General features: G+C 37.6%; 1 protein-coding gene, 1 long non-coding RNA gene and 1 pseudogene across 3 annotated transcripts; 1 reads left to right on the forward strand and 2 right to left on the reverse strand.

The window, feature by feature from the left end:
- Positions 1-34,090: 34,090 nt before the first annotated feature.
- Positions 34,091-514,830, forward strand: DIAPH3 (diaphanous related formin 3). 2 transcript variants are annotated; one of them, XM_004433600.3, is made up of 28 exons: positions 34,091-34,461; positions 61,055-61,087; positions 80,993-81,160; positions 106,175-106,279; positions 147,199-147,329; positions 175,350-175,424; positions 175,508-175,577; positions 180,137-180,273; positions 182,220-182,325; positions 198,555-198,665; positions 198,941-199,059; positions 200,072-200,188; positions 203,028-203,146; positions 212,680-212,744; positions 216,441-216,545; positions 220,123-220,428; positions 221,225-221,339; positions 259,792-259,887; positions 267,968-268,062; positions 272,428-272,529; positions 301,674-301,913; positions 318,487-318,616; positions 336,478-336,602; positions 344,359-344,523; positions 366,343-366,478; positions 403,547-403,642; positions 404,124-404,183; positions 513,339-514,830. In XM_004433600.3, the coding sequence occupies exons 1-28, from the start codon at positions 34,282-34,284 to the stop codon at positions 513,599-513,601; spliced, it is 3,570 nt and encodes a 1,189-aa protein (XP_004433657.2). In that variant the 5' UTR covers positions 34,091-34,281; the 3' UTR covers positions 513,602-514,830. The 2 variants fall into 2 exon arrangements, with proteins under 2 accessions (XP_004433657.2, XP_087292130.1); XM_087436004.1 differs by lacking the exon at positions 61,055-61,087.
- On the reverse strand, positions 454,197-455,011 carry LOC101398874 (large ribosomal subunit protein eL31 pseudogene; annotated as a pseudogene).
- Positions 486,738-552,417, reverse strand: LOC147916107 (uncharacterized). Its single transcript, XR_015553410.1, has 3 exons — positions 552,308-552,417; positions 492,308-492,533; positions 486,738-487,215 (listed from the first exon to the last, which is right to left on the reverse strand). It is a non-coding gene; the product is annotated as an uncharacterized LOC147916107 (long non-coding RNA).
- Between the last annotated feature and the right edge of the window lie 601,016 nt (positions 552,418-1,153,433).

The following is a 1,153,433-nucleotide window of genomic DNA, read 5'->3' on the forward strand; positions in this document are numbered from 1 at the left end:
ATATAAGGTTATGTCATGTGCAAATAGAGATAATTTTACTTCTTCTTTTCCTATCTGGACGCCTTATTTCTTTTTTCATTTTCTTGGCTACTTGCTCAAACTAGTACCTATAGTACAATATCAAATAGAAGTGGTGAAAACAGACATTCTCGTCTTGTTCCTGATCTTAGAGGAAAGCATCTAGTCTTTCACCATTAAGTATGATGTTAGCTATAGGGTTTTATAGAGGGCCTTTATTGAGTTGAGGGAGTTCCCTTCTATTTTTAGTTCATTGAAAGGGTTTAGTTCTCATGAAAGGGTGTTGGTTTTGGTCAAATGCTTTTTCTGGGTGTGTTGAGATGATCAGGTGGTTTTTCCGCTTATTCTATTAATGTGGTATATTGCCTTGATTGATTTTTGTATGTTGAACTACCCATGCATTCCTGGGATAAAACCTACTTGGTCATGGTGTATAATGTTTTTTATACATTGCTGGATTTGGTTTGCTAGTATTTTGTTAAAGATTTTTGCATCTGTATTCATAAGAGCTACTCATCTGTAGTTTTCTGGTGACGTTTTTGTCTGGTTTTGATATCAGGGTAATATTGGGCTTATAGAATGAGCTGGGAAGTGTTCCCCCTTCTTCTATTTTTTGGAAGAGTTGTGAAGGATTGATGTTAATTCTCCTTTAAACATTTGGTAGAATTCACCAGAATATAATTTCTTTTATAAATTGAAATGGTATGATATTAACACAACGTTATTTTAGCTTGTATGTCTTTGGTAATTAGCAAGATTAAACATTTTCCCATATGTTTGCTTGCTAATTATCTCTGTTGGTGTGTATTGTTTGTTCATGTCCTTTGTTCGTTTTCATATTGGGGTCTCAGTGGTTTTCCTTATTGATTTTTTTTTTTTTTTTAAAGATTTTATTTATTCATTTTTTTTCCCCCCAAAGCCCCAGTAGATAGTTGCATGTCATAGGTTCACATCCTTCTAGTTGCTGTACGTGGGACTCGGCCTCACATTGGACGGAGAAGTGGTGCCTCGGGGCGCGCCCGGGATCCGAACCCGGGCCGCTAGCATCAGAGCGCGCGCACTTAACCGCTAAGCCACGGAGCCGGCCCTCCTTATTGATTTTAATGAGCTTTTTAAAATAGTAACCCTCAGACCATTACATTTTAATCTAGTAATTTTTCATTGTCCAGAAGTATTAATGTATTTTAGGCATAGGGAGGAAAAGTCAGGTTTTAAAAACACTTCTGTTTATAATTTTCTCACAATTTTATCCTATTGGCATATAAAATTATTCTGTATATGAGGGGGGAAACAGGAGGTCACAAATCTAATTAAAAACAAATTTGTGTTCCTTAATGCCCAGACCAATTTTTTAAAAATTTATTTTCTTGAATGTTTATTTGTTTTTACTATGCCAAGCTAGGCATATATATCAGACATATCAGATCCATAAAGTTTTATCTTTCCTCTGAGTTCTTGCTGATGGTTCCATTTAGTGAGTTTGACTTATTGAGTACCACGTGTACATGCTCAGTTCAACATTTAATTCAACTTTCCCTTACTTTTTTTTACCCCAGGAAAACATCAAAATGAGAATCAAACAATTTAACCAATACATACATTCAAAAATTAATTCTGTTCACTATGCTAACGAACAGCTAATGAAGAGGAATTGATGAGTCCTCTATACTGTCAAACACTTGATTAACAAGATCAGTTGGCATAAGGTCTGCTTAGAGGGTTTTAAGCTAAAATGTCATTCCCCACAGGCCTATCACAGTGCCTGAACATCCCACATTAGAAATGTATTATTTGTGACTAGATCTGGAAAAGTCTTATTCTATGTATATTTTGCGTGGTTTATGTGTGTGTGTGTTTAAATGCAGGAAAAGTGAATAAAACACACGGAGACACAAAGGTGAATTTTTATTAGCACAGATTAGAAACTAAATCACTCTTAAAGTCTGCCTCAAGAAAGTAATTTAAACTGGCTAGTGGAGATTTTGCTTGGCTCATTGCGCTGTCACCAGAAACAAAACTGCTGTTTGTGCTGGGAGATTTTTCTTTCCTATCCTCTTGTCACATTAGATGGGTATGCACACAGCTATACAATGTCTTCTCATTCCAGACCTACAGAAATGATGTACATGCTGACTATATGGAAGATGGGAAAAAAGTTTACTTTGTTTTAATCATTCTTGTGTTTTTCTTTCATCTTTGGTCCATTTTTCCTGATCATAAATTGTCACTATTTCTATAAATTTTATTCCTTTAAGAAGCATCCCTGCAGAATACCTATCTATATGTGCAATTTAATAAAGAAGCTTGCTAGACAATATATTAAATAAAATTACCCTTTTTTTCCCTAAGTTATCATTCTCATTCCATTTTTTGAACTAGATACGGCTGCAGGCTCTATCAGTTATGTCTACATGATCCTTGTACAAGGCACCTAACTTCTCTGGGTCTCAATTTCCCCATTATTAATAGGATGATAATTCTTTCCTTTCAGATAATTTTTCCTTTCCTTTTCAGAAGATTGTTGAGAGGGTCTACCAAACTTTTGCTCTAGCCCTCTTAGCACATGTAGCAAGAATAGAAGCTGTTGGCCAAAGGGCAGATAAAAGGCAGCATGGGACAGAGAAAGATTATCAAGGATCCAACCCTCTCCTCTCTGCTGCCCAGATGGTTCATAGCCCTTGCCCATTAACTTAAAAATCACCCTGGGGGAAGGGAAGAAGTGAGAGGAAAAAATCCTGAAATGATATGACTATGTAAAACCATGAGTAACCAAGAACACACAGGAGAAAGAGAGTCCACCATGAATTGGTCGGATTGACTTTTTTCCATTAACTTGCAGATGTGAGGCTCCTTCCTTATAGTCTGATAAATATAACAAGCCTATTCTCTTCAATCATGGATCTAGGTTGACAGAATAATTGGAAGATTTGGGGAGGAAAGTTTAAAGACTGTTTCTGTACCCTTTCTCCTTATTATTATATCCTTCATGGATATCCTATCCATTATTACAACCTAAGTGTTGACATCAACACTTAAACATCTGCTTCCTTTTGAAGCAGGAAAATTTGTGAAGCACTGCTTGAAAACTTTTTCCAACCTTAAGTCACCATTTATGTTTTACCTATTGCTGATGGAAATATTCTACCCAAAGTCCAGGAAAAATGTACCCTTTACTCACCTTACTCACTTAATCATCAAATTATGAAAGTATCTACAGTTCTGACTAAGTGTATCAACGTTACAAATAATTGCAACTAGATCATCAGAACCTGAAATAGATAATAAGCATGACCATTAGCAAGCGCCCAGAGAGCAGAGGTCAAGAGTTAGTCAGGTTTTCATACAAACTCAAAGCTTCCAACAGCTTTAACATGGGAAACTGTTTGTCAACTCTTTACATCCAGTGAATGGATATGTTTTATTCATCCAGGCAGTACACACTGATGCTCTGAAGGAAGCTCTTCCCTCTCCGTAGACAACTTTCCTATCGCCATTAGCGATGAAGCTTCCGATAAGAGTCAATGCTGTGCCTTCACATTATCTTTTTCTACAACTGAGCCTTTCTCAGCACATCAGCAAGAGCAGAAAAGTGAAGAGCAAATGAAAACAACCCGAAGAAAACAGGAGCACCCCATTTCTCATTACAGAGTTTAATTGAACCAAAAAGTTTTCCCTAAGTTTGGTGCAAACTCATTTGGCAGCAAAACCTGAACGGATATAAGACTGTTTAATGACTATTTATTCATTCATTTCCCTGCTGAAATAACAATGTGCTTGATTACAGGGCACAGACCTATTGGCCATGTCATATTATATATATCAGCACATTACATAAGTTATATGCATTAAATTATTTTCCTGAAACTCAAAAATTTCTGAATTCTAAAATACTTGTAGCCTCAAACGTTTAAGATAAGAAAGTGTGAATTTGTACTATATTTTTATGTAGAATTTTTCTAGACACTTTTACTTTATATGGCATTATACTTGGCCCATAGTCCTGATCCTAATTTTCTGTATCCATAAATTATAACATATCTTAACCACAGTACTAGGTAATTAATGATTGCTAAGCACTTAAAATGATAATATGTGTGTATACATATATAGAAAACATATGTATGTTTATGTGTATACAAATACACACAGAACTGCTATGGCAAACTCCTTGAATTTAGTAAACATGGGTTTATAATTGATACCTTCATTTAACGATCTACTTCTCAGAGGCAAAGCTTTAATTAAGAGCCCTGGCAGCAGGTAGGAAGGAGCACCATTGAAATGTCTGGTTTTAAAGTGGATTTCTTCAGGCAGAGAGCTCACAGATCTCTCTTCAAATTGCTAAATATTTTAAAGGAGACTGATATTCATACTGGAAGCTGATTTATCTATATATTGTTGAAAGAGCTTGTATGTGACATCTGTCTTTACACTGAGCCCTGCAATCATTTCTTCTTCATTACATTGCAGGAATAGCTTAGGTTTATGTTTTTCAAAGGGCTACAATATATGTTCTCTATATTTGATTTTTCGTAATGGGGATAATAATAGCCACATCAAGAGTTGTTTTGAGGATTAGATAACACATTAAATGTCAAGCCCAATGCATTCCACATGGTACCACTATTTTCAGATGAGGGCCAGAAGCTGTAGATGGCTTGCCCAAGGCCACATGACTAGTAAACCAGAAAACTGACACTTGATCTCATTTTGCTGGCTACATGTTCAGTGTTCTTTCCATACCATCTCACTACCTAAAATAATGCTGGTATCTTTTACCATAGCTTTCTGCAAAATGGAAATTGCTTTGTTATTTTTGCTGATTATTCAAATAATACTTATTATATAAATAATTGTACAGATCTAAAATTGGATAGATATAAAGAAAAGAAAAAAAGTACAAAAAAATCGATCATCTAATCACCCAGAGAGAACCATGTTTAATTAGGAGTATAACCTTTAAGACTTTTTTCTATGCCTAAACACATGTAAGTATAACATAACAAAAAACAGGATAATAATGTATATCATGTTTTATAGAGTGTTTTTTTCATATACAGTAGTCCCCTCTTATCTATGGTTTCACTTTCTGTAGTTTCAGTTATCTGCAGTCAACCATGGTCTGACAATATTAAGAGGAAAATTCCAGAAATAAACAACTCATAGTTTTAAATTGCATGCTGTTCTGAGTAGTGCAATGAAATCTTGCACTCCCCTGCTCCATCCCGCCTGGGACGTGAATCATCCTTTTGCCCAGCATATCCACTATACATATATACACTACCCGCCCATTAGTCACTTAGTAGCCATCTCATTATCAGATTGACTGTTGCAATATGGCAGTGCTTGTGTTCAAGTCACCCTTATTTTACTTAATAATGGCCCCAAAGCACAAGAGTAGTGATGCTGGCAATTTGGTTATGCCAAAGAGAAGCCGGAAAGTGCTTCCTTTCAGCGAAAAGGTGCAAGTTCTTGACTTAATAAATAAAGAAAAATAAATAAAGAAAAAAAACCATATTTTGAGGTTGCTAAGATCTCTGGTAACTTTTATTACAGTATATTGTTGTAATTGTTCTATTTTATTATTAGTTATTGTTGTTAATCTCTTACTGTGCCTAATTTATACATTAAACGTTATCATAGGTATGTATGTATAGGGAAAAACATAGTATACATAGGGTTCGGTACTATCCATGTTTTCAGGCATCAACTGTGGGTCTGGGAATGTATCTCCTGCAGATAAGGGGGGACTACTGTAATAATCTATTATGGACACCTTTCCATATCAATAAATATATGTTTTGTTATGAATTTCAAAATAAATAATAAGATGTACAAAACTGTACCTTTCTAGAATACTACTTAACTTACTCTTAAGATCCACACCTAGTAGAAAAGTCAATCTGGCCAATTTATCGTTGGCTTTAGTCACTCAGGTGTTTTCTTGGTTACTCAGAGTTTTACAGTCACATCACTTCAGGACTTTTTTTCTTTTTTGTCTCCTTCCTTTCATTCAGGGTGATTTTTCAGTTAATAGGCAACAGCTATGAATCATCTGGGCGGCAAAGAGGACAGGGTTGGGTCTTTGATGATGTTCTTCTTTCCTATGCTGCCTTTCATCTGCCCTTTGGCCAGCAGTTTTTATTCTTGCTACATCCCCTAAGAGGGTTGGAATCATTCCTTGACATCTGGCTGTCAGACTGTACATTCTCCATCCACCTTATTTCAAATACAAGGTCTCTTCAAGTCTGCCCACCATACCATCTGTCTTAGTATGTTCAGTCTGCTGTAACCAAAATACATAGACTGGGTGGCTTAAACAACAGACATTTATTTCTCATAGTTCTGGAGGCGGGGAAGTCCAAGATCAAGGCAACAACAGATTCAGTGTCTGGTGAGAGCCCACTTCCTGGTTTATAGACAACTGTCTCCTCACTGTGTCCTCACATGGCATGGCAGAAGGGGCAAGACAGCTTTTTGGGGCCTAGGGCACTAATCCCATTCGTGAGGGCTCCACTCTCATAACCTAATCACCTCCCAAAGGCCCCACCTCCTAATACTATCACCTTTCAGGGTTAGGATTTCACATGTGAGTTTTAGGGGGACACAAACATTCAGTTCACAACACCGTCTGTGCCCTCTCAGCTGCTGTGCCAATGCCAAACTGAGGTTCTCCTGGGGACCACCTGCTGACACATCTAACACGGGCATTGCTAGTCTACTGCTAGGGTACCATGTTGTGGTAGCCTGAATAATGGCCCCCAAAGATATTCACATTCTCATCCTCAGAACTTGTGAATATTTTACTTTACATGGTAAAAGGGACTTTGCGGATATGATTAAGTTAAGGATCTTAATAAGGAGACATTATATTGGATTATCTTGGAAGGCCCAATGTAATCACAAGGCCCTTTTAAGAGGGAAGCAGGAGGGTCATAAGCAGAAAAGATCTGATGATGGAAGCAGAGAGAGAGACTGGAAGACGCTACACTGCTAGCTTTAGAGATGGAGGAAGGCTTCATGACCCGAAGAATGCAGATAGCCTCTAGAAGCTAGAACAGGCAAGGAAGAGATTCTCCCTTAAAGCCTTCGGAAGAAAGGCAGCCCTCCCAACCACCTTATTTTAGCCCACTGAGACTAATTTTGAACTTCTGACCTTTAGAATTATAAGCTAATAAATTTGTATTTTTTAAGTCACTAAGTTTGTGGTAATTTGTTATAGCAGCAATAGGAAACTAATACACATATCAAACAGAATTTCTTTAAAAGGGCTGCAGTGTCCCTGGGCTATACCTAGAGAAGTAAAATATAGGTACCCTCTCCATTGGTGTCCCCCAGTGGAAACTGGATTTCTGTTGTCCCTGCTCATCCCACCTTCAAAGCTTGGCCAACAGGGATACAGAGAGCTATATTCCTTCTCAGAGACCACCTGCAGCAGCCAAGTCTATTACTCTACTCTCTTTCTGTGAAAAATAAACCTGTTTCCCTGCTCAAAAAGGCGAAAAAAACTGGCCAATCATTCTTTCAAATCTATCATCATTCTTAACTCTTCACAGCTTTGGCTTCTGATATGCAAATCCAAACTTTTCAAACTACTCATCTTTATCTCACTGAATCCAGCTTTTGCAGACCTAAAGCTTCTTGATTTAAGTTTAAAATTTCATTCACAAACATATGTGTTCTGTTATATTTGTCCTTTTCCTGAGCCAATGAATATACTGATTCAATGATAAGTGGGGAGAGATCCTAGGTTAATATCACCTGTTATAATATTCTGCTGATATTATTATATATATTATAATCAATATATAATTTTATATATATATAAATGCTCATATAGACCTCCATCAACATTTTTAATGACTGCAGAATGTTCCATTATATAATTACTCCAGAATTTATTTACCTAATCTCCTTTTGATGGACATTTTTATTGTTGCCAAATTTTTACTAGTATAAAAAATGCAGATATGAATATTATTGTACATATATTTTGCTCTTCTTCCTTAAAGAAATCATTCTTTAAGGAAAAGCCCTAGGAACAGATTTCCTAGGTCAAAGTGTATGGATATTTTACATTTGGAAACTTATTGCCAAATTGCTATTCTTTTACTGTTGAAGTAAAAGAGGAACCATCCCTTTGGTTGTACCAATTTTTGCTTTCATTTCTACTCCAGTGTGTGAGAGGCCTTGATTATCCACACTCCGTTCAATTACAGGTGTTATTCTTTTTTCCTTATCTTCAATGGACCTAAAATAATATCCAATTGATATTTCATTTTGTATATCTTTGATTATTGGTTAGGTTGATAATCTTTTTTTATGTTTACTGGCCATTTTCATTCCTTCTCACAGTCATAGTCTCAGCCCATTTTTCTTTGTTTGTCTTCTTCCCATTAGCCTTAATATGCCATTGCAACTTTTTTCCCATGCTTGTCATTTATCTTTTTACTTTTTATTTATTTTTACTTTTTATTTTACTTTTATGGTTTCTCTGCCCCATGAGATTGTCAAGTATATCAATCATTCCTTTAAATGTTCTGATTTAACTAGTACAGCAGCTTTTAATTTTCATGCTTTTTGTGATTTGCAGAATGTGATATCTGAATGTTTGGAGTAAGTAGGAATGTTTAAATATAAAAACTTTTCATTGACACGTCAACAGGCTTTATTTCATAATAAATAAATAAATGTACTTTGAAGATTCAGGGTCTTTAAAAGTTGTCAGGAATAATTGAATGACTTTCTGACGTTATACAGTAATGTTTATAACAGCTTGTCCCCAAGAAAGCACAGTCGTTTAATGTTTGTGGTTCAGCTAATGAATTATGTTTCACTTTTGGCGTCTTCTTCTTCTATAAAGTAATAGATTCTCTAGAACCCATTCACCTGAGACTTCTCTTTCTGCCATGCCTGTTCTTTGCAAAATTGTTTGAATTTTTTAGAGAATTAGGAACACTTAGTCCCTAGACAGTTTCTTTTATTGTTGCCTCCTGCTATTCAGACTTACGTGACGGGAGTTGAATCACTGTTGAGCGTTCCAGAATTACCTCTGTGTCCGCTGAGGGGATGGTCTGCTTTGTTCGGTAGGTGCATATCTTGAGTCTTTGAGGGAAATGTATCCTCTAAAATAACCAGGGAGGAACCTTGGGACACTGTTTACACTAGACTATCCGATCAAATATTTTGACTAAAATGGATGGTCAATTCAATTAGGCTAGTTAACTGTCAGTTAAGCAAGCTGTTTTTTATGTGAATTAGGGAAATCAACCAGTGATTTGGTATTTTGTGAACACAAACTCTGTTTTGGATTCTTTAAAATTGAACTTATTGTCATGGCCTTGATATTTTATTTCCACACATTGTTGTCCTTGGTACTCTGGAGTGTGTGTGTGTGTGTGTGTGTGTGTGTGTGTTGGGGAGAGGCAGGTGGTAAAAGAGAAATCTATCATGTAAATTGTTTTGGAGGTAAAAGTATTTTAACATGGGATTTATTTTCAAATATCAGTAACTTCTTCAAAGACATTCTTGATGAACTCATATTAATAAACAATTCTCTAAATAAACACTATTATAATTATGTTCCAAATAACTTAAACGTCCCTACTTAAAATAACTAAGTAAAAGATACCATAGAATATTATACAGCCATTAAAAAGAATGAACATAAATTTAAAACTCTTATTTGTTGATTTTTTTTCCTAATGCACTTCTACCAAGTGAAAGTTACTTCATCTAACAATTTAACATATTCAAGAATTGTTAAGCAACGAATGGAAGCAAAACCAGTGCATTTATTTTTTAAAAAATAATTTCTGGCTCAAAAAATATTATATTGAATATTTCTAAATGTCAGATAGCTAGAATGCTAGAAATCTTTAATTTAATTTTGCTAAAACAGCTTGGTCTAAAATTGAGTGCATAGGTACTATGTTTCTTCCCCTGATAAATTCAAGTAGCTTGTCTGAAAAATATCTGATATATTTTCATCTTATAATCTTTACTACAGACAATTCAGAAAGCTTTGATTCCTCTTGACCACATTATATCTAAATCAAATTCATTTTTGTCCAACAAAAAGTTCAGAAAGACTACATGGAAATATTATTAATGTTGAAATACTAGACATTTTCTAGATAATTCTATAGAAAAGATAATTCTGAATAGGATTTTTTTATCTTGATAATGTCTTGTTATTCCTTTTTCTTGGAACCATTTTTTTCCTGATATATACAATTTTTCTCCTGTGGTGGTAAAACCACTATTGTGCTAATAGTTAACAATAAATCTCCCAGATGGCCATTTGCTCTGCTTTGGTACCTTGACCTTTCTCTTCAGCAGTGCAAAATTCTTTTCAACAAATTCTTTCTAAAGTCATCCCCTAGCTTTTAACAATGAGATTTGTGAGGAACCCAATAAGCCCTCTCTCTAATTGCTTTTCATCTCCGACCAGCTTGTCATTTTCAGCTGCTGAGTTATGTGTCCAGAATACCTAAATTCCTTATCGTGCTTGTTATCAATTGTTACTTTGGCAAGATCTTTATTATTTCTAAATTGCACAAATTCCTTTTCATTTTTCTTGTGAAAGATTTTTTTCAAAAGAATTTCAGTGTCAGGCATTTAAGGGACATAATTAATTTCATGCTTGTTCTCATTTATTAGCAAGCTTACTTTCTTTTTTTGTATCTCCTTCCCTAGATATATTTGTTAACACCCTACTGATTAGTGTTAATCCTTTATATTATTAGAATATTTTGCTTACTTGCAAACACATGTCTTTTCGACTAAAGTCTCGTCACCTTATCTGATGTGTTTGCTTTGCTTCCTTGTCATCTTCTCATTTCCCACACAGATTTTATTTGTCAAAATCTTTTAGCAGTATGTGCTCAAGCCGCTTGTTCTATAGAGTTCTCATTCCTAAAGGAGTTAAAATATGCTGGCTTTTCACTGAAATCTCTTAGACTGTGTACTTCCTCCACACATCTTGATTTTAATATTTTTTTTCTCGAGCACTTGGAGTATTCGGGATTGTTTTTCATGAATTACTGTATAGTCAAGTCTCTACTATTGTACTGGAGTCAATAATTTTCTGTGCCCATATCTGCTTTTATATCTATAATATTCTATAAAACACTTATTTACATTTTATCAACAAAATGTCTTTTAAAAACTCCTAAAAAGGCAGACATTGTCCTCTGTCTCTTTTGTGACAGCTAAGAATCTAACATTTAAGAAAGAACTAATTTAAGAACATAATGATTCATTCTGAGGACTTTTTGGATTTTGGAATTTTCTCTCTGTGCAAGACGACCTTCTACTTATTAGCAAATAACTTGAGGCAATTTGTTGAAATGGAAAAAGCACAAACTCTATTTTTAAAAAAGTGTTTGAGTCTTAGAACTGCCATTTACTAGCTGTGATCTTGGAGGGGTTATATAAGTGATCTGTGTCTAGTGTCCTCATCTTTAAGTGGTAATACAAGAACTAATTTTGAGAATAAATTAAGTGCATATCATTGAAAGAGCTATGTAAATTGTAACACATTCTACATATATTAACTTTTATGAAAACTCCCTCTTTGTTGACGTAGGGGATCAGAAAATGTGATGTTAATTAATTTATAGGCAAAGGTTTGATCTGGGGGAAAGCGTATACATTAAAATAAGATTAGGTGTAGGAATTGAGGTTGGAGAAAGGAGGAAAAGAGAGGCCTTCCTATTCTTCTCTTGGAAGGCTCAATTCTCTTTTTTTCACTCCTGAGTTGTTAAAGTTAGTTAAGAGAGCCCCTCTAATCTCTCCCACCATCTCTCTTTTCTACTTTTCTACCTACCCCATCATCTCAGAACAGCTGTGACCTTGAGCTGGAGGATGCAGCCAGGTCATACCAAATCTGTAGGACAGTGTGTCATTATCACTGCCCCAAGGAGCCTTTATAGACATTTTATACCTAATCGCCTCTCCCCAATGAAAGTTTAATACCACAGATTCAGTGTATATCTGTTTCTGTACTGTGGCCCATTGGAGACCCACAAACCATTATAACTAGCTAGAATTTTTTTGGCCCTAAATACCAATTTTAACCCTCTACAGGATTATTATTGCCTCTGTGGAGAATTTGTGCCCTGGGGGACAGATGGGAGAATTAGTACTTCAAGTTCATCATCATCCTCCCCTCCAATCTCATAATAAGACTCCCCTTAGCTGAAAACAACTGAAAGCCAGGAGGCAAAGGAGTTCACAGATATAGTCTATGCAGGTCAACCTCCCAGGACACAGAGACGGATGTAGAAGGGTGAAGAATGGATGTGAATGGGTGAACAGGAGATATTAACACAGACAATAAGGCAATAGCCATGAAATACATTTTCTGTGCAGTAGTTTTGAGAACAGCAAAGTCAAAAGTCAAAGGAGCTGATGCTCTAGAGGAGACAGAGCAGACAGAAAATCAGAATAATAAAGAGAGAGCTTAACACTAAAAGCGAACAAACAGCAAATGGCCAGGCCAACTCAAGACCTAGCTCTTCTCCCCAAATCTTAAATGCAAGAGTCCTCAAACCTCATGTTAGGATTGACACACTCCTGCTGGTGTCTTAATGGGTTCTTAGTTCATTAAGGTTCTGCCATGGATGTGGTCCAAAAGGATTGAGTACCACATTTCATTTACTAGAAGGATAAATGAGGCTCAGGAGAAGACGGGATGTGGAAGAATTAGACTGGTATCTAAATCTCTAATAGACCCCAGGGCTTTCCTGGTACCTCACATTAGACCACTACATTTCTCTTGCTGGCCCAAATTTCCCAATTCTTTCCTGAAGGCTTCTACTTAATTCTTTTCCATTTCAGTTGCCTTCCCTTTAGATTTCACAAATAGTTTCAATAGTTATAAACTTTTACATTGGGAAATCATACCTAATAAATTATTCTCAAGCGTTCACATATTTGACTTTTCCACTTTTGACTACTTATGAATGACGCCAAATTTTCATGCCATATAGTAATTTGTCATTTTGCTGGGGGTGCTAGTTTGTTTCGGTTTTTTGTGTGTGTGAGGAAGATTTGCTCTGAGCTAACATCTGTTGCCAATCTTCCTCATTTTTTTTTTTTTCCTTTTTGCTTGAGGAAGATTAGCCCCGAGATAACATCTGTGCCAATGTGCCTCTATTTTGTATATGGGTGACCGCCACAGCATGGCTTGAGGAGTGGTGCAGGTCAGCACCCGGAATCTGAACCTGCAAACCTGGACCGCCAAAACAGAGCACGCCAGACTTAACCACTACGCCAGGGGGCCAGCCCCCTGGGGAGGCTAGTTTTAGTTCTTTGTGTTACAAGATAGCTGTCCCTTAGCTAGTAAGACTAGCTTACTATCCCACATCCACTTTCAAATCAGCTTTGCATTCAGTGACTTTATGATTAGCCATACACAGAGCAACTCATAAACACAAAACCTTTGTGTTTAGTGATTCATATGGTCGTTTTATGGCAAGAGTTACGCATTATGGTGGTATTTAGAAATTGAGGAATTTGCAAAGGTGTGATGAGGGTCCATCATAGTTGAAAATCTAAGGCTATGAAACGTAAAAGAATGAGATTTCTCACAGGATTTTAGTTTTATTTTTTATTTATTTTTATTTTTTAAATGGCACATAAGAGAAGTCTTCAAAAAAATGCACAATTAGAAAGAAAAAAGGAGACAGACTTAGTCATTATTCTCTTCCTGATTAAGTCCTAGAACAAACCGAGTTTTCTCAATGTATCTAACACCCTTTATAAAGGCACAAAAATGAAACAAATGGTAATATTAAGAGAATAAATACTGACTCTGTTCTGCTTAAAATAAAACTACATATTCCCTTGTGAAAGAAAAGATGTCAGAGTTAGCACAAAAAAATGAATTCATGTTATTAAGAATTCACAATTAAAATATTAAAATTCTGACATTATAAAAATGCTCATAACCCCACAACCATCGTTTGATGTCAGGATGATATTGTAGTCATTAAAAATAATATTACTTAGAAATTCCATTCTGAACAAAGAAATTAGATAGACGAATTTTATTAAATAAAATTAGCATTCCTAAAGATGTTTGAAATCTACTGTGGGTAACTTTTGCTATTGTGAACTGTACATATGAGCATTAAGTACATATTTAAACCTGGTGAGTTCTATTTGCTTTCCATTTTAATCACATGTTGAGTTCTGCAATTTGTAGGAAATACTAGCAAATTTATATTTAGAACAGCTTTCAATGTTTATGTGCATATTTAAACACGTTAAAAGTACCTTTCTTAGCAATATGACACCTCAATAGGCACAATATATAGTCAACTTAGCACTGCAGATGAATTGTGTTCACCTATATGTTCATCAGTAAAATACAGAACATATTTATTTTTGTCTATATAGTACAGCAACATTGGCAGATCGTCAAACTTTAAAAGAAAGTCTAAACCTATCCCTTAGCTTTACTTTATCTGATATTAGAAGCAAATATCAATTAGTGATACAGTTTATACAGTGCTAGAAATATGTAATATAACTGCAAACTTTTTTACTGACATATTTAATCATGCAAATGACAGTATAACAACAATAAATGGACATTTTAAAAGAGTATTTTTCCCTCTGCCACGTAAAATAGAAAAAGTCATCTATGGACCATTGTGAAAAATCAACTTTTTTCATTCGCAGAGTTTCCTTCCATTCTGGGCTGTATGCTCTAGCAATGAAATTCTCAAACTTTATTAATGGAGATATTATTCTGTGAAAAAACATCTTTTTTCTTTTGTGATGGAGAAAACAATATTCAGTACTTTACAGAGCATGACTTTGGCTTTATCATACTGCAAATTTGGAAACAAGGATTTTATGAATGGTTTTGTTTTCTGATTTTAGGGGATAGTTAAAATTTTTATAACAAAATTATCATTTTTGATATACTCCAGTAAACTATTAGTTTCACTATCTTCACGCGTATACTGACTCTCTAAGGGAACATATTTTTAAATCTCAGGGTTCATTATAGTTCTACTGCAAATATCTTCAGTTTAACCGGAAACATCTTTGCAAATCATACCAAATTAATTTTTTCCACACTTATTTTTAGTTCCAGTAATCTACATTTCTTTGAGTTAACTATTTGCCTTAATTCGTAAATAACCGTTCTGCTATAGGTATATTTTAGTTACTTATAAGTAGAATATAGGACATGGGACATTCTGGCCCCAGTTACTTTTCTGCCTCTATAATTAAGAATTAATGTTCCATGTTTTCTTTCTCACTGCCACTTACATAATACCTTTCTCTTCTCAGTCAAGTACTCTTCCTTACCTTCTTCATAGTCTTCCTGAAGACCTATCACCCTTAACCTTTTCCAAATAAGTAGAATTGTACAACTGCCTTTCCCAGTAAGTGGCAATGAATACTGACCACTGTGGAAGGCAGGATAATGGCCCCGTAGAGATGTTCATCTTCTAATCCCTGAAATCTATAAATATGTTACCTTACATGGCAAAAGAAAATTAAGGGTGCAGATGGAATAAAGTTGCTAATCAGCTGACCTTAAAATAGGCAGATTATACTTCATTATGGAGGTGGACCCTTAAAAGCAGAAGAGAAGGGGCCGGCTCCATGGTGCATTGGTTAAGTTTGGTGTGCTCCACTTCGGCAGCCCATGTTCACAGGTTCGGATCCCAGGTGCAGACCTACACCACTTGTCAGCCATGCTGTGGCAGCGAGCCACATACAAAATAGAGGAAGATTGGCAAAAATGTTAGCTCAGGGTGAATCTTCCTCAGCAAAAAAAAAAACGGCAGAAGGGAAGACTGAAGAGTCAGTGAGAGATGCAATGATATGCGAAAAGGCAGGCAAGATTTGAAGCATGATAATACATGTACATCATGAAATTTGCAACTATTTAAAAAGAATCCACTAAAATTATACTACTTTTTGGGCTGGCCCCGTGGCTTGGCGGTTAAGTGTGCATGCTCCGCTGCTGGCTGCCCGGGTTCGGACCCCGGGCATGCACCAACGCACTGCTTCTCCGGCCATGCTTAGGCTGCATCCCACATGCAGCAACTAGAAGGATGTGCAGCTATGACATACAGCTATCTACTGGGGCTTTGGGGCAAAAATAAATAACTAAATAAAAATTAAAAAAAAAAATTATACTACTTTTTGAGAGATTTCCACAAAGAATTGTTGGGTGAGAAGAGGAAAATGCAGAAAAGTGCAAGTAATGTGATCTCAATTTTACTAAAAAACACTGATCAAAAAAGCCTATATAGGCATGATCTCTTTGCATGTAACATAGGACCATAAAAATGACCATGCAAGCTGAAACTATGCAAATTGATCTTAGTAATAAATGGAGAAAACTGGTTTTTCTGAGACCTTTAAAATTTTTAGTTAAAACATTAAAGTCTCAGGGCCAGCCTGGTGGCTCAGTAGTTAAGTTCGTGCATTCCACTTTGGCAACCCGGGGTTTGTCAGTTTGGATCCTGGGCGTGGACCTACTAACAGCTCATCAACCCATGCTGAGGTGGCATCCCACATAGAAGAATTAGAAGGACCTACACCTAGCATATACAACTATGTACTGGGGCTTTGGGGATGAAAAAGAAAAAAAAGAGGAAGATTGGCAACAGATGTTAGCTCAGGGCCAGTCTCCCTCAAAAAAAACCCAACAAAACAAAGAACATTAAAGTCTCTCTTACTGCCAGTTAATTATAAATGTTCAGAGAAATTAACACATTGTAAAACTAATATTTGGTAACCTGTAAATTAAAACATTAGGAGTGTTAAGAATTAAATCATTTTATTTCTTTGAAAAAAATTTATTAAAACAAACTTATCAAGAATACTTGGAAGAGTACTGCCTTCTTCTCATTGGATAACTTATAATAGGAAGCAAGTATCTTTTCTATGCCTTGGTGAATTGTCATTCTTCTTTCTAAGTTTGATTCAGCCTCTGATGTTTATCCTTTGCACTTTCAATGATGTGAAATATCTCCAGAAATGCCTTTAAACTACTTTTTTTGTGTGTGTGTGAGGAAGATCAGCCCTGAGCTAACATCCATGCTAATCCTCCTCTTTTTGCTGAGGAAGACCGGCCCTGAGCTAACATCTATTGCCAATTCTTCTCCTTTTTTTCCCCCCAAAGCCCCAGTAGATAGTTGTATGTCATAGTTGCACATCCTTCTAGTTGCTGTATGTGGGACGCGGCCTCAGCATGGCCAGAGAAGCGGTGCGTTGCTGCCCGCCCGGGATCCGAACCCGGGCTGCCAGTAGCGGAGCACGCGCACTTAACTGCTAAACCATGGGGCCGGCCCCAGAAATGCCTTTAATGTGAAGTTTTTCGTTGGTATCACTTCCTCTGGGACATCATTCTTCTCATCACAATCACATTCCTCATTTGTGTTGACAAGTTCACCTTTGCTAAGTTTATCTGGCTGCAGAGCTAGAGTCTCCTGAATGCCAGCAGTGACAACACTCCCATGGCCAGTTATTTCTTTCATAACTCCATTTATATTTGATTCAAATTTCATTTCCAGCATTATGACTTTTCATTTTTTTGCTGCACTTTCATCTTTGTTGTCCATTTCTGTCTTTTGATTATTTACTTTTGTAAAATGTCACATGATTTTATCACTGGAAGACAAGGAGGCAACACAACCACATGCTTTGCTGTCTGTGCATGAACTGAATAAAAATGTGCAGTGACCGGGCCGGCCCCGTGGCTTGGTGGTTGAGTGCGCGCGCTCCGATGCTGGCGGCCCGGGGTTCGGATCCCGGGCGCGCACCGAGGCACCGCTTCTCCGTTCATCCTGGGGCCGAGTCCCACATACAGCAACTAGAAGGATGTGCAGCTACGACATACAACTATCCACTGGGGCTTTGGGGGGAAAAAATAAAATAAATAAAATCTTTAAAAAAAAAAAAATGTGCAGTGACCAATCACCAACAGATTTTTTTTTAAAGTATCATTTTATTTTATTTTATTTTATTTTTATTTTTTTGTGAGGAAGATCAGCCTTGAGCTAACATCTATGCCAATCCTCCTCTTTTTGCTGAGCAAGACTGGCCCTGGGTTAACATCTGTGCCTATCTTCCTCCACTCTATATGGGATGCCGCCACAACATGGCCTGACGAGTGGTGCATCGGTGCACGCCTGGGATCCGAACCCGGTCCGCCAGCAGCGGAGTGCGAGCACTTAATGGCTACGCCATGGGGCTGGCCCTCACCAACAGATTTTGAAAAAAGTGACATGATTGTTCACTTATCATGATGTACATTTTTTATTTACGTTGTGATTTGTTGGCTGACAAGCTATCAGGAAGTTTGTACTTTACGCTATCGTTCACAGTTAATATACCATGGCAACCAAAATTTGAACCAGGTTGTTCAGGACCGGTGTTCTTTAACTGAACTGTGATAAGTGAAATTCATTTATGTCGGAACTGTGCAAATGAAGACATCCTGCATATAAACATAGGTGCATGATTATATAATTGTGTATTTTAAAAAATTTTTAATTGCAATAAAAACACAACGTAAAATTTACAATTTTAACCAATTTTAAGTGTGCAGTTCAATAGCATTAAGTATATTCACATTGTTATACAACAGATCTCCAGAACTTTTTCATCTTGCAAAATTGAAACTCTATATCCATTAAAGCAACATATATGTTTTACACGGTTATATAATCATGAAGAAATATTAAAGGATTCTTAACAGGTTGTAAACATTTGTTAATGGAGAGGGATTGTGCTTCTGAATTAAGGGAGGGAGAATTAGGCAAAAAAAAAACAGAAGAAAAAACTGTATTAAGATAAAACATATGCCGTATTATTGGGCCGGCCCGTGGCTTAGTGGTTAAGTGCGCGCGCTCCGCTGCTGGCGGCCTGGGTTCGGATCCCCGGCGCGCACCGACGCGCTGCTTCTCTGGCCATGCTGAGGCCGTGTCCCACATACAGCAACTAGAAGGATGTGCAGCTATGACATACAACTATCTACTGGGGCTTTGGGGGGAAAAAATAAATAAATAAAATCTTTAAAAAAAAAAAAGATAAAACATATGCCGTATTATCACATTTGTGTACTTAAGGTAAATGTAAAAATACTTGTGTATATATATGTGACTAAAAATAAAGGTAACTAATTGAACAGAAATAAAATTAAATTAGCAAAAATTGGGAGGAAGAGATAGCAGAAGGAAGAGAAGTAAGCTAATTTTCTCATCTTTCATAACAGAGTCAGTTGATACTGTTGAGTACCAATAAACTGAGGAAACAAGGCATAAGTATAATATTCAGTATAATGGAGGCAGTAATGACCAGAAGAACTTGAAATGAACATAGCTAAATGGGGTTCTCTCTGCTAACTAGAAATAAGGGTAAAGAATGAGAGATTTTTACTTGGTGCTTTACAATCTTCTATAATTTTGGGTTTTTTAATTACCATATTTATTTTATTTTTATAATTTAAAAAAATGGTAAACCTAGTATATATTCTCTGGGTGCTTACAATCAAGTTATACACCACATGAGAATTAAAGTACCCACACAGGGCAGTATCATTCAACAGTATAATTACCTGTTTTGAAATATGTATATAATGTGATCATTTTTCCTTAAGAAGTGAAGTTTAGTAGCAGCATTAATGAGGAGAAAGGAGACACTACATTTAAAACTTCTGTGATCGTTATGCAGACAGTAATGTCTAACATCATAAAATACTAAGATGAATTAGGTATGTAGTAGGACAGCAGTAAGAACATTAACCTAAAATTTGAAACCAATTTAAATATTCTATGGTCAGCTATACTATTTAATGGAAAACCATGTCAGTTTCCTCTTTAAGTGGATCAAGGCACTTTAGCATTACTAGTATTAGGCAGATATAATAGAAAAATGGATCCCGACCCAAAGGTTTTCTAGGGCATGCTTGATGTTGAGTAATTTTAGTAGAAGTCATTCATTTTTTTCAAAAGTAGTCACATTTAAATCATGGCTTTAAATATAATTGTGGGCAAATTTCCAGACTTCCAGAGAATGTGTGAATGTACATGAATATGGGAGGAGAAGAGTGATTGAATTTGCCAGAATATATGAGTAAATATCAAATAACGTTTTATAGATATTAAATACCTTTGGAGAGCATGAAGTGTGGTAGCTAGCCGCTATGTGTTTGTTTTCCTGCTGCTGTAGTTGGAAGAATGCATTTTGGTATTTTTGCATGGAGCTAAAGAATGAAGTGGATTTTTTATTTGTGCGTGATGTAAGTTGTGGTTGGTAATAGGCATTCTTGTCTCTAAGTTCTGGTATTGAAAGATGACATATTAATGTGAGAAATTAGACTTTCTTTACCAAGAGGAGCAGAAGATTTGATTATACTTGCTCAATACTAATTTTCAGAATGGCTCATGTAAATAGACAGAATGAAATAAATTAGCAAACCACATGTAAGAGAACATCTGTTGTCCAATCTTATACATGGTAATTGAGGCAAATAGACTATTTGTTTGGGCCTCACTGTCTGAATGCATGTGAAAATCTGTCTTGCAGCTATGACTGTTGCTTTTCCAGAACTGTTATAAAGGCTTTGACACATCAGAGGTAAGAGAGAGAGAGATAGAGAGAGAGAGGTCAATCATATATTTAACATTAAGCATGCTTTCTTCATGGAAAAAAAAAAAAGATTAAACATATACAGAGGAGGTTCCATGAATCAGTACACGTAAAAAACTTTATATTTTCAATTACATATTATATTTTGCAACCACACACACACAAAAACCTACTAATCAACTACCATAATAAAAATTGTTTTTACTCCTCAGTTTGGTTCTGAAGGTATAGTCCATATTAACAAAAGTAAAGCGGGGAAAAGAATCAAGGTAGTTAGATAATTTTCAAAATGTTTAGCTTTTAAGACCGGCTGTTTATATTCGTAATTGGGCAATTCTCCATGTTACTCTGACGGTGTAATGAAAGTAAAATGTTAATTCTACCTTTATGTTTTTCTTTTACCAATTCTCTTGTCTATAATAAACCCCCTATTCAGCTTTTCCTGGAAATTAAACTTAATTCCTTCCTCTCTCGGGGTGTGGAGAGCCACTCTCTAGTCTTCGATAAACTCTCAACAATGCACGGGCAAGGTGCAACCAGCGTACCCACGTGTAAAAGAGAGGAAGCTCTGGAATACAGTTCAGAAAGTTGAATGAGAAAGGCACAGAAATAAAACAGGCTGGATACCGGAAGGTGATGGCCCACAGGGAATGTCTATAAAAGGGCTTGCCCTAGGATTCTTAGGAACGTTATGTTTGGTAAATTTTTAAAATTCTCTCTATCTTCAAATCTTCAGAAGAGCTTCGCTTATCATTACAGACTGTCCATCTGCAATGAGGGGAATTAAGGGACAGATCAAATCTTAACAAATAATGTGCATTGTCTCTACTTGTGAAAACCTGCTCTGGAAAAAAAGAGTCATAGTCTTCACATCGTAAACACAAGTTTCTTGTCACCTGCACTGCCATTTGTCCTCCAGCTTTCTCTCAACCATTCTGTATGTGGGTTTTGCAGAATAGGTTTAGAGCCGGTCAGAATCACTGTGCAGTTTATCTTTATATAAAATTTGAAAACTGTACCACTATCCCAAATTAATGATAAAATTTCTTATACCTTGGGGTCCATGCTAACGTTAGGAAACGTAAAAGAAACTAATATTTATTGAATGTTCATGATGTAGTACTAATCATCTCATTAATCTTCACAACTGTGGATCAAAAAGATTTAAAAACTACAACCATTAGGGTGACAAGTCAACCCCAGTGGGTTTTAGGTGGGAATGTCAGTTTTGCCAGCTCGGGATGCCGTATTATCTCATCTTTATTGGTAAGAGCATCCCAATTTCCTCTGAGGAACTCCCTGCCAACTCCTTGTGGATTGGACGTATCTGTCCCTCCTATTATTCCACTTGTGTAACTTCACCTCTCCCCTTCGGGGTCCCCTCCACAATCCTAGGTATTTCACTCAGGGCTGACTCATCAGAGCCCTCTCTGAACTTTATTTGCTTGAATTCACAAAGAAGACTGGCCAAGCCACTCTGCAGTAGGGGAGAATGAGGAAAACAGAAAAAGAAACAGAGAAAAGTGGATGTGAGAGACGTTAGGGAGAAAGAGAGAAAGGTAGGTTGACTTGAATCTCTAGCAGGACCAGCTTTACGGGCATGCAACTTGTCCAGTCACACAGGATTCCGAACTTGGAAGGGACAGGTATATAAGGTTTAATGCCCTATTGTAGCCATCTTGAAATTCTTAATCATTTTTCAACAAAGCATCTTGCTTTTTCATTTTGCAAATTATGTAGCCAGTCCTGATCTCCAGGTCCAGTTTCTGCAATCTATTTCCTTCTATTATGTGAACTTCCCTAGTATTTTTCTCTGCTTTATGGGAAAATAAAATGCCCTTCTGTACTTAAGCTAGTTTGAGTTGAGAAATTGTGACTTGCAATGGAAACAGTTCTGACAAACATATCTCCAAACCTGCACTTTCTGTTAGTCCTCAGGTTGTGATCTCTTCGATTCCTGGTTATCTGTGAAGGAAAAATTATTCACTTATGAATGATTTATGACACAGTTTTAACACTAAATGTTGTTTTCCTGCCATCTGTCATGCTTTCAGCTAGCTTCACAACATCAATTAGATAGTCCATGGAATGAAAACTAATGTTAACAACTCTTAAAATATATATATATTTCATTATATATAATATTTTAATATATATTATAAATATTTAAAATATAATATGTTTTTTTTAATTTTATTTTTATTTTTTTTTAATAATTTATTTATTTTTCCCCCAAGGCCCCAGTAGATAGTTGTATGTCACAGTTGCACATCCTTCTAGTTGCTGTATGTGGGACACGGCCTCAGCATGGCCGCAGAAGCAGTGCGTCAGTGCGCACCCAGGATCCGAACCCGGGCGGCCAGCAGCGGAGTGCATGCACTTAACCGCTAAGCCACGGGGCCGGCCCAAATATAATATGTTTTTAAAATCGAAAAATATATATATATATTTGATACCTATATAGCATGTAGCAAACACATGTCAGGGAAAATTAATAATTTATGTTTTTAGAGTGATTTTCAGTTTATAAAATATTTTTATGTACAATATATTACTATAAGAAGTTCTCTATTTTGAATAGAACTACCGGGCCATTGATAGGTAAACCATCCATCAGGTAATGGGTACATTTTCACATTTGAATATTTTGAAGACAAATGAAAATAGTATCCCACTGCCATATAAAAGCATGGTTTATCTACATCTGAAATTTAGTTTGTGGTATTGGTCATCATATGTGAGTAAAGATATAGAGAAGAGGAAAAAAATCCATCTATGATCAAACAAAACAACTGAAGGGATCAAGTGCTGCTGTATCAAGACAGAATCAAAGACAGGACTGCTCTCACCCGGAAGAGCGAAGACTACGGGAGGAAAGGGTCAAAATGCATGAAATCATAGGTATTAATTAGACGATAAAGAACGTGTACTTCACATTCTGAAATGTTAGAATGAAGTCCTGTCTTCTGAAACCTCAGCTTAGAAAGTTAGGTTGAACTAGAAGTACTACTTAATTTCAAAAAGCATTTGGGCAAATTTATTAAGGACAGACGAAAATGTGGTTACTAAAAGTAAATAGATTATTCCTGAACATTAAGGTTGAACATAGGTTTGATGGAGGGCTAACACGTTTCCCAGTCTTGTGGTTTTATCTGTCAAAAAAGTGAAGAAAGGAAGAAACAATGCTGGGCTAGAACACCCTGGGTGTCCATCTTCCCTGAGGACTTCAGCAGGACCGTGATGTACCAGAATCGTCTTTTCAGCATCCTCACGGCTCTCCTCATTTCTGCCTTTGCCGGCTTAGTTTGTCCTTGCTCAAGACCACTATTCAGGAAATGGGTAAGGTGCAACTTTTCCTTGTCACGGTGTAAATGAAGACAGGATGTTTTATTTTGTTTACAACAGCTTACTTCTTCCTGTTAGTAAGAAGTGGAAATTAGGTTTAGGGAATCATATAACTGAGAGAGGTGAGAGATAGAGGTATAGAAATGGCAAGACCTTAAAATGAATTCAGGATTTAGTAACCATCTGAAGGACAACGACAGATGGTGAGTTTAGAGATGCACAAATATGATGGGAAGAGGTCAGATGAATTCCAATTGCAATTGCAAAAGAAACTGCGTGATAGTTTTGAGGAATAAAGGAGAGAAGAGAAACCATATGGTGAGATGATAATTAGGCTCCAGCATTCGCCTTTAAGAAAAGAAAAATCTTGGAAACTTATTTATGAAGACATAACCTAAGGTAAAGGAAAAGATTTATTAGAAAAAAGAAGAAAGAGAGACGGCCACATAGGTCTAAATTGTGGAATTTTGAATAGATTTTACAGTAAAATTAAGACTAGGAAAATAAAGAAGGGAATATATAGTAATTTAAACAATACAGAACTATGAATCAGGCCTCCTAATTAGAAGAATAGTAGAAGAGTACTGAGAAATTGAACAGAGTTCCCAAAGAAATTATTTATAAAAACTCATCAAAAACATTTTGACACTGAAAATAAACTGAGTGAATTCTATACTTATTAAAATGCAGATCTCCTCTTCATGTCCAGGAAGAAAAAGTCAACACCTTCTGAAAGTGCAGAGAAAAGTCTCTGCCGAGTGTGGGTGGCTAGCTGAGTGTATTAAAAGCTTGCTTGGGCCGGCCCCGTGGCTTAGTGGTTAAGTGCGGGCGCTCCGCTACTGGTGGCCCGGGTTCGGATCCTGGTCGCGCACCAATGCACCGCTTCTCCGGCCATGCTGAGTCCATGTGCCACATACAGCAACTAGAAGGATGTGTAACTATGACATGCAACTATCTACTGGGGCTTTGGGGAAAAAAAAGGAGGAGGATTGGCAATGGATGTTAGCTCAGAGCCAGTCTTCCTCAGCAAAAAGAGGAGGATTAGCATGGATGTTAGCTCAGGGCTGATCTTCCTCACCAAAAAAAAAAAAAAAGAAAAACTTGCTAAACTCAGGGATCACTCCATTCTCTAGGTTAGGGCTGTGAGTTTGTTTCTTTTCAGGTCAACAGAAGGTGGAAGTTTCATGACATCAAACAGCTAGTCGAAAGGTTTTTCTGCTACCTATTCTCCAGTCAAGGCAATATTGCCCCATTGGTTTGTGGCAGCTTCTACTTGAGAGGTCTCCCCTCCTCTCATTCTTTTGAGGCATCAGAGGGGTGTGAAGGTGGTGTAGCTGCATTTTAAACCCGAGGAGTAACTAGACAATTAGATAACCTTTTCAGAGAGAGTTCTGTGGCAGTGGCCTGTAAAATGCATTGGAGGGATCAGAGCAGAGTCTGAGAAAGCAGTTAGAGGCTGGTTCAGCCGTGAGGGTCTGGTCTGGTCTGGTCTGAGGCAGGGGCAATGGTGCAGAGAGAATGGATCTGAGAGGGATTAAGGGTGAGGAATTGACAGGATTTAGAGACTGGATGTGAAATGGGGCAGGTTTCAGTATCTGGGTAGGCTGTGTTGCTATTCATCGAGGTGAGCCTACTGGGTGAGAGGCAGATGTAGAGAGAAAGATGCTGAATTCACTTTTGTATGTGTTGGATTTTAGGTGTCTGTGGGATAGTCTCAAGTTTTCTCCTTTCCAATGCTGACTGCCAAACTTCTGATAAATATTTTTCTTTACATGAATTAGCATAATCTTTTTTTTTAAATTGATATACTCTTAAAGGTCTCAGTCCTTTAACCGCCCCCACCCAAAAGAAACCCAACTTCCCATTGTGTGTTAACTTAATTAGTTTAATTCTCAGAGGGCAACTTACTTCATTCCTCCTTTCCAGATTTTGGGGTGGCGCTCACTGTTCATGTTGTACCTCCTTGACTTGGTTGTAAATTGTCAAAGAGAAGGAAAAGTCAAAGAGAACTTTCAAGATTTCTGTCTGGAATCCTGAAGAATAGTGGTGATGCTGGCAATTGGAATTGGGATTATGGGAGGTTCAGTTTTGTTATATGTTTAAATTAGGAATATCCTAGTAGAATTGTGATTTCATAGAATGTCAGACTGGATGGGACTTTCAAGGAGAAGGAAAAATTAACCTTTATTGATCATATAATACGTACCAAGCACTTTGCTCAAACCTTTTCATATCCGTTACCTCAATCAATCTTGATAACATGCCTGTAAATTATTTCTCCTATTTTGTAAATGGAAATAGAGATTCTCAGAGGATAAGTAAGTAGCTCAAAGTCACTCCGTTATTTAAAGCATTTTGAGCTCTAAATGGAGAGAGGCCAAGATCACCCTTGGTACTCCATACCAAAGGTGTGAAAATTGGTGCTTAGGGGGCAAAAAAATGGTCTCTTTTTATGTATAAAGCTCTGAAATACATACAGTACATAAACAAATATACAGTATATCTCAGGTATTAAAACTTCATGGGGAGTGATAAGGAAAAACGTCTACAAAAACTCCTTAAGTGGATGATAATAATTTAAAGGTTGAGAAACACAGATTTAGATCTCATTTCATTTAATAAAGTTTCTACTCTTTTCTCTCCTTTTTTGCAGAATCCTTTTTGTGTTTCACATGAAAGCTCATTTTGAACAATGATACATAACAGCAGGTAAGAGCAGTGTTGGTTTAAATGGGGAGAGGGCCCAGAATTATACCATTTCTGATGCCTTTTCCCTCACCTTCCGTGGTGGCCCTGAAGTGCTGATATGAAAGGTTAGAGCATTGAGCATCTTAGTTTGACTATCTGAGGGACACAATTGAACCTCTTCATTTTGCAGATGAGTAAACTGAGGCAAGCTTGTAATGTGTAAGCATTAACTCCTCTGGTCATTTTATTATTTGGAGGTCACACACAATGTGGAACTAAATCAGGCTTTCTATCTTGAGGCAAACTACAGGTGAGACACACTATCTATCACACCAGGAGATGGGAAGGGAAGGAAAAGCCCGAACAGAGATCAGGGAAAGAATGTTTAGAGAGATGACAAGAGAAATAAGTGAGAAGAGATGTTCAAGAAGAAGAAAAAAAAAATCACAAGGAGAAAAACCTTTATTATAACTATGTGAAGTGACAGATGTTAACTAGACTTACTGTGGTCATCATTTCACAATATACACAAATATCAAATCATTATGTTGTACACCTGAAACAAATATAATATTATATGTCATTTATATCTCAATAAAAAATAAATTAATTAAAAAAAGAAAGCTACTGTAATCAACAGCAGAAAATGGAGAGGTTATTAAGGATTGAGAAGGAAGATCTGAAAGTATAACCTCCTCTGGTGACATGTGACAGCAGTTTCAGGACAGTGTGCAGGCCAACCTTGATCTCACAGGAAATTGTGAGTATTTCAGATTCAAATCATCAGCAAATAGGTAAGCCTGCTAACTGGTAACTTTTGCAACTAATTCTACATTACCCTTCTTGACTGAATAGAAACATCGATATGTTAATCACAGCAAATTGACAAAACAATTTTTAGTCTATTGTATTCAGATGGGTTCAGCTAAAGAATTAGAACACAAAGCAGCTAATGCACACAAGTGGATGCCTTCAGGAGAGACTTCACTAAAGACAGGTTTTCTGTACATTTGATTTTTTTTTTTTAAAGCTTCGTGATGGTTGTGTATCCTAGTTGTTAGTTTAATTCTCTATGTGAGCCACGCCCACCACAGTATGACACCTGACAGACGGGTGGTGTGGTTCCATGACCTGGAAACAAACCCGGGCCGTGGTGGTGAGAGCACTGAATTTTAATCACTAGACCACCAGGGCTGGCTCTGTACATCTGATTTTATAGTATATCCAGAATACAGCAATTCATTTGAGCATAAATAAATAGATATATATGGTGATGGCACAGAGACATAGATGAAAGAAAAAGAAAATTTGAAAATCTCTATTGGGCACTGTAGAATTCTTCTAGCTTATTTTACATGTGTTTTTAGCTTTGAGTGACATCATTATGATTTGCTATCATCATACAAATTATTATCCAAGTGACTCAACAAATTATATTTGGGCTTTAGTAACTGTGCTTTAATATGAAGGAATTAAACCGTAATCTTACAACAGTCTTAATAGTTACTTAATTCCTTTTTGCTATTTATTTCAAATATTGGGAGTGCGATCCTGGTGGTGACATCTAACACTTTCAACTGAACGTTAGTTAAGTGTCTCACGCTAATAGGAATATTCCTGTTCTCCTTTAAACAGCTCTATCATCTATAAACATGGGCAGATTAATTTTCTAATCCAAACATTCTGGGAAACTATTAAGCATGACATTAAACTGTGTTATACTAATTACATTCCCTATGAAGTATTTCTATCTGAACTTACAGCATAAGACCCTGGAGAAAACTTATCAGGGCACAAATTGCTGAAGTGTGTTTTAAGAAGAATCGCATATCCATGTAATAATTTAGCTTTTCATACCTATCTTAAATCAGCTCTGTTCTCCAAAGTGATTCATTATGGTAGCAAGATCTTCTTGACCTTGTTAAACAGATTAAAAAAAAAAATGTGTTAAAGCCTCTGTCAGTGTGTATATGGCAAAGAAAAGTATTTAGCTCTATCACAAACATTTGTCCAAAATTAATATTTGCTTCTTACTAGAATACTACTCTCATTGAAGAAAAAGAAATAACCAAACAAAAGTAATCGTAATATGCCAAGGGAAAAAGAAACATTTAGCAGGGGTCAGAAAACATTTTCCTGTAAAGGGTCAGAGAGCAAACATTTTAGGCTTTGCATCCAGGCTTTGTGGCAAGTACTCTGCTCCACAGTTGTAGAGCAAAAGCAGCTATAGACATTGCAGGAGAATGGGCGTAGCTGTGTTCCAGTGACATTTTCTTTACAACAAATAGACGGCAGCTCAAAACCACAATGGGATACCGCTTCACACCCACTAGCCTGGCTACATTCAAAAAGGTAAAAAAATTGTTGGCAAGGATGTGGCGAAATTGTAACCCTTATGCCCTGATAGTGGGAATGTAAAATGGTACAGCCACTTTGGAAAAGTCTGGCAGGTCCTCAAACATAGTTACCACACGACCCAGCAATTCCTCTCCTGTGCATATATACAAGGGAAACAAATACTTATGTCCACACAAAAACTTGTACATAAATATTTATAGCAGCATTGTCTATAATAGCCAAACTCAATTGCCCATCAACTGATGAATGGATAAACAAATGTGGTATATCCATACAACAGAATATTATTCAGCCCTTCAGGGATATTTGGCAATGTCTGGGGTAAATTTTTGGTGACATCTAGTGGGTGACATCTAGTGGGTTAGAAATGCTGCTAAGGGGCCGGCCCTGTGGCTTAGCAGTTAAGTGTGCGTGCTCCACTACTAGCAGCCCGGGTTCGGATCCCTGGAGTGCATGGATGCACCGCTTCTCCAGCCATGCTGAGGCTGCATCCCACATACAGCAACCAGAAGGATGTGCAACTATGACATACAACTATCTACTGGGGTTTTGGGGAAAAAAAAGGAGGAGGATTGGCAATAGATGTTAGCTCAGAGCTGGTCTTCCTCAGCAAAAAGAGGAGGATTAGCATGGATGTTAGCTCAGGGCTGATCTTCCTCACAAAAAAAAAAAAAAGAAATGCTGCTAAACATCCTACAATGCACAAGACAACCCCATAACAAGAATTATCCAGTTCCAAATGTCAATAGTGCTGAGGTTGAGAAACCCTAGTGTAGACCTATACATTATATGACTATATCAGTGATCATCCTGTGCATATAATTTGCTTTTTTTCCCATCTAACATTATGTTGTAAAATGGCAGCAATTTTAACTAAGACAAACAAGTGTGTGGATAGTATGGAAGGAGTCATGCCCTAGATTGTGTAGGGCAAGCAACACTATTATATCTTGCCATTGAGAATTTGAAATGAAGGTGAAAAGTCAGTGCAGATGGCCAGATAATTATTCTAATACCCTGTCATTAAGTACAAAGTGCTGTAGAATTTGTGTACAGTGAAACTGGTAAAGTTAAATCAATCAGGCTTGTAATTAAATGGTTCTTGTTTTAATCCACTGACCACCCAGAAAGCATGCATGGCAAAGAAGTGAATTTCTAGTTTAACCCAAAACTGAAGGAGGGAAATGTAGAGTTTTTCCTTGTTCCCTAGCTCTCTGCCTCCGAACTAGTTTAAGGGAGAGAAGGGAAATGCATATGAAAAGAGAGAGAACAAAAGAAAGTGGAAAGACAAGCTGGAGGAGAGAGAAGAGATTTTATTAGTCAAAATTATAAAAAATTGGGGCTGGCCTAGTGGTATAGCAGTTAAGTGCATGCGCTTCGCTGCTGGCGGCCCAGGTTTGGATCCCGGGCACGCACCGATGCATCGCTTGTCAGGCCATGCTGTGGCAGTGTCCCATGTAAAGTAGAGGAAGATGGGCATGGATGTTAGCCCAGGGCCAGTCTTCCTCAGCAAAAAAGAGGAGGATTGGCATGGATGTTAGCTCAGGGCTGATCTTCCTCACACACACACACACAAAATTATAAAAAATTAAACTTAACCTCATCCTAAAAGGAAATTAATTATTACTTCTTTCCTTACATGGACTTAATAGCTCATTGTGGTCTCAATGCTAATAAAATAAGATTTTTCTGGAGGAAAAAGGAGAGTTAAGGGAGCTCTCCAAGGTTCCTATAGTTCTGTTACTTTGTGTATTTTGTTAAATCTTGATATGAAACATTTCCAATAAACATAAATTTACAGAAAATAATAAAAGAAACACAAATATACCCACCACTGAGATGAAATACGTGTTAACATTTTGCCAGATTTACTTCAGATCTTTCCCTTTTAATAAATGAAACATTTACAGACACTTCAGCTTATCAAGATTCAGCTTTAATTCCTTGCACCTTCTTTCTTTCCTCTCTGGAAGTAGGTGAAGTTGTTGTATATATTTCCCTAGTGTTTTTGCAGTGTTGTTATACACATGCACATTACGTTTATATATATGTCAAAGGTTCAGAAATAGCTGAAGTAAAACCAATGAATCACCAGAAGTAGTAATTAGTACAAGTTTATTATGAACATACCAAAAAGACAATTTGCAAACCAGGAGCACTCTAATCAAAACATGGAATGAGACTTAGGGGAATATTGTTATAAAGCAGCTTATATAGTGAGAAGGCAGTGACTGTTTATTCTTCATAGTGATTGGTTATAATATTAGAATTTTCTTAAATGATAGGGAATTGGTTAGTAGTTACTTCATATCAACCTTGGAAAACAGTTTAAGTTTTGCTTGTGATTTCCAGAGGCATAAGCATGACACAGGCCAAATTAGTCTTGCAAAATAAGCTAAATTAAGTCTTGCAAAATAAGCTAAATTAAGCTTTGTCTGTCTGGCATAGACCTCCTAAAACGCTTGGAATTTCCTAAGTGATGAGAGCTGTAAAGGTGTCTTTTGGTTAATGAGGAGACTTTGCATCTAAGGTTGGGGCTGGTTGCCAGGAGAACCAACCATGTGATTACAGTACTGGAACTTTCAGTCCCACCCCCCTGACCTCTGGGGAGGAGAGGGGGGTTGGAGGTTGAATCAATCGCCAATGGCTAATGATTTAATCAATCATGCCTATGTAATGAAACCTCTATAAAAACTCAAAAGGACAGGGCTGGTGAACACGTGGAGATTTGGGGATAGTGATGAGCTTGGAGAGGGCATGGAAGCTCCAAGCCTTTTCCCCATACCTTGCCCTATGCATCTCTTCCTTTTGGCAGTTCCTGAGTTATATCCTTTTATAATAAACCAGTAATCCAGTAAGTAAAATGTTTCTCTGATTTCTGTGAGTCACTCTAGCAAATTAATCAAAGCTAAGGACGTGGTTGTTGGAACCTTCATCTATAGCCAGTTGGTCAGAAGCATAGACTTGCAATCCACGTCTAAAGTGTGTGTGTGGGGGGTGGGGGTGGGGTGGGGTGAGGTGGGTGGACAGTCTTATAGGACTTAACCTGTGGGATCTGACGCTATCTCTGGGTAGATAGAGTCAGAATTGAGTTGAAGTATAGGACACCCAGCTGATGTCCGAGAATTGCTCGGTGGTGTGGGGAAAAAACCCTACACAATGGAACCCATTTTTGCTATTACAAGTGTTCAAGGAATATCTTTGTATGTGTATCTTTGGGCTTCTCTAGGGAGACATCTTGACATGGAGTTGTTGGGTCACAGGTACATGTACCTTTACCTTTTCTAGGCATTACTAAGTTGTTGTACAAAGTAGTTGGACCACTTTTGCATTCCCATCATCTGTGTAAGAATTGCCATATCCCTACATCTTGGCTAAAACTTTGTGACATGGGACTTTGTAATATTTGGCAATCTGATGAGGATAAAATGGTATCTCACAAAATTGCTTGTCATTTTTAAAAAATTGATTGGAGGTGATCAATCTCCTCTCAACTTTCCACAGCTTTCTCTCTCATATACAGTCATGTGCTGCATGATGAAGTTTCGGTCAATGATGGACCACATATATGATGATGGTGCTATAAGATTAGTACCATAGAGTGCAGGTGTGTAGTAGGCTATACCATGTAGTTCGTGTAAGTACACTCTGTGATGTTCGCACAATGACAAAACTGCCTGAAGACACATTTCTCAAAACGTATCCCTGCCCTTAAGCGAGTATGACTGTAGTCATTAAGAGTGAACCCTCACAAAGATTGCATTAGTAATTGTCTGGATGTTGAGACTGAACAGAAATGATAAAGGAAAGAAACACTTTCCTGATTCTAAGCTTCTCCGGGCCTGCATTTTGTCTCATTCAACTTTGTCCCAGCCCTGTGTACCCAGCCTGGCACACGGTAGAATTTCCAAAAGTATTGACTCAGTGGGGTACAGCATCTCTTGTTGTGGGGGGTCAGAATGAGGGGCAGGGCATGCTCTTGTGAGGCTTAAATAGTAAACACATAAATGTACTTTAAAAAATGTAAAACAGACAAAGGTATGATTTTCACAGGTACCTTGCAGTCGCAAAGAATTTCTGTGAGAAAAGTGTTGGAGCACTCTATGTAAAGGTTGAAAATTAATTATAATAGCGCTTGTTTATTTATATTTGGTACCTTCTACATGTCAAGGACATAAGAAAGAAAAGAACAGCCCCTCCTTATATGCCCTTGAAAGTTTTTCAATTCTATGCTCTTTTTTAAAAAATTTTATTGTGGTAACATTGGTTTATAACACTGTACAAATTTCAGGTGTACATCAGTTCTACGCTCTTGACCCGTCTTGGCCTTGCTCCTGCCTGGAATGCCTTTTATCCGAAGGTGTCACAACTCTTTTCCGCCTAGTGAGAATCTACACATCCTTCATTTCGCCTTTCCAGATCCGCACCTTCCGATTTATCTCCTCTCTTTGTTCTCAATGAACTTTAAAATAACTGCTGTAACGTTTACATTACTTTTTTCATGTAAGGCTTTGCGAACCACGTTAGACCGAGCTCCATAAGGGCGTGGCCCAGCGCTTTCTGAATTTTGGCGGACCCGGCTGCTACCCCAGAGCGGGCACTCAGCAGACACTCAGCAAATAGGTCGAAAAGGCATCCTTTTGGAGCTGCGTGGGCGGTGTCGTCCTTTCCCGCCTAGCACTCCATCAAGCACAGATCCTAGAACTACTTTTCCCAGTGACCATCGCACCAGAGCCTCCTGAGCGGTCCAAAGAGAGGGTTAGGAGATGACTTCACATTCTGGCGCTGCTCAGATGGTGGCGCAGAGCGGGTTTCTCCTGCATTCCAGATTAGCAGGAATCCGTTCTCCAAATTCCAAAAAAACCCAGACAAGCGACTTCCTAGCAGGTTCTGCGCGCTTCCCACCCTGTGCCCTTAAGGTGAGCTGCCTGGACCGCCAGGAGGGTGGAGCGGCGAAATGAACTGACGGCGCAGCCAATCACGTCTCGTTATGCCCGGAAGGGGCGGCTCCCGAGAGTGTCATTGACAGAACGGCGCGGGATTGGCGGGTCCCGGGCGGTCCGCGGTGGCGGGAGTTTTCGGATGTGTTGGCCGCGACCCCGGCTGCAGCGGTTGGGCTGAGCCCGGCCCGTGGCGTGGGCGGCGGAACCGGGGAGGCGAGTTCGCCACTGATCCCTGAGCTCCCAGCTTGTGTCTTGCAGAGCGGCCGCCTTCTTTCCGTCCTCTGGAGCTGGGGCAGGGATGGATCGGCACCGGCCACAGCTGCACCACCCAGCGCAGGGCTCCGCTGCCGGCGCCCCCTACCTCTCCTCCGCCGTGCCCCGCAGCAGCCGGGAAAGCAAGATGCCGCGCAGGAAGGGCCCCCAGCACCCTCCGCCGCCCGGCGGCCCGGAGGAGCCTGGAGAGAAACGCCCCAAGTTTGTAAGTTTCGCCTGGAGCTGGGGTGGGGAGCTCCCGCCTCGCTTACGGCTGCTGCTCAGTCCTGGGATAGTTCAAATATATTCAACTGACTTACTTGGCTGACTACAAGGGGTGGGTTCACGTGCCTGGGAGGCCAAATTTTGTTCTAGATTTCCAAAGCTGCCAATCTCTTCTTAGATTTACAACGACAGGGTCCAATTCTATTTGTATCCTTTGACAAATACTGATCATTGTGTTTCCCAAATTTCTTAAGGCTAACGTGAAAGGCAGTTCAAATATATCGTCACCTAGGTGGACGTTGCATTTTTTAAGTCGGACTCCCCCTTCCCCCTCGAGCGTCTGAGGGTATGAGACATATCAAAGTGAACTTTTAGGTGATACTATTTCTTTTTCTGCTTTTATTTTAATCCAAGAACTTTTTAAGGTAGATATAATTTTCCAAGTCGAAACAGCTCGTTTTAAAACTTGGCGGGCCATGTGGTCACTGCTAAAGAATGTTTTGTTTAGGCTGGAAAGAAGTCTAAGTATTTGAAACTCGCTATTCTCGTTACTTATTCACTTTAATACTCAAGGGAAGTGTCATGATTAGTGCTTTGTGAATCTTTTTGTTGGTATCAGCTAGTGAAAGTATAGGCAGTGATGATTGTTTTGTTGTGTGTGTGTGTAAATAAATCACATAGAGGGCTGATAGATTTGGGGTGAGTCCAACAGAATTGAAAATTTAGTACTGACCTCTTCATTTTATTTAGAAGTACGGAAAACATTTTTTTTAGTCATAGGTGAAATTTTACAATACAGCTTGTGCCTTCTGTGAACAAATAAAAATTGTTAGAAATTTAAGTCAGGATACACAAATTAAGGTAATAAAGACTTGTGGATGAGGAGTGTGAGTTGCTAAGTATAACAGTTAAAAATGATAGTTGAATGAAACTGGGAGCAGAGCTGTGAGATGTATCAGAATACTGAAAATGAGGGACAACATGGATTAATTTTGCTAAATTAAGTATCAAGATGGCCATAGGAATGGTGAAATTTTGCTGGAGGATCAAATATGTTGTTGACTGTTATCTCGACAGAGCTCAGAAATAAATAAGATAGGGTCAAATTGGCAGTGAGAGATTCTACCCAATCTGAGAAGAATCCCTGGGCAATGACTTGTATTGCTATTATAGGCTACTCTCTGGGTTAATAATGTTATTGCATTTTGTATGTTAAAAAGGTTATCATAAAGGTGAAAAGATGTCTAAAACAGTACTTTTAAGTTCTAAAACTAATAAACATATCTAAAATACTGTGTTTTTAGATAGGGGTCTGATTTGAATCATGACTTCATAATTAATTTCAGAGTAATTTGGACCTTTCATAATCTCTGAAACTAATTTTGATTCTTGTTTACATGGTAATTTCTTTAGATGTATTTTCTATTTCACTAATTCTGTCACCAGCTATGTCTAATCTACTATTTAACTTGTTCTGAATATTTGAGTTTAGCAATTATTTTTTATTTATGTAACTTCCATGTGCTTCTTTTTCAAATCTGCCTGGCCATTCCTGACCTTGTTTCTTATTTTTTTATTTCTTTAGACATTTTCTACTTGACTCTTCTTATTCTTTATATGACAGTTCTGGTATGTGCAATCTTTGGACACTCTACAGTGACTCGCACTCGTGGTCGCTTTTCTCTCTCTCTCCCCCTGTGCTTGTTGATCTTTGTAAGCTCATTGCTTTATCTTAACCTATTTTCTAGGAGGCCTAACCTAGGGATGCTTTTCTCTGGAGATGATTTGAGTCTGTTTCCACCAGGGGCCCGGGGGTGCTGCTGATTTGGGGCCACCTCCCTAATGAACTGGGACTCTTAGGGGGTCTGGAGTTCCAGGCTTAGCTCTAACTCTGTTCCTGTCCTGAGGCTCAGCATCTCAGTCTCAAGGCTGCCTTTTGAGCATCTGTTCCCAGTTGGCCTACTTCTCACTGCTCTTAGTTCCACTGTAGTAACTCTTGTTTTTGGGATGGAGGGTGATCTTTGGAGATCTCATGAGATCTCAGCAGTGCCTCAAAAAGTGATTGTTCTATAGTTCAGACTGCTGTACTGCTGGATGTCAAGTCGGTTCTTGGCGTTCCGTTGATTTAGTATGAAGTGATGTTAGCCTGAATCTCTTCAGGTTACCTAGCCATTAGGTCACCTAGTTGCCTGGGGCAGCTGCTTTTGGTGGGAACAAGTAATGTAGGTTGGTGATGTGACAGGAGTAGGGATATTTTAGGTGTCTGGTGTTTGCATATTCTACAAAGCCACAAACTGGTAGTAGAACTGAGTGGTAAACTGGTCACTTGCTCCTGTCTTAGTTTAGGAAGGGAGGAGCTGTGCACCCACTGAAATCCTCTTTTACTTGGAGCCTTGATAAAGCAGACAAACAAATCCTTGTTTTCTACTGAATGAATAGTTGTGGGCCTCAAGTTACTTTTGAATTGTGTATAAAAGTTTGTAGCATAGAACCTCTGTCTATAGATATGTGTAACTAGTAGAAATTAGTCTATTGTAAATGTCTGATAGTTTGGCTGCACAATGAATTGACTGCTTTTGGGCTATTTGTGAACTAACCAACTTGGCTTCAGTAGAAAATATGGTAAGCGGTGAGTATTGAGATAGTGGGGCTAATTACTAGGGGTCGAGATGCAACCAGAGGAGGCTGGGAGGACAAGACAGGTACCTAGGTGAAGACGTTGTGAAAGTAGATAGAATTCAGTAGGATCATTAAACTTGGTACCTATCCTAGGTCACACCATCAATACCCGGGCCTCAGTCCTATTTCCCTTCTAGAACAAAAGAGTTGCCCTACTTATCGTGAACAGCCTTTCAGTGATACTGGGCACTTCATTCCTACCTCCCACTACTCTTAGAAACACACAGTCCCTACAGTGGTGGCCACCAGATCCAGAGTGAGAGCAGGACATATGGCTTCTGGAGAAGTCTCCATCTCTAGGATGTGGGTCAGTCTTTTGGCAGGAGGCCTGTAAATTCGGTGATCCAAGTTGACAGAGTAGCTCTTCTTTTTAGTTAAGAATAACCTTTAAAAGTTCTCATAGACTTTAGTGTAAATCTTGTGTCTAATCTTATAGTTTCCACTGAATAGTTAGTTATTGTCTAATTATTTCATTACAGTACCCTCAGTTTTGATAGTGAGATTTTTCACCCTGTATCTGTATGTCTACCATGTTTGGGCATCGCTAGTAAAAACAGTGAAACTTTATGTGTGAGCCAAGCACTGTTCTAGGTGCTTTATAAACGTCAACAACCCTATTAGGTAGGTGGTATTATTAGCCTTATTTCCCAGATGGGAAAACGAGGTACAGAGGTTAAATTGCTTTGGGGTCACATACCTGTCAGTTGGCGAGGCTGGGATTTGAACCTAGGCAAGCTGGTTCCAGAGTACACATTCTTAGTCACTGTCCTGTATTACTCTCCCATGCTGTTGGGAGTTTTAATCTTTACTGTTTCTTTTCTCATTCAGGCACCATTAACAATAGTTAGTAATGACTTTAATGAATATAGAATTCCTGATTTCCTGGTTATAGGCAGGTTGTGGGGTGGGAAGAGGTATTAAATTGGAGAACTTTTGTTGATTGTACTTGAGTAGAGTTGAAATCAGTAGACTTGATGAGATTAGAGCATGCTTGCCTAATTGCTTTGGGTTTATTTGGAGGCAGGTGTGGTAGGCTGAATAATGAACCCCCCCAAAATATTCACGTCTTCATCCCCAGAACCTGTGAATGTTACTTTATATGGCAAAAAATGACATTGCAGGTATGATTAAGTTAAGGCTTTTACGATGGGGAGGTTATGCTGGATTATCAGTGTGGGCCCTAAATGCAAACACCTGTATTATAAGAGGGAGGCATAGGGAGGTTTGACTACAAAAGAGAAGGGGATGTGACTCCAAGGCAGAGATTGGTGATGCAGCCACAAGCTAAACAATGCTGGCAGCCATCAGAAGCTGGAAGAGGCAAGGAACTGTTTTCTGCTAGAGCCTCCAGAGAGAGAGAGTGGCCCTGCTGACACCTTCATTTCAGCCCAGTGAAAGTGATTCCGGAATTCTGGCCTCCAAAACTGAGAGAATAAATTTCTGCTGTTTTAAGCCCTCAAGTTTGTAGTAATTTGTTATGGCAGCCCTATGAAATGAACACAGCAAGTGTAGCTGTGAGAATGGCCACGTTGAAAGGTTGAACAGTTTATAAATGTATGTTTTGGGATAACCATCAGATTCATTTAAATCTCTTCCTTGTAGTATCATTTTATTTTGGAAGGTTTGTGATTTGGGGGGATATAAGATAACCACAGTTTGGTCCTCTGCAATAACAACTAGAACCTTCCTTCATCTTGGTTGGCTGTGTCATTTTCATAGTTGCTAGAAAGCTGAGGAAAGATGGAGGTGATTTTTGTATGCTCTTTTTTGAATTTATTTCTTCATTAAGTCTGTAGCTGAAGTGATGGTTTTAGTTGTCCTAGAGGTAAACTGTGACGAATTGGAGATGATGTTCTAAGTTGAAGTCTTTATGCACCTGAGTTTTATTCATGTCAAAATTCCACCTAATCCATCAGACATCAAGAGAAACTTTCCTAAGGTAAAATCATTTTATTCAGGCCAGTCTTCTAAGTAAATTGCTGTGAATCGTCCCAGACTTTCTTTCCTTTTTATCCTTCCTAACAGAGAAAATAAAATTTTTTTTTGTTGGTTAATGTATGATTTATCAAAAGAAACAACATATATCAAGTGGCTTTTGGGGATACATTTAGTGCTGAAAATAGATGATATATGGTATTTAGTATTTGTGGATTGCTCTGGATCTTTTCTGTGTGGGTAAAAAGAGGTGGGAGTAAGGATGATTGTTTCAGATTTAGAGCAAAGCTTAATTGCTTTTTTTCAAAGACTCATGTCTTTAATTATGAAGCAAGCAAACTGACATACATTTATTACACCTTGCATCTCATCTAGTCTGTCTTGTAGCAATTGCTTCTGAACAGATGTTACCTGAAACACCTTTGTGCAGTTGGTTGAATGCTAAAATTTGTCATGCTTTTATTATTGTTGTCTTGAATTAACTCTACTTTATGGCATAACTTTATTGCTGTGTCCTAGAATCTTTATATATTTATTGCCTTATAAATTGGATTTAAAATTGGCTTTTTATATAGAATATAAATTAACATGTGTATAACTTGTTTATGCCTGCAGAATAATACAAGAAAAAACTGCTACCTATTACACTAATGTAATTGTCTTTAACTCAGCACATAGTATCCTCCAAACTACGAATGAGATGAATACTACAGAATATGCTTACTATCACACTCTGCTTGTTTATCCCAGAAACTAATTTGACTTTTAGATCTATAAAATATAGATTAAGCATAACCTTTTACTTCATGGGATATTAAAGATCAAAGCATGAGCTTTCTTTGAAAAGGATCTACAAAGGTAACTTTTCTCTCAGCAGCAGCAGGGTGGCATTGAAATACCTTACCATTGGGGTAATTTTCTCAAAAAGCAACTCAAATAATCATTATTAAATTAGGGGAGAATTTAAGAGTTTCAGTATGTTAAGTTTGCTGCTGGGATATTCAAGTTACTAGCTAATTAATGAAAACTATTTGGAAATGCTTGCCATAGATTTTATTCTTAAAAAGACCCACCGCCATCCTTTCTTACAGTTTTTTGTAGAAGAAGCATGAATAACCCATTTATGAAGAGTGACTTGTATCACTTTTAGGTCTTGAATCCCAGCTATGTCACTTAGCTGTATGAACTTGGGCAAGTTACTAAACCTCTCTCTGTGCCTCCATTTCCTCATGTGTAACATGGGGTTGTTAAGAAGATTAAAAGTTAATGTGATGGGCTCAGAACAGTACCTGGCTCATTGTAACCTCTATGTAAATATTAACCATTTATAAGGATTGTTGTTTTTGTTGTTATCAATAGTAGTAATAGTTGTAGTACAATTTTTGTCTATATTTTAGGGCATTGGGGATATTACATTGGATGTTTAAATAGCTTTCTTTTTTTTTTTTTTTAAAGATTTTATTTATTTATTTTTTCCCCCCAAAGCCCCAGTAGATAGTTGTGTGTCATAGCTGCACATCCTTCTAGTTGCTGTATGTGGGACACAGCCTCAGCATGGCCAGAGAAGCAGCGCGTCGGTGCGAGCCCGGGATCCGAACCCAGGTCGCCAGCAGTGGAGCGCGCTCACTTAACCACTAAGCCACGGGGCCGGCCCTAAATAGCTTTCTTATACTAGAAAATCTTAATTGGTCCAGGCTTTTTCCTTAAGTGGCAGAGGCAGAGTCATTGTGTTCTCAGTTCTTGTCCTGGCATGCCGGGTGACATTCAGATTGATGCAGGGTTCTGATTCTGATGACTGAATGGTCAGAGCAAGTTTCTGAAGCTTTCTGAGGAGTTGGTTCTTTATTTGTAAAATGAGGATTACGCAACTATGAAACTTGTGTACAAATGAAACTCGCAGAAAGAAACCTAGAAAGGAAACAACCTCTAACTTAGAAAAAAATTTCTTGTGATACTCACGTGTGGACTTGAATGATAATAAAAATAATGTTACTTATATATGTATAGATGTAAAACTAAGTATAACTGTTAATGCTTAGGGCTCATTTACAACTATAAAACCCAAACAGATTTACATATAGAATTCGAAACAAAACTATAAACCCAATAAAATTCAAATTAACAACAACATTAATTTAATGTGATTGATGATGTTTTGCTGACATTAAGTCATTATTGTTGGATTTAATAGTGGAAAGATATGTGTATGGTTTGCTGTTTTCCTTTCTGTCGACTTGACTCTGAGATAGAGACGGAATCTCAGAGGCTGAGCAAGCTCACTGTAAACGGATGAACACAAAGACTGAGCCCCACAGTGTTGGGAGAGGCCTGTCATTGAACATCTCTGTCTTTTTCACAGGTCTTGACTTTAGGGTCTGGGTGAAGTAGTCAACTCTTATGTTTATGATAAAAAGAAAATAGCCATAGGTAAACATTTTTTAGTAAATGTATGAAACTGTTGGAAAAGAGCAGAAAGAATTGGAGCCTATACTGCCAGCATCTATATTCCTTTTTCTCTTGAAATTTAACTTTCTGTGGTTGTGGGTACATGGTTCCTTGAATAGCATCATCTTGGAATTATGTGCAGGCTTTTGGAACTGAATTCTTCCTAAGTGGAGGAGCTTGTGAAAACCTACGTGGCATGATGTTGGTGTTTTTTGGCCTTCTTCTGATGCCATATTGATAGGACACACAAATGCAAGTGTGGTCACCAAAAGTGCCTGATGAAACATGGTTATAGAGTGGTCATTCAGAGTCCAGAGTATACTTACTTTACTTCTAATGTTTAAGACAATCTTGGAAAAACACAAAATTTAGTAAGTCTTATAGAAGTGGAGAGACTGTGGAAGGGCCCTGCAGATCTCAGTTTGAGGAACCTAGAGATGACTTATGTCAAGAAATTAGAGAAGCACTTGAACCAGGTGAAGGTTTTGTACTTTTAGTCTTTTGTCTAGTGATGAGCTAAAAATGATTAGTAAGAATTTATCAGTAGTGAAGGTTGCATACAACGTGCTTCAAAACAGTTCATTTCTAAATAGTTTTCTAAGGGTAAGCATTTCCCTTGCAATCTTTAAAAAATATATTTTATCATACCAAAGAGGTATAGAACACTATGTGCTACTCACCAATAATCTTCAGAAAGGAAACATCATCAGTTACGTTGAAATGTCCATTTCCTCCCTTCATATCTATATCTCCTTCTAATCTTTGTTCTTCATTTTTTGAGGTAAGGGCTTACATGGCTTTTAAAAAAAATTTCTATTTTGATTAGTGTTTTTATTCTTGGAGGCGATTCCTATTTATATATCTTTTCCCTAAAAATAGATCTGTGAATGGAATTAATACCCAATAACTTTCTAATCTCTCCATCTTTGAGCATCATAGTCCATCTTAAATACCAGAAAGGAAGGGGGGACTAGGATTTAGTGTAGCAAATATGTACTAAGGGCATTCTGTGTGCTGAGGGACTTGGGTTATACTCAAGTAACTATGGTCCAAGTCAGACCTTCATGGGTTAAAGATGGCTAAATACCTGTTCAGTTGTCTTCAAGGAAATTATTGCTAATTCTAGGTCATTCTGAAAGGTGAAAAAACAAAAACAAAAACAAAAGTGCATGCTTCTTTTGGAGTTATGATGTAGAATTTCTTGAAACTCTTAGTAAGATACATGGGTTAGTCTAATTGTAAGATCCATGATATTGTATTTATTTGGCTAATTTTCTTATGAAGTATCTTCCCAAGATTTGGAGAGTTTATCCTGTAATTGCTGCATTTTCCTGTTTATTTGGGCATCATAAAATGAAACTTTGTAACATTCAATTTTTAACTAGGATTTGCAAATTGATGACATTAATTATGGACTGTAGTATAGTATTAAACTGTTTTTGTTTATCAAACCCTTGGATAGAATGCAATTCATAATGACAATTACAATTCATTTCTAATGAAAAATTTGACAGCCTGAGAAATGAACATGAAAAATAGAATGCACATAATCTGCATTCAGAAATTCAATGTGACAGTTTCATTTCTTTATAAAAGGTGACGGTCTCCAATTAAATCCATGTTCTAACTTCATTCAGCCTCTCTTCTGAGGGTATTATTTTGCTCTTATTGATATGTTATCTTGAACCTGCTTTCAGTTGCTTTATGCACGTGTTTGTAAAGCTTTTGAAAGTCACTTTCTCTCTTGGTGGTGCCTGGTATAGGCTTGAGCTTACAGCAGAAATGTGAATGCTTGGCTAATTGAAAATCTATGCAAAATTACTCTTGTAACCTTATACCGCCTGGTTCATTAATCTATTCATGATTAATTTAAATTTAAATGTTATTAATATACCCTAAATGTCTTTTTCTTTTTGTAAAAGATTTCAGTGGTGATGGGCAAGGGCATATAAAGACTATCAGAAGCATATCTGGGTTACTGGAGAACTGTACCTGCCAGTGCAATCTCCTCCAGGGCCTGCCAGTGTGGCTTTAGAGCCCCACCCCTAACTACTGTGATAAAAAAGGCTTGGGCTGGATTCACATACAGCTGTATATCTTTGGACAAATTAATTAACTTCTGTGCCTCAGTTTTCCTGTCTGTAAAATGGAATAGATAATCCCAGTATGTATGCCTGTAGATCGTGGTGAGGATTAGTTGAGGTAACGCATGTCACGGTAGCTTGGGCACAGTGCCTAGCAGTTAATACATGACAGCTGTTATTAGTTTTATTCTTTTGATTCTTTCGTGGACTCCAAAGTAGGGGAGATCCCATCTCTGCAGTGTTGAGTTCTCTAGGCCTGGTCATCTTGAACGGGTTACGATGGGATCTTGGTTATTGACAGCATTTTGACCTTTCTGCTGCTTCCCACCTCCCTCCCTCCTCATTCCCCAGTCCCTGCTGGACCCCTGCATTGTGTCCAGGGACCTGACTTTAATTAGAGTGGGGAACACACCAAGAGGTCTGGTCCCTGGATGTATTCCCTACCTTTTGTTTCATCCAGACCTCCAGCCCCTTGACCTTGCCTCTCTTTCTCTGTCAGCCTCCTGCTGACAACATTGGCTCCACATGAAACCTACACTCCATAAAAGCAACCTGGATCTCCTTTTGAGCTAGGATGACTTCACATGCCTCGCCTCCTCAAACCTGAGATAAGGTAGAGTATAAATAAGTAATAGAACCTCTGGCCTCCTTGTTTAGTTGCCTCAGATTGCCAAGCCTGGAGCAACCTGATGGGCTTCTCTGTGGCTGAACTGGGCTGCTGCTTCCTGGTGGAAACCTCTCCCAGCTACCTGAACTGATGCCCTTAGACATCGAGTGTCTATGGGCCTGCAGATTAGTGGGTCCTCAAAGCTGCTACATGATAATCATCATCACAATAGCTACATTTATTCAGCTCTCACAGTGGGCTGGGCACTGTTTTAATCACCTAATCCTCACACAGGCTTTGTAGTAGGTACTCTCACCACCCTTGTGTTGTACGTGATGGAACTGAGACAGGGAGAGAGGCTTGGGAACTTTCCTGAGGTGCCGCGGCTGGGAATAGGGAATGATGGGTATGAACACAGCCAGTCTGGCTCCAGATCCCTGGCTTTGAATTAATTCTTTGGTTACCTCCTTTTCCATTTCTCTCAGCGTTTGTGCTAAACTATTATCTCTCTCTTTACCTTCTCTCTGGGCCTGATTCCTTTTTGTGGTAAGTAGTTTTTTAAATTGAAAAAGTAATGTATGCGTCTCTTAAAAAGCCCAACAGTGTAAGAGTACAGAGTGAAATTTGCTATGACTCTGTTACATCCCAGACCACCAGTTCAGGTTTTTCCCGTACAGATGCAATGATGACTTTTATGATTTTCTTTTGTATCCTTTAATGATATTCTGTGTGTATGTGTAAAGCACTCACTCTGTATCCATACGGGAACACACCATGGCCTTCACGTAAAAGATCTTAGACATGGTTACCCTGACACTCACCTTGACACCTTCTTCAGAGAGAAAATAAAGGCCGTATTGTGGGGCCGGCCACGTGGCTTAGTGGTTAAGTGCACGTGCTCTGCTACTGGCGGCCCGGGTTCGGATCCCGGGTTCATACCGACACACCGCTTCTCCGGCCATGCTGAGACCGCATCCCACATACAGCAACTAGAAGAACCTGCAGCTATGACATACAACTATCTACTGGGGCTTTGGGGGAAAAAAAAAAAAAAAAGGCCATATTGCTTGAACTTGCTCAATTTCCTGCTATTGCAGCTGTAATCTTCTGTACCTGTAACGATTCTTCTTCCTTTCTCCTCCAGTATCCACAGAAGAAATATCTGTTTTCCCATTTAAGGTTAGTCCCTTGACCCCTGTTCTTGACCCAGCCCCATTCCATTAGGACTGTCTCACTCTTTACAGGTTCCATCTTATAAGAATGCTCAGATATCTTCCATTATAAAAGAAAAAGCAGAAATAAAACCAACAACCTCCCTCTCCAACTTTCCCTTGACCCATTGCCCCCTCTGAATACCATGCTCTGCTTCCTTCCCTTATAGCCAGATTCTGTGAATTAGTTGTTTTCATTTATTCAGGAAATATTTGAATGCCCTTTCTACCATAGCACAGGGGGTATAGTTTGGTCCTTGACGTCAAAAGGCTCACATTCAGTTTGGTCTGGAGAAGGGAGGTGTGAACTAACAGTGTGAAGTGCTCCCAGGGAGTCCACGTTGTGTAATCTTTAAGAACTCAGGCTCTGGAGTTGACCTGGATCTGTATTTGATACCTGTGTGACCTTGGAACATTACTTTGTTTTTTGTTTTGTTTCCTCATGTACAAAATGGGAACAATAGTACGTAATATTATAGGTTAGATATGATGATTCAATGTGTTACAATGGGGATTAACACATAAATAGGAAACAGCTCCTAGCTGGTTCCTGCTACTATACAATGGCATCGTGAAAAGATAGAGCGCGCTCATAAATGAGGGATTTGGTCACCTCCTGTTGGTTCCTCCACCTTTTGTTTGTTTCTGTCATTCCACTAAAATTGCTTTGGCAGATCAACAACTGCCAACTTTGTGGCTGATTTTCAAGCTTCATCTTACTTGACTTCTTGCAAGTATTAGCACTGACCCCTCACTTCTTGAAACCTTTGCTATAGCAGGTTCTTCTAATCTTTGGTCATCCCTCTTCCTACCCTCTTAAATTGGTGTTCCCAAGAACTGTCTCTTTGATCTCTTACTCTTTTTACTTTTTACCTCCTTCCAGCATGAGCTCATCCATTCCTTTAGCTTTTACCACCACCTAGATCAGTGCTGTTCTATAAAGCTCTCTGTGAAGATGAAAATGTTCTGTTCTGCTGTGTCCAATTTGATAGTCACTAACCACATGTAGCTAATGTTACCAAAGGGCTGAATTTTTAATTTGATTTAACTCGAATTAACTTAAATAGCCATATGTAGTTAGTGGCTAATGACAGACTTTGGCCCACATTCATGTTTCAGGGGACTGCGTGTGGCCCTCAGAGTCTTCACCTGTACGTCAGACTGCCTTCCAATGATGTGATGATTTACTCCTGCTGGATAACACGCACATCTTATTCTGGCAAAGATGATACAGTTTCATAGCCTCTGAAGCTGCCCTCAATGATAGGTTTATGAGCAAAACAACATCAGTGATGACAGAAACAGGCATGGGATCACACTTGTTACAATGGCTGTCATCAAGAAGAGAGAAAAAGTGTTGGGGAGGATGTGGAGGAAAGGGAACCCTTGTGCACTGTTGGTGGGAATGTAAATTGGTTCAGCCACTATGGAAAACAGTATGGAGGTTCCTCAAAAAATTAAAAATAGAACTACCATATGATCCAGCAATCCCACTTCTGAGTATATATCCAAAGGAAATGAGAACTGGATCTCAAAAAGGTATCTGCACTCCTGTGTTTATTGTAGCATTATTCACAATAGCCAAGACGTGGAAATAACCTAAGTGTCTGTCAACAGATGAATAGATGAAGATATGGTACATGTGTACAATGGAATATTATTTAGCCATGAGGAAGAGGAACATCTTGCTATTTGTGACAACATGGATGGACCTTGAGGGCATGATGCTAAGTGAGATAAGCCAGACAGAGAAAGACAAATACTGTATGACATTACTTATATGTGGAATCTAAAAAAGCTGAACTTGTGGAAACAGAGTAGAAAGGTGGTTACCAGGGGCTGGAGGGTTGGGGAATTGGGGAGATGTTGTTAAAGGGTACAAACTTACAGCTAGATAATAAATAAATTCTGGAGGTCTAAAGCACAGCATAGTGATTATAGTCAACAACACTGTATTATATACTTCAAAGTTGCTACGAGACTAGATCTTAAATGTTCTCACCACAAAAAAGAAATGGTCATTATGTGATGTGATAGAGATGTTAGCTAAAGCTACAGTGGCAGTCGTACTGCAATAAATAAATGTATCAAATCAACAGGTACACCTTAAACTTACACAATGTTATATGTAAATTATATCTCAATAATAATAAAGAAACAGATATGGGAGAATTATCTTCATATTCTTGCAAGATCTGCAGTCCTCAGTAATTTGCATTAGGTTATTAGGATCATTGAGTGCCTTCCACTGCCTGTGGCTGTCAGCTGCTGACTTCCCCATAACCTTTGTTGACTTGTTTTATTAGTGTGTTTGAATGGTGCAATAATCAACATGAAACTATGTTTTTTTAGACGTCCTTTACAAATATACTTGGGTTATTGCTACAGAGTCATTGTTGAAATCTCCTTTGGCACTGTTGGAATATTGCCAGGGGCAATTTCGGCTGCAGTCGCTTGACCTTGCAACTTAACTAGAGAATTTGGTGTGTTCAAAACCTAGCTGTGACATAAAGTGTTATGTGTTGGAATTTCACTATGTCGTCATATGACACCGTACAGGTTTGGTTCAGTATTGGGCTGCTCTGTATCTAATCCCATTCAAGGATTTCTCTCTCCAAATTCCTTTGGATGGCAAGTGCAATGAAAAGCATTACGGTGAGGAATCCGTGTATTTCAGTTTATGTAGCCCTGGCAGGACAGTAACTCATATTATTTTCTGAATCACCAAAGAGGGAAAATAAGTGACCCAGGTTATTTATTTTTTCCTCTGGAACCTACTGGATTGTGAACACCTTCACGGCAGATGCTGTGTTTTATGGGCCTTTATATGCCAGGCCTGGCATGATGTCTTGTTAGCTTAGATGCTCAATAACTATATCCTGCTTGGTTAATATTTCTAAAAGAGATGTAAAATGTAATCCACATTTTATATGTAGTACTGGGACTCATGTAAGAGCTGGAATTGTGCTCTTTTTCTCCCTTTTTTAGATGTTAGCTTTGTAAATAAGCAGTAAAGCTTTTGACTCGTTTTCGGTGACAAACCAATTTAGAAGGTAGTAATAAAAAGGAGTAATCAAATTATGCAAGAAAATTTAGTGGTGATTTAGGTATTTAAAAAAGAGTTCAAACTTTATCAATGATTTAAAAATGAAATTTTCTTTAATTAGCTATTGCCCTGTAATTAATTTCTGACTTGATTGTTTTTTTTCTTTTTTGAATGATATGTTGGAATGTGGATATTTTTGTGGCTTATGTTTTAGTCTGAATTGGGAGGCCATGGTTTATAAGACTTGTGGTGTGTACTAAAGCTTAAATTCTTCAAATAAGAAATAAACTATTAGTTACATTTCTATTATACACCAGGGAGAGCAACTTTAAAAAAATAAAGGAGGAAACTCTCTAGCAAAACATATATTCTTGTTAGTATTAATCAGTTTACAGAAATTACAATTCCCCCCATCCCCACCTTCTTATACTCACTCACCTGACCTTTTAAGATAGGACTTTGTAGTCAGTGTTGTGATACCTAATAATCATCCAATTGGAATTATGCTCATCTTTCTTGTTAAGGTTTCATTTTCAAATGTATTGTCCCATAAATAGCTCAGAAGTGGCTTCATTTCCACTGTCAGTCTTCCTCCTAGCTTTGGTAACAGCAGCTGTCCCGTGGAGTAGGGGGCACTGAGGGAAGGGGGGCATAAGCCTGGGTTTTGGAGTCACGGTGAGCAAGGTTCCATTCCCAGCCTGGCCACTCAGTCAGCTCTGGCACATACCTTCTGTGACACTCATTTTCCTGATCTCTGAGATGGGGATAATGGCTAATTTATAGGATTGTTGGGTGTATTAGTAATTATGGGAAGTGCTCAGTAAGTGGTCTTAGTAATGATGATGAGGGAGGCTATGTCATATGGGTACCTAGGGACTCATTTTGCAATCTTGGATTCTGTCTCAGTCAAGGCCTTTTTTGGCTTAAAGGAACAGACCCCCTCCCCCTCCCCCAGCCATACACTATCTAGTTTAAGCTTGGAAAAGGCAATTGTAAAGACACACAGGGGTATTTCCTGAGATCAAGCACAGTAAGTGTAGCTAGGCCTCGCAAAAGGGAACTGAAAGCTGGCAGCTTCTCTGATTCTCTCTTCTCAGGGGTCTTACAGTCTTGCTTTGCTTCGCTCTAGGCACTTGCTCCACTGTTGTATCTCTGCGTAGTGTGGCTTCCACTGCACTACTCTGCAGCCTAGCCCAGAGCCTCACAGTTCCAGATATACGTGCCTGCTCTTGGTCCATGCAAGAGCAGATCCCAATTCTCATCTCTGAATCCCAAATCCAGATTTCTGGGAGAGTGAGGATTTGATTGGTGCTGCTTGTGTTTAGGTGTTGAGCTCTACTCATGTCAGCTGGGGCCAGGGCTGGCTCACAAAGAACAATGAAGACTGCTGGGCCCACCCCTATGTCATAGAGAAGAGATTCTGTGCATGAAGCAGATAAACAACACGTGTCCACCATATCTACTCGTGTCTACCATGTCTACTTGTATGGAGCTTTGGAGATTCCTTGATGCTAGTCTTGGTATTAGAAGGCTAAGACTTAACTAAGAAGACTAGTTCGAAATAGTTTGCCCAATTTAGTGGTTTCTAACCCTGGTTGCACATTAGAATCACCCAGGAGAGCTTTAAAAGCACTACGGCAGGCCCTACCTTTGGGTATTATGATACAGTTGCTTTGGGGTTACTCAAATTACTCAGGCACCTGTATTAGGAAAAGAAAACAAAAACTCTTCAGGTGATTCTCATGTGTAGTCAGGTTCAAAACCACTGGCCTAAAATGTTCCCTGCACCGTGGTATGTCTAGGGGTTCAAACATAAGGGAAACAAGGTCCCTGCCACATTTAAGGAAAAAAAAAAGACATAAACACAACTGCAAGACAGTGATCAGTGACCCAAGGGAATTGTATACAAAGAGCGATGAGCGGACAGAGGTGGGATCATCATTTCTGGATAGTAATGAAGGTTGACCCACCCTTACTATAAATTAATATGTGCAATACCTGCTTAGTCTGTTTGCATACCTCATATCTCATTCGTCCATCTAGCTGTCGGTCTCCTGAGGCCCAGACAACATGCTGGCTCTAGGGATGGCATTGGGAAACTGCCACTGCTTGGAATTCTCAACCCCAGGATCTGAGCCCCAAAGAAAAACGATAACATGTGAGAGGCTGCAGCAGCTGAAAAGAAGATGGTCTAATATAATTGGCACCCAGCAAAATAGAGCTGCTGGCAAAGTGACCATGACAAAAATCCCTGCCGTCAAGAAGTCCAAGCCCAGTGTGGGAGACCTGCACACATTTACATCAATTACAAATGGATTTAAGTGGATTGGAGAATGATTACAGGGCACAGGGAGGAGGAGACTATCAAGGGTGTCCTTGAGGAGAATGATGATGACCTGAACGAAGGTGATGCCTGTGGGGATGTTAGTAGAAGGAAGGGGACCAAGGTTTAGTAAAGCCTCCTCCCCACCAGGTGTACTACATGGTGCGCTTTACTTGACTGCTAATTAAGGCTCCTAACAAGCCTATGAGGGCAGATGCTTTCTATTCTCCTGGTGCAGATAAGGAAACCGAGGCTTGGAGAGTTTAAGTGCCCAAGGTCACACCACTGATCAATATCAGAGCTGGATTCGAATCCAGGTGAGTTTGATCCTGGAACCCAGGCTGCCTCTGCCCGGTAAACACGAGGCAGTATGTAAGTCCCTCACGGGAGAGGCACACTTGATGCGAGGGAAGCTAGAGAATCTTCCTGAAGCTGGTGGCATTTGAAAGGTGAGTAGGTGGACATGCAGGGTAACGGGAACAGCCTGACCGCAGGTACAGAGAGGGGAGGGACAGGGGCAGTGTCTCTGTCAGAGCCCAGACAGGAAATAGAAACCTTGGTAGGTTGATTGAACATGGGGACTGCTTACACAAGTATTGGAAGGAAAAGTGCAGAAAGGAGATGCTGTCCGAGCGGGTCCCTGTGGCTGTGCTCAGATAGCTGTGGGGCACTATTCCATTTGTGTCAGATCCTGAGGGAGGCCTCCAGGGCTGACAGTCAGACTTCTGAGGGGTCTGAGGGATTATGTTGTAATTAAACTGTTGTAATTAAAATTTTTTCTCACCTTCTTCAAACCTGCTGAGTTATTCCCTCCCCCCTGCCCCCGACTAATTCTATAGTTAAAAAATTGTTTTTGTTAATGCAATAGAATTAACTGAGTTTGTCTGAAAATTGCCTTTGTAGGCTTTGCAGTGTTTTGGGAATATTTCTAATACTTTCTCGTCAATGACTCCTTGCGGCAAAACCAAACCAGCCACTTAAAGGGCCCTGAAGGAAATGGTTATTTGAGAACAGACCTGTTTCCTTTCCCGCTGTGTATCTTGTATAATGTGTGGATTGAACTATTTATTGTTTAAGTTGATTATTTATAACTAGTTTTAAACTCGAGCATGTGTGACTATTCCACTAGAGGAATAAAAGCCGGTGTCCTTAGAGTGGCCTGGGCCTGACCTGCCTCCTCCCTTTTCTCCGACTTGGTTGCGTGTTGCTGTTGCTGCGCTGGCGTTCTTGTTCCTTGAACGCACCAGACGTGCTCCTTCTGATGGCCTTCGTTGTGGCTGCTCTTTCTGTCTGAAACACTTCCCCCATATCCACATAGCTACCTCCTTAGTCCACTTGCAACTTGACTCAAACGCCATTTCTCAGTCAGGCCTACGCCGACCCCGGTCCCCACATTTACAATCGCAACCTGCAAACCCTCCTGCCCTGCTTTCCGGCACCCCTTTCCCTGAACTACTTCTCATTTTTAGCAGAGCGCTCATTGCCTTCTAACATCCTCTGTAACTTATTTATTATGTTTATTGTCTGCTTCCCCAATAGAAGGTAAGTTCCTTTGGGACAGGAATCTTGATTCTGTTTGCTGATATATCCCTTGTGGAGAACAGCAATGTTTAATAAATAGTTGTTGAATGAATGAGTGCTTTAGGAATCCCTCATTCTGTAAGAACAAATTCTGTATTACAACTTTTACCTAAATCATGGCTAAAAATTAATTTGACTTTAGCCTTAGATCATTGCTATGTTTGCGTGTTAATTAGCGTGTGTTTGATCATGTATAATTAGCAATGCTTTTTCTTCCAGTCACCACTGAATACCTCTGTGGTGGTGCTTATCGCACTGTCTTGTATTTTGGTTATTAACTTGTCTTGCTGCTCTTTTGGTTTTAAGCTTCTAAGGGCAGGGACTGGGTCCTCTTTATATTTAATGTAGTGTCTTGCACATATTGGCAGCCTAATTATATTGTGTAGTAGGAAAAAAATTAAGATTATGAGACTAGGTCTTGCTTAAAATCATGAGTCTTATATTTTATTTCTTGTATTTTGGTATCATGTCCTCATTTGCATTGAGGAGTTATCAATTAGGTGGTATTTACCTTAACTTTCTCAAGATAGCATGAGATCGCTTACATTTACAATAAAGAAAAATGATAGATTTCTTTTATCCTTGCCATTAATAAGTGTCATAAAATAGAAAAATAAAGCTAAGTCAATATATTATTGTTGCCACAGAAATTGAATTTGTGTCAAAAGAATTTGTGTTTGTGATGTAGTGATTCGTATATTTTTCTTGGAATTAAGTCTCTAGCAGGTGACAACATCAATAATTCACAAAGCCAAGGAGCTCTTTGAGATTGGTTAATTTATATATGTGAATTAGAAAACAAATGAATAATGTGCTTAATGTATTCTGACATATTTGAAAAAATGCATTAAAAACCCCCAGCCTATGAAAAAGTCTGTGTTCACAGTATTCATTAGATCTTTTAGATTTTCATTTTTACTTCTTGTGCTAATACATGCATTTTTATTTGAAAAGGAACTAATCTATATTCTCTGCTTGGTGTGAAAATTATTATCCATAGTAACGTAAAAAGCTTTTCTCATTATAAAAATAAATATGCTCATTCTAGACAACTGGGAAAATACAGGAAAATATGAAAAAAAATTGCTCCAAATCCCATGATCGAGATATATAAAATTAACAATGGTTTCTGTCTTATTTTTTCCATAATGTATGTATTAGTGAAGTTGGAATTATATTGCGTATGCAATTTTAAATACAACTTTTTTTCACGTAACCATGTATTGTAAGCATTTTGCTATGTCATTATCTTTCCAATATTCTGGGAAGCTTTAGGTTGATTACAATTCTAGCTACTTAAAATAACTGTAGTGATACATTTTGTGTATAAACCTTTGGTTTTATTTCTTGTTTCCTAAGTATAGATTCTAGAAGTAGCATTACTAGGTTAAAGAATGTGAACATAGGATTTGTTTGGCCAAATTGTTCTCTAAAAAGGTTTAACCAAATTTACTTTCCTTATGGTGATGCTAGAATGTAAACAAATGAAATCCTTCTTAAATATATATAAAATGATGTGTGGGGCTATATTGGCCTTAGGAATATTCAGTCTAAATTTGTCTTGGACAAGACGTCTAGGAGGCTGAGGTACTCTGAGAAGTAACTTAGTAGTTTGGATAGGCTTCAAGGTGATTCCGAAAGCTTTGGGTCTATTTTAAATCTTCCAGCTAATACTTGAAATACTTTTCAGCCTTCTCCAGATGATGAAAAAGGCCTTGGAGTCTTGTGAGCTAGAACTGAACCTACTTGTAAAGAGGTTCAAAGATTTGAATTGCTTTTTCCTGGACCCACTGCAGAAAAGTTTTGACCTGGTGTAGTATAGGCGAGAAGAGCTGGAACAGCTGAAGAGAACATCTTACAATAGCTATTAAAGCTATGTTACTAGGGCCGGCCCCATGGCTTAGCGGTTACGTGCACGCGCTCTGCTGCTGGCAGCCTGGGTTCGGATCCCCGGCGCGCACTGCTTCTCCGGCCATGCTGGGGCCGCGTCCCACATACAGCAACTGGAATGATGTGCAGCTATGACATACAACTATCTACTGGGGCTTTGGGGGGGGGGAAATAAATAAATAAAATCTTTAAAAAAAAAAAAAAAGCTATGTTACTAGAATTTGCCATTATGTTTTTCCTTTAATTTTACCTCAGTGTTCAATGAGATTATTGAAGGAAAAAGAACACTAGAGTTCCATTAGAATAAAAAATGACTTGTTAGGTATCCAGCCCCCATGATGTGTAACGTAGGTGAGAGGTCCTAGTAACAATTTGATAATTGGTTTTTCTTGAGAGGTGGTTGTTTTCTAGTAGTGATGTTGCAGCCTCTTGATCTTTTTGAAAACCTTGTGTCCTCTTAGAAATGGATCTTTTCTTTTCGCTTCTGTGGATGCTTGAATGATGCCTCCTCCTGAAAGCTGATCATTCTTGATGACTCTTCCTTCCCAAAGAAGGAGTTAGGGAAAAGGGAGGTTTGGATTCTTGGGTGGGTGAGAGGAGAGAAGCCTTGGTAATGGATCATGGACAGGTATCTATCTTTCTGAGGTAGGCAGGATTACGAGTTTGAGTAAATGAACAGATTCAAAGAAGTTGGAGAGCTTTTCCTAATTCTCACCTGTTCCTAACATCTCCTTTCTCAGTTTTGTCCACCTCAGACTAAAAATATGACCACATGAAGAGCCAGTCAACTTAAAAGCTTTTCTTTACAGTATCAAAGAGCCAGCTCTATTCTTGTCCTCGATGCTATGGAAACTTCAGTATTATTTACGGACCCTTCTGAAATGTTAAATCTGGAGCCCTTGAAGAATATTTTCGCATCTAGGTGTGTTGTGTGCTTGCCTGGGAGATGACCCTTAGATAGACTTTGTAGATGTGTTCAGTGTTATGATCAGTAGTAATAAAACTTGACATTTCTACAATGTTTATAATTGGCATTGAGATTAAAATAAACACAGGTTGTGGACCAGAAACGTTGTTAGGTTAAAATACATATTCCTAAGTGTATTGGTGGAAAGAAATAATCTGGACTTTAAAACAAAAGGGAGCAACACTTGAACATACCATCATCACCCACAGATTATGATTGAGAGGACTGATCCTTGCTTTTCTCCCTTCAGGTATAACTTTGTTGTGTCAGTCAGTAACCTGTTACTGATTCATTTTGACCAGCAAATAGTGTCATGTCATGGTTTGATATAATGAACAATCTTTGATACTTTAGTACTAGGCTTATGAGATTGAGTGGTACCTTAGAGATAGACTAAGCATTGGAGTAAATGCTGCAATTGGTGATTCATCCTGCACACCAAAGATTGTTGAATTCTCTTAAAACAGTGCTAATTGGTGCCTGTCGCTTCATGGCGGTAAAGCCTGTGCCACTTTTACCAGCTCACTATCTCTCACTTCTTTGAAATCCTCTTGTACTTCTTTTTTTAAAATTTTATTTATTTTTTTCCCCCCAAAGCCCCAGTAGATAGTTGTATGTCATAGCTTCACATCCTTCCAGTTGCGGTATGTGGGACGCCGCCTCAGCATGGCTGGAGAAGCGGTGCGTTGGTGCGCGCCCGGGATCCCACGGGATCCCAACCTGGGCCGCGAGCAGCGGAGCGCGCGCACTTAACCGCTAAGCCACGGGGCCGGCCCAGGGACACCGATTTTAAAGTGAGCCACATGACAAGAGATACATATGTGTGCAGGCTGAGGAAATGTTTAACGGCTAGAGTGATGGAGTGGGGGGCAGGGATTCTCACATGGCCCTGGGCTTGCTGCAGCAGCGTTGCCCACGGGGCCTCTTAAGCATGCAGGTTGCTAAGCCCCGCCTTAGACACTGAATCAGAATCTTGGGAAGCTGAGGCCACTGGAGTCTATTTTTACAAAGATAATCTTGGTGTGTTTCTTGTGCACGCTAACAATCAGCTGGTCTAGAGGGTCTAGTTTATGAAAATTGGGTCCGAGTCAAGTGTGTTTGAGGCATTAATCTTACAGGTTTTCCTCTAGTTGGTAATTCCTCTTAATGACCCAGTTAAATGATGTAAATTTAATGTAATTAAATTGCAATATCTAAAAAATATTTTAAAATATTACCATGTAGTTGGCTCTGATGACAGTGATCCAAGCTTAGTAGCTTGACACCTGGTGGTGACCGTCATGAGCCTGACGTCAATGGACAGGCCCTTTACTCTCTGCTAGTTCAAATGTGCTAACCAATGAAAGAAAAAGTAAAATTTGCTAAAAGTCTTGGGCTACAGCTTGGAATCTTTTTTGTTCATTGCACGTGGACCTCAGAAGTTTATATATTGCTTTGTATTATATAATTTATCTGGTCTTTGTTACTTACCTGTAAATTAAGTTGGTGGGGGCAGGACTGTTTCTTCATACCTCTGGATATTTACAGCATTTCATACAGTGGTCTGAAAGCTCTAGATCTATTTTTTGACAGCATGTACTATCTTCAGTGAAGGTTTTGATGCCTTGCTTAAATGGGAATATAGAGACCTATGTTCTGTTTCTCCCTTTTTTTTCGGATCCTATGTTCTTTTGAAAAAAAATCTATAAAGACCTTTACTCTCTTTCAATTCCAGGGTGATCCTCTTGACCATTCATCTTAGGAACAGCCATTAGCAGAAAACGTTACCTATCTATATGCGGTGCTCCTCACTTTTTAGGGAGAAAATAGAATTAGCAAGTTGAGGAACGTGGGAACACAGGAAGAAGGGTGAGGTTTTGGCTTAGGAAAAGAACCCAAATGTGCTTTAATTCCACACCTTAACCAATTACCAGTGGTCCTGTGTTCAGAAGTATTTATATTTTGATATTACCAGTTTTATTCTTTCGCATTGCTATAAAGCATTAATAACACTTATAGAATCATAGGCCAGGTAATATAACTAAAGATCACAGAGTCACATTTAGGTGTGAATGTTTTAATATGTCTAAAACTGTATGCTTTTAACTTTTTTTGCAAATGTGACACTAGAGTTGCTATTAAGTTATTTTTAAAAAGTGTTCCTATTTGCTTCCAATTAATAGTTGATTTTGTGTTTCTATTTCCTTCTTGGTGTGGATATCAGCAAATGTTACTCATGGACTGGATTGATGTTTGAGGTTCCTCTTTTCCCCAACCGGAAAATACGGTAAAGAGCATTGCTGGTAGCTATAAAACAGAAATAGTTCTTCATTTTTTAAGTGTCTTGGTTAACCAGGCATTTAAACAGTACCTCAAGTGCCGGTATAAAAGCAGTAATTTTTTTATAATAAAGATTTTTTTTTCTTTTTTTTAATTAAGGATGTCACCCTTGTAGTTTTGTTTCCACAAAAGCAAGGCCAAAACCTCACAAAATTATCTGAGGATTTTATGTCAGTCATTCCTTCCTTTCCTCCCCCTCCCTCCACTTTTTATAAATCTATAAATAGGTAAAACCTTGAGATAATGTAAACTTTATAATAAACTTGAATTAATATTGACATTCAAACATCCTACAAAAGAGTGCCACTTGTTACAGCCTTTACATTTTTTCACTAAGTATTTTGTGTTTATTTCTTTTTCTTTCGGTCATGTTTGAAGTGGACTGTGATTGGGTATTTCAGGTTTGGGGGTAAATTACTCATGCTTAGATCTATTCAAATTTTTTAATGCTAGCATGTCTGTAGTGGTTTCTTTCAGATTGCAGATGTGTAAACAAATAGCTATGTAATCTCTATTTTCTGAAAGCTAAATCTTGAAGTGAAACTTATTCTGGCTTTACTGTTTTGACATAGAAACCAAAATTTTTAGGTCAGTTTTCCAGCTGTTGACTCTGGTAGTCAATATCTCCAGTCCTGTCATGGGCCCTTGAATTTGCTGTCATTTCCTGCCCTATGGGCTTCTCTTGCTGGTGGTGCGAATCGATAGGTAAGTGTTTTCCAGAAGAGAAGGAATAATGAACTTGACCTTAGCTTCTTGCTTTTCTGTCAGACTGTTAAACTTCCCACACTTACATTCCTTTGAGTTTTCTTGCTCTTCAGTGTAAGCTACCCCTGCATTATAATTCTGTTGGAATTTATCACATGTTCTTTTTTTGTGAAAGATTGTGGATAATAATATGGTTTGTAACTGAACTCATGCAAGTTTATACAGTTAAAAAACAAGTCAAGCATTTAATAAATTAATTGAATTTTTTAAAAGCTAGACCCTCAATGAGATGATTTAAGGATATATATTAAAAAAAAAAAAAACTGTGACAGAAATGGATCCTTATGTGTCTTGTTTCTACATGAGAATGACTGCACTTTTTTTGCAAGTTATGTGTCCAACTCTAAAAGGCTGTGCAATTTTAGGCCTTTGAAGGTAGATAAAAGTGTTCCTCTTGGTTATTTACATCTTCTGGATTTTGCATCATGTAACCCACATCTCCTACTTTTCCTATCTAGTCTTTTACTTTCTGTATCTTCTATGTAGTCTTTAGTTCATAAATCTTGCATGGGCTCTACTCTCATTTCTCTTGAAAATTGTCTATTTTCAGTGTCCTGTCTTTTTTTAAAATCACTTTTATGGTGTTTTCCTTAGGCAACTCAAACTGGTATTTGGGAATATTTCATTTGTGTAAGTAGATGTTTTCTCTTTATTGTGACATCCTATTCTAAGTAGAATTTCAGCTTTATGCTTTTTTTTGGCCTTACTTTCTAAGCGTTAGGCCACCTAGAATGCTATTGTGTCGGAAGTTGGCTATATTCCTTTCTTCTTGTCAGAGGAACTTGAAAGGGCCCTTTTCAGGTGTGATGTGGGTTGTGATTGGGGTGATAACTCTGGTTGGAGAATGAGAGAGACGTGGTTAACCAAATGCAAGGGGCTAGAAAGCTCTATTGACGGGAAAGCCCACAGACACCAGGAAGTTTGAGGAAGGGAGCCCCACACAGCCTTTCCATGGCTCCTTTCTCTGCAAACTTGAGAGCCATGCAGATTTGGGTTTAATTCTAGTAACGGTCACTGGGATGAGACTGTGGCCCTAAGTGCCTCAGAAATTTTATAGTCCTGCTAAGGATCACACCTACTCTTAGGGACCTCTGTGCATACTTGTTGATTTCAAGGGCTGAAAGTAGTATTGATTATAAGCAAGTTCTACAGTCCAGAATTAAATACTAACCCTTTGTAATTGAGTATTATTACTTCTTTGTTCCTAGTTTAATAGGCAATTCAGTCTGGAAGCTAGCGGTGTGGCAGTGGCTAGTGGTGTGGTCATTTATTCAGTTGTATTCTCTTTGGTAGATACAAAACTCATTCTGGGTCCCTCCAGTTAATGTTTTCTCTGCGCTAGAAGAAGCAACATCTTGGTGACAGTAAGAGAGAAGACAATCTGGGATAGTGATTTACACGGTACAGATTTTTAATCTGGATCATCACTGAGGTAGATTCATGATCATAAAGGCATAGTTCAGCATATAAACGTGAATGATAAATTTTATTCTGTCAATAAATATTTAATTTACCTGTGTGCCACTTATTCTGCTGGATGATGCATGCTAGCACATGTTCTTGTACACTTATAAAGTAGTTAGTGCTGCCGAGTTCTGTGCTGTGTCAGACAATGCTCTGCTGCTTATTCACAGGGGTGTTCACGGCCGGTTTTTTTAGAAGTGGGTGGCCAGGTCCTTCTCCCTAGTCTGTCTTAGTCTGGAAGCTCTGCTCAAACCTGTCCACCACGGGTGAACCTACTGGTATTTGAAATACCGGTGGCATAGCTTTCAGCATCACAGCAACATGCAGCCACCACAGTAGGACAACAGAGATGGCTGGTGTGGTTCCCTGAATGGGAAATGAGCCCGGGGCCACAGTGGGGAGAGAGCTGAATCTTAACCAGACCACCAGGGCTGGTACGTGTAAAGTAGGAGATCTGATTTCCTATTTAGGAAATGCACTTGATTGTTTCTCTGCTCTAAGATCTAGTGCTACAATGAATAAGAGGAGGGACAATTGGAAATTGATTCCAGCTACTTGAATTCAAAATCTTGCCCAACTCCAAGTTTATAAAACTTAGATTTGTTTTTGTTTTCCCTCTAAATACTTTTTCTTTTGAACTCCACCTTGCAGGAAACTAATTTATTCACTTTCTAAAGTGGCCTTATGTTTGTCTAGCAAGGAAATCAGCAAAAGGGTTCTCAAAGAAGCTAGCAATGAAATTGAAAAGTGTCTACTGTCACCACTGGTGATAAATCAAACTGATGTTAAAGATGCAAATAGTCATTCCAGCGCTCTCTTCTTTGTTACTAGAATTGTTTAAGTTAATTAAGCCAGCAAAGTACTTCATTATCTGCTATGCTGCATGCTAATGGTAGATTTAAAGTTTCACTGTTTCATAATATGAAAAACTTCTGAAAATCGTATGTAAATCTCTATCCATTGTGTTCTAAGTCCATATACTTAACAGTAATTAATATTTTTAATTGGGAGAATATATTGATCGTACCACAGTTAGGTTCCTAGTTTGTGAGGTTTACAAATCTAAGAAATTTTAGGAAATGTTTGAAACGACATTCAGGGTAACTTTTGTTCATCTTCTTGAGAAAGTGATTAAGATAATATATAATGCATTTTTATTAGACTGTCAGGAATTTAATTACATTCAACTTAGCATTGTAGAATTTTAAATGTACTCTATTAACTAAAATAAAAAAAGCTGTTTAAATTACTGATATGTTTGGTTTCTTTCATTTGCAGCACTTAAATATTAGGACACTGACGGATGATATGGTAAGGTTATCCTCCACATTTCCTTTGTTAATCTGAACTAACCGTGTAATGCTGATGGCGTGCTGCACTAACATCTTTGAAATTGCTAAAAACCGCATGTTTTGGAAATGTACTGTTTTTATAGTGCTAAAATAAGAGGCAGAACTGGTAAAATACATTAAATTGTTGCTTTTAAGTAGTAAAAGGGACTAGTTGATATGTTAAATTTGTTTAATCACAAATTGTTAGTCAACTTTGAAGCGTTCAAATCAGCTCTCAATTTGGGGGGATAAATTGCTCCCTTCAAAAAGAGAAAGAAAAAATAGCTAAAGACATGTCAGCTTTTCAAGACTATGTAGTTGCTAATTAAAGTAAACCAGACTAAAATATCATGCATGTATTTTAAAAAATTTTGCTTAAAAATGAGAGAATCGAGCATGCCTTACTATTGTTCTGTGTTTGAAAGTAATAGACTTTCTTATAAGTAGTTAACACTTTGTAGCACCATTGCAGATTTTTGCATATTCAAGTACATTTTTTTCTGAGAAATATATTTTTGAATGTGACTCTGGTTAATAGCATAGTAACAAGAACAACAACAAGACCCTAATAAACAAAAACATCAAAAATATATAAACATGATATAGAGGACAAAGCATGGCATTCTATTGACCAGGCTTTGAATTCAAATGCACCTTATATTAAATATGAAATAGCCTAGAACATAGTAAGCACTCAAAAAATGTTTCCCACCTGTGATATCCAAAGTACCATCTTAGGCACCTGGGTAAGGTGGACGTGTGAAGATGGAGACATAGATCTTGACATGGAGGATTTAAAAAAATTGAATTAGAATGTTTATGCTTTATTCCCCTGGATAGTATCTAAGAAGAGGATATTTATGTAAACTTCTCTGGATAACATTTATTTTTCATATCATAGTATTTAGAAAACTGTAACAATGTGGAGCACTTATGCGTATTATGTATATAATTTCTCACCCTGCAAGGTAGATGTTGTCTTCATTTTACCAGAGTGCGCTGAGGGTCAGACAGGTTAAGTAGGTAGCTCATCCAAGTATGCACAACTGGCAAGTGGTTGACTCTTGTTCTGCATACCTCCAAACCTGTACACTTCACTCTATTGACTCAGCCTTCAAATAGCTTCTTCAGGCCGATAATAAAACCATCTGCAATTTTTCTGTTTGAACTTTTATGAGAACATACATTGGTATGTTTGTAACAGCCTTATTGAGATATAATATAGCGTACAGTTCACCCATTTAAAATATACAATTCAATGGTTTTTTAGTATAGTCACAGAGTTGTACAACCACGACCACAGTCAGTTTTAGAACATTTTCATCACCCACAAAGAAACCTTGTACCCTAAGCAGTGACTCCCAGTTATCCTCAACTCCCCCAACCTAGGTAATTGCCAGTCTACTTCCTGTCTATAGAGTTGCCTCCTCTGGACATTTCATATAAATGGAGTCATATGATATGTGATCTTTTGTGACTGAATTCTTTCCTTTAGCATAATGTTTTCAAGGTTCATCCATGTTGTATATATCACTGCTTCATTCCTTTCTATTGCTGAATAGTATTCTATAGGATGATATTTTTAGGTTTGTTCATATTTTATGGGCATTCTACATTTTTTCCCCTCTTTTCATCCAGACTCTGCCCTTAATCTTCATTATATGACTCTGTCCTAAGTTCTAGAAAGTCATGTTATGGAGTGGCTTCAACAAGCCACTCTAGAAGCCATATTGCTCTGATCTTACATTAATAGATGGGTTCCTCCTCAGTGAAGACTTCCTTAATCTTCCTTCTCCATCTTCCTCCATTTCTGGACTCTCCTCTCATCCTTGCAACTGGTCAGAACGTGTGGATTTTACCATAGTGCCTTATTTTTATCAAAGCAGTACATCATTTATTATCTTTCTCACTGGTTTAAACCTTTTGAAGGCAGAGACAATGTGTTGTTATTAAGACTTCCAGGTATATTGTCTGGCTCATGTCAAGCATTTTCATAAATTTGTTGAACAAATGAAAGAATGAGTCACAGTTTTGATAACCTGCCTGGTGTTGTGGTTTCCATGGATCTGGGCTGGGGTTGGCCCTGGTCAGGCTTCCCAGAGATGGAATCTTGCCTTTGATAGGATACAGAAGCTTTAACAAGGACCTGCTGTCAGTCTTTCTGACCACCTGCCTGGATCACTGATTGTTGCCTTGCCCCTGCCTTCATCTTAGATGTACATATGACCGTGTCTCCTGGATTCCTCATTGACCCCCTTCACCTTGACTGGCTGGCTGAGCTGCTGTCTCCTCAGCTCTCACTGTTCTCTTCTGATCTCGTGCTTTAGCCTGGCTCTTGATTAGGCCAGGGCTTGAGTCCAGGGAAGGATCCAGCAGGCAGTCTAGTTTAGGCAGCTGGCTCCATTGTCGCGGAGGTTAGAGAATAAGCATGGCGATCTTGAGCAGGACACACCAAAAGTAAATTTTCTTGGTCCTTGTTGATTGATGCAGTGTGGAAAGAGCATTGGATTTGGAATTAGAAGACTCTTGCTGAAAGACAGAACTTCACCACTTCTTAGCTCTGTGACCTTGGCAGATCAATTATTTGATTGTCCGTTTATTTGTAAAGCAGGACTAATTATACCTGGTCTGCCTTCCTCATAGGGTTTGGTGAGTTTCATTTAAGCTGCAGTGTGTTGAACTGCTGCATTCAGTTCTGTCCCTTTTTAACCCCCTTTAAAAATATTTCCTGATATGTGGACAGAGGGGTGGTGTGATGCGTTTGCAGCTGAACCTTTACAGGGTGTGTGTGTGCTAGAGATCAATGCAGAGCTATGAGGAGGGAAAGGATAGCTGGATACTTGGACGGCTCTTAACTATTTCTGGTGAGTTAGAGCTCAGGGAAGCATTTGCCACTGATGCTTCGTGTGCTAACAGTATGTTTTCTAATTAAAGGTTGCCGCCCCCACAACATATACGTTGCATGTGTGCTTTTAATTTAGAACTTCTTAGTGTGAGTAGCCTTTTCTTAGGGCAGAGCTTGAGAGAAGGCATATTAAGAATGGCGTCTACTGTAGTCGTATGTCTAAATAACAATATTTCGGAGACATGAAATAGAAACAGCCTGGGACGCTTTAATGGTAAAAACCCATCTCTTTAAGTTGCTTTGTTAAAGGCCTGCAAAAGTACTTCACATTTCAAGGTTATTTCTTGAGTTACTATCAGAGTTTAATTTCATAGGACACTGTTCCGTTAAAGGAATGAGGTATTACTTGAGCGTTGAGGTCCCTGGGCAGAGTTAATATACTTTGAACAGTGTTCGTTCTACAAATATCTGAGCGTTCACTATGTATAAAGTGCAGTCCAAGGTGCTAGGGTAATAGAAAGGTGAAAAAAATCATTTAGCTTACAGCCCTGCCTTGTTGATACCTGGGCTGAGAAGACAGCTTTCCTTGTAGAGGCAGAAAGGTTGGGGAGAGGACAGTGAGGGGAGATAAGTTTGAAAAGGAAGCTGGAGGAAATTGAATGTGGACCTCGCAATGCTGAGTTATCCGTCAGTGTCCTCTGAAGTTTTTTGCAGTCTACGAGTTGTTTTTGACTTGCATTTTTCTCCCTTGTTCCTCACAACCATTTGTCTGCAGTACTGTTCTCTTCCTGATCGTTTTCATCTCTTTAATCCCGCTGCAACCAGTATTACCATTGTAATCCCTTGTTTGGCTTGCAGTGACGGTTTTCAAACCTTTTGGACTAGGACCCACAGTGAGAAATTATTATTTTGTAGCCCAGCACATGTATACAGATTCTCTCGCAGTTGAAAGAAAAGTTTCCAGAACCAGTATTTAATGTTTCTAAGCATAATGAAGTCTGCTCTTTTTCTTTCCATTCCTCTTTTACTCCTTTTCATTCCGTTTAAAGAAAAGCATTGATTTCATGATCTACAAATGGTTCACAGCTATAGCTAGAAAACACACTGGCCTGTACAGCAACTCGAGGAAGTTCTGAGATCTTCTCTCACTTTATGACATGTAGTTGAATGTAGGAGAGCTGGGTTAGCGGCTGTGTGTCTTTGCAGAAGTCGCTTAGCTTTGGAGCCGCAGCATTCCGTTTATATGGAATTTTAAGGGATAAATTAATTTATGCCAAAATGTTTGGTAAACCATGGATTCACAATATTAGTGGTGTGATTAGTAACATGTACTTTTTTAATTGAGGTATGATTTACATACAATATAATGCACCAATTTTAAGGGTGCAATTTGGTGAATTTTGACAAATGTATATAATCATGTATATACTACTGTCATGATTTCCATCACCCCAAAAGGTGTGACCTTTGCAGTCAATTCTCTTCCCCCATTCTGGCTCTTGGAAAACACTGATCAGCTTTCTGAACTATAGTTCAGTTTTTACCATTTCATATAAACGGAATCACATAGTACATTGCGTTTGTGTCTGACTTCTTTTACTTAGCATAATGCTTTGGAGACTCATCTAGGGCTTGGGTGTATCAGAAATTTGTTCTTTTCATTACTGAATAGTATTTCGTTGCTTCATGATACTATTGGTTTATATATTCAACAGTAAGGGTTGTATCCAGTTTTTGGCTATTAGGAGTAAAGCTATGAACCATGGAGTACGGTTGTTTTTGTGGATATATGTTTTCATCTTGGAGGGGCAGTCATGGTAAGTGTATGTTTAACTTTATAAGAAACTGACATGTTGTTTCCCCTAATGACTAATGAAGTTGAGCATCTTTTTTGTTGCTTATTTGCTATTCCTATCATGTTTGAAATGTCTATTACTAGATATAGGACTGTTTGAGTTATCTTTCTTCTTGAGTGAGCTTTGGTAGTTTGTCTCTCAAGGAATTTTTTCATATCTATGTTGAATTATGAATTGTTGTGATATTTCCTTATTTTAATGTAGGATCTGTATTGATTTCCCCCTTTTCCAATCCTGATATTGATAATTTGTCTTATTTTTTTTTGCCCCCATTAGTCTGGTTAGAGGTCTGTCAATTTTATTGGTCTTTTCAAAGAACCAGCTTTTGGTTTCACTGATTTTCTTTACAATTCTTTTTGTTTTATCTTTATTTCCTTCCTATGTTTTATTCTTTTTTCTGGTTTCTTAAGGTGGAAGCTTACATAATTGATTTGAGAAATTTGTTTTCTAATATAAGAATTTCATGCTATAAATTTGCCTCTGAGAGCTACTTTAGCTACATCATTTTCTGAGTGTTCAACATGTTTTCTAATTTCCTGTTTTCTTCCTTAGCCCACTGGTTATTTAGGTTTATGATGTTTAACTTTTAAATATTTGAGGATTTTCCTGATATCTTTATTACTCATTTGTAATTTAATTTCCTTGTGGCCAGAGACCATAGTTTGTGTAATTTCAATACTTTTCAATTTTTTGAGTCTTGCTTTCTGTCCCAGAATGTGCTCTATGTGAATGTTCCATGTGCTTTCTGCTTGTGTTAGAATTGGTCTATGAATAATAAAAAAGTCAAGTTGGTTGATAGTATTGTTTACGTCTTGTATTCCTGATTTTCTTTCTGCTTGTTCTAACAATTATTGAGAGAGAATTGTTAAAGTCTCCAAGTATAATTTTGGATTTTTTATTTCTCCTTTTACTTCTAACAGTTTTGCTCCATATATTTTAAAGCTCGGCAATTAAGTGCATGTACATTGAGAATTGTTGTAAATGCTTTGTCATTATGAAGTGACCCTTTTTATCCTCAGTAATATTCATTAGTTTTCAGTCTTTGGAAATTTACTGGATTTATCTGCTCTACTTGATACAGTTGTCTCCTTCCTCTTTGATGAACAAATATTTCTTGGCTTCTGTGACACCAAACTTGATCGGTTTCATATCCCTCTGACCTTTTCTATCTCTATTATGTATATTTTTCTTTTACCTATCTAAATTATTGTTATTTCTCAGATTTCTTTACTGAAGCCCCTGCTCTCCTCTGTATATAGTGCTTGACTTGGGTGATCACCTTTGTCTATGTCTCCCTCTATGTCCTGTTCTTCAAGTTGAGACATATTAATACACTGGCCTACTGAATACCTTCATATGGATGTCTCATCTGTACTGGAAATCCTGTGTGCCCCAAATTAAACCTTTCATTTTCCTCTTAAACTTGTTTCTATTCTTATATTCTCATGGAAGGTAGCTTTACCCTTTTAATTTTTATTTCTAATTATCCTAGAATCTGTTTTCTTTTCTCAGTTCCTTCTCTCAGAGCACTAAGCCCCTTACCATCTCTTGTTAAGACCCTCACAGTAACTTTCTGTTGCTCCCTAAAAATCCAGCTCTCTGCATAGCAACCAGAGCGACCTATCTAAATTGCATGTCTGACCATATTTTACTCTATTTGAAACTGCTTAGTTGCATCTGTTATCTACAGGTCAAGCCTAAGCTCTTTAACATGGCATATAAGGCCCTCATGGTAGGACCCTGCCTCTCTAACTTGATATGCATATCTCAGTCAACATACAGGAAACTTCCAGGGAAGAGAAAGATGTGCAATCAGTTGCTGGAGAATTTGCTTGGGGAATGTAGAAACATAACTAGGGAATTGGGCTTACTGATTGGAGGAAGGTGTGTTTAGTGATAGTAAGGACCTTGTAATTGTTGGCTATGTGTTAAGTAGTATTCTCAATGTTAGCTTTATGAACACACTTAATTTTCACAACAAGCCTCTAAGTAGGCATTACTCCCATTTTTAAAGATGGAGAAACAGAGGCAAGAGAAAGATTAAGCAACTTGTTCAAAGTCATATGGGGCAGCCAGGAAAACTCGGGCACTGTGGCTCTAGAGAACATAATCTTTACCAGGAGAGTTACACTGCCGCTTAAGTGCTATCCGTTTCTCCATGGAGAGTGCCAGTGTAAAATCTAAAAGTATATTTCCTTATTTTCTTCTTTTCCCTTGAAGCCATCTATATGAGACTTCTGACCTTTAACTTGACAAGAAAAATTGTATCAGCCATTGATCTTAATCCTGAGAAAATTATAATTGTAAAGACATTGTATCTAGGATGTTTTCTATGATAAGAAATGATTTTGCATATTTCTATTAAACAAAACTGAGAAAGGTTTATCCCAAAGGAATAGTGGTGTGTGTGACTGAGAGATGTCAACTGGTAAAGGATATGAGATTTTTTTTAAATTGCAAAGGACAAAGAAAAGCTCTGTATGGAAACCACTTCACCGATCGAGCACCTGCAACCTGTTCCCAGATATAGGTTCAGGCTTTCCTGGTTCCCCTCAAAGTTTCCCACCACGAAGGGGGTCTTAGAGCCACTGAGGATATCATCTGGTCTGGGTGTGGCTCTGATGAGTGCTTTGAGAAGCTTTCCCTGTTCTCTACGGGCCTCCTGACTCACTCCATATGACTCACTGCTACAAGACCACTCCAGTACATTCCTGGTGTTTTCTGTGAGGCTGGTTTACTCAAAGATGAGTTCCCCAGATGAGCATTCCTAACAGGACTGGGTTTTGTCTACCTGCAGACTACTCTTGTACCTACTTGGATGTGATGTCTTGTAGGATCTATGCTAAATCAGACATCATAGTAATGAAAGAAAATAACCAAATTAATTTATCTGAATGTGTGGCTAACTTACGAGTCAGTTAATAGAACATAAATCATTAGCTTTAAAAAAGAGCTCAACTTAAAGGAATTATTTAAAATAATTTTATCGTATTGGCCTAGTAGGGTATAAAGCTTTCTGTACTACAGTTCAAGTTCATTTTGCATCTTTATAAACTTATTATATTTTCCTTGGTAAGTTAAAAACAATGAGTGATAAAGCAAAAAGCATAGTGCTTTCCACAGTTTTTCTGTAAAATTATGTATTCAAAATATATTCTTTTGTGTAAAGTAGAAATACCAGCATGGACTGGGGCAACTGAATATATGTGGTAAAATACATCAAAACAAGTTCTATAAAATTTAAACTATTCACTAAGTCAGGTGGGCCTTTCTGAGCCCATTAATATGAGTTAATTAGAGCTTCCTGTACTTAGATTTTCAGTAGTAACACTTAAGTACTATCTTAGAATCTTTAAATATTTATGGGGTATTTTAGAGAGCTCCTCCTCAAATCAGTAGAAACTTGGGAATAAGATCAAGAGCTCTCAGAGTTGAATATGTACAAGATGTAGTAGGGTATGCAGACATTTATTCATCCTTTTATCCATTCATTCATTAAGCATTTATTGAGTGTCTAGTACTGTTATAGGAATACAGAGATGAATAAGACTGTCTCTGCCCTCTGGGAACAGTGGGGAAACAGATACAGTGTACAGAATCAGTATACAGTTGTAGTGCAGTGTGATAGGGGATGGAACAGTATGGAAGGTTCAGTGGAGATGGTAAGGTCAACTTTGATCTTGGGGAAGGTGAGTTCAGCTGAGTGTTGAAGAACAAGTCAGAGTCCAGGCTGGCAGCAATTGTAGTAATTTTCTGCCTCTGTTAACAGGTTAACTTCCTGTATATCAACTGAATGGATTCTTAGTGGAAGTGTCAGGCTGGCAAGTAGAAAGCAATTGTTAATATCTTCAGATGATTTTTGTGTATGGGTAATATTGGTCCAAGTCTTTTAAAAATAAAGTGTAATATTTATTTACAGAGCTAATGTATATTTCCTTTCAAGTATATAGTATTATAATATTTGAATATTTCCAATTAGAATTGTACTTTGAGTAAATGTGGGTAGGTATAACTTTGGAGTTTTTTGAATATTAAATCGTTTTTCAGTAATTTTGCATTCCTTTCCTTTGAGTGGATATTTTCCTCGCCCACTCCATGGTATTGCATTACAGAATTCATGCTTGTTTTTAGTGGAGGGGACTGCTCTTTGATCAGTGTTGAGAAGAGTCTGGGCTTTCTTATTGAATATATAAAAGGCATAACACCTAACATTCTTTCTGATATTGTTGAGAAGGAATTAACAAGGGAAGAAGCAATGGCTTGTGTCCCAGACATGGAGGATAGAAAGCTATTTGTCAATTCATTCACTTAACATATATTAATAGAATACCCATTACATGCTTAGAACCATGCTAATTTCCAGGAGTAGTTTAGTGAATAAAATAACAATTACTGTTCTCAAGGACTTTTACCTTAGTTGAGTAAACATGCATAAGAAGTGGTTTCACAGTAGTATACATACTATGTAATGGTAAGCACTAGGCCTGTGGGCCTCAAAGCCAGTCTTGAGGAGTCATGAAGGCTCCTACATAACATGTAGTTCAAACTGATTGCTGAAGATTGAGTTGAAATTAGCCAGATTAAGGGGATGGGATATGAGTTGTGGGTGTGGATAGGGTCTAGGCACAAGAGACAACATGTGTACATTTAAGAGACTCTAGGTTATTCATTACATTTAGGTCATAAAGTGTAAGGGTGGTAGAGTGGTGAAGAGACTGTCTGGAGAGGATGTAAGGTACAGATCAAGATCGACCTTTGAGTCATGGTAGGATATTTGAATATCCTCTGAGTAATGGGGATACAAAGGTTGAAAGGTTTTAAGCATAAGAGTGAGGGACATGATTGGATTTGATCTTTCATTAAGATCAAAGTGATGTCAGTGTAGAGCATACCTGGGGAGTGGTAGGGGTAGAGGAGCAGTGAAGATGTAGAGGCAAGTTAGGAGGCTGGAGCAGTTGTCCAAGTGGCATGAACTAGGGTAGAGGCAGTAGAGACAGAAGATGAATTGAGGATACAGTCCACATGGGTTGATTCGTTTCCTGATTAATTTTCATTAGTTATTACAATTTGAATCACTTTTCTGTGACCTAAGTCACATTAGAAGTCATAATCAATCCATATCATCAGTAAGCACCTAGATGCTTCTCTCCCTACTCAGCTCCATTTATTCTTCTTATCTGATATTAACTAACTCCTCTGGACTTCCCAGACCCTCCTGCTTTGCCCTTTGGAGCTCAAAGCCTGTCTTTGAATATTTGCCTTCTTTCTTGCTCTAACGGAAACCTAGATTTTCTTTGAAGGCTTTACTCTCCTGGTGGCTTCTTCCTTCAAAGCTGCCAGCTCTTTTTGAGCATTTCTGTTGCATTTTTCCTTGTTGGTCTCAGCTGTAGGTCTTCTAGTCCCTCCCACTGATTCATTGAACACATTAGAACTTGAGTTACTTTCTTTTCCGCTGCTATTTCTGTTATTATTCCATATCTACGTACCAGGTTCTTAACCTGTGGTCCATGGACCACCAAGGGATCTGTGGTAGAATTCATGATGTCCTTCAACTTAGTGGGAAAAAATTAAATCTTTATTTTCATTAAACTTTAAGTAAAATTTAGTATTTTTAAAAATTATGAAATAGGCAAAATAAAAACACCAAACACACAGAGTCGCGTTTGACCTGCGACTTTATTACCACAGAAATCAAAGATATTATCAAAGCACATTAGTTATTGAAGATTTTTCAAAATATGGTTTATATTCAACACCCTGTTGAAATTAGACTTTCCATTACCTCATGTTATGTAATGCATTCATGAAGATGAATATATATTACTATATTAAAATTTCCAAGGTTTCCAGGCTGGCTCCCTTTTGACTGGCAGGTTGGTGCTGATTGTCGCTGGGAGGCCTCAGTTCTTCCCTATGCCAGCATCTCCACTGGCTGCTCTGCAGCAGTTGGCTGTAGGATACATTTCATGTTGTAACTTATCTTCAAGCAATTTAAAGGAATTTTAAGAGCGTGATTCTTAAATATGTTTCCCATTTCATAATATTAAAATACTATATGAAATCTAAATGTGAACAAAAGATTGTAAGTAGGTAGCATTTTTGGGGAGATAGTGGTAAATTTTCTTCATTTCAAAGAAGCCTCTGGCTAAAGAACTTTTTATAATTTCACTAAAATACAAATTTAAAGCCGGAAAAGCCCATTTGTAACATTTAGGAATTTTGAAGTTAGAATGCAGTAGTGGGTGGGTTGGTGGGAATTATTACTGGGTGATAAGATTGTGGTCTATGACTGGTATGGTTAGCTTATCACATCTGAAACAATGAATGGTCAATTTTACCCACACAATGATGTTTCTTTGCAATAGTGATGTCACTAGCATTTTAGTAAAGACCATGGACCAGCCAGGCATACTGTTGAGCTGTTAACATGTACCTGTAATTCTCCTGTAATTCTCACGTCAGCCCCACAGGGTTTCCAGATGTATCATCTTTCCAAAGGCTCTCTTGAGATTCCTTCTCCACTCCAGAATTAATCACTGGTTCCTATCAGTTGCTAATTCACCTGGATTAGGATTTTCTTGAGGGCATTTACAATATTTTGCCTTAATTTATGATTAGTCTTTATCACGTTTACCCTCTACTGGTAAACATCCACAGGGTCAGCACTATATTTTATGGATTTTATCGTCCGGTAATTGTTCTTTCATTCATATCTTCAGGTGTTAATTGACTGCTGGCTATCTGCCTGCTTCTGTGCTATATAGACTCAACATACAACAGTGAATGTAATAGTTATCTGTTGCTGCGTAACAAATTACTCTAAAGCTAAGTGACTTAAAACAGCAAACAGTTATTATCTCCTACTGTTTCTGAGGGTCAGGAACTTGGTAGTTGCTTAGCTAGGAGGTTCTGGCTTGAGGTCTTATGAAGTTGCAGTGAAGATGTAGGCTAGAGCTATTTAAAAGTACTGTTCTGTGAGGAGCTCTGCATTAGTCATCTGTTACTATATAATATAAGTCATCTGAAGGCTCAACAGGGGCTTCCAAGATGGCACACTCACATGGCTGTTGGCAAGAGGCCTCCATGCTTCTTTAGCTCAGTTCTTTGCCATGTGGGCCTCCCCTTAGGTGATGTTGAGTGTCTTTCTGATCTGGAAGCTGGTGTACCTCAGAGTGATGGAACCAAAAGGGAGCAAGACAAAAGCTGTAATGTATTTTATGATCTACTCTTGGAAATCACACTGCATAATTTCCACAATATCCTATTGGTTACACAAGTCAGAGGATCATTGGGGGCCATCTTAGAGACTGGCTACCACAGTGACTAAGACAGTTGATGGTTTGTCTGGCATGACACATATTTTAGTGGGAAAGAGAGTCAACAATTACAAAATAAATAATTACAGGTTTTCATAACTCATATGAAAGGACATATAAAAGGAATAAAACGTGCTGTGATAGAGAATGAAGAGTGTGTGGTTGGGCACATGTGCTACTTTAGATAGAGTGGTCAGCTAAGGCATTTCTTTTAACCTGAAGCTGAAAGGTGAGTAGTGGTTTTATTTCCTATTAACAACTCACTGTGATAGGTGCTATCATGAAAGGTTTAAGTAGTTTGGTTAGGGTAACACAGCAAGCAACTGGCTGGGCAGCATTCAGAAGTTAGACTCTGGAGCCATGTTTTCAATCAGCAAGTTGCTTGCTTAGTAACAAAGCTGATTAAAAAGCAAAGCTATTTTAGCTGTTAGGCTTTTTCCTCCTCCTAAATATAGTACACGATTGCGTGAAAATTGGTAATTTTAAGTGATATATTTTTTTCTGGATTTCAGATATGCATTCATATACAATTGATTCTGTAATTACAGTGAACTTTTATTTGGTTAATTTTCCTGGATTGCATGAAAACATCTACTTCCTTAGGCGTTCTAAGGAAGTTTGTTTATGATTGATGCCAAACAAGGGCTCGATCTGCTTGCCACAAGATAAAAGGCCAAGCGGGGCGGTGGTAGAGAAAGAACTTCAGTAAGTGATAAGCTAGCAAATCAGAAGATGGTGGACTATTGTCCTAAGAAACCCATCTTAAAGGGACCTGATTTGGAAATGACTTATGTAAGTGAAACGGGGTTGGGGAGGGGGCTCAGAAATGTCGGGTGATGGATGTCAGCAGAACATTGGGCACTTCTCCATAGCAGATCTGCTGGATGCGACATTCCTGAGGAATCTAAGAGAACCTCAGTTCCTTCCTTATCCAGGACAGAAGGAACAGTTTGGGCAGAGGACGTAAATTTTCTGCTAACAGGTTATTCTTTCTACTGGTCACAGATTAGTTTGCCTACATGCAGTTCTAAGCGTCTTTCCAAAGCACATGGTGAGAATAAGACAGGGAGGGGAGCACGTGGCCTTGGGGGCTGAAGTTCTAAGAGTCTTTTGCGCAGGGGTGACTTTCATATTTCTTATGATGTGTGAAGCTTACAATCGCTCATTTTAGCTTCTCAATGCTCCTGCATGATGCTTAGTCAGGTGGAGGGCTGTCAGCAAGTTACTCTCTTTTCAGCTGCCCTCCTGCTGTTCTGCAAGGCAAGCTCAGAAACTTTGGTTACTTTGTTTCCCACGTGAACCTTGTGGGTGCAGGCACAGTTTCATCCTAATCCAGGGAAACTTGAACTCCTTCGTCCTCGGTTTCATGATCATACATAGTTTTTCAGACTTTTCAAATTATAAGATGAGTAATAATTATGATATCTTTCTTTTCTTGTAAATTAAAAAAAAATCAGTGCTCAGTTAGTATTTAAAATGTTTTAAGAGTGAAAACTGCGTTTTCACTGTTAGTGTTACACTATAGCTAAAAATCCAGACAGAAGTTTTTCGAGCCTGTTTTTTGGTTTAATTAATTTTTATTGAAACTGTCATTACTGACTATCAGTGTGAGATAATACTCAGTAGGGTGCTCACTTAACTTCCCCTGAAGATAACTGATATTAATTTATAAAACTCAGTGCACCCCAGACACAGCTGAAGCCATATTAATTAATTGTGGTGTACCACCTCCGAATAGCATTATAATAGGATCCCCTCAGTCTTCTGTGTGTTTAACCAGTTCTTCAACAAAGGCAAATTATTTGTGTATTTCACCTACTTGATTTGTGTTTCTAGCTCAACTTTAAAGAAGAATTTCATATAAAACTAAAAGTAGCTACACAGTGCACAAATTGTAAAAGACACATACTCCCAGCCAAATACAAAATAACAACCAATTTAAGAGTCAGTATGATGGGGATTTCTGTTGTGTTTTTATGAGCAGAAGTATTTTAAAAGTTTGCTTTTATGTTCTATTGTGCCTTGCTTTAAGCAAATTGTATGTGCAATCCCATGAAAGATACATTAGGAGTGATTTGTTGTTTTCCATTTATGACTGGAGTCATAGTATCATGTCTTTAAAAAGAAATTCTTTAGAACATTTAAAATGATTTGATAAAGTTCACTTCGCACCTAGCTTTGTAATAGTGTCCACATTATGTGGAATCTACCTGTGGTGCTCAATCCCATACCTGCGATTGCTTTTACTCTAACCCCGAGGTATTCAACAAATTAGTTTACTGTTCTAGTGTAGGAGGGAGGATTGTATTTATTTTTCTCCTGTGTCTCCTTCCTTATTTTGTCTTTCATCCTTTCTAATCAGGGAAAATAAATAAAAGCATTGTATTAAAATTGTGAAACACTGATCTTTTGTATCTCATGTTACAATTTGGACCTTTGAAGATTTGGAAGCTACAAGAGGAATATGCTAATTTTTCCTATCTTGCCTTTAGCTAGCTATGCTAGTGGTAATGTGCAAATTTGTTTTTCCACTTGGATAAAATCCAAACTTACCCTGACTTTAGGTGCTAAGCCTATGGGGGAGGTGTGCTAATTCCACTTTATTATTGCTATACAAATTCTGATATTGTTAATTGATACAAATGCAGTTCTACTTCTAAAAGCATAATGAGTTGATTTTTTTTTCCTTTTCGCTATTTTATAAGCTAAATACTGTGAAATTTTTACGTATAAAAGTGTTTTGGAGTTTGTCCTTGATTATTTAGACATGTAGTTTCCTCACTGTAAGGACTAAACAAATGCATTCAACCTGATGCTACATTTCAAGCTCTTAGCACAGTGTGTAACCCATAGAAAGGGCTCAAATAATATTAACCATTGTTATTTTTGACTTCTAGAGATTTTTATTTTAAAAAGTTTTGGTTTTTGATGAAAATTGAAATTTTTTTTATTCCTTCTACCACTGATGGAACCATTAGGTAATGTATTCACAAATTAGCTTATGAATTGCTCAGGCTTACTATTCTCATTCATTGACATGTTTACATTTATAATATTGATGTTGCATTAATGATGTTTTGCTTAATTTCACTTCATTATAAGTTTAGCTTATTAATTAAGTTAGCTCTTTTTTTTTTTTTTTTTTGTAGTGTGTGAAGAGGAGTCAGCATAGTTTCTACACTCAGGAGTTGATATTACTTGTATAGAAGTGATAGCAATGAAGTAGTGATTCAGGAGACAGGGTAACCAGTCCCATTTCTTAAAACAATTTTTTTGGTGTCTCTTAGTTTTTTAAACAAATATCAAGAATTAGGGTACTAATGTACTGGGGATAGTAGCATCTGGGACATATAGACATGTGGAGACAATTTTATGTTTCTGGGTTATTCCAAAGTAGTGAGTGTTCATGTTGGTGAGTGAGATGCCCCTCTTCTTCGCCGCACTGTATTACATTGTATGTAACTCTTGCTACACTTTCTATATAGCTATATAATTACCTGTTTATGTGCTTGTCTCCTCCACTTGATTGTTATTTAAGTCCTAAAAAGCTCATTTATCTTTGTACCACCAACATCGAATACAGTAACTTCTCCATTGCTCTTTGGTTCTTTTTGTGAATCTGGGATTCCATCTGGTATCATTTCTCTTCAGCCTGAAAAACTTCTTTTGACACTTGTTGTAGTACAGGTCTGCTGAAGATAGATTCTCTCAGCTTTTGTCTGTCTGAAAATGTCTTTATTTTGCTTCTATTTATGAAAAGTATTTTCACTGGATATAGAATCCCAGGAAGGACAGTATTTTTCTTTTAGTACTTTAAAGACACCATTCCATTGTCTTTTGCCACCATTTGTTTCTGGTGAGAAATTAGTTATCATTTTTATCATTTTTTCTCCTGTATATAATGTCTTCGTTTCTCTAGCTGCACTTCTATGATTTGCCCTTTATTTTTAATTTTCAACAGTTTGACTATGAGGTGCATAGGCATGGTGTTTTTTTCTTCTTTCTTTTTTTTTTTCCTTTCTTTGCTATTTATTCTTCCTAGACTTTGCTGAGTTTCTTGGATCTGTGAATTGATATATATCTATACATATATATTTTATCAATTAGCACAGTCATTTATTTTATTTTTTTTCCCCCAAAGCCCCAGTAGATAGTTGTATGTCATAGTTGCACATCCTTCTAATTGCTGTATGTGGGACATGGCCTCATCGTGGCCGGAGAAGCGGTGCCTCGGTGCGCGCCCGGGATCCAAACCCCGGGCCGCCAGCAGTGGAGCGCGCGCACTTAACCGCTAAGCCACGGGGCCGGCCCAATTAGCACAGTCATTATCTTCTGAAATATGTCTTTTGTACCATTCTCACTCTCTCTCCTGCTTCTGGACCCCAATTACACTTGTGTTACAACATTTTGTATTGTATCACAGATCTTAGTTGCTCTGTTCTTTCTTTTCCCTTTCTTTTTTCTCTTTGTTTCAGTCGGATACTTTCTATTGTTTTTATGTTTCGGTTCACCAGTTCTTTCCTCAGCAATGTTCAGGTTCTGTTAAGCCCAATCCAATGAATTCTTCATTTCTGATACATTTTTCATCCTAATCTTTTTTTTTATAATAGTTCTCAGGGGCTGGCCCAGCGTTGCAGTGGTTAAGTTCTCGCGTCCCGCATACCTGGCGGTGCCAGGTTTGCCAGTTCGGATCCTAGGTGCAGACCGACTCACCGCTCATTAAGCCATGCTGAGGTGGCGTCCCACATAGAAGAACTAGAAGTACCTACACCTAGGATATACAACTAGGTACTGGGGCTTTGGGGAGAAAAGAGAGAAAAGAAGAAGGTTGGCAACAGTTGTTAGCTTGCGGCCAATCTTCCTCAAAAAAAAAAAAAATAGTTTTCATGACTTTGCTGAAATTCCCCATATCTCATGCATGGTGTCCACTCTTTTCATTATATCCTTTAGCATTTTTATAAATCTTATTTTAAATTGTCTAGTAATTTCACCATCTGGGCCGTCTCTAGGTCTGCTTCTTTTGACTGTGGGCCACATTTTCTTGCTTCTTTGTGTGTAGCAATATTTAATTGTATGGTGGGCATTTTATTTAACTGTAGTAGAAATTAAATAATATTTGCTTCCAAGAAAGGGCTTGCCCTTCTTTTGTGCTGCTGGAATGGGGGGCTGAGTCAAAGTGATCTCTAGTGGAGCTGGGTTTGGGCTTCCTGGCTGCTTTAGTTTTACTGAGCTCATCTGTGGCCTTCAGTGTTTTGAGGGCTTGGGATCTGAGCACTAATGAGGTTCAGGCAATCCATTTTTTGACTTCACAACTGAACTACTAGCTTTCAAAACTGGGGTATCTCTTTCTGCTTTAAAGTCCTGATGCCCATTTTTAGGGTTACTGAAGAGTTCTCTTTTTGTTTTCAGTTTTACTTCTGGCTCTCTTTTGCTTCAGGAAATCTCTCTCTGACCTGGTATCCTGCCTCCAGCCTTCAAATGACTGCTGTCACGTACTCTCTGAAGGCCTGGAAGGAGTCATTGGAATGTCTCTCAGGTCTTTTGCCTAGTCTAGAGCCTTGGGAGGGCAGCTGGTTTGCATTGGGAGAGACCTCTCAGGCCTCAGGGAACGTCTCGCTCAGCTTTCCTGCCATGCCCCCCAGGCTTTGGTATACTCCTCCACGCAGTTGGTCAGGACTTGAGGGAAAGAGTTGGCAGGTGAGTGCAGACTTGCTCCATGGCTGGGGCTTTGTGACTGGGGTCCTCAGAATTCTAATGTCTCATGCCAGCACCCATGTGGCTGTCAATAGTTTTAGTTTATTTAAAAATTGGGCTGTTTTTTTCTTTACCGTTGTTTAACTTATTCTTCTTCTCCAGCTGTTTGTCAAGAATAAGAGCAGCTTATCGCTTCCCAGTGTTTGGTTCTTACAGGTTTTGTTGTGTCCTCAGCACCCCGATGGGTGGAAAACAATAGCAAGTACAGTTTTGTAGGTTTTCCGGCTTCTTTTGGTTGTTAGGATGAGAAGAGTGGTGTTTTGTGACTACTTTGTAATCCTGCCGGAAGCTGTCATATTCTTAATACTTTAATGCTTAGTTATGTTAGTTGGAGTGGGTGTTACTACAGTACATAGTATTTTTCCTAGGCATTATCCTCATAGTGAATTTAAAGACCTATTTTGAAAGATAAGCGTTATCTTTGCATTTTATTATTTGATGATTCACTTGATTAAATAAATAATTAGGATTTTTTCAATACTATGACTTATTGTCCTTTTAAATTGAGAATTTTAAGTGTCATATTTCTTTGGGCTCTAGCAGGTCTATCCAATTGAACTTTCTGTGGTGATAGAAATGTTCTGTATGTGCTTTGAATATGGGAGCCACTAACTTCATGTGATTCTTGAGCACTTGATATGTGGCTAGTGGAACTAAGGAACTGAACTTTTAAATTCAATTTACATTTAAATAACCACAAGTAGCTAGTGGTTACTATAGTGAATAGCACAGGCCTACGCACTACACATATTATGGCAAAAACAGTAGCTTAATGTGCACAGTTATGCTGAACAATTCTCAGAATCACTGCTTTTTAAGTACACTTTCATTCTTAGTACCTGCTTTAAGACTTTTGACCTTTTTGTTGCAGCTTGAGACATTGTATGTGTCTGGGTTCTCAGTGAGGAATAGAATTTTCAATGAATGAACAGTTAGATTTGTAAACTAATATATACACATTTTCAAATATCAGCAAACTGTTTGATGAAATAGTTGTAGAAGAAATCTCATTACAACAAAAATCGATCGGGCTGGCCCCGTAGCTTAGCGGTTAAGTGCGCGCGCTCTGCTGCTGGTGGCCCGGGTTCGGATCCCGGGGCGCACCAACGCACCGCTTCTCCGGCCTTGCTGAGGCCACGTCCCACATACAGCAACTAGAGGGATGTGCAACTATGACATACAACTATCTACTGGGGCTTTGGGGGGAAAAAATAAATAAAAATATTAAAAAAGAAAAAACTGTTTACAAAAAAAAAAAAAATCGAGCTTTATTTCCTGAAGTTTTAGCTACCCTACTCTGTAGTTGTTCATGAAGCTGTTCAGATACAGACCAGCCTGAATAAAGAGCAATGTGGTGTTTATCAGGCCAACAACTTATGGAGAGAGAAGTAGAATTCAGTTCTTAAAATGCCTAAATTTTCATCCGTCCCCCTCCCCCGCCCTGAGAAGTGTAGTATGCACTATGGAAAGGGTACTGGACAAGGGGGCTGGGGGCCAGGACACTGAGTACTAGTTTGATTGCCACCTGCTAAATTAGCTAAGTTACCTTTGTAAAACTGCTTAGCTTGCTAATCTGTAAAGCAAAGGTTACTTGTTATTAGAATCTTAATTCTATAGTTTTAAGATTAGAAGTAATCTTTTGAGGTTGACTGATATCTCTTCTGCCTTTAGACAGGATGGTTACTGAAAACATGTCACTTACTGTTATATTATTATTTTTTTTTTGTGAGGAAGACTAGCCCTGAGCTAACATCCGATGCCCATCCTCCTCTTTTTGCTGAGGAAGATTGGCTCCCTGGGCTGACATCCGTGCCCATCTTCCTCTACTTTATATGGGCTACTGCCACAGCATGGCTTGACAAGTGGTGCGTCGGTGCATGCCTGGGATCCAAACCTGCGAACCCCGGGCCGCCGAAACAGAGCGTGTGCAATTAATCGCTATGCCACTGGGCAGCCCCTATATTATTTCTTTTAATTTTAAAGATGCCAGTGCTGAATGTCTCCTGACGAAATCATAGTGATAATGTGATTGACCCAGTTTCTTCATTTTGGAAATTAGATGAATGTTGTTGGAGAAGGAAAATACATATGTGCTATTTTGTCTTTCTTTGTAGCTGGACAAATTTGCCAGCATAAGAATTCCAGGGAGCAAGAAAGAGAGACCTCCACTTTCCAACCTGAAGGCTGCGTTTGCAAGCAATGATTGCTCTTCAGAGATGATGGAAAACATTCCAAAGCCAGTGTCAGAGAACGAGCTCTTAGAACTTTTTGAAAAGATGATGGTAAGAATTTTGATTCCCTATAAAATATTGTTTGATGTAAAAGCTTTAGTGTTGGCTCGTGTTAATGGAACACTAAACATATCTGGAACTCATGTTCCATAGGGTGATTTCTGATGTCATTTAAGATAGTTCTTTAGGCATAGAGAGCTTTAGGATTATAAAAATAAGAATCCAAAGAAAAATGTCACACCAATTGTTTTATACAGAATACATAAAACTCTAAAGTATCAAATGATAAATTTTTGTCTTGAATGGATTATCTCAGTGGTTTGTCTGGGTTCGGTTCCATTTAGACTGATGGTGACAGTGCTCTGCTGTGGGCGTTAAGTGTACTGGTTTTTGGACCTTGTTTGATTCCTTTTAGTTCTCAGGATAACCAGGTTTGTATAGTCCTGCAACAGTTATATCTGTAGATAGTTTAACTCACTGTTTTTGGGGTGTGCCTTTTCTGGTGGAGACACCTGGTGTCATTTGAGGCCTTCTTCCGTCAGTTCCAAATAATGATGATTCTCTGACAGACTCAGCTCCTGGCTTGAAGCTGGCTGAACTAATTTATTTGACCAGTAACCCCCATATGTTAAGTATATTCAAACCATTTACCACAAAATGAATGCTAATTTCATCTAAATAGATTATTTTCGTATATAGTTCCTCTCAATTTGCTTATTCCTAGGATTCAAAACAAACATTTTGAAAAATTAAATGAGTAAGAAATGCCAGAAGGTAGTATTTAATGATTAAGTTCTTTATAAGTTCAGAGTAGGAAGAAATTACTTTAATTTTTGAGATACCTCATTGGCTTCAGGGGAAACCCAAAATGGAAAGGATATTATAGTAGTTTAGGGAAATTTAGTAGAGAGGGGGAATTAGAGGCAGGTCTTAACTTAGGAGAGGATTTGGATAAGCAGAGGGAAAGGGCCTTCTCTCGAGATGGGTTAACAGCAGTGAACAAAGACAGAGCTAGGGTACAAATGGCTCCGGGGGGACCAGTGAAAGGCTGGAAAAATTACACTGGATGATAATTTGGGGCAGTTTATGAAAGGACTGCGTATGCCATTCTTAGGAGTTGTATATTATCTCAGCATCATGATTTATTTTGTATATGTCTAATCTTTCACCTATTGGTTTTGACAGCCTTGTTTAGTTTGTAGAGAAGTTATTGCATTCACCTATTTACTTTAGAGTTGTAAGATGTGCTTGGAATTTGAGAAGTTAGTGGCTGCTATCTTCATTATTCAGCTGGAATCAATGTGTTCGCCATTATACTGCCTTATTTTCTCTTCAAGTATTTGTGTCTAGCGTTGCACGTGGAGCTTCAGAAGACCCCAGAAACAAAGAATGCCTAGTTTGTGCCTTCACAGGATTTTTAATTAGTGTTAGGAATCACTAACTTTTCGTCACTGAGCATACATTTTATTACTATTGTTTTGCATGGACCCTAGGCTTGGGAAATTCTTACCTATTATTATATCAGCTCTTGATGAAGTGCTAATTTTGGTTTTAATAACCACAGATGTATAACTCTTTAGTCACCAGGAGCTGATGTAATTTCAGCCTAGAACAAAGAAAACCTAACCTTTTTTGCTAGCTTTTGCCACTGTTAATGAGGCTTATATAAGGGTAGCTCTCTTCAGTGCTACCTTGGAAGACTCAAGATAGAAAAGTGCCCTTTCCTGCCCCTCGTTCATGCACTATATGTGGAATCACTCACCTAAATTATCTGTGAGATTCTGGAATAGTAGTTTTTTGGTTTACTTGTGATACGTTAAGAAAACACAATTTTTCTTTTGCGTCATAATTGCTGGTGCCATCTGAGTAAGTAGAGAGAGCAGGCTAGTGATGTTAAACATTTACAAAGGCCACGTTTTATTACCACAAGCCATTAAAAGTACAACTACCTACAAAAGTACTGAATACAGTTTATGGTATTCTGTTCCAAACATGATTACTTCAGAAGTGTTTTTCTGTTAGTCTTACCTTTCCCTGGGTCAGAGTATCAATTTTAATAGTATGTACAGGGCAGATGGATATTGACACTTTAGAAGTGTTTACAGAATACATATTTAATAACTGGGCCAAATCACTTGTTAAATCTAAAACAGGCCTCCCTGTTGGCGGAAGATCTTTTTCAATCAAACTCACTTTACTCAGCAGAAGTAAAATGAAATTGTTGCTTTCTCAGGGCTGCCCAGTTTGCTAATGAATGAGTTTATCACAACTAAGGTCTATTTAAAAAAATGAGTAGGTTTTTAACTTCCTTTTCTGATTCCTTGACCATATCAGAGTACATTGGAAGGAAAACTTGCTGATTCTGAAGCTGAGAAGGGTCTTTTCCTTATTTAAATGTAGGTTAGTGATATTTCTCAGGCTTTTCAGGGTACCACAGTTTTGACAAATTGAAAGCTGTTTCTATGTGTGCAGAGGATGCTAGATTTAGATTGGGTTTGATTTTTGGCTTGCACCTATCTGTAATATTTTTATTACCTATCTGTAATAAAAATTATTTTGAGAGGGCCGGCCCCATGGTGTAGTGGTTAAGTCCGGTGCGCTCTACTTTGGAGGCCTGGGTTCGCACGTTCCGATCCCGGGCGCAGACCTACACCACTCATCAAGCCATGCTGTGGTGGTGTCCCATGTACAAAATAGAGGAAAGACTGGCACAGCTGTTAGCTCAGGGCTAATCTTCCTCAAGCAAAAAGAAGAGGAAGATTGGCAACAGATGATAGCTCAGAGAGAATCTTCCTCACCAAAAAAAAAAATTCTTTTGAGGAAGCAACAGTCTTCTACCATTTTAACCTTTTGGCATTTGCACCTACAGAGGTTTCATACCATTTAAAAGTTGCATCTAGAGTCTTTGTTTTGACATTGTGCAATATAAAAATAATTCTTAACATTATCAAAGGTATTTAAATAATTTTTACATAAAGTGAAAACTTTGTTTTGAAGAACATCTCTTTTCCCTCCTCAAGACAGTCCTTTGAAAGACAGTGTGCTGACTTGATTACTTAATGAATGCGAAGTACAGTGTGATACTTCAGCATTTGTACTCATTTCATTTTATTTAGGAAATTGATTTACTTGGTCTCTGGGTAATAGTTTCAATATGTTTTTTTAAAAGTACTGATGAATTTTGAGATATACTTCTTTTTAAGGGCTTTTCCTCTTGTCTGTCTTCTGGTTAAAGCAGAATTTTTACCTGAAAGCCCATCCTGGTTTCTCTATGGATCTTAGATGTGTGAAGTAGTTGTGTGACCATCTTGTATATACAACTTTGATTTCTGGAAGTCAAATTTCAGTGGTTGCTCTTGAACTCGCTGTGGATATATGTAACTGGTTTTTTGAATGAAGTGAACATGGTAGGTACAAGCTGAAAGTGACTCGTTTATTCCAGCCATTGCCTCTTTAAACCAGCCCTCTTGGCTTATTCTTTCCTGCCTCTGGATAAAATTCAATGCAGGTTCCAGAGCGTTCCATTTGCTTTCAGATAATAAAAACCCTAGTTTAATATAAATAACTTAATCTTCATCCAAACAAAGCTTCTCCTTTTCTCCTTCAAAGCCTGCTCCACTTAGAGTCTCCACTAGGGGCTGCTGTTAGGGGTGTGGTTGACCTCTTTTCCCCACCTCGCTTTCCTTTTCTTTCCTACTCTAGACTGAATCTTCTCCTCCAGGATTAGATTGGAAGTGAGGGGAGGAGGAACAATAATATGCTTTCTGGCTTAGATTATTTATAATCTGGCATTGGTGCCGTGGGGTGTTGTATTCGTTTTTTTTCTTTTTTTTTTTTTTGCAAGGAAGATCAGACCTGAGCTAACATCCATGCTAATCCTCCTCTTTTTGCTGAGGAAGACCTGCTCTGAGCTAACATCTATTGCCAATCCTCCTCCTTTTTTTCCCCAAAGCCCCGGTAGATAGTTGTATGTCATAGTTGCACATCTTTCTGGTTGCTGTATGTGGGACACCGCCTCAGCATGGCTGGAGAAGTGGTGCGTCGGTGGGTGCCTGGGGATCCGAACCGGGGCCGCCAGTAGCAGAGCACGTGCACTTAACTGCTAGCCATGGGGCCTACCCTATATTAGTTTTCTATTGCTGCTGTAACAAATATTACAGATTTAGTGGCTTAAAACAACACCAACAGGCTGTCTCATAGTTCTGTGGGCCAGAAGTCCAGGTTGATTCAACTGGTTTCTCCAGGTTTCACAAGGCTGAAATCAGTGTTGGCTGGCTGGACTCTTACCTGAGGCTTTGGGAAGAATCTTCCAAGTTCAGTCGTGTTGTTGGCGGAATCCAATTCCTTACTGTTGTAGGACTGAGGTCCGAGCTTTCTTGCTGATTGTTATCTGGGGGTGCCTTAGCCTCCAGAGTCTTCTTTCATGTCCTTCATGTGGACCCCTACATCTCAGATACATCAATTCCATCTCATGCATAGGATCTCTCTGAATTCCCCTTCTGTGGCATCTTTTGCCTCCGTCTGGAGACAGTTCTCTGCTTTTAAGGGCTTTTATTAGACTGGTGGCACCCAGATAATCCAAAATAATTTCCCTATTTTAAAGTTCATAACCTTCATTACATCTGCAAAGTCCCTTTTGTCATGTAATATAACTTGTTTACAGGATCCAAGGATTAGGGCGTGGGCATCTATGGGGGACCGTTTTGCCTGCCAGAGATGTAGGAGATTACAAATGCTGATTCCTTGCTCTTGTGGTATTTTTGTGGCCTCCCTCCTCCCAATCTCACCTATAATTCCCTTGTCACTAGTGATGTCTCCTTTGTCTGGCCTTCTGCCCCTGTCTTCCATGAGCCCATTCCTCTGCTGGGGTCACCTGTTGGATGCAGTACCTTTTGGATGGCCCAGGCCTGCTTCTTCCTGGAGATCTACATCCTGTTCATGGGAAGCTAATGTACCCTTTTCCCCTAGCTTTGTCCTTTATCTTTTCTTCAGAGCTTGTCCTCTACAAATAATAGTTTACTCTGGCTCTATCTACCAATAGCTTTTAATTTTTTCTATTTCTTTTTTTCCCAGATCTTTACCCATCTTGCTGTAAGTGGCTTTCTAATCATCACATCCTATTCGCAGCATGTAACCATTCCCTCTTGTTTGCATTTCTCTCTTTCCTTGGGTACCATGACACCTCTTTCTCTTGCCTGATTTTCCTCCTCTCTGGGCAATGCTTACCAGTTAGTAAGCTGGTTTCCAGGTTTCCTCTTCTATTTGTCCCTTTATTTCCTTTGAGTGTTGCCTCTGGCTTTCCTGTCCTGTCTTAATCCTCTTTGGTTCCATACACTCCCTCCTGGGGGATCGGAGCACTTTCATGTTGTATAATATCTCCTGTAATCTGATACCTTGTCACGTCTTCTACAGAAGAACAGCTATAAGCGAGCTCTCTAAAAGATGCTAAACTTCAACAAACCAGAAACCGAACTCATCATTTTCCATTTTTTTCCAGTTTTATTGTGATACACTTGACACATAACATTGTGTAAGCCTAAGGTATACAATGTGATGATTTGATAGATATATATATTTCGAAATGATTACCACAATAAGGTTAGTTAACAAATTCATCACCTCACATTTTTTTTTCCCTGTAGTGAGAACTTCTAAGATTTACTCTCTTAGCAACTTTGAAGTATACAATACAATATTCTTTTTTTTTTTTAATTTTATGTATTTATTTTTTCCCCCAAAGCCCCAGTAGATAGTTGTATGCCATAGCTGCACATCCTTCCAGTCGCTGCATGTGGGACGCGGCCTCAGCATGGCCGGAGAAGCGGCGCGTCCGTGCCCGCCCGGGAGCGGAACCCGGGCCGCCAGCAGCGGAGCGCGCGCACTCAACCGCTAAGCCACGGGGCCGGCCCTACAATACAATATTCTTAATTAGCGTCACCATGCAGTACGTTAGCTCTCTAGAACTTATTCATTTTATAACTGCAACTTTGTACCCTTTGACCCCCTTCATCCATTTCCCCCACCCCCCAGCCCCTGGCAACCACCAATCTACTGTTTAGGTGAGTTTGGTGTTTTTAGATGACACATATAAGTGATACCATGCAGTATTTGGTTTTCTCTGTCTCACTTATCTCACTTAGCATAATGTCCTTAGGATCCATCCATGTTGTCACAAATGGCAGGATTTCCTTCTTTCTCATGGCTGAATAATATTCAATTATGTGTATGTGTATATATGTATGTGTGTTTGTTTATATATATATATAGTTTCTTTCTCTCTATATATGTATATATAGTTTATATATATATATATCTGTGTGTGTATATATATATATATATATATATATATATATATATATATATAAAATTTCTTTATCCATTTATGCCTCAACAGACACTTAGGTTGTTTCCATGTCTTGGCTATTGTAAATAATGATGCAGTAACATGGGGGTACAGATATCTCTTTGAGACAGTGTTTTCATTTCCTTTGGATATATACTCAGAAGTGGGATTGCTGGATCATATGGTAGTTCTATTTTTAATTTTTTGAGGAACCCCCGTACTGTTTTCCATAGTGGCTGTACCAATTTACATTCCCACCAACAATGCACAAGGGTTCTTTTTTTTCTTTATATCTTCACCAGCCCTTGAGGGTCTTTTTGATAATGGCCATTTTAAGTGGTGGGAGGTGATATTTCAATGTAGTTTTGATTTTCCTTTCCCTGACGATTAGTGATGTTGAGCATCTCTTCCTGTCCCTTTTGGCCAATTGTTGATCCTCCTTGGGAAGATGTTTATTTAGTTCTTCTGCCCGTTTTTAAATCAGGTTAGTTTCTTTGCTGTTGAGTTGTATGGGTTCTTTATATATTTTGGATATTGACCTCTTATCAGATATGTGGTTTGCAAATATTTTCTCCCGTTCCGTAGGTTGACTTTTCATTTTGTTGATGGTTTCTTTTGCTTTGCAGAAGCTGTTCAATTTGATGAAATCCTACTTGTTTGTTTCTTGTGCTTTTGTTGTCATATCCAAAACATCATTGTCAAAACCAATGTCAAGGAGCTTTTCCCCTATGTTTTTTTCAGGGAGTTTTACAGTTCAGGTCTTAAATTTATCTTTAATCCATTTTGAGATGATTTTTGTGAGTGGTGTAAGGTAGTGGTCCAGTTTCATTTTTTTTTTTGCATGTGATTATCCATTTTTCCCAACACCATTTATTGAAGAGATTATCTTTCCCCACTGAGTATTCTTGGTTCGCTCATCAAATATTAGTTGACCATAAACGCATGGGTTTATTCCTGGGCTCTTCATTCTGTTCCATTGATCTGTGTATCTGTTTTTATGCCAGTACCATATTGTTTTGTTTACTATAGCTTTGTAATATAGTTTTAAATCAGGAAGTGTGATGCCTCCAGCTTTGTTCTTCTTTTTCAAGATTGCTTTGATTATTCATGTTTTTTGTGGTTCCATACAAATTGTAGGATTGTTTTTCTTTTTCTATAAAAGTGCTATTGGAATCTTGATAGGGATTGCATTGAATCTATATATGGCTTTGGGTACGATGGACATTTTAACAATACTAATTCTTATCTATGAAGGCAGGATAGTTTTCCAATTATTTGTCTTCTGTTTTTTTTCAATGCCTTACAGTTTTTAGGGTCGAGTTCTTTCACCTCTTTCGTTAAATTTATTCCTAAATGTTTTGTTGTTTTTGATTCTACTGTAAATGGTATTGTTCTATTTCTTTTTCAGATAGCTCATTGTTAGTGTATAGAAATGCAGCTGATTTTTGTATGTTAATTTTATATCCTGCCACTTTCCTGAATTTGTTTATTAGTTCTAACAGTTTTTTGGTGGAGTCTTGGGAGTTTTCTATACATAAGATCATCTGCACACAGACACTCTTCTTCCTTTCTGATCAAGATGCCTTTTATTTCTTTCTCTTGCTTGATTGCTCTGACTTAGGACTTCTAGTACTATGTTGAATAGGAGTGGTAAGAGGGGGCACACTTGTCTTGTTCTTGATCTTAGAGGAAAAGGTTTCAACATTTCACCACTGAGTACAATATTAGTTGCAGGCTTGTCATATATGGCCTTTATTGAGATATGTTCCTTCTATACCTAATGTATTGAGGTTTTTATCATGAATGGAGGTTGAATTTTGTCTAATGAATCCCACTTGATCATGGTTTATGATCCTTTTAATGTGCTGTTGAATTCATTTTGCTAATATTTTGTTGAGAATTTTTGCATCTATATTCATCAGGGATATTGGCCTATAGTTTTCTTGTAGCATCTTTGTCTGGCTTTGTTATCAGTGTAATGATGGCCTGGTAAAATGAGTTTGGGAGTACTCCCACTTCTTCAATTTTGGGGGGAGAGTTGGAGAAGTATTGGTGTTAATTCTTCTTTAAATGTTTGGTTTGCCAGGGAAACCCTCTTGTCATGGGCTTTCCTTTGTTGGGAGATTTTTGATTACATATTCCATCTCCTTGCTCATTATTGGTCTGTTCAGATTTTTTATTTCTTCATGATTGTCTTGGTAGGTTGTATGTTTCTAGGAATTTATCCATTTCTTCTAGGTTGTCCAGTTTGTTGGTGTATATGTAACTGTTCATAGTAGTCTCTTATAATCCTTTGTATTTCAGTGGTATCAGTTCTGGTATGTCCTTTCATTTCTGATTTTGAGTTGTCTCTCTTTTTTTTATTAGTCTAGCTAAAAGTTGGTCAATTTTTTATCTTTTCAAAAAACCACCTCTTAGTTTCATTTTTTAAAATTCTCCATTTCACTTATTTCTGCTCCAATCTTTATTATTCCCATCCTCCTCATCCTCCTACTAACTTTGGGCTTAGTTTGTTTTTTTTTCTAGTTGAGGTATAAAGTAAGGTTGTTTATTTGAGAGATTTCTTCTTTTTTAATGTAGGCATTTATTTCTACAAACTTCTCTGTTAGTACTGCTTTTGCTGCATCCCATAGGTATTGATATATTGTGGTTTTGTCTCAAGATTTTTTTTTTTTTTTTGTGAGGATGATCAGCTAACATCTGATACCAATCCTCCTCTTTTTTTCTGAGGAAGATTGGCCTTGAGCTAACATCCGTGCCAATCTTCTCTACTTTGTATAGGATGCCGCCACAGCATGGCTTGATAAGTGGTGCGTAGGTCCGTGCCTGGGATCTGAACCTGTGAATCCTGGGCTGCCGAGGTGGAGCACGCAAACTTAACCACTACGCCACCAGGCCAGCCCCTGTTGTAGAACTTTTTAAAGAGGATTATTCTGAATTCTTTGTCAGACAGTTCATAGGTCTCCATTTCCTTAGGGTCAGTTATTGGAACTTGATTGGTTTCCTTTGGTGGTGTCATGTTTACCTGATTCTTCATGGTAGTTGTATCCTTGCATTGGTATCTGTGAGCAGTCTCCTCTCCCAGACTTGACAGGTTCGCTTTGGCAGAGAAAAACCTTCACCAATGTTCTGATTGAATCTATCCCATCTGATTGAACCTGATGTTCTTGGCTAAGAATGTGTGAGAGGACTCACCTGGGCCCATATTTACTCATAGTGAGCCCCACAGACGTTTCCCCATCACCACTGGGACCAGTGCTGTGGCTAGGCAGGCTTTTGTGGTTCTTATGATCATAGGATGCACTTCAGCAAGAAACCATCAGGGAACTTTGAAGAATAAGATTTATTACTCGCAGGTCCTGGAGGGTACACAGCACATCAGAGGGCCACACAGCAAGGTCATGGGTAGAGAAAAAGGGAGGAAGCACAAGCCCAGAGACCTTACCTTTATTAGAGTTGAAGGTAGGGTGTCTAGGGTTTTGTGGGTTCACTCTTTATTGGCAAACTTAAAGCATAAGAGTGGGAATTAAGACATGGGAAGGGAAAAGTGAGGTCAGCCAGGTGGTCAGTTATTTAGGTTGCTCAGAGCTTTCTTAAAAGGGGAACTTCATGGGTGGGGGCAGTCTGGTTTTTAATCTAGTTGTTTTGCTAGTAGTTGTGTCACACAGCTGGCAATATGTTTATTCAAGATGGATGTCTTTCAAAGATTGTCTTGGTTGTCAAAAGCTTCATGTCAGCTCAGCTTGGGGTACTGGATGGGCCAACTGGTACTGTCCACTGGCTGGTGGGGCTTGCTGTCATGGTCTCTAGTTGAGGGAAGCCACTGCCCAGGCTCTGAGGTCAGGGTGGAGGTGCTGGTGGTGGTGCTGCTGGCTGTGCCCCGCTGTTGGGTGAGCCTCCTGACTGGTCTCCATGTTCAAGTGTGGTCACTAGTTGGGCTCCCTGGTAGGGTAAGGCTATTAGCTGTGCTCCGTAGTCATTTGAGATCACTAGTGGGGCTCTGCAATCACCTCTGGTCTGGCAGGGTCTCAGACTGTTTCCTGGCAGGGGAGTGCCGCTGGTTGGACTCCACGATTGGGCAGGGCTGCGGGCTGGGTTCTGCAATCACTCCTGGTTGGGTGGAGTCTGGGGCTGCAGGCTGTGTCCTGATGTTGAGCAGGGCTGTAGCCTAGGCTTTGTGATTTGGTAGGTAGCTGGCTATGCCCCTTTATTGGGCAAGGTTGCTGGCCGGGCTGACTGGTAGGGCAGGGCCTCCAGCTGTATCTGGCAGCTATGTGGGGCTGATATCTGTGCTCTGGGGGCCAGGCAGGATCCTCCTGGCTTCCTGGTTGGTTGGATTGTTGGCTTTGCTCTGTGATTTGGCAGCATCATGGCTTGGTTTCCTGCCTGTGTAAGGCCACAGCCTGTGGTCAGCAATTGGGCAGGGCTGTAGGCTGTGCTCTACTGCTGGGCGGGACTGTAGGATGGGCTCTGTGGCTGCCTGGGTTCTCTGGCCAGGCTTCCTGGTTGGGCATGACTAGAGACTATGCTCAGTAGTTGGGTGGGCTGTGAATTTGTTTCCCTGTCTAGATGGGCTGTAGGATGTGCTCCAGGGCTACTGGGCATCTGTGGCCACAATAACCACTGGGGCGAGACTGGAGGTTATGCTCAGCAGTTTGGTGGGGCTTTGAATTCGCTTCTCTTTCTAGGTGGGCTCCAAGACTGGTACAGCTCGTTGGCTGGGGACCTACATCATGCAGAAAGACCATCCGACCATCTGAGCTCCCTGGCCAGACAGGGCCACTGTTTTGGCTCTTCCAGATGGGTGGAGCTGCTGGCTGGGATCTCTACTTTCGCGCTGCTGTAAGCAGGAACATGGTCCGCCAAGATTTGAGCACTGGTTGCTGTTTAGTCTACCCCGCTTGTTGGTCTCTACTGATTCCCAGTGGTTTCCATGAGGGGAGGCTTGGAATGGGCCTCCCGGGAAGCGTCTTGCAATGCTGGGGAAGCTGAATGTCCACCTTGGACTCTTTTTTCCCACTGGAGAAACCATAAGGCCCGGGGCATCCTCTTGGTTCGGTGTAGTGCAGTGCTGGCCTTGGGGGAAGGGTGATGTAGTGAAAATGAAACGCTCCTCCTACCCTTTTAATGCTGTCTTTGTTGGTTTCTGTGGTCCAGGGGTGTGCTTGAACTTCATTCCCACTTTCTGGGATTTTTATGATGGTGTCTTGCATATGGATAGTTGCTAGTTGGTCTTTTTGAGATGGTGACCTATGTCACCATCTTGTTAATGTCACCTCTCCAGCACATTCCTTTAAAAACCAAAACCGGAAAAAAAAAAAAAAAACACCTCCTGCTCTTCCCTTAATACCCTCTTTCAGAAGCCCATGCTGAAACTCGATCTCATTCAGGCATTGGTCACATCCATTCACTTCTCTGTCCTTATTAGGTCCTGGTTTTATTTCTCCCCTGTTCAAGTTTTCCTGCTCTATTACTTGGGCTAGTGCAGTGGCTTTTCTGTCTGCCCTTCCATGCCTCTGCTAGAGAACTCGGATTATTCACACTTTAAATCTTAGCCCAAATATTACTCTTCTTTGACATCTTCCCATGGTCTCCCAGACCTAGGCACTCCTTAAACCTGCTTCTCAGAGCTGCTTGTGTGTAAGTCCCCTATGGAATTTATCCTTTTATTTATTATTTTGATATCGATCTCCCCACCAGTTTAATCCGTGGAGCATCACCCAACTGGTTTATCATCCCAAACAACTGCCTGTCTAATTAAGTGCAACTTCCTAACTTTTAAGATTTCTGAGATACTACATTTCTCTTTGCCTTAAATTCTATGTTTAGAGGAAAATTAGCTTTAATTGCTAGTTTGCCCAATAACACAAAAATATTAAAATAATAAACAGGAAGAGAGATTTCATGCATTCATACTTTTTCTTGTTTTCTCACTTCCGCTGTTGAGAGAGTGAAATCTATACAAGAAAGGTCATCTATCAGGATGTGATCATTAACAGGTGTTAAATGAGTGCCACTGGTGATAAAATTATTCTGACAAAAATTATTTAAATTTTGGACTTCCTGTCATTACATTAAACATGTAAGAAATGGTCTAATAAAATTGCACAAAGTACTTAAGTATGAATAGTGATGCGCTAATCTTTTCTTGGGTAGATGTTTATCACGCTTTATCGTAATGTAGGCGAAAGCGCGTTTATAAAATGCCATCATCATTATCTCTTAAGCATGTGTTTGAAGTGTCTACTGGCATTAAGAGCTTAGATGACCTGCTATTTAATACAGGTATTGGCTTTTAGTGTGGGGAAACATAGATAATACTAAAGGCATTCACAATTTGATTTTTGAAACAATTTTCAGTGCGTAATATAAAAGTGAATCTACTTTGGTTTAGCAGTGTTTTTTTTTTAAATAAGACTATTTCAGGTATACAAAAAAGAATAGAACATAATATAACAGACACCACCACAGATTTAATTGAAGTACCTGTGTACCCCTTCCGATCCCGTTCTTTCCTCTTCCTTAATTCCTGAGGGTGAACAATACCCTGAATTCCATGGTTTTGTTCTTGTGTTACAAAAACTTCTTTGCTGTGTAATAATGACAAATGCAAAGAAAAAACTTTTTTTCTTTTGAGCCATTTGATAAGTTGCTGACTCAATGCCCCATAATCCCCTAACACTTTAATATTAGTCCTTACAAATACTGATATCCTCCTACATAACCACAATACAGCCACTAAAATCAGAAGATTAACAGTGATCAATTTGTATCAACTAATCCTCAGATCCTGTTCAAGTTTTACCAGTAGTGCCAAAAATGTTCTTTATCACAAAACAATCTAGTTCAGAATCATACGTTGCATTCAGTTGTCATGTGTTTTTAACCTCCTTCAGCCTGAAATCGGTCCTTAGTCTTTCCCTGTATTTTATGAACTTGATGCTTTGAAGATTCTGCCTGGTTAGTTTGTAGAAAGTCCTTACATTGGTATTATAAGGCTTTTTAAGTTTTGCAAATCTGTTGGATATAAACAAGTGACCTCCAACTTTAAACAGTTTATTGTTTTATGGTCATAAGTGAGGATCAGCATCTCTTCACACATTTATTGGCCGTTTGTATACTCTCTTTGAATTTCTTGTTCATATCTTTTGCCTGTTTTGTTATTGGGGTTTTTGTGTTTTTCATATTGATTTATAGAATTTGTCACATATCCTGAATAATGCTCGTGGCAGTTTATATGAGTTCTAAGTATCTTGTCCCACTCTGAGTCTTGTCGTCTTACTTTCTTTTGCAGGGGAGGGATTCAAGTACAGAAATGTAAAATTCAGTGTGGCCAGGTTTATGAATCTTTTTACGGTTCGTGCTTTTTGTATATTATTTAAGAAATTCTTCTCTATCCTGACGTCGTAAATTTGTTCCTCTGTATTTCTAAAATTGTTGGAATTATATATCTTTATGCCTGTGAAACGTGGATCCAATTGTTTTTCTACATGAATAACTAGTTGTTCCAGCAGCATTGATTCAATAGCCATTCTTGTCCGTCATTTGTAATGCTATACGTTGTTTCTGTATATATGTGGGTTTGCTTCTGAGGTTTGACTTTTCTCCATTGGTCTATTTGTCTAGCTTTGCCTCAGTATCTAAGACCCCCTTCTCTCTTCAAAGTCATCTTGTCAATTCTTGAACTTTTTGCATTGTTTATCTTAATTTTACGATCAATTAGTTAAATTTCATTATAAACTCTGTTGGGATCTTGACTGGAATTGCAATGAATTTATTGATTTAGGCAAAATGGATACCTTTGTGATATTGTTTTTGCATCTGTGAACGTTGTATATATTATATCTCTAGTTAAAATTTATTTAGATGTTATCTGTTTCTGAACAGTAAAACTTTGTAATTATCAGCCTAGAGTTCTTGCACACCTTTTATTAGATTTGTACCTTGGTTTATTTCTAATATGTAACTAGTATCTTTAAAATATTAAATTTTCTACTAATAATATTAATTTTTGTGTATTGATTTTGGTATCCAGTAACCTTAAGATTCTCACTAGTTTTTATTTGTGGATTCTCTCATTTTTCTATGCATATAATCAGAATATCTGTGAATAACTTTGGTTTCTTTTTTTATTCTCATTTCTTTCCATTGCACTGACTAGAATTCTATAATGAAAGAGGCTAAAACTGTCTTGACTGTTAATGTTTTTCAGATCTGAGATTTTACTCCAAACATAATAAACTCTGAATTAGGGGAACTGAGAAGCTGGTCTTTCCTGAAGATTTCTGTGTACCCACCGAATATCTGCCCCACCTTTCAAAAAAGTCATCTTCTGTCTTCACAATGAAGATCAAATGTGATCAGTTCCATGATGCCTTTTCTGATAACCCCAGAAAAGAGAATGACTATGTTTTTTCTCTGTTCCTAAAGTATTTAGTAAAGGCCTTTTTTCATTTTGCATTTCAGTCACTTGAATTAAGTTGGGTAGCCCCTCACTAGATCTAGGCCTTTCAATAGGGTAGATGCTTGGCTCAGCTAATTTTTATCCTTTCAACTGGAGTATATCCTCCGTTACTGATTAAATGAGTGTCTATGTATGATACATTGTTTTCTTTAATTTGTTGATTCATTAGATCAGTTTTCTCATCTTTTTATAAGAACTGTATTTTATTGGACAGTGAACCTTTAATTTGATTCATCTCTGGCTCCTTAGTGCCTTCATAGTGCATATTGCATGTATTGTCAAGTGAGTTGATCTGTTTATTCCGCTTTGGTAAAGACCATGTTTAAGCAATCATATGATGTAAATTAGTACACACAGAGTTAAATATTGAGGTGTCTTTGTGTTCTTCTTAGCTTTGTAGTTAATTCAGACATCTTTGAAATGTAAGGTTCAGAGGAAGAAAGAACTCAAGTGAACTGATAAAATTGAGTTTGATACTTTTTGGCACAGTTGTTGGGAGGAGGGTTCATCTGACTACTTTATTCTGTGTTGCCACTCTTTGGGTATATGCTAAGGACAATTTTTCTTTTTTCTTTTTCTATCTTTGTTTACTCTTTAATCTTTGGTGTGAAGGATTTATGCATAAGTATTTCTTTAGTCAGATAAATGCATGCCTATTGTGTTGAATGTGTAAGTGATATCTTAAGGGTCACCAGGAGTCTGAATGAAAAGAGAAACCCACAAAGACTCCTTTGTGTTAATTCTCTAAGGGTTTATTGACTGCTATAGATTCCTACCAGCAGTTAGTTTATTTCAAGTATTAGCATTCTTTACAAATCTACTTTTCTGTATCATGAGCATTTTTTATTTCTTATAAACTTAAAAAGTGTTTTTAAGTTTGACCAGATAAAATGAGAGAGGTTCTATCGGAATGCTTTGTTTTGATCTATTAGTTGTCACCCTTTTCTTCTCCTTTAGGTAAAAATTGAAAAATTTGGGGAAAGCTGGTTTAAAAGCAATCCAAATAATTATCCAAATATGAGGAGGAGGAAGAGAGTATAGAAGTGTAAGGCAATTGTCAAGTTGATTCATGGGTTGTGTTTGTCATGGGGGGATAACGTCAATGCCTAGTGGTTTCCTCTAGATCCAGACAAATGAGAAAACAAATGATTTAGGAGCATTGGATTTTTGCCTAGTGGGACTTTGTTGAACCAGTCAAATGATTAGAGGGGTGAATTTTAAAAGGATAAATGTTATGGTAATGTTGAAGCATACTCGTTCACTAATTAGGAAGTGTGCAGGTACAGCCTTTTCTAACTGTGAAGGCTTTTTCTCAGTCTTGAAATACTCTTCTCTAGAAAAGTCAGTCTTTGTATCTGAAGTCAAATGACCATTTTATTTATGTAATTTATGAAGAAATGACCATTTGTTTAGAAAAGCAAATAAATGAATGAAACCCTTTTTATCAGTAGCAGTGTTCTTATCTGCTAGATTACATAACAGTTGTCTTTGATTGTAGGTGCATAAGCTTGAATAGTTTCAGCAAGATTATATTCCAAAATAAATTAGAGTTGTGCAGTCCCCTGCATGTTCATCTCATTTGTTGTCTATTCTGTTAAAATGTATAGTATATGGAAAAAAAAAAGTGATACTTCCTTGTTTTGTTTGTTCCTTGGTACTGGCATTAGAATAAATTGAAATTTGGTTTCAAATGGAGATAGTTCACACTATTTCCATTAGCTCCAGTTAGAATATTTGGTCAAATAATAGTGTTTACAAGTTCATTGTCAATCTCTGGGTAAATGCCATTTTCTGGCTGCTGTCACATTAATGAGCTAGCCATCTGACTCCTTGTTAATTTTAATGGATATTGAGTAAAGACATTGTGGATAGAACAGTGAAAATCCAACCCACTTGTGGTAAAACCAAAAAAAATAACCTCTTTATAATCACATTTATGTAAAAAAAGGATTATTATAAAGGTTTATATAAGAACATAGTAAAAATGATGAACAAAAGAAAGATAAGCCATTTTATAATTTTAGCATATTTATGGACATCTTGAATATAAAGCAGTAATAAATGTAATTCCCAGTTCCAGGTTCTTGGTTGTATTCATCTTTTAAAGCTTTTCTAATTTTACTTAAACCTAATTTAAGAATAAAATTTGTTAAATTGCAGAACTAGATAAGATTCAGTTAATGTGCACTATTTGAGAGTATATAATTACCTGGAATGAGATCATGAAATCTTCCGTTTTTTATTTGTCACTAAACCATTCATGGTAGTTAGAACCTACCTCAGTAGGGGGATAAATATGAGCATGACTTTTTGACATTGTGTGATATGGAAGATGAATTCCAGTGTGGTGAAGGACAGAATTACACCTTTAGAAGAAGTATGGGTGAAACTGCTTATAGGATGTGAGCCCTGAAGTCTCAGAAGTAGTTAGGGGATCATTGTGGACCTCTTCAGATGCTTAATCAGTTTGTGGCTATAGTGATAAAACGTTAGCAAAACAGACTGCTACCAAAAATAATTATTGGCTTTAACCCATGAAACAAAACAGAATACGCTACTAAAATGAGATGATTGCTGTTGACCTAGTAAGAATTAATGTTTGGTTTTGGTATTGCTGTGCTTTCAATTTTTACCTTCCAATATTATGCTTATTGATCCATTAGTAGACTCTTTTCTGTATCCATTTTATAACTCTAGTCATGCCTTGGCCTGTCTGTAGTGTTTTTTCCTCTCGGGGTGAATTAGCTTGCACCTGACCATCTTCAACTTGCTGCTTATATATGTTTGCTTAATTCTCCAAATAGTCAATCATTTTAAATTTAATCTGACTCTCCATGGTGTTAACTATCCCACTCAACTTGATATATGTAAATCTAATGAGCACGCTGTCTTGTAAAATCCATATCCATGAATGAAAATAGTCTAGTTTGTAACTCAGTTGAAAAAATGTCCACTCTGTTTGCCATTCTCTACTTGATTTCTCCTAGTGCTCTAGCAAGTTGCATGTATGTGCATGAGAATTAAGATTATATCTTTTTTCCTCTCAGTTTGCCAAAGAAAACGTGGAAAATATTTATTTAGTGCCAGTATTTTATCAGTCTAGGATGGAGTCAAAGTGTCTAGAAATAGTAGCAAACTTGTAAGTTCCTGGTTTGTGGGAACTTACTGGCCCATCCAACACACAGGAAGGATACTTTGGAGTATTTTAAAAGCTGCTGGCTTGACTACATGCCATTGACCTGGTTTCTAGGTCAGGGCCGCCACTGACCCATTTGGTGACCTTGTGCAAGTTAGAAAAAGGTATATCCCTTCATCCCTCTGAGTGGACAGAGCACCACACAAAGTCACACAGTTTGGTGAGTGAAGTCTGAGTGGGATCTCAGCCCCATTGACCCCTCAAGCAGGTGCCACTGGGGAGGGATCAACCGTACACTGATCCTGTTCCAGGGCACTGAGGTTGTGTGGTTCTGCTAGTGATCCCTGAGAACGTGATGGATTTCAGCTTGGCCAATTTTACCTGCGTCAGTACCACTGCCTGAAGGTTCTACCTCTGGGTCTGGACCTTGTTTCCGTTAGTGTTTTAGGCTGGGGCTGTGAGTGTTATCTTTAGCTCCAGCTCCGGCTCCCAGAAAATTACCTATATTTCATATGTTTGTCCCGAAATAGGATTATGAAATTCTATTTGGGAACTTTTGTTACATCTCATTTACTTAACAATTATCTAAAAAGTAACCACTGTGGTCTATGCACTGTGAAAGAGGCAGCAAATGTAGAAAAAAATCTTTTAAAAGTTGTCTGTGAAGCAGAAAAAAAGTCATATAAAGGAGAGCTAGGGTTGAGGGAAGGCTTTTTTTTTCCTTTAATTTTAATCCATTAAGGATTAACATGTTTATATTTTGAGACCCAAACAACTAAGAAGAATTTAGTGGAACAGGACTGAAAAAGGGTAATTGATGGGCAATGCCCTTTTAGGAGGTGAGAGGAAAGAGGATCCAGAGCAGAAATGAATGGGATTATCTTTGGATAGATGCAGGAATTGGTACAGAAAGATGAGTGTGCAAATAAATTGGTAATATAAGAAACAGGAAATTGAATGATAGCATTCTTTTCACAGAGGAAATTGAAATTTGCTTACTGAAAATGACAGGTAGAAGTGGTAGTTTCATAGCTCCTGGATAATGGCAGGTTTAAAATAAGTACCTTAGAGAATGTGAGAAGAAGAGACTAGTAGGATTTCCCATAAATGCTGTAGGAAGTGATAGATCGTAGACTTAGTCTACATTGGGAGAAAATGAAGGGGGTCGAGAAACTGGAGGTTTTATTGAGGTCAGGGAATAGGTGGCTTGGGAATAGGAGAAGTGAAGATAGAAAATTGAGGTTGGAGAAAAGGATCATGGAGATGATGTGATGATACCAGAGGTGGAACAGTTTCTAGATAATTAAAAGGTCTCAGTGTGGTCATGAAGACTGTGGCTGAGGAAAGTGGAAGTGAAGATTGCTGGTGATGGGGAAGCCAAAGACTGGGTGGCAAGGCGTGGGATGGCAGAGGAGTCGACACAAGGTATTGACAACATAAGAGAAAAGTCTCATAGTATTAGCATCAAAGGAAATGGGATTTAGATGATAATGGAGATAAATAATATGGAAATAAGAATGGAGAGAGAAGATAGACCAGAGTTCAAATCTAAGCTACAGGACTATGGTCAACTTAAAGAATTTCTGTAAGCCCCAGTTCTCTTATCAATGGAGAGAGGACAGTACATACCTCCACAGGATTATTAATGAGGATTAATTAAAAGTGTTTATAAGTGTTTACAACAGTGCCTGGCTCAAGAATTTAACCCTTACTGAAAATTATAGGAATACTAAGTCTTTATGAAAAAGATGTAGAAAGGGTTACTGGGAGAATCAGAGCAGATTTGGAATAAAAATGGGAGGAAATGTGAGATTTGGAATAAAAATGGGAGGAAATGTGAGTAACTTGAAGTTTGTGTTTTGGAAAATTCTAAAGGTGCCTGACCTTTAGATTTTGAGTGCAATTCTGTTACCTCTGTCTTAACTCTTCCTCTCTGTAACCTCGGATATGTCTTGATAGTGGTTTCTTTACTTCCCTCCCCTCCATCAAGTCCATGTGTATTTATTGTAGCCAAATACACTACAAATTTATTCTTCTTATTTACTGGACTTTAAAAAAATTACTTTTTTAAGAATGAGGGATGTTCCATTTTTCTAGTTCTTTTCAAGTTATTTTTTTTTTTTTGTGAGGAAGATCAGCTCTGAGCTAACATCCATGCCAATCTTCCTCTTTTTTTTTTCTGAGGAAGACTGGCCCCGGCCTAACACCCATGCCCATCTTCCTCCACTTTGTATGGGACGCTGCCACAGCATGGCCTGACAAGTGGTGTGTCAGTGCGCGCCCGGGATCCAAACCCGGGACACCAGCAACGGAGCTCGCGCACTTAACCACTGTGCCACGGGGCCGGCACCTCAAATTATTTTTTACAGCAGAATATTTATGAATGTTTCAATTTAGTCTTAAACTTTATTTTGAAATAATCTTAGACTTAAGCAGAGTTGCAAAAATAATACAGAGTTCTTGTATACCCTTCACTCAACTGCCTCTAATGTCAACGTCTTATATAACTTAAGTGCAATTATTAAATGTAAGAAATTAACATTGGTATAATACTAACTACAGACTTTATTCAGATTTTTCTAGTTTTTTCACTCATCTGCTTTTTCTGTTCTAGGATCCAATGCAGGATCATATCTTGCATTTAGTTTGCCGGGTCTCCTTAGTCTCCTGTAATGACTGACACTTATTTTTCATGACCTTGACACTTCTGAAGAATACTGCTTATTTATTTTGTAGAGTGCCCCTCAATTGGGTTTCTTTTTGCAGTATTAATTCTCTCTATTTCTAAAATCTATCCCTAGTGCCAGCAGACTCACACAGCAAAACAGCGCAGTGATTCAATTTAGGTACATTTTTTAATTAGAAAGTAATTAACTAAAGGAAAATTACTTTTTGGTGTTGCAACTCCCAATTTCCCCAGGCAAAATTGTGTCTAAACATGTATATGAAGGTAGGGCTATACATGAATTAATGTATAATGTATGTTGCTAAAGTATTAATACAACTTTTACAACCAAAACAATAATTACTCTTCAGACAGGCAGAAACTAAAGTTTTGATTTGATGACTGCTCATATAATATTTTTGAATGAGGTATTCAGCTAAATAGCCAAATGATAAGGTTTTTCCATTTTAAGACTATTTATCTCATATCCACTGAAATATTAGCTTCATTCAAATTACTCATCAGGCCTTATTTAATGGTGTTCCATGTATTTTCTGTTCAGTATTTTATTTATAATAGATATTTCATGAATTGCATACATATATATTGATATATTGAAGTAAATTGCATTTCAGGGCTATTTTACAATTGGTAGCTGCAGTATCATTTTGTGCCTATGCAGTGTGGTAGACGTCTTGACCTATGTTTGAATAGAAGAATTGGTTAATATACGGTGGTTTATGTTGCTTGTTTAGGCCAAATATGCGGGTTTCTGTATTATTCAGTTCAGTTTAGAAAGAAGCCTTATTATGATATAAAATAAGTTATTTTCAAATGTTGTAGTGGATGCTGTTGGTGCCCCTCCAAGGCCCCCTTCACTAGGCTGCTACACACATACCCCAGGTGATGAGTTCAGCTCCTAGTGGCTCACTGCTGTCCCCCTTATCCACAGATTTGGCCTGAGGGAACTAGGGTCCTGCAGCTAAGGGCTGATTGATTTGAGGGGGTCGAGTCTGGCCTCTCTCTCCAGGTGCTACTGATAGCAGTGCAAATCAGGCTGAAGTGAGAATCCAGCTGAGGCCACCTTTTTAATTGTCTCTTCCCTCTGCCCTGTCTTACTTCTCTCACTCCCCTTATCCTGAGAGCATCCTCTCCACTAACTATCTGCACCTGAATCCCTGTCTCAGGCTCTGCCTCTAGGAAACCTGACCTAAGACAATGGAGATACGATATGATCATTTTGAGCAGATGTAAACCAAGTAACGTGAAAATTGATGACTTGCTCACAAGGGACCTGTTATAATTTCCTGGAAATTGCACTAGACTAGGGGTCTAGACTCCAGTTCTCGAGTTTCTAATAACCAACTAGCTCTGAAAAGTCATTTCATTTATGGAGCTTAGACTTGGTGACATTCAGACTCGCATGTTGAAGATTTTTCTCTTAACGCAAGGGGTTATTAAATGAAGTTACTTGGCTTCCCCGAGGCCCCCAACTCCAGTTTCTTAGCTAGCCTTGGAAGATGCTTAGCTTAGCTCCTTTTGAATTGAAACATGGATGTGCATTTTCTAGGAAAAAGTTTCCAATACATTTCCCAAGGATTTTGTGACCCCTAGAAGTTCAGTACCAATGTCTCATAGGATTTTCTTCTTTTAGCCCTTTATATTAGAGATTCAAAATCTATTCTAAAAATACTACACCCTTTATACACACATACATATGTACGTATTTTTTCTTTCCATTGCTCCCATATTTCTCCTTTTCCTTTTATAAAAGGCAGAGTTTTTCTTACTCTGTCCAGTGCCATTTCCTCCTGGACATACAGAGAATGACCACATGTTAGATAAGTTACATGCCTACTCAGTGCTCCTGAAAGGTTTGTGGTATTATGTAGTTGACTCCAAACTTCTTGGTAGTGTCATTTCTTCTCTGTTTCCTTTTCATTTTTAAACAGGGACTGCCTTCATGCTTTTGTCATGAAGCTGAGTGCCATATTTAGACAAGCCAGAGGAAGGAGGTTGGGAGAACTCTGGGTCTCTCCCTTAATTCCAAATATACCACTTTTGTGTATGGGCTCATGTCATCTTGAAGATGCATTTCCAAAAAGAAAGCAGTAGTCTTTTTTTTTTTCTTTGAACTGTTCACCTTGAAATTTTGTTTTGATTTGAGCCACAACTAATGGGCTTTCTGTTTTTTAGTATTCTGTATCTGTTAAGTATTTTAATTTGCTGGTTAAAGAGGTTGGGTCATATCTGGCCATTAGAAAATAAAAATATAGTGAATAATTTAAAACAGAGGTTCTACGTGCTCTTAGGTCTCGCCATCTTTTATAACAATTATTCCCTGACTTCCCCATTACTTTCTTGCAGTGAAATTCTTTATAGATAAGCTATCTACACTCATAATTAAAAAAATCAACAAAATGCCTTACTGTACTATATAATAAAACAATGTGTTTCAAAATAAACAATTGGCCATGTCTACTCAAGAAATACAATAAAGTCACGTTCTTGAATCTTGGCCTCATGCCACCGTGAGTACAACAGCTAACAGTGTAGGCTGATATAGGTATACTGTTCTGGTGATTCAAACACTACAAGTGGTTGTCCTGGATACCTACATTTCAGAAAGGGAGCACGACTGATGGTAAAGCATAAAAAAAGAAAAGAAAACACAGCATAATTATAATTTTCAGAGTGATTAGATTCTTGAAGATTCAATGTATATTAAAACCATGCAATACAAAGTATTTAATATGTAACAATTTACATATTCATTTAATTTTACGTCTAATTCCATTGAATTAGAGGCTAGGCTTAGATAATTATCATTCTCTGTATACATATCTCTGTAAGATATGTGCATCTCTCTGTGGGACACAGGACAGTTTCCTCTTGCATAGGACTAGCCCTTGTGTTAGAAGTTCTAGCACATCTTTCCTCTGTAAATGCTGGTAGCATTGCCTCCATCACCAATGACAACCAAAATGCCCCAAGACATTTCCAAAATCCTTCCTAAGTGGTATTAAAGCCTATTGGGAATCACTGGCTTAGAGAGAAAAATGAAACAAAATGAACCATTATTCACAAAATAGGATATTTATTAACCAGAACAGCCGAGAGTGACATTACTAATTACTACCTTTTATTGGAATGTCAGATGGAACAACTTCTCAGATCTTAAATATTTATATCAAGGTGAAATGAAGGGAATTTTGACTTTTAAGTGCTTGAAGGGATTGGTAGCCAAAAACTGAGTCAGCTAAAGGCATAAACTACAGTGACTGATGAATTGTAGCACCCTTATAAAACTTTGAAGAAATTTAACCTGCTGGGCTCCATAGGTGATCTAAAGTCCTGATTTTTATGGACCTGATTCTGAGTGGATATAGAGTTTATACATACATTCCTTCTCCTTCAGCCATTTGTCTACCTTAGCAGGTAGACAATTCACATATTTATGTGGATAGCCTTGACTTGTGTTTTTAGTCAGAATTAGGCCTGTAGCAGGATCCAGATTACTTAAACCCTTATTTTGATTGATGCTGTTGAGAAATGTTGGATTTTTGGATGGTACCTCTTTTTATGAGTGTAACTTTTATATGATTTAGAACAAAGAATAAATTAACTAGTTAATGAATATTTTTGACAGGAGTAGAGAAAAAACTATAGAATGTGTTGCCTTTTGCCAGGATTGGTACTAGGTATTTGATATATGCTTGTAGCTATCAGATTCTGGAGAGTGGTTGGCTTATTTACCTTTTCATTTTTATGATACATGGAGCAGCTCTTTCAAAATGGGGCAAGACAGGGGCTGGCCCGGTGGCGCAAGCGGTTAAGTGGGTGCACTCTGCTGCAGCAGCCCGGGGTTCACTGGTTCTGATCCTGGCCGCGCACCGACACACTGCTTGTTAAGCCGTGCTGTGGTGGCGTCCCATATAAAGTAGAGGAAGATGGGCACAGATGTTAGCCCAGGGCCAGTCTTCCTCAGCAAAAGAGAGGAGGATTGGCATCGGATGTTAGCTCAGGGCTAGTCCTCCTCACACACACAAAAAAATGGGGCAAGACAGCTTCAGGTACAGCTGTTGGGGAACAAAATGTGTGTGTGTACATATATAAATATAAATTGAAATTGTGTATCCTAATGACCTTATGAAAGGCAGAAATTGTCAATTGTCTAATTATCTATAGTGACGTGAATGTAATTTTACTAGCCTGCTGTGAATTTAAAAAGTTTTTCTGGTAAGTGCTTTTTACTTGTTAAAATGGTCTAGAATATTTTCTTCTCTGTGTCTCCAGCTCTTCTCTCTCTCTTTCCTCCAGGCAGAACTACACGTAAATCATTCCAAAACAATTAATGCTGCTTTACTCACAAATTATTGATTTTTCCATTCATAGTGTATGTAGAATTGCTGCTTTACTTAGATTCTAAAATGAGGCTTTTTAATTGTGTTTTCCAGGAAGATATGAATTTAAATGAAGATAAAAAGGCACCATTGCGGGAAAAGGACTTCAGGATCAAAAAAGAAATGGTGATGCAGTACATTAATACTGCTTCCAAGACAGTAAGTAAAACTGTCAAGTTGAAAAATAACAGCTGAAACTTGTTGTAGGATGGAAAACAATGCATTTATCTAATGAAGTGCTTAAGTTTGCGGGTAACCGTAATCAGAGGGCTTTTGAGTGTGTAATTAAAGGCACAAGTATGATTTTGTTTAATTTAAAAATATTTCTCATCTTAAAACTTTTAAACTGCTTTTGTTTTGTAGCTACTCAGATTGCTAAGAAACACCGTGATTGGTTGATCTATTCACTCTCAGACGTCTTTCCTTGTTAGTGAATTAAGACAGATATTGATTTCCAATGTCTCTTATAAATTGGGATAATGTTTGTACTATAGAAAAATGAGACTGATTTTACTCTAACTACCTACACCAGAATACATAATAGTGGCTTAGAGGCATATCTTTAATGTGAGTTTCCCTATGGATAAAATTATCTTGTAACAAATTATAAATGTAGATATATGAAAGGAGCATTAAGCCTCCATATGGCTGCCAGTTTTCCAGGGAAACATGAAATGTGTAGGTGGAAGTAATGACTAAATGTCTAGGAAACCATGACTGGCACACAGAATCAATTACATTTATTTCATGGAACAACAAATGAGCTTGACCAGTCATATAAAAATTGTGAATAAATGGATTGGTTGAAAAATGTAAAATGGAAGCTAGTGAACAAGCGATTGGCAGAAAGACAGTAGAAAATGATGTTAGCCCAATTTAAAATAGAGTTGGACTAGAGGAAAATAACTTAACACACCATAGTTTTCACTGGATACTTTAACCTAAGGCCAGGTTATAAGAATATAAGTTATTTATACTTTTAACTCCGTTTATCTACTAGACCAGTCAGTGACTCTGAGGTATTTCTTTTGGAAGAAAGATTCAAGTGATGTTTAATTTTTAAACATATCTCATGTTTTGGCAGCCTGATGTTCAGATGTAGAAATCGCTGAGTACTGTGCTGTTTTTAGCTCTTTATATAAATGGGCTCTGTACCTGCTATTGTGATACAAATTGCTTTTGTCCCTTAATGATACTCAGATATCACAAATTAGCATTAGGGGTCTAGGAGTCAGAGCTCTTGTGTTTTGGATCGACTTATTTATCCTCTATTTGGTCTTAAGTGTCTTATTTTACCTCTCTGGTCCTCAATTTTCTCATCCCTAAGATGGGACTAATACCACCGTCATAGATTTGTTTTTAGAATTAAATTGTTTATTCCATGATTAGAACATAACAGATGTTTTGAAACTGGTGGCTGCCTCTATTAGTAGCAGTGGTGGTAGTAGTAGTCATGATACCGAGCAATGGGCTTGCTCTGCTTGCCGCAATCTAAGCAAGTTAATCACAAGTTAGAGATCGAGAAACGAAGTTTAATTAGATTAGCCGGCAAATCGGAAGACAAGTGACTAATGTCTCAAAGACCCATCTTCAAAGATTACAGAATCTTGAGGCACTTATATAGGGAAAATGGGCAGTAAGGAGGGGGTCCAGGGATGTTGGTCTCCAGGTATGACGGGCTCCAGGCATCACATTGTTCCATTCTGTCGGCTGTGATGGATACCTTGTAGGTGTGTTTCTCGTCTGTGGTCAGCCTGTTCCTGGAGAGAAACGCAGAACAAAGTTTTTAATTTATCAAGCTACTGGGGAGTACATATGTAAGTTGAGGCCATAAATCAGGAGAGCATGTGAATTTTTTTGGAGTACGTGCAGAGCAGCGAGTAGTCACACGGAGGAGGGGCTGGGGCCATTTAGTGTAACAAGATGGCCTCACTTATGCTCACTTTCAATTGTTTTTTTATTTTTCTTTGTGATTTGTTTATTATTCTTACTGTTGAAATCATTATACCATAATTATAAATGTATTTCAGTAAAAATATAAATTTACTATTTGTGAGTCTACATTTCTCAGACATTCATTCGTTCACTTGGTACCTTTATGAAGTATCTGTATGTCAGGCACTATGTTAAGCCCTGGAGATGGAGCCCCAGGAGAGTCTGTCACTGTCCCATGGAACAACATAGCACACATGTAACAGAAACACACCGTGTAGTGGGAGGTGAAATGTGAAGTGGAGAACAAACCAGGGGGAGTGGAGATGGCATAACTGTTTTATGAGTCGTCAGAAGAGACTACCCTGTTAGTGAATTTTAAATCCAATAATCGTGAATTCACTTACTATAATTACAAGAGATACTACATTAGTTAGAACTGGTTTAGAAAACCTTGGCATAATAGTGCATTTTAATTCTTGATTTTGAGATAATAAAGAGACTTTTTAATAGAAGAACAAACCGTTTTGCACTTCATTATAGTGGATCTATTTCAGTTTGCATTCACTGATTTTAAATGTTAATCCTCTAATCATTTTGGGCTAAGGTTGGAATTTATTTACCAGAATTAGATAATTAGATTACCAGGATTGAAATAGATTAGTCATCTAAAGTATGATTAAAGCTTTGACTCATTTAATTAGCGTGTGGAGGATCATGACTTTTCCTAGGAGGCTTGTGAATAATTTGGCAGATGGTTAACATTGTAGAAAGTTCGAGCTGACCACTTGTCTATTGTTGCTCTGAAAGGAGAAACACATTTTAACTCTAGAATTCAGACTTTGTCATGCCAGTATATTTAGGATAATGAGTACTGAAATAGTTTCTCTGAGAAAAACAATCAAAATTCATAGGTAGGTTATTCTAGAGAGAATGTGGGGAGTTTGTGTCAGATATACTTTTATCATTTTAGCCTTAGAATTTGCTTTGAGATTCTCTTTTGTGGTTAAGCATTAATATTATTTTTTGGAAAATAGTACTGATGCCTACGGTTGATGACTTGAAAATACTTTAGAAATGTTAACCTTCAAACTAGCCTTGAAGTAGATAACCTTGGTTTTAGAATAGGAAAAAACGAGACCATCAATCAAACTAGGTTATTTCCAAGACCTTAGTAAGTTTCATTTTAGGTAGCCAAATAGTAAAACTGAATTTCTTCAGTCAGGAAAGATTATTAAAATTTTATTAAGCAAATGTATTTAGAGGGTAAAAATGCCAGACACATTTTTCTAACTTCCTAGGGCATGGATATGTGATGCAGGTTTAGACAGTAGAATCTGATGGGCAGGTCTGCTGGGGGATTCTGGGAAAGGCTTCCCTCCCTCATAAAAGGACCCAGAGCAGGAAGCCACTTTTCTCTGCCATTCGACCTGGTTGTGAAAGGGCGTGGGATGCTTGGCGCTATCATCATGGAGCTGCTGGTCTGGCCCGACGCAGTCCTGCCTCCAGACTCTTCTGTTATGTGAGGTCATGCATTTTCTTATTTAAGCTGCTTTAAGGTGGGCTTTTGCTTTGCTGCTGTAAGCATCCTAATATACCATCCAGATACACTTTGCCTATGTGGGAATCGCTTTATCTCTAATTCACTCTGGAAATTACTCTTTCCATCCAAAGAAGCATCTTAAGAGACCCTCCCCTCACCCAGTATACTCAGAGCGTAGTTGAGAGAGGTACTACAAGGCTTGTTGGCCATTCCTTGGTAAATGACTTGCCTCAGATGTTGAGCAGCAAGTTTATTGGAGAAAACTTCTTACAAAAAGAATGATACAGACTTTACTTTTGTTTGATTACTAGCTAGAGGGTATGACTATTCTGCAATTAGTGCTAAGGACCCTGGAAGGTCCTTATGGACATCATAGTCCAAATGGAAGAAAACCCACAGCGCTTGAACAATGTAAGAAGAAGAAAATTCTGGAACAGAACAGAGGATCTTTTAAGCTATCATTGCTTAAGAATTTTCCTCATTTTCTAAAGGGAAAGGAACTAGAATTTAATATACAAATCTACCATATAAATGTACTTAATTATGCCTAACCTTACTGTGAGTGTAGTTCTCGTTCTTTATTGTGGTTTAATTATTTTTAATTCTTTGCTTCCCTTAAAATTCTTAAAGCACCCCTGCAGATATCATTAAATGATGATTTTTGTAGTTAAGATTCTTGTGTTTTGAGTGGACAGACCAGGCTTAGGAGATATCCTAATAGAGTTGCTGCCTTCACCAAGTTTTCCTTTTCCTCTTTCTTTTTGGTTGAGTGTATCCTACCCATTTATCTGTGATGTTGATGTTTATTTCTTATGGATGCTTGAGTTGTATTCAGGGTGAGCCGTGTCTGGGTGTATGGTGTCTGGGTAATATGAAAGTCTCCCATGACAGGGTTAACAGAAAGCCAACCATGGATTAATTTATACACAGTAAAAGAATGTTAAAAAGGATACCTGTAGAGAGTAGGATTTAGATCAATAAGATACATTTTTCCCTCCTCTGTTGCAAAGGATTAGTGAAAATAAAATATTCACTCTATCTTACCCCTCTGTTGAGAAGAAAGAACCTTCTATTTGCTGTTCCACTTTTAGGCTTTTTTAGGGTAATCTGTGATAACACAACTAGAGAATGCAGATACTTGAGAGGCCAAAACCTATATCCTAGAAAGTGAAAGAAAACCCCTGAAGAAGGAAGAGGCTGAGAGAGAGTCAGAGGGAGTGAAGAGGAGAATCAGCAAGGCCAAATTTGAGAGAGAGGAAAGGACCTGAAAGATGTCCAGGCCTTTGTGGGGAGATAGAGTTTCAGGGAGAGAGTGAGAGAGAGAAATTGAAACAGTTTTCAGGAAAATTTCTCTTTATGCTATGTAATATAATGTAACGCCTTTGTTATGTCTCCAAGAGACATGGAGATAAGCATTGGCTCATCAGTGCTTTTGAAGTCATCTTTTTCTTTTTCTCCCAATTATTTTTTATATATTGAGATGGTGAGACTGTCCAGGCAGTTTACCTCTATACAGATTACAACCAGGCTGCTACCTCTCAATGCATAGTCTTTTTGGCTGTATCATTAGGTGTGGATAAAATGCTTTAAAAATTTCTCTTCAAAATTTATACTACTAGATTCTTATGAATTCACTAGCTTGGAATCAAAAAGTTCTCGTGGGCTCCCTGCGTGCTGTCCCCCAGCAATGTGTTATCGGAATCTGTAACACAGGTGCAAGTAGCACTCGCATTTTAGGTGGGCTGATATCTAGTAAGGAAGGCCTAATCGCACATTTCTCAGCATCTTCATTATAGCATCCATCCTTTATTTCCTATATATGTTTTAGTTTTTTCCTTTTTGATTTCTTTTTCCAGGGAATGAAGCAGAATTCCTCTTTCGTTAGTGCTCCTGGATGTTGACTAGCTTCCTTTGACTTTAGGTTTTTTTCTTTCATAGTCAGTCTGGACTGCAGTCAAGTAGTGCATTTATTAGAAAAGTTTGGGTAGCGTTTAACTTGACGACTTGAACCCTTCTCTGAGTATTTCTGTAGTTCTTGCTTGGTCTTCTTTAGTAAGAAAGTTAAATAACAGCTGTATTATAGAACATGGTTTTAAAGGCACATAGAAAGACTCGAACAAAAGCTTTTTAAATAGCAGGATGAAATGACTTTGAGTGTACGTTGAATTCCTGAGTGTAGGATTATAGATTCTCATGAATGTGTGTATGTGTATGTATATATAGTGTTTGAAAGCATTTTGAAAGGTGTTATCACGGTACCACTTGTTCTAGCTCAGGAGGCCATGATGTTCTCAAGAGTGGGGGAATGGTTTTCTGCAGTATCATCCTTCTAGGCATATCTTGATCAGAAAAGAACTGTGTTTTAAGAAAATATTAGTCATGCTCATATTTCTGTATATTTTCTCTAGGTAGAAAAATCTAGGTTTGATTTATTTTAGCATTGATTTGTTAATATTGTAATATCGGTGAGGGCTTTTTCATACCTTCCAGTGTCTGTTTTTCTTAGAGTTCAGTTTCATATGTTAATTTTGGAAAACATAGATTCAGATTCAGAACAACAAATCAAGTTGTTCTTTTTGTTTTATTTTCTCTCTTTTTGTTGTTGTTATTTAAAAGGCTTATATTTTAACTACTAGAAACTTAGATGAACAAGACATAGTTTTACACATTTTTGATAGTTAACCTGGATTATTTTGGGGCTTATATTTCAGGCTAGGGATTTGATCAAAGCACCCCTGTAACACAAAACCTTGGTAAAAATATGTAGCTAGTGCTTGGTATTAGACACTTAACTTGTTTATCAAAAATGCCCTTGTTGGGCCGGCCCGGTGGCTTAGCGGTGAAGTGCACGTGCTCTGCTGCTGGCAGCCTGGGTTCGGATCCCGGGCGCGCACCGACGCACCGCTTCTCCGGCCATGCTGAGGCCGCGTCCCACATACAGCAACTAGAAGGATGTGCAGCTATGACATACATCTATCTACTGGGGCTTTGAGGGGAAAAAAAAGTAAAGAAAGAAAATTATAAAAAAAAAAAAAAAATGCCCTTGCTTATGATACTTTGCTTGTTTGCCTCCAGGTCTCGCTTGCTGACTAGGAGAAAATTTCAGAGCTTCAGGGCAATGAACCAATTTCTTGTTAAGAGTATTTCTTAATAATCTGTCTGGCACTTTAATTTCTATTTGTGCCTATGTAAGACAGGTTTTATTTATATACAATTAAAATTATCTTCCAACAGCTCAGATTCATCCAGCTTCGTTATGAGTTGTTTCTGGGCAGCACCAGTGGTGTTTAATGTTCTCTGCTATTACTGCATTGTGTTTTTGTTTAGTCAGGAAGATGATAATGAAGAAAATAGTCATCTTTTCTTTTCTTTTTATAGGAAGAATTTATATTAGGTTCAAATTAGAATTGTACAGTATTGGTGTTTTAAAAATCTTATAGTTAAGATACCTTTTTTTTTATTATAGCACTTTTTAAAAAGACTTGTCAAATATAGAAACATTGTTATTTACTAGTTAAATTTACTAGAATTTGAGAGCCTGACACGGTCAATGATGCTTATACCAGTTGTGGCTTGAGAGGTCATCTGAGGTTGTTTTCATCTTGATTATTGAGTTGTTTCTTGGTCTAAGATATTTTGCTCTGCTCATGCTTACTTATTAGATTTTTTATGAGCATAATTAAACTTATGTCTGATAACTGCAAAAGTAGTGAAAACTTTGAAAGTGCCAGAAAGAAAAGGGATGTGATTATGATGGAGGTAAGAAAATTTGGAAAGAAGGAACAGTTCTGAAGGAATAAGTGAAAATTGAGAAAAGTGCTTTGTATGTAAAAGTGTCTTTCAGTGAATGAAGGGTGAAAGGAATTGCTGAAATGAGGCAAAAAAAGTAGCCAGGAACAATGGCTCTCATCCTTGATATCTGTTAGAATCATCTGGGGAACTTTAAAAATCTCAATGTCTGAGCCCTACCATTTAACAATTAAGTCAGCGTTCCTGCAGGTGGGGCATCAGGCATCAGTGTTTAGTAAAACTCTCTTTGTGATTTCAGTGTACAGTCAAGGATGAGAACTACTGGGCTGTACAAGGTGAACCTCATCACTCGATGTCTTTTAGTATAACATTAATTCAACAAAAGACTAGGAGTTGATAGAATTTAAAGGCTAAGCATGGTGAACATTTACTCATAAAACTGTTATTAAGCCACTGTGGGTTCAAAGCTGGTTTGCATGTGCATGAGGTCAAAATGAGTGTTCAAGTGGCATACTCTAGCTATGAAGAAATTCTCTGTGATACTTGGCCACTTGTAGAAATCATCAAAGGGAAAGGTTATCTACTGTAACAGAAGAACCTGGTCTGTTCTGGAAAAAGATGCCAATAGAACATGTATTAGCCAAGAGAAGAGTATGCCTGGTTTTAAAGCTTTGTTGGACTTGATTCACCTTCCTAGTTGGTGGCAGTAAACTTAAACCCCTCTTGATTTAGTTTGGAATTAAGAGGACATCCTTTCAGTTCTTACTTATTCCTAAATAGAATAAATTCTATACATACTTGAAAAACATTCTTAATGGGTTAATCATCTTGATGTGCAAAAGGCGTTCATTCCTAATTTCATGCTTCCCTGATTTACTACGTTTCCTAACTGGTACGATATAATGCCTTCTCCCCACCCCCAAGAAAATAAGTGTGGGTGGTATAGCTCCTTACCCTCAATGTAAAACAGAATTATTTAAAATCCTTTCGGTATCAGAAAGGGTAGATTTCCAGGGTTGATTTAGTAAACTGGGAAGTCTGTCCTTGGGATTCATTGAGGTATGAAAAGAAAATAGTCCAAAAGTATATTCAGACAATCTTATGTTTTGATTGCTCCTTGAATATTTTTACTGTTAGACTAGATTTTTTTTCGATTTTTTTTTTTTTTTTTTTTTTCCTTGGGAAAGCTATATTGCACTGTTTTGGTGAGTTAAAAATCATTTTCTGGCGTTATTTTTGTGAAGGATGACTTTGTTATACTCTCATTTAGTAGACATTTTTGTAGTTATTGAGTTGTTTTTTATTTACATTAAATCTGGAATATATCTTAGAGCATCTCTACATTTTGTAACTGAGGAAAGGCCCGGGGGGGATAAGACATCTCCCGGTGAGTCCTGGAGCTAGACCTAGAAAACAGGGTTTCTGATTTTTTAAAAACCTTTTTATTATAATAAAACAGTTGTAGAAAACACCAGAAATCAAATATGTAGCTTAATGAATTATCATAAGGAGAACACCACCCAGATCAGTACAGAGCCTTGCCAGCCACCCTAGAATGCCTCCATCTACACTGTCTCAGTCTCAGACCTCCCTTTTTTCCCTAAAAGTAACCACTACCTTGACTTTTATAGGAATCACTTCCTTGAGTTTCTTTATAGTTTTATCACCCAAAATACATCACCAGACACGATAGTTGATTCTTGCTTATATTTAAAAAATTGGAATATCTTTAAACGTTTATTAATCTTCGGGTTCCTCATCCATCCCTTTATTTTACCTGGGCCAGTCTCGATATTGTTGATAGCACACTCATGGTCAAGTTATCATGTTTCTCTTTCCTTTGTATTTCCTGCCAAGTGGCATCTAGATCCAGAGGCTTGATCAGACTCACGTTTGATCCCTTTGGCAAGACCATAGTAAGTATTATGTTCTGTTATTAGGAGGTACTTCATGTCTGGTTTCTAATTAAAGTTCTATAATTTCATTTTCATTAACTAGTTGGAATACATTTATAGAGAGACATTTCCTCTCAAATACTGATTGCCTTGTGATATAGGAAATTGAGGATAAATGCTTGATTCCTTATTTGCCAGGGTTCAAGGTAGTGACCTGGTTCCCTATCAACCTCTGAAGGTGTCCAATTATTTTTAATATCATTAGAAATTTGTGCATCACAGTAATTACTCTTAGTGAAGCTCAAATTGTCCCATCTTTGACCAGTGGGACCTAGTCCAGTTGGCTCCTAGTCATTTTGGCATGACCCTAGTAGTTTTGGATTGTTTCATGCCTACCTGGTAAGATAACATGACCCAGGCTGCTCTTTTTTCCTACACTAGACCTGCAATAGGTCATTTCCTTTAGTGGGAAATGGTATTTCAAGAACCGTGCCGGGGGTCAAGAATGCTTATTGCTAGTGGGTTAATCACTGTTTGTAGCCCTTTTCAGTGGAGGCAAGAGCAAAAGAAAAAAAGTGTGTGTGTATATTTAAAACATTTCTTTTGCATGTGCTGTGCTCGTCGCTTACTGTTGTTTTTGTTGTTGTACTATATCTACATTGAGCATATACTTCTATCTGTGCCTCATTTAGCCTTTATGTCTATGGATAACTGTTTAGCCCCCATTTAATCTTACTTCTATTTTTCTAACTGTATTTTAATGCTCGCTATCTGTCCTTGTGTCGATATTTCTCTAGTCATTTTGTCTGGGTTGTTCTTAAGTAGATTCCTCTGAAGGGCTCATGGAAACAATATTCCCTGAATTTTGCATGTTGATAACAGTATATGCCGTTTATTGTTCAGTCAGTTTTACTGGATATAAACTCTTTGGTTCACATGCTTTTTTCCTTTAGGATCTTAAATATGTCATTTTTTTTCCCTAGCATAAAGCATGACAGCATTGCTGTCAAAAGGTCTGCTGATAGCTAATTTTTATTCCTTATAGGTTACTGGCTCTTTTTATCTAGATGTCTGAGTTGGGATTATAAAATATTCACTACACTCGTTCATTATGTACTTGCTTTGGTTTTCTTCTTCAGGGATCCTATTATCTGTATGTTGGATTTTTGTATATCTTCAATATGCCACTTTTGCCCAAATCCTTTTTATCTTATTCTTCATTTCTTTTTGATTTTTAAAATTTTATTTTATTTCATCTCTGAGTCTGTTATTATGTTTTTTGTTATATTCCTCCTAGGTTAGTGTTCTAGAAACTGTTCTAAATCTGAAATGATTTTTTTATTTAATTTCCTTTTTTTCCTCCTGAGTTCTCTCACCTCATTTGAGTTTTTCCAATTCTGCTTTAAGTATTTTTTTGTCATGACGTATATTCTCTTAATGTCTCTTAGCTCTTTTTGAAATTGTAAGTGACAGTTGACCTGTGTTATGGGTTTGTTTTTGTGGTGTCTTTTCATCCTCTGTAGGAATGGTCTGCTCAATCTTGATTTCACTCTCAGCGCATCCTCCTCAGGGTGTGTCCATGTCCTGGGAGGGAGCCCTGGCAGCTCAGTGTTGGGGTTCATAGGACATAGACTGCTCCAGTATCTCCAGATCTTTCCTGCCTCTTGCACTCGCTCACAATTGCAGTAGGCCACCTAGTTTCAGCCGCTGTTCTCAAATTGACCTACTTTGATCTCTAACGAATACGTTTGGGCTATTTGGGGTTTCTCCTGTTTTCATGTTCATTAGACACCTTGTTGCTTTCTCTTCATATTTCAATAGTCTAAAGCCAAAATAAGTACAGGCGTTGATACTGTATGCAGATCTTGTGGCTGTTAGTGGTTTGTCTCCAACTCCTTGTATTTTGAGGATCATGGAGACACCTTGTTGCTCAATATTGTTGGGTTTTTGGTTTTGCTATTTGTTGTTTTGTTTGTTTTTCTGTGAGGATCCAGGGAGTTTCAAAAACTGTACTGCTGCTGCCAACTGCCCAGATCCACTTCTGATTTTGCATTTCACATTTTTATTTTATGCCAATTTACGTCTTTGGTTAAAAAGCAATTCTGGATTATTAGCATTCTTCCTGTCGCTTGCCTCCAACCCCCTCCTTGACTTTCAGGGGAGAAAATGATATATTAAGTAATGACATTTTTCTATGTAGCTTTAACTGATAGCTTTAAGTTTTGCTATTTATTTCACCTGTAAACTTTCATCAAACCTCTTAATGGTCCATGACCTACAAATAGATTTAAATAAAACACTAGTTTTAGTCTTAATTTCTATATCGTTTGTGCAGTGTATCATCTTCTCATATAATTTCAATAAGTTATGCAGAATGTATCCTTTTTTATATCCCATTGATAGTTGGAAAATTCAGACTGTCCTTCAGTATTTTACCCCACCCCTGGAAAAATAGGTCTCATCTGCTTGTGTGTGTCTATAAATTAGTGAGTGTGTTAAATCTATCGCAGCATGAAATCACTTCAAGCTCTGTGAAAGACTATCTTAAAGAATTTAAATTGATTGCAGATGTTGGTGCAATTAAACAGGCCTGATGAGCTCAGAATCATGTTTCTCAGATTTGAATATGAATGCATTTTAAAAAATTATAGTGATGTACTCCATGTAAATGGAGTTCATAGGCATCTGAGAGTTTCTGTCACCTTGTGTTTTAAAATGATTTAGCAACGTGAAAAGTGATGTGTGACCCCCTTATGCAGATACCTGTGTTAAACTTTGAATGAAAATGTGTTAGTCATCTTAAATATGTAGTTTGTGCCATCCTTAACCAACTGGAATTGACTTTGAATGATTATTTCCTTCATTATTTCATTTGTCTACCAATTTGTCTATCTTTTGTGCCTATAATTCACTTAAAAATTATTCTAGAGACAGAGAGGAAGTATAATGTTGTTTCATCCCCATTTTTTAAGAAGAAAAAAATAAGTAAAACAAGTCAAATGAGTTGGCTTAGATAATAAAAGCAAAGGACCTTTCTTTCCCTGAGGTCAGACCTTTTGACTCATAGAACTCTACCTACCTGTACTTGTTTTGGCTTTAAACTGCTGAAATATGAAAGAATGTTTTTCTATTTATTATTTTAAAATATAACCTACTGGGTTGCAAATTAGAAAGTGAATTCTGAAACAAGACTATAACAAGATTAAGTAGAGTGTATGGTGTGTTCATTTTCAATTTATTTCAAATTGATCCGTGCACATTAAGTAATTAAACTCATCAATTTCTGTAACACATTGTAAAATGTTATGGACATTAAGACTTTCTTATATATATATATATATATAGTGGTAAAATGCAAAAATGGTGAGTAATTGTATTTAGATACTATTTTTAAATACTAAGAAAATTACTGAAATGTTACTTGAAGTATAGTAACATTAATGATTTGAAATAAGAACAAAGAATACCTTATTTTTTATAGATGGTGTGAATTAACACTCTGTTCTACAATATTTTATGAAAGCTTATTTTACTCATCACGGCAGACTATGCTTTGTTTTTCGAAGTTGAGAATCCAGCTTTGTTACTTCTAGCTTTGTGATTTCAGAAAATCATTCTCTCTCTCTCAGACTTAGTTTAATAAATAATAAAATTTAGGAGTTTTGTATGGGAATGTCTGGGATGGGAAGTAGGGCAATGATTCAAGTCTCGTAAGTTATCTTGATATCTTAAGTCTTTTCAGTTCAAGTCTTCTTATCAAAGTTTAAAGAACAGTATAAAATGGGACTGGGTGAATGAATGGTACAGCTGAGGAATTCTTAAATCTGATTCATACTGGAATAAAAAGTTGAGTAAAAAAATTACTAAAGCTGGACACCATAAAATATATATATAGTATTTTTTTCTACTTAAAACATAAAAATACATATTCACACACCAATCTTAGGATATAGAACCAAAGCCCTTTTCTTGGAGTCAGAGTGGCTCCCACTTTGGTTTTTCCTACGTAGGACATATCCATGAAGCATTATCTGTGACTGCCATTCATATATTTTAATTTCACCAAGAATTTACACTTGTAAAGCACTCTAAGTTCAGATTTATAAAAGATTTGTATGATTTTAACAGTGTAATCTTTTCATTTATCTTGCCCATACTTAATTTGAAAAAATTTTTTTAAGCAACTCACCTTAATCTTTTCTAAGCATTAATTTATCAGAGAAACAACTCTGTTTTTTCATTCTCATATGATTGTATTAACAATAACAGATATTATCACAGTTCATAAACAGTTTGGGGTGCAAAGAATCAACTCTTGGTATTCACAGAATTCAATTCATAAGAGTAACTATGTGTAGCCTACAACATGCTTTGGGCTTCACTACAGTCATGTGTTGCTTAACGACAGGGATACGTTCTGAGAAGTGCATCGTTAGGTGATTTTGTCATTGTGCGAATATCATAGAGTGTACTTACACAAACCTAGATGGTGTAGCCTACTACACACCTAGGCTTTACGATAGTAATTTTACTCTTATGGGACCACCATTGTTTATGTGGTTCATTGTTGACTGAAACATTTTTATGTGGCACATGACTGTATATGTTACAGAATAATGGAAAGCCTGATCTTGGATGTCTATTTCCAGCACTTGAAAGAAGTCTTACTTTGGTGAACTTTATTATTTTCTTCCCTTTCTGCAATGGGGCCACAAAAATACAATTTTCTGTAACTTGTTGTATTTTTTCCCTTGCTTAATTGTAACTACTCTCTGTTAGAAATGACTAACTCAACTCAAACTGACTCAAAGAAAAACAGGAACATATTGGCTCGTGCATCTGAGTAGCCCTGGGTGTATTGACTTCAGGCAGCCCTAGATCTAGGTTCTCAGATGAGTTAAGGACCCAGTCTTCATATATCTCTTAGCACTGCTTAACTGTGTCTTGGCTTCATTCATGCAGGTTCTTTCCTAGTATATCTAGATGGTTACCAGAAGCTTCTGGCTTATTTCCTATATTTTAGGTCAGTATTATTCAAAAATTTTAGATCACTCACCCCTTCAATTTAAAAAAGGCAATCATGTATGCCACTAAGCCAATAAATGTTTATCATAAGCATGTCCATGGTGCTAGTACCTCATATTTGTTATATTCACTTAATGTCTAACAGATTAATGTATTAATATTTTATTTCTAATATATGAATCAGCAATATCAATAAGGTACAAATTAAAGTATTAATATTTCACTTGAAAATTTTGCCTCATATTCACAAATGAAGTTGGTTTGGTTTCTCATTTTTGTTTTGATTTTATCACATTTTAGCTATGCTAGATTCATGACATAAAATTGATAAACATGCCTTCATTTTTCTACTCAAATATTTTTACACAATGAACAAATTACATGCTGACTTGTTATTTTCAAGAACTATAAAACTTTCTGGGCTTGGTGTCTTTTTTAAAATAAATTTTTAACTTTAAAATTTCTTTTTTTAGTTTTCTTCTAAAAATTATACTCCTGCCTCCCAATCTTAAATGTCCTTCATATTTTAAATTACCCATTCTATTCTATGTCTTATAACTGAATCTATCATACTCATTCAGGGGTGTTCTGGGAGCACACACAAATTTGCAGTAACCATTGCAGTTCCCCAAAGTTCATGTTGACTTCCGTCTTGCCTACTTCAACCCTTTCTTGTTCTTGCCTGTGCTTGTTCTTCTATTCTTGTACCACTAACCAGCTCTCATCCTCCATTTAACCACATTTAGTTTGAATTTGCTGTTTTGACCTCAGCATTGCCACCCTCTTTGCCTGTTGGGTTAGTGCTCAAGGGCCCTGAATAAGATATGGTGTGTGCTAGCTCTGCCTTTATGTGTTGCACTTGGAGGAAAAAGGCATAAAGACATGCATGGAGATCATGTGTCATCTGGATAAGATAGATCCCCTTGAGACAATATTGTCTTTGTGATTCATGATTATCCACTTGTGATAGGGATCTTGAAGGCTCATAACCTGGATTGGTCAACATGCTAAGAATCGGTGTGCATTTCATGAGCAGGTATACAATCTAAGCTAATAGGGACTAACGTATAAAATTCCAAATTTGCTTTAATAATTCACCATCAGAAATATTATTAAGGAAAAAATTCTTGTTTTCTCTTCTCTCTTTGTAGGCTAGTCTATATAGGCAGCCATATGATAGAGAGTTGCTTACTTGGTTTGTTGGACGATCCACTATGAAGATAATGGGATGTGTGCCCATAGCATCATATGCTTTTCCTATCTTTACTGTCCTAATACTTCATGTAGTTATCCATTGAATTAATGTGATAGACTGGAAGCTCCAGGAAGATAGGGAATATCTAATGCAGCATGAACTAGACACTTATGTTAATATGTCTGGCACCCCCTTTCCTGGGGAGTCTCAATGGGCCTCTGCAGAACTTTGAGTCTCTGGACATGTCTGCAGGTAGCCATGCAGGCTACTTCCTCTTAGAACACATGCTCACTACTGTTAGAGTATCCTGAAATTGTGGAGGTCGTACTTTCTATGGAATTAAATTCATTTTTTCTTGAGGGTACATTTGATTGTGGTGCACATGTGTCATCTCTTGGACCATTTTTATAGGAAGCTCAGTTATATTTTGCTTTTTTCCCAAGTTAATTGTAATTTAAGATTGGGGGGTATTTTACAGTTGACAAAATGTATCTCCCCTGAGGTTCACTTCTTGCCTGGTTACCTTTTAGAGGAGAATGTGACAGGAATGGTGGTCTCATTTTCTCACTAAGTATTTTGATTTTATAGCTCATGATCTTGATACATTTCCTCTTGTCATTTTTGAGAGTTTTCTTAGGACACAAAGGCTGTTTAGATAATCAAAATGATTAGAAATTCTAAGATCAACTTGTTTAGTAATCAAGTAACATTCCAAGTGTCATTCATTTATTCAGATGCTCAAATTTAAAATTATTAAAATCAAAGATACAACTTAAAAAGATAGAGTATCACTTAATGAGGTGGTCTACAACCAATATGGAATAATTTCTTACTATCTTATTGCTTTGTCTGTTCTTCAGTGAAAAAGGTATATGATGTCTAAATACTTTTCACATTAAAAGTTCTATAGGAGGAATGCTTTTCTTGTGAGATGATCAGAATTCAACTATCATCTTAATGCAAAATAAAAATGAATAGAATAGCTTTAAGTAATTATTTACTTTTATATAATGCTTATTTAAAACCAATAACCAAATACAAGTTGAGAATGTGACTAATGGGAGGTGCACTCAATAAAAGAATTTAAAATATAGCAAATTTAATAATCTTTTTTTATTATTTCAAAAATAATGCAGTTATAGAAACTTTAGAAAGTATAAGACATAAAGAAGGAAATAAAAAAATCCTACCAACCCAAGATGAGGCATTCAGCTAAAATATTAAGACTATTTTGCTTTTAAAAAAGCCTAAAAAGAAATTATTATAACAGTAAAACGGTTTATACAGCAGAAATATTAAATGTGACTTTTCCCATTGTGTCAGAGTTTTGGCAGAAGTCCAAAGGCTAAGGATAGCAGGTGCCAGAACAATGCGACCGTGAAAAGAGATTGTGAAACTGATTGTGCTACCGTTAGCTTGTCATTCACTTCCAGGCTATATAAGAAAAGGTTTACAAATATTTAAAAAATGAAAGATCAATAGAGAGGCTTTCTTTGGAGAGATGTCAGAGTGCTATGGCATTCTCTTTGACCCCTTTTGAGGGCGTAGAAGCGAATGAGTGGACATTGGAGAGAACCACTCAGAGGTTGACTGGATCTCTTCCAATTTGGGGAAATGGGGTTTGGAAACTGACTTAATATGCAAATGGTAGGCTCTAAAGGCAAGAGGCTATGTGAGCTGCTTTGGTGGCAGAGCAAGCAGACAGTATTAGACTTACTGTTGGAACAAGCTGGACCTGCATCAAAACATTGACTGGATGTGGACCTCTCAGAAGGGAGTTGACTTTTATTTGTCGTGGAAGGAGTGTTGTCTAAGGGAACCACCTGCACGTGTAATGACCCCAACAGAGTCTATGTGGGGTAGACTGCTAAGTCTCAGCAAAGTTGTGTCTGAGTAACCTGTATAAGCATCCCACAGAAGAAGAAGGCAGCATCTGCACGTCCAGAGAACGGTGGCCCCAGAATACAACAGTCATGCCTGATTATGGCAGTTTTCAGTATGTTACCTTTATTTCTTCCCCATTCTCTTCAGCCCTAAAGGTGCTGGAGGAAACCTGATGAGTAGGGATGATGGAGTTGAAGAACTAGGTGAGAAAATAGTGAAGATACACAGCTCTGCTCAACACTATAGATTTCCTAGTCTGAGTGAGGGCTACTCTAAGGAAAGGGAGGAACTTTAAGAGTGAAGTTTAGTGTTAGACCTGTCTTTTCAGCAAGAAAAACTCACTCTTCCTTACCAGTCTGGATAAGTGATATGAAATGCAGAATGTCATTCTGAGGTGACATTACTAAAAATAATCTTGAAGTGAGAGAGTGATGTTTTTAAGCAAATTTAATTCCAGAAATTGTAGAGGAAAAGATGGGTAAATTTGTTAATATAACAACTAAAAACTTCTATATGGGCTGGGATAGGGAAAGGGAGGGAGTAAACATAAAGTTAGAAGAAGTAAAAAACTGGAAGAAAATACTCTGAATGTGTAAAGAACACCTACACATCATTAGGAAAAAGATGAATAATCCAATAGGAAAAATTTCACTTAATATGAATAGGCAATTTTCACAAGAAGGTATGGAGAGCATTTTTTATCTGTCAGAACAGAAAAGCTAAAAAAGACTACTGACAGTGTTTGGTGAAGGTGTAGCAATGTAACCCTTTTGGAGTATAATTTGGCAACATCTATCAAAATAAAAAACTTGTATACCCTATTGATCTAACAATTCCACTATTTTGAATCTTTTTATAATAATAGCTTGAAAGTATAAAGATGTACATATAAAGTCGTTACTTGCAGCACTGTAAAATGTCAAGAAATTTAAAACAACTAAAATATCCATCAATAGAGAAACATGATTAATTTATAGCACATTTATGTGGTGGTGGATAATAAAGCCATTAAAATTAGTGGGTTAGACATGACTTGGAAAATTAGCTGATATTAAAAAAAGATATAGAAGCATATGGATGGTACAAACCAATTTGTTTAAAGAAAGTTGGTGTGTGCATACATACATGTATATCTGAATGAGTAGGTGTCTGTGTGTTATCTACCCATTTAAAGGAAAACTCTTGGTGGATTCTCCCTATACATGTACAAACATTCCCAGTGGTCATCTCTGGCTAGTATTGGAGAACTGAAGCAAAAACTTCCATTTCCTTGTGTACTTAAAAAGGAGTAGTGGAATTATGGGTGACTTCTAGTTTTTGGTGCTTTTGTGTATTTCTCAGGATAAACAATTTTTTTTTTGACAAAAAACAAAGAGGACATTGTAGGGTGAAGAGCTAGGGGACGAGGTAGGGCAACCATCTACCGGATTCTGTCAGACTTGTGGATGTGGCAAGATGTGAACAGTGAGCATCAATGCCTGCTCCTTGATCTCAGGCTACAGTAATCCATTCTTCTATGTGCAAGAAACTTGAGGAGGCTAATGTGAACAAGGTCTGTAGTACTTCAAGGAGCTCACGGTTTAGCAGGGACAAAGTATATAAGCAGGTGAGAATACAATGGGCTATGTGGGCCCTAAGTATATGGTAAAGGGCTGGATTATTGCCAGCAGCACAGTGTTGAGAATGCGTCATACTCTGTTTTAGGGAGTTAATGGGTGAGACCCTGGACTCTCATCAGTGTCTAACTGGGAACTTAAGCAGTGCAACAGGCTACTCCTACTTTATCCAAGTTTTCAGCACTGGTACCAGAAAATGTCTTTTTAGAATAATGTTTTCTTAGCAGAAACAAAATCTGATGTTGTTCCTAACAGAGAATACCATTTTTGTCTTGTTTACCAAGTCATTTTGCCACGGTGCAGATGGCCTGATAACATGGACCACATTTCAATTAGAAAAATAAAAACAAATCAGCAGAGCTAATGGTATGTTGTGTGCAAAGCTTTTAAATGTAACTTGGAATAGCACACAGATTCATTTTACAGTCTTGTAGTAAATTGGCACTCATTTAATAATCACTTTTATTTACAGAATTTAGGTTTTGGAAACATCTGGATAAATCTATGAATAATTTAAATGTTCAGTATGTGATCGTTGCCAAATAGTGTTTATTAAGCATATATCTATGTGTGGCAATGCTGGATGCTATAAATACCAAAATAAATGAAAAATATTGGAAACCTGGGGGCTTGGCTCATACTACATTAAAGTATGTGAAAAGTATTCTATTTGAAGTATTTCATGTGATTTTTCTGTCTGTCTTTGAATTTATTTAGTATTACTTAAACTGATTTTTCAATCTGAAAAATTAGGGGACTAGATTTGATAACATCTAAGTTACTTTCCATTTCTGAAAATTCTTTGATTCCTGCCTTTACCAAGAAATATCACTCAATTATAATCCCTGGTTTCAAAGCCATTTAATTGAAAACTTGATGTTTTCATTTTAATATATGTTTTCAAAAGTAATGTATAGTCATTGTAGAAAATACATATAGAACAAAAAGAAGAAAATGAAAACCATCTATAATTTCTTCACTAGAGAAGCAACATTTGTTAACATTTTTGGTTACTTTTTATCAGTTCTGGAAAATGAGGTTGAGAATACCAACCTCCAAAGATGGTTGTAGAGAGTAAATGAAATACTACATGTTATTACTGCCTGTGTGGTGTCTGGCATATATGTTAGGTAAAGCATCTAGCGGTATTAATGAAAGGTGCCTTCTTTAGTTATTTTTAAAGTGTCAGCCTTATTTCTATTGTTTTTCTTTTTTATTTCAGTAGCGTACTGATTGTGTTCCAACTCCTTTTATTCTGAGGCTTGTTAGAGACCTTTAGTAACTATAACTTACAGTAAGTAGTATAAGGTACTCTTTGTAAAGGATACATTTGTCATCTAGATTTTTTTTTATATTATCCAATTCTCCATTTCAGAAAAAATTTTAATGTTTGTATATATAAAAGTTAAGTCTGATAGAATACTTGTAGAGAACTGCAAGGAGTATACATTTTCTCCTGAAATTTATGACATTGGTCATGGGTGCCAGAAATTCGTCATGGCATGACAGAGATTAGTTTTCATGTTCATTGGTACAAAGATGTGGTTGAAACTTATCAATGAAGTTAACTTGGCAAGAAGAGAGGAACAGTGGAGCCATAGTAAAGCTATGTTAAGTGGATAGAAGAGGAGAAACCCAGGAAAGGATTCTGAGAAGTTGCTACAGCTGTATCTACATCTATAGATGTGATATAGAGAGGCAGAGAAGAATTAGATGGCATAGTTTAGGGATAGGAGGGTTCAACTGGAAACATACAACAGTGTTTTGCTTCAGGGAGATTGGCGAATGGGCAGTGAGATGAGACATGAGGATTAGGAATTCCTTGATGGTCATTTGTAAGAGGAACTCTGGAAGTGGGCTGGTGGGGAAGGTAACCAAATCGATGAAGGCTTAAGAAGTGAATGTATAGTGAAGGAGGGGGATAGTGAATATACACTACACTTGTCAGTTTTCTGGTAGTGATAGAAAGGAAAGAAATGAATTATTAGTCTGAGAGGAAGCAGAATTGAAGAAGTTTTGGGTGAGAGGATGGGTCTGGTTGAAAGGTTATCGTGTAAATCAATCTTTTTTTCTCTTCTAAATTTTAAGAGGAAAAATGGTGGAATTATATAGAAATAAAGCCTCTACGGATCTGGGTTTTAAAATGAGAACAAGTATAAAATTGTAAGTACTTTCTAAAATTAAGTATTAGCAATCATATCCATAACTTTCTACCCCAGTATCTGGAAGTGAAGCTTACCTCACTTATAGTACAAAAAGATAGAAATTCAAAGGATAAAAATTGTGTGAAATTGTGTGTTAAGAAAACAGCGCATTTGTCAAATGGAAACTCTAAGTGTATTGTTACCGTAGTTCTTAGGAGTAATTTAAATAATAATGTCAATTATACTTAAATTTCAAAAGCTTTAGCTATTGTATATTAAGGAATAATTAGATTTCATTTTCCTTAAAACATGTAGTAATATTTTCTTTGTATAAACATGTGGAGACTTAGGAACACTGACATGGGTAGTGAGAATGGGAAATAATTTATTTTTAAGTACTTTACTGGCATAAAAACCATAAGATTAGCAAGTCAGTTAGGTAAGTACTTTGCAGTATTAGTCAAATCTCTTTTAGTTGTCGGTGATAGAAGCCCAGCTTGAACTAACTTGAGCACAAAAGGCAGTTTATTGACTCTTCTACCTGGAATAGAAGGGATGACTAGAATGGAGGTCTAATGCCAGGACTTTCTCCCTTCTCTTCCCTTGGCCCCTGAACATTGGTATTGTCTTCTCTGACTACAGGACAACTTTCTCCCAGAAATGGAAATCTTGAAACTGTAAAAGAAAACATAGACATAATCAACTGTTAAAAAAAAGAAGCTAAAACGGTTTGTATAGCAAACTAAGCATAGGCAAAAGACAATAGATGTGGTAAAAATATTTCTAATGATTTTGACAAAGGGCTGATACCTATATGCTACAATGAACTTTCATGAATTGACTAAAAAAGAAGAAATGCAATAGAAAAATGGGCTAAAGATCTGAAAAGACAATCCAAGAAGAACAAATTCAAAAAGATAAATACATATGTCAAGATTTGTAGTTATGGATATTCAAATTAAAGTAAGTTTATACCCACTAGATATTTTTAATCTTCTAGTGGAGATGAAAGAGAAAAGTACCTTCATATCTTGCTGGTGGAGATGTAAAATGATGTAGCATTTTTGGAAAGCTATCTGAAATGTCTGTGACCAAGGAAAATATACATGCTCTTTGACTTAGGACTTCTACTCCTGGGACTCTATGCCAGAGAAATGAAAGCACCAATAGATGAAGACATATGCTCAAAGATGTGTTTCCTTCATTATTATTTACTATGTTGAAACCCTGAAAAGAAAAGGCAATGGCTGGATAAATTATGGTTATTCATACCATGGAGTATTATGCCAATATTAAGAAAAGTGACTTAGAGTTACACTAGATAATTTGAGAAACTTCCCTGAGGTGTAAATCAGAGAAAAACAAGATGCAGAAAACTGTATAAGATGATACCATGATACCAACAAACTTTCTACCTGTAGGATTGTGTGTGTGTGTGTATATATACAAACATAGGATTATGTGAACACAGGTTAAAATATGGAAGGGTATATGCCAGGGTTTATGTGAATTACCTTACGATGGGAAGGAGGATAGAGCAGCTAGGTAAAAAAATTTCACTTCTATGGGTTTATGAAAATTCATAAATAGACATATAGACACACACAAATGAATAAAGAAATTAAGAGTTTGAAAATTAAGACAACTATATCAGAAGGGCAGTCAGGTTTGGTTACACTCAGAAATTATTACTAAAGGATTATAGAACATCATATTTTAGATTCCGTGGCTCTAACTAAAGAAATTGAGAAACATTGAAGACCCTACCCTTGGGTATAAATTGAAGATGGCAAATAGAATTACCATGAAGGAAATAAACTTGAGGTAATGACACATCTTAATTACTCTTGTATCTCCTCATCCTATCAAGGGGTCAGCTATCTATCTGTATCTGGCCTTTAATAAATGTTGGTTGAATAAAGAGATGTATATGCCTATTTATCTAATATATATACACACACATATCAGGCCTTATATATATATATATATATATATGTATGTATATATATTATATATATATGTATTGCACTTGATAAATATTGCTTGAATAAATGTATTGGAAGATGTAAATTGAAAGAGAATCAGACTTACAGCAAGAAAATAGTTTTTTAAATGTAATTTAGAATACTGATTACATACATGTAATAAGCGTATAACTTAGGGAAGATCTTTATTGTCACTTTGATACATTTAGGTTAACTTGTTACTTATATTGAGATAGTTATGAAATGAGATGGGTGATTGATCAATCTCAAATGAATATAAACTGTTGCCAACTGAAGATGAAAGAAGTATCAGTTTGTCTTAGATTTTAAGCAACTTGAAATTCATATGGCGTTGTGCCATTCTGGTTTTCACAAAAACTAATTTCACTGAAGGCAGGGGTTGTGTAATTTTTATCATGCCTCCATCTCAACCTGGAACGTAGCATATGCACAATAACTTACTGATGAATAAATCGATGATTTATAACTACAGTATGTCAAACACAAATTAGTCTAGCACAATATATTTTTCAGTGGTGTTCTAGAGCCAGTTTCTCTGTTCATTGACATTGCATTGGTTGCTGGTTATTGGCCATCTGGGAGTAGATTGGCAAGCACTACCAATAAGTTGTTGTTTTTCTTTTCCTGAGAGACGGTTGTTAAACACTTACCAGCAACACCACTGTATTTAATTATGAATCATGACTTGCGATATGGTGACTGTAAAAATGGGAAAGTGGATTATACATTCCAGAATTTAATTGATTTAATGATTTAATCAAGAATTGGTCAAGTGTAACACATTTATAACATATAAGAATGTTTGCTTTTCTTACATTTAAAATTTTATAGTTTTTGTTTTATGCGTTCTTATTAAAAAAAATTCAAGTGTGAATTACTCCATTTCCATTATTAGATTTGGGGGTGTTAGTGCTTCAGGGATAACCCAGTTTACTTTTATGCTCAATAATGGCTTATTGCTTATGATATATATCAATGTATGGAAATGGCACTTAAAGTTGTATTTCTGTAAATTTATACTATCTACTTGAATTGTTTTAGCTTATTTATAAAGAAATATGTTTTATTATGTTGTATATTATTTTGCTACTTAACAATTTGTAGGGAATGTGTAAATTTCTGCAGATCATCATTAGATTTATTAATCATTCTGAAACACGTCATTCAAAACAGTGATTAAATAATGCCTTTTCAGGACCACTGTATTTTCTCCTTGGTTTTCTGTTGACAAATCAAATACATAATTACCCTTTCCCCCACTTCCTATACCCGAATTTGTGCAGTTCTTTATGGAGCACCCCTTTTTGTTGCTCAGAGCTGTGATGAGTGGACTTTTCCTTCCTCTTGAGTTAGCAGTGATGACAGTAGTAGTTAATGACAGAGGCTGGGAAGATAGCCTATTTATAAACTACTGTGGGAATTTATGAAAATTGTTGTTTAAGATCAAATGCAGAGATGAAAAATATGTTGATGGATTGACACAGGGCAAGTCTCCAAGTCATGATCTTTACTTTGAGTCATTATAATAGCAGTGTCATTGTAATAGCACTTAGATTAGTAGAAATGTTTAATCTCTCATTCATTCATTCATGTTTTTCTTTAAAGAAATATTGGTGTGTGCTGTGCAGTGTTCTAGGCAGTAGAGATATTGTGAGGAACAAAGATGACCATGTCCCTGCTCTCTACATTTTAGTAGAGGAGACAGTCAATAAATATGTAATATAAGGTCAGGTCTGGGAACATAAGGAATTTGTATTAGTTATTTTTTACTGTAAATACTTTTGTTCAAATTCTTCCATAGTGCTGTAGCGCTTGAGGATCTGACATGTTCATCCTTTCTACCAGGACAGATATCCTTATTTATCCATTTGGTTCATGAGGGGCAGTGCTTGGTAGATATCTGAAGGAAGAGTTTAGGAGGTTATTGAAAGGAAATATACTGAATTACTGTCTAAGTAGAAATGATACTGAAACTACTTTGGAAAGGAAAGAATTACCTTCCAAACTGATAAAAATCCCAAGAGTGTATTTCCAAAACTCAATGGGGATTTTTGCTGGTGTAGTTCATTTTACTATTTTTACCATGTAGAACACTGCCTGCATATAATAGATGCTTGGCAGATATGGAATGAATGAGTGTAACTATAACTATATTGTTTTAATTAACTGCTCTAACATGGTTTTGATCAAGGTAGGATTTTAAAAATTTCTTAAATGGTTTGAGTTTCTATTTTCTGGAATACATATGAAGGTGAACCCAACATTTATCTTATTCCCAAGGAGTTTTTTTTTTTTTTTTTTTTTTTTGGTGAGGAAGATTAGCCCTGAGCTAACATCTGCTGCCAATCCTCCTATTTTTGCTGAAGAAGATTGGCCCTGGGCTAACATCTGTGCCCATTTTTCTCCACGTTATATGTGGGACGCCTGCCACAGCATGGCTTGATAAGCAGTGTGTAGGTCCATGCCTGGGATCGGAACCTGCAAATCCGGGGGCTGCCGAAGGGGAGCCTGCAAACTTAACTACTACGCCGGCCACCCAAGGAGGTTTTAATCTGGTAGGAGCCATAAAATATATAAATATGTTAATGAAACCAGCTAGAAGTAATTAAAGTACAATAGGATAAATAAATCTGAAGTGGGAATTTGGAGGTCAGGATTACCTCCTGATGAGGTGATTAGAAAGTGTTTCCCTGGGAAGGTGGTATTGAATAGGAATGAAGGACAGGTAGGATATAAACACTTGCGGGCATAGGGATGTGGAGGTAGAGAAGGCTGTAGGAATCACACTGGCAACAATGTATGTATGGGGGGAAAACCATGATGTGCGTATGTGGATTGGGAAGTTCGTTTTGTCTGTAGTGAAGTTCCTATGGAAGAGAACAGTGAGATATGAGGTTGAAAGGGTAGGTTTGGAAATTTTTTTTTTCCTAGTAGAGCACTGGATATTTTTGAGAAGAGTGGGGTGGTTAGAGAGAGACTCCTTTGTGTCTATTAACAAGAGAAATGATTCAATGATTCTCCCTGTATTTTGTCTTTTAAGTGCCTTGGAGATGGAACATGTTAGGTTTCCTTATGTGAGGTGAACACACTTTTGTGATCAACTCTAGTAACTCTTTCCAGCTGTTTCTTTCTCGGGGTCTTTTTTTTTTTTTTTTTTTAAGGTTATAATAGACCTGAGAAGATGAATTCTTTCTCCCAAGTTCACCAGAGCTGCCCTTGTCTCTCTAACTTGATATGCCTTCTCATGTTTCTGTGTTCCTTACTGTTGCCCAAATATCTTTCTAATGTACAGCTTTTTGTACTTTATTTCCAATTCTGCAGTGACTTCCTGTTCTCTGTGGTTATCGTCTACTTTCCTTGGTACGAGGTAGGTGCCTTCCATGTTCTGGTTCCTGTGTATTTTTTGCTTCTATTCTGTCTACTCCCTACACCCCTTGCAATGTAGCCGTGTAGTTAGTTCCTAAAATGCACTAGCTGTTTCACCTAACTGTGCCTTGGCCTGTGTTGTCTGTGGTGTTCTACTTCCCACTTCCCATCCTTTCAGACCTGGTTCTTGAATTATCTCCACTGGGAAGCCTCCCCTGATTTCCCAAGTGACAGTTGGGACACCCTCCCTTCTGCTCACTGAGAACGGATTCCTATCCAGGCTCCCCATCTTGTAACTGTTTAGATGCTCTTTCTTACCAGATGATGAGCACCTCATGGGCAGTTTTCTCTTCCTCATTTTTGAGCTCCAATATTCATCATGATGGCTGGTACATAATACATACTTACATACGTGTTTATTGAATGAATGTGTTAGATGATGGTTAGGTCTTATAGAACATCTTAGAAATTATGTACTTAAAATTTGTTACTAGATGACTATCAAAGTTTTTAAACTTAACATCTGTGGAGGCTCTTAGCAGGAACATAGTGGTTGTTCAGTAAATTTAGGTCCATTACCTCCTTTACTCTCATTTAAGAAGCAGTATCTGCTTAGAACATAATAATGGCAGTTATTCTGGGAAAAAGAAAAGAAATACGAGACAGTTTCAGCCTTTTCGTATCTGTATAGTTACAAGGAGGATGATCATACACAAATGAACAACTAAACCCTTTATGTTGGACTTCAGTTGCTTCTCATTTTGATCACTTATTAATTGATGTTGCTCCCTCCCTCACCCATCCTGTGGACTATAGGTCCTTCTTTCCCTTCCTTTGCTTTGATCTATAAACTGCACAGCTTTAAAAACTACTAATTTAAAAAAGGGGAATATATGCTGATTGTGACAATATTAGATTCAGTTTCACATCTTCCTCCACCCCACGAGCACTGAGCATTTCACACTGAGGAAACCAGAAGCCAAAATCCCACGGCTGGTCATAGTGGGATGTGATTCTGATCCAAAGATCTTGTTTCTTCCTCTCTGTTATTGATTTTTTGTCCCATATTTAGCTTTTAATGTTATTTATATGAATAATAATCTGAAAAGAAATTAGATTTTGTACTCTTATATATTTTGAGCTTTTTACTAACATAAACAGCTTAGATTTGTAAGCTAGCATTATATATGAAGAGCCAAGGTGGTTTTCTTCCATAAATCAAGAAAAAGAAAGAAGAAAAAAAGGAAGACAGGCTTGCACTATAAATGCAAAAGTGACACTTGAAAGTACTACTCACAATTGTGGAGGCAAATAATTGCATAATTACCTGGAGGGACTGAAAAACAAATTGCCTAATTTTAAAGACTAGAACAGCTGGTGTTTTTTTACCCCCCACTCCTCCCCGTGGTGAATGCCCAATGAAGTTTTGTTGTGGTTTTTCTTTTTACATAAACATAATCAACACAATAAAGAAGATAATGAACCAATGACTAAGAGCATCAGCACATTTTTTTCTATCTGTTCAGATGTGGCGAATAGATCTTTATCCTTCATTGAACCATCAAATAGAGGCTGGCAAATTAGAACATCCATGTGGATTTAATCAGCTCCTTCCAGCCCCAACTTTGGGCTGTTTTTTTTTTTTTCCCCCAGTTTTAAAGTGCAATTTGTTGTTCAGATGGAACTAAACATTTTCTAGTTCTAAAAAGTATACTGAAGATGCTGAATAAAAACAGGTGGCCTTATTTGACACAGTATAAGTTTTTTCATTTACTACCACTGGATAAACTATCATACACTGGTTGCACTCACGTAACCAGTACCCAGCTAGAGAAATAGGACAATGCCATCAAGCTCAAATGTCCCAGTCACTACACTTCCTCCTCCCCAAGTAACTCCTGTCCTGACTTCTAACACTACAAATTAATTTTTTTGTTTTATGTGTTCTTTAGAACTTTTTTTTATTGTGGTAAAATTCACATATATAAAATCCATCATATTAACCGTCTTAAAGTATACAATTCATTGACATTTATCTTCACAGTGTTGTGCAACCATCAACACCATCTAGTTCAGAACATTTTTATCAACCTCAGAGGAAATGCTGTGCACTTTGAGCAGTCACTCCACATCTTCTCCCCGCCTCCTCCCAGTAGATTTGGCCCATAGAAACCCCTTCAAGCCGGTTCCTTTGTCCTTTGGCATATAACCATCATTCTTTGAGCACTTCCTAACTATCTTGTATAAGACCTTCCAGGATCATCCTGTATTGTCCTAGCCTCAGCTGTGGAATCAGTGCTTTCTCCAAGGAATGGTTCCTTTGAGAAGAGAATGCTATTTAGAAACCAGTATCTGGGTGCTAGGTCTTCTGATGAGAAGTCTTTACTTCTAGGCCCTTTCAGACAGAGCTAGGATATATATATATAATATATATGTATACTATATATTATATATATATGACACGTGTATATGCATGTGTGCATATATAACGTGTCTATGTATAGAAAACACGTGTGTACACATACCCATCTTATATCTATTTTTTCCTATCTTTAGCCATCTATATTATCTGTCTAAATACCTCCCCACCTTTCTCTACCAAAACCACAAGTTTATACTGATACTTTTAGTTTTCATATTCTAGCTTATTTTTCTGACATTGTTATTCATTTGAAATACAACTAGGTTCATTTGATTTGGATTTATTTCATTTTAGGATTTTCTTCCCATCCATCTTGATTTTATTTTTTTCTTTTTGAGTATGTGAAACCCCAACATAGTTCCAAAAGTCATAACTGTGCAGAAAGGTACATTCAGAGAATTGTCACTTACCCTCCTCTCTCTGAGGTATCTACTACTCCATCTTTCTACCTTGCTCTCATCCACCCTCTGAAGGTATACAGTTGCGTTAGTTCCTGATTATTCCTTCCTGTGTCATGTTGTACAGATAAAGAGATATATGTTCTTCTTTCTCTTTCATAAACACAAGGTAACATAGATATTCTGTATGGTATATTCGCTATGGTATATTCTTTTTGATGCTTAAAAGCTAAAAGAACACCTCAATTCTGGTCATGGTAAGCAGGTAAGAAGTGTTACAACACCAGGATATTGCATTCAGCAGTTGAAGCAACACTTCTTAAATATGTAAAATAGCCTAAATGTTCAAATGTCTTATTGAAGGCAATGGGCCAGTGCAGGAGAGCTTTCCTGTGAATAGAAGGAAAGTCGATGCTAGTTAGATATTGATGAATAATAAAAGAAATGTAGTGTGTTGAATTTCTTCTATTATTATTTCAAGTTAATTTCTAAGTGCCTTAAACTGGTATTGGATCAGTATTTTTTTTTTTCTTTAGAGATATTTTAGAAGCTGACAGGGGACAGCAGCAGATTTTTTATATTTTATCATATTTCTTTGTAAAAATGTGCTTGGTAATCTAAACTTTAACGTATGCTATTTTTTTGTTTGTTTTTTCATTTATCTTAATTTTTATTTAAAAAGACTTCTACATCTTTAAATGCATATGCCACAAAAGAACAACATATTAAACTATTATTGGCCATTTATGTCTTGGGTTGAATGTGATCATCAAATGCTTTCTTAATTTTTTTTTAGCATATGCTATTTTTAATTTACTCTATAAGCAGCCTCAAATTATAGGCGGAGTTCTTGGTACATAATGGCGCTCATTAAATGTTTATGGAAAAAAAATTATGTATAGTTTTAAGGGAATTCTTTGCTACATTTTATTTTGTTGTTGAATGCACCTTTCTGTGGTACTTGTCATTCTTATAGTGTCTACTGTGAGTTTGCGTAATATCATCTCTGAATAACAGATTTTATTGGCAATGGAGATCTGTTGGGATTGTAAATGTTCTGAGAACAAGTAACTCATACTGCAATGACAGCTTAGCATTTCTGTTGATCAGTGACATTAGAGGTGCTAGAAATCATTTGAAAAATGCAAAGAAATTGTCGCCATGCATTTTAATAGCAACGTACATGATAGTAATTTAGACTATAATTACCCTCTGGGCAGCATCTGTGCTTACCGTTGTTTTGTACAGTGCTGACTCTGCTGTTTTCTTAAAATATTGTCATTATCAATGCAAACTATTTCTTTAAATAGTCTCCACATTGTGTATCATCTCATTCGTCTTCACAAGTCTCGTCACCTGAATAGGTACCAGGAATTCAGGAGTTACAATACTAAAGAGAAATGGCGGCAGTTAATTTATAGTTACTGACATAAATAAAAACCTGCAGACATAGAGATGGATACACACATCCACGTAAGAGTACTCAGACATCTCTGTCACCACTGTGAGAACTTAGGCTTTTTGGTTATTTTGGCTTTATGTTGATGGAAGTTTTCTGTCTTCTGCAGTTTACCTGCTAAAAATTGTGAATATCACGAATATCATGGAGAAGGATCTTGGGTCTAGTAACTAACTTCATGCAAAAATCACTTGACGTTTCCACCTATTCTTACATTCCTCTAATATGTAAAGCTTTTAATCTCTAGAAACTATATATTTTGTCTTCATGTTAAACTCAAAGAAAATCAGCGTTTTGTTTTTTTTTTTTGGTGAGGAATATTGGCCCTGATCTAACATCTATTTGCCAGTCCTCCTCTTTTTGCTGAGGAAGATTGGCCCTGAGCTAACATCTGTGCCCATCCTCCTCTATTTTTTATGTGGGACACTGCCACAGCATGGCTTGATGAGTGGTGCATGGGCCCATGCCTGGGATCCGAACCTGTGAACCCCAGGCCACCAAAGCGGAGTGTGCACTAAACTGCTATGCCACTGGGCAGGCCCCTAAAATCAGCATTTTTTTTTTTTTTTTTTGTGAGGAAGATCAGCCCTGAGCTAACATCCATGCCAATCCTCCTCTTTTTGCTGAGGAAGACTGGCCCTGGGCTAACATCTGTGCCCATCTTCCTCTACTTTATATGGGACGCCGCCACAGCATGGCCTGACAAGCAGTGCGTTGGTGCGTGCCCAGGATCTGAACCCGGGCCGCCAGCAGCAGAGCGCGCGCACTTAACCGCTATGCCACGGAGCCGGCCCCTAAAATCAGCATTTTTAAAGAGTTATTAAAAGACTAAGCCATTCACCTGTGGTTTAGTATGTTTCATGGTGAATTTTGGTATAGGCTACCTTCCCAGAGGAATAAAGTGTGATTTAAATGAGCTGAATAATAGTTTACAGCAGTGAGAGTAGTGATGAAGAATATAATTTCTGTCTTCTGTGATGTCTCAGATAATCTAGGGAAATTTTTGCTTAAAGCAACTACTATGTGTTAGACACTCTACTAGGTACTAAAAGGTCATTGTCCTGACCCACATTGGCATTATGCGGTGTCATCTTTCTGCAGGGCATGCAAACTTTCTAGATTTAACTTTTTACTTTTATTTTAAAAATAAGCTCATCATTTAATGGTGGATTCTCCATGGTTGTATAGAAATCATTCAATTATTTGAAAACTGAAAGTTCCTTAATACTTTCCACTGGTAACGGGAAATATGAATTTTTTTTTTTTTTTTTGTGAGGAAGATTAGCCTTGAGCTACCATCCATGCCAATCCTCCTCTTTTTTGCTGAGGAAGACTGGCCCTGGGCTAACATCTGGGCCTATCTTCCTCCACTTTATATGGGACGCCGCCACAGCATGGCCTGACAAGCGGTGCATCGTTGCGCGCCCGGGATTCGAACCCAGGCCACCAGCAGCGGAGCTCGGGCACTTAACCACTACGCCATGCGGCCGGCCCCAATATGATATATTTTTAATTTGTCATAGAAATGGTATTCCAAATTACTCTCCATACAAATAAATGAGATAGAACAGTGAAGAAATACACTAAATACTTCTTACACCTGAACTGAGATGCAGTGCAAGCCTTGAGGCAGGTACAAAAGAATCTGTTCTGAGACAGGTCAAAGGAAATGGTTATTACTTCCTTTAATAGTTACATCGTGAAAGAAAGAGTGTTTGGTTTTAGAGAAATAGAAATTGTAAGGGAAACAAGTTGTGAAAGGGTATATTTTTATACCTTAGAATACATTTAGTAAGGAATCTGACAAGAGTAATATATGTACTTTTCTTTCTCTCCTGCATTTGGTGTTTTAGAATAAAATTTACTAAGGGATTAAAAAAGATTTAAAAATTATGTTGGATAAATATCCTTCTAATTTTTGTGATGTCAGGCAGACATCCTTATCTCGGTAATGTGTTTTGATACCACAGGGGATAAAGCTTTCTAAGTATTTTCTTCTTTGTGGCTAATGGACTTAAGAGATATGCAGACGTGAGTATCCTTTCCCTCTCTCCTCCTCTTCCACTTCCTTTGAAGTTATGTAAAATCAAAGAAACACAAGAGGAGCTGTCCTTTTAAAGAATATTTCTGATTATTCATGCAACATTTTCTCCCCTCAATTTCCTTTCTTTTATACCTGTGTTTTGATAGTAATATAATAAAAGGGGGGAAATTGTGTTAAAACTAATTTCCCAATTATCTGGCCTATTTCCTATGACTTTAATTTGAAATACTCCTTTCTGAGTAACCATTTTTTCACAATATTTTTGTGTGACTTATCTTCCCCTCCTTTCTTGTTGTAATCCTTAGTCTGTGTATACCTTCCGTGTTATTATGACCTCATTCATTCATTGAATGCCAGGCCTTTTACAAGGGACTGGTGACAACAGTGATGAATTAGGGAGAAGCATACACTGCCCTAGTAGATGCCTTCTAGTGGAGAAGAGGGCCTCACACAAAGAGGTGCTGGCATGTACTGACGGACTTCTTATTCCTAGAAGACTTGGCTACTTAGCTCATTGCTTTCCTTCCTGTTACTACCACTGTGGTCATCCTTAGTGAGTTCATCATTCACATAGATGATCCATCTGACATTCCACACTATTATTTCCTTGACTTTATCAGTCCCAATCATCTTTGTTTTTCTCCCCAATCTCAACCGTTCATTACCTTGGATAGTAAAATACCACCTCTAAATATTGTTTATAGACTTTCTTTCCTGAGTATTATCTATCTTTTCCACTTAATACTCCCACTTTAAGAAATCTATAACCCTTTTAGAACTGCTAATCCATTGACTCCACCATTTTTTTCATGTCCGTTACCTCCCTACCCCCACCATGCCCTGCTCTCCTTGTTGACCTTAGATGCACAGTCCTCTGTTCTCTTGCATAAACCATCAGTTCATTTGCCTCACTGTCCATATAAATTCGGCCCTTGGTTAAACTAAACTTCCCACCTCCTGTGCGTTTGCACTTCTACGCACCATGCATCTGGGAGGAAACATACAACCACACTGACTAGTGTTTCCTGAATGACCACAGTTGACAGGCGAGCCCTTAACAGATATCCTGCCACATGGTGCTTGTCAGTGCACTTATTTCCTTTCTGAAAATGATTTCATACCTTTTCTTCTCGTGCTTCCAGCTCTGCATCCTCGCTTCTAGCTGATTTTATTGATGCTTCTATCACTGAGATCGTTGATATAATCAGAATAGAACTGCCATAGCTCCTGATCACAGGTCTAACAATCTACCTGAATCTGTTCTCTTTGATTCTGCTTGTGCTCTTCTTCCAGCGATACGCTTTCCCTGCAACTGTGTAGGGTCAATCGTTCCGCTTGTTTAGTAGGTCACATCTTCTGTTACCTACTCAAAGGTTTTTATGTTCCCTTGTTTGTTTGTTTTCCTGCATCTACACCTACCCTCTCCATCATCAGTTTCCCGCCCTGTGCTTGGTCATTCCCATCAGTGTGTAAACATGGTGTGGTTTTCCCCACACCCCCAAAATCACACCAGAAGTTCCCCTTTAGCTACTGCCCTGGTTCTTTGCTCCCATTTACAGAAAATCTCAAAAGAGTTGTCCATTCTTCTTGCTATCTCCCCAATCCACCGCTCAAGCTGCTTTTGTCAAGGTCACTATTACTGGTAGATGGTCTCACTCAGTTGTTGAGACCAAAAACTTCAGCATCACCTTTGAATTTTACTTCTTTCACACCTCAATCCAAACTATCAGTAAGTCTTGTCTGACCTTCCTTCATATTGAGCAGATCTCATGCCTTCCATCACTGGCATGTTATACCAGGCTGCTGTCAACACTTGACTAGACAATGCAGTAGCCTTCTAATTGGTCTCCTTATTTTGTATTTTGCCGCGTGTAGTCTGTTGCTACACAGTAGTTAGCATAATCTTTAAAAAATGTTTATTAGATCTTAGCATTTCTATGCTCAGTACCCTCCAATGGTTTTCCATTCACTCAGAATATAAAACCTAAAGTCCTTACTATGATTTATAACACCCTATCAGGGGCCAGAAAGCTTTTTCTTAAGTGGCCAGATAATAAACATTTTAGGCTTGTATGTCACATATGGTCTCAGTTGCTTCTGCTGCTTTCTCTTCCTCCCTCTTCTCCTTCTCTTCTTCATTTTTATAAGCTTTTAAAAATGTAACAACCATTCTTAGCTCAAGAGTCATACAAAAACATTTGGCGCTCAGTCTGTAGTTTGTCAGTTTCCTGCCTCCAGGATCAGGCACCTGCCTGTTTTGTCTGTCCTTGTCATCTAGAACTCTTTGTCATGCTCCCTGGGATTTAGATGAGTCTTCTTGCTGTCCTGTGAATATGCCAAGTTCATTCCTGCCTTGGGGCTTTGCGTTTGCTCAAACTGCCCTTCTCCCGGAATTCCCATACCCCCTCCTTCTCTTCGTTCTGGTCTCTGCTCAAATGTTATTTTCTCAGAGCCAAAAAGGTCATTTGCTCAGACTTGCAACTCTTAAATAGCTACCGCCCCTGTTACTCATTCTCTTTCTTCCCTCTTGCCCGTTTGAGTAGCTAGCACCGCATATTGGCTTAGGCCTAAAACCTAGGAGTCATCTTTGACTTTTATTTCACCTCTGTATCCACATCATATAACAGTGTCTGGCACACAGTAGGTGCTCAATATATCCTTTAAATAATAAACTAGAATTAAAGTTATCTTAATACAGAGTGGTGAGTGTTATGAAAAAGGAATCCATAGATGGGGGACTCAGTTTATGTGGCTCATAAAAGGCCTGTTCCGGGAAGTTAGTCTCAGCCGAGATCTAACTCACATCTAAGAGTAGGCCTGTGCAAGGATGTAGTAGTGATGGTGAGGGTTTGGGTAAGAGGGGAGGGTGTTAGAGGCAGTTCAGAGGCCTCTGAAAATACAGAGGCCTTTTGGCAATAAATTGTTCAAACTGAGAAAACGTAATATGGCTGAAATGAAGAATTATTTGTAGCCAAAGAGTTTCGTCTGTTTTTCCCAGTGTTTATTGGTAAAAATCTACTTCCTGCCTCATTTAAAATGTCGTCCACCTTTACCCCCATCCTCCAACCAAACACACCCAAAATTGTTAACAGTGCTGCTTCTATACCTTGAACTAGAATGGCCCCAGAGACAAGATTGACAGGTTGGTCTTGGTCTTTCGTATAAATGGAACCATACACTTATATACTGTTTTTTTGTTTGTCTCCTTTAAGTCAGCGTAGTTTTTTGGATACATCTATCTTGTTGCATTAGCAGTAGTGAAATTTTGTTTGTTATTGTGTCGTATTCCATTGTATGGATATACTACAACTTGTTAACGAATACTTGGGTTGTTCCCAGTCTATGGCTATTATGAATACCCTCCTGCTTAACACCTAGTTGGGGAATTTGAGTCCTATCATCAGTGTAGATTTAGCTTTAAAAGAAACTGTCAAACTCTTTTCCAAAGTGACAATACCATTTTACATCTCCACCAGTCATGTAGGAGTGTTCCAGTTGCTTCATATCCCCACCATTCTAGGGGGTGTGTAGTTCCCTGGTGGCAAATGATCTTGAACATTATTTCATGTGATTATTGGCCATTCATATATATTCTTTTGTGAAGTCTTTTATCTGTCCTTTTAATTGGACTATTTGTCTTACTACTATTGAGTTGTAGGAGTTTGTTAAATGTTCTGAACACAAATCCTTTATGAGATATGTTTATCATTGGGAGAGGCAATCTCCTATGGGCCCTGAGTATCCCTGGATGTTCTTTCTGGTTATGCCAAGAAAGCAAGGCTTGATTTCTCTTTATTGAGCCATTTCTCAGGGTTGCTTTTGCAGTGAGCAGCCTTAGAGGTGATGTTATGTCTCTCTGTGGACAATGAGCAGGTTTATTACTGTTTACCATAAAAATGGTGAATCCCCCAAACTTGGTGTTCTTCCCTTGTAATGCAATCCACTGCATGTGCAGGCATCCATCAGAGGGCTCTGCATTGTCCCTATGGGACTTAGTGGGTTGGGAAATGAACATGTGATAATAAAGTCCTTTGTCTCTAACTCAGGAGTCTTGTGTTTTCTGTCAGCATCCATCAAACAGTAACAGGCTAGCTTAGCTTATACACAGGCTAAAATCTCAGACTCCGCACAGTTCTTGGCATGTATTGCAAATATTTTCTCTTAGTCTGTGTCTTACCTTTCATTTTCTTTTTTTATTTTTTGTGAGGAAGATCAGCCCTGAGCTAACATCCATGCTAATCCTCCTCTTTTTGCTGAGGAAGCCCGGCTCTGAGCTAACATCTATTGCCAATCCTCCTCCTTCCCCCCACCCCCCACCCCGAAGCCCCAGTAGACAGTTGTATGTCATAGTTGCACATCCTTATAGTTGCTGTATGTGGGATGCGGCCTCAGCGTGGCCGGAGAAGCAGTGCGTTGGTGTGCGCCCGGGATCCGAACCCCGGGCCGCCAGTAGCGGAGCGCGGGCGCTTAACGGCTAAGCCACGGGGCCGGCCCACCTTTCATTTTCTTAATGAAACTATCTTAATAAAAGAGGCTTTTGAAAAGTGGAAGGTTTAAATTTTGATGAAATCCAATTGTACAATTAGTACCTTTTGTATCCCTAAGAAATCTTTGCCTTCCCCAAGGTAGTGAAGATTTTCATTTGTTTTTTTCTAGACATTTTACAGCTTTAGCTTTACATTTTGGTCTAGAATTTAGTTTCACTTTCTTTCATATGAATGTTCAGTTATTCCAACACAATTTGTTGAAAAGGTTTCTACTTACCCCATTGAGTAACATTGACACCTATGTTGTAAATTGTTGGCCGCATAGGTTCACGTATATTTCTGGACTCTCTATTCTGTTCTGTTGATGCTTATACCATTCTAATTTGATTACTGTTGCTTTATAGGAAATCTTGAAATCAGATAGAATAAGTCTCCATCTTTATTCATTTTCAGAATTGTTCTATTTTAGGTTCCCTGCACTTCCGTATAAATTTTAGAACCTGCTTCTCAATTTCTGCAAAAAAGCTTGCTGTGATTTTGGTGGTGATTATATTGAATCTTAGATTATTTTCCAGAAAATAGATTTCTTAATATTGAGTCTTCAACCCATGAACATGGTATAACGTCTTCATTTATTTAGATCATCTTTAATTTCTCTTCACAATATTTTGTAGTTTTCAGCGTATGGATGTTTCCTGTCTTTTGTTAAAAATGTTCCTAATTTGTGTTTTTTTGATGCTATTAAAAATGATATATTTTAAAATATCATTTTCCAATTGCTGATAGTATTTAGAAATACAAATTATTTTTATATGCTGAGCTTTAATTCTGTAACCTTGCTAAATTCGTGTAGATAATCATTTCATTTGCTAATAGAGACAGTTTTACTTCTTCCTTTGTAACCTGTAGGTCTGTTGTTGTTATTACCTTGTTGCACTAGCTAGGACCTCCAGTATAATACTGAATAAGAATGGTAAGAGCTGACATGCTTCTCTTGTTCCCCGATTTAGAAAGAGGAACATCTTGATTTGACCAACATGGAAACTATAGCAGATGGGAGACTTTATGAATGGGTACATAAAATATCCTATTCTGTGTCATTAAAGCAAACAAAGCATTATTAACATTTTTGGATGCTTGAACTCATCTCTATAGGAATTTTGCTAGAAGGACTTCATAGAATGTGGGTTCAGTTAGCTCCCATTTCATGGAATGACATCTTTTGGTTCAACTGATTTTACCTATAACTATAGTCAGAGGATGGGAGAGTAGAGATTCCAATGTTTTAAGATAATTGAATCCTTATCTTTCATAACAGAAGTTCAAGGCAATATTAAAAACTTACAAGTCTAAAAAAGATCAGAATAAGCATATAATTTAGACATATTAAGTAGCTATCAGAAGAAAAGGAATTAACATTAAGGGAATTAAAAGTGATTGCCTTTGTAAGATAGGGCTAAGAGGTGGGCAGGTGGCTTTTTATTTATTTTTTAATCTTTTAATATCACATTTTTAATCCAAATGCACTTATTGCTTATTCTTATATTTTAAAAGTGTTTGCTCTATGGGGCTTGCCCAAAGTATTTACTATATTGCCCAAACAATATATGAATTGTCTAAGAAAACAATTCATGTATTCAGTTTTGATTTATTTTGATTCTACCAAAGTCATAATTGTTTCAATGATAAATTCAGAAAGAACTACAAAAGATCATCTGGTTTAACCTCCATTGATATATATATTTGGATAAAAATATTGGCCTGACAGCATACGTAGGAAACTTGAAAAATGATACAAAGAAATTATAAGCAACCTACATGTCCAATAATGGTGGTCTAAATTAGGTAAGTAATGGTATGTTAACAGTCTGTAGGCAGGAAAAAAAATCATTTTCTTTAAGACTTATGTATTGATATTGGGATATGTTTATGAAATATTAGTCAATGATAAAAGTAGCCTACAGAACAATATGTATCATATAATGTTTTTGTAAGATATGTGTTATATATGAATATGTATGGAATATTATGTATATATCTTTGAAAAAATACTTTAAAAATAGAAATATCAAATTAATGGTCATTTTGTGGTACTTTTTTTCCCTGTTTTTCTGTTTTCTCAATTTTCTGTGTCAAACAAGCAATACTTTGGTAATTTAATGCAAAAAAAGACATTGATAAAAGCTATGTTGGTACAAGTTTGAATATATTCTCTTTTTAGTGAGATATAATGTAGTTAGTGATAAAAAAAATTGGATATTCATTTTCAGCACGCTCACTGTTTCATTTCTACTTTCAGCTTTATCATTTCATTCTCTTGAGATTTTGCCACTGAATTTTTCTTTGGTAAATTACCACTTTGAAAATGGCCTGTCTTCCCAGGGCTAATTTGTTTTGCATTATTGGGAATGTTTTCTTGTATAACATTATAGCAAATTAGTAGAAATGAAAAGAAATGAAAAATGTATGTAATTTCCTGCCATCCCAACTCATTTGCTTTCGAACATCTACAGTTCCTTTCCTTTCTCTTGGATGTGTAATCTTCAATTTAGATAGAAATAATTCTGGACTTAATTGTTTGACATCCTCATTTCTTATCCGGACCACATATCTACCTTCTCAAAAGGACTTTCTGCTTTGATGCTTCCCATCTCAGAGTAAAAGTCAAAGTTCTTTCGGTGGCCTATAAGCCCTCCAGTCCCCTCTGTCACAACTGTTTCCCAGATATCTGCATGATTAGTTTCTCACCTCCTTCAGACTTTTATTCTAACACTCAAGTTCGAGGCCTTCAGATTCTTCTCTGTGAGGCTTTCTTTGATCACCCTGTTTGAAATAGCACCCCACCTCCTATGCTCCTTATTCCTCTTCCCTGCTGTTATTTTTCCCTGTAACACTTACCACTATCTACCATGCAATATATTTTCATTGTTTCTTTCATTTATTATGTGTTTCTCTTTCTTCTTCCCTGTGGAGAATTATTGAAGCTCAATGCAGGCAGGGATTTTTGTCTCTCGTTCAGTGCTCTTATTTTCAGCACTTAAAACAGTGTCTGGCACTTAATAGAGAATTAATGAGTGAACTTGAACTCTTGTAATCCATATTTCAATACTGCTGCCAGAATGATCCTTCCAAAACTCCCCTGGAAAAGCTAATCGTATAGTAGCTCCATCACTCCATCTTCTGCTGTATCTTCAGTTGTGTGTGCTTTTGTTTTTATTCTTGGACATGCATGTGTGTTATGTTTTAGTCTGGAAGGTATTCCTGTCTAATTCTTTGCCTCCCTAACTCATACCTTCTCCCCGATACTCAGGCTTCCCACATGTGCTCTGCCAACTCGGGTGTTCCTCCTCTGGGTCCCTGGGTACCGTGTTATAGGAATTAGACTTCACTGAAAAGTACTACTTCCTTGCTTGTGTTTCTCATTCCATGCTTAGGTTTTGATAATCTCTGTGTCTACAGTGCCTAGATCTAGGTGCTTCATGATAGTTGAATGAATCAGTGACTTACAGCTTTTTGTGTTACTTGGAATATTACTTTTAATAGGGTCATTCTTGTATTGAGTTCTGATTTTTATTTTGCATGTGCCTAAAATATATTATATTTTAAGATATTTTCTGTGATATATACTTCATTGTTTCCATGATATTTTAGATTTGAAAAAGCCATTATTTTAATTTGCAAATGTTTTGATAGTATGTTACTATCTTTTGTGGATACTATGGTTTATGAATTTATAGATTTATGGGTAGAAGTAAGGAAATCATTCCCTCAAAATAATACTGCTCAAAGTAATTGCGTGCAGCTGTTAATATGAAAGGTGGGATTAATGTAATTGTTATTTTAATTGATAGTCTTTTTTGATGGATAATCTTCATACAGCATGAATTCAATTTTTTTTGACTTATTTTACAGGGAAGTCTTAAGAGAAGTCGGCACATCTCACCTCAGGAATTCATCTATGAACTGAAAATGTGGTCTGCGGATGAGAGACTTGTCACGTGCTTGGAGTCCCTCCGTGTGTCTTTGACTAGTAATCCTGTGAGGTAATTTATAAATCTAAATATCATCAAGGCATGTTACTAAATTAGACATATGTCATTAATGTGTCATTTTTGCTTAATACTTTCTTCATGGCACCTGTAAATACATGGCTGTTATACCTCAACTTCTCAAGGTAAAAATTGAATGTATAATATTTATATACATGAAGAAATACAGTCTCAGGGCCGGCCCCATGGCTTAGCGGTTAAGTGCGCGCGCTCCGCTACTGGCGGCCCGGGTTCGGATCCCAGGGGCGCACCGACGCACCGCTTCTCCGGCCATGCTGAGGCCGCGTCCCACATACAGCAACTAGAAGGATGTGCAGCTATGACATACAACTATCTACTGGGGCTTTGGGGGGGGTGGAAAAAAGGAGGAGGATTGGCAATAGATGTTAGCTCAGAGCTGGTTTTCCTCAGCAAAAAGAGGAGGATTAGCACGGATGTTAGCTCAGGGCTGATCTTCCTCACAAAAAAAAATAACAAAAAGGAGAAATACAGTCTCAATAGTATTTTTGTGTTTATTACTGAGTGATAAATAGCCTATGGACTTTAAAAAAAACTCATTTTTTTCTTAGAATTTTTAAAAACTTAAGGTGTTTTAAAAAGAGAGTTTCTAATCATGATTGCTATCAGTTTAATTTGTATATATCCTGGCAGATTCCTGTTTGACATAGCAAGAAATAAAATTTATTTTTTTCTTTATTGGAAATGGTATCTTTATAGGATCCCATAGGTTAGTGTTGTCAGATTTAGCAAATAAAAATACAGGATGGCCAGTAAAATCTGAATTTTATACATGCTTACCCTGAAAAATTATTAGTTGTTTTTATGAAATCCAGATTTAACTGATGTCCTGTATCTGGCATCATTACCATAGGTGTCTCTCTCAATCAATTTTTAGACTTTTTAGCCCAGCATATTTTTGAAAAATTTTAAGCAGAAGTTGTTATAAGATATCTGAGCAGTTATAGAATCAGAATTTCAGAGCTGCAAGGATCTATGGTGGATCAGTGTTGACTTCTTATTGTGTAATAAATGAATGCTTATTTCTGCATAAGAATACATCTGTATGTCTGTATATGTGTGTGTGTGTGTATTTGGAGGGCTAGAACGACAAACTATGACTGGATGTTAATGGTCTGTAAAAGAATCTATTATTCTCTCTGATTAGTACTTTTTTGGACTTTTCTGCAGTTAGGCTCTAGTAAGAAAAAAATCCTTGACAGTACAAGTATGTAAAACAAAAAGACCTGGGGCCGGCCTGGTGGTGCAAGTGGTTAAGTGCGCGTGCTCCACTGTGGTGGCCCGGGGTTCGCCGGTTTGGATCCCGGGCGCGCACCGACGCACCGCTTGGCAAACCATGCTGTGGCAGCGTCCCATATAAAGTGGAGGAAGATGAGCACGGATGTTAGCCCAGGGCCAGTCTTCCTCAGCAAAAAAAGAGGAGGATTGGCAGATGTTAGCACAGGGCTGATCTCCTCACACAGAAAAAAATAATAAATAAAAAAAAAAGACCCAACGTGCTGAGACATGCAAGTGAGTGAGTTTTAACTAAGGAGTATGAAGAGTGAACAAAGAGTCTTTTTAGTCTATTTCAACTTTATCTTTATTTTTCCATATTTTGCTGCTTCCAACCTGTTCTCCATACTATAAACTAATGGTGGCCTGAGACCAAGGACTTCCTGTGTCTTATTTACCTCTCTTTACCAGGCACAGTGCTTAGCACATAGAAGGTGCTTGGTACAGATTTGTTGATTAAAACAATGAGGTTTAATTTTCACCTCCTTCAGTCTTACCTTGGCTATTGTTAGAAACTAAGTTGAATTAGGAATTTATTTGACAGGTATAGTCAGACACGAAGAGCTCTGGTCTTCAGCTTAGTCTCAACCTTTGTTAAATGTATTCATTTAAAAAAGTTATTATTGAGTACCTGCCATTTTTCAAGTAGTATCTTAGACGTGGGGCTTGAGTAAATAGCAAAGCAGATCCAGGCCCTGTTCTTATGGAGTTCAAATGTAGGAAGACAGAGTATTTTGGGGTTGGTGGGGAATACACTCATTTCTCAGTTTATCTGGCAGCTACTGGGCATTGGGGATATTCATGGCTTTTCAGTATAATTAAAACTAGACCTTTCGGGGGTGCCCCTGTTGCCTAGTGGTTAAGTTCGGTGCGTTACACTTCGGCGGCCCAGGTTCAGATCCTGGGCACAGACCTACACCACTTGTCGGCAGCCATGTTGTGGCAGCGACCCACATACAAAATAGAGGAAGACTGGCACAGATGTTAGCTCAAGATGAATCTTTCTCAAGCAAAAAGAGGAAGATTGGCAGCAGATGTTAGCTCAGGGCGAATCTTCCTCAGCAAAAAAAAAAAAGAAAAGGAAAAATAGACTTTTCCTTTATCTTTTCCTCTTTGTCCTCATATTTTGAGTAGATGAATATGATAGCAAAAGAAAAACTGAAAGGTTTTATGAATTCAAGCATTTACAATGGATACAATTATTTATTGTAATTTCACCTAAAAATACTGGGGAATAATGCTATATATCTCTTTCATTTGAAACTTATTTAAACAAAAACCCCAAAACTTATGGAATTATTTCCCCCAAAATGGCCAGTTCTAGAATATATTATAAGAAATCCACAAGTGCTGTGGATATTTTCTATGAAGTAGTCTTTGTAATTGAAAAAAATAGGGCCGGCCCCGTGGCTTAGCGGTCGGGTGCGCGCGCTCCGCTGCTGGCGGCCCGGGTTCAGATCCCAGGTGCGCACTGATGCGCCGCTTCTCTGGCCATGCTGAGGCCGCGTCCCACATGCAGCAACTGGAGGCATGTGCAGCTATGACATACAACTATCTACTGGGGCTTTGGGGGGGGAGGAAATAAATAAAATCTTTAAAAAAAGAAAAAAATAGAAAATCTTATCATTGGAGAGATTTTTCTGAAATCATGGCAATTTATGTAGACAGAAAATTGAAGAGATAATCGAGTATTTCTGTGTCTAGTGCTCCAATTAGAGGAATGATTTAGCTGGATATGTAAAACTTGAAGTTATACCTATGATCAAATCTTTGGACTTGGCTGTTAGTTATGATGTGTCTGTTGATAAAGTCAGTTTTTCATAGCTTCTTTTTTGTGTACTGTATGTAACTAAATTCCAAGAAAGAAGGAAATGTCATTTTGTAAGCTTTTGACATCATTGTTAGACCTGTGGTATTACTGAGAAAATTAGAGTTAAAATTCTTTCAGTGTCTGTGAATAGAGTTGAAAAAGAAACAAGTGAACTGATTAATAATGGTTCTCCAGTGCTGGTTTGGGATCAGGATTTATTTAAATCAAGAGTCAAGGAAAAAGTAGGAGGTCCCCCTTACATTGGTTTCCCTTCCCCTGCAGATATGCAATATTTTTAGAGCCATTCATCAACTTCTGAAACTCTGCATAGCAATTATGAGCCATGTCAGCCTTTTACTGGATAGTGAATTATGTGAAAAGCAGTGTATTAAATACCAGATTATTGGCCTTGCTTTATGAAGAGTTGATCTGTTTGAAGTTTTATTGATTATTCAATTTTTTTGGTGCAAGTTTTGAGCTAAAAGCACAGTTGCTTTATTTTCACAACACTGGGAAGATGACCATCTTCTTCAAATTTCCAAATACAACTTTTAGTGGATCTTGACATAGTCAACAATTATGTTTGAGCTATTGAATATGTGGGGGTGGAAACGTAAAAAGGTAGATACTGACATCGTTATGATTGATATCAAGCATTTTAGTCCATACCCATCTGTGGATACAGCAAATGAGTTCTAGAATGCGTCTTCATTTTCTCAATTTGGTGCAGCTGTCAAGGACGAGATTTCTGTCTCAGAAAATCCAGTCTTATCAGGTCTTTGTGTTTTGCCATTTTAGGCATAATTTTCCTTTACTCGTGGTTAACATGCATTTTGTGGTTTACAAGAAATATTTTCACACTAAAGTTAGCTTTTTGTTAGATTTCTAAGGAGGTTTGGAACTACGTTTGATTAACTATATAACTATAACTTCACGAATGTCACTTTGGAAAATTTTGCAGTAAAATATGTTTACCGCAAAGCAAGTGAGCAGCCTTTGTGTGTCATTATTCCATTTAATCAGAGTCAGGTTTGGAATCTAGTTTTTCTGCGTTTCTGGGCATGAAAACACAAATCCGGTGGAAGAGTTTAACTTTGGAGTTGATGGACTTTTTGTGCCCTGTACCACATGTGTGAAGAGAGAAATAGAAAAGCTTGTGGTAAGCAACAAGATCAATGTACTCAGTATCAAGATGATCTGAAGGAAAAAAGTCAAGATAAAAAATTTGGGGGTATAATACCTTGACTTATTTTAAAAATTATTTTTATAAAAGGTTAAATATATAAAAAAGACTATCATAACAGTAAAACAGGCACCCACCTGCCTATTAATGAGATTGAGATACAGAGTGTTGCCTACAAGGTTGAAGCTTCCATGCATCCGTCCTTAATTCTACATCCCTTTCTTCCGCTATCCTGTGGTAACCATTTTCCTGAATTTTGGATTTATCATTTTTTTCTGTTCATTATAGTTTTAACATACATGTATTCTTAATTAATATATTATTTGCTTTTATATCTTTTTGAACTTTATGTAAGTGGCATCATCTTCCATATGTTCCACCTGAGACTCGTGTTTTCCCCTCAATATTATGTTTCATAGATTTATTATGCCGATGTGTGCAGTTACTCACATTTCATCACAATTAATCATTTTTATACCTTTATTTTTTCTTATATTTTAGGAGTATTTATTGTAAATAGCATATGAATGCTTTTTTAAAAAAATCCCATCTGACAATCTTTTGTCTTTACCTGGTAGTTTTATCTTTTTGTATCGTTTGTGAAAATAAATTAGAATTTATATCTGACATTTCATTTTGAATTTTCAGTGTATGCTACTTTTTCCATGTTCTTTTTCCCCTTCTTTCTTGTCTGTGATCTTCCTTCTCCTTCCTCTTCCTCATCCTTAAATTCTTTTGGCTAGATTTTTAATTTCTCATTTCATTTTTCCTCATTTACTACTTTGAAAGACACATTCTCTTCTGCTGATCCTAAAAGAGAAATTTAACATGCACACACTTAAAAAGGAAAGTTAACATGCATGCACTTAAAGGGGACAAAAATAAGCAATCTCTTTTCTTTTGAACCTAAGAATACTTTAACACCAATCATCCTCTTGATTTGTGTTCTAGTTTTGTGTGGTTTTAATTGTTTTTTCTTTTTCGTATTATAAATTAGCTATTATTACTATTGAGTTATACTACAAATACGTGTACATGTATCTATGTTTACGCACACTTATATACTCATCATACTTTTTTGTTTCATGTACATTTTTTCCTCTGATTATTTTACGTTTGCTTCAAGTATATCATTAAGTTCCCTTGGTGAGAGTCTGTTGATGGTAAAACACTTTGTCTGAAAATGACTTTATTTGCCTTTACTTTTGAAGGATAGTTTTCTTAGGTCGTGAAATTGAGAGATTTTAGATTTCTTAGTACATTGAAAATATTATTTTCTCTTCTGCCTTTAATTTCTGTTTTTAAGAGTTTGGCTCCTTATCTAAAACTCATTCTTTTCCAGGTAATCTGCCTTTTCTCTCTGTCTGGTTTTATACTGTTTGTCTTTTTTGGTATTCTATAGTTTTATGTGTCTAAGTAGAATTTCTTTCTTATTTATCCTGTTAAATGTTTTTGGTCTTCCTGAATATGATTGATGTCTTTCATAATTTGTGAATTTCAGCCATCATCTCTTTGAATATTGACTTTTTCTCTATAACTTTGTATATATTAGACCTTCCATCTCTGTATACCATTATTTCCTAACCTCTTTATAGTTTCCATCTATTTGTCTCTCTCTATTATAGTCTGGATATATATTTTTTTAGATCTTCTAGTTTCCTAATTGTTTCTTCACCAATGTCTAATCTGTTTAAATTGTATTTTAAATTTCCATTATTATAATTTCATCCCTATAATTTCTCTTTGGCTCTTTTAAAACTCTTTCATTTTTCATAGTTCTGTGCTCCTCACTTATTTTTTTAATCTTCTGTTATTTGTTTAAACATATTAAATATTATGTTATATTCTACATATACAATTCTAGTAAATAAAGGTTTCCCAGGTCTACTCCTTGTCTTGGTTGCTTGTTTTCACCTTTACTCATATCTTGTTTCTTTGTGTGTTTTGTAATTTTAAAGTGGGACCTCCTGTTCCTTGGAACTTGGAGATTTATTTTCAAGATACATTCTGTTAGAATGAATAAATGTTTTTCTACTGCTGGGAGCACAAGGATACTAATGACCTAGGACTACCTGAAACTAAAATTACTACCTTGAGCTTTTTTTGGACCACACAGGTACCTTACCTGTGTCTGGCTTGGGTTATGTGTTACTAGAACAAATTTTCCTTGTTGTCCTTCTTTATTCGGCAGGATAATTTCTAGGTCACCTTCCTACTGAAAGTGTGACCCTTTGAGATCCTCACTTTTTGCTGGTGTGTCCTAGGCTGATGGTGGCCTCTCTGCTTTAGCTCTTGTCCCTTTCACTCTGCATGGCTATCACAAAGGAAGTGTTGGATTTTCAGGGCTTGGCGTGTGTCCCATAGAGCCAATGGGGCTTGAGTCTGGCTTACCTCTCTGAATTCCTCTATTTCAATCTTGCTTTTAAGGACACTTCACTTTCTTGTCATCTTAGATACAAATTTAAAATGATGTTTCAGTGATGCTTGTTTGGAGCGTGGTTGTGGATATCTAGTTTAATACCAGGAGGAAATTTTGAATAAGCCTTTTAAATTATAAAAGCGTTACATTCCTATGCCAAACATCCAAATTTCTCAGAAGGATACAAACAGAAAATTTTGTCATTTGATCATCAGACCCGCTGCTCAATGGTGAACTCCTGTTAATAGTTTTGTGTGTGTCTTTGCCCCAAATTTTTAATGCATATGTTAATATGTTAGTATTTATTTTAAATTGTTTTTATCTTAGTCTGTTGATTTTTTTTTTCATTTTGGTTTTTTTTTTTTTAAGATGAACCCCAGAAGTTGCAATTTTATTGCCCTGCAGGATATTAACTAGTTTTGTACTTCAATTAGCATTCTTCTTCTATCCTTTCTTTAAGCCACTAAAAATACTTTGATTTTTCTAATTCTTTTTGAACCAGACTCACCATCTTGCTGGTTCCCTCATTAATGAGGTAAATAAATACTTGACACTACTGACTTTATTTGGACAAGCAATGTTTTTATATTTTTTGAAAATCATGCTTTGACATTAGAGATTTCTGGAATGTGTTTAATATTCCTTAGAAACATCCTAGAAATTCATAGAAGTGGTGAACCTGGTAAAAGTGTGGGCTTCCTACATCCTCTCTCCCTCACAGGGTTGGGGGAAGGGACAATGAATTTGATGAAGAGAATGGGTGTTCCCTGAGTGAGGAAGTCTTTCTGTCCCTCGTCCATCTTCATGGCCAATCCCCCCAGGACTTCGTCCTTCTACCTCACTTGCAGAGTCCCTCCTCTTAGTCAATGGATTCTATCAGTGATGTTGTGGTGGGGTGAGGGGTGGTGCAGGTAATTCAGAGCACTGAAACTGAAACATCCAGAAGTCAAACATTTCTCTTACCAAGATGGACCTCTTAAAGCTTAATAATACTACATGATACCTAAATAATACCTAAAGAGTCTCTAGTGCTTTCCTCCATCTTAACAAAGATGCTTTCCTAGGAAGTAACTGAAGATAGAATCAGAATCAAACTATACATACGCATATATGTTTATGTGTGTATTGTATATATTGTCAGGGTCCTAACAGGAGAGAAACCAGAGAGCATTCTACAGTTTTTTAAAAAATTAGTTGATACCAGGAATTGGTTAAATAGGTGATAGACTGAGAAATCACATAGGGACAGTGGGGCACTCCAAAGATGAGCAATAGCAGGAAGCTGGTCCACTCCTATGCTAGAGAAAGAGGAAAAGGCAGTGTTCTGGAAGCTCATGGGCTGGTGTTGAATGGCAGAAACTGGATCCATGGGGAAGATGCAGCTGTTGCCAGAGAAACTGCCAAGGCAGAGAGAGAGGGAGAGAAATACCCTGGTTAATGCCTTCTTCCCACCTTCCCTCGGGCCAGCCTTAGTTGGGAGCAGTTGATTACAAAGCTTGGGAACTGCAGCCTGCAGGGTCAGCCCCTTTGAGACAAGAACAGAATTGTAGAGCAGTGAAGGAGGGGAGTGAGAGTAAATGGGCCATGCACTGGTGCATTATTTTGTAGGACTCATAATAGGTCAATAAATGTTAATTTCCCATTTCTTCCAGTTTTTAGTTTCATTAGCCGTTTAGGTTCTTTATCTTATTACTAGGAGATGTAAAGAAAAGTGCTTTTATAATAAGCTCCAGGACCTTGAATCAGATCAAAAACTCGCTAAGAATACAAAAGGCCATCCTGCTCTTGATTTCTTGAAACTACCTTGATTTGAGGATAGTCAACTTGGTCAAGATAAATAAATGGTCACTCTGTCAGTTCCTACATTTACTTCCATACTTTCTCACTATCTTACTCTTTTACTTGGCCTCCCAAAGATCTTGTCTGGTTATGACTCACCTCTAAATCCCACAAAAAAAGACCTTTTACCATTTATTCCATTTCCTCTGGTACAATTGCTGTCCTGTTTGACACACACAAAATACTAGGTTTTGTGGTGGTGCGAATTACACCCCCTTTCTGCCTGTGAGTTCTGAATACATTAAAAAAGTAGATATGGAAGTGAGAGAAGGAGCAAAATATCAGCTTTGCTGCTGGAAAAGCTATATCAAAGAGCACAAGTGGGCCTTGATGGTGAAGTACATGTCTTACTCTGCCCACCTCTAGGAATAGAGAACAGATAACTGCAGGCCGAGGTCCTGCATGCTCAGTGTCCTTATCCACTTTCCCCAGTTTGATTAATCAATCCTCCTCCTTGGGGGATATTCAAATAATGAGGGGGAGGGAGTGACTAGAAGTAATCCCCAATGTTCCTTTCTGGGGAATATAGTAGAAGGCTTCTCCCTCTGTAGACATGAGAGGAGAGTATTAGGGTCTTATTAATAACATGCTCCAATTTACTTTTATTCCTATGACATGTTTTGGAATTTTAAATTAAGACATGAGATATAAATTTTTTTGAATTAGCCTTAGAAATTAACAGTATGTACAGATTTATGGTGATATTAATAGTGATAATTCTTTCTTTTTTTTTCTGTGAGGAAGATCAGCCCTGAGCTAACATCCATGCCAATCCTCCTCTTTTTTGCTGAGGAGGACTGGCACTGAGCTAACATCCATGCCCATCTTCCTCTACTTTATGTGGGACGCCGCCACAGTATGGCCTGACAAGCGGTGTGTCATTGCGCGCCCGGGATCCGAACCTGGGCCGCCAGCAGCAGAGTGCACGCACTTAACCACTACGCCATGGGGCCGGCCCAATAGTGATAATTCTTGAAAGGGGCAAGAGGAATAAAGGTTTTCCTAGGTGATATACATGCTTGTATTTCTTTTGTCTTTCCTTTTCCTTTCTCTCTAATTATGGTGCTAGGGAGGCAAATAATGCAGGTGGCTCCACATTTTCTTTCCTGTGCTATTCAATATGGTAGCCACTAGGCACTTGTAGCTATTTAAATTTAATTAAAATCAAATAAAAAAAAATTCAGCATTTGAAGTGCCCAAGAGGCACATGTGGCTAGTGGCTACCATATTGCGCAGCACATATAGACCATTTCTGTCCATAAAAAATTCTATTAGACAGTGCTGCTTAAACATCTTAAGTTCTTCTTTGTAGCCTCTTACTTCTTTGAATAAATACTGTATGATTATTATATTCTCATAGTCTTATGTCAAAGGATATAGTCTTATAGTCCTGTATCAAAGGATTATGAGAATATATACAGGAATTAAAGTCTGAAAGATTAAAAATTCTTTTTTAAAACCTCCAAGGATGAGTGGACATTCATATCAAGAGAGTCTTGAGAGAAGACAGGAGTGGTCTAAGGGAGGCTGCCTTCAGCAGGGACTGCTATCATGGCAGATAAGGCTAAAAGAGTGGGCTTCATACCAGCCATTAAGAAATAGAAAGGGAGAGGAGAGGCACGTCTGACATGCAGTGCTATAGCTATGGTCCGTGGCGGCCTTCAGTGTGGCTGCCTGTAGCCAGGATGAAGGAATCAGCAATACGGCGTGTCAGAGAGAGAAGTCACAGAAACATCCCGTATCGTAGGTTAAAAATATTACTGAGGTGCATGTTTTTTTAACATAATTTTCCTCAGAGAAATGTGCTTACTTTTCTCTCTTAAAAGGATTTTTTCCAGGTTGTTTTCAAATAAGTTAAATTATAAGATAGGATGTTAATATTCTTCCTTTTATTTAGACGCTGCCATATATCTTAGGATATGCTTTGTATTATTTATGTCTAGATTATCATTGAAGATCCATAACTTGTATGACAGTATTGCTTATTAAAGAAATATTTTTTGAAAATGCCCTCTAATTTTAGGCCATTTTGCTGTCCTTTCCAAAGTACTTTAAATGAATGAAATATTAATGAAAAATGCCCTGAAAGAAAATAACTATTAATGTTTTTAAATGAGTACTAACGATATTTTTAAAGGGCAAGCCATTACTTTCGAATGCTTTCACAGTCCTTCCAAAGCAATGTCATTTTTTTGAGAAACTCTCCAGAAGATCGAATGTTCCCTACTTGTAGGAGGCTTTCTCTTTTGTGTACTATTATTCATATGATAACTTGATTTTGGCTTATGGATGTATTAAAATGTGTTATAATCATTTGGTTTCAAAGTTAACTTTACCTGTATCTTAAAAGCTTTGACTTTGAATGTAAGGTTAACAATAAAAGTGAGTACATTGAAAATAGAGTAATTGCTTTTAATAGAGAAAAATACATATTTTCTGTACATCGTGAATAGGAGCTGCGTAGCTCAATTTATACTTGGTCTGAAAGGTCCTAGAATTGTAAAGTGCTCCTACTCTATTTTAAAATATATATACTTCCCAGTCTATTTAAAATAAAATATAAATTGCCATTTGAATGGCCAATATTAATTTAAAAAATATCTATTTGAATGTAAAGTCAGTCACAATGTAACATAGGATCTCAAATCTTCGTTTTTAAAATAGAATAGTTTGATAATCAGACATAAAAGGAAGAATATGTGACTGAGAACTAATTATTTGAAAAGCTTAGATTATTGTTTAAAAGACAACAAAACATAGAGTGTTATGCCGTAACAATTTGGGAAAAATACTGCTATTAAATATAAAATTTCTCATGGATGTAGAGGTGAGATATAAGAAACTTCCCTTCTTTTCAATGATAATTGTCTGTGTTTTTAGAGAATGTAAACCTTATGTGTCCAAATCTATAACAGCTATCAGTATGTTATGTACTGAATATTTTGGTTTCTTTGGCAAAGATAAATATTTTTAGTGGAAAAATTTTTGAACTGTAGGCACTAAAGCTCCTAGTTATTTAGTATCTTACATACAAAGAATCTGTATAGTTTTGTCCTTACACTAATTTTTTGGCCTTGTTACTGTGTGTTAGAGTATTGCTAGGTGAGTTAAGTAAAGAATTTAGAATATGATGATCTTTGTCTTGGTATCCCCTAACATATCTATGCATAAAGTAATACATAACTATACACAAAGAAATAGGTAACTATACATAAAGGCCTTAACACAAAGGGAGGCATAATATGAAGGCAATAGAAGAAAGTTTTAATTTTTATGATTCAAAAACCCTTGTAGAGTAAAACTCAATTTTATCATCCATATTGCCCATGAATTTCTAGTTCTTTATTGTGGGACAATATACATCAGAAAGAAATAGGTGTAGTTTTCCATATGTTAAATGCTTTTTATGTTAAAGTTCATAAAAGATAACAGAGAAGAATCACCCACCTTTAGGGTTCGAAGCACTAAAGTCACCTGGAGTGCCCTTGCAGGGCCAAAGAGAAATTAGCCTCATTTGAATAGACATATAATAACTGTACAGTGATAGGAACATTCTACATCTGTGTTGTTGAGTACTCACCACATGTGGCTATTGAGCACTTGCAAAGTGCTAATGTGACTGAGGAAATGAATTTTAATTAATTTAAATGTAAATATTTACATGTAGGTAGTGACCACCCTTTTGGACAATACAGTTTTAGAGATCAGAAATTCATGTAATTTTCCTTGTGCACTTGTATTGAGCCTTTGCACACTTGAGTCTCTCTAGGTTTGGCTGCTCTCTCCGTCATGCTATGAATTTCTGAAGGAGGGGACAAAATTTTGTTGTAGAAAATGGGACTCAGAAGAGAAGAACAGAGTGCATGTTAAGTGAATGTGAATAGTCATGAAAGAATAGGGACGTTAAAGCTTGAAATAAAGTGAAATGCATGAACCTGTACTGCTCATTTTTCAGGATGGGAGATCAGGTATTTTGAGCACCTCCATGTTGAAAAACTAGAAGAGGTGCAAGGGCTTCTCTCTGTCCTCAGATTGCTGAGATTCCATTTGGACAGAAATGTCTAACATACATCAAAGAATAAATGATACCACTGGCTCTTATCCAATTAAGTCCTTATGTATGTGGTATGGATAACGTGCCACTGGAGTACAGCAGAGGATGTATTTGTTAATCTCCCCATACAGTAAGTATTCTCAGGGGCTGTGCTAGGTACCGCCGTAACAAGAGGCATATGAATAGCAACCTAGAAAACAAGTAAGTAAGTAAAACAAAAGCTATCATCAGGTCAGTTAAGAAAAAATAAGGGACTAAGAATAACGGATAGAGAGCTTTTAGATGCGAGCTACTCAGAGCAAGTATTTCTGAGGTGGTAAAGTTTAAGAGACCTTAAGGACAAGGAACTAGTTAAGAGAAGCTGAGGCAGTGGTGCTGGGCCTGGAGCACCTCTTGGGCAGCAGAGAGCCGGAGGTGGAGAAACAGTGTGGTGGGGGGTGGGGGGAGGTGGAGCCATCACAGAGGTGGGCGGTGGCCAGGTCATGAGGGCCTTAAAGGTCCTGGTAGGGAAATTGGATTTCTATTCTATATTAGTGGGAGGATATTAAAGAGTGTTAAGCAGGAAATGATGTATTCAAACTTACCTGTTTCAAAGGATCACTCCTGGGCCACCCCGTGGCTTAGCGCTTAAGTGCACGTGTTCCGCTACTGGCGGCCCGGGCTCGGATCCCCGGCGTGCACCGACACACCGCTTCTCCGGCCATGCTGAGGCCGCGTCCCACATACAGCAACTAGAAGGATGTGCAACTATGACATACAACTATCTACTGGGGCTTCAGGGGGGAAAAAAAAGGAGGAGGATTGGCAATAGATGTTAGCTCAGAGCCGGTCATCCTCAGCAAAAAGAGGAGGATTAACATGGATGTTAGCTCAGGGCTGATCTTCCTCACAAAAAAAATAAAAATAAAAGGATCACTCCTGCTGCTGTGGGGAGAAGAGATTGAAGATAGGAGAGTGGACGAGGAGGCCAGAAGGGAGGCGATGGCAGTAGTCACAGGGATGACGAGGGTGGCTTGGATAAGGATTGTAGTCGTGGTGGGGTGAGGAATTGGGTGGATTTTGTAGATAATAGGGAGAAACTGCAGGACATGTTGATGGATTGGATGTGTCCTGTGAATGAAAAGGAGGACTAGATTTTTGCCTTGAGCAAATAGGTCCACAGTGGTGCTGTTAACTGCGATGAAGGAAGATGGTGGTTGTTATTGGTTCCATGCATTTTTGAGGGAAAAAAAGCAAAATATATCTTTTAAACATGTTGAGTTTGATGTATCTACGAGTTTCACAGTTTGAGACATCAAGCAGGCAGCTGGATATGTGAGTCGAGCTCAGTGGAGAAATGTAGGGTGGAGATATTTATCTGTTGTTTATATGTGGATTGTAAGTAAAGCCCCAAGAATGGCTGAGATCCAGGGTTGGGATGTGTGTGTGTGCACGCACGTGCAAAGATATAGAAGAGTTCCCAGAAAAAGTCCTGAGAAACTCAGGAGTTACTGTATACATGGTCCGGAAAGGGAGGAACAGCCAGGAAAACAGACTGAGCAGCAGCTAGTGGGAAGGAGGAGAACGCAGACAGTCTGGTTTCCTGAACCTGAAAGAGGAAGAGTGTTACAAATAGAGAGTGACAAACCACACAGAATGCCACTGAGAGGTGGAATTGGCAAAAGGAGAGTTGTTGGTGACTTTTGAGAAAAGCAATTTTGTGGAGTCTGGTGGCAGAAGCCAAATTGAAGGGAGGTGGAGTGAATGGATGGTTAAGTAGTACTGACTATGCTTGTGATGAAATCATTTGAGACCTTCTGCTAAAAAAGAGAGGAGAGAAATGGGCAGTAACTGGAGGAATATCTGGGGTCACACAAGTGAAACCCAGTGAGCAAATGGAGAAACTTAAATTAGTGAGAGTTTAAAGAAGGAGGAAACTTGAATTGGCCCTTGAAAGATGAAATCGTTTCATTTGTTACAGAAGAGGCAGTGCTGTAGAGGGAAGCATTATGAGTGAAGCTAGAAATGCACTTGATGTAATCAAGGGCAGATTATGGACTTAATATAAGTTTATGGACTGATCTGATCTATTGGACTAGTATTGGGCAGTAGTAGCAAGTATTTAGGGTGGGAACAGATGATAGAAGGCCTGAAGTGTGATGATGATTTCTCTTTTCCTGAATACTGGTTGTCAAATTAGTCTATATTTACAGTCATGCACTTAATGACGAGAATACATTCTGAGAAAAGTGTCGTTAGGTGCTTTTGTTGTTGTGCGAACGTCATAGTGTGTATGTACATAAACCTACATGGTATAGCCTACTACACACCTGGGCTATACAGTACTAAGCTTATGAGACCACTGTCATATATATGGTCTGTTGTTGACTGAAATGTTATGTGGCTCATGACTAAAATGAATAATTCAGTTAATGCTTTCCTGAAGTAATGATGCATTTGATTTGATGCTAGGAAGCCTACTTATTAATATTTAATATGTTTCAAACTATTTCCTTTTCTACAATATATTTCTTTTAATAGTGGACTTAAGTTTTCTTTAGAGCACATACTGGTATATGTTATTTTAAATCCATAGTTCTCTTACTATCTTTTCATCTAAAGATCAAGAACTCATGTTTCTTGTATAGTGCTTTGTTTTTCATCATTGAAGTTAATTGGTTTTTTCATTTTATTTGGAATACTTTCTCTAGACATTTTATGCCTTTGAATATGTTACAGCTAAAAAGTAAGAGAATAAATTACTCAGTTTGTTACTCCACCATCTCATCTAATATTAGAAGTGGGAATAAATGACTTGTTTCAAATACATTAATTTCTTTAAAAGTCAATTCCTAGAAAATATACATATTAATTGTTGTATTTTGAAGTATAGTAGATTTTACAATCAGAACATTGTTTAGTTCCTGTATTCCCTGTCTGGCTGTGTAATTGAGCATAATTTTTGTGGATAGACCATTGAATGGGATGTGGGTGTATGTTTGTTTTGCCCTACAGGGCATGTTAATTGTTTAACAGAACTGTTCATTTTAAGTGTTTAGTCACCTTGCTAAGAGCAGGTGAAAATGAAAGCTTAAAATAAACTATAATTATATTCAGCATTGGAGATATATTACTCTGACAGAGGAATGTAAATTGGATCTGCATATTATACAGTATTAAAGCTGACCTTCTAAGTTTAAGGTATGAAATTTGTTACTTTGTCACATGTGACCAGTGATGTATTTTTTCCCCCTTTCAAGAAGCTTCTTATATTGATTTTTAGCAAAATAACTTTGTGTTTCCCTAGGCGTTTATGTAAGATTATTATTTGGGTAATTAAAAAAATATTTTTCTTATTACAAAAAAGTAAGTTCATTACAGAAAGATAAATAAGATAATACACAAAAGCAAAATGAGGGAAAATGTATAGTATCACCTACTTAGAAAGGCGCTATAACTGCCTGAATGGAAGTGTGTGTGTGTGTGTGTGTGTGTGTGTGTGTGTGTGTGTGTTCTACTGAGGAAGTCCTCTTGTTTAATGCTATTGGTTGTTTATTTGAAAAAGTTTGTTAAAGCAGGGAATCATAAAATAAGTGATTCAATTATACCATAGACATTTTTTTTTTTTTAGTTCAAAATATAAGCATCCATTTTTTTCTCTAGACATTTGATGTGGAGCCGAGACCTTTTCTGGGAGTAGGCTGATTGCATAAACCGCACCCATAATGCGTCCTTGTCCTCGTGTTGGTATTTTAAAGTGGAACAGGAATGTAGAGGCTCTTACACAGTAACTTGGGTATAGAATATTTTCTCTTTTAAAAAAGTCTTTTTGATGATGTCTCTCAATAGTTTACACTTGTGTCCACATTTCTTTCTTTTTTTAGTAATTATTTATTTATTTATTTTTCCCCCAAAGCCCCAGTAGATAGTTGTATGTCATAGCTGCACATCCTTCTAGTTGCTGTATGTGGGACGCGGCCTCAGCATGGCTGGAGAAGCGGTGTGTCAGTGCGCGCCCAGAATCCAAACCCGGGCCGCCAGTAGCGGAGCGCGTGCACTTAACCGCTAAGCCGTGGGGCCGGCCCCACATCTCTTTCTGTAGCACATTTTTTAAAACTTTGTGTGTGCGTGTGTGTGAGGAAGATTGGATCTGAGCTGACATGTTGCCAATCTTCCTCTTTTCGCTTGAGGAAGATTGTTCCTGTGTCCCTGAGCTAACAGCTGTGCCAGTCTTCCTTCATTTTGTATGTGGGATGCCGCTACAGCAAGGCTTGACTAGTGGTGTGTAGGTCCACATCTGGGATCCGAACTGTGAGCCCTGGGCTGCCAAAGTGGAGCATGCGAACTTAACCACTGTGCCACCGTGCCAGCTCCCTGTAGCACTTTTAAAAATGTCATCTTTTGAAAAATATTTACAAAGCACGAGGGTTAGTTTTTATAGAAACAGCAACTCTTTTCCCAGTGATATGTTGTCTGTTTATGTAATTTACTTAAATTATATAGTTACAATAATAAATACAACTGGCAAAAATGGATTTGAAAATGAAGCAAACTAATTCTTGGTGGGAGCAGAAGCATGTGAATGTAGGAGAGAGTAGGACATTAGCCTTGAATGTTTGTTATGCCATGGGTGTTAGTCAATGTTTCACACATGGAATGGAAACCAGTGAGTATTGAATGAGCTGATTAGGTAGAAAATGACTAAGAATGTGTTTGTGTAGCTACATGTACATGCACACATTTCCTGTATGTGAACAAAAATATATTTTTGAACAAAAATAGAAAATATATTACCCTTTCTGCTTTTAAAACTTAAGATATGTTGGCATCTTTCCATGTCAAGATTGTAGGCATAGTTTTCTTTGATTTGGGATTTTTTCTAGCCCCTGGCTAGGTTAGTAGGTAGCCACCTTACCAGCTCCTTTAGCATCCTTTGCTTACCCTTGTCATAGTGTTTATTACACACTATATTAATTATTTGTTTTATTTACCTTTTCTTACTCCTCCTTCGGATTTCTCCCATCAATTCTTTATCCCTTATTATATTTATTATCTCTATTCTTACCACTCGTTTTCTTCTTTAACTCTTCTGTAATCAGAATTGCACTCCTACAGAGTTATTTATAAACTTCTCTTGAATTCAGTTTTTTAATTTGACCTCACTTCAGCAGTTGACTCTAGATTCTTCTCTTTTCAAAACTTTCTCTTTCCTTAGGATTTGTCATCTCATCTTTACTTGGTTTTCCTCTTACTACAAGTCACTGCCTTTTCTTAGGTGCCTTGGTGGGAGCTTCTGCCTAGTCTCACACTTGACCAGTGGATGTTTCAGACTTGTGTTTCTGTGATGGTGGAGTAAATGTACTTTTGCCTATTCCTCCTCTAAGTCTTAACTAAAAAACCTAGACATTACATATGAAACAGCTACAAGATAGCGCATAGACTAGTAACCTTGGGACTCAAGAAACGACGTGTTGGTGAGTTCTACAGGTTTTTTTGCCTTCCTTATCCCAGATTTGGAGAAAAAGAAGTTGGCAACGCAGAAATGCCAATAGACACAGACAAAAGTTTCAACAAAAGCCCGCTCTCCTAAGCCGAAGGGGCAACCAACAAGACAGAAAACTTTGACAATAACCAGTCTATGCCTGCAAGATACCAGAGAAGAAAACTGGTGGGTGGGTGGCCCACCCTTGCCCACCCCATCAAAACCAAGTAGGGAGCCTGGACTTAGACCTCCAGATGGCAGTAGTGAGGTGCTCTTCCCTCTTCTCACTGGGATGGTGTCAGAGGAGACTTAATAGAGAGTCAGAACTTTTACCACAACCTAGTGGTAACCCTCTCCACCTCCCCATTGGTGCCAATGAAGGTTACATGGTGAGCATAATGAGGTATTCCTACTTCTCCCTGCCAGGAAGGTACATGGAGGCCAGGTGGGGAGCCCAGGCTCCCACTCATGTCCTCGGTAACAAGGAACCTCTCCCCTCAGGTGTCAGTGAAGACCAAGTGGGGAACTTGGACTTCTGTTCCCACCTGGCGATATCAACTTGGTGCCTCTCCTTTCTCCAGTGGAGCAGTGTCAGAGGAAGACCGTTAAAAACAGGATAAACCCAAAGAAATTCACACTAAGACATATTGTAGTCAAATTTCTGAAAACTAAAGACAGAGCAAAAATCTTGCAAGCAGCAAGAGATGGCACATTAGTTATAGGGAAAAACAATTCAGATGTTATTGGATTTCTCCTCAGAAATTATGGAGGCCAAAAGCTATGTGGTAAAACAGTGTTCAAAAGAAGAAAGCAAAGAACTTGGTCAGCTCAGAATCTTATGTGCTGTGAAACTTGCCTTCAAGAAAGAAGGAGAAATCAAGGCACACCCAGATGAAGGAAAATCCAGAGAATTTGTGGCCAGCAAACTTAGCCTAAAAGAATGGCTAAAGGACATTTTCTAAGCAGGAAAGAAATCATTAAAGAAGGCACCTGGAAATGTTAGGAAGAGAGTACAGTGTAAGTAAAAAATATGGGTAAATACAATAGAGTTTCCTTCTCTTGAATTTTCTAAATTATGTTTGATGGTAGAAGCAAAAATTATAACACTGTGGTTTTAAATGTATGTAGAGGAAATACTTAAAATAATTATACTATAAATGAGGAGGGTAAAGGGAGGTATATTTGTTTGCTAGGGCTGCCCAGCAAAATGCTATAGACTGCGTGGCTTAAACAATAGAAATTTATTTTGTCACAGTTCTGGTGGCTGGAAGTCTTAAGATCAAGGTGCCAGCAGGGTTGGTTTCTTCTGAGGCCTCTTTCGTTGGCCTGCAGATGGCCCATGTCTTGCTGTGTCCTCACATGGCGTTTTCTCTGTGGGCTTGTATCGCTGGTGTCTCTTCCTTGTCTTATGAGGACACTAGTCATACTGGATTAGGGTCCTACCCTTATGACCTCATTTAACCTTAATTTCTTCTTTAAAGGCCTTGTCTCCAAATATAGTCACGTTGTGGATTTGGGTTTCAATTCTGAATTTTGAGAGACTGTGTTCAATCCATAATAGGAGAGAATATTTCTGCAATTAACTCAAACTTGTAAAATGATGACACCAATAGACTTGTGATACATTATGATGTAATACCTGGAACAACCACTAAAAAAATTATACAAAGAGATTTACATAAAAAACACAAATCAAAATGAAATTCTAAAACATGTTCAAGTAAACCGCAAGAAGGCAGGGAAAAGAAGATAAACACGAAACAGAGCCAACAAAACCCCCAAAATAAATAGTAGACTGAAGCCTTAACATATTAATAATTACATTAAGTGTAAATGGTTTAAATATGCCAATTAAAGGAGACTGACAGAGTGGATTAAAAAACGTCACCTAATTATATGCTTTCTGTCAGAAATTTGCTTCAAATATATTGATATAGGCACATTGAAAGTAAAAAGGTAATAAAAGGTATATCATACAAACATTAATCAAAAGAAAGCAGTTGTAGGGGCTGGCCCTGTGGTGTAGTGGTTAAATTCCCAGGCACGGACCTACACCACTCCTCAGCCACACTGTGGTGGCGACCCACATATAAAGTGGAGGAAGATTGCACAGATGTTAGCCCAGGGACAGTCTTCTCAAACAAAAAAAGAGGAAGATTGGCAACAGATGTTAGCTCAGGGCCAATATTCCTCAGCCAAAAAAAAGAAAAAACAAGGAGTTGTGGCTTTTTTTTTCTTTAAAAATCACAATTCCTTTTTTTTTTTTTTGAGGAAGATTGGCCCTGAGCTATCATCTGTTGCCAATCTTCCTCCTTTTTTCCTTTTTTTCCTCCCCAAAGCCCCAGTAGGTAGTTGTATGTCATAGTTGTACATCATTCTAGTTGCTTTATGTGGGACACTGCCACAGCATGGCTTGATGAGTGGTGTGTAGGTCTGTGCCCAGGATTCGAACCTGTGAACCCTGGGCTGCTGAAGCAGAGCGTGTGAACTTAACCACTACACCACTGGGCCGGATCCTAGAGTGGTTTTTATATGATGATAAATGGATCAGTCCATGAAAAGACCAATTCTAAATGTGCATCTGTAAAACCACAGATGTGCAAAATATATGAAGCAGAAAATAATAGAACTGAAAGGAGAAATAGATAAATCCACAATTAGATTTGGAGACTTCACAACACTCTCTGTCAACAGTTGATAGAACAACTAGACAGAAAATCACTAAAGATATAGAAGAACTCAACACCACTATCAAGCAAAAGGATATAATATATATTTATAGAACACCACATGACACATTATGTTATATCTGTTATATATGACACTCTATAACAATAACAGAATACCTATTCTCATGTCTGCAGAACACACACCAGGATAGACCATATCTTGGTCCATAAAGCAAACCTCATGAAATTAAAAAAATTGAAATGATACTGAATGTGTTCTCTTACCACACTGCACTCAAACTAGAAGTCAATAACAGGAAGACTTCTAAACATTTAGAAAGTAAACAACATACTTCTATGTAATCCATGGATCAGAGAGGAAGTCTCAAGGGAAATAAATACACGAAACTAAATGAAAATACAACATTTCAAAAATTGTGGGACACACCTAAAGCAGTACCGAGAGGAAAATTTATAGCACTTAACACATACATTAGAAAAGAAGAAAAAGCTCAAATCAATTTTAGTTATCACCTCAAGGCTCTAGGAAGAAGAAGAGCAAAATAAACCCAAAGCAGCAGAAGGAAGAAAATAATAAAGATCAGAAATCAGTTAAATTGAAAACAGCCAAACAACAGAGGAAATCAATGAAGCAAGGAGTTGGTCTTTTGGAAAGATTAATAAAATTGACAAACTTCTATTAATATTGATGAAGAAAAAAGAGAAGACACGAATTACCAGTATCAGAAATGAAACTGGAATCTCACTACAGACCTTACATCAACAGAGTAATAAGAGAACACTACAAACAACTTTAAACACACAAATTTGATAACTTAGATGAAAAGACATTCTTCGAGAAACACAAAGTATTATAACACACCCAATATGAAATAAAAAATTTGAATAGTCCTCTGACTAGTAAGGAAATGGAATTACTATTTTAAAACTCCCAAAAATATCTTCAAGTACAGATGAATTCACTGGAGAATTTTACCCGACATTTAAAGAAAAATTAATACCAATTTTACACTGTCTGTTCCAGAAAATACGAGAGTAGGGAACAATTCACAATTTATGAAGCTGGTACTGATAGCAAAACCAAAGACAATAACAAAACAAAAACAAACTCCAAAAGCCCAAATTTACAGACCAATGTCCGTCATGAATATAGACACAAAAGTCCTTATTGTAATGCACTGTGTCAGTGAGGCTAAAGAAGAAAAATTGCATGATTCTATCAGTTGATGCAGACAAAGCATCTGGTAAAACTCAACACCTATTCATGATAACTCAGAAAAATAGGAATAGATGTTACAGCTTGAATTGTGTCACCCAGAAAGATATGTTTAAGTCCTAACTGGCACCTTAGAATGTGACTAGAATGTGACCTTATTTGGAAATAGGGTCATTACAGGTGTATTGAATTAAGATGAGGTTATAAGGGAATAGAGTGGGCTCTTAATCTAATATAACTTGGTCCTTATCAGAATAAAAGAAGAGACTCAGAGAGCGTCATGTGATGATGAAGGTCAGGAATCTTGGATTAACAGCTACCACCAGAAGTGAGGAAGAGACAAGGAAGGATTCTACCCATAGTTTCAGACCGATCCTGGCCCTGCTGACAATTTGATTTGGGGCTTCTGGCCTCCAGAACTATGAGAATAAATTTCTGTTGTTTTAATCACCCACTTTGTGGTACTTTGTTATAGCAGCTCTGGGAAACTAATACAGAGGGGTACTTTCTCAACTTGATAACACGAATCTACAAAAATCCTACAGCTAATATTACATTTAATGGTGAAAGACTGAAAGCTTTTCTCCTCAGACTGGGAACAATGCGAGGATGTTTGCTCTCACCAATCCTAACACAGCGCCAGAAGTTCTAGCCAGAGCAATGAGGGGAAAAAATGAAATGCATATGAATCAGGAAGAAATAGAACTGTCCCTATTTGCAGATGATATGATGGTTTACGCAGGAAAGTTCAAAGAATCTACAAAAACTCCTAGAATTAATCAGTACAGCAAGATTGCAGGATTCAAGATAAACAGAAGTCAATTGTATTTTGCAAGATGAAAAAATTTTAGAGGTTTGTTATACAACAATGTGCAAATAGTTGACAATATTGTACTGTACTCTTAAGAGGGTAAATTTATGTTTTTTACTCGAGAAAAACAATCAATTCTATTTTTATATATTAGCAATGAACTTTTGGAAAACAACACCAATTGCTCCAAAAAACAAAACAGAACTCTTTTGTAAATCTAACAAATTATGTACAGGACTTTCATGCTGAAAACTACAAAATCATGATGAAAGAAATCAAAGAAGGTCTAAATAAGTGGTGAGAGATCCTGTGTTCATGAATGAGAAGACTTAACTCTTTTCTTGATCATTTGGGTTGTTGGCAGAATTCAGTTTCTTGCAGCTGTCGGACTGACAGCCTTATTTCCTTGCTAGTTGTCAATTTAGGATTTTCTCAGCTTTTAGAGCCCACCTACATTGCTTGGCTCATGTTCCCTTTCCTCTATCTTTAAAGCCTGTAAAGGCAAGTTGAGTTCCTCTCGTGCTTTGAATCTCTCTTCTTTCTTCCACCTCATCTCTCTAATCCAGCTGGGAAAGGGTCTGAGCTTTTAAGAAACATGTAATTAAATTGAATCTACCCAGATAATCTAGGGTAATCTCCTATTTTAAAGTCATCTGATTAGCAACTTTAATTCTCTTTTTAATCCCTCTTTGCTATGTGAGGTAATATAATCATAGGTTCTGGTTTTAGGATGTGGCCATCTTTTGGGGGGCAAGGGTGAGATGACCCTGCCTACCACATATGCCTAATCCTTTAATAGCTTCCCATTGCCCATGCATTGTATATAGATTTTTCACAAACTCCTTCCTACCTGTTTGGCTTTATGTCTGATACAGCCACGTGTGGTACTCAGCACAGGCCATGTGTTTCATTTTTAATGTCTTTTCATGTATTCCCTCTGGCTTAGAAACCTCTCTTCCTTTCTATGACTTATCCTTCAAGACTCGGGTCAGACGTCAGCTGCTTTGTTCCAAGGAGAGGTAGTTGCTGCACCTTGTGTTCCCTTAGTACCATGATTGTAGCACTTGTTACATTATGGAAATAGTTTTGCTCAACATTTGTTTCAACCACTAGTCTGTTATCCTTTCAAGGGCAGAGAACATGTTTTATTCAGTTTTGTATTTCTCACACCTAGTGCAGCGTCAAGCGCACAGTGAGCGCCTTACTAAAGGCTCACTGACTTTGTTAATGAACACTTGAGTTTTAGTTGTGCTGAACATCACCCTTCGAGTAGCAATCAAGTTCTAAAGTGTGATGTAGGACGGGGACTCCAGATTCATCATCCTTGGTTCAGTATGGATAAGTACCAGTCCTGAAATCAGAATTGATGTTTCTGGCGTGAAGGTTGAGACAGGCTCAATGATGCTGCATAGAATGTGTCATCTCTTTGTTCCTTTTTCTATGCCTATAAAGTAAGGGTGTGAGCCTGGGCAGCAGGCAGACGTAGATGGTGTTTCTCAGCGATCCTAACCTCTCTCTGCATGTTCTTTTCCTTGTATATAAAAAAGGAAGGAGATTCAGTTTCATTCTCAAACCATTTATTGAGGGCTTAGTGTGTTCTAGGTGCTGGGGATTCAAAAATAAGTAAGAAATGGTCCCTATCTTCCAGGTGTAAGCGACAGGTGAGGTCACCCTTATGATCTGGTAGGTTTATTCCAGCTGTGACAATCCATGAGGCATTTGTCTTTCCCTTCCTTAGAGCACATTTGGGAAGAGAGGCAACTTGAACTTTAGTCTGTGGGAAACATACATGGATAGTGCTTTGTTCCTTTGTCCAGGAAGTAAATCTGAGCCCTGACTATTGGGTCTTCTGCTCAACAAGGTGACTGTATTTGCTTCATAAAGCCAACAATACGTTGAAACCACTTTGCACACTTTTGACTTCATCCTGTGTCTCTGGAAGCAATAACTGAATTTCAAAGCCTAAGCTGCTTTGAACATTCAGAGGCGGTTTGAACATTCATTTAATCCTGGAGAACTGCTCTCCATCTCCCTCTTTTTTTTTTTTTCTCCTTCTTCTATTACCTCGTCACCTCTTCTCCTACTTTGAGACCCCTACTAGGAAGTGCTAAATGGTAATATACTTAGAAGTTTTTCTTGAAGCAATTAAAAGAGATAAGTTTGATATTTTCTGTTACAGAATTTTAAGAGGTAGATTTTGTGTTAAATTAGTACTTAGCACATTACTTTTTGCTATTTTAAAGCAATTTTTCCCAATACAAATGTCATACTAATCTCTATGTCATTTCTATTCATGAGGAAGAAACATTTGCACAGTGCTTATTCATCCATGAATGCAGTTTATAGTTAAACCACATAATGCCTGATGGTACTATGCTGACAGGCACAGAATACGTTGTACAGATTTGGTTTCCTGAAGATTGATCATTTATAGATCAGTTGATGATTTTTTTTCCAAGTTGCTTCTTACACTGATCATGAGAAATTTTTCACTTTTGTAGAAAGCTATGGATTTCAATAAACCCCTGTCAGGACAGCAGACCTACTTACTCAATGTCACTTTTTGTCTTGAACATCTTTTCCAGAAGAGATAGGAAGTGATATTTGCCCCATCCTTAAAAATAATATTGCTGAAAATAGTAGGGGTGGGGATGGGGTGGAGGTTTTGAGAGAATGGGTTTGTGAATGACAACCTGTGAGTACAACAATATGTTGGCCCTGCAAAATTTTAAGAAAACAGGGAGACGTTTTAGGTGTATTTAATTTGTGTTTTAATTACCTTTTCAAATAAAGTACTTTCATCAGCTTTCTTTTTATGTTTAAATATTATAGTGTTTCTTTTGTTATTGAGCATCTTTGCTTCCTCTCCTCTCATCCTGTCTCACTTTTCTTGTTTTTGATACTTTTATGAAAAGTAAAGTGTAATCAGGCTTTCTGAAGGTTGTTGCCAAACTCTCTGATTTTATTGTTGAGAAATTAATTCCCACCGTGAGTTAAGGCTGTAGTATAAAGTAATTGAATATAATGCTTCTTTACATTCAACTTTAATGTTTGTTTTATAGAGAATTAGTTTACATGTATTACATGAGTGGACATAAGTTTTACTTTAATAATTCATATTTTATAATGTAGAAGAGAGTTATGTAGTAGGTCCAGAAATAGTTGATTTGAGAACTTCTGTGAGTCCCACTCTTCTAGTTATAGTTGTTATCTTAGGGATGGTAAGTTTTGAAAATAGCTATATGTTCTATTAATAATTACTCAGACCAGGAGACTTAACTTGATTCACTCGGATTGATATGCTTCCTAAATTTTATAGTGGGTTCCGACATAAGCATATTAAGTGCAACAAAGTCTTTTTATTATATTGACATAATTTTAGCATAAGGCAGTTTAGATTTTAGCATAAGTCAGTTTAGGAATAATAACTTTATTTTCTGCAATGATTGAAGGTAGTAGCAGTATGAATAATCCTAAACTATTTATATTAGCTTTAGAATATCTGTATGGATATACTTTGGAATATAGAAATGGTTGAAAATTCACTTCAAACAAAATATTGAAGTCCCACTGTGAGATGCTAACACAGGAGGGCCTCATGATCCAAGTCTGTCTCAGTGCCAGCCCAAGTAAAACTCTCAAATTACTCTTTATGTGTTTGATTTCAAGCTTCCCTGCTGCATATGAAATAAGAATAAATACAGAATAGGATGTCAACAAGGCAAACAGTTAAGCGGGATGCTGTAGGTGTTTTCATGAAACATGAAAGCAAGATTTGAAACGCCTACGGGTAATCTGTCTTTTGCTGATAGTAGAGAGTAAACTCTTCACTTTTGAAGTAGCATCTTGGTTTGGAAACGTCAACTTCTTTTTAAGTTTTTTTCTCACCTTAACCGTAATAGCGATCTTTGCTTTTATAGGGGAGTATCTTTCCTGTTTAAGTGTAGTCTTGAATTAGTGGTTTTCACAGAGAAGAGATGAGTAAAATAGTGTGACAAGAGTCTGCCAATTTAAATGGCAAATTACTTTGTTTTGGTGGTGATGGGGGTAAAATCAAATTCTGAATATTTATAGGTGATGAAGCTGTGTTCACAGAAGTATACAAAAGAAGATGAATTTTTTAAAACAATATTTTAATTTTAATGTGTTACATTTTGTTTTTACTCTTCTTATTTTCATGGGGAATGTTATATAGTATCTGGTACGCGACTTAAACTTTTTGATTTTATTCTTTATAATGTCCTGCTTTTGATTATTGCATGAAATTTTGTTTTTAACATTCCATTTTCAAAGGCTACACGTGTAAAATCATACATACATACAAATATATATACAAACAGACATTTTTATCTTTTTCTTTCTCCCACTTTTTTGAAGACAAATTGTTACCATTATTTTATTTATTTATTGTCCTAGGCTTTCCAAACACCACTGGTAAAAATGTATTAATTTTTATTAAGGTAGTCTTCCTTTAATTGAGGTGAGCTATTGTCTATTGGCAGTGATGTCCTAATTACATACAGTACTGTGATTGTATCATTGGGTTTATGATTCGAATAGAGGCAGTTTGGTGAAGATGAAAACATTTGTTTAAAAAACGATGAAGCTCTTTTTTTTTTTTTTAAAAACAATTGAACTTTGAAACTTAGAAAGTTATTAACATTTGTAAGGATGCATTTTAGTGGTTTGGGAAATTCTCCTAAAACATCGCTTTTTAATATTTTGGTTAATTTTTTCAATAACCTTTATTCTTTATGTAGCTCTGAGTCTTCCTTCTTTAAATCTTACTCACTTGCTCAATTTCTGCTCTTTGGAACAGTACAAGGTGAGCCTTATCCAGTGGTGGGCTGGTAAATGTTTAACAACCAAATCTTGGGTTGGGGGGTGCTCTGATTGGCAGCATTTGCTGATTTCTTGATGTACATACTGATGTACAACATGGCAGATTTTTAGCTATTAAGATGATGTTACTGGACACGGAGCATGGAAGAAATGGGCACGATTAGCTTTCACAAGGCCAGTGCAAGCTGGGGTCAGCACACCACTGGCTTATTCTATTTTTGCTCTTTCACGACTACAGTTATGAAGCATGAATGATTTGTACGTGATGTTATTCTTACATTGTATTTACATTAGAATATAACACGTGTAAAATGTTTGTAGTAGCATTATTGTGATATTCCAAACTAGAATACTGACTTAATGTGCAACTGCGTTTCTTTTTTTTCTGTTTTTCAGTTGGGTAGAAAGCTTCGGACACGAGGGGCTTGGAATATTACTGGACATTTTGGAAAAATTGATTAGTGGCAAAATGTAAGTATTGCTAATTATTTTCAGTTAAGCTACAGTTGCATGTCCAATGGTAATTTCAACTCTGATGTCTTATGCCAATGCAGGCAAGAAAAAATTGTAAAGAAGAATCAACACAAAGTCATACAGTGTCTAAAGGCCTTGATGAATACGCAGGTATGTTCATAGGTAATCATATTATATTTGTTCTTCACTAGTTCTTATAGTGGGCTTATGAATTAGAACTGTGTAATAAAGAATTTGCAGTAAAGTGATGTATTACTTTGATATGTCCTTCAGTACATATTGGAAAAAAATATTGTATTGATTTCTAGTTTTGTATCAAATCAACTATCTCCCAACAGGAGAAACTTGAGGATGAATGGACCCTCTTCAGATGCTTAACTCCTCAGGTGTAGATTAATTCTCTCTCCCTCCCTGCCTCTCTCCCTTCCTTTCTCTCCTTTTTTTTTAATTTCCCCTCTTCATCTCTCCCTCTCTTTTTTAATTTTCAAAAGTATAGAATGAATCAGCTTTGAAATCATACATGATTATTCAATGTGGTCTCCAGTAATACTTATTAACAAAGAATGAAATTGGAAAGAGGTTGTTTTTATAGTCTAGGAATTTAAATCTATAATGAAATTAGTGTAAACAGATATGAACAGGTCCCTGAAATGGAGCAATGATGCTTAATACAAGTAATATTGAAATGAAATATAATATGGTGTATCTGTAGCATTTGCAGGTTTAAAGATGATACATTACAAGAAAGAAATACTTTAAGCTTTTACTGAAGTTAGATTTATCTGCATTGTTTCTTTTCTATTTTTTTTAATATGGTTAATTGCAGAAATTTGCTCTATCCTGTGCCATCTTTAACTCCAACATCTAAAAACATTACCTCATGATGTGTGCAATAATGATAGGTGTTTTAGTTGCTGTTAGACAGCAGGAAAGGAAATTTTACTTATGGTGGTGTGATGATTTGTGTTTAATTCCAAAACCATCTGTATATTTCTGAATAATTTTAATTCTTAGTATTTCACCTTATTCTCACTTTTAAGTAAACCTTTAGAAGACTACACACTTAAGAACTGGTATTTAAATTATTAACGTTTATATTTCTTTTTACTAAATGTAGCAAATACTTATATTTTCTAACTATTTATGTCTTTTTGAGTTATGTATTTTTGAGCATTTTCTGGAGCTCAGTTTTCTATTTTTAACCAATGAAATATTTTTCACCTCCCTGTCCCCTCCAGTCAGATATATTTTTTAAGGAAAATATCTGATGTAGAAATCACAAGTCCTTTCTATATTGAACTTGTTCTGTGAGCATTAGATTATAGATGTATTAAGGAGCCTTTTGTAGAATGTCTTAAGAATAAATTAATGAAGGAATCAGAAATTGCTGAGGGGGAGAGAGCTTTCCACATTGAGTCCATAATCTTGCTTTAGGAGGCTCCTTCTAAAGTGAGACTGTAGGAATTGGAAATTTCACTAGTGATAGAAAGGCTGAGAGTAGAGGAAACCCAGGAATGTTTTTTCAAACCAAAGAGGCATGTGGATCATAATTAGTATTTGAGAAGAATATCATGGTTCAAGTGAGACAGTATATAGAAGATAATATTCGTGCTAGCTTTGAGACTGAATTGGAGAGGGAGTAAACTTTGTTTTTGTATTCTAATTAATATAGTATAATTTATTCTCATAATAACATATTATGTTCCTTGTAATTTGTATATGTGGAGCTGGAATATACTGCTATTTGCATTTCTATCACCTGTACAAGTAACACTAAAAAGTTATTGATTCTTGGAATTAGTATTATAATGTCTGAAATTTTTAGTAAAGTTTTTTTTTTCCTCAAGACTGGTTGATGGCTTTTCCTATACCTCACTGTGCAGTCTTGACGAGAGTTCATTGAATGATGAAAAATATAGACTTTGAGAAAAAAATGTGTACCTTATTTGGTATTAGTAATTATATAATTAATATAATGTGCAAATTTGATAACATCGAATGAAAGTAAATTTCTTATAACACTAAATTGGACTAAGTATTTTTTAAATGGAAGAAGATTGTGAATATTTTTTAGAAAGAAAATAAAAGTCAATATGAAAAGTTAATCTCTTTAAATTAAAAAGTAATTAGAACAGGGACTCCATGTTGGTCAGTTAACTTCTTCTGTGTTGCCTTGAGATGTGCATCCCCAGCAAGGGTGCTTTGTTCCTGAAGCTCAGCCCCTTTACTCACGTTATCTCTGCTACTGAGATTAACCCATCAGGGGTGGTCGTTAATGTAGTGTTAGGCATCCTACACAGGGATGTAGGGTATTAACCTTCCCCTACCTAACACATCTTCAGTGGCCTGAAATTCCATCTATTAGGTAATAATGGGCCTCACGTAGAATGCAGATGGAATCTGGCATTGGTCCTAAGTTTAGAACACATGAGTTTTCATATAATCCAGAGTGGATCTTTGACAGTAGAGAGACAGACTCCCTTAGACCTTCCAAAATTTGTCACCACCTCTCTAACCTTATAATTGCGTTCATTAAATGCACTTTAGATGCCAACACTGGTAAGTTGACTATTTCTCTCACAGACTGAACAGTTTTTGTTTTGTTTTTTAAATAATTGAGAGTAATTTTATACAAGTAGGCAGCAATTCTGTTTTTAGTTCTAGACACTGAGTAGTGGTAATCTGACCTCATTCCAGTCTTAAAAAGAACACTACATATTTTTATGTTAGCACAATCAGAGAATATTGCCTATGATGGAGCATTGAGGAGGTCACAGGATGATGGTCAGAACCTTGAAATCAGAGAATGCTTCTATTCCGCCCTTCACACGTGATGGTTTAGGGCCGGAGGGCTTGACAGAGAAGGTAGGTAGTACAACTTGGAGGAAATAAGTATGAATTGCCTTGAAGTGGCTGGAGGAGCCACAGGATTCTGATTCTAGAGGGGCAGGCACTGGCTACAGATAGTCAGGTGGGTGGGAAATGAAGAGGAAATGTGGAGGCAAGATTTACTCAATCCTCAGGTTTCTTAGGACAGAGGCAGCCCTTTGGTACTTGGTAAGCATTGAATGATTAACTTTTTGAATTGGATCTAAGTGGTACTTTATAAGCCTCTGACAATTCCATGAAATGATTGTTGAGGCATATTGTAGTCTCTGGCCCCATGCCTGCTTTTTTGTTCTTTGTTTCCAGTTATGAAACAGCCCGGGGCATCACAAAAGTGGACATTTCCGGGCTGGTTTAGCTGTCACTTTGTAAACTTTTCCCTATCACCAACAAGACAGAGAAGTCTCTCCCAAAATCATATCCAGCGGCCCTTGGCCCATCTGTTTGTGCTTCCTCCTCTGTACCTGTGTTCCTTAGTGGTTTAAAGCAAATGCAGTATTTCAGCACAGTGTGAAGGCTTCTTTACATAAGTACCATGTACCACATAGGAATCTTATGAATAGGATTTCATAACACTCAAAGCGTTTGGGTGTAAGCTCGTTATAGATTCAAGTTTGATAGTTATATCTACTGCTAATTTTGAGTTTAAGCCATAGTTCTTAAGTCTGCAATTGAGATTAAAGTCCTTTTTTAGTTCTTAGTAGTAATTCTCATCAACCAACTTCTCACTCTTGAGGAGGATTCTCTGGGTTGCATGGTAGATAAATAATAATTGTTTTACTGCATCTATTCATCCTCTGTTATTTGATGCATATCTCCATAGATTATAAGTGGGCCCTAAGAGATGTATACATCCTTATAGCAAAACACTGTCACTAACATAACTCCTTATCTTCTAATTGGCTGTGACATCCTGGCAGTAGCAAATCAACTTTGTCCTTATCCAAAATCATCCCATTTATAAAATTATGTGTTTACAACTGCCTTGTCTTTCTGATGGTAAAATATTGTTCTGATCAGAATACGTATGCTCCTTATGGCGGTTTCCACATAGTATCTGCCTAAATCATGCTTCAGTTTTTGTCCATTTATGAGCTAAGTGTTGCTGTCTAGGCCTGCACTGTATAGTGTGGTTGCCACATGTGGCTACTGAGCACTTGAAATGTGGCTAGTCGGAATGGGGATGTGCTGAAAGTATAAAATACACACTGGATTTTGAATACTTAGGAAGAAAAAAAATGTAAAATAATCTCATCAATAAATGTTTTATATTATGTGTTGAAACGATAATGTTTTCGATATATTGGATTAATTTCATTAAAATTAGTTTGACTTTTTGCTTGAAAACTTAACATTGCACATGTGGTTCACATTATATTTCTCTGGGGTGATGCTGATCTGTGTATTTACTGCTGGTGCGAAATCTCTCACCAACCTTCCTTCCCAGGAAAGTTCTTCATGCCTTCGGTGTCTGGTTCAATATCTGACTGTTCATTTTGTATATTCCTGTTGGGAAATCTCAGCCTTCCTCACTTTTCTCCCTTTTTCCAATTGGCCTCTCATCTATCTTAATAATTATCAATCGTATTGTTGTAAAATCACTTTTGAGGGGTTATCTGTATTTAGTTGAGTGTCGTAGTTCTTAATGTAAAGTGAATACTTTATGAATTTTTTTAGGATGTTATACATTCTTTATATTTTTAAGTTTTACTAAGTATAAAAATATATTATCCTATAAACGTTTTTTTAATAACTACATTTTCTTCAGGGCACTATTTTGCCAACCAACTAACATTTAACCTCTTATTTCCAAAATGTTACAGTATGGCTTGGAAAGAATTATGAGTGAAGAGAGGAGTCTTTCTTTATTAGCCAAAGCGATCGATCCCGAGCACCCCAACATGATGACAGATGTGGTTAAACTCCTCTCTGCAGTATGCATTGTAGGGGAGGAAAGCATGTAAGTCTTCTCAACCTATTTCTCTAATTATTTAATAATTTAATACAGTTTGATTAATGTTTTCCTTATCTATTCTATTTTAGACTAGAATTTACTTAAGTGAAGTATACTTAAGCTGCCGATTTAGATTCGTATTGGCTGAACAGAAATGTTTGAGTAATAATTATTTCTCTTAATTGATGTAGTATTTATGGGCTAACATGTTTCTATGAAAAACTGATTTCATCAACATGTTCTAAATGAAGACTTTGAAAAATATACAAACGAGTTCTGTTTCTTATGTGATTTTTTTTTTCAGACAGAATTAATTCAAACTGTAGGTCATGTATATTCTCTTGTAAAAGCAAACAACCTACTATGTGAAAATCTATATGTAAGGCAGATTTAGAAAGTGATTTAGAAAGTATGTAATAGTACTTTACTGGTTGAGGGACATAGTCCTTGACCATAAAGTATATACTAAACCTGTAAATTTTAAAGACATTATCCCCATTTGTTAGGGTTGTAACTAAAAGACCATTACATATATATTAAAAGCTTTATAAAAAACCTTTGTAAGATAAAACCTTTATTTTATAAGATAAACCTTTTTTATTTTTAAAGAAAATTGGAGTTCTTGTTACAAGGAAGCCTTTAAAAATTATTTAAAATGCCTTTTAAAAAGGATAAGGATATAAAGACTGGACAACCAAAAGAACAAACAAAAATAGCCTTCTCATATGAGGGTAGGCAGAGCCCTGTAAGTGGAACCTCTTGTACACATTTGAAAATTGTCCTTGAGGTGATCCAGCTGTGGCCGGGGACTATTGAGTTGCTCAATTTAGACTGGTTCTCCAACCAGTCAGCAGGCACCACTCAGCCCTCTAGGGTGTTCTCTGTGGACGAGGCCGTACCTGCTGCAATCCCAGCATGCAAAGCCAGGCATACAGCTTTAGCACTTTCCCTTTCCCGCTTTAAAAAGGCCATATTAATTTTGACATAGAAAGCTAACAGTGAATTGAGTGTTGACATACAAAATACTTCCTGTGCTGCCCCTACCCCTTTCTTCCTTTCTACTCCTCCTTTCTCTGCTTCCCTCCTTCCTCTCCTACTTCCTGTTTCTTCTCTCTCCTCTTCCTTTCCCCTTCTCCTTCCCTTTCCCCTTTCTTTCTCCTCTTCTTCTCCCTCTCCTTTCCCTTCTTTTTCTTTATCCTCTTTTTCCTCCACTTTCTTCTCCTTCTTCTTCCTCCCCTTCCGTATTATTTTTATTTCTTGACTTCAGAATAGGTTATCGAAATGATATAAATAACATTTGGGACTACATGTCTAGGTCCACACACTATGTGAGCTTCTACAGTATGCTAGGTACTAGTAACACAACTATACTTTAAAGATGTAGCTAGTTCTTGCATAACTATTATTTTTCACTTTTGACTACAATTCCTTACTACTATATATTTTTGGCTACCAGAACTTCACTTACTTACACTCAAGAAGTAGAGTGTAGCGGGTCAGGGCATTTACATAGTACTCACTACACAGACTGTCTGATTTCAGATCTTTGCTCTACCATTTAGTAGATGTGAGATCTTAGATAAGTTGCTTAACTTTTTTCTGCCTCAATTTTCTAATCTATAATATGGGATAATAATACCTACTGCATAGAATTATATACATTAAAAAGAGTTCATATTTGTAAACTGATTCGAATAGTGCGTTATGTATAGTAAGCACCATATAAATGCTTGATGAATAAATGTCATCGTAGGGTTATTATGAGGAATAAAGGAATTAAAACGTATAGTTAATGCTTGATACATGCTATGTGTACTCAGTAAGCTACTTTTAAAATGTTGGTTGCCTAGGAGTAGTGACTCTGGAGTTTTTAATAGATCAAGCAATTGGGTTATGGCATTTGGGTTATTTGCTGTTTGTAATTTAATTAATAATTTCAAAATTTTCAATAGCTTGGAAGAAGTTTTAGAAGCTTTAACGACAGCTGGAGAAGAAAGAAAAATTGACAGATTTTTTTCTATTGTGGAAGGTCTTCGGCACAATTCAGTTCAATTGCAAGTAGGTTTCATGAATATCATGAATGTCATTGTAGTTGTTTTGTAACTATTTTCTGACTGGCTTGTATTTAACACTATAGCATGAAACCCTGCATGCCATTTAATATTTTATAGCATTTTAAATAAATGTATAGAATTTTAATTTATACTGTATCGTAATGTATCTTATAGATTCAACTTGGTGTTCACCGATGATTTTTCCATAGGTTACTTTCCTAGAAGTTGACTTAACTAGATTTCTCTGTAACATATATAATCATAGTCCATGAATTGCTTATTCTATGTTAGTCTTATTAGTCGATTATTGTAATTGTTAAAAAGTTTTGGTAATTAAGTGAATTATGTCTTCTCATTGTATTAGTTTTTATATCTGAAAAGTTGAGAGTTTACATGAGTAATAATGAGACCAAGATACACTTATAGAGACTTTCAAAGATATTTAAATGCTTCTCCAAAATCACATTTAGACTTACACGTTATAGTATCCAAGCTGCATAACTAATATTCATTTAATGTCTCCTTTTTTAAAGAGATGAGAGTTTTTATTGCTATTAATATTGATAACTGACTTTCGCCTCCAAATTTTTCTTTTATTTAATTGATGTGGTTGTGATCTGGCTATTGAGATTTTTTAGAAGGTCCTCAGATATTTCTAATGTGCAGCAAAATTTGGAAACCAACGTGCTAATAGCTATGAAGTAAATCTGTTTCACACTTAATAGTAAAAAGTCATAGTTTTAGTGTTTATTTTAAATCTCTGTGTAGCTTGGCCATTTTATTGTTTCTCATTGTGGTAGGAATAGAAAAGCCAAATCTTAGTGTTAAATTAAAAAAAAATAAACAGATGGTATTTGACCAAATCAGAAAATGTTAGGGACTATCAAATTAATAGATTTATTATGACATTTCTGTGGACAGTGTTTGTGAGTATGATGTTTCTGATGACAGTGTTTGTGAATGGCTAGTGAGGAACTCTCTTGTGATTTGTTTCTCTGGGCAGTAGGCAGGCTTGGAGATCTGAGTATATGGTCCCTATTGCATGGGTCTGGTTACTGGAGCTTCTGGAGAAGAGCCCCTCCTTACTCATCTGGGATGTTTCGGCCACCTCTGACACTGACTTGGCTCATTCGCTTGCTTGTTGTGCTGGGGTCTTTTTTTTTTTTTTTTGGTGAGGAGAATCGGCCCTGAGCTAACATCTGCTGATCCTCCTCTTTTTGCTGAGGAAGACTGGCCCTGGGCTCCATGCCCATCTTCCTCCACTTTATATGGGATGCCGCCACAGCATTGCTTGCCCAGCAGTGTGTCGGTGCGCGCCAGGATCTGAACCGGCGAACCCCGGGCCGCCGCAGCAGAGCACGCGCACTTAACCGCTTGTGCCACCAGGCCGGCCCCATGCTGGGGGTCTTTTAATTCATCAACCATTACCCTCATTTCCCTTCTCCTCCTTTCTCGTCCAGCCCCAGATTTCCTTTTTGCCACAGGACTAATGAAGAGTAAACCTAAAAGAAACTTTGTAGAGAAAAGCTGAACAATCACTTTATCTGAATTTTCCTCTAGTACTCATGTTACCTTTTCTTTATATAGTATTTGTGCAAATTCCAGTAGGTTATTAGATTAATTTTGGCTATTTGTGCAGTATATTAGAGATCATGTCTAATTTTTAAAATCTCTTTTATGAAATATAATAGTCACATATAAACCTTATCCCCTAAATAGTTTTTTTACTAATATATACTTTTTGTATTTAGTCACACATGTGTTACAGGAGTGGGAGGTAATGTCTTGTGCTGAATAGACTTCTGAGTCAGGCAGCATTGAATTTAAGTCCCAGCTCTTCACATCCTAGCTTTGTGACTCTGGATCAGTTCCCAAATCTCTATACTTCAGTTTTCTCCATTGTAAGATGGCAATAATAGCAGTGCCTAGCTCATTGTTGATGCAGGGATTACACAGGATAATGTATTTAAAATGCATAGTACAGTGCTTGGTTCATTAGCATAAGTGTTGAGTAAATGCTAGCTTTAAAAAGTAATTTTGTTAAATTAAAAAAACAAAGTCAGTGGAGAGTGGAGATTGAAGGTGATCTTCATTTTTTTCAGAAACATTATCAGTGTTGCTATTAAAATTGTTATTTAACTATACAACCTAGCAATTACACTCTTGAACACTTATCCCAGATTAATGAGAAGTTGATGTTCACACAAAAACCCATACACAAGTTTTTATAGCAGCTTTATTTGTCATCATAGCCCCAAACTGGAAACAGCCCAGATGTTCTTCAATGGGTGAATAGTTAAACGGTGGTACACCCTTACCACGGAATACTACTCAGCAACAAAAAGGAATGAACTACTATTGATAACATGCAACAACTTGCATGACTTTTCCAGAGAAAATTGTCTTGATTGAAAAATGTCAATCTTGAAAGGTTACAAAGTGTATGATTCCATTTATATAACATTCTTGAAAGAACCAAGTTACAGAGATGTAGAACAGTTTACTAGTTGCCAAAGGTTTAGGATGGGGTCTGGGAAAGTGTTGGGTGTGGCTGTAAATAAATAGCAGGAGGGAGTCTTGTGTGACGAAACAGTTCTGTGTCTTGATTGTGATCGTGGTTACAAATCTATATGTGTGATGAAATTGCATAGAACTGTACATGCACACACAAATGAGTGTAAAACTGGTAAAATCTGAGTAAACTCTGTGGATTGTACCAATTTCAGTTTCCTGGTTTTGGTGTTTTACTATAATTATGCAAGATGTTAACACTGAGAGGAATTGTGTGAAGAGTACTCAGGACCTACCTGCACTTTTTTTTTTTTTTTTTTTGGCAACTTCCTATGAATAGATAATTATTTCAAAATAAAAAGTTTAAAAAACCTTGGTAAAACTGGGGTCCCAATTTTGTTTACAGCAGTGTTAAATCACTTGATGTTTTAAAGTCGTAAGGGAAGGGGTAAAGAATGGCTAGTTAAGAACAAAGGCAAGTTTTGCCTAGGTAAATGACATGATTGACTCATTAATTGGAAAGTTTGACTATTACCTTACAATTCTTGGTTATTTGGCATATTAAATTTGTTTTGGCTACTAGATATGAAGGTAAATCTATCTGATCTTTTAAAACTTTAATTGATTACCATATGAACTTGAAGGCAAACAACACGTATCAAAAAAATTCTTTGGTAGATTTAGTCATTTCTATTATGGGTAGTTACTCTGTTTTAACTGAAGGTGCTATGTTATGGAAAAAAGATTTTTATAGTTCCAAAAAATTTGTATTTTGCTGGTAAAAGTCTGTAGAATTCTCCGAAAGAGAACTATCAATTAAAAATTGGGAATTAAGATTACTATTCTATAGGAGACGTTAAAACTTGAAGAAATTGAAAAATATCTATTTAAAGATTTGATATAATTTTGAAATGACTTTTTAATAGTTTTAATGAGATAAAATTCACATAGAAAATCTACCCATTTAAGGTGTGCAATTCAGTGTTTTTTGTGTATATTTAGAGTTGTGTGACCTTCACCACAATCAATTTTAGAATATTTTCATCACCCTAAAAGAAACTCCTCACCCCTTAGCTGTCACCCTGGAATAACCCTCATTCCCTCTAGCTGTAGGCAACCATTAATCTGCTTTATTTCTATAAACTTTCATATTTTGGACATTTGATATAAATGAAATCATAAAATGCAATATGTGATCTTTTCTGACTGGCTGTGTTCCCTTAACATAATACTTTCAAGGTTCATCCATGTTGTGTGTATCAGAACTTCATTTATTTTTTGTTGTCAAATATTATTCTATTGTATGGATATACCACATTTTGTTTATCAGTCATCAGTTGGTGGACATGTGAGTTGTTTATGCTTTTTGGCCATTATGAATAATGCTGTTATGAATATTTGTGGAGATCCTTTCTAACAACTACTTATCTGCTATATTTATGTTAAGGAATAGGGATGGAGAGGAGGGCTGGCAGCAACTTCCTTTGATAGTTGTGGAGGTCATGTATTTGATTCAATTCTTGAGAAATTTTTACCAAGGTATAGGTGGCTGATTATATTTGCCTTTATGAAACTAATTGCCTTAGTTGTAAGTAATTATATTTTCTGTTATGGTTAGTAGTGTTGTTATTTTTTGATGTCTTAAAAACACAAAAATTTCTTGACATAGTTTTTAAAGTTTAATTTCATTGAGAAGTTAAAGATTATTTTAGCATCATTTAAATTCATTTCTTTCTCATTTTTCTGATAAGTTCAGGTTAAATTTGTGTGCTCTTCATTAAGAATGGAGATGGGAAGAATTGTTAAACCTTATTTTTCCCTACTCAATCATTTTGTTGTGGATTTTTACTCTTTAATGAAGGTTTCTCATAATTATTAAGCCTAATGTGTGAAATAGCTAGCAGGTGGTAAGCTTAAGTTAAGAATAAAGGTGCTGTTTTCCAAATAACTAACTTAGGAGGAAAAAAACAAGTAGATTTCTCTTTTCTGAGATGGCTGATTGTGCTCTGTTTCCTTTAAAATGATCAAGCAACATGTAGGAATATCTAAAAATGCTTTCCTCTCTGGGTGTTTCTGAATTTTCTCAAATAAAGTATCTTTTAGAGCTAGCTGGTTATCAATTTCCTATAAAGCTATTGCACTAAGTGCCTATTTTACTCCATTAGCTATATAATTTGCATTTATTAAAAGGTACTAGTCTGAGTGATATTAGCAAATCATCAGATTAAAAATAAAACTTGTTTGTCACTGAATAAAATAGAAACCAATTGTTTGGTTTTAAATTGGAGAAAATGGGAGATAGTAAAATTTAAAAAATATCCTCATTGCTCTTTTTTTTTTTTTTGTGAGGAAAATCGGCCCTGAGCTAACATCTGCCAATCCTCCTCTTTTTGCTGAGGAAGACTGGCCCTGAGCTAACATCCGTGACCATCTTCCTCCACTTTATATGGGACGCCGCCACAGCATGGCTTGACAAGCAGTGCGTCGGTGCGCGCCCGGGATCTGAACCGGCGAACCCTGGGCCGGTGCAGTGGAGCATGCACACCTAACCGCTGCGCCACTGGGCTGGCCCCTCCTCATTGCTCTGTTACTGCAGAGCATATTTATAACAAAGTACTTTTTAAAGAAGGATTGTTTGATTTTCTTGAGTCTGATAATAATAATGAAGAAAATTTGACTGTCTGTGATTGTGGTGGAATTGAGCATACTTTGCCCTCCCACATATAGTATCGTAAGAAAGTGAAAAACTGAGTACCAGAAATAAAATTAAATTATTCTCAGGTCTCAGAGAGTCTTACTATCAGGAAAGAAAGTACAAATGTAACTATGGGACTTAAAATAAATGTACATTCCTTTCTTTTCTCAAGTGTATCAGACAGAGGTTGTTATCTTCAAGCAACATTATCCACTCTGGGTAATTTAAGCAGGAAATGGTAGCTTACAGAATTTCTGGCAGGCCCAGGAAACCACATGGGGATAGTGTATAGCCAGAAGTAATGCAGAGGAAGAAATGCCAGACCACACCCAGGAATGTTCTAATGGAAACACCACTCCCAACATCTCTGGCCAGCAGCCGAGCCACTTAGGTCGGACAACTGAGCTTCTGCCACTGCATTGAACCCCCCATCACAGGGTCCAGGCTTCATGTGTGTGATCATCCTCGCATGTTGGCCGGGTCTTCCTTAGTAGAAGAGGGTTGGGATAAGTGTGGGTGAACGAATCTCTAGTTTCTGCCGCACTTAGATTTTATATATTACTTTCATTTCTCTCCCCTTTCTTTTTTTTTTTTCCTTTCAATGTGTGTCTTCTTTCTTCTCTCATTAAAGCCATACTTTGCTAGCGTATCAGAAGCATTATCTAGGTTCTAAAGAGTTTGTTGAAACCTTTGCTCTTGGTCATAGGGCTGATGGAATTGTGGTAGATTTTTGTCAGGAAGGGAATCAAAGTGTGGGAATCCTAGAGTCTTTTCGGTGGATGTTTGCCTTTGCTTCTGTGTGTGTGTCCTCTGTGTATATGTCCTCAGACATGCGGTGACAGCGTGCTGCACCTTCCCTTTCCTGTAGTGTCTTCCTGATCCAGTCCCCTTGAACTTGTGGCTGGGATGTGTCAAGAACATGAAGGGTCCGTGATTTTACACCACTTACAAACTAACATGGTAGTCTGCCACATTTTATGAGTGCTGTCAGAAGACATGAACTCCTAGGTCAAAAACAACGGCTTTATTTACGCACAGCAGTGGCAGTAGCTTGAGGATCAGCTTTGTATGAGCCCCAATTTCCAGTTGCAGTGGGTTGTGTTTCAGGAGAGAAACTGAACTAAGGGAATACAACTCTTATCTCATGAGCAGCAAGTACTCTGATGGATACAGGCTATGACGAAATCTCAGTTTGTCTCATAGAGTATTTAATTAAGTCTACTGGTCAGCAGGACTCCAGGCAGCAGGTTGAAGCCAACCTGCAGTATGGATCTCAGTCATGCCTGCCAGGTCCCAGATCCAGTCAGCTGAACAAAGCCCATAGACCATCAGGGTCTACCTTAGAATGCCAAGAGGCTGTCTTCTTAGTTTTTTGTATTGATCTTTCCATTTATTAATGAGGTATTAATTCAGGTACAGAATGATGTGTTAATGATTGTTCAGACTTCCCCTTCTTCAGCAAGGAGGAAGTCTAGGGCAATTCTCTCATCCATGGCAACCCTGGCCAGCGAGTTGAAGGTGACCTGAGTGCCTCCAGGGCTGATGTGGTGTCATTGATCGCTTCAGGTAAAATCAGGGACACATTTCTTACCACCTTTTCTAATTGGGTGACTCCTGTCCTAGGGATTACTCCCGGTAGGGTGCATATACATAATGAGTCAGTTTCCCTCCAGGAAGCTCCATAGAGTAACCGAGGATAGCCTGAGTTTAGAGAGATCTCCATGGTTGTCTGAGGGCTGCATGGTGTACCAGTAGTATTTCGTTAAACATTTGAACATCTCTTATGACCACCTCTAAGGTGCAAGTTGTGGTGTGTTTAGAGAGAGAGACAAGTTAATGCCCGGCTTCTGCACAAGATATGTAATCTTGAGTGTGCGCATGGTGTTCCTGGAAGGAAAGTGTTGTTTATAGTTATTGGGGTCCCCCAATTGATACCTTTATCAGTTGGGGGCTACCAGGTGACAGTGCTTTTAATGTGGCCTCCCAGCTGACTGATAAACTTTAGGATTCTCAGTTCATTGAACCCAGTCCTTGTTTTTGGAGGGACTGTCTGAAGACATAGCAGAGATGGCAGGTTGTGCCGTAGGAGAGGCACTTGGAGCTTAGAGAAGCTGAATCTTTATAATGGGCTGTAAGTCTGCTTGCCCTTTGCTCTGGAGGGGAGACGCTGTCCCTGTCTTCCAAGGTTGTTTGCTATCCAAACATCCTTGTAAAGATCATGCAGAAAGGCTATCAATATCTCTACCTGCAATACAGAAATGTAAGCGACCCAGGGAGAATTGTCTTGCAACAGGGAGCAAACCACTCAACCTCCTCTTATCACCTTCTTGACTTTTCCTTCAGTCTGATGCTCCTAGTGTTGTTCCTGTAATTCATTGCACCTTGATATAGCTTGGATGGATCAAACCTTCATTAATTTTGGTTAATGTGATACCATAGTGTGTTTTTTCTACATTAGTTACTGACTAAAGGGAAAACATTTTTCCAAAGTCTCTTAGTTAGAAAGAAGGAGACCTGGTTCCTTCAGAGAGCCAACATGAATAAGGAAGAGAGAGGGAAGCTTGTTTTCAGAGGGGCAAGATGACTGTGCGCTTGTCTTTGATGCTTTGACGTGAACGTATAGTAACCTTATTTTCTGAGATTCATCACTTAAAATATAGTTAAATCTTTTTATTTAATTGCCTCCAGGTTTCTCAAAATTTGATTTAGTATATTTTTTAGATACTGATAGTTAGGTTTATGCTGTGCTTCTGTGAACCACTTACTTTTACTATTACCTAGTAAAAAGTCTTATAATTTCTTTACCCACTAATTGAAATACATAGCCATTGTTCTCTTTACTTTTTTTTTTTTTCCCTGGTAAAATATACATAACATAAAATTTACCATTTTCACTGTTTTTTAGTCTATTGTTCAGTTATTCTTAAGTATACAGTTCAGTGGCATGGAGTATATTCTCATTGCTGTGCAGCCATCATATCTTTAGGCTTCTTAAGATCTAGTGATAATGTTGATGAAACAGTGGACAGGGGTGGTAGACATATCCTACTAGAATCCGTGGACAGAGGTGGTTGGTATGTCCTTCTAAGATTCCTATGGTGGATATTTTCTTACCCTGGAATATATTTTCCAAAGAAGCAAAAGCCAGGAATATAATCCAAGCCTTTGGTCTCTGAAACTGTTACTAGAGGAAAATTGTGTTCCAAACACATTCAGGTATCTGGCATGCGCATGGTCTTAACAAGTATCTCATGGTTACATATTAAAGTGCAGAGAGTGGTCACAATTAGAGAACAATAAGACAAAGTAAAAATGTCTGATATGAAGTTTCATTTATAATACTTATGAATCAGACAGTTTGAAAATGATGCTCTTGCTGAAACTTGCTTGTGGAACAAGGCTGTGTGAACTGGGTTCTCTGAGAGCAAGAGATTTGATGTGCAAGGGACGAAGGGAAATGCCTAAGAGGGAACCTGGAGAGGGAGTTGGGGGAGGCTGGGAGATGTCAAACTTAATGCGGATCTGACCTCAGGTGAGATAGAGAGGGAAGGAAGGAATGTTGGATGGAAGTGTCTTAGGCTGCCAGGCAGTTCCAGAACTTTGGCAAGATGGTTGGGGAATCCTTGAGCGAGTCCCGTGTGTACCAGGATCAGGCCCGTTTTAGTATGTTTGCTGTGTTCAGACGTTGGCTGAGAATAGCCCATAGGAAGTCTGGCTTCAGCTCAAATATTGTGATGGATTTCAGAGGGCAGTGGCTGGGGCTGTTGCTCATTTATACTCCCTGCAGTCAAAGATGAAGAGTTGCATTCACATGGCTGCCTGAAAGCCTTTCTTCAATCTCTGGATTTCACTGAGTTCAATGGCAGAATAGATCTTTGAAAATTTGATTGGCGCACACTTTCCCATGTCTCAGAAAGTAGGAAAAAAACGGTGGGTTTTTATTATTCGTTTATTTTTTGGTGAGGAAGATTAGGCCTGAGGCAACAGCTGTGCCCATCTGCCTCTATTTTATATGTGGGACGCCTGTCACAGCATGGCTTGATAAGCAGTGCATAGGTCTGCGCCCAGGATCTGAACCTGTGAACCCTGGGCTGCCGCAGCGGAGCTCGTGAACTTAACCACTACACCACCAGGCCGGCCCCCAAAATGGTGTTTTTTTAATTAAAAAAATTGAGAATTTTTTCCCATTACATAAGTAGTTTAAATTCATTAAAATATTAAAAACAGAGTAGGAAAAAATCACTTTTAATTGAGTTGTTATCATTGTATTTGGAAATTTGTTGTTGGGCAATAATTGACAAATATGACATTGAAAGAAATCATAGGTTAAAATGCATTTCTGGATTTAGCCAAGTTAATTTGCTTATGATGGTTTTTGTTTGCCTTACCCCTTAAATCCTCAAAATGTACCCAAGTTTAATTTTGCCCCAAACCAAATAAAGGTCTTCCTGTAATGAATAGTCATCTTGATTTACTATTTTTTTTGTTTCAAGTATCTCCTCCCTCACCAAAAACTCATTGTTAATAAAGTTATTTTCAATTTCAAATAAGTTGTTCTCATATTTAGTGAAGGACCAAATGAAGAATACAGAGTATAGCCGAAGTTTATTTTTAGGACAATTGTGTTGGGGCATTCCAGAAGGATGCAGAGATCAGTCTGTTTTAGTACCTCTCTGTTTTGGCTGCTAGTTTTACTAAGGTTTGCATCAGTAGGATTACTATATCAGTAGAAATCAAAATGTTAAACATAGTAAAATGGAATGGTAAATAATATGCCATTAAACTAATAGAGATTAAAGAAACAGAAACAGTAAAATAACATCCTAATGTGAACTCATTGTTATATGGAGCACACCTAAGTAGAAACTAGGGGTTCACATATTTGTCTAGAATATACTGCCAATTTTCTGAGTCTACATAATGCATTTCTTCACTTATGTTACAATAGACCTCCAGAAAGATAAACTGAACTCATGCCTTAAAGGTACCTGCAAAGTTTCATAATTAACCAGTCAATTAGTTAATTATTCATTGACTGCTGTGAACTGGGTTACTCTAGATATTAGAACTATAAAGATGAATGAAATACACTCCTGCCCTTAAGAAGCTTATACTCAGGAATTTAAAGCTAGCTAATATTTCATGTGAAAATAGCAATACTAAGAGTTTCAACAAAATGCATCGGAGGACACAGAAGAAATTAATGATGTCTCAAGGGGAATGTCTGAATAAATATTTAAAAATCTAAGTGTGGTTTCCAGTATTCCTCTCCATATGCATTATAGCTTCTTGAATCCTGCAATTTATTTCTCTGAATCTGTATGGAATATATGTAGTTACCTCAAGCTCTGCCTTGTTCTCTTACTGTATCTGTCATTTACAGAACATTTAATTGAAAGTATAAATAAAATTTTAGACGTTATATTTGCTGATATACTTTACGATTTCTGTGTCTACATAATGTACTCTAGTTTTCATTCTGAATTAATGCATGTGCTTTTAAAATTCTTTGGTGTTTCTTTATTTGCACTGGAGGCAAAATATTTCTCTGTAAGCATCATTTACTCATTTTAACTCGATAAATGTGAAATCTGAGTGTGCAAAGAGAGACAGATGATTTTTGCTATGAGGTAGGGAAGATGAATAGCAGTCTAAACTATATCTTCCAGGCCCAGATAATAAGTATTTGTAGATTCTGATAGAATTTTTAAGTACTTTACTGGTACTTGTTTCCAATCTGAAGTTAGCTTATGAAGCTGATATGTTTTCAGTGCAGTGTAGCCATCATTTTATTTGTAAAAGCATCTACTTATATTCAGGGTGAACATAGTGACCAGAGTGAACTTTCTAAAGAATACTTGCTTTTGCTGATTGTTAGATACCTACTCAATTTCTTCAGCACAGTCATGCAGGAAGCATCTGCTCTAGTGGCCTTTGAAAAAATCGGGCAGACCTTGTGGCTGGGCCTCAGGCATCACACCTGTTAGTGTACTTGAATTTTTTGCTTAAACTTGTTTGTCCAAAAAGGGTCAGAAACCAAGGTTAAAAATGCATACAGTGTTTGTTTTTTCTCATATTTGTGTTGAGGATAGAGATAGCAATAAATAGTGTACTTGAGGGAATTTAGGTGACATGTATTCACATATGAAGAAAGCGTCTACCTTATTTTCAAGGACAGAAAGCTAACTTTGCTGATTAAGTGATATAGATTCTGGCACGCTCCTTTGTCTTGCTGTTTAACCTCTTTCTACTTCTAATGATTTTCCTTTGATCATTTGTCTCGTTCTTAAGATTGCCTTTGACCAGCTCTATCCCTCATATTGAATATCTTTGAGATTTCTATTTACAGTTTATCTACTTTGTTCCCTGCTATGTGTCTTTACCTTCTAGTTTATGACATGGCTGACATTTGTCCCACTAGTGTAATTACTGTTTTGGCTGCTCATTTTCCTAATCTTTGACTGTGTGGGCTTTGCTAGTCTCAGTCCTTGTAGTGCATCTTCAGTCTGTTGTTGCTCTTGAGGAAATCCTCAACTATCCTAAATCCTAGATGGACAGGCATGCGAGCACGCGCGCGCGTGCACACACGCGCATACACACACACACGCACACCCACCCACCCACACACTCACCCTTCCAGCTAGACGTTATGTTAAAAATACCTTTTATCATGTACAGCTCCTTTTTGATAATTGGGACAAGGGTAACAAAATGAACTTACAGTATTTGCTTTTCAAATCTTTAGAATTGAGTCCATTATCTAACACCTCAAGATAAGAATCTTACATATAAACTTTGTTTAAACCAAAGGTTAATCAGCAGTATTTCTAAAGTATAAAGATGCATTTGAAGCAAAGAGGAAAATATTTTAGAGCCAATTTTAATTGTACACTTTTGTTTACTGGTTGCATATGGTACACGTGAGAAGGTAAGTGTTTTTCCCTGTGGAACAGCAACTGTGTCCCTGTGTAGAAACTGTTCTTGTTAAGTCACCAATTTGCCAAATGCACTGGTAACTGACTAGTCATCTTATTTGACCTATTGGAGCATTTGACACAGTTGATCACTCTCTCTGTTGAGATACTTTCTTCCTATATTTCTAGGATATCACAATCTCCTTGTTTTTCTTCTACCTCACTAATGGCTTTTATTTCCCCAGCCTACAAATCAAAACCTACAATGGAAATACCCTGATCAGTTCTTGTACCTCCACTTTTCTCTCTACTACTCCTGAGATGATTCCATCTAAGATCTTGGTATTTACATACTATTGCCGTGGTAATCTCTTTCTTGAACTGGAGTCTCCTATGTCCAATTTCCTTCTCCACTTTATTTGGTGAGGATCACCAATAGATATTTCCAACTTAACGTCTCCAAAAGCGAAGTCCTGATCTTTCTTCCCAAGTCTGTTTCTCTCATGGTCTTTCCCATCCTCATAGATGGTAGTTTCATCCTTTGAATTGCCCAGGCCAAAAACCTTGGAGTCAATCTTGACTCCCCTTTCTCTAATAGCGATTTCTATCTTTTTCCATAGCTGTCTCCCTAGCAATAAGAACAGTGTCTTGGTGCTTGGTGGGCACCAATAAATAGGCTTTGAGGAATGGAACGCATGAACTGGTAAACAGAGTGAGTGAACTGCAGTCTGATGCCCAAAGTTAGAACCTTAGGGTTAACTTAGGATGCTCCCAGGAGGGCAGAAGCTCTTTGTTTTCTTACCCTCTTCAGTTCCAGAAAGAGGTAGCTCTTGTCATGCTATTGAAACAATTAGTATGACATAATGCAAATGAATAGAGATCATATGCTACATTTTGGGAACATCAAGCTGAGCATGGTCATTAATTCTTTATGATGAACATCTCACTCTCGTTATTTCCTTGAGTTTCTGTTAATATCCCCAGCTGACACAGGGTAGGTACTCAATAACTAATTTTTTTTAAATGAATGAATGATTCCTAATGTACATTTTAATCTCAGAATTCTAAAGGCAGGATTTGTCCAATTCTCCTTTAATACTTGTTTCTCTCCTCGCATTTTATATCTCTGTTAATGGTACTACCTCCTATCTAGTTGAACAGCAAAGGTAGGAAGACTCCTGTAAATTCTTTTCTTCTACCTCAACCCCAACCCCATGTCCATCCAGCCATCAAATTCTTTCGGTTTTTCTTTATGTTTCAAATGTTGTTCAAGTCCTCCTCATTGCCCACCAAAGTTACTTCTACAGTAGCTTCTTAACTTGTATCTTTTGCCTCTATTATGGCCTCTCCTTGCATAAAATCCTTTATGATTTCCCTTGTTTCTAGTTGAATCTGAATTTTCTGACTTGGCACACAAAGCTGTGCCTCATCTCTATTGACTCCTTCCCCTGCTCTCTTCTTCCCACCGTCACAAACTGCTCGGGAGATCTGAATTCCTTATAATTCAACAAAAGGGCCCATGTCTTTGAACATGTTAGTTCCTCTGCTTAGAACATCCAGGTCCTCCTTTTCCTCAGGTTACCTCCTTATTCTTAAGAGTCAGTACTGTTACTCAGCTGTCCTTGTTTTTATTTAGTGTCTCCATATTTCCATTATATACCATCCCTCTTACAGTACCTAGTATGGTTTTTATCAGCCAGCCTTGGTGGTCTAGTGGTTAAGATTTGGCACTCTCACCACTGCAGCCCAGGTTCTTTTCCTTGTCAGGAACCACACCACCCGTCTGTTGGTTATCATACTGTGGTGACTGCATGTTGTTGTGATGCTGAAGGCCAAGCCAATGGTATTTCAAATACCAGCAGGGTCACCCATAGTGGACAGGTTTCAGCGGAGCTTCCAGACTAAGACAGACTGGGAAGAAGGACCTGACCACCAAAAACAACAGCCATGAAAAGCCTGTGAATAGCAGCGAAGCGTTGTCTGATATAGCACGGTAAGTGAGACGATAAGGACCAGGCAGGGTTCTGCTCTACAGTACGCAGGGTTGCTAGGAGTAGGAGTCAACTTGATGGCACTAACAACAAATATTTTTTATCATTGTACATATTTATCTTCATTTGGGTCGGCAACATATCCTGTTTACTTTATAGTTTCTGAGCATTTTTCACTGTCTTTGGGAATTATATAGCATAGATGCCAGATTGGCACCCACTTCTGCTGGTATGCTATATTAGTGTGAAATCATGTGACAAAGCAGGTCTATATTTCTCAATGTGTGTGTTAAAAACCTCTAGGGAACTCTTTGGTCTTTACCTTGCTTGTAGAATTTTTTATGGTGAGGAAACAGTCAATGCATTTTGCTGTATACTAGTATATGTTCATAGATATACATGTTTATATGATATAAATTAATCAGAATAGTTATAAGTCATGATAATGGCAAATTATCCTTTGAACTGGGAAGGGAATTTTATAGAACTAAATTCATTATTTCAACTTAAATCAATTTTCTGTTTTTCCTTTTATGGAGAATTGACTTTTAGAATGTTTCCTGGAAATAATTTGGGTTATCCTTTTCCCTTCTTTCTCTTCAATTTCATGCTTCTATTGTTATAACCATATCTACTTTCCATCTAGGTGATATTTGCTGCTAATTTTCATATTATTTTTGCTGCTTTCTTTGAGTTGTCTATAATTTCTATCTTTTCCAGAAACCTGGTGACTAAGACTGATTTAATTTCTCTCAACGTACAGAAACATTATTTGTATGCTCTTTGAGATCTTTTAAAATTACATAGTATTGTAGAAAAAAACATTTGAGGATACTGAGTAATGACTGGCAAGGAAGTGGAAAGAAAGCATTTTAAACTTGACTTTTTGACATGAACTGGTTACAGCTCAGTGAACATGTACTGGAAAGAGAGACTAGGTTTTTCTTTCTTATTTTTTCTTTTAGATATGTTTTCCTTATCCCTCTCTCTCTTCTGGCACATTTTCCACCCCTACTTTAAACAGTCTTAAATTTTGACACTAGAGGCATGCTGGTCAGATTTTAGTGTTTACATATCAAATACAACAATTGCAATATATTTCAACCAGCGGCAACTGAGACCCCTATTGTTGTCTTAATCCAAAAACGGCATTTTAAATTCGTATAAACCTTGCCTTAAGGGATGGAGAAAGGACAATTTAGGAAACAGCATGACGTTAAACATATTGATCAGTACGCTGGTCGTTCTTGCTAGACTTTGGTAGAATGTAGCCGTCAAAAAATAACATTATCATCAACAACAGAGAGTACTTTGCTTCTCTAGAGGCAATCTCTTTTGCTTCCATTATATGGATTTTAGGTGATGAAAGATAAATTTCGGCCAGGGATGAAAAAAATGGAGAGGTTGAAAGTTGGAGTGTAAAACATGAACTGAAAAATACAGAGATTTTTGACTTTTATCATTTAAGGTATTTACTAAAGGATTTAGTTAGCTATATTATTTCTTTATACCCTTCTTAATAAACATCACATACAGTAATTTTTAATTTTTGCTGAAGTAAGAACCGCTGCCTGGTAAATTAACTCCTAGAAATTGTATAGTGTTCATAATATAATTTTTGGTTATAAAAACCCCATTACCTAGATTCAGGACACTTGTTGACTTTGAAGTCTTTGGGACTTTGGATTTCTCTTGATGAATGGAAAATTATTTTATTATCCTATTTTAGGTAAGTGTTGTTCATCCGATAGAGATTTATAGTTCAACTAGGATGTTTTCGGTTTATGTTGTGTGTGTATGGAATGATATTTTTGGACAAGAACTTAACTTTTGGTTAGAGTGAATTTTCTTATGGAATGTTATTGCCTAATATTTCTCCATCTGTCTTCTCCTTGGAGAACTCCCAAATAAATAAAAAATTAAAAACTCCACTGAAAGTATATTTCTTGTATAATTTATAATTGACCAAAATATTTTACATACAAATTACTGCTTTAATAGATTTTCCTGTAATGGAAGATATTTGATAATACTTGGAACAAAGACTTGATATTTCAGTTTTAGTACTCTTCTTTTTAATGTTGGGAATCGCCTCTAAGTTTCGCGGTGTAATGTCTGGTAGGTAGCGTGTATGCAGCTCATCAATGCCCTTGTTACATCTCCTGATGATTTGGACTTCAGGCTTCACATCAGAAATGAATTTATGCGTTGTGGATTGAAAGACATATTGCCGGTAAGTGCCCTTCAGTCTCCTTATTAATATTTAAATTAGAGGAGTACTTGAGTAGAGGGAAATTTAGATAAATTACCTTCAAGAATAATTTATCTGTGGGGAAAAAAGGCTTGAGTATACAAATCTGTTTTTGAAATATATTGAGTATTATTTAACACTTTAAATGTTTGAATGCTGTAAATCAAGTTGAATGGTTGGTTTATTTATATGTCTTTCATTATTTTTTTGCATTATTAAAAACAAAACTGTTCATAATTTCTGTTTAACATCTCTAGAATTTAAAACGTATTAAAAATGATGGCCTGGATATCCAACTTAAAGTCTTTGATGAGCATAAGGAAGAAGATTTGATTGAATTCTCCCATCGCCTCGAAGATATTAGAGCTGAACTTGAATATCCTCTAGTTCTGAAGTTTAGTCAACATGTAAAATTACTGCTAAACCCCCACCAACCAACTAACACTCCCTAAAATATTTAACTTCTGAAGCCATTCCTATATAAACAATATAAAATCAAACAGTGATGAATCAGAAGGATGTTTGCATAAACCTTCTTTTTAATTAATAATTTTTTTTTATTGTGGTAACATTGGTTTATAACATCGTATAAATTTCAGGTGTACATCATTATATTTCTACTTCTGCATGGATTACGTCATGTTCTCATGTTCACCACCCAAATACTAATTACAATCCATCACCACACACATGTGCCTAATTATCCCTTTAAACCTTTCTTATTTTATTAGTTTAGTGTGTTTCATAAAAACACACATAATGTACATGGATGTTACAACCTACAAATGGATTCTGTTAGACGCTTATGTGTATGTGTACAATCCATTCTTTTTTCTTTGTATGTTTGGCACCTCCCCTACCACCAGTGCTTTTCAGCGTTAGGAATAGGGTAGCCTCAGCCCGCTGGTTAGCTCCTGTCCTGCACCTTGGGTGCATACTCATGTGAGACTTTGTTAGCTCTGTGGATCTGCAGATGTCTGTGGTTTTCCAGAGATCTGCCAGCTTCCTGTCCGCCAGGGCTTCTCCGTGGTAGGTGATGCTTGGCGCCAGCTTTCTTCATCAGGACACCCCCAGAACCCAGTATTCACAACCAGCTGCCCACTGCTTTGCAATCAGCAGCGTCTGGGCTCAAGAGAGGCAGATTGGTTGGAATCGATTGTAGAGGAGAAGCTGGAAGGTGTTAGGTCAAGTCATCATTTACACACAGTTTTTCTCCTACTCTCAATCCTCACTACCTGTGTTTTATTGTATGTTGAGTATCCGTGATGCCTATTTTAGGGATGACACACAATAATCTTCTAAAACCTTCTGAGCAGATTCTATGTCATGTTATTGCAATTGTTCGGTGTAAAGGATAAATAAATCCACATATTCCTTAATCAATTTACTGAAGCATATGATGTTTACAACATGGTGTGGAGCACAGTTAAGGAAACCAAAGCAGAGGGATATTTTATTTCTATTCTTCAGCATCTTTTGCTGATTCGAAATGATTATTTTATAAGGTAAGAGAAAGCTATTTTCTAATGTTTTCTTTCACTAATAAAATTCTGTTTTTCCCCATGTTCCAAAATCCTCATAGTTGTTTATTATTATTGTTATTTATTCTTGTAAAGAGATTATACTTTTATTACAAGATTGAGTCAGAATTATGGTCCCTTACAGAACATTTTTGAAATACATTCATTTTAACAATTTTTTACTTATTTAGCTTTTTATATACATACAGTAAAAGTCACTCTTTTTGGTGTACAGTTCTATGAATCTTTTTCTTTTGGTTTTATGTTCATTTTTTGGTTTCACTATGTAGATGGATCTGGATTTTACCTTTTCAGAAATAGTCAATTATCTGAGCATTTTTTGTTGAATGAACATTTTAAACTAATGTTGATATTAAAAAACATAATTCAGTTTTTTATAAATAGATTGTTTTATTACAGAATGCAAAATATTCTCATTTAAAAGAATTAGTGGATAGGAAAATTAGAATCTTTGCTCACTTTCACATTTGGAACAAAAGGAAATTTTACTGAAGTGGAATGTGATTGGAGAATATATGTCAAAGACAGCCCTGCCAACGAAGAAAAATCAAATGCAGCAAGATAATCGGAGGTGGAGTAGAAGATCAAATTCACTTCTGTAACAATTAATTAATGGCTTACCACGTGCAAAATTTCATGCTAGCTGAGTGTGCATGGGAGGTAATTTCTGGTATTTGGTAAAAATACTACAGAGAAAGTAAAGATGATTTCAGATATCCTCCAACAAAAATGATATTTTATCAGTGAAGTAATGATAATTTATATTCACCTCTTAATTAGGTTATTCACATAATCCTCTGACATATTCACTAATTTACCAATATCACTTAGGGAGATTATTTTCTCCATTTACCTTTCTAGAATCCAGAAGTACATTGTTCTTTGCTAGTATTGCCTTGCCGAAAGAATTTTTGCATGAAATTTTAGCTACATTATATATGAGCTCATAATTGGGAATCCTGGACTTGAGAAAATATTTAATGAAATAATGACAAAAAAAGAGACACAAAATAGCTTGTGTTGTTAGTTTAAAACAAGTCTTAGGGGCCGCCCTGGTGGCGCAGCGGTTAAGTGCGCGTGCTCCGCTGCGGCGGCCCGGGATTCGCAGGTTCAGACCCCGTGCGCACACTGACACACCGCTTGTCAAGCCATGCTGTGGTGGCATCCCATATAAAGTAGAGGAAGATGGGCATGATGTTAGCTCAGGGCCAATCTTCCTCAGAAAAAAAAAAAAAGGAAGATTGGCATCAGATGTTAGATCAGGGCTGCTCTTCCTCACCAAAAAAAACCAAGAAAAAACGTCTTAAAACAACATTAGGATAACATTGAATAAGAGTAAAAAAGGAATAGAGTGTATCATCGCAATTTTCAAATGTGATAGATGTAAATTTGTTCGCAATTTGTGTACCTTAAGTGTAAATGTTATTATTATGGCTCAACTATTAGGGAATGGAGATTATTTCTTTGAAGGAAGTTGAGAAAATTGAGAAAAGCGTTGATAATACCTTCTTGCTTTTGCTTTGTACCCAAAAGCAGTGTCTTTATGACAGTGAGCATTAGTCTTCTTTGCTAATGTTAAGCTATAGTGAATTTTATTCAGCATAATGGATGGTTTATTAGGTGTAAGGTAGGTAGGTCAAGGGCAGTAGGCCATAGTTTATAGGGAAGGAAAGCCCAAGTGGCTAGAGGCACCATCACATACATGGTGAGGAGGGTGTGGAGAGGAAAAGTGTACAAAAAGTCACTGAAGGAAGAAATAAGTCCCAGAAGGGTGTTGGGAATGGAGGACTGTACCTCATTAGAGTAGTACCCACCCTGTCTATCACTTTAGTTTGATTTTGTGTATAAAATCTTCCGGATATTTTTCACATTTGTTGGCTTGAGTTTTAAAGGATGTTCTTTAGCTTATTACAGACATAGGTAGATTGAACTCAACTATGGTGACAACATGAACCTTGTTTGGAGATTTTAGTTAAACTTTAATTTTTGGACAAACATTGTTATTATACTAAATTTTTCCAGTGTTTTTGAGTAAGAAATATTCATTTGATACTGTATATAGTTTACAGTATCAATTTTTAATTTGATTCCACAAACATACTGAAAATACGATACTGTATGGTTTTAAGAACCTTCCAAAGAATTTTTTTTTTTTATGAGGAAGATTAACCCTGAGCCAACATCTGTGGCCAATCCTCCTCTTTTTTTGCTGAGGAAGATTGGCCCTGGGCTAACATCTGTGCTCATCTTCCTTCACTTTGTGTGGGACGCCACCACAGCAGGGCTTGACAAGTGGTGCGTCGGTGCATGCCCAGGATCCGAACCTGCGAACCCCAGGCCGCTGCCAAAGCAGACCGCATGCACTTAACTGCTGTGCCACCGGGCCAGCCCACCAAAGAATTTTTTAGAAAAGATTGGATTTGGTTCGTGTTAATAAAATGAGTCAATGGTACCTATTTCAGGATAATACAGTGGTAGGCTGATGATCTCTACTGAGGGCTGCTTTTAATCACTTATCACTTCATCTTAATCTCTCTTTTACTGCCTACTAATTGTCACGGTTCTGACTTTTATAAGAAAATCATCTCTAAAGCACACTACATTTGCTAAAAGTTATAAAAAGAATTGTCTTAAAATCATTAGAAGAAAAGTGATGGATTGTATTTTATTACTCCCATGTTAAATCTGTTATATTGACTGTTGAAACTACATAATAGTAAATTATTGAACTTGAAATCAAGTTGACCAAAAAAGTATTTTATCTTGATGGAAAGTTACACTTTACTCTTTTCCTTGGTTTTAGACAACAATACTTCAAATTAATTGATGAGTGTGTATCTCAGATTGTATTGCATAGAGATGGGATGGATCCAGACTTCACATATCGAAAAAGACTAGATTTAGATTTAAGTCAATTTGTTGGTGAGTATTTCTCTATTATTTAAATGGAAATATCTTACTGTCTTTTACTCCATGGGTTGGCTCTACAGTATTGGTTCTTAGAGTGTGGCCTGTAGAATTCTGAGGGTCCTTGATACTCTTTCAGAGAATTCTAATAGTCAAAACTATCTCTATAATAATACCAAGACATTATTTGCCTTTTTTATTGTGTTGATATTTGCACTGATGGTGCAAAACAGGGATGGGTAAAACTGCCAGGACTTTATGAATCAAGGCTGTGTTATCAAATTCGCTTAGTAGCCATTGTGTTTTCTACTCTCAGTAAAACAAAACCACAAAAACTGCCATTTTTTACCTAAGAATATCCTTGATAAAGAACTAAAAAATATTAATTTTATTAAAAATCTACCCTTGAGTAAACGTAGTTTTAATATTCTCTCGGACAAAATGTGTGCATGAAGCATTTCTCCTGCATTCTGAAGTACAATGAGAATTGAGTTGTGAGCTGAACTGGCCAATTTTTTTACTTCAAAAGAATGATTGTCATACAAACTGTGGCTACTCAGACTTGAGTGTTTGGCACACACTTTCTTAAAAATGAAGTGTGTTATAATCAATGGAAACGACTGATAGAATTTGTTACCAATGATAAAATTTGAGCTTTCAAGTAAAAATTTGAGTTTTGGAAAACTTGTATCCACTTCTGCCAGCTTGAGAGTTTCCAAGTACTCAAAATTTTTTCTGATGAGATCGGTAGTGATATTAACCCATATGATTATTTTGATATTGTATAATGAGATGTGTCAGCATTTGGAGGATCTGCATGTCTCTGCAAGCCACTCTTTTCCAAATGACCAGTGCCTGATGTTACAAACTCTGCATGGGTAAAAGACTTATGGATTTTAAAGTAACAGAGTACAAAATATTCATTTATATGACACATGATTCCACATTGTGACTGATGTTTAAGAAGCTACCATACGTCAAATTCTGGTGTGACATCAAAAAAGAATATCCATTATTTGCATGAGATTGTTTTTTCTTCATATGCTATTTGAGTCCATGAAGAAGTATGGAATGCATGAAATGAGTGAGGAACTGGATAATATTAGTGACAATGATAAAGAAAATGCTTGTTTCTCTCTACAGGAGAGAAGCAAATAGAAATTCCCAGGGGTGGGAGGGACATAGAAAATAAGAAAAGCATACTTTAAATCTCTAGCACACTAAAATTTGGAATGATTTTGAATAGTATTTGAGAAGAAAATTTATTCCATCTGCACATTAGGAATGGTTTTTCTGGAGTAGATGAGAGGTTTTGACATTGAACTCTTGAGAAGGAAATATAAGTTTTGAATATGGCTTGGCTATATAAGTGAAACATATTTACATACTTAGAATAAATTCATTGTATTTATTGATTTTAAATGTTTAGAATAAACTTATAGACACAGTGCAGAAAACTTAAATACAGAAGAGGTTGCCACTGTATTTACATGAATAGGTGAGAGAAGACGTGAGGTTGGGCAGTAGAGGGGACAGATGTTGGAAAGCATAGGGCACAGATAACTTCATATATTATAGCGACAATTGAGATACTGTCTATGTAATAGGAATCAGAGGTTTAAGTGTTGTTTAGTGCTACAGAACCAGCCAATTTAGAAAGTAAAATTATCAAAAAATTGGGATTAGACAGGGAACAGGGTTTTCATCTTTTATAAAGTAGGAAGTTATTGATAATGTCTTAAATAGATAAGTCAAGAAATAATGGTATACATATTTTATTTAAAATTAAGAAGCCAACTGCCAGAATAATCTAATCAGAAAGAGCTGCGAGAGGTTGCATTTAGGAAGTGGGATGGAGTTTTTAAAGCAATGATGTTGTTGACTGTTACTTTTTGCTATAAGCCCTTCTGTAGTATGTGTTTTTGCACCATGTTCATGTATTGCTTTCATTAAAAAAAGAATGGATATAATACATCATGAGAAATCCATATGAATTACTTATGCATAGTATCCCATCATGTGGATATATATCGTAGCTTATTAAATCAATCTATTATTGATGAGCATTTATTTCCACTTTTCTGCTAACATAAACAATATTTTAATGACTATTCTTGCTTAAAGGCAAAATCCTAGAAATAGAATTGCTGGGTGAAAGAATACGCGTATTTTAAATTTTAGTACGTGTTGCCTAGTTTCTCATCAGCAAAGTTTCTCGATTATACTTCCACTATTGTGTAGGCGAGTCAGTTTCTCCAGGCCACCTTCAATGCTTGGCATTATGGATCATTTAATCTTTGCTATGTCTACTTAAAAAATTTTATATTTTCACAGTATTAGAGAAAATCAAATACCCATTCATACGTTTTAGCAATGTTTAGTTTTGTTATTTCGATTTCCTCTTTATTACTATTGCCCATTTTCCTAGCTTTTGTTGGAGATCATCTTCTCTTCTTCCTCCAAAATATCTATGGATTGATGTTAGAAACCTTTGAGTATTCTACATTACAATCGAACTCTTTCCTCCTCTTGCCTAATAGAGGTTCAAAATTGTAGTTGGGTTTGTCTTTCCCCTTATATTTTATGGCCTTGGTATCATTCTTAGGAAATCCTTCTCCGTTCCAATATTATAATACCATGTTTCTCCATTTTGCTTATTTTATGACTGGCACTATTTCTAATTCTGTGATTTTCTTTCTAAACTTTTTTTTTTTTTTTTTTTAATTTTTTGTTTATTGCAGTAACATTGGTTTATAACATTGTAAAAATTTCAGGTGTACATCATTGTACTTCTATTTCTGCATAGATTACATCATGTTCACCACCAAAATACTAATTACAACCCATCACCACACACATGTACCGAATTATCCCTTTCACCCTCCTCCCTCCCCCCTTCCCCTCTGGTAACCACCAATCCAATCTCTCTCCCTATGTGTTTGTTTATTGTTGTTATCTACTACTACTTAATGAAGGAAATCATACGGTATTTGACCTTCTCCCTCTGACTTATTTCACTTTGCATTATACCCTCAATGTCCATCCATGATGTCACAAATGGCTGGATTTCATCATTTCTTATGGCTGAGTAGTATTCCATTGTGTATATATACCACAGCTTCTTTATCCATTCGTCACTTGATGGGCACTTAGGTTGCTTCCAAGTCTTGGCTATTGTGAATAACGCTGCAATGAACACATGGGTGCATGTACCTTTGCAAATTGGTGTTTTCAAGTTCTTTGGATAAATACCCAGCAGTGGGATGGCTGGATCATATGGTAGTTCTATCCTTGATTTTTTGAGGAATCTCCATACTGTTTTCCATAGTGGCTGCACCACTTTGCACTCCCACCAGCAGTGTATGAGAGTTCCCTTCTCTCCACATCCTCTCCAACACATGTTGTTTCCTGTCTTGTTAATTATAGCCATTCTGACAGGCGTGAGGTGATATCTCATTGTAGTTTTGATTTGCATTTCTCTGATAGTTAATGATTTTGAACATCTTTTCATGTGTCTGTTGGCCATCTGTATATCATCTTTGGAGAAATGTCTGTTCAGGTCCTTTGCCCATTTTTTAATTGGGTTGGTAGTTTTTTTGTTGGTAAGATGCATGAGTTCTTTATATATTTTGGAGATTAAGCCCTTATCAGAAGTATGGTTTGCAAATATCTTCTCCCAATTGTTAGGTTGTCTTTTCGTTTTGTTGATGGTTTCCTTTGCTGTGCAGAAGCTTTTTAGTTTGATGTAGTCCCATTTGTTTATTTTTTCTATTGTTTCTCTTGCCCGGTTAGACGTGGTGTTTGAAAAGATGTTGCTAAGACTGATGTCGAAGAGCGTACTGCCTATGTTTTCTTCTAGAAGTTTCACAGTTTCAGGTCTTACATTCAAGTCTTTAATCCATTTGGAGTTAATTTTTGTGTATGGTGTAAGGTAAGGGTCTACTTTCATTTTTTTGCATATGGCTATCCAGTTTTCCCAACACCATTTGTTGAAGAGACTTTCTTTTCCCCATTGTATGTTCTTGGCTCCTTTGTCAAAGATTAGCTGTCCATAGATGTGTGGGTTTATTTCTGGGCTTTCGATTCTATTCCATTGATCTGTGTGTCTGTTTTTGTGCCAGTACCATGCTGTTTTGGTTACTACAGCTTTGTAGTATATTTTGAAATCAGGGAGTGTGATACCTCCAGCTTTGTTCTTTTTTCTCAGGATTCCTTTAGTTATTCGGGTCCTTTTGTTGTTCCATATAAATTTTAGGATTCTTTGTTCTATTTCTGTGAAAAATGTTGTTGGAACTTTGATAGGGATTGCATTGAATCTATAGATGGCTTTAGGAAGTATGGACATCTTAACTATGTTAATTCTTCCAATCCAAGAGCACGGAATATCTTTCCATTTCTTTGTGTCTTCTTCAATTTCTTTCAGAAATGTTTTATAGTTTTCGGTGTACAGATCTTTCACCTCTTTGGTTAAGTTTATTCCTAGGTATTTTATTCTTTTTGTTGCAATTGTAAATGGGATGGTATTCTTAATTTCTCTTTCGGCTACTTTGTTGTTAGTGTACAAAAATGCAACTGATTTTTGTATGTTGATTTTGTATCCTGCAACTTTACCATATTCGTTTATTACTTCTAAAAGTTTTCTGGTGGATTCTTTGGGGTTTTCTATATATAAAATGATGTCATCTGCAAATAGTGACAGTTTCACTTCTTCCTTTCCAATTTGGATCCCTTTTATTTCTTTCTCTTGCCTGATTGCTCTGGCTAGGACTTCCAGTACTATGTTAAATAGGAGTGGTGACAGTGGGCATCCTTGTCTGGTTCCTGTTCTTAGAGGGATGGCTTTCAGTATTTCACCATTGAGGATGATATTAGCTGTGGGTTTCTCATATATGGTCTTTATTATGTTGAGGTACTTTCCTTCTATACCCATTTTATTCAGAGTTTTTATCTTAAATGGATGCTGTATCTTGTCAAATGCTTTCTCTGCATCTATTGAGATGATCATGTGATTTTTATTCTTCATTTTATTAATGTGGTGTATTACGTTGATTGATTTGCGAATGTTAAACCAACCCTGCATCCCTGGAATAAATCCCACTTGATCATGGTGTATAATCTTTTTAACGTATTGTTGTATGCGATTTGCTAGTATTTTATTGAGGGTTTTTGCATCAATGTTCATCAGTGATATTGGCCTGTAATTTTCTTTTTTTGTGTTGTCCTTGTCTGGCTTTGGTATCAGGGTAATGTCAGCTTCGTAGAATGAGTTAGGGAGCTTCCCCCCCTCCTCAATTTTTTGGAAGAGTTTGAGAAGGATAGGTATTAAGTCTTCTTTGAATGTTTGGTAGAATTCACCAGGGAAGCCGTCTGGTCCTGGACTTTTATTTTTGGGGAGGTGTTTGATTACTGTTTCGATCTCCTTACTGGTGATTGGTCTATTCAAATTCTCTACTTCTTCTTGATCCAGTTTTGGAAGGTTGTATGATTCTAAGAATTTATCCATTTCTTCCAGATTGTCGAATTGGTTGGCATATAGCTTTTCATAGTATTCTCTTATAATCTTTTGTATTTCTGAGGTGTCTGTTGTAACCTCTCCTCTTTCATTTCTGATTTTACTTATTTGTGCCTTCTCTCTTTTTTTCTTGGTGAGTCTAGCTAAAGGTTTGTCAATTTTGTTGATCTTTTCAAAGAACCAGCTCTTGGTTTTATTAATTTTTTCTATTGTTTTTTTGGTCTCTATTTCATTTATTTCTGCTCTGATTTTTATTATTTCCCTTCTTCTACTGATTTTGGGCTTTGTTTGTTCTTCTTTTTCCAGTTTCTTCAGGTGCATTGTTAGATTGTTTATTTGAGATTTTTCTTGTTTGTTGAGATAGGCCTGTATTGCTATAAACTTCCCTCTTAGAACTGCTTTTGCTGTATCCCATAAATTCTGGCATGTCGTATTTTCATTTTCATTTGTCTTCAGGTATTTTTTGACTTCTTCTTTGATTTCTTCGTTAACCCAGTCGTTGTTCAGTAGCATTTTGTTTAATCTCCACGTATTTGTGGCTTTTCTGATATTCTTCCTATAGTTGATTTCTAGTTTCATACCGTTGTGGTCAGAAAAGATGCTTGGTATTATTTCAATCTTCTTAAATTTATGGAGACTTGTTTTGTGGCCTAATATGTGATCAATCCTGGAGAATGTTCCATGTGCCTTTGAAAAGAACGTGTATTCTTCGGTTTTTGGATGGAATGCTCTGTATATATCTACTAGGTCCATCTGTTGTAGTGTGTCGTTTAAGGCCAGTGTTTCCTTATTGATCTTCTGTTTGGATGATCTATCCATTGGTGTAAGTGGAGTGTTAAAGTCCCCTACTATTATTGTGTTACTGTCTATTTCTGTTTTTATGTCTGTTAATAATTGCTTTATATATTTAGGTGCACCTACATTGGGTGCGTAGATATTTCCAAGTGTTATATCCTCTTGTTGGATTGTTCCCTTGATCATTATGTAATGCCCTTCTTTGTCTCTTTTTACAGTTTTTGTTTTAAAGTCTATTTTATCTGATATGAGTACTGCTACCCCAGCTTTCTTTTCATTGCCACTTGCGTGGAGTATCTTTTTCCATTCCTTCACTTTCAGTTTGTGAATGTCTTTAGGTCTGAAGTGTGTCTCTTGTATGCAGCATATATATGGATCTTGTTTTTTTATCCAGTCAGCCACCCTATGCCTTTTAATTGGAGCATTTAGTCCATTGACGTTTAAAGTAGCTATTGATAAGTATGTACTTACTGCCATTTTTTAACTTTTTTTTTTTTTTCTCAGTGTTTTAGTAGTCCTTCTCTGTTCCTTTCTTCTTCTATACAGAATTGATGGTCACTTTAGTTTGACCTCTGTCTGAAAGCTGTACTCTTTAACTCCCCTCCTCCCTCATGTTTTTGATATCATATCTAACCTCTTTTTTGTGCATTTGTATCCATTACGTTCTAATCATGGAAATAGATAATTTTTCCTATTTGTGGTCTTTTCTTTTCCCCTTAAATCAGTCCCTTTAACATTTCTTGTAGCACTGGTTTCTTGGTGACAAACTCCTTTAATTTTTGCTTATCTGGGAAAATTTTGATCTCACCTTCCATTTTGAATGATAACCTTGCTGGGTAGAGTATTCTTGGCTGTAAGTTTTTTCCTTTTAGCACTTTAAATATATCGTGCCATTCTCTTCTAGCCTGTAAGGTTTCTGCAGAGAAGTCAGCTGATAGCCTTATGGGGTTTCCTTTGTACGTAACTCGACATTCTCTTGCGGCTTTTAGGATTCTCTCTTTATCTTTAATTCTGGACATTTTGATTATGATGTGTCTTGGTGTGGGCCTCTTTGGGTTTATCTTGTTTGGGGCTCTCTGTGCTTCCTGTACCTGGATGTCTGTTTCCTTCCTTAGGTTAGGGAAGTTTTCATCTATTATTTCTTGAAATAGATTCTCTGCCCCCTTGTCTCACTCTTCTCCTTCCGGGACACCTATAACACGGATGTTAGTGCGCTTGATGTTGTCCCAGAGGTCCCTTAGACTGTCCTCAGTCTTCTTAATTCTTTTCTCTTTTACCTGTTCACCTCAGGTAATTTCTTCTAGTCTTTCGTCCAGCTCACAGATCCGTTCTTCTGTATCCTCTACTCTGCTTTTGAGTCCCTCTAATGAATTTTTCATTTCCAGTATTGTATTCTTCATTTCTGATTGGTTCTTTTTTATATCTTCCATTTCTTTGTTGACATTCTCACTGAGTTCATCTATTCTTCTCCCCAGATCAGTGAGCATCCTTAACACTCTTAGTTTGAACTCTCTGTCAGGTAGGTTGCTCATTTCTGTTTCACTTAGCTCCTTTTCTGGGGTTTTGTCCTGTTCCCTTACTTGGAATGTATTCTTTTGCCTCTTCATTTTGCCTCTTTCCCTGTGCTTGTGTCTACGTATTAGGTAGGTCAGCTACGTCTCCTGCTCTTGGATAGGTGACCTTATGTAAGTGATGGCTTAGGAGGCTTCCAGTGTGCTTCCCTCAGTTCTCAATGTTCCAGGGGTGACCCCTATGTGGGCTATGTGTATCCTTCTGCTGTGGCCTGTTTGCTCTCCCTGTAGGCGCCCAGGGAGGCTGAGTTATGCTCCTGGCCAGCTGTTGTAATGCTCAGCTGCTTGTAGTTGTTGTGGGCCCTTCAGTCTCTTTATCAGGTGTGGGGATCCCCAGCACAGTTGGCTGCAAGTTCTAATACCACATTTGTGTTGCAGTATTTCTTTTAAGTGAGTAGGCCCCCAGTGTGGCAGGTTGTTAGGCTCAGGGCCTTACAATTGCTGTAAACCTCCAGCCTTTAGGTCTCTTGTCAGCTCTCTGAGGATTGCAGCTGGGTGGGGCTGGCCTCAGGCACAGGAGCACCCAATTGTTTCAGGCTTTGGAAGGTGGAGCAAACCTCCTATGTGGGTCTTTGAGAAGCACAAGTCTTCTGCAGCTGACAAGCCCTGCCGCCTGCCCACAGGTCCACACACACAGTCAACACAGTCCTGCCCCGTGTGAGTGCTCCGACCTCCCCAAGCGGACCCAGTCTCTCCACGGCGGGAGCCCCACACACTCCGCCACCGCCCCACACTCTCCACCTGCTCCTTGTGCACACCCTGCCCCGCTCAAGTCCACTCAGTTGCCAGGCTGCAGAGAATCCAGTCACCAATCTATGCAGGCCCACAAGTTGCCTGAGGGCTTGTTGTTGGGTGGGGCCAGTCTCTAGGGTGGGCTGCCTGCCCTGGCTGAGCTGATTAAATCGTTGCTCTAGCGGGTGGGGCAGACCCTGGGCTAGCAGGTCTCAGGGAGAACTCCAATGGCGTCTGTGTCAGCACGCCAACACCAGGCCACAACAATGGCCGCCGCCAATGTCCCAGTCCCTGGAGAGGTCTCACCCCTCACCGAGATGCACTCAGGGCCTATTAGGTGAGTCTCTTGTCACCAAAGCACTGTGCACCTTTCTTTCTGGTGATTTTAGGGTGCTTCCTGAAACGGGTGAGTTTGTGCACGGGCCCTTTAAGAGCCAGTTTTAGTTTCTTTGTGAACCGGGTTTTCTGGGGGTGCTCCCCAGTGTTTTAGTAGCAGGCACAGTCAGATATTATGCCGCTGGTCTCGATTGTGCTGGGTCCACAAAATGCCCACAGCGGGGGCGTTCCTGGCTCAGGGCCCCCGCGCCTCCAGGGAGGCTGTGGACCTGTGAGCTGCTCCCGGCGGCCGTGAAGCTGGCGGTTGTGAAGCTGGCGGCTTGTGAAGGCAGCGTTTTTCCTCTCCGGAAGGGAGTCTCTGCCTCTTCCACCTCAGTTAGGATTGTCCGTTGTTGCAGGAGTTCCTCTCATCCAGTTTTCAGTTCTGTCTCAGGGGTAATTTTTCCACGAGTAGTTGTAAATTGGCTGTGTCCACAGGAGGAGGTGAGTTCCGAGTCTGCTTACGCCGCCATCTTGACTCCTCTCCCTTTCTAAACTTTTAAAGTCATAGTAATTTTAAGAAGTACTGGAATAAAAACAATATCCTGTCATTGCAATTTTAGATATTTGCATAGATCAAGCGAAGCTGGAAGAGTTCGAAGAGAAAGCATCAGATCTTTACAAGAAAGTAAGTAATTTTGACTGACTTTGCCAGACTTACGTGAGGAACCGCTGCAGGTGTGCTTCTGCCTCGAGAACTTAGCTTGTTGTCCCACTTGCTTCTTTACCTCCTTCAGGTATTTGCACAAATGCCACCCTCCAAAGAAGACTTTCTAGACCATTGTATTTAAAAATTTTAACCCCCCACTCACTCCCAACCCTGACCCTCCCAATGCTTCTTTCCTTGTTCTTCTTCTCCTGTATTTGTCATCATCTGGCATGCTACACGGTTTATGTATTTACGTGTGTATATATGATTGTATTGTCTCTTTCTCCCTGTAAACTTTATGAGGGATTTTTGTTTGCTTTATTCACTGTCCCTGCACCTAGAACAATTCCTGGCCTAAGAACTATAAAAACATTTTTTGAATGAGTGAGTGAATAAATGATTGAACAAAATGTATAGAGTCAAAATTTTAAGATTGGAGTATTTCTCACGAAATCATATAATTTAGGCCCTTAAGATTGAAGTTATATCTAAAAATTTTAAGAGAAAAGTTAACTTGCTTTTTGTTTTGGTTCAAGTTGCTCCATGAGATCAAGTTGAGCCATATGAAAAGGTCATTTTCCTAGGTCAAAAGTATCAAATATCACCAGTTTCATTTGTTTCAGCCTAGTAGTATTGCTGACCATCTAGCCATTCTCCAGTTTTCTTTAAGGTAGTGTTTTGTGTTTTTATCTCTGCTCAGCAGGTACCCATTAGACTTTTTCTGTTTTTTTCTTGTTGTTGGATTCTTCATTTTAGGGAGTCACTCTGATTTGAATTCTTAGGGCTGGTTTCTCACATTGAAGGAATAATAATTATTACTAGTGAGTAATAAGTAACTTATGAAAAACTTTGTAAATGTCCTGTCTAAGAAGTCCTAAGGTTCACCAGACATTTAGGGAGAGGTTATTATATCCCAGGCCTTTGGCTGCAGGCTAGGATTGCAGGTGTGAGTATGATATTGGTGTTGCCCTGAAGTACTTAGTTTAGTGGGGAAACAAATTAATGGATCATTTAAATTGTCATAAGTATTACAGCTCATAGATATTTGTGTTGTAGGGTGACCCCTCACCCGGCCAACTTTGTATTCTAAGATTAATAAGCACTTCTACTTTTCATGAGAAAAGTAGTAGCAAACTTTCAAGTACTTGATTTGGATGTATCCCAGATAGTATAAATTTGCTTTTATCATCATTTTCAGGTATATAGTTTATATGAGTTGTGTTAAATGTGATAACTCTCTCAACACATTGTTTTAAAATGGTAAGCTTTAAATGTAAGTAGAAGAAAGAACTTGTTCAAGGTTAGTTGTCTCCTTTTAGTCAGAAGTTATATATCTTGGATATGTTCAGAAACTATTGTTTGCTTCATGAAAGATTTCTATTGCCGTGCCATTTTGTATATATCAGCAAGAACTTCTTTCTGATAGTTTTATAAGGACACATGTAAATACTTTGCTTTAGGCAGGAAGCTACCATAGTTGCTAGACACATTCTTTATTTTGGTGCATAAATTTGAAAAATGAAGACCAGAAATGTCACAAAGTACATAGAGAATATTGAGTTATCAACCTCCTTGTAAAGATGCACTAATATATTTACCCTAGGGAATGAAATTAAGCAGGGCTTCAACCTTAACTGTGTTTCTTGACATTTTTGCATGTAATTTTGTAAGCGTAATATTGCTCTAGTAACTCTTTTTGGAGAAGAAGGGTATCATATCAGTTTTTATAAAGTACATTTTTAATGGAGATTCATTTTATCCCCAAGGCTACTGTGATCTGACTGTAGATATTATAAAAATGCTAAAGCAAAGTTTATGTTTCGTCTGATCCTTTTATAAGGGACGATGTAGAAATTTATCTCTTTGGTAAGTAATACAGGTACTTTCAGTATGGCCAAGTAAATTTAATAGATTCTCTTAGAGTGTACTAATTATGACTTTGGTTGTTTTGATAGTTTCAACTTTGTTCCCCTAAATAATCCTTTTTACTTCTGAATCTTATTCTAAGGCCTATGAGATAGGATAGTGTACATATTGATGTTGTGAAAAAGTCTTCTTCATTTTTACTCTCTTAAGAATTTAATTTTTTATTTCTTACTAAGCAGCAGTAAACATTGACTGAGCAGTCATAAAAAGGAGAATAGAGAAAGTGACTTCTCACGGATTTTTGATGCCGGGAGATGGGGGTAATTTAATATATGATATTGACAGTTATTCAATATATAAAGGAAGATTTGACAGGAGTTGACTCATCACTTCATTCAACAAATATTTGTTGAGTTTAATTACAAATGTAAAGCTTTGGAAAGGGGATGGATAAAATAGAAAAGGTTCTCGCTATTAATGAGCTTCCAGGGTGGTGAGTGTTCCTGAGGTGTGTGATACTACATTTTGAAATTTTCATATTACAGTGTGATAATTGCTATGGTAGGAAAACCCTATGTATTCAGTAAGCCTATAGGAAGGATTCCTCATCTAGTCTTGAGTTGCTGGAGAAGACTTACCCAAGGAAGTGATAAGCTATTGTGAGCCCTGATAGATCTGTAGAGGCAACAAGGTGAGATATGCAAGGAGGAGGCATATTATATAAATGTATTTTGAATTTCCTATAGGTGGCTTAAGCTTAATATTTTAAAAACCAAGTCACATCTTTTACTTACTAGCTGTATGATGATGGACTAGTAACGAAAATAAGATTCATATATAAAAGCCCTTTGTAAACTATTGTGTTCTATATCGTTGTTATTTTCCTAATTGAGGTTTGATGCTATTTTAAAGTCTCAAGGCTACATTCCTGAAGTAGTTGCATTTGTTTTTAATGATTTTTTTTCCATTTTTCAAGAGAGTCAAACACTTGTTCTTGATTATGAGACAATACCCTATTTAAATTCACCATGCTTGGGAGAGGTTTTCAGTCACGATGGTGGCATGGTGAAGCTATTTGAATACACAAGATGGGAACTTGTGATAAGTGACTATATAAATTAGAAAACTCATTGGAGTCACCAGATTTTACTGTTTGCCTCCTCCCATAAGGTATTACACAAGGGACTTGGAAAGATTAATTTATCATTAATCTCCCAAAGATTAATCTTTGAAAGATTAATGATAAGACAGACTTTATTCTCTTAAATTGTTGTTGAAGATTAGAGCCTACATTAGAGTCCTTAAGTCTCATGATGTTGTAGGAAAAGAGTGATGCATTTAAAAAATGGGTTATTTGTTAATACACAAAAAATATTAAAATGGAATTATTTTGAGACATGTTGATGAACTTCAGGTAAGTTTCAGGTATAAGTTTTTGTAGGTAGGAGCCAGAGAATTCAGTACAATGCTTTGCTCTCTATTATTTTACACAGTCACAATGATATTTAGAGACTTTTAAGAAAAATGCCAGGGTTGCAGATAACTATGGGCTAGTTTGCTCTGCCGAGAGGAGAAGGTCACAGACTCCATCTCTGGCTTTGTCTGCTCACTTGCAAGTGAATGATTTTGGTGGGACCTGGAGGGACCTAGAGAAAGGCTGTGTGTGATTTAGCAAATGTCTACCGCTCCTTTCATAAAAAGTTCATGTTCTACTGACAGGTCATTAGAGTCATATTACTCTATGAAGAATGCTGCTTTTCATTTCCGTCTTTCTTTCTCTCTCTTGTTTTCTTTTTTGTTTCTTTTCAGTTCGAAAAAGAGTTTACTGACCACCAAGAAACTCAGGCTCAATTGCAGAAAAAAGAGGCAGAGATTAATGAGCTTCAAGCGGAGTTACAAGCTTTTAAATCACAGGTAAATTACTATCTATCCAGAGTGAATTTCGGTGTTGAAAGCTCATCGGGAGCAAAGGTCATGTCATATCTTCATAACATCAAAATTTTTAAATGTTAATTTCACTTGTATATTTTCATAGTATTGCTTATATGTATTTCTATTCTGCTGTGTTTATTTTTTTTTAAATTATTTTGCCACTTTTTTAATTTGCATTTTTAAGAATGTCTAGACTTTTACTGATTAATCTGCTTCCTTATGTTTCATTTGGGTTTTATTCCTAATGTCACGTGTTTTCTAAGTAATTAAGCATAAAGGGTAAGAAAGTCCTTTCCTCTTAGATTTCTCATTCATCCCTGATCTTTATCCCACTACAGAAAATTATTGCCCAAGCTATTTATTTTTCAAAACCTTCAGCCTATGGGTACCTTGCAGCGAAAGATAACCTCTAGCTGAATGAGAACATTTTCTGATAATTTTTCAATTTCCAAAAGTAAACAGATTTAAAACATGACAAAAAAGAGAGCAAATCTGGATTATGAAGCAGTTAGCTCACATACACCCTCTACACATAAAACATTAAGATAGCAAGAAATACTTCATCTGCATGTTTTAAAGGGATGAAAGTAAGAAGGTAGACTATTCATAGCTAAATTTCTTTAAATGTACACTTACATATAGGATGATGAGCAATAAGGATAGTTTTGCTATTTTCCTTTCATCCTAATTTATGTTTATGTTGAAATAGTCTCAGGTATACTATTTCTTATATAAGTATACTATTTTCTGTATTACTGGCGATTTTTTTTTCTTTAAAATGCCTAGTGGATAGTCTTGTTACAGAGGCTGTCTGAAGATGCCCTAAGAGATGCCTAGCTATCTGTTAGTGTTCAATTTTAGATAAAAAAAAAATTAAAAGCTCCTATCTACAAGAAAATTATTGTCAGTCATCTTCTTTCTTTAGTGTGCAAGAAGAGAGTACAACAATTTATTGAAATTTTGCAACTTTCCCATGAGGCTCCTTGTCTTTCATATTAAAAGAATCATTTGATTGTGTTGTATATTTTAGATTGAGTTATAGACAGCAGCTGAAATATTTACGACAAGTTTTTCCTGGTCTGCACTAGTATAAATCTAAAGACTTTCTTTTCTTTTTGTTGAAGGATTATTTGTAAATTTATTCGAGAAAATTCTGGTTTATAAAGAAACATATTCACTGTCTTTGGATATGTTATTGCTACATGTGCTTTTATATAAAATGGTAATAAATTTATGTTTTGAAACTGAGATTAAATCAAGGAATCTCCTGTTGTTTTAAGTTGCAAATAATGATGACCTGTGTTTCTGGCTATCAGAAGAAAGCCTGGAATTAGAAACAATGTTGGCCACCATATTCATTTTTTTTTTTTTAAAGTTTTTATTTATTTTTTTTTGTGAGGAAGATCAGCCCTGAGCTAACATCCATGCTAATCCTCCTCTTTTTGCTGAGGAAGACCGGCTCTGAGCTAACATCTATTGCCAATCCTCCTCACTTTTTTCTTTTTTTTTTTTTTCCCGAAAGCCCCAGTAGATAGTTGTATGTCATAGTTGCACATCCTTCTAGTTGCTGTATGTGGGACGCGGCCTCAGCATGGCCGGAGAAGCGGTGCATCAGTGCGTGCCCGGGATCTGAACCCAGGCCGCCAGTAGTGGAGCGTGCGCACTTAACCGCTAAACCATGGGCCGGCCCCCGCCATATTCATTTTTGAAGGACAAGAGGCAAATTCTTTCTTTGAGTTAGTGTGTTTTTCATGAGATCTCTGCATTGTCTTAAGATACTTCTCTTTGATCAAAGCTGTGCTGATTATGCAGGTTATGAATAAGATGTTCTATTTGTAAGTTCATCCTTTAGGTGCTTAACAACCAAGCATTTTTAGGTGCTGGAGATATAATGGTGAGCAAGAGAGTCACAGTGTCTGGCCTCGTGAACGCTATATTCAAGTCAACTGTAGTTTATCAAATGAACTGGTCTAGAGCAGAAATTCCACCATATGTTTGTTTTGAGACATTAATAGTTAAGTAGAAAATATATAGAGTGTGAGTACAATATACGTACATTCTTAACATTCAAAGGGCAGTATTATGCATGATCACAGCAACCCAGTGTAACACTAAACTGATTATTCTTTCTAGTTAATGTTTTTGATAAGGCATGTTCTTTGATTTAGATTTCAACTTCTTTTAGAACACTTTTTCTTTGTGCTGATCTCAGATGTCGATTTCAGGCTTTTTATACATGATCTATTTTCCATAATTGTGCCATAAAATTTTTAAAATGATTTATTAACATTTATTAAATGTCTCCCATTTGCAAGGTGGTTTATGTTTGTCCATATATATATACATGGCTCAGAAATGAAGTTAGTAATTTTGGGAAGATAATCATACCACAAAAAGTTATTGATCAACCTAGATCTTCTTTATGATAATCAAAATGCATCTGTTAAATTCTTATCATGCCACGGAAACATAAGGACAAAAGTGACCAGTGGACACATCTGGCTCTTTTTCTCACCCGATTTTACTTCTCTGTGACATTCACATTGTAGAATAGACTTTTTTTGGGTCACTCTCTTCACTTGTGATTCATGACCCTGTGCTTGCCTTTTCTTTAATTCATTTATCCTACACATTTCATCAATGGCTGTCATTTGCCAGTCACAACTTTTGGGTGCTTGGAAAAGAGTAGTGAATTATACAGACATAGTCACTTCCCTCATAAAGCTTATAATCTGTCAAACAGATAAATGCAAATTATTTCTTAAATAATTATTTAGTGTTTTTGACAAGAGCCATCAAGGAGAAGTATAGGGTGCTATTAGTGTAAAATGACTGGGTCAGATAAGACTTTCCTGAGGACAGGACATGCTAGCTAAGACTCAAAGGACCAGTAGGAGATGGCCAGGTGAAGACAATGTTCCAGGCAGAGAGAATATCATGTACAAGGACCCTGATATCAGTATGAGGTTGGCAATATATGGAATTGTGTACGAAAGTCACTTGAAGTAAGACCAGTTCACAGGGACCAGATTATGATGGGCCCTTGTAGGTCCTACTAAGAATTGTAGATTTTTTTTCTCAAGGGCAGTCATGATGGCAATACTATTTAAGTCTCTTTTTTCTGCGTGTTATTATTATTATTTTTTTACTTCTCATTTAAATGCTAGCGTTCCATAGAATTCTGTGCGTAGACCTTTCCTTATACTACTTACTCTGGGTGAACTTATCTACTCCCATGGCTTCATCTGCCGCCTAGAAACTGCTGACTTTCAAATCTTCTAGACCCATAAACCCATTTCCCTCCTGGACATCTCCACCTGGTTGGCCATAACTATCTCCAAATGGGAAATGATATTTCTGGCAATTATACATTTATGAAAACAAAAGCTATAATTCTTAAAGTGGGAAAAGACTTTGGAATTTTGCTTTTAGGTTAAAAAACATGAAATTACTGATATTCAATTATTTTTGGTTTAAAACAACTTATTTTGAGAAAAGTGTACTTTTACTTGTTTTGTAGAGTGTTGTTAGTTACGTTCCTTATTTTTTGTCCCTCTAGTTTGGTGCTTTGCCAGCTGATACAAAAACCTCTTTGCCCCTGTCGAAAGAAAATGGAACTGGCCACCCAGCACTTCTTCCTCCCTCGCCACTGCCCTCTTTTGGAGGAGTGCCACCTCCACCCCCTCCACCCCCTCCTCCACTTCCAGGAATGCCGATGCCATTTGGTGGTCCTGTGCCTCCACCACCCCCCCTGGGATTTCTCAGTGGACGAAACTCTCCTCCTCCACCAACCCTGCCATTTGGGTTAAAACCAAAGAAGGAATTTAAACCTGAAACCAACATGAGAAGATTGAATTGGTTAAAGGTAAAACAGAAATAAATGGAGGAAAACATACTGTTACCTAGTTTAAAATTTAATTTTGTATTATTTACATATAATTTCCAATGAGAACCCTAATCAAAGTGACATTAAATAAACAGGTATTGTTTTTTTAAATTAAAGTGTTGAGACAGAGCCCTTTGATCTCAACCAAGGCTTTCTGGTTTATAAATTTGGTGGGAGTCAGTGTTGGTTGTTACAATGGGATTTGATTTGTAATTAAATTGATAATTCAATATTATCATGATTGAAGCCTATATTTGTGTTTTGCAAAAGTACAAAAAAGTTAGTGTTCTTAGGAGCCTTTCTATGTTGGTAGCCATTGGAAAATTATTACTAGTTGTCAGAAGTTGATATTTAGTCAGGACACAGGAATTCTGAATCCTGCAGGAAGATGGTTTCATGGTCACATAACCTTGGGAAATGCTGTGTAATGTGTCCACTTGAAAAGTCATAGTGCACAGGAGCATTATTAAAGACTCTGAGAAGAATAATTGAGAAGAAATCAACTTCATTTCATTCGGCTTCAAATCCCCAAGTATTTAATAGTGGAATCTTTTTTTTTCCTAGTAAAATCTTAACTTCCTGTTTCATTGAACTTGTATTTCATTGAACACACTTTGGGGAACTTGTATTTCGATGAATACACTTTAGAAAAATCTTACGGGGATTACTTCATAAACATCTGGCAGCTATGCGACGTTGGGTCTGAATGTAGTGGTTGGGCTGGGAGAGAAGAAACAGCCAACTATTTATGAATCAGTCATCTCTCTGATTGCAGATCAGACCTCATGAAATGACTGAAAACTGTTTCTGGATAAAAGCAAATGAAAATAAGTATGAAAATGTGGATTTGCTTTGTAAACTGGAGAATACATTTTGTTGCCAGCAAAAAGGTAAGTTTAATGTTTTGGTTATTTGTTAATTTTAGTATTTAATGCTACCACTTTTTATATATTAACTTCTAGAAAGCATTATTTTAAGAGTCATATATGTGATATTTTTACTTTATTAATGGATAAATAAATGATCTAATGAAATGTTTAAAAGCGAATTTTGTTATTTATAGTATTAGATAAGCAATTTTTAAAGTACAAATATTAATACAAAACTTTGTTTTCCATATAATACTTCTTTTGAAGATGTTCTAAATTAGACTTTCATAAAGGAGGATATTTTCAGATAGAATTTTGGCATGAGAATTCCTTTTAGTCAATGAGAAATAGAAAAACAAAAACAAAATGTGAGCCTTTCTCTAGTTGGAATTTTACCACTCTTTACTATTACAGTGACTATTACATAATTTAATTAGTATGAGTCACATGGGATAGAGTATCAAATTTATAAAGTATCTTGAAAGTTAGTTTGAAATACAAGTATATGAATAGGTTATGTGATCTTTTCATTAAAAGCAATGGAATTCATTTTTCAAATTGTTTTGTGATAGCCTTTACCTGTTCAGTGTGATTTTTTTTTTTTTAAATAATTACATTCAGATATTACTCTTGTCTGAAAATTGAATTTATTTCGCCCAATCTCGTGGGCCTATATCACTTATGTTTCAGGGCTGATATCCACTTTAACTGATATATACTGTTCAGTTAAATTTGAAGTAGTATGAAATGCTTACATTTTAAGTCTTGTAGTACAAGGCGCTTAGATCAGTGATTACCTTTTAATTTTCAAAAAGGAACCCTTTTCACCATAGACCTATGCCACTTATGTCCTGGGCTTCTTAAGCACAGAGAGATCTGGAGGGGAAGAGGTTGTACTGGGTGGAGGTGGGAAGGCTTGGTGTAGAGAGGGAAGAATTGACTTCTTAAAATGCCTACTGTGTGCTAGGCATCATTCTAGAGGTGCTTTCTATGTCTGATTTAACTTGATCATCACAGTAACCAAGGAATGGTGGCAGATACCAAAAAATCATCTACGTTCCTTTGAAATGCTTTCTAAAACATAACTGTAAATTAGAAAGTCTTTCTAAAAAGTAATTGTCAGAAACTCTAAAAGGTAATTATGAATTAACATAGCTTTCTAGAATTTGTGGTAAATCCAAAGCCTTTAGCAGATACTTTTGAGCACCACTGGTCTTGACTAAAATAGTAAAAATGGTATATTTTCATCTTTGAAAACAGAGGGAATTTTCTCAGCAAGCTTACCCTAGGAAAACTTGTGAAGTAAGCAGATCTTAATTTTACCTTTTGATTATGGAGAATCAAAATTTTCTTTGAATAAGATTAGCGCACTCCTCAGGCAATCAAGGAAAATATGTGGCAGTTAAAATAAGTATTTACATGTAAAAGACTTCAGAATTTCAAATTTCATAATCTGGAATTGATTAGTTTTCCCTTTGCTTTCCTAATAGGTGCAAATGGTGGTACCTAAAAGCTATTTAAGTAATACTGCCATCCAGCTACACTCTCTCTTTTTTCCCTCTTTACTCTGATTACTTTCTTAATTAATGAGGCTCAAAAGGGAAACTTGTTAGCATGTCTTTAATTTAGCTGTAGTGTTAGCCCTAAATGAAATAATTGGACATTTAAAAAATTCTTAAGTCATCTAACTTTAGCCTTGAGATTCAAGGTTGAAAAAAACCAATGTATTTGCTCAATCTACTAGTAGTGATAAAGGTTAAGGTGAGGAAATGATGATCATTTTCTGAATATTCCGTACTACCATCCCTCTCTGTCTTTGTACATGCCGACCTCTCTGCCTGGAGTCTCTCTTTTGTTTGACTTAGGGGCTGGTACAGGCCTATGACTTCTTTTGTCTCAGCTCAAATGCTATTTCTTTTTTATGTGACGGTGGATATTTCCATGGTGCTTAGAAAAGATGGGGAAGCCTGGGGTTATAGGCCTGGGCAATGCCAACAGAAGACGAGCTGTGAAGGTGACTAGTTTTTGGTCTGGATTTTAAAGAATAAATCCCAGAAAGTATTATGAGGAGTCTTAAGTGTGCTTTTGACTTTACTAGTAGTTAAGTATTTTATTGGAACAGGCCATTCATTGCCGCTTTCAAAAAATAGATATTTTATAGGAAAGATCAGAAAGGAAGACAAGAGAAAGATGACTGCAAAACTTAGACAAGACTGAGGTCTGGTAGAGTTGGCAGGTTACTCCTTGTTATCTCTTTATTCATGGCCTGGCTGCTGGCTGTTAACATTTTCCTGTCCCCCATGACTCCAAGGTTATTGTGTTTGAATCAATTTTGTAATTTCTGCAGAATTCAAAATGAAACCTAGTCACTTATTGTTCAGTCCTAGGTGGAAATACGGTTGCTCTCTACTCCCTAGCAAGCAGAGGGAGGTAGAGGCATTAGCTACTGGTTGCTTTTCATCGTTGGTTTACATCACAACTTGGCAGAGAAGGACAAAGGATTCAGATTACTGAAGAATAATGAGTTTTTAGAGAAAGGGTCTATCTGTTTTTTACTGCAGTAACTCTTTGGACTTAGAACAAGGTCTATTTCTCTGATTACAAAGGTGGATGTTCCCTCCCAGGCATTTAAAATGGTAGATGCCAATCCTTTGTGCTTCCTAAGCATTTGAAATAAGTAGAAAGAAGAAAGGAACTGAATCCAATCATTTAAAGAGAGCCTTGAAATTTTCTCTCACGTGTTGTTTATTTTTTGTTACTAAGTATGGCTTTTTTTCTTACAGAAGACACTACTTTAGATTTCTGGAACTTTTAGGTTAACATTATTGGGTTTAGAAGTCTTGTACCCTGAGAGTTAGAAAAGGAAGAAGATCTAATAATACCTAGAGGACCCTGTGGTGTACCAGTCTTTGAGCTGGGTGGTCTTCATGTTCCCTTGCTTAATCTTGACCGCATCTCTGCTGAGGTTTTTCTCCTGCATAACACTTGTTACTCCCCAGAATACCATCCTACTGCACCTACTCGTAGATATAGCAAGATACTCTTAGTTAACACCTTGGACATTTCCTCTTAACTCATGTTGCCCTTTATCATGTATACACTTTTTAAAATTAAATTTTACTCATTTTGTTTTTTAAGTTATTCTCCTCCCTGTGACATTTTTATAACATTGCTTCAGTGGGAAAGTGCCTGATGTATCTTAAGGAGTACAGGAACCCCTCTCGAAGCCTTTTCCTGGGAAATCAACATTTTTTCATGATTCAGCTGTATCACATTCTCTTTTATACCTTATTTTGCTATTAAATATCTCACTTTTTGGTTTCCTTGCTTGTCTCACTTCTGAATTTTTGAGATACATCTTAGCTTTCCATATTTTAAATTCTTCTGAAAAGAACATGTAGGCATTTTTCCCGATCATCTTTTTCTTTTCTTTTTCTCTTTCTTCCTTTCATTCATTGCTCCCATTTTTTCTCTCTTCTCATTTATTGGGTACATGTTGTGTGTTAGCCTGGGGTTTGGCACTGGGGACACTGTAGTGAGAGAGGCAGACATGTGTCCTGTTCTCATGTTGCTTTCACAGTCTCAGTGAAACTCAGGCAAGTTCTTGGTTGAAGCAGAAGAATGGGGAGTGGAACAACAAATGCTGGTTTTGATTTTAGAAAAGACTGCCAGATTTTACTGTCTTAGGCTTCTGTTAAGACTTACGAAGGTTATAAAAGAACATTGTTTATATATGTCTTTGAAATTTAATCACAATATTCATATATTGAACATTTGGTATCCACAAAATAATGCTAATGACCTGTGTATTTTTTACCAGATTGGAAGCATCTGTTGGTTAATTTTTACAGGCTGTTGGAAAATGGATTAAAGTATACTAACAGGTTATTGGTGTTGGATTTATCAACTAAAATTAATATTAATTACTTTCATTATTCACAAACTGTTAACTTAATAGGGATTAAAGTGCTTTCTGAAAGTATATGCATAGTCTAATTCACTTAGACTGATTTATTATGAAAATGTGATTCCACAATTGTTAGCTTTCTGAAGTAATCACATTTTATAACAGGTGCGTCATATTTGCCAGATAGGGCCAATAAACTGGTTTATAAATAATTTCTCGGCTGAACAGTTATGGCATATGGAAACAGTTAATGGATTATGCACTTAAAAACAAATCAAGCTTAGATTTCTGACATCATAGTTCAGTGGACAAAGTATTGGCGTAGGGAGTGATAAGCCATGGATTATTCCAGGGACTTGGCTGTGTTGAGGATGTCGCTTTGTATTTGAAACACAATTTATTCCTTTGTATGAACAATAGTGTATAAAAAATTCTAAACTACCTTGCAAGCCTACATTAAGATGAATGACGAATTTATAACAGAGAAATATATTTCTTGGGAATGCATATTAATAAAGAGATGATGCCAAAATGAATGCAACATCTCTTAAACATCTGAAAAGTTTCTGAAAAGACATTTGACAGACACTAATCTGGAAAGATAGGGAAGGAAGTCAGTGGAGAATTAAATATTTCTCTAGGGATTTATCATTCGATTTTTGTCCATGGCTGAATCTTAAATGAACTGAAGACATAAGGAAATTATGAGATAGGTCAGGAATGTCTTGTTTCACCATTAGAAAGGATCTCATTGTTACCATTTATATCGTATTCTCTGTTGGGTTGCTAAAGAAACAGACATTTATTCTGAAAGCTTTAGAGAAATAGAACCTAAAGAGAAAGGCTAAAGAAAGTGGGTTTATTTAGCCTTCAGCCATAGGCGACTTTCAAATGCACAAAATGCTTCACTTACATGCTTATTTATACAGCATATCTTTGGCATGGTGTGATAGCAATTTTAAAGGTCCCTGTGAATAGGCGTGTGTCTTGTATATTGTACAGATGCTATAAACAGAAAGGGACGAGGCTTGGACTTGTGAGTAATGGGGGATATGTGCCCATAAACATAGCTTTTTTTTCTTTTTTCTCTCTTCTCTTTTCCTTCTTCCATTGGAGAAAAGAATGATATTAGGGCACTGACTTCAACTGGAGGCCCTCAACAAGTGGTAGACTGGGGCATGCTGTCTCCCTTTTGTATTACAAGTCCACCTTGGTTGGTATTTTAATTCTGGTAGCAGTTTTCAGTGGTGCCCTTGTAGCTACCGTCCCTTAACAAAATTGTAAAGCCATTACGTTCCATTGTTACCACGTCCCTTTTTCTCTCAGGATTTCTCTTCCATTTTCTGTGTCTTCTGCCTCATTCCCCATTTAGTCAGGGCATCTCTTGTTGCCCTCTGATTTCTCAAAGTGCACATCCCTAATTCAGGCAGTTAATCTTTGCCTTGTCTGCATTATGTTCTGTCACTCAGGACTCCCACTCATAATTAGTGCACAGTATTACTCACCTGAAAATATAAACAAGGCTCCTCCTTCTGAATGCACTATCTTTATCTTAAAATAGCACCTTGTAAATCTGGCTCTTCACTGCCCCTCTTCTCTGCTCTTCCCTGCCCTCATTGCCCACCTCCATACACACCATTTGCCAGGCTTGGAAGAGAATCCTGTGGAGTTAGCATCGTAACTTGATCTCATCCTTGGAGCCCAGGGAGAGAGTGAGGTCATGGTAGGAGAGTCTTAAAGAGAGGCAGGGGCTTCTAGGTGGATTATGTGCTATAGGAATTGGATATTAAATTGTGTCATAAAGTCTTTTGTAACAGAAAAAAACTTTATGATAATAACTTGAGTATATTTTATAGCCTTGAATTTCACAAGTTAGATTTTGAGGTAATTATATCCTCATATGTTTAGGTAAGCTGGGTGTTTTTTGTCCTTCAGGGTTAAATCATTTGGCCATATGGTCTTATACCTTGTAACATATTCTGTGCATTTAACACAAGCTTTCACATATTTCATCGCATCTCAGGAGTACACCAGGTTAGAGACTCTTGGTTTTCACAGCTCTAACTTGTCTAAGTGCATGTCTGTGTCTTAAAAGAATAAATATTTCAAAATCAGACACACTCTAATCTAGGAGTTCTTAACTTGGGATCTGTGAACTTGGATAAGAAAAAATAACATCTTCACATGGTTTTCACTAATCTCTAATTGAAATTGAGCTTTTTCTTCAGTTATAAATATAGGCAACAAACACAGCAGTCCCTATGCCATTTGTACTTGTAAAGTTCCTATCTACTTTCATATCACATTAGAATTATTTCAGATACGTCAAAATATTGTTGAAACTCATCACTATTTCAAAATTAGGGTAGTTATTAGACCTGCAGCTCAATCTTGTTATTTAGTACATTAATAAAGAAGCATATTTTGTCAGTTGGGCCGTCCAGGAAGCAGACGCTGAGATGTTGGAGTGCAAGAGGTTTTTTTAGGGGGTATGGGGTGGGTAATGCATGTGAAAGGTAGAAGGTGGGGAAAGCAGGACTGGGCAGGAAGAACCTGAGGCCATGATGCTAATCTGCCAAATTTTCAGCCACCCCAGCTGGGAGGGGGCTCTGGAGCAGAGAATGCCTGTTAGAGGAGCCCCAGGATGGGCCCTAATGCCCAGGCCTTAGTACTCCTGTCATGGCCAGTCTTTGGCTGCCCAGGAAGAGCCTGGCCTAGGCTCAAAAGCTAAGAGGATCCTGAGGGTGCTAACAGCTTGGAGCCTGTCAGCTAAGTGCACTTCTTGCAACTGAGTGGAAAGTTCTTTCCTAAAGGGAGATCTGAGCAGTCCATCTCCATGGCTGCCATGCATGTGTGTTAGTTACTATTTCATAAATTGATGTTTAATGCATTTTGATAGTTGCATTTGAGTATAATTTGCTTCCTTTGAAATCATGTGTATTTTATTTTATGCATTTAAAAATTATTCTGAGAAGAGGTTCAGTTCTCTAATAGTCAGTGGGGTCCATGGCAAAAAAGGTTACGAACGCTGCTGCCGTCTTTGTGATCTGTGCAGTGGTGAGAGTGGGTCGGAGGTCAGGGCCTCTGCCTAGCCTCGACTGCTGCCTTTTCACAAATGTGTTTTTTATTTTAATTCAGGGGGCCAATACATTATTTGTAATGAGATATTTCATCCAACTTAGAATAATATTTTATGTTGGTTTCAACAGCAGGCCATCCATTTTTGAATCCACTTTAACAGACTATTGTAATGCATTTGCTAATAAAAGCATATGTCGAATCTGGAAAAATACAAAACTCACTCCTTAATTAGACAATAATAAAACAACAGTATTAATAATGTGTGTGTTTTTGGCAGTTATGTTTACTTCATTTATATTGTTTTGTTGCTCTCCAAAACAATCCTGTGAAAGAACCAAGGCAAATATTATATACATTTTATATGTAAGAAAAAGTTACTCTTCAAGTAAAGTTCAGCTAAAAGGAGCCGTCACTCTAAAAGGAATACAGATCTGAGTCTAAAGCCATTGCTCCTTCTGCTGTGCCATGCTGCTTCTCTGATTAAAAGAAATCCTATTATGTTTTATTTAAAGTGCTCTTCTTTGATTTAAAATAATTTTCCTCTCATCTCCTGCCACCTTACCACTGCCCCACAGCAGTTCACGCTCATCCCACAATTTATATTAAAGGATTTAAAAACTTGCCGCTTTTTATTAAGACCATCTTTCATCATTTGGTACCTCTATTCACTTCTGTAAGTATTTGAGCTGTAAATACTAACACCATGCTGTGGGATGTGCAGGAGAAGTGAGGGACTGTAGAGTCCACCCTACAAGTGTGTGACCCTGGCTTTTACCGCTGTAGTTTTTTCTTCTCTAAAATGGGGGAGATAATACCCATCTCACAAGGTTATTGTGAGGATTATATAATGAATATTTTAAAGTATCTTTTGCAGTGCCCAGTTCATTGTAGTTTCTCAGGAAATATTAGCTGAACTTAAATTTTGAGAATGCAGACTCATTCCCATTTGTAAAGTTTTGTGTATCGTCTTTGCATCTTCCACAATAGCAGCAGGTTAAATGACCTCCCTCCAGCTTTGGCCCCACTTCCAAATGAAGCCTTCTAAACCGCAAAACTGCTCTGTTCATTGGCCTGTTAATAGTCGTTTATGAAGACTTCTGTAACACTGCTCTGTACCATTATCTTTAGGAAATAATAATAGAAGGTTATTCTGTACATCTTTTTTCTTTCATATTTATTTATGTCTTAACTGTCGAATGCTTTATTAAGTTCCTAGAGAGACGAATTTGTTAAATCAGGAAAAAATATAAAGACCTATTGAGTTTTTTTTCCCCTCATTTATTTAATTTTTTCTGAGTTTTTCCATGACTGTTTCTTTCAGTTTATAAGTCATTGCTGTAGCTGGGGCCCAAGAATTTTTGTAATCTTATGAAATTTAAAAACTGAACATCTTTGCTTTTCTTGGTGTGATTCAGTTTTAGAGTGTTGAGCTGATGACTTGAGAGTGATCTTGAAAAGCTCATTTAGTTCTTTATAAAACCTTACTGGTTCTTGTTAATAATTCATTATTATTTTTGACAGTTATTTACAGTTTCAAAGATTAGTGAGGATGGTATGGATAGCTTAATATAATTATGGAAACTGGGATGCATTAAGGCATAGGGAATTTTCAGTTGATAGGCAAATAAGAATGCCAAGTAGAGCTTATGACCTAAATTCTCCCTAGGGTTTGCAGGAAGGATGATAACTGTTAATTTTCTTAGTTTATTAGAGTGCTAGCAGAAGGCTCAGAGGAGAGGCAATTTTTCAAGAATAGGTTACTCCTTTTTTTCTCCTTCGGCTTTGTGGTGTAAGCTAAAGAAATTATTTAGGTGAATCATATGCCACTGTTGAAATTCTACGGTTTTGATATACTAAGAACTTCATATGGTTTAGCTTAATTCTTGTTTCCTAGACTGGTGACAAGTTAAGGAAATACATAAAGAGATGTCTTTAGTTTATAGCTTAATTGAAAATGAGTATTAATATTTCTACTTCTATAATAGCTTGTCATGTAATAGATAAGGGGGCAAAACTCTTGAAGTGGAAAATATTTATTTCAGAGTCATTTATACCCCCCAGATCTAAGATTGGAAGACCTTGGAATTTTACCTGCTGCATTAGTACATATAAATCAATGTTTTCTGGTGAATCTGTGAGGACGTTTGCCTGCAGGAAACAGTATCCAGTTAAAAGTGATTTAAACAAGAAGTCTGATGGCTGAAGTCTGGTGGTCCCGGAGTTGGTAAATTCAACATCCCAGTGATGTCAAGACTCTAGGTTAGCTTCTCGTCCATTTCCTTAGCTTTCCCTCCAGTTTTGGCATAGCTTAGCAAGCAAAGGTGGGAGGAATCATTATACTCTCAAACGGGGCTTTGTATTAGTTTTCCATTGCTGCTATAACAAGTTTCTGCAAATTTAGCAGCTTAAACAACACAAATTTATTGTCTTAGAGTTCTGTACATTAGAAGTCCAGCGTGAGTCTCACTGGGCTAAAATCAAAGTGTCACCAGGGCTACTGGACAGCTCAGGGGAGGCTCTGTTCTGGAAGCTCAAGGGGAGAGTCTGTTTCTTGCCTTTTCTAGCTTCTAGAGGCCCACCCACATTTCTCAGCTTGTGGCCCCCGTCCTCTGATCTTCCAAGTCAGCAGCAGCAAGGTGAGTCCTTAGGGTCCATCTCCTTCACCTGGCTTCCTTGATTACCTCTTTCTCAGACTCGGACCTAAGCAGGAAAGATTCTTTTAAAAATGCATGTGATTAAATTGGGCCCACCTGGATAATCCAGGCTACTCTGCCAATTTTAGGGTCTTTAACCTCAGTCACATCTGCAAAGTTCCTTTTTCCTTGTAAGGTAACATACTCGCAGGTTCCAGGGATTAGGACATGGACATCTTTGGCAGAGGAGGCTGGGAGGGTAGGACAGTGGGATGCCATAAAATCGTAACATCTCATGAGGTACTTGACCCTGTTAATTCCACTCATTAAAATTAAGTCAGTCTCCCTTTGCAGGAATGCCATTTTAGAGTCCTGGGGCATTTTGACTTAACTTTTTAAATCATTTGTTCTGTTCACTAAATATTTATTGAGTTTTGGATCTTTACTAATCACGTTATCATATGTTTTTGTTACCACAGCTAAGTGCCTTTCTGGAGTTTTAGGAAAAATCCCTATAATATGCCTTTCTAAGTGCCAGGAAAGATTTTCCCCCTTCTTTATTCAAATCTACTACATTTAATTAATGTGCAACAGATATCACAGTCTACTGTATATTTTCCAGTTTATAGTGTTATACTATTAATTTTTTTTTTCTGGGAAATTATTAAATTGTGTATATATATTTTTACTTCATATTCATTTTTTTTAAACCAGAAGTACCCTCTGAAAATATACAATAAAGAACCTTTGGCATTTAAAAACAAATTGGTTCTTGACTCTCACTTGCTACTGTGTATTCTAAGGAAGAAAGAGAGAAACTGGTTTTAACGTAGAAAAAGAAATATATTTTATACATTATTAACTTTTGGAAGAGAACTGTTTCTACGTTGCCTGTTGAAAAACTTGATAATTTCCTCACCTTACAGTTTATTATATTTAAAAGTACGGATTGTTACTCTTGTTTTATGATGTTTCACAACATATTTTTATGTGAGTAATAATTATTTTTATGTGATAGGGACTTTGGGAAGAGGGACATTTTCCTGGTCCAAATATTACTCAGAGCCAATAAGCATCTACAAATGGATATGAATATATAATTTCATTGCAACCTGGAAAACATATGTTATTGTAATTGCATATTTCACTGGATAATTTAAAACACAATATATAAAAAGTTTATTTTAATTGGAAAAATCTCATCACTGAGGGAAATCACATTTATCAAAAGATCTAGTGCTACCACACTTCACACAAAATAAGCAATTTATTTTAATTTAATTGTTGGCTCTTAGTCATTTGCTAGTCTACTCTTCTATCGTCATATTGCCTTAGACTCGTTCTTCCTAAAGCAGGCCTCTTCTTCCTCCTTTAATCTTCTTTTCTTTTTCAATTAGAGACCCAATTATTTTTCAGCGTTTCACAGGTCACAGTGGGACAGTCTGGCTCTCTGCTCCCATAGCGTAAGATTCAACCCAGAAGAGTTGAAACAGCCAGTGGGATAATTTTGTTTGTTTTTTACACAAGGGACATTAGTCTTTGGAGCTTTTATATGTTTCTATTTTAAAATTATCCTTTTTTTGAATAATGTTTTTTTCCCCCAAGTTTTATTTTGCTTCATTTAAAATCTTATCTCTCTGTATAAAAGTGAATATGAGCTTTTAAAATTGACCGATCATTTGTATTTCCATTACCTGCTTTAGCAGATTGAGCAGTGTTTTCAATACCAACAGCGAGGAAAGCAGCAGTTTGTGTCAGCTTCATTGTGGTGTGACAAGACTTTTATAGTAGGATTTTTACATGTATGTATATGTGTGTACATAGAAGTATATACGCACACACATATGTGTATGTGAAAGAATATTGTTCCATAAACCAGATAATCTGAAATTGACTAATCACTGGACTGCTGTTTGATTTTTTTTTTTTTACCATTTTTTTTTTAACCCAGCAAGATTGTGGAGTGCAGAGTAGACAATTGACATTGTCATCCCATTCCCACTTTTGTATCTCTGAAGTGTACTTTGTCAAAAAAGCTATTTTCGTGAATTTGTTCGTGATGAATAAGCATAACCTACAACCTCAATAAATCAGAATTTCTCATTATTCTTGTTTTTGTTAGGGTTGTAAGAAGGCCAGAGCAGCTGTTGTGGGGGGAAAAAAATAGAAATAAGAGAAAGGAACTGACTTACACAATAAAGGGGAAAATGAGTACCTGCTCAGCCCCAGTAATTGTGCCCAGTCCTTACATCATAAGATTTAGGCCTTTGTCTCCCCCCGCCCCTTTTTTTTTTTGGTGAGGAAGATTAGCCCTAAGCTAACATCTGTTGCCAATACTTCTTTTTGCTGAGGAAGATTGGCCCTGGGCTAACATCTTTGCCCATCTTCTTCTACTTTATTTGTGGGATGCCTGCCAACAGCATGGCTTGATAAGTGGTGTGTAGGTCTGCGCCCGTGATCTGAACCTGCAAACCCCAGGCTGCCGAAGCAGAGCGTGTGAACTTAACCACTGCATCACCCTGCCGGCCTTAGCGTTTCTCTCATTTTAATATAAAGAGGCTGAGGCTCAGAGTAGTTAAAAATCTGGCCCTCAAGCTTGCATCATTAGAAAGCCAAAAATTCACCGCTTCGTGACTTCATATCTTGTGTTCTTTTCTCTCTCTCCTGTTGAGACATGGAGGGCGGGAAAGACATGAGAGCATATTGGAGGGAGGGTCAGTGGAAGGCCATATGCATGGGTGTGGAAATGACCTTGTTCTCAGCTACCCTGACTACCAGTGTAGCAGAATGACATCTATTTTGATCCTTTAAACTTGAGGAGCTGTGATAGCCATTTCATTCATTACATACTTTCTTCAAACCTTTTTTCTTTTTTTTCTTAAATAGCTTCCATTTTGTTTTCTCATTTTCTTTTTTTAAGACAGTAATGCAAGCTGTTCTCAGATTTATCGTCCCTACAAATATCACATTTATCATATCCCATGTGTGCACATATTCTAAAGGTTTAAAAAGAAAAAGGACTTCTCTGGCATTCATAGCCTTCTGCAGTTAGGTGCAACTTGTATTTTTAGCCGTTTTCTTCTTGCTGTCTTTCTACTCTACACACCATACTCCAGTAACTTTGGTCTACTCTGCACTAAATTTAGCCATGTATTTCACTGCCTCTCCCTGTGTCTTCATCACTTTCTATGAATGTTTTAATTTGCAGTTCCTATCCATTCTTTACCTCCTAGGAAAATTCCCCGTGGGAGCTGCTGCTGCCGTATTGACAGTGTGTCTTGCAGAGTTTGCCTGGACTCTGTCCCTGGCCTCCACATTCCTTGCGATTGACTCTCTGCCTTCACATGGCCAGGCCCTTTCTCTTTGTACTGGGAGAATGCCACAGCCTTTGGCAACTCTTCCCTCCTGCTTCTCAGCTTTCTAACTTCATCTCGTACTGCCTTCCCTTCCGTTCTTACACTCCAGCCACCCTGGAGAGCCTCCATGCTTCACCTCAAATATGCCAGATACACTCCTGCCTTGGGTTCTTTCCTGCCTGGAATATTGGTATTCCAGATACATGCTTGATTAAGCCCCTTACCACCTCCAAGACTTCACTCAAATGTCACCTTCTCCGTGAGGCCCCTGCACTTACCTCTCAATTTAGTACTGCCACGTTTTTCTATACACTCTCCCCCTACCTCCCCATCCCACTTCTTTCTACCTTGTTCTTTTTTAATATCATTTATACCTTCTAACATATTGTGCATTACTTGTTTACTAGATGTATGTTTGTCTTTTATCTCTCTCTGCCCCCATTGGAATTTAAGCCTCTTTAGGAGAGGGATCTTTGTTTCTTTTACTGATGTCCCAAGTACCTAGAAGAATGCCTGGCACATAGTGGGCACCAAATTGATGTTTGCTGAAGTGAATGATTTTTTATTCCTTTAAAGCAGGAATATAATAATTTCAACCTCCTTAAGCAAACTGTCTTTTTTCATTTTAAGCAAATAGGAATTTTGGAAGGAGAATAGAATTATTTAAATGATCTAGATTCCAATTAACTCTGCCTGTGATGACTTTAGCTCTGAGTGAATAACAGTCTCTTTTGTAAATTAGGTAAAAAAAAAGTTCAGAGAATAATGAAGGTAGTTGAGAGTGGGATAGGTTCAGGATCTAGATGCTAAAATGATGCACCTTTCTTGCCTGTTTCAGCATTAAGAATCTGTGTAAGAAGGAGCAGAAGGTTTAGGTAAATTCTGTGTTACTGTTGGATGGACCTTAATTTGATGTCTGCAAACCAGCAATAACAGTTAGCAAACAGATTGTAACACATTTTATAGTTTTTTCCTTGAAAATTTACTCCTTTCTTGGGTGTTGATTTTGTTGTTAATTGAGGTGAAATTCCCATCACATAAAATTAACTGCTTTAAAGGAAAAATTCATTGGCATTTAGAACATTCACAGTGTTGTGGAACCACCACCTCTATCTAGTTCCAAAACATTGCCATCAGTCCAAAGTAAAACCCTGTACCCATTACTCAGTCTCTCCCCATTGTCCCTTCCCCCCAGCCCTGGCAACCACCAGTCTGTTTTCTGTCTCTATGAATTTATTCTTGATGTTTCATATAAATGGGATCATGCAATATGTGACCTTTCGTATCTGGCTTCTTTCACTTAGCGTAATATGTTCGAGGATCATCCACATTGTAACATGTATTGGTACTATATTCCTTTTAATGGCTGAATAATATTCCATAGTATATATTATACCATGATTTGTTTATCATTCTTTCTTTGATGGACATTTGGGCTGTCTCCTTCTTTTCGCTATTGTGAATAATACTATTCTGAATGTGTGAGTACATGTATTTGAGTACCTGTTTTTAATTCTTTGGGGTGTAGACTTAGGAGTAGAATTGCCATATCATATGGCAATTCTATATTTAGCTTTTCTCGAAACTGCCAAACTGTTTTCCATAGCAGCTGAATTATTTTACGTTCCCATCAGCAATGTACAAGGGTTTCAGTTTCTCCACATTCTTGCCAACACTTTTATTTGACAGGTATTGATTTTAAGCTTTAAAAAAAATTCAAAGTTTACTTAAAACAATTCTTTTATAAAGCTTTGGACATAACAGAGAAAATCAAGTTTGTTAACTTCTCTTCTTATAGAGCTAATAAAGGCTTTAATCAGATAGAGAAACTTCAGGATACAAATAATATTTAATTATGACAAATTTATTGAGTGAATGATGGTAGTCAAGGGTATTATGATTGAGAATCTTGCAATTTTACATGAAAAATGTGTTATAGGTTATTCTGTATTATAACTATAAAGTATTATATGTGTATTAGTGAAGTAGATATAAAATATTAGCTTTTTGTTAAAATTATGTAAAGATAGTCCACTCAGCTATTTAAACTGCTAAAACTTATTCATCATAAAATAACTGTTACAGAAACTTTAGAAATGGATGAGAGAAAAATACCACCCTAAACTCTACTACTCTACTTAAATTCATTGTAGGGTGTGGCTGTATTTCTTTTTATCCTTTCAAAATTTATGTATGCAGTATAATTTCTTATGCATTCTATGCTGTTGAGTAGCTCTTATAATATCTTGACTGACTATATAGTATTACATATAGTCATTATATAAGAACTACTAGGCATATTTAAAAATCTGTTGGTTAAACTGGGGTAATTGGAAAAGACCTCAGCATTAGTCACAATAGCCAAGACTTGGAAGCAAACTAGGTGCCCATCAAGGGACGAATGGATAAAGAAGATGTGGTGTATGTACACAATGGAATACTACTCAGCCATAAAAAACAATGAAATCTGGTCATTTATGACAACATGGATGGACCTTGAGGGTATTATGCTAAGCAAAATAAGTCAGAGGGAGAAAGTCAAATACCGTATGATCTCACTCATAAATAGAAGATAAAAACAACAACAAACAAATACACAGAGACAGAGATTGGATTGATGGTTACTAGAGGGGACGTGGGGAGAGAGGAAGGTGAAAGGGGTGATTAGGCACATGTGTATGGTGATGGATTGTAATTAGTCTTTGGACGATGAACATGATGTAGTCTACACAGAAATTGAAATATAATTATGTACACCTGAAATTTATATAATGTTATAAACCAATGTTACTGCAATAAAATAAAATTAATAAAAAGAAAAAAGAAAAGACCTCATGAAGGAGGTAGCTTCACCTTGCTGATCCCATACATACTTCATTTCTTGGCTTAAGTGTCATTTTCTTAGAGAAATGCCTTCTGTGACTTCCCAGATTAGGATAGATCCCTTTGTAATTCAATCCCACATTGCTCTTTATTTTTCATTCATAGCACTGGTTTGAGATTCTACTAAAATTCTTATTTGTGTGTTTATTTAATGTTCTCTTTTCGTATAGATTGTGGTCTTTCTATGGGCAAAACTATATCATCTCTCCACTGTATTCCCCTCACTCAGGCCAGCGTCTGATGCTAATTGCTGCTCAGTAAGCCTATTGGATGGATGAGTGAATGAACAGATAAGGAGAGGGAGCCAAGAGTGTGAACATGTATGTAGGGGGTTTGGGGAAATAGGTAGATTTCGGGAGCTACAGAGCGATGAAGGAGAGTACTTCACTTTCTATGGGGATAAGGAGATCCATGGGGCAATGTCACTGGAAGATGAAACTGGAAAGAGTTGTGTTCATATTATAGAAATCTTCATATACAAAATTTAGGATTTAAATTTTGTTCTGTCACTTACATTTATATATATTAATAATTTAAAATGTTAAATATATTAAATGACAGATGGTCCCTGACTTACGATGGTTCGACTTACTGATTTTTCAGCTTTACAATGGTATGAAAGCGATACACTTTCAGTAGAAACTGTACTTTGAATTTTGATCTTTTCCCTGGCTAGTGATATGTGGTGCAATACTTCCTCATGATGTTGGGCAGTGGCAGGAAGCCACTGCTCCCTGTCAGCCACACGAACACGAGGGTAAACAACCGATACACTTAGAACCATTCTATTTTTCACTTTCAGTACAACATTCAATAAATTGCATGAGATATTCAACTCTTTATTATAAAACAGGCTTTGTGTTAGATGATTTTGCCCAACTGTAGGCTAATGTTAGTGTTCTGAGCACGTTTAAGATAGGCTAAGCTCTGATGTTTGGTAGGTTAGGTGTATTAAATGCATTATAGACTTACAGTATTTTCAACTTATGATGGGTTTATTGGGATTTAACCCATCGTAAGTCAAGGAAGATCTGTATATTCTGTCACAAATGTTGAAATGTTTGGAATAGGGACATAATATAATCTATGCTTTAGCATGAAAATTGAGTATTAGGCAGTTCTGTGTTGTAGTAGGAAGTCCAGAGGCTGGAATATCAGTTAAGAGACTACTTTAATTACCCAGAGGATTGGTGATGAAGTCCTGCATCTAGGTTACTTCCATGGGAGTGCAATAGATGTGAGAGAGATTTGTGGAAGTATGATCAACCAGGTTTAGATGATCATTAGCTGGTGGACTTTGGGAAGAATTGCCGAGCCACAGGATGATTTAGGATTATAGTGTGAATTAGGCTGGTGTCTGTAAATTTTAGGCTGAAGATAAATGGATTTTATTTTTATCCATTTGACTTGAGATACTGTTATGAATCTCCACTATAGGTTACACCGTGGGCTGGCAAAGCTTTTCTGTAAAAGGTCAAATAGTAAATATTTTAGTCTTTGTCGGCCATGTGGCCTCTGTCACAGCTACTCAGCTGTGCTTTTAAAGTGCAAAAGTAGCCCCAGTCTCTGTGTAAACTAATGGTCATGGCTGTGTTCCAGTAATACTTTGTTTATAAAAAAACAGATGGTAGATCAGACTGGGCCCATGGGGCCATAGTTTGCTGACCCCTGGGTTATATTATTGAGGTTTTATTTTAGATTATATTGTTAAACTGTAGTGGATCCCAATGTGGCTTATGGGATTTCCTTCAACAATGATCACTAATTGAAAGTAGGACTGGAGAAAGGGGCCATTGTATTAGGTTTGGTGATCCACCTCCCGGACCTTTGTGACTAAATGTCAAATAAGCAAGATGGAGAAAGGGTATAGTAGGAGCTACCCAAAGAAGTTTGATCAGGAAACTTAAGCTGGGTGGTAGGACAAATAAAGTTAGGGGGGTGTCAAAGAGAAACTAGGTAGAAGTACAGGGACTAGAGATTTAGTAATGTTAAGAGCAGGCTTCTTGGACATGAGAAGAGTGGAAAAATGTGGAATTTTAAGTGCTATATCTTGGAATATAGACCTTACAAGAATAGGTCTAATTCTAGAGAGTCAAATAATTGTGCAGCCAGAATGTTGGAATGAAATAATGGAAGTAGAAGTAAGATTCTAATGTAGAAATTAACAATGAAAAGTTTCAGCTTTGGAGTCAGACTGCCTGGTTGGAATTCTGTCTATAATTTTTTGACTTTGGATGAATTTTCAATCTTTTTCAGAATAACTTCAATTTTCTCATCTGAAGAAGAGAGTTAATAGCTACTTACAGGATTATTAAGAGACAATGTCTATTGAATGCCTAGCATGATACCTGATTCATATTACTTTATAAATGGAAACTATTATCATTGTTATATTAACTTCATTTTATTTGTATTGCATTATGGCAAAGAAGCAGAGTAGCTGTTGAAGATTTTATGAATGGGCTGTTAGACTGGATATTCTGTAAGTTCCCTTCCATATTTAGGACTCCTTTTTTTTTTGTTTGTTTTGTTTTGTTGAGGAAGATCAGCCCTGAGCTAACATCCATGCTAATCCTCCTCTTTTTGCTGAGGAAGACTGGCTCTGAGCTAACATTTATTGCCAATCCTCCTCCTTTTTTTTCCCTAAAGCCCCAGTAGATAGTTGTATGTCACAGTTGCACATCCTTCTAGTTGCTGTATGTGGGACGTGGCCTCAGCATGGCCAGAGAAGCGGTGCGTCAGTGCACGCCTGGGATCTGAACCCAGGCCGCCAGTAGCTGAGCGCACGCACTTAACCGCTAAGCCATGGGGCCGGCCCAGGACTCCTTTTCTATTGATATCATTCCAGATTTCTTCAGTGATATTAATTTTTCTGAATTTGCACATTTAAAGGATAGTGTTTAGTGCCACTCCCCCCCCCCCCCCGCCCCCCAGTGAGGAAGATTAGCCCTGGGCTCACATCTGTTGCCAATCCTCCTCTTCTTGCTGAGGAAGATTGGCCCTGTGCTAACATTTGCCCATCTTCCTCTATTTTATATGTGGGACTCCTGCCACAGCATGGCTTGATAAGTGGTGTGTAGGTCCGTGCCCAGGATCCGAACCTGCAAACCCGGGCTGCCGATGCAGAGCATGCAAACTTAACCACTATGCCACCTGGCCGTCCCCTAGTGCCACTTTTTTGAACAATAATGATCTTATGAGATTTAATACAAAACAATTGTTATTAAAAAGATGTGAAACTCTCCCTTTCTTTTTGGTAGTAAAGAATTAGATAATAAATTCAGATTATGTCTGGCTGTACTACATCAAAATTATTGCTTCCATTCGTGAAGTGGTACAGTAACCAAGGTCAATGGTTGTCAATTGTTTATTTCAAAATAGTAAAGTGTTAACAGAATCAGGCAGTGGGCTGTGCAGAGTTAAAGTTAGAGGAGATTGCTGTTTTTGCCAATGACATTTCCTTAAATTTTTTTGAAAACTATTGAACATGAGCATATGATTCTTTATACTAATTGTAATGCATTACTGTACCCCATAATCTATGAGAGTGTTCACCTCTGCACTCTGCCTGTCCAGCTGTTGTCTTGAACAATTATCAGCAAGTTATTATTCTGGTATGAGCTTGTGTCATGCTCAAAAGTAGGATGAAAAAATGTTAATGAGCATGCCTGAATGTTGGTTGATGAAGGTTAAGTGGTTGCAGATACGCTTTCTGCATTCTTTCCTATGAATGTGCAGACTGAAGCAATCGGTTCTGATGAGGGATTACAAGCAAATAGTGCTGATTGACAGTTCTTGATTTAACATTAAAATGGTATCTACAGGCAAATTCTGTGTTTCAGCTGAATAATAGAAACAGCGTTGTTGACCCCTGGTGCAGTTCCACACTTCAGCATCAGTTTTAGTTTATAATTTTCATGTTTTTCTATGGTACCAGATTCTCAAATTCTCTCATTTTGTATTACACGTTATTTTAAAGTTGTGCCTGGTGGTGGTGGTATAGTTAAAAAAAAAAATTAACATGTCCCTTATGTACTTATGTTTTTAGAATAATAACATTGCAATGTTCAGTATGATCCAATTAAAATATTGTGTACAGTAGCTGTTTGAGTTGATAAGCATGGGCCAGTACTTGTCAGCAATATGTTCTTTCTCTTTATGTCTGTATGTATTTTTAAATGATGACCCAAGTGCTTTTCCAACATTTGTTGTTTGTATACTAATTAAAATTAGCCATATATATTTTCTTCAGGAATTTTTTGAATTGATTTTTGCAGACATTGCATTTCACACGCTGTAGATTGAGCATGAACTTCGAATACTATTTTTTTGAAGAAATGACAATGTGAGGAACAGTGTTAAGTAGTGATGAGGCTTTTTTTCATCCTTTTTTTCGTTATTAATAATCCAGAACTTGGTGTTCCAACTAGAAGCTGTGCTTTTTGTAAAGTGTAAGATGTTACACAAATGTTTGTTTTTAGCTAACCTAGTTTAGCTGAAAGGACAACAGGTGAGGATCACAATACTTTGCATCTTGTAACAAAAATAGAAGTGAGAATATTTATTAAACATAGAATTACAAAGTAGGATCTATAGTGATCATCTTATCATTTAATAGATGAAAAATTTGAAGGCTAAATATAGTAGACTTAAATCTTTCCCAGTAGAACTATCGTTTGACATATTTGGGTTATTTGTTGATCATTGATAAATATTTTCTTACTTTTTTATGTACCATATGGAGGCAGCTCCCTATAATTCACTGCCTACTTGATGTAAGATTTTTAAATAATAATTCAGAGTGTTATTCACCATTTTTAATATGAGCATATTTTTAATGTGTGAAGCTTTTTTAACATTTAATTTATAGGTTTTTAATTTTTTCTGATAAAATTAATTCCTAATTATAGAAAATACCCATACATTAACCCTGAGTTCTGAGGGAAACAGGACAGGAATACCCTCCTGTACCTCTTTGCACTGGTTCCCACATCTATTCTGTAAATCGATATTCCTCTGCAGAAGAGGGCCTTCTTATCTCCGGGCCCAGCAGCTTTGTGCTTAAGGACTATTTCTCCTCGGAGCGCTGTAATCCCTATTGTATTAAGTGCTTAAGTCTTAGTGCTCCTGTGGCTTTTTTTCTGTCAGCGAGTGGAATTGGATATACAAATCATACTCCCTCAAGGCTAGCTACTACTTAATACTATGTCTAGGATTGCAGTTATCTGCTATTAGCAAGCGAAGACTCTGGTTTTGGTTATTGAATCAGTCATGGCAAATCCTGCAGCCCAGCTGACCAGCCAGTTAGCCAAGCAACAAATCATATTGGATGCCTCTCCTATCAAAGATACTGTCCTAGCTCCTGGGATACAGGCTGAGCAAGACAGATATAGTTCCTGCCTTCAAGTAGTATATTTCCAAATGGAGAAGATAGAAAATAAATTGGTAGACAAAGAAAAATAACCATAGTTTTTGAATGTGCTATGAATGATGCTATGATGATAGACGCTAAATTGGAAGAGGGTGGTCATGGAAGGCCTCTGAGGTCAGGACATTTAAATGGAGACTCAAAGGAGAAGTAGGAATGTGCCAGGCAAGGAATCGAGGAACAAGATCTCCAGGTGCAGGAAATAGCATGTTCGAAGTTCCTCAGATTGGAAGGAATCTGATCTAGGATCCATCAGAAGTTCAGTGTAGGTGGAGCATATTATGTGAGGGAGAGAATGAGGAGATGAGGTTTGAGGCCTGGACTATTTGGAAAAGCTTCATGTAAATATCTGAGCTGTTTTGAAGGATACATATGCTTTGTGAAAGCAGGAAGGAAGGAGAAGGCTAATCCTGCAGAAGGAATGATCGGGGCAGAGGAAGAGTTGGCACACTATTGAAATGCCTGTTAGCCTAGGGCGTAGGAGTATAGATGATGATGGTGGCACTGCTGGCCTGCCAGACGGGATGCCAAGTGGTGTTACAAGGCTAGGAGGTGGCCTGCTATGAGCCTAGAAAGATTGATGCTGATGGCAAGGTCTTTGTAGATTCTTTGCCCCTCTCTTCTCTAAAAGGAGGTGTAAAGGACTCTAGCCCCTTTCCTTTCTAACACGCAGAAAAGTTTGTTTGAAACAAATTAGTGTTAAACGCTGTAGTTTTTGACTCAACTATGCATTAATAAATAAATGGATATATTTAAATTATTGAGTTCCATCGCTTAAAAGCATGGATGGCAAAGTCAAATCTTTCCTCTCTCCAAATTCCATCATTATAGTTCTGTTTCCCTGTGAGGATTGCTTTGTCTGTGTCTCAGAGATGCACTAGGAGTTCACATGTGATGATAACTCTTGAAAGAAACCATCCTATTCTTCAGCTGCCTTGTGCAGAATAAGATTGCAGATGTCTGAAACTCTTGCCTCTTGGATTTGTTTTTTGCTCAACTTTTCTGCATGCTCTAGAAAAGTTGCTCAGAACTGTATTTTACTACTTTGTGTATACGTATATAAATTCGTATATTTATATACAGAAAGTGACTCTCTTTGGGGCTGAGAGGAAATGAATGCAGTCGAATCCTGTCCCTTATTCATCTGTCAAGGCCCACATCTAATACCCCTGACTCCAAGAAGACTTTCCTGATCAGTTTAGCCAGATTTTTTTTTTTTTTTTTGCTTCTCTGAACCTTTATGCATTTTTTTCCTTGATTGACCTCACTTGTTTTAGTCATTCAAAAATTTACTAATTTTTCAGTAACTCTGTTACTGGGTTTCTGATTGGATATATATCAAAAGATGCCTGACTTCTCTAAAACTTTTGACTTTATATAAGTGATTGTATTAGTGTATAATTTTATCTCTGCACATCTTATGGCTCTAATTTCAATTGAAATTCTTTAAGGACAAGAACTATGTTTTACTTTTCTGTGTTCTTCCATGGATAGCCGCAATCCCGTCTGAGTGAGTGAGTGAATGAATGAATGAAACAATTTAAGATTGTCTCTATAGTGACAAAGGAGCCGTTGGAGGGGAACTCCATACTGACAACTATGACAGGTCCAGTTATTATCACTGCTCTAATAAATCTGTTTGCCCTGGTTGTCTTCCTCCAGAAAATAGAGTATGGTACAGTGAGAAGGCCTAGAATCCAGAAGCTGATTTCCAGTCTTAAACCTACCTCTAGGTAGTGTTATGGCCTTGGAGGGGTTAGTTCTCTGGGCTTCAGTTACATATCTATAAAATAAGAGTTTGCTTTAGTTTTACATCCCATAAGTTACCAAAATAAACTTTAAAAAACATCAAAAAACCCATTGTATCTAGGCTCAGTAGGAGAGGAACTGTGCTAATGGTGGTAAATTGATTGTATTTCTTTTCTCATAAGAGAATGAGATGATCACTTAGGCATAGTAAAAAGGAGACACAACCAAGCTTATATACGTAAGAAAAAATACATGTATAAGAATGTTCACTGTAGTAATATTTTTGATAGCGAAAGTTTAGAAACAACTTAAGTACTCATCAATAAAGAAAATAAGATATCGTTAAATTATGGTACTGAGGTGATACACAGTCATGCACTGCGTAACAACATTTCAGTGAAGGATGGACCGCATATACGATGGTGATCCCATACAATTAGAACCATATAGCCTAGATGTGTTATAGGCTATACTATCTAGGTTTGTTTATGTACAGTCTATGATGTGCGCACAATGACAAAATTGCCTAACGACACATTTCTCAGAATGTATCTGCATCATTAAGTGACACATGGCTGTACTGTGGAGCTGTTAAAAGTATGTGGTTGATCCATACATACGAACATGGAAAAATATCCAGGACTTATTGCTTTGCGAAACAGGTAAAGTGTAAAGCAATGTATATGTGGTAAAAGCTCATTTGGTTAAAATGGAAAAAAAAAATCCCTGAACTATATATTTGTATACATGTGTATACATCTGTTAGTGTTTAAATCCACACTGATACACATATTTATATTTTATGTGTAGCCTTTTAGAAGATACCAGCAGTGGCTTTTGTTACCAGTGGTTTTCTTTGGGGAATATTTGTAGTAACATGTAGTAAGGTAAAGGAACCTTCACTTTGTTATGTACTTCTGTATTGTTTGAATTGTTTTACAATGAATTTTTAAAATTTCTTTTCCCTAGGGAACAATTCCAGAATAATAGGGCAATTAGCTGAAATAGTACGTTTAGTCTTTTAAAAAAATCCTTATATATTTTATGTGTGTATTGTTTAACTGGAAAGATGACTTTGCCTTAGTCAATGTAAATGAATCCCCAAAATCGTAACAAGATATGTGAGCCATTTGTTTTATTTTTAAGCACTCATGGCTTAGAAATGGCCTTAGCTTTCCAAAGTGAAAGAAATTTTTGTAGAGTATATTACATACACAAGTTTCCATTAATTCAGTAAACTGCATTCAGAAAGCAATATATTTGATAGTTAATTATTCCAAATGGTGCTGTTGATCAAAAGGGACACTCATTTGTAATGAAGGGAATCTGTGTAATGGCTATCCTGAAGAATGTTTGCTCAAGTGTGAGGATAGACGTAATTGATGAAATGAAAAGTCGCATATATCTTCCTCAGGCTTAGAAGGAGCAGCTTGTGAAAAGCTGAGAAAGCATCGTAAGGATTCAAGTAACTAAAGGGGGCAAAGTGTGGGGATAGGATTTTAAATTTGATAATTTGAGGACAAATATTACATAAGCCAATAGAAATACTGTTTTATATGTTACATTCCCTTTGGGCGTTTGTATGTACATATTGGGAAGAAATATTTTTTTTGCAGTCCTTGCCAACTTAGTCTTTAAAATTTGGAATATAATAATTGCTGCTGGTATAGATCTTTTTTCCTATAAGAATTGCAGGAGAATTTATATCCAATGTGAATTTCTCAATCATTATTTGAAAATTCTAATGTAATATAGCACATATTTCTGAAAATAATATGTCCCCTGGCTCTTTTAGCACTTGCACATCCCCCATTTACCACTTACAAAGCAAGATGCTCTTGTAGGTGCACTCGCTGTCTCAACATGCCGTGCACCATTCTTGTTCTCCAGAGCTGTCGGTCTTGTTTTCCCGTGTTGGTCAAAGGCCACTGTGAGACAGTCTTTCTGTGGACACTCAGACAGGAGGCTGGGCACAAATACCCTCTGCTCTGAGGTTTCCAAACCTCTTTTGTCTCCTTTCATTCCCTCAGGCCCTTCTCCCCCAGCCCATTTCTATCTGTGGGCGAAGGAAGGGAGCACACCCTGTATTGTTGGGTCTAAAATCTGGTCTTATATTCTCTGATCCCCTATAAATTCTCCCTTGGCCCAAGGAGGGCTTTTTTGTCTTCGCTGTGTCTGAGACTCTGTCCTTATCTTATTTCTGCATCTTTCTTTTCTCCTGCTGATAGTGGGATCCTATTCTCAGTTTTATGTAGTTACAGGAAAGTTTTGTGAATGCATTAAAAACTTTTCTTGCTTTAAGTACCCAGCTCTTGCAATTGAACCACATAGCTGTCAAGACTTGTCTCACTGTAGATATTAACAGAAATCTAATTTTGTATTCAGTGTTGAGGAATGACCTCTTATTGTAAGTGTTATCTTTCCCCCAGAGGAAATAAATGCCATTGGTCCTGAAATGGCAAGGCTATGGGAAGAAAGATCTCAGGAAAGAAAAATAAAGTAATCTTCAGTTATCATCTCCAATTACTATCTGGCTCTACTTTCTCTGTAGGGTAGAATGAGTCTTAGTCATTCCACCTTTAATTCCATCCAGTTCTCATGTCATCACATTTGCAGTTTCTAATGATGGGCCAGATAGGCTCTGACTGGCCAGCTTGGTAAAATATCCAGAGCGGAATAAGCACAAGATCAGGAGTCCAGAATCCTGATGTTCACTCGCCAGACTCAGCCTCTCTCTGCTTCAGTTTTCTTATTATAAAATGAGTTTGTATTAGATGATTTTCTACTCTCCATTTTAACTGGGGAAAAAAGGATTTGAAGTTTTCAGAAATTCAAGTAGTTTGATATATGGTGACGTTGATGTTTCTAACATGAAGTAAAATAGTTTTAAGGATAGGAATATGATTTATTAAAACATTTTAAAGATGAGGAATTGTGACATGCACCAGAGAGTTACAATTAATAGATATTCCTGGATGTCAAAAGTGTTGTTCTGTTTAGTATTTCATTTCCTGTTCTGCATTGGCTTGTTGGTATGTGTCTTCTGAACATTAACTTTTACTGTCTGACATTTTCGTGCAGCATTTAAACTAGAGATAGTTTTTAATTAGTAAGATTGGATAGTTTACAGTAAGGGATATTTCAGTTCCTGTAAAGATTCTTCTCCACTAAGATGTTAACGCTTCCCTGCTCAAGTGTCAGGTGGTCCAACATAACTGTGAAGTAATTGAGTTTAAAGTGAGATTCTCTAATAAGATTTAAGCCACTGCATTCCCATTAATGAAAGGTTTCTTTCCTTCCTCTGTCACAGAATAATTCTGTTAAGTACTTTCTTTTTTTCTTTTTAATAGCGCATTTGGTTAATATGCTAAAGGTAGGATTTCTTTGGGAGGCAGGATGGAAGACACTGGGAAATTATGATTTTGTAAAAACCCTGTAACTTTAAATATGGATGTTGGGAAGGAGGTGGAAATGTTGCTTATCTTGAATTCTTAGGAATTTTTTTTGGAGCTTTGGGATTTTAAAGCACCAAGGATGTCTGAGTCCTGTCTTAGATCAGCTCTCCTTTTTCCTTGGTAAGATATGCACACAGGGATCCACAGCAAAAGGAAGAGAAAGCACCATTTTATTGTTAATGTGGCTTTTGTCTGAATATGCCAAATAGAACTCTCTGGTCTTGGGTTAGTAGTTTGAGACAGAGGCCTAAGGCTGGCTCCTTCTCTAGAACCCAATCCTGCCTGTACTTTATCCATGTGCCAGCTGCTTATATGGGGCAATGACCAAGGAGATGAGAGGGTCAGTTTCAGTGCTGGAAAATGTCAGGCTCTTTTGCTTCTGTGCCTTACCTTTTAAAGTGGAAGGGGAAGAAGGGGTGGAAAGAGGAGGTAAGAGCTTCCTTTCATATAACAGCCCACCCTTGCTTTCTCACTATGCATCTCAAATGACAGATTAATTGACATGGGCTACCATATTTTTAGAAATCTGAGAGCTGGCTTATTTCACTTAGCATAATACCCTCTAGTGAAATAAGTCAGACAGAGAAAGACAGTTATCACGTGACTTCACTTGTATGTGGAATCTAAAAAAAACAACAAACGAACAAATAGAACAAAACAGAAATAGATTCATAGATACAGAAAACAAACTGGTGATTGCCAGAGGTGAGGGGGGTTGGGGAATAGGCAACACAGGTGAAGGAGATAAGAGGTACCAACTTCTACTTATAAAATAAAAGTCATGGGGATATAATGTACAGCGTAGGGAATATAGTCAATAACACTATAGTAACTTTGCATTGTGACAGATGGTAACTAGACTTGTCATCGTGGTGATCATTTTGTAATGTATATAAATATTGGATCACTGTGATGTACACCTGAAACTAGTATAATGTTGTATGTCAAATTATATTTCAATTAAAAAAAAAAAATCTGAGAACTGGGCTGTGACAGTCAGGAAAATGGAAGCCTGATTAGGTTCTTGGAACATTAAGTTGCCCAAGAATTAAATTCCTTGTACAGTCTGGAGAGGTAATCCAGGGTGAGGGGTAAGAGAGGAAGGATTCTTTTGAAGCAACATTATCTATGCCATCAGATAAGCAGTCAGACCAATGTATGTGTATGTGTGAGGTGTATCGTGCATTGAATGAGCACCATCTCTGTCTTTGACCAGCTCTTGGGAAGGACCATATGTATTTTAAATGATCCCAGTTTCATCTTTTTTGAGAATTTTGAGGTCACTTAGATGTCTGTCTTTTCATTAAAAAAAAAATTTGACCGTCCTCACTCCTGCATACACTTTCAAATCAAGAAGAGGTCAAATTAACCTTGTCAAAAAGGACAGAGTGGGGCCGACCCCATGGCTTAGCGGTTAAGTGCGCGCACTCAGCTACTGGCGGCCCAGGTTCGGATCCCGGGCGCGCACCGACGCACTGCTTCTCTGGCCATGCTGAGGCCGCGTCTCACATACAGCAACTAGAAGGATGTGCAACTATGACGTACAACTATCTACTGGGGCTTTGGGGAGAAAAAGGGAGAAAAAAAAGGAGGAGGATTGGCAATAGATGTTAGCTCAGAGCCGGTCTTCCTCAGCAAAAAGAGGAGGATTAGCAGGGATGTTAGCTCAGGGCTGATCTTCCTCACGCACACACACGAAAAAACAAAAGGACAGAGTGATTTGAAATCCAGCCATATAAATATCATTTTTTTTCTATTTTTTATTGTGGTGATTTTACATAACAATAAAATTTGACCATTTAAATGATTTTTAAGTGTACAGTTATATGGCATTAAGTACATTGACATTGTTACAAAACCATCACCACCATCCCTCTCCAGAATTTTTTCATCTTCTCCTACTGACAGTCCATACCCATTAAACACTAACTCCCTTTTCCTGTCTTTCCCATATAAAGATTATTTTTTAAAACATTTCCCCAATCACAGTATAACATGAACCCTGCTAATCCTCCTTTAACTGCTTCCCTGTAGTTGGAAGGCATATAGCGACATTTGGGTTGCATATAGGGAAGGTGGTGTCCTGGAAGAGAGGTCTGTACGTGAGTTAGGAGTTTTATATGGCTGTGTAGGATCTACACAATACGAGATCTAGCTTGAAGGGAAGATAACATAGATATACAAGTATTGAAAGTCCAGATTAAAAAACAAAACAAAACGGTCCCAAGTTCTGGTGATTGTGGGACAGAAATTATCACAGAATAGTTGATTCTAGAAAATAGATCAAGCAAATAATGGAGCTCCAATTGAGTAGGCCAATTGGAGACCAGAATGATCCAGAACGCTACGAGCTGGCAGCATCCTAAAATACAGAAATAAATATGAGGAAAAAACCAGAAATCTCAACTGAGCTATCAGAGATAAGAACATAAAATCAGAGGGGCAGGATAACTGCTTATCTATCAGAAAGGCTGTATAATAAAAGTTCAGTTGAACAAATACCTAGGTTTTGTCTCCATCTTCTCCTCTTTGCCACACTGATGTGCGTGCGCACACACACACAGACAGAATAAAGCATTTTTTGGTCAGAAATGAGGTATATACCTCTTTCCTAGGGCAATGCTAAACCCATAGGTGGAGACAAATCCATGGTTCTTATGGTAGGGTCGGAGTACCAGAATTTCATTTTTCTAATACTAAAACAAATGTTAATGTGAAATTTGCCTTGACACTCCTGCTCTGATTAGTTTTTTTGCAAAAATCTGAGACCCTGAAGAATACAAGCATGCTGTCATTGAATAGAATTCAGATCATTGTAAAATTCTGCTTCTTAAACCTGAAATTTCTCAGTATTTTAGAATAACGGTGATTTTTATGTCTGATCACATTTTTTTATATCAAGTTTTGGATAATTGCTCTGGCCATTTTGATGAAACTCTGTATTATGTTTTCCCCACACTCTGATACACCAGGGATGGTCTGCTCACTATTTAATATGGCATTGCTTTTTATCTGTTAGTTAATATAATTTATTGTTACTTTTTCTGTTCCCAAGTTGCTTAGCACTGTGTGTACAAATACTAATAAGTTGGCTTATTAAGTCTTTCCATTCTACAGCATGCTAGATATTCTGAATTACCTGTGTCCTCATTTGGATTTAATCCTTCTTTTAAATTAGGAATGTACACTGAGTTCTCATTCTTTTTATAATAGGTTTTTTTTTTCCCCTTCAGTACATTCTCTTGTGTATGCATTAGCACATCATGCATTAACTTTGAGTCTCTGCTTTGTAATTTTGTAACAGAGATAGATTTCTGCTTTCTAATATTATCAGAGGATATATGGGAAGAGGTTGCACTTGCAAAAACAATAGTAGAAAAAATATTTTTTATGAATACATGTATTGTTCCATGACTGGGAAACAGCAACATTCAGGAAGAATGCATAGAGGGTGGGTATTAGAAAGATTACTTATAATGGGGAGATTTTGAGGATACATAGTAAAAAATTTAGGGGTGTTTTTATGAGAATTTGTGATGAGCCAAGAAAGATCATGTGAGAATAGGCCTCATTTTTCTTTTAGCTGAGTTTTTAACTCTTTCCTGCCTTCTTTTACTTTCCTACCCCAGACCTTTGGTTCCTTCAATCAAAGCTCATCTCAATTGGTAACTAATTTAATTAAAACAATTAACACTAAGAGATACATGATAAATAGGCTTAACTGTCTCAGGGTTATTTTTCTCCTCAACACACAACTTGTTAAAAAAGTTGTTGAATGTATGAATTTGAAAGGTTTTGATATTTTATTTGTTTTTCTGCTATCTAAATCTTTGATTATGAAGGGATGTTTACACACAGGGGACCTCAAGAAAGTGAGGTTTCTTTTAGTTTGTAGTGGTAATACTTTTGAGATGACCAAAATTGCTAATTTCTGTGATTACAAAGGTCCTTGGAAATCAAGCAGTTTTTATAAAATATCTTGATCAGTTTGTTATTTCATACAGCAAGAAAGAGACAGGAGAAACAAATGCTTTTTAGGTCAACTATGTAGAAGTCATTATCATTTTGAAGTATATGTCTTAAGTTTTTTATAGAATATATTCCCAATGCCTTAATAATCCTTTTGTACATGTGATAATGGTTAAAAAAAAAAAAAAATCTAGGTACAACCCTAATTAAGAGTTTGTTAAACAGTGAATTTTTTTCTCTATCCACATAGGCCTTGAGTTGTAGAGAAAAGTCCTTCAAGACTTTGTTTTGTGACATTCTCGACTAACATAGAATGTCACATAAAGAGAAATATGCATTTATTTGCTATACTTCCGATGATTGCTCTAGTTGAAATAATCTATTCCACATAATTTTATTTAGTGCTTCAGCCACTCTTCTTATGTATTACATACTTTTTAGCCTGAAATTGCCACACAGACATCTTTTTGCTAATATAAAATACTCTGATTAGTTATGGCAGTCATATATTAATAGTTGAATAGAAAAATAGCCTGTTTCTCACCCTGTTTATTTTCTTTGTAGTTAGGTACATAGTTATTTATTTATGTGCCTAGAAATATTAAAACTGGGTTTGACAGATCAGATGTGACTAAAGCTATTTATACAATTTAGGTTTTCAGTACCACAGCATTTACTTTGATATTTTGCAAAAGGGGTATTGCCAATTTAAAAAATAATTCATTCCAAGTTTTTGCTTTTTTCTTTGTATTCCATATCTTCTGCCTTCAAGCTGCCTGAATCTTTGAAACCATATTGTCCTATCACAACCACCAATAGTAGTAACCCCCAGAAATCTATTTTCCTTTCTCAGCCATTTGACTCTTCTTAAATTCTAACCCTTGAGATTTCCAGGTATATTCCATTCCCCCTGTATAGCTGAGTAACCGAACCTTATCCAAAATTACCACCACTTGAGAGGTAGCGATGGGTGAACTCTTGCTTTTCCCTTTGGAACTGTAGTTTTTTTCCCCATAGCTTTAAACCCTGCTCATTGTATTCAGGAGACCAAATGTTTCTCTTCTCTCTCCGTGGTCCATTCACCCTCCCAGTCTTCTAGTGAGCATGTACAACCATGGAAAATTTGATCAAGTATAAATGCGAAGCTTGAGGAATTATCTTTCTCTTATATGTTTGGTTGTGGACTGTTTTCCTCATGCAAATTCCCTGCCCCGGAGGCTGCCCTGGGCCTGTGGCGTGGTGGTCAGAGCCCTTGTCTGGGATCTGTTCACAGCCAACCTGTGAGCATTAACTCACATTCTCTGCGCTTAGGGTTCCTCATCAATAGAATGAAGAGGTTCAACTTCATATTTAAGGACTGTTCTGCTTCTAAAATTTGGATCCTATAAATTTTTGAGACTCTTCATTAGCCTCTTAGAAACTCAGTAGTTAGAAAGCAAGAAGAAAAACCACTATTATGCAAATCTCTAGTTTTTCGATGTCTCCCTGCTCCCACCTTTCATCCACTTCAACATTGTGCTGGGGCCTCAGTTTTCACTTCCTAAATAATTGATTCATGCTTGCTTTATTTCTGCAGTTGAGCTGATTTTATTGGCTTCTCTGTGTGATAGAGAATGCTTATTTAATCAGGTATACTTCCTTTTATCCTCTCAAGACTAGTGTAATAACAATCTAATGAACAAAAGGTATTTTATTGTTAGCATGTAAAATTTAATAGCGTTTGTGCTAAATGCATACCAGAAAAAAATTAAAATGCTTCCTATTTTAAAAACATATTGTTGTAAGGTATATTTAACCAGGAAGTATCAAGAAAAATAGAGTAAACAATTATTAGTAGCATTTACTTATTTAAAATTCTCAATTAAGGACAGAGAAAAGTGTGGTATTTACTACCTTTTTGCCTCTACTAGCTACTTATACATTTAGAACTGCATATTCTAGAAATTTTTGCAAAATAAAATAATGTATGATGAGATTTATGTGGAATCTTTTTTTTTTTTTGTTTTTTTGTGAGGAAGATCAGCCCTGAACTAACATCTGTGCTAACCCTCCTCTTTTTGCTGAGGAAGACCGGCTCTGAGCTAACATCTATTGCCAGTCCTCCTCCTTCCCGCCCCGCCCCAAAGCCCCAGTAGATAGTTGTGTGTCATAGTTGCACATCCTTCTAGTTGCTGTATGTGGGACGCGGCCTCAGCATGGCCGGAGAAGCGGTGCGTCGGTGCGCGCCCGGGGATGCGAACCCCTGGCCGCCAGTAGCGGAGTGTGCGCACTTAACTGCTAAGCCACAGGGCCGGCCCTATGTGGAATCTTATTCCGGAAAAAAGGTCATATTTTTAATCAGTCTGATTAGAACATAATGGAAAATGAACTGGAATAAGATGTATAGCCATGTACCATGGAATTATGATTTTTAATGGAAAATTTAGTATAAAAGAAAAGATTTTGAAAGGAGATTCTTTATATAATCTTGCTGCTATTTTTGGAACTTTGAAAATAGAAAAGAACAAAGAGAAAATGTAATTAAAAAAGACTTTTTCGGTCTATGGCTCTCGGCGATATAGAAAGTTTTGCCATCTTTGCCTTCATTCTGACATAAAACTCTTACAAAATGTGGCATATGCTGTGTTAGTGATCAGAACCATTTTTGAACAGTATTAATCTTCTCTCAGAAGAAGTGCCGCCAACACAACATCTCTAGGAAGTAGCTTTAAACACAGACCTCTAATGGCAAAAAAGGAGGTAGATCACAGGTATAGATGGCACTAATAATCTGACTTTATGATTCAGAGTTTTACTAGAGAAAATCTAGTCTTTTAGTGAAAGTGTATTTTGTACTAGTTTTAGAAGAAGAGCTCTATCAATGATGGGATGAGTCTAAAATGTGCTCTTCTGTCCGCTCCTGAATTGTGGTTAGGCTCTGATTCTAGTCCCTTATTTCCCTGTCATTGGTGGTGGGGGGGAGGGTTACAGGAAGGTAATTATCTCATTTCATTCTCACAACTCCTCTTGCGGGGCCAGTGTCCCCAGGTCATAGATGAGGGATGTAAGCCACAGTGAAGTTCAGAGGCTGGTACGTGGTGGGGCCAGGATGCGGGACCCAGTGTTGAGATTCCAAGCCTGAGTTTCCTGCAGGGCCCTGCACTCTCTCTCGGCTACTGTTTCATAGAAATACTGTCAGCATGGGTGACTGAAACAGAATTTTGTGTAAAAACTTATTCCTGTTAAACATCCTCCTTTATTCCTATTCCTCTTGAATGCATCCTTCTTATTGTTGCCAATGTTTAGATCCTGCTTTGTCAGTGACCTTTGCGTAAACGTTTTCACTGGTTTTACACTGATTTGAGGCAGTCTGTTATCTGGTTGCATTTTTTTTTCAATGTCACTTTTCACGATTTCTCAGTATGAAAGATTTTATCCAAATCTGTCTGTTTGGATAATGGAAAACAAATCTGTCTGTTTGGAAATAGAAAACTGATTATGTGGTTTCATATCAATAAAAGCATATTCCTACCTTCGGTTTTTTTGAATCTTGTTTTCTTTTTAAAAAACTTTGCTTCTTCCTGTCACTTTGTCCATATTCTCACTATTTCAGTTCCATCTTTTTTCAACCCTCCTTTGACTATTTGGTAGCAGAGATGAGAGGAGAAAACCATCATTTCATGGCATTGTATGTATACAACGATACGTTAAACTCAAAGCCTAATTTGTCATTTTTATTAAAAGGCAGAATTGGTTAAAATTGCTTCCATCTTTGATTTGAAGGTCGAAGTGGTCAAGATTGCCTGGTTAAACTTGTTTTTTTGTGTGTGTGTGTGTGTGACACCTAACATATTTCACAACTAGTAGAAATATTGGAGTCCAAGTCTGGTGATCATTCTTTTATCAGATCTCTTGCTTAAAGTTACTTACCCTATGCATTACTTTTCTCATCATGATTATAATGATGATGACAGTAGTAGTATGGCTATTATGAGAATTATAGAAGAAAGTGCAACAAAAAGTGTTCAGTGCGGTGCCTAGTAGATGTTTGGTAAATGTTATTTAAATTTAACATTACTAGTTTCTTTGGCTTTTTTATTTAGGTAGACTGGAAGATGTTTCAGAATATGGAAAGGATGCTGATGTTGAGAAATATTTAAAAAATTAGAATCTGCCCTTTTCTGGAGGATGAAGATAAGAAAATAAAATATATACATTTTCTAAAAAGTAGAAGATTGCCATTTGGTCAGATTAAGAAAAGGAGATCCACTAACATAATTTTTATTAGGCTTGATCTGAACATTTTAAGCAATATAACAAGACAAGGAAAAGGTTTAAATACTGGGAATAAGGAGACAAATGTGTCATTATTTGCTGGTACCTGGAAAACCTGTGACAGTCCATGGAATATCTAATAGGACTGATACCTGTATTTCCATTCCAGATTTTTCTTCTCCACTTGTGTACATCCAGTGGCCTCTTGTACGTGACCATGTGGATGTACAAGAGCTCCTCAAACTGAACGTATTTAAAACTGAATTCAAACCTGTTCCTCATTTGTTACTGAACTCAATAAAGAGCACCATCATCTGCCTGATTGCTTAAACCTGAGTGCCCCCTTCTTTCTCCTGTAGTGTGCAGGTTCATAACACATGCACACAAACAGCCGTCCATACATACACATGCACACATACATACACAATACACATAAACACACACACACGCATACACACACATACATACATACAACAGGCGTATATTGAGCACCTGCCATATTCCAGGCCTTATTCTTGGTGCTAAGGATACAACGGTGAGCACAGTTTCTACTTCTAAGGGACTTGCTTTCTAATAGGGGAAGAGAGACAATATCCAATTTATGATCTGTCAGAGTAGGTGGTTTGGAGGAGAAAGAAGGGCAGAGAGTGATGGTGACAGGGAATACTGGGCAGGAGGTTGCTATTCTATATAAGGCAGTAAGGGAAAGCTTTTTCGTTAAGGTTTAACAGGATTCTTCTGCTGCATTGTAGTGAAGAGCCTGCAGTTGGTCAAGCCTGGAGGTGGGGAGGCTTAGTTAGAAAGCGACTGTGGTCCAGGTGAGAAAGGGTGGTAGCCACAAGCAGGCGAGTAGTAGTAGTCTTAGGGAGATGGTGAGGAGTGCTTATTTTAGTGAACATTTTGGAGTTAAAGTCGACCAGATTCACTGATGGATTGGATATGGTTGTGAGGGAAGTAGTGGAAAGAAGGATGACTTCGAGCTTTTTGGCTTGAACAGTTGCAGCTAGATCGTTCCCATTTTCTGAGATGAGGAAACGGCTGGGAGAGCAGGTGTGGAGATGTCTGTGTTTTTGGTTTTGGACGTGTTAGGGTGAAGGTGCCCGTTAGACATCCAGTTAGAGGTGCTGAGAGTAGGGAGTTGGATATTCAAGTCTGGAACTCAGGAGACAGATCTGGGCTGGATCCTACTTTTGGGATTCATCCCGTCTCTCTGTTCCAGTTGCCGCCGCCGCGGGTGAGGGCACCATGTACTCGTTTGAATCACCCTAACTCCGTTCTGTCTCACCCTTCTACCATTCCTTTTGCCACTCTTTCAAAAATTCACCCTTAATAGCTGGAGGTTTTCCTAAGATGCAATTCTTTTGATTTCTCTCGCGTACTTAAACCTTCAGTGGCTCCTCATTGCTCAGAGGATAAAATCCAGACTTCTTAATCTGGCTTAAAAGATCTTGCATGATCTGGTGCCTGGTTCATTTCTGGGGTCATTTATTTTCACTCAATCTGTGCTCCTATTATTCTCACTTCTGTCTGTACCCGTCAAGTTCTTGTACCTTTAGACCTTCAAACTCTGTCCTTTCATTACCTGTGCCCTTTCTCCCACCTGCCCAAAACCTTCTCACCTGCCTAACTTATTTTCTCTTTCTAGCTTTTGCTTAGATATCATTCATTCCATGAAGACTGTCCCTGACAAGTATGGGTTAGGGAGCTCTTCTTTGGTCTCCTGTGGTTCTTCCCAAAACATCGCAGATATATCTATGCATTGTAATAGCCATTCGCTTTGCAGTCACCTCTATTGGTCCTTAAATTCTGTGAGGCCAGGATGTCTCTATTTTGTTTAGTGTTGTATCTGTATTGCCTAGCACAGCCCCTTTTAGTTGGTGCTTAATCAATATTTCTTATTTGAATGAAAGAATAAATGAGTAAAGTGGTTAATGATAAAACATATATGCAAAATTTAGCAAAGTTTCTATATTCCAGGAGTAACTAGTTATGAAGTATAGTGGGGAAAGGTAGAATTAACCCATCTCCCCACCATCTGAAATACTTAGTATAATTTAGACGTACTTAGGACGCCTAACACTAACAATAAATATATAGGTTGTCTATGAAGAATACTGTTATGTTGAGTAATTATAGACACGTCATTTCGTGATTTGAAAGTTTGAAAATTGTCAAGATATCAAATCTCTCGATCTATTTACAAATACTTGCAATTAAAATAAAATTCTAATGGATTTTATTTTTGGAACTTTTGAATTACTCTAAAGTTCATGTGGAAAAATGAGTTAGAAAAGTGAAGAAAATTTAGAAAAGGAAAAGAAATAATTTGAAAAACCAGTTAATAAAATATATCATAAATCTGCAGTGCTTAAGACAGAGTGATGATAGTTCAAGAGTAGGACGCAGAACAGTGGAACAGAATTAGAAGCCCAGAGAACATGTATAGGATAAACCTGTAATGTAAAATCAGTTGAGAAAGATGGTTGATTATTCATAAAATGGTAAAGAGATACTTAATTTTTTAAAAAATTTAAAATTTGAACTCTGGCTCACACTGTGTACCAAAACATGTAATTGTAATATGCTTTTTTGATATAAAAGAAATGTAATTATAATGTGCTATCCTACATATGAAGATGCTTTTTGGAGTTATTTTTTCCCCGCATTAGTGATTTATTTGTACATCTTGAACTAAACACTTTGCTCCATTGTTCTTTGTTATCACGATCCTAATTTTGAAAAGATGACTGACTTTAATCAGAAATGCTGTCCGTGGACATAAAGGAGAGGAAAAAGGAAAGGCTCACTTTATTGGTTATGGCTGTTAACCTTGACTGTCATATACTATGCTGTAACTACAGGTCACATACTGTTGTTTAGTGTGAAGTATTTATTCTCTCTTTTTTTTTTTTTTTTTTTTACCAAGGATAGAGAGGTTAAATGTATTTGTTGATTTTAAAACATTCAGATAAAATAAGCTGAGTATCAAAATTTGACTATATTTCAAAGATTTGGAAAACAAATCGTAGATAATCTACTCTTGTAGGTTCATATGAGCTATATTTTTAAATAAGCTTGGTATATGAGGTGTATCAAACATAAAACAGCTGGGTGTGTCTTTTTGTTTGGCGCTCTTAGAGCTAACTTCTTAAACTTTTCTAAGCATTAGTGTATTTATTTTTATCATTGTGTCCTGTATTCTGTTCCAGTGGGCTAACTGTACCTTACTGTTGCATCTGACGGTGTTGGCTTCCATAGTGCACATCAGGTTTTTGTTTTTTCCTGTTAGACCTTCAAATATTTACTCTTAGTAGTTTTTCTAGCATAAGAGCCACCAGTGGCCATCTGAAATAGTTTCGGTCCTGGGATATCTATTACTTTTGTAGCTATGTGATTTAAAAGATTTCTATCTTTTTTAGATTCTTTTTTTTTTCTCGTGAGGAAGATCAGCTCTGAGCTAACATCCATGCCAATCCTCCTCTTTTGTTGTTGTTGTTGTTGAGTAAGACTGGCCCTGGGCTAACATTCATGCCCATCTTCCTCTATTTTGTGTGGGACGCCGCCACAGCACGGCTTGAGAAGCACTGCATCGGTGCATGCCCGGGATCCGAACCCGGGCTGCCAGCAGCAGAGCGCGCACACTTAACTGCTACGCCATGGGGCCGGCCCCTTAGATTCTTTGATGACAGAAAGTTCACCTCCTGTCCTTTTGCAGTTGAATGCTGCACTGCCTCTAACATGGATCTTTCTTTTTACAGAGAAAAGAGAAGAAGATGATTTTGAAGAGAAGAGAGCTATTAAGAAAAAAATTAAAGAACTTAAATTTCTAGATTCTAAAATTGCCCAGAACCTTTGTAAGTATCAGATTTCAGTACTATTAAATTAGCAAAACACACTGGAGGTGGTTCCTTTTAATTATTTCATTTACTTTATGACTTGTTTTTCATTTTATGTTATTTTATTATTAGTATTTGCATAATAAATTCAAAGATAATTTTCCTTTCCTTTAGGCAAATTGTGGGTTAAATTCTTCAAAAGATTAATGCATACTGGAAAATAAAGCTAAGAAAAGGACTTAGAATGAAAATATATCTCCCATAACTGAAAAGAAAGCTACCCTTTCTAGTCTCTCTTTTAAGTATAAAAATAAAGAATTAAGAATTTAGATGATGACATCATATTTTGAAAAAAATGATAATGGATTATTTCTTTTATACCTCTGAGTCTCTGTTACTTGTAATACTTGATCACACAGAAAGGAGGTTGGAATATTAATGGAAATAAGGATGATGAATAAAATGAATTCCATTATCCCATCTGAGCAGTTCAAAGCCTTTCCTCAAAAGTACTGACTGGAAATATTTTAGATTTAATTACTGTTACAGGAGCTAAATACTTAGCGTTGAATTATCTTCCTGACTGAATTACTGTGGGAGAAGAGGGCAAATAGTTTTACTTCTAACTCATTTCTAACTGCATCTTAAATGCGTCAAAGATAGTTCTGCTTGGAACTGAGATAATATGATCTGTATATATTACTTTCTGATGGAGCAAGAGGGATATAATGTGGAGAATCTAGAGGCTTGAAGAGTTAACATGGCTTTCAGTCTGCCCTTCAATTATTATATGCTTCGAGTGAGCTTTTAGCAAGTATTGCAACAAAACAGTTCTTTAGTGAGAGGATAAAGATCCAGGCTATTGATGAAAGAGGAAGTTAGAGGCAATGTGTGCAAAAGGCAGAGTTGTCGTTCCTTTCGTGTAAGTTTTGGAAGCTCCTTCCTTTCATACTCACTATGACAGAGGGCCATCCCTTTTCTGCAGTGTAGGCCTGCTGAGATCCCCATGTATAGTGTGCAGACATTAATGCTGTGCCATCACACGATTCTTTATTTCTGAGCACAAGTTAGTTGCACCGTCCTGCCTCTTTTTTAGCTAGGTGTCACCAGGTGACTTGCCAGGGCCAATGACAATGTAAGTGGAGATGAGATAACATTTGTGCGGAAGTGTTTAATTGCTGGTGTGAGAAGCTCCAGTGCTCATTCCCCTGCACCCAGAATGGCAGTTGGACTGTGTCCGTCACCCTGATGTGGGGATCGTAAGTAACTGAGCCCCGTCTTTCTGATGTGTGATGGACATTTAGTCTGAATTGGAAATAATTTTTAATTTTTTTTGTGCTCAAACAATTGAAATTCGGAGGATTGTTACATAATACAGATATTTCAGGGAATTTTCCCCCCTAAAGGAACATTGTCTCAGTTCAAAGCATTATCAACTTAGATAATATCAAAAGGATCTATACTCTGTGATCTGAAAGAGATGATTTTTTCCCTGTGTGATGGATATGTAGTCTGAATTGGAAATTTTTATTATTATTTTTTTGCTCAGGCCACTGAAATTTGGGGGATTGTTACATGATACAGATATTTCAGGGAATTTTCCCCCCTAAAGGAACATTGTTTCAGTTCAAAGCAGTATTAGTTTAGATAAGTCAAAAAGTTCTATACTCTGTGATCTGAAGAGATAATTTGATTTTTTTCTTGAAAAATGTACATGACCTGCATTACAAGTTGCTAGTCTTGAATCTAAACAGCCTCATTAGGAGTCCTGAAGAAATGTCATTTGTATAGAATTCTTTTCAGATGGGTCAGCCATGATAAGTTACTGTCCTAATATCCATCTCAAAGTTGAAGAATTGACTTGTTAGACTGGGTTCTTTAGTACTATTTATATATTACAGAATATGTACTAAATAGGATTTCAAATTTAATTGTAATAGTTGATAATTACTGATTACCTTTTTGTGCTAGTTCTGTATTTGGCTCTTTAGTCTTTTCTACACTGCACCACGTAGGTTGTAGCACTGAAATAGGTAGGGAATCTGGTGGGTGTAGCAATTCAGGGACTTGAATAACGTTGCTCATTTTGAAAATGGCCAATAGCTATAGGATATATCTATTCCTGTTTAGAGATAACAAAGTCACATTATCATTGAGAACAATGCTGTTTGTCTTGTTTGTTTTAGCTAGAGGATATATATCCATTCATTTAATTGCTAAACACGTTTTAAAGATTTTATTTATTTGTTTTTCCCCCAAAGCCCCAGTAGATAGTTTTCTGTCATAGCTGCAAATCCTTCTAGCTGCTGCATGTGGGACGCGGCCCCAGCATGGCCGGAGAAGCGGTGCGTTGGTGCACGCCCAGGATCCGAACCCCGACCGCCAGCAGCGGAGCGCGCGCACTTAACCGCTAAGCCACAGGGCCGGCCCAAAACACGTTTTAAAGTATAAGATCAAAAGGTCCAGAATTTATACCCTGCCATATTATGATGTAATCCATTCTAGAATTATTCTTGCCCTCTCTGATTGTAGAAGTGTTATAATTTAAGCTTTAAGCAGCTTTAGCAGCCTGTAATCTTTACTGTAATTATAGTCTGATTCATGGCTGCTTTTTGTCTGTGAAATTCAGAGGCTTTTGAGACATACTGAATACATCTCATATACTGACTATCTTGTCACTTAGAAATCTTACTTTCTCTTAACTGAAATGGTCTATAGAATTTTGAGGAAAGGATCTAAGATTCACTTATTTACCTACTTAAAGGTGGGTTAGGTTGCCTATATTTTGAATACATAGAGCTTCTGGCCAAGACTCTGGAGTCAGCATAAAAGACAGGATTCCAGCCATTCTAGGATCAAGAGATGGCTCGGGAGTTTTACAAGGCTCATATGCTTTACCAGAGTTTTTGGAGTGGATATTAGAGCTGTAAAGGGAGGAACTCTGGAATCTATGAATTAATGGAAAGGTTTAAATATTTATAAGTTCCCTTGCAGAAAACATGTGTGAGTGGTTCCAAAATCTGCACACTTTACACTCCTTCACTGAACTCCAAGCTTCCCACTGGGATCTGTATAATCACATTTTGGAGGTATAAGATGCATGTTAGTAAAAGGATTCACTTTAATGGGTCTTTTGGAGGCTTTGAAGGAGTATTTCATATTATTCTCAGTAACTTTTGAATTTTTTTTTTAAAGGATCTTTGCTTGTGTTCTGAATTGTGTGTTGTACATTAGGCCATTTTCAACTATTTTGTAAATTTTTTGCCCCTAGTTATGTCAAATGTTTTCTAAAAAACTTATACATAAACTATAAAAAAATCATAGTTCAATTTTTATAAATATGTGTTTAATGTGTATGTTATTTTAATTATGGAATAATACCTGAAAGTAGTGGATGAATTACAAATAGAAGAAAGAAAAGGGATAAATTGTGTCCATCTGCAAAGTAAATTCTTCCATTAACATTTTATCTTTTCTTTTTCGTGTTATTTGTTACTATATTAATTATACATGTTATTTCTGTGTATTCATAATATTTATTTGCATAATTGTATCAGTGAGATGAATAGTTTTTTTTTTTATCTGCCGAGTTAGGGGTTCCCCAAGACCCCCTTTACTTCTGACACTCAGGACCACTCTTAAGTTTGCTAATTTGTTAGGACTCACAGAACTGACTGAAAGCTATTTTACTCCTCGTTATGGTTTATTAAAGCAAAATGATACAGATTAAAATCAGCCACAGGAAGAGGCACATGAGGCAGAGTCCAGGAGAGTTCCAAGCGTGAAGTCGGCAGGTGTCCCCTCCCGACGGAGCCAGGACCAGCACTAGCTCCTCTCAGCAATGATGTGTGACAATACTCACAGATTATTGCCAATCAGAGAAACTTACCAAAGCCTTGGTGTCCAGAGTTTTTACGGGGTCTTGGTTATGATTGAATGCCTGCTTGCCTGACCTCAGTTTCCAACCCCTCCACAGGTCAAGCTAATACTGTGTGACCCAACGCCCCCACCATATAAATCATATCATTAGCACAGACTGCTTCGGGTGGCCCAGTGCCCCCAGTAAACAAAGATGCTCTTGTCAGGCAGGACATTCCAAGGGCTTAGAGAGTACCTCATAGGAGCCAGACGTCACTTGGGTAAACTTAATCATTCACCACAGAGCATGCCACCTATTTTTCCCCATGCATATTTTTTCATATTATTCGTCTAAAATTATTTTAATTATATTGTTATGATATATATTACACCTATGACAGAATATATAAAATGCATGATACAGTTTAATAGTATTAATCAAACACCCATAGCCAAAGAAATGGAACATTACTAATACTTTAGAGACTTATATATGACCTTCTGCAATCTTCTCCCCTTTCTTGTGAGAATTAACCTTGTCCTGAATCTTAGGTTAAATATTTCCTTCCTTGTCTTTTTTTTGTGTGTGTGTGAGGAAGATCAGCCCTGAGCTAACATTCATGCTAATCCTCCTCTTTTTTTTTTTTTTCCTGAGGAAGACCGGCTCTGAGCTAACATCTATTGCCAATCCTCCTCCTTTTTTTTTCCCCCAAAGCCCCAGTAGATAGTTGTATGTCATAGCTGCACATCCTTCTAGTTGCTGTATGTGGGACGCGGTCTCAGCATGGCCAGACAAGCGGTGCGTCGGTGCGTGCTTGGGATCCGAACCCTGGCCGCCAGTAGCAGAGCGCTCGCACTTAACCACTAAGCCACGGGGCAAGCCCTCCTTGTCTTCATAGTGTGACCAACCATGTACATATTCCTAAACAATAAGGTGTTAGGTTTTAACTGACTTTGAATTTTACATAAATAAAATCATACCATGTTAATGCATCTAACTGTAGGATATTCATTTTCATTGCAGTGCAGTTTAACATGCTTTGAGTATTATACTTTATTGATTCAACCCTTGGTTGATGTTTGGGTTTTTTCCCATTTTTTGGTTGTACTGAGACAGGGTGTGGCAAACTATGGCCTTCAGGCTAAATCTTGTCCATCGCCTATTTTTTTAAACGTGATTTTAAAGGAACTTAGGGCGTTTGTTTACATGTTGTCTGTGGCTGCTTTTGTGCTAATAGCAGAGTTGAGTAATTGTGACAGAGACTGTATGGCTCACAAAACCTAAAATATTTAATTCTGGCCCTTTACAGGAAAGGTTTCTTGACCCCTGCTCTAAGTATTTACCTGTTCTGTGTTTGTACCACTTTACTCTTCCACCATTACTGCTCAAGTGTTTCCACTGTAAAACTCACCAGGGATCTAGTGTGGCTTTTTAAAAAGTTTATCATGTTTGGGATTTGGTAAGCCTCCTTGTTCTGATAATTTGTGTCTCTCTATAATTGTGGAAAATTCTCTGACATTTACTCTTTATTTATTTATTTATTTTTTTGTGAGGAAGATCAGCCGTGAGCTAACATCCATGCTCCATGCTAATCCTCCTATTTTTTTTTTTTTTTTGCTGAGGAAGACTGGCTCTGAGCTAACATCTATTGCCAATCCTCCTCCTCTTTTTTTTTCCCCCAAAGCCCCAGTAGATAGTTGTATGTCATAGTTGCACATCCTTCTAGTTGCTGTACGTGGGACGCGGCCTCTGCATGGCCGGAGAAGTGGTGTGTCGGTGCGCGCCTGGGATCCGAACCCAGGCCGCCAGTAGCAGAGCGCGTGCACTTAACCGCTAAGCCACGGGGCCGGCCCCTGACATTTACTCTTTAAATATGCTTCTTTCCTGTTCTTATGATTGCCTTTGGAACTTCAAGTAGACATTTTTTAGGTATGCTTACTCATCTTCTGTCTCTCTTAACCTATTCTTTTTCCATCGCCTTGTGTTTGTGTTTTGGATACCTTCTTTGCATATGTCTTTCACATCATCAATTTTCTCTTTATTTAATGTCTAATCCATATGCTGAGTTTTCAGTTTCAGTAGTTTAATATATATATATTTTTCTAAAAGATCTTTTTTCTCCTTCAAATCTTGTTTCTTTTTAATGTCTTTTTTCCCCTACCCAATATTTCAAACGTTTCTTTCATTTTTTAAAATACTTATTTTATTTTCTCCCAGGATTTCTGCTTTCTTCTCTTTCAGGACAGCTCTGGAATGCATTTAAGATTAAAAATATCTTTTTTTAAAAATATATTTCAAGAGTATCTCTGCACTTTGCCATACTGCCTGAAATATAAAACTGTCATTTCTTTCCTAATTACTATATTATGCCTCAGAGTGATTCTTTTTGATCTTTCTATTTTCTGTATTTTGTTCTTGTATCCATAGACTCGGTTTCTTGAGTGCGATTTGTTATTTCTCAAAGGAAATCAAAATTTCAAGGATTCTGATTAATCTTACTAATCTTACTAAGTTTGTAATCCAGATACGTCTTAGCAATTTGCCTTCTCAATTTGCTTACTCCTGAGGTTGAACATATTACATTATTTTTTGTCTTTTTGTTTCCTTATTCTTTTTATTGAATTTACATACATTTTGCTCATTTTCCTATTTGGACCTCATGGTAATATATACATGAAGGGAAAAAAAATGCTCTGAATTTTGAGACAAGTTTACCCTCCAAGCTTCCTGCTTTTTAATTGTTTTAAGTGCTTTGACTTGAGTGTTTTTCCTTTTATGTTGTCAGATATCAATCTTTTCGCATTTTCCAATGATTTTTATGATTAAGAAGTTCTTCTCCACTCATCAATGAGCTAATTTGCCATGTTACATTTCTTTTAGTGTTCATTTTTGTTAATATTTACATTTAATTCTACAGTCACATGCAACTTGTTTTGTACATGATATACAGATTTTGATTTTATTCCCTCCCCATCAGTTACTCATTGATTATCTTGATCATATAGTTATTATATTTTTATGCTTTCTAGTGTTTACTACAAGGTTATCCTTTTATAGTTCCATTAATCTCTATCTATTACAGTCTCATTTAGATCCTTAATTTCTTCAGGTTCTTGGGATATTAAAGATTATACACATCTATAATTTCTAGCACTGTTATCCCACGTTTGTGACTGTTTGAGTTCAGAAATGTGTGAATGAAGCTGGTGATAAGAACACAGACGGTGCCCTTGTTATTCATCTGTAGATGAGACGTGGTATCCTCAGGAATCGGGAAGACAGCCGTACTCCAAGAAAAAAGCAGATCGTGTTTTCTGAGTCTTATGAAACATAATGTCTTTATATGAAAATTTCTACAGACAAAATGACATAAGTTCCGTATATAAAATAGGTTAATCAGCGATTGGTAGCAAGTTTTGAGTATGTTTGAGAAGTGATATCTGTCACTGGAGAGAAGAAACATAATAATAGCAGAATTTGGGGGAAACAGCAAAAGCATTAGATCTAACGCTATGAAAATACCCTTGTATACCTCAGTAATTTTTGAGAAGAGGATTATGTTTTAACACTAGGTATATGAAGTACCAAAAAGAAAATGTAAATAATGTTGGAATTCTCAGTAATAGCATATTATCCCTTCTAATCCATTTGGATAGTTTTCCATGAAAATTTGTATTCTCATATTTGATATTTAAATTTTAGTTACATGCAAAGGCTATTTCTCTGGCATATCGTCTAGGATATTTCTGAACAGTGAAGTGCTATTGTAACTTGTGAATGTATTAATGTACTGCTTAGCAGTTTTCTTAAGATTTTTTTTCTGAACTGTTTAGTAGGGCTGGGAGATATTCTACAAGCTAACAACACACGTTTAGACAAATATTACATACATATATTGGGCTTTATGGTTCTTTTCATTACAATATGATATTTTTATGGTATACCAAACATACTTCTTTTTTTTAATCACATGAAAATTGGCACCGTTCCTATGATAGGCTAATAGCTAAGCATTAAAAATCAACCTTGGAACCAGCGTAATAATATAAGTCTGCTGTTTAAACACTAGTTCTAAAACTGGAGAAGAGTATAAAATGTGCTACTGAAAATTTGCCACACGGTAATTATATGTTTAAAAATCTCTCATTTTATGAATTATTTTTGATTTTACTTATAGAACTATATCTCAAATTCTTTTCTTACTTTTTTGATCATGAACCCTTTTTTCCCCCCTCGTAGCAATTTTCCTGGGCTCTTTTCGGGTGCCATATGAGGAAATCAAAATGATGATATTGGAAGTGGATGAAACACAGTTGGCAGAGTCTATGATTCAGGTAAACAAACAGGCAGAGAGCTTAAATTCCAATATTTCATTGCAAGCTTCTCATTAAATAGAAATCTGTAAGTGAAGCAAAATTCTTAAACCAAATCATTCAACTGGAAAATCATTGCTGCATAATTAGTTTTAGCATAACTTCTGCATTGCCAGGAGATGAGACTCTGCATCTTCTCTTAACTGCAAACTAAATATAATGCTATCAAAATGATTACATTTCAATTATTTTAAATGACTGTTGCTGACAGACAAATTGTTTAATTTTACATGTATGTTTTAGTTTTTGTTACAGTTAAGACTAGTAATATGTTAAGTTAAATTTATTTGTATAATCTTAGAATATGTTTTTCTTAGGCTTATGTCATATAAAGTTGTATTATTATTTGGTATAGAAAATTGAGGGAGTTTTCTCTTCATTTAGAATTACCTTTATTAACAACCTTTACTCGAGTCGGTTGTGTTCCTATAAATACTAAAAATTGTTTGCATAGTATTCTGAATTCATTTGGAAGGCTGGTAGACTTCTTAAATGGTTTCTACTCACAGTATTATTTAAGGAATGCTAGTTTGGTGCCAAAAAGTTACTTGCTGTATTCCACATAAGGTGTCAATAATGCATATTTTGATAAAATTTAAAGTTGGAGAATCAAACCACAAATTATATAGTGAGAGAATAATATTTCTTCAGTTTACTATGTTTTATTCTTATAATAGATGTACTTAGAAAAATGATTTTTTAGCAATAAAAAGAAACCAAAGATTGTTAGTGTCAACAAGCAATTAAATTATTCTAGACATTTTAACCCATTAATAAATGGTATCCTTAGAAGTTGTTCTTGGTTTTGCCTCTCCTATCTTTTCTTCTAGATATCGTGGTGATATAATCCCATTAGTGATTTGTGCTGTGAGTCTCTGAGACTTATAAACCAGCTAATTCAACAACTCTTAAGCATTTTTTTCTCTAGCAGTTTCTTTTTACTAGATTTTTGTCTTTATTATTGTTGATTGTGTATGTGCCTTGTTGTTGTGAGTAGATTCCAAATTCCTTACAGAAAACTTTTCTATTTAATACACATTTGTATTTTTTATAGTGCATTTGTTAAATATTTACAGAGTGGCTTTCATTAATACATGAATGTTTTGGATCCTGTGGCTTTTGTTGTACAGAGATGGAAAAAAAGTATTTGCATTTTAAAATTCCTGTCCAAAGAGCATTCAGTTCTATGTAATTTATTAATATATTAGTTTTCTATTACTGCTATAACAATTTACTGCAAATTTATTGGCTTAAAATAACACAAATTTATTATCTTACATTTCTGTACAATGGAAGTCTGGCAGGGGCCTTACTGTGCTGAAGTGAGGGTGTTGGCAGCCTTGCCTTCCTTTCCATAGGCTTTCGAGAAGAGTTTGTTTCTTTCTCTTTTTCAGCTCCTCATGGTTGCCCACATTCATTGGCTTGTGGGCACCTTCCTTCATCTTCCAAGCCATCCATGTTGGATCTCCCTGTTCCTTTCTTTCATAGTTGTCTCTCTCTCTCACTCTATTGCTCTGTCTTCCTCTTCCATTTTTAAGGACCTTTGTGATTACATTGGGTACATCCAGATGATCCAGGATAATCTCCCTATTTTAAGGTCAGCTGATAGAAACTTTAATCCGGTCTGTAACCTTAATTCTCTTTGCCACCTACCCTAATATTTTCACAGGTTCTGGGGATTAGATGTGGATATCTTGAGAGAGGTTGCGTGATTATTCTGCCTACAACAGTTAATAAATATTAAATCAGTTTTATGAATATAAAATCTAAAACTTTAGTTTGGATATCTGTAAAGTCTTCATATATTCACTAAAAAATAAGAATTTCATGCTATTTGAAGTCTTATTTTTAATTTTAAAAATATGTTCCTAATTGTAAAGTGAAGAACTGCCTATTTTTGAATAGTGCGTAGAAAGTTTTACTTTGTAATAATCATCATTTTGGTGATTTGTCTTTGTTCACTGTCATGGTTTTATTTTGGCCTATCTAGTTATTTCTTCATATATAACAAGATGTCAGTAGTATGTCATTTTTTTTTTTTTTTTTTTTTTGGTGAGGAATATCGGCCCTGAGCTAACATCTGCCAATCCTCCTCTTTTTGCTGAGGAAGTCTGGCCCTGGGCTAACATCCATGCCCATCTTCCTCTACTTTATATGGGATGCCGCCACAGCGTGGCTTGACAAGTGGTGTGTCGGTGCGCGCCCGGGATCCGAACGAGCGAACCCCGGGCCACTGCAGCAGAGCGTGCGCGCTTAACCGCTTGCACCATCAGGCCGGCCCCAGTAGTATGTCGTTTTTGATGTCATTTTCCCAACTCACTCTTTACTCATTTAGCTTTGTCACATCAGTCTTCTATTAGTTCATTCATTTAGCAAATATTTTCTTGTGCCCACCATGTGCAGGGCATTGTATTAGGCTCAATTGGACATAGACTTTACCTTGTTGGAATTTATAATTTGGCACAGGAGATGACATTTACCTATAGAATTATAATATAAGATAAATATGGCTGTATTAAGGTTGTTTTAGAACTAGATAATGTGGTAGGTGTGTGTGGATGTGGAGGGAGAGGTTCTTAAAGACTGAATACAGTGTGGATGTAGAAAAGGGCAGTGTGAGCAATAGTGAGGGGCAGTTATTCTGGCAGTAATAATACCCTGAGCTGTGAGGGAAAAGCTGGGTGTGTGTGGGCAACTGTGACGACTTTAGTTTGATAGGACCTTAGCATTTGTGTAAAGGAAGAGACAGAGGAAAGTTGGGCCTGTACTCTTACAAATCACAATAGTTTTATTACTTTAGGAAGCAAAAATAATAAAGTGAAAAATTAATAGATTTCTCTTGAGAGATTAAAATTATATATTAACTAAAAATGTTCAAGGGGATTTGTTGGTCATCTAAAGGGATGCTGGAGAAATTTGGAAGCCCACTGCCATAAATAACTCAAATAATCCAGCTGTCAACTAGAATGGTTAAAAGAAAATATAAACAATCAGGTCTTTTAGTCTCAGACAATTCTAAGAGAAACTTCTGTTTATATGGGAAAGTCATATACCTGTATTGTTTTTATTCAGTTAGTAGTATTAATAGTGAATACTTTTTTTAGGGATGATCTTAAATTGCCACTTTTTTTGTTTGTTTGTTTTTGGCCAGTCACCCAAGTTTTTGTCCAAAGGTACACAGTGAGTCAAAAACTTGTTCTTTGATCTAACTACTTTGATATATAACATTCTCTAACAGTATTTTTAACTAATTTGCACCTGTGGGGGATTTTTTTCCCTATAAATTTATATAGCATGATGTAGGCTTAATTATAATTTGTATTTGCCTTTGGGCTTGTAGAGAATATACAGATGCTATAATTTGGGATTGTGAGCACCAAACACTCTTTTTTCTCTTAATTTTAATATCAGTACACTAACTTGTTATAACACTATTATAGTCAATTATATTTTGATACAGAGGATCTATATAGACTTTATCCAAGGGATGGTTTAATCATTTGTTTTAACAGACAAGCATAATTCTGTGTATTCGCTTGGTCTTTCTCCATTGGGAGTGTTTTTCCTGCCTAAGTGTGTGGCTTGGGAAAGGCTATGCATGGACAAAGGAGCCAGAACAACCAAATGAACCTGTGGTTTCCGGACTGCAGGTGATACAGGCACAGGGCCGTTACAGCGTGGGCACTCGAGTTCCCAAAGGATCTCTTTATATGCTTTTATCTGCAAAGTATATCACTCTGTGTCTTCAATGCCTTTTCAAATTTTCTTTCAAATCCTAAAAGTTACTTTGTCTTTGTTTTAGAGAGATCTTCATTTTCGTTATTAAAACCATGATCAAGTCTTGCCAGCATTGTCATTAAAATTCCCTTGATTTCTTTTCTATTCTTTCCCTTGCCTTTTTAGTAGCAATATGATGATTTCTTTTATCTCCCTGAGTGAAGTGTTAAAATATGTTTGGCTTTGCCTGAAATTTCTGACATTTAATTCCCTCAAGCTGAAATGTAATTGATCACATTTATCCAGGTGAGAAAGCTGTTCCTTTGGTATAGGTTGAGTTCTTCTTTCTCAATTATATAGCTAATCAAATAAACATTCAGTAGTGCTTGATTTGAATATATAATAACTCTGGATAGAGAAGAGGAAAATTGCTTTGAAGATGCAGGGAATGTAGCTAGCTTATGGCTTAGTATAAGGGACCTTACACCTAGAAATAGAACTCAAGATTAACTTCTTCACTGGTTTCCTTCCCATAGTTTATTAATAAATTTTCCTAGAACTCAAGAAACACATTTAGTGAAGATTTTTTCTTTTGGTTTTAATTTTTAGAACTTAATAAAGCATCTTCCTGATCAAGAACAGTTAAATTCATTGTCTCAGTTCAAGAGTGACTATAACAACTTATGTGAACCTGAACAGTTTGCTGTTGTGGTAAGTACTGCCTCTCAGGATAAACTCTCTCTTGAGGGGATTTTTGTACTCTGCAAAGTAAGGGAAGGAAAACGTCAAGCCTTTTCACATCATTGTTACAAACCTTTATTGTCCATCTTGCTTTTTTTTAAACCTAAGGGTATTTATGGGAAATTATCTTGATTTAAAATATATATTGAAACTCTAGTCTTAAATGAAGTCCAAGGGGCTTTTACAAAGTATAAACATGATTTTCTATGTTCTCTGTTTAATGTCAAAATGTAAAATGAAAACTGTACTCCTTGTGACTAGAGAATATATTTATGATTTATTCTAGAGTTCTGTATTCCAACACTGCAAGAGTAGCTTCAGTTTCTCATTCTAATCACTCACTTCAGTTCGTCTCATATTTTAGACTCTGAAATTAGAAATATAGTCTCTTTCTTGGCAATGAGAGTGAAAAATGAATACGTTTTAAAAAATCTTCAAGACACCTTGATAATCATCTTGTTCCAGCCTCCTGTTTTATAGAAGTTGGGGTCTGAAGAGGTGAAAAGACTTGCCAAAGTTATATGTTAGCTGTGTTGCAACTTAAAATTAAGATTTTTATCAAGCTTTCTTTCTCCTGCTCTTTTCTCCTATCATTAAATTATCATTTTGAGGTTGGTTATACTCAGTCATCATGACTATACTTTAAAGTAGTGTTTCATTTTTTTTATATAAGATTATTATATTTTCCTTTCATCTTCAGTTATATAATTACCAACCTCCAGGAGGGTGATGGAATTGTATTGGGTATAATTTTGAAAATTTCAATTGGCTAACTGAAGGACTATGTCTGCACACCGTATTTTGCATGTTGTAGGCGTTTGCTCTTAACCTCCTTCCTGTCTCTTTGTTAACCCATTCTACTCAGCCCTCCCTGCAGTGCCTTCCCCTCTCCCTGCCCCCAAGTTCACAAAACTGAATAGAACACAGAAGATAAAAAAGCAGTGTTTCCTATTCACAGTCTTATAATTTTTATTATAAAACTTTTTAAATTACTGCCTTTACAAAAATGTTTTACATTTTTTTTATCCAATTCTCCAGGACACTCTTTTCTCCTCTTGCTTTTTTCCCCACTTTTTTCTGTATTTCCTTGCTTGCTTTATTTTCTGTTACCTGATCACTTTGTCTTTCTCTTGATCCCCATTTGATGCTCTATTTGCAATGTCTTCCATATGAGAGTAAGTGAATAAGGGAGAATTTGCATAGTTTTTAACCACAGACTACTTAGAGTTTTGGTTTTTGCTCATCTTTTTTGAGTCTTGAATGAAAGTCATAAAATGTAAAATTATAATTTTGAAATGTTTCCCATGCACATTAAATCTGAAACACAAGCTTATACGAAAATGTCTATTTAACAAGTAACTTTTTATGTTGCGTATCATCACAGAAAAGATTTAAAACTATTCCCATGTTCTAGTGATTGTCACAGAAGAATGAGCTTCAACTTGCAGATATTTCAGGTTTATTTAAAATAGCCAGGTTCTGCCCTCCATTGAAAATCTAGAGTTTACATCAAAGAGCTGTCATTTACAAGCAGTGTACTTGTAGGGGTCAGAAAGTTAAAACAACTGTATTTTCAGATACCAGTGCTAGAGGTTATAGTTTTCATTTTAAGATAGAGATAGAACACTTCCGTTTCAGGACATGTCAACTCAGACTTGACCTTGAATCCACACATTCGATGCCAGGTCATACTTGACTGCAAATGGAATATAATGTGGAAAGAGTAATGCTGTTGAAAAACATCTGCTATGGACAATATGAACAGTGCTTTACCCTCTGTTGATTATGATTATTCTTGAACACATTATTTTAAGTTCTGTTAAGTTGTGTGGTACTAACATTTTAAAATATAATTGCCTTGGTGAAGAAAAGAGAAAGAAATTTGAGGGGAAAATGAGAACTTTTTATATTCTTTTGTTTGTCAAACAGTAATGTTGTTCAGCTTTACCTTTTTCATTTCAACTTTTCACCATTCTCAGTCTGGCTCCCCCTACGTCTCACTCCCTCCCTCTGAAAAAGAGGGGAAATCTGCTTAAAGTTCCAAACAATACTTGAGAATTACCAGAAAAAAGGTTGAACAAAGAAGGTGGAACAGTTTGGAATGCCTGAAATTTTTTGTTCTCCTTTCTGGAGTAAAAGCTCTATTTTAAGTTTGCTAATTCATTAAAGAGTGATATGTTTTCAATTTATCAACACGGTATAAATAATAAATAATTTGGTGGTTTTAGGAAATTGATTATAATTGCTGTGCATATTTCTATAAGATTTCCATAATACTAAGTTTTTAATGAAGTTATGTTTGTATCGAAGATGGGCCATTAACTTGAGGTAAACTAAACTGCAGATTCCTTCAAGACTTTTATCTCACAGAAAAACATTTACTTTTTGACTAATCGTAGCTTTAAAGTACTAATCATTTCTACCTGAAAAATCATCAGTGTCCACACAGGAATAGTTGGGGTTGGGATAGCCTTCGCTCCTCCCCACTCCTGAAGTAGGGCCAAAGCTGCCCTTTTCATTTGATTTTTACCATAGATAGACTTGCTCTTAGCTCTGTTTCATCTTCAGGCTCTGTAGACTGATATTGTGATTTCTGGCATTGTTTTTATTTTAACAACAATCAGTTAAAACTTGACAGTTATGTTACTTGCCAATCAGTTTAATTTTCTTTTATCCAATTATGTAAATTCATTAATTTGGTTCATGTGAATTTCAGATTTCTCAGAAAGGTGTGTTCTATTTAAACAAACACCCAAATTTGATACAATGGCTAAATTCACCACAGTTGTTTGCATTACATATCAACTTAATTCTACACAAGAATTATGTTAAACAATGAATAAAAAGCAACTCTACCAGGACATTGGTGTTAGTTTATGTTATTATCTTTTTGATAGAAAGGCAATGTGCAAAAGTAATACATCCAAAATGTTAGTAACCAATGTCAATTATAGAGCAATTAGAATATATAAGATATAACATGTAAATTAAAAGTGTTTTATCATATATTGTTTACATACAACTTTCCAGAGCTCTATGTCCTGTAGAGTGTGGCATACAAATATAATATTCAGAAATATTATGTCAATATCCATGAAATCTTATGTCCTTAAAGCTTTCTTTCAACCACTAAACCATTTGATATGTCTATATTCTCTCCAGGTTTGCTGGAATAGAATTTCATATCCACGTTTATTCATTTCTCCCTTGAAATTGGAAGCAGAATTCTTTAATGCTGATACTATCTCTGTTCCTAAAAAAATAGTCTTAAACGCATGAGTACTGGATATGGGTACTTTATGGTACTAAGGGTTTAGTCAGTGATCTTTTATTTCTGGTAATTTAGAATCTTAAGGTACCTTCCTGAAGTAATTCTCTTTGTAGTCCTTATGATTTGGACGTTAGCTGATTTGAGCAGGAGAGTTCTCAAAGTGTTGTAGAGCTGGCCCTGTCTGTGCATTGTAGTCTAGTTGTGATGGTGACATGGTGGTGGTGGGTGTTCTGTACCTTTTAGAATTGATATCCAGTGTTATGAATTCAAGGCCTAATAGTTTAATGATATTATTGACTTGTTTTTATAGCTGATATGTCCTCTGTTTTTTGGGAAATTTTGGCATATGAAAAATAATAACCCATCAATAAATCTGAACAAGCTGTCATTTAATGCTGAGAGACTAAGGGTTCTGGTCAAATGGTATTTTAGAGGAGTGCTCTGGGAGGTGGTCCATTTCTGTATCATTTTGTGTGACTTGAAATGGATGAGCCACTTTACATGCTGATTTTACTTGTTGGTTTAGGTTCTGGGCGGAGGACACTGAGTACTGACCGACATGCTTAATTTGAAATATTCTTTTCCCTGCACAGTCCAGAATAAAACTTTTTTGTTGAGAAATTGATATATATTTGGCATGCCTAGCTTCATGCTTTATTCAACTTAATTTTCTGTAAATAAGATTAAAAAATGAAAATATACATCCTAGAAACTCTCAGTCATTGCCTATCTCTTTTCTCAGATACCTTCCTTCCCTCTTCAGCCCCAGCACCACCTCTTTCATCCTCTCAAACTGTTGCCTGTTTACCGAAGGTTGGTTCCTATTGAGTAGAAGCTGATTTTAATGGTATGACTGCATCTCTTACATTTGCAGTGTTTCCTTGATCAATAAGCCATTAGGTAAAATCACTGTGCTGGTTTAACTGTGTGAGAAATAAGATATGTAAATACTCAATGGGATCAGAAGATTAGCTCAAGTTTGAAAAGAGGCCGGAAAATTTGCATTTGAAACTTGGTGCACTAGACTTTCTTTGATTAAAAATTCTAGGTTTTTGAGTATTTGTCTCCATATTATTTAATTCTGTTAAGCTGCCTATTCTTCAAAGGAATCAAAACTTTTATAGGAAGATTGAACTGAACAAATGTCCTGCTTGTGTACTGTATTTTGATCTGCCACCATTTGGTGTCACTGTAGGGCAGGCCTTTTAAACTTTGTGCAGTAGAGGACTCCATTTTTTTTTTTTAAACAAAAAATATAGGAATTTCATGTATATTTCCATGCATTAAAAATGCCTCGTTTTAAAATACACCCTAATATTCTTGTTATAAAACATTCAAATAACATATAAAAATATTGACTACAATGTGGAAGTTCCTTCTACCCCACTACCTCACTGCATTCTATACAAACGATCATTTTTAACATTATGTTGAACTCCCAAATCTATGTCTTAGTATTTGCAAATGTATGCATGTTTCATATGCACATTTAAAAAATACATTATTCTGAAACTTTTCACCATAAAATGTATTTTGGAAATTTTTTTCATGATGAACTGTTTTTAAACTCTTATGTGCTGTTTCATGGTCTGTACTATGACTTTTTCTTTTAACCAGGCCCTTAAGGATGGTTAGTTCTTGTTTTGCCCAGGGTTTTAAAAAAATAATTCTGCACTCATCTTTCTATATGTATTTGAAGGCAATGTATATAGAGGTTATGAGCATGCACTCTGAGTTTGAATCCTAGATCAGCCTTGCTAGCTGTGTGGTTTGGGGTAGTTATTCATTTTTATGTACATCAATTTCCTTATTTATGAAATGGGACTGTATTAGTTTCCTGTTGCTGCTGTAACAAATTACCACAAACTTAGTGGCTTAAAACAACAGAAGTTTATTATCTTATAATTCTGGAGGTCAGAAGTCCAAAATGGGTCATCAGTGCTGTATTCCATCTGAAGGCTATAAGGGGGAATTTATTTCCTTTTTCTAGTTTCTAGGGGCTGCCCATATTCCTTGGTTCATGGTCCAGCCTTTGACTTCGCTTTTGTCATCACATCTCCTTCTCTAACCCTCTTCTCTTTTCTTCTGAGGACCCTGTGATTATATTGGGCTTACCTGGATATCGCCCCATCTCAAGATCCTTAGTTTAATCACATCTGCAAAGTCCCTTTTGCCATGTAAGATAACATATTCAGAAGTTTCAGGGATTAGTTTGTGGCCATGTTTGAGAATCATTATTCTGCCAACCACAGGGACAATAATAGTGCCTACCTCCGTTGCATTGTTCTGAGTATTAAATAAATTGATATAATGAATAAGTGTAAATCATCTTATAATCATAAACTCTCTATAAAGGTTATCTTTTGTTTTTAATATTATTGTTTCTTTAGGAAAGAGTCCCAGAATTTGAATTGCTGTATCAGAAGGTATTTTTATTCTTGATAGTTACTACCAAGTTGTCTTTCCAGGAGGCATGTCAATTTACACTTTTATGAACAGTATGCATGAGGATTCTTTTTCTTGCACTATCACCAATACTTAATATTACCTTTCTTTTTTCAGTTGGTGATTTTTTTTTTTTTACTTTATATTTCCTGATTATTAAATGAGATTGAATTAGTTATTATATATTTATTGGTTGTTTATATTTCTTAGTATTGCCTATTAATATCTTTCATTTTCCTAATATATATTTTTCCTTGTAGTTTGTAGGAGCTTCTTATATAATCTATATGTTACTCCTTTGTAAATATTTGCAATTTTTCTCATTTGCCTCTCATTTGTCTTTCAGCTTTTATTTATGATGTCTGCTATACCTTATGCTTCTCAAGTTTGAGTTTAAAAGTGAATTGAGATGCAGAAAACCCATGTTCCTCACAGATTGGAATGTGTTCTGTGTATAGGGACAAGCTTAGTCCTTGGTACATAATAGGCGCATGATAAATCAAGATTGATTGATTAAATCCTTAGTTACAAGGAACATCTTGTAAAGATGTAAAATGAAGAGTGAAATGCCACTGAATATCCTTCATTGACTCCCTAAAATCATTCAGTTGCTCCCCATAACTTTTACATGGATGTCCAAATTCTTAGACTAGCATTAGGCCTAACTTCATTGAGGTATAATTGACATACAATAAAATGCATATATTTAAAATGTAGAGTTTGATTAATTTTGATGTATGACTACACCCGTGAAACCATCACTATAATCAAGATAATGAACGTACCCATCACCCCCAAATATTTCCTTTTCCTCAGGCCTCTCCATAATCCCCTCCCTCCTACCCCCCCACTCACCCAGCATTATGTCTTTAATAAAGCAATTCCTGCCATCCCCTCTGACCTCTACTCTTACTTTTTCCCCTGTTTTTCATCTTTCCTCAACAACTTGCTGTGCTTTGAAGGCACCAAGCTCAGGCCTGTCAATATGCTTCCTTTCCCCTTTCTTTTGCTTTGAGAAAGACTTCTCTGGAATGCTTTCCCTAACACTCCTGTTATTCCCTACAAAATTCAGTATCCTTCCTCTTTGTTCCCATAATGCCCTGCACATATCTCTAAATGGCTCTTATTACCTCGAAATATAGTGTTATTTTACACGTCAGTCTTCATTTATGCTCAGAACTTTTTGACGGGCTGGAATATGTCATGCTCATCTTTATATTCCCAACACAAAGCACAGCTTCCAGCACATGGTGGCCACATGATACTGGCTAAATGAATATATGAAATGAGGAAGAGATGAACAGAAAGGAGGGAAAATATATAGCAAGAACAATAAAATAAAAACAAAGTTTGAAAAATTTTAAGATTTTTTTAGAGCAGTTTAAGGTTCATAGCAAAATTGGGGGGATGGTACAGAGATTTCCCATACATGCATAGACTCCCCATTATTAATATTCCTCACCAGAGTGGTACATTTATTACCATTGATGATCCTACACTGAAGTGTCATAATTACCCAAAATCTATAGTTTACATTAGGGTTCACTCTTGATATTGTACATTCTATGGATTTGGACAAATGAATAATGACATGTATCCATCATTATGGCATCATACAGAATATTTGCATTGCCATAAAACAAATGTTTTTTTAAAATCACTTTTTAAAATAAAAATGTTGAGTATTTCTGAGATAATTATTTTAATTTTTGTTAAAATGAATCTCTAGATAATGACTTCTCTATAGGTGAGGATGAGTTAATTCAAAAGTAGAAGAGGTAACCAACACTTCTGAGCATTAAAGTCTGAAATCTAGCTTTAAAAAAAAAAAATAGAACGTAACCATCCTGTGTGATTCTACAACTTAATCTGTATACCTGTCACAATATTCGACTGCTCTCCTGATACTACGCCCACATTGGACTTTTTCCTTGATCCTTCTTTAACTCAGAAGGCCATGTTGTTTATGTCTATGAATACTCAAAGTCCCCTATCCAATACTACTTTTGGTACTCAGTGGTTTCATTTTCTAAAAGATGTTGAAGAAATTGTGATTTGGTATAAGAATCATGGCTCATTGAAACACCTTCAGAAAAGACTGAAGAAGATAGTTGAGGAACCTGAAAGAATATCTCCACTGAGCCATCACTTTCCCAGACTAAATGTCTCCAAGTCTCTTTTATTCCTTAGGTGTTGATTATTTCAAATGCTTTGCACATGTCCAGATACAAAATCAATCACGTTTCACAGAGTTATCACTTGAAAACTTAACAAAAGACATTGAGTTAGTATGATATAATTTGTTCTCCCAGGACCCATTTTGGCTTCTAGTAATTACTACTTCCTAATCTCATTAATAATTCATCTTTGCTCTTGTCTGTCAATGAGAGAAATCTTGCCAGTCTCTCCTCCTGGAAAATAGAAGTCCTATTTGTCTTCTGTTGCTTTTTGGTACCTGTCCAGTTGTCCTAGGTCTCTCAAATTTCATGATGCTTGAGACAGCACTTTGGCTAACTTATCTGCAAATCTTTCACTACCCAGGGAAGACATTTGTTTAGAATAATAAACTATTATAACTATATTCAGAGTTATTTAAATCTTAGAGGTCTGCTCCTCTTAAGATCATAAACATTCAGTTGTTGTTCAGTTATTCTTGTCACTTTGCTTTGCAACCTTCTTGACATGCTTTTACCAGGATCGAGGACTTAATATAGGCTCACTAGCACAGATGGTTTTTCTTTCACCTAGTTCGGGGCTTATTAATATAGCCTGCTTTCAATTATCCTTGATTTGTAGCCTAAAATTCTTCAGACATTTAATACTTCTATAATTTTTCTTATGATGTGATTTCTGTCTTCTATCTCCTTCAGCAGCCTAAGTCAAAATAGTCACAATGCCATTTGAATTTTTAATTAAACTTATAGAAATTTTATTGGTTTAAGTAGTTAAAATCACTTGTCAGCTGAAAGCTATCTTTACCTGGCCTATCCTATTATTTTCTCTGAAGAACTTTTTTCTCACAGATTTCTTCTTAATTCTTCCTGCACATGACACAATGGAGGCCGTTGTGTTGACAAAACTCTTAAGAGGCCGTTTACATCTTTCCTTTACATGTTTAACAAGTAGTATAAAATAATGTGTAACAGATTTATCGATTTAACCAAATATACTGAAATTCACAGAAGATTAGAGGCTTTTTTATGGTTGAACTTAACATGGCTTCACTGCTGATAGATTGAGTATATTTAAGAACCTTTCTAATATTGATTTGACTCTCATTAGATGATTCTGAGGGAAACGGCTCCAGGTAGCAACTGTTCGATTAGTGTAGGCCTCAGTCTTTTGGTATTATAGGGGCTTGGATTCCCAGATATTTTATGGATGAATTGAGACCTTGAGATTATATTAGTAAGTACACCACTGTCTGATACGTTTTATTTGAATACCTTGTTGCCTTGGTTCGGCAATGATTCACTCATTCATTCATTTATTCAACAAATATTTATTGAATACCTACTGTGTGCTGGGCATTGCTCTAGGCTCTGAGTTATTGCAGTGAACATGTCTCTTACTCCTTGGTTTTACCTTTTAGTTGAGTTTAGTAACAATATACACATAAAAAAAAACATAATGTAATATTAAGTAATCATAAATGCTCCCCAGCAAGTGGTGGGGTGAGGGTGGTATATGTGTGTGTCATTAATATGGCTAGGGAGGGACTCTCTGAAGAGGTACTTTGGAGCAGAAGCCTGAGTGACTTTAGTCAGCTGTGTGGCTATCTTGGGGAAACATGTTCTTGACAGAGGAGACCACAAGCACCAAGGCTTTGAGGCACAAGTGAGTTTGGCACAGTTGAGGCCAGTGGCTGTGGCAGAGTGAACGAGGGGGATTGAGAGTAGAGGTGACATTAGAGAGGCCACCAGGAACATGCAGCCATGGCATCAGGACTGTGGACTCTACTCCAGGAAAGCTATCGAGAATTTTAAACAAAGAAGTGAAATAATCAGATTGATGCTATAGATTTAGATCAGATTTATTATTCTGGCGGCTGTGTGAGGAACAGGTTGTGGGGTGGGGGCATAAATTGAAGCCAATGGCCGGTTAACATGCTATTACAGTGATCTAATTATTAAGGTGAGAAATTGTGGTGGCTTGACAGGCTTGATGGCAGTGTCACTGGTGAGAAGTGGTCAGATTCTGGATATATTTTGAAAGTAGGAAAGACAGTGTTTCTGATAGATTGGATTTAGGGTACCAGAGGAGTCAAGGATGATTCCGAAGTTGGCCTGTGCAATTAGCGAGATAGGAGTTTCCGTTTACAGAGATGAGGAAAAGACTTGAAAGAGAATCAGCTTGTGGGAAGGAAGATCACTTAAAATGTCTGTAGACATCCAAGTGCACTAATGAAGTATGCAATTGGGATGTGAGCTGGGAGTTCAGGGCTGGAGGAATAAATTTGGGAGTCTGTCACAACAGGTGGCATTTAAAGCTATAGAACTGGATGAGATCACCCTAGGGAGCGAAGTAGAAATGTAACACAGGAGGCAGTGAAGGGCAAGGCAAAATATGCAAACCTTACTGTTTTTCTCTATCTTCTCCCTAGAGAGGGACTCATCATCAGCACGGTTTTGTTTTTTGATGCTTACCACCTCTCTGAGGAAAATTGCAATCCCTGGTCTAGGGAATTGTACAAGGTGATTTTATAATATGACACTATTGCAGTTTGTTTCAAAAACTAAGCATGAGCCAGGGTGAGAGGGCTATTTGGCATTTGTAGAATATAATTCATCAGGGATCTTTGGAAAGAAGCTAGTTGCCATGAGAATATGTGTCTGTGCAATGAAAGAAAAAACTACTTTTGCTATCATAGGAAAGAAAATGGAGTTATCCCTAATACATCATAATAATAAATGCATAATGCCTATATTATGAACTAAGGTAAAGTTAAAATGCCAAAAGTGTGCAAGCATATTTCTTGATAAAATAACTCTCGTTTAATCAAGAGATTGAGTTCATTTAGTTCAAATCTACATCAAAATAGTAATATCAAATCCTGCCATTAAGGGGAAAAATCACTCACATAGTACCAATTGTGTTCTCAGTGGAGTGGGAGGATGAGTGGAATTGAACTCGGAATGAATTCTCTTATGAGCTTTTGTTGCCCTTGTTCCCTTGAAATTAGTAGAATGTCAGCTATATTAAATAACTCTGCAATCCCTTAATTTATTAGAACTAATAAAAACACAGCATGATCAGAATAATATGCTATTTCATTGAGTTGCTAACTCTAGTGAGTTTCTCAGAAAGTTTCAATTTTCAACTGTGATTTATTTTGATCTTCCCCATGTTTTTCACTTTGAGGCAAAAGGTACAAAATTTTGCTTGTGTTTTATATCAGATAAATGTAAAATGTGTGAAAGAATTTGATAATATTAAGAAATAATACCTTCCTCAGTTTATCTTTAGCACAGTCTGTTCTTAACATAACAGCTAGTGACATAAGTCAGGTAATATTCTATCTCTACCTGTAACTGTATAATGGCTTCCTACCTCAGGAGAATCCTAAATCCTTGCCATGGTCAACAAGGCTCTTCAGAATCTGCCACTGCCTTGGTGTTTCTTGCCTTTTCTTCTACCACTGTCTCCTGGCTAACTCAGCTGTAACCACATGGCCTCTATGCTGTCCTTCAAATGTGCCAATCACATTCTTGGGAGTTTTACACTTGCCGTTGGGGGTTTTATATTTGCTATTTACTCTCCTTGGACCTTGCTTCCTCCAGATAACCAAATGGCTCAATATCCCTCATGTCCTTTTGGCTTTTCTTCCTATGTCAACTCCTGGAGGTCCTCTGCGAGAACTTTATTTAAAACTGCATGCCTAGTTGCCCATAGCATGTCTTCCTCTCTTCCCTGCTTTATTTTTCTCCCAAGTACTCATCTTCTCGTTTACTGTATTATATTCTGTCCGTAACCTACCTGTTAGTCTATCATAACAATGTCCATGAGAGCAGGAATCATTCTCTCAGGTAGCTGTTGGTGAATTCCTAATGTCTTGAATAATATCTGGCGTTTAATAAGTGCTCAATAAATATGTGATGAATAAATAACTTTCCCTGAGGTAATTTATGATTTATTTTAAACACTGAAAAACTAGAACCATTTAGCTCTTGGTGAACTGAGGCTTGCCATGCAACATGTTCCTAGTATTGAAACACGAATCTGGGTTAAAACAACTTCATCTTGGTATTCCAAATTGCTTCAAATATCCTTTGTTGCACTTCTAGTCTAATTAGACAGATCTGGGTTTGAATTCTTAATTTACCACATACTAGCTATGAAACTTTGAACAAGTTTCTCAACACTCCTCAATTTAATTTTCTTTCTTTATAAAATGTGTGTGAATTTAGAACCTATCTCATTAGGTTGTGGTGAGATTTAAAGGCGAGCATGCATGTGTGTAGTCAATCAGAAGTGCCCAATTATGTTAACTACTATTATTATCATCATATTTTTATTTTGAATGTTTTTCTTCTCATCTGTTGTGATCAAATTCAGGACCCACTTTCTTTCTTTAGAGCCGTTTCCTACTTTACAGTTAGAATTTTCTTTCTCATTGTTCTGGGAGCCTCTAGCATATTTTATGTATGTGCTTTTGCTCCCATCACTGTCTTAAGAGTTACTCTCTTAGTGTTATGAATAACCTCATAATTCCAGATCCAACACATGTCCTTTCATCTCTCATCTTGTATGCTTTCTACCTGTGGGCAGCATTTCAACCTGTTAGTTTTATCTACTTTCTTGTTGTTCTTTCTTCTGGCTCTCTTGTGCTTCTTGTATGACTCTTTCCCTGGCTCTTTTCCCATTGCTTCTAACTTAAATCAGTGTCTAACTCACTTTCTGTCCTGTGTTCTCTTTTATTTTCATACCTTCCTCTTTCTCAATGATTTTATCCACCCCTAAGTTACTTATTAATAACTCCTTTTGAACAATTTTTAGTTCTTCCAGACTTTTGGTACTTTGGCTTTTAAATATACACAATTTAATGTCTCACAAAGCAGCAAAGTGGATAAGTAAAGAGTGTGACATAAAGGTAAGTACTGAGTGATGAACATTTCAGTTATGCTGACTGAAATATCATGACTCCCAGATTTCATGTTGAGACACGGTTCTGGAGTATTTCTTTTCGTTTCATCAGAACAGCCTTCAAGGGTAGAATTCAAATTACTGAAAAACTGATTAGGATAAGCTTCCCTTCTGGTATGAGCAGCATGTTTTGGAGCCAGAAATATGAGCTAAAAGCTTTCTACTTCTAGTTCTCTGACTAGGTATATCCAACTGAGGACCTAAACTTTTTAGGAATCCCCTGAAATTGAAATCATCCAGTTGCATACAATAACAACTTGATGGTTATTATAGAAAGTGTGCTCAAGGACAAAAACAAAAAAAAATACTACAAATTCATGTTAACTATATGAGATATTATAAAACAGCAGGTTAGCCTTCTGCTTGTAAATCATCTCATGCAATGAGAAAGCTAGAGGAGATTAAAATCTTACTCTATGTTAGTTTTGTCTGATTATTTTCTTAATATGGTATCTGAGACTTGTTACACTTAGAAAATGAGGGTTTGGATAACAGGAGCAGGGAGGGAGGTTAATTTTGGAGTTTCAGGTCAATGACATAGGTATTGCACCAGTTGAGCAACCTAGAATAGCCAAGTAATTACATGACAATTACATGATTCCATGTTTTATGCAGTGATGTAACAAAAGTGATGTTCACAAAGTATGTTTATATACATTTATCTGATACATCCCTTACCACGGCCCCTTAGGGTTACAAGAACTGAAACTCGTATAGAATAGGTGACTTAACCAAGAAGCCCCACACCTCATAAACAGAAGAGAAGGATTCAAGCGCAGGATTTCTGACTCCACATTTCTGTGTTGTATTTTGTTTCCACCATATTGTCTGGTTTCTAGGCACAGGGCTTGATCTATTGGCAAAGAAGTGGATGGATACAGGAGGTGGGAAAAAGGCAAATGAATGCAAAGGGAGAGGTTTTTAAAGATAGACTTTGGCCTACCTTGTGTTTTTGCTGAGGACCAGGCCTGTCTCTGCGTTGTTTTTTTTTTTTTACCAAAGCCGAATACTAACCATTTTTTATCTTCAGACACTCAGGGCCCCATGGGAGGGACATCCTCTGTCTTTCCTTGAAAAGCCTGGTGAGTGTAGATGTTTCTGGAAAGTGGACTGCCTTGTCTGGCTCATTACTCTTTGTGCCTGACCACTGACTTCACTTGAGAAGACTTTCCCTCATTTTTTGTCCCCTGGTTGACAGGGAACTGGCACTCTGGTGCTAAGAGTAAGAGCCCTTGAAAACTTCTGAGATACCCATAATCAATTGTATCAAGTTTTATTTAACTTAATTTGTATTGTGCCTCCTGGGACAGAGGGTGGCCGTGTTTTGGTCCTATATTTATTTGGTTTATTGTAGTACTTGATTACCTACTGTGTTTCAGGCCCTATGCCTCGCGTTTTGAATGCATGTGTCATTTTCCACATAGCACCTAGTGACCTCTTACTATAAAACTAAATGAGATTATTTCACTTCCAAACTTAAAATATTCTAATGGTTTTGAAATTTACTTTGTGTTATGTTAATATAGCTGTTCCAGCTTTATTTTGATTAGTGATAACGTGGTATATCTTTTTAGTCCTTTTTCTTTTAACCTACTATTGTTATAGGCAGCGTATTAGTTGAGTATTGCTTTTTTCTTTTTTTAAATCAAGTCTGGTGACCTCTGCCTTTTAACTGGAATGTTTGGCCATTTTCTTTTAATGTGATTATTAATGTGGTGGGGTTTGAATCTACCATCTTACTATATATTTTTTATTTATCTTATCTATTCTTTGGTACTCTTTTTCTCTTGGGTTGAGTATTTTAATGACTATCTTTTTTTTTTGGTTTATTAGTTATTACTCTTTGTTTTATTAGTGGTTGCATTAGAATTTATAATGTGTATTTTTAACTACCTTCAAGTGATATTATACCACTTTATGTGTGGTGTAAATCCTTACAACAAGATACTCCTATTTTCTTCCTCTTGGTCTTTGTGCTGTTATTATAGGTTTTGCCTAGGTGTGTGTTTAAAACTCTTTACGCATTGTTATTATTTTTACTTTCAACAATCAGTTGTCTTTTATATCTACACACATATATACCATTTCCAGGGTTCTTCACTCATTTGTTAAATCTTGACTTCTCTCTGGAATTGTCTTCCTTCTGCCAGAAGAATTACCCGTGAACATTTCTTCCAATGCTAATGAATTCTCTCAGTTTTTGTATGTCTGAGGAAGTCCTTTTTCCCTTTCATTTTGAAGAGTGTTTTCCTGGGTGAGGAATTCCAGGTTGACAGTTTTTTCTTTGAGTACTTTAAACATGTTACTCTACTGTCTTATTATTTCAGACAGGAATCTGCTATCATTATAACTTTATTCCTCTGTGTGAGTATCTTTCTGTCTTTAGTTGTTTTGAAGATTTTATCATTATCACTAGTTTTATACAATTTGGTTATGATGTACTTTGGGTTTTCTTCTCGTTTTTTTTATCTTTGGGGTTCATTGAATTTCTTTAATCTGTGGGTTTTTAATTCTTGTCAAATTTGGAAATTTTTAGCCATTTTTTCAAAAATTTTTTTCTATACCTCCCTTCTCTCTATTTCAGGGACTTCAATTACACATATTTTTTTTGTTATGCATATATTAGGCCTCTTGAAGTTGTTTCATAGCTCACTGATGCTCTTTTTGTTTTCTTTTTCATTTTGGATTATTTCCATTGCTATGTATTCCAATTCACTAATATTTTCTTTTATTGTGTCTAATCTGCTGTTTTTCCTTTTTGGTCATCTCAGGTATCATGTTTTTCTTCTCTAGAAGTTCAGTTGGGATTTTTTTTAATCTTTCATGGCTCTACTTAAAATCCTCAATCTTTCCTCAACCTTCTCAAACATATGAAACATAGTTGTAATAACTGTTTTAACTTCCCTATCTAGTAATTCTGTCATCTATGCATTTCTTGATCTGTATTTATTAAATTTTCTCCTCGTTGGCTGTATTTTCATGATTCTTTGCATGCCTAGTAAATTTTGGTGAGGGGCCAAAAAAAAATTTTACCTTGCTGTACTCTAAATGCTTTTGTATTCTTTTAAATATTCTTGAGCTTTGTTTTAGGAGGCAAATTACTCAGAAACAGTTTTATTCTATTATGGCTTGATTTAAAGCTTTGTTACTTGGAATCAGAGTAGCCTTGACTGTAGAACTTATTTTTCCCACTGTTGAGGAAGTACCCTTCTGAGTACTCTGCTCACTGTCCCATGAATTATGAGGTTTTTTCCCCTCTGGCTGATGAGAACAGGTACTATTCCCAACCCTCTGTGAGAATCAGGCACTGTTACTTTGAGTCTTTTTTGCTGATTTTTTCTGCAGCCTCTAGTAGTTTTCCCACACGCATGTTCTGTTGAGTACCACAGCTAAAGACTTGGGGGGATCTTCTTGAGATCTCCAGAGCTTTCTGTCTGTGGTATTCCTTTCTGGTACTCTGTTCTGAGAACTCTAGCTGCCCTGGCATTCTCAGACTCTCACCTCGCTCTTCTCAACTCATGGAGACCTCCTGGCTCCACCTGGGTTCCTTCTCCAAGTGCCGCTGTTTGGAAACTCTTTCCAAACAATAAGCTGGGGCAATCATAGGGCTCACCTTGTTTGTTTCCCCTTTCTCAGGCACCACTGTGCCACACTGCCAGGTGTTCAATGTGTGAAAACTGTTGTTTCAGACAGAGGAGGTAAGTCCAGTCCCTGTTATTCCATCTTTGACCAGAAGGGGAATTTCCCTTTGGATCTTCTGGGGATTTTTAATTTCATTGTAATTTGTAAGATGATCTAGTCTCTATTTCTTCAACCTCCTATTTTACCACTCTCCTCCTTGTCCGCTCTGTTTAGGGATGTTCATTTTCTGTTCCCACCTCAGATTTCCCTTTACTCTTGCTGTTCTGTCTGCTTCAGCTCAAATGCCGCTCCCTCACAGAAGCACTCATAATGATACAGCCCCATCATTCTCTATCTACTTTACCCTATTTTCCACTTATTCATAGCACTTATCATTATCATATGGATCTTGTCTGTTATTATTGTTTCTCTGTCTCTCGCTCTCCCTTTCTTTTTCTGCTTGCTTATAGTACACTCCATTTGGACCAGGTCCTTATTGTCTTATTTTCAATATGAATCTTTAAGGCCTAAAACAGTGTTTAGCATGTAATAAGTTTCAGTAAATATTTGATACATAAATGAAAAATTATATCTGATCCTCAGATATATATAACTCCAAAAATATAGCTCAGAAATGGGCATTAGGGCCGGCCCCGTGGCTTAGCGGTTAAGTGCACACGCTCCACTGCTGGCGGCCCGGGTTCGGATCTGGGTGCGCACCGACGCACCGCTTCTCTGGCCATGCTGAGGCTGCGTCCCACATACAGCAACTAGAAGGATGTGCAGCTATGACATACAACTATCTACTGGGGCTTTGGGGGAAAAAAAGAAAATAATTAAAAAAAAAAAAAGAAATGGGCATTACCATTCCATAGATGAGGCAACTTTTTCACTCAACCAGTAAGTATTACAGCTCAGCTGTGAATCATGGTTTTATGACACTGAAGGACATAATCCATTTCTAATGGTGGCAGTCACTCTTGTATTTCTGTTTGCTATAGGTGCCCACGTTACTTGAAGTTGCTTTTAGCAGTGCTTTCTGTATGTTTCATTACTGGAACAATTTATTTTTAATATTTAAAGATTAACTTTGAGTTAATATTAGATATAAATTACTTAGAATGTTTATGTAGGAACTTGAATTGTTGAACTTGAAATTTCGTTTTTGGAAATTTTCTTAGTTTCCCTTTATTTTCATTGGATTTTAAATCTTCTATATATAGATAACTAAAAAGTGGGACGTTTAAGTCCATAATAGGAATTGGGGGAGTTTTTTGTTGTTGTTGTTATTTGATATGGAAATATGATGCTTTCTAGTCAGACTGTCTATGTAGTGTTGAAATTTTATGGCACAATCTGCTTAATTTGTTTCATTTGTGAAAACAAAACAACATCATTACAGTCACATACTAATTACTAGCCATGCATCATTCATTTGAAATAAAGCCTAAAGCATTTTGTAGTTATAAGCAAAAAGGTCTCTTATGATTCATCACTTTGCAAACAACATTGTTTTAAGGTTGCTTTTTAGATCCGCGTATCATCTAGTGCCTGGGAAGCATTTTCTGTATTCTACAAATCTCATTATATAGATCTACATATTCTCTTCTAAGACTATTTTGGACATATAATGGAAAAGGAGAGGGCCGGCCCCGTGGCTTAGTGGTTAAGTGCGCGCGTTCCGCTGCTGGCGGCCCGGGTTCGGATCCCGCGCGCGCACCAACGCACCGCTTGTCCGGCCATGCTGAGGCCGCATCCCACATACAGCAACTAGAAGGATGTGCACAGCTGTGACATACAACTATCTGTTGGGGCTTTGGGGGAAAAAAAATTTAAAAAAAAATGGAAAAGGAGAGGCTGGACTTATGGAACTATAAGTTACTATGGAGTTAGGCAGTTTTATCACACTTGTGACTTAAAGTGTAATTGTTGTAGATATAGACTGATTTATTTTATGTCTCATTCTTGAAGCCATCTGGAAGATTTGTAAAGTGCATTTTTAATAAACTTGAGCAAATACTATAATGGATATTTTACCTAGCAGCTGTTGCCACAGGTGAAAATTTGATGAAAATAGATTATATACATACTATTTACATATCCCAAAGCATCTCCCTGTAAATTACTTATTAATTATAAAGGAAAAATATAGTAACCTTACATTGGAAAAACTGGTGGACATCACCTTAACCAAATATGTATGTATAATATTTATATACTTTTTTCCTTTATAATTGATACACATGTATGGAGAGGAAGACAGAGAGACTATGATAAAGCAAATGGGGTAAAATGGAAATGATTGGTTAATCTGGGTAAAGAGTGTTTTTTGTATGCTTAAAACTGAAATTATAGTAAAAAGTTGTTAAAATTCCATTTACAATAACATAAAAAACCATAATATACTTAGGAATAAATTTAACAAAAGCTGTATAAACTACTAAAAATGATAAAACTGGACAAAATATACAAGTCATCTGTTTTAAGACAGTAGACAACCAGTAAAGAGAAACTGCAAACCTTGAGAGAACAGAAACTGATGAACTTCATGAATGTCCAGCTTTTGGCCTGGTGAAAGTTTTCCAAATATAAAACAGAGAGTTAGAGTTGGAGCAGAAGGTGTGGTTTTCTCTGAGCTGAGGAGGCAGAGATCAGAATTCATAGCAGCTGAAACAGCTGGAATCTGCAGTGCAGGGCATTTTAGGGGAAGGAATTGTACAAAAAGGGACTCCAGTAGTTCAGGTGGCGATCTCCTTTGAGTCTCTGCCTGGAGACTGGACTGTTCCTATGCTGAGCAAGATTTGCCAGATAGGACCTCCTACAAGGGGAGAGTGGAACAGAGATGCTAGAGGTCCAGCATTACTGGGAAGCATTGGAGTTCTGGTCCTGCCAGGGTAGAGAAATCTTCTTAACACCTCATTAACTTAGTTTGCATTCACTCAAACAACTGGAAAGATTGCACTTTAGGAATGAGGACGACACCCTAAAGGAGTACCTACTCTTCACCTACCCTAACAGAACCTATAATCAAGTCTTACAGACTCCTCTGGGAAGACAGTTTGGAGATTGAGTCCCACCAAGATAGAGGGCTGGGGAGGCACCTCTTACTTTCCACAGAGCTGCCCTAACAGTGTAAACTCGAGCCTGTACAATTTCAGGTCATCACCTCATGATTGATTTATCTGCTAAAACAAGAGCAAACATTCCTTTTTAAAAGGAATATTACAACTCAAGAGTTGTTACAACATTTCAATATTTAATTAAAAAGTAAAGAATAATAAAATGGTCTGTATTGTCAAAGAAAAAAACAGCCAAAGAGGCACGATGGCCCAGATTTTGGATTTCACATGTAAAGACTTTAATCTGGATATTCTAAATATGTTCAAAGAACTGAAGGAAATTATCTTCAAGAAATCAAAGACAACATTGTCTTAATTAAGAAATCTTTGCACGGAAATGAAAACTATTAAAATTTACCGTATGGAAATTCTCAAAATTCAGCAACTTCATTGAAATATTTAGTGTATGGGTTTAGTAGTATATGGGAGGTAGTCAGACAGTGTAAAACACCTGTAATTGGAGTCCAAAAAGGAGAGGAGAGCAAGATTGGGACTGACAAATATTTGAAGAAATAATGGCCAAGAAATGCCAAATTGCGTGAAAAACAAACTTATGATTCAAGAAGCTCAGCAAACCACAACCAGGATAAATATAAAGAAAAACGCTTTGGCACATTCTAGTCAAACTACTGAAAGCCAAAGATAAAGAGAAAATCATGAAAGTAACTTGAGGGGGAAAAAAAGATACATTACATATAGGAAAACTAGGATGAGAGATTTTGCTGATTTAACAGAAAAAATGGAAAGCGAAGTCAACAGAAGGGTGTATTTAAAGTGTTGAAATAAAAAAACCCTGAAAACTCAGAATTTTCTATTTAGTAGATACCCTTCCAAAAGTAGGGTAAAAAAAGACATTTTTGGTGATGTGAAAACAGTTTGTGGCCATCAGACCTGCTCTACAAGAAATGCTAAAGATTGTCCTTCAGACCAAAGGGAAATGATATCAGATGAAAACTCAGATCCACAAAAAGGAGTGAAGAGCTCCTGAAATAGTAAATAAACTATTTTTTCTTTCTTCTCATAATTTACTTAAAAGAAAACTAATAATTAAAAAAAATAACACTCAGAAAGGATTTTATATGTACATAGAGGTAAAAGATATGATAGTAATCCACAAATGATGGGGTAGGACAAACGGAATTGTGCTGTTGTAACATTACATACATGGAATGAATCAGAAGATGTGAAATGAGAGTGAAATGTTGGAAGGGTGAGGTAGGAAATGAAAAATAGGAACAGGTACAATATTAACTTAGTAATAACTCTAAATAGACTAAAATAAATAAAGATGCATGTTGTTAGTCCTAGAACAACTAGGAAAAACGTAAAAAGGGACATAGTTAAGAAGCCAGTAGAAGAAATAAAATGGAATACTAAAAATCACTTAGTTAACACAAAAGCAGGAGAGGGGTAAAAGAGAGATAAAGATCAGAAACAACAAATGGAAAATAGATAGTAAACTATAGGAAGAGTAGCATAGCTACGTATATTTCAGAGAACGTATATTCCAAGGCAAAGCATATTACAGGAAATTGTGCCATTACACAATGATACAAGGAGTAATTTACTAGAAATAATCGTCTTAAATGTGTATGCACCTAATAAAAGAGCATTAAAATTCATGAAGGAAGAACTGGCAGAATTAAATGGAGAAATAGATAACACTTCAATTATAATGTGACTTTAATGCTTCTCTTTCAGTAAATACGAGAAAAAGTAGACCCCCTCCCGCCCCCCACCCCCGACGTTCACCAAGGTAGACCATATGGGAACATAAGTCTCAGTAATTTTCAAAAGATTGAAGCCTTGTATGTTTTCTCTCTAAAACAAAGTTAAATTGGACAATAATAATAACAGAACATCTCTCACTGTATGAAAATTGCATAACATGGCTTTTGATTACTTGTGGGTCAAAGAAGAAATTATTTTGAACCTAATGAAAGGGAAAACACTGAAAAAGAAAACCAAAATCTCAAATTACAGATATCAGGAATCAAAGAAAGGAATTCACTACAGAACGTTAAAGACTCATATCATATATTAATGCATATGCAAAAATTATCAGTAAAATATTTTTGTATCAAATATTACAATGCATGAAAAGGAAGTATACTGTGACCAAGGTTGGTTTAACATTCAAAAAATAATTAATGTAGTTGACCATGTTACCAGAAAATAGGGAGAAAAATCATATAATTATCTAGATGCAAAATAAAAAAAGATTTGACAGAATTCTACCAACTAGAAATAGAAAGAAATTTCTTCAACCTGATAAAGACATCTATGGAAAACATGGAGCTATCCTCATACTTAATTGTGAAAGATTAAAATGCTTTGTCTTTTATGATTGGAAACCAGGCAAGGATATCTATCTTACCACTTTTCAGCTTTATAATGCATGTTCCAACCTGTGTAATAAGAAAAAGAAAAGAGATAAAAGACCTATACGTTGGAAATGAGGAAGTGAACCATCTTTATTTTTAAGTGTCCTGGTGGTTTATGTGACTTTATAAGGAATCTATAATAAACTTGTTAGGAGTAACCAGTGAATTTAGTAAGGCCGCAGAATAGTCAGTATACCAAAATCAGTTGTGTTTTTCTCTACAAGCAATGATATATTGGAAAACAAACAAAAATAGTACTATTTACAATAGCATTAAAGAACATAAAGTACTTAAGGATACATTTCACTAAACGTGCAAATTTTCTACACTGAAAACTACAAGATATTGCTGAGAGAATTTAAATTGTAAATGAGATATTTACCATGCTCATAGTGTGGAAGACTCAATATTGTTAAGATTTCATTTCATTTTTTCCCTCAAATGATCTATAGATTCCTGATACACATATTCACATGCCCAATTAATCCCAGCAGGTTTTATTATAATAATTAACAACAAATTACAAAAATTCATATGGCATGCAAAGGACCTAGAATAGACAAAATTAATTTTGCAGAAGGACAAACTTGGAGGACTTAGACCACTGATTTGATACCAAGACAGTAAGGTTTTGGCTTAAGGATATACAAATATACTTTTTTCTAGAAAGTTTAGAAATAGAGTCACAAAGATGTCATCAATTGATTTTCAACAAAGACTTTAAGGCTCATGAGCAGAGAAAGGAACTTCTTTGTATCAAATGATGCTGCAAAACTTGGATATCCAATGGACTAAAATGAATCTCAGCTCCTGGATCTCACACCACACAGAACAATTAATGAGGGATGGAGAATAGACCGAAACATGCAAAGATAAAATGTAAAGCTTCCATAATAAAACATGATATTGGTAAAGGGGATGTGAAGTGGTATAAGCCACTTTGTAAAACAGTTTGACAATTTCTTATAAAGTTAAGTATAGATTTACACTATATCTTTTGGTTATGTCATAGAAATGAAAAGACACGTACAAGAATATTCATAATATCCTGTATTAGTTTCTGTGGGCTGCCTTAACAAATGTCTGCAAACTTAGTGGCTTAAAACAACAGTAATTTATTCTTTCACATTTCTGGAGGCCAAAAGTCCTAAATCAAGATGTTGGCAGGGTTGGTTCCTTCTGGAGACTCTGAGGAGGAATCTGTTCCATGCCTCTCTCCTAGCTTCTGGAGGCTGCTTGTAATCCTTGGCATTTCTTTACTTATAACATTACTTCAATCTCTGCTTCCCTCTTCACTTCACCTTCTCCTGTGTGTGTCTTTCTCTCCCTTTTGTATTAAAATGACATAGCATTGGATTTAGGGCCCACTTAAATATTGTGATATTTATATGATCACATCTGGAAATCTTTAACTTATTTACATCTGCCAAGACTGTATTTCTAAATATGGTCACATTCACAAGTACCTGGGGTTAGGACTTAGATACATCGTTTTTCAAGTCCCTATTCAATCCAACCCACTACATAGCCCCAAACTGGGGGAAAGAACCCAAAAGTTCATCAACAGGCAAGTGGCTAAACAAATTCTGATATATTCTTGCAAGGAAATATTGCAAGTTAATAAAAAGGAACTAAGTCCTGAATCACAACACATACGTGTGTATGAATCTCAAGTCATTTTGTTGAGTGAAAGAAGCCAGACACAGAAAGTATTTACTGAAAGTTTCATTAATATAAATTTCAAGAACAGGCAAAACTAAGTTATAGTGATGGAAATCAAAACATTGGTTTCCTGTGGTGGGGTGAGGATTGTCTGGAAGCAGACATGAATGAATTTAAGACCGCAGAATTGTTCTGGGTTTTATGCCAGCTTTTTAATTCATCAGATATGAAACTTATGTGTTAAGAGTATGCTAAGACTGCCAAATTAAGTAAGAAGTCTCTCGCTCTCTAACTTTACCGGTTGCAGATCCTGAGTATCTACAGAACTCATTTGGACCTCTGGTGAAATCCTTAGTGGTCCAGAATTGATAAGCGTTTGTAAACAAAGATAAAGCAATATCTGACGTCTATAGCCAATTGTCTATTTCTTGACTAACTGGAGGAATATATATTTTATCCTTATAATATTTTTTGTATAGTTTTTGGCTTTACCTTGCTCCTATGAAAATATGTAAAAAATGTACCATATGTACTTTGCTGTTGTGTAGTTTTAAAAAATAATTTTAGCTTAGGAGTTTTAATATCATAAGGGCACATTTATTTTAAAAACATTTTTGATATTCTGAGCACTACCCAGGCATACGACGCTTGAATAGCTGTGTTTTTGATGCCTTTCTTAAAGTGAAATCAACTTTTCTTTTTTTTTTGAGAATTCTTGAGATCATGAAAATGTCAGCTAACAGTAAAGGATAGGTACTTTTCATATTGTTTAATTAGAAAAATCAAGTTTAAAATTTTTTCCTAAGTGTCTTAATTCTGTTATTAGATCACATTCCTTTCTCAGATGCCACTTTCTTCCCTCAACCTTCTGTCATTTTCTCTAGTCTTGTTTTTCACAAAGATGTATTTGTTTTTTCACATTCTCCTTGCTTATCACACCTCTCCCACAGAGCAGAAGAATTAGCTAATATGGAAATATGAGTGGAGAGTGCAGCATGGAGGGGAAGACAAAAGTGCATCTGGAGAAAATATTAAAAATTCAGCACAACAGGGAGTAGCTGGATATAAGGAGAAAGGAAAGAAATGTGAAGTAGAAGCAGGCAGAGCTCACAGCAGGGTCATCTCCATAGTGTTTTATCGAATAACTGCTGTGGAGAAATTAAAATCCATTGCTACTCATAGGAAAACAGTAGAAGTAGTTTGTGTATCAGATGGTTTTTAAGTCGTGGTTATTAATTTCCACATTGTATGGCTCTTAGTGGCACGTACTTGATTGGCAGCAAGTTTGCTCTAGGTCCATGTCCTACTGGCCACGTTACCTTGAAGGAGTCATTTAACCTTCCTGAAATGCTGTTCATTATTCCTTATAATTATGTATTTACAAAGTGTATGAAGTAAAAGTTTAGAATAGTCAGTCAAGTAAAACTGAAGCTAGTAGCTTTTCAATCAGTAGGTTACTTGTAGTGTTAGAAAGTTAAATGAGTGGTTAACTAGATTTATAACGACTTTAGGGTAGAATAATAGAGATATGGAGCTTGTACTAAAATTTCTTTTGAGGTGAGCCTACATAAGTCTGCAGGCAAGAAGAGGGGAGGGACCCAACAAAGTTTGAGTAAGTTGGCTCCTGAAAATCCCTTGTTTATAAGAGAAACTGCATAAAGAGAACCAGATATGGTGTTAAACAGAGTTGGTATAAAAAATGTCAAAGCGATTCCGGTTTTTTCCCCCATAGAATAATGGATAAAATTAAAATCACATGTGAAAAACATAACCATAATGAGATTATGGGAGATTATGGGAGATTACATCGCCCTGGGGACTTTTTCTACTTTTTACCCTTTAAGACAGATGGGAAGAATTAGATGATCTTTGCTATAAGGGCAGCAATCAAGACTTCTGCGCCTTTCATCACGCTGAGTGGGCACCCAGTCAATACTTGTTGGTTCACTGATTTTCTAAAGGTCTCTTCATCTTATTTTGTTCCTGCTGCAACAACACATATGTTGCCAACCAACAAAATTTTGAAATAAAAATTACCCTTAGGGTTCTGTATCTTGCTGCTTGTTTGATTTTCACCAGTCACTATTTTTAAGGTTTTTTTCATTCTGGCATGTGACGTCTATGGTGGTAGGGTGGGGAAGATTGCAAGAGTACACCCTGCCTTCAAAAAATAGTAGTGAAATCAAAGTATTTTTACTTTTCTTTTTATGCCTTTAGATTGATCTTCAGATTATAACTCATCATTGTCCAATTTTGGTGTCGTGTGTTAACATTGCTAAGCTTCTGTAACAATAAATTTAAAGGATACCTCTGTGAAAATGAAATTCTAGTTTCCTCTAACATTCTAATTACTAAGTATCTTAAAGTTATTTTTACTGTAACCCTTCCTTTCTTCTTTTTTTTTTTAATTTTCGTTTTCTCCCCAAAGCCCCAGTACATAGTTGTATATCCACTTGTAGGTCCTCCTAGTTCTTCTAAGTGTTACGCCGCCTCAGCATGGCTTGATGAGTGGTCAGTAGGTCTGCACTCAGGATCCAAATCTGCGAATCCCGGGCTGCCGAAGTGGAATGCGTGAACTTAACTGCTACGCCCCTGGGCCAGTCCCCTCCTTTTTTTTAATGACTCTGTTACTATTGAGAGTATTATTTGAGTGCCATAGCTCTCCATTTCTGCATTCAGCCTAATCTTTGGCAGACAAGTCAGGGTTCTAGGTTCCTTAGCAAACGGAATGCAAATCCCCAGTGTTGATAGAATATATGAACAGATGAGGAAACATTCTTCAAGGTTTTTAAAAAGTATTTTCCCATTTTTTAACCTTTTTTCTTTGATCCCATCTGAACAAACTTTGATTTGACTAAGGAAAAAAACCCTGCTGTAATTATCGTGGATCCCAAGATTTAGGTCTCAGAACATTAGCTTTCATCAAGATTTTTTTTTAAAAGGGGGCAACCATTTGACCTAGGGTGGGCTACTTAATAGACTAAAGACAGGAACTGGCTCCAGGTGATCTCTCAAGTTCCTTTCCAGCTCAGTAATTTTGTTCACTAAAACTTCCTATCAGTCAAAAGACTAACTTTTCTAAATGTGGAAGAAAGAACGATATGAAAAGGACATCTAATTTAAAAACATGTTGTTCAAAGACCTGTTTTTAGGTTACCTTTCCTGACTTTGCTTTGTCAGAGATTTTCACTACCGCATAGCATCGTGTTCTGCATTACATCATAGACTTACTCTATCTTTTCAAGGTACCTGTCCCTAGTGCCAGGTAGTCTCATTACTCATACAAATCTAGGTTATATTTTTCTAGGAAAATTAATTACTTTATGCTGGCTACATATGGTTAGCTTGTCAGCAGGAAAGCTGTAACATATTTTGGGGTGGTATCATATAGGCATTTAAAGAGTCTTTTTTTTTGCTTTTTGTGCATGAAGTAGTATAGTAATATATGTTAAAATTAATACATTTTGTAATACTAAGGTTTTGCATGGAATTCTGGAGAATTCCTTCTCATGTTTATTGCAAAGGGCCAAATACCTGACTTCATGATCATGAATAATGGCACAGGCTGAAAAGAGAGATGCTATGGGCCCATTATATACCTTTTGAATGGCCGTAACTATATGTACTCATGTGACATCTCATTATTCTAAAGGATATATTAAATGTAATAGAGCATTGTACAGAATTGGGCCAATATAATATGAATGTCTACCATTTGTGATGTTTGAGGATAAAAATTCCAGGGAAGTGAGTCCATTTAGGAGCATTGTTAAGACATATGAAATGACTTGATGAGTAGTAATCAGTGCTTAAGTCTACTTTGTGTGCTACACAATGTCCAAACAGAAAGATTCATCCTACTAAGAACTGATATTCTAATAGGGCCTCACTTTGTCTTTCTAAAATTTTGTATTACTTAAATTTACTGTATGAAACTGTTATTAGTAATTTTTTTTTAATGTCTTTTTTGAGCTTATAGCTTTTTACTCTCTCCTAGGAGAGAAAAAAAATTTCCTGTAGACAGAAGAATTTGAAGACATTTCTTGAAGTTCTTTGTAGAGGGTACTTCTTATTAATTACATTAGTTGAACTCTTAGAATCTTGGTTGTATACACATATACATTTAACCTGTCAAATGGCTGGGGAGAGTACTAGATGTAAATTAGATATTATTTGCTAAGAAACTTTTCAGTCACTAAGGATTTAGTCCATCTGAAGATATTGTCTCAGAGGTGTGTGCTGGGAGCTAACCTTATTGCTTAGTTCTTGTTAGATGAGTATGCTGGGTTATATTGTTACATTATTAAGGCAGTATCTGTATTATCCTATGAGATCTAATAAGTTCAGGCTTTTGTATGATATATTTTATTTTAAATAACAGTCATTATATTATGAGCAGACAGCTTTCTGTCTCCTGAACAGAAATTCTATAAGCTTCATATGACATTGTTTTTTACCCTTTCCTTTAGGGTCTGTGATTTACAGAACCATTCCCTATTTTAACGCTATCGTGTTCTGTCACTATTTTTTTTCCTGACCTTGCCTCCAACTGCTTTTGATATTTACAATAGTAGTTGAAGTTCAACAGTTTTACAATTACTGCACCATCAATGTGTTTTAAGTCTCAAATCCTTAATGATTGAATCCCTAATGGTTGAAGAAATCATATATAGCTTAAGTGTAGTATGTCTGCAGCCTTCAGGTCAGTGGCTGTTCCCCTCACATGTGTTTATGAAACATGGAGATATAAATTTAAGGCAAGAACTTGCTGACCCTTCTGGCTTTTTTTGACACCTGCAACCCCCCACATTCCCAACAGGGTTAATTGGGCATGTGGTAGACCTGTGGCTTTGTAACACCTCTGTCTCCTGCTCCGCCCGCGTCTCCTAACTCGGACTCTGTTAATTTAGTATGTGTCAGGAGTCATTCCTTTCCTGTGTTTCTGAAGAAAGTCAATTTAGTACAAATTGGGACCTATTTACTCTCCCTCTGTCCAACACATACTGTTACTCAGCAGGGCTTCTGAGGACAGCAATAGCTATTTGAAGAAAACAAACCCTCTTTAGACCTTTCTGAACATGTTTCAAACATGACCCAGCATATTTCCGTATTGAACAAAAATTAATAGGAATGCTGTATAATTTGTTGCTTCTGTATCCTGTTACCTTTTTAAAATTTAATTTTTTATATTATATGAAAAAAATTATACTTTATTACTTAAACTTTGTAACTTAATGAAAGCTTCCTTTTCATTGAGCATCTAAATTATTAATCTTTTCTTTGAGGGATGACTCTGGATTCCTCACAGAAACAAGCAGGGCTTTTTTCTCTCCCTGCTCTCAGTTTTAGGGGACATATTGCTTTTTCGGTACTGTCATACCAATAAATCATCCCAGATTACTTGCTGTCGTACAGTACTAAAGTATACCATGCATTTTAAAGGAAATCTGCTATTTTCTTTTCCATCAGATGAGCAATGTGAAGAGACTACGGCCACGGCTCAGTGCTATTCTCTTTAAGCTTCAGTTTGAAGAGCAGGTGAACAACATCAAACCTGACATCATGGCTGTCAGTACTGCCTGCGAAGAGATAAAGAAGAGCAGAAGCTTTAGCAAGTTGCTGGAACTTGTATTGCTAATGGGAAACTACATGAATGCTGGCTCCCGGAACGCTCAAACCTTTGGCTTTAACCTTAGCTCCCTCTGTAAAGTGAGTTTGTTTTTTTAGAACGCATATTTGCCTGAACATTTATTCTTAAATATCAGTCCTGATTACATTATTTAAATATTTCTCTTTTGATGGGATCATTATCAAGAACTTGAACTGAACCATGAACCCAAACCCAGAGTGAACCGAGCTAATTTACTCAACCTCTGAACTAGATCCAAATATTAATTTTCTCTGATCTGAAAATCCAACTGAAGAATTTTGTTTAATAACAAAATTATGTCATAAACCTATGCTTTCTCAAACTAATGAAATGGCACATCAAAATATTATTTAAACCTAATATTCTTTCTGTTCAGTTACTTACCTATGAAGGTATATATATTGAGAATTGCTAAAAATTGCCACTAAAATTTTTACATTTAACTATTTAAATACTTCTTTGCATTTTTTTTTACAAGCTGACTAAAAGGAGAGAAAAGTGAGACTGCTTTATGTAAAGGGTATATCATTATATTAGGAATAAACATACCTCAGATGCCATTGATGATTTTGAAATGTTTCTATCTAAATATAATTTTAGAGGATATGAAAATTGAGGAAGTTGAGAGATTTTTTTTCTCCCAGGTAATTGCACAGATTAAATTTGCTTACAGCAAATATATTCAATGTTCTGTATAACAGAGCTCTTTCTTAAGAAGTGGGCCGTGGTAATAGCGCTTTATTGATCTGCTTACAACAAATTCTTCTCAGTTACACATCACAAGAAAAGCTTCCTCTTGTTCTTGACCTGGTAGGTAACATCTACACTCCCTGATTACGGAATTTGATTATTGCTATTGCCAGTTAGATAGAGAAGGTGAGAAACAAGTTGATATTTAGCTATGGATTTACTGATTCGTCCATCTCTCTGCTTCCATGACTTTTCTTACATGATTTCCTTGACCTAAACCTCCACTTGGTGTCAGTGCCTTGTGAGCTTTTCCCCTCTCCCATCTCCATCTTTTTATTTGTCTCTCTTTGTTTTCTTAGCTACTGTGTTCAGTTAAGATCCCTAGCAAGGGTGATACAATTCATAATACATGAATTGCACATTGATAGAGTGTTTACTTACTTCTGTGGCGAATGCTTGACCTGATCATCTCATTTAATATATGTGATTAACATTTACCTGGCATACATGGAACACATATTTTCACATGTAAATCATTAATTATGATTAAATTTTTTTTGTTCATTTTTGGGTTTTTTTGCTGAAGAAGATTGTCCCTGAGCTAATGCCGCCACAGCATGGCTTAATGAGTGGTGTGTAGGTCCGCACCCGGCATCTGAACCTGCGAACCCTGGGCTGCTGAAGTGGAGCAGGAGAACTTAACCACTATGCCACTGGGCTGGCCCCTTTGATTAAATGTTTTAATGGAGCTATATACAAAAAGTTATGGCAGCAACGTTGAGAGAGAGGGGCTAGCTCTGCTAAGGAAGGGCAGTTAAGCGTTCAGAGAGGAACAGGAATTTGAGCTGGATCTGGAAGAATGAGTGGATGTTCCCTAAGAGGAAAAGGCTTTCTAAGCAAGAATCAACAGTTTGCATAAAGGGATATATTATGTGTGGGTACACCAGGTGATCCAATACGGTTGGCACCTATATGGGAGAGGAGTGGAGAAAATGGGAATGAGATAGTAAATTGGTCTAGATCGTGAAGAGCCTTGAATGGCATGCCTTATGGTGAAGGTTTTATGGAGATATGTTAGTTCTATAAGGCAAGTGATGTTAAAAGATGTCCTGTAGGAAGATAATTCTAACAGCAGTATGGAAGAAAGTTAAGCTGCACTGTCCAGTACTGTTGCTATTAGCCACATGTAGCTATTTAAATCTAAATTAATTAAAATTTAAATAAAATAAAAAATTTAATTCCTCAGTCACACTTGCCATGTTTCAAGTGAATTAGTGTCCATACATGCTGGTAGCATAAATATAGCACATTTCCATCATTGCAAAAAGTTCTGTTGGACAGCACTGGGTTGGAGGGTTATAGTGGGGAGAGATACTCTCCCCACTATATGGTTGACATGTAGCATGTAACCTAGGGAGAGATAGAGGAAATCGAGCTGAGAAGATAGAGAAGACAGTGTGGGAGATGAAGGAAAAAAGAGAGGGGTCAGAAGTAACTCCTTGCTACCGACATATTTGAAGGGGTTGCTCAAAAGAGAATGAATTCAGGCTGTTGTTGGTGTTTCCTTCCCTTTGTTTACCTCAGTGTCTTTAAAGGGCATCTGACTGAAGCTGCCTTATTCAATTATTTAGCAAATATTGGAGTGTCCACTATGAAACATTCGCTGTGCTTTGAGATGATGGAGGTCTGAGCGAAAGTAGTGGCAAAGGGGGTTAAGGTAGAATGGGAGAGGGGATGGAGGGAAGTGTACACAATTCAGGAACATCTAAGGAATTGTCAGGGTGTGGTGACTATGAACTTGGAGGATGAAGGACAAGGAGGCAAGCAAGACTGCCAGGTTCAGGCGTTCCCTGAGAAGGGAAACAAAGGAAGAAAAACAGGATGAGGAGCAAGATGGGGGAGAAGGTAAGTCCACACTTACAAGTCTACTGGAGTTTGTTTCATAGTGCAAGTGTCTGTTCCTCTTCAGATTTTGCGTCTCAGTCGACTCACAAAAAGTTGACCTGATGCTCTCCCTCATGCCTTCCTTGAACGAGAGCTGTTGACAAGATTACGTCTGATTAATGAGATGGAATAGCCTAATACAACGCTTGTACATAGTAAATACTCAATAAGTAACTATTGCGTGAATGACAATGCAATAGACAAAATGCAATAGACACAATGTTGTGTCTCTCAGTTATTATGTAGTTGAAAATAGACATCCTCTCATATTGATATACAGTCAGAGATAGCATAGTAATTTTAAAATCTTTTACAAATGCAGTGCATGCTGTTATTATTTTACTATGGTTAATCTGCGAACCAGTTAATCTGTCTCCGGATAATAGAATCGACTGTATTTTCAGGCAATGATACTGAATATTTTGATCATCCCTTTTAGGAGCCTTCTATTGTGCAAGAAACAAAATAAATACTACAACTTTATATTTTTTATTAGCCTACATGTCAAGTTGAAAGCATATATTGAACAAGGTGATATCTCACGTTTGTTATCAGAAGGAGCAGCTTGATCTTTGACAATTGTGATGGAATTTTCACACTGAGTATAAAGTATTTGGTTTGATGATAAGCCCCCACACAAGGAATTCCATATTTATTTGACAGTAGAAAGACAGGGTAATATTTTAATCTGTTAAAACATGCTGGGTAATTATATGACATTTAATGTTCTATATCCAAAATCTTTACTTTTAAATGCCCTTTATAAATTTAGCTCAAGTATGAGAAGTGCATGCAAATTCATATTAAATTGTTAATGTTGCATTGTTTAGAGATAATTACATGAACTGTGAATTCCATATACATTATAGTTTAATTTTAGGGGCTGTATTATATCTTTGTATACATTTGTAATTGAGATGGCTAATTATAATAACTGAGTTCGGAGAGAAAAAGTTTGTCTACTTTCTTTTATTCTAAAGATTTGATACGGCTTACGATAAATACAAAATACAAGATAAGGAAAACAAACTAGAATCTATTAAGATGTAAATTAACATTAAAGTAGATGTATATGTTTGAGGCTTTCTGGTGGTGAAAGTGTAATGCAAACATGCTCACAGAAGTTTTCATCAGCTAAAAAGAGCGGTTTCTCTGATTAGCCAAAGCTGTACTTCACAAGAAATTTTGCATGTGTGTTAAAAGGAAAAATGTGGGTTGAGCAGTGTTCTTCTAAACAGCAAATGAAAAATTCAGTTTCGTGAGAACCATCTCTCCCTTGCCTCACTCCTCCTCCCCTTTCTCTACAAATATGTAATTGGGGCCTCTTAGGATCGGATGCTCCGAGAGAGCCCTCATAGTAATATATACATGTTCTTTTTAGTTATAGTAATGCTACTCCTAGTTTAAGTAAAATGGTGTAAGTACCTTGCTTTCTGATGGCTTGACTTTTTAAAAGGATGAACATTAGAATTATGATATAGAAGAATAGATGGACTACTTGTCACTTATAAAAGTCATCCCAAGATATTACTAAACTTTAGATAAAAATTGGATAACAGGCAGTCTGAGATTATATTCTTTTTTCAGAACTTTTGTTTTTAACATGCAAATCCATATCCTTAGAGATCCAATCAGCAAATGGTAGGTGCTTGCCTGACCAAACTGCCTACCTAGAAAAATTTGTATGTGGTTAGTGCTGAAGTTAGTTCTCTTAAAGAACCTCTTGGTAGGGCCAAGATCTTTTTCTGTCCACCTAGATCTGCGTTCTAGCAAAAGAATGAGTTGACCCAACCCCCATCAAAGTCAAACACCATATTAAAATACATAAGATGATTTTAACTTATATATGAAAGCAGATGTTGTCAATCCATGTGCGATAGCTATGACATGAGTTTAATAATGTTTCCTAATGTCTAGTGAGATGTGTGATTTCTGAATAACAAATCATCCCGATCAATACAACTGGATGATGTAGTTGTAAAATGTAGCTCTTTGGTCTAGGTAATTAAATAAACTAACTACCTATATTGGGATAGTATATATATATTTCAGAAGAGTCTTCCAATGGTAATTTTTATGAGTATTTATGCTGTTATTTTTTGGGGAAATTGCAGAAACAAGTAACTATTGATTCTGCTATAAATTTATCCATATTATAACTTTGTAGAAAACTTTCTCTTCTCTGTGGCAGAAGAACATACAGTGAGTTCTTCTCAAAGATGAAGTCATCAAAGATACATAGTAATGGGGCTGTGGGGTTGGGAGTTAGGTGTTCAAAGGGTGGGAGGTAACAGGTAAGATTGATTTCTGTTCAAGTTCTCTTTTCTAGTCCATGAAATTTGTATCTGATCTCCTGTATGTTCTTTTTACAAGTTATAGGCTAACCAAAAGTATAATAACTTCACCAAAGCTGTGATGAGGGGAAGATTTTTAGGGGAAAAAAAAAAGTTTATCTTTTCTTTGATGCTTCCACCAACTCTAGTGAGTGACTTCTTGAAACTGTGAACAGCTTTTCTTGTAGGAAATTGATTCTTAACCCGGAGTACCCTTTAAGAAACACTGGTGTGTCAGCCGCACAGCAGGTTACTTCTGCATGTATGGATGTGGATCCCGATTAGTGGCATTTTTTTTTTTTTTTTAAAGATTTTGTTTATTTTATTTTTTCCCCCCAAAGCCCCAGTGGATAGTTGTGTGTCGTAGCTGCACATCCTTCTAGTTGCTGTATGTGGGACTCGGCCTCAGGATGAACAGAGAAGTGGTGCCTCGATGCGCACCCGGGATCCGAACCCGGGCCACCAGCATCGCAGCGCGCGCACTTAACCGCCAAGCCACAGGGCCGGCCCTTGTGGCATTTTTTATCAAGCTCCTCCGGGCGATTTTAAGGCACAAGCTGAACTGAGAATCACTTTGTCCTCTGCCCTACTTACTTATCCCAGAATGGAAAATCCCCGATTGGTGGTCTGCAACCAACCAGACAAACATACAAAAGCAAAACCTAACAAACAGAAAAACAAAAACAAAAAAGAAACAATGCTACTTCTTTACTTAAGGGTGAGTGGTGAAAATAGTTCCAAAAACTGCTGCTTTTCTTTAGTGCCAACCTGAGCACTATTCTGAAAATGAAGAAAAGGAGTGAAAAGAGTGTGAATGCAGGCACACGGTGGACCTGGAATAAGTAGATGGCCAGTGTCCTCAGTGATTTTGCATGCTCTACCTTGTACAGGTAGAGTGGCAGTGATGATAAAAAGCAGGAGACAAATACCTCTGCCTGTCACAGTCATACAAGAAACACTGTGAATCTTTTTGTGAAATTTTGATTCTCATGTCAACTTTACTTTTATTCTATGAAGTTATTTTTAAGAAAGACCTCTGCCAAACGAATCCATTGTTCTATCTGCATTCGGTGTTTTAGAGGGATTTTTATTCTTTATCGGATTGGCAAAATCATAGCAGTAGATTTTGGCGCTCTTTGAAAGTAAAGCAGTTTTTGGCCAAAGACTTGCAAATAACAAATGCCATTCTTATTTTACCTCCAGCCAATTAAATCTCTGAAATATTGACTTCCAAAAGCAATGTTGAAACTATTTAGAATTCTTAACCCTCTTTGACTCATTCATTAAAACATTTAATCTATAGCATTTTCCAAGAAATACTTAGTTGGATTTACCGAGTAGTGTTTTTGATCAATTTTATTCACATTACCTTCATTTGTTTTTTCAATTGCAATTAAACGTTGTGAATTAGAGTTACTCTTTTTTTTTTGTGAGGAAGATCAGGCCTGAGCTGACATCCATGCCAATCATCCTCTTTTTGCTGAGGAAGACTGGCCCTGAGCTAACATCCATGCTGATCTTCTTCCACGTTATGTGGGATGCCACCACAGCACAGCCTGACAAGCGGTGCTTGGTGAGTGCCTGGGATCCGAACCCGGGCCTCCAGCAGCAGAGCGCGCACACTTAACGGCTGTGCCACAGGGCCAGCCCCTGGAATTATTCTTTTAATAGAATTATAAGAGACAGAGTGGCTTTTCTTTTTTTTTTTTTTTTTAAAGATTTTATTTATTTATTTTTTCCCCCAAAGCCCCAGCGGATAGTTGTATGTCGTAGCTGCACATCCTTCCAGTCGCTGCATGTGGGACACGGCCCCAGCATGGCCAGAGAAGCGGCGCGTCGGTGCGCGCCCGGGATCCGAACCCGGGCCGCCAGCAGCGGAGCGCGCGCACTTAACCGCCAAGCCACCGGGCCGGCCCCAGAGTGGCTTTTCTTAAGAACAGCAAAATACTGCTTGTGTGCTGTCATCTCACTGCTTTCATAGCAAACATTGCTAATCTCTCAAACTCCCTTTACCCCAAACAGCAGCCTCAGAATCCTCCTCAACCGCATACTTAGAGATAGCTACTACCCATCAGAGGTAGCACCCAAGATGAATCTTACGAACCATCTCTGATTTATTCCAGTCTCCTGTTTTTTGTTTTTTTTTATATTTTATAAATGAAAAATGAAAAATTAAACAAGACAGCTCAGTTCTGATATTCTATGAAGCTTACTGTTTACCTCTCCTTTATCAAGGGACTGCATTGTTTTTACATTTTTGAAATCAGAGGCAAAACCTGCATTATTATTTATACAGTAATACTTAGCCAATGGTGTAATGAATATTTATTCTTAGGTGGGAGGGAGAGAGTATGATGATAAAGTGGGTGTACACCTAAACCAAACAAAGACATTACAAGAGAGGAAAATTATAGACCAATATCTCTCAAAAACAGATATAAAAATCCTCAATAAAATATTATAAATTAAAACTAACAATATATAAAGTGAATTATATACCATGACTAAGTGGGATTTATTTCAAATATGGAAGGCTGGTTGGTTTAACATTTGAAAATTAACTAATGTAATCCGTCACATCAACAGACTAAAGAAGAAAAGTCATTTGATCATATCCATATACGCAAAAAAGGCATTTGATAAAATCTAACACTCATTCATGATTTAAAAAAAAAACTCAACAAACTAGAAACAGGGAAACTTTTTCAAGTCGATAAAGAACATCTACAAGAGCCACAGATAGCATCATACTTTATGGTAAAAATCAATATTTTTCGCCTAAGATTGAGAACAATGCATGGATGTTCCCTCTCACCATTCCTGGCTCAACATTGTGCTGGAAGTCCTAGCTAATGCAATAAGACAGAAAAAGGAAGTAAAAGGTATATAGATTGGGAAGGAATACATAATTCTGTCTTTGTTCGTAGGTGAAATGGTAGCCTATGTAGAAAATCCAAAAAAATTGACAAAAAAAAAAACTTCTTAGAACCAATAAGTGTATAGCAATTTTCCAGGATATGAGGTTAACATAAAAGTCAATCATTTTCCTAATGCCAGCAATGAACAATTGGGATTTGAAATTAAAGATAATATCATTTACATTACCTCCCCCCCAAAAATACTTAGGTATTAGTCTAGCAAAATATGAACAAGATCTATATAAGGAAAACTACAAAACTTTGATGAAAGAAATGAAAAAAAATCTAATAAGTATTCCATGTTCTTGGAAAGGAATATTCAATACTGTTAAGATGTCAGTTGTTCCCCGCTTGATCTATAGGTCAAAGGCAATCCCAATCAAAATTCCAGCAGGTTATTTTGTGGATATTGACAAACTGATCTAAAGTTTATATGAATATGTAAAAGACCCAGAGTAGCCAACACAACACTGAGGAAGTGCAAAGTCAGGGGCTGGCCGGTGGCGCAAGCGGTTAGGGGCCCGGGCTCTGCTGCGGTTGCCTGGGGTTTGCCGGTTCGGATCCCGGTTGTGCACCGACGCACTGCTTGGCAGGCCATGCTGTGGCAGCATCCCATATAAAGTGGAAGAAGACAGGCACGGATGTTAGCCCTGGGCCAGTCTTCCTCAGCAAAAAGAGGAGGATTGGCAGATGTTAACACAGGGCTGATAGCCTCACAAAAAAAAAAATTAAAAAAAAAATGAAGTGCAAAATCAGAGGGCTAACGTTAACCCACTTCAAGACTTCCTATAAAGCTACAGTAATCAAAACATTGTGAAAAAAAATAGACATATTATTGCAACAAAATTTAGAGCCCAAAAATAGACCCACACAGATATAGTCAACTGATCTTGGACAAAAGAGCAAAGATAATTCAATGGAGAAAGAATAATCCTTTAAAGAAATGATGCTGGAGCAACTAGACATCCACATGCAATGCAAAAAAAAGTGTATCTAGACACAGACCTCATACTGTTCACAAAAATGAACTCAAAATAGATCACCGACCTAAATATAAAACACAAGACTGAACCACTGATAGAAGATAACATAAGAGAAAATCTAGGTGATCTTGGGTTTAGCAATGACTTTTTTTTTTAAGGTACAATGCCAAAAGCATGGTCCATGAAAGAAAAAAATTGGTAAGATGGACTTCATGAATTAAAAACTTCTGCTCTGCAAAAGATACGTTAAGAGAGTGAAAAGACAAGCTACAGAGAAAAGCTTTGCACAACACATATCTGATAAGAGACTTGTATCCAAAATATACAAAGAACTCTTAACAATAAGCAAGCAATCCAATTAAAAAATGGTCAAAAGATCTGAGTAGACACCTCACCAAAGAAGATTCACAAATAGCAAATGAATGTATGAAAAGATACTCAACATCATATGTCATTAGGGAATTGCAAAGTAAAACAAAAAGACACCACTACATACCTATTTCGAATGGCTAAAATCCAAAACACTGACAGCACCAAATGCTAGTGAGGATGTGGTGCAACAGGAACTCGTATTCATTGCTGAAGGGAATGCAAAATGGTACAGCCACTTTGGAAGACTGGCAGTTACAAAACTAAACATAGATTTAACATGGTATTCAGTAATCACACTCCTGTATACCCAAAGGAGTTGAAAACCTGCATACAAATGTTTATAGCAACTTGATTCATATTTGCCAAAATTTGGAAGCAACTGACATATCCTTCAGTAGGTAAATGTACAAACAAACTGATACATCCGTATGATAGATTATTCAGCAATAAAAAGAAATGATCTCTCAAGCCAAGAAAAGATATGGAAGAACCTTAAACGCATATTACTAAGTTAAAGAAGCCAACCTGAAAAGGCTGCATACTCTGATTCCAACTGTATGACATTCTGGAAAAGACAAAATTTTAGAGACGGTAAAAAGATCAGTGGTTGCCAGGGGTTGTAGAGGGTGGGAAGAAGGAAGAGATGAATTAGGTATAACATCTGGAATTTCTTACAGTGGTGAAACTATTATGTATGATACCGTAATGGTAGATACATGGCATTACACATTTGTCAAAACCCATACAACTATAGAACACAAACAGCAAACCCTAAAGTAATAAACTGTGAATCTTAGTTAATAATGTTGTATCAATATGGGTATATCATCTGTAACAAATCTACCACACTAAAGCAAAATGTTACTAATAAGGGAATTGGTGTGTGTGTGGAGGGGAGAGTATATGAGAACCCTATTTTCTGCTGGTTTTTTTCTATAAAGCTGAAATTGCTCTAAAAAATAAAGTCTAGGGGTCTAGCCTGGTGGCCTAGTGGTTAAGTTTGTGTGCTTTGCTTTGGCGCCCCGGGGTTCACTGGTTTGGATCCTGGGCACAGACCTACACACTCCTCATTAAGCCATGCTATGGTGGCGTCCCACATACGAAATAGAAGATTGGCACAGATGTTAACTAAGGGACAATCTTCCTCAGGCAAAAAGAGGAAGATTGGCAACAGATGTTAGCTCAGGGCCAATCTTCCTTAACAAACAAACAAACAAACAAACAAACAAAAGTCTGTTACTTAAAAAAATTAAAAGGTAAAAAAACCCATTTAATTAAAAATTAATGTATTTCATCCATTTATGCTAACTAAAGGACACTGAGCTGTTTTCAATCTCTTGTGAAATAAGGGGCAGTATAAATAAACAGAACAGTGAAAAATACTACAGATAACCTAATAAGCTAAAATTTTACTAAAATGCAAAAATGCTTTTCATATTAAAGTTTCTTTGCTTACTAAAATCTAAGAGAAATACGTTAAAAATATAATTCAGAGAAAAAGTGTCTGTGGGGATATAGTAGAAATTAGCTTATTTTAATTATAGAAACCCACATTATTTAAAGTGTTTTCTTGCTTATTTAATGTTTCAACTCATTATCATTTTAAAATGAAAATTTAGCAATAAATATAAATTTTTATTTACAAATGCCAGAAGTTTATCTATTTTACCTAATATCAATTGATCTCTAGCTATCCTTAAAATTATTATAAAAGTTTTGTTATAGATATTAATTGTTATGGCAGTAACAAATGATGCTAAGTATCTTGTTTTATTTATATTAAGATTTTTATTTCCATTCATTTTGGAGGGATACAGTCTAAAATTTAATCAGTACAGTGATTACTTTTTTAAATGTAAATACATATCAGAAAACATTATCCATTCTATAATTGTGGTTGGTTTTACTAGTGAATCTGCACTGCACATTGACTTTTTGAGCTTCAAATGTCAGCAAATATGATGTATTCTTTGGCAGTTTGTATTCACACATCCACTTTCATATAGATACCTTTAGCTTATATTTAGAGACATATTTCATAGATATACAAATTGCTTTATTCTGCAAAGGATTTAAGATGGAATATGATGTTAATAAATATACTTAAGTCTGTTAAAGGTTAAATTTTATAGATATCTCTTCAACCATATTCATATAATATTTTGTGATCACTAATATTTTAACAATATGGAAAGAGTTGCTGTTTGAGTGATAGGATTCGGGTGGTATTTTATTAATTTTCTAGATAAAACAATAGAAAGAATGTCATGCTCTCAGAACTAGAAATGACCTCAGGGGTGAGGGTATCTGTTTTTAGAAGATTTCTAGGCTAGAATTATCAAGTTATAGGGCTTCAGTATTTTAAATTGCATTAGTGCTCTTATCTTACTACCATTTTTTATCCATTATGTTTGAGAATTTTGTTTCTCTTGACCATAATAATAAACTACACTAGATAAAGTTTTAGTAGAGGAACATTTTAGTGGTGAAGAGCTTTGGATTTACACAGACGAGGATTCACATCTTGGCTCTACCAGATACTCGCTGTGTGTTCTGGGGTATGCTATGTGATCTCGCAAATTTCTCTTTTCTCCTCCATTAGTTGTGCCTCATAGGGATGTTGTGTGCTTTAAGCACTAAACCTATTTTTTGGTTAGTCCTTGTCTTATAGTAAGTGCCACAGAGTAAGAGCTGCTACTATCATCCTCAGGATTAGTATTATTCACAAATTAGGATCTTCTAGAATGTTCATGGGGCCATTACAGATTCTCTTAATTTTGTCTTTTTTCTGGTGTTCAGCAATGTCTAGAATATCTAAAAAGTCAGTGCTGTTTTGATACATATTTAGATTATAAGAACATAACAATGAGGGGCAGAGGTCCTATTTTGGCAATCTTCTTAAGATATATTTCATTATTCAAAGAGTAAAGGGTCCCAGTCTCTGAATTCTGAAGATAACCAAGAAGATACTAAGTTACATTTTAGGAATTTTCATCATTGTAACTAAAACAATGGAATATTCTTTAAATGTCATCCAAATTTGTGCTGAATGTCTTAAAAATATCCTGAAACCTTGCATTGTAGCTACAAAGGAGTTCTTCTCCAGATGACAACTTGGCCATGATTTATTACAGGATCAGCTTTTAACATTATTTTGTCTAGAATGAACAGAGCAGTTGAAGAAACTCCATCCATCTTTTTGTTTATTTGACATCTATGCCGCATTAAATGTACCTTAAAGACACAATACATAAATAAGAAATTCTACTTAACAGTGATGATTACTCATCAGTAAGATAAATCTCTTGACGATAATCCAAAAGGAATCCTGTCAAACAATGTCTGTTACCATTTAAACAAAGAATATTTTTTAAACCTAAATGAATTTTTAAAGCAAATATTTTACCTTCATTTTCTTTCCAAGAGTTAGCATTATGAAGGATGCTCAAGTTGTTCTTTCTCTTCAACAAAATCGGCACTATCTTCCAAGTTTTACTTGTTCTAGCTCAATCACTGATTATGTCTGATATGAGAAATTAGTAGAATATGCCCTTTTTAGTTGTTAATGTTTATCAAAAAAGTGAAAAACATATTGAGCAAGTAGATAAAGAATTTGATAAATATATTTTGTTGTGCTTTCATGATTTTGGAAGGCTTTTTTTTTTTTTTTTTTTTAAGTTATTTGGGGGAAGAAATGTGGGAATAGAGTAATGGAGGCAGGAAGAATACTTGGGCAGCATTGTGCAGTTTTTCCTGAGAATGTTAGGACCTGAATGAAGACTGTCCACCCTGGAATTTAGAGCTGCATAGTAGTTTGTAAATGAGACGCCATACATTATCAACAAATGGTTGCTATCTGTGTTTCTTATCTGAACTTCTTATTTATTAAGTTTAATTTCAAACTGATTGTTTTGAAATTTGATTTTTTTTTAGTGCCACAATTGTTAAATACAGATTTTGAAGGCTAGGAGAATTCTTCCATTTACTATTCAATGAGTGTACTTTTTAACATTAGACTGTTACCAATATACTGCTTGCTAATCAGTTAATGTTTTCAGTAATACAGCCAGGATAGCACCCTCCTCCATAAATTAGTGTTTAGTTTTATGATTGTCTCTGAATACTTGAATCTGCATACTTAACATTTATTAAACTGGTAGATGCGATAAACTATGGTATTTCCAGAATTCTAATTCTGAATTCTTATTGCTCATGAATAAAGATCAAGATTGATCCAGTTGGTTGTTGTTGGATCATAGAGATTTCTTGATATATTAATTCTAGTAGTTGGTGGCTGTTGAGCTATATCACAAATAGTACTGGAAAGCTCTTTCCCGGCTTTACAAATTATGGAGGTAGATGGTGCCTGTCCTAATCAGCATTCCACGCAAGCTGTGTATCTAGTGTCGCATGAAAGGAGCATGGTAAGGATGGGTGTGAACTAGTGACAGTGAAGACCTGAGAGTCCACAGCAAGGACAGTATTCCCCAGGTAGTCATTGCTGAGAAGAGGAGGGAATATAAAGGAGCTTCACTGCTAGGATGCTTAGGAAAAAAAAAACCAGAAGGCAGCTTTTATGCTAATTCTTGATTGTATGAGAGAAAATGATTATATTTGAAAAATTTGCTACTTTTATCTGGCCTTAGCCATTTAAGATGATCTCATGAATGCAATTATGTAGTTGAAAGGTAACTTTTATAAATTGGATTAACATTCTCGGTGTATGTAAAAACTGAACCTCATAGAAAGACTCTAACTGACCCAAGCACACAAAAATAACTTCTGAACTGAGATTATAACTAGATTTCTTCATTTTTATTCTAGTATTTTTTTAAATTAGAATTTGCTATGTCTAGTAACACTAAGTCCATTATAATGTATGCTTAATATTTTTGGAGTAGAAGATGAATTTAGAATTCCCTTTCTGTCTAGTCCATATTTTTATTTTGCCTGTATGAAAACCAAGGTCCAGTAACTTGCCCAAGGCTATATAACTAATTAAGGGCATGTTTTAGCGTGACTAGGTCATCCATGCATGTTAGTGGCACTTAATCTAGCTAGTAATAGAGTAATTTTTTAAAGTACACGCTTTCAAAACGCTCAGCTGGATGTCGTGATCTATGTTCCTTTAAAAAGGCATCAAATAACAGATTAAGTGTTGTCATCAGTCAGTATTTCAAGTGCCTGGAACCATTCTTTTGCTTTGCGTGTTGAATAGGTCAGCTTAGCATTTCAGCTTGCTACATGAGTAATCATGTGAAAGTCAGGCAGTCTGGGAGGATAGCTGTATGTTTCCAGAGAGTTAATAGTTTTTCTGTTAATAAGTAGTGTCTGTTAATATTTATGATGGCGTGGAGTCGCTCCCATTCTTCTGCTATTGTATATTATCTGTTACTTGGTATTTTTCCGATAGTGATGTAATATTTAGTGGTGTAGAATTTGAAAAAATATTACATATGGAGATATATATTTATATACATACACACATACACCTATTTTAAAGTGGGAAATTGTTGGAAAGGAAGCAAATCAATAGGGCTGTGACAGTTAGGTATGCCAAGAATTTTGAGCTCTAAATTAAATCCTGGTATGAAAAGAGTGATTTTTTTCTTCCCTTATATGTGTATCTGCTCGGAGTGATTACTCACCTGTGGGAAACACTATCAGATTAAGTCTTTTCCTTGTGTTTCCACCCAACACCCCCAACCCCTAATCACTACACAAAAGCCCCCTATGCATTTTTAGGTTTTAGCTTCACCACCTCTCCCTTCTGATTGCATTTCTTGGCTGTTGCAGATTAGGATTGGTCCATGCTGGTCTTCTTTTCAAGTCCTGTCCTTCCTTTCATTTGAAATACTTGTTTGGGTTTATTTGATTAACGTTTTAGCTTTGGGGGCTAAAAGCTCTCAAACCAGTTCCTAGACCATTTTATTCCTCTTAAGTTCTAACCCAAGAAGGATTCTCAACCGTTTATCACCCCCAATGAATGGAAGGTTGGTTCTTGGGGAGCAAAAATATCTCATCTTACTGTTTTTCTATGTAAAGCACAGATATACATACAGTACATAAACAGATATACAGTATACCTATGGTTTTAAAATTTCATAGAACCAAGCGATTAGGAAAAAGATGCCTGAAAAAGCTCCTTAGCTGGCAAAAGAAGGTTGAGAAACACTGTTCTACACCTATGTAAATCTACATTCCCTCCCAGACATTTCCACTTGGATGTTACTTAAAATCTTCAAACTCAACTTATCCAAAACTGAAACAATCATCGTCTTTGCCCACTCCACTCAAATCTGTTTCTCATCCTTTCTGTCCAGTCTCAATGGCATCCCCTGGGTTTCCATGCCCTCTCTGTCTCATTATCTCTGTTCCCAAGGCATTGCTTAGCTCAGGCTATCTTCTCTCCCTGCCTGGACTATTGCTGCAGTTTTTTAAATTATTCTTCCTGCTTCTGTTCTTACACTTGCTCTAATCTTTTATCCACACTCTGCTAGAGGGAGCTTTCTAAAATGTACATCTGATCGTCTCTCATCTGGTTTAAAAATTCCCAATTCTTAGGGATCAAAATCCTATTTCCATTTCATGGCATACCTTTCCTTTTAGTTTCTGGTCTTTTCCTGTCTTCCCAGATTTCTGTCTTTCTACCCTCCCTACTTGCCTTCCCCAACACGCACTTTCATTTTGGAGTCACTCAGATTCCTCAAGTGTGCTATTTTCTTCCTCATCCATGGCCTTTTTCAAATGCTGCTCCATCTGCCTGTGATACTGCACCTTTGAATTCTCTCCTTCCCTTCCCTAACCCCATACAACTTCCTGTCTTCCAACCTTCAGTTCAGATGTCATGTCCTCCTAGGTGTACTTTATGATTATTTTTACCATACTGTTTGTCACACCAGGGTACATATGTACATATTTTCTTTTCTTTTTTTTTTTTTCACCTAATAGCTTTTTGATGAATGACTCTGTGTCTTATTTGTTATTGTCTCTCCAATTCCTACAGTATCTAGTAGACATTCTATAAATATGTGCCAAATGAAAAAGTGAGTGGGTGCCCAGGGTTCTTTTAATTACCACTGTTGTATAGACTTTAAGATTATTCTGTTTTCCTAGGCATTTCGCCATATATTTTTTTCCCTTAAAAAATGGCATACTCAATTGGATTAAACTTACTCCTTCTTTACAGTAGATATTAATGACTTTGACCAAACAGCAATACATAAAGAATAGCTTTTAAAGTGTTTAAATATTTGCTTTTCAAAAATATAATTAACTAAGTTTACACTCATTTATATCTTATCTACAAAATATGGTATTAATGTTATTTAAGTAGGCAGATTATCAAAATATTTTTGACTCTGCGTTTTTTCTCTCTCTCATCCTATTTAGCTAAAGGATACGAAATCAGCAGATCAGAAGACAACACTGCTTCATTTTCTGGTGGAAGTATGTGAAGAAAAGTACCCTGATATCCTGAATTTTGTGGCTGATTTGGAGCATTTGGACAAAGCTAGTAAAGGTTTGTATTTTTATAGAATATATTTCATTGCTCTGAGTCTTCAGTTAGTACTGAAAGAAATTTATTTTATTTTAACATAGTTGCCACTTGGTCACAAAGTTTTCGTACTGAAGGTCATTTTAAAATTAGAAGCCTGTAGGACATTTATGAGTTGTCATTATTGGAGCTATGAGTTTGATTTGTTTGATTAAATGAAGCCCTGGATTCAAAAATGCGTCGTGTTGGGCTTTAAACCTTGTGAATACCTGCCAGCCCCACCCTCTGCCGCTAAGCCTCCCCCACTGCAGCCAGTGCGATACTCCCTTGATTTTGTGTCACAAGCGCTTGGGGACTATTACATCTCTGAGCCAAGCACCTGTAATCAGTGACCCCTTTTTGCCTGAGTTCTAAATCTATCTCTGCCCACCTTATAGATGGAGCCTGCTTTCTTTGTCCTACTAGAGACCAAATTGCCAGAGATTCCATTCATTCCTTCCTAATGCCCAACTTTATAGTCTGCTTCTAGCCCCTACTGTGGGCTTAAATCAGGTTATGAAGGGTTATAGAAAGGATAGGACCTATTATTAATAGTTGGTTATAATATGATTTAAATGCAATTTTTTGACCACCTGAAGAGTCCCGTTTTCATTTATATATCACATGGATCCTATGGAAAAAATTTTACTTGTATGTATATACACAATGTTTGTATGTACATACAAAAACTATATATGTTTGAATGAATATATATTTGTATGGCTATACAGTTTGGAAGACAAGTCCTGTGAAATGGTGTACCTGTATTCTTTTTATGTTAACCACTGATCATTATCAATGTCAAGCTATTTTTTTTTTTTCGATGAGGAGGATTGGCCCTGAGCTAGCATCTGCCAATCCTCCTCTTTTTTTTACTAAGGAAGACTGGCCCTGGGCTAACATCCATGCCCATCTTCCTCCACTTTATATGAGACGCCGCCACAGCATGGCTTGCCAAGCAGTGCGTCGGTGCGCGCCTGGGATCCGAACCGGGGAACCCCGGGCTGCTGCAGCAGAGCGCACGCACCTAAGGGCTTGTGCCACCAGGCAGGGCCCGTGTCAAGCTATTTTTATAATCTGTTTATTTCCTTATTAAAATTAGAATTTGTCAACTTAAAGAAGGCTTCCTTTTTTCTCTATTGTAGTGAATATTCCTTCTTCAATTAAAAAGCTAAATCACTTTTATCATTCCTTACCTCCTTTAAATTGTTTCTTCTTCTATAAAATGGGGGTTGTAGCACTTTTTCTTTTTTTTTTTTTTAATTTATTTTTCCCCCAAAGCCCCAGGAGATAGTTGTCTGTCATAGCCGCACATCCTTCTAGTTGCTGTATGTGGGACGCGGCCTCAGCATGGCCGGAGAAGCGGTGCGTCGGTGTGCGCCCGGGATCCAAACCCGGGCCGCCAGCAGCGGAGTGTGCGCACTTAATCGCTAAGCCACGGGGCCGGCCCTGTAGCACTTTTTCTGCAGAGAGGCAGAGATTAAGAGAGATGTTCTTTGACCCTTTCTCCTGAGATGTATGTTTCTTTGAAGCATATATCTCATATAGCCTGTTGGGAAAAAAAAAGTTGGGAATAATTAATCTGGATTTTTAAGACCAAAAATAAACTTTTTTCTTTACTTTTCACTCCTGCATCCCAATGTTCTAATGATATTGGAATTACTTACTTTGCCCTTATGCTACCTTAAAATGTCCTTGGTATAAGAAGATAATGTCCATATATAGGTGCAAGTGTTTTAATGGAATGTAAGAAGGGAAAATAATTGTAATTATTTTCTCATATTAAATGATGTGAGATAGGGCAAAAGGGCACAAAGAAAAAAAGCATTAAAAATAACTCAGTGATACACAAAATAGCTTTTTAGTGATTGGTTCATTAACTCAAGGATGATGACTTTCCTAAAATGAGATTTCTGAAATTTTGGAGTAAAATTTGAGTAAATGGCATGAAAAAGAATTGAAAGTGGATGTTCTTGATGAACGCCAGGCTTGAAAAGTAATAGAGCAGTAGATGAAAAAGTGATGCAAAGTCCCTTGAAATACAGAGGAAGTTCTTTTTCTGGGGAAAAGAGAGTTGAGTCGTTAATAGCTTATATCAGCACTAGGTCTTTAGCAACAATTCAATCAGTGCAAGTATTTTCTGATAAAAGCAGTTTGCATTTATGATCCCCTTACCATCATTTCTCCTAGTTCTAAAGCCTAACAGTAAACTGGAACATACTTCTCTTTCAGATGTATTTTTTTTTTTTTTGTGAGGAAGATCAGCCCTGAGCTAACATCCACGCTAATCCTCCTCTTTTTTTTTTTGCTGAGGAAGACCGGCTCTGAGCTAACATCTATTGCCAGTCCTCCTCCTTTTTTTTCCCCAAAGCCCCAGTAGATAGTTGTATGTCATAGTTGCACATCCTTCTAGTTGCTGTATGTGGGACGCGGCCTCAGCATGGCCGGAGAAGCGGTGTGTCGGTGTGCGCCCAGGATCCGAACCCGGGCCGCCAGTAGCAGAGCGCACTCGCTTAACTGCTAAGCCACGGGGCCGGACCCTCAGATGTATTTTTTATTATAGAATTTATTTTCTAGCAGTTTTTGCTATGGATTTTTAACAATATCGTTTATCTATTTTGACTCATTTGATTGTACTTAAAATTCTGTATGAATATTACAGTATTTTGCTTTTGAAAAATATTTAGTTTCCATAACGGCTTACAGAGATGTAACTTGGTAATTAGATTCTTCTGTTTTCTTTTTTGGTGTTTCCATGGGGCATTCCCGGGCCTTAGGGGTTTTTAGTTTCCATCTGTTACAGCGGAGGCACGCAGACGTGTTTGGGTCAGCAGATACAGTTAATGTGTTTCAAAGGGAGCAGACTACTCCATATTTGAAATGGAAAAGCCGTCACTTTTTTTATAGTATAGGTGATTGTTGAGCATAATTTCTTTTTATGATTATATTACCCTATTAATGAATGAGATTTTAGAGGAATAATTGTAATGTTTTGGATGAAATAAGTCTGTGTTTGCTTTGGAGAATTTCGGTGCTCTTATTATATATCATCATTTAAAAGTTTCCAGATTTGAAATCTCCTCAGTGAGCTATCACATTAATTAAAAAGTACCTTTGTTTTTGAGACATAACAAATCCTGGTCATTAGGTACTCCTGGATCAGCAGGGGGAACTTTCATTGCAACTAATGAGCTTAACTGTATGACAATTTTCAAAAATCTACTTCATTAGGGCTGCTGCTATTCTATGAAATAATGGCTTACAGCTTTTCTGTTGTATTTCAGTGAAAATATTTTGGGTCATTATTGTATTTCTGTATACCATTGTAATATTTCTTTCTTTTATGGACTTCTGAAGGTTGAATACATTTTTCCCTTGTCTAAACAGTTGAAATTAATGAACTTTAATCTATGAAGGTTTTATAGATTATTTCACAGTAGCCTGTTTCATTATTAAATTGGAATGGTATTTTATTGATGAGTAGAAAAAATGACCAACTGTGGGAGTTTTGGGGGTATATTAAAATAAAACCAAATTAAGTTTATAGCATCACACTGTTCAGCCCTGTATCATTTAGAGTTATCATAGCTCTACCATATATTTCCATTCTTCCCTAGATAGTCAACTCTGAGTTCTGGAAATGCCATGCTTAGTTGTCTGTAACTCACTTATTTGCTCATTCATTTAACAAGTATGTGTTGTGTGGTTACTCTGTGTCAGAAACTGTGTTCTTGTCTTGCTGCTGGCCCAAGATATAATTTCTGTGTCCTAGTGGAGGCCAGGCTACCTCACTCTCATCTGGCTTCTGTCCCAACTGGCTCCTCCTTGTTACTCTCAGTATCTTGTACTTTCTCCTCTCCGATGCAACCTCTGGGTATTGCTGTTATTAGCCTAGAATTGAGCCCTTTTCCTTTTTTCTCCCTATAGCTTCTCTTTAAGTGACCTCTTCAGTTCCCAAGGGCTTAAGTACCATCATTACATTAATGGCTTACAAATTTATACCCTAGACTTCCCATCTGACTCAACTCTTGTATATCCAACAGCTTACTTGCCATCTCCAGCTACATTGCAATGCGTAGATAACAATATGTCATGACATGTGGCTCTTGATTCCTATACCCTTAACCTCTCCTCCCCAAATTTTACTTACTTGAGAAAATCCTTTTTGGCCCACTTTCTTCTGATTTCCTCTTTCTCATTTTCCTGGTCTCTTTATAGCCTCTGCACCTCAACTGAGAGCTGTGTGGTAGATTCTAAGTTAAATCTATGGGAAGTGGCAACTGTGGCCTAGAAAGTTGTCTGGTTCTCTCCTTCATTAAGTAACGTAAAGCAAATGTCACCTTCCCTTTGGGGCTTTTTCCTGGTGCTTATGGGGAGCCTCACCTAAGTTGCTGTGTATTCCATTCTTTCCTTAAGAATAAATTCATAAGTTTTCCAGAAAATCTTAAACCGCTATTTAAGAACTACTTACTTCAGACTAGAGACTATTCCTGGAACTGCTGGGAATGAAATTAGTTTCTAGAGAAAGGGCAATATTCAGGTTATTATCAGAGTGGGTTTAATGAGTGCTCGTTTATAATTTTTTTCACTTTTTTTCACTTCCACATTGTTAGCTTTCAGGAACATTCCTTGATATCTTAAATTTGATTCTTGTTTTCTCCGTTTCACAGACCTCTTTGCTTTTAAGGTGATTTGTTTGCTTTTAGCTAGTAATTCCTTTGTCGGACCCAAATATTTATCTACTCAAATACATCTCTTGGTTTCCAATTCCTTGTGACTTTCCAACATTTTATGATAAATGCCTTACTAAATACCAAATGTTTATCTATTATTCACCTACTGTGAGCACTTAGAACACTTAATTTCCAGGTGGCTGCCACCTGGAAACGGCATAGTGTTTGAAAATTTCAAATTCATTTGCTATAACAAGCAGAAAGCCTTTTCAAAGCCTTCCATTAACCTCCTTATGCTATAGCCTTCCAAAAATGCCAATTAAAATTTAGTAGCGAGTTTGATATATATTTTGAATATTCCATGTTAGTTATTAATTCAATTGCATTTTATATTTTAAGTGTATATTGTAAATCCATAAAAACATTTATTGTGCAAGAGAATTAACTAACATTGTGTTAGTTGGAGCTATTATGGCATGGAGATTATAGGTTGGAGCCTCATAATTTTATGAGATAAATAATTCATTTGGTGTTTCAAATCAATTGTAGGATATTAGAGTTTTATGAAAGTACCCATTAGTGTACATTTCTGCCAATGCAATGAAATAATTCGACAGGATATGTGGGGGGGGCATTTAAATTAAAATAATTTAGTTAGAGAAGACAACTATGTAGGATAGTGCTTTAATTGAATTGTCCATAAAAAGCACAAAAATATATTCTGTTATGGGATGAATTCTGTCCCCATATGTTGAAGCCCTAACCTGTGGTACCTCAGAATGTGACTGTATGTGGAGATAGGACCTTTAGAGAGGTGATTAAGTTAAAATGAGGCCCATAGGATAAGCCATAATCCAATCTGACTGATGTCCTTATAAGAAGAAGAAATTTGGACACAGAGGGAGACCATATGAGGACACAGCGAGAAGGTGGCCATCTGCAAGCCAAGAAGAGAGGCTTCAGAAGAAATCAGACCTATTGACGTCTTGATCTTGGACTCTAGAACTGTGAAAAAATAGATTTTTGTTGTCTAAGCCACTCTGTGGTATTTTATGATGGCGGCCCTAGCAAACTAGTATACTAACTTCAGACATTTTTCTTGCTTAGGGTTTTTTGGCTGTAGAGTAGAGTAGCCTAGACTGAATGATGTTTTTCTTGATCAGATCAGATGAATAGTCGTAGACCTGCTGTGTTGGATGTTCACTAGTAATCATTTTAGGAATATCAAAGGTTCTTGTACAAACCATGAATTATCACATGATTTTAAATAATTACAAGTATGCCTCAATTCCTTTTTTGAATAGACATGACACATAAATTAGTACATGTATTAGTATATGTACTTCCATATTGAGGCATTCTATATAAATATATTTACAAAGATTCACATTTAATTTCAGGGTTAGATGTATGGAATTCTCTCTATAGATTATTTATTTATCTATAGATTTTGTTTTAGAATGCATTCATTTACACTGGAGTGTACCATAAGTTTTTGTCTTTTCTTTTACTCACTGTATCTCTATGTATATTTCTTTACCACTTATCTCTGTTTTGCTCCTGTACTAGCTTTAATTTTCTTATAAGCAAATAGCTGAAAGGCTAATAACACTCTAAATTATCTGTTGACACTTTTGCAAAAGGGAAGTATGGATAGATGGTTTTACCTTCTTTTCTCCATTATCCTGTAGAAAGAGTGAAAACACTTGGTGTCTCCTGGCCATGTAGCACTGGCTCTACAGATAGATGGTAGAGTGACAAGCTATGTCTGGGAAGCTAGTCTATGACTCCTATGTAGTTGGGTTTCAATTATCTGATTTGATGATCTGGAGCCATCTAATAAATATAGTTATAAGTTGTAAAATAATTTTAATATTACTACAAGCCAAATAAAAGGTAAATTTATTTTAAAAACGTAATTCACATATAGGTTTACCTATGCTTACTAAAAGGGCAGTATATATAAAATTTTACATTAGACAAATTAGCACTTTTAACATAAAAAAGTACGATGAAATATAACTGGGCCATTCACCAGGTAATTACAGGATTTATGAAAAACATTTATAGTGCACTGTGAGCACGGTGTGCTGGTAAGGGCCCACAGGTCCAAGCTGTCTGATGAACAGCATTTTATTTAAATCCTGCTGGTTTATTTTGGGGATTATTTGTATAGAGATGGCATCAAAAATTTGAATTGGAGACTTGCATGTGAGGTTGTGTTGCACTATTTTATAGTGAAAATATAAAATATTTTGAAAAGCAGCAGAATGGAATATAGAAAGAACATGGCCAAAATCCCCAGAAGGATTAAGGATTCTGTAGACTGACATTGAAGAACACTGGGCATGGAGGAACTATACTTGCAACTAAAGATTGCTTTTTGAGATACTGAGCTAGGAACATTTCCTGAATTGGCTGCTGCTTGGGTTGATAGATGATGATGATGAAGAAAACCACATCAGGAAGACCTCTATATCTTTTTGGAGGTTAGCAGACTGAAAGTGGCATCAATACAGCATTAATCTTTTCGAGAAACTAACAGTTTACAGTGTTTGCAGATTTTTGGCCGGCTACAGATTTGAAATAGCTACTCGAACAGTTCTGTCAGTGTCACCTATGAGCCATAGCTGACATCAAGTAACAGGACAGGATCAACAGTGACGACCAAGGTCTTGGAGCGCTCTTAGACTGCTGGCTGTGAAGCAGTATTTACTGCACCTCAGTTTTGCAACGTGAGGTGGGAAATTACAAACAAGGTAGATGAAAGAAAATTTCAGAAAGAGAGCATTCTGAAGGACAGCTTAACATAGCAAGTCTCTATAGTATAAAGAAACCTAAGCAGTGGATGGAACAAATACATTTATGGCAATCTGCTGAATCTCATTGCTCACAAGGTTGACATGTAGCTGGTAGAGGGAAGAGGCATGGAGTTGATGAGACGCTGCAGGTGGAATTGCCAGCCGCTACCCAGAAACCAGATCGTGCTTATGCAGCCTGCAAAATCTTGAACTGGTAGTAGCATTATTTTCCTAGGGCTGCCATAACCCATCACCACACACTAGGTCGCTTTAAACAAAAGAAATTTATTCTCTAACTCTTCAGGAGTACACAAGTTTAAAATCAAGGTGTTGGTAGAACTGGTTCCTTCTGGAAGGTCTCAGGGAGAAACCATCCAATGCTTCTCTCTTAGTGGCTGCCAGCAGTCCTTAGTGTTCCTCTCTGCCTCCATTTTCATACTGCCTTCTTCTCTGTGTCTCTGTATCCACACCTCTGCTTATGAGGACACCAGTCATTTGATTTAGAGCCCACCCTAAATCCAAGATGATTTCATCTTGAAATCCTTAACTTTTAATTTCCTCTGCAAAGATCCTGTTTCCAAATAAGTCATGTTCTGAGGTGCTGGGAGGACACTATTCAACCCACTACAGTTGTCCTTTTTGTCACTCCCATAACTGCATGGAGGTAGCACTGTCATCTTTGAGTATTATGAAACTGTGAAGGGCAATTACACCAATAAGTATATATGGAAAGCATTTATCATTGTGTTATGAAATTTTTTGGTGTTTAAAGGTTATTGTTGATGAGCTTGTGAAATACCCTTTTCTTCTATCATCATATGCAACGACTAAAGCAGTTAAAACTAAAATTTATAATATGCCTCTGAATTTAAGGAATTTTTATGCATTGATTATTTTTTGTTAATACATATCTGCCTATACTGTCATTAACGATGCAGATAAACATGATCTGTGAATAATATATTACTATATAATTTTGATATATATTCTCAAAAGTTATTTGAAGAGATTCCAACTGTGTCTTACCTGAAACTTATGCAAGCTTTAGAATACAAAGCCAAGAATTTTGTAGATTTATGATATTGATAAATTTTTATACTTTTCTAAAAATTAAAGAATATACATATAGGAAATTACACAAATCATAAATACACAGCTCAATTCATTTTCACCAGTTGGACATACTAGCATAGGGAATGGAATTTGGAAAATGAGTTCTATTTTCCTTCCTCTGCGTCAGACTGGGTCGCTGTTTTTATTTCATATTTTGAACTTTGATATAAAATTTCCTTTGAAAGAGGGTTTCTGCTACTAAAAACCTTTAAAAACAGCTAAAGTCCAGCAAGTCTTCAACAGCTTGGAGGTTATTTTTTTCTGGAGGTGTTTGCATGTTATTTAAAAAACAAATTTACCAGCCCAGAATTATTTAGGAATGCCATATGGAAATATGAACTAACACTTATAATAAATGATATAAGTGGTAGAAACATCTAAAAAGATGTTTACTCACCTTCATAGGAAAACTTAAAGAAAATATGTTCTTAGATAATCTTCCCCTCTCCCCTCAGAAGAGGTCATCTTTAAGTATAGATTTGAAATTGATCAGTAGGGAGACACTTTTGTCGTGTAAATATGTCTATCACTGTGATGGCACTTTCTTACTTTGTCTCACACAAAAGCTGTCAAACTACGTATTTTATGGAAAAGAGAACTAGTTCTCATTAATAGTTTGTGATATGTTTTGCCCCTATGAGGAAAGAACTCTTCGCAAAAAGTTTATTGAAACTCTCACATAACATGCACTGTGCTAGACACTTGTATTAGTAACGATTAGACTTCACTTTGAGTGACAGGGAAAAAAAACACAACAGGGCTTAAATAAGATTCATTCGTTATTTCACAAGTTGTTTACTGAGTGCCTCTTCTGTCCCAGGCGGCATTTTGGATACAGGCTAGAGCCGTGAACACAAAAGAAAAGTCTCTGCTCTCTTCAAGTTTACATTTTAACTAGTGGGTACAGAACATAAAGCTAACAAAGAAGTCAATGTATATGTCAGCTGCTTAGCTCTGGAATTCCGAGGTCTGGTTTCTTTTCCAATTTAGGTTGAGACCTCATAGAGAAGGCAGCCTTTGAGCAAAAAGCTGAAGGAGGTGTAAGGAGGCAAGGCATTTGGGTGTTTGAGAAAGCGCTCTAGGCAGAGGGAAGAACAAGTGTACAGGCCTCAAGATATAGAAGTGAGACTGGAACAGATAGGGGGTGGTGGAATAATAGAAGAAAACATCAGAAAGATAACAGATGGTATAGAACATTATTGGCCATTGTAAGGATTTTGACTTGACAGTCATGAGCTGCATAAAGACGTTTCGGTCAACGTCAGGCTGCATATACAATGGTGGTTCCATAAGATTAGTAGCATATAGCCTAAGTGTGTTGTGGGCTACACCATCTAGGTTAGTGTGAGAACATGCTATGATGTTCTCACAAGAACAACTAGGAAATTGCCTAATGACGCATTTCTCAGAATGTATCCCTGTCATTAAGTGATGCATGACTGTACTCTGAGATGGGAAGCCACTGGAAGAGTTTTGAGCAGAAGAGTGACATCTGACTTTTGATATGCATTTTCAAAGGATGTCTTTGGCTGCTAGGTTGGGAAAAAAAATGTTAGAGGAACAATGGCTGAAGCAGTGAAACCACTCAGATGCTGTAATAATTATCCAGGGGAGAGATAATGTTGACTTGGATCAGAAAGAGATAGCGAGGGTGGTAAGAAATATTTAGACAATGAATCTACTTTTGAAGGTAGAACCAACAGGATTTTCTCTATGGTTGGGTGTGTGGGGTACGAAAGAAAGAGGAGTCGTGACACCAATTGTTTACTGAGATGTAGAAACAGAGTCAAGGAGTAAAATAAGAGGTTCCAATTTGAAAATGTGGGTTTAAGACGCCGGTTAAAGATCAAGGAGAGATGTCCAATAAGCAGTTGGAGTTCAAAGAAAAGATCTAGGCAGGAGGAAAAGTTTGGAATTTTTGAAGTCCAGAGATATGCAGTCCAGAACTTGTTAGGCTGTGTGGTCCCCAATAGCCATACGTGAAAACTCCTCTCAGAATTTGCAAGTCAGTCAGTCTATCCTTAATATTTACCACGGGACACATTAAAAGCAATAACACTCCCTCCCAGACACATGCACACAATACCATTATCTTGAGGGAACATTCTGAATATTGTTACAAACATCTCTATTATGGACTTCTTTTTTAATATATACCATGTTCTTGAACATCTTATTTGTAGAAAGGAATTTTCAAATTCTTATGTGTGAACATGATCTTTTAGAGAGGCTTCTCCCGCTAATACTGCTTTCTCTTATAAAAAGCTGTTTTGCTTTTAACATCCTCTTCATAGTCGTAGAGGACAAGGCTGCTTCTTTCTCCCTAGAGAGGATGAAATGGGTCAACAGAACTGACTGGCACCCTTTGCTTGGCTGTGCTCATCATTTCCTCTGCTTGCCTTCTACCTTTCCTCTTTCCAGCTTCCATAGCAAACATAGGCAGTTCTCTTGCAGTGTGATGTTAAAAAAAAAAAAAAAACACAGTACAACAAAATTCTCATTGTATTTAATATAGTAAATTAATCAGGGAATGCAAATTGTAATGTATTGTTGTATGGGCTCCCATCAAGAATCAGAACAATGGGAGAAAGAAAAGCTGAGCAGGGGAAGGCAAGCCACTTGGTGAGGGTAACTGGCCACTCGCTTAGCACTGCTTCTTTCAATTTGCTTTTGCCTGTTACGAACCAAGCTGCAATTTATTTTGAGATTGTCCTTTTCTACCATAATGTTTCACTTTGTACCTTTTCAAAATAATGGTTTTATAATGATATTCTAGAACTTAGATTTTATTATAGGCCTATTTAATGTTGAAGGATTTTTTTTAATGCTACTGAGGATTTTGCCCATCTTGTTCATCCAATTTATTATTTCTAACGTGCATTTATAAAATATTCTTATAGCTTTATCAAATATCTTTGTTATTGCAATCATTGAGGAAAAATTATTTTGTTGGGAGCCTGAAATGATATAATCTCTAGTTTCCCCTCACAAAACAGTTGTGTCTAGGAGTGTAGGAGGGTTAATTGAGTTTGAATGTTTACATTGTTTTATGGTAATAAGTTGTTGTTTAAGCATTCTTTAAAGAAATCAATTTCCCTGAAATGTATCATGAGACATGAGAATGAATGTGACATTTCTTTGGAAGCTTGTTATGAAATAATGACCAACATCTCCAGGAGATATTCACAGAGGATTATTATTTAATTACAAAGATTACTTAAATGTATGTAATTTCCACTCTCTTTTCTTATTTGAAATCTTACTAAATCATAGAGGCCATCGTATTGCAGAAAGCCTATATTCATGATCACTTTAAACTTAAATATTTATAGTCATGATTTTAACTTTTATTCAAAGCTTCTTTAACACCTCTAGTGTATAATTATCATAATGACAAGGCATTGGAGACAAGTCTGTGTTTTAGATTTTAAGGTTTTAGATATTTAATCTGCTGTATTTTCCCATTCCATTTGTAATGCTTTTATCTCGAGAGGTTAAAGTTAAACCCAAGATCTATTCCTTCAACAAACATTTGAGTTCTGCACTCAATGTTATGTAACTGAAGATACAAAGATGAATAAAATATGTAGTCTTCTTAAAGGAATTTCCAGTTGGGAAAGGAAGGCACATAAAAAGATAAAAGTGTAGTAATAAAAGATAAAGAGTGTAGTAATTGCAAAGTTAGAGATAATTGCTAGGTATGATGGGTAGGGAGGGCACCTCACCTGCGGCCTTCCTGGAGTTTTTTCACTCCTGTTACAAAGTATGGATAGGAGTGGGGTGGACAAGGCAAAGAGACACATTATTTCTAGCATCCGGTGCAGAATGGATGAAGAGGGGTTGGGAGAGGGCAACCACAAGCAGGGTGTTGTTTGGGGAGTAAAGTATGGTTGAATATGAAGTAGAGCCAAGCCAGGTTGTGGGTGGAACTGAGATGTTGTCATGTATGCCGGTTTTAAGCAGGGAAGGAACATCTTTAAATTAGTGTTTGTCTGGAAACCCCTATATGCAGTGTGGAGAAGGCATTGGAGAAAAACAATAGGAGACGAGATCAGAGAAGAGATAAGGGTTCCAGATGGCTTGAATAGTGTTCAGGCGAGCAAGGAATTCCATACTATTTGTTGATAAATGTGAGGGATGTCATAATTGTTTGGATCTGAGGGTTGTATGAGAGGGAAGGGTTAAGACTAGTGGTTTCTTGCACAGGAAATAGAATTCATAGTTCTGCCGCCCCCTGAGATGTGGAGATTACAGACGGGTAGTTGACTGCAGGCGGAGACACATGCTGTCTAAGGTGACTGGGAGACATCCCATCAGACCAAATATTAACTTGACTAAAATGCAAAAGTTGAAATTGCCTTACAGTAATCTAGTCAAATCTTTTTGATGATAGCTATGTTTTGTTACTTCTAAATAATGAAAGGGAATAAAAAAATAAGATTAATTTCTTCTCCAAGGAATGTGACAAAGTTGAAAGATAAAAGTCATACACAGGTCGCATACAGAGACACTAGTAAATTAACACTTCTTTGAGGGTGTACAATTTTAAAACTCTCTGCTCTAGTTGAGATTTCTAATACAAAAAAAAAATATAGTCACTGACTATTAAAGAGCTTGACATGTATGAAAGTATGGCTAAAATTGTTTTTAAATGTATAAAGGAACTACCTTTGTTAATACAGTTGCTGAAAAAGAAAAACACAAAGGAAATTCTTAAATGCTCTTTAGTTTTATCTATCAGACAGCATCAGGCATTACATTATACTGTCATCCCTCAGTATCCATGAGAGGTGGTGGGGAGGGGATAGGTTCCAGAACCCCCGCAGATACTAAAGTCCCTTACTCAGCCCTTTGTATCTGTGGATGTGGAACCCAGGGTACGGAGGGCGGACTGTATTTTATCATCCTGGAATTTGCTGTGCCTTTCTCTCTTCCAAGTGTGCTTTGGCCTTTATTTAAAAGCCAACAGTGAAAAGTTGGTCAATTACACTTAAATTCTCTTAACTGTAATGTACAAGTAATGTCTAATCAGAGAGTGCTGATGAAGCATAAGTAATGGCTTAGTGGGATTTCCATCTGTAGAGTAGCCACAGAACCATTTTTTAAGGCAGCCTTCTTACTCCTTACGATGTCAACCGTAAATGTTTGAATATGCCCCAAACATTCCTAATATTTTACTCTTGAAATTAGCAAGATTTTCTTCTTAGCCTGACTTCCTCAACATTGTTCCTGGCATGATGGTGATGATGATGATGATAGTAAGGATGATTTTTTTTTTTACTTTCCTTTAATGTTAATATTACTTATTTCAATCTTTAAGCACTTCATTTCTTCTTGAGTTCTTAGAATATGAGTAACATCACATAATGCACTCTCTTTTTAAAAAATTCTTCATCCTATATTATAGCATTTGATCTTTTATAAAATATCTGTGAAATAAAAATACGATGTGGGGTTCTTCCCATTTCGCTGATGTGGAAATTGAGCCAGTGAGAAGTTGTTTCGAATCTAATAATAGAATGTAGTTCCTGACCCACTGGCTACCAGTGAGTTGGAAAAGACTCAAAGGATCATCTAATAAGCCTTTCATCTGAACCTTAAACCCTTCTCTCATCCCACTGAGAAGCGCTCACTCACTAGGATGGCTCTATGTTCAAATACAATCAGCTGGCTTCCTCTGAGGGGAGCCTAGGCTGTTAGGCAGCTCTGAGAATGACAACTCATCAATCAAAAATATACTTCTCTTAGACCTCCTCACAGGTACTGGAGTTCTGCCCTCTGACCAGACATGCACTTCTATATCCTCGTGGTATAGTAAAAAATGTGTATTTGGTCTTTTTCCTGGTTCCTGGCATAGAGCTCCTAAAACCTTTGGAGTATCTTAAATGTTAAGAGTGCATTATGTATGCTAATGAGATGACTCAAGGCAGATGAAGGGGAGGGGGACCGTAGATAGCTTCAGGATGGGGGTGCTGGTTGCCAGAGGTATCAACCATATGATTAGAAGTAGAACTGTCAGCCCACCTTCTGACCTCCAGAGAATGGAGAAGGCTGGAGATTGAGTTCATTCACCAATGGCCAATGATTTAATCAATCAAGCCTATGTAATGAAGCTTCAGTAAGAACTCTGAAACAGTGGGTTAAGGGACCTTCTGTTTGGTAAATACATCTATCTGCTGGGAGGGTAGTGCACTTGGAGAGGGCATGGAAGCTCTGTGCCGCCTCCTGCCTCCCCCATTCATTGCCCTATGCGTGTCTTCCATTTGGCTATTCTGAGTTGTATCCTTTAGAATAAAAACTATAATAGCAAGCAGAGTATTTTCCTGAGTTCTGTGAGTCATCCTAGCAAATTATGAACAATAAGCAGAGGGGGTGGAGGTAGGGCGTGGGAACCCCTAAATTTATAGGCAATTGGCCAGAACTATGAGTGGTCCCTGGGACTTGTGACTGTCCTCTGAAGTGAGAGAAGTCTCGTGGGACTGAGTCCTTAAATCTGTGGGGTCTGTGCTCACTCCAGGTAGTTAGTATCAGAATTGAATTGGGTTGCAAGACACCCACTTGGTGTAGAAGAATTGGTAGGTATTGGAATGACGTATTAGGTGTCAGAAAAAAACAAATCCAACTATGTTCACTTCCAATGTTTGCCTTGTGCTTTTTGTTACATGGGAGTTCCTCAGACTTTAATTTGTCTTTTCTCTAGATATTTCCCAAATTTGATGTGTGTGTATAGTAAAATTTGATCAGCAGACTAAATCATAATATTCTAAGTATGTGGTTTTGTTCAATGGTGTGTTAACACATTAAATTTAAATGTTCATTAAAAAATATGGTAGCAGGCTGGTCCTGTGGCGTAGCCGTTAAGTGCACACGCTCTGCTGCTGGGACCTGGGTTCGGATCCCGGGACCACATGGACGCACCCATGCTGTGGCGGCGTCCCACATAAAGTGGAGAAAGATGGGCACAGATGTTAGCTCAGGGCCACTCTTCCTCAGCAAAAAGAGGAAGATTGGCGTGGATGTTAGCTCAGGGCTGATCTTCCTCAAAAAAAAAAAAAATATGGTAGCATATCTATCTATCATCCATCCAGAATGTTTAAGTATATTCCCCTGGGTTTAGCCGTATGTGGATTACTTGTGATTGCACTAGGCAAGAATGTACCAAAAAAACAGTCATTATGTGAAAACTGCATCTGTGTACTTAAATGTTACTGACCAGATAGGTAGGGTTGTAAAAAATAAAATAATTTCTGTAGTTAATAATTTGTGTACAGCAAAATGGTTCAAGATAAAGTCTCGGATTAAACTGCCTGAGTTCAAATTCTGGCTTCACTACTTTTTCATTGTTTGACTTTTACTTCACCCGCTAAACTCCAGTTTCATCATCTGTAAAATGGGGATAATAACAATACTTATTTCATGATATTGTGAGGGTTAAAAAAAATTATTAATGGAAAACACTTAAGATAATACCTTACGTGCATAAACACTCAGTAAATTTTAGCTGCTATTATTACTATTACTATTATTATCACTGCTATTACCATTATGACAGTTACTACTACTATTATTGTACTACTAAAACTTTTTTTTTTAACCCAATTCATAGCATAAAGTGGTTATATGGCTTATAAACTTTTGAGCACATATTTACTTAATAAAACTATTTTTTGTGTTTTTGAACCTTTGTTTAATGAGAAATTTCAAAGTTTAAGGAAGTTTAAAAGTAACTGAACCACGTGTAAGATTTTTTGAGAAGTGTTAGAGGAAATGCTAATGAGACATTAGAGGAGAGACCAAATAGAGTAGCAAAAGGAATCTCTTCTTGTAATGCAGATAGAGAACTTTGAAAGAGGCAAAACACCATTTAGAAATGAGAAGAGTAAATGAAACACCATAGGTCTAATCAAATAGATGTCTTGGTTGTGAATAATTGACAAGCAGACATAAAAATGAAAGAGCATAACATAGGAAATATGTGTTACCACCATGAGCGGTGTATAGCGGGATATTGGGCACGTGAGTTAAATAGGTTGAATTAATTAATACACTAAAGGCTATCATGATAGAAATATTTTATGCACTCTATTGTCTGAGTTATTGTCTCAAATTTAAGGATCACAGGGGAAACATGAGCAGCAAAAACTATGGAGAAAATATGCACCAGTATAACTTCAGAACGCCTTCACTGCAGTGGGAGCCAAAGTTTCAAGTATCATCACTCTTTGGGCACAAACAGCTATTATATGTGGCTCTCTGAAGAGTTCGATCATTGGATTCATTAAACATTATATCTGAGAATTAGCTTGCTAACTGTGTTTACAACAGAATATTTTAAGGTTTTATTAACAGCTATTAATATGTGAGAATAGCAAATGTTATTTTGTGTACAGCTAGTTTAAAAAACAAAAGCAAAGGGCGCAGCCGTTAAGTTTGCACACTCCGCTTTGGCAGCCTAGGGTTCGCAGGTTTGGATCCTGGGTGCAGACCAACGTACTGCTTGTCAAGCCATGCTGTGGTGGCGTCCCATATAAAAAGTAGAGGAAGCTGGGCACGGATGTTAGCCCAGAGCTAGTCTTCCTCAGCAAAAAGAGGAGGATTGGCATCGGATGTTAGCTCAGGGCTAATCTTCCTAACCAAAGGAAAAAAAAAAACAAAACCAAGAGCAAATAATCTCCATGTTCTGAAGCAAGGTTATTTTTCATGCCTCTCTTCTATTCCATTGTATTGAATGAAGGTTGTAGGCATACATTTGTTCCACGTGTTATTTGAATAGCCTCTGATACCTTTTCATTCCTATTGTAGGTCAGCTTGCACAACAGAGTGCACTTTTCTCCATCTTTTCCATGATTCACTATTCCCTCTCAAGAGATGATTTTGAAAAATGTTAAAATTATACTGAAACAGGTTTAATTTTAAAAACATATTCTTTGCCTCTCTTTATCTGAATAGATTGACTATTTTGTAGTATTTATAGAGGTCAAGAGCTCTAATTTTAAACAAAACTTATTTCTTAAGTGTGGTTTGTTCATGTGACCATTTCCTGAATTCATCTTATGTTTTAAAGACTCTTATTCGATTTCCTTTATTCCTGGATTTAAAAATTGAAAAGTTTAAAAAAATGTTAGTGAAGTTTATCTTTATTATAGTGGATTTTCTTTATTATTGTAAGGTTTTTATAAATGTTTTGTTTCTAGAGTGTTATACCTTTTATATATTGTAATTTTGTCCTTTCAAGTCATTTAATATACACTCTTTTAAGTCTCTGTAGAAACGCTGGAAAAGAGTCTGAAGCAGATGGGAAGGCAGCTTCAACAGCTTGAGAAAGATTTGGAAACCTTTCCCCCTCCTGAGGACTTGCATGATAAGTTTGTGACAAAGATGTCCATATCCTTTTGATATCTAAATAACTTAAGTCACTAGTCAACTAGAATTACAATTTATTTAATGTTATAAGTATACTTGCATAACCAAGGTCATTCTATAGTGCCAAACGGTAGAAGGTTTAACCTTCGCCTCCTTGCGGGGAAATTTATCAAAGTGTTTACCTGTTATGGATAATGCAGAAATGTATTCTATTGATTTCAATTCTTTTTTTCTTTTTATCAACTTGGATAATATTTTCTCTCATCTTTTCCCTTCCATATGCCCTATTTTCTTCTGATTTTCATGGTACATTGAAAAGATATGAAAACTCAGTTTGAGGAAGTTTGAATCTAACATCATGATGTGATTTAGATATTTTGAAATGTTCCTGGAAGCAAATAAAGACTTTAAGAACTGGTGTGACTAGTCAGCTTAATTTCAAGGGTTGGTATATGTTAAAAATTAACTCATGTTCCAAAAACTTTAATATTTCCTTTAGAAATACTACATAGTTCCAAAAGCAAAACTGAGTTTGTCCCAATCACTACCTGTGTAGGTATTCTCCAAACCCAAAATAAAATTGACAAATATGTGTGGGCGTGTATAAAATTAATATCATGAGGCTTGTGTCCTGCTTAATTTAAGGTTTCTTTTCAATTCAATTGTCTTTGGTTTCACTAACTTCGTGGCTTAATCTCTAATGAGTAATTGAAATAATAAACTTCATTTTATTTCCTGAAACTAATGTTGAGTTACTTTGCAAACCATTCTGTGAAATTAAAGACTGATATCTTTTGTGTTATAATAAAGTATTACTACTATGCATCATTAAAATCCCATATGGACTTCAGGATTCTATATGAAAAGATAACCCACTTCTAAAATGAGCTCTTATAGGTAGTCCTAATATTTTATTTTAAACTGGGATACTTGAAAGAAAATAACTACTTTTCCTCTTCTATCTCTTCTCCCCTGAGATTTGGTGAATCACAAAATTATTATTTGGCTTGTCATGGATTTTGTTGCATATGCTTTCAGCTTAATTGTGAATTAGTTCAGTTTTAGCTTTCTTCACTGTCTCTTTTGGGAAATGTTATAAAAATGCACTCCAGCAACAATCAATTCAGGCTAATGTGTTTGTTTCCTTTCATATCTTTCCTACCCATCGAGTTTCTTCTTTTATTAGGCAGGATGCCTCCATCACTACACCGGAGATGGTTATTTTTTTAAAACTAAAGATGAAGTCTATATTTATCCATCAAAAATATATTTTTGTAGCACTTTCTCATTTCCAAACTAAATTTGTTATTGCAGAGTTACATGTTTTATCATTCTTAGTTTTTTCCCTCAATCATTTTATCATGTTAAAATATTTGTATGTAACAGTTTATTTTAATCATTAAGTCCTGTTAATTGAAGTACTTATTACTGTTCCCTACAGAAAGAAAGCATTTTAGAAAAGATTTTGCTTGCATACAGTTTGTGGTAATATATTATGAGTGTGTTAATTATGAAGCTCAGGTTTCTGGAACATATAACCGAAGATAAATTCCTGAGCTTAGAGTAAATGTTGTAGAATCCTGCTCAACAGAGGATCTCAGGACCTACCCCTACTTGTATTCATATGACACAGGAAGCTGAATGATGTCGGCTTCTTGAAAGGTATGCAGCTCATAAAAAGCAACCAGCAGGAAATCAGAAACAGGAAGGATGATGCTTTGTTGGAAACAATTTTTCCTTCTGAGTACCATTATACTCCACGGACAAGAAAGCAGCTACATCCTGTCGCTAAATATCACAACCTAGAAGCCTCTAATGAACTGATTAGCATTCATGTATCTCTTGGAAGTCAGATATATGAACAGTTGGTGCACTTTTCTATTGACAAAGCCTATAATCATAAATATTCTTTGCTGAGATTAGATTGCACTCTCTTTTCGTCTTAGTTAGACATACTAGTTTTGAAGTAAATTCATTCATTGCGAAGCTTTGTTTACTTTAATTAGGACTGACAACAAGTCAGATTTTGAATATTAAATGCATTTATACAGATCTTATTAAAATGGCAAATTGTGAGTTTCTCAGATCTTAGAAAATGGAAGAATTTGGAAGCTAAAATGCACAATGAATAAAAATGTATTTAACTGAAGTTTAGGTTATTAATGCTCAAACTTTATGTTTTTAAGTTTTAGTGCTTATTAGTTGAAGCACATATCAAACGTTTGTTTCATTAATTCTGAAAGAATATGTGTATTATCTAAGTTGTTAAGGATGCATTTTTACAAGTAGATATTTAGTTTAAATAATCATGATGTAGTGAATTATTAAATAACCTATTAATTGTTTTAAATTATAATGATACAATTTTGTTTTAATATGAAATTTCACTATTAACATGCAATGATAGTATATTTTTATTCTTCCAGTGCACGTTTCTTCTTTACATACTTCTTAGTATAAAAAAAATGTGAACTTAAAAGGCATGCACAATTATTTCATACATATCACATTGACTTTTTAGTAATAATGTTTCTTTCCATTTGCTAAGTCTGGTTAGAAATATAATTAGAGTTGAATAGTTCCACTGTAAATATTTGCTTGAAAAATGTGTAACATGAATTCAAGGTAGGGTCACTAATATTGTCATATGCAAACTATTATATGCGAGGTATACATGCTTATTACATTCTTATTGGTGAGAAAATTAGGAAAATGCCAGGATTTGTGTCATCCAGTGCCTGTTCCTTTCTTTTGACCTTTAAATTCTGGACTATTTCTTATTTTAAGGAAAATAACAAATAGATTCTAAAGCGTTGCTCTTGAAGTTCTCCTCACACAAGAATTTACCTTTCTATTTTCTTCTTTTTCTACCCCCTCTCCTGAGGCTCTTAGAAAAAATGATTTTGCAGACATTTATATATTTTTGTGTTTATCACAACTTATATGACAAGTTACTTGACTCTTTCCCATGTTATAGTCTTTAAATTTCTTCATTGCAATCCCACTTTATTTTTACTCTTTCTGTTTGTTGTTCCACTAGATAGCGATATTTTAGGCATTTCTGAAATTACTATGTAGATGCTAAAACCATCCCAATAAATTCCATGAGAGAAAGACTTACATCTTCCTTATATCTATATTCTACGCTACGTAAAACACAGTATTTTTCAGGTAAAGGAATTCAATACATTTTTATTTAATTGAACTGTGCTTAGGAAGTAACATACAAGACTGGAATGGGTGAAGTGTGAATTGTGTAGTACATGCCCCATTTGCAAGGTTGGGAAGTTGGGTAATTGGGTGATTTGTAAGAGCAGATTTTTCTTGTCTTGAGTTACTCTTCTCTCTCCTCCCTTTCTTCTTCTTTCTCTCTTATCTATCTTCCATTTAACCCATTCTTAACAAACTTTTAAGACTCAGGTTAAACTATCCTGCTCCTCTTCCTCTGTGGATCCTCAAATGTATAATGATCTTTTCCTTCTCTGAAGTCTTATCACAGTCACAGAGGGTGCTACACAACATAGTGCTCACTGCTGCTTTACAGTCATGCCCCAGTTGTTTCAGTCACTGTCACTTTCTTAGCCAGGACTTCCCTGACTACCCACTGTAAGTTAGCCTCTTTCACTCTGTAACATCACAAGCTTTTACTTTCTGCTTCATACTTATCTCTTTCTGAATATCTCATTCATTTACTTCATTATCTGTCACCACACTCGAGAATGAATGTTTCATGAAAGCAGGGACTTTGCTTTTCTTGTTAACTGCTGTTTTCCCTAGAGCGTAGAAGAGGGGAGTACAGTGGAGTTCAGTGAATACTTATAGATCGGCTGCCTGGCTGGCTGGATCCTGGGGACTTAAGAAGATCTATAAAAGGTATTAGACATGTAGGACTGATTGAAGCTGGTCTTTGTAAGATGTGTTATTGCAAGTAAGAGACATCCTTGATGGAGGAAGTGCAATAATGAGGGCAAGACATAAGAATAAATGTGGAATATTTTTGTGCTGGGTGGTTTGGGAATGACCAGAAGTTGAATCCCAAATCTTAGTCTTGCTACTTAGTTGGCCAACAATAAATATTTGTGGTTCAGTGCATGTGAACACAGATCTGGTTGTCATATACCTTTCAAATGGGAGGATTACAGTTGTTCAGGTAGAAATTCATGAGAATTTGGCCTTAGTTTGTCCTGGTAAAGGAAAAGAAAATACATTTCATAAAAACATCAAGTAATTGGATATATATCAATATTTTTGTAATGAAGTTTATCAAATGTTTATTTTGTTGAGTAGCTCACCCATTTCTCTAAAGCTCTTTACAAATAAAGGACTTGATGCTGGGAAAAAAAAAAAGCCTACTACCGCTGACATGAGCATTACTTTTATCCGGAGTTTAGCAATTGGCACAAGAACACCTACATTTGTTTTTTCTTTTGGATGATGATGATTTATTTTATCTGAATGTTTCACTGTCCCTTAATGAGAGAGTAGCCCATCAGTAATGATGTAGAATTCCTCATTAATGTAACCATTTATTCCATCCTATCAGACAATCATTTTAAAATTCTGAGAATTAATTTGGCTATTTCCAAAATTGTTTCTGTTCAATCACAATTTTGCCATTCTTGTGGGTAATTCCAGTTATTCAAAGCTCCACTGCATTTCCTTTGGGAGCAAATTGTTTTACAGATAACAATGATAAGAAAATTAACTTATAAAGTTCTCTAGCTGTTAGAACAAGACCATGTAATTTCCATGGTTTTGACTCTTGGTCTTCTTTCCCATCACATCTTTTAATGGCATTGTACTGTTTTTGTTAAGTATGCCCAAGCATATTTCTGATGTTTCATTAACTTTTGATTATTAGCTGGAAATTTAAAATGTTATTGAATAATACTTAAAGCTTTATTTTAACCTGTTTACCAAATTGATTCTGGAGAATGGACATATTCCCAAGTATTAGAATAAAATTACTAGTATTTGTGAAGTGCCTATTATTAAAACTCAAAGCATCACAAGCAGTGGGAGGGGCAGACAAGGAGTAGCTATAGAACCATACACACCCATCAAAGTAGTGTCCTTGTCCTGTTATCCAGGATAACTACTTTTCAGAGCCTCTATTAGCTCTTAACATTACATCCAAATCGTGTGTGTGTGTGTGTGAATGTGAATATGTGCAATTTTATGAAAAGAAGTTCCATGACTTTCATCAGACCTTTGAGGGGGGCTGTTGCCCTTCCCAGCAAAGTTTAAGAATGACTGTAGGGTGAAATAAGTAATTGGCACCAATGTAGTTGCAGATGATTAGATTTAATACAGCTAAGAAAGTGGAACACAGCATCTAGAGAAGGGACTGACAATCAGAGGTGACCACCCCCAGGAAAAGAGGCAAGAACAAAACACTACTAGGGAATTGGGCTAGAAGGGAAAACTCACAACTTCATTACACATGAGTACATTGGACTACAAATGTTGTGTATTCAGTGGAACAAATGGTCACTCATAGCTGTAGCCATTAGAGAAGAAGGCTTCGTGGAAGAGGAAGTGTTGAACAAAGACTTGAATGATAGGTTTGGACAAGTAAAGGCAGAAAACAATTTCTCTTTTAGACAGGAGTTAAGGATATATAAATAATCCCTGTGGCTATAGTCTCTATCTGGGACAGAGATAGTTGCAGGTAAGCGTTGATAGATTGTACAGGTAAACCAATGTTGATTTCTGAACTTACTAGGTAAATGAAGGGATGATTATTTCACATTACAAATGAATCACCATATGTTCCATCTAATGATCGTTTCTGAATGCATTTCAAATGTGATTTTTATTTACATAAATTCACTTTACCTACAAAATTTCATGAATATGGATATTTCACAAGACAAAGTGTGGAAACCTGTTGCATGTGACTGTATTGCTATAATTTCTTGTGATTTGACTAATTATGCAAAATCTTTTGTTGCTCATCCAAGAATTAAAAAATACTACCACATATAAATGCATCAACCACTGAAACTTTAGGATCTAGATTCTAGGAAGTATAAGGAGGCATTTTGCTATTGAGATGAATATAAACTGAGCCACAGAAAGATCTATATATTTTCTTCATTAAAAAAATAACAGCTCTTGCATTAGAATCCAGACTCCTTACTTTCTACTCTATTCTTTCTTCTAAAGTGTTATATAGATAGATAGATAGATAGATAGATAGATAGATAGATAGATAACTAAGGACGTAGTATGAAGAAAAACACAGACATAGAAGGGCAGGAGGTAATCTGAACTGGCCATAGACGCGGGTACAGGTGAGTTGTGATTGACTGCGATACCTTGCTTCCTTGTGGGCAGGTTGGGTGTTAATTAGTAGAATTCCTCTGTGCCCCTGGACTCACCATCTATCTGGCAGCAGTTCTGCCTCTTTCATCGTTCATTCTTTTTCTCAAAAGAGCCTGGATCAGTTTCCTTATTTCATCCTCCTCTGGGGAATGCTCTGACTAGAGGAACCATATCTTTTTGAAATTGTGGAAAATTTTTCTTTTTAGATATAAACATTCCATTTTTGGTTTCTTTCTCTTGGTCCGAATCTAGTTATTATTTTGTTACTGACTTTTAAAAAAAATTTTGCTAATGTTTGTTTATGCTTTTGCCTTAGAGACAATAAGATGGCTTCAGGAAGTTTAATTCTATCTGTTTCATTTCTTTAAATGTCCCAATTTAGAGGAGCCATAGACAATTATGACTGATGCTCTAACAGAGTCATCTTTTCAGAATGTGGTGTGTTGATTTTATATCTGACTGCATCACATTTCAGAATGTGGTGTGTTGATTTCCTTTGTCACACCACAAAGGAAATTCTATAATTTGTTTAGAAAATGTGTTCTAATGCCACCACCACATTCACATTAAGTTATTCTTCTCAACTCAGTGTGCTTTGAACTAAGTTGTCATAAATGAGAGAACATTTCTGTATGTGCATGTACGTGTGTGTAATCATAATTTTAAATCATGTAATGCACAGAGGAAATTGTGTACCATTTTCCCAGGAGAAGTTAAGACATGAATTTACTTACATCATATAAGAAGTTTTTTATGTAACTCCTAAATTTATTTTTGATTGCTTTTAGAACCTTAAAGCTTAAAATGAATAAGTGGGCAATAATAATACCAAGTATTTATATGTACTGCTAAATGCCATTCATTTTTCTAAGAACTTGGTGTGTATTAACTCACTTAGTCCTCACAATAGCCCTGTAAGATAGTGATATTATTATTATTCCCACTTTATAGGTGAGGAAATTGTGGCCAGGGAGATGAAGTCATTTGCCCACAGGCATGATACCACCAAGTGTAAGAGCTAGAAATTGACCCTAGGTTGTCCAATTTAACTGCTATGCTTAATGCCTGTGTTATTGATTTCAATATCATTGCGATTACTCAACTGCAACTACTGAACTGTAATTTTAAATCATATTGTATCATCTGAATAATATAGGTAGGTAAATAGGAAGAAAAATTTCCTTGAATTCAATTGTAAAAGAAAAATCTTAAATATGTAAATATTTAACTTTTCTGATAATTTTGCCAGAGTTAATTAGAAACTGAATTTAAGATTTCATCACTGTACAATATAGGTTGAATTTTAACAACGGTTAACTATTAGAGATAATTTTGGCATTTTGGAGATGTGTAATAGTGGCACAAGTAAATGAAAACATTGGTCTTAAAGATTTATTTTTCCCCTGAGACATTACTTTGTAAATTTCAGAATACCTTAACTATGACATACAGCTTTGTTATCAGTGCAAAAGAACAATATGAGAAACTTGCAAAGTTACATGAAAACATGGAAAAGTTATACCAGAGTATAATGGAATACTATGCCATTGATGTGAAGAAGGTGTCTATGGAGGACTTTTTGACTGACTTGAATAATTTCAGAACTACATTCATGGTATGTTAAAAAAATTAATTTGTTTTTAAAAATGTATTTGTATCTATCTCATTTTTTATTACTTTTATTTCATTACTTCATTCCACTCCTGTTGTCTGTGGTGAAAGCTACCTTTTCTGATGTTGAAAGTTAGCTTTAAAAATTTCAGATTTCATACATACTATTTGCAGATGACATGATTTTATATATAGAAAACCCTAAAGAATCCACCAGAAAACTTTTAGAAGTAATAAACGAATATGGTAAAGTTGCAGGATACAAAATCAACATACAAAAATCAGTTGCATTTCTGTACACTAACAATGAAGTAGCAGAAAGAGAAATTAAGAATACCATCCCATTTACAATTGCAACAAAAAGAATAAAATACCTAGGAATAAATTTAACCAAAGAGGTGAAAGATCTGTACACCGAAAACTATAAAACATTTCTGAAAGAAATTGAAGAAGACACAAAGAAATGGAAAGATATTCCGTGCTCTTGGATTGGAAGAATTAACATAGTTAAGATGTCCATACTTCCTAAAGCCATCTATAGATTCAATGCAATCCCTATCAAAGTTCCAACAACATTTTTCACAGAAATAGAACAAAGAATCCTAAAATTTATATGGAACAACAAAAGACCCGAATAGCTAAAGGAATCCTGAGAAAAAGAACAAAGCTGGAGGTATCACACTCCCTGATATCAAAATATACTACAAAGCTATAGTAACCAAAACAGCATGGTACTGGCACAAAAACAGACACACAGATCAATGGAATAGAATCGAAAGCCCAGAAATAAACCCACACATCTATGGACAGCTAATCTTTGACAAAGGAGCCAAGAACATACAATGGGGAAAAGAAAGTCTCTTCAACAAATGGTGTTGGGAAAACTGGATAGCCATATGCAAAAAAATGAAAGTAGACTCTTACCTTACACCATACACAAAAATTAACTCCAAATGGATTAAAGACTTGAATGTAAGACCTGAAACTGTGAAACTTCTAGAAGAAAACATAGGCAGTACGCTCTTCGACATCGGTCTTAGCAACATCTTTTCAAACACCACATCTGACCGGGCAAGAGAAACAATAGAAAAAATAAACAAATGGGACTACATCAAACTAAAATCTTCTGCACAGCAAAGGAAACCATCAACAAAACGAAAAGACAACCTAACAATTGGGAGAAGATATTTGCAAACCATACATCTGATAAGGGCTTAATCTCCAAAATATATAAAGAACTCATGCATCTCAACAACAAAAACTACCAACCCAATTAAAAAATGGGCAAAAGACCTGAACAGACATTTCTCCAAAGAAGATATACAGATGGCCAACAGACACATGAAAAGATGTTCAAAATCACTAACTATCAGGGAAATGCAAATCAAAACTACAATGAGATATCACCTCACGCCTGTCAGAATGGCTATAATTAACAAGACAGGAAACAACATGTGTTGGAGAGGATGTGGAGAGAAGGGAACTCTCATACACTGCTGGTGGGAGTGCAAACTGGTGCAGCCACTATGGAAAACAGTATGGAGATTCCTCAAAAATCAACGATAGAACTACCATATGATCCAGCTATTCCACTGTTGGGTATTTATCCAAAGAACTTGAAAACACCAATTTGCAAAGGTACGTGCACCCCTGTGTTCATGGGAGCCTTATTCACAATAGCCAAGACTTGAAGCAACCTAAGTGCCCATCAAGGGACGAATGGATAAAAAAGCTGTGGTATATATACACAATGGAATACTACTCAGCCATAAGAAACGACGAAATCCAGCCATTTGTGACAACATGGATGGACATTGAGGGTATAATGCAAAGTGAAATAAGTCAGAGGGAGAAGGTCAAATACCGTATGATTTCCTTCATTAAGTAGTAGATAATAACAACAATAAACAAACACATAGGGACAGAGATTGGATTGGTGGTTACCAGAGGGGAGGGGGGAGGGAGGAGGGTGAAGGGGATGATTCGGCACATGTGTGTGATGATGGGTTGTAATTAGTATTTTGGTGGTGAACATGATGTAGTCCATGCAGAAATAGAAGTACAATGATGTACACCTGAAATTTTTGCAATGTTATAAACCAATGTTGCTGCAATAAAAAAAAAAAAAAAAAATTTCAGATTTCAAATCTATTGAAAAATGTGTGGTTTGTTCTCTTTTTTCGCCTTCCTAACATTAAGCTACAATCAGAAATTTTGATTGAAAAAGTGACAAATTCTGAAGTTTTTCATAAAGACTCCCCTCCTGGCTGATTACAGAGCACTTTTGTAATAAGTTTTTGGCTATGAATTTGTTTCTTTATACTTAAGATCAATTTGTATTTTTGTGGTATAATTTTACCAAATTCCATGCAGCTCTTATGAAGCTTTTTTTTCCTTTTCTTTTCTTAATGCATTGTACAATAAGCTACCTGTGATTTGCCTTTGAATGGATTTTACATTCCTAGGGTTTCCTTTAGATACTTTAATAGGGAGGTCAGGTCTTTGATGTGGAATCCTTTCATTTAGGCATTAAAAAGATCTTTTGAAAAGTATTAGCTGATTAGATGGAGGGGAAAAAAAAAAAACCACACACATATTAAAGTGAGAAAGTATTGTTGCCTCCCTAGGGAAACTGGTGATACATTTCTACAACGAAAAATTATGTTATTCTTAATAGATGGGTAAGTCATTTCTGTATTTCAGCAAATGTTTGTGGGGATTAAAGAGTTCTGAAGTATAAAGAAAAAGAAGGTTGAATTTAAAGAGCTGGTTCTTTTTAATCTCAGGAAAACTTTATTGCTGAATTTCTTGGACTTGGTTATAATCTCTTGGTTATGATTAGATAACCTTGTAATAAAAATGCAATATTTTAAAGGGAAACTAGTCTACAATAAATGCACATTTGCTCACAGCTCTAGTTGATTTCCTCCACAAATTCAAAGTGATTCTTAAAATTATTTTTTCGTTACCAGAAATGAATTTGATTATTAAATACATTTATTGTGTGCCTATATGTGTGATATATGTTATTTTAATTTTTATAATGTTTTATGAGGCAACATGGCTTTTGGAAGTAGCAAAGGCTTTGCTATCTGAGAGAGCTAGGTATGGATTCCACACTAGTTATGTGACAATAAACACTATTTAGCCTTCCTGAGCCTCAGTTTCCATATTTGTAAAAGGAGATGTTAATTCCTGTCTCATAAGAGTGTTTAAATATTAAATGAGATAATATGTATTAAGTATTTATCATAGCTCCTGGCACATGGTAGTTGCTTGATAAATTGTTGCAGTAAAGAGTTAACTCAGTGGGCTTGAGGTACTCAAACCCTGCAAATTTCAAAATACTGGCCCTTGACTGGGTCTTGGGAGAGCACCTCTAAGCCCTTGGAATATCCTGCCTGATAAGGGTGTCTTTGTAAACCTGGGGCCTTGGGCCAACCTGGATAGTTTATGCTAAAAACGTGATTTATGGTGAACACTTTTAATTTACCTCTTAGTTTACTGTTTAATTCCATGATATTCAACTTTGGAAACCAGGTTAACTTCAATGAGTCAGTATGGAAATATTAGTGATAGATGTGGAACTTTAATGTGTTGAAGGTCTGTTCTGGAACACCACATTAATCCAGTGGGCAAAAATATATATTTTCTTTTTAAGAAAATACTGTTAAAATATGTTTACATTGTTAGTTCATCCGCTGGCATTTGTGATTCCTGATCTTGAATGAGCAGCAAGTTTTACCATAAAGTGGAGGTCCGTGTTGTATCACATGTATGGAACTGTTACCACTGTCCTCATCCTACACCTGCCCGCCACTGTGGCGGTTTTCTATGGAATGTTTTCTCGAAAGTTCAGGCCACTCTACTTGCTGTTCTGACACCCTCCAAATTTACCTGACTAAATTATTGTACTCACCCTTCTGATCTCTGCTCAGACTTCGCTTTTTCTAGTAGCAAATGTTCCTATCTACAATGAGTGACATTCTCTAATAGCTAACACATGTACCGCCAACCAAGTGCCAGACGCTGTATTCATTCATTTAATTCTCACAACAACAGCCAGATGTGGTATGTGTGCTATGATTATTCCCATTTTACAGATGAGGAAACTGAGGCTTAGAGAGATTGTGACTTGCTTATTCTTACACAGCTAGCAAGTGACTGAACTGAGATGCTAACCCAGGGAGTCTGGCTCCAGAGTCTGTGCCGTATATGGTTGAACTGTAGTAAATCCTATTAAATGAAGGAATTACACTTAATAGGACTAACAGGACTAACTTGAAACTTACCTCCCCCAAAATAAAAAAATGTAGCTACTTTTATTTTTAATAGTAATTTAGTTTGTGAATAATTTATCTAAAAATATTTGTGTTTTAGGCTGGCCCTAGAATTGAAACTTAAGCAATTAAAGAGTGGCTCACTTTTATTCAAAGCCCTTTTACTATACCTTTGACTAACTTGTACAGTCTCTCACCAGTGTTACTAGGATCTTACAACTAATTTGCATAGGTCTAGCTGTTCTGCTTCTTTTTTGTTGTTGCTGCTCTCTCAGAGCCTTTTTCCAATAGCTAAAGAAGGAACATCTGTTCAGTCTGCTGCCTCAAGCCATGTAGGCCAAGGCGAGAAGTTTCATGATCCGGTAGCATCCTCTGAGGAACAGCTGTTCATTGTAACAGCAATTTAACTCACTCCCTTTCTAGTTGGGGATTCTCAACTGGGAATTAATGTGTTGTTGTTTTAACAATCTACTATAGATAGTAAGCTCGTTGGGAATGGTTTCTATTTAGAACTATGATCAACTTCCAAGAAATAGGAAGTAAGTTTACATTGTAATTTTATTTAGCTTTATTTTTATTACCATCTTCAACAGGACAAAACCGCAACCAACAGCCACTGATTGAGTTGCCAAGACCCTGTGCTAGATGCTTTAGCTCTGTCTGCCACTTAGTCTTCACAGAGTTTTTGTGAGGTACAGAATGGTACCCATGAGGCAGCTGCAAGGTCGAGAAACTCAGTGCCTTTGCAGAGGCGCTTCAGAATTGATAGCGAGGATTTGAATGGAGGTCTGCCCGACTCCAAAACTTGTACTTTTTTTTTTTTTTTAACATTTTCAAGTACACCGCAGCTCAGCGAGTTTGTAAGAAAAGTCAAAACATAATTTTTTGAGAATGTTTTTGATAACTTACTAGAGGAAATCGGCACAAGATATACTTTATTTCCTCCCTCCTTGATAGAATAACTTTCTATTTACATTGATGGGTTCATGATAGAAGAATGTTTGCAGGTCTGGTTCTACTTCAAAGCATAAAATGTTCTCGTTTAAAATTAGAGGCCTGTTCATGTAAAGCCTTGTGGCTGGAGTGAGGGTTTAGGTGAGGGGTAGAGAGTCAGCACCTCTCTATAATAGATTTTTATTTCCTCTAGGACTCATGGGAAGCATAAAGATCAAATTGGAGGTACTAGGTGGATATGTATGACCTCGCACTATAGGCTGAGTAAATTGGTGGCCCACCAGACATCCAGCTTCGCCAAATGAAGTTCATGCCTTTAGTCGTATAGTGTTGTATAACAATAATCATCGTTTTGCACTTGTGACTGGTTTTAGATTCACTGTTACATGCTATTACCAATGTACCTGTTATTAATAGGTGATATCATGCTTCCACGGGATAAATTCAACTCATTATGGAATTTTTCTTGAATCTTGCTAGGACCTCCCTGTCCCCCTTTATCTTATCCAATGGCTGTAGCATTCTATGTTTGTCTTTTGAATTTAAACCTAATTTTCGTGTCTCTCATTAGTCACTGTGGCCTAGAAACATAATGTATGTCCTGGTCCCACTTCTCCTTCATATTCATATTAGAGAATTTTGCTCAAACCGGTCTTACTCACATAAGCCTGAATTTCGTGGTTTCTTCTTTAACAATCTCTTTTCCTGATGACACTTCCCTTTTTCATCATTGAAAGTTCTTTTGCTATTCTCTTTCTTTAACAAGAATGTTAGCACAGTACAACAGTACTCTGAACCCCTTAAGCAATTTGCATCTGACACCTTGTTTATTTTTCTTAACATCTCATCTTAAAGAAATACTTTCGCATGCTTTCACCTCTTAGGACTCCTTTGTTATTTGTCCCCTTATAGACACCATGTTTGAAAATGATTTTTTTACCAAATTGCACTTATTAAGAATCCCTCATTTTGGGGGCCGGCCCGATGGTGTAGCAGTTAAGTTAGCACATTCCACTTCGGCGGCCCGAGGTTCGCAGGTTCAGATCCAGGGCGTGGACCTACTCACTGCTCATCAAGCCATGCTGAGGCAGCATCCCACATAGAAGAGCTAGAAGGACCCACAACTAGGATATACAACTAGGAACTGGGGCTTTGGGGAGAAAAAAGAAAGAGGTGAAGATTGGCAACAGATGTTAGCTCAGGGCCAATCTTCCTCAAAAAAAAAAAATGTCATTTTTCTATTTTAATTAGACATATGTAACAGCTGTGTAGACCCTCTGAGTTTACAATTTCGTATATTCCCATATAGAATTGATGTGATTAGACTTAAAGAAGTCATATTTTTGGGTTCACATACCTTTTTTCCAGAGCACATGAGCATTTTCTGTTGGCATTTTAAAATACTGAAAATGAGCACTAGACATATTTCTTTATGAACAATTTCTAAGACCCTGCTTATCTGGATACCCCACTTCAGTGTTAGGATTTTGAGGGCAACAGAAAGCAATCTCTGCCTTAAAAGGGATTACTATTGCACACACAAACAGTGGGGAGCCTTGTATTGTGTCTTTTTTGTTCTTTTTTATACACTGGATTTAGATACATAAAAGTGCTGAACTTCCAAGTTGTTATTTTCTGGTCCATAAAGTCCAGTCTCTTACTCCCTCAACTTTGTTTCCCACCTATATACCTCCAAGCTGAATTATGTGTGATATCAAAGAGAAAGGATTCTCTCTGATTTCTTAAAATCTTAAGTGATTTATAAATTCTGCCTACAATAAGCCTCATCCTCTTTATTTGTGTGGTTTTTTTTGTGTGTGTGAAGAAGATTAGCCCTGAGCTAAACATCCGTTGCCAATCCTCCTCTTTTTATTTTTTATTTATTTATTTTTTTGCTGAGCAAGATTGGCCCTGGGCTAACGTCTATGCCCATCTTCCTCTACTTTATATAGGACACTACCACAGCATGGCTTGACAAGCGGTGCATGTGTCCGCACCGGGGATCCGAACTGGCAAACCCCGGGCCACTGAAGCAGAGCACGTGAACTTAACCACTACGCCACCGGGCCGTCCCCTGTGTGTTTGTTTTTAATAGTGATGATTTGCTGTCCGCCTCACTATCGGGAAGACAGCAGTGTCTGAGAGTGCAGGTTCTGGCATCAGAGAGGCATTTAACCTTGTGGAGCCTCAGTGTCCTGTTAATAACAGCGTGTGTTTCCTAGGGACGTTACATTCTGAAGCTCAAATGTACATATGTACATTTGTATGACATATTGTACATATACCCTCAAAACAAGTTAGCTATCTACAAGAAAAAGAAGTATAGTAATTTTCACCTTTCTCGTTTCATTATAACAAGATTGATATTTTAAATATTTTATCCCTTTTTTATTTTATGCTTTCATATAGGATACTTTGAACTAAATAAATAGCACCTATTTTTCATTGATAGCTCTGTCTTTAGATTATTTCTACAATTTTGTTAGACTTATGTTTCATTCAGTTAAAGATTTGTCATTCATGCTATTTTCAGACTTTAAGTTGCATTTCGGTTCCTGCAATTAAAATACACTGTGTAGGGAACAAATATAAAATCAATTATAATTCATTTAATCTTGCTGCTTGTGTTGATCAATTCTAGTGAATAGTCAGACTAAAGTAGCAGTCTGCCAAACAAAAATGAAATCATCCAGTGAGAGGGTATTTTTAGTGTAAAATATTTTTGATACAGAGGACAGCCAGAACAAAACTCATTTTGCCAAACCATTTAAATTATACAAATTTGATGCTTGTCAACTCTAAATGTCATTTCTGATGGCTACTTTTAGACCAACGAGGTGACTAACCGAAATTCCAAGGCACTGTTTTCTGTATGTTCCTTATATCTAGTAGATTGACTCATATGTTCTCAGAGAAAAGAAAATCCTGTAAAAGTCCTGTAGCTGGATGTTGAGCCAGCTTATGTAATTATAATAGGAAATATCTTCTATCCTTGCTTATTTGGGTGAGCTTATGACTTGAAATTATCTTCATTGGCACCATTGTTATTCTGAAATTATACTTGGAGGTATAAAGCTCCAAACCTAGAGCAAAATAAATATTCTACCTATAGGATCTTGTTTTCCTCGTATCCTTTATTTGTGTATTTAAAGAATTAGATCAATTCTAGGTGCTGAATATTTTGGGTTTGCCATCTTGAAAATTAATTCTGATAGATTCTTCTAATCTTAATTCTTTAGGCTTTTGACAATAAAAACACACCTAGACTGGGGCCGGCCGGGTGGTGTAGCGGTTAAGTTTTCACGTTCCGCTTCAGCGGCACGGGGTTCGCAGGTTGGGATCCTAGGCGCAGACCGACACACCGCTTGTCAATCCATGCTGTGGTGGTGTCCCATATAAAGTAGAGGAAGATGGGCATGGATGTTAGCCCAGGGCCAATCTTCCTCAGCAAAAAGAGGAGGATTGACATTGGATGTTAGCTCAGGGCTAATCTTCCTCACAAAAAAAAAAAAAGACAAAAAAAAAAAAACACACCTAGACTAATTGGCTTAATTTTTCTCTTTACCGATAAGATTTATTCTTACTATGCATTGCTCAGTGGTATAGTAAATGCATTTGACTGACAGATTCTGTATGATTAAATGGCTAGTAATTTGTATTTTCCTTTTACATTTTAAGAATTGTGTTCACTGAAATAATATAGCAAAAGGTAAAGACTGGATTATTTTAATATAATAATGAGAACAACGATTGATAATGGAGGGAAAAGAAATCAGCTAAATAATTAATATGTAATAATAAATATATGAACCCATACAATTGAAAAGACAACACTAAACTAGGATACCACAAACAAAAATAAATAAAATGGCATATTCTCGGGGCTGGCCCAGTGGCGCAAGTGGTTAAGTGCACGTGCTCTGCTACAGCAGCCCCGGGTTCGCCGGTTCGGATCCTGGGCGCACACCAACGCACCGCTTGGCAAGCCACGCTGTGGCGGCATCCCATATAAAGTGGAGGAAGATGGACATGGACGTTAGCCCAGAGCCAGTCTTCCTTAGCAAAAAGAGGAGAATTGGCAGATGTTAGCTCAGGGCCGATCTTACTCACACAACAAAAGTAAATGGCATATTCTCTGTACATTAAATATACTGGTCTTCCACATTCTGAACAAGTGAGAGAGAGAGATGACACCATTAGCTAAAGGCTACTATTTATGTTATGTTTTAAACACTATCAGGTTCACATGAAATATTGTGGGGCTTTGGTTGGATATTTTCCTTGAAGAGACGATTAGCAGTAGCTCAAAAAAAAAAAAAGAAAATACAGCCCTATCGCCAAGCCTACCTGTAAGCACTATTCTTCATGGCTACCATCCTGCACCTAGCTGTGCCTTTATTTAGCCCCACAATTGGAAGATAAAAAGAATATTTTTATAGAGTATCACTTCAGAACACCAGAGAAGAGAACATATTTAAAGGAAAATCAAGTACTACTTGGGGAAAACCTTAATGAACATTTCGTACTTTATCTACTAAGGAAGTTGTTGACTAAGTTGAAATATCTCATTTATTTGTGAATTTTACAAAATATTTGAAGGAATTGCAAACAAACTCATAGCATAGTTACGAAGGGTCAGTCATGTTAAGTCCCTGATGGGCTAATAAGTAATTTGTTGTTTCATCTGAGATCGACTTTACAGTAAAGAGCAACTTGAAGCTGAAACAGTTTAATCATCAGCCCCTGCACATCCTTTGGGACATTCTCAAAGGATAGTTTCCCATTTTCATAAGTTTCACGGTCACAAAATGTTCAACTAATAACACCTTGTATAGAATGTTAAGATGATGAATTGTTTGTGCCAGTGTATAGTATATCATGCTCTCCTATTTTCATTGATAGCATTTTTCATTGGATTTGGTAATACCAGAGAAGTTAACTTGATCAAGTTTTACTGTCATTCTAGATTCCTTTCTGAAGCATCTACTTTGTAATTCTTGCAGATAGGGGTTTCTAAGAGTAAACTTATTTTCCATGAGGTAGTTATAACCCATTGTTTATTTTTTGCATGTGGAGGGAAATTTTATGTTTAGTAACAAAAGAAAATAATTTTGATGGAAAACTGGCAAGTAGACCACATATTTTTTATATTCTTAAAGACTTTTTTGACTGGTATTAATTATAAAAGTATGGTTTTCTTTCGTGTTTCAGGGGCCAGCCTGGTGGCATAGTGGTTAAGTTCACATGCTCCACTTTGGCAGCCTGGAGTTTGCAGGCCTGGACCCCGGGCGTGGACCTATGCACTGCTTATGAAGCCATGCTGTGGCAGGCGTCCCACATATAAAATAGAGGAAGATGGGCACAGATGTTAGCTCAGGGCCAGTCTTCCTCACACACACACACACAAAAGTATTGTTTTCTTTCATGATTCTGTATAGGAATATATACAGGAGTGCATTTTTATGTTTTTGTGTGTGTGTGTGTGAGGAAGATCAGCCCTGAGCTAACATCCATGCCAATCCTCCTCTTTTTTTGCAGAGGAAGACTGGCCCTGGGCTAACATCCATGCCCATCTTCCTCCACTTTATATGGGACGCCACCACAGCATGGCTTGACAAGCGGTGCGTCGGTGGGCGCCCGGGATCCGAACCTGCAGACCCCGGGCCGCTGAAGCAGAGCACTCACACTTCACCACTATGCCACCGGGTAGCCCCCTTTATGGTTTTTTAAGTTAAAATATTTTCCATTCCTTCCTGAAAAGGTAGTCATCAGGAATTTCTAGAAAGCAGTCACTCAATATGGTTGAGTGTTGCCTCTTCTCAAGGTTAGGTGAACTCCTAGCAAAGAGTTTAGCGGAAATGTGTTCAACTCTTTTGTGGTGGTTTACTTTGAGAAAATTAGCCTGTGTTTTCAAAGTCCCTAACACCCATCCCTCTGGGAAGCATGCAGATTTAAATTCAGTTTGTGTAATCTCATTTTAGGGACTTGAGACAAAAATTGAATACTTTAGTCAAGAAGAAAAGATTTTTGAGTTTAGTGAAAACTGTACTAAAGAGACCCCTGGCTTACATAGATTAAATATTCATTAATGTTGAAAGAAATAAAACTCTGAAAAGAAGACATTTATAAGCTTTTCAACAATTTTTTCCATCTAACAAAATCTCCAGTAGTTTTCTAAGTTACAAAAATATACACACTATTATCACATGTTGAAAAATGTTTAGTTGAGTAGATGAAACTATTTAAATAGGCTAAGACTAAGAGATGAAGTACAATCAAAAAGTCAGGATCTGTGGAAGTCTACTTGTGTTTTATACTCTCATTTTTATATTTTATTACAATATTATAAAATAAGACTAACGTCTTTGTCAAGTAGGCATATGTGGAATATATACTTCGTAAGCTTTTTTGGAAGGGAAGTAATATGCACATTGATTTTTTAAATTTTACTTTTGGGGAAAAAACAAAACAACTATTAATTAATTGTATCATTGGGCAATGTTTTAAGTTAATTTATCAGGGATGTCTAATTTCAAGTTCAAGCAATACTTTGGGGGAAAAAACACAGGAAACTAAACTAACTCTCTTTTGCAGAGTAAAATCTTAAAAAGCATATTAGATTTAGAAGTATTAAAAACAATGTTTCTATATATACATGTAAATTAAATCTTTAAAAGTAAATACCTAGACTTAATGTTGAGTACATCTTGCCTTCCATATCTAGTTCACCTCTATACCTTCCCTGCCAAGTAATCTACCTGTATTGGATGCGTGCTTTGGTGGTACTTCCTATCAACTCAATGTACAATCATATTCCAACATCTCTGAATGGGAAGGATATATTTATATTCTCATAGGAACTCTGAAAATTGGCACTCCGCCAATATAATAGACGCAAATATAATTGATGTAAACTAGAAAGTGACTCTTCCTTGATTCATTGCTGGATAAAAAATTGTTTGAGGCACTTGATTAATGATACTGTAGTGATAATGAAAATAATACTATTATAAATTAGTAATAATAATGAAAATAATATTAATAATTACTAATATTTATGTAGGGCTCACTATGTGCCAGGCACTTTTGTAAGCCATTTACATTATTAAATTCATTTAATTTTTACCACACCCCCATGAAGTAGGTATTATTTTGCCCATTTCTCAGAAGAGGAGACTGAGACACAAGTCACACAGCTATTTAGTGCCAAATAGAAATTCAAAGATAATATGACTTCAGATTTCCTCCTCCTATACTGTCTTTCTAACATGGGATAATAGGATCAGATAGGTTTTTTAAAAAGTAATTTCTGAAAGTAGCGAAATGTCATACTTATTGGATTTTGAAGACATTCTTGATTGTCAATTCAACAAAGTTTTTTTGAGTGCCTACCCAGGACTGATTTTATATGGCTGTCCAGTGTTAAATTGTTGACTTTTGGATCCTAAAACACACATGTATAAGGTACCCATAAAAATATATAGTGTGTAAGAACTGCCACATTGTACAAATTATTTAAGAAATAAAGATCTCAGTGTTGGTCAGCCTTCAACAAGAACATAGTTTTGAGGACTTTGCTTATCACAATATGGTAATAAGGACTGAAAGATCCATCCCACCACAATACAACAAACTATTTTAAAATATGGCTGTCTTGTGAGAAAGTTAGGGAAGTCTCCAAGGGCAAAAAGGGTTACAGAGAAAAGAACAAACCTGAAACTTGCATCTTGAGTATAGATACACATAGGGGAAAGCCAGCCTTGCCCTAGGATGCCAAGACCAAGACCAGGACTTAGTGCAGGGTGAGTACACTGAAAAAGACAAGCCTAGGACAAAAGGAAATTAAACTTGTCCAGATTAGAAATGATCCCTGATTATTTATGGAAGCAAATTCAAGGCTCTGTGCAGGAGGCAATTACAATTTAAGTCCCTAAGATTCTTACAAATTAAGTTTAATCAAATAAGAGCACCTAACCCCAATCAACAAACACACAAAGAAACAAGAGGTTATGTGGTGAAATGATCAGGAAGAAAAACAAAACAATAGACACAAACCCAGAAACTCCAGATATGGAATAACAAGAGGTCAAATGTTTAAGGAAATAACAGATGAGATTAAAGAGAGAGAAAGAAATAGGGGACTACCTAAGATGACCAAGCAGATTTGAAAAAGAACCAAATAGAATTTAAGGAAGTAGAAGCATGGTGGTTGAAATGAAACAGTCAATGGATTAAATAGCAGATTATACTCAGCTGAAGAAAGAAATGGTGAGCTAAACAGTAGATCTAAAGAAGTTGTCCAGAATGCAATCTAGAGACAATATGATTAGAAATATAAAAGACTTGTTAAGAAACATAGAGGACAGGATGAGAAGGCCTACCATTTGTGTAATGAAAATCTCAGAAGGATAGACTCAAAAGAACAAAAGCAAGACAATATTTACAATGATGGCTGAGAATTTTCCAGATCAAGAATCCACAGAATAGGAGGTATAACCTATACCAAGCCAGATAAACGAAACAAAATTCACTTGAAAAAATGTCATAGTGAAACTATAGAACACTAAAGGCAAAATCTTAAAAGGAGCCAAAGAGAAAAAGTAGGACCACCAATGCAACAAAACTTAGATAAAGATGACTTCTCATCAGCAAAAATGTAAGCCAGGAGAAAGTGAGATATCTTCAAATGTTGAGAAAAAAGCTGTTCTTCCAATTTGGGATACTCAGCAAAAGCTCTTTATAGAACAAGGACAAAACTAAACTCTTTGTGAATAAACAGAGAATGAGGGTATATTCCATTAACATTCCTCTGTTAAAGGATCTGCCAAAGGAGGGATTGGCTAACTTTTTAACTGGCCTGATAGTAATGCATGCAGTCTCTGTTGTAGCTACTCAGCTCTTTGTAGCAGTGCAAAAGCAGCCATAGGCAGTATGTAAATGAATGGGTGTGGCTATGTTCCAGTAAAACCCTGCTTACAAAAATTAAGTGACTGTCCAGTCCAAGAATTGTAGTTTGCTGACCTCTGCTCTAAAGGATGTATTTAATGAAGCAGTGGTTATTTTTTTCAAAAAGGAAGGTTTGTGAGACAAGCAGACATACCCACCATGAAACTAAATGTAAATAAAGTATACAATAAGACAGTGTATAGTTTGTTTTGTAGAAAAGGGGAAATAGAGCTTAACTATTGGACGACAATGTTGTATATAAATTGAAAGAGATGTTTGGATTTCAGTTGTCTTATTTTCTGTTCAAAGGGGAGGAAGGGAGGTAAGGATATCAATGAACGTTAGGCCTTGTTAAGTTGTTAATTTGTGTGATGAAATTACAAAGATAAAGTAAAAGGATAGATGTATTTAGTATAAATTCCAAACTGTACTGGGAGAAATGGGCCAAGACAGACATACAAATTAAAAAATGAGCATAGATAAAGGCAAGACAAATAGAAGGAATAATGGGAGGTACTGGAAACGAATATTTTACAAATCTTAAAAAGTTTAAAAGAATGTAAGATTGGATAAAAAACATCTGGGCTTATGCTGTTTGCTATAACCCAATGGTATGGAAAAGTTTGAAATAACAGAACAGATAGTTAACTACAAGACAAATGTTAATCAAAAGAAAGAGGGAAACTATGTTACTAACAGTTAAAACAGACTTAAGGAAATATTACTTCACAATGATAAAAAGCTTGACTCACCAGAAAGATACAATTCAAAAAAGGTCATGTACATAATAACATAGCACCAAAATAGGTAAAAATTGATAAACTTTGGAAATAAGTTGACAGATTTAGCATTCTACTGGGGAACTTCAACAAAGTTCTCTAACTTTTTGATAAGTCAAGCAAAAAAATATTAAAGACATGGGAGCTTTAATTTGATTAACAGACTTGATTTGATTAATATATATAGAATCCAACTCAATAATTAAAGAATACATATTCTTCTCAATTACAAGTGGAACTTTTATTAGATTATGTACTAGAGACCATGAAAGAAATCCAAGAAATTGATAAATTTCTAAGTTTCAGCTTCATTCATTGACCACAATAACATGAAGTTAGAAATTAAAAAAGGATAAATATTTAAAACCTCTATTTTCAAAATTCTAAAAACACATTCTCATGTGTCAAGGAAGAAATCGTAGGAAAAAAATCAGACCCGAACAATATTGAAAATACTCCACATCAGGACATGATAATACTAGTGTCAAGAAATATATACCGTAAGAGCTTATATTAAAAAATTAGACTGAAAATTAACAACGTGAGCATCTAACTTCAGAAATTAAAAAGGAATTGTATAATCCTAGAGTAAATAGAAGGAGGGAAATAGAGGAATAAATGAAGGAAAAAATGATTTGAGAGAATTTTTAAAAGCCAAAATTTGGTTATTTTGAAAAGACAAGTTAATTAGATAAATTTCTGAAAAGATTAATCAAGAAAAAAGAAATAATATTGAGAATACAACAAGGAATATAACTACAAATACAAACGATAGTAAAACGAAAAACACAATCTATAAAAATTTGTAGGCCAGAATTGGAAAGGATGATGAAATAGACAAGTTCCCAGAAAAAAAATTATGTATTGAAACTGACTTAAGAAAGCTTGGATAAGTCGATAACTGATTTTTAATTTAATGACTTATTTTGAATCTTCCAACAAATTAAATACTTTGCCCAGAAAGTTTTACAGATGAGTTTTACCAAATTTTAATGAAATAATTATTCCAAACTGATTGTAAAAAAATAAGTTATGACCAAATATTCAAAATGATAAATTCGTGTCCAAGTCGAGTTTACCCCAGAAATGAAAGTGTGGTTTAATATTAAAATATCTATAAATATAATTTGACATATTGAGTATCAATAGATTGAGAAAAACATTTGATAAAAATCAACCCTTGTTCATATGTTAAACAAGACAATAAACTATTTGAACACTCTATGCCTAAGTAGGAAACTAGGGACAAAGGAAGCCCTCTTAACCTAATACTGGGAATTTAGCTCTTAGCTGGTATACAGTGTAAGATAAGAAAGATGAAAAGTATAAAAATTAGAAAGGAAGAAACTATTCATTCTGGTTGACAATGAATAATACAAAAAGAAACCTATAGGAAAATTATTAGAAATGAGAAATTTTATCAATGGAATATATAAAAACATATTATAAAATATTAGAAATATTATAAATCATAATTTTTTTTAAAGGCACCATTTACAAGAGCGATAGAAAACATAGAGAATAAATCTAACATAAGATGTCTAAGAACTGAGTGGAGAAAATTATAATTTTTTTTCAGAAGACTTTTAAAAAGACCCAAGTTAACGGAGAACACATCACACTCGTAAATAGAAAGACTCAATATTGTACAGATACCAATTCTCTCTAAATTAATCTACAGAATCAGAGCAATTCTTTTCAAAAGCCTAATAGGCTTTTTCAAAACTTTAATAATCTGTTCTGAAAAATACATGACAGAGCAAAGGCCCAAGAATAGTGAAGACTTTTCTAAAGAAGAAAAAAAGACATAGGCTATAATAATTAAGACAGAGTGTTACTAGTGCAAACATGGATATATTGACCAAGTGGACTAAAACAGCCCCCAACATCAATACATATATGGCCACTTGAAGTCCAGAAGAGGTGGCTTTGCAGATCAATGGGGAAAGGATAGGCTAGTTGTGAAATGGTTATGAATCAACTCGTTTTCCATATGAAAAAAGTAAATTCGATCCCCACCTCATACCATTCAAAAACATTGATTCCAGATAAAGTAGATACTAAAATGTGGACAGCATCATTAAAAATTTAAGAAGAAAATGTGGAAGTATTTTTTTGTCTTTGAATTAGGGGAGGATTTCTTAAATAAGATATAAAAGGTCCAGCAGTAAGAGGAAAGAGACTTTGACTACACAGATGGAATAACTTCTGGTTACTGAAAGACAACGTAAAGTACAATGACAGTTAGAAACCAGGATATTTTTATAAAACATTAAGCTGACAAAAGATTCGTATCCAGAATATTTAAAAACTACAAATCATTAAGAAAATGATAATCTAATGGGAAAATTGGTGAGAGATATGAACAGAATAGGAAATACAAATGGTTTATAAAAGTGTGAGAAGCTACTTGAATTAATTAATAACTATAGAAATACAAGTTTAAAACATGATGTGATACCGTTATATATATGCCGAATGGGTAGAGGACTGAAGATAACAGTTTTGGTGAGTATGTAGGCTATGATCATACACTGAGGGTAGGGGTATGCATTGGCAAAACCACTCTGAAAACACTTTGACATCGTCTAGCAAGATTGAAGATGAACCTCTCCTTTTCTTTAACAACTCCATTCCTATCCTAGAGAGTAGTAGCTTTCAAGCTGTTTTGACCATAACCCACATTGTAAAATAATATTTTATAACTGGACCCAGCACTCTTATGTATATGTATTTTTAGAACAGAAACGAGTCAACAAACAAATACCTTACTGCCTGTTACGTTGTTCTAAAATCTTCTGTTCTCTTTGCTTAAGAGTGGCTATCAACAGTTTCTAAACAGATTTAAAAACCAACTAATGGGACCTACTGTTAAAACACTCTTATACACAGGGAGACATGTACAAAATGTTTGTATCTGCATTGTTCATCATAGCCAAAAATTAGAAACAAATCAGGCTGTTATGAGAGTAAATAATAAAACACAATTTAACGTTATAAGCAATGAAAATGAAGTGCAATTTATACATAAGAATATGGAGGAATCTTAAAAACTTAATGTTGAGTGAAAAAAGCAAGTCATAGAAGTTTATAATAAAGATGATGCAGTTTTCAAAAAACTCAAAGATAATGTTTATGATAATAGCCACAACTTATGGAGGATTACGCTCTGCTAGACTCATCTAAATTTTACATTCACACACACACACACACACACACTCATTTAAATTTACTGGCTTTTGGTCATTTTGGTTCCTCTGAGAGAAAATATGTTGTATAATGCTATAACGTGTATTTAAACCAGTTTTCGCAAAGTTCTTGTTATCGTGTTAGTTATGTAGAAAACATAAATTATAGGTGGGAAATAATGGTGAGCTCATGTATTTTATTTTCTTCCAGAATACACACACATGCATATATTTAACATATCTCTCTATATTTTTGTATATATATATTTATTAATGTACCTATGTATTTTTATATAAGTATTTTAGAATCTGCACTCACCATAAAAAGCATGTGAGCCTTAGGAACTCAGGTAACTTATTGATTTTGTCTTTGAATGAATAGTCAAAAATGTGACAGAAATTTTAAAACCATCTGTTGTCATTGCTGTAGACTTGTGAGCCCACCGATCTTTCAGACAACCACATGCACCAGGCTATATCTGGGAAGTTCTGCAAGCACTCAAAGAATTTCTTTTGGCATTGCTTAGCTGAAAGTTGTTGGTGGCAGTGCAATTTATTTGCCAATTGACTAAATAAAAAACTAGGTCAAGAATAAAATGATTAAAAAAAAATCAATGTCTTATAGCTAACTGTCTTTATGTATGGCTCACCCCTAACTTTCCTTTCTGGCTTTGAATTTAGAATTGAAGTAACTAAGAGACAATTGTATCTAGAATAATGTGGTTCTCTAACTATTCAGCTTTTCTGTTTTAGCCTACTTTTACTTTTCAGCATTTAGAATAAAAGAAAATCTCAAATGACTGTTTGAACTGGGATATTAGTTTCAGACCAAATACCTATTTCTATGCTGTCTGTTGGTATTTTTCCAGCAAAATTCTTCTCCTTATAATGTCAGAATAAGATATGTTCTAAATGAAATAGGCTTTTAAATGAAAATCAATAGTGCATTTTCCATAAAACAAAATAGCTTTAAGAACTACTTCAGACCTTATTTCTAAGTGTAAACATTATTTTTATAGGTCCTGGGAAGTAATTTTAACTTTTTATTGCCCAGTGGAATACTTAAAGGGTGTGGCAATTTTATCTTGTAATAGGTGGTCTATTACATGTTCTCATTGAAATCCAATAATTAAACTTGAAAATTCACATCAGAAAATTTTATACTTTAATAAGTTTCATAAATAAGCTACATGATATTTCTCTTTTTTATCTATTGTGGGTTCCTCTTACTCATTTCCCTCAAGCAAGAAATACAGTTTTGATTCCTGAATATTTACTTATCTTTTTCTCCACCACAATCCACTTTTCCTACCCCAACTCCCTTACACATAAATACATTGGTGCACATGCACACACCCATACTAATATACACACTTGTCTTTGAAATCATGCTTACTTTCTACTTTTATGTTGCCTTCTCCTACCTTCCTAACTCATGTTGATTTTTATAGCATCTGTTGTCTTATAGCTAGTGCTTAACATATACTACCATAATATGAAGCAACATGGTGGAAAAAACAGACAAAACTAGCTTTCAACTCTTGCCTCTACCTCTTACTACTTTCATTCTAGTGAACGAGTACTTAACCATTCTGTGCCAGAATGAAGAATGCAGAATCTATTTGGAGGATTTGGAGAGATTGCCTATTAAAGCATCTATTATTGCAGCTAGTATCTCATAGCTTAGCAATAATAATTAGTGCTAATGTATGTCCTGAACTATGACGAGTATGAGAATTTACCTTGTCAGCCTGCTGTAGTTTCATGGATGTTGACAGAAGACACAAGAATGTGGGGTCAGAGACAAAGAACAGTTTATTACTCACAGCAATAGCAGTAGCCAGGGTAAAGAATTTTGTAGATTCCTGAGGCCAAATTCCCACAGGGCAATGTGAAGAGGGCCAGGTTTAATCCCTATATACATAGTGGTTTGTATTACTGGAGGGGAATCCTGAACTGAGGGAACCCAATCTTTTTTAAGATGTAGTAAGGCTGCCCCACCTTTGCCCCAGTTTGTCATACTGTACAGTAAACAAATCCATTTGCTTAAGAGGAGACACTACCTCTATCTTCCAAGACTGTTATACAAATATCTTTGAAAAGATAGTTTGGAACAAAGGTGCTTGATTAGCACTTGTATCTTAGAGTGCTTAGTATTGCACTCTCTTGCTTGAAAATCTCCAGTTGTTTTCCAGTCCTCTTACGAGAAAATCCAACCCCCCATGTTGGTCTAGAAGTCCCTAAATGATCAGTCCTCAGCATATCTCCTGACCCCATCTTATACCACCATATTGGCCACCTTTCTCTCTCTCAAACCCACCTACAGCCTTTGCCCTTTGTTCTTCCTGCAGATATCACCTAGCTAGCTCCTTGACATTCAAGATTCAGCTTGAATCAGATCAGCGAGTAAGGCCTTATCTGACCACCTGATGTAAAGTAACTCCCCTGGCATTCTATCACATCCTTCTGTTTTATTTTTTTTTCATAGTACTATATCAAACTTTTTTTTATTGTTTATTGTCTGTCTTTGCCTCTTGCCCCACCCCATCGCACAGAATGTAAACTTGTTTTAGAGCTACATGTATATATTATGTCTCAAGCCTTTAGAAGTATCATTTACTACTTAGTCTCTCAGTAAGTATGTATTGAATGAATGGATGACTTAATATTCCTTCTACTCTATGCTTTTTTTCCTTGTACTTTTCCTTTCATTGTTTTGGTCAATAATATTAAACTTTATTATTTGATTTCCAAATGAAGAACTTGTACTGTCTCTAGAGTTTAAAAAAATAAGAATATTACAGTAAAGAAGAAATTAAAGCCCCCTCCAAAATAATATAAGCCACTTACTTGTTAAAGTTTAATTATGCACTTTTCTATTTAATCCTATTAGAGATAAACTAGCAATTAGATAACCTGTTTGGATTCCCTGGTACTGAGAATACAGTCTCCGTAGGAGATTGTAGTACGATGCCATGCTGTTTGTTGGCACTTAGAAAAATCCATGTTTACCTGCTAATTCCCACTAATGCCACGAGAGGCATTTGTGGATTTGTATAAAACTTAGAAAATAAGAAATTAACTAATCACATATCTATTGAGATCTTCTTATGTTTCACATGTTATTATTATTGGTTTTGATGAACAGTCAGAGGGCCTGGCTTTGAAATCCCAAATATTTCTTTAGTCATCTTTATGACAGTTCTCTCTGTATGAGAGAAATTGTTTAAATGATCGTTTGTAATACAAAGTAGCCATTACAAAATGTCAGCTCTTATCTATCATTTCTTCAACTCTCTTTCTTATACTCAGTATTTACTTAGCAGAGGAGCTATGGGAGACTGATACATTTGCTAGACACTCTTTTGGAAATATGTATAGGAAAACAGTTTTGATTTGTAAATTAAATGCTTTTTTATTTTTAGTTTCTGTCTCCCTTCTTTTAGGTGATTCCACTAAGATGCAGGTGCTTTAAATATAACAGTTATATTTATAGGTATGTAACATATTTAACAAGAGTTCTGTGCTAATCTTTTAGAAGACTGTGTTACTAATATAAGAAGTAGCTGTTATCTAAAAGATATTTAATCACAGTTCTACAGTTTATAATTTTCTATTTTCTTTGTGGAATCACTGTGGTTAAAATTGATCATTTTTCAAAATTTATTTGTAATAGCAAGCAATAAAGGAGAATGTCAAAAAAAGGGAAGCCGAGGAAAAAGAAAAACGTGCCAGAATAGCCAAAGAATTGGCAGAGAAAGAAAGACTTGAACGCCAACAAAAGAAAAAGCGCTTATTAGAAATGAAGACTGGTGAGTACTATCAAATTTGCTCTTTATACTGTGTACAGTGAAGATTTATACTGGTTACTTTTTAAGAGTTTAATACACTTTGGTGATAAAAGGAAGACATGATCACTTATGTGTATAGTGAAACCCTAGAGCAGTTGTGTTTTTTTTTTTATGGGCTTTCTCCCCTTTAGTTTACTAACAAATATTGTTTTCATTCTGATGTTGGGTGTAGGTTATTTGAGTCCTCTAGCACACTCTTGCAGTTCCAGAATATTCATATTTCTTTGACCACTACTTTGATAACCAATCTGTAATAATTTATGTCAGTTAATAGCTTAACAACTGTAGGAAACAGTGGGAAATGCTACAGGACGAGTAAACTGATTTCTTCAACAAGATACGCTAAAGGAGGGGAAAAAGTGATAGAGGGAAAACATTTATTAAAAGAGACTTAAGAGATATATCAATCAATTGCAATAAATGGAACTTATGTATATTCCAATCCAAACAAATGCACAAAAAAGTCTGAAAAATTTGAATATCTTTTTTTCTTGTAGACATGACAATGTTGTTGTGAAGGTGTTTTAAAGTATCTTTTAGAGACTCATACTGAAATGTTATAGATGAAAAGATATGATGTCTGGGATTTCAGTCAAAATAGCCTAGCGTGACTGAGAAGTAGGTGGGCGTATAGATAAAACAGAATTGGCTGTAAATAATAATTGCTAAAGTTGGGTGATGGGTACTTGGAGGGAAGGATGTGTTTACTATACCATTTTCTCTACTTTTGTGTATTTAAAAAAATTTTTTAATATAACGTTCTTGGAAAAAATTTTTTAAGAAATAGAAAAAGTAGTTTTACAGAGATATATATGTATATTTTCCAAAGCTAAAAGATACCGCTAACTTAGAAGCAAAAGAATTAAGTAAATTGTAGTTATATTTTCACCCCTTTAAAATTCTGGCTCTTTCACTCCAAGTCACTAAGGATTGCAGAAGGCTTTAATTAAAATCCATCAACTTCACTGCTAAATTACCATAGTTTACAGCTCAGGGCTGCAAATTCACCTAAGGTTTCCCCAGGGGTAGACTTCGCGAGATACCCTCTTTGCTTTAATTTTTACAGACATATTTTATCTCTAATAAAGCAAACTGAGTACCTTAACGTATCACACATGTTTCTTACAGGGGAAAAGAGTCATCTAAGCACAATTTCTTGTTTATAAGAGTACACTTGAAATTCAGAAGTGTTCTCAGAAATATCTTAAAATGGTAACGGAAATGGAGATCAGAAGGTTTAGCAATGACTTTAAAAATATGCTTCTGGAAATCATTTTTAAAATAATCTATTACTGCCTAATTTACCAAATATTCTGGTATTTGAGCATTAGCTCATTTAGTGGTGGTTAAAGAATCATCTAGATGAGTTACCTGATGACAGATGGGATGTGTTCTTTGTGGGTTTTCCCCGAGGGTCTATCACACAGAGCCACTCAGCAATTCTCTATTCTATCAATCTGGAAAGTTAGAACCTGATAGGAAGCAAAAATTTTAGTGAAACTTCAAATCCAGTCTAATCTTAATAATGTTTTCATTTAAATATATGTTTCTCCTTAAAGAAAGTTCCATTTTTAAGAATAAATGTTTATTTTATTTTTCAATTTAAAAATAATACTTTAGTGTAATAGAGAACACCTAAAAAAAGTAGTAGATAGATCAAAACACTAATATCAGGAGGACATAATCCTCCTATCCAAAGAATCATTGTTAATATTTTGGCACATTTTTCTTTCAGTTTTAAAATTTTCTACCTTTTAATAATAGCTATATGATCCTAGAGAATATGCAGTTTAGTGTCTCACTTTATCTTGCTGAACTTTCTGAACGTTTCATGTTATTCTTAACTTGTAATTCTTAATTTGTAATTTTAAATATCTATGTCCTTGCATCCACTGGATATGCCATATCTAATTTAACTTGCAGTCGTCAGTAATGAAGCCATAGAACAAGAGCTACTTTTCAATGTGATAAATACATTTATGCATAAATAATTGAAGAATGTTTGTACTTAGGATGTGGAATAGAAAAGGATAAATATTTTTAAGACTTTTGATGCCTGTTGCCAAAGTAGTATTCTAATTTCACCAACTTTTAACATTAGTTTATGAATGTGCCTTGGGTGAACATTCTCATTTTTTAAGATTTTTGTTAATCTAATAGATTAGGAAGTTGTGTTCTATTATCTTAGTTTGCATTTCTTTGAGTACTACTGAGGTTAGACATTTTTTCAAGTATTTATACTCCATTTGTATTTCCTCCTTTGTGAATTGTGTTGTCTTAGTCTTTTTCTTGTTGATTTACACAAGTTAGCTCATTATGTTTCAGTATTTACCTTTTAAATATATTTTTTCAATTTGGCTTTTATTTTTACATCTTGACATATAAAAGTGTTTTGAGGGGGAGCAGAATATGCCACCTCAAAATATGCCACTTTGGCATACTGATTATTTTGAATTAAAGTTACTTGAGAAATAGCCTGGTCCAAGAAGGACAATTTAACCCTTTGTCTTCCTGAAAGCCGGAAACAAATGTCCAGTGTGAAAAGTACCCTCCTTGCACCAGGAGAAAGAGAGGCATCCTTATCACCAGAGACAGGGAATTTAGGGCCAAGAAGGCTGTATAAACAAACCTTGTTAGTTCCTCGCTAATTTGCTACTCCAAGCCCAAACTTTTTTGTCTTGTCAATTCTTCACAAATTTATTGTTTCTTTGTCTAAAACATATAAAAGCTGCTGGCTTTGGTCACTTCTTTGAGCCTCATATTTTTATGAGCTCCCATACATACAAAATTAAATTTGTTTTTCTCCTGTTAATGTGTCTTACATCAATTCAATTATTAGACCAGTGAAAGAACCTAGAAGGGAAGAAGAGACAAGTTTTCCTCCCCTACAGTTTCAATTTTATTATGTAATGCTTTATTATAATCTTTGCTTTTATGATTTTTTTCTACCATCTTTAAGTTTAGAAAGTCATCTTTTCAGCAATTTCATGTCCACTTCAATTTTTTTCTAGTTTTCAGTTACAGTAGTCCCCCATTATCCTTATGGGATGTGTTCGAAGACCCCCAGTGGATGCCTGAAACCACACATAGTACTGAGCCCTATTTATACTGTTTTTCCCTATACTTAGTTACTTATGATAAAGTTTAATTAGGCACAGTGAGAGATTATCAGCAATAACTAATAATAAAATAGAACAATTATAAAAAGAGACTATAATAAAAGTTACTCTAATAAAAAAGTTACTTGAATAAAAGTAGATCTTAGCACTTTAGCATGTGACTTTTTTTCTTATTAAGTCAAGAACTTTCACCTTTTTACTTAAAGGAAGCACATTATGGCTTCTCTTTGGCGTATCTGAATTGCCAGGATCACTACTCTTGTGCTTTGGGGCCATTATTAAGTAAAATGAGGGTTACTTGAACACAAGAACTGTGATACTGAGACAGTGATAACTGAGATGGCTACTAAGTGCCTAATGGGTAGGTAGCTTATATAGCGTGGATATGCTAGATAAAGGGATGATTCACACCCTGGGCAGGATGAAGCAGCACAGCACAAGATTTCATCACACTGCTCAGAATGATGCACAATTTAAAACTTTGAATTGTTTATTTCTGGAATATTCCATTTAATATTTTCAGATTGTGGTTGACTGCAGGTAACTGAAATCACAGAAAGCAAAACCACAGATAAGGGAGACTACTGTATTCATAATACTGTTCTGCTCCAATTATTTGTAATTCTTTCTTAATCATTCATATATTTGACATATAAATTTTAATATACTAAGATCTGTGTCTGAATTTTACCAAGACTGTTCTAATATTTAACCATCAATTATGGTTAATAATTGGTTTATGTTGGTTTCAGATAGGTAATTTTGTGTTGAAGACATTTTCTATTCTTAAGTATTAAAATAGATTTGAATGCTTTTTTTTTTTTTTTTTGAGGAAGATTGGCCCTGAGCTAACATCTGCCAATCCTCCTCTTTTGGCTGAGGTAGACTGGCCCTGGGCTAACATCCATGCCCATCTTCCTCCACTTTATATGGGACACTGCCACAGCATGGCTTGACAAGCAGTGCGTCGGTGCGTGCCCGGCATCCGAACTGGTGAACCCCAGGCCGCTGCAGCAGAGCATGCGCACTTAACCACTTGTGCCACCGGGCTGGCCCCAAGATTTGAATACTTTTGATTTTTAAAGTAAATTTAAGGAAAGTTTTCTATTGCATGTTTTGTTAATCATAGAGCTCATTTGATTGATAATCAATTTGATTATTTGATTATTTTATAAGACTTTTTCTATACTATCTCTTCCCAAACATGGTATGCAAATTATCATAGAAGAGTCTCAAATAAATGTAAGGCTCTCACTTGACAGGAGTTTCCAACGCCTTTAGTATGCTGAGGTCCATATGTGCCATACATTTGGACATTTTTCCAAGAGTGTTCTTCAAAGGATAGTCTGGGTAACATTGTTTTATATAAATGATATTAAATAAATACTTTAAAATAATACACCTTTAAAGCAAATACTACATACGTGTGTGAATATTTTAATAGATTTAGTAAGGACGTCATTTGATACAAGATGATACAACATTTGATAGAACAGAGAGCTATAACATAGAAAGCTACTTTTGAAACATTATCTCTTTTAAAAACATTTGAAAATTTTGGAAATCAACTTTGATTTTTTTTTCCTGTAGACTACGGAATTTTAAAGAATCAAAGGACGTATCCCCAATTTCATAGCACCTAAACATATAATTTTTTCACCAAAGTGACAGACCTCTTCTAAAACCCCAATAAATGATTATTCTGGATAGTCTTTAGTTTTCCTGTAAACATAACATGACTATCAATATAGAAGAGGAAAGTATTCAGTCTTTTAATATTAACGTAGCTGCTACAGCCAAGTAAGTCATATAAGTATCCAATATATTATTTCTTATTTGTTGATAATTTTTCTCATATTTAAAAATAGTACAAGTACGCATTCACCTTTTCCTTTCCATATTGGATATAGAATATACTTTTTGTCAAATCATGATTTTTCATAACATTTAGAGGCTTTATGAAGTAGAAGTTACTAAAGCGATATGTCTAATTAGCACTTAATTACTGAAAATATTCTTATGCAAAATATCAGCTTTTGACACTTTTAATGGATATGCTGAATTTTATGCATTTTTGATATTTGACAAATCCTATATTTAATAAAGACATTGTGTTATGAAAAATTTAAGTGCTATGATCTTCCATTATTATTTTATTGGTATAGAAAAGAAACTTAATAGCTAGGCCTCTTTGATTTTTTTTATTCATCAACAAATAGTTCTTTTCTGTATGCTGAGATTACAGTGATAATAAGGATAAATAAGATCCCTGCTGTAATGAAATTTAAAATTCTAATGAGTGAATCAGATAATCACATATATAAGGTAATTTCAGATTATGAAGAGTTATATGAAATAAAGTAAGAAAGGATAATAAAATGGAGATGGAGACTGGAGATGGACGGGAGTGACAAAATTTGGTCTTAGAGAACTGAGGAGAATATTAATGTATATCAAACTTAGTAATTTAAAATATTGGTTATAAAACTCCTTAGAAATTGATAAGATAACCAGGCTCATGTTTATGTGCTGTACCATATGTGCTAATGTAGTGTATTTTTTTAATATCTTATTGTGAGGATCAGCTAAAACAGTATTATTTTTCTTTGTAGATGTTATATTTAGTGCAGAATATAGTACTGCTCTAATCTTTGCAGAAGTTGTCAGCCTGGCTTTCCTGTTCTTAAAAAAATGTAGAAGGGTGAATTGTTGAATTTACGTTAGTGTTTTGTCACCTCTCTGGACCAAGAACTTTTTGTTTTATCTTATTTTTGTATGTAAGACACATATCCCTGAATGATAGAAGAAGAGAAAAACCTTCGCATAATCCCACCATAAAGCCACAGGGAGCTTTCTTCCATATATTTTCATGACTTGAGTATTTTCACCATGCAAATAAGAACTATGTTATTTCACAGATGTACAAATTCTTGTATTGCCACCGGAAGTAGTAGCGTAAATTAAATCCCTGCTCTTTCTTATCCATCATAAATCATTACTTGATCTTGGCAAGAGAGCAGGCAACTATTTTTAAGTCTACTATTTATTATCACTATCATTTCAGAATGTGATTTTTGTTAATAGAATGAAAATAAAGAGAGTAGTGGGCTAAATTTTCCTAAGAAGAAAAATGAAACATTAAAAATTCTTTTGAGCAGCAAAATTAAGAAAACATAGCATCGGGACCGGCCCCGTGGCTTAGCGGTTAAGTGCGCGCGCTCAGCTACTGGCAGCCGGGTTCGGAGCCCAGGCGTGCACCGACGCACCCCTTGTCCCGCCATGCTGGGGCGGCGTCCCACATACAGCAACTAGAAGGATGTGCAACTATGACGTACAACTATCTACCGGGCCTTTGGGGGAAAAAATAAATAAATAAAATTATAAGAAAACAAAAAACAAAAAACATAGCATCTCATATTATCATGTTATAACTTTAAAAGGTTATTTTTCTCATCTTTGTTTTCTTTAAAAATGATGAGCCTGGAGGTCTCAAATATTCACGTAGGCAATTTTGGTTATTTCTGTTGAATGATTTGGTATTACATTAAACAAACAAGCAAATTAACTACATTTTCACAATGTCTTTATTTAATTAGTATGTGAATTTTGAATGTATTTTCTGAGGTTGATGTTTAAATTTGAATTATTTTAATTTAGAAGATACCCAAAGTATTAAACATCTGATGTAGAAACTAGTAAGCATAGACACTAGTATTTATTAAATTGCATAGCTATCCTTATGTGTAATCATTTCTAGTAAGACAAATAGTGATAGCGATTTTATGTGATTATGTACAAGTTTTTGAAACTGCATTTCTGTTTCTTAATAATGGAAACGAATAGAGCATTTGATAATAGAATTCAAATATTATGCTTTAAGACTTCCTGAGAATGTAAGTTCGTTCACATAATTTTTAAATAGCACATCAGAATGGCCTTGAAATGGACCCAGTGTTGTATAATTATGTTTTGTGGGGGAAGTAAATAAAAGCTTATTTAATGGAGCAATAAAAGCTATATGAGCTGCTCCTATATTTTAGTCTTTAGGTTACAATTTGTTTATTATTTATTAGATTTAAATGTCTCATTTGGTGCAACTTCAGTCTATTAAATAAAGAGATAATTAGCTCTTAGAAATCTGTTGTTTACCCACACGGCCAAAACTGCTCCTTTGTTTTCCATTCTGCAATTTGGAATAACTAGGCAATTAGGCCTCCATTTTAGAGGAAATGCATATTACATAAATGCTACTTGGGAATGTCTGCCAATCTCAACAGATATGCAATTAATGTGTGTACTTGCTTTCATAAAGGCTTTGACGGTTACCCTGTCCTCTACAGATATCATAAAACTTAGATTATTTTCCATAATTGCATATATTCTAGTTTTGTGCAATAGTGCTTCCAGTTTTCTAGCATTATTGGCAATTGATGCATGTAAGTAGGCCAGTAGTTTTAATCATTTCTCTATTTAGAAGAATACAACAAGTTACATTACATTGGCTTTGATATATTTCTCTTTTCTTACCCTCATCTTTTATGGAACAGTAATAATAATAATAATAACAATAGCCCCACAGCACCCACTACTACTACCATTTATTGATCACATATTATTTACCAGGCTCTGTATGTGTTCATTATTGCATGTAATGCTTACAACAAACTTATGAGACTGTTTTTACCAAAGAGTTGTTTAGTTTCTTTGGACATGGTCACAGATTTAGCAAGCAGTGAAGCCAATACTCAAGTTTTCTGACCAGAGGTCATATTTTCATTGTGCTATTATTCCTTTACTACTGGTGATTTAATCATAGTGCAGGAAAAAGGGACCAAAACGAATTTTAGTAATTGGTAATTGGCACTAGATTATAGCTATGTATGGAGGTTGAGAATTATCTTCCCTGGAAACCTTTGAGAGGGACAACTATTTCTTTGGTACCATAATCAATGGTTCTAAACTAGATAGCATCTTTCTTTGTGTTGGGAAGTTTGGGGAGGATCGCCAAATTAGGAATGCTTCCCTACTCTGGTTTAGATTCCACTTTGATTCTTCTGCTTATCTAAAGATTTGTTTATCCCAGTGCCCAGAGCTAGAAGGATAAATTGGCACTACCCTTCTCCTCTTGAAGGAGGAATTTTTCAGTGGTCTGAATAGTTCTGGGCCCAACAGAGCTCAACAGATCCGAAAGGGCGGAAATATCTTTAGTATTTTCATTGTTTGACCCAGATTAGAATTTAAGGAACCAGGCAATTTGCAGTATAGTAGTTTTTGGAAGGAGCACAAACCCCTTATTGTGCTTTGCTCTAGAATAAGTGCCCTGAGACACCCCTACCCCTATCATTAACACTACTATGTAACAATTTTTTTTCCTGATGGTATTAAGAGACTCAGACTCCATGAGTAGTATCAAGGGGTGTCTGGTACAAAATTTTTCTAAGAGTCTCGCTAATGGTTATACAGGTTTTCATTTGTGTGCAGGAATCCCTTTCTCTGGAATAACACAGCTTGAACTGTGAAAACTCATTCAGAGTCCAACCTTTGTGTGCACTAATATATGTCTTCTCTGTGTAGCTGTACAAGGCTTACACACCATCCTCTGTCTCCTTCCAAAAAGTCCCAGATTTCTGAGAAATTAGGAGAGGAGGTTCTCAGACTTCTCCAGCACAACATATCTTGAAACTGTGATTATTTTTTCTTTTTTTTTAACTTTGTTGAGTTGTGTGTGTCCCTCTTTATTAAACGTCTTTATGGTGTATATCTTCATACTAATTGGTTTGCTGCTCATCCAATATTTAAAAAACATTCTTTTTTTTTAATTTATTTTTTATTGAAGTAATATTGGTTTATAACATTATATAAATTTCATCGTTTGGTCTTCCATATAGACTACATTGTGTTCACCACCAAATGGTTGGTTTCAAAATGGTTTTTCATTGCCCTTCTTATGAGTATTATATAAAATTAATTATATGCTGAGTAGAAAATAGACTGCAATTTTTGTTTTAAATTTGTTTTGGAGTGAAAGATTAAATCCCACTAATCATAAACTTTATTTAGAGAAAAATAATTTAAATCTTTATGGTGTAGCATGGATTACTTCTAAGAATTTTACCAAAGACATCTTTATATTAACATTGCTTATTCATAACTTTTCTGTTACCAAGCACAGATTCACCTTGTCCACATTCTAGGGCAGAAATCATACCAATCAATTATTTTTATTTTATTACAATGTGGAGAATGCTATAACTTTAATAACATCAGCTACATTTATTGTATTGTAATTGAGAACTCAATCACAGGGGCATCTTCTTTGTGTGTAACATTGAATACTCCTTACGTAATTGTCCCCCCAGTCAATAGTTATTTATGTGCTGTACACTTTCCAAACCAGTGGATTATTGTCACGATGACCTCTTCCATGTCAGATTGGCAATTTTGTTTTGTTTTTTTTTTTTTAAGATTTTATTTATTTTATTTTTTCCCCCCAAAGCCCCAGTGGATAGTTGTGTGTCGTAGCTGCACATCCTTCTAGTTGCTGCATGTGGGACTCGGCCTCAGGATGAACGGAGAAGTGGTGCCTCGATGCACACCCAGGATCCGAACCCGGGCCGCCAGCATCGCAGCGCGCACACTTAACCACCAAGCCACAGGGCCGGCCCTCAGATTGGCAATTTTGAATGAAATTATTATTTGTATTTGATGGGAAGTTATTCTTTTTATTTCAGAGATAGACAATGAGTATTCTCTTATTTTCAGATATAACCATAAATCTCTCCAACTTTTAAGAAATGTATCTCATTTCTATTATCTAATGCATGTTCTTTAAACATTACACAAATCTCTGTTGTTAGCCTCTACCCTAAGAAACAGAGGCCTCCACAGACCTCCAATTATTTTAGACCCATAAAAAGATAGACTTTTGAACCTGGTTGGTACCTTTATAGAGTCCAGGCCAACAATTTCAAAAACGAAAAAATAAATATTACGTTTGAAAAAGAGGTGAAATTTATACCATCCCTAAAGCCTAATATATATTGATGCCAGGCAAAAAACAATAACAACCAATCAGACAAAATTACAACAAAAACGGGATTGCTTGGGGCTTCAGGGCAGCCAAATCCACTATATGTCTGCAGTTCCTTTTGCAATTCAAAAATGCAAAATGCTCTGAAAACCAAAAGTTTTGAAGTAACTTTAGTGCCCAAACTCCTTTGATGCCAAACCTGACCTGAACTGATAGGAGGTCCCATCCAACGTAAATATTCATGCTGCAGAAATAATAACAAGTTTAATTAGAGGATGCTGCCCTAGGTTGCTCTGGGTAAGTTATGATTTTATAGAATATCCACCTTTTTGACCTTCCTACAGTCTGAAAAACTCCGATTCTGAAATGTCTGACTGCAATGGTTGCAGATAAGTGGCCATGAACTTGTACTACTCCGTGACTGCCCTCTGACTCTTTTGAACTGGTTACACCATCCACTTTCTACCTCAGCACAGTCATTCCTACTTCTCGGCATTTATTTCTGGTGTTGTCATTGCCATAAATATCTTTCCTCTAATTCTTAACTGACTGAATCTAACAAAGTATGATTTAGTTCAATTCTTGCACTCTCTAAAATGTCTTCTCTGAATATTTGTCCTTGATAATGGACAATCCCTTTTTTATAAACTATTATAGTCTTGCCATATAACTCATGCATGCGGTATTTCGTTATGCTCATTTTATTTCCTTCAGTCTTATGCTTCTAATAGATTGTACGTTTTTCAAGAACGTGGCCTTATGCATTCTTTATCTCATAGGACCCAGCATACTGTGTGCCCGTAGTGCACATACTGCAGAAGACACTCAAGATTTGCTAAACAATTGATAAAAATTTAACTAGTCAAAAGACATCTCTTCCATTTCGTTTTCAGTTTAGCATATTGCTATTTATGTGAAAAATAAAAATGTAGATCACACTACAGCCCTCAAGCCAAATCAGCCTGCACCTGTTTTTGTAAATAAAGTTTTACTGGAAAATAAAGCCACACCCATACCTTTACATATATTGTCTGCAGTTGCCTTGGTGCTACAAGTGCAGAGTTGAGTAATTGGGACACAGACCGTATGTCCCACTAAGCCTAAAATATTTTAATATTTTATAAAGAGCTATCTGCCCCTTTACAGAAAAGTTTGCCAACTCCTGATGTAGATCAATAATCTATAAAGACTATTCTTTGATTTTTATGACATAGAATTTAAAAAAACTGTTCTGTTAACTTTTTTCTTGTCTTCCTGTAGCCAAAGCATGCATTTGCAAAATGGCCAATATGTGTTGGAAAACGAGGATCTAGTAGTTAAGTAAAAATATTGACAAAAATAATAGTGATTGTTAGGGAAAACTTAATCTTTCAGCACATTTGTAACAGCAGAGAATTGTCTGATTTTTAGATTCTATTAATTTGAAATGGAAAGTTGTGCAGTTGAACTTTTGAAATGCTAGCAAGCGCCTGGGCTTCCAATTGTTCCAGTAACCAATCTAGCACAACCATTATGCTCTTATCCTTTTATCCTAGCTTATAGTCCCCAGTATTTCTGTACTATTGTTTGTGTATCTTTTGAGATGAAAATATCAATGTGTCAAAAGGTCATAGGGGGAGCCAGGTTTTTATTTTTTTATTAACAGGCTGTCTCTTTTCTCTTCCTATTTTTGGTCATTTGACATTAAATCCTTAAAGTGGAAGGAAACCCATTCAATGGTGCTGAACTTGGTCTTGAAGGTTGCTCAAAGTGTAAAGTGATTATCTTGCCAAGTAAAAAATGAACTCGGTAGTAGTATTTGGCTTTTGATGATGAATAAATATACCCTAGGGCAGACTGGGAAAATTAAGCAGAGAAATCGAATATTTATGTGTTACATGAAAATAGTATAAATAGATATTAGTGTTTAGATGAAATTAGACATTATTTTGTAATAGGATTTTAAAATATTGTTTCCTGAATAGCTTCCTTCGTCAGATATTCAATGTTCTTCAAGAAAATTAGAAGCAGCATAATATTAATGGCGTTAACATCAAGGGCAGCCTTAACACAGGTTAGGGTGCCCCAAGGCTCAGGAAGAATTTGACAGACTAGTGTAACAACAGAAAGTAGATGACCGACTGTTTTTGGAACAAGCGATTCTAGGGAGACCATTTCCTGGCTAGAGTGAACTGTCACCATAGAACTTCCACCAATAATTACATTAATGGATAAAAGTGACAGTAATTTTAGTTCAATATAATCCTTTGAATATTTATTTTTGAACTGTGAGTGCTATTCATGTGGGAACTCTTGCAAAGTAGAAACATTTTTTGTCAAATTAGTGTAGATTCAGAAGCTCCATCACTACTTTTCAAGAGTGTTGTGTAAAGAATCATTGCATTAAGAAACTGGATAGTTTCTCTCCAAAGTCATTCCAACTCTGATTCTGACTTGCCGTTAGTTCTAAGATTCTAAATGTGTGACAGTTCCTCTTTTTCACTTAACTGCTGAGGAGCCTTCAAATGTCGTAAAGTCAAGAAGATTGGTGAACAAAAGGGACTCTCTTAATTCAAAAGCCGAGAATTAAGCAAAAGTCAGTCTTGCTATTGCACTTCTGATGTATTTTATACATGTTGATTCTATTGGTGCTGAATTGCAGTTATGATCTCTTGTTTCCAATGGATATTCTCATTGCTAATTAGATTGCGTTTTCCATTGGATTCACATGTTAATAGAAGTACTTTTTTTTTCTTACTTTGCCATCTATTATTTATTTTAATGTTTCTTATGGAACAATGTTGATCTTGTCTCAAAAAAGTGTGGTGCCTTTTGATAGTAGTCACATTATTTCTTGAATGCATGGAGTATTTTTATTAGATAAATATTAAATCAGTCAATAAATCTGTTAAATTTATTTTACTAGACTATCCTATTTTGCTGTGCCTCTGTTGATTATACTCGGATTTGGGCTTTGGTAGGTGAAAATATCATTTGTGATGGTTGGGAACACCTTTCATCCTTACAAAAAGATCCCAATGCTTCCCGCTTTCCCCATAGATTGTAGCCATTAGAGAGCTTTTCCATGGGATGCTAAAGGAACTTAGTCCAAGGAAACATGGGGTTTGGGTTATTCTGTGCTCTAATTGACTTTTCCATTTCAACACTTTAAAGTGCACCGCATTGCAGTCTGAGGAAGTGCTGTTTCTCAAATCATGGTATCTGTTGAGATTGGACATAAAACGTCTTAATGTTATATTTGGAGGCATAGTGGGGAGATGAAGACCTGTTTCTTCTCTGCCTGGAAAATTAGAAGAGCCCAAATGCTATCAAGCTTTGTTTTGAACCGCTGCACTCCTGTGGTGGGGGAAAGCTTGGGAATGAGTGTTATTATTCAAATCTTTCCTCTCCCCCATGAGAAAATTCCCATTTTATGTTTGGCACCATCTTATTCCTAAAGCGTTGCACTTTGATGTAATAGAAATAGAATAGTAACTTAATCGCCGTTCATCAACTCTAAAAAGGGAAAGGTAAGAAGAGAAGGGAGAAATATCTCCAATGGTGTTAATCATTGTTAGAATCTGAGGGACTCTTAGAGATATAAAAATGTCCATCTGAGTATTATAGCTTAGCTAAAGGAGGCTTGTGTGTTGCCTGCATGCTTTTAGCCTGTTCCAATTTGAGGTCAGTTAAGTTTGAAAACAGAAATCAAAAGTTTTGAGAATTTGGTGTATTCCTCCTAGAAACTTATCAGAGGCCTTTTTGATGTAAAAATTTATCTCATTTTATTAATTAGATGATATTTATCTTTTATAAAATACAAGAGGAAAATGACATGAAACATTTACTATAGTTATTTTAAATGATGCTTCAATTAATATTCTGATTTGGCTATAAAAATTTGCTTCTTTATACATGAAAATCCAGCATGCTAGTATTTCTCAATAAATCTTACAAAAATAAAATTCTTTTATACAAAATTAGCCATGTTTAAAAAAATAAACATTTTAAGTCAGTTGCTGTTTCTAATATAGTATCTTTCCATTGCAGGTGTTCAATAAGCTCTTTTAGAATATTCGTAGAATTCTTGTCTGTGGGACAAAAATTCCTCAATTGTACATATCCTATTTGAGTAGACTCCCTTAAAAGTAAATTGGCCCAGTCTTAGGGCAAGATATAACATCTGTCAAGTTTATTTTATGTGCTCATGTAGTGTTGGTAACAAATAGGTATGTCATAGTCATGAGAACAAAATCAGGTGTGCAAATATGTAACTATTTCTATAAATGCAGTTTAACTTCTAACTCTGAACCACCAGCCTGTGTAATGGTAAACAACTTAGTCATTCTCTCTCTGTTTCTGTCTTTCTCTCTTGCTGTGTGTGTTTTAGCTCAGTAATTCCAGTGTACAATTGTTAGTCATGTTTGAAATTCCCTTCCATGCTCTCTTTTATTTTCTTTCTCCCTAAAATGGACCCCAAGCTTGAAAGTCAGCTTGGGGCACACTTCTAACAGTGTGCATTCTTCTTGGTTCAATTTTGTCTGGGCCTGAAACAGCCTCCCTGTTTTGATGTAATTTCTCCTGTCTACTTTTGGTAAAGGTAATATCTATTTTGCTCTTGAATGGTAACCCAGGAGATTTGTTGGATTTCTCTTGGATACCTCTTCTGCTCCCTGTCTTTAGTGATTCTCAGAAATGTCTCCATGTTCTTTGCTTGAACTTGCGCATTCCCTCTGGTAACTTCTTTTTCTCCCCGGCCAATGCCTATAAGACGTTACTGTGTTTCTCCCAAAGCACTCAACGGCTGTGGGGGCTTCTGCAGCCTTCTGGTGCTTAAACTTGTTCCCTGTTCACCTCTCAGAAGCACCTGATGCATTTGCACTATGTATCCGTGGATCTGCCACTCTCCCAATTCTGCATGTTGGACACAAGATGCTTCCACTCTTGGATGCTACCCCCTGTAACTCCATGGGAAATTCTATCCTGTAAGTCCTATTTCCTCCTGGAATGAAGAGCAGTGTGCAAGGCTCCTACGCTGCATGGAATTTCCTCCCTTCCCAGTGTCTCTCCCAGCAGATGGGGCATCTTTTCCATTCACAACCCGAGAATGTGGTGTGCATTCTCTGCTATGTGGATAGTTCCTGTATTGTGAATAGTCCTTTTGGCTTCCACATTAGAGTGGCATCTGAGCAGTAGTGTTCAGACCTCTATTGGTCCTTCAAAATGTAGAATCTTGAATTAGGTAGATAACAAATGAACAGAGAGTGACATGAGCCAGGGTTTCCAAACCTGGGAGTCTATTGAGGTGAGTAAATTAAGACACAGAGGCATGAAATTCTTATTTGGACAGCAACAAATAATGTAGCAGGCCTGAAATGATCTTGGGGTAGAGCTGTGGGAGGAGATGAGGCTAAATTGGAAGTCGGGAGAGTGTCCTATGCTTTGGATTTTTGCTTCATCCTGTAGGCACACTCCACAGGCATTGAGCAGAGCAGTGATAGGGTCTTCTTGTAGAGAGATGGCTCTGATGGCAAAGATGCAGATGGATTAGAGGATGTGGGAGGAGTAGAAAGAGTGAGACCAATTACGAGACTGTTGGAATTTTGCAGGAGATAAATGCCGAAGGCCTGAACTAGGATATACTGAGAAAGAGAAGACAGGATGGGTTTGAAAGACAGTTTAGAGGTAGTACCAATAGGGCTTTGTAGCTGATTGGGTGTGGGAGATAGGGAGAAATTTTCATGACTAGGTGGATGACATGTATACCAGCTTTGGGACATGTTGATTTTGCACCTCCAATTTAAAGCCTTCTTATCGGGAAATAATTTTACCTGAAAGGGCCTGACATAGGGTATGAAACAAAAAACTGCATATAAATGTTAGCTTCTTTCTTAGAGGGAAAAAACAAACTTCTTTGTTAATGAAGACAGTTTAGGCATTTTTTTAAACTACTAACCAAGAACGTTTGAAAACAGATCACGTTAGCTCATGAGGATAAGCTGGGCTGGCCCTCTCCTGGAGAGTCTGGGATGCAGTAAGATAAGACAGAGAGTGTGTCCCACTATCCCCATGAAGGAAGACCCACTCCTTCCGCTTCAGCTGAAATCAGCTCAGCTATTCAGGTTCAAGGCTCTGGGATTCTCATTATCGAAGTTTGCTTTCATGATTATTTTCCTGGCATATGTGATGTTGTTTTAGTAAATATTTTGTGTGTGTGTGTTTTTTAAAGCATTAAGCATACTTTATCTAGCATTCCAAAAGACTTGCATAGAGCTCCTGTGTGATTTGCTCTTGTGGTTATTAAATTTCTGACAAAAAATTATACAAATTGGCATTGGAATACCTTCTTCATTAATAGAATTACTACTGTCATGGTGAAAAAAAATCCTTCTTATCAAAATGTTTCCTTCATTCAACAAATATTTATTGAGCCCATATTATATTGTGGAACTATCCTAGGCCCTGGGATATAGCAGGAAACAAAACAAGCAAAATTCACAGCTTTTGTGGGCTTATATCGTGGCAGAAAAGAGAGACAACATTTAAGATAAATATGTAGTGTTAGAATCAGTAAGTTCTAAGGAGAATAAAATAAAACAGGGGTTGGGGGATAGGAAGCGTGGGAAGGAGTGACATTTTAGATAGGGTAGCTTTTTTCATTTGCCTCAATTCTTGATGTTATGGCCAGTGTTGCTGCTCTCTTGGAATACCAGCAGTGTTGTGTAGTGATGAGTGCTCCAGCCTAGGGGTGGAGTGTTCAGTGTTCCAGCCCCAGCTCTACCAGTAGCTAAGTGACAGTGAGCAGACCAGTTAGCTTCCCAGAGCATGTCTCCTCATCTGTAAAATAAGATTCCTTCTAACTCTGAAAATTCCATCTATATTCTGTAAATTAATTTTTAAATAAAAAACATACTGTGTTACAGCCCAAGCAAGCAAAATTTGCTTAGGCCTCCACTTACTCATTCTATAACACGGTTCTCTATTAAAATACAAACTATCATAAGACTCCTTTCATTTGGTGGTAAATATGAGTCTCTCTCCATGTACAGTATGGTTTTTTGCTTTCTATTTGGTTATAGGGTTTATTTTAAAGTTAATCTGTCTAGAAAGTCTTCTCCATATTTTTGATCAGTAGAAGAGATACATGGGTTTAGAAAAACCCCTGATATGGGGAATTTAAGGAAATACATATGTGTGCAGGTATGTATGTGTGTAGATGGACAGATCTTTTCATTAATGAATTGTCTCGTGTCAATTACTTAGTTTGCTATCGTTGCTTTCTTAATTTTCTGAATGGAAGGCGTTTAGTATGTATGTAGAACAGAAGTGAAAATGTCATATATTACAGAATCGATTGACCATTTTATAGATTGACAACTTTTCACTTACTCTGACAAATACTAAATCAGCACTTCAGTCTATTAAGAGCAGAGCTCATTAACATGCATAAACTAGCAGCCTGATCTAGTTATAATGCATCTTTAATGTGTGACTTATACAACGTAGTGTAGCTCCTTAGTCTTGTTTTTTTTTTTTTAAGATTTTATTTATTTTATTTTTTCCCCCCAAAGCCCCAGTGGATAGTTGTGTGTCGTAGCTGCACATCCTTCTAGTTGCTGCATGTGGGACTCGGCCTCAGGATGAACGGAGAAGTGGTGCCTCGATGCGCACCCGGGATCCGAACCCGGGCCGCCAGCATTGCAGCGCGTGCACTTAACCACCAAGCCACAGGGCCGGCCCTCCTTAGTCTTGTAATAAACGGTAGAGTGGCCTCCAGTGATCAACAAAGTTCTGAGATCAATTTAACCTGGATAAAACCTTTATCCATAACAACTGTCATTAGGAATGACTAGCATTTCACTAATTAGCCTACCATTTACAACCCATAAGCTTCTCACAGATGGTAAATGTTTATAAACACCCACAGATGTGTGCACAGCTGACTCTCAGTTATCCGCAGGAATAGGGGCCATAGATAATTTAGATTCACTTACAATACAAACCCCTCATTTTAGCTAGTTTCAATCTCCTTTCTCGTTGGACTTTTTACCACAGCTGTTAATGAAGTAGCCAATTAACTAATTTCAACTTCTCCTCTTATTGATGCACGTACTCACTGGTGAAAGCACTAATATGTACAAATGCGGTCACGAGGTGGCTGGCAAGAGGGTGAAAATGGGAAGCACCAGCTTAGATAAATCTATTGAGCAATGGAGAATTGTTCATGAACATTTGTAGCTGTGCGTCTAGTAACAAGTTTCAAGTCGTGAAACCACAGCAAGCCACCCACTTGAACAATGTTATATCTGAACACCCGGGAACAGAAAAGAACATCTTAAAGGAAAGGACACCATTTCCCTTGGCAGTCAGGTCCTGTTAACAATCATTCCTTTTCAGATATTATTTCTGTAATCGAGTCTCAATTTTTCTTTGTAATGTCAGCCTTTGTATTGTCTCTTGCTGAATGCAGATGAAGAGATGTAAATATAATAACCCGAGTGCCATGAAGTTACTTCTTTGCCTTATTTCCTTTGGCCTAAAGAGTCTTGAGTCTTGCTCTTCTCCTGTAGGTTCTTAATCTAAAACTTTCTTTCATTCTCCTGGGCTGTATTTCACCTGTCCAGGCAAGTTTAAATGTTGTATTTGGTAGAGAGCACCCAGAGCTAGGAGCCATGTGGCGATAACTGAGGTCCACACACCATTTACAGAATGAACTGTGAAGGGCAACCATTTTGTTTCCCAGTGACCTACAGAATGTGTGCTATGTCTTCAGGCTGAGGCAGTCACAAGTTAATATAAGTTGTTTTCCAGAGATTCCTTGTTTAGGAACATATTTTTCTTTCAGCTTATTGGAGAGGAAAATTAATTATTCCATAACATATTAGAAATATTCCAAGGTGTTTAAAGAAAATTTATAATGGTTTAGGGCCGGCCCTGTGGCTTGGTGGTTAAGTGCGCGCGCTGCGATGCTGGTGGCCCGGGTTCGGATCCCGGGTGCGCATCGAGGCACCACTTCTCCGTTCATCCTGAGGCCGAGTCCCGCATACAGCAACTAGAAGGATGTGCAGCTACGACATACAACTATCCACTGGGGCTTTGGGGGGAAAAAAAATAAAATAAATAAAATCTTTATAATGGTTTAGATGGTGGTCAAAATTAGGGTTAAGAACTTCAACAGTAGAAGAATGTGGCACTGAAGAAAGAAATCTTGTACCACTACAGCTATCCAATAGATCTGTAACTTTTAAGATAAATGATGCATTTTTTTTTTTATTGTTTTTCATTGAGGAGGATTTGTAAGTGCTAACAGGATATATAATAATCCTGTTGGATATTTTCCCAGTAAGAAAAGTGACTGAGAACACAGTGCTTTGAGATATGGAGATCCTTCATGTATATTTGCCTTCAACACTCACCTTCTGGCTTGAACAGGGGGTGCCATTCGCTGAGATAAGGAACATAGAAGGAGGTGGAAGTTTGGGGAGAATGGTGATGAATTTAATTTTGTAGATGTTACGTTTGAGGTATCCGTAGGACTCCTGTGTACCATGTCTAGTGAGCGATTGGGTAGAGGCTAGGGTGATCAATTCATCCCACTTTGCCTGAGATTTTCACAGTTTTAGCACTGAAAGTCTTGTGTTCCAGGAAGCCTTTTAGCCCTTGGCAAATAGGGATTCTTTTTTTTTGTGTGTGTGTGAGGAAGAGTAGCCCTGAGCTAACAGCTGTTGCCAATTCTCCTCTTTTTTGCTGAGGAAGATTGGCCCTGGGCTAACATCTGTGCCCATCTTCCTCTACTTTATGTGGGACACCTGCCACAGTGTGGCTTGACAAGCGGTGCATAAGTCTGCCCCGTGGATCCGAACCTGCAAACCCTGGGCTGCCAGAAGCAGAGCACGCAAACTTAACCACTATGCCACCAGGCTAGGCTCTGTTTTTTGTTTTTGTTTTTTTTTTTTAAACTGAGATCTTCCTCTTTTTCTTTTTTCTCCCCAAAGTCCCAGTACATAGTTGTATATCCTAGTTGTAGGTCCTTCTGGTTCCTCCATGTGGGATGCCGCATCAGCATGGCTTGATGAGTGGTGAGTAGGTGCACGCCCAGGATCTGAACCGGTGAACCCGGGCCGCCGAAGTGGAAGGCACAAACTTAACTGCTACGCCACCAGGCCGGTCCCCAAATAGAGATTCTTTTTTTTTTTTTTTTTATAATTTTATTTTATTCATTTATTTATTTTTTTATTTATTTTTCCCCTAAAGCCCCAGTAGATAGTTGTATGTCGTAGTTGCACATCCTTCCAGTTGCTGTATGTGGGACGCGGCCTCAGCATGGCTGGAGAAGCGGTGTGTCGGTGCGTGCCCGGGATCCGAACCTGGGCCGCCAGCAGCGGAGCACGCGCACTTAACCGCTAAGCCACGGGGCCGGCCCCCCCCAAATAGAGGTTCTTAGTCACTCTAATCAGGGCTCAGGCGAAGAGCTTGTGCTGGTGATAAAAAGTTGGAAGTTCTCAGTACACAAAGCTTTGAGAATTAGTAAATTGCCAATGGAGAATGTGAGGAATGGTGTAAATATCAGCAGAGGAAGAGGAACCAGGACAAGAGCTTGAGAAGGAACACCATGGAGGTCGTAGGGAAACCAAGACATTCTGATATTATGAAGCCCAGGGAAGGAGAAGGAGTAGTCAACATTGTCAAATGCTGCCAAGAGATCATAGAATAAATAGACTGACAATTATCCCATGGACTTCAGCTCAAAGTAGAGGGTAGAGGGTTGATAAATGAATTTGGGAAGTAAGACAGATGTAAGAAAGGCTGGTAACTAGAAGGCATTTGGGGGTCAAGGGAGGGCAAAGCAGGTGTTTGAATTTGTTTAAAGGTAGATTGGGGGGAATGAGAAAAAGGATGTTGGGAGAGAATGACACTCAGTAGAGCAAGGTCCTGAGGGTGGCAGGACAGAGTGCAGAGGATGCGATACCAGCACAAGTGAAGGGAATTATCTGGAAAGTGACATGCTCTGCTGTCGTTGTGGATGGAAGGAGGAAAGGCTGATTTACAGATTTGATGGTAGGAAGTTAAGGGTGTTTTCATCGAGTGGTTTCTATTTTCTAGCTGAAATAGAGGAAGTTCTCTGCTGTGGAAGGGCAGTGGTTGGTTGAGAGGCTTGAGGGAAGTGTGGAAGCCCTGAAACAGCCCCTATCAGGGAGTGGGAGCCAGAGCCTCCTGGTGAAACATAGAAGTAGTGTTAGATAGTATTAAGAATCAAGTTGGGTTTGGCAATTGTGATTATGTACTGGTCCTGATCCTACATTATTATTTTTTACCATGACTACTTAGCAACTGGTGCATAGTGACAAGAAGATGGAATTTGGAGTTCATTTAAGTATTACCAGAAGGCTGAGAAAGGACACCCAGGGAGGAGGGAAGTAAGATACTGGCTGGTGAACTATGTTCAAAGTGATGAACCACATAGTATAAGCTATATAAGCAAGGAAATGAAGACAATGGGGCCAGGGCATTGGAGATTTCCATGAACAGATGACAGGACTAGTGAGAGAGAGAGAAGGAGAGAGAGAGAGAGGAACAAGAAGGACAGGAGTCAGAGAATGGCTTGTGTGAATTTAAGTTGTTAGAAGTGAAATAAAACAGCTGCGGGTGGTGGCAAAGTTCAATTATGGATATGAGAGTGGGTAATGGAAAGTAGAGAGAAAGCATTGGTCCCTGGAGATGAGGGAGGTCAAAGAACTCAGAGGATTTGTTGTTGGAATTGTTGTTCACATGGAATTGAATTCATGCAGGATGATGGCTGGACTTGGCTTGAAGAGGAAGACTGAATCAGATGACAAAGTCTATTTTGAATGAGAGGGGAGACTAGTGCGTGATCAGATGACATGGACCCAGAGGAATGGCAGTGGTATAACTGAATGACATGTGTCTCAAAGGAGAGTGCTTTTTACATGAGGGGGAGGAGGTGATAGCCTGATGTAACAGTAAAGATCAGGGAGAAAACAGACACTCCCCTCTCCTCCACCTACACCCCGCAGACTTTAGGCACATAGTGTGTGAGAGGATGAGCAATATGTACTAGAAGGGGGCAGGGGAGAGCATCTCTCCAGTTTCCAGGTAGAACCCATTTCCAATTAAGATAAAAACATGAAAGGAATGTTCACTGAAGACATTGAGGTAGTAGAGAAGTTGTTTATGCTAATAAATGCTGGAGGAACTAAAGATCAGGAAAGACTGACCTCTTGGGCAGCGGTGACCCAGAATGATAGTTATAGTGGTTTGGCTGGTTTCAAGGTTTTAACCAGCTATAACAATTGCCCGGTTGGTGGGTTGGAGGGACCAGTAGACCAGTGCAGACTAGACTGATTCTAGTATTTCCAGATACTCCTGGTCCTAGAAGAAGGGGGGTGATGTCTCTGGCCTTTCTCTGTGAGGAAGGAGTCATCTTTGACTTGAATCTCATTTATTGCCAGGTTCTGGGGAAAGGAATCTGGCTCCTGGTGAATTTGGGGAAGCCAAATCTGTGCTTGTTGGTTGAGCTCCCAGCTAAGAAAGCCACAGTCTTTTTGTGCCTTGAGACATTTCCTAAAATACTTTTACAAGTCAACAAAGCTAAGGATCTGAGTACTTCTCATTTACCATGTAACACCTCTATATCAAGTCTATAATAGAATGTGAGCTTTAGACTCAGAAAGATACTGATTCAGGTCTCCCCTCTGCTACCTACCCATTGTAGGGCTTTGGGCACATTACCTCCTTGAGCTCCAGGTTCCCTGGCTTTAAAACAGATCTGATAATAGCTACTTTGCAGGATTACAGTGAGAATTAGACTAGAAAATCTAAGTAAAGTGCTCCACACAGACCCTAGCAAACATTCAATCAAAGTGATGATTCCTCACATATCTTAATTCACATTTAGATTTTTGTCCTTTTTCTCATGCATTCCTTCTTTTCTAAATAAAATTATTCTCAGACTTATCTGATATCAGTTTTTATTTGGGGGCTTCTGTATTCGTTTTGTCAGCTTTTTGCAGTTGAGGGAAAAATCTTCCATTGTTCTCTTGAGAGTGTTTAGCCCCTTTTTGCCTCCAGTTTCTTTGCAATTGTTAACGAGTTCATTGAAAGTTCAGTTGTCTCCCATTTTCATTTCTTTTCTGTGTTATTTGCTTTCTCCCGAAGCACGTGTCAATTCCTTTTCCTCCCCGCTTCCCACTCATTCAGATTTGCCTTATTGTCTTTGCTTATTGTCCTTTCTTTCAAATATGTTGCTGTTACTCTGATTAGGATTTTTAAATTTATTCAGTTTTTTAACATTGCCACCGTTTCTGCATCTGATTGGGGAAGGGATGGGGAGGGAATACCATATTTGTGCAGAATAAGTCTGTATTTCTCCTTTGAAATGAACTGGAAAAATAATACTTAATAAAACTTTGAACCACAAATTCATATTAGAAATGAACCTAGAACTTGACTCTAGTAAAATTACTTTGGGCAAGGTTGGCAACAGCAAGGGGATGTTTAAAAAGATTCTTGGCACCCGAAACGCTAATACACCAATTTCCGCTGTTTACTGTGTCACGTGTAGGGTTCTGTGTTTTAAAGTGCAAATGAATCATGTCTTCAGAAATTTAAGTGCAAATACAGGTATCAAAGAATAACCCCTGAGATCATCACTGGGCAGCCATAGCTATATCTCTAACCTACTGTCTCTGTATTAAGCAATTTCATAGCAGTGGACTTTCTTTCTTTTTTGTTTTTTGTTTTTTTTTTGGGAGGAGGACCAGCCCTGAGCCAACATCCAATGCCAATCCTCCTCTTTTTGCTGAGGAACACTGGCCCTGGACTAACATCCGTGCCCATCTTCCTCCACTTTATATGGGACGCTGCCACAGCATGGCTTGCCAAGCGGTGCGTCGGTGCACGCCCGGGATCCGAACCAGCGAACCCCGGCCCGCCGCAATGGATGGGCTTTCTTTTTTGAAACATTCGTTATGCACGAGTCATGAATTATGTGTTGAAATCGCCCTTAGACTGTAAGTCCCATGAGAATAAGGACTGGGGCCGATTTCCGTGCCTGCCACATATTCCTTAGCGCATATTTGTAGGATGGAATTGAACTACAGCCTTTATCGTTTTACATTTCCCACTCCTTCTTGGACAAAACAGTTTGACTCTTCTGCCAGCGCCTCCAAATCAATTCATCTAAAACCTAACTTTTCATCTTCCACATAAAACGTGATTTTCATGTTCTCATTTTGGGTTAATGATGCCACCATTTTCTCAGTCACCCAGGCTTGACACCTTCACACTATGCCAGCTTTAATCATGGTGAAGCACAATTTTGATTATTTCACACCTTTCAAAAACATTCTGTGGCAGTTCTTCAGCCTTGAAGCCAAGCTCCGTCAGCCTCCCCTCCTGACCTTCTTGTCCCCTCCTTCCACTGTGCACCATATGCTGCTGTCAGAGCTTCACTGTTGGGGTCCCTCTGGGCCTCATTCAATGATCCAGGTACCACTTGCTGAGAGTGGCCCCTCATGGCCTCAAGTCCATTTATCGCAGCTTCACCTGAAAGAAAATCCTGTGAAATCGCTGCTATTCCCTAGCTTACCTTTCTTTTTTTTTTGACTCTGGGTATTGAATTAAGCATTTTCATTTTCTTTGTCTGAAATCATTTCATTCTTTGTTCAAAAACTTTATAAGGAGCAAAGCCATCAAAAAGTCTTTTTCAAAATTCTTCACTAATAGAAGAAAATATTAAAACAAATCTAAAACATATCCTGATATATTTTCACCAAGAAGTAAGCAATTGCCAAGCTTAAGCACTGTCAGGCATATTTCTCAGAGTAAAATGAAGCTCTCGTGGGTGACAAGTGAGGCTTCTACTCAGCAGTGGTGGGGTTATGCCATGTAATTAACCTTTTCCTCTCTGGGTTACTCTGTGATTAAAGGGTCATGGGTGTTCACTGTGTGTGAGAGTCACATCTTGTTAAATGTCATTATCATTTCACATCTACATGTATAGTTAAATGGATACATCATTTTTCCCCTGACATTCTCTGGTTTTGCAACTGAAGGCCTCTGTTCAGCACCCTAGACCCTGTGTAACACACAAGAACAACTTTGGCAACATTCTTTTTGCCAGGGAGTCAACACTGGTTTTTAAATTTTGCTTTCTTTAGTAATTGTTAGAATAGGTCACTGTGAACAAGCTAATCAGAGTTGGGCACTTGAATACTTACATGGGAGACATTTTAACAAACATTGATCGCAGGAAGGATGGTTAAGTACTGCCTTTCTTCAGCGCCTTGTGGTGGATTAATTGCTAACCAGGAAGTCAGAAAACTTATCCTCTGCTTTGTAGCGAATGTAGTGGTCATAGAAAAGTCTGTATCCAATGTCCTCATTGATAAGTGATTGGCTTTTTTCACATACTGTGTTTTGGAGATGGTCCATATCAACAGTTTTAAATATGCTTCATTATTTTTTCACATCTTAACATATTTCAGGAGATGAATGTCATAGTTTATTTAGTCTATCTCTTGCAGATGGGCATTTAGGTTGTTTCCAATCTCCTTTTTTTTTTTTTTTTTGTGAGGAAGATCAGCCCTGAGCTAACATCCACGCTAATCCTCCTCTTTTTGCTGAGGAAGACCGGCTCTGAGCTAACGTCTATTGCCAATCCTCCCCCTTTTTTTTCCCCCAAAGCCCCAGTAGATAGTTGTATGTCATAGATGCATATCCTTCTAGTTGCTGTATGTGGGATGCGGCCTCAGCATGGCCGGAGAAGCAGTGCGTCGGCGCATGCTCGGGATCCGAACCCGGGCTGCCAGTAGCGGAGCGCGCGCTCTTAACCGCTAAGCCACGGGGCCAGCCCATCCAATCTCCTATTTTTATGAACAACATTGTAATGAACATCCTTGTACTTATGCCCTTGCACACGTGAGTTATAAATAGGAAAATTTTCTTAGAAAAAATTATCTCATCAAATGGTGTGTGCAATTTTATTTCTGACATCGATTGCTCTATTCTATTCCAAGGAAGTTGGGTTAGTTTTATATTTCCGCCAACAATGTGTGGCATGACCTGTTTTCCAACCCTTACCAGTTATCCTCATTATTTTTTATTGCCATGCTGTTATGTGAAAAATGATCTCTCATTGATGTATTTGGAATATCTTAATTATGAGTGAGGTTGAGGATTATATCCTCTGTATAAAAGCTTCATTTATTTATTTTTATGATGGGTTTCCTGAACATATCATTTGCCTGTTTTTGTTATTGTTGTTGTTTCATTAAATTATTGACCTTTTTTTTTTTATTGAGTCCTAATATTCTTTTATTTCAAGAAAATCAGTCAGGGAATATCTGTGTTTCAAATTTTTGTTCTAGTTTCTCCTTTCATTGTTTATGTATAGACTTTGTTCTTACTATTTTTTTGATTTGTAAACATTTAGTATAGTACAATCTGTATGACATTTGAGTATTTAGATTTTTCTTAGATCTTTCCATTCCAGAACTAACGAAAAATATACTTTTCCATATTGTCTGCTGTACTTTGCAATTTAACATTTTTATGTTGAAATGTTTGATTCACTTGGAATTTACTTTTGTGTAAGTAGCAAAGTGAGATCCAAATAAACTACCATCACCACAGTAGTTATTGAGTATTTTCTTATCCTCTACTGGTTTGAAATGCCACATTTATCATGAATCATGAATTGAGTTTTCATGTCTAGTAGATATGAATTGCCAAGAGCAGTGTATACTATACATTATTTTCCAAACTTATTTATTCACAGAACCGCGCACACACACACACACACACAAACACACACACACAACTTCCTGTGGGACTAGCATTTTGTGGTACACATTTGGGGAAAGTCTATCTTATTAAACTTTTGGGTTTTTTTTTTTTTTTTCAGTGTGGGATGTGTATTTAATATAACCCAACTAAGTTTTTGCTATAATGTTTTGTGATGAGAAACTCATTCATTGATTTCTAGTTACTTTTAAATCTTGTGCCTTAGGTATGTTTACATTCCAAAAATGGTTATGCCCTTTTTATTTGAGAGGAGAATTAAATGAGCAGACAAGTAACTTATTTTTCTGGAATTTTGCCAATTGTTTACATTAGCTTTAGAAATGAAAGAACTTTTAATAAAAGATTCCAGAAGGTGAATTAGATATCTTCATGAGTTAAACTAAATGACTACGATGCCAAAACCATTTTCTTACAACACAATCTAAATCATGAGAAATTTGGAAATTAAAAATAACAATACAATATGATTTGTTACAGTATATTTGTATTACCACTTTTTCTGGTTATCTATACAATTAAACTACAACCAAGCTTTGTATATGACATCCCATAATGGATTTTTCTAATACTGGAGAGTTCATATCAGAAAAATCCTTTATTTTATAAATATCTCTATAACGCTATTTACTATAAGACATGAACTTATTTAGATTCCAGTTTGGATACAATGTAATAAATAGTATAATAATTATGGTTTATACATTCAAATGTATCTGTAAAATATTTTTCACTCAAGCTTTGAAAATATAGCCGTATTTTATCCAAAGTAACTAAAAGAATGGCCCCATGTCTGTGCTGAGAGTTACAAGATGACTACTACAGATCCAAGCATATTCAAGATAGCAGGAAGTGGGGAGCAGCATGTGATGGCAGCCACAGCTGTCACAGCTCCAGTAGGTATTCAAGATGGGAAGAAGAGGAAGAGAAGTTATCAGCATATGCGTCTTCTATTCCTAGAAACCTCATAGCGGATAGATGTTCACTTATATTTTATTGGCCAGAAATACATCACACGGCCACCTCTAGCTTTGCTACAAGGGAACCTCGGAAAGTGAGGTATTAACTTTTCCAGGCTCTGTAGTGGAAGCAGGAAGGGAAGGAGTGGGTAAGGAATGGATGTGTTGTATTGCCAGTCAGAAGTGTGTGCCATATTAGTGAATAAGAATAATCATCATAATATTAAAAATAATAGGTAACATCTATTAAGGCACTATTCTAAGCTCTTTACATATATTAGCTCACTTAGTCCTCACAGCAACGTTTTGAGGTATATACTATTATTATCTCCATCTTATAGATGGTGAAATGGGGAGGCACAGATGATCTTTGAGGGGCTCACAGCTGGTAAGAGTAAGAGCCAAGATTCAAGCCCAGCACTTTGACTCCTTGACTTTGCTCCTAATTGTTCTATTTTAAGAAAACAAAAAACTTCCTTCTTGGTAAAAGATTCTATTTTTTTCCTTCTAATTTATAATAGGAAATATATTTAGTCCAAGTTGCACAAATACTGAAGCATAGTGGAGAAAAAAGAAATATTGAACAATTCATTTTTTTAAAATAAAATTCCGCTTCTTATGGTTAAGCCAGTCATTTAATTACAGTGTAAAAGAGAACTGTTCTAATCATCATTTTATCAGTTAAATCCCAATGAAAATTGGCTTTCTAACTCCCTTCACGCAAATAAATTTTCAGTTTCACATCTAGATTAAGACAAGGTCAAACACTTTAAGTTATTCCTGTCTTTTTGCTGTCTGGTTTAAGTAATATTTGAGTTTTGTTCTAGAAGGTTATAGACTGAACTAGTTTATGAAGTAAAGCAAATATGATCTGGTTCCCAGAAGGTCTGTACCCAGCAGCACAGAACAATAATCATTCATGAAATTTTGTTAGGGCAGCTGTCTCATGTTTCTTTTAGAAAGAGTTGGGTTAAACTAGGAGCCTATGAATTTTGTGCGTCAGCTACACACTCGAAACAATTCTTTTGAGGAAACTGAGCTTTCCTTCCCTATTCCCACTCCAAATTCCAGGTGGTTTCCTTAGATCTCTTATTACTGCTGAAATCATGTAAAATGTATGTCAGTAGACGATGGCAGTAAAAAAGGAACTTGAAAAGCCCATGCAAAGTAAACACAATGGGAAGTGGTCACAGGTTGAGAAGAGCCGTTTCTTCCTAAAATCCCCTTTTGCATATCAGTTTGCCTGTGGCTTTTCCTCAGCCCTCTTTTCTTATCACTGTACACACTCTTCTTAAGAGAGCTCATGCCCTACCATAATATCAATAACTACCACAACAAAGATGAACTGTTATCAAGTGCTTACCATGTGCCAGGCACTCTGCTGAGCATTGCACATGATTTATCTCCTTTAATCCTCCCAATACCTTGTGAAGTAGGTGCTATTCTTATTCCCACATTAAAGTCAAGGGGAAAAAAAATGAAGGTTAGTAAGGTTAAGTAATTTGCCTAGAGTCACACTGATTGCTAATTGGAAAGCCAGTATTTAAATCCAAGTTGTTTGAACTCAAGACTTGTGTTCTCTACCGTTTCACAATGCTAACACTCTTTTCGATAACTTCAAGTATGACCAGTATGCTTCTAAGTTAAACCTATAACCAATTCGTCTTCCTCAAGTTTTAAACCTATGAAACCATCAGCCTTCTAGACACCTTTAATCACCTACAGTTGGATCTTATAAACATCTCAGTGTTATCCAAAACTGAATTCATCTCTATGCTCAGCCCCATTCTACCACCAAACAAAATAATTCATTCTTGGTGAATAATATCTACGTATATCCAGTTGGCCAACGTGGATACCTGGAAATTAGCCTCAACTTTATGTTTTAATACTCCGTGCAGACCGGGATTTTTCTGTTCTTCCTCCTTTCTCTTTTCCATTTTCACCACTTCTGTTCCTTACCTGGGCCTTGCAATCACATTTTGCCTAGATTTAAATCACTAAACCTGTCTGTTCTTAGAGTGATCTTTCCGAAGTAGAAATTTGACTATTTCTTCCTAGCTTAAAACGAGTTAATGGCTCCCTTAAAAATAAAACCCAAACTCCATACATAGCCTGGCATAGTTAGTGCCCATAACTGCCTCCTCAGCATTACCTCTCAACACACCCCCACAGGTACCCTGCTCTTCATTCCTGCAATATCTGAGTTCTCCCAGGTGGTTCACGTCCCTCCAGACCCCTGCCTTGTACAGCTGTTCTGTGAGCTCTTGCAGGGCCTTCCCCCTTCAGGAAGCTCTAGCAAATGTAAATCTCTTCTTTAAGTCTTAGGTATCCAGGAGGCCCTCTGTGTCTGCTGTCTCTTCTCCCTCCGTCCCACACCAGACATCCTTCCTGGGCTGGAGAACTCCATCATCGAGCTCCTCATGTTGTGTTGTACCATTTGTTACCCCTCTGAGTCCCCTTATCAGAGGAAAGCATATTTAGGTCAAGAATTAAACTCTTTCTTCATCTTCTCCTTCTCAGTCATCTCTTCCTGTCAAGAATTTTTTTTTTACTTCCTTTGTATCGATCAACATAATGCCTGCAAAATTAAATGAAATATAGTAGGCTCATAACACAATAAAATTTCTTCTCCCTCTTTCCTCTCATCTCCATCCCACATACCAGAGGCAATCACTTTTCATTCTTAGGGGTTTTTTCCTGGTATTTACCACTTCCCTATTTCTAGATAATATGCTTAGACTATTATTTGTCAATTTATTCATTTTAGACATTACTGAGTTACTGCAAGTGGTTGAAGATTTAGTTCCCTTATGCCCTCTCCTGACTTACAATTGCCTCATATAGCCCTCTCCTTTACCCCTGCTGTCTTCACATTATAATTGTCACAATTGATTGTCACAAGAATAGCCAAAGTTTATAATATTGCAACTGTGTAAATGTTCCTCTCCCCTCCAGTTAGTATGTCATAATTGTTTCCTGTTGGACAACAATGTTATTTCTAGGCTTGTACTAACCATATTTTTTTTTTAATTTGCTTAGTATTTATGCATACCTGTCACTGTTTTATCCAAACTCTCTGACAGGTCTGTGAAATAAGCAGCAGTCATTTTTGCAAACAGCCCAACACAGCAGACTTGCTTTCAGTTCCTTGGCCGCTGTTCTCTCCTATGGCCCAGTTTTCTCCCATATGATCTCAACTGGCTGTTCTGGGCCTGGGATGCAAGTGTCATCCTGGGAATTCTTTTTCCCACTTTGCTCTTTTGTCCCCTCCCTTTTCCTGGATCTCGTGTTTTTCTTTTTCTTGCTTTTCTCCCTTGTTTTGCAAAGGCACACCTTCCAGTAGCTTTCTAAGGAAGAGTGCATAGAGATTTGCGTTTCTGAAAGTGTCCGTTTTCAATCCTCATCTTGTTGGCAATGTAACTCTGTCTTCGTTGGAAATAATTTCTCTTCAGAATTTGAAATCCATATCTTTCCTGTCTTCTGGAATTCAATGTTGCTATTGAGAAATCCATTTCCATTCTGATTCCTTCCCTTTGTATGTAACCTATTTTGGTTTGTTTTTAATGTTCTAGAACCTTTTAGGATCTTCTTTGTCTTCTTAGTTATCTGCAATTTCAGTGTTGTACTTTGGCTTGGGGAAAATGGAATAAAGGAAAGAACATTCCTGCCGTATCACTGCCTTGTCTTTTTTCTCCTGCTCTTTATATTGAGGTGGTTCTTCAGATGCGCCGCTCCCGATGAGGTCATATGCGCTTTCAGAGTGCCACTAGCACCTATGAGGAAAAACTAAAGTCGTACTCGGATATTTCCAGGGCCTTTCTCAGGGTCTGGCCCATAGTGCTGAATGAATATTTTTCGTAATATGGAAATGAGTTCCAAAAATATCACCCAAATTTTTGTCTGCATTTGAGGCCGGAATTTCCAGCTTACTTCCAGAAGTTATCTGAAAGTCTCTGCTAGCACTGTGCACTCAGATGTCCAAAAGGAAACATTATTTTCTTCAACATTTATTCCTCACTAAACTCAATATTATTAAAAATTTTCCGTATTTTCTATTCTTCCAGTCATAGGCCCTAGAGACCTCAGACATGTCTGACTCACTCCGTAGCAGCTCCTCCCTCTCTGCTTGTCCCCATGTCCTCTTGATTCTGCTTCAGAAATACCCTTAACTCTTTTTTATTTTTATTTTTTAAGATTTTATTTATTCATTTATTTTCCCCCCAAAGCCCCAGTAGATAGTTGTATGGCATAGTTGCACATACTTCTAGTTGCTGTATGTGGGACGCGGCCTCAGCATGGCCAGAGAAGCGGTGTGTCGGTGCGCACCCAGGATCCGAACCCGGACTGCCAGCAGCGGAGCGTGCACACTTAACCGCTAAGCCATGGGGGCCGGCCCTTAACTCTTCTTTTTCCATTTCCCTTGACACTGTGCAATTTTTTAAAATACCATTTACAAATGAAACAAAGTGAAATGTTATTCAGACAGAGCAAAGCTTTGACTGTGGCTGTTAGTCTATTTATTTAGAAGAGTTTTCACAGCAGGAGAGAGGCTATAAATATTTTGAGTATAAATTGACTTGTAGTTAGAGAAATTGAATTCTAGTCTACAGTAAAAAATGCCTAATTTTTATTTCTCTGGTGTGTATTAGAATAATGTAAATATGAGTCATTTAAATACTTTATGATACCTCACTTTTATTTTTATTCATATATTTTGCCTTTGTACCTGTTATTCCTTCTGCCAGGTATGTCATTCCCTCCCCAAGTCCCTGCCGTGGCCAGCTCTTGCTTATTCATCAGGTCCTAATTCACCAGGAAGCCCTACATCTCCAGGAGTTCAGATCGGTCCCTCCCATAACTCACACTTTTCTGCCTCTTGAGAGCAGAAAATATTTCTTGTTAACTCTTGGGGCCTAGGTATCCTTGGTGCCTAATAATGTCCTGGTGCATAGTAGGCCCTCAGTAAACATGTGCTGAATGAATAGTCTAAATGCATTTTTAACATTTGGAATAACTTCTTCATTATATGTCTCCATCTTACACATTGGATTATTTTAATAGTCTACTTGTACTTCTGATCAGAGCTTCCCTTAGAAATGATGTTATTCAAGGACATAATCAAATACACTCTAAAAGAGTTTATTTAATTTGTAGTGTATCTAAAACAATGTTAGAAACAGAATAAAAAGCAGGTGTTTCATGAACTTCTCATACTGCACTATAGAGTTCATTTATGAATTTATTTCCCTACATTTTTATTTCACTTAGCAATTTACCAAGTGCTTTCATTTGTATTATCTCACTTGATCCTCTCATTAACCCTAGACAGGTATTATCTCTATTACACATGTCACAAATGATTATGTAACTAGTCCATGTCACACAGGAAGTTAGCTGAGAGCTCAGATAGAATGCAGGTCTTCTTTCTTTGGTACTGTATTCTTTCCATTATGCATGTGCAAGGGAAGGCCAAGAAAAGCCATCAGCTCTGGGAAACAATAGCAGGGATAGAGATTCCAGGTGGAGAGTGATGGACAAGAGAGAGAATGTTTGTGGAGAATCACAGGCAGTTGCCTTTAGCTGAAGAATAGGTTGTGATTTTGGAAGTAAGAGGTAAGATTAGAAAATTGATTGGAATCCGTGTCGGGGCAAATGAATGAATTGGGACTTTATATTGTGGGGAGTGAGAGATACTGAAAATTTGCGACTGGAGGATTGAAGATCATAATTCTGCTTTAGGACTTAGTACTGCATGGGATGAACTAGGGAGAAACCAGAAGCAACGTGACTCCAGGCCACTCATGCGATATTTCAGGTGAAAAATAATTCACTTCTGGACCACCAGCATAAAGTTTAGTGAGAAGAAGAAACAATGGATCAATTCTTAAAATATTGGGGAGTATGCATGAACAAGATCTGGCAACTGAATGGGTGTATGAGACAAAAAGGAAGAAACAAAGCTTTGTTGTTTATAATGGTGGTGGGAATGCACTCCCACCACTTCCCAGGCCCCCTCTCCATCCATGACCTTTATTCTCCTGCATGATTCCTCCTTTCAGCTGACCATATTAGTGCCTCATTTTTTAATTTAGTCAACATATATTAATGAACACTTTCTGTGTAATACTATCATTTTGCTAGGTATTAAAGATAGATGAAAGCCACTGCCTTCAATGAACTCCTAGTCCAGTGGTAGAAACTGTCAAGTAAACAATATTGTAAAGGATTTATTGCTATAGGTACCATGGGCCATTAGGACACAGAAGGGCACCCAGTTCAGCCCACGTGAGTCAGGGAAGCATTCTCAGTTCTTTATCTTGATGGAGGAGTTAGCTTGGTGAAGAAAGTGGGAAAGATGTTCTATGTAGAGAGAACAGCATGTTCGAAGGCATGAAGTGGAGAACATGGAGCTGTGGTGTAAGTCGTTTAGTGAGTCAAACGTGTCAGCATCTATCTCCTAAGAACAATGGGATATCCTACCCAACCATAATGTAATTATCACACTCAAGTAACTTAACATTGGTACAATATAATTATTTAATATCCAGTTCATTTAAAAATTTCCCCAATTATCCCAATAATGTCATTTATAACTTTTTTACAATCAAAGAACTAATCAAAGATTGGGTGTTGCATTTAGTTGTTATGTCTCTTGATCTTTGATGGTATTGATGGTTTTTAAGAACCCCGGCCAGTTGTTTAGCAGAAAGCCCCTCCGTTTGGATTTCTATGATTGTTTCCTCACACTTAGATTCAGGTTAAATATTTTTGTGCACAGTACTACACAGGTTATGTTGGATCCATCTCAGTGCATCGCTTCAGGAGGCAATTGATGTCAGTGTATCCCATTATTGGTGATGTCAAATTTGATTGTTTGGATAAGGTGATATTTGCCAGATTTCTCCATATCCTGTTCCCCCACAGCCTTATATACAATGGGTTTTGTAGCCATTGATGATTTCTGCCTGAATCAGTTCTTACTAGTGAGTTGTAATATGGTGAATTTTCTATTTCCCTTATATCTTTGACATCTATTGGTTAACATTCTTCTGTAAAGAAGAGCTTTCTCTTCCCCCATATTTATTTTTGATTTTTCACTATCAGTATGGATGCACGATTCTTGTCTTTTTTTCCATTGTGTAATAATCCATTCCCATCATTGCCTAGTCAGTGCTCAAGCTGTCCTAAATTTGGCCAAGACTACCCTCCAGTCTGGCTCCTCTGCTCTTTTGATCCATCTCTGTCTTTGAGCATAGTCTGATTTTCTGGCACAACCATATGTTCTGGCTCATTTCACATTTTCTTGGTCTCAGACCTAGAATCAGCCATTTCTCTAAGTACTCCGGTTCCTGTTAGTGAGTAATGATATTTAGAAACCAAGATCTGAGGGCAGGGTGTGCTCATTGGTACAGCCGTGTCATTACTTCTGGGCTCTTGGGGGCACAAAGCTAGGAAAAGTATTTTTTTTTTAAACCTTGAGCTTATATTGATACCTGTAAATTTAATCCAGCTCTTCATGGTTCTTCCTTTCCTTCTCCCATTCCATATTTGCATTTCCTTTCCCAAAGTGAGCATCCTTGTCGTCGGCAACATCAATGTATTTACCCATGTGCTCAGTCTTATAATACACATATAATAGTTTCAGAATCACTATGTCTATACCACCACCAACAGCAAACTTACTAGGGAAAGTTCAAATTTTCTTTGTAGTTCTTTTTTCTTTAGCTTTTTAAAATGTTTCCTTTTACTAATCAAGTATATTCACAACCTTAAATATTTGGCATTACCTGCAGTTCTTTTTAGGAAAACTGTAGTTGGGTTTGAGTGTAAATTTCTAAAGATAGCCGGGTAGTTACTAATTAAAGTGACTGAAATATTTAATGTATTTTAATTAAAATAGCCATCGAGCCACTTTAGAATTAAATTTACATGTAAATTAACAACCTCCACATACTCTATTTCTCACCCACCTTGTTTTTGATTACACCTACAAGGTTTAATACTTTTCTAAAAATATGAAATAGAACCAGATGGAAAAGGGTCGATACACATTTATATTTATATATCTGTTTATAAACTGTAAATGAGTGTGTTATTTGTTCTTTACTGCATTCATTTGTCATCTGTTCCCTATAAAGGGATTGTCTCAAAAAAAAAAAAAAATGAAAAAGCCAGAGGAAAATAGTTTGCTGTTACTTTAGACATAACTGTATACCAGCAATACAATTTCATAGAGAATGCCTGCAAATAACCCTTCTCTAAGGGACAAAAAAGTCTTTGGCTTTTCCTTGAATTTAGGTTGGGCCAGCAGTTTCTTTGAAGCTTTTTTTCCCACTTTTTAAAAATAATATTTAGCACTGACAACTATAAATAGATGTGAAAGATAATGCAATATTTGTTGAAAGAATTGGCTCTGTAACCACATCTCCATTAATTATATACAGAATGTCAATTTAAACGAATCATAATGTGATACAGTCCTTTAGATTTTTGAGAGCCTCTTTTGGTTTATTTTTTATTATAGAAGACAAACTTTTGATACATTCTGTAAAAGTTTGTAGTGATTGTTCTGTGTCACCTAAAGTCGGGGGATGATTATCCTCTGATATGAAGCATCAGTTTTGGGGAGCATGTTCACAAAAGTTAGCCTGGAAATATAATTTTGTACAATAAGTTTAGACGGCAGAATCTCAGTAACAACAACAAGAACACTCTCCCACACCTGGTCGATTTTAGAATAGAAACTGATCCTTTGAAAATAACCCATTTCTACAAGGGAAATGTGATTTATGATAACCTGAGACACAGATATGACTAGAACCACATTCCATTTAAAGTTATTGTGCCACCACACTATAAAAGCAGTGTTCTAAAGTGAATCAATGGAACTCGGTTCTCTTTGGTGCACAGTAACATGGGCACTGATGACACAGATTTCACTAAAAGATATTTGATTTATGAGAGAGTTAAAGTCCTATCTTATTTTGAAATTGCTGGCTTAGTACTGGCATCTGATCTTTTTTCCCCCTACCATCACCATCACCAGTTTCTGTGTATGCTTTGACATTGCTATGGTAACCCTGAGGGCTGATGGAATTCTCTGCATCTCTCTTCACAGAGGGTGATGAGACAGGAGTGATGGATAGTCTGCTGGAGGCCTTGCAGTCGGGGGCTGCCTTCCGCGACCGAAGAAAAAGGACACCGAAGCCGAAAGGTGAACATTATACTTGTTTCATGTTACTTTCTGGGGAATTATCACAAAGAACAGTCCCTTTTTTTGTAAAATTCTTTTAAAGTCATGTGTCAAGAATGTGATGCTGTGGGCAACAGTTCTTCAGAAGTTTCATAAGTTTGCATAATTCTTCCCTTGCAATGACAAATGTCAGAGAGAGAAGCATTCCAGTTGGCCAATGTCAGTAGCACATTAACAAATCAATGCACTGAACCTAGAAAATCCTGATTAGTGTGACAAGCCTCATCTAAAGAACCATATGTACCTTATCCCAGTGGAGTTTACAGTAGCATAATTAAATGGGAAGTAAAAGTCATAACATTATTGCTCCAAGTATTTCAGGGTATTGAAGCATTGCTTTGCTTCCAGAAATATTTAACCTTGGAAAAAAGTCCTGTTATACTTCTTGAGATGAACAGACCTCTATATTAAGTTTCTGTTAATTTTTTCTTTTTTTTAACAGATATTCGGCAAAGTCTTAGTCCAATGTCTCAGAGGCCTATTCTGAAAGTTTGTAACCATGGTAATAAATCGTATTCATAAATTACACATTCTTCTTATCTACTTTTATCCTGTTGATCTGTGATTTTAGTAGGTTGCTGTGAAGTTCTCAAGTTTCAATATGACGAAAATAGTAAAAATGTGTGGATGTACATATTTGCTATGAGCTTTTTACTCGTATTTTCCATTCCTACATTATTGCCTTGAGGTTGTGTCTGGGGTTCTTTCAGGTCTCAAGTTGAATTATTTTTACTATTATTATTCGAAGTTAAACTCACGCATTTCTGAGGAGTGTTGTCCAGTGCATCCTTTCGAAAGCAGTGTCCTTTCGTAATACTATTTTGCATGGTGGATTTACTTTACGTCAAGATAAAATTTGCAATATTGAATCTGTTACCTTGTTGACTCTACCATATTTGTCAGTACAGTTTGAAATACTGTGACCTGCATTTTGGCAAAATCATTAATACAGATGAGCTTCATGTGGTATTATTGTAGAAGGATGTGCTAGAATCACTAAAAAGGTGAGTTAACATAGTCTCTGATATATATCTGAGATTGACGCCTTTCGAAAATCTCTAACTCCTGCACACTCACCTTCATGGACCCCTCTTCCTCTCTTTAAGATGCCAGTTCTTGTTGATTGGGTTTTATTTGCTTTGGTTCCCTTCCCCTCACTGTTATGTATTATGGGCTTCTGCTTAATCTTCCATAGTCAAAAACAAATTCATCCATTGTGATTGCCATTTTTTCAGAGTGAGATTGTCACCAAAGATTGCCAGATTTATAAATGGAAAAGTACTTGACAGATTTCATTCAAAGGTTGTTTTGGGTGCGGATGAGTTAAGTTCTACAAGTATTAATGCGTGACTGAGTTAGAGAAACTTATGTCAAATTTCTAGGATGGACTAAAAAAATGATGAGGTAAAATGGATGTAATGATCTCTTAATAGCTGTGGATCCTTACTGCTCAAGATAAAGTATTTACAGTAGATGCTTAATAAATGAGAGGAAAGGTAAAAATCTGCAGCAGAATTTTAAATAGATCTTTTGACTCTTTTCAAAGTATGTTTTTATTATTGTGTTGCCTTTTCCTACTCTAACAATAGGAAAAAAGAATTGTAATAAGTCAGAGAAATTCGTTGTGGATAATTAATCTCTAACTTTGGGTTATGATTTAGAGTCATTGTGACATAATAAATAATGGCAACAAGTGTAGAGGATAGAGCTATCCTGGACCTCAAAGATTATTTTATTTTATAGATGAATAAATGGAAACTCAGAGAGACTGACAATTTCCCAAGAGCAAGGGTGAGCTAAGAAGTAGCAACAGCATGTGCCCACTTTCTCAGGAGGTCCTTTCTGAACCGCAGTCTGAACACTGTAAAACTATATGCTCTTATTAGCATATAGTTCTTATTAGCATATACTGTTAGCTAATATAATGCTCTTAGTAGCCCCAATATACTCTTATTAGCACTCTGGTTTTTCCCATTTTGCAATGCTCATTTCCCTTATTGTGTCTTGTTTCAATGTCTGCCACACTACTCCTGAGTCCCATCAGGATGGGGACAAGGCAATAAAGGAGGAGATCTGTCCTTTTTACTGGTGTAACCCCAGTGCTTTGCTTGGTTGGTGCCTGACACATGGATGTTTGGTGAGAATCTGTTGAATGAACGGGCATATTTATGTTTAGGCTTGAATGGAACAATTAATGTATTGAGCAAAATCAGGTCTCTGGATGTCACCCAAATAATTGAGATGCCAAGTGCTAAAGCTCCATCTGTGAACACAGTTAACCCCCTCTCATCTGCTCCTCAACATGTCATCTGTCATCAGAAGGTGATATTTGATCATCACTGTTCAATGCTTCAAAAGGTTGTTGGATCAGACGTGGAGGGTGTGGTTCAATCTTGATTGGATTATTCAGTCCTTAGAAGTGGAGTGTTACTTATTAATTAGATTTCTTTTGCTTACTTAATCAAGCAAAATTTCACAAGAGTAAATAAAACGGAAGAAAGAGCATCTGCTAATGAGTACAGGGCCTTATCTCATTTCTTCACACAGTGCACTCCAAACCTAAAGATTTTCTATAGTCTATAGAAAATAGTAAAACTTCCTCTTTTAAGAAAAGATCATCAAAATATTTATTAATGCATTTTTGGTAAAGATCATAACCATATTTGGGTGTTAGTGAATCAACTGAGCTGGTTGAAAATAAAAGACCAGAGAGGGAAGGAATTACATTGAGAGTCTGATGCCAAACCGAGAATTTGAACTATTGAGATTTTTGAGCAGGAAAATGACAAGTCTCAGCAGTGTGTATAAAACTGAAGTGAAAAATATATGAGAGAGGAAAGAATAGACAGGTAGAAAGGACTTCATAGCCACCTTGATGCCAACATGGATTGGCTGCAAGGGATGGGGAAAGAGTCAGAGCTTATCAAGATTTGAGGAAAGAAGCCAGGTCTAGAGCTCTGTGTTAAGAGACCCTCACAGACAATTGTTTAATGCTGTGCAAGCAAATGAGTTATCTAAAGAAAAATCTTTAAATCCAGGGAATGGCAAGTCAAACACTGAACCTTAGGAGAGGACACAGGTGAGTAAATGAAGTGAGTGAGAAGCAGAAACAAGATGAAAAAATAGGGGGAGATAGCATAATAGTGGCACCTACATTATGAAGGTTGAAAAAAGACTTGCAAGAACTTGGTTTCCTCATTTCTTTTTCTTTTGTTATTTGTTTGTTTCTTTCTTTATACAACTCAGTGGTATACCACTGAGTGACTAGTGTGTTTCAGGGTACATTAATTTCTACTCTCTTCAAGGACTTCTCCTCCCCTGTACACTATGCAGACTGTGTAAAACATTTGGAACAAAGGTTTTACAAATAGAACTGTTTAGCCACACGTTATGGTGCATCTGCCTGCAATTTGACTGCATCTTCATTAGATGGTTCTCTTTTCATTAAGGAGTACAGTGGGATTTTTTTTTCGCAGTTAAATGGATATAGAGTAATCAGAAAGAATTCTATAAACTATATGCAATTAAAATCCCTAATGATAAAACTATTTAACTGTGACAAAATAAGATAAAACATAATCAAAATTTTAGGCAAACACATTTTTTAGTGAACATCCATAACCTAAACAAAATCTTGCTATATTATCTTTACACTAAATCAATTCTTAATAGCCTTAATTTGGATTTGATTATCTATTTTTACTCTTCCACTTATATATGGGGCTTTGAGAGATTTTTATAGAAATAAGATTGTATTGCCTCCAGGCACAGCTGCTCTGCCACTCTTAGATTTGAAGTCAGAATTAAATGTGAAGCTAGTTAGATATCTTTGAATTAGCATATTTCTCCACAAAATAACTCTAAGGGAGGCATATAAGACAGGCTTTGTTGTCGATGTATCAAAACTTCACACATAATCATCCCTCCTCCCTAATCCACTCAGTCTTGGGTCCCCTTATTTCTTGACCTACCTTCTCCCCAAGCAGCAAGAATTTGTCTTGAGGCAGAATTACAAAATTGCTAAAGTTTTCAGTGGTGTCTACTCAGCACTAGCTGCCTTAAGGCTTCTTTGAAAACAATGAGGACAACACCAAACCAGTCCTTGTCTAGAAAACTTTCTCTATCAAAGTCATAAATGTTGACAACTACCATTTCCGTTTCTTTCAACTGTATCCTATTTTAAAGTAGAAAGAGCATAAGGAATAATGTAGTAAAAATATATGATTTTACTAAATGTCATTGGCTTATTTTCTTGAAATATTTTTTTGTTCTCACTGTGATGAACCTGTACCTGCCAAATAACCAAAGAAAGGGAGCTATTAAAATACTAATTGTTTATGACACCCTTACTCTTGGGCTTTCAAGCAGAATCAAATGCTACCTGTAACTGTCAAAACTCTTAAATATTTTTTAAGGAGACTTTTCTAGGCCAGGAATGTAGAACAATTTGGGTGATTTCATATTTTATTCAAACATGAGTCTCTTGTATTTACTATGTAGTCAAGCAAAAGGAAGAATGAACTCAGCAGGGCTCCTGCCTAGGTAAGGATGCCCTGTGGGTAGGCGTGAAAGGCCTTTCTAATTTATAGTCAGGGCAGGACAACCTTTTGGCTTAGTCATTATCAAACACCCTCTTAAGCATGAACAGGTTAGAAAATTCTCAAGTAGTGAGGACTTCAAGTTGTTTTAAAAGGACATTTACACAAGAAATAGCAAGTGCCTTTCATTTAATGAGCATTCGCAAATGTATGCTGAAGGCTAGTACTGAATTGAGTGAAAAGGAGATAAAGAGCTATTGCATAAGGAAAGTAATGTCCTTGACTTCCCTGAAATAGTTGTTATGATTAATATGTCTCTTGTTCTGTTTGTGTTCCATGGTGGACTATAATTATTATGGTCTTTTAAAATTTTCAGCCCACTCTAAATATCTCCTTTTCTTTGGGCATAGATTCAGAATCCAGGTTTATTAAGGAGTCAATGGATAGACTTTAGAAGCTCCTTGAACTCTCTGTACTTTGGTTTTAGATTTTGTGTTCGAGCATATTTTTTTTTCCAGGTGAAAGGATCTGTTGATTTTTATCAAATTCTCCAAAACAAGAAAAGATTAAAGAATAATTATTGATTTTTATTGTTTGATTACTAGTTTGTTACAAATTTTCTCTATTTTTACGTGTATATACATGACGTTTTCCACATCTGTGATTATCTCAGTGAAAGTTTCGTTCTCAAATGACAAACTTTCATTGAGATAATCACAGATGTGGAAAACATGTCAAATTATTGACAGGTCTAAGATTTTAGCGACAAATTGTTTAGGATAAGCCATTAAGATCCAGTGAAGTTAAGGTTCACTCAGAATACAGGGAGGTGAAGGCATCATCTGTACTGAGATGGTCATTAGTCTTATTGGATCTCCTGGGCAGGAAGGTGTGCAGGGCTTATCTGAGCTACGAGGGAAGGAGGAGCGTGAGAAGAAGCAATTCACAAAGCCATGGGCTTCAGAAAGGCCAGGTAGGAAAGGATGGGGGAGCACCTGGGCACAGATTGGACTGAAGAACATAGCTGTCGTTATTCCAGTCAGGAAGAGCAGTTGCGGTAGAATAGTAGAAACTGAAGCGAGACAACATGGGTTGGAGGAGGAGTGGAGGCTGTTCTTTCTGAAAGCCTGGATATGAAAGAAAGAAACAGAAGGGAAATAGCTGGAACTAGAACGGGTTGTGGTTTAATGAGTGGGTTATGTTTCTTTGCCTGTTGTGTGACATTGGCTTTACTGTCTTTGTATTCTGAAGGGAAGGAGCTCTGGAAGGGAGGGATGAGAGTTTAGTGGGGCAGTAGTTAGGATGAGGTTCCTGGGGGATGGGATGGAAGAGAGCACAGGTGTAGAGAAGCTAGACAGTAAAAGGGAAGGATGTATGGAGAGAAGTGGATACAAATATTGAGTAAGGGAGAGTTTGCAGATCTCACCTGCTAATATCTGTTTTCTCTGAGAACTAGGATATAAGGTCTCCTCCTGAAAGGGGCAGTCTCTGGGTGAGGAAGAGAAGCAAGGGCAACGAAGGATGGCCATCTCCCGTAGGGATTGTGGGGGGTAACTTCTCAGGCAGATGCAAAAGCTAATGACCCAGCCAGAAAGGGAGACTATTACTCGTGTAATAATAGCAGTCTGTAAAGTCTGAGGGGAGGAAAAGTAGCCAAGGTGATTCCCAGGCCCAGTGGCAAAAGGCAGTTGGTTCTCCAATAGCCTAAAGGTTCTAAAGTTAATCTCCGAATGTAACCATAGTGCTCAGCTTGGCAGGGGGCAGGCTGAATGCACTTTAGAGCACCAGCCAAGTGGAGTCATTCCATTTTTTAGAGGAGAACATATTTCATGTTTTAAAACAGTGCAGTAGTTATTTGGGAAAATAATGGAAACTGTTGGAACATCTTACATGATGTGAGTCTCAACATTGTTTGGGTGTGTGTTACCTATGAGGAAGGCCTTCTAGCAGGGAGGGTGGTGATCCCGGTGCAACAGGCCTGTGCCAACTACATTACGTGTCTCAGATCTTTTCCTACAAAAACGACACTTGTTACTAAATTCACTATTTCTAAGGTACCATTAGATTTATGTTTATATTTTATTTGCCCTCGTTAAAGATCAATGTGGAGTAGCCACAGATATAGAAACCACTTTTCAAGATTGTTGTCAGTATTAAAAGTAAACGTTTTGCAAACTGCCTACCTGGCACATAGTAGGTACTTAAAAAATAGCAGTAGTTGTCCTTATTCACTATTTGTGAAAGCATAAAACTAGCCAGATTTTTGAATCCTGTTTATAGAAGACTTGAATGATCTAGCAAATCCGTCTGACCTTGAAAAGCAGCACAGAGTCAGGCTGGGGATTTAGAGGCAGACAGGTCTTGATTTGACTTCTTGACTTCCTAACATGGTGACTGTAGCAGGTTATTTAACCTTTGAATTTCCTTTTCCTCAGCCGTAAAAAGAGAAGTTACACTACATGCTTCACAGACTATTTGGAAGATTATGTGAAAGTACTCTACTACAGTACCTAGAATTGAGTTAGATATTCAATAAATTCAATATATATTAGTTCCCCCTCGTTCTTTCCCCTTCTCCATCTGCCTTCCATGATGCATTTGTCAATAGAAAGTTATAAATTCTTGAGCAAAGTGACAGTACTTTGCAGAACGAGTGTACTAATTAGATTGAAATTAATTTTCTTACTGTGAGTAGTTCCTGTATTGCACTTAAAGTGCATTAATTGGTATGAATTAGTTTAGAAGGAAAAAAGATGAAAAATTAGAAGACTATAGAGACTTTTGGTTTTAAAGTAAAGATGTTTGTATCCCGTTTTCCTCTTGGGAGGCACCACAAAGCCACCGGGAGAAGGAGTAACAAAAAACAGTTTCAACTCCTGTGAAATCAAGACATCTTTAAGCTGGAACAACAACATATAAAGACAGACTAGAGAAGACGACGATGCAGGAAAGAGAAAGCTGGAATCCAGGTGTATTAGCCTCCAAGGCCACCACAACAAGTTACCTCAAACTGGGGGCCTTAAAACAACGAGAAATTATTCTTTTATATTTCTGGAGGCTAGAATTCTGAAATCAAGGTGTTGGCAAGGTTGGTTCTTTCTGGAGGCTTTGAGGGAGAATCTGTTCCCTTTCTCCTCTCTTCTGTGGTTGCCAGCAGTCCTCAGTATTCCTGGACTTGCAGCTGCATCACCCTGATCTCTGACTCCATTTTCACATGGCACTGTCCCTGTGTGTGTGTCTTCACATGGCCCTCTTATAAGGACACTAATCATTTGGCTAGGTCCCACTCTAATCTAGTATACCTCCTCTTGATTACATCTGCGAAGACCCTATTTCCAAATAAGGTCACATTCACAGGTACCAGGTGTTAGGACTTAAATATAAATTTTGGGTGACACAATTCAACCCACAACAACAGGTGGCCCCAATGAGAAACAGACTGATTTAGTTCTCACGACACCACATTAGGGCTCAGGAATCACAGGTGCCAGGAACCACTGGCAGGAAGAAGGAGGGACACAGCTGAAATGGGGGGATGGTAGAGGAGCACCTCCCTCCAGGTAGTGTGGCTCCCAAGTCCAGACTCGTAACCATTATACTGCACTTCGCTCCTCCCTCCCCTCTCCTCCGTCCGGAGAGGAGACATATACTGTTTGGAAAAATTGTCCTAGAGACTCAGGAATACGAGCCAGAGGTGAGATGTTCCAATGCAGATAGGGATTACATGAATACAGAGGAAGGTCTTTAGGAAAAATGAATGGCAGAAACCTTTTCTGGCCCCCTCCTGTCACTTAGTCCCTGGTACATAGGAGCCAAGCTTATACTCCAAGCGGATGACACAATGTTCCTCTGGAGATAACAGTCTAGAGAAAAGGACTTCAGATACTGACATATGGGCCCCCTCCGCTCAAAAAAATGCTAGCTAACTGCAAGAGTAGCCCACAGAGAAACCCATTATTAACAAAAACTACTCACGTGAAATTTTTACTCTTAAATATTAATTTGGGCTAAGGATCTATCAGCTGACATTTGAGGAAAACATCAACATGAAAAATGAAGGAAAAACAAACCATTTCTTGGTAAACAGAAAATGTGGAGAATAACGTAATAATTGCAAAGATATCAAAGATTTCAATGATGAAAAGAATAGGGTGATATATGTAGATATAAAAGATGTATGTATTAAGAACTAAAAAATCTTTTGGACATGAAAAATATGGTAGCAAAAAAAATAGAGGGAAAAACAAACATAGAGGGTTCTAGGGGAAGATCAGAGGAAATAATTGGGACTTTTACAGATAATCCAGTATCTTCGACTGTGTGTACAGTTGTATACCATTATATTTGTATAATTGTGTACAATTGTATGATTGTATTATAAAGGTTTGGGGAAAAGTATGGAAAGAGTGATAGGTACTAGGGAAATAGGCAATTATTAACTCTAGAAAAAAGAAATATATATAATCGTAGTACACTTGTAATTTTACATAGCCTCGTATGCTACTTTATAGTCATAATAATATAAATACTGTGGTAGTCGGACTCCAGGTTGGCGTCCAGTGATCACTGCCTCCTGGTGTCCACATCCTGTAATCTACTCCCTAAGCATTTTCCAAGGTTAGTCTGTAACCAGTTGAATATAGCAGAAATGATGGTACGTCACATCTGAGATTAGGTTACAAAAGATATTGTGACTTTCATCTTGGCTGCTCTGTCTTGCTCTGTCCCTCTGTCTTGGTTCTGGGGTAGGCCATGTTGTAAGCAGCCCTTTAGAGAGACCCAAATTGTGAGGAAATTAAGCTTCAGTCTATCAGAATAGGAAATGAGTAAATAAGGTCTAAAATTGATTAATCAAGAGATAGCAGGAGAAACATAAAAAGGCAGAGAGTCAGGAGCAAGGGACTGCTATATTTCATTGGAGGCCTTTTGGATTTCTTTGTAACATAACCATTAACTCTAAAGAAAATTAAAGTTTAGAAATATTATAGGTCTTAATGAGCAATAGGCGGGCAATCGGGATAGGAAGACTCTCCAAGAGTAACTTAATTTATCCCTATTAAAATACAACCAGAGCCAAGATCTCTTCTTTCATTCATTCATTATCTCCTTTTCTCCTATGATACACTGATTGCGCTTCATTTTTCCTTTCTCTCTCCCAATACTGTATATGACTCTAAAGGAGACTTCTCTCTGTTCTAACTCTCAGCTTATCATTTTTATGTCATCCAGAAACTGAAGTGCTTTTTATTGTACATTCCTAAGAGTGATACGGGATGATAAGAGTCAATGATGGTAGTGCCTCTAGCTCAGGATAATAAATATGCTTTTTCATATAAAATGGACAGTCTTCCAACCCTTCTGTGTGTGTGTGTGCGCGTGCTGTAGATAACATTGACCAGTGATTTTGCAGCACAGATCTGAATACTTTTCTTCCTTTGTAATTGTTAATGTGAGAGAAAATAATGATGGAAATAAGTAATAGAGAAAATCAAGTACTCCACTTTTTTTTTTCTTTTTTTTGCCTTTTAGAGCAAAAGTAGCCTTACAGTGCTGAATAAGAACTTGATGGCTAATCTGTATCCACTGAATCCTTAGGAAGCAAGAGAATGGGATGAAATTAGCATTTTGAAACATTAGTATTAGTGATAATCATTGGCTCTTTGTGAGTAAGTGTCTTAGTACATTACACTGGCCTCACGAAAGCCCAGGATGTAGCTAGTATAGCTAGAACTGTTTGTGCTTTGGAGGGAAATGTGGTATGACTACTTGTTATGTAGTCTAGGTAAGGAGACAAATATTTTTCTACAGAGGTCCGTAATTTTTATTTTAAAAAGGTCCATAAAATTATTGAAGAAAGCATTGACATGCATTCAGAAAGCTGCATGTCCCATTGATTCCCAAGTAAATTAGGAATTATTAGTGTTAGCCATCATGTACGTTATTGTGATGTGACAGCATGTGGCTTAAACAGTTTCACCATTTATTAGCGCTGATATTAGAATAAATGATAATGATCATTAAGTGCTATGTACATTATCATTTAACTAATCATGCTTGCAATCTCCTTTATTAGTCAGACTTCTTTTGTTTAATCAGAGGAGCCATCTAATCCTGATTTCTAGAGGAATCATGAAATAAAGGAATATTGAAATATGCTCAAGAAAACGGTAGTCCTGACCATTTACCTCATATATCGACTTTATTTACCTTCACCTAGTCCATTATAGCAGCCTCAAAGTTAAAAGATTCTGGCAATGTTTTAAATTTTGAAATATGATGATTGAGCCTATTAAATTATATATGCATACTTTTCCCATTAAAGCACTTATGCAGCAGAAAGTGCTAATATGATATGCAAATAAAAACAAATTTCTCATTTACCAACATATCCATATTGAAAGATGAACCAATAAATACTGCTTAGATTTAGCATTAAAAATGTTAATAACATCTTGTATTTTAGTTCTGACAAGCCAGTAACTCAAAATCTATAGAACTTCACAGCTACAAAAATGAGACACAACTAAGAAACTTTTATTATCAGTCCTTTCATTACTTATTTCTTCTTAATATAGTTAGCCTGAGGAGTTCTTAAGCTGATGTTTGATAAACCACGAACAGGGTTTTATTTAATCAAAAGGGTATTTTATCACTGGATGAAAAGCATGTTTTCATACCTTTTTCTTAGTCTTCCCCATGTCCCAAAAGAGGAGAAAAAAGACAGAGAAAACGACCTTTTAAAATTCATTGTGTTGTCATCAGGTAACTTCTCAAATTACGATGATGATGCTTTTTGTGTGTGTGTATTTTTTTTTTTTTTTGATAAGGAAGATTGGCCCTGAGCTAACATCTGTGCCAATCTTCCTCCATTTTTTTGTATGTGGGACGCCGCCACAGTATGGCTTAATGAGGCATGTATAGGTCCTCACTTGAGATCTGAACCCTTGAACCCCCGGGACGCTGAAGCAAAGTGCATGAACTTAACCACTATGCTACCGGGCCGGCCTGATGCTTTATTTCTGAATGTGCCAACAGAAATAAGTGAAGGGCATCATGCGTGAAGAGATATCCTGTACAGCCCTACCGGGCAGAGACAAGCACTGCCAGAGAGAGCTCCTGGGATCTGTGCTCCACTTGCAGCCTTGGGCAGTAGCGTCCTCTCTAATAAGTCTCAAGTCTTCATCCCTTCTTAAACACTGCTCTTTCTGTGTGCTCCTCACTTGCAGGAAACTGCACGTGGCCTGTTACTCGCCATTCTGTTAACCTCCTTTCTCCTCATTCACTGATCCCCATTCCCTTTCCTCACCCGGCATGATCCACTCAGGGTGAAATAAATATATTCTGTGATGGAATCAAGTAAGGAAAGTCAGTAACTCTAGGCACTATGCTGTAGAAACTTGAAACATTGCTTAGAAATTAACTCTGTGTCTTCTACATATTTGTTTTAAAGCCGGGAAACTGGAGGGTTTTAGAGTAATTTTTTAAGTTATTATTTTGTTATGAGTTTCCATATCCTGCTGGTATACTCTCCTTGTGGTAGTTTGCGTGTCCCTGTGCCCATCTCTCTATCTGTTTTAAAAAGTGTAATTTATTTTTTCCGTGTTGTAGCCCCATATGGTTCATCACATGTTCCTCTTCTAAACAGATCTCCAGTCTTATCTAGATAGAATCTCTTTGTAGGTTTTCACTAAGATCTTCTTTAACCCTGTTACTATCCTCTTTCAACATATACCAAACATTATTTGTCTTTCAGAATCAGGAATAACAGCCTATAAGTGTACAAACTATTGCCTCATCAAAGCGTCTCTGTTTCACTCAGTTACTTGGCACTGTGTATTGTACTGCACAGGGTGGCTTGGTTTTGTTTTGTTTGAACTTTCCTTATACTCTTTTGCTTCTTCCCTCATTTTAAATGTAAACTTTATATTGAAGAATAACATAAATATAAAAAAGTACATAATTCCTAAGTATATGGCTTGATGAATGCTTATAAAGTGAACTTACCTATGTAACCAGTACCCAGATCAAGAAACAATATTACTAGAAATGCAGAGGCCACTTCAGACTCCTCCCGTTCATAACCTCACATCCCACATGTATCCTGACTGCAACAGCATAAACTGGTCTTACTTTGTCCTTTTTATAAATAGAATCATACAGTTGTGATCAGTGTTGTTGTGTGAAGTTGTAATTTGTTCCTTTTTATTGTTATTTAGTATTTCACACTATGAATATATCACAACTTTTTTTCTTTTGTTGGTGGATATTTATTTTGTTTCCAGATTTTGGCTATTACAAATAGTGCTGCTAAGAACATTCTTATAAATGTCTTTTGGTTCTGTCAGGTATATACCTGGAAGTGTAATTGCTGTTTCATTGAGTATGCGTATGTTCAGCTTTAATAGATACAGCCAAATAGTTTTCCAAAATGATTGTACCGGTTTATAGTTCCATCAGCAATGTATGAGAGTTTGATTTCAAAAATTCTGGTAGAATATCTCATTGTGGTTTTGGTTTGCCTTTCCCTATGAGTAAGTTGAGTACCTTTTAATATGCTTATTAGCTTTTTGGAATCCTGTTATGTGAAGTTCAAGTCTTTTGAAGTTCAAGTCAATCCTGTTCAAATCTTTTCCCAATAGTCTGTTGGCTCACAGGTGTTTTTTATAAGTAGATTTTGACACAATTTAGAATTCCATCATAACACTTATGTCAAACTGCCCGTTAAAGGAAAGACTATATCACTTTGTAGTAATATAATACTCCACATGGCTCAGATCATCCAGTAAGAGACCTTACAATGACAGGTCTGCTCAGTATTATACATTATTAGAGCAAGCATGTTGTAGATTCTGCTGCCTGCTTACCCTCTTCTGTTAAATTCCCTTTGGTGCACCTGCCCATTGTCTTTTCCTCCTTGTCATGTGATAGCAATCCAGGGCCCCTCTAGCTTCTCTGACTGAACTGCAGGCACTCCAAGAATGTTACTCTAGAAAAGCTGACCATGTCATGGTAAGACTTCAGAAAATCACTTGTTAAATGAATGAATGCATGAATGAGTGAATATGTGAAGACATGGAGGAAAGAATACACAAATGACTGCATAACTGGGTCTTTAAGTTGGGCCTCCCCTCTAGGTCTGATGTACATTCCATTATGCCCCAATATTTACTATTAATCAGGAAATATTACTTGAGTGTGGTGAACTATTGTCGTAAAATCTTGTCCTCAACTTGTAGCTCACAAACATGAATTGGGTGAACTCTCAAGGTAACAAACTTATAACACATTTAGATCAAATTTTATGATAAAACTTGAGTGGCTTCTTTATAAACTACTTTAAAATACATAGACTAATTACCAGAGGAAAAAATCCTTCATATTTACCCCCAAACACATAATTCTACTGTTGATGAATAAGATCCAGATTAAGTGAATAAATGTGTAAGTTTCTCCTAGAAGGTTGCTTTCATTTATTTGCCTCAAAAAAAATCTATAATGTCTTCCACAGTCAAATTTGAAACATATTAATTATGGTAGTTTTAAATTGAGAAAGAGTTAATATGAAGAAGAACCTACTTTTATTTTTAAAATGTTGATGCTATTCTATGCAAGCAGAAAAAGTTATGTGGTTTCCTAAGTATGTGTTCCTAAGTCCATCCCTTACCATGTTTCTTCCCCTGTAAAATAAACAGTTATTATTCTTTTACAATTTAGATCTCTCTTTCTTTTTTTAGACTGAATATCCATTTTGATTAACGTTTATAGTCAAGATCTAAAATATGGCAGTTTAGTATCTAGTCTATTTTGATGCTACATTTGAACCAATTGAGCTGCCTTTTAAAAGTAAAGCAGACGTTGAGTTTGTTTAGAAATCACCGTATCTTAATTTTCTGATGGAAATATCTATTAAGAGTAGAATATTTTAAAAATACAGAAAAGCATAAAGGAGAAAATAAAGTTTACCCATAACCTAACTACGGTTACACATTGCTTAACGAGAGGAATACATTCTGAGAAATGCATCGTTAGGCGATTTCACCTTTGTGCAAACATCATAGAGTGCACTTACACAAACCTAGATGGTATAGCCTGCTACACACCTAGGCTGTGTGGTACGAATCTTGTGGGACCGCTGTCGTATGTGCAGCCTGTCATTTACCGAAACATTAGTATGCAGCGCAGGATGATACTCATATATAAACATTATTGGTATTGATCTTTCTAATTCTTAACGTATGCACATTTTTAAATTCAGACATGCCGTGCATAATAAGTTATGTTATGAGTATTTTCCATATAACTTGAATTCCTCTTTTAACATTGTTTTAATGGCTGTATAGTATCCTGTAATAAAAATATCCATACATTACTTAACCAGCTTCCCTAGGGTTTGACCTTTAAATGGTTTTAAAATTTTTACCGTTATAATAAATAGCACTATTTCTTCAGGAAAAGTTAACAGATATAAACAATTTAAGGCTTTTTATACATATTACCACACTACCCTGAATAGGGTGAAGGGATTATACTAAATTGTACTCCCACCCAGCAGCCAATGGCAGTGTCCATTTTTAAATTCTCAACAGCACTAGATGTGTTTCAAAATTTTTACCATTTAGACAAAATGATGTCTCATTGTTGCTTTGCATTTTTCTATTAGCAGTGAAATTGTATTTTTTTCTTTTATTATAACTGACAAAATGTGAGAGGCAGGAAAACCAGAAACAGAGGAGGGGAGAGATACTTTCTCAGTATTTCTTATCAAACTATGTCATGCATTAAGGAAAAATCATAAACTTTAATGTTGTTATCTTCTCTGTCTTATTTCTCCACTAGGAGCAATTATTATTACTGTTTATTTGTGATGATTTTTCAATGCTGCCAGTCCAGGAGTAGGCTTTATTTATACATTTTGGCTTTTAATAGTAATAATACAATCAACTCTTGACTTATTGGAGTAATGAGATAGAGATGGGGGATGGAAATGAGAGATAGACCTAAATCCCGGTGACACATAACTGGTTAAGGGATAGCTGGGATCTCAGACTGACTCTCACCGCATTCTCCAGAGGTTTGGGTCATTAGGCAACAGCTTAATAATCTGTAAAGATGCTTGTGACTAAACTTAGTCCACTTGATGCCATCAGAGCCAGTTGAAAGGTAAAGAAACCGAGCCAACCAACTAAGTTTTCTTCCAGACTACTTTAACACCAATTTTAACAGATTTTTTCACTGAATTTACCACATGAATCCATTTGATATTTCAACAATGAAGGTAATTGTATATTATGATCACTTTGCTAAAATGGGATTTTTTTTAATTTTTTTTTTCCCCCCCAAAGCCCCAGTAGATAGTTGTATGTCATAGCTGCACATCCTTCTAGTTGCTGTATGTGGGACGCGGCCTCAGCATGGCCGGAGAAGCGGTGCCTGGGTGCGCACCCGGGATCCAAACCCGGGCCTCCAGCAGCGGAGCGCGCACACTTAACTGCTAAGCCATGGGGCCGGCCCCGGGATTTTTTTTTAAATTTATTATTACTATACCCTGTTTACCTCTCAGAAGAATTTGAGATGACTTACAAAAGAAGGCATATAATAATCCTGTAATTACAAGAGAAAATAGACACTATAAGAAAACAAAAGACAGTTGGTTCCTTAGCTTAGAGCCTTGGTTCTCAACGTCAGCATCTATCAGAATCACTCAGGGGAGCTTATCAAAACACAGGTTGCTGGGCCCAACCCAGAGCTACTGAGTCAGTAGGTTTGTTGTGGGCATGAGAATTTGCATTTGTTACAAATTCCCAGATGCTGTTCATCCGGGAGCCGTACTTGGAGAATCACAGATCTAGATCATCTTGTTTCTTTTTTGAGTATTTGGAATCATCATTGATTAATATTAGATTTTTATTAGTTTCTTTTGTGAACCCTGTATCCCACCCTCTGATCATACATAATAAAAGCTATGTTATTATTTTCATAAAGCTCTTCATATGGATATAAAGGATATGATTGGTTATATGTCCAGTGGTTCTGAACCTTGGCCACATTAGAAATACCTAGAAAGTTTTTAAATAATGCCGATATGGAACCTATCTCCACATATTCTAATTTAATTGGTCCAGCTTGGGGCTTAGACACTATATTTTTTAAAACGCCTCTTGTGATTCCAATGTGCAGCCAGAATTATAAGCCATGGATAGGTAGAAAAATAGCCCACATTGCCAACGGATAATCAGGTTGTTTCATTTGTGGCTTGGTTTTTTTTTTCCATCATGTGTCTAGCCACTCATTCCCATTTTTTATCTGTGTGGTATGTTTTTGGTTCTTAAGTATGCCATTTTGTTCTTCTCTTAATTGAACTTCATCCTGTTTTTGATGAACCATTTCTCTAATCTATCAAGGTCATTTTAAATTCTATTTCTTTCTTCTAAAGTGTTTAACCCCTGCCCAGCTAAGTATCATCTGCGAGTTTAATGAGCAGATTTTCAATTTCCTAATTGAGACTGTGCTCATTAAGTTTTAATATTTTATAATTTTGTTGCAAATTATTTCTACCATGTGGGTGATGCTACCTTGACTTTGCCTTGGCTGTGCACATTTTCTTCATTATCAATGAACATTTATTTCATGCTTAGAAGTTGTGTGGTATTGAATCAAATTCTGTGACTTCTAAATCGTTGAAAATAAGTGCTGAATCTGACTCCATGTAGTATTAACTCTAAGGAAAATATGTATATAATATGAGCTGCATGAACAACACAGAACATTTAAACACAAAAATTGAACATTGAAAATATGGTTCATAGGTCAGTTGGACGTAATGATCCTAACTATGGCTGTGTAGAGGAGAGGTTAAGAGTACCAGCTTCTACTTACTAGCTGTGTAACCTTGAGCAAGTTATTGCTCCTTGTGCCTCAGTTTTGTCATCCGTAAAATGGGATCCTAATCATTTTTGCCTTGGTTTGTTGTAAGGATTTAAATCAGATAATGCACGGAAAATTCTCAACAGAGCCTAACGCATAGCAAAAGTTCAAATAAATAGTAACAATTAAGAGTCAGTTGTGGAATTGATAGAAAGTATTTTAGATTTGGTTTGACAGGACCGATAATTAATAATCCAAGTGACGCAAGGATGATTGGTCTGGCATCTTCCTTCTTCACTGACTAATGAGGCTAAAATGGAACCTTTGGTTTCTACAAGTTTAAGCATGTTTTTCTGTAAGCAAACAGAGGTTAAATTTTCATTCTCAGTGTACTATGTTTATTATTGGAAAGTGTGATTTTGCAGATAATTATAGCTATTAAGCGGCAGAGCCAGGATTCAAACTCAGGACTTCTGTCTACAAGTTGATAATTGCTAAATAGTAAAAACAGAGGGAATAGACTGCCCTAGATACAAGGAGTGAAGGGAGTTCTTTCTTAGAAAAATAAAATTCCAAAAGGAATAAAGTAGCCAGTATTTGACCAGTCAGTATTTGTTAGACATTGTTGAGTGCATTATTTTCATTGTCTCAAACTGAGGCTTGGAAAGGTTAAGTCCCTTGCCCAAAATCATAAAGCTGATAAATGACAGAGCCAGGAATTGCACCCAGATCTGTGACAGCAAATTCCATTCTCTAAATCACTTCAATAAATTGCCTATCTTTGAATGGAATCAGGAGATTACTTTTTCTGGGACAGAAGATGCACTGACAAATATGAATCAGAGTGCAAAAAGATAAGGTAGAGATGGAAGTTGTGTTTACTTCCTCGCTGTTCTGTGACAGCGTAAATGGGGAAAATCAAATGAGGGATTTTCTCTGGAGCTTAGCATGTATTTAAAATGGTTAAATAGCTAAAAAATAAAGGTGTCCCAGGAGAAGGAGACTGGAGATGGTCTAGTTGAGAGTTTTAAAAATAGAGATAGATTGGAAAGGGTGAGTTAGAAGGTAGGCAATTTATACACTTTATCTTCTCTTCATTGATTTGCTTAAAATAAGTAAACATCGAGGCTGATCTCATTGAGCCCATAAAAGCTAACACTTTTTTGGTGAAACATACATTTTTATGGCACTTTACAGTTGTCAGAGTGCTTTCACATACTTTATTTTGTTTGATCTTCATGAACAGGTGCGCACTTTTACAATTTTGCTTCTATTATCCTAAAATATCCATAAGTACAAGAAACATATTTATACCAAGTTGGATAGACGCCACAACTGTGCTGGAGTTTCTTTACATAAAACTTTTTAATATGTTTATTTCCTTACAAATGACAAGTTTAATTATGATCAAAAATTAAAATGTAGGTATTATTAGGAAAATACTAGCCATCAGGCAGTGTTATGGAGGATCTTTGCTTTTCTTCCCTCTCATTTTACACCTTCTTTTTCTATCTCAAAAATCTCAATACTGCCACTGCTCAAACATGTTCGAAATGAAGTAATTTTCCCCGTGTAATGCAGTTTTGAGTCCTAAAATATCAGTTTGATAAAAAACTATATTTTTCAGGCTTACATTCCTGTAGCATTTGGAGTCATAAAAAAGCTTTGTCCTGCATTTTGTCTGAAGTTTGAGGGTTTACAAAAACTCTTGTTTTCATAAATTAGAGTTAGATAAATAAATATCTAGTGATTCATGAAAGTAGAAACCTCAGATGTTGGATTTCCTGGAATGTCTTCTAATATTTTCCCTTTACTGTTAGATTGGACTAAAATTAGATTTAGTCAACTTTGTCTTTTTTTAAAAACAGTTTTTTTAACTCTAAAATTATTTCTGTTTTTGTTCTTTGATGTAGCTTGATTGGCATTAACCTAGGAGCTAAGTAATACAGTATGATCTGAACTATGCAGATAGCATTTAAAAAGCTATAAAGCAAGATTATTTCTGCCAGACAGAAAAATATTCTTACCTTTCATTAAAGGTTACTTACTACTTATAAAGTGTTTACTTTTTAAAATAATTTTTTACAACATGAAAATAAATTTCTACATAAGTTAAGGGATACAATTTCTGGTCAGACTGTTTTTATGTTTGTTTTCAGACATTTTATGCCAAAACTAGTACTAGCTAATATGCTCAGTGAGAGTTCAGTTCTCTTTCTCTCTCTCTTCACTCTCCACTCCCCCACGTCCCCAGATAATTATTTAAGAAATTTGATCAAATTGAGCATCATTATGCTTGTCATATATACTACTACTATTTTTCATTTAGACTTTTTCCATTATAGAATTTGTACTTACTGTTACTCTGAAAGGAGACTGAAGCTTTAAAATTACTACATTATTACTAGTTGTGGTGTAACACTTACAATATAGCTGAAGTAAAAAAAAATACTCTAGGATAGACTTAGTTTTGAATTCCAGCTTTGCTGTTTATATGCTGGCAGTTACTGAATCTCTTTGCACCTTGGTTTCTTCATCTGTCAATGAGCAGAAATTTTACCCACCTTATAGGGGTATTTGTGAAAACTGAGTTAAATAAGCTATGCAAAGCACTATACACTCAATAAACGTGAACTATTGTTTTTGATAGTAATATTTGGTCCTGCACTGACAAGGATGTGGGCTGGGAAGGAGACTGCATTCTGGAAATATTTGAATTTGGAAAATTTTACAAAAGAAGATCTTCATCTGCCAAATTATACCAACTAGCCTCATTGTCCTGTGTTGCCTGAACATATCCCCCTTCTTGGCTCATTAAGAAGTGCTCCTGGATCAGAACCATGGAATGGTTTACATGACTATGAGTGGCACTGATCCCATTCTGTAGCTTGGCTGCAGAGCCATTTAATGGTAGCCAAGAGCTTATTTTTATGTCATTTGGATTATTTTTTCCATTTTCCTTGTAGTACTACTAAACCAATTTCAAGATATTTTCAGTTTTCTGCTTTAAAAGTTTACTTCAAAAACAGTGTGATAGATATGCCCCTGTTTGATTTTAAATGATTTAGAAGAGCTGCAAGATTCTAGTTCTTGATATAAATTGCTTAGATATTTTGCTCCTTCCTTCATACAATTATAAACATCTAGAGCTTGACTGACTATCCAGGAAGGAAGTCCATGCTAATTTTTCACGGGTTGTATACCTTTATATCATAGCAACTGATTGAGGAAAAAAATGGGTTGGTAAATAATACTGTTGCAGCAATGAAAGTAAGAGCTGCCTCTTAAGGTAGGAAATAGGAAAATCAAGTTAGGAATCTAATTTAATCACTCTGATTATTTTACTGGAATTTTAAAAGAATGGATCAATAATGATATTTTGTTTCAGGCTCTTAACAGCCAGAAACTTGGCTTCCAAAATTAGGAAATCAGTTCTTGTTAATTAAACTTAAATATGATGGCAGAGATCTTTGTGCCGTGAAGCGAGAGCCTGATCTCGGGCTATTTTGTTCCGTACTTGGTATAATGCAGTACACTGTTCTCAGCCAAAGCCCTACGTTGTCTGGGCAACTCCCGTTACCATAGCAATGAAATTCTTTTGCGGGAGCAGGGCGAATGCTAATTGTAGCCATTTGTTGTTCCTTCTGTCGATCCCTTAACTAGCACAGTTGTAGAGCAGCCAGAAACTCTGAGTGAACAGCACGGAGTGCCCCCAAAAGCATTGCTGCTGAAGGCAACCGGCTGCTCTGCTTAAAAAATCATTTGAGCAGCCGACAGTGCTGACAGTGCCACTATGTGGGCAGAAGCACAGCTTGACTCAGACCCTGACAACTGTTGATCTGGGACTTAGAGGGAAAGAGAAGACTGTTTAAAACCTGTTGAGAAGGTACTGATGACATGGAGATTAATTTGACACCAGTCCCTCAGAGGTAGGTGCTAGGCGTATCATAACAACTGTTTATCCAGGCTAAACTCAATACTGGAATGCCCAGAGGCTGTAGGAGACAGATCAATGGTTCTTCCTTTTATTTCCATCTGAAACTGCTTCACTGTGGCCTAAGGTAAAAATATTTATTTGGTTGGAACCAACCAATTTTAATTCACATAGGTATTATATTCAGTTTGTATTGGTAACTCCCTCTTCTCTTTATAATCCCTTATTATTTAGAGACTTATATATATAAACCTTTATTTTTAGAGACTTATGATTTAACTGCCAGAACTGAGTTGAAACTGAAAATCAACTCAACGTAAATGAGAACAGGCTCCTTTTGAAAAATGAATGACAAAGTGATATCTACCAATTGCATGGTCTTTCATACTAGTTTAATTTGAGAAAATGTTCTTAAACCTGGAAAGTAGTAATGCACTGTAAAACCTAATTGTTGTAGGTACTTGGGGAAGAAAAAATATTATAAAAATGGTAAGAGAAAACATGTGAGGTACTGTTATATCTTCCCTTTAAAACTGTATTGACCCATAAAAATGGTCAAGTTCATGAGGTTTTTAAAACCAGCTACTATGTAAACATAGTAATAAATTTCAAGGTAGTTTTTTAAGTATAAATTTAATGTATATGCCTCCTAATTGAATAGACTAAAGGTGCATCCTGGCTGATATGTTCTTAAAATTCAAAGGAACTAATATCATAGGCTTGTTCTATCAAGCTATTTCTCACTATAACTTTATATTTGTATCGAGATAGTCAAAATTGGTGTAAAGATGGCCCAATCCTAATTACAGATACCTCTTTTTACTAGAGAGCAGGGAAAGAAGACTTTTCAATTCAATGTGATTTTTTTTTTCCTTGAAAGGACTCCATGTATATTTAATGTTTTTATGAGTTGTCTTGCTCTTTTCAGGGAGACAGCTACCAGAGTATCATTCAGTGCCCTGAAAGAAATTAGTTTCTGATGATAGTGATCATAATAAGTCATTTGTGTGTTTCAAACACTAAACAAATAAGTCCCATCTCATTGATTAAAATAGATACTCAGGGCTGGCCCCGTGGCTTAGCGGTTAAGTGCGCACGCTCCGCTGCTGGCGGCCCGGGTTCAGATCCTGGGCGCGTACCGATGCACCGCTTCTCTGGCCATGCTGAGGCCACGTCCCACATACAGCAACTAGCAGGATGTGCAACTATGACATACAACTATCTACTGGGGCTTTGGGGGAAAAAGAGGAGGAGGATTGGCAATAGATGTTAGCTCAGAGCCGGTCTCCCACAGCAAAAAGAGGAGGATTAGCACAGATGTTAGCTCAAGGCTGATCTTCCTCACACACACAAAAAAATAATAATAATAAATAAATAAATAAAATAAAATAAAATAGGTACTCATTCCATAAATTCCAAGGAGAAAAGACTTGAAATTTGTTGAAATTTTCTAAGACCTCTTTTCTTCTTTTTGTAATTTTTAATTAAGGTAAACTACCTATAAACAATATAACAAATACTATTTTTAAAATATTATGTACATCTTATTTGTGAATTTTATATGCACGATATCTCAGATATTCCTTAATGAGCCCTATGGAATATTAAATAAAGGTTATTTTTATTAAATCATCAACTTTAAAATATTTCGCTGTACTTCTAAAATGCTATATTCCCAGCATAATAAATGAGAAAAAAGCTCTAAAAGGTAAGAAATACTCAATTCCTCAATCAACAGAGATCAAGTTACTGTCAATTACCACCAGTCCAGTTTGGCCAGCTTCCAGCCCCCTCAAATGATTAGGTCTCCCATAGAGTTCTGAGAAGAAATAGAGTCTAAAATGTCCTTACCATGAGGCTACACATCCATTTTTCCCTGGCAGGGAGAATTTGTGTTAACACAAAACTTAGCAGTGGACTGGATTTCCATCTGGCAGGACAGATTTCCATCTTGATCTGACCACCGGAGCCCTCTGGAGAAATGAGAGTAGACAGTCCATCTTGACACTGCCAAAGTTCCTTTCCTTAATGGCCAGAGAGATGAAAGGCCTAAACCCTGAATATGGGATGAGGCGTGCTCTAATATCAAAGAGTGTTCTGAAAGCACCTAATATTAATACTCAACCTCATCAGGAAATTCAGCTCTTTGTGGTACCTAGAGCACCCACCAATTCTCTTCCAGGGGCAGAATCATCACCATTGCTGATGGTGTTCCATAGCCTTCCAGTGTAAAAACCTGAAGCCAAATTTGTCCTATTGGATGGTTTGTAGGCCTTTGTTTTTAGTGATACAACATGCCTGACATCTGGCTAGCTAAGCTTATTTGGGCCAAGACAAACCAAAGCATACCCAAACAATTTCTAGCGGACAGTGACAGTCCACAGGCTTTTAGAATCAGGTCACTTGATTAGAGTGGGGCTTATACAAGGACCCGGGAAGGAAGAGTTGAATATGAGGAAAAGGAATCCAGGGGCCATACTGGTCCTCCTACCCTTGCTCTGGTGTGGATGGCAGGATAATGACTTCCTGAAATAAGAAGAACACAGTCATATATCGTTCAAATGTGAGACATTGCCCTCTTGAAGAGAGAGCGTGTCCACGGTAGGGTGTAACTCAAGAAACCCAACAGGTGATGTTATCTGAGTGCTTATGAAGTTAGATGGCCGTCCGTTTCAAGTTGAGATTTCTTCTGTAGCAGGCCCCAGTGGCCAAGATGGCTTAAAAGAACCACTCTGTTGGGAAAATGAGAGAAGGAGTGACCTGAATTTTAAAATTCTGTTTTAACCCCTCCTCAAACCACTCACTCCTTGTCCCTCCTTTTGAATAAAGGAAGCTTGAAGGAGTTATGTCCCGCTATGATTCTCCCAGGAAGGTTGATGAACTATTCTAGCAGTGCATAGATGAAAGCAACCTGATTTAAAAATCTAGCTGCAAAATCTCTACCTCATGTGGATATTTATGAGGAGATTCAGTCCCTCTTGATCTTTGCCACAGTCAAGCTTTCCCGGGACATTATCTGGAAATCCCTCCCTAGGTATGTATGCTTCAATGACAGTATAAATATGGGTCACCTTGGTAGCCTGTTAGATATTTTTTAGTAATTGTGTGTTTTACAGTTTGGCTGGCTTTTACGGTTATATTCTCAATCATTTTCAGCCAAACATGTCTCATTCACGGTTTAGTAATGTTATCTGAATTATTTTTAATTGTGCCCAGCATTAAGCAATTTGCTCCTAAGAAAACTGGTCAAAAATGAATGTTTCCAACTACTAATTATATATTTGTATTTTTTTACATCTCGGCATGATTTTATAACTTTTGGGTGATGATAGTTCAAGTTTTTTAGTTTTTAAAACTGAGATTCATTTTTCTCTTTGTCATTTGTTACATGAAAATGATTAGTCAAGCCAGAAACCAGCACTCTTTAAATTATAAATTATACGTAATGAGAAAAACTCTTATCAGTGGTTCCAAACCTTACTGTGTGTCATAATCAACTGGCCAGGTTCTTTAAAAAGTAGTTTTATGTGCCTCATTCCAGAGCTATAGAATCAGAACTTCTGGGAGTAGGTGCTCAGGAACTGTTTTTTTGACAAATTCCTTAAAAGATTATTGTGTACCTGAGGTGTCCCTGGTTGGAAAAGGAGCATTTTGGAAACAATGATCTAGAGTAATATTTCTCACTTTTTAATATCAGGTTTCAGTGTGAAAACAAGGCTTTAAATCTTGATGTCAGTTCCAGGAATATTCCAAACCAACTGGCTTATATTTTTCTTTCTGTTTTTTTTTTTTTTTTTGATGTTTGTTTTTTTCTAAAAGGAAAATATTTCAAATATTTGAATATAAAAGATATATATAATAAAAATGATGTTAAATAGGTACTGTAATTGTTACTGACAAAATAAATTCAAAGTAATGTAGAACATGGACAGAATTGCTGTTTTTAATGTATAAAAAGTTGTTAACAAGGAGACCTCAGAGTGCAAAAAAATAAAAATTATGACTGCAAGAACCAGCAATTGGAAAGATTCATTTCAATCCATATCCTTCCAGACTATTTACTTAGAGCTTGAAAATATTTCGACGTTGGCAAAAACTGCCAAATAAGAAAAGCAGATATAATTGGCTGAAACTTCATTAGAAAATTTCTTTGTTTGAAAAGTAATTCTTAGAAAACCCTAAAGTATGCATTGATTGTATGCATTCATTTGTAATCAGTTTGCTATTGACAGTTCACCTAGAGCTGAGAACAACTCTAGGTCCAGTCTGCTGTTCGTTAAATAGTAGCAGCTCATTGTTTCCATAAAGTCTGGGCTGCTGGTTAACTGGAGTATAATGAATGACAACTTAATTTAACCTATATTTATGTGTGCAACCTTGTTTTACCTCGTATGTTACATATACTTGGGAACTGGTAACCAGTGGCTTGCAGTTAATTCTCAGTTGGGGAAGAAATGTCTCTGTTGCACACATCAGCCCCTAGTGTTTCTTCTCTCGACCCACTGAAATCATGAGAGAGCTCAACACCCTTGACCCCCTTGCCCGCAATACCTCTTCCAAGAGATTTTGTTCCCCCACTGTTGGAAGTATTGTTCTCCAGATAGACCAGAAGAAATTGCTAAACCTTTGGCATTCTGTTTTTAAAAGATAGTTAACCCCTAGGTTAAACTATATTCACGCTTGAAATAGTGTTGGCCCCTGCCATGCTGGCTTTTGGTCCTGTCTCCCTTCTGTTTCGCCTTCTCTTTCATTTTCTTGCTTTGCTCTTGTTAAACATGCTGACAAACCTCAGGCTGTGTGTTAAAGCTAGAGGAGAAAGAAAGACAAAAAAGTAACTAAGTTTTAAAATACTTCCTTCCTGGCAGGCTAAAGTTGTCAGCTCTTATGAAAGCAGCTACGGCAAGAAACCTTTCTGGAACAAAAAGGCTCTGAGTCTTACAAGTTGCCCATAAACTCCACTCTAGTCATTCCTAACTAAAATGCTGTAGTCACTCCACATCTTGGGTCATTCCCTCTGTTTGAAATGCTTTTTTTCCCTTGTCCAGGCGCACTCGTAGTTTCAAAGCTCTCTTTTAGATGTCACCTTCCAGGCCCACCCCCGCCCCAGTCCTGGTCAAAGAAGAATAATCCCTGCTGCTCTGTGCTGCAATAGTATGTTCTGCCTCTATTATTACTTGGTTAGTTTTGATGTGGTTGTCTCTCTTAATGGAATATGAACTCCTGGAGGGCAGGGACCACCTTCTTCATCTTGGATTCGCTGATGCCTAGCAGAGTGCCTGGCAGATAGTATGTATTAAGTGAGCTTAGTGATGATGATTATTTCTACCCGTAGTGGCATCTGGCTCAAGATCATATTTTTTTCAGATAGTTGACTGGTATCATCAGTCCAAATATTAGATAGTATATCTTCATCTGGTATCAGACTTACAGCGTAATCATCTGTAAAAGTTGAGGCTTTATTTTTGGTTGTTGCTCTTATTTTTTTTAATGATTTATTACATACATTCAGAAAATGCACAAATCATAAGAGTATATATAGCTCGATGTTTTTTCTCAAAATGAATTCACCATGTAACCAGCACCCATGTGGTTTTTTAGCAATATAGACGTTTACTAGAGAAAATAAAGAATTGATCCTAACATAAACAATGTAAGAATAGCATGGTCTGCCACCATTTTACTTGACTGTGTGTGTGTGTGTGTGTGTGTGTGTGTGTGTTTTGAGACAGGGAAGTAACAGTGATGCCTGTGGCATGTAGACTTTTTCCCCCTATTAAAGTGGTTTTTTATTCTCCCTGTTGCGGTCCCCTGGCAATTTCAAAGGAAATTGAATTTAAATATGCTCTTCTAGCTGCATTTAAATGTATGTAAATGGCTTGTAAATAAAAACTTTAAATCAAATGAAAATGCTTTACAAATATCCCATTAATTCCCCAAGCATCCCTATATGACTCTGAAAAAGGCAGTTGTCATAGAATCAAAAGGCTAGAAGAGACCCTTCAGTAGATCCATGAATAGCCATTACAGAAAGATAATTGGCCACTTTTTGTTTAAAATGTTCAGAAAAGGAAACTTCATACTTTTTCATGGCAGTCCTCTGTGGGCGGTCATGCAGACCCGTGAGGGGTGAGGCGAGGGTGAGAGCATATGCTCCCTGCGTGGTCATCTGGGGCACTCCTGACAGGGTGCATCTGGATCCTCTTATCCCACCTCCTAACTACAGCCCAACCCGCTCTGTATTCCCTTCCCCACACTGGAAACCTCCTGCCTCATCTCATCACCACCACTACCGCATACACAGCACATTCGTCACCAAGTACAATGTATCGTGTCTCCTCCATAAGGTCACTCAAACCTAGCCTTCTTCTCTTGGAGTGCCGTTGTCTTCTTTCTGTCCATTGTCATTTCTAGACTGTTTTATTGCAGTAGTATCCCTTTCACTCTCCCTTCTGTTTTCCTCCCCTCCAATTCCTTCCTTCGTACTACTACTACTAAAGAGATCATCCAAAAATACAAATAGTTTCATGTTCTGTGTAAATTCTAGTACTTTAAAATGTAAACTGCCCACATGATCCTGTATGTACCTCCCCAAGCTCATCTCTTTACACTTCATCACCAGGTTCCACCTTGTCTCACCACTAGCCTTGAGCCATTTACAGTTTCCAGTGTGACCCACAATTTTCAACTTGTACAATTCTTTCATCTTCCAGGAATGTTGCTTCTGTATTTTACATTCCAACATTTCATTAAGATTAAAAATGTGAAAGCGCTCTTTGAGAATGCCCACCCCAAAAATCTACCATTTCTTCAATTCTGTTGAGTCTTGTTATCATTTATGAAGGGTGATCAAAGCTGCTTAAATATAAACATAAAATATGATAGAATAAAGTAAAAACATAGTTTATGTGTCGAGTTGACATACCTTGATCTGTTCTTTTTATACATTCCTTCCCTTTTTTTTTTCCTCCTTTTAGTACATTTATGCTTAGATCACATGCTGGTCTTCTTAGATTACTACTCATTTGTGGATTCTGAAAATAATATGGGGAGGGATTGAGATGGATGAGTGGTGAGAGTGAGTTTGTATAGTCTCTAGTGGAGATTCAGGTTTCTCCAAATATTTTCTTTTCATTGCCCTGGATTTTCTCTTGCTTTTCAGTGTCCAAGTAATTGTGGCACTTGGTAGTGCCTCTTAGTCATAGACTTTTTGTGATGGAGCCTAGTGGTCTCACTTTACTCTAGCTATCTCCCTTGGCTACGAGGGTAATATGTCACTATTATTGCCTTCAACCCCACATCCTGTACTATAGTGCAGTGTCTGGGTCCATCTCTTCCTTGCCCCAGCCATTCCCTCTAATCAAATACCTTTCAGACTCTGAACTTATTTTCAGACAATCTGTATTTTGTTGAAAATCCACAGGGGTATATTCAGCAGTTAGCATCCTCCATTTCAGTGTTTGGCAGATATGGCTCTGAGTAGTTAGGATCATTTCCATTTTTCATTGAAAATTGAGGGGTTTTTTACATTTTCATTTGATCTTTTTTTTCTGTTTTCAATTTTAACAATTGTATTTCATTTTTGAACTTTTTAATGAAGTATTAGATACTTATAGGAAAGGCACAAATCGTAAAAGTATATAGCTCAATATATTTTCTCAAAATGAACAGACTATGTAACCCCACCCATACCAAGGAACAGAACATCACCACTATGCCCCAAAGCCCCATTTTCTGTCCCCTTCCAGTCCCTGAGTCCTCTTTTTCCCTGTCCCCCACCTCCCAAGGATAACCATTCTGTGCCTTCTATCAGTTACTTTTGCTTCTTTTTGAACTTCATATAAATGGAATATCACAGTCTGTTCTCTTTGTAATTTACCTTCCTTCACTCAACACATCTGTTAGATTCAATCATGATGTTGCACATAACAATTGTTTGCTTATTCTTATTGCTGTCTAATATTCCATTATTTGAATAGTATATAATTTGTGCAATCTGCTGTTGAAGTGCATTTGGTTTGTTTCCACTTTGGAGCTATTCTGAATAGTGCTACTGTGAACATTCTCAGACATGTCTTTTGGTATACATGTGTGTGCATTTCTATCGAGTATACACTTAGGAGTGGAATTGCTGGATCATAGCATATGCTTATGTTTAGCTTTTACGAATACAGTCATGTGACTCACAACAACATTTCGGTCAACGACGGATCACATATACGATGGTGATCCCATTAGATTAGTACCATAGAGCCTAGGTGTGTGGTAGGCTGTATCATCTAGGTTTGTGTAAGTATACTCTATGATATTTTAACAGTGACAAAATCACCTAACGACTCTTTTCTCAGAGCATATCCCTGTTGTTAAGCAACGCATGACTGTACTTCTAGAAGATTTGTCAAAGAAATCTTACCAATTTATACGTCCATCAGCAGTGAGTGAAATTACAGTTACTTCATATTCTCAGCAACACTTGGTTTTGCTAGTCTTCTTAAATGCATTTTTATTTTAACCATTCTTCTGGTGTGTATTGGTATCATAGTCATGCATCACTTAGCGAGGGGGATACCTTCTGAGAAATGCATCATTAAATGATCTCACCGTTGTGCAAACATCATAGAGTGTACTGAAGGAAAACCAAATTTGCTGCTCCAAAATGTGTCTCTTTAACATGAGGATTATTTTAGGCTAAATTTTTTTTGTGTTTGTGAGGAAGATTAGCCCTGAGCTAGCATCTGTTGCCAATCCTCCTCTTTTTGCTGAGGAAGATTGGCCCTAGGCTAACATCTATGCCCATCTTCCTCAACTTTATATATGAGATACCTGCCACAGCATGGCTTGATTAGTGGTGCCTAGGTCCACGCCTGGGATTTGAACCCACAAACCCCAGGCCGCTGAAGCAGAGCATGCAAACTTAACCACTATACCACCAAGGCGGCCCCTAGGCTGATTATTTTTAAGAAACAAGAGACTCAGAAAGTTTTTCTTGTTATCTCCCCTTTAACTGCCTAAAAGAAATCAGATAAAAAAATCCTGTCTCAGGAAGTGAGCGATCACCTTAGCATACCATGAACTTGGTGGTAGAGAAGAACCCAGAAAAGCCTGTTTTTTGGGTTCTCTTCTATGTTCTTCTGTTTCTGTGTGGCCAAACAAATTTGTTTTCCAAATGGTTTGCTCCTTTTCGTCTACCTGTGAATTGATTTCCTTCCCTTTGAAGTGCCTGACTCTCCCCAGCTACAACATCTTGTTTCGTCTTTAGCTAAGGAAGATGTTTAAGGTGAGGGCTTCAGCCATTTGGGTGAGTTATTCGGTTTTCATGGGTTTCTCTCATGTATACATGCTATTAAACTTTTGTTTGTTTTTCTCATGTCAATTTAATTCTTAGAACAGCCAGAAGAACCTAGAAGAGTAGAAAATTTCTTCCTCCCCTACAGTATTTAGACTTAGGTGGTATAGCCTACTACACACCTAGGCTATATACTAATCTTATGGGATCACTGTTGTATATGCAGTCCATTGTTGACTGAAATGTCATGTCGTTGTGCTATGCATGACTGTACACAGAGGCTTTAATTTGTATTTCCATTAATCTGTAACCTCTTTTATGAAGTGCCTAATCGAATCTTTTGTCCATCTTTCTATTGAGTTGTCATTTTCTTATTAACATGAGGAGTTCTTCATGTATTCTGGATCCAAGTTCTGTGGTGAATATATGTAACGGAAATATCTTCTTCTATTCTATAGCTTGCCTTTTGACTTTTTCAGTGGTGTTTTTATGAACAAGGACCTTAATTTTAATGTAGTCCAATTAATTAAATTTTTCCTATATATTAACACTTTTAGTGTCCTATTTAAGAAAACTTTGTCTACCTCAAGGTCATGAATATATTCTGTTTTCTTCTAAAAGCTTTTTTTTTTTTAAGCTTTTGTATAGTGTTACCATCTAGAATATGGAATTTTTAATCTTCTATTTTTTATTTTTATTTACATCTTTATCCTGTGTTTTTCACCCTTTTTCTTACATATTTTTTATTGTGGTATAATATACATAACATAAAATTTATCATTTTAACCATTTTTAAGTGTACAGTTTTATGGTATTAAATACATTTGTATTTTTTTTTTTTTTTGTGAGGAAGATCAGCCCTGAGCTAACATCCATGCCAATCCTCCTCTTTTTTGCTGAGGAAGACTGGCCCTGAGCTAACATCTGTGCCCATCTTCCTCCACTTTATGTGGGATGCTGCCACAGCATGGCTGGACAAACAGTGCGTCAGTGCGCGCCCAGCATCCGAACCCGGGCCGCCAGCAGCGGAGCATGTGCACTTAACCGCTACGCCATGGGGCTGGCCCCTATATTTGTATTGTTGTACAACCATCACTAGTATCCATCTCCAGAACTTATTCATCTTCCCCAGCTGAAATTCTGTACTCATTTAACACTAAACTCCCCATCTTACTTATATATTTTTAAAGGATAATACTTTTAATGCTTTCCACTTTTCTTGTAACAAAGTTAACAATACCAGATATGCATTCAAAAACATATTTTAAGTCCTTAATTCCTAATTTTTACAATCCCTAATTCCTATTTTAAGTCCTTAATTCCTAATTTTTACAATCTCTAATTCCTAACTTTAAAGTACAAACTGTCAAAAAAGAATATAGCTTAAATATTTGAAAATGTTTTACTCTGTTTTGTATATTTTTAATTCACTTTACGTAATTTTAATTTTGCACTATTATGTTGAAATGACATAGAGGAGGCAGAAAAATATTCTTATGTCAATTTAAAGCAATACTCATAAAAAATCAAATAAGAAACTATGAATGTGATTGGGATGCAAGGAATTTCCAGACTTCTTTTTTTATATTTTGAAATCATGTTATGTTGAATAATATTCAGATAAGTAAAAATCTGGAGTTTAAGAGACTTTATTTCATAAACTTTTACTGTAGATATATTAGCTATATTTGAATTGGGTTATCGATTTTATTTTTGCATGAAATCTTTATTATCAGTCTGCCTAGTCATTTTAATTTAAGATTATTTAAATAATTTAACGTTATAAAGTAGAATATATCTCTTAAAAAGTAGCATTTTGCAACCTTTTCTCTTATTGGTAGCAATACTTATAGCTTTGCCTTCTATAAGTATTCTTCCCTCTGAAATACTTAAATCTGTAATATTTTCATTATGTAGATAGGAGAAATTCAAATAAGTAGTACAATAGCGTAAATGCTATCAGAGTGTTTTTTTCTTTCCCCTTTATATTTATTCGCGTTTTCTCTTTGTGTATCTGTGTCCCATGCATACACGCCCCAAAATATTCCTATAATGAAAGGAAATTAAAAAAAAAAAACCTTCCCTGTGTATTTCTTCTTTCCTAACTACCCCATCCCTTATACCCAATTCTCTCCCTTTTAAGTTGCATCTGTTTAATTTTAAAGTATCCTTTAAGTTGATCATGTTTGTCTTGTCAGGGATGCCAGCTGGTTAAACTGTAAAAATGACCTATAATGGCTAGAGAGGGCACAGGAAATAACTAGTCACCTTGCTTTCCTACAATTTGAGGTCATCACCTAACCTCAACTCTATTGTCACCATCCCCATTGTCTCTTTTCCCTTCCCAGCCTTGGGTATGGATTCCTGTAGCTAGTCCAGTGTTCACCAACTCTGAGAAAATGCCGTCCATGCTTTTGGGCTACACCTTCTCCATTCATCTTCTTGTTCCCTCATCCCCTGCTCCTTGTCCCCTTATAGTGTAAAAAATATGAGGAGGGGAGTAAATATATTGTTACTGTAATATGGATGAAATGATTCTAACTTGTAAAAGAAAGGTAGATAAATTATCTAATTCTATCTTTTTATAAGTTTCTTGACCCTTTACCTACAACTTGAAGTTTTTCTCAAGATACTTAAGCTAGAATTTAACTTGCTTTTACTTTCTTCCATGGCATTTTTATTTACTGTTTAAATGTCCATTGTTTGCTAGTTTTACAGATTATAGAAGGCCTTAGTATATGGTGTTAGACTTAGCATATAGGAAATCCCAGCACACAAGCTAATTAAATGTCATCAGTGCTATCATTGTAATTAATGTTAGCAAATACCATTTACTGAGCCCTGTCTATGTGACGGGCACTGTGTACTTATCTCAACTCTTACAATGGTCCTGTGAACCAAGTCAGACTATTCCTATTTCCAAGGTAAAGAGAGGTAAAATCATTTGTATATGGTCTTATATACAGAGTATGGTAGAGGTGGATTGGAACTCAGATTTTTCTGACTCCAAAATAGATATCTCTTAAGTTCTATGCTTAACATGTTCCTTAATTGTTCTTAGACAAAAGTATATTTTCCAAGGAAAGAATATTCTGAAATGGTTCTGCAACCTACCCTTGAATAAGAAGGTAAAGTGGGTGTATACATGGTATCAAAAATGTGAATGGTGCATGTCTGCTAAATTTTTATGATTGGCATGTAAGTATACTCTTGTGTCCTCCATTGCATTTTTACATTGCTTAGCAGGAGTCAGCATAGCACTGTGGTAAGAGGATATACATTGGGATAAGCAGACCCAAGTTCACATCTCAGCTTTGGTATTACTTAATGTTTATTCTCTCTATACCTGTTTCCTCTTCTTTAAAATCCATAAAATAGGTGTACTTTGTAGATTGCTGCAGGTACTAAGTTCAGCTTTTCACAGAATGCCTGGCCCAGAGTAATGCTTACAGACATGAAAGACCATAGAAGCTAGAGTAGTCCTCCTTTATCCACAGTTTCACTTTCCATGGTTTCAGTTACCCTCAGTCAAACCCAGTCTGAAAATATTAAATGGAAATTTCCAGAAATAAACAACTCATAAGTTTTAAATTGTGTGCTGTTGTAAGTAGCATGATGAAATCTTGAACAGTCTAGCTCCACCCAGCCAGGGATGTAAATCATCCCTTTGTTCCGTGTATATGCTACCTGCCTATTAGCTCATTAGTCACTTAGCCATCTCCGTTCAGATCGACTGTGGCAGTATCACAGTGCTCATGTTGAAGTAACCCTTATTTTACTTAGTAATGGCCCCAAAGCTCAAACGTAGTGATGCTGGCCAGAGAGAAGCCCTAAAGTGCTTCCTTTAAATGAAAAGGTGCAAGTTCTTGACTTAATAAGGAAAGAAAAAAAAATGATATACTGAGGTTGCTAAGATCTACAGTAACTTTTATTACAGTATATTGTTATAATTGTTCTATTTTATTATTAGTTATTGTTGTTAATCTCTTACTGTGCCTAATTTATAAATTAAACTTTATCATAGGTATGTATGTATAGGGAAAAACATAGTATATGCAGAGTTCGGTACTATCCACGGTTTCAGGCATCCACCGTGGGTCTTAGAATGTATCCCCCTGAGGATAAGGGGGCACTACTATATTATACTTCTGATGCTACTAGTGCTGGTGGTGTTGTCATTGATCCCCAGAAGAGCACTGTGAGGTACACATGTTGATGTTAGCATTCCCAAATAACAAATGAGAAAATAGGTACTTGAGTGTAATTAACTGACCAACTCACATCGATACATACGGAGTAAAGAATTTCTAATTCTTGTATCTGATAAGGTTTTTCTGCTATACCATGAATCCTCCAACAGTTCAGTATTAGAATGCTAAATACATTCAAGATCCAAATTACAATTCAGTAGATGAAACGTGGTTAGTTTATTTTAGACGGCACGTTTTTCTAGAGGATCACATTTTTAACGAAATGCAAATTCAAAACTTCAAATCCCTTTACTAATCCCTCTACTAACAGTTGTTAATTTTAATACTTTAGACCTAAGCATGAGGGATAGATCCATCCTTACAGCATGGTCGGGAGAGATGGGAGGCCAGTAAGGAGAGAGTTTGAACTTCACCCCTGAAGTGTTCTTAATACATGAAATTGTATTGCTTTACCGCTGTATCCCAGCAGTGGGAAAGCCATTGGTTAAAAACACAGTCAAGTTTTTGTGGACAATTGATGTGTTGGTGAAAATATCTCAGTATACAAAGAGGCATCTAGGTAATATGTACAGTGGTCAAACTATCTAAAATTTAGGAAGATACATTTCACGTCAATCTGTAACTGCTTTTGGAACAGATGGAGAACTGACTTGATCTACAGAATTCCCTTATGGGTGCTGCAAGATATTATGTGAAGGAGTAGATTTTTAAAGTGGTGCCACTTAAAAATATCTTCATGGATTACTGAAATTATAGATGTTAATCATATAATGCTGAGTATATTCTCTTGTGCATATTTTCTTCTTAGTAGTCTTACTATTTGACAGTAGGTCAAATCTATCTCAGCTGGGGCCTGCCTAATGTAACAGCTCCTTCCCTCCCCATCACAAGGAGGGAGGAAGTGAGCTAAAGGGAATATGACAATTCTTTTTTTTTTTTTTTTTTTTGTAAGGAAGATTAGCCCTGAGTTAACATCTGTTGCCAACCCTCCTCTTTTTGCTGAGGAGGATTGGCCCTGGGCTAACATCCCTGCCCATCTTCCTCTACTTTATATGTGGAACGCCTGCCACAGCATGACTTGATGAGTGGTGCATAGGTCTGCACCCGGGATCTGAACCTGTGAACCCCAGGCTGCCAAAGCGAAGTGTGCGAACTTAACCACTACGCCACTGGGCCGGCCCCAGAATATGACAATTCTTAAGCAACTTAGGTACTGCTTTGGCAAGTCAGCATGTTCTGGGTCTGGCCGATGCGGAGAGCTCAGTCTGTCTGGACGCTGCTCTGCTGAGCCCTTCCTGCTCCTTCAGTGGCTACTCCAGATCCTCCCAACCCATTCACCCACACCCTCTTGCTGCTGTGGTCCCCTCACTGTTGCAGGCCACCTTCTAGACTAGGATCTTTAAAATGACCCCAGGCCATTGTTACCATGGGTACCAGTTCTGGTCGGGGAATTCTATAAATCAGGTAATTTTACATTTTAAATGAAGAAGATAGGTCTTGTATATTTCTGATGGTGGCAACTAAACTTGGAAGGTGTTGGAAGGTGAGGATTTATGTATAAAAGGGAAGTGAAACTAATATTTAATGAGCAGCTACCATAAGCCCAGTGTTTTCTTGTATAAGTTAATTCATTTTGAACTCAAATCAACTTTTTTGAGGTAAATCCATTTTTACAGATGAAAAAAAGGTGAGGGTAAGAGAGTAACTTACCCAAGGAGCTACAACTAGTTAGCTGAGCTGAGGTTTAAGTGAAGCTTTATAAGCACAGACATTTTGGGGTTTGGAGCTGGTAGAACCATTAGTGCCTTAGATGCTGTGATGTTCTCCTTTATATTCCATGGCTGGTACTACCTCCTTGGCTTTGTGTCTATTTTGTTTGCCTGTGGTCCCAGTGCCTGAGTTTTATTTGTTTTTCTATGTCTGATGCTTAGTTTAGCATAGAACATATAGTAAGTTCTCAGTAAATGGTGAGTAAATGATAAATGAACACACAAAGAATATAGGGTTTGAAATCAAGCAGAACTGACTTCAAATTCATTTTGACATGACCCTATGTCCTTTTTTTGTAAATTGGGAATAAAAATGCCTACCTTAGAGGTTTGAGGAGCCAATGAAGTCATGTATATAAAGGACTTATCAGTGTCTGATGTAAAGTATACGTGCTTAAGATATTTCCTCTCGGAGCCGGCCCCGTGGCTTAGCGGTTAAGTGCGCGCGCTCCGCTACTGGCGACCCGAGTTCGGATCCCGGCACGCACCGACGCACCACTTCTCTGGCCGTGCTGAGGCCGCGTCCCACATACAGCAACTAGAAGGATGTGCAGCTATGACATACTATCTACTGGGGCTTTGGAGAAAAAAAGGAGGAGGATTGGCAATAGATGTTAGCTCAGAGCCAGTCTTCCTCAGCAGAAAGAGGAGGATTAGCACGGATGTTAGCTCAGGGCTGATGTTCCTCACAAAAAAAAAAAAAGATATTTCCTCTCTTTTCTTCTCCTCTCCCCCTATATAAATGTTTTATGTTATTATGAATTATCTTTATTTTACTGCTATTGTGCAAGATCTCTGCAAGAATCATTCATTCTTGCTTGAATTAGCATGCTACCTAATACGTTGTCAAATGTATCCAGATTTTTTATTATTTTCTGATGTTGAAAATTGCATAGTAAGGTGTTACAAATTCTCAAATTGTTCTCCAAATTGTGCAAATTAGTTCAGTATTGTTTTCTTTTCCTGTAAATGACTAGGTGTTATTCAACTCCATAAAATATTTAACATGCACTGGTCTCAGTCAATAAGTAATAACTTTTTCAGAAAATTGCATATTTTGATATCTACAAACTACAGTCTTGTACATGCACTTAATATTCAATGCTTGTTGACTAATATTTGCTTATAATATTGGATTAAGTTTTTACTTCATTTTTATAATGACACTGCTGAATAGTAAAAAGAAAAACGTTTTTTGAGAAGTTTTGTTGAAATATTTTTTTAGACAGTCAATTAAAAACATGACATCAGATCAAAAATAATCTGAAAGGAAATGTCATTTTTCTCTTCTAAATATAAAATCACAGAATTTCAGAGGATAAAATTTTCTCTTCCAAAGTTTTAGTGGTCTTTTAGTCATTTACTTCCGAAATCAAATTAAAGAATAGGAACATTTTGTGGTGTCGAGTTATGAGATTACTTACAGGTAATATTAGACACTTCAAGAAATAAACGTTTGGCATTCATCTTGCTTAATAGTTATATTTTTTAAATTTAAAAATAAAATGAGACCAGATCGACTAAGAGAGTCGCCAGCACCTTTCTGCATGGTGGAATTGCTATTGATTTATGACAAATGCTGCTAAGAGCAGGCAGGGATTGGTTTGTTGCTGTCAGATGAGAACTGGAAGCAGACAGGTTTTGTTATCAATCACTGGTTGTCGGTGTAAGACAGCAGCGGCTGGTATAATTGATTAGATGGCTCCGAATGACTTGAGCTTTAGTGGCCAAAGCAGATTGTGGCAACTCAGCCATGCAAGACTTTGACATGAAGAGGAAGTGACATGACTCCTCAGAGGCAGTCAAATGACTTAAAGGGGCAAATTTACTTACCAATTCAATAATTCATAAACTTTAACTTTTGATATGAGATGATGTTGATGAGCAAAAAGAGAAAATTAGGTTTTCGTTTTTAACAGTCAGGCTTTAATGGTGGTTTTTCTTGGATTAGACTAGCCTTTCATGTTTTCTTTTTCACTCCCAAGACTCTATTATCCATAAATAATACTTATATTTGTTTTAATGCAGAACATCACATATCATGTGTCATTTCCATTACTAAGCCATTTGATGGGAATATGAGTTTTAAGTCAGGGGCAGGGTGGGAGGGGGCAAAGAAAGGGAGATCATAAGAACCAGATATCTACCTTCATATATGATCTTGATTTCTGAGTTTGAATAATATGAATAAGCTGAGTTTCATTAAATCAAGCAACTTCAGGAAATAAACACAATAAAATTTAAAGTTACTCATGATATCATGCCTCATTGCTATTTAAATCAAACCAGATTTCTGAGTGCACATGTGAATCAATCAGTTGGGCAAATATACAGGTGTATGTGTTTGTGTGTGTGTAATGGCAACTTGGTTTCCATGCCAAAGTTTTCAAACATAAATGGATTCGGATCTGGGCCAAATAGGGAAAGTGTTTCTTCTCAATAACTTTGACTGGCATTCGCTTCCCGGAGTACTGGGTTGAGAAATGTTCAGTTGGAAAGAACATTGTGCTCACTTAGTGATGTCTGTGATGGGTGCTGAATAGGGAAGTGATGTATTACATACCACACATTTGCCCTCTGAATAGTACTTTAACCTGTTGAGGTTGATAGTGGAAAGAGACTGGGGTGATTATGTGCTTGGGTTTTCTTTTCCTAAGCAAACATATCAGAAACCTAACGGGCATGACATTGAAGATACAGAGACTTAAATATAATTAAACTCTCATATCTTGGATATCATTCTTCAAATTTTATCTGTAATGAATTCATCAAAGGTTATATATTTTTCTTTTATAAAGACAGCTTCTAGGATTTTTTTTTTTTTGGGGGGTGAGGAAGATTGACCATAAGCTAACATCTGTTGCCCATCTTCTTCTTCTTGCTGAGGAAGGTTAGCCCTAAGATAACATTTGTGCCCATTTTTCTCTATTTTGTATGTGGGGCACTGCCACAGCATGGCTTAATGAGCAGTGCTTTGGTCCATGCCCGGGATCCAAACCTGCGAACCCCAGGCCACCAAAGTGGAGTGTGTGAACTTAACCACTACGCCACCAGGCTGGCCCCTGGGATATTTTTATTTCAAGCTTTAGAATAAGATGATGGGACACACTAATTATACACTACTTTTTCAATAGGATATTTTATTATTATCTTTGTAGTAGTTATACTTAGATTATGGTGTTTCAAATTGAAAATTTTTATGGAAATTAAATTCTGGCTTTGTTGTTTGTTTTGAGAAAAATAAATTGCTAAAAATCTATTTCTTACAAGTTTTACTCAGTAATGAACATTTTCTTATTCATTAATGTGTTTATCTATTAGAATTTTTCTTAATAGTCTCCTTTGGGTAAAATTGCAGGTAATTCAAATAGTTCTTAATGAGCAATGATATAAGAAGGAAGGTTAACATCTGAGTGTCTTAGAAATTACAGAATCTAGATATTGGAGGAACTAAGGATCTATCCCTAGTGGCTTTCAAAATTTTTGACTTGGACCCACATTTAGAAAAACGTAATACACTAAGACCTACTACATATATCTGCACACATAACTACCTAAAAACAAACAATACACAATTTTTACCTTTACTTCATGTGATGTAGTCTATTTTCTTTTCTAATTCAATCTGTTCTAATCTATATTCCATTACAAAAAGAGTGTATAATGCCAGTCTTCGTGGAGATCAAGACCTGAAATTTAGACAATGCTGTGCTACTCTAATTCTCTCATTTTACTGATTAAGAAACTAAAGCCAAAACTGAGAGGTACACTCGTCAAAAAAAAAAAAAAAAGAAAAAGTTACTGCAAACACCACAGCCTCCTATTAACAAGTAACAAAAATTAAGCTCCTTCAAGGCCTTCAAGGAGTTTACAGACTGAAATGTAAAGAGGACAAACACAATTAAATATATTACATCATTAACAACCAACCCCCTTAATACCAACTGATAATAAATAGAATTGTAAATAAATACTTAGATTATACTAATAAGAATATGGATAGACTAAAAAGACTTTATAAACAAAATATTATTTGAACTGTATTTTGAAGGAGTGGAGAAAGGTAAACTATTTTCAGAAAAGGACCTTTTGTTTTTTTTTTGTTTTTTTTTTTTTTTTAAAGATTTTATTTATTTTATTTTTTCCCCCCAAAGCCCCAGTGGATAGTTGTATGTCGTAGCTGCACATCCTTCTAGTTGCTGTATGCGGGACTCGGCCTCAGGATGAACGGAGAAGTGGTGCCTCGATGCGCACCCGGGATCCGAACCCGGGCCACCAGCATCGCAGCGCGCGCACTTAACCACCAAGCCACGGGGCCGGCCCAAGGACCTTTTGGAGAAGATGTTTTAATAGCATTCTGTACGGATAAGAAAACATGACAAATCAAATTTTACAGAACAATGATGGTCCAAGTTGGAGTTTGTTAACTCACTTTGGCTGTATAAAGAACATTATGATGTTATGGTTCTGAATTAAACTAATCTCCCACAAAGGTTCAACATAGTTTAGCACAGTGCCTTGGTTCTCATAATAACAGGCTTTTAAATATTTTCAGTGACACAGATACCAGGATGGTGACAGATGATCAGTAGAGAACATCTAGATGTTAAATATCTTCAAATGCAAGTGAAACCAGCGGAAAATAAGCTAGAAATCTGTCTAAATTTACGTACAAACATTTTCACTTTAGCTATGAGAAGCTAAATAACCTGACTTTTTGGTTCTTCTTGCTGTTTTCCTTTTTTTTTTTTTTTAGTAACTGTATTGGCCTATTGATAACAAGCAGCCTTGACTGATCTTCGAATATGGCAATTATGTCTTTTACGTTAATTTACTGGCTCATTCTCTTTCTAAGCTTTTTGGTGATTGGTGTAATTACAGAGCTGCCTCTACTGTGTGAAGGCACAATTTGCAGGTCAAACATGTTATCCAGAAGTAGGTATGGTGGCTGTCTTATTAGATTGCTTAATATTTATCAAAATGGCATTCACTTTTTTTGTTGTACTGTTGCTTGTCTCAGCATTCCAAATATTCTTTCTTGTTATAATTGTATGATTTGATTTTCTTTTGAACTTTGTGAGACATTTATTAGAGTTAAACATTTAAGCTCAAAATATGATTTGCTGTTGGACGTAAAACCTACAGTTTCTTCATCTGTGTTTTATAGTTTAATGCTGAGACATTCACTCAATAGATGTTCATTGTGCAGCTCCCAGGAGCATCTATTGGAGATGCTGGGACTCTAGCGATTCCTTACAAGGTCCACCTTCTCTTGCACCACAAGTAAATAAATAAATGAAATAACAGCTTATTATAAATGCTGTGAAGGAAATAAAGGAGAAGATGTGATAATTGTCGGAAGCCTTTCTTAGACAGTGACATTTGAGCTACACAGTGAGGGGGGGCCCCTAAGAGGTCCTAGCTAATAAAAGAGCTAGGAAGAAGCAATAGTGAAAGCACAGGGTCGGTAAAGATCTGGGCTTGTTAGAGGAACCAACAGAAGAGTGATGTTGATGAGAAAGTGATGAATGAATGGCAAAGGTGAGTGAATGGAGAAGTTAGGTAGGGTGGGATGGAAGACAGTGGTCTTTGTGGGTAAGGTAAGGAGTTTAGATTTTATGCTGACAGCAATAACACTATCTAATTTTTATTGAGCACTTACTAGGCATGGGGAACTGTGCAAAGTGTTTTATATGTGTATCTCATTTGATCATCATAACATCCCTGTGAAGTAGGTGGTAATATCTATGACTTATAAACGGCAAAAGTAAGGTTCAAAGAGATTAAGTAACTTGCCAATGTGACAACAGCTAGTATGAGGAGGAATGGCCTCAAATCCCAATAGTCAGGTTCCAGAGCTCACATTTTATTCTAAGTTCTTCTTTTTTATATATCTTATATCTCTTTATATCCTTTTCCCATTTTTATTGTGTTATTTGTCTTTTTCTTAATTATTTCTAGGAAATCTTTATTCCTAGAATATTTATCAGTCAACATTGTCATTTACAATAAAATTACCTACAGAATTTTTCTTAGAAATAGATAAGCAAATTCTAAAATTCAAATAGGGTAACAAACAAGCAAAAATTAGGAAAAGTATAAAACATAAGAAAAACCAGTGAGGATCTAGCTGTTACCAGATATTAAAATATGAAGTGACAAACAAGAAAGTGGGAGAGTATATTTCAACTCACAAGAACTAATTTCTCTTCTATTTTTGATGGCCAGATTATCAGACTTGTCCAGTAAGAACTCTCTTCAGGTTTCTGGGTCCTTTTAAAACCACCTCAAATATTTTCTAATATGTCCTTACAGTTTGGTAACAAGATGTCCCAGGCTCATTTTGACTATTTTTTCCCCTGCTGCAGAACTTGGAATCAATTACTCTCCACAGACACTCGCTTTCTTTAATGGAGAAGAGTATTGGAGACCACAATGGGGGCATTAGGGCTGCATGTCAGATTATATGTATGGTGCAAGGCTGGCTGGTAAGGCCACACCAGGCCTCTTGAATAACAGACTAGACAAGAAATTCCTTTTTTAAATTCACAAGTTCACAATGGTTTATTTTCTCTACATCACATCTTCCTAACAATAGAAATAACAGCCATCATTTATGTAGGTCCTACTATAGCTGGGCAGTGTTTTGCCCTTCTCTGTACTAACTCATGCTTTCATCACAAAAATCCCGTAATTAATAGGTATGTATATAACCTTTATATATAAAACCTAAATGCCATTTATACCTACCTATATATACATAGATGAGAAACTTTAGGCACAGAAAGTTTAAATAATTTGCTCAAGGTTAAATAGCTAGTAAATGGCAGAGGTGGGATTCAAACTCATGCATTTGTCCTCATGTATTCTTTACTTGAGAAAGATGAATGGATGACGGTAAGGACTCCTGGGGGAGAGAGTTTCCAAATTCCCTGATTCATTTTAGGCAGACATTTGGGAAGGAGGCAGACTGTATCAGCCCAGACAAGTTCTAACAGATTTCTTCCCTGGATATCAAATAATTGTTTACTATGCTTTACGTGACCTCATGGACCTAGGACCTAATTATCATCCCAGTTTCCTAAACAATAATCTATATCCCTTGGGAACTATATTCTGAATTTGACCACCAGCTGTTGCCAGGGGAAAATAAACTCCTCTCTGTTACTTCAGGTCATAGTGACCTTGCAAGAAATCCACAGACATTTGCTTTGTTTTTGAAAAGGTTTCTTCAGATAGAACTAATTCACTGCCCCCATTGAGAGACATGGTAAGAAATAAAACATTTAATGTAAAAAAGAGACTCTATTTCTTTGACAGTCTTCAATCTTTTTATAGAAAAGGTAGTTTGTGCGAGAGGCCTTTATCAACTGAGTATATTTTATCATCGATTTTTTTTTTTAAATTTTATTTATTAATTTTTTCCCCCCAAAGCCCCAGTAGATAGTTGTGTGTCATAGATGCACATCCTTCCAGTTGCTGTGCATGGGACGCAGCCTCAGCATGGCCGGACAAGCGGTGCGTCGGTGCGCGCGTGGGATCCGAATCCGGGCCGCCAGCAGCAGAGCGCGCGCACTTAACCGCTAGGCCATGGGGTCGGCCCTCATCATTGACTTCTAACCTCTAATCTCTCCTACATTCACTGGGAGCTTTTAGCCAACAGTCTTAGAGAGTTACTTTTAATGTGTTTATATTTACTTCTTTGCAACTAGGGATAATTTTTTTATTATTATATTGCACTTTAACACCCATTTGCCGGTTTATAATATTGCATTTTAACACTCACTTGCCTGTTTTCTCAAATGTCTGCTGAGGACAGTTAGATCATTAGTTGAAAACTGAAATGCTGAGACAGGAAGAGTCCAGCAGATCACCCCTCTTATGAGTGAGGGGCCGCTAGATCAGCCACCTGGAGCCTCTCAGGCTGGACCTGTGACTTAATGGAAAGGGAAGAAATATGTGAAGGGTTGGGTATTCCTGAGTTGGTTAACTGGACCAGGAGGCTCAGTTATCTCCTGAGACCCTGAAGTAGGTATCAGGAGCTATACACGTCACACAGAGCCAGCGATGGAAAGGTCAGAGAAATGAGAGCAGGTATGTGGACCCAGCCGTTGCTTGGGGCTGATGGTTACCCTATCACGAGGTGTTGTGTTCAGATTAACTAGTTCTATCTCTGAATAACATTCACACAAATTCAGAATTATTTGATTCATTGATTCCTGTTTTACTGTGTGTGCATACTGGAGAAAACATCAGTTACATATAAAGAATTGCATATGTTTATACATGTGTAGGTACACATACACATATTATTTATATACGGATGGAAATAACTGGTTTTGTACAAAATGCTTTCTATAAATTTGGTTATATGCAATAATATATGCAAATCTATATCTTTAGTTCTAGAATAATATGCTTGTAAAGTGAAGTTCTAATTTATGTAATAGAATAGGCTTTACAATCTGTTAAATATGGCAGCTACATTTTCAAAAGAAATACTTCCTCACCAATTTAATAATCAAGTTTGAGTTTTAATAAGTAATTATAAATTTTTAGCAGAGAAAAGGCATTGGTCATCAAGGCATATGATGCTATTTTTTTTTCCGTCTTTTACCTTCGTAATAAGTCTTTTTCTTAAGTTGCTTTCTGCCGTCTAAAATGGTAGCGTTCGTCTTCTAGCAATAATTGTAGAGGTTTGAGTTATTATAAACTTTGAATATCAATTTCTCCCCTTCTGTGACACTTCTACCACCAGGGAAGTCAGGCTTGCAGGGTCTAATTACTGCAGTGTTTTGATATCCCCAGCTACAGTATTGGCAGAAATTTAAGCCATGGTAGAATTCATTGGTGACATTGTTGTAACTAAAAAGCACAGAATCTGTTTTCAGGCTTGTTCAGGATGGAATCAAGTATTGGATGATGTCAAATAGTCTTGCTGTAAGTTCAGAAGTGCCTTGGACGATTCTAATATGAAATGCTAATTATTTGCAATAGAATGTAAATAAGGTGGCACTAAGTCTTATTTGCAGTGACTAATGAAAGCTGTTGTACTGTAATCAGTGAGATACAGAGCAACAGGGCAATTCATTAGGAAAACCACAGTTGACAAGCAGTTAATGCATGCCAGTCTGGACCTTTCCTTTTGCTTCTGTTTGTTCTATTATTTCTTCTCGTTGATAATAATAAGTCCCATATGGAACACATATAACAAAGATAAGAAGAAACTAGCAGCTAAATTTTGCCAAGCTATGCCAAATATCTACATACTCTAAGTCTTCCTTAGCCTTTCTTTGCATATGAAAAACAACTGCCGTATTAGGCTGATTGAAAATATAGTGATTTTCTAGTCAGCAAATTGCTAGTCTGAGAATTTTTCATGTTATCTCTCCAGACTTGAGCAAAACTTAACTGTGCTGCAAATTATTTTATTTTCCAGATATATATTACATTTCAAAGTTTAGCTACATTTTCACTCTTCATACTTGAGCAATAAAACACTTTTAACAAATAAAAATGCTAAATTGCTTGATACTGCTCTCTCCTCTGTGTTAAAGAGGACATGCCTTAGTAAATAAAAGTTGAAACTCCAGAATAGCTTTTCTGCTCTGGGCCATAGATTCGTCACAGCAACAATAGCAGGGTACTACACTGTTTTTAAACTTGTATAGCCAAATTTCTAACTTATATAACTGTTAAAATAAACACAATAATAATATCTTATTCCTCACAGGTGGAAAAGTTAGGAAGGTGACTTCTATTGTGTGTAATTTCTAGAACTGTTTCTTTCCCTGACTATTCATGACTACCATAGAGGAAGCCAGCTCATTTGATTCAACCAATATTTGTTTGCCCATCTCTTTTCTAAAAGAATTTGAGGTGGCTTGTCTATTTAAAGGATGAAGAAGAAACTGAAAAGTCAATACTGTGATTTATTTTTGAGCTTCCTGACAGCCAAGGGTACAAAATGCCAAAACTTGGGCTGCTTCTCCTGGGCAAGAACATACGTGAATCTAGGTTCAAGGAAACAAAACCCAGGAAATACCAAGAGTCTGAGGGCAATTAGGAGTTTCTATTACCCTTTATTCACCATTATTTAAAATGCCGTAAATTGCCCACAGTTAGCTCTTTCCTGCTGTCTGAAGATAGGTGTCTTAAATCCTTAGACAATGTCGGACCCCTAAGCTTCTGTAGAGTAGGATCACTCTGCAGTGGTCGTGCATGCAAGAGGCTTTCCACAACTAGGACTGCCACATGAAACATAGGATGGTTTGTTCAATTTGATTTCCAGATAAACAATCTATACTTTTTTAATGTCAGGATATCCCATAAATACTTTTTAAATTTAAATATGTCCTCAATATGACATGGGACATACTTATACTAAAAAATTATTCATTATTTATCTGAAATTCAAATTTAACTAAGTGTCCTTATTTTTTATTTTGTTGTGCTAAATCTGGCAACCCTACCCACAGCCTGCAGGTAAGCCTCATGAACCCTAAGAGGAGACTGCCCTTTTATCACAAAAACTGAAGGCCCACAGTGACAATCATTGTCTTTTTTTTCTTCTAACTTTTGTTGAGACATTGATGAGGATAGATAGACCATTATTTTCTGGCAAAGAGACACTTAACCAAAGAATCTTTAGACAGCACATAATAACAACAACAAAAAAAACTTTTATCACGATATTTCAAGTGAACTATGGATTGGTGAGAAAAGACCACACACACACACACACACACACACGCACAGTATAGTTCAATTAAGTTTCCAGTTGAAATTGCCAGAGACATAGCATTTTATGGGAAGGTAGATGGCTGCACAGCAGGAGTGGATGTAGCATCTCAGAACCCCATTTGCCTCCAGGAACTATTGGCGGCCTGCAGCTGCCAAGACGCTGTTCCCAGAAAGTAGGGTCTCATTGACTTGGAGAAGCTTAGTTCTTAAGATCGCAGTTCTTTTATACTTGGAGTTTTAAATCTTGGATATTATTTTGGAAGTACTTATACTAATAATCTGGACACTTAGAGTCAAGGGAATAATTTAAACATTGGTCTCGCCTGCTCTGTAAACACATCTCAGCGTCACCAAGAACAAATCTTCATTCTGAGTGAGGGAAAGCAGAGTTAGCAACCATTAGTCCCTGAGCAGTATTTTGGAGTGCTCTGTTCCCTGTGGACCTTTAAACCCTGCCTTGATCTTCCTCTCCACTATGAATTGGAAATCCTCTTCTTGGAGGAGGTATGTATGTATGTGCTGGCATATGTATAGATTAGGGGTCAGCTGCAAAGACTAGAATCCAGTTTAAGCAGGAAGTATTTGTAAGGCACATTAAAATGGATTACAGTATCATTGAGAGGGTTGAAGGAACCATCTAGATTGAGCTTTGATGAACGTCAGAAGCTGTGACACAGGTCACGAAGGCGATTGCTCCCTCCTCTATGAAACAAAAACTGCCTGCTGAATTGGGAAACTGCTGCTTCAGCTGCTGGCCCCAGAACCTCACTGCCACTCCCTGACAGGAAGACCCCATGATCAGGAAGCTACCGCCATTCCTGCCAGCTACAAAACCGTGCAGCGCCTGTTGCAGGCTACGCTAGCATAACAGATACCCATCTTCCTGCCTTTCAACATCCACAAAGCTAGTGACCAGACATTGGAAACTCAGCTGATGCTATAAGAGAAAGCCAAATACTTGCAGGGTCACATTTGTGAGCAAAACCAACATGGCCTCTACCTCACTTCCCACTTTCTAACCTTGAGCGATTTGGAGACTGGCCAAACCCAATCACATCCAACTGCAAGAGGATCTTTGATGTGGTTTTTAGCTTTCCAGCCAGTACAATACAGCAAGGCATTCTAGTAGGTAGTTAAAATGGGTGTTGACTGTCGGTCCACTGTAACCAGGACACATAACCTCGTTTACAAGTAATAGTCACATCTTATTAATTTGTCTGCCCCCAACAAAAGGGAAAAATCAATAAAGGCCATGTCATAAGGATCTCAGACCCCTTTGGAAAATGTTTCTGAGGACCTTCTGTAAGTTAGATCATTATTATTTCCATCCATAAGGTCAATATACCAATTCTTGAACATTGGAAAGCTTTTTTTCTGGCCTTGAATTCCTAGGGCTTTGAACATAGAATCTCTGACAGGGATAATTAGATGTCTTATGGACAACATTTTGACAATAGTTTTATATCAAATGTGAAAGCTGCTTTTTATGACTGTATCTTTATTCAGAACCTTTTGCTGTCAGATGAAGCCCGACTCCGGAAACGACACAAGCAGCCAGGATCATTCTGGCCCTTCCTTTGATGGTGCTCAAAACTGATCTCGGATCTAATCTACCTTGGTTGGTTCTGCTTTGGTTCCTCCAGACACAAGCAAACCTGATGGGACTGGAATTCCTTCCCTCTTTGACCTACTATTATGGCTGGATTGATGCCAAGTGAGGCGTACTCAAATCCACTCAAGTTTCATTTATGGCACAGCCTTTTTTTCCACTGTCATTACCATTGTTTTGTCAGATGGATGCAAAGTGAAAAAGTTCATAGGGCAATGGGGAGAGGCAAATAGGGTAGAATTAGTGATAGTCCAGAAATATTTATAGGGCTATTACACCCAATCATTCCTTGGGATTTTCATTTTGTAGGACATGGAGAAACCCACATCATCAATTCACCTAGTTCTTATACAGATGTGGAAATATTGACAAATAAATTTAAAAGAAACATGAGTTAACAGCTTGAGTACTGAAGTATGGTTCCTCCTTTTATATTACTTGAGGAACCATAGTTGTATAAAAATCACAGTGCAATAAATTCAATAAAAATCATCTTTATTTATCAAAATAACATTTATTACTGAGACATGAAAAATGAAACTGACAAAGTAAGTTACACATTCCTATCAATCTTTTGAAAGTTTCATGGATTTGCTCAGTTAAAAGGCCTTACTTGCAATTTCCATTTGAGCTTTTCTACTCAAATTTTCACATAAGCTGGTTATAATTGTTAACAATCCCTTTTGGGAAGATGGGTGATTTTTTTCTTTTTAATAGAACCAAAAAAAGATGTGTTAGAAATGTAAAATATAAATCAAAATTCTTGATTTATGTAATGTTTAGAGAGTTATTTGTGGAATTTTTCAGTATAAAATTTAGTCAAGTGTACATTTAGCAGGTTGTGTTCTTTTGGATTGCATTAATAAAATAAATATATTAGAAAAATAAAAATCATGAAAATTAGGGCTAAGTTCCTGCAATACTTTTTTAATAGCAATTCTATGCCCCACCCCACATAAATTCTTTTTTGCATTTCACTTGCAGATTATTACATATGCTAGACAGTCAGTGATTACTTGCAGAGGAAAATGAGTTATTGGGGCAGATAAATAAATGGGCTTATAATGTTTGCTTCCTAGCTTAAATAACTATCAATAACTGTGTTCTGCTAAGCTTCTACTCAAAAAGGATAATCTTTTTCCTCTGTGTTTGCCTAAAGTCTTCCTCATATATTCAATTTTGTAGATAACTGTTAGGCACATACAGAGGAGAGCACTTGCAAAGGTGATGTATTTTATGGCATTTTATTCATTCAGCCAACTTTTTCAAGCACGGACCACCTGCGGAACCCCTGACTAGTTGCTCTTGTTACAAAAGTGAACACAATGGTTCTTGCCCTGATGTACTTCAAAGTTCTGCGGAACAAACGATTGACGTTTATATCACATTCCCTATATTTATTAAAATAAATATTTTAGGGCCATATTTTGGGAATTTTTTTCATAAAATAAGCTTAAATAGCAATTTCTAATATTTCTTATTGAACAATAGCAATTTCTAATATTTCAAACATAGTATTTTGTTAATTTTTTAGAATTTTTAGATTTTAATTTAATTTTGACTAAGTAGTACATTCACGTGGTTCAAATTGAGAATTTCAAAAGAAAATACAGTGAAAAATCGCTCCAACCAGCCAGTTTCTCTTCCCCAGGAAAAATGCATATTGGCTAGGATTACTTCAAGTGCATAAAGGAGAAAAGTCAAGTCTCGTTGACTTAAATACTTCACTTAACCAGAGACGTTTGAAGATGTCAGTCTGATGCTCATATGGAAGTTCCACCGTGTCATCAGCGACTTGGCCTCTTTCTGTCTTTTTTGTTTGCAGTTTATAACTTTATTTGCAAATCAGTGGTTAGTTCTCATCCACACTGACTGTAGATTTTTTGAAGGTGTTGACAGGTACGTAGGTAACCAACATAAAGAGCTTGTTTGGTGAATCTTCATCCTCATTACATTTTCTGGACAACCACATATGGATATGGTATGGGGCATTCCTTATTCCTTTGGCCCAGACATCCTTGTTGAGCCTGGTGTCAATGCCTGCTTCTAGAGTTCCTATCTTCTTCATGGCAAATTTCCAATCTCTATGAGTGCCTGTGGGGCATGGTTTTTGAAGCCCATTCCATGGATGTGCTTGTGAATGTTGATGATGTATTCTCTGGTCACCACCTCATCGATGGCAGACTTCTTCCCATCATCCTTCTTTGTGGGAGCCATTCTGCCAGGCCCAGGTTGGAAAAGATGAAGATGAGCGATTGTCTCCTTCTGTCTTTATGCTACTATCTTTATTCTTTAGCTTCTAATCTCAAGGCTGCCTCTTGGTCCAATTTGGCTACTAGAGTGCCATCTGTCATTTCTATATTTTGAGGAGAGAAAGAAGTCAACAAGAGCTGAAAGGCATGGCTCTATAAAGAGTTTTCTCCGACACCAAGAAGAGGAGATTTAGAGAAAAGTACAGATCACAGGGAACTTCATGTGAAAGAAATGCCTGTAGTAGATAGGCCATGAGCAGCTTGAGAGAAAGTATTGCCTGGAATGGAATGTCACCAGGGCCAACAGCAGCCAAAGGCAGTTCACTTATTTCACCTTTTTGCCTAGGGCCAACCTTTCTTCATAACTCTATGTATCATAGCTTGCAAGTTAATCGAGTCTTCGTTAAATCATAAAGTCTTATTTGTTAACTAAAGTTTTACCTGGAAATATGAAACAGAACCAATATTAAATATCGTATTTGATAGATATCTTCCCTGAGTAAAAATGTGGTTCTTTATACATGCTGCAATTCAGCTCAAATTATACAAGTACATGTCTCACTTCACTAATACACTGTTTTTCAAGCAAGACATTTTATTTTATGGCTTAATTTCAAGGGAAAGAAATATTCTGGAAGGCAGGCATTATATGAGGTGTCACAGAAAAAGAGCAGTCTGTTTTTTTGTGCTAAAGAAAATTGTGAGGGCTTTTTAGAAAGATGCATTTCCTTATCAGAAGCAGACTTTGAACTAAATCTCAAGGAGAGAAATGGACTCTCAGTGGTCATTACAGTCTACTTATTTCAGGGTTGGATTCTGAATATATTTTCTATGAATTACCAGTAGAGTTGGGGGAAAAAAAGCTTTTTTTTAGGTAGCACTGTCACTGAAATATATGAATGTGAAGTATCTTTTACTTCTCACAGAAACCTTAATAAAATATATGAAAAACTATTTTCTAATCTTTTTTCAGCTTTATTGAGGTTTAATTGACAAATAAAATTGTAAGATATTTAAAGTGTACAGCATGATGATTTGATATACGTATACATTGTGACAGAATTGCTCCTATTAAGTTAATTAGTACATCCATCTCCTCACATATTAACCCTTTTTTTTTTGCCAAGAACATTTAAGATTTAGTCTCTTAGCAAATTTCAATTATACAATACAATGTTATCAACTATATAGTCACCGTGTTATACATTAGATCCTCAGACCTTATTCATCTTATAGCTGAAAGTTTGTAACCTTTCACCAACTTCTCCTTATTTCCCTCACCCCCCAGACCCTGGCAATCACTTTTCTACTCTCTGTTTTTATGAGTTTGATTTCTTTTCTTTGTTTGTTTTTAGATCCCACATATAAGTGTTAACATGCAGTATTTGTCTTTCTCTGTCTGGCTTATTTCACTTAGCAGTATGTCCTCCAGGTTCATCCATGTTGTCACAAATGGCAGGATTTCCTTCTTTTTTAAGGCTGAATAATATTCCATTATATATATACACATATATATGTATATCACATTATTTTCTTGATACGTTGGTCTATTGATGGACACTTATATTGTTTCCATACCTTGGCTATTGTGAGTAATGCTGCAGTGAAACATAGGAGTGCAGATATCTCTTCACTATAACGGTTTCATTTCTTCTCTAATCTCTTTGATAATTGAAAACCAACTCAAAATGTTACTGTGTTGGAATACAGTCTACCAAAAGGATTTAACAAATAATAATTACTTTTTTAAAAAAAGTATTACTTTTGTGGGGGCTGGCCTGGTGGAGCAGCAGTTAAGTGTGCGTGCTTGGCTTCGGAGGCCCAGGGTTTGCAGGTTCGGATCCCGGGCGCACACCGATGCACTGCTTGTCAAGCCATGCTGTGGCAGCATACCATATAAAGTAGAGGAAGATGGGCACAGATGTTAGCCTAAGGCCAATCTTCCTCAGCAAAAAGAGGAGGATTGGCATCGGATGTTAGCTCAGGGCTATTTTTCCTCAAAAAAAATTTAATTAATTAAAAAAATAAAAAGTATTACTTTTTTCTGCCTTGCTCAGCATTTCACTATCAAAAATGTCTCAGTTACACATACTATACAGTATGTGCATTAATGTAAGTGTTTGGCTTTTTGTGTGTGTGAGGAAGACCGGCCCTGAGCTAACATCTGTGCCCATCTTCCTCTACTTTATATGGGATGCCGCCACAGCATGGCCTGATGAGCGGTACGTCGGTGCACGCCTGGGATCCGAACCCGGACCGCCAGCAGCAGAGCGTGTGCACTTAACCACTACGCCACAGGGCCAGCCCCTGTAAGTGTTTGTTTTTGAGACGTTATTAGAAGACATTATCATTTGACTTTGGAAACGTGCTTATTGCAATCCCCTTTCTGCCTAGGATCATCTTAGCAGGCACATCACAGTAAGCTAATTCATTAAACAGTTCACATTCAGTAGCTATGAGTAGGATTAGGTAGTCTGTTTTATTTAGGCCAGTAACACTTTGGTATTTATAACTTATAATGCCTTTGCTGGAATAAAACACTATCATTGTTTCTGAAAATTTGAATGGATTGTCAAGTGCTGAACAGATTTGATTTTCTTTTTGAGATATTCAAATAGATTTCAGAACAAGAAGAATTTAGCTTTGTAATTACAAGGACGTCCCATAGTACCTTCTCTAAAGGTTTAGGACCTTATTAGTCTTGCTTATGTTCTCTGATATTCTTTTTAAAGGGAGGAAAGTTCAGTATGATTTTTTCCTCGTCTCAGGCAGCGTGGTGTCAGGAAGGTGGTCAACAGCATGACCTTGACCTTTTAGCCCATTTCCTCACTGTAAACTGGAGTAACAGTTCCAACCAGGAAATGTTATTATGAGTCTAAAAATGAATTAATATATAAAAGGACCTGGCTAGTGCCTGGGCCATACCAGTTCCGTAACTATTGATTTTTCTTTCTTTCTGTTGTTAAAATTCCATGTCGTGTGTTAAGTAATCTCTTTAGAGATGATTAGAGAGAAAAAGTTCAGTATGATTAGTGACATACAGGATTGCCCATTTTAATAAGTGTCTTTTTTTTTCACATTTGGAACTCCAAAGCTAGCACTTTGGAAGATTTATCCTCGTATACCTACAGTTTTCTTGGTTGCTACCAAATTAGTGGTGGCAATGTTGAGGTGGGTTTATGGTTACATGGAAAAGTCACCAATGGTTGTCTCACAAAGGTAACTGAAAACATCTAATCATGGGATTTTTTGGTTCTATAAATACAATATTTTTATCGTATAATATTCATTTGTAACCTAATAATAGGCACATGGTCAGAAAGTAAGATTTTTCCCAAAGGGTCTGGGTAAATGGTCAGACTGCACACTTGGCCTTGGTTGGACCAGGAAGAGTGGACTGTTGGGTAACAAATTAAGGCAGGACTTGGAACTAGACAAAGTGATAGAGGCTACAAGTTCCTGCCACCGTGGATCATTGGATGGCATTGAAGGCAACTGTACCATGCAGTCGCCACCCTCTGTGCAGACTGTTAAGTAGGCCCCTGAGAAAGTACTTAAAAATGCTTAAAGTACTTACAGCTTAAGTCAGTGCATATAGATTAAAAATTGAAAATTAAAACATTGTACCAATATATTATAAATTCTTAACATTTTAATGATGATAAGATTTCTTTTAATTGTTTCATAAACTCAGAGTAGTTCTAAGGTAATTGCTGACTTACTGGGTTTTCTATTTTTTTCTAAAATTATACTAGCCATTGTCAGTCCCACATTTTGATTCCTATTTAAAATAACTCTGCTGGGCTGTTACATTGCAGATCTTTTCAGTACATTTTGTCAATGTTTTGAAGATAGAATATACGTCCTTGATATATACCATTCTGTGCTTCTGCCGCATTTTTTGATAGTTGCCACAGTGTACAACATTTTAAAGAAAAAATTAAATTTAGAATTTTTTTATTATTATTACTTTTTATTTTTTTAATGGACACCTGTCACTGAAGTCACAGTAATCATAAAGGTGAGCTGATGTGATATTGTGCTCTGTGAAATAGTCAAGTATTCCCCTCTTGGTAGATATCTAATCTTATTTAAAACAGAATTTAATGAGTGAATATATTTTATAATAATGCTATCAGACCCACTCATTTCATGTATTAAGGAACCTAATAGAGGGAGTATAAACATAAACAGGTTTCAAATCCAGCCTCAGCCACTTATAGTGTGACCTTTCTTGAGTTACTTAAGCTAGCTTAGGTTCAGTTTCATATTTGTAAATGGAGATGATAATGGTTTTTGTGAGCACTCGAAGCTATTCAGATGTGAAGGGTTTAGTATGTTGCCTGGCATAGAGCACATCTTCAGGAAAGGTACCTGTATTTTTGTTGTCGACATCATCTTCATTATCATCTCTTTTGAATGAACATTTCCTAGATGCCCAAGCCCAGTATTATTCCTGGGAATGTAAGAAAGATAGAATCATGAATATTTATGCATTTTAATATAAAAATTTTCATCAAAAGATTAATATGTCCATAACCAACTGTTTCTAATATATAACTGAAGATATCTGTTAAATGACATATTGGTGCATTAAGGTTTTAAATACAATTGACATTAATATGGCTGGTCCACTTTAAAATGTTTTTTAAAACTTATTCTCATCCTTTTGCAAAGGGTAGTCTTTAGAAGTGTTCAGTGGTGTCATTATCTTGCACACTTTTAAAAATGTTTATGTGCAAGCAAGCACTGTGTGCTTTTACTTACATGTCTCATTTACTTCGCACAGTAAATGTGGCAGGTGAAGATTATCATCCTCATCTTAGAGAAAGAGAAGATGAGTTTCAGAGAGCTTATAGGATTTGTTCAAAGATACACCTGGTCTGGCGTCACCAGGTCACTATTAATGCCATTAAACCACCACTACTTTCTTAAAGTGCTATCATTGGGACAAACATGGGAATTTCCTCTCCTCTGTTAACTGGGAAACAGAATTTTTTTTTTTTTTTTTGTGAGGAAGATCGCCCTGAGCTAACATCCATGCCATTCCTCCTCTTTTTGCCAAGGAAGACTGGCCCTGCGCTAACATCTGTGCCCATCTTCCTCTGCTTTACATGGGATGCCGCCACAGCATGACCTGACAAGCGGTGCGTCGGTGTGTGCCCGGGACCCGAACCCGGGCTGCCAGCAGCAGAGCGCACACACTTAACCGCTACACCACAGGGCCGGGCCCCTGGGAAACAGATTTTTGTCTCACTCTAAAGAACACTCTAACAGTCGGGACAGTACAATGATAGGCTGACTTCCCTTATGACAGAATGACCTCCTTATTGGTCGTAAGATTCAAGCACAGGTGGATTTGTTGCTTAGCAGGAATATTATGAAGTAATTGAGGTTTACATGAATGACTGAGATTTGTGTTTAGTAAGAACCTTCCAAAGGCCAAAATTATGCCTTCTAGTAATTTGTTTCCTCATCCCCTCCTCTAATTAGCTGCCATATCTGGAAGGTTTTACCGTCACAAGGTTTCTTTAGAACCCTCAAAAATATAATGCTATAGAACAGATGCATTAAACAAATATTTGATTGCCTACCATGTGCTGGGAACTTTGCTGAGCAGATAATTTGTGACTTCTTCTTGAGGTGAATTCTGAATAATTCTTTGAGGGCAGAGAAAATGATGTGCTCTCATTAACATCTAGATAATAGATGGTTGTGTAAAAACGGTAACAAATGTTGGATGAATTAAAGAAAGGAAGACAACCATATGCCACATGTAGATAGATAAAGGGGAAAAATAGGATCCATTCTTCGTGCTAATGAATAGTAAGTATCTCAATTCATAAGAAGTTTTGGTTAAAAGAAAAACAATTATTACAGCACTACCCCCTCATCATTCGTTTCCCTACTTCCTTATATTTGCGAGATGGAGAAGTTGGCTGGGAATATTTTTATTTTGGATGGGTAGAATACTTATTTTTGTTCACCAGAAACAGCTTTCTTATAAAATTGAGCTGTATGTTGCATACTAGAAAATGAGACTGCATGCTCTCCATAATCCCAGCCAGCTCCTTGAGGGCCCCAGTCAGCCACCTCAAAAAGACAAAAATGCTTAGATTTCCTGATAAGTTAGATAATAAATACACCTCTTCTTTAAGGCATTTTAATAAGCAATCTGTCACTTGAAGTTGGAGCATCCTAACTGATATAGATGGATGAGTGGAAGAAGCACTACGAAGGTAAAGTTGAGGATGTCACATCTTATTAGAGGAAGAGGGACAAGAAAAAAGGTAAAGTTATAAACAGAGGTTTAAGGTTTTGATATGTATTTTCTTTTAGTAAAACTTATTTCTAGTTTTCATTCAGGGCGTAATGATGTCATCAAAGATTTGGATTCTTTTTAGCCTTCCTCTTTGCTTTCCGTGGCTACTGTTCTTGGGCTCACAGACTCATGCTTACAAGATAACTGGCATCACACCCACGCACAGCCATGTCCAAAGACATCTGGGTCTGGGGAAGGGCTTTCTTCTCTTGAGTTTCTGTTTTCAGGAAGGAAAATCTTTCTCAGAAGTTCTTTAACAGACTTTTTAAGTCTTAGTAGCCAGAACTAGGTCAGGGGACCGTGTGGGTGGCTAGCTCTGCCATCAAAAAGCCTCTCACCTATAGTATTTGAACATGTCCCCAACTGCTCTTCCTTCCTCGAGTCTTAGCGCTCTTTAATCTATCCACTGCCACCCAATTTTTCTACCTAAGACACACATCTGATCAGGTCATTCCACTGCTTCACAATTGTTGGTGGCTTCCCTTTGCATACTGAATGAACTCTCTACTGCCACCTCTTCCCCATCCCAGATCACTCGCACAGTGCATAAATCATGTCAGTCCTCGATGGACATGGGCTGGATTCTAGTTCTATTAATTGTGAAATATTTGTAAACACATTTCAGTTCACATATTGAGGGTTTTTTAGGTTTAGAAAACAGAGATCTTCCAGTTACTGCAGATGATGTATTATGTGAAGAAATAGTCAGCAGTGTTTATTAAGCAAGTATTTATTGTACACTTCTTATGTTCCAGGCACTGTACTTGGTGTATAGGATGAAACAAAACAAACACAGTATTGTCGTCAAGGAGCCGATAGTCTAGGAAAAAAGACTTACAAGTAATTGTGAGTGTGCTAAGTGTTAAGAAAGAAAAGTAGAGGGTGACAAAAGACATAATAATAGGAGGACCAGCCCTGCTCTGAAGGTGAGCTTCCCCAAAGAAGTGGTTTTAAGTGAGAACTGGTAAGTCTGAGCTAGGTGCTAGGTGGGAGCCAGCTATGTGGAGAATGGATTGGGAGAGGCGAGAGTAGATTGGCTGGAGACTAGTTGGGAGGAAACTGCAGCGACCCAGACAAGAGATGGTGGTGGCTTTGACCAGAATTGAAGCAGTTGAAGATAGAGAGAAAATACCAAACATGGTAAGGGGTTGTATGTGGGGAATAAACATCCAACTCATGAGTTACTATCTTGACCAGATGGATAAGGCTATTGTTTCCTAAGGAAAGGATCACTTCTTGGTTAGAGAAAGAGGAGCTAGAAAAAGTTTGAAAGCGTGTCAGTAGCTACACAGTCAACCACTTGGAGAACTAGACTGCTGTTCAGGATATTGCCATTGCATCAAGGGTGCTGTGCCATCCTAATGATGTATCCTCTGTCTGTCTCTGCCTCTGCCTCTACCTGTTTCTGTTGTCATTGCTAGCAGATATAATGCTTTTACCTTCTTGGCTTATGTTTACGCTGGTTTTCTTGACTTTATGGCTCTAACCCACTGCCTTCTTTCTGGACCTTGATTTTAGTGTTCCTGTACTGTTTGTGTCCCTCTCCATGTGCCTCATTGTCTCACAAGAGGAATTTACAGAATGAATTAGATAATATCAAGTATAGAATGTCCTGTAGGGCAGCATATCCCGCCAGTTGTCCCATGAGCTGTTGCCGTTGTTGCATGACCCAAAGCATGACAACTTTATTTATCCATTCATGCTACAAATATTTTTTTTTAGCGTTGACTGTGTGCCAAACAGTGCATTTGGCCATGGAAAGAACACATGCCTTGTAGTTATTAAAACTTTGATCTACATTCTGGCTTTCCCATTCACCAAATATATGAACGTAGGCCGAAAATTATTCTTCAGTTCTCTGTGCCTTGATTTCCCCGTCTCTAAAATAGATACATCTAGAGTTGCTCTGAGGGTTAAATGGAGTAATACAAGTAAAGGACTTGGTTTATTCGTATCTATCATTAGTGGTGATGGTAAGAGGCTGGTGATGGTGATGATAGTAGTAAGAGTGATGGTGGTTGTGATAGCAATAGAGGGAATCATTGAGCCAATGGCAACAGTGTGGTAGGAATGGCGGTAATAGCAGAGAGTTTTGATCATGACAGTTGTAGGGTGGTGACTGCAGATTATACACACAAAAAACCACCCTTGGCTGCTTTGCTCAGAAGGGATATGGATAAGAAAGGCAGCTCAAAGCTTCAAGGACTGTCCAGTACAAAGGAGTTTTTAAATTTAGTTGGGCTCTATTGTTAAGAAACAAATCACTATGCTCACTTAAACTTGGACCTTGGAGAGTGTATTTTATGAGTTCAACACTGAATTACTTTCACAGTTCAAGAGCACTGACAAAGTGACTTAAAAGTGTACAATTATCTAACTATTTCAGAAAGTCAATTTAGGGGTGGAAAGTCTATGTTAAAATGGAAGGGACAATGCTCACTTGCATCTATTTTAAAGAGCAAGTGAAAGCCTTGCTTCTTGGCCAGGGTGCATTATAGTCATTCAATTACATCCTCTGAGCTTTTTTGTCTTTCTGACAGAAAAACTGATTTCAAAGTATAGCTTTGTTCTCTGTAATAAACTGTGTTGTATAAAAACTTTCAGGCAGAATTCAGAACCCAGTGTGAATATTCTCTTTGTTTTAATTATATTTGTTACTTGTTCACTTGAATAGCTTTGGTGAAAAAAACTTCTTTGGAAAAAATGAGGTAGTAAACAAGTTTAAGAAATTTTTTTTTTTTTAAATTTTATTTATTTATGTATTTTTCCCCCAAAGCCCCAGTAGATAGTTGTATGTCATAGCTGCACATCCTTCTAGTTGCTGTATGTGGGACGCGGCCTCAGCATGGCCGGAGAAGCGGTGCGTCGGTGCGCACCCGGGATCCGAACCCCGGCCGCCAACAGCGGAGCGCGCGCACTTAACTGCTAAGCCACAGCGCTGGCCCTAAGAAATTAAATACAATGATAATAATAGCTAACATTTGTTAAGCTCTCAGTTTATAGATCAGGCACTTCCTAAGATATTTACATATATTATCTCAGTAATCACAACCATCGTGAGATGGGCACGAATATTATCTCCATTTTACAGATAAAGAAACTAAAACTTAGACTTCCCCACACAAAATGCACACCTCATGCTTTTAACCACATTGTTAATTGAACAAGTTAATTATTATTCCTTCTTATTTATTTATTTATTTATTCCCCCAAAGCCCCAGTAGATAGTTGTATGTCATAGCTGCACATCCTTCTAGTTGCTGTAAGTGGGACGCGGCCTCAGCATGGCCGGAGACGCGGTGCGTGGGTGCACGCCTGCGATCCGAACCCGGGCCGCCAGCAGCGGAGCGCGCACACTTAACCACTAAGCCATGGGGCCGGCCCGTTATTATTCCTTCTTTCTTGATTGTTTAGCAACAATTGGATAAGTAAGGGTTGAGTTCAAATTCAATGAAAGTTGGATTCTATACTTTTTTGAGAGTTGAATCACCATTTTATTAACATATTGCTAATCTTCTCCCATATTTTAAATTACATTCCTCTTTCAAATTGCAGTTTTGATTATCTTTTGTTGTGTCATTTTTAAACTAACTTTAAATGTAGAGACTACATTTGAAATAACAATAATAAAGCATTTTTTTCTTTACTTGAAGTCTGTAATAAGACGTTTGCAGATTAACCATGATTTTTTTAGACAACTTTTCCACCTTAGCTGTCATGAATATGTTATTTTTCAAAAAGACCAACTTAATAAAAGTAAATCTTACTAAACTAATGATTCTATAAAACTACAGGCTCACTCAAATAAAAGTTATTCATTAAATATCTGAAAGAACTCCAAAGATGTGTGCCCATTTAAAAGCTTTTCATCAGGTACTAATTTATTTCCAATAGGTATAGATCTGCATTTTTCCATAGATTTTGATGTTTATGTGTGTCTGAATGCAGTTATCTCTAGGTTATGGGAGGGCAGGTGATTTTTAAGTTTTCATATTCATCTTCATATCCCTCCTACTGAGCAATTAAGAAAAATCATACAAGTGAATAAAAGTTTTTTCAATAAATGCACTTTTAAATTAATGTTTGTCCACAATGAATATATTCTTTTTTTTAACCCAGAAGAAAGGCAGTTTTTGGGGGTTTGTTTTTTTTTGGGGGGGGCTGGATTATAAAAACATGTATTTTTTATTATTTAACAATAATTAAAAATTATTTTAAAATAATTATTTATTATTATTATTATTTAAAATATTCAGAAAATGCATTCCAGAAACAGATCAGGGCTGTGGAGATATACATTTAGGAATTCTCAGTAGGCAAATGGTGTTGAAACGATGAGACTGGTGTAGACTACTTTGGAAATAAGTGTGGATAGAAAAGAGAGAATATTCAAGGACTGAGCCCTGGGACTTGCTAACATTTAGGGCTCAGAATGATGAGGATAAATCGTTAGACTGAAAAGGAAAACAAAGCAAGGCTGATGTCCTGGAAGCCCAAGGAAGGAAATTTCAGGAAGAAGACAGTGACAACTGTGTCCAATACTGCTTGAGAAGTGAAGTAAGAACTGAGAAATGACCATTGGATTTATTACCATGGAGATGACTGGTGACCTTGAGAAGGAGGAGAGTTTGGTGCAATGGGTAGAATAAATACCTGATTGAAATGAGTTCCAGAGGGAGTAAGAGAAATTAGAAACTGAGATTATAGATAACTCTTTCAAGGAAGTTGGCTATAAAAGGAAGGAGAAAAAATGGATCAGTAGTTTGAGGAGGAATTAGGGTCAAGAAAAGGATATTTGTTAGGGCCGGCTCTGTGGCTTGGCGGTTAAGTGCGCGCGCTCTGATGCTGGCGACCCGGGTTCGGATCCCGGGAGCGCCCCGAGGCACCACTTCTCCCTCCAACACGAGGCCGGGTCCCACGTACAGCAACTAGAAGGATGTGAACCTATGGCATACAACTGTCTACTGGGGCTTTGGGGGGAAAAAACTGAATAAATAAAAAAAATCTTTAAAAAAGAAAAGGACATTTGTTTAAGACGAGAGGAATAGTAACATATTTGTTTGCTCAAGAGAGCAATCCAATGATGTGGGGAGAAATTGATGATGTTGGAGAAAGATGGGTGGATTGCTGGAGCATTGTCCTTGAATGAGAGGTTATGAGGTATGGGTTGTGAGTTTGACCCTGTCGGAGCTTGGACAGTTCATTGGTAGAAACAGGAGGGAAGGGAGAGTATGTGGCCACAGTGAGGTGAAAGATGTCACCAGTGAAGGGAGTTTGTGGAAGTTCTTCTCTCACTACTTTAGTAATTTCCATTTCTTCTCTCCCAGTTTAAGAATTTTATAAAAAGCTTTTTTCAAATTTACAGTTTATTTAAACCACCCTCACAGAAATATTAAACCTTGATATGAAATGTATCATCAGCTCTCCTAAGTTATAAACTTTGAGGAATTTAAACTTTCCAGAAATACCAGATTTTCTACTTCAATCCCTTTGATTCCAATTGCCTTTAATATGTTCACCCAATTTTAACTTTCTAAAACCTTATTCTGCAGTTTTCTTCCTGATATCTTGTAACTGTGAGAAAGTCCATTTTATTTCCCTGAGCTTTCACATTTAACTTGAGAAAGGCCTGTTTTCCAGATATTTAACCAGTTTCTAAATTACTTAACCAGGTGCCAGCGTACTACATTTAATGTACCAAGTAATGATTACTGATTGCTGGTCAATCCATATTCTAATTGCTTTTCCCCTCAAGGTATTGTTCTCTTGGGGGAAATTGTCAGCTGTTCAATGTTTTGAGACCAGAAACATTTAAAAATGCATTAAAACTTAAACTTGGAGCTTGGTAGAAACACATTTAGCTGGCTTTACTACTAGGCTCTAGTCACTTCTTTCACATAATGAATATGACTTCGTTTTGTGTGAAAGTCTGTGTTTTCAGACAGATGGATATAACCTTTCTGAAATTATTGCCACAATAACTGCTAATAATATAATCATAATTACTTCCTTGCATTTATATATATGTGTCAATTCTACTCAATCAAAATATTCCCATAGAAAATATGTGTTATTAATATAAAATATTAACATATTTTCGTTGGTAGTTTCAATTTGAAGAAATTGATTTAACTCTTTATTGTACAAAAATGGTATTATAACTAAGTTATCAATAACTGTCTGAGAATGACTAACAGGAGAGAGAAAAAGGAGACCTCCCAGGGGCTACTTTATTTCCTGTTACTAGTAACATATCTCCTAGTTGAAGCTTACTTTGTTCAGGAATCTGGATCACAAAAGAAAGAGCCTCTTAAAGTGGTGGCTTATGGACACTTTTGAGTGTCTCTTCATTTTGGGTCCTCTAATAGTTTGTAAATAAAAATGTCAGAACATTTTACAAAGTATATTAAGAAAATATATTGAAGTAAGTTATTCACCATTATTTGCAGCCAACTTTCAGTTTCATAATTTGTATTTTATTCGTGTTCTTTTTTTTTTTTTGTGAGGAAGATCAGCCCTGAGCTAACATCTGATGCCAATCTTCCTCTTTTTTCTGAGGAAGCCTAGCCCTGAGCTAACATCTGTGCCCATCTTCGTCTACTTTATATGGGACGCCGCCACAGCATGGCTTGCCAAGCAGTGCGTCGGTACGCGCCCGGGATCCAAACCGGTGAACCCCAGGCCACCACAGTGGAGCACGCGCACTTAACCGCTTTTGCCACCGGGCTGGTCCCTTGTGTTCTTAATGTTTCCCCTTTCTTTCTTCTTCCCTGTTTAACCTAGTAACTACTCAACTGACAATGGGGAAAGGTGGCTTTTTTCTTTACTGTGGTTTCTTATTATGTGTATTATTAAGTTTGAGGGTGATTCAGAATTGCAAGATGTAAAAAATATACGCATGCGTGTATCTTAAGTGAATGACAACAATATATGAGGAAAACTATGAAGCGTTATGGTGTAGGGGAGGAAGACAATTCCTCTACCCTCTAGATCCTTCTGGCTGATCTAAGAATTGAATTGACATGAGACAGAATACAGGAGAAAAATCAAACGAAGTTTAATAGCATGTATACATGGGAGAAACGCAGGAAAGCTGAGTAACTTGCCAGAATGGCCACAGCCGCCACCCTAAATATCATTTTCAGCTAAAGACAAAGGAGGATGTTGGGGTAGTGGTTTGGGGCTTCAAAGCGGGGAGGAAGGCAATTCACATGAAGCTGGAAATGCAAATGTTTGTTAAACAACTGTTTGCTGGGCCAACTGGAGAGACACATTTCACATTACATAACAGTTATCTTACTGTATTAGCTCCTTCCTGGAACAGGCCTTCTATCTTAAATTCTTTTAGGCAGTTGTAGGAGGAAGGTCAAAGTTTCTTTCAGAGTCTTTTTGTCCTTAAAAATAATCAAGGCAGAGAGACACATTTTGGGGTGGCCAATTTTGATCCCCCACAATGGACACAGTTCAGTATCATGAAACGTAAAATAGAATTGTTAAAGATGTGCTTAGTAATATTAACATGGGAAAGTGTTGCATTCTAAGCTGTGAAATACAGGCTTTGTGAAATCTAATTGCATTTATCATAACAATTCCTAAGATACTTCTCTGTATTCTTAATATACTAATTGTTCTTCTGTGGATTCTTTAATTCTTACCTTTCAGTGGACATAGTTTAACTATAGGACCAAATTATGTTTAACTATAAGACTAAAATAATGAAACAAAACACTGAAATACTTATTTCAACAAGATTTTCACTCTTATGAATTTTCGGGTTTCTTGAAATTGCCGTCAGAGCCAGTTTACAAACCACACAAGAAAAGAAGTCCCATTTACTTCAGAGTCTTCCTTCATTGATCAGAAATGATTTTAGGAGTTTCCTTTTTTATCAAACCTCACTCCAAAGGGCTTCTGGTTTCTTCTAAAGTCAAATCTACTTTCAAGGGGAAAATTTTTTGCCACCATTGAACAAAAAGATGCTGCAGGCCCTGAAGGCAATTATAGAAAAATTGGTAGATTGTTCTGAGCAGAATCTGAGAGACATCAAGGGAATAAGTGTATAACCTCCCACAGAAACTTTTGAAGGGGTTTGTTGTTAAATAGGGCCCTCATATGTGTAAAAATCCATTGTTTCTCTCCTGTCATGAGTAAAGAAAGTAGATTTGGGTTTTTTTGTTGTTGTTGTTTAATCTCTATTTTTACTGGTCTGTTTCTTTCGGGGTAGGGAATATGCTGTATTCATTTTTGAATGCCTAAGTCTTAACATACTATTTGGCACAGAGTAAGGCCCAGTAAGTGATGGTAGAAAAAATATCTATTTTTTGGGAGGGCACATCAGTTCATCTTAAGAATCATTTTTATTCGGGTTTCTCTTATCTTACCAATGCCATGGTCATAAATTCAGAAAATTCTTTAATTTTTTACATATTTTTTGAGAACTGAGGATGCAGATGTGAAAAAATTAACAAAACCCCCAGCCTTCCTGGAGGATACATTCTACTGAAAAAAGAAGATGATAAACTAAGTAAATAAAATACATAGTGTGTTAGATGGTGAAGTATGCTATGAAAAAAATAATAAAGCAAACTAGTGCTTCTGGGTGGGGGTGGAGCTAGTAGTTATCCCTGCCCGAAATAACGAGAATGCCAGATAAAACACAAATCATCCAAGAGCTATGGAAGCACTGAGGACCAAAGGAACTAACGTTTTGGAGAAGAGTCTACCTGGCACTGATACCTGCCGCTGAGAGGTGTACCTGCACCTGTCAGATGGTACCTGCAGCAGCTAAGGCTGGAGCCTGGGAATCTGGCGTTGGCCCCAGAAAGATGGCGGCTACTTCAGAGCAGTGAAACCAGCCAAGTTTCAGCAGTTGTGTGGGGCTGGACTGGCAGAAAGGGAGACTGGCAGGACCTCAACACAGAGTCAGTTCCCCCTTTAGGGTGTTTACTGTATTCTGAAGCTGTGGACTGCTGTGAGGAGTTGCATAAGACTAAAAGTCCATGCAGAAAACATCTTGTTGAAAAAATAACAACCTACCAGTCAATCATTTGAAAACTCTAGAGAGCTATGCCCTGGGACTGGGGCAAATCAGGGTAGACTGAGTCTTAGTGAAAGTGCAACTTAGCCTAGGGCCAGCTCAGTCTCTGATTGGATTAAGGTACTCACTCCTTCTAGGAGAGGAAAGCATGAACCCTCAGGTAGAAGACAATATCATCTGGGGGCAGCCTATGTTTTATTTTGTTTTGTTCAGTATATACAGAAAGTCCAGATGTCAATAAGACATGTTTAGGAATGTCAAAAGATAGGACATATGAACACACACACACACACACTAGAAAGACATATGCAGATGGTCCAGACATTAGTTATTAGACAAGGACTTGAACTGAAATTAAAATATTCAAGAAAATAAAGTCAAAGAAGAGTAAAATAGATGAGAAGATGGAGTGTTTTACTAGATAATTAGAATCTATAAAAAGAATCAAATGGAAATTTTAGAATTGAAAAATACAGAATATGAGATTAAGTTGATTAAAATGTCAGTTTAGACAAACAGAAAACAGGATTGGTGAACTGGAAGGCAGGTCATTAGAAAATATCCAATCAGAAGCACAAAGAGGGGAAAAAAGGAAACATGGAAAAAAGTATAGTAGACATGAGACACATGAAAAGGTTTAACAGTGCTGTCCAATAGACACGATGGGACACATATGTAACTTAAATAGCTGAAACTAATTTCAATACATTTTATTTAACCCAACGTGTTCAAAGTATTATTTCAACACGTATTAATATGAAAAAAGTTTTTGTTTTTGTTTTTGTTTTGCTGAGGAAGATTTGCCTCGAGCTAACATCTGTCCCAATCTGCCTCTATTTTATATGTGGGTTGCCACCACAGCATGGCTGACGAGTGGTGTAGGTCCGTGCTCAGGATCCTAACCCATGAACCCGGGCCACCGAAGCAGAGCATGCCAAACTCAACCACTATGCCACGGGGCCAGCCCCAATATGAAAAGATTATTAATCAGATACTTTCTTTTATTCATGCAATGTCTTTGAAATCGATGTATGTTTTATATTTCACTATATCTCAATTTAGATTCTCCATTTCAAGTCATCCATAGTCACATGTGGCTATGGCTACCATATTGGACAGCTCAGATGTACCTGGATGTAATTAGAATCCAAGAAGGAAGAGAAGAAAAGGAATAGAGAATGGTAAATATTGGTAGTGGGGGGCATGAGGAGGTATACAGTTTTAAAGAAAGAAATGAAGGAAGGCCTCCCCACAGGGCAATATCCGAGGATAAACATGAAGGAGATGGCGGAGTAAGTGAGCCTTGAAGATGGATGAGGGAAGAAGGTTGAAGACAGGGCCCTGAGGCAGAAGTATGCTGGTATTTTTTAAAAACATCAAGGAGGTTGGTGTGTGATGGAGGGATTAACTGGGAGACTAGAAGTTTAGGTCAGAGTCCTTATAGACTTGATAGACTTCTTAAAGTTTATCTAGAGATAAAGAATATATCTGTGTATTTCCATGTTTTGTTTAGTAACTTTATATTAGGGGGAAAAATCTCAAGACTTAAAAAATTACCTTTGGTTTTTCCACTGTCATTAACAAAAAAATAATACCTCCTAAGAGTGACTGGCTAGTAAAGTAATGCTAAGGCCTTCCTAAGTGCCACTAAACATGCAGTGTGAAGAGTTGGGGAAGGTGTGTGTTTTGAGGTTGGTTTTCAGAAGTCCTTTTCCCTTAGTCCCTAGGATATGATCAATCTCTGTTAGCATAAATTTTTTAAATAACTTTTCCACATTGTGAATATAATATCTAGCAAGAAAATCAATACAGTTATTCATTTTCAAATTTCTTACATTTTGTTTTCTTTTTAAAGATTGAAAATAACCACATTCAGTTAGTGAGTTAAACATGGATTTTTTTTAATTGTAAATAGCTCATTCTTCAGTATATTATGTGTTAGGAGACAGGAAGATATCTGCAGTCGTGTGCCATATAACAACATTTCCATCAATGACAGACTGCATATACAATGATGGTCCCATAAGATTGGTACCATATAGCCTAGGTGTGTATAGTAGGCTATACCTTCTGGGTTTGTGTAAGTACCCTCTATGATGTTTGCACAGCAACAGAATTGCCTAACACATTTCTCAGAACATATCTCCATCGTTAAGCAATGCCTGACTGTAGTTAGAAAGATAAGGCATTTCCTCATCTGACAAATGAAGATTTTAAAACTAAGGATGCCTGAGTTTTATATATTTTATCTTCCTGTTCAAAGGTATATAAAAATGTAATTCCTGTAGCCAAGGTGGAAAAATAAATATGAATCTTTATTTTTGGAGGGTGGAAGAGAGGATTCATTATGTTAAAGGAACTGTCTTAGAAAAGGAAAACAAATGGTAAGAAGCAAAGGTTGAGAAGTTTAAGGACTGGATTTCTTCAGGGATTGATATTAGCTCTAGGCTTACTTAACACTTTTACAAATAATCTGGAGAAAGGCAGTACTTGGTCAAATATCAAAGGTTTTAGACAACGCAAAACTTTCTGGTAGGAAAGAGTCAGTAAATTGGTGAGCATCCTCAGGGAAGACCATGCAGCTCTGTGCAGGTGGGCAATTGAGTGTTGAAATGGGCAAATGCAACCATATATGCATATATGAAAATCCAGTGTGTGTGTGTGTATGTGTGTGTGTGTGTATGACTTTAAAGCAGTGGCTTTTTCCCTTTTTGAGGGGTATCCAGATTCCTTTGAAAATCTGATTAAAATTAAGAACATTTCCTGAGGAAAAAGCTCATAATCCCCACAATAAGAAGTCATGTTTCATGGTGGTGGTGTTGAATTAGCTAAAAAGTTCAGAAATAATTTTTCTCAATCCATTCATTCAATGAGTGAACAAATATTTATTGAGCTTCAATAATAAACTCAGTCCTATATTAAGGACTGGAAATACGTAGAAACCAAGACAAATTTGGCATCTGACCTCACCTCACATAGGTTACAATTTGGGAAGGAGATAGATAATCAAGCATTTGTGCTGTAATGTGATAACTGTTCTCACCTCCATGCTAAAGTGCTGTTGAAGACTCTGGAGGGCCACCTAATTCAGACTGCAGGGGGAAACAGGGATTTCAGAGATGGCTGTGAGGGGACATCTGACTGACCTACGATGGTTACCTTCAGTCAAAATTTTATCAAAAAAATTCCAGACACAGAACTGTATTATGTCTATATTGCAAACATTTAGTATCTGTGTATCTGATACACTTTAAGACGGGTACAATGGAATAAAGCAACCAATATGAACAGAAGGACAAGAGCAATTTTTAAATGTATGATTTTTTGGATTAGAAGACAGAGGCTGAGAGAGAGCACGATAAAATAGACATACGTATATATATGTATGTATATATACATAGATACACATAAATATAAATTATAGATATATTCTTTTTTTTTTTTTTTACAGAGAGGGAGTCAATGTTGTGTTAGCAGAGACTTATTTACCAAATCTCTCAACACTAGAATAAAAGATATATGTCCTTGAAACTTGATCTGAGTAACGTCCTTTACTAAGAAAATAAATTTCTGGACTCATCATCCTAAAGATAATACTAGAAGGAAATATTAATGGAGATTAATATTTTTGACAAATTTTAGAGTGACTGAAGTACTAAAATAATCTATTTAACATTTAAGGTTGATTTCACAAGGATAACCAAGAGTCTTTATTAGAGTAGTGATGACTTACTGTCATAGCAGATGAACCCTGGAATCGCATTGACTTAACACAATAAAGATTTGTTTCTCTCCCACATGAGGTCCAGTATAGGTCAGGCAACCTCCCTGCATCATGTAGCTACATCCTGTGGAAGACCACAGTCTCTGCTGAAGGGAAAGTGGGAGATGGAGGAGACATTTTGACTCTTAACTTCCTCATCCTAAATGTGACACACGTCACTTCAACTCGTACTCAGAGACCAGAACTAGTCACATAATCCCAACCTAATGGCAGAGCAGTCTGGGAAATGTAGGAAGGCACGTGGAATATTTGGTGAACACTGTGTCTGCCACACCCTCCAACATTACATTCTTTGGGGACACTTATCAGCAAAAATATCACTGTGGCTTACTTAACAAAGGAATTCGTGTGTGCCTGTATATGCAGCCCTGTATGCATACATGCATCCCTCTTTTCCAGGGTTCTCCAAAACAAGTTCCCACCAGACAAATATTTGGCTACCATTACAAAGATTTCTGGCTGAGTGATTGCGAGATAAAAGGGAAGCAGATAATTTGTTGTACTGTAGAGAGACACACTGTTATTAGAATTGCTATTTCCTCCCCTTTATCTTTCCCCAGGATAGAAATAATGGGCTAAGTGGGAAAATGGTGGTACCATGGAACAAAATAGAGAACATAAGGAAGCAGAGCAGGTTCTTCTCCCTAGGGCAAAATAAGTCTGCATTCAGACATGAGCAATTTGAAGAAGGAGAAGGCGACATCCTATACACAGATAAAAACTGAGATCTGCAACTCAGACAAGTGTTTAGCATAGAAGTGTAACGTGGAGCCAAAAGCCTAAGGTTGAAGCCATGGAGACAGGTGAGCTCTCTAGGGGAGAGTGCCTACATTTTAAGTTGACAAAATGTGAGACTGGAGGAGTAAGACGATCACAGAGGTATAAGAAGTGAATGAGCAGTATGACTTTAGGGGCAGCAAGAAAAGACCAAGAAGTTTGGAAGGGAGAGGAAGAAAAAGAATAGCTCTTTCCACCTGACTTAGAGATTAGAAAATCCGAGTAAGGCCATCATTCTAATTCTGCTCCAACCGGCCGTGCAAGGTCACTAACTGCCAGCCCTTTCCCATCGGCCTCTGCTTCCAAATGGCAATCTGATCAAAGCCCCTGAGCCGTAAGGAAGTCCTGGAGAAAGTCCAGCTCCAAATTAAGATGGAGTGAATGACTGAAATCACTTTCTAATAAAAACCTAGAATCAAGACCAGTCTACCTAAAAGTGTTTCTGAAACGAGTGGGACACTGGGAAATAAATTAGGAAGTCAATATTAAAATGCTTGCTGTTGGGGCCAGACCGGTGGCATAGTGGTTAAGTTCACACGCTCTGCCGCTGCGGCCGGGGGTTCACAGGTCCGGATCCTGGCTGAGGACCTACGCACTGCTCATCAAGCCATGCTGTGGGGGCGTCCCATATAAAGTAGAGGAAGATGGGCACGGATGTTAGCCCAGGGCCAATCTTCCTCAGCAAAAAAGAGGAGGATTAGCAGCAGATGTTAGCTCAGGGCTAATCTTCCTAAAAAGAAAAAAAAAATGCTTGCTGGTGAATCAACATCTCATGTTTTCTCTGGATCTCTTAAGTCGGAGAACAAATCTAGTCACGTCCTCTCTCACGAGGATTGCTGGAATTGCCTCTTAACCGGCCTCCTTGCTCCCACCCTGTCATCCTCTGGTCTGTTCTGAGCACAGCAGCCAGGGTGAGCTTGTCCAAGTGTAGGTCAGTGAGGGTCTTCTCAATACCCTCCAGTGAGATAAGAGACTTACAAGGCCAAACATCTGTCCTCTTCTCTCTGACCTCATATCTGCTGCGCCTGCCCTGGCTTACTTCTTTGTCCCAGCCTCCTTGCTGTTCCTAGAACATATTAGTCTTTGTCCTTGCTGTTCCTTCTGCCTGGAACATTTTTCCTTCCAAAATTTATGCATGCTCGCTCCATCTATTCCTGCAGATCTCTGCTTCATTTTCGCTTTGTCAAAGAGGCCTATTCTGACCATCCTTTGTCAAATAGCAACCCCAACCTACCCTCAGCACACTTACCCTGCCTCTCCGTCACGCTGGCCACCCTCTGTCAGACGATGTATTCACCTGTTTGTCCCTTGTGAGCCTTCTGCCTCACCCCCAGAAGGCAAATTCCATGGGGGCAGGGACCTTTTCAGTTTTGCTCTCTGCTCAACCTAGAACAGAGCTTGACCCATAATAAGAGTTCAGTAACTAATTGTTGAACGAATGGAAAAAAAACATAATCCTTTGCAGTCACCTGTATTTCATTTTTAATAAGTATATTTTAATGCCAAAAAAAGCATAATGTTAATTTTAAATTTGTATAAATTTATCTTCAGGAATCATTATTTTACTCCTTTTTCTTCAGTGAACACTTGTGGGCAGCTGTTGGGGACCACTACACCATGCCATCCTAATTCTCTTAGATCCATTCATCTTTGCCATGTAGTATTTGTGTTGTTCATAGGAAATAAATTCCTTCAAGCCGATTTAAGGAAATAAGAATATTGCTTACTTCCTATTTTTTAAGAAAGCAGGAACATGGCTCATCGCACTGTTCCTTTTGTCAGGATACATATACAATGACAATACCTTTTCATGCACTAATTTAGCTACACTTGTTTTTTTGCACATTTGCTCCGTAATGTTTGTACAGTAGAGATTCTAAAAAAATAGATGAAAGAGATCTTTGCTGGTGCTTTGTTATCTTTAGTATCATTAAATGTTATTTCCATTTTCAAGTTGCCTCAGCAACTGCTGTGTTCTAAAGTTTCCAGATGTAGCAGATTGTCATAGAAGGTTTGTTGTTACTTTTAATTTTTTTCTCCTTTTATTAGTTGTTTTGAGGCAGTAAAATAGTCTTGTGTTCCTTCATTAGAAAGACATCATTTTAAGTTATTTTAAGTCCTTGAGAAGACCAATTTACCACAGGGAATGAGAGACAGCAGACAGGAAAAGACTTTAAAACCCCATATTAATCTCAAAATGGAATTGTAATCAGATAACGTATATAATTTCCTTAACAATGCATTTTATAAATGTCAATGCAACAACTTGTTGTAGGGAGAAAAATAATAAAAGCATGAAATGTATTGATAAGTATAAAAAGGAAGAAGATAGATCTTTGAAAGGATGCTGCCCCTATTTCAAAAGCCATAAAATAAGCATTCTTCGGTTTATGCACATCTAGGCATATGTGTTTTATTGGACTTTCCTGAGTGTTTAATTCTTACCAATACATAACAGAGTTCTCCTTTCTTTGACTACCAGAATTTAAAATATTAGTAAAAAATAAAAGAAGCCCAGGAGCATTATTTATTTCTAAACAAAATTTTATGTAGAAGCAAGCATTGTTTATAAGCACAATTAATATCTTAGAATGAAAGCATAATTATTATCCACGATTTCTAACCCCTTTCTCGGAAATATAAAAACACTAGCACAATAAATAAGTAGTTGATAATTAGTTGGATGATTTAAAGTTGTCTTTAAACATTGTGGACGCTTGTTCTTTGCTTTTATCAATGGGTAGTCTTTATTCATAGCCTGTGTAGAAGTGAAAACCCTGCTTCCAGTCCTCAGATTCCGGGTTGTTCCAATGGTGAGCCTCAAACAGGAGTCACATTCGCTAAAGCGAGGAAAGATTCTTAGACCTGTCACACACTTACAGTCATAAGTCTGTCACCTTCAAAGAGGCAATACAGTCTCCTGGTAGCTGTGATGACTAATGGGGATTCACACACGGTCTGTTTGTAGTGATATTTAAATAAACTAGATACATATATATGAAATAATTATAGATGTTGCCACATGAGCCTCAATTCCTTCTTTCAAAAACCTTTCTGCCCTCTTACCTTTCTTATTGTCAGCACAGAGGGTACTTTGAGGAGGTATTATTATTATTTCATATTGATGTGTCTGAAATTTTACAACTATCATTGGATTATACAGCCCTCAATATACCGCGTGCTAGTCAAGCTACTAGTCAAGTTAAATGATTCTGAGGTTTGGAATGAGATAATCCAAATCTCTTGGGAATGTGATTCCTTAATTCCTTTGAAGTACAATTAAAAGTTTATTTTATGACTAGGACAGAATTAAAAGTTTACTTTGACTTTCTTGAGGTAAAAGCACATACATGTCAATTAATGAGAAGATGTTTTTGTTTCTTTATTAATGGTTTACATAAATTCGGGAGCCTAATCATATACAAAGAGAAAACATAAAGCACTGTCGAAAATTCAATTTAGCATTACAGAGATTACTTCCACACAACAGCTCTTTATCTGTACTTGTATATAAAAGCACTCTTAACGGTGCATCAATTTTCACAGCCATTTAGTAGATTAGAAAGCAATTGTAAACAGCGTAAAACCCACATTAACTCCTGTCAACATCCTGCCTTTTGCTCAGTTATGGATTTGTTTGAAATAACAGTGAGATCTAAAGTGATTGTGTCGACATCACAGATTCTATTATAAATATGAATGAACCCATTGTAATGGGCTGCATAGCACTATATGGCACTATATGTCCTTCCTGTCATGGTAACAGGTTTGTAACATAAGGGAACATGGCATTGTCTCCAAGAAATAACTCCACATGTTCTCAAATGGTAATTGTATCAACTGACATGTTTTCAGATTGCCCTACATTTTATATTCTAATATTGTACCATTAATAACCATCTGTTGTTTAATGTGAAAAAATCAATCCAGATGATATGAAATCCGTTGAGCTATTTCTAAAAAGTGATTATTAATTTAAATAATATGTCATTTTGATTTTTAGTAGATTATCTTGATTGATTTCTGCCTAAAAGCATAAGATCAAGTAACCATCTCATCTGAATAGAAACTAGTGAATGGAATTGGGTACAGTTAAGATGGAAATTATTTTGAAGGAAAGACAAGAACTGTATCCTTACCTTCTAAGCTTCTTCAGTAAGGACTTAGTAAGCTGCTGTTTTTTTCTGTTTGGAAGATGAGAGTGTATATCTTTCTGATTTTGGTTTTGTTTTTTAAAGATAACCGCATTGAGAGGTTTTGGTGGTGAAACAGAATTTTTTTAAAAGACATTTTTTCATACTATTAGATTAGAAGAAACGGTACCAGTGCATATCTTTTTAATTGCTTGATTCAGCTTGAATTGTCATTCTTTTTTAGATAAGGGTCATTTTATTCTTCTACTTAATATCCTTTTATTGAAATACTCTTATTCTGGTAGAAGTTTAGTACTAACTTCTTAAGTACATCTTTGAGTCTTGAGAAAGAGTAAATGCACATTTTAGTATCAAAACCATGAATCAAATTGAGTTGTGACAGTTCACGTATTAGCAAATGATTCACCTGATTGCCGACCTCTCTTCTTTGTTAGGAACTTTGCTGTTAATAGTTTTCTGATGCTTAGGCGAAGGGGCAAGTGGTGACCTGACGAAGCTAATATTTGTTTAGAGACTTGTACCCGTGACGTATATACGGTCCCCAATTTAAGACGGTTTGACGTGCAATTTTTCGACTTTACGATGGTGCGAAAGAGATACACGTTCAGTAGAAACCATACTTCAAAATATGAATTTTGATCTTTTCCTAGGCTACCAATATCCGATGCAATACTTTCTCGTGATGCTGGCCAGCGGCAGCGAGCCGCAGCTCCCTGTCAGCCACGCGATCATGAGGGAACAACCCATACACTTAACAACCGTTCTGTCCCCATACCACCATTCACTTTTGCATTGTCAGTACAGTATTCAATAAATTACATGAGGTATCAACACTTTATTATAAAATAGGCTTTGTGTTAGATGCCTTTGCCCAACTGTGGCTAACGTAAGTGTCCTGATCACGTTTAAGGTAGGTTAGGCTAAGCTAAGATGTTTGGTAGGTTAAGTGTACTAAATGCATTTTCGATTTACTATATTTTCAATTTATGATGAGTTTATCAGGATGTAACCGCATCATAAATTGAGGAATATCCATACTGTGCTTTGTGCTTTACATACATTGTATAAGCTCATTTAATACATTCTCCGTTTAGCATGTAAATATTTGAAGGAGGGAATCTTCTGGATGTATTGCAAACAGTGGGTTCTTTCAAAATACGTAGTTTATTTGCAAAAGCAAGTTCCAAGAGAGAGAATATAGGATTAGTATTATTCCCCCTGGCTTTTCTTGTCCTAACTCTAGCCATCATCTGAGTTCCGGTATCAGGGAAGATAAGAAAGTACCACAGTGCACATCTCTGAGGGAAAGACATTTGTGCTTGCCTTCAACTATGTATCAGCTACACCCAGGAATATTTACTCTCACCCCATTTTCCATATAAATGGGGTTTTTAATGGAACTAGCCACATTTTATCTATGGGAATCCTTTTTTTTTAAGTTGAGACCATAGGCACGATGAAGCCTAACTAGTAACCTACAAAATACATTCACCAGAAGCTGTGGCAGTGGTTCAAAGTTAGAAAGATGATTAGTATATTCATTTTTGTCAACTGTAGCACTTTATGATGCTTATGGAAATATTCTTAGTAAATTATTCAATCAGATAAATTTTACATGAAGGTTTTACTAACAAGTCTAAAAACTTATTTTCAACTAAATTCAGTCAGACAGATGGATTTTGTTCTCCAGGTGGTTGGGTATTTTTTGCTTGATAACCTATTTGGCAGCACTCTTTTGAACCTGTGAATATTTATATTTCGGGGCCCTCTCAATAATTAAGAAATCCACATTCAGTACCAGATGTTCCAAATGACTAAAAAACTTTGTTTCATTCTAGAACTGTAACATTTTTTACTCTGTTTTTGTTTTTAATAACATTTGCCCAAGAATCAGGAACAAAGCAAGTATTTACTAAACTTTTGTGTTCACTGAGAAGCTATGTTAAGGTTAATTTACTTTATTAAGCAGAAATGTCGGCATCTGAAGAGCATTATTTATTTTAGAAGGTATAAAAATTAGCTGTTTTATCGTGTTTTCAGTTACTTTTCTTCTTAGGTTGTTAAAGTACCCAACTAAGAAATTTACCTTTAGAAACTATGAAAATATGCTTTCCGCAGTGTATTATCTAACTTTTGACATACAGCTTTAAGTTTTTCTTTTAAGAATTGTGCTACAAATGAAGAATGACATATCTTCCTTTCTAGTAAGCTAGACCAAAATCAAAGTGTATCAACCTCATACACTTATTCTTGGAATAAACTCTGACCTGAGAGGAGATTCTTGATTCCTATAGCAAATAAAATCTTGAGTATCCTGTGGAGGTTGGGGGTCAGATACAATTCTCTGAGTTTTTTCAAGTCTCCTCTTTCATTTTACCTTGATTAGATCCATTTCAAGAATTATTTTTCTTAGTATTATTGAGGTTGATTATTGGTTATTAATATTAATTTTAATGCCAAAAAATTGAATCGGCTCTCACATCTGTGCTTTCTGTGTAATGGGGGACAAATTGAGGGTGGAGTATTTGGAGACTTTGCTTTATATATAGCACTACAAGAGTAATTCAAGATCACAAAAATAAAGTCACTTATTTGAAAAATCACAGTTCAGGATGTTACTAAGGATTTTTCTTCATGATGAATTTAGAATGTTATATACTAAATAGAATGTCATTTCATAATTTATTTCAGAAACTATTTCCTTGAAAATTCACTTTTGGCCTAAGTTTTAAAATGAGGATTATAGAGCCAGCCCCGTGGCTTAGCAGTTAAGTGCGTGCACTCCGCTGCTGGCGGCCCAGGTTCGGATCCTGGGCGCACACTGACACACTGCTTCTCCGGCCATGCTGAGGCCACGTCCCACATACAGCAACTAGAAGGATGTGCAGCTATGACATACAACTTTCTACTGGGGCTTTGGGGAAAAAAATAAATAAATAAATAAAATTATATAAAATGAGGATTATAAAGATCATTTAAAATTCAGATTAGAAAATATAATCCCCAATACATATTATGGCTCCAAGTTCATTTTGCAAATAAGAAACTCAAATTTATCATGTAATTTTGTGACCATTTTGTATTTTTATAAAAAACACTATATTGTTTTCACTTTTTTGAAAATATCACATGCTTCCTGAATTTTGCACAAACTTTGTTACTTTTTTCTAAGTTTGGGTGATATGCTATTTTTGTTCTGCAATTTTTTTTTATGTTACATTGCAATACTAGGATACTGTATATTAAATGATACCATGATACTACACAAAGACTGTCAAAAGAGCATTTTTTTTTTTTTTAAAGATTTTTATTTATTCAATTTTTTCCCCCCAAAGCCCCAGCAGATAGTTGTATATCATAGGTTCACATCCTTCTAGTTGCTGTACGTGGGACTCGGCCTCGCGCTGGACGGAGAAGTGGTGCCTTGGGGCGCACCCGGGATCCGAACCCGGGCCGCCAACATCAGAGCGCGCGCACTTAACCGCTAAGCCACAGAGCCGGCCCTCAAAAGAGCATTTTGCTTTGAATTGTGTTTACAAGTAGGAGGGAAGGATTTGCACTGATAATTCTCTTCATTCTTTGGACTAATGACATATACTTTTTTGGTGGGGGTGGGAGAGGAAGATTAGCCCTGAGCTAACATCTGATACCAATCCTCCTCTTTTTGCTGAGGAAGATTGGCCCTGGGCTAACATCCATGCCCATCTTGCTCTACTTTATATGGGATGCCACCACAGCATGGCTCGACAAGCAGTGCATCAGTCTGCCCCTCGGGTTCCAAACCTGCGAACCCCAGGCCGCCGAAGCAGAGTGCAGCGAACTTAACCGCTACGCCACTGGGCTGGCCCCTGGACTAGTGACATACACTTTTAAAACTGAGGTCTATGATGAGGACCATCAGAGAGATGCATATCTGGCCAGGACATGCTCCTGCTTAGCATGTTAGTGGCTTTCCATGGTTCTTGGAATAAAATTTCAGACCTCTCCAGTCTCAGTCGAGTCCCTCTTTCCTTTGGTCACTACATTCCAAACACAAGAGTTTTACACGCAAGGGCTTCATGCTGTTCCTTCTGCCTGGAATGCTGTTCTCCTGCTAGACCTGTCTTGCTAACTCTTTAATTATCTTTCTGGTCTCAAATATTATTTTCTCATAGAAGCTTTTTTATAACTGCCTTGCCTCTAAAACTTAAATCAGGTCCCCCATTACACTTAATAAATGCATCCTTTACTTTTCCTTCATTGCACTTACAAGTTATAATTACATATTTGTTTGATTATTTGTTTAATGCCTGCCTCTCCCAATAGAGTGTAAGCTCTATGATTAAAGAAAGAATTGGAGTCAGAGGAAGGACTTTATTAAAATCAATATTTCACACATTTGACAGGTAAATTAGACCAAAATAACTCCCAGGGAGCAACACAGCCTGAAAACCATGAAATCAAGGAGAACCTATGTGGTATGATACAGGAGGGGCACAGACTGATACTCAGAGGCCTCATGGAGTCGGAGGGTGGTGATTGGGGGGGAATTGGTTTTACGTGGAAAGAGTGTACCCTGACTGTGCATTTTGGACATGTCTCTTGACCTCTCTGGGCCTCAATTTCCTTGTTAGTAAAAGGAAACCTCAAGTTCCATGACTATAATATTGTCAGCCTCAAACAGAATAGAGTGAGCCTTGGGCTCCAGTGTCTTTGGTCTCCAGAAGGTGGGTTATGATTGTGAACCATGCCAAGGATTCCAGACGCAGCCAAGAATGTAGAGCTTGGGGTGGGGGCTGGGGGGCAGGTATAGAAGGACTGGAGGAGGGTACAACTAGAAATGATTAACTTAAGTGACTTCTTTGGCTCCAAATTCACAATTAGTTATTTACCATTCACACCCCCTCTTAGCTCCTTAGTCCTAAACCTCAACCTTCTTTTTTCTAACCAAATTTCATAGATAAATTCTCAGGATTCAGAAAAATAGCTAAGAATTCAAGTATGAAAGCTGATATTTTTGTCAAAAAAAGAAGAACCAACCACAAATTTCTCAAAGCTATGAGGAAGCTGGACCAAGTAAGATTGGAAAAAAATAAAATTTCATTCTATTTTTAGTTATCAAAAGTGTAGAACAGAGAACACTATCAACTACAGCTGGGGTATTCTATGTTCTAAATTCTATACTTGGCTTTTAAAAATCCTTTTTAACTTGTCTTAGGCTGAATGAAGTATTTTAGTCCTAACGTGTATGTTGTATTAACTTTACAGGAAGGGTCAGGATTATTTTTAACACATGTTTACAGAGGATCAGTGGACTGTATCCTTTTGTTTATGTTACACATGAAAGAAATACAGTTTACTTAGTCCTAAACACCTTCAGTCAGCCATCTGCAAATGGATTATATACTTGAATATAAAAAAGTTCCTCCACATAAATTTAAAATGTACTTGAGCTGAAATATTCTTTCCTATTTCCTTCTCTCTCTTTCTCTCGCTTTGCTTCCTTCTTTTGCTTATGTGACTAATTCTACATGCTTTAACTAAAATTGATCTGTATACAGACTGATAGGTCAGAGGAACTTTAATTCTGAATTTTCCTGAAGCTTATGTTAACGGTGAGACGGTTTCTTACTTATAGTCAAAAAGATTACAATTTTTGTTAATGTAAAGCACATTAGTTTAACAGAAGCAAGCATAAGGAAACGATTGAAATGTTCCTGTTTTTATTTTAAATGCTGATCCTTTATCATAATTCCTAAAACACTAAATGTCACTAGGCAAGCTTTTATAAACTGAGATTTGATACGGTTCAGCAAAAGATTGGTGAAGGTTGATAATGAGACATGTGGAGATAAAAACAATATTAATGAATTGAGTAAGCAGAAATTCCTGTCTTTCATGGAGGGCAGAGGTCTATATAACTTTCTTGATCTAGTCATCCTCTTTCCTTTGGAAAATCTAAGAAAATAAGATAGTCTAAGATGCCCCAATGTGGACTGACTTTGCTTATACACTAATTTTGATCCTTTCCTTGTTAGTCCTTTCTCCAGCAATAACTTGAATTTTTTATGACTAAAAAGCATCTGACAGTTCACAGCTCAACTCCCTCCCTCAGTATTCCTGTCACCATTTCCCCATATCCAGCAGACCCTTTCACACCCTAGTATTTTGTATCTGCTCCTCCTGCTCCTGAGATGCCCGTCTCCCCTTCTTTATTTGATAGACTTGTACTCACTTGTCAAGACTCAACACAAATGTTACTTCCACAGTCAATCCTTTGGAGTTGAGTTCCTCTGTCCTCTTTGCTTCTGCAGCATTTTTTTTCCATAGCTCTGTTTTAGCACTTATTTATGATTTATTTATTTTAATACTATCCTCCCTGCTAGACATGAGTGCCTCCAGGTTTAACACCTTCTTCATCTTTGCATTCCCAGCCCCAGCACAATGACTGGTAAGTCCATGGAAGGCAATCCATTATTATTGCTACAATGCATGAATTAAGTAACCAATTACATGAAATGTCTGACAGGCAGTCTTCTACTTTGAAACCAGTTGTATTCCCAAAGTTAATTTTTAAATCAGTTGTTTTGGAACTCACAAAGCAATTTCCCACAGAAACAATGTTATAAATGGTGGTTAGGTTCCTAGGCTAGCCCTCAAGAGTCTATTTAGCCCGTAATGTAGCTAACCCACTATGCAGTTGTAATGAAAAACAGCAGAAAGCAACACTGTTACAAATGTGCAGTGTTTTCATTGCGTTAAGTAAATACAATTCCTCTTCTGTGTAAAAACTGCAGTCCTGGGCAAATTATATCAATGGGCAGGTATAACATGACCTAGCAACAAGAGCAGGATTGCTGAATATAGGCCAAGCTTTTTTACTAACTTGCCTTATAAATAATTTAACTTTTCTATGCCTGAGTTTCTACATCTGTTGCCACAACTTGGTATTTCTTGCCTGCTCCCCCTGAAGGAAAAGCAAGGTAGTGTATACAAGTGCCCACTGAAACATGTAGAGCGCGATACAAATGCAATGTGTATCATGGTCTAAGGTACCCAAAGACAAATTAAACTGAATTATGAACATTTAATGGAGTCGAAAATAGAGTTGGGGTTTAAACCTCACTTGGCCTGACCCCAAAACCTGGGAGCTGGATGACCACCATGTTACCCTTCCTCCACAGTGACTAGCTCTAAGACACCTGAGCTACTCTTGCTGGACTTCAGTTTCCTCTAGGGCAAAGTGACATTTGGATTAGATGACCTTCCAGTTCTTTTAATCTGAATGTCTGTACTTAACATTATTTGGACAGAGTGGTAACTTTGGTGGAATCAAAAATGTCCTAGAGGGGTAATGAATATGGTCTGAATTTCTTCAATTTTCTCTTCTATGAGTAGTTTGCTTCAAGCACCACTCGCGTTCATTATATCTACTGCTTGATAAGATTTTTTCCTTCATCTGCTGAATATGCCCACCTTGAAATCAGCTTGTTCGCCAACCTCTACCATCAAAATCTATGTAGAGACTCACTTCTGTCCCATAGCATCGCCATCCAAACTTGCAGAATAGCGATCTTGTTCCTTAACTCAGAATTCTGGTTTCTCCCAATGAAGAGGGAAGTTGCCCTTCATGATCTGTTTAAGAGTTTCTCAGTTGATTCTGCTGCAGTAGATATGCTCCAGCTAACTGTCATATCAAACTTCATTCTCTATTAGGAGCCATCTGTTAGTTGATGACTACTCTATTTTTTATTTTAGTGCAATCCATTTTATTTTATTTATTTTTTTTTAATAATTTTATTTATTTATTTTCCCCCCCAAAGCCCCAGTAGATAGTTGTATGTCATAGCTGCACATCCTTCTAGTTGCTGCATGTGGGACGCGGCCTCAGCATGGCCGGAGAAGCGGTGTGTCGGTGCACGCCCGGGATCCGAACCCGGGCCGCCAGCAGCGGAGCGCACGCACTTAACCGCTAAGCCACGGGGCCGGCCCAGTGCAATCCATTTTAATTCCTTCATCTGTTTTGACCATACCACCTGCACTTCCCACTTTCCCAGCTCATTCCTTCCTTCTTTTCTTCTGGGTGGGTGAGGGAGCAGACAGCATGTGGCCAGCAGGGGTCTTGCTGTCCTTCAAACAAAATGCTCCAAACAAGAAACTCAGCCTCTTCTCTCTGACTGACTGGAATGCCTCCCTTCTCGGGCTGTCCAAGCTCTCTTTATTTTCTGCCCCATAATTAAGTGTCCCCATAAAATTTGTGGCCTTTGAGGAGGCTTTCCTGGAACAAAAGAAAGAAGTGAGTAAATTTTTGGAATCTTGAACTTTCTGTAACCAGAGATTCACACTTGTCTCTCCCTCAATAATTGCTTGTCTTCTGTGCCTCATGGTTGACTAGTACATAATAAACATGTAACCCCTTCTATGTATACAATTGTAATTGGGTCAAAATCCATTACAAAAACATTTTCTGCGTGAAATTTCCAACACAATTTGATTCTAAAAATGTTAGTATTAGATGATTCATGTTATGTCTTTTCTTCATTGTCTTCATATGTTTATCTGCAGGAATGTCACTTGTCCTGAATCATAATATCTACTAGGTGGGACCTTTGTAGCATTTTGAGTAGATTTCCTCTTAGGTAGGGTTCCCTGCAAATCATTTCTGATGTAGCATAAGTCCTGTTGTTACTGCAAAGCTCAACTGAGACCCTGCCCTTTTGAAGCCTGCCTCCACTTAACCTATCCCTGGGGAGACCTCACTCCTCTGAAATCCTACTGCATTTATTGTGTGCACAACTCATTTGGCACTTCAGTAATATTAAAAATGAGCCAACATAAGATCTTCTTTGGTCCACAGTCCCTTTCAGGCCAGCAACGGTACCTTAAACTTCTTGGTGGCATCTAGCTCTGTAGCTTATACATATAGGTGCTCAATAAACCTTCATTGATTCATTATTCAATTACGTATTGACCTATATAAGTTGAAGTTTTCAACTGATCTGTTTTTTGACCTTTTCTGTTATTATTTTTTTGTCAGTGTTTTCGATTACCCAGTTGCATTTTTACCATCAATAGGTTATATGTCTATAAATAGAAGTCTAGAGACAATTTTAATGTGTTTGGGAAGAGAAATTGAATAAAGAAGTTCAGACTCTAAAATTGCAGATGAATATTGTGTTAGTGATTAACTGAAGCAAACATATTTTGAAACAGTTTATCTAGCTGAGAAAAAGACAACAATAGAGCCATCCCCTGTGTCTAGAGTTTCAATGGCTTTCTTCAAAAATAGTCATTTTAAAGTTTTTGTTTTCTTTCCCTTTAATCTCTCATGTGATGAATAATATTTAGTTGAACTCCCAGAGCAACTAGGGGAAGAAAATCTTTGGTGTTGATTTTGGATAAAATATGAGACATTTACTTTTGTGAATTTTAAATCTCGGAAGACTTGAACACAGTTTTTTCTCTGGGCTCTTGTGTCATTCAAAGATTTAAATTTGAACACTGGTGTATTTTTGTTCACGAGAAAGCCCACTGAAACACCTAAGTGTGAAAGTTTTAGTTGTTAATATCTATAGAATTTCATCATTCTTTTAATGAATTACCATTTTAGCAATTCCCAGATGGGTAATAATGCATTTGGTTGTCCTGTCTGTCCTACAGGCAGTTCATAGAATAATCATCCTAATGTTACACTACTTTGTAGTTCATTATGTCTCTGAGCTTTTTATTTTACCCATATTTGCTTAGCAACCAAGTTACTTGTTTAGAAATTAATATTCTAATTAATTATGCTCTTAATCCTTTAGATATATCTTTTCAAAGCACTGAGATGTCAGATTTTGTCCTGACTTGTTGTAAAAAGAGTTAAAACTCTACTTCCTATATTTTTGACCTTATAAAAAGCCTTTCTTCCTATCAATTTCAAAACCTTATTGATCACAAAGTACATTAATAGACCTGAAAATTCATATGTTCTTTAAAAAATGTACTTGTTGAGGACAGATACTTATATTAGATCAAAAGTTTTGTCTGCTATAATTCCCTTTTATGATTATTTTTTAAAAGTCCAAGCTAAGTTATTTCTCTCTGGTTTAAGCATCTTGGCTGATTTTTAGACCTGGGTGAATTTGACTGTAAATTGCTGTGTGATGTGACTGGAGTACCCAGGAGCTGTCAGGATGGCTCAGTGATTTAACATTGGTGTCCTGCAGCTTTGACTGTAATCAGCAGATGCTGTGGTATTACCATAAATGTTTTCCTAACTGCTTCTGTCAAAAAGAGAAAATTCTTCCTGCACTGAGGCTGCTGCTTCTGATTAAATTCAGTTTGCCTTCTCTTGCATAATTAATGTCCCATGATGATCTCTAACCTTTTGTTTTTAATATTGCCTCTTTGTCTAGACTCACTCTTTACGGGGAAGCTCAACTAAGAGCAGACAAAGAGAAATGGATGGTGCTTTTACATGAACCCCCAGCACCTCCATGGCTCTGAAGTTGTTGCTGTTTTATATACCATCGCTTGTCAAAGATCATGAAAGGTTCTGGTCTTTGCAATGTTTTTCATTGTTGTGCCCCTGCTCTGTTCTGCTTCTGAAGGCTGTTTCTGCAACACTTTGGTGCACATGGTTTTGCCTGAGGATGTGTGATGATAGGATCTGCTTTAGAATGTGCTTACCCTGGGTGTGTAAACTGTGATAAATGTATGGCGTGGACCAGGCAAAGGCTTCCTGTTCTTGTGCAAAACTTTCTGTCCCTCTAGCCCAAAGTAAATCAGACACTGGTTTGCCACAACAAAGTAAATGTATATAAAACATAAGTATGCTGGGGCCGGCCCGGTGGCGCAAGCGGTTAAGTGCGCGTGCTCCGCTGCGGCGGCCCGGGGTTCGCTGGTTCAGATCCCGGGCGCGCACCAACGCACTGCTTGGCAAGCCATGCTGTGGCGGCGTCCCATATAAAGTGGAGGAAGATGGGCACAGATGTTAGCCCAGGGCCGTCTTCCTCAGCAAAAAAAGAGGAGGATTGGCGGATGTTAGCACAGGGCTGATCTCCTCACAAAAAAAAAAACAAAACAAAACAATAAGTATGCTAAAAATGAATGCCTTGTTTTGTCAGCGAAAGTATTTTTTACATTATTTCAAAGGGAAAAGATCCTTGAATTTGTTAAATAGCAGTACCTTTTTTCTGAAGAGCCCAAAATGCTTCATCGTTTTCCTATTTATCCTTTTAGAACCTATGAGAACTCCTGCCTGGTAACCACCTGTGAGTTGACTTTTTTATTTCTTTTTCAAGTAGAACATTGATGTGAATAGATATCCTTTGTGATGTTATTCTTACAGTATAAGATAAAAAGTATACATGACATCTCTAATGTACTAAATCAGGTCAGTAGTAACCCGCAAATTTATAGCTTAGAACTGCTCTGTAATCATATTATCTGAAATTAGGATTCTGCCGGTTTCCTTTGTTTCAAAAGAAAGGATAAATCGCTGAGCTTCTCATTTTCTGCGGCTTATCTACTTTTTTCTCCTATAGGAGATTCTAGTAGCAAATATTTACCACATTATTTTTAGTATCATTTTATTTTCTTCATAGAATCAAAGAGCATTAGAATGGAAAAGGATCTCAGAAAAGTGTTCATCTTGTGACTGACAAAGCTGAGCCTAAATAATGTAAAGCCACAGGTAGTGGTACATTTAGTTTGGGGATTTCCAACTCTTAACTACTGAAGTGTTAAATTTGAATATAGATTTTAATTTATCTCAGATTAAAACCAAATAAAAGAGAAACATGGAAATTGCAAAATAAATGTATCAGCCCTTTTATGTGGAATCTATTTGTTATGATCAACAAAACTTTGTTTTTTCTTACTCAAACTCTGTTACTACAAATGCTTTAGGCTTGTAGCTGCTTAGATCTCCTGCAGCTCAGTATATTCTTTTTTTCCCCACACAACCACTAGCAATACCACTTTCCATCTCTGTTCATCATCTCTTTATATTAGCCAACCACTTCTACGATAGAGAGCACTCCCTTTGACAAAACAGCTAATCTGCAACCCAGAAGACAATGGCAGTATGCCGAGTAAAACAGGAAGACTTAAGTTTTCATTCTGCATCTGCCTTTTCTTAGCTCTTTGACTGGAATAATCCATTTAACTTCTGGGCTCAATTTCCTTGTCAGTAAATGGAGATAAACGATGACCACCTCACAGGAGGATTAACCTCACATAGGATTAGCTATGTGTGCTGATGTGTCAACACACCTGCTTCTTTGAGACCTAGGAAGCCAACCAGACCTAGGAAGACACTTGGAAAAGGCTAGAATACAAGATCAAGAGGCCATATACTTATTATACAAGAAATTTCAGTGCTTGCTCCTAGTCTGTTTCCTCATTCCCCGTTTATTCATGAACATAATGCGTTAGTTCATACTCAAAAAAGAAAAGTCACAGATGTGTCTCTTTCAAGATATTTGAAGGTGAGAGTGGAAGGAAGTCACTTAGAAAAGCACTAGCATTTTAGGAAAATGTGAAATGTTTCTCTGGCTCTCAGAAAGAAAAATTCTGCTTCCTATCCCAACCGCACCCTCCCCAAAAGAAAAGCTTTTCATAATTTCTTTCTTAACAACTCTATTGCACTGAAATCCTCAAATTTGATTTTAAATGTATTGCTGTTATTACACTTTAGAAGGAAGCTGTCAGATTATTTTAAATGACAAAGGGCTGTAATTCATAAGTATTACAGCTGCCATTCTCCTCAGATATATTCGGAATTTGGATCTCCACCCACCTTATCCCCAGCAAATTAACATCTAAATATGCATCACAAGATTTATCTGTTTAACCTTGAATGTAATAACACTATATGTAAGCATAAGCCAGTTTGCTGATGAGATGCATTACATTAAAAGTATTAGAAATGAATTTTTTTCTTTTTTTACGTTAAAAGATATATCTTGATCAAATATTCAAAAGCATCTATGGCTCTGTTTTCCCCCAGAGTTATATGACTTCAGGAGTGTCTGTTACTAATCTATTTGCTGTAACCATCAGAAGAGAGGCCCATTGAAAATGTGTGATGACAGGGCACCTTACAATGCCTTACATTTGTATGATAATCTGTTCTTACCAAAGAGCTTTCATATATATTGTTTCTGTCATAAAAATCTTTCGTAGGTTTGACTTATTTAATCATCCCCAGTAAACAAAGAAATGTGCTGAAGTCTACAGAGATTAAGAGAATCATTCCAGGATCCAAGTGAATGAGAGAGCTAAGAAGAAACCCTTACAATTTTTCCTTTTAGATATAAACTAACCCCATAATAGAGCGCCCTCTGATCTAAGTAGTCATAAATGTAGAGTTTGCAACTCACCAGATGAGCTAGGGAAAATTGGTTTTGGTTCTCTTTCATGTAAATCCAAAGACCAAACAAATCAATGTGCGTACAGCTTGATCAATGAGAAGGTTGTTCCGTGGCGGGAAGCTCGGTTAAAGCCAAATCTGTAGAGACAGCAGGGAAGGGAGTCAAGCTAAACTTGCCTCCCACAAAAAGGTTTTTGATTTGCCTGAGGAGATCATCACAGCCCTCTCCAGGAGACCTGGAAGAGAGTTACAACAAAACCAAGAGCATTGTCAGGTTCTGACAGATAGGAGCGGACCTCTTGGTCTTGATTTTTTTCCTGTATAATGAGGATATTAGCAACAACTTCATAGAGTGTGTGCGGGTTAATTGGGGAAATGTTATTAAAGCTTCTTGTCATGTCTGGCACACACAAAGGCACAATAAATGGTAGCATTATCACCCTCAACATTCGGATAAGACTTGGTGAAAGATTTCTTTTGTAGAATGTAGTAGAGGAGACAGATATTAAACATATAATTACACAAACACATTATGCTTATGGTGTGATGAAGGAAAAGAACAGAGTTCTATGAGAATGAACAACAGGAGGTTTAGAGGTGAAGGAGGGTTCCCAGAAGTAACTTCTTGTGCCAAAGCACTTTTGACCTGGTTTCAGACTGACCGTGGATAAAATCAGAAACTGGAACACCAGTCTCTTAAGAGAGGCCCGGGTAGAGTGATGAATTCAGATCATTCTTCTCCCTTTAACAGTACAGCATTGACGAGGTGAATAATAAGACATTAACCACAATGAAAGAACAGTGGAGGCAGCCACCATTCTCAGCTACCTCTGGAGCCAAAGTGTCTCGCACTCAGGACTTCTTTTTTTTTATAAATTTTTATTTATTTATTTTTTTCCCCCAAAGCACCAGTAGATAGTTGTATGTCATAGTTGCACAGCCTTCTAGTTGCTTTATGTGGGACGTAGCCTCAGCATGGCCAGAGAAGCGGTGCGTCGGTGCGTGCCCGAGATCCAAACCCGGGCTGCCAGCAGCGGAGTGCACGCACTTAACCGCTAAGCCATGGGGCCGGCCCCAGGACTTCTGATTACAAATCTTTCTTCATATGTTATTCTTCAAATCCTGCCCAACTCATCCTTCTTGAACTATTTCTGGTTTGATCAACTCCATACCTGCATTTCTACATAGCCTCCTTTTTTCTCTTCCTGTCTCCTGCCTTTCAATCAGTCCCCCAAATAGCCTCGTTCATTAGTTCTCCTTGGAAGAGTTCCTCTAATTAGGCCCTGTTTCCTTCAACATTGCTCATATTCTTTCCATTCATTTGATACCACCCCCCACATCCCCCACCCCCAGCCCTAAGTATTTTCTTTTGAAATCTAACACATCCACAGGACTTAAACGTGTGTTTAGTATTTAAGAGGCATGGATCCTAATTTTGCTAAAAGCCATAACAGATACCGGATCCAATAATGCATTAAAAAGAAGTGAGGCATAATTGACTACCCAAAACACTGTGAGTGGTTCTTGCCATTTCTCCTTATTATATAGGGAAGATAATAAGCAAATATCTCTGTAGATATAGATATATAGATATGATTAGATTATAAGCTTCCTGAAGGCAGGAACCATGTCTACTCATTTTCTGCTATATCCCTGACACTTAGCATAGCATGGCCCACTGTACATACACAGCATTTTTTGACTAAATGAGTGAAAGCATGTTGTCCATCTTGTATCCTACAGTATGCCAAAGAATTATGAAACATAATCTCTGCCCTCTCGAATGTAGAATCTTATGATGAAATACGTCATATCTGCATGTAAAGTACTGCTTTTAACACCACAAGGGATGAGAACACAGACTTCACTCCAGATAGTTTATGGTCTTGTTACTTGGCTCTTGAGTGTAGCAGAGACTCAAAAAACTATAACACCAAGTGGACGAGGATATGCAACGTATGAGAGAAGTACAATGGAAGCTCAACGGCAAGTGATGTCACAACCTTTTGAGAACTCAGGAGGTGACATTCAATGAAATTTGAGGGATCATAGGTTATCATAGACAATGATTAGGACAGAGGAATAGCAAGGGGATAGTATTACTTATAGAGTTCGCTGCTTAAGTACAGCTAAAAAAGTTAAAACTCGTGTCCTAGTTTAAGGAATTGCTCCATTTCCTAAAAGAATGGTAGTTTCCTCAAGCATGAATTACTAATGAGAGAAAACTATATGCAAAAATTTTAAAATTTAAAATAGATTAAGGCATTTGTGATTAGTTCATTTTATTTAAAAAAAAAACTAGAAAATTTTATAACTCTGGGCTCTACTTGGTACAAATTGGGTAGTATTAATTAAAATATAAACTTTTTATGTGTAATAATGTCAAAATAACTAGCTTTGCATAATTTCTAATTTATTAGTGAATGTGGGCCTTAGATTTTGCTTCTTCCATGAATAACTAGTTATATTGCAATTTTAAGTATAGGCAGTACTTTATACCATACAAGCAAAAACCCTGGGGAAAAAAATATTGCTGGTTCTGTTTAACTAAGAGCCCAATAGATTTTTAAGGTATTTGTGAGAAACGATATTGGTAAAAATGAAGTGTCTCATAGTTCCCTTTGGTTCCTTGAGCTAATATAGGAATACTGTCTGCTTCTCCTTCAGCATTTATGGTTTATTTTTTTAAAGTTAGATAACAGGGCTACAGTTGGGAGTCCGGAGCTGAATCGGGGGACTTGGGCTTGAATCCGAACTCCACCGTAACTTGCCTTCTGACTTGGGGCAAGTTTCTTAACCCCTCATCTGTGAAATGCAGAAGATAAAAATCATACTCCATTAGGCTGTATGATGATTCGCGTAAAACACCTCGTGCAGACAGGCACTTAATAAGTGCTCAAACACATTAGTACTCTTTTTATTATTAGTCTTTTGTAAAAACCTGAAATGGGAAAAAAACTTTACAATTATTTTATTAATTGTAATAATAAGATGGTGAGAAACTGGACATATTTTTGTTAGAACTATATCTGAGTTCATCTTTGCAGATCGTGTTATAGTTGAAATTTTTGTTTTTTAACAAAGTATTTTTGGTTTGTCACATAGTAAACCTCATTGGACAGATGAGGAGTGACACCCCCCATGATAATTAATTCTTTAGTCTGATAAGTAGGGCTATGAACATGTAAGATAATAAGATTTTGTATATTCCAGGAGAAAATAGACACAAGATATCACATTATGCAAGTAAAATGATTCATATTGGAAGGTTCATGAATGTTAGAGTTACCAAATGGACTTGGTAAAGCTGCAGAACACATAACTTCTCTGTTCTGCTCCAGAAGAGGCCTTTTCATGTGGTGGGATTTCATCAATTACAAAGGTTTCTAGATTCCATTAATTACAATGATTTCTTTCTTCCTCCAGTTAAATGAGAGCCAGTATAGAAAGGTAGTATCAGTGCAAAATCTAAGACCTTTAGAAACAGAATAATTAATCAGCAAACATATTATTATACTGTAATAGTTGTAAAAGAGTATATTATGTTCCATATTATTTAAGTCACTAAAAGTTATTCAAGGTACTATAATGCCCGCTTAAATTGAGTGATTGGTGACAGGTGTAACTGTCTGACCTCTAGTGGCTATAGCTTATAGTTGCATCTCAGTTGATAGGCTAAAAAAAACTGACTATGGAAAGAAAGCTTCTCAGATCCTAATAATAGAGTTCTATTGTTGTGAGTATGATTACCTTCCCTGAATTTCTGCTAGTCTAATTGTTGGGGTACTACCTCAAAGAACAGAGTTCAGAAGCAACTTTGTTAATCTGTAAGTTCGGGTGCTTGAAATGTGTCACAGATCCTGCCCTGAGGCCCAGGAGCCAAGCATTCTGAATAGCATTTTTTGTAGACGTTCTGAAGTTCATAGCAAGCTTCCAGCATTCAATATTCAGCATTATTTTATAGGCTTGCATGAAATATTTTTAAAATATCGACAGAATAGCTATGTATTAAATGTCTATATGAATAATATGTCTTTGATAATGTATAGATGTTATGGGTTTATATTCAATATTTTCAGATTCCAAATGAACAGCATTACTTTTCCTCTTATACTCCATCATGAGTTAAAGATGCTGTTTGAAACAGGAAACAGATTGGAATTGACCAACAGTTTGGGGACATAAACCTCTGATTATACTGAACCACTGAACTAAATAGACTTAGATACTACATTTAATATGATGCCCCAGATTGAAAAAGACTAAGAAAATTTATATTGTCTTAAGATTGAATAAAAAAAAAAGAACATTCTGCCATGTGATAGTAACATATTTTCCTTTGTCTTTAACATAAACCACACTGAAATATTTGACTTAATTTTTTCTTTTCATACTTTATATCTCAGTTAACTAAGAACTTTCATCTCAATAGTTTAATAAACCATAAATTGCTAGACATTTATGGCTAATGTGGATCTCCAGTAATTTTTTTACATTTCAAATAGCACGTGGATTCTAAAGTTCCATATACCTGAAGGCTTCTTCTGTGCTAACACTTGTAGCTCTTTTAAGAGAATATACAAGAAATGGAGCAACTAACAATTGCTACATCTTGTCCCCTGTCCGTTTTCCTGCAGTCAGCACCTCTTTAGCTTACCAGAAGTACTGCACTCTAATTCCTTTCTTTTCTGCCTGCTGTATGGTACATCTCTAGTGCTTTTTGTTTCATGTTACCATAGAGACAGGAGGTGGTCCAAAGCCCTGGGAAGACAGTGGAAGCAGGTCTTTGAGGAAACAGTCCCTGCTGGCTGGAGAAGCCTGAGGCGGGAATCTATAGTTGTAAATGGAAAGAGGGAATTGTGTGGTCAGATCCTACAGTGTCCATAGGGTCTTAGGAAGCACAGGCCCAGCCAGTGCTGCATTCAAAATGGGTTGTTTACAGAAACCAATTTTTCAGAGATCTCAGCGCAGCCTGGAGTTTCATAGGAACCAAATTGAGTGTTCTATTTGCAAGACAATAACTGGAGTGACATTGACCTATTCCTTTTACTGTTTTCTCATTAAAAGGGAGCAGCTTCACAGAAAGGTCCTCTTTGCCTGACTTATTTTGCCGATCAAAAATCTCACCTTTAAAATGCAGATCGATATGCTTTGACCCAGCCGAAACCATCAGAAGTCAAATTGCAGTTTGAGCACAAGGAACTCTACAACCAGCACCCAAATCATTGATCCAAATATGCTAGTTCTAGAAATGAGTAGTTTATATTTACCCTAAATTATTATATACTCCTTCCATATTTTAGATGCGTTAACTTAAAGCTTTTAAACATTTCTCTGATTTAATGAATTGCTATATTTCCTACTATATTATTTTAACTCATACTTGTTAATAATTATTATTTTAGAAGAAAGCTGCTGAAAGATTTTAAAATAATATAGATTTTTTTTTCTTGCCTTCTCCTTACAAATATATACGTGTAAGGCTTTGTAGGGAAAGGAGGAAGAGAAAAAAGAAAAACTGAAGAACAAAATAATGCGAAATAGAATTTTAAAAGAACAAATGTTATTTTGTGAATTATCTTTAAACCTATTTTTTTTTTTTTTTGAGTGGATAAAATCCATACTCAGGCTGTTTGCTGGAATTTTGTCACAGATCTAATAGTCTAAGCAGGGAAAGAATTCAGAGAAATTCAGAAAACATCAACATATCTTCCCAGTTACGGGTTCAAGGGCGTAGTATTCAAAATTGTACTTTGGAGGAAGAAGGCCAGCGATCTGTAAATCTGTAAACAGAATGAGGTTGAGGAAGGTCCTCTGAGGCACTCACTTTCCTCAGACTGACAGTAGGAGTCAGTAATGTACTAGCCTCAGCTGCTCTCCTTCAAGTACTATCTATGACTCATGCCAGATTTCTTTTTTTTTAATCATTTTCTAGAAATACGTGAAACCAAAATCTTAGAAGTAGTTTCAGATTTCATAATGAAACTTGGTACCATCAATCCAATACAAGATAATGCTGCCGGGCTATGAATAGAATAATCAAAAAAGGCAAGTCTCTCAGCTCCTAGCAGTGACAACTCTGTGCGCCTCAACCCCATATAGGTCCTATTCCAGTAAGAATAGGAGAATGGCAAGAAATAAAGGTCAATCTCATTTTGGAAAGAAGGAAAGTCACATTTAATAAGTCAGATCCTTCTAATTTTCATTGATTTACTAAAATGTGTACAGAACTATGAAGTAAAAGTAGAAGAGTTTCTGGTAACCTGGTCTCTATGCTTAGGTGGCAGGATAAACATATGTCAAAAGATTGACAGTACCAACAGAAGGCATGACATTATTAGCCCTCAAGTTTCATGATTGTAATTTTAATCTTTAGCCATTGTCTATTTCACCATTCATAGACGTTACTAAGTCCAAATTACCTAGGAACGTACAACTGTTCCTTCCTCTTTATATAAAACAAAATCACAAGGAAATGCTAAATTTTGGAACATTGTATTCTTTCACTTGATTATTTTTCAAGGCACTAAAAAGGAAAATATATTGGAAAAGCATTTTCCTTCTGTAATAACTGATTTTGTTAATAGGTTATCATTCATTTATTGACCTAATCTCAATGAGGTATGTATTTTGGGACTTTTTTCCTCAATATTAGGGATATATTTATATCTGCAATTTATTTCCCTATGTAATTCAAATAGCACATAGTTATTTGATAACTAACCGTGATTAGTGTACAATCTGTGACCATGGAACAAAGCCGCATTTACTAGTCCAAATTACATAGAGACATAAATGCAGACATAAATACATCCCTAATACAGAGGGAAAAAATCCCAAATACATACCCATACAACAATGAGCTTGTGATCTTGGTTTTATGACTTTTGCTCTAGCCAAGTGAACTACACATCCCTATACGGTGACTTATAATAAATTCTAGAAGTATTTTAGTAAATATAGAGAAATGAACAATATTAATTTTTATTAGGCTATGGATTATTCCAATTTGAGTTTTAACTTTTAACAAAAGTTTAAAAATTATTTTTGTCGTAATTCCTAAATTCTTTTTAATAATAATTATTAGCTTTCTAATAGTACAAATCCAAATTGAGATGAAGTTACTCTTCACTGAAATTTTCTATAAAGATATCTAACTGAAAAATGTATGCGTTATAGCACTAATAGAAACTCCAGGTTCTAGACCTGTGCTGTCCGACACAGTAGCCAACAGCCATATGTGGCTCTTGAGCTCTTGACATGTGACTAGTCTGAATTGAGATGTACTGTGAGTGTAAAATGCATATTTGATTTCAAAGACTTGGTACCAAAAAAAGAATGTTAAAGATTTCATTAATATATTTTTTATTTTGCTTACATGTTGAAATGATAATAGTTGACATTTTGTTAAGTAAAATACATTATTAAAATTAATTTCAGGGCCGGCCCCATGGCTTAGCGGTTAAGTGCACACGCTCCGCTACTGGCGGCCCGGTTCCAATCCCGGGCACGCACCGACGCACCACTTCTCCGGCCATGCTGAGGCTGCGTCCCACATACAGCAACTAGAAGGATGTGCAACTATGACGTACAACTATCTACTGGTGCTTTGGGGGGAAAAAAAATTAAAATTAATTTCACCTGCTTTTTTTCCCCAATATTTAATGTGACTTCTAGAAAATCTTAAGTTGTATATGTAGCCCACTTTCGTGACTCATAATGTTTCTATTGGACAGTGCTGTTCTAGACTCAGTGCAAGGTCCTCAAGAGGCCAGAAAGGACAAAACTATACGTTAAACAAAAATATGTCACCAATTTCAATTGTTATTCAGGTAATGTTATTCTGAAGTGTTTTCTTTGGAAAGGATTAATATAAAACATGAAGTAAAACAAGGTGGTAAAATTATGCCATGCTTAGGTTCAGTCACTCAAGAAATAATGTATTTAAACACTCATTATAAGGCAGGCACTATTCTAAGTTCTTGGGGGTAACCAGTGAATAAAACAGGTGAAGATTTCTGCCCTCATGGAGTTAACGTCCTAGCAAGTTAGATCAGAGTTAGATGGATATGAGTTTGTTTTTCTTACTCCTTGAACATATTACTATCTTTTAGATATGGCTAATGAAATGTATATTTAGTGACAGGCTGGGGAGAAGTAAAGGAACATTTCTATGTATACAGTCATACATAAAATTATTTGAATTTAAAATAGTCTTCATCACAAATGTATCCCAGGATTGAACTCTCTAATGAATAAAGATAGATTGTTTTAAGCAGATTTTTATTAGGCATATACTGAAAATCAACCTCAAGTATTAAGTCTATGTGGAAGTTTTTTAAGGGTTGTATTCAAAAGGATTCTATGAGCATAAAATTCTATTGTTTTGTAGTACTAGATACTCTAGTTGAGTTTGGTTTTTCCCAGAATTTAGAACTACTAAGTGAATATGATTTTGCATGTTCATAATAGAAATGACAGTATCCTAAATGTTTCAAGGACTCAGCACCTAGCATGGTGGCTAAATACTCATTGAATTAATTAATGAATTGACTTAACTGTAACTTCAATTCATGCTCTCTGGAGGAATAGCTGAAGAAATTGTGGCTGTTTGGCTTGGCAAAGAGAAGATGTGGGGAAGGTAATATCTGTCTTTGAATAGTTGAAGGGCTGATGAGTGGAAGAGGAATTAGACTCACTTAATACAGCCCTAAAGGGAAAAATCAGTAGGGCCAGTGACTAAGATTTCAGGGGAACAAACACTAAATAAGTATAAGGTAAAACATTTAATTATTAGAGCTGTCCAAAGGAGGAATATATTGCCTTGTGAGATTGTGAGGATATGACTGGAGGTCTTCAAACTTAGACTAGAAAACCACTTGACAGGATGCTGAATAAATGGAATTCAAGCATTGGATACATGGTTCTACCAAGTAACTAAGGGTCTTTCCAATCCTGAGATTACATGAGTCTGTGAATTGAAGTGAAATGGAGTTGAAATAGCATAAATTACTCATTCAGAAGAAACATCTGTCTTTTAGAAATATCTAATAAATGATGAATTAGGAAATATAAAAAATAAAGGAAAATACTTGAAAGCACACTATAAGATACTACTTAGACATGGCTTCAGGAAAATGAAGTCATATATAGTGTTTATTTAGCTCTTTTCCAATAGAGCTTCCTAGTCATTAGCACTGGGAATCAGCCTGTCCTCAAATCCCCCAAATGTGAAGTGCTCTTTACATTTCACAATATGTCTATTTTCCATATATTAATCATGTGCCCCCAGAGCCATGGGAGTATAAGATTTGGATTGGGTTTGCCAGAGGCAAATAGCAAAGTCTGTGTGGCCTTAATGGTCCATGGACTTCTCTAAACCTCAATGTCCTCATTTATAAAACAGAGTTGTTAATACCTATCTTTTAAGGTTGTTGGAAAAATTTTAAAAATAACATGTAAAGGGTTTATGAGATATATATAGTATGTGTTCAGTAACTATAATATCAAACTATATCCCTGTGTTATTTCCCCACCCTCTTCCTCATAAACCACCAGATCATCTGATCAAGTTATTTACTATCTGGTATATATTAGCTGACCAGCAATTGCATACTTTAGAAAGGTTAACTTAATAGCTGGGAAGCCACACACTGGTGACCACAAGTGAGTAGTAGCCTGAGACAGCTGGCAGTAACAGATAGCAATACTGGTAAATACATGCTATGGTTGGTTTCAGTATGTTAGTATGAAGAGGAAGCTGCTTTAGACATGAAAGTTTGGTTTGAAAATGTAGGGCATGGTAGAAGTCATGGTAGGGCATTTAGGTAGAAATGCTTTGGGAGACTCAGGTGGGCACCATATTGAACCTCTCCCATTAGGGCTGGAGATGAAGATGTGGGAGTTTCCTTCCTAGAGGAGATGGTTGAAGCTGTGAGATCTTGGTGAAGAAAATGTAGAAAAGACAGAAAAGTGGGCCAAGGATCTAACCATGAGAAATGGCCAAATGGAGAGAGATATCGTTGTGTTTGGGAGGGGGGGAAGGTAGAATAAATTATTAAAGAAGACTAAAAATGAATCATCAAAAAGTAGAACAGTAAGCTTCGTAAAGGGCCTTATTGTGATAGAATGCGTTAACCAGGTGTCTGAGGACTTGAGTTTTGTCTCTGGCTCTGCCTGAAAGTTATGTCTGCTTCTTCAACTTTATGTAAAACAAGGTAAATCTACCCATGTCGCCTCTCTCACAGAAGTGTTATAAGAATCAAATGAGTGGATGTATGGGGACAGTATTTGCAAACTATGGAATAGCCACATATAAAGGTAATGTGATGACATTGATATTAATTATATAATAATACTCAAAGTAATGAATAACATTCTGTAATGGCTTATGACACTAGCTACCTGGAGTTAGGCCAAACTTCACAGGTCACAGTCCTCTAAAAGACTGCCCTCACCTCAGGCACCAGCTTCAAGTTCAGGGGTTCCCAGTCCACCCTCACTTCTGACCTGCTGGCTACAAATTCAGGGGTTTTTACTATGCCCTCAGGTTCGATAATTCACTAGAATGACTCCTGGAATTCAGGAAAGCACTATCCTTACTATTACAGCTTTATTATAGTAAAAGGACACAAGTCAGAACCAGCCAAACAGAGACCACACATATGGTGAGGTCTGGGAGGGTCTCAAACATGAAGCTTCAGTTGTCCTCAGGGATACATTACCCCCCAACCCCAGCACGTCAATGTGTGACAATACATATTGCCAACCAGGAAAACTCACCTGATCTTCAGTGTCCAGAATTTGTACTGAGGCTTCATTACTTAGGCATGATGGACAGGATTGAACTCAATATCCACCTCCCCAAACCCTCTAATCATGTGATTGGTCTTTCTGATGTGGCCATCCCCCATCCTGAATCACTCATGACCATAAACTATCTAGGGGCCCACCATGAGTCACCTCATTAGCATAAATTATCAGGTGTGACCTGAGGGACTCACCATGAATGACAATGAGACTCCTATCACCTTGTTAATTTCAAGGGTGTAGACGCTCCCTCCCCAAACCAGGACAAAGGCTAACCAAATTCTTTATTACCCAAATTCCAAAGTGTTGCAATTGTAAGAGGAAATTCGTGAGAAAATTCCGTTGAGTTGAGGAATGTTGAGGCTTCTGGTGATCTCGTAGGGAACAGTTTCTATAGAGAGGGATGGATGAAACCCAAATTTGGTAAGAATTGTGTAGAAAAGTGAGAAAGAGGGAAGCAAACAGAGAGGGGGCATTCAACTCAAGTAATATATTATCAATGAGAAAGATCAGCAGTTGAACAGAGGGTTTACATTACTCTTCTCTTTGGAGGAAAGAGGCTGGCCTTATCCTGGATGTCCTGTGCTCAGGAGCCTGCATCATCTCTCATACCTTCCAGCCCCGTGATCAATTAGGAAGGCCCAGCATTGGAAACTGCACAATGGCAGTGCTGTCTTTGAATTTTTATTTAAAGGGCAGTGATATAGAACAAGACTGAAGAGAAGTAGTGTAAATATGATGAGTTTCTGCAGAAAAAGTTCTAGTTTAATTGTCAATTATCTCCTCTATTCAGAGAGATCTTTTATCATCCTCTGCTTTGTCTGTTTTGTTTGAGTTGGGGGAATAATTGTTTTATTTTGTTGCTGTTGTTTTTACATAATTGGTTTCAATAAGAGTTTCTTAACACTCCTAAAAGATTTGAACTATATACAAAATACCTTTTGCTCTTTTTATCACTTTTATACATTTTCAATACAAAAGGTAAAATAAACAGCAAAGTGAAACCAAGGGAAGACAATTATTTATAGCATCAGTAAATCAACAGTAAGGAAAACCACAGGGATATGGGCTGCTGGTGGCTAGCGCTACCTTCGATTATTGCATAGATTAAAAACATATATTTGTCACACACTTTACTATCATGTAGACCCAGTAGTGCTTTAAAAATTATATTTATGGGTCATTTTTTTTCTCTCACCAAAGTAAAGCCATTGCTAGGGTGAAACAAACAGCTACTTAGTGGGTCAAAGTAATAGTTAAGAGCAAAAAGTAAAGAATTGTAAGGGAAGACCAAATTTTAGAAAGACTGAATAGATGCAGTCAATTTAGGACACCAGAGTTCTATATTCTTTCTCCTGTCAAAGCTGCCACAGGCTCATCATTGACCACAAAAGGCAGGAGCTCAATTTTATACTTCATCTGAGATTTGGCACTTCTAAGAAGCCAGTGCCCATTAGAACCACAATGTGATGGGGGATCAATACTGACTTAAAAGGAATAATGCCTCTTTCAGAACCGTAACTCATATTTCCTGCAGCACAGAGGGTTTTCCCCAAGGGCCATCAGCCAGAGCCTTAGCCGTGCCTTCTTAGCTCAAGAACCATAACTATGCTGGCTGTAATCTTTCCCATTTGGGTGCCAAGTTGCATATATTTATATTGACTTTTTTGGCAGCAACTTTCCCAGTTTCCCCTGTCCTTTGTGTTACTCAAGAAACAATGGTGGGCCAGCCCCGTGGCTTAGTGGTTAAGTGCACACGATCCCCTGATGGCGGCCCGGGTTTGGATCCCGGGCGTGCACCAACGCACCGCTTCTCCAGCCATGCTGAGGCCGCGTCCCACATACAGCAACTAGAAGGAAGTGCGGCTATGACATACAACTATACTGGGGCTTTGGGGGAAAAAATAAATAAAATTATAAAACAAAGAAAACCTTTAAAAAAAAAAAAAAAGAAACAATGGTAATGTTACCTCAAGATAGTGGTTTTTGTGGGATTTTTTTTCAGCTTTCTTTGTCATCCAAACCTGTCGACTGACAAAGGTCACGTGGGATCCAAACTACATCCACTGATGTAGTTTAAGGCTTTTATCCTCATTTTTAAGTCCATTGGGTTCTCTGTATTTAAGAGCCATTCAACTTTTCAACAACTTTCAATTTTTCCTTCACTTTCAGAAAAAAAGCTGTGGTGGGACTCCGGAATCAATTTTTATAGTAAGAATCATATGAGGAATTAGGAAAACGCACTTATTTCAATCTATCTTACAGGAAAATAGCATGTATTTTCACCCTGTTTATTTCCACAGAAACCTAGATACAAGACGTGTGGATTGGATTCTCTTAGTGACCTGGTACTAAGCACAGCAGCTGGTCCTTGCCAGTCTGTGCTACAATCACCAACGACCCTGAATATTGGCAGTAGTCCTAGATAGATCCACTTCTCTTCACAGACATCAATTGTAGTGTCTTAAAGGAAAAAAAAATAATAAGTAGCAGCCTTGCATTCAATTCATAAAATAATAGCACAAGTATCCTCTCTTTGGAGAGCTAAGCAATCATTCTACTTCGCCTTAATGTTTTTAGATTCCATTTAAAAATGTGTATTGGTAAGGATTTGAGTGATGGGATATAGAAAAGTACCCCAGCCTTGTCTTTCATTGAAAGAGTCCCTGTGTCCAAGTGTGTCATCATATATTTGGAACTGTCTAATTTCATATGAAAAGGATGAGCCCACTGGTCTGGTATTACAATTTAGGTCATGCCTCTGAGCACCTATATAGAGTTCTCTCCAACTTACAGGGTTGTGGCATCCGCCTGATTGAGGTGAACCATTTAGAAACTAAGTGCATGTTTTAAGTGCAGTAAGTACATGGAATTTGGGGCTCCAGTTCGGCCCACATGAAGCCACCAATAGCAGACTTTTAAAATAATAGTAATGGCAAAAGACACCTGGCTTTGAACCAACATTATAATAAAATTTCTATATAAAAGTGAACTTCCAACTTGGGAGCTTCTTCTACCTGTAAATGTTTTCTCTAGTTGCAGTGGGGCAGGAGACTCCTCCAGCCCAACTTCATTTATCTGCTTTGCAATTTAAGATGCAACTCCCTCAGTTCCACAGTTTGGGTCTCTGGTGGCTGTGGACAAAGCAAAAAGAAAGTAGCTGAGGACCTGAATGGGAGCTGTTGGGATGCTGAGAGAGACTGTGAGGGCTGAAGGAGGAGTTATCTAGGAATTTCTAACAGAGCTATCAGCTCGTTCTTAAAGAAGCACTTGTGCACTTCCTGTTTTATTTCTTCAGTGGTCTCAGGGATGGCCTGTTTCCTTTTTCTGTTGTCTTGTTCATTGCTTCTCTTGAAAGATTCTCCACTTGAAACCACAGAGGAGTTAAATACCAGCTTAGTTTTTCTCTTATCGTTTTGTCCCTAAAGCACGCCCACTGCTATTTGGAGTTTTCTCAAAGGGTAGAAACACTCTTGTCTGCATTGGCCGGTGCATTGTTATCCACCTAAGCCTCCAAAGAAGTTCAAAGAGCAAACAGTAAAAGAAAAACCCAGACTCTGCTGGGCATTTCATCCTTGGATCTGGTATAGGTCAATTAAAGAAGGACTAAAATATCCAAGTAGGTATACAATCCTTGTTTTTAGCAACACACAGTTTATTAGTGACCTTGACAAGTGCTGTTTCAGAAGAGTAAAGGGTCAAAAGCATGATTGGAGTGTGTTCCAGAGAAAAATGGGAAGAGAGGAATTGAGACAGTAGGAATGCGCAAGTCCTCTGAGATGTTTTGCTGTAAAGGCAGTCAACAATTAAGATAGTAAATGGAGCAGGATGTGGAGTCAAATAGAGATGTTTTTTCTCTAAAGATTGGGGTTATTACAACATACTTATATGCTGAGGGGAATGATCACGTGAAGAAGGAAACTTTTACAACTCAGTGGGGAGAAGACACAGTTGCCACAGGGATGTCCTTGAATAGACAAGCTAGAGTAGCTTGTGGTGCTCCCTTGGAGTAGTTGTCCTCTGAGGGGAGCCCAGAAGATTCTAAGAAGGGCAAGAGTATAAGTTCATGCAATAAGTAGGTGGATGTTGGGGGCGGGAGGAAACTTGTGGGAGTTCTCTTCCAATTGCTTCTACAAATGACTTAAATGAGAGTGAAGGAGAACATGTTGGACATTTGATAAGAGAAGAGAAGGTGTGAAATAGTTGTCTAGGAGAATGGAAGAATGAATGGACTAGGAAATTATAGTGGGATTAAGGTCATACTTGAAGTTCATGGTCATGAATTTAAGTTAGACCTGGAAAGAAAAGGAGTCCACGTGTGACCTTGGACATACTGTGCTAAGGTAGTTTACACAGGTATACTATCTGCTTTACACAGTTTTTGGGAGAATTAAATGTATCAGAAAGCATTTCGAAGTATGAGTACAGGATATCGTTACTATGAAACTTAGCTTTGAATTACTTAGCACTTGTCCTTGGCAAAAAGCTTTTCAAATTTCTTTAAGACAGCCTTAGTATCTCTACAGACAGCATTAGGCTTCTGCCACTGCTTTGCTCAGTAACTAAGCCTAAGCAGATGACTTGACCTCCTCCTACTTTTACCTCTCAATCTATAAAATGAGGGAGGTAATGTTTAAAGTGCAATAAATGCTTTATAAATAAAGGTGCTATATAAAGACAAGCTATTAATAAAATGGTATTTCAGCCCTCACTGGTACGGTCACCAGCAAGTCAGAAAGGTCTGAGCATCTGAATATGCCTTGGGTGGTAGATGCCTCCCTCTCAAAGCTTTGAAAGAGGAAGAGGAAGACAAGTGTCTTGAAGTAGGTGTCACCCACATTATTTAATTCTCGCAACTACTCTTTGAGGTTGATTATTAGAACCTGAGACTCAAAGAGGTAAAGTAACCTGTTAAAGCCAAGTGGGGGAGCCTGGATTTCAACCCAGATTTTTCTTAAAATCCCATGCTCTTTTCACTTTGCCATATATGGAATTGAGCTTTATACATTATAGCCAGAGAAGGTCTGGAATACTCTATGTTTATTATAGACTCATATTTTAGCCAATTTAATCTCTTCTCTGCCATCAAAAATTTAACTAGAGTTGCCCAGTAGCAGAATAAACTGGTTTGTTGCCAATGTCATCATGATGGAATCGTTTCAAAGGAATCAAATGGCGAGAAAAGATAGGAACATTCGGGGGAAGGAGCAGTAAGCTGACTAAAAATTTGCACTTAGCTACGAATGCAGTTTTCAAACACTCTTTGGGGCAGGAGGGTGGATGCTAGAAAAAAAATTTGTGTGGTCATGGGAACTGCAGGAATACCACGTCTGCTGTGCCCTTTACTGCAAACATAATATGTACATTATAAACAGTAGAGCATAAACAGCTCTAAGAGAAAATCGCTGCTCTGTTAGATTTTGAATTTTGAGTAACAATTGCCTACCTGATAGAGAAGGTGATAGGAAAAGTGTATTTATTTTCTTCCAACAGCTAAAAGGTGATCATACTTCTAAAATTTGTTGAGATTGTCCAAGAAAGTGTGTAAAATACTCATCCATCACTGGGAGCCCCTAGTCGGGAAATGACAGTGCAGTAAATATCTTCAGCAGCCACCTTTTAATGTACAAGCTGTTTTCGGTTGGAATTTTCAGCACTCACATAAAACACACTGTCATGAGTGACTGCTTGTGCTCCAAAGTCATTACTATTGGGATAATGGAACATCTCTCAGCGAATAACCAAAAAACTTTAAATGTCATGTCAAGTTTGTTGAAGCCATTTTCAAGCCCCGTTCAAGGTTACATGAATATTTGAGGGTTGTCTGTTTTTTTAAAGTTTGAGATCTATGAGAGACATCACTCATAAGGTTGAGCAATGTGAGTCAGTTAATTAAAAGAAAATCTAGTGTTCTTTGGGAAAGTCAATCAGCCAGAGCCATTTAGTCATTAGCTGGTGCAACTGTCTCCTCACAGCCTTGATGAGTCAGGATCACTGTCACCCATAAAAGAATACGTGTGTGCATATATGTACACATGTCTGTATGAATATATGTGTGTATATTTGACAAATTATGACATACTTTTGATTTGCTAGGAAGTTTTAACAATTAGCCTGCCAAATTCAATATTTCTTTTAAGGGAAATCATTAACTTTTAAAATTCCTGTTAGAAACTTTCCTCCATGGTTTTGTTCAAAAAGGAAGTTAATCTCATTATTATTCAAACTAATGCTTACCTTGAGTCATAGAGTATGGAAATAATTTCTTTACCCAATGCATATTTATTTCTTTTTATTTTTTTATTGAAGTATAATTGACATACAGTATCCTATTTCGGATGGACATCATCGTGATTCAATATTTATATACATTATGAAACGATCATCACAGTAAGTCTGGTAACCATCTGTCACCATACAAAGTTATTACAATATTATTGACCATATTCTCTATGCTGTACATTACATCCCCATGACATTTATTTTATAACCAGAAGTTTGTACCTCTTAATCCCCTTCACCTATTTTGCCCACCCGCCAACCCCTTCCTGCTCTAGTATCCACTAGTTGGTTTCCTGTATCTATGAGTCTGTTTCAGTTTGGTTTTGTTGATTTGCTTTGTTTTTAGATTCTACATATAAGTGAAATCATATGGAAATTAATTGTCTTTCTCTATCTGACTTATTTCACTTAGCATAATAGTCTCTAGGTCCATCCACATTGTCACAAATGGCAAAATTTCATTCTTTTTTATGGCTGAGTGACATTCTGTGTGTACGTACACACACACACACACCATGTCTTCTTTACCCATTCGTCTATTGATGGACACTTAAGTTGCTCCCATATCCTGGCTATTGTGAACAATGCTGCAGTGAACATAAGGGGGCATACAGCTCTTCAAATTAGTGTTTTTGTTTTCTTTGGCTAAAAAACCAGAAGTGGAATTGCTGGATCGTATGGCAGTTCTCTTATTAATTTTTTGAGGAACCTCCATACTGTTTTCCATAGTGGCTACACCAACTTATATTCCCACCAACAGCATATGCTAGTTCCCTTTCTCCACATCTTCGCCAGCACTCATTATTTCCGGTCTTTTTGATAATAGCCATTCTAATATACAGGTGTGAGGTGGTAGCTCATTGTGGTTTTGATTTTCATTTCTCTGATGATTAGTGATGTCGAGCATTTTTTCATGTGCCTGTTGGCCATCTGTATGTCTTCTTTGGAAAAATGTCTATTCAACTACTCTGCCCAATTTTTAATTGGATTGTTTTTTTTATATTAAGTTGTATAAGTTCTTTATATATTTTAGATATTAACCCCTTATCGATGTATGATTTGCAAATATATTCTCCCATTCAGTAGGTTGCCTTTTCGTTTTGTTGATGGTTTCCTTTGCTGTGCAAAAGCTTTTTAGTTTGTTGTAATCCCATTTATTTATTTTTGCTTTTGTTGCCCTTGCCTGAGACTGGTCCAAAAAAATATTGCTAGGATCAGTGTCAAAGAACTAACTGCCTATGGTTTCTTCTAGGAGTTTTATCGTTTTAAGTCTTACATTCAAGTCTTTAATCCATTTTGAATTTATTTTTGTATGTGGTGTAAAATAGTGGTCCAATTTCATTCTTCTGCATGTAGCTGTCTAGTTTTTCCAACACCATCTATTGAAGAGACTGTCCTTTCCCCATTGTATATTCTTGACTTTTTTGTTATAGGTTAATTGACCATATATGCGTGGGTTTACTTCTGGGCTCTCTATTCTATTCCATTGATCTATGTGTCTATTTTCATGCCAGTAGCGTTCTGTTTTCACTGCTATAGCTTTGTAATGTAGTTTGAAATCAGAGAGCATGATACCTCCAGCTTTCTTCTTAAGCTTATATTTGCTCTGGGGCTGGCCCCGTGGCTTAGCGGTTAGGTGCGCACGCTCCGCTGCTGGCGGCCCAGGTTCGGATCCCAGGCGTGCACCAACACATCACTTGTCCGGCCATGCTGAATCGGCACCCACATACAGCAACTAGAAAGGATGTGCAACTATGACATACAACTATCTACTGGGGCCTTGGGGAGAAAAAAGGGAGAAAAAAAAATTATATTTGCTCTTCAGAGTTTTTTTGTGGTTCCATACAAATAATTTTGGGATTTTTTTTGTTCCAGTTCAGTGAAAAATGCCATTGGTACTTTGGTAATTGCATTGAATCTGTAGATTGCTTTGGGTAATATGGACATTTTAACAATATTAATTCTTCCAATTCAGGTGCACAGTATATCTTTCCATTTATTTGTGTCATCTGCAATTTCTTTCAACATTGTCATAGTTTTCACAGTACAGGTCTTTCACCTCCTTGGTTTAATTTATTTCTAGGTACTTTATTCTTTTTGATGCAATTATAAATGGGATTGTTATCTTAATTTTTCTTTCTCATAGCTCATTATTAGCATATAGAAATGCAACTGAGGGGCCAGCCCGGTGGCATACTGGTCAAATTCGTGTGCTCTGCTTTGACAGCCCGGGGTTTGAGGGTTCGGATCCCAGGTGTGGACCTACACACCACTCATCAAGCCATGCTGTAGAGGCATCCCACATACATAATAGAGGAAGATTGGCACAGGTGTTAGCTCAGGGATAATCTTCCTCACCAAAAAAAAAAAAAATGCAACCAATTTCTGAATATTAATTTTGTACCCTGCAACTTTAGTGAATTAATTTATTCTAATATTTTTTTGGTAGAGTCTTTAGGGTTTTCAGTATATAGTATCATGTCATCTGTAAATAGTGACAGTTTTACTTCTTTTCCTATTTGGATGCCTTTTATTTTTTTTTAATTATATAATTGCTATGACTAGGACTTCCAATATTATGTTGAATAAGAGTAGTGAGAGTGGGCATCCTTGTCTTGTTCCTGATCTTAGAGGAAATTAGAGGAAACTCTACTGTTTCACAGTAGAGTATGATGTTAGCTGTGGGTTTGTTATATATGGCCTTTATTATGTTGAGGTACATTCCTTCTATATCCACTTTGTTAAGTTTTTATTATAAATGTTGAATTTTGTCAGATGCTTTTTCTGCATCTAGTGAGATGATCATATGATTTTTATCCTTCATTTTGTTAATGTGGTATATCACATTTATTGATTTGCAGATGTTGAACCGTCCCTGCATCCCTGGAATAAATCTCCCTTGATTGTGGTGTATGATCCTTTTAATGTATTGTTGAATTCAATTTGCTAATATTTTGTTGAGGATTTTTGCATTTATGTTTATCAGGGATATTGGCCTGTAATTTTGTGTGTGTGTGTGGTGTCTTTGATTTTGGTATCAGAAAATGCTGGAAGGAAGTGTTCCTTCCTCTTCAATTTTTTGGAATAAATTGAGAAGGATAGGGGTTTTAACTTTTCTTTAAATGTTCGGTAGAATTCACCTGTGAAGCCATCTGGTCCCAAACTTTTGTTTTCTGGGAATTTAATTACTGATTCAATTTCATTACTTGTCATCAGTCTAGTCAGATTTTCTATTTCTTCTTAATTCAGTCTGGGCAGGTTGTGTGTATCTAAGAACTTACCCATTTCTTCTAGGTTTTCCAATTTGTTTGGCGTATAATTGCTCATAATAGTCTCTTATGATCCTTTGTATTTCTGTGGTGTCAGTTTGTGACCCCCCATGCATATTTATTGAGCACCTACATTACTCCATGGCCATTCTAGGCACCAATGTTACAGGAGTATTTAAAACAATGTCCCTGCTCTCTTGGAGCTTACATCCTGGTAAAAAGACAAAGAACTAGTAAACAAGTATATGATGTGTCCAGTGGTTATGAGTTCTGTGAAGGAAAAAATGAGGGGTAAAGAGATGTTGATGAAAAGAGTGAGGGCTATTTTAGATGGTTGGTCAGAGAAGGCCTCTCTCTGTTTAGAAAGCGTTTGAGCAGAGACCTGAATGAAATACAGGACCCAGACCTTGCTAATAACTGAGTGATGGGCATTTCAAGCATAAAGGAAGAAGGAAATAAGCATTAGGACTAATGAAATGATTGTCTATTTATGTTTTAGTTTATTCTTAACGTCTGTGTGTTTATTTTAAATCTAGTTTACTCTGTTGAATATTTTTTCATTTAGTCTACCTAAGAGGACTTGTTTATTGAGAATAATTATTTTAAATTTATGTTTCATAATGTACGTAGTGCTTCCTAATCACAGTGATAAGTTTTATGTTTCTTTCTTCCTTACCGTAGAAAACCAGCAAGCACAGTTGACAGAAGGGTCACGTTCACACTACAATAGCAATTGCAACTCAACAAGGACTCCAGTCGCCAAGGAGCTTAATTATAATCTAGACACACATACGTCTACAGGGAGGATCAAGGCAGTCGAGAAGAAGGAAGCCTGCAATGTAGAAAACAACAGGAAAAAGGAAATGGAACTTCTTGGCTCTGTTTCTAAAAACGAATCCATTCCCGAAGTTGAAGCCCTGCTGGCAAGGTTACGAGCTTTATAAATTAAACCGGTAAAAAATGATTAAGCCAAATATAAAGCCATGCTCTAACACTTGAAAAAATTGCTTTTTATATAAATGACTTTATATAGTTTTAAATTATGATATATATTAGAAAAATAAAGCTAAATGCATGATTGCAATGCTTTTTCTCTGTACTTGAGGTTTTGGCTTATTCAAGGTTGTAATAGGTTTAATGCTTTTTTTTTTGTCTCCTGGTGTTCATGTGTTCTATATTAGGTGGTTAAATTCTACATAATGCTTCAGAGAGCAGGTCGGTGGCCATGTGTTCAGCAATGTGTCCTTAAGAAAATACCATCTTTCTAAGTCACTGTAATTTTTACTTTTCTGTTTTCAACATTAATGAATGTCAAATCATCAACCTCAGGTCTTGCTACATATCCATGTCTATTCCATGCATGTTATTTATTTAGTCCCAGGTTTCTCCTTAATTGGGATCCACATGCTATCAATGTAGCATCAGAAACATAAAACTGAGTATAACAGAGCTGTGAGGAAATGATTGGTAAGCTCATTATCATCACTGTTGAATTCATATTAATCAGACCCGGTAGGAGACTATAAGGCAATTGAGCACATTTCCAAAAATCATGTGATAGGAATGTATACACTCTTTGCAAAATGTACATGCTTTTGTACAAAGTGGATGTATACAATGTTACAGTGTTGCGGAAATTCTTAGCCACCTTTTCCCCTGGCAATTATGACTCTGGGATAAAACTGCCATTTTGAAACTTCCCAAGTAAAGAATTTTTTTTATTTCTGTGAACAAACTTGAAATTGCAATTTCTTTGATCTGACAATCAATAACTTTAACAAAGAACTGAAGTGTTTCAAGGAAAGTTTTCCTGTGCAAATGTTGCAATTTTACCTCATTTGGGGCAAATTAACTGTTAATTCTATATCAAAGAAAGAAAATAAACTTGCTACTTGCACTAAATGAAAAAAATCGCTTCTTTTCTTTTGTAGTTGGCATATTCTGTGGATAAGTGGGAAATAGACTGTGCTCTGCAGTCTATCTAAGCATCTATTTTGCTTTATTACGTGCAATAAGTAAGTGACTGCTCTTTTACCTCCAGTTAAAAAGCAGTTATATGGAACTAGTCTGGCGAGGTCCACTGCTTTTTATTTCCTTGTTTAAGTTGCCACCTCCTTTCAGCTCCAAGTTAATAAAGTTAGTTAATTAATTAGAACTATGAACCAGGCCCTGTTTATAGACATTGGGGAACAGAGTGTGATCCACGGCCAATATGGGAATAAATTGTTCTTGTATGTATTTCTGAAATGTGCATTTTGTCCTCCAGTTGCAATTTCTATTTTCCTGAAAACAAATCTTAAAAATCAAGAAAGGTGAAGGGTATTTACACATTTAAGCAGACAGGAGCCCTAGCAGCAAGGAAAGAAGTTAAACGAAAGAATCTGGCTATCGGCTCTTAACGTGATTTTGCAAAGACTTAGGCTTTTCAGAAACAAAACTGAAATTCAACCAGATAGTTTGGACACACCAGGTAGCAGGTGAACACTCTGGAAACTTGGGGCCAGAGAGCAGCCACAGGGGAGAAGCAGCCTGGCAAGTAAAGGGAAGTGAAGATGACTCCCAGGGGCGGAGGAAGGCAGGCAAGTCCTGGAACCGAGCAGTCAGCCCCCAGAGCATCTGTCTGTAGGAGCTGATGGACAACCTTCTAGCAGGAGAGCCAGGAGCCACAGGCTAGCAGAGCACCAGGAGGGCTGGCCTCCTGCAGGTCAGTGGCCTGCCCTCCCTCCCTCCCTCCCTCCCGCTCGCTCCCTCCCTCCCTCCTCCTCACTGACAGGAGCCTGTTCTGAGCAGACCTGAATAGTAGGACTAGAGCTGTGGAGAAGGGACCACAAAACAAAGAGTTGACGGAGGTAAGGGCCAACAAGAAGATCATTTTCTGTTGCGGATATTTCCTTGGTAAATGCCCCTTCAACAGTGGGCAAGAGGATATAATTAGGTTTTAAAATTCATAATATTCCTTTAGCCAACTGTAGATGAAAACTATAGCGATGACCTTTAATTTGAGGACAGACAGTGAGATACAATTTCGTGTTTCTGAGCAAATGTTCATTTGAATTAGCAGATAAAAGGCCAACTCGAAACCATCTGACACAGCTCAGTGCCCTTGATGAGGATGTTCCATCCAGGCCAGTGACAAACCCCAAATAGACTCTCCTCCCCTTTCTCTCAAATCAAGGTAGAGAGTTTGGCAAGAACCCACAGAAACTAAGTGATCCTTGAGTTGTCCAAAAGCCGAGGCTTGCTGCTAACAAGTTCTCCCAATCAAATATTTAATTTAAAAATAAGGGAAGCAATCTAACCATATATGCATGTAGGTCCTTTTTTTTAATATTCGCGTATTTAAACAAAATACGTCAAAAACACCTAGTGTTTACATGAGGAAGTGGACATTTCAATAATTCACATCAAAATTTTCTAGTAAACCTAGAAAACACATTTATACCAATTGCTCCAAAACTCTTTAGTTGTTACCATACTATTTATTCAAAACAGGAGTTATTAATAATTTAAAGTGTTAGTTTACCCACAAACGATTATTTCTGGGTTGATTCATTCTTAAAGTATCACAATCCAATGTAGACCTGAGTTTACTAGTCAGAAACTAAATCCTTTAGGCTATAATATATATCTGTGCTATATTTTATTGAACTCTTTTATAGGGAAGTACAGGTGAACTGGGAGCACCTTTAGTGATTTGTTTTGTGGCAACCTTTTGTACAAACTGTGTAACTTTTGGAAAGTAATAGGTCCTAATATATAAACTGTTAATTTGCAAATCAAAAAAGGTGGCATTCATATTCTTTTTCTTCATATTAATTATTAAAAATTTTGAGATCCAGGAATTGTAGCTGGCAGTGACCCAGCTACAATTTTGTCTGGTGAACTGTTAAAACTTAGCTGTTAGATGCCCTTGCCAGGCGTGAGAGTTCTTAAAACACATCCAAGGGCCAAATTGTTAAACCATTTTGCTCTAAGAGCTACTGTTTAGCAAAACACCTGGAGTTGCCAAAGAACCACAGAGACTGGATGGCTTTTCAGAATTGAATCCAAATCTCCCCATAAAATGAAAATAATGGAACCTTAAACCATAAAAGTTTATTATTTCAAAACAGACCTTTGCCTTTTAAAATGGGTATAAAGAGAAGGTTACAACTAGGTTGGGGGATGGGGTTTGAGGTAGAAGGTTAGCTGTGCCCTCCAATTAGGGTTTGACTATAGAGGCCTCTTTGTATCCTATTCACCTAATTAGATTTGAGTGTCATATTTGACTTCAACAATATTCTCCCTTCACGCATCTCCAAGAGACAAGAACTTAAAAGGAATCTTGGTGTCTTCCGGAAAACAAAAGTGATAGATTTTTTTTTTTTCCCTCTACTGTCCATTTTGAAACTCCAACCATTGGACAAAAAATGTTTTAAAAGTTCCAGATATTGTCTCCTTACAACAAGTATCACAAACATTCTCCATGTGCCTGCAGATCTACGTTATTAGTCATTTTGTATTTGAAATCTAAATTTTTTAAAGGCATTCTGATGATGTAATTGGAAGCCAAATTTCTGGATTGTCTCTTCAGGGCATTCTAATTTTTTTTTTTTTTTTAACAACAGCCTTTTAAAGTAGTTCAGTATGTCTCTATTATGCAACCTCACTTTTTTTGTAATTGCATCTAAAGTTTGAGACTATCCATATTTCTCTTGGCATTTTTATTCCATGTTATTTTATATCCATGTTATTTGGATTATAAACCTATTTCTAAAAATTTCTCTTTTCTTCTTGATTTCTAACTATGGGTTACTAAAAATTTATTTTAAAGATGAATCTCCAAGGAGAATCATTCTAATCTTAATATCTTGTGTATAATCTGACTAGACATGAATGATGGTCAAACATGAGGTCTATGATAGGAAAGTATAATAAAATAATTAAACAGATTGAAACAAGTGTTCTGGTGAATTATTTCTTGAGAGCAGGACCAAGCCCTCAGATAGATATATTCCAGTTAATTTCTCCCCAAAGTGTCTGTTTTCACAGACATGGCTGGTTCTGCTGGAACAAGTCTATCTTTGCATCAAACAACAGTAGATTAACCATAAATATTTAATAACATGTATATTTAATACACTTAACATGTATAAAGGCAAATATAGTTAGGTACGGATACATATTAGTAATATGGAAATGTCTGTTTACATCCTTTGTAATAATTAAGGCTCAGTATGCGTAAAGCAGTCTCTATTAAAATACATCAGAATTAGGCAATAAAGATTTAGACCTCATAATTAAAGTACCCAACCTCTGAGGGAAGCTTGATTTTAAATTAGATATTTCTTTCCTTCCCTCGTATCAGGCACAAATACTTAGCCCTTTCAGTGTAAAACCAACTAGTTGCCTAATAAAAGCAAACAAGTGCCTCTCCAGCCAGAAAAAAATGACATTTTCTTTGGAGGGTCTCCTCTTGACTCCTTTCCTTTCCTTAATGACCTAACAAGAGCCATTCTGATGATTGTAAGAGCCATGACTGACATCCGGCACCTGTGGCCTACCCAGAGCGTAAGAGTCCAATTTGACTGTGATAATAAATAAAATCTTGTCATACTATTACAGGATGTTTGGCAAGGACAAGAATTAAGGCAGCTTTATAACTCCCCAAGGAATCTGGTGATATTTCTAACGTGATCTCACACATCATCCTGTCCTGCCTGACCTTCCTTGTATCACCCTCCTGAATTATAGCTTGTATCCCTTAGCCTCGCCTCCTTCCACAGCCTCTCCCCAAAATAAAGGATTGCTGACCTGAAGAAAACAAATCTGACTCTTTTTTTTTTTTCAATCTTTATGAGAAAGTCAGTTAAAATGTCCTGGAAGTCACTCCATATGTTTTCTGCAGAACATTTACTGCCTCCATTAGATGAAATGTTATGTCTCACTTTATGAAATGAATACTGCAAATCTCTTAGAGATTAAAGGACCTCATCAAGAAGAGTCCAGCTTCATTCCTTAATAACTTCTGGGGTCCCAGGATGTTACAGGAAACATTTTGTAGTCACCAAGTTCACCAATTTACCACCCATTTTTTCAGTGATTTGTTCCTTTATCCTGGCGGTCTTTGGGAAGAGTTGCCTCTCAGGCACTTCCTCATGAATCTGCCTAGAAAGGGGGTTTTTTGATATGTTGTAATAGCTTTTCTCCTACTCTCCAGGGAAGCTTAACAGCTTCTGTCTGATGAGCCAAAGGAGAGCACACTTACATAAGAACAGGAACACTTCAAGGACACTGTGAAGCGTGGTGGAATTAGTGGCACATGGAATGGCAGGCACGCCTGTGGGGACCAGATGCCCTGTTCACATAGGGTAACCTCATTTGGGAGGACCGTTCTTTGAGCATGTCCCAAGTACAGCATGAGGAAAGCAAAGTTTGACTTTGATAAGCCCCAGTCTTCCTGAGAAGCTGGGCTTTTGCTATCCTTATGGCTTCTCTTCCTCTATACCTCAGCCACCTTTGAATTCTTTAGGTAGATGGTAACAGCAAAGAGTTATTCCGTGAGAATATTTGCATTTTAACTTACATCTGACCTATAAGGGTTGAAAGTCTACTAATGGAGAATTGAGAAGCAACAAACTGAGGAAATCTACGCTCACTTATCAAACAACCCTGAATCAATCGCACCTTCCGATTGGAATTCTTTCAGTCTGAATACCCTTGTTACCACCACCCTATCTTCAAGGGGGGCTGCTTCCCTTTTAATGTTGAGGTCAAAGAATGGACAAAAGTCCCTTTCCTCCATTCTCCTTTGTGGAGTTGAGACAAGATGGGACTTTCAGAAGACTGTACAAAGCTCTGAGTAGAAAAGTAGAGAGATTGATGGAAGCAGCAAGAAATACAAAGACATCCAAGCTAATAAACCATGGTTCTCATCCTCCATGGCGAACACACCTCTCCCATTTTGAGAAGTTGGTGAGTACAGTGTCTGTAGGCGAGCAGATGATGAAGAGATCTAATAGTGAGTTCTTGAGGAACCACTCAGTCCTCTTACAGTTTCAGGTACCCTACAGAACGGCAACCATTGATTCAATCCCAGAATTATATCCCACATATCCATGCGGATTGTCTGGGCATGTTGGCCTTTCCTAAACCTCAGAAACTAAACACCAGGCCTTGCCTGAACTGTAAAGTGTTGTCAGCCAACATCATACAAGAGTCACTTGGACCCTGGGTTTGATGTCTTTGTTGATTTGGGCATGTGGTTCCTTTGCTATGAGCCGCATGATGCTAAACAGCAACCGCCTTCACAGGAAACCACACTCACCGTTGGGCCAACAGCACACAGACTGGAGGGTGTGGGTGGGGACAGACTATGCACACATACAAGAGGTTAGGAGAAGGGCAGAATAAGAAGCATGATTTGAGAAGAGGTTTGCTGAGTGGTGCAAAAAGGAATTCCTTCCCGGTGAGGGCTGGAAGCAATACAGATGCACAAGTGTGTCTATGTTCAGAAGGAGAGAAGACTCAGAGGACTGAATAGCTGTCTTCAAATCCTTAAAAGATTCATATGGAAAAGATAATGAAGTTATTCATGTGCCTCCAGAGAATAGAGCTAGGGCCAAAAGTTTATATGGAAAAGCATTTTAACTGTAGAGATGCTCAATGACGACAGGCTGTCCTTCAAGGTTATGAAGTCATTGAGTCTTAGAATACAAGACTTAAGAGGGACATTGGAGGTCATCTAATTTGAACCCCTTATTCTCCATCTGAAGGGTGAAGTGACTTGCCCACCACTGGCTCTCACGTCTCCTTGCCTCCCTCATCACACAGCCTCTCTCACCAAGTTACTTCAGCAAGCAGAGGCCAGTGTCTGTTTGATTAGGAGATAATAAAGGAATCTATTACTCAGGTAGAAGGTTGGCATATATGAGCACAGAAGGACTTTATCACTCTTAGAATCTGTTCTGTGATTTTATGGAGTCATAAGTGGGCACCCTAGCCTTGGCAATTATCACCTTCATGCCATCACATATTCTGCTGGCTTATCTCTTTGAGAGACATAATAACTGTCTTGGTTTATTCATGCGCCTGTACCAAGTCTTGCAACTAAAATAAATCAACCCTACCCTAGAAAGAAATGGTCTGGCAAGGCAAAAAGCCTGGCGGGAAAGAGCACCTGATGAGGCTCTGGGCTAGTGTGCTGCCTCAGTCTGAGTGATAAAGCAGCTCACTCCCAGCATGTGGAAACGTAGTGAGTAATGAAAACATTAATTAACGTGGGTTATGCACTTATATGCCAGGCACCGTTGTAAGCATGTTATGTGTCTTAGCTCACTTTATGTGTATAACAACCTCATGAAGAGAAATGGCTATTGGAGCCTATTTTACCAGTGAAGAAACTGAGTAGAGAAGTTAAGTAACTTATCCATGGTCCCATAGCTAGTAAAGAGTGAACTCAAGATCAAAATCTAGGCATTCCCAAACTCCAGACCCCACAGTCTTAAGCTATACTGTCTTCCTGCATGATTCTAAACTGCTTCCTGGAAAAACACATTTTCCAGGAGGCAGTTTATCCTTATCTTTTCTTTCTTTCTTTTTTTTTTTTTTTGTGAGGAAGATTAGTCCTGAGCTAACATCCGATGCCAATCCTCCTCTTTTTGCTGACAAAGATTGGCCCTGGGCTAACATCTGTTCCCATCTTCCTCTACCTTATATGGGACGCCGCCACAGCATGGCTTGACAAGCGAGATCCGAACCTGCGAACCCCACCCCGGGCCACCGAAGCAGAGCGTGTGAACTTAACTGCTACGCAACCAGGCTGGCCCCTATCTTTATCCTTTCTTATCCTTTGGGATAAGAGTTACACACTTTGCCTCCCTTGCAAACCTTGCAGGCAGTTTTGTAGTTGCCTTTATAGATAACCCACCACTCAGCTTCATTATTTCATTCCCAAGTGCCATGATGTCCCAGAATCTACTACCTACGCACCAAAGATGAAAATGGATAAATTTTACAAAATATCTCCTCATTTGAATTCCTGTCATCACTGCTTCTCTTTGAGTATGGGATTGTCAAATAATCACACATATAAATTTAAGGTGAATAAATTTAAACATGAATGTTTGCTGCCGGAGTTGTTCAAAATGACCAACAGTTGACAGGAATTTAGGGTCCTCTGAGATTGGCCAACTTTCCATACACTGCTCCCACTAGGAATGCTTTCCCTGCACAGATGAACAGCTTGTCAAGCCCTCTGTGTTTTGAAGACTCATGAGATTTCTGTAAGTATGGTATATACAAGAGACGAGTTCTTCCTAAACTGTTAGCCTCCCTGCAAAATAACAATGTTCATCATTTTTGTTTTTCCCTTGGCTTCTTTTTTCTTTCCCTCCTTTCTTTCTGAATTTAAAGGGAAATAGAAGCACAATACGTGACTAAGTCATAACTTCAACAAGGCTTATTTTTTGCCAAAAAAATCACTTCGTTTTAAATAGGCCTTTTAACAATATCTAGAAATTTGAATGCAGTCGAGTTTTGAGATTTTTTCTTAAATTCAGAATGTGTGAAGTTTTTAGGAGACTAGTCCACTCATCAAGGTATTTCTCACACCTTTGATTAGTAGTAAGCTGTGCATTTTGGAAGAACATATTTTGAGAGATTTCTGAGTGTCATCATTTGGATAAGAGATAATTTATGTTCCAATCATATTGAAGGGAAGAGATTTATCGTGGGTGAACTGAACTTGGTATTGGCCTCCCCATAGGTATGCTTTTTCTGCTCCATAACTAGCAATACTGACAAAAAAATAACCAAATTTTTTAAAATGACTTAAATAAAAAGCAAATTTGCCTGTTACTGCTAAAGCAGTCCAGTACAGGTTTCTATCTGTCCATCCTTTTTGTTCCCACAGTTCAATCCTTCTAAAGTTAAAAGTTGCTAACATCATTATCTTCACACACAGATCTAGGGCATATGTATCCATTATCTGCTTTGTTTAGGGAAAACAAGGGCTATGTTTTGTTAATCACCATATCTTCAGTGTCTTGTATGATACCTGGCACAAAGCTCAATAAAATTTACTTCAACTGTGTTGAAAATAATTAATGAACAATCTGTCTAATGAAAGAAGTCCAAGGGATCCATTAGAGAATGATCTTGGTTTATTTTCAGACAACTCTTACCCTTTTGCTAAAGTCCGTGTACGTAAAATAGCAATTAGATGCAAGAGCCCGTCATAAGCTGTTCAGATGCCAATCCTTACCATAAACCCTTTCATTCAATAATGCCAAAGACTGTGCTAAATACCCAGGATAGAAAGCTCAACAAATATAGGCCCTGCCCTAGAGGGGTATATAATCCACCAGAGAAGATAAACACGTAAGTGTGCTTGGTATAGGAAGTACGGGCTTTAGGAGGAGAATATAATGGAAGACTAGCTGAGCTGATGGGGGGATCAGGGAAGCTCTCCTGGGTAGTGACTTAAGTTGAAGTGAAAAGGATGGGCAAAACTAGGCAGGCAGAGAGAGTGTCAGGTAGAGGGAACAACATTTACAGAGGCTTTGAAGACAGAAACAGCATGAAATTTTCATTTGGGGGGCACAAAATAGGTCTGAGATGCAGGAAAGCTAATCAAGCCAGCATCCTGCTTCCTCTGTAACACACAGACTCATATATTTTTCTCAAAACATTGGCAATTTTTTTAAAAATTTGATAAAGGGCTGTCTAAATTTTGCTGAGCCAACTACAAAAGGAAAATAGCTAACAATTACTCATGGTATCAAACATCCTTAAGTTTTGTTTCATCTTCATAAAAATAAAATATAATTAAATTAGGAGGCTTCAAATTTTTATTAATCTTACATGCATCAAGATTTCTATATTTATGGTATTCCAAGGTGAACATCTGTTATTATATTAATTATTGCAAAAATTAGTCTGCACTAAATTATCTTGGTATTTAAGGCAAGCACATCACTTTCCTACTTGATACATTTTCAGTATATGCTCTCATGTGTTTATTTCAGAAAATAACCATAGAGTTTGAGATTATGTCTGTCACTAATTTTTAACACTACTGGTACAAAATGCCATTAGATCATCCACATCACTGTGGGATGTGCATTCTTTCGAAATGATACAGAGAAAAATAAGAATGTGTAAAAATAACCATTTGTCTGATTTTTTCCAGAGAATTCTTTTTTTTCCCCTTATAGATACATATTTTTCTGACAAATACTAACAGTGGTGTTTTGTCTAGGATCCATGGAGGCAAAGTTGTACCCACTAGGGAGCTTCCTGGAGACAGTAATTTTCAAACAATAGAGCAAAAATGCATAGATCAGCCAACTAATTTATGCTACATCAATTCTACACACCAGAAAGCATGAAACTTTAATATGACATCACTAAAGTCAAATAAGCCAAACAGAAGCTACCAAAACCAGTGTGGCCCTTTCATCTGTACAAGCTTATGTCATGCAGCCTTTGAGAACACAATGTACTCTGAAAGAGCAGGGCACCCAAGCCGCTAAATGCATGTTCTCTTAGACAGCAAAGAACTACAAAAGACGTTCAAAGCAAAGTGTCTGAGAACCCAAGGTGATTAACGTGTAGGCTTATTTCACTTCAGGGGTAAAGTACTAGAGGGAAAAAGATGATAAGCTCATTTGACAACTGTAAAGGTCACAAAGGAAATGATGGTAGGTAACGTGAAGTTGTCAGGAGGCCAGAGACTCAGGACTCAGAAATGTGTGGCAGAGGCTCCAGGAGTGAGCTGCTAGCCATCCGACGATCCAGGCCAAATGAAAAGGGCAACAGAAGCATGAGCCCCTAGAACCCCAAATTCTAGGGCCCTCTTACCCCATAAGTGAAATGAAGCAGATTATCTGGCACTCAGATTCTCAGCTCCCAGCTCAGAGGCCTTTAGGTCTTCACTATGGTCAGTGTAGTCTAGCGCCTGACATTATGCTTGTGACGGCCAAGACATCCATCTCAAATAAACACATGGCCCACTACACAACCACATAAAGAGCTGGGCTGCCCCACCCATGAAGTTCCCCTTTTAGAAAGCCCTGGGTAACCTAGATAACTGACCACTTGGGTGACCCTGTTTCTCCCTTCCCACACCCTAATTCCTGCCCCTATCCATTAAACTCCCCAATACGAAGCGAGTCGGTGAAACCTTAGTTAACCCATCCTCAGACCCTAATAAAGGTGAGCAATAAATCTTGTTCCTCAAAGTTCCCTGATGGTTCTTTTTACTGAATTACTTTCTGTAATCATAAGAACCACAAGGGCCAGCCCAGCTACAATATTGGCCCTGGTGGCAGACAGAGGGGAAGGTCTGTGGGGGTTCATCACAAGTAATATGGGCCAGGCAAGTGCTCTGGGCATTCTTAGCTGAGAACATCGCTATCGTTAGGCTGGGACCAAACAGAAAAGTCAGATATCTCATATTCTCCTACTCTCACTGGCTCATGGATGTCGCCCTGACACAAGTCTCTGGGTCTACTGAGACATAGAAGTAGTGGCGCTAGGTAATCACCAGCACGCCATACTGTAGGGCAAGGATGTGGACAGAACCTCAGCCATTGTAGGGCTGGGGCAGGTGCTCCCATTGATTTGCTTCAGGGAAAGCTCCAGGCAAACAGCCTGAAGAAGTACCTGTCCTTAAAGATCATGTAAAGAAAGACAAGCAAGCCTTACAGAACCGCTTTTTCATGTACTCCACAGAATTAGAGTCCTTGGTAAGATGGAAGACACTGAAAAATTCTCAACCATTTATGTCAACAGATTAGGGCATTAGCCACCCAAAACCAGTAACTAAGAATTACAGTGGATATCGGTAGAGCCCAAAGTCTCGTCCCCAATTTCTAGGCCTTGCCCTTCCCTAAAGCCTTCACACTTCATTTAGTTAAAAGCTATGGAGCTGCTGGAGAACTAAGACCTTCTTCCTAAAAAGTGGAAAGAGCACAGAAAAGAATCACATGATCAATACAATCTCATAAAGCTTACATATCATTACGACAGGGACAAAAAAAAATTAATACAGAAGAATTCACCACCTCTTTCTTTCTAACCCACATCTTTTTCCCTGGATCTCTCCATGGAGGTAGGGGTATTAAGTGAGGAGTGGAATAGCTGGGGAAACCACAGACTACGGTAGCAGGATTTACAAGGAAAAGAACAGAGAGAGACTAGCAAAAGGAGGGAGAGGAAGAGGAGGAAAATGTAAAGCAATTACCATGGAGAGAAGTGTTTTTACAACCACTGTAAGGATTTGGTGGAGATGGATGGGTGAAGAGAAACCTGAAGACGTTTTTCTACATGTACTGTGTATGAAGCCCTACAGAATTCCCTCCAGAAAACCTTTAGGAAATATCCATATTATTTCTTAAAGCTTCTGGAGTCAGATTTGTGGAACATGTATAAATGGCCCAGCTATACTCGGGTAACATCTGAGACAGGCTCAAGGAGAGCAATCAAAATAGAAAGCTTGTTCTAGAAGGAGACAACTCTTCCGAAGTTTCTGCAGCGTATTCCAGAACAGCACATGTTATTTAGTTGCTATAACTGTCATTTTAAACCTTTTGTTTCCTCTAAATATAAGACGTTTTGCTGCTATTTTTGCTCTTTCAAAACTGTATTCAGCTTCCAAATCACATTACCATCCGTAATTGTAACAAACCAAATGGTTCTGGTGGAAAATACTGCTCTGCTTAACTTTTGGCATCTGAGATGTACCCCACAGAGTGTGCCTCTGTATCGTACTGAGTGAGAAGACGAACAGTTTCGCACCCAGGAGATCACATTAACCAATGAAGTAAATCTGACATTCATGGGTGAAATACCACAGTGTTTAAGGATTCATCTGAAAAGGACTTTACGAAAACTCATTAGAGAAAAACATTTCATTCTCGGACCATTATGAGCAACTCTTGAGGATTTGCCACTGTTTTAGTTAGGGTAGGCCAGACAGTGGAAACAAATAGACCCAAAGACTCAAGGCTCGCTCAAGATGATAGCAGTTAACTTCTCGCTCACCAACAAACTAGAGAAGTTTGAGGTTGGCATGGGGGTAGAATGCTGCACACAGTCATTCAGAGCCCAGGCTGATGATAGTTTTGCCGTTTCAGCAAGTGGCTTTGCGGTTGCTGTGGATGGGGAGGTGGGGAGAGTGGGAGGCGGGAAGCCTTAAGGAAAAAAGAATGTGGAGGAGGGGACAAGGAAGGTTTTCCTGGCCAGGGCTGGGAGTAACAGGAACCATTTCTGCCCACGTTCCATTGATGAGAACTTAGTCACCTTGCCAAGCTGAGGACTGTAGTCTAGCTGTGTGCCCAAAGGAGGGGAGAACAATGGAAAAACTGCTGATCTCCACCACAGCCACTTCTCTGATCCTATTTTCTGCCTTTAGGAATATTATTTACCGGAGAAATTTTTTTAAAATATTGAACAGCTAGTTATATGCATAAAGGAAGGGGAAAAAATTATGGCTCCCAATCCAAGTAATTGGAACAATGATGGTGCCATTGAGGAAAATGAAAAAACTAGGAAGTGTATATATGTGTGTGTGCGCACTGGGAGGGAGGGATGAGAAGGATGGAGGGTAGAGGAGTTTTGGCAATGAGGGGAAAATAATATAGGATAGTAGTTAGAACAGGTAAAATGATAAAAAGAATATATTATTTACATGTATTAATAATTACAGAAGGCCCACAATGCAGGTGTCCTCTGTTATAAGGTGACACAGTACTACATGACAACATGAATTACAGATGTGTTTTTATTAAAATGATCTCTTGAGGGAATAATGATTGCTAAATACTAACTTACATGTAGGAAAGATAACGATAAGATAGTGTAGATGGGGCTTTATAGTTTATAAAGCACAGCCTACTTTTGGAAATTCAGTTAGAACACTAGAAACTACCCCCAAAAAATTTTCAGGGCAACTTCTAGGGAATTACAAACATTGGCCTTTTCAAATCACAGAAAACTCACTTTGTTACGTCCTGCAGTCAAATTTAGTTTTATACATATCTTGTTTTTTAATGTAAATATTATGAATACAAATATAAAGAAACTGAAAAATACTTGGAATTTCACTCAAGACCATCACTACTAACATTTTGGGAATCAAGTGGGTTTTCTTATTGCTGTTTTCAGACAGAGAAATATACTGTTTCTTTATTTCTGTGTGTCAGACGTTGTGATCTGAGTCATCACCTCTCTGGCCAGTGGAACTTCCATAACAGTCACATCTGGGGACCTCTTCTCACTCCTCCATGAGATGCAAGATTCCCAGGCTAAAATGGTGCCAGAGAAGCCAGGGAGAGGCTCTGAGCTCTTAATCCATCTTCACCTCTGATCCTTCAGCTCCCGAATATGCTGCCGAGAACTGGGCCTCGAGTATCCTCTGACTTTCTGAGCACTCTGCTCTCAACAGTCAGAGGCGCCCATCTGACTCCATCCTGCTGGTGACTACACTGACCCCAGACTAGCTGAGACCACGCAGAGTGGCCACACTTTGTGTCCAGCCTCCACAGGCTTGCTGAATTTTGTGTTCACTGTCCCCTCACTTTTCCTTGTGGTTTTTCCATATATATACGTATATATATACATATATATATATACATGTATATATATATACACACACACACATATATATGTCTGTGTATATATACATATATGTGTGTTGTGTATATATACTTATATACGTATGTGTATGTGTATATATATATACATATATATGTCTGTGTATATATACGTGTCTGTGTATATATACATATGTGTATGCGTCTGTATATATGTATGTGTATGTATAAAAATGTATGTGTGTGTACATATACACATATATCTGTGTATACACATGTATATATGCATGTGGTATATACATACATGTGTATACATATATATGCATGTGTATATATACATAAGTGTGTATATATGTATATGAGTGTGTGTGTGTGTATATATACACATGTTCCTAAACAATGCATTTTGGTCCCACTCCACCCCCAACTTTTCTCTATTCATTTCTTTCCTCTCTAAGTCTGGAAGTTACACTCTATTCTTTTAGTAGTTTCCCTAGCTATTTTGATAGTTTAACTTTAAAAGTCTAAAGTTAATTAACTACTTTTGTTACGTTTTATAATTGAAATACTCAGTTTTTTTCCTTTCTATCTAGGGAAAAACCCAGTTCTCCCCTTCCGTGTTTCTGCATGTGAGTCTCCCATACTACTCACACCAAACACTTCACTTCTGACACTTCTGGTCACCAAATGGGCAGTTTTTCCCATAAAAACAAGCAAGTCTCAGACGCCAGCTGGGTGTCCTACAATTTAACTCAATTCTGACACTATTTACCCAGAGATGGCATCAGATCCCACAGATTAAGAGCTCAGTCCCCCAAAACTGCCCCCCTACACACCCATACACTTTAGATGCCAGTTATAAGCCCAGGTTATCATCTGTGCTTCTGACCAACTTGCAATAGATTGGAGGTTCCAACAACTCCCTCTTCTGGTTCAGTTAATTTGCTAACATGGGTCACAGAACTCAGGGAAACACTTACGTTTACCAGTTTATTAAAGAATTTGATAAAGGATATAGATGAACAGCCAAATGAAGAGATACATAGGGCGAGGTCTGGGAGGGTTCTGAGCACAGAACCTTGTCCCTGTGGAATTGGGTGTGTCACCCTCCCAGTGTGGATGTATTCGCTAACCTGGAAGGCTCTCCAAACCCCCTACTACTGGGACTTTATGGAGGCTTCTTCATGTAGGCATGATTGATTATTAACTCCGTTTCTAGCCCCTCTCCCACCTCTGGAGGATGGGGAGTGAGGCTGAAAATTCCAAGCTTCTAATCATGGCTTAGTCTTTTTAGTGACCAGCCCCCATCCAGGAGCCATCGAGAAGGCCAACCAGAGTCACCTCATTAGAACAAAAGATGCTTCTAGTGCTCTTATCACTCAGAAATGTACAAGAGTTTCAGGAGCCCTGTGTCAGGGATGGGGTCAAATACCAAATATTAGAACAAGAGATGCTTCTAGTGCTCTTATCACTTAGGAAATTGCAAGGGTTTTAGGAGCACTGTGTCAGGAACTGGGGGTAGAGACCAACATATATATTTTCTATTATTTCATACTCTTCTTCCATATAATACAAGCTCCTTAAATACTTTAACATCAACTAGACCCTTTAAAACTACATACTTAGGTTGTCCAATATTTTACTGTAATCTTTTTATAACTCCATAAATTAGACATTGTTATCACTGTTTTACACAATTTTTTTTCTTCATTTATCCTATATTTACCAGTATCTTTGCTTATCATTTCTTCTTTATCTCAAACCCTTCTGGAATCATTTTGCAACTCTACCTTCAGAATTTCCTTTAGTAAGAGTCTATTGGTGGTAAACTCGTTCAGTTTTTGTTTAATTGAGAAGTTCTCTTTATTTCACTCTCATTCTTGAAATATAGATTTTATGTTTGCATGTTTTCTTTTAGCACAATGATGATATTATTCCACAAGTTGCATTGCTGCTGTTGAGACATTGGTTGGCAGTCTAACCGCTGTTCTTTAGAGGTAATCTGGCTTTTTTCGCTGACTGCTTTTAAATTTCTTTATCTTTGTGGTTCTGCAGTTTCACTATGACCGAAGTATGGCTTTGTTTTGATTTATTCTCCCGAAGGTCCATTGATTTTCCTGAATTTGAGCTTTGGTGTTTCTCCATATTTCTGAAAAATTTTGGCCATTTTCTCATTGAGTGTTGCTTCTTTTCTGCTCTATAATCTTTTGGAACTCTTATTAGATATGAACAAGAGTTTGTCTATCTTCTATGTCTCTTCACTGTGCCTTTAAATGTTCTATTTGACACTCTATGTGGTGCTCTGGATAATTTTTTCCAATCTATCTTCCAGGACACTAATTTCTCTCCAGCTGTGTCTAGTCTTCCACTTAAACCCACCCACTGAGTTTTTAATATTAAGTATTATATGGTTCATTTTAGAAATTCCTTTGCTTCTTTCCAAGTCTGCTTGGTTGCTTCTAATAGCCTCTTGTTCCTTTCTCATATTTCTAAGCTTTTCTTGTATTTACCTACACATATTAAAAATGTTATCTTATAGTCTGTGACTGATAATTCTGATATCTAAACACTTTGCCAGTGTACGTCTGCTGCCTTTTGCTTCTGGTGCCTTGTTTCCTTTAGTTGTGACTGCAAGCTCATTTTCTTTGGAACATTATCTCTGAGAGCTCTTTGAGGCCTGGGTTGAATTTGTACACCCTCAGAGAAAATCTGCCCTTGCTTCTGCCAGTTGCCTGGGGCCACTGCCAGCTTGAACTTCTTAGAATAACTACATTTGATGATGTGAACTCTGGCTGCAGAGCCCCACAAGGCTGGAAAATCATCAGGGGAGGATTTGTCCATTCAGTGGAAATGGACCTGTCCATTCAGTGCCAAGGTGGGGGTCACAGGCAAGTTTCCTTGCTCTTCCCTTCCATACAACAGGGTTAGTGCTCATTCAGCCTTACAATGAAGGCATAGCCTTTGGAGTCCCAGTGCAGGCCCTTGCTATATCTTGTCTCCCTCTCCTCGTACAACCATCAAAAGACAAAATGTGTGTCATCAGGGTTGGCAGACACCCTTAGAATGAAAACTCTTTCAATCCTCACATCTCATAGGGTCTCACTTTAATTTCACTTTTGACCTCTGCAAACTCCTTAATTTTCCCCCAGCTCAGCAATATATTTAAAGAGCTTAAAATTTTTTATCCAGCTTGTTTTCAGCAGAAAAAAATTTCAGGCTCTCTATTCCACAATACTGCCAGTAACTAAAGGTTTGCCAGTATTTTTTCCTCATATATAACTTCTTTTTAAAAAGCACACAGAATTTTGTATTTTACATAACAAGAATCAATGCGTCCTGTATTACTTCATATTTTCTTGACATACTTCAAAACACCCATACACACTTGCTGCAAGATTATAAAAATATTCAAATATGTGTCCTTCTAGTATTTTTAGTGTTTAACTTTTTTTCCCATTAAAATCTTTGATTCCTCTGTAATTTGTTGTGATGTAACGAGGTTGAGAATCCAGCTTTTTATTTCTTACAAATAGCTGGCCAGTTACCCTAACACCTTTAATTAAATAATCAATATTTTCCCCTAATGATTAGAAATACTACCATTTTCATAAACTATATTCCTGAAAAGTGTCCCCGGATCATCTTGTGGATTTCTACCTTCCTGTTCTCTTTAACTGATCTGTCTTATATTCTTGCAACAATTCTTGAAACTAACTAGTGTTAGTTTCTTTCAATTAGTAAAGTTTTATAATCAATTGTAACATCTGATAAATTGAGAACTCTTCTATGGCTTTTGCTTATCTTTTTTTCCAGAGCTTTCCTAACTATATTCTTGAATATTTTTTCTTCCAGATGAAATTTAGAATTATTCTGTTAAGTTTCCCAATATGCCTGTTAAATTTTTGACCAGGACATACATGGTTATTTTCATATCCCCTTTTATATTATTTTACAAATGGTATCATTAAAATATGGCTGTTGCTTCCTTCAGGGAGCAGTCAGGAAACAGATGGCACCCTTAAAAGGTTTTATTGAAGAGAGGTTAATAAAAGGACTACTTCCAGAGGTGTGGGCAGGTATGCGGGAAGCAGTGGGATGGGGAAGCTGCCAGAGATGAGCAGTGGGAAGTCATTAGCACCCCTGAGCCTGCAGGGGCAAAGGGAGAGACCCTGTGACTGAGCACAGCCACTGCCAGGACCTCGGCAACGAACGGAGGGGGTAGAAAGGGGACAGGGGAATAGGTACCCTGACCTCATACATCCTGTCCTCTGATTTCCTGCTGGTGCCTTCTATTGGACAAACCCAATTGGAGACCAGAGAATAAGGAGCTTCAGTGAAATGGTTTATAAAGGTCAGCCTCCTGCAGCACCTGGAGGGACGAATGCTGAGCACAGCTCAATTTACAGCCTGGTGGCTTTTACACTTGCAACACTGCAGTGTTGTTAAAATTCGAAATGTATTCACAGAGAAACCGTATTGAAAGTCATTCTGGAGAAATAACGGACTCATTGTGACTTTGTGAAAATCAGATGCATTGTTACTTGAATTGGTAACAGTTGTTTTTCACTTGAGCTATGATGTTCTAGGCTGCAAACCTTCCTTGTCAGATGGTAAAGTTGACATTTTTCTGGTGACAGAGAACAGCAGCGGGCAGATTGCCTGTTTCCTCCATCCCTTCCCTCCACAGACACAGAGCCTCATATCCCATCTATTACAGGGTGATCTCTCATTAGCTTCAACTTTGAAACACAATTTTCTACTTCCTGATTGTAAAATCCCCAAAGATACCTCAGAAGTTTTTATTTTTTTCTTCCAAGAAATGCAGAACGGTAAATCTTTCCACAAAGAGAATCCACAGAAACTAAAAAGCAGTAGTTTAAATTCGACAGCACCTGGAAAGAGTACAGAAATCAGCAGGTGAGAACAAATTGGGCCCTTTCCAGGAAAGGTTATTTGGGATCACCACTCTCCTCCTTCCGCTAATTTCTCTACTGACCTAACCACGTGAATCTGCGGTCAAATGCCTCTGACTCAGAGTAGGAAGTAAAAAACCCAGTGGAATCAGCCTCTGTCAGTCCTCTGCAAGATGGACACTTTCCCTCCAGATTCTACCTAGGGCCAAGGAGGATTCCAAGCCTTGTTCTAAATAACAGACACATCCCGCTCTTCCTGGGAAGTCCAGAGCAGCGTGAGGACACAGAGCAGATCAGCTTTAGCTGAAGGACAGACATGAGTTGCAGTGAACTCTCAGCCCTCACGTTATCACCAGTCATCTCTCTTATTATGTGCCTACAGGGTAGTATTAAGCACGAGCCATTGTTTTCCATGGAAATAACGGCCTTCAGTACTGATAATGTGCCTTGGCATCAGGTCATCAAAGCAAACGCAGAGAATGCCCCTGCGCTGGCCCTGGCTGCTCTGATAAATCACCCATCAATGGAGTCTCAGAGAGAGACTCTAGCAAATGAACAGATTATTGAATTTTTTCAGGTCATTTGAAGTATGCTAGCCTGCCTAGCATAAAGAAAGCAAATAGGTCTGTCTCTTTTCTGTGTCACGGTCTTTGTAATGAGGGCTTTTGAATAGAACAGGGCGGTGCCAACTCTAAGGCCAGGCTTGCTCTGGCTAATTTTAGTACATCACTTCTGGTTAATGCACCCTGGTGTGGATATATGTTTTAATAACTCCAGAAAGAAATTTGTTTTTTGTTTGTTTTCTGGAGATGGATTTCACCTTTCCTTCTTGAAACTACTCATGCCACCCCCTCGAGCCCCGCCCCTGTTTGCCTCCGTGGCCCTCTGCTATCCTGGGTCACTTACTAATACTTTCTTCCTCCTCTCGGTGTCTAAATGAAGGTCATCTCCAAGGTCTGCCCTTGGGTACCATGCCTTCCCTCTCTCTACTCTCTCAGCCTTTCACCCAAGTCTGCATCCACAGCAGAAATCCCTCCCTTGAGCCCTAAATTTTCTCTTATCTGTTGGACACCCCACTGTATGTCCTTCTGATACCTTCAACAGCACATGTGGGAACTCAGTTGGCCATTTCTCCTCAACAGCAAAGCTGTTCCTTCTCCCAACATCCCTGTTTCTTCTCTACTAATCCTATACTATTTTCTAATACTAGGATGAAAACAGAGTTAATTTTGCAATTTCCCTCATTTCTCCACATTCGATCTCTTCATGTGAGATTCTTATCATCTCTTATCTATATTATTGCAATAGATTCCTAACTGCTCCTCTCCATGCCTCTAATCTCTTCTGATTCAGTTCAGAGGATGCTGCTAGGTTAATCATACGAAGAAACCACATACCTTCTTGTTCCAAAAACTTGCTGTGGCTCCCTATTACCTATCTAGTAAGTTATTGACTCCGCAGCTTAGCATGAAGGGAGCTGCAACAGCCTCCGGTTAATTCTAGCTCTCTCATTATTCCCTGGAATAGGGGCCAGCAAACTGCAACCCATGAGCCAAATTTGGGCCATCACCTGTTTCTGTAAATAAAGTTTTGTTAGAACACAACCACACGCACTTGTTCACATGCTGTCTGTGTCAGCTTTCACACTATAAAGGCAGAGTTAAACAGTTGCTGCAGAGACCATATGGCCCACAAAGCCTAAAACATTTACTATTCAAATCTTTATGGAAAGTTGGCTGATCCAAGTTCCCAGGATGAAGAACCAGAAATGATGTCCCTAATATTTTTATTGAAGGATGTTAAGGATAAGAAGCCCTTAAATTAAGAGATAGGGGCATACTCATAAGTGTGGTATCTTTGGGAAAGACATAAACAGCAAACAACTCTGAGCATATCAGTGTGCCAGGAGGGCAGTTTCTGGCTGTTAGAGTCCATGTGTTACAGGACACGTCCAGAGCTCATACAGCCCAGAATATCAGAGGGAGCATAGTCTTGTGGTTAAAAGTGGGTAGTTAAGTCCTATTAGACCTGGGACTGAATCCCAGCCCCACCACTTGCTAGTTGTGTGGCCTTAAGCAAGTGATTTTTCCTCTTGTGTAACACAGGGGCAGCCTAATTCCAATGAGGCCACAAGAGTGACACACTGAGACTAGTGCCTACACTTAGCGAGTGCTCAAAATATCATTTTATTCACCTATGTTGTTTGTAAGATGCTTAAGCCTTTGGTTTCTTTGGTCACTCAGGGACACACAACCAAGGGAATAGCAGAGAGAACGAGATTTTGAACCTATGACTCCTCCAAAGGCACAGGGCAGGGATAAAGATTTTAAGTGACTGTAGGTTTCTATCAAGATGCTCAAACCTGGAGCGTACCAGTTGGTTTAAAGCATGTCAAGCACAGGCTAAGGGCCAGGAAAAAAAATCAGAGTCTGCAGAAAAAGGGGAGTAAACCCATGAACATAACTTCTTGAAAGGCCTGGAATTCCCTGATTTGAGGGGAAATGTGGGCTTTTTGATAGGCAGGCTCCTGTGGGGAGCTTCCAGCTTACCAGATAATCTTGTTCCAGCTCCCCAAACTGTATCCCTATTGGCTTTCCCCAGATCATCCACATTTCCCACTAACTTTGCAAAAATGCCCCCACTTTGAGCCCTCCGACTCACCAACTGTTCATAGTATTTTAAGCAGATATAGTGGAATTAACATAAAATCTATTTATAGGACTTTTTCTTGAGAAACTTGAAGATAAAATTTGAGCAAGGCAGAAGTCCTCCTGGAGCTATTTCTGTACCTGCAGAAAGGTAGATTAGAAGGATGACTGTTGTCTGATGAACGGTATGACTTGTCTTTGGGCTAAGATCCTGGAGTTTTGGTGCAAGCTGTGCTGCCAACCCACTGGCAGGCCAAGGCAAATTGCTGCTACTTGCTGTGCCTCAGTTTTCCCATATGCGAAGTGGAGATAAAAATATACCTCCCCACTGGGGATGTTCTGAGGATTAACGAAACAATATCAGTGAAGCACTTTGTGGCATTATATACCCTAAAAGGTATTACCATTATGAAAATGCACAATGTACGACTCTATTTTTCACTTTGTGACTTTGATGGCTTGAACAAACTTCACCCTCCAGCTTTTTAATATGATTATAAGCCCTTTACAAGAATACAGCTTTCACTCTGCACAGCAGGATACATAATATTTCTTATAAATTTAATTTAGAAAACGGCAGGAAAATAATGTTAAGGATTTGCCTTAAACCTACTAAAGCAAGACAATTCCATTGATACTGCCACTCCATCTTTAACTCGACACATCACACTTTAAGATGACAGTCTTCTAAGATCCCCATTATTCTTTGGAACAATAAAGGTAAACTTGATAAAGGACACATTTTGTCTCCGAAATTTTTTTCCTAAAGCTGCCTAGTCAGATCCCTGACAACCCTCTTCATGTCTATTTCTTCTTTTGAAGTGTAGTGGTCTAAAAAGTTCCGAGGTAAGTTTCATGTTGACTTCCAATAACGGCTGTTCTTCCCTTAGCATTCCGCGGCCCACCTAGAACTTCTGAACACCTGTGGTCACAGAGGAGCTGGTTTAAACTGTACATGCCATAAAAGGAAGTAGAATTGGGAAGGTTTTAGCTTTTGGTTAAAGATGAGAAGGTGGTCTCTTCAGGGACTGAAAAATGATTCACTGCTTTGGACAAATTATCCTTGGTGGGAGGGCATCTGGATCTCCACCTCGGCAGAGACCTGTATTAGCTTTCTATGGCTGCTGTAACAAATTATCACAAACTTAATGGCTTAAAACAAAACACATTCATTATCTTACAGCTCTGTAGATTATAAATCCAACATGGGTCTGGGACTGGGCTAAATCAAGATATCAGCAGGCCTGTGTTCCTTCTGTAGGCTCTAGGGGAGAATCCATCCTTGAGTTTCCTGGCTGTCTGTATTTCTTGCCTCACAGCCCCCTTCCTCCATCTTCAAAGGCAGCAATAGCAGATGAAGTCCTTCTTATGTCATCACTCTGAACTCCTCTTCTGCTTCCCTCTTCTAAAGACCTTTGTGATTACATTTGGCCTACCTAGATAATTCAGGATAATCTTGACCATCTCTAGGTAAGCCGATTGTGACTTTAATTCCATCTGCAACCTTAATTCTCCTTTACCGTGTCATTGAACATGTTCACAGTTTCTGGGGATTAGGACGTGGACATCTTTGGGGGCAGGGGCTATTGTTCTGCCTACCACAGGACTCAAATATATTCCCCAACTCTTGCTACAGTGGACAGCAGGGGTCCCACAAACTCCAGGGTTGGTGCAATGGGATGTTGTTCTTGGTGCTGGAAGGTGTACTGGACCACTGACCTTCCCCACCTCTCAAGTTTCTCATTCCACAGCCAATGCCTTCTTTCTTATCAGGCCTTGCACCTCAAATTCCACCTTCACTCTATTTATGGGTGAAAAGCTCATCAAACTCAGGTCAGTGCTGACATGAGCATCTCATGTAGACAGTATCTCCCTACAGGTGATCTGAATGCATTTCAAATGTTCTGAACACTGATTGCTGAAGCTGAGTCCTCATTCTAGACCTCTGCCCTACATTTTTTGAAATAGCAACTGATTTGTGTTTTTGTGTTCCTTACTGAAGCCAAGTCTGGCCAAGGTTAAACTCAACAATGAGTGGTATTTGCCTATATTACGACACATCTATGTAGCAAGTAGGGACTACAGTAAGTTCTTTTCATACAAGATACCATTTAATCTTTCAGATGTACATATCCTCAGAGAGGTGAAATATCTTATTCAGGTCACACAGTTTCATTGCCTCGAACAAACCCAGATTACTTTGACTCTAGAATCACGTTGTGCCCTCACTTAGGTGTCCACTACTTGCAGGCACCCACTGCCCTCATACATCTCAGGACACTCAGAATCCCTTCTTCAGTGAACTTTCTCATCCTTTTCCCCTTATCCTTATATGGAATCTGTCTTAGGTCAGGCTCCTTGGTTGGAAGCAATTGGTTAACTATTCTAGGATTCCCTTATCCTTGGAAAGAAGCCCTAAGGAGCAATGAAAATGAGTAGGGGAGAGTCCCCACACTCTGACACTCTGACAGGAAGCACTTTTGGTCGTCAGGGGTCCTTAAACCATTCCATAGGGCAGCTGTCTATGTTTCAGGCGCAGCTCATCCCATATGGAAGCAAATGAAGCCAAAAGCACCCCCCTGTGAGATCCTATAGTATTCTAGGAGGGAAGTGAGTTACACTGACTGGCAACCAAAGATTAATTGGGTCTGTGTAGATAAGTGGTTGATGGGACAAGGTCAGCCTCTGCTCTGTGTCAGCTTGAAAGAGGATGTTGGGAGTGGAGTCAGGAGGCTGTGAAGGGCGGCCTGAGGGTCAGAATGACAGCAGCTCGGGGAAGGCTCTGGGCTGTGAAGTAAAACAACCACAAGTGTAAATGACCCGGGGCTCCGATGATGTGCAGCAGAGATGTTCATGCTTTTAGACTGACATTCATATGACTGAAATATCACCCATCTCAGCAGCCTGATCTACACTAAGGGAAAGTGAACTCAGATCATCCACCAAGGGTTTCCCATTTACTAAACAGAGTGTTAAAACGTTTCTCAGTCCCTAAGGTTTGAAGTCTTTGTGATAATGTCACAGTAAGGTGCACTTAATGCAATGCATGGGTGGCCCGTTTAAAATATTTACCTCTAAATGAGCCTATTAAATTTCTAAAAATATTAATTCTCTAATAGATATAGCTCTTTCCTCCAAAGACAGATTAAAAGAAAAACCACATCAAATGCATAGGCAGGCATCACCCCTGATCCGTTTGAAGCTCAGAACTGTAAAACAGCCCTAGCTATTTCTTATTCTATGTGGATATCCATCTTCAAGGGAAGATTTTGGGGGAAGGAGGTCAAAAAAAATAGGAAATTAAGTATGGGAAGAGTTACCATGTAGAAGAGTGATTAGATTCAAAGCATATGATTCCACATGGCACAACTGAGAACTGCTGTCTGGGGCAGCCCACGGGTCACTCTCCCAGGGGCGAGCCTCCTTGAGGCAGTCACTGGGCCAGGGCCTGAACTTCAGCCTCGGAGGCCCCGCACCAGCATTTGGTTTTTCCCAGAGATGAATAAGTTCAGGGGACTGACTCAAGCTAACCAAACTCAAAAGACACTAAACGTAAACACAGGGTTATCTTATTAACATTCATTGGGAAATATGCTTTTATTGGCAGCCAGGATACTCATAAAGCAGCTATGTAGGAAGTCAAGTTAATAATCAGAGGGTTTCTTGATTTGCAGAAAATCATATCAAAAGAGGTGGAGGATATTGAGGTGTAGTTCATCCAGGTTGTGGGGTGACTTAGAATTATCCAAGCTCATAACAGAGTTTACCTAATAATATAATAAAACTAATATTTTATTGTTAGCCTTTTACATGCTCACGATTATTATTCCTACTTTACAGAAGAGGAAATCGTGGCTTAGAATTGATAGCTTGTGCTAGATCACATACACTACAGAGTGATAGATTAAACCCAGGTCTCTCTGACTCCAAGCCCAGACTCTTAACCACCATTATATACTTCCTCTGCACTCACTGGAATGCTCAGATGCTCAGATTTACTGCCTCTTCCCTGATGGTGTTGGAAAAACACTGCCAAATCCTTACTTTCTGACTCCCCTTTGTTTAAGCTGCCACATTGACCATTCTTTTCTGTTAACATAATTTTTCTTCTATCTTCTCTCTTCTAATTCATTCTTTACACTGCAGCCATAGTGATCTTTCGAAAACACAAATCTGATCCTGTCACTCCCTTGCTTAAAACCTTTAATTGGGTTCCATAGGATAAAGCACAAATACCTTTGATTTCAGACTCCTTGATGATCTGTCTGCGGCTCACCTCCCCATCCTCACCTCTCCACCCTCTTCCCCACACCACTTTATACTCCTGCCATATTTAACTTTTTTCCATCCTTGAAATCTCAGTCTCAAACTCAGGTAATTTCTCTCACTATCTCTCTGGCTCTTACTCTTCCTCCTGCTCCGTCAACGTCTCTCCATATCTTTCTATCTTTCAATCTCTCCTTTTGTCTCCTCACCTCCTCTCCCTCCCCTACTTTCCTAGCTGACGTCATTCATCCATTCATTCCACAAATATTTATTGAGCATCCAATATATTATCAGGCACCATTCTAGGCACTATAGTTACAGAACAGACAAGATAGACATGAGCGTCCATTTTAGCGGTGGTAGACAACAAAGAATCAAATAAGCCAATAGAGAGGGAACTCTCAAGATTATGATAAGTGGTATGTAGAGAATTAAAGTGGTGGTGATGTGACGGTGAAGACTTCTGAGGGTGTGACTCTATGCTGTTATCCGAATGATGAGGAAACCAGCTGTGTAAAGATTAGAAGGAAGATCCCATTCAAACGCTCAAAGTTTGGAAGAAAGTTGGTAAATTTGAGGCACAGAAAGGCCAGTATGGCTGGGAGCAGGCCATAATAGGAGAGTTGAACTTGGAGAGAAAGACAGGAGCTATGTTATAGGTGCCTTTATAGCCCAAAAGAAGAGATTGGATTTTACTCTATACAAGGGGAAGCCACTTCACACTGGTAAGTGGCACAATCTGGTTTCTTTTTTTTTTAATTGAGATAATTGACATATAACTAGTTTCCATTTTAAACAGTTCACTCTGGCTGCTGAGTTGGGCATGGATGGTGTATGTGTTGGGTTGGAAGGGAAGGGTAGAAGCAGGGATACCAGTGAGGACTCCACTGTAGTGGGCCAGGTGAGATGTGATGGGGCTGGAGGAGGACAGTGCTTGTGGAGACTGTGAGAAAAGGTAGAGATTCACGGTGTGTTTGGAGTTGGCAAAGTTTGTTTCTGGAACATGTTGGGCGTGAGAGGTCGAGGGATCTTTGAGGTTGAAGGAAAGAGAAGAATTGAGGATGACTCCTACAATTTGATATAGGCAACTGAATGGATGTAGTGATATTTTCACAGCTGAGAAAAACTGAGGGAGAAACTGGTAAAAAAGTGCTATAATTTCTGTGAGGTCAGGGAAAAGTATGCAAACAATAAATATCTGATATGTCAATAAATGCATTCAGTTAATTATTCAACTTCTATTCCCTGTATCTGGGTTACATACCAGCTCTGACTCAACACAAGTGTGATTGTTTATTGGTTATGTGTTTTAACATCTTGGCCATGTACAGATTATTTCTTGAGGTCATTTTTTTTGTCTAACTAACCTCATCTCCTAGATTCTGATTCTAACTTTACTTGTAGCAGCCGCTGAGGGTACTATGGAGGCAGGGGCTATGCTTTATTTGTTCTATCATCAGCACCTAATGCCGTATCTAGCATGTAGCAGATGTTCAGTAATAATTTATTAAATGAATAAATTGACCAATGCCTACAAAATACATGGAGGCAGACTTCAGCTTTATCAAAAATTTCATAACAATTGGGGCACTGAGGATGCCAATAATCTCTCATCTCTCAAATCTGGGTTTTTCACAAGAGAGATGGCTAGGTGAGGTGACATATGTGTTTATAAAGGGATATTATTTAAAGGAATGTATTATTTGCAACAAAACAAAATGAAGCTTCCAACATTCCTATGACTCTATTTATCATTATCTCTTTTTTTATGGGAAAAATCACTTGGAAACTTCTCATCCTGAGGAGGACCCCGGGGAACAAAATGATGTTCTGAATGTCCCAAGCTTAGATTTCCGAACCAACTACAAGCAGCTCAATTCCTCTGCTATAAAGCAAAGGATCGTTATTTCCTCCCTTTCTCCCACCTACTTCATGAGACCTTGATGTGAGGATTAACTGAGAAATGAGTGTAAACACCTTTGCCTTAGCAAGTGCTGAGTGTTACATAATACTGCCAATTTGAGCACCGTCCATATTTATCCAATGAAGGTTGCCTTCTAATAATAAGCATGCAATTATTCTGTAATGCCACGGCTCGAGTCATTTTGGTTGCAAGTTCTGAGGTTGAGTAAATACACAGAGCAGCCTCATACTGTGGGCAAGGCCTGGACTCCGGAACAGCTTGTCTCCATTTCAACAATCAGGCTCAAGAAAGACTTGGTTATTAAACCATCATATACTGAGGTCTTTTGTGGTTATAAAATATGTGACAAAAACCCAATACACACTTTAGGATGTAGAATAAACACTCTTCTGGGAGTGACAGAAGTTTAAGTCCCTTCCGAGAGTAATTATAGGTTTTTAACAGAAAGGAATGATGAGTAAATATTCCAGTCTTTAATAAAATTTTCCCTGGGAGCAGTGACACTAGAATGACTAAAAGATCATGTAGGTAAAGCAATCAGATTATATCTAGTGCTTTAGATTTATCTATCATTTCTGAAGTTTTTATTTGCATCCTGGAAAGAAGACAAGACTCTCCTCTGAGTTAGAGAATGGATACCAAGACAGACTAACTGGGTGATTGGGGAATTATTTTTTACAGCAAAAGTAGGAAAAAAACAACAACAAAAAAACGGAGTTAACTTGTTTTCCCATACAGGAAAACAAAACAAACTCCTTCAGTATAGCAAAGTCTTGATTTTGTCTTCCAACAAACCCCCAAACACAGATAAAGTGCTTCAAGTGCCAATTTGAACTTGGCAGGCAAGTTGGGCTGCAAATGACCTAATTTATCTCAATTCAAATCAGCTTAGCAAATTTGGAAGATGCTCCGTGAAAATAGGTAACATGGGAGTCACAAACACATGAATTTTAAGGTCTTTAAGCAAAAGTGACTTCTTAGAACAAACTACTTCCTGTTATCTTCCCAGTAAACCGGGCACACGGAAACCAGGGAGACAGGACAGGCTACTGGGTAAAAACATCGCCTATTTAAATACTTGGCTCAAAAATAAGAATTACAAACCACCTGCCTCCTTTTCAGAAGGAAAGAAACTTTCAAAAGGCAACAATCTAGCTGAAACCCTAGGAAGAAGTGGGAGTACAAAGAGAGGCCGCAGTGGGAGAACACAGTAATTATTCAATAATTATTGGCAGTGAATAAAATGCATGAAATGCAGGTGTAAATTATAATGCAAGAATGCCATCATATTCTAATGACAGTGCCTCCTCAGTTCTGGAAAGAGCACCCCCATGGAGTCCTTTTCCAAACCCTTCACTTTGCTTAGGGGAGCTTTAGAAAGGGCTGCAGACCGCGGGTTTATAAGTCACAGCCAATTTACTAAGAGGATTGGGACCCAGGTCACCTAAGAATTTTGTAACTTCACCTTCCCTTTTCTGTTTGGCAATTTTAGTGTAAAATGTAAACTCTAAATGAGTGATTTGGTCCCTTAACTTAAAAACAATAACAAAAACAGCAGCACAAAAAGAAAACCGAACCAAAAAATGAGGCTTTCGGGCAAGGGTAAACCTATTGTTATTTTTATGGCAATTAGAGCCACTGAAAACAAATGATTCATGTTATCCAGTGCCTTATGTTGGTAGATTGCTTTATGGTTTACAAAGTGCTTTTATATCCATTTTCTATGTGGCTCTCACAGCAACCCTGTTTTAGGCAGGAATTATTAAACGAAACAAAAAGCATATAATACGTCTGGCATATGCTTGGTACATAGTTGGCACTTTACAAGTGAGAACACTGGGGTGCAGAGAGGTTAAGTGAGGAGCCCAAGGTAAACTGTCCTGTTTGTGCCAAAACCACCTCAAATTCAGGTCTTCAGATTCCCAGTGTGAACCACCCTTCCACTACATCATACCGACTTTCTGGGTTCTCAGGGCACAGAAAGAGATAACCTGAAAACATCCATTTATGCAACAGTTTCCACTACTTCCGTCCACAGAAGCTGTTAATTGGTTATAATGTCAAATGATTCACATATGACCTCCTTATTTCATTTCTTTGTCCTCTTCTAGAGGTGATGATGGAAGGAAAAATGAGCCATCGAAAGGGAGAGAGAGTTTCAACCCCCAACTCATGAATCAGTCCTGCTTTACTGAAAAACTGCAGAAGATTCAAGACTTTTTTCATGCACTCATTTGTTGGTTATACAACCTCAAGCAAGTAGTGCATTTATCTAATCTGTGTGTGGTAGAAACTTTCCATTTCATACTTTTCAGAATCTCGGTGCCCACCCAACACAAAATGAGGGTGGGATTTGGAAAATATGGGCTTGATTTTTATCAATATACAAAAGTGGAACCCTCAAGACTCGGAGGGGATTTCTGTATCTGAATATCTCTGTCTGCCCTTAAATGTTCCCAGGGAGATGGCCTCCAACTGGAGCCTTGGTAAGACTTCAATTTATCCCCTCCACAAGGATGATGCCTTCATCTCTATGTCCCATCCAGATATCTCCTGAGCTCCAGATCCCAGTCCAACTGGCTCCTGGTCATCTCTATTTGGATGCCTCAGGGACCCTTCAAAGTCAACATCATAAATGAAATTCATCATCTTTCTCTCAAAGATGGCTCTCCTTCATCACTTGAGTCTTGGAGGCTGACCACACCATTCACTTGTTATTCTAGCTGAAACCTGGGAGGCCACAGCAGTATCGGAGAGGGCGCCTAGAGATCCAAATGCCACGGAGGAGACTACCTGGCTCTCACTCTGCTGGCAGGATGGAGGGCCCTAGACTAACATGAATTTCCAGTGAGAGTGCTATTCCCATCACCCTCCTCCAACCTCTACCTGCTTTTTCCCTGCAACTACCTAAATGACATTCTCCAGAACTCAACCAGCTCCACCTAAGGCAGGGGTCCACTAACTACTTGTTTTTTCCAATGAAGTTTTATTGGGACTCAGCTACCCCGATTCATTTATGCATTGTCTATGGCCACTTTTGCTCTACAATAGCAATACAAGAACAATATTTTATTGCTCTACAGTAGAGCTGAGTGGTCATGACATCGAGCTTATGTTTCTCAAAGCTGAAAGTGTTTGCTCTTTGGCTCTTTACAGAAAATGTTTGCTGACCCCTGCCCTAAGAGAACATCAGATGAATCCCATGATTCCTACACCCTTGTGACCTCAGACCCCACGAAAAGCCCGAGCCTCCCAGGGCCTTCTGCCCATCATGGCTCTGTGCAGCTCTCTCCTGACCCAAGCTCCTACTACTCTGAGCCTGTAAACTTTGCCTCTGTGTTCTCTAGAACTCACGGTGTGTCATAGGCAAAATCGCCTAAATCTTCAGCCTCAAAGTTCCTTTCATCTTCTTGCTCTTACAGAAATCTGGCTGTCCCTTGAGCCCAGTGCTTTCCCTGTGGCTCTTTGAAATGATGGCTGTTTTCTTTCCTGCCATTCCATGTACCACTGTGCTTAGAGTAGTAATGCTCTTCATTACCACTTCCAGACCATTATTCTCCCTGCTCCACCCCCTGAAATATCTTGGACTATACTATTTGATACCTTTCCTTTTAGTAATCACTTACCATCCTTCCAATCTTTTGCCTTGACTAGTTGAAGTATTTAGGCCCTTGATTACCAGAAGTTCCTCTACCACCACTGTTATCGTCCTTTGTGTTTTTAATATTTATATGGATAATTTGTCCAAGACCTTGTCCTTGCCTTCAATGATTTTATCTTCCATTGCACCTTAGTTATCCAAAACCATGCTATCCTTTGTTCCATACATATATCTCAATTTGAGGCATCCCATTCTGATCACTACCTATGTTTCCAGCTCACTTACTCTAATACCCCTCCCTATACCAATGATTTTTTTTATCCCACTGGGACCTTCTAACTAACTAGCCCAGGCTATCCAGTTGTTAAGATTCAGCACTCTCACCAGTGTGGCCTGGGTTCATATCCTTCTCAGGGAACCACACCACCTATCTGTTGGTTGTCATACAATGGAGGCTGCATGTTGCTACGATGCTGAAAGCTATGCCACTGGTATTTCAAATACCAGCAGGGCCACCCATGGTGGACAGGTTTCAGCAGAGCTTCCAGACTAAGACATACTAGGAAGAAGGACCCGGCCACTTACTTCTGAAAATATTGGACATGAAAACCCTATGAACAGCAACAAAGCATTGTCTGATATGGTGCCAGAAGGTGAGAGGATGGTGCAAAAAGGTTGGGTGGAGTTCAGCTCTGCTGTACACAGGGTCACTAGGAGTCAGAATCTACTCAACAGCACTAACAACTGGAACGCTCTATCCATTGACCCTCCCTCTTTCTACTGTCCATCACTGCCCCATGTCTTTACTTCCCTCGTTTACTCAACTTAGATGCCATGGCCTATATTTATAATTGCTTCCTTGCATCACCCTCAAATCCCTTCTCCCCTTCTCTCTCCATTGTGTTCACATTCAAAGCTCCAAGCCTGATTATGTCCAACTTTTCACATTCTCCATTACTGCTCCCAAGCAGCTGATCATGGCTGAGAAAAAACATGTACACAACCCTGCTGGCCTTAAATGAGTAACTACAGTCCTCAAGGGGATCTCAACATTGCCCAGGAAATCTACATTTCCCTTGTCAGTGCATTCTCCCACTCTCTTAAACAAATATTTCACACTTACTCCTCTCTCTTATAAACATCCCCCCAACACACACACACACAGGCAATGGCCTTGTTTTTTTGTTCCACCAGAGAAATAGGTGCAATGTACTGGTCTCCTTGCGTCTTTCCCTTCTCTCATGTTCCACCTTCCCCCTTTTTAGCAAAGGAAGAGTGATCTCTGTTCCTATCAAAGATCAACCTCTCCACTTGTGCCTGGATCCTATTGCCTTCTTACCCAGTCAAGGACTTTGCCTCTGCTATTAACCTGTTCTTTTCCTGTTTCATCCATTTCCCCTCTTTACTATTCTCATCAGCACCCAAGCTTGCTGAAATATCTCCAATGTGAAAAAATGAATCAAAACAATAAACACACTCAAAAACACCTCCCTTGACCAGACATTGCCCTTTAGTCCCTTTTTTTGGTTTCTCTTTGAAATAAAATTCCTTAAAAATGTTCTCCACACAGCATCAAAAGTGAAACTTCAAGACTGTAAGTCAAATCGTGCCACACCCAACTAGTCAATCCTCCAGAGTTTTCTCAACTCACTGAAAATAAAATCCTGAGTCTTACCATTGTTTCTAGACCTTACATAATCAGACTGCCTGTTTGACCTAATTTTCTCCCCAGTCACACTTTCTATCTGCTTACCCTGTTTTATTTTTCTTCATAGCAATCAATCAGTATTCGACTGTTGTTGGCCAAGTAATGGTCCCCAAAGATGTCCACGTCTTAATCCCCAGAACCTGCCAATATGTTTGTTACCTTACAGGGCAAAAAGGACTTTGCAGATGTGATTAAGTTAAGGATACTGAGTTGAGGAGATCATCCTGGATTATGTGGGCAGGACAAGAGTCCCTCTAAGAGGGAGGCAGGAAGATCAGAGTCAGAGAAGGAGATGTGACAGTGGAAGCAGAAGTCAGAGTGATGCCACTGAGTGAAGGAGACCATGAGCTGAGGAATGCAAGTGGCTTCAAGAAGCTGGAAAAGGCAAGAAAATGGATTCTCAGAAGGAACACAGTCTTGTTGACACCTTGATTGTAACCCAGAAGATGCATTTTCAGACTTCTAACCTCCAGAACTATAAGACAATAAATCTATGGTGTTTTAAGCCACTAAGTTTTTGGTATCTTGTTACAGCAGCAATAGGAAGCTAATACACTGACATGTTGTTTCTTTACCTATTTATTATCTGTCTTCCCTAATACAGCATAAACCCCATGAATTGAGAGGTGTTCTTTCTCCTTTTCACCATGATGTGCTCAGCAGCCAGAATGGTGGATAGTTGTTGAATTAGCAAACGTGTCGATTGTAGAAAAATGATTGTAGAAAAATAAATGAGAATCACTTCTACCTGGCTGAAGCATATCCTTCATGTTTCCTTTTCGCTATGTGGCACTGGGACCAAAGACCACAATAGACAGCTCAAGGGATTCCTCTGACCCCCATGTATCTGGATTTCCATGCACAGTCTAACAGTATCAAAGAACAGTATCCTGAACTCTCTCCAGCACCCAAATAATCTGCCTTGTGGATGATCTTCAGAATATTCAAGAGTTCATTTTACTTTCTGGAAAATTGTGCATTTTTCCTATACACTACATGGTAAATGAGAAGACGGATTAACAGGAAGAGTATTATCTGGAATTTCAGTCTTAAACTGATTTAAACCCGTTTGTTTCTCTTTCTCACTAGAATCTGAACTCACAGCAGCCCAGAATGTCTAATTCACTGCTTTATCCTCAGGGCCCAGACACGCGCTTGGTACTATGTAGGCTCTCAATCAGAATTAAATGAATGAATGAGTTTTCTTGAATTTCTTCTCCCCCTCAACCTCAAATCCAGGCAATCTCCAAATCCTATAGATTATCTTTCTTGGCATGTTTAAATTTGCCCTCTCCCCTCCATCTCCTCTGCTCTTGCCTTAGTTCAGGGCCCTCACCCTCTCCTGCTTGGGTGAATGTGGTATTCTCTACATTCCCAACCCCTCTGCACACTGTTGCCAGAAGGGTTTTCTCAGTTGTGATCATATTAACCTCCCCTCTCCCTCTAATACGTCTTCAGTGGCTTCCCCATCACCTGTAGGATGGAATTCTCACCCCTTGATGTGGCATCAGCAATCGTCCGTATTCCGCCTTGAACCTGTAGCTTTATGCCATGCTTTCCTTCTATCCCCTTCCCTCAATCTCAGTCAACCTGTGATGCCCAAAGTCAGGCTGCTGTTTAGTGTGTCTATGCCATCAGTTAGGATTCCTCCTTTGTCTGTATTGTAGTTATCAATTGCTATGTAAGAAACCACCCCCAAAAGGTTGTGGCTTAAAACAAAATCAATTATTTACTATTATGATCTTCACAGTGGTAGAGATTGACTGGGCTTAGCTAGGCGATTCTTGCTTGTGTTCCCTTATGAGGTTGCAGTCAGATGGTGGCTGGACTGGAATTACCTAAGAGATTTCACATGTGTGGCAATAAATAGTGGCTGTGGGCTGGGAGCTCAGTCAGAGCTGAGAGCTGGGGGCCCTTGGTTCCTCTCGGCGTGGGCCTCTGTGTGGCCTGGGTTTCAAGAGCAAGCATCCCAAACAGACTAGGTAGAAGTGGCATGGCCTTTTCTAATCTAGCTCTGGAAGTCACACAGGGTACTTCTGCCAAATTCTACTAGTTAGAAGGAGTCGCTAAGTTTAGTCCTAAGATCAGCCCATCTTCAAGGGTAGGGGAATTAGACTCCAACTGTTGATGAGAGGAGCATCATGCATGTACAAGGAGGGAAGGAATTGATGGTGATGTCTTGGGAAACTAGCTACCAGAGTCAAGAATGCTGTCTTCTCTTCCACTCCACTCCGACAAGCAACACACCATTTACCTTTCAAGACTGACTTCATCCCTGACTCCACATCTCAAGGCAGAAGCCCACCGTACTCTTCTTCTTGTGGACTTCTCTACGACATCTACGTCATATTATTTCCATTATTTGTTTACACTTCTGCCTCTCCTAAACACGTCAGGACCTGAGTCTATATTTTTTATCTATGTCTAAGAAAGTGCCACATACAAGGTATGCCCTTAAAAACATTTGTTGAATGAAAAAAAATCTGTCTTTGAGGGTTAAATTAACCAGAAATATGCTTCACGCAATTGGTATTTGAGAGAAGGAGGTTCAAATGGAGATGCTGACGGTGCGTCCTAGGAAGCTCATATCTGACACACTTGGGTCTCCCTACGTATTGGTGGGATTTCATAGGATCCTGGGCATACTGAAGGCAAAAAAGAAAAAAATTACCTCAGTGTCAGGAGGCATTTTAAACTCATGTGAAGAGGTTGAGGGTCACAGCTGTAAATGGAACCTTCTGCTGAAGGAAAGGGGAATTTTGAATGTCGCTGAGCATTTCAAGTGCTGGTAAGCTGGAAACGCCTTTGGAGGTAGAAAAAGCTTTAGTGCTTTTCTTTTTTTTTCTCAGTGGACTCCAGCTGCTCGTGGTGAGTGCCCACAAGACGCCAGGGCACCTACAGAGATAATAGGCAGGCTCTGGAGCCCCAGCTGACACCACACTAGGAATTATCCCCAAAGTTTACCGACTGATCAAGTGCATAATAAATTAAGAAAACCTTTAGCCAGGAGTGATAAGAGAATCTAAAATACTTCTCTGTTCAGATTTAATTTTCCAAGCAATAAAGTTTCTAATATGAACAAAGGTGTTGGAACTCCTAAATTATTTTTTAAAATCTTTTTTAATTTCTTTGAATATCTCATTCCAGTGACTAATCAGGAGATGACACCAAAATAGCAGGTGACTTGCATTGTTCCATCAACATTACAAAGCTAACATTTTATGGATTCAGTCCTTTTGGATTTAATTTCCTAATTAGCTTTTAAAAGAGAAGTACAAAGGTTAAAAGCTGCTGCCTTTCTAGAATTCAAGTATTTAAAACTCCACTGCCAACCTGGAAATATAATTTCAAAATTAAACAAAGCAATCTGTACAGAGCATCTAAACAAATATCTAATAAAATCTGTTTATAGATTAACCAAACTGAGACTTATGACAAATCTTGCTATGATCTGCCTCTTTTTAAATTCAACACTTTGTGGGCATAAATCGTGTCTTCATAAACCCTATACTAAGGCTCATTTTATGCTGTTGGCAAGGTGTGAAAACAATTTTATGTATATGAATAATATTCTTTCAGCTGTTGCTCTAGATCAGATTAATAAGAGGTGCTGATTTTTTGAAGCAGTGGTTAGAGAAGCAGGGAAGAGTTACGAATGGAGCAGGGCACGCTTGGGGACATAATGACTCTTGTATTTCTCGAGAATCATGTCTATATAGCACTGTTTTATTGTTTAGTTTGACTCACCAAATTTTAAGTATTTTCACCCATCAAGTGTATTCATCTTTTCCTCTGATTTCTTTCATGATTTTATGTTTAGAAAGCTCTTCAAATCCAGATTTTAGAGATTGTACACCCATATTTTCTTGTGTAATTTATTTACATTTTGATTGAGGTGAAATTCACATAACTAAATTAACAATGTGAAAGTGACATTTAGTATATTCACAATGTTGTACCACCTTCACTTTTATCTAGTTCCAAAACATTTCATCACCCCCAAAGGAGACTTTAAACCCATTAAGCAATCACTCCCCATTTCCTACTCCCCCTAGCCCCTGGCTGTCACTAATTCCCTTTTTGTCTCTATGGATTTACTTATTCCAGATATTTCATACAAATGGAACCACACAATATGTGACCTTTTCTGTCTGACTTCTTTCACGTAGTATAATGTTCACCCACCTTGGAGCATGTACTACTTCAATCCTTTATATGAATTATATTTCATTCTATGATATACCACATTTTGTTTATTCATCCATTGATGGATATTTGGGTTGTTTACACCTTTTGGCTATTGTGAATAGTGCTGTCATGAACATTTGAGTACAAGTATTTGTTTGAATATCTGCTTTCAATTATTTTGGGTTTATACCTAGGAGTGCAGTTTCTTGGTCTTAGGATAATTCCATTTTAACTTTGAGGATCTTCTTTATAGTTTTATGTTTAAATTTTTTTTAATTCATCTGTAAAGTTAGGTTCTAAATGGATTCCAAGTTGTCAATTTCATCAAAAGCATTTATTGACTAATTTATTCCTTATCCTATAAATCTGTGGTTCTATTGTTTTGCCTGAATCTTCTTCTAGAATCAGACACTTAAAAAAACAAGTGTAGCTCTGAAGATTTTAAAATATCTGGTAAAGAAAGATCTCCATTATCATTCATCTTTTTCAAAATTTTCTTGGCTAGTCTTGCCTTTTTTTTTTTTCAGATTAAATTTAGAATCACTTCTGTCAAGGTAAAAAAAAATTTCATTGCTGTTTTAATTGACATCGTATTCAAGCTATATATGTTATTTTGGAAGAAACTGACATTGTATGCTGTTTAGTTAGTATGCCTCTCCATTTAGTCACATTTTGGGGGGGATCTTTCTATAAACTTTATAGTTTCATTTTTAGGGGTGGAAAAAAAAAACTTTTCCTCTAGCCTTCCTCAATTCAGTGGCTGGGGCCCAAGAATTACACTGATAAAAGACAGATTAACAAGAGAAAACACAATTTTAGTTACTTACGGTGACTGGTGACTGGTGACTGGAGTTTGATAAAGAAATGAGACTCAAGGAGGTGGCCAGATGATTGAGGCTTATATACCATCTTATGCTAAACAGAGGAAAAGGGATTTGGGGCTACAGAGTGGAGGAGGCAAGTTATATGAAGGGGAGGGGAGAAAATGGATGGCACGTAAGGGATGTCTTATGCAGATAAGAGCCTCTCAGGTGATCAGAGTTATCTCAGGAGTAGTTTTCGTCCAGGTGTGGAGATGCCTTTACAAATGGAAATTTCCTTTACAAAAGGGGACATTTATACTCTATTTTTAGGGAGTTAGGGAGAGGTAAATAGGTTTTCCTGCCTTTGCTGGTTCTCAATTGTCCTAAACTCAAAATAATCCATATTCCGCAGAGGCATATTTTGGAGTGTCATAGTCTAGTACCCTTCACAGTCATACTGGTGTTGCATGGGTAAGGTGGCTAGCTATTTTATGTTTTTGTTACTTTATGAGTAACATCTCCTCCCACTGTTAATTTGGAGACATTTATGCTTTTAATCTCACTTATTAATTCTAGTACATTTTCAATTTGTTATCTGATATTTTCTACATAAACTACTGTCTACATAAACTTACCTGATTTGTAAGTAACAATAATTTTCTTTCTCTTTTCCAACAGCTCTATCCTCATATCTTTTGTTTGGTGAGAACTTTCAAGACAATAGACTTTATTTTATTCATTTTTATACCCCCAGTGACTGAAAAAATGTATGGGCTTAATATATATTTCAGAATGAAGAAATGGATTTTGCATAATAATTATTGTAGTAGATATTCTTGCTTCATTCAGATTTTAATAGAAGTGCTTACAGTATTTTACCCTCGAGTATGAAATTACCTTTTGGTTTGAGATAGGTATTCATCATTATGGGAAAACAGTCTTCTAGTCCTAATTTTTACAGACCTTAAAACTAAGAATGGGAGTAAATTTTTATCAAATGCCTCTTCAGAATGTACTGAGATTATCCTATAATATTTCCTACTTATTTTGATTTTTTAAGTGGTACATTAACAAATTTCCTGTAGCAAATTATGCCTGGTGGTGGTGGATTGTTATGTTAATGTACTGTTGAATTCAATTCACTAGTAGTTTATTTGGAATTTTCACATACAAATTTCAAAATTTGTTTGGAGGATGTGAACTTCAAATGCTTGCCACTGAGCTCACTTCCTGCCTCACTCCCCACCAGGTGTGGCCCATGTGTTCCTGGAAGGAATGGAACTGATACCAGAAAGGATAGTGTTAGCACAGCCCCTAAGGAAATAGGGCCCTGGTATTGCACATTGGAAATCAATCCTCACTTTCTTCAAATTCTCGGAAGCCACAAACTGGCATCAGCTACAGTGATGTCTGATGCCTATTTTAGGTCAAAGCACTTCCACCAATCCTTAATTGCCTGCAGATTTTTCTTCTCTTTTCCATGGTCATTTCCTTGAAGGAGACTCGAGCTATCTTGCATTTTCCCATTTCACGGGACGGTTTTATTGTTATTTACTTGAGATAGCTATTATTTGCATACACTTTGTAGGGCATTAGAAGTCAAAATCCATTCATGAGAAGTCAGAATAACTGGTAGAAAGAAGATTAAACAATTCATATGCAAAGCACAAGCACACAGGGTAACCTGAGAAGAGTGCTACCTGGCTGACTGTTAACCATCCTGTGTCCTAACAGCACAAGCATAGTGCCAAGAATGCATAGTACCAAGAATGCAGACTGCAGTCTACCGTGCAAAGTTTTGCTGCCTTAGATTACAGAATAGTGTTCAGAGCATGGGGAAAATCATCTAGTAACCTTTTTTTTTAAATGTTTCTGCTATAGGCTGAATGTTGGTGCCCTGCGCACCCCCTCCCCCATATGCTGAAATCCTAATGCCCAATGTAATGGTATTACGATGGGGGTCCTTTGCCAGGTGCTTGAGTCACGAGGGTGGAGCCCTCATGAAAGGATGAGTGCTCTTGTAGAGACCCCACAGAGCTTCTTCTCTCCTTCCACTGTTTGAGGACTAAGATAGTTGTAGACACAGTTTCGTGACTAATCATTGCTACTTGAGACGGCATTAACCTGAATATGCATGTTTCAGAACACGCCACAAAGACAAACAGAGGTGATTATTTTTAATAATATGCCAACCTGAATTATAGAAAATATTATTAATTCCCTGTAGATAATGTAAAGTTAACTGTAATCTAGGTCCATTTCTATATGAACACAGTGGATTTGGAAGGGGCTAAAACAAAGTTTCAGTTGCTAAACTTCATCTTTTCAGCCATACTGTGAGTGAGGTTGTGGAAACATTTCTGATATTCTCAGGCTATTATGATCTGCTAAGCAAGTTGACCTGACCAAAAGTCAATGCCACATCCACTCGATATGGTATTCACCGTGCCTGGCACATTCTAGATGTTCAATAAATATTTGTAGACCAAATAAACAAACAGATATTTCTTGTACCAAAAGATGTAGCTGATTATGTTTGAATAAGTATGAGGAATTGACCAATATTTTTTACCCATTTGGGTAATGCTATAATCTTTGAAATAAAGAACTGAGGAAAAAAATCACCGATGTCTACTAAGCTACAAATAAAATATCATGGTCAGAGACCTTGGTAGGAGTAGCCCAAAAAGTTATGCATTCAAGGTTTATGTTAGCACATTCCCTTCCCCTCATATCTTCTTATTAACCGAGATGGGGACAGAAGTGGCGTGGGGGAGGGGGTGGGGGAAATTCAAAATAGGCTTCAGGGAAGAGCAATAAAAATGATGAGCAGGTTGGATATATGGTTATGAGGAAAGGCTGAGGAATCAGGACTTTAGATAGGTGAAAAGGAGAATGAGGAAAACTTAATATTTTTCTTCAAGGATATGAAAGGTTATAATGAGGAAAGTGCTGACCAGCTGTTCTTTACTGCCACAGAGGACAGAACTAATAAAAAGAGGGACACTTTATCGAGAAGTAATAGAACTTTATGGTGAGGTCTATTAAATACTAGGCTCTATTCCCAAAACAGGTGGACGACAGGATAGACCAGTGGTTCTCAAGTGTTGCTAAAGGATTAGCATCAGCAGCATTACCTGAAAACTTGTTAGAAATTTAAATTCTTGAACACTGACCCAGACCTACCAAATCAGAAATTCTGGGGTTGACTCGCAGCAGTAGGTCTTTTAACAAGCCATTTTGGTGATTCCGATGGACGTTAGATTTGAGAATCATTGAGGAAGATAAATCCTTGTGAAAGTTTAGTTTCCAGATTCTCGTGAAGCAGTGTCTTGAAGTAAAGATGTTAAGCATCTTCCAGCTTCATATTGTCTGTCTTTTGTCCAGAAGACACCCCCGTCAATGTAGTTTATATCCATTAGTGCTTATAAACCTTAAGGGATGAAATCTGTCTACCTTGGAAGATAAAGTTAGTGGCTGTATTGGGGTATATAGTTTGTAATTATCAGAAGCCAAAACTGCCCCAAAGTAAAAGGAAACTCCTTTTGCTCCAAAAGTTATTGAAGATACTCCACAAAGAGTGCCACCTTAAAAAAAAAAGTAAACCATCAGCCAATGTCAAAATTTTCAGGATCTAGCCAGAGATGCGGATACACATAATGATGATTATGATTAGAGATGCTCTTATGAAGCAGAGTTAATGAAGAAATGAGTATAAGAATACTCCATACTAGGGAGGGTGCTGTAAAATAAGTCTTCTCCCACTCTGCTAGAAAGATTTAGAAGGCTGCAACCACAATCCTTCTGGAGAAAAATTTGGTAACGTGTGGGGCCAGCCCCGTGGCGTAATGGTTAAGTGCACTTGCTCCGCTGCTGGCTGCCTGGGTTTGGATCCCAGGCGCACACCAATGCACCGCTTGTCAGGCCATGCTGTGGCAGCGTCCCACATAAAGTGGAGGAAGATTGGCATGGATGTTAGCTCAGGGCCAGTCTTCCTCAGCAAAAAGAGATGGATTGGCATGGATGTTAGCTCACGGCTAATCTTCCTCACACACACAAAAAAAAGACAGGTGATGCCCAAGTAATAGAGAATACAAAGATGCTTCTAAGAGTAATGGCAATATCCATATTTGGTGATAATGCCCGATACCCCCTCCTACTCCCATATTATTAGAAGAAATCCCATTACAATGAGGGATGAGAAAAAAAAAAAAACTAACATGTATAGTAAGGTCTTATTTATGTAAAATTATACAAACTTATGTGTATTTATTGGCAATAAAATATTTCAAAGTTAGTTTGCTAACAGTTGATCTCTTTGGGTTGTAGGATTTAAGGTGATTTTTGCTTTATTCCTTATTCTTTTACATATTGTTTGATTTCTTTTTATAATGAGCATGCAAAACAAAACATATGACATTTTTTTTTAATTTAAAAAAATGTCCCATCATTGGAAGTAGAAAAATGAACAAAATCCACTAGTTGTCATCATTTAGGGAGTAGGAAGCAGAGGAAAAGCTGCATTGGAAAGTATGGATGACCAGATATTGCTTTTCTAGGAAAGTATTAGATCTGGCTGAACGCAAAGGAAGGCATTGTTAAGGAGAAATGGTGGAGGCAGTAGATACAACACAGTGTAAACAACTCCAGTTTAGTGGGAGGAAATGGGCTTTGAGAATCTAGAATTATATGCACTCTGAGAAGAAGGAATCTATGTGTCTAAGGACCACAGAGACTACCACAGTAGCTCTGCTGGTGATTGGGGAAGGTCTAAGTTAGAGTGATGCCAGGAAGCTTTCCTGTTGATTCTTGGCACTAAAGTTATCTGTTTTTTCCGACTAACTTTAATGATTTCTATTTTCTACATCTCCCTGAACATTCTCTGCTCTGCCCTGCTTGTACTTCTGGACAGCTAAGGCAGTAAGACTGGGAGAAGGAAAAGTAGGAAGGGTGATTCTTGACTCCTGAGTCTCTCCTCCTCCTCCAGTCTTTCTAGCACTTACCACGGTGTCTAGTTTCTTATTTGTTGTTGTTATGTGTCTTCAGTTATCTTTAAAGTTCTTTAGCATTACAATATGATATGGTAGGCTGTAAAACTTAGGTTAAGCCAATACCCAGGGATTAATCTAATTAAGTGCAGCTAAGGGGTCAGATAACATTCTATCTGATAGCTACCTCTGGAGTGTGGTCCTATCACAGGCCCTCCTCTTATCCACATCTCCATCAACAACAAAGTCTTTCTAAATAGCATATTTGATGTCACAAATAGGTTTCTATTTGTGTAAAATGTATCCTGTTGATTAATGTGGGGAATATTAGAAATGAGCTGTCAGTTGTGAAATTAAGGTATTAACATACATTGAATGTTTAATAAATAGCATGAACAAGGTATAAGAATCCAGCAAGACCTGTGACTGTACCCTTAGGGATCGCACTTAAAAGGTCTGGTTTGTAGTCATGAACTCTAGATTCTGTCAGGCCATCAGAATGACAGAATCCTGCCTTTGGAAACTTGGCATTGTCCTAGAAAGAGCCTTTCATGCAAAGTTTCACATGCAAACATCTGAAAGGAAAGAGAGCCGAGGCCTTCTCCAGTCTACAGAAGTTGTATGAATTGTTTCTTTAACACTCACTTTGCTAATAAAACTTTAGTTAATAAACACCTGTTGGTCTGAGACTTGTTTTTAACCTAAGCTGTTGTAGGGAAATAGCTGACTTTCTCCACTTCAAACTTCTTTGGAGGCTACCATAGTCTATAAAAAACCTTAAGAGTTGTGCACATGTTTAACAGGTCAGTTTGCAATAGTTGGTATTTTTGTTCATTGTCTTCCTCCTTTCTTAGACTGTAAATTCCTCAGCTGGTTCATACACTGGCACCTGGCACAGAGACTGCTATGATAAATGTGTGGAAATAATGAGGTGCACGTTATGAATCAGTCAGCTGAGCTCTCCAGTGCTCCTTCCTCCTCTTCTCCAATCTTCCTGCTGAAAGTAATCAAAGTAGCAGGACCTTTTGGAGCTTCCCAGAGCACAACCCAAAGTTTCCATGGGTTCTGACACAGAAGAGGGGCTCTTTCCACGCCAAGTTAAGAATTTTATTCTCAGGCCCTTGGGAAAGAGTGCATCAAAGCCACATGTTTACCCAAGCTTCTTTTCAGGAGTGGTTGAGGCAGACTGGACAAGTGGAAATGAAATAGTGCAGTGATAAAAAGAGTGGTCATGGGGGCCGGCCCTGTGGCATAGTTCTTAAGTCCAGTACGCTCCACTTCAGCGGCCCAGGTATGTGGGTTTGGATCCCAGGTGCAGACCTACACCACTCATCAAGCTATGCTGTGGCAGCGACCCACATACAAGATAGAGGAAGATTGGCACAGATGTTAGCTCAGGGCTAATCTTCCTCACCTCAAGCAAAAAAAGAGGAAGATTGGCAACAGACGTTAGCTCGGAGCTACACTTCCTCACCAAAAAAAAAAAAGAGTGGTCATAGTATTGTGGGAGATCAAGATTTGGCCATCTTAAAATATATCTCTTTACCTTGATTGTTTTCTCTGAGGGACATTTGACCTCCCCCACTAACTGCCTAAAGAATTTGACATGGTGGCTCCTTCCTGAAACAGATCTTCTATCATGATGACTGTAAAGATAATGTAGGATAGAGGTTATAATAGGAAAGGCACCGAGCCCCTTTTATCAGAAACTCTGTCTCTCCCTGACCGCATTATCTATAGATGACCCTGAAAAGAATTGTCCTCCTGCCCTCTGAAGTCCCGGGCCACTACCCACCCCCAACAGGCTCCTCACCTTTAGCTGCATTACTTAAGCAAGCAGCTTAGACAGAGGGACGAGTTGCTCATTTCTGAGTTTCTCCCATGTATACATGTTATTAAACTTGGTATTATTTTCTCCTGCTAACCTGTCTTGTTGATTATTTGGCCAGCCAGAAGAACCTTAAGGGAAAGGGCAGAGGGAGATTCTCCCTCTTCCCCCTACAGTATCAAACAGTCTAGGTAAACTGGGGTCCTCCACTTACTGGTATGATTTTGGGCAAGCTGGTGCCTCAGTTTCCTCATAAAAACAGTGATGATTTATAGATTTTTTGGGAAGATTAAAGGAGATAATACATGTAAAATACTTAGAAGAGAGCCTGCCAGGCCTGAGGTAGGCTCTAGGTGATAATTAGCATTTCTTATTACTATCATTATTTATACCAGGAAACACAGAGTTGTGAACAAAGTGTTTGGGCACCAGGTGCTCATTTCTCTAAGTAAGTGTTTTCAAACTGGGAAGAACATTGAATTATCTGGAGTGCCTGTTAAATATTTGGATTTTTGGCCCCTGCCCATGGAGACTGATTCACCAAGACTGTGATCTGTAGCAGAGATTCCCCTCAGGTGATCCTTATGATAAGCCAAGTTGGGGAAACACTGCTTTAAACGAATAAGGAAATAAATTTCTAAGCACCTGCGATCAACTAGTTTCAAGTTGGCTTCTGATTAAGAAACCTGCCTAGGGCAGTCTTTGGTGCCTCAGGGCACTTTTTGGTAGTGAGAGCTAATTTTCTTTCTTAAAGCAGTAGGTTAAGAGTATGGGCTTTGGACTCCAAAACACTTGGGTTTGAATCTGTTACTGGAGTGTGACCTCCAGCCTTTCTCAACTTCCGTGTTGCTCTAAAATGTAAACGATAACAGTTCCTTCCCCTGGCATTAAAGAAAACAATCTAAAAAAAAAACCAACAAACAACAAACAAAAACCAGTTCTTGTACAGAGCAAATGTTCGGTAAGTAATTACAAATCATAATTAGGATGAGTCACAATCAGACTTCTTCCAGTATGGCTGAGTAGCTCCTACTAAACCTCACCCTCCTGCTGACAACAACTATAAATTCCAGGCAAAACTGAAAAACCAATGACCTGAAGGCACTGGAGAGTGAACAAATGCAGGCAGATTCTGGAGAGGAGTTGACAATTTGCAAAAGGGAACTGTATGGATGAGTTACCTATTTTTTAACAGTATTTAGTCTGAAGGCAGGCCAAAGTCAGCGTCAAGATGTCACTAAAACTCTTGAAGAAAATTCTCAGTTTTTCTTGCCTGAGGAACTAGTGGACAGAGTTGGGGGCAACCACAGCTATTGGCAAGCGAAGGGGAAATCCCAGAGAGCTCACTAGGGAGAGCTCCAAGTTCTGTTACAAATTCTGCCTAAATTTCTGGCTAACTGCCAAACAATGCAAGCATGGGACAGACTCCAGCTAAAGATCAAAGAACTGAACTTAGCTTTAAGGTGTTGCCCAAGAGGCAGTGTTTTCAGTTTTAGTCTAACCAAATAACCCCTTGCTAAAGCAGAAAATCTATACTCTTCAGAGCAATATAAGAGAATTCAAAGTCTAAAATACAGTATTCACAATGTTGAGGATACAGTCCCAAATAATTTAACATTCAAAGAACCAGGAAAATATGACCCATTCTCAAGAGAAAAGACAAACCTTGAGGTGATTAAGAAGTTAGAATTAGCAGACAAATATTTTAAAGCAACTATTTAACTATACTTAAGAACATAAAGAAAAATATGTGCAATAAATGAAAATATAGGAAATCTCAGCAAAGCAAAACTATAAAGAAGAAGCATTTGGACATTCTAGAACTAAAAATACAATATCTGAAATTTAAAAAGTCACTGAATGGGCTTAACAGCAGAATGTAGACGACAAAGGAAAATCAGTAAACTTGAATATATCAATAAAAATTATCCAATCTGAATAATAGAGAGGAAAAAAGATTGAAAAAATTGAATGGATCATCAGGGACCTATGGAATGATGTAAAAAGGTCTAACATACGTAAAATTGGAGTCTCAGAAGCGGAGGAGAAAATGGAATAAATCCTAATTCTAATCCTCATGTAAGTGAATAAAGACAGGGTAAAGAATAGGAGGAGGCATGGAGAAATTTATCAGAACTACACACTGTGGGAAGAAGTTCTTTTAGATGCCTTCCTGCATCATCTATTAAAACCCTTCTAAATAGCATCTTCTATTTGAAGTGTTGATTCTTTTTTAAGTTTCTTCCTTCCTTCCCTCCCTTTCTCCCAGTACTCCTCCTCCTCATCCTTCTTCTTCCTCCCTTTCTTCCTGTCAACAAATATTTGTGTTCCTACTATATTTTCTTAAGAAAAAGAACTTTTTTTAGTTCCTATTGCTAGCCTCCCACTGGAAAGTACCTAGAAAGCTCTTTGCTTGGTTATAAAGTCTCAATACATGCTTGGGTTGAATTGGGGGACTCTGCTTCAGCAATATTTTTCTCTTGCCTGATAGACTTAGTTGAGATCTGAAAGGTCAAAGGCAAAGGACCACCACTGGAGATTCACTCCAGCACCAGATTCTCTCCACCACTTCTGTCCACTCAGAATTGCACTGGAGCCTGGGCTTCATGGCATCATGGATGTAGATGCTATAGATGCTGCTTTAGTTCTGTATAGGACTGCTGGGAGGCTCACAGTTGTCTTAGCACCCACTCACATCATCTCTGGTCTATTGCTGCCAGTAGCTTTCTTTCCTGTTTTCTTTACTCTCTGGCAATACGTCCCTTAAATTTCTCCTTTATTGGGCAACTAGAATGGTTTTTCTTGAGTCAAATCTTAACACTGCTTTAAAATTTCAGCAGCTCGTGGTAGCCTGCCCAATGTAGTTTAAGCTTCTTATTTTGAGACCCAGTCTTCTTGTGACTTGTATTTGTGTAGATTTCCAGGCTCATCTTAAGCTCTCACCAACTAATTTATATCCAGAGCTCCCTGTTGCTTCCTATCTCCATGTTTTCTCCCCTCCTTCCCTTATCTGCCTGATGAAGACCTATCCAGCAATAAAAAAAAACAAGAAACAAAAAACAGTTCAGGTATGATCTTCTCTGAGAATTATCCCAGACCATCCCAGAGAAAATTAACAATTCTTTCTTTCATAATACCATATTAAGTCAGATCTAATACACACTATTTTCCCCCTACATGTTATCATTTCTGAAATCAGTATGCCTTTATCTTTGGTAGTATTTTACAATCACTGGCAGCCAGGCAGCAGTCATCATAACATGGTGGTTGTTTCATGCACATACTAAAAGTTGGTTATTATTTATGGAAGCTTGACTGAACAACTGCAAACCTTTCTTGTCAACAGACTATTTAAAGAAGACTTTCAAAGAAAGATCATGAATCTTAATTGTTTGAAAATCTTTTGTTGACAATTTTTCCATAAGGTCAAGAGTCATCATCAAAATGAAAGTCATCATGAAAACTTGCAGATACTTGAAGAAAGAATATCAACAACTTGAAAGAGAATCCTTTACTGTGGTGAAAGACATAGACATGAAAAACTCGGATGGAAAAAGGGAGATTAAAAAGACAAACTTTGAATTTGAAGAAATTTCAAGAACACCTTAATTTGTTTCACTTACATTTTCCTTTTAATGTATATACGACATGACAAAAATCTGCATCTAAATAAGTTTAAAAGGTTCTTTCAATAAGAATAAAATAATGATTCTAAGTAATAATAAAGCACTGTGTCATAATTTAAGTGGCAATAGTTTTCCTTAATGGTAGATTTCATAATCTATCAAATGTGAGATTTGAGAAAATAAAGTATTTCTTTATATTCTACTATTGCACCTTTCCTTCAGTATTTCATTGATTTGTTTGAAATCTATCAGTTGTAAGTTTCATAAAAGCCAAGTGATGTTATATATATATTTATTTATACAAAATCTCCCAGCACTAAGCACAGTGTCTGATATACAGAAGATTTTTAAAAAAATAAACTAAATGAAATTTGTAAAGGAGATCAAGAGCTGACAAAGTCAGCATTAAAAAGATAAAATGGGTCAGAAGCAGTCCTGGGTCAAATGTGTTCCAGGCACAAAACCTCCTTGGCTAACCCCTCCCATTCACTCTGTTCAGATTGGCATTGAGAATCTATTGTCCCCACGCCCAGAACACCTTACTCTAAGACTGGCTCTAGGAAGGGTCTAACAGTGACCATGACAGAGTGCAAATAGAAGAGGAGTTGAATCCTAGGCATCCAGTGTGAGCGGCTATGTAGCTGCGTGGTGGTCGTAGACGGTCAGCACCCAGAGTGGTCTGGGATCAGTGGGGAAGAAGGGCCGTTCTGAGAGATGTTGGGCTTATGTACATGATCTTTAAACATTTTTTGCTTATTTGCCCTCCCAAACGTTTTAAATTGACCTCAAAGATTTTTCATCATAAATTTAAATAATTGCAAAAGATGTAATTTCTGGTATTTTGTAGTACTGACATTTAAATATGAAACTGCTACATCACTCTTTTAAGTGTATCCAACGGGATCTAAATACCACAATGATTTAATATCCACTATCATCCAGTTTAAACATATATGATTAAGCTCTTCTTTAAACTTGGAAACTTTTACAACTTTCCTTTATCTCCTTGAACTTAAGTTTTCAATTCCAGGAAAGTACAGTATGCCAAAAACACTCTATCAGACTTATCAAATGACAATTAATTATACCTATTATTTTTTAATTTAGAGGCACTCTGTTTACCCAAACCCAACATACACTCAGAAAGGACAGGAAACTAAAAATATTGTTAATTTTATTACACTTTTGTGTGTTTGATAAAATGCTACTAATTTTATCATGTGGCTTAGTTTTTCATCTAAAGCTTAGAGCAGAAAATTTAGCTCCTTAATGATCAACATAGAGCCTACTTAGAAAGCAAGGACACATTGTCAAATTGATCAACAAAGTCAGACTTATTTCATCTCAGAAGATGTCTGACTTCATTAGTTTTTGAAAAAAATTTAAAACTTATTGTGAGATCATTATAGATTCACAGAAAATTTCAAAACCGGTAGAGAGAGAGATCTCATGTATGCTTCACCAGTTTCCCCCAGGGTTACATCTTACATATCAAAACCAGGAAACTGACATTGGTGCAATGTGTGTATATAGTTCCCTGCCATTTATCAGATGTATATGTTCATATACCCACCACCACAATCAAGATACAAAACAGTTCTATCACCACAAAGACCTTCCTCATGCTATCCTTTTGTGGTCACACCCACCCTTCTTCCTACCACCATCTTTAACAACTCTGGCTTAACATCCTACCACCATCCTTAATATCTCTGTCATTTTATTTTGTTGTTTTCTGTTTGATCCCTCTGTTTTTTGTTTCCTTTCCTTGTTTTTCTCTTGTCTTGTTGTAGGTTACTTAAACATATTTTAGAATTTCATTTTGATTTATCTATAGTGCTTTTGAGTGTATATCTTTGTGTAGATTTTTTTTTAGTGGTTACTCTAGGTATTACATTATACATACATAACTTATCACGGTCTACTGGTATCAACATTTTATCAGTTTGAGTTAGAAAACTTACTTCTCTTTAAGTCCCTTTACCCTTCCCAGTTGTAGTATAATTGTCTTAAATATTTCCTGTACATACATTGAGAACTACATTAGAGAATATTATAATTTTGGCTTCAACCAAAATTTGGAAAACTCAGAGGACAAGGGAAATCTATTGTGTTTACTCATATTTCTATTCTTTCCATTGTTCTTTCTTTTTTAATAATGTTCCAAGATTTCTTCTTCAATCATTTCCTTTCTGTTTCAATAAATTCCTTTAACTATTCTTCTAGGGTAGTTCTCCTGGTAACAAATTCTCTTAGTTTTCCTTCTTCAGAAAATGTCTTAATTTCTTTTTCATTCCTGAAGGATACTTTTGCTGGATATAAGATTCTGGGTTGTCAGTTCTTTCCTCTCAGTCCTTGAAAAATATTTCACCATTTATTTCTGGCCTCCATGTTTTCTGATAAGAAATTTGCTATCATTAGGATTTTTCCTCCCTTACAGGTAAAGTGTTTGTTTTTTGCTGCTTCCAAAATTATTTATTTGTCTTTAGTTTTCAGAAGTTTGGTTTTGATGTGTCCTGGGATGAATGTCCGTGGGTTTATTCTGTTTGGGGTTTGCTCAGCTTTTTGGATGTTTTATAACTGTTGCCAGATTGGGGAAATTTTCAGCCATTATTTCTTTGACTGCTTTTTCAAGACTATTCTCTTTCTTCTCTCCTTCTGGGGTTCTGATGACATGAATATTAGATTTTTTTGTTTTAGTCATAAATCCCTAAGGCTCTTAATTTTTTCCAGTTGTTTTTCTGTCTGTTGTTCAGAGGGGTAATTTCTATTGTTCTTTCTTCCAGTTCATTGATTCTTTCCTCTGTCATCTCCATTCTGCTATTGAGCCCATCCTCTGAGTTATTTCATCTATCATATTTTTAAGTTCTAAAATTTCCATTTGGTTCTTTTTTTATATTTCTATTTCTTTGCTGAGACTTTTTTAAATTGAGGTATAATTGGCATATAACATTATATTAGTTTCAGGTGTAAAACATAATGATTTGATATCTATATATATTGTGAAATGCTCACCACAATAAGTCTAGTTAACATCCAATAGTTGAAAGTTTTTTTTCTTGTGATGAGAACTTCTAGACCTACTCTCTTAGCAACTTTAAAATATATAATACAGTGTTATTAACTACAGTCACCATGCTATACATTACATTCCCAGGACTTATTTATTTCACAACTGAAAGTCTGTACCTTTTGATCACCTTTGCCCATTTCACCCACTGCCTACCTCTGGCAACAACCAATCTGTTGTTGAGACTTTTTGTTTCTTTGCTGAGACTTCCTATTGTTTTCATTTGTTTAAATCACGTTTATAATCGCTCATTGAAACACTTTTATCATGACTGCTTTAGAATCCTTGTCAGATAATGCTACCATTTGTGTCGTCTCAGTGTTGGGGTATGTTGATTATCTTAACTCATTTGGATTAAGATTTTCCTGGTTCTTGGCATGAGGAGTGATTTTTTATTATATCCTGGACATTTTGAGTATTATGTTATGAGACTCTTGGATTTTGTTTAAACCTTTTGTTTTAGCAGAACTCCTCTGACATTATGCTGGTGGGCCAAGGTAGACACCACTCAGTTGCTGTCAGTGGGGGTAGATGTCCAGGTTCCATTAACACTCTGGGAGAGACTGCCTCATTACTACTAGGCAAGGGTGGATGTTTAGGCCCCCAAGTGGCCTCCACTGACACCATGAGAAAGGGAGCTCTCCTTACCACTGGATGGTGGTGAAAATCCTGGCTCCCTACTTGGCCTTCTCTGACATCCCCCTGGCAATAGGGAGGCACACCTTGTTATGGGCTGATGAGATGGAAGTCTAAGCTCCCCATTTAGCCTTTGCTGGTGAGGGAGTTGGGGTGTGGCCTCAGTTTTTTCTATGATGTGTGTCTGGAGTAGGGCAGTTACTGTCTAAAAGTTTTATCTTGCTGGGCAGCCCTTTCCTGGTCCTTTGGCAAGAGAAAGCAAGCTTTTAGGGGGGACTATTTCCTGCATCCGTTGGTGTTTCTAGATTTCTGGCTTCTCTAGTGCCCAGTCCGGGGTATACCAGGCAAACAGAAAAACCATGGAACTCATCATATGTTGTTCCATGGGTCCTAAGGTCCCTCACTGGTCTGCCTTCTTCTCGCCACCTTTCAGAATCTTTTTGTTTGTTTTTAGTATAATGTCCAGAGTTTTTAGTTGTACTTAGTAGAAGGAATATAGAGAAGTGTGTCTATTCCATCTTCTCCTAGAATTGGAGAACTCTCTGACTTCATTTTTAAATTAAATAAATGTGTCAATATGTGCATTTTGAGGTATACAATAGAAACTCTGAAGAAAGAAATTATGGAATACATCTTACAAAAGTGATTACTAAAACAGTTAAATCAATATTTAAATGTTTCAGATCTAATATTATAACTAATTTATCCCTTTTGTATAAGATATAAAAACAAAATAATTCAATATGTAGTTTCTCATTACTTAATTTATAACAATGTAGTATAATGTGTAGGTAAAATTATAACTTACCAAAAAAGTAGAGATTATAATAGAAGTCATGGCATTCCTAAGGTAAATGTGTGTGCGTGTGCATGTGCATACGTGGGGTATGTGTGTGTGTGTGTGTATCACATTTTGGTGTTTGGCTGTTAGGTATAATTAAATAATATTTAGGTATGAACACAAGAAATAACACCATTATTTTAGTTTGACACTATGATCAAAGTTCCTGTGTCTGAAACAAGAGAAAGGTATATAAACTGCTAAAAATGAATCAGTCTGGCAGCTAGCATAATTTTATATTTTATTAATAGAGGTAGAAATATTAAACTTTTCATAAGATGAAGATCAGAATAAATATTTCAAGGTTTGACTAGATAAAATAGTTTTAACTACCTTGTTTAATAACACACACCAAATCCTGAAAGAAATCATACAGAAGTTTATCTATGGGTTTTATCTGATCTATCTTGAAAAATTTGGAATCCCAGAAAACATTCCATTTACATTTAAAAGATCTGCATCGCTAACCCATACTGTTTTGGCTGATGGAAGGTGCTTTTTTTTTGGCTGATGAAAGCTGTTTTTTCCCCAGCTAATAACATGTCTTAGAGATGAGCATTGAGAATAGCTGAAAAGAAGTGCTTACATTTAAATACATAAAAACAGGGACCATTTTTAGCGTTCAATATTTCCCACAGATGCTCTTTTTGCCTTTCTCTCAACAGATTCTCCCCCATGAATAATGAATTCTTTGATAATAGTCAGGAGATAGAAGAAGTAAAGTCATTAAATAAAAATTATCGTTACTCCCACTTTGTTTCACTTTTATTTTTATCATTAGCCCCACTTTATTGTATATCCGCATTTAGAACATCCAAACAGTGACCCACATTTTTCATTTTGAATGTCCACCTTCAGTCTTATCAGGAGTACATAAAAGAGAAGGAACGACTGGAAGCCCTAAGAACTTACAGTGTCTTCAGTAGTCATGAAAGGAAGTATTCTCACCTTTTTTGGCACCCTGACAATGTTTACACTGGGCTGGGGAATGAGGCCATGGCTCATTTTTGGTAAAGTGAGAAAAAGGGGCTATTGGTGAACCCAGGTGCATGCTTGGGCAAATCCTTTTTAGGAAAGGGTATAAGTGGAGTTTGAGAAACTGGAAATTGATTTTCTTAAAACTATAGGGAGGTTCCGGTTCAAGATGTTGACATAAGAGGATCCTGAACTCACCTCCTCCCGTGAACACACCAAATCTCCAGTTACATATGGAACAACCACTTCTGAAAAAAACCTAAAAACTGGCTGACCACCTCCTACGCATTGAACAAACAAGAGAAGGTCCACATCGAAGTGGGTAGGAGAGGCTGGGACACAATTCAGCCATAAACCACACCCTGGCACAGTGGCTACAGTTAATAATACTGTATTGCATCTTTGAAAGTAGCTAGGAAAGTGGACTTGAAAGTTCTCATCACAAGAAAAGAAAATTTGTAACTATGTGTGATGATAGGTATTAATGGACTTGTGGTGATCATTTTGCAATATATACAAATATCAAATCATTACCTTGTACACCTGAAACTAATGTTATGTCAATTATACCTCAATGAAAAAAATGCTAAAAAAAACCCACAAAACTGTAGGGATTCCTATACCCCTTGGAAAGCCTTTGTATATTCTCAGGGCTGTGAATACCCCAGTTTTTACCATTCCTGCACAGATCACTGCTCTGGTGTATGGACCTTGCGATGTGAGAGGGAACAAGAGAACTGAGATGATATTAAGAACCTAGGAAGAGTGCCTCTTTCAATAACTGTTAGATTATCAGTGTGTTTGGTGATAACACTACCACAGAAGTTGTGAGAGACACCAGAATACATGCTGAGTTTGAAAACTTTTAGACTTGCCTTTTTTCATGTTGGTTAGAACAACCATATATTCCCTTTTTGTACACTCTTGCTTATTTCTGAAATTTTGACTCTCTTCATTAAAGTTATACGGAGTAAACACCCATTGATAGAGGTTTTAAAGTTAGCTGGAAGGGTACAAGGGTCACTAATTGGATTAATTAAATCAAATGATGAAGCTCTCTCAGGGCTAAAAATACTGCACTAGGCTCCCTTTCTCATGTAACGAGTTTGACTTCTATTGATAACATTGGCATTTGTGAAGAAAGGAGACAAAAGAAATTGCAGGTTGCTTGTCCAGCAATTAGAGAAATCCTTAGGATTTTTGCAGCTGGAATTAGGATATATTGGCTAGGGCTCATTAAAATTGTAACATTCAGAGACTGGAAGCTGATGGTGTATAACATCCTTGAGTAGGAAAGAATGAATTGATATCATTATTGTTTCTGAGAAGCCAGAGTAGAAATTTTATATGTCAGAAACCACAGGTATTTTATTGCCCTTCCCATCCTCCAAATACCCACTCATTAGCTTGGACCAGGCCCAGTGTGGTTCATTTGCAACTTGTCTTTTCTCTTCTTTGCCAAGTTTTATGAGAAGCTTATCAAAACATTTGAAGGACATATAAGAAAGAAGTTATATGGAGTAAAAACCAGGAAGCCAAGAGCAATGGTGGCCATCAATAAAGATGGCGACTGTTAACAGAGACGGAACTCTCAGCTTCCTGAAGAGAAATTATGCATTGGGGTGCATGATCTGCATATCTGAATGTCATCTATTCACCCACTTTGTTCTGTATCCAATCAAGGAGAATCACTTTTAGGGAACAGTATTTCTATCCATCTTGGATGAACTCCTCTGAAGCAGGAAGTAGGATAGAGTACTTAATGCTTTTGTTTAAAACATGTCTAGGCCTACCTTTACAATTTTGTTATGTCCTTCATTAAAAATTCCGTTGAATAAACTATAATTAATTTATGCCGGAAGAACAAGACAATAGAAATTGTGCTTCTTTTCACATGTTATGGCTGAGTGAATTGATTCTAATCAGTAAATCTGTACATTTGAATTTTAGTTCTCTGCTTTTCTCAGTAAGCCCACAGTAATGATGAGCTTGGGATGGAGGGTTTATAGAAATATCTTTTAAAGGATTTGATGTAAAGCACCAAGAAAGTTTATAATAATTTTAATTGATAATGAGGAAGCAGAGTAGCAGAACAGAGGATAGTTTCTTAACGTTTAGAGACCTTGAATTTATTGTTTCTTTTGCAAAGTCTATTAGTCACTCCTGACAAGAAGCCTGCAATTTCAGATATTTGCAGTTGCATGACCCTTCAAAGCTACTCTCCATGGGCTCTTTATCTGGCCTGGCTGCTGGAGGCTCTGGCTGTTTTATATTCATTATTTGATTAAAGACTCAAGAACTTTATTAAGGGGATATTGTCCTCATTTTGCTGCTGGGAAGTGTGAGGTTCAGAGCGGGTTTGTCCATGGGTCATAGCTGTGGTAACTGTCAGAGTTAGGATTGAACCCAGGTCTGCTCAACTCAGCTGGACGTGTTTTTCTACTGTATTATTCCATCCACCATCAAAGCAAGGGGCAGAGTGAACCCAGACAAAGGTTCCCAGGGGCTAGCTGACGTTTTATGTCAGAGAGAGTAGGCAAATCTCCTCCAGGAGCATTGCCCACTTCCCGCTAAGCAGTGAGTCCCAGTTGTTTCCCATAGTCCTGGCCTGTAGAAAAGGGTTAAACTCTAAATTAAGATTCACAGTTCCAGGTCTATGTCTCCTACCCATCTTTTAAAGCTCATCCTAGACTTGATTCCCTCAAGAAAACCTTTTCTGACACCCCTCTTAAAATGGATTTCCAGATTATAATGCTTATCAAATCACGTTTGCTTATCTGTCTCCCATTAGACTATAAAATTTGTGAGTCCTTTTCCACTGCTGTTTTCTCAGTATCTAGCAAAATGTCTGGAGCTCAAATATTTGCTGAATAAGTGAAGAATGTTACTAGTTCCCTGAGTGACTTGGAAATGTGTCCAGGTCTCAGTTTCTCCTAATGAAAAATAAGGATATGATCCCATATGATCCCATATGAGCTCTAAGATCAGTTCAGATGTAGGGTTCTAGGATACTAGCTGCAAGCTATGCATCCTACTAGAAGATATTTGACCTCCATGACCTAAATCCCAGGAGATTTTCTTGCTGATTGCTGCAGGGAGGGCAAAGACTCTGTCTTAATCCCATTGTTTTCTGGGACCTATGGTACATACTCAATATACATCCATTGAACAGATGGATATCTAGTCTTTAGTTCCCATTATTCAATGTACAAAGACAACAGAATCTATTTCATCAGCATCATCATGTGACCTTGTACAGGCAAGATTCTACACCTGGCTCTGAGACAAAGTTGAAATGCTCCGTAGCTGCCTTCATTTAAAGATCTCTAGTTACGGCTGGTGGGCAAAATCTCAGTTCCACATTAAGCCATGGAAATTTAGGCCTCTAGTGACTTTCAGTATTCCAATGACATTGCACAGCTGAGGAAGTCTGAGATCCTGGAGTGATTTTTCTAGGATCCCATAGGCAAGGAATGGCAGAGCTGGAACTCAGTGCCAGGCCTTCTGACCCTAAGTTTAATGCATTTTTAATCCTCCATGTTGCATTCAATAAGCTGATTACCTTGGCTCACCAAGACTAGCACCCTGAATGTGCATGTCACTGGTCACACACACGAATGATTTACTGCAAACCCATCACTATTGCTTTAAACAATAGCAGACAGATACCCTGCCCCTTAAAAGGCATTATAAACAATGATGATGTTGAGAGGGGAACATGCTAACTGAGACTCATAGTCCATGCAACACCTTTCTTTGATACTGTTGAAATTCCCACTGCAAACCAGGAATTTCCTGCCTCTCCTTACCTCCTTCAAGGGGAACACCAAACTAGTGTGTTCTGTCAATCAGTATATTGTCTATTTTCCCTCTAGACTGTCAGGTTCCTTAGGGCAGTGACCATGAGTATTCTCTTTGAAAATCCACGTCTATTACAGTAACTATCACATGGAGACACTCAATCCAAAGATGCTGAATGCAAGGACCTAGAGAACTGAAATGACTTGTCTGGATTGAATTAGCAGTGAGGAAGTTAAATAAGTACTGTTTTATTAAAACAAAATAAAAACTTAACTAACTCTGCTTATTTAAGAAGTGTGTTTCCATCACTGGTAGGGGGTTTGCTGAATTTGATTCAAGACTGCAGTTTTGTCTGCTGCAATTCTGTGGATCCAATCTCTCCTGCTCCATCAGTTGTCAAGTTGCTTCTCTTTTAACGCAGCATAACAAAGTATTTTAATAATGCATTTGTTGTCCAATGAGGTCCTCTTAAATCTAGTTCTCATGGCCGTTTGGAAGAACAATATGCTTATCTTCTCAAATTTTACTGTTGAAGAGAACTAAAATCTGAATATTTCTCTATCATTCTGATAAATTTTCATCATGGACCCTCATGTGAATAGCACAATTTAGCCAATGGCCTCTTATAGATAATAGACCAATATATCAGAATTAAACAGAGCTGAGTCCATGCATCTTTTAAAATCATCAAATACAAAGTCCTCCTGGTCACATAAATATAAATGAAAGCTTGATTATATCACAGTCTGCAGGGTACAGTGTGTGTGATGATAGCTGGCATGCCAGCATAGCTATTTATTATTAAAGTCAGATATGAATTTTTCCAGCAGTGTCTTTAAAGTTTGAACTCTAGTTTTTTCTTCTTGGCCACATTTTGTAAAATCCACATATTTCCCAGCTGTACGCGGGAGGGAAGGATCTTTCTTAGGAGGCCATGACAGTGCTTTGGATGTCAGCTCAAGGTCTAGCGAGAGGTAAATGTGTTCTCCCCTCATACTGCCATGTTCTAGCACTGCATCCTTGGCACAAGACTGCCATGGCCCTCGGTGGGGTGGTCCTGGGAAGCTAGAGAGGGATTCCATACCATGGTGCTGATTCTGACACAAGCTAGACTGCAGATGGCTTTTCTTTGGTCTTTTCCAAGAAAATCCCTAAGTTTTTCAGAATTCCTTGCCATTTATCCTCCAACCCAACATAAACTTTATAGGAAGGAGAATCCTCAAGTGCAGTAAGAGGAATGGGATTCACAGAGGTGTGCAACAGGTGACACTGGCAGAAAGCATGGCTTAGAATATTTTTCTTCCCTATGATCTCAGAAAGGGACACATTCTGATCATTAGAGGCTTCAGAATTTCTACATATTAAGTTGAAACGTGAAATTGCTGACATTCAACCATTCTTGACACATAAAAAGTGTTGGTTAATAGAAGGGGCTTAGAAACAGCAAGTTGGTTGGAGGTGGGGACTTGGGAGACATGTAATTGGGATTGCAAAAAAGTATATATGCTATATTTTTTTCTTGTATATTTATCTGGATTGCTTAGGGGAAGCACTAATGGGGATTACTGGGGGAGGAATCTTCTCAGTAGCCACCCCTTGACACCACCACCTATTCTGGGCTTGATGGAGAGAAGGCAGGTGAGTGAAGGGCCTTGATATAATCAGCAATAGTCAACACTGGTTCATTTTACTTTCATACACATACTCTTTTCCTTTTTGGTTCTTTCTGTCTTTCATTTGCCAGTGACCTGAAGAAGAGAGAAAGAGGAAATTCACCAGGAAGTAGAAAATAGCCCCCCAAATATATCAGCTATAAATAGAGTCAAATTTCAATGAAGCAGAATCAGGCATACAAATCACAAGCTGTGATTTTACTAGTGTAAGCACTTACAGGAGCAATTTTTCAATATGAAAGAATGTATTTTATAAATCAAAGAAAACATACTTTAAGCACTCAATGGCAGAGTGTGCATGTGCACAGAGTGTGTGTGCATTCTATGTAGCTCACGAATCCTGGCCAAACAGACTGTATGTGCATGGTAGTGAAAGTCACTCTCTGTTTCTAGGGCTCAGTGTGCATCGGTGTGTGACTTAGAGACCACAAGGATGTTTATAGGCATATTAACTTCTTTGTGAGTCTCTTTTCTTTATTCCGTCCCTCTAATTTTTCTGCTTCCTAACTTCAGTCTTGGATGTCACTTAGTAGAAGGAAAATGTCACATGATGGTACTGTGTCTTCAGCATAAGACCAGAGGGGTGGTCCCAGGATGTTAAAGCTGTTCATTCTACAATTTAAATCCTCTGTAAAACATAAGTACCCCTAGGAAGGATGGCACATTGCCTTTTTCATTTCCATTATCTCCAATCTCCACTCCATTACCAAGTCCACCTGTTCTTAATTCCATATATGTTTTTCAAGTTTTTTCTCTCCTTGCTATGTTCATTATCACTGCCTTGGTTCAGTCTCTCATCACCTTTGTCTTGGACTTTTGCAATCACCTCCCAGTGGTGTCTCTGCCTCCAGCATTCTGGTCTTGCCCTCCTCAAATGCACTCTCCACATTTTGGCCAGGGTGATCTCTCTAGCATTCCAAGCTGACCAGTCGCTCTACTGTTCAAAACCCTTTCTCCATAGGGTAAAGTCTAAGTGTCAATCATTATATACAGTGGTCCCCTCCCCACTCCCCATGGAATGATCTCATTTCTTGCACTGCCCCTTCACACTGGTAATTTGCCACATGCAGCACAGGGCTTCACACCTCCTCCCTTTGCTCAGGCCCAGAATGACTTTCTCCAAGTCTAGGCCCACAGTATTTTTATGTAGTCACACCAATGAGGAATTGTGCTTGCATTCATACACTCATGTACTCATTCATTCTTTCTTTCTCTGCTCTGTTGTAATGGATAGAAGGTTAAACCACAGGTGGTACTGACCTTACTTCTACTTCCACTTCAGGATGAATACTAAGTTTCAACAAGCGGGGCTTTGGGGCCAAAGGGGAACAAAAGGGTATTTTGACTTGGATTAATTGTCTAATATTATTCTGTAGAGATGGGTTCTTAACTTGGAGTCCATGGACCTTGTATGTCAGTGTGTTTCTTTCTGAGGAGAATATCTATAGCTTTATTTAGATTCTCAAAGGGATCTAAGATCTGAAAAGATGAAGAACCACAATCCTAGAGAAAATTATGTGTTTGTGTGTGTGTGTGTGTGTGTGTCTATATGTTATAACTACTCCTTTTTTCATCCTCAGAAAATTTCCTTCCATTTTAGACCATTTCTACTCACATGCTATTTGCAATAAATTGCTTTTTCTTTTGTACATTCCCATTTATGACTCAACTGAAAAAATCCTCACTGAAATTTTACCTTTTCTGTAAAACCATATTATTGGTAAAAAAAAGATGTTTGACAGTCAATAAATAACATTTAAGCCTGGGCTTCAAAGTTTTTGAAAGATGTCAGATTACGGAAATAATGATTGCTTTTATCATAGATCTATTACTAAAGATCAAAGTCACAAAATAAAATTTGTCAACACAAGCTAGAAAAGGGTAAAATGACAATAACAACAGCAACACAGATATGAGAAAATATCCAAAAGGGTTAAAAGTTCTTGAAAATTTATACTTAAATCTAACATGAAAAAACAAACATAGAGGTAGGCAGACAGGTTAAAAGCCTATCAAACACTCAGTTAAAACACAATTATCTAATAAGACTATGGATGTGAAAGAGAATTTTTATTTTGAAAGAAAAGTTATCTTCGATAGAAGTTGAAACTGGAGAAAATTTGTAAAGATTGTATGAAGGAATTTGCAAACACTTCCCCTGATATGTAAATGCATAAATTTTTGCAGTGAAAGAAAAAAAGCTTGAACTTTAAAAATAAAGACAATTGAGAAAGATTGATGTTTTTAGGCTAGGAAGGATAATTTACTATAATAGTCTCAAGGTCTTTTTTTGTCTTCTGTATGTGCTAAGTTTTCTATGACATGTTAACACCTGGGAGTCAAGTGGGATAAAGATAGCTCTGGGAAATTTAAATAGGGATTGGGCTTCTCTCAGTTTGAATAGTCAAAAGATGGATGAAACTACAAAAATGAGGTAGAGAGTGCAAAATGAAGAAGGAGAAGAATTAGGACAAGGGGGAGGAAGAGGAAAAGTGAGAGGGAGAGTTAAGAAAGAACAGGAAAGGGCCGGCCCCACAGCTTAGCGGTTGAGTGAGCGCTCCCTGCTACTGGTGGCCCGGTTCGGATCCCGGGCGCGCACAGCCGCACTGCTCAGCCAGCCATGCTGATGCGGTGTCCCACATACAGCAACTAGAAGGATGTGCAACTATGACATACACCTATCTACTGGGGCTTTGGGGAGAAAAAGGAGGAGGACTGGCAATAGATGTTAGCTCAGAGCTGGTCTTCCTCAGCAAAAAGAGGAGGATTGGCATGGATGTTAGCTCAGGGCTGATCTTCCTCACAAAAAAAAAAAAAGAAAAAAGAAAGAACAGGAAAAAAGGGGCAAAAAGGAAAAAGAGAGAGGGAGAGCGAGAGGGAGGGGGAGAAAGGAGGGGCATGAGAGAGAGAGGGAGGGGGAACAGGGAGAAAGGAGATTGGAGACTGCTGTAAACTTGGCCTTTCAGAACCCTGTTGGTGGGCTGGAATACCTTACTTGTGATTGCTGTGTGATTCTGAAGGAATCTTGAGAATCATGTTCTCTGACCCCCTAAACTGTGTGGAAAACATAAAGAGAGAACTATGTGGAGGCAAGATCCCAATGGCTACCCATTTGAGAAATGTAAGATGATTATCTTCTTCTAAGGTCTGAACTGGGCCCAGAATTTATAGACCAGAGAATTTATTTCAGAGCAAAAGACATGAGCCAATGTGTTCATGCCTACAGGATTCACTGGTCCTGCTCTGGACCCCACCATCCAGAAGCAGCTGGCCTGATAGCTCAGTGGAATGGTCCCTTGAAGACTGGGTTATCACTCTGGATAACAGCTCCTTGTCCAGCTCATATGCTATTCTACAAGACGTGAGTTTGACCTGAACCAGTGACTAAAATCTGGTGCTATTTCCTCCAAAGCCAGAACACAGGGGTCCTGAAAGCAAGGAGGGGAAGTGGAAGCGGGCGTGGCACATGTCACTGTTATACCAAATCGCTTCAACAGCCTTTGATTCCTCTCTTTGTATCTTTAGCATCTCGTGGTTTAACGGTATTAGTAACCAACAGAGCAACGTTTCCATTGCAAGATATGTTGCAAGAGATGCAACAACGTTGGAAGCTGAGATTGTTACTTGGCCGTCTAGCATTCTTCTTGCTTCTGGAAAACAGGTAAAAATAAGGGTTCCATGTTAACTGAGATGGTTGATCCTTATGATCAATGGGAAATAGGGTTGCTATTGTATGATGGGGACAGGGAGGACACTACAGGGAACTCAGGGAATTCTCTGTGATGTCTCCTAGTTTTTCCTTATCCAGTGTAAAGATAAGAAAACTGCAACAACACTCTGCAGGCAAGATTACCAAGGGCTTACCTATCTTAGGAATAAAATTTGGGTTATTCCACTAAGCAAAGGATCCTGAACAGCTGAAATACTAGCTGATAACAATGGGAACATGGAATGAGTAGAAGAGAAAGGAATAAAAAATACCGCTATAACCTTGTGACCAGTTCAGAAATAAGGGCTGTTGTACTTATATTTTCTTCCTCACTATTTCACACATATATTTGTACATTTTCACTAACTTTTACTCCTCTCCTGTTCTCTTCCGTATTTTGTTTAGAGAGAATAAAGTTTGTCAAATAGCACATGGCTTAAAGACTGCCCAGATAGAATTGTGAAAGATGTTAGTTTGATGTCGTCCCATTTGTTTGTTTTTGTTGCTTGTGATTTGTGTCATATCCAAAAAATCATTGTCAAGACCAGTGTTAAGGAGCTTTTCCCTACATTTTCTTCCAGGATTTTTATGGTTTCAGGTTTTCCATTTCAAGTTAATTTTTGTGAGTGGTGTAAGACAGGCATCTAGTTTCATTCTTTTGCATGTGAATATCCATTTTTCCCAGCACCATGTCTGTCCCTTTTAAATAGCCCTTTTAGCAACTCCTTGTTTCATCACCAGAGCTGGCTTTTGTTACACGTAATCAAGAACTCTGCCTGATGTGCCATCCGTTGCCCACCTCCTACCTTATGAAAACTGATTTATTTATGAAGCTAATAGATGAAACTAATTTATTTATGTGATCAAGAAGATTCCTGGATCTTAGGAATTGTAGGAAAATGGCCGTTTCCAAATATTAGTATGATGCCCATTTTTATACTAAGGGAAACTGAGGCTCACAAAGGTCAGGTCACTTAATCAAGGGATCATACTACTGTGTAGCAGAGCTGAGGCTTCCCAATAATGCCGTGTTGCTCTATGGTGTAATTCTCTTAGATCCAGAAGAGGTGGGAGGAGAAATTGTCAAATCTAAGTATGTCACAACTGCATTGTAAGTTCATTGTCATCAGAATGTATCAATATTCACTGAAAAGATTTGTCTGTTCTCAGTACACTTGCTGCTATGATGAACAAACTACTTGCCATCACAGGAGAATTAATTCTTAGAAGACACTAGGAACATGGGTCAGAGATCTCTTCTAAGCAGTTCCTGTAATGTACAAATGGAGTCTTTTCTGCTAATCCTTTCCAAGACTAGAGGGAGGAGTTCTGGAAATCATGAGTTTTCCTTCCTGCTTGTAATACATTCCCCTAGCTGTGTAAGCCGGGGCCTAGAGCTCCTCCACTGAAGGCCCCCAGAGGACTTTGCTGGTGCTAACAAGCCCCAGGTCTCTGCTTTCCCTGCTCTTTGCTCACTGTTGGGCTAATGCTTTCTCTTAAACTACCTTACAATCCTTCCCATTACTTCTCCTCTTCCCCATAAAATGGAAGGTTCTGGAAGAATGTTCTTTGCACCTATTGCTTAGATCTAATACCTTTTGTCTCTGGGGAAAAAAGTTCCCTGATATTTCTGAAATAATGCCATACTTAGCTTCATTATTTCTAGTTACAAGCCTTTCCCCAGGCTAAATAATTGCTCGTCTTTGCAGTGTTTGTACCTTTCAAATAATTGCAGACTTTTATTTAGTCCTGAAATTATAAATATGTATCTCTATTAACCTTTTTATTTGCATCTCACTTTGTGATTCTCCCTTCAGCTTTGTTCTCTATTCTCAGACTTTTTCAGGTTGAGTACAGGGCTCCAAACTAGACTTGCTGTTCTAAGTTCATTTCCATAGAGTTAAGAAGAAGGAACATGGAATTTCTTCTCTCCATAAGGCAATGTCTTCATATTTACCCTACAACAGGTCTCCTTTTTGGAAGGCATGGTAGCTTTCATATAACATCATAAAGCACGCATATTCTGAATCACTTTTAGATGTTTTCTATCTTTTCTCCTTTTTTCTTCCCTGTATTTTTAACCATCATGGATTTATTTATTACTATGTTGTCTTTACTGGTATTAGCAACAGCTCTTAATTTAGTGTCATCTGCAAACTTCATTTAAGTACCATTTGCTGTCTCTGCGAGATCATTAATAAAGATGTCAACCATAGCGTCTTGGAAAGTTGCTACAACACTTCTTCACCTTCAGGAAAAAGTGGAGATGTAGAGAAAGTTTTCCCTGACTTAAAATATTGAGATACTTTCCTTGTTTGCTTGACTTGCGAGGCCCTCCCAAGTGTCTGCTGGGAGGCAGCCCTCACCTTTAGCAGAAACTTGGCTGCATGCTGCTTCTTGTCATGTTTTCACTATATTAAAATGAGTGTTCTTAAATAAAAAAAATATATATATATTCTGGGTTGTGTTAAATTGACAGGAAAAATGTCAAATATTTCTAAAAATTTGAAATGTTGATGTTTGGAAGTCAGATAGGCAAAGAACTGAGGAATAAGAGATTTGCTTCTCAAAAAACTGATTTTGAGAGAGAGAGAATTTTATTCTCTCAGGAGGTGGGTGTGGGTAGAAAGCTGCCTAAAAAAAAGGAAGGAACTCATTTACCTGCCCTGGTTGTGATTTGGGTGAAATTTATATTTTTCTCTCTTTTTCTCTTCATATCTGTTCTGCTCAGGGCTTCCTACATTATTCTATATCCATCTGGTGGCCTAGGTTTGGGTAATAAATAAATGCCCTCCAAGCTTGATGTCAACCTCCAGATTCTTTATTTTAAACCATGGGCAAACTTTGTAGGTACAGCAGTTAAATAAGTAATGTTTTTCTCTTTATGTTTTCTTCTTGTTGCTCACCTTTTTTATCCCTGAGAAACTCAGACACAGATATATCTCTTAGGTGCAGATTATCTGACCTTTTCAACTCTCCAAAATCTGACCGATAACTAAGAACCAAGTAGCAAAGAAAAATCTCTGTGCATTCAAAATAGATAGTCCACGTCCTGAAGTACATTGGTTCTGATTTTACATGCAATTCCAGCAAGTTGGTGGCAGGATAATTTTTGCAGGTGATTATTTGTGGTTTGTTTGCTGGATTTTCCACTTCTCTCCCATTTTTAGCAGGTACAAATTTTCAGGGTAGAAAGTAGAACCTGCTGACGGGGTAAAGCATTTTCTGTCATCTCTAATGTTAGCCTGGACTTCAGGCTTCACAATATCTCCCTGAACATTACTGAGGGAGAGAAGAAAGGCTTACATAACACTGGGAGGGTCAAAATAGATCCAGAGGCCCTGCCTATAGGGGTTCTGGGACCTGTTCCTTGGCAGTGCTAGGGTGGGGGTGGGAAGTGATGGCAGAAAGATCCCAGAGGTAAGGCTTGTGTCATGTGCCTGTGGTGGTCTCAGAAATACTCCTGTGCTCTGTGCAGAGTTGGCACTCGGGGGAAACATGCACCTAATGTGCGTGGACAGCTGATGACCACAGGGGCTCTGTAGAAGACTTTGCCACAACCCTGGAAGAAGAGTTTAGTCATGCCCAAGAGTGAATTTCTTGCCAGCCAGATGGCATGGGGCTTAGGGTTAGATTAAATAGATTTAAAGATAATAAGGGAATATGTTTACTTTTTCCCACTCAGTTTGTGGTCTGAGATTTATCCTCTCTATATCTGATTATCTAGTTGCTCAATTAACAGTAAACTAAAGTGGATAACCAGTTTACTCACAGTCACAGAGCATTTCCACTACTGACATAAGGAAAAAAAAATCCTTAGATTTTTTTTTTAATGGTTAATAAAGGATCCCTGAGTACCCATTGTGTTCTATCAGATGTGGAAGAGATTATTGTCCCCAAGCATCCCTTCTCTCCTTCTTCCTTTAAGTTATAGAGCACATCCCCTCCCACTATATTTCCTAGCCTCCCTTGCAGCTAGGTGTGACCATGTGACTAAATTTTGGCTAATGGGATATGAACAGAAGTGATGTGAGCAACTTTTGCTCCACATCCTCAAAAATAAAGTTGCTTGAACTTGATGCTCTCTTTCCTGTTTCCTGTAGGCTGGAACAGGGACATGGCACCGACTTGGCTTTGATCATGCAGGAAAGAAAAATAACGCAGAGGAAAGTGGAGAACCAAGATAAAAGAAACCTGGTTCCCTGAATGACCTTGCAAATCAGACAAGCCTACACCAGCCAGACAATTACACGAGAGAGAAATAAACCTCTGTCTTATTGAAGCCATTATATTTTTGGTGTCTTTTTGTTACAGCAACTTAGCATTTACCTTAACATATATAGCAGCTACCAATATTTGTTTGCTATAATAAATCTTTGTCAAAAATGTAAACAATAATGTTAATATCCTCTGTTTAAGAAGTAGAGAGTGAATTACAAAAATTTTGAAAAAGATTTGATGTTTAGGTGTCAAGCAATACCATATGCACAAACATTATCTTTGTCTTTAAATTTTACATTTAATACATAATGAGCAGCTTTACCTCCTCTCCCCCCATATCACTAAATATTCTTTGGAAACATTCTTTTTAATGATATAACATCTGGATATACATAATTTATTAATGAGTCTCATGTTCTAGGTATTTAAATCATTTCCAGGTTTTTGTGTTATTTGTAGTGCTGCCATGAATATTTTGGCACATAAATCTTGGTCTCTACCTTTTATAATTTCCTAAGGATGATGTCTTAGAAGTAGAATATGTTACATCACTTTTACTCTTTTTTCCAACTTTGGACCACCCAAAACCCATCTTCAGACAGCCCCAGTACCAAAACTTCCCCCTATATGCCTAAAAAAGAAAACCTTTTAAAACTAAGTTTTACCAAATTTGCCTCTAGAATCAAATCCATCCTCTATAATATGGACGGTAGGACCCTTGTCATTAGCTCACAATTTTACTTTTACAACCTTGTCTTTTGTTACACCTGTGTATGACACTTGGCTCCAGTTCAAATACTTGACTCCTTAAATGAACTTAACATTTCCTACCTTCGTGCCCTTTTGCCTAAATGGGACACCCATTTATCTTCTTTCCACATAGTCTTATCCTAACCATTCTTCAAAATAGCACTTAACATTCACCTCCTCTACACAGACTTCCTGGAGCATCAGTCCACATGGGTATCTGCTACCATGGAACTGTTGGAGCACTTCTGTTTTTACTACATATATGGCATACACCTCACACGACACCTCTAAAATAGCCCTACATGACTACACTTGCATGATTCTTGAACTTTTACTCATGTATGTATATGTGTAAAGGATATGTTTACCTTCCCACAGCCCCATAAAGCTAGACTACAGATGCTCACAAATCTCCAGCCAAACCAATTAACGACAGATGAACTTCTGAGCTAAAGGCAAACAATGCAGAGTGACTGTAATGGTGAAGAGAATGCTGTCCAACAGAAATGAGAGACACAGTGCTGGTCATCACAAAGTAATGGACCCTCGAGTTAAGAGTCAGGCTGTGCCGGGCCATGTTCAGATACGCAAGCAGAGAAAACCAGGCAAGACAGAAAGAAATTCAGAGCAAAGAATTCAAGAAAGGCAGAGATTAGGGAATTTGTCATCATGAGAGCGAGAGATTAAGTGCCTGCCTCAATTTCTAACACCCTTCTGATTTCCAATTCTACTTTATGTGAGGCTCAGCCATATTTCCTTTTCTTTTTTGAGATAGGCTTACAATAAATCACTATTTTATTTGAGTTATCTTCAATGGGTTTCTGTTTCATGTGATTTAAAGAAACTTGAATAGGACAAGTCAAACTAGGGGTCCAAGTTCTTTACTGGAAGGAAGACTATTGTATACTTCGTTGCCTCTCCTGCAGAATTGCCCTATAAATTGGTATAATTTCTTAAAATTTTTTTGTCTCTTCACAATCTCTTATTTCTATTATAAATGATATCCTCTCCAAAAATGTACCGTTATCATCTATATATTCTTACAACTTCAACATTTATATGGGTCTGATTGGATTTGAGTCCCAATTCTATCATTTACCAGCTGTGAGATCTCACTATAAAGTGAGAGGATTATACCAGTAGACTGCTAGAAAGCCGTTTTCACCATTGGGATTAGAAACTGTGATTAACCACCAGGGGAAGAAATTTGAGTTAGTGGGCTAACAATTACGTTCATAATTTTCCCACTGAGCAAGTGCCATGAGTAGAATAAAAATACAGAATTTTTAATGAAAGCTAAGCACATCAATAGAACATATGAAAATATTACTCTATTTGGGGTTGGAGGATGTAGCACTCTATTCAGATACAGTGTTTGTTTATATAAAATATCATTTAAAGGAAAACAAAATAGATGTAAAATTGGAAGGTAATTGAGACAACGCTATTGGATTAAAAAAAATCTAAGATAATGAGATCTTTAAGGTAATGCATTACCCAGTTTGTTATAAATGTTCATATTTAACGGATATCTTTATTTGAGGAGAGTGATGATAAGAGCTAACGTTTATGGAGTTCTTACTCTACGCTCAGTGTTGTACTGACTTATTACATGTATTATATAAATCAACCCTCAAACAGTTCTATGATGTGAATTCTGTAATATTTTCCATTTTACAGAAGGGAAAATTGAGGTTTAGAGAATAAAATTATCTTTCCAAGGATTTGAACACAAACAATCTCTCCGACATATATTCATGTCAAACTATATCATTTAATTATGACTCCTTTTTGACGTGTAAGAGTGAAGACAACAAAAAAATCTTACAATATCATGGTATTTTTTGCTCACACCTGCTAGTGTGGGACCTCCAGAGCCTTGTAAAGTTCAACCTAGTTATTTCTAGCAGTGTCCAGAGGGTGTTTTGTATGTGCTAATGACCAAATCTGATTGGCCACCATGGGGTGCAGCAATTACTCGGGGTCAGATAATTGAAAGGACTCGCAGGACTCTAACAAGGTATGCTCATGAAAGATTTATTACAAGCAAAGGATACACAGCACCAAGAGCGAGAAAGCACAAAGCAACATTACAGAGGCCCGGAGCACCTGGGCGCAGCTTCCTCTCTCAGTTGCACAGAATATGCTCTGTCTCGGGATCATGATCCACCAACACAAGAATGAGGTATGTGTCTCAGGGAAGGTGAGGCACAAGTTTGCTTGGAGGTCTTTTATACCTCACTGATCACACAGGCGAAAGCAGGCTGAGTGACCAGGTAAACCAGGTAGGGACCATCAATCTATACATTTTCACTAAGCAATGCAGACAAGCTGGCACCAGGTGCCTCCAGGGGAAAACAGCACATTGTAAATCATTAGTTAGGACATTCCATTCCTATCTTGGCCAAGGGTCTGTACCTCGGCTCCAGGCATCCCTGGAGATGCCTGAAGACGAGCTATAATTTAATCTCATTCCTACATATGTGGATTTGTCATTTAAGAAGTTCTTCCCTTGCTCTAACCCAGCATTGTCCAAGAAACTTTCTGTAAAGATGGAAGTGGTCTTGATCTGCAATGTCCAATATGGTAGCAACTAGCTGTAGCAACTGCTGGTTATTGCATGCTTGAAATGTGGCTAGTGTGACTGAGAAATTGAATTTTAAGTTTTATTTAATTTTAGTTTAACGAGCCACATGTGGATAACGGCTACCATTAAGCAGTTCAACTGTAGTCCCTCCCTCTGCTGGACTCGGCTCTATCTGTTGAGCACCAGTGTGTCCACCGGCGCCACTGAGGCTTCCATTTGGTACTGCTTTTCCTTCTGGGTAGTCCTGCCTCTGGTAGGCGTTGCTGCCACTTCTGCTGGATATGGCTCTGTCCTCTGGGCACTCTGGTGCCCTCTGCGGGATATGGTAGTGGGTGTTCTGAGACACCCAACGTGATTGGTAAGCACTGTTGATTGCCTATGCAAAGCCATGCCATATCACCACTTGTTTGCTAGCAGAACCTGCCTCCGCGTCTAGACACTGAAAATCTCAGATTCTCGTTTTTCCATCGACTTTGCACTTACGACACGAGCACGTGGCCCAACCCTGGTGAATGCAACCTGAAGGAATGTCTGCTTTTGTTGCTAAGAAGGGTTTTCTCTGTAATAAAACAGGAATGCATGGGAGGAAACAATTCTTTTTTTTTCAAGCAGATGTTGAGACTATGGCAATCCCAATGGGACTGCTCAGGGGCAAATCTGAGGACTGAGTCAATTCTCTGAAGATGCCAGTGTAGAAAGACCCTGGCTCCTGCTAACGTCGTTGCATGATTGAACCAATCCCAGAAATACCTCCTTCCTGATTGATAAAAAGTTGTGCTTCAAATCTCACCGTGCTTTTAGTTATAGCTCCCCTCCTCCAAAGACATGACCGCATCGTGGGCTGAGGTAGGAAACAATTTTAACAATTTTAATTGATAATGCCATATTTTACTCAGATTACTCCTACTGAGGCTTTGTTACTTAAAAAACAAAACAAAACCAAAAAACACAAACTTTAAAAGAAAAAGTGGATGGGAGATTAGAAAATGGAGACTCCATGTGTGACAAACCCTCTCAGGAAGCTTGACAGAGCAGTACCATTAACTGGAGGGGGATATAGGCACCACAAGAGCATATTGGAATGCTGATGGAAAAACAGAACAAACAAAACACACAAAACAACAAAAACAAAACAGAGAAAAAAAGTGGAAGAAAGAGCCTATATAGAGGGATCAAGAGTTGTCCAAAAGAGGAATATATTTCTGATCTTAAAGTTATTATTGCTCATCATGTTTATCTTTCTCTTTCTTGAATCTTTAACTTCCTCCTGCTCTAACTGTATTACTTCACCTCATTTGCTTAGGGGAAATTTTTAGAGAAATAAAACATTCCAGATTGGAAGAACTTCCTAGACCGCTCGCTGATCTCATTGTCTTCCCTCCAAGAGGCAACACATTCTGAATTGGTTGTCTATTTTTCCCACGCGAGTTTTTATTCTTTAGTACATATGTATGTATGCATAAATAAAATATACTGTGGATTTTCATGTTTTTTTTTTTTTTTTTAAAGATTTTATTGATTTTTTGCCCCCAAAGCCCCAGTAGATAGTTGTATGTCACAGCTGCACACCCTTCTAGTTGCTGTATGTGGGACTCAGCCTCAGGCTGGACAGAGAAGTGGTGCCTCAATGCGCACCCGGGATCCGAACACGGGCCGCCAGCATCGCAGCGCACACACTTAACCACCAAGCCACAGGGCCGGCCCTGTGTTTTAAGCTTTTTATAAGTCTACTATATTATACGTCTCTTTCTGCAATTTGCTTTGTTTTGTTTTTTTGCTCAACATTGTTACTGAGCTTTATACATTTTAAAACATAAAAGCTCCATTGATTACTTTAAGAGCCATACAAAATCCATTGGTTAAATATACCATTTGGTTATTTTCCTGGTGACAGAAAACTATCCATTATTCTTAAAAATTGTTTTTTTAAATCAAATTTTATATATATGGTTTAAAAGACTCAAATAGCTTTATAAGGTTTGTTAAACAACTCTTGCCCCCCCTAGTCCGGAATACCCAGAGAGAACCATATTCAACTTTTGTAGCGGATTTGTTTGGTATTTGCCTCTAAAACTCTAAATTAAATGTAGCACTAGTTATTTTTGCAATTTAGGCTTTATTTATTATTTTTTTATTTCCACTACGGGAGACAAAGTTTTAGCTCTCTTTCCCACAAACACTCACCTCTACCACGTACTGTCATTCCTTCTATCATAATTTTGATTAAATCAATGTATAGTGTTTATTATGACTCTGAGACCACTATCAGAGTTGAGTCATACAGTGACCAATGATTAATTTTTTTTCCTGTACATCTTTTTGTTTCCTTTGGAGTTAATAATAATCATTTTGTTTATTTGGATAGTTTTCTGTGTGCTTATAATTAATGCACACCCCGCACCCCTCCAAGTTGTGTAAATATCCTGCGAACCCATACAAACACAGTTGATATTCTCTCAATTTTATCTTCTTGAAGCAGTTTCTGCCCAAAACTTGTGATCTACTCCAGTCTAGAGATCTATAATCTTAGGATCCAAAAAATGAAAGCCAATTCTGGTTTCAGGATCCCATGTCTTTTTCTTTCTTGATTTTCTTTCTTATTTTGATGAAGCCCACTGTCAGCTTCCTGAAAAAAGGTCCGTGGGAGGTAAAATTTTTAAGACCTTATTCACCCCTCTCAATTATTTGATAATTTGACTGGGAATAGAATATTAGGTTACAAATAATTTTTCTTCAGAATTTTACCAACGCTGAGCAATTGTCATCTAGTCTTCAGTCTATTTATTGCAAGTCTGATGCCATTTTGATTTTTGATATTTATATACGCCAGGAGTTAGCAAACTATGGCTGTGGGACAAATCTAGCGCACTGTTTGTCTTGGTTAATAAAGTTTTATTGGAACACATCCATGCTCATTTAGTTGCACATCGTCTATGGTTGCTTTTACACTACAACAGCAGAGTTGGGTAGTTTTGACAGAGATTGTATGGCCTGCAAAATCTAAAACATTAATGATCTGGCTCTTTATAGAAAAAATTTGCCAATCCCTGATATAAGTCCTGGGTTTGTTTCCTCTTTAAAAGTGTGTAAGATTTTGTCCCTAGTGTTTTACCGTATCTTGGTCCATGTTCAATAATCGTGTTGAGCACAGTGTCCTTATATTTTAATTCACCCACCCCCCAAAACAGCTTCAACATATTCTTCTTTCTTTCTGAGGGTAGTTAATCATATTGTATTTTATTTTTTATTTTTATGTTTTGAAGTAACACATAGTTTTCTTTTTTGACATTTTCCCTCTTTCCTTTATAGCCTCTGTCTTCCATGTTATTTTTGCTTTTTGTTTACTTTGGGCTTTGATTTTCATATTTGTTGCCTTCCTCAAATGCTGGTGATCCTTGGCTCATATATAATAGGGGACATTAAATAGTTGTTTAAAGCTTTATGCCCAGGAGTGGTCTTGCCACTATGAGCTTCTCTATAAGGTGATCTGACAGGGACATTTTCTGGAGACATTGCTGATAACAGTATCTCCGCGGTCTTTTCTCTTGGGCTGGTCAGGTTTTCTAGGGAATGCTCTTCCAGTCTGTGGCTTAGGAGGTTTAAACCCAGAGTTAAATGGGAGAAGATGTCTCGTGGTCTCAACATTTAGCATGTTCATTTTCTCTTAATCCCTTTGTTTTAAGAACTGCCTCCCTGCCATCAACTGAGTCTAGTGTTCCAATCTAGAGACCATCTGTCCTACACCTCATCTTCTGCTTGTGTGTGGGAAGGGCAATTGCCCAGTTGCACCAATGGGGAATGGAATCTGGGAGGGGCTCTACGCTGAACCTATGGATGGCGACTCAGCTCTAATACTCCCTCCACTCCTCCTGCCATCATGATTCTTCTAAGCTCTTAACTGCATTGAAGGAGCTAGAAGCCCACAAACTACATTCCTAGGAATTACTTGCAGGCCAAGTTCTGGATTCAAGCCAATGGGAGACACATTTACAAGATTGGAAGGTAGAAGAAAGGTAGAAACCATGTTATTACCCTCCGGCAGCTGTAGGCAATTCTGTGGACTTCAGTAAATATGAGATTTTAAAGCAGCCTCAGAGAATTTCTTTGCAAATCACCTGCTATGATGCTTTAGATAGCTGTGATCATCTTTAGCAGTTTCCTGAAGTTTCTGCAACTTCTTGATTCTCTGAAAACTGACAGCAAATCTGAGAAGTAGCCGTGGCTTTCTCTGACCTGTACTTCTCTAGTTCTTCCAACATTTTATAAGCAGCCAGTTCTCTGTATTGAATCCCTTCTTGACTGCTACAGAGTCTATGTGATTCTTGAATGGATTTTCAACCAATCCTTCTGTTTTTAGCCTCACCTTTGCCCCACTTCTAGAGGTAACTTAGTAAACTGGGCAACTTCTCAGCTTTCCCCACTGTAGACTTTGCCAGATTTGATAAATCAATAACCACTTGCTCACATGCTTTCCAGATTCTAAAATTTTGATGCCATTGTCTCCACTGCATCTCTTTTTGTTCTTGGGGTTTATACTTTTTGTAAAAAATTTTGTATGTCATTTTATAATGGGTTTTTGGGAGGAAGCAGAGGAATTCAGTCTTGCATTCAGTCCATCACCAGTCTATCTCAACGCCTCATTCAGCTCCAATCACTCCTCAACCAGCTCCAGTCTGGACCCTGGCCTCCTCTCCAGGCTCATCTTGTAATATTTTCTCCCTTATTCCAGTTACACGGATCTTGGTGATAGTCCCTGAACCTACCAAGGTCTTTCCTGCTTCAGGATCTTTTGCATATGCTGTTACTTTTGCCTGGTCCCTCTTCCCCCTCCTCTACAAGTATAAACTTGCACTTATTCTTTACATGTCTCAGAGATGTCATCCCTGACCACACTTGTACATAAATTATGTTATCTCCTTTTTTTCTCATAGAACATAATTCTTTTTCTTTATTGTACTTATATTTTATATTTATTTATTTAACATCTATCTATCTTACAAGAGTATAAAGTTTATACTTAGTATACATAAAGGGATCTCCATCAATAACTGAATAAATAGAGAAAACCTATTTTTTTTTGGTTTTTTTTTGCTGAGGAAGACCGGCTCTGAGCTGACATCTATTGCCAATTCTCCTCCTTTTTGTCCCCCAAAGCCCCAGTAGATAGTTGTATGTCGTAATTGCACATCCTTCTAGTTGCTGTATGTGGGACGCGGCCTCAGCGTGGCCTGAGAAGCAGTGCGTCGGTGCGCGCCTGGGGTCTGAACCCGGGCTGCCAGTAGCGGAGCGCGCGCACTTAACTGCTAAGCCACGAGGCCGGCCCGAGAAAACCTATTTTTAAGAAAACTTACAGAAAGAGAACGTTATGTATTGCCTGGTCTGACTGCTGGGATAGTAACAATGTCATTCAAATGGAAGAGACATTACAAAAGATCAATTTCGTAAAAGACTCACCCTCCAAACATAAATTTCCCCATCCTGTTTTAATTCCACAGACTATTATCAAGAGAAAAAGAGAATAGGACCAATTTATAGGCTATGAGGCTTAGTATCCCACAAGCCCTTTTTTTTCTTCCTTTCCTTTTTTTAACTGAAGAAATCCATTCATTTTCTTTTTCATCCCCTTAGGCTTGAGCCTGTTGAAAAAACTTTCTTAATAGTGTTCAAATGAAAAAAAAAGAAAAGGGAAAAGTGATGAGAAAATTAATATAATGAAATAATCAATGCAAATGACATTCCATTGTCCAGAAAAAACCCTCAATCAACTCTCTTAGAATTACTGAATCTGATGAGTAATTGTGGCTTAATCTCTAATTGTAAGATCAAGGCATGCTGTCAGAAGTACTGCCAACATTAAATAGACATTTTATGGTGCTCATTTTAAGGTGGAACTTTAAAGAAATCAAAAACCATTAATCAAAAACATAAATCATCCACACCAAGTATTAACTGAAAATCCCTAATCTGGTAAAACTAAAATTTATATTCATCATCAAATAACACTCATTAATGCTTTGTTTTCTAGAGTCTTCAAGAGCAGAAAAAGTTTGGAGGAAAAGTTTTGTAGTAATTTCAAACTATATCCTTACCAGATAACTGAGTCTGAAGTGTGTCCACACAGCTAAAGAACCAGAGTTTTTGTGGCGAGAGTGGGGGAGGAAGAAATTTATTTATAGTATTTGTTCTATGAACATATATAACAATGTATCTACTGTTTCTCCCTCTATGTTGTTTTGAGAAAACAATTTAATAATATTTAAAAAATGCACACACATAGCAGTTTATAGTTTATAAAATGTTTTCCCATGTATTACTCATTTTACAATAAATTTTATTTTTATAATGATATCTTAACCTCATTAGACCTTATAAAATAACGTGACTGGGTTAAGCAATCGTTAAGTTTCTTTCCAGCTTTGATTCTATTATATTTTCAAACCGTGGTTCTGCCTAATCACAAGCACAGCTCAGTAAATTCCTCTCCTGTGTGTTTCTGTGTTTGTCTCCGTCACTTTGGTGTTCTCCCAGTAGACACATTGAAGGGCATGCTGATTAAATTAGTCAAATTAACTCTTTGCCTGACTCCATCCTCATTAGGCTAATGAGCAGACTCAGGAGTACATCTGTGTGTCTCAGTTGTCTTAGGTCAGAAGCACTGTCACTAGGAGCACCAATGAAAAGTTGTAATTGTGACACTTGTTAGGAGTTTTTAGCTGGCAGCTCATTTTCCATCCTTTCTCAAGAGGGAGCATGTGGCTCCGCTGAATAGAAGCTGTAATGTGTTGGGCAATCTCATTTTCTCTGCTGGATCATTGTAAAGGAAGGTGTAATTTTGTTTCCTCCCCCAGGAAAGAGTTTCTTTTGTAGGCAAGTATGAGTGAGAAATGTTGAACAAGTATTAATCAAAGGGGGAGGAAATCCTATTATAACCATAAGGTGCCGTGAAGTGATAGCTCTTAATGATGGAGTAGCCATGCGAGTAGCTGCTCTACAGATTTGTTTTGATTAAGTGTGTGTTTGTATGTAGGGGATGAGAGAAGGTGACTTGGAGATGGATTTGGGGGAAAGACAGATGAGGAAGGGAGAGGTAACAACCAGTTTCAAAGGTTGAGTGCCCTCTGATTCTGAAAGGCATTCTTCCCCTGTCCAAATTATACAACAGAGTATTCATTTGACTAAGGTGACATTTCATATACTACATATTAAGCATGGACCTATTTTTACACTGACCAAATGATTTTCAGTGCTTGGGTACATTTATAAGACTTAAAAACCTGAGGGTTGATAGCAAAGTGGCCAGCACGTGGTAGGTACTAAATACATGTTTTTGAATGAACAGAAGGGCACTGCGAGCAATGGTTGTGTTTAAATATGACAGCCGGCTGAGTCCCGTTGGGAGCTGGCAATGAGCTACGCAATAGCTTCCTCTGGATGAGCAAACAGTGTGGTTGAAGATACCATAATACATCCAGGGACTGTGGTCCATTCATGATGGAAGCCTTTTATTCGTTTTCTAGAAGGAAAAAAAAATTGTCATCTCTAACTCTATGCGTATTGGGTGAGGCAGAAGTTTCTCTTTGTGGACTTCTCAGGGGTACAATTGTAACACCACATAGGCGTGGAAGTAGAAAAACATGCATATGTACAACCAGCAGATATCTAATACTATGAGAAAGCTGTGAGAAAACTAGAAAACTAAATTATGAGAAAACTATCAGTCCTTCTAAAAATATTTGGTAATTTTTAAAAAATGATGTCTTCGTAAGGCAAAAACACCTTTTTTTTTTAGTTCACATCTTACTATTTCCCAGTTATGTGACATTCTCCTGGACAGCTCAGGGCATTGATCAGTAGATCCCAGAGCTGTGTTTATGGCTCTGTGGCAGCTGAGAAAGTTGTCTGTTGGGAACCACAGCTGATCTGGGGAGTACCTGGCACAATTCCTGTATCAATAAAATCTAAATATCTTCAATTCCTAACTTTTTATTTGCCTAGATCTTGCCAAGATGCTTAGCAATTGTGGAACGCCTAGATCCATCTTTGCAGTAGGGATCAGGCATACCATAGGGACAAGTACCATGGGAAAAACAAAGGCTTTTAGTAAAGGAACACTCCTTTGTCATTACACTATTTCAGACTTCACCAGCAGGTTTATGTCCTGGCTCTACCTTTGACTATCTGTTTGTTCTTATTGTCAGTTTCCCCATCTGTAGAATGGGGATAACTAAACCACCTGTGTCATAGGGTTGTTGTGAGGATTAAATAATCCATACAAAATGCTTAATACTCTGCCTAGCACATACTAAGCACTCAAAAAATGTTTGCTGTGATTACAAATATAGCCCATTGGGGCACGGCTATTTCTTGAATCTCAAGGTATTACAGTGATTAGTAACATGACTCTTTTATTTGATAAAATATGATTTTTTTATTTGATGAAATAAAATCCTCCTAGCCAAGAGGAGGCTCCATAGCTACCGTGGAGCCATGGAACTAGAATGGTTCCTTGATGATTGATTTCAACATTGTCACTCTTGTAAAATGAGGAGGATGCTCTTTCTCTACTTTTCTCCTTTGGAGGGAAGGGCTATGCCAGCAAAGTGAATTAAGCCCTATAGTACAACTGAGCTTGGTGACGTAGCTCTGTAAGTGAACACTAGCCCATGCCTACCCGTTTGGCACAGAGGAATGGAATTTTAAAGTGGTACTGAGTTTCATAAGAGTTTATTGGGTATGGTGAGCATTCCAGACCAAACCATGCTCAAAGGCCTGGAAGTTTAAGAATATAGCGCAAGTTTGGGCAAATGTGAGGAAGAATTGTCGGTGATATGTTACTTGGGGCAACAGTGAGGTGTAGCCCAAGAACCTGGAAAAATTACCCTATAAGTGTTTCTATGAGACATTTAATATATCAGAGCAAAGATAGATGATTACCTCAAAGAGGCAGAATGCCCCCAAGCTAAACTTGAAGTGAAAGTATTCGAATGGCAAAAGGAAAAAATGTCTTAATTTGAAAGCTGATTGGTCAACAATAGGGCAGGGCAAAGAGGGCAAAGATGGACTTTCCATCTCTAGCCCTATCCAGAAGATTGGGTTTCCCAAACTGTGAGCCCAAGGACCTGGCCCGTGCAGCACAGATAGCCCACAGAACTCTGACTTGACCACAGCAGCCATTCAGGTTAGGCAGTAAGCTTCTGATTTCATATCCAGCAAGCAACCTTCTGATGAGCATTGCCCTGCACAGATCTAACTACGGAGAATTATAGTTTCTTTTTTTTAAATATATAATAATGTGTTGATATTGGTTTGTTATTTATTTTTATTGAAGTAACATTGGTTTATAACATTATATAGATTTCAAGTGTCTGTCATTTTAATTCGACTTGTGTATACACTATATTGTGTTTACCACCAAAAGTCTAGTTTCCATCTGTCACCATACAAATGATCCCCTTTATCCATTTTGTCCATGCCCCACCCCACTTCCTCCCTGGTAAAGAGGGGGAAAATACAGAGAACCGATCTGTTCTCTGTATCTATCTGTTTGTCATAGTTTTGATTGTAAGTGACTAAATTGGCATTTTGGATTCTTAACATCAGATTTGAGAGTTGGGTTGGTGTGAGTCGCGTCCTTGAGCTCAGTTACCTCTGGATGTACTGACCACGGAATTTCCAACCTCTTATCCATTACCTAGACCCTTGGTGACCACACCAAGGTTCTCTCTCTCTGTGGGAACCCATCTGAGGCCAGCTGGCTATTCCCAAGAAGTATTGCTCTGTCTTTTTCAAACTGCCATATGCTTTTGACATAACCACAAGGGGAAATCAAGGCCTTTATCAATACAGATAATATTAATATTGTTGTTAACATCACCATGGAAATACTTGTGAAGGGGATTTAAAACTTGCCTCTGAATTTGAACTTCTTTCCAAAGTCTTCCAAACACTAAAAATGACACTCTCTGTTATAGGACTTTTCCACTTACAGCAAAATGAGAACAAAAGACAAGCCCCCTTCACAAAAACCATCTCATCTACTATTTTTTAAGTAGGAGTGTGTTAAGATGAGGTTTGGAAAACAATAAAACTAATATCAATGCCATAAATTGCTATGAAAGCTGAGCCTTGAGCAAGTGCAAGAATGATCTCTGCCACCATTGATCAATAAATACTATCAGTGCCTCATGTTTGGAACTTGAAATCTTTCCTAAAGTTCTTTTACTCCTTTCATATCATTTGATATTCATAACAACCCAGCAAGGTAGTATAGAAGTGAGTATGATTATTCCTATTTGAAAATGTGAAGAAACTAAGAGATCAGAAGTTTATAGGGCTTCCCTATGTAGGACATCAAATGGCTGGTTAGTGGAAGAGTAGAGAAGAGGATAAAGACTCACTTCTATTCTCTATGTGTTTTCCCCCCAGTGCACCAGACTGTTTACTCTCATTCACTTTGGCTGTTGACAATAATCATGGCTGCAGAACTGATTGCAGAACAATCTCCACAGACAGTGACAATGAATAGATCTGTTCCTTTCATGTCTATAGATAGTCATAGCCTAGGAACTTTCGGCTCTCATAATCATTCAGATTAGTTTGTGGGGACTGTTCTCAATGAACATGATCACGCTGACCCTTTATTATGCATTGTTTTTCCACAAATTGTGATGAAATCAACTCTATATGATCAGGTCCATATTTCCACATCTTTTCAAGATGTTAGCGAGGGATGAAAGTCTAGTTTGTTGTCATGGAAAAGTTTGATTCCCGTAGAGGCATCAAATCTGTAATTCTGGTCTTTTCATTACAGTTTCAGATAAAAAAATATCGCCTTATCCTTTCCAACACAACTCTCAAAATGGCTATGTATTCTTTTATAAATTCTTTTTACTTTGTTGCAATCTCCTTCTGAGACTTCCAGTTTTTCATTGATTCTACTCTGCTCGGTTGAAAATGCTAGCACATTTTTCTTTTTCATCACATCTGTTCTCTTTAAATCCCTCTGCTGCCTTTCCAAACCACATTTAAACTTTGTGAGATCTTTTTTTTTCTTTAAGATTCCTATCAAACTGAATTTTTAAATCATAAGAAATAATAACTATAATACAACTCCTCAATTTTTAGTAATAAATAATTCTGCCAATGAGAAGGAGAAGAAAATTAAACTACTGAATGCATTTCCATACCGTGCTGGGAAGAAAAACTACAGGAAATCATTGGATTGTCCTCTGTAAATGTCTTAGTATAGAACCTGGCATTTTGCTAAGCTTTTTTCCCCCCAAAGGGTGTGAATGATCTAGCTAAAAATTTCTATAAGCTAAATGTGAATGAGATAGTTATGAATAGTGTAAGAAAGGAAGCAAGTGGGGGAGGGAGAAGAGAGAGAAAGAGAAAGCAAGAAGGAGATTGACCGGAGAAAGAGAAAGCAGTGCTCAGCACAAGTCTGTGTTATGCAATTGTCTGACATGATACTGCCTAGTAGACGGATCAGGCAGAATCTTTCTACATCCATAGAAGCAGGAAGCTCTGAAGCTTTCTGGCTTCTTTAGAAAAACATGTGATGGATACGGCTCCTGCAGTTTCTGTATTTGTCCCGAGGATAGGAGCTGGTGTGTAAGGAACAACCACAAAACAGTTCACTGGAGACTTGTAATCAAATAAAAAAAATGGAATCTTCATTCTTTTCCCATTTTGGAGATGAACCACTTATTGAACAAAATGATCAAGGCACTCCACAATGTATTATAAATATTTCTATAGGCAGTTGTACAGGATATTGCCCCTGGAGACAAATGCTTGTGATGTTTTCTATAAATACGGCTCAGGTCAAGACCTGTCAATCTTGATTCACTGGTGCCGTGAGCTATGTTACCGGAAGTCTGGGGTGGGTGGGGGATGACTTAGTAAACATCAGTCCATTCTGAACCAACAGGAATATTGAACCTGAAATTCGAATACTCGGGGTAGAATGAATTTAAATCATGTCAGTCTCCCATTAGCAGGAACTGAATGCAATAAGCTTTAGGTTTTCAGAATTACTTTATGGAAAATGACATGAATCAGAAATTAAGTTTAAGATAAAGTACAATTTTGACAAAAGTACATTACAATTAGCATTAACTGTATTGATTGGTCTATAACACAGCGCCATTTATAAATGCAATCTAGACGCATCTGCTCTCCTGTAACTGCTTGTTTAGGTAGAAGTTTATGAGTTTTCTATGCTAAGTGTCTTGCCTTAAATCTCTTTTTCTTTCATGTTAGTAAATAGAAATAAGAAGCTTTCTTGCCTATAAATACAGACTAGAAAGAGATCAATAGAATGCCAGTAATACGTTTTTCAAGATTAATAGATGTTAATAAAATGAGGTAGTAAAATTGGTAATTGGATTCAGAGGGTAGAACTGTGGCAAGGAATATTTTTTAGAGGGTTTTAAAAATATTACTCTTTTTATTCAAAGGAGGTAGATTGGAGGACAGCCCTAGTGTTGGGATCTAGAATGGCCTAATTTTCTTTGGAAAGTTTCTACTTGTTGGTTTATTGAATTCTGTATTCATAATTTCCATGGAGCAGGATGCTCAGTTTTCTTAGATTTTCCTCTCTGTTGCAAAATGACAGGGCTCAAAATTACTTGATTTCAATTGATACTATTTTCTCTGGAAAGCTGCAAAAAAGGCAGTAGGCAACAATTATTTATGCTTTTACTATTTCATTGTTAGTACCCATACACCTTCCAACTGGAAGTGCTACAAAAAAACATTTCATATTTGCCAACCTTCACAATGCTACACTTGTTAATATTAACTACTGCTACCTTTGCATATGTGTGTATATGCATATATATATGTCCTTCCAGAAAAGAATATTCTGTATACAGTTGGAAGAATTTTAATTAAAAAATGATTATAACTTTAAGATAGAATGCAAGGAAATACATTTTTAATTTTAGACCTATTGTTGAGATAATTTGAAGCCTAATAAATAATAAGCCTTTCATTAACATACATATTTGCAGAGAAATTCATCTCCGAATATTTAGTAGATTGAAAATTCCTGGACAGTGAATGAGTCTTATATGCCTTTCTACTTGTCACAACATCTAGTAAGAATTGTGAGTATTTTACCTGGAAATCTGTAATCTGCTTGCTACAAAAAAGTATTTAAGGTAGATTATCACTGAAGACACATGTAGAGTAGAATTGCTAAAGATAAAAGTAAAGAATTAAAATTTGATAGGCGGGAAGAGAATTATAATCCATACCAGGATAATATTGAATTCTGCAATTTTAGCTCAAAGCTTCCTAAGACAAGAAATAAAACATGATGGATAAATATTTCTCATCATTGCATGCAAGAAACTAAATCATTCTGACAAGAGCAACAAGCTTTTACTGACAAAAAAAAATCTGAAATGGATTCATCATATGGCTCTGTATATGGAGAATATTGAGCTACATGAAGTCTATTTTACAGAGGATTTTGTTTAAGAAAAGCAGAAATGTTCTTGATATGATTATTTTTTATATTGATACTTGAAAAAAAATCTGCTTGCCTACTATTAAAATGTAACTCAGCAGTCATCATGAACAAAAATGTTGCGTGGAAAGATTGTCATATCCTAGAAATTAGATGGCTGCCCAGAGAGTTACATAAACAAAGAAGAGCTGGAAAGAGTTCAGCATAACAACAGCAGCAACAGAAATCGACTCAGGCAAAAGCTGCCCTAAACAAAAACCTCACCCTGGCAAGCAGCCAAGGGAAGTTACTCAGAATGGGCAGAAGGCTTCCTGAGAAACCTCTGCTTCCTGGTTGGGAAGGTTTTCCCCCCAAATCCTAAGCTTTTCTGGACATTTTATCTAAGAATTCTGCCCAGAGCTACATTTGTTAGGCTCCACATCACTCACCTCACCCTGATCCAGACACCAGGCGAAATAGCTCTCTTTTATCTCAGTGCCTTGGCGTATACAGCTCCCCGTGATAAAAACCGCCACTTCCTGCTACCCCCACCCCTACTCTCACCCCCACTCCCACCTCCACCCCCACCCCCTTCAACCCCTTCAATCCCCCCACTTCACCCCTCCACCCCCTCACCCCCACCCTCACTCTTACCCCCTCACCCCAACCCCACAGCAGGCCCAAACCTACTTATCAGTCCAAGGGTAGCCTCTGCTTAAATGCCACCTCCTTCACGAACTCTTCTCTGACTGCTCGAACTCAAGTTAGGTGTCCCCAGATCAGTGATTCTTATCCCTGGCTACATATTAGAATCACCTGGTACTCAACTGAAACATGCCAAGGCCTGGTCTCCACTGTCAGAGACTAAAACTAGAGGGTTCTACTTAATTGGTCTGGGAGAGGCACAGGCATCGAGAGTTTTTAAAGTTCCTCGGGTGATACTAATAAGCAGGTAATGTTACAAAACTCTGTTCCATGTGATCTATTACCTCTCTGAACTTCCTTATCACGACATGTACCAATTTAATTTAATTCATTACCAATTTATTGAGCATCTGCTATGTGTACAGGATAATGTGGTGAATAATTAGTGAGTAAAACAGGCAGGACCTCTACCTTTATGGAGCTTAGAGAAGAGCAGGGAGACAAATACTGAACAAGTTATTTATCTAAGCACAATGAGTGATTAAAGAAGAGCAGCAGCAGTGAAGGTATGATGGGGCACTGTAATAAAAAAAGGAATCTGATGTAGTAGATTGAATCATATTTTGTAATTCTTGACACCCACCCTATTATAAATGTAAATCTACACCCTTACTATGTAACTTTGCAGTGCCCTCCCGCAATGGTCGCTTTCCTGAGGCATTGATGTTGAGCTTGGTCACGTGACTTGCTTGGCCAATGGAAAGTTTAATGGATATCACGGAGCAGAGGATTTTAATATATTTGACCTTTTGTGTTCCAGTGATCTATACCATGAGGAGAACATGCTCTGAGAAGCCTGTGCCCCAGAATGAACACAAGCGTCTTAGACCTGAACCCAACTCACAGCAAGGAGCCAGGCCCAGTCAACCTTCCGTCTGAAGCAGAACCTCCCACAGGAGCTCAGCCTGGATCATGCAAACTTCAGAAGACCTGCAGACCCATGGGCATGAGAATACACGCTTGTTGTTGTAAGCCACTGAGTTTTGGGGTGATTCGTCACACAGTATCACTGTGGTAACAGCTAACTAATATACCAGCCTAGGGTTCAGACCACACTGTATCTGCCTAAATAAACCATGTTTACTTGTTCATCATTGTATTTCCTGTTCCTATCACACTGTGTGACATGTAGCAGGTGCTCAAAAAATATGTGTTGAAGGAATGAAAATATGGTTCCTGACCTCAGTGAGCTCATGGGCTAGTGTGTGAGAGAGTTCTGTGAACAAATAGTTACAATGTGAAGTGATAAACGCAGTAATAGAAGAGCTTTGATAACATGGACATGGAAAGCCTTCATGGGTGGTGTTACCTACACCAAAGAAAAGGGTCAAAAACCAAGCACTCAGATTTGAACATAATAAGAACCACTTATTCTTTCATCAGAAGACTTTATTAAGCTACCTGGTTCAAGCTGGGCTACTTTCAAAGTCACATAAATAGATATATTTCCTGCAGTGATTCAATAAATTGTGTGTTTAAAGATTTTCAACATCTGTACTGAATAAAATGAGATATATATATATATATATATATATATATATATATATATATATATATATATAATCTACATTGCATGGAAGAAAAGGGCAGTGGGCTTAGAGGTGAGGTCTAGTGAAATGAAATATCAGAGAGTGGTAGACTAAAATAGGTATTTAAATACCCTGAAAAAGCAAGTTGTTGCTTTATAAATCATAATGAGAACTCAGGTGAAACGGGACAGCAGGATGGGGAGTGGGAGTTGAGGGAGGAGGGGAAGATCACAATAAGGATATGCCCACTCCCTATTTCCTACTTCATGTGAAAAATAAAGGTCCTTCCCAAATATCCAGCAAGGAGTCAGTGTATTCTCTCTCCGACTGAGAGTTCTACTTGACCCAGCCCTCTTTGCAGGTGGCCCTTGGAGAGCTTATTGATTCTCAAATTGGCCAAGGTTAAAAACGTGTTGTCATTCTTGACTGGGTATTGCAGAGAGAGATGTTTAAGAAAGGTTATCTATAGCGAAGAAATAGCAAGATATTTCCAAGGGCTGAGCCTCTCAGCATTTGCTAGGTCAATTGGTTGGCTTTTCATTGGAACCTCCTCTGCAAGCCTTGGGCCATCACTTTGTCTTCTTTACTAAGCCAGTTGCTCTCCTCTACCTTCTTTCTAGCTTCCAAAAATGTATTGAAATCTTGAATTTGCTGAGGTCTCTTCTTGCATTCTCTTTCTCCTTGTAGATTAACGCCCTTTTACTGATATTTTAGCTGGGTTTAGGGGAGCAGAGGGCTAAAGAGTGTGCTGTCAATTTGCCATTTTTCAAACCAGAAATCTATAACATTGGAAATATAAAAATTGGAGACAACCTACATTTCCAAAAATAAGGAAGTTGTTGAATAAATCAAGTGTATGTATATGCCGAAAGAACAGGTAGGCACTAAAAATCATGGTTTTGAAGATTATTTAATGACAAGGAGAAATGCTCAGAATGGAAAACGATTGCAAAAGTCAGAATATACAATTCTCTTTACAGTCTGACCTCAATTCTCTCACTCACATATCAAAATAATAATAGTTGTATTTGGATGATGAGATTACAGCAAATTTGCTTTATTTCATTTATTTCAAGCCATTCAGCTTTTTTTTTTTTTTTTTTAATTTTTTGTTTATTGCAGTAACATTGGTTTATAACATTGTAAAAATTTCAGGTGTACATCATTGTACTTCTATTTCTGCATAGATTACATCATGTTCACCACCAAAATACTAATTACAACCCATCACCACACACATGTACCCAATTATCCCTTTCACCCTCCTCCCTCCCCCCTTCCCCTCTGGTAACCACCAATCCAATCTCTGTCCCTATGTGTTTGTTTATTGTTGTTATTATCTACTACTTAATGAAGGAAATCATACGGTATTTGACCTTCTCCCTCTGACTTATTTCACTTTGCATCATGCCCTCAATGTCCATCCATGTTGTCACAAATGGCTGGATTTCATCGTTTCTTATGGCTGAGTAGTATTCCATTGTGTATATATACCACAGCTTCTTTATCCATTCGTCCCTTGATGGGCACTTAGGTTGCTTCCAAGTCTTGGCTATCGTGAATAAGGCTGCAATGAACACAGGGTGCATGTACCTTTGCAAATTGGTGTTTTCAAGTTCTTTGGATAAATACCCAACAGTGGAATAGCTGGATCATATGGTAGTTCTATCGTTGATTTTTGAGGAATCTCCATACTGTTTTCCATAGTGGCTGCACCAGTTTGCACTCCCACCAGCAGTGTATGAGAGTTCCCTTCTCTCCACAACCTCTCCAACACATGTTGTTTCCTGTCTTGTTAATTATAGCCATTCTGACGGGTGTGAGGTGATATCTCATTGTAGTTTTGATTTGCATTTCCCTGATAGTTAGTGATTTTGAACATCTTTTCATGTGTCTGTTGGCCATCTGTATATCTTCTTTGGAGAAATGTCTGTTCAGGTCTTTTGCCCATTTTTTAATTGGGTTGGTAGTTTTCTTGTTGTTGAGATGCATGAGTTCTTTATATATTTTGGAGATTAAGCCCTTATCAGATGTATGGTTTGCAAATATCTTCTCCCAATTGTTAGGTTGTCTTTTCGTTTTGTTGATGGTTTCCTTTGCTGTGCAGAAGCTTTTTAGTTTGATGTAGTCCCATTTGTTTATTTTTTCTATTGTTTCTCTTGCCCGGTCAGATGTGGTGTTTGAAAAGATGTTGCTAAGACTGATGTCGAAGAGCGTACTGCCTATGTTTTCTTCTAGAACTTTCACAGTTTCAGGTCTTACATTCAAGTCTTTAATCCATTTGGAGTTAATTTTTGTGTATGGTGTAAGGTAAGAGTCTACTTTCACTTTTTTGCATATGGCTATCCAGTTTTCCCAACACCATTTGTTGAAGAGACTTTCTTTTCCCCATTGTATGTTCTTGGCTCCTTTGTCAAAGATTAGCTGTCCATAGATGTGTGGGTTTATTTCTGGGCTTTCAATTCTATTCCATTGATCTGTGTGTCTGTTTTTGTGCCAGTACCATGCTGTTTTGGTTACTATAGCTTTGTAGTATATTTTGAAATCAGGGAGTGTGATACCTCCAGCTTTGTTCTTTTTTCTCAGGATTCCTTTAGCTATTCGGGTCTTTTGTTGTTCCATATAAATTTTAGGATTCTTTGTTCTATTTCTGTGAAAAATGTTGTTGGAACTTTGATAGGGATTGCATTGAATCTATAGATGGCTTTAGGAAGTATGGACATCTTAACTATGTTAATTCTTCCAATCCAAGAGCACGGAATATCTTTCCATTTCTTTGTGTCTTCTTCAATTTCTTTCAGAAATGTTTTATAGTTTTCGGTGTACAGATCTTTCACCTCTTTGGTTAAGTTTATTCCTAGGTATTTTATTCTTTTTGTTGCAATTGTAAATGGGATGGTATTCTTAATTTCTCTTTCTGCTACTTCGTTGTTAGTGTACAGAAATGCAACTGATTTCTGTATGTTGATTTTGTATCCATTCAGCTTTTTTAATGTTACTTTTATAATCATAGAAAATAATTTAAAAAATTATTTATATTAAATATGTCAATATTTCTTCATATCTAATTTTTTGGAGAGCAAATCTCTCCAAACCTGACTATAGATATTTTTATCTGTTGGTGAGTAAAGCAATTACAATTTGATTATTTTACAGTCCAATTACCAGATTGATTGATTACATATATTTTCAAGGCCTCAAATTCCCAAAATTTAGATGCTTAAAAGTCTCCAGGATACCATTTCTTCAGAGACATTTTGCTGCTTCCCACCGCTTTCCAGATAAATAAGAGAAAGTGGTGGGGTTACGGAGAGGAAAGTCTTTAAAATTAAGCATGACCAGCAGAAATACACTTTTTAGTCACCCGCCCTTATGCATTCAGCTTTGCACAACTGGGTATGAAAAACATTCACGTTTCATCTGTATTAAATGTTGTAAATTACATTCTCAAAAGTCCCTAAGGTGTACGTAACAGTCACACTAATACTTTCAAACAGCATGACCAGAGCAGGAAGTTGTATCCCTAAATGAGACAGGAGGCTCTGCTTAAAGCCTCACCATGGGACATTTCATTTATTTTGATTCTGTGTGCAATGATTTGTTCACTTCTGGGTTTTCAGATTGCAAGAAAGTCTTCTAGATTATAGAGGTGAGAGTACTAACATTTTCTTCTAGGTTGTTACATTTCTTAGCTCAAGTGAGAGGGAACATCTATAGTCAATTACCTTAAATGTCATGATGGTTTTTCTTTTTTTTTTTTTCAGAGTCTATTGCCCTTGAATAAAAATCCAAGCTCCCTGCCACGTTCTTCAAGGTTCTGTATTGCAGACTGTAAAGGTAATGTTAAAGGAATGAACAGGGTTAGTGAGGGTCTTGAGGGATGGTCAGAGATGGCCTCTCTCACCTGAAAGATGAGGGTAGTGTGGAGGAGAGCACAGAGAGCCTGTGATGGGATGGAGCTTGGCTTTTTCAAGGAATAAAAAGAAAGCCACTGTGCCTGAAACTCAGGGAGCAAGATGGAGAATCATACAGTGTGGGATTGGAGAAGTTGTGGCTTTTCAACAATACTCTTCTTAACTAACCCGGATCTCTGACTTGGGCATTATTGACTCTTCCTTAAAGTGTCGATCCAATGCCCTGGGTTCCTAACAGCCAATGCCACATGTCTCTTCCCACCCAGCTTTCTGCCCAGTAAGTCTGCACCAGAGCTGGTGAGCAGGGCACGCTGAGGTGCGATCTGATCCCAGGACAGAGTGCCCTGAAATGACATTCTCTGCTGGCTGAAGCCAACCTTAGACTCAGAATTACCTGTTACAGGCCTGCAGGGTCATCTTGCCCCAGATTCAGATAAGAGAAATTTGGAGATAACCAGAAAGTAACTTTACTCATTCAGTAAACATGCAAGCCAATTTGTGAGAAACTCATGTACTTCACCACACAGGGATAGGATGAATGAATGTGAGAAACGAGGAAAGAAAAGGATTAATGTCCATCTCGTCTAGTTAGCTGTAAGTTCTATTTGGAAAAGGATGATGCCTAGTTTTGCTTGTCACCATATCTTTGAAGTCTAGAAGAGTGCCTGGCACACGGCAAGTACTAAAATAGTGTTTGTGATATGAATGACTAACGGTTGATTGTAGAGCTGGGATAGAGAAGGTACATGATGAGCCTGGACCATCTTGTTATTCCAGAAACTATGAAAGTGATAAAAAAATGCATGGACATAACAAAAGCTTAGAGAAGCCAGCTTGAAAAGGCTTTCACTGGCCAAATCTAGGACAATTTTAAGCATCAAAATAAATAAGAAGAGTAACCCATTGAGTAAAACAGGAATCTATGAGTCTATACTGATAATGATTAGATGGTAAAAAAAGATTGGGAAAAAGGAGGGCTCTTCCTTAAGAGGATAATTCAGACAGACAAATGTGGATGGAGTAGTGGAGTTAGAAATCCATAATTTTTCAATTATCATAATAAAGATTGATTTGGGCAAGAATCATCAATGGGTGCTAAATCAAGGGGAACAGTGTGATGAAGAGCAGGATATATATATACTTTCTTAATATGACTACCTCCAGATTGCTTATTAGTTGCAATGATAAATTCAAACTAATGACATGACTTAGATTAAATGCAATCTAAATGCAATATGTAATCTTAGACTGAATCCTGCACTGGAGAAAAAAAAAAGTTATAAAGAACTTTATTAAAACAATTGACAAAATTGGAATATGGACTGCTTAGATAAAAAGTATCTTTTCAATGTGAAATTTTCTGAAGTTTGATAACTCTACCATGGATGCATAAAATAATAGCTTTATTCTTAGGAAATACATACTGAAATGTGAAGTGATAAAGCAGCATGATAAATGCCACCTATTCTAAAGAAGTTCGGGAGGGAAATATTATACATAATACATGAATACAGAGAAAGGAAAAGATACAACAAATACTGCAAATGTTAAAATTTGTGTATTGGTATAACGGGTATTATGCTCTGTATTATTTTTGCAACTTTTCTGTGAGTTTGAAATTATTTCCAAATAAAAAGTGAAAGAAATAATATAGCAAATACATAAAACAAAATAAGGTCAGAGAGGGTACAAGCTGAGAACCACTGCTGGTCAAATAATGGGAGGAATTTTGACCAGTGGAAATGAGAGGGCAAGGAGGTCTTTAAGTCAGGAAACCAACAAACAAACCAAAAAACTCAAAAAACTTTTCAGGAGCAGAGATATGGAGGAGGGAGAGTAAAGGCACAAGGGAGAAAAGAGTCCTGTTTAGGTAAAGTGTATGAAATTATAGAGAGAAATCAAGAATGGTAGTTTGGTGATCTATTGTGAGAGCCTATCTTATGTCCAAGTGCAGATTATCCAGTCAAATTCAAACAACTATATTATAAATAATATCTCCTATCTTAATATATGATAAATTACAATATGAATCATGAAGAAAGATTTTTTTTTAAAGTATGCTTTCAGAGAAGAAAATATTATTTCTGGTGCTTTCTAAATCTACATAAAAACTAATCCAATAAAAAAGTCCAAATATGCTACGCTACTCATATATTTAGTTATAAAACTAAACTCCAAATATGCTGCTCAGATAATTTTAAAAAAACAAACAAAAGATGGAGACAAGTTATTACAGTGAACTGTGGCCGCAATTCAAATTCTCTTAAAATTTTCACCTTATACAACTATTTCTTAAATTGCTGAAAAATTATTTTCTAATCATTGGCAGCTCTTTTGTTCCCTCAAGTTGCTTCAGCCTGCACGATTACTCATTTATTCAGCTTTCAAGGCTGAAAGGCTCCCCTCTTTTAGCTGCGAGCTGCTTTGCAGCATGTGCAATACTCAGGGCAGCCAGCTGCATGCTGACTCCTCTACATTCTAGACAAGGAACACATTCTGCCTGGCCCTTGTAGGAGTTATCAATTGACCCAAGGAGAGAGTGTTCTACAAGATCGAAGGCAGCTGTGAGGTCAAGGGGCTGAGGCTGGCACGGAGCCTGGGAGGCTTAGCCTCTGAGGAGGAGGTAATTGGTAGCTTTGTGTTTCAATGGAGTGAAGTGGGTAAAAGCCAGATTAGAGAAGGTCAAAGAGAGAATTGAAGGAAAGAAACTTAGGGGAACAGGTGTGAACTTTTGACTGGGAAGAATGACTTAACCAAAAGAACAAGGTTAAGAGGAGAAGTGATCAAGGCCCGAGGAGTCAACAGGGAATATTGTACTCTCCCAGGTCATGGTTCAGAGTCTGGACAAGCTGAGTGTAAGGGGGACGGCAGGACAGCCGATGAGGGGGTTGAAAATAAAGGTTACATGCAAAGCTACCGATTATGAACAGAGTTGGGAAAATCGGACCTGGAGAACTTGAATCCAACAGAGTGTAATAAGAAGGGCATTTAAATCCATATGTCAGAGTGGTTAGTGGATTAGAAGCTGTGGAAAGTACAAGTGGGACAAAGATGAAAGAGGAAAGAGCGTTACTAAAGAGATAGGAACAGAGAGAGGCTTCCAGAAAGAAATATTTTATGTTAAAAACAGTGGCTAAGCCAACAAAAGGAGCTCAGCACAGTGTTCTTTTATAGCTGCCTATGAGACTTGTTATTAAAAAAAGTTTTAATCATAAAATATTTGCTTCATAAAAAAACTACATTTAACATACATGTAAAATATAAGGCGTAATAATAAAATGAATACTCATAAACCTACCACCCTACCAAAGAAGTGGAACATTACCAACACCCCATAAAAGGGAAGATTCAGCTCCTTCTCCTGACTCCCTGCACAGAGATAATGTGAAGTCATGTGTGTGAGGCTTGTCTTTTCCTTTTTAAAAATATTTTTTTCTATATATGTATACATCCCTAAACATTATATTGGTTAGTTTTCTTTCCTTTTGAGCTTTATAAATATGGTACTACAGTACCACTGTATGCAGTTTTATAAGCTTTTGACACTGATGTTTATGTTTTGTATTAGTCAAGTTTCTGCACAGAGGCAGGTCCAATAGCAGACATATATATTCATTTATTTTAAGGAATTGATTCATATAAGAGTGGATGCTGGCAAGTCTGAAATTTGTAGGCCAGGCTGGCAGGCTGAAAAAGGAAACTTAGGCGGTTTCTACGTTGCAGTCTTGAGGCAGAATTCTTTCTTCAAGAAACCTCAATCTGGGCCAGCCCAGTGGCTTAGCGGTTAAGTGCATGCGCTCCGCTGCTGGTGGCCCGGGTTTGGATCTTGGGTGTGCACCGACGCACTGCTTCTCCGGCCGGGCTGAGACCGCGTCCCACATACAGCAACTAGAAGGATGTGCAGCTATGACATACAGCTATCTACTGGGGCTTTGGGGGTAAAAATAAATAAATAAATAAATAAATAAATAAAAATTAAAAAAAAAAAGAAACCTCAATCTTTGCTCTTAAGACCTTCAACTGATTGGATAAGGCCCACTCACATTATGGAGGGTAATCTGCTTTCCTTAAAGTCCTGTTGTTAGTACTGTCAAGTTGATTTCAACTCCTGGTGACCCTATGACAGCAGAGCAGAACCCTGCTCAGATTTTTGCACTGTCCTCTCACCTTCCAGTGGTATATCAGACAATGTTCCACTGCTATTCATGGAGTTTTCATGGCCAATTTTTGGAAGTGGGTGGCCAGGTCTTTCTTTCTAGTCTGGAAGCTCCACTGAAACCTGTCCATGATGGGCGACCCTGCTGGTATTTGAAATAGCAGTGGCACAGCTTTCGGCATGACAGCAATATGCAGTCACCACAGTATGACAACTGACAGACAGGTGGTGTGGTTCCCTGACCAGGAAATGAACCCAGACCGCGGCAGTGAGAGCACCGAATTTTAACCACGAGGTCACCACTACTTAAAGTCTACTAATTATAAATTTTAATCACATCTAAAAAGTATCTCCACAGTAGCATCTAGACTAATGTTTGACCAAACAACTGAGCACTATAGCTTAGTCAAGTTGACGTGTAAAATTCATCATCACATGTTTTTAAGATTCATCCTTATTTTCGTGTGTAGCTTTAGCTCATTTCAGCTCACTCACCATTCCATTATTTCCACATTCTCTCATCAATTGACACTTAGGTGTGTCCGTTTCTCTGGTGTTATGAACAAAGCTGCAATAAACATTCGAGGAACATACGCGAGAGGTCCTCAAAAGTATAGGAATGGAATTGCTAGTTTGTAGACTATGTTAATTTAACTTTAAAAGATAGCGCTAAACTGTTTGCTAAGGTAATTGTATCAACTTACATTTCTTCCAAAACATTTAAATAGGTGGAGTTGTGGTTTTCAATATTCAAGTTCCAAAAAGAGGTTTAGGTACGTGAAAAGAGTCAAATTCATTTGACAATCTGATCCTTATTCACACTCTCTCTCCCTTTATACCTCCATATTTCCCCCTAGATTATTTAGAAGCTGGAATGAGAAGTGACACAAGCTTTATGAGGAGTTTTTAATAAAGGCATTGTAAGCCACTCCTTCATGCAGCAAGTATTTATGGAGCATCTGTTATGTACCCAGCTCTGTGCTAGGTATAGGGCAGAGTATATAATGGTGGATGATGCCCCATCCATGCCTTCATAACTATGAGTTTGGAAGGGAGACAGATGTATAAGTAGGCAATTATAGCAGTGCAAAGATTGAATAAGTGTACATGTCAGTATACAGTAGGGGTATGTATTCATAGCTTGAGGATTCGAGGACATTTCATAGGATAATTTAACCACTTATGATAACCATAATATACAGGCATTGGTAGACATGGGTAGATTTAGGCATGGGTAGACATGGGGCATTATATCTAATAAATATTTGAATTGTTATATAGCGCCCACTGGAGTTTGTACTAAGCCTATCTCCCTGGGGTTGTACATTATAAAACTTCTCACATATACAGAGAAGTTCAGTGAAGCTGTGTTTCCGTTATCCATAGAAAGAAATCACTGCTCTCAAGTTGGGAAAGACTAGTAACAGGGAACCCAAGTCCTCTGGATCATGCCAAAGCCATCTCTGAACTTACCTTCTGGATGCTTCTCCTTATCTCTTTGAGCAAGGTACCAAGGAAGCTGTAGAAGTGCTTCTTTTTGATCCTGACATGAGACTAACTTAAACCAAGAGTTTAGTAAGAGGGCAGAGAGCTTTTTTGTTCCCTCACAGTGGTGGCACAAGGTAAAGCCCTCATGGGCTAAACGCTTTTCATCTGCTTGAGTTGCAGGATGCTGTTTACATAGTCTGCTAAATGATACGGTTTATTTCTAAATGTTACTCTCCTTAGAATAATAAGCATTTATTTCTAGGGTAGTGGCTCTTAGCCTGTTGTTTCTTTGCTCCATATTTGTTAACAAGTATATTTATTAAGAATGCAAGATCTTTCCTTTGCATAATTCATTTTCTGTAGCTACTCTTCATAATCAGGGCTTTGCAGTCTGTAATAAGTGTCTTTATAGGAACGCATGACTATAAAAATAGGCTAAGATTCAATACACAGAAACAGCGAGCTTCAGACCAGCTAGCAGGAAGATTTATTTTAGCAATATAACTCTATGGAGGCTGCTGCCTGGTACTTTTTATCCAGCTTACAACATTTTATCTCCTTATGTTGGTAGGAGTTAGTCCTAAGAGTAGGATTCATCTTTAGGGAAACTTACGTGTCAATAAACTACGCTGGTCTTGCAGAAGGCTCCCGCCCCGTGCATGAGGAGTATAGCACAGCATCCCAATAACATAGCAGTTCCCTCAGGCTCTACAGTTTACCTGCCGCTTCTGTCAATCTGTCTGTCTCCCCCCTCACAGTAACACTAGGGATCATAGTCCTTGCAGTGGTACCTCAGAAGGCAGGAGGGATGGGTGGGTGGAGCACAGAGCTGAAAGCAGGACATTAAATTGCACTATCTTGGAAATCCTCAGTGGTCTCCCCCTTCCTACTTTTCTAGAATGCTAATAGCCAGTTGTATGATGCCTCTTCACCAAATTCTCTCAACCCCAGTGGAGGATTAGAGAATTTTTAGAGAAACATAACTCTTCCAGAGAAGAAATCTCCAGTTACTAACATTTATCTCTGACCAAAAGTCTGTTTACTTCAGAGCTAAATATCATCCAGTTTAGCTCATAGGTGGACAAGTCACGCCCACGTGTGCCACACTTCCACTGGTAGACAAGTTACAGTCACTAACACTGACCTTCTAATCAGCAACTTTGGAATTGCCAACCTTAAACGTGAATGTCCAGCCAAGGATCACTATATATTTGAGGAACTCATCTAACATTAAAGAGAAAAACAAACAAACAAATAAAAAAAGGGCCCATAAAAAACAGAGACAGTGCAGAAATCTATATTTAATATCTTCAGAGCAATAAAAGATACTGCATCTATAAAACAAACACAAGAGGCTATAAAAACAAAAATCAAGGGATTAGAAAGAGCGCTTAACATTAGAAATATGGTAATGGAATGTGCAATTCAAAAGGATTAGAGGGGGCTGGCCCAGTGGTGTAGTGGTTAAGTTTGCCAGCTGTGCTTCCACGGCCCGGGGTTTGCGGGTTCAGACCCTGGGTGTGGACCTGTGCACCGCTTATCATGCCATGCTGTGGCAGGCATCTCCCATATAAAGTAGAGGAAGATGGGCATGGGTGTTAGCCCAGGACCAATCTTCCTCAGCAAAAAGAGGAGGATAGGCAATGGATGTTAGCTCAGGGCTAGTCTCCCTCACCAAAAAAAAAAAAAAAAGAAGAAGAATTGGAGGATGAAGTTGAGGAACTCTCAGAAAATAGAACAAAAGGAGACAGAAAAGGGAAGAAAGAAAAGGAAATTGGACGATCAACCCAGAAAATCTAACGTTAAACTAATAAGAGCGACATAAAAAACAAAGATGAGGAAATTATAAGGGAAATAATGAAAGATTTTCCAGACATGCGAATATTTAAAAAATAAAAAAAGAGCTTCCTTGTTTCCCTCCTTGGGAGGCTGCTGCTGATGCGCTCAAGCAAAGTAGGGAGTAAATAAAGAAGACCAAGAAATACACGAGAGAAGGAAGAAAGGGAAGCCCTACGATGTTGGAGGAGGGACTGCCTATTTGATATAGTTAAACATTTGGAAACATGGGGAAACTATTAGAGAGAGTTACATAGAAAAGAAGAAGCAATTATTAACCTTAGGAAAAACATTGTACAAGAAAGGCAATGTAATCTTAGCACACTTCTTGACCCAATACAGTATTTACATAGCTATAATAATAGAAAATAAAGATTGTGATATAACAATATTGGGAGGAAGAGGGGACAAGAAGTAAAGATGAGCGGGGATGATGATACAGGAGAGTTGAAGTCTCAGCCACCATAATAAGATCAATATATTATGTCCAAAATTTATGAATCAAGAGGTAGCAGGATAAGCATATTATTTAAAAATATGGAGTTACACATTAGAAGAAACCTACCAAAGAGTGAAAAGAGGTGGAATGTGAGCCACGGGCTTAGGGGGTTGGGAAATATTGGGGCAGGGGCTGCTGTGTCTACCATAAGTCTTATAACCTACTTCATGTTTAAACTACGTGCACATATTCCATTGATTTCGTTGTTGTTAGTGCCATCAAGCTGATTCTGACTCCTAGCGACCCTGTGTACAGCAAAGCGGAACCCTGCCAGGTCTTTTTGCACCATCCTCTTACCTTCTGGCGCTAAATCAGACAATGCTCTGCTGCTATTCAGAGAGTTTTCATGGCCAATTCTTTTGGAAGTGGGTGGCCAGGTCCTTCTTCCTAGTCTGTCTTAGTCTATCCACCATAGACTAAGTGGGTGGCCCTGCTGGTATTTGAAATACCAGTGGCATGACTTTGAGCATCACAGCAACACGCAGCTGCCACAGTATGACGACCGATAGACGGGTGGTGTGGTTCCCTGACCAGGAAATGAACCCAGGCTGCAGGGATAACAGAGCTGAATCTTAGTCACCAGACCACCAGGGATAGTTATTTCTATTGATAGAAATAAAAATTAACCTTAAAAATAATGTGATAGGGGTTCTTTTATATAAATTGCTGTGCGTAGCTCTAATTTTTTCCTTAGGGTTGATCACTACAAGTGGAATTACTGGGTTAAAGGTTTTGATCACTTTTGAGGCTACTTATATACATGAATATATATATCAGTTTTCTTCACAGCTCACTGGCAGTGCGAAGAGTTCCCGTTTCCTCACATCCCCACCAGTGTGGGGTTCCCCCACTGAAAAAGTTTTTGCCTGTCTGATGAGTAAAACTATTTTTAAATTAGTTTTTAAAATTATTTTAGGCTCAACATTTTATTTTGTTTTATTTTAATTTTTGGTAGTGCCTTATACAAACAATATAATAATACATCTATGGTAAATGATTCATGCCTTATATAAGTACAAAGATTAAAACAAGAAGGTAACCTTTCAACCTCTTTCTAGTCTCCGTTCCCTTGCCCAGGATTAGGCTTAATGGGAGTGACCAGGCTTAATGGGTTTCAGTTTATTTTCTTTACATTTATATATATGTGTGTATATATATATATACACATACAATATACACCATATATATACAAATACATATACTATATATACACAAATATATACTATCTATATACAAATATATATACAATATTTATACAAATATAATATGTACACAAATATATATAATATACACAAATATATATACATATTTATATACAAACACTTATTTTTATATAAATGGAATCATACAACCCATGTTGTTTTGGAAATTGCTTTCCACAGTTAAGAATAGATCTTGGAAGTCTCCCCAGGTCAAGTTTTTTAAACAATATTTGCTCTTATGCATTTTAAATAATGTGTTGTGCTTGATCCATGGAAGTGGAGTGGATCCTCACCTCAAATTTGGTTATGATGACATTACAAACGCATCAAGAGCGTGGAAAATGTTTATTGCTCACATAATGAGGCTCTCTGGGGAGAATAAGGCAGACTCCCAAGCTGGTCTGAAAATGGCTTGAGAAAGCAGAGAAAGGAGATCTTATGTTGGTTAGGGGACTGTGGCCAAGGTAAGGTTTCCCGCGCCTGGACTGTGGCTTATGTGGTTTAAACTTGCTGCTGGGGCCAAAAGAGGGAGTGCCGGGCTTTCTTATTAGCTTGTTCAGCCTTGGGGCAGGGGGAAGGCGGAGTGGTGGCCTTGAAAGCTGTCGGCAGTCAAACGTCAAATATGGAGTTAGACTCTTTATTACACAGTGTTTGCTATTCCTTGAGAGCCTAGTTACACAGATCCTCTTTACCCTCGGAAAATAATCCTTACGATTTCACAAAAGTAGATAGAGCTAAGTGACAGACTAAGGTAATGAATCTGTGTATTTTGTTGGTTTAGTAACTTCCCATGCATGATGGCCGTGCTCCTGATGGCAAATGAATGGCAGTGACAAGCCGCCGTCAAGCCGGCACGCACAGCAGCATACAGCACCATTGAGGGTCTCCATCTGGACAGGGCGATGCCCTCTCGCTCCTGTGGCTCTGGTCTCATTTTACTGCTTTGTGCAAACCAACCCACCTTGTTCCTGACAGTGCGTGTTGCCAGCCTGGCTGTGCCCAGCTTTCTAATATGGCCTGTGTTGCTTCAGGCCTGTTTTCCATATGCCTCTGCAAGGCTTTCTTTGTCTCTTTTCTGGAACTGAATTATATCTGCTTTGGTCCCAGGAGGAGGACTCATCTTTGGTCTTCCCTCCCTCAGAGCTCTGTAGGCACACAGATTAAAGGTGGGAGGAGGCCTCATATTTTTCCAATCTCAGAACCACAGGATTGACTATTGTCTACTCAGCAAGGGTGATGGGCTAAGAGAGAGTAACCAGAAGGCACGCCGACTGAGGTCTAATCCCTGAATTTTTGGGTAAAAGCTTGAAAATGGCCTGTTGATAGTACATAATAGCCAAAACAATTATTCTCTCCCTTGCAAAGAATTCTAATTAATGTGGAAGTGTAAAAGAAAAGGCTGAGTTGAGAACAGAAGGTCTAAGGCATCAAGAGCTTGGCTCTCCCAGCAGCACTTAGAGCACTAGGAAGTGTTTAGGCCCAATTTGACATTTCAGATCAAGCAGATTAAAGCCCATGGTTTTTTCCACCTGGCATAATCCTAGCCTGTGGAAGCCACAGTTAATAATTACTTCCCTGAGCCTAGAGAGAGTTCCACAATAGAATCTCTTTTATCCTGGCAAACCCAGGGCACATTGTGGCCAGCATTTTCAAAGCTGGCAGACAAAGGTTTGGCATGTCTTCAGCATGACAAGTGTTGCTGTACCCTTATTCTCTACCATTTTCCGACTACCTCTTCAACGCTAATCTCTCAAGTCCACTTACGCCCTTTGCACTTTAGGGTGACTTCACACTTGGAGGAACTCGTGGGTGTGTGGAGGAAAGGAGGGAGAGTTTTTATGCTGTACATGTTTAGGACATATCAGCCAAAAGTCCACAGCTGGTCTTGTTCAGTTAAGGACTTTGGAAACTTGATCACTGACAAACTGAAGGGTAAGGATTTTGTCACTCACTAATGACAACAAAGTGGGGACGCTCAGGATGCAAGAAGCTATAATCCAAGGTAAACCAACAAATGAATATTGGATATGAGCTCTGTCCAGGGTGCTGTGCCAGATACTAGGGGACACTCAAAGCCAAGTTGATAAAATGGCAGATAATGTTTCCCAGAGGAAGGAGTTTCTGCCATTGACTCACTGTTATCAAACCTCAGGCACAGGCTTTGCTTTGTCATCTGTAAGTGATGCATGTTTGGTCAGTTGTTTTCCTAGAGGTAAGTCTTTGGAGACAGGTACTAATCCACTAATTATTACAGTTTCTTCCTGGAGATGTAAAGCCACAAATACCATCAAATAAGACAATGTATATAAATCACAGCACTATGCTGGGAATACAGTACTCACTTAACTATCATCATCTACTTAAAGATGCATATCTTATCCCTTCTCTTTCATCCATTTACTTCTTCCTTTTCTACTCATGTCTCTCCTGCAATCCCTTTCTCTCCCTTTTCCTCTCGTTGATTGATCCTGATATTATTGTTGCCTGTCTCTCTACACAGATGCCCTCTCTCCTCCGTTGGGTTGGAAGCTCTTGAGAATAGGACCTGTGTTTCTGGGTTTTTCCCTCTATTCTCATTGACTAGCACAGTGCCTCGCTGGTGGATTGACTTAGACACACCAGAAAGTGATCTGTAAATATAACATCTTATCCCAAGGGGGGGTTATGTCTCAGTGGGAATTGTTTACCCCACTATTTTTTCACCCAGTTAAAAGCAGGTCAGGACACTAAGCATCACCATAATCACCTTGTCCAGCCCAGCATGTATAAGATATGAAGGTGGAGAAAAAGGGAGGGAGGCAGAGGTGTTGTCAGGCGATAGCTGCAGCTCTTGTCCTGTATTTTATGGACTTCAAAACTGACCAAGGCCTTCTTGAGGAAGCTTTGAGGCAAAAGGATGAGAGGAGGATGGTTTGTTTGGGAGCTTTCTACCTGCTGCCTGAACTCCAAAGATTTTCTAAAACCATGGACTTTCTGGCTAAGGGATTGACCCCCTGCAGGTAATACAAGCTCAGAGAAAACCTTATGCAAGAGTGCTTAAGATAGGTGCAGAAATTTTCTTCTCTTTTCTGAGTAAGAAAGGGAGGAAAAAGGAAAATGCTGCATGGAGATATAATTCTTCTCCTGAAAAGGTATAATACAAGGTCAATGGTAATAATTCATGTGTTCTAGTGTATAGGCATCAGTCACTCACTCCAGTGCTCTTTAGCAGAGTCTCTTCTCCTCCATTTCACTCAATTCTGCCCCTCTGAAGCTTGTTTATTACCCAGACCTTCAGATTCCAGGTACCCACCGTGTTTCCCCACCATGCCCGATATCTCCTCCCTCATCCCATTGCGTCAGTTACCTCCATCAAATATTACCTGTCTCCTGTCTCATTCATTCAGACCCTGATTGTTGACTTGAAATCGTTGCAAAAGATTCCTTGGGCCATTTTGGGGAAGATTCTCTGCTGTATAACACATTATTTCCACTTTAACAAGATTCTTGTAGGAACCCAACAGTTTAAATACAAAGAAGAACTTCTAATGGTGAGGTTTTCAGGCATCAAGCCAGACTAGCAGGGATGGTCTATCTGGGTGGGGAAGGAGACAAAGCTTGAGCCTTTGGTGTTCAATTTCTGAGGTAGGAGCAAAGCTTCAGGTTTTACTCGTAATGCTCAGCTACCATTACTGAGATGTGCTCTAGTACATGCTGAAAACTATTTCCTGGCTGAGGCACCAGGAAACCTGAGTTCCTGTTCCAGTCTACTGCTATATAGCTGTGATATCAGGAAAGTCTGGGTCTGAGTTTCTCATCTGTAAAATGAATGTGGGGGATTAGGTAATCTGCAAAGTTCCTTTCAGCTCTGATTCTGTGACTTTCTGATATGGGGCTTCATAGGACTTGAATGAAACACGGCAGTAGGAGATAATCAAATGGTACTTACAGAGGAAGGTTGAGTGGATATGAAATGCCATTGTAAATCTGGTAGTTTTGTCAGCTCTGTGTAAAAGGCAGCTATGGAGGCAGTCCTTTCCTAAGCATATCTAATTTGTATGGAACTTCCATTGCTGAAGTAGAAAAACACAGTGCTAACGCTTTCAATTAAGTTAAATGACTTCATGTTCTGTTAAGTTCAGGCTGGCTAGGAATTTCATGACTTTTCCCTGACTTCATTACAATAATGCTTAGCACTAGGTTCACATGGGTGATATCTACTCGACAGTATTTTCATAATTGTACAGCTATCATCAAATTATGTTGATTCATGGCTGGATGAAAAATGACAGTGAATAGCATAATTGTGAAATTTCACAAGGCACTGACATTTGTGTTTAAAGCACAGAAAAATTCAGCAAGTATAACTACTACAATGGAAGTGCAATTGTGAAGACTTCATGGAAAAGTTCGCAGATTCAAATGTAATTAAGCATGAATTAAACATGATGAGCTACAGGGCTAATTCTTGTACCGCCAAAGCTACATTATGGAAATCCACTTCAGAAATATGACTAGCTTTTTTTTTAAACATATGTCAGATGCCTAACATATGGTCTCCTAAGACCTCCAGCATACCTTAGGTGATCCAGGGCAGTCAACGTATGCTTGGCGCTGTTGAAAGTCTAGCTTATTGAGCCAAGAAGCTAAGGAACATAATGGAAAATCAACGTATGCTTGTCAGAATCTCCCCTCTCCTTTAGAACAAGTATTATAAACTCAAAGGAAAATTTGAGCCAAGGTACTATGTTTTGGCTTTTTATGTTGGTGCAATAAACAATAAATCATGAATGTAGGCGAATGCCTATTTACAATTAGTTTAAGGGGATAATAACAATGTAAAGAGACAAATTTAATAAGCCACACCCCCAAACAAAATCAATTGTTTGACAGCTTTACACCTTGCATAAGTTGAAGGATACAGATAACCTGGAAAATAGCTTCTTATAATACTATCTCTCATCACCCGACCTCCCTTGCATTCCTGTCCTCCAACTCCTTTGCACCCTTTCCTCAGCCTCAAAGAGAAAGAATAAGAAGCTGCAGACTTGCAGGCTCAAATCTTCCATTGACTGTTGTGGGGGGAGTTGATCCGCTTCTTTTGGTGTCAGCTTCCGTATATGTAATATTAGCATAAAAATTATATTACCTTTCCTAACTCACAGGGCTCCTAAGTGAATGTGATGTTGTGATAAATGCAAAAGTCCTTCATCTATATCTAGCTATATCAATATCACCTAAATAGAAGATATACCTATGGCTGGCTCTGTTCTCTGGTCATACATTCAATGGACTACGGGACATGATAATCAAAATGGTGATAATAACAACATCAATGATGATCATTTATTGTATTTACTCTGTGCCAGGCACTATATTAAACATCTTATATTTGCTTTATATGTTTTTATAGAGAATTTAATTGTATGACGTGATCCTTTTTGAATCCTAGGAAAGTAAAGAGTAAGAAGACTAAAAACGTCTAAAATATAATAGCTAGTTTCTCTTTTTAAAATCATGTAGTTTTCTGGCCATAATTACTGAAGTAAAATATGTTTCTCCATTATCGCAGTGGTTTGTTGTCTTCATGTTGAAAGTTGTGGCTATATCCTGCCCCAGTGAAAGATTTGGGGGAACATTAAGTATTTTGCCATTATGTCTTAGAGTTGTACAAAGGAAGTTTCCTCCATTCAGCTCTTCATTGTTTTTCCCCAGATCCAGGTATACCAAAGTGACCCCTTTCAATACGAAAGAGATAAATCTGGAACCTGAGAAGCTCATTGCCCACAAATAGGGAGGAGACTAATAACATAAGCAGCTTGTAGGCCTAGTTTAGATAAATAACAATGACAGATCATTAATGGAAGTTCAGGCATGTTTTGGAGGATGATGTGAAGGAGCACAGGGATGTCCTTTTGCAGCATAAATTTCAGTGCCTCTGACAGACAGGATCTGCTACCTGTGACTCTGTAAGACAACTGTATTTTCATATAAAATCTTCCTTAAAGTTATAAGGGTTAGAAGCCTCCCTTGGCAATGTAGATGGTAGGATAAGGGACATCTTCATTGTCACCATTTGACCATCTTATCATCATCAATTACCCAGAGAATGTCAGTTAGAACTTGAGTTTCCACTGTGTGCAATACAGTCCTTATCCTATAAGTGTCTATGCCCAAAGATTTCAAAAAAGTGAAAAAGCAAAGAAGAACATGCAAATGAATCATTCCCAACAGAAACAAAAATAAGTAACAAAGAAAGACATCTCCTTGTTAATGGGCTTTTTATCCCAAAATGCTCTGCCTACCCAGATACGGGGTTGCAAAAACAGGAGTGTGGCCTTTGAACCATTGAGGGCCCTAACTGGCATCATGTTAGCAGTTCCTTCCACCTTAGCCTGGAATCTGAAGCCTCCTGTGCCCATACTTAGTTTTCTGTTCACCTGTATAACACTAGGATGCAAATCATCAAATCCTCTGCTAAATATCTCAGTTATCATTTATTTATTTATTGAACATTTATTGAATTCTCACTAGGATATTATCTAATTTTTCTGAACACTTTCTTGGTATGAGACACTCTTCTAAACATTTTATAAGTATTAATTCATTTATGCCTAACGAAAACCTGATGCAGTAGATATTATTAATATCCAAATAACATACTTACTATTAGGGGAAGTAATTAAGTCTTCAGATTGTGAATCATTTGTATGACATGCTAGAAAGTTTTGTTATTTTCCCTATAGTGTGTCTTTTAAAGAACAAAAGCAGAGAAGAACTGTGAAGGATATACTTAAGGGGGAGCAGAGTAGAGACAATGAGATAAATTAGGAGTCCAGTGCTACATTTCAGGGAAGTAATGATGAGAACCTAACCATGGCAGTGGAACTGGAGATACACATGAGTAGAGCTGTTAAGAAGTATTTAAGAGAGAGAATCAATAGTATTTGGTGACCAATTGGGTGTGAAGGGCAAAGGATAGGCAAGAATCTAGATGGATTCTCAGGCTCCTGGTTTAGATGACTAGGGGTGAACTGAGAAGCTACTGGCGACAAGATGGATCAAAGAAAGCATTTTTGTGAGGAAGCACATTCATTCAATTTGGGATGTGATGAGTTAGAGATAGTTCTGGGACATCCAAACAGAAACTTTTAGCAGACTCTTGGACAGAGTAGTCTGGAACTAAGGAGACCAGTGTTGCTATTTGAAAACCCTCTGAATATAAGTGGTTGGTGATGGTCAGTGTGGGTGAGATTTTATAAGTGATGTGTGACTACGAGAAGAGAAAAGCAGCAGCAGAAGAGAAGTTAGCAAAAGAGACTATGAAGGAATGGAGAGAGGAGGGATTGCTGTCCCAGAAGCCAAGAGAAGAGAAAGTGGCCAACAGTGTTAAACACAGTGAGTGAAATAAAGACAGAAGAGTGTCTGTTGAGTTGTTGTTGATTTGGTGAGAGCTGTTTCGGTCGTGCCAGGTGAATAGGAGTTGACAAAGTAGAAATCTTTAAGTATAAAAGAGCCCTTTAAGTTACCTGTGAAAGTGGGGAAGGAAAGAATTAAAGGAATAACTTAATTCTTTTGAATAGGGAGAGACCTATTTGCTAAGAGTAAGCAGCAAAGGAGAAGATGAAGCTAGAGGAAAGGAAGGGAGGTTGCAGTGACGCAGCAAGTTCTCTGAGGACTTGGACAGGATATGATCCTGAGCGCAGCGGCGGGCTTAGCTGTAAGAGAGCCACCCCTTCCTCTGAGGTAGAAGGGAAGAAAGCAAAGATCCAGACACCTTTTCAGATCAAATGGTAGGGGCAGGAGGTTGAGATATTTCTTGCTCTATGGCTTTTATTTTCTTCATAAAATAGAAGGTGCAATTGGCTGAAAGTCAAGGTGGGAATGGGACTTGATGAGAGCAGAGACATCTGCAGAGATGATGTTAACATTTTTGAACAGGATCTTGAGAAATGTGGCTGGGTACACTGGGATCTCAGATGAGGAGAGGTCATTAATTAGCAATCATGTCATTTTGCACAGTTAGGAGAATTTTCTCATGAGTTACCTGATCCCTAGACCAGGTATATGAATAGAAATGTGGGTGGTTGAAATGATTCAGGATTGGGGATTTTCCCAGCAGGTTCATCAGAGGGACAAAAATCGGAAAATGACCCATTCAGAGCCCGCAGTCTTACAGTACCTCAGTAAGATTCAAGGACAAGTGAGCGTGATAAAGGAGGGGGAGAGTCTGCCTGGTCAACTTTCTATCCTCTCTGTTTCTCGATTCTCCTCCTCCCCTAATTCACAAGCCATTTACTTGGCCATGCACCTTGATTCCACCGGCATAGTTCCTGCTACCCCTTTTTTTAGCATTGGATCCTGCTTCCAGCATCTTTCACAGTCCACGCCTCAGGCACCACCTGATGCCCAGAACTTCTGCCAGCTGGAAATCCCTTGTGGTGCTCAGCCAGCCCCCTGGGACTAGATCCCTGCATATTGACTCCATTCCAGAGCAGGCAAGCGTTTACTGCACACCCTGTGCCCAGTGTTTGGCCTCTTGGCTCCTTCCTGGAGGCGGTATGTCTCCTCTCCAGGTGGGTCACTCTCCTGCCACCCATGTTCCACATGGTTGGGATGTGATATTTCTGTAGGAGCTAGAAAAGAGAGGGTCAGAAAGCATTATCCTTATTTTTATCTCACTAAATATGTCACCTGGAAATGGCAGAAAGAAGAAAAATCAAGGCGAAGCATTTAGTCTCCTGCTCTTTGTGATTGAGAAGATGATAGCATATTATCAGGTAATACAGAGTGGCTGATAAATGGTCACATATTCAAATATTGGTCATATATTCAAATTTTCTGGAATAACTCCAAGAAATTAGCCCATCCCTCCTCTACATCTTTACCATGTTTTACTGGACCTGAGAGGGTCAAAGCCAGAGCTGGCCTTGTATTTTACGGATGTCAACAGGCTGCTGGCTCTCTGCCTGGAGTGTTCTGCTCTCTGCTTTGTATGCAGGTCATATCTGAGAGCCATTCTGTGAAGCTGCTGCAGGGTTTCCATCTGTCCTGAGCTCAGCAGAACTTCAGGGATCGCAACAGGAGATGCACGTGCACTGACAGGATTTTTATTCCACTTGCTGTTGATGTTTGATAAAAAAGACAAAAGAGAAAATTTCACATATTCAGACTATTCTTTTTCTATTCAGTGTTCATTCAATAAATATTTATTGATCGCCTACTAAGTGCCAGGCACTTTCTCTCCTTGGTGCTAAGGATACTATAGAGAATCCAAATAGACATAATTCTTTACAGTCCAGTGGGGGTAGAAAGACAGTCATTAAATAATTTTTGAAATAAATGTTGAATTTTAACTATAATCAGTGCTGTAAAGAAAAAGTACTATTGTGTTTTGAGAATATAGGAAAGGTACCCTGCCTTATTATGTGGGGGTTGGGGGGATTTCTTACAGGAAGTGACATTTGAGTTGAGATATGAATGAAGAGTAGGAATTAACCAGTTGTAGCAAAGCAGGAAGGAGACATTCCAGGAACTGAAGGATTGGTTGCAGGCTTGAGTTCAGAAAGGTGAAGTGTGGGACAAGACGAGTCCCCATAAGGGAACATTCCAGCATGGTCTTTCATCCATAAGGTAATGGAAAACATTTAACATTATTTAAACAAAGGAATACTATGATTAGATTGATATTTGTGAAAGATCACTCACTTTGGCTGCAGTATGGAGGATGGATTCACAGTAGGAAAAATGGATATTGGGAGATCTGCAGTGGTCCAGCTAATTGATGATAGTAGGCTGGGTTAGGTTGTGGCAGTAGAGACTGAAATGCATAGATGAATTCATAGCACATTTTGGAGACAGAACTAATAGGACTTACTGATAGATTAACGTACCCCAGGGCAGAGAGAAAGTGAGGAATGATGAATGATTTCTAGGCTCTGGTTTGGGTGACTGTGTGGATGGTGGTAACAGTGTTCCATCAGAAGACTGGGGGAGAAGCAACTTTGGTTAGATCCTAAAATTAATATAATACAATAATGTGGATTGTTTCCCCATTTCATGTAAAATTCAGAACTCTTAAATTATTATTAATTTTTTAAAATTTGGAAACAAGCTATTCATGAAAAGTATATTTGTAGGTCATTTGACAACATCGTTGGAAATACTTATAGTCAAAGACAGAACAGCTGCTTTCGCAGCAAGAGACATAATATTTATATAGAAATGTGTAGAACAAAAACCCTAAAAGAAGTGGGAATTTAAGGCCACCGATAATGGAGGGATGTGTGTGTGCGGGTACGTGTGTGTGTGTGTGTGTGTATTTTTTGGCTGTATGGAGGAGTATATGTGGGAAGATTATACTCAGTAGATGAGCTTATTCCCTTAGCTACCACATCCATAAATTTTCTACAGTCTTCCCCCACCTTAGTGTGTCATGGGTATAGTAGACCTTATCCTCCTGTGTAATGATAAATTGAGACAGATTTTCTCCTCATTGGTTTTATGGATATTTCTTCTCCCTAAAATCCGGAATAATGTTTTTTCTTCAAGTTACTGTAAATAACCATTCAACTTCAATGCTGAGTATTCCAGCTCTCTTTTTTCCCCCTAGTTCATTGCTATTACTGTTTTGTGTTAGATGGGGCACTGGGTCCAATTATAGCTTTGCATTTAATTACAAACTTTGCATATGTGTGCATTAATTAGAAGATTTTATTACTTTGTATTTTATGGCTGGAGGTTGTGAACTATAGCAATCCAATACACCACTTAAGGGGATAATACAAATTTAGAATAATAAAAAGAAATTTATAATGATTATCTCAGGCATTCAAAGTATTGTATAGAAAAATAATAAAGCATAAATACAATATACACAAGAGTCAAGCCCATTCTCATTCTTTAATTAAGGGGTTTAATCTTGTAAAGAAGGCATTTAAAGATCTGGCACAATATATATTTGACACTCATTTAGGTTAAGAATCTAAAAGCAGGACCTTAAAAGTGTGTTTACATATGCCTGCCCGCCAGAAGAGATTATGATATTAAAACCCAATGCTCTATTGTCATTAGCATATGGAGAAACTGGTCCCATGACTATGAGGAGGGACACAAGTTGCTGTAAGAAGTCTTCAGATCAAGAACATATTGCCAGAAAAGAATGAACCTAAGTAATTTTGGAAAACAGTATTTTGGCTGAATACTATAATATTAAAGACAAAAATAACTGTATACAAATGCCAGTAACTGTGTTTCTCATGGGGGCAAGGGTTAGAAATTCTGAAACATTTTATATATATACTAGAGTTGAACAAATGAGATCATATATTCACTTATATAATAAAAATAGTAAAGTAGATAATCAGCCAGATTTCTCACTATTGGAGAAAGACATTACAGATAAGGGAAAGGAGAAGGCTAAAATGAAACTGTGGTGTTGGCCTGGAATCAGAGGTATCAGTATAAACTCATGGACTTTGATATATATATGGATAGATAGATCCAACAACATAGATATGTATGTATGCATGAGTTAGTATACAGACAGGTATTTCCTAGCTCTGTCTGCTGAGAGAGCCTAGAAGCAATGACACTACAATGGCAATGAATACACTTGGTGCCCAGATCTTGGTTTCTGAACACCATTCTTCAATAAAAGGAACCAGGGCTTCATAAAGAAGTGATGGATTCCTGGGGTGGGTCAGGGGAAATACAAGTAACCTGGATCATCTTGTGGTATAAGGAAGCACTCAAAAGAGAGGGTGCTTGCTGTAAGGACACAGAGTCAACCTGAACGAACTCTTAATGGCCAAAGCTGGAACAATTTGAGCAAGAAAGTAAAGAAAGAAAACATTGGGTTGTAATTGAGGTTTCCTTAGAGAGTACCTACAAAGGGTCAGGCTTCTTTGAGAGGAGCTTGCCCTAGAGACCATAAGGAATCCCAAGAAGGAGCTTGGGGACCCAGAGGAGGAAACTGGGCAGAAGTTGTCTTTGGTTCTGTTGGGAAGTGGGGAGGGAAGTAGCGCCCTGAAGGAGCAGAACCTGGGAGGGACGGTGATGGCAACGGCAAGTAGGATAAGAGACTCTTGAGCTTTGAGGAGAGCCCAGCAACATTTAGGCAGAATAGGTTCAAATGGGAAGAAGCCTCTGGAGCCTGGGTTAGGTTGGGTCATAGTGGCTGTAGCAGGATTGTCCCATTCTCATGATTTGGGATGAACAGACCAACAAGGTCTCATTGTTTTCTTCCCAAGGACAAAGAAAGGTCTTTTGGAAGGAGAGTGAGAAGGGGTTTCCAGGACTGGCATAAATGGGGTGCCTGATCAGTACTTCTTTGCAGTGAATACGTTGGCTCCTCTCTGAGGGAGGGGCGTCCAGAAGGAGGCCTGAGAGACCTGGCGCTCCCTTACCATGGGACTCTCAAGAATTCTGAGAGCAGAACATGATGAGGACTATTATGAACTATGCTTTCAGAAATCTGATGTTAATTAGGAGGTATACGGTCACCTGCTGCTTTTCTCCAAGTTCTGCTCAGGCTCCCCTAGGTGGGGTAGTCTGAATAGCCAGACATCAGCTTAATGGCTTTCCTTAGTTCCTTTTATTGCTTCAACTAATTGCTTCAGATTATCCTGATTATTTCCAGGATAAACCCTCTTCTTATTACCGTGTAAACTTTAGGTAAATTGCTTCCTCAGAATTATAAGGGTAAATTATATAAAGCATTACAAATATAGGAATAGCAAAGGATTAAATAAAGCCACTGAATTTGTCAGCATCAGTAACTTCCTTCTAACCCAAAGGATGACAGGATGAATGGATCCGTGAAGAGAAGTTTCTACGAGTCTGGTCCTTGGACCAAGACTCCTTGGAAGATTACCTGAGACCAATAAACCTCTCTAAGATTCAATATGACCAAGTCTCCGTCTTCTCAAAGTTACCCCAGGTTAATATTGGTGATGGTGGTGGTGGGGGGAATGGGGTTAAGAGTGAGGCTGTTGGTTGCCTATCTAGCACTCACTCCCCCCATCTACTCTTAACACAAACAGTTTTTTTCAGTAACCCACCATCCCTGCTGCAGCCAAATGAGGAAGTGGATCTTATCTCTAGCTCCAAGGGCCTGATTGGTTCAAGGGGTATCGCTTGTTCATCTATTTAACAAATATTGAGAGAACTCTCTCATGTGCCAGGCATTGTTTTAGGTAAATAAAAAAGTTCCAAATCCCTAACACAATGAAGCTGACATTATAGTGTGTTTGGAAATAAACTGTACAAATAACAAGGCAAAACATACGGTGATAAAATGTAAGGAGGAAAACAAGGCCTCGGCAGGGCCAGAAGGGAATGCTGGGAGACAGGGTTGAGGAGCAATTGCTACTTTAAAAGGGTGGTCAAGGAAAGGCTTGATGAAGTGACATGTTCTCTTTCCCTTGTCTTGCTTTAAAATTAGGTCAATTCTGGGGCCAGCCCAGTGGCATAGTGGTTAAGTTCGCATGCTCTGCTTTGGCAGCCCAGGGTTTGCAGGTTTGGATCCTGAGCGTGGACCTACGCACTGCTTATCAAGCCATGCTGTGGCGGCATCCCATATACGAAATGGAGGAAGATGGGCACAGATGTTAGCTCATGGCCAATCTTCCTCACCAAAAAAAAAAAAAAAGAAGAAGAAAAAAAAATTAGGTCAGTTCTGTCAATGAAACCAGATGAGAAGTCTATCGGGGAACTTGTAGGAAAGTGTTTCCTCACAACAAGGATAGATGTAGGAAGAGATAATCTCTATTCTTCCTCTGGATGTTGTTATAACTGGATGTGATGCCAGGAAGAGCTGCAGACACTTTGCTACCAGCTTGATCACACCAAGAGTGGCAGGGTGGAGAGAGAGAGAACCAAATTTGGACCTTGATTATTTCTCTGAGCCACAGAATTAACTAACCTTGAAGTCTGATCTGTGTTTGTGCTTCTTGTAATGTGAAATAGTAATTTTTCATATCGTGTATGGCAGTTTAAATCAAGGTTTCTTTTACGTGCAGCTGAAGGCATCCTAACTGATATAGAACAGGTCCTAGTACCTTTAATAGACTGCAATAAACCAGTTTGCAAAATTCTAAGTAGACAGGATAGGAACTTACGACATTGGTTATAACACTGGCATTTTTCCTGTACACGACCTTAGGTGTAAACTTAGCAACTTCAAGCTTGAGGAGGTTAGGATAGAAAAACAACTGCCTGTTAGAGTTTATTTGTCCAAGACATTGACATAAGGGATTCCCAACACCATTCTTGAAAACCTCGTATTCAGGGAATCATGATCCACATAACCTAATTTACAACTAAGTATGGAAAAGAGCTGTGCAGGTAGAAGGGTACATAGTTGTGGGTGAAGACTACTCTATACTAAGTAAGAATGGTGGTTCTAGATGATGTAGAAGCACTGGAGTGGCTGTCATGGTGGTTGTGGTGAGGAGTTGGCCACACTGAGGGTTTGCAGTTAGCCCTTAAAAAGTTCTCATTGTAACTGACAGCTGCTAAGGACCACAGTCTCTGATTTCATTGTCACAAGTTGCCAACCGTGGTAGGCAGAGTAATGGACCCTACTTCTTCCAAGATGTTCACATCCTAAACCTCCGAACCTGTGAATTTGCTATGTTATATGGCAAAAGGGACTTTGCAGACATGATAAATGTTATGGATCTTGATATGGGAAGGTTATCCTGGATTATCAGAGTGAGCCCAATTTAATCACATGAACACTTAAAAGCAGGAAATTTTTCCTGACTGGAGTCAGAGAAATGTGATGAAGATGTAGGAGAGATTCTAAGTGTGAGAAGGACTCAACCCACGTTTGCTAACTTTGAAGATGGAGGAAGGAAACTGCAAGCTAAGACATGTGGGTGGCCCCTGGAAGCTGGGAATGACTCTTAGCTGACAGCAAGCAAGGAAACAAGGATGTCAGTTCTATAGCAGCAAGGAACTGAATTCTGCCAACAATCTGAACGAGCAAGGAAACAGGTTTTCCCCTAGAGGCTCCAATAAAGGATCACAGCTCTGCCAACACCTTGATGTTAACCTGGAGACCCATGTTGCACTTCTAACCTACAGAACTGTGAGATAATAAATGTGTGTTCTTGTAAGCTGCTAAGTTTGTGGTAATTTGTTATCCCAACAGTAGAAATGTATACCCACCTAGTAGAAAGCTGTGTCCTGAGTGGATGACGTGCTGGACTGAACTAGTGGATGGGGTGGAGGGAGTAGGGAAGGCTTGAAAAATGGAGGGCAGCTTTGAAGTAGCCCAAGTAAGCAGCAGAGAAAGGGTTGTCTGAGTGTTGGTGTGGAGAAGATATGGAAAGTGGTTAGGAGACATAGCAGTTATCTATTCTACGTAACAAACTACTCCAAAATTTAGTGGCTTTAAACAACAACAATTTCCTGTGGGACAGCAATTTGGACTGGTCTCCACTCTTCGGTTCTTTTGCTGAGCTCGGTTGGGCTCTCTCATGCATTTGTGGTCAGCTGCCAGTCAGCTTGGCAGCTGCTCCTGGGGTTTGACTTGCTAGCTGGGGTGAAGAGATGACTGGTCACGTGTTTCTCACCACCCAGCAGATTAGCCCAGACTTGTTCACAAGGTTGCTGGCAGGGGTCTCAAGGGCAGCACAAGATACTTTTCAAGCTCTGCTTGTGTCATATTTGCTACTACCTCGTTGGCCAAAGCAAGCCACACATTTGGGCCAGAGTCAGTGAATTAGTTGGCTAGGACTGCCACAACAAAATACCACAGACTGGGTGGCTTAAATGACAGAATTTTATTTTTTCACAGTTCTGGAGGCTGGAAGTTCAAGATCAAGGTGTTGGTAGGTTTGGTTTCTTCTGAGGTCTCTCTCCTTGGCTTGCAGTTGGCTTCCCTGTTGCTGCCTCTTCACATGGTCTTTTCTCGGTGTGTGCATCCCTGGTGTCTCTTCTTATGAGGACACCAGTCATATTGGATTAGGGCTCCACCCTAATGACCTCATTTTAACACAATCACCTCTTTAAATAAGTAATCTCCAGGGCCGGCCCCGTGGCTTAGCAGTTAAGTGCGCGCACTCCGCTGCTGGCGACCCGGGTTTGGATCCCGGGCGCGCACAGACGCACCGCTTCTCCGGCCATGCTGAGGCCGTGTCCCATACACAGCAACTAGAAGGATGTGCAGCTATGACATATAACTATCTACTGGGGCTTTGGGGGGGAAAAATAAGTAATCTCCAAATACAGTTACATTCTGAGGTACTGGGTGTTGGGATTTTAACATATGAATTTTGGAGGGACACAATAATCAATATGGGAGGAGACTACCCAAAGGCATGTTAGTGGAAGTCATGAATAAGTTGGGAAGCCATGTCTCTAACAATTTACCACAGAAGGTTATCAAAATGTGGGAAAGGAACTGAAAATTCACAGTATTTCTCAGGGTTGACTTTGTTCAAGATGCAGTGTCTTAGAGAGGGGGGCCACAAACTATGGCTGTGGGCTAAATCTGGCCCCCAATCTATTTTTGTAAATAAAGTTTTATTGGAACCCAACCACACCTATTTCTTTGTGTATTGTCTGTGGCTGGCTTCCTGCCACCAGGACAGAGTTAAGTAGTTGTGACAGAGACTGTATGGCTTGCAAACTTTTAACCTATTCACTACTTGACCTTTTATAGAAAAAGCTTGCTGACCCCAGTGTTAGAGAATTGTAAGAGAGTCATGAATTGGGTGGAGGAAGATAAAATAACCAGACAACCAGAAGGACACATATGGTCCAGGGGTGGAAAGGAAAGTGGCAGGCACAATTTCTCTTGCTTACTTCTGGTAAATAAATTACCAGATAAACAACAGCTCTGGAATTGTTACAAAGATTGGTCCTAATGTGCCGCTTATGAAGTTCACCCTAATTCTTGCTTAGAGCACTGTTTCACACAGGCTTGGCCACCCACCCATCTGCCGCCAACGCATCTTAGTCCTTTCAAGTATTATCTAGAGATATCCAATTGTCATACACAGAGAACAAAGTAAGTCTCAGCTTTGATAGGGATTTCCCCTCCTATGATATTTCATACTAAGCATCATTCACACCCAATATGAAGACAGTGCTGCTTTTAAAACCCATTTCACAATTTAAAACCAATTCTGTTAAGCATGACCTCTGCTGTCACTTCTTGTTATTTTTGGAGAAGCTTGATGCTCATAGGTTTGAAACATCCCATCCATTTGTTCAATAGGCTTCTGATAACTACCCTTGCCCATTGGGTATGAAGTTGACACCAACTATGCAGCTGACTGCCTTAACGATCGAGTATTTTAGAACAGGCCACAATGCCTTATAGTTCTTACCACGTCTGGATACATGGCACTTAAAGGCCTTCGAAACTGGTGCGATTTTACTATTGCTGCAGGTGAAGAGTGCAGGGAGAGTTTGGGAATGAATGAAAGCTGATCATAGGCTGAGGGCTGTCTGCACTGCAGACTTGGTCTGTAACCCCGTTGGAATCAAGAGAAGCAGACTTTTCAAACTCTTGCTACATAAGCCTTGTTATCGCTGAAATAGACCACTTGAGGTGGAAATACAGGCGGATTTGCTGCTGATGACAGCTCACCAGGACCCAGCTCTCCATTCAGGTACATTGATATGCATATTCAATCTACTGGAAAAAAAATCATCTCCTCTTCTACCCTGGGACACGGCTTCTGTAGGCTCGGAATCTGCTATTTTATACCCACCTGCTGGTACAATATAAGCAGCGGCAATAGGCATCAAGCTATGGAAAGCTCCGAGGAGCACTACTGCAGTGCAAATTGCTTCCTTGCTCTGTACTGTTTGGTGATTGCAAGACGATTGCCAGATTAGCACAGGCACATGGTGTTTGCGTAAGGAACAGGGAGGGGGATTTTTCCCTCTTCTCCTACCAGCTATTTTGTACCAGTCCCTTTGCTTCCTTTAAAAAGTGAGGTATTTGTTTAATGAATTTTTTTTTTTTTTTTTTGGTGAGGAAGATCAGCCCTGAGCTAACATCCATGCCAATCCTCCTCTTTTTGCTGAGAAAGACTGGTGCTGGGCTAACATCCGTGCCGATCTTCCTCCACTTTATGTGGGACGCCACGACAGCATGGCCTGACAAGCGGTGCGTCGGTGCGCGCCCGGGGTTCCGAACCTAGGCTGCCAGCAACGGAGCGCACACACTTAACCGCTACGCCACGGGGGCCGGCCCCTGTTAATGTCATTTCTAAGTGGAAATTCCAAAGGGCAGAATCACTGACTCAAGCCCAAATTGAAGCTACTCTCTTTCTTACTGCCCTCAAACTGCCAGATAAGAGAGTCTGATGCCACTGGCCCAAGTGGTCACTGGTCTATGCCAACTGCTGGCTGGTGGAAGCTTCCAGCACAGCAGTTTGCTGTCCTTTGATGTTTTATATCACAAGCTAAGTAAATAAACATGGCCACCTTTCCCCGAATGCAGAAAGTTGTTTCCAAAACACAAAAACAAGTTGACAAAACAGGTAGAACTACAGGCGGCCTGGAGGCGTGGTGGCTGCCTCTTTGGGAGACATGTGCAGCCTGTGTGGGTAATCTATGTTAACATATTGTCTTCAAGACTTTGACCTCACTTTGATTCAGACAGTCTAGAAAAGGATTCATTTCTTCTCCATTTCAAAGCTGTTTATCTGGCTTAGAAAATAGCTGCTTTAAACAGAAGCCTTTACACTTGTCTGGGTAAATTCTGTTCCAATTTTTGTTTTGGCCACAAGTCAAAGATAACAGCTGTGTGCTTGTGGGTTCACTGAACTCTACGTGCTTGTTGGCTGCATCACCAACCAGAGGGAATAACCAATAATTAGAACATTTCGGGTCATCTTGGGAAGAACAGAGTTTTCTGATGTTTGGAAAGGTGATGCGACCTCCCTCTGATTTTCCCAAATGTGGATCTGTCAGTGACTGCGTGTGGAGCTGAATACACAAGCCTGGACTCATGGCCACTGTCTCCTCCCTTTCCCAAAATATCGTCTGATAAATAGAGGCTTAAAACTATATTTAATGTTTTTCAGCTTAACTCTAGCTCTGCAACAGGCCTGAGCCATGACAACACGCAAAAGTAGTCGTGTATTCCTAGCACATTAGCATTTCTGATCATAATGATTTGTGACTCAGACCTTGAAAGCTGTGCGTTTCTTCCTAGTTGAATCAATACAAGTTTACGTAAATATATGTTTCTGTTTTCCTTTTGTTCCTGCTTCAGCATTCATGTTTACTTGCTGGCAACAACAGACTGTGGGAGGGTGGGAGAAAAGAGAAATGAAGCAGATAAAGAGATGATTCAGAAGAAATTATTTGGGTGGGTTCTAATTTCTTTCCTGATTATGACTTTTTTGTTTGTTTCGTTTATGAAGGGTAATGTGTTGGAATTTTCATTTGAAAAGATAAAATTTATCCTATATATTTAAAGAATGCAACCATTCATATATTACATTTGATTATAAACTAAAGCCATTTCTATAAAGTATAAAGAATATAACTGTCCCTATGTTACATTTGATTATAAACTAGTCATTCCTATACAAACTGTTTATGTATCAGGGTATTTGGTGTGCTAGAGCTTTTCATGTCAGTAATAGGTATGCTAAAGCATTAATCCAACAGTGAAGTAGAGGCTGGTTTGCTACTGATGCAAGGAGCCAAGTGAGCACTCCCTCTGCATTCAAAATCTCTCCTAGTCAAGGAGACAAGACATATGGTGATTATTTTTTGTTTCATTTTATGCCACGATGGGAAAACCTTTCACTTCCACTTGAATACCCATAAGGATGAGGCAGAGGCTACCTTTTTAAAGATTCACCTGTAGGATGGTCCCTATCATTAAGCAAGAACCCATCACTGATGCCCTCTTTCACTCTGCTGTGGAGTACGCCCTGGGCACACGAAGGCTGCAGCCTTCTGTGCTCGTGCTGTTTCTGAAACACACAGCACCCAGCTGAGGTGACAGATGGGGTCTGAAATTCAGACCTCCCTTCTGCTCAACAAACTCAGGGTGCACGGGGCTGCATCTATTTGGAGTTGGGGTAGAGATGTGTCCACATTTTCCATATTGGCTAGTGACAGCTCTGAGCATGTTTGTGCTTCTTGGTGTCAGTTTGAACCCAAGACCCTCTACTTTAATCATCCCTGACTTCCCCAGCTTTAAATCCTATCTCAATAAGAAAGTAAATGAATGATTGTTATTATTGGTTAATATAGATGCATTTTCTCTGTCCGAGTTCATTTAGGTAAAGTCCAGCTGCATATAGATATTTGTATGGAATACCCACGTATTTCTCATTTATTTCTTTAAGAATATTTTCAATGACATTTTATACTCAAGGGGAAAATTAGAACTAATTTGAAGGCTATGTGCATATATTATATTCACTCTATTAACCAGGATGTGATCACTGAGATGCTGCTGAGGGCAGATTCTTGAAGTGTAACCTAGATCAGGACTGATATTACTGGTTAGTAACAAGGAATCCTTGCCTTAAAACTCATAATAGGAAAATATCACTAGTATATCCTGATCCCTGAAGATATATATTCAGAGCACCGTGCATATCACCAAGCAGTTTACTGTCCTTGTGTCCCCAAGGACTGTTTCCTAAACTCGTCCTGAGAACAAGGGCTCCTAAGAAGCCAGTACTGTTTAAAATTTTCTTCAAAGATGGAATATGTGAGTTCAACTGGAGGAGACTGAGAAACTCTCATCTTTCTGAAACAAGACACAAATATGCTGCCACACTTCTGGGTCACATTTCCTGTCTGCTTGGAGCATCCCTCTAGGATTGAAGGAACAAAGGGAGGTGGTAGGGAAAATTCATCGAATCCCAGAGATACCTGTGCTTGCAAATTATTTCTGTGTGAAGATTTAGAATCTGGCGAAAGACAGAAAGTGTGCAGCAGGAATTTTTTTTCCTCCTCAGCATTTCTAGCAATGGACTGATTGGTGTGAGAAATGAGCTGTCCTGCTGAGAGTTAGGTGTAGCATCATAAATGGTACTTCAAGAGAGCCTTTGTTTCTAGTATATTGCTCTTTAAACCATGGGCACTTTCCAGTAGTTTCTCTCACTACCTTCGTCATATTGTCACACAACGGATGTAGGAAAGAGAGCGAGTCTCTATCTACTAATATGCTTAATCTGATTAATTTTTAGGATAGCACTTTTTCTCTTTTATTCCTCAAAGTGTCTTTATCTCTTTCACTTCTGGCAACATCACATAGGTGCTCATTTAACAATGAAAAAGGACTTCCAGAACATCTCCTTCTGTTGTGTGAGCTTGAATGAATTTAATGACTAACAGCAGAGCAGATCTCTTCCCAACACGCAGGAATAAATTACGATTTAGTTTTCTAGGGACTGAAGGAGAAAATCATACATGTTTTTATTAAAGAAACAAAAGCCAATTTTCTTATATATCTGAAGTTAGATATTATTAATGATCATTACTATTATTATCCTCATTTGATTCCTATATTGAAGTCATTCTTTCTGAGCCATCTGCATTGTGAAAAACAAGCATTTGGGGAAGGAATAAATCAGTAGATATGGTACAGGCTGCAGTGTCTAATGATAGAACCAATTCCCTGCTTCTCAGGCTTTTTATCTTAAATCATTAGTCCCTTAACAGTGTTTAGTAAGTGCTCTCTTTAGCTGAAGGAAAGAAGGAAGGAAATAAATATTTCTTTAATGACCTACTGTGTGTCAGGCATAGTGCTAGCTGCTTTTCATTTGTTGTCTCATTTAATACTCATAATGATCCTGTGAGGTGGGTGGAGTTTTATTTCATAGATGAGGGAAAGAGCAAAATAGAAGCAGGGAGCAGAAGAAAAAGAACTGGCATTTTGGTTGTTAATCATCTGAGTTCTGACTTGAATACACTTTCTGATCTGGGAATTACAGTGGTCCCCACGTGGCATTTGGAAGGGGCAGAGCAGAGCTTCGTAGCACAGTCAGGAGCTGCTCCCACTGGGAGACCACAAGTGCACTGCTGGATCCTTCCAGAATGAATTATTTCTGAGCCCCAATAGGAGCTGGTGCTGGTGCAAGCACAGGTGTGGGTGCCAGACATGGCAAAGTCTTTAGCTTTGAGCCTATGATGACATAGCTCCGCCCACTCCAGAGCTCTCAAATATCATATAATAACAAGGACTGACACTTACTAAGCACATACTCTTGGTCAGACACTGTTCTAATGGCTTAACAGGCATCAACTCATTTAACCTTCAGAACCCTATAAAGTAGATGCTAATATTATTCCTATTTTACAGAAGAAAAATCTGAAGTAGCAGTTGAGTAGCACAAAGGTTAACTCACTTGTCAAAGGTCACAAAACTAGTAAGCAGTAGAACTGGGGTTTGATCCGCAGCAGGCTGCCATAAAGCCATTGCTCTTTACCACTTTTGCTTATTACCTTTCACCCAGGCCCTTCAGAGTCGTCCTTTGAGAAGCTGACCTTTTGGGATGAGGCTTTTGTCCCCGTGACTCTTTCCTTATTCACCTCCTCCTTCCAAGTCATTGCCTTCTAACTTACTTTCATTCTGGGGGAATCCCTTCTTCTCTCTTAGAGGGACTTCTACTCTCCCGAAACCCTGTTTTCCTTTTATTTTTGCAGAGTGGATGGCTCACTGTTGGGTTCAGCACCCTTGGAACCCAAATTGTTAGCAACTAATAAGCTAATTTCCCTTTCTTGGAGGGCAGGGAGGTCTCAATCCTCAAATTTTCTAGGAGGTGAGTAGAAATGTTTACATTCCATCCTTTTAATGTAGCAAAGAAAAAGAACAAGAAAACAGTTGAATTCAGACAAGTCACTACATATCCTGCCACAGAGACAGTCAAACAGTAGTTCACAGAACTCTAGTAAATGCTTAGGCTCTGGTGTCTGCCTGTGTTTACATCTCCACTCCTCTACAGAACTAGCTGGCTGAATAGATAACCACTACTAATCCTTGGCTCATCAACTATAAAACAGGTTTAATTTCCAGCTCATTGTGTGGTTGTAGGAATCAATGGAGATGGTGTGTACAGAGTCTTCACCACAGCACCTGGCAGTGGGGGTAAGCTTTTAATAAAAGATATTTTCATTAATTATGATTATTTAAGCCCTGGATGACTAAAAAACCGGCTGAGGCTATTGCATTTTAACTCAACAAATGCCTTGAAGACACTCATTGTGACTTGGAGTATCTTAAACTAGTTTGGGACTAGCCATGCTCTGACAGCCCCTCACTCATTGAACACTTTGCTACATGGGAACACTGGGCAGAGTGCTTTCTGCATGCTTTTTAATCTTCACAAATATCTTTTGAGATATGCCCAACTCTAGCCTCAATTTTCTTTTTTTTTTGGTGAGGAAGATTATCCCTGAGCTAACATCCGTGCCCATTTTCCTCTACTTTATATGTGGGATGCCTGCCACAGTGTGGCTTGATAAGCGATGTGTAGGTCCACGCCTGAGATCTGAACCTGCAAACTCCAGGCCACCGAAGCAGAGCAAACGAACTTAACCACTAGACCACTGGGCCAACCTTCTCTAGCCTCATTTTACTCAGTGGTTAAACACTTCGCAGTGCCACAGCTGGGAAGGAGCAGAGGCAGAATTTGAATCCAGCCCTCAGATCTCAACCTTTATATTTTGCTGGTGGCCAGAAACAGAAGCAAGATGATTCAGTTACTGGAAAGCAGGTTTTGGATGCAGACAGTTTAGATTCAAATTCCTGAAAGCTAAGTGAACTTAACTCCTCAATCTCTCTGAGTCTCAGTTTCTTCAACCAGAAAATAGTGATAACATGACGAATCCTGCAGGGCTTTTTTCAAGAAACAGATGAAATAACGATCAGGGTCTGGTATGGATGATAAATAGGCCTGGTGTTGAACAAGACTCCCATTTCCCAGAGTATAAAACATGAGAAGCCAGAATGGGTTGGGGTATTTGTTGTCATCCCCCATCAGGGGAGCTGAGCAATGGGTTAACTCAGCATAATGAGGCTTCCTTAGGAAAAAGTGGTCTGCTTGCAAAATAGGGAGGGCAGTCTATTTCCACAAAACCCACTTTTCAAATTGTAGGATATGACTAAGAGAATACTCTAAATATAGAAGACATACCATCAATGACCAACTGTCTCTTTCAAGAGGTGAACCTGATTCTTTTATGATCAGGTTGAAACTGTAAATTAACTAGTTCTAGTTCAGCAGTTAGAATAATGTGGTCATGAAACTAGGATGGGCTAGGTCCTGAAGGCACGAGTCTAGTGTTAAAAGAAGTCAGTTTAGGGCAAGTGAAAACTTGGATAAATTTGTAAAATATTGCCCAAAAAGCCTGAGTTTTCTACTTGTTCAGCCTTTTTATGCCATTATATGCATCATTTTGACAACAGGCATAAAAGGGAGATATGAATAGGTGAAAATTTTGCTTCCTTGCAAGGAATTATACTGGTTTGACTTCAAGTATAGAGGGAAGGCTTATTTGTGTAATATTTAAAATAAGAATTTTAAATGTGACTAAGGTGGTAAATGGAAAAAAAAATCGCAATTCTGTAAATGTCACTTCATTCAACAGTGCATTGTCTGTGTTTCTCCTCAGCAAGTGGGGAAATGAAAAATGTCATGTACACGCAAGGTTGACAAATTGATTTTTCTTTGTGAGTACACATCTTTGCATTAAGAATAAGAAAAAAATATTTCTACTTTGTAGGTTTAAATGCTGAATTTTTACCATTTGGCCTATTTAAAAATTGCTAAGAAGAATGTAGAGGTAAAACATCAATATTTCTGTGATGTTTTGGTATTTACTGGTGCTGCTTTCTGAAGTATCACCTGCTCCACTGAGGCTGAATTCAGAAGGTAAATTGTAATTTTAGGCATTATTATATATTTTCAGCATTTCTAGATGGAAAATATAAAATGGTTAAAAATACTTCAAAATGACGTGATATGTAATTTTTGTTCTTTCAAAAGGCTTGATATGTAATTTTTGTTCTTTCTTCACTCAGAATTACTACATCCACATATGATTTTTGCTCTAAACTTCGCTGCTGTGAGAGCCCACAGCCCTCGGAATAAATATAAAATATATAATTTTTCCCCTGAGGTCATCTGTAAGATGATTTTCCAAAAGAACAAAAAAACTTGCTTTAAACAAAGGCTAAACGTGGAGTTTTGGAAACTGATTAAACTTCTTTGAAAGTTTTAAACCAAGGCAAGAGGGGACACGTAAGACTGTAATAGAATTCATCTTTCCAGCAGCATCATCTAGCATTTGCTCTCCTGAACGTTAGCTTCAGCCGTGATTTATTAGGGTGCCAAGTTCATGTCATAGCGCCTGATCTTCAGAGACCTGGCTTCAAATCCTGGTTTTACTCACAATTGAAAATAAGGCTGGTGGTCAGGTCCTCGCCCTGTTTGACATGGTTGTCAGTCTGCACTTGGGAGAACAGACGTCTAGAAGAACAGGGAATGTTAACTTGCAGGTCAGGGACTTGTGCCTATCAGTGGAGTTTTTATCTGCAGTGATGCTGGGAGAGGCTGCAGCGCCTGACCCTCTCAGTGGGACACTTATTAAACTGCCTGACAAAGTAGGGTAATACAATCCTAATGTCTTCCTAAGGAAACTTTTGCCCTTTCCTTTTTTTTTTTTTGGTCACAGCTTAAGAAAATGACTAATTATTAAAATTTTGGAAAAGAAATAGCTCTGGGTCTTGGGATGTCTCTGTAAAATCTTAAAGGCAGCCAGTTTTCCTTCCTGGCATTTACTTGCCCTGTGCAGCTTATAAACAGTTTCCATGTGGCTGCTGCTTCAGTACAGACCTCTGATACAAGGATGAGGAAATTAGTTGTGTAGAAGTCTGTCAGTCTAGGGGTAATGTGTATGCCTAAGTGTTATTTTTTTCTTTCTTCTTCTTCTTCTTTTTTTTTTTTATAAATGGCCTAGAGAAGGAGGGTGGTTTGCTGACTTTTGTGGAGAACAATAGGGAAAGCAGAAGATTTACAAAAATTAATTTTATAACCTGAGATAAGACAAAAAAACCCAGTCAATGTAATTAAATCCAATGTTAAATTAGAGAAGAGATCTATAAAAGAATATGACTAGAGTTTAATGCTAATTTGTTATAGATCTTGGGATCTCTATTTCTTAATGTGAGACCGCTTCTTACTTTTGATTGAATGTCTATATTATATGAGAGGGGAGACGATGACCTCACCATGGCAAGAGTCTCTTGGGAAAATGTATCCCATTCATTATGCCATAGCTGGGGGGAAGGGGACCTTGGAGCTATTTTATTTGAATATAATCCTAGTGGATCTTTTTTGGTAGAGAGGGAGGCTGCTTCAGGCAGGTGGTCTCTTTCCTCCACAGAAAGGTCATCTCATCCATAGAAAAAAGAGATATTATCTGGAATAAATTATGGTTCAGTCACCCTCTCTTGCTAGATATTGAATTGGGTGGGTGGGGGGCTCACGATACTGACTTTCATTTAACGTAACCCTTTCAACGCACTTACTAAGGGTCAAGCACTATTCTAAAGACTATACAAATACTAACTCACTCACTCCTCATAACAACCCTGTGAAGTAGGTGCTATTATTATCCCCATTTCCCAGACGAGGAAACCATGGCACAGAATGGTTGAGCCAAAGGTCAAATATCTACTAAATGGGAGGGACAGGATTCAAACACAGGCAGGCTAGCTCTGGAATCCTTGCTCATTCTAAACTGCTTAATGGTGGTGCACTCCTGACTAACTGGCTCTTCCCGCTAAACCAACCACAGACTGCCTACCACATTCTTGGTGCACAAGGATGTCCTAAGGATGCCTCAGGGGACATCCTGACTATAGGATTTAATCCTTTTTGAGTTTGGAATGCGGGGCTGGGATAATTTATTGGTGCATGTCCATGATGGTTGTACTTTAAATTTTTTAGTCAAGCTCTCAGAGCTGGTTAACCCTGATGGAGCATCTCCGGGTCTACCAAAAACCTTCATCAGAATCAACTTCTCAGAACAACTAAATCTTGGGGGGCATTTTTTTCCAACTGGTCAGGAAGCTTTTCCTGACCCCCAGTGGGTGGCTGCCACTGTTATATTGATAAACCTGTGTTATAATTGCCATTTCCTTGATAGTCTCCCTCATAATATGTGAACTTTGTGAGACAGGGTTTAGCCATATCTGTCTTCTTGCAGCCTCTGCCTAGCCAAAGTGCGTGATTTGTAGGAGGCACTCAAGGCTACTCAAAGAGGTTTGTTCACTACACTGGGCCAGTTGAGCTTTGCTGCCTGATTTCTGTGGACTTGCATGCTGTGCCAATGAAGAAAGACAGTCTCCTTTCTAACTCAGGGAATAGAGTTTGTGACTGATTTTACAGCTAGGAGGTAGCTTTACTTCCAGCATTACTTGTCAAACAAAATTTAATGATTATTAGAGATTCTGAAATAGAAATGGGGAAAAACGAGATTTTTATTTGGCGAAACTCCCCAAATAGCTATTAAACACCAATTTCACAGAAGAAACTAGAGGGACTTTAATTGCCTCTGGACCCATTTTGCCAACACTAAGGTGCCTTAAAAAATTAGAATAGTGGCAAATAATAGGTTATTATGAAAGTACAAGAAGTCATTTAAGAGTAAAAAATCTTCCTTCATATTTGTCTTGTTTGAGATTTGTGATATCTAAATTATAGGACGTAGACAAGTAACAAACCTCTCCCGACCTAAGGTTCAACATTTTCCCGATAGTCTAAGTATTCTAACCTCTTAGCCCTCACCCGACACTCCTACTCACTCTAATCATCTCTGCTCCCTGGAGTCTTCCAAGTCCTGTTTCCCTTACTGTCATCTGAGGTAGTTTTCCATTTTTGTGTGGTTGTGTCTGTCTCTCTCCCATATGACTACACACACACACACACACACACACACACACACAGTGGAGAGATTTTATCTTCTTTTAGCTCTTCCTTTCCTCTCCACAGTTTTATAGTAAAGATCAGAAGATAGCAGGGCTGTTTTGCGGATGTGGAGGGAGGAGATAATTGAGGATTAAAATTGGTGACTCCTCACCTTCTAGATGCCTGGCATTTTCTTATCTGCCTGTAGAAGAGAGTTAAGGTTTACTCAGCCAGTAAGGAGTTATTTTCAGGAGTCCAGAGGATTTTCCAACAGGAGTGGGTTGGACTGTTTGCTGAAGCAGCGGAGATTATAAGCAACCTGGGGAGGGTATTTGTAGTGCCGACCTCCAAGCAGGGATGTGCATGTTAGATGCAGCCTCACTTTGAGGTTTCTAAGGCTGGGCTATTTCTACATCTGGTGAGTACATCACTGCTTAAAAAATAAACTAAAAATTTGAGAATAACCGCATCCTTGACAAGATGTATCCTTTTCTGAGGAGGAATGCTGCAGCTGTCTAACAATGAATTATAACACTCCACAGCTGTCTGGGCAGGAAATGAAGAAAATTGTCCTGGCTATCTCAAAATGAGTGTTTGGGGAATGGAGGAGGGTGTAAGAGTTGCTATAGACTATTCTGGAATTAGGGCACTGAGCCTGCCTGATTAATCTTATCTCATATTACAGGGCCCTTGGCTATCAGATTTCAGATAGTATTACAAAATTTGAACCATCTAAAATCAAACAGCATGGTTACATAGATTCCAGATAGCAAATGAAAGTGAAAAATAAGTCTATTTTTGACCGCAACCGGGTTTCCCTTCTTCATTCTCCCATCCAATGAATAAATTGCATTAAAAAAATTAATATCTGAGTTACCTCAAAGTCAAATATGATGGAGCTATGATTACAGGAGTATCATTTAATAATCATCATTCTAGAAGGGAGCTGTTCATATTTTTATAAAGAATGTGGTCATTGAATAACTGCTCATTGAATGGCTGTTTTGTGTGCCCTCTATACTGCTTCACAAAGTTGTATTTCCCAAGCACAGCCAAGATCAGACTAATCCTCTCCCCTAGAAACCTTCAATGGGCCCCATTGTCCTCAGCAGTCTTTCTCAAACCATAATGTGTGTACAAATCACCTGGGGATTTGTAAAAATGCAGACTCTGATGTAGTCGGTCTAGGGCGGGGCCTGGGCTTCTGCATGTCTGAGAAGATTCTGAGGCTGCTCTTCCTTTGACCATACTTTGGGTAGCGAGGATCTTCAAGTTAGACAACGATGGCAATGGACACTTTGCTTCCAACCACTTTCCTAGGCTCATTTCCCATTGTATTCTTGATTGTCCACAGTCGCTCTACTCTCTGGCCTTCCCAGGCCATTATTGATTTTCCAGTTACATACACACCTTCTTCTGCTTCTATGCTTTGGGGATGTTAGTCCCCATCAATGGCTTATTTGCCTTTCTTAATCCAGAGAGCGCACATTCTCCACAGGCCCTTCTCAGACTAGTCTCTACCTTGCCCATTCATTAGAATCACTCTTTCCCCATCCTGCTCTCCTCCTGCACTTTGGTTAGAAATCGATTTTGCAACTACTACTGTCTGCCAGACTATACATATTGGGTCTGTATCTGTCTCTCTCAGTGAACTGTGAACCACCAGGACAGCAATCTCATTCTATACATCTTTGCCTCTTCTGCAGCATTTTGTACAATTCCTGCGTAGAGCAGGTGTCAGTAAAAGTTCGCTGGAATTGAATAAAATTCACAAATTGTATAAAATCACTTCCCTAGATGGCTTTCTCTTGAATAGCTGAAACTCACTGGCATTCAGGTAAACCTCTTCAACGTTCTTTCCTGAGAAGATATGTCTTACTCCCTGGTAGTTAGGAATCACTCCTGGGTGTTTTTAAAAAAGGTTTTGATTTAGAGGATCTATGAATGTGACTACGTGGGCTGAGCTTCTTAAAGGGGCAACCCAGCTGAGAATCACAAAAGAAAGCTGAGGCTGCTTCCTTCGCAGACCATACAAGCTGGTTTTCCATTGTTGCTAATGAGAGCCACTTGTGTTGACTGTCTAACAGGAAGTGCCTTAATCCTTTCTCATTAGACTTCTAAAATTAGCATTATTTTGCCCTGCCTGAAGAATCATGAGATGTGCCACCTTTTTACTTTTAGCTGGGATGATAGGAGAATTGATGGTCCATGCCTAGACTCTGGAAGGACATTCCTAGCTGGGCATTATTAATGAATAAGCTTTTTGAATCAAAGTGACCTGGACTCTAATTTTGGTACCGCAATGTGTTAGTTTTCTTATCTTGAACAAATTATTTAGCCAATTTGAGCCTCAGTTTTCCCATCTCATAATGGGGTAAATCATACTCAACTTGAAGGATTATTGAGATTAAAGGGAAGAATGTGCATCAATTGCTTGGCACACAGGGGTGTAACAAATAGTGGTAGGTGTTATTACAATCAACATTCTGGCATATCACCAGTCAGTCTTTCAGCACTTCAAGTCCATCATCCATGTTATTGATCACATCTCAACTACTAAAAGCTGGGGCTGAGAGAAGGACTCTTGACTTAATCATTCAAGTTCTGCCTTTTTTTTTTTTTTTGGTGAGGAAGACTGGCCCTGACCTAACAAGTGTTGCCAATCTTCCTCTTTTTGCTTGAAAAAGAGCGGCCCTGATCTAACATCTGTGCCAATCTTCCTCTATTTTGTCTGTGGGATGCCACCACAGCATGGCTGAGAAGTGGTGTAGGTCTACGTCTGGGATCTGAACCTGCAAACCTGGGCTGCCGAAGCGGAGCATGCCAAACTTAACCACTGTACCACCAGGCAGGCCCCAAGTTCTGCTTCTTTTTGCAGAACTCTGGCCACTGTATTGTGCTCACTGGCCCCTACTAGTGGCAGAAGCAACAAGTTCATTGGCAACTTGATTGCATCCGAAGTCCACCAAAACTGGGACTTTTAATCTCCTCTAGATAATGGACTCATTTCAAAATTTCATGAACACTATTAACTTTCTCCTAGGAGAAAAATGCATGTATTCATTCAATTTTGCTTTTATCTCCTGGGGGTTGATGAGTCCCAGGATACAAATCCCCCAATCCTGGATCTGTTTATAAACTTTCTGGTTCTTCAAGAAGCAACAAGACAAGAATGACACAACAAAGTTGAGTCAGCACAACACAAGACCAGTAAGTTTAGTGAAAGGATGGAGAGAATCCACTTAACCCATCCAAGTCATTTTCCCTGCTCAGGGAAAACTTTGAGCAAAGATGGCTACTTGAAGGGGGAGGGGAGGGTGGTTTGATAACCTGTCCTATTGTATCTTGTGCTGAGAATTATTGTCATTCAAACATGTCATTGCAGAGTTTCTAATATAAAAAGATGATCTCAATAATCTGCAATAAAAGTGAATAATATCCCAAGGTAGGAAACTTCTTCAGTTTTAGACGTGGAAAGGAACTTGCCCGAGCAGTAAAGTATACTGTTCACCATCTATCTTTGTCCAGATGGTAGATCTGTGTACAGGGCTGACTTGCGTTAATAAACATTAACATAGTGGATGTGGAAACATGTCTAGGCCTTGCTCATCAGTTCTCATTTTCATACTTCCTGAGTAGGCTGGGAAATGTGGAAGGACAGCATGAATTCAATTTAACAGTCCAGTAGGTGCCAAAGAAATGATCACATCTCTGAAACTAAGTGTTTTAAACAAGATTTTTCAGATGGTAAAGAAAAGACAAATTCCTTGTTTAGTAAACAGCAAACACTTTATACATTAATCATCTACCAGACATTAAGTGTAATCAAAGGTTTTGTTTTAGTTCAAATATAACTTATGTTCCCTAATTAATTACTTACAGGACTATGTAGTTTGCATTTTTAAATGAATTTTCTGCTTCCCAGATGTCTTCTTATAGGGACGCTATGACCCTTCTTAGAGAGGCTGGTTCTCTTATCACAGTGTTTTCAAGGCTTCTTGGGGTGTGAGAAAATATGGTTTAAGTACCACCTGCCATATCGGACTCAATAAGGAATTTGTGAAGTTGGAATGAAGTTTCTACATTTAAGTAGGTTATATTCTTGGCAAAGAGGCTATGAGTTGAGATGATGTAATTCAAATTTGATTTTTTCCAGAAAAACATTATTATTTTTTTTAAAGATTTTATTTATTTATTTTTCCCCCCAAAGCCCCAGTAGATAGTTGTATGTCATAGCTGCACATCCTTCTAGTTGCTGTACCTGGGACGCGTCCTCAGCGTGGCCGGAGAAGCGGTACGTCGGTGCGCGCCCGGGATCCGAACCCCGGCCACCAGCAGCGGAGTGCGCGCACTTAACTGCTAAGCCACAGGGCCAGCCCCGGGAAAAACATTATTATAATGGAGCTATCTTCCTAACCACGGGTCAAGTCTTAGTGGATTCACAGAAATGAGGTATCATACTAGTAAGGAACCTCAAAGGTAGTCTGGAGCGGTCCTCTTTCTTGAGTCAGAAAAGTGTCCTTCTCACTTTTCAGGTGAGACAAGTGAAATTTATTTAGAGGTTAAGTGTTCTGCTAATATGCCAACTAGGGATAGGGCTTTTGGATGGTGAGGGAAGGATCTAGAACAGCACTGTCCAATAGAACTTTCTGCAATGATAAAAATGTTCTATATCCGCACTGTTCAATACAGTAGCCACTAGCCACATGTGGCTACTGAGCACTTGAAATATAGCTAGTGTGAGTGGGAAACTAAATTCTCAATTTTATATAATTTTAAATATAAGTAGCCACACGTGGATAGCACAGGTAAATTAAACCTAATTTCAGGCATTTTGAAAGGCAAGAACTAGCTAACAAAGTGAAAGGTATAGCCAAGAGAATAAAATCTGATGAGATAACTACCTCGCTGACTGAAGTGGTTATTTCATAATGAAATTTAAGGGTCATCAATCTGCTGCTCAATACCAAGGAATTCTAGTAGTTTACAGTATGATAAAATCTCAGAGCCATTTAAAAATTTTTCTAGTACAGGGAAGAAAAGGAACACAGAGAATCCTAAGAGGCATGGACAAGTACCAAATAAAATGTTTAGACATAGGACAAGAAACAAATGCCATATCTCATGATAGAGTTAGCACAACTTTAAAGAAAAACTCCTGAGGGAGAATGGAGGGAGTTACCATGCAAAACTGTGGAATATATTTTGGAAAACAAAATCCAGAGTGGTTTTGACTGTGGCTAGCCATAGGTCGAGAAGCAAAATTTATACTTTTTATAATTCTTTCTAATTTGGTTTTACTTTCAATTTTAACATATCTACTTTAAAAAAATTATAGTAAAAAGCACATGAGACCTAACTTCTTAAAAAATTCTTAAGCGTACATTACAGTATTGGTAACTATAAGCACAATGTTGTATAGCAGATCACCAGAACTTTTTCATCTTGCATGACTGAAACTTTATACCCATTTAACAGCAACTCTCAATTTCCCCCTCCCCACCCTGCCCTTGGCAACCACAATTCCACTTTCTGCTTTGATGAGTTTGACTCTTTGAGATACCTCATATAAATGGAATCATGCAGTATTTACCCTTCTGGAACTTGCTTATTTCAATTAGTATAAAGTCCTCAAGGTTCATCCATGTTGTAGCATATGACAGAATTTACTTCCTTTTTTAAGGTTGAATAACATTCCATTGTATGTGTATAAAATATTATCTTTATCCATTCATCAGTCAATGGACACTTAGGTTGTTTCCACCTCTTGGCTATTGTAAACAATGCTGTAATGAACATGGGAGTGCAGATATCTCTTGGAGATCCTGATTTCATTTTTTTTTTTTTTGGATAAATACCCAGAAGTGGGATTGCTGGATCATATAATAGGTCTATTTTTACTTTTTTGAGGAGCCTCCATACCGTTCTCCATTTTACATTCCCATCAACAATGCCTTAAGTTTCCAATTTCTCCACATCCTTACCAACACTTGTTATTTTCTGTTTTATTTATTTATTTATTTTTATAATGGCCATCCTAATAGGTGTGAGGTCATATCTCATTGCGGTTTTGATTTGCATTTCTCTAGTGATTAGTAATGTTGAGTATCTTTTCATGTACCTGTTGCCCATTTGTATGTCTTCTTTGGAGAAATGTCTGTTCAGGTCTTTTGCCCATTTTTAAACCAGGTTGTTTCTTGCTACTGAGTTGTAAGAGTTCTTCAAATATTTTGGATATTAATCTCTTATCAGATATACAGTTTGCAAACAGTTTCTCCCATTCCATAGGTTGCCTTTTCACTCTGTTGATTGTTTCCTTCACGGTGCAGAACTTGTTTGTTTGATATAGTCCCACTTATTTACTTTTGCTTTTGTTGCCTGTGCTTTTGGTGTCAAATCCAATAAATCACTGCCAAGACCAATGTCATGAAGATTTTCTCCTATGTTTTCTTCTAGGAGTTTTACAGTTTCAGGTCTTACATTTCAGTCTTTAATCCATTTCGAGTTGATTTTTGTGTATGGTGTAAGATAAGGGTTCATTCTTTTGCATGTGGATATCCAATTTTCTCAACACTACACGATGAAGAGATTATACATTCTCCCTTGTGTATTCTTGGCACCCCTGATGAAGATCAGTCGACCGTATATGCATGGGTTTATTTCTGGGCTCTCTATTCTGTCCCATTGGTCTATATGTCTGTCTTTATGCTGGTACCATACTGTTTTAATTACTGTCGCTTTGTAACATGTTTTGAAATTAAAAAGTGTGAAGCCTCCAGCTTTGTTCTTTTATTTTTCCTGTTTTGTTCTCTTTCAAGATTGTTTTGGTTATTTGGAGACCTTTGCAGTTCCACATGAATTTCAGGATTGTTTTTTTCTATTTCTATAAAAACTACCATTATTGCACAGAATCTGTAGATTGCTTTGGGTAGTATGAACATTTTAACAGTATTAAGTCATCCAATCTATGAACATGGGATATATTTCCATTTATTTGTGTCCTCTTTAATTTCTGTCAGCAATATTTTGTAGTTTTCAGTGTACAAGCTTTTCACCTCCTTGGTTAAGTTTATTCCTAAGTGTTTTATCCATTTTGATGCTATTATAAATGGAATTGGATTATTCATTGTTAGTGCATAGAAACTTAATGGACTTTTTTTGTGTGTGTGTGAGGAAGATGAGCCCTGAGCTAACATCTGATGCCAATCCTCCTCTTTTTTCTGAGGAAGACTGGCCCTGGGCTAACATCCATGCCTATCTTCCTTTATTTTATATGGGACGCCACCACAGTATGACTGGATAAGCAGCGCATCGGTGTGCGTCCGGGATCCAAACCTACAAACCCCGGGCCGCCAAAGTGGAGAGCGAACACTTAACCGCTACACCACTGGGCCAGCCCCCTTAATTGACTTTTATATGTTGATTTTGTAGCTTATGCTTTGCTGAATTTGGTTATTAGCTCTAACCTTGTGAGTGTGTGTGTGTGTAATCTTTAGGGTTGTCTACATAGAAGATCATGTCATCTGTGAAGAGAGATAATTTTAATTCTTCCTTTCTGATTTGGATGCCTTTATTTGTCTTTTCTTGTCTAATTTCTCTGGCTAGGACTTGTAGTACTGTGTTGAATAGAAGTGAAAGTGGGCATCCTTGTCTTGTTCCCGATCTTAGAGGAAACGCTTTCAGTTTTCCACCGTTGAGTGTGATGTTAGCTGTGGGCTTTTCATATGGGGCCTTTATTATGTTGAGGTACATTCCTTCAATGCCTAGTTTGTTGAGCGTTTTTATGATGAAAGGGTATTGAATTTTATCAAATGCTTTTTCTGCATCTGTTAAGATGATTATGCTATTTTTATTCTTTGTTCTGTTAATGTGTTGTATCACTTTGATTGTTTTCATATGTTGAACTATACTTGTATCCTAGTGATAAATCCCACTTGTTCATGGTGTATGATTCTTTTAATGTGTGTTGAATTTGGTTTACCAGTATTTTGTTGAGGATTTTTCTCATCTATATTCATTAGGGATATTGGCCTGTAGTTTTCTTTTCTTATAGTGTCTTTTTCTGGCTTTGTCATCAGGGTAATGCTGCCCTCATATAATGAGTCTGGAAGTGTTCCCTTCTCCTCAATATTTTAGTAGAGTTTGAGAAGTATTGGCATTAATTCTTCTTGAAATGTTTGGTAGAATTTACCAGTGAAGCCATCTGGTCCTGGGCTTTTCTTTGTTGGGAGTGTTTTGATTTACTGATTCAATCTCTTTACTAGTTATCGGTCTGTTTAGATTTTTTATTTCTTCATGAGTTAGTCTTGGTAGGCTTTATGTTTCTAGGAATTTACCCATTTCTTCAAGGTTATCCAATTTGTTATTATATAATTGTTTATAGTTGTCTCATAATCCTTTTTATTTCTGTGGCATCAGTTATCAATGTCTTTTCTTTCATTTCTGATTTTGTATCTTTGTATCTCTATCTTTTTCTCAGCTAGGCTAACTAAAGGTTTGTCAATTTTGTTGATCTTTTCCAAAAACTAACTCTTAGTTTTGTTGATTTTTTTTCTATTCTCTATTTCTGCTTTAATCTTTACTATTTTCTTCCTTCTGCTATCTTTGGGCTTAGTTTGTTCTTCTTTTTCTAGTTCCTTGAGTTGTTAAGGTAGGTTGTTTACCTGAGATATTTCTTCTTTTTTAATGTTGGCCTGTAGCACTATAGACTTGCCTCTTAGTACTATCTTTGCTGCATCCCATAGTTTTGGTATGTTGTGTTTTTGTTTTCATCTGTCTCAAGATATTTTCTAATTTCCCTTTTGATTTCTTCTTTGTTCCGTTGGTTGTGCAAAAGTGTAGTGTTTAATTCCTGCATATTTATGAGTTTTCCAGTTTTCCCTCTGTTATTGATTTCTAGTTTTATCCCACTGTTGCTGGAAAGATACTCAGTATGATTTCTATCTTCTTCAGTTATTTAAGCCTTGTTTTGTGACCTAACATGTGATCTATCTTGGAAATATTCCATGTATACTTGAGAAGAATGTGTATTCTGCTTCTGTTGAGTGGAATGTTCTGTATACCTCTGTTAGGTCCATTTGGTCTTTTTTTTTTTTTTTTTTTTTTTTAAAGATTTTATTTATTCAGTTTTTTCCCCCCAAAGCCCCAGTAGATAGTTGCATGTCATAGGTTCACATCCTTCTAGTTGCTGTACGTGGGACCCGGCCTCACGTTGGACGGAGAAGTGGTGCCTCGGGGCGCTCCCGGGATCCGAACCCGGGCCGCCAGCATCAGAGCGCGCACACTTAACCGCTAAGCCACGGAGCCGGCCCCCATTTGGTCTTTATTGTTGTTCAAGTCTTCTCTTTCCTTATTGATCTTCTGTTTGGATATTCTATCCATTATTGAAAGTGGGGTATTAACATATCCTACTATTATTGTGTTGCTGTCTATTTCTCTTTTCAGTTCTGTCAATGTTTGCTTGATATATTTAGGTGCTCTGATATTTATATTTATTTTTGTTATATATATATATATATTTATAATTATTACATCTTATGAGTCAGCCCTTTTATCATTATATAATATCATATCTTTGTGTCTTTTGACAGTTTTTGGCTTAAAGTCTATTTTGTCTGATATAAGTATGGCCACCCTTGCTCTCTTTTGGTCACCATTTGCATGGCATATATGTTTCCATCCTTTCACTTTCAGCCTATGCGTGTCCTTAAATCTAGAATGAGTCTCTTGTAGAAGGCACATAGTTAGACTTTGCTTTTTGTTTTTTAATCCATTCAGCCACTCTATGTCCTTTGATTGGGGAGTTTAATCCATTTAAAGTAATCATTGATAGGTTACTATTGGTATTTTGTTAATTGTTTTCTGTCTGTCTTGTAGTTCTTTTGTTCTGTATCTTAGTCTATTCAAGCTGCTATAATAAAATACTATGAACTATGTGGCTTATAAACAATAAAAATTGATTTCTCACAGTTCTGAAGGCTGGAAAGTCCAAGATCAAGCTGCCAGCAGATCTATTCTGCCGTGTTGCTGATTCTCATGTCACTCTTCTGAGTACCTACTTTTGATGGTGTTTAGTGCTCTCATCTAGGCCAAATTATTGCAAAACTCTATTCAAAATCTTCAAATGATTTCCCATGATACTTAAGTCAGGGTTTTCCAGATAAATAGAATATATAAAATATATTTATTTATATATATATTTTTTTCCTTTTTTCCTTTTAAGGAACTGTCTTACGGTTGGTGGGATATGGTAAGTCTGAAATCTTTAGAGCAGTCTGGTGTACTGGAAACTCAGGAAACTTGAGGCAAGATTGTAATAGGAACTTTTGCAATCTTTTTCTCTGTGAAACATCAGTTTTGATTTTAAGACCTTCAACTGATTGAATAAGGCCCATCCACATTATCAAGGGTAATCTTTACTTAAAGTCATCTGACGGTAAATGTTAATCACATCTAGAAAATATCTTCATAACATCATCTAGAATAGTTTTGACCAAAAACTGGACACCATAGCCTAGTTAAGCTGACACATAAAATTAACTATCACAATACTCTACATTATATAAATTGACTAACCTAAGGTTACAGAGATTGTGAGGGCAGGAAAGGACATGGGAGACCATCTAGCTAAGGTTTTCATTTTACAGATGAGGAAACTGAGGTGCAGTGGGGTGGAGTGACTTAGTGCAGGCAATGTGAACTAGTGGATAGGATTTTGGAGTCGGAAAGATATGAATATGATGGTCTGGTTCATCTTTTATCAGCTGTGTATCCTTGGACAAGATATTAACCTCTTTGTGCCTCAGTTTCAACATCTGTAAGATGGGAATTATTTACCATCCTTACAGTAACATTATGTAAGAACAGTCTGTGGCAGAGAGTAATTGCTCAATAAATGGAAATTAATCATTATCATTATTGACAGCATCATAGGCTCTCAAAAGGTAGCTTTTAACTTGTTCAAGAACTCAGCTGGGAAGTGACAAAGAATGTCACCATCCTAGTTCTTTGTTCTATATCACAATGGTGTTGTCACCGATAATGTGAAATTCTTAAACGTGATAGATGATCCAGTCAACTGTGTTATACTTTTAAATCCATGTATACCTCACTTATTTATACTGAAATAAAAGCAGAGGATGTTCTGTCAGTTGCCAATTCTCACCTAGGTCAGGAGATTCAGGAAGGTATTACCAGGCAGATTTTGAAAAGCATGCTGAGGACTGTTCTGGTGGGGAGACCTAGGTCCACGTTGGATGCATTTTTGAGATGTTGATCCATGGCTGTTTGTTTTGTGGCTCTCGTTGTCTCCTCAAGAGTACACCTTTGCAAGCATGAGCCTTGGAGATCATGGTGCTATCGACTCTCCTTTGAATCAGAATATCTGTTTTTGCTGCCTTATGCCACTGGCTCACCAACTTAGCAGCTTCCTCGTGCTTGAGAGTGTTATGCAGAGAATACCTGTGTTGGCAGAGCTTGAACTAATGCTACTTGCGGAGAATTCTCCATCCTTTGATCCTTTACCATGTTGTTGCTTCATGATGTCAAGAGCCTAAAAGCTTTGGTTTGAATAGTGGCCAAACACACAGGCATGCAGGACTGAGTTTGATCCTTAATCCACAAAATCAAAGGTTCCTCTCTGTCAGCCACAGGTCCTTCTGTTGCCTTATAAAACTGGATTACTACCGTCACTAGAGCACTGCCTTTTCCTTTTATCAGCCATTCTAAAAGCTTGACTACAGATGTGCCAATAAAATAAGGAGACAACCCCCACTACCCACAAACATAGCAGAAAAATTGCCAATTGAATTTATCTTTGGAAGTCATTTTTCTTCAAATATTTTTGAAACTCACTTTCTAGAACTGTTTTTAAAACGCCTTCTAGTGACAGTTTTAACAAAAGCAAAGAATTAGTGTTATGTTATAGTCATAGGATATTCTTCTAGGCTCTATTGTACTTTTCCCCTTCATTTTTTCTCTCTTTCCTCCATTTCTTCTTCAAGGATGGGAAGTGGGGGAAAGAACTGGGGAGTCGAGGCCAAGGAGTCGGAGAGAAGCTAGGGGGACCTGGATGGGGAGCATTCCAGGAGGATTACATAGGGTAGTGCTTCTCAAACTTTCATGTGTGTAGAAATCTTTGGGGATCATGTCAAAATGCTGATTCTGATTCAGTAGGTCCAGGGTGGGGCCTGCGGGTCTACATTTCTAACATGTTTCTGGGTCGTGCTGCTGCTGCTGGTCCATGTACTGCATTTTGAGTAACAAGAACTTAGGGAGAGGAGGAAGCCATGGGATAAAGAACATTCTGGATGAAACATTTTACAGATTTGCTCGGTCACTCCTCACAATAGCCCTGTAAGGTCACTTTTCCCTCATTACAAATAAGATTTCAGACTCAGAGAGGTTAGGTAACCAAACCAAGCTGGAGTATGAATGTGGTTCTGGGTGACATTGGGGATCACAGGTGGCCTCCTCTTGGTGCTGCCTCTTGTTGTTAATATGTGCTACCCTCCTTCCTCCTGACATCCAGTCCTCAGCGAGGTGCATACATTCTGCTCCACGGAGGTTTCTCACATTAGCTGCCCTTTCCACTTTCACTTCTCCAGGGGCTTTGATTTGGCTACAGCCCCCTTCCCTGCCCCGCAGTCTCTTTTTCTCCTCCAAGCACCCTACACAGTGCTGCCAGAGTGATTTTTCTTTTTTTTCTTTTTTCCCAAAGCCCCAGTAGATAGTTGTGTGTCATAGTTGCACATCCTTCTAGTTGCTGTATGTGGGACGTGGCCTCGGCATGGCCAGAGAAGCGGTGCGTCGGTGAGCGCCTGGGATCCGAACCCAGGCCGTCAACAGCAGAGCGCGCACTTCACCGCCAAGCCACAGGGCCAGCCCAACCAGAGTGATTTTTAAAAAAATTTTTTTTTTTAAAATTTTTTGTTTATTGCAGTAACATTGGTTTATAACATTGTAAAAATTTCAGGTGTACATCATTGTACTTCTATTTCTGCATAGATTACATCATGTTCACCACCAAAATACTAATTACAACCCATCACCGCACACATGTACCGAATTATCCCTTTCACCCTCCTCCCTCCCCCCTTCCCCTCTGGTAACCACCAATCCAGTCTCTGTCCCTATGTGTTTGTTTATTGTTGTTATTATCTACTACTTAATGAAGGAAATCATGCGGTATTTGCCCTTCTCCCTCTGACTTATTTCACTTTGCATTATACCCTCAATGTCCATCCATGTTGTCACAAATGGCTGGATTTCATTGTTTCTTATGGCTGAGTAGTATTCCATTGTGTATATATACCACAGCTTCTTTATCCATTCGTCCCTTGATGGGCACTTAGGTTGCTTCCAAGTCTTGGCTATTGTGAATAATGCTGCAATGAACACATGGGTGCATGTACCTTTACAAATTGGTGTTTTCAAGTTCTTTGGATAAATACCCAGCAGTGGGATGGCTGGATCATATGGTAGTTCTATCGTTGATTTTTTGAGGAATCTCCATACTGTTTTCCATAGCGGCTGCACCAGTTTGCACTCCCACCAGCAGTGTATGAGAGTTCCCTTCTCTCCACATCCTCTCCAACACATGTTGTTTCCTGTCTTGTTAATTATAGCCATTCTGACGGGCGTCAGGTGATATCTCATTGTAGTTTTGATTTGCATTTCCCTGATAGTTAGTGATTTTGAACATCTTTTCATGTGTCTGTTGGCCATCTGTATATCTTCTTTGGAGAAATGTCTGTTCAGGTCTTTTGCCCATTTTTTAATTGGGTTGGTAGTTTTTTTGTTGGTAAGATGCATGAGTTCTTTATACATTTTGGAGATTAAGCCCTTATCAGAAGTATGGTTTGCAAATATCTTCTACCAATTGTTAGGTTGTCTTTTCGTTTTGTTGATGGTTTCCTTTGCTGTGCAGAAGCTTTTTAGTTTGATGTAGTCCCATTTGTTTATTTTTTCTATTGTTTCTCTTGCCCGGTCAGACGTGGTGTTTGAGAAGATGTTGCTAAGACTGATGTCGAAGAGTGTACTGCCTATGTTTTCTTCTAGAAGTTTCACAGTTTCAGGTCTTACATTCAAGTCTTTAATCCATTTGGAGTTAATTTTTGTGTAAGGTAAGGGTCTACTTTCATTTTTTTGCATATGGCTATCCAGTTTTCCCAACACCATTTGTTGAAGAGACTTTCTTTTCCCCATTGTATGTTCTTGGCTCCTTTGTCAAAGATTAGCTCTCCATAGATGTGTGGGTTTATTTCTGGGCTTTCGATTCTATTCCATTGATCTGTGTGTCTGTTTTTGTGCCAGTACCATGCTGTTTTGGTTACTATAGCTTTGTAGTATATTTTGAAATCAGGGAGTGTGATACCTCCAGCTTTGTTCTTTTTTCTCAGGATTCCTTTAGCTATTCGGGGTCTTTGTTGTTCCATATAAATTTTAGGATTCTTTGTTCTATTTCTGTGAAAAATGTTGTTGGAACTTTGATAGGGATTGCATTGAATCTATAGATGGCTTTAGGAAGTATGGACATCTTAACTATGTTAATTCTTCCAATCCAAGAGCACGGAATATCTTTCCATTTCTTTGTGTCTTCTTCAATTTCTTTCAGAAATGTTTTATAGTTTTCGGTGTACAGATCTTTCACCTCTTTGGTTAAGTTTATTCCTAGGTATTTTTATTCTTTTGTTGCAATTGTAAATGGGATGGTATTCTTAATTTCTCTTTCTGCTACTTGGGTTGTTAGTGTACAGAAATGCAACTGATTTTTGTATGTTGATTTTGTATCCTGCAACTTTACCATATTCGTTTATTACTTCTAAAAGTTTTCTGGTGGATTCTTTAGGGTTTTCTATATATAAAATCATGTCATCTGCAAATAGTGACAGTTTCACTTCTTCCTTTCCAATTTGGATCCCTTTTATTTCTTTCTCTTGCCTGATTGCTCTGGCTAGGACTTCCAGTACTATGTTAAATAGGAGTGGTGACAGTGGGCATCCTTGTCTGGTTCCTGTTCTTAGAGGGATGGCTTTCAGTTTTTCACCATTTTTTATTTCTTTTGGTGAGGAAGATTGGGCTAAGCTACATCTTTTGCCAATTTTCCTCTTTTACTTTTTGCTTGAGGGCAATGGTCCCTGAGCTAAGATCGGTGCCAATCTTCCTCTACTTTGTATATGGGACACTGCCACAGCATGGCTTAATGAGCAGTGTGTAGGTCCACACCCAGGATCCAAACCCATGAACTCTGGGCCGCTGAAGCGGAGTGTGTGAACCCAACCACTACACCACAGGGTCAGCTCCCAGAGTGATTTTTAAAGTATAGCTCTAATAAAATGCTCCCCTGTTCCAAAACCTTCTGGATATATGACATGATCTTTGGCTTGACATTCAAGGCTTTCCATGATATCACCCCCCTTCCTAGGTCCCCCCAGCATATCTGCTGGGCTGCAACCAAATGAGGCTACTCCTATTTGCTTGAATAGACCCTGAACTTCCCTGCCTCTGACCTTTACTTATCTGATCTTTCTCCTGCAATGCTCAACCCTCCATCTCAGCACATTAAGATCCTTCCCAGGCCTTGTTTGTCCCCCTTAGCCAGATCCCAGTGTTCCCGTCTTTGGAAATTCCCAGAGCCCTTTCCTGACAGCATGTTTCTTATTCCGTCTCATGTGGTATCAACACATTTATTTGTACCAACTCCATTCTAAAGCAGAATGTGAGGCAGTCTTCACAGGCTTATCATCATTTAGTACTTGTGTAACCCACCCTCACCCTGCATATCAGGGGCCCAGAGACAGAGCAAGCACTAAGCAATATTTCATGAATTAAGTTGCGTGATACTGTCAGATTGAGAATCGTGAATGGGATTAGATGGTCAATGAATTATAAATTAAGTACTCTTGGAGTATTAGTTCTTAGGTTTGTGTGTGTGTGGGCGTGTGTGTGTGTGTGTGTGTGTGAGTATGTTTGAGACGCTAATGGGCTAACTAAGCTCAGAATAAAGCCTGTTCATTAAAACAGTAAGTAATGTGTCCAGGGCTCATTCTCATCAGCATCTGTAAAATGCAGCAAATAGACTCCTGGCTCCTAGGATTACAGTGGGATTTTCTGAATCAGCAGCTGTAGAACAGCTAGAACAGTGCCTGGCATCTAGGAGAGGTTCACCAAATGTTGATTTCCATCATTTTGCTCCCTAACTTAATTGGACAGGACTGCTGAAGAGATTTCTTTGATCTAGAAAGCTTGCACAGTAGTGAGAAGGAAGCATTTGGCTTTCAGCATTGTATTTAACTGCCAGGTGTAGAAATATCTTGTGAAGTAGAAAGTGGGAAGCCACATCTCCCTGGAAACTTTTTTGGTATTCTTAGACAAATCAGAAGAGCAATGAAAAGCCACCAATAATAACGATAACTCACTAGGCACCATGCTGCTTTGTGTTGGCAGAATATTTTAGAATGATTGCTAGTCTTGGTAGTTATTCTCATAAAGCAACCCTCCTGCTATGATTCAGTTTAAGTGAAGCCTATCACTTCTTCATCTATGATGGAGACTAAGGAAGGAAGACAAAATACGGTACAGATGCCAACTCGGTAAGAGAATTATTCAAATCACCACTTCCCTTTTCTGCATTGCTGGCACTGACCCTCATGTCACTAGCATTGATGTCAAGATAGAAAAGATTGTTCTCTATATTGATTGACCACAGTGACTCTTAAATTAAAAAGTGTAAGAATCACCTGGGAAGCTTGTTAAAAATGTAATTCTCTGAGAAATTCCGATTCAGTAGTTATGGGGTAGGACTTAAGAATCTGATGCAAGAGGCTCTTGGATCACTTTTTCAGTTTTCATACACAATTGAGGAAATTGAGGGTCAGAAATGCCAAGTGATTTTCCAAAGGTCACATGGGTAAAAATATAGCAGAGCCAGGATTCCAGCCTAGGTTTTTTAAGCCAATCCATGGTTATTTCCTCTAACTCACAGTTGCCTCTAATTATCTAAGGATGTGTATCTCAACAATTAATGTATACGTGAATTAACTTGAAAGCTTGTCAAAATGTAGATTCTGATACAGTAGGTCTGAGGAGGGGCCAGAGATTCTGCATTTCTAATAGGCTCCTGCATTTCTACATTTCTACCCAAGCCCCTGGGTGATGCTGCTGCTGCTGGTCTGTGGACCACACTTTGAGTAGCCAGGATCTAGGACGTCACTGGGCACGGATTGAAGCATTTAAGGAAATGAGAGCTGGCCATGAGCTAAAATAAATTGGCCCTTTCTGACTTTGTAGTCTCTACCGTGGATAACACAGGATTGAGCAAATGGAAGGCTACTAGACAAATAAGAACAAAATTCAGTTGCTAAAAGACCCAGGAAGATCAGTGAACCTAAAATCAGGTAGTGGCCCCGAGTAAACCTTGCCTTGTCTTTTTTTCCTCTTTGGTACAGTTTTCATGGTGATCTGTTTCCCTGGGAATCTATTGAGTGAATCTGATGAAAGCAGATGCTTGTTCCTAGAGATATGTACAAAGTAGCAGAAAATGGAGAAGATGCATGGGAAGAAATAGAACAGAAAGCATGGCTGGCATTAATGTGGATCTTTTTAGGTTATGAAATGACCTAAAAACAAAAATGAAATGAAAAACATTTATGTGTGTTCATTAAGTATAGTTAACAGAGTTTCAAAAAATATCATAAAATTAGGTTGTGAAATCGAGATTATTGAACCAGGGAAAGAAAAATGGACACACAAAAGTATCTGCTTTTTCTGAAAATTTTAAGACTAGTTGTTTTATACCTCTTCAGAAAAGAGAAAAGAAATAAGACCCTGCACTGAAGTAGAAGTATTTCATTTGGCATAAGAAAGAAGTTCAGAGTCTCTAAAGTCTGAAAATAGTATATTGGGAGAGGATATAGACATAACATCACCAGAAATTTTTAGAAAGTGATGCTTCTTCTCTGAAGAACTTTCATCAGTTAAGATTTGAGTTTCTATTAAGTGTCAGGCACTGGGCTGGGTACTGGGGATATTGCAATGATAAGGTATGGTTCCTGCACATAAGACAGGAAACAGATGTGCAAATAGATAAGTATAATACAATGGATTGAGTACAATAGTGGAATTGTGATCAAAATGTGGAAGGTCAGAGGAGGAACTCACTTTGTCCAGGAAAGTTAGGGGAGTCTTCAGAGAAGACATAGTATTTAATATAAGCATTGAAGGATGAGTAAGAGATGGCCTGAAGAAGTTTGTTAATATTCATTTTGGCAAGTATTATTTATTGTTATGTTATATGAGTAATAAAAGAAGATGGCCTATGGAAGCTGACAGGCCTAAGTTCAAATCCCAGCCCCACTGCTTCCTGATTGTATAGTCTTGGGCATATTATTTAATCTCTTTGAGCCTAGATTTTCTCTTTTGCATAACAGTATGGTATGTCCTATGAGGAAATAAATGAGATAAATGAGAAAACAGTAAATGCATGCCTTGCAGTCTTCTAGATACGCCTCTATTCCAATGTCAACAGGCTTAGGGTCTAATTGGGATCCTAACTACATTCCTAAAGACATAATTCTTTGGAATGAGGCTGCTCCTTTTATAAGTGCCTCATTCTTTGGTTCTAAGATTTCCATTCATTTTCTGGTCTAGATTTTACCATATGACACTTGTATTGGGGGAATAGTGTTCCCCACAAATTTCATGTCCATGCAGAACCTCAGAATGTGTCTTTATTTAGAAACAAATTCTTTGCAGATATAATTAGTTATATTACTGTGAAGTCATACTGAATTAGGGTGGGCCCTCAATTCAGTATGACTGGTGTCCCTGTAACAAGAGAAGACATGTGGAGACACAAGGAAGAAAGCCATATAAAGACAGAGGCAGAGATTGGAGTTATCCTGCTACAAGCCAAGGAACATTGAGGATTGCTGACAACCATTAGAAACTAGAAAAGGCAAGGACGGATTCTTCCCTGGGCTCTGAAGGGTCTTTGGAGGAAGCATGGCCAGGCCGACACTTTGATTTTGGATTTCTAGCCTCTAGTACTATAAGAGAATAAGTTTCTGTTGTTTTAAGCTACCCAATTTGTGGTACTTTGTTACAGCAGCCCTAAGAAACTAACATAACGTTTATATGCCATCCACATTCCACTTGGAGTCATCCACTTTCCAGTTGGAGTCAAGAAGCTAATTCTAAGGGCACATGATGGCTTTGCAACATGTTGACTTGACTAGGCTGGGCTCCGTTTCCACAATTGCCTTCCCTGTACGTTTTGATTAAGGTGTGCCACAAGAAACATTTTGTGCAAGCTTTGGGGGGCACAACTGTAATAGCAGCAGTCATATTGTTTTTATGCTTTGCAGGTCAGGGCATGGTCACCAGGTGCCTTCATATACATTGGTGCTCATCTGCTCGCCCACCTCACTGGTGCGAGGCAGCAGCCAGGCCTACAATTTCTCCACCTTCCCCTGGATCCTCCTTCAGCTTCTCTGACTCCTGGGCCAAGTGTGTGTTTATCTCTGTGGTGAGGCATCCATCTTCTCTTGCAGGAGACGGTGAGAGACTCTGCATGGGTTCTAGTTTGTCCTCTCTTTCTCCATTTAGGTTCATCTTCCCTTCTGGGCTGCCTGCCCTGCAGACATCAGGCTCCAACATCAGATGCAAGACAGCAGCAGTGCAGAGACTATTATCCAGCTCCCTCAATTTTATAAAGTCAAATCTCTATAATAAATTGCTTCTCATTGGACCCTCACAGATTCAGTTACTCAGGGCCCCACAGTTTTGTCCCAAGGTTTCAGACAAGATAATCTCTCCTTGTCTACAGATGAGACTGCTGTATTTTAAAAATCCTTGCACCCGAGGTTCTTGAACAGACCAGGTGAAATGCCAAACGATGATTCTGTGAACTTACCTCTTGTGGTTTTCAGCCTCCAGTGAATTTAGTGGCTCAGCATAAAGATCTCCCATCATCCTCTCCCTCGTGTTTGTGACACTTCTCCTTTCTCTGCCACCACAGAAAAAGAACGTTACAGTCAGCACCTACTGTTCCCCGCTTCTCCTCCTGCTGGGAGCAGTAGGCTCCAGGGTTCATATTCTGTTTTATAGGCTTTTTCAGCCATCATTCGGGAAGACCTTGGTTCGACTGTCAGCATGGAGCATGGCTGTCTGCAGCTAGAGCCTCAGAGGAGAGCTCTTGACTCCACAGTGACAACCCTTTCCCTTCAACCTTGTCCTAGATCTCTTCCCTGAAAGCCAGACAATGTAATCTGAGATATCCTGGTGCTGACAGGAAAAAGATGAATCACAGTGATAATGGGTGTTACATTTTTTTTAAAGCTCCCACTCGCTTTGTGCGTAAAAGCTGGACATGACATTTGTAGCTGGCTCTACCAGGCAGTTTTCCTTGGGCCAGCACTGAGTATACTCATAATATGACCCACAGTGAAAGCTTCATGCAATTATAATGAAGATCCTGTAGCCAGGATGAATGACTCCATTCACTGCAAACACAGAACTTGCTATGGACGTTCAATTACATTAGATGCCTCCTGGATAGAGTAGAAGGGGAGGTGAAATGGTGATGTCAGCTTGGGGGAGGACAGATTAGAACAAGCAAAAAGAACCTTGCTGTTCTGGATTTTAGCCAGTATGCCAATAGAATGATGCTGCATCCTGGCACTCTGCTTTTAATAGGTTATTGATAACAGCCTTTACTCACTGTATTTAAAGACTCTTCCATAGTTCCCCTTGGCCCACAGGGCTAAGCCCTACTTCATTAAGCTAGCATATAGATCCCTTCCCAACCCAGCCCCAACTTAGTGTCTCTAAACCATTGACCATTCCTTTAGAATGCCACTTGCTTGTGTATTTCTGTGCCTTTCTTTTTTACTTTTTTTTGTGTGTGTGTGAGGAAGATCGGCCCTGAGCTAACATCTGCCAATCCTCCTCTGTTTGCCGAGGAAGATTGGCCCTGGGCTAACATTCATGCCCATCTTCCTCCACTTTATATGGGATGCCACCACAGCATGACTTGACAAGCAGTGCGTCAGTGTGCGCCTGGGATCCGAACCACTGAACCCCGGGCCGCTGCAGCGGAGCGCGCACACTTAACCGCCTGCACCACCGGGCCGGCCCATCTGTGCCTTTCTTTACTCTTTTCTTTCTGCAAGGACTTTTCTGGCCTCTTTTCTGCTTTGGGAACTCCTATTCACATTTTAAGAACTAGCTCAAACATTATTACCTTTGACATCCTCAGGCAAAATTAAGAGTTCTTTCTACTGTGTTCCCACAGCATCTTTTATGATCTTTTATTATAATCCACAGTGCAAATAATGTAATTATTGACTTTTCTAACTTTTTAATTTTTAGTTTCTGTGGATGTGACTGATTTCATCAGAACCTAGAACAGTTTCTGGAATGAACGTGGAATTAATAGCTTTTGTTTTTGAAGAAAATTGAATAGTATTGGGAAGAGAATAATTGATTTGGCCAAAGAGCACTAAATTGCAGGTTTGGGCACCTGGATTCTAACTCCAGTTTTGTTCACCTCCATATGACCTTACAAAATTTTTAGTGACTGGTCAGAACTGAGTGACACGGATAATTTGGAGAGTCTGAATTTATTCTTGCCTTGATTTCTTCATTTGCTAATTGGTGAATGTGATATCCACCCTTGCTAACGCACAGGTGAGTCTTGAGAATCAAATGAAATAAAAAATATAAAAATGACACCCCTCTGCCCCGAGAGAGCATAGAACAATGCTAGTTATTTTCATTAATGCTGTCCTTATATCTTCAGAGGTTGGTAACTCTCTGATGCTAGGCTGTTAGAACAGGCTAACTAGGACTGAAGCTTTGTTTCTCTGACACCCACGTTTGATGGGGAGGAGGCCCAGTGGAGGTCAGTGGCTTCTGAAACTTGGGGGAATGAACTTTGTTGTGTGCTTTGTTGGTTGTGGGCTTTCCTGTCCTTTCCTAGGCTTCTAACACGTACCAGACACTTGGTAAAAATAATGGCGATCGAGAGGAAGACATGAGTTTGAAATTCTAAGTCAGTTAATGGACTGAGCTCCCTAAGAATAATCGTTCAATCAATGAACAATTCTTGGGAAGCTCTGGAGAGTTACTGAGGGACATTGTGGCTCTTCAGATGCCTTTCGGAGGGAAGAGATTCTTATTGGTCCAGGATGGCCCAGGGCTCCTCTTAGTTGAGCTGTTTCTCCCTCCTCATCAGGTGTGAGTTGGCATAACAATTTTCTTTGGCATTTGGGTTCACTATAATCCAGACAAAACTAAACAGCAGCCAAAAATGGTGTCTTCACATATCCCTGATGTATATTCCCCAGCATTTTTACAGGCTCTTGCCCTTACCTTCTAGCTTGTAGGGGCCTCATTTTTGCCCCTTAGCTGTCCAAATAGCACTGTTCCTTTTTTGCCTTTCCCCAAACAATAGAAAGTAATTAGTAGCTTACTGTTCTAATTACGAAAAATGATCACTCCTTTGTGGATTGATGTATCTTTCTTCTCTGTGACTCCAGGCTTTTATTGGGGGTAATAGAGTAAAATTTCAAAACAGGCTACAGTGATGCAAACTGTAAAGGAATATTTTTCTCTGATAATTTCAATATCTTTGCTAATTAATAGTTTTAGACATCTGCACATTTGATTATGACGTGTTTTGTCAGAGTTTTGGTGATTTCTCTTGCGTCTATAGAGAAAAAGTGAACTACAAACATTCTCACAATGGAGATTCTTAAAATCAGGAAACAGTTCATGCCTCTTGGACAAGTCAAAATAGGATGATCTTTGGATGGGGGGGTGCAGTGGAGGAAGTAAGATAAAAGGAGCAGATTTTGTTTTGCTACTGAAGACAATCACATCCTAATAAATTATAGTTACACCGGCAGCAGCAGAAAAAACCAAGAATGAATACAAAGCGAAGGTATCATGCTTCTTCATGAAGTTTAGTAATAAGAGTTGCCAGTAACATGATGTATTTTCAGCCAGTCAGGTAAAAATAAAATTTGCTAATGAGATATGACAACCTTAAATAAGGCACGTGGAGAGAATTCACATATTAGGTACAGAAAAAAATAGTTTTCTAGTTACAAACAAAAGATATTTGTATTTCATTAGCGAAAAATAAAACTTACTAATAGGTGATAGCCTTGTTATATCAGTGACATCGAGAATGGCTTAATTGTCATAATTCTGTAGAAGTGACTTCTATGTATGTTAGCAAATAGACTAAAAATATCCCCCCATGAAAATGAATGATTTATCGCTATTCCCTAGAAAGGAATGGTTTCATTTAAAGCAGTAATAAACTCCTGGCATTTGCTCGTCTCTGCTTTCTCTTTCTGTCCAACTTCTCTCTCCATTTCATAGACTCTTAGTTGGGAAGGAATGGTAAGGGTCACCTTGTTCATCCACTCATCTTGATGCCAGCCCTGATATCAGTTCCCCTACATTAAACCCAGCATATATAGGGTAAAACCAAAAGCACTCATCGCCTTTCCCTGCTTCTGTAAGTTACATTCATATGTAAATATTGGTTTTTTTATATCTTTGTATCCCTGAACTTCACAAAGCAAATAGAAGTTACAAACTGTTAAAATCCCAGGTGGCCTCACACTGGGCTTACACCGAAGTTTTGGCTATTTATGGGTCTTTTTAAGTTTTATGACAGGGACACTGATAACCAGAGAATATCAACACACTGAAGCTTCCCAGACCCCAACTCCTTGGGCTCCTGGCACCAGGATCCACCACCCATCACGGAGGCAGACAACCAAGGACACCCACCTGTGGATTCCCTTATCTCACTATCCTCCTCCCTGCAAGCAGCCTCACAAGGCCAAACGCAGGCAGGTGGGAAAGTGCCAACCAGCAAGGCCACAGTTCCCCCTCCCTACAAGCACCTATGTTCCTTGCAACCTTTAAAACTCCTTGCCTCCCTTCTTTTGGGGAGATTGGACGAATTTGAGGGCTCACTCTCGTCTCCTGGCTGACGTCACCCGAAATAAAAACACTTTCCTTGCCATAAGCCTGACATTCCAGTTTTATTTGGCCCATCTTGTGTGACAGGTAAAGAACCTGTGTTCGTGTCCTGTAACAATCTGACGCCTGGATCTTTTCCAAAGAAGAATAAACAGAAGAAGGGCTTCAACTGCTCTAGCAAGTGACCTCCTGAGGTGACCCATTTGGCCCTTGGATGCCCCTGATGTTCAGAAGTCTTTCCTTTCTGCATCTCCTTCACACTGGCCCTGGCTCTGCTCGCTGGCACTCCACAGAATAGTGCCAACCCCTCCTGAAAATGACAGTCCTTCAAGGATCCAGCAGGTCACATGGGGCCTTCTTTCCCCCTCAGACTAAACCTTCTGCATTCTTCTATCATTCCTCACATGACAAACTTCAGAGTCTCTTCACCATTCTGGCCGCTTTCTTCTGGTTGTCCACATGCTTCTTAAGTGCGGTATGAACACGGAATGCAACACTCTCGGTGTGGCCTAACCAAGCAGAACAGAACTAAAATTTTCCTTAATCTACATTAAAATGAACATATATTATTGCTGCTTGAACTCAACCCTTTCAAAGTCATATGAGATTTTGATTGGAATAAGTGACTTTTTTCTTAATCATATAGCTGCTAAGCAATGTCTTTACTCCATCCTGTTCTTATACAATTGTTTATATGGATCCACGTGTTGGAGCTTATGTTTATTTCCACTAAACTTCATTTTCGGTTTGATTTATTATTCCTACTTATCACCTTTTTTCAAAGAACTTTCAGAATATGAGAGAAACTTAGAGATCATCTAGTCCAATCCCAGCCAAAGATGTAAAGTCATTGACCTTAGTGAGTGACAGAGTGAGAGCTCCTGAGGTTTCCTTGCATCCTCTTCCCTCTCTTGGTCCTTTGTCTCTTGTAATAATCTATGCTCTCAGCAATACTGCCTTTGCCTTTAGGTTATTGAATAGTTGATTTTAACAGCCACTAACTTTAGTGTCAATAACTCCTGTAAAGCATTAATGTGAAAGATACTTTCTCTTTTCCTTTACAGAAGAAGTCCTGAAATGATATCCATTCCCTGTCTGAAATCTGTCTGCCCTTGACCTTTTGGGAGACAAAGTTAATGATCATTCTGATTGGTCAGCACTTACCTCAAATTGCAGTTGCCTTTATAATAATAACAATAAAAAAGATGAACCTCCTTAACAGTGTTGCGTTTCAGAAAATGTTAGTTCTAATTCTTGCAGGATCTCCTTGGGCAAGCGAGTTACTCTCTCTGGGCCTCAGTTGCTGAAATAAAAAAGACGGATTGCATTTTATGGCCTCATGATCAGTTCTTTGGCTATTTAGAGAGATGTCCTATTTTCCGTATTAGGGAAAGCTTAAAATTTTTTTTCTTTGTGAGGAAGATTAACCCTGAGCTAACATCTGATGCCAATCCTCCTCTTTTTTGCTGACGAAGATTGGCCCTGAGCTAACATCTGTGCCCATCTTCTTCTACTTTATATGGGACGCCGCCACAGCATGGCTTGACAAGCAGTGTGTGGGTCCACACCTGGGATCTGAACCTGCTGACCCTGGGCCGCGGAAGCGGAGCGTGCTCATTTAACTGCTATACCACTAGGCCAGCCCCATAAAATTTCATCATTAGAAATTGAGTCCTCTGTGCTAAGAGTTTCCTACTCAAATCCAAATCCTCCATGGGAAAGTTAATACATTTAAATTAGCTGCTAATACTGTAGAGTACAGCTTTTGGGAAGGTTGCCAATGGAATAGTTAGCTGAAGGAAGCTCTGAATTGGATGACACTCACAGTAGGAAAGTGTAAGTAGAAGAGTGGAGAGATCCCACACTGGGGAACTGCTTGGAATCAGAAGGCCTAATGTACTATGTGGGGGTATCTTGGCAGCTAGAGGTGGACTTAGAGGCTGTGAGCCCAAATGTGTAAGGATGATGACAAATTACTGTAGGACCAGAAGGGAATTAGGAAACCATCCAATTCAATCCCCTCATTTTATGGATGAGGAGACTAAGCCTTAAGTGCCTTGCCCAAGGTCACATAGCTGGTTAGTGGTGGGGTCAAGTGCCTGATTCCTGTGCAGTGCTTTTCCTCTATATCATGAAGACAAACTACACAATTTTGCCTAAAATGGCACTGCTCTCAGATTCCAGCACCATGCAAAGTGAGCGAGATTGATGAGGTGGTTGAAGCAGTCTATTTGGGAGTAGAAAATGCCTCTCCCGGAGGCTGCACAGTCATCCTTTCAGTAATGTTTGGGTAAATGCATCAGTGTGTCTGTCTCTATAGAGATTGGCAGAGACCACAAAATAGAATCCTCTTACATTGTTTCTATGGAGGCGGATTGTACTGATTAACAGGACTCAAAGTCCTGGTTGAGGACATTCACAGAATGATTTTGCTGCTAAACATGTTGTCCCAGATGAAGACAAATATCACCAGTCAAATGGATCCTGGATGAAGGGAGAATATTCCTGGAATGATGTGTGAAAGTGTATCTGTGGAGTCTTTAGGGAGGTAGCCACCTACTTCATCTTTGCTCTCTCTTAGGGCACATGCTGCTTACTTTTAGTATTAGCATTTTTAGAATTTGTCCCTGAAAGATCTCCTATTTAAGGTTTCTCTTGAAGCATCAAGCTTGCTCATTGTGGCTGAATAACTGTTAGTCATCTCCTTCCACCCGCCTCGCTCTCATTTTAAAGGAAGGCCTTTAAGGACAACCTCCACACAGACCCATCTCTGCGTAACTGGGAGCCAAGGGCAGCCTTGTTTCTTGAACAGGCATCCAGGAAGGTGCTGCTCAAACACAAAGGTGCATATGAATCATTTGGGCATCTTGTTATAATGCAAATTCTAATTCAGTAGGTCTGGGATGGGGCCCAAGATTCTGCCTTTCAAACAAGCTCCCAGAAGATGCTGATGCTGCTGATCCACGGACCACACTTTGAGTAGCAAGACAATGTTCCAGGTTAGCCTTAGCTTGACTTGGGGAGAGTCTTGTGAGGTCTGCTCCGGCAGGCTTTTCTCCATTCCATTCCCAGAAGTGTTTAACCAGGACCTTCCTGGGCCCAGAGGGAAAATCGTTGAGCCTATTAGGCACTAACAGTGAACATGGATCTTTGCACCTAAGCCTTCTTAATCAAATCTGCGATATTTGTGGGTGGGACTGTTTGCTTGCACCTACACTAGCCCACAGTAATTAGGTAATTGAATTGCAAACAGTAATTAGCTGCCTAACTGCCTGCTTGTTCATGCAGGTATCTAATTTGCTTTTGAAATGTGGGCTTATGCTGGTGAAAATGGAAACTGCCGTTAAAGACTGCAGACACAATTAAAAAGGCCCATTGAAAACCTGGTCCTGAGTGAGCGGCTGTTGCATACTTCTCCCTTATTTTTTTTCTCTCTATTTCAGTTACTCTGATTACATTTTTCTCTGTGACTTGGGGAATCTCAGCTCTATTGTGTTACTTAAGAGAAATGAGAGGTGGTATCGGACGACTGTTTTCAAGTCTTCAGGATAAAATTAAATACTAAGTGTTGTGCAATAGAGTGACAGCTGGTCTGCTGCTTTCTTAGTGAACTGACAAGCTTGTTTACTTCCTGAGAACTTGTCTCTCTGTGCAGCCCATCATGAAAACAGGTGAGGGTTTCTGATGCCGTCCCTCCCAGACTGCGGGATGCGTGCTGCAAATTGTGGCTCAACAAACGCAGTTCTCTTTTAACCTGTGCTCAGTTTCATAACAAAGAGAAAAACAACTAGAAATCGGGAATGTCTGCTTCTATGATGAAGTGAGTTTATGTCCAGTCTTCCCCAAAAGCTTCACTACGGATATTAGGTGATTTCCCTCCTCCCTTTCAGAATTGTTAATTCTTTTAAAACATGTCTCACAATCCACTCTTCCCACCTACCTCTAATGTCTACGATTCGGACCCTCCTGGATCCCAGGCTGTGGGGTCCCTCAGCATCAGTGTGGCAAGCTCTGCTGCTGTCGGTAAGGTTATCTAATTCACATCACACCCTGGGGCTTTTCTGAAGCTGCTTCTGAAGGGTGACCTTGAACCTGCTGACCTGCAAAACAGTGTTCAGCTGAGCTGGCCAAGCCATTCTAACAGGTGAAAATCTTTGGAATACACAATTGTTCCAAGTGTAGAACAACAAAGAGTTTTTGTTAGCATAAGGCAATCTTTGTAAATTATGTTATGATAGTATTCATTTACTAATGCTGCATGCTAAGTCACGGGTCTTTTCAATTCTTTCATGTAACAGTTGTTTTGACTAGATTTTAGGATAAGGGCTAAATTTTTAGGAGAAAAAAGTATCTTGCAAAATCTCCCTTCCCTCCCCCCCTTCTTTTAGTAATTGGCAGAAAGACCATTGTGTGGTCTCCAACTTTAAAGGGTGTCTATAAAAGAGGACTTGGAAACATTTAAGCTAGATTGTTGAAATCCACTTAGTTTTAATTTTGTTACAAAGTGCACTAAAGAGCCAGTGGTCAAGGCTGTTACTGGAGGTTTCAGAGGTGGAAATCTGAGCATCATTAGAAAAAAATGAAAGGGAACAAAAATCAAGGGCATTCTTATATTTTGCATAAAAGACTAAATTAAGATACAGAAAACTGGCTTTTAAAGATAATAAGCAAGCAATTTACATATTAAGATAAGAAATTAGAACATTAATGACTGTTTCTCCTATAAGATAAAGAAATAGGGTGTATAATTTTAAGATCCCCTCCCCCTCTTTTTTACTTTTTTACAGTATTCTTCAACAAGCGCACTAAAAGTCTCCCTAATGTTGTTCCTTCTATACTAGGGGCTGCAAAAATCCCAAGAAGGATTTCTTAGGGAATTTACGTTTGCTTTGTTTCTTTGAAGAGAAGGGAGTAAGTTTTCCCAGTGTATAAATTTGACCACAATATCGAACCTGCTTCTTCCTCTCCATCCCTCCTGGAGTTGCCTTGGTTTGACCTTCATCATTTCTCTTTTGAACCGTGGCAATTTCACCGAATTGACCGTCATCTTTTTTTCCCTTCTCATGCACACTGTCCAGACTGTCACCAGAATTATTTCTTTAGAACAAAAATTATCTCATTACTCCAAAGGCTTCCTGATGCTCAGAGATAAAATCCACACCACAGCATGTAAGGCCGTTCACAATCTGGCTCCTATCTCTTTAGGCAGATCCCTCAGCAGCTCCCTGCCTGGCCGTGCACCCAGCACTCTTAAACTTCTCAACATGCCCTGAATGTCATGTCTTCTCGTTACACTCTGTCACTTGGTCCAGTGGACAGGAAATCAGACTGGAGTAAAAACAGGGACCAATTGTAGGGTATGGTCAGAACTCAGATAGGAAGGGAAGAACTTACGGGCAGATAATTGGAAGTGATTGTACTTTAATCGTTTCAAAGGTTTATTGAGTAGAAAGAACACTTGTCTAAATAAGCTCGGTGCATAGCAGTTATCCACATCACATTGCTTTATAACCAACATTCAAGGAATTATATTAGCCTCTTGGCTACAGAGCATATGGAAGTCCAGATGGGTGTAGGTTTTTTTCCCCTTTTCATTTTGTTCAACTGGTGCTGACGGTATCAGATTTTCCATCTCCAGAGTCATAGCTTGTTCTTGTAAACATAGTGAGTTCAGTGGAAGAGTAGAGGAAAGGCAAGAAATGTGTTTTATGGGGAGAGGACAGAGTTCACCTTCCTTCTTAATGTCTAATAATACACAGATAACCGTGAAGATCAGCTCCTTGCGAGCAGGAAAAGTTCAAGGTTTGGTGCTCTTTAGGAAAGAGTCAGTTTATAACATCTGGAGCTTCGTGGAGCCGGACAAATTTCTTGGTTGAGTTAAATTTTCCCTTTAGATAATCTATAATCTGAGAATGAGGGTGAAACTTTTGGAAACAGCATCCAGCCTTTCATTGTGCTGCTTATTCTGCCTTCTCTACCCTGCTACTGCACACGTCAGGGGCCCTGAGTCTTCTAGCAAAGAGGAATGACCTTCACTTCTAGGAAGCTGGAGAGGAGAGACAGAGGGGAAGCAGTGCTGGTACTGAGATTCCTCTTGTAGTTGGGAGATGTCTCTAACACTTGTTCATGCTCCTTTCCTGGGAATCTTGGCAAATGAGGGGAGGAGAGGAGTCCCTACATTAAGAACTAGGACCCTGCAGGTTTACAGACCTTTCTTTGCATAGACCATCATAAAAATACACATAGACACGGTCTCCTTTCAGTCACACAATGTTAAGTGAGCACATGTTGACCCACCAATTAGGAGGACACTTTGTGTTTGGGTCACTTTACTGAGAAATTTAATAAAATGGATAATGTCAGATATTTAATTAGAAGAAACAAAAATCACCCTGTACTATGTTAAATATAAAATCACATGTGCTCACACTGCCAGCTGGTCTCTTGTGAGGGCCCTTCCCTGATTGGGATTCAGACTAATACAGCCAGAAGCAAATTTAATCAATGGAAAGTCAATCATGTTTAGAGTTGTCTCCTTTAGCTAGATAAGAGCGTTGTAGCTAGACTCTATAGAGCAATGTGAAAACAAAGTGAAATACTCATGATTTATGATAAGAGCAAACTGCCTTTCTCCTAGCTAGAAAGGGCAGAAAATCTGAATCAGATGACCAGAAAAGCCCAAGACAGTGATTTTGGAAGCGTACAACTTGCCTCACCTCTGACTGTACTAGCTATAGAGCTGCTTCTAAAGGAGAAGGTACATTCACTTGTTCAACAGGTTCTAATTACTATGTATCTACTACCATACTGGGAATTAGAGAAATCTAATGAATGTGGTAAATCTCTGCTTTTATAGGAGGTCACTGTCTGCTGAGAGATACAAACAAGAAGGAGGATGATGGCTGCCAACCTGTTTAGAGATACAGTATTTAGACAGCTCCTAATTGTACCAGACACAGTGCTAGGCAAGGCTTTGAAATCTACAGGATCCCATATTCTAGTTTGAGGTTTCTAAAGCTTTGACTCTCCTGATCCACACTGCATTGATTTATATAGCCATTTCTTCCTTATCTCAAGAGCAGAAGGGAGAGGCTGGCCACGTTCAAGTGTTGAAGGGAGTTATGTTGTCTTAGCAGCACATGTTTTGCTCATTTTTCCTCCATTCAGGCAGATCATAGAGTTGTAGCTTGTACAGTTGAATAAGACGATGCCTGTGTTCATCTTTCAAGCAGGAAGAAGGTGAAAAACTTTATGAACGGGGGAGTCATGGTCACTGAGCCCAGTAGATGATTCCCACTTTGCTTGCTCTTATGGGCAGAATTGTGTCCCCCCATAATTCACATATTGAGGTACTAGACCCCTGTATCTCAGAATGTGACTTTATTTGGAGATAAGGCCTTTAAAGACATAATTAAATTAAAATGAGAGTGTTAGGGTGGGCCTTATTCAATCTGACTAGTGTCCTTATAAGAGGAGATTAGGACACAGAGAGAGACACCGGGGTATGCATGCGCAGAGTAACAGCCATATGAGGACACAGCAAGAAGGTGGCCATCTGCAAGCCAAGGGGAAAAGCTTGGAGCAGATCATTCCCTTAACGGCCCTCAGAGGAAACCAACCCTGCCAGAACCTTGATCTTGGACTTCCAGCCTCCAGAACTGTGAGAAGATAAATTTCTGTTGTTTCAGCCACCCAGTCTGTGGTAATTTGTTATGGCAGTCCTAGCAAACTAATATACTTGCCTTTACATCTTTTGAGTAAAGGTGGTCCAGTAACTTGATGGACTAACCTTTCAAAAGAGAAGAACCTTACCTCTCCCTATTTGCCATTCAGACAAGAAAAGAGGCTTGGATTATTCTTCCAACACTTTTTATGGCCACCAAACTGGACACATAATGAACATTATATTTACTCTTTGGTGATTTCCCAAGTCCGAGGAGGCGCTATGAACTTTGTCTCACATGGATTGAGTTCTTTAAGAACAGAACCGGAAAAGTCTCCCAATATTTGATATTTTAATATTGACATGCTTGAAGAGAGTGCTCAGAAATAAATGACCACTTCAGATCTGTTCTGGCTCAGTGATCCACAAGCATACCTTGAAAGGACTTTGATCATCTCCAAGGCTTTATATAAATTCAAAGTATTTAGTATTTCTAAAATATCATCTGTGATTAAAATGTTTTTTCTATTGGATGTGGTTGAAAATCAGATAGATAATATTTAATAATCAGGAGATTGACATGTAAATCGCTATTGTTTGAAAAAGCTCACTGATGCAAAGATGTAATTTTCTCTCTCCTCCCAAACCAGTAAGAAAGCAAATAACAACCTTCTTGTAGTCCTGTGGTTAATAGATTGAAGACTTGCATTGGGGGATATTAGAAATGCTTTTTTCTGAAGCTTTCTCGTTGATAAAGTGTTAGATAATATAGGCTTTTTACTGAAATTCATTTCCTCTGCTTAATGACTAATTGCGGCAAAATAGACATGGCTTCAAAATCATGTCTTTTCTATTTGCATTTTTTCCTTCTGATTCTTAGATTTAAAATTCCAGTTGTGCTAGAAATCATGATATGTCTAACACTTTCTGAAAATTATATAGATCAAAAGAGAAAGCATGTTCATAAAAAGCTTTGATAGTCTCCTTCTAATAAACCCCCTTTTAGACATTTTTAATTTATACAGAAAAGTACTGTTCAGTTGGGAGATGCTCAGATATTGTGCCTTAAGTCCTTAATTTATGTGATCAGCTTGAGCCACTTGGTGCACATTATCCCTAACTTGTTGGAGGAGGGAAAATTTAGCTTGATGATATTTTCTACCCTCTGTGAAAAGAAAATATACTTATTAAGGAACCCGGGGGGCGATGCTGAGCTGCTCCTAGCATAGGTATGAGCCCACCATGTGCAGAGTTGGTATGGTTGGGCTAAGGAGACCTTTGTCCAATTTTCTGCTGCTCTGGTCCCTAAGAGATTACTAATTTCTTTCTTATTCTGTAGCCAAATCCAATAACAACTGAAGACAACATCTGTGTTCAATAGGTATATTTTTGCCAGCTTACATTAAATAATTCATTATGAATGTTGGTGGGACTGAAATTAGCCCTTATTAAATATAGAGGCAGGCATTATCACCATTCCCTGATGAGAGCAAGCAACCCCTTTAATGATTCCTTTTTCCAAGCGGTATTGTCAGGACTTTTAATTTTTTTTTTAAGCATTTCTTACTTATCAACTGTTATGGGTTAAACTGTGTCCCCCCAAAGACATTGAAATCTTAAACCTCAGTACCTGAGAATGGGACCTTATTTGGAAATAGGATCTTTATGATGATCAAATTAAGATGAAGTCATTAGGGTGAGCCCTAATCCAATATGACTGATGTCCTTATAAAAAGAGGAAATTTGGACACAGAAATAGACATGCACATGGAGATGCATACAGAGGGAAAACGATGTGAAGCCACAGGGATAATGCCATCTACAAGCCAAGAAACACCTGCGGCTACCAGAAGCTAGGAGAGAGTGAGGGAACAAATTCTCTCTCAACCCTCAGAAGGATCCAACGCTGCTGACACTTTGATTTCAGACTTCTAGCCTCCAGAAGTGTGAAGCAATAGATTTCTGTTGTTTCAGACATCCGGTTTGTGGTACTTTGTTATAGCAGCGCCAGGAAACTAATATGCCAACCAACTAGTCTACTCTACTAGGGTTAGGATATTTCCACCAACTGGAAGTCTTTCATGGATTACATGTGCTCCTATGTTAAATAATCACCTCATTTATAATTGCACCCCAGATACTTTTTATTTCCCGCTCTTTTATTTTTCTCTTTAGCACTTATTGTTTAACACACAATATATGTTATTTATTTGTTCTTTTTGTCATTTGTCCCCTCACTAGAATGTGAGCTCCACAACGGCAGGGAGTATTGACCGTTTTGCTCGACGGTATCCTCAGCAGCGTACAAAGTAGATACTCAGATATTTGTGAAATGAATGATCGAAAGAATTATTTGCTTCCTCCTCATTGTCATCTCACTCCATTCCACAGCAGCCTCAACACCTGTCTTACTCTGAATGCAGCCACTCTACAGAGACCACCACAAGGAAAAACAAAAGAAGAGGAGGAAAGAAAGGGGGATGCATACGAGATGCTGGGAATTTGCCTGATCAAGGAGGAATTTCATTTGAAGTTACAAGTAGTTGGAGAGTAAGATGATTATTCTTTAGGAGAGATCTTTTCATCTTTCATTTCTATTCATCCCTATACCTTGATGTCAGCCCATTTCAAGTCTATGAGATTTCAGTAATTTTTGAATAAGTAACATTTATTTCCTAAAGGATAGCACAGCAATTTTGAATATCCATGTTTTACTTGAAATCTCTGTTTTTAGATTAACTGCTCATAGGGGAAAGTCATGGATTTATAATCTGCTTGGGCTCAGATTTTCATCCGGTACAATTCAGTGGGCACTATGTGTGAGTGAACGAATCATCAAGCCTTACTTTAAGTTCTGAGAGGGTTTTCATGCCTGTGAAACTACTGTCTGGTGGGAGAGTGAGCAATGCTCCGTACAACGGCCCCTAGGTGCAGGCTATTCTATTATTGGGATGAGGTTATGGTGTCCCAGGGTGAGCCTCTCGTCAACCTCTTCTAACCTAGAATAATATAGTCTGGGCTTCCCAAGGGTTTTGTTCAATTTCTCTCAGGGTTAGCCTGATATAGTTACGCATATTTTTACATTGCTTAAATTGAAATTTATAATTCACTTGTGGGTCTTATTTCCAATCCCAGAACAGAAGAGCAATGGTCCGAGATCAGAAAGTCTTAGCACTTGCTGTGTGTGGCCTTGGGCAAATTATTTAGCCTTTTGAAGCCCATGAAAAAGAGATAACAGTAGCTAAGCCTACAGTATTGTTTAGAGAAAAAGTGTATGTACGGCTCTGGAACATGATAGGCGTTTTGGAAATGGTGTAGATTGCTATTTCCCCTGTAGGCTCGCAATTTTGATAAATTATTTACTTAACCTACAGGCTCCAGGCTGCTTAGACTTCAGCAGAAATATTAACAGCGGAGCCTCTCCCCGCAGGTGCGGACAGTGAGGGATGCCTCTGGTCCAATTTGACTCTTTCACATTATAGATATGGAGGTGATTCTGTGTGGGAAATTCAGGATGCAGGTGCCAAGGGGGGAAGGAAGGATGTGTGTGAATGCTCAGAAAGAGCCTTGAGGACTCTCTGATAGAGTCTTCCATAGCATCCCACTTGGAAAACTCTCCAGTGACCAAAAGCACTCTTGCTTTGATAGTGGCTGCAATTGTCCCAAATCCACCAGGGGATTTCCGAGTCCACTGCTGTATTGCTTGGGTAGAAACGCTTAGGACATCCTTGAGCAACAACCTCAGCTGTTTTTCACAAATAGCACTAACTCCCAATTCCACTGAGGTGGTGTGGTGTTCATTAAAGCATTTCACTAACATACAGAGAAAAAGGAAATCAACTTGAAAGATAATTTATGAGCAACCTTTTTCAGCATTTGAAAATATGCCAGCACATCTAGCAGAAGCCACTCAGATTTTTATGGATTTTTTTGTTATTGTTGTTTGTCATTTTGGTGTGATAACCACCTGTAGTCATTAACTCTCCTGATTTCTAGCACGGTGTCTCAAACATCTGCCACTGCAGCCAAAATGTCCCTCAACAGATTTAAACTTTATGTCCCTGAAATGGGAATTTCATCTCCCATTGTTGGAATTACGCATACGTCTTCTTCAGCCTGCGGTTTGGTGATTCTCGACTCCAGCTCTGCATTCCTAAAGCAGTCTGCACCACCCTGCTCATCCTCAAAACTGCGCTTTTGTTTTTTGATGTCCCTAAGTGGCTTATCTCTCCTGCTGGACTTCAGGCTCCCTGAGGGCAAATGTGAAGTTTCCTGCAATTTTTTGTCTCCTTCTGCAGCTAGCAGAGTGGGGGCTCAGGAAATGCTTATTGAATATATTTTGCATGCAGTTCTGTAGACATAACAATACTGCACAGTCAACAGATGGGGGAAAAAAGGGAGGGGGGGAGGAAATGGAAAGAAATTGCTTTGGTTGTTTCTTTCAAGGAAATGATTTTATATAGTCATCCATTGGTCAAGGTCCTAAATTATCACAGCAACTCGAATTATCTATACTCATAATAAAGGCTGAAAACTCTATTTATGTTGTAGGTTTTCTCTTTCACCCTAAACATACGTTCTCAAAGTAAAGGATACTAGACTGAATTTTCCCTGCAAATGGTTTATCCTGGAAATCCTTTTCTCCTAAGCTCAACTCTGGGTATTTACAACTGCTGCTGCTCATCAGTCTCACCTCAGTAAATTATCCTGAGAGATCTCAATATTGAGTCTCAGAGGTTTTAAAGATATTAACATTCTACTATGATTTTTTTTTTTTTACTAGAAAGAAACTGATGTAATTTGACCTTAAAATAGGAAAATGTGATTTTCCATTCAGACAAAACAGAGGCTCTGTATCTCATGGACCACATTTCCTGTAAATACCCTATGTGTGTTCTAAAGGATGTATTTTTCATGGTCCCTATGTGAAACTTAAACTGTGTGTGCTCAAAAAGGTTGTTTTGCTTTCCAGAATTTCCTGAAGGCTTAAAAAGAATTTACGACTATGAACCACAATATGAATGTAATTTACCAGCTAGGTGGCAGTTATTTTGACTAAAGAATAAATGTTTTTATTTTGTTTAGATACAGATACATTATTCTTATAAATGATGAATATTATACTCATGTGTTTATTATGCAAAGACACGTAGAAAATTAGACATAAAGGCAATTGTATAATGACGTCCACATATAGCTCTGTGGGATTCCCTGGCAGGCTAGAGTCATTGTCTCGGTCTGACTTTGTCTAGGCTTGACACAGGCAATTTCCAAATGGGAAATCAGATGAAACTGGGGAAACCAAACTGTATTGGTTTTTCTTAATTTAAGACATAAGCGACCAGGACATCATCTGCAGTGGCTGAGGACAATGCTGCCCAAGGCCCCTTTTTAGGCCTTTCCAGATAGCGCCCCCGGCACGCTTTTATTGAGCTTAGAAAAGATCCAAATTAATCTGGAGAACAAAATGTCTTTCTAATGTCAGGTCATTAGAAATGGAAGATGAAGGAGATTTGCAGAGTTCCTTTGCTGCAGGCTCACGATTCCCGACAATGTCCAGTCTGCGTTCAGGGAGGCAGAGAATAAATGATGCAAAGAAATCTTAGTGAGCATTGCCTTTCTGAGCTCATTTACCTCACCATCGAGGCCAGGGAATGAATGCGAGTGTGTGTCAGTGTGTATGTGTTGTGAATGTGTGTGCAGTGTATGTATGTGGTGTATATGTGTGTGGCTTATATGTGGTGTATGTGCGTGTGTGTGTGGTGCTGGTGTGTGCATTGTATGCATACGGCATGGTTGATTGCATATGTACATATGTGTGTATGTGGTATACGTGTGTGTAGAGTATGAGGTGTGTGGTATATGTGTAAATGTGTATGTGTGGTATATATATGTGTGTCTGTGATATGTGTGTATGTGCGTGTGGTACATGTGTGTATGTTTGATGTGTGTGTGTGGTATAGGTATGTTTGTGTGTGTGTTTGGAGAGGTATATGTGTGCTTACGTGTAGTGTATGTGTGTGAGATTTGTGTGTGGTATGTATGTGTGTGGAGGCTTATTTGTAAATATGTTTTACGGAAAGAAAAGTGCCTCCAATTTTTATCCCCTCCAATCCATGCTTGTCTTTGCTCCAGGGTTACCTCTCTAAAGCACAAAGCTGAGCTTAGCTTATCCCTGCTCAAAAAAAAGAAAAAAATGACTCCCCAAAGCCTAGAGAAGGCAATTGAAGGCCCTTCACAGCCTGGCCACAAGCTACTTTTCCAGCCTTCGATGTCAGCCACCAGTTGTCTGCCTGCCCTATCCCTCTGCATTTCATATGCAGTCTCTAGGGAGGTAGGAGAGTCAGGTGTCAGAAGAAGGTAGGAGCATGGGCTTGGAGCCAGACTTCTGAGTCCTCTCTGACATTTATGAGCTGCTTGACTTTGGGCAAGTTACTTGATCTCTCTGAGCCTTAGTTTCCTCGTTTATATAGTGGGAATGAAAATAGGACCACCTCATTGGAGAATGAGGATGTGATTGTGAGGATGAAATAAATTAACATGTAAAAAGCACTTAGAATAGTGTCAGGCACCAATGAGTGCCGTGTAGGACTTAGCTGTTATTTGCATCGTCCCTGGGACTCGTGCACTGGCCTCCATTTATATTTTTGTTTCCCCTTCCTACACATGTTAAAAGACTTCCTAGTCCAGTTTAAATGTCATCATCAAAGCCAACTGTAATCTCTGAACTAAGGAAGCATTATAGGTCAGTGGTTTAGTGCTTGGGTTACGGATCAGAGAGATATGGGGTCAACTCTAGCCTCTGTTCAACATCAACTCCTTTTTAAAGTGAGGCTTTCTCATTGGTGAACCAGATGTACTACCAACCCCTCCCTTTTCAGGGATTGTCAGTATTAAATGAGCTAACACATAGGAAGCCTGTAGTGGAGCAGTCCCCTCCACTTTGGATTCCCTTGGCATTTGTTTGCCTTCTGGACACATATCCAATCATCTGCCTTGTGGTATAATTACTACATGCATATCTAGGTTGCACTAATTATTTTTCTTTCCCTCCATTGCCTAGTACAGTGCTATGTTCATGATAGATTTGCCCTCAAAAAACATTTGTGGAATAAACAAATAATGAGAATGAAAGAGGAATCAGAAAGTGAATCGTGAACTTCTAGGGTCGGCCTAAGAGCCATTACTGTAAGAATATATAACGATATTGATAAACATTCAAAGAGCTGCCTTCAAAAGTTTCATAGCTCAAAGATACCCTGAAATCTTTGGAAGGCAAAAAAACCTTTTAAGAACCTACTTTAATTTGTTTTCATCCCCCATTTCTTTTGTTGTCATGTGGTGAGGAAGGCTGATTCTCAGGGTCATTGCAAATTGATTTTGTGCTGTGCACTTAAAAGAACTGAAGTAGGTTCTTAGAGTTTTGTTCAGTAGTATTGCTCCCAAGGATTCTCATTCTGATCATTGATTTAATTTTTTTCTTTTGGTAATAGCTTTTTGAACTACAACAAAAAAATTATTTTAACAAAAATATTAGCCCTGTGGATAATTGCAATGGGATTTTTTTGGTGTTGTAAATATATGTGTAGAAATACAGTAACTCATATGATTCTCAAAAATCAACTTTGTTGAGTGCAACAAATATGATATATTTCTGGTAGTTATGTTTTAAAATGCTTTTAAAGGTCTTTGTATAATTTGTTATGGAAATTTTCATGATCTGTAGTAGTAGTCAAAATGTGGAAGGTAAGAAGGAATGTGTGTAAAATATTATATTTTATCATTTTATTATCTGTATACTTTAAAGAGAGTGTTTTAAAACATGTATTTCTTTCCTAATTTTTCTCATTGTACTTGAAAAGGGCTTTCAGGTTGCCTGTTCTGATAGTTTACAGCAGAATTCAACAATTGCCTTTGTAAATAACAGAAGTGGTCCACAAACTCCAGAGGGACCCAATCTTTAGCAGCCGAGTTGGTCACTGGGAGATTGATTATATGAATTGGTATTCAAAATGTTTCTTGCCTTGATAAAATGTAGCCTCTTCCTCCACCTGAATATGATTCTATAATCCACCATTTTCTCAAATTCTTCAGCTGTTTTTTCAGGTAATATTCTGCTGGGAGGCTGTGTCCAACTATCCTACAAAACAGTAATAAATGGACTGTTTGCCCTTTGCCGTGGTTTTAGTCAGTACCTTGGAGAGCAGAGGTTAAACCTTAAAAAAGGAAGTGATGGAAAATAAAAAGAGAAATTTCACAAGGTGATAAAAAAATCATTCCGATTATAAGTGGGAGATGTATATAAAGGCTCCATTAATGAAATGGCTTTCCTCACTGTGTGAAAATTAAAGTATCCCTGTACCCAAACCCCTTTAAACCCCCCAAACAAGGCTCCTGCCATGGCAGGAAGTCAATTATCTCCATGGCAACCAAAACAAATAGTGAATATTGCCTTAGCAGACACGATGGATAAAAGGTGCATCTAAAATTAATTTATGTGTTGGGATCAGATACTTGAGATGAGAGAACTGGTCCATAAAGTACCCAAGAGAAGCTATTAAAAGAGAAACAGAATAAGTCCCTTGTTGAGTTCCCAAGAGAGCTATGGTTGAAGCATATATAAATCCTTTTTGCCGCTACCTTTAAGGGGGAAAGTTGTCAATATGTCCCCATTTACATTGCTGCTTTGGTGATGGCCCCCTGTAAATCTCAGGCCTGCCAAAGAACGTTTATTAAGAAGTGCCTTCAAGAGTGATCTCTTAATCCATCTTGTACCGTTGGAGATTTTTTTTTATCATTATTATTATACACATCAATTCTGAGATGCAGAGATGCCCCCAAAGATGAAAGTTCAGAAGATTTTGAGTCTGTAAAAATCTTGCATTAAAAAAAATAGGAAGAAAGAAAAAAGAAAACACAGAATCCTCAGAAACAACCGCGGAGCTGTAAATTTTTCATTAAGTCTAGAAATTAAAAACACTAATTAAGCCACTGTTTAGAAAATAACTCCAAATATTAAAAGGAACTTTTCAGGAGGAAAAGTGTCTCTGCTTTTCTGTGCCTGAAGATGTGGCTTTTGAAGTCAGGGAGACTCCGGCAGGGAGCCTGCTTTGTGGGGAGTCCCTTTCTTGCCCTAGGTAGGAAGATGGCGGGACATGAAGGCTGAATGGGATGCAGACGCCAACTGCTCCCTGTTAAGGCAGAGCTAATCTCCCCAGACTGGAATTGCATTTAATGCTTAACCTGACTTAGGCTTCCTCTTTGTAGTAGATTCCACCCTGTCCCTCCACACTCCCTTTTTCCATGATAAGTTTCCTCTTTCACATGCAACATTCAATCAATCCCATAGTCCAGCTGTTTCTTTCTTCCCAGAATCTCTTGCCAATTTCCCAACTTTTCTACCCACCCTTATTATTGCACAACTGGATGATTACAATAGCTCCCTAAGTTACCTGGCCATCTTCTTGCCTTCCTCACTCCTATCTTTCCTATACACTCATTGGATTGATTTTTCCAGAAGATTGTTTTATTTTTCACTCCTTTACTGAAAAACAATGACTTCCTGTTGCCTGTAGGATAAAACCCAAATTCCTCTATGTGGTGTTGGTGGTTTGCCACCAGCTGACCTTAACCTGACTCTAACGTATCTCCCTACCAATTGCTTCCACGAATCCATCATTCTAATCATTACCACTTACCGCAAATGCTTTATACTTTCCCATGCGTCTTTTCTTGTGCAATTCTTGTTACTTATCTGGAATAGCCTCCCCCATGGACCTTTGCCTCTTCCTATCCAACACAAAGAGCACCTCTTATGCAACTCTTAAAAGCCAACTCACATTTTACCTCCCCAAACACTTTCCAACCTCCCAGCCCTCATGACGTCATTTTCCTCTGAACTCCAATAGTACTTAATATCTGTGGTAGACAGAATAAACTACAAAGATGTCCAAGCCCTAATCTCTAGAATCTGTGATGTGTTACATTACAGGGCAATAGGGACTTGGCAGGTGTAATTAAAGTTACAGACCTTAAAATAGGGAGGTTATCCTGGATTATCCAGGTGGTCTCAATCTAGTCACATGATCCCTTAAAAATAGAGAACTTGCTCTGTCTGCAGTCAGAGAGATGTGGCAGATGAGGAGGCAGGTAAGATGTGGCAGGAGAAAAAGTTAGAGAGATTCTAAGTGTGAGAAGGATTTGATGAACTGTTGCTCATTTTGAGACATATGGGCCCACATGCAAGGACTAGAGAGAGGACTCTAGGCACTAGGGGTGGACCCCAGCTGACAGCAAACAAGAGAATGGGACCTCGGTCCTTTAACTGCAAGAGGCTGAATTCTGCTGACAACTTGGATGAACTAGGAAACAGAGTCTTCCCAGAACTTCCCGATAAAAGCCCAGCCTTGATTTTGACTTTGTGAAATCTGGAGCAGAGAAACCAGCCAAGCCAGCCCAAGCTTCTGACCTACAGTACTGTGAGACAATAAATTTGTATGGTTTTAAGCTACTAAGTTTGTGGCAATGTGCTATGACAGCAATAGAATATTAGTACAATATCTTTGCTGTGCAAGTTCATGAGACTGGGATTTGAAATGTCACTGCTTGGGCCTGAATTCTGTTTCAGTACCCACAGACTGCATGACCTTGGGCAAGTTACGTAGCCTTTTATGTACTACAGTTTCATCATCTCTAATAAGAAAACCTATCATCACTCCTGATAAATTGTAGGATTATAATGAATATTAAGTTAGATGTTACACATAAAGGCATTAGAAACATGCCTGGCACGTACTAGCATTCAATAATGCTATGTCTTGTGGCTATTTATATTTATGAAGTGTTTCTTCAACTAGATTCTGAGTTCCTGAGATATGGAGATGTAATGAATTAAAAATGGTCACAGGCTCTTACAGCTTTTCCCATAAATACAGGAAACCTCTTTTTCTCCATCACTTGTACCAGGGCTGGCCTTTGACATTCATTGTCCAAAAGAATATGGTGGAATTGATGCTGTGGGAGTCTCAAGGGGACTTGCAACTTTTGCTCTTGCTTCTTTGGAATGCTTCTGCCATCATGTAAAGAAGCCCAGGACGAAAGACCAAGTGGAGAGAGGCCCGGCCATCTCTGTCACTTCAGACGTCCCCAGACCATAGGAGCACTCAGCATCAGCCAAGCCACCAGATTACTGCAGCCACAGAGTCCAGCAGAAGAACTCCCCACTCAGCCCATGAAATCCTGAAGTATAATAACTTGTTGTTTTGACCTGCTAAGTTTCTTTTTTGTGTATTTTGTTTTGACTGCAATACATAGCTGATACTGGAGATTATCTTAAATTTCTTTGCATTTTCCACAGCAAAGCATCCTTGGGACTTAGCCCAGAGCCTTGTACATTATAAATACTCATGTGTTTCTTAATGCAATTATTACCTGCTCTTTCCTTGATTTTTTAATATTCAATATATTTAATTTTATTTATTTATTAAATTAAAATTTTTAATTTAATCTGGTTATCAAGAAGCCTAAAAAAATTTGCAAACTAGATTCATAATTTGGGTAAAAATAGACTTAAACTATGTAGTCAGGATAAGGCAAGTAAGAAAAGTGTCATTGACTATAATAACTGGATAAATATGTGAATAATATATCTTTGACTTATTATACTGATTTTGCACAGGTTGTATAGCTTCTATGGGCCTCGGTTAGGTCATCTGTAAGTTGGGAGGCTTGTATCAGAGGAATTCTACAGTCTTTTCCAAACCCAACATTCCACCATGGAACCCCCTGTTTACAACCAAGCATAGACAGCTGTGGCCATGGGGGCGGGAAGTGCTGAGTTCATTCCAAGTGTGAAGCAGTTGTCAGAGAAGAGAGACTGTTGCCTTCATGGTAGAAGCCAAGACCCAGCGGTCACTGGTTTAAGGGATTCTATTTCATGACATGTTTTGTCATTTGTTGGGAAAGAAATTAATTGGCGATCTTTGTCTGGCTCCCTCTGTCCACATCATAAAGTACATCACAATTGGCAGGTGACTGGCAGCCTCAGCAGGGAGAGGAGAACACAGAATCATTTTAAGAATGAATGGGCCTCTTTTTTTTTTTTTTTTGTGAGGAAGATCAGCCCTGAGCTAACATCCGTGCTAATCCTCCTCTTTTTGCTGAGGAAGACTGGCTCTGAGCTAACATCTATTGCCAATCCTCCTCATTTTTTTTTCCCTGAAGCCTCAGTAGATAGTTGTATGTCATAGCTGCACATCCTTCTAGTTGCTGTATGTGGGACGTGGCCTCAGCATGGCCGGAGAAGCAGTGCGTCGGTGCGTGCCCGGGATCCGAACCCAGGCCGCCAGTAGTGGAGTGCACGCACTTAACCACTAAGCCACGGGGCCGGCCCTGAATGGGCCTCTTATACCTTGCCTAATGGCAGTTTCTTTCACATTTGTGTGACAATAAACACAAATTCCAGCAGTGGTGGAAGATGCTGAAACTTGTTCTACCTTTGGTCAGCAAGGAGATGTAAGAAGATAATTCTCTTAACCTAAATGAATCTAAACAAATGCATGCTGCTGATCACAACAAAATGAAAATGATCTCTTCCTCTGGACAAAATATCCAAGTGCCCACTTATGGAGGGTCAGTAGTTGTTGGGTTACAGTGATACCGACGAGGGTGTTCCGCCCCCTCTCAGGTCCGATGATACACAAAGCTGCTGCTTCTGGTCCCCTGCTCTCTACTACAGACCCTCTTACTGTGGCCAGTTTCTCTAGTTCATTCCATAGCCATAAACCTGAACCTTCATTATTCCTCTTCGCCGTTCCCCACCCCCCTCCTGATACTAGCTTTACTTTTTTGAACATATTTTTCTTTAGCTCTTTGAACATATTTATAACAGCTACTTTCAAGTCTTTGTTTGCTAAATCAAACTTATGGGTCATCTTGAGAATGGCTTCTTTTCACAGCTTTTTTACTGAATATGACTCACATTTTCTTGTTTCTTTATGGATTTGGTTATATACCAGTCATTTTTGATAATACATTGTGGACACTGAAGAATATTGATTTTGTTTTAGTAGGCAATTCAATTATTGGCTGATCACCTTGCATTGTGTAACTTTAGCTTTAGTTATATGCTTTGTTAGGGTAGATGTTTGGAAAGACCAATGTGTTTTCCAACCTCCTTTAACTTGATGGGACTCGACCTCTGAACTCTTGTTTTCCTGCAGATCTTATCGCCGTTTGGTTTTTGGTTTTGGTTGGGTGAGGCTGGAGTAGGGCGTGGTCCTTACTTCTAAGAAGCAGCTTTTTATTGTCTCTGGAAGATATCCAAGGTGTTAATGGCTTTTTAATAAGCACTGCTTGACCACTAATACCTCTTTTCCATGTTGAACCCTGTAGCGGCCACTCTCTGATAAGCCTTGTATAATCTCAGTCTGCTTGTGCACAGCGCAGCCCTTGGCCAAGGACTCATGAAGAACCCCATCTCAAGCTTTTGGAGTCCCTTCTCTGTGCAGCTTCTGCCTCTGGGGTCCTCCCCTATAAATTCCTGTCGCTTCAGCTCCCCTAGCTCTCATCTCTGCCTCCTCAGCTCAGATAGACTGCCAGGATCTGCTTGGACTCCAGCTCACCCAGCTGTAGTCGGGAATCTGTCCCCAGTCAGATTTAGCTAGGCAATTGTGAGACCCACATCATGAGTTTCTTTTCTCAGGGATCACAGGCTCACTGTGGTCCAATGCCTGAGCACAGTGGCCTCATATATTTGTCCCTGTGTTATGCTTGTTTATGATGGGTGGGCTACTATGGTACCATTACTCCACCATTGTCAGAAATTATTATAACCTTCATATAATGTTAACGAAAGAGCTCTTTTATATTTATTTGACATAGTATTTTTTAATCATAAATCAATTCATTTTTTAATCATATACTCCTTCACATACATGAAAAACAAAATGTCAGTAAAATGAATTGGATAAGGTATTCCTAAAACTTCAAATTCTTTTGAATTACTTCAATTCGAAGTTGTTGGTGCTTGTATTTTTCCATACGATAGTGCTCTCTATGCCATTGAGATCACTGTGATGCCGCATTCCTCAAAAGACTGACCTATTGATTCTGTGATTCTCTTCCAAGTTGCTGTCACTTCTGAATTTCGGTGTTCGAACTTTTAAGGAGTATAAATGTGCAGGCGGTGTCACTGTGTGACGGCTGACACCTGGTCCACTGTAATTATAAGATGTCATGGACAGTAAGAAGGCATCCAGATTTCAAAGATATTAAAATGTGGGAAAGTGTGCATATCAGAATTAGTGTATTACAGTATTTGACTTTTAAACTATATGCATCTTAATTGTGAGAAAAATAGAAATCAACTACTAAAAAAATAAAAATCTTTTTCTTATATCATGGGGACTGTATTTAGCATGACTGTAGAATTGGTTGCCTGTCTTTGCTGTTGTAACATACACTGGGTATATAACTTATTCCACTGGTAATTTTTATTAATTCAGCTAAAAAGAGGCATAAAGTTAATTTTGAAAGTCAATGTGAAAAAAAAATGTGTAGAAGAAAGAATAGTATCTATCTCAAAGAATCTATCTATCTGCTGACAAGAAGTCAGGAGAAATGAGTTCTAAACTTGTATATTAATAGCTAACATGTGTTGGTATTGTTCTGTGAGCTTTCAGTAGAAGCTTCCTTAGCCACCTGCATTTAAAAGATGACCTGGCTTTCTCCATCTCACCTGCAAAGCACACTGACATACTTATGGCACATTTGCAGCTCCAGAGATGGCCAATCTCCAGGAAGCCGAACACTGTTGCTCCCCAAAGTCATGGTGCATGTTATCAAGAGTCAGAGGTGTTTAGACCCAAATCTGATTATAACAGTCGCACTTGTTAATGAAACTACATATTTTTATTAAATATAACACAATTCAATGAAATGAGAATCCCAATAGAAAAAAGGTTATTTTTATAAAAACATAAAAACTAAGTTGAATGCATTGGAAAGATTCAGTCTATACAGTGTATTTTTAAAAATGCTGTTGAATTAGGTACAGGTGAAACAACCACTACAAATTGGGGAACTATAAAAATCTAAAAGAATTCTGTGTTTAGATCAACTCATGAGTCTTTAAATCTTTTCTTCTACTTTAAAGGAATGAAAACTTTATGGATAACCAGAAACCCAACTGGAGGGCCCATACTCGAAGAAAAGGCCTTGGCCCTACGTGAAAGATGAACAAATGAATATATATACATATATATATATTAGGTTTATATGTATATAAGGTTATTATATATTATATATATTAGGTTCAAATATCTATAAATAAATATATATAAATACATGTATTAGGTTGAAAATAAACAATTTAGTGTTTGTATTTTTTAATGAAGCACTGCTTACACTGACATTTTGTATACATTTGTCTTTATTACTTTGAATAAGATAGCTTCTATTATTATTATGTCACTTTTACAGATGAAGAAACTGAAACCAAAACCGAGAGAGATTAAGGAATACGCTATGGTCACATAGCCACCGAGTGATGGAGATGGGATGCCCACCCAGGCAGTACAGTTCCAGAGCCCTCCACCCTCAAGCTGAACAGCCTCTCACTGACTTGCTGTGTGTACTGAGAAAAAACATTCAGCTTCTCCAAATTCGATTTTTTTTTAATCTGTAAATTCAGAGAGTTCTATCAGATATGCTAGGTCCTTTTTCAATTCTAAAAATTTAACTTCTGTGACATAATTCTCTACCACTTAAGTATGGCTCTGATACTTATGTTCTTCATGAGTACTTTTACTGGATAGGTTCCTACTAAGAGCAGGTGGGGAAAAATACTTTCAATTTTTATTTGAATTATCACTACCTCATACTGATAACAGCATGGCTAAATTGGAACAATCCTACTAAGAGATTCTGAGCTTTTCTTTGATGATTTTACACTGATTCCAAGTTTCAAAACATTTTTTTAAGAGCTCAAGACACTGATGGGGTAAACGAGCTGGAGTCTCACCAGCGGTTGGTTTGAGATACGAATCTCTGAGGCAGAAAAGGTGACTCCTGCCCAGGATGACTAGTATTAATCTTTGGCCTTTCCTGAGGATCTTTCTCATACCAAAGCTTGCTTTAAAATTTCACTTGTCAGATGTCCTATAACTAATGCCATTCAAGTTTTTGATACCTAAGTTCAAACATCCTTTTTGAAAAATCCTCACACTCTGTTCCTTTTGTGGCCTTATTAATCTTTGCTGGCCTTGAATAATGAACGGCCTTTGGTGGGCATCTAACACCACAGTCTGATAGCACAGCACTTGTTCTGGAACCTTCCAACAATCTCTCTGTGTTGGTCAATATGTATTAGGCATCCTCATTCACTTTAATCATAACTAAAAAATCCACAATTATTTGGTTAATTTTTCAAACATTGACATTGTCATTGACATTGTCAGTCTCTATCGGACAGTATATCAAAGACTGGATTTTTCCATAAAACTGTGCATGTTTGGAATCCTAAGTGTTTTTATGAATAGAATTGAACTAAAAATGTATATAAAATAAATGATGTTGATTAATATGGAGTGTCCTTAAGAATGTATATAACACTACATAATAAAACAGAGATCACTGGGCCAGCCCCGTGGCTTAGCGGTTAAGTGAGCGCGCTCCGCTGCTGGCAGACCGGGTTCGGATCCCGGGCGCGCACCGACACACTGCTTCTTCGGCCATGCTGAGGCTGCGTCCCACATACAGCAACTAGAAGGATGTGCAGCTATGACATATGACTATCTACTGGGGCTTTGGGGGAAAAAAATAAATTAATTAAAAAAAACCAAAAAGACCAGAGATCACCTGGAAAGTAAAATTTTGCAATATACGAAAAAAATTCTATTTTCACATAATTTATCGTTAGACTTATGTCAGAGAATTTTCTAATTAATTCCCAATCAATTTTTGGCAAAGTTTGTTGCTTCTACTTCCAGAAGATAAAGTGCATAGCAAACATAAGCTATTTCCCAGTTTTTTTATGTTCTTGTATTCTATTACCTTAGCCCTGCGTTTATCTCAGGTGTTCATTTACAACGATCTAAATGAAATTTTTGAGATGAATATTAGTTTTTGACAACATACCAACATCTGTTCCCAATCAAGGTAATAGGGTTACAGTCAACAGGATATAAACAACTCATGGAAACATTCATGTTGAGAAAGCCCCTTCTGGGACAATTGAAAGAGAGATTTTCTGTTTCGTAGGTGGGTGACTTCCATTCGAAGCTGGGGAGGCATTGCCACTGGAAGACAACATGGATTAGGGCTGATACAAAGATGAATCTCAGACATAATCTAAGGTCAGCCACCCGCAGAGCTTTGCTTGTTTTTAAAATGGATTGTTCAGATATGGCGTCCCTTACGTGGAGAAATGCAGCAAATGAAAAGATAAGGAGAGAAGGGTGACTGTTCTCAGATAAGCCTGAAAAATTTATTAACCGTTGTGTTATCTTAAACATTTCACTAGGACAGTGGGTGTAACATAGACTTAATATCAAGGTGGGACTGAGGAAAGTAAACAAGTGTATCTCAGAATATGTATCTCTAAGTGGATTCTTTAGTTACTTTTTAAAAAAGACTTTGTTTTGATCCATACGAAAATTTTAGGTTTGAGGAACAAAGGGAACCATATAGAGCAAGTTACCAGCCAAGGAAACAGAAGTAATTGTATACCTTCTTGCCTTTTTATATTTATTAAGCTGGTGTAATTCTATTTTAAGGCGCTTTGTCTCAATGGCATATTGGTAATTATTTCCAATGTAAAACCTAAGGAAGGGTGAGGCAATTTGTTCCAGATGCTCTGGTCTCAGAGACATTATTTTCTTCCTCTTCCGAGACAAACACCACAGGAATGTTTGCTGCCTCTCTTTTCCCAGAATCGCTTACTTTCTAACAGAGCCACAGACTACACCTGAGGATCTTATAAGTCCTTGCCCACGTTTTGGTGAGCTTCATTTGTCACAGCTTCTCCAACAGTGTGACTGGCTCAATTTCCTCATTATGTGAAAGAAAAAATGTTTAGTCTATACTCGTTGAAGCATGCATGGCCTCTGGAAATATTTTTGAATAAACACCATTTTCACTAAGATGACTTTTCTTCCTGTAGCTCTGTGTCATTCTAGGTGATTGATATCCCAGAGGCGTGGCTTTGAGGCTCTTTGGTGCTAAGCATGCAAACAACGCCACCTGATTTAGGCGATCCTCCAAGGACAGCTGCTGCTTTCTCAGAGAAAGTTCCTCGGCCACTTATTTAAGATCTGCCAACCTAGGCTCTACCGAGAACTTCTCCTTCAGTTTAAACATATACACATCTGTGGAAAATAAATTTTCCTTCCTTCTCCTTCAGCCATTCCTGTATATACTTATCCTAAATGAAAATAGTCTGTAGGTTCGGAGACGGCACTTCTTTAGCTCTTCACCTCTCTGTTCCTCTCGCCGCCTCAAACCAGGAAGTCCTTTTTGAAGCTGAGATTGCCCTTAACCAGAAACCTCAAAAGTGAACTCTGCAAAGAAATTGTGTATGTGTGTGTGCATGTTCCGGGACGGAAGGAGAATAATCTTTTAAGAATTTTTTACAATAAACTGTTAATTAGAAAATTTCAGAGTTCACTTAGTCCTAGGGGAAGTACCTGGACAAAAACAGGCCCCAAAATAGTTGGATTCTTCTAGAACCTAAATTATTCTTAGGGTTTTATCGACTGGTTTTATCCCTTAATTATAAGAACAATTTTTGAACATTGGGTAAATCCTGTGAGGCGCCACTTAGTTCATTGTAGTAGTAATTTCAAAAATGGTACCCTGGTGACTTGACAGATTCTATGCCATTTTCAAAAGTGCCAAGTTTATACTCAGACACAGGAAAAATCTGGAATGTTATCTGCATATACCTTAATTAGCTACTTCCTCTCAAAGAGACTACAATTACCAATGCACTACAAAACCAGGGTTTCTGAAGGTGTTGTCAATGTCACCTCACAAAGCTCTCGGGAGCAGTGACCTCAGTTCACCTTCAAACTATTCTGCCTTTGCTCTGTGTTGTACAAGGGTTTCACTTCCACTGCACTGTTTCACTGCCAGGCTCTTATCTCAGTGGAGAGTCAGTGCTGGGGCCCCCACTAACATTTCGAGAGGGTAAAGGAAAGAACTCTCAGCTCAGGTCAGAGGTGTCAGGATTCAGAGACCTTAACACCAGGCTCAATGCCTGAAATCTGGTCTGAACACGACAAATAAAGACAAAACTGGTCCAGCATCGCCATACCCTCTCCTACCAAGTCCCTGTTATTCAAAACACCTTTTAGAGAACATGTTGGCCTAACATGGAATAGAAAAATGTCAAGTTGAAGGAGAAAGTATAGAGTGTGACTGGTGCATTTTCAGAATTGTTGGCATGAGTTTAAATTACTTAAAGGTTGTGGGTTCTAATCCTACCTTCAGAGCTTTCTTATATCTTACTATTTTGTTTCCCAGTTTATTGTAACATCCTACTTTATGCATTATCGTGAGAAATAATACAAATGGGTTTAAAGTTATTTTTTTCTTTGGGACAAAAACATTCCTATTTATTTATTTATTTATTTATTTATTTATTTTAAATTTTTTGTTTATTGCAGTAACATTGGTTTATAACATTGTAAAAATTTCAGGTGTACATCATTGTACTTCTATTTCTGCATAGATTACATCATGTTCACCACCAAAATACTAATTACAACCCATCACCACACACATGTACCCAATTATCCCTTTCACCCTCCTCCCTCCCCCCTTCCCCTCTGGTAACCACCAATCCAATCTCTGTCCCTATGTGTTTGTTTATTGTTGTTATTATCTACTACTTAATGAAGGAAATCATACGGTATTTGACCTTCTCCCTCTGACTTATTTCACTTTGCATCATGCCCTCAATGTCCATCCATGTTGTCACAAATGGCTGGATTTCATCGTTTCTTATGGCTGAGTAGTATTCCATTGTGTATATATACCACAGCTTTTTTATCCATTCGTCCCTTGATGGGCACTTAGGTTGCTTCCAAGTCTTGGCTATCGTGAATAAGGCTGCAATGAACACAGGGGTGCATGTACCTTTGCAAATTGGTGTTTTCAAGTTCTTTGGATAAATACCCAACAGTGGAATAGCTGGATCATATGGTAGTTCTATCGTTGATTTTTTGAGGAATCTCCATACAGTTTTCCATAGTGGCTGCACCAGTTTGCACTCCCACCAGCAGTGTATGAGAGTTCCCTTCTCTCCACAACCTCTCCAACACATGTTGTTTCCTGTCTTGTTAATTATAGCCATTCTGACGGGCGTGAGGTGATATCTCATTGTAGTTTTGATTTGCATTTCCCTGATAGTTAGTGATTTTGAACATCTTTTCATGTGTCTGTTGGCCATCTGTATATCTTCTTTGGAGAAATGTCTGTTCAGGTCTTTTGCCCATTTTTAATTGGGTTGATAGTTTTTGTTGTTGAGATGCATGAGTTCTTTATATATTTTGGAGATTAAGCCCTTATCAGATGTATGGTTTGCAAATATCTTCTCCCAATTGTTAGGTTGTCTTTTCGTTTTGTTGATGGTTTCCTTTGCTGTGCAGAAGCTTTTTAGTTTGATGTAGTCCCATTTGTTTATTTTTTCTATTGTTTCTCTTGCCCGGTCAGATGTGGTGTTTGAAAAGATGTTGCTAAGACTGATGTCGAAGAGCGTACTGCCTATGTTTTCTTCTAGAACTTTCACAGTTTCAGGTCTTACATTCAAGTCTTTAATCCATTTGGAGTTAATTTTTGTGTATGGTGTAAGGTAAGAGTCTACGTTCATTTTTTTGCATATGGCTATCCAGTTTTCCCAACACCATTTGTTGAAGAGACTTTCTTTTCCCCATTGTATGTTCTTGGCTCCTTTGTCAAAGATTAGCTGTCCATAGATGTGTGGGTTTATTTCTGGGCTTTCGATTCTATTCCATTGATCTGTGTGTCTGTTTTTGTGCCAGTACCATGCTGTTTTGGTTACTATAGCTTTGTAGTATATTTTGAAATCAGGGAGTGTGATACCTCCAGCTTTGTTCTTTTTTCTCAGGATTCCTTTAGCTATTCGGGGTCTTTTGTTGTTCCATATAAATTTTAGGATTCTTTGTTCTATTTCTGTGAAAAATGTTGTTGGAACTTTGATAGGGATTGCATTGAATCTATAGATGGCTTTAGGAAGTATGGACATCTTAACTATGTTAATTCTTCCAATCCAAGAGCACGGAATATCTTTCCATTTCTTTGTGTCTTCTTCAATTTCTTTCAGAAACGTTTTATAGTTTTCGTGTACAGATCTTTCACCTCTTTGGTTAAGTTTATTCCTAGGTATTTTATTCTTTTTGTTGCAATTGTAAATGGGATGGTATTCTTAATTTCTCTTTCTGCTACTTCGTTGTTAGTGTACAGAAATGCAACTGATTTTTGTATGTTGATTTTGTATCCTGCAACTTTACCATATTCGTTTATTACTTCTAAAAGTTTTCTGGTGGATTCTTTAGGGTTTTCTATATATAAAATCATGTCATCTGCAAATAGTGACAGTTTCACTTCTTCCTTTCCAATTTGGATCCCTTTTATTTCTTTCTCTTGCCTGATTGCTCTGGCTAGGACTTCCAATACTATGTTAAATAGGAGTGGTGACAGTGGGCATCCTTGTCTGGTTCCTGTTCTTAGAGGGATAGCTTTCAGTTTTTCACCATTGAGGATGATATTAGCTGTGGGTTTCTCATATATGGTCTTTATTATGTTGAGGTACTTTCCTTCTATACCCATTTTATTCAGAGTTTTTATCATAAATGGATGCTGGATCTTGTCAAATGCTTTCTCTGCATCTATTGAGATGATCATGTGATTTTTGTTCTTCATTTTATTAATGTGGTGTATTACGTTGATTGATTTGCGAATGTTAAACCATCCCTGCATACCTGGAATAAATCCCACTTGATCATGGTGTATAATCTTTTTAACGTATTGTTGTATGCGATTTGCTAGTATTTTGTTGAGGATTTTCGCATCGATGTTCATCAGTGATATTGGCCTGTAATTTTCTTTTTTTGTGTTGTCCTTGTCTGGTTTTGGTATCAGGGTAATGTCAGCTTCGTAGAATGAGTTAGGGAGCTTCCCCCCCTCCTCAATTATTTGGAAGAGTTTGAGAAGGATAGGTATTAAGACTTCTTTGAATGTTTGGTAGAATTCACCAGGGAAGCCGTCTGGTCCTGGACTTTTATTTTTGGGGAGGTTTTTGATTACTGTTTCGATCTCCTTACTGGTGATTGGTCTATTCAAATTCTCTACTTCTTCTTGATCCAGTTTTGGAAGGTTGTATGATTCTAAGAATTTATCCATTTCTTCCAGATTGTCGAATTGGTTGGCATATAGTTTTTCATAGTATTCTCTTATAATCTTTTGTATTTCTGAGGTGTCTGTTGTAACCTCTCCTCTTTCATTTCTGATTTTACTTATTTGTGCCTTCTCTTTTTTTCTTGGTGAGTCTAGCTAAAGGTTTGTCTATTTTGTTGATCTTTTCAAAGAACCAGCTCTTGGTTTTATTAATTTTTTCTATTGTTTTTTTGGTCTCTATTTCATTTATTTCTGCTCTGATTTTTATTATTTCCCTTCTTCTACTGATTTTGGGCTTTGTTTGTTCTTCTTTTTCCAGTTCCTTTAGGTGCATTGTTAGATTGTTTATTTGAGATTTTTCTTGTTTGTTGAGATAGGCCTGTATTGCTATAAACTTCCCTCTTAGAACCGATTTTGCTGTATCCCATAAATTCTGGCATGTCATATTTTAATTTTCATTTGTCTCCAGGTATTTTTTGATTTCTTCTTTGATTTCTTTGTTAACCCAGTCGTTGTTCAGTAGCATTTTGTTTAATCTCCATGTATTTGTGGCTTTTCTGATTTTCTTCCTATAGTTGATTTCTAGTTTCATACCTTTGTGGTCAGAAAAGATGCTTGGTATTATTTCAGTCTTCTTAAATTTATGGAGACTTGTTTTGTGGCCTAATATGTGATCAATCCTGGAGAACGTTCCATGTGCATTTGAAAAGAACGTGTATTCTTCGGTTTTTGGATGGAATGCTCTGTATATATCTACTAGGTCCATCTGTTGTAGTGTGTCGTTTAAGGCCAATGTTTCCTTATTGATCTTCTGTTTGGATGATCTATCCGTTGGTGTAAGTGGAGTGTTAAAGTCCCCTACTATTATTGTGTTACTGTCTATTTCTGTTTTTATGTCTGTTAATAATTGCTTTATATATTTAGGTGCACCTACATTGGAGTGCGTAGATATTTCCAAGTGTTATATCCTCTTGTTGGATTGTTCCCTTGATCATTATGTAATGCCCTTCTTTGTCTCGTTTTACAGTTTTTGTTTTAAAGTCTATTTTGTCTGATATGAGTACTGCTACCCCAGCTTTCTTTTCATTGCCATTTGCGTGGAGTATCTTTTCCATCCCTTCACTTTCAGTTTGTGAGTGTCTTTAGGTCTGAAGTGTGTCTCTTGTATGCAGCATATATATGGGTCTTGTTTTTATCCAGTCAGCCACCCTATGCCTTTTAATTGGAGCATTTAGTCCATTGACGTTTAAAGTAGCTATTGATAAGTATGTACTTACTGCCATTTTTAACTTTTCTTTTTTTTTTTTTTCTCAGTGTTTTAGTAGTCCTTCTCTGTTCCTTACTTCTTCTATACAGAATTGATGGTCACTTTAGTTTGACCTCTGTCTGAAAGCTGTACTCTTTAACTACCCTCCTCCCTCCTTTTATGTTTTTGATATCATATCCAACCTCTTTTTGTGCATTTGTATCCATTACGTTCTAATCGTGGAAATAGATAATTTTTCCTATTTGTGGTCTTCTCTTTTCCCCTTAAATCAGTCCCTTTAACATTTCTTGTAACACTGGTTTCTTGGTGACAAACTCCTTTAATTTTTGCTTATCTGGGAAAATTTTGATCTCTCCTTCCATTTTGAACGATAACCTTGCTGGGTAGAGTATTCTTGGCTGTAAGTTTTTTCCTTTTAGCACTTTAAATATATCATGCCATTCTCTTCTAGCCTGTAAGGTTTCTGCTGAGAAGTCAGCTGATAGCCTTATGGGGTTTCCTTTGTATGTAACTTGACATTCTCTTGCGGCTTTTAGGATTCTCTCTTTATCTTTAATTCTGGACATTTTGATTATGATGTGTCTTGGTGTGGGCCTCTTTGGGTTTATCTTGTTTGGGGCTCTCTGTGCCTCCTGTACCTGGATGTCTGTTTCCTTCCTTAGGTTAGGGAAGTTTTCATCTATTATTTCTTGAAATAGATTCTCTGCCCCCTTGTCTCGCTCTTCTCCTTCCGGGACACCTATAACACGGATGTTAGTGCGCTTGATGTTGTCCCAGAGGTCCCTTAGACTGTCCTCACTCTTTTTAATTCTTTTCTCTTTTACCTGTTCACCTTGGGTAATTTCTTCTAGTCTTTCTTCCAGCTCACAGATCCGTTCTTCTGTATCCTCTACTCTGCTTTTGAGTCCCTCTATTGAGTTTTTCATTTCCAGTATTGTATTCTTCATTTCTGATTGGTTCTTTTTTATATCTTCCATTTCTTTGTTGACATTCTCACTGAGTCCATCTATTCTTCTCCCCAGATCAGTGAGCATCCTTAACACTCTTAGTTTGAACTCTCTGTCAGGTAGGTTGCTCATTTCTGTTTCACTAAGTTCCTTTTCTGGGGTTTTGTCCTGTTCCCTTACTTGGAATGTATTCTTTTGCCTCTTCATTTTGCCTCTTTCCCTGTGCTTGTGTCTACGTATTAGGTAGGTCAGCTACGTCTCCTGCTCTTGGATAGGTGACCTTATGTAAGTGATGGCTTAGGAGGCTTCCAGTGTGCTTCCTCAGTTCTCAATGTTCCAGGGTGACCCCTATGTGGGCTACGTGTATCCTTCTGCTGTGGCCTGTTTGCTCTCCCTGTAGGTGCCCAGGGAGGCTGAGTTATGCTCCTGGCCAGCTGTTGTAATGCTCAGCTGCTTGTAGTTGTTGTGGGTCCTTCAGTCTCTTTATCAGCTGTGGGGAGCCCCAGCACAGTTGGCTGCAAGTTCTAATACCACATTTGTGTTGCAGTATTTCTTTTAAGTGAGTAGGCCCCCAGCGTGGCAGGTTGTTAGGCTCAGGGCCTTACAATTGCTGTAAGCCTCTAGCCTATTAGGTCTCTTGTCAGCTCTCTGAGGATTGCAGCTGGGTGGGGCTGGCCTCAGGCACAGGAGCACCCAATTGTTTCAGGTTTTGGAAGGTGGAGCAAACCTCCTATGTGGGTCTTTGAGAAGTACAAGTCTTCTGTGGCTGAGAAGCCCTGCCGCCCACAGGTCCACACACACAGTCAACACAGTCCTGCCCCGTGTGGGCGCCCCGACCTCCCCAAGTGGACCCAGTCTCTCCACGGCGGGAGCCCCACACACTCTCCCACCGCCCCACACTCTCCACCCGCTCCTTGTGCACACCCTGCCCCGCTCAAGTCAGCTCAGTTGCCAGGCTGCAGAGAATCCAGTCACCAATCTATGCAGGCCCACACGTTGCCTGAGGGCTTGTTGTTGGGTGGGGCTAGTCTCTAGGGTGGGCTGCCTGCCCTGGCTGAGCTGGATTAAATCGGTGCTCTAGCGGGTAGAGCAGACCCTGGGCTAGCAGGTCTCAGGGAGAACTCCAATGGCGTCTGTGTCGGCACGCTCACACCAGGCCACAACAATGGCCGCCGCCAATGTCCCAGTCCCTGGAGAGGTCTCACCCCTCACCGAGATGCACTCAGGGCCTATTAGGTGAGTCTCTTGTCACCGAAGCACTGTGCACCTTTCTTTCTGGTGATTTTAGGATTCTTTCTGGAACGGGTGAGTTTGTGCGCGGGCCCTTTAAGAGCCAGTTTTAGTTTCTTTGTGAACCGGGTTTTCTGGGGGTGCTACCCAATGCTTTAGTAGCAGGCAAAGTCAGATATTATGCTGCTGGTCTCAATTGTGCTGGGTCCACAAAATGCCCACAGCGGGGGCGCTCCCCGGCTCAGGGCCCCGCGCCTCCAGGGAGGCTGCGTACCTGTGAGCTGCTCCCGGCGGCCGTGAAGCTGGCGGCTTGTGAAGGCGGCGTTTTTCCTCTCCAGAAGGTTGTCTCTGCCTCTTCTACCCCAGTTAGGATTGTCCGTTGTTGCAGGAGTTCCTCTTATCCAGTTTTCAGTTCTGTCTCAGGGGTAACTTTTCCACGAGTAGTTGTAAATTGGCTGTGTCCACGGGAGGAGGTGAGTTCAGAGTCTGCCTACGCTGCCATCTTGACTCCGCCCCTCAACATTCCTATTTAAATATGAAGTAAGAGTTTCTAGTTTCGTAATTTGCTTTTCTCCATCTAAGGTGTTGAACCAGTTGGAGACTGAAAGAATCAACCCATTAAATGTCTTACTGAATCACATTCACTGTTCAGCCTGAGTTGCAAGAAGTGTTTTCAGATGAATGCTCAACAGGTATCCAGTAAGACTACTCATGCTTCAAAGTCTAATACCTGGCTAGTGATCAAACATTTCTTTAAAAAGTAACTGAAAGTAGTATCAGTTACAGCACATATTTTATCCCCTTACATTGTATGTTCATAGCAGACCTAAAGATTAGTAGATTTCCAGAGAGAATGCGCTCTGCCCTTACTGTGTGGTTTGGGAATGTAATACACACAGAATCAATGAGTTCAGCCCCATAGTATAAATGCATCTTCATACACTCTTTCCCCAACTCCCATTGCCTAACTATACACAGAGATTTGACTTTCCTCTCTCCATCCCAAGAAAAAAGAGAGCATAAGTTTCCTAGAGTTATTAGCATGCTCATGATCTTTCTGCATTTCCATTTATGTGAATTTTATGTTGCTACACAACTTTCATCCAAATCCCTGTGGCCAAAAGCTTAATGATGAAATCTCTGAGGGAAACTGTTTTTGGCTGAAGCTTTGTCATGGAGTCATAGCACTCTTTGGGAGTCTAGGTATTCATGTTACCACACAAAAATGGGGTTCTCCTACCCGATGCACATTAAAAAGTCAATTAGGGCTGGCCTGGTGGCGTAGTGGTTAAGTGCACGCGCTCCGCTGCTGGCGACCCAGGTTCGGATCCCGGGCACTCACTGATGCACTGCTTGTCAGGCCATGCTGTGGCAGCATCCCATATAGAGTGGAGGAAGATAGGCACAGATGTTAGCCCCAGGCCAGTCTTCCTCAGCAAAAAGAGGAGGATTGGCATGGATGTTAGCTCAGGGCTGATCCTCCTCACAAAAAAAAAAAAAAAAAAAAAAAGTCAATTAATTACAGCATCAGCTTTTGGGAAAAGAAAATAGCTTTATTGCTAGACTGATCTGCTAGGAGATAGGTGGTGGCCTATGCCCTCAGATCTGTCTCCCCGATTCAGGGTCTGGGGTGAAATTTAAGAGGTTAGGGAAAATAGGCTGGTATGCAGAAATGCTGGTGGGACAGGTTTTGATTGGTGGGCTTTAAGTATTTACGGTAAGGTTCCAAACATTTACGGTAAGGTGAAGAAGGGGTTTTAACACCAGATCATCCTGGATGATGGATCCCTCGCTTCTGATGAGAGTCCAACTTTCAAGTTCCAGTCATGTTCCAGTTCTTTGGTTCTGTGGGGAGGAGAATCTTTGGTTCCGAGGTCATTTCAGGTCAAGATTTCTTCTTCTGTGCATGCTCTGGCTACGTGACTATGCAAATTTTCTGAAAAACAGTTCTTAACCACTCTGTTGATAAAAGATGGAGTCTGTTTGAACTGGCTCTAGTGCACTCGTGGTTATGTTCATGGAATCTAAGTATCAGTGGTCCATACTGACTGGACCTGTGTTCTTCCTTGAGAAAACAGGCAGCCTATTTACTATTGAGCAGGATAATTCCTTATCGTGGGGGCCATCCTGTGCCCTGTAGAACATTTAGCAGCGTGCCTGGCAGCGAGCCTGTAGAGGTCAGTAGCACCTCTCTCCTGCTCCCAGTTGTGACGATCAAAAATGTCTCTAGATATTGCCAAATGTCTCCTAGGGGGCAAAATCACTGCCCCCACAACCCCCATAACCTGAAAACCAATGGGTTGAAGAACCATTCCACAACATCTTGCAGTTAGTTCTTGGAATTTCAATCTCATCTGAGTTAACACATTAGTAACAGGGTATTGCATTTATAATTTGCAAAGTGCTTTTCGCATAGAGCACTATATTAACTCTCCCAACAGCCCCAGGACACATTTATTGATATTCTTCTTTTAAGACATAAAGACTGGCTCAGGGCTGGGAAGTGACAAACTCTTAAAGTGACAGGTGACAAAACACTTAATGTGTGATTTCCAGGACACTTCGCTTTGGCCTTCAGCCCTGGGATTCCTGTGGTTCAGTTTGTCTAATATGACCATGCATTAGATTGTTGAATTAATTTCTCTTATGTCGGGGCTAGAAGGAATCTTAGAAGTTTTTTGGCACAGTTTAGGGCTGGCCTGGTGGCGTAGTGGTTAAGTGCACGCGCTCCGCTGCTGGCGACCCAGGTTCGGATCCCGGGCACTCACTGATGCACTGCTTGTCAGGCCATGCTGTGGCAGCATCCCATATAGAGTGGAGGAAGATAGGCACAGATGTTAGCCCCAGGCCAGTCTTCCTCAGGGTTTATAAAGATACTCATTTGAGAAAAGCAATAAGACAGGAAGACATTGCTAATGTGTCTTTGCACCAGAACCCATGATTCAAGCAAATACTCTTTCCTCAAATGAATAGAAAAATTGTCACAAACAGATTTGACCTGCTGTGTTATGGTTGTCAAGGTTATTTACTCAATAAATGTTCATTGAGAATCTATATTTATGAAGCACTGTGGTCAGTATTGAGAAGACAGTAATAAATAAGATAAGCGGGAATCTGCCCTCATGGAACTTAAGTTCTAGTGCAGGGTAAAGAAAAGTAAACAATCAATTGCAATGCAGTATGATGAGTGCACTTAGAGGGCACCACTCACATTGTAGTCTATGTAATTGGCACCCCTGAAGTAATTTTCACAAACTACAATATGAGTGGTGTTCTGGGTAAGAAATATAATGGGTGTTAGAGACTGAATGGTTGTGTCTACCCAAAATTCGGATGTGCAGCCCCAACCCCTAATGTGACTGTATTTAGAGATATGGCCCCATTAGGAAGGTAATTAAGGTTTCCCTAGGGGAAAACTGGGTTGCAGAGGAATCAGTGACTTGCCTAGATAACAAATGTGGCAAAGTCAGGACTTAGACCCATGCCTCCAAACTTCCTAACCAGTGTTCTTTTCATTATATGCTGCTTGACCAACATTAGATGAATGAATGAAGAAATAGAATACAAATAAATACATTTGTGTGTGTGTGTGTGTGTGCCTGTGTGAACTGGTGAGGTAGAACTACAGGCTGTGTTCTCCAGTGTTCAAAATGGTTGCAGCTGGACTCTTCCAGTATTACCAGTCATAATATTATGCCTTGGAATGAATATCAGAAGGAAAAAAGAGGTGGTGGGAGGAGGGGAGCCCTTTAAGGAGAGACTAATTTCTGTGCTTAAGAAGACAGCCTTTCTAGTAAACTTCATTCCACACCCCAACTCCCTAACATCTTTCCTTATCGTCGATGAGAAATTGTCAAATCCTATAAACTCAACCTGTGCAGTGGCGAAGGTGCGATTGTCTGCCAGGCTGGGCTGTCTGAAAATCCAAATGCTCTCTGCTAATAGCACTCTTGTCATGCATGCTGATCCTTTGTTTCCGTGCCCCCAAAGTCTTTGCTATGCAAATCAAACCACAGGGGCACTTTAACATGTAAATCACATAATCTCCCTCATGTGGGATGAATGGGATGAATTGACAGGATTTTAAACTCCTTGACTGTTGGGAGGTAATAAACGGTACTTATTTAACTGGCATTATTGCATTGGGCACATCTCCTGCACTGGGCTTTACTCAATGGTTCCGCCATGCCAGGGGAGAGCTAGTGTGATTATTAACACTGCTGTCAAAGGAATCAGAGGGCCTCGAACCTCAGAAATGCTGACCACCTTCGGGGAAGAAAGTAAGACACTCCTCAGACACTCTGCTGAGTTCTGCGTCTCCCTTGAGGGTGAGCTTTTCTTCTTTAATTAGTGAATGAACGCTGAATCTTCCTGGGAAAGGCTGTTTTCAGTCTGTTTCACAGGTAAAAGAGCCAAGGAGAGTTAAAGGGATATTTCAGGCCCCAGAGCTGAGAAGGGGTCCAGGCTGGGGTGGGCAGCCAAACCCAAGGGAGGCTGTAGAAGGCCGCGCTCTTCCCAGCTGCCTGCTGCAGGCCTGATCTCGAGTTTGGGGCTAAGTCCCTTAAGCGCCTCATGCTAGTTTCCTTTCCAGGAAAACAGGGATAATGCTAGGGATAGAGGAGTAGCGACCAGATCCTGTTTGTAATGACAGCTGAGCTGCTTGGGGAAGATGGGCTTGTTCCAGAAATGAAGTGTGATTCCATTAAAATGTGTGATCTCTTGAAACAGCCTACCTTGTTTTGGAGTGTGTGGTACTGGGTTTATTTGTTGGCAGCAAATTGATGAGAACAATATTTTGGCCCTCCAGCATCAGTTTGAGCAAGGCACAGCTGAAAGGCAACTTTAGCTTTTAACGGGCTGGTGCTTTCCCTGTGTGTGTGTGAAGGGTTTGACAATGGTAATGTGCTCATTTCAGCCATTACTTGGGTGGCAGTCCCCACCTGGGCACTGTTCCAAGATTCTTTTGAGTTGACTATTTGGAACTCAATATACATTTTCCCATAGAAACAATGGCTGTGAGGCTTCTTGGATGGTGGACAAAGATTGATCGGACCTGAATGTAGCTGCAATACTGTGCATTTGCAACTAAAAGCTAGCAAGAGAAATTAGAAGCAAGTATGAGAAATTCCCCCTTTTTTCTTCTTTTTTGTGAGGAAGACTAGCACTGAGGTAACATCTGTTGCCAATCCTCCTCTTTTTGCTGAGGAAGATTGGCCCTGGGCTGACATCTGTGCCCATCTTCCTCTACTTTGTATGCGGGACGACTGTCACATCATTGCTCGATAAGTGGTGTGTATGTCCGCACTCGGGGTCCGAACCCGTGAACCCTGGGCCGCCAAAGTGGAGTGCTCGAACTTAACCACTATGCCACTGGGCCGGCCGCGAGGAATTCCCCTTTTAAAAAATGTCACATAATATATTTAAACCTATCTAAGCACTGCAAAACTTAAAACCACAAGATCCTTGGCCTGCCTTTGTCTGACACTTTTGGAGGAGCAGAAGTGGAGTCCCTTGGAGCATTCTCCTGATACGCACCAGACTGTAGGAGGAGGGAGGAATGAAAAGGGGATGTTGTCCTAAATGGAGAGGGGAGAAAAGGTGGCTACATCACCCTAAGCCAGACCACTCCACCTCTCGGGCTGCTTTTCAGATTATTGGGGTGACAGGGTGTGGTGGATGCTGCGGGGCACCATCCATATCCCTCTCTGGTCCAAGACACCTGTTGCCCAGATCTTGGGAGTGTTGCTGCTGAGGGCTCACAGCTGAGCACTGCCCCAGGAATTGTCCTCTGCCTGCCGGAGCTGCCTTCCCCAAAGTCATGACCCTTTCCTGGAGCAGCCCTCACCTAATAACCTGTCAATTTAGAAATATTAAGCCTGGCCCCCTTGCATTAATTTGGGACAACTCTGAAGGACCGCGCTAGCTTCACAACCTCTGTAGGATTGGCTTCTGTTGTGACTACATCCCAGTTCAACTTCTTCCTCTACCTCAAACATATTTCCTTCACTTCCATGCACATGTTGGTCCTAACTGCATTCACCAATAAAACTGTATGCAGGGGCCGGCCTGGTGGCATAGCAGTTAAGTTCTGGCTTTCTGCTTCGCTGGCCTGGGGTGTGCTGGTTCAGCTCCTGGGCGTGGACCTACTCACTGCTCATCAAGCCATGCTGAGGCAGCGTCCCATATAGAAGAGCTACAATTCTATAGCTATGCTACATAACTATGTACTGGGGCTTTGGGGAGAAAAAAGAAAAAAGAGAAAGATTGGCAACAGGTGTTAGCATAGGGCCAATCTTCCTCAAAAAAAAAAAAAAACAGAAAACAAAAAACTGCATGCAAATCTCTGTCTCAGACTCTGTTTCCAGTGAACCTGACCTAAGACAGACAAGCAGACAAGTACAAGTAGGAATAAAGAGACGATCAGTCGAGATTGTCCATTATTGGTGGTGGAGGGGCTGACAGCTGATCCATAGGAAAGGGGAGCATCTGTAAGGATACTAGCAGAGCGAATACTGCACTAGAGATGATAGCAGCTATTCTGGCAGGGTAGGTGTTTAATATTATTTCTATATGAGGTAGATCCAGTAACTTGGCCAAAGCCATCAAAGGAGACCAGTCTTTACACAAAGAGTAGTAAAGAATTCAAGTGAGCTGGTCCTTTAGGCCTACACTATCTGATTTTCCTCCAGCATTTCGGCTAAGTTGAATGACACAGCTCTCTGAAGCAATTTGGAAGTCTCCTTGCTTTCTCGCGAAGACTTTCTTGCTGAGTTCCACGCCTGGCTTTTCTGAACAGGATGTTGAAAGATTATTGATCACAGAAACATCTTTTCTCCAAATGACTGCTTGCTGCCAGCTGCAATCAGTAACGGTGCCAGGTTAGAGTTGGGGTTTGCTCACCTTGTCCATCTGAGGTTGGGTTATGGTGTTATTCATTCTGTGGCTCTAGTTCTTAGTTTTATTGCACTGAATTTTTTCCTGTGCACCAGATACATATTGAAGATACAGACAGTATGAAAAAGTATTTTAATTTTATTTATTTATTTATTTTCCCCCCAAAGCCCCAGTAGATAGTTGTATGTCATAGCTGCACATCCTTCTAGTTGCTGTATGTGGGACACGGCCTCAGCATGGCGGGAGAAGCGGTGTGTCCGTGTGCGCCCGGGATCCGAACCCGGGCCGCCAGCAGCGGAGCGTGCGCACTTAACCGCTAAGCCACGGGGCCGGCCCCTGAAAAAGTATTTTAAAGATTTCTGAGAGCTAGGCGTCTTCCTCAAATGCTGAGATAAAGTATGTCCAGCAAAGAGTGGACTCTCAACAGTTGTGAGTTCATGTTGCAGTGGGAGGACTTTGGAGGCGGGGCAAGGATCCTGAGGTGAGAGTGTAACTATCCCCCACGCTTGGGTGGCTGGAAGGCCATACCTAAGAAACTGGCTGTCAGGGTCCATCAACCCTTGTTTTCCAAGTCTGTTTTCCTGAAAACCAAATGTAGTACAATGCTATTACAGGAGCTCACAAAAAAATTTGAAGTCCAAAAAAAGGGGAATTTGATCTAACATGCCCGGCAGACCCCTGAACAAAACATTATTTCATGCTCTGATATTTAGCTATTGTTTTCTGGAAGGATAAAAAATGTAAAACTGTAGTGGTGATACTCATCCAAGGATCAGCAGATTGCAGGAGATGCAAGAATACAGAGAATTGTTCTGAAGGCCAGAGTGGATGGTTTAAACTTGATTTTCATAAATCAAGCACTGTGTTGGCTGGTCTGGGATGCAAGGGCTGAGTCTTAGGAGGCAACCTGAATGTAAACCTGAATTTTAGGGCAGTTATTACATGGATTGCTTTAGATAAAGGCTTACTTACCATGTCGATAAGAGATCATTAAGAAAACCCTCTGATTTGGAACCATGGGTGTATTGTGATGGTAAAATGAAGATCATAGCATCCTCAGGAAAGGCCTAAATCCATCATTTATTAAACAAATGTCACTGAGAGCCAACCACGTGGTGCTGAGCAAATGTTTGAAAAGCCACAAAAGTGGAAATTTCCTTCCAGATAGTTTGCAAATTATTTTACATAGAACAAATGATTCCAGTTATTATTAATTTTTAATATCTTAGGAATATTATACAATTTTTATGTATCTCAGGGTAAAATCCAAACTTCTTACGAAGGTTTATAAAATACCTACTGTGGGGCTGGCACTGTGGCATAGTGGTTAAGTTTTCGCGTTCTGCTTCAGTGGCCCGGGGTTCGCTGGTTTGGGTCTTGGGCATAGACCTGCTCACACCCATCAAGCCATGTTGAGGTGGCCTCCCATGTAGAAGGCCTACCACTCTGCAACTATGATATACAACTATGTACTGGGGCTTTGGGGAGAAAAAAAAAGAAAAAGAAGAAGATTGGTAATAGATGTTGGTAATAGATGTTAGCACAGGGCCAATCTTCCTCAAAAAAAAAAAAAAACCTATTGTGACTCTGCCCTTGCTAATCTTTTCACATACTTTGCCCTTCCCACTTCATGATCCACTCAGTGAGGACTCTGAATGTGTCTTGCTTTCTTTTGCATCTGCTCTTCTCTTTGCCTGGAAAATAATTTCCACTCAACATCTTTCCCTAGCCCCTCTCCTGAAGGTCCCTTTGACTTGCTCTTACTCAAATCTTACTCATTCTTTGGATCTAATATTAAATTTCATTTTCTTTTAGGAGGGCTTCTATGAACCTCTAAGATTGGGTTAGGTGCTCCTATAAGGCTCTGTGATTTTCCCACTGTTTTAGTCTGCTAAGGCTGCCATAACAAAATATCACAGACTACTTGGCTTAAAGAACAGAAATTTATTTTCTCACAGTTCTGGAGGCTGGAAGTCCTAGATCAAGGTCTGGCAGGATTGGTTTCTGGTGAAAACTCTCTTCCTGGCTTATAGATGGGTGCCTTCTTGCTGTGTCCTCACATGGTGGGGGGGGGGGATTGAGAGCTCTCTCCAGTCATGTTTCTTCATATAAGGACACTAATCCAATCAGATTAAGGCCCCACCCTTATGATCTCATTTAACCTTAATTACCTTCCTAATGGGGCCATATCTCTAAATACAGTCACATTAGGGGTTGGGGCTGCACATCCGAATTTTGGGTAGACACAACCATTCAGTCTCTAACACCCATTATATTTCTTACCCAGAACACCACTCATATTGTAGTTTGTGAAAATTACTTCAGGGGTGCCAATTACATAGACTACAATGTGAGTGGTGCCCTCTAAGTGCACTCATCATACTGCATTGCAATTGATTGTTTACTTTTCTTTACCCTGCACTAGAACTTAAGTTCCATGAGGGCAGATTCCTGCTTATCTTATTTATTACTGTCTTCTCAATACTGACCACAGTGCTTCATAAATATAGATTCTCAATGAACATTTATTGAGTAAATAACCTTGACAACCATAACACAGCAGGTCAAATCTGTTTGTGACAATTTTTCTATTCATTTGAGGAAAGAGTATTTGCTTGAATCATGGGTTCTGGTGCAAAGACACATTAGCAATGTCTTCCTGTCTTATTGCTTTTCTCAAATGAGTATCTTTATCAATTGCACTTTCTCTAGAATGTACTTTTTCTTCCTTCCGACGTGTTATCTCCTCCCCAGTGTTATTTTCCTGCACCATCCTACTTTTTCCTTCTGTGCTTCACAGGTTCTGACTATCTTGACCCCTCCAAATATTTCTGTGAAGGTTTTGATAGATAGAAATAGACCCAGAGAGGTTGAGACTTTCCCAAAGCCATTTGGTAATACAGAAGCAGAGCTAAAACTAGGACCTGAGAGAGTTGGGAGCATTGCAGGACAGAAGCGTTCTCCACCCTTTTGGAGAGTTCCAGGCTTGCTTCTCTTCAATAGTCAAGAGTTGGTGGGGGTGGAGTAGGGGGACAGGGAACAGGGAGGGCAGAGTAGCGTACTGGAAAGAACACTCAGCTAACCAGGGGATATTTGAATAATTACTGCTTACAAAGCACTGAGCTAGGTGAAGTGTAGCTATAAAAAAGCTTAAACTAAGATTCTTGGAGATTATAACCATTTGGAAGATATGTATGTATTCATGAAACATTAATATTCAGTACAAGGCAGAATGTGAGAAGACTGAATGATTATCCAGAAAGCAAGGGTATTAGGAATTAAAAGGAGAAAGATCTTCTTAGGCAGGGGTAGTCCAGAAAAGAGTCATGTACGAGATGGGGCTAGAACTTTTCCTAAAAGGATAGCTTTAGATGGGTTGACTTCTAAATGTCTTTCAAATTCATCCTTTCCATTTAAGGCCACAGACTTAGGTTACTTGGTCATTAGTTCTTAAATTTTCTTTCTTTAAATTACACAACTGCCATTCTCATTTTAAGAAATTCAGACAGAATATATATAGTAAAGTGTGAAATGACACATAAGCACATACATAATGAAAACTTAAAAAATAAAACAAGATCATATTATAAAAATTATTTTGCAACTTGCTTTTATCCATTCCATATATTTCTCTAAGATCTTTTTTACAGCTCATTTTTTTGTCTTCCCTTTTTGTTTAGCCTTTGCTGAAAGACTATTTTAGCGACTCTGGCCTGTTCTCGTACATCCTTTTCCTAGTTACTACCAGTAATATTTTTATAAAATGTATATACAATTATACTACTTCTTTGCTTAGAGTCTTTCATTGGCACCTGTATCAGTTAAAAATCTTTTGGTTGAGAGAAACAGAAAGCAAAACTCAAGCTGGTTTAAATAATAAATAGAATTTTATCAGTTCACATTACTAAAGATACCAAAGTAGGTGGACTTCAGGCAAGGCTAGATGCAGGGGTTCAACATAGTTGTCAGGATTCTGGTTTCTTCCTCTCTCTCTAGTCTGCCTGCCAGAGTGTCTGCTTTATTCTAAGGCTGTCTTCCGTCTTAGCCACAGTGCATCCTGTACAGCTGTCTCAGCATTATCAATAACATTTTTGAGTTTCATTCTGTTTGGAGAATCCCTAGAACTATCTCCAAATGGAAATTAGGGGCTGATGGGAAGTGAAGAAGGTATGCTAATGTAGCAATCACGTATTTGCACTAAAGCACTTTGTTGTTTGGGGAGTAAATTACAAATTATTTGGCATGCTTTACAAGGTGTTTCACCACATGGTCTCTTTTTATCTTTTCAATTTTATTTTTTGGTCATATACACATTCCATCTACTATGGCAATGGTGGTCTTACAATTCCATGTTCATTTCATACATTCTCATGCACTTTTTCTCTTTTCTGGAATGACCTAGATTAAACCGCACCTCCATGAAGCCTTTATTAACCTTTCTCTGTTACCAGCAGGATTGCTGTGTATGGTTTCTCAGGGGGTGTATTACACAACTCTCACTCACATATATTGTGACATGAATGTTGTCCCTTGGAGTGTGCAGTGTAAAACCTTCACAACTGTACATGGTGGCCCTGGCCTGCTTTCCTTAATATTACACTACATTCTAATGATTTATTTAAATGTCTACCATCCTTCACGTCTGTGAGCTTCCTGAAGACTAGCACTGTATCTTAATAGTACACTTACATTACCTGCCTCCTCTAGATCTGTTCCTTTCTTGTGTATCAGCTACAAAAAACACTAAAATATTTGTTGAATGAATGAATGAATAAATAGGTATCAGTTTTGAGAGTTAAGTTATTTCTTTGATATTTATTTAACCATCTCACCTTTCTTGAGCTAGGTATTATTTCCCTTATTTTGCAACTAAGGAAACTGAGGTTCAGAGAAGTTTGGTCATTTGTCCAGGATCACACAGCTAGTAAGTGATAGAACTGAGTAGCTCTCTTTCTCTCTGAAGTCAGGGTTTTTTAGTTCTGATAAATGGTGGACATAAAACTTCAGCACTGAGAATGATGGTATCTTGTTCAGTTGCTTTAACTACATAATGAAAAGATTAACCATGCAGCTACCTCACAGAGTTGCCAGGATTAAGTGAGATTATCTATGTGACTGTGCTCTGAAGCACAGAGGTACACAGCACTATGCAAATATAAGGTATTATTTTATAATGATAGCTCGGTATTAATAGCTTCCCAACTTCGTAATTAGCTTAGGATGCATGTTTTAAAGATATGCATGTTTTAATATTTTTATGGATGCGAAAATGGAATCTTGAAATACATCTGCTGATCAGCGCAGTGGCCCCAAAGGGAAGTGAGGCAGCCTCATTTTATGGCCCATGTGCAGAGCCAAGACCAAGCAGCCTCGCAAGAAGTCTTCCTTTTGCTGCTAGTTCTCATTAGCTGAATTCAAATTCCAGTGGTGATAATACACAATTCTTCAGCAGCATATAGATTCTGCCTCTATAAAAGGAAAAAAAAAAAAATCTATAAATGTAATCATCTCTCCCTTGTCAGCTAATGTAACACAGTAGTAACTGTAAAACAGTTTTCTTTAGGTGCTTTTGTGCAATTTATTCCTCCTGGCATGGATCGGGATATGAGCAGCATTTTGTTTCAATAGAGCCTTTCTGTTGCTTTTAACCAGTTACAAAGGGTGTCTGTCTATACCTGGACGCAGTCCTGCAATAGAAATGAAAAAGCCTTTTAAGCCTTGAAAGAAAGGAAAATAGAAGGCTAGTGGCAAATTGTCATTTCATCACTTTTTGGGGGGCAAATATTATATATCTGGGAAAAAGATTTTTTTAAAGTATACAATTTAGGAGTGTCTAAAGGTGTTTTGTTAGGTCAATTGTGTATCAGGAATTTAAAAAGAAAGGCCTATAGATCTTTAAATACCCCCCAGTTGAGGTGAGCTTAATCTATTATAAATTACACTTCCTACTCCCTGATCTCGGAGAAAGGCTTTCTGTCTCACTTTCAGTATTTAAAATCTGAAATGATATAGACCCGACTACCCAGGGGTCTGCCTCTTGGCCTGGTGCTTTGTCACTACAATTGAGGTGGGCAGCTTGGAAGCAGCAGCCTGTCCCCTAGAGTAATTCACGAGAGCAAGAGGCAGTGTTTCTGCATTCTTTTCCAGAGGCTGGCTGGAACTGTACTCCCCTTGAGTTTCTGCCAAGGCACATCACTAAATAAGAAGGAGGTAAAATAAGGATAAGATTTAACTGCTTCTTTCCAGGAAAGCTTGGAGACAGTCTCACTTCCTTTTTTAAAGTTGGAGGCAACTTTATTTGTTTGGGAAAATCCTATGGAAAATGAATAGGTCAAGTATCAACTGATGTGCTTTGGTAGGCTGAAAATAGATCCCAGTACACAATTTCTTTTTTATTTATCAGCCATATGTATTTATTCCAGGTTTCCTTTTCACAGCCTCTCAGATTGGGAGAATCAGAGACGGTAATAGCTAGCAGGCACAGATCTTTTTTAGTTTGTTTGTTTTGCGGTTTACCTCCCAAACTTTTTATTTTAAAAAATTTCAAACCTACAGAATAGTTGAAAGAGTAAACAAACATTTTGGACATTTACTTTTTCTCTCTTTCTTTCCTTTTGCCTAAAGTTTGAAAGTAAGTTTCATGTAGAATTATGATAGTTCATCTCTAGATACTTTGCATATATCTTCTAAGAACAAAGACACCCTATCATGATCATAACCAAGGAATGTAACATTGATACAATAAATGTTGTAACATGAAGTCCACATGCAATTTCCCCCAATCGTCTCAATAATGTCCTTTATAGCTATCGTTTTGTTGAATTCAAGATCCAAGGAAGGATCATACATTATATTTAGTTATCTTATCTCTTTGGTCTCCATTCATCTAGAACAGCTCCCCTCCACCCCATTCTCCCTCCTATTTTGTCAATTGCAACATTAATATTTTTGAAGATCCCAGGACAGATGCCTTATATAAGTCCCACAACTTGGATTTGCCTCATAAGTTCCCACCAAATGTGTTGACAGACTACTGTGTCCAAAACTACTACTTTTCTGTGTGGTTATGTCATTAAGTTGATATGTGGTTAGGGTCATTTGTTTTTTTGTGTTTTTGTGAGGAAGATCAGCCCTGAGCTAACATCCATGCCAATCCTCCTCTTTTTGCTGAGGAAGACTGGCCCTGAGCTAACATCTGTGCCGATCTTTCTCCACTTTATGTGGGACGCCGCCACAGCATGGCTTGCCAAGTGGTGCGTCGGTGCGCGCCCAGGATCCAAACCCAGGACGCCACACGAGGAGTGCGTGCACTTAACCACTACGCCATAGGGCCAGCCCCTCATTTGTTTCTGTTTGTATTCAATTTTAGAGTTTGCTTTTGGTAAGTCCTTTTTAATTTAAATTTAATTTTTGAATACGTAAAATATTTACACGGCTCAAAAGGCAAAACTACATTTAAAAAAGTCTACCCAGAGAAGTCTTATTCCTATTTCTATCTTTCTCCCAATTCTCATCCACCCCCTTTAAGGGTAACCATTTTTATTAGTTCCTGGTTTATTCTTCCTGTTTTTCATTTTGCAAAAATAAGCAAATAAGTTACATAAGAATATATACATGCATAGGTATGAATATGTTTATGTATGTGTGTCTATATATGTGTATATAGATAAATATATATTTCTGATTTTCTGTCTTATGATAAAGGTTTTATACATATATCGTAATATTATTTTGTATCTGCTTTTTTTCACTTAATATATCACAGAAATCCCTCCATATCAGTTCACAGAAGGACTTCTCATTCTTTCCACGACTACCTAACATTCTATTGTGTCAACCAGCCTTCTGTGGCTGCACATTTAGGTTTTTCTCAATACTTTGCTATTACAAGTAAAGCCTTGACAAGTAACCTTGTACCTATGTTGTATTGTGCTTGCGGAGGTGCACTTGTAGGTGTGATGTGGAGCCAAAAGGTAAATGCATATGTAGTTTTGTTATCTACTACAAATTCCCCTCCATAGGGTTGTATCTTTCTGCACCTCCATAGACGATGTGTGAGTATATCTGGCACAGATATGAACACTTTGCATTATCTCTCTGAATCCTCACAGCAATCTTTTTAGGAAGATACTTTCATTACGCCCATTTTACACTTAAGAGGATAAGGCTCAGAGATCTTGACAAAAGTCTCCTGGGTCACATGGCTCGTAACAGTACAGCTAAGATTTGAACCCAGACTCATGCAACTGACCACCTCACTGTATAATGTATTGCTTGCATTAAGCTCATGAATCATATTTTGGTGTCCTGACAAAATTAATGGGAAATTGTTTATTTCCAGAAATAATGTTCCTGGAAATATCAAGGAATACTGAGGAATCAAGAGAGTTTATAGTCTCAAGGAATGTTTGAGGAGTAAGAAACAGTCTTCATGTTCAGCTTGTTTCTTAAGGAGGTCAGGGTTCAATCAAAGTTCCTAGGTGTGAGCCAAAGATTCTGATCTAGTGAGTGTAGCTATGATAGCAATAGTGTCTTAAAGATAAGAAGTTTTAGGAAGCTCCCTCTGTGGAAACAAGGCATGAGGGTACAGGACGCTGAATCTAGTTCTGAGACAGAGGGTACTAGTAGGAGGAAGCCAGGGATCAAGGCCAAACATGAACAGTTCAGGATTTTTGGCAGGCTCTAATCCCAGCAGAGAGCAGGAGAATGAACCAGGAACCTGGAGAGAATCTAAGGACAGACTTAGCTGGTCAGGATGGAGGAGAAGTCCCAGGGGAGAATGAGGCTATCCAGGGACTCAATTTATGGCAGACATCAAGAAGTAAATAACTGATGTCAGATAGAGATAAATGCTATGATCCAGGGCAATGGTATAGAAAGCAGGATGTTTAGATGTTAGGATGTTTAGAGAAGATCTCTTCTCCCAGGAGGTGGCATTTGAGATAAGACATGAATGAGGAGAAGGAACTGGCCATTCAAAGTCTTGGGAGAACAACCTTCCTGGCAGAAGCAACAGCAAATGCAAGGGTTCTGAAGGGAAAAAGGGCCTTGCAAGTCACATAACATAAAGACTGGTATGGCTGGGATATATTAAATAAGGGAGTAGTAATTGACGAAGGGGGGACAGGGGCAGATCAGACAGGCCCTTGTCGGTCAGGGTAAAAGAGTTTGGATTTTATTCTAAGTGCATCTTAGCATGCCTGGGGAGGCAAGATCCAATGGACTTCTGGAATGAGTTGCATTTTAGTCATCAGAGAATGTATTTAAATTCAATTCTATGAGGTATGATGAGTTCCAAGGAGATATAAATAGAAATAAATGCTATTGATTGTCATATATTTATTTATTCTTAAGGAAGAGTTATTTTTCTTAAGGTAGCCTATAAAATTAGGCTGAACGTGAAGTTTGGCCAGCACTGTGGGTTAAAGGGCATTTATACAAAAATAGATACATTGCTACTTACATTTACCACCTCCAGATGATTCATCAAGAGAAGCATGTTCTTCACATTCAAGTATGAATAAACTACTCGTTTCAGTGATACATGCATAGTACACATATTTCATTTCATGGAAAGAAGTAAGAATTTAAGAATACTTTCTAATGTGCCACATATGAAGCTCAAGATCTGTGCCACTGATGGATTTAAATAGGCAGTACCACCCCCCGCGCTGTTCATCTAATCTTCATTTTTTTGTTGAAATCAGGTAACAGAAACTTTCTTTTGATTCAATCCCTCATTTTGTACTCAGTATTTTTATACATTCTGGAAATCAGAGAAGTTTGTAACATCAAGTGAGAAATCAAGCTAAGTTAAGGACATAAATCTCGAGAAATAGAGTGAAAAAAGTTGAAATATGCCATATCCTAATCATCAAACAGCCAAAAGAGAGTAAACGGTAAGAGCATAGCTGAGAAGAAACATTGAAATGAAATGAATGACAGTAAATATATTTAAAAGTCATGACAGACGCATCAAAAATAAGGATAATTTAGTACCAAGTCAACTTATAAGAAAAAAACCCCAAACATAATATTTAACACTAAAGCAAAATCATAATTAGCCAAGTAAAAATTCAGTAGGAACATTAAAATATGTAAATATATTTTCACATCCTAATTTTCTTTCTTTCTTAGGCTGAAATATGAGATATGTCAATGATCCAGGTATTTTGAAATATCTAGGTGTAGTCAGTCTAATTGATTGAAGCCATCTAATGATACCCAGTGTCTAACTTTGAGAGTTTAGATTTGATCTGGTAGGCAATAGGGAGTCATTGTACATTCTTGAGGAAGGGAGTGCTAAGATGAAAATGATATTTGAGGAGAATACCGATGACCTCTTTGGAGTGACCTGGAGATGGGACAAATGGAAGAGAGACAGAATAAGCGATAAAAGTGTAATATGTATAGGTCTGTCTACCTTTCTCTACTACCTTTGGTTTCAACAATTTTCTCTGCTATGTTACTAGCTTGAGTCAAGAATCTTTCGCAGGTGATCTTGCTGGGAGGTAGGAAACGAAGGGAAATGGTTGGTGGCAGCCAGGTTCAAGCAAATGTGCCTGCCTTTAAGGGGCCAGCAGACATGAATGGAAAGATTAGATGTGATGACAAATGTTTCTTTGACAGAGAGCTGTGGTTAGCCTGAAAAGTCACACAGATCAAAGTTATTTGAGAAATGCCTGTATCTAATGGGATGGTGAAGAACTGACTAAGCTTGTGGTACAAGATAACTCACAGAGGGGATCCTGGAATAGAGTCTAAAGAGGAATCTAAGAAGGATGCACAACTCATGTGTATCACTCACTCCAGTCAGGTAAAGGTACAATACACACCTGTTATTTTAATAGGTTTTAAAATAAAGAATTGTTCAATACCTATTGTTAACAGGTACTGAAGAAATGGAAAGGCAAAAAGGGAACCCCAAGCACAACCCTAGGCTGCAGGAAGAGGGAAGAGGTTGGAATTATGAACGCTGAGTAGCTTGGAGGAGGGGCTCTGCAGCGCTGCTGTCCCTAAGGGGTTGGATGAGGCTGGTTCTTTGAGTGTTGCAAACTGAAATCAGCTACTATACTGGAACAAACTGCTGCTGTCAGGGCGAAGAAAGATTGCTAGAGTGACACGGAAGAAGAAAGTACAGCAACAACAGAAAACCACAGCAGGAACAGGATGCAAACAAGAAGGAGCAACCTCCCTCCAGCGCCCCCTTGTGGCAGAGCCTAACAGGGAGCCACTGGCAAAGGAGAAGGGAGGTTTTGTTTACAGTCTCAACCTTGAGAACATAGAAGGTAGGGTTTGATGCTGAGAGATAATAGATTAATAACTAGGAAACCCGGGCATAGGTACTAGTTGCTGGGATGGGTGTCATGAATAGAGTGGAGTGATCAGAAGACACTCACCATGGACATTGTTTGATAGAATATGGTTGAGACAAATGATGAGCTCAGGGCCTCTTCCAGAAGGAAGGCCTATATATCTTGAGATTATGAGAAGCTAATAGTGAATAATAATATTATCAATGGCACCATTTCATGACCACTTTTTATGTGGTAGGAAAAGTTATGAATATTATCTCATTTACTCTTCACAACCATGCAATGAGAGTGATTATTATTATCCCCATTTTGCAGATGAGGAAAGGAATCAGGGAGAGGAATATCCAGTGTGCCTGGTGGATCATGATTCAAACCCGAGTCTGTCTGATTCTAAAGTCTATGGAGTAAACTGCTACTTGAGTTTGATTCATGATTTTTAACTCCATCAAATCTTTTAAAAACAGCTATCAGGGAATGCCTTAGTAAATTTCAGCTGTCAACATGGAAAATATGTCTAGAAAAACACAGGGAAAATCAAAATTTGTGTTGAAAATGGAAGAGCACATTCAAAAAACATCTACTATTGCATGTGGGGACTTTGTGGCCACCCTGTGAATGCTCCATAAATATTGTTCAAAAAAATGAACCAATGCTCTCTTTTTCCTATGTATATTTTTCTTCTGGATCATTTTGTCGTTCACTTGTTTGTTTTGGCATGTTGTAAGCCTTCCTCCAGAGTTTGATGAACTTTGGTTGACCATTCATACTTTGGCGGAGCCACTGAAAACCTGACGAAACCTGTGTTTTGTTGATAGAACTTGTTGACTGGGGTCCTCTGGTGGTTAACTGATTTTTGGGGGGCAAATCTCTAAATATCAGTATCTGTATGTATTTTCTCAGGGTATCAAATTAGAAAAAATTTCAAATTTATAGAGATATTTTAACAATAGCAAATATATCTTTTTATTTTTTTCTGCACCATTTAAGAGTAAGTGTCTGACGTGACAATTTTGTATTTCCTATATACAAGGACTTTTTCTTACATAACCAAATTGTATCCATCAAAATCAGAACATTAGTGTTACTGCCATCTAATCCTCAGACCTCTTTTAAGTTTCCCCATAATGTCCATTCTAGGGAAAATCCAGGCTAGAATCGTGTGTTGCCTTTTGCTGTCATATCTCTTAGTCTCCTTTAGTTTCTGGAAGTTTCTCAGTTCTTCGTCAACTTTTACGACCTTAAATTTTTGAATGTCAGTTATTTTGTGGAATGTCCTTCAATTTTGTGTTTTACTGATATTTCCTCATGATTATTTTTGTGTTATGCATCTTCAGCAGGAATATCACAGCAGTAAAGCTTCTTATTGCATCCTATCAGATGGTGGTGCACAATTTTGATTTGTTGAATAAGGTGGTGTCTTAAGGCTTCTCCACAGTGATGTTACTCTTTTTCCGTTTATAATTAAGAAGTGTTTTGTGTGGGAGGTACTTCAAGATTTTGTAAATATCCTGTTTTTCATCAAATTTAATTAATTAGTGAATATCAGTATGAACTCACAGATTTCTGTTTTGTTCGATGGTTATAATTTGTTACTATATTATTTCTTTTGGTGCTTAAATTGTACCAGATTTGACCAGTAGGAGCCCCTTCAAGATTACCTCTGCATCCTTTTGACACATCCTCATCGTTCCTTGACCACTTCTTTTTGTCCTGGCACAAGATGTTCCGGGCTCATCTTGAAGTTTCCCAGCCTCGACTCTGGAATCAGCCCTGGTTCCTTTTAGCAACAAATAGTATTTAGAAACCATGATCTGCATGGTAGATATGTTCTGCTCAGGTTCCAGCTTGCTATTCTAGGCCACCTCGTCCAACCCCCTCAACTTTCCTCATCCTAAGAAGGAACTTAGGTTCTACCACCCCATGGGCTGCTGCTATGTCTACCTTCCTTCCCCATGCAAGGCTACCTATCTGGTTTGGCCCCAGCTGCTGATTTGAGGTGAATTTTTCAAGAAGGGAAGAGAAGAGGAAGATCTAAGACCCATATTCTGAAGAGGAATGAAGGAACTTCTAGAAGTGGGAGTGGGAAAATAGAACCACATTGTGGGGCTTCACTATGATTTCAACTCTAAGAATACATACATACATACATACGTACATACATACATAAGGTACAGTCTGTAACCAAGTCAATTACCCTACTAGGTCCTCAACCAAAAAGGGACAATTCGTTTCCACGTCCATTGAATGAAAATTTGGCTATAATGGATTTATGAAGAGCTGTCTTGGTTTGGATTGCCCAGAAGCTGGCTCTGAGCTAAGGATTCAAGTATAAGTAATATATTTGGAGGTCATCCGGGGATACTGGAAAAGTGGAGAAGTGAACCAAGAAAGGAAATGAAGACAGTAAAAGGTGTGTTCTGAGCCACTTATCTCTGAGGATATCTGGAGCTCAGCCCCTCAAGGGAAGTCTGGAAGACAGTGAGAATGCATTTCATGTATCCCAACTGATGGCCAAGGAAGCGGTGACATTTATCTATCAACTCCTCATTTGTCATTGGTTGAGGATTCTGAGAGGCATTTACTCCCCAGACTTCTGGCTGACCCTGACCATGGGCTGAGGGTGCTCCCACAGCCAGAAGAAAAGTCCTCAGGCAGAGAGTTGCAGGTGTTTGCATGCAGTAAGTGACCTAAGACACAAAGAAGGGATAACAACAGGGCACTGACAATGTTTGCTACAGATGCTGTGTCTTTTCAATGCTCTGTACCCAAGAATACATACTAGTATAGGGAGATTTTCAAGAGTATGTTAGATTATACTGTAATTTGTGTTAAACTCTGATGAGACTCCAGTGAACCACAAAAAACTAATAATATACAATAATGTAATAATAATAACTTATAATATCCCATATTTTGAGTAATTACTATAGTGTTGTAATGTTTTATACAGGTTAGCTAATCTTCAAAGCAACTCTTTAAGGCCAGTATTATTATGTATTTACATTTAATGTATAAGGAAACTAAGAGTCTGAGAGGATTAGCAACTTGCTCAAGGTGACACTACTGGTGAATGGTGCCGCTGGGTTAGAAATCGAGGCAGGGTAGCTCCAGAGCTCACACTCGCAGCCGTTCTCTCTGTTTGCTAAAGCAAAGCCTTTGGAACTTCCCCAAAAGCAACAGAAAGAGGACCTCTGAGGAGGAACCACTGAAATGCTGCCAATCAATCATTTAGTGAAGAAATATCCATCCAGTGATGAGGAAAGCTTGGATTCAGACAGAAGGTCTATAAATGCAAGTAATCAACTTTAGATTCTAATTGGAACCCTGGTGTCAAATTTTACCCTGAAGAAACCAATTGAGTTCAGAGCATCAGTCCCTTCTATGGAACTCACTTTCGGCTTCTGGGGCCTGCTGATGAGAGAATCCCAGCAAATGCAACAGGGAACCAGAGGCTGGGAAAGCACCGTTTGCTGCTCTAGGACTCTGAACTGAGAGTTGACATGTACCAGCTCTACACTAGGGATCTTGCACTCACTTTTCAGTTAAAAAAAAAGTTACCACGCTTGTTCCTTTTGATTCAGATTCTGACAGAGTAGAAATTCTTAATGCAACTAAAGACTCTTATTTGCAACCTAGAGAGATACTTCTTGTCTCCAAAAAATCTAGGAAATAAGGAAAATGAGTATTGATTGTAGAGTCAATCTAAATTTAATTCTGAATGGGAGCGATTGAAATCCATGTTAAGATGCTATAGAATAACTTAAATTGCATTTTTAAGTGTCTTTAAGAAATTAACCAACTATCCTTGGAACAAAGATGCAGTATGGTGTGAATATGTTTTTGACTGAAACTAGGCCACTTGCTATTTTAACTAGGAAACTTTGTTTAAGCTTAAGTAAACAAATAAGTAAGTGAATAAATACTCTGTTGAAAAATACAATTGTTCAGAGGTCTTCTTTGTATCTGAGCTGATGACCTCTTTAGGTGTGTGCCTAGGAAAATGAGTAGAGCTATGAATCTGATTAATGTGGATCTGAATTGAAGAGGTTTCAAGAGTTTATTAATCCAAATCTAGAGGAATCATTCAACAAAGGGAACCAGACAAAAATTACCAGGGAGTCATGAGGAAAAAGGAAACTGTGGGGAGGACAATACTAGCCTGGCATTAAAAAGCTATTTCTAACATTCATACCACTGTTCACAAGACTTTTGAGATTACAAAGATACCAAGCAATTATCTAATTTTTCAGGCCCTGGACTGAACTGGTGAATAGTCATTTAGCTTTGGTCATAGCTAGGACCCAAATGGATCAGGAAGACATCTTTTGGTTGTACTCAATCCCAGTCATGTGTTTTTTGTTTTGTATGAGAAAAAATCAAACTTGTCTACCTTATTTTTCTTGTGGAAGATGGATACATTCTGGAAGAGCAGATCTTGGCTTTCCTGAGACATCTACTCCAGTGATCTAAGGGAGTAAACGCTAAACTTCCCGACTTCCCTCCACAGATTTTGAGCAATTGTCTTAGCTTCTTTCTTAGCCCTATACAAGGAAAGTTTTAATAGTAACCACTGAAATCCCAATAAAGAGAAGAGATAATAAAAAAACAATGAAAATGTTTCCATCTGAATTCTCTTCAGATTTGAGGGTGATAAACTGGCAGATACCCGGTGGAGCCCTGCGGCCAAAAACTGAGCTTATTTTGTTTTCATTTCTCCCTTTTCTTCCTTGTCAGTTGAATAACATCTCTGCTGATTTTCTGGAGACTCAAGCCTTCCTGATGGCCATTTGTCTCTCCCTCAGCTGCCATGGCTACTGGCTATGGGTACTAAAAAAGCACCAAGGTGAAGAAAAAGAAATCAGGAAATCATGTTTATCTGAATGTTCTCTTCCAGAATTTCAACTAAATTTGGAAAATGAAGCCAAGTGGCAAAGTAAAGATTTTCTCTCCATGGATCTTCTAATTGCCCCAAAAAGGCAGACCTTGAGAGCATTGCGGATTTTAAGCATTCAAGGTGTGTTGACTGGAGGCTGGTAGTCATAAGGCAGATGGCAGGGAATTTGCTGGAAGGCTGAATTTTCACTGGTGCCAAATAGGGCTGACTGCACAGTAGTTAAGTGGGGTAGCTGTCAAGGAAAGAGTTGCCTTCCCTCCCCTACAGGGACAGCTGAACCACACACTTCCCTCCTTCTCCGGATCTCGGTTGCCCTGGGCATTTTTCTCTGTTACAGCATTTCACTCTTGAAATGAATGGTACTTAGCAGGGAAGGTGTCTTTGGTAAGTATTTTACAACAGTGCAGGAGTTAACAGTTTCTTTTTTCATTAAAAGTGAGTTTTTGGTGGCTTTGTGACTGGCAGCCTGGAAACTTCTTACTTCCCTTTGATGCAGTGATCTCATAAAGAGTCTCCTTTTCCCAGACATCTGCCAAAGGGAAGGTTATGCTCCTTTCCTCCCTTCCTTCCGCCTTTGTTCCCTGCTTCCCTTCCCTCCCAAGAGTCATAAGAGAGACTTTTGCAAAATCTCTGTGAATGTGCACAGTGATAGAGGCCAGATAATGCCACAAACAACAAGAACGATTTGTTTATTTAGTAAGGTATGTGTGTGTGTATGGGAGACAGTTTCAGAAAAACCTTGGTTGACATGGAAGGTAGCTACAGTTCATTAAAAATAAAAGATAACATAAAGGAGAGGAGAAAAGAAAAATAGTATTCAGCCACTTTATAACATCAGTGGACATACGAATTGTAATTTTTAAAATGTAGATCTGCTGCTGTTAATATTCCACTTACAGCCAATTAAATATTGACAAGGTGATTCTCTTGCAAGGGAGATAATGTAGTGTTCCCAAGTCAGAATGTGTCCTCCTTAAGGACAGGCATTATATTACACTTATCACTGGTGCCCAGGGCTTACCACAGGGCTTGGCACAAAGGAAACACTAGATAAAGATTTGTTAACTTGAATTGAAAGAAAGTTAGTAGATCACTACATCATGAACCCCGCAAAAGTATTTATGGGAACTCAGTGCTTCTACGTAAGTAGAAGCTGATTTATCTGTTGTGCCTCTGACCTGCACTTCATTAGCACAATCACTCTTCTGCAGGATGATGCACCTGAGACATTACAAGAGCTTAAAGTATCATCAAAGTATCCAAGAAAAATTTGATTATATTCTGTATAATTCTAGTACTTTTAGCCTTAAGAGTATTTTACTGGACTTTAATTCTTTGAAAATTAGCAATCCGTTAATGATATAGAAGATAAATTGCTGTAATCAGAGTCTATAATTAACCAGAACACCGAATGTGTAGTGATTAAAAAAATGTTTTTAGGTGGACAGAGCTGGGTTGGAATGCTGATTTGGCTGTTGCGAGCTTTGTGATCTTGGGTGCCTCCTTTAACTTCTCTAAATTTTGGATTCCTCTTCTCTGTAAAAGGGGAAGAACAACACCTCCCTCTCCCGAGGGCTGTTGGGAGGATTAAAGGAGATAGTGTACAGGCTCAGCACAGTCACAGGTACTTGATATAGTCAGTAGTCAGAATAGGAACAGTAGCCACCCTGGTGTCACATTGTACCGTGTTCCTCATTTGTTGTGCCCTGTGATTATTGTGTGGAAGATGTAGTGGGAGAGAGGAAGCCCTGAGTGTGTGCCTTTGGGCACCCTATATTTCTGCTCTAGGGCGTGGAGCTTTACACTAAGGAGGAAAGTGATAGTTACTGGAAAAGCTTTTCCAGTGTTTGGCAGCATGTTAGTAGTACCATGGGTGGAATTGGTCTAGATGTATATTTTTCCGAATATAATTTGTTACTTTCTAAGGTGGATCTATACCCATACCTGTGTTTTTCCTCCAGTCCCAAAGGCAATTTGAGATCAGTTCACTGAAAATACCATCTGTTCTTTATAGTCAGAAATGAAAAGAAACTGAATTTTCAGCATCACTATGAGATTTGCATTTGAATAATAGGTGTCAGATACATTGGTATCCATTTCTTTTAACTGTGACCTTAAATACTTGTGACTTCACTAAGCGTTGGGAAGCAAGATGTTAATTTCATAATTATCTTTTTCCTTAATGAGATGATATTGAGAAGCAGGTTTAGGAAAATTTACTGAATAAGATGCTGAGAATGAAGGAAAGATGAGTTGACGGGCTTTCCTTTCTCTCTCTTAGTGGGCCAGGTTGGAGGGATGGAGAAGAATTCATGTGTTGTTGCCTAGAAGCTTGGGCTACCCTTCTTGGATACCCAGCCTCTTTTCTGTGAGCTAGATAAAGGCTGAAAATCTGAGGAGGTCCTGTTTTTCTGACAACAGTAGGCTTTTGTAGGGATAGAACCCTGAGAAATTCACTGCCAGATTTCTGGAGAATTATAGATTCTCCCCCATCTCTCCACTCATTTCCTCCTTCAGTTTCAAGTGTCCCTAAGACCAGCCTCACTTCTGACATCTAGTGCAAGTTCAGGGTTCGTCAAGATCATGCTCAGGTTCAGTAATTCACTGGAAGGACTCACAGAACTCAGAAAACCTGCTATACTCCTGGTTAGAGTTTATTACAGTGAAAGGATGCAGATAAACTCAGCAGAGGGAAGAGTCGCTTAGGGCAGGGTCAGGAGAAAAGGCATGAAGCTTCCAGTTGTTTTCCCAGTCGAGTTGTGTGGACAGTGCCTATTTCTCTCAACAACAATGTGTGGCATTACACATGAAGTACTGCCAACCAGGGAAGCTCACCTGATCCTTGGAGTCCAGAGTTTTACTGGGGCGTGGTCACATAGCCATGGTTGACCATTCGTAGCTGACTTTACTCTCCAGCCCCTCCAGAGGTTGAGCTGATACCACATGAACCAATGGACCAAGGCTCCCCACCATAAGTCACTTTGTTAGCACAGACTATCTAGCATGGCTCAAGTCCCTCCCTCCCCCCACTCCCCCAACAAACACACTCTTATCAGAGAGGACATTTCAGGGGTTTAGAGATTACTTCCCAAGAGCTAAGGGCAAAGTCCAAACCTCAATCTGGGCAAGGTTAATCCTGTACTGCACACCACCCTGCCCTCCTCCAAAACAGAAGCACAATTTAAGATCCGATACAGAATTCAAGTGAGGTGGCTACACAGAACAAGTCGAGAAGTAGCATCTCCAGTCTAGGTTTTACTTATTTCTGGCCCCTTGATTTCCTGAAGGAACTTGCCATTGTCAGTGATGCTTTCTATGGAGGTAGGATCCTGCCAGAATTGAGGAAATGGAAAAATTCTTGTAATCCCATTGCCCTTTGGTACTCAGGCATTACCTCACCACACCATAAAAGATAGCCTGATAATCTCTGCAATTTTATTTGAGATTATTTATAAATATTATTTTCCTAATCCTTGAATCAAATTTAGCACTGGAAAGCAACGTCCTCATGTTTGAGAGAACATGGATATCCCTGCTAGTGCCCACTAAAGGAGAGCATTCTTGGGGCCTGCCCGGTGGCGCAAACGGTTAAGTGTGCGCCCTCTGCTGCAGCAGCCCGGGGTACGCCGGTTCGGATCCCAGGCTCGCACGACGCACTGCTTGTCAGGCCATGCTGTGGCAGGCGTCCCATATAAAGTGGAGGAAGATGGGCACGGATGTTAGCTCAGGGCCGATCTGCCTCACCAAAAAATAAATAAATAAATAAAGGAGAACGTTTTTCTAAGTATGTAGGTTCACTCATCCCAAATACTGCAGAAAGGGCTCCTGGGAATTATCAAGAAAATAGAATGACTGTCTTCTTTTAGTTCACCTTATTTATTCATCCATTTGAAGAAGGTGTGGGAGAGTGAGCCTTAAGCAAATCTTGCATTTTCTCACTACATTTCAAACAATCCTATTGTTAGGATGTATTGAGCTAATATCAAAAGTTTATGTCCCTCTGTTTCTCACCTTCTACTTGCATCCAACTTTGTACTCAAATCAGGAATTATAAATTAAAGTGTCTATGGAACTTGGTGAATAATACAAATGTGTGAAGTGGAACAAGTATATGACAATAGATGGTACTGGAGAGTGGGGAAAAGTAGAGATTATCAGTCTACTAGAGAATTCAGATTCAGATTTAAAAAATATCTTACAGGCAAATAAAACACATCTTTTGGCACACATGGCCCATGAACTACCAGTTTTGGATTCCTATTACAAATGGATAGAGGAGCAAATGCCCAAATATTAGTAGGATAGCAGATAGAGCTTACCCTTTGGCTCAACATTTCAAATATTTTCAGATTATGCAACCTACTTGATGACTATAAAGATGTAGTTTTCCAATTTTCCTAAGAAATGTAAAAGTAAAAGCTAAACAAAGAAATGTACTAAATACTGGATGGAGACATCAAGCAAAAAGAATTACCTCTGCTATCCTACTCATCTTTCGTTCTTTATGGTATGGACTTAACCTGGAAAGGAAGAGTCAGTAAAAACTCTTGATTTAAAATCACCTAAGCTGCTCTGTGATAGGAATAATAGAAATACATATTTTCAGGTAACAGGAAGTAAATAACAATATCTAATCTTTAAATTAAGTTCTAGACAAACAAGAGTGGTAGGGAGACTTATGCAGTAACATTTTTGACATTGCCAATCTAATTTAAGGTCACCCAAGGTATACAGTCTATTAAATATATTTATGGAGAGTAAACCTATAATTATTTCATGGAGATTGAAGTCAAGTCCAGCTTCTCGTACTTCCAGCATATAGTAGGCATTCAATGAATCTTGAATGAATGAATGAATGAATAAATGCTTGCTTGGGTCCCTTCTCAGTGCCCTACTGAGTTTTCTGATCATGCACAGCCCATGTCAAATGAAAGAAGATAAACTATGCATAGTAAACAATGGCCATCGTCTTTTTACCTTACCCAAAATAAGAAGCAGAAAAGGCTTGTTTGAGGGGAAATTATTCTTTTGATAAAACTCCAAGTACTTGAACTTTTATAAAGCTGACCTTCCCAGCACGATTTTAGATCCAGAGAGTTTCAGCAAAGAATTGGCGTAAGCACTCACAAGTTTGGCTGCTTATCCAAACTGAAATTAATCTCTGAACATTTAGAGGTTTTCTAGGTTCTAAAGAGTGCTGAGAAAGCCAGCGGGGGCAGAGAAATCACAGAGAGAAAATGAGCAGAGTGATCATAGGAAAAGCTACAGAGGCCAGAAAGATCATAAGGGTGGGAGGGGGGAAGCAGAGGAGGGCACGGAAAGGGTGACCAAAGTAGAAAAGAAGGATCGCAGAGGAGCGGAGGTAGCTTGGAGGGAGCCAAGGAGGCCAGAGCAAGCACGGAAGAGACGCTGAGGGCAGGGAGAACACTACGAAAACAGAGCTGAGTGGAGAGATTATAGAGGTGCAGGGGGTGAAATTGTGGACAGAGCAATCAGGACAGAGGAGAAGGGGCAAGAAACATGCTCTTAAGAAGGGCTAGACTCCAAACTCCGACAGATCAAAGGGAAGAATGTTTATAAGACCTTTCATTTTGATTGTGACTATTTGAAACTTGGCAAAGATTTTCCTCTCCTGTCATTTTCTCTTCCCCTCCCCTTTCTCATCTCCTCTAGTAGAAGAGGTAAGAGAGGAAGGAGGTGATTTGATTTGTTTCTAGATATATTGCAGTTTGATTTCCAATACATCATGCAAGACTTAAAACTCAATGCAATGCAAGACTTCAAAGATGAAACTGACTTGAAATAGAATGTATCTTTCTTCCTTCTGAAAATTCAATGTGAACAAACGACTATATTTGAGAAGCAAAACATCATGCTTATTAATAAACAAAATGCTAGCAAAACTACAGCAAAAGTTTGAGTGTTTATGTATTATACAGTAGGATTGTTTACTGGACAGAATCCCTTTATTACACAATGAAAGAGCAGCTTTAGTGAATCATATCAATGTAATACAATGTGTTGCAGACCACTTATGCATGTCACAGAGCCTGGAATCACAGAATTTTAGCTGATCTCCTTGGAGTTTATATCTTTTTCCAATTCAATCCCATCTTTTACAGATGAAGAAACACATGTCCAGAGAAATTGGCATACTGTCTTAAGGCCATACACTACTTAATATAAGACTTTAAAGTTTGTACTAAAAATTCTGACAAGATGTGTAACTTTTTATACCTTCTCAGGTTCTGAATCATAATTTATCTGTAGGCTATGTTGAGATAAACTGTCATATGCAATTGAAATTAAAAGCAGAAAAGCAGCTATATTAGTGTGACCCTGAAATAATCTCTTGGCCTAGCTTCTGGATACTTTTGGTGGGGTGTCCGCCTGGTTCCATTGTAACATGCTGGTAAGAGCTGGATCTCTTTCTTTTCCCCAGGTAGCTCTCACACGTATGCCTTAACCTAGTCCGTGGGGTTTGTTTTGTTTTGTTCTGTTACTGTAAATGTGTGATCTTTACTGAGAAGGAGGGTGGGTGGGGGGGTCAAGTAAGAGAGTAGATGAATAAGCCATATCTATCACCAGTATAAAAACATGCAACTAAGATCGTAACAGATAAAGGCAGTTATCTTCATATTTGAAATACAGTATAGAATTTTTATCATTATAAAACTTTCCTTTTCTTCAACTCTGCCTTACTATTGAAACAAGAAACCAAGAGAGCACAATATGTACTCTTCCTAACTTCTTAGGCTTGCCGGGTAAGAACATGCTGCTCTCAAGCTCCATCACTAATTTTTATTTCAGAGCTTGGTCCTGAGTTAATACAATGGAAACTTTTTAAATGACTTCTAACTTCCAGTAGTAACTGGATTGCAACAGTTCTTCAAACTGCAGCATTATTCTACTCAACAAAATAAAGTCCTTTCCAACCATTTCAAGATTCTTCCTAATGACTTCATTGTGCTATTTATTCTTTTCTCAATATAAAGTAAATAATTTCTTGAGCAATAATCACATGCTGGTCACCTACTGGAGTGGAAGAATTCAAAATATTAGAAGGCAGTCACTTTTTTCAAGTATCTTAATGCGAGACAAGAGGGAGCTAGATGAAATCTTGTTCTTATTTATATTGACTTATGTGCATCTGTCTCTTCGTCAAATTGTAAGCTCTTTAAAGTTAGAGAGTTTGGTTTCTCCTCCTGATCCATCTCCCCACAGTCTATGGTACAGTATTCAGAAAACAATAATTGTAATTTCTCGGCTAAAAGGCCTCTGCCCAGCCTCTCCATGTTCTTGAGCAGTATGACTGACTTGTTCAACAGTTGGTATGGGCAAGCCAGCTTGATTTTTCAGTCACTGCTCCCATCATTTTCCTTTTTCTCCCTGTATTTTTCAGAACTGACCCTGTTGACTATTGTCTTTGATTTTCCTATGCCTGGTTCTTTGCCCTTTCACTCTGAGAAAATAACACCTACATTACTTCATGGACTTGCTGTGAGGACAAAACGAAATGCTGTACACATTTGGAAAGTAGGTATAGAAAGCATTACAAGTAGATGTTATTTTTAAGAGCTGTTTACTGTGAAAGTGGAGAATAGACGCAATTTACTTGTGAAACGGTATAAATATATTATTCATAAATTTGGGACATAGAAATGTTAGCAATTCTATATGTTTAATAACAATTAGAAACAAATTTTTATCAGGGCAATTATCAGTAGTAGTAATCATAGAAAACAACAGGCAATAGAAAAACAATTTTGTTTCACTGTTCAGTGGACCAGAGATATGCAATTAGAAGCAAGCACCAGTTAAATGTGCATGATGCTTGATCATCTGCACACTCAGTTATACTCACAGGCTCAGTAAATATTGTGAGGCAGGAGTGTAGACTCTGGAGCAACATTGCCTAGGTCAGATCTGGCTCTTTTACTCAGTAGCTGAGAGATCTTTCTGCCCCTTTGTTCCTTTTCGGTAAGATGGAGGTGATAGAAATAAGAGTACCTAACTTTTCAGAGGGTTGTCATGATTAAATGAGTTATTGGCTATAAAGTGCATAGAAAAGTGCCTGGCTTATAGAAGGCACTATATAGTTGTTAGCTGGAATTATTCTATTATATCAAAACATCTGAATGAAAAGTGAGAAGTATAGCCAACCATTCTGGGTTTTGTCTCCAAGACATTTAACATCAGGCCATTTATGAATATGTAGATGGTGGGTGTTGCCACTCTCTCACTTCCAGCCCTGGCTGAGGTTTCCTGGTGAAGACCTGGGATTTGGCTGAATGAGGTGGGGAAGATGCGGCAAATAGTAGACTGATTCAATAAGTGAATGTTGTACAAGATGAAATCAAACTAGATAACCTACCATTGCCAAATGGTCCAGAGCACAGGCGTTGGAGTCACTCTTGAGTCCTCATCCTAGCCCTGCCCTGGGCCAGCTGTATGGACGACACCCTCCAAAGGGGAGGCTGCATTGTTGTGGCACAGCTCTGAGCCTAGGGCATGGCTACTGGGCGCGCTGCGTGCGTATTAATTTCTTTTCAGTTTGGCTGACTGCACACGTTCTGTTTTGTTTCAACTCTCCGGCTTTGCTTTAATGACTCGGGAGAAACAGCAGATTTCATTCCTTTTTGCAAATATTTTAGCACTTAAAGATTGTCATTCGCGCAGTTGTTACGTCGATAACTAAGCAAGCCCGAGCCCTGCTTGAGCAGGGTCTGTTCCAGGGGAAATAGCCTGTCTGTTTCTTCTCTGCCTCATCTGCCATGTATGTTTCAGTTGTTAATTGGAAATGGAAATGTTTCCAAGTTTTCTTCTTCCCTGGGTATTGATCTTTTCAGTGAACATAAAGTCTTAACCCCTTAAGCTTTATCACCATGCTTGCTCTACCTTATCAATTCAAATGGATTTAGCATGTATTATCAGTATTTAGATCTTGACTTTCTTTCTACCTCTCTCTCTTTTAAAGCAATCTGTCTGTCTGCAAATCTCTTGTTAGAAGAGATTATATGATTGTTTTTTGGTTTTATAATCTGTTTGAAGAAGAAGTGGCTGCACACTTGAGGATTTAAAATGTCTCAACAGGAAACGGCTTCTCTGTTGAAAACCTGATTTCTCGTAGAGCTGCTTTTTCTTTCTTTATAAATTTTTTTTCAGATTTGATCACATTGCTACCAGGACATTTTGTTTTGTTTAAATGCAACAACACAAACATTACTAATCAGGTTTCCTCAAAGTCGTTGGCACACTCCCTGTCAACGATGGTTTTATCAGCCATCAAAATCTAATTGAAATGGCAGTGCTGCATGTAGTCATACAATAATTATAAAATAAACAGACTGAAAATTCAGATGCATTTGAACAAAAGCCATCAAAATAACATAAACAGGAGAAAAGGTAATTAAAGAGTTTTCTCTCTTCAGCTTTCAACATTACAGGTTTATTTAAATGCAGCTCTAGCGGGAGACCTGACATGGGTCGATTGGCCAAATTTGTTGGCCGATGCAATTCTGAAATGTGTCCCATTAAAAATGCGGTAAAGAAATTTAAAAAGCACGATAATTATGGCACCTCAAAAGCACACTTTACTTTCCCTCTGAGAACTTCTGTGGTAATACTGCTCTTTATCATCTAAACACCAAATCTTCAGAGCCTTGGGCAAATAAAACAGTCTGGTCCCGGAGTATAAAATTGTGACGTGAAAAGGCTGCTCTGGGGCCGGCCCCGTGCCTTGGTGGTGAAGTGCGCACGCTCCACTGCTGGCGGCCTGGGTTTGGATCCCGGGTGCGCACCGCCGCACCGCTTCTCCGGCCATGCAGAGGTCGCGTCCCACGTACAGCAACTAGGAGGATATGCATCTATGACATACAACTATCTACTGGGGCTTTGGGGGAAAAAAAAAGAAAATTGCAGGTAGAGAGGAAAATGGGTGGGTATTTTGGTTTCTCGTCAGCGGCTGCAGAACCCGTGGCACTAAAAAAAATAAAGGCTGTTCTGCACCGGCTGCAAACCTCCAGTTGGCTTTTTCATCTGCTGGGGAAAAGGAAACTGCCTAACTATCAGAAGCTGTAATGCATGAATGTTAGCAGTTTAGCAATAAGAGATTCAAACTTTTGAAAGAGAACTAACAAAGCCCTAAGAATAAGCCCTGGTCATGAATGTATATATAGTCCCTGGGCTGGTTGGCATAGCAACTATTTCTGAGAACCCTGGTGCTGCTTAAGTAAACAGCTGAAGCACAGAACGAGCCTCAGCTAAGCTGGGTCCATCTGTAGTACCAGCGTGTGAGGATCACAACAGGAATATTTTCTCCAGTGAATCAGTGATATTTTGGTATCTCCTCCTAATAACTCTATTGTTCTCAGCACTTCATGGCAAGCCTCTGGTTCTCTCTGTTTTTCCCTACGGCCATTGTGTTGAACAATCTCGACATGGATGAATCTGACTGAGTTGGTTTTGGGACAACTAAAAAGGGTCTAAGCTCAGTATCTTTCATCTGTTATTTGGCAAGAACTTCCAAGGAAAATGAATCGATGATTCAACAGCAACTCATCATGAGTTTCCAACAGAAACAATAGCTGCTGAAGCTTTTACTTCCAAGTTCAGCACACCGGGTAATTGCAAGGGAGCAGACAAACCTAGGTATAGTTTCTGGCTCCACTATGAAAAGCAGCGTGACATTGGGCATATTACTGATCCATTGAACATGTTATTGATCCTTTCTGCAACTGTTTTCTCATTTGGAAAATGAAGATAGTAATAAATACCTCATGGGTATTTGAGGATTGAATAAGATACTGTATTTAAAATGCTAAGTGCAATACTCAAGAAATGGCAGTGCTAACAGACCCTACTGTGTTCCTACCCAATGGCCATTTTAGAACTTGATGAGTTGAGTGCCCACCCTTTTCCACATGATTCAGCAATAAATCCTGACCTGTCTAAGCCATGTGTGGTGGTCTAATTCCCCTCACCAGTGGCTGATTTATGGTGGATGTGTGATCTAGTTCTGGCCACCAATATAGGAGGGGAGCTCTTGGTAGACAGGTTAGTACTAAGAGATTCAAAGCACTTAGAGTAGGGTAGGAAGAGCTCCCAGGAGTTTCCAATTTGCAGAGTAGACAAGAAAACACATTGTGAGAGCTTTTATGCACTTGTAAGTGGACACCCTTAGATATTTGGGATTTGTGAGTAATAAATGGAAATTTCTGTTTGGCTAGACTTCACTATTCGTGATACTCTTCTGGATCTGCACTATGCAGACTACCGCTTTATAAGCATTTTTAAAAACACACTATACTGCTTTGAAAAAATATGTAGTTGAATAATTCACTGGTGTCTTATTTCTGTGGAGAAAAGAAGAACTCTATTGTTTGGAAACTTTTGAGTTCCTCCTGGAAAACTCTTTTCAGACGCGTAAGAGAATATAAGTAAGGGTTACAACTGATAGATCTTTTCCTTCCTTGGGGATCTGCTCTATCACCCACTTCTGAAGAGATAAGAGACTTTAATGAGAGAGAATCAGTGGCGGGGCCAATTTGAGTCTCTTTCTTTCTTTTTTTTTTTTTTTAAGATTTTATTTATTTATTTTTCCCCCAACGCCCCAGTAGATAGTTGTGTGTCATAGCTGCACATCCTTCTAGTTGCTGTATGTGGGACGCGGCCTCAGCGTGGCCGGAGAAGCGGTGCGTCGGTGCGATCCCGGGATCCGAACCCGGGCCGCCAGCAGCGGAGCGCGTGCACTTAACCGCTAAGCCACGGGGCCAGCCCTTGAGTCTCTTTCATTGATATCAAAAGAACTGTGCTTCCTGAGGAAAATGAAGTGAGAATCACCAAGAACTTCTGAATGTCTGGAAAAGAATTCTGAATGTTTTATATTCAGACTCCCATTCCTTGCTAGCCGTTATAAATCTTTGCCTGAAAAGTAGTTCTTCTAAGTCCAAAACTATTTATTTTATCTTGCTTCTACCCCTGATAATTTTAAAGTTTTGTGTGTCCAAAAATTTTGGAGCGTTTTCATGAATTGTATCTTTTTCTGATTATTATAAAAAAGATTTTTCTTACTCTGTAAAACTCAGGACTCTACAAAGAAGGATGAGATAACAAAGGATGAAACCTAGCATCTGTCTGTAAGCTGTGAGCTGCAAGTTCCTCTCCTTGGGAGTTTCACTGAATAATCTGCCACTAATATGATGCATGGTATTGTCTTGGCAGTTTATTATTTTGAGGCAATAGAATATAACACAGTGGAAGGAGCTATCTTGATCTATTATATCAAGAATCCACAATTTATAGCTCTGTCTATTTGGTAGTAAAGACACTCCCTGAGAGCTAGAAGGCTTGCTTGTATATGTAGTGATAAGAATATGGTCATTTAAAAATATTTTGATATCATTACATTTGTATAGTATCTGTGATTAGGGTGAGAATTCCTTTGTTTACAACCTTGTATTTTATATAAACATAGGAAATATATGTATTTGTTAGATATACATTATTATATTTAATCTCCACAATAATCCTGTGAGGTAGGTTATGTGAATTTCCCCTGCACAGATGAAGAACCTGCAGTACAGAGGAAGTTAGATAACTTGCCTAAAATCACATCGCAAATGAGTGGCAGAGGGACTCAATCCCAGGTCTTTTGACTCTTAACAGTATTGTTTAGTTTTTTTTTTCACAACTGCTTTTATGAATGCCTGTGGTTTGGCATAGGGCTAACATGATTTATTCATAACTGCTTGCAGTATAATTTTTTGGAGATGTGATCTTCACCCAATTTTAAGGCCATGGCTAAAGGCTGGTCAGTTCTCCTTCTCAGAACAACTCGTTAAGACCACATTTCAACTGTTTCCCTTACGGAGCTCCCACACTCCAGGGCTCCTATGTACCCACCCTAATTGCCCCAAGGCCAGATACCAGACAACTAGGGCAGCCCCTATGCCCTGGAACTCAAGGAATTATTCAAATTAGCCAATTCACTGGAAGCTCCAAAACCCCAGCTAAACCCACTCTACTTCCCATAATTGAGCCGTCTCCTCCATCTCCATCTTGCTGTTGCTCTTCCTTGGTTCAATTCCCCATGTGGCCTGCCTGGTAGCCTTTTCTCATTTGGAGTTGAAGTAATAGAGTTTTGCCTTTCATCTATCAGAGTTTCATTGTGTTGTGTCTCACCCTCAAAAGAATCTTTAAATCTTATACAACACCATTTGGAGTTTAAATTTGTCTCTAACCTTTTTAGTTGAACTGTGGTATTAGTGGAAAAGCTTTGGATAGAAAACAGGTGACTGGGCTTCTCCTATAGGCTTTGTGCGGCCTTAAGCAGGGTTATTTAACCCCTCCAAATCTCAGCTTTCTCACCTGTAAAATGAGCAATAACCCTAAATGCAATGGTTCCTGTTCTGGGTTGGAATCTGTTATTTTGTGATATAAATTGGTGTTGCCAAAGTACAAGGGTATCTGAGGACAAATTGAAAGGAATATTCACCTGGAAGGCAGTTGAATCTTTCAGTGTGGTTCATCCACATTTATGTCATGATAACATGATAAAAGACATCATGAAGAAATCCTTGTGTTGAAATGATAGAATAGCACACAAAACTGGACTTTAGCTAGGAAAACAATAATGACCAGTATCTATCTAGGCTCGTTAGTAGCCCATCATTATAGCACCAGAAACTTGCTTGTTACAGGGTTCTGAAAGTCTCCTTTCCAGAATATAACCTATGAATTCTGAGACCATTTGTTAAAGTTCCTTTGAGATTGTGTGTTTTCTCTCTCTCTCTATTTTATATTTTTTTCTGGCCAGGAACTTCAGAAGCTGCTGAAGCTGCAGATTTTGGTGTCATTGACCTGCCTTCCTCTTTGTGTGGCGGTTGATGAATCCTTGGAGAGAGGTGTCTGCAACCCTGACGGAGAGCCAGAAAATAGAGCTTCTGTGAACGGCAACCCCTGGACGCCTGATTTTTCTGAAAGATAGGCCCTTGATCAGGCAAGCAGGGACTTAATGATTTATGTCTTTATGCTCGATTCCAGATAAAGTTAAACTATATCCTAAAGCGTGTATAGGAGGAAAAGCTATTACAACGCTGTACTTGTCGGTGATAAATTCTTCAAAAAAAAAAAAAAAAAGAGAGAGACACATATTATTAAATAGCTTGTATTTGAAACAGTTTCCAAATTTCAACAACCTAGAAATAATGATAATAATAGAAGAGGAAATCTTAAAACAATTGGGTTGGTCTCATCCTCTTCCTGCAGACTTCTTTTCATTCAAGATTGAGCTAAGGTTTTAAGCCTTATTTGTATTTTAGAACCAGACTGGATAAAAAATAGCATTGCTAAGGTTTGGAAAAAGCATGAGATTTTTTTTTTACCTCTCATCACATCTTTTCTAAAGACAAATCATTATGTTTTAATAACCCAAATAAGAGATGGGTTCAAGATTTTTCCTTGGGATTAGAAATAGAATTAAGAGTCTAAGTTATAATATCAAACAAGCTGGAATGTCTGAGACGTTCTGCTAGTTTTAGAATTGATTAGACCTCTTACTTAGATTCAGTAAAATACTTTCTCTTTCATGTCTATTCCAATTCTATCTATCCTGTGAGGCTCAGTACAGGTGAAGAGCCATTTCCTTCAATGGAACTTTCCATTGAAGAGACCTTGGTACTCTATGCAGATGCCCTCAGATCTCTTCACCATTTCTGTGTGTTCTTGCTTGGTTTCAGTGTGCTCTTCTTTCTGACCACAGGCACCTGCAACTTTCTTTTGAGGACTTTCCTCAGGTTCCTGCAGCCACTTTGCCAGCATGTCCAAGGGACCCTGCAGAGAGCTGGAGTGTCTGGGAACTTACCTCCCCTTCAGAGGCCATTGGCACATGGGTGACTGTTGTAGAAGTGCGGAAGCTCATCTCCTCTGCTTCAGGACAATCTCTGAGGTTTAACTTACATTCCAGACTTCCCATGCAGATCAGGTTGAAGCGATCTTCTGTGAGACTTTGAAATATTGCCCTGGCTTGGCTTCTTCTCCTTCCCTGTTCTGCTTTCCTCATTCCCTTAGCAGTTTATTTTGAGAGCACTTTTATAATGCAAATCCTATCTCAAGGTCCGCCTCTGGGCAATTTGACCTAAAACACCACTTTTCTGGCATCCTTGTTTTTGAATTCTAATAGCAATTGTTATGTGGTTGAACACTAGGTAATAGACTGGGTCACATTCTTGCTCTCTTTTCACTCCAATGACATTGTGATCTCTCTGATGGTGGCTGGAATCCTCTCTAATGTCTACTATTTTTACTTTGTTAATTTGTCTCTCTTCTATTTCCATAGAGGTCTTGAGAGCTGTACAACAAGTGAGTAGGTAGAATAAAACCAAAATCAGTGAAAGGAAGACAAAGCATGGGAAGCAAAAAATAAAAAGAGGGGAAAGGAGGAAAAATCAACAACTCCAGACTGAGCAAAGCAACCAAAATCAAGAATAATATCCTGCTTGTACTTCTTAGCAGCTAGGAAAAAGATGGAACCATGATTTCTTAGCTAATTTTCAATCTTTAGTAGTATGAAGTTGTTTTGGTTGTCTATTGCTGTGTAACAAATTACCCCAAAATTTAGCAGCTTGAAACAACAAACATTTATTCTTTCTCAGTTTCTGAGGGGCAGGAAATGAGGAGCTGCTTAGCTGGGTGGTTCTGGCTCACAGTCTCAAACTGTAGTCAAGCTGTTAGCAACAGCTGCAGTCATATCAAGGCTTGACTGGGGCTGGAGAATCCATTTCCAAGCTCACTCAAGTGGTTGTTGGCAGCCTCAGTTCCTCACTGGCTGTTGTCCAGAGGCCTCCCTTCTTCACCTCGTGTGTCTCTCCACAGGCAGCCTGAATGTCCTCATGACACATCAGCTGGCTTCCCCTAGAGCGAGTGATCTGAGAGAAGGAGAGAAAGCCAAAACAGAAGATACAGTCTTTTATAACCTACTCTGGGATATGATAAACCATCACTTCTGCTCTATGTCATTGGTCTCATGGACCAATCCCAGTACCAGGTAGGAGGGGACTACACAGTGTGAGAATGCCAGGAGGTGGAGATTATTGGTGGCCATCTTGGAGGATGATGACCACAGAAGTATATCACATATATTCATTTCTCTTGAAAGTTGATAAGGGTGAAAAAGATTGTTCGAAGGAATACCATATCTGTACATTTTTTTGTATGCTCCATGTACTTGTCATATACAGAGTTCTCAATAAATATTTATGGATATTCATAATCTGCTAGTATTCCAGGATGTTTTCTCCATAAAGAAGAGTAAGTCAACTACAAGTATTGAGGACAAAATTTTCTGTATCAGACACTGCATTGGATGCTGATTTGGGTATTCATAAATCAATCTTCTCTCGAAAAGTGTCATAGATAATGTCACTTCCTCTCTATTTCTAATGCCAACACTCTAAAGCAAGTGCTTAGATTTCTTCAGCAGTTTCTCAACGTACCTTCCTTTGTCTAAATTCTCTTCATCCTATATCTCACTTTCATCATGTCATTATTGCTTAATGACTCATTACTAATAGAATAAAGTCCAATCTCCTTGACTTTTCAAAAGTAGAATTTATCTATCCAAGTTTCTATTCCACTGCTTCCATCATGAGCCCTTTACTTCAGTCTGGAAGTATTCTATCTGTATTCCAAATAGCCATGCTAATTTTTAACTCTTAACTTTTCCTCATTGCTGTTTCACCTACTGGGAATTTCCTGTTCTTTTATTTGGTATCTCTAAGTCCTTGTCGAATCAACCTCTTCAGTATTTCCTTATCTTCATCACCTCTACCTTAGTTCAAATCCGCAGTATTTCTTAGAAGGATTATTATCTTACCTGTTTTTTTCAATTTCTAGGTTCTTTCTGCTCCAATCCATCCTCCATATTGCTCCATTGTTTTTACAACGTCACATTGATTATATTATTTCCTTGTTTAAAATGAACAAAACGCCTTGAGGGTTTGGCACTTAGTAGGTGTTCAGTAAATGTGAATTGCGTGACTAAAAGGTCAAGGTAAAGCCCCATTCTCCCTTTCCATGAAGTCTTTCTATGCTTCTGCCTCTCACTTTGATCTTTCCCTCTTTTGAAGTCCTGTGATTGTCCGTATCACTCATTTTGATGTTCTTTAATGTGCTTCCTTCCATTATCACCCAACTCTTCTCTTTCATTCTTTTATTCATCATTCATTTATTAATTCAGCACATTCCTTGAGTACCTTGAGTACCTAGTATATGCTACACACCATGCTAAGTCTTGGAGGATACAATGGTTAGGAAAAACAGACAAGGTTTCTGCTCTCTCTCCCCTTGGAGTCTAGTTGCAAATAGAGACAAAATTAAATAATCACATCAAGGAAGGTATAATAACACATTGAGAAAAGTGCTACCAAGGAAGGGCATGTGGTTGTATGAAGGCACATAACACAAGAACCAGCCCTAGACTCAGACTTCAGAGAGGCTCCTCTGAGGAAGCGACTTTTGAGCTGAGATCTGAAGATGAGTAGAAACCACACAGCAAAGAGGGCTAAGGGGAAGAATGAGGGTAGAAAAGAATGTTTGAAGCATGCAATAGCATGCATAATGACTATACGATGGAATAAAACTTTAAAGGAAGGCCAGGGTGATTGGATCCAGGAATAGAAAAAGGACATTAATGGAAAAACTGGCAAAATCTGAATAATATATGGAATTTAGTTAACAGTAATGTACTAATGTTGATTTCAAAGTTTGGAAAAACATATTACAATAATGGAAGATGGTAACATTAGGGGAAACTGAAACTGGGTGAGCGGGTAGTATACGGGAATTCTCTACTATCTAGGCAACTTTTCTGCAAATCTAAGATTATTCCAAATTAAAAGATTATTTAAAAAAAAATAAGGCCAGAATGGAAGAAGCTCAGTACATAAAAGAAGAATGGTGCAAGATAAGGCTGAAGATTAAGACCAGGCCAAGACTTCGAGGGACCTTGGGCCTCATCTTAAGAATGTTGGTCTTTATCTTGGCAGTAGAGGAAGGCTGTGATGGGGTTTTAAATAGTGGATGTCAAGGCAGAGCTGCATTTGAAAGTATCACTAGCCTGGGGGTACTGTGGAAAGTGGATGAGAGAGGTAGCTGGCTGGTATAGGAGGCCAGGTGGAACACTGGCAGTAATTCAGACAAGAAATGAGTTCGATTAAGATGGGGCAGACTCTCTTTAGTAGGATATATGTTTTTGGACTGCATTTATCTTTTATTGCTCTTTAGTGTCTATCACAGAGTTCTGCACATAATATCTACATGATACATATTTCTTGAAGGAATAAATGAATAGAAACAGATGAACTAATGAAAAAGAATCAGATCAGGTTAAGCAGTCCCTGGAGTCAGCAGCCCCTTGGCAGCATCATGGTGACCCTGTCCAAAACTCGAGGGCTGAGACTGGTGATTTCTGACAAAATCAACAGACTTTCCCTCATGGTTTTTCCTCTTACTTTCAAGGACCCTTACTCCAGCAATGAGTCACACCTTGTCTTATTTTTGGAATGCCCAGTACTTGCACAAAGGTTCAGGGAGGGGCACTGAGTGAAAAGCAGAGGTTCAGGAGACACTTTGAACGATAACTTGAATGTGTTGGATACCAGGAAATGCAAGAAACAGGTCAAAGTCTGAAGAGCCATCCGCATAATGGCTTCTTCTCTGGAGCAAATTCATTCTGCATATAATTTGTATTTTGCCCTTTTGGAAGTAGAAGTAATCTTAGCTTTCTTAGAGGCATCCATAATTAGAAGTTCTCACCTCAAATGGGGGGAAGTTTCTAATTTCCCGATGGGTAAGAGAAGCCTGGGGAAGGCTGCACAGGGTGGATGAGGAAGGTGTCATACCAAGAGTACTGTTTGCTCGCTTCAGCTGAGATCCAGCAGTTTAGGCAGTGGTCGGTCTGAGTTTTCTGCAAGCCTTTCTCATTTGAAAAGACAGTGCAGGTTTTTTAAGAACCATCTCTTGAGCTAATTTGTTGGAAGACCAGGAGGAGACTACTGGGTTTCTTTCAACCTAGAGGAAGAAGAAAATAAGAATGATTAACATTCCAAGAGTATTTCAGCCAGTTGACCCTGAAGATCCCCGTTTCTCTCCTAGAATCTTTGTTCTAACGTTTGTGCTCAGTGTTTACAGAGGGCTATCGCTACTCATGTTTGTTTTCTAACACATGCCCAATTTTAGCCAATGGAGTTTATATCATGGATCTCAGAGGTTAATCTTTTCTCTTTCTTGTCTCCTCTCCTTTCCAGACATGCATTCATTTGACTGGCAGCCTGGAAAATTGAAAAATGCCACAGGGGTTATTAAGGTTGAAATCGTTTCTGCTCTTTGAAGCTGTGCAAGCTAGTTATTGCTGCCCCTATAATATCCAGGTATCAGAATAGCACGCATTGTTCTTAGCTTGCCTGACACAGGCCCATATCAGCTGTAACACCTAGATAGAATGAAGGGGTCTCAAGATGTCATTTCTCTACTCTGAAATATATCCCTTTAGTCGATTAAAACAGAGTCCCTGAAGTTATTAGAATGTATTCTGTGTCTTTGTGCACACATGTTTGATTTACTTTTGTTCTTATTAAAAAGGTAAGCCTAGAGAAAAGGAGAGAAGACAATCTTCCGTAATCCATATTTTAATAATTGCCTGAGTGCACGTTTACTCTACAGAGACTTTCCTGTTTCTGTAACTATTTACTTGGCTCTTTTATGAAATGTTCTATTACTTACCTGGCCTGGTAAACCATGACACAGCTCCTGGCCTGTCATGTAATCCTGCATTTGGCTCCCCCTGAGCCATTATGGTGTGTTGAGTCTGTCTGTGGGATGGGGATATTATTTTAATGGATCTTTTTTCCACAATAATTGCTCCATATTGTATAAATTGTATTGAGTGATTATGATGTTAATATATATTGAGAAAACCACTGGGAAAAAGTTGCTGTGTAGTTGAGATAGCCTATTTTCCAATGTTAATAACTTCTTCATTAATTTTTTTCCATAAAAATATAGAGGGAGTTTAATCCACATAAAAACTTATAAACATTTATTTAAAAAAATGAAATCATTTCACACCCCACCTCAATAACAGGAAACCATACCACCCTTCCACTGGAAAACCTCCACACATCCTTTAAACAAAACAAAGAAAAGAAAAACACCCCAAAGCCGAAGTACCTAATGGTAACAAGAAACTTCAGAAAGATTCTTGAGGAGAGAGAATTTGTTTTTTTCTCTTTAGCTTTAGGGCAATAATCTTTTTTTACCATGTCGCCACAGGCAAACTATTCAATATTAGCAGTAACACCTGCTTATGACTAAGAATAGGAGAATGGAAAATAATCTACAATAACACAAAACCCTGATCATAAAAGTGAACTTGAATTCATGTCCTTCAAAAATTCCATGCATGTAGTTGGCCTACTATTATATTGGTATATCAATCAGGGACCCTGCGAAACAGAATTCATTCCAGGTGGTTCAAAGGCGTAGACTTCAATAAAAGGAGTACTGACAGGGGGATAGGGGTTGGAATCAAATGGAATGAATGAAGGAGGGTGAGGTGTTCCACTCAGGGACCAAAAGCAGGAAGCTATTACCACAACCAGGGCTGAGGGGCCCAGGGGAGGAAATGGTGTAATTGGAACCCAGTGAGCACTGGAACAGTGGAGGTAGGACTACTGTCACAGTGAGCAGACACAGTCGCCATGTGGTATGAAAATAGAATGAGTGGGGAAGAAATACCCCAACCTCTCTCCTTCGGCCAACTGTCTCTTGCTGGTACCTCTGTTGGCCAGCCCCACCCAGAGGCAGCCAGCAAGAGAGCGCAGGGATGTGGTCTGCAGGGGCCGCCTCCTGAGCATCAAAGTAGGGCAGAGGAAGGAAGGAAGGAAGTGCAAAAATGGAAAATATTCAGAACAGCTGATTTCTGGATCCCTAAATAGTTAGCGTTATGGATGTCTAAAGAACTAAATTACTATTAAGAGATTATACCTTTTACCTTTTGTGAAAAAGAAGCTAGAAGTTCCATATTTTGTTGCATATGAAATGAGGATTTCAAAATGATCACTGGCAGGTTTTTCTTTTGCTTTGCAAAAATATTCAAAAATGTATCTAATAGTTGAATATCCATATAGGAAATTATAGTTTTTAAAGGACTTTTCACAGACAGTATATCATTTAACCCTAACTAAAGCTCTAAGAGATAGGTATTGTTTGATTTCTTTTTACAGGTGAGGAGACTGGACCTCAGAGCATAAAATGACTTTCCCAGCATCCTAAGTTAGAATTAGCAGCATCTGGGCTGGCCCCATGGCTTAGTGGTTAAGCGCACGCGCTCCGCTGCTGGCGGCCCGGGTTCGGATCCCAGGTGTGCACCAACGCACCACTTCTCCGGCCATGCTGAGGTCGTGTCCCACGTACAGCAACTAGAAGAATGTGCAGCTATGACGTACAACTATCTACTGGGGCTTTGGGGAGAAAAGTAAATAAATAAAATTATAAAAAAAAAAAAAGAATTAGCAGCATCAAGATGCAAACCTAGGTCTCTTGACTCCACCTCCCACGTTGTCTTGCACCACTCTGCCTTTTTCAAAATAAATATGTCATAAACTTGTGATAGCAGATATGCTGCAAAAACAGAACTGTCTGTCCCTTGCAGAAAATTGCATTTGCAGGGAAACTAGAGTCTGGCAAGCTCAAGTTCAGGAAGTATAGGACCGTCCCAAGTATCAAGTCCAGTGGAAGGAAATGACACATCGAGAGACTCAAGGAGAAGATTTGGGGGGCAGAGATTGGAAAGATACCCTGAGGAAATGGCAAGAAGTAAGGCAGGATCTTTTATGAGGAGTGTGCATCCCTGAGAGTGGTTGGGAAGAGAGTATTAAGGATGTAAAGCAAGGCTTCTCAAGTGTTAAGAAGGCTGCAACATTTCTTAAAATATTGTTCATGGACCACTTACATCGGAATCACCTGGGTTACTTATTATGAAGGTCTACACGGATCCCCTCTGTCTTACAAAGTCAGAGTCTATTTAAGAGGAAACTATGCAGTTTGGCATTTTGACACAGCCTCTCCATTAGGACCCCCCCATCCCCTCCCCTCCTACACACACACAAAGGTTGAGAATTACTGACAGAAAGCAAATTTAGGCAGCTTGACAAAAAAGAGGTCTGTAACAGAACTATAAATATTTGATCACAGCTCAGTTTTCTGGCATGGCTGACCATAAGCCATCTGATTACCCATCTATCATCCCAACTTCTGTTTCTTTGCTTCAATCATACCTTTTGAATAAGCTTTTGAAACTGTACTTTCTAATTTAATGCTTTAATAAACAAGGTATATTAAACACAAATTGACTTTTCAGACTCTTATAGTGCCTTGAGTTAAATATTTTAAACATCAATTATAGTAAACATTAAAGATGTAAATGTAGTAAATTGAGAAATGGGGTTGAAACCGTATGGATGCTAAGATTGCTTTTAAAAAGGAATCCCTAATACCAGCAAGTGTTCTTGTTATTTAATCTCATTTTCATAAAAGTAATGAGCAATTGAAGAATGAGCAACTGCAAGACCTCTAAGGTGAGATTACATGGCTGTCTCTTTTTTTGCATAATTAATTATCAACAACAGATGAAGTCATCTGCAAGATGTTTTCTCATCAACACTAAAAGCTTCTTTTCTGTTTTTATCCTCATCCTTTTGCAGCATTCAAAACATTATGTAGTCTTTTAGCATCAACGACACTTCAACTTCCTGTCACCTTGCTTTACGACTCAAGTTTTTGGGTGCCAGGTACCTGGGGTTAAGGTGTTTGTGCTATGGAATGGAATATTGATTTTCATTGTTTTCTGTAAAGGTTTTGTTTGTTATTTGGAACTTTATCCTATAGAATATGGATACCTTCCTACCTGATTATAACTTCCTTTCTGGTTGGAACCCTGTGTGAGTCATCTCTCAAAACAAATCACATTTCAAATCCTGTTTAAAAACATTTTTAAAACAGTAACTGACACTGGCTATAACTTAACTATGCATCTATAGGCTATGTCTATAGATCCGCCTTGCTGATTTGTAGAGAGGCACAGATACTTTGTAACTAGTAATCTTAGGTTGAGTTTGAGCCAATTGTAGAATTTTCCTTTGTTTATTGTGATTCAGAATGGCAAACAAATTGTTTTTTCCCCCTTAAATGAAGGTAGCATTACTGATCAACCACGAGAACAAGACATATTGCTTGATTTTTTTTCTCCATTAATGGGTTATGTTTTAGGGTGAGTCTATATATTTTGAATCATTTTTCCAGTAATGGTCATGGGTTTGAGTTGATCCATTTATACAAGAGAGCAGTCCCTCTTGGATTAACATCTGTGGTTTTGATGTGGCTGTCCTGGGTTGAAGCTGCAATCTATAGTCATGGAACTAAACCAAAACAGCTTATTCCAGAATTAACTCAAGAGTTTGACCTCATTTTTAACATGCTCTACACCAGAGTTTATTGGTTTTAACCTAATGGTTATTTTTAAAATTAAAATCCTTATCTTTGGAGACTTTTCCAGAAAACCCAGCAACTACTTTTTCAAATATCCATTATTTCTTTAGGGACATATTTGATAAGAGACAGAAGAAAATATAAGCATTATATATTTTGGTATAAAGATAACACAGAGCAATCTCTGTAGTAATTTCCTGTAAGTTCTTATCAAAGCAATTTAAAGCAAACAATTGGGAAGTGAAAATTAAATATGATCACCTTTTTTGGAGAAGTGTGTTCACAATGTCAAATAATCAATTTTATTGATTTTGCCCCTTCTGAGATGACCAGTTGTTTTGTTTCCCTGTAATGTCACCTCACCATGTACCTCAGCGAGCTCTCTATAAACTGAGAGATCTTAACAGGTGTTACCACTGGACCAGGCCATTATATTTAAGACAGCACTTGTATAAGACCTGACACTGACCTGGGTATTATTAATTCTTGGACTGGCATAAAAAAAAATCACTCAACTATTCTTTTAAGGTTTAATTACATATATGCATGAGTGTATGTCGTTTCTCATGCCCAATTTTCTTTGCCGTCTGTTACGCTATTACTGGAAAGCAGATGTTTATTATAAATTATATTTCTTTAACATGTGACTAAGTAAAGACATGGGGTTGAATTATTTATTTTTTGAACCTCTGCCTAAAACATTAAACTATATTAATATCAACTCTGCAGAATCTGTTTAAAAATAGGAGCAACTGGGGTGCAGTATTTCATGACTGAATGCTAAAGCTTTCATACTGAAAGAAAGCCGGGAAGTAGGAACAATTGAAAGATTCCAAATGCATCATGTCTAAAAAAGCCAAAAGACAAGCTAAGGCTGTAGAGACTTCTTGTCATATTCATTTCTTCTTTCCATCCTTATAGTCAGAGTACTGTAAGCCTATTGAATTCTTTCAAAACTCTTGGCTGGAAATTTGTTTTCAAACTATTACGACTTTTTCTATTTTGTAAATAGAGAGTTTTTACCCTTAATTTGGTAATATTCTGAAATTAAATGAAATTAAAGTAGAGCCCAAGACTTTCCCCCAAAGTTATCTTTACTTGCACTATCTCACAGAAAACAGCAACAAAGAACTGCGGATTCCCATCCGCTCCAGTCAACAGTCATTGCTTTTTTTCTTTTTTCTGTTTACCATTTGAAATTTTGGCATTTTCTCCTCTATATTGATATGAAACAGAAAAGCTTGACATGACAAGAAATTGAAACTATTTATATATTTCTTTCCTCTTGGTTTAAAACATACGCAGGTCTCTCTCTGAAGCATGGTTTTCAACTGAGAGTGATTTCGCCTGTGTCCCTCTCTTCCTCCCCCGCCCCCCAAGGCCATGTGACAAAGTCTGGAGACATTTTTGATTGTCATGACTTGAGGGTGGGAGGGGCTGCTGGCACCCAGTGAGTAGAGGCCGAGGATGCTGCTAAACATTCTGCAATGCACAGAACAGCTCCCACAACAAAGAATTGTCTAGCCCAAAACGTCAATAGTGCCGAGGTTGAGAAACTCGGTTCTAAAACAACCCCCTCTCACACCTTGCTTGACCCTGGTATCCATCTCTGGCTCAGCTGCCAAGCGCTCACCGCGTATTCGCCCATTCCCTAGCTGTCGCTGACAATCCCGCTCCACTCTGCTGTCGGGAGTAACATACTTTTGTGAAATTTAAAGGCTTAAATTTTTTTTTAAACCTCAGCTTCTTTAATTTTGGAGCATTTGATCCTTTCGGCACATCCTCTTTTGGTTTGTTTGTTTGTTTCTGATTCTCTTCATGCCTCCCTTGCCACTCTATTTTTATCTCTTTTTGGGTTCCCTTTCATCTTTTCATTCTCTAAACAGTTCTAATCTTTGACATCCGTTCTTTACTGCATTCCTAGGGCGCTCAAACACTCCTGACGCTGCAGTACGTGCTTTTTATTAGGCAGCACTGAGCCCTGTTCTGGGCCGGCAGGGGCCTGGGGAACTGTCTTGCTGATTCTATTTTCCTTACCCCACTTTGGGGTCACACCTTGGGAGGTCCTGGGCCCAGGGTGTATCATCACATGGAGACGGTGGTGCTCAGAGAGAGCTCACCCCGCTAATGTTTGCTCTCCTTCGTGGAGCACCAGCCATGTGTCAGGCACTGTGTGAGGTGCTTTCCACACGTTATCACGACTGGGTAGACATTATTAACCCTACTGTACATAGAAGGAAAAGAAGGCTCAGAGAATTTCAGCAATAGCTGAAGACATCAGCTAGCAACGGGTAGAACTAGGAGTTGCACCTAGGACTGTCTGGTTTTTGTTTTTTTTTTTTTTATAATTTTATTTATTTATTTTTCCCCCAAAGCCCCAGTAGATAGTTGTATGTCATAGCTGCACATCCTTCTAGTTGCTGTATGTGGGACGCAGCCTCAGCATGGACGGAGAAGCGGTGCGTCGTGCGCTCCCGGGATCCAAACCCGGGCTGCCGGGCAGCGGAGTGTGCGCACTTAACCGCTAAGTCATGGAGCCGGCCCTAGGACTGTCTGGTTTAAGACTCTCATTCTTTCCACAGGACCCTGTTGCCTCCATGTCCTAAATAGTTAAGGACATCCCAAGATGCCTAGGCTTGTCCCAGTAGAGCTTGGTGACTTTCCCTGAACCATGGAAAGGCTTTCAGATCACCAGAATGGCTTGAATCAAACTGACCTAGTGTTCTCAAAGCCGGAAAATATTTCATTGGTTTTTACTCTCTTTTTTGAGGACAGAGTAGACTTGGTTTCATTCACTTATCCAACATCTAGTGTAATTCAGCAACTATGCTCGTTGCTGGAGTCCTTGACAAGTCACTTAGAATTCCAGAGTCAGGGCAGTGCCCAGAGGAACCACGGGCTCTGCAGTCGGACTGGTGTGGTTTGGTGCCAAGCAGCTCCTCCATGACACACCCCCTCCCAGCCATCTCACGTGACTTCTCTAACCCTCAGACGCTCATCTTTCCAATCAGGAGAGTGACACTTCAAATCACAGCGCTGCGGAGAGCCTCAGAAGACCCAATTCACAAAGATGTCATCGACACGGAGCAGGCAGAGAGTAGCACCCCTTCATTTTCCCCCTCATTCACGGTAACAGGACATGGGTACCCAGCAGGGTGTGCCTGTGAATAAATAAAACATCCACGAACAAGACAAAATGCCTTGGCGCCACCTAATACAGATGTCGCTTGTTTGATAACAGATCGGAGAAGAGAGAGGGTGAAATGTGGAACTTCAGTGGGAGATCCTTTAAGTAGATATATTCTGTTCTTATAACCCGTTTTTGTAGTTTTGCTCTGGTCAAAGTGGTTTCTCTTTCCTTACTTAACCCGTGTCGGAGAATTCCTGTGCTCTGCATGGCAAATTACTGCCATATCCTGTTTCAGAGAGGGCTGCTCTTCTGTCACGGGTGGAAATTTTCCAGTGTGTAAAAGTATGAAAGTGTATTATAAGGGTGTGAATGTTTTTGTAAACAAGATATTCTAGACGTTATTTCTACCCACGATTTACTTTTGTGCTCTTTTTTCCCTGTGCTTTATAAAATCTTTTGAAATATTGTCCAGATAGTTTCAGTCCCTCAAGCTAATCTCACCATCTCCTGCATTTTCTCTCATTTGTCTGTCCAATTGAGGCAGGACTGACACTTGTAGATGATCAGGCATTCCCATCCTCTTTCTACAGCTGTTCTGGAGACTAGAAAAACTCAAGGCTCACCTTATCAGACTAACTGTGTGGCCAGGAGAAACAGTTTTGGCCAATGAGATACAAGTAGAAGCCTGCAGGGCAATGGAGGCTCTGGGAAGGCTGTTACTTTTCCTAATGAAAGTGGCATATACTACATATGTATACCTTGAGTACTACTCATTCTTCCTTTCCTCCTCTCCTCTCCTCTATCCTCCTTTTATTCTTTCTTTACTTCTTTGTTGTTTTTATCTTGAATGAAGTTATGATGACTGGAGCTGTGGCAGCCATCTTGTGATCAAGAGGGAGGGCCAAAAAAATCACAGAAATTCCAGCTCTTATCTTTTGAGACTACACAACTAATACCAGCAGCTGCCTACCTCCACACTTTTTGTTATGCGAGACAAAGAAATCCCCATTGCTGTGAATTGTCGTCCATCACATTTTTCTGTTACTTGTGGCTGATTACATTCTGATATGGTAACTTTGAACAACACATTCTATTCACCTGCAAATTCTCATAGATCATCTCCATCAATTCCTTGTCTGCTAAAAACTCCCTTCTTTCAGGAAAACATAAATGTTTGAATCCACATCCTGCATCACAAATATATTCTCTTCTTTTCTCGGTATTTATTGAACACTATCATTGGGCATGCCTTTACTTTTGACTTTGCATTATTAATACATTGCACTTTACAATATTAATAGCTTCTATTTGTTTCTATATTACCCTGTAGAGATATTTTTCTTTTTATGTTTTGCTTTTTGTCTTTGAGTCATAAAGTCTAGTCTTTTTCTTCTTCTTCCCTTAAGATGCGTAATACTGAGCTCTCTTCTGATTAGACACTTCACTAGGTATTTTTGCTGGATGGACACACTGCACATTGAATCCTGCCAGCTGCTACTAGGCAACCGGAACGGGTGTCAACGAGTGGTGGTATTCATGCACACAGAGCTGGGCCTAGACGTACTTTCATAGTGTCACTTACTTCAACTGGGAAGGAGCAGACTTGCAACTAGCTTTGCCCCCGCCTTCTGCTCAGAACCGTTTTTCTCAATAGCTCCCTGCTGCAGAATTCCTTTCAGCGCTCCAGCCCTGAACGTTTATGTGGCATGTACATTAAGAGAGTTCTTTTTTTCAAAGTGCAGATCTTTTCTTCTTGATTTGGCATCTGACTGTGGTTATTTCTATTATTAAACATCAATGATTCATATTATATAACAGTAGTTATTCAGAATGAGAAGGTATAATACAAAGTAATAAGGCATCTTCAGCTATGCATTGCTTTATGGTACCTGGATGATTTAATTTTTTCCCCATATTTCATTTCCAGCTGTCCCTATCATTTCCATTGAATTGCACACACAGTATCTGCTTTACACAAAAATTTATCTTTTTTTCTTAAAGGAAAACATTGAAAAGGGCAATAAATTCTCAACCCTTGAATGTTGACTTCTTTCCTTTACACAAATACTTGAAAACCCTCATTAATTAGAAACAAAACAGCACCTCCCACATTCATTTTACCTCTCTGTGTCATCTCTGACAGTTACGAGAGACAAATATGTTTCCCTTCATTACTGGCACTGTTCAAGCAGCAAACCCTAAAGAGAGGGAAATGTGAACAATTGCAGGGACGGAGGAAATCAGTTAAATGTGGTCTTGGGCTAACACGTACAACGATTCAATCCTAAGTAGAGACAGGAAACGCCCAAACTTCATCTTATTTTTCCATATCATCAAGAAGTTGAAGTCTTAAATAGCTTTCCTATGTCATTTCTTCAGGAACTGACTTAATATCCTTGCTTCTGATTTGAGAGCCATAAGAGGAAGACAGAGAGAGCCTGCTTGCTTCTTTTTTAAATTCGAACGGAATGCAAACTGGGAAAGACTAGTTGATTGGAATGAATTGTTCAAGGACACGATGAAGACTGTGACACGTCTTTAAACTCTGAAGCCCTCTTCGCGAACTCAGCACAGGGCTACCGCACTCTTGTCCTACCGGCATATACAAAAATCGAATTTCCTGCTTGTTCTCTTTTTGCAGTCTTCCAGTGAGATTCTCGCTTGAAAGGCAGGAAAGCTGCTGGCAAATGCATTTGATGCACAAGTGTACTATGAGATGAAAGTGTTACGGATATGGAACTGTTATCACACCCCTTGCAGTCTCATTTTCACTGGCACCTCAGCTGTACACACATTCACGGCTTCCCGACAATCCACTTGATTATACTGTGGAAATGTCTGGGTTCAAAGTCAGGCTTACGTCCCGATCTACTTGTGGAGATTGTCCCCCACCCCCAGACTGCTTTGTTGTGATCTCTTTTAATTAAAGAAGCAGACTCTTTTGACTTCGGAATTCTGTATTCAACTCACTTTTGTCGTTGATAAATGGAAATGTCACAGCAAGGCTGCCTGGAAATGTGTTGCTGAAGAGAAAACACTGCTGGCCGGAAGACACATCTGGGCATGTCTGCCTCAGACATCTGTCTAGAGATCAAAGTACAGCCGCCCAGAGCAGCCAGGCCGGAAGCTGCCACCATCACCTGTTACTGCTTAAGCCACATTTCTTTGTAACCAGTCCTTCCTGCTGCTGTTTCCATCTTGCTATACTCCACCACTCCACCTTTGTGAACACGGTAGGGGCACAAGTTACGGGCACTGAAGCCTCCTGACTAGCTTACCTCGCTTGTAGCTCTCGAAAGGGGGATGTTTCCTGAGAACATGGTTCCTTGAAGTGAGTGGGTGTGTTCTACTGAGCTAGTTGTGGGAGAAGACGTTTGAGGAGTCACTACCAATAACAGCTGTCACTAGCATCTGCAAGCTTTTACAATTACGGAGTACATTTTGTACAGCAACTCATTCGCCTGTTACACAATCCTCGCAGGAAATGATCTTATTAAGATGGTGTTATTATCCCCACTTTAAAGATAAGACACCTTTGAGAAGTCACACAAATAGTGAAGTCAGGACCAGGATTCAAGTCTGCTGTTGCTACATGCTTTCAACTATGCCATCCCACTTTATTTAGAATGGTGATGAATACCTTTTTGAGGCCATCAATGCCTTTGAAAATCTGGTAAAAGCTGTGAACATTTCCAAAGAAATATGCACATATACTTCTACATACAAAATTTTCATACAATGTTAAGGGGTGTATGATCAACTGCACCCTAGTTTATGGGCCCTCATCTGGAGACAAACAGCCACATTTTGGGATGAGGAGGGGGTAACAGGCACGTGACCACGTAGGCCACAAATGAAGCCTCTCAGGGCAGGGGAGCCACACCAAAATAAACCTCCTGCCTATGTATTTCAAGAATGATTATGTAATTATTATTATTATTGAGCACTTATTTGTGTCAGACATTCTGCTAAGTGCTTTACAGGGATTGTTTCATCTCATGCTCATGGCAACTTTATAAGTTAGGTACCATTATTGTCCCATTTTCCAAGGTAACACTGAGGTTTAAACAATGTACCAAATGTCACAAGATCATTGAGCTTGTCAGTGCTTGAGCTGGGATTTGAACTCAGGCAACTTACCTCCAGATCCTGCCTTTTTAGGCACTATACAAACCTTCTCTTTCAGTTATGATATGGAGCCAGCCACACATGTTTTGCTGAGGTTTGTCTTCGTTGTGACTTAAATGTCGATGTGCTGGGCAAGGACAGCCCTTTATTGAGGGCTCTGTGTTTTCTGCCTAACAAGAGCTCCTTGAAATATTGCATTATTATACTCTCTATGGTTTTCAATTTACATCAATACTGTCTTTCCTTTGCATTAATATTGTTTTTAAAGTGCTAATTGACGGTATTTTATAACTGGGATGATTTTTCTAACTTAAATGGCAAGTCCCTTGGGTGGGAACCACATCTTTCTATACACTGTATATTCTAGAGTAGTGCTTCTCAAACCTTATCAGGTACACTAGTCACTTGGGGGTCTTGATAAAATGCAAATTCTGATTTAGTAGGTCTGTGGTGGGACCTGGCATTCTGCATTTCAAACAGGCTCCCTGGTGATGTTGATCCTTTTGGTCCAAAGATCATAATTTGAGTAGCAGTGTTCTTTCTAGAGCATACCATGCTCAATGTCAACCTATACAACTGGCAAAGAACACAGCCTGCTGGTCCATGGATCACAATTTGAGTAGCGATGTTCTAGAGCATACAATGCTCAAGGTCAAGCTGTGCAAGTAGCAAAGAACACAGGGGACAGGAGCTACCTATATGCCAGGACCAGACTTCCTTATTGACAAACATTTATTGAGCTCCTATTGTGTGCCAGTTACAGGAAACTAATAGATTTTAACTCTGGCTCTCTCACTATCCTAACTCAAGGATGAAAGAATGGATAATCTTATTTCTACTTTATGGGTGGTTTCAGGGCTTTGGCTCTCAGTTCAACTCATGGCTGTGGATTAATTGGGTAACTCGTTAAGCCTCAGTTTCCTAGTCTGTAAAACCGTAATATTCACTGTAGCTTCTGCATGAGGGTGATATGAGCAATTCACATTGAGCACTTGGCACAACAGCTAGCATGGGTGAGAACTCATCAAACGGAGGCCCCGGTAGAAACAGGTAAGCATGAAAGAGCATGTTGCATGTGCAGATCTGAAATTGGTTCCATCTGGCTGAGGGGAAAAGTGAGAGCAGAGAAATGGCAGGCGGTGATCAGAAAGGAACAAGCTTAGAAGTCTTTTTGTGCTAAGATAAGGGGTTTGAGCAGGAATGTACAAAGATGGGAGTGACGATGGGGGTAATAGTAGGTGATATGGGGGCTGGTGGAGGAATAAACAAGACCGTATATGGTTTGGTCAGCTTTAGTTTCCCCATCTGTGACATGAGAGCTTTCTGGAATTTAAATTGAGCACCTCTCTGCAGAGCTAGGTGGATCTCATGGCCTGAGGCCCGGGTTCTCTCATTGGCTGCATTACTGTGTCCAGGTCTCTGATCCTTCTCTTTGTTCTCTTTAGCCTGAATTTCTGATTCCTGTCGCCTGACTCCTGGATGTGTCACCTTTGGCCACCTGGACAAGGTTACCTGGGAACTCACTGAAAGCACAGCTTGAACTTAGAATATTATAGGTTCTCCCTAAATATTTGCAAATGTTGAGTGGATGGAGAGTGGCTATTTAGTAAGTTCTTGCTGAACACCCTATTTGTCTTCACCTTGTCGTGACAGATCTTCCTGAATTTGACCACGGCTTGGCTTATGCTCCTTATTTGCCTATCTCTCATTCGACTACACTCAAAAATAGCCCTATTCTGAAAGATTTTTCCCCCAACTCTAACATGAAACTTTTTTTTACTGAATGGGGTATAGTCTTATTAGTTATTACTAAGTACGTGAACCTTACAAAGAATGAAAAAAATTTTGTTCATCTCTTTTGGGTTCTCTCTCTGTGAGTTTTGCTGTAGTTCTCTCTCTCTCTCACACATGCACACACATACACATACACACATGTACATATATGTGCTTGTGCCAGGCTTAATGAGAAAAGTGTGACAAATTCTGAATTTACTAATTAGTGTGCTGTGTGTGTGTGTGGTGTTTGGGTAGAGTCCAAAATGTTTCTACAAAAACAAATCTATAATTTATTTGAACTTAGTCTCAATGCAACATGGAGTTTTGGTCTTGTCCTCTCCAGATTTTCAAACTGAATTGCTCCCAAGGCTTCCGTTGTCTGCTTATAAAGATTTACTGTAAACTTGGTCTGTTTAAATTGTGAAAACAGATTTCCCTGCAGAAGGAAGTCAGAGATGAAGTTGGAGTAGGGATGCAGAAAGCAGTTTGGATAAAATGAGAAACCCCAGAGAAAGGAAGTCATTCTTATTTTTAGTGTATCCTTGCTGGTTGTTTGGGTGATGGTTGCTCCTGGGGACAAGTTTGCTTCCTCCACTTCCGTTGCTTGACCTGTCTTCACATCCCCTCCTACTATGAAAGAGAAATACCTCTTTTTTAGATTTCATTGTCTCTGCTAACTGAACAGCCTGGGTTTTCTTCCCAACTTTCTCTATAAGAAAAGGTCAGGTAAAAGTTACTGTTTCTAGCTGACTGCTGAAATCTTAGATGGCGTTATGCCAGCCATAGAGCTCCAATCTGGGTTTACGAATGGAAAAAGGAAGGAGAATATAGGCAAAGTCAAAAAAACTGAAATTAGACCTTAGCATAGAAATGATTTTAGTGGTTGGGTAACATACACTTTGCAGGAAATTACCTCTTTTCTCTTTGAGTTTGTGTCAGAGTGTCCTGCCATCTAGGTAGCTTTCTTCTTACTGATCATACAAGCATTAAATGAGAAATTGGGACTGTTAAGGTGACAGTTTCCTCTCCAGTTATTTATATTTTTAACTTTACATATTATTTTTGAGCCCAATATATGTTAACTTTTAAAACATACATGTTAGATGACTTTATGGTGAATGGAGTGAAATAGTTCTTCATGCTCCCTTTATTTTTTATTTTTTGGTGAGGACGATTAGCCCTGAGCTAATGTCTGTTGCTGATCCTCCTCTTTTTGCTGAGGAAGATTGGCCCTGGGCTAACATCTGTGCCCATCTTCCTCTACTTTTATATATGGGACCCCTACCACAGCATGGCTTGATAACCGGTGCGTAGGTTTGCGCCTGGGATCTGAACCTGCAAACCCCAGGCTGCCAAAGCAGAGCATGGAACTTAACCACTATGCCACTGGGCTGGCCCCTTTCACGCTCCCTTTAAAGAAGTGTTGTCGGGGCCGGCCCAGTGGCGTAGTGGTTAAGTTTGTGTTGCTCTACTTTGGTGGCCCAGGGTACGTGGGTTTGGATCCCGGGTGCAGACCTACACACCACTCATCAAGCCATGCTGTGGTGGTGTCCCACATACAAAGTAGGGAAAGACTGGCACAGATGTTAGCTCAGGGCCAATCTTCCTCACCAAAAAAAAAAAAAAGAAAAGAAAAGAAAAAAAAGTGTTTTCATAGCTTCAGTAACTTTTTTCTTCTCTACTCTTTATTTTATTTCTTTCCATAAGCCATTCCTTAAACTAGTGTTCTTGGCATAGAAAAAAAGAAAAACACAAATTTCTGTTACTTTAAAATTCCCTACAAAAGTTATGTTAAAAATAAATTGTTCATGAGGAAAAAGTATAGATTTTTTCTACATTAACTGTCAACACAGCTTGGGATTATTTTTTTTCCTAGACGTGACAGCAGCTCATATGTCAGCACCTCAGCGTCCACTGAGAGTGCCCTGGTGTGTGCATTGCAATGAGATAATGAATTTTAATTCCTTCTAGGAAAATAAACATTCTCAACTCAAAATCAACCTAAACTTTTTATGTTTCAATCATTTTATATAGTTGAATCAAACCATTAGATCATTGTATGAATTACTTAGTTCGATTCTTTGTGTGGCAGAACTCTATAGAAGTAGTGCTTGTAATTTGTTAATTTACTGTACGTAGAGTCAAGAAACAAAGCTAAAAGGACTCTGTTGTGTATAATCGATCCCACTTTGCCCTGAAACAAAGGTCAGATTTCTACTGTGTCTTCATTTTCACTGCTTGAATGGGTAAATAAATATGTCGGTTGGAGAAGCTGGAGGCAGGAGAGAATCATGTATAATTTTAATACTCTCTCTTCATTTACCAAAATGTGTTTCAAATTTTTCTGAATTGTAATTGCCAATGCTTATGCAAATATTGTGTAAACCTTAATTTATTTTTTGAATACTTTCCACGACTGGTCTTTGCCTTTCCTTTTATTATTTTACTTCACGAAGCTTAACCTCACTACAGACAATATTTTCCCCCCAAATTGCTGTGCTGAAGTAGACTGATTATCATTGCATAAATATCATCTCCAGATAAGAGTTATTGACTGCCCACCCGTGGAAGGCACTGAACTAGGCCTCGCAGTAAATGTTATTGAATAGCTTCCACCTCCGTTCATAAGATCTGTGCTGCTCAAAAGTAAGGCAAAAGTTACCTCATATCCTATTTCCCCTGCTGTACTCTGAATACAGATCTATAGTTGGATTTCTTCTTTTTACTTTGTGATCTGGAAACTCTCATTATGAAGTAGTTGTTCTTCCCATAAACTTTTTAGATCTTCATGAGCTCTCTTTTATTACTTTTTCATGCTGATAGGCTCTGGCATCAAGGAGTCCTTACAAGGGATATATGTACAGGCCTATTCCTTGGTCATTATAGAAAACAAGACTTTTTTTTTCATAAAATAAGAATTTGGTGCACATGTGAATCATATGCTAAAGTTCCATTCATTTAATAGAAAGTTCATCACTATCTATTTGGTAATGTTTCAGGTACCTTCAATTTTAAAAATTAATAGTATGCGTGGATACATGATTAGAGTTGTAAAACAGTAAAATAAATTGGGTTTAAAAGAAAAAATATTAAAAGATGTGTTTACTAACGTTAAATGCTTACTTGAGTTTAGCATCATTTAGAAAATATATTAAATAATTTGTGTGAGAACATTTTGGAGTTGTAGGTAAGGAATAAATCTGATCATAAATTTGTATCTTAGAGGAGGATGTGGGGACATTGCCTCATTTGGTCTTCCGCTTTTAGAGATTTTTATATTCAGTATTACAGTCAGGGTATGGCTCTGAACTGATTGGTTCAAATCACAATTTTGTCTTGCTTTATTGCCTGACTTTGGACAACTCAACTTTTCTGACCCTCAATGTCCTTACCTGTGATATTGGAGCAGTGGTGTCTATTTAGCAGGGTGGTTGTTATGAGTATTATAGATAATTTAATGTAAAATGTCTTATACGTCGTCAGTATTGGATATATGGTAACTATTAGCATAGCTTTTAGCAGGCCTTGCAAATGTGTTTTAAAAAATCATGTCGGCCACCAAAATTATATTTGATCTGTAAATTTTATTAAGCCTACCATGTTTAGAGGGATGTCCTTCCTGCTTCTCTCTTAGTTTTCTTATTGCCTTATATTGCTTTCCTTAATCAATTAGTTTATAGAAAATATGCAACGTGTAATCACAAATGAATTTTTTAAAAGTCGACATAGCAGGACTTAAACATCTAAATGAGTCCTTTAAAGTACCCCATAGGGAAGCTCTATATTACATCAACGTTCCTACCATCCTTCAAGATCCTTGTAGAACTTGTCTTTGAAAATTGTCTTCAAAGTCAATACGCAAGCCACCCAAGAAAATCGATTACATTGCTTTAGAGTCACTCCTTATTCGTAATGAAAAGAAAAAGTGTCACCTAGTTTGACTCATCGCTTTAAGATAATATTTACCCTGAATTACTTTTAGCTCTTCCCATTTTCTTTCCTCTCGCTTCCTTCCTTCCTTCCTTCCTTCCTTCCTTCCTTCCTTCTTTCCTTCCCCCCTCCCTCCCTCCCTTCCTTCCTCCTTCCCTCCTTCTCTCCCTTCTTTCTTTTTTTTGGCCTACTCAGTTCAATTTGATTCAACAAATATTTATTAAGCACCTATTATATGTAGCATCAGTGAGCAAAAAAGATCAAGAGTTTTACCCCCATGGAGTTTGCATTCTAGCATTCATTTCCCTCTTTTCCTAAGAGCAGCCGGATTCCCCTGTGGGAGTTCCCTCTCCAGCTGTGACAACTCAGTGGAAAGGTAAGTCCATGTGCTTGCTGTCTCACTAGAGAATCCAAAACATCCCCCTAGGTTCCTTATTCCAGATCTTTCTTCTCACCTCCAGTACTATCAAGGGCAGCTTTTACAGTTGGAAACTTTCTCCTGGGAAAATTGAGCCTTGAATGGGATGATGCAAGAAGAAACAGATTTTATTCATTCTAGTCACAGCAATGCCAGGGTGAAACTTCAAGTGTTTTCTGTCACTGAGACCCTGTGGAGCTGTCTGCTGCCTGTTGCCATCCTGACTTCCCTTTTGTCCTGTAAACCCCCATGTTTTTCCAATAATTATTTTTTTCTTTTTGCTTAGACTGTCGAGCTGAAGTTGGTTTCTGCTTCTGGGACATACAGATGATATGCCAGCTGCTATTTCAGCTTGGATGGTGATGACAGGTTTGTGTTAACAGCAATGTTTGTACAATTATTTGAATATATCATCAGATATTGTCCTCATTATTTCCAAAAAATATATGAAAATGCTGATACAAGTAATGAGAAATAAATCTCTCAAATGAATATAGTTGAGATAAAAATGGAAATTTAGCATGTCAACAATGGAGAATCATTAAACTCCTGGAATTAAGCTAATTGACTGCATTCAATTATGAGCAAAAAGAAGAAAATCAAAGAATATGTATTGAGTTCTAAAAATACACAATCAAATGTTGTATCTCCAAGGGAAAAGGTATAGGACAGATTTTTAGAAATAAGTAATAATACCTTAACTCTTTAGAAACTTCCCTAAAATACATATTTTTTGGTCAATTTTTATGCCATTGGCACACACATGTTTTCAGGTAATAATAAGGTACCTATGTAATAAACAATCAGAAAGCTTAAGTATTTAAGCACAGGGAAATGGTTAAATAAATTAGGATACATTTATGCAATGAAATATTATATAACTGTCAAAAATCTTTTCTCACGAATATTTATACATTTGGGAAAATGTCCACATAATAAAGTTACCCAGGGAAGAAAAGGATACTAAACCAGATGAAAAATATGATCTCAGGTTTTCTTTTAAAAATCCCTTTATATACATGCAGAAAAAAACCAGGAAAGAAATACACCAAAATATTGATTCTAGGTAGTTAATTTGTGGAATGTTTTTATTTTATTTTTTTGAAACTTCTTGTATTTTCCCAATTTTATAAAACTGAATTTGTAAAATGGGCAAGAATTTTTTTTAATAAAACGAAAAAAATAAACATTTATGTTTAGAGTTAAAGATTTGGAAATAAACCAATAAAATATTTAAACATAGGTCAAATGAGTTGGACAAGAAATGAAAACAGGACTGATATTCTTTAATAGATGGTCTTTTTAAATATTTTCTTAAATTCTAGAAAATCTCCTGTTCTACCCTTCTGTGCTTAAGTAACTTTGAATTGTCTGTCTTTTTTTCTATGGTAATCATATCTCCTCAAAAGTTAAAAATTAGAGATATATGAGAAATTACCCAGTGAATTAAACTAATGTAGAAGCTTGGCTGGAAACTTCAGCTGCTCACACTGATTTTCTACTTTACTATCACTATTCTACCTTATTCCACCTCCAACCAGCCTTATAAATAATCCATTATCAAATCCACCTAAATTAATTCTACTTATGGGAGCAACTCAAAATTTCAGATACTTTAAATCATTAAAACAAATCCTTAAAAGAATAAATACAATGAAACTCCACTTGTATTAAGAATTGGTTATAAACTTAGAAACAGCTACAATCCAATACAGCTTAGTATAACTTGTACATAATATTTTTAAAAGTTTTAATCAGCACAGTTTTATATGTTTCTCCAAATTCTTCTTAATATTTTAAACTTCTGCTGTGATTTCTATCCATATGTGGTAATAGACTAGAAAAAATGCACGTAGTTCCTTTTACAGCTCTGAAAGTAAATTCTTTCCTTTGTTTCTGACAGGACCTGATGTAGCCTTGGTAGTGACGTACTGGGACATATCGGGCAACTCTGTTCTCTGTTAATGGGCAGTATTGTGTCATACAAAGTCCCTTGGATTGGAATCTTTTATGTGTTGTGTTGAATAGTTAAAACAACAGCAGTGATAAAAAGCATCAAGTACCTTAACAAGAAGGGCCTCCAAATATTTTCCTCAAGAACCTGATACGTGCCATAGAACGCCAAAACTTTCAAAATAACTCACAATTAAATTACAGCACCCTTTAGGCATGAATAATATCAGGAAATATCTGGAAATCTAGGCTCTGAAATTTTAAGTAGCACATTTAATTTCTCTGGTCTTCAGAAATATGCTTGACTAGACAGTAGACATTCAATCTCTTCATTTTTCACCAGAGCAAGCTATTGAATGTGAATCTGTTGATGCCCTTGGGAGCAGTTTTGTGTGTAGAAAAGACCATTCAGTAGTTAACTTGCTTTTAAAGAATAATAGTCAAATTATTAAAGTTAGAGATTCAAAAAACCTAGTTCTTCCTTAAGCTTTTAGGTTCATTTTACAAAAGTCGCTATATGTGCATAAGTCTACAATAACTTTTAAGGGCTTTTGAATAACATTTGTGTCTGTTTGCAACTGTATATACCTTTAAATCGTGTGAACTTCAAAATAGATCTAACAAATTATTTTCTTTTTAACAGTGTCAATGATATGATTAATGTCTCAGTAATTTAATCATTTCTTATGAGCCTAATAAATTAAAATTACAAATATGGAAAACTCAGAGTTTTTTTTAAATGATCTGATATTATATAAAAGCTAAAATTTCCACTTAAAATCACTAATATATTTATATTTTGGTTACACATTTTAACTCAGAATTACAAGGCTGATGTGTTACTCTAATAAGATGAATTCTCTTAAACACAGCACATATTTAAAATACCAAATATTCACTGATTCATTTATATACACATAATAATACAATGGGTGCAATACTAGCTCAGATCTTTTCCCTTAATGCTGGACATCTCAAACTCCACTTGACTGTCTAATAGACATCTCAATCTTGACAAATTCTAAACTGATCTCTTAAATCTTCTACCCTAAACATGTTCCAACTGCATCTTCCTGTATCCATAAATGGCAGCTTCATTCTTACAGTTGCTGAAGCCCAAAACTTTGGAGTCATCTTTGACTCTTCACATTGACATCTGGTCCTGAAATCCTCTAGACTTTACCTTTAAAATATGTCCAGAATCTCACCGCTCTCCTCACCTCTATCACTAGCCCTCTAGTCCAAGTCATCATCATCTCTTGCACGTATTTTTAAAAATTTTTTTAAAAAATTGAGGTGAAATCCACATAACATAAAACTAACCATTTTAAAGTGAATAATTCAGTGGTATTTAGTATATTCACGATGCTGTCAACCACCGTCTCTATCTAACTCCAAAATATTTTCATCATCTCATAGTAAAACCCCACACCCATTAAGAAGTTACTTCCCAAATCCTCTTCCCCCTAACCCCTGGAAACTACTAATTTGCTTTCTGTCTCTGTGGATTTACCTATTCCGGATATTTCAAAAAAATGGAATCCTACAATATGAAATGTTTTGTGTCTGTTTTTTTTAATTTAGCATAATACTTAGGAGGTTCATTTACATTGTAGCATGTATCAGTACTTCATGCCTTTTTATGGCTGCATAATATTCCATTGTATGTAAACACCACAATTTATTTATCTATTCATCTGTTGATGGATTGTTGCATGTATTTTTGTCATAGATATCCAGCTGGTCTCTCTGCTTCTATTTTTGATCTCCTACAGCCCTTTCTCAACACAGTAACTAAAGAGAAGCTTTTAAAACACTTCAGATTATGTCACTCCTCCTCTGTGTAAATCCTTCCATATCACTGTATTGCTCAGGCTAACATCCAAAGTCTTTATAAGACCTTATAAAATCTTTAATACCTCCCTGTAATTGTTACCTCTCTCATATCTCATAATCTACTACTCTCTCTTTTACACACTCTTATAGTCACAATGTTCTCCTCCAAAATCCTGAATGCACCAGGCATTCTCTTGCTTCAGGGCCTCTGCATTAGCTTTCCCCCACATAGCCCCATGGTTTACCCTTTTATCTTCTTCAAGTCTTTGTTCAAATGCCTTCCACCACCTTGCCCTTTGCTTTCTGATCCAGATCCTTCTTAATATGCTGTATTTTTTTCCATAGCATATATCACCTTTTAACATACTATATAATGTGCTTATTGCCTAGAGGTAGACAAGTTCTTCTAGAAGCAGATCCTGCGGCAAAATTTGGAAAAATTGGGAGGTGACCCCAAGAAATTCAGGTAGGCGAGTGGGGAGCAGTGACTTAGGGCGAGGTGGGTTATTAAGCAGATTTTCTCTGTGGGCAATTGAGGCTCAATTGCTTTCCACCAAGAGATGAGGAAGCTGGGGTATGTGTCTATCAGCATCCCTTTGGTCATTGATTGAGGGATGTTTCCAGGACTTCAGCATCAATTTCTATGTTTCATTGAGTGTGGGAAGAGTGTGCTCCTGGTGCTCATGCAGAGAGTTGCCATTGTTCACAGTTAATAGCTTTCAACCAATGAGTGTGGAGGAAATGTACACAGGGCGCTGATGTCATCAGCTCTACTCATTTATTATGTTTGTTGTGTTTATTCCCTGACTAGAAGACAAGGTGTACAAAGGTAGAGACTTTGTCTGTTTTGCTCATTGATGTAAACACAGTGCTCAGAACAGTACCTGGCACCCAGCAGATCTTCAATTAATGCCGTTGAATGAATGAATAAATGATTGTCTACTAAGTATCCTACATTTAATTCTAAATCTGCATGCCTTGAACAACGTTTCCTTTAGGGGACAAAATTTTGTTGCCTCAAACATTTTTTAGGGTGGCTTTCTCAAAAGTGATGTTTTTGGTTGCCTTCTCAGTTTGTTGAAGTTATTAAAAATCAAAAGTTCTGATCAGGAAACAATTGATTCTTTGTCTATGATGTGGATAGAATGGACTGACCTATATATCGTATGAGACAAGGACTTCATAACTTAAAGCCACAGCTAATCATATACTCCACAAGTCAGATTACTCTATAATCCTCTCTCAGATGGCTACACTTCTTGATTGGATTTTGCATCTCTTTAATTCTTAAAATAAGCAGAACGTTTTTCCTTCTAACATTAGAGACCTCTGAACTTGATGACATTTTTTTCATATACCTTTTGGATATTTTAGTATCTCAACTCTTAAGAATTTAAAAAATGTCTGTTTGAATTTTGGGCGTCTCACATAGCTTCTGAGGTTATTCTACTAAAAGAAAACTTTCATCAGATAAAAGCTTATTTGGAAGCTCAGTACACCAACAAATAAATTCCGTGATTCTTTGATGGAAGAAATGTGAGGTTTGGGACCCTGTCCTCTTGAAACTACCCGATCACTATAGAAGTCCTGAAGGCACAAAGTAGGTCCACAGGAATGGAAGAGTGGCAGAGACCCTTCCAATCCCAACTTTCAGATTTTCTGTGCAAGAATCCACTGCCTTCTTTTGGGCTCGTCTTTCGCTTTAATTGGATTATAAACATAATCTTAAAATACATTTGTTGTGTATCTGCTGTGTGCAAGACCCTATAGTAATTTGATTTGATCTCTAACCTTAATAGTCATCCCGCAACATAAGTAAAATTTTTCACATTAAACATGCAGAAATAGGTGCAGAGCTAAGTTGTCAATTTATACAGTTAGAAAGTGGCAGAACCGGTATTTGAACCAATCCTGTCCTAAATCTTCCTAGATGTGGACAATGTTTTGTCAATGAGTGGATATTCAATAAAGAACAGTGAAGAACCAGTGTTTTATATAAACAACGCTACTGATTTTTTTTTTTTTTTCAGATCCAGGGTCTAGGATCCAAAAGAAGCCCTCTATTTTTTGCCTCTAGTGTTAAATTCATAAATTCACCAGTATTTTATACGAGAGTTAAAAATTGTATTGGACAAATTTTTTATCTTCAACATAGGAGTTTTAGTGAGGAAATTTCTTGAGCAGAAAGGGAATGATCATTTATCTATGCAATTTTATCCACAAGAGGCTGGTAAATGAACCCGTTACAAAAGAATAGGGTGTTGTTCCAAATGCCCCTAAAGATCCTTAGATAGTAGGGAAGAACAGAATAATGGGGCAGTTGGGGAAACATCCCCAGTTGAACTGGTGCTATTGGGTACATATTCAAAGAAGCGATGGAGATGAAAGTTGAAAGAGGAAGTCCTATATCTACTCTGTGGGGGATCAAAATTGGCCACCCCAATATGTGTCTCTTTCCCTTGATTATTTTTAAGAACAAAAGACTCTGAAAGAAACTTTGACCTTACCCCTAACTGCCTAAAAGAATTTAAGATAAAAGGCATGTCCCAGGAGAGGCCATCATCATAGATAGACTGTGAGGGTTCTTGCTAAGCCCATTCTTATCTACCAAACATTTGCTTTTCCTTGTGAATTGCCTTCCTCCCCTTTGAAGTCCCAAACCTTTACCCCCAAACATCCTCTTTTGTCTTTAGCTGAAAATGGTATTTAAGGTGGCAGCTTCAGCCATTCTGGCTGAGTTGCTCAGTTTTTTCCCACATATACACGTTATAAAGCTTTGTTTGATTTTCTCCTGTTATTCTGTCTCATATCAATTTAATTCATAGACCAGCCAGAAGAACCTAGAGGGTAGAGGATTTGCCTTCCTCCCCTACAACTCTAAGATCGTTATTTTGGCCAGAAATGAAATAAGCTTTCAATGAGACCAGTTCAGGTAAGGGGAAGAAAAGAAGAGAAACAGAATGCCAAGACATATTGAAATATCTGGAAGCTATAAGGGTGAGAGGAAATTAATTATAATCATTGGATTTTTATAAGAGGTAGCATGAATGCAACGTCTGTTTTGCAACTAGACATTCTTTCTTATATCATGAATACATCTTGGAATAATGTTTCTGAATTTAGTATATTTATTATCTAAGTGATAAAATTTAGGTAATGGTCATAATCATGACCATGTTCTAGATTGCTTTCCTAATCCTATTTCTAACTGCCTGTTCTTTCAATGGGACCCAAGAGATGCAAAATTTGGGGATATGATTATGTAGCCAGCTGCCTCTATTAATGAGATTAATCTATATTAGACAGAAATTAAATATTAAATTAATCTATGTTAGACAGAAATTAAATATTCCTTTAGAAGCCCCCTAGTGTGGTGTTTCCAAAGCAATATTATGATTTATGTAAATCATATGCTAAAAAAGAGTTTGGGAAGATTTAATCTAATACTCTACATACAGAAAAAAATTCACAAAATCATCACAAAAAGATGAAAATCTAAACTATTTAGAATTTTAGAAGGTCTCCAGAGAGAATATTCCATAGCCTTTCGCAATTGTGTTCTAATGTTACCATCATTCATTAAGTGTAAAATTTTTCTTATTTGTAATTCTAATTTTCTCCTTCTACATTATAGGGTTATTTCTTTAGTCACCAACTGTCATTACCTACTGATAATTGAGCTGTCATCCTAGCCCATCCTACTTAGTTCCTTTAGATTCTGTGGTATATTTCTGGGTAGCTGAGGGGTGGCATAGCCTACCAGGCCGTGCAGCCTGACTGCTAGAGTTCAAAATCCTGACTGTGGGACCTTGTGGGCAAAATTACTTAACCTCCCTATACCTCAGTTTCTCATTTATAAAATGGAGTCAATAATGGTATATAGCTCTTATGATTGTTTGTATACTAAATGAGATTTTGTAAGTAAAAATACAGGACAGTGCTTGGTATATAGTAAGTTCTCGATAAGATTAGCTAATATTTTTCCTATTTTTTTGGTTTGAGATTATTTTTGACAAAGTGGGAATTCAGTAATCCTTGCAGTCTATAACTTTAAGCTGAATTTTCCCAGCTGTTTATTTCAAATTTGCTCTTCTGTAAGTAATCTGACAAAAATGTCATATTATAGACTATGAAAAAACTATAAATATTTGAAGGTGTCTTTAGCCATGTACTAATTAATCCAAATCACTTTAGAAAGTCTGAGTATACTGTTTATTTTGAATACGTCCAACGACTGGGATCTCAGACATACCATTGAATCACTGTGTAAGTGTCTATGTGCTGGGGATTTTCCTTTCTGTTTAATGTAAGTTATTGTCTGAAACAATTGGAATTCATTTGTTGTTGGTTCTATCACTGCCTAATAAAAGCATCTGGTCCCTATCTTCTTTTTAGATCTTGTTCCCTTTATGCATTTGGTTTACAGTAATTATGTTCACCTTTAGTCAGTTTTGGCTTTGCTTTTGACTGAACACAGATTTAGTTCTCTTGATCTCTGAAAGCAAGTCTGGTTTTCTAACTTGTGTTTGATAGTTTGTCTATCTCTGTATCTCTCTCTCTTTCTATCCATCCATATTAATTTATTATTTTTCTTTGTTGTTATTCTCCTGTGAACTTGATACAACTTTTTGTGCAATGATTGTGCACCAAAGTACAGGTGTTTTTCTAATTTTGGCCTAACCAATAGTGTTGAGAACTCTTGCTGCTGAAAAATCACCTTGCTTCTTTTACATGATGTGTCTATTAATGCAATCCGATATGGCATTTGCCTTTTGGTGACAATGTTACACTGCTGAATCACATTCAATTTTTCATCTGTTATTTCTTCCCTGGTGAATCATAGAATATTTGTCTTTATTAGCTCTCATGGTATTGATTTCCACCCTTTCCTTCTCCTATTGATATCAAACCACATTTTAATCTTATCTTCCAAACTAGATTCTTGTGTTTTAACCCAAAAATCATTCAAGTGGGAAAAATTTTTTTAAATGAATTTAAACAAATTATGTTCTGTTGTATTACATTGTGAAGTACTGGGTATGCAGAATCTTGGAGGACAGTTAGAAGAACTCAATAAATGATTGATATTAATTTTCCTTTGCCCTGAAGAGGGCTTTGTAGATATAAATTGGCAATGACAATTGGTTTAATTATCATGGAATAATATCATGGTTAATTTATCATGGAGACTAAGTCAGGATTTTATGTTTACAAAGTCTATAGGATGTGCAGAATCATGCTTATCATCAACCGACATTTATTGAGTGTCTACTAGGTATAGGGCTCCATCTTAGACGTGATGTTGAATAGCATAGATTTCTTTTTATGATGATTTAAAACATACTCTCAGATTATATGAGCGTAAGGGAGGTAATTTTGATATTTATTTATAGCCGATTAAATGTTATATTTGCAACAATTACAGAATGTAAAGCTTTCTCAAAATATAAACATAATAGTGTTATATTACACACTCCAAACCATTTTATTTTAGTCTCTACATTTCAGAAAAAAATTCCTTTGCCATTTATTTATTTATTTTTTTCCCCCAAAGCCCCAGTAGATAGTTGTATGTCATAGCTGTACATCCTTCCAGTTGCTGTATGTGGGACGTGGCCTCAGCATGGCCAGAGAAGCGGTGCGTCGGTGCGCGCCCAGGATCTGAACCCGGGCCGCCAGCAGCGGAGCGCGCGCACTTAACCTCTAAGCCACGGGGCCGGACCCTCCCTTGCCATTTTTTATGAAATAGTTGGCTATTTAAAACTTAGCCATTAGAGGGCTGGCTCTGTGGCTTAGCGGTTAAGTGCGCGCGCTCTGATGCTGGCGGCCCGGGTTCGGATCCCGGGCGCGCCCCGAGGCACCACTTCTCCGTCCAGCGCGAGGCCGGGTCCCACGTACAGCAACTAGAAGGATGTGAATCTATGACATACAACTATCTGCTGGGGCTTTGGGGGGAAAAAAATGAATAAATAAAATCTTTAAAAAAAAAAAAATAAAAAAAAAATAAAACAGCCATTAGAAACTTTCAAAAATTTAGTCTTATATGATAAAACTTCATTTTGAAAAAAGTAATATAATATTAAATAACTGAGTAGGCTCCAAATTACCAGCTAACAGTTTACATTACAATAGAAACAAAACATTAGAAAGTTTCTTGACAGAATTACTACAAAGAATGATTAACTGGATCAGGTTTCTTTGACATATGACTTTGCTTTCTTTGTGGCCTCATTTTTTTGTGGCCTCTAAAGGGATGTTTCAGTCATAGCAGCTATAGGCAATTCAATATTCCATTTAAGAAAAAAAAATCAAAATGACAACCCTTTATTTTTAAACGATCAACTGCATTGTCCTTGCTATTTCTAATGATAGCTATTTGTTGAAAGTGACTGTAAAAGCTGGCATACCTAAAAAGAATATTGGTTGTATCTATTCCAGCTGTGAAGATTTTTCAAATAGGAAAAGCCTAATTTAATTTGGTTCTCCATTTTTGATACTAAAATTTGCAAGAGAACTCTGCAATAGTCTCAGGTGGGCTCAATCAAGGTACACAAGCTTGATGCATCATTGTAAAAATCTGATACCATCTCACAGGGCTGCTGCAGTGCAGCCGGTCCACGCTTCACAGACAGAAAACATGAGGCAAAAATCTCTGTCTGTTTCTTTTGAGTATAATTTACTGTGCAACTTAAACTCTGGACCTGTTTAATGGTCCTAACAGCAGAGTTTCTAGGCCAACGACTAAATCAGCTGCAGTGCTCTGCATTTGCAGACAAGCCTTATGATTTACAAAATTTAATAAGCTGGGCCCTCATGACATTTCCCCCCAAGATTCTGCTTTTATAATCGTTGCCAAGAAGCATGTCAAAGGAGCATATACCCATTGGCATAATGAAACCTTACTTTTTTTTTTTGCACAAGAGCATATAAATAGACTCCTATTGGTAACTCATTAACAATGAATAAATTCTAGAGTGTTCCCCTTGCCGGATACAGTAATACATTAGTGACTTTTTTGCATTGCTTTATGGGAGTGATATTTCTTGGGTAGTATTTTTGTGAATGTCTGCCAGATAGAGTACAGATGAAGGTCAGATGACTTAACAGTTTCTCATCTGCACACTGATTCTTTAGGTCAAGGTTTGCTGTAAGTCAAAGTCCCTTGTCACAACTTGAAAGTTCATCTCTTGCATTGAGGGAATATACAGTGTTTTGATTTCTTTGTCTTTCTATTCTTTAAAAGGTACAACTATTTAGCAGCTTTGCCTAAGAGGCTTCTATTATATCAGCCTGGATTGTGTTGCATTGTTATATCAAGATGGCTCTTCGGGGTCAACTTCAGTTTTCAAATAGAAAAAAAAGATGGCTTTGGGATGATTCTATTTCATTAAAATAGGCATTACTCTCACCAATCATGCTTGGCTGGCGTTGGCTGCCCTGGTTTGTCCGTTGTGTGATATTGCTAAGTGAGAAGCCTGCAAAAATCACCACCTGATCCACCTGGAATACCCGGCTTGGTTAATAGTCTCTTGCTAACTGGCATACCTGGTTGTATCATTCGCTATTAAATAAAATTACGCTATTCATCAAATTTGACTTACAAGTAGCCCTGAGGTTACTCTTTTGAAAGGATGTTGTTCCTGTTGGGATTGCGTACAAAAAAGAATGTATCTCCCATTGTTTTAAGCTTATTCACTCTTCCTTTTAAAGATAGATTTCCTGATACCAAAAAAGCCACATGTTCCAAATCTTTAGATTGGTTTATCTTCTGTGTCCTGTTTCCTGTCTCCCATTGTTCTTGTCTCGTTTATTTCTCCCAGTCAACGTCTTGTTTTCTGTTACAAGATACACATTCATGTAGATTAGTTCCCCAGCCTTTTTTCCCCATTCAACTCAGTCCTGGGGGAATTGAATCCCTATTACAAATGTATACATTTTACACTGTTTGGGAAGATTGGCTTAAATATAATGATAAATGTGAGGAAAAATTGACGTATTCTACTATCATAACCTGCTTGCTCTATTTCCTTTCCACGGCAGGGAGTTTTCATGGGTGCATGGCAAAACAAATTGCAGTCACCTGGGTGTTTTCCACTCTTGTTCTGTCATTCTGAATGATAAATGTATTTATTCTTTAGCTTAGAATTAATAAATCTATACATCTCTCTATATATACACACATGTATTGTTTTATATGCATGGGCAGATGAGAAGCAACAACTAAAGGCAACAGGTTAAGACTATTTTTTTCTGGGATCAATGAAAAAATGTTTTCTGTTCACATTTGAACATTTAAGACCTGGAGTAAGACAGCTTTTAAGGTCAACCAGAAAGGAAGATTTTCCTCTCCTAAGCATCTATCAACAGTCCTTGGAAGAGCCGTCAGCACTAGCATAATTTAATATGCCTTCTCTGTGAGAAAGAAGGCCTCTTTGACATCATGTCACAACTTGTGCTTCAACTGAAGATTTTCAGGTGGTCTCTGTTTTGCTGCATTGATTTTCTTTTATCATTTTAGTCACAAACACTTCCAAATCTCGTTTTTCCATGTGTGTTCTAGAAACAAGGAAAAGAAAGACATAAAAATTATGTGTTCCTCTGGTGCTCTCTTCCACACAAAAACAAGAGACAGTTGTTGCTCCCCTGTAGATGGTAGGCAGCCCCATTCCAGGATCTGCTGAACCTGTAGGTTGCTTGTGGCTAGACGGTGGTATGGCTCGGTGAGGATTAAGCACCCGGCTTAATAAATAAATTGGATGATGTGTTTTTACCAGCAGGGGCTGCTGCAGAGCAGTAATAGTTGGGGATGTTCAAAATAAAACATGTAAGAATGTTCGTTCTGTTGGGGCAAGAGATGTGGGAGAGGGAACAGAACAGAAGATGATGAATACCATTGAAATCAATCGGGGAAATAAAGTGTGTGTGTGTCTAGCAATATATAACACAAAATTCTTGAGAAAAGAAGAATGAAGCAGTATCAGGGGAATTCAAGATTAGTACACGGCAAAGCCAACTTTTTTTTTTAATTTTGAGAATCGTAAATATTTTTGCAAAGATAACTAGAAACACCACTTTAAAACTGCAGAAAAATGACTCCTCCCTCCCCTTCTACTCTTCCCCCAAAGACAAACCACATGCCTTGAAGATATTACAGTACATTTTCTTCCGGGGAGGCTCCTACTCAGAGAAGTAAATCAAACATTTGTATACTTTTTCCATTGTTTGTTTCTCTAAGACAGTCTTCTGTGAATTGTGGTGCTTTAAAAATATATGGCCGTTGCACAGATGGGTAACACAAGTTATATATTTACTGAAGAAAGTTATCTGGAATATATGGACCTATGCTGGTATGTCATATTTGGAAGGAGAAAATTAAGCTATATTTTCTTAGAGTGGGATTTTCCTCTGTGTTTGGAATACTGAGAGTTGTGAATATAAAGATGTGTTCCTGGAATACCTTTGTTCCCCCCAGAATTTCAGAGCTGAGTGAAGGTGTAGGAAAGAAAACACCAGGATAGTGTCTATTGACAGCACATCACACAATGCTGGAGAGCAGTTGGTCCTTAAATTTTCATTCTGTGTGTAATCCAGAGAGCCTTATTTATTTAAACAAGTCCAGTCTTAACAGCGATCACAGTAAATTCTTTAATAAAGAATTCTAGGGGCCGGCCCTATGGCTTAGCGGTTAAGTGCATGTGCTCCGCTACTGGCGGCCTGGGTTCGGATCCTGGGCGCGCACCGACGCACCACTTGTCCTGCCATGCTGAGGCAGCGTCCCACATACAGCAACAAGGAGGATGTGCAACTATGACATACAACTATCTACTGGGGCTTTGGGGAGAAGAAGAGGAAAAAAAAGGAGGAGGATTGGCAATAGATGTTAACTCAGGGCCAGTCTTCTTCAGCAAAAAAAAAAAAAAAAGAGGAGGATTGGCATGGATGTTAGCTCAGGGCTGATCTTCCTCACACACACAAAAAAGAATTCTAGTTCTGGTAATAAAGCAAGTAAAAGGAAAGTATACATAGAATGAAGAAGCTGGAACACATGTTGGCTGAATCTCATGGAAGAATACCAGTTCTAATAGAAATGAATTTGCTTTACCCAGCAGTTCAGGAATATCAGCTAAAGTGTCATGCTAAATGAAGGAAAGGAAATGGAAGAAACTGTTGAATTTAGCTTTGTATAAATACTGCAAACACTTATGTATGCATTGGATTTTCTGATCTCTAATTTAAACTAGCATTGATCAGAATTCTTTTGAAATGACATTTGGTACCTTGAAAATGGTCCAGAAAGTCTTTATGAAATGATATGTTATCATTCCTTCCAGGTGTGAGCAGGGATTAGCTGAAAAACTGACTGAAAGCTAATGCATGAGTGACTCAGGTTATAAAACTGATACCATCTATGAAAGTCTTCAAGAATTCAGTTCACTTCAATGAAAACTTATTTAGCATCTACTAAGTGCCAGATAACTATGTTAGGAATTAGCAACTGTAAGAATAAGACAATATCATTGACCTAAAGGAACTTAAAGACTGTTGGGAAAGATGTCAGTGAATTTCCAGACAATAGAAAAAGTGCTATGAAAGAGATCTTCCTACTGTGCTGCAGCAGTTCAGAGTGTGGTGTGTGTATCTGTGTTGGGGGGTGTGGTGAGTACTCAACCTAGACTGGGGAGTCAAGACAGGCTTTCTGGAGGAGATAATGCCTGAGTTGATTGTCAAAGATTAATAGCAATTAACTAGGGACAAAAGTCTTGAGGTTATCTTAAAGCGATCATTTGTGTGTTGTACCACCTTAATTTTTAAAATCCATTTTATATATGTGACTCTATCTTATTTTTCAGAACCTTTAAAGGAAATGCCTCTAAGGATAGCCTGACAGTTCAAAGAATAGGATTCAGTCGTTCAACAAATGCTTCCATTAATTTAACTTATTTTAATATGACAGATAAACATTTATTTATTGACAAACAATTAGTGAGCATCTACTATGTGTGAGGCACTGTTCCAGGCCGTGGGGTTAGAGCTGTGAATTAAAGACTTTCACTGCCCTCATTAATCTTATATCGTATTACATAGGCTTAAACCAATTCTATGAACAACAGCTATTCCAGCTTATAAAACACTTCCACGTGCCTAGTTTTATTTAATGTTTACAACTGGTCTGTGAGATGGTGGGATGGTCTGCCTTTGCTCCCCTCCTTTCAGGCAGTCTGACTCGCCTGCACATCTACGAAGCATTCAGTGTGAGGTACAGAACCCCAGGACCACCTCTTCTCCAGCTTGACTCCCAACATGATCCTGAGCTTGAATTTTTGAACTGTAAACTGAATCCTGCTTTTAGCCTCTTGGTCAAATTTAACAAATCAAATTCAATAAATATTTTTTGTTACCATGGGCCAAGTCCTGTTTAGTATTGGAGGTACTATCGCAGGGAGCTTATCGTACAGCCAGAGAGGAAAAGAGTCATAAAATCTCAGATAAATGTATCATTACATGCTGTGATAAAACTGTAATGGAAAGGCACATTGTGCTATGAGGAGACATAATGGGGTGGTGGAACAGACAAAGGGAGGGTAGGTTACTGAAGGTTTCCAGTAAGGCTTTGTTCATGTGGGTGTTTAGGAAGAGTGTGTTGGAGTCAACTATGAGAAGTTGTGTGTGTGTGTATGTGTGTGCGTGTGTAAGACAAAAAGAGAGAGATATTCCAGGAAGATGGAAGAGTGTGAGCAAAAGTATAGAGGCAGGTTGATGTAGTTTATGTCGAGCAATCAAAGGGAGTGTGTGAGATGAGGCTGGAGAACTGGAGAGGTAAGCAGGAGCCAGGTCAAGCAGGGCCTTGTAAGATCTTAAGAGCCACGGGAAGGACTAAAGAATTTTAAGTTAGGGGGTGACAAGATCAGATTTGAAACATCATGTTGTTTGCAGTGTAGAGAACCAATTAGAAAGAGTCAAGAATAGATGTAGGGAAATCAGTTAGGGATTAAGTATAACAGTGTAGGGGAAAGATGATAGTAGTTTGGACTCGGGTAGTAGCTGCAAGAATGAAGAGAAATAAATGAATTTCTGAGATTTTCAGGTAAAATCTGAGGGCTTATAGATGAATAGGATATGAAGGTATAAATATTACTCATACATTTCTGGATTGTACAAATGACATTCACTGAAAGAAGAAACACTGTAAAAAACCAGGTTTAGAATGGGAGAAGATCTTGAATTCATTCTGGGGCATGAGGAGCTGGGAGAGTCTTTATACCAATGGAGATTTTTAAGTAGGAAGTTGGGTTTCTAGGGCTAGAGGTTACAGAGAGGACTGGAGTGAGTATATACAATGTGAATCATTAATATATAGATGGTCATGGAAGCTACCGTCATGGAAAAGATCACTTGCAGAGAGAGAAAAGGGCTTGGAAATGATGCCACCGGTAGCCAAATATTAATAGCCAAGGAAAGGAAGATAGATCAGGAAAGAAGACTGAGAAGAAATAAAACAAAATAAAATGAAACAGGCAAATGCAGGTCCTGTCACTCAGGCCAGAGAAAGAGAGTTACTAGAGTGAGGGAGTGACCAATGGTATTGAATATATTCCTAAGAGGTCAAGTAGAATGAAATATGAATATGCCAGCTGAATCTGGCCCAAGGTAGGTTGACCATAATGAGAACTAGAGATTACTTCAATGGGGCGATGGGCTGGGAGCCAGTTGAAGAGGATTAGGGATGCTGATGGCAACATAGGGCCAATGAGGCCAGACCTCTCTACTAAGAAACGTGACTTTGAGGGGAAGAAGGGTGATAGATGGTAGCCTGAGGGGTATGCAGGCCTATGGAGGGTTTTTAAAATTTAAAGAGAAGCTTGGTCATTTTTAAGAATAAAAAAGATCCGGTTGAGAGGGACGAGATGAAGATACAGGAAAGAGGGGATAATCAATAGGTTATGGTAGAAGAAAGAGAAGCATTTCTAGGAAGGCAGGAAGGATTGAATCCAAAGTGTGGGTAAATGGATTGACCTAAAGTGGGAGAAAGGACCCTCTCGTATTGTAAGAGAAGGGAATCAGGGAGGAGGGTGGGTGGGATGCAGGCAGTTTGAAGGGTCTGGCAGTGGGAAGTGATGGCCTTCCCATGTGGTGCTTTCTATTTTCTGTGTTAAGTGGGTGTGGAGGCCATTACCTAAAATTGAGATGGAGGTTTGTGCTGGTATATGGCCTCTCTATTGTTGGAATCTTAGTTTCCCCTATGGAGTTTGACTTGGTTTGCCCCTCCTGCTCTAGATATCATGTGCTGCTTTCCCTTGTCCAAATCTGGCCTTGGAAGTTGGGGTGGGCTTGGAGTGGCCACATGGCCAGGGGATCCAGAAATATCTGAATCCTATTCCAGACCAAAGCCAACTTTCTTGAGAGAGACATTCAAGTAAGAAGCAATGGAAAGGAAAAAAAGCGAGATTGTATTGCTAGCTTGACTTGAGCTCCAGACCTCAACATGAAGGATTCTGAGAGGCTGGACTGGAGCACATGGATGGTCCAGAGGCCTAAAGCACTGCTCTCTCCAGCCCTCTCACCCCCATCAGCAAAACAAACAAATAGCAAACTTGAATTTCAGATCTTCCCTTATTCCAGCTGATCACGTGTAAAGGAGAGGGATATATGAAAGTACATGTGTCCTCAGTGCCTTGGACAAGCTGAGCCCAGGCCCAACATGGGGCCAAAGTCCTGGCTTAGCTGCTGGAGCAAGAAGAACATGAGCTCTTCTATTCCGAGATGGCCCATGTGTCAAGGGCAGTATCCAGTGGGTAGAGCCCTGATCAGCAGTTCTGGAGAGGCCTCACAGTCTTTCCTATCTGGGACATATACCCAGACCTTCTTGCTACCAATGCAGTACAATTCCTTCAATCATGCAGACAAAAACTGTCCACAGATCTAAGTTTGGTGGACATTTCCAGGTTTGGGTAATTTATTTCATAGTTAAAATAAATTATTATGCTGTCCACTTACTTAGTGTTAGCCAAATACTCCAATGATAGTAGCAATTAAAACACCTTCCATTGACCTTGTTGATCCAGATGCTATTAGTTTTTCTTCCTTTTTTTCCATAGCCTAACTTCTTTGAGCCCGACATCTGCTTCCTTCCTTTTCTCACAGACTCCATCAGCTCTCTATCATCTGCCGTCTATTCTAGGTAATACTCTCAGAATTCACCACTAACTTTTCAACTATTGAACCCACATTTTTTCTTAGTGCATATTACTCTTGATAATCATAGAATTGGACGCCACTCATTTGGCTCCTGTGGTAGTTTATCTTTCTGGTTCTGTTTCTGACTAAATACTGCTCAGTCATGGCTACCAGTTCCTTCTTCCTCTCATTCCACCTCTGTGGATATTTATTAAAGCTCTGCCCTCAGCCTCTATGCCTTTCCCCCTCTATTTCTTCCTAGAAGACCTTTTGTGACTCCAATTAACACCCCCATGCAGATAAATCCAAAATTTATTCCTCTAGTCCTGACATTTCTTCCCAGCTCTGGTCTCATGTCTCCAGCTAAATTATACAGAGATCCTACTGGGTACCCTGCCAGTATCTCACATTTAATAGGTCTAATGCTGAATTAATTATCCCTTGGACTTAGTATCTTTTTCAGTAAAACGACTAGAAGATCATCTGAATGACAGCAGAGGTTTCCAAACCTGACTGATCACTACACTCATTCTGGTGTGGAATGCTGGACTTGGTAGTCTAAGAAGATCTTCAAGTGTTTCCAGTGATCAGCCAGGTTGGAAGCACTGTTCTCGGGAGAGGATCATCAAAGTAATTCATCCTAGGTCCTAGGATGTCATAAATTTATTCTGTACCCTCTCCTCCCTCAAATTGGCACAGATATTTAACAGCAATGTGAAACTGGGAGAGCTATTTTATTTTCTTGAGCTTCAGTCCTTTCATCTGTAAAATGCATATCAAAATATCTGCACAGATTATTTTCATGATGAGTAAGTGAGGTTAGATGTGTCAAATATGCAGTTTAGTGACTTGTACACAACAGGAGCTTAATTTGCTTGCCTCCACCTCTATCCTTTCTAGTCCATTCTCCACAACACTAACAAATTGATTTTCTGTAAGTGTCACTTTTATTTTGTCACTCTTCCTTATGACCTTGGTGATTTCCCGTTACCTTCAGGAATGATATTCAGACCCCTGCTCCAAAGGCAAATACGTCTCCTCAAGGGCAGTTTGTGGTGTTTAACTACCTTTAATTTCTGATTTAGCACCCACATAATTAAAAATTCAGAAGCAGATTGCTTTCTAAAAGTATGGATGTTATTGATTTTGAAATTTGGGTCACATCCCCCAATTGAATAATATTAAAAAACAATCAGTATCTTGCCTTGATTGTCCACAAAAACTTTGTAACAGAAAACCATACACTTGTAATAAAAATATTAAAAATAGTGGAAACAGAAGAAAGCAATTTCACTGCACAAGTATATTAAATACTTCAGCTACACATACTTCTGTAGCCAAGGAACTTCTGGGAACAGGCCTCTGAGCGATTCAGCCCGGTCTCCCTCAGCTCTGAAACACATTCCCACTAAGCTGTAAATGATTGATTTCAGATCAGCCTTTGAGCTGATAGCAGGAAGGGAGAGAGAGCATGAAAATTCTGGATGCCTAGATAGAAGCAGAGGCAGTAGCAAAAATAACTTAAATGTCTTACTAGCATGGTTTTATTGTGTTGGCCTCCTTTAATCCATGTGGGTCATTTACTTTCTATATTGTCAGGTGCATTGTCACTTTACTCTTGCCAGTTCCCCTTAATGATTAGGGCTGAAGAGTACTAGTGTCAGCTGTTTGGAGTAAAAAGGCGTTTCCCAGAATTCCCCAAACCTAAGTTCCTTCCCTGATAGGCACCAGGACCCTATTGAGGAAGGATGTTAGGGAGCTATTTCTAACCATTCCTGTAGTAAGTCTACTTCCTTACTTTAATTGCTGCTTATTGTTCCAAGGTATGGTTCTTCCATGATTTATTTAAGAACACTCCTATTGATGGAATTTTCCCCCCAATTTTTTTTTGTTATCAATAATGCTACAATGAACATCCATGTACACCTCATACCTGTGTGTGTTTCTTTAAAATTGGTTCCTGTAGGCAGACAAGGGAGGCTCTGCTCTGGGATGGGTCCTCTCACTATGTAAGAGTGACACTAATATTCCCCAGAGTCACCTTTGGAGGAAAGATGCAGGTGACAGAGTACGGAAGAAATTGGAGGTGAGAATTTCTTTTTTCTTGTATTTGTTAGCTACTTCTGCAAAAGCTTTATATTTTAAAAGTAGAAATTTGCTATCAGTGGAATTTCTCAATTAAAAATGAGCAGTATAGGAAGCTCCCCATGCTTTCTGACAGGAAGAAGGAGAGAACACAGTGATGCTTGCTGAGCCCTCTGTTTAGGATGGTCTTGCCGGGAACCAATAGAGCTGAAGGAGGAGTTTACCCCTCTCAGCATGAATGGGTCTGTGCACACACAGACACTGTATTAACTACTAAACTTGCTTCCAGAAGGAACATCTACCTCCAAATTTGCTGTTACGAAGAAGTGATTAGTGGGGCCTCAAGTCGCTGCTGCTCACTCCTTTGAAAGTTGCCTTCTTTGTTATTCCCTCGCCTTAGCTCTCCCTCCTCCTCCCCTTCATCTCCCTCCCTCGTATAGACCTGGCGTTAAGACTTGGAATGTTTCTGCGAATTTTCATTTCAGAACTTTGGTTACTGTAGCTTTGTCATATATTTTGAAATCAGGAAGTGTGATGCCATCCAGTTTTGTTCTTCTTTCTCAGGATTAATTTGGCTACTTTTGGTGTTTTGTGGTTCCATATGAACTGTAGAATTGTTTTTTCTATTTCTGTGAAAAAAGCCGGTGGGATTTTGATAGAAATTACATTGAATCTGTAGTCACTTTGGGTAGTATAGACATTGTAACAGTATTAGGTCTTCCAACACATGAACATGAGATATCTTTCCATTTGTTTGTGTCTTCTTTAATTTCTTTCATCAATGTTTTATAGTTTTCAATATACAAGTCTTTCGTCTCTGGTACAGCCACTATGAAAAACAGTAGGGAAGTTCCTCAAAAATTAAAAATAGAACTATCATATAATCTAGTAATCCTACATCTGAGTATTTATCCAAAAGAATCGAAATTAGGATCTCAAAGAGATATTAGCACTCCCATGTTCATTGCAGTACTGTTCACAATAGCCAAGATGAACCTAAATGTCCACTGACAAATGAATAGATAAATAGATAAAGAAAATGTGGTATATTTCAGCCTTAAAAAGAAAGAAAATTCTGCAACATGTGACAACATGAGTGAACCTTGAGGACATTATGCTAAGTGAAATAAGCCAGTCACAGAAAGACAACTGCTGCATGATTCCAGTTATATGAGATATCTAAAATAGTCAAATTCATAGAATCAGAGAATGGAAATGTGGTGGCCAGGGGCTGGGAGTAGGGGGAATTGGAGAGTTACTAATCAATAGGCATAAACTTTCAGTTAAGCAGAATGAATAAGCTTTAGAGCTCTGCTGTACAACATTGTACCTATAGTCAACAATAATGTATTACACACTTAAAACTTTTTAAGAGGGTAGATCTCATGTAAAGTGTTCTTACCACAATTAAATAAAATTTAAAAAAAGTAAATAAAGCTGCTATATAAAAAAAAGAACTTAGGTGAATAGAGAAAGCTGGCTAAGAAACTGATCTACCGCGTATGAATTATGCTGACCTGAGCAAGTAATTTAATATTCCACAGCCTCAATTTCCCTACCTGCAAAGTGTTGACTCAGGAATTCCCATTGCACAGGGTTATTGAAGGAACCAGATGAGATAGTCTATGAGACGCATGATGATATTTATCTATTATCTAACGCTCCTGCTATGGCTCCTGGTGCATGCTAGGTACTGGGAACATGTTTTGATGATTTCTTATCATTATGTTCATTAGTCAATACCAAATTGCTTTCCTTTTTGATACAACACATGCTGCTGTAGGAGACAAAGGAAATAGAAGGAGATAGCAGAATTATTGACAATTTCTCCGAATTCCCTAAAATCTGCTTTTACCTCTTTCCTTTGTTTAGGGCTCATTTTTATTTTTAACCTGTAGGCAAGGCATAAAACGCTGTTTAGAAGATATCTGAGTTCCTCCTTGCCCTTACAATATTTCCTTTCACCTCCTCTTCACCAGAAAGGCCATCACAACGGCCAAAGTGGCTTGCATAAAAGGAAACTGTCAATGGAGAGGCTCATGTCCATTAACTCACTTGGAAAGGATTCTGACCGGTTAAGGCTTTGTTCTTTAAGGAGGGGGGCTGCTTATCTGATTTGATCTGTGTGTTATAAACGTAAAATTCTTCCTTCTATAGCAAAATGTCTTCATTAATTTTTTCTGATAGACATACACATTTTCTTCGAAAAAAATTGAGAAATGAGAATAAAGTGTAAGAAACCACTCACAAGACTATTACCTGGAGACTTTTTAATTAATAGAAAGTTATTTCACTCTATGGGTATACCGTAACATTTCTTATGAGACTCCTATTGATAGATATTTAAGTTGCTTACAGTTTTTAAAGATAATAATGTGCAATACAGTGATATATACTCATGTACACCAAGTTTTGCCCATATGTCCAAATCTTTCCTTTCAATAAATTCTTACAAGTGTAATTTCTCATTGAAGATATGCATTTCTAAAATACTTTTAATACATATTTCTAACATGCCTTAAATAAAGGCAGATCACAAAAGACCTTGTAAATCATTTAAAGGCATTTTAGATTTAGCATAAGAACAAGAGTGAACCACTGAATTATTTAAAGCAGGAATGTGACGTGGTCAGACTTGAATTTTATATAGCTCTATTGGTCAGAGTTCAGTAGCAAACAACTGAACACTCTCTAGCCAATTTCAGCAGAAAGGATTTATTATAGGGTATTAAGCAGCTCACAGATTTGTTGGAAGGGCTAAAGGACCAGGCTCTAGTCTGAGCTTCCAAAAACAATTGCATGAGTCGCAATGCCATACTGGCTGGCCAAGGAACTGCTGTGTTCGTGGCCACCACCTCCTACTCAAGAACCTCACTGCCTTGGCCACACTCACGAAAGCTGCTGAATCAGGAGCTGCTGCTGCTACCATGGCTTGGGCTTGGCAACCAGGAAGTTAGGGACCAGCTGGACATCAGAGTAATTTTTCCCAAACCTGGCTGCACATCAGAATCACATGGAGTGATTTACAAAGTCCTGATGCTTGCTCTGCACCTCCAGAGACTGTATTTAATTGATCTGGAGCAGGGCCCAGTCATAGTATTAAAAATAAAACAAAAAAATCTCTCCAGGTGATGCTTGAGCGCAGCCAATGTTAAGGACCATTGCACAAAGATCTCCAGGAAAGCTGCTGCTGGATCACCAATTTGCTTCCCTGCCAGCGCTTTCAGAAGAGCTGTGTGACTGCCCCTTCACCGTACTTACTTCTATCCTCTAACCTGGAAAATGATTCTGCCTGGAAATTCTGTATGGAAAACCCAGATTGAAAGTAGATTGGGAAGTATAGCCCTCAAGCATACTGCTTATGTTGGCAGAAGGGACTGAAGTGGTGTTAAGGCAGCCAGTCTGTAGTATCTTCCACAACAATTTAGTGTGATGATAACGAACAGGGTTAACTGAAAGGATGTAACATCTAATGTAAGGAGACCAGTGGACACAGAGTAGAGGCCTTTGTTAGTAGTTCAGGGAATTAATGAATGGGGCTGACTTAGGACACTGATAATGGTGAAAGCATAGAGGACCGTATTTAGAGAAGAATTTAAGAGATCGAATAAGGTGGACTTGGGCATTTTAGATGTGTGGGCTGATGGAAAGGAAAGAGGAGGATAGCTAGAATTTCGGCTTGTCAATTTGTTGAATGGTTGGACCATTCGTCTGGGGAGGAGTGGGTTGGGATTTAGGTGGAGAACAATGAATTCAGTTTTAACCACATTCAGTTTTACATGTTTATAGAACATGCAGATGAAGATGTCCAGTAGGCTGTTGGATAGCCAAATCTAGATCTCAGGAGAGAGAACTGAACCGACGGTAGAGATTTAGGAGTACTTGACCTTTAGATTTTAATGAATGCCTGGTATGGATGAAGTCACTCAGGGTTAGGATCTGGAGCAGAATAATGAGAAATGTCAATATTAGAAGTAAGAGCGGAAGAAGAGGAACCCACACAGGAGAGAGAAGAAAACCAATAGAGTGTGATCTTATAAAAGTCAAGACGAGAATAGATTATTTCTCCAAAGAAGATATTCAGATGACTAAAAGCACAAGAAAAGATGCTAACATCATTAGTCATTAGGGAAATGTAAATCCAAACCACACTAAGATACCACTTCACACCCACTAGGATGGCTATAATGAAAAAGATTAACAACAGCAAATGTTGCCAAAGATGTGGAGATACTGGAACCCTCATGCATTGCTGGTGTAGCCACTTTGGATAACCATTTGGCAGTTCCTCAAAAAGTTGAATATATAGTGACTATGTGATTCAACAATTCCACTCCTAGGTATATATCCAAAGAGAACTGAAAATTGGTCCACATAAAACTTGTTTATGTATGTTCAGAGCAGTATCTTTCATAATAGCCAAAAAGAGGGAACAACTCAAGTGTGTATCAATTGATTAATGGATAAACAATATATGATACATCCATGCAATGGAATATTATTCGGCCATAAAAAGGAATGAAGTTCTGATACATGCTACAACAGAATGAGCCTTCAAAATATTCTAAGTTGGGCCAGCCCCGTGGCTTAGCGGTTAAGTGCATGCGCTCTGCTGCTGGCGGCCCGGGTTCGGATCCTGGGTGCGCACTGATGCACCGCTTCTCCGGCCATGCTGAGGCCGCATCCCACATACAGCAACTAGAAGGCTGTGCAACTATGACATACAACTACCTACTGGGGCTTTGGGGGAAAAAAAAAATTAAAAAAACAACAACAAAATATTCTAAGTGAAAGAAGTCAAACACAAAGGGCCACATATTATATGATTCTATTTATACGAAATGAACAGAAGAGGCAAATCTACAGAGACAGAAAATAGATTAATGTCTGCCAGGGGAGGAGAGAACAAGGAGTGATTGTTAATGGGTACAGGGTTTCTTTTTGGGGGTGATAACATATTCTGAAATTAGATAGTGGTGATCGATGTACAACTTTGTGAATATACTAAAAACTATTGAATTGTATTCTTCATTTTTATTTTTTATTTTTTAAAATTTTTTGTTTATTGCAGTAACATTGGTTTATAACACTGTATAAATTTCAGGTGTACATCATTATACTTCTATTTCTGCATAGATTACGTCATGTTCACCACCCAAATACTAATTACAACCCATCACCACACACATGTACACATGTGCCGCATTACCCCTTTCGCCCTCCTGCCTCCCCCCTTCCCCTTGGGTAACCACAAATCCAATCTCTGTCTCTATGTGTTTGTTTGTTGTTGTTATTATCTACAACTTAATGAGTGAGATCATATGGTATTTGACCTTCTCCCTCTGAATTATTTCACTTTGCATAATACCCTCAATGCTTATCCATGTTGTCACAAATGGCTGGATTTCATCATTTCTTATGGCTGAGTAGTATTCCATTGTGTATATATACCACATCTTCTTTATCCATTTGTCCCTTGATGGGCACTTAGGTTGCTTCCAAGTCTTGGCTATTGTGAATAATGCTGCAATGAACACAGGGGTGCATGTATCTTTATGCATTGGTGTTTTCACATTCTTTGGATAAATACCCAGCAGTGGAATAGCTGGATCGTATGGTAGTTCTATCCTTAATTTTTTGAGGAATCTCCATACTGCCTTCCATAGTGGCTGCACCAGTTTGCACTCCCACCAGCAGTGTATGAGTTCCCTTCTCTCCACATCCTCTCCAACACTTGTTTCCTCTCTTGTTAATTATAGCCATTCTGATGGGTGTGAGGTGATATCTCATTGTAGTTTTGATTTGCATTTCCCTGATAGTTAATGATGTTGAATATCTTTTCATGTGTCTGTTGGCCATCGGTATATCTTCTTTGGAGAAATGTCTGTTCAGGTCTTTTGCCCATTTTTTAATTGGGTTGGTAGTTTTTTTGTTGTTGAGATGCATGAGTTCTTTATATATTTTGGAGATTAACCCCTTATCAGATGTATGGTTTGCAAATATCTTCTCCCAATTGTTAGGTTGTCTTTTCGTTTTGTTGATGATTTCCTTTGCTGTGCAGAAGCTTTTTAGTTTGATGTAGTCCCATTTGTTTATTTTTTCTATTGTTTCTCTTGCCGGGTCAGACATGGTGCTTGAAAATATGTTGGTCAGACCGATGTCAAAGAGTGTATTGCCTATGTTTTCTTCTAAAAGTTTCATAGTTTCAGGTCTTACATTCAAGTCTTTAATCCATTTTGAGTTAAGTTTTGTGTATGGTGTAAGGTAAGGGTCTACTTTCATTTTTTTGCATGTGGCTGTCCAGTTTTCCCAACACCATTTCTTGAAGAGACTTCATTTTCTCCATCGTAAGTTCTTGGCTCCTTTGTCGAAGATTAGCTGTCCACAGATGTGTGGGTTTATTTCCGGGCTTTCAATTCTATTCCATTGATCTGTTTGTCTGTTTTTGTGCTAGTACCATGCTGTTTTGGTTACTGTAGCTTTGTAGTATATTTTGAAATTAGGGAGTGTCATACCTCCAGCTTTGTTCTTTTTTTTTTTTTGTGAGGAAGATCAGCCCTGAGCTAACATGCATGCTAATCTTCCTCTTTTTGCTGAGGAAGACTGGTTCTCAGCTAACATTTATTGCCAATCCTCCTCCTTTGTTTCCCCAAAGCCCCAGTAGATAGTTGTATGTCATAGTCGCACATCCTTCTAGTTGCTGTATGTGGGACGCGGCCTCAGCATGGCCGGAGAAGCGGTGCATCGGTGCGCGCCTGGGATCCGAACCCGGGCCGCCAGCAGTGGAGCGCATGCACTTAACTGCTAAGCCGTGGGGCCGGCCCCCAGCTTTGTTCTTTTTTCTCAGGATTCTTTTAGCTATTCGGGGTTTTTGTTGTTCCATATAAATTTTAGGATTCCTTGTTCTATTTTTGTGAAAAATGTTGTTGGAACTTTGATAGGTATTGCATTGAATCTATAGATTGCTTTAGGAAGTATGGACATCTTAACTATGTTAATTCTTCCAATCCAAGAGCACAGAATATCTTTCCATTTCTTTGTGTTTTCTTCAATTTCTTTCAGCAATGTTTTATAGTTTTTGGTGTACAGATCTTTCACTTCTTTGGTTAAGTTTATTCCTAGGTGTTTTATTCTTTTTGTTGCAATTGTAAATGGGATTGTATTCTTAATTTCTCTTTCTGCTATTTCATTGTTAGTGTATAGAAATGCAACTGATTTTGTATGTTGATTTTGTATCCTGCAACTTTACCATATTCGTTTACTTCTAAAAGTTTTTTGGTGGATTCTTTAGGGTTTTCTCTATATAAAATCATATCATCTGCAAATAGTGAGAGTTTCACTTCTTCCTTTCCAATTTGGATCCCTTTTATTTCTTTCTCTTGCCTGATTGTTCTGGCTAGGACTTCCAGTACTATGTTAAATAAGAGTGGTGAGAGTGGGCATACTTGTCTGGTTCCTGTTCTTAGAGGGATAGCTTTCAGTTTTTCACCATTGAGGATGATATTAGCTGTGGGTTTGTCACATATGACCTTTATTATGTTGAGGTACTTTCCTTCTCTACCCATTTTATTCAGAGTTTTTATCATAAATGGATGCTGTATCTTGTCAAATGCTTTCTCTGAATCTATTGAGATGATCATGTGATTTTTATTCTTCATTTTATTAATGTGGTGTATTACGTTGATTGATTTGTGAATGTTGAACCATCCCTGCATACCTGGAATAACTCCCACTTGATCATGGTGTATAATCTTTTTAACGTATTGTTGTATGCGATTTGCTAGTATTTTGTTGAGGATTTTTGCATTGATGTTCATCAGTGATATTGGCCTGTAATTTTATTTTTTTGTGTTGTCCTTGTCTGGTTTTGGTATCAGGGTAATGTTGGCTTAGTTTGGAAGAGTTTGAGAAGGATAGATATTAAGTCTTCTTTGAATGTTTAGTAGAATTCACCAGGGAAGCTGTCTGGTCCTGGACTTTTATTTTTGGGGAGGTTTTTGATTACTGTTTCGATCTCCTTAAAGGTGATCGGTCTATCCAAATTCTCTATTTTTTTTTTGTGTGTGTGTGAGGAAGATCAGCCCTGAGCTAACATCCATGCTAATCCTCCTTTTTTTGCTGAGGAAGAACGGCTCTGAGCTAACATCTATTGCCAATCCTCCTCCATTTTTTCCCCCAAGCCCCAGTAGATAGTTGTGTGTCATAGTTGCACATCCTTCTCGTTGCTATATGTGGGATGCGGCCTCAGCATGGTCAGAGAAGCTGTGCGGCGGTGTGCGCCCGGGATCCGAACCCGGGCTGCCAGTAGCAGAGCACGCGCACTTAACCACTAAGCCATGGGTCTGGCCCTCTCTATTTCTTCTTGACCGGTTTTGGAAGGTTGCATGATTCCAAGAGTTTATCCATTTCTTCCAGAATGTCTAATTTGTTGGCATATAGCTTTTCATAGTATTCTCTTATAATCTTTTGTATTTCTGAGGTGTCTGGTATAATTTCTCCTCTTCATTTCTGATTTTACTTATTTGAGCCTTCTCTCTTTTTTCTTGGTGAGTCTAGCTAAAGGTTTATCAATTTTATTTATCTTTTCAAAGAACCACCTCTTTGTTTTATTAATTTTTTCTATTTTTTTTTTTAGTCTCTATTTCATTTTTTTCTGCTCTGATTTTTATTATTTCCCTTCTTCTACTGATTTTGGGCTTGGTTTGTTCTTCTCTTTCCAGGTCCCTTAGGTGCATTGTTAGATTGTTTATTTGAGATTTTTCTCGTTTGTTGAGATAGGCCTGTATTGCTATAAACTTCCCTCTTAGAACCGCTTTTTCTGTATCCTATAAATTCTGGTATGTTGTATTTTCATTTTCATTTGTCTACCGGTATTTTTTGATTTCTCCTTTGATTTCTTCGTTGACCCAATCGTTGTTCAGTAGCATTTTGTTTAATCTCCACATATTTGTGGCTTTTCTGATTTTCTTCCTATAGTAGAGTTCTAGTTTCATACCATTGTGGTCAGAATAGATGCTTGGTATTATTTCAATCTTCCTAAATTTATGGAGACTTGTTTTGTGACCTAATATGTAATCAATCCTGGAGAATGTTCCACGTGCATTTGAAAAGAACGTGTATTCTTCGGTTTTTGGATGGAATGTTCTGTATATATCTACTAAGTCCGTCTGTTTTAGTGTGTCATTTAAGGCCAATGTTTCCTTATTGATCTTCTGTTTGGATGATCTATCCGATGGTGTAAGTGGAGTGTTAAAGTCCCCTACTATTATTGTGTTACTGTCTATTTCTGTTTTTATGTCTGTTAATAATTGCTTTATATATTTAGGTGCTCCTACGTTGGGTGCGTAGATATTTACAAGTGTTATATCCTCTTGTTGGATTGTTCCCTTGATCATTATGTAATGCCCTTCTTTGTCTCTTTTTATGATTTTTGTTTTAAAGTCTATTTTGTCTGATATGAGTACTGCTACCCCAGCTTTCTTTTCATTGCCATTTGCGTGGAGTATCTTTTTCCATCCCTTCACTTTCAGTTTGTGAGTGTCTTTAGGTCTGAAGTGTGTCTCTCCTATGCAGCATATATATGGGTCTTGTTTTTTTATCCAATCAGCCATACTATGCCTTTTAACTGGAGCATTTAATCCATTGACGTTTAAAGTAGCTATTGATAAGTATGTACTTACTGCCATTTTTTAACCTTTTTTTTTCTCAGTGTTTTCGTAGTCCTTCTCTGTTCCTTTCTTCTTCTATACAGAATTGATGGTCTCTTTAGTTTGACCTCTGTCTGAAAGTTCTACTCTTTAACTCCCCTCCTCTCTCATTTTATGTTTTTGATATCATATCTAACCTCTTTTTTGTGCATTTGTATCCATTACCCTCTTATCATGGAAATAGATAATTTTTCCTATTTTTGGTCTTCTCTTTTCCCCTTAAATCAGTCCCTTTAACATTTCTTGTAGCACTGGTTTCTTGGTGACAAAGTCCTTTAATTTTTGCTTGTCTGGGAAACTTTTTATCTCTCCTTCCATTTTGAATGGTAACCTTGCTGAGTAGAGTATTCTTGGCTGTAAGTTTTTTCCTTTTAGCACTTTAGATATATCGTGCCACTCTCTTCTAGCCTGTAAGATTTCTGCTGAGAAGTCAGCTGATAGCCTTATAGGGTTTTCTTTGTACGTAACTTGTCTTTCTCTTGCGGCTTTTAGGATTCTCTCTTTATCTTTAATTCTGGACATTTTGATTATGGTGTGTCTTGGTGTGGGCCTCTTTGGGTTTATCTTGTTTGGGGCTTTCTGTGCTTCCTGTACCTGGATGTCTGTTTCCTTCCTTAGGTTAGGGAAATTTTCATCTATTATTTCTTCAACTAGATTCTCTGCCCCTTTGTCTCACTCTTCTCCTTCTGGGACACCTATCACATGGACGTTAATGTGCTTGATGTTGTCCCAGAGGTCCCATAGACTGTCCTCACTCTTTTTAATTCTTTTTTCTTTTACCTGTTCAGCTTGGGTGATTTCTTTTAGTCTTTCATCCAGCTCGCAGATATGTTCTTCTGTATCCTCTACTCTGCTTTTGAGTCCCTCTAGTGAATTTTTCATTTCCTCTATTGTATTCTTCATTTCTGATTGGTTCTTTTTTATATCTTCCATTTCTTTGTTGACATTCTCACTGAGTTCATCTATTCTTCTCCCAAGATCAGTGAACATCCTTAACACTCTTTGTTTGAACTCTCTGTCAGGTAGGTTGCTCATTTCTGTTTCACTTAGTTCTTTTTCTGGGGTTTTGTCCTCTTCCCTTATTTGGAATGTATTCCTTTGCCTCCTCATTTTGCATCTTTCCTTGTGTTTGAGTCTATGTATTAGGTAGGTCAGCTATGTCTCCTGCTCTTGGATAGGTGACCTTATATAAGTGATGCCTTAGGAGGCCAGCAGTGTGCTTCCCTCAGTTCGCAATGTTCCAGAATTGACCCCTATGTGGGCTACGTGTGTCCTTCTGTTGTGGCGTGTTTGCTCTCCCTGTAGGCGCCCAGGGAGGCTGAATTATGCTCCTGGCCAGTGTTATAATGCTCAGCTGCTTGGAGTTGTTGTGGGCACTTCAGTCTCTTGATCGGGTGTTAGGAGCCCCAGAACAGTTGTCTGCAAGTTCTAATACCACATTTATGTTGCAGTATTTCTTTTAAGTGAGTAGGCTCCCAGCGTGGCAGGTTGTTAGGCTCAGGGCCTTACAATTGCTATAAGCCTCCAGCCTTTAGGTCTCTTGTCAGCTCTCTGAGAATTGCAGCTGGGTGGGGCTGGCCTCAGGCACGGGAGCACCCAATTGTTTCAGGCTTTGGAAGGTGGGGCAAACCCCCTATGTGGGTCTTTGAGAAGCACAAGTCTTCTGCAGCTGACAAGCCCCACTGCCCACAGGTCCACACAGTCAACACAGTCCTGCCCTGTGTGCACGCCCCAACCTCCTGAAGTAGACCCAGTGTCTCCATGGTGGGAGCCCCATACACTCCACCAATGCCCCACGCTCGCCACCCGCTCCTTGTGCACGCCCTGCCCCATTGAAGTTGGCTCAGTTGCCAGGCTGCAGAGAATTCAGTTACCAATCTATGCAGGACCACAAGTCCCTTGAGGGCTTGTTGTTGGGTGGGCCCAGTCCCTAGGGTGGGCTGCCTGCCCCGGCTAAGCTGGATTAAATTGGTGCTCTAGTGGGTGGGGCAGACCCTGGCTAGCAGGCCTCAGGGAGAACTCCAATGGCATCTGTGTCCGCAGGCCCACAGTAGGCCACAACAATGGCCGCCACCAATGTCCCAGTCCCTAGAGAGGTCTCACCTCTCACTGCAATGCACTCAGAGCCTCTCAGGTGAGTCTCTTTTCACCAAAGCACTGTGCACCTTTCTTTCTGCTGATTTAGGTTGCTTTCTGAAACGAGTGAGTTTGCGCGTGGGCCCTTTAAGAGCTGGTTTTAATTTCTTTGTGAACCAGCTTTCCTGGGGATATTCCTCAATGTTTTAGTAGCAGGAAAAGTCAGATATTATGCCACTCATCTGGATTGTGCTGGGTCCACAAAACGCCTACAGCGGGACTGCTCCCGGGCTCAGGGCCCCGCTCCTCCAGGGAGGCTGCGGACTTTTGTGCTGCTCCCAGGCAGCCGTGATGCTGGCGGCTTGTGAAGGCTGCGTTTTTTCTCTCCGGAAAGGAGTTTCTGCCTCTTCCACCTCAATTAAGATTGTCCTTTGTTGCAGGAGTTCCTCTTATCCAGTTTTCAGTTCTCTCTCAGGGGTAATTTTTCCACGAGTAGTTGTACGTTGGCTGTGTCCATGGGAGGAGGTGAGTTCAGAGTCTGCCTACGCCGCCATCTTGACTTCTCTTTCAAATTGTATTCTCTAAAAGAGTGAACTTTATGGTACATGAATTATATCTCAATAAAGCTATTATTGAAAAAAACTCAAGGGAAGAAAGCATTCAAGAAAATTATCTAGAAGTCAAAATGCCAATTGCTGCCAAAATGTCAAGCTTCTATTGCAGCAAGTGACATTGGCAAGAGGAATTTCAATGGTCTGGTGAGGGTGCAAATCATCTTGAGGAGTAAACGGGAGGTGAGAAAATACAGACTGCAAGTAGAGATGACTTTGTCAAGAAATTTTGATGGAAAAGGAGAGAAGTAGGACAATACAATAGCTGGAGAGATGTGAAGAGGAAAGATGGATTTAAGTTTGAGTTATAGCTTTGTTTTTATTTGGGCAGGAGAGAGACTCATGCATGATTCAATTCTGATGGAGAAGGTCAAGAAGAGAAAGATGATAGGAGTGAATAAGAATACGTAGATTGTGATTCCCAAGAAATCAGGTGGTGGGGCCTGGAGTTCAAGGAGGGTAGAGAATGTTTGAAACGACTGCTTTGAAAAACAGAAAAGAGATGACTGAGAAATAAAGCTGCTGGGCAGCTCTGAGGGTCCCGTCAAGGCCTTGAATTTACGGTAGCATTCATTCATTGATTCATTCCAATACTGTTCGCTGAACACCTACACTGTCCTCAGGGTAGCACACCAAGTCACGTGCTGCTTTTTGTGTGTATGGCAATTGAGGGCTGGAGTTTTGCAGGGAGAGTGCAGTGGAAGTACATGGTATAAGAGAACTGAAGATGTTGGCAGGAGAGCAACTAAAGTGAAAGACCACATTGTTTGAGATAGGTTGGGAGAAAAGTGAGTTTAGAAACGGGTTAATGAAGAAGAAATTAGAAGAGCGAAGTGACTAGAGGTTTTGGTAAGATCAAATAATAATAATAAAGACTATGATTTACGGCATGCTTCCTCAGTAGCATCATGCTAAATGTTAGGGGTTATGTTATCTTCTCAACAACAACTATAATTTCCATAAGAAAAACCAGAGGTGTAGAGAGATTAAGAAACTTGCTCATGTTCACACATCTTGAACATGGCAGAATTGCTGTTAAGCCTAGAGTGTCTGACTCCAGAGCACTTGCTCTAACCATTGGGCTACTTTGCAGCTACAGATATTGTATAGTAGCTGAGTGACAGAATTGAAAGGATAGGAGTTGTGGTTATTAGACTGTGGTGTTTAAATTTAGGAATCAGACATGAACACTTCAAGTGATCACAAAGGACCAGGGCCTATCCATGGGATGGTGGTAGCAGAATTAGAATGATGGAGAAGGCATTGAAATTATGGAAATGAAATGTTTGAGGCCAGCTTTTGGATATATTGTCCACTTGTACACTCAACTTTCTGGGAATGTTGGCAGGCGAGGAAGACTGTGAATTAGGTTCTGAAGTCTTTAGTAAATGAAGGACAATGAAAAGGAAATTGGTGGAGGATAATGATGCTGTCAGGATAAACATGCTATAAGATGGTGGGTGAGGAATGGTTTGGAAGTGACAGTGGGGACCGTATCTCAATGCTGAAGTTTGAAGTAATTAACAGACTCTACTGGAGAGAGCAGGGTGAGAAGAACTATTCTCAGAGCAGAGATAGGGTTCAGTTTAAGGCAATGGGCTTTGACTTTTTTTCTTTTGGATTCCTTTGAAAGGCATTGTGAATATGATGAAAGCCACAGACTTGTTTCTAGGAAACCGCATGTAACACACATATACACAAAATTGCATATGATGTATTCTATTGAATGGAAAATTGATTTCCTTTGAGAGACAGAATGCAAAATCAATCTCTACAAATAATTGCATCTTTCAATCTTGCTTTTTCACGCAAACAACAAATGGTCATTTCCTAAAAAATTGACATAATTCCAAATTATTCAAATTTAAAAAGTAAATTTTAATGTGCTTTAAAACAAACCTTAATGAGAAAGCTCAGGTTTATTCATGAAAAGGAGAGAAAGAAGGAAGGAAGGAAGGAAGGAAAAGAGAAAGAAAAAAAAAAAGCAGGACTTTGATGTGGAATATACTTGTCCAAGGATTATTGGACATTTATTTTCATTCTGATGCCAAGAACTACGGAACATTCTAATTTCAAAAGTTTGAGGCAGGAAGTGGAACCAACCCACTCATAGTTCACCTTGCCATATGAGGTGGGCTGGTGTAGGAAATTCCAGAGATCATCCAAGTCTCCATGCTGAGTGGTAGTTGAATTCATGTAACATCATTTCCTTTGTCCTCAAATCAAAGAAGCTACCTTTAAGAAGCACTATGACACAGATGCTGTTAGAGTTAGCAAGCAAGTTATAATGAATTCACGTTTTTATTTCAAGGTCACCTGAGTAGAAGTAATGTTCAAAAATTTTTTTTTTAAATTTTCAGATTTCTGCAACATTCTGCTTACAGAGACATTAAAACTTTGTCATTCTTAATTCTAGGCTGTAGAAATACTTCAGGAAAACCTGGTCAATCATGTTCGGTTTCTGATGAAGTTAATGACTTTCTCAGTGGAAAACAAGATTTGATGCCAATATATACTGATGGAGATAGCAGTGAGTCACTTTGACATATGGAGCATCTTTCTTCACTAAGCTATCAAAAATATCAAGCACACTCCAGCTTCAAGTCTTTTTCACTTGTTCCCTTTACCTAGAATACTCTTCTTGCAGACATCTGTATAGATTACTTACAGCTTCCTTCAGATCTCTGCTCAAATATCATCTTCTTAGAGAGGCGCCCCTGCTCTCCTTTCATAAAATGGCTCTGAGCTCGCCCCATAGCATCTGCTGGCCCCTACACCACACTTAATTTTTTCCACGGCTCTTTTTACCATATGACATAATTATGCTTGTTTATTAATTGTCTGTCTCTTGCACAGGGATCTATGCTCCCCAAGGCCTGAGTCGTGGTAATTTTGTTCAGTTTCGTTATTTCCAGCGCCTACAAGAGCGTTAGGCACTGACGATATAAATTCGTTGAACAAATATCCCATCTGTGCAAAGTATAAAATTTTGTCTGATGAGCTCCAGAAAAAGAGGGTTTCTGTTTTTCCCAGTTGTTGCCCTTCACTGCTCACTCCTAACTCCTGCTTGAGGCTTCTCACAAACACTTCTGGCCTTTCCATCACATTCTGCAAGCTGCCGTCCTCTCCCCATGCTGCTTTGCCTCCAGCATAAATAGAGCCTATTTATTTCCTTCTCCAAGGCTATACTAACATGTTTTACTAAATATATGAGGCTTTCATAAGAGGATTACAGGGTAGAAAAAGAAAACTTTGGAAGTCAGTTCATTTGTGATTATCTGTCACAGGGAGTCCCCTTGCTGACTCTTCTCTTTGCTCTAGCCATCCCACAGGTTGATGCAATCTGTGATCTCTTCTTCCTCACATCAGAGACCCTCTTCCCACCTCCTCCCTTTCCTGAGCCTCAACTACCCCATGAATCCCAACCCTAGAGAACAAAGGAGTAATCCTTTCTCTGTATACACAGATGACAAGTTAACATCCTCTAGCATTAAAAAAAAAGTCAACACGCTCTTTTTTTTTTGTGAGGAAGATCAGCCCTCAGCTAACATCCACACCAATCCTCCTCTTTTTGCTGAGGAAGACTGGTCCTGAGCTAACATCCGTGCCCATCTTCCTCCACTTTGTGTGGGACGCTGCCACAGCATGGCCTGACAATCGGTGCGTCTGTGCAGCCAGGGGTCTGAAGCCAGTCCGCCAGCAGCGGAGTGCGCACACTTAACCGCTTGGGGCCGGCCCCAAGTCAACACACTCTTGTTGCCCAAAAAGACACCCTCAAATTTCTTCATTACATTACATTGGAGTACAAATTAACTCCAAAGGCTTTAATCTTCCATAAACAAAGTGATTATTTAAGTTTTTCCCCTACCTCGATACCATTTTCCTTCCACCACACAATTCTCTCAGAATTTCTAAATAGTTGCAGTTTCAAAAACAACCTTGGGGCCGATCCGGTGGCATAGTGGTTAAGTTCATGCGCTCTGCTTCAGCAGTCTGGGGTTCACAGCTTCGGATCCCGGGCATGGACCTACACACTGCTCATCAAGCCATGCTGTGGTGGCATCCCACATAAAACAGAGAAAGATTGGCACAGATGTTGGCTTCTTCCAGCAAAAAGAGGAAGATTGGCAACAGATGTTAGCTCATGGCCACTCTCCCCCACCAAAAAAAAAAAAAACACCAACCTCAGTGATTTCTTTCACTTTGTCCCTCTCTTTCTCTTTTGTCTTGCAATACAAGAATCACCCTGGCTGGGTGCAGACCTGAGGGTAGTGAGGAGTAACACTAGAAGCACAGAAAAGATTGTAGTAACTGTAGTAATAGATGACATTGACTTGGACACGAGTCGTGGCTCTGGATAGGGAGAGAGGTGGATGCATTTGAGAGATATTTAGGGGGTTCAATCCATAGGAGTTAGAAAGTGAATAGATGTGGGGTGAAGGGTGAAAGATGCTGAGGAATCAAGGATGGATCTTGATTCCTGGCTTGATAAATTTTTGGTAATGTTTCAGTCTTTCAATTCAAGTGTTCTCATAAAAAAAATTGGTCCACAAATTCAAAGTAAACCTTTATAGTTGCTAGATTCATACTTCCATTCATACAAGCCTTCTGACACAAAAAAGATTATGGCTTCTGTGCCCCATTTCAAAGATAAAAGTAAAATAAAAAAAAATGGAAGCATTCTTATAATTTATTTCCTTTGAGGTTTTCTGCAACTTTATGCTTAAAGTTAACAATGATAGATCTCTTTAATCATAAGGCAGAGACATTTGTTTAATTTTTGTCAATAGGAAACAATTCTAGACATTGTAATATGGTTATAATGATGATTGCATATTACTTGATCATATACACTAAGCAACCCAGACCTTTTGTAGTAAGAGAATATCCTTATAATACAGCAATATTTTTTTACAGAGACATATTTCAAAATAACAGGAAGAAAATTGAAAAATTAATCTTTTAAGCATGTCACTGACCCCTTGAAACATAGTTCACAGACCTCATGTCAGAACCTCTGAGTTCTAACTAAGGTGAAAGATGAGTTGTTCAGGAAGAGTTTGAAGATGTAGGGTTAATCAGATTGGGGTTTCAACAGAGTTGAAAGATTTGAGAGGGAGGGCAACAGTGGGGCATGGGTTGGTGAGAACAAGTACCAAGCAGTTTGGGGGGCAGAGGACGGGATGAACAAGAAGGCTTGGTTTGGTCACAAACAAAGATGAATGGAGTGTGAAGTAGCTGATTTGAAGGTTGACACGTGATTCATCTTAGCCATTCTTTCATTGATGGGGAAATGCATGCTTCGCAGAAGGTACCAAGGACTTGGATTGGTTGCAGCTCCAGAGAAACTCTAGTCTCTCATGGATGGCAAACTTTGGTCCTGTAGGAGTAAGCAGGGTTCCATATTGATTGGAGTCTTGGTAGCAGCTAGGTACCAATCCTTGGTAGCAGGATTGTTTAATGTTTATTTCTTTTAATGTTTGACTTTGGCCTCATTGTTCTCTTACAAGAAATGTAAAAGAAGTACACTGTTCCTTGTTTTCAATAATCTGGAAAAAAGAAAGATGGATTCCTTAAAAGAAAATCAACACAATTTCCCTTTCATATCTGTTACCAAAGTGCCTTATTGAATACATGTCACTTTTGAGTCTCTTTCATTCCAAGCTTCTGGAAGTGATTATACCTGGTTTTTCAAAAGGATCCAGACATTTTCCTATCTCTTTTGTACAAATGACATACATTTCTTATGTCATTTCGTACAGTGACACTGGGTTATGTTGTTCCTGTTTTTCTCTGCCGTGGCTCTCTGTTCCTTTCCTCTGTATACTTATCATAATTTACCAAATTAATATTTGCAAATTTGATTATTATCTATCTCTCACTAGACTGTAGATGTCAAGGGAACAGGAATCATGCTTGTTCTATTTCCTCTTGTATCTCCAGTACATAACCCAGTACCTGGTATGAGTAATTGCATAATAAAATATTTCTTGATTGAGTAAATGTATCTTAAAGACATATTTTGCCCTTTTTCTATCTTCCTTTACATAATTTCTATGAAGAAAATATTTTAATCTGTCATTATGACAGAACATTTTCTCACTTGAAGGGGGACTCTGACCATGTCTACAAAGAACAAATTGTGCAAGATGGTTAACAGTACATGTGTAAATAATTTATGAATTAAAAATATCTTTTGGGTGTTCATTATTCAAGTCAGATATTTGCATTGTCTAATTCTTACTGATGTTGTTTGATTTTCTCTTTGGTGGTATAACTGAACTTCTATTCTTTATTGCTGAAAAGAGAAAAGAGTCAGGTGTCATTAGATCTTGGTTTTATTTCTGGATTTATATGGGACTTTGGGTAAGTCATAATCTGTGAGCCTGAGTCTTGTCAGCTGTAAAACAGGGAAAACCTCACATGACTATATTTTTTCCCCACAAAATGTTGTGAGGATAAAATGAGATAATTATACATACATATTTATTGAATACTTTCACCCAAAAAATTAATGTATAAATACACACACACATTTAAAATTGTTTCCTTTGGTCTGGCTGTGCACACAGTTAGTATTTAAATGACAGAGAATGACTACATAACAAATGATCAACATAGTGATGGTAAGTATTTATTGGCACTTTGTAATGTGCCAAGCATTGAGTTAAATGCTTTCCATATGTTTTCTTATTTAATTCTCACAAAAATATGTTAATTATTTTTTCCATTCCCACTTCTACCCCTCTCATTCTCCCTTGAACTCACTCCATGAAATAAGGTTTTGTATCTATCACTCCAATGAATCTTTTCTTCTCAGGGTCACCAATGGCTTCTATGTTGACAATGCCGTTGGTCAATTCTGCCCTCATCTCACTCACCCTCTCTGCAACACATGACAGTAGGTCATTCCTTCTTTCTTGAAGGACTTTATTTTCTTAGCTCTAAGAAACTACCTTCCCAGAGGCCGGCCCCATGGCTTAGTGGTTGGGTGCGCGCGCTCTGCTGCTGGCGGCCCGGGTTCGGATCCCGGGCGCGCACCGACGCACCGCTTCTCCGGCCATGCTGAGGCCACGTCCCATATACAGCAACTAGAACGATGTGCAGCTATGGCATGCAACTATCTACTGGGGCTTTGGGGGGAAAAATAAATAAATAAAATCTTTAAAAAAAAAAAAGAAACTACCGAAACTACCTTCCCATAACTTTCCTCATCTTATTGACCTCTAAATATTGGAAACTCCTGGTGGTTAGACTCAGGACATCTTTTCTTTTCTATTTTAACACACTCCTATAGGGATCTCACTCAGACCTCATAGTATGAATATATTTTTACTCTGATAATGCCCAAATTTTAAGATCCATTCTTGACCTCTTTCCTGAATGCATACTTGTATATCCCATGGTCTACTGAGTATTCCCACACAGATACCTAATTAGTATCTCAACTAAACTCTTCCTAGTTCCTCTCCTTTTCATCTGTTCCTTATTCAGTCTCCTTTCACCTAGTTACTTAGGCCCAAAACTTGAGAATCATTCTTATTTTTCTTCTCACAATTCACATTCAAACTATCAGAAGTTATGTTGAGTCTACTTTCAAATGCATCATGAATGTAATGACTTTTAGCTGCTACCAAGTGTCATCTTCCTATTTAAGCCACCACCATCCCATGCCTGCGCTGTTGCAATTGCTTTTGCTCAGTCGTCCTGTAGCCACTCCCGGTTCCCTAGTGTCTATTCTCTGCCTAGGATCCACAGTGATCCTCTTAAAACATAAATTAGATCGTGATACTCCCCTACTCGAAAATGTCCAATAGCTTCCCATCACAGACTAAAATCCAAAATCCTACTATGGCATGTAAATGCCTGTATCAGTTATTCCCTGGCTATCTTTTCAATTCAACTTGTAAGTCATTGAGCACCAGCCTCATGGATCTCCTTGATTTTTCTCAAATTCACCAGAGTATTCCAGACTGAGAATGTTTGCATTTGCTCTTTTCTCTGCTTGGAAAGTTCTTCCCTAGGTATTCATGTGGGTCACTTTCTTATATCCTTCAGGTCTCTGCTCAAATGGCACCTCCTCAGAGGCCTTACCAGGCCCCATGTGTCTCTGATCACTATCAGCTTATCCAGAACTGGATTATTGGAACAATTATGCTATCTGAGTGATATTTCATTTTAACTTTCTAATTATAAGTTTCCTGAAGGTAGTTCACTGTAGTATCCTTACTGTCTAAACAGTGGTTGGCATATGGTAGTGTAAAATAAAATTTTTATTTTTGGAGAACCTTCTGTGATCAGTCTGATTTTCCTTCTTCAATAGTAAAGGTAACTCATACTCAGAGTCGTCAAGTTGCTTTGTCAAGATCACATAATTAGTAAATGGTACACTGGGTATTTGAATACTGATCTGAGGCTAAATCTTGCACTTTTAGCCGGTATGCCTCACTGCTTCCTTTTTTATACTATACCATCTTCACTCGATATGCAATTTTCTAGGAAATTCAGGATCCCAAAATTTCCATAAACATTTTGTTATAGTTGTCAAAATATTTGTGTGTGTGCTCACATTTCAGCATTTGTTGCCTTTCTAGGATTTAAGGTCCACACACATTCATGTTCAACAGCTTATGTTTCAGCTTCCCTGAAGGGAGATTTAAAGAGGAGAAAAACACCTTCCAAAACATCGATGCAAAAGATTGTTAAAAACAATCAATGACACATCATTGACAATTGGATAAATGTACAGATCCTAAGAATTTCAAAACTGTAAAGTGAAAGTGATATAGCCAGGTGACTTTTATCTCTTTGATCCCATGTTCAGGTTTTGCATAGGCCTGAAGCAGTGCTTTAAACCATAACACCGTTACAAGAGGAGCTATTGACTTGGGCATTAGAGAGGACCTAACGCCAGTTACTGAAGTCAGGTTTTACTCATTTGTGACACTAAAAAGATTTCTCCAAAAGTAGATCTGGCAATTGTCTTTTTAATATGCTCTTAAGAAATGCTAGATTTTCTCCTCTTTTAACAATTACTCCATTTTCATTCTGTTCATATTTAAAGAAAAACTTGAGTATGGAAGACAAAACATGTGACATACCAATTTTGTCTAGATTTACATCAATGTTTGGATGAAAGTTGAAAAACCAGTCTTTTTTTTATATAATGCCAAGAATTGGATATTTGAAAATACCTGAATAATTTTTCACTTTTCCATGAAGTATAATAATACTTAGCATTCATGGAATCCCAGTTCTGCCACAGCTAGTTGTGTGATGCTGTGTACATTGCTGAACTTCTTTTTTGTGTGTCAGTTTCCTAATCTGCAAACTGGGGATGATACTAGTACCAATCTCATGGCATTTTTGGTGAGTGTTAGACGACATAATGTTGAGCACTTGAACAGCCTCTAGCATGGTGTAAGGACTCAGGAAACACCAGCCATTATAATGTACGTATGACTACTGAATCAGGGTTTCTTCTCTTTGGCACTTTTGACATTTTGGATCACATAATTCTTTGTTCTTAGGGGCTGTCCTGGGCATCATAGAGTGTTTAGCAGCATCCCTGGCCTCTACCTACTAGATGCCAGCAGCAGCCAACACCTCCCCAACTCTGATAACCAAAAATGCCTCCAGACATTGCCAGATGCCCCCTGGGGGGCAAAATCACACCGTGTTGAGAACCACTGTACTAGACTAATGCTTTATAGGTGTTATCTCTTAATTTTCACAACAAGCTTATGGGGTAGGTAATAATCTTATCCTATTTTTACAAATGAGGTAAGTAGAATTTAGAAACATTAAGTATTTACCCTAAGACATACAACTGGTGAGGGCTGAGCTGTTACTAGAATCTGACTGCCTGACAACAAAGCTTTGATGATGTGTTAGTTATGTCTCCAGTTGATGGGTTTTTCTGCGCACAATGCTAAGAAGTCAACATCCTATCACATTTCTGCTGTCTCCTAGTCAGGAGCCTGCAGTGGGCTTGCTCTATCTGGCTTTACAGCCCAGTTTCCTTCCTACTTACAACTTGCTGTTCTTGTCTGCGCTGAAGAATGCTGTACTTTCCTATTAGGACCCAACTGATGAGTGAGGCTTTTCATCTCTCACAAAATATCAATTGCACTCTCAGCTTGACATTAAAGCAAAAGTTTCCACCCATAATTGGCAACAGATACAATCTGCACTCCTGGTACTTGTCAATGAGAGCGATATTGAGCTGACTTTTGCTAAACATGTATTACAATCTTAATTGAGAAGAATGTATTCAGGAATTTTATCTAAAGAATTTGTAGTGCTTTGAGGACAAGGTAGAGAATAAACAAATAAAATAAATCGATAAATCTTTCCTCACTTGAAAATTAAGAACAAAAAACTCCTAAATAATATGTTGAATATGCTGACCATGGCCTTTCCTAGACATTTCCTGATCTTAGGTCTCTAAGTTCTTTCTATTTTTAATGACATAGATTTGTATTCAGTTAGGGGGAGCAGAGAAGGAGATTAATTTCCATTTTTCCATCTTTATCTTACTGGATCCCACTGTTGCTTTTCTTGCTTTTGTGGCTGGTATAATATTAATGTGTTATGGATTCTCCTCCTACCTCTAGTCAACCCCTTGCTGTTGTCTTTCTTGGCTACTTTTCTTTTGGCAATCTCTTAAATAATTGTTGTTCCCTAGGATTGTGTCCTCAATTCACAACTCATCTCACTTTTGATATTCTTTGAGCAATCTTATCTAGTCTCGTGGTCTCAGATACCATCATTTACCAGTGGATTCCAAGTCTATATCTTTAATTTAAGCCTGTGCTTTGAGCTCCAGACTCATCTATCCAGTTACTACCTGTGCATCTCTACAGGAATGTTCCATAGACACTTCTGTTTCAACACCTTCTCCCTAAATTGGCTCCTTTTCCCATTGGTGGCACCACCACCCACCCAGTTGCGCAAGGTTAATTTGTGCATTATGTAGAATTTTGCAATCTCTCATCTTTCCATGAGATGCCCAATCAACCCTCAAGTTCTGATAACTCTAATTCCTAAACATATTTTCAATTCATCTTCTTCTTGAATATTTACTGTCACTGTCATTATATTTCATCAGAACTGCTGCCTTCACCTCCCCAAAGATAGCATGCAAGTTGTTAACAACGCCTGGGAGACCTCCTTCAAGATGTGGCCCCTGCCTTTCTCTGTCACTCTTTGTTTCCACCACCTGTGTTACACTGAGCACTCAGGCAACACTGAGCTGTTTGCGGTTGTCTCCACCTAATAGATGGATTTTCACTTCTCTGCCTTTGTTCAGCTGCTCTCTTTGTATGGAATGCTCTTCCCCTAATTATCTCATTCCAAAAGTTTTTGTTAAAACTTACTGTTCAGGGCCGGCTCCGTGGCTTGGCGGTTAAGTGCGCGCGCTCTGATGCTGGCGGCCCGGGTTCGGATCCCGGGAGCGCCCCGAGGCACCACTTCTCCGTCCAGCGCGGGGCCGAGTCCCACGTACAGCAACTAGAAGGATGTGAGCCTATGACATACAACTGTCTACTGGGGCTTTTGGGGGAAAAAACTGAATAAATAAAATCTTTAAAAAAAAAAAAAACAAAACAAAACAAAAAAAACTTACTGTTCACTCCCCAATAACTTCCTCCCACAAACCTCGAATGCAACGATTCTGGTTGCTTTTCTATAATTACTTTTCCATATTGCTTTATAATCTTTAGATTCTCTATCTGTACCTCCATATATCTTCTCTACACACACAGCTAACTCCTTGGGGCAAAGACATAGTGAATACTCCATAAATGTTTGTTGAGTGAATGACTGTGTCAGCTGTCTCAATGGTAGCAATCAACTTTAATAAAACAGCTTTTTAAAACAATGATCTCTCAATGCAGTTAAAATTTTATGTGATTTACAGAAGGGGGTTAGCCCTGACTCATAAGTTAAGTAAAAGACTATTACTTTTATTCATCTGAACATCCTCCAGTAAATGTTTTCTTGTCTGTGGCAGAGATCCTGAGCTGTCAAACTAGATGTTAGTATAAACCTCTCATGCCATAGGGAGCAATGTGTGGCCAATGAGTTAGATTCTGGGTAGGAAAGTGGGATGCTGGATCCTGGGCCAGCACTTATGATCAAATCTCTTTGCTGCAACATGCTGCTCTTGAAGCTGTTCCTTTCAGTATTAACTCTGGGGAAAAGAGTAGGGTAAAATGCCAACAACAAAAGCATACATGTGCTTTAAACTTTTTATATTAAACACACCATTTTTAAATCCTAGGTATAAAAAATATAATGTCACAAAACCGATATAGAGAAAATAGTTATTCATATTACAAACATATTTTGGTTTTACTAAAAGGTTCATTGCAAAATTTATTAAAGTAGTGAGGTCTCAGTGAACTAAAAAATTATGTGATTAAAAAACTGTTTCACACAACTTTTCAAGAACAGATTGGTAATATTAGAAGACACCTGTTCTTTAGATTCGTTAATATACATTTCCTTATTAGTGCTTATATTGCTATATGAATATACACTCAATATCCATTTTCATTGTTGTTTAGATGTGACCACATTTATGATAAATGTTATGTATTTTTATACTTATTATGTTCGTACACAAAGTAGTAAGCCTTTTAAAAATGTCATTGTCCTGAATATTTATAAAATGCCCTGTCAGTGTTAAAAACAATTTTAAGTAATAGATGTTCTGTGGCATATGCAATATATACAATAATTGTTGAGTACATTATTTAATGTGTATTATGAAATAAAATTGGAGTTTATAATATGTTTTGTTATTGACTAGTTTTAACCAAAAACTCATGATGTTTCATGATTATTTTCTTTGTCAAAAATCTCTCTCACTAATGCCTGAAAGACATCTATACAGTTGCAAATGGTGTCATAAGGATGTCAAACTTGACTCAGGTGGATCAACCAGCCATCATTCCTCTCATTTGTACTCATTTTTAATGATCAGCAACTGAGCATGACAGTATTTTTGTGACACTTTCAATCTACAGGACTGGGAGAGCTGCTGTTTATCCCTATCTCACCGGAGACATTAGCATTAACGAGCTGCTTCCTGCACTGCCTGGTGCCAGCTACGGGTCACATTGGTGTGAGGGCAGCTGTCTTTTGGGTGGGCCATGCCATCTCTATTTCCCAGGCAACAGCTGGCCAAGGGATCTCACACTATTAACCTCAGTGTGCACCGAATGGCAGCTACCTGCATTACAACCTTAGGTCTAGGAAGAGAAGCATGGCGCTGCTAGCAAAGCCTGTGCACGTTGCTCATAAGAAGCAGAAGGAGTTACATACGGGAGGGGAACAAAAGAAGTCGTTAAACTTCCCCTTGTCCACATCCAGTCAACTGACACTGTTGCCCCCGCTATTTTAAATCAAGATGAACAAATTCAGGACTACTGACACACTGATTTTAGAGTGGCATGATTTTCTTTTCTAATAGTTTATAGATATCTGCTGCAAAACAACTAGAGTTTATTCATTAAAACAATTACTTTGATTTTCAATCATGTACATTCTCTGAGATCCACTAATATTAATAATATTTTTTGTGCGTAGGCGTTAAAAAGGGAGGAAAAGAAAATTACTATTTTTTTTCAACGAGAGAGTTCTCTCTGTTCTTGGAAGAGAAATTAAGCTCTCAGAGCAAATATGACCCTGAAGAACAGTTCTTAACAGAAAAATATATTATTGCATTACTATTTATTGAATTTTTTAAAAAGTACTTCTGATTGGCAGAGCTTTGCATAATAAATGTTAAATAGCTTTCTGCTTTACCTCCTGTATTAATTGTTGGTCTTCTAGAACATCTCTTAGTAAAATTTCTTCCTGCTTTAAGGAAAAGATGAATAAATTTGGAAAAGAGTGTAAATATCCTTTAAATTTGTGGCTACACAATGGCAGAACAAACAGTCGAAAATTGAAAATTGGTTTTTTGCCTTGTTTTAGGTGAAAAGAAAGACAAGGGAAAAAATCCCATTATCTGAACTTAGTTTTTAAAATTAAATTAGTTACTTGTTGTGATACAAACTAAAGCTAGATTAGAAATACAAGTTTTGAGGAGACATTTTTCTTATTTCATACCTCAGAAAAATAGTTGCATAACCAATTTTTCCTGGTGCAAATAGTGAAAATTTCCTGCTATTTTCATCATTTAGAAAACAAAACCATCAGAATCACTTTTTTTTTGCCCTCCAAGGAAACAGTAGTGTTATCATTAAATTCAGGAAGTGGATAAATGCTGAAATAAACAAATTCCATTGTATATAAATAAGCCAATTTAAAGTAATTTAGTAAAGGAAAGGCTCTATTGCTTTCTTAATTTTTTCCTAAACACTTTGTTTCATTGGAACATGTACTGGACCTATATGTTTTAATGTTCTTTTTCCTTTTACATCCCCCTCTGGGGTTTCAGTCAAGTAAATTAAAAAATCATTGCCTCTTGGGGATTTATTGGTATTTAAAAGCAGATCCCAACATCTCACAAATTGCAGCTGTAGTCTGTGTAAGGTAATGGTCAACAAATAAAGGAGAATAAGAACACTAAAGCTAGATTGTGAGGCAAGAAAGGAAAAAGCTTACTATGTTCTTTCTAAACAAACAAAAAGGCATAATTGGAAAAATTCATTTTTATGTTTCCTTACATTAGATGGGACCACTGAGCGAAACATTCACTGATGAATTACTCCTGTAATCTGTGTAGGAAAAACAGCTCCTGGCAAATTAAAGAGTCCTGGAACAGAGCCAGGAAAACTAAATGGCTAAAAATGAAAACAGGCAAACATTTGAGAGTATTCTACAGAATACAGATCTTTCAACACCTCCCCTTTTCACTGGTTAATTCATTGTCATGGAAACAGAATTTATCAAAATGTTCTTGCTCAGTCCTGGTGACCCAGTGAGTAGACTTACAGAGCTGGTGAAGGGTAACTCAGGCTGAGGCAATTTTTACAAATGATCCACTGCAGTTCATAAATGGGTGAATTTTGAATGGTGCCACTGTGTCGGTTGAACAGGGGTCCAACTCTCAAGGGGTGCACTTTTTGTTTGTTTTTTAAAATATGCCAGGCAGAGAAAGCAGAAACCTTTGCTAGTGACTGAGCACAGATGACTAACCCCATGGAAAGTGGCCGATTTTAGGTTTCAACTGACCTTTTCCCCTCCATTTGTTTTCTTCCCCCTTGTCTAAAGGATGTTCAAATACAGTATTTGATAGTTTTGCTTTGGTTCATTCATCTGCCTCACAGCTCTCTTAGCTGTTCTGTAGTTCAAAGACGCAAAAATCCTTCACTCCTCATCGCAACCTTCTCCACTTATCTCTAGCAGAAGCTAGGTGCTGGCAATCACAGCCTGACAGATCTGGACAGCCCTAAACTGACACCTTTGCCAGACCAGAGTTAACCCCACAACCGAGTAGCTTCTTGGTTTCAGGAAAGTGACTTGAGGAATTCCCTACAGAAAAGTGCCATTTCACTATTGGAAAAAAAAATTAGACATCATCCACGTAGCTGCCAAATTCAGAGAAGGTTGATTTTTTACTTTTTTATGTTCACAATTAGTGACTTGTTGTCATGGAAACCACGCTTCAGATGATTCTTGAACTTAAGTGGCTAGATGTGATCAGGCAGAAGCCCTCCCTCTTTTGTAAGCTCAGTAGTCAATGTCTCTCTCTTTGGTGATTCTGATAACAGAATTGCATAAAACATCTATAAACATGCAAAATAATAGCATGGGGCAACATCAATTAAAGCTGAATATTCAATAATTCATTCTTTAATTAAGGCTCTTTCCTCTTTTCCTGAAGCTGTAACCTTTCCAGTGTTAAAACAGACATAAGAACTAAATCATTTAGTAAGAGAAATCTTTTCTAATTAGCAGTTTGTGATACACTAATGAAGAAAAACATGATTTGAAATTCCTTTTTGGTTTTTAATGTTTAATATAGAAAGTAAAATGAAAGGGCTTCGTTTGGAAAGTCTATCCAAGGTGAAATAACTATGGTTTGAGGCTGTCGCCTTTTGATGTGTTTCTTTTGTCTCTGAGTGAGGGAGGGTTGGGGTTTATCACGGTAACAACATAGCCCGCTTGTGGTTCCTGGCAGCCAGAAATAATTAATCTATATTGAGACTGCAGGCAGAGTGGCCGTGTTTGCATATGTGACTACTCTGTGTTGGAGCTGGGAAATGAAAATCTCCAACCATCAGAGCAGCTCATCTTTAAAAAGGAAAAATCAAACACTCCGGCACTCTGGATTTATTTGCTGACCTCTGTTTGAATACAGAATTCACTACTCTTCAGAAATACTATCATGCAGCATGTACACTCAGCTCTCTATACGTGACTGCCTTTCTTTACTCTCCAGGGATGGGGAGTCCACTTCTCTCACTACCTTGACTAATACTGATTCATGGACAAGAAGCCCTTAGGAAGAGGACAAAGTAAGCCTGGTCAATTTTCTTTTTTAATTTAAGGGATATTCTAGCTTTTTTTTTCTTTTGCTAGTGAAAAATAAAGTTGACTTTGAACACCTTTTCAATGAAAACAGTATAAGTTCACAATAAATTTTACATGACTAAGGTAAAAATAAACAGTTGCATTATGTTACATGAGATATATGTTACATGATATTTAGGTTACAGGATGTATATATATCATGGGTCTTGAAGTATGGTAATATTTGTAGCTGTTGTGTAAAAATGTAATTGGAATGATTTGGCTGACTATCAATGAGCCAGACCCTTCATTTTTGCAATTATACTCCATTTCTTAGTTTAGGTAAATCATCTGACCTCTCCGTGACTTAGTTTCCTCATCTTTAAAATGGGAAAAGTATCTGACCACTTTAAGTTCCCATGGACACGTATAAAGGCTATTTGAGTCTTGAAGCACTCAATACATTGTGAGGAATGAATAAATGACCTAGGTATTTTCTTTTGCAAATTGAACAGTGACAGCTTTTTTTTTTTTTTTTTTGTAAGACAAGGGTGTTATGGAGAAAAAGATTTGCCTCTTTTCTCCTAAAAATCTATCCTAAGAAACAGATTAGGATGAAATGCACTGTTTACAATCATGTAGCAGTTAGGTTATAAGGTGTGTGGGACTGGAGAAGATTGGTAAAATAGGAAGACCGTATAGCTGCACATTTTGTGTCTTTCTCAAATATGCATTTCTACTAGGAAAGTAGAAGGTATCACTCTATATCTTGCCAAGAAATGGTATGCACAGCAATAAAGATAACAGAAAAGGTGTGATGCATGGGGGCACCTCTTTTGATTCTGAGGCTAGAGAGAGCTAGTTAAACAAGAACAGGTCTCCTATCTTCTATCTTGTAGTCTTGATTCATACCTGGCCCTCTAGGTGGAGTAGAGCAAAGCCCTCTTCCTCTCTAAGAAAGGTGCCCTGGAGGTCAAACACAGTCAAGACCTGGAAAGAATGGTGCTGGTGGCTGGTGCCTCTCCCTCACTGCTGTGTGTCTTATGTGTACAGAGAAGTTAGTTGAACATGATCCTTCAAAACTAGTGAAGAGGTTGCATATTCATAGTTACTTGAATTCAAGTGAAAAGTAAGCACTAACAGAACACTGTGCTTTCTTCCTACATTGATTTTATCTGCTTCAGAAAATTAACAGCCTAAATCAAAATCAGGTAGATGAAAAATACATTTCTTCAAGCATATTGTGCTCTTGAGGGGAAAATTGCACACACACACACACACATCCTCATGTTTTAGCACACACAAGTTTTTCTCTCTGCCTCTTCCAGCCACATGTTCAGTAGGGGATAGTTTGGGGACAGGTGACACAAGGAACTAATTCAAGGAATGGGACCATCAAGGATGGGCACGGCTGGTCTTGGGGATGTCACATCAATCTTGGTACTCTCTTTGTAGCTGTCTGTCCTGGTCTGTCATGAGGGTGCTTTGAGCCTGGTCTTAGTTCTGATGACTCTCAGAGTTTACCTTGGCGCTGTCATTAGCGGTGTTACATTTCACACTCCCTGTCCCCCCATTGGTGTGGCGGGGGATATGCAACGTGGTATAAATCAGAAATGGAACTCAAGGAGAGAACGATGTATTGAATCAAAGTTACCACTTCCTTTGGAAACTTGTTGCTTTTTGCAACCTGTTACCAAAATGCCTGAGAATTCAGATAAATTCATAACATACTGAGAGACCACCTTGCCAAGAGTCCCTTCCAAACATGAACTAGGAAGAAGCTTCCTGTTCTTAATTCATTTTATCACATGATCTGTCTGCTTAGGTCAGAGATGATTAGATCAGGAATTGGCACCTGAGCCAAATACAGTCATCTTATAGGTTGGCCAACAGCCTGTCAGGTGGTTTGATGAAGGGATTCTGTCCAGTAGGGATGCTGATGCTGGAGGGTGATTAACCCCGTCAGATTCTCTCTTATTGAGTAGAATAGGAACACAGAGAGAGGGACACAGACAACAAACTGATTACAATGCTGGGAGACACACGAAAAAAGGCAGCAGGCATGAGATGGTAGAAGCAACGTAAACAAAGAACATGATGTAGAGAAGAAGAAACAAAGTAGCTAGAAAACAGAACAGACCTGCTCACAGTAGCAAAGTGACCTGTGAGAATAGTGACTGCTGGGTTATGTTGTGTGACTGGTAGTGTTGCTCTGATGGGACAAAAGGTATTCAAATCCTCCATGGCACTTGTTCCCTTGACGGCTGAAGATGGTTTCCTGCACTCCCTAGTTTTGCCTTGTATTCTCACAACAAATCCCTATAACTTGAACATTCTCGGCCATTAATACTTGAAGTATTTCATCTGTTCTTTTCTCTCTTTCTTCTCCTTCTGGTGTTCCTATTGTGTGTACGTTATACCTCTGTATTTGTCCCACAGTTCTTGAATATTCTGTTCTCTCTTTTTTTTCAGCTTTTTAGAAATCTCTTTACTTTTCAACTTGAGAATATTCTATTGCCGGATCTCCAAGCTCGCTGATTCTTCCCTCAGCTGCAGCTAGTCTACTGACGAGCCCATCAAAGGCATTCTTCATTTTTGGTAGTGTTTTTGATTTCTAGCATTTCCTTTTGATTCTCTCTTAGAGTTGCCATCTCTCTGCTTACATTACCCATCTGTTCTTGCGTGTTGTCTACTTTTTCTGTTAGAGCCCTTAGCATGTGGTTAAATTCCAGGTCTGATAATTACAAAATATCTGCACTATCTGAATTTGGTTCTGATGCTTGCTCTGTCTCTTCAGACTGTGCTTTTTTGCCTTTTAGCATGCTTTGTAATTTTTTGTTGAAAGCCAGACATGATGTATGGGGTAAAAGGAACTGAGGTAATTTGACCTTTAGTATGAGTTTCATGTTTATCTGGCTAAGTTTTAGGCTGTGTTTACTATTTGCTGGAGCTGTAGATGTCAGAGGCTAAAATTTCTTGTGATGTCCTTGCTGTTGTCTTCTCTATTGTCTTTGGATTTCCCTAAAGGCTCTTCTGTAAATAAGGTCTGACCATTCAGTTCTTTTTAGCTGTAATCCTGTTATTACTCAAGGTCTCTATTGATGTAGTGATAAGATGTGCATGTGGGGATCAGGGAATCATTCTCTAGTCCTATGATTACGTCTAAGGTTCAGTTTTGTTTTGTTTTTTCCCCCTTAGGTGAGACAGGAAGGCTAGAGGGGGCTGCAGTTGAGTATTTCCCTTCCTCTAGGTCTGTCAGGTTCTGGTAAAACCCAAGTCAGTTAGGCTCTGGTAAAATAGTGTGGGGGAAGAGGGAGAATACCCCTCTGCCCTTTCCCTTAAGGTTCTTATGGCTGGCCAAATAAATAACAAGACAGGCTAGCAGGAGAAAATGATACCAAGTTTAATGACATGTATACATGGGAGAAACCAGAGACACTGAGTTTCTCAATACAATAGCAGAAATTCTCATCTTAAATACCGTCTTCAGCTAAAGACAAAGGAGGATGTTAGGAGTGGGAGGAGTCAGTTATAGGAGATTACCACTAAAGCACAGTAAACTAGAGTAAGGTTATTATGCAGATTTAAGGCCTCACCTTCCACATTGATAAGTTTCTAGAAATGAGGTCATCCCCCTTCTTCCCAATACAGAGAGGGAGATACCTTTACAAATAGAGATTTCCCTTATAAGTGTAAGTGTTTGTCTGGCAACTCCTTGCAGGGCCATCTAGAGAATGTGTCCTGGGAGAGACAGAATTTTTGATAAGATGGGCTTGTTGGTGCCTTTCCTATTGTAACATCTATTTTACATTATATTACAACCATCAGATAGTAACTCCTTCCTGGAACAGATCTTCTATGTCAAATTCTTTAAGCAGTTAGTGGGGGATGTCAGATGTCCATCAGAGAAAACAATCAAGGTAAAGAGATATATTTCAGGGTGGCCAAATCTTGATCTCCCACAATAGTTTCCCTTAATGAAAGCCTTTGTTAAGGAGAACAGAATGCTCTAGGCATATTTCAAAATGCCTCTCCTCTTCTAGAAGCATGAGGAAATTTTTCTCTGATTTCTCAATAAGAACGTGGTGGATCCACTGGAGGTAAAACTCATGAATATGCAGGTACACACCCAAGGCTGGATCTCCAGGAGTTTTTATTTCTCAAGCTAGTCCATGCTCACTCTTTAGCAATTAGTCAATTACCCTTTAAGTATTCCTAATGAATGCTAGCTCTAGCTGAGGTTTCTTCTGCCACTAGACTGTGATTCTCTGTGTTGGCCTGTCTCTCCAGGTTTGGGGATGGTGGTTTGCTCTGTGACCTCAATTCTCCTATAGATCTAAGAAGAGTTGTTGATTTTCAGTTGGTTCAACTTTTTTCTTGTTGTGAGGATGAGATGGTAACTTCCAAGCTCTTTACATGTTGGCCTGGAAACTGAAAGTGATCCCTATTACTTGAAATAACCTAAATTCCCCTCTGTCCTTTGCAACCTGTAAAAATATAAAGAATAAACATTGTTCAACCCCGGGCTGAGGCCTGTTTTTTCTCTCTTTGTTTTTTTTTAAGTTGGCCAGACATGACCTCTCTTATTGTATTTGAAAATTCTCTTCTTAGATGTTCAAAAACTTGTCTTTATTCAGTATGAGCTGAGGCAAATTACTGATTCATTTCTTTATCAATTTCTTCATTGGAAGGAAAGAAAGAAAGAAAGACAGAGAGGTAGATATTGAGATTTATCTAATCTGTAATCAGGGGGCCGGCCCGGTGGCACAAGCAGTTAAGTGCTCGCGCTCCGCTGTGGCGGCTGGGGGTTCGCCGGTTCCGATCTCGGGCGTGCACCGAAGCACTGCTTGGGGAGCCATGCTGTGGCAGCATCCCATATAAAGTGGAGGAAGATGGGCATGGATGTTAGCCCACGGCAAGTCTTCCTCAGTAAAAAGAGGAGGATTGGCAGATGTTAGCTCAGGGCCGATCTTCCTCACAAAAAAAAAATAAATAAATAATATGTAATCAGATAACCACGGAGGAACACTGCCAGGAATTTATTCATAGATGGTATCTAAAAAATATGGAGTGCTTGTGTGCCCTTTTTAACTGTTTTGAGGCACTTTAAATAGACACAACTATTTTGAGGCGCCTTTTTGACGATTTTGAGGCACTTAAAATGTTTTTTTATGGTGATATATTTTAGTGTCATTTTCTTCCTTTGAATTCCTCTCCCCACCTCTCATTTTTAGATGTGCCATTATTTCAGATAACTCTCCCATGTCTACAATCTTATAGGAATAATTTATGGGCAAGTATACTCTTGGGAAAGTGTTTGCTTATTATCAGTTTTAACAATAGACCTGTTATATAAAGAGAGTTTTTGAAATAGAAGCAATAATATCAATCATCATTTTAACAATGTAGTTTCTATACTACAATAAGAGTTCCATCACTTTCTCTGCTTTTTGGTTTCTTTTCATACATTTTCAGTGCCTGTACTCTATTAACACCTTTTACTTGTACTAACATACTTGTTTTCATGAACTTATCAAATTTTATCTCTCTGTGTATTAAAAATGTGTTGGGTGAAGATCAACTTACTAATTCAAGTTTATAAAGGATGAAGCACTTGCCCTTGAATTTATATCATATATATTATTGCTTTACAGTGTCTTCAAAGAGAAAAGAAAAAGCCCTTCAGAATAACGATGTTTCCATTTTTCTTTTTATTTATTTAGCCACAAAGTAGCCTTGAAAGAACAGCCATCACACAATCCTGGAAACATTTTTTTCTGTTTAGTTATTTATTTTATACTGTGGGAGTAAAAAAGGACGTGTGTAAAGAAAAATAATTAGGTATGATAGGTTATTTGACAGTTTGCTAACACAAATTAGCCTTCTTTTAAGACTGGCTGCATATGAACATCTAGTTTTACTCCAGCCTGACAATGCAGTCTCAGTTTGTGGGACTGTCCTAAAGAATGTAAAGTTTGGAGGGTGGCAGTAGTGGAGAGCGATGACACTTCTTCTCTATTCTGAGCATTGTGAAGCTTTCCATGAACAATACGATGTTTTTGCTTGGTTTGGGATCTGTCTATTGATGTGTTCATCTCAGAGCCATCTCCAGAGGATATGAGTACTTTGGGCAAAAATGCTGTTTTTCCTTTCTCATTTAATGGTTGAAGAAACTGATGCACAGTGAAATGAGGTGGCCAAGGCAGGCAGTAAAATTGAGATCAGCTCACCATGCTCATGTTTAAATCCTGTTGTTTCACAATTAGCCATTGTCTTTGTCCATTTGGGATGCTATAACAAAAGACCACAGACTGGATGGTCTTGACATTATAATAATAATATCAGCTAATAATAAAAATAAGTTATCTTCCATACAATACTTGTATAATTTAAGCAATGATTTATTGTATGCTATGTGAATGAGAATTTCAAATGTAATCCCACTAACATACTCTATTTTTTTCTTGTTTCTTTTTTTTTTTTAATTGTGAGGAAGATCGGCCCTGAGCTAACATCCATGCTAATCCTCCTCTTTTTGCTGAGGAAGACCGGCTCTGAGCTAACATCTATTGCCAATCCTCCTCCGTTTTTTCTCCCCAAAGCCCCAGTAGATAGTTGTATGTCATAGTTGCACATCCTTCTAGTTGCTGTATGTGGGACGCGGCCTCAGCATGGCCAGAGAAGAGGTGCGTCGGTGTGCGCCCGGGATCCGAACCCGGGCCGCCAGTAGCAGAGCGTGTGCACTTAACCGCTAAGCCACGGGGCCGGCCCCTATTTTTTTCTTTTTAATAAGAAGGAAGAGTAGATACATGCCTGCAGTGAAAGCCAGCAAAGGGCTTGAGTAAACCCACAGATCAAACTCATCTTTTCCTCTCATGCTTTGGATAGGAAATTTACAGGATGAGAAGAAACAACTTTTTGATGTGGTAAGACTATATGATTCAAAAACAATCTCTCATAGCATTTAGCAGAGGAGAAAATGAGTCCCAGAGCTTGCAGAGGCTCTATCTCAATTTTGAGCATGCTTTGCCTCTCCTACTACTAAGCTAACCCTCTCTAGGTGCATCTGTCTTTAACATCAACAACATAAACTTCAAATAACCCAACCCTCGTCTTCTGTTCATCCCATCCCAATTCATACTTATCAAGTGAAAAACTGCTATCACCTCTGTGGTCATCATCAGCTTTCCTTTTTTCTAGCATGTTAGCATCTGACCTCTCCCCTCCCTGACAGCCTGGTTTGAGGGATTTGAAGTTTAAACTATATTTTATCTCTGTACCTTCCTGATATTGGTAATAGAACAGGTTGGCTGGAAGACAGATTGTGAATGAGAAACTATGTTTCTCCTAGACTGTGAAGCTGGCTTTATACTCTTAAAAACCTAGGCTGAAAAATGGCTTCTGCTCTCCTAGTCTAGGGTAACTGCAGTTCCTGATCATTTTCATTTTGCCCCTTTGACATAACTCAGTTGTGGAAGCAGAGAAAAGTGACAGAAGTTCCTTACAGGAAATCTGCCCTAGGTGTCAAACCCAGAGATTACTTCCAGATTAAGTTTACAATGCCCTTGCTAGTTGGCTCAATTTAAATTTTTCTTTTTCAATTTTAAAAATAACTATTTTAGGTTAAATTTATTTTGGTTATTATTATCTCCTGTAGGCCCAATATATTTGATTTTGGTGGGTAACAAAGTGAATTAGATATCATAACACAGATGGTAAATATCTCATTGGTGTCACCAAGGTTTGGTGAGTAATGTCTGTTTGAAATTTCATAATGGGAAAATAGATCCAATGGAGTAGAAATAGACTTTGTTTAGTGGAGAAATTCACAGTAGTATTCTGTGTCGATATCCTCTATGCCTGCTCAGAGATCCAAAATCCTAGAAGTAGAAATTTACTGGCAATCGATAGAGTGTGAATGAAAGGTGAAAGGTCAAATGTGATATTATTGTGAAGATGTACTAAATGTAATTTGGCCTGATGTAATAAATGAATGACATTTCTGATTTAGGTCATATAAGTTGCACAGGTATAACATATAGTAAGAAGGAGAATTTCACAAATTGGGGATGTATAATGGGACTCTCATTCAGCTAATAGTATACATCTGATAAGTTTTTACTTGCTTTGTCTCAGAAAGTATCTCCCAGAGTTATTGAAAACAACTGGAAATAATGATTACTTTGTATCTGTATCTGAGTAGCAAAGAGAAAATTTTGGGCAAAATAGAAGTTGTTACATAATTAGGGATGACATGGCCATATCCTTTCAAGGTATATGATATCAAGGAAAGGAAAGGGTAGATATAGTCGTTCTATATGGATTCTGGGAAAGTAGATTTCAACATGTTCAGAAACATGGTCAGCGTGATTTCATATGGCATGGAAATCCAGAAGGACAGCTATCTCAGGAGGAGCACGATCATTGAAGACTTATCATTCAGAACGTAGATTGGAAGTACTGAATATGGCTCTAAAGACTAGAATGAGTGGATGGAGGCAAGAGGAAAACAGATTTTCAGCTCAATGTAAAGAACAACACTCTAACTTTCAGAACTGTCCAAAGATAAAAATGGGCTGGCGTGGGAAGTAGAGAGTTATTTGTCACTTGATGTAGCCGAGCACAAGCTGGATGACTTCTTACCTAAATATTCCAGAGGAAAGTTGAGCATCAGATGGATAATTGGACTAAGGTGATTTATGATTCTTTTCAATACTGAAATGTGCCAATTATTGACAAAAACACTTTCTGTGGTACAGCTCAGTATTGAACTCTGCAGTGGTAACAGTGTGTGCTCTATTAAGTATTTCTTTAAATTGTGTACCATATTTTATTCTGTCCTGTTAATAATTAGTAAAACTTTCAATTAAAACTTCTAATTGCCTTTTTTCTCCAAAGTACACATATTCAGCTTCTACTGACTCAACTTTACACACCCTTCATCTAATGGGGCACAAGACTGAAATTGTGTTGGCTACTGACCTCACTATGGTCACTTAAATAAGATGGAAATTTGTTTTGCTTCTACGCAAATCAAGTCTGGAGATAGACTCTGGTATGGCAGCTCCAGAAAATCATCAGAGACCTGCTCTGCTTATATTTTTCTGTTCACCATCCTCACAAGATGACTCTTAGAGCTCCAACTATTATATCTTCGTTCCAGGCAGGAATAAGAAGAGCAAGGGGCAAAATTTCCCTGGAGGTTTCCCTCGAGGTTTCTTACGTTTCAATGGCCACCTCTATTTACAAATGTGGCTGGGATATGCACTTCTTCAGCTAGACACATTTCCCAGGTTTCTCTTGTTAAGCACAAAAGGAAGAAAAGCTACTTGAATCTTTGCCACAGGCATCTTACTTCACATTTTCATAGTTGGGTAAGTAATGACTGCTTTTCTTAGTACAGATATAATTTTCAGTGACATATAGCCAAGGTCTAACAGATTTGTAGATATCCTGAGCAGGTTTATAATTTCACATCCTTTAAAAAATCATTATTCTTTATTTGTTCAGTAAGTATTTAGAGGAGACACTGAACCCTTAATGAGGAAGAGGGAGACAAGGAGAGCAGCTGGTAGGTGGGCTCAGGCTTTCTTCTGTAGATCTGAAAAAATCAGCTCTCTTCCCAAATTTGTTTACCCCTTTCAGCAAGAGAGAAGACCTATAAGTAATAGGACACAAACTGCTTCTTAACTGGCTAAAGCTTAATCCAGTCCTTTGAATCTATCAATGTATCCATTCATTTACCCAGTAATCTAACAACTCTGCTGCACAGGTACTACATGCTAGGCAATGGTCTAGTCACTGGGAATATGGAAATGACTGAAATAGACAAAATTCCTTATCCCTTGGTTTGCATATAGGGTACCCTTTGTAAGATGCGTTCTGGGGAAAATTTCCTCTCTTTACATTTCACATGATGTTTTAGCTGGCTGCCATTACGAATAGGTAGCTGTAGCAGCTCTTCATCTGGCCCAGCTCTCTACTTGCTGGTTGCCTCCACAAAGGAAATCAGCTAAGGTGATAGCTCACACTGTCCATTTCCCTTTATCCCTTTCTCCTTCAGAGTCCTTATGCTCTGCTCTGGCAGTTTCAAAAGTCCTGTCCATTCCCACAACATTTGATCTCTTTAAAAGGGCCATGCCCTCCAAAATTACCTCTCTCTACCTTTCCAAACAATTCTCTCAAAAAGCAACCATCTCTTGTCAGATGTTAGGCAATTTGGTTACAGCAGGTTTTTAAAAAATCTCATAGTTAGCTTGTGCCCCTGTGCTAAGAGCTCATCGAATCCTCACAAGAATTCTGTGTAATCAGTACTAATGTTTGCATTTTAACCATTAGGAAATTAAACCTTAAAGAGGTTAAAAAGCATATTCAAGGTCATTGAGTGGTTTGCTGGACTGTAACTTGGGTCTACTTTGCTCCAAAACTCTGCTCTTAACCGCTAAATGCATCTGTTTCAATGCCTGACGAGCTTAACTTCCTTAGAGAGCATTTGGATTACATTTCTTTAAAAAGGTTGCTTATTAACCTTAATACATAAATGATTTGATGTGTATATGATATACTCTTTTCTTTCACCCACATATTTTTCTATGACTATCTATTTTCCAGAAGAAGACAAATAATGTAGTCGGCTTCTGTTCCTTACTCTTAAGGAAGGTGGATGTCAATAGGTTCCAAGAAAAAAACGTGTCTAACTCTGGACTGATCCAGGCAAATATTACAGATGATTGGAGTTAGTGGAAAGAGTTAACTTTAAATAGGGCAAATTTTGACATCAGAAACAGGGAGCTGAACTTAAAGGGGGAAGACGGGACAGTGGAAAGATGATGGATTTTGGAGATAGGGAGCTCAGAGTTTCTGTCTTGCCTTCACTACTTAGTAGCTATAAAAACATAGTTATTATGTCATTCCAAGTATCAATTTCTTCATATTTCACTGCATATAATAATATCTGCTTATTAGTCATATTGTGCAGACTAGGGATAATATGCTCAGTAAATTTTCATTTAATTGGTCTGTGGTAGGGCCTAGGTAGCAGCATTTTAAAAGACTCCTCAGGTGGAATTCCAGTTAATAAATGTAGAAGGAAATAGAGAAATAGAAACTCATTATTAGACAACACCACAGAAATAACTGTTGTAGACAAGATCTATTGATGGACGTTAAAATTAGTGGTAATAGTTTGAGAAGAACAGGATTCGCATAGTTTCAAAGTATCAAGATATTTATTAACTACTAAGGGAAAGATAATAACTTTACAGTGGAGGAACCCAGTAGCTATGACTTTAACCAAGTTATCAAAGTTAGTATCACCAGGAATAAGACATTGATATTACGAACTCCTTGATATGATGCTTTGAGAAGGGCACATCACTTCTGTGGTATTCTTATAGAAATCCATCACTTCATTCTAATCATGAGACAACATCAGACAAACCCAAACTGAGGGACATTCTGCAAAATAACTGATTAGTGCTCTTCAAAAGGATCAAGGTTAGGAAAGACTGAGGAAATATCATAGATTGGGCAAGACTGAGAAGAAATATCAATTAAATGCAATCCTGAATCTAAAAAAGGACATTAGCGGAAAAACTGGTAAGATTCTAATAGGATCTGTACTTTAGTTAATCATATTGTATCAGTGTTAATTTTCTGGATCTGATAATTGTATTATGGGTATGTAAGGGGTTAATGTTATAGGAAGCAGGTAAAGGATATATGAGAAACCTTGGTACTATTTTTGCAACTTTTCCATAAGTCTAAAATTAATTTAAAATAAAAATTAAAAAAAAAATGTCATCAGTGATTCTAATATGTTACCAAGACTGAGAAATTCTGGCTTAGAATGTAATAAATTCTCGACAAATGATAGCTCTTCCCAACCCTGGCTAAATGTCATGCACAGCCAATCAGTTTTACTGTTCAGGAAGCATGGCTCATTTTTTATGTTTGTCTGACCTGGATTTGTCTTTCCAGAGCGTAATAGTTGAATATATTCAAATATGACATAGTCTTGAAAAATATGAGTAGTCAAAGGGACTTTTGCATGATTCACCTTTAGAATTTGCGTGTTTTTCTAGATAACAAGAGAACACTTCCCATTTCCCTGTCAAACTTTCCACATTAAGAATGTGAGTGACCTTCACCCCTACACAACCTTTGCTTTAAAGACTGGATTGTCTCATTCCTCACTAATTTTGTGATTTTTGATGAATAGGATGGGGTGCCTCTTTAAGATTGGTTTCTCATAGGAAAAAAAAAAAACACAATAGTACCCATTAGTCATTGGAGGTTTTCGAGGGCAGAACAATTACCTTGGTTTGATTAGAAGGAAGGAAGGAAGGAAGAGGAGTTAAGGAGGGAAACTTCTGTTTATTTTCCAGGCCCAATTTAGAAATTCAGATTGTTTCTCTTGAGTAGAAAATGTTAGGTAAAGCATAAATATTTTCTTCAGCATGTAGCACCCACAAGAGGGTTCAGGAAGGAAGGAGACTAGAGTAGTTATTCACCTGTTTGTAGAGTTTTAAAATAATTACTTGTATAGGCAAGACTGTTCAATTTGTAAAATTAAGTAATTTGGAATAAAAATTTCACTCAATTTTACAACATAATTTAAAGCTCTTACTTCTTCCAAAGGGATCTCCAAAAAAAGGATCCGTTGCTTATGCGTTAAAGTGAATGTGGGAAATTTAAAATATTTTAATGGAAAATATTCAGGTTTTTTTTTACCCCAAGTGATGAAGAGTTAACCTGTGGAAGCAAGGGCTCTAAAGGCAGTAGTTTAGAACGTAATGTGGTTATCGGCATAGGTTGCTTAACATCTTTATACTCTTTTTCCTCATTTGTAAGTGGGGCTGATAATAGTGATTTCCTCATAGCATTGACATCAGGAGCAATAAGATAATTTTTTTTAAAAGTGCCAGCATAGTACCTGACACATGATAAATACTAAATATATGTTGCCAATTTTTTGTTTTTGTTTTTTCCAAGAAGAATGAAAAGAAAAGAAAAAGGTAGAATGGATTAATGAAAAAAATCGGTACCAGTTCTTTTTTTGTTGTTGTTTATTGCGGTAACATTGGTTTATAACATTGTATAAATTTCAGGTGTACATCATTATACTTCTATTTCTGCATGGATTACATCATGTTCACCACCCAGATACTAATTACAATCCGTCACCACACACATGTGCCTAATTATCCTTTTCGCCCTCCTCCCTCCCCCTCCGGTAACCACCAATCCAATCTCTGTCTCTATGTGTTTGTTTGTTGTTGTTATTATCTACTACTTAATGAGTGAGATCATATGGTATTTGACCTTCTCCCTCTGACTTGTTTCACTTTGCATAATACCCTTAATGTCCATCCATGTTGTCACAAATGGCTGGATTTCATCGTTTCTAATGGCTGAGTAGTATTCCATTGTGTATATATACCACATCTTCTTTATCCATTCGTCCCTTGATGGGCACTTAGGTTGCTTCCAAGTCTTGGCTATTGTGAATAATGCTGCAATGAACACAGGGGTGCATGTATCTTTACACATTAGTGTTTTCACGTTCTTTGGATAAATACCCAGCAGTGGAATAGCTGGATCGTATGGTAGTTCTATCCTTAATTTTTTGAGGAATCTCCATACTGTTTTCCATAGTGGCTGCACCAGTTTGCACTCCCACCAGCAGTGTATGAGTTCCCTTCTCTCCACATCCTCTCCAACACTTGTTGTTTCCTGTCTTGTTAATTATGGCACCCCTAGGTAGTGGTCTGCACCTACATCTTCCTATCACTTAGCCGGGTATTTTTGACTAGTTCTTGACATATATTAGGAGTGTGAGGATTATTGCTGAATAAATTAATATAATCATGCTCTTGCAAATGCCCTCAACTCCTTTGACTCTCTCTGTCTCCTCCATCTTGACCCTGTGAGAATCCGCATTTACTTGAGACTGCATAGCCAGCTTCTCCTTGGATATCCCTGAGCATCTGAATATTGCTGGAGAAAGTTACATGGCTGGGCTGGCTGGTTTCAACTAAATTATCGCACACCTCAAACGGACCTTCAGCGCTACTCAGAAATTGCTTCCTCAGTAACTTTGTTTCACAGCAAGATTTTAATTTCAAACTTTCTTTTCACACCTCCCACCCTCTCATTCTTAGCTAAATATCTCACTTCATTTTTCATTCAGAAAATAGAAAACATGGAATGAAAACTCCATCTGCCACAACTAAATCTAGAAACCTAAGTTCATTTACCCCCATCTCTGTTATGTTCCCACCTGTTACTATGGAGGCCATCCTTCTGCTGGTGCTCTGAATCCCATCCACTGACTCTCATACACCTTTCCCAACATACATCCACTTTCCCACATCCTCAATCTCTCCCTCTTTCCTCAATTATTTCCATGCATATGTAAACAAGTCCCTCTATTTTCTGTCTTAAAATATAATCTTCAATTGATGTGACATCCCCTTCTGCTTTTGCTCCATTTCTCCATTCGTCTTCAGAGCCTGACTTTGTGAGTTATCAAGTCTTATTTTCTAGCTCTACTTCTTCACTTTCTGTTTCTTCTTCTTAATTCCGCTTTAACCTGATTTTCACCTTCACCGTTTCTTTGAAGGTGGTGGGTTTGTAGTTTGGTGGGTTCAGTTCAGTTCAGAAGGACATATTAGAAAAGCCATTTGGCCTTAAATCCAAGCCACAGTCTCTAGTGTAGGTCCTTCAGTAAAGGATAATTTGACTTCTAGTTCAGACTTCCATCGAGATCTTAGGAAAGGAGGGAAGGAAGGTCATTTATTGGGCCCTGAAAGACCCAGCATCTTTTTGAATTGGCTAGGAACATTGAAAAATAAATAAAGACTAGAAGTTGGGACTCAAAATAATATGGAGATAAGGTTTGCTGAATGACTAGTTATTTGGCTTTAGTAAATACGGATCATGTTAATTTTGACCTTGGTGGGTTGCAGTAGCTAAATATGGCTGACGTCTCAGAAGCAGGGATAATCTTGGTTAGCTGAGGGCCTTCCAGGTAAGCATAGCTTTTATGGACAGGCTGGGGCAGCAGATGCTGGCCTAAGCCAGGCAAGTGCAGCTTCTACCTAAATGGCACAGACAATGCATGGATTAGATTATCTGGAAAATCATCTTTTCATACTAATTAAGATTTGCCTCAAAACAAGCAGAGCTTTAACATATGGAGTGAAAGTAACTGGAGTTGAGGAATTCAAGAAATTGACAGAGAGTGTGTCAGATGGCAGACAAAATTGGAGAACAGGACCCTGAGTCAAAATAACAGTTTGTAAATTTGGTTGGGATTTTCAGTAGAAGAAAATCAAGGAATGTTTTGTATAATTTTGAATTATTTCCATGAAAAATAACAAGAATTTTTCTTTTTTTTAAGAATTTTTGGGTTTAAAGTGTGTTAGCTATTTGGAAAATTTACTCAAATGAATCATGTGAATCATCCCAATCCTAATGGGTACTGTTGGCTCAACCTCTAATTCATATATTGAATACAGTCACTTCTCACCATCTTCACTACTTCACCACCCTCCCAGCCATCATCATCTTTTACCTGAGTATTGCAATAGCTTCCTGGTCTCCCTCATATTCTTGCCCCTCCAGAGTCCATTCCTCTACACAGCAACCAGAATGACCTTTTACAAAGGTAAATCAAATCATACCACTCTCCCGTTTAAAATCGTACAGTGGTTCCCATAGCAATTAAGTTAAAATCCATATTACTTACCATGATTTACAGGGACCCTACATAATCCAGTCCTACCCATCCCTTATCATCTTTCCTCCTGACAATTATGCTTCAGCTGCAATCCCAGATCATTCTCTTTTCAGAGATTTTTGCATGTTTTATTTCTTCTACCTTGGAATACTTCCTCTTTCTTCTTCCCCTCCCCTCTCCATCCCTCATTCAGGCCTTAGTTCAAATGTTATCTTCTCAGAGAGGCATTTCCTGATCTCATATCTAAAGCAGTGTCCAACCTCATCCTCTCATCTTGTCATCTTCTAATCTATGACTTCTTTTCTTCTTTCCATAACACTTATCACTCTCCCAAATCATCTTGTTTCTGTATTTATTTACTGTCTGCCTTGTCTCACTAGAATGGAAGCTGTATGAAGACAGGGACTTTGGGTCATGGTTGTGTCCCTAATATCTAAAACCATGCCTGACAGCCAATGAATATTTGTGGTGCCAGTTATTAAGCTATTTGCTTCTCAATATCAAACTCATCTTTCTATGTTCTGCTTTGCGCAGCTGGGGCTGGGACCCTGCAAATCACATTTCTTCCTTAGAGTTGGTTCCCTTTTAAGCTCTGCCAACTGGGGGCAACAGAGGAAAACTGCAAGGCTGGGGAAGGAAAAGACTTCCTCCTCCTTGTTTTTCTGTTGTTGTTGCTCCTGGCAGCATCACTGCAGCAATATTTCTTCACCCTGGCAGGGACAGCTGATTCAGCAGCAATTGGTTCCAATTTGCAGATTTTCACACTGCCAGGACCAGCCCCAGCTTTCTCTCTCCCAACACACCAACACCAATCTGCAGCGCCATTCTCGAAAGACTGAGTCCCAGCTCCATGGGGGCTGTCTTCTAAGCCTGTAAGCGAGCACCATCTGATAGAAAGAAAATACAAGTCATATACAAAATTTTAAGCTTTCTAGTAGTCATAACAGTAAAAAATAATTGGGTGAAATAAATGTGTTATTTAACCCAATGTATCCAAAAGTATTATCATTTCAACATGTAATCAATAAAAAATTATTAATGAGATATTTTACCTTTCTTTTTTCATACTTTGTCTTTGAAATGTGATATTTTACATTTTCAGTACATCTCAGTTCGAACTAGTGACATTTCAAGTGCTCAAAAGCCAAATGTGCTGGTGTCTACCATGTTGGACAAGGCAGCTCTAAATTTAATATTCCCAACATCTTCCCTCATTTTCCAGGCCTAGGGGAGGTAGTTGCTTTCTGCTGTTACTACCTCTGTGATACCCCCATGTTTCCAGTTTTGTAATAATTAATAATTCTTTGTATAAATTCCCTTTATTGAAATAACTGATTTGCTTTCTATTCCTTAACTGGCTCTGATCCAATACTTTTGTGTAATAAATGAACAATGTTGTTGGAAAAATGAGATCATTATATCTTAAAATGCTATACAGATGATATGATTTGATCAATATTTGGAAGAAGGTAAAAGAACTGAGTACTCCTGAAGAAAAGAGTATGGCAGAGCGATCTGCTCCCACATGAGAGGGGGAAATTCTATCTTTCCTTTGGACTGTGGGAGCAGTCCAATTTTGTCACGTTCCCTCTCTACTCTCTTCTATACTTCATATCACAGAGAGATGTGACTATTATCTGATGGATTTTGGCCAAGGTTTTTTATAAAACCACGAGATGGGTTTTGGAATTGTCTAGTACAGAACCAAAATGAGGTATAATACTTTTGCCTCTAACAATTTAGGTAAATTTAACAAGGCTACATTTTGAGGGCTCTATTGTCAGCTACATCTATGTGAAGCTTGGGCAACTTCAACTAAAAAACAAACAGACAAACAAACAAAAAAACCTAACCATTTGCTTGATTATAGGAGCCTGCAAACCCATTTAATTGTATTCAACTTTTTAACGATATTCTGCCAAATTGCTTTTTTGTGTGCAAATACAGCTTTGGGGGTCAGTATTTTATGTTAGGAAATTTGAATGTGAAGGAAAGATTTCTTTTTGCCATATGCCAAGAGGGTAGACTATATCTCCATTTGGTTTAGTCAAATTGTTTTTGTAGCAGGAAGGTGACAGCATGGGCTAGCCTTGATTTCATAAAATCAGGGCAACAATCCTTGCCCTTAACATGAATTGGGGACTAAAGGGCTCATCTCCTAGATCCTGTTATAGAGCCTATGAATTTCATTCTATTCACTCTCTTAGCCTTTTTTTTTTTTTGTGAGGAAGACCGGCCCTGAGCTAACATCTGTGCTAATTCCCCTCTTTTTTTGCTGAGGAAGACCAGCTCTGAGCTAACATCTACTGCCAATCCTCCTCCTTTTTTTTTCCACAAAGCCCCAGTAGATAGTTGTATGTCATAGTTGCACATCCTTCTAGTTGCTGTATGTGGGACGTGGCCTCAGCATGGCGGGAGAAGCGGTGCGTCGGTGTGTGCCCGGGATCCGAACCCAGGCTGCCAGCAGCGGAGCGCGCACACTTAACCGCTAAGCCACGGGGCCGGCCCTCTCTTAGTCTTTTTGTTGTCTGTCCTCTTTCTCCTTCCCTCATTCCCTGGCATTCCACTGCTGCTTTCTCTCTTTTCTCCCCCTGGAATCATTATTCTTTGTTGCCTAGAGGATACACTTCCCTTTAGGACTTGAGGAGCATGCCTAAGCCAACACAGATGGAAGAAAAGTCTTTTCTTTTTTGGCAATCTTTTCTACCCCTACCTCCTTGCATCTGATCTCTCATCTTTCTGTTAGACCTGCTGCAATTTTTATTTCTCATTATAACTTTCTGTAACTTTTTCTTCCTTTTGCCTTTCCCCAGTCTTTCCCCCTTCCACTAATATAAATTTTCAGCACCTAAATCAAGACTTTTCTCTTCAAGGCAGTATGTGAACTTTAGTTAATCCTCAGCGTACGCTCTTTTATTACCACTGCTCTATAAGGCAGAAAAGAGATCGAGACTTTCCCAGCTCCCAGAGGGGTCAATTTGGTGTCTGAACTGGAAGTCTGATAGGCCTTATGCTTAGTTCTTTATTAAGAACAGGAGGTAAAGTCTCTGTCTCTCTCACATAGTAGTTCCCTGGATTTAAACAGTGCACTTTTCCTGAGGATCCAAAAGCATATGAACACAGTTTGCCAACAGCCTCACAGTGTCCCAGGACATAAATGCTTGCCAATATACCTGTTTGCTAAACAGAATCAGGATATATCAAATAGGATTTAGTCAAGGGGACAGAAATAAATGTAATAGTCTCTCTCTTCCTTTGTTTCATTTTTATTTGGATCTTGCGGGGGGTCGGTGTTCATAAGAGAACTCTGCATGCTTACTTTCTGCAGGCAGATGCTTGTTTCCTTGGCAGAGCTGTATGGTATGCAGATCAGTAGCTCTGGGAGATACAAATCTCACAGGCCGAATGGATTTTCTGTGGGCCAAAGGGCATTTACAAATTAATAGCAAAGCTGCCCTATGACACTGTCATGAAGTAGGTTAGCAACTTGCCCAAAGTCACACTGCTTATGAATGCTGGGCCTGAGAGAAGAGTACCCTTCTCCGGAAGCCTTCTCATCACTCCACACTTGGCCTCTGATTCCTTCCTACCGGTGAGTCATACAAACTGACATGCTACCAGAATGGTTCCAGTTGCAATTGGCAGCAGAAAATGCATTGAAAGTGATGTAGTCTCTTATCCACTGCCTAACTCTGCTACTGAGTGGGGCTTGGCTGTTCTGATTGCACAGAAGGTTCAATTTCCTCTGGTGTGAGGGTACCCAGGAGGCTGTCTTCTGTTAATGCAGTTAAAGCTCTGCCTCTTTTACAAGGTTACATGCCCAAGGCCGTGAGCACATCTGTAGGAAAACTGCTGAGTGGCAAAGTGAGTGATGAGAAATGTTTCCATCCCCTACTATTCCCAAGGCATCTGTATTAGTTTCCTGTGGTTGCTGTAATAAGTTACCACAGACTTGGTGGCTTAAAACAAGAGAAATTTATTCTTTCACAATTCTGTAGGCCAGAAGTACAAAATCAGTATCACTGTGCTGAAATCAAGATGTTGGCAGGGCTGTCTCTCTCTGGAGGCTCTAGGAGAGCACCCGGTCCTCACCTCTTCCAGCTTCTGCTGACTCAGGGGTTCCTTGGCTTGTGGCTGCATCACTGCATTCTGTCTCTGTGGTCACAGCAACTTCTCCTCTTCCATATCAAATCTCTCTCTGCCTCTCTCCACAAGGATGCTTGTGATTACATTTAGGACCCACCTGGATAATCCAGGATCATCTTCTCATCTCAAGATCTTTAACTTAAAGACAGCTGCAAAGAAGATTTTCCCACATTAACATTCACAGGGGCCCTAATTCTTCTAATATCGGGAGCTAGATGAAGGTGGGTATTTTTTTTTCTAGTTTCTAACCTCTTTAAATTTACTTTTTAAAAAAGAGTTTCATTTTAAAAATTTAAGGCAATTTCTTTCTTTAGGGCTGTAGTGCCAATGAATACTAGTCAGAGGAACTTAAAACACACCTGGTGTTTGTTGTGCAGTTCTGTTGTAATGGTTGGAGAATTTTTCTGGTTTGGCCATATATTTGTTGGGCTATAGCCAAAGTTTGTAATGTTAGGATATTGTTTTTCCCAGACTCAAACCTATCAACATGCATTTACTGGATTTGTACTTTTGACCATTCAGAGAAGGAATGGCAAAAGAATAAAGTTCCCTTGAGTATTATGTGAGTTAGTTTGTTATGTGGGGTTTGGGGAAGATTTTTCTTTATGAACAACTCCCTTGCCTCTTCTCCCTTCTTATTATATAACCGATATCTTTAGTACCCCATGGCATTTATATCTTCTCAAAAGTCTGTGTTACTTTTATTTCCTTAAAGGAGTCTATAAGGGTGGAAAGTTTAGGTTTTCACTAACATTCCTCTCTGTTTGCTTAAGGCACAAAGTACTTATTTCCTATTGTTTCTTTGTCTCATGATTGACATAGTAAAAAGCAGACTGGATGACACTTGAAACATTTTGAAATTTGCTTACATTTATCTTTGGCTGAGAAGTCTCTTAATAGGGAACTATAGTTTTCATATGGATTTAATGCAAATGTGAAAAGAATTTCAATCTATTCTCAGATTTTGGAGGAAAAAAACCTAAAGGCTTATGGTTAGATTTGAGGTTTGTTTGAATTGTAGATTCAAAGAAAGAATCATGGGATGGGAACTCACGTGAAATAATAGTTATAGAAACTTCTTTTATTTTGAGCAGAAGCAGCAATACTGAATTCAGAAACACATCAGAGTCTTGGAGGCATTTATGGCTGTTTTGTAAGCTACTAGTAACTTATATGGAGAATAATCATCACAAACCTTAGTCATTGTTCTTCTTATCTTTTCAGGTATTTTTCACTCAACTTCCTAGGTATAATATTGAACATTCCATTTTCCTGGAGCAATGAAAAAATAACTCTTAATTGGACCGAAAGTTTCATTTCTCTCTATTAGTGTTCGTAGCCCATCAATACAAACAACTAGATGAAGCCCACACAGCTGCCTCTGTTGGCGTCGTAGGATGTTTAACCGCCATTAGTACTTAGGTTCCATAGATCATGTTTAAAAAAAAAAAATAGACATGGTATACAAAGAACCTGGAGAGTAATTTCTCCCTTTTTTAAGTTCCCACACCTACATATCAAGTCCTGTTACAGCTTCTTCCTCCTTAATACCATTCCAATTTATCCATGTCTTTTCACATCATTACCACTCTCTTGGGTTAGGCTATCATCACTTCTTACTTAGATTATTAGAACAATCTTCAAACTGTCTCTAATCTTGTCTTTTTCCACACTAATAGCTTATGGTCTTTCTAAAACCCAAACTACATGATTAAAACATTCAGTGCAACCCACAGTCCTCAGGATAAAATCCAAACTCCTTAACTTGTCCTATCAGACTTTTCATGATCTTGCTGTTTATCTTTTCAGCCTCATCTCCTATCTTTCTTCCATCACAGTATATATGACAAGATACTGAAATGTTTGTAAATCCCTTCCAAATATGCTTTTCTTTGCGTTTGAAGATGCTGTTTCCTCAGACAGGAAAATCTTCTCTGTCCTCTGATTCCTTTTCCCCATTACTCTGTCACCCCCTTTGTTTCATTAACTCAGCTTAGCAATTACCTCCACCTGGGAGTCCTCACTAAAGCCCCCTCCCCCAGATTAGATTATTTTCTCTTTCCACCTGCTTCCACAATTTAGCCTTTATTGTACCTTGATTTTGTCTTTGGTTTTTTAATTTACTTGCTAAGCTTCAGGGCAAGGAATGCATTTTGTTAACCCTTGTGTTCAGATAATAGGCATGCAATAAACATTTATTGACTGAATGAAGAGCTTGAGTCAAATAGGTTTATCACGAAAATGAGAATGGACAAGGAAAAGACAAAACATGCTGAATGGAATTGTCAGCTACGTTTCATATTGGCTATCACTGAGAGGAACTTTAATTTTCTTTGTTCTGCTTTCTTCTCCAAAGAAGCAAAAGTGCTAAAAGCAGAACTTTGCAAAATAAAACTTCCTGTATTCCTACAAACTTACTTACATAGTACTCTACATTGGTCTTAATAAATGATATCTGTTATCACCTCAAGCTCTTCTTCTAGCTTTAACTTATTTAACTCTAATGGTTTTATTTTTTTTTTAAGTATTTCATGTGTTCTTGTTTATTCTTGTAAGAATTTTTTGAAGGACTTTGACTTTCATCAGAGAAAAAATAGACTATAGTTCAATTTTTAGAATGTTGTATTTCATGATTGTGACCGTGCCCATGAAATGCAGCTGCCCAGAGAGAAGGCAGCAACCAGACAGTGTGTTGGAGGGACATGATACTCTTCCAGGCACAGAGAACTGTCATATACTTCATAAATGTAGTCCCCTTTGACCTTCCTTACTTTTTACAGTTGCACCTTTTAATTGGGTAGTAGACCTTTTCTAACTTGCACAACTTCACAGGCCTTAAGCCAAAATGAGGAAAGTTAAATATTTAATAAAACATGGCTTTTCCTAAAAGATTTGTTTTCAGTCTGTCTCCTAACAACTTAAAATGCAATTTAGAATAAACTCTCCAGTTATTGAATTCTTTCTGAAGCCTAGGAAAACAAAGTAACTAGCAGGAAGACAGAGGAATAGATGCTCAACCTCTGTCCACTCCACCCTGTGGATCTATTGGACCTTTCTCAATGAATGTTCTGTTGAAAAACTTAATATGTAAAATACTGAGAAAGTTTTTCCCTTCCTTCTTTCTTTCTTACTACATTTACTGACTACATTTTCTTACACATTTATGTAAGTGTCATTCAATCCTGCTTCCAAAGATAAAGACCCATGCCTACCATTAAGGAGCTTAGCATCTATATGGGGAGAACGAATATAAATCACTATTATAAAGCAGTTTGATAATTGCAGTGTTAGAGATATGTGTAGGTAGTGCGGGAAGAGTCTTCCGCTCAGTCTGGGCCCAGTGGTGCAATGAGAAGAAAGGATTAAGATTAAGAAAGGCTATGAGGAGGAAGGGAGGCATGAGCTGATATTTTGAAGCATGGGTAATACATAGGGAATGTATCTAAGTGGAAAAGAGGAACAGGAAGAAGGGGGCAGAGACAGTGTGAACATGTGAGGAGAAAGAGCAAAGAATACGCAGACAATTGCGAAGAGTTTGGTATACTTGGAACTGGAACTTGCATGACAGTTAGGTAGGAATTGGTGGGGCTGTGACAGGACACCAAGTTGGAAAAATAGACAGGGTCAGATGTGACAGGGTTTTGTACAGGTCAAAATATATTTTTGAACACTCAGATACATTACTAGGCATTGACAATACACAAATAAATTAGAAAAAGTCCGTGCAAAAAAAGAACCCAAAATTTGGTAGGATAGAAAGACATGACAACAAATAATTGCAATAAATTCGATACAGACAAGAATTTGAATGTTATCCATACGACTGGGAGCATATGGAGAGTTTTAAGAGAGAGGAGAGTGTCACTATATTGCGTTTTAGTATCTCTCAGTATTGTAAAGAATGAAATGGAGAGTTGTGAAGCCAGAGATTAAGACATCATTTGGGAGATTCTACTGCACTGATATAGGGGAGATATCAAGGAAATATCAATGGGGACGGGCAAGTGGAGGCAGAGTTGTGTTGCATTCAGGAGACAGAATTGATAGGACTTGAGGATTGCTTGACTGTTATGGGAGAAAGGAATGTTGTAGGAGAAGGTGACTCCCAGGTTTCTGACTTAGGAAGTAGAGCAAGAAAATTTTTTATTCTTTTTACTCTGTTGGAAGTTTGGCTTCTGCAAGGCCATGCTGGCAAGGAAGCTTGTCCCTCTCTCTCTGTTTCTTTTGAGGAGGAGGATTGGTTACTCAGCTTGGTCAGAGTTTGATACTCACTGGACAATGATTTATTTAGAGGGTGGGGCTACTGTCCTTAAAATAAAGAGCCAGGTAAAAGACCTCGCCTTCTTTTGTCTGTTTGTATGGGGAGGAGTTCTCTGCCTCTTGTCTCCATCTGGGTTGTAAAGCTGCCCTTGATGCTGATTGGGAAGTCGACTCAGGGTCTGCCTTGTAGACATATTACTCTGTTCCCCTAACATTTGAGTTGGGGTGAAAAATAAAAGTTCTCTTGATACATCTCCAGTATAGTGCCCCAAAGCTCACTTGTTGTTGTTCTTCAACATTAATTCTCCAGTCATTAATGAAGTTGATGTTTTGGCCCCATTTGCCACTGATCTTTGCATATATGCTCTAAAGGCCAGAAACTAGGGGCAGAGGCTTAGGTGCCAGCTTCTAATGAGCAACTGAGTGCCGTTCACCAAGATGGGAGAACACAGAGTGGAGTATTTTATCCCTCTGAATCTTTTCTTCACCCACCTTTTCCTTTCTCAGGTGATAGGGTAACATCTGCCCTCACTCAGGCTCTAAAGCTTGATCATCAGCTGTAATTCCTTCCTCTCTCTCATCACCAAGTTGCAGCAATTTCATCCTTCAAATGACACTTGAATCTATCACTTCCTTTCTATTTTGGTCATCACAGTTCTGGTTCAGACTCCCATTATCTCCAACTCAGATGCCTGCAGAGCTTTTAAACCAGTCTTTCTCTCTCCTTTTTGTTTTCACCACTTTCAGAGTTTTCTTTAGTGTATGTATGTCTGATCATATCACTCTGATGCACAAAAACTTCAAATTCATTACTGCTTACAAGAGCCACCTTCCACACTGTGATGCCAACCTGCACATGGAGTGGTGCAAAGGAAGCTGGCTTGGGTGGCAGAAGATTTGGGTTCAGTTATGGCTGGATCTAGTTATCCTTGTGACCTTACAAGTCACTCTAGCTACTTTTTGTTTCTTCATCTATAAAACAGAGGCATAGAATTAGATGTTCTCACAGGTCTAATCCAGTTGTACATGTCTTGGTGGCCACGTTTCTACTTTTCTAGACTCATATGTTACAAATGCGTCTTGGCTTACAACAGGATACCTGTGATATCATATATACACTCTGCACTTTCTTGTGTACTGTGGCTTTGCTATCACATTGGCTTAATAAGTACTTTCTTTCCCATCCTTCACTGATTTCTCCTGTTGAAATCTTACTCGTCTATCAAGGCCCAGATCAAATTCAACTTTCTCCACCAACCCTCTCATGATCCTCTCAGTTGGAATTAATCATTCCTTTGTAGGTAGCCTCAGAGCACTCTGTTTATAAATCAGTGAAGGTGTTCTGCATTTATCCAAGCATCTATTTTTCTCTTCCCAATAGACTTTAAACTCCTTAATGGGGAGAGTGCATGTGTATCTTATTTGTATCTCTCCATACACATGGTAGTGTCTTAGCTGATAAATGTTGCTTGACTGAGTGGACATGATAAATATGCTATTCATTAAGGAGTGTTGTTTTTCAATGTGGTCACTTTGGGGGCTCTCATTCATCAGACTTGAATGATGAATTTCCACATGAATTTTGGAAGTTTTCAGGAATTACATTCAGCCTCGAGGGACAAATATTTAGTGAGTGAATGTATTCTAATCTTCAAATTAATTTCCAAAACAAAGTATCAAAACTGTCCAGTGCAATGGAAGAACACTTGGATTAAGTATAGCCTCTCACAGTAACACTCAGGGACAACACCCTCTTGGGTGTATGTTCGTTGCACTTGTTTTATAAAATCACAACAATATATTTATTTGTACTTTATAACCCTCCAAAGATGATTAAATAACTTTCTTGTTTTTAAATAATCCTTTTTGCTGAAATGGCCTGTTCTTGTGGAGATAGAAAATTCCTTGGTCACTACAGTCTGCCTAAGCTCTTATTTTAATGTTGAAGATGCTGACCATGTTGATGATTCTTCTCTCTAAATACTCATCCAATTAGAGTTAGAATACAATGCTCTAATTTTGTCTTTGTAGGCGAGGAGGATGATTAATTGCTGCCTATTCAAAAAGTCAGTTAATGGAAAGAAAAAGAAACCAGCCCAGTGTGGGCTTGTGTCCCCTTTTCTCCACCAGAAATGCTCATGGGGCACTTGTCTGATTTCGGCTCTTTAGATGTGGAGATAAAAACTACAGCTAATTGTATCTTTAGAATGGGATAAACACTCGGGTCTTTCTCTGAGTTTCAGCAGAGAGGTTCAGTATCGTCGATGATGCTTGCCATCTGAAATTGTACTGTCACAATCAGAGTAATTTTCCATTTAGGAGCCTCCTGCAGCAGCTGAACGCTGGCAGAGCACTCCAGTCCCCTGTGCTTGATAACTTTGTGGCCTTTGTAGCACTGGGGGTGAGGAAGAGGGTAGAGAAAATCTTTTTATATCTTAGCAACTAATTGATTTAGTAGGATTCATGACATTCAACAGACATCCTTATTACTTGCCTTGTCTTGTCCTAAATCCATCTCAGACCACCATGACATGGAAATGCAATTTCTTTCTGGAGCTACTTAAGTAATCCCACGGTGTCTAATAATGTCCAGTGTTCAGTCTGTCTTCCCAGCAAGCTACTTCTTCAGTTTTGTGACCTGATTTGAGGGAATGACATGCATTTTTGGGAAGGAGGGCTGATGTGTGGATGATTAAAAAAAAAAAAAGAAAAAGGAACTTTTAAAAGGAAATTTCATCTTAAAATGTAGAAATAATACAGTACTAAGATTTCAATATGCAAATCAACTGAAACAAACCATGCTGTAAGGTGTTTGACATGCACAATGTCATTTAATGAGGTATGGTTATCCTAGTTATTTGAACTGCTTGAAAATCATTGTTAGCATCTGGTGAGAGTCTGCCAAGTTTTACAGCTAATCTTCACACACACATAGGACTGCATTTAGGTTACAACACAGAGGAGAGTACACTTGCTCATCTTCCCACATGGAATTCTTTCTCTTCTTCTCTGTAAATTTTCAATGGTCATTCCCTGATTCAGGAACTAGTACTTTGTGCCAAAGCTGCTTTTACTATATTTAAATATTGGGAAAAGGAGATGTAAGTAGCTGAGAAAGCTGGTTTGAGATGGAATTAAGTAAATGATACGTAGGTGAGAAAAATAAAAGGGGATCAGATTTATCCAGTGAGATGAGAAGGGGTTACTGGGGGTTGTGAGCACAAGCATTCCCTGTATCAGACATCACTTATCAGTGATACAAATAACCATCCTTGCTACTTGTTGGGTTAAGATTTAGGGGTGTAGGGAGAGGATAAAATGTTCTAGGTGCAGGGCTCCTAGAAGAGGTTGCGTCCAATAATTTATTCACGTGGAAAACACATTTCCAAGTAAATTTTTTATAGTCACATTTTGGGGAGTTGCCATGTTAATCTAAAAATACAAATTTATCCAAGTAGCCAAATCTATACAAGAATCTTGGTTTCCTTTCCTATATAAATGTTGTCAAAATTTTTCACCACTTTGCGAAACCAATTTCCTCTTTCCCGGAACATATTAAGTGGTTTTCGAGAGGTTCCCACAAGTGGAGTTTGTTTGGACACATCACTCTTTTGTCCTGTTGGCTGGCCTTAATTATTTTTTATTTTTCTCTGGGGGATCAGAGCATTTGGCTCCTTTTTCTCCTTGAGGGCAAAGCGGGAGCTTCCAAATGCTCAGGAAAATAAATGTGTTCCTGACTAGTTGCCCAGTAGAATAATGTACCTGAAATTATTGGTTTTTTATGGTTATTAATACTGAATTATGCTGGTAAAATGATCCAGGATCCTGTGATGAGAGGAGCTGTATAAATATGTAATCACTGTTAAACAACAACTGCATCCTCACAGGATATTGGAAATTCACTTATCTAGATTTAAATATGAGAAAGAGCAGGAAATGTGTTAGCTTTTGAGATAGGGATGCAGATAAATATGCAGGTTCATATATAGTGATTATTTGAAGTCTATTCTGATTTATCCAGCTGGCTCTTCCCTACTGGATTGATATAGATTTTAATACACTGCATCTCTTTCATGTTTCAGCCACCCATGGGACTGACGCCATTAGGGAGGATGACACAGGTTGTGCTCTGCTGACTGCTGACCTTCAATAATCAGGGAGCAACATCTTTGCTCTAAGTAAAGAGAATATAAGTGGCGGGCTAGACATGCTGTTCTAAATCCTTTATATTTGCATTGCAAATTTTAAAATATTTCACAAGAAAAGTGTATTCCATCTTCCACCTTCCCTTTTCTTAAATACCTATTAAGATGAAAATGTATAGAATATTTATTTATCCAGGGCTATGCCAGAGATGCCACAGGGAAGGCCAGTGCTGTGAAAGTCCTACAACAGGGTGGGGATATTGTCCTAGGGACCATCTCTGAGGGTGTCTTCTTTTTGTCCCGTGAATTTAGAATCTCATTATCACCTTTTTTTTAATTGCGATATAATTGATATATAACATTGTATAAGTTTAAGGTGACTGACATACGATTTGATATAGGTATATATTGTGAAATGATTACCACAGTAAGTTTAGTTAACATCCATCAACTCACATAATTACATTTTTTTTTCTGTGTGAGGAGAACTTTTAAGATCTACTCCCTCAGCGACCTTCAAATGTACAATACAGTATTGTTAAGTACAGTCACCATGCTGTACATTACATTCCCAGAACTTATTTATCTTATAACTGGAAGTTTGTACCCTTTGACCGCCTTCACTCAATCACCCCCACCCACCTCCAACCATAAGTCTGACACCACCTTCTAATGGTTGCCGGAACCAACCTCCTGTATTACTTCTCTCTCCATTCCCTAAGCCTTCCCTTGAAATTGTGAGACATAAGGAATAATGGCGTGTATGGGACAAAGCAGTGAGGGGACACCTTAGGTAACTGTTGGCTTATTTCAGCTTTACATGTATCTTTCCAAACTCAATTTATGACATGGGAAAACTAGGGTGGGTAATTTGGGAGAAGGCGGCTTTAAAACCTTTTCACTATTTCTGAGGCATATTCATACAGGGTTTGTTACTCTAAGACAGACCAAGGTTAGCCATCCATACATCTCTATTGATTTTCTAAAACTCCTTTAGGGGTAGAATTGTCAAATACAGAAATAAAAATATTGCATGGGACATACTTATCCTGAAAGAATCATTCGTAGTTTATCTAAAATCCAAATTTAATTGGCTATCCTGTATTTTGTCTAGCAACACTAGCTGGGAGACATTCTGGAGTTTACTACCATCCCCCGATTTCCTCTGGTTGAGCTTGATGTGTTACCACTCAGAAAACATTTTAATAACCAAAGGAGACCAGATAGATCAAGAGTAGGTGTCAGAATTCATCTGTGTCATTGGCTATAGGCCTCTCAATATTTCTTCCTTCCAAAATTGCTTTTGGTAAATATTTCATACACTCTTTTGAACAGATGTACATAGTTAGGGTTTCCTTTAAAACTCTCCCTAGGCCTCCTCAACTATTTCACTTTCTATGGATGATCCTGGCTACCACTGCAGAAGGAGGTGGAGACCAGGAGGGGTGACCACTATTGCCTTTGCAGTCTCTGCAGCCCAGAAGCTTGTCAGAAGGGGCCAGAGCACTAAGGATAGCCACTCCTCTGCAGGCCCACAGCAGCAGGGTTTAAGAGAGTGGCTGTACCTTAGGAATAAGACTGCTCCTCTGTAATTTCCATATTTCCATCATTAGGAGTCTAGAACTCTTTGAGCTCCTGAACAAGAGCCTGCTTGCCTGAATGAGAGCCCACTCATAAAGAAGGAGGGCACTGACAGCCTCTCCTCCATTATGTTACTTGGAGCCATTGAAGACTAATCTCATCATGCCCTTTACTCCTGTTCAGACCAGGTACCAAAAGAAGCCAAGAATCCCAAATCATTCCATTCTCTCATCCTCATTGCCTCACTTCTCAGCTCTTGAACCACTTCAACTTTTCTGGAACAAAGCGTCAATTGGATAAACATCCCTATATCCCCCTATCTCCTTATGTCCTCAGCCTCTTCTGTGGAAGCTCCTTTCACTTCTCTTGTTTAACTAAAGCCTGGCTTTCCTCTGATGGCATTACTTTCCCAGTAGGTCTCTCAAATATGGCAGTTTTCTCTCTCACATTCCTTGTAGAAAAGGATAAAAGGTGGGTTAGGCAGTTTCCTTGTGCCTTTTGACCACTTCCATATCATTCTTTCTACCCTCCTCTTCCCTAAAAACACACAACTTCTACTCCCCTGTCATTAGACTACAGTAACATCCACTATACCTTTTGTTACAGCCATCCACTGCTGTATCCACCCCTTTGGGCAATGCCTCTCATCCTTTGAAGATTTTTAGCTTACTGCGCTTTACTCCAATACCACTCCTGTCACATTCTTAGTGATTTCAAAATCCATGTAGATGGTCTTGCTAGTACTCTGCACTCTCAGTTTCTTGGCCTTCACTGGACTCCAGCCAACCACTCCTGTGGCCATAATCTTGATCTTTTCATTACCCATACATATGTTTCACCTCAATTTCAAACATCCATTAACTGATTACTACCCCACCCCTAGCTTTCCAGCTTACTCCCTCAATCACCCCAATTGCAACAATCTTTCAAACTTCCCCCAGCTGCAGGTTTCTACTACCTTTTCACTATCCTTAAATCCCTAACCTCTTCTCCTCATCCCTTATCAAGTTTAAAATGTATGGCCAATCATCATACTCATTTACTGGCAAATACGCACTCTCAACTCCCTTGTCCCCTTTCTCTTTGTTGTATTCACTGGACTAAATCACAACCTTGGTTAAAACAAGCTTTCTGAGTACTTCTGTGCTTGAACCTCGGCAGCTGATATAACCAATCAAGATGACTGGCTTCACTTTAAAGACGTGATCATCACTTTCATGGCAGACCTTAATGCTGCCAGCCCCCTACCAATCTACTCATTCTCCCAGTCTCCTAGATTAGTGCTGTGTACTTCTTCCTGGCTTTCAATCCTCCCAAGCGCCCCCACTCCATCCTGACTCTCACTTAACAACCCCATTTTCTACTTCACTGCTAAAATAAAATCAGAAGAAACTTCCATGTGCTCTAATCACCTATCTTCATCCTAATCCATATACTCTACCTTCTCTTATTGGACTGTAAATGAACTTGATATTCCTGCTAAGGCCAAATACTCCATGAGTGATGAGACCCATCCTGCCCTCCCTACTCAGAGACAGCACTTCAGCAATTCTTCTCTTTCTTTTGTAGCTCACCAATCCCCCTCTGTTGGATTATTTCAATTAGCTTACAATTGTGTAACTTTTCCAATATTAAAAAAAAAACCCTCTCATGACCCTACTTCTTCCTCTATATATTATCCCATTTTTGCTTAAAAGCATTATCTATGCTGGCCAACTTGCTATTTTCAATTACTCTTTTCCTTTCTCTCTTTAACCCACTAAAATCATCTTTTAACCCCCACCACACCACTGAATCTAGTCTTATCAGGGTCACCTATGATTTCCTTATTGCTAAATCTAAAGATTATTTCTCACATCTCATCTTTCTTGACCTATCAGAAGCACTTGACATAGATAATCACTCTGTCTTGGAAGTACTTTGTTCACTTGACTTCCAAGACACCACATTTACCTAGCTTTCCTTTACTTTTCTAGATACATCTTTACCATGTTCTTTGTCTCTCCAGTTTCTAAATGTTAGAGTGTGCCAGGGCTCTCTCCTTAAACTTTTTCTCTTTTCTATTCGTTCTCCTACACTGCTCAGCGGATCTCATCCTGTTTCATGGTTTTAATACCATCTACACACTTATTATGTCTGTATTTATGTCTCCTGCCTGGATCTCTTCTCTGAACTTCAAGATCCAAAAGCATCCAAATATTCCGTATATACGATGCTTACTTGATGCTCCATGGAGATGTCTAATAGACATTGTACACTTAACATTTCCTAAATAGATCTGCTGATATTTCCCCACCTCCAAATTTGGTCTTACAGTTGTCTTCTATAACTTTTTATTAATAGAAAATTCATCTACCTACTTGTTGTAGCCAAAATCTTGGTGTTATCCTTGACCTTTCTCATTCTCTGGCATTCTACATATGACTTGCCACAAATTCTACTGATTCTACCTTCCAAAATATATCCTAAATTTATCTCATTCTTACCACTCCCACTCCAACTCCTGAGTCACTTGCCTGGATTAATGCAACAGACTCTTAACTGATCTTCTTGCTTTTGCTCTTGTATCTTTTGGCCTATTTTCAACCAAGCAGGTAGAGATCTTGTAAAGCATAACTTAGTTTCTATCATTCTCTGCCCACATGGCTCTCCGTCTCCTACCACGCTCTATATTATTGTCCCTGGTGCCTCTGTGACTTTACTTCCTGCCACTATTGTCCTCATTCATTCCACTCTGACCACACAGGCTTCTTTGTTGTTGTCTGAAACACATAGACACAGGTCTACCTCAGGGCCTTTGCACTTGCTGTTCCTTTATCCGGAATGTTCTTCCCTCAAATATCCACATGGCTAGCTCTTTTGCTTCATTCAGGTTTTTGCTCAAAAATCATCTTCTCAGCGAAGCTTCATCTACCCACTTTATCTAAATTTCATCTCCTTGCCTCCATCCTGACACTTCTTTCCTTCTTTACCAAATTTATATTTTTTAGACTATCTAACAATTCTATAAATTTCTTAGCTACTCTGTTTATTGTCTGTCTTTCCCACTAGAATCTAAACTCAATAAGGGCAGGAATGTTAGTCTGTTTTATTTTCTGCTACATATCCTCAGTGTCTTGGCACATAAAAGGTGCTCAAATATTTATTGGATAAATGAATGAAAATATGAACACTCATATGGAAGATGTTCCTGAGTCTGTGAGGCACATAAAATGAGTAACATTGTGGATTTTATTCACTTTATTTATTCCTTGGTAGTTTATGAATGCAAACACGCTTTTTCAGAAGACTAGGGAGAGAGTCCTAGAGCAATGTGTGTATTAGGGATCATTGCTTGGGCTAGGAGATTATTTTAGTTGAATAAAGGTTGCTTTTATGGAGTAAATAGCATTCTAGGAGCTGACTATTAAAAAGAAAAGGCAGACCATTCTAGACATGGTAGAACATTTAAGTCAAGTGGCAGAGGAAGGAGGGAGATTTGTGAATAAAATGAGCGGCTTGCTTAGCTACAGTAAATCATCTTTTGTATTGAAAAAGATGAAGCACTTGAGCAGAAATGAGCTTGATTTCTCATTTTTCAAAAGGATATATTAATATTTGCCCTACCCTGACCTCGTAGTGAGCTTCTGTGATTATCAAAGGATATGGATACTTCAGAACTCTAGCTTCTGAAATGCTACACAAATGCAAGGGATTATTTTAGATTGCCACCATCCAAGAAATGATCTGGTAGGGAGTATGAAGCAATCAATAGTCAACAGAATGAAAATTCTAATTTATCTAGGGGTTTATTGTTTGCTATTAGGGAGAGGTAGAATGTGGTTAAACCAGGACGGTCTGATAGATTGTTGTGGTCTGTGGTGCATAAGAGGTTAAGGCAAGTGATTTGAAATCTAATGGAATTTCTGTGTGTGGTTGGAGTCTGCTCCCAGTAACTCCTCAGGGCTATTATGTGATTTGATGTGAAGGAAGGACTGAAGGCATAGAGTAGGTTTTGGGAATCTGCGTGCAAAGTAAACAGCATCTGGCCAATCACTTTGGTGGGGATGAATTCCAGGGAAGGGATCACGAGAGAGTTCAGGATAAATGCCTTAGTAATGTTATATGCGTGGAAGACAAAAGACAGTGGGGCAACACAGAACAAAACAAAGGTCGTGGGCTTCAGAGGTTGAGTAGATCCAGGTTTGGCTAATAAGAGTAACAAATCCTGGTAAGGCTAAAGAAAAGGTGGCAAATCAAAATATTCTGGTTATGCCCACACCCGGGTCTTACTACCTTTGTAGTTATGAAGTTTTTCCTCATTTCTAACCTCCTGCAGCAATTTAAGCCTGTCTCCTCTTTTATAGTGGTCATAAAATTTTTCAGCCTCCTTTTAAAATACAGCTACTGCATTTGACTCTGATCTCCTGCAGCACTGAATTCCACTGTGTGCAGAAGTATTTCATTTTATTGGTTTTTAAATTTTCTTGCTGCGCCATTCATATAAGTCCTTATTCTCATATTGTGCGATGGCATTTTAAGCTTAGAATTGATAACTTTGTTCCCCCTGTACCTTTCCTAATCTTAAATGGTGCAATTAAGTTCCTTTCTAACTATGCTCATTGTCAGGCTGGAGAAACCAGGTTTTTGTAATCTTTCATTGCATGTCAGTCCTGCCAAACACCTTACCTCCCTCACAGGCCTAATCTGGACCTTTCCACTAAGCGTACTGCACCCTACCCTATAATCACCACCAGGCAGCAATTGTGAAATACTTTGAAAATTGTGAGGTCATTACCTGACAAAATCTTACGTTTAGGTAATGCTTTTATCCCTGAAGATATCCGTTGTTCTTTGCCGACAGTCTCAACACTCCAGACAGCACCCGTCCTGCGAGGAAGAACGTGCATGCCACTGTCTGTGTGTGGCTCCTTGAAAGGGGTTCGCCCCATCTTTGTGCCCCCTACAAGGCAGAGAGTATGAGGATCCATAGAATGGTCTTGTGGGTCTTGTGGAAGGCAACTGTGTTTGCTGTCGCTGCAGGCTGGTCATTTAGCGTGGCCAACCAAAAGCCAAATAACAAAGCCAAATAAAATAAAACAGAACATTGAGCAGTTGCTAGAGGCATGGAAAAGCGCCAGTCCAGGCTTTTGTGGTGGCTGTGCTTTCAGCGTCATGCATGTAAGAAGCTCTGGACTGGAGCTAGGGTGATGCTGCATAATTTGAAGCAGGCAAAGCACAGATGCCGGTTCTTATTCAATATCTGCAGGTTTTAGTAGTTCTGCACACCTTCCCTTTAAAAAAAGAAAAATCCCCCCAAAGAGATTCGTAAGGTACTATTAACCCGATTCGTAGCTCTTTAACTTGTCCATGTGGCTCTTACCTCAGGGATGGTGTGACCAACTGTGTTACGGACCTGCCTAGTGAAGGCAGGGGACTTGTATTTTTTAGGACAACAGCAAGACTACTTTGATGTTATTTAATGCCAACTCTTCAGGGCAACTATGCATGGCATAGGCTTTTCCGATTATCAAATAATAGGTGAAGCGAAGAAGCATCAACTGGTATTACATTTCAGATGTCCTAAGGTCCAGAAATGCAGATGAACTTAGCAGAAGTCACACAAAGAGCCAGTGCTCGACTCTGAAACACGGGACCAGGACTAGGCTGAGAGCCCCAAGACCGTTTTATCAATCCTCATACACTTTCATCCTGGGCGCCAAATTTAAGGAGGAGCTAATAAACTCAACAATTGAGATAAATAATGTTTCAATGCAATATTTAAATCAAAAGTAGTGCAAAAAATCCGCAATGAACAAAATATCAAAATTTTAAATAAAGATGGCCTGAGGATAACTGATTTTTCCCTTTTGCCTCAGGTTCCAGTATAGATTGGCATGATCCGACAGCAAAGGTACAGATTTCCTCATCCCCCATCTACTGGGATGTGATAGCATCTACCTGATCTTGGCTGTGTCAGACTTATTCTCTGGCATGTTTCTCAGGAATATCTAAGGTTCAGTATCTATGTTTCCAAAACACTGCCGAATGCCTGGAGTTTTACTCTTGTTTCCCTGGACATTACATTCCTATTGACATCATTGAAAATGCTGCTTAGTGGCTTGAAAATGGTACTGTTTTGTGGTGCTTGTTCTCAAGCTCAGATCACTAATATACAGAGTGAGGATGCTTTTGTGTGTTGTTTTCTTGGATATATATTTTTAAATCACAGACCCAAAGAGGAAGAAGAAAAAAGAACATACAATTTCTATGGAATTTTCATAGAATCAGAATTCCTTAAAATGGACAGATACATAGGAGTTGAGAATTAGGGGCCACTTATGCTCCTGATTTGACTCTGCATGGCTACACTGTGGAGAAGATCAGAATACCAACACTGGGGTAGCCTCATTACTTCTCTCTCTTCTCTTCAAGGCTCTATCTGAATGGATAACTGTCACGACAGGGCAGGATGGGGATTAAAGTAACTGCCCTATTCACAGTTTAGCTCAATTGCAGAGTCGGGCTTGACCCTGAGGCCAAAATGAGTCTTTGTCCTCCATCCCCACTGTCTTAAATTAATCCACTCAGTTACAGGAGCAGGATGGGGATGCTGGCTTACATTATTTTCTCTTGGAAGCCTGGAAGTTGTGAGTAAATGTCCATTATTATGAGATAGACAGAGTCAAGAGACTAGACCATGAATAAACAGAGACCCTCCCCATGTTAACTTCACCCAACAGATAAATGTGGCCAGTGTAAGTTATAGTTCTTACGAGAACTTGTCACTGGAAGAGAGAACTTAAAAGTGCAGGCTGGTAGACATATTTCCTATAGAATGTAGAGATATTGATGAAAAAGCCAATTTTGTAAGCCTGGCTTCTTTTCCTAACAAGAGCCATGTGCTTGCTTGAGACCACTATCCAAACAACTAATTATCAAAAATTTCAAGGGTCATGGTTATCAGCACACCTCAGAAAAGATTAGGTTCAGCTCTTTTTTTTTTTTGTGAGGAAGATCAGCCCTGAGCTAACGTCCATGCCAATCTTCCTTTTCTTTTTTTTGCTCAGGAAGACCAGCCCTGAGCTAACATCTATTGCCAATCCTCCTCCTTTTCCTCCCCAAAGCCCCAGTAGATAGTTGTATGTCATAGTCACACATCCTTCTAGTTGCTGTATGTGGGATGCCGCCTCAGCATGGCCGTACAAGCGGTGTGTCAGTGCGCGCCTGGGATCCGAACCTGGGCCGCCAGTAGCGGAGCATGCACACTTAACCGCTAAGCCACAGGGCCGGCCCCCAGGTTCAGCTCTTAAAGGTAAGACAAACAAAATGGAATAAACCAAAAATTAACAGTGGCTTAGACAAGATGGAAATATATTTATTTTCACGTAAAAGTCTAGAGGTAGATATTTCAGGGCTGCTATGGTGCCAGGACTCAGATGTCTTCTGTCTTGTTCTACCGTTTGTGGCTTCCATTCTTAAGGTCAGCTTATGGTCCAGAATGGTTAGTCCAGCTTTTGTCATCACATTAGCATTCCAGACAACATCAAGATGAAACAAATGAAAACAGGGTAAAAGGTGGACATTGGTTGACTCTTAAAAAAGAGTTAAGAAACTGCCATTTGACTTTTGCTTGTGACCCATTGTGTAAACTTGGGTCCATGGTCACACATAGCTGCAAGGGAGGCTGGAAAGTTGAAGTATTCTGGGTGGGCAGGTACCCAGCAAAAATTTGGAAGAAGGAAATATTAAGGAAGAAGAAGAGAACAGTTATTGGGGTACAACTAACAGTCTCCACATGAGAACTACTATTAGTCTCAGAACTTTGGGAAATATGGAACAGTTACTTATAGCATCAGTTCATAAGTCTTTACTTCTTGTTAAAGACTGAATCACCACATTGGAAGGGCTGGATTCTCAACAACAGCAGCCCAATTATTCAATCATTAGGTGGTTGAAATTTTAAATGCATTAATTTTTCTGTCCTGCCTTTTATCTTTTATGTTTGATAAACTTGTTTTTATTATCTGATCACTTCATTAGCACATGATTAAGGTGAATTTCTTGCTTCCTTTACATTTCTTAATGATCATCTATTTGACCATTTTCTCTTTATTTCCTTTAACTTCACTCTCTATGTAAAATTAAGTGTGATCTTATTAACTGCTACATTCTGGTTCACTGTAACTGATGGTTGAACCTTATCTACTTCTTATCTTGCAGATTATTTTAAAGAATTTCAAAGCAATGTATAAAAATACCATATGGATCTACATATATTCATATGTTAAACATGAAGGGTTACACTTTGGTATTCAATAAAAATCCATAAAACTTACTCAACATCTGCTTAAACGTAACATCAGGTTTAAGTTATTATTTCTGTGATATTAAAAACTTATTTGCTCCTACCAAAAGCAAAGAATATTAAGTTCAGGGCTGTGAAATTGTTAGCATTAGTAAATTCAGCATGTATGCTTCTGATATTCCTTGAGGGATCCAACTTTCCATAATTAGAACGAGGAAAAACACACATACCTACTTCCTACAGACATTAAATGACATAGCCCTTGAAAATACCAATATGATTTTGAGTAATATGGCTTCTAGGCTGCAAGTTGGATGAATTCAATTTACCAGTGAGGAAACCTAGCCAGTTGCTCAGCGTCTGTATCTCAATTAATAGAGTTCATAATTTTGAGGATTGTAGAGTTCTGAGGATGAGAATGTATTCTGTTCATTGAGATTGCCAAAGATATACAGTATCATATCAATTTCATGGAGGTGCAAAACTGTGTAAGATAATGGATCTTATAATTTAGAAATAAGAGAGTCAATTATGTTTAAAGCTGCATAATATTTATGATTCTCCAGCTCTTTGCTAAAAGGAATTCTTTTTTTTTTTTTTTTTTAGTGAGGAAGATTAGCCCTGAGCTAACATCTGTTGCCAATCTTCCTCTTTTTGCTGAGGAACATTGACCCTGGGCTAACATCTGTGCCCATTTTCCTCTACTTTATATGTGGGATGCCTGCCACAGTGTGGCTTGATGAGCAGTGTGTAGGTCTATGCCTGGGATCTGAACCTGCACACCCCAGTCTGCCTAAGTGGAGTGTGCAAACTTAACCACTATGCCACTGGGCTGGCCCCTAAAAGGAATTCTTAAACAGCCAGGTGAATAGAGAAAAAATTTGTCTGCTCAGGTAAATAAATGGTAAATTTAGCAATTTTGGAATGGGGCAATATTAAGACATAGTGTAAATATTCATTTATTAAATTCTAATGGCCTAATAGTTAATAACTTTAATGATACCCAGTATTAGGGATATGGCAGCAAATTCCTCCCTTTGACCCTTGGTTTAACTCATTGTTTTGGTCACTACATGGCCAGAGTCTATTCTGTTCAGTCTATTCCTGCATAATTAATGATAATTAGTAAATTGTCAGGAGATGGGCAATCAAATAGAATCAGTTAATATTGAGACAGCCTCAACTTGTCACAAAGTGATAGTCTATGAGCTTCCCTATGGTGGATTTCATTTCAGGAGTCCTCCCACTTCTGCACCTTACAACTTTACGTTACTTGGATGAGAGTCATGAATCTCTGTTAAGCCTTTGATCCTCAAACTTAAGTGGCTATTTTTTTAAAAATTCAAGTCTGATAAAGGTAGGATCTGTGCTTATTAAAGTTACACCTATAGACTGTAAATTGTGACATTGCATTCAAGATTAATGAGGTGAGGCCCGTGAGATTTTTGTCTTACATAAATAAAAAATAATCAAAGTCAGATTTTAAGGATAGTCCAGGAGGCTTAAGCAACCTCCTTATATCTTGTGGATCTTTTTAATGTTCCCTCTGGATAATTGCTACTACATAAGCTGAATTTATCTGCCAATGAGAAGGAACTAAATCAATGCAATGGGCCAAAAGAAAGAAAGCATATGATGCTCTTGACTGTAGAATTCATTGCCTAAGTTGATAACAAGTAAGTAAATAACATTGAAATGCAGCCAACCTCACCCCACACTAGGAAGTAAAGAGAAAGAGAAAAAGCCAAGTGATCCCAGCAAACTTTGGTGCTATGTTATTTGTTGCTTTGATTAGCATTAAGCTTACAATGCTGGTCAAAGGACATGGAAACTTAGATTAACAACACACTAATGTTTCAGGTAGTGCCAGCTTTGGTTCCAATGTTGAACTTTCAGATCTCTTGTTTCTCTATGTATTAAACCTTTGTAACATTTCTCTAATCGTTATAAAATTAGACCAGTTTTGAATGTTGTTAAATAATGTAAATTTGCTGCTGTCTTTTACACTTTTGCTCTGTCAACTTTTTACTATTTGTAAAGTAAACAAGGAATTTATAAAAGCGCCAGGGGGCAGGATGAATTTTTGTTTTCCTTGAGTAAGAAAACCCTTATAATCTGAGACTGCCTCAAGCAGTGTTTATGACAAGTCCTTGATAAAAGGGGTGTAAAAACAATCTCAACCAAATTTTTTCTTAAGGATCCAGGAATATGTAGGGTCAAAAAATTTCTATTCTCTCCTTGCTTGGAAATTTCACATAGATCTTCCCCCCTGAACACTTTTCCATTGCTTGAGAGACTATATAGGAACATTTCAGTGTTTTTGGCATTCAGAGAATTCCCTTCTCAAGAAGCATCTTGTCCTGAGGGAATGTTTGGAGATCCATGGTTGTGTTATAAAAAGAAGTGCTGTGCAGTAAAAACACACTTCGTGATAACTCGTCAGCTGGTGATGCTGGAAAACGATTCTGAAAAATGAACATTCCTGTTTTGTTTTACTTAATTTTTCTTTGCCGGGGAACTAGTGCATTCAAGCTGTATCATTAGGACTCTCACACAGACACACACATACGGACACACACACGCGGACTCACATTTACACGCAAAGCTAATTAAAGATACAATCATGGTACTAAGTGTAATTTGCTATCCTCTTGCTAGTGTCTGTTGTGGCCGCTTTGCTACAGGCTATCATTTTTATTGCCAGTGGGAGTCAGTGATAGGCAGAGAATTATTGCCTGATAATGACACCATTACTGTGTGTCACTACTGTATTTGGACTTGGGGCTGTTTGTAACTTGTTTGATTCCCAGCACAGAGCTGTAACTGAACAGAATATTCTAAATGTGTACATTTGTTATCCAGATACCATAGATCAGGGTCAGCTGGGAAGCAAGAGACAGTACATTCAGGGCTGCTGTAAACTCATGTTGAGTTACGTCTATGCACCCAACCCAATACCATTCACTCTGGCATTTTCAGATGGCAAAGCCTCTGTACTAGTAATTTGTGCATATTTGTGATTGAAAGTAGGTCCAGTAAGGGAAGCCATATGGTTTGCTGTTCAAGGCTGCTGCATTCGTGAAGTAACAGATGCAAAATCAAGCACACCTGGAATTCAGAGGCAGAAGCCCTGACAGAACAATCTGTTGTGTAACACCATATATGCTTGAGGATTTGAGGGGATGAAATCCCTAAAGAAATAACCTGCCTTAATATAACCCACATCTTAATACATAATCTACAAGGGCATTTATTTTTCATGGCTGGCTACATTTATACTTGCATTAGTTTTCTTTGATGATCGAATAAATATAGTAGCAGACAGTTTATTTGAAGGAATAAAAAGAACAGGACATATCGTTTGAAAATGCAGGCTGTGCCTTAGCTACATTGTCTTGCAATGTTGTAGTAGGGTCTTTGTGAACATAGAGAGCGCTCTTACATATGGTGCGTGGTGTGTGTGGTCACTGGTGAGTTTTGTGTAACTAAATGTGGTGGCTTTTTTTGCATTATTTTTGTGCTCTATTAGTAGTGGGAACACCTCTGGTACAGAGATTGACAGTGTTGCAGAATGTCATGTGGATTACATGTACTAGATTATTGAGGTCAAATATTATTGTATAAAGCTGGGCTCAAGGGGGAATTGGACTGAGGTACAATCTAGTTCTAGTGCATTTGGCAGTTAAAATCCCTCTTTTTTCTTTATTGCATATTAATGCAGTAACCGCATGACTGACAGTCAGAGGGGTAGTGTAGGCACATAGAGACATAGAAGCTTCATGATCTAGGGATATACAGAAAAGGCTCTTTTTGTTTGGGTGGGATGGTCAACATCTGAGCTGCCACTGGAGGATACATTAGCTCATCTTGGAAGAAACTTCAGGATATTTTTGCCTGTGGGAAACAACAGACCAAAGAGAAAGAGCAAAGATATCTATAGTGGTCAAAAGATGTACTTCTGCATTCAGCAACTGTGTTAGGTTAGGGAAATGTCACTGTGTAGATTAAGAAGGAATTGGGAGATTTGACATTTTATATAGTTTTATATGAGAATTATAAGATAGGAGAGTATCATTATTCTTCAAGAATATTATACAAGCAGTTGTTTTTTAAAAGGTAAAACTCAACAATGGGCTTTTTTTTTAGTGAGGAGATAAAATTTTAGAAATTTTTTAAAAGTAGAGAGATGTTGAGGAAGAAGTGTGGGTCAGAGGGACAAATCTGTGCAGGTCATCCAGATTTCGAGGAATGAGAGATGAAACTAGGAAAGAAATGGGGCTAGCCCCGTGGCCTAGTGGTTAAGTTCACATGCTCCACTTCGGCGGCCCCGGTTTGTGGGTTCAGATCCCAGGTGCGGACCTACACCACTAGTCAGGGCCATGCTATGGTGGTGACTCACATACAAAATAGAGGAGAATTGGCACAGTTGTTAGCTCAGGGCAAATCTTCCTCAGGAAAAAAACAAACATAAAGACTGCAGAAGGATTTGCAGTACTCTAACCCAAGTGCGAAGGCAGTCAATAATTAGAAATACTCTGACCAAATGGAGTTCAAGTTCTTGATCAAAGATACCCCATTCCTGGTTGTCTTGGCAATAGGACATTTATTTTACGGTAATGGCATTATAATTAAGGACAAAACATGCAAATTTTTAAAGAGGGAGGCACCTAATTACTTCTACTTTGGGAAAAGTCTGGGGGTAATTTGGGAGATTTTTATCCCACAAAATATGTAATTAATGGAAAGAATACTACTTTTATATAAATAGATTAATGAGGTTGCATGCACAAGAGGGCTTCCAGGTACTGCTGCTCCATTGCTACTCCTATGCACTCTTGTCATGCCAATATTCCACATCTACCTTACCTCCTTGGTGCTCACTATCACCATGGCTGCTTGAAAAAAAGCCAAGAAATCAGAAACTCTGAACTAGGAAAAGGCAGAAGCTTATACTATTGGGGTCCTGGGAAGGGTTTGGAATCAAGTAGGTAGTTGCTGCTTGAATTTCTCCCCCGTCCTTGACATCACAGCCATAAAACCCCCTGCAGCTCTGCGTCAGCTTAGTTCATGCTCTTTTTTTCATAGTATTATGCATTTGGAATATAGTTACCAGCGCATATATTTTGTTTCATTAGTAATTATGCCACGTAACATCAATATGTCTTGAGCAGATAAGAGGAGCATTGGGGTTGTTTCAAAACTGTTTTATTTCTTTAATATATTCGTCAAACATTTATACAGTGCTCAAGATGTGCCGGGCACTGTTCTTAACACTTTACCAGCATTAACATCTTCTTATAGATATAATTAGATGGATAATTCCTGTTGGGGTGTGGTAGAATTTATTTTGGCTTGAATAATTCAGATTATTGAAAAATTTATTATGTATATGTTGAGAGAGAGGTTCAAAATGTTAATGTGGAGAAATCTGACCTAAAATCCACATTCACTCAGGGTTCCATATGCATGGTCTGTGGTTCTTGAAGAAGTCCATGGCTTACCGGGGACCACATTTACAAGTCTGCCTGTACAGGTCTGCCTATTCATTTTATGGGGGAAGGGTACGTGTTCAGGGTATGAGTTGCAGAGAAGGCATCTGCAACTCACAATGGTGGTAGTGGTTCACATTGCTTAGCTTCCATCATCATCTCTTCCTTTTGAGTTTAATCATAGAAACAAATTGAAGAGGAAAATAACTATTTGCAGGATGCAAATTGGTGATTTTGGTGTGGAAGGATTTTAGGTAAATTTCCTCTCTTTGAATGCATCAAAATCTGAAATAGCAACAAAAAGAAAAATAGAGGTGAACTCTTTAAAAACTGTCATTAGTGCAATGAGGTTAGAGAAACAACCTAAACTGCAAAACATTAAACAACTCCCAAATCCTGAGTGCCTAGCTTGAGACAAGAGAGTTTGCTGGGATCTGACACAAGTCTTCTCCAATCTAGAGAAAAGTATAGATTTTCTCCAAAGTCTCACAGTCCTCATTAGAAGTTGTAACAAAGCATTCCTGCTATCATGCAATTTACACGATAGTGTGGGAAGACAGAAAATAAAGTGCTGAACAAGGGAATTTCTGACAGTGATAAATGCTCTAAAGAAAACAAAATGAGGTGACGTGTTGAGCATTTTGAGGGTCAGTGGTTAGGGAAACCTCTCTGAGAGGGTGACATTTGAACTGAGACCTGACTGACAGAAAGATGCCAGCCTGGCAAATATTTGGGGGCAGAGTGTTCCAGAAAGAGGGAGAAGTAGTAAAAGGAACCCAAGGCAGGCATTATCTTGGCAGTAATAAGGAATATGAAGAGGGTCATCATGACTGGCTTGGGCACGTGGGAGAGGTGGTAGGAAAATGTAGATGTTATAAACCATGATGAAGTAATTGAACACAATTTAAAAAAACTCAAAAAACAGAAGGTGGAAAGAGTTGGAAGTAGACTAATTTCTTCATCTTTTATCACAGGGCATTTGTTTGTACTTCTAAAAGTTAACACATGTTGTTAAATAGTTAAATGATTCCAACCCCTTAAAAATTTAGACCTGATTTGTTTTTTTTGTATGTGTGAGGAAGATCAGCCCTGAGCAAACATCCGATGCCAATCCTGCTCGTTTTGCTGAGGGAGATTGGCCCTGGGCTAACAACCGTGCCCATCTTCCTCTACTTTATATGGGATGCCACCACAGCATGGCTTGACAAGCGGTGCCTCAGTGCGCGCCCGGGATCCGAACCTGTGAACCCTGGGCCACCGAAGCGGAGTGCGCACACTTAACCACTGCACCACCGGGCCAGCCCCCAGAACTGATTTCTTAACATTTAAAATATCAGCATCTCTGTGGTAAAGAAAATGTTTAAGAAGTTTGCCATCATTTCAGTTGCATTTTTTTCAAAGAAAAAATAATTCAAAGGAAATTCAACGGAAATTTAACATTTGTTTGTTAAAAGAAACGTTATGATTCCAGTTTTGTAAAATTTTTCTCTCACTTTGCTTTTTTTCTTTCTTTTCCTCCTTCCTCTCTCCCTCCCTCCCTCCCTCCCTTCCTTTCTTCCTTTTATATAGAAAGGATATGCATAAGATGTCTGGAATGATGTTCACTTAATGGCAATGATGGATGTTTTCACTTGTTATCTACTTGTTTTATTCTTAGTTTTACAATAGGTATGAAAAGTCATTTAATTGTGTTATTCATATTAATATTTTGTGGGTTTTTTGCTGTTGTAATTTTTGCTCTTACCTTCTTTGACCCAAGATATTGAGTGATTTTGTGTATGAGTTTCTTTCTTTCTCTCCATTTCTAGCGTTTAAAAATTTTACTCAAGAGGCCAGCATGGGGGCGTAGTGGTGAAGTTCGCATGCTCCGCTTTGGTGGCCCAGGGTTCACAGGTTGGGATCCCGGGTGTGGACCTACGCACTGCTTATCAAAGCCATGCTGTGGTGGCATCCCATATAAAGTAGAGGAAGATGGGCATGGATGTTAGCCCAGGGCCAGTCTTCCTCAGCAAAAAGAGGAGGGTTGGCAACAGATGTTAGCTCAGGGCTAATCTTCCTCAAAAAAAAAAAAAATTTGTACCCAAGTTCTTTGATCATCATTTATAAATTGTAGCTCTCTCATTGTTTCAGAGATGCTGTGATGTGAACAATTTTATCAAGATATTTCCTAGCCTTTTGTACACTCATGAATTTGAACACTTTCTTCCAGCCTATCATATTAAATAGGATCTTATTATTTTTGCATTGATCTTTAATATCTTTCTACTGATGAGACCTACAAACTAACACCTTAGGATAAATTTTAGTAGCTAATGGCTATTGACATGACAGTTTAAAAATGATCCCGCTGTTAATCAATTTTTCTTTGGATATGGGAGTTTTGGAACTGCCAGCTTCTATTTTTGATATAGTCTATTTAATAATATTCTCAAAACAGTTGTATATACTTATCTTTAAGTTTATATGAAAACACACACTTTTGTCAATAAATTAGTTTTAAAAGAGTTGATCTAATCTATTCATTTTATCTTGTCTTTAAGTAACTGAGTCCAAGATTACTCCTTAAACTCCACGGCTAGACATATGAATGCTGTAGTAGATTGTATTATGGTTCCCAGTTCTTCGCTCTCTTCATATTTAAAGTTTATACATTCATGCCTTTTACTATGTAGCTTTGTAGTACCTCACATAGTCTATTTGGTGAAATGTAGTTCCTTCCCCACTTAACTTTGCATTTGGCCATTGACTCGCTTTGGCCAATGAAATGTGAAAGTAAGCAGAAGCTTTAAATGTGTTTCCATCTGTTGCCAGTTGGTTTAGTCTCTTGTGCTTCTGCCACCTGCCCCAGGTAGTTCTTGTCTCAAAATGATGAAGAAATGTAGAACAGACCACAGCTGGAGTCCAGCTAAGCCCAGAAGAATCTAAGTGAGACCAGCCAAGATCAACCGAACTGCAATTGATGCATAGACCCACGAAAGAAAAAAAAATGCTCTTTGCTGTCAGCCACTGAGATCTTAGAACTGTTTTTCTGCAGCATTAAAATAACAATAGATGATAAATCTGATCATTTTTAAAACTAGGCATCTTTATTTACATTCTGGTCTCATAAAAACAATTACTTGTAAAACTATCTTCATTTAAACTGACTCCAGTTTGTGATTCCACTTGTGGTTCTTCCACTTAGCAGCTCTACGCTATTGCAAAATTTTCTTAATTTCAGTAAACCTAAGTCTTCTCTTTTCTAAAACCTAATGCTATTTTCTGTATAAGACTAAAGATATATGTGAAGTAATTTGGCACAAATATAAACACTAAATAGGTGTTCAATAATTACTTTTATATTCACATTGGATTTATTCTGAATTCCACATAATTCTAAAATGTACTATTTACCACTTCATAATATGTTGTTACCTTGGCTTTTTGAAAATTAATACAAATATCATTGTACAAATAACAGTGTTAGTTTGAATAAATGCAGACTTTTGAAATAAATTTCATGAACTAAAAAGTCAGGCTTATTAGATCCTGTGGGTTTTTTATCACACTATCAGTCAATATTTATAAAATATTCATAAGGCCTTTGTAAGGGTAGCAATCAGACAAAGAAAAGTCAAGATACTTATTTTTGTGAGTTACTTGTCAGTCAAGATGAGGCCACATGACATTTCAGATCAACCTACAGCCTACGGAGAACAGAGCTGGGGGAGTGGCACAGTAGAGAGAGAAAGTGGGTAATGGATTCATTAAATGAAAGTAAAGTCTGAACCAAGACAACAAAATTATGCACAGATAAGCATCAGTGACTACAAATAAACCATGTGTATGTGAGGTAGACACAAGTTTCTGTGGAAAATACCACATATTTTCTGTGCTGTTGAGAAAAAGATTAAACCAAGTAAGCAGTAATCAGTAATGTCCAGAGTGACTTACACCTGATTTCAAAGGTGATAAGTTGTGTCCTGCAAGTGTACTGGATGGCTCCTATGTATCAGGCCCTGTTTATATCAGGCTAGGTGAATAGGTGAATAAGACGGATATGGCCCTACATCCACGGAGTCTGCAGTCTTGAAGGGAGACACAAAGGCTGTCTTTTGAAAAATTTTCCTCTCAATTTTGCTAACACACATGGCTCTTTCCCACCTCAGATCAGAACCCTTACACATGCTTGCATTTGCTCTTACCTCTGCCTGGAAGTCTCTTCTCCTTTCTCTTGGCAGCCAACTATATGCAATTACAAACTGTGAATTGTTATAAAGCGATGGAAATGAGTGTAGAGATAGAGAGGTAACATTTATGCAGAAACCGGAAGGATGAGAAGGAGCCAAGCACTTGAGGAGGGAGGTAGTGTGACATCTCAGAGAGAAAGGAGCTTTGCTTCTCCTGGAAGCAAAAGGAAGCTGCTATGGCTGGTGCATGCAGAGTGAGGGTGAGAGCAAGAGCCACGTCATGCAGGCCTGTGGATAGTGTACGCTACCAAAAAGGGTAAGGATTAATTTGAAGCGCAGTGGGAAGCTCCGGAAGTTATTTTAAAGGGGGGTGGGGGGTGCATAATTAGTTTCTGCTTTAAAAATCTCACTTTGTTATATGGAGATTAAGTTGAGGTTGAGGAAGAGAGAAAATAGGAAGAACAGTAAAGAGGCCATTGCAGAAGCCCAGGTGAGAGGTGACTGGTGACCTGGAGTAGGATGATGGTTACAGAAACAGAGAGAAGTGGGAAGATTCAAGAGGTATTTTGGATGTAGAAACAACAGAACTTGGTGATGAATTGGAAGGAAGGAGTGACTTACAGGGAAAACTTAAAGATGACTTCTAGGTTTCTACCAAGTTCAATAACAGTGGTCAAAGGAAATTGCTTGTAGATTTGTAGACTAGGCTGCTGGCTGGAGACATGCCTAGATGACTGATCAGGAATAACATTGATTTAAAGAGGGGCTTTGATCATAAAAACTGAAGTACAGACAGAGCACGGTGGCAGGTGAGTCTCAGAGAAGACAGAGGCACAGACAGGCAAATGTCTAGACAGGTCATGTTCACAGGCTATTCTTAGTCAGGATACCTGGTCACACCATCGTGTTTCAAAACAGCACTAGGCAACTGAGGCAGGGTGGGGAGCAGCATCAAGAGAGACAAAGTGATGGAATGAAAAGAGGTTGCGGAATCAAGCATGTCTGAGAAACAAATGCTGGTTGTGTGATCTTGTGTGAGTTACTTGAATAACTTAACCTTTCAGAGACTAAGATTCCTTATTTATCAAATAGGATGAAAATATTTACCTTGTATGTTTGTTATGGAGATTAATCCCAGCAATGTTTACAAAATACCTTGCATATAGTAGATGCTAAAAATGTAATTCTCCTGGCCTCCCCACTGTGTAAATTAATTCATATCCTTGAGAGCTCTCACTCATTCAGCTACATGACTAATCGGATCCTGAGACGAAAGGGCTTGGTTCTTGTCCAGCTACGGAGTGGGGAGTGGGGAGATAGGAATGGGAAAGGAGGGAACGAACAATTATAGTATATTCTTAATCATATGGTAGAGTCTAAATCGCACTACGTTGTATACCATATTACATGGTGTTAAATTCTTTAATTCTTATATCTTCACGACAACTCTGTGAGAACACTACTATTTGGTTTCTTTTATAAATAAGACACTGGACTTATTTATGGCAGACTTCTGGAGTTCTGATCAAGGTTACTGAGCTCCTGCCAGAAGAGCCGGAATTGGAACATGCTGGGTCTGGTGCTTGTGCATTTCTCCCTCTGCATTGTGTGGCCTCTGCAAAAGGCAGACCTTTCTGAACTTTGCCTTAAAACAAGTCCTGAGTCCCAAAGGAGGAAATTGTCATCATTTACAAAATCACTTTTTTTTTTTTTTTCCTGGAGTGGACAAGAGGGCTTTATTTGCGGGGATTGGTTTGGGAGGATTTATATCCTCTTTGAATTTGGAAGAGCTGTGTCATTCATTCATGGAATTGAGTCATACTTTATTTTAGAGATGAGAGACTTCTGAGTCTCTGAAAGGTTGTTGACACCCTGACATCATTCAGCTAGTAGCATTTTAACTCTTTCAGTTTGATAGTCTTTCAGGATTTCCATGGTGCCTTAGGCGTCTCCTCCTCAGAATTTTTGTTTTTAATCCATGATTCAATCCTTACTAGCAGCGACAATGATTTTTCTCAGTAACATGACCAGTGCAAGACACACACACAGACACACACACACACATCTCCCCTTGGATATCTAATTGTCATCTCAATTTTGATGTGATCAAAATAGAACTCAATTTCCCAGCCTCACATCTGCCCACCTTCCTCTACAGTCTTCCCCTTCCTATCAAATGGCAGCTCCAGGACACAAAGCTCAGCTATCCTTGACCCCTCTTTATGGAAATTGGCATCCAGGTGTATGTCAGTCCTGTCTTTGAATTGTCACACCCTCCTCTGGCACCTCCCAACCGCATCTTTTGCCTGGACTACTTCAATAACCACCTAAGTAGTCCTCTTGCCTGTCCCCCCGGCCCCCACCTTCTCCTCATCCTCTTGTTCCCATTCTCTTCAAGGGAGCCAGACTAGTCGATTTACAACGTAAGATCCAAAGTCTATACAATGGCTTCCCTCGCCCTGCTTGATCCAAACTCTGACATCATGGCCAACTGTTCTCTCCCACCCACGTGGCTCTAGCCACAATGGCCACGGTTTAGTACCTCAAACGTGCTAACGAACTATCATCTCAGACCTTTGCACTTGCTATTCTTTCTGCTTAGACCTCTCTTCTCCCAGATAGGCAAATGGCTCATTTCCACACTTGCTTGACGTTTCTGCTAAAATATCAGCTTGTCAGAAAGTCTTTCTTGACCACTCATTGTAAAATGGCAATGCTCTCTCACACTTCAGCTCTCTTGGCTCCATAGCATGCATCATTGCTTAACACTGTATACATTTGTTTATTGTTTTTCTCACAATACCCTCCATCCTGCTTTGCATGTACGATCCGTAAGGATGGGAGCTTTTTCTCAGATTTGCTTCCAGTTAGAATAATGCTTGACTTAAACTAAGAATTCAATCTGTATTTGTTAAATGAATAAATTGATGTTAATATTTGTGATATAACGTCATTCTTGTAGAGGGGGGCAAAGTTCTTAAGTATATTAATTTTAACTATTTTTTCTCTGATTGCTCTTGTAACTGCTGATATCAGACGTGGTTATAATTAACTAGAGCTTTGATAAGAAATATTCCCAATTTTTGAGAATTGCAATTTCTACAGTAAAACCTTAGTGTTGAATGGATAATATTATGAACAACTCATTTCCTGCAAAAATACTGTGAAATACAGTACATCTCCTTAGAGCTCATTTTTTGTATAGAATTTTTTTTCTTATTCCCATGTAACACTAGATTCTGCTGCATTATTTTATTTGCTTTAAAATTTAATGCTTATTATATTTGAGGAGCTAGAATTGAATAAAAATGAAAACTTTTTTCACTGCCATCAACAGATATGTTCTCAAGAGTTTTTATCTATTTTTGGTAAGTCTTAACATGGAACAAGTAGGGATTCTTTTTTCCTGACTTAATTCCCATGGACCATCGTTTGTGCTGCAAAGATGAAGCTCTGCACTTTAGCTTGTCTTTCAGACAAAAACTAAGACTGTCGTATTGAATTTCGAAGCATAGGCACTTGAAATTGGAAGTCCACTGTCGGTGAGAACTTGTGGTAGCCACATCTTGCCTCCTCTCCTGTGATGTGATACAGCTAATCTCAGCTGAACTACTTGAGATGCTTCTTACTGCGGCAATCTCAATGAATTTAGAGTGGTAATCAATTAACAGTAAATAGGTTTCTTTGTCAATTTGGAAGCATCCCAATGAAGGTAAAGAGAGAGTGGGATAAGGTGATAAATAATTTATAGCTGGAGAAAATCTCTAACTCCTGCCCACTTATAGATTCTAAATTATTTTTTAGGGGAAACATGAGACCAGTAACCAGGAACCTAGGACACACTAACTCTGTTTAAGAAAGAGATATTTAGACTTAAAGATGTGCCGGTTTTGCTGCTTACACCTGGATTTTATACAAATGCTGCAATTGCAAAGGGCCAGTGTCTGTGACCCTCCTGAGGAACTCTTTACCATTTCTCTCTTGCTGTTTTGCTTTTTCTCTTGATCTCTCCTCCAGGATTATTTTCCGACTTGCTTGCATCACATTTTGTACCAGTAAAGTGCATGTGCCAGTGTACACACTCACGATAGCTGTTTTCATCCTCCTCTGGTAATTCTTTTACTATGCCTCTCAGGGTCTCATCTGGGCTAAGCTTTCCTTTTATTAGTATCTTGACAGCTTGGAGATGGTGATTAGGACATTTAGAGCTCTGAGGCTTGGATGCCTGATAGAGAGTCTTGCCCAGCATGGATGTAATTCCCCATTCATTACCTGTCTTCCTTGCCCTGCTCTGTCTAGGCGTGGGTAACAAAGGCCTGTCTTCCCTTGATCAATCCCTGAGGCAATGGGGAACTTGTGGTAATGTTTCAGCAGCTCCTTCCTCACCAATGATGTCTGAGCACAGTGAATTCACAATCTAGTTTGCCCATCTTCACTATGCACCAGTAGAGTCAGTAAGCTGACCAAGAGGTCTGGCTTCCTGGTATTCTCCTCAACCCTCTCCCCCCTCCCCTAAGGCTAGAGGCTAGCCCTAACTGTTGACTAGGACTCTGGGTCCCTCTTATAGATCCTGCCAGCCTCTTAACCTGGTTTGGATCCCACTTTTGATCTTTTTTCTTTTTCATTGTCTTATATGGACTTCCCTTCTCTGCAGCTCTCCTACACATCATACAGAGAACTGTTCCCACTTTGAACTTCCTCAGCCCTTAAGCACCTGCCTTTCTCCCTCTAATGTAACTCTTAAATATTGACTCTGGGCCAAGTTGAAGATGAGAGCTCCCTGGTCCCATTGAACTTGGGGATTTTGTGCTCTAGGAGGGGACGGCTCTTGTGTTTTTCCAGATCCATTCATCCTATGCTAATATTAATTAGCTGAAAGCTTTGGGGATTTAGGAGAGGAACTAGGTCTCAATGCTAGTGCATGTCCAATAAAAAATCATTGCCACCTCTAGAAACAAAAGTGGATTTATTTGAAGCTAAAGAATCTTAAATTTCAGAGTCTTCCTTTCCGTGAGCCCCTTCTGATGCCTTGGCAGGGGCTCCAGCAACGTGTTCACATAGGCATATGATTTTGTAAATTTGCAAAAGTAGGATGTTTTATCTGCAGCCAATGAAGACCACTGTGTCTTTTCACCCTGACTTCCACTCTGTTATATTTCCACTCATGTCTGATGGTATTGCAGTGTGCCAGGACATTTTCTGGACATGGCTAAGGAGAATGTGAATGAGATACATTTAGTTTGGGTTTATTGGAATGGATTTACAAGCTTAGCAATTACTTCTGTAAGTAAGCCACGGCTAGTGGGGCAGCCTTGAAGGTGCATAGCTCAGATCTCCCTTCAAGAGAACAAGTTGTCACACTTCCTCCAGCCACTGCACCTTCAGATCCATCACAGAATCACACCAAGACCATGCTCTTCCTAGGCTGCTCTCAGCCAACGACTGAGCACGGCTGGACTTCCAGAGCTGGACCATTCCTGCCCGATGCAGAGTGGGCAATCTGTGTCCTGGAGCCATGACTTTCTCAGAGCTGCACTGCAGTCTTAGGGTTCTCCCACCCAGTACTCCTTCCTTCTCTCTTTCCTTTCCCAAGTGTCAGATCTTTACTATATTTGAAAGGTTTTCTATATCTTCTGTTGCCGCTCTTCTTTATCTTCCATGGGCATTCCCCTCAATAAATCTCCTACGCATCTAATTCCATCTTGGTGTCTACCTCTCAGAGGACATGAACTGACACAGTTAAAGATTTCACAGGCTAGTTTGTGTCAGATCCTTGTTTAAACTGTGGCTTGGCTGACTCTGATGCTAATGATTTTTACACTACACTATATTGCCTTTCATATACCTAGTGGTCTGTCAAACAATCTTTGATTCCTTAACCCAAACTTCAGGTCTTGGTCATCTATTCTCAATGACTTATCAGCACTTGACAATATTTCCCACCTCCCCTCGTGACTCCAGAGGATTTTTTTCTAATGTTCTCATCCACTGCTGCCCTAATTACATATATACCACATTCTACCCAAACAGACTCTGTTATTGCTGGGACAGACCTTTGTTTATGCCCTTTCCCATGTCTGAAATAGCTTTGCCCAGCTAGATCTATGTATATTTCTTATTAATTTCTTGCTGATGTGACATGAAAATCTGACTTCGACAATAGTAACATAAAACTCATACGACTACAATGAGGACATCTGCGACAAACTGGTAAACAAATGCCATTAATTCAAAGAGCATTTAAGATTAATCATTGTTCCAGAAAAGTCGAAATGTCTTAAAATCTTACAGGCTACTTACGGAAGAAACTTGATATTTTCCCAAATTTAACAATTGTAAAAATTTACATATTACCAGTAAAGAGAGATGAAGCTTGTAGAAACTTTTCCAAAACACTAAAAAATTTTTTAAATCAATCATGCTAGAGAAAAGACTTAATCACCTATCTGTTATGGACTGAATTGTGTTCCCCCAAATTTTGTTGTGTTGAAGCCTTAACCTTCAATGTGACTGTATTTGGAGATAGGGACAAGAAGATCCTAATTAAGATAAAATGACGTCATAAGAAAGGATTGATAGGATTAATGTCCTCATAAAAAGAGATATCAGAGAGCTTGCCCCCCCACCACCCCCAGGCCTGCCATGTGAGGACACAGTGAGAAGGCAGCTATCTGCAAGCCAGGCAGACGGCCCTCACCAGCAACTGAACCCTGCCAGAAACTTGATCTTGGACTTTTCAGCCTCCAGAATTGTGAGAAAATAAATTTCTGTTGTTTAAGCCACCAAGTCGACAGAATTTTGTTATGGCAGCCTGAGCCAACTAACACACTATCTTTCTCTTTTTTCTACAGAACAGTGATTCTCAACTGGGTGTGATTTTTTCACTCCAGGAAATATCTGACAATGTCTGGAGACATTTTTGATGGTCACAACTGGGGGGATGCTACTGGCATCTAGTGGGTAGAGGTCAGGGATGCTGTAAAAATTCCTACAATGCATAGGACAGCCTGTCTCCCCTCTCACCTTCACCTGCTCCCAACAAAGAATTACCCAGCTCAAAGTGTTAATAGTGCCAAGAATTTGCAACCCAAGAAACCCTGTTATAGAAAATGATATAAAATCTTGTTTTATGAAGAGGTGATCAAAGAGGATGTAGCCAAGTAGTATAGGGAGATGTTAAGCAGGTAATTAATAAATATATTATCTTGTATTTTCTGTGTTTTGTTTGTGATATTTTCAGATTTTTAAAACTTGTAATTTATAATTTTCCTTTTCCTAAGTAAAAATTTACTTTTATACTCAATTTAATATTCTTTTTTTAAAAGACATCCTGCAAAATTTTATAATCTTCAGTTCTCCAAATCCTGAATTCATCCTGGTTTAGAATTAAGATTAAACACTTATGAACAACACTACTAAATTCGGACTTCATTATGATTCTGGATCTCAGCATTATACTTTTATTTTTTGGGTATGATCTGACAATCTGAAAATGCTTGGTAAAGTTTAATGAAACAGAACATTTTTATAAGTGGAATAAAATGCTGTTATTATTGTATATGTAGGCAAGAGATTTGGCCTTTCTCCCTAAATCCTCTTTGCCCTTTGCAGAAGATTTTCCTAAGCTGTTAAATAATAGAGCATTCACATAACGTATCCTGGGGTCTCTTCTTTAGTGGTGTATGTTTATATGGGAGTCCTCCGTAACTTACTCACATCTTTTATCCCACTCCTGTAAAATTAATTACCAAGTCATGCCAATTTGGAAATTTCTCAAATATTTCCACCATCTCATTATCTTATTTAGGGCCTCCATCATTCCTCTTTGGACAGGTGACCAGCTTCCTATTTGGATTGCGCATTTCCACTTCATAGTCTACACAGCTACCAAGATGATCTACTTATCTTTATCAAGATCATCTACCCATCTGACCAGGTCAGTGAATGTTAAAACCATTCAACGATTTTCCATTTTCATTTGTAAGTATCAGAACTTGTTCTTCAGAAGAAATCTCTAGCAGAGGCCCAAGGTCTAATGCTGATCCAGTTGAATCAGAAGGCCAGAGCCTTCTCTCCTTAGACCATTCCTTATTCCTTACCTTCTCTGTGGTCCCTGGGGCAACTTCGTAATACCCATGTGTGACTAGAATGACTGTAATAATCTACCTTCCAAACAAGCACGCTTCTGAGAGTGAGTGGTGCAATTATTGCTAGTTATGCTGGGATAATAGGTGAAAGTAAGGCTGTCCTTGGCATACTAGAATGTATTGGCACCCCCAGTGGTTCTTGAAGTATAATTTGCAGACCCCATCTGCAAATCAACCCAATCAACTTGGCTTGCAGATTTCCAGGCCACACCCTACATCTAGAGATTCATAATCTTGAGCACGTAGGAGGAGGGTAGGGCAGCTCTAGGAAGCACAGTTACCACTGCTCTGCAGAATCCTCAAACTGATTTGCTAACCCTTTCCAACTCTGCCCCTGAGCATGCTTTGAGACACTTATCTGCTCATATGGTAGTCCCTCCTTACCCATGGTTTTGCTTTCCGGGGTTTCAGTTACCTGTGGTCAACCAGTTAGAAAATATTAAATGGAAAATTCAAGAAATAAGCAACGCATAAGTTTTAAATTGCTGCTGTTCTAGGTAGCGTGATGAAATCTCATGCCATCCTGCTCCATTCGGCCCTGGACTTGAATCATCCCTTTGTCCAGCATATCCACACTGTATACCCTACCTGCCTGTTAGTAGCCCTCTCTCAGTAGCCCTCTCAGTTATCAGATCCATTGTCACAGTATTGCAGTGCTAGTGTTCAAGTAACCCTTATTTTACTTAATAACGGCCCAAAGCACAAGAGTAGTGACGCTGGCAATTGGGTATTCCAAAGCGAAGCCATAAGATGTTTCCTCTAAGTGAAAAGTTGAAAACTGTCAACTTAATAAGAAAAGAAACAATGTATTGAGGTTTCTAAGATCTCTGGTAACTTTTATTACAATATCTTGTTATAATTGTTCTATTTTATTATTAGCTATTGTTGTTAATCTCTTACTGTGCCTAATTTATAAATTAAACTTTATCATAGGTATGTATGTATAGGAAAAAACATAGTATATATAGGGTTTGGTACTATCCCCGGTTTCAGGCATTCACTAGAAGTCTTGGAACATAACCCCTACACATAAGGGGGAACTACTGTAATGTTCTCAAAACACCATGTTGATTGTTGAGATTGCATCATTATGTGCACCGTCTCCTCTTTCTGGACAGCTTTCAATTCCTACTCCAGAGACTGTCAACCCTTCTGGTAGCCATTCCTGTGCCCCTCAGGTAGAGCTGAGTACATTCCTCTATGGTCCAACAGAACTCATGGAATTTTATTGCTGAACTTATCTTGATCGATTATTGTTATATTATTTTAGGTATCCATTTTCTTAATTAAATTGTTGGTGTCTCAGGGGTAGGGGCTATGTCTTACTGATTTTAGAACATCTCACAATACTTGGCACATAGTAGTTGCTCAATAAGTGGTTGATGATTAAATGAGTTGGTAGAGGAATAAATGAAGATAATGTTCATTACCTCACCTAATCCTATTGGCTCCCTAAATAACTATTCTATCTTTGACCTCAAACTATCCGACAATTTATTTTTCCTCGGTGATTATATTCTTATGTTGTTTAGAAAATTAGCTAAATGGGTGTATGGATATTAAAGTCCTAAATCTAGTATATATGTTTGAAAATCTCATCATAGGGCATTTTAGAATCAGAAAAAAGCTTAGAAATTTCTTAGATTTCTACACTTTAAAGACGAGAAACTGAGGCTCAGAGCAATGCATCAGAAGTAGAACAAAGATGAATCTCTAGCCCTGAGGTGGCAACACAGGACTGTGTTCTTGACCTTTTCTAAAGTCCCTGCCTCAAGAGGTAATGCCTGGCCCTAATGTTAGGGCCAGGCACTAGACACTGAAAAGATAACGTTATTTTGTCATAATGTTATAAGTTGGATTCCTTAGGAAGCAGACTCGGAGATGGAGTTTAGCTTGTGGGATGCTTATTAAGGAGCACCTTCTGGATGAACACCTGTGAACTGGAAGGGAAGAAAGCAGGACTGAGCAGAGGAAGAGGCTGAGCTGCAATGTAGTCCCAGTGGTTGCTTCTGTTGATCCCAAAGGAGGTCCAGAGCAAGAGTGGCCTTGTAGAGTTGTCCCAAGTTGGGTCAGGATGGTCAGCACTTTATACTCCTGTGTAGAACGTGGGCCACCTCAGAAAAGTTGTGACCTGGAGTAAGGCAGTTCTCTGCATTTCAGATAATACCTAACAGCTGAGAGGGGCAGGCTGTCAGCTGATAGCACTCCCAGCATTTGGGCAACAAGTTCTTCCTTGAAGGGAGAATCTAGGCAACAGACCACAGTGTTACCACAATAAGCTTTCATCAGGATAGATTTGTATATGGATGTGGATGAGGATTCTCAGTTGAGTCAAGTAACCTCAGCTGACAGAGGAGCTAGAGTTGTCAGTTGGGTCTCACTTCACAATGCAGCCGTATATAGAGTGATAGAACAGCAAATTTATATGAGAGACCTCTGAAATTCTTGCTGTGATTTTTTTGGAGAGTTCTGGATCTGGGGGCTTTTTTTTGGAGAGTCTTTGTTACTATGTTGGGAAATATGTAGAATTTTAGCAAATTCCTTTTAGTGTGGATTGAGGTAACTATTTTTTTTCTTTTCAATTATTTGATAACAGATTTCTTCATATAAAATAAGCTTTTACTACATTACAAAAATAAATCTGGCAATCGTGGTGAACAATTTTTAAAATATAATGCTGTAATAAATTTCATAAGATTTTACTTAAAATTTTCAAATGTGTATGTATATGTGAAGTTGGCCTGAATTTCTAATTTGTCTATTTTTATATTTAGGTATTGACATTATGCAAAAAAATTGTAACATAAACTGGAAAACTAATCATGTATTTTTATTTTCCAGAGGGGTTTATATAGTACCATACCTTGTTGTTTTAATTTGGCACATTTTTGCCAAGTGTCTCACTAATTAACTTTTAAATTCCTTCCATGATTTCTGCCTCTTCTGGGTCAATTTTGTTAATTGTATTTCCTAGAAAAAAATTTATATTATATTGATATTCTTAAAGTTTTAGCATAGGCTAATATATGGTATTATTTTTAATCACCTCTGTACTGTACTGTGTATCCTTTCTCCTTCTAAATTTGAGTATTAGGATTTTATTTTAAATTACTCTTTTTTTGGAGAAAAGTTATTTTGATCGATTTCTTTTATTTTCAAAGAACTCCTTCTTAGATTCATTAATTCTACTTTTTAATTTTTACCTTAAATTGTTAACTCATTCATTTACAAAAGAATTAGTTTCTTCTGCTTTTCCTAAAATTGCTTTGTTGCGCTTCCTTTCCACTGTATGGAATTAAAGATTTAGTTAACATTTTTCTCCTTTCTTTCTTTTTTCTTTTTTTTTTTTAAATAACAAAAGCATTTAAGATTAGGAAGATTAGTCTTTTCAGTAACTTTGGCCACTTCCCAGGCCTTTGGTATGCAGTTCTAACATTAGTGCTACTTAAAAAATTTTCTATAATTGTTATTTTTATTTTATTTATTTATTTATATTTTTTGGTGAGGAAGATTGGCCCTGAGCTAACACCTGTGCCCATCTTCCTCTATTTTGTGTATGGGATTCTGTCACAGCATGGCTTGATAAGCGGTGCATAGGTCCGCACCGGGAAATCCAAACCTGCAAACCCCAGGCGACCGAAGCAGAGCTCGAGAACTTAGCCACTATGCTAGCCCCTTGTTATTTTTATTTTTTAACTTAGCTATTTATGAGGTTAATAAATTTTTCAAATATTTGAAATTCTTGTGTAAGGTTATTTTTATGTATTGGTTTCAAAGTATGTGTACTATGGAATTTCTGGAGTTTTCTTTTAAATTTACTTATACTTTTTTTTAAGTGGCCTCGTGTGAGAAGTACTTTTGCAAAAGTTCCATGGGCACTTGAGAAAAAGAAGGGCATGTATTTCTGTTTTCCATATAGAGGTCAATATAAATATGTTAAAAATATTATTATTTAGGATTTTTCATATCATTTTTAATCTTTACTTATTAAAGCCTGTGAACATTGTATTAAAATCTCTACCTCCTATTAAGTTTCTCTTTATTTCTCATTGTATTTTTAATAGTTTTTGCTTCATGTATGTTATATTACATTATAAAGTGTAATTGTTTATTATTGTAGATTGTATAGATTGTATCTGTAATTGTTTATTATTATAGATTGTATCTTCCTTGAAAATAAGATTATGTATATTTTAATTTCTGTTGAAGGCTACTTTTCTGTTATTAATATAAGTTGGCTATTTCTTTTTCCTTAGGTTAACTGCTGCATTTTGTCCAAATATTTACTTTTAATATTTCTTTGTTATTTTGTTTTAGGGATGCCTGCTATCACTAGCCTTTGCTTGGAACCAAGTCTAAAAGTTATCTTTTAGCAGAGGTGTTTATTATTACAAATGTTATGTTTGATTTTATTTTGTCATTTTGTTTGGAGATGTCTATATTTGTATTTTGTTGTTTGTATATTTTACTTCTTTTTAAATTTTTTTGTTTGCTCTTCTTATCGTATGAAATGTGTTCACTTTAATTTTTTTTGCTTAACAATTTGGAAGAAAAAAATCCCCCAAAACAGTATTTTAGAGGTTACCTTTAAAATTAAAAAATGGCGTATTTGAACGTATGTTTTGCTGAGTATCAATGTCGTGCACGAACCAGAAGATGTTGCCACCCTCCTGCTACACAAGTGCCCACCTTTAGCCACTCCTTCTGCTTCATAGTTTTCTTCATGATAGAGGATTTCTGAATGAAAGGGTTTCATTAAATTATTATATATTAACACGAAGTAGCTATTGTTTCTAAGTCATTTTTCATATTTTCTTTTTGTTTTATAATTATTATCACATTTAAGTGAGTTCAGTGCCTTCCGTACATCCTTTTATACCACAGGCTCACTTCTTGGCTCTCTTTTTAATTGATCTTTTGAACAGTTAACATTTTCAGAAAGAACTCTGGAGTTATCCTTTGTGAGCCTGTGCATTACAAAGAATAATTTTCTCCTGTCTTGTTACTTGAATGATCACTTGGCTGAGCACAGGGTTTTGTAGCAATCCCTTTCTTTTTCAAAATACATATCTCTAAGTTGTTTTGTTTTGTTTTTTACCTTTTCTAAAATGGCTTTTAATGCTGTAGAGAAGCCCAGGGCCAGATGCAGAGGTTTTCTTCTGAGAGAGGGAACTCAAGTGTGGCCTGCCGCCAGCCTTGGGGATGCAGGATTTGCTCTTTTTTTCTTGAAATTCACAACTTCACCAGAATATGATGAGAAAAAGGTAAGACCTTTTGATCTAAGACCTCAGGTTTTTCTTGAGTTGTTTCCTAGGTTCCCTTACACAACTTAGGTAAACATTAGGAATGTTTTAATCTATTGGGGAAACATAAGAACATTTTACTCTATTAGGAAAGCTTTACTCTTTTATACCATTTATTATTTATTCTGTCATATTTGTTGTATTTTTTTCAGGAAATCGATTATCCATTTCTTATATCTTTATTTTTTGCCTTCCATTTTAATCATATAATTTTTCTTTTCTTCTCTCTCTGTTGGAGGAGGTCATCGAGAGGACGTGACTGCCAGTTGACCTGTGAGCTGGATCCCGGCAATCAGAGGCTCCTTACCCCCTCCCCTGGCCTTGGAAGGCAGGTTCTGCCCACCGTTCCCACAGTGGGAGCCGTTTTCAAGGACACAGCCTTGAAAGGAAGGTGTGTTGAGACCATCCGGACTGAATATGTGACTGAACCCAGGTAAGTCCTCTATACAAACGTTTAAGATTCTGGCAGGCGGGTGCAGAGATCTACTCATCTCAGCGCCGCCCAAGACAAGTCCCCTAAGTTAACTTCTCTTGCTTATTAGACTGCTACCTACCCAGCTGGAGTGATCTGCCTCTTTCTTCAGTCTCCCCTTGCCCTCTATGTATGGGGGCCAGTTTGTGAACCAGCACCTTCTGCCTTCTTGAAGTGCTTCTTAAGCTGGTTGCCTATTGGACTGATTAATTTTCCATAATATTGCTTCTAATATCTTGCTCATCCTTTATCCTGAGATGGCCTTGCTCTTCATATTGAATGAATGATTTAATTTTATTGCAATTTTCTATCATTACAGTCTGTCTTTTTTTTTTTTTTTTTTTAAACAGTTTTCTTTCTTTTTTTTTTTTTTTTAAGATTTTATTTATTTATTTTTCCCCCCAAAGCTCCAGTAGATAGTTGTGTGTCATAGCTGCACATCCTTCTAGTTGCTGTATGTGGGACGCGGCCTCAGCATGGCCGGAGAAGCAGCGTGTCGGTGAGAGCCCGGGATCCGAACCCGGGTCACCAGCAGTGGAGCGCGCTCACTCAACCACCAAGCCACGGGACCAGCCCTGTCTTTTTTTTTTTAAATCTAGCTCCTTGATCCAGTCAGTTCCCTTTCTATCTAAATGTTAACATTGTATCATTTCACAGAGTCTGTTTTCCTCAATTGCATTGAAGATAAGGTTCCTGCAAAAAAAGAATCTACTAATTTACCATTTTCTATAATAGATCTTTTTTCAAAAGTAAATTTTTCTTTTGCATTTTTAGTACTCCTCTCCCTTTTTTAAAGTGCAGACTGTTTTCATAAGTACCATGGTTATTTTTGTTTGGTTTTGTTGTTTTCTTTCCCTGAATGAGCAGTATATGGCACACTATGATGTTTGCCTGCAAACAGTGTTGGTGGTTTCTCTTGGGTTAGCCTCACTGTCCATTTGACAGCTGTTGGAGCTGTCTCAGATTTTAAACTGGAGGCAAGTGGTGTTGGTGTTAAGAGTCTCTGAAATTCCTGGTGTTTAGATGTCGCTTCTGTGGTATGGATCAGCTGGCTTTGGAGGGATCTGTTTCCTGGTCCAACTGCATTACATTGCTGTGAGTTAAGGAATAAATTCCTGAGTAATTGAAGCACTCTTTAGTTTTTCCTTTGCCAGACAGTGAATAATCAGCAACCTTCCTGCTGCTCCCAGATCCCTCAAGCTTAGACCTTCTCTACAACAGTATTAATGCCCCTGGAGGTCAAGCGTCACATTTTGATAAACTTCCCATCCCAGCCACATTTTTTATATTTCCAGGAATTATTATCTTGCAGTGGGTAGAAAGGGTAGTACTATTTTCACATGGGCATTGATCACAGGAACATAGGCTGATGCTGGCAACCTGACTCTGGCTACATCAGAAAGCAAACAGCAAACATTTAGTGGAGTCTTCCCTTTCAGGAATGTCTCCAGTGAGGCAGGGACAGAGGTCATGTCAGTAAAGTTGGCATTGGCCTTGGCACTGAAACACAAGCCTGCCAATGTTAATCCTGTAGTTTCTGACTAAAGGGGAGGGACTGGAACACTCAAGGGACTAGAGCAAGTGGCTGTTAAGCAGCTGAGAAGTATTTCAAAATTTTACCCACCTGTATGGCCACACCAGTGCAGATATCTACATACCTCCTGCACCTGTCCTAGCATTTTTCCTCAGAAAAATGCTTTGTTTAGTTACGATTTCTTTGGAGTCGTTAATTATTTCTAGTTTCTCATGGGAATAAAACTTTGAATCATTTTTTGAGTTTTCAAGGGTGCTTCATTGTGGGATACTATGGGGGAGATAAGTCATGGAGTATTATAACTATTTAATCTATTTCACAAAGAAGGAAATAGAAAAAAAACTTTGTCTCAATTAACGTGGCCTGTGACTAGAATCTTCATTTCCTTTTTTCTTCTGCCTTCTGACATATTCAAATCTTGTATCATATCCTTTCCTGTGTGTAGCTCATCCTACAAGAAATAGAACCATTGCCAAAGAAACTTGGGTTAGGAACTACGGTTTTGAACCTCAGCTTTGTTACTCACTTTGCTGTCTGATCTTGAATGACTCGCTAAACCTCTCTGAATATGGTTTTGTTCACCTGTAAAATATGCTACTATTCAGAAGATCAAATAAAATAGTGTGAGAAAGCTTTGTATATTATAACATTGAAATATTAGCTATTTATGAACGCATGTATATTTTATATTTTCTATGAGGTTTGAACATCCCCAATGTTATGTGTTTAATCACCCTTTAAAGAATAGTGCATTGTGCATGGTAGGTATTATATATTTGCTCATTGAGTAAGTGCATTTATGGCTTGTCAGCCTGCTTTTAAATGACTGGAATGAACTTTTTTCTCCTTGATTTTCAGATAAGTTCTATAAAATCCAAAAAGAAATATTTAAATTGAAGTTTTCACAACTGTATGTATTTATTTTGAGTAATATTAATGCCATAAAATTATTCTTGATTATTTCTTATCATTTACTATAACCTTCATTATTTCAATTAGTGTGTTTATTACACTATTTTACACTTGTTACACTTCTTGCTTATCTTGGTGTTAAATGGCAAGTTTCTTTTATTTTAAATTTTTTACTATTGTTTCCTTCCTTTACTGCAGTTAAAAAAATCTAGACATTCTTGAATGTACTGGGAGGAAAATTATCTTTTATAGAAAGCCCAAACATTCTTTCGGTTTTGAGCATGTGGTTTCCTTTTGGGTAGAAGTATGAGAAGAGGGCTGGCCCCGTGGCTTAGCGGTTAAGTGCACGCGCTCTGCTGTTGGCGGCCCGGGTTCAGATCCCGGGCGCGCACCGATGCACCGCTTCTCCCGCCATGCTGAGGCCGCGTCCCACATACAGCAACTGGAAGGATGTGCAACTTTGATGTACAACTATCTACTGGGGCCTTGGGGGAAAAATAAATAAATAAAATTAAAAAAAAAAAAAAAAGAAGTATGAGAAGATGTACTGCTTTCTGTAATAAAACAGATGCCAGATGTTCTAAGGCAGCAGCTAGGAAGCATGCTCCTGGTGGAAGAACTACAGGACCTACAGTCCATTCTAGATCCCTTCCTCCCTGCTGAGTTCTCACAGGTCTCTGTTGTCACAGCTCTGGTTTTGGGGTGTTTTTCTCCTCTTTATGTTCAGGCCCTAAAGTGGGCACTGATCATTTGTTCAATTCTGCATAACTTAGCTGAGGATACTCTGAGCATTTAACCAGACTTTATTAAATGTGAAGAGATACACTGGGAGCTGTGAGGCACTGGCTTAGTAGTTCTGGTTGAGCTCAGTTAGGGCTCTCCCTTGTGGGCCCTGTGCTGGGGTCCATGACTCACCCTAGGGCTGCTGTTCTGGCCAGCCCCTGGCCTTCTGACCCTATCAATGGCTTCAACCTATGTACATCAGAACACTGCAGTCCTCTCTAAGTGGGAAGGCAATATACATTATCGTCTAAAACAGGACACTCATGAGAATAAAAGGTGATGCTGTTAATAATTTCACCAGGATAACAAGAATAAGCTGGGACCAGCCTAGGCAAACTGGAAGATATAGTTTCCAAAATGCTAAGAGAATCACATACAGTAATAAGAAGGAGGGAAGAAGTTGAGGAGTGTGTCATTTCCTTATAGAATAGGTTGATTTTTTAAAAAGTCTCCTCTGTAGAAGACTCAACTAACCATGCTTTGATTCAACCAGTCATAGGCATTTTCACATTTGAGTTTAGAAATAATTATTTTATCTTGCTATGAGAACATGAATCTAAAACTTGAGATTTGGCTTGCTACCTATTGTTTTTCAGAGGACACACACAAATTCAAGCAATTTCCATTAGAGTTTGGATATTCCATTGGTAAAAATATCAGCTCATAAACTTAGAAAATATGGCTTCATATTCAGAGATCTAATTTATGAAGTGCTACTTTCCACCCACTTTTAGCTGTGTCTATTAAATCAAAACAATATTGTTCCCAATAATAGCTCTTGGAAGGCATGTGTCCATCCTGGTTTATTCTTTAATTCCCACACACTTTTATTGTTTAAATTGCTTTTGGTACTTTTGGAGGAAACCTTACTTGAAACCTAAGCAAAGCATTGAAGTATTCCCCTCCATTTTTCATCAAATCTTTCCACTCCCTTCCCTCTTTTTTCCCCTGTACCCCACACAGACCTTTCTCTGGCAGTAGAAAGAAAAATACATCTTATGAAAGCTTTGGAAAAGGATTCAATTCCCTACATCAGAGCTTCATCTCTCCTGGGGCCTCATTATTTCTTTGAGGTTCTTGCCCTGCAAATCAGGTCTGTCCTACTGGCTCTCCTTCCTGCTTTTTGAGCCCTCTGCTCTCCCATCAAATTCGTCTAGATAGGTGGAATGCACTGTTTTTCTAGCACCGGCCAATTCCCCAATAATGTAACTATTTTAATGTCTAAAACAACATGTTAAAAATGCTAGATTTCTTTACATATAAAAAACAAACACCTATGAAGACAAGAGAAGTTTGAAGTTTAAAAATTTTCTTAAGACAAGAAGATCAAGAGGACACATGGATTTGGGAAAGTTTGATTTTCTGTGAAGAGCAAAACAAACAAGGCAGGGCAAAAAAGAAAAGCAGGGGTGCGGGGGACGTCCTGACAAATATTGCCAGCAGCCTGAAACCAAACAATATACTTAAAAATTCTGTCTGCTCAGGTGAAAACTTGACAGGTGGCACCCTGAAGGTAGCTTAGACTTGTTCAGTCTGCCCTACCCTGTGGCTTCTGATGTTCCTGCGTCTTTCTTCAGCAGCCAGACAGCTCAGTTGATGTCTGGACATAGCACGGTGCTCCCGTCCACTGTTTCCAGTACATTAGCACCTGGAGGCAGTCAGGAGGTTCATTCTCAGAGGAGGAGGTCTTTTCGTTTTTTCTTTTTGTCACTGGTGGTGCGGAACTGCTTCTGCTCATCATTCTCTTTTAATCTGGCCCAGTGATGAAAAAGACCTACTGGGGCCCGCCTGGCAGGTGAAGCATCCAGATGCTAAGCTCCAGGATTAATTTTGCTAGCACTGGCATCTGGGAGTCAGCTCCCTTCCCCTGGCTTGGCTGGCAGCCTGAGTTAACCCCTTATAGTCCAAAAGGCTCATTTGATGTGTCAAATTAGCAGTCCAGCTATCTCAGCAAGAAGAGCCACACTGATGCTCTTTAAATGCAGGAATCTGTATTTAAACATCAGAACCTTGAAATTTTTTCAGAGCCTTTGTCCCATGAGGGACAAAAAAGCAACAGTCCCTGGAGATGATAAAGCAACTGAGTGAGGTGTGTGCTTTTCTAAGCAACACCTGCAGAGTGTGTTGTGAACAGGCGAGGCCGTTGTCAGTGTCCAACAAGGGAAAGGAAAGGCAGAACCTAGGAAGAATGTTCCACTAATTGGAAATGATAGAGGATGGAAATATTACTTCAGAAAGAAATTAGATGCCCTGCCCACCCTGCCACCACACACACACACACACACACACACACACACACACAAACCTCTCACCCTCTTTTCATTTGAATTTTGCTTTTGTTTGGCAAAACCGTCTCCTTGTCTCCAAAAGTCAAGAAGAAAATTTATAGTCTGACTCTGCCTTCATGAAATCTTGCCTCTACCGAGGCGTTTTTTGTTGTTGTTGTTGGAAAGTTTACGACTGAGTGTCTGCAAGCAACAGTACTTTTGAAAGGGGCTCTAAATATTAAACTCATTTCAAGTGTGACTTGAGACTCAGGCAGACTGCGGGAGTGGTGATAATTTATTACTCTTCAGAAGCCCTAAAGCAGAGTAAATATAGATTTACCAGTGATAATACGAGAACAACAGATCAATTTGATTTTAAGTAAATCCTTCCCCCCAAAAGCCAGAATTTGATTAATCCATGGAAGCTTGCTGGAGTTGCCGGGAACTAATTGAAACATAGATTGGTTCCTCTCCTCCTCACACAGTTAAATGTACTCAGCTGAAGAAGGAACTATTCTGAACTTTTTTGTTGTTGGCACAGATTGTCAGTTTTTCAGTAATTGCTTACCTCAAGTTTAAGTGTCATATGTCTAGTTTCAAAACAGTCAGGAAGTCTGAGATAATTTACTCATTATGGTTGTAGGGAAAACAGCCTCATCCAACAGTCTCATAATGGAGTTCTGTGACTCTGTCTCCAGCTTTGGGCTCTGTCCATGTGCGTAGATGGCTGTCTGGGACTACTCTCAAGGACCCAGTAACTGTCATGCAATTTATTCTGTTTGTGTCGTAGGGATAGGAAAGCCCTACAGATTCCAGAGAGATGCGGTAATACTTTAGTGTCATGAAAATCTTACTAGCGCTTTGAATTTGTAGACTGCTTTTTGCTCTGAGTCTCTCAAAGAATTTTGAAACATTTACGTGTTTCACAGATATTGATCTAGTGGAGATCAACTCAGTTTTACAGGCGGTAAGAATGAGAAGAAGGGAGGGTAGGGACATATCTAGCAGTACCAAGAAAGACAATGCCAAGATGGTCTAGAAGGAAATATCCGTGAATTCAACCAGTGAGCCACATATACAGACTTTACAAAAATATGGTGAGTGACCTCTTATATTTTACAGTTTACAGAGTGCTTCTATATGTATTCTTGAATTAGATGCTTGAACAATTCTAGGATGAGATTTGATTCTCATTTTCAGGTGAAGAAACTGAGTAACAGAAGGTGACTTCATCTCACCTAGAAACTGGGGTATCTGGTATATCTGAGTCTGGGGCCAAGGTGTTTTGAATTGTTGCCCAGTATTTTTTCCTCTAGTTTGGCCCATTAATAAAGTTGATGTGGGGAGTTTAAAGGCTGCTTTTGTCTCTCTTTAGAAAGTGGCTGCTGATAAAGAGTTTTTTAGCCAGGGATTTAAAAAATTTTATTTTGAACATTGGGACTTGAGGTTCATTCATGTTCATGGACTCTGCCAGTTAATTTACTGTTTTTCTCAGGAAGTGGCCATTATTTCACTTACTTTAAGTAATAATGATGGCAGTGATACTAACTCCACTAAGTTAAAGTGTTGAAGAATGTCTCTATAACGGCAAAGTCTTCATATTTAGGCCCAATTTTTATTCTGAGGAATTTGATAAGCATTCTTTTTTTTTTTTGATAAGCATTCTTTTTATAGGGTTATTCTTGAGAGTTAAGTGGGTATTTTCTGAAAGTGCCATGAAGTTCTGATTCTATTCATCTGAAAAAAAAAGGAATGATTTATGCACAACTGCATATAAATGATATGTGCACTATATTCCTGTGTGTCCTGGAAGCTCTATTGCTTTTTAATATTGCTTAATAAAATTGAATATGAATTTTTTTAAAGGTCTTACTTTGCTTTGCAAAATAAATAATAGGTCCAGGTGGCTTTTGTTCTGCTATAAATTTCATGACCACTTCAGGAAATTTCGCCGAATCGTGTTGCTGCTCACTTTTGTAGGTGAGATATGGGGTGAAGGATTTGCTTTTCTTTTAATCCCTTCATCCGGGAATTTCTCAAGTGAGAAAAGTAATTGCAGGAAAGGGCTGTAGAACTCTGCTTTGACTATTACTAGGAAGGGAGTGTTGGGGAGAATGTTGACTAATGAATTGTTTCCAGTGAATTATGAGGCCTATAATCAAGCCTTATCAGTCCGCTGCTCCAACAAATCTAGTTAACTAACCATTTTCACCACTATTAATCCCTGGCTGGGGTTCAGTGCTTTGGATTAAAGCTCTGACCCATATAGAAGAAATAAAATATAGAAAGGTAGTCTACTTTGAGAAAGATTCTCACTCAAGGCATTGAGAAGGCTGGGCCTTCATAGGCCAACAATTCAGAGAGATGTATAGACCCTGAATTAATTTCCAGTGACCTGTATGCTTTGAAATCTCTACTTCACTGAGATTTGTTAGAAGAAGTAGTTGGGTTAAATTACGCTGCCTAAGTGAGTGGAGAAAACTCAGAGCAGATCCTAAAACATAACCCTCCTCTTTCCCTCCTGCCAGTTCTCAGAGGGTGTTGATACACTTTAGGAAAATGATGAGTCATGCTATTGGGAGAAGAGCTCTGCCTTGTTAGATCAGGGTAACATTGAAGAGATGAGTGATTCTGCCTTGCTTATATGGATAAGAGCCGGGCTCATGTGTGTATTTCCTGCCTGTATTTCAGGGCTCAGTTTCAATGCCCCTGCTCCATGACCCTTCTCTGATTTTCCTCAATTGTGATTCCTCATCTTTCAGATCTTGCATATCATTTTATCTATATCTTGGATACCATTTATCAGTTTAACATTTTATTACGATTATAGACTAAATTTTCTCTTTTCTACTTATAGACCTGAAGGTAAATTCTGTGTCTTATTTATTTTGGAACACTAACAGCATGTAATCCTGTTCTTTACAAATAATATGTTCTCATCATATATTTGTTAAATGACTCAATGGGTTTCCATGATAACTGAATTTTTATGATTAACTGTCCTTCAAAATGAATTCCATGAGATACAACCAAAAAATAAAATTTGAAAATAATCATATATCCAATGAGATACAAATATAGGCATACCCCTATATTTTTTTTATACAAAGACATACTATTTCCCTTTGTAATAGATACATTCTAGTAAAATTTAATATTTTAAAGACAAATTTAATTTCCTTATTTGTTTTCATTTTAAAACTGAATACAGAGTCCTGTGGGGGAAATTGCTTAAGAATTGAAAATTTATGGCTAGATAAAGTATTATGAAGCATTTTATTTCTTTTGTTGCTGTATTTTTATATTGCTTTATATTTTTTACTCATGTTGTTGTTATTGTTTTTGCAAAGTCCTTTTGCACAGGAGAAATCTTTTAAAATTATATATTAGACAGAAAAAATAATTTTCTAATGAAATAATAAAATGAAGCTTTTAAAATGTTGTGCTGAAACATGGAAACTATAAAGATTATATTAGATGAGGGAAGAGAAATGTGATCCTGTAAGAGGAAAACTCATTTTTCAAGGGGAATGGGAGGTAAATTATAACTGCCTGCTTTCTTTGTGTAATTTCCTGTAGCCATAAGTTACCTTTACAGGGTGTGTAATTCAGCTTAGTCTCAGTTATTCTGTGTTAACAGACTACCTGAAAGTCTCAGTGGATAACAAAAATAACAGTTATCACTCATGTTATATGTCTGTTGTGGGTCAACTATGGCTCTGCTCCTCATTCTCTTCTTTGGGGGACTGACAGAGTAGTCCTATCTGGTCATTTTTTATTTTGTGTGTCAAAGGATAAAACCATCTCTCAATATCTGAAACAAAACCTTAGGCTGAATTTATTGCTTGTTTAAGTGGGGGAAAGCTATGCAGATCAGGCTTACATTCTTCATGCAAAGCAAGGAACTGGTCTCTTTTAGAGCTTTTGGGAAGGATGGAATTTGGGCACTGGTCAACCTCTGGATGGGAGTGTGCTGACATCAGCTGTAGAAGTATGGATACTATGGTGAGACTGCTGTTGACTAGTCAACGTTTAGAGAATATTTCTTTTATAAGTCAACACTCTACTGGAAGACTTTTAGGAGCAAAATTCTGTCACTGATTGGCCAGTGTTCCCAAGCAGTTGTGACTATTACTGTGGCTATACAACTGTCATTGATTGATTAAATAGATTTAAAGAATTCTGGTGTTTACTTGTTTCCATGGCTTCGGAAGTCTTTTTCTAGAAGTATGGAAACTTTTATTATTTCATTTCCCCTTAGCAGTCAGAAAAGAGATTGTGGAACTACGTGACGGCTTTTATAGCTTCTATTTGGAAGTGACATGTCACCTCCATTCATATTTTATTAGTCAAAAAAGAATCATAGAGACAAACTTAATAATAACCTCTAATCAACCCACAGGGAGGGGCAGTAAATATTTTGAACAATAATGCGATCTACTACACAGGTATAAGTTACGGTAGAAGGCAAATACGACGCACTTGTGTCAACAGAAAAAGTATAATATTTCTTTAAAAATAAAGCCAAACACTATACATGAAAAAAAATCCATTTCTGATAGGTTTTTAAAACTATCTTCTTGTAAGTGTATTCATTTGTGGCACTATAAGCCTGATTGATAGCCAGGAAATCATGTTTATAAATGTCACAAGTTGTTTTTTAACATTTATTTTCTATAGTAAATTCTAAGGAGAAAAACATATTCTATAGAGCTTTATTTATGATCATCTGTCTTGCAAGAAGAAAAACATGACCCACTAAAACTACATACATACATAGCTGCAAGAGCAACCCACTGAAACACACCTTGATCATCTCGCTTAAAACTTCTTCACTGTCTTTTCTTGGGCTGGAGTGGAGAGTCCAACTTCTCTAGACTGGCATTTCTAGTTTTATTGATTTTGTTACCTCATATTACGGTGATCTCTGATGATGAGTCTAATAATAAATTCTATTATTATTTTCTAGTTTTGAAGACTCTTAGAAAGTGCTTGACCATACAGTTACTCACTTAATAGCACATAAACCTTTGTTTATACTTGAAATGAAAACGAACCAGCCCACCATTGAATCTCTGAGAAATCCAGCGTTCCTACTGCTATCAGGGAGTGGAAGCTGGGATTTGCCTCAGGTCTAGTGTGCTTTATGTTACCCTCTACTGAGCTAGACAAACTGACTTGTTTGTTACTCTCCCTCAATACCTTTGGGTTTAGTTACTTTTTACCTTTAATCATATTATCCCATCCTTCAGAGTATGTATCAAATAGCCCGTAAATGATGAGACAACTCTGCTTTATCTTGGTTGACTAGCTGACAAGATTTGTCAATATTGAGCAAACTTTCTCTATTAATTAACTGGCTATTTGATTAAGTTTGGAGTCTGAGACATTTTCCTGAGTTTTATTTCATAATATATATTTTTTAAGACTTCAGTTTTGTAGAGCAGTTTTAGGTTCACAGCAAAACTGAATGGAAGGTACAGAAATTTCTCATATATTCCCTGCCTCCTTATATACATAGTCTCCCCCATTACTTACGTTCCCCGCCAGAGTGGTATATTTGTTATAATTGATGAACCTACACTGACATTTCATGATCACTCAAAGTCCATAGCTTAGGGTTCATTCCTGGTGTTGTACATTCTATAGGTTTGGACAAATATACAATGACATGTATCCATCATTATAGTATCATACAAAGTAGTTTCACTGCCCTAGAAATCCTCTATGTCCCACCTATTTATCCCTACTCCTGCCCCCAACCCCTGATCTTTTTACTGTCTCCATTGTTTTGCCTTTTCCAGAATGTCGTATAGTTGGAATCATACAGTATGTAGTCTTTTCAGATTGGCTTCTTTCACTCAGTAGCATGCATTTAAGGTTCCTCTGTGTCTTTTCATGGTTTGATAGCTCATTTCTCTTTAGTGCTGAATAATAGTCCATCGTCTGGATGTACTACAGTTTATTTACCCCTTCACCTACTGAAGGGTGTCTTTGTTGCTTCCAAGTTTTGGCAATAAAGCGGCTATAAATATCCAGGAGCAGGTTTTAGTGTGAACATAAGTTTTCAACTCCTTTTGGTAAATACCAAGAAGTGCAATTGCTGGATCATATGGTAAGAGTATGTTTAGCTTTGTAAGAAACTGTCAAACTGTCTTCCACAGTGGCTGTACCATTTTGCATTCCCACCAGCAATGAATGTGTGTTCCTGTTGCTCCACATCCTCGCCAGCATTTGGTGTTGTCAGTACAATATTTTTAAAGGAAAAATTAATGTAATTTCCCCAAATTCCAAACTTATCTTAAGCTCATAGGCGTCTATATATGACTCTTTAGATACTTCTTGTTGTACAGACATACATTGATAACCACGCACACACATGAGGTAATAATAGTGATGATGATGAGGAGGAGGAGAAGGATGAGGATGAGGATGAGGATGACGATGATATCTACCATTTATTGACTGCTTATTCTGTGCCTCAGGCTGCATTTTGTATGCATTATCTCTCTCTCTCTCTTTTTTCTTTTTGTGAGGAAGATCAGCCCTGAGCTAACATCCATGCTAATCTTCCTCTTTTTGCTGAGGAAGACCAGCCCGGAGCTAACATCTATTGCTAATCTTCCTCCTTTTTTTTCCCCTTTTTTCTCCCCAAAGCCCCAGTAGATAGTTGTATGTTGTAGTTGCACATCCTGCTAGTTGCTGTATGTGGAACACCGCCTCAACATGGCCGGACAAGTGGTGCGTTGGTGCACGCCCCGGATCTGAACCTGGGCCGCCAGTAGTGGAGCACGTGCACTTAACCGCTAAGCCACGGGGCTGGCCCCTGCATTATCTCTTTTAATGCTCGTCACGATAGTATGTATGAGATATAAACTGTATAATCTCTATTTTACAAATAAATAAATCTCTATTTTACAAATACTGCACAGCAGTAAATGGTAAACCTGGGATTCAAATTCAGGTAGTCTAACTCCAGAGCCAATGCTTTTAACCAAAAGGTACTCTGTTTTCATGGTAATAAATATGCATGTGTGTGTTCACGTGTGTCCCTTCATACGCTCTTTATTATAGAAGAGATGGAGAAAAAATAGGAAGTGTGAATCCAACAGATTATCTGAGTAGGTGTCAGTTCTGTAGGTGGATCAGTATTTCTAGTTCATTGCCTGCAACTCTGCCATACAAACTAATATTTAGAAACTGGGTGCCAGGTTTCTTAGGTTTTATCAGTATCACCTTAATGACAGCTATATTTGTCTAAAATAGAGCAACGTCTCCACATCTTTTTCTCTTGCTCCTCTCCTGAATTATTTTGGACAGCTTCTCTCTAGTACACAAATTGCTGAACAATCTAGTCTTTGCATAGTATGCTGCTAATATACTCCAGACACCACTATGTGAGTTTAAATTACCTAATGCCAATAAAATACTCACTTTCTGTGTCAAACAATGTGTGGAAGAAACACGCTTCACTTCCACTTGTTGGTGGGCGTGATATATTGGCTCTATAAACGTAGTACTTAGCATGCAAAAACATAGTCTTCAGATAAACAGGCTATTTTCATTTTTCTTCCCTGCATATTTTTTCTCAAAAGTATATGAAATATGTTTTGTTATTGCCTTGCTTGGCACTTTCAGGTAGGTTTCTTTTAGGATGAACAGGTTTTAGATTCCCAGGCAGTACAATGAAAGGAACACTGTGAAACCTGTCTTCTGCAACAGCCCAAGGGGATGGAACAAAGTCGGTTGCCCGGTAGAGGTGGTCATTAAGTAAAAGTGAAATAAAATTGTACTGGAAGCTTTGAGATTAGCTTCAAGTGGCTGTTTTAGGTAGGGACTTGTGAGAATTTGAGAGAAAAAATAGTATCCAAAGCAAAGGCTCTTTGTTCCTGCTGACTCCTCTCTTCTTCGTTCTAAGAAATATGAAATGCTGACATGTCTGTGATTCTTTTTCCCTTCATTAGATTATACAAGGTGGGCACTAGGGTATTTATCATGAAAGAAGTTTGTAAAAATTTGGAAGAAGTTGAAGGCATATCCTAAGGCTGCCATAACAAATTATGACAAACTGTGTCACTTAAAACAACAGAAACATATTGTCTCACAGTTCTGGAGGTTAAAAGTTTGAAATGAAGGTATCAGCTGGGCCATGCTCTCTCCAAAGGCTCTAGAGGATGATCCTTTCTTGCCTCTTCCTAGCTTCTAGTGGTTGCGGGCAATCCTTGGTGTTCCTAGGCTTATAGATACATCACTCCAATCTCTGCCTCCTTTGTTATGTGGCGTTCTTCCCTATGTGTCTCTCTATCTGTGTTCAAATTTCTCTATTCTTATAAGGACACCATTTTTCAGATTGGTGCCCACTCTTGCCCAGTATGACCTTATCTTAACTTGATTACATCTGTAAAGATCCTATTTCCAAGTAAGGTCACATTCACAGGTACTGGGTGTAAGGACATCAACATATATTTTTGGAGGACACAATGCCACCTACTACAAGAGGCAAGATTGAATAGTAGGAAAAGCACTAGATTTGGAGCAAAGGCATCACGAAGTATGGCTTGGTGGGAGAGGGTGGTGGTTAGCTCTCTTCATAATTTTCATCAACTCCTCCACTCATTTTTTTAGGTGGAAAATTGAGGTTTTTTTCAATCTTAAGTGCTATGAAAAGGCAGCTTTCAGAAAAGTCTACTAGTTTCTTCTCCCAACCTGATTACCAATCCCCAAGTCGTCGTGTGTAGAAATTACGGAGCCACTGACCTCGGATCAGAAGACTTAGGTTTGGTCGTGAGCTCGATCACCTCCCACCTGTTTGCCCTTGAGTTCTGATCTTTAATCCTTCCAAATGCAAATCTGATAAATAAAGTTCAATTATAGCTCCATCTACCCAATCAGATTAAATGATACAATAATACTGTAATAATAGGTTGTGGAGTGGGAGTATTACTTTTGTCTCAGAATCGGCAACTATAACCCAAAGTTAGAGTCCAAGAAATACTAACGAAATTCGTTGTTTAAAACAAAACTCCAAAATTGGGACCACTTTCCACGGCTCTGAATCTCTATTGCTATTCCCAATCATTGCCAACATAGTACCTCGTAAACTCTCACCTCCCTGTCTCCGGCCCCTCCTCACCCCCATTTTGTAAGCAGAGGACTGGGGAAGGGAGTGGGAATTGGAGAATTGTCTGTGTGCTGTGTCCTTAGGCTAGGAGAGAGTGCTGTGACTTTTCTCTCTCTTCTGCCCTGAGGTGCTCCACATCTAGCAAAAAGACTGCAAAATAACATCAAGTCGCTCCCCTGTCTTGTATCCATATCATTTGCAATGTGGCTTTTCAGGTTCTTCTAACCACAGGTGGACTTCTTCCCCCATCTCTTTTCTTTCCTTTCTTATTGTGTTAAAATACATATAAAATTTACCATCATAACCATTTTTAAGGGTACAGTTGAATGGTATTTTAATACATTTACTTTGTTGTGTAGCCATCACTACCATCTACTCCTGTAACTCTTCTCATCTTGTAAAACAAACTCTATACCTATTAAACAATAACTCCCCATTCTCCCCTCCCCTCTGCCTCTGGCAACCACCATTATACTTTCTGTCTTTGTAATTTTGACTACTCTAAGTACCTCATATAAGTGGAATCATATAGTTTTTGTCTTTTTGTGACTGGCTTATTTCACTTAGCATAATATCCTGAAGGTTCATCCATGTTGTAGCATATTGCAGAACTTTCTTCTTTTTTAAGGCTGAATAATATTCCATTGTATGTATATGCCACATTTTGCTTATCCATTCATCTGTTGATGGACACTTGGGTTACTTTCATGTTTTAGCTACTGTGAATAATGTTGCTAAGAACATAGGTGTACAAATATCTCTTTGAGACCCTGCTTTCAATTCTTTTGGGTATATACCGAGAAATAGAATTGCTGGGTTACACAGTAATTCTATTTTTAATGCTTTGTGGAACCTCTATTCTGTTTTCCACAGCAGCTGTACCATTTTACATTCCCACCAAGAGTGCACAAGGCTTCCAGTTTCTCCACATTCTCCCCAGTACATGTTGTTTTCTATCTTTTTTTTGATAATAGCTATCCTAATGGGTGTGAGGTGGTATCTCATTATAGTTTTGATTTGCATTTCCCTAACGATTAGTGATGTTGAGTATCTTTTCATGTGTTTATTGGCCATTCATATACCTTCTGTGGAGAAATGTCTCTTGAAGTCCTTCGCCATTTTGTGGATTGAGTAGTTTTCTTCTTGATGTGTTTTGTTATACAGCAATATCTAACTGATACAGATACTGATACCTAGAAGCAGGATGTTGCCATAACAAAGTCCCAAAATATGTTGTACTGATTTTGCAACAATCGTAGGTGGAAGTTGGAAACAATCATGACCCTTGTTATGCAGGAGCATAACATTTGCTAAAATTGTGACCTGTGGTAATTTGGAAGATAGAAGCTATTTATAATGCACTTTTGGACTCTATCAAGATGATTTCCAGGCAAATGTTGAAATTGTCATCTGGTTGCTCTTAGCTGCATATGATAAGGTAACCTAAAGAAAGAGGTGAGCTAAAGAAAAATTGGCCACTTGACACACAGAATTCAGAGAGAATATAGAGGACTTTCTTAGTTGGAAAATAAAACTATTTCTTATCTCCAGTCTGTTTTGCCAGTAATAGATTTTCAAAGTAAAATGAAGCTTAGAGACAAAGATCAAATCAGAGTAAGGCTATGGGATCCTTATTGTTAAGACTTCTGAAAGAATTAAGACGATGTTTAATGGACCTTCTTAGTCAGATAAAAATGGCTTTTAGGAAACTTATGGGTGTGGTCCCACAAAATTCTGATCCCTAAGTTACAGTGACTAAATCTAGAGAGTGAGACTAAAAAGCAGTTTTGGGTGTGACTTTTGGAACATGAAGTGGTGAATAATCAGATACGTGGAAAACCCACAAAGTTTTAACGTGGGTCGTATTGACAAAAGATCAGCAAGACTGAAGTAAAAAGGACTGAAACTGTTCAAATTACAAAAATAACTCTGTATCCTGAACTTTATTTGCATAAGAATCAAGTTGAGAAAGCTACCCAGCTGCAAACACAGGCCCTTTCTTCAGAAATATGATGTGATGGAAAAAGAAGAATATCCCACAACCAAGAGACAAGGAGGTGGTAGCAAGATCTGGGAAGAACATTGGACAAGAGAGTCATTCCTGGGGAGTAGAACTAGGATCTAATCAAGGAACATTACCCAAACCTGGAATGAGGGGTCCTCGCAACATTTTCCCAGAAGGATTTCAGAATTGACATTGAGTAGTGATTACTCTATGCCTCTCATTCTCCATATTTTTAAAAGGGAATGTTGTTGTGGTTATTCTGTTCTAGGTTCATTTTGTATTTTGGGTTATAGGAGGCTTGTCTTTTTAGTTCAAAAATCTCTGGATCACAAGGACACAGCAAGCCCCAATGTAGATCACAATCATGGTGCCATGATCAGGTGAGCCTTTTGGAGGCCTTGGGAGGTGATGAGTGTATTTTGCATGTAGGATGGATGTCAATAACTGTGGCCAGAGGGCCTCTGTGGTAATTTGATTGCAAAAATTACCCTGATTTTTCATCCTTCCCTTTATCCTTGCTCTTTGCAATGTAGCCTTGCAGCTTCTGCCATCGAGAAGTGGAGTCTGTTTCCCTACTTCTTGAATCTGAGATGACCTTGTGACTTTTTTTTGGTCAAAAGAATATAGTGGAAGTGTTGGTGTTCCAGTTCTACTCCTATGCCTCAAAATGCCTTCCCCTCTTCCTCTTGGAATCTAGCCATTGTCAAGAGAACAAACCCAGTTAGCCTGCCAGATGGGAGACACATGGAGGAGAGCTGAGTCTTCCAGTTGGGGCCCTAGTAGAACAGTCAGTTGCCAGCTTACTTGCTGCTGACTGCAGATGCATGAGTGAACCCAGCTGAGAGAAGCTCAGCAGGACTCTAGTTGGATCTAGACTTATGAGAAATAATAGATGTTGCTTTAAGAGCGCTACAAAGTTGTGCAGTTTCTTATGCAGCAATAACTAACTAATATGCCACCTAAACAAAACAAAGGTGAAAGATCCAACAGAATCAAAAAAAAGATTTTTGGGGGGCTGGCCCAGTGGCATAGTGGCTAAGTTCACGTGCTCCATTTCATTGGCTGGGCGCGGGCCTGTGCACCGCTCATCAAGCCATGCTGTGGCGATGTCCCATATACAAAGTAGAGGAAGATTGGCATGGATGTTAGCTCAGGGACCATCTTCCTTAAGCAAAAAGAGGAAGATTGGCAATGGATGTTAGCTCAGGACCAGTCTTCCTCACAAAAAAATGAGAAAATTGGGGGGATGCCCTTAAGAAGGTATGCTTAACATGTATTCTATCATAGGAATCATAGCAGATTCTGTGATAGAGAATCTGCCTCTGTCCTATTTTAGCTGTTATCCTAACCAAAAGGGCTAACTGGCTACCAGGCTACGGGCTCCACAGTGACTGTCTATGGTTTGAACCCCTGGTAGAAGTTGAGGAGGGTTAGAAAACTCCATGCTATAGCTTCTTCATCTTCAGGGAAGAATAGGAAGGTGGTGGTGGGCGAGTTGGCAGCACACACCACCACAGTGAGGGCATAGGGGCCAGTTAGTGTTAGCTGGAGTACAGAGACAGCCAACATAGGATTGCAGCCAAGTTAAGAAACTCTTGCCCTTTTCCTTCCGTCCTTCCTCTATATCTTCATCCGGAGAGAAGCTAACACCAGAAAAAGCAGTAGGAGGGATGAAGAGCCAATCATTCTCACCTCCTACTTCAAAGGCTTATGGTTTGTTTGGGGGAAACAGGGGAATATGAGACTGGAATTTTAAACTACTCTGAATTGTATTTTTATGGCTGAAAGTGACCTCAAATCTATGGGATCTGCCTAAGATATCCTTAATGAACAGACAAGATTTGACAAGGATTGGAGAAAAATAACACTATTTCAAGGGCATAACTGAGCAAGTTAAAATTGTTAAATAAAATGACTATAAATAGCTATCAATACATTTGTATCTGTACTTTACAGTTTATGAAAAAGCTTTACAAACATCTGTTAGTATATATCTATCAGTAAATATACATTACATTCACTTAAGTGTTTTGTAAACTGTAAAGTTCTAAGAAAATGAAGTGTTCTATCAATTATAATTGCAAATATTTGTTTTCATTTATGCTATTATTTTAAAAGTAGAAGGAAAGAGCTACTAAATATCTAAAATTACTTTGATTTGCTCCAAAATCAAATGATCTTTCTTACTTCCTGTGATGTTTTTCCATGACTGGTCTCAAAGTACAAAAATAAGAGAATTTCTGACTTTTTGTGGAATTTGTTCTGTAGAAGTTAGACTATTAATACAAGATATTTCAGACTTTAGAGTCAATTTCAGCCCAGAAAGATTCAACTTTGTTTACAGACTAAATTATTGAATATTTGCATAATATCCACTTTGCTAAATGTTCACATGTCTTACCCACTGCATATTCAATACTGGGGCGATGTTGCTCTTATGTGTGTTTTGCTCTCTGGGTTACTCAGGGTTCTCCAGAGAAACAGAACAAATAGGATGGGGAGAGAGAGGGAGATTTATTTTAAGGAATTGGCTTATGCAATTATGGAGACTGGCAAGTCCAAAATCTGCAGGGTGAACTGCCAGCCTGGAGACCCAGGGAAGAGCCAATGTTGCAGTCCAGGTCCAAAGGCAGTCTGCTGGCAGAAGTATCTCTTGCTTAGGGGACGTCAGTCTTTTGTTCTATTCAGGCCTTTAACTGATTGGATAAGGCCCAACCATATTATGGAGGGCAATCTGCTTTACTCAAAGTCCACTACTTTAAATGTTAATCTTATCCGGAAACACTTTCACAGAAACATCCAGAATAATGTCCAACCAAATATCTAGGTGTTATGGCCCAGCCAAGTTGACATATAAAATTAACTATCACATTCTCTTTGTGTGGGTTTATTTCTAGTTTGGGTGTTAGATTTGAAGTTAATCAGCTTCCTTCAAAAGATTTTGGGGTGAGTTCTTTGCCCTCCTTTAATTAAGGATCTAACAATTCTTTAGTAATGATTTTGGAGCTAATAGAGCAAAATGTTGATATCCTACTATTGATAATTATCCTTATATAGGCTCCTTCATTTTTCTTATTGTATATTAATCTATAGGGATAAAACCTTACATATTTGGGTCTCATACAGGTGTAATATTATGTTTGTACCATTTAAATATAAGATATTGATTTTTCAAAACTGTATTCTCAATGACTGTTTGAATTCTCCTTCTGTAATGCTATACTTATATTTACTTACCCGTATCCAACAAAGACTTGACATCATGGGCCACCTCCTGAGAGCTATTCATCCCTAAGACTCACAGACTCACCACCATGCATGTGGCCAATTAAACATACCTTACTCTTGTGTCCTAAGGCCACACTCTAACTATGTATCTGAAACTTATACTAACTCCAGGCTCCTTACTTAGGATGTTGAATTCATCATTCCTCCTATCATTTCCCATCAGCACTTTACTCCTTAAGCCTTTTTTTTTCAGTCTTCATTTCTGATTAAACTATAGTAGCTTTCCTTCCTTCCTTCCTTCCTTCCTTCTTGCTTTCTTCCTTCCTTCCATCCTTCCTTCCTTCCTTTCTTCCTTTCTTCCATTATTTTCACATGGTAATAGCCTTTTAACCAAAGTCTATGCAGTAATCTTCCATCTCCAATCCAATGGATATAACTGGGTTTATTTTCCTAAAATTTGATTTGCTTCATAATACATTATTGATTAGATAAAATATTTTTCCTGCATGAAACACACTATTATTTACATGAAAAAGTTGAAATTTACCCTGACATTCAAAGCCCTCCACACTCTGAGCTCTCTAGCTATGCAAGTTCATCTCCTATTATTTCCAAACACCAACACTCAATACTAGCAAGGATGATCTTTTTACTCTTCCCCAAATTGTCCGTTTGTGCTATACTTGAAGCCTTTGTTCACATGTTCTTGCAGGCCAGAGCCTACCTTTCACGTGTTTCCCATCCCATTCTACCAGACTTCGGTGTTCAGATGCACTCCAACTTCTTTTAGGCACTCTTCTCTAACTACTCCCATTATATCAGTTTTACCTGACAATATCTCTGTACAAAATAGGGCCTTTTAGTCATTAGTTTTTTTTTTAATTGTTAAATGAAGACAACATCTACTAGCTAATTATTTATAAGCTATCTTTTTTTGTAAGGATTTATAGGCATTTTCTACATGTATATTTTTAAAGTTCACGTGCATTTTGACATACATTCTCTCATTTGATCCTCACAACAATCCTACCAGGGAGGCAGGACAGATATTAATCTTGTTTGAAGTTGAGAAGACAGGCTCAGAGTCATAGCCTCAGGCCATGTGACTGGTAATGACAGAGTTTTGAGCACAGGTCTTTTGACTTCTTTTGTCATGCTAACATATGCCTCAAGATTGTTGGATAGATTAAAAGAATGAAGTATATACATGGAAGCATTTTATAATCTACATAGAATTATGCAAGTAAGAATTTGAAAAATTACATGTTCTCTATTTCAGGATCAGGGATCGTATTTTATATACCCAATATTGATTTGTTCAACAAGTACTTACTGTTAGTTTATTGTGTGTTCTAAATGTACAAGGATATAAGGGTATAAAGATGAATATACGTGTTGCTTTTACAGAAGTTTATGGTCAACTTGTCTGTTTGGAAAAACAGACAAATAAGGACAAAAACAATACAACATGATAGTGCTTGTTATGGAGGCAGGAAGGACTATGGTATAGTGGGAGAAATGGAAGGGGCCTAAATTTCTGTTAATTTTTTTGCCCTTCTGCAAGTCTAAAAACTTTATTGTCAGGAAGGAAGAAAGGAAATAAGCATTAGAGGAGGAAGAAGGCAAAGAAGGAAAGAAAGAAATATTTACTCAAAAGAGAAAGAAAACCAATGTAATAAATATCTGCCTTATGTCTGGGACTGTACTAAGCTCTCTGACATATTTGATCATTAGAAAATATTGTGAAATATCATTATCACTGCCACTGTAACTAAAAGTCAGAGGAACTAAGAATTTCTCAAAGTCATACAGATAATATTGAGTTCACAATAATGATGATAAACTGTGTTGTTGAGTCAAATACTAGCTACAAATGTATTGTCTAACACATTTTTTTTTTAATTAAAAGGAACAAATCCATGCCTTCCCCCTCATCTACTTTTTATTTTAAACATAATATATGAGCATACCTGAAATATCAACAATGCAAAGTCCATATTGGCGCAATATGGTCTTAGTTATGTTGAATGAGAAAAAGACAGATATATCTTAGCAAACATAAAAACATCTCTTTATGATATTACTATTTTAGAACATTTTGAGAACTTCTACATACTTATCAAAGCCGTACTTAGTCTACTTTAAGAGTTCAACCAGCCATTGATAATTGAATAATAAGCCAGATTTTTGCTAATAATATATCTTTGCTGTGCTTAAGTGTTCAGCTGCCACAAAGGCAATCTGCTCAGGGTGGAAAGAGTACTATAGATCTGAAATATAAAGATATCCACAGTAGGATTAGATGGGTGGTGATGTTCACCTGCAAATTACATATTAGATCTCTGTACCCTGTCAAATATTTAAGTAACAAATCAGGCAAGACAGCCTTTGTCAGGCTCTTATTTGGAACCAGATGTACCCTAGACTTTTGTTACCATCTGCATATTTAATCTTAGATATGAAAACATCATATTAATTATAACTGCCCCATTAATTACATTGGATTGTTTAGGACGTGAGGTGGTGAATATATCTTTCAGTGCTGGTGGTACGATTCTTAGTAGAACTATAAAATTCATGGCAAGTTGGACAATTTATTTATAATTCTCCCTGAGTGAAATTCATTTCATCAAGAAAGTATGTAGTTACTTCAATCATTAGAGAAATCACAATCCCTTTCATTGTAGTAATTTTTCTTTTTATAATAAAAGTTTTTCTTGTGGAAGAAAAACGACTTTGCTGTAATTAGTTTCTACTATACTTTATTCTTTTATGCATACACCTGTCTTCTTATCTACATGTCTCTCAGATTTAAGGCTGCAGCATTGGCTCTAGTTCGTGGTGGTATTTGTGATGCACTATGGATTGAATTGAAATCCTTTGAACTCATTTAGGCTGTGTCATTTTATGGCAGATTAATTAAAATGATTCGTAGTTACTTTAGCCTCAGTGGGAAAAGTGAACAGGTTTCTGATGTGAAAGTCCCTCCTTGGCCTCCCTGGCTTCCTGCTTGATTACTTGAGCAATCTCTACATTACCATGTTTCCTTTACAAGTTATTTAACATTGATATTTGGGTTGCATACATAGGTAATTGAGTGTTTGTGGACCAAATCAAAACCTTTGCATTACCAGGTGTCTGTAATTCAATATCTATCCTTGAATCAAGGGACACACTAACTTGCTGGGAGAGGAACTTCACGAATGCTGGATCAGGCTCTGTTGTTATGATTTGTTCCAGCAGTGCTTCAGCCCAACCCGCTTGAAAAGTAAAAAGTGGAGAATGCCTTATGCCGTTGCACCAAGTTGCCAAAAAACTGACTCCCAGGACTGTTCAAATCCACAACAGGTAACGTGAAATTCTCCCACTATTTTGTCTCAGACTGGTGATCCCTTTATTTCATATCTGAGTCAGGAAGTGATAATCACCTTCTGTCTCGTTATCCATGGATGTTTTAACTTCAACCGTAATCATCTTCGAAGATTTTGTTTGTTTTAGGCAATCCAATATTGTGTGAAATATTTCTAATAGAATACTGTGTTAAGTAAGAGGAACAGAAAGTTAACTCTTGGTTACTTTAGCTGATTTTCAGTTTGTTTCTCTTCAAATTTTTGCCCTCTATTTCTTTCCCGTCTCGATTTCTGCTCCCATTTGATTATTTTCCTCCTCATTAGCTCTGCTCACACTTGTTAACAGTTCTAATAAAAAGGTGTTCTAAGAGAGAAGGGAAAAGATAAAATCATAAAATCTTAAGAGCTGAAGGGGAATTTAGAAAACGTATAGTACAATTCTCTCATTTGGATCAGAAATTTTAGATTTAAGTGTCAGATGAATATCCTAAAATATTGTGAAAGAGATCAACTTGGCAAAAACTGTTAATGAGTAAAATAAGGTTTGGTGTAATATGGAGTTATTTTTAATATCGCTACCAAAAATTGAGAGTTGAATAGTGAATTTGGAAAGTGTAATAATACTATGGATGATAATACGACATATCTTATTTGTTTCAGTGGTCTGCTTTTGGTGGATACTATGATAATTACTGCTCTTAATTCACAGATACAGAACTACGGCTCATAATGGTTATATCACTCACCCAGTTTTTAAATATTTTGGTGGGTACTAGAATTCAAGTCTTTGATTCTAATCCAAAACTTTTTGCTTTGTACCATGCTGCACTTATGATAATTCAAAAGTGAAAAGAAGTTTTAATATATACTTTGGAATTATATTTGATTTAATTTTATTGTATGATTTGGTCCTTTTTTTTTTTTTTTGGTGAGGAATATTGTCGCTGAGCTAACGTCTGTGCCAATCTACCTCTATTTTGTATGTGGGACAAATACACAGCATGACTTGATGTGGTGTGTAGGTCCATGCCCGTGATCTGAACCCAGGAACCCTGGGCCGCCAAAGCGGAGCATGCACACTTAACCACTATGCCGCTGGGCCGGCCCCTGGTTCTTTTTTGAAAAAGGAGGCTATCATAAGCAGATGTTTATGTTTCAGACTTGAAGTTGTCAATTGTATTACCATATCTTCTGATAAATGTTGCTCTTGTTCCCATAACACTTGAGGGCTTCTAGTTTGAATCAGTCAGCTTTAGATATTATTATACTCTCTAATTCAATGCTTTCTCTCAAAGGACAGAGCAGAGGTTCTACAACACTAGAGAAGCTGATTTTAAATTGTTAAAAACTGATGGTCTGGGAGAGTGTCAGGCCTCTCTCAGCCCCAGGCACTGTTGGTGGCTGCAGGAGGGGACATTCCATTCTTGTGATTGGCCTACAATTGTCTCACCAGTGTGGCCATTGGTTCTTTCTGGACTGCAGGCCACCAAATGCTAGATCTTTCATGCAGTTCATTTGGTGGTTCTTTTGGGGACTTTGGCAGTTCAGTTCACTGGTCTAGTGAACTTGCTGAGATATAGCCTCTTGCCCCCTTTGTCTCTGCAGATGGCTATATGCCCTCAAACCTCTTGTTTCTAGGCTCCTCTCACTCCATCGGGTGACTGGAAAGTTGATGTAAGTCCCAATTACCTAATGTGGCACCCTTTTGACTCACGTCAAATTTATGAATCCTTGACTGCTAATTTCTAGGAAATTAGCTCTTCCTATGTAGCATGTCTCTCGGTTTCACTTTCTTCTGTCCATTTCCTGGCCACATTGGGCACATTTGCTGCTTGATCACTTTACCATTTTCAGGCAGAAGGCAGGTATCAGTTTCCAGTTTCGGGGTTGATGGGTGGAGCATCATGATGGGAGAAATAAGTTAAACGTTCCACCACTACCAACCTCACCACACAGAGGAAAGGGCAAAGAAGTAGTTATTGCATGACTTAACCCTCCCTCCTCCGGAAGACAACCCTCCCTTCCTGGCAGGAAAAGTTACTTTCTGGAGACTTATTTAAACTGTGAGATTCTAAGACCATGAATCAAGCTTCCTTTGAACGTGACTATACAGAATTTAGCATCTTTCATTTTTAACTATGAGCTATTTCCACAGATATCCTTGGACCAGTTAGTAGCCCTTTGGGGAGCAGAAAGACATCTTAGCTGGTACTATATGTAGTATTTATATAGTACTATATGTTTAGATAGATAGATAAATGTATAGACAGATATGCATTATGTACATATATAAATTATATGTTATATTCCTATTCTTGATAATTGTTCCTAAATAAAGTGATGAAGTCTAAATGACTCTAAATGACACTTAGCAACATGTATTTAAGTTCAAGTATACACTCCAAGAAGAGCTGATCTCTGTCACAGGCTGTTCTCAAAGCACTTCATAATAAAACTAATACCAAATTTTTCTATGCCAACAAATGAAGATTCTAGGACCCCACCAATACTGAATCAGAATGGGAAGGAGATACGGAATCTGCATTTGAAGCAAATATCAGACAGGATTTTCGTGCAGATGAAGTTTGAGAGTCACTGGTGTAAGCAGTGGGAAGTTGGTGATGGATTTTGAAAAAGAATGCAACAGAACAAAAGCAGTATTTTTATATGTTAAGTTGGTACGGAGGATGGACTGGAAGACAGAGAGAGGTGAGATAGCCCCGTGGAAGACCCCAGGTAGGGAGCCTTGTAATTGTTCAAGTGACAAGGTAAATTTGTTGGTGCCAGCATGAAAGGAAATGAAAAGATGAGTACAAGAAACATGATAAGTTATTATGAAATCACAATACAGAGAGGAGGCGTCAAAGGTGATTTCAAGCGTTTAAGCTTAGATGATGGGAACACTGATACCCCATCTTCACAGTGAACATAACTGCAGAGGAGGATCGTGGCAGCTGCTGCCTGTAAATCCATGCTGATCTGTAGGAGGTTTCATATCCCACACATGTGAGTCACACTCTGTTTTGGAGTACGTCTACTCATAACAAAACGCAGGCTCCGCTCTGCATGTGACCTCTCCCTCCCCTACTCGTGGTTTAGAAGCCGAGTTAGAGAGGTAGATAAAGCTTGGTAATTCGAATGCCACCATCTTGAGGCTGGTGTTGGGCTTAAGCCTCACCTAGCTTTTATCCAACTAGGTAATTTTATTTCAAAGCAATTTTTGAACTGCTCATAATGTAATTAAAATCTTTCATATTTATATATTGTTTTACAAAGTTCCGTCATGTGAGTCATTCTACCTACCCTTCAATACTCTTCTCGTTATATCCATGAGGAGAGTTTCTGTGTCTGCTATTTCTTTTTGTGGCATGCACCTCAATGCCCACCCCTCCTCTATCTGACCTTCAAGGCCCAGTTCAAATGTTGCCTTTTTGAAAGTTTACCCAATTCTCTATGACAATCTTTTATTATTTTGAATTGCTCTTAAACTTTCTACACATTTGTATTTATTACTCTTACTTCATTCCTGTAGTTATTTATAACTTGTTTCTCTCTCTCTGATCAGACTATGCACCAGGAGAGCATCTCTGAGCCAAGGCTGCAATTATGTTTACTCTTAGCTGAGAACAGGGGTGTCAGAGTTGAAAAAGTGTCTATAAACTCGTCCCATCAAGTTCTGGTTAAAAAGCCAATGTAGTCAGTGGGCATGATCAGGTTCCTGCCATATCATGTTCCATCCTAAAGTCAGAGTTGGGGAATGAAGCCGAGACAGTAAGATGGCGGAAAGATTGCAGTTGGAGAAAGTGGAAGGAGAACACAACCCAGGATTTCTTGATTCTTCGTCCTGAGAGCTTTTCCCTGGGCTCAGTCTGTTTGATTTTAGTCAAGAAGGAGTCATTGCAGGGATCTCACTTAGGATCTTTTCAGATTATCCATTGTATTTGAAAATCTGCCTAATTGTGTTCCATGAAATGTGCTATTCACCAAGTATGTTATACACAATTCTGATACACTTTCTTTCATCAGTTTAGGAAATGCAGTGAATGAGCTTTATTAACTCCCGCGTCCCACAGTGGCCTCCATTGTCATTATCTATGACATTTTACTTTTTTTTCAGGCCTTTTTAGAAAGCATTCAGAGCTGAATCAGTTTTATCTACAGTTGAATTTAAAATTCACAGGGACCATTTTAAATGTATTGTGATAGTGCGAATAAGCAACATTTACCTGACTCCCTTCATCCTCTAATTTTGTCATTCTGCTGAAAAGAGCTATTGATTGTGTTGGGCCTGATTTGCTCTTTATAAAACCATGCTGCTTATTGCTCACGATTCCATCATCCTCCAGATTTTGATAAATTCCCTCTCGTTGGGCCTGTTTTATTATTTTACTGTTGATATTCGACTTACCAGGTTGTCATTTTCAGGTTCACTTCTCTTGCCTTTTGTAAAATGTGTGCTTGCCCCATATACACTAAGATTATCTCTCTCTATTATACAGTTTATACTACAGCGACTGAAATTTCACTATTTGAGACTTACACAATATATTGAGCATAACTATTACAGAAAAGCCTCTTTTAAAATGTAAACATTGTGGGAAGTGTGACGTACCTTTGATAACTCAGCCACAATTAGTTTTAGGCATCTTGTTTTATATTGAGGTAGCATCATGAGTCTGCAGAAAAGGGAGATATCAAAAGGGGGGAGGGATGGCAGTTGGGAACCAAGGTCAAATGAAAGGATGTCAACGCCAGCGTCTTGCCTTCTAGAAGAAATTACTTTTTTCCACGGATGAGGTCTTCATTAGGTATAGTTCTTACACCCTTACCCTCCACAAACATGCCTATAATAATGATAGAACAAGCATTAAATAAAACAGTATAATCTATGTTAAATATAGAAAAGGAAAAAGTACTTAATTCACAAATCACTTTGAGGGCGAGTGATCCTGGAAAATACATGTAATTTTAAAATGTCTATTTTCCAGAAAAAGAGTATGGATTGTCTGTAACAAAAATAAGTAGCTACCATTTATTGAACTCTTATTGTGTGCATATTCTTGTTTAATTGTCCTAATACATTTATGAGGTAGATGCTATTACTATCCACATTGTACCTATGAGAAAACTAAAGCTCTGAGAGGTTATTTGTCCTTTGAAACAAAGCTAAGAAGGGTGAGGCTGGGAATCAGACCCAGGGACTCCAACAGCAGAGCCCACGTTCTTCAGCACTACCCTCGGTGCTCAAGCTAATGGTGACAGGGTTAGTGCTCTCTTCTGGGCTCTTCATTTTCTGTTAAGCCTTGGAGGGATCAGGCTTTGATCTGGTACCTACACTCGCTTGTTGCATTTTGTTTTATCTGTTTGTTGTTGGTTGGTAAACATAGCCTTCCAAGCCATGATATGTAAAATGAAGAGGGAAAGATGGACTTATTGCATAATGGAGGTGATATTTATGAAAGCCTATGGAAGAAATTAAAAATCCTTCCAGTTGAGCAGACATTCTTAAGGTGAAAAATAAAGAATGCAGTAAAACTTTACTAATTTAAAATGAACGAATGCAGGGGCCGGCCCGGTGGCGCAGTGGTTAAGTTCACATGCTCCACTTCGGAGGCCTGGGGTTCGCCAGTTTGGATCCTGGGCACAGGCTCACACACCGCCCATCCAGCCGTGCTGAGGCAGCGTCCCACATAGAGCAACTAGAAGGATGTACAACTATGACATACAACTATCTACCGGGGCTCTTGGGAGACAAAAAAAGGAAAAAAGGAGGAAGACTAGCAACAGATCTTAGCTCAGGGCCAGTCTTCCTCAAAAAAGAAAACCCACAAAAAACAAAAACAAACAAACAAAAAAAGAAAAGTTTAAAATGAACAAATGCAATTTCTTTATGGTATTTTTTGGAGGGTTAGGGAATATTAATCATGTTATCTTAATAAAAATAACAAACCCTTATTTAATGCCTAGAGTTTAGAAATCAGGTGCAAATACAGTAAAAGATCTGAAACAGAAAAGCTATTTTAACATTCTGCTGAGTCCTGGTGGGCATAGTTATAATTGCATTTTTATTCAGCCGTTCATCCACCCATTCTTTCGTTCATTCATTCATTTGATAAATGCTCATGAGAACCAATTGGATGCCAGTTAGTCACAGGATATCTACTTACTTATCATAAAAAATAGAACAGGATAATGATACATTTATCTCTGGAAAGAGCTACAAGTACATCTAGAACTGATAAACAAAGGAAAATCTAGCCATTGTATAGTTTAAGAACTATTTCAGCCTTCTAAGGAATTTCTTATATTTTGTTATTAATTCAAATGTTTACTTTTCCAGAACATACATGTCATGTCATGAGGAATTTTCCATTCTATCAAGAACACACAATTTAATGGTCAATTTTTGCTGAAGCATATTAATATTGGCTAAATGATGAGGAGGGTTATCAATAACATAATTCACTATGTAGATATGTTGGAAATTGTTCCCAGGTATGCTGGGAGTAGGGATTAAATACATATTATTCAATTAAATACCTAGAAAAATAGCATGCTTTTCTTAGAAATATATGTTCAATTTGATTACTCAGGACTCAGACTATGAATCAAGAGGCTATTATCAACATGTAATAGGTTCATCATAATTTTCCACAATCCTATTTGTTATCTTTTGTGTATATTACAATTTGGTGCTTTAAAGTTGGCCTAGAACACTAGAAAACAATTTTGGAATTATATAATATATATCAACTTGATCCATTAAAATTTTGCCTAGAACCTTAATTGGGAGCATAAGTATAGTTTTCTAACATGTGAGATTTTAGAGATTTAGAGCATTGCTGTTATTTATTTTCATTTTTCTTCTCCACATCCATCTCTAGTTGATGAATTCTATTGATATAATTACACTAGTCAAGATAGCAAATTATTTTTCATGGGTTTTATCATTGCCCATTATTTTGTTTACATGAATAAGCTTATTAAGACATTTTATTTATAAGTACAAAGATTCCCATAAGCCACTCTTTACAGCCTTCGTCTTTTATTCCCTTTGTGAAAATGTAAAGTCCTCATAGCTGCTTTCGAGATATAAAAAGCTCCGATTTGTTTGAAAAAGCTTCAGTGCGCATAGGCAATGTTTAAAGAGGCTTTGGCAAAATAAAAAGTAGAAAGCTTTTAAAGCAGATGTAGCGATTCTGTCAGCTGAGAAGCAAGGCCAAGAAGGCAGTGTACATTGGAAAACCATCCAACTTGGGTCATTAGCTGCTTCTTGAGGTTAGTCTAACAGCTGGGGTATTCTTGTTGTTGACTAAGGGTCCTTATTAACCAGGGCTAAATTCAGCCCTGTCTTCAAGGTCCTCCAAAATGCTTTGTTAAATAACTGCGATGGTCCAAATTAAGAAAAAAGCAAATGATTGTAACTGCTCTGTTAAATATATTTTGCCAAGGCAATAAAAACTGGTTTCTAAGATGTTGGAAGGCCTTTTTAATCATCAAAGAGAATTAAAATTATGTTGTCATATTTTTCTTTCTGTATTTAAAATATTCCTTTCACTTGGAAGTGTTATTTCAGTTCTCTCTGAAAATATTGTATTATGTATATATAAGGTTTCAACTAACAATAAGAGAACTGATGCTAGTTTCCTTATTCCATATTTACTGAATGTTGGTTTATGTCCTGTGCTAGATGCTGTGGAAGATATAAAACGTTAATAGGTGAAATCCCTACCTTCAAAGAGAGTATGTTCTCCTTGGGGGAGGAAAGAAATACTTAAATGAATTATTAAACAGCAATGGAAGGAACTCTAAAAAATGTACTGAGCTCTTTATGCTAGAAAATGTAGATGACTACATACCAAAGTGATTTAAATAGGCACAATAATCTTCTTAGAACATTACAGTAGGAGACAGAAGTGGTGCAGAGAACACTCAGGTTTTGAAAAAAAAAATCGAGATTCAATATCTGGTCCTGCTACTTACAAGTTGACTAACTTTGATTTCCCTGAGATAACTCCTACCTTAGAGGGTCCTTTCAACCATTGAGAAAGTAAAGATCAAGCATCAGGCTTAATAAATTTGGACCTGCCAATTTTTTTTTTAATTAAATGGGACAACATGCACACGTGGAGGATCAAGTAGACTCGGGGGCTTTTTCTAATAGTCTTTCTTTATCAAGAGCGGCAACAGAGAAAAGAAAGTGGAGAGGGGTAGTCTGAAGGTAGGTATTGAAATGGATTAAAGAAATGAAGAAGGATGATCAGATGACAGAATATCCTCTAGTTCAGCACTACTCAAAATGTGGTTGGTGGACCAGTGCTGGCTCATGAACTACTTATACTGAAATTAGTACAGAAATTGAGAGTTAAGTGTTTGAAATTTTTTATAGCAATTTGATAGAGTAATTCTATGTCATTTTAATAATAAAATTTGGGGCTTGTATTTTTTTATGTCTTTTTTCTTTTCATTTTTCTAATAACTTATTTATTTATTTATTTATCGAGGAAGATCAGCCCTGAGCTAACATCCATGCTAATCCTCCTCTTTTTGCTGAAGAAGACCGGCTCTGAGCTAACATCTATTGCCAATCCTCCTCCTCATTTTCTTTTTTCCCCAAAGCCCCAGCAGAGAGTTGTATGTCACAGTTGCACATCCTAGTTGCTGTATGTGGGACACGGCCTCAGCATGGCGGGAGAAGCGGTGCGTAGGTGCGCAACCGGGATCTGAACCCGGGTCGCCAGTAGCGGAGCGCGCGCACTTAACCGCTAAGCCACGGGCCGGCCCTCTAATAAGTTATTTTTATTGAGTTTTACAGATATTTCAGTCTGCCATTGGTTCTTGAACTCAAGTAGTCTAAAAAGCTTGGTTCTGGTAGACAGTTGGAATTCCGCTAACTGAAAGTTGGTATTTAGCACAGTGATTTTTTTTTTTTTAACTAACTGCACGGTTCCTCCTGCTTTTTAACTGTTATGTACACAGTATGTTATTGTCAATGTGATGGTGGCAGATGGCGCTTTGAGGACTTCATGGCACCAGCCTGTCTATGGCTGCTTGAATGAAGGACTTCCAGGAGACAGGAGAAATACAGAGAATTTTTGCTGGTGTCATAGATGAGATAGAAAACTTGTAAACAAATCTGTGAAGGTTTAATAATGCAGAACGTCACAGCAGCAAGGCAATAGCAGTTGTCTAACAAAAAACACTGACGGATATACCAGGCCCTGTAGAACACTCACAGGACCATGGACACATTGATTCACCCTGGTTAGTGCTACGCAGATAGACCAGCACTCAGCATTTCCTTCTCTGGTGACTTACACACCCCCGTCTTAGAATCTGGAAATAACTTAAGGAAGTGAAGACCAAAGAAGAAACATCTGGCATTGTAAGTAAACCAGGTGGGAAGGGCAGGAAGACATCTACAAACAAAATCTCTCTGTTTCCTGCTCCCATTTCCTCCTAATTCTGGCCACTTTTCCTTTATTTGTTCTTGTGTGTGTGTGTGTGTGTGTGTGTGTGTGTGTGTGTGTGTGTGTGTATAAAGTTCTCAGGCACCGTTGATCTTTGACTTCTACATTGTAGATGTCAGGAGTCTAGTGCGAGCTATTTTTGGATTTGGTGGCTGAAAATCAGGACCGTCAACACTAACCAACAACGGTCTATAGGTTGTAAGTAAATTGTCGATGAATCCCTAATTTTACTCCTTCCTCTTCAAAGGAAAAACATAATTGGCAAAGTATTCTATTTGCCTATCAATTCCAAGCTTATATTTTTTAAAGGATTTCCAATAACTTTAAAATTTGTTTTTACTAATGCATTATTTTATTTGGAGATTTTTCTAGGGTGTCCTCCTTGAATAAGAAAAGACCAAAGGCAGAATGACTTAATTATAGGAGCCCCAGAAAATTATTTTAGTGTTGTTTATTTTTTTTAATTTTTGTTTTGAGATAACTAGATTCACATCTAATCTAGTTATCTCGTCTAAATGTACATCTAAAAATTTATATATCGTAAAAATGCAGTTGTATAAAATAATACAGAGATTCCATGGACATTTCACTCAAATTTCCCCTAAAGGTATCTTGCCAAACTGTAGTACAATATCATAACCGGGAAATTGACATTGATGTAATCCACAGAACTTACTCAGATCTCATCAGTTTTACATGCACTCGTTGTGTGTCTGTGTTTATTTAGTTCTCTGCAATTTTATCACATCTGTAGATTTGTGTGACTACCACCACAGTCAAGACACAGAACATTTGCATCACAAGGCTCTCTTGTGCTGTCTTTTTATAGCCAAAGTCATTTTACTCCCTCTCTCTCCCCTAACCCCTGGAAAACTCTAGTCTGTTCTCCACCTTTATTATTTTGTCATTTCAAGAACGTTATATAAGTGGAAACATAAAATATGTAAAGTTACGTGGTTGACTTTTTTACATAGTATTATCTCCTTGAGATCCATCAGGTTGTTGTGTGTATCAATAGTTCATTCCTTCTTATTGCTGAGTAGTATTCCATGGTATGATGTATGACAATTTTGTAATTCATTCATCTGTAGAAGGACATTTGGATTGTTTCTTTACAGTTTTTTCTTTATAACTGGAGTACTCTCCTCCATGATCTTTTAGAAATGCAGTATACTTTGACTAAGGGCTCACATGTGCCAGGTGATGTGCTAAACATTTTTCATGCACCAACTTGTTTACAGAACAACTCTGTGCAGTGGGTGCTGTTATTATCTCCACTTTACATGTGATAATAACCAGGTTCAGGTGAGTTAAATAGCCTGCCCCGGTCAGAGAGTGAGCAAACAATAGAGCTGGAGTGTGAATGCAGGCAATTTGATTCCAGAGCCTAAGATTTGATTTTCTCTGTTTTCCATAGTAACAAATTAAATGCAGTTATAGTTTTATGTTTAATTGCTCTTAGTTTGCCCAGTGTATAATTTCATATATTTGTACAAAATTTCTGAATACATAAGTAAATGATGAAAAAAAGATATCAAAACATATCTGACATATAAATGGGAAAATATTTACTTAAAATGGCTGTTTATTACTCCTGAATGCCAATTTTATATTATCATCCCATGAAGAACCTTGTTAAGCAAAGGGATTTGTAAATGTTCCTTCATTGGACTATTCCTTGGGCCCCAGGGCTGAGTGGACGGTGGGTGGGGACAGGGAGCAGGGTGTGGGGAGAGGAGAAGGCTATGTGTAGAATCCTGAGGTGATGGAATTACAGTCTTCTCAGGGTGATGGGCGTTCATCAGGTCTCTGTTTTGTATTGGGCAATGTCTCCCATATAAGGAGGGAAGTCAGACTGCCCCGGGGGGATTGGGCTTCTCCTCAGGGTCTGAAGATTAATCTCCCTCTGGACTCAAACTCTCCTGTTAGGTGAGACTCCCTAGCCAGAAGTCCTAGGAGTGGTCTCAGTCCATGGGTAGAGTGGCAATGTGTGGGCTGCAAGCACAGTGGTCCCCTACCCCAGTGAGATGGCACTCATGGAGTTTAGGCAGTGAGTGGCCCCGGCACTCTAACAAGCTGCATATTTACAGGAATGGCTGTGGGGCCCCCACTGGGAAGCTGGGGTTTGTCTTTTCTGTGGAGAAACTGGAGAGCCATGTTGGGGTGATTCCAAAACACAGGGGCCAAGGCCTGTACGCTTAGTGAGAACCTGGGGACACAGTGTGTGAAAGGCAGGGAGTGAAGCAGTGAAGCACACTCAGCAATTACGTGAACGATATGGCAGGAACAGTTAGTGTGACAACTTGAGGGGAATGTGGGGTCCACTCATTCATGTCAAAACTCTGAGTGATGAATCCTGAGGGATGAAGGGGCCAAGATGGATGCCACCAGCTATGATGATGGGAATATAAGGTCAGCAGGAGAACAGAACACTGGCAGATTCTCTCTTTCTCTTGTTCGTCTCTTTTGATCCTTAAGGGAGTTACAATGGCCCCAGTTAGGTCTCGGGTTGATAATTTCAACAAATAGTTTCTAATAAGATTTATAACAAAATCTGAGAAGTGTGTGGTCTTGTGTAAACCACACACATACACATCCAAAGGGCCAGGAGTGAAGAGACCTCAACTCTTGTTCTGATTTTGCAAAGTGCTTTGGATAAGTCATTTCATCGCTCACGATCCTCACATATAAGATGCAAGGGTAATTCTGAATGATTTTTCAACTTTAAAAGTGTACAGTTCTGTGAAAAGCACTGTAAACATTTCCATGTTCCATTGAACTATCACACTTCATTACTAATACTATAGTTATTTAAATTTAATGACTCACATTTCAAATTATTAATGTTTTTCTGAAGATATATATAATTTCATATAATTTTTCCATTATTAGGAAATATGTAAAGAAGACTCTCTTTTTGGGGGTGTACGAATATCGGTTTAAAATATTTGCCCTGCTTAAATTTACCCCAATAAAAATGCTGCTTTGTTTTTTTATGGTGTTTTCACTCGTATTTCAGCTGTGAAAGTGAGATTGCATGCCAAGAAAGCCCGGGGTAGACTGAACGCTGCTAAACAACATGAAATCCATTTGCTTAACAGAATAGACTGTGTGTTGAGGTGGGCAGAAAAAGAGGAGTAAAATTTGAATGGGCAAGGAGCTCCAGAGGTCCCCCTGCCCAAAAACGTTTCCTCTTCGATGCATTGAAGATTCCTTTACAATGAAGGTTCTTCCTTAGGGAAGAATTATCATATCCAGGCCTAGAGGAGATCTACTGGGGAGCTGATCAGGGAGGGAGAGAGAGAGAAGACACCATGAGGGATAAGTGGAGGTGCAGCCAGCAGGGGGCAGGCTTTTAAGGTCTTTCTGCTCTAGGCTTCCCCAGCACCATATTGGGCATTCAAGGATTGCCAGCTTGAGGGAACCACCCTAGGGAAACCTAGAATGAAGTGCTTCTATTATCATTCTGTCCTAACATTAGATAATTGCCACCGACAAAAATAACTTTACAGGGAAATAATTCTTAAGGAAGAAATTCATTGTCTAACTAAAATAAACAATTTCATCTGAATCTAAATAAAAGCAATAATCTTCAACAAAAAGCTTCTTTCAACACTATACTCATTTCACTAGTTTTTTAAGTGTCTAACCCCAGCAGTGTCTTTTATGCTCATTAAAAGAGAAGCTTTGAGGTGCTTTTGTTTCCAGATGCTTTACATCTCATTTTTGCTAATTTCGGTTAAAAAAAAAAGACTCTTACAAGCTGTCATTTTTTTTCACGTTAACAAATATATTTTTTTTAATGCTTGGTGGATATTCTGATAAATCTCAGTGAATAAGTTGTAACAGTAAATTTTGACTTTGGTATTCATTTCTGATCATTTCACTACTGATTCATTCCACCTTTTAGAAGAGCAAAGCAATTCACACGTGTTAAGAAGAAAACGGAATATATTATAATATTTCTATATATGAGATAGTCAATTGTTATAATAAGGTTAGCTTATGTTGATATAATATTTGTAGTAAGCAAATTATCTGTTTATTATAACATTCTAGAAGAAGTAGAACAGCTAATATTTATTATTCCAATTTTAGAGGAGGAAATAGAAGCTCAGGAAGGTTAAGGGCACTGACCAAGTCATATAAGTAGTAGAGGTTCAAGAAGTATCTCGAAGTTTTGATTCCTGATTGAGTTTTCTTTTTTATCATTATTTATAAATTTATTTTTTAACCACTAAAACAAATTAAAAACAACAGTGACCATTTCGGACCTGTCAGGCTCCTCTGTGCTGTATGGTTTTATGACAACTTGTTAAAATTGAAGCATCTGATGAGACACTAAGAGGAAACCTTGAACTGGTAGTCCAAGAATCCTATCAACTGCTCTTGAACCCCTTGACCACTTCAAGAATGTACAAGGGTGAAGGAAATAGAGAGAAAGTGACTTGTGAGATTTCTCTGGTGAGAGAAGCTGTACTCGTGTGGCTCCCAACCTCCTAGGGAGGGGAGGGGTTCTGCTGCCCTTTCTGCTTCAAGCCTAGAGGAGTGGGCTTCCAGCGGCTCAGAGTGCTCTCCATGGCTTCCTTTCATTTAGGTCTCAAGCCCAAGAGTGAGACAGAGGGAGTAGAGTGCCACTTTTGGTGACTGCAGTCTTGATGGGGCAAAGGATGAGTGTGCATTTTGCGTGGACCACCTGGGGCCACAGGAGAGAAAGAGCTGATTAAAATTCTGTCTAATCAGGGATTAGGGAGCACAGAATATTTTTAGAGCAGAGAAACTACTCTGTGTGATACTATAGTGGTGGATACGTGTCATTTTACACTTGTCCAAACCCATAGAATGTGCACCACTAAGAGCAAATCCTAATGTAAACTATGGATTCTGGGTGATAATGATGTGTCAAGGTAGGTTCATCAGTTGTAACAAATGTACCACTCTGATGGGGGATGTTGATAGTGGGGGAGACTATGCATGTGTGTGGGCAAGAAGATACGGGAAATTTCTATACCTTCTCCCTCAATTTTGCTAAGAGTCTAAAACTGCTCTAAAAAATAAAGTATTTAAAAAAAAAAAAAATCCTGCCTAAGAGGGCCACTTCAGAGGGTGAGGGGACACCAACAGCAAGAGGAGCCTAAATCCCAAATTAGCAATCTGGGGAGGAGGAGCAGGAAACAGAGATAAGAAATACTTCTTCCTCCCCAGCCGCCAGGTTCCAGCTCCAGCTGGGGTGGAAGTAAGAGGTTATTTTTGAATGAGGAACAGAGTGTGGATTACTATATTGAACTGGATACTTCTAATTACTGAGTAGAGACTGTTAGTTTGTTACTTAAGGGAGTTGGACTTTCCTTTTGTTGTTTAGAAATGAACTGCTAGGTTATTGAGTTAGTGCATTTCTTTCCATTTTGTTCTTTTGCTGCTGTGTGCATTGTTTTATGTTTTGCTTTTGTGTTTTCCTATGATAAAATTATCATAAGTATTTCCATGCTGTTATGTAATCTTCATAATCATCATTTTAATGACAGCATAGAGTTCCCTGTATGAGTACCATAATTTACTTTCTCATTCCTGTGCTGTTGGATATATAGGCTATTTAGAAATTTTTTAAATAGTCTTTTTCATATTTTAAGGTTGGTTGGTTGCTTGTTTTTAGGCTATGGGCTTACTATCATTAAAATTTTTATAACAATTTATAAGTATTGCTTATAATTATAGCTTGTTCTGCTAATTGTAATTTCAACTTTCACTATTACCAAACTCAAATGAGAGAAAATTTCTGTTTTACTCAAGCCAGTTTTGTTGTTGTTGTTGTTTTTTAATTTGCTAGTTTAACAGGCAGGTAAACGTTTTTCATTGTAGCTTTGAATTACATTTTTTTGATAACTACTGGGGTGTGGTGCTTTTTAAATTAATTTTGTACACTAAAAGTATTACACCCTTTGTTTCATTTATTAAAAATATTTTTGCCAAATGTGAAATGATTAGAAAAATATTAAGACTCTAACAGATACATGGTAAAATAATATAAACAGGTAGCACAGTAGAGTAGAATTACCACTATGAAGTAAACATATGAGACAGTGCTGATCTCAGTAGTTGTCAAATAGATGCAATTTAAAACAGTGGTGGGGTTTATAAAAATATTATGTCTTTGTAAATTTGGTGGGTTTTTTTGTAAATTTTTTTTTATTTATTTTTTTCCCCCAAAGCCCCAGTAGATAGTTGTACATCATAGCTGCACATCCTTCTAGATTCTGTATGTGGGACGCGGCCTCAGCATGGCTGGAGAAGCGGTGCGTCTGTGCGCCCCAAGATCCGAACTCTGGCTGCCAGCAGCGGAGCGCGTACACTTAACTGCTAGGCCACGGGGCAGGCCCACGTCTGTAAATTTGAACCCAATCTTTTATTTACCTTTTATTTCCTATTAACTTTTTCATATGCAACAGTTTTTATTTTTAAGGAGTTATGTATAGGATTATTTCCTCTTTTTTTTTGTATGTTTGTTTAATTGGAAAATCAGCTTCTCTTCAAAAATGGGTAAAAGTTCAGATCAATTGTCTCTGATTTTCTTTACTAAAACTTGACTTTTTAATTCACCAGGAATGAATTATGTTGTATGGTATGAACTGAGGATGTGCGTGGATTCCCTCCTCCCAGGGCCATTTATTGGATGATCTGTTCATCATTCCTTGATTTGTGATGCCTCCTTTATCGTATATGTAATAGAATTTCTTTTCGATCACCTTCTTTATTGCAATACCCTCTATGCTCATCTATAGACAAGTAGACCGATGTTTTAATTATTGTAACTATACAATTTGTTTTAAATATGTGGTTTACTATTTTTCTTTAGAAAAATTTCAAAGATGTTCTCACCTGGTATTCTAACAGATTGGGTTTAAATTATTTCCTCAATATTCAAAATGGATCCCATTACAATTTTATTCTAATCACATTAAACCCTTGGATTAATTTGGGAAGATGTAAAATCTTGACACTATTGAGAAATGTATAAGAATAACGGATATGGATTAATTTGGGAAGATGTAAAATCTTGCTACTATTGAGAAATATAAAAGAATAATGGATATGCTTTTTTTCTTAGATACAAATATAAAATAGTTTTTTATAGTTTTATTCCTATGGATCACACACTTTTCTCATTGGGATAATTCCTATTTAATTTTTTGTTGCTATTTCTAATGGGAATTCTTGAATTTGGTATCTGGAATTGGAACTGATGTTTTTCATATCTATCTTTTACTCTTCCTCTGCTGAATTTCTCTATGAATTCTATTTTTCAATTGATTATTTTTCTAGAGCTTTTGTATCATGTCTTCTGCAACTAACAAAAATATTTCCTACTTCTTTCTATTATATTTTTACCTATCTTTGGTTCATAAATTATGAAATTCATAAGAATTTCTTGAATATCATTAGTTTTGAATTAGATAGAAATCTTATTTCTTTTACTACTGATTTGGAAGGAAGACTTGAGCACTTTCCCTACTGAGTGTAATGCTAGATGTTGTTTTGAAATAAACACTCTCAACTCATCCTTCTTGTCCTTTTCAAAGGGTTTTAAAATATAAATGGGCATAATATTTTATCAAATGACTTTTTGCCATCTCACTAAAGAGATAATACAAATTTTTCTTATTTATCCTTTTTATGTGACATGTGATGTTAATCAATTTTATGAACTTAATCCACTTTTCATTCCTCAGATGAATATCTTTGGCATAATATATTGTTGATTTCTTGTTGTGCAAAGCAATCATGGACAACATCACTAGCAAAGTAGAGTAGATTTAACCCAGGGTTTATGGGGGGGAATTTATAGCAGAGAAGAGTACAGCACAAGCAGATCACCCAAAATCTCACTGTTGCACAATTTAGAGGAGGATACAGGGCTCATGGTACACAGTGGCTCATGTGCCAGTACAGGGAAGCCCCACCCTGGTCTTGCCCTAGAGATTCATGCGAGGGCCAGGGAACATCTGTGTGAGTATAAGAATGGAGACTCCTGGTCCAGAAGGGCCCTTTTTAGAAAAGGGGACTCTTGGAATGTAGTAGTGGCTGATCTCTGCCTGTTCTTCCCTTGAGGCAATTCAGGTCTCCTGAGCTAGCTGTCTGGTGAATGATCAAAAGGGAGAGAAAATAAACTAGGATTATGTAGATTTGACTCTCCTCTGTTCTTTATTACCTCATTTACAATTTTAGCATCCATGTTTATCAAGATCCAGTTTTCTGTTTCTTTAATTTTCTATATAGTCCTGTATTTCCTTCTGTATTTCCTCTGAAATAACAGTCATTTAGGACTATTCCAAGGCTTGGGGGGTATTTTTGTTTAAACCATGTGATTAATTTTGAACTTAACTTTTACTATAATTGATTCTAATTGTTTTGCTGGGTCTGACGTGTTAATTTTATGCCTCTTTTAGTCACGCTGTTTCTTTTTCTATTTTGTCTTCTATTGCATAGAAAATGTTCATATGTTCTTATCTTTTACAATAATTTGGAAAATGGAGAATTTGGTTTTAACTTTATTAGTGGCAAATTTAACAATTTTCATAGATTTCTTAAAGTTGTATTTGTGATGCTCTTATGAAAACAAAAAATTATAACTTTATTTTATGGAAAAGTAAGCAATGTAGTACTTTTGCTCATTTTCCTCTCTACCTTATGTACTTTCCATTAATTTAATCTGGGGTCGCAAGCCCTGTTATTCAAAAATGTTCTTTTATTAAAGCATATTTTGTCATTCATCTTGTATGTTAGTTTCCATAGTCACACCGATTATTTAGACTTATCATATCAACCTTTCTCCTAGTAATATTTAGTGACTTCTGAAGTTTTTTCCCTTGCTAGTTTCAGTGTTTACTGCTAGTTCTTTTCTATTCTACCATGACATCCCAATGATTGAGTTTTAAATTCGATTCATTTTCATTTTCCAGTGGACTAATTAACATCTTTAATCTTTTTCATAAAAGTATTTGAGTATATCTTCTGAAACATTGAAGGTCTGAGATTGCCATTCTACTCTCAACCATGAATGCCAACTTGACTGCTTACCATGCTTTTTTGTGTCATCACCTCCCTCGGTCTCCACTGCCAAAACACCAAGACATTTCTCTATTTTTTTCTGCAGAGAAAAGAGCAAAAAAAATGAACTTTCCTGATTATACTTGAATTCTTGAAAGATTCCCTTTTTTTCAGTTTAGAGGATTTCAAGATCACTTTTATTTTCTTGGAATCATATAACAAAGTTAACAGGAAACACATTGCTTATTAAATTTGTCATGAACACAGTGATACTTAGTTTCTTTTGCGTCAGGCCCTTTTCTACTCTAGAAAGACATATTTTTATTATAATTGACTTTGATCCATTTTTTTTTCTCTTTTGGTGATGACAATTTGTAATTTGAACCTCTGTCATTTAATCTGAATTTCTATTGTCTTCTCTCCCTTTCATATGTCTTCATTCTAAATTGTATGATTACATCTCAAGTTTATCCTTTTCTTCTTAAAAATTTATTTTTCTGCTGTGTCAAGTCTGCTATTTAGTGCTTCAAATAGAGATTTTATTTCAATTCTTAAATTTTAAAAATTTAGGTTTACTCTCTTCTTAGTTTTGTTTCTGTCTATTTGACAGAAGCATACCTTTACATCTCATTGAGAACATAAGTCAGAAATTTAAAATTATTTTCCATTTTCTGGAGTAAACTGATTTCTGGGGAAGTGTCTATTTTGAAGATTTTAAAATTGTTTTATATAAAATACAAGTAGAAAATTGTACAAGACATATGCACAGTATAACAAATTGTTAAAAGTTAACACCATATAATTCCAACCTAGGTCAAGAAATTGAACATAGCCAGCACCCCAAATGCTTTTTGCAGGGCCAACTACATAATTAGGGGGGTCCAATGAAAGTGAAAATGTGGTGCCCCTTGTTTCAAAATTATTAAGAATTTCAAGACAGCAAGAACAGAGCATTAAACCAAGTGCAGGGCCTTTCTAAGCATGTGGCCCTGCACAACCACACAAGTTGCGTGCCTAACTTCCAAAGATGCCGTGAGAAGCAAATGAAATCATGTATGTGTGGCCAGTATGCTGAATAGGCATGGTGCATGGATTTTGATCAAAATGCAATTTTATTTTCTCATCTTGCACGTTCAGTCGGGGTAATCTTCTCTTGCCCCTGGAAGAAAACTCCAGCAGGCCCAAGATTATAAGGTAGATTCTTAGATAAGACACAGCCCTGCAGAAACTTTGTCACAAAGATTGTCTCAATCAAATAATGGAATGTATAATAATTGGAATTCCTAACTTTAAAAGCTTAATCTTCTTTCTCTTAGTTTGGCCCTGCTTCAGGCTGAAGACCTACAACCAGGGGGGAAGGTGGGGTCCTCCACCCATACTCACTTGCTGCTCTTTCACTCTGCCTGGGGTTAAGTAGGGGAAGAGATTAAGAGGATAGGACAGCCATTGCTTAGTTCTGTGACTTAGATTGTTGGTTTTGGCAGATCATCCAAGTTGCCTTTCTTTTCTTGTGATGTGTTTAATATGTGCTTTGGTTCAGAGGTTGCCTGCTGGCTCCTCTTCTGCAGTTCCCTAAAGGATGCATCTCAGTCCCCCAGTGGCTTTCCCTCCTGGGATTCCTTTCTAGGCCACCTGATATCCCCTATTGCTATTGCTGCATCTTTCTTCTGTAGTCTCCATAGACCTCAGGCAGTACTGTTAGACAGGACCCAAGATGAACCCACGGCAACTTTTTCTCCCATATGGCCCACATCTAGTTCTGGGGGAAGGCTCAGTTTCTCCTGTTCTGATGAACTCAGGGAGACAGGCCAGTCCCAACACTCTGCCACCCAGAGAGTTAAGCCAACCCTTCTTCAGCCCTCTGCATTGCCCAAGTGAGGGTCAGACATCAATTCACAGTGTGCCGTGTGCATGGTCGGGCCCTGGTCCTCAAGAGCTCCCAAGTGTTAGAATACACTCCCAAACACTTTGATTAGTCCTGTTGAGGACCATCCTGTCTTCTTCACACCATCCCTCCCTTCCAGCTAGGCTTGGGGTTAGAAGGGACTCCTAGGAGGACAAGAGCTGCCTCCAAAGATACACAGTAAAATTCCCACAATAACACAACAGTGTGGTTCCAGAATTCAAATGCATAAATGGGGAGTTCATGTTGTTATGAGTTTAATCAAAAACAATACTTTTTTGGTTAGGATATAAAGAGAGAGAAACTTACAGCCTATGAAACTGACCCTACATTGTCAAAAATGATCAGGAGTTATTCATGTCCTACCCAACCTCACATCATGTTCTGGGCATTTTGAGAATGGAGAGCTCTGTAGAGGACGGGAGCCAGCTAACGGTATCGAATTTACGTTATCTTTGAGTGCCTTATATTTTACAGTATTCCTCACCAGCCTCCTCGAATCCCTCTCTGACTGCTTTTTATAAGCTGACAGTCTCCAGGAGTCATGAAATAGGTTTTCCTGCATCCCTGTGTAAATCCCGCATCATTTGGAGTGGAGGTTGTTTGACTTTCACTTTGCTATCTGGTAACTATCTGTTGGGGCCTCAGCGCTTCTAATCTCCTAAAACATATATAACATTTTCCGAATACTCAATAAATAGTAGTATTTGTATTCCTCCATAAGTCTTATGCAATTTTTTTCTTACTTATTCGTCCTTGAATGAAGAGGAAGCCACATGGATTTATTGAGAGAGTTGCTATAACCCATTTCCCAGTGGACCTGGGTGGAAAAGATGTTCCTTTAAGAACTGAAGCATAAGGAAAGTTAGTATGTATCACCTCTAAAATAGTTGTGGTGCACAGCAGATATTTTTAAAATGCCATTTCCTCTCTCTAGGGACTATAAAGAGACTTGTGGATATCCTGGGAGGAAAAGGAGGGGGAGGGGTGCTTCTACTTATGCCGCTTGCCGAATTCCAAAGTTCTTGCATAAAGAGGCAAAAAGAAACTTAAAGTAAGTAACTTTATATGGAACCTGAAGGCAAAATGCAAATTTGGTCTGAGGCAACTGAGCTTCCACCCTAAGAGGTGGAACTCCAAGAACCAGTTAACTTGAACAGCTACTGGAAGAGAGGAAGTGAAATTAAGAGAGCAGGTTCCAAAAGGAATCCTAATTCATGAATAAGGCATAAGGAGAATTGTGTCAAATCCTAGAAGAACGCAACATTTCCTTGATCTATTTTTTTCCTTTGACGTTGAAGTGCATAGAAGATTCTTTTCAAAACAGTTTTATGAGTTTTTAAATTTAATAAAAAATTTAGAGATTTCTAAGACATCATCTCTAGCATTCTTCCCACACATCAGAAGTTGCTACTTAAAAGTCAGAAAAATTAATTTTTGCATTGTTGTGTTTAATATCAGCATTCATTCATCAGTTTATTGCCGTGTTTACTTATTTAATAAATCCTGAGCCTTTATCATGTTGTAAGAACTGAGGATACAGTTTCAGGATGAACAAAACCAGAGGAAGCCCTGGGCTTGTAGAGCTTGCCTTCTAGAGCAGGGAATAGAGAATAAACAAGGAAACACAGAGATATACAGTATTTCATTTGATCACAAGTACTAAGAAGAAAAATAAATAGAGGAAAAGATGGAGGGGAGCAATAAAGGGTGGAAAGAGAAGACAGGGTTCTTTGAGATAGCTTGGTCAGAGAAGTGATGCTTTCTGTGGTAAAATTCTCATACCTAAATAAAGTGAGGAAGTTAGCCAAGATGATATTTGAAGGAAGAGTATCAGGCATAAAAGCAAATACCAGTTTCAAATATTAAATTAATGGAAGATTTATAGAAGTAGTGATAATAGTGACAACATTAGCGGCAGGTACAATCTATTAAGTGCATACTATATTTTCATCCATTGTTCTAAACAATTTCTTTTATCTTTATGTTAGTGTGGGTGTTTTTGATGCCTTAAGGGATTTTGTGTGTGTGGGTACACAGAAGGGACTAGTCGGAGATTTACTTTTCTTTTAAATTGTGTTTTAAAAAATTTAATTGTAGATTTATGTGCAGTTGTAAGGAATAATATAGAGAGATTCTGTGTATATTTCTCCTGATTTCTCTCAATGGCAACATCTTGCAAATCAAGAGCACAATAAAACGACCAGAATACTGACATTGATCCAATCCATCGATCTTACTCAGATATCACCAGCTTTACATGACCTCCTTTGCAAGTGTGTATATTTAGTTCTACACAGTTGTATCACATGTGTAGATTTGTGTGACTGCCACCACTTCAAGATACAGACAGTTCCATCACTTTAAGGATTCTTCATGCTGCCTTGTATAGGCAAACCACCTCCATTTCTAATCTTGTTGCCAGTCCCTAACTCCTGGCCACCACTAATCTCTTCTCCATCTCTATAATTTTGTCATTTCAATAATGTTATATGAATGAAACCTTACTATCTGCAATCTTTTAGGATTAGCTTCTTTCACGCAGCATAATTCCCTTGAGAGTCATCTGAGTTGTTGCATCTATCAATAGTTTATTCCTGGGCCGGCCCCATGGCTTAGTGGTTAAGTGTGTGCGTTCCGCAACTGGCTGCCCGGGTTCAGATCCCGGGCGCGCACCGACGCACTGATGCACGGCTTCTCTGGCCATGCTGAGGCCGCGTCCCACACACAGCAACTAGAAGGATGTGCGACTATGACATACAACTATCTACTGGGGCTTTGGGGAAAGGAGGAGGATTGGCATGGATGTTAGCTCAGAGCTGATCTTCCTCACACACACACACACAAAATAGTTCATTCCTTTTTTATCGTTAAGTAGTGTTCCATGGTATGGATGCATCACAGCTTGTTTAACCATTCACCTGTTGTAGGACATTTGGGTTGTTTCCAGTTTGGGGTTATTACAAATAAAGCTGCTATAAGCATTTGTGCACAAGTTTTTATATGAACATAAGTTTTCATTTCTCTTGGATAAATGCCCAAGGGTGGAATGGCCCGGTAATATGGTAAGTGCATATTTAGTTTTATAAGAAACTGACAAACTGTTCTCCAGAGTGGTTGTACCATTTTACATTCCCAATACCAATGTATGAAGAATTCAGTTTCTATGCATCCTCTCTAGCATTTGGTATTACCATTATTTTTAATTTTAGTTATTCTAATAGGTTTTACTTTATTTTTTAAAACTAATGTTCAATTTACCAAACTTATAAATTCAAAAGACATACTTCTTCTTTAAGTATATAAGTGCAGCTATTCTGTTGATGTGTCCAGAAAATTTTAGCAGTCATTTTTGAGGGACTTTTTAATAATATTTGGTATCATTTACACATTTAGTTAATCACTTTTCACTCATTTTAAACTGCATTTATACATTTAATATGATTGATTTCTTTTTAAAGTACTTCAATTGTCTAACTAACAAATAAAACCTTTGGAATACCTAAAAATCAAAACATTGAGTTGTATATCTTAAATATTTACAATTCTTATTTCTCAATAGAACTTGTGGTATCTCAATAAAGCTGACAAAAAAGAAAAAAATAAAATAATCTCTCCCCCCCAAAAGAATTTCTTATAAATCTAACAAGTTAAACTTTTAAATAAGGTGAAGCTAAAGTTCTCCTAAATGTTCCAATATGCCACGTGATGGCTTTGGACTTGTGATTTTTAAACTGAAAGTTTAGTACGTTTATGCTTGTTAAATTAGTTACAGTTTTTTGACAAAGGTGCAAAAGTAATTCAATGGAGAAAGGGCAGTCTTTTTTTGTCTTTATTTATTTATTGCAGTAACGTTGGTTTATAACATTATATAAATTTTGGGTGTACATCATTATATTTCAATTTCTGTGTAGATTACATCATGTTCACCACCCAGAGACTAATGACAATCCATCACCACACACATGTGCCTAATCACCTCTTTCACCCTCCTCCCTCCCCCTTCCCGTCTGGTAACCATGAATCCAATCTCTGTCTCTATGTGTTTGTTGTTGTTTTTATCTTCTATTTATGAGTGAGATCATACCGTATTTGACTTTCTCCCTCTGACTTATTTCGCTTAGCATAATACCCTCAAGGTCCATCCATGTTGTCACAAATGGCCAGATTTCAAAGGATAGTCTCTTAACAACAGCTGGTAGAACAATAGGACATCAGTAGTCAAAAAAAATTAACCTTGACCTAAACCTCACATATTATACAAAGCTGAATTCAAAATGGATTGTTATGACCTAAATGTAAAAGATAAAATTACGAAACTTTCAGAAGAGAATAAAGTAGAAAATCTTCATGACTTAGTGTTAGGTGACAAGTTCTTAGACATGACACCAAAGCTACAATCCATAAAAAAATAAAAAGGTTAAATTGGACTTCATCAAAATTAAAAATCTTTGCTCTGTGAAAGACCCTGTTAAGACAAGAAAGAGACAAGCCACCAACTGGGGGAAAATATTTTCAAATCATATATTTGGCAAAGAACTCACATTCAGAATATGTAAAAAACTCTTTAAATTCAAAATTAAAAAAAATAAGCAATTCAATTAGAAAGTGCACAAAGGAACAGAACACTTCACCAAAGACATATTAAACGGTAAATAAACACAGGAAAATATGTTTAGCATTACTAACCATTAGAGAAATGCACATTAAAACCATTATAAGATACAAAAGAAGTGAGAGAGGATATTCTTGCCTTGTTCCCAATCTTAAGAGAAAAGTCTCCAGTTTCTCGCCATTGAGTATTAGCTGTAGGATTTTTGTAGATGCTCTTTAGCAACTTGAGGGTATTTCCCTCTATTTATAGTTTGCTGAGTATTTTTATCATGAATGGGCATTGGGTTTTGTCAAGTGTTTTTTCCTGCGTTAATTGATATGCATATGATTTTTCTTCTTTATCCCATTGATATAGCAGATTACATTTATTTTCAAATGTTCAACTAGCCTTGCATACTTGGACTAAATCCCACTTGGCCACAATATATAATTCTTTTTATACATTGTTGGATTAGATTTGCTAATATTTACTTGAGAATTCTTTTCTATGCTCATGAGCAATACCGGTCTGCAGTTTTCTTTTCTTGTGATGTTTTTATCTGGCTTTGTATTAAAGTAATGCTGGCCTCAGAATGAGTCAGAGAGTATTTATTCTGCTTCTATTTTCTGGACGTGATTGTGCAGACTTGGTATTATTTCTTCATTAAATATTTTATAGACTTCATGAGTAAAACCATCTCGGCTTGATGTTTTCTTTTTTTGGAATGTCGTTAATTATTGATTTAATTTCTTTGGTAGATATAGGCCTATTTAGGTTTTCTATTTTTGGGTGTGTGAGTTTTGGTAGTTTGTGTCTTTCAAGGAATTGGTCCATTTCATCTAAATAATAAATTCGTGGTCCTGGATTTGATCATAGTGCTACCTTATTATTCACTTAAACTCCTTTTTCATTTCTGATATTGGTAATTTTTTTCTTCTCTCTTTCTTGGTTAGCTTGGCTAGTGGTTTATCATTTTCCTGATCTTTTCAAAGAACTAGCTTTTGGTTTTGTTAATTTCTCAATTGGTTTTCTATTTTCAATTTCATTGATTTATGTTCTAAGTTTTATTACTTCTTCTATTATTCCTTTTCTTCAGCTTTAGGCTAAAGCTGATTAAATTTCAGTTTTTTATTATCTTTGTGTCCTGGCTCTGTGACTTTCACAAGTGTTTCTCTAGTGCTATAGCTCGCTGTCCCCCCTACTCCCTCCCCTGGCTTTAGCCTTCTCAATCTTTTTCCTTGTTGACTATGTTTTCTCCCCACTTCACCAAGACTAGAAGGCTGAAGGGAGATGAAATAGGGAGGAATTCCTTTCTCCTAGCAGGGATAAAATTTTAGAATTGTCTTCTGGCAAAGTTCTTTTTCCTGGAGAGTAGGCCATCTTTATGGAGAAGGTTTTAGGTGTGTTTTACAATATTACTCTCCTTTCCCACTTTCAGAGCCTCAGTGCACCTTGAGAACCCTGTAGAGTTCCTGGACATAGATTCCATGAAAGTGTGGATGTTCTTCTATGACTGTGGCCACCAGGAGTTTCTCAGTCTCACTCCAGACCACACTTAATCTCCAGCAATTTGCTAAAATTACACTTTAAGTTGATGGTCTCTTTAGTTTGACCTCTGTCTGAAAGCTCTACTCTTTAACTCCCTTCCCCTCACATTTTGTTTTTGATGTCATATCTAACCTCTTTTTTTTTGCATTTGTATCCATTACCCTCTTATCATGGAAATAGATAATTTTTCCTATTTGTGGTCTTCTCTTTTCCCCTTAGATAAGTCCCCTTAGCATTTCTTGTAGTACTGGTTTCTTGGTGACAAACTCCTTTAATTTTCGCTTGTCTGGGAAGCGTTTTATCTCTCCTTCCATTTTGAATGATAACCTTGCCGGGTAGAGTATTCTTGGCTGTAGGTCTTTTCCTTTTAGCACTTTAAATATATGGTGCCACTTTCTTCTAGCCTGTAAGGGCAAATGGGATAATTAGGCACATGTGTGTGGTAATGGATTGTAATTAGTATTTGGGTGGTGAACATGAGAACATGATGTAATCCATGCAGAAATAGAAGTATAATGATGTACACCTGAAATTTATACAATGTTAAAAACCAATGTTACTGCAATAAACAAAAATAAATAAATAAATAAAAAATTACGCTTTAAGTGTTCCTACCGATTTATGGCTCCACTGGCTTCTGTTCCAGGTGGGAAGATCTCTGTTGACATATCTTCCTGGATGCACCTATCTCTCTAGATCTCAGGGTGGCTGTTTCTCCATAACTTCATTTCTCTGATAGGTCCAAGAAAAGTAATTGATTTTCAATTTATCCACGTTTGCTTGTTGTAAGAACAGAAGTGACATGTTCCCATTTCTTTACATGTTGGAGTTGAAACCAGAAGCCTCCACTATGTTTACTTTTAAACATGTCCATATTTAATATCAAATCTCTCCCTTTTGAAAGATGTGTCCCTACTACTAGGGAGAAAATTACTGTCTTGGATAACTGAGGTTTCCTACTATCTGAGAATTTGTCCTATTGTGTGACCTGGAGATTCAGATGTCTAGGGTGTTCTTTGTACTAACTACTCTGTAGTTAGTGAACTCATGTTCACCACCCAAATACTAATTACAATCCATTACCACACACATCTGCCTAGTACACTGCATTTTTGTTGATAGAAGCTATGTCCTGGGCTTCCTATTTCAATAATACAGTGGTCAAGTAACACAAATCTCTAATTTAGCTTCTGTCTTGATGGAATCGTGGAAGTCTGCCAATTTTCCCAAGTTGATCATTTTATTGGATTTTGCATTTAAAAAAATCTTATTAGGGTATTTAAATATCTTCATGAGTGGTCTAAAGGTCTTAACTTGACAAGATATGTGAATGTATTCTCTGCCTTACACTAAAAACCTTGGATCTTGATTGAATCTTGCATTCTCAGAATCCCAAACATTTACGGATATTGCAAATATCACTACCTTGATTTTGGATAGTTCTTTTGATTTTGTTTGATTTAAGGTCACAATTTATGAGATCATTCTATGAAAGTTCAATCCTTTCATCAGTCTTATGAAGAAATAATATTATGCCTATTTTCATAGATAAAATGGATACTTTGAGAAATTAATTAACGTGTTTTTCAAAGGTGCAAATTTAGTTAAGGTTAGATGAGCAATAGCTGGAAATATTCATAGCATAAGACACTGTTTGTCCTATGTATTCATGGGATATTAAGAAACAACATGCTATTAAGGTTGTAAGAAGAGAGAGATCCATTACATGTTATTAGGGAGATTTGGAAAGTGTGAAAATATCACTCCTGTATAGATCTAAATAAGATTTTACATCTTTATGCATAATACACTTCATCTCTAAAAGGTACAACAATATAGCTCTAGTTATAAATGTTTAAATGTATGTGACATTTTATTTCAACAATTTCCCACTAGTAAACCTTCTCTAATAGAGTTCATACTAAATCTTTCCACGTGTGAAACAATTCTTTTGTACTGGTATGGATGGTAAGAGGAGGATTTAAAATAAGTCAACTTCTTTGTACTTACCTAAAAAGTATAATATACAATAGTAATGAGCACACCTAGTACCCAGATCTTGGTTTCTAAATACCATTCCCTACTCAAAGAAACCAGGGATCAGAAATGACTTACTCTTAGTCTGGGGCAGGGAAAGTATGTGGTTAGCTTGGCACACCTTCTGGTATCAGAAAGTGAGAAAGTACTCACAAACTTATGGGGACATGTCACAAGGACGTAGGAACTGATCTGAAGAAAGCCTCATTGGCCGAACTTCAAACAACTTGAACTTCAAAATGGATTATGATGATAATGGATTATAGCACATTAAATGAAAAAGAATAAAAGAATCCATGAGTCCATAGAGATACTTCCCCCAACATAAAGACGTGGAGGAGCAAAGGAAAGCTCTTCTTTACAGAATGTCAGCTAATAATATGCAAGTGATAGAATTAAAAATTATGATTTTCACCTAAAATATAATAATTATTTCAGTCAAGGCTCATGAATAGATAATAAAAGCATGGAGTGAAATGTTGTTGGGGAACAAGATATTCATACTGTGACAATGTGTCATCAAACTGATTATTAATTACAAAAGGAACAGTTATATACATAACGAAATTTGGTGGACACTACATTAACATTGCCAATAATGGGACAAACTGGTACACGATGTGCCTCGTAATATGATGCACCAGTAAGGGCACAGAATCACCTATTGTAATATTGTGACCACCAAAGAGTTTCAAGTGAAATTTATCATGAGGCAACCCCAAACAAAACCATATTATGGGGCATTCTACAAATCAACTGTCCTGGCTTCTTCAAAAAAGTCAATATCATAAATGTCAAAAACAAACAAACAAAAAAGGAAGTGTCACTTTCTTAGATTAAAGGAAAATAAAGAGACATGATTCTTGATTGGATCACATCATAATTGTAATTGGTGGATTAATTGGGAACATTTGAATATTTACTCAGTATTATAATAGTGCTACTCAAAGTGTGGTCCTAAAGGCAGTACTAAGCAGTGAATTGTTTTTTTATTGGTCCACAAGGAGATAAGTCCAGAAATTGAACGTAAACAATGGGAAATTTCTATAGTAATTTGATATTGTTGTGGTATCCAGGTGCTTGCTCATTTTTTAGTAGTTCATTTTCATTTTATTTTACTGAAGTATTATTTCTCAATTGGTTGGAAGTAAGGAATACTGATATCTCTCTGTGGATAATTTGACAAACACTGTATTAGCTAATATTCTTGTGTTGATATTGTGTTTCTTGAGTGTGATATTGTGGCTTTGTAGCAGAATGTCATTGTTTCCTGCTTCTTAGGAGAAACAAGATAGAATATTTAGTATTTAGAGGTGAATATTATGGTATGTGCAGTTTACTTTTAAGTAGTTAAGCAAAAAACAAGAAAATTTTTTTTGTGAGTGTGTGTGTCAGCGTATGTAGACATAGAGCACCCGTGGCAAAATGTTAACAATTGGTGAGTCTAGGTAATGGTACAATGAATATGGTATTCATTGTACTATTTTTATGTATGTTGGATATTTCTCAAAATAAAACAGTGGGACAAAAGAGATCTTGAGACAAAGAAATCTTTGCAACCCACAGACCCTTGGATTTTTATAGCTCTCCAAATATATCTTACTTTAAATAATATCTCTCCGTTAGCTTATAAATTCATTGTCTTGTTTCAGACTTATGGACTTTAAAATAAGTAATGTTTTATAGCTTCAATGATTTATTAATTATTACAACATAAGGCATATTAGGTAATCTCAGAAATGTATTCAAGAGCTACTAGAATAAATATCAACTATGATCTGGATATAATGCTGTTAGGATAAATAGTAATTGAAATAACTTCAAAGTTGTTTAAGCAGCTGTTTTCTTTCTGATATAAGTTGCTGTTGAACTCATTATTTTATTTCTTTATAATCACCTTTTATAAGTCATGGTCCTCCCTATTAATCTTTATATAGACTTTTATATTATAATTTGCTTCATAGCTGGTTTCTTCCAACCTTCCTGTAAGGTAAATTAGAATGAATTTTACTACTAAGAGAGAGGTTGAATGACTTGGTCTGTGTCATGCTGAGAGCTAATTATATAGGCAGAATTTAAAGGTATAGGCTTTGCAATATTAGCCAACAGAACCATAGCAATACTAATGAGAAATATCACATTTTAAAATCAAACTTTGATTTTTCCAAAACAAAATATTGGTAATACTCCTGGTTTATTTCCTTTTTTGACTTTGATCATTTAAAGATCAAATTCAAATACAAATTTCTTATTTCTTATTTAGGGTATCCTATTATGGACCATGCATGATGGGTACCACACTGCATAAGGTAAGAAACTCACCCTCCAGATAATCATGGTATGTCAAATGGGACAAATTTATAAAGAAGTGCAGTAAAATGTTATGTGCTGTGAGAGAAGTTTGAATGGGATGTAAAGGTGGATGGTCAAATTTCTTTGAGTAAGGAGAGGTAGACACCTCCAACTTTTCAGTGATATTCATTGAGATGATTTTTTTTTTTTGTGAGGAAGATCGGCCCTGAGCTAACATCTGCCAATCCTCCTCTTTTTTTTCTGAGGAAGACTGGCCCTGGGCTAACATCCATGCCCATCTTCCTCTACTTTATATGGGACGCCGCCACAGCATGGCTTGACAAGCGGTGCGTTGGCGCGCGCCGGGATCCGAACTGGCGAACCCCGGGCCGCCACAGCGGAGCGCGCGCACTTAACCGCTCACGCCACCGGGCTGGCCCCTCATTGAGATGATTTTTAAGAGTTATTAGCGGTTGTCGAAGAAACACAAATACGTTACTCAATGACTGTAATCATTCTCAATTGATTTGTATTTGACTCAACTTTCTATTATTATAATTTTGGCAGCTTATGCAAATGAATTAAAAGCCTAAAACAACATTAAACAAAACAACTATAATTACACTGCTATCACTCCTAGAGTATGATGGTATCTTCATGTTGATAAAAATACTTTGCTCTGTCTTTTTCCAGCATAGTGTTGCTACCTGAGGAGAACAGTTTCCTTTCCTGATTGTGCTGCCTTGTTTCTCTTATGCTCCCTTCAGCCTGCATTGATTCTTGGTGCCAGGTTGATAGTTCTCTGGTCTTCTGACTTATTCACAATGGACAAATCCACACAATGCATGCCCATCTCAGCAAATGCTGTTTCTGGTATATATTATATTAATGTATTTTGGATCCTCTTTAGGAAATCCAATATGCAAAACCTAACCTTACAAAAAAAGATACATTAAAGGTAGCTATTAACATTTGCTCTGATAGGAGTGCCTGCACAAATTCTGGCGCATACTGGGCTTTCAAAAATGCTTCGTAAATAAATAGGAGGCTGTCCTAGTAGGTGTGTCTGTCACTTGAGTATAAATGAAAAATTATATGTCAGTAAGAAAGCATGTTTCTATTTGAAAAACAGAAAGAGTTTGCAAGAATTAATTGCATAATAGTATTTTTTAGAGCTATGATTTAAGTGTTATTTTTATATTGCATGCATTAAAAAATCATTGCAAATGTTAATGTTTATTGTAGATTAATTAACAAAGTTGTTTTTATGAAGATAACTTATGATGTCTCTCTGTTCTTTCTTTTCATCCTCATTTAGACCCTACTTTTTTCCTTTGGGGGACACTTTTCCTAATATTTTGTGTGGCTCGGCTGTCTTTTGCTACATTTATTCAAGCATGTTTGGGGACATATAGGGTTAAGGGCGTTAGCATAGAAAGCTTTTTAAAAAAAAAACTAATACTATGTTTCAGAAGTTGAAATCTTTTGTATCTGTCTGTGTTAATTTTTATTTATTTTTTCACAGTTTTGCTTTTGGTATAATAAATAAAATATTTTCACTGCTTTTTGGAGTACTGAAAAAATTTATTACAGAGACTGGTGGGAGGAGGACTTGAAGGAACATTAGCTATTAGAACATGGGTGATTACACTCAGAGATTCACTAATATTTATGGAAAGAGAATAATTAACTTACTACCCAGAAACAGAGAAATTTACATCTGCTAAATTTTTTTTATATCTTAATTCTTTTTTTCTTATTCAATAGTGGTTGATTACATCTATATTTTTCTTGAGAATCACATCTTTGCAACAGCTGTTCATCCTGATATCAGGTTATGTCAAAATGGTTGCTGACTTAAAAGGTCTTGCAATACACTTTATTATATGCCTAATGAGAACTGACATATTACTACTGAGAAATAGGGCACTGCATCAAAACATCTTTTAGATTTGTGCTTGGATAGATTTGCTGAACTAAAGCAGTCTCACCATGAACTGGGGCTATAGCGTTTTCTTGAATATAGCACTACCATTTAACTTTAGATATATTTTATGCTTGGAAGTCATAAATCTTGACACAGCAATGAAAATAAGTTTGTAAAGAGAATTAAAAAATAGCAGCAGGGATAACCAATCGTCATTCAAGAAGGTTTTATTATTATTATTTTTTAATGCGGTCTGGCTGGGGCTGTGGGATAAATTTAGAGTTGGTGAGAGCTGTGAGCTCCATATTTATCTCCCAGGCATTTGAGCTAGCCAGTCTCACGACAGCAATAAGTTTGATAGTGGAGGGGTGTGGTTTGTTTTCAGTGTATTCAGGTTTTAAACAAGGCCACAGGCACTTAACAAACAATTATTAGCCTGGTCTGACAGGTAGAATAAATGATTTCCCAGAGGGGTGATGTGGTTGGACTAAATTCTTTCTGAAAGCGATTTTCCTTAACATGGTTAAGTAATGTTAATAAAATGATTCTAAAAGCCAGTTTATCTTAGTGTGAGCTAGAGAAAGTCCAAGATGAAATGTGAGAGAAACCCTCCTACACAATCGCTATTCACTTTCACTAAAGATTTTTGGATGGCTCCATATTCAATGTGCCAAAATGCTGTACGGCAGCCAAGAAGTCCTGTAACGTGTTATAGAAAAGAGGAAAAATTGATATCATTTTCCTTGCTATCTTGAAAAAGAGTAAAAGAGATTTTTTTTGAGAGAATTGTGGATGGAGCAACGCTTTTCCCTTAAATATGTTATGTATGCAGAAAGAACTGTAGGTGTGCTCGTAATCTTGGGCTTTAAAATTAAGTTGAGAGAACAAAAATTTTTTTAAATAATGAATTTTTGCTAATTTAACCTTGATACTCAGTGGTATGTTTCTGTTTCGCTAGTGTCAGTGAATAATTTGCATAAAAACCCTGTACTCATTCAATGTGTTATCATACCTTGCCCAGAAGAGTAAAATTGTTTCATCTTTTCTAAGAGAACAATGATGTAGATTAGGGGATAGGCAATTGATTTGTTGAAAATATAAAATCTGTTCAATTCATTACAGACACAGAGGAAGGAAACACAAGGTCCATTGAGCTATCTACTGTAGGTAGTCTTTTGTTTTAATAATTATTAAAGAATAATGGAAATGTAGTGATACTAACCTTTACATCTTTTATGAGAGCTTTACAGAATTAGTCATGCATAATTGCTTGTCTACCCTGTAAGGTGAAGGAGACCTCACTCAGGCCCTGAGCAGAAAGTCATATTAAGCAGATACCAGCATTAGCCACAATTCTGAGTGAAGGGAGAGGAAATCCACACTGGCGAGTTCTCTTACTACAAATTCTACAGATCCTTCCTCCACCAAGAGACATAGCCTTTACTTTAATTATGAAACCTTGAATTTTAGCAAGAACATATCATTTTTCATGGGAATATTACAGGAAGTAATCAGTGATGTTCTGCAAGCCAGGAGGGCATGGTGATCCCATGTACATCGTTGTTTCTTAATTGCACTGTTCAAAAAATTTTCTTTAGTGGGATATTTAAGAGATTTAGCATGTTCAAAACTTTTTTTGAACAATAGAGTTCTTCTCTATTGAACTTCTGTTTGCCTCATATGTGGTCATTTTTTATTCCTTATTCCTTTGTGTAAATATTCATAGTAAAATATTTTAAAAAACTAGACGGCAAGTAGCATAAATCTGCTCTCAAGTACTATTGGGAAAAATTGAATATAGACTCTATTTTTGAATTGAAAATTTTGGTCTGAAATCATTATTTCAATCATTTCCCCCTATTCTTCTCTTTCTTTCTTCCTTTACATCCCTAATCATCCCAGATTACTTACCATTTTATGTCTCTGTGACCTTTGCTCATGCTTTATCCCTTTCCATGGAATGTAGCCTCTTCCATTTCAGGAAATCTCACATAGGAGCCTTATCCTACTAAGCTTCTATACTTCTATGTACTGCTTTATACTCTCTTTATAGGGCTTTTAAATTGCATTCAAACTCATATATGGCTCTCCTCTGATTTCTCTATCCATCAAGCATGAAACAACCCTGGGCACTTTGCATTCTTCTCAAAAAAACACACAAGGCATTAGTGAGAAATGTGGAATTTATTGAAGAATTCATAGGAGAAACTGAAGAAGAGTTCTATTCCACACATAACACAAACATTTCACCACCCAATACCCATGGTCGTCTCTTCTCTGATGCCAGTTACTGTGTCTCCCTCCCTTTCAGTCTTTCTCCAACATCCAGATCGCCTACATTTCTTTTCTGTGTTGGATTATAATTCCATGCCATTGGTTCCCAGGGCTGCAAATCCTAGTTGTCAGCCCAGACTCTAAACAGACTTGTCAAAAGACTTCATGAGAAAAAGACAGGCTCTCCTTAAGATGCTTTCTCTCTCCAGCAACTAAGAAAAACTAGATTATCCTGCATATTGTTATCGCAGTATACACAGTGATACTATGTCTCTCTGTTACTAGACTGTATGCTCTACAAAGGCAGAAAAATGTGGCACTCATCTCTGCAACACATTTTCCTCCTAATGTGTTTCTTGTCTCACTAAGTGCTCTTATAATCCACTCAGTCACCCAAGCTAGACATGTTTGATTCTTCCTTTCTTTCACTTGGTGCACATTCCAGTTGTCACCGGCTCATATTTATCTCACCTGCAAAATTCTCTCTACATTCTATGTTACTGCTGTATTACAACTTCATTGGATGATTGTAACAAGTTTCTACTGGTCTCTCTGACTCTCTTATTGCTATCCCTCTTCACGCCACTCTCTACGTTACCACTCATTATTTTTTGCAAATAGCCATCCCTGGTGGTCTGGTGGTTAAGATTTGGCACCCTCACTGCCGCAGCCCAGGTTCGTTTCCTGGTGAGGGAACCACACCACTCATCTGTCGGTTGTCATACTCTGGCAGCTGCATGTTACTGTGATGCTAAAAACTATGCCACTGGTATTTCAAATATCAGCAAGGTCACCCATGGTGGACAGGTTTCAGCAGCACTTCCAGACTAAGACAGACTAGGAAGAAGGACCTGGCCACCCCATTCCGAAAAAATTGGCCATGGAAACCCTGTGAATAACAGTGGAGCATTGTCTGATATAGCACTGGAAGGTGAGAGAACGGTGCAAAAAGACCAGGCAGAGTTCCACTCTGCTGTGCACCAAGTCACTAGGAGTCAGAATCGACTCGAAGGCACTAACCACAACTTTTTGCAAATACCTCATATCACCTGAAAGAGAAAGAAGGAGATTGCGCTGTGTTCAGAAAAAATGCAGTCTAAAGGTCTTTGCGTAGTATTTCAGACCCTTGGCAAATTTTATCCCAGGGTCTTTGCCTTAGCTTTTATCACTCCCCTCCATATACCACATGTTCTAGACACAATGAAGCATTCATGCCAAGTCCCACTGACATGCATGACAGCACCTTTTTGACTCTGCTCGTACTGATCTTTGTGCCTAGGATATTTTTTTGTCAATGTCTTTACCTCACTAACTCTGGATCAGCCTTCAAAGTTCAGCACAAATGTCAGTTTTTCTTTGAAGCCTGCCAGCCCTGTCCCTTCCATGTAGAAATAATTGGCTCTTCCTCTCCACAAACTTGTATGGTACATTTCTTTATTATAATACTTATCATGCTGCATCATGCCTTTAGTTATTTGCCTAGGTTTCCTTCCTATCAGCAAGGAAGGCAGGAACCAGGATTTATTTATCTTAAAATCTCTGTTGCCACCTCAGTACCTAGTACGTATTAATTAATTATTCATGCATTCATTTATAATATGTTTTAGGCAGTGAAGGAGTGGTAGCTACAATTTAAAATCACAGCTAATGGGCTGGCCCCATGGCTTAGCGGTTAAGTGCACGTGCTCTGCTACTGGCGGCCCGGGTTCGGATCCCCAGCGCGCACCGATGCACCGCTTCTCCAGCCATGCTGAGGCCGCGTCCCACATACAGCAACTAGAAGGATGTGCCACTATGACATACAACTATCTACTGGGGCCTTGGGGGAAAAAAAAATAAATAAATAAAAAATAAAATCACAACTAAGAGAACTGCCCTGAAAGAAAGGTGAGGGCATTAGAAGACTTGGTCTATGCTGGGGGAGATTTAGTTTTAAAAGGCAACATAAATGATATGTGAAAGTAAGTGATATATGATCTAGGATGTAAGAGTTGAGTAAAAAAATTAAGTAATAGCAATGAAGTGTCTTGGTGAAGAGCACTTCAGTTAGGAGAGAAACAGCATGTACTCTGGAAGGATGGAGCATGTCTTGTTCAAGATGTGGAAGAAAGTTATCATGCCTTGAGTACAGAAAGCAGATGAAGAGGTGAGAGAGGCCATGGAGAGAGAGACAAGGGCTATGAATGTGAATGGTGTTTTAGAGCACATAAAAGATGTTTATGAACTAATGGAAACCCCTTTCAGGGTTTCTAGCAGAGGATGACATCATCAAACTTGCATTTTGAAAATATCATTCTGGTTGCAAAATAGAGAACAGATTGGAGGGAGGCAAGAGTGAGGGCAGAGAGACCAGGCAAGCTATTGTATAGTTAGGAAGAAGTGAATATATTTTAGGAGGCAAAAATCAGCCAGATTGGGTATTGAGTTGGTTAATGAAATAATGAGGGGTGTATTATGAATGATGCTTAAATATATGGTGTGTGTAACTTCATGAGGTGGTACTGTTCAATGAGATAGAAAACATAAGAATAGAGTGAAGTTATGGGTAGTGGTGATGGATGGGGTGGGTGTGACAGATCACGAATTTGGTGTAGTTCTGAGGAGTCCTTTCAATATCCTTGTAGAGGTGTTGGATAGATGCTCAGAGAAATCACTAGAGTTTGAGATAAAAATTGGTAAAATTCTTGGGTAATAATTAAAGCCACCAGCATTAATGAAATCACCTGGGAGGAGATTGTTATATTTAAGAAGCAAAGGATCCAGACCAAGCCATCATTTGAAGATCTGGTGGAGGGAAGTTTGATCATATAAAGGAGACAGAGCAGGAAAGGCCCAACTTAGGGAACTTAGTCCAAAATTATGGAAGCTGAGGGCAGGGAGTGTTTCAAAACAGAGGGAAGGATAGGGGAGTGAGCATCAAGGGTAATTATCAAAGGGATATATAGTAAGATAAGTACTAAAAACTCTTAGATTTAACCACAAGAAGGTTATTGGATTGAGTGACTGGGAAAAAATAAAATGTAGACAGGAACTATAAAAAAGTCTTTTGAGATGTTTTGTTGTGAAGGGAAGAAAGAAATCCAGTGTTTGCTAGAAGGCATGAGAGGTCAGTAGAGTATTTTGCATTTATTATTTTTTGTATTTATTTTATGGGAAAGAAATTCAGCCCACTAATTTGCTGATGGGAAGAAACCAGTTAAGAGTGAGAGGTTAGAGCTTAACACGCAAAAAAAAAAAAAAAGAAAAGTTTGATAGTCTAAACTCCTGAGGAATTTGGTGAGACTAGGCTGATGAAAACAGAGATGGGAAATAGATTTAGTCACAATTTAACCTTTCCAGAGGCTGGAAGACTTGACTCTATTGGCTCAGTTGGGATTGACGTCAATCCCAACAAATGTGATCTCAGTTTATGCTGCTTGGGCTTTTGACAATGACGGTAGCTTTATGCTCTACGCCTACAAAGCTCTGGCTGTCAGGGTTTCAGAAACTGCAGAAGCACAGCCTATGATGATAGAATTCCCATCTGTTAAGGATGACTAGGCTTCAAATGTATGGTAACTATAAATGAACTTGGAACTGGCAAAGAGGCTGCCATATAGTGTTGCCTTGATCAATCCATTATATCAACTCACTTAAAAGCCAGTAGAGTACTCTTTGGCATAAAACATGTACATATAATATATATATATTTGATAGATATACACACACACATATATATGCATATACATATATATGTTATGTGTGTGTATATATATATGTTCTAACATATATATCAGAGCATATAATCGAAATACGATGCTCTCATATTAGCTACACTTACTTGACAGACCATTCCCATGCTTAACGATGAAGTGCAATTTTGTGGAGTCTCTGCTCTTATGCATCCATTTATATACTAGCAGTCTTCAGCCCACTTCACACACTGCATGATCATGCTACAGAAAATCGATCAGGCTTTATTCTTTAGGTATATCCCCACTCTAGCATCTCTTTATTTCAGAGTGTATTTTTCCTATTTATTCACTGCTTTAGAGGATAGTGTTTTGTGATTCGTAAAAGAATGATCAAAACTAAAAATCAAAGAAGAAATAAATGCCCATTTTGAAAATTTGAAAAATATGGAAAAGTGTAGAAGAAGCAAATGGAAATCTCTTACTCTAAGAATCCACATATAACAATGATAGATATTTCCTGCATTTCTCACCAGCTTTATGTATCTATTGTCTATTTGCTTTATCTAAATATAGACAAAGAAAGAGAGACAGGGACAGAGAGAGACCATAGGAAGTCTAATATATGTGTAATCTTCCACTTTTTTTTCTCCTAATGGTATATCATGGGCCTTTTATCACTTTATTGATCATGTTTGAAAACACTGTATCAAGAGCTCATAATGTTCCATTATGAGTATGTGACATCATTATTTGACCATTCCTGGACACTTTGGGTAATTTCAAATTTTTAATATAATAAACAATATATTATTTGGCATATTTACACTAAAAATGTATGCATATTTCTAATAATTTTGGTGAGATAGAGTCACAGATACAGACTTACTGGGAGATCATGTACACATACTCCTTCAGGAAAAGCTAGACCAACTCATAGGCCTGCAAGCAGTTTATAAGATTGCTCATCTCCTTACATCCTCACCAGCATAAAGTATTTAAGCATTCACACACTCATTAAGTACTTCTATTTTCTTTTTTGTGTTTTCTAGGGTTGATGTTTTTTGCTCGTATTTATCCTAAAGTGTTAGCATTTACCATAGTGATTTATGTGTCTTTTGATTGAGTATTTTGTAGTGTTTGTCATATTCATAGTGATCTTTGCCAATTAATTTTTTTACCTTTTAAATTAAAAAAATATTTTTTATTTTCATATATTTCAAATGTCTTAATAATGATCTTTCCTTTCACCTTATTTTGCTAAATATTCTCTCTCCACCTAGTGATAAGAAAATATTTTCTTAATTTCTTGTCAATTTTTATTGGAGTAATTTTTTTACATTGAGTTCTTTAATTTATCTAGATTTTTAATTTTTTGTATAAGACATGGGCTTTATTTTCTAGGATTCCAAGTATGGTAAAACATTCCCATTGATTTCCTAGGCATAGAATCAACAAATCATATCACATATCACATTTCACAAATCAGCTACTGAGTCCAGACTTAGCACTTGTATTTTGCTCAAAATTAGTATAGAATGCAGAATTCAGCTTGTCAAGTAGTTTCAACAGGAAATCCACTCATACCAAACCTTTTATGATTTTTGTCAAGTTTATTTAAAAATGACATGATCACTCATTGCTACGCACAGAATCCTCCACCTCACTTGCTCCCTTCTCTGTATCCTCCACATTCTTTCTTTTTCCTTTCCTCTTGGTCTCCCTCGTTCCCCTCTCCAGTCATATCATGAATTCCCACCCTGGACTTTTGCATCTCTTGTTATCTGAACAGGGCTTGTGGTATCACCCTCAATGTTAGTTACTTATCAAATTATTTCTTCCAACAAATACAGAGTTCTTCCTAAAAATGAATCCTGGTAAACCAAATTTTCTCTATTGGTTTGTGAAAATGATTCATGGAATTCCTTATCCTTTGCATACATCAAGTATTGAGTAAAAAAGTGAAGAGTGCTGTAGTTGGAACTTCCAGGATCACTTTTTCAGACAAATTACATCAGTGCCTCTGACTTTCACTCCATCTAAGAGATATCCATCTCACAGTTGATGATACGACAACTAAATAACAAAGAAAAACCCTAAATTTTCTTTGACTGAAAGAATGTCTTCAAGTTCTACCAGGATGCTGAGTCATACCTATGGAAAATAAATTTACGTCATTGGAGACCAGCATGAGGACAATTTCTCAGTGGTTGTCTTCTGCATCTACATTATTAGACTACACAGAACAGAAAGCATTGCTCAGTTCAGGAGTGTTGATTTAGCCACAAATACCACAAGCAATGAGACACCAATTGCCTACTCTTCAATAAGTTACTGCTCAGGAACCAAGGCTTTCACAAACATCCATGTGAACTCTCTATGCATAAAGCATACATTTTAAAGGGGGAAAATTACTTTGCTCTTCTCAAATGAAGTGATGCATTATGTTTGCCACACTAAACGAACACATTCTGAAGTGTTTGCATAAAAGCTTTGGCTTTAAAATGTAGCTGGTCTTGTGGAAGCGATTCTGATATTTAAGTCTTTAAAGGTGTGTAGCACATACCAATTTGCTGTTGTAACATATCCAAATCACTTACTTTGTGGGGTAAGGGGACTAAAGAAGCCATACTTAAGAGCTCAAATTATTTTGCTGGATCATTCCAGAGAAAACAATTTATGATTCTGGGAGACTGTTCAACATTCCTCCAAGTGCTCCTACTTTTAAATTAAATCTCTGCAGCCTGGGCACAGCTGCCTCTGTGTCACTTGTTTGCAGCACCTCAGACTGATAGACATTATCATTTGTTTTTTTTTTTACCTCAGTTGTGTTTGAGGAACTGCGGATGGCAACCTTATCTAACCTGTCACAATTGTGCCTCATCACCCTCAAACAAATGGTGAGGCTGAAAGCAGAACACAGATAACTAAAGGCCTTCTGAAACAGATTGTTGAAGGAGGTTGGCCAAGAAGACTTGCCAAATTTCTTATTGCTTAACCTTTCACTCCATGTCCAATAAGAAGAATCCACGCTGATAATGGTTTGACGTTGTAAGTTGCCTTAAACATTTCCATCCATGTTTAACTAAAGGCATATAAGAGAGATAAGAACATTTTCAAGAAACTTTTTTGTCTCCACCTTTGCTTATATAGTGTCACTGCAGTGATATTTGCATTAAGATAGGTTCTTTCCACGATAAGGAGGAAGCTATGGGGGCTGTGCTAATTTTCAGTCTAGAGTGCCTATGAGGCAAGATTACCAGGCTCATCATCTGGGTAATTGGCAGAAGTAGAAACATTTTGAGACAACTGAATTTTATTTTGCAGTTATATCTTATACAGATTTATAAGGGCAAATGTGAAGAAGCAGAAATTCTTCTCTGACCATTTATTTAGAGGATTGAAAAGGCATCATCTGTCGTCTCTGTAACTGGTCCACAAAGCAGAGAGACAACCTCACAGCAGTCTACTCCTTTACTGGTTGAAAAATGATTTCAGCTAAGGAGGAAAAGGTCCCTTTTTTTCTTTTGCCAAGGGGCACTGCTGTCCAATGTGTGTTTATCCCTTTTAATTTAATTTTTTTTGTTCTCTTTGAGGCTTGTGAATGCTTCAGGAGTATAGAGATGGCTTAACCATGAGTGAGGTTTGTCATAATAAAGCACTACCTTTCTGAAGACCCTTTCACCACTTGTGTGACTGTTACCAATAACAAACTGATATGAGGATGAATACAAACACAACAGCCAATAATATTTGTTGCGAAGACTTCAGCAAAGCTTTGTTCTTAACATTTTAGATGTTATCCAACACCGAGTGAGGAATTCATTTCCCTCTATTTCTCTTCCTTTTTTCCTCTCCTTTCCATTCCCATTTCAGATGATCAGAATATTATTTTTTTTTTCTAGTAGCATCTGAGAGCATTGGTAGAGATCTCAAGTTTTTAAACTGTTCCAAGGATCTGAGCCTGCTTCATAGTAGTAGAGGATGGAGGATCAGGGGTGGAAGGCAGATACAACACAAAGCCAGTACAGTATGTACCTTCAATATTCTGCTGAAACCAGAAGGATTCCTCCTCTCCCTCTCTTTCATATTAAGCTTTTGCTTAAGCTTTGGTTGGAAACAAGTGAACAAAATCACAGAACTAGTCGATAGAAAGAATTAGCCATGTAAAGTTCGCTTGATCTCTGGACAGGGTTGTGGTGGTTGTGGAGTCCTGTGTGTGTGTGCACAGAGGTATGGCAGATAGGGGTGTGTGGCAATGTGGGTAGTGCACATATCTGTATTACCTGAAAAGCCAAGTCAGCTGGTACATCCTAACCCCCAGATTCAGATATATATTCCTGTGGGTATGTGTATGTTTGTGTGTGAAGCAGACAGACAGAATAAGAGTGTGTGAAAGAGACAGAATGGGAATGTGTGGGAGGAGATATAGGAAGCAAGATGGGATACAGAGGTGACAAGTGACTACCAAGACAGAGTCAAAGGACTTATATGTATTCCATGGGTCTCTCCACCATCTGTTTAGAGGGAGGAATTGGATAGAAGAATGGCTTGCCTATGATCAATGGGATGGGGCACTGAACTAAAAGAAAGACATGGGTGTGTATCTAAGGATTATTCAAATGCAATTATCCAGTAAAATGTGGGAAACCCGATTTACTTGTGAGTGGAAAAGTAATTATAGTACAAACTATTCTGATTTTCCAACATCTCTGTAATACGTGGTTGGAATGCAAATGTTTCTGCCCAGGAAAAGGAAATTGAGAAGGTAGAAGCAATAATAGGGAAATAAAAGTTCTTCTCTAGATCATCCTCTTCAGAGTGTTATTTGAACAAACAGTACTGGGTGAATATTGATATGAGAAAGGCATGCATAAGGAATAAAATCAGCATGCTCACTTCTGCTTAGTTCTTCCTCTATCCAGAGGGCATGTGCCCCATCCTGATGCTTCATCGATTGTTGGCATAAATTCCTCAAGTTCCAGTTAAAGTTCTTTATTTCTCTTTGAAGACAACAAAACAGGAAAGTTAGACTACAGTTATTGTTTTAAAATGTAGGTCATGACTCTCTAGTGAATAGTAAAATCATTATTTCACTGGGTCTTGATTACCATTGAAAAATAAATAGAATAGTGTATGCGAAAGGAACCAAGAATGCCTGAGTGTATCATATCTAGTAAGTACTCTTTCAAGAAACTTTTGTTTCAATTCTGTGTGTGTGTGGTAATGATATGAAGTATATTTCTTACCATATCTTCAAAGATGTTTGAAAGCCACTGACTTTTGGTTCACAAAACATCATCACTGCTGAGTATGATGCAGGGGAGGAAAAAAAACCCAAAACTGTTGATGGAGAATCAGAAGATTTGAATTCTACTTGTGGCTATTATACCAAATAGCTGAGCGACTATGTCGATTCACTTTACTTAACTATAAAATTAAGCATTTAATTAAATGGTCTCCAAGTCCCCTTCCAGCTCTGAAATTCAGATATAATCTTACCTTTAACCAAACTGCTGACATGGTGATAAATGAAGAATTGTTCAGAGATGAAGGATCTGAAGCAGCATTTGCCTTGCCCAGATTTGATTCTCTTACTGTTCTTAGCTGGAAGAGGGGGAGAGCGACAGCCTCTATTTTATTTTAACAGATGAACAGGAAGACTAATAATATTCCCTTCATAGGTTCTTTAAAAATCTCGACATTGAGAATCCAAAAGCTTGGCATTGATTTTTATATCGGGTTAATGAGACTCTTGGTAGCCATAGCCCAATATATTTTTAGATTTTTTTTTCTCTTTAACCACCCTGTCACTCACTGAGGTTGAATCAGCAGGCTATTAGTTTGCCCAACGTATGATCTCCTGTCCCATGGAACAAGGGCTCACAGCCACTAGACTTTCTGACTGTGGAATTTACTTTTCATTTTTATTCATAGAGCACTGTCAGCTCTGCCTTTAAAACTAAAGTGAAAACATAACTATCTGGTAATGAATTTGAAATCTCTTAAGAAAAACGTATTTTAATGCATCTTGCTAGTGTTGAAAAACACATCACTGTATATTGAAAATGTATCAAGTTCTTATTTTTTAGATTATTTTTATGATCTTTAAAATGGCAGTCATTGTAATTTGTCTCCAGGTCAAGTGATTAGGATTTATTTTAATATTTCACATCTGTTTTCTTAAAACAAAAAGAAGATACTTAGTCTTCAAAAGTGGAGAATGGATGAACAGCAGGAAGAAAAAAATGATTATCAGCAGGACAAGAAATATTGTGCCAGTGCCCTTTTAAAGATACAGGGGAGAAGCAATTCTTTTGTCACCACTTAAATGTTCCTTAAATGGAGTTTTTGTATGCTAATGGAAATAAATCCTAGTCACTCTCCCTTAATTGAGCCTCAACCATGCAAAATCTACAGTTTGAGAGCACAGTTGGATTTATGTTCTTGAAAGAGGTTTACTTTTGGGGGGATCAGAGGCTTGTTTCTAAGGGCAAGATGGTTGGAATTTTATATATTTTGGCACTTTGTCTGATTCTCTTTCTTCATCCTGAAACTTAACACAGCTGTCAAAGTTATCAACTAAAAACACAAACCCAAAACACCATGCACCGACCCTAGCTAAGGAAATTATGCATTTAATGCTAAAGTGTTCAGAGAAGGGAAACAGCAACTCTCTCTGTTACACAACATAGTTTGTTTTTGCTTTCTGGCCTAAGTCAGACAACTCTTTCTCTAAATAAAAGTTATCCATTTCTCCCTGCTTAGTAATTTTCCATGCAAGCATTAGCAATGTATTATGGACAAGCAAATCATGTGGTTGACAATGACTTTTGGTCAGAGTTGAAAAAAGCATAGATCCAAATTTCATTCCAAATCTATACTTCCATTGATTAATTCAATTAAAATCTCTTTACCTGAGAACATATTAGATTCTACCCTTCTAGTCTGGCTCCAGAAATATAAAAATGATTACAAGATCCTGACCTAGAATAATAGACTAGTATGAGTAGTTGGAAAATGAAACAGTGTAAAAGGGCCTCTCTCTCCCCTCTGCAGGTCTAGATTTTATCTTATGAATACTGTGCATTTATTTCTATAGAACCTTTCAATGTGTTATATTCATCGATTAATACATGGGAATATTATTCCTGTTCACATGGAAAGAACTTGAAATTCAGTGTTTTGCCTGATGAAAATTTCAAAAAATTGTATACTTGGTAAATTTCCCACAAGTTCTACAGCTACAAATAAGGAAAACTCCAATTACTTTCAAAACTACCTCCCCTTGTATTAGATTAGAAAACCACTAATAGCTTTTGAGCATGATTGTCTAATATTTTATTCAGGTCTTGCTTAGAAACACATTGAAATCATTACCTGACTTTTAAGAAAGAGGAGTTCTTTTTCCAATTAAAAATAAACCCACTGGCACACCCTAGCTCTTATTTCTTTTGCCTAGAAATGCTCATTTGACTTTCAGATTAGGGTATAAAGGGCTATCAACCAGAGAAAAATGATGTTCCTGGAGGTGACATTTTTCAAAGTTGGTTTGGGCAGTACTTAGTCACAAAATTAACCTTTTTGTTTTCATAGTATGATCAACAAAATGAACAAAAAATACAGACCCCTTAGCACCTAGCATTCCACTTTATGTTTTCCAGGGATCATTAATTTTGTTTGGCATAATGGCAAGCAAAGTTCTGAAAATGAGAATGCTCAAAAAACATATCATGTTAAAACGAAAGTTCACAGATGTTACTTTTGGAAATTCTAAGCTAACAGAATTTGTGACAAATCAGTATATGTCTATTCAAGTGAACTGTGAGATCATAAAAACCTAAATTGTTTGTAGACACATTAAATCTTAGCATGGTAGTCAATGCTTTGCCATTGGAGGATAGCAGGAGTCAATTTTAGCTTTGAAATTTTAGTCCTAAAAAGATAAAGAAAAACAGAGGGCTTAATATATTTTGTGGCACTTACTGGACACTGAATTCCAAGCCTTTGTTTACGTGTGCAACTTGTTTGAGAAACTAAATATTCATTAATGATATATGACTTTGAGTATGTTGTTTGCTTTTTTCTTTCTCCATTCAACTGGATGTTTTTGTGTAAAATGCAAAGAAAAAAATGTAATACAGGTTATCTTGTCTATTGCTTTGCCAAAACAGGTAACTCACAATATGTATTTTGGAGATAATTTCATAGTCTGGAATGACACAATCTCATTCCAGATTTAAAAGATGGGGACACGTGTCTTAGAAGATTGAGAGAGCACTAAATAAGCATAAGGCTGTTTTGGTGCACAGAATTCCGCTTTGCTGCAGCAGATAGATGCTTTTGTAAGATCAATGACTGTACTATACAGTTCTGGAGCTTGTTTTCTATTTTCATACAGTATGGTTCATGTCTGTGACCTAAAGATATACTGCAATTTTGAGATCTCACACTTGATGGAATAACACTGGAATAGTTCTGTTAAGTTTTGTTAAAAATTTTTGGAATCTTAGAATAAAGCAATATCTCAATATGACGTTACAGGCACACAAAAAATTCCAAATCAGCCTATCACTGAACACATTTTAATGGCCTTTTGAGCAAACATCAAAATAAAATTTATAACCAAGGAAATTCTTTCAGTGAATTTTATTTTGAACTTCTGATTATTTTGAGTCAAAATAAAATGGAAAACATTTGAAAAATAAATAAATGCATGAATCCTCTGAGACTATAAATTGCTGGGTGAAGCCAAGGTCTGAACAGATACTTAGACAAATATCTATGTTTAATATTACATTAGTTATATATATTTAAATATGAAGTCAGTTTTTTTTCCCTGCAGTTTTCTTCCTTGATATTTTTATAGCATTCTACCCCCCATTCCTTCATAGTGGCTTTTATTATCTTTGATAAATTAATTTTAGTTTTTTTGTCTTCTATTGTTAACATCCTATTAATAATCAGTTTGAGTGCAGCAAGCCTGCTTTATTAATAACATTAATTGTGTTAGTTGTGTTATTTACAATATAATGTTAATCTTGGTTCACTTTCTTTACTTTTAAATCAAGTAAAGCTGTGTTAATGACTTATAAAAATACAAGAAAAATATAAAGTTAATTCATATATTATCTTCCCCCAAGTCTCAAATGGTTTCATGGTAGACCAGTGCATTTTACAAATGTGCGTAAATGAAAGAATCAATGTCATCGAATTCCTCCTCCTCTCTTATCGTGCGCTGCTCTATGGTCAGGTAGGAAAATTAAATAATATAAAGAAAGGGGAAGGGGAGAGTTGAGCTGCTTCATGAGGTAATGAGTTCTCTGCCTTGAGAAAGCTTGAACATACGTTTGATACTTCCCAGGAGCAACATGGTAGAAAGGAGTGCTGATGAGGGAGGAGAGAAGGTGAGTGTCCAATTCCTTCCATTTCTGAATTTCCATGATTCTTTCAAATTCCACAGCTCACTTTGGGGTATTTGTTATCTCCTATTGATGGTCTATTCAGAGAGGCTAATAACTGAGAATCAGTAGAAATAAGATGCTTTACTATGCGACAGGTCAATGTGGGGTTCTTTCAAGGGGCATTAGTCTAAATTTGGATACCTTCATCTACCATCAGAAAAAAAAGTTCATTGAAGATAAAAGAAATTTATTGTCTCACATAACTTTTTCCCCTGATTGGCTTAGCAGCCAATGGATCTTAGCAGCCAACGGATCTAAGGCTGGATCTTAGTAGCTCAAGATCTAGGCTTCTTCTTTCTGTTTTGTCATCCATAGTTCATCATTGGTCTGCCTTCCTGGTCAGAAGATGGCTACAGCAGACCTAAACCTTAGTCCTCAAGCTACAATGTGTCAAAAATAGGAAGAAAGGCTGAAGACTGGGTGGGGGAGAGCGTTGAAGCTTTTATCCTAGCAGATATGCTTTTTTTATGGAGAAAAATGTTTCCAGGAACCCTCCAGTAGATTTCCTTTTGGGTCGGCAGTAGCTTCCAGGAAAAATAGAAAATTAAGCATATTAAGATTCTAGCATCTTCACCCTCAGAGCTTTAGGGCTTTAACATTAAGAAAGAAAGGGCTAGAAATAGCTATTAAGTAGGGGACAAAAGTGTCTTCAACAAGTTACAAGGACACTGCAGCTCACCAAATAGATTCTCTACATGATTCTTAATTAGAAACTGATTGCTTCTGTCAATTGAGTTGAAAGTATTCCTCTAATTGTTGCCAAAGATACAGATACAGGACCAAGAGCACAAAGGTTAGAAAGGCAACTGTCAGACAGAGCAAACACACCAGAAGTAATCTTAGAGTTAGAAATTGGTGATACAATATTTTGTTTGCATAGTTCCTAGCTAGAAGATGTCCCTGTCAGAGTCATGCTTCAATTTGTTCCAGTGATGTCCCCATTCAACTGTCTAGTCACGTGGGGACTGGGAATTCTCTCAGATGACTGGAGGCTGCCTCCCCGCCTTAGCTTTAACTCCCCACATTGCTCTTTGAGTCTCTGCCCCTCATTTTTCATTCTCCTTCCTCTATCTATGAGTTAGTCAAACAACCAGTGTTCAGATAACATGAGCCAGAGGGAAAGAGACAGGAGGGGTGGAAGAGTAAGAGGCGAGTGGAGATTGGTTGATATTGGGTTCTTGGAGCCAGGATCCTGGGCTTGTTTCTTCTTTTTTCCCCATAGGAGCATGAGACAGCTGTAGATCCTGTGGGTAAATCAGGAAGTGCCAGCAGGTGAGGTGGTGACTGATGGATTCCAAGTTATGAACTGAGACAAAAACATAAGGGGAAAGGAAGAGGAGGGAGGAGAGTGCAAACTGCAGTTCCCATGGCCGACTAAGGTGCAGGCTTATTTTGCCAGGAGACAAGCAGGCTTGGAATGTTCCCGGTTATAAGGAAACTGGCAGACATGGAGAGGAAGAGTGGTGGGGGTGGTATGAGGCAAATCTGGGACAGTGTGATATTTAGGGCTTCACTGTCACTCCCTGGGGTGTGTGCTCTTTCAACTATTAAATGTGGTTTTGGATGGATTTTCAGATAACCCTCCACTTGACCTTTTACAACTTGCAAGGGTGGCCACTACCTGCCAAGAAATAAGTTGTCAAACAAGCAGTGCTCTTTAAATATTCCACTGGAGGGCGTGGCAGCACCTGCCTTTGACAATAGCCCGAGCACACTCCCATTCACTACCTGAGCACGGTCCCTGCTTCTCTTCTTGGGCAGATTATGGGCAGCCATTTCTTGTGGAGGTTCATAAACTAGGTTCTCCTCAGTTTGGCTGCATAGTCTTCTCTCCCACTGTATGGTAAATATTTTTAATTTTCTGTATATTATGATGTTTTGACATCTTAAAAAACCTTTCTGGCTGGGGAGACACTGCCCTTCCCTGTGCTAGCCAATTCTTAGAGATAACAAAGGACCCAGTCAGGCGTATGTCTTTGATATGCAAACTAACCAATCCAGAGCCACCTCCTGTCTCTGTCTCAGGCACACCAGGAGGTAATATTCCTCTGCCTTAACCCTCAGAGGGCCAGGTACCAGGTCTGCCCCTAAAGCTCAAAGCCCACTGAAGAAATTATTCAAACGAGCCAGTCCTAAACTTGACCCTGCCCTGCCTTTCTTTTCCTGTAGAAACCCCAATAAAGGCTCTGGTCTAAACCTTCCCTTTACCCTCATTTTCTGTTTCCTGACCACTCTAGTGGCTTACCCATGTGGCCCTGCATGCCACGCCTTCTGTCTCTAGAATCAGTGAGTATAATAAACTTTGTTTATTCCTGAGCCTCAGCTCTGTCTCCTCTTACGGCTGCACCTGACTGACCATCTCATAAAAGATTACAAAACATCCACCTTGAAATATTTTTACCATGATACAATGCTCTGATATTTAAAATAAATGGCAGGATTTTGGAGCAGGCCCTCAGCTCTGTGCACAGTGACTGATCTAAGAAAAAATGTCCTCAAATTGCAATGTGGGTTGGATTTCTAAAATAAACCACATGTGCCAGAAATTATATTATTAATTTATATTACTGCTTATTGCAGCAGCTATTTACCAATCAGAATGGAAATACTTAAATATTTTATTGATCAGTACTGCCATCACATTGCATATTGGCTAACATCAGCCCTGGATTCACCTTAGGTGAATATTACCATCAAGATTCTGGTCTCCTCAGTGCAAAACCAGGTCAATGGCACCTCCTAGACAATGCTGCCTTCACAGTGATAAATAATCCTTCTGGATTTCTATGTTTTTGTATTTCTTTCAAGGTCTTTTTTAAATAAATAATGGGATCTTAACTTTCTATGGATGCGATGTGGAGTTAATTTGGGGTAATATGTTTCGTTCACTAATAATTTTACCAAAGCTCTATTGAATTTTGGGCACTTGTTGAAGAGGAGCCAGATACTAGATAAAGTACTAGATACTTTATTGAGATGATAGGATTTAATCTTCAATTTAATTCCATCATTTCTGAGTAAAGACTGCTAATCCTCAATTTCATCTAATCTTGTCATTTTGATTAAAGGCTGTTAAAGAATAACAGATGTGACATTGTCTCATGTCATACACTACAATTTGAACAAAGATAAATCAGTGTTTGATTTTTGAAAGGGTCACCCACATAGATCCTACTCCTCTTCAAAATATTCAGAACCTGAGGGAAGAGAAGAAGACAGAGTGGAAAAAATACAACCTTCAGCAACAGAGACACCCAGGTCTGAACCCTGCCTCTGCCACTTCCTTGCTCTATGAGTGTAGAGAGATTATTTAAATTCTCTCAGCCTCAATTTTCTTAATCTCTTCCTTACTCAATCTCTTTATTTTTTTTAATCTTATTTATTAATTTTTAAACTGAGATATAATTGACATTACTCAATATTTTTGTGTATTATATGCCTGGCCCCTGTTTACCTTACTCGAGCAGCATAAAAAGAATGTCAGGCAGCACCATGGACAGATCATGGATCATAGACTGGAGTGGATATCTGGTCTACTACCTGAAGTAAAAATTGCAGACTGACACAGGAAAGACAAGGGGTTTAATCTAGAAATTTGCAGTGGGGTGATCAGCTTTACATTACTAGGAGTTAACAGTGTATGAAAGGTAAGAAGACCCTTGTACTGCCCCCTTTTCCTCATCTACACAAATAAGTTTAGTTCACTACTTTACACTTAGAGGTCTGTTCCCCCATGGTCCATTTTGACTTTAAACTAGATGAAGGGACTTCTCCTTTTGGATCTCTTTTTCCTGTGCTTTGCTTGGCTGCTCTTTTGCTTCTGCTCATCTTTTAGCCTATTCTTTTCTTCCTTTGAAGGTTTCTTAGTAAGTTTTTGACTTTTAGCTATTTTCTCTTCTAATGTGATTCAGTTTTATTTTTTTGTCCTCTGTCCAGGAAGCTTTATACACTTTCTGTAACCACCACTGCTCCCTATATCCACTTTCATTCTCACCAGCCACTGCTCCCAAAGTTTGTAGGTAGAGGAGCAGAATTTGCCCTGTAACAACAACAAAAGATACATTTCTGCACATGTCGTCTTCATATTAGTATCCAAATATCACCCTATTTTTTAATGGTTTAAATTTAAATCAGTAAAATTGTGTTTGTCTTTTCATCTTTAAAAAAAAAGTGTGTATATATATATATATATATATATGAGAAAAACCAGTTGACACTAATCCATGAGGGAATAGTGAAAAAATGATAATGGATGTGGCACTAATTCAAATTGTATTACACTTGTTACATATCTACATCCTTGGCAAAGACAGTGATGAGTCTGCCCTCACAGGGCCATTTGTGTGAATCTGTGTGTGTGTGTACGTGTGAGGGTGGTAAGGGTTAAGAGTGATTATACATAGAAGCAGGATGTGAGACAGCTTGAGCTCAGTGAAGAAAACTTGGCATATAACTAGTTTAAGCTACAAAGGGTCAGGAGTCCAGAATTTACCTTCAGCTTTGAATATATAAATGCCCATACGTGAAATGCTCTGACTGTCAAGGGAGGAAAGGAAGTGAAATCAAATGTCATGTGTGGCTCAGCTCAGATCTGATTTCCAAAGTCACATTTCATATATTTGTTTCCAAGAGTGTATACAATGTATCTGTCTCTTCTTAAGTGGTAATTTTTTTTAAGTTGTTTACGTTATATTTGAAAAGCCACCTAGCTGAAGGGCATAATGCAGAAGGAATCTGTTATGCATTGAAGTTGGTGAAACCAGGGAATTTGCTCTTATGGAAGTAGGGATTTTTAAGTGGAGTTTTTATTAAAAACTTTGAAGTCCTTATATATGTCTTGACCTTTTACTGACTAGTATCCATGTTTGGTGTTACTGATGCATATTATCTTTCATAAATAACAGATCTTGAGGGACTCTTACCATAGCATGACAGGGTAACTGGCTCTGGGTTAGCCCACTCACTATAAACAGTGATCGAACTGGACACAACATATGAAGCAATTATTTTAGACATTCAACAAGAGACAACTCAAGGCTCTGATCTCTGAGAGAAAGGAAACACAGTGAACCTCTTAATCACGGTTACCTTCTCTTGGAGGCGGTTTCAGATTGCAAAACAGGAGGTAGAGCCCAAGCAGCGTATGAAAGTCTTCTGAGTTTAGAAAGCAGAAACTGAAGTTCAGGGCTGCTAAATAGGTTGAGATTTTTTAGACTTGAGGACCAGAGAGAAAGTAGCTCTGCAAAGAAGGAAATCTGCCAAGGAATCTTGAAGTTTTTCACCAAATATTAAGCTGTGAGTGCACAGGGAAAGCTGAGAAATTGTGAAAGTAAATATAGACTCTGGAGGTCATATATTTCTTAGACAGGTAGGAGTGTGACCAGCTGGAGCCTTGCTGAATACTATAGGCACACAGTGTATGTCTCTGAAAGTTTATATATTAGGAGTAGGGCTACTCTAGACTTAGCATAGGAATAACATAAATCCACCCTAACAATCAAGGTGATCTACTATTAAATTAACTTCCTGCCAGAATGACACTCAATATTCTTTAAATAAAGATTTAAAAAAATCTTAATAATATAGCATTCATAATGTTTAGCTGAAAACATTACTATATAAGCATAGAAGCAGAAATTGTGTGCTCCATAACTGGGGGAAAAATAGTAATAGAGACAGACCCAGAGATGATAGAGATGTTGGGAATAGCAGGCAAAGAGTTTAAAACAGCAATTGAAATATGTTTAAGAATTTAGAGAAAAAAATGAACTTGATGGATAGTCAGATGGGAAACCCAGTAAAGAAATAGAAACTTAAAAAAATGAAAATTCTGGAACAGAAAAATGCTATAAGTAAAATGAAAAATTGATAATTTATGCCTCATAAATACTAAAAATTTCCACTCATCAAAAGCCTAAGACTGGGAGAAAATATTTGCGATACATATATTTGACAATGGACTTATGTCAGACTATGTAAAGAACTTTTATAAATCAATTTTAGAAACCCCAAACAACATGCTTTTTAATAAATAGGCAAAAGTCCTGAACAGACATTTATGAAGGAAGATAAACAATTGGGACACGAAAAAATGTTCAACATCACTGGTCATTAGGCTTATGAAAATTAAAACTGCAATGAGATACAGTATATGCTTACTAGAATAACTAAATTTTAAAAGGCTGACAAGACTAAATGTTGACAAGTATTTATAGCAATTAGAATTCTCATACATTGGAGATAGGCATGTAAAAATGATACAACTAATTTGGAAAACCATTTGGCAGTCTGGTTTAAAGTTACAATTATTTACCCTATCACTCAGCAATTCTACTCCTAGGTTATTTATCCAGGAGAAATAAAAACATACAGTGACAAAAATACTTGTACAAGAATGTTCATAGCAGTTTTATTTATGATAGCCTCAAACTGAAAATAACCCAAATGTTCATTCAACATTAATTTGAATTTATAAAGTAAAATACTATTCAGCAGTAAAATAAAAGAATTACTGATACATGAAAACACATGGATTACCTTGAAAACTATTATGCTGAATGAAAGAAGTCAATCACAAAAGTGTTTATATTTTTTAGTGTAATTTTAGAACAGGCAAAACTGATCTATGGCAAGAGATATCAGAACAGTGTTTGTTTCTAGTGGGGAGAGGATTGGGATGACTGAGTGGTAAGAGGTATGTGGGAACTTTCTGGGATGATAGAAATATTCCTTTATAATGGATTTGTGGCTTACACAAGTGAGTGGATCCATATGTCAAAATTCATCAAACTGTAACATTTAAGGTCTGTGCACTCTATCATATGAACATTATATCTGAATTTAAAATAGAGGTACATTTTGGATCACTCAATTTCTTCTCTTCACTTTGTGATTTCAAATGAATTTTGCAGTTATCTGTTTGTACCTGTTTGAAATCTGTATGCTAAATAGAATATTTTAATTTTTTACTAGTTTCTTTTAACAATACTCTGCTCTATAAAATGATTTACTTAAAGTCTTAAGCATGTCTGATAGATGTACAAATTCTACTAACCCACCTAATTACAAGATAACAAATAGATGACTTACAACAGAGACTTAGATGGCAATGTATTATAGCCTGGGCATAAGCTCAAAGAAAAGAGTGTTAGACTCTGGAAAATGATCTGAACTTAGTATGTTGCATTAGAAAATGTGCACTCACATATATAGTCACTCAACAAGGGTTCTGCAAAATTGCCAAGGGTCACAGTGCTGGCATTTTCATTTCAGATCATTTTAGCAATTTTTACTCATAGGTTCTGCTTCAACAAACCCTGCCACCCTTTTCTTTGGTACAGCCTTAAAGGAAACAATCTGACCTGAGAATTTTGCCAGAGAAGAGAGAGAAGAAAGGAACAGAGAAAGAGACTTGGTTAAGAAATTTTTTTAAAAGCCTACAATAAAAGGAAAAAAATGAAACCAGAAATCCAGTTTGGTGCTACGAGTTAGGGATGGCTGCTACATACCACCACCCTACCACGACATGGCAATCTGGAAAAATGTGTCTCATAGCCACACCATTATTGGGACAGTAGTTTTGCCCACTCTTTGGTCTCCAAGTGTTTCCATTATATCTCCCTCTTTTTAGGAGTTAATAACTAGCCTAAAATAATTTGTTTCAGGTTGGCATACCAGGTCTCAGTCAGGGAGCACATTTAGAATAATAGAAGATTGCCTATTCAGATGCTTTTGTTTTGTGATATGTGTGTGTGTGTGTGTGTGCATGTTCATATAATCTAAAAATGTTTGCTCTTGCAAAAATTACATTTGATAACTGACTGATCTCTAATGTGATGCAGTCAGTTTTCTTTGCCTACCCCAAATAGTAGAAAAAAATAAAGTCACTGAAAAATGTCTTTTTGGAGAAGAAACGTGTTAATTCATATTCCTTTCCATTAGCTCCAGTACTTAGTGGGTGTTTAATAAGTGTTCACTGTCAAGTGCAAAAACAACAATTCTATTTATGACACATGGCATTGTCTCTACCAGCCTTCTATAAATGTGCTTCTGTAAATGTGATTTATTCTAAGAAGAATAAGTTAAAATAACTGTAATATTCTAAACAATGTTTACGGCACACCAAGCATCTCTTAAATGTTAATCTCAGGAAATAGAATTTCCTGAGTTTCATGGAATTGCAGTTTGTTTGAAGGGATCTGCCTTTTGGGGGAAGTGAGCTACTTGCCTACATTTTCTTTTTTTTTTTTTAGTATTTTATTGAGCATTGATAATTTTTGGAATTCTATGGCACACAACAGAGGGCTTTGTATTCAAACACTGATCTTATGTGGAATCGGTTATGTAACCTCATGGGTAAGTGTGTGATAATAAAGGAGAAATCCTTAGATGGTTTAGGGAAGCTTCTCCTGATGGTTTAGGGAAGGGAAACAGGGCCAAGGTAGTGAGAGAAGGGAGTTCTACTGGAACAGTACCTGCTAGTCCCTTCTTTATGCCAGGCATTGGTTGTACATTATCCTTCAACTTAACAAAAACTATGTACTGTAGGTATAATTTCCCCTACTAGGCAGAAGAGGAAACTGAGCTTCAGACAGTTAAATAACTTGTCCAGAATCAAACATTTAGTAAAGGAAGGTTAATTTGCTGTCAAAGGAAAACATAAATAATTAGTAATATATATATATATGTAAGAAATTATGATCCTTTTATGCAATCCATTTTCAGAGAAATAAATTCTGAAGAATATGTTTCTGTGAAAAATTGAGCCATGATGCTGGAGGGAGGCCTACCTTCTGCCTAAAACTCATTTTTTCATTTGTCCAAAATCCAAAGATATATCAGAGACCTTAGACATGATCATTTCCCTTGCTCAGGACATGAATGACATACATGTTGTTAAATCTAACTGACAATTTTTTGTTCTCATTCTGTCTTTTCAGCACTGTTGGACACAGTTGATCATTCCCTTCTTCTTGAAACCCTTTGTCCTTTGGCTGCGATGATGCAGCGCTACCCCGGCGCTCCTTTTGCCTTCCTGTTAATTCCGTCTCAGTTTCCTGTCAGTTGCTCCTCTATCTCACCCATATTAGAGTTTCTCAAAACATTCTTCTCTTTTCATTTCCATTCTCCTCTGTTGATATCCTCTGCCTCGTCTTCAACACTTACCCTTCCTCCCTCTGAGCTTTGTCCATGCTGGACTTCTCTCAGTTCCTCTACATGCCGAGCTCTGTCCTAAGCCCGTCACACATTTTCCCATCTACTTGGAATTCCTTTCCTCTCCCTCTTTGCGTTGTTCAGAATTTACCACCAGTTACACTGTCTGTGTCTGCATACACTGGTACTATTATCTTCCTTTAATTTGCTCTCTTCTTTAAAGCAATCACCTTTTTTCTACTAAAATTAATATATTAGAAATGGAAATCCAATATCATTATAATAAGGGAAAAATAAAACCATGATTATTTGCCATAATTAAAAGAAAGTTATTAAAAAGAAATACACTGTGTAATAATTAATATCATTTGCACTTAACTGCATTGTGGGATACAATGACCTATTTATTTTTTTCTCTTTTTTTGAGATTTTTTTTCCTTTTATTTGTTGATATGGCCAGTTACATTGCTTTCTAATGTTAAACTAACCTTACATTTCTGGTATGAACCAACTTGATCATGATACATGTAATACCATGATTTATGATAAGAAATATATGTTTGGTCCTTGTTTCTGGCACAGACAGTGATGAGAGTGGTAAAGGTGTCTTTTGTTATGTTGATGAGGTGACTTTTGGCAAGTACCTAAGAATGGGGTCTAGTTGCCAGTGGAGCCAATAATGTGATTAGAGGGTTGGAATTTTCAGTCCCACTCCCCAGCCTCCAGGGAGAAAAGAGATACTGGAGGTTGAATCAGTCACCAACAGCCAATGAGTTAATCAATCATGCCTTTGTAAAGAAGCCTCCATAAAAACCCAAAGGAGAGGGTTGGGAGAGCTTCTGGGTTGATTAACAGGTGGAGATGTAAGGAGAATGGTGTGCCTGAAGAGGGCTTGGAAGCGCCACCCCATTTCCCCATACCTTGCCTCTGCAGCTCTTCCAATTGTTCCTGAATTATATCCTTTTATAATAAACCAGTGACCTAGTAAGTAAAATGTTTCTCTAAGTTCAGTGAATCGCTTTAGCAAGTTAATTGAGCCAGAGGGGAAAGTCATGGGAAGGTATGATCTATAGCCAGTTGGTCAGAAGTATAAGTGACAACTTGGGCTTGGGACTGGAGTCTGAAGTCTAAGGAGGGGGTCATGGGAACCTCCAATCTGTAGCCAGTTCGTCCGAAGCACAGAACCTGGGCTTGCAATTGGCTCTGAAGTTGGTGGGGTGGGCAATCTTGTAGGACTGAACCCTTAACCTGTGGAGCCTGATGCTATCTCTGTGTAGACAGTATCTGAATTGAGTTGAATTCTTGGATAACGTGCTGGTGTCCGGAGAATTTCTTGGTGGTAGGGTAGTAACCCAACCACCCCCCACCCCCATTGGAATTGGGATCTGGACACTTTTAATGAATTATCCTTTTTACCAATTGTGGGGTTCATTTAGCCAACAATTTTTAAAGATTTTTGCATCTACCTTCAAAATGAGATTGGCCTATACATATATTTTTTTATATTGGATTTTGAGGTCAAGGAAATACCAGTCTGATACAGTGAATTAGAGTTTATCCTATTTTTCTGTTCTCTAAAAGTGTGTAGGATTGAAATGAATTTTTCCTTGACCTTGCTGTTAAAGTCATTTGGGTATGGAGTTTGGAGAAAGCTTTATGTGTCTTTTTTTATTGCGGTTCAGTTCGGTTCAGTTTCTTTATTTTTATCTCAGTTTTTTGTGACTTCTTTTGGCAAATTTGTAAGTTATATTTCTCTAGGAATTTTCTAAGCGATTTCTTCTGAATTCCAAATTTATTGGAATAAAGTTGTTTATAACATATACTTACCTTTTTAATATCTGTGGGATCTTATTTATACTCTTTCCTATTTTATTTCTGTTATGAGTTAATTGTCCCTTCTTTATTATTTTCTTGATCAATCTTCTCATATGTATGTTTTTAAATGATATTAATCTTCCAATTTTTGGCTTTGCCTTCTCTTTTATTTCTTCTTCATCATCAGTGTATTCTCTTTTTCTTTAATATTTCCTTCTTTCTATTTTCTTTTTGCTGTTCTTTTTATAATTTCCTGACATGAATGCTTAAATCGTTACATTTAACGTAATGGTATTTTTTTTTCATCCTTTTACATGCTGCCCTTTCCAAATTTTGATATGTTGTATTTTCATTATCAGTCAGTTCAGTATATATATCGTTTTCTCTCGTGATCTCCATTGACATATATTTTCATAATGTCCAAGCATATAGGGATATTCCAGTTATATTTTAATTATTGATAGTTGTCAAAGAATATATACCTTATGATTACCTTTCATATTTACTAGTACTTGCTTTGTGGCATGGAATACTGTTCAATTTTTATAACTGTTCTGTTTATAATTGTTCTGAAGGAGAATTTAACTTGTACAGTTGGGTTTTCTGATATCCATTAAGTCGACTTTTTTCTTGATATCCTTCTTAAGTTTATATGTGCTATCTCTCACCAACTGTACATTTGGCTCTTTCTCCTTGTAGTCCTGTTATTTTATAAATTTATACATTTTGAGGCCATATTATTGATTGCATACATATTTTAAATAGTTAAGGTTTCTTAGTGATTCTTTTATCATTATTAGTTCCTTCACATTTAATGTTGTAACTGATATATTTGTCATGTATTCTAATTTCTTTTTTAATTCTTAAGTTTATCATTTTATACAGTCAATGTTTATTTAGAGATGCCTATAATTTTGCCACTTTATTTGCTCATCATTTCTTCTTACATCTCAACATTTTCTTTTTTTTGGCACCAGTTTGTTCTGCCTGATGAAAACTCCTTATTTACTTTCCTTTAGACACCCCTTTTACTGGAATAATAAGCAGGACTTTTTTTTTCTTTTTGCTTAGGAAGATTCACCCTGAGCTAAAATCTGTTGCCAATTTTCCTCTTTTTGCTTGAAGAAGATTCACCCTGAGCCAACATCTGTGCCAATCTTCCTTCACCTGGTATGTGGGTCACCGCCACAGCATGGCCACCAACAAGTGGTGTAGGTCCACACCTGGTAACCCACCCCAGGCCGCTGAAGCAGAGCACAGTGAACTTAACCAGTAGGCCATGGGGCTGGCAGTCAGCACTTTTTGATAGCCATCAGGGGTTGCCAATAAATTCTTCATATTTTAGGAGTCAATATAAATGAAACAAAATATAAAAGCTGTGTAGGATCACTGAATACCTATAACATATTTGGTGTCATGGCAGGGGTTGGGAATAGAGAAATGAACAATAAAATCAAGGAACTTTAGAATAATAAGTGAGAGGACAAGATAATAAAAATGTAAGCAACATAATTGTGATAATTACTATGAAGGATAAAATAAACTGTGAGAAAGAATAAAGTAGGAAGAGTGTTTGTGTCTACTTTAGACTGACTAGTTAAAAAAGGCGTCTCAGAGCAGTTGACTGAGCTCAGGTTGAGGAGGAGCTATGCCGGCTAAGAGTAGAAGATAAAGTATTCCAAGTAGAGAATAGAGCTTAGCTTCAGGATATTTGTTAGATGGCTTGTTCTGGGGGCAAAAGGAAGCTAGGGTGCTTGAAACGTAGTGAGCAAAGAAGAAAATGAAGTTTGATAATATAGGCAGCAGCCAGATCATGAAGAATTTCCTAGGTCTTGGCAATGAGCTTGGCTTTTATTTGTAATGTTTTGGGAAACAGTTGGAAAATTGAAATAGGAGACTGACATGAAGTTCACTATTCTTTTTTAAAGATCACTTTTGCTGTTATACAGAGTAAGAATTGGTGGAAGGCAGACATGGAAGTTGAAAGATAAGTTAAGAGTAGTGGAATCTTTGAATAGGTTGGTTGCAGGAGAAATAGAGATAATTGGACCAATTTTAAATGTGCTTTGGAGCTGGAATGGTCAGAATTTACTGATATTGATGCATCCTACTTTATTAATTTTTTTTTTTTTGCTAGAGACACTGTGGTATTATTCATTAATTGAGACAGATTAGGGGAAATGTATAGTAAACGAGAAATTTGGAGAAATTTAATATTCCAGTTTTAGATGGGTAAAGCTTGAGATGTCTGTGAGATGTTTAGGTCAAAATGTCAAGTGAGCATTTGGATATAGGAGTCTGGATCTCAGTGAAGCCCTGGGTTGAACATAAAAATTTAGGTGTCATCTGCATTAAGTGTTTTTAAAGCTCTGAGAATGAATGAGATCTCCTCAGGGGAAAGTATGGCAAGAGAATAAAAAGAGGAGCTAGGACTGAGTCTTGAGGAGTTTTAATATCTAAATGTTGGGTGCAGGAGGCAGACAACCCAGGGAGAGAAGAGAAACTCGTGGTGTCATTGAAATTGAAGACCTGAGAGTTCCAAAAAGAAGAGTAAATGTTTTTCTCATATTGCAAGAGTGTTTACTAATTTCATTTCACAAATGGGAAAATGGAGCCCCTTCTTTCCTGACTAGCGTAGCCTCAAATCACATAACAACGTTTATTATGATCTTTGGATTTCTTAAACCTGGGCTCAGAAGACCAGTCTATTGGCCTTACTGAAGACATTCAAGCCATTAAGACATTTTGAAGGCAAAAAAAGATGACTTTTGGACTCCACTTCAAGATAAAATAGGCCATGATAATTTGAAATAGGTAATAAAATGGTAAGCAAAAGTCTATTTTGAAATTGCTTGCAAAAAAAATGAGAAACATTTCTTTTCGTTTTTCTGTTTTTTTTTTTTTTTTAAAGATTTTATTTATTTTATTTTTTCCCCCCAAAGCCCCAGTGGATAGTTGTATGTCGTAGCTGCACATCCTTCTAGTTGCTGTATGTGGGATTCGGCCTCAGGATGAACGGAGAAGCGGTGCCTCGATGCGCACCCGGGATCCGAACCCGGGCCACCAGCATCGCAGCACGCGCACTTAACCACCAAGCCACAGGGCCAGCCCCGTTTTTCTGTTTTAACAGCAGGAGAATTGGTCTGGATTACATGATGTTAAAAGGAAAAGCTAAATTTGCTTCAGATTTCTCCATGCCCTGTTGATCATAGATAGATCAACTTTGGTGATGGTTATCTTTAAATGAATATTGTCAAGAATACCACAGGTTTTAGCTGACACATGAACTGCTTGAAGGCTGATTGCAGTTAAAGTAGTGAACATCTACTATTAGGCTTTTATAAAACCTCACTACTGATCAGCATGCCACTGCTTAGGGGAAAAAAATGTCTATTGTTGGTCAGAGCTTTAATTAAAAACTATACTTTGTTTTCAATCCAATTTTGGAAAGAATACAGGAGAAAAAGCAAGATGTAAATTCTACAATGCCTTGGCAATGTGTCCAGTTCTCAGCCGAACAAAGAAGCTTATATGCAGAAAATCTTGTAGGAATAAAGCATGTAAAATAAATAAAAAGCTTCCAGTGCTTAATTCCAATCTCCTCCACAGCAACTGGAGTTGCTGATAAGACACCTACTCGGAGTAATGATGCATAATGTGAAAATGCAATAACCCAGACCTCATAAGTACAGACAAATGCCATCTTTTTAAAGGAAATGGTTGCAAATGTGAAGTGCAATGTGCTAAGCCATTTTCAAAGGTATTTCCATAAACACGGCAAAATGCCAAGGTTTGGTTTTTCCCAATATGATAGGAAGAGCAAGGAACGTAACTATTATAGGGGCATGCAGTATTTGTCCATGTTGTATCATATAAATGTTTACAGACTGTCAATTCATTACTAGTGGCAGTTTTAATGGGAATATAAATATTATAAAGTGCGTTTACTACAGATAAATCATAGGGGTGAAGTAATTTGCAGTACTAAAGCTCATTTTGGATAATTACAGTGCCCCTGAAGAATGTGTTTATGTATTACAAAGAAGGGGATTGTTAAGAAGAAAACTGTTTTGGGTTGGTGACATTCTGAAAGGAGTAGAGGCTGATCCTGTTTGGGACTAGTTTAGAAATCGTGAGAACATTCATGAAAAAAAATTTGCGAACTGGGAAGAGAGGAAAAGCACGGTAATTTCAGTTGCTGGGCTAACCTTATTCAGTCAAATTTCATGCAGATGACTTACTGTAACTACAGAAATAACATAAGAAATGATTAGTTAAGATTATGCTGGCAGTAAAGATACTAATATTTTATTGCACACTGAATTCTAGCTTAACGTTTTATGCAGAGGTAAATTAGACTGCAATGTTGTTTATCGTTGTTTTATGAAGGCTATTTTCATCACAGTATTAAAGGTTATTGTTGGTTTACCTCCTGCTTCCTATTTTATTGAAATAAGGTGATTTTCAGCTTCCTTATTTTCCCTGAAAACCATAAGACACAGTAAACTTTAAACACTTTGAGTTAACAAAGAGAATTAAACAATTGTGTCCTAGTCTTTGGAAGGTCATTATTATAATGAGATTAAAATTTCTCCCCTTCAGGTATTGTTCATTTGTAAACTGGTCTGGCTTGGTGTTCTTATAAATGTTCTGCTGATTAAATTAATTTCCTATGAAACATAAATTCTTTTTCCTTTCTGACAAGCTAGTCAGAATCTGCCAGTTTGGTGACTGTTGAAGAAAAATGCAGCATAGAAGAAAAAAAATGCCGCAGCAAAGTGAAACGAGCATAAAACTAGATTTAGCTGAGATTGAGGTATCTATATTGTCATTTAAAAGGGAATTCAACAGCCATTAAGTGAATTTTGTGTTTAGGTTTGGAAAGTGAGTGGCAGCTGGATTGAGAGAAACTACAGGCTTTTCTCTCTCTGGCTGCTTCTTCCATAGCTATCTGCCTTTTGGAATGACTCCTATGCCCGTGCTGTGTGGTGTACTGTTGTATGGTTTGGTTTTCAGGGTTCCATGCATGAGAGCACCCACACGTGTGCACTGGTGCAAACAGACCAAATAGAGTCCCTAATAAAGAATGTTACTTGAATAAATTTGTTGTTTATGTTCCTTGCCTCAAAGTGTTAGCTTTCTCTCAATATCAGTCTTTCCTCAGGGAAAGAATTTAATCAGCTCTACCTGGCAAAAATATTCACATCCTTTACTGGTAATAATATTTCCTGGCTTTCTGACTTTGGTTGAAATTTGAGAAGCCCTGTATAATTCAGATGTAATAACAGATATTTTGATTCTTGCACTTCTTATCTCATTCAAATTTGGCTTACTTAGAATGGCTTCAAAACTCTTGATGCTATCTGATGTACAAATTTCATTTCACAACTCATTCTCTACCATTCATTCTTCAAAGAGTGATGTTAAGAATAATGCTAATTTTCTTAAGAAAAGAGGCTCTGAGGTCTTAGCCTTTTCACACCTGTTCCGTTTCTCTTCACATTCAAATATGATACCCTTTTCCTTTAAAGTGGTTTCAAATGTCAACAAGGAGTAGTTAAATGTTGAAAACTGAATTTTTATGTTTCTTTAGTGTGTAGATGAATGCCAGCAAACTTGGTTGGAAAAATAGGCCCTTAAAAGCAAATCAGATTTCTCCACTGGTTATCATTGGAAATTGGATTTGCGTTTCCTTAGGAAAATAAAGAGAAGTTGAGACTGTATTGAAAGCTTTGGATGGAGATAGAGGATTTCAACATTAAATGCTGGACATTTTAGTATAGTAACAGTGTTGGAACTTTTGGAAATTGTCTCCTCCACCAAATTTTTTTTTCTTTTTAGTAGTCCTCTTACTCTAGGAATGTACTCTCCATGGTAAATTAATCTTCTAAATCCAGAGAATTTTTATAATGCTTAAGTACTCATCATAAGCATACATATGACATCCAGGATAATTTTCTCCCATATTATCCCCAAACCCAACACTGCTGTATTCATTATAGATCATTATCTAGTTAAATTTGGAGAGATTTTTACATCAGCAATCAAAATTCCTGGATAAATCTGTGGCCAACTGGTAGTAGGATCCACTTAGTGTAAAGACCATATCAAAATCCTTGCTTTGGAGCTTCCAGATTGGTGAGTAAGAATTCATCAACATACCAGGAGGATGGTGTGCCTCAAACTCCATGGGAACAGAAGTCCCTGTGCTCAGGACCCTTCCAGACCTTGACCCATGAACCTATTCATCTGCTGTTCATTTGTATCCTTTAATATCCTTTGTAATAAACCAGATGTATTCTTCTCTGCCTGGGAAAGGAGAACAAGTGATGCAGCAGCAAAGGTCAGAGTTGCCTTAGGTGGACAAGGTGGAGGGGAAACATTCCCCAGGAAGCAGAATTATAAACAAATGCAGGGCTGAGAAATAGCCTGGTGACCTTGGCTAAGGTGTATAGCAATAGCAGACAAGATGCCTGGAGGAACAGCAGTTATTATGCGTCCATGATGACAGAAGCCATGGAACAAAGATGATGGAACAAGAAGATAGAAGGAGCCTGGGAACTTGATGACATTCTTGAACAGTGGTGCCAGCCCTGGATGATTTACCTTTTGTTAAATAAAATAATATCAACTCCTTTCTTTTGGAGTGGAATTTTCTGTTATGGTGAATCCAATCCTAACTGATGATACCAACTAATTAATATGTATTAGCACCTATGATGTTCCAGTGTGCTTCTGAGCACTAAATGGACCAAATTTTTTAAATCCTCACAATGACCTATGAGACAGGCCAAAGGTTCTCAAAGTGTTAGAAATGGAAATTTTGGGGCCTGACCTCTTACCTCCTGAATGAGCAACTCTGGGAGTGAGGGCTTGGCAATCTGTGTTTTAATAAGACCTCCAGGAGATTCTGATGTATGCTGAAGTTTGACAATCACTGAGATAGAGTATTGGTACTATTCCCATTTTACAGGTAAGTAGACAAAGCTGAATTTAAGTCACTTGCCCAATGTCACACAACCAGCAAGACCGACTCCTATGTCTGTGTCTCTCACCGCTGCATTATATCCTTGATGCCCATCACACGTTAAGAACTCCTGCTCTAGAGTAGTGGTCTTCAAAATTTGAAAGCATACTCCTTTGAAAAATTATATACTCCTTTGCACACTTTTAAGTTGACATCTAAAAATTTCATGTCATATGTTTAAACAATTGTAAAGAATGTGATTTCCAGTACAATGTAAATTGTGACATTTTAAAACGTGTTCCATCACTCTTCTAAATGTATTCAATGAAATCTAAATACCATAGTGATTTAAAGCTATCCTCTATTAAAAAAAAATAGAAGCTTTTCTTTAATATTAAAAAAAATCCTTACATCATTTCAGCCCCAACTATCTGTCCAAGCATGGATCACAATGAATCACAGATGAGCTCTGAGGATATGGATTCAAACAGATCTCTGACTACCACGTGTTGACTGTGTAATCTGGCAAGTTACTTTACTTATTATATAAAGCTCAACGTCTTCATCTACAAAATGATCGTATTAATACTTACTTTGCAGGAGTTGTGAGAGTCAAATGAGACATAAAATACTCAACACAGACGCTGGCACTTAATAGGTGCTTAGTTTTCTAGGTATATCTTTTTCTTTTTTTTAATTAACTGTCATGGTTGACTTGGTTGCTTTCTATCTCCTGCTTCTGTTCTTTTCTAACTTTGTATACCTTGAGTTTTCCGTCACCTGACCTTCGAGGAACTCATCTTATCTTTGACCTCCCTGTGCCCCGTGCTCATAAGAGTGGGTATAGGACTCTGCTGGTGCTGGTTGCAATACCTGCTAAGTTAGGAGGAGCTGAGGTCAACCTGGCATCACATCCTCTACAGGGTAATAATACCTTCCATCATATGGCTGTTTTCTCCTACCTCCACTGCATGAAACCCAGATATTTTTATTCAGAGGGCTCCTGAGGTATTGTAAGGGTGAGTGAGCAGGGAGGGAACAACACTCACAAGGAGCCAACAATGTGCCGTGACCTGACATCCATTATTTTATTTAATCCTCACAATATTTCTAAGAGTTGGATATCATGTTTCCCATTATAATTCAAATTATATAAATATTTTGCCCAGGTTCATGCAGCTAATGTGTCAGAACTAGAATTAAGATCCAAATCTTTCTGATTTAAAGTCCAAGAACTTTCAACTACACCACATGGAGGTTGGCCTCAGAGAGTTGTAGCTTCAGAACTAATAGATCTATCCTAGAGGACAATGAGCTCTAAAGAGAACTTCAGCTATAAAGATCTAAATCAGCTGTGTACCTCCTGGCTCTACTTCTGTCTACTCCTTAATTCCCACTGGGTTTTTTGCCTGATTTATCCCATAGAATCTATGACTCCCCATCAAATTGGTCTTTGTGTGCATCTGGTTCTTTCTATGCTTCTGATTCTTCTTTGCCTCAGTGATCAGGGTTTTTCATCTTGCCCACCAATTTTTGGACTTCAAACGTCTACTAAAGACCAGATTTTTCCTTAAATTATTGGCTTCAGATTTTGTACTCCACATAGTGGAGATGGGAAATGTAAGGTCTATGGACCTTACTTAAGGATAAGCTTCATACTAAATTCAAAACATACAATTCCCAGGCAATTCCAAAAATTATATACATTAAAATGTATTTACATTGATAATAGAATATTTAATTGTCCCTTTATTATTAATGATAAACTAAGTATTACTGGTTAACTGAGCTGTGCTTCTTAAAAATTCTTTTTAAATGGACTATACAATTGGTTTACTTGACTCAGTCTTTCACTTCATTCTCAGCTATTATTTGTATATCCACAGATTAGGTAAATTTAGATAATATTAAATAATATTATAATATATTATAAAATATATTATAAGTAAGATTAAATCATTTAATAGTCATTATGTTCTGTGGTTAGAATTTGACCATGATAAGTATTGTTCTTCATTTCCAGATCAACTTGTTCTCTAACTCTGGCGTAGTCTGAAGAATTTCTCCCTACAGTGAAACTTTATAGAGCAAACATTTTTCCAAGCTTCTAAAATATCCTTTTATCTGGAGTACTTTATGAAATTTTGTTTTTTGTTTGGACCTCCCGCTGCCTCCACAATTGCTTGCTGGATGATTTCAACAACTTATTCTTTTTTTAAAAAATTGGGCTTCTTTAGAACCATAACTGACACTATCTTTTAGGATATAGCTATATATGGCCCAGGTGACTGCTATCAGATGAGACACACAAGGAGAATCTGGCATCTGCAAGAGACAAACCTATAGCTCCAGCTGCAGATCCGGGAGCAAAGGGAGTCTTGAATGTAGATTTGATGGCGAGAGGCCATGCCAGTGGAGAGCAGCAACCATTTTGGATATTGAGTTCTCAAAAACATATATGTGAAGCACATCCTCTGGGATTTCATGGAAAGTAACCAAATGGGAGGTGGTAAGGTCATAAGTCTGGAGTCCAGAGTCAGAGTTCAGAGAAGGAATGGCAGGTGTGAAACTCTTCTTAGCAGCACAGAGATCTAAGCAATACAGTGGAATCCTAAACAAAGGGGAGATGTTATGGGAGAGTGGGTGAGGTTGAGTTTCAGAAATACATCTCAGTTCTCAGAACAGGGCACAAGGTAACTTGATGCCAAATTTTATAGTGTCAGGGAAAATACTACTAGTTTCAAAAGTCCCTTCTGCTTAAAGTTTGAATGGGTCCTGGGATAAATAATTCTTCACATAGGAGGCAGCCAGGGGGAGTGGAGGCAAGTGGAATATAGGGAAGAAGGCTGAACCTAACCAGCATTTTTAACTTAGAATGAAGCTGACTCTACAGTTAACCTAGTTCGCAGATAATTAGGTGCCAAGATGTTTCTTTACTACAACTATGTAGAGATATTGGTGGTGTTCTGCCTAGATCCCTGGAATCCCCCTTGCGGCCCAGTGCTCTTTCTGCATGTTCTTCTCCTTCTTGAGATCATTCAACCTTGGGCTGCAGGAATTATTTAGCCAGGTGGCAGGGTAAACTCTGTGGTGACATTTATGCTCCACAACTCCCTGCATGACCAGGCTGAGCTGGAATTCATCTGAAAATGCACCTTGTTTGGCTTCTTCTCCCCTGCCTCACTCTTTCTCTTAGAAGAACTTCCTCGATGAATTGCTTGCACGTGAATCTTTCTCTTATTTGCTGCTTCTTGAGAAACTGAGTTAAGATAGCCCATACTTGTAATACTTTAGGAAATAGCGAAAATATACTCATAGAAACATAGGTAGTATGTTGTGGAGAATATTAATTGTAGATTTGAGAATGTAACAGAGGAATGGAATTTGGATGCGTCAGTTACTTTGTTTCATAGCTTTGCAACTATTCTACATTGTTTTTCCAATTCTTTTCCCATGATTGGACTGTCATTGAAATACATTAATCTAAATCCCAGCCTTATAGTCATTACCACAGATTAGCATTTAACTTGCTGCTTGGTGGTGTGCACCATAGCAGTTTAGAAACAGAATGCACCCTTTCAAGTAACCTTTTTTTAATAACAAAAGAAACAAGAAACGTTAGTTTCTTGCTATTGTGTACTTACCTTTGTATTTGATAATCCTTCCATATAGCAGCACTGTTGTTGCTGGCTTATTACTGAAAATTTAATAGTATTTAATTAAAACCCGGAAATGTGCTTTCAATTCTATTACCCTAAAAAGTGGAAAAAAGGGTTCATCCTTACTATTTGCATTATACTGGAAACTGTTAAACACTTAATCTTCTCGCATAGTGGTTCTGTGCTTTTAAGAGGATTACATTATTAATTGTTTAATTATTCATTATGCTGCATTTTGCCATTCAGTACAAAAGCTTTTTTAAAATTAATTTAATGTTTTATCCTTCTTAGCAGTCATTCTTTGTACTGGGCTCTCTGTTCTTTCATGATAGGATGTCGCAGCAAAGAATCAAGAGGATGCCTTGTTGAAAGCTAAGCCTGTAGCTGTAGCAAATAGATCTTTTGCCAGAGCAATGACTCAACACACCACCAGGCAACTGAGTCTTGCTGCACTCCAGAAACTGTGGTTAGAAACATGTCACCAGCAGGAGCATCATTAATCATAATCGTAGGAGTGACAGTCAGTTTCTTGACCTCATTGACATAGACAGGGAGGTCAGCACTTCAAGCAGTTCATCCTTCAGGCAAGGAAAACTATTGGGAAGATTTCCTTTTTGTTATCGCTGGCATTTTTATTTAATCCCATCATTTTCCCCACAGTCTGGGCAGAAGTACAAAAGCTTCAAGCAGGCACAGTCTGGCCTTTTTTCTTTTTCTCTCTGCCAAAAGTAACCTTGGCAATTGATGGTTTAGGGAAAAGCTGCCACACCCCTTTTCCTCAGCTGTATTTTCTCTCATCCTTCCTTCTTCTGCCCTCTTTTTTTCTCCATGTCTCTCTTGAAGTCCAAAGAGCAGGAGGGAAGAAAGAGTCCCCTTAAAGGAGCCTGGTGATAGCAGCCTTGCCCATTTCTCGGTGCTGATTGTAGGGGAAGTTTACAAAGCCACCTTCCCATGCATGATGGTGCATATGCTACTCCAACAGTGGTCAGCCTAGCAGCTGGCTGCTGGAAGAGAGACGGTGCCGATATGAGAGGCTGTCCCAGCCAATGAATTTCATTTTAGGCACCACAGAGGAACTTTCATAAAGGAAAAACACCAGAATGAAAAGAATTCAGGGCCGGCCCTGTGGCTTGGTGGTTAAGTGCGCGCGCTGCGATGCTGGTGGCCCGGGTTCGGATCCCTGGTGCGCATCGAGGCACCACTTCTCCGTTCATCCTGAGGCCAAGTCCCGCATACAGCAACTAGAAGGATGTGCAGCTATGACATGCAACTATCCACTGGGGCTTTGGGGTGAAAAAATAAAATAAATAAAATCTTTAAAAAAAAAAAAAAAAAAGAATTCAAGGACCTTGGTTTGTATATCTAAAAGTATGTTCAGACATTAAAACATATTTGATTTCATATAGAGAATCATCATGATATTTAACAAAAGACAGCTATTAAATTAGTGAGTGAATGTGTGAAAGGAATTTTAAATAACTCATTGTGTTGTTACTATGCCAGGCACATAGTAGGGTCCTGGAGATACAAAACTTAACAAGTTAGACATGGTGCCGCAGTTAGACAGTGCACATTTTTGGGGGATGGGCGATGGATAAATAAACAAGTAAAAAAAGAAGAAAATTTTAAATAGTGATAAGAAAAAGAAAAGAAATAAAAGAGTGAAGTGAGAGTATGTGGTGGTGGGGTGGCTACATCATTTTTAGAAGTGATGATCAGAAAATGCCTCCTGAGAAGGTGTACTATAAATGTTTATGGGTATTTCATGGAAATTTTAAGAAGATTCTGAATGTGCTAATTCATCAATAAAAGGGAAAGAACACCACTATGTGTGTTTATCATTATTCAAAGGTGATGATTGTTTTTCAACAAAAATTTTAGAATACTTTCTAATGTATTTTGCTTGATTTTCTTTCTTTCAAAAAAAATTTTTGAAAATCCCAACAACCTGATCTTAGATCAGACCTATTCTGTAAACAAGTAGAGTTTTACTTCTCTTGCAATTTAACTACTCTCTGGTAAGTGGCTGTCTTATGAGAGATTTAGATTTCTGTGGAATGCCATGCCCTTTATTCCAGTCCAAAGAATATGCATGTCTTTAGGGGCTTACAATGCCAGTGTCGTTGAAATTAGAGCATCTGTTTATATTATGTGTCATGCTTTTTCTCTCCCTCTCTGCAAATCGCTCTATTTTAAAAGCAATGAATGGATTTAGCCATTATCTTGAAAGAAATCTGAACAATTAAGCCTACTCTTTCTCTCCTTTTTATTTTTCATTTCTGAAAGATACTATCTTTCCCCTCACCATTGTAGAGATGTGTTGCCACATAGAGATGTGATCTCTCTGAGGTCATGTTGTAAGAGTCTTATTATTTTAGCCTCAAAAAATCAGAGCTTATGATAACACATATCACAGAAATTTCAAAGAGCCACATTATCAAATTCAGTAATTTAAAACACCAATTACTGTGAGTTTTGTAGACGAACACTAACACTTGAAGATACGAAGATAGTGAATTAATTTATACACAAATAATTGCCAATGTGAAAACAAAGGAGTTTATTATAATTTTATGGTTGAGGTTTATTTTGTGAATATTTTTACTCTTTTTATTAATGATAGTCTGATATACAAATGTTATAGGAAAAATTACATACTTAAATGCATATGCATTAACTTCTTTCTCAATTGTGTCAGTTCTATCCAGTTTATTTTTCAGGGGTTGTTGAGATAATCACATCTTCAAGAAGTTAGGGGTTGAGGTTTCTGAGTATTTTTTGGTCAGGCTCATCACCTATAGCTTTTTCTTTAACTGGAAATGGTAGTATCAACAACCCACTTCAAAGGGCATTTGACTATTAATCAGAAAATCTTTTAGGTGATTATTTAGCACATGAACAATTTTCTATCTAGTAGTTGGCTTATTGCTTAACCAGCAGGGAATTTCATAAAAGCTTTAGTAACAGGAGTGCCAAAGGACCTTTGGAGAGAGTTTTACCAAAACCCAGTTCAACTGCACTTTCCCTAAAAGACATCATTGAAAAAAGTAGCATATTCCATGTTATCTTTTTATTACTACAAAATAAAAGTTATTGTGGAGTTTAGCTTTGTACATGAATACAAAGCCCTGAAGATATAATAATAGTGAAATATTTTACTTAAAACACTTCTACTTTTCTAAGGAAAAAAAAGTAAAAACTCTTTTTTCCCCAAAGAGTGTTTATACAGAATAAATTGAATTACAGGATTCTTTACATAAATATGTTTATTTTTCATTGGAGGGCGGCAACATTTTGTAGGAGAGTGTGGTTAGTGTGAGATGGGTGTGGTCACAGGATAAAAAGGAAGAAGAAACATAAGGAAAACTATTTATAGAAAACAATCAATAAATTTGAGCCCTGATCTCAAGTTATGTCAGTTACAATGTAATTTGTGGAGCACCTTAATTGTACTTTCCTGTTTCTGTCTGGCTGATATGTTTGTGCCATTGAAGAAGAATTTTCCTTACTATCTGGCTTCCTTTTCCTTACTTTATTTCTTTTGAACATTATTTTATGAAATAAGGGAGTTACTTTTAAAAAGCATCTTCCTTATGATAGTGTGTCGCACTTTCTCTCAACGGGTTAGAGATTGTCACCATTTATAACACTAACCAAAGGAAAAGAAAACAAAACAAAAACTAGAATTTTTTTGTATAGAAATTCTGAAAATATATGAAGCAACATAGGGATATTTTAGTACAAAATAAATCTTTTTAAGTAAGAGAGGTTTTATCACATTTTAAATTTATCATCATTTAGACTTGCAAAATTAATGGTAAAAGATAAATGTTCTTAAGCATCAAAGAAATCTCCAATGTCAGATTCGATTTGAACACATTGAGTCATCTTTCTCCAAAGAACAACCCTCTCAACCTTTAGTGCTGCTTGGAATGAGACAAGGTTATTTGGTAATTTTCATTTCAATGTTCTGGAAATCAGATAGTGTTCCTATAACTGGAATCATTATGATAGATTTAGATAAGAATTCAACTTATTTCCCTAGGACTGGAATTTCTAACTCCATACGTATATGAGATTTTAATGGCAAATTTTGTTTTCGGATACATGCAGGCAAGTAGGTAGCATTTCTGTTAGTAAATAGACATCATTAACTTGGACATTTAAAATACTTCAGTGACTTTTTAACAAATCAGAGAATAAGAAAGATAAATGACCAGGAAAAATGTGCTTCCTCTGCAATCATTTATTGAACACCTGCAGTGTTCTGGGCAACAATGACACTGGTAATTTATATAAAAAAAAAATTAATACTCACATTTTAATTGAGAGAGACAAAGACAAAAGCAATAATTATAAAACTGTTGTGTACTATGAATGATAAGGATGTGACAAGCTGACCTGGCGGCACAGACGAGGGGCCGTGATCTCAGTCTGAGGCACAGCTTCTTGGAAGAGCGTGGATCTAATGTTTCCGCAAGAATGAGAGGCAAAGAATTAAGTATTTAAGGGAGAGGGAGGGGCCTGTGGAAAGGAAAGGCTTAGCAGAACTGTGAGGAGCATTTAGGGAACCTTCAGTTCCAGCATGACTGAAAATTAGGGTGTGAATGGCAAGGAGCTGAGGGGGAAGTCACCGCAGAAGGAAGCTAGACCTGGTGAAGTCTGAAAGGAGGAATTCATATTTCACCCTCAAGATGACTGCAAGTTAATGGAAGATTTTAAGCAAGCGATAATCTAATTATATGTGTGTTTAATGAGAGCACTTTGGCAGCACTGTTGAGAGAAGAAATGGAACGGGGAGACTGAGATAAGGAGATCTGTTGGTAATACTTCCTTTTAATTCAGGAGAGAAGAGGTGAGGGCTTGACACAACAGTGTCAATGGTGGTTGACACAAAAATATGGCACTGCGCAACATTAGTGACACAGAATTAGCAAGGCCAGTGACCAGGTGGATATAGATGATGGAGTAAAGAGAGAACTGAATAGTAATAGATGGTGGGTCCAGTCACCAAGAAGGGGAAAATAAGAAAATTGGCTGATTTTAAGAGGAAAGGAGGTGGATTCTGATTTTGACATATGGAGCTTGAAGAGCCTGAGACTAGAGTTGTGTGGTAGCCAGTTGGCTTGGAGTGAGACAGAATTTTAAACAAGAAATGGAAATGTGGGAGTCACTGTTACATGAGTGGTCGTTGAAGGCATGAATTGTATTTCAAGATTGTCTAGAGGACTGTTCCTCTGAGATAACAGGAGGAAACTGAGGTGGGGGGGGCGGTCAAAAAACCTATATCTATATAGAGATTTTATAGTTCAAAAGTATTTTAAGATAGGTCCTTTTTTTGATGCCCATATGAAGGAGACATTATTATGCGCACCCGTCCCCTTTTGTGACAGGGCCTGAAGCTCACATAAGTTAAGAGACTTCCATAAATAGCAAAGAATAGATCCTAGTCACAAACCCAGTTTGGTCTTCTGCCTTTAAATTTAGTGTTCGTTTCATTATATCAGAACTGCATTGTGTCCACCCATAACTAATTTCTTCTAGTATCTCATACATGTGTTATACTCACAATATTGTTGAAAAATTTTCTCCCCTTGTGTGCTTCCATTTAGATCAAAGGGAAACTTTCTAAGGTCAGTATTGCGACAGGCGAGAAATAGCGGCTGAGTTGCAGTGGGGGCAATAACATTGCCCGAGGTAATTTTGAGTTGGTATTTTCAACTGATACAGTCAGAACAGAACCATTTCACATTTAAGATGGTGGAAAAATTTAATATGAGCCATACTGTAGTCCATTTTGCCAATAATTTAGCTTCTGTTTAGGTTTCTCTTGTGGCAGGTCAGATATTTTAAAAATTGATTTAGGTAAAAGGAAAAACACAAATTAAAATACTACCGTCTGACTTAATGTCCATCCAATCTTATTGAATCAGAATGTTCTATCTTTGGAGAACCATCTAACAAACTGTCCTGTTCACAAAGGATAGGTAAATGGTAAAAGAATATGCAGTAAGATCTTACATGCCTTTTACAAAACGCTGAAAGGAGAGGGATGATAGTTTCCTTATCCTCTCCACGAAAAAGCAGACAATCACTGATATAAACTTATCAGGAAAATAAATGTCTTTATAAAGAGTAACATTTTTCAGAATTAGCGTAGAACTAGTGGCATGAGATATGTACTTGCTAATTTCATATTCTTCAGCCACATTTCTATGAAATCCTTAATGCTAGTTTCTGGAGATTTCCGTCAGAAAGAAATAACAACTTGAAATTCCTTTGGGTAGAAATAGAGCTACCAATTTATTCTGCTACATTTTTAGTAATGTTGCATTTAATATACAAAATGACAGGTTTCTAATATTGGTGAGAGGGCAAAGTAGAATATGATTTTGAAAGATAAGAACATGGCTCTTCTAAATATGGCTAGTGCCTAAGTACATTTGGCTGATCATAAAATGTGCAATTCAAGCTTTCATATCGATATTTTAGATTGACAGTACCCTTGGGTTAGTGGAGTGAGCTTCATTTGCTGAGAAGTCATAGGATGTCATGTTGATTGTCTGATCAGGTGGCTGTACTTGAAGGATAATGTGAAAAAGCAAGAGAATAGAAAAGCTAGTTCTTATTATGAGAAGTCCACTATAGTCTCCTAACTGATATACTCAGCAGACGGAAAAATGGGAACAGACCTCACTTCAGATTCTATCAGCTTTTAAATATTTCTGCTTTAATGTTGTCAGCCTTAGTTCTTTAGTTTCACCAAATACAAGAAAATGGTGTAAGCAATCTCTTTTTGTGGAAGAAAACGTGACCAGTTATACAATATAAGAAACCCTGCTTGTAATCCTCTCCTTTATTCCTACCACTTATATCTTACTGAGCACAGGCAAGGGTTTGTGTATTAAAAGTGACTAGAGTGATAAAATGTTTGTTTATTCAATTTCAGAAAGAATGTTTATTTTTCCGTGGCTATAGAGCCAAAGATTATGGTAATATGTTTCACAAGTATATGTAGGCTGCTATTAAGGCAATCTCTAGATGCTCAGTTCTCTCTATCACCCAAGAAGGCTGAGCAAGGGCTTGTGCAATATTTTGCAGCCATATTTATTGCCATATGGCCATTTCCAAATTACATTGTATTGTAAGTTGAGATTGTCTGAAGGAGTTTGGCTAACTTCCAACTTGAGAATACCTTTCACAGAGGCTGATGCTAATGGGAATGTGATTGTCTGGTAATGTAACAGCATTAAAATTGTTTTTATTGAGTTAGCTGGACTACTAGCTATTGTGTGCTGGAGAAAATACAGTTTATGGTACAATGATCTAATGTAGCTATCTTGCCAGACATCTCTCTTGGTAAACAGGTAATTCATCTAAGCAATCCATGGTATATGACTTTTTGCTATGGTCCGAACCGCTTTTTAGCAAAGCTTCCAAAAATTGACTTTGAAGTGAACAGAGAGAGACAAATGCATCTGTAAGTTTATCTTATTCTATAGTCACCTATATATATTTTATGGTTACGATTCTTGTGTGTGTTCACAGAACAAAGCTATTCTTTAGATCAGTAATTCTTAAAATGTGCTGCCTTGACTAGCAGTATCACTTGGGAATTTGTTAGAAATGCAAATTCTTAGATGCCACCTCAGCTCTGCTGAATCAGAAACTTGAAGGATGAGGCCCAGAATTTTTGTATTTTAACAAGCTTTCCATGTGATTCTGATGCTAACTCAAGTTTGAGAACCATTGCTTTAGACCTTTATTTTAAACAGTTATTGAAATTCAATGAAAGATGAACATATAATAACTTTGGAGTTGTAAATTGATCATCATACATGATACTTCCATAGAACTTCCTAAGATGAGATCTCAAAATTCCTTTCCGTAAAGCAATTAAAATACACACTACGTTCTGTTGAAAGTGATGGTTACTTTCATATTTATTTAATAAATGGAGAGAATAAGAAATTGAAAAAAACTAATTTCCTCAGAGCATAAGGTGAATTTATTATAAGAAAGAAAAGTCTGATACTAACCAGTTGTCTTCTACTCAACTACGTCCCAATGGCTAAGACAACAATAACAACACAAAACAGAATTCCTGATACACAGGCATTTTTACCATACTTTTATATAGCTCGAAGAGCCCCAGCTGATAAAAAGTTATAGTTGAAAAGGAATAGTTTTAGAAATATGGATATTTATAGAAAATATCAATTACCAAGTAAATTGCCTGATAATAATACAGCAAAAATATACTCTACTCCTGTCCTTCTTTTTTCACTACCTAAATGTCACCTGTGCTCTCATGGGGTCACCAACCCTAGAAATAGAAAATGACCAAGATGAGAGACTGTTGTTCTGCAGAAAAATGTTTTGAATTAAACCAAATATAATGGAGTGACCTTCCAGAGATATTTTGCCTGGACTTTTCTGATAATGTTGCATAGCTGAATATGATTTTCAAGAGGATCAGCGAGCATGTTCTCATTTCTCTTCCACATTTAATCACACTTTTGATATTTTGTAATATTTAAGATTTTTTTGCTAGTCAGCCGGCGGTATCTTGTGTGATAAGCTACATCCATACCAAATCTTGAATCAATCTCGTTCATGAATACTAAGTGTGGAGGAGAAAATAATTGGGGGGATTACCTTTCTGCCAGAGCCAGCAGTATTAAGTTTCATGATATTAAAGAAAAAATAATAAGGAAGGAATTGTCAAGGCTGTAAGTCAGTGGCAGAAGCAGGAATTACTGCTTCTCGGGGACTATAAATTTTGGGGTGTGAATGTGACTTACCATACATGAGTTTTCAGAAAAATTAAAATATTTAAAGTATCCAGCCAGGATATAGATTATCCTGAAGTTACTGAAAAGTTATTTCCAATATATTTTGGCTACTTCTGTAACAACTTGGGATGCAAGACAGAAGCCAGGAGTAGCCACAAGTGTAAGCAATTGTATAAAATAAGCATGATCATTTATTTGTAAATCAACCTTTTCTACCCAATTTAGCTACATGTTCTCCACCAACTTAACCACTAACTCTTTTTAAATTCATTCATGGCTAACAACTATTCCCAAAGCAGACACTCCCTGTTGCTGTAGACACAGGCAAGTTCAAGCTCTCTTACTTTTTAAATGTCACGCATATCTGAAAAAAATAAAAAATGACTTTTATAAACTTATGTTACAAATTATTAGCAATGCCCCCAAAGATATAAAATCTATCAAAATATAATACTGGCAGTTGAAATGCCATCTTAATTTAATATCTGGTTTTTGAAACTGAAAGTCAAGGAAACAATTATGTCACCGATTTCAGAAACTGTCCCCAAAAGTAGATTCTGGATGCTTCAAAAACTCTCAGGGGGGAAATAGATGGATTTTTAAAAAATGTTTCTGGAGCCGGCCCGTGGCTTAGCGGTTAAGTGCGCGCACTCCTTACTGGTGGCCCAGGTTCGGATCCCAGGCGCACACTGATGCACCACTTCTCCCGCCATGCTGAGGCCGGGACCCACGTACAGCAACTAGAAGGATGTGTAACTATGACATACAGCTATCTACTGGGGCTTTGGGGAAAAAAAAAAAGAGGAGGATTGGCAATAGATGTTAGCTCAGAGCTGGTCTTCCTCAGCAAAAAGAGGAGGATTGGCACGGATGTTAGCTCAGGGCTGATCTTCCTCACAAAAAAAAAAAAAAAGTTTCCATAAATCTCTGTCTCTATCAGAGAGTTTGTGGGTAGCAATCTTGGTGGAGTATTAAACCATAATCCATCTCTTGCTGTAAGGAATAGAAATGTACAGAGTGGAGTATTTTCAAAATCAAAAAATTGCATCTCTCTGTAGAGATTTCTAGGCTGACATGTCTAAAATTCATTCCTGTTAGTCTGCTTCTGAAAATCTAGTAATTTTTATTGGACCTTGAGAAACGTGAAGCTGCCTGAGGGAAGGTACAGATGGCTACTATTATAGGAATATTTCGTGGTATAAACAAACAGTCCTTAGGATTCTTACCTTTAGTTGAATCAACTGGTAGATTTTGTGATAAATGTCAATAACATTGTTGATTAAGGAAATTGAAAGGTTCGGATCCTGGGCGCAGACGAATGCACCACTCATCAAGCCATGCTGTGGCAGTGTCCCATATACAAAATAGTGGAAGATGGGCACAGATGTTAGCTCATGGCCAAGCTTCCTCACACACACACACAAAATAACCCAAAAATGGGGTAAGATTATCTCTTTTTTTCTTATGGGCTTCTGAAGATAAGATGCTTTAAATTGCAAGTATCTGAATAACAAGATTACTAATATGTTTTTTTGATACCAGAATTGAACTTTTTTTTATCCCATTTTCAAAAAATGGTCTCTTCTGCTTCAGATTTTCAAAAATCTGCTCAATATTCCAAATGTTTCTGGTATTTACGTCTCATATAGAATAACTCTAGAATGGAGTGAAAATAAGAAGTTAAGCCAAGTCTTAAGTTACTTCCTATTTATATTGTTCAAATGTACACTTCTTCTCAAGGCACACTTGGAATTCCAGTACAAAATTTCTACTTAAAAGAACTTATGATGCCTCACTGTATGCAAAAAAGTCTGTGAACTGTAAAATAAATAATCGTGGGCTGCACTTCCACTGCTCTTTGGCTAATAGGGTTCACATCTCATCCCAAAGAGGAGAGGGTTACTGCCTAAGGACACTTGTCCTTTGCCATTGAGCACTTGTCACATATAATATACCATGTTACACATACAAATTCATTTCAGATTCTGTCCGGCAGTAAGGCAGACATTTATGCAAATTACATTTGCTCCCATTAAGTGGTTAAATTCTTTGTGGGTCTGAAATGTGATACTTCTTTTAAAATGTATATGTGAAACAGGTTTGGAAATGTGGCAAAGTTGAAATTTGTACACTATACACACAGTTGTGCAAAAATTTCTCTGTAACTGATTTGAACTTTCTCATAACCACTATCCACAGAGTGTAGATAAAATGTAAACTTACTAAGTCAATGTATTTTAGTCTCATCTAGTTTAAGCCCTTCTCCTTTTGGATAAATATTGAGGCAATACAGAGCTCAACTCTGTTTCAGAGACGGTTTTTCCTTTGTCTGCTAATCCCGAGGTGCCATGTGGGCGGGAAAGGGAGATCGTCGTGGCCTTTCTCAGTGTGTGGGTGGAGAGCCTGGATCTAAGCATGGGCCCTTGTGTGGCTTTTTTGTTTTTTTGTCCTCTGTAACAGGTCTTTTGCTCCATCTGCTCATTGGGCATCCCATTTCCCGCAGAGCTGCGAAACCTGGTGCCAATTGGAGTATCTCCGGGCTGAGTTGTCCTCTCCCAGGCTTGCTTTGTTTCTATGAAACCTCCAAGTCTCAACCAAATTCTGTATCTTCCCTTGGCTTAAGCTTTTCATCTCAGCCTCTGTTATATGTTCATCACGATCTTTACCACAGGGCCCCATGGTAGGCAGGCTAGCTTTTTCCTCTCAGCTACTTCCAATGTCCCTCATTGGTACATCACATCCCATGGAAGCCGGGGTGGTTTCAGTGGCTCTAATCCCAGATCTTCCTTTTCCTACACACATCACACCATCACTTCTGTACAGTGATCAGTTGACGCTGATGGGAGCCATTCTAGGTGGTATCTTCTCAGTAGGTCATCAGATCCCTTCCAGGATCCTGAGCTCTTCAGATTACTTTCCTCCTAAACTATCTAGTATCTTTCTACCACGCTCCTTTCTATTCACGCATGCTCGGATGGCAGAAAAGGATGATTAACATTGCTGTTTTTGTCTCTCTTTCTTTGTCCTCTACCCTTGGAAAAAGCTCCTATTTTCCTTTTTTTGTCTTCAAGAATGTTTCCTATATCATATCTTTCTCCCTCCAAGATAACATTTCCTGGGGAGGTATCTAATTACTGAGAAAGAAACTGTGTCAGGAAATATTAGAAAATATTATCCTCATTTTTCACGGTATTGAGCTGACATGAGTTACTGAATTATATCTTAGGGAAAAATTCTCTGGTGCCATTAAGTTGACATATTTTTATGTATTCTATGTTTTAGTTTGATAGTTATCAAAATGGCCCAATTATGAGCAGAGTAAAGAAAATTTTGTACTTTTAAAATTTTAATGACAAATTTAGAGACGCCTATGAAGAGATACTTTACTGAGACCTATAACTGTCATAAATAGATGCCACATGATTGAGTTATGAAAAATATTTTTAATAATATTTACTCGATGCTTTTTACTTTTCAAAATACTTTTGCACTCATTGTCTTATCTTACATTCAAAACATTCTTGTGGTGTAGCCAAGGTAGATGTTATTAACCCATTTTATAGATGGGGAAATTAAGTTTAAAAATGATTAAATGAATTGCTCTGTTTCACATGGCAAATTGATGTTTGTGTTGGTGCAAGGAAGGATCTTATTCCCAGATTCTGCTTCTGGTTTGATTGTGTTTCCTTGAACTTATGTTTGTAACATTTTATTACTTGGAAAATAAAACCCCCCAAAAAAGAAAAATGAAACCACCTTTTTCTTGTTTTCTTCAAAGGGGAATCATTATTATGCCTGCTTCTCCCACATAGAGCTCACGTCTGTGCAAGAGTCTTTGACCTAGCTTTCCCTCGCTCCAGAATCAAGTGGGCTTCTTTCCCTGTTGTACAGATAGCCCTGTCCTGCACACTTCCCAGCCTTTCCCATTCCAAGACTTCTCTGGACATTCTCATCTCCTTTCTTGACCCATCCACTTGTTCACAGTCCTTGTTTATCAGTTAGAAGTGACATTTCATGCTGCCCCTCCGACTTTGACTTCTGTCTTCTCTCCATGATCACGTTTAATATTGATCTTGATTCCTATATTATCATTTGTTCTACTCACACACTTGTTGAATCTACCTTGGTGCTTGATATCCTACACAATTTCTCATGAACTATTTCTGCTTTGATCTAATCTGGCATAAATGTAAATCATTTCAGAAAAAAGTTTTATTCTATACCTTAGACAAATTGTTAAATTTATAGACCATGTTGGCCTGGATAGCTGAATATATTGAGAATGTCCAGCACTGCTTTACCTTGCTATGATCAAATCTACATGGCTTTCTTTAGTTTTGGTGACTCTTGGAAACCAGCATATTAGTCAGAGTGAACAATAATTTATCCCTGTGAGTAGAAAGAAGAGGGATTCAATTCTGTTTATCATCCTCCGTATCAGTAAACCTTGAGGAAGGAAATAGATGACACACTCAAAGGGAACATTTTACTAAATCGTGGACAAGATTTAAGGAATATAACAAGGGATGGTGTGGTCAGCAGCTTCTAAGGTGATCTCCAATGATCCTGAACTTGTGGTAGTCGTTGCTTTATGTCATCTCCTCCCCTTAAATAAATCGTTTAAACCCATAGACTGTTTGAGGGTATGCCACTTCTATGAGTAAATTACAGAAGAATCTGACATCTGTCTTGGTAGCAAACACTTACCTTTGCTAGTTTTGATGAAGCAAGTAGCCATGTTGGGGAGGCCCACATGTCAAGGAACTGAGGACAGCCTCTGGTCAACAGTTAACAAGGAACTGAGGCCCTCAGATCTACAGCCCAGAAGGACCTAAATAGAGCCAACAAACATGTAAATGAATCAAAGTGGATCCTTCCTTAGTTGAGCCTACAGATGAGCTCCAGCCCTGGTAACACCTTGATTGCAGCCTTCTAAAAGACCCCGAAGCAGAGAATCCAGTTAAGCCATGCCTGATTCCTGACACAGAGAAACCTTGAGATAATAGATGTATGTTGTTTTAAGCCACTACGTTTATGACAATTTCTTACGCAGGAAGAGATACTTAGTATAGGTAGTAAAAATTGGCAACTCCTACCACCCAGAAGTCTGAAGCGAGAAGGGGACAAGGCAATTACCAGACCCAGAGAGTGTAGCTGTGTGGAGAGGGGTAACTGGCCGGAGCTGTGGCCTTTGGGAGAAAAATAACCAAGTCAAAGCAATAGCAGGAGAGAGCTGGGGGAATAAATACCTGTGCTCACTCTCCCACTGCCCTTGAATTTATCCCCCCATATTTTATGGGGGGGATACAATTCAATCCATAACAGACAGGGAGCAGTGTATGTCTGGAGGGGCAAATAGAAGAGATCTAGTACGTAACTCCATGGGGAAAAGAAGTGTTCTGGGTGCTTATTTATGATGCTGATATTAAACATAAACTTCTCACTAATACAATGAACTGAATGAGCATTTTCTAATCATTCTTGGGGACAGATTTCTTTTACAATCTGTGCTTTGTGAGGAAGAGCTATCAAAGGAGAGTAGCTGGTGCAGGCTGTCTGAACACGATAGACACGGAAGACAGGTTTGTTACCTTTATTGAATGTACTGCCCTGGGCTTTGAAATTGGCATGCTTTTTATAAATCTCCCAAAACCACTAAAATCAGACTCATGCAATTTTGAAAGTTGTGAGAAGAGGGAACTATATCACCTATAGTAACTACATCTTACATGGCAGAATAGCTAGACTTGTGAAAGACATTTTATAAAGTTTCACACATTATTCAAGCTTTGCATTTGTTTTCTTCTTTTAACTTTGCATATTTAGATTGGAGGTAATGATTCCTAGCAGCAAAAATGTTTCATGGGTTTTGTGGCTACGTTTTTATTTTACATAGACCTTTCATGGCATTCATAGTAAAGTATCTGCAGCTTAGCCACTGTATTTTTTTTCTTTGCATAAACTCTAAAAATGATTTTTTTCTAGTAAAAATAATTGGGTAAGTTTCAGTGGCATAAGAGAGTAAGAAATATCCCATTCTCACATATTAGGAGTTTTCATATTTAAATTTTAATTGCTTAATCTGGAAGACAACTTTGGTGATTTAAAATTGTGGTGAAAGGCACTGTAAACCTTCAAACCTACAATCAATTTACAAAAATATGCCAGTTCTGAATTTATTGACCATCTGTCAGTCTTCACTCTACTAGCTAGCTGTCAGTGTTTATTATTTGATGCACTCTATAATGAGTCACTACAAGGAACAATCCATATCTCCATCACAATGATTAATGAGGTCATTGTCTGTCCACAGCCACCCAGCCATCATTCTTTCCTTCCAGGCATGGGTAAATGGCAATCCCCAAATCAAAAGGAGATTCCCAGAGCCATCCCAAAGCACAAAGTTACTTGTGTACTGTGCTAATTCGATTGGCATGTAGTAGATTCAGCTACACTCAGTCAAACCTCTTCTGTGACAATACTTTTCAAAATTAATCATTCAAAAGGACATCCTAAAAATTCAGGGCTTGGTTTTTTTACACACACACACACACACACACATCCTGTATAGTTATTATTTGCCTATAATTCACTATGTTGAAAAATAAGTCTGAAACTGACAAAGTGAAATCTTGGGATACTGCTGGCTCTGATCTATTTTTTGTTAGACACCACAGGGAGACTTAATGCATGCAGGTGGCATTCTCATCATGAGACAGTCTGTTACAGTGGAAGGGCGTGGACATTTGAGTCAAGTAGATCAGAATCTGCCACCGATTAGCTGTGATGCATTGGACAGCTACCATTCTTCGTTCATCTTCAGCATCTTTGCATGTAAAATATGGATAATGTTCACTACCTGGTATGCTTGTTAAGAATATTAACTGAGATGAGATTGCAAAGCATCTGGCATATGGAGGCACTTAATAAATGTCTGTCCTGGATCCTGGTATTGGTGGCTCAACAAGTAGAGCACAAGAACCAGGGAAAAAGGAGCTGGGAAAATGCTGAAGTCCAAGGTTCAAGCAGGCTAACCTCCATGTAAGAAAGTTCTATGATGTATACCTTTTAGAAGATTAAGCTGTTATGGTTTAGGAGAAGAATTCCTAGGATTTAGGTAGGTATAGTGCTAATCATTTGATAGTTGCTTTAACCTGTTTTAAGGGAGACAAAAGGGCTTAGGAGAGAGGGCAAAACATAGAGACAAAATGAATAAGAGGATATCTATCTATCTATCTATCTAACTACCTATCTGTCTATCTATCTACTAGAGTGTGTGGGTATATACTTAGAATGTGTCCATGCATATGAGTTATTCTTAAAATAGAAGCAGAGCTATCATATGAGAAATGGAAGGCATCCTGAGACATATATGATTTAAAAAACAGAAGGAACAAATACGGTTGCACCTAGATGAGAGCCATACCATATCAACGAGATGACTGTAGAGGGTGTCTTTAACATGGCTTGAACTCTTGACACATCCCTAGTCTCTTTAGTAATACATGACAAAGACCCTGCTTTCAGATAAGTGATTGTTATTATGTGATGCACACATGCAGAATATAGAGTAAACTCATAAGCAGGTAATGAAAGTAGCATGGTAGGAAAAGTTTGGTCTAGGATGAAAATGTCTACTTATTTTGACAGGGCTAAATGAAAATTAGACATATACCTTCTCAAAATGGAAAAAAATCCAGTATTTGAGGTGAAATAGTTCTTCTTCAGGCTGTGTGCACTGAGATGAGCTGCCAGGTTCTGGTGCTAAGTGTATAAGTTAGTAGAGAAACCTGGATATTGGATATAACTTCATGATTTGAGTTTGAGTCGTTCCATCATTCACTTTAATATCCTGGGCCTGGAATCATCACTTTGGGTGTTTGCGTTTTATGGTTATATCCTTCTCACATTTTCTTTTTCCTTTTTTTTTGTGTGTGTGTGAGAAAGACTAGCTCTGAGCTAACATTCATTGCCAATCCTCCTCTTTTTGATGAGGCACATTGGCCCTGGGCTAACATCCGTGAACACCTTCCTCTACTTTATATGTTACGCTACCACAGCATGGCTTGACAAGCGGTGCATAGGTCTGGGCCTGGGATCTGAACCTGTGAACAGCGGGCTGCCAAAGCGGAGCGCGTGGACTTGACTGCTACACCACTGGGCAGGCCCCCAACGTTTTCTTAATATTTAAATGGAAAAGTTGAATTTTTGGATTGGTGGCTCTTATCTAACACTGTTTTTCTATCAAGTAAACCTCTAAGAATTAGGTCCAAAATTACTAGAGTCCATTTTACCTGAACAGCTCTGATAGCTGGCTTGAAGCTTGCAGAAATGCCCAATGTAGAAGTAGGAAAGAACACATTCCAAGGGTAACTTATGGTGAGGTGGGGTTTTCAGTGGAGCCAGGTCTGCTGACTGTTTATTATCAGATCTCCTTAAGATTTCTTGATAAATTTACCAGGGCCCAGTCTTGATAGTTTTGCTGATTTTTGCCAGCATTCTAGAGAAATCAGAATGTCAAGGAGTTGGTTTGTGATAACTAAACTCACATGAGAATAAAATATTCACCAGAATGCCTTTTACTGATATTGTGGGAATTGTCAGACAGATTAGAATGTTCATGTAGTCCCTGTATGAAAGCAAATTTTCATGGAAGCAAAATTATAAGCAGAGGTAGTCTGGTAAGAAAAGAAAAAGGAAAAGATTTAGCTGAATAATGCAAATGTTTACTAACATAAAGGGAAAACATGCAGACTATGTATAGTAAAATCTCATGATTTGGATGTTGGTAATTTGAATTAGTTATATTTTATTTTGGATCGTGACTAATGTAGAGTTAATGATACTTCAGACTAGGCTGAAGTTACACACACATGATGTATTAAAAATAATAGACATAGAAAATTAAGTTAGAGATATACAATGAGCAAGTGGTTTATTCTATGTTCAAGGCAGAACATCATCATTTGAATATAATGTGCTAATTAAAAATATACAGGGGTGTCTTCCCCTCATTGCAGCGTTATTCACAATAGCCAAGGCTTGGAAGCAACCTAAGTGCCCATCAAGGGACGAATGGATAAAGAAGATGTGGTATATATACACAATGGAATACTACTCAGCCATAAGAAACGATGAAATCCAGCCATTTGTGACAATATGGATGGACATTGAGGGTATAATGCAAAGTGAAATAAGTCAGAGGGAGAAGGTCAAATACCGTATCATTTCCTTCATTAAGTAGTAGATAATAACAACAATAAACAAACACATAGGGACAGAGATTGGATTGGTGCTTACCAGAGGGGAAGGGGGGAGGGAGGAGAGTGAAAGGGATAATTCGGTACATGTGTGTGGTGATGGGTTGTAATTAGTATTTTGGTGGTGAACATGATGTAATCTATGCAGAAATAGAAGTACAATGATGTACACCTGAAACTTTTACAATGTTATAAACCAATGTTACTGCAATAAACAAAAAATTAAAAAAAAAAAAAATATATACAGGGACTGGCCCCGTGGCTGAGTGGTTCAAGTTCCATGGGCTCTGCTTCAGTGGCCTGGATTCACGGGTTCAGATCTTGGGTGCAGACCTACACCACTCGTCAAGCCACGCTGTGGTGGTGACCCACATACAAAATAGAGGAAGACTGGCACAGGTGTTAGCTCAGGGCTGATCTTCTTCCACAAAAAAAAAAAAAACCAGTAAGCAGAATTTTAGACATAGAATCAAAACAATTTTTCTTTAGAAGAATTTTAGGTCTTAAAAACACCACAAAAGATTATATTATCCACCTCTTCCTTTTTACAGATAAATAAGCAGGGTGAGTGATGGTTCTTAACTCACCTAAGACTACATAACTAATTAGTATTGAGCTGAATCTGGATGTCAGTCTCCTGACTATTAGACTACTAGACCTTTACTCAATCTACTTATCCAAATCATCTCTAATCTACATAGACAGCAAAATGCATCTAGCAGGACCAATTAGTTTGTTTTAATATAAATATTTGAAAGCTGTAAATTTAATTTATCAACAATTACTATGTAATTAAGACTGTTCACTAATTTCTGATTCGGTCCATAACAGTAAAATTTTGCTTTACAACCAAAAAGTAAATAAATTTCCCATTATTAGTAAATGTGATGGTTAATTTTACGTGTCAACTTACTTGACTGGCCTAAGGGATGCCCAGATAGCTGGTAAAACATTATTTCTGGGTGTGTCTGTGAGGGTATTTTGGGAAAAGATTAGCATTTGATTCAGTAGACTGAGTAAAGAGATTCACCCTCACCAATGTGGACAGGCATCATTCAATCCTTTGAGGAACTGAATAGAACAAAAAGGTGGAGGAAGGGCAAATTTGCTCTGTCTTTGCTTACGCTGGGACCTTCACCTTCTCCTGCCCTCGGGCACCAGCACTCTTGGTTCTCGGGCCTTTGGACTTGGGCTGTATTATACCCTGGCTTTCCTGGTTCTCCAGTTTAAGAGGGCAGACTGTGGGACTTCTCAGCCTCCATAACCATGTGAACCAATTCCTCCAATAAACCTCTCTCTTTCTCTCTCTGTATATCCTATTGGTTCTGTTTCTCTGGAGAACCCTCACTTATATAGTAAACCCTTCAGATTTTTTTATGACTCACCGGGCACTCTATTGTGTTATTCAGAAAATTTGTGTTGGTAATTAGAAGTAAAGTGGTATCATAAAAGCCAAAATATAGGCGCCTTGAAGAACAAAAGTATAAATTACAATTTTGAAAAACATCTGAACTCCCAAGCATATAGAAAAGCATCTTTGAAAAAATTTCTCCACATATTTTCTTAGTTAGTGAGGAAGAGTTTTCTCTTCTGGATTCTCTACTGTTGTGCCAAGAACAAATCTAATTGTCAAAATATAAAGTGATTTCTTCAATTTTCTTTTGAGCTTCACAGTGAAGTTAGGCCTAGAGATCTCTTCAGAAGCAAGGTGACTTTAAAAAGAAAGAAAAATAGAAGAGTAAGACATGTTAGTGAGTGAATATGTCTAGATGAATGTCTGGCATATAGTAGTAATCAGTGAATATCTGTTGAAAAAATAAATGAACATGAAACAAAATTTTGATATAAGAAGTATAGAGGCCTATTGAAGAACACGACAGAGAGATTATCAGAGGACCCATAATACCAATATAAGAGTTAGAGGAAGCACAAACTAGATGCTGATTTCCATTTTTTGTGAGTGGAAACAACTTCTCCCTCTGATTAGCATAGAGATTGGTTTGTCAATGTGTGTCCTTTGAAGGAGGAGTAAAGTAAGACAAAAAAACCCACCTTGAGACCCCTGGCTTCTGAAAGATAGGAACTGAGGCAACAATCTCAACTGCCACAGATTGCCAGGAGGAGAGACAAGTTTTGAGGTGAGTGTTGAAGGGAATTTCTGGGCACTCTATGTGCAGTGGAGTCTTGGCAAATTCTGGGAACTGAAGACAGTTTTAAAGGGTCACCCAAGGGCTGCAATTGTTCAGGGTAGCAGAAAACATCATCACTGGTTGTCAATGTAGTAAACGAGTTTGGAAGTCAAGAGTACTCAACAATTTTCATTATTTATTTGCGTTCTCTTCTTTATATGTCTGACACCTGTGTAATCTATTTTTTTGTTATTATTTAAACAAAACCTCTTAATATGGTTTTAAGAAGTTAATCATTCAAATATTGGAAAAGGGAGAATGATGCAAGCACGACATAATATTGTTTGCCTGTAGAAATTTATGAAAAATTGAATGCATGGATGCTTTACAAATGAATGAATCTCAATCACATTGGATACAGTTCAGGCTTAAACCTGGGCCAAACCCTTTGATCATTTTTAAGATGTCATTCTGTCGCCAGTGTGCTAAAAAATGACTACACGCCTTATCACTCTTTCAGCACTGGATGCTACAATGGGCACTAAGTCCTTTCCCAAACAACCAGTGAAGTGACTTGCACATCAAGAAAATTTCCACGTCTTGGGTATTGTGAATAATGCTATGATGAATATAGGGGTACATATATCTATTTGAATTATTTATTTCATATTCTTTGGATAAATACCCAGTAGTACAATAGCTGGATCTATGGTAGTTCTATTTTTAATTTTTTGAGGAATCTCCATACTGTTTTCCATGGTGGCTGCACCAGTTTGCACTCCCACCAGCAGTGTATGAGAGTTCCCTTTTCTCCACATCCTCTCTAACACTTGTTATTTCTTGTCTTGTTAATTATAGCCATTCTGATGGGTGTGAGGTGATATCTCATTGCAGTTTAGATTTTCATTTCCCTAATAATTGGTGGTGAACACGATGCAGTCTACACAGAAACGGAAATATAATAATGTGCATCTGAAATGTACACAATGTTATAAGCCAATATGACCTCAATAAAATAATTTTTTTTAAAAAAGAAAATTTCCTATGGTAATCTCATGTACCCCAACTGTAACCCTGAAGCTCCTGGCAATATAGAGTCCTGGCAACTCCCAGACGACAGTAGGTGCAATATCACAGACATGAGACATTTTGGTCCCAATAGATCATCTATCTGTCTTGCTATTTCCGACATCAACTTGAATCAGTGGGGAAAAAACCCCAATGGATGTTAAATGATCAATTCATGCTAGGCAATGTAGCAACCTACAATTCAAATAGTGATTCCATTTATTTACTAATTTCCCAGTGTTTCACCATTTAAAATTTCAATCAATAGGTACAATCCTCTAGCAAATAAAACATTCCTAAATTTGAAAGTGAAAACCCACTGAAACTAGCTCCAATGGCATCCAGTATCTTTAGGAATAAAGTCAAAGTATCACCACTGTAAGACAAAATTTTCACGAAATAGAAATGCAATGTTTCATTCCAGTTCACTGAATCATAGTGTACCTTTGGATACCAGTTCAGTAGGGCAGACACAACTCAGTGGTATGGTCTAACTGTAACACTGGTGACATCACTGACATTAATAGGTTATCTAATGGAGAAAAATTTAGAGGAACAACAGATTATGAGATGTATTATAAATCCACTGACTTGGGAGAATGAGCTACTGGTCTTAGCTGTACAACTAACTGGTTTATGAACTCAGTAAGTCACAATCTAGCTGTATTTCCTATCAATAAAATGTTGGAGATTTTATAACATCTTGAGAGACTCCTACCAGAATATAAGTTCTGTAATTTGAAAAGTGTCTTCATTATGATATAAAGTAGTGTGAAAAACAATGGACCTCATTTTCACCTCAACAGGCACACAGTTACCTTCCTCCCTCAAGATCTCATTTTTCTATTTTGCCCACAGATGCAGTACAATAAAGGCCACTGCCAGCCTTGTAAGATTCGGAAATACTCAATGCTTATCTTTGATCCTTTTTCACCTTCTACTCTATCCTTACTCTGGTCTGATGCCCCATCCTTCTAAGATGCTCAAATAGACAACCTTTATAGGTCAAGATCCTTATCAGGACTTTTTGTTTTCATTTTGTTGTTAACTGCTCTCTCTCTGGCTTTTTTTTTAAATAAGTGATTACTAAAATCAAAAGACCTTTAAAATAAAAAAAATATATTGCTGGTTGAATTGCAGACATTGTAACTGGTGCTAGACATAGTTTGGAGAAGGTGCTTATGCCTGTCTTCTTTGAATCTCACAGTAGGTGGGCCAACTGCCTCCCCTGTGTTTGTAAGGACATCCCTAATTTACACTGTCTCCATGACTTTCAAATCATGTCTACTTACTATCCATCTGATATAGTGCTATAGGCAGACAGTCCTGCTTTCTTCTTATTGCTTGGTTTGTTATTTCATTGTGATATTTGTTGAATGTCACTGAGTTATAAAGAAATTTTATATGGCAATGTTGGCAAAATGATCAGAAATATTTTATTTAGTAGATACAAACTATTATTTTCTCTTATTCTATTTGTGATGATGTCATATTCCTCATTTAAGAAAATTACACAAAAGTGAATAAATGAAAATCAAATACAAATTCCTTTTTATTAACAGCTGACTCTTTACCCTTGATATTTGCTTCTGAGAAGTTCTCATTACAAATTTTTAGCCTGAGGTCTGCTGAAAATCATTCAAGCCCTTTAGAAATGTAGGTGTCAAATCCTTCCAGATGTATATTTTAACACTCCAGCCTTGTTTGAAACGTTTATTCCCTTTGGACCTTTCAGTGTCATGCTTTTAATCACTTTGCCTTGAAGAGCTTACCTTTTTTTTCATTCTTTTTGACTAATAGCCTTGAATTTTTACTGTATTCTCTTTGCCCTTCCCTGTACAAATTCTGCCAGTTCCCTTCAATATCAAGGGGATAAACACTGTATCAATAAGGCCTTTAAAATAGGCTTTTAAAACTTAAAGTGTCCTTTAAAATACAGGACACTTTTGTGAGGTGGTGGTGATGGCCCTGGGTATTGAGACTTATGAGGTGATGTGAAAACAGCAACCTGGGTGATTCATCACCAAATTTCTTCTAGGTTTGAGATTCGTGTAAACTTTATACAGAAACATAAACTCTTAAATACTTTTTCACGTATTTGCATTATAATGAATAATTATTAAACTGTAAACATCTTTTTAAAAACGAGTCTACTATTTCATGTTGTTGTTTCTTTAATTTCTATTGTAGCACTGGAAATATTTCAGTATTCAGTAACCAAAGAGCTCGCTTCATACATTAATATACCTTTCTCCTTTTTATTCACTCATTCAAAACCCTTTTTGTGCATTACCCCTTTTCTTTGGATATCAATATATTAGGTGAAGATAGCTAGTCATTTTGCCACTTGACAGGTCTTACCTTTGCTAAATTATGTCTATTTACAATTATTCTGGTATTTGAAACCAGTTACATATTCTTAGTGTCTCCCCTTGAACTTGTTATTTTCTGTTGGGTTTTGAATGCAGTCAGTTGCTGAGCATAGAAGTTCTCTTGGCATGTTGCAGGAGGGACTCCTCTGGGTGGGACATGTGTGAAAGATGGATGACAGTTGGATGCTTAAGCAGCTGCCTGATGGCAAACGGAGGAGGGAGGCTTCAAGTACGGGGGCAGAAGGACACAGTGAAGCAAAACTCAAGCAGCGAGGCATAGCTGGAAAACCCTGGGACATGTCAGCAAGACCCACTGCAACAGGAAACCAGGGCCTCATTTAGAAATTCAAAATAGCAGCTAACTTCACTGTCTCTGAAGGCAAGTCTTTTTAAAACAAGGCACATTAACTGCTTGGTTTGTAAACAGGGACAGTCTTCTATTTACCAGATGAGCAACACCTGCTGGTTGAGTATCAGTTTAGTTAATTCCAAAGGTAAAATTTAATTCAAAAGACTTTATATCTAAACCTTTTAGTCTATTGCATATTTACATCTACATTTAACTTATGGTGTGAAATACTCTTACATTCAGATGATTAATAAGTATACATCTGATATGATGATATTATTACCTTATAGACAATTTGCAGAAAGATTTGGAAAAAAAAATCTTTAAGGCACACAACTCTATAGAATAACTAGTTAACATATATCTATAGTCAGACGAAAGACATAGTGTACATGAGCTCAGATACTAAGAAATCTGGCATTCTAGAAATATTATACATGAGATTTAAGATTTTATATGTTTAGGGTTAAAATGTAGGGATTGATATTTGAGATTTAAAACCTTAGAAATTTTTTATATTTCCTGTATTATCTCCAAACATCTATTTAGTCATCCAAAGCAAATATTTATTATCAAGTTTGTACACAGCGGTGGGCTAAGCATTTAGTGGGACAACATAATAAACAATGCTAAGTTTCTTAAGGTGCTATCACTCTCTTAGAAGATAAAATACCACATCAATATAGTGTGGTGTAAGAGGAGTACAAATTAAAACCCACATTTGAGCTAGTAAACAGAGTGGCAGTTTTGGGGACAAATTGGAGTTGGAGAAGTAAATAAAAAATGTCCCCCTTATGAGAGTGGCCAGCACCATTGGGTAGTGTCATGAGTTTCATGATGTCATGAGGAGCCACAGAAGCGCCTCAGATTCCATGAGATTCTCTGAATACCAGGCACAAATGATGGCATAGTCCAGGATTAGATCAAGATACATAAGGAGTTCACCCTCTAGAAAGATGCAGAGGTCTTCAGGAGCCTGATGAAATCCTTCATTTTTATGAAGGAGTCTGTTACTGGAGAAATGGAATCAGAGACAGATGCGGTAAGTTGTAGGTAGAACCCAAGGAGCCCTAGGGAACTGCGGAACATCTTTATTAAACTTGGGTGCTCCCACTGCGGGCTCACAGACAAGCTAGCTGCCCAGCATTATGCGGAACATGTGGATGTTCAGAACTTGACCTGTGATTTTAATTCCCAGAGACTGAGCATAATCATTTCAGGTTTGGTGATGCTGCACAGGGTTGAGGACAGCCTGTACTAGGAGAATGGCTGGAATCCCATAATGCCATGGGTGTCCTGATAGCTAAATTGAAGTAGGCCATCTTGAACTCACTGCTTCATGACCCATAGATGATGTTGTAGGCACTTGGAGGTTTTGTCTTATGGAAACCTTCTCAGTTCAATAGTATTGATGAGCACCATATTTTATTCTTACAATTGTTATATCCACATCAAAATTTACGTATGTATGTATTTATATATCTATATCTTTCCATCTATCTATCTATCATCTTCTATCTAATCTGGCAAATCTTTGCACAATGATTCTATTATTTCCATAAAGATAAATTACTAGATTCTGAAGAGGGGAGGCATATTTAAATTTTGATACATACCATCCAATATCTCTATAGGAAATTTTTATCCATTTATATTCCAATCAACAGTGTCTGAAAGTGCTTGTTACCCGTACAAGCATTAAGGTTTTTTTCCAGTCTTGGACAATTTGATTGGTAGAAATACTATATCACTATTGCCTTAGTTTCCTTTTTTTCTGGTGGAATATTCAATACTCACAAATGTTTCACATATTTATTGGCCATGTATTAGTTTATTAGCCAATGATGTTCTTTTTCATTTTCCTTATTTCCTGCCATCATTTCTTTTTTTCTTTCTGTTTCTGTTGCTATCCTTGGCAAAAAGTTTTGTTATTGACCTTATGCTGGCTTTATATAAAAATTAGGATAATTTATTATTTCTGTGTGCTCCACAGCATTTTTAAATAGCATAAAAATTATCTTTTTAGAAAAAAGTCAATTTCATTATAATTTCCTTTCCATGAGTTGTTTTGTTTGGAAGGGCAGTTCTCTTACAACTTTCCAATTTCTTTTTCATAGCTCTTAGTATAATTAGGTTTTTACATCCCTTTGAGTCTGAAATAATTTGTTTTGTTTTCTTAGAAATCACGTTTCACCCAGATTTTCAAATTTACTATCAGAGAGTTGTACAAAATAGTTTTTAAAGATCTTTGATTCCCAAGTAAATATATATATATTTATATATAAACTTATATATAAATTTGCTCTTAATTTTTTTTTGGTGTTTCTTCTATTTATTTCTTGATTAGGCTAGCTATTTTTTTATTATACTGGTTTGTTCAAAAATTAACTCGATTTATGTATCTATGTTTTGATTTTTTATCTGTTTTATATTTTACAATTAATGAAATCCTTCCTTGTATTTCTTCATAATGTAAACATTTACAAATATTCGAAGAATTAGAATATACAAGTACCTTGTACTGTGTAAGTGCTCACCAATATTTGCTACTCCTTCTTGAAGGAGGAGTATATTTCTCCGCCCTGTTGACTATAGATGTGGTCATGTGACTTGCTTTAGATAATAAGATGATAAGAGTGGATGTCATTCTAGTTGAAAACCATATGAGCTAGCTCACAGTTTTTTGCCTGTTCTTTTTATCCCTCTGCCATGACAACCAGCAATGTTTCAGGTGGAGGCTGCTCTGTCAGTCTGGCTCCCACCATGAAGATGATGTGATGTGAAGGCAACCTGGACATGCAGAGCAGAGAAAAATAAGTCTTTGCTACTGCAAGCCACTGAGATTTGGGATTTGTTTCTTACAGTAGCATAACCTATGTTCTCTTGACCGATATACTTCTTTGCTGAAACAAACAAAAAAGAACTTTAAGAATCAAGTTAACAGATAAGTTAAATTTCTGAGAAAAGAGTTTCTTAATATACAAATTGTTGTATTCTTGGGCAGAAATTTGGAGTATATTTTTAAAAATCGACTTCTGAATTAGAGAGACATAGGTTTAGTTCCCTGTTCTGCAACTTACTAGATGTAAGTAAAGTTGAAAATATTATTTAACCTTTTAAAGATTTATTTCCTCATTTATAAATTACAAATGATAACATCTGTGTTATATAGTCCTGATAGAAAGAATTTAGTGAAACAAAAGCTGTAAGGTCCCTGGCACATAGCAAATACTTACAAATGGCAGGTACAACTGTTGACATGACTGACAGCATGTTAACAGACAGTACATTCACTATTCAGCACTTGGAAAGTGTCTTTTTCCTTAGTTGTGTGTACCTGGGCTTCTTGGAATTTATATTTGGCTTTGGAGCTATTTTATTTGTAATTTTACAATACCACAATGATTTACCAGTGTTATTCTTTAACTTTTTATTTGTTATTTTTTCCAACATTTTGTTTTATTTTAGTATCACATGACTTTGTTCATCTGGGTTTTAAATTTATTATACTATTGACTATCTTGAAGTTTAGAATTTCTTAAATTTTTATACACTTTACAATTTTTTAAAGGATGTAAAAAGTACATGGATACATAACTGAGTCACTACTCCCTAAGTCATCAGGAGGTAAACACAAGCAAACACATTTTAAAGGATGCTATCATCTGAAAAGCTTTCAGTAGGGGCTACAAGAAAAAGACTTTGATGAACTCTCAAAGGTTGTTCAATTTTCTCCAATCAAACAGAATAATTAGAGACCATCTGAAACCATTTTTGAAATCTGTTGGTTTTCTATTGCTGAATAACAAATTTGGTGATGTAAAACAACATTTTTTATTATCTCACAGCTTCTGTTGGGGGGTCAGGAGTCTGGGCACGGCTACCAAGGGTCTCACATGGCTCTAATCAAGGTGTCAGCCAGGGCTGCAGTCTTATCTGGAGCTCAGGGTCCTCTTCCAGGTTTCTTTATGCTGTTGGTAGAATTCAGTTTCCTGAGGTTGTAAGACTGAAGCTCTCAGCTCCTAGAGGCCTCCCCCAGTTCCCTGCTACATGGCCTTCTCCACAGGCAGTTCACCTCATAACTACTTACTTCTTCAAGCCCAATAAGAAAGTCTCTTTTTCCAGTCTCATAAAATGAGGTCTTAAATAACATAACCTAATTAAGGGAGTGACATCTTGTTATCTTTGTCATATTCTATTAGTTAGAAGCAAATCATAGGTGTCACCTACACCCAAGGGGAGGGCATCATAGAAAGGCTTGAATCATTGTGGAATCACCCTAGGATGTCTTCACAGCTGAACTTTAATAAACTGATTTTGTAATAAAGAGTGTGGAAATTAATTAACAGAAACCTCATTAAAATGAAGTCAGGAGGCCAAAAGGGGGAGCTATCATGCCTTACCTTGATAGTAGAGCCCAACAGGAAGAAGAGAGACTTGAGTAGCAAGAAGCTCAGCCAATGAGAGACTATCATAACTCAGCCCATGAAAAGCCACTGCACTTCTAACTCTTAATTTCTCCAATGGACTCTGTTTACAATGGCCTTCCCAACTTCCTCTTCCCCTCTATAAAAGAGTTTCTCCTCCCCTTGCTGCTCAGGAATTGCAGGTGGCTTGTCATGGTTGCAGACCTCAAATTGGAAGTCTTTGCTAATACTGAATAAACTCATTTTTTCCTGGAGAAATAACTGACTATTAGTTTAAGGGCAATAGATCCATACTAAAGAAACCCCCACTTTATCTTGAATACTGATTATAAACTTCTAGAATATTTTATTTGTAATAGAGATTAGCATGGGAAAAGCCATAAGAAAAGTAGAGCTCAGATGCCTATAAATTAGGATTATATCTCTTGGCATTTCCTAATTATACACATATAGAATTGGTAACATCCTGATATTTGGGTACAATGTGCCCAATGGTATATTTTTTAAAGTTCTGATATATATTTCTTAAACCTCTGAACAATATTTTGCTTGAATGTCAGTTTAGAAAGGGAATTGGTTAAGTTCAGTGTCCGTTGTTATGCTTTTAGAATTTTGTTTCCTCAAAAAAGAATTATCTCTTGCTTGTAGTTCATCTAGGGAAGAAGCAAAAAACAAACTCCATGTAGCTATCACTTCCCATGTTATAGTACATTTTTTTTGTGTGAGTACATTTTGCAGAATTAATATATCTTGAATGACTTATTCAAGTCAAGACTATTCAAGTCAAGACTATTCAAGTCATTCAAGACTATTTATTTGTGCTAATGTACTAGAATAGGTCTGCTGACAAGATCAGCAGTCTTTCAGGCCATATATATGAGATAATCATCATGAATTGCTTTTCAAAACAGAGACCGTATTTCCTGCTGTAATTTACCTTGATCTCCAGGGATGTTTTTTTTTTCTTTTGCATTTCAATATTCCTTCTTAATTTCTTAAGCAAATGAATATTATTAAACATTTCTCCAAAACTTTAAATTTGAACTTGGAGGTTGCTTTTAAACAAACACTGACAATTGTCTTGAATGATTGTATGTAATTTTATCTATGGATATTTGAGAATAGTGGATAAAATAATTATAGGAATAGGATTACTAGTATTTTCTCCCTCCTTTTCTATTTCCATCAGAAGTGGTTTGAGTCATAATGATAAATACAGAAAATGATTTATTTTTGACTCTGAGAAAAATATGCTGGTGTTAATGCACTTAAAACTCTTTGCAGTGACTTTAGACTGTGATTTCAATAGAGATAGTAGTTATCTTCTTCCGTCCTTTGCTGACCTGGGGTATGCAATTTAGTTATTTAGAAAGCTGCTGTGTTCAGATGTCTTGGTAACATTTAAATCGTTTCAAAGAAATGTTCTATTTCTTGAAAGTCAAACAAAATTCTTCCAAAGATATGACAGTCACGATTTTTTTTTTCTGTGTCAACAGGTAATAGATGAGATTCCAGTGACAAAACTGTAGACAGAAAAGGTGTGTTGCTAAAATCATATACAAGTGTTAAAAATAAAAAATGCAAAGTTAAATCTTTTTGAAAATTAAAGATACATTTTCATACTTTTCATTGTTTTTGCTACATTTCTCTTAACAGAGCAATACTTGAAACAGATAGTTGATTACATCTTTATTGTTTCTTCCTTTTTTAAAAGCTCACTTCTCTTCGTCTTGTTTCAGCCCTCCTGACTGTCATCATATTAAATCATATCTATCTTGTTGTGTCATCCCAAGACAATGCTCCCAGAGGCACTCTATGGCCACAACGAGTGGGTTTAGTCAGGAGCCGTTAGGATTTTCCTTAACTTTCAAACTTCACTTAGAATTTCTGTCATTTCTGGGTGTGCCACCAGCAGCCACTGAAATCACCAGGTAATGAAGAGATTTAGTCATTAGGTTCAGGATCCCCGCTTATCCAAAAGTCCTTTGAAATTGACATCATCATTCTTTTTTATCACAGTTTTCATCGGCCACTGACCAAAGTGCTGAGCTACTCTTCTCACCAGCATCCCCAGAAGGCTTTGGACTTCTTTACCCTTTACCCAGTCTTTTATTTCTCCTTTTCCTTTTAAAATTTTCCATTTTACCCCTGGAAATACTGCTTCAGAGCTATTACTCCTTATGTCCTCATCTTCTTCTCCAAGTGTCTATCTGCCTCCTTATCTTAACAGAAAAGAGGGCTCTCCCATGATGCATTTTCCCCTCTAGCTTTTTCAAGTGGTGATTATTTATTCTCTCAAAATTTGAAACCCAGGATCAGCTATAGGGTTAGTGTCTTGTTCTCTTCTTGTTTACACGTCAATACATTTACCTTCTACCATTTTCTAGATCTTATATTCACATCACCTAACCTTCTCCCTTGCCTCACAGTGTCATTCACCAAACTCTCAGTCACTCTTCTTCATTAAGTGGACACTTAAAGGAGCTTTTTGGTTCATAGTCCTGCTCTCATCCCAAGTCCTACATTATTCTGAGTAATTTCCTCATTCACATAGAGGACCTATCCAATGTGCAATTGCTCATTTTCATCGCTTCCTCGTCTTCAATGGCATGCACATTGAGGTTACTTCAGGCGTGCCTTCCCACAGTCACACCCTGGACCTCCTCTCTTTCAAGTCTACACATAACTACTTCCACAATTACCGTACATCCACCACATTAGAACCTCCACATTCACTGACATTTTTATTTTCTCCAATAAAATAGCCCCTTCTTCACTTTCTTCACCTTCCTTTCTTCACTTCCCTCTTAATCCAACTTTCAGCAATAATCTTACCAGTACCCTAAACTTCCTTACTCCTATGTCATTCTCTTGTACCCCCTGGAAAATTCTCAACGAGGATAAACTCTACTATCATCTTTCTTCATGCCTACCTAAGTATCTGGGTCCCAGAGGAAAGCACATCACAGACAAAGTTAGTATCACTATAAATCCATGATCAGCAACCTCACCTTGGCTCTTAATCCTGCCCAGAAATTCATTACCCATCAAAGTTTCTTTGGTTTCTTCTAATCTCAACAAAAACTATTTCAAGTCTTCTCCACTATCATCAGACCTCATAACTCCCATATTGCCCATCGATTTTTCAACTGATATGTTTTCCCACTTTACAAAAAATGTAGAAGTCACCTCTAAATGCTCTGCTACCAAATGTACCATTCTATTTGCATTTGTTCCCAATCTCTCATCTTTTACTTCTTTTATAATAGAGAAGTTCCCTCAGTGCCTGTCTGAGACCGGACCCTCCAATGTGCTTTGGTCCCCTTTTGCCATCCTATCTTCTCAAAAACATTTCCCTATCAATATTTCTCTTCTCTTCTCTTCTCTTCTCTTCTCTTTTCTTCTCTTCTCTTCTCTTCTCTTCTCTTCTCTTCTCTTCTCTTCTCTTCTCTTCTCTTCTCTTCTCTTTTCTTCTCTTCTCTTCCGTTCCCTTCCCTTCCCTTCTCTTCCCTTCCCTCCCTCCCTCCCACTCCTCTCCCATCCCCTCCCCACCCCTCTCCTCTCCTCTTGTCCCCTCCTCTCCCCTGCCCTCCTCTCCCGTCTCCTCCTGTTTTCTCTTTTCCCTTCCCCTCCTCTTTGCTCCTTTCTCTCTGAGTCACATATGTATATGCATATATATGTATAGGTATATGTATATATATACCCACACATGTGTGTGTATACTTCTGGCCACACACAAAAATTTAAAACCTCTCTATCAACCTGTTTTATCCCATAGGCATCTAAAGATGCTTAAATCTCTTACTTAAACAGACAAAACCAAAAAACTGTCTTCACTATATAATTCCTCAAGCTATTGCCCATTTTTCTCCCTTTGCAATCAAGCTTTCTGAAAGAATTATCTATGCTTGCTATCTGCGTTTGTTTACCTTCTATTCTTAAGTCACTTCAGTCTAATTCCTACTCCATTACACCCGCAAAGAGCTCTCACTAAATCACTAAATACTTCCATGTTTCTATGTTCAATGGGCACTTTTCAGTTGTCTTCTAATTTGACCTTCTAGCGTCATTTAGTGATGTCGACTATATTCTTCTTAAAACACTCTCCTCCCTTAGCTTTCTCAATATCCTATTATCCTGGATTTCCTCCTGCCTCTATGCTGTCTCCTCTTTCTCTATTGTCAGGTTCATCTTCCTCTACCTGGCTCTTAAATGTTGAAATGTCTTAAGGCTTAGTCTAAGATATCTTCTATTCTTACTCTATATTCTTTTCCCAGGCAAGCTCATCTATGCTGTAACTTAGTTACCACAAGTAAAATGATGATCCCTAAATATATATTTCCAGCTCAGTCCTCTTCTCTGAGTTTCAGACCTAAATGCCCGATTGACAACTTAACACAGCTACCCAACTGTCTCAAAGTATCTAAAACTCATCACGTACAAAGTTATATTTTTTATCATCAAACTGTTGCCCAATTTAGAAAATGACACCTTAATTTACTTGTTAAACAAGAAAGCTGGGAGCAATCACTGACTCCTTCACTCCCTCAACTACCACATCAAATCTACTCTGTTTTCTTTTTTAAATATTTCATGAATTGATCCAGTTCCCTTTATCTCCAATACTTCCATGGTAATCCAAATTACCCATGTCATTTGCATATGTATTAGTCAGGGTTCTCCAGAGAAACAGAAACAATAACATATATAGAGAGAGATATATAAGAGGTGATATTTTATAGGAGTTGGCTCACATGATTTTAGAGGCTGAGAAGTACCAGGGTCTGCCATCTGCAAGCTGGAGAACCAGGAAAGCTGGTAGTGTAATTTAGTCTGAATCTGATGATGTGAGACCCAGAGAAGTTGATGGTGTAAGTCTCAGTCCAAGTCCACAGGCCTAAGATTTGAGGGGGCTAATGATGTAAGTCCAGGTCTGAATCCAAAGGCCTGACAACTAAGAACGCCAATATCTGAGGGCAGGAGAAAATGGATGTCCCAGCTCATGCAAAGAGAGAGCCAATTCATCCTTCCTCTGCATTTTTGTTCTATTCAGCTCCTCAATGGATTGCACGGTGCCCACCCATATTGGTGAGGATGATCTTCTTTACCCAGTCTACTGATTCAAATGCTAATCTCTTCCAGAAATGCCCTCACAAACACACTCAGAAAGAATGCTTTACTAGCTATCTGGGCATCCCTTAGCTCAGACAAGTTGACACATAAAATTAACTATCACAGCAGCCAAGAATACACAATTGCCCAATAACAGTTCTCCGCATATCCTGTCTTTTCCCCATGATACATTTTTCAACTGCAACCAGAATTTTTAAAACACCAATCATGAGATACACACCAAGCTTAAAAATTTTAATGAGATGATTGATCTTACAAAAAAAATAAAGACCCAAATCCTTAAAATGGCGGGAAAGGCCCCAATAGTCTGGCTTCTTGCTACCCCTGCAGTCTCTTTTCTCCACCTTGGTCTCTGCTTACCTTGACCTTGAGTTCCTGGGACCCACTTGCCCATTTCCACCACAGGGTTTTGCATATACTGTTTTTTCTCTGTCAGGAACCTTCCTTTCTTCCTTCCTCTTTGTGTATTAACTCATTCATCCTTAGTATTATAGCCAATTACTTTTTGGGAAGCTTTTCTTGATTCCCAGTATAAATCAGATATATGTGATATATTCCCTCACAGAACTGTGATTATTTCCCTCAGTACACCTATTTTGATTCATAATTATATATCGTCACTGTGATTATTTGATTAATATATGACTCCCATGCTAGACTTCAGGCTTTCCGAGAATGGGGACTGTGTACTTTTTTCTCGTCATTTGTATCACCTGCACATGGCACAATGGCTGTCACATTATGGACATTCTATAAATATTTGTGTAACTACTAAATTAATCTTGGCAGATGATGCAAAGCAGAGGGGCAGCTACTTAAGGTAAACTAATTTGAAAGGAAAATTTATCTGGCCAGATAAAAGTAATTACTGAATTCAATTGCTGATAGGAAATGATTTTTTGGTTTCTCTACTTTGTCCCAGCATCCGTTAAGATTGGGTCTATATTGGTGATTTTTAAGTAGGGGGGAGCAATGAAGAATTATTAGGGCAGTTTTTCAAAATACTCATTCTTTCCCCCACCGACACCCCTGAGGAAGAGCATAATCTTGCTGTGAGGCGAAATGAGGTGAGGAATAGGGGCAGTAACTGAGAAATCATTTGTTTTAGGATGGCTTAATAAGTAACCCATAGGTCAATGAATCAAATACTCTTAACATAACTATTTGGGAAACTGAATCAAATTACCTGGAAAGCAAATTATTGTTAAGTTCAACTATTCAAAACCATTAAATTACTGAAAGTTTGTGTGTGTATGGGTGTGTGTGTGTGTGTACATATATATACTGAAAACAGTTCTGTAATGGTGTAGGGTACAGCAGGAGGCAGGAAGTGGTGAGTTGAAATTGGTGACATAAACATAAATCTGATCATTGACAGCCATGTGTACCATCCTAAGGAATCACTTATGGGTTTTCAACAGGGAAATAACAAAGTCAAATTTTTTCCTAGAATTCCTAATTCTCAACCAGTAGGATAGTGTGGGGATAGAGGTAGGAGGCGATGTTTCAGAATTACTTGGGTGATTTATTCAAATTGCCTATGCCTCTACACATCTAGAAGTTTTCACTTATACATCTGGCAAGGAGGGTATCACCTCTTGCTTCCCTGTCTAGTTAAGGATTTCTGGAATAGGTGGAAATGTGCTTCACCTTTGAGATGTGGCAAGATTAAAAAATTATTGAGCTTTTTAAAAATATTAGCTGAATGGAGACAGGTTTAAGAAAGTAGATAGACCATTTGCTCATTCCATAGCTATTTGTTGAGGTCACCACATTCCAATTAATATGCAGCTATTGGCATGATCATAACATATTTTTTTATCTGTCTTCATGGGGCTTGCATTCTCATGAGGAGATAAGTAATAAACAAGGGAACCTATACAAGTGAAATTCTATGTTGTGATAAGTGCAATGACAGGAATAGAGAGAGTCTTGTGATTGAGAGTAACAGGAGGGAGTGAAGACTTCCTTACAAAGGGCTTTTTGGAAGAGGAAATGTCCAACCTTATAACTGAAGAACAAAATGCAAAGGAAAAATGTGTTCAGAGAGAACGGCAAGCCCAAACACGAGCAGAAGGGGGAGGTTATTGTACTCTAAGAATTGAAAGACCACTGTAGCCTAGGGCGCAGTGAGCTGGAGGTAGAGATCCGGAGAGCGAGTGTTGTGTACTGAGGTGGAAGGGTGACCAGGGGCCGGGTCATGCAGGTTTCGTGCATGGTCACAAGTTTATATTAAGTTCTAAGTGCAAGGAGCAGCCAAGGAACAGTATTAACCAGTACAATAGAATGAAGTTTTAGCTTCTGTGTGGAGAATGATTTGGAGACGGCAGGAGTAGAAGAACCAAGATCGTTATGAGAGTTATTTCAGAATTCCAGGAAAATTATGAAATGGCTTGGGCCACAGTGGGAACATTGGGAGTCAGTTGGTTTGAAATTTTTATTAGATCTGGTTCTTTGCTATTGTTTCTCTGGTGCCTAAAAAGGAGATTTGGTTGTGACACATTGGAGAACAGCAACAGAAATGGCTATGGAAAGAAAGGCTAAGGTTTTTGGTGAATGAAGAGGAATAGGTGGTAGGTCAGGCGATGGCAGGACTGAGGTGGGAAACTGGTAAAGTGACAAAAATGGCTTATGCTTCAATGGAGGAGAATTTTGCAGGCAGGAAGGGGAGAAATGATCTGGAAGCAGCAGGAAAGCAAGAAGGACACCTGCTCCATCTCCTTATTGAGATTGAGAAAAGAAAACATCCTCTATTTGAAGGGGCTAACATAGAAATCATGACTTCAAAAAAGATCCAGGTTAGATTTAAGGCAAAGAGGTGTAGGGATTATTCCGAGAGGAGAGTGAGGATTCAGAGGAATGTGCTAACCCTCATTGGGAGTTACAGAGCAACAGAGGAAGGGTGGGGGACTGTAGAGAAGATATTCTTGTTTCTGCATGGTTAGGGCTTGATGAGCAAATTTTATTGACGCTTGGGATCTGAACAAAAACACGAGCCTGGAAGTTGAATTATGACTGAGTAGATGAGAAACCATCCAGAGAGGTTTATCTCCCTGGAGGCATGTGTTTACATTTTAAAAGGAGATGAGACTTGGGACTGTGGAGTTACCCCTGGATTGTGGATATACTCATTTTACCTTTCCCCGGGAGAATTTATTTACATTCTGAAAGGTTAGAACCCACGATCCTTTCCATTACATTTTTATGGAAACTTTCCCAGGATGGGAAAGGGCAGCTCCCTCTCTATCTTAAACAAATGCCCAGATTTACGTTTTTTGAGTTCTTCACCTACTATATGTGTACATATTGTACTAACAGGCCCTATGTGTAGGATGATATCCACCTTTCACCACATTTCCCCAGATGTAAAAACTGGGACACAAGAGAACTACACGTTTATCATCTGTTGTAAGTAAACAATAGTAATCTATTCTACTTCAGAAACCTTCTGTGTGCATTCAGGATAATGTTAATAAATATATATACATGAAAAATTTAACAAAGATTTTGTCAGGAGAAAGAAGGATGGTGAATTATGCCAAGTTTTGACAGTATAAAGGTGAGTCCTAGTGATAAAAGGATGAATAGGGAGTCTTGGTATTCCAGAGATGCTTGCAATAAATTTTTGCCTTAGTTAAGCAAGAGAATATGAGGGTCTATGCTTGGTCAGTTGCTATAAGGAGGGAAGGAATTTGAAGACATATTTAAGAGATTTAGATTGTCAGGAGTTGATGATGGACTAGATATGGAATGTTAGGAATGGAGAAGAGTCAAAAACGACTTTAGATTTCTCCTTATGTAACTGGGTAATAGGTATAAATTGACATTTAGAATTAGGTGTAGGCAAAGATTGAGGGAGGGAAGATAATGAACTCAGTATTTGATATGTTGATTTTTTAATATCTGTGTTATTAAGGTATAATTGATATGAAATAAAAATAACTCTTTTTTGGAGTATAATTCTATAAGTCTTGACAAATATGTATAGTTGTATAACCACTACCAAAGTCAAGATATAGAATACATCTCTCACCCCAGAACTTCCCTCATGTTCTTTTATAGTAAATCCCCTTCTTAGACCTCCAGCATCTGGGAATCACTGAACTGTTTTCTGTCTCTAACTTTTTGTCTTTCCAGAATGTCATATAAATAGAATCATATACCATATAACTTTTTTGTCTCACTGCTTTCATATAGCATGATGGTTTTGAGACACATTAATGCTGTTGCACGTATCAGTGGTTTGTTTCTTTTTTTTTTACTGCTGAGTAATATTCCATCATATAGTTAGATTACAGTTTATTCATTCACTAGTCAATGGATATTTGTGTTGTTTCCAATTTTTGGTGATTATGAATAAAGATACTATAAACATTCATGGAAAGGTCTAAACTTAGAAGAGAAATCTGAGCCAATTAAAACTTTAAGAGCTATCAGCTTATGCAGAATACGTAAAACCTATGAAGTATGTATGGAGTAAGATGAGTAAAAAGCCAAAAAAGAAATCTTTAGAAAATCAGCTTTTAAAAGGCAAACAAGGAAGAGGAAGCTCTGAAGGAGACAGAGAAAGAGTGGTAGGGAGATGTAGTGTGCACCGTAAAAAGTATTGGATCATGAAAACCCCCAGAGCAGAGTTGCAAGAAGTCAAACAATGTTTAAAAAGAAAGAGGTGCAAAGAATGTCTCATAAAGCAGAAGCCGAGTTAAAGTTGACAATGGTGAGCTGAATTGGGTAGTTCCATCACCATTAAAGAAATAAATTTAAGGGGCCAACCCCGTGGACAAACGGTTAAAGTTTTGTGTGCTCCACTTCATCGGCCTGAGTTCAGGGGTTTGGATCTCGGGTGTGGACCTACTCTACTCATCAACCATGCTGTGGCACCATCCCACATACAAAATAGAGGAAGATTGGCACAGATGTTAGCTCAGGGTTAATCTTCCTCAAGCAAAAAAAGAGGAAGATTGGCAACAATGTTAGCTCAGGGTGAATCTTCCTCAGCAAAAAAAAAAAAAAAAAAAAAAGAAATGAACTTGAAATAATTTACTGTGGGGAATCAAAGGCGTCTGCAGGTTTAGACTATTGTCTTCAGATGAAAAGTTTCGTTTTGGGGGGTTAGGACTCTATAATACTGTTTGGATTCACTATCACCTTACTGGAGACTTGGGTGTAATGAGAGAAAGCTGGACAACTCAGTCCTGGACATATAGCCTCTGCCAGAACAACTTCCCTTCCTGACCAGTCTTTAATTCAGGTAGGCAAGGGTTCCAGCGAAGAAGACTCATCAAGTTAGGAATGAGCAGAAAACATGATGGCTTTAAGAAGATTGAATTTTTCCAACAACCATGTGAATGAATCTAGAAGTGTGTACTTGCTCAGTTGAGCCTTCATTTGAGACCAAAGCCCTGGCTGACACCTCAATTGCAGATTTGTGAGAGATCCTGAGCAGAGGACCCAGCTAGACCATGCCTGGATCCTTGACCAATGGAAACCGTGAAACAATAAATATGGATTCTTTTAAGCTGTTAAGTTCTGGCATAATTTGTTATGTGGCAATAAATAACTAAAATGCATCCCAACTCCACATTCAGCGAAGTCTCCTCAGTAGCTTGAAATTGTCCATGGTAGTCAATTCTACGTTAACATTGGTAAATGCTGTAAATCAGGTCTTTTACTCCCCTTGGAGAGCTGGTTGTTTAATATTTACTAGTACACCACTACTTACAAATTTTGGAAGTCAGAGAGCAGGGATTCCCTGGATAGTGAGATAGGGGCACAAAACTTCAAAATGAAGTTATGTGTCTGGGAAGGAAAAAGGATTGGCCTTATAAAGCATTTGAGCAATAGGCAAAGGGTGTCAAGAATAGAGATTAATAGAGAACCGAAGATGTCTTATGTACTTTGTGCCCAGGGCCAGAAATGGTCTCTTCAGGTGGATGTGCATGGCTGAAGTATGAGAATAAAGTGGCAGGTGCTCAGACATTATGACATGGAGTACGAACTGGTGAGCAATGTGATATTTCCTCTGCTTTGTTTTCCAACAGTTATTACTATTAGATCATCATTTTTAAAAAGTAACACTGATATATAGCATTTTACTGAGTGCAAAATTCTGACTATTATTAAAAAAAAACTGAGTGTGATAGAAAATTGCCCCAAATAGAAAAATCGGGAATATTAAAGATTAATTCAGATGAAAACAGTAAAAAACAATGAATTTATTTCCTAATAAAATTAGTAAATGAGATTTGTCTAATAGCAAATAAATGTGCTAGATTCATTTAGAAGTGTTTTTCTTTCATGTGGGATATTCTGTTTTAAATTCATATGTACTATTAATGATAATTATGAAATAGGCTTCACACTGCTATCTTTGTATTAAAATTAGAGAAGCATTTTGTTTCTTTGTAATTTTGTTTATTAATTACAGCTATGTATATACTACTCATCATTTGTGGTAGCAAACTGTTGCTATTAGAAAGATTGAATAATAAGGTATTACAATAAGCAAAGAGATACAACACAGAAAAATAGCTAAATATACTGATACTCAGGAAAGCAGATAGGCAGCCAGGTAAGTAGTGTCAGAGGTGTCTGTCAGCAGGAAGCAAAATTTGGGATTCAGACACAGAAATTTCTAGTTCTTGAGGTGAGAGCAAGATGAATGACTAGTAAGAAGGAAAAACTCCTGCCATAGGAACTAGAGAACTGGTCACCTCATAAAGATGGGACGAAAGCCAGCAGCAGGGAGAAAGGAGGGAAAAAGCTTTAAGTTAGTCTCAGGAAGACGACAGAAACTCAATTACACAAGTGAGCTGCAAGGCCAGGCCCAGATTAACTGCAAGGATTTGGGCTGTCAATCTTGTTCTAGAGTATTGGACAGAGCTCCTTCTGAGTCCAATGAGCTACAGTCAGGCTTGTTCTTCGAAGAGTGAAGCCAAGCTGACTCTGCAGTGCGAGTTCAAAGTGCTTAGCTGCAGAGAAAAGCAGACAGTGAAGGACCAATGAGTTTCATGGTCTCAGCCTGAATTTAATGATTTGCCTTCTATTGCCGTGTACCTCTTATAAAATTTTTGCTTTTATCTCTATGGACAAGCAAAAAATTAAGAATATTTATGAAATTTAAGCAAAAAGCCACCTTTGTCCAATTTTCTTGATATTTTAAAAAGTGGTAACTGTGAAATATAAATTTTAAACACAATTCCATGAACTTTTTTGTTGAAATACAAATTCTCTAGCAGTCTTTTGTTTTAAACTTTATTTCGGAGCATGTTTGAACTATGTGCTTTGGGCTGACACTTTATAGATTGATACTTGGATTTAATGGCTCCCGGGATTTAATTAACATGTTGTCTCTTCTTTCCTCCTGATCATTGATGAAGCTGTTAAAAGAGCCAACGGGACCTCACATCGGTCCCAGTGACACATGCAAGACCCTTTCAATCAACTCGATAAACTGTTACTTGTCACTACTCTTAAATAACTTTTCAAACAACTTTCAATTCATGGGTTAACGTCAGCATGCAAACTAACGTTTATTTTTCAGGTATTATTTTTTGAGATACCCTGTCAAAATATATCCCTAAAATTAAATTTACCACCTTCAAAATATTGCTTTTAAAACAATTAATATAGTCAAATAAAAATACAAACTCTTCATAAAGATTTTTAAAATTTCTAGATATTATAATTTTGTGAGTTAGGATATAAAAACAATTTTCACAAATATTATCAACATAATTTTGTACATAATACAATGAAAGGTGAATTAATCTCATAAAAAAATTATAGATAGCAATCATGATAAAAATACAGAAATTCTAATTCTTAGTTCAACATTCAATCTGATAGATGGGCTTTGTAGTAGAGAGAAAGAAGTTTCATACAAAATTTTAGAATATAATCAGGAAATCAGAAAACTACTTGAAGACTATTATCTAGATAGGTCCTTATGAAGACCTCCTATCTGCAATATATCCTTCTTTTTCAATTATTTAAAATTCCCAGAATCCTTTTAAGTAACATCTAAATAGGTAAAACTAAGCGGTATATGCAGATATTTTTGGTGAGTAGTAGAAGCTGATTTGCAATTGCGTTCCTGAGGAAAAATAGGTGACATTCGTGCCACCCGAGAATCTGCCATCTTTAATGTTTTCTTTTGTAGGCTGAATTATCTTGGCATTGATTCAATAGAAATTCACTTTTTTTAAAAAGAATCTATATAGTGCCATCTATCTGCCACTACTCTGAGCTGACTTATGCAGCCCTTTTATGAATAATGGCATTTTATTTCAGAGGCAGAGTTTACTAGTTTGACTCTATAGTCAAGCATTAGTCTACGTTAAGCTTTATTACCTGTTTTTAGATTTTATATTCCTATGGTTTTAAAATACATTCTTGATCATTTTCCAAACTCAACACTATTTAAGAACAAGGTCCTTGCCAATGTTAGAAAATTTATAATGAAATGAACACTCTCTGCTGTTATCAAATGACAGTATTTCCTACTAGTTACTCTAAACTAAAAATATAGCTTTTTATTTTATTGACAAATAAGTAATCATATCCTAAAATAAATTTGAAGACTATGCCTTTGAAATTATCTTTCCAAGATTTTTATGGCTACTCATTTTTCTGTGACTAGGCAATTTATAACCAAAAGAGATTTAAATATTAAATAATTATACTATGTTGGTTGATGAAATAACTGCTACTTCCAAATAGGAAAGGATAAGAAAAAACATTAGAGAGGGACTTGGTAATGGAGACAGAAAACGAAGTCTTTCAGATTTTTATCATCAAATACTCCAAGCCTCAATGTGGGTAAGAACAAACAAGAGAATGTTTTCTAGCTTATAAGAGATTTCTTTTGTATATTTCGAGATAGCTTTTCATGAATTACAAGAGAGAACGATACTAATGAGGTGCATGCTGATTGACTGGATTTTCTCACTTTGTTAAGCTGGCCAATCACGTTGAATTTTGTCTCATCATCCAAACAGTTCCTAGCAGAGAAAATTGTCAATAATCAGAGAAAATCAAGGTGGAAAATTGATGCTTTTTGGACACTTGGAGCAACGTAGGTCAGGGTGCCCTTTGAGAGCACGCCAGCAAGATGATCCAGGAAAGGTACTGCCAATTTGGGTGAGGAGTGTCGTTTGATCATTGTTAAAGCTTTCAAAAGACCATAAAGCTAGACAAAGTATTGTCTCCAGATGGTTACAGGCCCAGGATTAACTTTTACTGTCTTCTTTTCACTGTTTTTTTTTTTTCTGTATATCTGTCAATAAATATGGAACAAAGTATTAATCTTACACGTTTACATTTACATAAAGGAATTAGGGATGTTTTTATCCTTTTCTTTAAATCAACATTAAGCAGCACTGAAATGGAATATTCTTTCACATACCTTTGTTATATTTTTCTCAGGCATAGCACTGGGCTGATATCATAACCTTGTGACAGTGGGGAAAGTAGACCTGGTTCAAATCCTTGCACAACACTGTGTGATTTCAGGCAAGTCACTCAACCACTCTGTCTCAGTTTCCTTATATGTAGATTAGAGGTAACAATAAACAACTTACAGAAATTTTATGAGAATTCAGGAGATGAAAAATGCATAGCATTTGGTACATTTAAAGTCACATAATTAGGAAATACCTCTTATTGTGGATTGCATTGTCAATTTCCCTGCTTTGAACTTTATATTCTAAGAAATTGGCAAAGAATTTCAAGCACACAGGTCTCACCTCCAAGTACCCAAATCCTTATAGTGCAAATACATGGGAATAAAGGCACATGCAAAAACATTAAAATATAGAAGACCTACAAATGAAGATTTCATTCTTTGACACCAACTTTAGACCCAGAATGGAATAGAGACAAATCCTTTGATTTGCCCATGTAAATTTTCCTTTACCTAGGAGTTGTCTCTGTGAGCTTAATAAGCACCATTTCTTTAACTTGTTTTATAACACCTTATGACTTGAATGTATAAACAAAATTATAAAGCGTATCTAAAGTGTGAGATATAGTTGAAATCCATTTGTGACAAGTGTTATAAGTGTTAGGGAAGTGAGAGTCATGTGATTTGCTCAGGAGACATAGTATTTCATCTCTGGTAGAACATTTAGAGTGATCTTCAGTGGCTGAGAAAGTAACACATAACGTGTGGCGTACCTCTCACTTTAGCAATCAACAAGCATGCAACAGTACCACTGCATGAATAACACTGAATACTCGGTATCATAAGGGTGTTATACTGCTGCTCCATAAATTTCACTCATGAAAATATTCTTGAATCAGATTGTGTCCAATTCAACAAGTAGCCTTATATAGCACCTACTATTTACATTTCAAATAACAGCACTATGCTGCTAAGTGATACAGCTTAGGCAAAGTTCTTATTGAGAAGAAAAATAACAAACATGCATCTCCATAGCATAGTTCCATGGATAATATTCCCATCATATAATATTGCTCAAATTTGCAATGAAATTTGTAAAATTTTAATCAATAATGTCACATAAACTTTGTTGACCCATATGTAGAGGTCTTGTTTTTCCATTGAATTTGTAAATGCTTAAAGATTAATATTTACAAGTATTTATTCAGAGCAAATAATGTTTTTCTTCTTCAAATCTAGATATATGAGGAGTTAAATTTTTAGTTATATTGGTACTCACCAACTTCACCTTTGTGTAAAATCAAGAGATTCTTTCTGAGGAGCTACAATAACAATACCTTCTCCTCATTTAGGTGCCTGATAGCAATAAATATCTCAAAACATTCACACTTCAGGAATCTAGAAGTCAGAATTTGACCAATAACAAAGAGAGGAGCAATGAAAAAAGTAAGCCGTATAGACTACTACCCATCCAGAAAAATTTAGGGTAAAGCTCCTTTAATACATTTCATGCATTGAAGAGCACATAATTCGGATGTTTCTGAATTTTTTTTACACACACAGTTTACCATATTGCTTATCTAATTTTTTATCTATGGAGATAGTAATTTGAAAGAGGGAGTCACACAAAACATTTTTAATAGCAGAAGTGCTAGCTAAAAAAAGCAGACAGGAAACCTATCACAGAATGTATAATAATTTATAAATGCATTCAGCAAATATTTGTTATGCTTCTACTACATATACAGACTGAGATGCAAAGATAAACAAATATGTCTTTGGACTTAAATTAACTATAAATTACTCAATTTTGTTCATAATCTTCTTTTTAGGAAAAAAATAGAAATCTGACACATAAAACAAGTTAAGTTCTATTATTTGTACCATTTTCTTAGGTGAATGTCCTCCCAAGAATCAGGCAAATTAGATGATAGTATGCACTTATGACTACTGCTCTAAGTGAAAATGGATAATGCCAGAGCACTGAACTTTAGCTTTATTTCAGAGAAATTCTGTTTATCATATTTCTTTTAGGTATATATTTATTCATGTAATGATATGTTTGCTATAATTTTAAGTTCATAATTCCTACGAGCAAGTTTTTCTTACTTAATCACTATATCTGCTTATCCACTGTAGGTATTGCTTCAGTCATCTCTCCTGACTGTTTTCACTTAATGCCTGTTGTGCCTCAGGTAGCCTAGTGTCGAGTTCTGAAGAAGACATAAAGATGAACAAAATGAAATTTCTTCCTAGAAAGTATTCTTATTCCGGATGGGAAGACTAACCTGTAAATAATGCATCACAAATGCTATTCTAGAGACACGAAGGAAGCTATTGGTGAAAAGGCTGGAATAAGCATTTCCACCTAGGGCAGCCAGGCAAAACTTCATAGGAGAAAATTAAGCAACGTTTTGAAAGATGAACAGGAGTTTGCCAGATGGAGAACAATTGGGAAGTGAGTATTCCAGAGTATGGAACATAGCGTTTGGAAGCAATGGTAAAAACTTACAAAGTTTAAGGAATATGAAACCTTTTTTTGGGTAGATAATCTTAGCAGTGAATGAAAAATTAGCCAAGGGCATTGATTGTTTCACATAAAACAATTTGTTGGATCTGTGCATTGTCAACGTGGTTTTTGGTTAGGGCAAATATCAAAGCGATTATTGGAGTACGAAGCTATTGTACCCGCCTTTCTTATTAATTTGGAAAAAGGCTACTGTTAGTCCCCTCTCTAAGTATGGAAAACTGTTATTCAAATTATTGAAACACTGAACTCCAACTTGTTTCCTATGTTTTTTTTTTGTTTTCTGTTACACGAAGTTCTATCAGCTGTTAAGATACTCTCAATGCCTGTGTTGCCAGCACACCTTACCTCTTCCTAGGGAATACATACAAACACCAAGTAGGACCAGAGATGTAAGATCTGAGTGTCTGTTCCTCAGAAAAGAGACACACATTCATTAGTACTTAAGATAATAAAATTAATAGACAGATATTTATATGGGGCCTACTATGTACCAAGAATGATGCAAAGTACAGAACCATAGACTCTTAGACGTAAAAGAGAATTTAGGTGTCACAGTCCTACTTCTTTCATAATTAAGAAATTTTCTGACAACATCCATGACAAATGGTCATCAACATTTTATGAAGTTTCCCCAATGCTCACTTCTTTTAGGGAAATTCGTTTACCAGTCTGTATTATTTTAAATGTCCTCCTTGCATGGAGATGTAATCTGACTCTTCATAACTTTTACCCACTGATCCTGGTTTTTGCTTCTGAAAATTTTTAGAGTAAGTATATTTCCCTTTACACACACTAGGCTTTCAAATATTTGGAGATTTCAATCAGGCACTCCTCTCTCCAAGATAAATATTCCACATTCTCTCAACATTTCTGTAGATATTGTTTTTGGCACCCATCAGCATCCCTGCTCCCATTCTCTGCACACTGCTGAGTTTGTTAACTCCGTGAACTAAAAGGTGTAGAAGGCTCACACTATAGCCTTGTTTCCCATTTTGTAACAATAGAGTACCACTGGCTCGTACTGATTCCATGTTTACTTAAACCTCTTACATTTTTACCCAAATTTCAATTAATTTCAGTCTCTTCCAGCATGAACTTCTATATTTAATTGTTGAATCAAACAGGGATATGTGAAATTTAAATGAAAACTTTAAATATCGTGTTTCCGGTATCCAAAAATTTAGCCATCCCTCCGAGGTTATTGCAGCCTGAAAATATACACAATATGGCTTCTATGGCTTCATCGGATCTGTGATTAAAAACACTGCACAGTCCAAGGCCAAGAACATCTTCTAAGGCATGCCTTTAGGGGCTAGTTTTCAGATTGAACATAATCCGTGAGTCAACTCTTTATTCAGCCATCTATGCATCTACCTGTCGGTACTATTGTTGAATATTACGTAGGAATATCATGAGAGATTCTGTCAAACACCACTTTCCCAAACAATTTTGTACTAAACTTGATGGCTGGGCCTTCTCCACTCATGAAGTGAGCTGTATTTTTTCCCTTTTCCCTGGTTTGTCACAAGTTTTCTTGTTTATTCAGTTTTTACTGAATGGAATGTAAGTCATGCAATAGGAGACTTTATTATGCAAGTGACACTGTTAAGCAGAGATGCAAAATATATTATCCATACTTCAAAATATTTAAAATAACATCAAAAAGATTTGAGGATACTTGAAATAAGAAACATATATTAAAAAATTACTAAAATAAAGGACCAAATTCGTGTTAGTTAAGGATACTTGTTGAACTTGTGCATTACAATAAACTAAGACACATAATTTGTTGCTACCCATTATCTGATCAAAACAAGTGTTCAACAATTTGACTTTTTTCTTGCCTTAGTCTCTATATCATAGTATGACTTTATGGAATGTATATAATCTTGGCATTCCACCTTAGAGTATAAATTTCTTAAGGGCAGGGATTGAATCTTAATCACTAAGCAGCCTCGGATCCTTCCTAGCACAGAATGTGGCACTTGGAATCTATTTATTCAATAAAGGTATAACAAATTAATGTTTATGAGCTTCTTGGGTTGCTAATTGCAAGTTCTACCACCCCTACTATTAGCCCAGATAGCTAAATTAATAATCCTATTGGATGAATGTCACTCATATTTTTCATCTGCATGTTGGAGTGTCTGTCTAAAATAATTTTGATTTTGGGAGAGTAGATATTAAATTGACAGTGTTTAGCCAGTAGGCTTAGTAGCTTATTAAGGCAGCTCCTAGAACCTAATGAGAAATCCATGTGTTCAGCATAGAAGTAGGTTCTTGTCTTATTTTCTGTGGCAGGAAAGTATTCATTCAGATCATTTGAAAGCTGTATCAAATTATTTTGAAATAAATTTTTAAAAAGTAGGGCTAGGGCACAAATCTCTTTCTTGGAGTTTGATTGGGACTTAATGTTGAGAGTCCATTCCTATGTGCTCTGATTCTCACAGTGGTGTTATGGCTCAGACTTTGAAGGAACCTTCATAGCCTGAGATCTGTGCTGAGATCACATAGTTTGGCCCATAGTGAGTCCTGTCTATAGCATCAAAGACTAACTGTAGATCAATACTGCTGACAAAGGCTACATTGTTCTCAAATATTTTCCCAGTAAGGTGAAATTTCTCCACAAAGCACAAGGTGAAAAATAGGGTAGATGTTTAGCAATGGTCAACAATGGAACAGCTTTATCTGAGACCCACATTTCTGTCATAAAGGATATTTTGTCGAGGGACCCAGTTCCAAAGCATTCCAAAGTATAATCTTGCCCAGGGAGGTCCTCATTGATCCTTTCTAGATTAAGAGTTGTTGGAACATATTTACAATTTTTAAATATGCTTTTATCAAAGACAACTCTCCTCTCAAGTCAAATTATTTAGATTCAGTTTTCTAAATCCTAGAACCTAACACAGTGCCTTAGGACCCACCATTAACAGATGCACTTTATCACTTATGATTCCTTGAGTTGTGAGTGATAAAACATCCAGCTAAAACCAGCATTGAGACAAAGAATATGTTGGCTCACTTATCTGAAAAGTCCTGAGGTGCAGCTAGTGTCAGTCCAGGCCTGATCCAGGGGCTCAAATGATTCTGCCCATTTCTCTTTTTACTCTGCTTTCTGTTGTGTTGGCTTTAGCTTGGTTCTCACAGTCTCTCTTCTCGTCCACTGAAGTGTTGCCCTTCTCTACAATTTTCCACCTGGCCCCTTCTTTATCCAGAGATACATGGAAGAATTAATCAATTTTCAGTGGTTTTCTAGATTGAAACCATGGCCTTTTAGTTTATAGACTTTCTCTAATGAGCAACAGTTACTTAACAGTTTCCAAGGCACTTTTAGATCCATGATTTTATCTGATTCTGACAGCCATTCCATGAAGTAAGTAGAGCTGTTATCATTGTCTTTATTTCCTGGAGTCAGGGAGTTAATTTCTTGTTTGAGATCATAGTTAGTAAGGGTCTAAACAGGGATTAAAAAACTTTCTCATCCTAGATCTTACGCACTTTTGCCTCTACCATGATACGTTTGAATTGTTTGAAAAATGAGGTGATGCTATTGTACCAACAGGAGTCCAGTTTGTGTTGGGGTTAATTGTACTGTTCTGGCATATGCTGGCAACGAACCTGACTGTTCGTCTGAGGATGGCACCTCCTGTTCCATGTTTGAAAAGGAAAGAATGAAAGGGTGGATGAAAATAAATAAAACAAAGATACATTGACAGATAGTACTTTAAAGGAAAATGAGATGAAACAGTAAAAGTAGACAAGGTAAAAACACAAAATTCAACTGAACAGACAGAATATCCTCAAAGGCCTAAGTCAAGTCTTTTGTCTGAATTTAAAATAGTTAAAAGCAAGAAGTTACTGAACTGCCAGATAAAGACTGAGGGCTATTGTAGCAATCAAAGGGTGAGGTGTGCTGAAGACTATAGGTGGAATTTCCTGATCTGATATAACCAAACATTTGTGGCAAGTGAGAATGGAAATAGAAAAATAGTCAAAGGCACAAAGAAGAAAAAGGTTTTTACAAAAGTGAGAAACTTAATCAGAGCTGAAAAGAAGAAACGTAAGTTCCAAAAATTTTACAAATTTGAATTTCCTACAGTTTGAATCAATTCAGTCTAAATCTTAGGGACAAGATAACCACAACTAACATCTTATTTAAGAGTGAAAGCATTATGGACTGACAGAAAGAAAAAACTCTTTTAGGAATGTAGGAATTAGCTAATGGTGGTTTCCAGCTCCAACTAGAAAGCAGAAGCAGTTGAAACTCCTGTTAAAAATACAAATGCTCTGGATTCTTCCCTGAAGATTTTGATTCAGTACTTTGAGATATGGCCAAGAAGAATTGGTATTTTTTAACCTGGGCCTTAAGACATTCTTAAGAATTGGATCTATCATTGTCAGTTGAGAACTTTGGGTTAAGTGAAGTCTCATCTGTGAAAAAGAAAGAAATATGCAGAAGACAAGTGCCCATTTTAGTAAAAGGATTTTGAATTTAGAATTGAGATTGTGCCGGGCAATTCTCAAGTGACTATCTATAACATTGTCAACATATGCAAAATCTTTGTTAGCATTTTATCTATGGCTCAAATAAATTATGACTGCAGGAAATGTCTATGTTTTTTTCCAGAACATTGACTTGTCCATTTTATCAAATGTTGTCAAATGTGAAGGCAAATGCAACATTTTGTCATTGTCAGGAAGCCTGACAATCTTACCACCACGTTAGTGCTTCTATGAGTAGAGCATAATGTGTTTCTGTGCTTATCTTGGTCCTTACAGCAACAGAAATTAATGGTAAAACTTAGGAAGTGTATGACACTTTTCGTCTTCAAAATGCTTTAGAAATATTAACTAATTTATGCCCCTCTGCACAAAATGCAGCACAAGCCTTATTACTGCGTGGGAAGAAAATCTGTCAGGAATCTGCTCTGGGAGCTGTTGCACAGCATGCCATGGTTTCTGCAGATCCAGCACTTTGTCAAACTGCCAATGGACATTGATAGCGAGCAAATATAAGCTGGCAAGAAATGGCAAGACAACCCCAGAGCTGGTGGAATGGAGGTGGCGGGAAACAGAGGTTGTGGGCTCTACGTAATGTGCATATAGTCTACATATTCTACTTTTTACCAAACTTGGTATAATAAGTGTATTATATGATCCAAGTCCAAATCAAGAAAAGAAGGACCCCGCCATTGAGAACTGTTAAGGTCCCATTACAAAGTCTTGTTGACTTTTCCAAGGAGAAAAATACATACCTAAATGAAACTTTTCTTTTGACCGGATATTCTTGTTCTTTTGTTTTAACCATCATGCAAACTGATCTGAAAGTATCCATTTTGTGGGGGGGCTATTATAAATATTCTAGAGTATTATTATGTTCTATACCCCAAATTACCACTGACTTCTTTAACTCTCCATCTGAATTTCAAAGTTGTGTTTCTATCAAACTGAATATTTCCCATAACTTCTGTTTGGCTATTCCAGCCAAGTTCATGTTCTAGTTTATCTTTAACAACCTCTCTAGACCAATCTTAGAGAAAGGTAAAACTTGAATGAGTTACGATTTTGTAGTATTTCCTTGGAATAGATGTTCTCTCAATAATACATTGATTCATTCATTTATTTATTTGGTCAGTCAAAAATTTCTATTGATGAAATAATGTATACAGGATACTTAGCGTGGTCAAAAAGTGAGTAATCAGAAAAAAAGTCTCCTATTACAATTATATAATATGTACTGAAAAAATATTAAGTGCCTAATATGTGCCTGTCACTATTTAACTTGCATTACTTCTTTACAATTTACCATAATCTTTTTACTCATGTGGAGAGCTTTGGAGTTGAAAAAAATTATTTAAATATCTGGATAATGTCCACCTTCTATATCCTGTATCCTTCTAAACTTGACCAAATTCTTTCCTCTGCAGATTACCCGATCTTGGAGCATGCTTTGACTATCTCTTACTCAACCTCTTGTTTCTGAAGTTATTACTTACAATGAGCCCCATTGCCTAGCCAGCATTCACTGATTTCTTATTCCTTTCTAAAAACATCTGTCTGCTTTAGATCTTGACCTCTACTCCTCATAGTCATCTGCTTCCAGCAAGACTGATTCCATTTCCTAATCCAAGTGTACATCTTACATGATGTAAGCCAATGGGTGCCTGGAAATCCCCTGATGACTGTTAACCTTCTGGAGGTGAGCTTATATCCCTAAATGGCTCAGCTATACTGAAGGGAGGACAGTTGGAGGGAAGGCAGAGCTTGTGAACCAGAAATCACGCTTCCCCAGTTGTTGCTGGCAGCCATTTTAGGATCATGAGGAAAATCTGTCTTAGGTTTAAACTGACCCAGTTGATGGAAGAAGAAATAAGAAAATTGCTGGATAATATCTCTAAAGCACTAAACTAATCCTAATATAATGTCTTCAGACTGTTATGATTGAAATAATGATATTTTCTTATTAATTGACCCAGTTTGAGTGGAGATGTTTGCTACTTGGGCAGAAGGCTTTCTAACTGCTCCATTGTGCAACGCTCCTACGGTCTTCAGCCCCAGTAACGTGACACCTGACGTCTGCTGAAAGATCCCGCTAATCCCAAGTGTCTAAGAATTTGGGAATAGGATTGTAGACTCATAGGCTAAGGGATCTGAATGCTGTTTAATCCAATCTCCCATTTGATATATGACTCTTTTTTCTAAATCATCCCCATGAAAAGGACCTCTGATCTATACCGTTATGAGGAATATATACCTTTCCAAGGTGACACATTTCATCTTTGAGAAGCAAAGCTCCAAAGATTTTTTTAAATTGAGCCAAGAGAGAGCACTATGCTAAGAACTTTTAATGAGCTTTCATTTAATCTTCAGAACCACTGCGTGAAGAAGGCTATTGTTATTGTTGCTGTTGTTGTTTTTATTATCCCTATTATAAAGTTGAGAAAACAAGGGCTTAGAGGAGGTAAGTAAATTGTTCATGGTTATAAGGCTAACAAATATCACAGCTCATACTTTAGGTTAGTTCTGTCAGATTCTTAAACTAAGTGATATTCTCTGTAATTATTCTCTAAGTACAGTGTTACACCTGTTACTAACTCATGTGCTTTTTTCTTTCACAGAACTTTTATCACTCCATGCCTCCTTAATTCCCATTCTACATGAGAATCTTTGTCAATTGCCTTGCTCAACAGTGACGTACTATGTCTATCACACTTTTTTCAATCACAATTCTAATAACTTGGCAAAAAAAGATTATTCTGATATAATTTATAGTAAGATACTTGAGGTATCTCTGAGGCTGACAGTTGAAGGAAAAACAAGGAACAGGATCCAATGACCTCACATTTGATCTGAATCATCACAAACATCTAGAAAGAGTGTATATGTGTGTGTGTGTGTATACGTGTCTGTACGTGTGAGAGAGAAAGAGAGGGACTGTGAGTGTATGAGTGTGAGTGTATTGGAGTGTGTGTGTATGTGTGTGTGTACAAGAAGGTTGGAACTAGCACGAATCACCCTTGACTCTATCTTTTTCCAATCTCAATACTTCAAATGTATATCCAGAAATTTCCAGGTTTTACTGCCCTTTATTATCTCCATCCTGAAATTAATAGACTAGCGAATCTTAAGCTCTATTTAGAGGCCAAGAAAGATTCAGAATTAGTTTATCTCTCCTATACCCTAAATTATCTTAAAAGTGTCAGACTATTTCCATAAATTGACTAAAATTTCCACAAGTCATTTTTGGAAGCAGTGAGCATTCCAGCTTTTCCATCCTTTTTCAGGGTCCACTTTCAATCCCCAGACAGCTTGCTGAGCCAGGCCTGCTGGCTCCCAGTACTATTGTCTGTCTTCAATACCCTGAAAGCATTTCCCCCTCAATGCATTCCCTCGAGCTCTCCTGCAACACTGACTCACAGTGTCAGTTGTAAAATTCAGCTCCTCTGGCCTGCAACTTGCTTTGTTTTCTCACATTTTTGTCAGGTCCCATACTTTATTCCATATAAATTAATTCTTCCCATATCCTGGCCTAACTTGCAGCCAAAGTGAGAAGGTGATTAACAGCAATCCATAGCAAATTAGGAAGAGAAGCCTGGGGTTAGTTTTAGTCACTGGAATATCAACCGGAAAATATGGGAGAAGCCCAGGTATATTTACCGACATAATATGGAGGATTTAGGGAAAGGCTATAGCTTTGGAATAGGGGTGGGACATGGGGACTCAGGGCTCACTCAGTGCACATGGGATACCAGACCTGAGATCAGTGTCAATTGTGCTGTATCCTACCCAATAGTAGAGTGGAAAATTCTGACATACTCTGCCCTGGTCAGGCTTGGTTCAGTCATTTTGTAAGGGAGAGCTGGACTGTTCTGAAAAAGGCAATTTCATATCACCAAAGTTTAATTTCATTTTTATTATCCAAAGATAAAAAAAAAATTCTGGTTAAAAAGACTGAAGAAAAATAGGACATATTTATATCTATATATTATCTGTTAACAATGTAATATTACTTACAAGCAAGGGGCCTACCCGACCCTGTCTGAATGTCATAATCATCATGATGTTCATCTGCCTGAAGTAACATTTCTTATTATTGAGAACATTCTAGATATTGTGCCAAAAACATTATATACATTGTTTTATTGGTTGTCTACCACCTCTGTGAAGAAGAAAGTGAAGTTTAGGGAACTTGAGTAAATTGTCCAAGGTTAAACAGGTAAATAGTGGCCCATAGTATTCAACCCAGGCTCTTAGAATACAGAGCCTGTGTTGATAACCACTGCTTTTCTAAAGCTATTAGAAATTACTCCCTGACGTACCCCATCCTTACTTTTTGTTTTTGTCTTTAGGATGGCTGTCTGCCGTTTGGACCTTCCAGATGCTGTTTTTGTTTATATTGATACATCTCATCTAGAATTCTTCTCAGCTTCAGGTTATGTGCACCCATCTGGCCTCCAGTTTACTTGGACAGATTTTAAGATGATCTTCTGGACTCATACCCGTGCTGGTCTAGACCCAGAGTCAAGGTGCCCCACCTTTGCCCTTTGGTTTGGACCACTACCCTACCTGGGGTTTTGCACGTCTGCCTTCCTCCTAACCTGACCCACCTGCTCTTGCCTAAGCATTGGTCCTGACAGCCTGCAACCTAACCTGCACCACCCCCAGTGTCCACTGATAATTGCTATACATTCTCATTATTAAATAAGAATGAGCTACCATTGTTGTCTATTAAAGTGACAAAGTTAAGTGGAATCTAGGCCTAACAATACTTTTGGTCAACAATACTTGCACTGTCACTTACATATTCACAAGATAGAATACGAGAGGGAAAAAAATGCCAAGTAATTGAAAGGAAATGTTTTTATCTCCTATTTCCTTTCTTTAAAATTTTATATTTGAAGTTGATAGTCATCTGCTTCATGAAAAGAAGGAGTGGTAAACGTTATGCCTCTGGATTACTGGTCCTGTCTAACTAGCCTTCATTCCTAAAGACTGGAAACCCCAAATCTGAACAATAACTAAATATTATAGCTTATGCAATTTGCCCATAAGCTAAGATGGAGCTCTTTTAGGACCCAATGTTATAATTCTAAGCTTATATTTTCTATCTAAATTCTTCTCCTGGAGGCAAAATATGGTGTAGGATTTAGATTGCTTCTCTTTATACTCCAGAGCTTCCACTTTTCAGCTGTGAGACTCTGAATAAATTATTCATCTTGTCTGTGTCTCAGTTTTCTCGTCTGTAAAGTGGGACTAAAAATAGTATCCATACCATGGTGAGAATTAAATGTCTACATTTCTTAGACAATTGTCATGCACACAGAGCTATTATTATTATTTTATTAATGTGTTATTTATAAATGTTTATTATTTATTATTATTAATTTTTTGTTAATATCGTGTTTTAAGCTCCAAACTTATATATCCTTCTGCTCCTATAAAATTTCCAATCATTGCAAATCAACACTTCTTACTTGAATATATTCTCTTTTCTCTATACCTTCCATATCTGGCCCAACCATGCTGCCCCCCATGTCAGTAAAGAACTCCGTGATTCACTCAATAGTTTATGCCAAAAATCTAATTGTCATTCTTGCCCGTTCCCTCTGCCTCAATACAAACCCTCCAATCTGATTACCCATCAAGGACTGTGCATGACCATTTTACTATGTAAATAGGTCTCAAATCCATCTACTTCTCTCATCTCTACTGCTACCATCCTAGTCTGTTACTTAAAGTGTGGTCCATGGGCTAATGTCAGCCCACAAACTGTTTCTTATTCTTGGGGAGATAAACATTGAAATGCAGAGTAACCATTTAGGAATTTTTATGCAAATTTGACATTGCGAGACATTCAACCACCTGCCAAATCCTCCCCTAACCAGTAGTTGGGAGTGACAGAGATATGAATGCAGTAAGAAAATTTTGCCATCACATAGATAAGCAGTCTTTAATATTGCACTGTTTTGCCATCCAGAAGCAATCCGAAGCAACTTCCCACTTCTTGAATTTATCCTTATGTGAAATTTAGCACAGACAAAATGTATCTCAGTAAACACACTTAGATACGACTTATTTCCTCTTGTCATTGATTAGTTTATTTTTCACATGTAAATAAATACTGTGACCACAATGGGTAATTGTGAAGATAATCATTTTTCCCCTCAAAAATTCTGTGCAAGAAAATAACAGTAACAAAAACTAATGTGTATTACCCACTTGCTACACGTCAGGTACTGTATGCTGACAGATTTGTATACAGTGTCTCATTTAATAAACACACAAGCCTACGAGGTGGGCAGTGTTAAGATTCCCATTTCACAGATGAAAGTCCTGATGCTTAGCGAGATTAAGAGAAACACACAACAGTAGTAGAGGAAGAGGAGAGAATATGTTATCTTGAAATTTGATTTGTTTTAAAAGTAAATTTTGACAATACACTTGTTCTGCTGTCTTTTGGGCATCGATATTAAAGAAAATAATGCAACTGCAGTGAGATTCTAGCTTAGGAACAGACTAGCTTGATTAGAATTACTGATGATGGTTAAAGGAGCAGGAAGATTTGTGTCATGATTTATTTGTTCACGAAGTTAGCCCTTCAGGTCTTTATATAAATTGTCTGCTTCTCTCAGTAATATACATCTTTCATGTTAAGGTGTTAAGACAAGAAAAATAATACCATATACAAGGATAGGAAAAAGTTAATTTCACTGCGGCTCTCTTCTTTGCAGTGCAAGTTCCTTGATTTAAGATCTGAGGCACTTCAAAAGCATTGTGAATTTGGAGAAGTAATACATCAGCTAAAATCTAGAGGCTTAAGCCTGCCACTCCTTCACCCCACCAGGCTTTGTGCGATATGTAACAGAAAATATCTTTTCATTAGTGCAGTTGATAAAGTTAAAACTTTTCTTGATTAATATTCTCTTGCGGAAATCAGTTCCTGCCATGGATTTACACTGCCGATTTGCCAGAGCAGTTCTAATTTCTTTTGTGCTAAAGATTCAGCTGATACAGATTTTATTTAATAAGGATAATTGTTGTTGAAGGGCTGAGTTAATATTCCTGAGGTATCTCTGCTTGCCGATCTAAAAAAAGTCAGAATCTCTGAGACTTGACAACGACCTTCAGTGATATTATGGGGATTTTTAGAAGTCTCATTCAGGGAAATGGTGCAGGGAACAGGCTGTTCCATTGTTTAAGGCAATGCAGTGTATAGCAAAGGTACGTGCCAGATAACTGGATTAAATCCTGAAAAAATCACATGAAATGTCCTGATATCCATTTAGATTTTTAAATTGGGATTTTGTAATAATATATCAGTGAATATATTTAATTTCAGGCATAAACCAAGTTCATTTATTTTAGCATTGGTGAATAAGGTATTTTCTGGGAGTAACTTTCTTATCCCTGTAAGGTAAATTAACCATATCCAGGTACTGTTTGTTACAGTGAGACAGCTGATTCACAGGTGCTTCACAACATCGTATTCACTTCCCAGATTGATCACTTGCTTTCCTCTTCATTGTCCTGTCCCATCTCTAGTCTTCTCTCTCACTCACTAATTGTGATTATTTCTTTCCACAATTTCTTCTGGAGAAAAGTATATTTTCCCCAAAGACAGATTTATAAAAGGAAGAATGATCAGTTATTCAAAGGAAGTTTTATTAAATTAAATTAAATTTATTTATTTTTTGCTGAGGAAGATTCGCCCTGAGCTAACATCAGCGCCAATCTTCCTCTATTTTGTATGTGGGTCGCTGCCATAGCATGGCCGCTGACAAATAGCGTAGGCTCGTGCTCAGGGACCAAGCCTGGGCTGCTGAAGCGCATGTCAAACTTAACTACTAGGCCACAGGGTTTTTGTTTTAAAATGAGTTACTTTTAATATTTTTGAAAGATACCTTAACCTTGTGATCGATTATCTTAACTCCCTAGATCTATAACAATCAGGCCAGAAAAATGTGTGCACGAGGCAGGAAAGCATGACTCTTTCCTGGCAAATTCAATCCCAATTAGATTTGTTCTTATTTTATGGAATCAAATATTCTCAATGTAATTGTTTATATTGTGTATTCCAGGGAAGCTCAAATACACTCTTGGGGAGGAGAAAGTCTTGCTCTCACTTCCTGATTTTTCCTTTTATTTGGCAATTGAGAGTCATTAAAGAGAGAAGCTTTTCTTTGGCACTCAGGATTCGCGTGGAAGTTCTTGAATAGGTGTTTTCTGGATTATTCAAAAGCTAACTTCATTCCTGTGTTTGTAGAGGCTGCCTTCATCTTTCCATCAGGCCACTCAGGTTGTAAGTTCATAATAGGCCTTTTCTGGTTTCCCACTGAATTTCTCGAAGCATTATTTTTCCTTAAGAGCAGACTGTGTCAATTAACTACCTGAAGTAATCTTACCCAGTCAAGAAGCTTTTAAGTGCTGATTATCAATCCGTTTTTGAGTCAACTCTTTTGAACCCCTTGAAAATCTGATGAAAGCAATGAACTCTGTCCCGAGTTCAAGTATGTAGGCAATTTACATTTTTTTCTGCCGAGGAAGATTCACCCTGAGCTAACATCTACTGCCAATCTTCCTCTTTTCTTGCTGAGGAAGATTCGCCCTGAGCTAATATCTTTTGCCAATCTTCCTCTTTTTGTATGTGAGCCGCCGCCGTAGCATGGCTGTTAACAGAGAAGTGGTGTAGATCTGCGCCTGGGAACCGAATCCAGGCCACCGAAGTGGAGTGCACCGAGCTTAACCAATAGGCCACTGGGGCTGGCCCCAATTTACATTTTTTGAATACAATTTCAGCAAGTCTATGAATCCTTTGGATTCCAATTAAGAATTGTCGTTTCAGGACATTGTTCAGTGTAGAGTGTCCTAGGAACTTTATTTTGAAATTATTCTAGAGAGAATGAGGAGGAATTAAAAGGGTATCCATTATTTATCAATTGATGGCATGTCAAATGACAATAATAGCTACCGTTTACTGAACAGCTCTCATGTGCCAGACACACCTGCTTCATGCATGTTATCTGTTTTAATCCTCTCAACAATTCCTGCAAATTGCCAGTATTAATCACATCTAAAAGTTGTGAAAATGGAGTTTGGAAGACAATAAGCTTAACAGTCATGCAGTTACCATGTCTTTGGTTGCAAGAAAGAGAGCACCGAACTAAAACGTGCAGAGTAATAGAGGACTGTTTTTTTCTCATGGCAAGAAGTCTGTACCTAGGTAATGCTGGCTTTGAGCAAGAGCTACACAGCACTGGGGATCAGCATGCTAGGTATGCTTTTGATTTTCTTCTCATGCTCAAAAGATGGCAGCCTCAACTCTAAGCAAGGCAGCTTACCAAGCCAGACAAAAGGGGGCTTTCTCTAGGGAGAACAATCATTTCCAGATTTTTTTCCTCATATTTTCCTTATATCTCATTGGTTAGAACTGGGTCATCTGTCCATTCCTAAACACGGAGGGAGATTGGAAAAGTTAATATTTCTCTTATTTATCTTCAGTGGCTCTAAATCAAGGGCAATTTTATCCCCCAGGAAACAATTGGCAATGTCTGGAGATGTTTTTGCTTGTAACAGCTTTGGGGATGAAGGTGTTATTGGCAGGTAGCAGATAAGATTTCACCATATTATGTGTTATAGTTTTGTATTTTCTTTTCCAGTGTCTCCTTTCAGTAACTGATCTTTCTTCTAAGGAGTTCCTTTTTCAGTTAGTACTGAATATCTGATTGAAAGTTTCTTTGGCACCTTGTAGAAAAACATGAAACCTTGGTTAAAACTTGGGGTTTGCTGCCTCAGCAAAATTTTCCTACCTAAAACATATTGAAAAGATTTTGTTATAAAAGTACATATAGGAGGCTCACTATATTTTTGCTAAATTTAATTAGTTTATATTAAATAAAAGAAAATATGCAGAATATTTTTTACCATGTACAAACCTGGAAAAAATTAGAATACAGGTTTTATTTTATCATATTTTAGCCTTATCTTAAGTATATTATTTGTAAAACTTTGTTTCTATTTGCTCAGGGAGTAATTTCTCTGAAAAAGCTGTAGTAACCGTAACTAAAATGGAAATGGAAGAATGAAGGATCAAGCACACAGAGGATTTTTAGGCAACGAAACTACTCTTTTTGATACTATACTGGTAGATACATGTCATTATAAATCTGTCCAAACCCATAGAAGGTACAACATCAAGAGTGAACTCTAATGTAAACTATGAACTTCTGGTGATAAAGATGTAAGTTCATCAATTGTTACAAATGTACTACTCTGTGAGGGGATGCTGATAATGGGGAAGGCTATGCATGAGTGGGGTCAGGGGGTGACTGGGAAACTTCTGTACCTTCTGCTGCTCAATTTTGCTGTGAACCTAAAACTGCTCTAAAAATCAAAGTCTACTAAAAAAAAATGAAGGATCACTAGTAGGTCAGCTAATAGAATATTATGAATTGGGGTGAGTGTGTGGAGACTTACTGCCTATTATTTAATTGTGAGTTTCAGAAAGAATGGCTATTTTCTTAAGGTGTTATTGATAATCAGCTACAGATAATGCAGAATGGTACAGAAGGAGAAGACTAATGACCTACTGATCTCATTATATCATTAGAAAGAAACAACTGCTGGGCAGAAAAATTTTTTTTTTTTTTAATTTAAATTGTATACTACTCAGATATTTCTGATTCTCTTGGATTTTATCAATGACAAAATTTTTCGGTAATACCATTAAAATATCACACGTTTCACTTTTCTTTTTCCACCTCTCAGCCACTTTAGTTTAAACTCACAATCCTTTTGGCCATAAGGAAATAGGGCTTATGGGGACAAGCTTGAATGTTGAGTTCTTGAGGTTGTGGGTATATGTGCCTAATGGACTAGTTCATGAATGTATGGTTTAGTTACTCTTATTGATGGTGATTCATTTATATGGCATTCTTATTTAGGGATTTAAAAAGACTAGTCTCTCTCCTTTTTGGGCAATCATAAAAATTAAGCTAAAGCATGATAAGAAAAAAATTCCAAAACTGATAGGCAATGCCAGGAGACAAACTGGAATCTTCTGACAGTATCAGCCTTATATGCAAAACTTGCTTCTTCTTGTAAATCATGTCTTCCTGTGTTTTGCTTTGCGTCAAAGTGTGTCCCAATAATGGAATGTTTTCTGTGCGCCCCTCTGCAGCAAACGCATCTGCTAGGATTCATTTAATATTTACAACGATCCAAGGGGGTAGGCATAATTATTCATCGCATAATAGAGATCAAGTAACAGAAGCAGGAAAAGGAACTTGCCCAAATTTATTTAGCTGGCAAGGAACTGGTGGAGCTAGGATTTGAAACAGGGCAAGCTCTGGGGTTAGACCTTTTCTTAACCAGTATGTTATAAAAATGAAATGTTTATAAAGTTATCTTTGACTTTCTCCTCTTCCTCATCCCCTCACAGCTGGTCAATCAACAAATTCTGTTAATCTGACCTTTGAAAAGTTTCACATACCCCTCTTGTAATCCCTCATTCTATTACCCTATTATCAGTGTTCATATTTCTCATCTGCACTACTTATTGCTAGAGTTTCAACGTGTCCCCGTCCTTCCACTTTCTACTTTCTCAAGTCTACTATACTCCTTGCTGTAGATCCTAAAGTATAGCTCGAATCTTGTCACAATTACCCACTGTAGTCTACAGCTGTCCCCCATCCCAAAATCCTAACCCAGAGTTTCTCTGTCCCCAAATATCTGCCCCAAATGAACTTTCCAGCCTTACGTTCCATGATTCTCTTTCAGATTCCCAAAATACATTACTCCTATTTCTTGAAGATGCCCTTTCCTTTCTGACTCTTTGCTTCTGTTTATGTTATTTCTTTACCACATATCTTTGTCTTTCCAAATTTTACCCAGTGCTTGAAATACAAAAGTACTGAACAAAAATCGGCTTGTCGAAGAAGTAAAAATTGAGCTCAAATGCATCATCCTTCATGAAGAGTCTCCTGAAACTGTTTCTATGAATCCGCGTACATATTTTCTCCCTTTTGTGAATTCCTGTGGAACAAATGACACTCATCATTTTCAAAATGTTGGTATTTCTTTCAGAAGGCCAGAGAAGAATAAAATAAGATTTGCTAGTAATCACTAGAGTAGCCTCAAATTACACTTTATTATTGTAAGTAGCTGTGGTATAAAGATAAAAATAGTGGAATTGTAGTCAGGTATCTTAAATTTGAGTCCTGGTTCTGTCACTAACTTTGAGAGTTTTCTGAGCTTCAATTTTTCTATTATCAATAAAATATATCAAATAATATTTTTATCACAAGGCTATTGTGAAGACTAAAAGATACGATTAAATAAAACATTTTACAAGTTGTAAAGTGCTACACACTTGCAAAGGAATGTTGGTATTCTCAAATTCAAAATTTCACTAGTATTCTTGAGGGCCTGCCCTAGGCCAAGTGTTTCACACCTTTGATCTCATCTTATCCTCCCAAAGCTTCCCATTACTATTCCTATTTTACAAATATGTGCTGGAAAATTAAGTGACTAACTCAAAATCACAGGCTAGGAAGTTAAAGAACTCATGTTAAAACAATCTCCGTATTTTAAATACTTCATTCTTTGCCCCACCTACAGTAACGCCTTCACTAGGCAAATGTTCACAGAAATGGAGTGTGGAGGTTTAGAGCATGAATTCTCAAGCCAGCAGTACCTGGGACCAAAGCCAAGATTTTCCTGAGTGACCTTGTCCATGCTCTTAACCTCTCTGTGCCTCATTTTTCTCATTTATGAAATGGGTATAATAATAGTAATTTTCCCATAAGATAGTTTCAAATGTTAAATAAGGTCATATATGTGTCTTAGGTCTCATTCCCTAGAAGCAGAGCTTGAGGCAGAGCTTTCTGTGCAATGATTTATTGAGAGAGGAATCTTAAAGAAAGAAAAAAGAGGGAGGGAAAAACAAGGGGGTGCAGGCCGGCCCGGTGGCTTAGCGGTTAAGTGCGCACGCCCTGCTACTGGCGGCCCGGGTTCGGATCCCGGGCCCGCACCGACGCACCGCTTCTCCGGCCATGCTGAGGCCACGTCCCACATACAGCAACTAGAAGGATGTGCAACTATGACATACAATTATCTACTGGGGCTTTGGGGGGAAAACAAAAAGAAGGAGGATTGGCAATAGATGTTAGCTCAGAGCTGGTCTTCCTCAGCAAAAAGAGGAGGATTAGCACAGATGTTAGCTCAGGGCTGATCTCCCTCACACACACACAAAAAAAACTAGGCGGTGGAGGGTGCTGGGGATGGGTTGGGGAGGATGCTAAGCAAAGAGGGGCTCCCAACAGGAGACCAGCACCAGCTTGATCTGACTGGGAGCTGTGAACCACAAATCACTCCAGAGCTGGTTCTACCTTAGGTGAGGGGTGGCCTTTTGTATATCCCTGTGTCCGTCAGTCATTGGCTGCATCTTGTTCCAGGGAGGTGGCAGTGCATAAACTCCCAGGCTCACTGGTTCCTTTCTGTAGAGGGTAATTTTTTGGAGAATAGGTCAGCTTTCAGCAGTTTGCATCCAACGGATATGGCAGCGAGGTGTTGGGTGCACAGAGCCACTAAAGCAGTTCTGGGCAGCACACCAACAGAATTCACTGCAATATACAAAGTGCTTACAACTGTATCTGGCTTGTTGTAAGCTGCCAATAAAAGTTAGCTTTCATTACATTCTTTTGCTCGTAAGTCTTCTCGCATTGTTTCATATGCTCAGGTTTGGCTTTCTAACCAGAATGTAAGTTCCTTAAGGTCAGGACCCAATTCTAATTCTACCTACTGTGCCACTCACCCACAGCTATAAATCGATGCATTGCGATGGCTCCCAGCAGCTCTGATTTATGTCTGGCGCTGAGGGTAGAACCTCTGCCTACTTTCTTTTTTTCTACCCAAATGCCTGCTTTTTATTACAAAATGTAATAATAAATTAGAATTGCTTCTATTTGGGGGGGAAATCTCCCCTTACAGAGTTATGTGTGAAAGAATATAATTGTATTTTTATCTGTACCAGACACATTTTCTGCTAACTTTGTGCTGAATACAATTCCCCCAAATTTTTTATTTTATTTGTGAACTGAGTTTGTCAATATTTAAAGTGGAAGTTATTAGACAAGGCAGACATACTCTCATTTTTGCCAATGTAGACTTGTTCTGGAATAATTACTGTTTAATATCTAAAGCAATTCAATTGATCAGAATATTGATCCTGTTCTCATTTTTGATCATTGTGCCATTGATTTAACATTATCACTGCCTTACCAAGCAGGGTAGAATACGAGGTGTCTTGTGCATTCATTTTTGTTAAAAGATAAATGCATGAGACAGGCTTTAAAAGCTTTTTAAAGTGCAAGATGCTGGAACTGCATTTTCAATCTGCATTCTCTCCTGCTGTTTTATGGAATTTATTGAAAATGTGCCTCTTAGAGGTCAGATCATTTCTTTCTTCAAGTGGAAAAAAAGATATAAGTAATATATTAAAAGGCCTCTAGGATAATATCAAGAAATTAGAACAACCTCATTCTATATTCAGACACCCCTCCTCTTGAACATTATGACTCATCAAAAATAAGAATCACAATTCATCTGTTTCTAGCTAACTTCAGACTTTTGCATTTTTGGGTTTTATTGGAACCAAGCACATAGGACACCATTTTTTGCCCTCTAAATTTTTCCTTTCTGTCAATCTCCTCCCCTCAAGTAATTTAGAATGTCACAGACTGAATTAACAGGCTCGAGAAACTCTTACCATCTTATCTAATTTGATATCTACTAATTGGTTAAATGGTTCTCAATTCTTCAGTTCTCGAACATCTTAACATATTATTTTTATTAGTAAAACATACTTTGTACGAACTATATTCAAAACATATCATTTGTATGGTGCTTTCCAATAAGTGTAACATACAAATAATTGGTATATAAAAAAAATTGAGGGTGCCGGAAAAAAATAACAGTCTTTTTTTAAATAAGAAAGTAACTAGTCTAAATTATTTATTATTCTAGTTTTCTAATCTGCAGACATGCTACAATCGATCTTTTCTTTTTATGAATAAGATAACATATAAATATATATTAATTTATTCAGAGCTGAGTGTTGCTCTTTATTTGCATTTCTAATCTGCAGAGAAGTTCTTAATCATTTCTGGTCACAGTTTGACGAAAATATTTCCACCTTTTTTTGATTGCCTAGCTTAGAGTTTGAAGTGCTTCAGTAAGTCTTTCCTAAACATGCACAGTTTGCTTTCATCTATGCAAGGAGAGTCCCCTTTCATTTACTCTAATTAATTGTTAATAGATTATTCTCTCTTAGTTATTAAAAAGTAATGGTAATGATTCAAGAGTCACTTGGGAAAGGATCCTATTTTTAAGTATAAAAGATTAACTGAGCATGAAAAGTCCGTAGACCAAATAGAAGTAGCAGAACTCCTCAGTGGGCAGTGGGACTCACTGGGACCTTTTAAGCCAAGGAGCTTTCTAAAGCAGTGCTTGAGGGAGATCTATGTGGTTGATGGAGAAAAAATGTGGGTTCATGGGGAATATACTAATGCAGGTGTAACGGGATAAAATGGAACGCTTTCTGTCTCGCTTTTGGCATAAAGTCCTAACACTGAGAACGATGGGTGCCAACTGCCTGCAAGACTTGTTTGTAGCACTTGCCAAGGAGCTAACCCCAAACTGCCTTGTGAGGCTCATCACTTCTGTCAGGGATGGATAAAGCAGGAGTGGGGACTGGTGGAGAGGGCAATGGAGCTAATGTATAGGATCCCTTTGGGTGCATTGGTGGAACTCTGGAGCATTTCCTCTTCCCTCTAAGGTACTTCCATTTGCCTTAAACACAACATGAAGAGCTTCAAAGGGACATTTTAAAGAGCTTGATATTTATCACCTGGGATGTGAGGGATACATTCTTAAACATATCTGAGAAATCTTAAGATGAGAGATTGTGGCTATCGACTGAAGATGGCAGAATTTTGAGAGAGAAAGAGAAGAAAAATAGAGAGAGAGATAGAGAGAAAGAGTGCTTTGGAAGTGAACCCAAAGTAGTGGTGTGGGGAAAGGATGCAGGAGTTTTCCATGAGCCAGGGAAGGTGTCAGCCTGTGGCCTTGAGAGTGCCTGACGTTCAGGTAGGAAGGAGGAAGTGACCCAGCAGGGAAGTGGTGCCCCCTGGGGCCCAAGGACTGAAGGAGAGAGTCATGGATGACTTCCCAGGGGAGCTATTTACATCAAAGTCACTGCAGAAGAGCTGAAAAACCCACAGAGAGAAAACATCAGTTTTGAATGCCCTCTTTCAAGCCAAACGATGTAAACATTAGCCCACCACAGTACTAGCCCCTAATTCTTTCTTCCCTTAGGCCTAATCCTAGAAGTTGCAATAGCAACTTGTGGGTTGAGAGAGGAGCTGGCCAGCTAAAGAAGAATGAAGCACACCATATGTCACCCTCCCATGTCAGAGGTTTACAGGTTTGGAGTATTATCAAGCTGGTGGTAGAAAAAGCTCCAAATTAAATAAGAGTTTGGAATTTTGATTATTACATTGAACTGGAGTTATTGTTACCAGAATTAAGTGTTCTTGTGAATCAAAGTAACTGAAAGGCAAGTTAACCTGACTGAGATTTCATTGAGAGGCTAGCATAGAATGGATCTACAGAGTGAGTGTGAAGAGAGTGGGAAAAAGGAATCAGTGACTTTGTGAGCTTATTCTATTGAGTTCAGCTCACTCAGTAAAATGGTTATACAGATGTGAATGATTTAAATTCAGAGCCAGGGTTAAGATAGTAGGAATGAAAAAGTAAAAATAGACAACATAGAAATTATGAGTAACAATAGATGACGTGATCAGTGCTTGATACACTCCAGGAAATCATCTCATTTGATTTTTACAGCCCTGTAGTATAAGAACCATTATCCCCATTTTAAAGAGGAGGAAACTGAGACACAAAAATAATCTGCCTATAGCTGTACAGTTAAGTGATCTTCTTTTTTTTTTTTTGCTGAGGAAGATTCTCCCTGAGCTGACATCCATTGCCAATCTTCCCCTATTTTGTATGTGGGTCACCACAACAGCATGGCCGCCAATGAGTGGCATAGATCTACACCCAGGAACCAAATCCAGGCCACTGAAGCAAAGTGCACCAAACCTAACCACTAGGCCATGGGGCCGGCCCCTTTTCTTGTTTTTTGAACCCAGCCTGTGCTGCTAACTACCACCTGGTACTGCCACTTGTTTTAAAAAAATGAATCAACAGAATTTGGTGAAAGAGCAGATATCAAGAGGGAAGCAGAGAGAGACGTCCACAATGACTCTGAGGTTTAGAGCTGGGCTGGATGAATAAACAATAATGCTATCACCATAAATTAGAAAATAAGAAGGAGACATAAATGTAGGAGTGGGAGTGAAAACTTTGGTTTTAAATGTTATTTCTTCAAAGGCATTGACGGGCAGGTATCCAGCAGGGAAAAAGAAAGGTGGAACTAAGTTGCATAAGAGCAGAGATGAAATTACACAAGTGCAAGGCATCCTTATGAAAGTGAAATTGTGACTTCCTCCAGGGAGTCCACTTGAGTTGGGCTACATTCCCCCTCCTCCATCTCTTGGATGATTCCAAAGCAATATGCACGCACTTTCCGCTCTATTTTATAACAGCTGTCTCTGTTACGTGCTCTTTCCTAAAAGACCCTAAGTGCCTTGTGGACAGGGCCTATGTCGTATTCACCTTTTATCACCAGATCCTAGCAGAGTATCTGCCTTCTAGTAAGAAAGACAATCAATTAATATGTGTTGAATAAATGAGAGAGTAGATGAATAAGTGAATGTGAATCAGTGAGTGGGGTGTCTCATTGAGAAAGATAATAGAAAAGAGAGGCTTGAAGACAGAATTTTAGGAGTTGTCACCAGAAACGAGGTAATAAAAGATACAAAAATAGATGATAGAGATCAAATGGGGAAAACAAGAAGAGTTCCAGAAAAGGAGTACAGGAAGAGCTTCCAGAAGATTATTTATGGTGCCATGTGCTTCAGAGAAGTCAAGGATACTGCGGGTCTGAAAAACCACAGGACTTAATGAGGAACTGGTCATTTGTAATTTTCAAGAGTGCAGTTACTATGGAATGGTGGGGACAGGAGCCAAGGAGCTCTTAGAAAGAGGGACATAAAAACAATGGCAGTAGAATTAAAAAAAAAAAAATTACAATTGGTGAAAGAGATATAGAGAGTAACAGAAAGGTAGCTTGGAGTAGTAGATCAGTCAAATGAAGGATTATTTACTAATTTATATGTGATTAATTGAAGAGGGAGAAATAAGCGTGTTTACACACAGAGAGAAAGAGCCATTGTAACAGGGAATAATGAAGGTGCTGTTTAGAAGAGAGTTAAGTGAAGTCATATCAGTAAGAAATTATTCTTTCTAGCACAGCTTATTTTTGTTCCTACATATCACCTTTTAGAGAACTGTAAAACCTCTAACTTGTTGTACCTTGTTGTACAATCTGTGCAGATCTAAGGCTTGTGAGAGTAGTGTTCTGTTAAGTGTGATCCATTGTGGGTATTTGTCATATCTCATCACTTAGCGTCTTTTAATCACTTTCTCTATATTTTGTTAATTCCCTACATCAGGAAACAGTCCTCATCTTTCCAGCTTCCATGGCAGCTGAGATGAAGGCTTATGATCTAGATTCAATGAGTCAGATATACCTGAGCTCAGACACACCTGAGCATCCGGGAGTGCTGCATAGAATCTGCATGGCTTCCATCCTTAAGCAAAGGGGAAGAGATGTCAAGTTTTAACTGTAGCAGAGATGATGATTCTAAGGATCATGTTCTAGATTCAGTGGCTGTGGAGCAAGATGTGATTCCTTTGCCAAAGGGAAGTGGAAACATGCCTGCCAGCATTTCTGCAGTGTGACATATACTGGTTCCAGCCAATTCTTGGCCCACCAAGAACTTGTGAACCTCATCCTCCATGGCCCTCCATTCCTTCTGTTTAAACTCAGGTGCCAACCAGTGCATACATAATTTTTCCCATCTTAGGCTCCAGAATCTTGAACATTAGCTAGAAATTTTTCAAGATTTTCCTCTTCCATATTGATGGAAAGCTTAGAATTTATTTTGCTTTCTTCTGCAGAATAAAAGCCTGTGTTGTTTTGTTTCGTTTCTAATCCTACATCAAACTATCTCAAGCCTTCTTAGTTTCATCACATGGAGATATTAACATGTGTGTCCTGGGTCTTGCCTGTAAGGACCAGCCCCTGGGAGTCTCTGGTTTCAGAAACAAAGTGTAGTTTGGATACTTGAGACACAAAGGGCTTTGGATAGCACTTATTTAACATACTTGCTTATTCCAAATAGGTATTTACAAGCCCTTCCTCAATACACACGGTTATACTATTTCAGCATTGCTTACATAGCCTCTCTAGCCAGGTGCCATCATTCCTTATATACATGGCTCCATCTTTTTCAACAAGGGCAAAAGTGCACATCTAGCCTGAATTTTGCCTCACATTATTTTTCTCTTTCAAAGTTTTATTGCAATAACCTCTTCTTTTCCTCCACCATTCATTTTATCTCATAGTTCTTCTTACGTCCCCCAGTTGTTCTCTCTTTTAAAAATAATTTCCAAGAGAAATGAAAGAGTGACTTTTAAGGGCACTGGCGTAATCATCTCTGTGTGCGTGTGCATGTGTACAAGTATTTGTGTGAGTCTGTGTCTATACCTATATCTATGTCTATGTATATAGTGGGGTTCTCGTATAAACTTCTAATTTCTTTTCACTAGAGAATTGTTGAATACCATACCAAGAAGAGTTAGGACAATACTTTCAGTTTGTTTTAGCCTGGACTCATTCTTCTACTTGCACTGTGAAAATCAGATGCTCTTCCTCTGTTAATGCCACATTACGCTAACACTACCACTGTCTACGAGAAATGTCACTTCCTTGTATAACTATTTGCAGGAAGTGTTAGTTGTCACTTATGTATTCACTCAAAGGTCACAAAAAACAAATTTGATAAAGGTCACAATGTTCCATTGCTATTCCTTTTAAAGTGCTGATTTGGATAGTAATTTTAAGTTTTTGTTATAATCCATAACACCACAATTATTTGAAACTTGGGTCAATAAAAATAGAATTATGTGCATTAATTCATTCATTTATCAATCAACAAGAACTTATTTTGAAATTACTAATACTTATTTGGAGCCAAAGTGTGATTGTTTTAAAATGAAAAATAACATTAAAAAAAGTCTATATTTCATGGACCCCAGATTCTCAAGTGTGAGAATCAGGGAGATTTGAAATAAATCTTTTTTTCCCATGATGACAACATCAATATTTGAATTACTTCCCATATATCAATAGCTCATAGACTGAGGACCATAGAATAAGAAAGAGTCTATGGATGGACTTTAGAGGGTCTATGAGCCCACTGAACCTATATGATATTCTTTTCCTTTTATGAGAGAGGGTTCATAGCTTTCATTATATTTTTCTGTGAGTCCGTATCTCAAAAAAGTTATGAACCAATAGTATAATATAAAATGTAAGCTTAAGAATGCCATAAAAATTTCCCAAAGTATCTTTTATTAGTTAATTTTACTAAGCATATCTAATTTTTTTTGTTGTTGAAACCCTAGAAAATCTTAATACACAAAACAAAAAGATGTAACTTCCTTATATCTTTCCTCCCTTTCCCTCCCATTATTAGAAATTCCGATGGAGAAGGAGAGAGCTGGGAATGCATATTTGGTTAAAGCATCTGTCGGGGGAAGAGGGAGAATCTCCCTCTGCCCTTTCCCTTAAGGTTCTTATGGCTGGCCAAATAATTAACAAGACAGGTTAGCAGGAGAAAATAATACCAAGTTTAATAACATGTATACATGGGAGAAACTCAGAAATGAGCAACTCGTCCCTCTGTCTAAGCTGCTTGCTTAAGTATTGCAGGTAAAGGCGAGGAGTGTGTTGGGGGTGGGTAGTGGCCTGGGACTTCAGAGGGCAGGAGGACAATTCTTTTCAGGGTCATCTATAGATAATGTGGTCAGGGAGAGACAAAGTTTTTGATAAAAGAGGCTTGGTGCCTTTCCTATTATAACCTCTATCCTACATTATCTTTATAGCCATCATGATAGAAAATCTGTTCCAGGAAGGAGCCACCATGTCAAATTCTTTAGGCAGTTAGTGGGGGAGGTCAAATGTCCCTCAGAGAAAACAATCAAGGTAAAGAGATATATTTCAGGGTGGCCAAATCTTGATCTCCCACACATCAATGCTTTAATTTAAATGCTTGGTTTTCTAGCCAGTTGCCTTTATTTTTGTCCTTGTACCTTCTGTTCTTGTGGAATAAGAATGATACCATTATTCCTCACTTTTAATTGGTAGAATATTTACTCCTTGGGATCTGAGCAGAAAACACATCATCCATGGGGAGAGATACAGATTTCATGCTTCGTGTGTAGATACCTATATGATGTACTTCCAAGTTTCAATGGCTCAAGAAGTTATTTTTATAAATATTTCTATGCTCAACCTGTGTAGATTTTATATTTGTAATACTACTTGTATAGTTTACTATTTTTATTACTATATTCAATATAGTATTGCAAACAGACCACCCAAATTATATAAAGGGAATTAAAATTTGATGATCACTTACTATGGTTTAAACACTGAGTTAGATATTCTGCATGCACAATCTCATTCACTATTTCTAACAATCCTATGATATAGATATTATTTCCCACATTTTACAAAGCAACAGATTCAGGGAGTCAAAACTATTGTCTTATGTGATCTGAGTGTTTGAAATGTTTGAAAACTAAATTGAGTTGGGTTTTTTCATTAAAATTTTTTTGAACACACTCTCATGTAACCATGAAAGCCAGCAAAAAGATATTCACTGAACTCTCTTTATATTTTTCAGAATTAGTAACCAACTGAAATTTAATATGTGATAATATAATTGAGAAAGAATAAGAATTTTTATGGGTGATGGATTAATTTGAACTCAATCATTAATTATTCTAAGGTATAAGATCATCAGTTAATTAATTCTGAGCTTACTCTTTTTTCCCAGTTTTGTCTTGCACTGCAGTGTTGCAACGGTGCTCCTGAAATTTTAACCTTTTTTTTGTGCTAAGGCTGTCTGTGGTTTGCAATGAATTCACATGCATTCTTTACCCTATTAGGAGGAGAACAATTGTTTCACAGAGCAGGTAAGGGAACAGTATTGCTGAAAAGGGCATGTAAAGAATGAAGTTGTGAATGGCATTCTGCCTTTGCTTTCGATACTGTTGGTGGCATAAGAAAAAGCAAGAGTAGCAGTGACTAATTTTACCTCCTAGTTCATGGTTTTATCACATATCTCTTTGTTTGCTATTCTGCGACATCAGTGAATTATACTTCTGCACCTTTTCCTGGGTAATTACAGAGTAAATGCAAGTTAGATTACGAGAGCTATTATAATCTTGTCAGTATGTTTGGCTAAAGTCTTTTTATTTCATCCTTTTTTTGTGAAGCCTTTTCAAAGGACTGTATCTTTTAAATATTGTTATTCTTCACTGACCTAATAATAGGGAAAAACATCAAAAAAATTAGACTATTTGAAGAATAGTAAAAAAAATTTTCTTTGAGATTAAAAAAATTATTATAGAACTTCATTGAGTAATATCCTTTTATAGTTTCACAAAGATATGCGGACATATTTTCCTGTTGATGATGTAAAATTGTAGAAAGTTTTCTATATTCAGATATCTAAGTGCATTTGCAGAGCTCACGTCAAAATTGATTGGCAATTGTTGCTCATTTGGTTTTAAAGAGCATCAAACATATTTTAAAGCTGAGTATCTCAGACAATAATGTTGATGATAAAGTAGCTCAGCTCAACAAATAACCCACATTTATTAATATTACATACAGCAGCAAGTACTGTGATAGGTCCTGGGTGAGGAGGGGAACTTAACCCCTGTCAAGAGGAATTAAACATATACTAAGGATACTAGAAATACAGAAGAAATCAGTTTAAGTTAATTTAGGGCGTGATCAGATAGAATAACGGATTTCATATAGAGCTCCTCACAGCCCTCTCCAAGTTACTGTCGAATAGGTGGAGGCTTTGCTTCCTTCCTCTTCTTCCCTCACTTGGCTTCAATCTATGCAATGAGTCATCTCATGTCATCTGCTTTATGTATTGCGTTTTCTTAATAATTGGGCCAACTGAGTAGGACTTTGAATCTAGAACTTCATGGCTAACATTACTAAACCACTGATTCTGATGGCAGTAAGGAGTGCTCTGACTTTTTATAAAAGAGAATCTCTGAATTCTTTTTTTTTTTTTTTTTTTTAAAGAAACCTGTACTGTGATGAACCCCTTTTTGTATCTAGCATTACCTACTAGTGCTTTTGTTTCTATAAGACAAATCCTAGGAATTGGATTGTTGGAATGAAGGACCTATGTATTTTGAATTTTAGCAGATGCTGCAGGACTACTTTCCAAAATTGCCGCAACAATGTATGAGAGTACATCTTTCATTCTGATTTCTTTCGGCTTTAGGTGTTATCCTTTTTACTTAATTCATATTTTCCTGATATCTATAGAGACTGAGCATGTTTTCATATGTTTATCAGCCACATGGATTAGCTCTTCTGTGAATTGTCTACTCATATCTTTTTCATTTGTGTCTTTCAGATTGTTAAGCTTTTTGTAAGCATTTTATGGAATTTCTTTATGCATTACAGATGTTTAGTCTTTTATCTGTCATCTACACTTCAGTTGTTTCTAAACTGGTATATATCTATCAGCCTTAATATATTTTTGCATAAAAATATTTTTTACAACATCTGTATTTTATTTCTTGGTCTGGAAAGATCTTTTTAATCTCTGGGTTGTAAATAGAGTCTGCTAAGTTTTCTTTTTTCTTTTTTTTTTGGTGAGAAGATTAACCCTGAGCTAACATCTGTTGCCAATCCTCCTCTTTTTGCTGAAGAAGATTGGCCCTGGGCTAACACCCATGCCGATCTTCCTCTACTTTATAAGTGGGACTCCTGCCACAGCATGGCTTGATAAGCAGTGCGTATGTCAGCACCTGGGATCCAAACCTGCGAACCCAGGGCCGCTGAAGCAGAGTGCATGAACTTAACCATTACTCCACTGGGCTGGCCCCTAAGTTTTCTTTTAAGAATTTTTCATTGAGTCTGAATTTCTTGGATGTTTAAGTAGTTTTTATGTTGTTTGCTTTATAACAGCAGCATGCTCTAATACAATTTACAGTGCACATCTATGATGATCATCCTGCAGATCATTAAAATGACTAGTTATTAAACCAAAAAAACCCCACCCTCCACCATAGCAACTTCTCAAATTAATGTATTTAAACATTTTTGAAAGTCCATCCTGATCAACTCAATGCTAGGAGACTTGCAAGTCATTACTGAATAAATAAAATACTCACGAAATTTCATAACATAGAATAACCTCAAGTGGGAATGAGTTACTGGACTTGGGAAAAGATAAGAGATGGAGACATAGCTACAAGTTCTCCTTATTTATTTATTTATTTTTGCTGAGGAAGATTCCCCCAGAGCTAACATTCATTGCCAATCTTCCTCTTTTTGCTTGAGGAAGATTCGCCCTGAGCTAACATCTGTGCCAATCTTCCTCTATTTTGTATGTGGGTCGCCACCACAGCATGGCCACTGATGAGTGGTGTAGGTCTCCACCTGGGAACCAAACCCAGGCCACCGAAGTGGAATACGATGAACTTAACCACTAGGCAACAGGGCCAGCCCCTACAAGTTCTCTTTTGTGCTCCCACAGAACTCCCTGGATTTATCTTATAACACTGTGTCAGAATAATTGTTCTATACTATGGCTTTGTTCCTATAAAGAGTTAAGTTATACTCTTAGTGCCCAGAACAATATCTGAAACATAGTGGGAGTGTAGTAGATATTTGTGGCCTAAATTAATAAATAAGTTAAAATTTAATCAGCAGCAAGTTTTGATATCAATAATAGTAGATTAACTTGTATTTGACTAAGGCTCTTGAAGACAACAACTATAAACTCTGAACAAATTAAGAACAACAACAAGTATTTGAAGGTATTGGAGAGTGATTGAAACAGGCAGAAAATGGAGGAAGTTGAGGCTTGAGACAAGGAAATTACATGGACAATAGATTTTCACTTGATGGAGGCTAGAATTGAAGCAAAAAGTTTCAATCTTAATGGCTTTTAGAGGGAGTTGGGGGCTTCCAGGGCTGCTGAGAAGTAAGGAGGAAAATGCTGGAAAAGAGGACCCATAACAAGGACACCTCCAAAATCTCTATATAACCTTCACCTAAATACACTCAAACCCTCAAGGAACACTCCATTTTACTGTAAAAAAGCACAGTAGGCAGGCTGAAAGAAGTGGGCAAAGATTTCAGCTGCTGCCCACTGCAAGGGGAAGAGAGTTTGAAGTTTGAGTACATTCAATTTAACTGACTGATAGGAAAGAAACAACACTTGTATAGTATGATAATAGAATCCAGAGTCTCTTCAATATATTATCACAATGTTCACTATACAATCAAACATCTCTAGACTGGGGAAGAAATGAGAAAATGTCATTCATAGTCAAGAAAAAAAAGCAGTGAATAGAAACTGATCATGGATGACCAAGATGTTGAAATTAGCAGGAAAGAATTTTAAAACAGCTATTACAAATATGTTCAAAGACTTAAAGGAAAATATACTCATAGTGATGAAACAGATGGAGAATTGTAGCAGAAAAATTAAAATTGTAAAAGAGAACCAAATGAAAAATCTAGAATTTAGTACAAAGATGATAATGAAAAATTCACGGGATGACCTTACTTGTAAATTGGAGCCAGCAGAAGAGAGGATCAGTCAACTTGACGATAGATCACAAAACATTATCCAACCTGACAAACAGAGAGTAATTGCTAGAAAAAAACAGACACAGAGTCAGTTATGGTATAGATGTGAGCAAACCTTCAAGCACCTTGATCTTAATTATATTAATAGTATATGACATCCCCCAAATTTATACTATACATATGCATTCAGTATAAAAGCAACTTTCACCAAGATAGATCATATTTTGTGCTCTAAGAAAAGTCTCAATATCTTTCAAAAGATTGAAATCTTATACATATGATATATGACAAAAACCAAAATGTAAATAAATAATGAGATATTTGGAACTGTTTTAATGTTGGAGATTAAACAACATACTTATAAATAATACATGAATCAAAAAAAATCAAAAAGGAAATCAGAAAAGATTTCAAATTGAATGATAAAGAATATACAATGTATCACAATATGTAGGGAGTTACTAAAGTCGTACATACAAGGAAATTTATGGCATTTAATTAAGTTTAAAATGAATTATCTATATTTCCAACTGAAGAAACTAGAAAGAGAAGAGCAAAATAAACTCAAAATAAGTAGAAAGAATAAAATGATAAGAGCAAAAATCAATAAAATCAATGTTAGTGGGAGCCTAAAACAGCACAAACAATATGGGAAACAATATGGCAGTTCCTTATAAAGTTAAACATGGTCATACCTTAAGACTAAGCAAATGAATTTCTAGGTACAGTTAGTTCTGCTATAATGCTTGTTTTAAAAATGCAAATTTGATTCAATGCAATTCATATGTTAGGAAACAATTTGAGCATAATACATGTATTTTACTTATGTGCTGTTTTTTCCATGAGAAACAACGAGTGCAGAAAACACTAACTTCAGCTGAACTGAACCATGTAGAAATATATAAATACACATATTCCCACATCTCAAACACGTACCAGCTACTTCACAATTCATTGGCATGTTATGAACCACACCCATCCACATCTGGTATTATAGCTTTTTTTCTCATTTCAGATACTTCTCCTCCCACCACTCAGAATAACCCTCAAGTTGTAACCCTTCGCATGCCCACTTCTGTAAGCCAACTTAATCGTTTTCATGGGAACTGCCATGTTTACTGTAGTATTTGTATTCTTAACCATTAAATGTGTGTAAAGCAATATAACAGTTTTCATAAGGTTTCTTTCTTTTTGTTTATGTTTCACTGACAAAGATTTTGAGTGTTGTGCTTCTAACCTCATTTTCCCCATAAGCCCTGTGTTTTTTTTTACTGCACAATTTTTCACAGCATGGTAATTTTTAACAACACACTTGTGACATGTGACATTATAGGACAACTGACTGCATTTATCTAATAGAAATGAGAATAAGTGACCACAAAGAGACTGTTCAAGAATGTTCATAGAAACTTTATTCATACTAGTAAAAAAATTGAAATATCTAAAATATTTATCAACAGGATAAACAACAGGGTAAAACAAATTGTGGTATATTTATAGATAGAAAAATACTACCCAGTAATAAGTAAAATAAAATAAAATAAAATAAAACTACTAATTAAGTACGATAACATGCATGAATCTCATAGATGTTATGATGAGTAAAAACATGCTAGACACAAAGTAATGTCTTTGTATGTTTCCATTTATATGAATTTCCATAGCAGACAAAACTGAATGATGTTGCCTAGTGGGAGGGAGGATTGTATGGGAAGGGTGCTAAGGAACTTTTTGGGGTAATGGACATGTTCTATAGCTTATAAGGGTATGGCACTTACATGGGAGAGTGTATTTGCCAAAATTCACTCTTACATATGTAAGATATGTGCATTTTTCTGAATGTATGTTTTATCCCTGCCCCATCAAAAAAGGATATAATAAATTTAGAACCCTAGTTAACAGGTTTGTTTTTTACGGGGGTATAGATTAATAACACTGAAATTGCTTTCTATGCATCTTAGGCTTGAAAAATGAGTAATTATTTTGAGAATAATGGGAGTCAAGTTTCTCAATGAGAAGAAAGTTACAAAAATGAAAAATTGGAAGACAAGAATGGAAGCTGTGGTTTTGGATTGGATTTGGATTTATCAGTATGAACTAAATATACTATATACATGCACACATTATATGTACCTATATCTATGTCTATATCTATATCTAGATATCTATAGATATATTGAGAATAATTATAGACATATGTGTATATGTATGACTTAGCATATATATCCTAGCACTGTCTGCTGAGATAGCCTAGAAGTAATGACATAATGGTAACTATGAGCTCATCTAATGACCAGATCTTGGTTTCTAAATGCCACTCACCAATAAAAAGTATCAGAGGGCCGGCTCCGTGGCTTAGCGGTTAAGGGCGTGTGCTCTGATGCTGGCGGCCCGGGTTCGGATCCCAGGCACGCCCCAAGGCACCACTTCTCCGTCCAACGCGAGGCCGAGTCCCACGTACAGCAACTAGAAGGATGTGAACCTATGACATACAACTATCTACTGGGGCTTTGGGGGGAAAAAAAATGAATAATAAAATCTTTAAAAAAAAAAAAAAAAAGTATCAGAGCTCCTTGGTAAATAGGCTGATTCCAGGGCTGGAATGGAGACAGTACAAGCTAATCCTGGAACATTATCTTGCACAGGAAAGAAAGATGGTAATATATTAAAGGCACATTGGAGTCAACCTCCAAGTCTCTCACTAACCAAATATAGAAAATTAAGCATCACAATCTATGATAGCAATGAGAGTATCAATGGAAGTATTGATAATGATAATGAATTAAATAATTAAATGACAATAAATAAAGAAAATAATAGTATCAGTAATGACAGTAATGAATAAAAATTTATGAATGCATACTGATTTGGTAAACAAATGAATAAGTGACTGAAAGAATGAATGAGTGTGAAGAGAAAGCTATTCTTTAATATAAGAAGCCAACTAATAATTCTTTCTCATAAAAGATGGAGTTAGAAAATCAATGAATACTAATATTACTGGGTGGAAATTTGAAGAAGAAGAGGATATTTTCATTGTACATTCCAAAGCATACCCCACACTCAAATTACTTATCAATTGCAAAAAGAAAAATAGTAATATTACAGTAGAAAGATTTTATGGAAACCACCTTAAGCAGACAATCAAAGTTAATATCACTAATATTGGGAAAAACTAACATTGAATGCCTCCTAATATGATGCACTGTGGTATTTCTTTTAGGAATGCATGACCTCAATCTAGACTTGAGGAGACATCAGACAAAAACAAATGGAGAGATAGCTGTAAAATTGCTGGCCCGTATTCTTCACAAATGCCAAAGTAGGAAAGACAAAAGATGAGGAATTCTAATTTAAAGACTAAGGAGATATATGAACTAAATGCAATGCATGATCTGAATTGGGTCCTGGACCAGGAAAAAAAAAGTTAAAAAGACATTTTTGGGGTGCCATCCTGGTGACATGGTGGTTAAGTTTGGCGCGCTCTACTCTGGCAGCCCAGAGTTCACAGGTTTGGATCCTGGGTGCAGGCCTACACCACTCATCAAGCCATGCTATTGCAGTGACTCATATACAAAATAGAGGAAGATTGACAACGGATGTTAGCTCAGGGCCAATCTTCCTCACCAAAAAAAAACAACATTGTTGGGACATTGACAAATTTGAATACAGACTTTGGGTTAGATGATAGTATTTCTTAATTTTGATCATTATACTGTGGTCATGTAAACAAGTGCCTAGTTTTTGGAAAATACATGCTGAAATATTTAGGAATAAAGGAACAAGATATCTCCAATGAAGTCTCAAATGCTACAGGTAAAGAAAAGTATGTGTGTGTGTTTCCAGAGAATGATAAAGCAAGAAGTGGGGTAAAATTGTAGAGTTGTTGAATCTGAATAAAAGCTATATGGACTTCCTTGTACTATTCAATATAATTTCTGTTTGAAATTTTATCAAAATAAAACATTATAAAAATAAAATGAGGGACAATAGACATAAAAATAAATATTATTTTCTTTTATAAAGCCAGTGATCTGTCACCAGAAGCCAATGAGTTTCAAATAATAATCATTTGCTTAAAATGTTGAGTACGATATATACTTGCGAGCAGAAGCAGATGAGTGCTGAGAGAGCTGGAAGTGCTTCTCTGGATGGCTATGGAATGCAGTGATGATGCTATATTAAAGAGCCCTTTTATTTGCCAGTTGTGAATTATCTCTCCTGAATAAAACCATTTGTTTTTCAATAGGTTTTTATTAATTTTTTATTCAAAACTAAATCTCATTCTTGATTAAATTGAATAAAGAGGAATATAAACCAAAATCCAGCTTATAAGAGTTGTCTGATACTAGCAGATGATTTTGATTCAATGTCTGCATTTTAACTGCAGCCTCATTTGGTTGGAATCAGACCCTCCAGGTTGAAAGAGACCTTAAAGGTTATCTAGTTACCTCCCCATTCTGTGCTTAAATTTCCTGTTCACCTTCCTTGCCAAGTAGAATATGTTAATATTTCTCCAAATATATTATTTTAAAAAGTAGGAATGTGTTTAGATTAGTAAGAACAATGCTCTATTTTTAATAGACACCTCTCATAAAGAAGTTAATAAAATCTGTTTCTTTAAAAAAGTATATTCCACTTCCCTAAGAAAATGAAAATATATCAGTAGGGCGATACTTAGGTGTACTGTTTATAAGACCCCCTATAACACTGCATTATGATATCATGAATTTTTGTTTGGATAATCTAGCCTGCACAGCCTTTCTCTTTGTTTTATATTAAAAGTAAACTTTCACATAATTATTTTTGGTCTAGATTTTTATCCAAAGACAATTGTGTTGGATTTAAATTTAACGTTGTACCTTCATAATATTATTTTGTTATGGAGACTATGATACTTAGGCAGTTGCTCCTGGGATATATTAAATCTCCAGTCCTTAGTTGTTTGCGAAATTTAGAGTCTAAATTGGTTGGAAAATATTCATCAGAAATTAAAAATGTATTAAGTGATGGTGAAGGACTGGACGTCAGGGTCCTATTGAAGTCTGCTTACCATCAGTGTTTATGTCACTCTTCTTCCTTATTTCTTTCTCTTTTGACTTAAGCATGCCAAATTCAAATTCTCAGTTTTATATTTTAAAATATTAAAAGTAGCCAATGAGTTCAAGACCTTTTTCCTCCTTTAGTCGCATTCATATTCCTTCTCTGACATTTTAATGAAGAAGACCTGCCGATTGTGTAAACTTATGATTCAGGCCCTAGGTATTTTGTCAAGCCCATGAGCTTATCTTTGGTATTTCTGGACTAGGAATTCTTCCTCCTTTCCATTGGATGTTCTCACTCTCTATTTCAAATTTTTCCAGTGTCTTCCTTTTCCTAAGAAAAGGACCATAAATTATTCACCTTTAAATATAATTAACAATTACTTAAAGTAATGCTATGTACTTTAGGGCATTATACATTTTAATGAGATCAAAAGTTTAAACTAAAGGTATGTATTCTCTCAGCCATCAATTAGTAGATGGGGTAAATACTTTTGGTATCAAGTATTATCCTTTTCCTTTTGAAATTACAGGCTATCTTTTATTCTATTTTTGCAAAAAAAACTATATTTACCAGTAAAAATTGCATAATCAAGCTAGTTAACAATTCATTAAAGTAGTTGGCACATGGAGATGTCTAATTTAGGTCTTTGTCAGAAATGTATTTGGATTTTTAAACACAGAATGCACGAAAATACTTTTATTGAAAGATCCAAACATTTCAGAAATATATGGAATAAAGCATCTGAGTTTTATTCAAATCTCCCTACTCTTCTCTTCCCCGTGGATAATTTGATATTCAAATTTGAGTACTTTTTCAATGTATTTACTTGTGTGAATTCTTTTACATATGTAATTATTTTTAAAATATGAATTGGAACATACTTTTCATATAGCTCTGCAACTTGCCTTTTCATATAAAAATGTGTTTTGGAGATGTGTCCGTGTTATTCAAGTTGCAGAGGATTCCATATTAAGGATGTACGTAAATCTTTTTAACAACTTCTCTGAGGCAGATTTTAAAATCCAACAGCGAAAGACCACCAAAAATACACCTGTAGTCAAAAAAAAAAAAAAGATAGGTTTACTGAGCTGGGAGAATGTGCCTGAGAGCATCTGTGGGTCATTTTGAAATGAAAGGTTGCACTTATTTTTTTTAGATGTTCATTTTTTTAAAAGTAGAGGAAGTAGTAATTTTTCAAATTTTGAAAGTAAGTTCTTTTCTAGTTTAATTAAATTTTTAGTATTTTTAAAATGATCATACATTACTCTGGTTTTAGAATATAGAATATATATATATATTCGTACACACACATCTGTATGAATTATCTTATTGTTATTAATTTTTCTAGGTCCTTGTTTTGTCTACTTGATTATTGTGTTTCATTTTTACTTCATTTTTTTCATTCTATAGATAACTTGTTTATTTAATATACAAATCCAGCAACATTGCCAGGCAAGGTCATAAGGGTGATTGTTGGGCATAAATATTTCCAAGAGATGATATTCCCTTTGACATGCACATTAAATTTTTCCTTTTTTTTTTTTTGATAACAGCTTTATTGAGACATAATGCATGCATATATCATACAATTCACCCATGTAAAGTGTACAAGTTCACGGGTTTTAGTATATTTAAAGAGTTATACAGATAAAAATTAGACTATAGGTGGGGCCAGACCGGTGGTGTAGTGGTTAAGTTCCCATGCTCTGCTTCGGTGGCCTGGGGTTCTCAGGTTTGGATCCCAGGCACAGACCTACGCACCACTTATCAAGCCATGCTGTGGCAGCATCCCACATATAAAGTAGAGGAAGATGGGCACGGATGTTAGCCCAGGGCCGATCTTCCTCAGCAAAAAGAGGAGGATTGGCAACAGGTGTTAGCTCAGGGCCAATCTTTCTCACCAAAAAAAAAAAAAAAAAAAAGACTACTGGTATTTTTTTTTTTTTCTTTTGTAATCAGGGCTATTCATTCATTTAATTTTTTTTAATTTTTTGTTTATTGCAGTAACCTTGGTATATAATATTGTACAAATTTCAGGTGTACATCATTATACTTCTATTTCTGCATAGATTACATCATGTTCACCACCCAAATACTAATTACAACCCACCACCACACACATGTGCCGAATTATCCCTTTCGCTCTCCTCAGTCCCCCTTCCCCTCTGGTAATCACCAATCCAAACTCTGTCTCTGTGTGTTTGTTTGTTATTGTTGTTATCTACTACTTAATGAAGGAAATCATATGGTATTTGACCTTCTCCCTCTGACTTTTTTCACTTTGCATAATACCCTCAATGTCCATCCATGTTGTCACAAATGGCTGGATTTCATCGTTTCTTATGGCTGAGTAGTATTCCATTGTGTATATATACCACAGCTTCTTTATCCATTCGTCCCTTGATGGGTATTTACGTTGCTTCCAAGTCTTGGCTATTGTGAATAACGCTGCAATGAGCACAGGGGTGCATGTATCTTTACACATTGGTGTTTTCAAGTTCTTTGGATAAATACCCAGCAGTGGAATAACTGGATCATATGGTAGTTCTATCCTTAATATTTTAAGGAATCTCCATACTGTTTTCCATAGTAGCTACACCAGTTTGCACTCCCACCCACCAGCAGTGTATGAGAGTTCCCTTCTCTCCACATTCTCTCCAACACTTATTGTTTCCTGTCTTGTTAATTATAGCCATTCTGACGGGCATGAGGTGATATCTCATTGTAGTTTTGATTTGCATTTCCCTGATAGTTAATGATTTTGAACATCTTTTCATGTGTCTGTTGGCCATCTGTATATCTTCTTTGGAGAAATGTCTGTTCAGGTCTTTTGCCCATTTTTTAATTGGGTTGTTAGTTTTTTTGTTGTTGAGATGCATGAGTTCTTTATATATTTAGGAGATTAAGCCCTTATCAGATGTATGGTTTGCAAATATCCTCTCCCAATTGTTAGGTTGTCTTTTCGTTTTGTTGATGGTTTCCTTTGCTGTGCAGAAGCTTTTTAGTTTGATGTAGTCCATTTGTTTATTTTTTCTATTGTTTCTCTTGCCCGGTCAGACATGGTGCTTGAAAATACGTTGCTAAGACTGATGTCAAAGAGCATACTGCCTATGTTTTCTTCTAGAAGTTTCATAGTTTCAGGTCTTACATTCAAGTCTTTAATCCATTTGGAGTTAGTTTTTGTGTATGGTGTAAGGTAAGGGTCTACTTTCATTTTTTTGCATGTGGCTATCCAGTTTTCCCAACACCATTTGTTGAAGAGACTTTCTTTTCTCCATTGTATGTTCTTGGCTCCTTTGTTAAAGATTAGCTGTCCATAGATGTGTGGGTTTATTTCTGGCCTTTCGATTCTATTCCATTGATCTCTGTGTCTGTTTTGTGCCAGTACCATGCTGTTTTTGTTACTATAGCTTTGTAGTATATTTTGAAATCAGGGAGTGTGATACCTCCAGCTTTGTTCCTTTTTCTCAGGATTCCTTTAGCTATTCGGGGTCTTTTGTTGTTCCATATAAGTTTTAGGATTCTTTGTTCTATTTCTGTGAAAAATGTTGTTGGAACTTTGATAGGGATTGCATTGAATCTATACATGGCTTTAGGAAGTATGGACATCTTAACTGTGTTAATTCTTCCAATCCAGGAGCACAGAATATCTTTCCATTTCTTTGTGGCTTCTTCACTTTCTTTCAGCAATGTTTTATAGTTTTCAGTGTACAGATCTTTCACCTCTTTGGTTAAGTTTATTACTAGGTATTTTATTCTTTTTGTTGCAACTGTAAATGAAATTGTATTCTTAATTTCTCTTTCTGCTACTTCGTTGTTAGTGTATAGAAATGCAACTGATTTTTCTATGTTGATTTTGTATCCTGCAAATTTACCATATTCATTTATTATTTCTAAAAGTTTTTTGGTGGATTCTTTAGGGTTTTCTATATATAAAATCATGTCATCTGCAAATAGTGACAGTTTCACTTCTTCCTTTCCAATTTGGATTTCTTTTATTTCTTTTTCTTGCCTGATTGCTCTGGCTAGGACTTCCAGTACTATGGTAAATAGGAGTGGTGAGAGTGGGCATCTTTGTCTGGTTCCTGTTCTTAGAGGGATAGCTTTCAGTTTTTCACCATTGAGGATGGTATTAGCTGTGGGTTTGTCATATATGGCCTTTATTATGTTGAGGTACTTTCCTTCCATACCCATTTTATTCAGAGTTTTTATCATAAATGGATGCTGTATCTTGTCAAATGCTTTCTCTGCATCTATTGAGATAATCATGTGGTTTTTATTCTTCATTTTATTAATGTGGTGTATTACGTTGATTGATTTGCGAATGTTGAACCATCCCTGCATACCTGGAATAAATCCCACTTGATCATGGTGTATAATCTTTTTAATGTATTGTTGTATGTGATTTGCTAGTATTTTGTTGAGGATTTTTGCATCAATGTTCATCAGTGATATTGGCCTGTAATTTTCTTTTTTTGTGTTGTCCTTGTCAGGTTTTGGTATCAGGGTAATGTCGGCTTCATAGAATGAGTTAGGGAGCTTCCCCTCCTCCTCAATTTTTTGGAAGAGTTTGAGAAAGATAGGTATTAAGTCTTCTTTGAATGTTTGGTAGAATTCACCAGGGAAGACTTCTGGTCCTGGACTTTTATTTTTGGGCAGGTTTTTGATTCCTGTTTCGATCTCCTTACTGGTGATTGGTCTATTCAAATTCTCTACTTCTTCTTGATCCAGTTTTGGAAGGTTGTGTGATTCTAAGAATTTATCCATTTCTTCCAGATTGTCGAATTGGTTGGCATGCTTTTCATAGTATTCTCTTAAAATCTTTTGTATTTTTGAGGTGTGTATTGTAATTTCTCCTCTTTCATTTCTGACTTTACTTATTTGTGCCTTCTCTCTTTTCTTCTTGGTGAGTCTAGCTAAAGGTTTGTCACTTTTGTTTATCTTTACAAAGAACCAGCTCTTGGTTTTATTAATTTTTTCTATTGTTTTTTCAGTCTCTATTTCATTTATTTCTGCTCTGATTTTTATTATTTCCCTTCTTCTACTGATTTTGGGCTTTGTTTGTTCTTCTTTTTCCAGTTCCTTTAGGTGCATTGTTAGATTGTTTATTTGAGATTTTTCTTGTTTGTTGAGATACGCCTGTATTGCTATAAACTTCCCTCTTAGAACCGCTTTTGCTGTATCCCATAAATTCTGGTATGTCGTATTTTCATTTTCTTTTGTCTCCAGGTATTTTTTGATTTCTCCTTTGATTTCGTCATTGACCCAATCATTGTTCAGTAGCATTTTGTTTAATCTCCACGTATTTGTGGCTTTTCTGGTTTTCTTCCTATAGTTGATTCCTAGTTTCATACTGTTGTGGTCAGAAAAGATGCTTGGTATTATTTCAGTCTTCTTAAATTTATGGAGACTTGTTTTTTGGCCTAATATGTGATCAATCCTGGAGAATGTTCCATGTGCATTTGAAAAGAACGTGTATTCTTGGGTTTTTGGATGGAATGCTCTGTATATATCTACTAGGTCCATCTGTTCTAGTGTATCATTTAAGGCCAATGTTTCCTTATTAATATTCTGTTTGGATGATCTATCCGTTGGTGTAAGTGGAGTGTTAAAGTCCCCTACTATTATTGTGTTACTGCCTATTTCTCTTTTTATGTCTGTTAATAATTGCTTTATATATTTAGGTGCACCTATATTGGGTGTATAGATATTTACAAGTGTTATATCCTCTTGTTGGATTGTTCCCTTGATCATTATGTAATGCTCTTCTTTGTCTCTTTTTACAGTTTTTGTTTTAAAGTCTATTTTGTCTGATATGAGTAGTGCTACCCCAGTTTTCTTTTCATTGCCATTTGCGTGGAGTATATTTTTCCATACCTTCACTTTCAGTTTGTGAGTGTCTTTAGGTCTGAAGTGTGTCTCTTTTATGCAGCATATATATGGGTCTTGTGGTTTTATCCAATCAGCCACGCTATGCCTTTTAATTGGAGCATTTAGTCCATTGACGTTTAAAGTAGCTGTTGATAAGTATGTATTTACTGCCATTTTTTAACTTTGTTTTTTCTCAGTGTTTTAGTAGTCCTTCTTTGTTCCTTTCTCCTTCTATACAGAATTGATGGTCTCTTTAGTTTGACCTCTGTCTGTCTACTCTTTAACTCCCCTCCTCCCTCATTTTATGTTTTTGATATCATATCTAACCTCTTTTTTGTGCATTTGTATCCATTACCCTCTTATCATGGAAATAGATAATTTTTCCTATTTGTGGTCTTCTTTTTTTTAAGGGACTTAAATCAGTCCCTTTAATATTTCTTGTAGGACTGGTTTCTTGGTGACAAACTCCTTTAATTTTTGCTTGTCTGGGAAACTTTTGACCTCTCCTTCCATTTTGAATGATAACCTTGCCGGGTAGAGCATTCTTGGCTGTAAGTTTTTTCCTTCCAGCACTTTAAATATATCGTGCCATTCTCTTCTAGCCTGTAAGGTTTCTGCTGAGAAGTCAGCTGATAGCCTTATGGGGTTTCCTTTGTATGTAACTTGACTTTCTCTTGCGGCTTTTAGGATTCTCTCTTTATCTTTAATTCTGGACATTTTAATTATGATGTGTCTTGCTGTGGGCCTCTTGGTTTTATCTTGTTTGGGGCTCTCTGTGCTTCCTGTACCTGGATGTCTGTTTTCTTCCTTAGGTTAGGGAAGTTTTCATGTATTAGTTCTTCAAATAGATTCTCTGCCCCTTTGTCTCGCTCTTCTCCTTCTGGGACACCTATAACACGAATGTTAGTGCGCTTGATGTTGTCCCAGAGGTCCCTTAGACTGTCCTCACTCTTTTTAATTCTTTTCTCTTTTACCTGTTCACCTTGGGTAATTTCTTCTAGTCTTTCTTCCAGCTTGCAGATCCGTTCTTCTGTATCCTCTACTCTGCTTTTGAGTCCCTCTAGTGAATTTTTCATTTCCAGTATTGTATTCTGCATTTCTGATTGGTTCTTTTTTATATCTTCCATTTCTTGGTTGACATTCTCACTGAGTTCATCTATTCTTCTCCCCACATCAGTGAGCATCCTTAACACTCTTTGTTTGAACTCTCTGTCAGGTAGGTTGCTCATTTCTGTTTCACTTAGTTCCTTTTCTGGGGTTTTGTCTTGTTCCCTTACTTGGAATGTATTCCTTTGCCTCCTCATTTTGCCTCTTTCCCTGTGCTTGTGTCTACGTATTAGGTAGGTCAGCTACGTCTCCTGCTCTTGGATAGGTGGCCTTATATAAGTGATGTCTTAGGAGGCCTGCAGTGTGCTTCCCTCAGTTCTCAATGTTCCAGGGGTGACCCCTATGTGGGCTATGTGTGTCTTTCTGTTGTGGCCTGTTTGCTCTCCCTGTAGGCGCCCAGGGAGACCGAGTTATGCTCCTGGCCAGCTGTTGTAATGCTCAGCTGCTTGTAGTTATTGTGGACCCTTCAGTCTCTTTATCAGATGTGGGGAGCCCCAGCACAGTTGGCTGCAAGTTCTAACACCACATTTGTGTTTCAGTATTTCTTTTAAGTGATTAGGCCCCTAGCATGGCTGGTTGTTAGGCTCAGGGGCTTACAATTGCTATAAGCCTCTAGCCCTTAGGTCTCTTGTCAGCTCTCTGAGGTGCAGCTGGGTGGGGCTGGCCTCAGGCAGAGGAGCACCCAATTGTTTCAGGCTTTGGAAGGTGGGGCAAACCCCCTATGTGGGTCTTTGAGAAGCACAAGTCTTCTGCAGCTGACAAGCCCTGCCGCCCACAGGTCCACACACACAGTCAACACAGTCCTGCCCCATGTGTGCGCCCTGACCTCCTAAAACAGACCCAGTCTCTCCATGGTGGGAGCCCCACACACTCCACCACCAATCCACACTCTCCACCCGCTCCTTGTGCTTGCCCTGCCCCACTCAAGTCGGCTCAGTTGCCAGGCTGCAGAGAATCCAGTCATCAATCTATGCAGGCCCACAAGTTGCCTGAGGGTTTGTTGTTGGGTGGGGCCAGTCTCTAGGGTGGGCTGCCTGCCCTGGCTGATCTGGATTAAATTGGTGCTCTAGCGTGTGGGGCAGACCTGGGCTAGCAGGCCTCAGGGAGAACTCCAATGGCGTCTGTTTCAGCACGCCCACACCAGTCCCCAACAATGGCTGCCGCCAATGTCCCAGTCCTTGGAGAGGTCTCACCTCTCACTGCAATGCACTCAGGGCTTATCAGGTGAGTCTCTTTTCACCAAAGCACTGTGCACCTTTCTTTCTGGTGATTTTAGGTTGCTTTCTGAACTGGGTGAGTTTGCGCATGGGCCCTTTAAGAGCCGGTTTTAATTTCTTTGTGACCCAGCTTTTCTGGGGGTACTCCCCAATGTTTTAGTAGCAGACAAAGTCAGATACTATGCCACTCGTCTCTATTGTGCTGGGTCCATAAAGTGCCCACAGCGGGGGCACTCCCTGGCTCAGGGCCCTGCTCCTTCAGGGAGGGCTGCGGACCTGTGGGCTGCTCCTGGGCAGCCGTGAAGCTGGCGGCTTGTGAAGGCGGTGGTTTTTCTCTCTAGAAGGCAGTTTCTGCCTCTTCTACCTCATTTAGGATTGTCCGTTGTTGCAGGAGTTCCTCTTATCCAGTTTCAGTTCTGTCTCAGGGGTAATTTTTCCACGAGTAGTTGTAAATTGGCTGTGTCCGTGGGAGGAGGTGCGTTCAGAGTCTGCTTACACTGTCATCTTGGCTTCCTAAATACTAAATTTTTCCTTTATTTCAGAAAATATTTCTTCTCTTTTATCTTTGAAAATACTTTTTCTGTTCCAACTTTTCTGTTATTCTATTTTGTAGTTCACAGATTATTTGTGAATCTCTTTATGCTTTTGTGAGTTTATAATCTAAGCTTTTTAATCTATCTGAGTTGATTGTAATAGCAAAAGGTCTCTTTCTTTTTGATAAGCATGTTGATAATTTATTTTTTAAGTTTTATTGTGATTTCTAAAACTGCTGTTAAAATAGCAAATGATGGCATTGATAATCCCAATTTTAATAGGATTAGTTTTTTTGTGTGTGTGAGGAAGATCAGCCCTGAGCTAACATCTGATTTGAATCCTCCTCTTTTTTGCTGAGAAAGATTGGCCCTGAGTTAACATCTGTGCCCATCTTCCTGTACTTTATATGGGACGCCTCCACAGCATGGCTTGAGAAGCAGTGCCTCGGTGCGCGCCCAGGATCCGAACCTGTGAACCCTGGGCCGCTGAAGCAGAGCGCATGCACTTAACTGCTTGTGCCACCGGGCCAGCCCCTCATAGGATTACTTTTTACTTCTTTTGGGTTATAATCTTTCCCTTCTAGATTTCTATAGATAACCTTTATCTGATCCTACTTACTCTCTCTTCATTTTAAAATCAGAAATAGGTGTTGCCCTATTTTTCTTTATCTATTTATTTTTCTCCTATAATCAACTAATGCCAAAAATTTTATTAATAGATTTCCTAGTATAATCTTCCATATAATCTAGGTTTACTACATTGATTATGGTGTTTTATTCTTTAAATACACTTATATTTAATTTATTAGTATTTTATTTTGGTTTGCAAATATGTGATTAGGTGGTATATTTAACAGCTTTTGAAATCAGATTTATGTTAGTCCCTTAAGATGGGTTTGGAATCTTTCCATCTTTCTTTTCTTTTCTGAATGTATTCATAGACATAGGAATTAACTGTTCATTTTAAGTTCGGTAAAATCCATTTGTAACCCTATGTGGACCAGTTTCTTTATAAAGTAAAGATGTTTTCACTCTCTTACATGGTTATACAACTATCCAGGTTTTGACTCTTTCTGAAGTCAAATGTTAGTGATTTTTTCCTCTCTTTTTGAAGTTCAGAAATTCTACCAGTATGTGGCTGAGTATTAATGATCACAGATCAGCTTTTTCTGAGACATGAAGTAATGTTCCAATCTATATATTCAGGTCATCTTTTATTTCTGAAATACTTTAAATTATATTTGAAAAAACTATTTTAAATTATTTAAAAATTCCATTTGTTCCATGTTCTTCTTCAGCTATCACTTTCTTTTGAATCTCTGTTTATTTTGACTTTTATTAGCTCTCCTTTCCCAAGTCTTCCCTCACTGTGATCCCAACCATATCTTTTTTTGCTGTTTTTTTTAATAACAGAAATTTATTGCATCACAGTTCTGGAAGCTGGATGTCTGAAGTCAAGATGTCAGCAGGGCCATGCTCTCTCTGAGACCCTGGATAGAATCTTTCCTTGCCTCATATGTATACATTTGTTTGTTTAATGGTGTCCCATAAGTTCTATGAGCCTTCTTTACTCTTTTTCTTTCTTTTAAAATTTTTACTCCTCTGACTGAATTATCTCCAATGACCTGTCCTGAAGTTTGCTGATCCTTTCTTCTGCCTGATTTAATATGCTGTCAACCTCTCTAGTCAATTTTTCAAATCAGTTATTGTGTTCTTCAGCTCTGTGATTTCTGTTTGGTCCATTTTATATTTTCTATCTCTTTATTGAAATTCTCACTTTGTTCATGCATTATTCTCTCGACTTCATTGAGCATCTTTGTGGCAGTTATTTTGAATTCTCTGTTGGGTAAATCATATAACTCCATTTCATTAGGAGAAGTTTCTAGAGGTTTATCTTGTTCCTTTGTTTGGAACAACTTTGCCTGATTCTTCATTTTCCTTGACTGTCTGTGTTGGCATCTGCACATTGGACAAAGCAGGCACCTCTCCCAAGCTTCACAGACTAGCCTTATACAAAAGAAGTCACCCACTAATCAGCCCACCTGGAGGTTCTGGGGGCTTCTAGCAACGATTTCCCTCCCCAAGGAGAAGTAGACAACTGTGGTTTTTGTCTGCTCACTCTGTGCTGAGCTGGGGAGGAGGGGAGCTATGGAATCTTCCAAACCAAAATGTCATCCCCATTCTCTTCCAGGCAGCTGGTCTGTGCTGCACATGTCAGAGCTCCAAGAGCAGCAAGACAGATGCTGGTTCTTTGGGCAGCCCCGTAGAAATTGGGGTGTTGGATGCATGGATCAACTCTTTCCCTTCTCAAGGGGAAGCTGAGAGCTGGGCTTTTTTGTCCAGTTGCTCTATGATGAACAGGGGGGAGGATCTACAGTGTCCATCAGTCCATGCCACCGTCTCTATTCTCCCTCAAGTGATCCAAGAGTGGCAAGGCAAAAGCCAGTCGTCTAGGGAGCTCCCTTGGAAAAGCTGGCCATTGGATGCACAAACCAACCCCTTCCCTCCCCTGGGAGAAGCTGGGTGCTGGGGGTCTTTTCCTGATGGTATGGTGCTGGGCCAGGAGTAGGGATTCTGGTGAGAGAGTGTCCCAAATCTCCCTAACAGCTTTGGTGAGTCTGGTTTCACATTTGCCTAGGGTACAGGAACCTTTTAGTTTCTGGATTTCTCACCAAAGGAGATTCGTCTATAAATTGTTGTTGATTGGTACGTTTGGGTGAGAAAGGAGAGTATAGGTCTTCCTACTCCACTATCTTACTTCAGCTCTATCTTGCTCTTCTGTGCTGCTTCTGGTGAGCTCTTCATTTCTATGATAGCTTATTTTTACCTCTTACTTCTTTCCTCATCTCTATCAACTCATGTTTTTCTAATCTGTTTTATTTCTATTGTTTCACTATATCTTCTTCTGAACTCTTTTATCTGCTTTGAGATTTTTTTTTTGTGAGGAGATCAGCCCTGTGCTAACATCTGCCAATCCTCCTTTTTTTGCTGAGGAAGACTGGCCCTGGGTTAACATCCATACCCATTTTCCTCCACTTTATATGGGATGCCACCACAGCATGGCTTGCCAAGCAGCATGTCGGAGCGCACCCGGGATCCGAACCGGCAAACCCCAGGCCACTGCCGTGGAGCGCACGCACTTAACCACTTACATCACCGGGCTGGCCCCTGAGTTGAGATATTTTTAAAAGGTGATTTGTTATTTAAAATATTAATTCTATTATGCTGTATTTGATTACAATTTTCATCTCTTCTGTGGCAATATTTTTTTCTTGTGTTATTCATCTGAAATTTGTTTTTCTTGTACCACTTGTAGTTTTCTCTTGTGTTATAACTATATAGCTTCTGGGCTGTTTCTTTAAAATTTTACACACGTTTGATTGAAGTAAATTCTTGGACCACTATTTGCAGGAGGATCAAGTGGAGGTCAGGATAGAGCCATGTTTCATACTACCAGGTATTTATTCTGGTTCATAGCAAACTTTCCTTTGTAGGAGGGTTAGGTGTGAGTAAATTCTTTTGCCCATTATTGTCAGCTGGCCCACAGAGATCAGAAGTTGTAGGGCAGCCAACAATGCAGAATATCTCCCTTTTGCTCTGCCTTGTTGTCAGACTGCTTCCTGCAGATTGTCTTGTCACTGCAACTTCTCATTCAAGTTGACCTCTCTGACATCAACTTGTTGCCAACCTAGGTCCAGGAACCAGATCCTTGCCACCAGATTGTTTTTATTTTGCGAATAACAGATGGCTGATTTCTCCCAATGATATATGCCACCTACTTTGGGAAACTACCCTTTTCTGGCTTTGTCTGAGATCTGCAACCTCGATATCCTCTTCCAGTATCTTTCTGCACTCTTCCTTGACCTTCGTTGTGTTTACACTTACAGACGTCTTCTGGCTTCACAGATCGAATTTTATCTTTCTATTATCTTTTACTTCACATTGTGATAGCCAAAGAGAGAAAGGGGAAATTCAATCTCTGCTTTGTTATCTAAAAATAGGAAATTGAAAATTTAAATTTTAAGAAGTGTATATAATATACCATTCTATGGATAGAATTTTTTTGGTAATCCTCTAAACACTGGCTATGTAGATTATGTGCAATTGTTTCCTCTCCTAAATCACTTTCTGATGAATTACCTTCTAGTTAAATTTCTGTAAATTGAATTACAAGACTAAAGGCCATGAATACTGAAGAATCAATCCAGATTGACAAATTGTAAAAAATATGCACCAATTTATGCTTCCACCAAAGAGATATAAAAGGTCCATAATCTCCATTCACTCGTGTATGCTGGGTATTATTTATATTTAAATATTATCTAATTTCAAATCAAAATACTACCTTGCATTTTGATTTGCACATTTTTGGTTACAAAAAAAGATCAAGAAATTTTTCATATTTTAGTAGATTATTTGTATTTCTCTTTTGGAAAGTGACTTTTCAAATCTTTTGCATTTTTTTCTCATTTCTGTTTTTTTTTCTATAGCATTTTAAGATCTTTTCTATTAAAAATAGTTATGCTTTGCCATCTCTATTGTAAGTATTTTTTCACCGAGTTTATCATTTGCACCTTAATTTTATTTATATTTATTCATTTTTTAAACTTAGATATCTATTCATATTATTAATATTTTTATACTGATTTTATGCTGAGATCAGTCATCACTAATGATAATTATATGGGCTCTTATGTATGTTTTTTCCAGCAAATTTATATTGTTCTTAAAAACTACTTTATCTCTTTAATTCACCTGAGCTTACACATCGTCAGTCTTGATGCTTCTATAATATTTATTTAACCTACTAACAATCATGAGTTGTGCTCATAGTAGCTTGGAAACAGAAAATTCTTCCACTTTAATTGTTATCTGTTACATATCCCATTAACTGTAGTTGCGTTAATCTTTTCACTAGATTACAAACAAAAAACATGAACAAATAAAAAATCAAAAACAAATAATTAAAACTTTCACCAAGTAATAAAAATCTTTTCCCTAAAATACTAGTTTTAGCATCCATACTTTGATATTGACTTTTGTGTGTATGTGAGGAAGATTAGCCCTGAGCTGACATCTGTTGCCAATTCTCCTCTTTTTGCTGAGGAAGATTGGCCCTGGGCTAAGACCCGTGCCCATCTTCCTCTGCTTACTATGTGGGACACCTGCCACAGCATGGCTTAATAAGCAGTGCATAGGTCCGTGTCTGGGATCTGAACCTGTGAGCCCCGGGTCACCAAACTAGAGCATGTGAACTTAACCACTACGCCACCGGCCGGCCCCTGATATTGATTTTTTAAATGCGTTTATCCTACAGACCATCGACACATAAGTTCAAAAGCAAAGCATTCTAATATTTTTTCAACCTCATTGGCCCCATGTTGGTTTTCCATACTGCATTTTACTTCTTTCTTCATTGTCTATTCTGCTCCAGCAATTTTAGTAGATGCTTGTGGATCATCAGGCTCACTGCCTTTCCATTGACATTAATAGTGTTTATAGATGTGATGTGATTGCTAAAGCTTTTTTATAAACTGGTGAAAATGTCCTGTAAGTTCTATATAACACTGACCTAGCTTTAAATCATTCATCCAGCAAAAGTGACTTCGAAAAGACATTACATTCTGCCTTAGTGCAATCAAGAGGAGGAAATTCACAGTTAAAGATCAAACGTCCAAAACTCAAACACAATAGGACACTGAGCAGAGAGCATTAAGGTGGCACCCCATGGAGACTAGGTACAGAAGGCTTTGAGCCCTGATTGTAAACTCGTGTCTACTTTGCTCAGAACCTGCATTTTTCTTTCATGAGTCTTCTGATGTGAATTTTCTTTCTCATTTTACACCATTTAAATTAGCAGGAAACCTTGCTGCGCTATCCCTGAATCCTCTTGTATATCTGTGTTCAGTGGAGCTAAACCTGTGATTCTTTTATCTTATTTTTAATTTATAATGCTTGAGGACATTCCTGTTTACTACTCTCTTTTCAAGGTTTTTAGGGCCTTTATGAGAATCTCCCTGAAGAAGCATCCTGTCAGGAAGATGAGGACATATTTCTCCCAATCACAGGATTTCCTGGAGGTCCTGAGTTGTCCCATTAGATGCTTAGCTTAGATGTAATTTTTCCACATTTGAATTTGTTGTAACCTGACCTCTCTCCACTCCCCTGTAGGAAGATCCCTTGACTAGTCCACTTAACTAGCTCCACTGTGGTCTCAACACACTCGTGGCTTACGTGTTGATCATTCAATGGCTCATTCCTTGGCCTTGTCGAACCCTTCCCTGTGAGTCTGACATGCGACTGGGGCTTCTTTCCCCAGCCTGGTTTCTTTCTTTCATCAAACCCTGTCTATTGCTTGGGTCCATTTTTTCTTTTGCCTAAGAAATTCTAATGATAAATTTTTGCCCCTCTGACTTAACCATGGTCCTAGTGGCTTGTCTCAACTCAGCATTTTAGGCCATTTTGCTTGCCTAATAGTTTAAGCAATGTTTCCAAATCTGAGAACTTCAGACTACTAAATTCTTTAAGGGTAGTGGTGAGTCTTTATGGTATTTACAAAAATATTTAACAGTCTGATGAAAATTTCAATTGCATAAATTTTAATTCAGTACCTGCTGATCCAAAGTTCTAATTATTTTCTCTTTGTTTAGAAAAATAGAGATGAAAATTATTACTTAATGTAATTTAGTATAGAAAAAATTCAGAAAAAGGCTATCACATGGTGAATGGAGACGAGAAATATTAAAAGGATTCCTTAATTGACTGCTTTCTATAATAAATACTGACATTTATTAGTTTAATTCCATAATTTAGACTTAAATCGAATGGATTCTCATACATTGTCTAAGGTGTCTTCCCTCTGTTTTTTTTTTTCTTTCTAGCTTTCTAGAAATTTACTTTTAAGACTCCTTTACTTTTTAAAGGAAGTTTCATATTCTTTTGGAGCACCCTTGTTTGTCCCTTTGGCAATTGCTTGCCTATTAAAAAAATCACTCTTGTGGTTACATGTATGTATATTTAAGACCCAGAGTCAACGGTATCCTGAAAAGTTAGGGGAGTCAGAGAAGTACATAGAGTTTGTTGGGGACTTTAATAGGTGAAGACCAGGTAAGGAGAAAGGATGGGCCGGTAATTTATGGAAAAGATAAAGAAATGACCAAGGCAAAATTTGTAAGTCGTGAAAGAAGTAGGTCAATATTCTGATGAGCAGTCAGACTGGCACGAACTCTAGAGCATTTCTTCCAGCAACAAGGAAGGATGTGTGTCCACTGAGGCTCCTTTCTAGATGCTGGTTGGCTATGGGAAGCCGTAGGCAATCGGCAGACCTACAGGCCATTCATTAGCATGTTTTTGATATTATTTATATTTTTGGTTATATTTGTATCTGTTCCATATTTTGACTTGTGAAATACTCTTTTATTGCAAAATGCTTTTGTTATCTGAGAACCATCACTGAAATTTAAATTTTTATTTTTCCTTTCTAAATATCTGCAAGTCTGCATTCATCTTGTAATACCTAGGGGACTATTATCTATAGTATCTAACTGTACATTCTTTCATGCTCTCTGGGTTGAAGATATATGTTAAAGAGGAGACTTAAAAAGACGTATTTAGATCTAGGGTTAGTTATCAACTCTGAAAGTTAAGGTACTGCTAGAGATAAAGCCTTTGGCATCTATATTTCATCTAAATTAGAGGTAAGCAGAGGAATTCAATTGCAATTAACTAATACGACCTCTTACAGCCTTTGTCCTTCCCAGAAAATGCGTCCAGCATAGTTGCTGGTTCCTGCTTCTATTTGCCCAAAGACTAAGATTTTCTTACCATAGTAAGTCTTTTTTCCTCATCCTGGTGCTAGTGGTAGTCATCCTGTTTTTCACCAGTGACTGAAATATTGAGGGGCATCACGGACAACTGAAGAGGGGATATCAGAGAATGTTATTGAGCAGACATAGGAAGGAAAGCGTTAGCTCAATTAACTTATCTTTAGTGTTGCTTGAGATCATGTGCTGTGTGTGTGTCAGTGTTTGTATGTGTAATAGTGGCCAATATGAGTGAGAAAAAAGGCAAAAGCTTTTATAATCTACCAATAGATGTGTCACCTAAGAGCCAAAAAGACCTGGCACACTGTAGCAGATTTGAGGATACGTCACCCCAGAAGCAGACTCATTGTAACCATTAAGTTAGACAAAGGCTCAAAGTCTAAATCTGGACAAAGTCAAAATTCCCAGAACTAAACATTGTGATACTGGGAAATGATTTATGCTGGGAAGAAACTTGGACTGTTATCAACAAATCCTGACAAAGCAGACCTCTATGCTACAGATCTTGCCAAAGTGAATTAACTGGTCCAAACTCTGTAAATAACCATGTTTTCAGAAGAGACACATATTTTTAGCAACTTGACAAACCAAGGAACTACTCTATGAACCAGAGAAAATTTTCAAGACTGCGGACAAAGAAATTGCATGAAGAATGATTTATACTTAAAACAAGGTCAGACTTAGGAGTTTTACCTCTTTATACAATTTCCTGATGATCCTCCCAAGTCAAAATCTGCATTTTCAAGTCCTCAATGGCATTTTCACCTGGGTGGATGTATGCTAATGTTGCTAACACAACACACACCAATGCCACTCATCATTTTCACCCCACAGCTTAGCTCCTCCTTCTGATTTCTTGCTGGTGGTTTCCAATATTCATTTTTAGTCACAGAAGCTCAAGACCTCTGAGTGCTCTTTGATTTATCTCTCTCTTTTCCCTCATTACCAGTGATTCATCGGGGGCTGTCAATTCCTTCTCCCCACTATCTCACGCCGCCCTTTCTTCCTGTACATTACCCAGCCCTAGTTAACAGTCTTATTACTGCTTACCTAAACTACTGCTATAACTCTTCTTCCTGCCTCCAGTCTCGCTTCTAATCTACTCATTCCGCAGTTGGCTGCCAAATTAATCTTCCTCAAGTACAGCTTTGATTATGTCACCCCTGCTCAATAACCTTCAAATCTCTCTTCTTTGCCTACCAAATAAAGTTCAAACTTTTTACCCTTTGACATTATGATCTAGGCTTATTTTTATGGGTTTAGCATTAATATTTTTCTCTTGTTGAAACTCTAGCAAAACTGAACAACTCAACACTGTGCAACCAAGCCTGGAAACTTCCTTCCACCAAGGGTTTTAATAATTATTTTTTCTACCTGGAATGTTTTTAATGCTACGTATTAAAACCTCTTTAGCTTTTCAAAGGGAGCTTTGACTTTCACTGAAGGATCTTGGATACGGAGGCTGGTGTGTTCTCAATAGTGCAATACGAGGATCCGTAGGGAATGGAGTGGAACCAGAAAGGGAAAAATGAGAGAAGATGGAGGAGTAGGGGCTGGAAGCCAGGGGCGAGCAAGTCTGAGAACCCTAAATTTGAATCTGATCTTCCAGGTCATTGTGAAATTATACTCATCAAGATAGGATGATAAAACTTACTTTATTTAATAGTGTTAGTCTAATTTCTAAATATTCAGACATGTGATATGTAGGCCTCCATTTATATTCTTGCTCTGGGCATAACAAATAATAGAAGCAGCCCTGCTTTTTGTCTATGAAACCCAAGACTTGAGCACATCGCCTGTCATCTGGTAGATCTTTATTAATATTTGTTGACTGTGGGAAGCAATCTGCTGTCCTTTGGAATTCTAGAGCATTTTAAAATAAATCTTTCCTATGATGCTAATCACAGTCCTCTTTCATTTCTTGCATTTTGTTTATTAAAGAGGCGTATGTAATGCTATATATCCCACATTGCTTGCATAGTAATAGAGGTTAAAAGAATTATTTATTGGATGAAAAATAGAAACCCAGAGTTTGCTTTAGAAGAGATATATGGGCTCATGGCATTTGAGAACTGTAAGAGAGCTTAGAAACTAGGAAAGTTAAACTCCAGAAAAGTTAAATGACTTATCCAGGGCTCATGACTATTAGTACCAACTGTGGGGCTAGAATTCACATTCTGCTGCCCTCCTCTCCAAGTGCAGGCTGTGTTAGCACATTGTGTTAAACATTAATGAGGAATTGTCATAGATATATAGACAAGAAAGAAATAGCATTACTATCATATCTGTAGCAGTATTCCCTTGCACGAACACTACAGTCAACTTGTGAAGTAGAATAAACTCAGATAAAGATGCTAAACTTATAAAGACTGAAACTTTCTAGAGGAGCTTAGTTTGTTCACATCCATAATTGACATACATTGAAAATTTAGCTAAGTGTACCCAGTGTTGACACACACTTTATCCAGAAGATAGAGGGATTATGTTGCAGCAGTTGTCTTCAAAATGATTTAGTAGTAATGTCATTTAGAACACCCAACCTGAATATGTGTTTGTATAGGGAATTATTGTGAGCAAATATTGTCAGGTTAGGACTAAATTCCTATAGCACTAAGGCACTTGAAAAAGATTAACAACCCTAAAATCTGTTTAAGCATATAAAACACAAAGCCTTTGCCCTTGGTGATATACATATTATCCATATATTGTAATATATCTATCTAATGGGTGGGGGTAGGGAAACATAACGTTTGAAATCATAATGATCTGTGAGAGGTGTCTCAATACTGATCCTATAGCACACGACCAGTCACTTATTTAGTAAAAGAAAATGTCGTATTTCATTGCTTCAAGCTGTTTGCCAAGAGAAAGTAAGATTAAAGTGTTTGGCAATGTATACACGTTACTTGTGTTAAGAAAATATCAATCGAAGGAAACGTGGTGGTAAAGGACATGATATGGCAATCTTTTCCAGGAGAGAGAGTTCCTTCTGGCAAGTTGATACTGTGATAGCACTTAGCCTGGGAGTTGAATGTATTAACTGAATTATACTATTTTACTTCCAACACCTTAGTTCCCTTATCCTTTCTCCTTGATAATACTCATCTTAAAGTAATAGGGGGATGGAGTCAGAACTGCTTCTGAAACATGAGAATGAGACTAGAAAGCTAGGTGTTTTGGTATCTCACCTAATGGGACACTTTAAAGTCATTCTTATCTAGAATGAGATTGTGAATCTACTCATCTTGAAAAGGTGGATAAACCTTAGCCTGCTGTTATTAATTTCGACTGGGTGATGCCAGATTACATTAAACAACAATAAAGGAGAAAAGAAAGGATTATATAAGTGAGTGGTCACATTTGGGATTTCAATCATTGGGGCATACAGATTCTTGGGTAAAATGTCCCTCGGTTATGCTTAAGTATGAGGATTTTGAACTAGTTTGGTTTGAAACAAGGCCGCAGAAATGCCATGCTAGGATGGAAATGACAATGGAAGGGATGCATTTCCAGGGCTGTTTACAGCACACCTTGCAGAGACCATGGCCAAGGGAAATGGAGCAGCGCTCTTCTGGGAGGAGCAGGAGTATTGCCACATAACCCTCTTCTCCCTCGGGTAGCAACCTTGTTTCCAGGTAGATAGCTGCTATCCTGAGGTCCCTTAGTTCAGCTTGCTATCTCAGGTATCAGACTGCACACCTGCTGGGAAGTGGTTACAAGAGCCTCAGGAGGCTCCTGTGCAAATCTAGGGAGCTACTAATTCTATCTCTTCCCATCTAACTTAGACATCTGCTTCCTTTTCACTTGGCCGATCTCCACCTACGCCTGGAGACTAATAGCTTCCGTGTGATCTCACCTTTTTCAGTTACCCTCCTGGTATTGCAATTAAATGATACCCTGTTATGCTATCTGCCATAGAGAAGAATTCAACATCACTTTTGGATGTCATTGCTCAGCATTTAGACATCAGGATACCAAAAGACTTCTCCTTAAGACAGACCTCAAGGAAATTCACGTTCAGATGAAATAACACTGTTCATTTTAATGTCTCAAAGTTCTGATTTATTGAATTTCATTCTTTTAAAATAAGGGATTTTTATTAAGTAATGGATAATATACTTCTACATATAATTATTTCACATGAAATATGACACAACATAGAGAAAATGGAAAAAAGTGATAAATGCCAACCTGGACACATAATTATAGCTGTGCCTATAAGTGTTGTCTCTGGCTCTAGACTGCCAGAATTTGAATAATCTCTCTTCTATTGATTAGCTGTGTGACTTAAGCAAGTTGCTTAACATCTTTTAACTTACATCCTCATTTGTAAAATGGCAATAATAACGGTACTTATCTCATGGAGTTGTTATAGGCTTAAATGAGATATATTTAAAATACTTAGAAAAATTACTGGACATAGATAATGTTAAATAACCATTTTTTTAAATGTTGTCATTTTGTTCTACTTCCTCTAATTACTTTTCCTAGTAATCTTTTTGTACAAATTATATTTTGATTATATTTTGTTTTAATTATGTAATATTATAAATAGGTCCATATGTAATATGTTTTTCTAGACATTATTTTAAAGAGCTAAATAATTTCCAATTGAACATAGGTATTATAATGTATTTAACCATTTTTTGCTTACTAGTTAGTTAAGATGTTTCTTGTACTTTGTTGCAATATATGATTAACTGATATATCCCTTTGTAGATAAAATAATTTGCCTACTTGAATTAATTTGTAGAAGTGGAATTCCTGGGTTAAATGGAATATTTTAAAGATTTTTTTAAACCTTTGATTTTCTAAAATGTAAATGGCACTTTAAATTGCCACTAGCTATATATGATCATTCAAATTTAAATGAGACCTAAATAATGCAGTTGGATGTAGTTTAATTGCTTTATTTTATTAGTAAACAGAGGAAGCTCATTTGAGAAATACCTACCTGTGTTGAATATATTATGTTCCAAAGAAAGTGAACTGAGCAAGAAGACAGTAACTGAAATGTCCTTCTTGAAACTTATGCAGATTATACAGTTTAAATACTGAACATCTCTTTTTCTAGTGTGGGTCTCAAAAACTTGAAGTTTCTTATGACCTAACTCTTCTTAACTTTTAGTTTAATAATTTTCTGGTATTGTTTTAAAGATTTATAATTGTTCGTTTCGGGATTATTTCAGGACTCTTTTCACTTGAAAATCTGTTTAGCGATTCCTGTTTTTATGCAATTTTATTGCAGATTTCACTTCTTCATTCAATCAACAAATATTTCTTGAGCTTTGCTGGTTGCTAGGTTCTTAGGATACAGAGACGAATAAGAAACGGTCTTTGTCCTCAAAGAACTCTCGGTCTAGTGAGGGAGAGACACACATAGCGGGGGAAAGGGAGGTAATCAGTAGAAGGCTCTCTACAGCAGATGATATGTGACCTGAGAGAGGAGAAATTGTCTAGTTAAAGAGGGTTCGATGGAAGACAGTCAAAAGAGAGGAGATAGAGTGCTATAATTTCATGTCTTGCAAAGAAAAAGTTGTTTCCATTTTCTTCTAATGTATTCTAGTTAAAACTAAAAACCATTTAATAATTCTGCCAAAATTATGTTAGCACACATTACAAGTCATAGTCTAAGGCTTATGGGGGTTGTGTGATAACAAATACTTTTATTCTTAAGCCCTCCCATTGATAAGATTGATTTCCTAAACTGAAATCAGGGCAAGCAGGGGACTATTAGTAATGTCTTTTGGTATTGAGATTTCACCTGGACTCTAATCTCCTAAGCCTCAACAAGCCTGTTGTAAATCACGCCTCCTCTTTCCACCTCTCCAGGCCTCATGTGCATTTAAAAGGCTACATCACATAAATGCAAGTACACAATCTTTATTCCAGGTTTGGCTAAGTCTGTATTAGCATTTCCTACCATTATTATCTAGGATGAGCACCAAGTCATTCTTGCCTTTTAGTCCAATCTAAGGTTGGTAGTTTTAGCAATTAAAAATATAGGAAAAATAATATGAATTTCAGGTTAAAAAATGAATGCTTTTTTTTAGTATAAATATGCATCTTACAATATTTGGGACATACTTAGACTGAAAATTATTCATTGCTTATCTGAAATTCAAATTTGACTAGACATCCTGTATTTAATCTGGCAATATTAACCGAATCCTTGGAGCAAAACTCATCATGGCTCCTTACTCTTGATTCTACCTTCCAAGAACTAAGTCTTCGATAGACGAGGGTTCCTCCCAAATGGGAACCCCGCACTGGATCCATCTAAAGTAGTAACATGGAGAGGAGAGAGTGGTGAAAAATACAAAAGAAAGTATCCCTTGAGAAAGGCAGAACTTGCCTACTTCATTCCTCCCGCCTTGCTGCAAATTGTGTTTTTGAACAGTAGGAGAAGTGGCTTAAACTGGAGACTAATTGTATTATCGAAGATACATTTTCTAAGATTTTTTGTCTTGTTACAACTGCAAAGTAAGCCAAAACAGACATAGAGGTGAAATGAAAGGAAAGATACCTCCCTAGATTGCCTCGTTGCTAAGAAGAAAAATAACAACCTCAAATATTCCCCAAAGAAAGGCTGCTCTGCTAAAGTGTAACATATGGGACTTACATCATTTAAGATGTAAGCAGGCAGCATGTGTAAAGCCCCTGGAATATTCATTTTGACTTCTTGCAGGGTGTAACTGTTGAGAAATGTGGGAATCACAGTTATAAAGAGTCTTTGCCAGTGACAAGTTTCAGGGTGGCCTTAATCATAGAGGCGGAACCATACACCAAAGACCAAGGGAACAAAGTCAGACAGGAATCAAAGTATGGCAGTATGTACCTGGGCAGTGGGTGCGGCTACATGGCAGGAGAGTCTTTACTTTATGTGACCTAACTTTAGGGTACAAATTGCCTTTAAAACTTTCTGAAGATGTTTAAGCACAAAAAGAAGAAAGTCTGTATTCACCTATCACTCTGAGCAAAGATTTAGCAGATGAAACCACAGGTGTTTTACTCAAAAGAACATGACGGGAAGACTGTAGTCGGTTAAATGTTTCATTTGTTCCTCACAGAAGTCTCTAGTCAAGGACATTCCTAGACCTTTATAGATTTTATATGATTTTCAGTGTTTGAAAGAAATTTTTTCATTGCTTCTGTCTATTCTTAGATATTTATACTTAACTCAATTAAGCCTAACCATTTTAAGTACACAACACACTGTGCAATCCTGAATATAAGTTTGTAAATGCTTGAACATTTTTATCAACAGTTTATTGCTAGAGTCTTTTATTTATTGTGGGTAAATGGTTGTGTGCTCCACACTCTCATTTTTTATGCAAAGAAAATTCTCAACTATGCAAAGACTCAGAAAATTATATGGTACAATGAATGCCTTCTGGATTTCAAGAGAGGAAACAAAATTAAAAGCTCAAAATAGAAAATCATAATATAAAAGGACTTGTAATAGATATTACTGCCAATGAAACATTTTGTTAAGTCCAAATAATTGTTATAAATATTCATATATATTTTATATATAAATTTCATATAAATTAATTAACTATAAATTTTATATATATAAATTTTTATATAACAAAATTTATTCTTATGGTAGATCAAACAAAAATCTTTGTACTCTTCTCAACATTGAAATTGAGTAGTCTAGATTCTCTAAAACTCAAAAGTAATACTAAAACTTTAAACAAAGTAAACCACTTAGAAGTTAAAAATACTCTGAAATAACTAGTTAGTAAAAATGGAGATCTAAACTGGTGTTAATGACCCTTGACACATCTTTTGTGAATGTTGTTTTCATTTAAGAGACTGTCAAAATTTGATGGAGTTAGTAATAGTGAAATATAAGATAAATGTGCAAAAATCAATTGCTTTCCAAGCAGTGGTAACCATTAGAAGATATAATGGGAAGCACTGTTTATCTCAATAGCAACAAAAATCTCATGTATTATTTAAAAATAACCCCAACAAGAAAATACTTAAGACCTATAGGGAGAACTTCATAAAACTTTACTGGGAGAGATAAAATATTTAGGTAAACAGAGAGCTATACCATGTTTCTGAATGCAAAGCCTGAAGAACAAAATAACTTTTCTTTCCAAATTAATGTGTGGTCCCGTACTGGGACAAAACACTCTTAGAAAAGCACTGACCTCTATATATTCCTCACTGCTTATATCATTTTGATTCCACATATGCTTCTACTTTCAAACAGATTATTAAAGATTTTTCTGTGATCATATCTTGAGCAATATTACTGAATCATTAAGTAATCAATTGTCAATTATGCCTTGGAACATCATGTGCCAGTTTCAAGTGTGTGTTTTGGGAAAGGAGTGGGGATCATAAACCCATGGAGTTCTCTATTGCACAAAAGTGAAGAAAGATATGGGATTTCTGTTAAGTAATGATTTGCCCCGATGATAATTCCTTTTGTTGCTTGCCCATGTTGCTTAAATCTTGCCAAAAATTAAGTGCTTCTGATTTTAAAGAGCCTATTACAGAAAGCATGAAGTTCCTTCTCCAAAGCAAGTGGGGGAAATGACTGGGATGATTGTACCTTTATTGACTCGAGAATACTGATTGTGACCTCACTTGGCACTTCTAGGCCTTCTCCGGAGTGGACAGCTGTGCAGCCCAAACAGTGGTCAAGCAGGTCGGTCAGCAGTGCTCTGAAGAGCTTATCTAAACACCCGCTGTTTTCTGTAGGTCTCTGCATGTAAGAGAACCCTGTCTCTAATGCAGAAAGTGGTGGCAAAAGGAACAGTTGTATAATCTCATTTTTCCTACTTGACTGCTGGATCCACAATAACCTTGTGTTTTAAGAGAATGTGTGCCCATGTGTTCGTTAGAGAAGATAAAGAAAGACTATGACTTCTGCCCCGCCAGTTTCAGTTTAGGTCTCTGAGTATCTAGGTTGAAAAGTCTTTGGGGCACACGCCCAGACAATTACAACCTAAGCCTCTTTGTTTGGTACGCACTAATGAAATAAACCTCACCTTATTCTCTGACACAGCATCCTGTTACTTTACTTCGTATCTCTTATGACCACATGGTTATTATTTCAGTTGTTTGTTTTGTTGTTTTTGTCTGTTGTTGCCCATAGATTCTAATTTTTTTTAGGCAGGAATCATATCTTGTTCACCATTGTTACCTTCAGCTTCTGGCAAGGTGGCTGAACCAGAGTCAGTAACTCAAGAGCATTTGTTAAATACACAAAGGAATGTATAAACAAATAAATAAATAATGAAGAGATGAACTATTTAACAGATGGTATGGGGAAATTCGGCTGTTTGGGGAAAAAAACTAACGTTAATCACGTATCTTTGTAAACAACACAGATTTGTAATCTGGGTAACTTGTTACTAAGACACACAAAAATGGATAGATTGCCATCAGATTTTGAAAATATATTTGGTGTAATCTGACTGAAATTACGTGTTTTATATGAAACTTACTTAGGGGAGCCCTGAAGGTATTATGAAACCCTGCATTCCTCAGGAGCAGATGAAACCAAGGAGAAATGAGGGGACCACTGAACTGCCTGTCCTGAGAGACTTGCCACACATATTAGGATATCCCGAACAAGGAAATTAACAGTTCTTTGAGCGTCAAATCAGAGGTCAGTAAGACAGAGGCCCTCACTTGCAGCAATAATTTGCCTTTAAGATACTTTGTACTTGGACAACTCTATATACCAAGGAAGTTCTGGGGAAGAGGGAGTAGAACAGTGTGGGGGACCAGGACCCCCATGTCTTGATGGTTGTGCCTTTGAGTAATCTGCTCACTCCCTTGAGTGTGAGTGGGACCTGTGACTTGCTTCTAAACAGCAGAAAATGGCAAAAGTGATGGATGTTACCATCGTGATTATATTAGGTTATATGTCAAAAGTGATGGACGTCAGTCTCAAGATTATATTATGTTATATGGCGAAGGTAATGGGATGTCATGCCCATGATTATGTAACATTATACAAGACTGTTCTTGCTAGCTCTTGCTTTCACTCTCTTTCTGGCCTTGAAGAAGCAAGTGACTTGTGAACTGCTATAGGGGAGCAAAATTTGCCACCCCAAATGTGTCTCTTTGGCATAAGGATTAATTTAGGCTGATTTTATTTTATTTATTTATTTTTTTGGTGAGAAAGATTAGCCCTGAGCTAATATCTGTTCCCAATCCTCCTCTCTTTACTGAGGAAGATTGGCCCTGGGCTAACATCCATGCCCATCTTCCTCTACTTTTTATGTGGGACTCCTGCCACAATATGGCTTGATAAGCAAGTGGTGTGCAGATCTGAGCTGGGGATCTGAACCTGCGAACCCTGGGCCACCACAGCAGAGATCATGAACTTAACTATTACACCACTGGGCTGGCCCCTAGGCTGATTATTTTATTATTATTATTTTTAAAGTTTTACTTTTCTCTTTTTTTTTTAAATTTTTATTTATTTATTTTTTTCCCCCAAAGCCCCAGTAGATAGTTGTATGTCATAGCTGCACAGCCTTCTAGTTGCTGTATGTGGGACACGGCCTCAGCATGGCCGGAGAAGCGGTGCGTCAGTGTGCGCCCGGGATCCGAACCCGGGCCGCCAGCAACGGAGCACGTGCACTTAACCGCTAAGCCACGGGGCCGGCCCTAGGCTGATTATTTTTAAGAAACAGAAGTCTCAGGAAGTTTTTCCTGTTACCTCCCCCTTAACTGCCTAAAAGAATTTAGATAAAGAGCCTGTCCCCAGAATAGAGCTATCACCAGAGATATCAACAAAGAATATGGGCTAGGTGTGGTGGGGGAGACTCGGCAGGCAGGCAGGGCTTAGAGATCAGAATCCACTGAGCGTCCCCTTGTCTCTGCATGGCCCGGCAAACATTTGTTTACCAAACATTTGCTTTTCCTTCCCCAAGTGAATTGCCTTCCTCCCCTTTGAAGTCCCAAACCACTACCCTTTTCTCCTTAGCTCAAGATGACATATAAGCCTCAAATGCCTGATTTGTCCTTGGGCCCCTCCATATTCTTGTGGAACCCCTGTACATACAAAATTAAAGTGGATTTTCTCTTGTTAATCTGTGACATGTCAATGTAATTCTTAGACCAGCCAGAAGAATCTGGAAGGGTAGAAGAAAATTTCTTCCTCCTTGACACTGCCTAGGACCACATGGCAGGGAATGACAGATGACCTGTGGCTGAGGGTAACCTCTGGCCCACAGCCAGCAAGAAAATGAAGCTTTCTGTTCTACAGCAGCAAGGAAATGAATTCTGAAACAACCTGAGGGAGCTTCAAAGCAAATTCTCTCCCAGTCGAGCCTCCAGATGAGAAAGCAGCCTGGCTGATGCCTTGACTGCAGTCTTGTGAGACCCAGAGCAGAGGACCCAGTTAAGCTGTGTCTAGTATCTGACCAATAGAAACTGTTATATAAAAAATGTGTGCAATTTTTAGCCACTAAAATTCTGATAATTTGTTATACAGCATAAAAAACTAATACAGATTAATTAATTTAATTATTTAAAGATGTTCATTGAGGATCCTGGGTAAGACTGAGTAAAACAGCTATACCTATATGTCTAAAAAATGGCGCTTATTAAATACATTGTGATACAGTTAAGTGACTATTCAAAAGCATGCACTCAACGAAGATTTAATGACATTGGGAAATACTGACTATATTGATAAGTTGAAGTAAAGCTCTATAAAACCAAAAATAACTATAAGACTATTTACCAAAATATTAGCTATTATATCTGGACTATGGACTTATAGAAGATGTCTATTTTCTGTCTTCTCTTTTTCTGAAGTTTCCACATTCAGCAAGTATTTTATACAGACAGAAAAATATCTTGTCCTTCTTTTTATTTTGGCCATACATTAAGACCTGCATTTGATTAGTGAGAGATTCGTGTCACAATCCCCTCTTTGGAGAGGTGGAGTTAGATTGTTGTGCTGGATTAGCTCAGAACCATGACTAATTGTTGGGAAGCCCATCTCTGTCACTTAGAAGCACTGTGACCTTGGTAGGTTACTAACTGCTGTGTTTCTAATTTTTTCCTGGAACATTGGGATACTATCATAATAGACTTACCTTATAACGTTGTTTAAAAGATTAAATAAATTAATAGATAAAGGGCTTATAAGAGAGTTTGACAAATAATAATCAACCAATAAATGCTCCCATTTCCTTTAAAAAAAAAAAAAACTTTAAGTAACTAAGAAGTGAAGACAAGGATTTTAGGCCCTTCCAAATCAAATATATATATATATATATATCTCCACATGTAAGTCGAATGTTGTGGAATATATATTATGAGAGTACTAGAGATTATCATTCTTCATCTTTTGACATTTATTTTCCATTCTATTTTTTTCTTGATATAATAGAATAATAAAAATTTGGAACTGAGAGGACCTTGGACATTGATGAGTCTATTCTCTGGTTTTCCATTTCTATTTTGCAAGTATGATTGGTGACATAACTATGGGAATGTCAACCCTGAAACCATCAGAAAGATCTGCTTTTTATTTCATCCATAAGATCATAAGATCCAAGAGTTAATCATCTTCTCATTCTCTCTCTCGTTTTCTGTCTCTCTCCCCTCTCCCCTCCTTCTCTCTATGTCTCTCCACTTCCCCCTCCCTCTCTCCTCTCTTTCTCTCCACACACACACACACATAGTGAATATTTATGCACGTGTTTGTTTTCCCGTTTCTTTAGTTACAAGCTCACTTATCAACAGTGTCAAAGCATTTCCTTTCTTGGCTTCTTCCTGAAGGAAATGTTTATTATGAATTTTTAAAATCCACAACCAAAATAGGAATTCATAAAAGAAGTGCTGACAGAAACTTATTTATTCTCTTGAGAATGCAACACTGTGCATAATAAACATTTAGTAAATTGTTAAACAGCATATGATGAAACGTTAACATAAATAAAAGAGAGTTCTTAAATAAATTTTCACTGCTTTTGTTTTCCCCTTGCTGAGCTACAGAGCCATTTCAATAAAAAAAAAAAAAACCAATAGTGAGAGAAATGAGAGCAAAATTCACAAAAAGTATATGTCCATCCCCCAATCCAGTTCTTTCTCCTTCCTCATGCCTTTTTCTGTGTAAGAACTTGTTTTTTCAGTGAACAACAATTACAACCACCAGTATAACAACAATAGCAACAACAAAAGGTAATTCCCAAAGAAAAGCAAGACTAAAACACTTTTTAATAGGCACTTAGCAAATCTGTGGACAGCTTTAACTACTTAAGGAATCTCTTCCTTCGTAGTAATAATACTCTATCAGACATGAAGGAGCCTTTTTTATGAGCAGGTCATTAAAAATAGCTCCCATGGAAGTTTACTGGAAAAAGAAACCAATGGGCACCACTTGGCATATTGATACATTCAGTGTAAAATACAATTCAGTATTATCTTAAATAAACCATGGGTAGCCTTTGCAATTAATTAAATGCTCAAAATATTGGAAAATTTTCCTTTAGTTTTACATTTTTAAATTCATTGGCAAAATTCTGCTAAGATTTCAAAAGGAACTTGTTCACAGAGGTGTGTTTGTAGCATTTTCAGAATGAGAAGCAGCTGTCTCGCCAAAGTTATCTGATTTATAAATCTACTATAACTGCTACACAGGAGCCAACATCTAACTTTTTAAATGTCTCATTTTCCTTTATGAGGGCCTTGTGGGTGAGAGTAAAGATGCTATGACATGAACTTACCAGCATTACCTTTTATAAGTTTACATATGAGTTTAGCTGCATGTGTATTTCTACATATTTATATTCACATAGTTAAATATATTTTAGTTCTTAGATTTTACAGTTTGGCTCAGAGTTTAATCGTATGCAGTTTAAGGATTCAGTTGTGAGGGGCACTGGGGCCTGTTTTCTGAAAACACTGGGATGATCTTCCTACTCAAAGGCCTTAGATGCAGGACTTACCAGAGTGTGTTTACTTCATTTGCTGCTGGTGAAGATTTTATTCATTACATTCTGAGATTTGGCACAATTTTTTGTAAGTAGAAACTATAGCTTCTGAAACTATCTCTACTAACTAACATTTTAAAATTTTGTGGAAATTTGATAAATTCTAGTGTGTAGATGTGAATAAAGAGCCCATGTTTCATGTCTTTTGGAAAACTCCCGAATATGGGAAGTGGCTCTTCTTTTTTTTTTTTTTTTAATTTTTTTGTGAGGAAGATCAGCCCTGAGCTAACATCCATGCTAATCCTCCTCTTTTTGCTGAGGAAGACCCGCTCTGAGCTAACACGTATTGCCAATCCTCCTCCTTTTCTTCCCCAAAGCCCCAGTAGATAGTTGTATGTCGCAGCTGCACATCCTTCTAGTTGCTGTACATGGACGCGGCCTCAGCATGGCTGGAGAAGTGGTGCGTCGGTGCGCGCCCGGGATCCGAACCCGGGCCGCCAGTAGCAGAGCGCGGGCACCCAACCGCTAAGCCACGGGCCCAGCCCCGGAAGTGGCTCTTCTTAACATAATGTCAATAAGATGCCCACACACCTGCTTCACCAACCTGCTGGCTGAACTAGAACTCCTTTCTCCTTGTTCTCCAGGTCCTCCTCTGCAGTCTGAAGCTCACAGACTTTCTCTGAAGGGAAATATAGTTTTTCCTTTCTCTCAAATTTCTTATGAAGGATTTTTTCTCTCTCAAAGTTTATGTGCAAAATTTTGCCTATTGTGCGTCCTTCGTTTCCGTTGCTCTGAGCTGGCATAGATTCTCTCACACAGACAGGGTGGACTGTGTATTAGAGAGGTGTTAAGGTGAGGCAAGAGAGCATTTGGCAGCCTCTACCACATGCTAACTATAGGAAATTGAATGAGACACACTACCCGTTTGGATTTTCATTTCTTAATTTATAAATATTTTATATACATATATATGCATGCATATATGCATGTATGTGTATGATATAAGTATATACTGAGGAATAAAATAAATACCATATGTTAAGTGCCTGGCACATAATAAGTACTCTTAAATATTACCACTCTGTCTCCCTTCCTTTCTTTTTGTTCGGCAGAATGATAGAATTATCTTCATTTTATATTATAAAAAACGTGTTTTAAAGCTAAATCATTTTTTGTGTAAGTTCCTCAAATCTATTTGGATAATATATACATGTTTATATGTTGCTTTCGAACAGTAAAATAATCTCTATTCTTTCTTAAACATATGTTTTTTGTCTCAACTTTCTTTTGATACCAGATAACTGACTAGTAAGCTGTAAGAAGGTACTAACGACTTTGGGGAGGTTTCCTGGCAACACAAAGTTGAGTGTCTTTAGACTATAAATGTTAAATCATGATCAATGAAATGTCCTTTGCCCCTCAGGAAACATAAAATTTCTTTGATAACTTGTTCTTCCACTCTCATATGAATAAAAAAAATAATAGGGAAAAATATAGGAAAAATTATAATTTCCGAAAGAGGCCCAAGAGGCAGAAACATGCTCATCACTAGGGAAGAAAGGATAAAGGAGCATCTTTGGATTAGACAGCACAGTTGCTTAGGAGTAATTCATACCAACCACTCCAAAGCATGAGCTGTCAGAGAGCAGAAGATGTATAAGATATAGCAAGTGGAAACAAGACTGCTGATCCATCATTTACAATTTAGTAGGCTAATAACATTCTTATATTCTTTTTTGAAATATTAAAAATATGTAGAAAATGCATCTGAGTGTCATTCCACTCTAATGTAGTTCTGCAAATTCAAGTTGATATGTATCTAGGGATTTTATTTACTGATGTTTTGATATATGAGATTTTGGTTGTTGCTGAATGAAACTTAAACCTATTACTCTGGAATGCAAACAGATTTGGCATAGCTTCTTTTTATACTGATGGTGATCGTTTCATAAACATTTTTTTGTCTGTTTTTACACATTCTTATTTTGCTTAGGTACTTCAAAGTGAAGTCTGAAGTTAGTTTTCCTACTCAAGAGAGGCTGTTAAGAAATACTGTTACAGTCAGCAGAGATTTTTTTACACAGACTGTAGTGACTGAATGCCTAATTAGGGAGAGTCTGGGGAAAAAAAAGAATTGTTTTGGGGTGCACGAATGTGCTGACTACAGTAGAATATTAGCTCCACAAGTTTAGGGACTGTTTTTTCCTTTAAGTCCCCAGAGACTAGAACAAAGCTAGGCACATGGTGATACTCAAAAAATATTTGTTGGGCCGGCCCCGTGGCCTAGCGGTTCAGTTCAGTGCGCTCTGCTTCGATGGTCTGGGGTTCCGTTCCTGGTGGTGGTTCCGGGTTCGACCCACATACAAAATAGAGGAGGACTGGCACAGATGTCAGCTCAGGGAAAATCTTCCTCAAGCAAAAAAAAAAAAATAAAGAGGAAGATTGGCAACAGATGTTAGCTCAGGGTGAATCTTAGCAAAAAAAAAGAACATTTCTTAAACAAATATAATACTCATACTTGCTGTAATCTACATGGTAGAAAAGATATATTTATTTGACTTTAATGGAAAGGGTTTTAGAATCATGTAATATTGCTATTTAATTTTCAAATGAAGCTAAGGAATTTGAGATGATTTTCTCAAAGTCACACAGCAAAGCTTAGCTTAAGCTGATCTGGTACCCAAAAGTAGCTGGGCTTGGTGGGGAAGACTTAATAGAAATCCTTTTTCAAGAGGGACTGAACAGCCTCTTTGGGGAGAATACACTTAAGGAAAAAGGAACCCAGGCATAATGCACATGCCCTAGGAAAGCCCCAAAACTGAGGCCGGGGTAGGGGTTCTACTCTCAGTCCAGTGTGATGGCTTTTAATTGAACCTGTCCCCAGTCCAGCCCCATAGATTCATGAGAGAAGGTCAGAAGTAAAAACTGAATGAGCTGATTCACTAAGGTCTATATAAACCTTGGGGATATAGCAGAATGACTTTGGGTTCCGTTAACAGTATATAGTATAAACAGTATTACACAGAATTATTTCATTAAGATCATTGCTATCAAAGCCATGGGGAAATTGGATTACTTAAATGGCTAAATACTACAGAAGATAAATACATAATACAGTCAGTAAAATTTATGATTAATTTCCATAGTTAAAAAAATGTAGATTAAGTCTGATAAATAAAAATTATGATCGAATATATTCAGTGATTTATTGATATGGAAGTCACAATGCTCCTGCAGATCTAATGAATTTCTTTTCCATGTTAGAGAAAGATAGATTACATATAGATTGTATAGAGGAAAATTGTATAATAAATATATTAAAAATGTGTACATGTGCACAGATATTTTGTGGCAAATGCTGAATCTCAATAAACACACTTAATTTTTACTTGTCTGGATCATTTCTTCAAATTTTCTTTTTTTGCAAAGCCATCAGTTTGATTCCACAATACAATTAACTTGACTTGGTTAAGGTGTAGGATTATTATTTATTGTTTAATAAAAATAGAATTCCAAAAAAGTAAAAATTGCATAACAATATTTTGCTGATATTATTGGCAAGAAAAGGTTGAATAAAAATTGTGTTTTTCCAACTTCTATAATTCCATAGAATTAAAAAAATGATTTAAAAAGCAAGTAAATTTTTAGTAATATTGGATACCAAGTTTAGGGGATGTCAAATTAAAATAGGATGTAAAGCTCTATCTAATGCAAAAAAGTTTCTCTATTGATGCCTCTGAAATATATCACTTTTTGAGTGCCGTCACTAGTTCATTCTCTTATTGTATAAAAAAGGGTTGTCTCAAATTGTTTATGTATAAAGACTTTGGAAATATTTTGCTCTCTCTTTCTCTCATGAAAGGTGGGCTAAAGGGATTAATTATAGACAGTATTGAACATTGTTTCTCCCATGAGTTAAGTGAGACAAGTGGGAAGGGAGAGGAAGATGTGCAATGAAATACTCCATGGACCCTGCAGACACACTGAATTATTTTAACTGGGGAGGTGTAGACTAGTACAGCCACTTGGGGGCTCCCAGGAACAGAAGTTTTATTTTGATTAGAATACTACTGACAATACATTAATGAATCTTCACTAAATGCCTATAGCAGATGTAGCTTCAAAAGTTGGGTTGTGGAAATATGGGATATGTTCACTACAAAAAAAAAAAATCTGTGTACAGGTCATTCCAACACTCACACTGTTGTGGAGTAATAGCTATTACTGTAATGGATGCTATGTACCTCAGACTTTCTTCCTGATCTCTTCATCTGTAAGGTGGGCATGGTTATATTACCACTGAGTATGAACTTTGTGAGCAGGAATGCCAGGATCTTATTATTATGAAGTCTCGTTACTGTACCATCTTTAACATCACCACAGCTGTGGTAAATTTAATTACTAAATTCTCCCCTTATAAATTCAGGTCACTCCTTTATCTTTATTAATTTTTTTCCTAAAGCTTAGGTCGTCATCATTAACACATTCTATTTTAAATGCCAATATATGCTCAGCATTAGGTAAGAAGTGTGTATGTATGATTCTAGTTAAGTATGTGTTAAAATAGTCAAATATTAGAATTCTGCTATTATGAAGTTACTAAACAAATTCTTTGCTGTTTGTACATGGATCTGGCATCATATTGATGAATCACATCTTATATTGTCAATCAACAGAAGAGTTTGACGAAAGATGCATCTAAAGGAAGATTCTTGACTGGCAGCAGAGAAATTGCCCAGAACTGATACAGAAACCCCACTGTTATTTGAAACTTAACTGCTAGAAACTGATTGAGTTGTCACTGGTACTTCCCCTCAGGGGCAGAGCCTCATAACTAAATTTATATTTTAAAGAGCCAATATTAGAAAGCCAGGAAACACTGAATTGAGTCTCTTAATTATGTCTTAATGCCAGTAAAACCATGTTATATGCTCTGGAGGGTGGCAATATCAATTTTAGTCTAGAGAAAAAGGTAAAATGGAAGCTAGCAAAAGCAGTTGAAGTACAAATATGAAAGTAGAGGATCTATTTTTAAATGTGCAAATGACAGCAAATATTAAAGGGACATTTTACACCTGCCAAGTATATCATATACTGAACTTCTTAGAGCTCAGTGAAAAATCACAAGCCTGTAAATGAAAATAAAAGAAACTGTACCGTTAAATAAACTTTCCAGAATGCTACTAAAGAAATTGTCAGCAAACAAGATGTTAAGAAATTGGCAAGATAATGGTAGTCAAGTTTGAAATAGGAACTGTTGATTCAGTTTGTATGGATTCAAAAGAATAATTAGAGGGGATTCCTTTAAGATGCCTTGACTTGCGTCTTTCTAAGTATATTAACTTGACGTTTTTTCCTTGCCTCAGTGCAGTTTTACAGTCACACGCAGGGGTCCATATTTAAGGCAGGGGGTAGAAAGAATCACAGTAGGTTGGAAAAGCTCACAATCCATTTCCACAGCTTAGCCTGGGGTAACGCATAGCTATCCTGTGAGACACCACAGAGGAAATTCAGAAGCAGAATGATTCTCTTTAGAAAGGAGAAAATGCCAGGATGTCTCCCATACCATTTTTGGCCATTCATTGACAATGCGTTTATGAAACGACATGAGGAACACACATGAACAATTTGGGAAATAGAGAGAGGAATAGAGTGATACCTCTCTGGAACAATTCACTAGGTAATTATCATAATGCTAGGGCACAAAATACAAACATTAATGGTAAAGATTATGGATTTCAGTTTAAATCAATAGCCTATTTTCATCTCAGCAACTTTTCAATAGGAGTTGTAGATATGGTTTACATTTCCCCCATCATGTTATGCTTTTGTTTTCTTGTTGCTCTTAGCTCACAATCACGTTAATACCACCTTCTTTAGACAAATACAAATCACCTTGAAATTCACCTTGATTCATTTGATTCCACAGTGGAAACTGACCTCCTGGCATAGAAAGAATTCTATCAATTGAAGCTCCTACAATAGAAGAGAAAAGCATGAGTTTGAGAAACTTAGATAAGTCCAGTGTTCTGGGGATGTAGAGAATTAAGGTGCCGCGTGTTGGCAAAGACCATATGCCTTTAACCCTGAGCATCGCTGCCCATTCTTGCTGAGTGTCCCAGATTACAAGGCTTATGCTTGTCTCATAGGCAACTGAATAGGTCAAGGTGATCTAAGTGTGGCTACTGGTAACTGCTCAATCTCTGGGCAAGAAAGACTTGTTTGACCAAAAAGTACTGGATTTCTCTCCCAGTCCTGGGTTTCTCTCCTTTAACACAATTCACTGCTTATACAAGTGTCAACTCGCCCATTTTGTCCCTCTGTGGGAACTGAGCTGATAGAAACGGGCCCAAATTTGCTGGCTCTCTGGCTATTGCTTCTGTTGTGAGTAATAAAGCCATTCATCTCTGATCTGGGAATCCTCTGTCTTCTGTCAGCATTCATGAAACTGTGGCAAGCTAAATTGTTAGCTTGCAAGTGAAGTAAAATCCAGAGCCTTTCTAGCTCTTGAAGTGTGAAAGATTCAAAGGTGAAAATAGAAAATTTTTTAGAAGAAGAAAGATCTGGTCAAGATACATAAATTTGAAAACCTCTATATGTAGGTGGGAATTGAAGTTGTAGACATAGATGTGATTGCCTAAGGATAGAGTAGAGTCAGAAGAGGAGTATGCTGAAGTTTGGGCTTTGAATAACTCCAAATAACCAAATAACTAAATGATTCCAAATAAGGTTGGTAGAGGAGCATGAGCGTGGACAAAGACAGGGAAAGAAAGACCAGAAACTTGGGAGGTAAAACAAGAGAATATTGTTTCACAGAAATCAAGCGAAGGGAGTCTTTCACATAAAAGTATAATCAACACTGTTGAGAGATCAAGTAATGTGAGAGTAAAAATGCCCATTGGATTTAATAAGATGAGGAGGAGAGATACAGAAAGTTACTAGAAGGGAAATGGGTTGAATAAAGTCTTATTAAAATGTTGAGGAAGGATCTAGTTGGCAGGTTGTGGTGAATACACCAAGGGAATAGATAATTCAGAGTGTAAGCTTCTCTAGAATCCACGCCATGGGTTGAGGAGGCATAGGATAGGAAGGAATTGGATGAATGCATTGAAAACACAGGTTAGGAGAATGTCCTCATGTAGAAGGAGGAACCACTTGCCCATTATTATTGGAAGGAAGGAAAACAGTATAAGTGTAATATTATAGGACTTTTTAGCTGGAAGATTAAGTTTTAATGGGTTCATTTTCTCTAGGAGTAAAGAGGCAAACGTATTGACAAGTACTGTGCCTTAAGGTTTGAATCAGATGGAGAAATTTTAAAAACAAGTTTTGATAGAACATGAGTGAGTCAGTTGGAGAATTAGAGTAGCATGGTTTGACAGTGTTGAAGGCCCTTTTTAACGTCATAGATTTGTAACAAAATTTCTTCTATGATTTTGTTCAGCGGCATTTCACTTTGAAGGTAGAAGAACTTAGCATACAGCTGGGTTTAACTAAGGCAGTGGTTTCCAACCATAGATTGTACATTAGCATCATCTTGGTAATTTTTGAAAGTCTTGATTCCCAGACCACATCTCAGACCAATTAAATAAGAATCTTCACAGGTGAGACTCAGGTATTATACCTTCATAGCTTCCTAGGTGATTCCAGTGGGAAACCAAAGTTGAGAACCACTGATAAAAAGAACAAAAGAGGTGAAAGAGTTTAAAGGTGAGAGGCATAAGCACTTTGTATGTTAACAGGTAAATGATATTTGAAGATCTGGCTACTCTGGGTGGAAGCCCCAAGTGAACCCTCCAAGTGTCTTCTGCAGACAGGAAGCAGTCAACCAGTGAGCTTGCTTGGAATCCAGGCTAATAACACAAAACAAGGAATCCAGTAAAACTTTCTGTCAGAGATAAACAGACAAATCTCTTTAAAATAAATCTTTGATGTTCTCCAAAAATACTCCATAGTTATTTATAGTTTTGACTCGTGAGTCATTCTGGTACCACAATTACCACCAGGGCTGAGGAGGCGGTGGAAATGGGGAGATGTTGGTCAGAAGGTACATAGTTTCAGTTACATAGGATGAATAAGATCTAGAGATCTAATTAATTAACAGCATGACATCTATAGTTAATAATACAGTATTGTATACTGGAAATTTGTTAAGAGAGTAGATCTCAGGTGCTCTCACCGCAAAACAAAACACAAAGTTTTGTTTATTTATAAGGAGATGGATAATCTTAAATATATATAATTTTTATTTTTAAAAAAAGTTAAAAAATACCCTGAATAATATTGAATTTAAACTGGACTGAATGATTCCTTTTTTCAGCTATTATACAAATTGAATGTACAATTATTTCATGTTTGATCCTCCACATCACTTGAAAATATTGTATTTTGACAAATTTTGATCTGATAACATCCACAACCATGTGGAACACATTTCCCTTCATACTTCTTGCTTTGAGCCCCCTGGAATCATCAGATTCTCAGGATTAGATACTGGTGTTACAGCGCAAATACCAGTTACGGCTATGACATGAATACTATTATGTCAATATAAATTTGTTTAAATCTGTTGAATAATTTCACTATTAAATGAATTTTTCATTAAACAATATTATCAATGCAGTCACCATTTTAAAGAAAAGAAGCCCATTAAACATTGATTATATTTTTAATTGGGTTGATTTCAATTATTTTTTGCTTTAGACCTTATTGTTGCAAACTTTTAAAAAATTGCTGTTCCACTTTTCTGCTTGAGTAAGTATAAGGTGGTAAACAAGTAATCCAATATCTTTCTGACAATCTGATGCCTCTATAGTAAGTGAAGATTATAATCCAGAATATCAATTTTAATTGTACAACGTTATACGGCTGGAACATCGAGAGGACTTTGTATCAACCACAAACTGTGTCTAAAGTTTTGTTTTGTTTTTTGTTTTTAGTTAAAATATAAGTTCATGATACTTGTTTATTTTCTTATCATTCAAGGAGAGGCAAGACAATTCCACTCCAAGGTATAAATGCAAGAGAAACGAAAACATATCCACACAAAAACATGTACATGATGTTTATAGCAGCATTCTAATAGTCAGAAAGTGGAAACAACTTAAATGTCCATCAATAATGAATGGATAAACAATTTGTGGTGTAGCCATAAAATGGGATATAATTTGGTGATAAAAAAGGAAATAAAGTACCGATACATGCTACAACACGCATGAATCTTGAAACCACGTGGTGAAGAACTGCTAAGCGAATAAAAGCCCCATCACAAAAGACAATATATTGTATGATTCCATTGATATGATATATCCACAATATCAAACTCCATAGAGATTGTAAGTAGGCTAGTGGTTGTTTAGGGTTGGAGGGTTGGGGAATTGGGCGAAAATGGAGAGTGACTGCTAATGTGTATGGGGTTTCTTTTGGGGATGATGAAAATGTTCTAATATTAGACAGTAGTGATGATTGCATGACTGAACAAATGCAAAACCACTGAATCGCACAATTTAAAAGGGCAGATTTTATTATATGTAAATTACATTTCAATAAATCTTAAAAAAAGAAGCAGTTTTAAAAATTATTGAGAATTCTTGTTAATTTAAGTTTAATTCTATGTAAGTATACTTTCTTCTTTTTCTCTTTTTGCTGGTTATAGCTAGATGGATTATAGTTTCCTCCAAATGATGAATTTTTCAAACATTCTTTGATGTACTACTACATTTGCTTCTGACTCATCTGTTCCTCAGTACTTCAGTTTTTCTCTATCAATAGCTTCAGTCTTGTGAATCACTTTTCTCAAATTTCTGTTTCTGTCTTTCTTTTAAAAATAGTCTTCTGAAGCTGTTGTAAATGGTTTAGTGATAATATTTTTGAAATTTTTATTATACAACTCTGCATTTGCTGTTGTAAGTACTATATTTCCCAGGTTTCTCTATAAATAAGTATTCCTGTCATCTTTTACATTTGAAATATATTTTGAGGAATCTGTGTCTTCACTACAGGATAAGCACAAAGCCCTGAAAGAACCTATCCAGTAGAAATAGCCAAGTTAAAGATGCTGCATTCCAAATTTGTGGTTAAATGCAAATGCCTCATTAAAAAGCAAATCCTTCATTTAAAGTTGTTCAGTGGAATGTGACTCAAAATATTCAATCTGGTTAAATTTAACACACTGAAAAATCTTGTTCAGAAACATTTAATGGGCTTAAAGAAATGTTGGATCAAGCTGCTTCTACCACTGAATTTCTGTACTAGTGATTTTGTTTACACGTGGCATTCTCATCGATAGAAAATCCTTGCTTATTTTAATCAATCTATTTACACCTTTTTCTAGAAAAATGTGGTTCAGATTTTATCTCATCCAGGATACCTTTACAGATAAACCTGTGTTCATTATGTCCTAATATTACTCTATTTAAATACTGAAGCACACAATTTATGTGTTAAACATTTGAACCTCATAATATCCTCTTTATAATGGTTCTTAAGTTATTTCGTGAGTTTATGCTTTGTCTTGTAATTAGATTTCAGGTATTTCAATGCCATGTCTATGTGTTTTGTCATATATTTCACAGAGCACATAGATATAAAGTAGGCATTATATAATACTGGGTTGTTTACACAAGTAGACAAATAAAAATAAATTATGTTAAAATAACTCATGTTTAACAAAGTACATCTTGTCTCCTACCTCCCTGGTGACTTCCTCAGTATTTCTTTTGTAATTACTGCCCTTCTAGTAATAGGAACAAAGGAAGTATAAAAGGAGATAGGACACAAAATAGTTTGTGCCTGCTAAAAAGTAGGTTTTCTGTATAATCATAATCTACTTCATCAAAAACTGAAGGACAGTCAGAGAGAATCAACACCGAATAATTAGTTTTAGCTTTGGCAATGTCAAGGTCATCATTAGTAAGTATAATTTTACTATTATGGAGAAGACAGAAACCATGTTAGAGTTGCTCGGGAAAAAATAGCCAGTAGGAAATTTGAACTGCTGGGCTTCAGAGACGAATGTTGAGGGGGGAAAGGTGCTGTTTGTGTAGCATTCCAAACTTACATATCATTTTATTCCTTCGAAAATCAGAGCGAACGAAGTGGAGAGAGTGGGATGCCTGGTAAGCATGTTGTATGGATTCTGCCATCGTCCACCACTGTAACTGCCCTCCTTTCATCCATTTAGTAACACACTCCTTCACTGAGGACTTGCTGTGCCCCACACCTTCCTCAGTATCAAGGTTTCTACAATATTTTTCTCCCTTTGTGTCTCTTCAGCTTTTTATGAAATGGATAAGTGTTAGTTCTTGACAGTGAGATAGCTGTCCATTGGGAAAGAAGCAGATTTGTAGGAGGCAGAATCTAAGATTTAGTGAAAAGGAGTATACATGTTTACAAAGGGGAGAAAATGTACAGTTGGATGAGATCATGTGTTTTAGGCTATATCTGGCTTATTATAGTGTATAATCCTCATCACATTTCACAGTTAACGTCTTCAAATCATGTTCGCACTTTTTATTTAAAGTGCTCTTTCATCCAACTGAGTTATTTATTCTAAACCCTCACTGTGCCTCACATTAACACATTATTCTCTACATGGGTTTTGTTCTCTACATTTCAACACAATGACCCTTTTTGTCTCCACCATGTCCTGCCCACCATGCCACCTGTCATCCTGGGGCAAGCCTGTCTTTGAAATTTCTTCTAAAAGCAGACCATAGAGGGTAGTGTCACTCTACCCTCTTTTGCAGTTTGATATTTTGTAATTTAAAAGGTTAAAAATTACTTTTTAAGCAAAAGTCACTTATGTAACGGTATATTTCTTTTTCAGTCTCATGGAAACTGAGATTTGCTGTGTGTTCATCTCCTATGTCAAACTCCCAGTGTGTTTTCTCTGCCTGATCACCTGCTTTCTGCACGTTTCCTTTACTCTACCTGGGTGTTTATAGTTGTCCTTCCACAGTAAACTACTCCAGTGAGATCTTCACAAATTCTTCTGTCATGCTCCCTTCTACTCTTGCTGTATTCTCCTACTTAAGTAGAGCCACAGTTACAAACGAGAGACAACACACTAGGATTTATTTCCGTTAACCAAAACCTCCAGATAAAGAACATTTCAGTGGTGACCAAGGGATTGTTTCCATATTGGATCTTTTAAAGGACATTAGCCTAATATTTCTTGGTGTGCTGAAGATATTTTTTTCTCCCTATAGTTCATCTAGTTCCCCCATTTGATGATTTATTACCCTCTATCTTAAGGAAATACTGCAATCTAAATTAAAAAGAGATTCTAATTTCCTCTCTTAGGGGGGAAAAAAAGAATTAACCAGTAATTTTAAAATATTTGAACTATATTTTGATGTGTTAAGCAAATAGACATATTACATATATCATTTTAGTGAAAAATAGCAGGATGCTTTAAAATATATTTTCCTTAAGAGAGTTCCAATACAGCCCCAAAGAGATATGTTTTCACTTTAGTTTCAAAGGCAGAAATGATGGTGCACTGTGAATAAAAATCAAAAGTAAATTTCAGAATCAGGAGGCCTACTTGCTGCCAGCTCTTGTTTCATGGGACTTGAGATTATACATTGGGCAAACTAATAGTCTGCTGATTTCAACCTCAGTGAGTGACAGGAGACCCAGGGTGACAAAAGATCTAAAAATATATCAGGCTTTGGCCATTAAAAGCCTTATCAGCAAGGAACAAAAATCAACAGAGCTTTAGGATTGCCAGTTCAGGGATTTAAAAAGGCTCCTAGCAAGGGAATATTACTAACCATCCTGATAATCTGTTGACATACAACGCAGGCCGCCTGTGTCACCACTTTCTGGCTGAGAGCTTAAGTGATGAAAGGCAAAGTGGTTGGGGGTGGAGTGTCGGCTTTAATACTGACAGTCTGAGGCCATACTGAGGCTTGTAGTGGGGGGACATCAGCTCTACACCTGTCTCAAAGTTTAGCCATTGCTCTGAGGTCAGCAGGTGATTAGATTTGCATCCTTCTGAAAGAGGGCTGTATATATTTCTATATTATCTATAGCATCTCAATAGCTTATCATTGATTTTAATACTGTAAATACTAATTACAGCCAAAGCATTTTCCATTAGTACAGTGAGTAAGTTCATTCTTTGTGTCATCCCCCAAATGCATCTTGGCACCAAAAACAGTAAGGAAACAGGAGTCCGTTAAAATATTAAGTCACTCTTTGTGGACTCTAACTGTTCCCACTGAAGGGATATAAAAATGGTATTCCAAGGATATACTCGGGTAGCACTAATAATTGTTTGTACAGTGTTTCCTGTTTGCATTTCCTGGTCTGTCTCCTGATAGATTCTTTAAAGTGACACATCAGAGATCTGTTAATGGGTTGATAAATGACCAGAACTGGAAATTGTCTTCTAGTGTAGTCTGTCCATAGGGGGGAGGTAAGAATCAGAGATGGTCTTTCTATTCATTATGCCAAGGCAGGCACATTCCTAATGTCTTCCCAGACGTAAAGTGGAGATGAGAATCAATCTATTTAGCTAAAGAAATAGAGGAAAGAATTTGCCATCTGATCCTTAAAGTAAGATACTTTGCTGGAAGGCTGGAAGGAAGGAAGAGAAAGAACTAGGGACAGTGAGCAAGACAGATGAGAAGCGAGTCCAGTGGAGCTGATGATACTGGGAATATGAAATATAAATCAAAAAGAACAATTAAATATCCATCAATATAGCTACTGCCAGACTCAAGTAATCAGCATATATCATAAATAATGTAGAACTAGTGGATCAGCCAATTAATGAAAGCTTTTAAGACACCTCTCTAGGCAAGTTAGTCACCAAAATTTTCTCTAGATAACTTTATGAAGAGCAATAAGGAAATCCTTACCACACAAGTAGATGTTACTGTATTTTCTCCTTTTAGTTTAAGATGTTTATAATGGCTCCACTAATAATTTCTGTCATGAATCTGGTCAGGAGTCATCAGTTTGATGTGTAGTAATGGCTGAGTGGGGAAAAATCAATGGAATCAAATTAAGAAGTAAGACAGAAACAAACAAACCCCCCACAAAGAATGGATAAAATACAGATGAGGATTACCTGATGACTCTAAATTAATTGGTGGCAAAAATAATAGGATATTCTCTCTCCAGTCCCACATTAGTGTCTCTCTCCCCTTACTCCCCCCACTCTGTTCTTCACACACTTTTTTCCAAAATGGAAAGATCAAAGGCAATCTTTAAGGGAAAAAGGAGTTACATATGGGCAAACTTCAGCCCGAACTTCACCTGCACAGGGTGAAGGTGAGGGGTAAAGAATCTTCCACCATTTGTTGTGGTGACCAGGGAGGTGAGCTTCAAGTTTTCTGCAATGCAGGCTGGCAGAGCCTCCCCTCCCCTCAGCGCCATCACTCACCTTTCCATAGCTGCCCTAAAGGTTGAAATTCACTAATCCCGATTCACTGGTTTCAAAATATCTAAAGATAGTTCTCATTTAGATTTCTCTTGAGTAGTGATTGCCTTTTTCTATGTGACAAAAGTTATTTGATATTCAGTCCTTCCAAAATTCTACAACTAAATGAATTCCTTGACAAGCTTTTCTCTTGGCTTTAGGCCCTTATTTTGCACATCTCTTGCCACAGCTGGCATTGACCTGTCTCATTCAGTGTTCTAGAGCAGGAACTATTGAAAATCAGAGAAAGGATTATCGGCAGCAGCTCGGTTTGCAGGATCTAACAGAGAAAGGTGCTATTAGGACAGTGGTGGCGTGATATAGTCTAAAATTGCTAAACATTATGGTAAAAATGTAATTGCTCTTGATAACACTTGGCTGCTTGCTCTACATACAATCGAGTTACTAATATATAGAAAAACTCATTTCACTTTCACACTACTCTCAACCATGCTATGTCATAAGACGTGGTTGGAGTAGAGAAACTTCAAGATGTTTTCTAGCTCTAATATCCTATAATTCTATAGCTGGCCTTAAAAAAATGTGTGCATTGTTCAAAGGAAAAATAGAGTAGGGCTGGAAAATAAACCTATTTAAAAAAAGAAGCCCACTTCAGCGGGTGTATATTATCACCTTTGAAAACCTCCTTTTCTACTGTATTAAAATCAAGGATGATTTTAAAATCAGAACATTTTGCCTTAAGTTAAGAATGTAATATAACCAAATTCCTAAGATGAAAGCTGTTTTCTTTAAAAAAAAAAAAAAAAAAAAACAGAAAGAAAAAAAGAAAAAAGCAGACCTCAGCATTTACTATATCTGGAAAATAACATATACAGTATAGTCAACTCTGTTAAATGTCTGAGAATGTAAAAATAACTTTCCCTCAGAGTATTGGATAAAAATGCAAAAAAAAAAAAAGAAAAAGAAAAAAACCCTTCAAGTTAGACACTGAATAGTAAATGTATCCAACAATCTTTAAAGACTTTTTATTCATCAAATACCATTCTGAGCACAGACATGAATGGCAAATATTCCTATGATCTTTCAGTGGTGGCACAGGAGTTTTGTGGATTGCTCTCTCAAGCTGTGACACACCACCAAGGTCAATGATTCAATAGAAAACATTCATAAGCAGTCAATTATGAAGTGTTTGACTCTAAGCCTGTGTCTACAAAAAAAAGCAAACACATGTTTGGAAAGTAATAAACCAACGCATACCAGAGCAGGAGTTAGATTCTTAATGAGAACTTCATATCAGTTCAGCAAAATTTTCCATCCATCATTATTTTTAAAATCTATTTTAGCCTATGTACTGGAGAAATTAAGTCACACTGGTATTTCAAAAACTAATAATGCTGCCTTTCTTTATACGAATTCCGTAAGGTTGAGTAATGAGTAACATTACCCAATGAGAGAAAAGGCCAATGTGAGGCTGGATAAGGGTGATTTTTCAGATTATTAATTCCACAACTAATTTTGACTTTCAAAAATATTGTTGAGATTTAATGCAGACATGTAGTGAAAAGAATATGGGTAGGGAGGGAATGTGCTAATTGTTGCAGTGTATCTGAAAAGACTTGTTTTCGGTAAAGCGGGTGTTAGGACCCCACTCCCCATTTATTTTATGCACAAGACAGCCACAGATATATGAAGAAATAAAATCTATTTGCATAAAAAGTGCTTCAGATAAACTTGAAAAATAGTGCATTAGATGCGTTTTGTATGTATTAAAATGCAAAAACATCCATGACTTCTACATTCTGCCTTTTGGCCCCAGTGACCAGAAGAGTGATGATCAGATTTTGTGAAGGTGTTTTGGGTTCACAGAGTATATATTTGAAGATGGTTGGGCACAGACTCCTGAGAACACCGGATCCCAGCATTCTAAAGCCCAACCCTGATTTCTCCCCTAAACACCAACAGTGAGGATGGTTTATACTACACCAAAAATTATCCAGAAATAAAGAGTCAAGGGTTTTCAACTTTCTTAAGGATTGCCCACTTTCTGTTTTTCATATAAAGTCTGAATCTGGTTGCTGGAGGAAGGATGTGTTTGGGACAATATAATAGTGTAAGGGCAGTGGGGACTGTCTGAGGCTTGGGGTAGGTGTGTGTAGAGGTGGTCATGGGATTGTTTTCTTCTGACTCATTTCTCCTCTGGGCTGGGAATGGCTTTGGACCATCATCAGTGAGTTTCAGCTTGAAGAAAAACTTGATGGTGATCCCCATTTTTAAGAGGATTACATTATGTTATAAAGTCATATACCTATTTGAGGCGATCTTCCCACACTGGTGGTAGTGGCGAAATGTATGTTTTTGTGTGTGAGTGTGTGTGTGTGTGTGTATAGAATAAATCAACATTGTGATTTTTTTTCATGTTCTTTTCCCTATTTTCAAATTTTCCAACCTGTTGTCCCTAGGAATATAACTACATTTTGAGCAGCTTGGAATATGCTAACAAATCTGAGAGTTAGAAACTCAGAATTAACATCTTGTTTAGTCTCAGAAACTAAATCTCAGAACCTAGATCTTTTGTCTAGTCTCTTCTTTCATTTTGCCATAAACAACCAAGGGCCTTGATATGTGAAATGATTTGTTCAAAGTCATGCTGATGGAGTTACTGTCAGACTCTGAGTAAACTTTGAATCTCCTGGCCCCCAGTTGTAGCTATTCTATCTTGCCAAATAATGAACTCCAGCATCACATAACAATTTTGTGCGATTTAAAATTGTTCCCAATTGAAATACAGTCCTTAGGATTGTGGAAAAGATACTTTTTCATAGCTTAATATTTGTGGCTCACTAAATGATATGCCTGCCCTTTATATGTAGCTATTCCTCAGTATCAAAAGTAAATTACTTATTTTGATAATTCATCTTATAATTTACCACTTGAGGATAGATTATTTTCAGTTAACTGGCATAATCAGTTCATTAGTATTTTATAGCCAAGTCTTTAAAACATAAAATTCAACTTTTTCAATGATTATTATGGTGAAAACAATTGCGTTGGTTGACACAGTGAAAATGTGATTATGAAAGATGTCTAGAGTACACACGTTAAAAATAATGTATATTTTTTGCCTTATGTGTCCATGCAAATCATCCATAATCAATCTATAAATCAAAATTGGGGTGAGTTTTTATGAGCCAGATCTGAGGACTAGCCCAGGGTCTGCCTTCCTCAAGAAAAGAAGAGCACCAAAGAAATAGGGTGTACAGAGTGGTTATATACCATCTTGGAACAAAGAGCATACATCACATATAATAGGAATGTCCCTTTTACAATTGTCATGAAATGCTTAGCTGGCACAGCAGATTGGTGATCAGCAGGTCAGTGGACACAAGGTGAGTGGTCACAAGGGGAGCATAGTAGGTCAGTAATTAATCCTCAGTATAAGAAGGGACACTTATCCTTAAAGAAATACCGATATCGGGGGAAGTTTCATCCCTATCTTTAAGGGCATCATTCTTGTCTTTGGGACATAGTAAATTTTTAAAGATTTTATTTATTTTATTTTTCCCCCCAAAGCCCCAGTGGATAGTTGTATGCCGTAGCTGCACATCCTTCTAGTTGCTGTATGCGGGACTCGGCCTCAGGATGAACGGAGAAGTGGTGCCTCGATGCGCACCCGGGATCCGAACCCGGGCCACCAGCATCGCAGCGCGCGCACTTAACCACCAAGCCACGGGGCCGGCCCCATAGTAAATTTTTAAAGCTGTTATATAATGCATGCTCAACAGGCCACGTCAGTCCCTTTTGAAAAAACAAGGTTAGGCTGAATTAGTTTTAAACCAAATGACTTCCTTATATACTCCAATATATCCAATTGCTTTTCATTTATTTATCTTATGATATCACAGAGATTCAACCAGATTTATGGCCCCAAGAGCAACAGAATCCAGTAATTTCTTACCTTCACAGGTCACTGAGTTTTACAATGACCTTAAAAGCAGGAAAAGCTTGTCTTCCTCATAATATCGTCTATGATCAGAAGTATGAATATGCTGTGTTAAATATTTCTATATTTTCTGCTGCCGTGTCCTTCTTATTAGAAGAGAAATAAAGTGATCCTTCTTGTCATACATACATATACCCATGAATTTAATGACACCCTGACATTTCATATTTCATACTTTTTATGTGTGAAATGAATTTGTGTTGTGTGTTGTTGTGAATGTACATAACATTGTAAATATGTATGAAAATATCCATATGCAATTTTTTTCTTTTATAAATCTAAACAGCCTGTTGCTTTTCAATTTTCCTCTTTTATAGTAGAAAGTGATTGTAGGCCTCCTTAAAATCGCTTGGCCTGTTTCTTCTTTTATGAATCTTTTTTCCTGCAAGGCTATTGCTGCCTGAGCCATTAAAAGTTAATTTGTGGATAAATCTTTATTTTTCCTTGGTCTTCTGTACAAACTGCCGAGTAATCATTAAGATAAAAATGGACATCAATCCAGAATTTTCAATCATCTTTTATCTTTTATCTCGGACAACTTATCTATTTATTTATCATCTTTCTAGCCAGCTATCTTTCTTGATTTTATTGAGAAAGATGTAGAAATATTTTTGAAGCTAAATATTTACTCTAAAGCGACGTATATATTTGCGTGTGTGTGTGTGTGACTTAGATTCTTGTTAATAACTGTATTTTACATATACCCTGAAAAGTGTTTGATGTAATACAGTTACTTTTTTTGCAAAACATAATGGCCACCGTCATTACGGAGCACTGTAATAAAATAAATTGACAGCTTTGGGTAATGAAAGGCTGGGCAACTTTCCGATGATTGCCTTGGCTTTTGGGAGATCATTTTCACTCTTGCTGTGCTGAATCATTTTCTTCAAGCTCTTTTCCTACCAATCAGAATATGTGCTTTAACTGCAGTATAAAGGATTTATGTTGTGTAGGAAGAAGAACTCAGTCAGATTTCTCAACATCATATCTATAATAATAACAGCAAATGCTTAAATAGCACTATATGCCAGACGCTAAATTCTTTACCTAAATAAACTCATTTAATGCTGACAACAACCCTGTGAGGTAAGTAGTATTAATATCCTCATTTTCCTGATGAAGAAACTGAGGCACAGAGAGATTAAATAACTAATCCACGGCTCTACAGCTTGTAAGCCATAGAGCCTGGGTAAGAACTGAGGCAAGTCAGACAGAGAAAGACAAACACTGTATGATTTCACTCGTATGTGGAAGATAAAAAAACACATGGATAAAGAGAACAGATTAGTCGTTACTAGAGGGGAAGGGGGAGGGGAAGTGAAAGTGGTAAAGGGACACATAAGTGTGGTGACAGATAAAAACTAGACTACTGGGGGGACAGCCCAGTGGCATAGTGGTTAAGTTCTCTCGCTCTGCCTCGGTGGCCTGGGGTTCTCAGATCTGGATCCTGCGCGTGGACCTACATACTGCTCATCAAGCCATGCTGTGGTGGTGTCCCATATATAAAATAGAGGAAGATGGGCACAGATGTTAGCTCAGGGCCAATCTACCTGACCAAAAAAAAAAAAAAAAAGAAACTAGACTATTGGTTGTGAGCACGAGGCAGTCTACACAGAAACTGATATATAATAATGTAGACCTGAAATTACACAATTTTATAAAGGAATATGACCTTAATAAAATAAAATGTAAAAAAAAGAACTGAGGCAAGTCAATGCAGAGTCTTGCTCTTAACCGGTTTGCTAATAGTTAATAAAGTGCTCTGCCTTTGATTCTAACTGCAGTTCTTTTGGGCGAGTATGCGTATCTTATTCCCTCGGTATGTAGATGAGGACAGGCTGGCTCAGGAACACACAACGAATGCTCATCATCACTCACTCAGTCAAAGGAAGAATTGAGATCCCAAGTATTCATTGTCAACAGCAGAGTGTCCCATTTAGGTTTGGTGTAACATAAAAACGCATTTGCCAGAGATGGTTTAGTTAATCCATCCTGCTCCCTTGAGACAGGAGTCAGAATAATGTACTCCCTCTCTCTTAATATGATTTGTAGAGCTTAAAAATGCATTTTTAGGGGCCAGCCCAGTGGCGCAAGCAGTTAAGTGTGCACGTTCTGCCACGGCCGCCCGGTGTTCGCCGGTTCAGATCCCGGGCACGCACCGACGCACTGCTTGGCAAGCCATGCTGTGGCAGCGTCCCATATAAAGTGGAGGAATATGGGCACGGATGTTAGCCCAGGGCCAGTCTCCCTCAGCAAAAAAAGAGGAGGATTGGCAGATGTTAGCTCAGGGCTGATCTTCTTCACAACAAAAGAAAAAAAAATGCATTTTTAGAGATAATAAGGGCTATCCTTTCTGTGAATCTAAACAGTAACTTCACTGAAAGTTGGGGCTGGGAGAATAAGAGGTGGCGTGGATGAGTGTTAAAACCTAGCCTTGTCCTTTTACAATCCTGGGATTCTTCCAACCACTTAGCACATTTTCCACTTTCCCCTTCTTTGCTATAATATGAATGGAGAGACTACCTCCTATTTTTTGCATTTTTTCAGCTTATTTATATATTTCAGGATGAAGTTTGCATTTTAACCTCATCACTACATTGCTAGCTCATGACTCTTGATTATATTAGTTAGAAAATTTTTTTGCCTTAATTGTATCTGACTACTTCTTGACAACAGGAAGTTACAGAATTTGGACCTAACCCGCTGAGCTGGCACAGGCTGTATTCCTTCTGTGGGTTTGTCTTCATTTCTAAGCTTCCCACCTATTTTTGCAATTCTGATAGAGATCTCAGAAATTACCTTAAGAATCACTTGAGGTCAAAAAAATATCAAAAGCTTCATAGATACAAATCACAAAAAGTAAAGCATTTATTTTCCACATGAACATCAGTAGTGTCCTCCACAATATACACTTGCCATAAATTCCATGCTTTGTCACCTGTGAAGACAACCAAGGAAGCATAGTGTGACAATTCCTTTTGGGCTGAAGTGAACAGAAGTATCAGTGAACATTTCACAGTAGTTTTTCTTCACACGCTAATTTTCTTTTGCAGATGGTACAGTGCATTTTACTGTAGCAGTAAAAATGTAGGGAGGAAAAAATAATAATCAAAAAAGTGAATTTTTTTTTATAGTTACGTCCTTCAATGTTAGCTACCTTTTACTGAATACATATTTAACAGGGTGCCAGGCTCTTGGAAACCATACCAGGAAATCCCGTTTGTGACAATACGGATGGACCTTGAGGGCATTATGCTAAGTGAAACAATTCAGACAGAGAAAGACAAATACTGTATGATCTCACTTACGTGTGGAATCTAAAAAATACAGGCTCGTAGATACGGCGACCAGATTTGTGGCTGCCAGAGGCTGAGGGTGGGGAGTGGGGAAAATGGGTGAAGATAGTCAAAAGGTAAACACTTCTTGTTATAAGACAAATAAGTCCAGGGGAGGCAATGTACAACATGTTGACTACAGTTAGCAATACTGTTTTATTTGAAAGTTTCTAAGAGAGTATATCTTGAAAGTTCTCATCACAAGAAAAAAATTGTAACTGTGGTGATGGATGTTAATTAAACTTATTGTGGTAATCATTTCACAATATATACAAAATCATTATGCTGTACACCTAAAACTAATGTGATGTTATATATCAATTATATCGCAATAAAATAAAGTAAAATGAAATAGTCAAACTCACAGAAGCAGAGAGTACAATGGAGGTTGCCAGGAGTGTGGGGGGAGAGTGAAATGAGGAAGTATTGGTTAAAGGGCACACAGTTTCAGTTAAGCAAGAGGAACAGGTTTGGAGATCTAATGTACAGCGTATTGATGAAAGTTAACAATACTGTATTGTATATTTGAAATTTGCTAAGAAGATAGATCTTAAATCAACAATGTGAATTTTAATTTTTCTTCTCCCCCACTTATTACTGGACAAAATGGTGACAAAGCTGGCTTTTAACTACCTTACAGATAGTACAATTTTTGCAGGTGTGATGATTTCATCATTATGAATAATGAATTATGAATAAGCCAAAGAAGCAGTGTAAAGATTCTTGAAAATCATTTTAGAAGAACCCGTTAGGATGCTTATGTTTACTAACCAGCAATCAAAAATGCTGATGTGCAGAAGAGCCAGGGAAAGCAGCTTTAATTCATAAAATCTAGTGCATTAAAGGAAATGATGGCTTTCTGATGGATTTTTAAAATGTAGTCTACTCTCATAAGTTTTTGATTATTAAAGAGTAAGCTTGATTTCTCTTAAAATTCATATTTCTACAGAGAGATTTTTCAGTTTTTTTCTCCATGGGAGAGACTGGACAAATTTATCAATATTTAAATGAAAAGCGGATTTCATTATTCCAACAACGACAGAAAGCTTCCACACAACAAAATGCTCCATATGAAATAAGGAGCCATATAGCTAGACTGGATAATCAAAGAAAGGGGAGAAGAGAACAGGACTCACTCAGAAGTAGGGAAATGATATTAATGCTTTTAAACTGGGAATTTAGTGTGATCCTTTGTTGAGCCTAATCTGAAGTATTGCGTTAAAGAATTTAAAAATTTTTGTTGCATTAACATAGCAACTGATAGTATAGCTATTTGATACAAATTAATATGGCTGGATCAACCAGGCTATACTCTCATTTTGTGCATAGTGTCACAGACTTAGTTTTCTCAAGAGGGAAACCATAAAAATAAGACATTGATGAGAATCAAAATGGGGTTCCCATTTTCACCTTGTGTGTAATAATATTTATATTAATTCAGGCTTTCTATTTCTCAATGCCAGTCGATTACATGTGTTTAAATGTAAACCCAGACAGAAATAATCCAGACACTGAGGCTGAGAAAAATAACCCTGCATCTGGTCTTATCATTGGGTAAAGTAGCTGTGAGTACTTATTGTTTTTGGAATGAAATGATTGTGGCTGGTTCCAAATCCACATATTGACCACAGGCCGTTCACAACTTCCTTTATGCCCGGTGGCACTTACAGGAGTGGGAGCTCTACAGCGAAATGGGAGCTTGGCTTGTGCTTTCTCTCTGGCCTTCCTGGACACTGGAGTGATTTAATATTATTCAAAAATTATCAAACTTCTTTGGTAATGGGCAAGAGATGTGCTTACGGCTTAAACTGACAAATGGTAGTGTTACCACCCCAAAAGGGGGTTCATCTGCCCGCTGCAAGACATGCCAATGAAACCTGCAAACAGCCATTGATGATTAAGCAGCTAGTAACTATGGGGGATTGGAATTTGCCAACTCAAGATATGTCTCTGCCTGAATGACATTTTGACCCTCACCCCCACTAACTGACCAAAGGAGTTTGGGATGGGAGGCCTGCCCCCAGAAAAGGCCATTACTATATATATCTCTGGGTACCTGGGTGGGTCGTGCTAAGCCCATTCTCAGTTCTAGTTACCCTTTATGAGAGACATTTACATTTGTAAAGAAAATCTCCATTTGTAAATGTATCTTCTTCCCTGCACCAGGAAGAAGAGGGGATGGCCTTACCTAGAAACTTATCAGAACGGAAGGCAAGGACTTAAATCTGCATGATAAACTTACTCATTGTTGACTATGCTGTTTGGGCAATATGCTATCTGACTCCCACTAGGTTCCTATAGATAGATGACATCTCCCTGGAGCCTGGGTTACCATGGTAATGGATGTTTGAGCTATTTTTTCAGGAACTGAACCACTTGTCCACTTCCAGCCGGATTGAGACCACTAACCCATCAACTGGGCCCTTTTGACGGCAAGAGATTGGAACTCCACCCTCAGGGCATGCTAATGCTGCCATTCTGTGAACATGTGTCCTATGAAGAGGCATGAAGCCTGACTACGCTTGCGCAGATCATCAATTACCTCATCTCTCCTCACCTCCAATCATTTCAGACCACCTTGCCCCCTTCCCCATAAATACCCCTGAGTCCCTATTTTCAGGGAGGCGCATTTGAGACTTGTTCTCCCGTTTTTCTCACTTGGCTGCCTTGTGATTAAACCCTCTCTCCCTGCAATCTCATTGTCTCGGTGATTGGCTTTGTGGGTGGCGGGCAAAAACGGACCTCATGCGCTAACAATAGTCAAGAAGCAAGGTGATGGGAGAGAAAGAACTTTTTATCGCAGCTTGCTACCAAGAGGGAAGATGGCCGATTCATGTCTGAAAAATTCATCTTACAGAACAAAGATTACAGGCCAGTTATGTAGGGGGCTGGTCTCCGGGTGGGGGAGGCATCTGGTCTCTGGGTGGGGCATCCATCTGATCTCTGGGTGGAGGCAGACATCTGGTCTTAGTTCCCGATAGTCTTTGGTTTTACTGGGTATGCATCAGAGACTGGAGCACACCCTCTACCCTGATCTTTCAGTTGTCCTTGCTGATGGCTATCAGCATAGACTCTCTGCCCGGGGGCCATCACATTCCTAAGGAACTCAAGAGAACAAAGTTATCAACTTATAGCAGCTGGGAGGGGCCATAAACTCCACAGAGCATGTCTGGGTTAGTTAATCAGAGGTCATTCAAAGTTACAATATGGTTTATTTTCAACAATATGATTTCCCTCATGTCAATCTTGTGTTGAGCCTGTATCAGTAGCTGTGGCCACAGTAAGTGGTAGCAGTAAGGAAAACCAGAAAGAGTACTGTAGTGTACCTTCATTACCTGACTCTCTCGCCATGGACTGTAGGCAGTTTGAAAAAAAACATAGCAGGTTTTGCTTCACACATCATAAAGCAATGTCCTTTGGATGCAAGACAATAGAAGAATGTTGGGAGTCAGAGGTGGGGAAGAGTCCTACAAGTACCCAAAATTTCAATCTAAAGTGTAAAGAGCGGGCAGGATGTTGAGATTTCTTTTTTTTTTTTAACTCAGTTTCTTTTCCTTCTTATTGTTCATTTTTCATTCCCTTTTCTGATATGGAAAGTCACAGTTCAGGTGCAGCAGAGTCTAAATCATCTAAAGCAAATCAAGCCAGAAACAGGCTGATAATGAAGGCCAGAAAAAGTGTGCTTGCATTTTACCAGTGAATCATCAGAGCAACAATGGAGTCTAAAGATCCTATTAGCATTACAGAAGCTCTCAGGAAGCAATCTCCTTTTTCTCTCAAAAATTTTCTCTCTAGTAATATAGAACCTTGATTATTAATTGAGATTGGTATAGCTGAAGCTCAGTATGATGATTTTTTTCCCTTTTTGTTTTTTGGTTTATTTTCTTCAAAGAACTTTGGCAATAGTTATTCTCTTTACAGTTTCTGTCTCCATGACTCTTCTCAAAATGGAATTCTCTTTCATTTGATCACACGACAAATATTTATGTAATGCCTACTGTGTCAGACACCGTACTGGGTGCTGGGCATAGAAATGAAAATAAATGCCTTTACAGAGCATGCATTCATTTTCTATCTAATTAAGCTATGCACAACTATTCAAAAACACATCAGCATTGAATGTGCAATGTGTGGCGACCACTCTGTCAGGTGGTTTCAATCTTATGAATATGTTATGTGGAGGTGCCCAGCTCACTTAGGGAAATATATACCTCTTTCTTTCTCATGAAGGTACTGCTTAAAAGTAAATTGTTTGGACTTTTGATATTTAATGAATGAAAACATTTTATAAATTTTGTTTTAAAAAGAGTAGTTAAATACTCAAGATGTATCGGATATATAATTTGACATATTATGTTTGCACTAAAATATGATAAAAATCAGTACTGTCTTTACAGTTCTGGATGGAGTGTCAGCTCCACAATCCCTCTGGCCCCCAGCAATTTATCCAGGGACAGAAGCAAGACTGCCAGGCTGGGAGCCATTCACATTGAATTGTGCGTGATTGATAACTGTCTTTGTGTTAATTTAATGGGAGAAGGAAGCAGACAGCAAGGAAATGAGGGAGGAAGTGGAAAAATGGATGTATTGACTTTGTGAAGGAAAGAAGGCAACAGTAAAAAGGTTTTAAATTTCATATTGTCTTGATCTTATTATGTTCCCTGACCTCTTTCCCCACAATTTGATGATCTGTCATTTGTACATATCCTTGGGATGTGTCAAACGTTTGGGGAGTTAGCGTAGAGAAAAAGAATTGTTCCAAGTTTCTCTGATGCTAAATTGGATAGGGCCCTATTTGTTTTGAATATGTAGCTTGAAGGTGGAATATTGGAACAGTAGAGGGGAGGACGGGATCAAAGCTACCCAGAGATGTCTTCTCAAGAGATAATATGATTATTTGGAGCCAGGGACCTTTTGAAGATCGTCTCCAGCTTTTTAAATCTGTTAGTGTGAGGGAGGAATCTCCCAAATGAAACAGACCTGAGGGGAGTAGCATGCTGTAGACTCTTCTCACCGTAGATGTGCACACACACCTGCCTACGCAAGCACAGCATACTGGCACACATGCCCTTTCTTCCAACCTGTTAATTTGTGGTGAGGTTCTGGGGTAGATATCTGTTGATTCTGCCATCCTGTGTCATTCTTACCTCTTGAATGAGAACCTGACTTCTTGGTGGGAAGCCCCTCCTATTTCAGCAGTGCTGACCTGTATATCCTCCTTTGCTTCCGCTAGCACTTGCTGTGGGCAAATGACCCGGGCTGGGCCAATTTGCACATTCTATCCCCACTGGACATAATGGTTCAGGGTTAAACACATGCTCCATGCCTGTCCAATGAGGCTCAATTCTGGGATTTTTTTTTTTTTTTTTTTGAGCTCAAAATAAAGAAACTTCCTAGGGCTGGCCCGGTGGCGTAGTGGTTAAGTTCGTGTGCTCTGTTTCGGTGGCCTGGGGTTCGTGGATTCGGATCCTGGGAGCAGACTTACACATGGCTCATCAAGCCATGCTATGGAGGCATCCTACATACAAAATAGAGGAAGATTGGCACAGATGTTAGCTCAAGGACGATCTTCCTCAAGCAAAAAGAGGAAGATTGGCAACAGATACTAGCTCAAGGCCAATCTTCCTCACACACACACACAAAATACAAGAAAAAAAATAAAGACATGTTTTTCTTAATAGAATTCTTAAGATAACATAAACAGGGAGTTACTAGAGGCCTTAACTGTAGACAAAAGTGGCATGAGAATAAGGCCCTCCAGAGAGAAGAAAGCAGAGAAAATGGATAGTATTTGAATCTTTTTTTTTTAAATTGAGATATAATTGAGAAATAACATTATATTTGAATCTCAATGATATTGTTGGAGACCCTGGATCAAGCAATGCCTGAAGTCCCCTGGATCTTTTTGGTCATATGAGCCAATTAATTACTCTTATTCTTTTCTTTAATTAGAGTGAGTTGGATTTCATTCTCTTGCAATAACAAAGGTTCTGAGTCATACACACTGAAAGCTTATTCCCTTCAGGTAGTTTTTCTCCCTTGTTTTCCAGTTACTACTTAGAAACCAGCATAGAATTCTTTAACTAGTTTCTTACTTGCACCCAATAAAGTCTTCTCCAAAATGACTTTCATCCTTCAGAAAATAAAGTGCCACTAAGGAAAGGCAAAATTCACAAGAATAGGAGGCTGAATATGTAAAAATATTTGCTTACCTTTCAATTAGCTTGAGGCATAATTACCTTTTATCTTATCTTATGTGATGCATAGAGAAGGAAAAGCTATTTGGGGGTATTTGAGGTGCATTTACACATGCTTGTATCTTACAGCAGCTTTTGCTTCTTTTCCTTCTTTTTGTCACGTATCCGTCACCTCCTATACGTATGAAATTGCTCTTAAGACATCACTGCCTCAGATTCAGTATGCCCGTGTCAAAACCCATTATCTTTCCTCCAAACATAATGTTCCTCCTGTTTTCACTATTTCAGTTTGTGTCACCATCATTCAGCCCTTTCCACACTGGAAATGGGGGAGTTGAGCTTGACAGCTTCCAATCTCATCTTCTATGTTAGTTAGCTTGGGAAACTAAATACCAAGGAATGGGTGGCTTAAACAACAGACATTTACTTTTAGGTTCAGAAGGCTGAGAAGTCCAATATCAAAGTTCAGGTGGATTCAGTTTCTAGTGAGAACTCTCTTCCTGGCTTGCAGATGGCCACTTTCCTGCTGTGTCCTCCCATGACGGAGAGAGAGAGAGAGAGATCTGGTCTCTTTTCCTCTGCTTATAAGGGCTCTAATACCATTATGGAGGCACCACCCTCATGACCTCATCTAAACTAATTACCTCCCAAAGGCCACACCTCCAAACACCATCAAATTGGAGGTTAAGGCTTCAACGTGAATTTGGGAGGAACACAAGCATTCTATTCATAACACCCTCCCCACACACATATCTAATGCAATCCCCCATCTTCTAGTTTTAGTCCTAATGCTACATAAATTGATCTGCTCATCTCCATCTTTATGACCACTGCTCTTACGCAAGCTGTCATCATCTCTCATCTCAATAATCATGATAGAGTCCAATTTAGTCTCATTACAGTTATGTTTCATAAAAATCTGTTCCCCACATTAAAGCTATCACAATCTATCTAAAATGCAAGTCTAACCATGTTAGTCCTGTGCTTAAAATTATAATTATTCAGTGGACTTCACAAATCTCTTGGCACAATGTAGTAAACTTATGTGGCTTGATCTGTGTCTACTCTCTTGTAATGCCATTTCACAGTTTACACTTCATGCCTTCACAATCCTAAGATACTTACTATTCAAACACATAAACGTATGCTCACACGTCCTGCTGTTTCCCACATCCGTGATTAGTGAATGCTATTCTTCTGCTGGAACCTCATTCTTTTATCACCTTCTTTATTTGGCTGACTCATTGATGTTCCAAAAATTAGACAGAGAGATCTTCCTTTCTACAGTCATCTAATTCTCTAGGTATATACCACTCATCCTACATATCACTCTCTGTATTAGAGTATTAGAATTCTTTCATGTGACTATTTTCTCCCCTAGACTCTTTGTTCCTTGAAGATTTACCTCCAGTGTCTGGTGTAATCTTCAACACAAAGTAAGAGTTTACTGAAGTTAACCAAATCCCTAAATCTCTTTAAAACCCAAAAATTTATCATATAAGTTAATTACATATGTAATCAACTATTTTGTTTCTCTTTTTCATTGTTGCCTGATTAACTTTAATTGAATCCTATGGAAATGATAATTATTAAGCAGAAGTGTGAGAGAAGACTACGTTTGACCTTCAACTGAAACATTAGTTGGCACTTCGCAAATCTAAATTGTAAACAAAATATCAAAATTGTAAGGTAAAAATGAATAAAAGAAAAAAATGAATGGAGCAGATACCAAGCAGCTAAGAGAAGAGTGAAGGTGAAAATCTTATTAAAGAGAGTTGATATATCCAAGAGAACCATGCATCAGGAAAAATAAGAACTTTTGAGTTCTTTTAAGTCTTTTTTTAGTTTGGATCCAAGACAATTGCACAAAGTTGTTAAATTGCTACCATGCTTTTATTCATATACTTCTCCATCACGCTTGTTATATTCTCCTTTCCCCTTAAATCTAAAATAGCTTTTATAAAAGAGTATAATTATATTGAGACAGAAGAGCATAGTGTGTACAAGCATAGATTTTTGAGCCAGATCAGCCCTGAGTCTTACCAGTTTTATCAACTTCAGCAAATTCTTAATTTAACAAAGCTTTGATTGCCTCATCTGCAAACTTGGGTAATAATAGTATATACCTCCTGGAGTTGTTATGATGATTAAATGATATAATGCAGGTAAAGTACTTAATGTGTTCGATGGTGCATAATAAATTCTTATTTCTAATAAGTTACATGGTAAAAGTCAAATAAATTTGAAAACTGTTGGCTAACCAAGTTAACGAGGTTTCTTTACTGTATGATTTCTCAGAACTTTTAATATACTAACATACACATTGGATTACATGGTATTTTCCATTCTTGTGTGACAATGGTTCCATTTTATTGTAGAACATATCATGGAACTACTATTTCATGCAACTCACTTAAGTAAATGCTGCTTTAGGTGAATATTATTAAACTAAAATAGGAAAATTAAAAACAGAGAAATTGAGAAGGAGCACAGGGCAGGCAGGGTGAAAGCAAGAAACAAAGTATAGTTACTAGCTTAGAGCAAATAGATTCGTTAATCAACTTCTCTACTATTCTAACATACTGGCAGTCTTTATCCGAAGGCCAGCTAAAGTGCTAAAGTTTCTAAGTCTCGTCACAATATTGCCATCACAGTTATAGGTATTATCTACAGGAATTATAAATAGACATCCAATTGTCCAAATGTCAAAGGTGGAAAATTTCTTTGAGGGCAACAGATTTTTAAACAATTTGTTGCAATGCAATTCTTAAATTTTTTGGACATCTTTGTTTCACAACTTTTTCTATTAATTTTATAATTTTAAAATTTCTATATAACAATTTTTGAGGAGATAAGAATGCCCTAAGGAAAGGAACGATTATCTCTAATCTATATTAGAATGACTTGGGAACGTTTTTGCCTAATGAAATTGTTGGCTCAAAAGCATATGCCAATGAGCTGCTTTTATTTTTTAGCACTATGATTTCAATAATGCTCAACTTAGCCTTTTATTTTCCATGATCCACACATTTTATAAAGCTTTATCAAAGGGGAAGACTGAAACACAAGATATTGGCTACTGACTGGCAATTTAGCAATCACATAACAAAAGAATTTGATGGAAATATAAAACTAGTTATTTTTAGGAACCACATTATTTGAGCTCAAATTATATTGCAAGAGTTTTTAAAACTAGTATTACATAAAATTATCAATATTCGCTATAGCTACTTCTTTATTTCTTTTACTGTTAAACTGAGATAAGCAAGGGCTATTCAATTTAACCATTTAACAAATGTTTATAGAGAACCTACTGAGGCCAAAGTACAAATTTAGGGATGTGAATGATGCACAGATTGTTAAGATTCAGAAAAATAAGAATGCTATAAAACAACTAAGTTAAAAAATAAAAATTGTGTAAAACATAAGAATGGTATTTGTATGGTATTTCATAAAAGAAAAGATCCACTTCTTCAGAAGAATCAGAGGACATGGTTTCAATGGGTATTTGAAGAATGCAAAAGATCCTGAAAGATGAGAGAGTGGGGAGGGTTCTCCAAGCACAGAGAAAAACCTTGTCACGTTAAAGATAAATTGCATGCCCTACAGCAAGAGAAAGGTAATCTTGTCAAAATTGCATTTTCTGAAATTTAGGTTTTAATAAAATAATATTTTAAGAAATACAAACAATGATAAAGTTGTGTTTTATATTTTAAAGCCAGCAGTGGTGGCACCAAAAGATGGTTTGTGGAGTTTATGATCCTCGTGATCTCTATTCCCTCCTCTCAAACCCATCCCAATAAAAAGATATCATCATTTAAAAATTCATGTGCTTGCTATGCAAATATAGCTTTTATTTTTATTTTTTTATTTTTATTTATTTATTTTTTTGTGAGAACTAGCCCTGAGCTAACATCCGATGCCAATCCTCTCCTTTTTTCTTGAGGAAGACTGGCCCTGGACTAACATCCACGCCCATCTTCCTCCACTTTATATGGGACGCCGCCACAGCATGGCTTAACAAGCGGTGCGTCTGTGCATGCCCAGGATTCGAACCTGCAAACCCTGGGCCGCCGCAGCGGAGCGCGCACTTAACTGCTGCGCCACTGGGCGGCCCCCCCCAAATATAGCTTTTAGATAAATGCTCTAGTCCTACTTTTCAACCTCATTTCCAGCTCTTTCTATGCAGAAATTTTGAACTCATTACTGAGCACCAGGCTACTTTCTAGCAGTGAAAACTCATATGAAGTAAAAAATAAAGATGAGATTAGCCATCTGTAGAAATTGTCAATTTAAATAATTTGGAAACATCCAAAACAGAAAGAAAGCAACTATAAGCTGTGAATCCTTTGGATGATGTCCTGGCAGTTGCTTAGAAATTCAGGTGAACCCGGTGTCAGCCTCCTCTGTGCTCACAGCTCCTGGTTAACACATATCAGGCCGCATTGAAATGATTTGGCATTTCATTTAGTTTGAGCACAATAAGCTTCTCAAAAGCAGAGACCTTTGTCTTTATACTTTAGGTGGTACTTCACTGCTTAATGCATGGTAGTTGGTATGTAAAAGCCTTGCACGCAGAAGGGAGCTTACGTGTGTGTGAAATAATAATACTTAAAATTTACTGATGTCTCATCATGCTATACATGAAGAACCTATTGTGTTAAGTGCTTTTTATGTCTTATCTCATTTAATCCTCAAACATCTTGTGTGGTAGCTAGTTTTGTTATCCCCGGTGCTCAAGGTCACAATCCCAGTGGTACAACTGAGATCCAAACTCAAGACTTTTGACTCCAGTGCTCTAGTTCAGAAATGCCTTCTCTATACTCCTTCCCAGATGATTAGACTCTGAATACTTACAGAGATGAGAAGCTCTCCCCTCTAGGAAAGATTGTAATGTTGTTAGACATTTGAGTAGACATAAGCTTCCATGTAACTGATTCCCAGTGATCATCATTCAGCCCTTTGGAAAAAAAGGAATAGATCTATTCCACAACACACCATTCCAAATCTATCTTCTGCAAGTTTTCTTTTCTTCAGAATAAGCATTTTAAATTTCTTCAATGTCATTTTATGCATCATCTTCTTTAAGGATATAGTGTTGCTATAATCTTTTTTAATGATGTCATATGCTTGCTCAGGAACACAGTTGGTTTCATGCTTTTTATCAAATGCAAACCTATCAGTCTAGAATCTTAGTTCCATTGCCCCCTACTATGCCTAAGCTTACAACAATTTACAAATTTGATTTATTTAAAATGGACATAATAAATCTCAGCTTAAAGAGTTATAAGAACAAATGACAATTTATTTGAATAAATTTAGAAAATATAATACATTATATTAAATTACTGCATTATTAATATTTCCTTAAATTTCATTTATGATATGAAAGCTTCTTTGATTTATTCTTCATGGCTGTTTGGTTTTCATAGTTTGTCCATTACAACTTTCCATCTTTTGATAGAGTATTTTTTGGTAAGACTATTTTTTTTGTTCATTTCAAAAAAATGGATTAAGCTATTCAGGGCAGGGTAGATTTAATATTTCTTTTATATGTCTGGATGGCTTAATTATCAAAAACATAATTTGGAGAATAACCTAAGTGGCTAAGAGTATATAAGAGGAAAAAGTAGGTTGAAGCTTTGAAATATAGTTGCCAAGTATGACAAAACAAACAAACAAATAAACAATTTTTTCCCCCACAACAGAGTCCTATAACTGAAATTTGAAAGCACTAATTTGTCTCTGCTGCAATAGTAAGAGCTCAAGTATTTTATGGTCTAATGTCTAGTTAAGCCCTTGTAGACAAGACCTATTTCATAAAAGTGTCTTTATTATTATAGTATGCATTAGATCTCTATTTTTTTTAATCATGGAGAGTTTAGTTACAATGCATTTGGTACTTGGTGACAATTGAAATGAATAGAGAACTTATGGGTGCATACCTTATGACAAATATATGGCCAGATTTGTCTTCTGCATTCAAGTCTATTGTATGCTCTGCTAATATAATATTGCTTTCAACAGAAGTATGCATCATTGTATAAATCTAATATGGTCCGTTGATTTAGCAGCATTTGACAATCCTTGATATTTCTCTGAAAGATTCTCCATGACACTGAATTAAGATAAGTGATATTTCTCAGATATAGCAGTTTTTACTATCTCATGCTCTATTTCTAATGTAATTAGAGATAACTCAAACAATTTGAAACTCAAAAAGCATGTTCAGCTCTGAAGGAAGTTTTCAGGTTAAGTGTTAACCTTAAATCTCTATCAGCATTAGCAAGCAAATCTTCCTCAGATCACTTGTTCATTAAAGCACAGGAGAAAGTAACATTTTAAATAAAGCAGGTTTCAACTCCTCTTAGATATTTATTCATGCCTACAGTGGTTTTCATTATGGGTCACTGGAAACAGATTGCTGCAAAGAAAATAAACTTGAGAACAATCGATGATCTATTATGACTTTCCAGGTGACTCTAAAGCAGTTTTTTTTTTTTTTAACACACTAATTCTTATAGGATACTTTTCATTCTTAGAAGAAAAATTCTATTTTTATATTGAAATGTTTTCAAATCTGTCTTTTTTCTTTACAATTCTCAGAAAGAAATGTCCTCTAAATTGTGGTAATCATGTTTTGGAATTCATCACATGTGATGGGCAATGATATAAATGTTGCCTCAAAGATATTCTGCCATTAAATTGGTTTTTCTTAAACCTTATCAAAGAGGAGACACAGCACCCAGCCTTCCAGCCTGTACTGATAGAGCAAATGCTAACAAGCTTGTTAATAATTCAAAAGTCTTGTTAGTGGATTGTGTTTATCCCTAAGTTTTAGTTTTATAGAAATGTTCAAATATCTCACCTCTAGTTCTTTGCAATTTTATTTTTTTTTAGTATTTTGTATTCCCTCTTATCATAAAACAGACTACTTTTGAAACTCATACCAAAGCAAGTCTGCTGAAGAATTTCTGTAATTTTTACTTCACTCTGGCTAGTTGTTTTCACACAGCATACAAGAAATAGTTATTTCAGCTAAAATGAGGAAAAGCCTGTTGCCAAATAGAGGATATATTTTTAAAATTTTCCTTTGAGGTAAAGAATACTTGTGGTTTATTTCCTAAATGGACCATGATTTTTATCTGTAATTTTGACCAAACTATTTAACTCTTTATCTCAATAGTCCTCATTTATAGCTAAGGGTGAACTTAGGCAGAAAAAACATAGGCAGAAAAATAGGAAAATTGTTTAGCAAAACTAGTATAAAAATTAATTGTGACTAGTGTAACGTTCCAGGTTGGGGCATATTCATAATTATCAAAACAGTAATTTCCTCATCTACAAGATGGCAGTTAGTAATACCTTCACAGGGTTTTATGATTATTAACTGAAATATGAATGGTAAAGCAAGTCACATTAAATAAGCCCCTCAATTTCTGTTTCCCCTTAGTGTTTTTTTTTTTTTTAATTTTACCACTTTACTTTGTTGTTTACAACTTCTTGTCCTGACTCAAAGATGATAGTGAATTAAAGGTTAAAGTTATTCTTCTCATTTCTTCTTTCTACCCAGTAAATCCTAAATTTCAGGAAAATCGTTTTTTTGGTGTTTTCAAAGTAATCATGTTAATTAAAAGGACTTTGTTCTCTTTCTTTTCCACTTAAAGTAAGGCTGAAAAACATAGTCTAAAGAACCTAGGAAATATTTTATTTTGGAAACCATTAAAGTCCTTTTTAGTAAAGCTATATCCCTAGAGATGCGAGTCAGGGGCAGAGGAAGCATTTCAACACTCAGGACCGCAAAGGTGTTTTTTTTTGTTTGTTTGTTTTTTGTGAGGAAGATCAGCCCCGAGCTAACATCCATGCTAATCCTCCTCTTTTTGCTGAGGAAGACTGGCCCTGAGCTAACATCCATGCCCATCTTCCTCCACTTTACATGGGATGCCCGCACAGCATGGCCTGACAAGCAGTGCGTCGGTGCGCGCCCGGGATGCGAACCTGCAAACCCCGGGCCGCCGCAGCGGAGCGCACGCACTTAACCACTACGCCACGGGGCCGGCCCTGCAAAGGTTTTAAACCAAGTGTTAGAATGAATACTGGGAATTTAATTGGATTATTTTAAAGTCTAAAATATTTCAGAGAATCTGATAAGCTTACTCAAATTAGATGTTATTTATCTTTGATTTCATGTATCTTAAACTATGCAATTTTATTCTTTTCAACTTCCTTACTGAAACAATTTAAGAAATTGGTCACTTAAAAGATAAAGGAGTATATATTGACATCAACCAGCCACAAGAGGGAAGTCTTGGCTATATTAGAAGTAGTGTACACATAGGGAGGGGTCCATTTTTGCAGAAAAGCAGAAATAAAAAAAAAGGAGAGAAAAAAGGATTTTTTCTTTTTTTGTTGTTCTTGTTATATCCTGATGCTATACCTACTAGAGAAATTTATTTGTAGGTCTAGTATATTATTAGACTTTACAAGTGTAGAATAGTACTTTTGTCACACAATATGTTTTCCTTAAAACAAATCATTCGTTCTCTGTGAAATTCAATATAAGTCTACTTTAAAAATATATGTACATATATCTATTATTACTTTTACATCTATATTTATTCACACAATACAATTCATAAAAGGTCTCTTATTTCCTAGGTCTCTGAGCTGTACACAATGTGGTATCCATTAATTCTCTCTGTTTTTTTATTAGAAGCATCTTTGGAATGAATTCTGACTATAGGTTTATTTTTTCCTCCTTGAGAATTATACCTGTGTAATTATGGGATCTGGAATCTCAGATATACATTGGCCAAGAAATAAATGAAAAGAATAAAGCATTTCTTAATAAGATCAGCTATTAAGCTATTTGCAAATCCATAGTGAAGAAAGCCCTGAGATATTGGGCTCTGGAATGGCATTTTAATTGAAAATGTACTTGGTTGGAACTTCTTTTTGAGATTCACTATTGGATCATTTCTGTTTGAATTCATGATTACTCACCGAATAATCACCCTTACATCATATGATTAGACAAGGAAATCATCATGTTATCTACTGAATAGAATGTTCTAGTGATCTGTGGCAGAACATGGAACACAGAACTCTTACATTCTAACATTTGCTTTTTAGAACTTCACTGGTGACATACGCAATAAGTACTAAGTATTGTTTAATATCTCTGCTCTATCATCCTAAAGTCTGTAATCTTGTCCTTTAGCTTCTCCATTGAAAAAATGTGGTAAAATTCTGTGAAAATTTAAAAAGTACTTCTATTCATACAGATAAAAAGAATATTACAAAGGTATTTAATGTGTATAGAACACTTGTGAATTATGCTGTTTCTCTCCATATTCATCACTATACTCATTTAAGTTTGTGTGCTTTGAAGTTGTAGATACCTTGAGTATATAAATAATTTATCTCAGTTGTTTTCTTCAATTATTTAGGGAGAATTTTTTCTTCCCTATCTTCTAGTAACTGGTTTAAGTTGATTAGTGATCTGGTGGTAACCCAAAGTAATAAATGATGTGCCTTTGTTTAGATTTAACTTCATATCTAAGTGCATCGCTATACTCTTAACTGAAAATCATAAAATTATTTAAATAGTGGGTAAAATTATATGTTTTTTAAATAATTAATATAACATATTGAAGATAATATAACAATTCTACATGTTTAAGTTCTGTTTTGGCTAAAATTTCAGTTAATATTGACATTGGTTTGATTTTTTTGGTCATGGGAAGAGTTGAATAAACTGTGAAGTGTGTATATCTTATTGGCGTGGAGCTCATCGATTCCCAGTTTGAATGGAGTCTATTCTACTGTCAGAACTTTGTCCTTTTAGCCTACAATTAGCAATCGCTCATGTTCGGAAGGACTTTCACCAGCAAGATAGATAAACTCTGTTATGGTTCTCTTCTATTAGGATGGATCACTTACAAATAGTCCCGCTGTAATTAGGCATTTATTTTTACAGTGCAAAATCTATACAGAGATCATTCTTAACGTATCTCTAAAGTTTTTTTTCATCATCAATCAAGAAGTATGGCGGCAAAGAAAGAACATTTAGAGGAACATAGAATGTTTAAGCATAGTTTTAATGGTCCTGCCAGAGAAAAATGCTTTTATGAAAGATGTGTTTTGTCTTAAACAGTATGTGGGGCCGGGTATAAGTTCACATATGGCACTTTTATTTTTGTTTTAGGCCTTCAAAATTGAAGTTAAGTCATATTTAATGGTAGGAGAGGATTTGGTAATTAATAAAGATATATTGCAGTCATACCACCATTCTAGACGTTAACGTAAGCAGAATTTCAGCTTCCAAGCTATGGTAACATAAAGAATTAGTGAGCAGAATGAAGGCTGTCCAATTCCTAAATTGCTGTTCCAATTACTAGGGATTAGTACTATCTTATTTTCTCCTTGTTCTCTGTGTGTATCACATGAACGTGCTCTGTTGAGACCTCATTAAATTATTATTCTCAGACAGATGTATGTTTCCTTATCAAACAAAACTCAAAGCTTCTTTCTTGAGTGTCATATGATGTGTGTTTTAATATTGTATACTAGCATTTTAAACAATTTCACTATAAGGCAAATGATTATTATGAGTTTAAGTAGCAGCTAATTGTTATCTTTCTACTAACACATCTGGTGTAGCACAGGACAAGTGTTTTTTTATTCCTATCTATGAATTGAGCTTGTTTTCCTTCCAAAGTATCATTGGTGGTCTCTAATCCCTTTTCCAAATTTTTATAGAAAATGAAATATTTTTATTATCTTCAATAAAGAGGTTATTAATTTATGAAAACAACATTTTGCATTTAAAAATCAAATGTAGGGGGCTAGCCTGGTAGCATAGTGGTTAAGTTTGCATGCTCTGCTTAGGCGGCCCAGGGTTTGTGGGTTCAGATCTTGAGCGTGGACCTATACACCACTCATTAAACCATGCTGTGGCGGCATCCCACATACAAAAAATGGAGGATTGGCACAGATGATAGCTCAGGGACAATCTTCCTCAAACAAAAAGAGGAAGATTGGCAACAGATATTAGCTCAAGGCCAATCTTCCTTACCAAAAAAAAAAAAAAAATGCAGCTTCACATACACAAAAACACTTTTTAGCTAAGGATTGCTAAAAATCTCAAACCACAGCATTCTTCCTATTTTACAAATTTATGGCATATCACTAATAAACCAGAGCAATAGCAGTAACATTAGGGCAATCCTCATATATTAGGGAAGTGAGTTTCTAATGGAGAAATTAATGTAAAATTTCCAGAAATATTTACTATAATTTACTTTAGGATTTTATAGATATGAATGATCTATCAACAAATTTAGGGCATCTAACCATGTACCGAACTTAGTGTCCTGATCAGACTTGGAAAGGATTGTTTCTAGGCAACACTATGAAGAAGAAGAAATTTGTTGGTCTGGGGTTCTTTCTCCCATTTAACTAATATCTCTTTATGTCCTTCTGAGACACATATTGTCATGTCAAATTATAATTCAATACATCAGAGATTAGCTAGAAGGAAGAGAAATTTTGATTTAAATTTTTTTTTTTTTTAGTTAGCCTCTGAACCCTTTTTCTGGTTTAGTCTGCCTGCAAACCCTTGTTTGGAGATGACACTCTGACTAAAAGCCATCTTCTTGCATTCCCTTATTTCTGGCAATTGCGATTTGAATATATGGTCTTCCTTCAACCAATCAGATGCTCTTGCCAAAAACTTAAATTAGCCAGAGTTGTTTTTTATATTTGAAACCATGAATCCTGACTGGGCCTTAGGTTTAGAGGTTATATAATTTATCATCATCTAACCCAGATTGAGAGCCAAGGGGGACGCTATTATGGATTATGCCCTGACAAAGAGTGTAAATCAAGGCTGTCTTGGATATATTGCGACATGTGGTCACCCTTCTTAAATGGTTACCTAAACTATTAGCTGACACCAATTTAAAATACTAGCCTCCAGCAGAATTTGGGTTTTATCTCGAGACTCTTGGTTTGAAAGGCATCCAATATTTGAGGAAATGAATCTATAGTGGTAATGGGCAGTTACCAGGTTTGATGTTTTAGAGCAAAAAGCCTTTTACAAACTCCCTCAAATCACATGTGGGAGACCGCTTACCCAAATGATTCATAAAGCTTTCTCTGGGGGTAGGGAAATTGTAAAGAAAGCCTTTTTCCTCTTCCAAAAGAATGAAGCTTTGCTTAGCCCACTCGCTCTGTTAATCACCATGTTTCCAGGGTGACACGACAGTGTTTCCTGAGGATTCCTTCTTCACCCAGCTGCAAAACTGATCATCTGGTGAATAGGTAACTATGGGCTGAACTAGGAACCATGCTGGGCTGTGAATGTCTAGTAACCACATAGTGTTTGCTTTGTAACTAATGAATACTCCCTTGTCTGATATAACCCAACCTAATTACCCATAAAGCTTCGAGTAACTTTCACTTGACCTAAACTTTGTACATTTAGTTCCTTCTCTACCCAATAGTGAACGATAACTCAACAAGAGAGTAGTGAGCATGAAGAGGGAAGAAAGTTTGTTCCCTCTGCAATATGTCATTTTGCTGCATAGCATTTTAATCAGAGATAGTCAGTTGTTTCAGTAAGGTCTCATTTACTTACCTAATTATCAGTTGTCATTTGGAGAAGAGCCAGCCCAAGAAAGAATACTTCAAATAGTTTTGCCATTTGTCTTTTTTGCTTGTATTCATCAATTCCCTTCTACAAATTGTGTCAGTATCCGCTGTAAGGAAAAGGAATAGTGAGGCCACTCTAGTGAATGAAGGAAGCAAACAAATGTGTCTCACTGGACTGTGAGTTCTGGGACAGTGTCTTACTCATCCCTGCATCTCCAGTAACTGATACCATGCCTGCAGTATAGGGCAGGGCTCAATAAATATTTACTTCTTGCTGTGTTCACATGCTTTGAGACTATTCCAGGTTGATACAAAGGATGATACTTAGGGATCTAGTGAGAACATTTTGTGAATCAAATCATTCATAATTAAAACAGGCTACTATGGCAGTTATTTTTAAACTTATAATTTCCTAACAGAAACCTTAAATGTTATATAGAGGTGGATTATGAGAGTAATTTTGATAAGTAATAACAGAAAATATTCAACAGAACAGCAGTTTACAGATTGTGTTCTCTAATATCCAGTATAAATGAAACTTTCACAATATGTTTTCAGCCACAACCCAAGCACCATAGACATCATCCCTAAATCCAAACCAAGATGGGAAGGGAAAAGATGTACATCAACACTGTGGTCATTAGGCACATGGGTTCTAACATGCTCAACACTATTGATAACTTGACCTACAGAAGTAATGGAATTGGTAAGAAGACCCATGAGGAGCTTGAGAGAGAGGCCTCTGAGATGAGAAAGAAATCCTTTGAATATACTTGGGTTTGGGTGAAACTAAACATATTATTGATATCCTTCTGGAGAAATTTGAGATCAGCACCTTCCATGAGGCCATCACTGAGATCCTAGAACATAAGGCCTTTGTTCCTTTGTTAAAAACATGGTTACAAGCAGAGCTCAGTGATCTATCCTGATTATTGCTGAGGATGATAGTGAGTGTGAAACTTGTATCTAAAAATGTGGCCAGAACCACGTCTGTGAAAATGTCCTTCCTTTTACACACATTATTAGTGTTTTTTTTTTTTTTTTTTGCAATGATTCTCTCCATATGCCCAGACGAGATATGAGGAAATGAATAAAGATGTCAGTAACTACATTGAGGAAATGGTCTATAACTGAAAGTCAGATTCATTTGTGCCAGTTTTTGGTTGGAATGGGGACAAGATGCTGGGATCCAAGCTCTAAAATGTTGCAACAGAAATATAAATTCATCCACAATGTTTCTGGAACTAAATTGCTATAAGCATCGGATTCTGCCTTGCCACCAACCCATCCAATTTAAGAGCTCCTAATCTGCTCTTCCAGGATGACTATGGTTGGTAGTATTGGTACTGTAATGGGAGTCAGATAAAGACTCTCCTTCCAGAAATAGGTATGGCGGAGCATCTTTGTTCCATTCAATGTTAGAACTGAAGAAAAGTTTGTCAACATGGATTTTGATTCTCAAAATGAAGCACTGCATGATATTAAGGTGGACATCCACGTGAGTAACTGTCAGTCAAAGCTGTCTGCTGCAGCTATGTGGCTAGTGGTGGGAATAACAACCCACCATGGGAGGTGCTGGCTTTACTGGTCACCATCCTGAAACACCAAGGCCAGACTCTTGCTGGCCATGCACCCATGTTGAATTGTCACCTCTGTCACATTGCTGGAAAGTTTGCTGGTATTAAAGTGGAAGATTGATCTCCCTTCTGATAAAAAGCCTCAAAGTCTTTAAATCTGATGATGTTGTCATCACCATCAGGTGCCAGGCAATCTCCTGTGTGTGGAGATCACTTCCAACTAGTCTTATGGTGTTTACTATATATGATATGAGACTAGCTATTGCTTTAGGGTTTTTTGAGACATTTGACAAAAAGTCTATTAGAGCTTCCCCAGAAAATTCTGAAGAACGCTAATCTACCAATGCATGGGAAAAGCTTCTGGAGGAAAGAAATGTTTTTGTAGATCACTATATTTGTGGCAGCTTTAAGTTATTCATCCTTAAAATCAGGACATTTTCTGTGGGAAAAATTAGCAAAATTCTGACATTGAATTTTGAGGCCATTAAAACAAATTTAATATGATTTTTAAAGTACCAATTATGACACTGATAACAACAACAGCAAAAGGTTAAAGGTGTTTTGATTGCATGCCTGTTCAGTAACTTTTGTGCAATGTATTGAATGTTTCCATCCACTTTACAGGGAGCAAAGTATAACATCCCATAAGAAATATCATCACGAGTGGTGTTTGCTGCCACTCCTGTAGAAAAAGTGTGCTAAGGAGTCAGTGACTTAATAGCCAGGAAACTGAATTACTCTCCTGCATCTGGAGTTGCTCTCTGAGGGTCAGGGTTGTGGTCTGTGGATAAGGTAAGGAACAGGGGAAGAGAAAGGAAAACCATGTACAACTGTCTGTGTTATAAATGCTCTGATGGCAAACAGGAAATTCTTGTCCCTAAGGACTTGCAATCTGACACCTGTCAAGAACACTAAATTCTTTTTTTAAGAATAAAATGGGGCTAAATTGACCTCTTGTCTTGGAGGTTTCTGAAGGGAAGAAGAGAATAAAAATATGGCTTAAGTCATTTTGCTATATCTTGCTGAGTATGGACTCCTAGAGGCTGTTGTATCACCTTTTAATGAAATTAAATGATCCCTTGAGATTAAGAAGAGTAAAAAGCCTTAAAAGGTTTTTTTTAATAGAGTTTCTATAGATACTTTAAATAGTATTTACACTTAATATTTTTATTGTGTGCTATTGCCCAGTAAAAACAGCTGAAAGCAGACTAGCAAAACACATACATATCAATGAAAAACAAAAGAAGAAATGAGAGGATAAGCTTCAGATAACATAGGATGTTGATTTAGAATAACAAAAAGCAAAATGTCTCATGCATTTATTTATTTAATGCACTTTTAATTGATTTCTTTAGGTGCTAAGTAATTCTGGTAGACACTTAGAGATACTAGGTTAAGAAAAAAATAAAGGCACATATAATCAGGTAGGGCACACAAATAGTGATTAAAGGGTCATAAAAGAAAATGGACATTTCCAATTCTAATAATGGCTACGACGGTATGGTAACGGGATCTTGGCTATCATATACAAAGGGAATGTTGACCTGACTTGGAAGGTCAAGGGAAATATCCCTGAGGAGTGAGACTGGAGGATGAGGTCTAATTTCAAAGTCGTGGTAGACCAGATGACAAACTGGGGGAAGATGACTGAAGGTAATACAGTAAGATGTAGTTAATACTATATATGATGTTTCTGAACCTAAGGTCATGTCAACCAAGAAAACTTGATCGAGAGCCCAAATTTTTGTTCACGAAACAGTTTTACATATTTTTACTAATGCTGGAGCTGAAGGAGTTCATATGAAAATTGACGACAATGTTTAGTAAAGGCTAAATGCGTGTGACCCTGATCTGAGTTTTGCGTGAACTTATGGATGTGGTTGGGCAAAAGGATGGAAAGCAAACAAGTAGATACAGTTCTTAATCTCTGGAATTTTTATATATAAACTATTAAATGCAAATGACCTAACAAAAAAATGTATGTGATATTTCCATCACATAGAATATAGAGTTATGATTTTTAAAAAACGACAGCTAAGATGGGAGTAAAAAAATCTCTTGGTTCAATTACTGGTTTTGACACTGTCTTTGAAAGTAGTTTGAAAATGCTAATGGACTATACAAATGCAAGGATGAAAATAAAAATATAAGCTGACAACTCTGAAGGAAACTGAGACAGGACACTTACTTCCTTCTGTATTACATTTTACTAATAGTACATCCCACCACACTCTCAGTTGCCCGAGTCAAAAACATAGCACTATCCTTGACACTTAATTCTTATTCTATTAGTTGTAAAACTAGAGTACTGCTTCTAAAATGACACTCTAATACTTTAACTCTCCTGTCAATTCTACTTTCTTAATAGCTCTAAATTTCATGCTAACATCTTGATTACCAATTCCACTCTTTTACTTAAGGGTCTCATCATTTCTTACTTGTGTTCCTGTAATACCCACTGACTTCATTTGTTCTTGTTTAGATTCATTTTTCATGCTGTGACTAGCATACTGCTTCTAAAATGATGCTCATGCTTTAACTCTCTGCTTGTATCTTTCAGTAGGTTCTTATCTAGTTTCCTTAGGGAGGCATTTGTGGCCCTCTATAACTTGAACTTTGCCTACCTCTTCAAATTTATAGCTACATCACCTAGAAAACATGGTTACTAAGGTGGCTAGAGAAGGGGAATAGAGAACGTTGAGAATGAGCACCTATTTTATCTGCCCAGGACCATTGGTGACATATGAATTCCCCTCATATTCCATTGATGGAAAATAAATCACAGAAACCCTTCAAGATGTAAGGCTGTGACCAACAAACCATTTCATTTTACCAGGACCACAGCTACACTGCATTTCCCAGGATAGCAATATCCTTGTTAAAATGAAATGGTTTGGTGAGGACATGATATTTTCTCTAGCCCAATATCAAAATTTTAGTTTATAATGAGAAATTACTTTCCAGGAATGGGAACATATATGTTTGCATGATTAGCACATTTTCTCCCTACAAGTAAGCAATATATAATATAATATTAAACATTATTTATAAAATTCCATTGTGATTGAGGAGTAGACGAAAGGGAATTTGGACTAATAAAATGGTTACTAGTAGGACTAACATAACTTGATAACTAAAATGGGGATGATTTTGCCATTAGGAGCAGAGAAGACTCTCTCTCTGCTGGACAAAGCTTCAAGGTATCGCAGACTCTACTTCCCTTTGTAAACCTCCTTTTTCTTTGCTTTCTTTTAAGACCAATCCCACCCTATCCTCATCCCCAGTGCGTGATATAGTCTTTCTTGAAATCTGCTAGTACATTTAATCATGTTATAGTAAAATTTTGCTGACCTGGAAACAACTCTTTTGAAGATAATTACGTACATGGATGATTATATGTTCATTTTAGGAGTCAAGTCTACAGATATTATCGTCTATTTCTCATTTCCAAGGTTTTAAAGATTTCACTCTAGGGACCCCATATACTAAAAAGCTGAAAGAAGATGTCTTAGTGGCACAACAAGGGCCACCAATCATGATGTACAAATCTGTTGGGAGAATTAGTGAGCATCAGGACCTCACTGATAGCCCCAAATCATTCTACCTATATTGGTCTATTCCAGACATATGTGTGGAGAACTCTTTGCCATCTATTGAAATAGGAAACAAAAAATGAAACAGAATTCAATTAGTTGTGGAAGAGTTTTATGCCACACACACAAAAAAGAATGAAAAAGAAAACAAAGAGAGACTAAGTATATTGACAGATAGATAATACCCACAGATACTAAGGAAAGCGAAAAAGGGTAAAATTTGATATCTGGACATAATAGATGTAAAATAAATGATTACCAAGATGGCCTGTGCATTTTCAGAAGAGCTAGCCATGATCAGTAGAAACCAACATGGGTTCACTAAGAATAAGTAACGTCAAATTAATTTTATTTCCTATTTGGATATGTTTCCTAGACAGGTCAAGTGAATATTACAGAGAAAAAAAATTTAGCTTTAATATTATTTTTGACAGCATCTCAGACTATCTTTGTGAACAAGGTGAAGAATGTATGTTACAGATAGTATATTATATGGATTTAAAATTGGCATAGTCAATTAAACATTCATACTAGAAGAATGATGGAGAGAACTTTCTTCAAGGCTCTGTCTCCAGTCCTATTCTCATAAATCAATTTTAATTAATTATTGGAATGAAGATATGAGAAGCAGAGTTTATCCAGTTTACTGATTGAACAGAACTCTAATTCAATGAATCAAATATTTATTAGGTGCCTATTATGTTTCTGGCATTGTGCAAGGAGAAAAAGATAATATATTGACTGCATGTGAAGGCTACCAAGGAATTTTAATTCATTATAAACTCAATATGAGTATATGAGTTGTTGATGTAACCTGAGCCTACCTGAAGAGAAGGCAAGTAGAATCTAGGAATAAGAAAGATAGACTGTGGGATCAGACTTCTTGAGGTTTTATGTGGTCTCTACTATTTCTTAGCTGCGTAACTTTGTTCAGGTTAATTTTCCTAAGCCTCAATTTTCCTATCTATAAAGTGGGCTAATATCTACTTCATGTTTGTTTGTGAGAAACAAATGAAATGAACCATACAAAGTATTAAGCACCATACATGCAAATATTTGCAATTATTAAATATTTGCAATTATTCTTAATTCACTATCAGACCAAGAGATATATGTACTGGACTAGGAGTCATGAGGCTTGTGTCCCAGTCTTGGCTCTTTCTGTTTCTGACTGCCACATTTTTAACCTAACTTTAGTTGATTATTCTTAGTTCTGAGTATTTCATTTTATTAAGAGTATTGAAAAAATGGAATTCATTCAGAGAAGGAGAACTGAGATGGCACTAGATCTAGAAACCATGCCATAAAAGAAGTATTTTGAAATATGCAAATTAATTAATTAATGCCTTGCTTTGTTCCGAAAATTTATTTTAAATTACTGATGAAAATGCATACAGTGCAATAGGATAAAAATAGCTAAAGCAGTTGAGGCAAAGAGGAAAGAATAAAATGAAACAAGGATTAATAAATGAATCACAGATGCATTAAAAGCTGAAGCAGGAAGATTTAAGACCAGGATAGCACATAGTCATCACTAGAAATTGCTTCCTTTACTCTGACCTTTACCTCCTAACTGTCCAACTCACTTACCCAAATGCCTTCACAGCTGTAATCTTTGACCCCATTGAGACATCCCATCCTTTTACCCCACAACTTACAACCTATCAGCCTTGTCTCTTTCTTTCCCTATTCAATAGCTTAGATTGTGTGGTTTTTATTATAACTGCTTACCCCTTTCTCTGTCAGTCATACTCCAAAGCCAAACCAAAACCCTGGCTAAACCACAGTATTTGTCTTTCCTTAGCCTGCAAAGGCAATTTCACAACCACCTTGACCAACCACACTTGAAATCTATCGTTAAGTCTGCTATACTTACTTTATTAGCTTGATATTCCTACTTAACCATTTCATACCTACTCATCTATTATTAAAACTCTCTCGCCCTCTCCCTACTCGCTCCCAGTTTGCTTATACTTCACTCAGGGAATCTCAAATGCCTCATCTTCTTATCACCCTATCTGTAAAGCTACCTGCTCCTGAAACTCCATTGTTTCCTTCCTTCATGTAAAGATGAAGGAATGAATTGGCCTCCTATTAAAGTCCAATTTCTTCACGTGTCCTCGGGTTCCATCCTCTTCCATCATCTCTAGGAATTCATGCCTATGGCTATGATTTCTTTTCAGTACATCATAAATTTCTCTCTTCCTTTAGGATATTTACATCAATGTAAAACAAGCTTTAGTGTCTCACATTCTTTAAAAAATCCTCCAGGGATGCACAACTTTTTTCAGGTATTTTCCTATTTCTGGAATAATTATTTTCAATAGTCTCAGTTCTCTAAAGAGAGACACACACACTTCTTTGGCTGTAACTCATGTATTACCTCTCTTGGTCCAGATTCTGTCTTCACCACTCTTTTTTCAAAATGACTAAGAGCTTCTCATGTTACCAAATTCAATAAACGCATTTTTTTTGGTAATCTCACTTGGTGTCTCAATAGCATTTGGCAGATTTTGACCACTCTTTCTGTTGTGAAAGACTTAATAACCTCTATGCTATACCATTTTCATGCATTCTCCCCTTTTTCACAACTGATCCTTCTCTGTCTCCTTCACTGCCTCTGCTTCTTTCTCTCTTCTCTCTGTATTTTGATGTTGTCCAAGGCTCGACGCTGGACGCCCATTTGCCTGTCTCTATATGCTTTCACTAAGAGATTATATTCATATCCATGCCTTTAAATGGCATTTATATTGTGATAATTCACAAATTTATATCTCCAGAACAGATATTACCCTTGAACTTCAGTCATATGTACCCAATTGCCTATACGACATCGCCATTTGAATGTCTCATAGAAAAACAAACTTAATTGGTCCAAACTTTAATTCTCCATTTCCACTTGCCATAACATCTTTTAAAACCTGTTCCTATACCAGTATCTCAGGAAATGAGACTCAGGGGTCACTCTTTATGCTGTTCTTTATCTCACATTCAACTCCACTATTTCAACTGATTATTGATCATCTTCAAATTAAATCTTTAATATGGTCATAATCTTCATGGCCACTATCCTAGTCTAAACCACCATGTTGCTTACCAAGACTACTTCAAAATTCTCTACGCTCTTTCTTTTCCTTCCACTCATGCTCCTCCTAACTTATTTTCCATATAATAGTCAGAGTGATCTCTCATATATGCACAACATATCTTTGCCTAAAACCCTGCAATTGACTCCCATTGTTCTTAGAACAAATGAATTGTTCAGTATGCTTTAGCTCATACCAGCTTCCTTTCAATATCTGAAGTTCTTTTTCCTTTAGATTTTTGACCATGTTGTCATTATCCTTGATCCATTCCTACTTTGTCCAAAATCCCTCATAGCTTGTTAATTGTCATATTTTTCTACCTTCAGTGTAAAATTAAGCTCCTTACAGATGAGTTTTCTAAACACAGTATCTACATCAGACCCTATCTTTCCACTTTTCTCTATTATAACATTTAATTAGGTCCACTCATAGCATTTGTCTCAATCTCTAATTCTTTGTGTTAAAAACATTTTTTTAAAAAAACAGCTTTCTCATTTTTATGTCAATACTATAAGCAGAGATAATGTCTATCTTGTTTACTGCTGTAGTTCCAGAATCTAATAATGTGATTGGAGACTAAAACATGTTCGATGAATGAATAAATGAATGAATGCATTTATATACTTTACAAGTCAGGAGAGGATAGGCTATGCTGTAGTTATAAACGGCAACCACATATCAGTGGCAAACAACATAAAGGTTTGTTTCTTGCTCATTTGCTGCAGTTCTTCTCAACTTGGTTTTCTTTACAGGAACCTCACTGACAGAGAAGATCCTACAGTAGAAGGGAGGGAGACATGGCAAACCATAAATTACAATTGTATCTTGAAGCTTCTGCTTGCAAGTGATATATTCACTTCTATGCACATTTCATTGGCCAAACTAAGTCAAATAACTCCTTCACAGTTCAAGTTGACACAACCTGCAGGGAGGGGGAAAATAGGGTCAGCATCCCAGGGAGAAACTGTGAATATTGTAAATAATAATACAGTCTATCATATGTGCCGTGGACCGTCCATTGACAGTGGTTGCCCACAAAACTGAGTTAAGGATTCTAAAGTTAGATCTAGATTCATCAAGAAAGATGGCTTATGTGATATCGTAATACGGGGTAGTGGCAGCATATGTGCTATATATTTGTAATTTCTGACATATATATAATGTTATTGTTGTAAATAACTGAAGGACTGTCATATGGATGAGGAACTGAACTGAGATAACAGGTCAGAACTGAGTTTTTAATGAGAAGATAATTTAGTTGATTATGGTTTATTCAATGAAGGTAAAAGCATCCTATAATTTATAGCTTTTTAAAAATAATATAATCTGGAGCTGGCCTGGTGGGGTAGTGGTTGAGTTCGTGTGCTCTGCGTTGGTGGTCCAGGGTTCACAGGTTCAGATCCCAGGTGCAGACCTATACACCACTCATCAACCCATGCTGTGACAGCAACCTGCATAGAAAATAGAGGGAGATTGGCAGGGATGTTGGCTCAGGGCCAATCTTCCTCAAGTAAAATGAGGAAGATTGGCAAAAGATGTTAGCTCAGGAACAATCTACCTCACTAAAAAATAATAATAACAATAATAGTAATCTACTTTGTAAAAAAAAAAAGTGAGCCTAATGGATACAGGAGTTGAGATGTCAAGTAGATTTTGATAATATGAGTCTGGAGTATAGTGGAGACATATGGATGGGAAATATATACAGTCATAGTAGATGTTTAATACATGTTGATGAATGAATGGATTTGTAGATATCTTTCCTCATGATGATCACAGATCAGGAAAAGTACCTTATAACTACTAGAAAAACAGCTCGAAGTACATAGTCTGTTGCTACTTGGTCTGTTGTATGATAACTGATCTTTCAATGGTTTTGACATTCAGGCCTCCTCTACTCTTGGGGTTCTGTCTGAGAGAATTACACTGACTAGAGTCAAGGTCAAATAAGAAATGAAGTGCTGCTATATCAATAGCTGGGTAAATCCTTAACAACTTCTGAGTTAGAGCCGCGACAAGAGCTAAATTGGAGAACACTGCTTAAGCCATGAGAACCAAACAAGACTTCTTGTTTCAATTCCCTTTCCTTGAATCTAAAACCGGTGGGTTTGTGTCCTGGTCCCCCAAGTTACTCATAAGAAAGGTAGAGAGAAGAGGATGGTCAGAACAGTTGTCTGGGTAGAAAATCTGCCTAGATATAGTCTGAAAACTGTAGTCTGAAAACTGCACGTGGCTCATGATTCCTAAGGCATTAGTAGTAAAACATGACCCCAAATAATATCTTGGGTGTTGGTCTCTCAGATTAGAAACAACTCCTGCCTTGAGGAGGAACCCATAAATGGTACGAGCAGAGATTTGGAAACAAGGGGAGAGGGACCTGATGAGACCCGTTCGCTTGCAGGTAGAATCTTTTAAAAAGATGTTTTTCTGGTTCCATAATAAAAGAACAGCAGCAGAATCAAAGAAATTAAAACACAAGCAATTCCAAATAAAACACTAGGAAATACTTTTTAAAACAATGTATAATTAACCTGTCAAATGCTTTACCTTACACATTATTCAAGCAAACTGCTTAGAAAGATTCCATCGACAATGGAATGTAAACTGTTTTGTTGAGAAGAACTACTTGTAACTATACTTTAACGTTCTACTTGTATTGTGTATTTTTTGTTGTGACAAAACCTCAATATATAAGAAATATGATCAGCTTTTGTAGTTACATTAACATAGATAAAATTACAGGATTATCATTCCCTATTCTTCATAACATAAGTTTGTTATCATCTCTTATGAAGATAAAACAACCTTTCATGACAAAAGTGATAAAGATAATTCTGTAGAACACTCCTTTGGGGTGGGAAGGAATGGGGAAGGGTGAGCAATAGAAAATATTTTCTGACCAACAGAGATTCTCTTGACATTTGTGATTCTCATTTTCGAGAATCTTAGAAGATGCTTCAAAATGAAATCCGAAGTACAAATCAACTGACGCAAATCTTTTTTAGGGCAAAAAGGCAGATATTGAACAGAATCTTACATACGCAAACACCCTCACACAAATAATTCCCTTAATATAATGCATGTGTCTCTTTATGATCTACCTGTTGTATTTTGGTCTCATTTCATCTTTCCTTATATACTTTATGTTTTAGCCAAATTACATTACTCATAGACCTTCCCAATCCCGCTACTCTGCACCCAGTGTTCTTTGAATATTCCTAAGCTTCCTAAGAATACCTTGTAGAGGCCTAGAATATTATCCTGGCCCCTCTTACCACCCACACACTCCATTTTATTTGGCTACCTCCTACTCACTCATGAAGATTCTGAAGCTGAGATGTCACCCCCAGGGGAAGCCTCCCTGGATCTCTCCAGGCTGGGTTCAGAGTCCTCCAGTATAAGTCCTTTGCTTGCTATATTTCCCTCTGTTACAGTAAGTATCACACTCTAGAACTGCCTTGAGTTTACTTGGCTGTCTTCTCTACTCATCTACTTTGGATAGGGACTATATGTTCTAGGTCTTGATACTCCTGGAACCTGATACAGTGTGTTAGTTACATGGTAGGCACTCAGGAAATATAGAATGAACGAATGCATGAACAAACCACGTGATTTTTGGAAAATCGTCTTAAGAAAAAAATATTTTTTTCTAACCTGTTCATCTTAGAAATACGATATGTGGAAATCTGGCTGTAATAAAAGGAATAAGAGGGAAAGACTTAAGAAATAATATCTATATTCACATATAATAAAATGTGTACAAACTCTTCATATATCTGATTTAAAATATTTATAGAAATGGTTATATTTTGATTTTATTTAGATAGATGGTGATTATACAAAAATATTAGAGTTTATTGTTTACTTGGATGTGAATTTTCCTTCATACTATTTGTTTTTTGAATCATATCAGGAAAAAATAAAAACATGCATTGAAAAATGTCCATTATTATCCCTAGATAAAATTGTCTTTTCATAGAACAGATGCAATTATCAAACAGAATTGTATTCATTATTTTATGCCAATTACCATTCAACTTATGAAACAACTCCTTTTGCTGTTGATTTTATTGTCCCGATGGTTTGTTTTTCCTCTCTTGGCTTCCAGAATAAGACACATAATTATCACTCTAATTGCTACTCTCTCTGTCTTCTACACACACACACACACACACACACACACACACACACAGAATTTCACTAAAAGTTGTATATTCTGTTTACATTTGCTTGCTTCCTTCTCTCCATATTATCCATACATACATCTTGCATATTTGTCACATGTGTATTATGAAGTTATCCTATACTAGGCATGAAAATATCTGTTACTAGTACCATTTCTGTCACCAAATGGCCAGATTACCTTAGGTTGGTCATTAAATCTTCTGAATCTCAGTGTTTCCATCTGTAAAATAGGGATAATAATAACTACACTATCTATTGCAAGAGACCATATGAGGACCTAATTATATAAATTATATGATTGTACACTACATAAATGTACTCCATTTTAACAACAATAAAACAGCAACGATTACTGCTTGTTGATGTGTCTTAAACAACTGTACAATTTATTAGCTAGAAGAGATAGTATAATCAAAAATCAGCTTCTTTCTTGCTACTGGCTGGTTCGAGACAAAAATGAGCTGACAGGAGAGTATTTCTAGTATTTCTAATTCTCTTCCTCCTTTTATATAGTTACTTTCTTTTTATTTCTCTTAATTGGGAGGAAAATTTTTATTGCTTTTTCCTAGCACATCTACAACAAGTTCAAAACATGGGATCTGAGGGTATCTACCTGCTTCCCTTTCTTCACTTGGAATAAAAGCGTTCAAAGAAAAGGATACTCGAAATGCCAGCAGCCTTTACTTCCCAAATGGTTATGATTATTCACTATTCTTTTTTTCTCACATAAATACACATATAAAAATTAATTGAAGCCCTTTTTTACCTTGGCCATTGAAAAATACCAAACCTAGGAAGGAATGTTAGCCAAGTTAAAGCTTCCAATTTGTCCTTCAGCTGATTACTGGATAACTTAAAATGACTTTTGTTTTTTGGGTATGCAGTGAGCACATTAGAAAAAAGGGCTGGAAATTATGTGAATAGATGTTTTGGCAAAGATGAAATGTTTAATGGCACACTTATCCAGATAATTATAATAATTCTCCAATCCACTTTTTATGGGTAGATATAGTCTTGGGAAAATAGTCATGAAACAAACATTCCTAGGTTGGTCTGGGGTGCTTTGTTTTACTTTATTTTTTTTCTGTTAAAAATAAAGTTGAAATTGACAATATTTATGGCAATAACATAAAGACCCAGTGTTTAATGTCCATATGACTTATAAAAGGAAACACTCACTTAACAGCCTGAGAACCTAGGGTGGACATCAATTATTCCTAAATCTACCAGAGGTCATGGGGTGAAAGTGGAAGCTTCTATCTCTAAGCTGTCTGAACCCACAATTTCTTAGGAGAGTTTTTTAAAAGTGATTCTGAACGATTACATTGTACTTTCTGGAATCCATAAATGCAGTTTGGATACTCATTCTCTCAAAATAAGACTGTTTGGTCAGGCCTGAGAGTTTGGCTTCTTTCTCTCTATGTGCTCAGTGCTAACCAGTGAATTATTTGGGCTTCAGGTATGTTATTATATGAATGCAGAATACTTGAGTGAAGTTGGTTCTGTTCACTGTTTTTTAATCAATAGTGTTAGGAAAATTTCTAATGAGTACTTTTCCAGTCACACAAATAGTAGCACACAGATCAATAAGCATCATGCAATTTGAATATTGAATTCACCCTTTGAAATGGCCTTAGAAAGTTAGCTCATTGATGTGGGAAAGCTTTAATTGCAGTTGCCATTAGATGAACACAAAATCCAAATGTCAAAAGCTCTTTTGCAATTGGGAGAGCAATGAAGTTAAAATAGCCATGGTCATCAAAGTGCTGAGTTCAGGAAACTCCGGGAAATCACAAGAGTCCTTTGAAAAGCCAAGAGTATCTGGGTCAACATTAGCATACATTATATGAATAAAGGGCTGCTTTTATTCACTGTTATGTTCCATCTTTTTTTTAATGTAAAGATATATTTCAATTAAAGTGCTAAGAGGATAATGCCTAAGAACATTTGAATGGCTCCTCTAATATGCAGGATTAAAATCAGTTAACAGAGCTAAGTAGGCAGTTTAAGAGTCTAGATTTGAGGCTAGGATGTCAGGGGTGAGGCTATCAAATACATACATAAATCATGAACTTCTGTGTCTGCAGGTTTCATAGCACCATAGAGCTTAAATCTGTGATAAAAAATGACCAAAGGAATAATGGCATAATTTAAATTGCTGAGGAGTATAATTTTGCATTCAGGTGGTTAAACTGGAGTTGTGAAGATGGTAGGGGGGAAGAATTGGGTGATAAAAATTTGACCTGAACTTTTAAAATTGATTGTCACTCTGAAGATACATAAATTGCTTTTTATTATAATCACTTTTCACATAGCGGAGGCTCAATAAATATTAGTGAAATTATTTACAATAATGATGTGAGAGGGGAAAAAAAAAATCTTAAGGATATCCTTCTACCATTCTAGGTTCTTGGCGGAGGACTCTGTTACAAAAGAGAGATTAACAAGAGAAAAACAAACAGAAGTTTATTAATATGTATATCTCATATATACATGGGAGAAACTCTGGGATGAGTGAACCCAAAGAGGTGGCTAGAATTTAAGCTTAAATACTGTCTTCAGCGAAAACACAGGAGTGTGGAGAAGGCAAGTTATGGGAAGATTACCAGAAATAGTACGGTAAACAAGGGGAAGGTTTGTTATGCAGATTTAAGTCAGTGTCTTCTCCATCAATAAGGGTCCCTTGTGATTTAGACTCATCCTTCTCTTCCTCATATAGGGAGATACTCTTACAAATGGAGAATTCCTTTGTAAATGTAAATTTCCCTTACAAAATGGTAACATACTGCTTCCAGAACTCCTCTGTCTGCCGTTTTTCAAAATAATCAGATCAAAATAACCCTTATGCCAAAGAGGCATATTTTGTGGTGTCATATTCTGGTCTCCTACAATGATACAATCACAATAACAACTAATATTGCTAATATTTATTGAGTTATATGGTGTCTGAGGCTTTATTCTAAATGCTTCTTATATGCTAACCCATGTAATCTTCACAAGACTCTATAAAGCAGATTTATTACCATCTACATTTTAGTGACGAAGAACTTTGTGAATTTAAGACACTAGGCTATAAAGTGATGGAGGTCTGTATAATGCTACAGCTCATCCTCTTAGTCCTTATTCTCTAAGATCCTCCTATGAAATTTAATGTAGTTTTGCTTATCTATTTACGTTATATTTGTTACCACACAAAGGGGCATGATCTGCTCACCATGAGACAAAAGCCAATTGTCAAGAGGCAAGAGGGTGGCCAGGAAAAGGCATTTTATTAAGCGATAAGCTAGCAAATCAGAAGATGGTGGACTAATATCCTAAAGAACCATCTTAAGGGGGGGCACAGAATCTTGAAGTGGTTATATAGGCCAGTGGGTTATAGGGGAAGGGGTTAGGAATGTTGACCCTCTGGTGTTACAGACCGGGAGTCGCCACACCAGATCTTTCAGATGTCATTGATGATGGCTATCAGCATAGTTGTTTGTTCAAGGGTCATCACATTTCTAAGGAACTCAAAAGAACATAGCTCTTGTCTTATCATAGCTGTGAGATACATACACAAGCAGGGGTCATAAAATCTACAGAGCAGGTAGATGTCCTGGAGGGTGCATATCCAGCTGGGTTAGTTAGTCAGAGGTTATTCAAAGTTACAATAGGGTTTCTTTTCTACAATATGACTTTCCTTATGTCAATCTCATGTTGAGCTGGTATCATATTCACTGCTCCAAGTTCCTAACTTCAGACTTGGACAACTGAGCACTTTGTTTCTCTATTAACAGCTTTAATTTCAAGAGTTTTAACTTCACTTAATCTCTGTAGTTGTCAGCTGCAACTGGGTGGCTTTTTAAAATTTTACCACATTGATTCGTATAATTTCTCCTCTTTGGTTACCACTTAGTCATAAAAATCTTCTAGAAGTTTTAAGGACAGCTCACCTTCTCTTTTATGAATTCGATTGGTAAATTGAAGGAAGAAATTTATATACTACTTCTTTCATGCACGACAAGAAAAAAAAAGATAGACATTTGTCCTAAACAATAGAGCAGCACAGGTACAAGCTATATATGTGTAGTAAATAAAACAGAGACAGAATACATTTAAGTACTAAGCAGTAATTAATACTTGGGGTCTTTATACTGAGGCTCACTCTACTTGGAGTACAACATCAAAACCTGGGACATGTTATCAGCACTTAAAATACAGCAGCAACACTTGGGAGTGTTTACCTTCTGGTGTGGCTACAGTTTATACTCAACATTAATTGCTAATATTTGTCATCTCACAGTTTATTGATTGGTTGTTCTTTGTTGCTTATTAAGATATGAGTTGCCAAGTATGTGCCAATTCACTCAGTTGTTGAAAGTTAAAAAGAAATCCCTCAGGAAATTGCAGAAAATGCAGCTCACAATTATAAACCTGCGTCTCATCTAAAAAGTGAGTCTGTGATTTCTGATAACTTTACTCTCCTATGTTGTCGTGTTTTTGTTAGAGCTTTCGTGTGAAGTGCCTTGCAACTAAATGTGAATTCAATAACTAACTTAACCTTTCTATTATTTTGCACTCCTAGTTTTTCTTCTTTGTTTAATCTGGCTATTTCCTGGTGACACAAAGTCAGTGTTGTTCCCTTCAGTAAGCATTTATTAAATCATGTGTATGGCACTGTGTGCCAGGCTCTCTATTGTTTTAACTTTCTATCAGACTCGCAGCCCTTGGCATTGGTTAGTCCTAAATTCTTCAAACAATATTGTCAATACCACTTATTTCTTCAGCTATGTCATCAAATTAAAAAACTATTAGTTTCCCTTTGTACCAGAAACCCTTCTTTTAGCAATATATTTTGAATTAATAACCTTATGGTGACAAAACTGCCCATACCCTTAACAATTCTTGCCTTTCTACTATTAGCCATCTAAAAGGATTGTTCCAAGATGCAAACTGTGCTTAGATTTGAATATGTTCCTTTCCGTAAAAGACCATTAGTGTTAATCTTGGTGTATAGTACATCTCTGTTTTCTTCAGTCAACACAAGAAGTCCAAGTTTTCCAGGTCATTCAATATCACTAGATTTCTATCCTCATTGTTTTCTGAGCATCCTCTAATTTGATTCAGGATCTGACTACTTCCCATCTCAACTCAACAAACTCTTTCATTCTGCTTTCTGGAACTCATATTAACAAATCAAAATCCTCTACTGTATAGTTTACTAGGGCTGCCACAACAAAGTACTACAAATTTGGTGGCTTAAACCACAGAAATTTGTTTTTTTGCTATTCTGGAGGCTAGAAGTCTGAGATCAAGTTGTCAGCAAGCTTGTTTTTTTCTGAAGCCTCTCTCCTTGGCTTGTAGATGGCCATCTTCTCCCTGTGTCTTCACATGGTCTTCTATCTGTAACTATCTATGTCCAAAGTTCCTTTTCTTATAAAAACACCAGTCGTATTGGATTACGGCCCATGATAATGACCTCATTTTAACTTATTACCTCTTTAAAGACCCTATCTCCAAATATAGACACTTACTGAGGGAATGGGGGTTAGGACTTCAACATATGAATTATTGAGGGACACAACTCAACCCATAAAACCTATATACACAAGTTCTTCTCTAAGCATTCTATTTACGTCTTTCTTTAGTTCAAATCGAGCTGTCTCCTAAAGTCACTGCTTCCCCACATGTGTTTGTTTTTAATGATGGCTTTGGTTCATAGCCGTACACCTCATATATAACAGAGCCTGGAAGTGGAGTAGTTGTCTTCTTTCCTATGGTCATAGCCTAGACCTTATCGCTACCAACACTTTAACACCTTCAATATTGTAATTGTGTGTATTACATACTCTGACAGCCCACTCTAGAACCCACATTTCAACAATCTTCCACCAATTGTGATAACCAATTGACCCTTTCATTTTCCCATTGTCTCTACTCTCCATCTTATTTCTTTGTTTTTAACCCAGCTTAGTTTCTCATTCCTTCTGCTAACCTGGCCAAACCCCAATCCTATTAAACCCAACTATCTTTTGACTATTCACCAGGATTTGAGAAGATTAATAAGGCGAGAGGCATATTCCACTGTGATAACAGTGCAATTTTAAATTAAGGACCTTGATTTGAGGTGGTTCTGTAAGAGCAAGCACTCTTACTTTATTTGCCTGGTCAATTCTTTTTTCCACTCTGAGTTGACGTTTTTACACTTTCTCTTCCGTCATTAAATCTCCTATAATCCCTCCCTTGTTCTCACTTTCAGCTGATGATCTCATTTATATTTTTTAATTGAGGAACATAAAAGCTATCAGAAGCAAACTGTAGTGAGCTGAATAATGTGCCCTTTCCCTCCCCCAAAGATGTCCATGTCCTAATCTCCAGAACCTGTGAATGTTATCTTATATGGCAGAAGGGACATTGCAGATGCGATCAAGTTAAGGATCCTGAGGTGGGAAGATTATCCTGGATTGTCCATGTGGGCCCAATGTACTCACAGGGTCCTTATGAAAGGGATACAGAAGGAGTCAAAGTCAAGTGGTAGGAGAGGTGACAATGGAAGCATGAGGTTGGGGTGATGTGAAGAAGGGGCTATGATGTATGGAATTCAAGTGACCTCTGGAAGTTGGAAAGCAAGGAAACAGATTCTCTTTTGAAGCCTCTAGAAAGAGGCTTACTGATACCTTGATTTTAGACACCTGACCTCCAGAACCAAAAGATAATAAATTTCTGTTTTTTAAAGCCACTAAGTTTGTGGTGATTCATTATAGCAGCAATGGGAAACTAATACAAAATCTACTGTAGATTTTGATTCTCTGGACTATTCAATACCACACATAAGCCCCCAGATCCTTCTTCTTTCCTGTTAGAGAAAACCCCATCCTTCTATGTCTATCCCTTCCTTTGACATAGGATTTGATCACCTATCACCTACTTCAAAGTCTTTATTTCTTTGGTTTATCTCTCTATTTTCAAATCCATTAAGCTTTCTCTAAGATCATTTATATGAACATATGAATATGCTACAATATCACCTATTTTTAAACAATATTTCATTACTTCAACTTCTTTTTCAGGTCTTCCTTAAAACAAAACCCATCCAAAGAGTTATTTATAGATACTGCCTTCATGTTCTTGCCTCCTGTTTCGCACGGCCCAACACCAATAGCTTTTCATTTTTACCCACTCATCCAGTATAGATGATAATATTGCTGTAGGAGTTTAAGAGAGTAATGCAACACTCCTGAATTTCCAGATATTTCTACATTTCTATCATTCATATTAATAGTGGTTCTACTTATATACTCAAATATACTTATCTTGTTAGATCTTATTTCAAAATGTTAAATAGAAACAAAAGGTGTTTACATTTTCAAGTTAAATATATCTTACTTATTCAAGATAAGATGTGTATAGTTTAGCCATGCCTGAGCATTTGGTATTGAAATATATACTATATAACATCATAAATTCTTTTTATTTCTTCTTCATGTTTATTAGGACATTGCATTATAGATATTTTAAAATTATGTGTAGAGTAGGCTATTTTATGTCTGAATTTTCTTTTGGAGTAATAAAAAGGGTCTTAAAAATGTGTTCTAATATGAAGGTGATAGGCGTGATTGGGTTGACATCACAGTCATAGGTAATCTCATATTCCCTTGGCTTGCAAACTCTATATTTTATTGATTGACTTTTTTTTTTTCTCTTTCTACTCTAACCTAGATTTACACTTTTAATCACCTACTTGACATCTTATTTAGTCTTCTAATAGGGATCAAAAATGTAAATTCATGTATTTAAAACCACTCCCCTGACCTACTCATCCCCAACTCTCACATCTGCAAAATGATTCCACTATTGACAGTTCAGGCAAAACACCTAGAATTCATCGTTGATTCCACACTGTCAGTGCCCACATCCATCACTCAGCAAGTTCTTTCTGCTTTGTCTTTTCTCTTTTCCACATCTTTCAATATTTCCCAATCCCTTCTCCCAGTTCCTTTGAAATACCTTAGCTTTTGAGGCAGTAGTAATCTTTCTTTTTCTCTACTCTCCATTTTGGCAACCATCTGGAGCCTGGGGGCCTGGGGTCTGGGTGTTCAGGATAATCTCTATCTCCTTTCTTTGAATCCAGAATTGAGCAAGTAAGAAAATCCATGGGAGTCTTTTGTAGTATAATTAAAATCAGAGAACAGAGGCTAAGACTCTTTTTGTATAGCTAGGTATTAAAGACATGCTAAGAGGCTTACCATCTTTTTGTGTAAATAGCCTCATTAGACTCTGAACTTTCTAATGAGAATCTCCCCCTTCCTCCTCCCTTCTTTCCTTCCTTCTTTCTTTCCTTCCTTCCATTTCTTCTCTTCTTCCCTACTTTCTTCCCTCCTTCCCTTCCTTCCTTCTCTTCTTTCCTGTCTCTGTATCTAAAATCTTCCTCCAGCTCCACCCAGGAAAAACACACACACACACACACAGATTAGGATAATTGATCACCTGGGCTTAAGTGGAGAAGATAAGACAGAAACTAGAAGTGAGAGAAAGGCATTCCTTCATTCAGTAAATATTTATTGAGCTTCTAACATATGCTAGACACTATTCTGTTGCTAGAGATACAGTGGTGAACCACAGTGTATTTGTGCTTTGAGGAGTTAACAAACATTAAAACAATTCAGAAAGTGATAATTTCTCTGAAGAAATGGAACTATCTGCCAAGGGGGGTGGTGTGCTCTTTTAGAAAGAGTTGGTAGGGTGCCTCTCTGAGAAGGTGACTCTGGGCAGAGACCTGAATGATGAGGAGCTACCTATATAAACCTCAGAGGAAAGAAGTTGATGGGTACAAGGATCAAGCTAGACGTGTTACTGGAAGAGCATAAAAGTCACTGGGTAGGATCCATTGAATAGGAGAGTGGTGGAAGAGAGGCTGGACCACAGATCATGATCGCCGTTTTAGGCTTTGGCAAAGAGTTTGGATTTGATTCTAAGTGTGATGGGAAGCTACTAGATGGTTTTAAGAGGGGAAAAATCTGATTTACATTTTTAAAAATATCTGGCCTCCATGTGGAGGATAAATGATAAGGAAACACTGATGATTGTAGGGAGAACAATTAGAAGGCTCACGACAGTTCAGTAAGAGAAGATGGTGGTTTTGTTCTAAAGTAGTAATGTTTAAGTGGCAGAACAAGAAGGCTTTATGGATTGACAAGATTACAGGAGAAGAGGAAATGAGAGAGGACGTACATGGAGTTTGGGAAGGTGGACGTGCTTCACGAGATCTCAGGCATGAGTTGCCTTGTGGACACCCCTAGGAGATCAAAGTCCCACTTGCATTTTGAGTGTCAGGAGCAGGGGCAAATGTCCATGTGATAGGACGCAGGAAGCACTCCTGAGTCTACACCTGGAGTGGATCTCATATGAATCATAATAGTTTGAGCTCCAGATAAATACTTTCTTTACACATCCTTCTGGATTCTATGTGAAAATCTTTTCGATAATGAACTATATGGCCTGATGTTAAAGGCTGGTGGATTACTTTTGTAGGGCATTTGTCTGGATTATTAACATGCTAAACAGTGGGACACTGGTCACTGTAATATTTTAGTCATGACATGAATGATACATGCTCCTTTATGAGACCTGTCAGGCCTCTGGAAACTTGATTGAAATAAGTGAATTCATCAAGTCCTATTCCAGCTTGGATGAGAATAAAGCAGTGTTTAGCTAAATCCCCATACCTGGCCTCTGGGTTAATGTACATCATCAAATAGAAGGCGGGTGGCACAGACATTCAGTCTTTAATTAGTCCCAGTTGTCAGGCTCCTGATGGGGAAGAGGTGCTTTGGAATTAAATTTACACACCTTTGACTTGCCTGATTTTCTAGCATTGCAGAAATGGAAGGGAAGATCATAGGGGAGGTTATAAACTAGGAATCAATGGTGCTTTCTCCATTAATGGGATATAAGTGATAAAAATGAGAACAGAATGGGCATAGCTGAAGGACAGGAGGCATTTTAGGGGCTATTCAAGGAGGATCATTCTGTTAAAGGTCAATGATTTAAGGACCAGGAAAAGAAATGCTAATAAATGGCATGATATTGGATTCTTAAGTTTATTTCTATTCAGGGCGGTATCCAAGAAACCTAGAAAGATTACTATATATTTGTTATTTCACTCACTAAACACATAGCTGGAATCCAGATGTCCTTGTGGCCTAGTAGGGAGATAGCAGTTTTCAGTGTTGGCTTTAAAGAGCATTACCAGATAGCTATTTCTAAGGAAGATAAGAAGACAGCCTTTATTTGTCATGGGTTAAAACTATTTTATTATTAAGGTTTTAAAACAATTACTTATTGAGGTCATATTGGCTTATAACATTGTGTAAATTTCAGGTAAACATTATTGTATTTCAGTTTCTGTGTAGACTGCATCGTGTTCACCACCAATAGTCTAGTTTTGCTGTCACCATGTGTATGTGCCCCTTTATCCCTTTCGCCCTCCCGCCACCCCCTTTATTATTATGTTTTGCAATTTGAAATTAATTTTTTCAGCATCTTTCTCAACCTTGCCACGTTTTAGAGATGTTAATAGAAAAATAGTTAGGAATAGGGAATGTTGGGTGGTGTGGTGTGGTTGATATGAGCATTTTTGGAAGGAATTTATAAGAACACGAGAAATGACTCTTTAAAGTTTTAGACCACAGTGAGAAAACAATGCTGAGACTCATTGCTAACTGTTGATTATGATGTAATTCTAGAGACACAAGCCTCTGGAGTAATTTATTGAATAGGAGTTGAGTAGGAGTTTCACCCAGCAGACATTTTGAATTCTTCCGAAACAACTAGCAAATGCTTCTGAATCTAATTTGCTAACTCCAACAAACATTAATACCAGTCTGGAAGACTGGAGGTAGAAATGATATAATGAGGATGGTGGGGAAAAAGAAACTCAGAATTTGCAGCTGTCACAGACAATTTAGCAGGTAGCTGGGACACATCACTTATTAAACTGGTGCTGAAGTGAGTTGTCCCAGATGTAGTTAAGGACTCTCTGTGAAGAGAATTCTACTTTAAGTGTGGACTAAAATGATTGTCTTATTTATGTTCCCTTATCACTGTCAGATTGGACGTAATATTGGGTGGTAAATCTCGGTGACTATAATCAGTATTTATTGTTTCTCAGGAATGAACAAGGGGAATATGCATGCTATTCGCCCCATTCTCAGCTAATGGACATCTTTCTAGCAAGTACTAAGAATTATCTGGAAAGCCCAAGAGGATGATAGCCTAAAAAAATGACAGCTGCTGGGCTGGCCCCATTGCCTAGTGGTTAAGTTCGGTGCAGCCTGGTTTCTTCAGTTCCTGGGCATTGACCTACATCCCTCATCAGCAGCCATGTTGTAGTGGCAACCCACATACAAAATAGAGGAAGATTGGCACAGATGTTAGCTCAGGGCAAATCTTCCTCAAGCAAAAAAAAAAAAAAGAGGAAGATCGGCAACAGATGGTAGCTCAGGGTGAATCTTCCTCCACAAAAAAAAAAAAAAAACAGAAATGACAGCAGCCCCGGCTTATGCAACCAGAGCCCTTCACTGGTATTCCTTTATGCCTGTGGTAGATTGGCAAAGAGCCTACTGAGTCAGTTTGGAGGTGCAGATAGTAGTGGATGGGAAGAAGCAGGCCCTTTAGGTAAAGATATGAACCTTCTGACATGTGGGAGAGCAGCTCTACCTTGGGAGTTGCAGATATTAACACATGGCAATGGGATATTGTACAAAATAGTGGTTCTCAAATTGGGGCAATTTGCCTCCCTCCTCCACAGGGGGCATTTGGCAATGCCTGGAGACATTTTTCATTGTTACAACTTGAATGTGGTTGCTACCGGCATCTGGTAGGTAGAGGCCAAAGATGCTGTTAAACATTCTACAATGCATAGAGCAGTGGCCCCCATTCCCTGATTCCCAAAAATGTCCAGTAGTGCTGAGATTGAGAAACTGGTTATAAATATTACAATGTTCTGTAAATTGGCTATGAAAGCAGTTGATTCCACCTCAAAATATATCCCCAAAGTAATATCCGCGTGATAAAAGGTGTGATGATGGGACAATGGGAAGGAACACGTTCTAGAACCTAGAATTCTTTGGGATATCTTTCTTTTGCCCCAAATGAGAAGAGTATTTCTGTCTACCAATGCAGGCAGCAGAAAGCACTACCTAATAAAAAGATATATTTAGAGGTAGACTAGACATATTTAGAAGACTAGATAATGCCTAGAAATTTTGTTTCGGAACTGTACAGCCAATATCTGTGCAACGTCCTAGTGGTTATGGATCATTTAACTCATTATTCTTTGCATTATCTCTCTGTTAAGCATTTGTCAAAATAACAAATAACTTCTTTCTCTAGGTTTGGCCTGATTTTTAGTTATTTTAAATAAGCCATGAAACAGATATTTAGGACAACAGAAAGCTGGTAACCAGTGGGTCTCCTATAACCTGGATGTTGTTAATATTCTCTCCTAGATCCAAGGATTGACAGTGAAGGCAGCCAGTTATTACTCCATTAGATCATTTGAGGCTGTTTCAAAGGCAGGTCTCTTGTTATTTAGAAGCAACAGTAAACAAAATCTGTCATACATGTGGCCAAAAAATTCTCATATAAACTTTCTAAGCCTGACATATTCCACTTCATTTAATTATATGATATTCATTTCTCTGAGAAAGATATACACAGATTTTCTGGGAGCTCACTTGAGAACCAGAATTAAATCTTATAATTTGATATTTTCATCCTTTTCCCAAGATACAGGGAAAAGAATCATTGAATATATGGTGTGGATTAAGGAGCCACTGTCCTTTGAAGAAGATTTTAGCCAAGGATTTCCTAGACCACCCGCCTAGAATAAAAAAGCTTCTATTTTGGTTATTGTGATGAAAGTTTTTGTGGGTTTATGTTGGCTTCTTAAATTCATTCACAGAAATGGCAAAGTTTTGCAATATGGCTACAGCGGGTACTGTTTGTTGCCTAGAATAATAAAGGCATTGGATATTCTACATTTTCTCCAAGAGTCTGAGGATATTTATCAGAACTTTATTAAATAGGTTAGAAACATTTTATCTAGAACAAAAGCTCTTAAGACGGTGTCCTAGGCCATGCACACAGAATCTCTCAAAATGGTGTCATCTGGTTTCTCACCTATGTGTTGACGTTTGAATGACAGCTCTGGATGATGCTACACTTCCGTTTTGAGCTAGGACAAAGGGGTGAATAGAGTGAAGTGTGGCACTTCATATGGAGCTAAACCCAAGGAAACCACCAAAGACCTTACTGGTTGGTGGATGGTTTAACTCTGAGAAAGAGCATTAATGCCCTCAGTTGTGCTGTCAGGAGCTCTAGGATGTGAAGGCCTTCAAGTTATTGTAAGTTAGCAGACCACTGAAAGAGGACTGCATATTTCATAATGGATAAGGAAGAGCCTACCAAATAATAAAGTGTAGTTGGGCTGGGGCTGTGGTTATTAGAAGAGTGTGTCACAAAAAAACTTATACCTTCTGGTGAAAGGTGGGGGTAAAGTAAACCTACAGTGCTGTCTGTATTCTAGACTAAAGAGGAAATTTGCTCTAAATTCTGGTGAGAACTGAATGTGGTGAAGCAGTGAAGAGGTGTCCAGAGAGGGAAGTCAGTTTCTTGCTGCCTTACAATGAGATATAGACCAAGGAAGAGGATACATTTTGGAGACAAAGATAAGTTTGGTTTTAGCATACTGAATTGGGTGATCCTGAAGTACATCCAAACAGAGATTTCTGGAAGACAGTGGAAAATACACTTCTGAATGTTAAGAGAAAGATCTGTGCTCCAAGTATACTAGAAAGTATGATTGAAGTCTTGAGATGGATGCCTTTCTAAAGAGAGTGCAAGAAGGACAGTAGACCTAAAACAGAGCAGATGGCTTGAGTAACACTGGCCTTCTAAAAGCTTAGGCAAAAGAGAAGAACCTGAAAATGAACCTAAGGGTGGTCAGAGAGACAAAAACAAGAAGAGGAGATTTTAGTGTCACGAATGTCCAAGAAAAAAAGTAGTTCAAGAAACAAGGAGTAACTCACAAGTATCAAATGCTACTTAAGGGTCAAGTAAGGTAAAGATTAAGAGTCCATATGATCTGACAAAATTAATGTTAACTTTATGAAAGAAAATTCAGTAGACTGTTGAAGGTAGAGGTCAGATTACTGAATGTGAAATGAGGAAGAGGGGATGATGTGCATACACTATTTCTGAAAGGTTGTAAAGGGCAGGAGAGGGATGGGAGCCATTGGAGAGGAATATGGGGTGGAGGAAGAATGCTTTTATTTGGGAGATGACTGAGTATGCTAAATGTTCATGGAGAGCAACCAGTGGAGAGGGTATACTGAAGACACAAAAGAGAATGGAATATTTGGTGAGAAGTTGGAGAAAGGATAAAAGTGGAATAGATTGGGTTGCCATATTTAGTAAGAAATAAAACAAAACAAAAAGCCAGGATGCCCTGAAACATCTGAATTTCAGATAAACAATGAATAATTATTCTTAGTATAAGCATGTTCCAAATATTGCCAGAGATTTACTTATGCTAAAAAAAAATTTTATTATCTGAAATTCAAATTTAACTGGAAATCCTGTATTTTATCTAGCAATCCTAAGAGATCCCAATCACAGGTGAAAGATTAAATACATTGACATATTTTCTATTGTGACAAGATGTGAATTAAATTTAGTTTTCATAGCAGGAAGTTATTAAAGTGTTCTTTCTAGTAACTTCTGTTTTCTCTGTGAGGTGAGAAATAGGCCACCTACTAGGAGAGAGGCATGGTGGCAGTATCATAGATTAGGGGAGATATAGAAGGATTGAAATAACTGTTGTGGAGAATAGGAGAAGGAACAGATTAGGAAAACAGAATTATTTCAAGGCACATTGAGAGCTTAATTGACATCAGAGACCTTGAGGTGATAGAGGTACCAATCCATGCAAGTGAGTGCCACTAATGTGTTGAGGAACGTCTATTGGCAAATGGAGTTGCCAATACTGAGAAGAAGGTGATGGAAGTGTTAGGGCATGTAATCTAAGCAACACAGTGAAGGCAGTTAAGGGAGTGGAGAGAGGAAGTCGAGGGGGTGAGGAAATACATAGGGTATGCAGATAAAAAGTAAGCGAAGTAAGAGTAACAATGATTGAGCTAAATGGAGCCTGTGTGATATGAGAATGGGATGTTTGAATTTAATATTTCAGAGGTGTAGATGTCCTGGATAATGATAAATTCCAGTTGGGACTGTAAAAAAGAAATTGAAAAGGAGGGGAAGTGAAACTTACTGGAGATGAAAATATTAAAACCTAAGGGCATTAGGGAATTTAAAAAAGAGGAGGATGCAAAAAAATGCCTCTTAGTCCTCTTATGTATGGTGTGGGTGAATAGGCAATGTACAGATCTTCCTCAACTTACCATGGGGTTACGACCAATAAACCCATTGTAAGTTGAAAATATCCTAAGTCAAAAACGCATTTAATACACCTAACCTACCAAACATCATAGCTTAGCCTAGCCTATCTTAAACATGCTCAGAACACTTACATTAGCCTACAGTTGGGCAAAATCACCCAACACAAAGCCTGTTTTATAATACAGTATTGAATGTCTTGTGTAATTTATTGAATACTATACTGCAAGTGAAAAACAAAGAGGTTGTGTGGGGACAGAATGGTTGGAAGTGTATGGGTTGTTTACCCTCGTGATGGCATGGCTGACTGGGAGTGGCGGCTCACTGCCGCTGCCCAGCGTCACCAGAGAGGATTGTACTGCATATCGCGAGCCTGCGGAAAGATCAAAATTTAAAATTTGAAGTATGGTTTCTACTGAATGCATATCGCTTTCCCACCATCATAATGTTAAAAATTGTAAGTTGGGGACCGTCTGTATTCGCTAGGGTACTGCTAGCTACTGTAACAGAAAAGCATCCAGAACTTCAGGGCTTAAAATAAAAATTATTTATTGTATACTCATGTAACAATCCCAGTCCTCAGCTCTCCTGACCAGCTTTCCTCCAAGAAACGATTTAGGGACCCGGGTTCCTTCCAGCTATGGCTCAAGTACCATCCCGTCAGGTGGTTCCCAAGGCTTCCCTGGAGTGGTCTCCCATGTAGCCAGAAGGAAAGGGAATGATTCTTGGGAAGATTGCACACAGAAAGTTTTTAATCGTCCAGAACTGGAAGCAGCACTCAACACTTTTCCCGCATGCATTGACCAGAATGCAGCCACATGGTCACACTCAACTAGAAGGGCTGCGAGGACACATGGCTAAGAGGAAAAGAAAAAAAGGTTTTGATGAACAGGTAACCAGCCTCTGCCACAGACAGCTTCCACTTGTGAGTGTTTCAAGGTTAGTAGTGTCTTTAGGGAGGGAACACTTTTACTTAAAGAAAGCTGTTAAAACTTTCAGTGACACCAGAGGTCTGAGTGGAAAGGTCAGGGAGGGAGAAGCACTGTGGGGGAGGGTCAGGAGAGACGAAACAAGGCTGTGATGGCATAAGAACATAGGATGGCACAGAGACCTGGAGGTATTTACATGTTGCTTGAGGATCAGAGTAACCTCTATGTGAAGTCTGATTTGCTAACAAGATTTTCAAGGGCGTTAGTCTCTGTGCGCATTGACTTGGGCATTTGTTTCTAGGAAACTAGAACACCCTGAGCAGAGGAGTTTTGGGTCAGTAGCCTGGTCTTCTGACCCTCAAGGTACTGTGGCACTGGATCCTGAGTTTAAAGGCCTGGGCTCTGTGCCCCTGAAATACTTTGCACATGCTCCACTATATATCTATTATTTTAAATCTTTTGTAATGTATTCTGTTGCACTCTATTGTATTAAATGCAATTTTATATGATGGCTTACTGTGATGTTCTCTTTTCCCAATGTATATATCCTTTAGAAACCTCAGATTATATAGGCATATAATTTACAGTTGATTAAATGTGGTATTTGTGGCTACTTCTATAAATATGGGCATCCAGCCCTCTCAGGGTCAGAAATGTAACTTCCTATTATAACACAAAGTGTTAGTACATTTTGTTCCAGTGGGAAAATAAGATGTGAGTACCATTATTTCAAATTACAATTCCTTTTCCAGGAATTTAGTCTGCAATAAACATGAAGACTATCTTTAGAGGATAATATGTTAATAAGATACTACTAAAAAGAACGCAAAAATTTAACTCAGTATAAGACAAATTATTATTAGTACTTGTGTTAGTTCTTAGTTGAATGAGAGAAGAATTTCACAAGAGTTTATTTTTTTGTTATAAGAGAAGAGTCTTCAAAGACCCATGTAGCGTTAGTACATTTTGAAATTAAATAACACTATAGTATTTCTGAGAAATTAAAAAATGCATACAATCATTTATTCATCTGTTTGTTTTCTCATCAGTCATTGAGCCAGTATTACGCACATGATGCTCTCCACATACGAGGTACTTTGAGTTTTTATATTCTAGTTGTGGAGAACAAAGAACTAGAGAACAGCAGCAAACTATTAATCAAAAACAAATTGAAAATAAAAAGCAGGGTTTACCTATGTCCCACAAGCACCCATCTCCTAAATTTCAGATGAATCGTAACTAAAAATTCATTCTCCCAAACATATATTTTCATTTTCTTCATCCATTTCCTCCTTTCAGTTTCTTCTCAAACTTCTGTCTTAATTTTACCAACTAAAATGTAATTGACCTAAGTAGATTTCTGGCTGGATGTGGATCTTTCCCTTCTTGTAGTAGCTGATGTTCATAGTCTATGTATTACCTTCTCCACATATTATGTTTCTATAAATACTTATTTAAAGAATGTGACTGAAATAGAGAGAAAAGCCACGCCAATGTCTTTAATAAGATCTACACTTCAATTAACCTCGCAGATATTTTTTTAAATGTCATTTTAAAAGGACTAATAGAATAGAAGCTGAAAGAAAAAAAGAGATTATATATAGGGTGAAGATAGTTAAATATTGAATTATGCATACATTAAAAAAGTAAAATGAATACTGTTCTTGTAAGACACAGATAGGAAGAAAAGATCAATCACAAAAAAAATGGAACGAGCTGAGACTGATCTTCTGTCTGCCTCTGTTCAATTGACTTTAAACTGTACAAATCAGAATAATTAGAAGAAGCTAAGAAGCTAAAGTCCCTTCTTAGTTGGCTTGCAGTACACACAATATTGTCAGAGAACCATGTAAACAGCTGAGGAAGCACATCTACTACGTTGAAAGGCCACAAGAATTGGAGCTGTCTGGGTACAATAAATCACTAAACAGAGCTAAGACAGCAAGAAGTGAACAGAAGGATGCAGGGTATCATTTACATCAAAATAGCAACACCAGGAGAGAGGGAGAAGGCAAGAGGGGGAGGGGGAGTGACTGAGTGAGAGAGAGAGAGAAAATTTAGAACAGACGGTTATAAATAAACAAACTTAAATCTGGGACATCCTAAGGAAAACTTGGTATATCATGAGTCGAGAGGATAAAAGAATATGCTTTGGTTTCATTCAGATTTAAGGAGTAATTTCTGTTTCCGTAAGTGTATATATGGCAACAGATAGAATTTTGTTTTTAACTATTTTAAAGCCAGGCTTCTAAAATTTTTTCATCCAAGTGCTATTAATGTAGATGAGAAAGATTGTCCTCCTAGGAGAAAGGAATAGAGTCATAAGCAGCTCACTGCTAGAAATTTCTTTGAAAGCTTGTGCTGTATCTTTTAAATTCATGTGAAGCGTTAAGGAAACTTTTAGTCTCTTTTTAATAATGGGTAAAGTTGCCAAATGGTACCTGGTAGCATGCTTTTTGGGAAGAGCACTGGACAAAGACCAAAAAGATGTGGGTTTTATTTTTGATTCTGCTATTAACAAAAGTCTGACCTTGATAAACTCAGTTTTTTCAACTTCTCTCGACTTCAGTTTCTTCATGAACAAAATGAGATAATAATCCATCTCTTCTCACACAAACTACACCATGTGAGAAACAGGTGTAAAAAGGACCAAATGAGGTGAGTATCATTAGAGGCAGAATTTCAGGACACACTGCTGCTATGAAGGTCTACATTTATTTCAAAGGCGTATACATATTGTATGTTGTAAATAAAATTAACTGATGTATAGTTACACCTTAATGAACTTGGCAAAATTACTAAAGTTTGCTAGATCAAGGAAGTTCACACTGCAAAATGTTTGTCACATAAATTTTGCCAGGTAGTTAAACATTGCACTGTAGTCAACTAAAAAAAAAAAAAAAAAAAGTAAAAAAGCCCCAAAAACTAAATCCTGTATTTCAGTGCTTATTTGGAACCGGACATGCTTAATTTGAATAATAATGTGACTATTTATGAGACACGACTTTAGGCAAAAGACTTCATCCTCTAAACCTTGATTTCCTCGTTGGTAAAACAGAATTGTAAACAATCTATGTCAGGAATCTTCCTTGCACCCAACACATGGTAAATGTTCAATAAATGCAAACTTTTATTATAGTTGAGCAATTTCAGATCATAGTAAAGACATGCAATAAAAACATATTTACTCCTGGCTATTCATTTATTCTTTTTTTTTTTTTTTACTGTGGTAAAAACATGCAACATAAAATTTGCCATCTTAACCATTTTTAAGTATACAGTATAGTAGTGTTAACTATATGCATATTGTTGTACAACAGATTTCCTGAAATTTTTCATCTTGTAGAACTGGAACTCTATAGCCCTTGAACAACAACTTTCATTTTCACCCTTCTGCAAGCCCCTGGTAACCATCATTCCACTTTCTGTTTCTAAGAGTTTGACTATTTTAGATTTCTCATATAAGTGGAATCATGCAATATTTATCTCTTGTGACTGGGTTATTTCACTTAGCGTAATGTCCTCCAAGTTTCATCCATGTTGTACCATGTATCAGCCATGTTGTATCATCCATAATGTATCAAGATTTCCTTATTTTTTGAGGTTGAATAATATTCCATTGTATGTATAGACCACATTTTCTTTATTCCTTTGTCCATCAGTGGACATTTAGATCGCTTCCACCTCTTGGTTATTGTGAATAATACTACAATGAACATGGGTGTGCAAATATGACTTCGAGATGCTGATGTTATTTCCTTTGTATATATACCCAGAAGTGGGATTGCTGGATCATGTGGTAGTTCTATTTTTAATTTTTTGAGGAACCTCCATACTGTTTTCATAGCAATTGCCCCATTTTACATGCCCATCAACAGTACACAAGGGTTCTAATTTCTCTACGTCCTGGTCAGCACTTGTTATTTTATGTCTTTTTGTCGATAGTGGTCATCCTAACAGATGTGAAGTGATAACTTATTGTGGTTTGCATTGCCCTGATGATTAGTGATGCTAAGCATCATTTCATATGCTTGTTGGCCATTTGTATATCTTCTACAGAGAAATATCTATTCAAATCCTTTACCCATTTTTAAAATCAGGTTATTTGTTTTGGTTGTTGTTAAGTTGTAGGAGTTCTTTATATATTCTGAAATTAACCCCTGTTATGAATCTGTTAAATTAATACTTGTTAAGTAGAGCACTGGGTGCCAGATGGTGAGCTGTGGTTCAACAGCAGACCATGAGAGAAACTGAAATAGAGAAGTTTCTTAGGACTCACAGGTCATGGAGGAAGTATATAGCATAGCTGGAAGGGCCACATGGTGAGGTCAAGCCTAAGTACAGACACAGAGAGAGATAGGACTTGGGACATATCCCTTTATTAGGGTCCTTTGGTGGAGTGCTTTGGGGTTCTTGAGCTAAGGCCAGATTGGTCCATTTAAAGTAAACGAATGGGGTTTTGGTGAGTCCCAGGATGGTCTTATCTAAGGGGCACACAGGGGGAAGGAGCTGGGAGGCAGAGGAGACTGTTGATCACAAGGGCTGTTGAGGAAGTCATATCAGGAACTTTCATTTGCTTGTGACTCTATAGGCTGTTATCTAGAGCATGTGTTTGCATGAGGGGAATAGTGTCAGTTTAAGGTCCCTGCAGGACACTTGGCCAAACAAAATGGATAACGAGACAGCAATACCATGGAGTAGCTTAGCTAAATTCTCAACACCCCCTTATCAGATACACGGTTTGCAAATAGTTTCTCCCATTCCATAGGTTGCCTTTTCGTTCTGTTGATTGTCTCCTTTGCTGCACAGAAGTTTTTAAGTTTGATGTAGTTCGATTTACCTATTTTTGTTTTTGTTGTCTGTGCCTTTGGTGTCATATCCAAGAAGTCATTGCCAAATCTAATGTCATAAAGCTTTTCTACTATGTTTTCTTTTAGGAGTTTTATAGTTTCAGGTCTTATGTTTAGGTGTTTAGTCCATTTTGAGTTAAATTTTGTACATGGTGGAAGGTAAGAGTTCAGCTTCTTTCTTTTGCATGTGAATATCCAGCTTTCCCAACACCATTTGTTGAAGAGACTGCCTTCTTGGAGCTTGTTTTTGTCTGTACCTGTTGATGGTTCTGGGTAGGCAGCCTCTGTTTCACCCTGTTCTTCAGGATATATGGGAGGCAGTAAGGAAGCCCACGAACTCACTGCCATGTCATTCTTCCAGTTCTGAGGATCCAAGGCAGTCTGCTTTCTTCTTTCTACCATTCACAGTCTTTCTATGCTTGTTTGTTGTATGATGCACAGGGGTTTTTAGTTTTAGTAAGAGGAGGAATGAGACTACTCCATTGTGGCTAGACCCCGAAGTCCTGTTGTATTGTTTTCTTCTGTTTGTTTAGTATCTTAGTCTAAGAGAAATCAATTTGCTAAAGAGTAAAATTCCAATTAAATATAAAACATTTATTTTCATCATACTATTTAACCATGAAATGTCTTTAGCAATCAGGTAAATCGGAAGTTGTTTATATGCTCATTGGTATCACTTATAAAAAATTTGTTATCATGAATTTTCTTATACTCTGAACAATCTCCATTTCTCATGGTTACCAGATCTCAATCTCCAGCTTCCTTCCTTAGAAATCTAAGAAAGTGAAATAATTCATATTTATATCCATTATAAACCTTTAGGAAGGGCTTATTTCAAGGTTTTACTAAATATATTCAAATGTTCAACTTTCATTTTACTTGTATTATATCTTCTGTCAGTTTTTACAAAAGCAAACTTTATCACTAGTCCTTTTAAGCTGATTTATTTTTTAGGAAAGGAGGTATGTGGAAAGTAAAGGGTGGTAAGAATTTTTAAATCAGGACTTTTTTTTTCTCCGAAGTTCATTCTATTGGGGGAATTGAAATTTAATGATATAACTTTACATCTGCATTTTATTTTGAAATAAAAATAAGTGATCACCAAAGACATGCAGCTTTTGAACATGTTTTTCTAGGATAAGGATGTGAAGAAACTTTGAGGCTATTTTATTCATAAATAAATTAGAATTATAATTCATACCTTTCATCTAATCCCATGAATACTTAGTTTTTGCAGTAAAGGATTAGAAACACTTCCAATTCATGTAATATCTATAGTTAAATGCTAAATGATTAAAAGATTTATATATACACGAATATGAAAAGCATATTAAAAATCAGTGAGTAGTTCATGATAGCATCCCATAAAATCAAGGAGTGGAGTCAGGGACTAAATTATTAAAAATAGGACATGATGGTAAGAAAATTCATCAAATTACTAAGATTTGAAAGCCTAATTGAGAGCTGAAAATGTAATACTTAAATGAATTACAGACCATATTGAAAGGAGCAAGTATCTTTGTGCTAAAGCCCACAGAAATACCAAATGAACTCCTTGACCTGTACATTTACATGACTTTGTATTAGCACATTTTCAGTGTCCAGAATATTAACGTACTAGAAATCAGCACAGTGTTTTAAAGTATAAATATAGAATTCATTTTAAGTATGAAAATATTTTTATATCATTTTGGTAAACAGTTATCCTGGATTTTCTAAGGCAATTCTTATTTCAAATACACTGTCCAATGTTGTTCAGGCCACGTGTTATGCATTTTAGTATAGAAAAACATTCTTTCTATCTCTTTCTTTCCTTTTGAGTTTTGAAATATCCCTCTCTCCACAAAATCTTTAGGTGCCATTCAGAAAAAAATTACATGCTTGCAACATCTGCTGCGAGACACTGAAATTCTCTCCCCAAACATTATGTTTTATCCACAAGTACAAACAAAACCTGAAATTCCTCAGAACCAAAATAGTAACCATCTAGACTTCACTATGTTATATATTTAAATACAAAAATATTATCTACTTTCATGATTATTCATTTTTAAATGCTGTTTCTTTATTTTCCATGTCAGAGAAGATTTTTTTTTAGTGGATTGTGAAATCAATTTATGGGTCCTCCTCACATTTCAAAAACGAAATAATATAATCAAGTGTAGAATAGAATGGAAGAGAAAAGAAATATACCAGAGTTCATCACACATAGTAAGGAAATATAATTTTACAAAAATTTATTTAGTTTATAAATCCACTGAGTTGTGATTTAACTATATTATTCACTGTGCTTTCAAAAAATTGGAAGTCATTTTCCTGGAAGCCCGACATGTTTAGCTAATGTTCATTAAGTGCTTAATATGTGCCATGTACTCGACTAAGTGCTTTTATGCATTCCTCTTACTTACTCCTGAAAAGAACCTCATGAAATAGGTATTATTATTATTTTGAGGATTTGCAAACTGAAGCGTAGTGAAGTTAAGATCACCATGGTTACAAAGCTAATAAATGGAAGAGGCAGTTTTCAAACCCACAGTTAGATTATAAATTCTATGTTATATATTACTTTGCACTGTGAGTAGCATAGCAAATCCTGAATAGGTGAATGTACACACTCATACACACACATTTACCTCATGGTGTAAGTCATTTTTCAAATGAATTAGGACACTAACAGTCCTGGGACATGAGATTTCACACTTCTGGTGGAAAGAAAAAGGCTAAGCATGGCTTCACCGGATTACAGCGTACCATATTATGAATTAAGCAAGGTGTCAACCAAGTTGAAGATATTCAACATTGAATATTAGTAGTGATTAATTCAATATTGATTTTTCATTGATAAAAATAATATTCAGTACTTAACGTGTGTACAATACTGTACTAGAAACTTTGGGGCAGTGGGGAAAGTAGAGAAGATATATTTCTCTTCTTAAGTGAGTACAATTTCTTATTTCGAAGAAGTTTGAAGGACAATAACTACAAAAACATGCTTGAAAATATCAGTAATGATATTTTCTTTATGTGGATTTAATTCTATAAATGTGATGATTTATGGAAAGAAATATTAGGTGCAGTAGGCTTACTGAATAAAATAATTTTCATACAGGAACTTACGGCACAAACAGTGAGACAGATATACAACACGGACAAATGGAAAATAAAATAAATGTATAAATCACCTTAGTACTGTGATAATTATATATCACTCTTCCATGAATGGTAAAACTAACTCTGCCATAAGAAAGTGCATGGCCTTACACAAGTAACTTAAGTTTTCTAAATTTTTAAAATTCTCATCTAAAAAGTGGAAAAGTTATTCAAAGTAGATGACTAAAACTTCTCTTTGGTCTAAAATTTTCCAAAACACCATCCATTGTGACAAGAAGGAATAAAAAGACATCAAAAAGCAAGGAGCAATGGTGATTTATGGAGACATAAATTTATTCTGGCTCCATTGTCCTCCAGCAGGTCTTTCGTGAGTGGCTGTCCTTCACCCTTTTGGTGGCTCCTTCTTCCTGTCCTTACCCATTTGTTCCAAGTTGTCTCCTAGCTTTGTTTTCCCTTATGTCAGGGAAGACTTGTATTTTCTGGGTGAACTGTACAATCTACTTAAATAAATTCTCCTTCCTAGATTTGGTTCTTTGGAAGACTGAGTTCTGTGAGGTGATTTTATAGGAAGATAGAAGTAGAGGCAGAAAAATATGAGGCAGAGACTAGGTGATCTGTGAAAGTACATCAGGGAGATTTGGGGACCTCTGAAGGTCAAGTGTCCCAGAACCTCTCCAGGAGGTTTCTAGCATAGGTTTTTCAGTCTCAAGAAAATATCCCCATTTCCCAAGCCTAGCACAGACACAGCAGCACCACTGAGCTTCCAAGGACTGGTAGACTTGGCATCCATAATAGACTGAAGATTCAAGGGCTTTTCCTTCTTTCCTTGGGACCAGAAAGCAGGCTTTCTGGTTTCTTACACAACCTTAGGGAAAAGGGATGAGGAGCTACAGTAATACTCTCCAGTCAGATATAAGTTGATTAAAAAAAAATAAGAAAAAGAAAACCTAAGCAACAGCACTCCATCAACATGTGAGTTTTTGAATAAAGAGTTAGATCTATATAATGCAATTCAATCCAAACTCTCAAGTCCTTGTGCAAGAGAAATCTGCATCATAGATTGATTTCAGCCCCTGGAATTGGAGACAGCTAATTTGGAGAATTATTGTGAAGAAGTGAATGTAGATGCTCAAGTCATTGTGAAGAGGTGAATGTGAATACTAAAGTCCTTGCTGATTGGAGTTGTACTAGTGGTGTGGGGAATCTGACTTTGAAAGATGATACAGAATGAATAAAAGCATTAGATAGAGTCCTGGGTACCGCCCCAAGTACAGCTCACACACAGGGGCAGGCAGCTTGGACAGCTATTTGCCTGTGATAGAAATGATGACGTACCAGAAATGAGCCCTAGGTATTATAAGAATGTTTCAGTGTTGGTTACCGAACCCTGTGCAGTGATGTAGAGGCAGTGACTTATTGAGTGCCTGAGAGCTGTGGCTTCCAGGGCCATTAGCTCTCCCAGAGTCAGAAGTCATATTTTAGTGATGGTAGCCCAATAGTTGAATATCTTACAGCAGATCTGAGGGCATACTGAACACTTTTCAGACAGATAATGGAAAGAAGTGTGTGTTAATTTTGAGATTAAAGACTTAGGTAACATGGATATTGGACCAGGTAGCTTTTGACTGTGGAAAGTGGAAGAAATCCATTTAGAATGAATGTAGCAGGCGTGTAAGTGTGGTGGGCTGCTACAAGCCACATGTGGCTGAACTTTCTAATCTCTTCAGAATTACTGAGGCTGATGAAAGAAATGGAAGAAGTATTGTTGGTTGTCTTGTGCAAGGGAGCCCAGGAAAATACCAGTTTATTCTTTGGCAGTAACCTCAGATCT

This window comes from Ceratotherium simum, chromosome 10 (assembly GCF_057802395.1).
Source record: "Ceratotherium simum simum isolate JZ-2026a chromosome 10, ASM5780239v1, whole genome shotgun sequence".
NCBI classification, from domain to species: domain Eukaryota; kingdom Metazoa; phylum Chordata; class Mammalia; order Perissodactyla; family Rhinocerotidae; genus Ceratotherium; species Ceratotherium simum.

Coding starts and splice junctions, on each gene's coding strand:
- DIAPH3 (XM_004433600.3), top strand. CDS start 34,282: ATGGATCGGCACCGGCCACAGCTGCACCACCCAGCGCAGGGCTCCGCT. Junction 180,274..182,219: donor ATTGTAGGGGAGGAAAGCAT/GTAAGTCTTCTC, acceptor AATTTTCAATAG/CTTGGAAGAAGTTTTAGAAG. Junction 336,603..344,358: donor AGTTTGTGACAAAGATGTCC/ATATCCTTTTGA, acceptor ACTATGACATAC/AGCTTTGTTATCAGTGCAAA.